This window comes from Leopardus geoffroyi, chromosome A2 (assembly GCF_018350155.1).
Source record: "Leopardus geoffroyi isolate Oge1 chromosome A2, O.geoffroyi_Oge1_pat1.0, whole genome shotgun sequence".
Classification (NCBI taxonomy): domain Eukaryota; kingdom Metazoa; phylum Chordata; class Mammalia; order Carnivora; family Felidae; genus Leopardus; species Leopardus geoffroyi.
In genome coordinates, this window is record NC_059331.1 from 164,186,745 (window position 1) to 165,340,177 (window position 1,153,433).

A 1,153,433-nucleotide genomic window follows, 5' to 3' on the forward strand; every position below is an offset into this window, starting at 1 on the left:
TGATCGTCATAGTCACCCACACTTCCTGGCGTGTCCTTCCTCAGACTGATCTGGGAGCTGGGGAAGCATGTGTTAGACAAGGGGATTCCAATGAACAAATACCACTGGAGTTCAGGGTCCCAAACACGTTCTCCTAAAGAACTCATTCAGGGATAGACAATGGGCACGGTACAACCCCTCTGTTACCAAATGTTCATGGCTACCATGTTGAAGTTTATTTATTTTTAGAGAGAGGACAAGTGGGAGAGGGACAGTGAGAGAGAGACAGAGAGACAGAGAGAGAATCCCAAACAGGGTCCCTGCCTTCAGCGCGGAGTTCGATGCCGGGCTCGAACCCATGAACTGTGAGATCATGACCTGAGCCGAAACCAAAAGTCAGACACTCAACTGACTGAGCCACCCAGGCACTCTGGGAATATATGTATGTAATGCTCATCTACAAAAACAACCTGTTCTCAGGCCCCTGAGTATCTAACAGTTTCTCTTCTCGTTTATGCATTCATCAAAGCTTTCTTCGGAGCCAGGTTCTCGGCTCTGTGTTTTACAAGGTGAAGGGGCGCTGGGGTTTTCCCAGAGGAGCCTGGGCCCATCAGGGAGACGGGTAAATGAGCACACACAGGAGCACGGGGAGGGAGCGGTTGGTGCAGCAACTGCAGAAAACACTGGCCAGGACAGAGGCTGGGAATCCAGCTCTGGAAGTTGAGGAGGCCTTCCCAGGAAGTGGCATTTGACCTAAACCTTCCAGGAGGAGTTGAACTTGGTGGGATGGGAAGGGAAGGGGCATTGCAGGCCGAGAGGCCAGAGTTGGGCGGGAGAGGGGTGTCGGCAGTGGGGCAACCACCACAATGGCCGGAACAAGTGGAGCACGTGGCCCAGAGGCCAGGATGGCCCGTGAGGTCAGAACAGGCAGCAAAGGTCTTCCTGGGCGATTCTAAAACATTGAGACCTTTATCCTGCAGCCCAAGGGAGGCGACAGGATTGAAAGCAGGTGAGTGACATTATCTACTTTGTTTACAGGAGAAGAAAATCAATTCAATTTGTCAAGATGCCCGGCATCAGGAATGTCTGAAGTTGAACAGATGGGCATAGAAGGTGGGAGAATGAAAGGTACAGGGACTGGGGGCTTGATTCTTTGGCACAGAGATGGTGAGTGTTGCCATGAGGGTGGGGGGTTAAGGGGAAAGTGGCTAAAGCAAAAATGGCAAATATGTAGCATGGGTGTCCCCATCTCCTTTCCTGTGCCTGTAGCAGACATTGCTAATCAATCACAGCACCGTTTCTTGCAGAGCCCAGTGCTGCAGAAGTCAAAGGAAAAGGTTTCTAGAAGATAGGATGGTCAACAGAGTCGAATGCTCCATGCAGTAAAAATGAACAGGACATAGACCAAAGAAGGCTGGTGAGTTGATGTTCAGGAAGGCTCCAGAAGTTTCTTTCCCCTCGTACAGAAACTATTTTCTGTTGTTTTAGCATTATGTTTATTTTTCCTTTGATAAAAGTAAACTCACCGAATTTGAAAATAATAGTCACCTGTAATTTCACCTTGACTAGTAACATTTTGATGCGTGTATTTCCAATATTTCCTTATGATAGATTTTTAGAAGTCGCCAAAATACCTAAAGATTTTAAAACTCCTGACATAATAAAGGGCATTTAGGAACATTTTACTAACTGGCATTACCACCAGCAGAGTATAAGGGTGCTAAGTGATGGCACAATTTTTGACTCTCTTGTTTTTTCTGAAACTGATACAAATCCTTTACGGAAACCAGCTTATAATATTATAACATCATATGATATATGTGTATATGTATATACACACACATATTGGTATATATACTTGTGTATATACACACATATACATATGAATACCTTTCTTCAAATAATCTTAATGTTCTGGGCACCAATATCAATGCAAAAGGTTTTTATCATCCTTCCACAGGACAGTAATAAGCAAATCCCTTTCTCCCTTGCTTAGATGAAGAGAAAAGGAAACATCAAAGGAGCACATTGCTGACCTGGTAGACTGTGGGTTCTTAAAAAATGAATCAGTGAATGAAATACTCTACTGGTGCTTACTTCATTCTTAGTGTCACAGGCACATGAGAAAAGCAATATTATCCCAATTTTACAAAGGAAGGGAGCTGAGACTTAATGAGGAGGGTAATTAACTTTCTCAAAGCCATGTAGTTAGTAAGTGGTGGAACCAGAATTCACAGGCCCCGCCTTAGTTGAGAGTGTGTATTTTCTGTCTGTACCATGAACTACATTGGAGAGAGAGAGAGAGAGAGAGAGAGAGAGAGAGAGCCAGCTGAGGGGTGCAGCTGACTCTTTCGGAGGCTCACTCTTGGTTTCTGGTCGCTAATGTCTTGGTGGAGACCCCCAAGCCCCAATAGGAAACCTATCCTCTAAAGGCAGCCAGACTCCCTCTTCTCAGTCTGGGCGTGTTTGGGGACCATTTTAGCTTCTGAGCGCGCTCCGAGCACACCACTCTGCCCAAATCTGCACATGCTCACCATCTCGGGAGCTCTCTGAACCCTATACTTTTGGGGCTTTTATGGAGGCTTCACCACACAGACATGATAGATCATGAAGCCCATCTCCAGCCCCTCGCCCCTCTCAGGAGAGTGGGGGGCAGGGCTGAATGGCCCGAGTTTCTAATCACTGCCGTCACCCAGGGAATCCCAAAGGATTCGGGGGTTTTGTGTCAGGAGCCAGGGCTGAAGACCAAATATTAGAAGCTCCTGGCGTACCTAAAACCCTTGCAATTTAGGAGCTCTGTGCCAGGAACCGGAGGCAGAGACCTGTATACATATATACGCATATATATGCACATGTATATATATACTTATATATAGGTAATATATACATGTATATATATGCGTATATATACGCATATGGGTAATATATGCGTATATATACGTATATGGGTAATATATTGGTAACATATACATATATATATATATATATATATTTTTTTTTTTTTTTTTTTTTCCTGTTCTCTCACAGGGTGTTAGCCTGACATATGGGACAAAAGCTGACTCTCGGGTCAGAGTTACTCTATGATTGTGTAACAAAAACCCTTTACTGGTGAATTGGGCAATGGGGAGCCTTTTTCTGAGAAGCCTTGAGGAGCGGGATTTCTCCCTGTGACAAACCTTCCTTTGAAGAGGCCCTTTGTTCACTGTCCTAGAACCCAGAATCTCGGAGCCTGCTTGGGGCCAACATCCACGTCACTAATGTATGGGCTGCAGAATCCACCTTCGGTTTTTGCAAATTAAGAGATGCTAGATTTCCCCTCTTCCTGAGGTTGTTCTCTCTCTCTTTCTTTCTCTTGCATTCACCCATCCTTTCTCGGGTGTGACCAGTGATTCTGTGCACCTGCGAACCTGTGCCCTTCTGGGTCTGGGTGACCAGGAAGGAAGATACACTCCGTGACCTCAGCACAAAGACCTTACTGTTCTTTCATTGCGCCTCGGGCCGCTGGGTGGTTTCCGTGACCCCACTTACCTGGGACACTTCGACTCACAAGCCGGTTTCTCATGCTTCCTCCTTGGTTTCTGTTGGTCACAGCCCCGCTTGGTGATAACCCCAAAGCGGCCATGCTTGGGGGAGGCGGGACCAGATGTGATTGGACCCTGAGGCAGACTCAGCTTCCTGAGTTTCAGGGACAGCGAAACTTTAGACTGTCCCCACCTACCCTCTGGAAGAGCCCACCGAGGAGACCCCACCACATGCCCCAGATCTCACTGCCTTATGGTTCCGCCCGAATGGGCCACGGTGACCCACTTACCTAGTTTGGAACCATCCAGAGCCCTTCCACCCTGACCAGAGGGAATTTGACTCTCTCCAATCTTTTCTCTCTAGAGCATTAACTTCCCTCCTTATTTATGTTTTAAGTTGTGATAAAATACACGTGAAATTACCATTTTAACTGCTTTTAAGGGTACAGTTCCATAGTGTTAAGTCCATTCACGCTGTGGTGCAACCATCACCACCCCCCTCCAGAACTTTTTTCATCGTCCCCAAGTATAACCGTGTCCCCATTAAACAGTAATCCCCGTTCCCCTCCCCCAGCCCCTGGCAGCCACACTTCGGTCTGTCCCTGTGAATTTTCTGTCTCTAGATATCTCATATGACTGGAATCACACGGTATCTGTGACTGGCTTATATCACGTAGCATAATGTCCTCGGGCTTCATCCATGTTAATGCATGTGACAGCATTACCGTCCTTTTGAAGGCTGAAAACTTTCCATGTATGTGTAGACCACATTTTACTTACCCATTCATCCGCCAATAGACACTTGGCTATAGCTTTAATTTAACAAACATTTTTTGAGTGCCAATGATGTATCAAGCACGGTGTTTGCTCCTGGACATGAGATTGCTGTTGAGGTAGACTAGGAGGTCTGTGCCCTCCCATAGGTGATGAAACACTAAATAATAATGCCAAAAGTAATGGCAGTTTCTTCCCAGTTCATGAAGACACCAGTGAGTATTCTTTTTTTTTTTGTTTAATGTTTATTTATTTTTGAGAGAGAGACAGAATGTGAGCGGGGGAGGGGCAGAGAGCGAGGGAGACCCAGAATCCAAAGCAGGCTCCAGGCTCTGAGCCATCAGCACAGAGCCCAATGCGGGGCTCAAACTCACGGACCGTGAGATCATGACCTGAGCTAAAGTCAGGCACTCAACCGACTGAGCCACCCAGGCGCCCCAGCCAATGACTATTCTTAATTTATGTACCCTCCACAATTTTTGATAAAACCTTTGGCACCTGATTGAAAAGAATGAATAAGTGGCAGAAATGTTCACAGAAAAGCTTGAAGCTCACCGTACCCGGTTATAATCTTTATAGGGGAAGCTTCTAATGGTAAGTTTGAATGACAGCCGTAAGATAGCCATGCTTATCACTAGCCGTACTGTTTGTAGCTGCAGTGATAAGAACAGCTATGTCCGCATTTCTCAGTGCTCCGTGAATAAGCAGCAGGAGTTTTGGGTTTCCTGGGCCCTTCCAAGGTCGCAGACCCCAAGCACCTGGCCACAGGTCCCCGAGGACACTGTCTGTCCCCTGTGCTTCTGCACTCCACTGATCGATTTTCCTCTTGCTGCCATGTTGCTTTTTCCTCGGCAACCATCTCATTCAACCGCACGTTTTAAACACCGTTCAGTTTACCACCGCACCCTGTGGTGCGTCTTCTTCACCGTGAGCGGTTGCTCTGCAGATTTCTGAACGCGTTCAAAGGGCGCTTGCCTTAGACAGAGGGCAGGCGGGAGCCTCTATCGGCGCCCTTTGCGCTCCTGCAAACTTCCCAAGATGCTGTGTGTCCTTAGATCGGTTTATACAGTTACACATCTGGTTGCTGAACTGTTCTAGATCTCCCTCTTGTGGGCCATCTATGGAATGAAACACATTAATTATTTCCAATAGACGTGATGGAGTCTTGTAGGTTATAAGGAGCCCATTTCTGCGAATCCTGTTTTAAACCTGTACAAAGTGTACAGAGAAAGATCTAAAACTACCCGTGCACCCACGCGCCAGCCTTATGAAACCTTAACATTTTGCCCCATATTTACTTTAATTTTTTTAACGTTTATTTATATTTAAGAGAGAGAGAGAGAGGGCGCGGGCGCACGAGACAGAGCCCGAGCAGGCGAGGGGCAGAGAGAGAGAGAGAGAGAGAGAGAGGGAGACACAGAATCCGAAGCAGGCTCCAGGCTCAGAGCTGTCAGCACAGAGCCCGACGCGGGGCTCGAACTCATGAGTCAAAGTCAGAAGCTGAACAGACTGAGCCATCCAGACACCCCTCCATGTTTACTTGAAATCTTCAAAAAATAAAAATAAAGTAGAGAAGTCGAGGCCCCCTGTGTACCCTCCCTTTCTGCACCCTCCAGGTAACCACCACTCTGAATTTGTATTTGTTACACACAGGTTTTTCTATTTCTGATCCATATATATGTGGATCACACCGGGTGCGTTCTCGCACGGCCTGCTTTTCTTCCGCAGCGTTACCTGTCGAAGTTCGTCCCTGTGGCTCTGATGTTCTCATTTTCCTCTCCTGTATAGTGTTGATTGTGTGACTACCACACTCTACTTACCAGTGCTTGCATCCTGGGGTATTTCGGTTGCTTGGAATTTTCGTCACGACAGACCAGGCCGCGGCCAGCCTTCTTACACTGCCTCCGGGTACATACGTGTGCGTTTCTCTAGGGCCCGTCCTGAGCGCGGATCGCTGGGTCATGCAGCTCGTCTCCGTATTGCCAGATTGCCCTGGAAAGGATTGTCCTATTTACATCCCCCCATTTTCCTGTCATCTGCCAGCGGGCAGCCAGGCGGGAAGGCGCAAGCCCCACCATTAACTGCGCACTGCGTTATCCTCCTTGGCATGAATTCGCTTGTTTAGGAATGGAACTAACCTTCCGAGGCAGGAGGCAGGCAGAAGCACGTTTGCCAGAAACCAGAGAGGTCCAGGAATCTGCCCGAGGCCGCAAAGATAACAACAGGCAGAGCAGCGGTAAACCTGACCCACAGCTGTGCCGCGGAGGCCCTCAAAGACTCGGCCAGTGTGGGCTGGGGGTACAGGGGGTGCTAGGGGGTGCAGCGGGGAAGGGGGGGGGATGGAGGGGAGACGCCCCTTCCACTGCCACGTTGCTGAGAGCTGACAAAAGAAAAGATATGCCCTCTAATTTTTGAAATCATGAAAGTCAGCATACAGACCCAAGAGCAAGAACAATAAAATGAACAGGTGGTCAGAAGGGAGACAAGCAGGAATGAAAGGCATCTAGATAAAGGGGGAAAAAAACTTCACGGTTAGAAAACTACATCGGAGGGGCGGGTCTTGGTGGCTGCGCTGGTTAAGTGGCCGACTCTTGATGTGGGCGCAGGTCATGATCTCACGGTTCATGGGTTCAAGCCCCACGTCAGGTTCCATGCTGTCAGTGTGGAGCCTGCTTGGGATTCTCTCTCTCCCACTCTCCCTGTCCCTCCACGACTTGCTCTCTCTGTCTCTCTCTCTCTCTCTGTCTCTCTCAGAAAATAAATAAACATTCAAAAATTACGTTGGAAAACTTAATTTTCCAAATTCTGTATTAGCTTTCCTCTCAATCACTAGGAATCCGTGATCCTTTTAAGGTGGAAACCCACTTTCCCCGTGCTTGGAATCGCTGACTTCAGTCCCGTGTGCTGGGGCAGTGGTGGAGAAGGGCATATTTCCAGAGGCCCCGGCCTGGGTAGTTGACTGGAAGCAAAGAGAAAAACAGAAATGAGAGTTGAGTGAAAAAAAAAAAAAAAAAAAAGGGACCAGGGAAACATATGCCAACTCAACAGCTGGTCTCTGCTCAGCCCCCAAAGGATCTGTGCATTGTGTCTTGTCTCTTGGCTTTGCACACTTTCTAAAGAAACTTCCCCCTTTTATTTTAAGAGAAGGACTTAAGAAGGACTTCCCTAGAAAACAATGGAAGCTGATATTTCATCTAAGGTTGGACGTGTACTTACGGGAGAAGAATGCCAGGGGCTTGCCTGCTTCTGTTTTAGTTTTAGCCTCTATATTTTACAAAAGTATGCCGACCGTATATTAGCGTGTTTAATGTTTACTTAAAAAGAAAATGACATCTGAAATGGAACAGTCAAAGCGAACGAGAAGTGAATGTTCACAAGTGTTACAGGAAGTCGACAGGAAGCCAAAAGTGTGGGTATGGAAGTGAAAACCTTTTCAAAAAGGACATCAAGAGCAAAGTCGACGAGGGGGCTCGTTTTCTCAGCCTAAGACAAAGGGTATAAATCACTTCATGTACTTTTTTTCCTCCATTTTTTATGTGCGGAAAATTACGTATAACATTAAATTTTATTATCTTAGCCACTCTTAAGTATCCAGTTCAGGGGTATAAAATACATTATACCTCTCCATCCCCACCGTCCATCCCCAGAACTCTTGTCATCTTGTAAAACGGAACAGTAACTCCCCATCCCCCCGCCCCTCCCCCACCCCCTGGGAACCACCGATCTACTTTATGATTTTGACTGCTCTAAACATCACGCGCAAGTGGAATCATACTTGTCTTGTTGTGTGTGGCTTGTTTCATTTAGCCTCACGTCTTCAAGAATCATTCATGTTGCAACAGGTGTCAGAATGTCCTTTTTAAGGCTGAATAAGATTCCATTGCACGTGTTTGAGCATCTCTTATGCTTTGCCTCCCTCTCTGAAACTATTTTGCCCCCTCCCCCTCCCCCCATGGTCTTCTGTTAAGTTTCTCCAGTTCCACATAGGAGCGAAAACATATGGTATCTGTCTTTCTCTGCCGGACCCATTTCATTTGGCATAATGCCCTCCAATTCCATCCGCATTGGTGCAAATGGCAGGGTTTCATTCTTTCTCATGGCCAAGTAGTATTCCATTATATATATAAACCACATCTTCTTTATCCATTCATCCACTGATGGACATTTAGGCTCGTTCCATAATTTGGCTGTTGTTGAAAGTGCTGCTATAAACATTGAGGTACAAGTGCCCCTGTGCATCAGCACTCCTGGATCCCTTGGGTAAATTCCTAGCAGTGCTATTCCTGGGTCATAGGGTAGATCTGTTTTTAATTTTTTGAGGAACCTCCACACCGTTTTCCAGAGTGGCTGCACCAGTTTGCACCCCAACAGTGCAAGAGGGTTCCCATTCCTCCACATCCTCGCCAGCATCTCTAGTCTCCTGATTTGTTCATTTTAGCCACTCTGACCGGTGTGAGGTGGTATCTCAGGGTGGCTTTGATTTGTGTTTCCCGCATAATGAGTGATGTTGAGCATCTTTTCAACAAACTCAGGTGAAGGGGGCAGGGAAGAGGGGAAAATGGGTGATGGGCATTGAGGAGGACACTTGTTGGAATGAGCACTGGGTGTTTTCTGTAAGCGATGAATCACGGGAATCTACCCCCGAAACCAAGGGCATACTGTATACACTGTATGTTAGCTAACTTGATAATAAATTGTGTTAAAAATAGTAATAATAATAAAAGCTAGAAAATGAAAAAGAAAGAACTATGGCAAGAGGGCGCCTGGGTGGCCAAAAAAAAAAAAAAAAAAGATTCTATTGTACGTGGATAACACATTTTGCTTACTCATTCATCCCTTGATGGACACTTGGGTTCCTTCCAGTTTAAGCTATTCTAAATAATGCAGAATCAAGAGTACTGTTTGCCATGTGAACCAAGCTATCGACATCAGAAGTCTCCAAATAGACCTTCTCGTTAAATCATTAGTATTTTGAATAACTAACCTAGAACCCTAAAATTCATGTAATTCTCATCTTTAGAGCATCATTGGTAGATGTTCTTGGCATCCCAGAACCAAAGATTCTGTTTTGTTTTGTTTTGTTTTGTTTAAATTAATTGAAAGAGAAAACTGATTGTTCACCCAAGAGGCCACTGATTAACATCTACCAAAAGCAATTTGGGGGGCACCTGGCTGTTAACCATCTGACTCTTGATTTTGGCTCAGGTCATGATCTCACGGTTTGTGGGTTCAAGTTCCGTGTCAGGCTCTGCACTCACAGCACGAAGCCTGCTCAGGATTCTCTCTCTCTCTCTCTCTCTCTCCCAAAATAAATAAATAAACTTAAAAAAAAAAAAAAAGCAATTTTGGTATTATTTATCCAGGGGAACTGGTCTCATTTGGCCAAATCTGTTAATAGAATTTGAACCAATGTCTTGAACAATGTCTTCTTCCCCATTGGAGATGTGAGCCACTCTACGATAGGGACCACAGGTTCTTTCTCTGTGTTCCTGGGGTAGCGTACCACAGGTCTCAGTACACAGTGCCTTTAGCTACTCTAACCGGGAGGTAGGTGTGTAAAGACAAAAAAAAAAAAAAATCTTCCTCCACCCCCAAATATTCACATTTTGTCATTCCTTTGTCTTACACTCATTGTTATAACCTTGACTCAAATAAACGAAACACTGGTGTACGATTGAAGCAGTCAGCACATGGTCTATCCAACTGGTCCTCCTTGGATATTAGCCAAAGGAAGGTCCCTGCCTGACACTTATTACCAGAGTCTCCCTTCTCCCCAACTCCACATCCCCAGCTCTGGGCCCAAAATAATCCCCCACATTCTAAGATAGCAGGTCATGAATTTCTAGGGGAACCTTTCAAATCACAACCCCACCCATAATTGCCCACTTCCATGGGAAAACTTACTCTGTGGTTATTAACGGCCATGCTACTTAGACCCTGAGATGGTCAGATCCAAAAGGATGGTCACAGTGGATGCTTTTAATGGTTGGGAACCAGAGTGGATGGGGACTGGATTCTTCCGAAGGGTTCTCAAGACAAAGGAGAGCATATGTTGACAAGTCTGACCAATAGCATATGGAGGAATTTAGAAGAAGAGTGTGTGGGGAAGGTGTGTAGACCTTTGTCGCTGGAGCAAAGAATCAGTCAGAAAGGAGTTTTTAGATGAATGAGCCCAGCAGTGCTGGTGGGAGGGAACCAGGCAGAGCTGGGACTAAGGCTCCTTCATTAATTTTTAATTCTCTTTTTCCCTCCTCCTTCCTTTTGTTTCCTTTTTACCACCAAAGATATTCACCTTTGGACATTGCTTACCAAGTCCTTTGTCTTAAGAGTGACAATTATTTGAGGATTTACTGAGTGAACGTCTACTGGCACCTATCACATGATATAGCATCGTAGAGCACAGAAATGGATGAGTGTGGGGCCCTTTCCTCCAAGAGCTTACAACCCGCCCCCCACCCCGCCCAGATGCCTGGGGTGGTATGTGATAATTGGCAAATTTATACTCAGATGTTTTTGCCCATTTTGTTTTGATTTGCATTTCCTATTTCTGCTTCTCTGCCCTTTGGTGTTTGGATTTTTTTTTCCTGCCCTTTGTTTTAAGCATTGCCTTTATCCCTCAGAAGACACGGGCCCAGAAAGATGGTTTCCCAGTCTGAAGTCTTAACCTAGCTTAAGAACTTCATGTTTCCCTTTTCCTTCTCAGACTGAGAGTAACACTCTGGGCTGCTTTGTTTCTCCTTGTAATTGTTTAATTAGAATCAACTAGGAGGAAACTTGCCTACTCATTTGAGAGAAAACATGCACTGTTTCAACCTCCTAATTTCCTTTTATCCTTAGGGAAGGTTCCAGGCTTTCAAGTCACCCCACAGGATTTACCTCCATTGTCACACGTGCACTTTGCTCTCGCCCCCACGTTCCCTCCCCTCTGCAATCTTTATCTTCCTTCTTTTAACCTCTTCTCTTCAGCACCTACCAGCTCCCTAGTGTCGTCATGAGTTTGTTCTATGCCCTCTGTTTTGTTTTTTTACATTATTCTTTCCCCTAATGAATCATTTCTGGCAACAGTGCCCCCTGACTCTTGGGTCGGGACACCAGGCTGTAGCAACTCAGTACACTTTTTATCTTGTATCTTCCCCTAATTTCTCACATGATTCTTGTCTCCCTTAAGCAACTCCTGGGTAGTACCCATGACTTCCTTGTCCTTTATACCTACAGAAAAATACCGGACATCTAGAATGTTCTCTGTTCTCTCATTCCTGGTTCTCCAGGGAGACCCCAACCCACCAGATACTTTGAAGCAGATGTTGGGTCCCCAGCAAAACAGGGTCAGCCTCCTCAGTGAGGGAAAGGTCAAATCTGCTCAGACGTGTTAAGAAGAAATTTCGCAAGCATTTGGCTGAACTTGTGTACTAATATCTCAATATTGAGTAATATAGAGTAAAAAATTAAAAGGCAGCCAAACAACCCTTTGGCTCATCTTTGGGTCCCTTGAGAGGTGTTCTGAAAGCTTATTTTTATCATGTTTATTTCCAAAAAAAAAAAAAAAGCTAAAAATGAGACTGAGCCTAGATTTTTCCCAATAGGAGGCTTTTCCTATTTCCTTGGTTGAGGAATGAGGATTCTAAGACTCTCTGGAAGGACCCAATGAATTCTGGAAGTCCTGGATTCCACCTGCTGCTTGGAGCTTCTAAGCAGGAACCTCCAGCTGCTGGTGATGCCCTGTGTGATGTCATAGGACTTTGTGACACGGCCTGATGCTACCTCATGTGCATGCAGTACAAGGTGGGCAGGGTCACCCAGTACAATCAACTATTTTCTCAGAATCCAGGCCATCCAGAAAAAAAAAAATCTCATCTTTCAGATCGTTCAGCCTAGACCCCTGCCTAATTTCACCTGCGACTCAGCTTACACAACGTATCAACTACAGAGCGGCCAATGTCTCAGTGGTAGGTGGGTGGCCTCGGCATGCTGAGAAAAATGGGAACAAAGTTGGGGGGTGGGGTGCCTTCCACCTGCATTCAATGGAAGCGACACATCAAATCGCTGAATCTTGAGTGGGATGCTGGCTCTGGGGATTAGGATTAAGATCTGATTTGTAATAAGAGGCTGGGCTATACCACTCTAGAGGTAGACTGGGCATTGTAATGACTTCAGTTCTTGAAAATCTGATCATTTATAGAGAATTTAGTTGTGACATCATAGCCATGTTTTCTTGACCCTAAAAACCCACACTTTAAAACACACTCAACCGACTTCAGCCAGGTCACGATCTCGCGGTCGGTGAGTTCGAGCCCCGCGTCGGGCTCTGGGCTGATGGCTCAGAGCCTGGAGCCTGTTTCCGATTCTGTGTCTCCCTCTCTCTCTGCCCCTCCCCCGTTCATGCTCTGTCTCTCTCTGTCCCCAAAATAAATAAACGTTGAAAAAAAAATTAAAAAAAAAATAAAAATAAAATAAAACACACTCAATGGCTGTGAATCGAGATTTAGTTTAGGGCTTTGGTTTTTCAGTGTGTACGTGTGTGTGAGCGTATGTGCGCGTGTATGCGTTTGGTGGGAGTGGGGGTGGGGGAGAGATGAGATGCATATTCCAGAGAACCAGGGGGAGCTCTGCTTTACGAAGACATTGCATAAGAAAGCTTACATTAGTAAAATTAAAAAAAAAAAAAAAAACGGAGGAGGCTAATTTTCCTACGCGTTCACACGTAGAGAATTTGCTCCAAATTTTCTTAATATACGAGAATCCTTCTAGACGATATGGATTTATTTTCTTTTCCGGTTTTAGTCCTAGCATGACCCCACATGTGTATTTTGTGTATGCAATCTGCCTCCCCTCACTTGTGCTTTTCGTTAGCTTCTAATTGCTTTTGGTGTTCAGTGGAAATTAAGTGTCAAAATGTGACTTTTAATCTCTAGAAGTGGGGTTAAACGGCTTCATTCTCTTCCCACTTATTTGAATCTGCCCATTTCTCCCTGTTAGAGGCTGTCTTCTTCTCTTACACATTTGACACTTTTTCTTTGCCTAATCGAATACCGCATTTTTGAAGAGTAATTTTTCCAGTCAATGGGCCTTCATTGTGCAACCTGGATCTCTGTCAGGGTGTTAAATCCTATGTCTTGGGAGGATGCTCCTATACGAATAAATGCCCCAATTTTATTATCATTATTATTATCATGTTTTATTTTGAGAGGGAGAGAGAGCATGCGTGCACAAGTTGGGGAGGGGCAGAGAGAGAGAGGGAGGAGGGGGAGAGAGGGAATCCGGAGCAGGCTCCACACTCAGCTGGAGCCCGATGTGGGGCCCATCTCATGGACCGCAAGATCACGCCCTGAGCAGATATCAAGAGCGGGAGGCTTAACCGACTGAGCCACCCAGGCGCCCCTCCCCCAATCCAATCTTCCACCCCCTCCCTTGATCTAGAATCCTCAGGTCTCAGCCCATGCACAGGACGCTGATCCGGTTGGATCCTGATGCCTGGGTTCTGCAGTTCCCTGGGGACACACTCTTTCCTCCCTGAGCAGGACTAGCACATTCCCAGGCAGGCTATGCTGTCACTTGACCCTAATTATTGATCTGGCAGTCAGGAGAGGACTAGGGGTGGGGGCATCCAGAGGAAGGTCGTGCGTGGCTTGCCAAGCATCCTCAAGCACAGGAGTAATGGGCCATTTCTGTAGATCCAGAGGGTGGGTCCTCATGGCCCTCCACCCACACACCCCCATCCCAAGTCTTAGCTTCTCCCTCCTTCCCTGGAGTCACCTTCCTTGGAGTCTCGCTGCCCTGTCACCAAGCCCTGCCCATGAGTCTCAGCTTTCTCTGCCCTTCCAACGTAGGAGATGCGAATCCCTTTATGTGTTGCCAAGGAAGTCAGATTGATACTTTGCCTTAAAGTGGTGACTCGTCACCCTCAGCCTTTCTCTTGTCTTTCTCAAATGCGTCTGTAGCACCCAACAGACAGCAGCCATTTTGATTCCTCAGCTTTTATAATTACTTTTCCCTGCTCCCAGCTCCCAAATGCACCAACCAGAACGTTCCTTCCCACCAGTTGGCCACTGGTGAAGCCGTAACAAGCACACTGCTCCAGCCTGCTGGGTTCTAGTCCAACGCTGCCTTTCCACCAGCCTGGGGGGTCGTTAAGGCCAGCGGGCGAGCGGTGATGCACCCCCCCCCCAATCCCATTTTGGTGTCTGTTTCGCAGGACCACCCCACTACCAACTTTCGTAGGTCAAGTTCCTCAGAAACAGACTTTGGGACTGAGATTTGCGTGTGGGCACTTTATTGGCATGGGTTTGGGGGAACACCTGCAAGCAAAGGAAACTGGGTCAAGCAATGTTAACCTTAAAAATAAAGCTGCTGCGACGCGTCTGGGTGGCTCAGTTGGTTAAGCCTCCGACTCGGCTCAGGTCGTGATCTCACAACTGGTGGGTTCCAGGCCCCCCCCATCCCCACCCCCATCTGGCCCTGGGCTGACAGCTGGAGCCTGGAGCCTGCTTCGGATTCTGTGTCTCCATCTCTCTCTCCCCCTTCCCCACTCCTACTCTCTGTCTCAAAATAAACATTTAAAAGTAAAAATAAAAATAATAAAACTGCCGGTTATCTTGCCAGCAAAAATGGATTTATTTGGTAATAGTGGAGAGCCGCCAACCTGCAGAAGCACGGCAAAACCACAGGCAAGTCTGGAGACTAAAGAGGCTCTTTTATAGAGGAAAGGGGGAAGTCGGGAAGGCTGCTGTAAACTAAGAGTTCATTGGAGTAAACTGGACGTTCACAGTATAGCAGCTTCTCATTGGCTGAGCTGTGACTGGCCCTCATTGGCTGGGCTGTTGCCAGGGGAGGAGGAAACCTTCCATCCTCCTGCAGGGATAGTAGAGTGCCGGTCCTCTGCAAGATGCTCCAGGAGTTGGGTCTACAATTGAGGAGGAGTGCTGGGGATGAGAGCGCCCCCTGCCGGCCTCCTGACTCCATTCTGAACAAAGTTTCCTTTCCTTCATTTTCACAACAGAAAGAGGCTAGACAGTGATGTGGTTGCCACAGGGACCTCTGTGGAAATCTCTGGGCCGGATGAGTCCTCAGAGTCATCTCAAGTTGAAATAAGCAAGTTGGGCTCATCAGCCGGTCTTTAAACATGAGTACCCTCAGGGAGGGGGAAACTTTGGACAAAACCGCTTGCTCCCACCAGCGGTAACTCTGGGGGAGGGACTCAACCATGAGCCAGTACTCGGGCAGCGGGGTCCCACGCAGTGACCTGGTGGCACCACCGCGTAAGACATCATATCCAGGTGTGTTCAGGTGTTTGGGGGGCAAGGTGCTGACCGGGTGGTTGGATGCCATGGAATTGTTGTGGGTCCTGAGTCCTGTGGGGGAAGAATGGGTCTCTGCTGTGAACAAGAGTGGTTAAGAGCCAGAGCGGGTGGGCAGGCTGGTTCCTAGTGCTGGCCTGAGGTCTACACTTCAGAAGCCCGCCTCTTCCCTCGAGTCCTAGACAGGGTAAAAATGGGAGACGATACTACATGGTCAAATGTGGAGGAAGATACTTGAGTCAGAGCATGAGGAGGACCCACAGCAGGAGGTCCTAGAAAGAGAGTGATGCTGGAGAGCTTGGGGTTCGTATCCTTGATTCCCTCTTCCAGCCGCCAGGCTGTCACTTGATTTAAAAGGTTGGGGTGGGATGGGGCGCCTGGGTGGCTTGGTCGGTTAAGCGTCCGACTTTGGCTCGGGTCATGATCTCACGGTCCCTGAGTTCGAGCCCCGCGTCGGGCTCTGTGCTGACAGCTCGGAGCCTGGGGCCTGTTTCGGATTCTGTGTCTCCCTCTCTCTCTGCTCCTCCCCTGTTCATGCTCTGTCTCTCTCCGTCTCAAAAATAAATAAACGTTAAAAAAAATAAAAAATAAAATAAATAAAAGGTTGGAGTGGGAGAGAAACGCTGCTATATACGCATGTGTTTATTACAATGATGCCATTTGATAGACACAGTTTGCAATCCTTATTTTTAAATTTTTTCCAAAGTAATGTATACACAAAAAAAATAAAACCAAATCTTATAAAGAGAGTCAGCAGGCCCCTGCCCAATTCCACCCTAATCCCCAGTTCAACTCTCCAAAAGCAATGGCTTTAGACTCTTTTAATATATTTCTTATGACAGTTAAACCTTCATATTTTCAATAATATTCCTAGGCTTCTGCTTCTTGGCTTGTTTGGCACATTAACTTCATTTTTCGTACGTGACTTCCATTTTTTTAAATCTTAGCTTGCCCCACCCCCACCCCCACCCCAGCACCTGGGTGGCTCCGTGGGTTAAGTATCCCACTCTTGATTTCAACTCAGGTCGTGATCCCACAGCTGGCGAGTTCGAGCCCTGTGGCAGACTGCCACATTTTCCCCATGAATCCGTGTGATGTTTTGATGAATACGGTAGCCGGTGTCTACGCCTTCATCATTCTACAAACATCGTTCCTGAATTTTTACCACCAGATAGGACACCGACTTGCACTTGCCTGCCCCAAAGAATCGATCAAATCTGATATTCTGTTGACCCATCTCCTTTTAGGGGAGGGGTTGAGTGCCAGAGCTCACTAGAGCCCCCATTCCAATGTGGGCTACCTCTTTCCTGGGCCGGATCCGCCATCTTGGGTCACTTCCCTTGGTGTGAAGGGATCTTCTGAATACCCGTTTTAAGAGGTTTTGCTAAGAGAAAAGGAGATCGACTTTAGCGCATCAAAGTATATGATACGTACGTAGAAGTGTTTCTGTTTTTAAAACACTGAAAATTGAATTCAAACCAAGTAGATGATCTATAAGGCATGGGAATATCTAACATAGCTTCTTTTAAATTCTTCTGATTTAGGAAATTAACAAATGAGCCTTCAAAAATGCTAGGTTTACAATGAGAGGCATTTTAATTCAAACTTTACTGTATGGATCCTTGACATTTGGGATCTGGACAGCTCTGTTGTATGTATTTATTAACCACAATCATGTGAGCAGCTTGGACAAGAAAACCCAGGAGCCTGCCTCAATTTGGTCCCTTGAAAAAAAATTTCATCGGCAAGTTACTCATGGCTCAGAGGAAATTCCAAGACCATATGTGAGATTTGAAAGTCCTGATGAAGAAGAAACCAAACCACAGAAATCCTTTTTCAAATGGAGTAAGTATTTTGATTTTCTCCATTAGCCATTTTAAGGGGAAGTATTTTAACTACATACAAATTTTAGGGAAAGCACAAGTGGGGGAGAAGGGCAGAGGGAGAGACAGAGAATCTTAAGTAGCCTCCACACTCAGCATGGAACCCGACACAGGGCGTCATCCTACAACCCTGGGATCATGACCTGAGCTGAAATCAAGAGTCGGACACTCAACTGAATGAGTCACCCAGGCGCCCTGCAATATTCTACATTTTTAATGTATTTGTAGATACTGTGCAATGAATTGCAATGCTGCGGTAAACGTGGATTACAAGGCTTCATGTGGACATATTTTGTTTCTCTTATGTAAACACCCAGGTTTGGGACAGATGGGATATAGGTAGATATATGCTTAACTTTAAAAAAAATGACGAAGTGTTTTCCAAGGTAGGCGTGCCATTTAATATCCCTTCCCGCAGCATATGAGATCCCTTTGCTCCAAATCTTCGCCAACGTTTGACACGGTCAGCTTTTTAGGTGTTAGGTATTCGAATGGGTAAGCAATGGTATCGTTGTGATCTTAATTTGCATTTCCCTGAGGACTAATAATTTTGAGCACCTTTTCATGTGCTTAATGACCACCCATATATCATCTTTTGTAAAATGTCTCTTCCTGTCTTTTGTCCATTTTTAAATTGGGATGTTTGTCTTCTGATTTTTAAGACTTAAAAAAATTTTTTTTTTAATGTTTTTATTTTATTTTGAGAGAGAGACTGACTGAGCCACCCAGGTGCCTCGATTTTGAAGATTTTTTATTTATTTATTTATTTGTTTATTTATTAAAAAAATTTTTTTTAATGTTTATTTATTTTTGAGACAGAGAGAGACAGAGCATGAACGGGGGAGGGTCAGAGAGAGGGAGACACAGAATCTGAAACAGGCTCCAGGTTCTGAGCTGTCAGCCAGCACAGAGCCCGACGCGGGGCTCGAACTCACGGACCACGAGATTATGACCTGAGCCGAAGTCGGCCGCTTAACTGACTGAGCCACCCAGGCGCCCCTTTTAAGACTTTTTAAAATGTATTTTGGATTTGAGGCCTTTGATATGTGAGTTGCAAATAGTACAAGTCTGTGCCTTGTCTTTTTATTCTCTTTTTTTTATCGACAAAAAAGCACTGTATTAGTTTTAGAGTAGAGCATAATGATTTGATACGTGTATATATTGCGAAATAATCACCACAATGATTTTTGTTAACAGCCATCACACACACAGTTAAAATCTTTTTTCTTGTGATGAGCTCTGTCTTGACAACTTCCAAATATACAATATAGCATTGTTAACCATAGGCACTATGCTGTACTTTTTAAATTCTCTTTTCAGTGGTGTCATTCAAGGAGGACTATTTTATTTTATCCTTTTATTTTCTGTTTTTCCTTATTTGGCTTTATTTATTTATTTTATATTATATTTATTCTGCTTTATTTATTGATTTCACTTATTTTTATTTATTTATTTATTTATTTACTTATTTATTTTTGAGGGAGAGAATCTTTTTTTTTTTTTTTTTTTTTTAATTTTTTTTTTTCAACGTTTATTTATTTTTGGGACAGAGAGAGACAGAGCATGAACGGGGGAGGGGCAGAGAGAGAGAGGGAGACACAGAATCGGAAACAGGCTCCAGGCTCTGAGCCATCAGCCCAGAGCCTGACGCGGGGCTCGAACTCACGGACCGCGAGATCGTGACCTGGCTGAAGCCGGACACTTAACCGACTGCGCCACCCAGGCGCCCCGAGGGAGAGAATCTTAAGCAGCCAGCATGGAGCCCTACTCAGGGCTTGATCCCACAACCCTGGGATCATGACCTGAGCTGAAATCAACAATGAGATGCTATGGGGCGCCTGGGTGGCTCGGTCGTTTGGGCGTCCAACTTCGGCTCAGGTCATGATCTCACGGTCCGTGAGTTCCAGCCCCGCGTCGGGCTCTGTGCTGACAGCTCAGAGCCTGGAGCCTGCTTCGGATTCTGTGCGTCCCTCTCTCTCTGCCCCTTCCCCACTCACGCTCTGTCTCTCTCTATCAAAAAATTAATAAACGTTAAAAAAAATTAAAAAAAAAAAAAAGAATCATCTGCTTAACCAACTGAGCCATCCAGGTGCCTCCAAGAAGAACAAGTTTAAATTTTGATGTTCAGTCCGTCCCATTTTCTTGTATGGTTCATGTTTTTTATGTTTTATCAAAGTAACCTTCGCCTACCTCAAGTTCTCAGATTCCCTTCTGTGTTTTCTTATAGAAAGTTTAGGTTTTACTTTATATTTTACATCAGGGCCATGGTGTGAGGTAAGGATCAATGTTCATTTCCCCTAGGTGAATATCCATTTCATCCAGCAGCATTTGTTGAAAAAGCTCCCTTTTTCCATCTTGCCATCTTGGTCAAAAATCAGTTGACTGTTTTTGTTGGGTGTCTTTCTGAACTCTATTCTCATTCTTTTCAAAAATTGTTTTGGGGTGCCTGGGTGGCTTAGCTGGTTAAGTGGCTGACGCGATTTTGGTTCAGGTCATGATCTCACAGTTTGCAAATTCGAGTCCCACGTTGGGTTCTGCACTGACAGTTGGGAGCCTGCTTGGGATTCTCTCTCTCCCTCTCACTCTGCCCCTCCCCAATGCTCTCTCTCTCTCTCTCTCAGAATAAATAAATAAAGTTGAAAAAACTGTTTTGGTTATTCTAGATCTTTTGCTTGTTCATATAGGTTTTAGAAACATATTGTCAACGTCTACAAAAAAGCCTGCTGGGTTTTTTTTTTGTTTGTTTGTTTTGTCTCGAGAGAGAGAAAGCAGGGGAGGGGCAGAAAGAGAAGGAGAGAGGGAGAATCCCAAGCAGGCTCCACTTTTGAAATGTTGAATTTTCATTTTCATTCAGTTCTGTATATTTTTATATTCCCTTTGAGACTTTCTCTTTGGATTATTTGGAAATGGGTTTTTAAATTTCCAACTCATGGAATAATTCTCTAGCGTCTACCACCGATATCCAGTTTGGTTCTTTTATAGTCTGAAAATATACTCTATGATTTCAATTCTTTTAGGGTTTTTTTTTTTTTTTTTTTTTTTTGAGGCTTGTTTCAGGATCCAGGATATGGTCCGTCTCTGGTGACTGCTCCATGCATACTTGAAAAAAATGCGTATTTGCTCTTTTCGGGTACGGTGTTCTTTACATCCACATCAGTTAGATCTTGTTGGGTGATTGTATTGTTCAGTTCTTCTGTGTCCTCGCTGAGTTTTTGGCTAGTAGTTCTGTCAATTGCTAAGGGTGGGGGTTGAAGACCCCAACTGTATTTATGGGTTTGTCAGTTTCTACTTTAACTCTATCAGCTTTTGCTTCGTGTGTTTTGAGGCTCTTTTTTGATGTGATTGTATTTGGAATCATTATGTCTTGCTGGTGCACTGAGCTTTTTATCATGAGGTAATGTCTCTCTTTGTCTCTAGTAATTTTCTCTGGTCTATTTTATCTAATATTAATAGGTCCACTCCTGCTTTTCTTTTTTAAGTAGGCTCCATGCCCAAAGTGGGGCTTAAACTCATGACCCCGAGATCAAGAGTCATAGGCTCTACCCACTGAGCCAGCCAGGAGCTGCTTTTTTGATTAATATTTGCAAATATATCCTTTTCTATCCTTTTACTATCAATCAACCTATGTTTCATTGAAGTAAGGTGCTTGTAGATAGCATATTATTGGAACATTTTTTAAATCTACTCTGTAAATCTAGGCTTTTAATTGGTATATTTAGATCATTTGTATTTAAGACAGTTATTGATGTCAGAGTTTCTTAGCCAGTTTGTTTTTCATTTGTTCCCTCTGTTTCTCAATCTTCTGTTTCCCTTTTCTTTCCTTTCTGTGAGTTACTTGAACATTTTTTCAAAATTCCGTTTTGATTTATTTTATACTGTTTTTTTTTTTTTTTCAACAGATTGCTTTGTATGGTTTCGCTCGGGGTTGCTGTAGGTATTATGCAATCCATCTGTAACTTAACAGTCTCCTTGAATTGATGTGTTTCCACTTCAAGTAAAGTGTAAGCAGTCCCTTAGCCCTCCTCAATTAAAAAATTTACTTGTCTTCAGTATTGAGCGCCACATTACCTGGTGTTACAATTGTCGTTTCAGATACCAAATATGATTTAAGAAACTCATGATAGGGGTGCCTCCATAGCTCAGTCGGTTAAGCGTCTGACTCCTGACTCAGCTCAAGTCATGATCTCATGGTTTCTAAGTTCCAGCCCCACATCAGGCTTTGCATGGACAGGGCAGAGCTTGCTTGGGATTCTCTCTCTTCCCTTCTTTCTCTGTCCCTCCCCCACTCGGTCTTGCTCTCTCAAATAAATACACATTAAAAAAATGAAAAAAAGAAACTCATGAAAAGGACAGCCTATTATTTTGTCCCTATTTTTATCCATTTTGAAGTTCTTTTTTCTTATCTGAAGTTCCACACTTCTGTTATCATTTCCTTTTTGTTTAGAGAACTGTCTTTTGCTGTTCTTTAAGGGCAGGTTACAAATTCTTAGTTTTTCTTCACTTAGGAGTATCTTTAATTTCTCACAATTCCCAAAGGATATTTTTGAGGGGTATAGAATTTGCTATTGACAGTTCTTTTCTTGCAGCATTCAGAAATGTTCTGTCACTTCCTTCCCTCCTCCACGATTTCAAAATTTTTTTAACGTTTATTTATTTTTGAGGGAGAGAGAGACAGTGTGAGTGGGGGAGGGGCAGAGAGAGAGAGAGAGAGAGAGGCACAGAATCTGAAGCAGGCTCCAGGCTCTGGGCTGTCAGCACAGAGCCCAATGCGGGGCTAGAACTCACAAACCGTGAGATTGTGCCCTGAACCGAAGTCGGACGCTCAACCGACTGAGCCACTCAGGTGCCCCGCCTCCTCTGCGATTTCAAACGAGAAATCCACGGCCATTCAGATTGATCCTCTGCGAGTCCTACTTCTCTTCTCTCTGGCCGCTTTCAAAAGTTTTCCTTTGCCTTCAGTTTTCAGAAATTTAGTTATGATGTGTCCCAACATGCATTTCTTTGGTTTATCCTGTTGGGGTTTTGCTCAGTCTCCTGAGTCTATAGATGTCCAACTTTCACCAAATTTGGGGAGTTTCCAGCCTTACTTCCAGAGTACTTTTTCAGTCCTACTCTGACTCCTCCCCTCCCAGGGCTCCGATAACACAAGGATCAGCTCTTTTCGTCATCAGCGTGCAGGTTCCTGCATTTTTTCCCCGTCTGCTTTCTCTGTTGTTCGGATTCGGTGGATTTCACCGACCAGCCATCATCGCTCTACTATTAAGCCAGTCCAGTGAGGTTTTTTTTATTTAGACCATTGTGTTTTTTAGTTCTATGTCTTCCATTTTTTAAAATATAACTTGTGTTTCTTTGCTGAGATTTTCCCTTTTCCATTTGTTTCCAAACGTTCTTCTGATGACTGCTTTAGCATGAGAAGTCAGATCATTCTGACCTCTGACTCATCTCTGTATTGTCTTTTCATTCAATTTGAGATCCCTGGTTCTTGGCGCGAGAAAGGGTTTCCGATTGTATTCTGGGCCTTTGGGATATTATGCAACACCGGGTCCTAATTAAGCTTCTTTATTAGGGGCCATCCCCTGCAGCACAAGAGTGGGCCAGGTGGGAGGTATTCTCAGTTTCCCCACTGGGTCTGCTGACACCATTCCTGCAGCCAGGGATCACCCTGGGGGAGGGGAGGAGTTCAGCTCCCGCTTTGGTAAAATGAGGCACAGACGGGCATGAAGTTGTCGTCTCTGAGTTAGCTCCCCAGTGGGCCTCGCGGACAGCCAGTTAGGAGACAGGAGAAGCAGAGTCAGTGTCCAGCTTTGCATAACCTGCTTCTCTTATTGCCACCGGATGGGGTAGAGGGTTAGCTCTCCACTGGGCCCTGCTAACGTGAGGGGCAGGGACTGCGTGGAGTGGTGACGAGTCCCACCTTGCGTCCCCTCCAGAAGCCTCGTCGCTGCCAGCTGGGCTTGGAGGCTCAGCATTGCTATTGCCACGGCGCTATCTGGGGGAGAATGAGAGGGCCACCTGCGTCCCCCAGGCCAGCTCCCCGCCCAGGCTGCCCGCACCCCCCAGGTAATCAGAGCCCTGCTGCTTCTGCCACAAAGGGGGATAGAAGGGTGGGTTCTGCTCAGTCCCACCCACACCACTGGCCTTTACTCCCTTGGGTGTGGTGGAAGGCCTCCTCCCTGCCCCGGGGGTGGTGTGGTTCTCCCACTTCTGCTTGACTTGACTAGATTAGGTTCGGCCAAAGGATTTCTTGGTTTGCCCCAGCCCTGTGGCTGGAGGGAACAGACGTATGTGGGAGGCTTTTTGGCCTGTGACATTGGTGGTTCTACTGGGAGGCTTCTACAGACCTCTGTCTGGGAGATACGGGAGGCAGCGAGGAAATTAGGAGCTCCCATGTCCTTCCTCCAGTCCTGAGGCATCTGCCTCCTTATTTCGCCTTTTCTGAGCCCTCCTATGCTCATCTATTGTGTTACGTTCAGGATTTCTCAGGTGCAGGAAAGAGGGCTTAGGGGAAATGGGGTTACTGCATCCTGAAGAGAATCTCTTTTGTATATAATATCGCCTTTTATATCGGTTTTGGAAAGCCCTCCGTAGGCATTGGAAAAGAAAGTTCATTCTTCAAAACCAAAGCAAAATTCAAATCCACTAAGGAAATAGTGCTAATGACATTTATCAAGTTCTTTCTAACTTTTTCCCTGACTTAGAGTTGTTCTTAAAATATTCCATTACCACTTGTGGCAGTATATATTGATATCTCTACTGATTTTAACGTATTTTGCTGTAGCATTATTTGATGTCTGCAAGCTCATTATTATTTAGTCTTTATTATGACTTATTGTGAGTATAAAATGACTTTCTGGATGTTGCTTCCGATGAATTCTGTACTTTTTTAATGATATTTTGACTCGTGCCTTCTTAGACCCTTCTTTTAACCATTCTAGTTCATTCTGTTTATCTTTTGTGATTACATTTTATTTCTTCATTGACATCTGAGAATTTTTCTCTCTTAAGAGGAAATTTACTCCAACTTCGTTTTGTGTTAGGACTGGTAATTTGGGGGTGGCCTCTGGCATCTTGTTATTTTTTTTATTTTTCCATTTATTTATTTTTTGAGAGACATAGAGAGAGCACAAGTTGGGGAGGGGCAAAAGAGGAGGAGACACAGAATCCGAAGCAGGCTGCAGGCTCCAAGCTGTCAGCACAGAGCCCGACGCGGGGCTCGAACGCAAACCATGAGATCATAACCTGAGCTGAAGTCGGACGCTTAACCAACTGAGCCACCCAGGCGCCCCTGGCATCTTGCTATTAAAAAATGGCCAGTGGCATTTTTTAATTCTCTGCAATGGAATGTGGGGGGTGGGGGGAGGGGTTTGAGCCCCCTTCTGGAAATCCCTCAGTTACAATCTCAGGACCGTTGTGAATCATGATGGGACCAAGGAGGCTGAACACTTCCTTCCCTAGAGGGACTGAGTGACCAAAGACTGGCTTGTTGTTCATACTTTTCTAAGGAACCTGCTCTGATTTTAACCTTGTCATGGGGGTGGGGGGGTAGTTAGGTTCCAGGAAAATGACTCTGACTCATTATAAAAGGAGTGAATTCAGGATATAGTTGTTCTTATGGTCCTTGATCAAAGCGACGTTAGTAAACTTGTTACTTACGTGACTCTCATTACCCTTTCTTGCAGGTAAGGATTTTAACTATTCAAGCTCAGAATTTGTTGATGGATTTTTAAAATATGGTTTTAACACCATTCTCAGTAAAAGCTTGGGCAGTGAGAGAGAAGTGCCAGACACCAGAAATAAAAAGTATGTTTCTCCTAATTTTTTATTGAGGTATAGTTGAAAAATAAGATTATATTCGTTTCAAGTGTGCAACATAATGATTGGATATGTACATATATTGCAAAATAGTCACCACAATAAGGCTAGTTAACATTGGCCACCATACATACCTACCAAAAATATTTGCATGTGTGATGAGGAATTTTAAGATCTATTCTCTCTGCTACTTTCAAATATACAGCATAGTATTATTATTTTTTTTTTTTCAACGTTTATTTATTTTTGGGACAGAGAGAGACAGAGCATGAACGGGGGAGGGGCAGAGAGAGAGGGAGACACAGAATCGGAAGCAGGCTCCAGGCTCCGAGCCGTCAGCCCAGAGCCTGACGCGGGGCTCGAACTCCCGGACCGCGAGATCGTGACCTGGCTGAAGTCGGACACTTAACCGACTGCGCCACCCAGGCGCCCCTACAGCATAGTATTATTAACTATAGTTACCATATAGACATTATATCCCCACGATGCATTTATTTTATTTTATTTTATTAAAAAAATTTTTTTAAACGTTTATTTATTTTTGAGACAGAGACAGAGCATGGACGTGGGAGAGGCAGAAAGAGAGGGAGACACAGAATGGGAAGCAGGCTCCAGGCTCTGAGCCGTCAGCACAGAGCCCGACACGGGGCTCGAACTCACAGACCGCGAGATCATGACCTGAGCTGAAGTCGGACGCTTAACCAACAGAGCCACCCAGGCGCCCCACGATGCATTTATTTTATAATGGAGCTTTGTTTTGTCCATCCCCTTCCTCTGGCAACCACCAGTTTGTTCTCTGTATTTATAAGCTTGGGTTGGGGATGTTTGGTTGGTTGTTTTTTAGATTCCACATATAAGTGAGATCATATGGTATTTATCTCTCTCTGACTTCTTACATTTAGTGTAACGCCCTCAAGGTCCATCCATGTTCTTGCAAATGACAAGATTCCATTCTTTTTTTATGTTGAATAACATTCCATTGTGTATATGACACTGCATTCTTGATCCATTCATCCACTGATGGACGGTTAGGTTGTTTCTGTGTCTTAGCTATTGTAAATAATGCTGCAGTGAACTTGGGGTGCGTATGTCTTTAGGAGTTAGCGCTTTCATTTTCTCCAGGTAAATACCTGTCAGTGAAATTGTTGGATCATATGTTAGCTTTCTTTTGAATTTTTTGAGGAACTTCCATGCTGTTTTCCGTTTTGGCCGCACCAATTTCCATTCTCATCAACAGTGCATAAGGGTTGGCTCTTCTCCACATCGTCTTCAACACTTGTTATTTCTTGTCTTTTTGATAATAGCCATTCTGACAGGTGCGAGATGATATCTCGTTGTGGTTTTGATTTGCATTTCCTGATTATTAGTGACATTGAGTACGTTTTCATGTACCTGTTGGCCATCGTACGCCTTTGGAAAAATAACTATTCAGATTTTCTGCCCATTTTTAAAAAAAATTTTGTTATTGATTATTTATTCTTTGAGAGACAGACAGAGGAACAGTGCGTGAGCAGGGGAGGGGCAGAGGGAGGGAGACACAGAATCCGAAGCAGGCTACAGGCTCTGAGCCGTCAGCACAGAGCCCGATGCGGGGCTCCAACTAAAGAACGGTGAGATCATGACCTGAGCCGAAGTCGGTCACTCAACCAACTGAGCCACCCAGGCACCCCAGATTTCCTGCCCATTTTTTAATTGAATTGTTTGTTTGGTATCGAGTTTTACGAATTCTTTGTATATTTTAGATGTTAATCCCTTATCACTGTATGATTTTCTCCCATTCAGTACAGGTTGCCTTTTCCTTTTGTTGATGATTTCCTTTGCTCTGCAGGAGCTTCTTAGCTTGATATAGTTCCTCTTATTTATTTATACTTTTGTTGTCTCTGTTTTTGGAGCCAGATCCAAAACCTCATCCCCAAGATTGATGTCAAGAAACTTACTACTACCTCTGTCTCCTTCTAGGACCTTTATGGTTTCGGGTCTTACCTTCAAGTCTTTAATCTATTTCAAGTTAATTTCTGTGTATGGTGTTAAGAGAGTGGTCCAGTTTCATTCTTTTGCATGTGGCTAGCGACATTGAAAAGACTGTCCTTTCCCCATTGTGTCTTCTTGGCTTTTTTTCTTAATTGATGAATCATAAATGGATGATTTTATTTTCTTTCCGAGCACTCTACTCTGTTCCATTGATCCACGAGTCTCTTTTTATGCCAATGCCAAACTGTTTTCATTACTACAGCTTTGCAACAGAGTTTGAAGTCAGAGCATGTGATGCCTCCAGCTGTGTCCTTGTTTCTCCAAATTGCTTTGCCTCTTCAGCGTCTTCTGTAGTTTCATATGAATTTGAGGAGTCTTTGTTTTATTTCTATGAAAATGGCCATTGGAATTGTGATATGGATTGCATTGAATCTGTAGATTTCTTTGGTAGTAAGGACATCTTCATGGTGTCAAATTCTTTGTTTTTTTTTTATTTTGTTAACGTTTATTTATTTCTGAGAGACAGAAAGAGACAGAGCACAGTGGGGGAGGGGCACAGAGAGAGGGAGACAGAATCCAAAGCAGGCTCCAGGCTCTGAGCCGTCAGCACAGAGCCTGACGTGGGGCTTAACCTCACGAACTGTGAGATCGTGACCTGAGCCGAAGTCGGATGCTTAACCGACTGAGCCACCCAGGCCCCCATCAGTGTCAAATTCTTTTAACCCCTGAGCGCAAACACCCTTCCACTTATTTGTGTCTTCTTTAATTTCTTTTATTAATGTCTTCTAGCTTTCAGTGTACAAGTCTAAACATGAATATGTTTTAAGTTTTTAAATAAACAGTTACTAACCAGATTTTAATTTTGGCATATTAGCGGTCTTGTAATATAGGTTCCTGTTTTGGGGACTTGGAGTAGATAGTTTCAAAATTCTAGAGTTGAGAATACCTTCCCCATTTGCACCAAGTGTATCCTAGGTATTTATAAGAATTGCATCTCCCCCAAGATATTTTTACTAAATTACCAATGAGGACATTTAGACAAAGGGATATTTCTTTTTCTTTCTTTTTAATTTTTTAATGTTTACTTATTTACTTTGACAGAGAGAGAGCAGGGGAGGGGCAGAGAGAGAGGGAGAGAGAGAGAATCCCAAGCAGATGCTACACTGTCAGCCCAGAGCCCGATGCGGGGCTCGATCTCACAAACCACGAGGTCATGACCTGAGCTGAAATCAAGAGTCGGACGCTCAACCGACCGAGCCACCCAGGCCTCCTAGAGAGAGAGATTGTCCAAAGAGAGAAGTGAACTTGGAAGTTTTCATATTCAGAATATTAACTTCTTTGACAGGAAATTCGGTTTTCAGCCATTCTTGTACTAATCTTGTTATTTCACTAAATGGGATTTCCATTTCAGCTTTGCCTTAAAGTTCGTATGATTATTTTCACTAGCTATTGAAGTATTTGATACAGATCTTTGAAGAGACCATTTTTATGTTGCTTGGTCTTCTGATGTAATTTTTGTCTTTGCCCTTTTCAGTTTGGAAATAATTTCAGACCTACAAAATGGTTGAAAAAAATCTCTCAAAGAATTCCTGTATAGCCTTTTCTTAGATTCCCCAAATGTTAATATCTTCTACAGACACAACTGAAATATTTACAGCTGCCCCACTAGTGTCCTTTTTCTGGAAAGGTCCAACCCGGGATGACTTGCGGCATTCCCATGCCCTCGGTTTTCTTTCATCTGAAACTGTTCCCAAGTCTTTATCTTTCATGACTATAACACTTTTTAAGAGAGCTAACCAGTTTTTTTCTAGAATGTTCCTCAGTTGGAGTTTGACGTTTCCTTGTGATCAAATCCTGGTCATGCTTTTTGGTAGGAATCCCATAGAAGTGATGTTATGTCCTCCCCGAGCATCATATTAGGAGGCACTTGATGTCCATTTGTCCCATTACTAACGAGGTGACTGGGGGTGAAGATACTTTTGATCACTTGACCAAAACAGAAGGTGTCAGATTTCTGCACTGCAAAATTACTATTTATCCTTTTGTAGTTAATAACTTGGGTAGCTTTCTTTTAAATTTTAATTACAGAAAACCTGGCAAATATCAAAAAGCACAAAAGGGGCAAGTCGGCACGCCCCCAGTCCTACAGTCTTTTCTTCTTAGTGCACAAGGTGTAACCCAACTATCTCCCCCCTACCCGGTGCATTCTGTGTCTGTCCCTGTGCCCTAATTTTCCCTTTTTTCGAGGATGCCAGTCTTATTGGACTTAAGTCCACCTTAATCACATCTTCCTCATTGCTTCTGCAACAGCCCCATTTCCAAATAAGGGCACATCCTGAGGAACTGGGGGTGAGGACGTCAACAGATGAATTTGGGGGAGACACAATTCAACGCACAATAGTCCTGCTTTCTACCGGACTCTTGGTCACCGATATGACCAGCAAAGAACAGAGCAGCTAACCAAGGATGACCAAACTCAGGTCTTGTCCAAATTGCTTTTACCCTGAAAAACTGCCTGCTTAGGTAAGAAACGTTTAAGTCAGAAAAGACCACAGCAACATTTATCAGTTCATTTTGGAGAAACTCATACACACAGGGGCCTAACGGGTCCTGGTGGGACGTAGTCTCAGGCTCCTCCACTCACATGGTCTATCTGCCATTTATCCACAGTTTTCTTCAAATGATATGCCCAGGACTGAATGTCACGTTAGAGACGGGCCTAAGTAGCACGAGCTCCCCCTGGACCATCACATCCCTCGTATTATCCTTCCATTAGCCCCCACCCCACTCTCTCTCACCCACTGCCTGTCTGGCCACAGTCCGTTAGCCCAGGGACGGGCACCTGAGTTGCGCTGGGCCAGTGAATCCTTACTGTGCATTTTGAGCCAGAGAGAAAGTCTTACCAGTTTCTCCTTGGGTGCTGATGTTGGCCACAATTCCCACTCCGTGGAATAAAGAGGTGCAAACGAGTCAGGTTGCAGACAGAGGATGAGAATCCTATAATGAGCCTGATGTAATACTTACTGTCTGCCAGATGCCGTTCTGAGCATTTGACATAGCAACTCATTGAACCCACACAACCTATGAGGAAGGCTGATATTGTTGTAGTTACTATTATTCCCAGGTGGAAAGACAACAGCAGAAGTGGACAGAGTGTCCAAGTGGCTTTCAAGCCTCTGGCTCCAGTCATTCTTCTTGCCTGTACACTTGTCACCAGGTCCTGTGGGGCAGGGGGGGGTCCCCTTCCAATGTACTCCCCTTTCTTTTGCTTAAACTAGCACCAGGGGGGTTGCCATTTACAACCGAAATGTTTCAAAATACAACCACATGATGCAGCAATTCGAACGCTAATCAACGGCTAATAACTAATATTATTACAATTCAGCTTCTGTCCTTCTCTCCTATGCACGAAAATAATGACACGCTTTTGTCAAATCCCCGGAAGAAATCCAGTTACGCTATATCCACTGCATTTCTTTGTTGCAACAAACTGAGGCACCAGATTTTCTTTGCAGACAGTGCAATGTGGCGGATTTGTGCCTTTCAGTGTGAATCAGCGTATTAATACACTTTAATAATAGAAACCAAAATACCCGTATGAGTCACGTTTACACTGTGTTCGAATTGAATTAAGATGGTCCAAACAGAGTCTCCAGGGAAGAGCACTTATTGCTGGCATGAAGAAGGGGGGGATGACTTAGGGGCATTTGGGTGGCTCGGTCGGTTGAGAGTCTGCCTTTGGCTCAGGTCATGATCTCGCAGTTCGTGAGTTCGAGCCCTGCGTGGGGCTCTATGCTGACAGCTTGGAGCCTGGAGCCTGCTTCGGATTCTGTGTCTCCCTCTCTCTTGTCTCTCTCTGTCTCTCTCTCAAAAAGACATAAATATTGGGACACCTGGGTGGCTCAGTCGGTTGGGCATCTGACTTTGGCTCGGGTCATGGTCTCGAAGTTTGTGAGTTCCAGCCCCACGTCGGGCTCTGTGCTGACAGCTCAGAGCCTGGAGCCCGCTTCGTGTTCTGTGTCTCCCTCTCTCTCTGCCCCTCCCGCACTGCACTCTGTCTCTCAGAAATAAATAAACGTTAAATAAATACATAAATGTTAAAAAAAAAAAAAACTCAAGAGAAAATATTAGAATAGATAAGAAGTTAGAAGAGCTTTTGTACCTTAATTTTAGTGTTTTCAAATGTACAGTCACCTTATTATCGTAATCATCCATTACGGGAATAAAGAGGAAAAACCGTAAACGATTTGCGTCAGTGAGACCACAAATCATTTTCTTCCCTTTACTTATCCTTGCAGGTGTTTTCAAAAACATTACCCAGCCAACCTACCTACTGCCAGCGTCGTCATCTGCTTCCACAACGAGGAGTTTAACGCCTTGTTTCGGACCATGTTCAGTGTCGTAAACCTCACCCCACGCCACTTCCTTGAAGAAATTATTCTGGTAGACGACATGAGCGACTCTGGTAAGACAGAACTCCATCCATCGATGTCATGTGCTCTGAAGGCGATCTCTGATGGCGCTTGGGTTCTTTTAGTACTCATTTTACATTTGACGGGTGTGGAGGCAGGCGCCGTTGGCTCACCAGTGGGGGTGTAAGAGCCGGTCCCTGCCCCGCGGTGTTGGGCTCACGGGCGATCAGTGCTTCCATGAGGTAAATATAGGAGCACCAACCTGGTCTTCAGAGGTCATGGAGGCTGTTCAGGAAGAGGTGACATCTAAACCCATGTCTGAGGGGTGAGTGGGAGGTACCTAGATGGAGAGGAGGGAGAAAGCGTTTTAGGCAGAGGAAATAGCGTTGTCAACGCCCAGAGGTAACATCCTGAGTTGGGGATAGTTCTGTACTCCCTGTAGTTTACATATGAGTATAGCATTGGGAGAGAGTGTGGACATACAGCCAGAGCCACCAAAAGGCAACGCCGCTCATGAGGGACTCTGGTTGAATTTTCTCTGGAGAAATGGAGTGCTATCAGAGGCTTAATGCAGGGAAGAGACAGGACCTAAGTCCTTCTCATGAAAGAATTCTCATCAGACCAACTGCAGTCAAGAGCATGCTCTCCTCTGCTTGTTGGTTTCAAAGAGTCGTGATATGAATACAAAATCTGATTCGTTATCCGTTTTACAGCTTAATTATAAACCTGAGGCAAACCGAGAGGACCCAGACTAGTGAAAAGCTTGGAGTCTGTAAGTCCCTGTAGGGGTCCATTTCCCTTGGAAGCAATATATCAGTATTGGACAGGTTGCCTACAGAAGAGTTCACCTAATCTGTGAATCTGACCCCCTGCGGGCTGGGAAAGCAAAAAAGGAGAGACAGTAGGGAGGCGAACAGGCAGGGCTACGAAAGAGCATGTTCCAGGAGTCTGACCCGTGGGGAGGTGACTCTGCTTTGTCCAACTGAAGATTACTCGAGCCAACGTCAGCTACGTTTAGGAATTTCACACGTTGGCCAGGCACTACCACGTATGACGTGATTTCTCCGAGAACCACTGTTTATTTCTACTATTGTGCACAGGAAGGGGTGTGTAGAGATGGTCAGAGTCCTTATCCCATCAGTAGCACCGGGCAGCACATTTGGCCGCACGCTGAGCGAGAAGTCCCCAAAGCCCTGAGCAAGGGACGGGGGTTGGCGGGAGACCTTCTGCTAGACTGTGGCTTGAAATTTTTTTTTCATGTTTATTATTTATTTTTGAGAGTCAGAGAGACCGAGCATGAACAGGGAAGGGGCAGAGAGAGAGGGAGACACAGAATCCGAAGCAGGCCCCAGGCTCCGAGCTGTCAGCACAGAGCCCAGAGCGTGTAAAGAGGCATGAGAAAGTCAGATTGCTCCAAAGCGCCAAGACTCACGCTTTTTCTATTAAATTCTTAACGGTGACTTATCAAAATAGAGGTATTTCACTAGAAACCTAGAAGAATCTTTACGGTTGATTTCAATGCTGAATCACGTGTCTCTCCCTTCCTCACATAGGATAACATTTGTAACGTTAGCACTTCTGTGGCAGAACACGGCTTTCAGCAATCCGTCAAAATTGTGATATATTGCTATCTTGTCTGTAGTTCTAGTTTCTAAGTTGTCAAGCGTTGGATTTTTTTTTTTTTTCCAGATGATTTGAAAGAAAAACTAGACCACCACCTGGAAATTTTTCGGGGAAAGATTAAATTAATAAGAAACAAAAAGCGAGAGGGACTGATCCGATCACGGATGATAGGGGCCTCTCGTGCTTCAGGTATGAGCCTTCCATTTGGGACTTGACCCCGTGTCTGTATCACAGAGACCCTCCTGCCCGTGCAGAGATAGTTTCTCGTGGGGCCCCTCCAAGTCTCCACTGGCATAAGAAGAGTGGATGTGTATTTCAGCCATATGAGTCTTTGGACTCTGAAAGTACATATTCTACTCTAAGATGTCGATTTGTTATTTCATTTATCTTGATTTTTTATTTATTTGTTAAAAAAATTTTTTTTTAATGTTTATTCACTTTTGAGAGACAGACAGAGACAGAGCACGATGAGCAGGGAAGGGGCAGAGAAAGGGAGACACAGAATCGGAAGCAGGTTCCAGGCTCTGAGCTGTCAGCACAGAGCCCGATGCGGGGCTCGAACCGACAAACTGCGAGATTATGACCTGAGCCAAAGTCGGACGCTTAACCCAGTGAGCCACCCAGGCGCCCCCGCTTTGTTATTTCAAATGGAAGGTGTGTTTTTGCAGGAGCTATAAGGTTAGATCCCGTTACAGGATGAATTCCCCCCGATACAGACTCTGACCCGGAGCTCCACACGCATCCAGGAGAGCAAGACTTTCTAGGGACGGTGGGGCCCTGGTGCAGCTACCTGTCCCACAGGGAAACCCTGAAGTCAGGTGGGGACCAAAGGCCAAGACGAAATGAGAAGAGAGAGAGTGTCAGGATGGAGAGAGGGAGGGTGTGGAGCAGAAGCTTCTGGCCTGAAACCCGCCATGGGGGAGAGGGAAGGAAGGAGGTCTGGGCCGCGTGGCTGTCAGTAGGTCAGCGGGGCTGGTGGGGAGTCCCAGAGCACAGTCCTGCCTCGAGGCCCAAACGGCCCCGCTCTGCCTCTGCCCCCAATACGCGTGTGTGCTTTGTCCTTGGCTGGAGTCCCCGGGAGGCCGTGGCCTTGGGGTGAATACCGATCAGATCCCAAAGATTGGGAAGCTGTCAAACGGCCCCTCCCTGCAGGCTGTCTTGAAGGGCATCGCTACATCCAGTCTCTGTGGTCACATGACCTCCTCTCTGTGTCTGTCTGTGTCCAAATCCCCCTCAGATTGAGGGCCCACCTCCTCCAGCAGGACCTCGTCCTAACAAATGCCGTCTACGACAATCCTATTTCCAAATACAGTCACATTCTGAGGTCTTGGGGGTTAGGACTTGAATATATCTTTGGGGGACACAATTCAACACACCATACTACCAGAGAGTTTGGGATGGGGTGGTTTTGTTTTGTTAAGGAGAAAGTCTTGTTAATTTTTTAGTTAGAAAAGTTTCAAACCCATAGAACACTTATATAAAGATCCACGAGGTATTGCTATCTTAGGATACCCTCTCCACTCACACACATACTCTCTTTCCCTGCCATCCCTTCCCCTACACACACACACACACACACACACACACACACACACATTACTTCTATGTCTAAAAGTAAGATCGGGGCGCCTGGGTGGCTCAGTGGGTTGAGCGTCCGACTTCGGCTCAGGTCATGATCTCGCAGTTTGTGGGTTTGAGCCCCGCGTCAGGCCCTGTGCTGACCGCTCGGAGTCTGGAGCCTGCTTCGGATTCTGGGTCTCCCTCTCTCTGCCCCTCCCCTGCTCATGCTCTTTCTCTGTCTCAAAAATGAATAAAACATTTAAAAAAAAAAGTAAGATCAGCTTATACTTCTCTTTTTTTGAACTGTTTTCTTATATTTTGCTTTACTAGACTTATAGAATGAATGGTATGTTTCTTGCCCCGCCTCTTATCCTTTTTTCTGAATATCTATGTAAAACAGATGATTTGTGTTTGGAAAATTCTGTAAAATTGTCCTATAAGCTGTCAAGGCACTGGTATCTTTTTTGGTTTCCTCTTTCATCCAGGTACTTTTTTTAAGGAGTGAATTTTAAAGTTTTGAAACATAACAGATGTGTTAAAGTGTCTTTTAATTGTTGAGTGATTCGTATTGTGAAAGCTTAATTCATACTGTGGGTGGAATTTGTGGCCTCTTGTTCTGTTGAGATTTCCTTTGTGTCTTAAAGCTGGGTCAATTTTTCAAAATATCTATGTGGATTTCCAAAGAATAAATTTTACCTTTGTGGCCGTAGGTTCCACATATGTCTAATTTTGTTTTTCTAATACTCTATATTCCGATCCATCTAACTGGGCTCAACCCGTACGTTTCTGATAGACTTGTATGAAAATCTTCACCGGTGCCTATGGATTCGTCTATCCGTTTCTCCTCACAACTTGGTCCGTGCTTGTTGTCTGCCCATCTACCTGTATTTGCCTGTCGCCCCCACCGGTGACGTGGGCTTGCTCCCAGGTTTGAAGCTCTGGGGTCCTGTGGTGTGGGCAGGTGAGGCAGCCGCTCGGGGCCCCTCATTAATTCATTCGTGTATTCACTCGTCCAGTCCAGGATTCGTCCAGCCCCTGCTATGTGCTACCCATGCACGTTTATTCTTGTTTTCTTCATTGTATCAACTCTCGTGAGATAAATGAGACCCGCCGAACACGGATGTGGGTTTTCACGTGATGTTAACGTGTGTGCGTATGTGTAACACTGTTCTCTTCCAGAGGAGTTAGTGTTTGCGTTTACCATGAAGTGACCGTGTCCCCGGCGGAGGCCTACAGATCCGTTCCCCGGCTGTCACTCAGACTCAGCCTCTTACCCCTCTCCCCTCGCCCTACCCCGGATGCACTGGCCTTCTTACTCTCCTCAGACACCCCAGTCGTACTCCTGTCTCAGAGCCCCGGCGCATGGTATCGTCCCCCTGGGATTCTCGTCATGTTTCCACGTGTCCTGCTACATGACTTTGTTCAGTTCTCTGTGCAAAGGCTACTGTATCAGAGGCCTTCCCAAAGCAACCCGCATAAAACAGCAAACCCCTATCTCTCTCCATCATCCTTACTCTGATTCTTCTTCATGAACGTAGCACCCTAGGATTGTCGCTATCTGTCAGCTTGTCTAGGTTGGTGGTACTGCCCACAGGATGACCGAGTTGTCCGTAAACTAGGTGTGGAGACAGAGCTGCTGTGGATTCTCTGTTCCCCCCAACCCCCACCCCCAGAAATGAAGGAGAAATGGCTGGGACTGGGGAGAGACCTCCAACGGGAGAATCAGAAGGCAGGGGTTTTGCAGACAAGGAGGAGAGAGCCATCATTACATGGCATGAATCCAAAGGGAAGGGGATTTTAGTCTGCGTGGGAGCAGGGTCGGTGCGGCTCGGGGCAGCCGTGGGTAGGTAGGAAATGCCAGTGTTGTCCGGGACCCAAGAATTCCTGCCGTTGGCGAGAAGGACGAGCTTCCTATCTGGAACGTCCGTGGGGGAGGCAACATCTTCTAGACAGGGTCAGGGTGTACGTGAGGCAAGAAGGCCGTAGGAGAATTTTGTGGGGGGAAAAATTAGCGTAGAGAAATTTACTCTGAATGAGGGACCCTTGGCAAAGGTCAGAGGGTGGTCCGCAGCGGAAGGAAGGGTTTCAGGGAACAAATACAGGGCAGCCTTGGGGGTGAGAACACGGGACAGGATCTCTCACTGAATTGGCTCGGACGGTCAAGAAGCGGCCAAGAAGGCAGAGATGAGGTGTTGACTTCAACTGACATCCTGAAAGCGAAGGTTTAAAGTCTAGCATGGCGTCGAGAGCTGGCATCGGTGCTGGACATTCACAAGGAAGGAGAGACTTCGGTTGTCCGGCGTGGTGGACAGAATAACGCCGTCCCGCAAGGAGGTTGTCCTAATCCCCCCAGGGTCTGCTAGCATGGTACCTTTTGTGGCGCGTGTGGTCAGAAGTAAACGCCTCGCGGGGCGCCTGGGTGGCGCAGTCGGTTAAGCGTCCGACTTCAGCCAGGTCACGATCTCGCGGTCCGTGAGATCGAGCCCCGCGTCGGGCTCTGGGCTGATGGCTCGGAGCCTGGAGCCTGTTTCCGATTCTGTGTCTCCCTCTCTCTCTGCCCCTCCCCCGTTCATGCTCTGTCTCTCTCTGTCCCAAAAATAAATAAACGTTGAAAAAAAAAAAATTAAAAAAAAAAAAAAAAAAAAAGAAGTAAACGCCTCGAGGGACTCTATTATTTGATGATGCTAAATTATTTTTCCATTCTACTGCTGAATCCCATTCTGGTCATTTCCCTTTGGGGCTCTCCCCAAATATACAAGTACTCGAGTGCCCGTCTCTTGGTAGATATGGGCAGCGTTTCCACAGAGCATGGGGATCTAGGAGTGGAACTGCTTGGTTATGGAGTATACATAGGTCCCGACTCACCAGGTAATGACAGACTAGTGATAATCAAATAATAGAATGCTTCAGTAACCGTGAATGGTCTACACTATACACAACTACCTGGATGAATACCTATCGTTTTGAGGGAGCAAAAGAAGCTAAATGCAAAAGAATAAAGTTGGAAAATCAGCAAGACTAAAAGACAATGTGTATGGATGCGTAATTTGATGAAAAACTGAAGGAAAAAAGACCAGGAAGTTATTGCCATAAACCCCTGGTTAAACAAAAATTTTTTTAGATGTTTATTTATTTTTGAGAGAGAGAGAGAGAGAGAGAGAAACAGGGCGTGAACAGGGGAGGAGCAGAGATATAGGGAGACACAGAATCAGAAGCAGGCTCTGAGCTGTCAGCACAGAGCCCGATGCTGGGCTCGAACTCACAAACCGCGAGATCATGACCTGAGCCGAAGTCAAGACACTCAACCGACTGAGCCACCCAGGCGCCCCCACACCTGGTTAAATCAGCGTGTAGAATCAGGTGGTAGGAGCTGGGGAACAAAATCCTAGGACGCTATGTTCTAGGTTTTGATGAAGGGGTAGTTATACTTGTGTTGGCTTTATGATACATCATTAAGTTCTACATTTATATTTTATCTCTTTTTTTTGGTATACATGTTTCTTGCAACTAAAAGTTGTGAAATTAAAAATATGAAAATGTTAAAATTAAGGGCCTTGAGATGGGAGATTAGCCTGGGCTATGCAGGTGGGCTCACTCTGACCTTGGGAGCCCTTACGACGGGAGGACCTTGCAGGCGGTGGGCAGAGAGGGTCAGAGAGCTGTGCGGGACAGTTCCGTCCTCTGTGGTTGGCCCTGAAGATGGACGAAGGGACCTAGGAATGCAGGCAGCTTCTAGAAGCTGGAAAAGACATGATGCTCCCTTAGAGCCTCCAGGAAAGATCTTAGCTCCACTGATACCCTGATTTTAGCCCAGGAAGACCTGTGTTGACTACATGACCTACAGAACTATAGGATCATACATTTATGTTGCTGTAAGCCACTCGGTGGTAAAGAACTCCAGTATATCTAGAAGGAGACCTCTCTCTGCAGGCAGTTGGCCTGGAATTGGAGTGCAGTAATTATCTGACTTTCTGGCAGTTCTGTTGCTTCTAGAATTGTAGCCGCTCAGGCTGATTAGGAACTTTTACAGATGGATGCAGAGGGGTCGTGCAGTTTTGGGGAGAGGGACCCTAGAGCTGAGCTCTGCAAAGGCAGCCATACGGAGGGCGGTGGCTGGTTCTTGGCCACAAACAGCAAAGGGAGGCCACGTAGGACCATGCAAAGAACACTGGGTTTCAAGCCAGAGCCTGGGTTTCGAGATCTTCACATGCTCATTGTCACCAACGGCAGCCTGGGCAAGTCACTTCTCTGAGTCTCGGCTTCCCAACGCGTGATGTGGGGACAGTGGCATCGAACGTGTTGTTGCCATGATTAAATGAGGTAATTCGGAACATTCCCTTCTCTAGCAGTAAGTGTTAAACAAAATGCTTAGCAAATACTGACTAGTACAAATAAATTCATAAAATATAAATTTTGAATTTATATACTCCAGAATGATAACAAAATGCATACAGAAAAACTAGAAGAAATTCAGGACCAAAGTAATAAAAGTACAGAATAGCAATGGTGAAAAGGCTTTGGGAGGTTTTAGAAGGCACGAGCCTCATTGCCAGTGAAAAAGGTTAAATTCCCGAAAGATCAGAGATTTTCTCCAGCCCCCAGAACTCAGGACTCAGACCCAAGAAGTCGACTTCCGCGGGGGTAGATTGCATCACAGTACCAGGCTATGGGAATGTAGCAAACAAACAGAAATTAGAAATTCAAGTAGGATAGTCACTTGCATTGTTTGGTACAAGAGCCGAGTGGCTATGTTTAACAGATTTACAGTGCGGATTAAGTGAACACGCTTAGATATTTTACCAGAGTTGATCATTTCACTCAAGCACAAAAAGATTCTCTGTAAATTCCGTACCCCTCCAAAACATAATTTGCATACCACATTCTTTTTTTTTTACCACACTCTTAAGTATTTTTTAAAAAAGTTATTTAAGGGGCGCCTGGGTGGCGCAGTTGGTTGGGCGTCCGACTTCAGCCAGGTCACGATCTCGTGGGTTAAGCGTCCGACTTCAGCCAGGTCACGATCTCGCGGTCCGTGAGTTCGAGCCCCGCGTCGGGCTCTGGGCTGATGGCTCGGAGCCTGGAGCCTGTTTCCGATTCTGTGTCTCCCTCTCTCTCTGCCCCTCCCCCGTTCATGCTCTGTCTCTCTCTGTCCCAAAAATAAATAAACGTTGGAAAAAAATTTTTTTTTTAAAGTTATTTAAGATAAATAAAATATAATGAGCTATGTTTAAAATTGTTTTCAAGTTTATTTATTTATTTTGAGAGAGACTGAGACAGCGTGAGCAGGAGAGGGGCAGAGAGCAAGGGAGAGAGAGAGAGAGAGAGAGTGAGAATCCCAAGCAGGCTCCATGCTGCCATCGTGGAGCCCGATGTGGGGCTTGAGCTCACGAAACTGTGAGAGCGTGACCTGAGCCGAAACCGAGAGTGGGACGCTTAACCAACTGAGCCCCCCAGCGCCCTGAATGAGCTATGCTTAAATGTAAAAAATGCAGAAACTGAAGACAGGCAGGAAAGAAAAGGAAATGAAGGAGGAGGAGGAGACTTCGTGAGGCCAACACGGCATTTGTTGTTTTCTGAAAACAGAGCTGGCTGCCAGGGCCCCTGAGAAAGCGTGGATCTTCCGGCAGCGGGCAGAGAACAAGCCTCTCCTCAGGAAGATGGATTGAGCTATCAGGGGTCGTTAGTACAGCCCACACACATTCTCTGGGAGGGAGCTGGGCAAGGTCCTTATCAGGTGGATTTGACCTCACGCCCTTCACTCACTCTAGACCCTGCGGAGAAGTTGGCTTAATCTGGGAAGATGCCAATCTGGGATTAGATGGGATTCAGATAGTCGAACAGGCTATCTCTGTAAGCACTAAAGAGTATTCTCCTTTCTTTAACTGAACCAACAGAAGCTGAAGATCCCCACGGAATATTCTTGTGAGTGTAGGACTCAGCCGAGAGGCACCCCATGCCCCTTTGCCCTCATTATGGCGTGTAAATTTCCCCATAAAATGCTTTGTGATGAGTGTGAAAACCGTGAAGTTCATTGGAATGTAGGTGTCAGTAGCTGATTCCCACATGCTTCCCAGTTTAACTCAGAACGAAGAGAAGCTCGGTACGGCACATTGAGTAATTTCAAATTATTTTGCATTTGCTGTCTTTCTGGTTCATTAACATTGTCAAAGTTTAGGGGGGAGGGGCTAAATGGGTAAGCGGCACTAAGGAATCTACTCCTGAAATCATTGTTGCACGATATACTAACTAATTTGGACGTAAATTTAAAGAAATAAATAACAAAATTAAAAAAAAATTTTGAGTAAAACCATAAAAAAATTGCCAAAGTTGGAAATATTTAAATCTTTCCATGCCAAGGGTACACTGCATTTGAAAAATAGGACACCACAAGTCAGCATGGGAAGGAAGCCCTTTCCGTTGTCCCTGCCGTGATGGGGAAGTTATTTGGGAGGCAATTAGTAATTTGGGAAAAATTTTCATCTTCGTCTCATACCATAACTCAAATTTAAGTTCCAGTTCTATCGTTAATTTTAGTTTTTAAAATCAAACCATTAAATTGTGATAAGAATTTAAAAAATAAAAAAAAACCCTCAATCAGTACTCATCTGTTCTATGAATAAAGTAGAAATTTCGAAGCTTAAACCTGAGGGAAAGGACAGAGCTGACTCCCAAAACAGTCACACGGTTGTGGACAAAGAATGATACAGTGACATAGCTCGAGACTAGGAGACTTAGTACCACGTTCACAGGAAAACAGTTAATATTCTCAGTACGTAAAATGTATCTACAAAGCCGTTAAAAAACAAAACAATCTATGGTTCCAAAACCTGAATGGACAAAGAATATAAGCATTTCGTTTACAGATCGCTAATCACCTGAAAAGAGCTGAACCTCACTAGCTATAATTTTAACAAGATTTTTTGTTGTTTTAATTGAGATATAATCGACATATGACATTGAATCCATGTTAGGCATATCACGTAACGATTCGATACACGTATATATTGTGAAATGGTCACCACCTGGTCTAGTTAACGTCCATTACCTCGCGGAGTTACAATTTTTTTTTCTTGTGATGCAAGAACTTTTAAGATTTACTCTCTCAGCGATTTTCAAATACCAACACAGCGTTGTTAACGATAGTCACCATGCTGTTCCTTACGTCCCGGGGACTTATTTATCTTATAACTGGAAATTTGTACGTGTTGACCACCTTCACCTATATCACCCACCCCCTACCTCTGGCAACTACCCATCTGTTCTCTGACTCTAAGAGTTCAGGGTCTTTTTTAGACTTTACACATAAGGAAGATCATATGGTATTCGTCTTTCTCTGACTTAGTTCACTGAGCATGATGCCCTCGATGTCCATCCATGTCACCAGTGGCAGGATTTTCTTCTTTTTTTATAGCTGGTATTGAAATAATACCCCATCGGGGCGCCTGGGTGGCTCAGTCGGTTAAGCGTCCGACTTCAGCCAGGTCACGATCTCGCGGTCCGTGAGTTCGAGCCCCGCGTCAGGCTCTGGGCTGATGGCTCAGAGCCTGGAGCCTGTTACCGATTCTGTGTCTCCCTCTCTCTCTGACCCTCCCCCATTCATGCTCTGTCTCTCCCTGTCTCAAAAATAAATAAAACGTTAAAAAAAAAAAAAAAAAAGAAATAATACCCCATCAAGTACATACTATAACTTCTTCATCCTTTCGTCCGCCGATGGACACCTTAGCTTGTTTCTATGTCTTGGCCATCGTAAATATGCTGCAATGAACACGGGGGTGCGGATATCTCTTCAAGATAGTGATTTCAGTTTCTTGTGATGCATGCCCAGAAGTGGGATTGCTGGATCACGTGGTAGTTCTGTCTGTAATTTTTTGAGGAGCCTCCGCACTATCTTCTGCAGTGGCCGCACCCATTTACATCCGCACAAACAGGGCGCAGGGATTCCCTTTTCTCCGTATCCTCACCAACACTACTCGTTCCCTCTCTTTTTTAGTAACAGTCATTCTAACCGGGGTGAAGCGACAGCTCGTTGTGGGTTGGATTTGCGTTTCCCTGATGATGAGTGATGTTGAACCCCTTCTCACGTACCGGTTGGCCATTTGTAGGTCTTCTTTGGCAGACGTCATTTTTTTCAACGTTGTGAGATTTGCATAACGTGATATTAACCATGTTGAAGTGAACAGTTCAACAGCGCTTAGTACATTCATAGTGATCTGTAAGCACTACCTCTGTCCTGTCCCAAAACATTTGCATCACCCCCGAAAGAAAACCCCATTCAGCAGATTCTCCCCACTTTTCCTTCTCTCGGCCCCTGGTAGATTAGTAATCTGATTTCTGTCTTTAGATTTACTTATTCTGGATACTTCATGTAAATAGAGTCATACCTTTTGTGTCTGGCTTTTTCATCCAACAACGTTTTGGGGATTCTTCTACAGGTAGCATGTATCTGCCCTTCATTCTTTTTTATGGCCGAATCATATTCCGTCGTATAAATATACCTTAGTTTGGTTCTCCATTTATCTGTGGCTGGACATTTGGGCTGTTTTTACCTTTTCACTGTTGTAAGGAGTACTTCTAGGAACACGGTCATACGTGTAGTTGGATTCTTTTGAGTGTGTACTTAGGAGTGGAATCACTGGGTCGCACGGGAAGTCTACTTTTTGAGGAAGTGCTAAATGTTTCTACAGCAGCCGTACCATTTACATTCCTACCAGCCAGGGAGAAGAGTTGCAATTTTTCCACATCCTTGCCAACACTCGTTATTTTCTGTCTTAAAAAAAAAAATTCTAGGGACGCCTGGGTGGCTCAGAGGGTAGAGCCTCTGACTTCAGCTCAGGTCATGATCTCGTGGTCTGTGGGTTCGAGCCCTGCGTCAGGCTCTGTGCTGACAGCTTGGGGCCTGGAGCCCATTTCAGATTCTGTGTCTCCCTCTCTCTCTGCCCGTCCCCCGCTCATGCTCTGTCTCTCTCTGTCTCTCAAAGATAAATAAAAGTTAAAAAAAGATTTGAAAAAAATTCTAGGGGCGCCTGGATGGCTCAGTTGGTTAAGCGTCTGACTTCAACTCAGGTCATGATCTCATAGTCCGTGGGTTTGAGCCCTGCATCAGGCTCTTTGTTGACAGCTCAGAGCCTGGAGCCCACTTCAGATTCTGTGTCTCCCTCGCTCTCTGCCCCTCCCCCGCTCATGCTGTGTCTCTGTCTCTCAAAAATAAATAAACGTTAAAAATTTTTTTTTTTTAAATTCCAGCCATCCTAGTAGAGATGAATTGGTATCTCACTATGGTTTTAATTTGCATTTCCTTAACGACTAAGGATGTTGAGAATCTTTTCATGTGCTTGTTGGCCATTTGTAGATGGCCTCTTGAGAACTGGATGTTAATTTTTCACCTGTCAAATTAGCAGACATGCTTTGAAAATGTCAATGTTGGGTAATATTATAGAAGCTATTTGAAGTGAAAAATGCAAAGTGTTGAACACTGTGTGTACTTTCAATAGTATGAAAAAATTAGATGTGTTCAAAATGGGACTCTATAAGTTTATTTATTTATTTTGAGAGAGACAGAGACAGCGTGAGTGGAGGAGGGGCAGAGAGAGAGAGAGAGAGAGAGAGAGGGAGAGAGAGAATCCCAAGCAGGCTCCACACTGTCAGCACGGAGCCTATCATGGGGCTTGAACTCACAAAACGGTGAAATCATGAGCTGAGCTGAAACCAAGAGTCAGACACTTAACCAACTGAGCCACCCAGGCACCCCAAAATGGGACTCTTTAAAAAAATGTTTATTTATTTATTTTGAGAAAGAGAGAGAGAATGTAAGTGAAGGAGAGGGGCAGAGATAAGGAGTGAGATTTTTTTTGTTTATGTTTATTCAGTTTTGAGAGAGAGACAGAGCATGAGCGGGGAAGGGGCAGAGAGAGAGGGAGACACAGAATCTGAAATGGGCTCCAGGCTCTGAGCTGTCAGCACAGAGCCTGATGTGGGGCTTGAACCCATGAACCATGAGATCATGACCTGAGCCAAAGTTGGATGCTCAACTGACTGAGCCACCCAGGCCCCCCAAGAAGGAGACAGAATCTTAAGCAGACTCCATGTTCAGCAAGGGACCCAACATAGGATTCTATCCGAAAACCATGAGATCATGACCTGAGCCAAAATCAGGAGTTGGATGCTTAACCAACTGAGCCACCCAGGCACCCCTGGATATCTCACATTTTGTTTATCCATTCACCCATTGTTGGACATTTGAGTTATGATTTTTGTTTGTTTGTTTGTTTCTTTCCTTCCTTCCTTCCTTCCTTCCTTCCTTCCTTCCTTCCTTCCTTCCTTCGAGAGAGAGGGAGAGAGAGAATCCTAAGCAGGCTCTGTGCTGTCAGTGCAGAGCCCGACTCAGGCTTCAAACCCACAAACCATGAGATCATGACCTTAACAGAAATCAAGAGTTGGACACTTAATCAAATGAGCCACCCAAGTGCCCCTAAGTTATGACTTTTTTACTCTTAGGAAGAATGCTGCTATGAACATTCATGTGCAAGACTTTGTATAAACCTGTTTCTTTTCTCTTGGGTATGTGTGTACCTAGATGTGGAATTGTTGGGCTGTATAGCAAGTGTATGTGTAACTTTTGAGGAATGACCACGTAAGTTTTGAAAGAGGTTGCAACATTTTACATTGCTATCAGCGAAGGACAGGGTTCTAATTCCTCCACAATCTCATCCACACTTGATATCCTCTGCCTTTCTGATTTTAGCTATCCTAGTGGATGTGAAGTATTCTCTCACTGTGATTTTAGTTAGCATTTTCCTAATGGTTAATGATGTTGAGTACCTTTTCGTACATTTATCAGCCATCTGTCCGTCTTCTTTGGAGAAATGTCTATTCGAATCCTTTTTTTTTTTTTTTTTTTAAAGACTTTTATTTTATTTTTGAGGTGGGAAGGGGCAGAGAGAGAGGGAGAGGGAGAATCCCAAGCAGGCTTCATGCCCAGCGAGGAGCCTGATGCAGGACTCGATCCCACTACCATTAGATCATGACCTGAGCTTAAATCAAGAGTCGGATGCTAGGGGCGCCTGGGTGGCGCAGTCGGTTAAGCGTCCGACTTCAGCCAGGTCACGATCTCGCGGTCCGTGAGTTCGAGCCCCGCGTCAGGCTCTGGGCTGATGGCTCAGAGCCTGGAGCCTGTTTCCGATTCTGTGCTTCCCTCTCTCTCTGACCCTCCCCCGTTCATGCTCTGTCTCTCTCTGTCCCGAAAATAAATAAACGTTGAAAAAAAAAAAAAGAGTCGGATGCTTAACCGACAGAGCCACCCAGGCGCCTGTATTCAAATCCTTTGCCCATGTTTTAATTAAGTTGTCATTTTGTTATTGACTTGGAAGGTTCCTCATATATTCTGGATGCAAGTTCTTTATCAGATATGTGATTTTCAAACAATTTCTCCCATTCTGTGGACTTTTTTCAACTTTTTTATGGTGTCTGTTTAAGCACAAAGCGTTTTGATTTTGATGAAGTCTTACTTATTTTTTGTTTTGTCACTTCTATTTTTGGTGTCACATCTAAGAAACCATCTAACCTGAGGTCAGAAATGTATGCCTATATTTTCTTCTAAAAGTTTTATAGTTTCAGCTCTGACCTTTTTAGGTCTGTGATTGATTTGACTTAATTTTTGTGTTTTCTAGGAGGTAGGGGGTCCAACTTCATTCTTTCTGACGTGGGTGTCCAGTTGGGTCAGGGCTGTTTATTGAAGAAACTTTTTTTCCCCCATTGAATTGTCTAGGCACCCTTGTCAAAATCAATTGACCATAGATATTTGGTTTATGTCTATGACCTCAATTCTATCCTTTGGTCTTTATGTCTTTCCTTCTGACAGTATCATATTGTTTTATTATTATAGCTTTGTAGTAAGTTTTGAAATCCAGAAGTCCTTCAGCTTTATTCTTTTTTCAAGATTGTTTTAGCTAATTTGGGTCCTTGCCTTTCTCCACGAATTTTGGGATCAGTTTCTGCAAGAAGAACCAGGTATGGTTTTGATAAGGATTGTATGAATCTATAGATCAATTTGGAGATTATTACCATATGAACAATATTAGCTCTTCTCATCAAACATGGGCTATTTCTCATAACTTCCTATGATTTTATGTTGGCTGCAAGAAAAAGTCTGAACTCTGCACCTGAATTTTGAGGTCCCTTCCAATCTGAGCCCATCTAATGTACTTTAGCAACATGTTTTCTTTACTTTGGCCATGCCAATTTCCCCATGTTCTCTAAGCAGACACTCATTAAAGCTTGAACTCAAGGACAAAAATGGTTATGCATCGGGGCCCCTGGGTGGCTCAGTGGGTTGAGTGTCTGACTTCAGCTCAGGTCATGATCTCGTGGTCCATGGGTTCGAGCCCCACGTTGGGCTCTGTGCTGACAGCTTGAGAAAAACCTTTTTTATAAGTTTCATTTATATTGAGAGAGAGACTGTGTGTGTGTGTGAGCAGAGGAGGGGCAGAGAGAGTGGGAAGGAGGGAGGGGGAGAGAGAGAGAGAGAGAGAGAGAGAGAGAGAGAGAGAATCCCAAGCAGGTTCCAAGCCGTCAGCGCAGAGCCTGATGCGGGGCTTGAACTCATAAACTGTGAGATCATGACCTGAGCCGAAACCAAGAGCCATTCACTTGACCAACTGAGCCACCCAGGCGCCCCCCCACCTGCTTCTTTAGAATTTTCAAACTACTCTCTAACCCACAGTTCACCAACTTCTTCTGAACTTCTATGACACATCATGGCCCACATTTTTGCACAAAATAAAGTATGAGTTTCTAGTCCCAACCCACCGCCAGGGAAACGGAATGCACCATAAAAGCCAAACACATAGTAAACGCTCAACAGGCACTCCTTGCACTGAACTTCGATCTGGGTCGTCGGATGTTTCATCCGTATGCACTAACACTAGCCTATTCTTGCCTCCCCAGGGGACGTTCTGGTGTTCCTGGATAGCCACTGCGAGGTGAATAAAGTGTGGCTGGAGCCCCTGCTGCATGCCATTGCCAAGGACCCCAAAATGGTGGTGTGTCCTCTGATAGATGTCATTGATTCTGTGACCCTAGAATACTGGCCCTCTCCTGTTGTAAGGGGTGCTTTCAACTGGCACCTACAATTTAAATGGGATAATGTCTTCTCTTATGAGATGGATGGACCAGAAGGACCCACTCTACCCATTCGGTGAGATTCCTTCAGGTGACGGGGAAATATCATATATGTATTGAGACCTGGTTGCGGGGGGGGGTGGGGGGGGTGGGAGAAGCTTTCAGAGATTATCTTTTCCATCTCTTGGGCTTAATGAGGAGAAATATTTTGTCATTTACGTTGTCTCTAAAAATCTATAATAATAGAATTTGGTAGATTTTCAGTTTCTCTGATTGGAAATGAGCATCTCACCCTGGTTAGGAACACTGCCATGGGGGTGCCTCGCTGGCTCGGTCAATAGAGCATGTGACTCTTGATCACAGGTGGTGAGCTTGAGCCCCACGTTGGGCGTGGAGCCTACTTAAAAGGAAGGAAGGAAGGAAGGAAGGAAGGAAGGAAGGAAGGAAGATAGGAAGGAAGGAAGATAGGAAGGAAAGAAGGAAGGAAGGAAGGAAGGAAGGAAGGAAGGAAGGAAGGAAGGAAGGAAGATGGAAGGAAGGAAGGAAGGAAGATAGGAAGGAAGGAAGATGGAAGGAAGGTAGGAAGATAGGAAGGGAGGAAGGAAGGGAAGGAATGAAGGAAGGAAGGAAGGAAAGAAGGAAGGAAGATGGAAGGAAAGAAAAGAAAGAAAGAGAAAGAAAGAAAGAAGAGAAAGAAAGAGAAAGAGAGAGAGAGAGAGAGAGAGAAAGAAACACCGCCATGGATAGTGTCCCTCTGGTGTCAGGTGTCCGTCTTTAGAAGGTGGCCATGGTTCTCAGGAGCAAGTTGTATGTGGTCAATGAACCAAATGCTAGTGCTGTGGATAGCTCAGCAAAAGTTGATGTCTTTGCTAAATTCATATATAAAATATTTATCTCAGTGCTTTCGTCCGTAATTTTATACAGATGAATATGATTTTCCTTGATTATTGGTCTGGGAAAATGTATTTCTACATGTGAGAACAATTTGATGTTGGGACTTTTAACTGCATCTGTGAGGCTATTGCTGGAGACTTCCTCCAGGTCACTCCCCACATTTCCCGAAAACTCTGACGCCAGGCTCCTTCTCTTCTTTTACTACTAGCCTCTCTGTTTCACAAACCACATGAGTCAGTTTTCTAACACTATAGCTTAGCAAGTCCTTGATCTTTGTCTCTAACTAGAGCTGTTGACCTTATGCAAGTTGCTTAACCTCTTTGCACCTTATTTCCTTATGTGTGAAGTCTGGATAATGATAATATGTTACAGGGTTGTTAGAGAATTAAATGACTCAGTGTATATCAAAGCTTAGAGCAGTATCTGTCCATCATAATAAGTACTACATATATATTAGCTATTTCATACCTGTTAGCTACTATTATTCCTACAGCCATATCCTGCACCTTTCTCTTCTAAATTACCGGATATCGTCTCTTTGGCCACAGCCTGGGGTGTTCCTAACTTTTTCCTGCTCTGCTCCGCCCACACCTCCCCCTGGACATCATCAGGATCCCCAGTTCTTTGATTTCTGCTTCTACTGCTCATGGTTTCTTTCTTCTTCTGTGGCCTAGACTTTCTGATCTATAAATTCACGGTTCTTCTTGCCAATACCTTCGACTGCCACATCCCTCTCCCCTTCTGCCACTGTAGCCCTGCGAATCTCCAACTCTGGACCAAGTCCACCATCGGTTTTTTGTTCCCTTAAGAGACGTGAACTTAACGCTTCTGCACGTGGATAGTTTCAGTCTCGTGCTTCTCCACAATCCCTTTACTCACTCACTGCCCCAAGTGGGTTTTCCAAACCTTATCACTTCCCTTGATCCCAGTACCTATCCCCACCCTGAGCCCCTGCCCTTGGTGACGCAATTCGAGGATGAGATAAGGACTAAGAGTCGGGAGGAATAACTGGGGAATTATTTAGTACCTTACTCTGGAACCATAATGGAATGCTACATAGCCATAAGCATGACCACACCTGCAGTCTCCCACTGCCTACTCTAATCCAGTGATTAACCCGCTCCAGGAGCCCCATCCATTGTGACGACTCGTGACCACATCTGTCCATCTCTCTGCTTGTCCCCATGGTCCAGGCCCTCACTGTAAGGAACAGTCTGGCCTGCAGGCTGTCCTCCCTCAGGCCGATCTCTCTCTGGCTACATTCATGGTTCTTAAAACTTCCACTTTGCCCGTGTCACCCAATGTCTTTCCATTGCTTTTAGGATAATAGATCCCTTCACGCGCCTTCCCCTGTGTATAACTCCGATCTTTGCTCTGTTCCAGCCATCACTTGTTAGCTGTTCAGGGCTGCTGCGTACAGCTGTATAGGCTGTGTACTGCTCATCTCCAGAAGGTACTGTTCATAAAGACTAGAGGTGATTGGCATCCATGGAGTTGTGCAGTAAGGTAGCCTCTGCTGGGTCTGGTACTTCTCTCAGTTTCAGTACCTTCACCTGTGAAATGGTGATGATAATAAAAGACATGCCTCTCTGCTTTAGTGAGGAGATTAAGTGAGACGCCACTTGGAAAGAACACAGCTCAAGTCCTGACACAGGGGAAGTGATCAGTATACATGCTTACTGTTGTTACTGTTAGAGACTTCGAAATGAAAAGGGACAAAGACACATTTTATTTAAATAAAATGTAACGTGGGGCGCCTGGGTGGCTCAAGTCGGTTGAGCATCCAACTCTTGGTTTCGGCTCAGGTCATGATCTCGCGGTTCGTGAGTTCGAGCCCCATGTCAGGCTCTGTGCTGACAGCGTGGAGCCTGCTTGGGATTCTCTCTCTGCCCCTCTGCCTGCTCACTCTCTCTCTTTCTCTCTCAAAATAAATAAACTCAAAAAATTTTGAAATTAAATAAATAAATAAAAGGTCGTGCGTAGACATCTTAATTTACTAAAAAAAATAAATAAACCATCGATCTTTGGAGTTCATCTCAAAATGAACTTATTTAATTTAAAATGAAGTATTTCATTTACAAAAAAGATCTACATAATTTTGTAATGTTTCCATATTTCACACATCAGGCATGCTTTAGGCTCTAAACATTTTACTAGGGAAATTATATTCCTGATAGTCGCTGAGTAGTAACGTTTTTTGAATTCTAATACACTGTTAGTATACACATAATCACATGTGCTTTTTGAAAACAATCTGACAATATACATTAAAAATCTTATGTTATTCTTTAACGCAACACTCCCACTTCTTGAAATGTTTCCCTAAGGAGTTAAGGAGAAGTAAATCAGAGACACACATTGTATCAACATTCATATCAGTTAGAAAATAAAAACAACATAAACGTGCAATATTAAAATGGTTAAAAACTATATTCATACTCTGTAGAATATTATACAAAGGTTTTGAAAGCTAATTAATGTAAAAGGAAAATTCTCACAATAGGCTGAATAAAAACTCAGGCCATAAAAAACAGTATGATACTAATTATTTATAGAATGTATATTGTACATACTAACTTTTGACTCCCCAAAAACTTAACTACTAAGAGCCTACTGTTGACTGAAGTGTTACTGATAATATAAACAGTTGATTAACACGTTTTAAATGCCACGTGTATTACATACTGTATTCTTACAATAAGCTAGAGCCAAAAAAAAATGTTAATATCAGAAGGAAGAGAAAATACATTTACAGTACTGTGCTGTATTTATCTAAAAATCCACACGTAAGTGGACCCACACAGTTCAAACTCATGTGGTTCAACGCTCGACTGTTATATCATAAGGATAATGTACGATAACGTAAGAAAAAGTCGGTAGTTTTAAAATTTTTTTTTTTCAACGTTTATTTATTTTTGGGACAGAGAGAGACAGAGCATGAACGGGGGAGGGGCAGAGAGAGAGGGAGACACAGAATCGGAAACAGGCTCCAGGCTCTGAGCCATCAGCCCAGAGTCCGACGCGGGGCTCGAACTCCCGGACCGCGAGATCGTGACCTGGCTGAAGTCGGACGCTTAACTGACTGCGCCACCCAGGCGCTCCTAAAAGTCGGTAGTTTTAAAGGGTTAGAAGGAAAAATGAATTTTAGGTATTATCCATGGCATTAATTAGCATTCACATCTGAAGATACATTTCTTCACATTTGCAACAGATCAAAAAGAAAATGTAGACGAAAGGAATTTTGGCAAACTTAGAGCAAGCAAGGAGAATTGTGGCGTTGAGCTGTCACCAGTGGCTCCCACGGCAGCTTCCCCAGGGAGGGGACGTGCGGGGGTGGGGGGAGGTCACCGCCACCAAGGGACGTGCCCCCTGTACTCCACCCAGGGCCTCTTCAAGGACGCATCACGACATTTTATCCTTTCTCCCGGTGTCTCAGACGTGCCCGAGTTAGCACCACGACTCAACGTTTCTCCGGTAAGACACACGCACGTGCACACACACACACACACACACACGCACGTGCACACACTTCCCAGCGGTTTCGAGATTTTTTTTTTTTTTTAGAATAAAAGCTTTCCCTTTTGAGAGGGTGTCACTTGGGTTCCCTGAGCTGCAAGTATTTTTTAACCCTATTTTCAACAGAACCTACGGCCTAAATTTAAAGACCGGTTTGTGAACCTGCTTCAGTCATCAGTTTAACAACTCTTTGCTGCCAGACACTGTGGTCACAACAGAAAACGTGGCCTTTGCCCTCGAGGGTGTGGAGTCCAGTGCGAAGGAAGTCGGGTAGAGATGTAATTTCAATGCAACGCTGTGGCAGCGGGGCCCCCTGGCTCGGCCAGGATCACGGTGTCCCAGGGCGCAGACGGGGTGGGTCGCATCTGGCCCACCAGCTGAGACCGCTCCTCTCGAGGCCCACCGTCACCTCTCCCGATGACAAAAAACAATCTGCCTTTATCGGCCGCCTCTCCTTTCCTCTGCTCTCCTTTGCATTAAAGCCTCTTAGAAAAAGCTGGCTGTGTCACGATCTCCAACTCTGAACTCTGGTGTCTCGGACGCGCTTGAATCTGGCTCTGCGCCCCCACCCGCTAAAACGCGCTAGTGGTCTTCCCGTGTCGGTGCCGCGCTGGTTCTCAGTCCTCACCTCGGGGGCCATCGGCAGACGGTTTTCCGGTCTTCCTCCAGCCCCGGTGGCTCCTCTTTCCCTCTCTTCCCTCCGACCTCTTGCTGTCACGGTGCCCGGGGACAGTTCTTCGTGGTCTCCTCCACCCCCCTCTCGCTGCCAGAGTGCTGTGTGTCCGCCGTATCTTGAGGACTCCCGAAGTTATGTCTCTGGCCCCGGCCACTCTCAGAGTGCCAGACGTTTCCATGCACCTGCCTACTGGTGTCTCCACTAGAGTGAATGGAGAGCTCACTCATGTCCCCAGCTGAATCTTCCCCCCAAAACCTGCCCACTCGGTATCTCCATCTCAGGGCAGATGTGAGGTCCCCGGGCCAACACGCTGGGGTGAGCCTTCACCCTTCTCTTCCTCCTTCACCCCACCCCCCACCTGTACGCAAACCTGCTGGCTCCCGTCCTCAAAATACATCAGACGCTGGACCGCGACCCGCTACCTTATCCACGGTCCCATCGTCTTTCTCTGGCACCACTGCAGCGACTAGTGTCCCTCCCTCCACCCTGGCCCCCCGCACGAGCTGGGATCTTGGCCCGTTGATGCACTAACTTCTCCCTAACGCATCACAGGTGCTTCATGTGTACTTTTTCAAACATGAATGAATAAATGAACTTGAAATTATTTTCATACTACTCAGTTCGGTGTTATTGGGCCTTGCTGTTGTGGGACAACAAAACAAAACAAAAAAGATGCTTTGTAACTTCATGGTTTTCCCAGAAGTAAATAGTATATTCACTTAACGCGCTTAGAAAGGGAGATCTGTTAGCTCTCCTCCCCAAGTCAAGTAGTTATCTCCAGGGGAAACTCACATTCTAAAGATAATGTTCCCTTTTAAGAACAAGACAACATTTGGGGCGCCTGAGTGGCTCAGTCAGTTAAGCATTCGACTTTGGCTCAGGTCGTGATCTCACAGGTCATGAGTTCAAGCCCCATGTCAGGCTCTGTGCTGACAGCTCGGAGCCTGAAGCCTGCTTCGGATTCTGTGTCTCCCTCTCTCTCTGCCCCTCCCCTGCTCATGCCCTCTCTCTCTCTCTCTCTCTCTCTCTCTCAAAACTAAATAAACTTTTTAAAAAAAAGAAAAAGAAGAAGACAACATATAGAATATATAGCTGACACAATTTGGTGAGAGCTAAGTGGAAAGTTACTGCCTACTTTTAGGTAGTTATGGCTTCAATTTACTAATTTTACATTCAATGTAATGTATATCCATCAAGTTAAATATACATTAAGTTAACGATTTTGGTATTAATATCGTCGTTTTCTAGTTTTCGTGTTATTGCTAACATTCACCGTAATTTTGGCAAAAATCCATAATGGCTGAACCTGTGATTTAATATTTATGTATCCTTTTTAGGTCACCTGCGATGGCTGGGGGAATTTTTGCTATAAATAGGCATTACTTTCATGAGATCGGACAGTATGACAAGGGCATGAACCTCTGGGGAGCAGAAAATTTGGAGCTTTCGTTAAGGGTAATTCAGACTCTACTTTCTAAATAGTTCGCTTTGTACAGAGAGAGTGAAAGCTCACGTCAAGTCCAGAGGCGTGCCATGGTATTTATGCCCCGTTTTCCCGCCTGAACATCCGGTGCCATTCCCGCATCACATGAAATAAAGGATCTAGGGGGCTCCTTGCAAACTTTGACAATAGTAAAATATCAGCTTATACTACTGTATGCTGTTTTATTTCTAACGTATGAGATGTTGACCTAATGCGATATTTTTATTTATTTGTGAAAATTCTTTTTTGTTACACCGAGTTTCTTGGCCGTTGTGGTGCGGTAGAAATAACAGAATTAGACGGTGGAGGACTTGGGGGCCACTAACTCTGTGGGCTATCTTAGGCCTCGGTGTCTCTATCTGCAAGTTGAGAGGACTTGGCAGGGGACGTCTGGGTTGGTCTTTCAACTCTTGAATCCCGGGATACCTGCTGCCGCATGGTGGACCTTGAAAACAGTATGGTGAGTGGAAGAAGTCAGACACAAAAGGCCACACGTTTATATGACTAAGTCCGGTGCTAGGAAAGGTGCAGCCTAAGCAAATCCATAGAAACAGAAGGTAGGTGAGTGAGTGCTGATAGGTCCCAGGGCTCTTTGTGAGGTGGTGAGAATGTTCCAGAATGAGAGAGTGGTGATCATTGGGCAACCTTGTGAAAATAGCCGTTGTATACTGTAAAAGGGTGAATTTCTCGTGGAATGTGAATTACATCTCAAATGTAAACGTAGCTTTGGCTTGTAAATATTCCCATGATATTAGATCAGGGGACGTTAGACGTCAGAATGGGTCCCAGCTCTGTAGGATCCTTGGTCAGCCATTAATTTTTCTAATTTCCCATTTCCTCACCCAGTAAATAGGAATAAATGTAAATGCCATTCTCAGGATTTTGTGAATATTTGGGTTTTTTTTTAATTAAAGTTAATTTTTAAAAATTAAAAATAAATATATTTTTGAGAGAGAGCGCGCGCGCACGAGTGAGAGAGGGGCAGAGAGAGGGAGACACAGAATCTGAGGCAGGCTCCAGGCTCTGAGCTGTCAGCACAGAACCCAGCACGGGGCCTGAACTCACAAACTGTGAGATCGAAGGAGGTTGCTTAACCGACTGAGACACCCAGGCGCCCGTTTGTTTTGTTTTAATCCCAGTATAGTTAACACACAGCGTTATGTTAGTTTCAGGTGTACAATATAGTGATTCACCAAGTCCATGCTTCACCCTGTGCTCATCACAACGGGTGCACTCCTTGAACCCCGTCACCTGTTCAACCCACCCCTTGGCCCACCTCCCCTCTGATGACCAGAAATTTGTTCTCTAGAGTTAAGAGTCTGTTTCTTGGTTTGTCTCTCTCTCTCTCTCTCTCTCTTTTTTTTTTTTTTCCATTGCTCATTTGGTTTCTTAAATTCCAATTTTGTGAAGATTTAATGAAATAATTGGGGTAGAGAATAAAGTACAAGGTAAATATTCCTGGAGAGGGAGTCTGAAGAAAACACTAAGGTACTGTTCGGATATTTATTGTGTGTTTATCATAGATAAGTTTTGGCTTTTGACTAAATTCTAATAGATTTTTATAACGGCCACTTTGAACTGTGCATGAAAATCTGGGCTGTGCGCTCACCCTTATCACCCTTAATTTTTTCTCACTTTTCTCTGCCTTGTTTGTCTCTTGCCAACAGAGACAACCTGGTGTAGAGGAAACAGCTTAATCGATGACTAAATTCAAATTCTGGTTGAGCTTTAGTTTCCTTGCGGGTAAAATGAAAAAAAAAAAAAGAAAAAGGAAAAAGAAAGATCTTTATTACAAAGCTGTAAAGACCGATAATTTATGGGAGCTACTTAATAAGTGACAGCTATAATTATTCTTTAAATGTTGCCATCTGTTCTTTACATTCTGAAATCATCTGCAGAGATCATACTTGGAACTGCATATATTTTCTTAGGATGCATTAAAATGTTTACTGTAATTGCTTTTTTGTGTTTTCTTTCTCTTTTTCTCTCCCACTTCCTTCTTTTGGCTTTGTTCACTGGCTTAGTGTTCTTTTAAGCACAGACTTCTTTCATAATGCTTCAGACACTTTATTGTGAATATAAACATCTAGAGCAATACATAACATACTTTGGCAGTATGTTGTGAGCTGATTATTTTTTATTGCTTCTCCCCCGCAACCCCCCGCCCCAGCCCCAATCATATGTTCCCTTTTGATGCAGGCATTATTTTAGAATATCCAGGCCTTTAGTGCTTTTCATTGTTTGGCTGATTATTCCCTGTTTTATTACATCGCTCTTTGTGAATATGGTTTATGGGGTTTCCCCCTTTCAGGACCCAGTATCTTAATGAGCACATTGTCTGTCTCAGAATAAAATCAATTTTGTGAATGATACGTACATATTTGAAGAGGGGGTGTCTTCCTTTTTCTGGCTCTCTCTTCCCTCCAGATAGCCAATAGCAGCTAACGTATTATTCAAAGGTACTAATTATCCCTGCTTCAGTATTGTCGACTGCTCCGTTCCTAATGGCCCCTTCATATTTTTTTTAAGTATGTGTGAGTCTCTCTTTTCACAAACACGTAAGTTAATAAATAGCTAGAGAGCTCTCTGGACATCAGCAGCGGTCTCTAACCGAGATAAGGGGCCCTGTCTTTCCCGATACGAGACCATTGACACCTGTACCTTCGTCTCCGTTCCTCACTCTTCTTTCCAATAAATCAGCATCCTGGCAGCCCTCAGGACTCGGGGACATCCCTCGGGGACCTGTCACCCATTTAATATTGATGTTCCTAGTGGACGGCTTCGTTCTTCTATGTACTGGAGGTGGCTGCAACATTTGGCACTGTCGAACAGTGTTCTGGTTCCTCCTCCATAGCTCTGTTGCTCTCAGTTTCCTCTGCAGGAATTTCTTCTGTGCATCTCTGAAGCGTGGTTATTCCCAGGACTGTTATCTTATCAGCTGTCCCTTCTCCCTCCATGTACTCCTCTGGGCTGACTTAATATAGTGCAGTATTTCCTCATCTGGTGGGAAAGAACCTCAATTCTGAACTGATAGCCTCCCACAGGCAGCGCACCTGCTCCCGGGGAGACCTGTGGGCTTCCCATGATCCAGAGACTAAAGAGACAGCACCTGGCAGGACAGGTCACCAGGACTGGGTGTAGCACCTCTGTGCTGACCGGCCAGGGGCTGTGGCATACCTGTATCTACTCCCGAGGCCGTAGCTAACGCCTGTATGGTGACAGTACCCAGATCTGTATTTTGCTAGGTTAGACTCTCTCAGGAGTTCTGGTTAGGGTCAATGTAGCCATCATTTAAGGGACACCTCCTATGTGAGGCTCTGCCACATGCTGGGCATTCGGAAGAAGGCACAACCCTCGCCCATTCGTTCATTCGTTCGTTCACTCAACAATACTGAGAACCCGTTATGCGCAAAGGGCTGTGCCTTGTGTGCATTGCAGCCTCATGCAGTGCAAACGTGGCTTCCGATGGCTTGGAGCTTCCATTCTGTTGAAGTAGAGAGAGATGATTAGGTTGTTTTTTTTTTATTTTTTATTTTTTTAATGTTTATTTATTTTTGAGAGACAGAGAGAGACAGCATGAGCAGGAGAGGGCAGAGAGAGAGAGAGAGAGAGAGGGAGACCCAGAATCCGAAGCCAGCCCCAGGCTCTGAGCTGTCAGCACAGAGCCCGACGTGGGGCTCGAACCCACGAGCCGTGAGATCATGACCTGAGCCGAAGTCAGACGCTCAACTGACTGAGCCACCCAGGCGCCCCGATGATCAGGTATTTTTGATACATACAGTGGAGGAGAAGTACAGGGTACCAAGAGATCATATGAGAGGGGAATCTAGACTTGTGTTGAGGGAGGTGTGTGTCTTAGATGGCCTTCCCTGCAGAAATGGCATGTTTAAGTCACGGGGTAAAGGAGAAAAATACGTTTCCTTTGTTTAACAAGTGCTCATCTGTGTGACACGCACGGCTCTGAAATCTTGCACATATCAACTCAGTCTTCATAATAAACCTGTGAGGTGGGTGCCACCAGGATCTCCTACTTACAGGGGGAAACTGGGGCTCTGAGCGCTCCAGAAACTTGGCTCAATTCCCAGAACTGGAGGTATATGCCCCAAGCTTATTCTGTCCTGCTTTCCACTATCTACTCAACGGCAGGCCTGGAGACCTCACCAGCTCGGTTCTATTCTAAGTCATTTCTGGAAGGCTCCAAAGCTCTGAATTTGTTTTAGCTGCCCTGACCTCAGTGTTACCGTCACTCGGGAAAGTGGGGATTGGCTGGGTGCCCACGGAGCTGCAGCTTGACCCCCAGCCTCGGGATGGTAGTAACCAGGCTTCAGATCTGCACTTTGGTTTCCTGGTGGACTGGAGGCTGGCCTCCAATTGTCCCCAACAGCCTGCGTGGCTTGGCACTCCACCCTGGTGGCCCCAGGTGCGGGCAAGGTACACTGCTCTGGACCTGGGACCCTGCCATTGACTCCATGGGTTTCCCCAAGGCCCTGTTTCTTTTCTCCCTTCCCCTTCTCAGTAACCTCATCCTCGTCGTGCCTCAATGACTACATGCCAGTGACATAGTTCTAGCTCCTTCCCAGGTCCTTCTGTGTCAGAAGCTTGTGCATCTCACTGCCTACAGGTTACTCTCCTGTAGGATGAGTGTCCCATAGGCATCCTAACCCCAATGTTTCAAAAAGAGAGCTCTTTCTACTCCCTCAAACCCATTCTTCCTCCCATGGTCCTTTCCTCTTCGGGTGGATAATGTGATGCCCTCTACCCACCCGCAACCATCCAGCCCCCGGGAGTACTTTCTTGGTCTCCAATCTCCCTTTCATGCCCCACTTTCCGTCATCACGTGTGGTTAGATCTAGGTCTAAATCATCACTCATCTCTGTCCACTTTGCTTCTTCCTACCAGCCACAGTCCATAGTTACAGCTTTGATGTAATTATTCAGAAACGCTTTTTAAAAAAATTTTTTAAACGTTTATTCATTTTTGAGAGACAGAGAGAGACAGAGTGTGAGCCAGGGGAGGGGCAGAGAGAGAGGAACAGAGCGTGAGCAGGGGTGGGGCAAAGAGAGAGGGAGACACAGAATCCCAAGCAGGCTCTGGGCTCCGAGCTGTCAGCAGAGTCCAACGCAGGGCAAAATCCTAGAAACTCACAAACCACCAAAACTGAAACAAGAAGAAATAGAAAATTTGAACAGACCCAAAACCAGCAAAGAAACTGAATCAGTAATCAAAAGTCTCCCAACAAACAAGAGTCCTGGGCTGGATGGCTTCCCAGGAGAATTCTACCAGACATTTAAAGAAGAGTTAATACCCATTCTTCTCAAACTGTTCCAAAAACACAAACAAAAAAATAGAAATGGGAGGAAACTTCCAAACTCATTCTATGAAGCCAGCATTGCCTTGACTCCAAAACCAGACAAAGACCTCACTGAAAAGGAGCATTACAGGCCAACACCCCTGATGAACATGGATACAGAAATTCTCAATGATATTAGCAAATTGAATTTAACAGTACATTAAAATTATTATTCACCATGATCAAGTGGGGTTTATTCCTGGGATGCAGGGCTGGTTCAATATCCACAAATCCATCAACATGATACACCACGTTAATAAAAGAAAGGAGGGGCACTGGGGGGCTCAGTAGGTTGAGCATCCAACTTTGGCTCAGGTCATGATCTCACAGCCTGTGAGTTTAAGCCCCACATCAGGCTCTGTGCTGACAGCTCAGAGCTTGGAGCCACTTCAGATTCTGTGTCTCCCTCTCTCTCTCTCTCTGTCCCTTCCCCACTCGTGCCCACTCTCTTTCTTTCAAAAATAAATCGTAAAAAAAAAAAAAAAAAGAAGAAAGGATAAGAACTATATGATCCATCAATAGATGCAGGCAAAGCATTTGACAAAATACAGCATCCAGTCTTGATAAAAACCCTCAACAAAATAGAGATAGAGGGAATATACCTCAACATCATAAAGCCATATATGAAAGACCCACAGCTAATATCATCCTCAATGGGGAAAAACAGAGCCTTTCCCCTACAGTAAAGAACAAGACAAGGATGTCCACTCTCACTATTACTATTTAAGATAGTACTGAAAGTCTTACCCTCAGCAATCAGACAACAAAAAGAAATAAAAGGCATCCAAATCAGCAAGGAAGAAGTCAAACCTTCACTATTTGCAGACAACATGATACTCTCTGTAGAAAACCCAAAAGACTCCACCAAAAAATTGCTAGAATACACTAATTGAGCTAAGTGTCAGGATATAAAATCAATGTGCAGAAATCTGTTGCATTTCTATACACCAATAATAAAGCAGCAGAACAAGAAATTAAGGAATAGATCCCATTTGCACCAAAAACCATGGGAGACGTAGGAATAAACCTAACTAAAGAGAGAAAAGATCTATACTCTGAAAACCATAGAACACTTAGGAAAGAAATTGAAGAAGACACAAATAAATGGAAAAGCATCCCATGCTCATGGATTGGAAGAACAAACATTGTTAAAATGTCGATACAATGTCTAAGCAATCTACATATTTAATGCAATTCCCATCAAAATACCACCAGTGATGTCTTTCAGGGCTCCAACAAACAACCCCCAAATTTGTATGGGCTCACAAAAGACCTTGAAGAGTCAAAGCAATCCTGAAAAAGAAAAAACCGGAGGCATCACAATTCCAGATTTCAAGCAACATTACGAAGATGTAGTCATCAAGACAGTATGTTACTGGCACAAAAACAGACACATAGATCAATGGAACAGAACAGAAAACCTAGAAATGGACCCACAACTATATGATCAACTAATATTAGACAAAACAGCAGAGAATATCCAATGATAAAAGACAGTCTCTTTGACAAATGGTGTTGGGAAAACTGGACGGCAATGTGCAGAGGAGTGAACCTGGACCACTTCCTTACACCATACACAAAAATTAAATTCAAAACGGATGAAAGATCAAACTCAACACCCAAAAAACAAACAATCCAGTGAAGAAATAGGCAAAAGACATGAATAGATACTTCTCCAAAGAAGACATCCAGATGGCCAACCAACACAAAAAATGCTCAACATCACTCATCATCAGGGAAATACAAATCAAAAACACACTGAGATACCGCCTCACACCTGTCAGAAGGGCTAATGTTAACAACTCGGGCAACGACAGATGTTGGCGAGGATGCGGAGAAAGAGGATCTCTTTGGCACTGCTGGTGAATGCAAACTGGTGCAGCCAACTCTGGAAAATAGTATGGAGGTTCCTCAAAAAATTAAAAATAGAACTATCCTATGACCCAGCAATTGCACTACTAGGATTTATCCACGGGATACAGGTGTGCTGTTTCGAAGGGATGCAGGCACCCCCATGTTTATAGCAGCACTATCGACAATAGCCAAAGTATGGAAAGAGCCCAAATGTCCATCGATGGATGAATGGATAAAGAAGATGTGGTATATATCTATACAATAGAGTATTACTCGGCAATCAAAAAGAATGAAATCTTGCCGTTTCCAACTACGTGGATGGAACTAGGGGGTTTTATGCTAAGCGAAATTAGTCAGAGAAAGACAAATATCATGTGACTTCTCTCATATGAAGGCTTTAAGATCCAAAACAGATGAACATAAGGGAAGGGAAGCAAAAATAATATAAAAACAGGGAGGGGGACAAAACATAAAAGACTCTTAAATATAGAGAACAAACAGAGGGTTGCTGGAGGGATTGTGGGAGGGGGGATGGTCTAAATGGGTAAGGGGCATTAAGGAATCTACTCCTGAAATCATTGTTGCACTGTATGCTAACTAACTTGGATGTAAATTTAAAAAACATATTAAGGGGCGCCTGGGTGGCGCAGTCGGTTGGGCATCCGACTTCAGCCAGGTCACGATCTCGCGGTCCGGGAGTTCGAGCCCCGCGTCAGGCTCTGGGCTGATGGCTCAGAGCCTGGAGCCTGTTTCCGATTCTGTGTCTCCCTCTCTCTCTGCCCCTCCCCCATTCATGCTCTGTCTCTCTCTGTCCCAAAAATAAATAAACGTTGAAAAAAAAATTAAAAAAAAAATACGGTCAATATTGATCGTATAGATTAAAAAAACATATTAAATAAAAATACCAAAAAAAAAATGATGAAAGACCTAAATGTGAGACCAGAAACCATCAAAATCCTAGAGGAGAACACAGGCAGCAACCTCTTTGACGTTGGCTGGAGTAACTTCTTGCTAGACACGTCACCAAAGGCAAGGGGGAAAAAAGCAGACGTGAACTACTGGGACCTCATCAAGATCAAAAAGCTTCTGCACAGTGAAGGAAACAATGAACAAAACTAAAAGGCAGCCTACAGAATGGGAGGAGATATTTGCAAATGACATATTGGAAAAAGGGTTAGTATCCAAAATAAAGAACTTATCAAATGCAACACCCAAAAAACAAATAACCCAGTTAATAAATGGGCAGAAGACATGGATAGATGGTTTTCCAAAAAAGACATCTAGATGGCTAACAGACACATGAAAAGATGTTCAGTATCACTCATCAGTGAAATACAAATCAAAACCATGATGGGACACCACCTCACACCTGTCAGAATGGCTAAAATTAACAACACAAGAAATAACAGGTGTTGGTGAGGATGTGGAGAAAGGGGAACCCTCTTGCCCTATTGGTGGGAATTCAAGCTGGTGCAGCCACTCTGGAGAACAATGTGGAGGCTCCTCAAGAAACTAAAAATAGAACTATTCTAGGGGCGCCTGGGTGGCTCATTCGGTTAAGCATCTACTTCGACTCAGGTCATGATCTCATGGTTCGTGTGTTCGAGCCCTGCATCGGGCTCTGTGCTGACAACTCGGAGCCTGGAGCCTGTTTGGAATTCTGTCTCTGTCTCTCTCTCTCTCTCTCTCTCTCTCTCTCTGCCCCTCCCCTGCTCATGCTCTCTCTTGAAAAGAAAAAAGAAAAGAAAAGAAAAGAAAAGAAAAGAAAAGAAAAGAAAAGAAAAGAAAAGAAAAGAAAAGAAAAGAACTACTCTATGATTCAGCAATTGTACTGTTAGGAATTTACCCAAAGGTTACAAAAATACAGATTTGAACGGGTATATGCAGCCCAATGTTTATAGCAGTGCTATCAACAATAGCCAAACTATGGAGAGAGCCCAAATGTCCATTGACTGATGAATGGATAAAGAAGATGTGGTACACACACACACACACACACACACACACACACACACGATGGAATATTACTCAGCCATCAAAAGTAATGAAATTTTACCATTTGCAATGACGTGGATGGAGCTAGAATGTATTATGCTAAGCAAAATAAGTCAATGAGAGAAAGACAAATACCATATGATTTCACTCATGTGGAATTTAAGAAACAAAACAGATGGACATATGGGGAAGGGGGGAAGAGAAGAGAGGGAAATAAATCACAAGAGACTCTTAATGATAGAGAACAAGCTGTGGGTTGACGGAGGGAGGTGGGTTGGAGATGGGCTAGATGGTGATAGGTACTCAGGAGGGCACTTGTTGGGATGAGCACTGGGTGTTGTACGTGAGTGATGAATTACTGAATTCTACTCCTGAAACCGATACTGCACTGGACGTTAACTAAAATTTAAATTAAAAACAATATGAAAAATAAAAACTCTAAACGCTTTACAAGTATCAAGTTATGTGATGCTCATAACAAGCCCGTGAGGTAGGTACTGTTATTCTCACTTTCCAGATGAGGAAACTGAGACACAAATGCATTGAGTAGAAGAACAAACACATGAGCCCTATGAAGGTTAGGCAACATTGCTATAGCTTCCTTCAATTTGATTTTCAAGAAAGGTTTTTGATGAAATTTTTACTCTTGTACCTCTTTTATCACTTTGATTACTTTGATTTTCTATTCTGCACTCATGGCCAGATTTCTTTTCCAATAAAGAGACATTTCGGGGCGCCTGGGTGGTTCAGTCGGTTGAGTGTTTGACTTCGGATCAGGTTGTGATCTCGTGGTTCGTGGGTTCAAGCCCCGCGTCGAGCTCTGTGCTGACAGCTCGCAGCCTGGAGCCTGCTTCAGATTCTGTGTCTCCGTCTCTCTCTGCCCCTTCCCTGCTCAGTGTCTCTTTCTCTCACGCTCTCACTCTCTCTCAAAAATAAACATTAAAAAATTTTTTTTAAACATTTCAAACATGTAAGAATATACCAAAAATAATAAACAGTGCTGTCTGCAGTCTAATTATTGAACAGATATTCATGATTTTCCAAATTTCGTTAGGTTCTCACTTGAAAAAAAAGAATAGGACATTATAGCCAGTAGCGGTTGACTTTGGCTGTATAACAAAGCATCCCCAAACAGTAGCTTAAATGAGCAACTATGTAGTTCTCAGCTTCAGATGAAAATGAGATCCAGAGAGGAAGGGTCTGATCATAAACATGGGGCAGATATGATAAAAGAACCTAATTCTTCAGAGTTCTGATCTAAGGGTTTTCCTAAGGAAAACGAATTCCATCGATATTTTTTCTCGACATTCTGAGGGGCTATTTCCGGCTATGTCTAACGACCTCTAGAGGTGAGGGGGTCATTACGTCTCATGTTATGTCAGAAGTTTCATTTTCTTAAAAATTTTTTAAATATTTATTTTTGAGAGACAGAGTGTGAGCGGGGGAGGGACAGAGAGAGAGGGAGACACAGAATCCCAACTAGGCTCCAGGCTCCGGGCTCTGAGCTGTCAGCACAGAGCCCAACGCAGAGCTTGAACCCACGAGCCATAAGATCATGACCTGAGCCGAAGTTGGATGCCCAACCGACTGAGCCACCCAGGCACCCCAGAAGTTTCATTTTCTTAAACAGAATCCCTTCTGACTACTCAAGTGATATGCGTCACCCTAAGTATTGCTCTCATAAGCCAGTCTATTTGTTTCAGTGAAAGCCTTATTTCCTAAATGATTAGATGGATTTTATTAAAAAGTGTCTATAAAGCTGGGATGTATGATCTTGATCAGTCAGAACAGTGATTCTCATTTTAATGTGACCAAAATCACCTGAAGACCAGGTTAAAATGCAAATCACTGGGCCCAGCCCCACAGTTCCTGATTCATTAGGGCTGGATGGGCCCGAGGCTTTTGCATTTTGAAGTTCCCGAGTGATAGGATGCTTTTAGTTGGCGAACCATGCAAGGATCACTGAATTAGAGTAAACTAGGAAGTCATGGCTAATATACTGTGAGATACGTAAGCAGTATGCACATGATTTATACTATAAGCGCATTCTTTGTGTTATTATTTATAATACTAAAAATTGGAAAGTACCAAAATATCCAAACAACACAAAAATTTTAAAATAACTTCATGTAACTTTTTAAAAATGTTTATTTTTGAGAGAGAGAGAGTGAGAGAGAGCGAGGGAAGGGCAGAGAAAGAGAGAATCCCAAGCAGGCTCCACACTGATATTGCAGAGCCCGATGTGGGGCTTGAACCCATGAACTGTGAGATCATGACCTGACCTGAAATCCAGAGTCGGATGCTTAACCGACTGAGCCACCCAGGCGCCCCATAACTTCACATAGCTTTAAGTGAAAAAACCACAAGTTATCTCAATGTTGTGTATACATGTGTGTAAGAACAGGGGACCTGGGTGAAACAGTGACCTACCAAGCGTTAGGACAAGAAGTGATCTTTATTTTCTTCTCTGTGCTTTTCTACATTTGCTGATTTTTCAATGGTCATAGTTTACTTTTGTGTAGTAAAGACTTTGTTAAAAATAAGCATTATAGGGGCGCCTGGGTGGCGCAGTCGGTTAAGCGTCCGACTTCAGCTCAGGTCACGATCTCGCGATCTCGTGGTCCGTGAGTTTGAGCCCCGCGTCGGGCTCTGGGCTGATGGCTCAGAGCCTGGAGCCTGCTTCCTATTCTGTGTCTCCCTCTCTCTCTGCTCCTCCCCCGTTCATGCTCTCTCTCTCTCTGTCTCAAAAATAAATAAACGTTAAAAAAAAAAAATTAAAAAAAAAAAGCATTACAAAGTGTGTTAAGTACAGAACACACGAATCATCGAATTTCGCCATTTCTCTCATTACCTGTTGACATCCAGCAATAGTTAATTATTCTCAGAGAATTCTTGAGGATACCTCAGGACAAAATAGCCCGCCACTTTTCCTACGTAAGCAGCCTCGGAACTGGTCACGTATGAGGGAGACAGAATCACTTAGCATTCGGAGTGTTGGCTCTGAGGCCAGACCTCCTGACCTTAAACTCTGCGTGGTGTCACTGGGCAAGCTTCTTCGCCAATATACGTATTCATTTCTTTACCCGTAAAATGGGGGTAGTCACCGGGCCTACATTATAGGGCTGTTAGGATTAAAGAAACAACTTAAGAAATGTTAGCTATTGCTATGGTTGTGAAAAAAAAATTCAGCAGTTGCCTTGTACAAGCACACATACGTCAATGTTGTCTGTTTTCGTCTAGATCTGGATGTGTGGAGGCCAACTCTTTGTACTCCCCTGCTCGCGGGTAGGACACATCGGTAAGCAGCGCTTTCCAAATCAACCTGAGTTTGCAGAAGCCATGACATATAACAGTCTCAGACTGGCGCACGTTTGGCTGGATGAATACAAGGTGAGGGAAATGTCTCTGATTTGGAAAGACGAGCAAGAATACAGAACGGGGCTTGGCACCCAGGAACCCGTTCCTGCCTTTCCAGATAACAAGTTTCCTTACATTTTTGGCACACCTTCAACCCCTCATCCACCTTCCCCAGACCCTATTCTCAATTAGTTCATTCGAACCCACTACACTTGAACATTCCTTTTTATTTCAATTGCTGGGGAAACTCAAGTTTCTCAGAAGTAAATTCATCAACCCAGGAAGTTTGGTTTGTTTGTTTGGCCCAGATCTATGTCCCTCCCGCCCCCCACCCTGTGGGATCCCCCCTCTGAAGCAAACATCTCCCGCTGTTCCCATCCCCACAGGCAATTCTTTAGATTCTCTTCCTCTGGTACCAAGTTCCCAAGGGTGCGGCTACTGTGGTCTGGACACCACGCGAGAGACTTCACTACCTCTCTTCTACCGACAGTCGATTTCTCTATCAAAGCCAGACCCGTTCATCTGCACGTCTCCCCAAGGCTGCAGCCCCTGGCCAGGACCTAAAAGGGTGCACACACAGAGAACATGTAGCCATGGCCCCATTTGAACTTGAAAGGTGTCCCTCCAGGATCCACGCACAAACATAGACAGCAGTAGCCCCAAGACCTCCTTTCAGATATATGGGGAGAAAAATGGGAGAACTTGCTGTGATATTATATGTCCTGGTTCCAATCTAATATTTCTTTATTATTTTAAATTATAAAAGGAATAATAGTCTTTTTTGAAAACGTCAATATTTCTACATGGCCGTTTAGATTGGCAAAAATGTCAAATGTCTGGTAGGACCAAGTACTGGCAAACACAGGAATTCTCAGACACGGCTGGTGGGAGTATTATTACAAACTCACTTTGGAAAACAGTTTGGCAAAGTCAAGTAAAGATCATGAGTATCCCATGACCCAGCAATTCCCTTCTGTGTGCACACCACACAGAAAGGCATGTCTTTGGGCAACCAGAAGACATGAACAAGAATGTTTAGAAACAGCATGGTGGATGTGAGCCCAAACAAAACACAGCCCAGCTGCTCATCAAGAGCAGAATGGATAAATGGGTTATATTTAGCTGATATAATTCTATACAGCCATGAAAATTACCCAACTGGAGATACACACACAACGGTACAGTAAATCTTAAATCTTGCTGGGGGTACCTGAGTGGCTCAGTCGGTAAAGCATCCAACTCTTGACCTTGACTCAGATCTCGATCTCATAGTCGTGAGTTTGAGCCCTGCACTGGACTGGGCGTGAGGCCTACAGGGGCGCCTGGGTGGCTCAGTCGGTTGAGCGTCCGACTTCGGCTCAGGTCATGATCTCGCGGTCTGTGAGTTCGAGCCCTGCGTCGGGCTCTGTGCTGACGGCTCGGAGCCTGGAGCCTGCTTCGGATCCTGTGTCTCCTCTCTCTCTGCCCCTCCCCGCTATTCTCTGTCTCTCTCTGTGTCAAAAATAAATACAATGTTAAAAAAAAAGTTTTTTTAAATAAATAAATTAAAACAGACATCATGGTGAACAAAAGCAGCCCAACGCAATATACTGATTTATTCCATGTCTATATGTTAAAAGTGAGTAAAATTAAGGCATACAATTTATGTATTCATAATTAGATAGCAAAGCTAAAAGGAAAGGAAAAGCAAAGACGTGAATACATAATCATGATAACATTTAAAGGTTTTTCATGTTTAAAAATATTTTTTTTTCTTAATGTTTACTTATTTTTGAGAGAGAGAAAGAGAGACACAGTGCAAGCAGGGGAGGGGCAGAGAGAGAGGGAGACACAGAACGGAGTTCTGCTTTCAAGGAGGCTTTGGTCTCTTTAGGAGAGCTCTTTGAATATAGGACAGACTGAATCCATTAGACTTTTGTACTCAGTACTATCTTAAATCCAGAGCGCGGAGAAGACTAACCAGGTGATAACAATGGCCAATGCTGATGTGACACCCTGTGTCAGCCTGCGTTTACCCAGTGCTCCGTACGTATTAAAGTGTTCAGTCCTCAGGGCAACCTCATGAGGGTAAGGGCAAAGGTCACATAATAAATGACAGAGCAAGAATTTGAACCCGGGCTGTCTCCCCCCACAGTCCATTTGCCCTAAGCCACTCCACCATCTCTCATTTCTGAAACCACGGAAGTGTTGATTGGGACCAGGGAGGGAGGGTTTTCCTTGGGTATTGAGAGAGCAAGAGAAAGGAGACACACAACAATAGGTGGCTGGGATTCTTGGGCTGCTAAGAAGCAGGACCCAACCTTCCTGGATCCCACTACACCACCTCCGTGTTGTGGTTCATCACCACACATCCTGCAAATATGTGCAGAGTGAGTGAATTCCAGGCACCACGTGGGTCTCTGCCCACACCGTATGGATGAAATTGGAAGATATTTTGTTCTGTTTTTGGGTTTGTTTGTTTTTTTTTTTAGTTCAGGTGATGAAAATATACACTGCTACGTTAGATACGATTTGATTACCAAAGATTTGTTTGGTTTTAATGAAATTACTCTCTATTTCCATTTAGGAGCAGTTTTTTTTACGAAGACCTGGCCTGAAATCTGTTGCCTATGGAAACATTAGCGAGCGTGTTGAGTTAAGGAAACGATTGGGTTGCAAATCATTTCAGTGGTATTTGGATAATGTCTTCCCAGAACTGGAGGCATCTGAGGGCAGCAGATGAAACACAAATAAATTATTTTCATTAAAAAAGGGTTAAAAAACCCCTATGTCTTCAACATAGAGGAGAAAAGTCCGGAACATCAAGAAATTGTGTGAAATGCAGTAAGAAATACAACCAGAGTGCTCTAGAATAAGAGTGCCTTTCTGTCTTGCTTTGATGATAGTGCTTAACCCTTCGTTACACGTCACTGAATTTCTGGGGTGGCAAAACCATGAACATCAGAAATATACGCTGTCACACAGTGCAAACTATCACACCATTGATTGAGGTGAAGTGTATTGTCTCTAGAATTTGCCCAACTCACTTGGTCCCGTTAGACCACAGGGGATGCTCCACTCTGGGAGGCTTTGTCCATTCCTACTCTAGAACTCAGAAAGACGTTCACAGAGAGCCGTGGTTGACACGTGCCAACGTTGGCTCGACTGTGTCTAGATCCTTTTGTTGCTGCTAGTGTCGATTTTGGTGCTGATTTCTTGCTTGCTTGGGATCCTGAGTTCCAGATGTCCCGTCCACTTGCCTTGGTGGCCCAGTCCAGTCCTGTAGACCAGTCTTGTTGTCTGTGGCTGTCAGTCCCTTTGTCACTTGGAGACAGTCCCCCTGCCTTGCTTCTGGTTTTGCCTTGTTCATATTTCTCCCCTCCTATGGCTCTGGCCTACAGTTGTCCTAACACTTCTTGCATTCTGCACTTTGTTGATGATTGATTTTCTGACTCAGACCTGTTTAGCTGGGATTGGGGGAAGGAGTGGCTAGGCTCCCTATCTACCCTGTGTGAACACATTCCCGAATGTCTAAAGTACTTCTCTTGGGTTAGAGGGATGGCTGTTGTGTTCACCCTGGTGAAGGTGGCTAGAGAGGGGAAACGTATTTGATTCACAAAGACAAGGAGAAAATGAGGGGAAGAACACACTGAAAGGAATAAAAGGACTGGGGGAGACTTAGGGTGGGATCACTAAACCTAGCTTACGTTGAAGAAAATAGAAGCTAGTTTTTACAGCAGGAAACAACTTATCTATTGTGCTCAATTAATAATTGAGTGGTTGGTTATCTAGGGCTAGGTATCCTTCTAAGTGAGGGAGCAGGAAAACATCTCTCCCTTCCTGGAACTTGTATTGTTTGGGATAATCTATATAATGTGAAGACGAAAGAACCAGCGTATAATCTCTTTATACATATGTATTTTAGCAAGATACTCTATAAAATCTATTGATAGATAGACATCGGGAGACCTGGGCTCAGATATTACAGATGGCCAGGGTATCTTGATTGAGACTTTAAAAAGTCAATCTGGCAATACAAAATAAGCACCACATTACGATTTTGTTCTTGGCCCATTTTTATACCATCTCTGCCTCTAGAAAGCAATAGAAATGATTATAATAAACCCATGAGTCTATTAAAATTAGTGTAAAGGACAAAACAGAAATCTTTAACAGGAGAAAAGAATTCTAGTATAAATACTAGAGAGTAAATATAAGAGTATCATCTTGAAATAACTTTTTCTAGTTTTGAAATTTGAGAATAATTGTTTTCTTTGGTAAGCATAACAGAGGATGCTATAAATTCCATCTTTGCCCCCCCCCAAAAAAATGTTCTTAGAGTCATAAAACTAATATTGTCTTAGTTTTCTAATTTAAATGTTGGTTCAGGTCCTACATAATGTGGACTGGTCTTAGAAATGATGTAGTGTGTTGCTTAAACAAGTTCTTTTGAATACTGTTTCAGTGGACTCTGGAATAAAAACCAGAACCAACATCCAAGGGCCCATGGGTGGCTCAGTTGGTTAAGTATCTGACTCTTGGATTTAGGCTCAAGTCGTGATCTCACGGTTGTGAGATCGAGCCCCAGATTGGGCTCCACCATGGGCATGGACCCTGCTCACATTTCTCACTGTCCCTCTTCCTCTGCCCCTTCTCCACTTGTGCGCGCTCTCTCTCTCTCGCGCGCGCACGCGTTCTCTCTCTCAAAACAACAAAACCAAAATACAAAAAACCCAACATCGAAGTATTTTGTGTGACTGAAAGGAAATCTACATTAGCCTGTAGGTGGCAACTTTTTATTTCAGGTGGAAACTTAAAAATCTGATTTATGTTCTGGAGCTAATTGAGGAATATTTGCTAACCCCCTCAAAGCTTTTCTCAAAACACAGTTTTTGGTATGATCAAATGCTCAGACAAGCCCTAAAGTTAGCCTGGGAGTTCTGTGGCTAAAGCATACATCTAGGAGTTTATCCTAACATACACCTGCGTGAAAATTGAGCTCCCATTATGTTCCATACTCTGTGGTAAGTACTCTTCCTTGATTATCTCATTTCACTCACACAGCTTTTGTAAAATAGGCCCTACTGTCATTCCCATTTCATAGACGAGAAAACCAAGGTTAGATTTGTCCAGGGTTGGGTTGCCAGTGTTAGCAAATAAAAATGCAGGATGCTCTGTATTTGAAATTTGAATTACGGATATGCAACATTTTGCTGTATTTCACATATTCCACGGAACATACTTATACTAAAACATTGTTGTTTCTCCGAAATCACATTTCAGGTCATCGTGGATTTCATCTGGTAACTTCATCTAGGGGCAAACTAACACAGCCCATACACTAGCAGGATCCGCCCAGTCTCTGAGACTCTGGGTTGAACCACATTACACTGCAAAGAGCATTTTAGTGTCATTCTTCACAACGGTAAAACTGGAGCTCTCCCCAAACCTCAAATGCTAGAAGTATACCCTTATACATCAATTTGCTAGACTAGGATATACACCCACTCAAACCCTTTAAAACAACAGCTAGGAAAAAAAAAAATCCGTTGAAGACCCATCAGAATGGCACACATTTAAACATCTGACGCTATCAAAGGTCGGGAGAAGGTGGAGTAACGGAAGCTCTCTGGCACTGACCGTTCCCTACGGCGCCGATTTCAAACTTAGGTTGTATGTGAATCACGCGGAGATCTTGGTAAAATGCACTTCCCTTCCTAGGTAGGTCCGCACGGGGCTGAAGATTCAGCAGTTGTAACAAGCCCCCGGCGACACTGGCGGCGCTGCGGCCAAGGTCGCACGGGAGCCCCGCACCCCTGCACTCCTCCCACCGGCGCGTGCGGTCTGTCTCCCCACGGCTTCTCGGGGGCGTGCACCGCAAAGCCTTCACACTTGAACCCACGTGTCTTTTATCACAACGGAGCTTGAACATCGTTTAAAACGTATAAGCCCACTTGTCCTTAACGAGGCCTTTTTATACGAGAAGAAACCCGAAGGCCGCCCGTCACAGACCCTCAAGGCTGTGGCCCAAACCCCAGCCTCGACAGCGCCCGGCACCTCGCCGCGGCCGCTGGGCGCCCACGCCGGGCGAGCCGGGTGACGTCACTCCCGCGCGCGCGGGGGGCGGGGCCTTCCGTCACGTGGCCCCAGGGGCACGCGCGCTCGGGCCGAGACTGCGGCGCGGGCACTGGGCGAGCCCGCGGCCGCCAGAGCGCCCGGTGCAGCGTTTCCTTCGGGCCCGCTGTGGCTCATGCGGCTCGGACCCGGGCTGTGGCGGGAGAGAAGATGCCACGGCCCGAGTCCCAGAAGGCCGGGATCCTGCGCTGCCGGCGTCGGGGTGAGTAGCGCGCGGCCGGGCTCGGCGGCGTCTGAGCCCGCGCGGCCTCCGTCGTCCCCTCGGCGCCTCGGGCGAGCTGCTCCGGCGCGCGGCCCCGAGGCCCCGAGGGCTGGCGGCCGCGCCCGCCGCCGGCTGCCGTGTCGGGCCTGCGGGCGCGGTGTCCGACCCCGCGAGCTCGGCCCCGCGGGGACAGGCTGTTGGCGGCGTCACCGCCCGCGGGGCCCGGCGCGCTCCTGCGGGCGAGGGCTGCAGCCGCGCGGGGGCTCGCAGAGCCGTGGGCCCGGGGCTCCCGCCGCTCTTTTCCCAAAACGGAGGCCGGAGCCCTGCGGCTCAGCCTTCGAAGCAGAGCAAGCGGGGCCGCAGTAGTGAGAACGGAAAGTCGCAGCCGGGAGCGCCGCAGAGGGGAGGAGTGAACAGAGCACCCGCCCCGCTGCTTCCCCCCCCCCCCCCCGCTTCCACCGGGTCCAGGTCGCTCGCGTTTCCCCCGAAAGGCGCAAAAACTTTCTCCTTTTTTTCCTACGGTCATTGACCGAGGCCACATGTGGGATTTGGTGGATGTGTCTCTCGTTTCTCTTTTCTTTTTCTTTGCAAATATACTCGTTGGAGAAACTGGGTTGTCTTATATAGTTTACTACATTCCTGAAATCCATGCAGTTTGCGTAAAATGTAAAAATACCAAGTCTCTGCCTTCCAGGTCTGATAGACTGCTTCCTTTGAGGAATATTAACATACGTGTGATTTGTTTGTTTTGTTTTTTTTAACCATCAGAGAAGATTGGGGTCAGCATTCTTTTTTGCTTTGGGTTATGAAAGCAGTTGTTTGGTTGGCCGGTTTTCCGAATATAAAATGAAATTACAACTTTGTGCTTTTTTTAAAAAAAATATTTATTTTGGAGAGAGAGAGCACGAACAGGGGAGGGGCAGAGAGGGAGGGAGACACAGAATCCGAAGCAGGCTCCAGGCTCTGAGCTGTCAGCACAGGGCCAGAAGCAGGGCTGGAACTCACTTACAGTGAGATCGTCACCTGAGCGGAAGTCGGACACTTAACCGACTGAGCCACCCAGGTGCCCCTCATTAGGACCATGTTTAAGTGCACAATTCAGCTGCATGAAGCACATTGACAATATTGGGTCACCATCCCACTATTTCCAAAAACACTTCTCATCACTCCAAACAGAAACTCTGTGACCAGTAAGCAGTAACTCCCCATTCCCACCTTCTCCCAGATCCCTTCGGCCTCTCTGAATTTGACTACTCTAGATAAAGTTGAGTCAGACCGTATCCTCCTTTTTATTTCATACAGTATTTGTCTGGCTTATTTCATGTGTTTTCAAATTTCATACATGGTGTAGCATCTATTAGACTTCATTCCTTTTTATGGCTGAATTTTTGGGCTGTATCACATTCATTCATCTCTTGATGCACTCGGGGTTGTTTCTACCTTCTGGCTACTATGAATAGTGCTGCTATGAACATGAGGCTCCTTGTGTCTGTTTTTGATTCTTTGGGGTGTATGCCTAGGAGCGGAATTTGCTGGATCCTGTGATAAATCTGTGTTTGACTTTTTGAGGAACAAACCCTTCACATTTTTAAAACTGCTTTCTTAAGGCCTTCATGCCCCTGCTGTGGCCAAATCTGATGGTCCCACCTCAGCTCCTGCCGGCTTGACCTCTGTAAATCTTGGTGACACCTCATGTTGCTCGTCAGTACACCCTCTTGAGGTTCTCGATTTTGTGATCCTTCTCATGTCCTAAGTGTCCTTTTCTTTTTTTTAAATTTTTTTTTTTTCCAACGTTTATTTATTTTTGGGACAGAGAGAGACAGAGCATGAACGGGGGAGGGGCAGAGAGAGGGAGACACAGAATCGGAAACAGGCTCCAGGCTCTGAGCCATCAGCCCAGAGCCCGACGCGGGGCTCGAACTCACGGACCGCGAGATCGTGACCTGGCTGAAGTCGGACGCTCAACCGACTGCGCCACCCAGGCGCCCCTCTAAGTGTCCTTTTCTACACGATTTTTAAATGTGCCTGTCCCCAGAGGTTCAGTGCTTGCTCCCTAATCCATTTTGTGCTCGTTACTTAAAGCCTCTTCTGCTGTTATTTCCGTGTAACTTGAACTAAAGTTTTGGTGTTCTATTTTTAACTTCGCTCTGAGGCTTAAGTTTGAATGTCAAGCTAGGGACACCTCTACATCAGGTGTCCTTTCCAGTGCAACATACCCAGGCTAAAATTCGTCCTCTGCGAATCCTCCCAAACCTGTTCTCTCCATGCTCCCCGTCGCCAAGACTTGAAAGCTGGGAGTTGTTTTTATTCCCTTTCTCCCCTAGGGACCCACGTCCTGTCACGTTGACACGTGCAGACAGTTCTGCCTCTGATCCTGCCTGCCACCCACTTCCACAGCTCTGGATAGAGCCGTGACCGCTGCTGCTTTTTTTTTTTTTTAAGATCTAATTGGCTTTAACGATTCATGAATCGGGCAACATCTCATTTAGCAAGAGGGAAGCTCCCATGATTGCCTCTTATTGGAATGTTTCTAACTGGACTTCCTGGTTCTAGATTTTTTTTTCCCCCTCTGTCCCAAACCATTTTATACACTTCTGCTGGAATTTTCTTCCTAAGATATATTTGCCTAAAGATACTAGTTAGCTTTCTTTTACATTCAGAATAACTTAATTCTTTTTTTTTTTTTTTTTGAGAGAGAGAGAGAGAGAGAGAAAGCGCGCATGAGGAGGAAGGGGTGGGGGGTGGGGGGACAGAGGATCTGAAGCGGGCTCTGTGCTGACAGCAGAGAGCCTGATGCGGGCCACGAGTTCACAAACCGTGAGATCGTGACCTGGGCTGAAGCCGGACACTTAACCGACTGAGCCACCCAGGCGCCCCCAGAACAAATTAATTCTCCTCCTCAGGGCCAGAGCCCCAGCCTGTACTCCCGGAAGTAATTGCCTTCCACGAGCCTTAACCAGCCAGTCATTCATTACAGCCAACTGTTCTAACTTGCTAGTCCATTTGGAAAACTAAAAACAAATACATGTTGTGATTTTCCAAGCTGTGAATTTTTTCCTTGAAATGTTTCAGTATTTGGTCATTGAAGTATTATTTTTTTAAAAGCCAAACTTAGACATCAGCTTCTAAGAGAAACACACTTATGTCTGTATAGTTTGCTTATATCTTTATTGTAGCACTTTTTAGACTTTGCTTTAGGACGTGCCTGAGTTTTTTACCCAATTTATTATTTCTTTAGGATTTTTGTCCTTAGAGAAAGTGAGATGATTGGCTAAAGGAAATAAAGATTTTTTTTTTTTTTTCAACGTTTATTTATTTTTGGGACAGAGAGAGACAGAGCATGAATGGGGGAGGGGCAGAGAGAGAGGGAGACACAGAATCGGAAACAGGCTCCAGGCTCTGAGCCATCAGCCCAGAGCCCGACGCGGGGCTCGAACTCACGGACTGCGAGATCGTGACCTGGCTGAAGTCGGACGCTTAACCGACTGCGCCACCCAGGCGCCCCGGAAATAAAGATTTTTTAAGATTCCTCTGCCATTGTCAAATTGCTTTAGAAAAGGGCCTTGCAATTTATAATTTTATCACCGATAATGACCCAGATAGATAAAATCATGAATGAAAATGGAATTATTACAACCAATCCCTCAGAAATATAATTTTATCACCGATAAATGTATCATTTAAGTATATGTACTTCAGGGAATATTTTTTAAAAACTTTGCTAATTGGAGACATAGGATCTTATTTTTCTTTTTCTTTATGTGTCTTTACTGATTGTGGAGACTGAAGACTTTTCCATATGTATTTCCAAGATTCATCCAAGTTGTTCACTTATCAGTAGTTTGAAAAATGCTGTACGGAGAGTCCCAGCCCCAGCCTTAGCATCACACAATAGAACAGGGTTGCTCAGCCTTTGCACTGTTGAAATCTTGGGCCAGATAATCGTCTGTTGTTGGGGCCTGCCCTGCGTATTGTAAGATGTTTAGCAGCATTTTGCTACCCGCCAGATGCTAGTAGGATCCCCCAAGTTGTGACCACCAAAACCACTTCCAGACGTTGCCAACAGACCCTGGGGGCTGCCAGATTTGCCCAGACGGTATGGAGTGTGTCAGCCCCTGGCTGAGAACCACGGACCTGGAGCTGCAAGACTGTAAGTCCAGTGACATAGTCCACCCTTCACTGTGCCGCGTCTGCGTTCACCCCCAACACCTCTTTCCACGTGAACATCCTGTCTCAAAACTAAATTGTAAGCTGTCCTCCGATGAAGCGTCTGTTGACTAGGAGGGGAGCAGACGTGAGGAGAAAATAGTTCATATATACAAATACACAAAACTCACAAGGACAGACCACTGGCATTTGTGATCTTGGACTCAATGAAAAAGAATTAATTGAGGACTGAACTGTGTAAGCACATTATAACCCCTGGAGATCAATATACCTACAGAACCCAACACCTGAATATAAGGGTAAGGGTCAAAGGAACATTTTTATTAGGTGAAAGATACATATTTTTTAATGCTTTATTATGGAAAATGTTCTGTTAGTGGTCAGTCTTTTTTCATCTATTACCCCGCCTGTCTCATCTCCTATTGGTTAATTTAAAGCAGATTTCAGGTATCGTAGGATTAGATTATTTTCGCTTTGTAAAATAAGCTGTCCCTTCCTTTGGAAAGCCAGCAACAGCGGGTTGAGTTGCTTCTCTCACCTTGCGTCATCCTGATGTCCTCTTTTGCCTCCCTCCTCCCGCTTCCACATTTAAGGACTGTGATTACCCTGGGTGTACCCAGTTAATCCAAGATAATCTCTGTATTTGAAGGTCAAGTGCTGAGAAACCCCAGTTCCTGGGATGGGATGTGGATACTGCTGGGGGACCATAATTCTGCCTCTACATAGCACATCAATTGTGCTTCTTGTAAAGAATTTTTTTGGTGGTTGCCTTAGAGTTTACAATATACATTTTAACGTGTATTTATTTTTGAGACAGAGACAGAGCATGGACGGGGGAGGGGCCGAGAGAGAGGGAGACACAGAATCGGAAGCAGGCTCCAGGCTCTGAGCCATCAGCCCAGAGCCCGACGCGGGGCTCGAACTCACGGACCATGAGATCGTGACCTGAGCTGAAGTCGGAGGCTTAGCCGACTGCGCCACCCAGGCGCCCCTACAATATACATTTGAAACTAATTAGTTTGAATCTGCCTTCATGTAACACTCTATTGCTAGACTTGTACAGGTACCGTATTAGACTATCCCACGTTTTCCCTCCCATTCCTGTGAAATTGCGGTCATTCATTCACTTACCAGTATGCCAGTATGTCATTCGTTCACTCAGTATATTGTGACATATATTACTTTGAACAGCTTTTCTTAGATCACCTAAGAATAAGAAAACAAATTTTATTTTCATTTCATTGTTTTCGTCTCTGATGTTCTTTGAGTAGATCCAGGTTTCTGACCTGTGTCATTTTCCTTCTGCTTGAAGAATTTAGCGTTTCTTGCAGGGCAGTTCTGGTGGTAGATAGATTCCTCAGTTTTTCTTCCAGAAGGCATTTCTCCTTAATTTTTGAAGGATAATGTCAGTGGATATAGAAGTCTGAGGTGGTGGGATTTTTTTCTTTCACACTTTGACTATTTTAGTCTGTCTCTTGCTTGCATGATTTCTGATGAAAAGCCCACTGTAATTCTTACCTTTTTCCTCTCTAGGTAAAGTGTTTTTCCCTCCCTGTGGCTTCTTGGAAGATTTTTTTTTTTAACGTTTATTTATTTTTGAGACAGAGAGAGACAGAGCATGAACGGGGGAGGGCCAGAGAGAGAGGGAGACACAGAATCGGAAACAGGCTCCAGGCTCTGAGCTGTCAGCACAGAGCCCGACGTGGGGCTCGAACTCACAGACCGCGAGATCATGACCTGAGCTGAAGTCGGCCGCTCAACCGACTGAGCCACCCAGGCGCCCCTTCTGGGAAGATTTTTTGTCTTCTGATTTTCTGATTATAGTATATGCAGGTGGGAGTTTTCAGGGGATTTATTCTGCTTTGGCTTCTCTTGGCTTCCTGGAGTCTGTCATTAATTTTGGAACGTTCTTGGCCATTATTATTGTCACCTCACATCTTTCTTCTTCCTTTTTTCTTTCTTCTTCTGGTATTGCAGTACTTTTTGTGTTATACTTCCTGAATTTGCCCCACAGTCCTTGGATGTTCAGTTTTTTCCTGTCTGCGTTTCGGTTTGGAAAGTGTTGACTTCTGTTCAGGCTCACTGCTTTTCCTTCAGCGGTGTGAACGCGGCGGAAGGCCGTCTTCTTTGCCCTCCCGGTCTTCTCGCTTTTTAGCCTTGCCTTCTGGCTCTTCCTTAGAGTGTCCATCTCCCTGTTTATATTGTTCACGTGTTGCATGTTGTCTTTGCCGTTCGAGTTCTTAACGTATCAATTAGAAATAGCTGAAATTCTCGGATGATCCCCAAATCTGTGTGGTGGAAGTCTGGTCCTTGTGATCGCGTCGTCTCTCCAGACCTGCCTTCTGCTCGCTTTTCGGTACGTCTCACCTTTGTTGTCGAGAACCTGACAAGGGTCAGGTCATAGCACCTGAGGTAAGTAGACCTTGGGCGAGTGGCTTTGTGGTGCTCTGGCGAGGGGTTGGGCTCTGTTTAGCGTTTGCTGTCGCTGCCGGATGCTTCGGATTCTTCTGGCGACCTTGTTTGTATCTGCCCTGTTGACCTTGCGATTTTCTGAGCAGCCTTCCCCAGACAGTCTGTGTCTTGCAGCTGTTTGAGCCGTGCCTCACCTTGGTCGGCCCTGGAGCCCTTGGGTGTGGTGGGCAAGTACGAGAGAGGGTGAGAGTTCCGTCATCCGCAGATGCCACCCTCACGGGTGCTCGCCAGTGGGGTGGCGGTTCCCCCTTCCCGGTCCGTTTCCCGGAAGCCTTGACCTTTGGCGATTGCCTTTGCCCCTTGGCTTTGACTGGAAGGCTTAGCTGGGGCCCGGGTGGGGGGCGTGCCCTTCCCCAAAGAGGAGAAAGCTCTGGCACGTCTTCCCCCTGGAGCGGATGCCCTTGCGGTGGGGAAAGTTCTGGGCGTTCCGGCGAGTGCTCCGCCCGTCTCCCGCCAGAGGCCGAGGGGATCTTTCCGCCCCTCCGCCCTCGCGGCGAAGACCCGCCGGCCGCCCGGTGGCAGAGCCCGCGCAAGGGTGGGGACGGCCGCCGCGCGCTTCCCCGGAGGAGTCGCTCCCTCTCCGGTCAGCGCGCGGCGTGCGGCCCGGCGCCTGCTCCGGGAGAGAAGGTGCCGGCGGTGCGGCTCCAGCGTTGGGGCGGCCTCGTTTCCCCCGCGGGGCCGAAGTCCCGGTTTTCAGCGTGTCCGGCTCTTTATTGTGGGAAGGAGGGGGACGGTGGCCCGTAGGCTCTTCTCCCGCTGGAGCCGGAAGCAGAAGGCCTTCCCCGCCTGCTTCGCGCGGAGTTCGTGACGTGGGCCGGTCTCCGTGAGCGCGGCGCAGAGGCCCGGGACGGTGGCGCCGCGTCCAGACTCGACTGCGCGGCTCGAGCTGGTGTTTTGTGTTTATCGGTTGACGGATGACGATTTCGGGCTGTGCTGCCCGAGCCCTTTTGCTTTCCTCAGAAAAGAATGTTCTTCTCTCGCGACTATAACAACGCCTAGCGGCTTCTCAGAACTTCTTGTAGGCATTATTCTGCATTTTGCGGGCAACGAAAGCTATACAGACCCACCTTTATTAAATTTTCCACTTAGGAATAATACCGTAATTCATACGTATAAGAATTTGTCAAGCTGTCTCTTTTCTGCCGCGGCCCGATTCTGTTAGTTTGGGTTTCTCCAGAAGCAAATCCTGCGATACAAATGTAAATTGGCCTTGTTTATATGTGAGGTCATCTCCGGACCCACCGGTAGGGGAATGAAGGCGTGAGGGGGAGAGAGAGTAAGGCAGGAAGGGTGTGCGGAGCAGGGAACACACGCGTCGGTTACGGTTCAGGGCGAGCGGGGAAGGGACCGGGCACTTTGACCGTCCGCTGTCGAGGGCCGTCCTTCGGCAGGTGCACGTTCCCACATACCTTGGGGCCTGCCCCGTCTGGGCGCCTGGGCTCCGGGGGCCAGGGAGGCGGGCAAAGGCGGTTGGAAACAGACCTGTGCGGATGCTGAGACCCCGGAGGATGTCCCGGTGACAGCGTCTGCTCTGTGCCTTCCTGCGGCTGATCGAGCGGGATGAGCCGGACTAGAAATTGGCCGTTTGCCCCACCGATCAGTCGGGTCGTCAGCTTTCTAAACCTCTTCAGGTCACCACCTGAAGTGGTACTCGGAAACGAGTTTTCCTAAGAATGCGCAAGATTCGGTCACGTGATTTTCTGATGGTCGCCTTTTGGATACCCGTTCACTTTGAAATACAAAAGCAGCGGTTTAGAAGATAATCCTGGCCTCGTGCTTCTGGTAATTCCAGCCTGGGTAACCTGGTTCAGACCTGTCACTGCGGATGGCAGAGAATTCCCGGGATGGTAAAGAATTCCTGGCTCTTCAACGTGTGCCAGCAGAATAAAACTCAGAGGCATGGTTTAGGGGTAGTTAACTCGGTTAACGCTCCTTCGGTCGTAGGACGAAGCTGGCTATAGAAGGCCGTGCGGACCGTGGACACACGTGTGCGTGTTTATATCGGGTGGGTTGAAAGCCGTTTGAGTTTCTTAGTTGTTTGGATATCTGAGAACACTTATTTCTAGTAACCATGTTTTTTTTCCTCTTCATTTATTTCCTCTTCATCTGATGTCCTTTGAGTTTAATTCTCCCTTTTACGGGCAGAAGGGGAACAAGCAAGAACAGTTCTCATAACTGTGGAGGCTGTAAATGGTCACTGGGTGTTCATTCTGTACCCCTCAGTCAGGAGTTGCGTTGCGGGCTGGAGACTGATCACAACTTTTGCAGTGTTTGAATTTCTGAGGGTGGGGGACGTGCCCTGCCGCTCTCATCCCTCTCTCTGGCTGAGTCACCCATTTATCTGCCTGGTTTCTGACTGCATCGGATCGTATGAGCCTTGCGTTGACATGACATCGGCTCTTTCTGTTGGGACCCAGGAAAGGCTGCAGCGGGCAGTTCCTGTCGTTCCTGTCGATCTTGATCAGACACATGGGGTCAGAAATGAATTAAGGAAAATAGGAGAGATCCCAATAAACTAGAACCGTGTGTCGTAGAGTATGTACTTAGAAAGGTCTTGAATGTAATGATTCCTTGAAGTAAACGTGTGTTGTGCAGGCCTCTCCCGAGACTACGGTCACTTTCTCCTTACCGTCTTAACCAGGGAGAGCTGCCCCTTTCCGCCTGGGCGGTTGATCAGACAGGATGTTACAGTGTACTGGTCAGCCTCTCCCGCCCATTTTCACTGACCAAGCAGGTGTCCCGGGGTTGGTTCCGTGCTTCGTCATATTGGCTGTCCTTTTAGTTTCCTTTCCTTCAGTGCTTAATTAAATTTGCTTCTTTCTGCCATCAACATTACCATGTGGTTTTCCTCTGCATTTGAGGTGTAGTGTATAGACACTGCATGTGTTTATGTTCTTCTTGATTTTCTTCCAGAGAGGGGATTCATAAATGTCTGAGCGATGTCAGAGGATTATTCCCGGGAACATATGATGTCTGGAATGTGCTCTGAACCTTTCCTAATTCAATGATCTCCTTACTTGTAATTACGAAATGTGTTTGTGGTGAATGTTTTCTTCTAGTCTTTCAGGTAGATAAGGAATGAGAAAAAAATAATGTGGGGTTTTGTTTTTTTTTCCCCTGTTGTCATCACCGTGTAATTTCACAGGGGTACATAGGAAAGGCATGTGCTGTAAATCACATGACCGTAGCTCAGTTAAAATATGAATATGTCTCTTTTATGGAAAAAGCTAACAGATGTTTGCTGTTTGACAATTTGGAATATAGAATAGACCGATGAGAAAATAACCGGGAACTGCACAAAGGTAAATATTTAACAAACAAAGATGACTTTTTAAACTTCATTAAACACTATGGAAATTATTTTGTGCTGAAGGACTGTGAAAGCTCTACTACTGTGTATGAGTTAGGTAGTATGGTCTTCTCCTCCTGTAGTAAAAGAAGATGGACATTGGGCAGACGAATTCAGACTGATTAGTGATTTGTGGAGGAAAAAGTCTTTCAAAACGTGCTGTTAGAATATTTGTTCAGTGTCCAGATTTTATTCTCAAGTTTTTGACACCTTAATGGAATGAAAATAGCCTTCCTTTTAATGTGCTAAAATCCCTTTTGCTTCTGAGGTTAAAGGGAAAGGCCATATTTCGTTCAAAGCCTTAAAATATTTAATCCTCTCCAAAGTTCTTATATTTTTAAGTTAGGCTAAGAAATTTTTTACCTTGATTTTTAAAGAAATACATATTCTTTGTAGGAGATGTTTTAAGTAAAGGAAAGTCACCAGAAAATTAGCTATGATGCCACTAAGCTGATTCTATTAAGTGTATTTTTTTGTTATTGCTGATAACAGTGTAACATTTTAGGTCGTGTGAGAGATTAAAAATAAGCAGTAGAGGTGTGCCTGGGTGGCTCAGTGCCTCCGACTTCGGCTCAGGTCATGATCTCACCATTCGTGAGTTCGAGCCCCGCATCGGGTTCTGTGCTGACGGTTCAGAGCCTGGAGCCTGCTTCAGATTCTGTGTCTTCTCTCTCTCTCTCTCTCTCTCTCTCTCTCTCTCAAAATAAACATTAAAATATTTTTTTAATAAAATAAAAATAAGCAGTAGAATATATAGCAAAATATTTGTAGTAATGAGATTTCAGGCATTTTTTTTTTAACTTTTTGCTAATCTGTTTTTTCTGATTTTTTAGCATAGTAGCAGAGCTTAAAATATTAATCCCTACCACCTTGCGTGGTGTCTGGCATATAGAGCTCTGCTGTGTTCCCAGTATTAGCCTTTCCTTAAGGATTAGTTAATGATTTTCAGAAGAAGAATGTTGGATTATTTAGTACATTTAATAGGCCCCGACTGGAAGATTAATGGAATGGTTTCAAGTATCATCTGTAGAGTCACATTGGGTAACAGGCACCATCCTGGTGAACTTTACATAATTTGACTACTTTATGAAGCATAATTTAGTAGCTGGTGTGTGCTGTGTTCTTTGTTTAATAGAAGATAACTATGGACAGCATCTCAAAATGGGTTTTCTTAGCTCAGACGACTGTGCTGTTGAGAAATACCCCTCACTGTAATTGATAATGATGCTGGAATTTAAATTGAGTGAGATCTCATGTGATTTTAGCCCTTTGTGTCATATGTAATTTGCCAAAGAGCCTTTTTGATACAACGAGACAGCAGATGCAAACAGCAATGATCGGTCGTTTTTTGAGTGGACTAAAGCGTGTATGTGCTTAAATTGTCCTTGCATATTTTTGTATGTATCTTTCTAGTGTCCTGGGTTGCATAGTGGTGCAAGGCTGCTCTTCACCTATGAATATGAATTCTGCCTTTTAGTCCTGCCTCTCCATTCTATTTCCTTTCTCTCCTAAAGGGTATTAACATTTTTTTTATGGTTTATGGGAGAATGCTGGAAACCAACTTGGTATTGTGCTTTGTCCTTCCTTTGCTTTACCCATCCTTTGTCTTATAAGCAGTTCTGTGTGTGAATGTAGATGTATTTACATGTAGTATTCTATATACCCTCTTTTCCATCTTAATTTTTTTCACCTGGCAGCATATCTTAGTGATAAAGCCATAGTAACTATAGAGACTTTTCTCTTTCCTCTTTACAGCTGCATATTTTATTGTGTGGATGTTTCTTAATTTGTTCAACCAATTCTTTATTAATGGACAATTGGACTGATTCCAGCCTTCTGCTATTACAAAGAGTCCTATAGTGAATAGCCTTGTGCATACATTACTTCCTATTTTTCTGGGGTGGATTTCTAAGAGTGAAATTGCTAGGTCAGAGGATAAATGAATATGCAATTTTAGTAGATGTTGCCAAATTTCCCTGCATAGAAACTGTACCACATAGGAGCGTTTCTCCATAGCCTCATTATCAGACTATGTTGTCAAGTTTGTGGGTTTTTATAAATTCAGGTGGGGGCTTATTTTGCTTATTTTCCCTGACTGTGAAAAAGGTTCTGCATTTTTTCATAGGGTTAAGAACCAGTTGTGTTTCTGTTTCTGTGACTGGTCTGTAGGGTTGTTGGTCCTTTCTCGTTGTGACCAACAAGACTGGAAGATAATCCCTAGTGATTTCCTGCCACCTTCTGCTCTCACGTTGTGTGATTCTCTCCCCATGTGTGGGAGTGCTTTTAACCAACAAAACATGGCAAAGATGATTGTCGGTTTCTTGATTCACTTAGGTTATGTAGCAAGGATAATGGGATGTCACTCCTGTGACTGTATCATATAAGACTGTGTTAAGCAGACTGGAGGAGATTCCTCATTGCCGGCTTGATGAAGTTACTGTGTGGTGATGACCACGTGGCAGGGAACTGCCGATAACCGCTAGGGTCTGAGGGGGTCTCCAGTCCACTGGGCCATAGGAAATGAATTCTACCAACAACTTGATGAGTTTGGGAGCGGTTCTTCCGGAATTAGGCCTCCAGGTGAGAATGGAGCTAGGCTGACAATTAGCGTGAAGTCTTGCTGGACCCTGAGCAGAGGGTCCATCTAATTAAGCTGTGCTCAGACTCTTGATGCTTAGAAATTGTGAGGTAATAAATATGTGTTGTTTTGCTGTAATGTGTTATATGGCAGTAGATATCAACATTTTATTTTAATGTTTATTTTTGAGAGAGACGGGAGGGTCAGAAAGACGCCAGGGGAGTGTGCCAGGGGAGGGTCAGAGAGACGGGGAGACACGGAATCCGAAGCAGGCTCCAGGCTCTGAGCTGTCGGCACGGAGCCTGATGCGGGGCTCGGTCCCGTGAATCGCGAGATCGTGATCTGAGCCAAAGTTGAACGCTTCACCGACCGAGCCACCCAGGCGCCCCTACAGCAGTAGATATCTAATACCAAGGTAATACCTTTTTGTCTGTGTTACAAGTTGCAAGTATTTTTTTCCTTTTTCTCGTTTGCCTTTTTATTTTTCTTTTGGTGTCTTTTGCCACCCCCAATTTTTTTGTTCTTATATAATCCAGTTTATGTATCTTTTCCAGTATTGTTTCCGAATTTTCAGTTGTAGCTAGAAAAGTTGTGACCCCTTGCAGATAATAGAGGAATTTACCTTCGTTTTCTTCTATTACTTGTATGGTTTCATCTTCTGTATTTATTTTTTTTTTGAGTTTTTTTAATTTTAATTGCAGTATCGTTAACATATAGTGTCATATTAGTTTCAGATGTACATTATAGTGATTCACCAATTCATCACATTACTCAGTGCTCATCATGATAAGTGCACTCTTTAATGACCATCGCCTGTTTCACCCATCCCCCCGCCCCGTTCCCTGCCTCCCTTCTGGTAACCACCAGTGTGTTCTCTGTAAAGAGGCTGTTCCTTGGTTTCTTTCTTTTTTTCCCCCTTTGCATGTTTGTTTTTGTTTCTTAAATTCCATATGTGAGTGACATCGCATGGTATTTGTCTTTCTCTGACTTATTTCACTAGCTCTCTAGCTCCATCCATGTTGTTGCAAATGGCAAGATTTCATTCTTTTTTATGGCTGAGTAATACTCCATTGTATACATATATACCACATTTTCTTTATCCATTCATGTATCAGTGGACACTTGGGCTGCTTCCATAGTTTGGCTATTGTGAATAGTGCTGAGTATACATAGGAGTGCATGTATCCCTTTGAATTTGTACTTTTGTATTTTGGGGGGTAAATACCCAGTAATGGGATTACTGGATGGAAGAGTAGTTCTATTTTTCATGTTTTGAGGAACCTCCATACGGTTTTCCCCAGTGTCTATACCAGTTTGCATTCCCGTCGATAGTGCACGAGGGTTCCTTTTTTCCCCCACATCCTCACCAATACTTGTTATTTGTATTTTTTTAGCCATCCTGACAGGTGTGAGGTGAGATTTCATTGTGATTTTAATTTGCATTTCCCTGATGATGAGTGACATTGAGCATCTTTTCATGGGTCTGTTGGCCATCTGGATGTCTTTGGAGAAAGGTCTATTCATGTCTTCTGCCCATTTTTTAATTGGATTATTTGTGGGGTTTTTTAGATGTTGAGGTTTATCAATTCTTCATATATTTTGGGTACTAATCCTTTATCAGATATGTCATTTGCAAATAGCTTCATTCAGTAGGTCGTTTAGTTTTGTTGATTGTTTCCTTTGCTGTGCAGAAGCTTTTTGTTTTGATGTGGTCCCAGTCGTTTGATTTTTCATCTACTATATTTAAATATTGAGTTCACATCAGATGTGTCTGGGTGTGAGGAGTGGGCCCTAGTGTATCCTTCACCATATGGCTAAGCAGTTGTCCCAAAACCAGTTTGCAAAAAGTCACTCGTTTCCTCACTGGCGTGTTATCTGTAATCATTTACACTAAATTTCTAAGTGTAATTGGGTCTGTTTCTCAAAATTTCTCATCCTGCCCCATTGGTTTTTCGTCTGTGCATGTGTCATGCTGTGCCATTTAGGTAAAAAGCTCTGGAGTTTACTACTCAATAGGGCTCACCCCTGCTTATACTTGGTTTTCAGGATTTGCCTGGCTATTGCCTGCTTTTTCATTCTTTCCCAAATACACTTTATAATCAACTTGTTTAGCTCTAGAAAAAAAAAAAATCTGTTAGTATTTTTAAAGTTTTTTTTAAAGAGAGAGAGAAAGAGGGAGACAGAATCCCAAGCAGGATCTGTGCTGTCAGGGCAGAGTCTGATGTGGGGCTCGATCCCACAACCCTAAGATCATGACCTGAGCTGAAATCAACAGTTGGACGTTCCATCCACTGAGCCACCCAGGCGCTTTTGTTAGTATTTTAAATATGCTTATGTAATATATGTAAGTTAACTTAGGGAGAGCTTTTATGATGTGGGGTTTCTCTGTCCAAGAGTAAGGTACATCTTTCCATGTGATCAAGTCATCTTTTGGGGCTCTCAGGAGTGTCTTATGGTTTTATTTGTACATGTTTAAGATATTTCCTGTTACGTTTGTGCTTAGTGTTCTTAAGAATTTTTATATTTTTCAAAGATTTGTAGTTGTAAATGAGATGTGTGTTTGGGAGAGGTTCGATTTTTGTCAGATTTTGAGATCAGTGTCCTACTCGTTTTATAAAACAGATTTGGAAGATTTCTTTTAATTATTTCTGCAGTGGCTTAAGTCGCATTAGGGCCATTAGATCTTTAAAGGACTGGTAGAATTCCCCTGTGAAACTCTGTGCCTGGTGGTTTATGTTGTCTTGAGAAACTTTCTTCTGAGAGAGAGAGTGCGTGCGAGCAGGGGAGAGGGGCAGAGGGAAAGAAGAGAGAATCCCAAGCATGGAGCCTGATGTGGGGCTTGATCTCATGACCGAGATTGTGGACTGTGAGATCGTGACCTGACCTGAAATCGAGAGTTGGACACTCAACTGACTGAGCCACCCAGGTGTCCCTGTTTTGAGGGACTCTTATGAGGTTATTTCTTCTGTGATGATTGGTCTGTTTACGTTTCTGTTGGGACTGGGGTCAGTTTGAGTAAGTCATATTTTCCTTAAATGTTACTCTTCTAGGCTTTCAAATTGATATGCATAGAATCATATGAAACCGTCTTGATTTATAAAATTAACTTTTGCAGTGATTTCAAATTTATAATTAAGAAATCTTGGACTGAGAAAGGAAGACTTGGGACTTTTGCTGGCATACTGAATATTTTGCTTAATAATGACTACATCTAATGAAACTGTTTTAACTGGTTAGCTGTTTTCTCCTCCTTCCCCTCCTCTTGACAAATGTTTATTCCCCAGGATGTGCTTATCTCATATATACTCTTCTCTAAGATTTTTTTTTTTACATGTTTATTTATTTATTGTTTTTGAGAGAGAGAGAGAGAGAATATCCCAAGCAGGCTCCACACGGTCAGTGCAGGGCCCAACGTGGGGCTCGAACCCATGAACTGTGAGATCATGACCCGAGCCAAAATCAAGAGTTGGGACGCTTAACTGAGTGGGCCACCCAAGTGCCCCAAGTACGATTTTACATAGCACAGAATCAAGGTCCTGTAACCTCTTCTGGAAGAGAGATACACTCTGCATAATTTTTAATTACACAAACCAGTATTTGTTAATTTTTAATACTAGACACTGGGCCAAACAGAATGGGTTTGAAGAGACAGAAATGATCCCTGTCCCCTGAGGGGGTTGCTCACGGCGAGTATAGTAGCACTTAGGCTCTAGGCACGTTGTTTATTTTCACAGCTCCAGCTCATGTATTTGGAGAGGATTCTTCTGTCGTTAACCGTACCTCCCCCAAATGCGAGTGTTGGCCTTGCGTTTTCCGGGCACCCACGCAGTCATTCCGTGTTCCTCTCTGTAGTAGTGTGATGCCAGCGATCATTCAGCCACACCAGAACCTCAGATCCGTCGGCCCCAGGTGGTCGGTCATTCCCGTTGGCACGTTGTGTGTCCCTGTCCCCAGTCTGCTGCTTCTGTACCTCCCTGGTGAAACCCTGACTCTGCTCACAAGGCACCTGTCTCAGCCTCTACCAGGCCAGGACTGCCTGGTCTCACTGGAAATTCATGTGCACAGCTGGTTAGCCTTTTGTTCATTTAACTTTTGGAAATGTATTATGTTGACATCTAACTGCTGAAGTTTTGGCTTTGTTAACTGTCCAAGTTTATGATAGAAAGAATTTGTTCACTAGCTGTTTTCTATTAACTACCTTTAGATGTTTGCTTTGGTCCTCCTTTTAAAGGCTTTCAGCCTCAGATATTGAAGCCATGGGTGATTGCCGATAGAAGGAAGGACAGATAGCACACTTTATTGTGTAGATGCTGGATTCATTATATGTTAGCGTGGATTAGATTAAAATTTCAGCTTTTGGGTTTCGTTTGGATGTTTTAACTTCTTAAGCAGTTAAGAACTGGTCATCTTATTAAATAACAGGTATCTGACTGCTTTGTACTTTCTTCATATATTTTTTTAGAGTTTTATTTATTTTGAGAGAGAGAAAGCAGGGGAGGGGCAGAGAGAGAGGGAGAGAGAATCCCAAGCAGGGCCCAAACTCATGAATGGTGAGATCATGACCTGAGCTGAAATCAAGAGTTGGACACTTAACTGACTGAGCCATCCAGGCGCCCCATACTTTCTTCATATTTGAGTGCTAACTTCTTTTTTTTTTTTTTTTTTTTAATTTTTTTTTTTTCAACGTTTATTTATTTTTGGGACAGAGAGAGACAGAGCATGAACAGGGGAGGGGCAGAGAGAGAGGGAGACACAGAATTGGAAACAGGCTCCAGGCTCTGAGCCATCAGCCCAGAGCCTGACGCGGGGCTCGAACTCACGGACCGCGAGATCGTGACCTGGCTGAAGTCGGACGCTTAACCGACTGCGCCACCCAGGCGCCCCTTGAGTGCTAACTTCTTGACCTGTCTAAAAACTGAGAGTGTCTCTGTTGCTTCTGAAAGACTGTTATGGTTAATTATATAAAATAAATGACCAGGGAGCCTGGGTGGCTCAGTTGGCTAAGCGTCTGACTTCAGTTAAGGTCATGATCTCGCGGTTTATGAGTTCGAGCCCCACATCGGGCTCTGTGCTGACAGCTTGGGGCCTGGAGCCTACTTCGGACATGTGTCTCCCTCTCTCTCTGCCCCTCCCTTGCTCGCACTCTGTCTCGCAAACATTAATAACCATTAAAAAAATTTTTTTTAATAAAAAAATAAATGACCTGATTTTATAAGTTTCTCTCATTTTTATAGGTTCCTTAATTTAGTGTAAGAATTGACCAAGGAAAAAATTGCTCTCTAAAGAATTACCATAATATAGCTTGAGGAAAATAATATCTACCTGATCAAACTGTTGAGAGTTAATACATTCTGCAGTTCAGGAAGCAAGACCTCGATGTTTGAGCTGTTGTGTTGAGGATTGGGAGGGGTATTCTGGGAAAAATTTTGAACGGAGTTGACCAAATCCTATGGGTGAGGTCTTGAGGAGAAAACTTTTTCATTTTGCCCACAGGCCGCGGCAGCCAAGAGGGGACTTAAGATCATGCAGCAGACAAAGTGGAAAGTAGTCTCCTGTTTATATCACAAGGACCTTTATTTAATTTGTGAAATTGGACACTGAGAGCCTGTTGTTTTTCTTTCTTTACCTCTTCTAATAATAACTATGCCTGTTTTGGGTAGTTTCATACTGCTGAAATAAGGCAGTCTTGATCTCTGTGCATAGTTTTAAGGTGTTGCTTCGCTCAAACATGATAGCAATACATTTGTTTATAAACTCCCAGGATTTTGCAAACATATTGATAACTGTATTACAGTAATTGATTCATTAAACTCTGTGAATACTTATTAAATGTTTGCTGCATGCCAGGCGTTGTTGTAAGCTCGGGATACTGCAGGAAATGAGCAGATAAAACCTTTTGCCCTACTGAAGCTTACCTTCTAGCAGCAGGCATGGACAGTAAATAATACGTAATTATGTAGTGTGTAAGAAGGCGGAAGTTGCAAGGAGTAGGGAAGATCAGAAGTGCTAGTATTTGGCGATTGAGTTGCAGTTTTAAATATGGTGAAATCTAGAGACTTACTGAGAAGGTGATATTTGAGCAAAGATTCAACAGAGGTGAAGTCTGTTGAGGATGAAAATTATTCTTTTGAAAAAAATTTTTAATGTTGGTTTATTTTTGAGAGAGAGGGAGAGTGCAAGTGGGGCAGGGGCAGAGACAGAGGGAGACAGAGGACCCAAAGCGCGCTCTGCACTGACAGCAGAGAGCCCATCATGGGGCTCGAACCCACGCACCGCAAGATCACGACCTGAGCCGAAGTCAGACACTCAGCTGACTGAATCACCCAGGCGCCCAGGGATGACCAGCATTCTAGACAGAGGGAAGGACCAATGCATAATCTGTCAGTGGGAGTATGATTGACATGTTTGGTGACCCGTAAGGAGACCTGTGCCTGGAATGAAATGAACGAGGAGGGAAGTAAGGAGAGGTATGGTCAGAGAGGTGATTGCAGAGGAGGGAGGGACTTGTGGGTCATTGTAAGGAACATGTGGTCACGTATACCATTCATATTACATATTAGACCTAATGAGGAGGAGGAAAAAGTTAACATTGTTGAATTTGTGCTCTGTTCCTTCATTCTGTAGTATCATTCAGCAGCTGCTACGTGCCGTTGCTTGTGCTGAGTGAAGGAAATACAGTGAACAAATGAAACAAAAGCTAGCTACAGTCTCTGGTTCTCTCCATCCACTGCAAATCACTGTTTTGTGTGTTAATCACTGTACCTGATACTTTACATATCTTATGTAATTCTAAGTATTTTATTTTATTCTAAGAATCAGGTAAGGTAGATTGTGGTCTTAACTTGAATACAGTTGATGAAAAGAAGGCTAAGAAAATTTGGTGATGTGCTCAAGTTGCATAGCCAGTATGGGACAGAATGGGACTGGAACTTAATCTTGTCTTTTCATTACACCATCGGTTCCCACATCTGGCTGTGCAGCAGAGTTCACCAGGAAGCTTATTATCAAAGCTATAGATTAAAGCCTCTGCTTTCAGTAATAAGTTGAACTGGAACTGTTGAGTCTAGTATAGATAGGCATTAGGGCAGGTGCAATCTTTGGGAATAGAACTGTTTTCTTCAGGTTGCTTATTTTGAATAACAGATTTTAAGAGCCTTAGGTTAAAAGAGTCCTATAATTTTACGGTGCAAAGGGACCTTAGATAGACTGTCATGATACATGAGGTACTTGCATTTTCCTCATGAAAAGCCAGAACCTGAAAAAAATTACCACACTGAAAGCAATCCAGAGCAAAGGTAAAATATCCTTTAACATGGGCAAATAAACAAGTAGCTGTTTTACTGCTGTTGGTTTTCCAAGCACTGACACATTGGCCTCTGGTTTTAATTGTCGAATCCTTCTAGTTTTCGTTCAGCGCCATCCACGTATCTTCTCACATTTGAGTCTTTGCTAACGGCATGCACCGGGGTCCTAAGTACATAGTTGAGAAGTTCTGCTTGGTTATTTAGAAGACAGTGGCTGTGAACTTGGTAGATGATTCACAAATGTCCCGAAGGGTCTAACACAGCCGTTCTTCTCTTCCAGGAGATTGAAGATGACTCTTCAGCGATGTTAGGTCTATAATGGGAAGTGTCACAGCTCGATATTTCTGTTACGGATGCCTTTTCACATCTGCGACCTGGACGGTTTTGCTTTTTATTTATTTCAACTTCAGTGAAGTGACTCAGCCACTTAAGAATGTGCCCATCAAGGGGTCCGGGCCCCATGGCCCCTTTCCCAAAAAATTCTATCCCCGTTTCACTCGAGGCCCAAGTCGAGTGTTAGAGTCACAGTTCAAAGTAAACAGAATTGATGACATGATAGATAATCACGTTGAAGATCCAGAAAAAGGCAACACGAAATTCTCTTCTGAATTGGGTAAGTGTGTTCGACTTCTAGTAGCCTGTCAGAGTATTTAATCATTGGAGCTGTAAGCTCGGTTCTTCGAGTCATGTGTTGCAGAGGGGATTAGAAGTGGGTCATTTTCACCCACCAATTTATTTTGTTAATGAACTCGCTGAGGTTCTAGGATTTTGCAGACTCAGTGGGGAGTTATATTCTAATTTACTGTTTCTGACTTCAATATTTTATGAGGACTTGGGAGAAAGTAATAAGGTCCAGAGTAGAAAACAAAGAAAGGAAAGAAAGAAAAATTAAGTGACTGGAAAGAAAATGGAACCTATGGGGGAGGATTTTAATTGTTAGCATTATTTAATAAGGGAAAGAAATGGTTGAAAGGTAACTTGACTATATATAACATATTTTGAAAAGCAGAGTTAATTAAAACAGAACATAAACCATTGGGTTTAGAGGTAAGCTGAGATTACTTATATCTAATAAGATTTCTACTTATAAGAATTGTTAAGATGCTGGAGTATATTAAATATAGGAGTTTATAAAATCTTAGTATAAAAGGGAAACTTTTTTCTTCAGAAGTTATATTCTGTTCAATCTGGAAGTGAGAATCTACTGTATATGTCTTTTGCACACTGTAATTCTGGAGTCCTGGTTTTAGCAGTTTTATTTTAAGGGATAAATGAGCCATTTTGGTTACCGTTAAAACTTAACAAAGAAAGAACTTTAATCTTGTCCTTAGAAATCTCAAATAATAAGTAATGTTAGGAGTAAAGAGATTTTGAGAGATTGAAAGATCCACAATTAATAAAGGAAAGGTTAAAATAGATTCTTTTTTCATTTGATCATAGTTTCAAAGAAATAAAATCTGTTTCTAGGACTTAATGATTTTCTAATACATGCAGTTGAAAGTATTTAAAATGACAGGAGGAAATGGAAACTAATACCTCAATTTTCATAAAATAGACTTTCAGACCGCTGTATAGGCCTTTTAAAAGCATTAACAGGTGGGCGCCTGGGTGGCGCAGTCGGTTAAGCGTCCGACTTCAGCCAGGTCACGATCTCGCGGTCTGTGAGTTCGAGCCCCGTGTCGGGCTCTGGGCTGATGGCTCAGAGCCTGGAGCCTGTTTCCGATTCTGTGTCTCCCTCTCTCTCTCTGCCCCTCCCCCGTTCATGCTCTGTCTCTCTCTGTCCCAAAAATAAATAAACGTTGAAAAAAAAAATTAAAAAAAAAAAAAATAAAAGCATTAACAGGAAAGTTTCTAGCTTCTTTATGTATTTACCGTCATTTTGGTAAAACTTCGCAGGCATGATTTTTGATGAACGTGATCAGGAGTTGAGAGACTTGGGCTATCAGAAACACGCCTTCAACATGCTCATCAGTAACCGCTTGGGCTACCGCAGAGATGTGCCCGACACCAGGAACGCCGCGTACGTTTCTCGTTTCTCGCTTCTCGCTAGTGTGTGCGCCTGCGTTTTAATGACGTGGTGCTGTTAGTGGCAGCGTCGTGAGTCACGGGGACAGTGTTGATACTTTGCAGTTAGACTTCGGTATTCAGGACACTAGACCATTTAAGACAGATTTCCGCTCCGCCTGCCTTGAAGCCCCGTGGGCTGAGATTGTACTAACAGCCTTCAACGGCTTGCTGCTCCCTTGAAATTTAAAATCATAGGGAAAAGCAGGGAGGTACTAACCGCATATAATTAGATAACCTTCTGAGCATAAGTTTGTTTTCGATGTTTATTTATTGGATTTGTGGTTAAGGGATCAAAAATCAGTGGAGAATTTTATTCATCATCTCACTTTTCTGTCTTCATTATCTTTGTTGCTTCAAAGGCTTTTCATTCATGTGGTTGGCCAGCCCATCCATAGGCCTTTTTGAACACCTGTGTTTTCTAGACACTGTATTAGGTTTGGAAATAAGCAGAGTAAGGTGCAGTCCCTGGATCACAGGGCTTAGGATCTAGCAGGGGAGTTAGATAAGGAGTTGAGTAATTGCGGTGGTAAATGAGGGCTGTGGTAGGAATTGGTGAAGTGGGGACCCCCAAACCAGAGCGGTCAGGGAAGGCCTCATTGAGATGAGCAGTGTACAAGGGACACCTCCCGTGCCTGGGGACACCTCCCGTGCCTGTGAGACACCTCCCGTGCATGGGGGACACCTCCCATGCCTGGGGGACACCTCCCGTGCATGGGGGACACCTTCCGTGCCTGGGAGACACCTCCCGTGCCTGGGGGACACCTCCTGGGCCTGGGAGACACCTCCCGTGAGTGGGGACACCTCCTGGGCCTGGGAGACACCTCCCGTGCCTGGGGGATACCTCCCGTGCGTGGGGAACACCTCCCTTGCATGGCAGACAGATGGAGTTGGTACACTGCTTGGAAAGCACTGACAGCAGTCACTGTGGCTGTAGCAGAAGAACACCAGGAGGCCGGGGGTAGCCAGGGCCCAGATGCGAGAAGGCTTGTATGCCGCACGAAAGGACAGGGAATTCTAGATTTTATTCTGTAAGCTGGTGGTTTTTTATGATTGTTGCTTAAAGCCACCCAACCCTTTTTATCACATAGTTGCTCGATAGAAGCTTTTCTGTTATCCTGATTTATGTCCTGGTTTACTCAAGTGTTTTTCTAAAGTTGGGCAAAAAATAGTTTTCAGATACAAAGTTTTATATTATTTTCTTTTGAATGTTTATCGTGGAGAAGCTGATCATTAGCTTATGAGTGCTACATTAAAAACCTATAGTGATTTCATACAAATAACACGTTTTTATGTAAACTCTGTACCAAAAAAGAAAAAAAAATCATTTTTTAAATATTGACCTAAAAATAAGCGGAGTAGCAGGTATTGGAGGGAGGAATTACTGAAATGTAAAACTCTTGAGTAAGACGCGTGATGTATTCTTCAGTGGTTTTTAAAAACTGTCATTACAATGTAGGAAAGAGGCTGAACAGGGGCAGTTAATGTTGAGTGAATAACGACCTAAAACATTTGAACCTTCTAAGATGTTGCCTTTTCTCATACATGCCTTTACAGATGTAAAGACAAGTCTTACCCCGCGGACCTGCCAGTCGCCAGTGTCGTTATCTGTTTCTACAATGAAGCCTTGTCTGCCTTGCTTCGTACGGTGCACAGCGTTCTAGACCGCACGCCAGCCCGGCTCCTTCATGAAATCATCCTTGTGGATGATGACAGTGACTTTGGTAAGGGCTGTTGCAGTTGATGCCATGGGATCTGGGCTGTTGATCGTGGCCGTGTGAGCACCAGCGTGAGCATCAGTGGAGCTGACTGTCGGGATAGGTGGTGGACAGGACCCTCGTCCGCAGAGTGGCAGTGGGGTCAGCAACAAATAATGTCTGTCGGTTAGAGGAAACAACATTGTCTTTGTGATCTTTTTCAGACTGTGCCATTTAAGTTTGGCCCTTGAAATTTTTCCCTTGGCTTATCTTTAAGCAAATTTTTTTTAATGTTTATTTACTTTTGAGAGAGAGAGAGAGAGAGAGAATGAGAATGAGTGGGGGAGGGGCAGAGAGAGAGGGAGTCACAGAATCTAAAGCAGGCTCCAGATTTTGAGTTGTCAGCACAGAGCCTGATGTGGGGCTCGAATCACAAGCTGCGAGATCATGACCTGAGCTGAAGTCGGATGTTTAACCGACTGAACCACCCAGGTGCCCCCCTTGGCTTATCTTTTTAAAAAATTGTCGTATTTCAGAATAACTATAGATCAGTAACAGCAAGTTACAAAGAGGTCTGTTACCTCTTCCCCCCATTCCTCCCATTTCCCCCATTGGTTATTTCTAACGTAACACTGGCCCAACATCCAAACCAGGAATTTGTCCTTGGCACAGTGTGTGTACGCAGTTCTGTGTCATTTTATCCCCTGTGTAGGTTCCTGGAGCCACCGCTGCAATCAAGATACAGCTCCCTGACCACAAAGATCTCCCTCATGCTAGCTTTTAATATTCACACCACCCACCTCCTCGACCCACTCCATCCCTGATCCCTGGCACCCCTAACCTCTGTGATTTTGTTTCTGTCTCTGTGATTTTGCCATTTCAAGAATTGTTACATAAATAGAATCGTGCAGTATGTGACCTTTCGAGATGGGCTTTTTTCACTCAGCATAATGCCTTGGCTTATATTTATCTAATAAGTCTGTTACACCGACCGTCCCCAGATAAAAGTGATTGCTTTGTGATAGCTCTTAGATGATCCCTGAATGCCAGTGTTTTATGATTCAGTACGTATATTACACACTTTTCTTTTTTAAATTTCTTATTGAAGTATAATAAATTTTAGTGTTATGTTAGTTTTCGTTGAACTACGTGTTGATTAAACAGTTCTGTACATTACGCGGTGATCACCACAGAAAGTGCAGTCCCGTTGGTCACCGTACGATGTTATCACAATATTACTGCCTATATTCCCTCTGCTGTACTTTTCATCTCTGTGACTTACTCATTTTTTTTAATGTTTATTTATTTATTTTGAGAGAGAGTGCGTGTGTGCGTGCACACGAGTAGGGGAGGGACAGAGAGAGAGGGAAAGAATCCCAAGCCTACTCCGCGGTAACAGCACAAGGCTGGATCTCAAAATCGTGAGATCACGACCTGAGGCCAAATCAAGAGTCCACGCTTAACCGACGGAGCCCCCCAGGCGCCCCAGGATGGAAGGCTTTTTATTTACACTACTCATTCGGCTCTCAGCTACCTTGAGAGAGGTTATGTCCTCGTTTTATAGAGGAGGAAACGTTAAGTAATTTGGTCAAGGCCCCATAGCCGTTACGTGGTAGAGTTGAAATTAAACCTCTAGTCCACGTAGCTCCAAACCTTCTGTTCATTACGGCAAGCTGCAGAGGTGTATTGATAAATTGTATGCCAGTTACATATTTTGCATTACTCCAGTGTTTATTAAGCACCTCTTACCAACAGCAGAATTGGCCTACCAGTTAAATATACAAAGTGAGGAAAGGTACACTGAGCCCAATGGGAGCAAACTACTTAAACCTTGGTAAAAATATTCAAATAGCACAGGAGAAAATTTAGGAAGGTTAATGGAAAACAAAACTTAATTTCAAAAATGAATGATTAAAAAAGCAAGAACGTGAGTCTGGACCAAATAGGATGTTGGCTAAATACTCAATTGTAGAATTGATGGTGTCGATATTTTGTTTAAATTTGTGGTTTTTCAGTTTGTAGCTATTTTATCTAAAAGCAAAAATTCATGCTAACTTACAATGGTTTATCTACTAACAATGGAAAGAATTACTTCTTAGATGATCTTTGAAGTTATGAAATTGAAAGGTGAATGAGCTAGAATGTGTGAAAATTATTTAGTGCCCTTGGTGCTAAATTAGTAAAAGGACATGTTTATTGTTATATAATTTTTGGTAGGGGCAGCAGTTGTGTCGACTATTCTGAAATGGAATAATAGCTAATAAATTACGTTCAAACAAAAGACATTCGTATCTCATTTTTTGGTTTTGTTTTAAACCTGATTGATGTGTAGTCAGCTGAAAACTGATTCACTCCAGGTGCTCATTTCAGACCTTCTTTATGCAAAGCATTGTGTTAGTTGCTGTGGAAATACAAGTAAGTGTACAAGGTAACTGTTCTGACTAGTGTTTCCATCCTTATCCTTCATGTTTTCCTTTCTCTTCCTCAGGAGATAAGCTGCCATGCTTTTTTAAAATAAAGCAGCAGAAGATTCTGTAATATTTACTTGATAATCTGTTGTTGCAAGTACCAGGTGCAATTTTAGAGTAGCTATAAAAAACTGTCTTTGTACATGTCTCATGTGGTTTTACTATGGGCTCTTTATTTTCAGATGATTTGAAAGGAGAGCTAGAAGAATATGTCCAAAAATACCTCCCTGGAAAAATTAAAGTCATAAGAAACACAAAGCGTGAGGGACTGATTCGAGGAAGGATGATCGGAGCAGCCCATGCTACAGGTACAGCTTCCTGCCACTCTTCTCGGTGGGTGTTGAGCGACAAGGGCTTTGTCCTTGGAGCCTCATTCTGCAGAGATCGGTTGAAAAGTGAGTATCTTAAATGGACACTGTCAGGAGAGACGAAGCTCGTTCGCTTTGGGAAGGGCCTCTTCGTAACGCCAACCCCTGCTGTCCCCAGACGCAGACGCCACGGACGGGGGGGCTCTGGAGTCCAAGCCGATCTGTTTTCTTGGGGGCCCCTACTGTGAATTACTGCTCTGCTCCTCACGTAGGTTTGGGTGTTGTTTAACTTCCATAGAGAAGAGTCCAAGAAAAATTGTAACTGAGCTTCTGTATTTTTTTTTAATACAACATTTAAACTACGTGTACCCAGACTGTTTGGTTTGAATTGTGCCAGTGCTTCCTTACTACGAATACATACTGCTGGTGATAGGGCATCATGGTTTTCCTTGGAGAAATGGGTTATAATATTAAAAACTGACTTACAGGGGCACCTGGCTGGCTCAGTCAGTAGAGCATACAACTCTTGATCTCCGGGGTTGTAAGTTCGAACTCCACATTGGGTATGGAGATTACTTAAGAATAAAATCTTTAAAGAATAAAAATAAATAAAAAGCAACTTACAAAACTCTAAAGGTACCTTCTTCAAAATTCCCTCTCAGTCCTTCTGATTCCATCAAAGATAAAGCCTCCATTTTACTGATATATCTTTAAAACCTTTCTAGCATATACTAATCTCCCCTTTTAAAAAGAAAGAACAGGTGTTAAGTTTCATCTTCACCAGAAAACCTGGTTAGTCCTCAGTTACACTGCATCGGTTCCGTTATGTTTTTGTGTGTGTGTGTAGGGTTATCTCTGTAAGGTTAGTGATCTTGATAAAATTTTCCCGTTAAAATTTATTTAAGTTAAATGAATCAGTTTTAAGATGTTATATATATAATATTGCAGGTAGTTGCATGGATAAGGCCAAAAAACAAACAAAACCATGAAGGTAATTTGAGAATTCTGGAACTTTGGGGGCGGGGGGCATTCCCTCGTAGCGACATCTCCTACGTTCCCTGTATGCCTCTTGCATCAAGTTAAAAATGCAGGATAAAAATCTTTATGGTTTTTATTTTACTAACTAGAAGAAAGGCTATCCCATTGGCTCATGAGGGCCACTTCAGCCAACAAGGCTGGGGAACTGGAAAGGCGGGAAACAAACAGGAATGAGAATGTGGCAGCTGAGTGGTGACCTCAAGGGAGAAGGGAGCCCGTGTCACTGTCGTGGCAGTCACTGATAATTGCAGTCACGTTTCCGAGTCACCAGTGAAAATACATTCTCTGTCCTCCGTTGACTGAGGCGAGGAAATGTACCCTACGTTTAGAGGTAGTTTGATTACAGTAATTGTAATAAAAACATCCACACACAAAGGGCCACTGTCCTTGTACCACACTCCTTACCTTTCTGTCCGGAGAACAGAATTGGTCCCGTGAGACTTGGAATCTCGTCACCGAGGAGAGTGAGTGTGTTTGCACGCGTTCCACACTCACAGCAGTGGCTTCAGGCCCAGCTCGAGACCAGCTCCTCCCCCCGCCTGCAGCAGAGGACGGGCGTAGCTGTGGGGCTGGAGGGCGGCCGGTTGTATTGCACGTCACACGCTCCGAGCGGCCGCCTGTCGTTTGCCTCCTCAGGGGAGGTCCTGGTGTTCCTGGACAGCCACTGCGAGGTGAACGTGCTGTGGCTGCAGCCCCTGCTGGCCGCCATCCGGGAGGACCCGCGGACCGTCGTGTGCCCCGTCATTGACATCATCAGTGCGGACACGCTCGCCTACAGCTCGTCCCCCGTCGTGCGCGGGGGGTTCAACTGGGGGCTGCACTTCAAGTGGGACCTCGTGCCCCTTTCTGAGCTCGGGGGACCGGAAGGAGCCACCGCACCCATCAGGTGAGACTCCTTCTGCAGATTCGAAAACTCCTATCGGTGCTCCTTCCCAAGAGAAAAAAATATTTTAAAGGTAATCCCTTCTTTGCAGGGAGCGGAAGCGTTACAAACTCGAGTGCTTCCCGAACTTCGTACGTCGCGCCCGCTGCTAAGGGAAGATGGGTGGCTTAGGGTTTCCAACCCAGCAAGGCAGACGAGCAGGATCGGCAGTCCTGGGCGTGACCGTGTGGCACACTCGAGCGGCGCGCCCCGTTTGCACGCTGACGATGGCAGTTCCCTGTGTCGTCTACTTGCCTTCGGGTCTCTGCTCGTGTGTGTGGCGCCGGGAAGAGCGTTAGCCGTAGAAGCCGTTTCTGTAATTGGGGTCTTTAGGCTGGATTCCCGCTGCACCGTCGCAGGTCACAGCGTGTGAATTGTTTCCAGTTCCCCTTCACATTCTCAGCGTTACACATCTGCTTATACGTTATTCCTTGTTTTCTGTTATAAATTTCTCGTGGAGACTTGAGAGGTTTGTCTGGGTTTCTGCTTTTTAATGTCTTTGGACCTACGGTTTGGGTTTTCTCCCTGTGGAAAAATGGCGTAGGTGAGAAGGACGCACGCAAAGAGGCGTACTGTGCACACGACTTGATGAATGGCTGTGATCTGAACGCCTGTGCTGTCACCCGGGTCCACAGACAGCGGCCGGCTGCCCTCTGGACTCCTGTTCCGGTCCACAGCCCCCGCCCCTAGATGGGTCATCACCCTGACCTGGTCCCTGGTAATCATTTCCTCGCTTTCCTTTCCTTTCACCACGGCTGTGTGCGCCCCTGAACAGTACAGTGTAGTGATTTGCCTGTTCAGGGACTTCATATAAAATGAAGCCCTTGGACGCATTTTGTCTTGCTTCTTTTGCTCAACATTGCTTGAAAAAATTCCTGTGTGGGGGCTCGTGGGTGGCTCAGTCAGTTGAGCGTCCGACTTCGGCTCAGGTCATGATCTCGCGGTCTGTGGGTTCGAGCCCCGCGTCAGGCTCTGTGCTGACAGCTCGGAGCCTGGAGCCTGTTTCAGATTCTGCGTCTCTCTCTCTCTCTCTCTCTCTCTCTCTCTCTCTCTCTGCCCTTCCCCTGCTCATGCTCTGCCTCTCTCAAAAATAAACAAACAGGGGCCTGGTGCGGTCTTGTGGCAGAGTGTGGTCGTCTTGTCCCTCAGGCTTTGCATGACAATCTGGTCCATGTCTTGCCGATTTCAGTGAGGCCAGGGGTAGGTGCGACCCACCCTCCCCTCTGTCAGGAGCAGGGCTGCGTCTGGGGACGTCCCTCAGCGTTTCCGGTCTCCGCAACCTCACGTCCTGTGGCCGGAGGCACACGGTAGTGGTCCCTCCGCCTTGTCCTGTCCTTTCGGACTGTCCGTGCTGTTCTTTGGGAGAAGGTGAAGCTTGCGCAGAGCGAGACGACGGAGCCCCGGCTGCCGTGTGTCCTCAGTGTTGGTGCACCTGCCAGTTTTTGCCTGTTTCATCCTCTTTATCAGCATTGGTTTTCATCGTTTTTTTTTTTTTTTTAATACTTTAAAAAAGATTTTTTTTAATGTTTCTTTAATTTTGATATAGAGAGAGACAGAGTATGAGCGGGGGAGGGACAGAGAGAGAGGGAGACACAGAATCCCAAGCAGGCTGCAGGCTCTGAGCTGCCAGCACAGAGCCCAACACGGGGCTCGAACTCACAAACCGCGAGATCATGACCTGAGCCAAAGTCAGACGCTTCACCGACTGAGCCACCCAGGTGCATCCCCCCCCCCCCCCTTTTTAAATACTTCTCATCAAAGACGTGTATTCAGTAACAAAATAGTACACTTAGAATGAAGAGTGGCTGACGACCCTTTCCTCTCTCTTCCCGGTCCTTCTCCCCAGAGGCCAGTTTCTGTAACTATTTTTATTTTGGGTCTTCTGTTTCTTGCTTCTTTAACTCTAGACGATGGATGAACGTACTCCTGTCTTCACTGTCAAACTGACTTAGATCCTTTTCTGTGGGAAAAGTGAAGATTCCGCTCATTTACGTTCAGTGCCTTCTCTGTCGCCCGGCTGCGGAGTGTGGTTTTTGTTACTGTGTTGCTTGGAGAAAGCTGCCACTTGCTCACTTTGAGAGCATCACCCGACTCTCCTCCTTGTGCAGCGAGGACATCAGGACCCTTTCTCCTTGTGCCACTTTCCCCCAGTTTCTTCCCCTTTCTAACGTGAGCTGTTGCACTTTTATGATACCAGGGTTTTAAACTGCTTAGGTTGGATGTTTAGATTTAAAATTGTCATCCCTTTTCCTTTTCTAATACGTGTATTTAAGATGATAAACTTTCTTACAGGTTTGGCAAATTATGACCTATCATTTTTTACCATTCACTTTAAAATATTTTCATCGTGAGGTCTTCTCTGCCCCATAGGTTATTTAGCACTACATTTATTTATTATTTTCCAGACATATGTGGGTTTTGTAATTGTATATTCCTGGCTTAATTACACTGTGGTCAAAAAATATTCTGTATTTTAACTCTTTGAAAATTGATGAGATTTGCTTGATGGTTAAGTGCATGAGTAAATTTTGTAAATGTTTCTTGTGTGCCTGGAAAATTGGTTTTCTCTGGTTGTTAAAAATGGGATTCTGTATTAGTTTGGTCAAGTTTATTGTATTATTCAAATATTCCATACTTCGTTTAAAAAAATTTATGGAAGTGTAGCTGATATACAGTATTAGTTTCAGGTGCACAGCTTAGTAATTCAACAATCCTGTACATCACACAGTGCCCACTGTGATGAGGGTTGTTATACTTTTATTTTTTAATTTACATGTTATATCAGTTATTAAATGTGGTATATTATGGGGCGCCTGGGTAGCTCAGTCGGTTAAGCATCCAACTCTTGATTTCAGCTCAGGTCACGAGTTTGAGCCCCACATGGGGCTCTGTGCTGACAGTGTGGAGCCCACTTGAGATTTTCTCTCCGTGTCTCTCTCTCTCTGCCCTTCTCCTGCTTGTGCTCTCTCTCGCTCTCAAAATAAATGAATAAACGGAAACAAAATATATGGCATATTAAAGTGTCCCACTACAATTGTATATTTATTTCTCCTTGTAGTTCTTTATATGTTTTCTTCATATATTTTGAGCCTGTCTTAATGGATGTATGAGCATTTAGAATGAAATCTCTTAGAATTATTAAATCTTCTGGTAAATGAAACCCGTTTATTCCAGACTTTCAGAATAGTAAAACTTTTGCATTATAGTGTGACATTAATAGGACTGTTGTAGCTTTGTTTTGATTAATATTTACATTGTGTAACTTCCCTCTTTCTGGGGTCTTATATTTAGATGTGTCCCTTCTAAGCAGCGTGTAGTTGCTTTTTCATATTATGATTTGTTGTTGAACCAGCATGAAAAACTTCGTTTAATTTAGTTGCTTGCATTCAATATTACTCGTATTTTGTGTTTATGATTACAATGCTACTATTTGCATTCTATCTGTTGTTTTTTTTTTTTTCCTGTTCTCTTTCTTTTGGTCTTGAGTTTGGATTTTTTATTCTGTTCCCAGCTGCCACCCTGTTATTAGATGTTATACATTCTTACATACCGTTCTTTTAGTGACTACCCCAGAGAGGATACCATACATCCTTGATTTATCAAAGTGTGACATAAATTGGTATTTCAAACAATGCAGGGATCTCAGAATATTCATTCTCCAGTTTATACCCCTCAGGTTATATTGTTGAAGAGAGTGTGTGTGTGTGTGTGTGTATTTTAACTGTATAAGATGTTTTTTATGTGACCATTATTCATTTAGGTTTGCCCATGTATTTCCCTTTTTATGTTACTCTTTATTCTGTCTCCATCTGCAAACTCCCACCTGGGATTATTTTCATTTTAAATGTACTTTCTTTGGTCAGACCTTCTGGTGATTACTCTTGTCTTTTTGTAAGAATGTGTTCATTCGACCGGTACTTGGAGGTGTAACTGTATGGGGTGCCCAGTTCTAGGTCGGTGGATAGATTGTTTTAGGACTTTGAAGGGGTTACTCAAGAACGTGTGGCCTCCGCTGTTTGTGGTGAGAAGCCAGTGGCAGTCTTAGTGTCAAAGTCTTAGTGTCAAAGTCTTAGTGACAAAGGAATTTCTTTTCTTGGTCAGAAGCGTTTTCAGATATGCCTAAGTTTGGTTTCTTTTTTGACTGTGTCTATCCACCTGCCAAATTCTGCATTCTTTTACCCTTGAATGTATTGAGCAGTTATTTTAAAGTCTCTGCCTGAGAATCACATTATTCGAAACCCCTACACAGGGGCGCCTGGGTGGCTCAGTCGGTTGAGCGTCCAACTTTGGCTCATGATCCCACGGTTTGTGGGTTTGAGCCTCATGTCAGGCTCTATGCTGACAGCTCAGAACCTGGAGCCTGGTTCGGATTCTGTGTCTCCCTGTCTCTCTGACCCTCCCCCTTCACGTTCTGTCTCTCTCTGTCTCAAAAATAAACGTTAAAAAAAACTTTAAAAGAGAAAAAAAAACCCTGAACATCTGTCTCTGATGTAGATTGTTTCTCGTTTTTCTTTGATGTGATTAATCTTCCTGATTGCCTGGTGGTTTGTTTGGTTGCTTATTTTTGTTTGGTGACACACCTAGTCATGAAAAATTATGGAAATACATTCCTACCTGGGATGGTTTTCCCCCTGCAGAGAGATTTTGCTTCACTTCTGGCAGGCAGCTTGGGATGCTAGAATCCACCATCACCTTAACTCTGTTACCGGAAGTGATGCAGCTGGAAAGCGGGCAGGAGTCTGAGGGCCAGCCTCCTTCAGGTTCTCTCATTCAGTTTCTCAGTCCTGACAGTATTGACATTTTGGGCCAGAGACTTCCGTGTGATGGGTGCTCTGTTGTGCATTTTAGGAACTCTGGCAGCATACCTGGTTTCAGCCCATCGGATGCCAGTAGAAATCCGCCCGACACACACACACACACACACACACACACACACGTCCCATTGTGACAGCTAAAAATGTCTCTGGACATTAATGAAATGTCTGGGGACAAATCATCCTATTTGAGAGCTACTGGCCTAAGCCATTTGATCAGTTTGTCTGGTCTCCCCCGGCAGGCCCTGGAGTCCGGTTTTTATCCCGGTGGCTCTGTGAGCCTGTCAGAAGGAATGAATTCATTTCAGGTGTGTTTCTAATAACAGTGGTTATAATTTAAAAAGTACTTTTGTTGCCTAGAAAAGCAGCCTTCATTTGCCAGATATGTAGTATATATCATTGGCAATCTAGAAAATTCAGTTATGTGGCCCAGCTCATTCCCTGATGTTAGATAAAACACTTCATAATAGTTCATCTTGTTTTTGTTAGTGATGTTCCAAAGGCACACTGAATTTTTTAAGACAAAGACAGTAGTTAATGGAGTCTGTAGAACTGGTAAAGAAATTATTTCCTTTTCTAGGTCACCGACAATGGCTGGAGGATTGTTTGCCATGAACAGACACTATTTCAATGAACTTGGACAGTATGACAGTGGCATGGATATCTGGGGAGGAGAAAATTTAGAAATATCATTTCGGGTAATTTTTTCATGTCTAGTTATTAACTCTGTGTGCAGCAGAATATAATTTTCATCTACAATCCCATATTTTCTGTAAATTCTCTTTGATTACCTTTGTTAACAAATTGTCCTTAATGAATGCTACATTATCGTAATCTGTGATCTGGAGAATATCCACTCAAGGTGTGGAAAGCTTTTAAGCAGCCTTATTTTATAAGAATTCAGAAGGGAAGGCTGTGATGAATGGGTATGATTTCAGATGTCTAAATGTGCGTTTAATCTAGAGTTTTGTTGCCAGTTTATTAATCTTATTTGCTAACCTTATTTACTACCCTAATATATATATATATATATATATATATATATATATATATATATATATATGTTTAACGTGATCGGATTTCCCTGATTGGCTAAGACCATCCTGGTTCACCCCAGATCTTCCAGGAAAAGTACTAATAGCTCTGCATTCCACTTTCAGAAGTAGCTAGTGGGAGGCCTCATACATACAACCACCTGCAACCTGAGGAAGGAATTCATTTTTCATAATCAGTCCTCCTCTCCAGCTGCTAAAGTTGGAGAGATGATGGTATAGTTGGGGTCTGGGGCTCAGGGAACTGGAGGAGGTGGGGTCAGGCAGTCTTTGCAAAGGACAGAACGAGGGCAAGGGAGAGCACGCAGACTTGCGAACTTGCAGATGTCCCCAGCCCAGTCCCCACGGCAGGATCCCCATCCAGATAGTACGTGTGCGTGTGTCCTTTTGTCTTTCTGCAACGTATTGACCAGAATGTTTTTAAAAGGCAGTTTTTCCTACATAATCTTTAGAATTTTAAACATGAAAGGAATAACATATCATTAATTCAGTCTTCTTACTTTGGAGATAAACTAATGGAGTCCCACAAAAACTAAAATACCCAGATAATCAAGGGCAAAATTTAGACCAGAACTAAGATATTCTGAATCTTCACCTGGAGTTATTCTGTATGTTTCATTATTTGTGTGTATATACGTGTTATTAAAGTACCAGTAAACTGAAAGCAGGGGACCCGCCAGTAAGCATTGTCTCCCTAAGTCCTGAGGATCAAGTTCCTTGATCTGTTAAAACAGCAAAGTATATGGTAAGTGTGATTTTAGACACACGGTAGTAAAAGAATATTACATCATTTTAGAATTTAGTTTCTTCTTAAAGACATGTTGTTTTTCAAGGTACTCTTTGACAGTTCTGTAAGACATCTTGCAAAGTTGCATGAACACCTATCTGATAATTTCATGAAAATGCATACATTGATTTCATAGCAGTTGCAGGCAACTGTTAATACATATTTTGCCCCGACCAGATCTGGATGTGTGGAGGTAAACTCTTCATCATCCCATGCTCTAGAGTCGGACACATTTTCCGAAAAAGGCGACCGTATGGCTCTCCTGAAGGCCAGGACACCATGACCCACAACTCCTTGCGGCTGGCACACGTCTGGTTGGATGAATACAAGGTGAGGTTACGTCGTTCGGTCGGAGGGGTCGGCTGGGCGGCTCTGGTTACCTGCCTTTTCACTCCGGCGCATTTCTGTTGGGACAACCGTGGGGCCTTCTCTCCCTGCATTTCTTTTCTCTCTCGTTTGCTGTTGTCACTCTTCTTTTAATTTTCCGAGTGACCACCGTGTAAAAGGAGATTCGGCCGACACCAGAAGAAGTGTTCTCTTCAGTGTCTTTGTTCCTCTCCTGGGACTCCTTCTCTTTGCCCCTTGGGGTTCGTGTGCCGGTCCTGCCACTCCCCCGTTCGACTCTGCACATCCAGGATCGTACCTCCCACTTTCTCTTCCGCTGTGCACACCCTGTGATGATTATTTCCTTGGTCACGGATTTACTGAGGAATAATTCACAAACCATTTTATCACCCCCTGATCTCCCACAGCCCTAGACAACCACTAATCTACCCCCTGACTCTCTGGATCTGCCTGTTCTGGACACTTCCTACAAATGGAACCCTACAGGACATGGCCTTTTGTGACCATCTTACTCAGCGTGGTGTTTTCCGGTTCATCCATACCGCACCATGTGTCGGTACTTCATTCTTTGTAATCCAATAATACTCCCTGGCCGAAGACCCCACGTTTTATCCTTTCATGAGTTGTGAAAAGTGCTGCTGTGAATACTTGCATACAGTTGTTTGTAAACAGGCGTTTGAGCATCTATTCCGTACCAGGCTCCGTGTTAGGTTTGGGGGAGTCAGTGACGACACTGTGCATTTGGGGTACGGAGGTACGCGCTGTGGGGGTAATGAGAACCAAGCAGATCACCGCGTGGGACCGGAAGTGCGGGCTCCTGGTCACGCCTCTATCACACCGCCTGTCTCCTCCCTTGTCCCTCTTCTAGACTCTGAGCTCCTTCTCCACGGTCACCAGCTTGGAGTCATACTGTCTCCTGGCGGCCCTCAGACCCACCTAGATCCCGGCTGCCCTCCTAGGAGGATGCTGGGCCGAAGCTGTTTTCACAGTCAGATTAATACGGGACTTGCCCCCTTTTACCGTGTCGGCGTTGCGCCGATGGTGCAGGAACGGTGGAGTGGTGCAAAAAATTCCACTAAATCTTGGCAAGCTCGGAGTGCCGAGACGTGGCGGACAGAGCACTTTTCACTGCACACCGAAGCACCGTGCTTGTGGCAAGGAAAAACGTGTGCAGCTGTTCGAGTTGTGAGCTGGACTGATCACTTTTACATAAATGGAGAAAAGAGTGACTCACAAACCATGGTTATTTCTGTTTGGATATTTGGCAGATAGTCTCAAAAATGAACCAACTGACCCTCTCACTTCGACAGACAGCATTTGTTGCCAATGATAAAATTCAAGCTTTCAGGTGAACAATTACAGTTTTGGAAAACTTGTATCCACCCCTATGAGCTTAATCGCTTCCGGTACTTAAACGCTTTTCTGAGGAGATTAGGAATATTTATGAATATAATTCTTTGAAAGAACTTCACAACCCAGCGGAAGCAGATCTTGGATGGGTAAAAGATCCAGTCACAGAGCAAGACAGCAGATTTTAACCCAACAGTAGGAAAGCTCAGTGATACAATTTAAAGGTTAGCTACGATGTGGAATGTGAAGGGCTAGAGTTCTGGTATAATATCGGAAAAGAATAGCCATAATTCTCTGAAAATGCTATTAAAATACTCCTTCCATCTCAAACTATATGTTTTCACATGCTCATATTTTTAAAAATGTATTTAACCAGACAACGTATAATAACAGGTTGAATGCAGAATTGAGAATTCAGCTGACTTCTTTCTAGCCAGACATTAAAAAGATTTGCAAAACTGTAAAGCACTGTTACTGTTCTCACTAAATTTCTTGTTCAAAGCATGTTTATGTTCATAGGTAATGAGTTATTTTTAAAGAGTTGACAAATGTTTTCACGTTTCTCCTGGTAAACGCGAGCAGATGTAACTCACACGAACCTCCCCAGAGTCTTTAATAATCGTTAAGATCATAGTCCTGACAGAGTCGGAGAACTGCCCCCTCATGTGCAGCTTCCTTGATTCTGGGATCACATTGTTACATGTGTTGCCAATTCTGAGGTTCGGACGTTTCCTAGAGTTTAAAATGCCTTACCATCAACGACGGACCTAATTGATAACTTCGTGTTGACATCTTCTGGCAACGTGAAGAAAACACCAGCGTGAAAAATACTTCAGCTCTTTAAGACTCAGGTACAATTGATAATACTTAATTTTAAACAAAAAGGCCATTCCCTTATTTTTCGTTTTTCTTTTTAAAATTCAGGAGCAGTATTTTTCCTTAAGACCTGACCTGAGGACCAAAAGTTACGGAAACATCAGTGAGCGTGTTGAACTGAGGAGGAAGTTGGGCTGTAAATCATTTAAATGGTATTTGGATAATATTTACCCAGAGATGCAGATATCTGGGCCCAATGCCAAACCCCAACAACCCATTTTTATCAACAGAGGGCCAAAACGTCCCAAAGTCCTTCAGCGTGGAAGGGTAAGGAAGTAATCTTATCAGTGTTTTATTCAAAGTTGTATGATAAGACAAATGACATTTTAGACTGAAAGTATCATTTTAGTGATAGACGTTAGCTTGCTTCCATTGCATTCTTTCTGTGGGAGCTTCCTCTGCTCGGAGTGAGACCTTAGGAATGTTCCTGTCTTCACTGTTACCATTAACACCCTTCACCTGCCAGCATTCAGGAGCACACGATTCTCAAAGTGCTAGGCTAGCTGCCGAGAGGGTGGACGTCAATGTGACTATGCGATATGCAAATAAAAGCCACAGGAGAGCGTAAAGCTCCCTGGGCAGAGTCCGGTCCCAAAAGAAAAGAAAAGGAGAAATGGGGTCACACTCTGCTCTGTGGCCGCAGCTCGGGAACTGACTCAGGAGAGCAAGTGAGAGATGGGGCGCGTCCGTCCAGTTCACACCCGGTGTGTAAGGACCCACGTGCTGCGCGGGAACACCCATGAGCGGCCACGTTTCTTTTGAAGTTCTTCTTCCTTCCTCCCTTTTTTGAGACAGAGAGACCACAAGCAGGGAAGGGCCAGAGAGGGAGAGTGGGAGACCCAGAATCCGAAGCGGGCTCCAGGCTCCGAGCTGTCAGCACAGAGCCCGACGCGGGGCTTGAACTCATGAACTGTGAGATCACGACCTGAGCCCAAGTCGGATGCTCAACTGACTGAGCCCCCCAGGCGCCCCCGTTCTCTTTTATTTCTTAAGGAATTTCTTCACAGTTTTACATCACTTTTAAAGTTTAGGGGTCTAGCCGTAAAGTCATACCTTTTTCCTGAATCATTTCTTAGAATTTGCTTTCTGAAAGTGTAGCTACTCTGACCGTTGCACAGTTCTCTTCTTTTGTGTTCAGAAGAAGGCACTTGTCAGGATCTTTCGTGATGCTGACTGTTCCTCAGTGGCTAAAGTAAGCCTAGAGCTTTCCCCTTGTCCTCTTTATGAAAACAAAACCACCTTTTGTTTTTAAAGTAAGAACATAGCGTATGCCCATGTAGTTGTAGCCCTTTACCCAAACCGCATACTCTTTGCTGCTTTTCTGGGTCTCCCCTGTGCTGTTCCCGATCTGTGTCTCCCTCCAGTTTAGCCTGTATATTTCATTCAGTTACGTGCTGTCTGGTCGGTACCTTTAGTCTTATTTCCTTGATTTCATTTGAAGGTTCTTGAGGGCAGAGAGGTTTTAATTTCCTTCCTCCCCTAGAATAGATTAGTAAACCTATATTTTTAGAATTTCTACTTGGCATTGCCTGCATATACTGTTAAAACTGCCTTTAACCTTAAAGTCTACCGTGACACCCTTATGTACTGAAGCTAGAATTAAGGAATAAAAAAATGCTTATTTTCTTAGGACCTTTGAAATTCATACCTTTGGAGTAATCGATTCGCATTTCATCTAAAACCTCCTTATCTAGCATCTAAGGCATCTTCTGACAAGAGTGATCTCTCCTTTTACAGCTCTATCACCTCCAGACCAACAAGTGTCTGGTGGCCCAGGGCCGCCCGAGTCAGAAAGGAGGCCTGGTGGTGCTTAAAGCGTGTGACTACAGTGACCCCGGTCAGGTGAGCGATGGCTCTGGGCTCAGCCAGTCCTTGGAAGGCGTCCTTCCCAGAAGGGAACTTGCCCGAGGTCACACCTGAGGAGGGAGGGGTGGACATGAAGATTTTAATCTGACTTTTCTTAAATGAGATGGTTGGAGTTGGGAATGACTTTAGAGGTCACGTAATGTAACTATTTTTGTCTCCTTTGTACATTTTTCCTACCCTCGGTCACCGTCGGGAACGTTATTCGTACGTTGCAGTTACACGGGATAAACAGAACTGTGTGAAGGTCGGAAGGGGCCGAGGCAGCGCGCCTGCCTTCTGGGCGAGGACATTAGCTCTGCGGTGGATGGGTCTGTAGTGTTGTCTCTGAAATCCAGTCTCCCTGCGTTTTAGTAGTGCCTCAGGGAAACCACAACAGAGTATCCTTTGTGTCATTCGCATAATCTGTTTGTGCGCCCTTTCAGTGGTATGGAAGTGGACCTAAAAATAAGACGACTTATGTCAGTTTGGATCTGTCATTTCTGATAACAGGCTAATATAGTCTTAGAGTCAGTCTCAAGACTGCCGCACTCAAGATGGGTCACAAGGAAGTGACTTTCTTGTCCACTTGAGTGGCAGGGATGGCGTCACTCAAGACCAGAAGGATATCGGGCTTTTTAGATAGCATGTGCCCTTTGAAAGTTCACGCAAGACCTTTCATTTCTAGGAGAGCTCATGTACACTCTCCCAAGATGTCATACACACCGGAAAACGGGATTTAAAAGGGGTTTTATGCTGTGTGTGGGTATGAGAGGCATCAGGGTTGTGGACACTGAAGTCTTTAATTACAGTGATGCTTCGGGGGGTTCGGTCACAGCAGGATGACATCACGGATTTGTTCCAGAAAACGTACTATATTTTGATCACACAGATTTGTACTAATACTGTATCCAGGAGCCACATGTAGCTCTTTAAGTAAAATGAAATAAAATTAAGTCACACCAGCCACATGTGGCTCCCATGTTGGACAACACAGATTATAAAACATCAGCATCGTTGCAGAAAGTTGCACTTACAGAATGCTTCGTGTTAATAGAGATAGCACACATACATTTTGGGCTTAGAGGTAGGAACACTAATTGAGTACAACTATTCAGAGAAGAAGATAGATCCCTTTTGGACTTAGTGATGGTGCAGGTTGGAGAATAACTTACTCATCGCACTTACCCAGTTCAGCCCATCTTTAGGCCTTCGTTCCTGAAAATAACATGAGAGACCATAAAGACGACGATCCTGAAGGATGGGCACATCTGAAGAAAACCCTGCTTCCGGGCCCTCAGGTGAAATCGTCACCTCAGTCCAAATGGCATCATGGTCTGGGATCAGAGTGCCATTTTCCACAGGGCAACGAGATGGACCGGCTCCTGTGCGCGGGCACAGCCCAGTAGAGGCCCGTCTCTGTCCGCAGGAGGCCACGCTGCGGGCTCGCGGGGCTCCTCCTGTGCTCATGCCGTCAGGAAGGAAGGGCGCTGTGTAACTGTGAAATCCTAGAACTGGAAAAGGTCTGCCATCTTTAGTTAATCTGGCCAGTTAACAAAACGGAACCACTGTTTCTTCCTGGGATTGAACTTCCTTCTCCCGTGTCCGTTCGCACATTCCATTTTCAGATAGCTGCGCTGACGCTGCCTCCACGTGACCCGGGTTCTCTGGCCTTTCCCTGCTTTATGAGACCGCACGGGACAACGCCATTCTTCTTCCACATACGCGTGACCTGTTGTGCGGGCTGAATTTGAAAATCCAAAGCAGACCTTGGAGTTGTGATCTTTTATTTTCTTCTTTAGGTCTGGATTTATAACGAAGAGCACGAGTTGGTTTTAAATAATCTCCTTTGCCTGGATGTGTCAGAAACTCGCTCGTCAGACCCACCCCGACTCATGAAGTGCCACGGGTCGGGAGGGTCCCAGCAGTGGACCTTTGGGGTGAGGAGGTGGCTTAGTGAGGGTGGGGGGGTGCGAGGAGACAGAAGGGGCTGAGGGAGGGAGCGTGACAGATGGGGGGTCCCTGCGTAAGTAAACGATCGTGAATGTTTCACCTCGCTTCTGGATCTCTGGGACTTTGCCCCGTTCTGGCAGTCTGTCTCTTCGGGTAAAGCGGCTAACTGGTGATGTGTTCTTGCTGCCTTGTTTTCAGAGGAGTAACCGGCTGTACCAGGTGTCGGTTGGACAGTGTCTGAGAGCAGTCGACCCACTGAGTCACAAAGGCTACGTCGCCATGGCGATCTGTGATGGCTCCTCTTCACAGTGGTGGCGTCTGGAAGGTTAAAGTGGCTGCTGTGCCGGAATATGGTAATCCATCAGCGTCGGCCTCCTCTGTAAGGCGTGAGGCTTGAGAAGTTGCTGGCACGAGAAAATCCCTGAACTGATTTCCCAGTTAAGTAGAACCATTTTTGAGAAGGTGGGACAGCAGATACACTAGAGACTGGAGCCCAGAGTGGTCATCAAGGGAGTGAGGAAGTATGTTTTACCAAGACATTAACATCATTTCTGAGCTGCTAAGGAATTTCTTGCTTATGGTGAGAAACTAGAATACAATTTTAACTCTATCAAGGGTCAGGTATGTACAGAAAGACAAACCCAGGAAATTGAACAGAAATGTCAGACTTTTATTTATGCTTCTTTTTAATCCCTTGAATAATGGAATGGCGTTTGTCTGATCAGGAACTTGTCATGATTTCCTTTTTTAGAAGGACTTCATAGGAAACAGATTTTTTTTTTTTTTTACTCCTATTATCATGTCTTAAAATAATTTTAAACAGACTGAATCCACATTGCTTTTAACTTCAGAAGGCCTCATTTATAAGATTATATATTTAAGAGGCAGTTAACTGTTATAAATTATTTTGATGAACTATGGTACTATCTACATTAAAATAAAGGGTTCTTTTGATGATTTACCTGGGACTTGTCTGCTCTTCTTGGGTTGGGGTCTCTGGTCCGTGTGGTGCTGTGTACGTGTCACACGGTGAGCAGGTTAGCTGGTTCAGCTGATGAACCAATAAGCAAGGTCACAGCCCTGACCCCAGGAGTGGCCCCATCCCTTAGCTTGAACTCTGTGAATTTGACGTTGAATGTCTGTGAATTTGGATAGTTTCCATTAAAGCTGCCTATGAATCATCCAGGAAGAGTTGTTAAATAGGCAGTTGGATATAGAGGTCAGGATCCCATAAGATACATCTTAATTAGAAATACAAATTTAGATTACTGATTCAATTTCTTTGCTGGTAACTGGTCTGCTCAAAATTTCTGTTCCTGCCTTTATCCATTTCTTCTGAGTTGTCTAATTTATTGGCCTGTAGGTTCTCATAATGTTATGGTTGTTTGTATTTCTGTGGCGTTGGTGGTGGTTTCTCCTCTTTCATTGGTGAATTTCTTTATTTGGGTCCTCTTTTTATGAATCTGGCTAGAGGTTTATCAATTTTATTGACCTTGAAGAACCAGCTCATGGTTTCACTGAGCTGTTTGTTTTATTTCTGCTCTAATCTTATTCCCTTCCTTTTGCTGGGTTTGGGTTTTTTTTATTCTTTTTCTGGCTTCTTTAGGTGTACGTTGAGGTTGTTTGAGATTTTTCTTGCTTCTTGAGATAGGCCTGTATTGGTATAACTTCCCTCTAAGCTTTTGCTGCATCTCAAAGATTTTGGACTGTTGTGTTTTCATGTTCATTTGTTTGCATGTAATTTTTGATTTTTTTTGATTTCTTGGTTGACCCCGTTCATTGTTATGTAGCCTCCATGAAATTGAATCAGTAATCAAAAAGTGCCGAAGAAACAAAAGTTTAGGATCAGATGGCTTCACAGGTAAATCCTATAAAACAAACATTTAAAGAGTAAATACCTATTCTTCTCAAATTATTCCAAGAAATAGAGGAAGGAAAACCATCCTATTCATTCTGTGAAGTATCACGCTGATACCAAAATCAGATAAAGACACCACAAAAGAGAGAACTGTAGGCCAAGATCTCTGATCAACATGGATGCAAAATTCCTCAACCAAATATCAGCAAACCAAATCCAATGATACATTAAAATATCCTACACCATGATCAAGTGGGATTTATTCCCAGGATGCAAGGAGGGTTCAATATTTGCAAAACAATCAGTGTGATACATCACATCAATAAAAGGATTAAAACCATATGTTCAATAGATGCAGAAAAAGCACCAAAGTAAAACATCCATTCGTGATAAAAACCCTGTGCAGAGTAGGTCTAGAGGGAACATAACCTACATCAATGTAATAAAGACATATGTGGAAAAACCCACAGCCAGTATCAAGACAAGGATGTCCACTCCTAACCACTTTTATTCCCGATAGTACTGGAAATCCTAGCCACAGTAATTAGACAACATAAAAGGCATCCAAATTGATAAGTAAAACTATTTACAGATGATATGACACTCTATGTAGAAAACCCAAAAGACTCCACCACAAAACTACTAGAACTGTTAAGTGAATTCAGTAAAGTCACAGGATACAAAAGCAAACTACAAAAATTGGTTGCATTCCTATACACTAATAATGAAACAAAGAAATTAAGAAATCCCATTTACAATTGCACCCCCCCCCCAAAATCTAGAAATAAACATAACGAAAGAGGTGAAAGACTTGCACTCTGAAAACAACAAAACACTGAAAGAAATTCAAGATGACTAAATGTCTATACTACATAAAGCAATCTACAAATTGAACACCATCCCTATCAAAATACCAACAGCATTTTTCGCAGAGCTAGAACAAACAATCCTAAAATTTGTATAGATCCATAAAAGACTTCAAACAGCCAAAGCATCTTGAAAAAGAAAAACAAAAAGATACCACAATTCCAGATTTCAAGTTCTATACAAAGTGCAATTAAAATAGTACGGTACTGGCATAAAAAGAGACACAGATCAGTGGAATAGAATTAAAAAAGAAAGAAATCAATCTACAATTATATGGTCAATCCTTGACAAAGGAGGAATAAAGACCGTCTCTTTCACAAGTGGTGTTGGGAAAACTGGACAGCTACAGGCAAAAGAATGAAAGTGGACCACTCTCTTATACCACACACAAATAAGTCAAGATGGATTAAAGACCTAATTGTGAGAATTGAAACTATAAAAATCCTTGAAGAGACCACAGACAGTAATTTCTCTGACACTGGCCGTAGCAATATTCTTCTAGATAGGTTTCCGGAGGCAAGGGAAATAAAAGTAAAAATATTGAGACTACATCAAAAGTCTTCAGCATAGCAAAAGAAACAAAAGGCAACCTACTGAATGGAGAAGATATTTACACATGTCATATCCAATAAAGGGTCAGTATCCAAAATGATACAACTCAACATCCATAAAACAATCGAATTAGAAATGAGAAGGCATGAACATTTTTCTAAAGAAGACATCCAAATGTCCAACAGACACCTGAAAAGATGCTCAATGTCAGAGAAATGCAAACCAAAACCACAGTGAGATATCACCTCACACCTGACAGAATGGCTAATCCAAAAGCATAAGAAACAAGTGTTGGCCAGGGTGTGGGAAAAGCACTCGTGCACTGTTGGTGGGAATGCAAGTTGGTGCAGCCACTGTGGAAAACAGTACGGAGGCTCCTCAGAAAATGAAACCTAGAACTACCTAATGGCCCGGTAATCGCACTACTAGGTATTTACCCCAAAATACAAAAAGCAGTAATTTGAAGGGACACACACATCCCTAAGTTTATTGCAGCATTATTCACAATAGCCAACTTATGAAAGTAGCCCAGGTGTCCACTGATAAATGAAGATGTGATGTGTGTGTGTATATGTCTACATGTACACATACATATACATACAGACACACACATATGGAATATTCAGACATCAAAAAGAATGAGATCTTGCCATTTGCAACAACATGGATGGAGCTAGAGAATACAATGCTAAGTGAAACTGGTCAGAGAAAGACAAATACCATAGGTCTCATTCACGTGGAATGTAAGAAATGAGCAAAGGAAAAAGACACTTTTTTAATTAAAAAAAATTTTACTTTAGAGAGACTGCAAGTTGAGGTAGAGGGGCAGAAGGAGAGAGAGAATCTTAAGCAGACTCCACACTTAGCACAGAGCCCGATGCAGGGCTCAATCCCACAACCCTGGGATCGTGACCTGAGCTGAAATTGAGAGCTGGACGTTAATCCTACTGAGCCACCCAGGCACCGCAAAGCACTCTTTTTTTTTTTTTTTTTTTGGGACAGAGAGAGACAGAGCATGAACGGGGGAGGGGCAGAGAGAGAGGGAGACACAGAATCGGAAACAGGCTCCAGGCTCTGAGCCATCAGCCCAGAGCCTGACGCGGGGCTCGAACTCCCGGGCCGCGAGATCGTGACCTGGTTGAAGTCGGACGCCTAACCGACCGAGCCACCCAGGCGCCCCAAAGCACTCTTAATGTAGAGAACACACTGGTGGTTCCCAGGGGGGAGGTGAATGGGGCGTGGCTGAAACAGGTGATGAGGATTACAGAGCACACTTACCATGATGAAAAAAATACAAATTCAGAAAGCATCTTTGCATACTGTAGATGTCCACCTATAAAAGGAGGGGTTTTTTTTCACCAAAATTACATTTTAGAGGAGACACAGTCTTATAGGGTACTTTCTCGGTCTCTTTTTTAAATCTTAAACAACAAAGCACCATATTAGAAACATGCTGGAGAATAATATATCCTATTCCTATATTTTATCTTTTGTCATTCAACTTGAAAGACCAGATGGTACATAAAGCAGCAAGATGGCAGATGAAACTGTCTGCTGCCCACAAGAAACTCCTTTTAAATATGAAGACACAAATGTAAAATATATGCATGTGGGACACTAACTGAAAGACATCTGACGTAGCTGTATTAATATTACACGAAGCAGGTTTTGGAGCAAAGCACATTACTAGGGATAGAGTCATTTCATAGTAATAAAGGGGTCAATTCATTAAGAGGGGATGATAATAATAGAACTTCAAAGTATATGCCACAGAAACTGATACAACTGCCAGGACAGACATAATTACAACTATAGTAAGATTTCAACACACCCCCAATAATTGATGAAATAAGTAGACAGAAAGAATCAGTAGGATATAGAAACCTTGATGATACTGTCCACCAACTGGATATAATTAACAGGGAACATACTACCTGACAAGACCAGACAGAATATGCCTTCTTTTCAAGTACACATGAAATACCTACCAAGATAGGTCATGTGCTGGGATATTAAGTCTCAATAAATACAAATTCAACTTGTGCAAAGTATAAAAGCTTAAATTCAATGACTTAAGCTTCCACTTTAGGAAAATAAAAAAAGAAAAGGAAGTTAGAGGAGCAAAGAAATAGAAGAAATATTAAAAGTCAGAACAGAAATGAATGTAATAGAAAAAAATGGGGGGAAAAAGCTGGATTATGAACATCATTGAAATGAAACAAATGGAAAGATACTCCATGCTCATGGATTAGAATGTTGTTAAAATGTCCATACTACTCAAAGCAATTTACAGATTCATTGCAATCCTTAGCAAAATACTAGCACTTTTCACAGAACTAAAACAAATACTAAAATTTTTATGGAGGCACAAAAGACTCCAAATAGCTAAAGCAATTTTGAGGAACAACAAGGCTGAAGGTATCACAATCCCAGATTTCAAGATACACTGCAAAGCCATAGTTATCAAAATAGTGTAGTTGTGGCACAAAAAGGACATAGAGATCAACAGAACAGAATAAAAGAGCCCATAAGTAAACCCAGGCTTCTATGGTCAATTAATATACAGCAAAAACAATATACAATGGGGAGAAGACAGTCTCTTCAAATAAATGCTACTGGGAAAACTGGACAGCCATGTGAAAAAGAATGAAACACTTCCTTATACCATATATAAAAATCAACTCAAAATGAATTAAAGACCTAAATGGGAGACCTAAAGCCATAAAACTCCTAGAAGAAAACCCAGGCAGTAATCTCTTGGACATCAACCCTAGCAACATATTTACAGATGTCTCCTGAGTCAAGAGAAACCAAACCAAAATAAACAATTGGGACTATACCAAATTAAAAAGTTTCTGCACAGTGAAGGAAACCGATAAACCTACTGAAAGGCAGAAGATACCTGCAAATGATATATCTGACAAGGAGTTAATATCCAAAGTATGCCCAAATATGTAATAACCAAAATACTGAAAATATATACAACTGAGCACATACACACACAGTAATCTGAATAAAATGGGCAGAGATGGGTGCCTGGCTGGCTCAGTTGGAAGATCATGGTGACTCTTGATCTCAGGATCATGAGTTTGAGCCCCACGTTGGATGTAGGGAATACAAAAAAAAAAAAAAAAAAAAAAGGCAGATACTGCCCTGAACTGATATTCTTTCAAAAACATACAGATGGCCGACAGACATATGAAAAGGTGCTCAACATCACTCATCATCAGGGAAATGAAAATCAAAATACAATGAGGTATCACCTTTTACCTGTCAAGAGTGGCTAAACTCAGACAAGAAATAAGTGTTGGGGAGGATGAAAAAGGAGAGAAACGACCCCTTTACACTTGGTGAGAATGCAAACTGGTGCAGCCACTCTGGAAAACAGTATGGAGGTTCCTCAAAATGTTAAAATTAGAAATACCATATGACTTAGTAATTCCATTAGGAGATATTTACCCTGGGGGGGGGGTAAAAAAAAAAACACTAAATCCAAACAGATAATATTCTCCCTTGTATTTATTGCAGTATTATCTATAATAGCCAAGATTTGGGAGCAGCCCACGTGTCCACCAGTAGATGAAGGTAAAGATGTGGTGTACTATGTATATACAATGGAGTATCAGTCATAAAAAAGAAGGAGGTCTTTCCATTTGTCACAACGTAGATGGTCCTAGAGGATATTATGCTAAGTGAACTAAATAAGTGAACTAAGTGAACTTTCAGAGAAAGAAATACCATATGATTTCACTTTTATGTGGAATCTAAAAATGAATAAACAAAGCAGAAACAGACCCATCAAAACCAAACAAAACGGGGGCACCTGGGTGGCGCAGTCGGTTAAGCGTCCGACTTCAGCCAGGTCACGATCTCGCGGTCCGTGAGTTCGAGCCCCGCGTCAGGCTCTGGGCTGATGGCTCAGAGGCTGGAGCCTGTTTCCGATTCTGTGTCTCCCTCTCTCTCTGCCCCTCCCCCGTTTATGCTCTGTCTCTCTCTGTCCCAAAAATAAACGTTGAAAAAAAAAAATTAAAAAAACAAAACGTAGAACTGGTGGTTGCCAGAGAGCAGGGAGGTGGGGCGATGGGTAAAATGGGTGATCGGGTGTGGGAAGTACAGGCTTTCAGTTATGGAATGAATGAATCACGAGGATGATAGGCACAGTACAGGGAATGTAGTCAATGGTATTGTAATAGCGTTGTATGGCGACAGATTGGAGGTACACGTGTGGAGAGCACAGTATGATGTAGAGACTTGTCTGGGTCACTATGTTATATACCTGCAACTAACATAACATTGTGTGTCAACTTCAATTTTAAAAAAGTATCAATACAACTGATAACGCTCTAATCACAAACCAACAACAAAAGACATGAATTATCCACATCAGGAATGAGAGTGGTAACCTCACTAGAGATTCTATGGATGTTCAAAAGGATGAGGAACTGTCATTCATTGCTGGTGGGAATGCAAGATGGTATAGTCACTTCTGAAGTCATTTTGGCAGTTTCTTACAAAACCAAACATACTCTTACCATACAATCCAGCCATCGAGCTTCTTGATATTTATCTAACGGAGTTGAAACTTACGTCCATACAACCACCTGCACGTGATTTTATAGCAGCTTTAGACCTAATTGCCAGCAAAACAAGGAGGCTGTCAAGATGTCCTTCGGTAGGTGAGTGGATAAATAAACTGTGGTCCGTCCAAACAATGTTCTTTAGCACTAAAATGAAATTATCAAGCCACAAAAAGGCCTGGAGGAAACTTAAATGTATATTACTCCGTGAAAGAAACTAATCTGAAAAAGCTACATATTGTATGATTTCAACTATATGACATTCTGGAAAAGGCAAAACCATGGAGACAGTAAAAGATCAGTGGTTGCCATGAGTCAGGGGAGGGAGAGATGAACAGACAGAGCACAGAGGATTTTTAGGGCAGTAAAACTATTAGGTGTGATACTATAATGGTGGATACAAGTCATTATACATTAGTCAAAACCTGTAAAATACACAAAACCAAGAGTGAACCTTAATGTAAACCATGGACTTTGGGTGATAATGATGTAGGCTAATCACCTGTAACAAAGGTACCACTCTGATACAGAAGACTGGTGGTGGGGGAGCTGTGTGTTCAATCCTTTCTGCTCAATTCTTCAGATAAGGGGTTATTATGACCAGGTTTATGGGCTTAAATAAAATAGATTACTGGAAACAAGTTATCCAGCTTCTCTGAAGAAATAGACAACTGAACAGCCCTATAGCTGTTAAATAAATTCAATTTCTAGTTTAAAAACATTCCCACAAAGAGAACTCCAGGCACAGATGGTTTCACCAATGAATTCTATCAAACAATGGAGAAAAAAATTATATCTATAATATACAACCTCTTCTCTAAAAATTCTGTAAATTTTTGATATTATGAGCAAGGCTTAACTATTCATTTAAAAGCAATATGCCAGAAGACTACAGACCAATATCCTTCATGAATACAGAAGCAAGATCCCCTTATACTAGCAAATAAAGTCCAACAATATGTAAAAAAGATGATAGATTATGAACAAATGGGTTTATCCCAGGAATACAAGGTTGCTTTAACAGTAGATAATCAATGTAGTTTATGATCTTGTTAATACAGAAGAAAAGGCATGTGGTCTTGCAGAAAAAAAATTTGGGGGGACAGGATTCAACACCCATTTACGATCAGCAAATTAGTAATGGCAGGAAAAAGTCCTCAAACTGATAAAGGGCATGTACAAAAAAACTAGGTAGTCTCATATTTAAAAAAAAAAAAAAAGACCAGATTCAGAACAAGGCAAGGATTCCTGTACTTTTATGACTTCTATTCAACATCTATAATGAAGGCCTTAGCCAGTGCAAGCAGGTAATTTAATAAAAGGTATATTCATTAGAAAAGAAGGAAGTGTCTTTATTTGCAGATCATAGTCAAAATTAGAAAATCATAGGGAGTTTTCAACAATACTACTAGACACAGCAAGGGAGTTTATTAGGACCACAAAATAAAAGGTAAATAATGAATTGTACTTCCATACAGAGCGATGAACAGTTCAAAATTGAAAATAATAGTTATTACAAAGGCATAAAAAAATGTGAAAACTTAGTATAAGATCTGTATGATGGAAAGTACAAAACACTGCTGAAAGAAAGCCTAAATAGAGAACTATACTATACTCATGGACTAGAGAATATCGTTACGATGTTTATTCTCCACAGTTTATCTACCAAATGCCTACAATCCTAGTAGGCCTTTCTTTTGTAGAAGTTCACAATCTAATTTTAAATTTACATGGAAATGCACAGGTGTAACAGTGGCCAAAATAAGTTTGTAAGAATAAATTTGAAAAGAATAAGGTTGGAGGACTTGCACCAATTCAAGACTGACAGTGATGCTGACTTATGGATAATGAGTTGATGGGTGGGACAAAAATCGATTCCCATGAATATGGGCAATTTTCTGCAAAGTAGCCAATACAATTCACACTGGGGAAGGAAAAATCTTTGTAACCAAAGGTGCTGAATTACATATGCCTGTGGACAAAAAATGAAATCTGAGTCGTAGATCTGTGACTCATTGTCAAAAGATCTAAACAGAAAAACCAAAACCATAATGCTTTTAGAGGAAACTGAAGACTGTCTTCATGACTTTAGGGTAGGTAAAGATTTCTTCACTCATTAAACGAACTGGTCATAAAGGATTAATGAACTGGACTTCATCGAAATTAAAAGCTTCTGCTCAAGACTCCATTGAGAAAATGAAAGGTAAGCAGCACACTGTGTATGAACAGTGCTTCGAGTTAAAAAAAAGACAACCCAACTTAAAAATGTGCAAAATATCTGAACAGACCATTTGCCAAAGATGGATGAGTGGTCAGCATATGAAAGGTGTTCCGTATCACGGTCATGAGGGAAATGCAAAACAAGCCCCACTCAGATGCCAGCACCCACCCACAAAAATGTCTGAAACGCTCACTGACCCGGGGCGGGGGGGGGGGGGGTCCGGGGAAGGGCCCAGAAGGCTGCTGCTGCCCACGTACAATCAGAGCAACCGGTCAGGCAAGCCAAACCCAAGGATGACATTTTCGAAGGCAGCTTCACAATCTCCAAGATAACGTGGCAAGATAACAGCCACAAGACCTGTCACTGGCCCTCGTGGGGCAGAAAGCAGAGGGAACAACACAACTGAACGCCTCGCAGACCCCAGAGAAAGAGAAGCCGAAACTGGCCACAAGCATCTGCAGGGAACACAGTGGGCGAGTTCACACGGCAAGGAAACTGGCAGGTTCTTCTCAGCTTTTGCCACTTCCCGCCGGGGCTGCAAGGTCAGGCCCCAGACTGAGGAGGAGCTGCTGGGAAGGAAGAAAAGCCTAGCAGGGTCAGGGGACAGAGAGGAAGGAAAGACAACACGTGGATCAGCGTGGAGGGAGGCAGACCCAGCCAGACCCAGGCCTCCCGGCAGGAGCCGGCCACCAGCACCTCTGCAGAGGGGGGAAAGCTGCCTGAACACCCCTCCCGCAAGGTCAGGAGAACGAAATCCTCCTCAATTGGGCACCAGAAGAGGCTCACGGACAAATCCCACACACGGTTATCGTAAGGGGGGGGGGGGGGGGGGAGTCTGTATTAGAAAACCCCTGTTGGTGGTCTACCTCCCGTGTAGGGAAAAGCCAGCTCTTCCCAGGCTCTGTCCCGTGAGCCTCCTTACCTGCTTCCCTTCGGACACTTCGGTCACCGGATGCGTGGAGCTTCCACCCCACGGCGATTCTCTGGGACACCTGCCGGGTGTTCTACAATTAAACTCCAATCTGACCCTACCCGGAGACAGTGTCAGACCCAGAGGTTAGGGGCTCAGTCCCAGCAGACAGCCGCACCCCCTTCACAGCCCATCCCTGGTCCACGTCACCTGTGCTTCTGACCAACCGGCTGCGATTGGAGGTTCCTATGACCCCCCTCCTTGGGAGTCCATTCATTTGCTAGAGCGACTCACAGAACTCAGGAAAACAGTTGGCTTCCGTTTGGGTTTATTCTGAAAGGGTATGATAAAGGATACAGATGAATATCTGTATCCTGGAAGAGAGCTGGAAGGGAGGGCAAGGCGTTGGGAAAGGTCGCCGAGCTTCTGTGCCCTGCAGGGGGCGCCACTCTCCCAGCACGTGCTCGCCTTCACCAACCCTGAAGCTCTGTGCATCCCATCCTGTTAGGATTTTATGGAGGCTTCGTTACAGAGGTATAATCCATGAAATCATCAACCGCAGGTGGTTTATCCAATCCAACCTCCAATTTCCTGCCCTCCCTGGAGGTCAGGGGGGTGGGACTGAGATCTCCCCTGGCACCGGCCCCTGCACTCTGGTGCCTTCCCACAGTCCCCTTGTTAATGTGACAGACACCTTTATGGCTCTCATCGCTGGAAATTCCAAGGGTGTCAGAGGCTCCAGGTGGAAATGGGGATAAAGACCAAATCCACACATTGCTTCTCACCATCGCAATATCACGGTTTATCCCCTGGTCTCCAGGCACAGCAAAACGGTCACAAAAGTCCTAAGATGTTGGCACATTACTAGAATCCCATGCAGTCATTGACAACTATCCAGGCCTTTATCACATCCCATGAAAACGTCTCCCAGGACGAGGCCACTCACGTTTGCAGGCTTCTATTCGACCTGGTTCCAACAGCAGGAGTGAGCTCAGCAACACAGGACTTCACCCTTTCAGGCATCTGGAATAATCGAGCTAAGAGACAAAGTCATCACTGCTGAACCTCTTGTGAGGTGTTTATGTGGCACTGGGTTTCCCTCATGACAGCCCACTTACTCATTCCCTCACTCTCAGCTACTTTTATTCCTTCTCTCCATTTACACCCAAACTTTCTGACTCTTGGAAGGGACATTCAGTTCGGTCATTGTGCTGGTCTGGGTCGTTGTAGGCATTCAGACGGTGCCCACCCGGGAGGTGCAGCTGTAGGCACGGTTGACCCCAATTCTGGCAGACGGGGTCACAGCCCCAGTCCCGTGACCGCTGCGTCAAGTAGGGGAAAGAAGAAAAGAGTTGAGGCAGCAAGGGGAAGCCGGAACGCAAGCACACCAGAAAGACACGCTTACAGAGCCGAGCAAAACCGTCACACGCTGTTGCAAACAAGGCACAGGACGCTAAGTTGCAGAAAATGACCACAGACTCTGGACTCCGAAAATGACAACAGAGAGCAGAATTCAGTAACTCAGAAATGTGACAGAACTCAGGCACTGGAAGTTTAAAAAAAAAGTTGGGAAACGAAGAAGGAAATGAAACATGGGGCAAAGAAACATGATACATAATGCCTTGAAAGGAAACAGAATTTGACCGGAAGGGAAATTTTAAATCAAAAAGAAACAAGAAAGGTTCTGCTTCTGCTCCAAAGGGACAACAGGATCTGGGCCTGTCCTCCTGGAAAGGCGGGAAAACACACACACATGACTCTAGACACAGGCCGGCAGGGACTGTGGGGACGCATTCAGAGGAACACAGTGAGCCTAGACTCATCCTGGCTGTTCGCCCAGAGACAACTTTCAGACTGCTGGGGGGGGGGGGGCAGGGGAGAGAGCCTTCGAAAGGGGCTGGTGGTCCTGGAGAACCGAGAGCGTGGTGTGGGGAGGCCGGAGCCGTGGCATGTGAAGGGTCCAGAAGCCCGCACAGGGTCTCTGCCAGAGCCTGGCTGTGTACCCCTGCATCCACAGGGACGGCGTGATTCCATGAGACTGCGCCAAAGGCAAGTCCAAAAAAGAGCGAGTGCTGGGGAAGGAGATCACACGGGGCTGGGAGTCCTTTAGCAACAGCCAGTGCAGCCACCTTGGGGGATACCCAGGGCTTCCAGTATGTTCCCCCACAGGGCCATGCCTCAGTGCTGGGGCTCAACTAGGCTCATCCCAAAAATGCTTAAAGAGCAAGCTTTGAAAAGAGGAAATGGATTCTCAGATCACTGCCACCAGACGGACGCCTAACACTCTTTGAAGGAACACAACAGAATCCAGCAGCCCACAAGATAAAAGCACAAATTCTGGAATCCAAGAAAAATTACCAGACATGGAAGAAAGGCAGGGAAATGTGACCTGTTACCAGGAATAAAAGATCAATTAATAAAATGGGCCCAGAAATGACAGAATCAGCAGACAATGATATCAAAATCAGCTATGATACATATATGCTCAGTGCACTAAAACGTAAAGGACAATTTTAACGTCATGAGGAATGATGCTATCCGATAGAAACTGTCGAGGTCATAAAAACAAGGTAAACCCGAGTTACTGTCCCAAACCAGAGACTAAGGAAACACCAAATGCAACGTGATGTCCCGGATTGGATCCCGGAACAGAAAAAGGGCATTGCTGAAAAACCAGTGGTTTTGGAGCAGTATTTTGTAGTTTAGTCAGGTACCAACGTCACCTTCTGAGTTTTGACAAAAGTCCCAGTTATGTAAGATGTTAATAACATCAGGTACATATCTGAAAATGTGCCTGACCAGCTCCACTCACAAGAAAAACAGGGGACCGACCTAAACATCTAGGGTTTTTCTTTTTGTCTTCCCTTCTTTTGTTTGTTCTTAAGGATAAATGTGGATATTTCACTTTGCTCACTTATAAAAAAATTCTTTTTTTCATTTTTGAGAGAGAGAGAGAGAGAGAGCGAGCACAACTCGGGGAGGGGCAGAGAGAGAGGGAGACACATGTCCGAAGCAGGCTCCAGGCTCTGAGCTGTCAGTCCAGAGCCCGACGCGGGGCTCGAACTCACCGATCGCGAGATCATGACCTGAGCTGAAGTTGGGCGCTTAACCCCGAGCCACCCAGGCACCCCAAATGTGGATCTTAATCACAATTCAGCACATATTTTTACACAGGTATGGGATTAACTTACACTATGAGGAGTGATGTGACGGTGGGGCTGTCACCACCGAGAGCCCAAGGGGTGAGGGGCGGAGCCGCTGCCCGGCCGGGGGACAGGGAGCCGCCAGAGGTGCCGGGGTCCTGCCGGGAGGGCTGCTCCAGCCCCAGAGAGTGGGGAGGAAACACCAGCAGAGGCCGGGACCCCGGGGGTCAGCATCTGGACGTGGCGGCTCCTCCTCCGTCCCCTGCTGTCCCTTGCTGTCCCTGCCCTCGGAGCGCTTTCGGTCAGACTGGTGAGGAAGACAGAAGTTAGAGACGCCCGTGTCAAAAAACCACGTGGAAACCAAACAGCATTTCTAAAGATGTTTTTCACAAGAGGACACGGAGCCCGAGTCTGGGGAGGGCGGGACGGGCGCAGGGGTCGGACGCGCCTGCGCAGGGCCGTGGGGGGACCCGGGTGGGCACGGCCGGTGGTGACTGCAGCCGCAGGCGGGACAGGAGGCCTCGGGCCTTCGAGGGGCCACGGTGACGGTGGGGCTGCTCAGAGGGGCGAGGGGAACCCAGGCTGCCGCGGAGGGAAAAGGGGGGAAATGTTTCCGCGTCCAGGGGGGTAGTGGGAAGAACTGGCTTCAGACCTTATTGGGGGAGAGAGAGGCGGGCAGGGCCACGAGCGCATGTGGAGGGAGGGTCCAGCTGGGGAGGAGGACACGGAGTGAAGGGGGCCGAGCATGGCGGCCGGCGACAGGCTGGACACGGGAGGGGAGCTGCGCTCCTGGGTTCCGAAAGTTCCGGGGGGCCTTCGGGCTGACGGGAGCCAGGAACGAGGCGACACTGTCGGGGACGCCGTGTGCGCAGCAGGCCGCCGGGAGCTGTGGACACGTCGGGAACCCCAGGCCTCCCGGGGCATCTGCAGCCGGTCCCGCAGCTCTGTCCCGAGACGCGGGGCGGCTCCTTCCGTGCACCAAGTGGCAGCGCCTCACGGAGGTCACATTCGGGTCTCTCGTCCTCTCACACAGATGCTCTGAAGGGGCACCCCGTCCCTGACCCTGAACTCTCCTAACGCAAGCACACGGGACGCCCGAGCACACGCAGGTGGCCGACTGCGCGTCCCCAACTCGCTCTGGTCCGCGGTCGCCGGCCGCCGGAGGGACTGCCCGGGACGCTCGGGGACCCGGGCGTGGGGTTGGGGCCGGGGCGCCGGGACCTGAGCACCCCACAACAGATCTGTCTGGGGGGGGGGAGCTTCGGGTTCATAACACGCACCTTTTCCCAGCTTAAAGGACGGGGCGGGGTGCTTTCAGGGAAAAGATTCGCGCGGAAAGACGGGGAGAACAGAACGCCAGGGAAAGGTGAGGCGCACAAAACAAGGCTTGGGGTTTCGGAGGGACGATGGCCAACAGTGTCACCCGGGACAAGAAACGACTGGCCCAAGAAACACCTGCAGCCAGACAAGTGGGGTCCCCTTGGTGACAGGAGGGGGGCCGGGAGGGGCCAGGGCAGGGACGCAGAGAAGGGGCTGCACTTTGGAAGAGCTGAGCGGGTCTTTCTGCAAAGCGGCCCGACCGCGGCCACCGCCGGCTGTCACTGCTGAGTCCCCTCTGCAACGTCGGTCACGGCACTTGCTCCGGGGGCTCCTGCTGCGCTGGCGCAGCCGAACCTCGCGGCTCTTCTGCCCTTATCTCCCACACCCCTGCCCCCAGCCCCCCGCGCGGGGCTCTCTGGCTCAGACGCAGCCGTTTCTGTCTTCCTAACCGGAATACCAGCTCAGCGACACCGGGGACCGTGGCTGCCTCCTTCTGTCCCGGTGCTTCTCGGCACGTCCTCGCTGCGGCAAGCACGTGGCCGCCGACCACCACCACCCCTGGGGCCACCGCAAGGGGACTCTTTCGAGGTTGGGGGCACCAGGTGGCCACCAGCCGCCCCTGCTGTTTCCTCCTAAGACCCGCGGCCTCCCCGGGGCCCCCTTCCCCGCGGAACCACAGCCACGTGAGACCCGCCGGCTACGGGGAGCGTCCGCGCCTCTCCCGGTCTGGCCGCGAACGAGTGGCCAGACCCCCTCCAGCGGAGGGCAGGACTCGGGCTGTGAGAGGACTCGAGTCTGCCTCCTCCCGCGTCCGGTCGTTGGGAGACCCAGCGTCAAGTCCGAGAAGCCACGGCCCCAACCCTGGCGCAGACCGGGAGCGCTCCAGCCCCGGCCGAACGCGCATTTCGCAAACGGGACACGCGTTAGAGTATTTCTAAAACCTCTGTCAGATCGGCACTTTGAGAATTTCTAACGAAACCGGGCAGTATAGAAGCTTGTTATTTTAGGCTGTTCATGAAGCATGAGCTAAAAACCGGTTTTAGAAATTGCGAGGGGGATTCTGAGCTAATTTCGGCAATCCCCTGAAATGTTAACTACGTTCAATACAACAGAAATCCAGTCTCTACCACACAGAACAAACCTAGAAGAGCTGCCTCCAAAAAAAAAAAAAAAAAAAAAAAAAAATCATCTAAGGACTAAGTTTAACAAACAAAAATGGACTTCAAACAAGGGAACAGGGCACCACGGATATGCTTTAAGTTGGCCTTGGCGGCCAACACCCTAAGGAAAAACCCAAGTTCCCGCCAAGGCAGATCGTCTCCGTCGGGAATGAGACGGGAATGAAACGTGAACGTTTTATCTGAAAAGAACCTGTCCACTCCCGGGCTCCAGGCGGAACACAGGCGGGGCTGACACAGACGCAGGAGCTTTTATAGATGTAAAATATTTTATTTGTAAATGGTGATCTTCTAAATCTGTGTCCACAAATTCCAAAACCCATAACACTCTGTATACTTCAAAAAATTCAATTTTTGCCAACATTAGGTACTATTATACAGAACAGAAAACAAAAACCCGGTAGGACAAATACTGGTAGGATGTCAGGATATTGTACAAGAGAAGAAAAATATTCAAGAAACAAATTTCATACAGCTATTTATCAAGAGAAAAATATATACAATTGATTTATTCTGTAAGATAAAAATACATCATGCCATATACATTACAAGTTCAGAACTGCGTCACTGATAGACCGACAGTTCACAGCTCACTTGAATTGTGCACACAGAAACTTCATTTATACTCAGCCTGTGAAGTGTCCGTACCAGAATTTTAAGTACAAAATAAAAAGCTAACCTGGTTCAAAATGCTGATTAAGTTTCTACAAGCAAACACAAAACAGTGTGTGTTTTTTTTTTTTTTTTTTTATTAAAGAAATGTAAACAAACAGTTCATACAAACACATTTTAAAATTACATCTTCCAAAACCCTATCGGCCCGGGTCCTGCAGCCACAACTGTGATCGAATCTCTCTTTTTTTTTTTTTTCTTTTTTCTCTTTTTTTCCTTTTCAAATGTTTGTGTTAAATAGAAGGCTAGAGAGTTAGACTGGAGCCCTGCTACATGATCTAATACGTTTACATGATTCTCTGTGGCTTGAAACAAAGTTCTAATCAAAACTACTTTTAGCTGAAGAAAAGTTCAGCCTCCATTTGGGTGTATCTTGAAGCAGTTATTCACAGTTATCACAAATCGTAAGCACAAAAAAACCTGAAGAAGTAGGGATGCAACAATAGAATATGAAAACATTAGTTTAAATTACCAAAACAGCTATAAAAGGTGGAGTCACAGCCCACACTCCGTTCTATCGGAAGGTGTATAAAACAATTAAGTACTAATAGACCGTAGTTTGCAAAAAACCCCAAATACTCTAGGTTGAAGTTTTGGTTATTACAGAATTATAATGGCATATTTAACAACACAAAGTTGTATTGTAACATCCCCGTGAACATTTTATAAGCACCCGAGCTGCTGCGGAGCCTGGTAGCATTTGGTCAATACTATTTTTATACTGTATTTTTTTTCTTCTCAAAATATTTACATATTTGTACAAAGTAACAGAGTTTGTTAGTTCTGCAGGTAACAGCAGCAGCTTGGCTTTCTTCTAACTTTTATTTAAAAATAGCTTCATTCACTTATTCAATAATAAATACAAAAAGTTTCTCTTATTTTACAGAAATCAAAAACTACAATAAACTGACTCATGGAATCAAGTATTTAAACGTGTTTTAGTGCAAGTTATCGCCCCTTAGCTCCGTCCCTAAGGAAGTCGTTGCAGTACATTCCTTGTTCAGTGGTGTCTACTTTATTTTAAAAAACTTTTAAGTTAGAGGGCCTGCCCCTTTTTCAGATAAGGCCGTGGCCAGCACTTTGGACGTATCTCCCTTTCGCTGGTGATCTCAGTCTTACATTCATAGGAAGCCCCCACCCTGGGGCCCGGCAGCCCGCGGCTCTCCGCCCCAGTAGAAGTTTCTCCTCGGTGAGACTCGAGAACAAAACGAAACACAACAAAACCCACCCGCGGAAAGAAGGAGGAAGGAAAGAGAAAGCAGAAAACAAAAGTGCTGGGCCGTTCCGGGCCATCCCGGCGGCTCCCGCCCGGGGCCGAGGAGCCGGGACTCCCAGAAGCTCGCTTCAAGAAGTCACACAACAGAAAACAAACATCTCTTTCTGTCTGCAGAAGTCAAACGGTGCGTCGAATCGCTTCTTCGTGGGGACGAGCCGCCCGCCGAACGGCGAGGAATGCGTTCAGTTCATCCACTTCCGGCAGTTCACGGCCCCGCAGTGACACGGAATCTTGTGCTGGTCGTCCTCGAAGTCGAACTTGTAGTCGTAGCACAGCTGCCGCGGCAGAGACACGGCGTGAGGGGGACGAAGGGACCGCGCCTCGGTCCATCCGGTCCTCGCGCCGGCAGTGCGGCAGGTGGACGGGAGGCCGGGCCGGGTTGCAGGGGACCGGGGGACCGGGGGACCGGGGGACCGGGGGACCCGGGAACGAGAACCACCCGGGGCCCTGGGAGGCACCGCCTGCAGGCCGAGCCAGCCCGAGGAAGGGAAGGCGGGCTGGGGAGAGGCGCGTTCCACGGCTCCACGCGGCCCCCACGCTCCCTCCCCCATCGCCCTCGGGCCGGACGACCCCTCCCTGCCAGCGGACCTCGTTTTCCTCTGCCCTCACTTAAAAGAATGTTTACGGAGGGCCTCCCTAGGGTGACCGGATTACCGCCCACGTCTCGGACCGGCCCCGCCGTCAGGTAGGTGGGGGTCCGCACGGCCACCCTGCTCACACACAACCCCAGGTGGCCCAGCCAGAAGGGAGGACCCACACCCTCCGGGGCCCTCCTGACTCAGCACACCCCGAGTACGGTGCCGCTCGCCGAGACCTCCTGGGACACCAAAAGGGGACACCACGGAACTCACGCAGTAGCCTCCCTGAGCAACCGAACTACTTAGCACCTGTCACCGGGGCCTTGAGGGGTCCTTCAAGGAAACCTCCTCCACGGTACACAACATGAGGCGGGGGCTCAGAGAGGCTGAGCTACCCAGTCACGATTCCTCAGGCGGGAAGGGGAGGGATGGGCCTGGAGCTCATGGGGCCTCCGAGCCAGGTTCTCAGGAACTTCCCCTCGTTTACTCATCAAGATACTTTGAGATGCACAATGGGCCTTGGGTAAACTCTTGATTTGAAAGAGGGGATTCCAAAAAGACCAAAAACCTACAAGAACGACCCCAGAGCTCTATTCAAAGGGCCGGGGGTTCCAACAGTGTGAACACACGCAGGCCCCAGAACCCCGGGAGAGGGCTCCAGAAACCCACGGTGCTCGGCGTTCCCAGGTTGAAACGTGTGGTGATCGCGTTTGTGGGACACGGGCTTCGGAAACATAAACGAGTGGTCTAGACTAGAAATAACCTTAACGGGGGAAAGGCGTCTGTGAGACCAAAGAAACAAATGTCAAGTTCGGCATCCAGCATTTTGAAGAAAAGAAAGGATAACAGAAGAGCCCAGCTGTTTGAAAATCTTGAGAAAAACCTGGAAGCTCGTCTCGATCCAGTGTGGGTATGAATTCAAGCATTCCGGACCCACATGCTGCCCCCCAATTGGCCACCCACAGCCTTACGGTGGCCTCCTGGGAGCCGTAACGTTCCCGGAGGCCACGATCCCATTTCCTCAGACATCAGTTCGATGACAGGTAAAATCTTTAAGGAGAGGGACGTTGCCCAACTGTGACCAAGGGGGTAAGACCCGGGAAGATGACGCCCGGCGGGCGATGCGGGGATGTGGAGTTTGGGGGGCACGGCATGAGGGAATCGGGAGGAGCTGGCCTCAAACACTGCAATGCTTCCGTGAGGAGGAAGGTGGCGCTCGAATGTCCCTGGGTGAAGTGACAGGGTGGCAGCCTCTGACCTACCACGAGGAGAATTTCTCTAGCAGCAAAGACTGTGGAAAACAACGGGCCAGGCTGACCGTTCAAAGCAGGGAACTCCGTGTGGGGATGGGGGCGGAGCGGACGCGACCCGCACTCTTACCTCCTCTCCCTTCTGGATCCTCCGGTTGGAGCTGATGATAATTTTGTGTCCCCTCTCAAAAGTCACCACTTCTGCCACGCAGTTAGGCGCACACGAATGGTTGATGTATCTGCAAAGCCACCGTTTCAGGAAACTGTTTATTAGGAAACAGCTGGAGGCAGCGTCACAAACTTTCAGTTCTCAGGGAAAACTCGTCCCGTCAATAGAACAGACCAACCAGACCATTTTAGACCAAAATTCTTGCCCGAACTTATCTGCCCTGAATGTTTCATTGCGGAGGCTGTCATGAGCATAGGGGGCCCAGTGAGCCCCACCTCCTGGACCAGACTCCTCTCGCCTCACCTGGCAGGCCCTCCGGTGAGCGTCGCGTCGATCACGTGGTCACTATCCATGCGGAACATGTACACGCCGCGGTTCTGCAAGAGAAAAGTCGGAAACTTCTCCACGTGCACGTTCACCGCAGGGAGACGGAGTCGGGGGGAAGAGGAGCGCGGCCCGATCGCGCTCACTGTGCGTTCACACAGCCGGTCAGCTGACATTTGTTTGCGTGCCGTGAATGTGCGTCAACGATCGTGAGGCAACGCCAGGTTCACTAACCTACAGGTCTATCTACGCAAACAGGACCACCAACTGAGTAAGGGAAGACTGACAGAAAAAAACAAGGAAAAGACAAGAACGTCCAGATGTGCCTTGTGGTCCAAAGTGAACGTAGCAGGACAGATTAGCCCCGTCTCCAGCTTTTAGCACAGGGACAGGGAAGAGGAGGTCACTTACCTGAGACTCGTACAGCTTCTCCTTTCTGTTGGCAACTTCATTTCGAATGATAGTCCCGATGTACTCGATGACCATGGTGTGCTTCTCGATGTCTCTAGCAGCATACAGGCCCAGCCCCTGCAAAAGGCAGAAAAGGGAAAGAAAAGGTATGTACACGTACCTCAGCTACCACTTCAACTTCCCGGACAACCAACGGATCATTTCCTTTCCTACAAAGGCCACGTCCTAAGTGCAGTGCTAAAGACTTCGCCTGAACTCAAGAGCTCTTTTCTAGTGAATACACATACTTCCATATGAAGCAATCTTGCCACTTAAAGTAATGCCACAACTACCTGTCTCAGTCTCGTGTCCTCACACGCAATTCTTTTTTTTAATGTTTCATTTTTAGTTTTTGAGAGAGAGAGAGAGACAAGAGTGTGAGCGGGGGGAGGGGCAGAGAGAGAGAGGGAGACACAGAATCCGAAGCAGGCTCCAGGCTCTGAGCTGTCAGCACAGAGCCAGAACTCACCAGCGGTGAGATCGTGACCCGGGCCAAAGTTGGACACTTGACCGACTGAGCCACCCAGGCGCCCCGTCACACGAAATTCTTAAGACATATTTACAGACTAGCACCGCTGGCTGCCCACAGTCTGCCCGACGTCTTATCTTGCGTGTAATTCGTGCTGAGATCCCACCAACTAAACACGCTAACGGCTTCTGGTATTCATTTTCTCCTGTCACCATTTCCAAAAGGGCACGACAGGACAGTAAACTTAACAAATCAGAAATAGGACTAACCACAGAGGTTATTAATACTGCAGTCAGGTTGCAGATCTGGCGAGGAGTTCCTGGGAGCCAGGGCAGAAGAAGCAGGAAAAGGAGGAAAGTTGGAAAGACATAAAGTTCTTCCAAAAGGGAATCTTCTCCCCTCAAGTTTTGAGTCCTGAGAAATGTACAGGAGTCTGAACTGGCTAAAAACACTGAAACGGGTCTCTCGTTTGGCAATTCAGTGTCTATGCCAGGGGCCTAATAAATCACATTCCATTATGCACGGTTTTAGGGTTCCGGCATTACAAATTCTGGAAAAATAACACACTGAAAGAAATACAATTTCTATGGACATTTGACATTTTCTTGTCCCGATGTGAGTCTGCCTTCTCTGCTCAAACTGGCCGGAAGACAGCAGGAACAGAGTAGGGAGAGAGCATGTGCTAACTGGGAGGGTCCCCAGGGGCAGCGACATCCAGCGGCCACAGTGGGGCACCCAGTACCAGGCGCCTTAGACACTTTGGTGTGTGAATTCTCTTTTGGTGAAAAAAAAAAAAAACAAAAAGAAAATTACGCAATTTATCTGTTCAAGTCCAGGTCTCAGGTGAATGAACCAGAACACAAAAAGTAACACGTATAGAGATCAATATAACTTCATTTGAGAGCGGACAGGGAGGGGCGCCTGGGGGGCTCAGTTAAGCATCTGACTTCGGCTCGGGTCATGATCCCGTGGTTCCTAAGTTTGAGTCCCGCATCAGGCTCTGTGCTGGCAGCTCAGAGCCTGGAGCGTACTTCGGATTCTGTGTGTGTGTGTCTCTCTCTCTCAAAAATAAATAAATATTAAATAAACTTAAAAAAAAAAAAAGGACAGGGAGATCAATGAAAAAGAACAGAGAATCCCCAGTAGGTCCGTGCATATGTGAAAACAATGTGTGATAGTTGTAACCAGTATGGTGGTATCATGATCAGTGTAATGTGGGAGGATTATTTACCAAATGGTGCTTCAACTCGTTATTCAATGGAAGAAAATAAAATTGTCTTAAACATAAAAAATCTCTGAACTACAGATACCTAAGAGCCACATATACAACATAGTCCACTGTCTTCGCCAAGACTAGAAGCGATAGAAAAGTATATACATTTGACCATGTGAAAATTACAACCTTTTTTAAACTTTACTTTCATTTTGAGAGACAGAGAGCAAGTGGGGGAGGGCGGGGGGAGAGAGAGACAGACAGACAGAGAGAGAATCCAAGCAGGCTGCATGCTGTCAACACAGAGCCCGACACGGGGCTCAAACTTATGAACCGTGAGATCACGACCTGAGCTGAAATCAAGAGTCGGACACTCAACTGACTGAGCCACCCAGTTGCCCCTCAAAATTAAAACGTTTCTAAAGAAAAAAGAAACCCTATTTTCTAACAGGCAAAGGATGTTTTATAGGGCAATTCCTCTGTTAGCACAAGTTCTTAAGGACGGGGAAACACAGGAGTATGTAATTTATAAAAGAGCAAATCCAAATGGCGAACGTGAAAAGCTGCTCACTCATTCATCAGCTGGAAACTGCAGTTAAGGAAGGGGTATCAGGCTGGCAGAAATGTAAGAGGACAGTGGCACTACAGGTGGGAAGGGAAGAAGAGAGACCATCTTCCGGGCACTGGAAGAAATGTGCATTTGCAGCCTTTTCAGAAAACCTAAGACGAAAAGTACGTATGCTTTTACACGGTCCTCTCACTTTTGGGAATATTCTCCAAAGAAGTGAATCTATCGATATGTGGGGGTATTCGGTACGAGAGATTGGTGGCACTGCTGTTTTGGGAAAAACCGTAAGCAAAGCAAACGTTTATCGGCTGTGGGACGGTTGAATTAGTTACAGCTCAAGGGCATCATGGAACCTCACAGCCATTAGAATGAAACACCACTCCCTCAGCCACCCTAGAAGTTCCTTGGAGGACTGGCGCGTCAACGATGCTGCAGAAGGCGTAGCTGAATGACCCCACTGGCACATGTGTGCCCGGATGTTTCTGCACTCTTAGGACAGTACGTGGTGCAGACCCAACACTGGGGTGAGAAATCACTGAAACGACAGTGAGGGGGTAAGACCGACCGTGAGGAATGGTAAGAGTGGGTGGGCTACTGGGGAACGTTTCAAATGGAAAGGACACACCGCCGGGAGTGGACCACTGGGTTCCCCAGGAATTGGAGGCGCTCTGCTCTTGAGGCAACAGCAGGAAGGAAAGACAGCGTATCTGTAATTTGAAAACCAAGTATCAAATAGAAACAGCAAGAGCAGAAAGAGATCTCAGGCACAAAATTTTAACACAAAAGAAAGATGAGTAGATAAAGTAGAAGTCACAGAACAAGGACAAGGGAACCAAAACCGGAGGGGGCAGAAGGAGGGCTGGTGGAGACAGAAGTTCTCGACTGCCTTTGCTCGCACTGATCACCCGGGGCCCCACCTCGGGGGCCAGACTGTCAGGTCTCAGAGGTCTCAGGTGACGCTGCTAGTCTGAGGTCCCCACTGTGAGATCTTGGATCTCGTGGGTCCAGTACTCGTCTACAGGTTCAAACAGAAAGAAACAGAGGAACTTGCGAAAGAATTAATGAAGAAACACTTCCAGACCGAAGGCCACAAGTTCCAGGTCAAAAAGAGTCTGGTAAGAGAAACAGCAATAATTTTTTAAAAAAATGACCCAAACGTAACCACATTTTTTGTAAAATGTCCGAATACCAAGAACAACAAGATCCTAAAATCTTCCCGAGAGGAGGAAAAAGGTTCCAACAAAGGAACAAGAATCCCACTGAGTCTACACGGCGCGATACAGGTCAGATTTCTATTTTGAGGAGCTCACACTGGGTGTGGGTGGGACGGGGTGGCAGGTGACAGCAGGGTGACAGCCAGAGAGTGGACCTGAGGGAGCTCTTCTGGGGGGACAGGCAACGAAAGCGGACGACGCTCTGGGCCCGGGCCCACCGTGGCCAAGGCGCACGAGCCGCGTGCACGAGGACGGCGTGCACACGATCGGCTCTAGGGCAACGGGAGCTTCGGAATCCCATCCGGGGACATCGGGAGGGAGACACCGAGCAGGCGGCTCAGGAAGGATGGGCCAGAGATGTCAACTCACACGCTCGGCCTACAGACGGCTCTCTCTGGAGGGGATGCGACAATGTACGCACCAGCACACGCGGGGGCTTTCCTGCCAAGAGGCTTCCGAAAGAGAAGTCCCCGACCTGGAGCATCTTCTGAAAACACTCATCCGTATCTCTCCTGAGTACCCAGCAGCCCTGGTGAACTCTCCACGAATCCGTACGTGCAAAGCACAGCGCCACCTGCCTCCTGCCTCCCACAAGCTTTCATGGAGACGCACAGGCGAGGATCCCAGGGGCCCTTCCTTTCGGCGGGGGGGGGGGGGGGCATCGTGCTCCAGGAGACACACGGAGTCCCCCGTGTTACCGACCGACGAGATCTGACGGGGTGGTGGCGATGCGGTTCCACCCCCGCAGCCGCGGGACCTGCGTCCTCCCTCCCGCCCCGACGGCACACTGTGCCCTCACCTGGATGCGGGACCGGGCCAGGTACACGTTGGACTTCCACTCGGTCTTCATCTTCCGGTACTGCGAGGACTTAGAGTGCACAAACTGCTTGCTGTAGGGCGCGTTCAGCTCGCCGGTGACCGTGCTCTGAAAGGACTTGGAGGTGCTGGTGCTGTTCAGGGTGTGAGGTCTGCACGCAGCGGCACGTCAGCAGGAAGAAATAAAAGGAGAACTGAAGACATCTCCGAATGACGCCACGCCCGTCGGTTCAAGTTCTTACTGACGAGAACGCACATGGAAAGCCGCCTAGCAGAGCCACACGGCGGGTTCTCTGATGCGGTCGGCACAGACACAGCCAGAGACAGCAGGGTTTGTAAGCAGCAGACAAGTCAAGCACAGAAACCACTAATGCGCCTAGAAACCCTGGGCTGTACTATGTGAAGTTAAAAGAAAATACCTTAACACAAACCTCTTGACATGGGCACTCATTTTAGGTTCCGATCGGGCGCAGCCTGTGGGGTTAACGGCAAGAGGAAGCTCCATAAGAGGGTTGCGGCCGTAGCGGAAGGTGTAGTTTTCACACGCCTCAACCCCAGGCAGCTGAAAAGGAGCAGAACAGACGGAGGGTTCGTTTACTGATCGAGACCGCAGGCCACGGTGAGCTGGCCAAAGGACGGCTCAGCTTGAACTTCTGCGGAAATAACCGGTCGACATACTCCCGGTTCACAAAACGGTCCTCTAGCTGGTCCCACAGCAGCCCGCACTTGGATGTGTTTCATTGTTACACACACATTTCAGACCTCAGTAAACCCTGGCGAACGCTCCCTGAAGACAAGCATTAGCCCACGGAACAACCACACGCCAGCCAACACACATGCCCGGTTTTTGGATCTGACTGTTCCGGCCCACGCGTGGGGAGTGGACTACTTCACAACTTCGTTCTTTCAACTTTTAGATCTTCGTTTGGAGTTTTAAAAGTAAATACAGTTAAACAACATTTTGTAAGGTCTACTTTCTTGATTTCTCACTTCTTCCACGAGTTATCACACTCAATTCCCTCAGAGTGTAGGTGGTACCCTAAGAAATTTACTTGTAGAACAATTTTATGGTAAAAGTCTTTTCTAGAATTTATTACTTGTGAGCATATTTCTCTACAGACCTGAAACCCATGTATCGTTTAGAGCCCTTGCTTCTACCGAAGCAAGAAAGTGGGCATATAACTCAGCGGCTTTTGGGGTGTCCTCTGCTTCTCCAAAAACCAAAACTGCAACCAAAACAAAACCCACGAACATCGATGATTTTTTTCTTATTCAAAATACTGCCTTATAATCATGCAGTTTCCCAAAAGCATTGGGTAGACTCACTGGCAAACAGGCTTATAATCCTAAAAGATTGCAAAGACATGTCAGAGCCGGCCTGGTGCTCCTGCAATCCAACTGCCCTCTGGTGACTGGCCCTGGCATGGGGCAGGAACGTGGCCACCAGCACCCTGGTGTCGGGGACTGGACACACCAACATTGCTAAGTGCAGGGAAACACGAGGAAGCAGAGGGGACGAGGGTCCCCTCCCCCACCCAGCACTGCCTGAATACAAAACAACGCTCCGTCCTTGCCCCTGCCTTGCCCGTGCCCTTGAAGAGACCCTGGAACTTGTGAGCCACCTCGCGGAGTGACCACGAACATTCACTGAGGTTTTCCGATGCGTCGCGGGTGCCTCGAGAGACACGAATAGAGGTGGGAGTGAATGCACAGGCAGAGCACGACCTCGAAGTATCAGGACCGTGACGGCTCGTGTTAAAACGGTTCCCCCCAAGGAACACCACGCGCAACCAGAAAGGCGATCTGACGCCCCATTTCGCCCGAGATACTCACGGACTCCGCGATCCGCACCACCGCGGACACCGTTAGGCCAAACAGGTCTTCTCCCTTTAAATATGCTGGAAAGAGCTGGAGCATTTCAGACTGTTTTCTCACACACGCCACGGGCTCCAAAATTTTATCCCAAACACCTACATGTGGCCAAAACAAACAAAAACAAAACAGTTTACAACAAACTTGCTCTCCGCTCAACAGAGAGGAAAACGGGATAAAGTCGAAAACCGAAGCAAAATGAAGACTGAGCCTCCAAGATGTCCCAGTTTCCACGTAAGGCCTTGGAGGCAGCGACCCGACGAACCTGGTATTATCCGCTGGTCAGGTGGCAGTTTATGTCAAAGACTAGGAAATTTTGGGGGGAAGAATGTGTCACACTTAGGAACTTAAACAGTGAAAGTGGAAAGAAAGTTTAACGTAACAAATTCATGCAAGAAGTTCATTCATCTTCATACTAGCACGTAACTTTAAATTTTTAAATGATTAGTCCAATTAGCAGTGTATAGAAATACATTTCTTTTTTCTCAGATTTAAATTAGAATAGGAAATTGGTATTTCCACTAGAATTATCTTCAGGGCATTTTCATACATTTTTATAAAAATCGCTGGGAAAAAAAAGCAATTCCCAGTACTTTCTGCAACAATAAAATGACCGCTTAGGTTTCACGGTATGGTCAAAATTAAGCGTCTAATTACTCGCTGCTAATATGTTTAATGTCTGACGCTACTCATACGAGGCAACGTACAGAAGATGCTTTGAATATGGCTCCCGCCCTCTGACCCGGAAGGCCCCAGTGCAAACAACAGGCAATCTTCACGTACAAATCACCAGTTTATCAACTAACTGTGTGTTCAAACACATACTCTGATTTTGAGTAGGTCTGGCAAGTGCCGGGAAAGTGGCGCGGCGAGGACAGCAGGTGCAATACCTCAAAGAAGCGAAGATTTGCACGTGTCCGTGAAAACCCCACATCTGTGCTGAGGTGGTCTGAGGCAAGCACGAGACAGCACACGGGAACCCGGGCGCGACCCGTCTCTGCGGGGCACACGAGCGCGACGTTACCTTTAGGGGAGGAGTCGCTCAGGACCAGGTCTTCGTGGCCTTGCTCCACGATTCGGATGACGAACACCGGGCGCCCCTCCTTCTCCTCGATGGAGCACAGGTAGCGGCAGCGCCTGTTGGCGTAGCGGGTGCTCCAGTACAAGCGGCTGGCCTCGTAGCCCACGGGGAAGAGCGCCTTGGGGGAATGGAACGCCTGCATCTGCTGTGGGAGCAGCTGGCCGATCGTGTGGAAGATGAGGCTTCCGACGCGGAAGGTGTGGTCCCGCTCTCCGCGCTGCACGATGCTAGCGATCTGTCGCACCTCGTCGCGTTGAACGTAGACCCGTCTGAAGACCGCGAAGTAACTCAGCTCCTGCTCGTGAATTCCCTTTGGTTTGTGCACGGGACACAGCATCGTTTTATCCTTAAAAAACATGCATTGTGCTTTAATGGCGCAAGTGAAGTGGTAAATGTTGGCGCACCGAAATCTGTGGCATCCGCTGGTGGCGCCCATTTTATGGCAGAAGACGCACTTCATCTGCAGGCCCCTCCTCAGCGCCAGCTCCACGTTTATCAAGGCCCCGGCCTGGGTCTCATAGACCTCCGTGGACCACAGCGCACAGTTCAGGTGGACCCACACGTCCAAGTCAAGGTTGAGCAGCCTTGCCGGTCCGTCGGTCAATCCATCGCCCTCTTCGTGGCAAAAGCAACACTTCCGGTAGTCTTTGGGCACAGGGTCAGGCTTAAGGGACGTGCCCAGCGTCTTCAAAAACTCGTCGATTTCATCCTCACAAGGGGGTTTGAACGTCCCCTTGGGGATTACAATGTGGATGCTCCACTTCTTCCACTTCATCCCTCTCCACTTTTTATTAATCGGCCTACAATCTTCAAACCCACCGTGGACAGTTCTTAGCCGAGGCTTTAACTTGACTGTCACCTTAAGCTCGTCCGGCTTGGCCTCTACTTTGGCTGCTTCAAAAGCCGGAGGGAAAGCGATGGGGGGTGACGCGGGGGGAGAAGCTTCTTCCTGGAGCTGCGGGAGGCAGTGCACGTCCAAGGTGGAGATGTTGTTACTGTACTGGTGAAACGCTTTGGAAGGCGTCTCTCTTACAGGAGACTGTGGCAACGGAGGGGCGGATTCCTGCACAGGGAACAAGGGCAGCTCTAGAGCAAGAAGCCGAAAGGCAGGCTTTCACAGGCCCTGGGCCCGGGGGGCAGGGAAAGGCTCTCTGAGCAAGCGTGAGGGGTTCGCGCACAGCAGAAGCGGCCGCCCAACCCCGAGGGCGTTGATGAGGGCAGGACAGTGCTGGGGGTCCCTCCCCTGGCCTGCTGGACAAAGCCGTGATCTCTGGAGAACATCCTGCTCCTACACCTTCTCGGACACTCCTGTCTACCCAGGAGAGACCCAGAAAATTCCACGCTGAAGAGGGGCTAGCTAATTCGTACAATGGAGCAGTGTCTTTTGTTAAACCAAACAAGAACTTGGGAACGTGACCTTCTCTGAGCTTCTCCGCACTCTCTGAACTTCCTGACTGCTAACCTTAGGTTGAACTAATCGGCACAGATGTGAACGAAGGGGCAGCAGTCCCTGCCCTCACATAACATGTCACTCTTCTCCACGGCTGCCCGGCTCCGACCCCGCTGCCTGAAGAGGTGAGCTCAGAGAGACGCCCCAGGACTTTTTCCCCGGGGACACGGTCTCACCCCCGACCCACGGGGCTCCCCTCTTCTCACCTCCCCCCGGCCCCCAGCCAGGTATCTGAAGAGACACACCTCCTGTAACTCCAGACGCAGGCAGGAACAGTGCACCAAATTAAAAAATTGTCTAAACCTATTTGACATATAGCTTGATTTCATTATACTGGAGACTACTGCCTGTTACAAAAATAAGAGTCTCCAGAACCTTCTTCCAGCAAAGACAGAACAGTGATCTGCAGGAAGGGCTGTCAGCACCACCTCACGGGAAGGCTTCCTTCAGCATGAATGGTTAAGGACGGTTCCCCGCGTCAGCCATACACTCAGATACACTTCAGTCACACAGAGGCAAGTAAAGGAGACCATCTCCACCACGACGTGAACACGATGCTTTCTCCCCAAAATACATGAGGAGACTTAAATTGTGTTTATGAACAGGTTTTCCCGTCAGGGTAAGATCAATACGAGTTGTAATTATTGTTGTAATTCAATTAAGATATTTTTAATTAAATAAGTAAAACTAAAGGCTGTATTACTATTAGTGTTTTAGTCAATTCTGAACTTTCAAGATAGAATTCAAGCCTACTCCCCTCATCGTGGAAGCGGGATTTCTCTGAAACAGCACGGGCCTCCCTGCCTCCACCCGCAGCACATCTCCCTCCGTTTCCTGCACGCGGAGAGCTATGAACCTGTTCTGTTCATTAACGTAACCCAAAAGCACGGAAGTCACTCGCTATACCTTGTTCACTAACAGACACCAGCCTAATTTTACCTTGCTTTCTGAGTTTTTTGCTTGTGTGGATGAGGCATAAAGAACGAAGCAGTTATTACTACAGAAGACAATGTCCTTCTCGACTCTGTGGGAGCTTTCTCGGGAATCCTGAAAAGCAAAGAGAAATGTGTAAGGATCTCAACAAATCAAAATTTCGTAAAAACAAGGTCTATGCATTGTTGGTTTTTATGCTACGTTAAAAGTGAAAACAGCTCTCTGTCCTAAAAGTAAAAAAAAAAAAACCACACGCCAATACCTGGCATCTAAAAATTTAGCCAAAGAGAAAATAAATTTACGAAAATAAACTCGATGATCCATATTCACTCTTTTTAGAAATACGCTGTTCTCATAGTATCCAACTGGAGAGTCCACGGTAGCTATTTGGTTTTAACCTAAAGCATGTCCGGCACATGCTGAGGCTACTTCCCAGAATGTGGGTCCCATGAAGCCCCCCACAGGTGGACTCTTGCAGACACAGGAGCGAAAAAGCAGCATGTGGGACCCTTTCGGTGGAGGCGGGTGGTGGGATCAGAAGGAAAGCTGAAGTACCTTGTTCACGAAGGCCAGATCTCTGAAAGATTTCCTCACGCCGCCTCCAAGAATAACCACTTTACAGTGACAGCACCACTGTGGTCTGAGGGCCGCGCCTTCTGCGATACCGGAATCCTTATATCCAGAAAGACCTAAATGCAGAAGTCTTTCATTGGTGATCGCAGGTGACCAATAACACAATGTGGTACAAGGTGTAAAACTGCACGGTACCAACCCACAACGCGGCTCACTTAACTTCCCTTCTATCATCTTTTTCGAGCGGTTACAGGGCACGTATTACAGGAGCACACGTACTCTCAAGCAGCTGGGGAACCGCCCGAACGTGCGAGCATGAGAGAAAAGCGATGCACCGTGCTGGGTTAATATCCACCCTACGTGTGAGGTGGGGGTAAGGGAGGTGGGTACTACTTTTGCTTGAGGGTTAAGACGATGAAAAATGTTCTACGAAGGATGAAAAGGCACAGGTAGGCGGCTAAGTTTGATGTGGGAAGTCGCAGAGGGGTGAGCAGAGTCCCAGGGCCCAGATAAAGACGTGGGGATGCAGGCCGGGCACGCTCAGAGCACAGCGTTCGTGCAGGGCGTGAAGGCAGAAAGGGACAACAGGGGACGGGAGTGTGAGAGAAGCAGGTGGAGGCCGGGAGTTCAAAGACCCCACACAGACCACCCTCGGGGTTCCCAGAGGAGGCCCGCGCGGAAGCTGCCAGGTTGTGGGGGCGGGGCAGGGACGGACAAGATTCCGAGGGACCGGGGGCAAGGGGGACGGCGCAGGGGAGCTGGGCAGGTCTGAGGAGCTGGCAGGTGCCAGCACAGCCACGGGAAGAGGCCTCACGGGGGGGCGAAAGGAAGAGGGGACACGCTGCCGACGCCAGCCGTGTGCGCGACAGGGGAAGCGGCGGTCGGTGCGGCGGGCGCTCAGGGAGCTGGCGTGCCAGCACCTCCTGGGGGACGACGTGACAGGACGTCCATCCCAGAGCGCTGAGGCCAGCACGCCACAGACGACAGAACGCCCGCGGACGGTTAATTTACCCAGGACCACACACCAACACGTCACCTGGTAGTTGTTAAAAACTAAAGTGGGATTTTAACGAGAACCAGCTTAACCCGGGACTCAAGGGCGAACTTGAGGTCAATGGGACGCAGAGCAGCTCACCATCGCTCGCTGGACGGAACGGCACGCTGGGCGGCTTCAGCCGGTAAGAGCTGGCTGATCTGGGAGGGTTTGCAGATCCTGGCGGAGGCCCACGAAGAAATATATGCTGTCGACACTCCAAGCCTGGGTTTACTCTGTGGCTACTGACCAAACCCACGGATGGAACATCCGGACCATTACTGACCTCATAGCTGTTAGGAACTCGGACGTGGAGAAGGTCGGAAAAACGCAGCCACGACGCTGCTAATGTTCTGAAACAGAGGCGTGAACGCTGCGTCACCCCCACCGAGGGCAACGGCGAGCCACGGAAGCCAACTGCATCCTTCCGTGGCTGCCAGCCGCGGGACGCGTACAGCGGTAAAGTGCAAGCAAACCCAAGCACGTCTACGTAGGCTTAAGAGTCTCGGGGAAGAAGTCATTTGAATGGAGCAGCATCCCAAGAACGCTTGTCTAAAGGGAAATCCTCACACGGGGATCCCAGCTAATGTTAAGTATTTGCACGAGCACCGACCTCTTCCGGCTACCTTCCTATGTGACGGGCGGAACGGACGCCACCACCAGGAGGGAGCTAGACCCTGTCGGTTCTCACAGCTGGGCAGAAACTTCCTGGGCGTGGTCTCCGCCCGGCTCTGCGACAGCCCACGGGGATGGGCACTGTCACACCAGCACCAGGTTCTGTCGGTGGCCAGCACGGCCTATCACTGGGCTCAGTGTGGCTGCCAACATCCTCACAATTGATGAGAGAGAGAGAGAGAGAGAGAGAGAGAGATTCTCGGCAATTTAGTAGTATTCAACAGCAGCGGCTGCCAAAACCTCTGTTGTTGATAAAATGCCTTCTCACTGCTTCATCTTATATGTGTGCTCATCAAAAGGTTTCTCTCTCCAGTGCACACGCTTTAATAAAAACACGAGAACGCGAGCTTCGTTCTGCCCTGGCTCCGGCGAGCCCGCCATGGCGCTCGGAAGCAGCCTAGATGGCTACGGTGACTACTGACCCTACACCTAACTCTGAGCTTCTGTCCTCATGACCCTGCTGCACACGCCTTGTTGTCAGCCACCTGACACACCTTTAAAGACAGGGACAGTTTCCAACGTGAAAAAGTTGCTTCCTCCTCACCTCAGCAGCTGTAGGATGCAGAGTAATTGCCACAGATATAAGACCCGATCTGGGACCGTTTGGAGAGGAACCAAAAGGCGGTGTGAAAAATAAAGTGCCAGGCTCAGTCTTGATGTCATTCCTTCTAGATTCCAAACCTTAAAGGGGGGGGTGGGGAAGGAAGGAGGAAAAGGGGAGAGAGGGAAAGAAGGGAGGGAGGGAGGAAGGAAGGAAAGGTGGGTTGAGTGTTAATGCTCTTGAGAACCCAAAGGTGAACATCAGTCAACTGCCACACTGGAGGAGAAACAACGCGGCTGAGTACTCCCCTACCTTTGCCAGTACTGCTAGGAAGGATCGGGATGATGGGAGATGGCACAGGCTCCGGGGGCTCCTCTTTGACCGACGACAAATCTGGGTATCTGCTCACGTCCATCCCAACCACACTCTCAGGAGAGGACGACGGAACGAAACTGTCAGGAGTGTCCCGACCACCAGCGTGATCCTGTATCCTGAGAGGAGGACAAACACGACATGCCGACATGTGCAAACCCACCACGGCGGGGTGAAGGTGGGGGCTTCCTGCACCGACCCAGCCCCACCGGTGAGCATGACTGTAAGAGTCCTTCGGATAAAGGCAATAATGTAAGAAGGCAACGAACAGGTTCAGGGCCAAGCGAGAAATCTCCCGGAAAAAGATACAAGAAATACATTCAACTTAAATGGTAGGTTTCGTCTGACTGAAGCTCCAGAATCTACATTTCAAGACCCGCCAACAAAAGATTTAACGTTCAGGTTACAACGTGGCAGAGAAAGGACGGATACTCCTACCTCTGCCAAGTTCCAGATCCCGGAGACTGTGGGAGCAGTCTGCCGCGGGAAAGGAAAGAGCCAGGCCACACGCCCCACAGGCACACCCGCAGAGCCCGCTGTGCCGATGTGCAGAGCGGGAACATGGGGGAAGCTTGGTCACTGTGGTCATAAGCCTTTACTTTTCTTAACCGATCAAGTATGGTGAAAAGAAGAGAATGGTCAAGCCCAGGAAGCTATAGGTTAACCAGCGCAACTGAGGTCAGAGGGTAAGTGCAGCCTCAAGCTAATGCTGTAGGATACCTCCCAAATCTGGGGTCTCCCACTGGTCCCCCAGGAGAGATGCTGTCGTGCGGAGGGAGGATGTGTGCAGGAGCACTGTGAGGAAACCTGAGAGAGGCTTCCGGACGGAGTCCCTGCAAAATCCAGGAGTGGAGCAGATCCCTCACCCCAGGGCAGCAAACATACACACCTATGAGGCTGCCTCCCACAACTGCTCCCTGGAAATCTGGCAATTTGTAGCAGTAAGATGCAGAAGAAAACAAGGAGACCAGGATTCTAAATCGGGAAGACTTACTACTCCTCATTGGTCCACAGTTTTAGCACTAATAAAGCAGGGACTTAGTCTGAATGCTGTCTCAACAAACAGAGGGTGGTTACCACATTTCAGAAGGAAGGGAGAATCCTTGACAAAGTACATAAGAGCCTTTTTGGATTTAACTTGTTGGGGTAACTACTAAGGGAAGCGGATTCTCCCCAGACAGAATCTCGGGTCCAAAGAAGTGAGACAAAGAAGTTACAAAACTCTGGACAAAACGGTTCTTAAATTCTCTTCCACAAAAGCTGTCTCTGGTATCTGTGACTGCTGCTCTTTTGTTTTGGACAGCCGCAAACATCCATGAATGACAATGATCTCTGAAACACTTTGCATGGAGACTCCCACTGCCTTAATGTCTATTTGATTATTTGCTGAACTTCCTATACCATCTAGGAATTCAACAATGCATAAACTAATTACATTTGATAGTAAGAACGTTTCATAAAGTATGTTTGAGAAAATTTCTCACCAAATTTTACCCCTTAAATGTTGTCACACACTATCCCTACAGACATGATGCCAAAGAGATATATACCTATATATATATACATATACATATATATATATATTTTTTTTTTTTTTTTTAAATGAAGTAACTAAAGAGTATGTGAGAAGACAGGAACTCTACCTTAATTCTTCCTGATTGTTATGAGGCGGTGTCGGCAGTGAGGCTGGCACATCGACGGTCTTCGGGCCCTGAGCGATAGCTCTGGCTAACAAGTCGTCTTGTGGTCTGAAGGGCAGCTGAAATGCTTTCGGTCCTAGACTTTTGGTAACTGGAAAAGCGAACACACATAAGGAAAAACATGTTCAGTTCAAACGGATACATGGGTGGAACATCAAAACTCAACTGCCATTTCACCACACACGGCCAGCAAAGGCACACTCCTCAAAGGCGCCAACGTGCAGACCAAGCGTCATACCTTCGTGGCTCATTAATACGCCGGCTCTTCCAGCAAGTTCTTCAGTTGTCGCAAAACCATTTGCCATCTTCTGACAAGCCATAGGAGGTGGTGTAGGAGGAAGAGAGGCAGGGGGTGTTGGAGGATTACTTAAATTATTCTGCTGCAGAAGACCAAAAAATTTTAAATTATATGCTACAGAGCAGATATGCCACGACCTTGCTAAAACTTAGTTCTGTGAATTTTTAGCACATGGAAGCAAGGCTACAGAAATGTTATCGAGATGGATCTTCATTCCTAAACGCACAGCAAGAAGAAAGAGTAAACGTACGAGGCCAGGAGGTTTTGTGGTGGAAGAAATACTCATGACGGTATGGACAGATTATCTATTTGCTTACTTTGCCCGCTTGAGTACTCAAGCCTTGAAATTAAGAAGCAAAGTTACATTATTCTATTCTATACATCCCTTTTTAAATTTCATTGTTATAGCCAGTGAAAGACAGCTTTAAAATTCAAGCAATAAATTGTAAAAAGTTCTCAAAAATTCCTTTATTCAATTTTCATTAAGATACGCCCCAGTTCTATTAAAAAAAACAAAAAAACAAACTTGAGAATTTGTGGTCTTAATCCTCTAATTACAACTCATAGCCTCAATATTAGCATCTTGACTGTCCAAAACCTCTATAAGAAGCAAAAGTCGTAACAATAACTCTAAAATGTCTAAATCATTAACAAATGGATCTCCCTCCAAACACTTCTCTCTGCTTTGCATTTGTCATCAATTTGTCATTTGTTGATTGATTGATCAGTCTCTCAGGGATTGCTGGAATCTACCAATAACACTATGAAAATCAAGGGCAAGGTGAAATTCCAAATCTCGCAAAGATCTGGGATTTCGTGAAGGTAATGCAGTTGTGTTGGAGAACAGCTTGCATTGGAAGAGAAGCATTTATAAGAGGACAGGCTCTGACTGAAGAGAAAGGCCAACAATGATAATAAACGGAGCGTCACAAGAGAATGACTTTAATACTAAAGTAAGAAGAGAAGCCCTCCAGAAAAATGATGATACTCTCAAATATTTCTGCAAAAAGATCATTTTACACAAGTCAGATGTGAAGTAAAGAATGTCTACTGAGGCTATAAAAATGTTGCTAAAATAATTAATACCAAAAGATAAATCTGACTTAGATATTTTAGTAGTGTAAGAATTAATGTCTACTTGTAATTAGTACCTCAATTATTAGACAAAATACATTTTTAGATTTTTTCATTTTTCAGGGAAAATTGCTAACTGCATTTTTATTCTGTTTACTATGAATTTGGATTCACCTTAAGAGTTAACAAAGGTTATAGGAAAATAGATATTTTCTCTACTGTGGAAACACATAATGGATTTCTTCACTATTTGAACTCTTACCTACGTAAAATTGCAAATGTTTATGTTAGAGACTCTTCATCCAGTGAAATTTTAACCTTTTAGCTGAACCAAAGTTGAAATGAAACTCGAAGATTAGCCGGAAAACAAGACAAGCTCTACCAATTCTGATATGGTATCCAAAGAGGAAGCAAGGTAAGACCTTGGCGAGGAAACATACCTTGTAGATCAACTGAGAATAGTAATCCGAAACCCCTTCAAGGGTAGCACTGCCAAAAGTTCCTAGAAGTCGGTTCCCACTATTAAATTGGCCACTGCCATAAGGAAGAAAGTGCGCAAAGTTCACTCCAATGATTGGTTCCATTAGAGGGAGCAGAGAGAGCTGCTATTAAAAAACACATTGAAGAGTAATGTACACGGTAAACAAAACAGAGTGCTTCTCAACTTTTCTAAGACCCGAGGCAACTTAGTCAAACAAGGCTTGAGAAAAATGAGACTTAAAAATTTCAAGTATCACAATGTTAGAATAAGTGAGAGAGACCACAGAATCTCTGAGATATATTTAAAAACGAGCTTTATTCTGATCTGCCTTAAAGGGACACTGCCAGGCAGCCGACAAAAAAAGCACATTCCTTATGTCTGCTCGGCAAGAATCGGGGCGTGAAGGGAGGCCGGGGGCCCCCAGGAGCACTCGTAGTGGCTGTCTCCCACCTTCTGTAACAACTACAAAGGTGTAAGAATAGAGTTCACTAGGGGAGCCCAGCAGCCGCGTTTCCTTGTGTTCAGAGTCACAAGTGACAGACGGTTGTTCTTGGTCCCGAGGCCGCTTCTGAACACAGTTTGGAAAGCTGGACCGTCAGCTACCAGCCCACCTATCTCCACCGTAACTTTTGGGCGCGCGTTTTTGCTTCCAACTAGGAAATCTACTAGACTCCTTGGTGACACATCTCTTATCCCTGTCACTACTTTAATTAGGAAATACGGTGATAAGGTTTCAGTTTCACAGGGCTGAACACGCATGTGATGCCTCACTTCTTCACATTTTCCCAAGAAGTGGCTACGAGCGACTCACCTGCTTCAGGTGCGTAAAGGTGTCGGTGGCAGAGGACAAGGCGCGTTTCTCCTCTTCGTCCTTCCGCCTTTTCTTCGAGCGCGGTGCGGCCTTCTCCCCCACCCTCTGAGTCCGTTTGCTTCGCGGTTTCTTGGTCTCACTTCCTCCATCCGTTTTTGGCAAGGGGTTGCTGCCACATCCAAAACCACCTTGCATCTGAGCCCCCAGGGTTTGCTGACGTGATTGGAAAGGTTAAGAGGTAAGTACAACATTCACGTGTTCGACTGAGCAGTTCACGCCAACCCGGTTCCACCCTAGGACACACCCTCCTCACAGGGGCACTAAAGGTTGAGGAAAGGCAGTGGCAGCAGATGGTCTGTTTTCTGAGATGCCATCCCCGTTTTCAAACGTTATTCTCAAGTATGGCCACTGGCGAGCCACAAAGCTTGAAGAAAAGGCGGGATGCTTAAGGGTGGCTCCTTTCCCTTGCGGAGCCAGCATCCTTCCTCGGCCGGACCCCACGGGTGCCGGCGTCGCCCGGGGCTCCCCGTCCCTGCTCTCTGGCAGCTCTGGGGCAAGGCGCGCTCTTAGCCACACGGCTGTGCTGGCCTCTGCGGAGTGGGCCGAGACTCATTTTGGGTTCCCCTTAGGGATGGGGGAAACACAAGGTCTGCAGAAACCACGGACAAGCTCCAGAGCCTGTGCACCCGGGCTGAGACGAACGGCTGGCCTCAGATCAGTAAAAACAAACAACGCTGGTCATCCAAATCAGCTCCCGATCGTTAATGCGACTGACTAGTCACTACCACATGCTTACAGCCAGTGAAAAAGGACCTGTATGATAGCAAATAAACCTTTTTTCTTCTTTTGTCTTTACTTAATGGCTAAGAAGTGAGAATAAACCAGTTCTTGAAGAGGCTTTTATATACCTAAAAATACCTTAAAAACTGTGGGGATTTTTTTAGGGGCCATTATTTCTAAACTTCATAGCTATACTTTGCTATATAGGCAACTACAGTTGCTAGACTTTTCACGCATTCTGCACGGAATCTTCGTGGGTTTGAAAATTCTAGTTTCCAGTTTTACTCCGAATGGCTTAGAGCATGCGTGGCAACGTTTTTCTGCGAAGAGCCAACCAGTAAATATTTCAGGCTCTGCGGTCCAGGTAGTGCCTGCTGTAGTGAGTCAACTTTCTGCCTGGGCACTCCAAAGCGGCCACAGAACACTCCGAAATGAACAAGCATGGCCGTGTTCCAATAAAACTTTTTAAATTCATGGAAACTGAACTTAAACTTCATATAATGGTCACCTGTTGTGAAACAGTTCTCTTCTTTAGATTTTTTTTTTTTCAACCACTTGAAAATGGAAACATCACTCTAAGCTCAAAAAAGAAAGGGTAAAAGGTCTAAGCAGACTCAGACTACCCATCCCAGGGGGAGATCGATGGTTCTCAAAGAGTAGTTCCCAGAGCAGGAAAAGGAGGGCCAGCTGGGGCTGGTTAGAGATGCAGATTCCCCAGTCCCACCACAGCCCGACCCACTGCACCGGGAACTCTGGGACTGAGGTCCAGCACCCTGTGTTCCAACAAGCTCTTTAGGGGATGCTGATATAGTCAAGGTTCAAGAACCACAGGCCTAGAATTGGGTCTCTCCATATCCATATGCGTAGGAATCAAGTGGGATCTTATTTAAAAACATATTCTGATTGGGAAGTCTGTGCTGGAGAGTAAGAAGTTGCATCCCTCACAAGGGCAATGCTACTGGTCCCCAGGGCTGCACTCTGAGTAGCAAGGACCTAAGAATTTCTTACTGGCTCTTAAGACATTAATAACATAGTTGCTTATTAAGTGTGGATTGGCCACGCACTTTAAGTGCTTTGCAGACATTATCTCTAAGCCTCACAATTACCCTTAGAAGCAGGTATTACTACATTTCAAAGAAAACTTCTAATTATAGGAGAGCACAAAAGATTAAAAATCATCCAAACGTCTGCCTGAGATAAAAAGTTAGTATTTTAATGTATCTGTGTTCAACCTTTTACCTATGGCTACACACATTGTGTTAAAAACACAATGGACACACATTCTTTTATTTTAGTGGCTTGACATGTTGTTTCCCATGACATTAAGTATTCTTATATAGCATAAATTTTAATGTCCGCAAAAAAAACCCCACAAAAATCTCATTCAGATATAGCTTTATAGATACTATTTAAGGGGCACCTGGGTGACTTAGCTGGGTGAGCATCTGACTTCAGCTCAGGTCATGAACTCGTGGTCTTGAGTTCAAGCCCCACATCGGGCTCTGTGCTGACAGTTCAGAGCCTACAGGCTGCTTTGGATTCTGTGCCTCCCTCTTTCTGTCCCTCCCCCGCTGTTCTCTCTCTCTCACAAAACTAAACATGGAAAAAATTAACAAAAAAAGAAACAATTATTTAAATTTATTTTCTTTCTCTTAAATTCTTTCTTTTTTTTTCTCTATTAGTAGAGACAGGGCATTAGCTATTCAGGTGGTTACATCTTTGCATATTTTAGCATTTTATCTTCCTTATGCCAGGTTCTTAAATATGGAATTGGCAGGTCAAAGATACGCACCTTTTACTACCAGCACAGTGTGTTTTATCTCCATTAATCCCCTGCTAACCCTACCAAGTAGGGAACAGTATTATTCCTCCTGTGTCCAGGTGACGAAACCACGGTACAGAAGGGCTGAACCCCCCTAGACCACACTCCTGCTAAGTGATGACGCGTGATCTTCATACCGGCTGAGGAGTAACCTCGTACACTCTCCAGGAAGGCTCCAGGGCTGAACAGCAACCAAGAGGGTGCTCTTCTCCCAACCCCAATTTATGTGTGAAGGAACAGACAGCACGGAGGGAAAGCGGGTCTATCCAACTACTGCCGCGACAACTTTGCCTTCCGTGTGACTACAAAGGAGATGGATTTCATCGTTTGTAAAATGGGGATAGTAAGTGTTCCTGCCACATGACTAAATGTTATCTTCTGGCAAGCGCTCAGCACAGGCTACCTACCTGGGATACGGTAAGGCATCATCAGCCCCGATAAGGCGGCACCTCTACCCCCTGCCACCCTCCCAAATGGATAGGAAACCGTGTGACACAGACCAAGCATTTATACACACAGGACTGATCTCATTCCTTTTTCTATCCTAACATCCTCTACGGTTTTTAAACATAGAATCATCAGTATTAGGACTTAGCTTCAATTCAATACACTAAGTACTTACTATGTGCTAAGTACTGAGAATCTAAAGGTGGTCAAGATACGCCCTATGCCCTCCAAGAAGTTATTTAAGTGGTAGCATAGAGACTACTGTGTGAGCACATGGCCACTGACACATATTTGAGAATGGGTGAACTGAGAAAGGTCTGGAGATGATGATTCTAGTACCCAGTTTTAAAAGAAAAGTAGACCCTGACCAGATATAAAAAAAGACAAGAGAGAAGTAGGCAGAAACAGCAGCATATGACCATACAGGGAAGCATGAAGTCAGCAAGACCTTTCGGGGACTCTGCAAGTAGCTCAGGGCTCCTAGGGGCACAGGACGCAGCAGAGAAAGTGGCTACACACTGGGCATATTTGGTTGGGGACAAACAGGACTGGAAAAATATTACCGCTCACATTTACAAAAATTACCTGAATCTATCAGGCCAACACTCAATCTCGACAAAATTGTCAGACAAGAGAAAACACAAAGCCAACACTTGCAAAAAGAATGGCTTCATTAACAACCTTAAAATTGAAAATCTAAACTAAATATACCACTTCACCCCATTCAATTAAAAAATGAAAACCGCAGGGCGCCTGGGTGGCGCAGTCGGTTAAGCGTCCGACTTCAGCCAGGTCACGATCTCGCGGTCTGTGAGTTCGAGCCCCGCGTCAGGCTCTGGGCTGATGGCTCGGAGCCTGGAGCCTGTTTCCGATTCTGTGTCTCCCTCTCTCTCTGCCCCTCCCCCGTTCATGCTGTGTCTCTCTCTGTCCCAAAAATAAATAAAAACGTTGAAAAAAAAAATTTAAAAAAAAAAAAAAAAAATGAAAACCGTAAAATCCCAACTGAGAAACATTGTAGGGAAAGCTTTATGAATACACCAGTAATGGCAACGCAGCTTCTGAAAGATAAGGAAGCAAGAGCATTCGAAGCTGACCAACTCTTAGGACCCAGAAGCCCCCATTTGGGAAAGAGCTCAAGCAAGTTCACTGAAATGCAAGGGATGGAATCCTGCAAAAGGCACATTTCACAAAGAACCTACACACACACACACACACACACACACACACACACACACACACGCAAACTCAATGTTTTGTAGCTTGAAAAGGGCAGAATTTTGATACGTGGGAAACTATAAAGATAAAATATCTCTGTGGAAGATTCCATTTGTGTGACATCAAGTATTAATACACTGCAACACAATGGATACCCAATATGAGTTACCCCTGAGGGCTCCCAAGGGTATTGACAGGGGTGCAGAGGAGCAATCTTCTGTATTTCAAAGAGGTTAACAGAAACCGCATACCTATTTGCAATAAAGACACTGACATCCACTTTTTGCTTTAGTTCGAAACTCAATGTGGCACTAATCAGACACATGTTACATATGAAGTGCATTAGTACAGGTCTTTGATAAAAAAAAAAAAAAAAAGTAAATTATTACTTAATATAGGTTATGGGCGTGAGTCAAAACTTGGGCTCCATAGAGGTAGAAACAACAAAACTGAAATTTGTCCTCTTAGAGAAGAAAGTTGCAGAACGACGTTGGAGTTAATATAGTGGTTGGCACCAATGTGTCGTGATTGTGATTTAAAACAAGAGGGGATGGGGCGCCTGGGTGGCTTGGTTGGTTAAGCGTCCGACTTCGGCTCAGGTCATGATCTCACGGTCCGTGAGTTCGAGCCCCGCGTCGGGCTCTGTGCTGACAGCTCAGAGCCTGGAGCCTGTTTCGGATTCTGTGTCTCCCTCTCTCTCTGCCCCTCCCCTGTTCATTCTCTGTCTCTCTGTGTCTCAAAAATAAATAAATGTTAAAATAAAAAAATAAAATTAAAAAAAAAAAAAAACGAGAGGGGAAAACGCAAGCTGGAATTTTCATGGAGCACACTTACCAATCCTTCGACTGGGTTCTGCCTCTCAACCACTTGGTTATCCTTCGTACACGCATCTTCTGAACAAAAGCTGCCTTCAGGTTTTTGACTCAAAAGGGAAGATGACTTTTTATTTTTCAGCAGATGCTTCAGAAGCTCGTTGCCTGAATCTCCTTTGGCAGCAGGGGCCCCAGCAGGATGGGGAGGGCTCTGCCCTGAGGAGACAGGACCAGCCCCGGCTTTCTCCTCGACCTTATTTCCGGCTCGTTCCTCCAGGTCAGGCCCGTCTTCGCTGGGGCACTGCTGGGGCTCGGCGGTCTCCAGCGTCACCTCTTCCGTGGAGGCAGGGGTTTCCACAGAGTGCTTTTCCGCCTCCGACTCCGCGAAGGCGGGTTGGTTGGGAGCTCCCTGAGCTAACTCACTCTGGGGCAGCCTGCTTTCTAACTCTGCGCACAGCTGGCCGGCGGCCGTGTTGGGAGTCGACGGGCAGACGGGTTCCACCAACTCGGGTTCTCCTTGCTGAGGAAGCTCGCCGGGTGTGTTCACGGTGGGTGTGGAGGTAGTTTCTGAGATACTCGGGGTGGGGGGAGCAGTTATATCTGAGTGGGGAGTGGATGGTGCCTTGGTGGATTCCACATCATCGTCTTTCTTCTTCTTTCTTGTTCTTTTCTTTTTCCCCTTTTCTTCTGGGATTATGTCAGAATACAACTGAATGAGCGACTGGGTCGACCCTGGGTGACTTTGTCCGTGGGCTGCGGTAGGGTCTTGGCCACACGGGAGACTGCCACTACCTACTGTGGGCGCCGCGGGTAAAGCAGGTGCAAAAGGTGGCCTCGCTGGGGACTGCTGGAAGCTGGCCCCAGAAAGACCTCCGTGTACCTGCTTAACAGAATGGAAGCCGGGGCTTCCGCCAGGAACTGACGGCGAGTCCGGAACGAACGAGGGAGGCCCTATCTGCCTTCGCTCATTGGTTTGCATGAACGTTGGGGTGGGAGGGGAATTAAGAGATCCCTGTTGGATGCTCTGCCCCATCTGCTGTTGGTGTTGCGGAGACTGCTGAAGGGGCCGTGGAGGCTGGGTAAAGTCACAAGGCAGGTCGGAGCTGTAGAACGGAAGCTGGGACCGCATGGGGCCATGCGGCGGCACCCCCACCCCCTGCTGCAGAGCCCGTTGTCTGTCCACCTCTTGCATGAGCTGGATTCGCTGTCTTTCCTGCTGTTCTCGTAAACGTTCTTTCCGCTCTCGTTCCTGGAAACTCTCACTGAAGGGGTTGTTGTCGTCAAACTCCACCCGTGGGGGCGGTCCACTCTGGGGATTTGCACTGGACACCGTCCCTGGCGCCGGCGTGCAAGTTCTTATTGGTAACTGGGCAACGGGAGGCTGGATCCTGGCAGGATTGAGGGGGAGGTGGGCAGGAGCACTGGCAGGCTGCCACGCCGGCAAACCGGGCATTCTCGCAGGGCTGGAGTGACCGGAAATCACCGCGTGCTGCTGGTGCTGCAGCTGCTGAGGCACCATGGGGAAGCTGGGCTGGCTCATGGCAGCTGGGGTGGCACCCGGAACCAGGGGCGGCTGGGGCGGGACCCCTGGCATCACGGGAGGCGGCGCCATGGCGCACTGCTGCTGCTGCTGCTGCTGCTGCTTGATCCGATAATCTTCTATCAACTCGGCATGCTCCTTCTGCTGTTTGCGGATCTGGAATGATAAAGCGAGGCTTACTCGTTTATTCCACAGGTATCAAACCAAAACACTGGCTGATGATGATGGTGGGGGTTATACATAAGGCAGCTAGATCTCACAGAGGCAAAAACCGCAAAAAATTAGACTGATCAGCACCAAGGACGGCCAATCTTTTTAACAACACGATTTTCCTAAAGTCACCTGTGAAACTTCGTTAGATAGGATAGGATGTCCCCCAAAAAATTCAAAATATGTTTCTGGAAAAACGTATTTTAAAACTCTTACCATGAGAGTCATAAACTATCTGAGCCACGCATCAAAAGGTAAGATACAAGTCTTACAAGGTACATTCATCCACAAGGTTGGAATGACCACGATTTAACTGAAGCTGTAACCATTTAAATAAGATTTCATTTCTGAAGTGCATCAAATCACACAGGTGGGAAGACACTGTGAAATGTGTGAAATAACGGCAGGTGCACCACACCCACCCTCCCCTCCAGGTTAAAAAAGACCGGGTGGGTAAAACCCTTTGAACTTAACGAATAACATATTTCTAAAAAATATCCAAAACGTTGAGGGAATACTTTGAATGGTCCCTAACAGGCTCTTGATATAACGACTGGCTTGTGTCAGTGAACTCATTCCAAGACCCCTGTGCCCCGATGTGCCAGATGCTACAGACCATTTTCAGTTAAAGATGTAACCCAGGCCCCGAGGTGCACCTTGCTCAGGAAGGGCAGGCAGTGATGCCAGGGGCTACACGTGTCCTCTGGAACCATCCAATTTTAGATGCATATTACACTAGTACACCGAGCCCAGTGGTTCTAAATGTTTTCAACTTATTGTCTTCGGTTTCCCAGACAGACCAGCACGTTCTCTGCACATAAGGGTTTTGGTGGGTCTCCAGGGCCCGTAGTGCTATCATTTTCTTCTCTCCTGACCAACAACTGGCTAGAACTGGGGAAGTACCACGGGCCTGGTGGGGCAGCAGTACATGGAACGTGCCTAGAGCATTAGCTGGAATACAGAAAGGAGGTCATCTGTGCCTTTCCCATGACATTTTAAAATACTCTTTAACACATTATCCTCAATCGCTGATCTTAACGAGATTACACTGGACTGCTGGCAACTCTACAGTAAGAGATGACGTGTTTCATTTCCCAAGTACAGTATTAGCTTCTCAACAGGATTTGGCCATGGACAGGCAAAAGCTAAGCCCTCATCATAAGGCATTTATAGGAAGACACCAGAAGGCAATGAAAGTGCTAAAAATACTTTGTAAGAAACACCTATCGTTGTAAGAATTTCACTTGCAATAAACACGGACCCACAGAGTAAATTTTGAAAGAACCCCCCTCCCGCTCTAGAACTGTCCTAAGTTTAAACAATACGGATTATGTTACAATCACCATACTGTTGGCACATTCTTGTGGTAACTGAAGCTTGGAGACGAGACATCTGGGCCCCAAATCCCTAACCCAATAATCAGCTAGGAGCCAACATGTCACCTACCTCTGTGACGACTCACCAGACTTTTCCCGTGTAAAACGGTGACAATACTAGCTTCCTCAAAAAGTTGTAGACAAGGTTAAAGAAGACAACGTATGTGAATGTGTTTACCAGAGTGTTCACTACACTGACAGCACTCTGATTTTTATTAAGTCAGTCTACTCTTTCTCCTATTAACATCTGGATTACTTTTCAATTTTATTAAAAAAAATTAAATTGATAAAAGTAAAACTGACTTTTCTGGTGTACAATTCTATGAACTTTATCGCACGCAGAGATTATTGTAGCCATCGCCACCATCAAGATACAGAAGAGTTCTGTCACCCTAGAAGATGCCCTCATGCCTCCCCTTTGTCGTCAAACTCTCCTTCCCCCACCCTTAAGCCCTGGCACCCCCTAAACTGTCGTCCATCCTGTAATTTTGTCATTTCCAGAGTGTTATGTAAATGGAATCTGGACATAATCTCCCTGGATTAGCTTCTTTCACTCAGCACAAGGCTCTTGAGATCCATCCAGGTTCTTCTATATCAAGTTTGTTCTTCTTTACTGCTGTGTAATATTCCAGTGTATGGACATACCACATTTTGTCCAGCTGTTCATCACCACAGGATACTTGAGTGTTCTCAGTTTTTAGTGACTATTAACACAGCTGCTGTTACTATTCGTATATAGGTTTTTACGTAAACCTAAGTTTTTAATTCACTTGGGTAATTACTAGCAGTGGGCTCTTAACCCATTTTGAATGCTACTGTTTTATTTTAAATAAAAATTTTAAATTTTTATTTCTTTTTAAGCATAATTGTTATTTCAGTATGAACATTTTGAGAAACATCTGGTTTACAATGGAAGGTAACAGCAAAACAGTTTCGTTTCTGAGGAATGAGTCTTTCATTTACACGAGATATACCGATGGACTTTAAGACCAAGATATCGAGAAGAAACAAGAAAAACATCCCATGAAAGAGAGCCACAAGAATGCTTCAAACTACCTGTTCTAGCTGTTTCTGAACCATGCTCTGCTGTTCCGTAACATGCTTGAGTTGTTCTGCATCCTCTTCTGGAAATTCCCGCCCTGCTTTCTTTGCAGTACGTTGTTTCGCGGAAAGGGCCTTCTTGGACTTCCTGTGCGCGCCAATTTGTTCTTCGAGATATTTCTGCTGCATCTGAAGAAGCTGTTGGGTCTCCTGAAGCCATTCTTCATACTGTTTACGTTGTGAATCATCTAAAGAAAAAATGAAAAATTCGTCTGTGTTAATTTTCCAAAGAATCCAACAATATGAAAGTTACACAGATCCATTTTGTGAGGAAATGCAGTTTCACCATGACCGTGTAATAGGTGGTATGAAAACATAATACTAAGTATTAGACCATAATATAACTATTAGATAGGAGACTTTAGAAAAATACTTATTCGAGGAAACCAAAGAATGCAGGTTTTAGGACACGTGTTAATCTCCTACTTAGAAATACTGTAACTCCAATCTTTAAAAGGCACAAGACTTTTATCTAACGAAACACTTCTTGCTACTGAAGTACGAAATTCTCTAACCCACATGCCAAACTCTCTGTCAAGTTATATATGTTTACTGCATTAACTCAACTTTACAGAATGTTAAGTATTTGTGGGTTTTTTTAAAGACATTTTTCTAAATGTTCCAAAGAAACAAAGTTAGGTATGTACTATTAAGGTCCAGAGCATGGATTAGGTATCATTTCCCATGCTAATTTTCATAAGTTTATAAGGTTTATCCTATTTCTTAACAGTGAAAAAATACCCTAAACTTCAGGGAAGGGAGCCTGACCTCTTTTAGATGGGACCGACATGAAGCCTACGTTTTATAAAGGAAATCCGTAAGTTAAAAACCACTGGTAACTTTTATGAATTTTCTAGTCTATACTTCTATAAATAAGCAACGGTATAGAATAATTATCAACCAAATAAACTCTTTTCTACTTTTATGACTGTCATAAATATATCTCCCCAAATAGTTAACTCTCTTCATTTTGTATTCCTTCTTTATTCTTTAAGGGCACTTTACGTTACTGATGCCAAATCCCAAAAACACAAAAAAAGTCATCTTATGGTACTAAGATTCAAAATATACCTTTTTGACTCACTATAAGACAAAGAAATGAATAAATACAATTCCAAGAAGGACATTAGCCAAAAAATTACATCAATGATAACAGAATATTGTCATACAATAAGAATCCAACCAAAGCCAATGGGCACAATAAAGCCAGAAAAAGCCAGTTGGTTATAGTAGTTTACTTGATTTTAATGCAAATATGTATTCAAATTATAATTATGATTAATGCAGGGGTAATTTCAAAAGGTCAGACTTTGGGTTTGTTCCTAAACCCAGAAGTTCCAGTACACGTACGAACTTGGTATCTAATCTACTAAATTTGAAGGGCATTTTTCAAGAACAGGCTTTTTCACAAGATTTCAGAAGTTCTGCTTCTGGTAGAATGAGACCTACCGCAAGGAAAGCCTTTCTGGTTTCTGGAACCAGGAGAGCAGAGGTGAGCAAAATGAAAAATAATGGTGAAAAAAAAGTTAGCTAAACAGTCTGAAGATTTCAGAAAGGTTCAGTTTGGGGAGAACTTTAAATACTATCCTGAACCACCTTGGGACCCCTGAAGATAACTAGAAAGGGTTCCACGGCATCCTGCAACCTTGACCTTCACACCATGCTGCTAACCCAACTTTTTTCTAAGCATATTCCCTTTGTTGTTCCCATGTAGTGTCCTTGTCACTTAGGGAGACAGTCATGAGAACGAGAAGTGGTTTAATTCTACAGATTGTAAAGTGCCCGATCTATATACAAAAACAACATTATTGAAGAGAATGGGGAAGATGGTTTTTCTGTATTAAAATACTTATCTCTAGCTATAATTCTTCATGCACAGAGAAAAAAAGCAACGAAAATACATGCCTTCAGGAAAAGATGCCTAATAGGGCAGTGATGTTTCATTAAAGATGAGGGCACTTAGACTTAAAATAACACACCTATACTAATTCCATTCTTTTTTTTTTTTTTTTTTTTTTTTAAGAAAACACAAAAATAGCGCAAACAAGCAATCCCCAGAGAACACATAACTTATTAGATTTATACTTACTGACAAAGCCTGGACCAAAATTTGGAGGATTAGGCCTAGAAATCTGATGTGTTATACTGCCATCCTAAAATAAGTAAAATTTACAAATAGGTTTATTCCACATTTCAGTTAAAGGGGGAAAAACTTAAAAAAAAAAAAAAAAAAAGATATAGAAAAAGAAAGAAAAAGAAATGGAAGGGGGGGAAACCCCTTTAGTTTCCTAAGACATCTCTAAAGCTTCAATCTTTATAAAAATTGGATAAATTTTGTGGGGACAACCTAATTTCTGAAAATTTAGAACTATCTCTGAACTATTTTCTAGATTTTAGTTGAAAAACAATTATGCTTAAGGGATTATTCATCAGAAATAGAATACTAGGGCACACGAAATATTTAGTACTTAGCTAGAGATCCACATAAAATTCCACTTTTTGATGAAATCTACCCAGTTTTTCCTGTAATTAAGACATAAATTCAGGTTCCAGATTTACTCAATTCCACTCTGTAACACAAAGTTATTTACAAACAAAAACCACTGTCTCTAACATGCACAAATAATAAAACAAATATACACTAGTTAAAAACATTAGTCTTATTTTCTAATCAAATGCCTTATTTCTTCCAGGGAGACTGAATAGTTATTAACCTAACGATTCCTTGGCAACAATCTGACAAATAAGATTAACTCTGAGAAAAACATTTACTCAGTTGTTACAAGTGGTGCTGGACATGAGCTGCAGACAAGGTCACAACTGTCAGTGTTACCAGCAGCCAGAAAACTTCATGAATCCGAGTCATACTGCAAAGCAGGTGGTGAAACATCTGACCGATCCGAAAACTGGGGTTCAAGAACTCGCCCAAGGTGTACCGGACATTCACAGCGGAACTGAGAGTTTTAACTCCGCTATGAAGACTATGCTTTTTCCACTGTATCACATGGTGCCTCTCTCTTCTTCAATAATGAAGAGAATGAATTATCGGCATAGTAAATCTAAAGTACAAATGTCACGGCAAAAAAGAACATTTCAAAAGACATGGACAGTAGGTAGCTTTTCCCTTTCTTTTCCCCCCTAGGCAGATACGTGAAAAACTATCAGTGACGAAAACACTTCATTTCGTGACGAACAGCTCTGCTCCTCTGGACATTGCTTGGCACTAAACATTTAAATATGACAGTTAAACCTGATTATTACGAATGTAAAGTATCTTAAAAAAACTACATTATTCCAAGGAATAAACAGAATACGACTATCTATAGCTAAGTAGAAGGATTATAATCATTATTTTCTACTTTATAGCAGTTTTACATTTTAAATGTCATGGATGAATTCCAAAACGTAGGGCGTGAAAACGGTTTTTTGGTGGAGTTCAAAGTAAACAAAAGCAAGACCCCGAACCCTACGCATTTGGTTTCCCTCCAAATGACATCCTAACTCTTAACTATATAGGTCCTTTTCAGAAACTGTCGATTTTTTAACCTCAACTGGTCTCTGCCTTAAAAAGTAACAAAACGTCTTTAGTGCTGCTGAGCCAGTAATATGTTCTGGCAGTGTTTTACGGTTTCTACTACTTTCTAAAAGTGGCCTGACTTAGAGAGTCGGGTTCGGTAAGAAACACAGGGAAACGCGGCGGCTACGGGCACTGGTCGCGAGCGGCAGTACCTGGGCCATCGCCTGCGGGAGGAGACTCTGGCCTTCGCTGGTTTGCGCCCCGGTCACCGACTGGCCCATAAAGGGGAACCTGTGGAAACGAAGTACTGAGCGTCAACATGATGAGCGTTGAGGACGAAAAGCATTTTGCTTCTTATCTGTTTTGAAAACTGCTTTTAAGCGCGTAACGATGTTTTCTTCCAGGGAGAAAGCGCAACGGCGCCAGAAACGCGTGCGAAAGCCCCACTCAATCGTCACCCTGCGGTCGTGAGGTGGGGACGCTCTCTGCTCCCACTTCGCTCACGGTGAGAGGAAGACGCGGAGATCACGTAACCTCCACCACGACCACCAAGAGGCTGCGGAAAGATGCCAGCTGCCAACCGGGCTGCTCCTGGGGTCTCGCTATCACAGGCCTCACTGTGCCTTAAAATAAAATTAATTCACGTCTTCCGGATAAAAGATGTAGCGAAGGCACTTCTGACATAAATTCTTAGAAAATTATTTCTTGTTCTGATCATTGCCCGGAGGGGGCCAATGCACACAGTAGGTGATGGCGATTCAGAGTTACAATCTTCTAGTTATAAAATAAGGCAGGAAGGAGGAGGTGGAATGTCATGCAGAGGGAATACAGTCAGTAACACTGTGACACTCTGTGCAGGGGCAGACGGTAACTAGGCTTTCCGTGGTAACCACCTCATAATATAAATACCAAATCGCTACGTTGTACACCTAAGACTCATATGATACTGTAAGTCCATAATTATTCTGCAATAAAAAAAAAGCCATAGCCTATTTTGTATTCCAAACTAAAAGATGTCTCTCAATTTTAAAGCACATCAAAATTTGTCATTGACCAAGAACAAGTCTTGTAAGGCTAAAACTGTTGGGCAAAATGTGACTTATGCTAATTAGAGCTACAAAAACTTCACAGAACATTACTGCTTTAATGAAAACACTTCCTCAAGAGTTACCAAATGCTTTAATACAGCAAGCATAATGTCCAAATTATATATCAAATATTGTACATCAGTACTGATGTACCATTGCGATTTAGAATGTACACTTTTTAAGTTTTTTACTCAGGTTTTTGATTTATCTGACACCTCCCTGCCCCCATTACAGTCCTGATCTGGAATGATCTCTGGATCCAATAATCACTCACTGTCTGTGTGCCTCAGTCAACAGCACTCTGGTTGACGGAGGCACTCTCGAAATCCTAGCTGTGTCTCTCACTGGGAGAGGGACCCGTGCTGAGAGATCACTGGTCTGATTCTGAGGCTCCTTTTTTTTTTTAAACTTGAGGTCTCTGTTTTACATTAAGAGCTAAATGAAATTTAGCATTTCCTTCCATTTTGATACAGGCAGCAAACTGCACTTTTTGGCACTACCGTGACTTTGTCACCAACCGAACTCACATTATTTTCATAATCAAAGTTGCTGTGCACACCTCATTGGTCATTTATGTTCATCATTACATACTTGAAAATTATGGTAGTTATCAGATCTGTTGCTAAATTTACTAATGCATTAAGAAGCATATAAACCATTATTTTAAATTTAAGTAACTATATTTCAAATATAATTGATTTCCTTGTAACACTACGTTTTTGGTTCTGCATAGAAAACATCAAGAAAGAATTCAAAGGCTTCACTGGAATGTCAAAAATGGTCGTAACAAAAAGTTAAAAACCTCTGTAATAGAGAAATTGTGGTAACAGATGCTGTGCAATAATGAAAATCATTAGAAACTACTATTCTCCTTTGACCTCAACAATGTGTCGTGACCATATCTAAAGTATCTCAACAATGGAAAAGAACTATACCTTTAAGGATTCCCAATTTACCTGAAACAACATGTTGATCTTAAATTCATGCAGATTTTACATTCAACTCCATAATCACCCATAATCCTTTTTATTAAAAAAGTCCTTCAGCATGGTAATTAGGCTAAATTGAGGCCCCATGCCTACTCTGTTGACAGGTTCTCAACCGCAACACACAGAAAAGTAAACCACAGTGTTCACTAAAAAAGACACACCAGCACCCTCCTCAGATATTCTGATTCAGGAAACCTGCAGGTGAGTAAATGAACCTACGCTTTAAAAAAAAAAAAAAAAAAAAAAAAAAAGGGGCGCCTGGGTGGCGCAGTCGGTTAAGCGTCCGACTTCAGCCAGGTCACGATCTCGCGGTCCGTGAGTTCGAGCCCCGCGTCAGGCTCTGGGCTGATGGCTCAGAGCCTGGAGCCTGTTTCCGATTCTGTGTCTCCCTCTCTCTCTGCCCCTCCCCCGTTCATGCTCTGTCTCTCTCTGTCCCAAAAATAAATAAACGTTGAAAAAAAAAAAAAATTAAAAAAAAAAAAAAAAAAAAAAAGAAACTACCACAGGGGCACCTGGGTGGCTCAGTCGGTTAAGCGTCCGACTTCAGCTCAGGTCACGATCTCACGGTCCGTGGGTTCGAGCCCCGCATCGGGCTCTGTGCCGACAGCTCGGAGCCTGGAGCCTGCTTCGGATTCTGTGTCTCCCTCTCTCTCTGCCCCTCCCCTCATGCGCTCTCTCTCTCTCTCTCTCTCTGTCTCTGTCTCAAAAATAAATAAACGTTAAAAAAAAAAATTAAAAAAAAAACAACTACCACATAATTCTGAGAGTAGTCCATAATCAAAACTTAAGAAAGACTGCTCAATGGTTATTTAATCCACCTTGGGGAGCATAAACACACCAATTTCAGAAATCCAGAGTCTAACAACTCTTATGGTCTTCTTTAATGCAGAACTGCCATTTTTCTGCTAGCAGTGAAAAGACTAATTCTCTAACCACTAACTTTCAACTGTCCCCTTAACATTTTTTTTCTGATTCAAATTCAGTTTGGTGACGTTTTATTTTAGAAACGAATTCACCGTTGCCTTAACCACTCAGGATCTTTTCTGAAATGTCCCACATTTTTCTCTGCATTGTTCGTTGGATGGAATACAAAACAGTCACAGACTTAAGTAAACTATCTTCTTTTCTCAACAGAACAGCTTTCTCTCTATCGTCTTGTGTATCTTCTCATCTTCATCAATTTAGGTTGAAAGACTCTGTCCCAAGCAGCTTTTAGTTAGATTAACTACAGGTACGTGAAAGAACACACACTTAAATACACCAGCTTTCCTAAGTCAACCTTCCAACCATCCTCTGATGTTTTATTACGTCTACCGTAAAACTAATGGAAATTAAATCCTTACATTTGTATAGCATTTTACACTCAATCACACCCAGCTGACCTTACAACCAATGTAAGTATCTAGTGTTCATTCCCGGGATATATAAGTTTTTTTAGGTACTATATGCTTTTTCCAAGAACTAGTAATAATTCACGTACTTCTTGAAGCACAATAGAAACGAGAAACATCTTCACCTACCTGTTCATAACCATGGGTGGCATGCCCATATTGTTTTGTGCCATTACTTTATTTATGCCTTTTAGGGCCACCATTTTGGCTTTCATTATAGGATCTGTAATTGCATCAAAATCTAAAGAAGAAATATTTCAAAGTTACTTATTTCATAGTACTTGGTTCAAGTAACACTAAGAGATAAAGTAACTATCACAAACATCATGTCATCTATAGACTCATAATCCTCATAATAATCACTATTACAGCTTTGCGTACCAGGTGAGGAATTACGAAATGCTAATAACCTTATCCTGAATTTAACCTCATCTCAGCAATCCATAACTGGATAATGCTCCAATACCTGAGTCGTGCAAAAATCAGAACAAGAAGCCTGCCACATTAAGGGAGACGACGGCAATCATCTAAAGCAATGCAACTCCTTTTCACCCAAACTTCTGCCAGGCTAATCAGAACGGCTTCCTTAGTAATGCAGCATCATGAACAAGAAACTGTGGTTACTTCCAATACTAAGAATGCCACCAAACTGGTTATCACTTTTAAAAGTAAAACATGTCTGTTTCTTGAGGGTGCAGCTTGGCAATAAGGACAGACCTACTGAAAAGAAGACCTCTTTGCATGTAAATGAAAACTGTCCCCTCCCAATAGGACACGATTGGTAAGGTCTATAGGACAGAACGTCAATCTTACTGTTTAGAACAAAGCGTTCCTTTGACACGTGTGCCTCGATTACAAATTCTTACTACTGGACGCACTCGGATGTTTTACGGGCTTTGGCTGTTTTCAAATTCATAAGGTATTGGAAATAAGTTAAAGAACTTTATGTGACCAAACTTTGCCAAGCACTTGTCGTACACCAAGGACAGTGGGAAGTCTATTTCTATCGTAATTTCTTGAAATTCATCTTTCAGTGACTCAGAATACATGGGAAGCAAGAGGATGCCTGCCACTTCTGTTAAACCATCCCGTAAGAAAGAGAAGCGAGGTCTGGAACCCAGAGCTTTGAATCTCTTGATTCCTGGGAGGAACCTAACACTCTTTAACTGCTTGCATCTTAAAGCGGAAGGAGGCACAGACACAGGACTCTCGCTGCTCTGGTCCACGTGTCATTTTAACACCAAAATCCCGGAAGCTTACCGCATGCCACCCTGACGCCCACAGCCATGACTACAAAAGCCAAGGGCATTCCTACCGATGTTAGGGAAAAACGGCTCTGCCCGCTGGCGAATCATAGCTTGCATCTGTCTTTGCTGCTGCTGCTCCTGCCTCTCTTGATCCAGAAGGTCCTGCAGAAGCAGAGGCTGTTCCTCCAGAAGGAGGGGCCTCTCTCTACTCTGCTGGGCTAACGTGGGAGGGATCATCAGCTGCTGGGGTCCAGACTGGCTCGTGAGAGGCACAGTTTGATTTGCAGGTTTTCCGGTCCCAAAACCGTGATTAACTGGTGACTGGCCCTGAATGAATCCTGGGTTTACCTGCACGCCCTGAGGAAAAGTGTGGTTTACCCTAGAGACTACTGGCATGTTAGAATTCATGGTACCATCCAACATGTGCCCGGGCGGTGTCATTAAAGGAGGCGGCAAACTTGACATGTGACCGGATGGTGAGGCTGGCAGCGTGGGTGGCGGGGACCCCAGGGGCCTGACGTCTGAGTTATCAGATTTTTCATTAGCAAGTAAACTCGAGAGAACGGGAGTTGATGCGGTTATGCCGCAAGCGTTCATCACGTCTTCCGCAGGCAGCTGCGTGGAGCCGCGGACACCTGGGGTGGAGCCAGTGGCTTCTCGGGGGGTTCTCTTCTCCAGTAGATCCGTGTCGCAGGGCTGCGGGACAGCCTTTTCTCCGTCACTGACATCTGTGTGAGCTGAAGCCTGTGAGCTGGGGGTGCCGACGTTGTCTTTACTCTCACTGCTTTTCTCACTTTCACATCTGCCTTCCCCTTTAGAATCTGGAGACAGTACTTCTGTTTTTATCTCACTGGTACCAGTGGATTTTTTCCACGGAGAAGGTTTATCAGAAGGAACCACAGTCTTGTCTTCCTGCTCCTTCATTTTTGGCTCAACAGACCCACACTGATTATCTATCTTATCATCGATGGGAACATTAAGGTCTAGTTCCTCATTAAACATGCTTTTCTTATCTCCTAGGTCAAGTTCTGGATCTGTGTACGCAATGATATCAAATTCTCCTGACCTTAAGAGGTCATCCAGGTTGGGGTCATTAGTTTCCAAATTACCTAAAGTGTCCAATTCATCTCCCTTGCCGTCCTCTGTGTCTAGATTTAAATTTTCGAGATCTTCATCATCCAAGTCTTTGACTTCCACTCCCTCGAGGTCTTTAACATCTAGTTCCTTTACAGATGGGTCATCAGTATCGAGTTTTTCTTCAAGACCATCAGAAGACTGGGTGGTTATCTGTAAATTATCAGATGCCGTTTCAGCTGGTGTAGATGTTGACAAAGAGGCCTCTGGGAATTCACCACCTAAGGGATGACTCAGGGACCTCAGGACCACAGAAGATGAATGGGCGGGATGGCTTTGGTCTTGCTGCGATGGTGGCACTTGTTCCAAATTTGGATGCAAAGGGAGCTGGGTTGGCAGGCCTTGAGAAGGTCGTCTCAAGGGCTCTGCGTGTCTAGGGCCTGGAAAGTCCGGCCGGGGAATGAAGTTTCCATGTCTTGGATGAGAAGGTGCCTCTAGAACACTGCCGGGAGGAGCAGTGAAGGGCAGCCGCGGCCTTCCATCGGGTGCCCTGTGCCTCAGTTCAATAAAAGCTTGACCCAGTATGTTATGCTGCTGAACCGGCAGACTCTGTGGTGGAAAATGCTGAGGGAGGCCAACTGGGTTATTCATTTGCGAGTTATTTAAAGGCCTCGGCATGTCTACAGACATCGATCTTCTCAGCTGTGGAGGAGCTCCAGACCCCTGTATTTGCTGAGGAGGTGCAAGGAAGCGTTCCTGACTTGACAGGGTACCATGACTACCTCCTGGAAATCCAAATCTTTAAAAAAAAAAAAAAAAAAAAAAAAAAAGAATTAGAAGAAGTAGAAGAAGTAAATTGTTATTATTAAATATCATGTTGAATTTACATTTGGGTTAAAAAGGAAAAACTCTAGATTAAAATCAAATGCAAAATTAATGATACCCAATATAACAACTTAGCAAAACAAAACTGGCACCGTTAGAAAGCACTTATAAAGTATCTATGTGCAAGTAATTCTTGCTAAGTACCCTATAACGTACACCATCTCTGAGCTCTAAAGGCATATGATCTAAGACAACATAACCTGCTACCAAGCAGATGGAATCAATTGTTTAGAAAGAAGCTTAATACTATTGCAGTGGAGTAAGAGTCTTCTCCTTTTTCTATATTTATGGAGGCTGCAAGGAGCAGGCTGACTGGGGGGATGCTTGAAGAAGGCTTACAGGCCTTCTGTCCTTGAGAAGACAAAGGCAAAGGTATGATGACTGGATAGACTGATCTATGTGCTTGAGAGGAACGACTACAGAGGCATTAAGAGATAAACAATGACAGGTATAATGTGTAAAAATTTAGTAGATGAATAAATTGTAGGACTATTTTTTTTTTAACATTTATTTTTGAAGGAGAGAGAGACAGAGCGTCAACAGGGGAGGGCAGAGAGAGAGAGAGAGAGAGAGAGAGAGGGAGAGAAAGAAAGAGGGAGGGAGGGAGACACAGAATCCGAAGCAGGCTCCAGGCTCTGAGCTGTCAGCACAGAGCCAGATGCGGGGCTCGAACTTGCAAACTGTGAGATCATGACCTGAGCTGAAGCTGGACGCTCAACCGACTGAGCTGCCTGGGCGTCCTAGGACTATTTTTATTATTTACACTGTAGCTCACTCTAGAAAGAACTAAAGGTAAATTATAAGTAAATATAAAGCAGAGCAACAGGTATAACTGAGGAAGAAAAAAAGGAACGTTAAGGATAAGACTGTAACACGGCGGTAGGTGTTAGACTAAAAACCACATGTGACAAAACTAAAAGCACATCGTAAGGAACACTCTATTTTAACATGTTTGGCTCCAACCTTTCTACCAGCCACTTCAAACAAACAAACAAACAAACAAAACCACTAGTTTCACAACCCTCTCTCACCGAGAAAAGTTCCTAAAGGAAAACATCCCATCAATTTAGAAATCGCCACAATTATTTACAACGTAAGTTAAAAGGGAAAATTCAGGGACAGGACAATACTCACTCATCACATCACAGGGGGCTTTCACAGAATGTGGTAGTGACATCTTAGAGGTCTGACTGGTGTGACAGACCACATCACTGCGGCCGTAACGTAACCCTAATTCAGCCAATGCTTAATAACCAAGGGAATGTTTTTAGAGTCTGTAGAGTTCTCAGAGATTACGAAAAGAAAAATCCATGACCTCCCATTAGTGGAAAATAACACTGATTATACCTCAAAGGAAATCGCAAAGTGAAAAGGAGTAACAGCCTCTTAAGAGTAACTTCATTTGTCTATTTCCATCTAGTAATTCAAAGATGGCACGAAACTGAAAGCATTACCTAAATCCGTGAGGTCGCATCCCCATACCAGTAACATCAGAAGGATAGGGTCCACGTGGATCTTTTGGGAAAACTGCGTATCTAGGTCCCAGAGGAGGGACGACAGGAGATCTGATGCTCCCGGGATAGGGGGGCGGAGCCCTAGCAAAAGCCTGGCTGATGCTGTCCGGCTGCCAGTGCTGCAGGGGCGCTGGAAGAGGCCCCGCTACTGCATCCTGGGACCCCTTCTCCTGCCGACCTGCCATCTTCTTCTGCTGTTGCTGCTGGAGAATGATTTCACGTAACTTCTGCCGCTGGATGGAAAGAAACGAAGATCCCTGGGATTTCTGATAATGAACGAATGGCTTAAGTCTTAATACTTCCAAAACGTACTGCGAAAAATGCTTAAAATATCTCAACGTTCAAAGTACTGTATAAAACACTAGTCATACTTAACTACCCAACAGATTATAAAAACAAAGTAATAATTTGGATACTTTTTTTTCCTTGCCACACAAGTATCACAAAATTGAAAGCTTTCACATTTAAGAGTCATGAAGATCAAAAATTCAAATTTTTGAACAAATTCATGACAACCAAAAATCAGATGCAGAATAAATCAAATTCAATTGTATTGTAATTTTACCAATTTCATTTTTCTTCTTTGCAGAACAAATTCCACAGAATAAGAAGATAAACTTTAACATCTGTGTAGAAATTACTCAGCTTAATGAAATGCCTAGCTTTCCGCAATGACACATTTAAAACATCTACGAAGATACGTGTTTTTACCTGTCTCAATTTCTCTGTATCTGCTTGTGACATGTTTACGGTACTCTGCGTCTCAGTGACCCCGGAAGTTGGTACAGGTCCAGGAAGGTGGGAGACGCTGGAAAATTGTTGGCTTTGAGAACTCATTGGAGAGTTTGAAGGCGCACTGAAGCTCCCCTCTGATCCAGGCCTTGACTGACCAACATCATGGGCAACTTGACTTGTTCCAAAAGAGTCAGACTGAGTTCTTGGAGTCATTGGAGGCTGATCATACGCATCCCGAGTAGCAGACGGGGAAACTCGGCTGAAAGTTTCTGAAAGACTGGGTCCAGGTGGCCTAGGACTTGGGGAACATGTATCAGGCGGCCTTATCAATGGACCAGATAAAGCTGGTCCTCGATTTTGTGCTGCTTGCAGGAAAGGATCCTGATTTGGCATGAGGACCGGTCTTGTCATTGAGGACCTAGGAAAACCCTCTGAAATCCTTGGCCTTGGTGCTGCTGGTGGCTGAGAGTAAGGTCTTGGTGTTCCAGGGGGATGCGCATAGGGGTCCGAATGCCTCTGGTTCGCGGCCGGCGGTACAAACAAGTCTGCTTGTGTAGGCGGCCTTGGGGTTGGTGGCTGCTGACTGTAGGGGTCAATCGTGGTGGGCCGGGGAGTTCCAGGAGGTTGAGAGTAGGGGTCTGGGTTGGAGCGAGATGTTCCCGAGGGTTGGGGGTAAGCATCTACAACAGGGCGTGGAGTCCCTGGGGGCTGGGAATACGGGTCCTGAGATGTCGGCCTTGACATGGTTCCAGGCTGGGAAAAAGCCCTTGAGGGATGGGCCAAAGACTCATTCGTTGCCGGATGTGGGGTCAGGGGAGGCTGGCTGTATGGGCCACCTGACTGGCTGTGAGAAAAGTTATCTCCAGGTCTCGGTGCGAACGCAGGCCTCTCGTAAGGGTCCACAGACAGTCGCCTTGGTGCCTGCGACACCGGCCCATAGGGATCCTGGGAAGGTGGAGGGGGCTGCATCGGAGCCTTGAAGGGCCCAGGGCCACTGTCGGGAGGTGCGGGTGTCAACAAGGGCCGTACGTACGGGTCAGGAATCCGCTGTCTCTGAAACACATCTGCCCTGGGAGACGGTTTGCTGAAGTGATCGCTGGTGCCAGCTGCCAGAGGGCCTTTTGCAGTCTGCTCGGCAACCACCGGAGACCGGGGGAGGCCCGAGGGCTTGGGAAACTGGTCGGTCATCGTAGGTCTGGGCGTGTCTGGAGGCTTTGCATAGGGGTCACCATTTGCCGTGGAGGAAGCACAGAAGTCTCTGGCTGGGGACGGCCTATTTGCCGTGGCCTCACTCACCGGAGCAGGCCTGGGGACTGGGGGCAGAGGAGCACAGTTTTCCACCAGGGCAGCGGAATTTCTTCTGGAAAAGCCGTGGCCCCCAGGAGGTGGTCTCGGAGTCCCAACCATTTTTGCATAAGGATCCACTGGGGAGGGTGGCCGGGAGTGAGCGGACCCAGCTGAAAACACCTGTGGTGAAGGGGGCTGACAGGTCTGAGGCTGCGACAGACTCTCCTGGACGGGGCCTCGGGCCGGGGCTGCAGCCGGGGGAGGAGCCTGCGGTTTCACGAACACGTCATCTGACGACGCGGACGAGGGGGCACTGGGGAGCTGCTTCGGAAACAGGTCCTTATGGAACGCCTGTGCAGGAGACGCATTCCCGTTGCCAGGCTGGGGGGTCAGGGGGCTCTGTATGCCGCTGCTCGGCGTGTCCGAGCCGGACGGGGCCACGGGGGGCTGCGCGCCAAACTGCTGCTGCTGCTGCTGCTCGTTCTTCACCTGTTCGAGCTTCTGCGTGGCTTCGATCTTGGCTTGCTGCTTACTCTTCTGGCGCATTTGCTGTGAGACAGGAAAGAAGAGGCACTCGCGTGGTTAAGAAAGAACGTGACTGTCACGGGAGGAAAAAAGCCACGGGAAATTAGTGTGTCGGAGGTCACCAGTTGCCAGACTGCGCCCGTACCAGATTAGAAGATTGATTATAAACTCCACCAGAGAACACCGTGGCTATGCCCCGGGCAATATGCCATTTGCAACATTTTAATGAGCTTCCCCAGTCGCCTGAAATACAGTTTGCTGAGAAAGGTGGGTATTTTCGCAATGTCTATTTATTTACTTTTGAGAAAGAGACAGAGAAAGAGAAAGCAAGAGAGGGGCAGAGAGACAGGGAGACAGAGAACCCCAAGCAGGCTCCGCACGATCACAGGGCAGAGCCCGGCACGGGGCTCGAGCCCACGAACCGTGAGGTTGTGACCTGAGCCGAAATCCAGAGTCGGATGTTTAACCGACCGAGCCACCCAGACGCCCCAAAGGTAAGTCAACTTTTAACCACGTTTTCAAACTCTGGTAAGAACTATCTTCTGAAATAATGACATGAATTACGTCCTGTCCTCTCGAAAAACAAAAATACAATCTAAAAGCAAATTATTTTAAAAAACCATATACCTGTCTAAATTTCCATTCCTGTTCATGTTCCGATTCTCTTTGCTTTAACGGATCTTTAAAAAGGTCCGAATCAATGCGAGAGCCAGGATCGATGCTGTCTTGCTGTTGCTGCCTCTTCAGGGGATCATTTGACATCTGTACTTTATTAATGCGTAAAGCAGCCCTGTTATCTCTGGCTTTTTGCTTTGAGAAAAGGAGAAGAAAGTTATCTCCCAGCAGACGTTAACATGTTTCGAGAAATAAAACTTATGATGAACTTTCTAAGAAAAAGTTGGGTTAAACGGTTGAAGGGAATTGAAATAGAATCCTTCAGAGCTTCTGGACTCTTGTGCCCAGAAAGCATCCGGACACTACCCCACCCTCTCCCGTTTTTAACGCATGTCGCCTCCACAGAGGACACCTCTCTCTCTGAGCCAGGCCGGAGAACCCAGAGGTAATCTGCCATTTTCAACCCTTATCTTCACAGACCCTTCAAAAACGGAAACGTCGGCATCCCTCTCAATTTAGAGAAAAGGAAAATATCAAGTCAATCCTCCAAATCTAAACTCTGGAATTTGGAGCTTAGCATTGGAGAACACAACCGAGGAACCCTAAAACTACACTACCACCTTAGTATAATCAAGCTAAAACACAAAGCATTGTCAACACATCAGAAAACGTTTCTGCTTTACCCAATCGTTATCACTGACAACAGGTACCCTGAAGATCAAGTTGGAAGGTAACGGGATATATTTTTTAAAATAATAATGTCCACTTAATATGCTTTACAATGGAAGCAAGGATTTGGATCCAGCTGACAATCTTAATTTGGCTCTTTGGGAGAAAACAATTCACCACCTGAACTGTAGACCTTATAAAATATCCTAACAATCCCTTGCGAAGTTCATGTTTCAAAAGCTCCTTAAAGGTGTCTAGATAGGTCTCTTTCAAGATACAGTCTTGACTAAACCTAACACAAAGACATATTGTGGAAGAGACTGAGGCACACTGATGCAGCCTCAAACAGCAGTAGTCTTTCAAAGAGATAAAAGAATTTTAAAGTGAAATGAATTAAACATGCTCCTAAAATAACCGATTTCAATCTTCAATATCCTGGTTCTACCAACTAGCTTATGAGAAAACTCCACATCCTATCTCAAGACATAACAGGAAATCACTATAAAAACAAAGCTGTGTATTAGTTGTGCAAGTATTAATATGTGTTTTCTGCAACAGAAAATCTTTATTAACCTACGACAACAAAAGTAAGGTTTGGGTATTGTGTTTAACAACAGGACACATGGGAGGTTTGGTAAATACCACGTAAGGCGCTCTTTCCTGCGAGCTCGCTTTTCTCCACAGCTTGGCAATCTGCTTCACTCTCGTCGTCCAGTCTGCAACAGAAAAGCATGGTCCACACGTTTATGGAGCTGCGGTCAGGACGCATCGCCACGTGGTGTGGACAGTTCAACTTATTCTGGCTGTGTGTTCATGAGTGAGTAATTCTTTGTACGGCACAAAGTTCCGGGCATGCAGTAGGCCAAATGAGGATTTGCTGAACGTAGTATGGCCTTATTAAGAATCTCACTTGTAGACTGGGGGAGTTTTTAAATTGAAGGGGCTAACCAGCTGAGAAAATGTTAAGCCAAACATAATAACTTCTCTCAACCATGTAAGATGCTTCAAGAACCAAAGCTAAAAGTTTCGTAAAACATCAGTCCTCCAGAGAAGTCTCTCAATCGGACCAAAAGGAGGTAATCGTAATTATACATAAGCACCTCACCAGCGTTCGTGCACAACAAAGACATGCAAAACCAATAATTCCAAGCCATTGCTATGAAACTTACAGTGTTGGGACAGTAAACAAAATGAAAGATGGGTGAAATCAACAGTGGTAAAAGTAGAAACGATGTTTTTAAAAAGCTTCAAAACCCAAAGAAAATGGAAATCAAGTGACAGGTCAACAGCCTTAACATAGTATTTCATGAGGTTCTAGAATCACACAGTAAAACTATTAAAGCATTGAAGAGAATTACTTAAAAAAACCGTAGCTCTGATCTAAGGATAATTTTTCATTGACACAAAGCAACTCAACAGAACCAGATATGCTCATCTATCAACAGCAAATCAAAGTGTGACCAGTAGTACTTGAAAAAGAGTAGGTATATTCCTTTAACAGACAACCCTGCACTGAGCCACTGATTTTTGTCGTTGTTGGATAAGGTAGCGTTTATTTCTATCAAGATGCTTCTAGACATCTATGGAATCTTCTCACTGTACACAGTCATACAAGATGAAAACTGGTGTTGATACGTGGACTTCCTACCACAGTCACCGGTGGAAACCACCGGCAGGCAGGGCAGCATGACCTACTCAGGGCAGTGGGTGACACAGAGAGCCACACTAGGTGTGAATTACCAGGGAATTCCTCCTTCAGGCTGGGGAAATTGATGTTTGTGTAGAGAACAGGTGCTACTGTTGCCATTTCACCCAGAGCCTCCTCCTTCTCCCATTTCAGCGTGCTTCTCTGGGCATTTGACATTGTATCGTTCTCTCCCTCCACCGTGGGAGCGGATGACGTCCAAGAGCTGTTAGGATCACTTGCCATCGGATGAAATGCTGGATTTTTATCCCTGGCAGATAATAAATAACTTTAGTTTGTAAATATAAAATTACCTTCTAAAGACTGTGGGCAAGCACAAGTTCATTAAACCCTCTTGTTACAAAAGAGCTACAATGTTAGATCATCTGCAGCAAAGATCCTGATATACGAACGTACGCTTAGTGCACAAGAACTTAAAACAGACTAGCATTTACACAACAAAAATTAATGTTATTTAAGTTTCCATGGAAAATGAAGGCTTCCAATACCTGGTATCAGTGTAAGGGGATTGTGCTACAGTAGAGAAAGTTCCCAATCCACTTCCAGGAGGCAAAGAATTATGTGGGAGGTGAGGATTGGGTCCAATAAGGCCATTCATGAGTGGCATCCGCGAAAACACATCTTCAAAGAAGAAAACACCACTTCAGTTTGCATATTACTCATGAATAATTTTAAAGAGCAGCTTATTTATAAATAACATGTCTAAAGAAAAACTTCTAGCACTATTTAAAAGTAGGATTTGTGGGGCGCCTGGGTGGCTCAGTCACTTAAGCGGCCGACTTCGGCTCAGGTCATGATCTCACGGTCCATGAGTTTGAGCCCCACGTCGGGCTCTGTGCTGACGGCTCAGAGCCTGGAGCCTGTTTCAGATTCTGTGTCTCCCTCTCTCTGACCCTCCCCCGTTCATGCTCTGTCTCTCTCTGTCTCAAAAATAAATAAACGTTAAAAAAAAAAAAAATTAAAAAAATAAATAAAAAAAATAAAAGTAGGATTTGTTTCAATATTAAACTTAAAATATTGCGTAAAGAATGACTTTCGGTTATATTTTGCAATATGGTCCCTGTACTTCTGTTTACTTCATCATGGTATACTGAAAATGGCATGTGTTCTGGAGTCTGAGAGCTTAACTGTGCTACCCGTTAGAAGCTTAATTTTGCTTCCTGTCGGAAGGGACTCAATCACTATTCCTGTAACGTGAAGGTGTTCCCTACTGTCACAGACACAATGTACGTGGGGTTCTCAGCACAGCGCCTGTATGCAGTTCACTATTCAATACATATTAGCTCCACAAAAAGGACTCTCCCAGCAAATGCTCCTAGGTTTTATTAAATAGTCTTTTTCTTCTTCACTCAAAATTTACAAGCAAATGCTTCCGTACATTTTATTCTTGCTCCTGTTGATACAAAAAACCATCTATGATTCTTTTTTTTTTTTTTCAACGTTTTATTTATTTTTGGGACAGAGAGAGACAGAGCATGAACGGGGGAGGGGCAGAGAGAGAGGGAGACACAGAATCGGAAACAGGCTCCAGGCTCTGAGCCATCAGCCCAGAGCCTGACGCGGGGCTCGAACTCACAGACTGCGAGATCGTGACCTGGCTGAAGTCAGACGCTTAACCGACTGCGCCACCCAGGCGCCCCGGTCTATGATTCTTAAATTGGTACTTGTTCTAAAATTATTTGGAACAAGCAATATTTCATCTACCATTATCAAACAGATGATTATTGCTAAAAATACGTACATTCTGTTTGGGACCTAATTTTCATTACTGGCTTGCCTTTCAGCCCCCAAACACATTTTTAAGTCTCATCCCACCTTACGCACAAGCTTCAAATACCTGTCTTCTTTCCAAACAGCCAGTAGGCAAACCATAAGACCCTTCCTCTCCTAAAGCATGTAACTCCAACCTTGACTATGATCTACTGTTCTGAACAATTTAGGAATTAGCCAACTGTCCTTATCCGAGCAGTTTTCTGTACCTTCAAAAACCTCCTCCCAAATTAGAGACATACTCTGAAATAATAAACACAAGGTCTCTGTTGCAACAGCCAGAACAACACTAGGAGATCCACTACACCCATCACCCATCAATCATACAAATGAAAATACGGTGACAGAGTTGGCTAATACTTGGCCTGGCTGGTATAATGGTAGAGTACTCCTAACAATCACTTTGCCATACCATCAGAAAAAGGAATAACCAAGAACAGTGTCTCACCCACATGTTTTACACTGCACGATGTCCTTTCACCTACCAGACCCTCTGACTAGAACAACACTCTACTATACAGATTTCCAGGTCCTATGTGTGAGGATACTGAGGCTGGTCACCTGCAGGTTTTCAGGATTTTGTCTCCAGGACTTCCTAAGAGCTATCTGACTTCCCAGTTAGGGCTTGTTCTCCTACATGGCAGAGCTGGGCCCACTGGATCAGAACTCCACAACGACAAGTGTCCCAGTATATCTATATTCATGCCTAGGATAAGATTAAGGAACAACGTTTCTGCTTTTATTCAAAGGAGAATGCCACCTCTATTTTCAACTTCACTGAAAAGTAGGTTCCATTAAGGGATATGAGATCTCACTGAAAAATGTCAACCATCTTGGGACGCCTGGGGTGGCTCAATGGGTTAAGCGTCCGACTTCAGCTCAGGTCACAATCTCACTGTTCATGAGTTCAAGCCCCATGTCAGGCTCTGTGCTGACAGCTTGGAGCCTGGAGCCTGCTTCGGATTCTGTGTCTCCCCCTCTCTGCCCCTCACCTGCTCACGCTCCGTCTCTCTCTCTCTCCCTCTCTCAAAACTGAATAAATATTTGAAAAAGAAAAAATGTCAAAACGTCCTTCACGTAATTAGCATAAACAAAAGTTTCTTTATTGGTAATGAGAATGTGATCCATGTCTGTCATCACTATCTTAAGCACAACATGGCCATATTGAAACTTTTCATAATAATAATAGCTTCTCAAGCCCTTCGTTGTATGCCAAGCACTGTTCTGAAAGCTTTACACATATTAACTCTTTGATCCTCATAATAACCCTAGGAACCTAGGGTTATTACAGGTAGCACCAGGGAAGCAAAGACCTAGAAGTTAAATAACTTGTTCGAGGACACATAAATGCAAAGCATTTCTCGTTATTGTTATTTTAATTAAGAAGTGTCTCTTTTTCTCTCAAATCTCCCATACCACCCCAACCTGATCATCCCAGTTTATAAACGTAACCTCTTTCAAGGAATGAGTCATGGTAACAATTGAAAAGCCACTTCACTTAACCTTCAGTGAAAGTGATTTCAAGTTACTCTATGTCAATCTTCTTGAAATCTCCCTTCTCCATTTTCTGACCTTCTGGATTACTGCCCACACGTTACACTCTGGCACCCTTTCTTGCCCTCCCATCGAAGTTACCCCACTGAGGATTACCAACAATCTTAGTGTCCAATGAAACGTCTTTCAGGCACTCATCCTACCTGACACTGTAACTTGTCTCTAGCAATCCTCATTTCTAAGATTCTAGGCTTCTCACTCAGTCTACGTCACTGTTTTGTTTTTTCACTTTCACCTAATCCTTGAAAAGGAAAAGGGAAAGGAACACGTAATTGCACGTGTACTACAAGCCAGGTGAGTTAAGCATGTGACTGGTCACGTTTAATTGAAGAGTTCTTTGAGATTCTGTGTGCTATGGCAGTACATCCTCTTCAGAAACCTCAGCCTTCCCGCAACTTCAGCTAGTGTCACTGCACATGCCACTCCTCGATTTTCACCTATAGCCTCGAACAGCTGCAAGTCAGTCCGCCCAGAAGTCAGGACAACGTGTGCGTCCCGTTTCTAACTAACAACGGTCTGAAACTAAATTTGCCACGCCTGCACTACCACCCTCTGCCACACACACACGCACAGCCAGTCTTCGCTGTTCTGGGCTTCTAGTTGACAGCCTGATTACCTGTAGGCAAACCTGGCTCCCATACAGTCTAGTTCGGTTTGCGTTCCACGTTGCCTTGTGCCTCACATCCATTCAGTCGCAGACTCCTACCTATCCTAATGTCACTATCACTCATATCCGTTTCTTCTTTTCAATTAGCATTGCAGACATATTTCCCTGGAACCCAAGTTTTCACTTAGCTCCAACCACAATAAACTCATCAGTACAACCCTCGTGTCAAATTCATTGCCAATACTGACGTCAGAGCTACCCTGCCAAAACCTGTAACCCATCAGGTCACGTCACTGGTGTGAGACCTCTGAGCAACCTGGAGAAAAGAAGGCAACTGGTACAGCCTGTCTCACAGCCGCCTACATACAATCTAGACCCAACATGCATTTTCTGCTTTTGTGCCTTAAATGCTACCCACTTACCGCTTCTCCTCCGCTCTGGAAAGTGTTCAAGTTGCCATTATTGAACATCTATGTGTCACTCTGTATGTTACCTGATCATGCTTTAAGTTACAATTATTATTCTTTGAGACATGACTGCCAAAATCTTAACGACTCTTAAAGCTCTACCTGAATTCTGGTCTACTATGATATAACTCAGCTGTATACCTCAAAGTCCATATACTGGGATTAAAAACTCTTGGGGCGCCTGGGTGGCGCAGTCGGTTAAGCGTCCGACTTCAGCCAGGTCACGATCTCACGGTCCGTGAGTTCGAGCCCCGCGTCAGGCTCTGGGCTGATGGCTCATGATGGCTCAGAGCCTGGAGCCTGTTTCCGATTCTGTGTCTCCCTCTCTCTCTCTCTCTGACCCTCCCCCGTTCATGCTCGGTCTCTCTCTGTCCCAAAAATAAATAAACGTTGAAAAAAAAAAAAAAAAAAAAAAAAACTCTGGACGGGGCAGGGGGAGGGGGAACCATTAATCTTTGTATTACACATAAGCAACCAACAAAACAAACAAAGGCATCCCCTCAAAACCTTTCAAAAATGAGCCTATACTGTTAAAAGCATTTAAATAATGACGGTAAGATCTTTTCTTTAAAAATGCATCTTTAACTGATTTGATTTCTAAAATACAGACTTTGCATTTCAGAAAACATGGAGATGGTTTTGTTTTTTTTTTTTAATAAGTTGAGAAGAGAAATATTGAAGTGTTGCATTTCCAATCATTAAGAAAGCACATGGGAACAATTAAGACAAGAAGCACTTGTGATGAGTCTGTTTTATCCAAACGTAAATCACATGTTTAGTCTAGCAAAAATCAAGGTAAACTTATGTTTAGAGGCTAAACTAGCAGTAACTAAAATATTTTAATTATGTGCATTATGGCATTTTGCATGTATGCACAAAATTGGCAGTAAAAATAATATTACATTATTTGTACGTTTCAGCACTTATACAAAAACAGTGTAACAGTTTATAAAAGTATCATTAAATTACTCAATTCAGTATATCATCATGAAGCAGTGAAAACAAGATCTAGAGAATTGACCCTATGCTCAAATCACCACAGACACATGCCAACACAGGACTCCAAACTACCCCCCACGGGAAACTCCCACACCTGCCACACCATCTCTTCCCCTCACTCTACAAATTTTAAATCTAGGCTATCCAATTTCAGCTCTCCAGAAACATGGAGAAATTCAACCCTTAAGTCTTATGTGGCAACTAGTTACAAGCAGGTCGAAGGAAACAGATCAAAGCACGCAGATTTGTACAAAATGAGAAATTTGGGGGCACGTGGGTGGCTCAGTCGGTTAAGTGTCTGACTCTCGACTTCGGCTCAAGTCATGATCTCACAGTTCAGGAGATTGAGCCCCAGGTCAGGCTCTTTGTTCACAGTGCAGAGCCTGCTTGGGATTCTCTTTCTTCTTCCCTGTCTGCCCCTCCTTAACTCTCTCAAAATAAATAAACAAACTTAAAAAAAAAATGTGAAGTTGACAGTAGACTGTAGTTGACAGTAGAGAAAGGTCAAGGATTTACTCTGAACGGATGTGCTGAACACATATTCTGTGGCGAACTCCATAGAGACGAGGACAGATATGGCCCTAGCCTTCAGAGAGTTCACAATCTAAAGGGAAAACGGTAATTACCCAAACAAATATCTATGTTTGGGCCACACACTGCAGTGAAAAGCATGGGGCTGGGTGAGGAGGTGGAGATTTGCTAACCACTGAGGAAATGACAGCGAAAGCGGGACCAGGTCAGTGAGCACAAGGCAGCCAGGTGGAGGGTCATTCTCCAAACGTGTGTGCGGGAAGGGCTAGGCAAATAGGAGCCCAGCTGGGGAAGGGAAGCAGGCAGGTACTCCTCCCCCACGGCCCCTACGGTGAGAGAAAAAGAATTCTGCTCTCAAAGTGGATCACAGATTGCCAGAAAAGTTCGGGGAGGTAGGGGTGTGGCTGAGATCAATTCAGATTATTTTCCCATCACCACAGAGGAGGGTTTTCTCCTATTGGTTCCTAGCCATTGTTTCTAAGGGTCGAGGCCGATCTGCTTTAGAAACGCACACACACTGCAGAACCGTACTTACGGAACTTTTCTAGAGGTGACATACCCTGGCTGTGTATGGGCAGCAGCTGAGGTGCAGGCGGTGGGGGAGGCTGTGCTAGCGGGGTCGGCTGGGCGGTCGCAGGACTAAGCACAGCGGTGAACAAGTCTTCAACATCCTTCCCTCCAAGCTCTGTGAGACAGAATCGTAGCGGTAATGAGATGAAGAGACTACCGAGCCAAAGCACCTGGAATGCCATTGTCAGAAACTCGAAATACAGAACACAAATACCTGGAATTTTATATAACTTTCCAAGAATTGCTCCTAGGATAAAATAAAGAAATAGAAACATTAACAACTACCATTTCAACATACGGATACAAAATAGCATTTGACACAGAAATGATCAGAACAGAAGTTAAATTATAAAGAAGCATGCAGAAATCTTTGAAAATCATATTTACTCATGTCTTTTAGAAAGCCTAGATGTAGGGCAAATATTTTACCATCTGTGACCATTTTGTCTAGCTCAGGACTGAGGATTCCATCTAGCTGCTCTTCACTTAGTGGTCGTGAACTGGGATTGACACTTGGCTGAGGCAAAGACGATGCATCATCAGCGACAGGACCAATATCTATGCCGGCTGGAGGGGCAGAGTAAGTAGGTTAAAAGCGAATCCTGAATAGTCACGTAAAATGCATGACACTGTTTACTGGCATTAATACACGACAATATGATTAAAACGGAGCAATGAAAAGTTTGCAATTCTAAACTAATCAGGATTCTTGTATCAATCTGAATAGTCACATCAGGAAAAATCAGGCACGATGTATTTGTAAACTTAGGTGCCACTTAAAGTTATATTTTAATCGAAGAAAACACATCTCCTGAGGAACAGAAGAACACTCCTGAGTCTGAACGTCCACAAAAAATAAGCACCACATTATTACTTTGGAATCTACAAGAAGACTGAATATACAGTATTCAATATACAGCCAACTGCTTTAACTTGGAAAATAGTGGTTTCAGATGCATAGCTCAACTATCATATGTAGTGTAGGACACAGGAGGGATAGAATCTCACATAATGAAATGCTCTAAAATTCTCAATGGTTAGTAAACTTTATCCTTTTGTGAATAATTTCAACTACAGACCATGTTTTGGAAATATTCTGTAGTCACAAAACAAGACATTGCTTATGTTCCTAAAATAACGGGCTTTGTTTCGTATACATTGGTTTTTAGGCAAAAGTCACATTTAAAAGTGGTCTATCGTCTACTTTCTCACGCTCTCTCAGTACTGCTGCCATTAAAAACTAAATGTAGTCTGCTCTTCTTTGATCCTATATTAGGAATTAACTCTCTAACATGTGGGTAATATTATAAATTACGTATTAACAAGAATAAAACCGTCCATTAAAAAAACAAAACAAAACAAAAGAGGGGCTGCTGGTAAAGTCATCCACAGCACAGCACAGCTGCACCATGCTTCAGCTGCACGCACAGAGGAAAAGCAAGGATGGATTAGTGACAAATTAGCACTCTAGCAACACGCATGCACCTACAGGCTGTTTCAGCTGAAATCACCATAAAAAAGAAGACTACTTCTAGTCAGCCGTCATCCATTACTCAGTTTCTTACCAAATGGAAAAGGCGAGCTCTCAACCTGGAAAGTGCATAAATCAAGACCTACAAGACCCAAACCAAATAAAATGGATGATTACCACGGGACCGGGAAGTGAGGGGCAATGCAAACAAAAGAAGAAACAAGATACAGCAAGACTGTAGGGCAACAAGCCTTAAGTTTGATGCAATTAGAAAGGCAACAGAAATTAACTTGCTATTTCCTCTCCTAAAGCAGAAAAGCTGAGGTAGATCAAATAAAATGATGAGTTCTTTGACAAAGCCAAAACAAACGTTTTTTCAGTTTCAGAGAAAAGACTAAACTTGTTCCACACACACATATACCTCTCATCGTATCATAAAACAGACACTAGACAAATATAGACATATATACCTGAATGATCAACTGATTTTGCAAGGTCATCTGAAATTATTCCAAGAATGTCATCATCTGTGTTTAAGACTTCAGAAATATCAGCTAAGGGGTCATCAGTCGTACCTAAGCATAGCAAGTATATTTTTAAAGTCTCAATATTGTCCTAGACATTACATTCTAAAACACCCTCACTCATTCAACCACTCACTAAATATCTAGACTACACAGAAGCTAAGTGCTAGAATCATAAAAAGTTAAGATTATTACTTCTAAAATAAGGAATTTTTCAAAGACAGCACACGCCAATGTTTTGAATAACAAAACATTAAAAATTAAGACTTTTTTGTTTTGTGACTAATGTATCTCAACAATAAAATAAAACTTAAAATAAAGATCAATAAAATAAATAAATGCAATAAAAGTGAAACAGAATGCTATAACAAAGCAAGAAAATGCATTAAGAAAGTAGCATCTCTAAAAGTGACATTAGAAAATAAAACACAGAAGATAAATAAAATATGAAAGTCAAACCCATTACTTAGAAGTTTCTTGTGAAGTATAGTTCAATGCCTGTTTCCAACTCTGATCTTAATACTGATTAATCGTTCACTTATTTATCCAAAAAATGTCAGTACCCACAGAATTATGTCGATGGACTATGTTAAAAGGCATTGTTCCAGCCACCGGGAATTCAGAATAACCAAAACAAAGTGCATGCCTACTTGACTTTCACAGAAGGAGTTAATAAATAAATGGTATCAGTATAAATGCTATGAAGAGAACAAGGAAAAAGGATAAGAATAAGATGTGGAGGTGACAAACTATTAGATAAAGTAGTCAGGGAAGACCTTTTAAAGGACATGACCAAGGGTAAATATAAACGGAGTAAGGGAGTGATACGCAGGAAGACAGAGCGAATACTCCAGGCAGAGGGAAAAGCAGATGGAAAGACTGGAGCAGGAAGGGTTTTGCCAAGTGTGGCCAGTGTGGTTGACTGTAGTAATGGAGAGAAGGAGTGATAGGAAATGAAAAAGGCAGCAAAGTGAGATTATGTATGGTTTATAAGTCATGGTGAAGACTGAGCTTTAGTCCACAATATAAAGAACGGGAAGTTGGTCGAAGGCTGATGGCTCGCAGGGCACAGGACTGACTCTTACAGGGAAAGTGCCGGCTGCCTGGGGGCGGGGGGAGCGCCAGCAGCATGGGAAGTCTAGGTGAGAAGTGGTGATGCGGGCACCAGAGCTGCAGGGAGAGGGGAGATAGGACATGGCTGACTTTGGGATACATTTTGAAGGCAGAGACAAGTTTGTGGATGGTATCAGGTGTGTGGTGTGAGATAATGAAGAGTGGAGGAGTTCTCCAAAGGCCTCTGGACTCATCAGTAAGATAATCGATTAGCTTTAATAATTACATCAGTCATTTAAGTTAAGGTAAATCTGAATGTTTTAATCCAGGTCAGCTATGTTTTTACTTTAAAAAGGGGGGAGGGCCCATAAAAAACGGTAAGATTCTAGAGCAAATATCCCTGTAAGACACAAATAGTCTTGTCCCACTGAACAAACACTTGTCAAATAGAATTCATACATACAGAAGATTATAATCTTTCAAAATGAAAACTTGTGTAAATGAAATGCCCAAATATTTGTTAAGTGTTTAGAGAAATAAGCTTACTTCAATAGTGTATTCTCTAGACATTTGAAGGAAAATTCAAGTGGATAATTCATTTAGGGATCGTGTGTGTGTGTGTGTGTGTGTGTGTGTGTGTGTGTGTGTGTGTTAAACCAACAGAATTCTACTACATAAATTACAAGTAACATTTTTTTAAACCACGTTTTCAAAGTTCACCCCACTTGACAAAAGGGATTTTCTATCCTACCAACACATCATTAGAACTGATGGAATGGACTACAATGAACGAAACCCAACAACAAGCCGCTATGACTAGTTAAGTTGCCCATTAGACTGTCAAGAGTCCAACTGCAGAGAATGTCCGTGTCGTCTGGGTTCCAGAGTGGGTTCTACTCCGGCCCTCCACACTTTGGCTTCGTCACCCAACCATTCTCAGCGGCTTCGTGAACTTATCCATGTTTTCTCCCGCTACAATATGCCTTCTGCCCAGCATCAGTTCTCTTCCTCATAAAAACTCAAGTGCAAGTAACTTCTATCTAAATGGATTTTCATAGTAAGATACCCTTTGAAGGGTCTACAGGTCTTTCAATATGTATTTTAACAATACATAGACATGGATAAGAGCAGCTAGGTACTGAAAACAACAGAATTAAAATGATCTGCCAAGATTAAACAAATAAAAAGCATGGCCTTCAGGTCACTCCTTTAACTTCACTGTTGCTCACAATAAGGAAGATTGGACATCCTGTATGCATACAAGGGGGTTGGTAAGATTGCTTCTAATCATTTCAAGAAGTTAAAAGACTGCATGTCAACTAGGGTAATGCCAGGTTAATGGAATTGTGACTACTTAATATATCAAAAGTCATCTTTCAGTAAAAGGTCACCTTAAGATTACTTTCAAAATTGAGTTATAAAATTTACTGAGTAAAAACTCTAATGGCAAAAAGGAAGCTTGTCAGAAAAACATTAATTTATAACTGATAGTGAGACAAAAATCTGGAAGTGGGGGAAAGTTCTATGATCACAACTCCTACATGCTGAACTACTTAAGCTTCTAGATCTTTGTTGACATTAACAGTACTTTATAAATGTTATTTCTCATACCTTTTTCTGCTTCTCAATAGTCCCCATAGTCACTCTACCTAGGGTAGGGGTTGTCAATACAGGGGACATTTGGCAACATTTCTGATCATCATGACATCATAAGGACAGAGGTGCTAAGTGACCCACGGGGCACCACAGTGCCACCCTCCAACAAAGACTTCTCTGGCCCAAACAGTAGTAAGTGTCAGTAGTAACAAACCGTGATGTAACACAACATACTCCACCGTATTAACACAGTCTGTCAGCCAGTTCCTGACTACAGCATTCTTTTGTTTTCCTCTTTTGAATTTCTTACGGCCATGAAATTAACAAAAATCTACCTCGTTTAAGTCAAAGACTGTTACATTTATTACTCAACTATGGCAAAATCACACACCTCTGTACATTATCCGCAGCATGTTATAAACTGAATATTTTCCTTTGCAACTCTTGATTTTGGTGGTAGTTACACAGATAAATTTCTTTACCAAATCTTCTAGACCTGTCCACTTAAAATAGTTGCATTTACTGAATGCAAATTATACTTCAATGAGGCTGATTTTTAAAATGCATATGAGGCCAAACTAAAGCATTTCAAAGGTTTAATTACAAGGAATACGAATTCCATATGGTAAAGAACACATCTGCAAATTATTCCACATACCGTGCGTTCCAGGTTTTGCTGGAGTTGATGATGAACTAAGGAGTGGATCTAAGGAAGGATCCAAGAAATTTGTGCTCATGTTTGTTTTATATGAAAGTTGAGCCGTATCTTCTGATAGATTATCTAAACTTAGCTTGTTTTGTCTACTTGTATCTAGAAGATCTTTTCCAAAGAAAGCTTCCTAGGTAAAGATAAGCACATACGAAAATGACTTAGTTATAAAGTTCTAAGAGGGTTAACAGGTAATTCTGCTGTTTTGACAAGAAGGCAGAACTAACACAAAAACTTGGTATTCAAGAATACAGAAACTGCACATAGAAATATATAAACAATTTAGAAATAACCTGTCAATTCTTTTATATAGATTTCCCCTTATTTTTAAACAAATTTTTATAGTTTTACTAGAGACAAAATTATGCATATAAAACCACACAATTGTACTGAGATACAATAATCCAATAATTCCAGGAGATTCGGCTACAATTAAATTTAAAAATTGATAAATTTATAATACCATTGGCACCTTCATTCATATTATAAGAAAAACTAAAGCTTCATAAATATTATTAATACTTATAGATTACTTGCAGAGAATAGCACAACGGTTTGATCTATAGCTTTAATATTTACATACTTCAGGTAGATTTAGTAACCTCATATTGACTCACATAACCACATTAAAGACTTAACATGCTATAAATCTGAAAGAGGGTTTTTATACTCATTTGAAACATAGTATGTGCACAAAATTTACTGCTGTTAAAGGCTTTTGGCTTTTCATTCACTTATTCATATTAACATTTCTCCGTTTCAATGTACTTCCACTAATCTAGAGACTAGTGTTTCAAGCTGTGTTCCTTACAATGCAAGGACCTCTCCAAAACTTCTCAAGGATCAATAAAGAGGACAAAAGGAAGCCCTTGGAACTCCGCCCCCCCCCCCCCCCCCCTCCACTTCACTTCAACCCAACAATTCCGCTTTAGTCTATTTTCTGTAAGGTGGTCTGTCTGGAAAAGGGATCCTTTGTAGAGGCCAATTTTGAAGAAAATCAACATTTAACACACTCTTGCAAAAGATACATATACAGGAAAAGGCTCGCTGCAGCATTTTTTTATAGTACCACAGGAGGAAACAGCTTCAATTGGTCTGTCAAAAGGCATAGGACTAAATAAATTACAGACACCCAAACTATAAAACACATCAACATTCTAAAAGGACATAGAGCTATGCTATCGAAGAAAAGCTCTGAAATACAGAATTAAAAGAAAACAAGTTGAATGATATGTCCAGCAAAACATAAAATACAAACTAAGATTACTTTCACTCATAATTTAATAATAAATTAAGAGGTTCTGAAAGGATAAATAACAAACTGTTAACAATGCTAACTTCTGAAAGGGGATGGGGAAGGAGCTATTTGTGAAACCTGATCAAGGTGATGATGGATTTGAAATTTTGACATTTTTGAAATGAACAAGTTGTTTCAGTATGAAAAAGACATTTGAGGGGCGCCTGGGTGGCTCAGTCGGTTAAGCGGCCCACTTCGGCTCAGGTCATGATCTCATGGTTTGTGAGTTCGAGCCCCGCATTGGGCTCTGTGCTGACAGATCAGAGCCTGGAACCTGCTTTGGATTCTGTGTCTCCCCCCCGCCCCCCTTCCTCCCTGGCTCTGTCTCTCTCTCAAAAATAAATAAACATTAAAAATTTTTAAAGGAAAAAAAAAGAAATTTGAAAATCAGCAAAGCTCACCACTGGGTAGAGGATGGTTTGTTTCTTATACCAGTGATACTTTTATCATTAGGAAAAATGTTGAAGAGTAGAGCATCTTAAAATTTAGAAACCATTTATTTCATGCCTTCAGTATTCAATCTGACATCATGATTAGCAACAATTTTTTTTAATAACTCATGAGGATTTCAGTGCTATCAAAAACCGTAATATTCCTATTAATTTGATGGTTTTATATTAATTTTATATAAAGGAATGGCTCCACGTGGTTTCTAATTTGACAATGTGACTCCAAGAACCAACCAGAGATTTTAAATCTACTACAGGGGCTCCTAAGGTAGACAGGAGCACTAGGTCTTAGGAGACCACACAAATCTATTTGACAGATTATACAATTATTTATAGTTTACCTAGACACTGTTACGATTAATAAAGAAAAACTGGAATAATGGCTGCTGAATCCCTGTGGCTTTCATCACTATGTACTCCCCCAGTCAATGGGGGAAATTACAGCTCTACCTCAAGAAACAGTATCACTACAATGGCTTCCTCCACATCGCTCCCCACCCCGCCCCCCAGCCCCCGCCTCAAGAAAAAACAAACCCATTAGGTATTACTGATGCACACTGGAGGAAACAGTCCAGTTCAGGAGATCAAGATTACAGCAGTTAATCAGGAAGTCAGATCCACTACTTTTAAAGGCTCTTTTTCAATGTATGAAACGGTCAGTTTTCATATGTTCATAAACAGCCAAAGAAGATCACACTCTACAGAAGGATCAAGGAAAGGAGAAGCAGGTATTCTACTCAATATTCTCAAGAAAGGATTATTAAAAGGGACAACACAAGGATTATTAAAAGACAACAAAAAGGATGCAGTTAAAGAGAATCTAAACAATAAAGGTGGGAGTATTTTCTGACCAATACAATCACTATTATATGGTTAAAAAGAAGTTACACAGCTAGGTATTTGAAGGGAAAAACAAAACATACTATTAAAGACTGATGACACGTAGGGCACAAGTACTTTACACACATAATTCTTAATCTCTCAACATTTCTTGGCACACAGGTGTCGATGGGAATGAGATCACATCGCTAACTGGCAGGAGGGCAATACTCAAGCCCAGGACTCCAACCTTAAAGGCTCGGCTCTAAAACGGACACTGCCCTCGGGGCCCCTGGGCGGCTGAGTTGGTTGTGTGTCTGATTTTGGCTCAGGTCATGATCTCACAGTTTGTGAGTTCGAGCCCAGCAATGGGCTCTCTGCTGTCAGGGCAGAGCCTGTTGAGGAGATCTTCTGTTCCCCCTTGCCTCGTGCCCACGAGTGCTCGCTCGCTCTCTCTCTCTCTCTCTCTAAAATGGACACTGACCTTATGGATTAGTTGTCTAATAAAAACTTACACTCATGTATATTACCACATACTACATATTATGCTTACAAGTTTATTAAACGAAAAGTTTATTAAACAAAAAACTCTATTCAAATGAGTAGATGATTTTTATACTTCTCATCATTTTTTTTTTTAACGTTTATTTATTTTTGAGACAGAGAGAGACAGAGCATGAACGGGGGAGGGTCAGAGAGAGGGAGACACAGAATCCGAAACAGGCTCCAGGCTCTGAGCCGTCAGCACAGAGCCCGACGCGGGGCTCGAACTCACGGACCGCGAGATCGTGACCTGGCTGAAGTCGGACGCTTAACCGACTGCGCCACCCAGGCGCCCCTCTGATGTATGTTTTAGAAGACAAAAACAATTCCACTTAAAACTTTGGATCACTGGCCTCTGAAAGTGGTAACCAATTATTAAAAGCTGTAACTCTGGCTGCTAAAAACCCAACTTTATTCAGTGACTATAATTACTCTAACCTGCACTGGCAAAGGGAGCTGTCCATAGGACGTGGGTTTGGGGAGCACACGAGTGCGACTGCTTTGGAAGAATGAGCTTTTCCCAGTTCAAAATGTCCTTGTATGTCTTATGAAACATTTAGAAGTGAAAAACTGGAATAAAAAAGAACTTTTTGAAAAGTACCAAAACACAAAAAAGTAAATGTTAATTTTTATGGGCTTCTGAAAAGTAAAGCTGGCATTTAAAATACGTAATTAAAAACGAGTAAAACATTAACAAAAATAAAGCTATTTTTCAAAACTCAATACATTACATTTCTCTTGTTAATAAACTATACAATATAATGTAAAGCAAAATATTACTTGTAAATAGGCAGGGAACGTTTCTTCAAGCTTATTTTTCCTTTTTCGGTATCTCTTCTTTATTTTTTCAGTGTTTTCAGTAACAGAAACAGATTCATCAACTAGTGTATCTGGTAAGTGCTCACTCCAGCCTGAAACAATAGTCACATTTATAAATATGTGATGTTCAATACTGTCAGACAAATCCACCCAAAGTAACTTTACAGCTTACCAACATACACAGATCCATATAAACAAACAAGCTTTTTCTTTTTTCTCTCCAGTTTTATTGAGATATAATTGGTGTACAATACTATGCCAGTTTAAGGCATACAACATGACTTGACAGACACACTTTTTCACAAACAGATGTCAAAGCAAGTTTATTAGGAACTTTTAAGCATCATAAAAAATTCACTGCATGTCTATTTAGTATCAGTCTATGTTTACTTTTGTCTCTTAATGAGTATTTCCTTACTCGCAAAGCAGCAAACTGTTTCCTTTAACATCAACATTTTGTTAAAAATTAAAACAATAAAAGTACTCAGTGCTTATGCGTATGGGGAAAGGGCTACTCGTATACTTCTAAAGGCAACTAAAGGCAGGAACAATCTTTCCGAAGGGTTTCCTGGGCATATCCAACAGAAGTCTTTCGGAAAGTGTAGTCTTCAATCCAGCAATTCCAAGTTCAAGGATTTATTGCAAATTAGGTTTCTGTCGTACATATTATACTAACATATCACCACCTACAAAAACGCTTGTAAATATGCTATGAATGCTCAATCTTAAAATCAATCAGAGAAAAGGAAATAAAACAAAATTTTGATCTATGAAATTAGCGAAGAAGTAAGTCCACTACGTAGAGCAGATAAGTGAGCAATCAAATGACAGGCTCATGTTCCCAAGGCAAACAGTACATCCCTCCTAAAAATCAATGTGGGCACTTCTGTTGCCAGAGTATGTAAGGGAACTGACTTCTAAAAACAACTACAAATGGTGGATAAACATTTTTTTTAACTATCTTTTTAAATGTACCAGTAATCTACCAGAAAATAAAGAATCCTTAAAGACCAACAAATTAAGGTAAGACAGGAACCACAGAAAGAATTAAGCAAAGAACCAAGTAAAGCTCTCTGAAGTTCTGCTAAAATGCAGTGACCTTGAGCTCAGGTTTTCAGAGCCTCCTGAGCAATGGGAGACTAGAAGACCAAGTTCAAGGCCTCTCCCTCCTCGGCATAGTGATTAACCAGAGGTGCCTCCCATAAAGGTGATAAAGGTGAGACCCTGAAGGATTCCACGCTCAGAGTTGGCATAACAAGAAATACACCCTCCCAACCCCCTCATCCCCCATACATCACTCACCTCCCCCTCCCCCTCTCCACCACCAACCGCCAAGAACTTGTCAACTTGTCAGGGAATTGGGTGCTGGGTAGAAAGGCAAAAAGTGAAAATCTTCCCTGAGAGTTCATAAACTCAACATAACCCTAATATGTAAGAAATCCGGATTTATAGAATACAGGCGGACCAAAAAACTTCAAGCTAAGAATTGAAGCTAAATTCTTCAAGCTAAAGAAGTACTGGGGTGGTAGCACCTCATGCTCCTGGTGGTAACAGACGCAGTCTCTGAAAGAAGCCACCTGCAATTCACTCCTCAACCAAGTTCAGACAATGTTCTAAAGAATATGAACTCACAGTAAAAAAAATACATAAATAAAAAGTAACATATTATGTGTATGTATGTATCTATGTCACACAATAAACACAACGAAATGAGGCACATGGGAAAGGGCAGGAGGGGCATCTGTAGACTCACACATGTGCACAGGCTTTAATACTTCTGCTCTGTGTTACTTAGACACATAAGGAAGTTAACAGAGGACTGAGACTAGGAAGGAGTAAGCTATAGAGAAACGAGAAAGTATCTTAGCACTTAGCAATTCAATTCAGAAAGAGAAACAACGCATAAGAAGATAAAAACTCAATGGATCACTCTCGATACGACACGTGAAGGGATAAAACACTAACCCAACACAACTAAACTATGACGGCAGAATAGAGAGAGAAGGAAAACACAAAACCAGGCTCATCGGACATGTCACATTTCGTAGGGCTTATTATATTACAATCATACTGTTACAGTCATATTAGGAACTCCTTTAAAAGCATCTAGTGCTTCCTTTTAAAAATGCAATTTGTAATTTTCATTAATTCACAGGTTAAAACCCCACCTCTTCATAATGGAAGAACTCCAATCAGGGCACATGCTGAAAACATCTTTTTCTCATATCCTACAGAAAGCATTTAAAACACGTACAGCATACAGACTCTGACCATACCGACACAAAGTGTTCATCAGAACCAACTCTCAAGCTGTGACTTAATGATTTAGCGTTCTTTGAGGATCTAAGTGAGGATGACAGAATATTAATTGGAAGACATATTTCTAAAACATTATACAATTTGGTTTAAAATTGTTGTAGTACCCTGTCACTTTCAACAAAGTAAAGTCTCCAATTTTATACCAAGCAGCTAAGACGGGCGAAGAAAGGCCTTTTGTGAGATGATCAGGAAGCACCCGGTTTAACTAAGTGATTCGGTCCCTAACCTGTTTATATTTCACTTAAGACAGAAAGAAACTTGTTTTAAAAAAATCTCAGAGGGGCGCCTGGGTGGCGCAGTCGGTTAAGCGTCCGACTTCAGCCAGGTCACGATCTCGCGGTCCGTGAGTTCGAGCCCCGCGTCAGGCTGTGGGCTGATGGCTCAGAGCCTGGAGCCTGTTTCCGATTCTGTGTCTCCCTCTCTCTCTGCCCCTCGCCCGTTCATGCTCTGTCTCTCTCTGTCCCAAAAATAAATAAACGTTGAAAAAAAAAAAAAAATTAAAAAAAAAAAAAAAAATCTCAGAGGAATATACTCTGTTGGATTTAAATCTTTTTCTTTATGAAACCTCATTTCTGTATTACAGGTATGAACTCCACAGGCACTCACAACCATGATCAGTAAGAAGCAATAAGGTTGTGACTGCAGCATTATTTAGGACGGTTCTTTTCCATAGAGACAGCAAGAAAAGGGAGTTAAACAAAATCAGTACCATACCATCATCTCTGTTAGGTAACTGCTCAGAAATAGAGCCTGAAGAATCTTTTCTAATGACACATCTTTTCGTTTTTCCTTGCCCGGTTCGACTTCTTTGCCGTACCATAAATCCACCGATACCTAACCAAAAAAGAAATTGGTCAGCCTGGTAAATAACTGATTGCTCTCTGTATTTTCAAAGCAGGGTGACACTGCTCAAATACTGGGGCATTTCCCAAATTCAATGTGGGCTACTTTAAATAATCATTTTTATACACAAGAGTTTGAAATAAGCAAATTAAAAGAGGTCAAAACTACTGTTACCTTATCGCTAACCAAACAGGTATAAAAAGACATTATTAGAGTATAGAAAGACTGCGTGCATTTCCTCTTCTAAGCAGCATCAGAGTAAATATTACAGTGAATTATACTTATTTAGCAGATATTAAGTAACTCAACTATCATCTTTCAAATTATTTGTACATTAGCTACAGAGAATAAATACAAGATATAAACAAAACTAGATGATCCAAACAAAGTCAGTATGACTTCAGGGGTAATGTGTCTACTTAAGGCCCTTGGACATGAGACACATTCAGCTCTATAATGAAAAGCAGAAATTCTAACTCTGGTTCCTCTGTGACTTTGGGCAAGCTATCTAATGTTTAAGTGTTCCCAGTTCCCTCACTGGTAAAACAGGGATGGCATCTAACTCCTCCTCATACATGCATCATAAGGACTCAATAACTTGCCAGATGTAAAGCCCATAGACTAGAGCCTGACACACAGTCAAAAGTAAGTCGAACCCACTTTGTGACCTAATGGCTCCCTCAGTCACAGAGATGACCTTCATGGAAGGCAGAATCAAAGGGAAAAAACACAATAAATGTTAGCTCCTAGAAGGAGTTTGCAGTGTCTAAAAACGTATGTATAGTAATAAGCCTCCAAATTAGGAAGAAATGAAGTGATTTTCATGCAGTGACTTGGATGAAGCTAATCTAGGTCCTTGTTTCAGATGTGGCCCACCTGTAAGGAAAGTTACCTTCTTGAGGTCTTACAGAATACATACAACAGTGAGAAAGGTCTTCCTTGCACCTCAAAAGGTATTTACAACACTCTTACCAATGCAATATAAGCAGCTAGAAGATTAAAGACTGAATTGATTCGACTTAATGTCTCACTGATTGGTAAACAGACATGAATAAAGTGCCTAAAGAAAGCCTAAAAGGGCTGCATTGTGACCGTTTCAGTAATTTTTTCCAATAAGGCAAATAAAATCTTATAAGCAAGCGAGATGTCCCTCCACCTCTGAGGCAGGGAGGAAATCAGAATTTAATCAGTCGTGTATGAACTGGTCTATAAATTCAGGAAGCCTAAGAACTCTGTCATATCGCCCTCACATTATACACTTACTGGCTCCTGCACAAACACTGAAATAAGTTTTAAAAACATAGCAGGGGTGCCTGGGTGGCTCAGTTGGTTAAGTGTCTGACTTCGGCTGAGGTCATGATCTCAGGGTCCATGAGTTCAAGCCCCGTGTCGGGCTCTGTGCTGACAGCTCAGAGCCTGGAGCCTGTTTCAGATTCTCTGTCTCCCTCTCTCTCTGACCCTCCCCCGTTCATGCTCTGTCTCTGTCTTAAAAATAAACAAACATTAAAAAAAAAAAAAAAAAACATAACAAATATGGGGCGCCTGGGTGGCTCAGTCGGTTAAGTGTCCGACTTTGACTCAGGTCATGATCTCGCAGTCTGTGAGTTCAAGCTCTGTGCGGACAGCTCAGAGCCTGGATGGAGCCTGCTTCGGATTCTGTGTCTCCCTCTCCCTCCGCCCCTCCCCCACTCATGCTCTCTCTGTCTCTCAAAAATGAATAAACGTAAAAAAAAATTTTTTAACATAACAAATAGTAAATACGAATGCTGAAAATTAAAATAATTGCAGAAGTACGCATCAAAGGAAAAATATACAAATGGCCTTAAAGGTCCCAGTACAAATAAAACATTGGGATAAGGCATTAAAAGAATCATTTTTTGTGACGTATTCACATACTCGACCTAAGGAATTTGCCACCTAAATGCACATTCAGTTCTTCAATTACGACATTCAAGTTTTAGTTTGGAGAGTTAAGGAGCTATATTTCATTTTGCTCATTTAATTATACTTGGGAGTCCTCAATATTACATTTTTTGTTAAATTAACTAAGTTTTGATTACATTAAAATGTCCAGCTCAGGGGGCACCTGGGTGGCGCAGTCGGTTAGGCGTCCGACTTCAGCCAGGTCACGATCTCGCGGTCCGTGAGTTCGAGCCCCGCGTCGGGCTCTGGGCTGATGGCTCAGAGCCTGGAGCCTGTTTCCGATTCTGTGTCTCCCTCTCTCTCTGCCCCTCCCCCATTCATGCTCTGTCTCTCTCTGTCCCAAAAATGAATAAATGTTGAAAAAAAAAAATTAAAAAAAAAAAAAAAAAAATGTCCAGCTCAGGATGATACCTGGTCTGTACGGTTTCCTTTTTCTCTTTTTCACACCGTCTGTTCCTTCCGCCCCCTTCGTTTCATCGTCCACAGCTTCCCGTTCAGGACTAGATTCTGATTTCCCATCACAGTCCACAAGTTCTCCTTCTGGAAAAAAGAAAAATACACAGATAAAATTGGAAAAAAAAAATCTACCAAATACATAATTCCTATGTAATAGGAAATAGAAGGCAAAGTGGCCACTGAGCCATTCTAATTGTGCATCCAGTAGGTGGGGAAAGTGACAAAATGATGGACAAGGCACCAAATGGTTGTAGAATTCATGTTGCTTAATGTGCTGTTTTCAGGAAATGAAACACAAGCATCAGGGAAGGGGAAACACACGCAGAGAATGCTCAGAAAGACAACTACAAGTCAGTTTGCACTTAAAAAAATCTTCCCTTTGCCTTCAATTACATCTTCCGGCTCAGGACCACAAGACGGTCTCTGCAGCCTAGAACCCTCTTCTGAGCTCCAACTATGGCGGTAACGGAATATTACCTAATTACCGAAAACTGTCCATCCAAAAAAGAGGACAGGGGAGAGAGGGACACTTTTCACTGCTTACCCTTACGTCTTTTTCAGTTTTAAACCATGGGAATGTATGAGTTGTCCACAAATCAAAAAGTTAAGAGGATTAGCGATAACATTACAGGCAGTAACGACCTAGCCACTTGCTGCTGCTTCTCTCCCTCCACTGCTTACTACCATTCCTGGCTCCACTCTATCCTTCCACCCCCATCCTTTGCCTTCTGGAGCCTAAATACGACCTTAGGCTCACACCCCCAGACATCCATCCTTTCACACTGGGAAGGTCTATACTGGGGCACTGTCTTCCCACTCTTCAGACACAACACAGTGTTTCCGTTTTCTTTGGATTTGGGATGTGTGTGTGTGTGTGTGTGTGCGCGCGTGCCTGTGAACAAGGTTTCCAGATACTAGTAAGTGAATTAGAAAAAAGTCTGCCTCTGTTGCACAAGGAATTTGTTGTTGATGTGCTAAGATGACCGTTCATGACTTATTTTTCCTGAAGAACCACTTATCCGAAGAGTAAACAGCTGACAAAAGCTACAAGGAAAAGGTGCTGTTCCAGGAGCATCACAAATGCGTGTGGACTTTGTGGGCTCGTGGCCCTAGGATGTACTTATGTGTGACATCACGTAGAAAATCACTTTCAAGGGGACACGCCTTCAAGGGACCCAATCTGGAAGCTACACGCTGAAGACATGCCCATCATTTCCCTGAACGCTGTCCTATGCAACAGTCGTCAAAGGGAAAACCTTCTCAGGCCTTTTTGTTGCAGTTCTGCCACGTTTTTAAAAGGCTCTATAATCTCATACTTTGGGAATTCATGTGTACTGTCAAGAAATCTTCCAAATTCTGTGAAATGCAGCATTTCCCAGATTTAAGTAACTGTGGAACCATTTTTCAGGTTTCCCACTGTCCTTAGACACTAGAATTCTTCACTGTGCTCTGGTGGATGGGAATCTGATCAATTCCTCCCAGATATACAGACTATTTCTTCACAAGCCCCGAAACTTTAAAATCAAATTTTGTGCTTAATAGGATTTGAACATCAGTTATACAAAAGCATCAGGAAGTTTTTCTCCCAACCACACACAACATACTGCAAAGAAAATGTGAGGACTAACTGATGAAAGACACACTGATGCTAAGCCACAATTCTCTCTGACCTGCACAAATGTGGCACCTTCCTAACTGATCTAGGTGCCACAACTCTTGGACCTCACGGTCTATTCACATTACAACCGGGTGTTCCATTTAAAACATCAGTAAGATTATGGGGTGCCTAGGTGGCTCAGTCGGTTGAGCGTCCGACTTCGGCTCAGGTCATGATCTCGCAGTTCATGAGTTCGAGCCCCGCGTCGGGCTCTGTGCTGACAGCTCGGAGCCTGGAGCCTGCTTTGGATTCTGTGTCTCCCTCTCTCTCTGCCCCTCCCCCACTCATGCTCTGTCTCTCTCTCAAAAATGAATAAATGTTAAAAAAAATTTTTTTAATAAAATATGAGTAAGATTAAACCACAATTTGCTCAGTAACCTCCAATTACCTCCATCCACAAGCTCAAGCATTGCCTTATAACTCTGTATGACCTACTCAGTCTTGCCTCCTCTCTCCTTTACGACGACTTTTTTTTTTTTTTTTTAAATTGAAGTTAGTTAACATACAGTGTAGTATTGGTTTCCAGAGTAGAACCCAGTGATTCATCACTTCATAGAACACCCAGTACTCATCCCAACAAGTGCCCTCCTTAATACCCATCATCCATTTAACCCATCTCCCCCCCCATCCTCATCAACCCTCACGTTCTCTGGATTTAAGAGTCTCTTATGGTTTGCCGCCCTCTCTGGTTTTATCTTATTTTTCCTTCTCTTCCCCTATGTTCATGTTTTGTTCCTTAAAGTCCACATATGAGTGAAATCATGAGATATTTGTCTTTCTCTGACTTATTTCACTTAGCATTATACACTCTAGTTCCATTCACGTTGTTCCAAATGGCAAGATTTCATTCTTTTTCATCGCCAAGTAACAGTCCATCGTATGTATATACCACATCTTCTTCATCCATTCATCAGTCAACAGACATTTGGGCTCTTTCCATACTTTGGCTATTGTTGACAGTGCTGCTATAAACATTGGGGTACATGTGTCCCTTCGGACCAGCATTTTTGTATCCTTTAGATAAATACTTAATAGTGCAATTGCTGGGTCATAGGGTAGTTCTACTTTAACTTTCTGAGGAACCGCCATACCATCATCCAGAACGGCTGCACCAGTTTCAAACATTCCCACCCACAGAGCAAAAGGGTTCCTCTCTTTCCGCATCCTCGCCAACATCTGTTGTGTCCCGAGTTGTTAATTTTAGCCATTCTGACGGGCGTGAGGTGGTATCCGTTGTGGTTTTGATTTGTATTTTCCTGATGACGAGTGATGTTGAGCATCTTTTCATGTATCTATTAGCCAACTAGATGTCTTCTTTGGAAAAGTGTCTATTCATGTCTTCTGCCCATTTCTTCACTGGATTATTTGTTTTTTTGGGTGTTAAGTTTGATAAGTTCTTTATAGATTTTGGATACTAACTCTTTATCTGTCATTTGCAAATATCTTCTCCCATTGTGTGACTTGCCTTTTAATTTTGCTGATTGTTTCCTTCACTGTGCAGAAGCTTTTTATCTTGATAAGATCCCAATAGTTCATTTTTGTTTTTGTTTCCCTTGCCTCCGATGATGTGTCAAGTAAGAAGCTGCTGTAGCCAACATCAAAGAGTTGCTGCCTGTTTTCTCCTCGAGGATTCTGATGGCTTCCTGTCTCACATTTAGGTCTTTCATCCATTTTGGATTTATTTTTGTGTCTGGTTTAAGAAAGTGGTCCAGATTCATTCTTTTGCAGGTCTCTGTCCCGTTTCCATTTCTGGGTTCTCTATTCTGTTGCATTGGTCTATGTGTCTGTTTTGTGCCAATGCCATACTGTCCTGATGATTACATCTTTGTAATATAGCTAGACTTCTGATCCATCACCTCCTACTGTCGCCTTTGTTCACTGCTGGACACACTGGTCTTCACATTCCTCAAACATGCTAGGCACACTCCTACTCTCGGCCTGTGCAATAGCTTTCTCGCCATCTGGGATGCTCTTCCCTCAGGTAATCAAGTAGCCCACTCGCCTCTTTAAAGTCTGTGCTCAAATACTGCTTTCAGTTCATCTGATGCCTCGCGTCACCATATGCACTACCGATTCTTCTTATTCCAATGCTAGCTTTCTACAGCACTTCCCAAACACATTTTAGTAACTCGTTTATTATGATACACACACGCACACACACACGCATGTATATATTTTTTGAGTAGGCTCCATGATGATCACAGAGCCCAACGCAGAGCTTGAACCACCCCAGGACCCCAAGGATCGAGACCCGAGCTGAGGAGCGCCTGAGTGGCTCGTCGGTTAAGCATCTGACTTTAGCTCAGATCGTAACCTCGTGGTTTGTGAGTCTGAGCCCCATGTCAGGCTCTATACTGGCAGCTCGGAGCCTAGAGCCTGCTTCGGATTCTGTGTCTCCCTCCCTCCCTCTCTCTCAAAACTAAACATTAAAAAAATTAAAAAGACCCGAGCTGAGATCAAGAGTCAGACTAACTGAGCCACCCAGGCACTCCTATGTTACGTATTTTAAAATGGTCTTTTCTCCTAATATTAAAAAGTGAGTTTTAGGAGTGGAGAATTCTATCTGCTTTGTTCACTGACATGACTTCCAATATCCAGCACAGAGTAGGCATTCAGTAAATACTGCTGAATAACATGGTATGATAGAGCAAAGGTAATTATTTATTTCTCAGCAGAAAAGAGATAACCAATCAAAAGAGAAATAAGCTTGTAGTGATCTTCTTCAGATAAGCAAAAATATAACCCCTATTGAATTGCACACTACTAAAATTACTCTGTCATCTCAAGGATTCAGCTAGAAAATCCTGTATATCTACTGGGATCGAGAAGATGTTCATCAACAGAGAAGTTTATGATGAACATCTGTGAACATAAATTTACACTTGAACATTAATAATGGTTTTTCCAGGTAGAAACACATGGGTCAAGGCTACTTTAACTTAGCCATGGTATCTGAGCTCACAGCATCTGAGGTTTAAGCTGCTACCTTACAAACTAGAGTCGCGCCCTCTGAACTTTCCCATCTGTGATCCTCAAAAAAATGGTGTTCCTGGAGATTTCTATAATGTAAGACAGTCTGCTCTAGAGGACATGTGAAAGGAAGAGAATCTGAAAAGCCCAAGAAGACAACTCACTTAGAAAGGCCAAGGGTCACATCAAGGGTTACCTAAGTCAGTAGAATTTACCCTGAGATAAAACATATATATTTTGGAAGATATTTTATGTACTTTAATTCTTGCGAACATATTCAATGGAAAATAAGTTAGTATTACCTCGACTATCATCCATTTCTCCATCCCTTGAATGCTCTGATTGGATGTCCGGAGGGGTCTGAAGGACAGCCACACTATTCTGGTTTATAATCTTCAACTTCAACTTTGGTTTGGACCGTTTTCTTCGTGGAACTGTAACTGTGAGGCTCTGTAACTGAGTCATCCCTGATTCAGTCAAACACACACCATCCTGGGTGTATGTCTTGGGTGGATCTAAAATTACAATATCCCAAGGATACAAATCAAAACTCTCACTTTAATTTTCACTGCTAAGTTGATTACTGTTCCAAAATACCCACGTGAAGGGAATGTGACTACTATAAAGCAATTATCTATGAAATGCACAAATAATTAACAGTACTCAATTAAAACTAAAAATAATTGGTTGAACTTCTTTGGATTTTAAGCAGAGAAGTTGTAAGTTTTTAAAAAATGATCTTCCTGGCATTTTTTCTCAATTATCAAAATAAGGATTTAGAAAGAAAGCAATGAAGCTAAAAGCAATGCTTCAGCTATTCAACTATGAGCATTTTCCTGGAGTATCTTTTCAGACTGAAACAGGGAGATCAATTTACATAAGAGAAACCCATCTAGAAAGCAAAGTATCAATATAATCACTGTCAGGGAAAGGCAGTAAGTAAGGAGAAATCCTGCACATTTTTACATGTACAAAATTGCTATTTATTACAACAATTTCTATACTATTCAAATGTTTTAGTATCCAATATCAAATACTGTTAGAAAAAAGAACAGCAGTTTAAAACTATCCAATTAAGATACCTCTCTAGCAGATCCATTTCAGAAAAACATAGATTGCATTAATTCCAAAAAAAAAAAAAAAAAAATCCCTGTTTGCTAACTAGAACCTTTCTTCTCCTAATTCATTACTGAGCACAGTAATATATCAATGAAACCAAAGCAAGTACAGAGTTGATGATTACTTTAAGGGTGGTTGTTTCACTGCCAATTGGCTAAGATTTATAGGAACAGTGTCCCACCAAAGCTGGATAAGATGAACACTTTATACGTATCAATGACAGGAATGATACCCGACATCAGGGAATTCAGAATGAACACTCATAGGATAAAGGCACGGAACATGTGGCAAGTCAGATACCTCAGTAATTAAGCATTTACACGCCCTGTGTAAGGAACAGCATTTCGGACCTTACCTAGCTCTTTCACTTTCGTGACAATCTGTGCTACAAGTGAAGATTCGCAGCCGTCTGAGGAAGGCACTGAAATGAAAACAATTCGTGTCATTTTTTCAGAGAAAGCAAAGTATACAAAGACTTACACATAACTAAATTTTCTATTCCTTTACCCATTTTACTGAAATAAACACTTAAACACTAAATCAAGTTAAAGGCTGTCTTTAAAAACAAGGACAGGTAGTAAAGGAAACACACATCATGGAGGGAAAAATGGCCAAGATACGAAGCAACATACTGGATTTCTACACATGCTAGTAACTGCAAGATTGTGAGGCATGAAAGCGAAATAATGTTTTGTATCCATAATATATGCTTAGTTCCGTTTCTTTACGTAAGCAAATTGTTTTAATACATTAAGTTGGGAGCATAAGAGTTCATTTATAACTAAAAATAACTTATTTTCCATAAAATACTTGTCCAAATAACTGTTTCACAAAAAGACAGCAAGGTGCCAGTGAGGTGTAGGAGCACAGACCCGCCATTCACGTTATTTTCTTACCATTTGACGTAGGCATATAGGGTCTACACATGCTACAATCAAAACCAATGTCGGCTACATTTTCCACTTCCTCTTCAGTATTTAAGTTCTGACAAACCGCATGCATCCATCTAAAAAGACCATATTTGAACATTTAAAAAGAAAGAAAGAAACAGAAATGCACAGAGAATGGCTTCCTTTTAAAAACGACCGCAGGAGTGGACAGCTGCCGCATTTAAAGTCCTAAGCCTCACACATTCCTCCTATCCTGCCCACGTTGCCCTTTCTCCTAACCGTGCCCACGGACCCACCGAAACTTCTGGAGCTTTGAATAAGAAAAAGGAATGAGACCAAATACTGGGAAAGAAGCAAAAGGACAGTGTATGAGGAGGACAGCATAACTGTTTTCTGATCATACACCGAACACAGCGGAGAGAGAAGGAAGCTAGTCCGGGCAAGTATGAGGGAATTCAGAAGACTGCAAACAGTGTGGTGTGTACGTGCTCCTGGGACGCATGTCCTGTGGGCAGATACAGCTCTCGTGTTTGAGGCTGGTTATTAACTAGGAACAAAAGGAGTTGTCTTGCCTTTGAACAAATTAGTGGGCAGCGAGTACTGAGAATCCTGTACTACTGATGAAATAATACTAATATCACACGTACAGTGTTCAACTATTACCAGAGCGCAATAATACCCCACTGAAAACAAAGAAAGTGTTCTTGATTTTGAAGCTGTACACATAATACTTGGAGAGGGTGGGAATGGGTACCCAATATCGAGACATTTACTATCCAGAGCTTAAAAAAAAAAAAAAAAAAAAAGTAGTTCAAGGAAAATAAAATCTGTCAGATCATTTGTAGAATCCAATCAAAGATTCAGAAACCCTCCATAGAAAAATGCATATATGCAGGCAATAATTCTGCATCTAATTTCAAGGGATTCATAAACCCTTAAAAGCCCCAAGTTAAAAACCTTAGTCTGGAGTTGCGGATACAAAACAGGAAACTTCTGTAGCTTCTAGCTGACAGAAACTCCGGCAAGTAAAAAAAGGTCTTGTTTCTTAAATTTAAGATCGAAGAAAGTTGTTTTCCAACTTCCTTTTGCTACATTTCAAAGAGAAAAGCTTGCAAAAAAGAATAAAAGTTTTAAAAAGCAGCGTGATACCTGTCACATTGTCTACATTGCAGAATAAGATCTTCTTCTCGATAGTTCCGATAGCAGACGGGGCAGGAAGACAAGCTTGCACAGGGAGCACACTGTGTGTAATTGTTTTGCCATTCACATCTCAGGCCTGCAGACGTTGCCCCACAGTGTCTGCACCACACACACCTGCAATCCAATCCCCCCCAACAAGTCTCCGGTTTATTTACTTAGTTACTGTAATTCAAGAAGCTATACAAGAACAGAATGGGGGGAAATCATTTAACACATATCTGAAAATTTTTCTGAGAAGTGGCGTGCTATCTATCATAGCAAACACGTATTACGCATGTGAGTGCATGTGGCTACTTTTCAAAAACGGATGCGGAAACATTCTGCGCTTGCAAGGCCAAGGAGGGAAAGGTAAATCCTAGAGTACCATTTGCACTTCCAGCCTCCTTTGGGCACGGTCTGCAGAGGAGGGTCGAGGCAGTAGGTATGATAGCTTATGTCACAGTCATCACACAGCAGGAGTCTTCCGGGGTCAGTGGCCTTCCCACAGGCCTCGCACACAGTGCACTCGAGGCACCTCCAACCTTTGCTAAGAACCACTTTAGTGATCTATAAAAGACACAACCAATCCTGGTGATTTATACATTAACACACACCTCATTTTGTATGATCACAGATGCCAAATAAACGAGTGTGTGGTGCTTATGTCCCAAGAAGCAGGTAAGAGGCAAGCAAGTAACATGTGTGAGCACCAACAGTGGCCCAATCCTGGGGTGGGCGCATTCATGTGCTTTCACAAGTCTATCTGCTAGACAGAACAACAGAAAACGGTACCTATTTTAATGACTTTTTTTAAGACCACATAACTACCTTGTGCTGTGGATTTATGTCCACTTTACTGATGTAGTGACTAGATACTGAAGAAATCAAGTAAATTGCCCCTTAACTGTTAATTTAGGTTTTGAAAATGTATTGGCATGGTTTCTATCTATGACATTTCATGAATTCATACTTCTGAAACTTATGTACATTGCAAAAGGATTTGTATATTAAAGTCAATATTTAGGGGCGCCTGGGTGGCTCAGTCAGTTAAGTGTACAACTCTTGATTTTGGCTCAGGTCATGGCCTTACAGTTTATGGGATTGAGCCCCACACACTGGGCTCCATGCTGAGCATGGGGGCTGCTTGAGATTCTCTCCCTCATTCTCTGCCCCTACCGTGCTGGCTTACGTGCATGTGTATGTGCATGCATGCGTGCTCTCTCTCCCTCTCTCTCTCTCTCTCTCAAAATAAATAAATAAACTTAAAACAAACAGTCAATGTTTAAAAATCTAACACATTAAACTAAAACATGAGTTCCTAAGAAAATATGTCCCAAGGACATTTCATGATCTTGGAGGACTTTCAGCTGTGAAGCTAGGACCTCTGAAGTTCATCACTCCTCTGTATATTCTCCTCTGGCACCGGGTCTAAGTTAGCAGCAAAGTTTGAAAGTCTCTATACATTTTTTTAATGTTTGTTTATTTTTGACAGAAAGAGAGAGTGCACGCATGTGCATGAGCAGGGGAGGGGCAAAGGGGGGGGGGGGTGGGGGGACACAGAGGATCAGAAGCAGGCTCCAAGCTGACAGCAGAGAACCCGATGCAGGGCTCGAACTCATGAACAGTGAGATCATGACCTGAGCCGAAGTTGGACACTTAACCGACTGAGCCATCCAGGCGCCCCTAAAATTTCTATATTTCTGATAAACTCCACAAACTAACCACACCATGTAAGATTATGAATCTGGAACCAAATGAAAGCTCTCAAAAAACTAGAATCTATAGATAGGACACAAAGTACTTGTGTTAAAATGAAATGGCAAGAAGTCACGATACAGAATAAAAATTCAGATCATGAGGAATAAGGAAGTCTAAAAGCTACCGAAAGGAAAATAAAAGAGCTAAATAAAGAACAACTACCAAAATGGCATCAAATTGTCCAATTCTGGATACAACAGAATAATAGCTTCCAATTCTATAGGAATATAATTTTCAAGACACAAGCAAGTAACCAAGCAATTAAGCGTAAAAGTAGACCTGTCAGGGATACAAAGACTCAAACTTCAGCTTCCGAATACCTCTTCGAACAGAGTTACTTAGACATATGAGGACAAAGTTAGAGTTATACCAAGAACAAGGAAGACATGGGATGATGGGATGCAGAGAACAATGAACACACAAAGGACTTCAGCTCAGGGAAGTTGAAGAAGGAGAGCTCAGCAACAGACCTAGAAATTACCAGCACAGAGGAGGAGAGAGAAAAGGGGAGTGCCGTAAAGGGGTACAACTTTTTCCAGAAAAACAGTTACTTGCCAAAATAATTTGATATAAATCATGCTCCTACAGTAGGTAAAAACAAACAAAAACTAATGCAGAATCATGAATCATTATTTTCTTTTTGCTATTAAAAACTCCATTGAAAGACAAAGCCATAGTACACTTTTTAATGTTTTTACTCATCGTAGAGACAGAGTGCGAACAGGGGAGGGGCACAGAGAGAAGGAGACACAGAACCTGAAGCAGGCTCCAGGCTCTGAGCTGTCAGCACAGAGCCTGACGTGGGGCTCGCACTCACAGACTGCAAGATAATGACCTGAGCCAAAGTCGGTACGGTACACTTTCTAGATCTCCACTGAACACGTTTATTAACTAAATGCAGTGAAACAACGAAAACACTGGGAGGGTGTTGGGGAGTATAGGGGGTATATTTTAAGAGCTAAATCAGCATTTATTTATTCACAGCAGAAAGTCAACAAAACCTAGCACAGATACAGCAGAAGCACCAGCACTTAGAGTTATTGACGTAACTAGGAGAAGATGAAAAGTGGCTGCCTGGGGGCGAGGACTCAAGTGTGGAGGCAGAATAGGACAGGGGCCCGCCAGTCATCAAAAGTCTTTGAAAGCTATTTGATCTGCAAGCATGTGTATTTATTACTTCGATTAGCCTACTGATTCTTTTAAATTAGTCACAGATTATTAAGATTATATTATTATATTATAGACTATATTATATAATATATATAATTATATACAGTATAATAATTATATACATTATATTATATTATATATAGATTATATTATATAATAGATTATCAAGTTATATTATTTACCCAAATGGAGAAAAGAGCTTTGGGCAGGAAGAGCAGGATGGCTTAGAGCAGTTACCGGCAAACTTTTTTTGTAAAGGGTCAGATGTAAATACTCTAAACTTTGTGGGCCACGTGGCCTGTAAACTACACAATGGTGCCACTGCAGTGCAAAGCCCACAAGAGACGTATGTAAATGAATGAACACGGCTATATTTCAATAAAATTTCATTTACAAAAAGAGGCAGTGGGCCACAGGTGGCCTGTGTGATGTAACTGACCAACCCCTGGCTCAGAAGAACAGTAAGATCAAGTGGGAGACAGATCCAAGCTATTAACAGTAGAAACTTCCAAATAACGTCTCTTCATTCCTACACGTTTTCCTGTCTCACAGACACCTACCCTGTGGCCCTTTACAGCCAAATTCTCGAGCTGCTCAGCTCTGCTCGCTCAAAGCTAAGGTGTGGTTACCACGCCCACCAGCATTCACACCGCTCAGGTCAGGCAGTCCAGACCTCACCCGAGCCCAGTTGACGTGCCCACTGCAGCACTATGATGCCTCAACTGTCTCTCCCTGTTGAAATTCCACACTTCGCACTCCCTGTATAGACCGCTGAGCTCTAACGTCAACTCTCTTTCTCTCCTACTGACACGGCTAGTGTTTATTTTCAAAAGTTCTTTCAAGAAAGGTATTACCAGGGCTCCATTCATGGTGCCATGTAGAAAGTTGTGAAAGACATTTTAAGAGTCTACGAGAATATCTGAGTCAACTATGATGGAGTGACTGGGACAAGACCCTTCTCCCTTCATAAGACACTAGAAAACGGACACAATGTAGGAAACACTTGTTTCAGATACTGAGCAAAAGGCAGGACAAGACTGTGGTTTCTGAGAAGAGGGAAACAAGTGAGGTCGGTCCTACAATATTCTGTCCACAGACATTTTCCGGAATGCTGCGCCGAGAGGGAGAAACCCACAAGGCATCAGGGTCTCGCTGAGTTGAGGACACATGGTGGAGATCTCGGAGGTTGAGGCAGTTGCAATTTGCAGGACAGGGTCCTGGAAAGGAAGGAGCAATAAAGAAAAAGAGCTCCAGAAATCCACACAGAATTTCGCTCAAGTCTTTGGCTGAACACCAAGCTGCGTTTGTAGGAGGCCAAACAAGGACACACAGCCAGGACCAAGAATGGCTACTGGGAATTTGCAAGCTGGACAATTACAAGAGTTAATACAAGGCTGAAGACATCTGAATCTCAACCAGTCGGAGTAAAGAGACACTGGTGAAGGAGGTCATAGGGAGCCGCAGGGGGGGCACGGACGTGAGGGGAATTCAGCAGAGATGTCAAAAAGGCCATGTCTCACGTATCAGACTAAACTAGTGCTAAAAAAGCAGTTACTAAAGTGTGACCTAGGAAACCCTCAGGGGTCTGTGAGGTCAAAACTATTTTCATAATAACACTGACATGTTACTTGCTTTTTTCACTTTAATCCACTTATAGTGATGTTTAAAAAAATTTTTTTAACATTTATTCATTATTGAGAGACAGAGCATGAGCAGGGAAGGGGCAGCGAGAGGGAGCCACAGAATCCGAAGCAGCTCCAGGCTCCGAGCTGTCAGCACCGAGCCCGAAGCGGGGCTCGAACCCATGAGCTGCGGGATCCTGACCCGAGCTGAAGTCAGATACTCAACCAACTGAGCCATCCAGGCGCCCCAACTTATAGTGATGTTTTACAGAGGCTCTGTGATATGTAAAATATAAAACCTCATTACATGACATCGTAACAAACATGCTTGAATATTTTTGTGTTTTCAAGTATTCCTAGTTAACTTCTAAAATGGTAAATATTCAATCATTATTACCCTCATAAACAAAAACTCTATGTGGTCCTTAATAATTTTCAAGACTGTTAATGGTTCTAAGACCAAAAAGTCTAAGAAGAGCCACCTCAAAGTGAAGGTTCTCGAGGCCTATCCCAGAAAGGCTAGAGAAGTTTCAGAAGGTTCGACTGTCAGCAATAACTTCCTGCCAAAACAAAAACTCCTTACTTCTTACAGGAACAAAACCCAAATTCCCAACAATATAAGCAAAATACACAACTGCCACCATCAAAAATTACTAAATTAAAAACAAAAATACATCCTCATAAGGGGAAAGGTAAGCTAATATTGGTCATAATAAGTGATACTAATGAGAAATGTCAGACATGACAGAATTAGCAAACAATTATCAGTATATACAATGACTTGAAAGAAAAATCTCAAGAAAACATTTTAAACTATGAGATAACTTAAACTATAAAATAAAACTAAGATTAAAAAATACAATCATCTCCATGAAAACTCCACTGGATGTGCTTAAAAATAGATTAGAATGGGAATCTATCCCCAAAAACCAAGAGCACCCTTTACACCCTGTATGTTAGCCAACTTAACAATAAATTGTATTTTAAAAAATAGATTAGATACTGCATAATAAAAGTGACTTTGGGGAATAAGCTAAAGGGCAGAAAGAAAAACTGGAAAAATATCAAGAAAGTGAAAGCGATCTGGGACTATATCCTACAATTCTGTGCACACACGACTGAGACTCCAGAAGGGCAAAAGGGGAACAGAAAAAGAAATACCAAGAGATGGCCAAAATTGCTCCAAAACGGATTTAAAAAAAACCAACCCACTGATCCAAGGAGCCTAACAGAAAATGTCTTTTCCTATGTGGATGAGGGCTAAGAAGGAACATGGGGAGAGACCAGGTGAATGATGGGTTTTCATACAGTTTTCTGCTTGGGGTCAACCTTTATTGTCAGTAGACAGAATGCATCAACCAAACCTCACACCTGAGCACATTGCAGGATAAAGTATCTTTGAAAAGCATGCCTTTTTATTTTTATTTTTTCAGGATAACCACTATAATTTCAGACCACAGATTTATTTTTTATAAATCTTTTTTTGATGTTTATTTATTTTTGAGAGAGACAGAGACAGAGTGTGAGTGGCGGAGGGGCAGACAGAGAGGGAGACACAGAATCTGAAGCAGGGTCCAGGCTCTGAGCTGCCAGCACAGAGCCCAATGCAGGGCTCGAACCCACGGACCGTGAGATCATGACCTGAGCCGAAGTCAGACGCTTACCCGACTGAGCCACCCAGGTGCCCCTCAGACCACAGATGTATAGAGGAGTTAACACTTGAAGGGCAATATTTAAAGCACTTAAATATAGTTATTTATGTCTAATAATCCTAGCGAACAACACTTGATTAATTATACGAAATGGAAAGAGCATGATATACTCATCAAATTTCAATACAATTTTAACTGATTTAAATTTAAGTATATTTACCTTAATACTGACACAGTATGGATGGTAACACTGACCACACTGAGAGCAGGCAAGTAATCTTCCCTCTGCTCCTTGGCCAAAGCTGCCACAAACTACACACATATCCTGAAATTAAAAACACATGAACGTAATAATTTAGGTTGGAGACTAAGCTCAGAATATATGAATTTAATTTTTAAATTACCTTCGTAGCTAATAAAGCTCTACAGCTCAACATTAGACAACTTCAGCATGTACAGGAGAAAGCAGAAGACAGTAAGTGTTCAAACCTGATGCAAGGTGAACTTGTCACTGCTAGAAAACAACACCACTGTATTATGCATAGAGTTTTCTTCTTCATCCTTATTCGACGAAAGATCTGCAGCAGACACCTATAAAAAGCAAAATACACAAAATGCAGTCACATTTATCACTTGTATGTTTAGTGGAAAAGGTTCAGAAGACTCCTTTTCAAAATACGATTTTTGCCAAGGCCTGCGGTAACAATTCCGAGTTAGATTATTATCGCCAAGGTTAAGACCGCAAAAGTGGAAGTCAGGACGCTTTTTAGTCACCTAATTGTCTCTTCAGAGTTACAAGTCCCGTGGATCAGGAAGCAATGAAAAAACATAAACTATCTTTAGTAAGACTTAATTAACCAGAAGTTTTCATCAAGAAACAAACAAAAAACCCCTGTATCTTACTTGTGAGCATATACCTATATACGTGTATACATATACGTGCCCCTCTATTTTAGTCACTCTTAAAACCAGCAATTTGGCTAGTCAAAACTGAGATGTGCTGTGAGTAGAAGTATCCAACAAAAAAGAATATAAACACAACTCGTAATTAATTTTGTATATTTTACATATTACATGTTGAAATGGAAACAGATATAAATTCAAAAGATATACATTAAAATTAAATTTCTCCTGCCTTTTTTTTTTTTTTTCAAGTGTACTTTGAGACAGAGAAAGAGAGAGAATGAGTAGGGGAGAGGTAGAAAGAGAGGGAGAGAGAGAATCCCAAGTAGGGTCTGCATCATCTGCACACAGACCGCCATGGGGCTGGAACTCATGAACCATGAGATCATGACCTGAGCCAAAATCAAGAGTAGGAGGCCTAACGAACTGAGCCACCCAGGCGCTCCCCTCTCTCCTTTTTTAATGTAGCTACTATAAAGTTTTAAATTGCTTATGTAATACACATATATTTCCTTTGGACAGCACTGCTTTAAAATACTATTATTCTGAATAGCAAAATAAGCAGAATTTCCATCTTAGCCAAAGGATTACCAACCAAAGATATTCATGTCTAAAAACTTGGCTAAATTTCACCAAATCAACTAAGTACAACTGGCTTAAGAATTATTTCCAGAATGCTTATCATGAAAAAAAGCTCTGAATTAGTTGCTTAAGAAAAGAACAGGTTGGCCAATGCCAAAATTTTACAATATGATTCTCTTGCATGGAAGGACATGAAACACATTGGTTAAATTCAACATAAAAAGTAACAGTGTTGTTCTTGAGAAATGTTCTTGAGAGAATGACTAAATAGAAGGAATATATTACATAATATTATATTAATATTAAACATTATATTTTTCATTGCAAATTAAGTTTAAAAGCCATTTTAATGGACAGTACTATGGTTTTATTATAGAATCAGTCACAAAAGCAATTTATAGTCTAAACTACACTATAAGGGAAAACCGTAGGCAACCTAAATATAGTCATCACTAGCGAACTACTAAAACCATGGCAAATCCAAACTGGAAAATTACGCAGCATTTAAAAAATAGTGGTAGAAATTTGTTTGAATTTCCATCAAAAAACAAATAAACAAACCACCAGACACACAGCTGAGTGGAAAAATAAGCTGCAGAATAGTATGTGAGGTAGGGCACCATGCAAAGTAATTGCATGTGGTCCACTGGCACATATACACAGTAGGATGAATCATAAGAAATTGCTGTTTTTCCAGATTGAAAATGGTTGAAGATTGGCAATTCCATATGGATCAACCAAATACGTAAATTCACGAAACTGGTAAAAGGAGGAAAATCAAGACCAAAGAGGCAGTGATGGTACAGATAACTTTGATCGATCAGTATGTTTTAATTGTTTTTAATATATTAAACAATAAGTATCTCAAAACTAGCAATTTAAGATTTTAGCAAGTCAAACAAGAGGGCTCTTAAAGTAAAATAATCATCCCATTAGTAATAATGAAATGTCCACTAAAAGTGAAGTTACCAGTAATTCACCCACAAGACAAACAATACATTGAGAATATTAAAATATATAACTGTGGTAATAGCTAAAATATAGTAAACAAAAGTATACTGAAATTAAAAGTATCCATTTTTACATCCCCATTTCCAAAACAGAAAACAAAATAGGTTTTATAATGGAATGATACCCAGGGAGTAGGCTCAAAGAAATGATAACATGTTATTATTTTCAAAGGGAAAATTAACCAGAGAATGCTTTTATTTGGAATAAAAAATAAGGATGGACTATAGTATTCCCAGTCTGAAATGAATCAGAAATGAAATCTGTACAGAAAGCTGCAATATCCCCTAGATCCAAAGAGCATATTTAAATGCTACGTGCTGAAAAATCAAGATTTTTTTAAACAGCAATTGTACATGTAAGAAGGAAAACAGTATCATGTAGCTTAATGACCCACTGTTTTATTTTTACACATTATTTCATGACCTTTAAACTACTAGATATATAAAACCTACCACAACACAAGGGTTAAGAAGGCAATCTTTGAGAGAGTACGTACTGCCTATATACATATTAGTCTGATTTGTCCTAAAGGTGACAGTTTTATTTGCCTGGACCACAGATATAAGCTTAAGAAAAAAGAAAGCTCTAACCTAAACCTCACAAGTGGGTTCTAAGCAGGAACATAAAAAGCAAACCAAAAACAGAGCAAAACAGTCAAAGTGAGAGGAAGAAAACAGTAAAGATCAGAGTAGAAATCAATGGAATGGAAAACAGAAGGAAACAAAAAAAAAAAAGAGAAAAATTAATGAAAGCAAAGGCTGGCTCAGAATCAATAAAATTGATAAACCTGCAGCAAGACCAATCAAGAAAAAAGAGAAGACATAAATCACCAATACTGGGAATGAGGAAGGTGACACCACTACAGATTCTACAGATATTAAAAGGATAACTGGCCAACAGATTTGTCAACTTACTTTAAATGGGCAAATTCTTTGAAAGACAAATTCATACAAGAAGAAAGAGATAACCTAACTAAATAGCCCTATACCTACCGAAGAAATTGAATATGTAGTTAAAAATCTTCCATGATGACAGAAAAAGGCAATCTCTTCAACAAATCTTATTGGGGAAACTGGATAGCACTATGCAAAAAAATTAAACTGTACCACTTTCTTACACAATACACAAAAATAAATTCAACATGGATCTAAATTTAAGACCTGAAACCTTAAAAATCTTAGAAAAGAGCACAGACAGTAGTATCTCTGACATCAACCATAGCAACATTTTTCTAGACAGGCCCTTTGAGGCAAATGAAACAATAAATTAATGGGACTACATCAAATAAAAAGCTTTTTTTAAAAAAAAAAATGTTTATTCGTTTTTGAGAGACACAGAGAGAGAGAGAGAGAGAGAGCGCGCGCGCGCAAGCATGAGTGGGGGAGGGGCAGAGAGAGAGAGGGAGGGAGACCCAGAATCTGAAGCAGGCTCCAGGCTCTAAGCTGACAGTTCAGAGCCTGATGTGGGGCTCAAATTCACAAACTGTGAGATCATGACCTGAGCCAAAATTGGATGCTTATTAACACACTAATCCACGCAGGCTCCCCCAAAATAAAAAGCTTCTGCACACCAAAGGAAACAATCAACAAAAACTAAAAGGCAACCTATGGAATGGGAAAAGATACATGTATTTGCAAATGACATATTTGATAAATAGTATCCAAAATAAATAAAAAACTGATACAATTCAACACCTAAAAGACAATCCAATTAAAAAATAGGCAGAAGACACAAACAGCCATTTTTCCAAAGAAAACACCCAGATAGCCAACATAGAACAAAGAAGACACCCAGATAGACATGTGAAAAGATGCTCATCACCACTTACCATCAGGGAAATGCAAATCTGTCAAAACCAAAAACACAAGAAACAACAGGTGTTGGGGAGAAAAAGGAACCCTTCTGCATGGTTAGCGGGAAAGCAAACTGGTGCAGCCACTGTAGTAAACAGTATGGAGGTTCTGCAAAAAATTAAAAATCGAACTACCCTATGATCCAGCAACCAAACTGCTGGGTATTTGCCCCCAAAATACAAGAATACTAATTCAAAGGGGGTACACGCACCCCTATGTTTATTGCAGCTTTGACAATAGCCAAGATACGGAAGCAGCCCAAGTGTCCATCGATTGATGAAGATGTGATCGAAGATGCGGTATAGGGGCACCTGTGTGGCTCAGTCGGTTAAGTATCCGACTCTTGATTTTGGCTCAGGTCATGATCTCAAGGTTCATGAATTTGCGTTCTGCGATAAACTCTGCACTGACATTGCAAAGCCTGCTTGGGATTCTCCCTCTCTCTCCCTCCATCTCAAAACCAAAAAAAAAAAAAAGAAAAGAAAAGATGTAATACACACACACACCCATATTATTCAGCCATAAAAAAGAATGAAATCCTGCCATTTGCAACAACATGGATGGAGCTAGAGAGTGTAATGCTGAGTGAAGGAAGTCAGAGAAAGACAAATCCCATATGATTTCACTCATATGTGGAATCTAAGAAACAAAACAAATGAGCAAAGAGGAAAAAACAAAACAGACAAACTAAGAAACAGACTCTTAACTATACAGAACAAACTGATGGTTACCAGAGGGGAGTTTGGTGGGGTATGGGTGACATAGGTGATGTGGATTAAGGAGTGAACTTGTCCTCGTAAGCACCAGGTGATTCAAGAAAAAAACTTTAAAATCTTGTCACAAAGAAAACTCGAGGCCAAAATGGCTTCACTGATGACTCTATAAATAATACAAGAATGTTTCCAATACACAACTTGTCCAGAAAACTGAAGACTCTATTTCGCAATTCACTCAAGGAAGCTAGCTTTATGCCAATACCAAAACCAAAGAAATTATAAGAAAATAAACCAATACTGTCATGAACAGAAGACATAAAAAGTCTAAAGGTTTTAGCCATTTGAATCCAATAATATGAAAAAGATAAAACATCATGACCAAGTGGAGTTTATCCCAAGAAGACAAGACTTCTTTAGCATACAAAAAAGCCAATCAATATAACTCACCATATCAATAAACAAGACATAGGATCATTTCTGTAAATGTAGAAAAAATGTTGACAAAACCCAACATCTACACTTGGTTAAAAGAAAAACATTTCAGCAACTTATGAATAGAAAAGAGCTTCCTCAAACTGACTTAGGATGTTTATTAAAAAAATAAAACAAAACTAGAGCTAACAGCATACTCAATGATGCAAGACTAAATGCTTTCTCTCCTCAAGTTCAAAAAGAAGACAAGGTTATCTTAACACTTCTACCTAACACTGTATTGAAGGTTACAGCAAATGCAATAAAGAAAAGAAGTGAAACCATCCAGATTAAACAGAAATAAAACCTTATTTGCAAACAACATGATCCTAAGGGTAGAAAATCTGTTGGGTTCTACAAATAAGCAACTATATATAATAATGGAGTTCTGATACAAAATCAATACACAAAAATGAGTTATTTCTGGATACTAGCAACTGACAACTACAATTTGAAATTAAGACAATACTGCCATTTACAATAACATAAGAAATGTGGAAATGATGAAAAAAGACATTTATGTTATAAAGACCATCACTAAGAGAACTTTAAAAAGACCTAAAGAAATGGAGAGAAACACAATGTTCATGGGTTGAAGACTCTTCACAGATAAAACGTCAAGTTCCCCAACTTGATCTAGAGTTTAAATGCAAACCCAATCAAGATCCTAGAGGCTTATTTGAAGAAACTGACAGGCCAATTGTAAAATTCATACAGAAACAGGAAGGATATTGGGGTGCCTGGATGGCTCACTTGGTGGAGCATCTGACTCTTGGTTTTGGCCCAGGTCAAGATCTCACAGTCGTGGGATCAAGCCCCATGTGGGGCTCCGCACTGGGTGTGCAGCTTGCTTGGGATTCTCTTTCTCTGCCCCTCCCCCACTTGCTTACATGCACACTCTCTCTTTCCCAAAATAAACAAACTTAAAAAAGGTAAAAAAAAAAACAAAGGATTTAGAACGGCCAAAGCAACTTTGAAAAAGTAAAAAGATGGAAGACTGACAATTTTTGATTTTTCAACAGTGGTTATAAAGTTAAAGTATGATTGGCCTAAAGTTGTAGTACTGGCCTGAAGACAGAAATGGGATCAATGGTACAGCACAGAGATTCCAAAGTTAGATCCATAAAAATACAGATAAAACTTTTGTTTTAAATTTTTCAGTTATTTTTGAGAGAAAGAGAAAGACCGAGCACGAGCAGGGGGGCACACAGAATCAGAAACAGCCTCCAGGCTCTGAACTGTCAGCACAGTGACCGAGGTGGGGCTCGAACTCACGGACCGCGAGATCATGACCTGAGCCAAAGTTGAAAGCTTAACCGACTGAGCCACCCAGGTGCCCCAGATAAAACTAATTTTTAAGAATGATACAAAGGCAATTCAGAGAAATGATGCTAAAATACTTGGATATTCATTCAGTTTATGCAAAAAAATGAACTTTGGTCCATGTTCATACCATACATAAAAATTAACTCAAATTGGACCATATATCTAAATGCACCACCTAAAACCATAATACTTCTAGAAGAAATAACTGAGTATGTTTGTAATCTTGCATTATCCAATTATTTCTCAGACACCAAAAGTATGATCATGAAAGGAAAAAATAAACGGGACTTCATCACAATTAAAACATTTGCTGTTCCAAATAGCTAAGAAAACGAAAAGACAAATCACAAAATAAAGAAAATATTTGCAAATCATATACATGGTAAAGAACTTGTGTACAGAATAAAGAAAACTCAAAACTCAGTAAGTCAAAAAATTTCATATTTTTAAAATGAACTAAAGATCTGAAGAGGGACTGTATCAAAGAAATATATAAATAAGCACCTAAAAAAGAAGATGGACCATACCAAGTACAGGTAAGTATATGGAGGCTCTGGCAGGAATCTCATGCACTCTTGCAAACATAAAATGTCACATAAAATTGAAAAGCAGTGTTTTCCCAAAAATCTAAGCATACAGCACCTACCGTATATCTGGCCATCCCATTTGTAGATATTTACTCATGGGAAAATAACACATACACCCACGCGTAGACTTAAGCATAAAAGTTCATAGCAGTTTTGTTTTTTGGGGGTTTTTTTTAGTTCTGTTTTTAATAGCCAAAAAAAATGGAAGCAAGCATAACATCCTTTAACAGGTGAACAGAAGTTACGTAAACTGTCCTGAGCGTAAAAGAACAATCAGAATTTTAAAAATGGGATTCTGGTAAAATAGTAAAGTTACTACATGAAATATTTGCCACTATTTGCCAATTATAGATTTCTTGAATCCACATTTAAATAAAGCCTGATATACATGCCAAGGAGCAAATAATTATAAATCTTAAAATATATCAAAGATACTCATAAAATTTTCAACATTTTTAGAGTTATGTACTAATCTGCAACACTGCTAGTTTCTTCTGTAAGCCACATTACAATAAAAAACTTAAAACACCAATATAATAAAGTTTTTCAAATAAACTCGGTAATGTAACAGGAGTTTGCTCTTATTAAAAATAAAGGAGCAAATAGCAAATATATTACATACAGGTTTTTAGGAACTGTTGGCATAGAAGGATCAGAATCAAAGAGGACGGTAAAAAAAGAGAGAAAGGATGGAAAATATTGATGAAAATTTAAAAAGAAAACCTGACCAGAGGTGTTGGAAAAAAAAAGAGTAGGGATAGAGTAAAATAAAAATTTTCGCTTATTCATGTGACTCTTACAAACTAATAATTTTACAAATATTATCATAATCTGTCAACATATGAAGGATGACAGCAAAGGTAATGGGGGGGGGGGGGGGGGGCTCCTGGGTGGCTCAGTCAGTTAAGCATCCGACTTCGGCTCAGGTCATGATCTCGCAGTTCGTGAGTTCGAGCCCCGCGTCGGGCTCTGTGCTGACAGCTCGGAGCCTGGAGCCTGCTTGGTATTCTGTGTCTCCCTCTCTGCCCCTCCCCAACTCCTGCCCTGTCTCTGTCTAATCAACATTAAAAAAAAATTTTTTTTTAAAGGTAACGGAAGTGAGACTTACCCCAGGTAACACAACTGCTCCGATTCCACTTTTCAATTTTGACCTGCCTCTGCCGCCTCGTCCTGACAGTCCTGCACCACGAGGTCTCCGCTTCCCCGGAAATCCCGACCCACGGCCCTACACAACAGACAAGGAAAAATCAGCCCTCCGCAGAAGTCCCAAAGAATTTTAAAATCCAATGTGAGATAAAACATTTTATTAAAGGCTACACAAATACTTGCTTTGCTCTTATTCTGATCAGATGATAAATATTAAGAGACCAGGCTTATTATTTTTATCTTTCAACACGTATTATGCAACTTAAAAATATAAGCATCTAACGCCTACAACCTTAGAATCAGACGCTGCGTCTGTCGTGAATGCTCTGTCTGCATCGGCAAACTCTGGCAGTATTTTCCCACCTCCTAACCCTAAGTCCTAGGTGGCTCGACAGCCACAACCCCATCCAATTGGTATTCAATAGAGAGCAAGGATAAGGAAAGACCGTCTTGCTGAAGGTTCTCTCAGTCACTAGAGCTTCGAAGAGCTGCATGTACTGAGTACTTACTACACATCCGCTCTGAGCACGTTTTGCTTCCCACTGTCTCACAAGGTCAGTGCTGTCTTATTACCCCCATTTTAGAGATAAAAGCACCAAGGGGTTAAAAGCAAATTGGTCAAAAGTCTGGAGCTAGCAACTCTGGCTCCAGCGTCCGCAATGTTAACCAGGAGTCTCCACTGCTAAACTGCATCACAGCTGATTTCTGCACACAGAAATCACACAGCAGTCCTTTCCCTGCCATTAAAATTGTCCATTTCACTATTCCATAGCTGTCTGTATGAACTGAACAGGGGGCCTCACTCTACCACAGTATGTAGAGGACAAAAGCGGATAACAAGGTAAAAAGTTTGTTTTAACTCATCCGGGTAATAATCACTTGAAATGTGAATAAAATAACTGATCTGAATTTTTACCTAACACACAAAAATACTCTGTGGGAAAACAGGTTAAACCCTTTGATATTTTCACAAATAAATATCAGGGTTGTTTTTGTTATTGTTGTTTTCTTGTTTATTCTACCTGGAAAAGCCTGACATCAACACATACTTACAACATTTTATATATTTAAAAGTATTAAAATAGGAACATCCTGATATTTTTTCCATAAAACGTTAAATAATATGTCACATTTTAAATTGATATCGTTTGTACTGTAGTTTGAAATGCTGAACTCATTACCTATTTGGCTGCATAGTTTCCAAGGTGATAATTTATGGTTATGTTGTAAGCACAAAACAGATACACGTGAACAAAAAGGGGGGTGGTATTTTTTTCCCTTCAGTGTTAATAAATACAGTCAACTTCAAACTGCCTCTCCTTGTTATCTTAAGCTGCTCTGCCTTTAGATCTCTTGTGCTTCTTTGAACAAGGGCTAAGGGAGGGCTGAATTGGATGGTTTTGTTGTTGATAAGCATAAAAGATTTTTTTAAGTCAATTATTAAATCAGGATTATAGCAATCTGTTTTTCCCTAGCATCTAAAGATACAAGTGAAAATTTGTGGTATTTGCTACAAAACTGTCAAAATATCTTTTATGGTCTTCAAACAACTATCTCTACTTTCGACACATTACATGATATCAGAGTGGGTTGAAAAATAGTTCTAATGGTGACAGAAATAAGAAAGTGGAATCTAGAACTCCTTTGAATTCCGTGATTAGTCTAAATTAAACAGCCTAATTCCAGAATCACATTAAATATACAAGATGAAGAAAATTATCTTCTCTAGGTGGTAAAGTATTTTAACTTTTCACATTAATTTTTTACCCTCTAAAATGCATCCGACTACATAACTTACTTCAAGAACTAGGAGAGTCCTCCATCAATGACATGAAAAAGAGGCCCTATAATTTTGAGGTTATTAACGCAGACAGTGAAATCTGCTCCGATTCTGGTATTTCTTCTCCATTAGCACACAATAGATTAATGTAGTTTGCTTTTGTTCTTTTCTAAGCAACAAAATTTTATGATTATCATGAATGAGCAAGTCCTTAATTACTTTATAGCCTATGTGACAAGCATTTTCCCCCATAGAAACACTGGTAATTACAACATAAAAGGAAGCAACCATAAAAAGCAGTTATTAAAAATTCACACTTAAAACCAGTCACGTCAAATTGCAATTTAATTTCCTCCTAATCCAGATTTTTTTAAGTGCAAGCATGTTGATTCTTTACACTAAAATTTTTAGATTAAAACAGTGGCCCTGGAATCTGAACTATTTATCTAGAAAGGAAAGGTTTAATTCTTAACTTCTACTTGGATGAAACCAGCCAGAAAGAAATGATACATGAATGTAAATGCAGTTTTATTTACCACTTTGATGCTCCAAATGGCACTGCCAGGAAGCTGCCTGGGTTTAAAAATTTCCCGACCTTCTGAAATGTCTGGGGACCAGGAAGGTGGGCTCACTGTATTATGGGTACTCCAAGCCCCCTAGGATACGGCAGGTGAGAAAATAGATGTATAAAACTCAGCAACGTAAAAGGTCAAAGCCAGCAACTGAGGAATTTTAGAACAGCAGAAACAAATGCAGACGTATGGAAATTTAGGACAAATTGCTTCAAGGTAGGGAAAATAAGCTTATCACTTACAGTGACTTTTTACTTCAATGTTTGCAGCTACAATTTACATTAAATATTTTATTCTGGTTGAAACATCAGCACAATGAAACCTACTAGAAATTAAGGTTTATATGACATTGACATTGACTCATGAACTTCAACTATAGAACCAAAATATAAATAAAAGTCAGTTAAATTCTAAGAATTAACACTATTAAGAAACTATTCAGGGATTATTTTCTTCTAACAACTATCACTCTACTGGGAAAGAGAAATAACCTTAAAGGATGTTATGTACACCTTTGGCTATAAACAACCAAACCAGTAGGCAAAAAAAAAAAAAAAAAAAAAAAAAAAAAACAAAAACAAAAAACCGGAACATGAGAAATCAACAGATACATTCGCTTTAAATTGCGGAAAATTAGGTTGCCATCTTAATACGCAAACACCAGTATGATCCTAGCATCTGACTTCTTCCTGCCAGTGTGACCACTAGTTGTGGTTTTGGCTTTTATTTTTATTTAGAGGGCTATTATCCTTACATTACATCCAAGGGACTAATTTGTACAGTGAAAAATGTTAAAGCAAATTGTCCTAAATTTGCAAATTAAAATGCCTAAGATACTTGATTATTTATACAAGAAACAGTATCTTATTAAAACAGTTAAAATGAAAGTAAGACATTTTACTTTTTAATAACCACATTCAGCAATAACCTGAACTAATCTGATGAAGTCGCTCATTAGCATAAAAAAATGCCTACTCCACAAAGATAACATTTTAAAGAAAAACACAAAACACATGTCAAACAATAAAGAACCTATTTTGAATTAGGTAATTCGATAATGCGCACTGTAACTTTTACCAATTAAAGGACCCAAACTTAAGTAACACATTACTTACCAGGTTTCTAGAATATTATCAAACAAGCGGTAGCCTATTAATCACATAAAACTACCACCAGGAATTTAAGTAATCAACCAAAGAAGAGCCTGACTACCCTTTGGGGAGCAGATAATTAACGCACTAACAGTATTTTGAGAAAAACCACACAAGGGAGGCACTTGTCTCACTTTTAATTAACCTACCCTCAAGCTCAGTGAATGGCTCTGCTGAATTTACTGACACGTGAATTACCTCGCTTTCCGCATCAAATCAACTTGCCTCTACACCTCTGTCTCCTTTCCGCTGCATCAGGGTCTCTGGTAACCGCTACGTCGCCAAAAGTCACGTCTCTATTCTCCTTTTACTCCAACTGTCAACACCTACGTACAGCTCTGCTGGGTTCCGCGCCGCACGTGTGTGAATGCTCCTCTCCGCTCCCTCGCTGACCTTTCTGTCCCCCGTGCATGTTCTTCCTCCCGCTGACCTCCAAAGCCTGTGTTTCCCGAGGGCTAAGGCCGGGACGCCTCTCCTCTCCTTGTCTCTTCCTAAACGGTGTGATCTTTCGTGAGGGCTAGGACCACCAGTGGGCATGTTGCTGTCTCCCAAACTCACGTTTCTGATTCCAACGTGCTCTTGAAGACGGCAGCGTGGCTCTCAACTTCCTTCTTAGCACTTCCATTCTGTCGCACCAACACCCTCAAGTGGAGCACGTCTCAAGTCTCTCCCGTGCCCCGTACCGTCTCACAATCTTCCCCATCTTCAGAAATGGATGCCAGCCCCCGGGTCAGAAACCTGGGAGTCATCTGATCTGCTCTTCTCCCCCATCACTCTCCCCTGCCACTCCGCCCATCCAAACCATCCGTGACTTCGGCACTTTCTACCTTCCAGTTTGGTCTGCACCCACGCCGCTTCTCTGCACTCCCACTGCCGGGCCCGGCCCTGTCTGCCACCGCCAGCTCTCACCCAGCCTGCCGCGCTCTATCATTCTCCCTACCCGGCCCCTCCCTCGAGTCCTCCTCTACACACAAGCCAGAGGGACTTTCCAAAGCTGTCGATCTGACCAAGCAAGTCACCACCGTGTTTTAAACCCTCCCAACAGCTCCCCGGTGCTCTTAAAGTGACGGTCTTTCTCACTGCCTCTCTCCAACCTCATCTTGCGTGTCGTCCCCCCCCCCCCCCCCCCGCCACGATCGGTATGCCCCCAGCTTCCCTGGTTTCCTTCAAACACACCAAGCTCTTCGCCAATAACAGGGCTACCGACTCAGAACAACTGCCAACTCTCCACCGGACGGCTTTTTCTTCGGATTCTTCAGGATGGCCTCAGATATTTCCTCATCAGAGAGGACTTTCGGCAGCATTTCCATGACATCATCACCTCCCTTACAACACTCTGTGCCTTTCCTCACTGACTGAAATTTGGGGCCATATGTTTTGTTGTTTCTCATTATTTAGTGATAGTGGGGGCAAGAGATATCTAAACTTAGTTCTCTCAATGTTTTCAATGGTTTTTCTCTGACGGTAGTTGGCTACTGTATAAAATTCCTCTCGGTGGATCATCTAATGTCATACCAGGAGACAGCTCTTAAAACATACCATAAAAAGTCATACTCTCAAATAACATGTTATTCACCATAATTTAAAAGTTAGCTTTGATGCCAACATTGTGTCTCATTTTAAAAACATTTACACTTCATGGAACATGGATGAAGAAAATGAAGGGCTCCATAGATCAAGAATGTTTGGATGCCATTTCAGGAATAATTAGAAAACCATTCAACTGCTATGAAGAACTTATATAATAAAAGCTTGGGTAATTACATTATGAATTTTAATAAGTATATTATCATAAGACTTTGGAAGATAGATGGTGTGCAATTTTATAGCAACTGGAGAAAAATTATGATTATACTTAGATGTTTTGACAAAGAAGAAATTACCTAATATATTCTTTAGACCTTAAACCTAAAATACAGCTATAATTATCAACTTTAGTTATAAATTATCCTACACATCTCAGCTTGATGAAAAAGAACTTACACAGACAATTCGGAGGTCAGCTCCCCCGTCTACGGAAACATGGTTTTACACCATCATTATACTTGACTGTATACTTGTTACATTTGTATTTATTTGTTGCCATTGGACTATAAGCGAGATGAGAAGAGACCATTTTTTCTGTTCACTGCTATGGTAAGCATTCAGTTCAGTGCTTACTGAACATCCATTTTTTCCATTGCACATTTATTCTTTTTGTATGCATAAATGCATCAATAAGTATTGTACTATGAAACACACTAATTCCTGATTTCCCCCCCATTAGATGTAGCCTACAACCCTGGATTTCCTCCTTTAAAAAAAAAAAAAAAAAAAAAAAAAGGTTACCAATCTATCCACTGCACTGTTACTCCGAAACTACTACCAACTGAAGGAAAACCAAAAGGGCTCAAAATGTTAGCAGACTTTACATTTTAAAGAGAGCTAAAGATAAGCCATTTGCTACCAAATTCTATAGGAACTTAAAAAAAAATACTACTTGGGTGAGACTGAATTAGAGTCTAACAATAATTATTGGACCCCAAACCTGTTTAAAGTCGGTATCAGGTAAGCTTCTTTGTGCCTCCAGGCCAATTTCTCAGGTAAATGTATCAACCAAGTAAATTATACAACTGTTACAAGGACTGTGGGACAGGAAAATGGCAACAAGAACAGCAAGTAGAGAATAGGTTATTAAGGTCAACCTTCTGTTATAAAAAGCCCAATCTTGTTGCTGGCTGTTAAATATGATCAATGTCCTAATTAGAGCCCAAGAGTATCGTCATCTACTGAGAAAGTTTCAAGAGGGGCCAGAGGTTTGGGGTCTCCTGGGCTGACTTCACACTTCCAATTCATCCTTGCTTGGGTCCAGCCTCACCCAACACGCCATGCAAAACCAGGACTGCTGTTTAAAGGATGAGAGAAAGTGAACGTGATGAAGAGAGAGCAGAAAGGACAACCGGCAAGAGACACAGAAAACCCAGCAAAGCTCGTCATTTTTTTTTGGGCACATACATTCACTCGCATACATTACAGCCACCGCAACAAACAACTCATTTTTACGACTTACAGAATTCTTTTCACATAAGTTAAGTCTCATATACAAAACTGAGTTCAACATCAAATGGAACAAGGAATTTAGTCCTGATAGTGATTTGGTAAGACACGATGAAAGCACAGAAACAGCTGTTACCAGCGTGAGCCTTCAAGAATTCAAGACTGTGAATCTGGCTGGTGCCAGCAATGGTTTTGGTAATGGCTTCCGAAATACCACAACACACACAAGGAAGCCAAGAGAAAAGGGATGCTGACACCCCAGAGGGCCAGACACGCTTTAGGTTTAAAACTACAGTCTGTCAGGGATTCAGAGCAGAGTCTCTTGGATTTTCGCCCGCACAGCGCGCAAGCATGAGTTGAGTTCCCGCACGCCGCCTCTGCTTTTCCACGGTGCCCTGGGCTTCCTCCACGGCAGCACATGTCACACACAGCATAATTAATAGGCTGTTGAGTTCTAAACTCTGGGCAGCCATTATGTGGCTTTGAACTGAAGACACCTACTACACGCCGAATTTACTGTGACCAGTGTTTGACTCACTCAAGGCCTAGAGTTGTTTTCACTGCCACAATGCAGTACAAGTAAGCATGAGCCAATCTGATTCGTTTTCCAGAGGTACATTTAATACATGATTATTATATCCTTCTCAAGTCTCCATTTCCACAGAATATCTGCATTACTCTGCCATTCAGGAAAAAAAGCAGGGCAGCACCACCACTTGCCAGGGGCCATATACGTGTTACTGTTAACTTCCAACAACAGCCGTAAGATGCAATTTTACAGATGAAGAAACAAGACAGTTCTGACTCAAGGCAACGTGCTTAGTCTCATACAGACAATGGCAGGAAGGATCTGAATCCAAGTAACTGTACTATGGAAATGCTCATGCTGAATTTATATTAATCAATCTTTCCTAGTATCAGTTACAGTGAAAACTGATGCAAACGATACAAAATACTTCTTCAAAGTCACTTTTTAAAAAGGCAGCACAGTACTTAGCATAGAATGTAGGTGGGAAACCACTCTTGGCATCTATACGGCATCTTCTATTCTCCATGAAGAATGAATATATATCTATATCTATATGTACTTACTAATGAAACCTTTAATAGTTCCTAAGACAAAGTATCAGAAATACAGGTTTTACTTTATAGGTATCCGACAACGGACAACTAAAACTATCCAGGGTAACTTATTTTCTTTAAGCAAATGCCACCGTATATATGCTATTATCAAGCGATGCTTCAAAATTCAAATTTATTTTAATTAAAAGCTGGATATGAAATCATTTAACAGGAACCGAGCCTCTATTTGGACAATATGACTTACACATCTGCCTTTTCTTAACCTAAAAAACAAAACAAAAACCAGCAATGCTTCTTACTAAAGAATTTGTGTTTACAAAGCAGAAATGGTGTCTGCTATTTTAAAAAAGAAAAAAATTGCTTCCTTGTAATGAATTGTTGACAAAAGTACAATCCTCCACAGCTCACCACTCTGAAGGTTTGTTTTTCTCTCACAGAGTAGATTATGAAACTGACTTGTTAATTTGAAACACTTCATTTAAATTGCTATTACATTAGACAAGTATGTCATAAAATTCTATGGTTTGTAACAAAATTAGTTAAATTAATAAAAAATTAAAAATCCACTTCACAATGTAATGGAAAAGTGGTTATGGCACTACCTTTGGACACCCACTATACTGAAGAAATTTCACTTTCGCGGAGAACCCCTCAATAAATATCAGTCTTAGAACTTAACAGAAATTCCTAAGTTTTCCATATATATGATGTTAGCAACAAAAAAAGGAGAAAATCAAAAAATGAAAAAATTCTTAGACTTTGAAATTTTCCAAATTATAATTGAGTACTTACATTTACTTTCATGAAGGATAGAAAATACTTCAGTAAAATATTTTTCATAGGTTCAATAACCTCTTTCAATACTATCACTTAATACCTGAGTGTCTAAGGCAGATCAAGTCATACATATGACTGTATTACCTATGTTTCCATAAAATAAGCTGATACGAATAGGGTAAATGACAGAAGACAGGCTGAGATCACTATTATCTCAGAATTTCTGAATTACAATGGATAAATACAACTGTGGAATAAGAGAAATAAACAGAAAATGAAAAACCCATTACATTATTTGATATGCTGAAATAAAAAAAAATTTCCATCCTATTTTCCAACACTTTTTAAGAGCATTTCTTGTGTTGTATTTCATGCGTAATGATAACAACGAGGAGCCCATGTCTCTCTCTAATTCAGGACTCTACTTCCAAGGGTAAGGAGAAAGACGCCAGTCAGAGGCCATTTTAACGGGCAGGGTGGGGTCATCACACCGACATGGCTGTAAAGCTCCCCAGGAAATTACAACATGCAGTGAGGCCAGTAACCACTTTTCTAAACCTCAGGCCCAAAGTGAATAGACCTATGAAGACACTGAGAACTGAAACACTAAAATACATGTAAATGAATAATTTCAATAAAGGATGAAGGAAAGAAAAGCCAACTGGTTAACTGGGACAATTTCTACGAAACCATTTCCAACTGGCTTCCTGTCAGTGTTCCACCAATTTCCTTCTCCTAACTACCTACCATGTCTGTAATTCTTCCTCCTTTGTGAAATCCTGTGTCTTAAGTGAGGAAGAAAACAAAAAAGAAAAAACTTTTTCTACCCACAACCATATAAATATAAAGAATATAAATAAAAAAGAATATAAAGAATATAAATCTTCCACATGAAAGCCATAATACAAACTCTAAACTTCAATTAATCTCATCTAAAGGTAAAATAATCCTGTATAGATTCTGTGTTCTGTGCCCTGACATCTCAGATTCAGAATAGTGATTTATATATCCATCCATACTCCAGTATCACTACCTACATACTCTTATCTATATACTACATACGTGTACATATAGGAGTATATATGTGTACGTATATATGGGGTATATATTGTTCATCTAATACATGTTGGGAATACACAGTGATTTGTTGCTACAACAAATGCTTGTTTGTTTTTTACAAATGGTTTTTATAATCTGTTTTAAAATGTGTCCTATGGGCAACTGGAGGATGCAGAATATTTCTTCCGTCCTTAAAATTAGTGAAAGTATAGCACTATTTGTAATTTATCAATCTTAACCTCAGATGGTATCTCTTTTTAAATTTAGCTCCTTCTGGAACTAAAATTTCCCTATTTTTATAAGTGCTTTTCCTTGCATTTGTCCAATAAGGTGCCCACTAGTCATGAGGCTAGTAAGTAAGCACTTCTAATGTACTTGGTTGGAAACCAGATTTTGAACACTGAGCAAGACAAGTGAACATAAAATATCCCATTAATAATTTTTATACAGATGAAATGCTAAAATATTTTTAATACGTTAAGTTAAATAAAACATTAAAATTTATTTTATCTGCTTATTTTTAATTCTTAAGTGGACTACTAGAAGTTTTAAAAGTAGATACACGAGGCTTGCATTATATTTCTATTGCATAGCACTGGCTTACCCTTCTACTGACGAACTCCTTTCTCCAGAAAACATTTAATAATCCAATCATTAGCTGTCACATCAAATTTTAAAGCTTTCACATTTTCTGTTTCTAATTATTCATTTAATTTTTCAGGAAATTCTTAGAAAAGCTCACATAAGGTTAGAAAACCGTTAGGACAAACATAATGGTCTGACCACTGTGACACAGAATTTAACTAATGAAATGTGCAGTTCTTTGGTTAGGATAGCCTCCACTATGCTGGTAAAGACCAGAGTTGATGACACTCAAGAAAATATGGAAAAATGCTAGTGATGTTAACAATCAAAACACAGCTGGACACCAAAGAATCTTGCTTGTGACACCAGCACTGCCATGAACCTGCATCTCACTTCACAGCCAATCCCCACTGCCAACAATATACAAAGTAAACACTAAATAAAACCAAAGATACAACACAGGAATGCTTGATACTAAAGACATTCACGTAACAGTACGATGGGCTTCAGGATTTCCAACACAAGGATACACACCGGAATATTCCCTCGAAGTTAGGATGGCAGTACCTCAGCAATGATAAAAAATTAAAGAGCTATCTTGTTCTAGCCAATGCATCCTCCCGACAAAAACAGTAGTACCTTCGCAAGCTAAGAATCACCAAGTGAAGGCTGTTTGCTCTACAATGAAAACCAAGCTAATGGGGAGGTTAAACCCTCCCACAAACTGCTTGTGAGATTAGCAGCAAATCAGGAGCAGTCATGAGACCAGGGCAACTCTACAGAAAGCAGAATACCACCAGAACTGGGGACTGAGAGAGAATACGGCAGAAGCAGCAGCAAGTATGAACATATGGGTCGTAAAAAATGGGATAAACCTGGAAGGCAGTCTCACACACACACTACCACACCCAGACTCACATAGACTGCGGAATACAAGTCAACAGAAAATAAACCTCACGGTTTCTCAGTTGGAACACAAGTCCACAAAAAAGGAGAAGCAGAGTAAAATTTGACAGGAATATTTATGATGCGATATCCTTAAAGAACATAAATATTTGAATCAAAGTTCAATTTCAAAGGCTCAAATCTTCATTGCTCAAGTCTTTTCAGAGCCCAAACTACATAATTATTACATAACAATTATTTAAAAAGAAGACAAGAAGAGAGTAAGGAAGAGGAGAACTGGTTTCAGAAGAAAAACCTCTCTTAGCAGAACATGACAGAAAATACTCGGACAAAGCCACATACGGGGTGTCTTAGTTTACTGGGCATATCTTTGCCACAGAGAAACAGTTCAGTCCCACAGGGCAATTACTTTGCCTTGGGTGTGCAAGTGGCTGTCTTTAGAAACTAAAATACATCTGGAATTTGTTTAAGGGAGACTAATTCTCCCATTAAAATAAAATCCTATTTTTCTACTTGTCTTAGGATTCCAAAACTGGATGATCAAGATGGAGAGGATACTACTCCTACAAAGTCCAGCTGTAACTGTTGGAAGCAATTCAAATCGCAAGACCGGAAACTTCAGGCTACCATTGTGACTAAGCACTTTTGCACCGTTTGATATCTTGCCATTTTGCAGCAGCTTCAGAAAAGAGAAATTTTGTAGATTAAATAAATCTGAGCTACAGTGTCTTCGCTTTGCCTTGTGGTTAGTGGCTCACTTATATACACTTAAAAAGAACTGGAGTTTACCCTTAAAGGGTAGAATCCACACTGCTTAAAAGTCATGGGAAGAGCTCCCCATACTTCCTAAAGATCAACACTGCACTTCTCCAAGATTTTTCCATGAAAACAACTGAAGTCCTAACTTGGGGTGGGGGTGGGGGGTGAGGAGACCCACAAAAAAAACTTAGCAATTAACCGAAAAATCAAAATGAGGAATTCCCACCATGAAAAATTCCCTTAGTAAATTATGATGCTTAAGCAGTTAGAAATAAGACAAAGAAGAATATCAATGAACAAATACAGTAGAGGGGGAAAAATAAAGGTTATTTAGAGTATACCTAATGTTTTACTGGGTCTTTTTTTTAGACTCTATCATCACCATGGCACAGAATTTAAGAAGACTTTTAAGTGCTTTCTATTAGAAACTATAATCAAATAGGTTGCATCTGTATGTCCCAACTAAGTGGAAACTCTGAATATGATCACTTCAAGTTTAATAAAGTAGGCTTCATTAACAGCTTCTAAGGAAAAAAAAAAAAAAAAAAAAAAAAAAAAAGGCCAGGGCGCCTGGTGGCTCAGTCGGTTGAGCGTCCAACTTCAGGTCCGGTCATGATCTTGCCGTTCATGGGTTCGAGCCCCGCGTCCGGCTCTGTGCTGACAGCTCGGAGCCTGGAGCCTGCTTTGGATTCTATCTCCCTCTCTCTCTGCCCCCCTCGCCCACCATGGCCCTCTGTCTCTCTCTCTCTCTCTCTCTCAAAAGTTACAATAATAAAAACATTAAAAAAAATTTTTTTAATAGCCGAAACACTTCAGGATCAGCATTACATCTAAGTTCTACCTGAAAATAGGAAAAAATTACCCTCCAAACCCAAGCTCCACATACGCCTTATTGTATACAATTGATCCACCATATTTTCCTGTCAGTATCATTAAAATCACCCTACCTGTTTGGACCGAGGTCTACCAGGAGAAAATTTTCTTTTGGTAATAGCTGGTTTACCCATGCCAATTTTTGGAGTGACTGAGATGTAAGTCGTTGGCATAATGTTTCCAACAGAAGCACTGAGGGTTGAAGGGTAGCTATGCAGTGTGTCCTGGGAAGGCAAGTCTGAAGAGAGTGGAGAGGAAGACGCATTTGCCTTGCTTACGCCTGCCGCTGACGAAAATGACAACTCTGTCTCCGATGGTAATTTTACAGATTTGTCTTCTTGGCATAAACCATCTTTCACACAGCTCTCAACTACAGGGGCCATTTCAAAGTCCATAAACACGGCGGAAGATTCTGAACTTTCTTTCTGTTCCATCGCTTCTGGTACCCTTTCTACAGCCAAATGTTCCTTAGAACATAAAGAAGTACTTTCCTCACACGGGGACCTTAGGGCCTCTGGGGGACCAGTGGCAGATTCAACGGACAATTTCGGAGGCCGTGATTCTTCTGCGGATGCCAGCATTTTGGGTTCCTCTAGCTGCAGATCCTCGTGCCGCACAGTGATCTGGTGTGTAAGGACGTCAACGTTTTCTGTCACTTCCATTTTGTTTTCATTTTGATTTTCATCACAAATATGCATCACTTTAGAAGACATTTCCATTTTTTCACTATCGGCTTCTTGAGAAATCTGATTTTCCAATGCAGGATTCATTTTGTCTTGGGAGGATTCTATAAAATTTGGAATATTTATGTTAACGTACTTATAAATGTAAAATTTTCTAACTATGAGTAGACGTAAGACATTAATGTCTATAGCTTTATGGCTTAAAAATGATAGGCATGGGCAGTAAAAGGAGAGAGAGGGGAGACAAAGGGTTTCCAAAGCACACTTATACTTAAACCCTGAATTAAATCAGAAGGTATTTTTCAAGAAAAACAATTATTAAGTTAATTAATTAAGGCCAAAAGACACCAGGATTTATGAATTAGAACTGGTCACAGATCAGGCCAGAAAACTTACAAAAATATCACCTTAAGAGGATCCCCAGAGTTTTAGTTAACTTCTGGTAAAAATACTAAAATAGAATTTCTAATATAATTCTATTAAACATAAATGATGTTTTACAATTTGAACATTTTCAAAAAGATTCACAATTTGGTAGATTAAGTTATACTCATTTCACAGCCAAATAAATGAGGCTCATTGATCTTACATGAGGTACCCAAGTAAAATAAGTGCCTAGAATATAAAGGTATTTTGCAATACCAGGCCCTCAGATGTAAACAAAGCTTCTGCAGTCTCAAATGAGTAATGATCACAGATAGAAAAGACTTATTTTGCTTATTAGCTGCACCTGCCAACATACACATTTTTTAATATAATCTTTGCTCATCATCGATAATCAAACACTCAAAAGAAAATATACTGTCAAAGCTAAGCAAGTCAATAAACAATTATATATCAGAAATATCTGAAGTCACTAGCTGATAAATTTTAAATCAGGACGCTAGTGTGCTAACTAAACCTTTAACCCAAACTTGCCTAAAAATAAAGTCAGAGACCCAATTTACACGAGTCCTAAATGGCTCTATACAGTAAGATCACTGGATAAAAACCACTTATTTCAAATACTATCTAGGTAATTTCTAAGTTACATTAATTGAGATATTGATTTCCTCATTTACTATTTACTATGGTGACTGTGCTTTATCTTCTGATATCAAAAGGAAATCCTACTCCTTATTTCTACTCCCTGAAAGACTACAGTTCAGGATAAAGGAAAAATCATCAAATAACAGATCTGATCATACCAAATGTTTTTACACACAAAAATGCTTCAAAAATACTTAACAATTTAAAAAACGATAAAAAAAGATTTTTAAAACAAAATTACATATAAATAATGAGAGAACACTTAGGGGTTTAAGACCATAGTACCATCATTTGAGTGACTCCATGGAAAACCTCATCCTAAATGCTACACGAAGCCTAAACTATGGCTGATGAAAGTCCACCCCAAGTGTCCCTGACAAAGAAGAAAACACGCAACACACATACAGATCCCCACCATATTCTTTCTGTTCTGTCCTAGGCAAGAAATATTAAGATAAAAATGTAAACATTCTTAGGGTGCATGGGTGGCTCAGTCAGTTAAGTGTCTGACTTCAGCTCAGGTCATGATCTCAGGGTTTGTGAGTTTGAGTCCTGCATCAGGCTCTCTGCTGTCAGCGCAAAACCCACTGCAGATCCTCTGTCCCCCTCTGTCTGTCCCTCCCCAGCTTTTGCTCCCCATGCACACGCTCTCTCTCAAAAATAAATACTTAAAAAAAAAATTTAAACATGCTCGATATCCCAAGCAATTCTATTATGCTCCACCACTAGTCTTATTTGAGGATTTTAACTTGCTTAATAATGAACATTTGATTTAGAAACTCTACAGAGAATATAACCTCCTTTAGAAATCTACTGCCGGGGCGCCTGGGTGGCGCAGTCGGTTAAGCGTCCGACTTCAGCCAGGTCACGATCTCGCGGTCTGTGAGTTCAAGCCCCGCGTCAGGCTCTGGGCTGATGGCTCAGAGCCTGGAGCCTGTTTCCGATTCTGTGTCTCCCTCTCTCTCTGCCCCTCCCCCGTTCATGCTCTGTCTCTGTCTGTCCCAAAAATAAATAAACGCTGAAAAAAAAAAAAAAAAAAAAAAGAAATCTACTGCCAATAAGGGGCGCCTGGCTGGTTCAGTTGGTTAAGCATCTGACTCTCATGATTCGTGAGTTCGAGCCCTGTGTCAGGCTCTGTACTATCGCTTCTCGGCCTTTTGGCTAAGATCAAGTGCAGGCTCTGTACTGACAGCTCAGAGCCCGGAGCCTGCTTCGGATTCTGTGTCTCCCTCCCTCTCGGACCCTCCCCCGCTCACGCTTTCTCTCTCTCTCTCTCTCTCTCAAACATAAATAAACATTAAAAACAAAAATCTACTGCCAATTCTTTTTAAATTTTTTCATGTTTATTTCTGAGAGAGAGAGAGAGAGAGAGACAGAGAGGGAGAGAGACAGAGAGAGAGAGAGAGAGAAAGAATATGAGCGGGGGAGGAGCAGGGAGAGAAGGAGACACAGAATCTGAAGTAGGCTCCAGGCTCTGAGCTGTCAGCACAGAGCCCGACGTGGGGCTCGAACTCATGGACTGCGAGATCATGACCTGAGCTTAACCGACTGAGCCACCCAGGCACCCCAACTGCCCATTCTTTTTAAGAAAAGGATCACTTAACTGAAAGATTTCATTACTGTAATGTATATACACCAATAGTAAACAATTCTTTGGGATACTTCATTTGAAAAATTAACTTGATAATGACCCAAATCTGCATAGCAGTCATAAAAATATTATGTTGTAACTCAATCAAAGTAGAAAGTATGCTTACCAGAAATGAGAAGATCATGTGTGTCGAGACTTTCTGGTGAATTACTCTTCAGCTGCTCTTCTGTATGGATGTGAACTGCTGTAATGACACATTTATGGAATCTCTAGCAAGCAGTCAAAATTTGTGTAACACTGCTACCTCGATAGTAATTTCAGTAAGATTTTTATTCCACTGCCAAATGCCAATTATCAGTATAAACACCAAACATACTACTTAGTAGTAAGTAGGGTATGATGATGAAATCAGGAAACTGATGATGCACTATGACAAGATTTATTATTACAGATAGCTTTGTCTTATTTTTTTTTTTTACTTTACATCTTATGTAATAATACCTTTTAATGAAAGTTGTTAAACATAAAACTCAATCCCCCCCAAAATCTGAAGCTTTTGATGTACACAATCTATATAACATAAAATTTCATATAAAATCCCAGACTGTCAGATGAGCCCAAGATTAAATTTAATAAGTAGTTTTCCCCCAACCTTGTCTCTCATTAATTCTAGATTCTCTAGTAATAGCTATTATCAATCTTGTAAAAAGCTTTATTAAAATATCATGGAAATAACTGAAATGCCCTCAACAGAACCACTGAGACCATCTGAAACAATAATTTTTCATTATCCCAGCACGAAACATCTCACAATCAGTAATAGCTCTGGTTACTAAGTAAGTTCTTTCTCCTATTAATTTCTAATGTTATTTGACTAGAAAACTCCTCTCTAAAACAATTTCCTAAGTGACTACACTAGTAGCTCATTTTTATTTAGTAAAGTTTTAGTGTATGTTCACATATTCAACGTACATATACATTTTCTTCAGAAAATAAATTATATCCATTACCGAAAACATTCTTACCATCTGGAACAATTCCAGGTGTGGACTCCTGACCACTGATGTCTTCGTTAACTACTTGCTCCGGAAATACCATATGGTCTTCAGGCCCTTCAACTTCCATTTCATTATTACAATCTTAAGAGAAAATTATTTATTCTTTAGCTTAGAGTAAATTTTCCCTGATTTTTTAACTACATAAATATGACTTTCCTATGTGAGAGTAAATTACCACCCAAAATGCCATAAATTCTTCCCCACGCTTTAAGTTTTTCAACCAAATACATATCTACATTTTACATGTTAATGAAAAAAACATGGAAACTATGAATTAAAAGGTTACTGGCACTTTATTATTTTAAAAGGATATTGCACAACTGTATACTGATGGCATCTTGGCAAAAAAACATCAATAATTAAGCTGCATCTATTTAAACTTCTCATAGATGATAAAATAGGACTTTATAAAAGTCACCATATTGATGAAAGTGAAAAATGGTCTGGTAAGCAGATCTGTTTTCTTTACCACCAAAAAACTCGTTATTATGTTTACAACCAACAACAGTATACTACTAAAATTACCTAAGCAATAATTTTGATCTGGGGATCAAAATGTATGAATTAACATTTAAGAAGGACATTACAAAACTAAAACTTGTGGGGTGCCTGGGTGGCTCAATCGGTTAAGTGTCCAACTCTTCATTTCAGCTCAGGTCACGATCTCACAGTTCGTGAGTTCGAGCCCCACATAGGTCTCTGCGCTGAAAGCTCGGAGCCTGCTCAGGATTCTGCCTGTCTGTCTGTCTGTCTCTCTACCCCTCCCCTGCTTGCTCTGTATCTCTCAAAATAAATATAAACTTAAAAAACAAAAAACAAAAACCACTAAACTAAACCTTGGAGTGAAATAATCCCAGGTTATAAAGTACGAACTAGGTCATATTGCCAAACACTGACAACTTCTGTTGGCTCCAAGAGCACAGCTGGAGTAAGGCACACCGGTCCTAGAATTCGACTATTAGGAAAAGGGCTGGAAAATAGCTAGATTTGCTGTCAGCCATCAGATTCAGAGATGACCCAAATCACCTGCACATTTAAATTAAAGGTTGAGAAATTAAGAATAAGATGGGATCTGATACACAGGATTCCCTCATCATTACTAAAATAATGCATCAGTGACTGGTTGGTTGGCACAGTATCGTTAAAAGAAACAAAAATTCTTGGGGCGCCTGGGTGGCGCAGTCGGTTAAGCGTCCGACTTCAGCCAGGTCACGATCTCGCGGTCCGGGAGTTCGAGCCCCGCGTCGGGCTCTGGGCTGATGGCTCAGAGCCTGGAGCCTGTTTCCGATTCTGTGTCTCCCTCTCTCTCTGCCCCTCCCCCGTTCATGCTCTGTCTCTCTCTGTCCCAAAAATAAATAAACGTTGAAAAAAAAAAAATTAAAAAAAAAAAAAAAAAAGAAACAAAAAATTCTCAAGTTTACCTGTAGTGACTTCGGCCATCTCCACTTCATCACCTGGCTGTAAGGGGTCCATTTCAGCAGCTAAGTGTTTACAATACATGCAGATATACTCTTCTTTGAACTGAGACTCCAGCTCGTGATCTGTTGGTTTGTCACATTCTAAGTGAACCCATCTGCAGTGATAAATATATTTAAATAAAATTTTCTAATTTAAAGACAAGTTACTATCTTGGAAAAAAAAGAGGCAATTGCTGAAAACCGGGTATAGGAAGGGTTAAGGGTAATAGAAGAGAGGTTGTAGGGGTTGGCAACTGGTGAAGGTTCTAGAAAAGGAACTGGCATTTTTAGATGTCTTTCAAAGGTGTTCACATGTTTTTACTTCCATATCTTTAAACTATTTCCTCCTTACTTTTCCCTCTCCATGCTCATTTCAGGTCTTTCGCCCATTCCCTTCCTTCTGCCTTCCAGACTCATAAATATGTAATTTCATTTCATCTTTAACAGTACTCAGTACTAAAAGGATTACTGGAGTGATAAAAGCTTGGAGCTCAAAGATACATGACAGCACAAATGATCGCGTGGATAGAAGAACTGACAAAACACTTCAGTGGGAGAACTGTGTCTTCTTACCTCTTGCACATATTACAGTGAAGCATGTCTTTCTGCAATTCTGGATGGTAGCACTTCCCACAGAAAGGACATAAGTTATCCTGTTGTTGGTAACAACTGTCACATACCAAGCAATTGTGGTGCCACTGAGAACTAGACCGTGTGCCACACTCTACACATATTCTGCAATTCTAAACACCAGAAAAAATGAAAACAAAAACAGTTTGTTATGCATTTGTATTGCAGTTCTGGTGCGAACCTTTTTGAAATCAATGAAACATTCGTACATTATACATTAAGCTTTAATTTTCTTGACACTCGTTTAGGATGTATGTTTTTGAAAAGGCAGTGTGTTTTTGAACATCTGAGGAGACATCATTCAATTTGCACTAAAACCTCCAGGAAAACATAAATAGGGGCTAGAGACATCCAAGAAAGCATAAATAGGGAAGGAGGAAAACCAAGAACATAGCAACCCAAACTTCAAAACAAAAAAAAAACAAAAAAAAACAAAAAAAAAAAACAAAAAAAAAACCTATCCCCGAATCAGGAGGCAGCTTCTGTGAACTAAGTGTTCGACTCTGTGCTGGGAAAACACACCGGTACTTCATCTGCCTGTCGGTGGCTCAGGGACTAAAAACAAGAATTCGCACGAAAGAACTATCATGACCCACTCCAAATGACCTGGAGTCCGAAAGTGTGAACGTAATCTCTCCACATCAAAATCCAATTACGGCTTCTCACATTTTCAAACAGGAAGCCCTATCCTTACCAAAGCAGGACTGGTTACAGAGCGCAAGGCCTGCCAGAAGCCTGCCAAACTCTCTCCTGCACCTTTAGCCAACTTGTCTTAAAATCCTGGGCATACAGCTGATAAATTGTGAGTTCTCGTTATCCACCCCAATTTTCAATCTAAGACACCAGGAAAAAAAGGAATTGTACTTTCTGAGCTGCTGCGTATGAAAGATTTGCCGATCAAAAAAAGAGAAACTAGCATGAACCACCAATTCGCTAAAGTCTTACAGTTTTAAAACAAATATGCTCATAAATATTGAGGCAAAAATCCTGAATATGAGCAAATGGAGATTATACTAGATATGCAAGAATGGTTAAATATTAGAAAATCTATTAATAAAATCTCACATATTATTAGGTCTGAAAAGAAAAAATAAATGACTGCATTTCAACAGATGCTGAAAAAAACCTTTGGAAAAAAAGTAAAGCCTTAAAAAAAAAAAAAAAGAGAGAAAGAGAGAAGAAAAAAACCTCTTCAGAAAAATAAAAACAGATGAGTATTTTCTAAATGTGATATACACACATATCCCGATCCTAAAGCCAGCATTTTAGTTAAGTGGAGAACCCTAGAGGCATTCCCACCAAGGTCAGGAAGAAAGCAAGGATGCCACCTACCTCCACTACTATCTAATTAACCTGGTTCTGAAGCCAATGTAAACCATGAAACAAATGAAAACAACAGGATAAGAAACAAAACTATCCCTGGATGACAAGACAGCACTTGGAAAATCCTAGAGAATCAATCATAAATTCAATAAAAGAACTTAACAACGTAGGATATACAATTTTGGGTTCAAGAGGTAAGAATTAACATATTCACGTGTACATAATTTATAAATAATGAATTTACACCAGTGACTCCAGTTCTGACCCCTCCCACTGAATTCTTGCTTTCTCCCATTCATTTTGTATCTGTATCCTTCTCTCGTCCCAACAACACCAACACATTTACTCAACGGCTCAAATAAACAAACCTACCTCGGCTTGCTCTCAGTAACAGATTTTATTCCCTTTTTCTATTTTTTTAAAAATATATAGGATATTAACATACTTTCAGAAGTCAAAGTTATATAAAAAGTTCTACTCAGAACTATCAATTATACACATGTGAGTACAGACACATTTATTTGTATACATATGTGTGTGTGTTTACACACGATGTATTTCCTGTCCCATCTGCTGAAAAGACAAAGAAACAAACACACCCATAGCAATGAGCACATCTCGCACCCACTTTCCACCAAAGGAACCGGACCCACTTGTGGAAAAGTGGGCTGATTCCCCGGGCGGAGCAGGAAGGTGTACGATGAGCTTGGGACATCTTGTTATGCCAAAATGTAATGGAAGTATTCAAATAAATGGTGAGGACATGTCACAAAACCATAGAAGCCAGCCTGAAGATGCCACCAAGGGCAAATATGGGACAATCTGAGTGTAAAATGAATTAGGTAAAGAATTATAAATTACTGAAAATAATGGAAATTTCTCAATGTTGACAATAAACAAATAATTGTGGCATGTAATAAAAGGGAGAGTTCTTGCTTATAGTAGAATGCAGAGGGCTGACTGGCAAATGCCAAGAAATGCTAGGGCTACAAAAGCATCCCTTTAAAGCCAACAGGTAAAAATGCATCAAACAAGGGTTCCTAAGGTCTTGGAGGAAATATCACAAAAATGCTCTTGGGAGCAAGATATTCACATGGTCTTAACTATCTTCTCATATGTTTTATTACATCGAGAGAAAAAAAAACAAACAGTGAAGAAGTTTGACAGCAGCTTAACCAAATTATCAGAATTCACATCACCTATGAGGGTGAGATAAGCACCACGTGCCTCTAGCAGGGATACCCCGAGAAAGGCACATCGTCACTTATACAGTCATCTGACTAAGAACACGTGAGTATCTAATTATGAAGAAGTATTAGACAAAGGCAAAATGAGACAAGTTCTATTTGGAGGGAAAAAAAAAACAAAAACAGGTATGTGGGGAAGAACTCTATTCTTCAAAAATGTCAATATCGGAAAGACAAAGAAGGGCTTAGGAAAACTTCCAGATTAAAAGAGTCAGACAGACAACTAAACAGAATACCTCACCCTAGACCAGATATTGGAACCTGCATGGGAGGGGGCGAATGCTCTATGGGACGTTAGATCAAGTGACAAAATTGAAATATGGATAAGAGATTAGATGAAAATACTTACACTGATATAAACATATGAAATCGGTAGCCTGTGCTGTGATTCTGTAAGAATATCCCTACTGCGAGGAAATACACACTGAAGTGTTTAAGGGTAAAGGGGGCACGGTATATAGAACTTAACCCTCAAACCGTTCAGGGCAAAAAAAAGAGTTGGGGGAAGGAGAAGAAAGAAAGAGGGTGCACAATGATACTGAAATCCTAACAACGGTGAATCTTGGGAAATGGCATATGGGTGTTTTTATTTTTCCAACTTCTAAAGTTTGAAATTATTTCAAAATAATTTTTAAAAATGCATGACGTGTCAACACACAAGCATTCCTGACAGAGAAACTAGAAAAAGAACCTACCCGACAATGACTGGTATACAATAAAGTTCCTAAAAAGACCACCCCCGTCTTCAGAGCCTCCCATCTTCAGCGGGAGCAGCCTCACTAGGCTGCCCCCTCCCGAAAGGCAGACCTCGAACCTGCAGCACAGTGCCTGACATACAGCAGGCCGCCCGATGTTAAAAAAACGAATGAATTATGACAAAAGACTATAGACATCTATGAAAAAATTTGACAGTTGAGAAAGAGGATCATTCTCTCAAGCTGCACAGTGGATAAGACTTCCTGTGGAAAAACTCCACGATGATTATTTGGGTACTTAATTCAGGCATTCCATGGCACTTTACAGGCATCGCCTCGCTAAGTCCAACACCACTGTGAGGGAAGTTCTATTCACATTCTCTAGGGGAGAAAGACTGGCTTAAGGAAGTAAAACACTTTGCCAAAGATCCTGTATTTAGTCACTAGAAGAGTGGGGCTGACTCCCCGGCCTCATCTTTTACCCACGTTGTAATACCTCCACAGAGCAGAATTAAAACAAAACTATGTATCCTCAGCAAGATTATACATGATTCAGTCACTGTGAAAGAGCATGGCAGACTATTATAGACGGCAAATCGGGAAGAGAGCAAGCAAGACAAAGATAAAAGAGAACAGCGGCAAGAAATACATCCAGACTTCTGAAGACATTTTCCAAGATAATGAAAAGCACAGCAAAGATGATAATGTTTCCTTACTTTAAGAAGGAAACAAAATTATCTAGATGTTACTGAAGATTATTTAAGAGACCGTAAAGATGGCAAATGTAAAGAGAAAAAGAAAAAAAAAAAAGGCAAAGTTAACCAACACTTCCTTAGACCTTTTCTTTGGCCAGACTAGAGACCGACCGTGGTCAGCGTGTTCCAGGTAACACTAATTAATGTAGAACCGCAATCAGATACAGTCTCAAAACAACTTATTCCAAGTAACTGACAAAAACGAAGATCCCAAAGCTCTTAGTAAAAAAAGGATTTTAACTAAGTGAATGTCTTAAAAGAAAAAAAAAAAGGAAAAGTTTTCTTCTGTGATACCACAAACTGGGGGGGAAAAAGTTTCCACAACATAAAAAAGAAAAAGTTATAAAACAAAGTAATACCAAAACAACTTCTTGTGGTAGTCTAAAGGCAACAACTGTCTCTTTCAGATATGCAGGATTTCAGAAAAATGACTATTCCATAACCAAGAATCCAAACAACTGGGAGCTAAATGAGACTGGAATTTATAAAGAAACGACATTTTTGCAAGGGAAATGTGACAACGTTTACAGTCTTAATATAAGACAAAGAAAGGAAAGGAAGGAAAATTTCTCACTTCTTCATTTTCAGTGATAAGTGGGAGAAGGAAACATTTATACTTTCAACATCTATAACTCAGCATTCATAAAATAAGATTCTTAATTGCAAATTATTGCAGGAAATAAAAGGAACAGAAAAACAGAAAGGAAATCAAAAGAACCAATTTGTCTTAAAATAGCCAAGCATCTCAATAGCAACCATTAATCTCAATAGTTAAGTCTATTAAACCTTTCAAAGAATACTTTTAAAATGACACAAAATAAAAAGCTGTGAAAAGATACATTCAACTGGCAAACTAAAGCCCTATAAGGCCATATGGCCAGGCAAACAAAAGTAGCTGGTTCCTTGCATTCACCTCCTCCAAAAAAAGGCATTACACAACAGAGTAGCTTTACACTGATAAAAAGCACAACATATCAACACTGACCTGACCCACTTGCTAGAGAACAACGACAAAATATTAGTTTTGTTTATAAAAGAAAAAGTAAACTACAAAGAAAAACTGATGAGAAAAACTGCAGCGGTCAATTTTATGTACATCCTGATATGTTGTGGAATCAACTAGTCAAACAACAAAAAGGGCTTTGTATGAATTAATAAACACAAATACTACACCTTAAAGTCACTCTTTGTGAAAAAGAAAACTACACCGGTTAATTATTGGATCAAATACAATTAGAGCAGAAATTTACATGCTTAAGTATGACTTAAAAATAGATACAGTGATTAGTTCAGATGTACACAGAGACAGTAACAAATACAACAAATTCGAGTGCAGCCAAAGCTATAATCGAAGGTAAATGTATAGTCTTAAATGTACTTTTTCTCCTTAGAAAAGTAAAGAAAACGAATTATGAATTCAACTATCTATTTCGGAAAACAAAAAAGGCAAGTAAAGGTACGTAAAGATGAAAGCATAAACATACAAATCTGCCGACAGCAGGTTTTTTTCTGTGGCCCAATAATCAAGACGAGAAAACACGCGAACCCAGGAAAGCGCGGGCCCTGCAGACAGGAAGGAACCGGAATTGCCGAGAGAGGCCGACTGCAGCCCCACCTGGTCGGCCCCCAGGCCCCGCCTTCCGGGAGCCACACCGGAGGGAGGGTAGTTACCGGAGGGCAGTTACCGCAGGATCTCCGTCCCCAGGGAAGAGGCCCCTCTCCTCCTATCCCCACCCTCGGGCGGCGGCCCGGAACTCACCGCCCACCGCCCTGGAACCGGGAGACGGCCGCAAGTTCCAGGTGGCCCAGACCTGCGGTGGGCGGGGCCTTGGCGCAGGTGCTCGGCTCCCTCCGCGCTCCCCCACCCCCTCACCCAATCCTCGGGGTCCTACAGGTGAGCTCGCTCCCCTTTCCAAGGCTTTCCTGAGACCGCAAACAACCTCCCACCCCTGCTGGGCCAGCACACCTTTCCAGCTTCTAGAGGCAGCCTCAGGCTGGTTCTACCTCACAGCCTGCAGGCCAGCAGCCCAGGAAGCCTCCACCTGGAGCCTGACCCCTCCCCTCGGATTCCGGGGCCGGTTCAACCACCCACCCACGCTGCCCCTCTGAACGAGGCTAGGCTGAAGTCGAGACAAACCTGGCGGTCCAGGGAAGGGCCGTGCTCGGGTAACGGGAGCGCGTTTCTGTGCCGAGGGGACAAGAAAGTGAGGGTGCAGGTAGACCACAGATGCAGTCCTAGAGGGCTGTTCTCTGAAAATTTGAAATTTTTCATAGAAATGCTAACAAAAAAAAAAAAATTAACTGACCTCCTAGGGTCACACAATGCAGAATGCAGATTTTAATACCTGCATTTAGCTTTTGTATTTATCAAGTGCGTCAAAAGTGTGTGAAAGATGCAAGATTTTACACAGTACAATTATGGCAAGAATGAGCTGTGCGGACAGCACAGGGCGCCACAGAGCCAGCAGAGAGGGTTCCTGTCTGCATATACATCGACTGGCTACAGTTAAAGGGCAAACAACACACCAGTAACTTAAAATGAGGAACTTCTGTTCCCTATTTTAGAAAGAATTGGATTGATACCCCATTTAGTACAGATTTCAACTGTACCACAACGGTGCACTCATGAACAAAAAGCTATAGTTACACCGACACTTCATTACATCTACTGTTGAAGGGCTGCTTGTTGGCACTTCAAGGTCTGATTATTCTGAGCTAGTAAACATGGTCAGGACATTATCAATACTATTTTTATACAAATACAAAAGGCATTCTCTGTATCAACGTTATTAAAGCCAGAGGAAAAGCTTACACACTGAACTGAGCATGAGAAAATATCTTTCTTTTAAACCCAATCCTGGCAATTTAGTTTCAAAGCAAAATTGTATGTCAGATTAAATATTTACTTTATACTAGTTTTTTTAAAAGGCAGTGTACATATTGAAGATAAAAAGAAAGTTTACGCCTAGCTTCATGTCTGTTCTATAAAATTGAGATAATAATAATAATAAAAACTCAACCTGGGGGATGTATAGAGATGGCCTATGGATCTAAAGTCTAGTTTCTTAGCATCTACACACTCATACCAAGTGAAAATTAGATAAGGAATATTTCTTAATTAATCTAGAAAGAAAAGCCCTGCTCCTCAAGGAAGTATAGTCTGACAGCATAGGGAGACAGCATTATATATGGGATATGGGATAAAACATGGGAAGACAGGAAACCTCAGAGGCACCTGGGTGGCTCAGTCGGTTGAGCATCCGACTCTTGGTTTCGGCTCAGGTCGTCATTTCACGGTTATGGGTTCAAGCCCCACATTGCACTGTCAGTGCAGAGCCTGCTTGGGATTCTCTCTCTGTCTCAAAATGAACATATTAAAAAAAAAAAAAAAAGACAGGAAACCTGAGTTTTATTCCCTATTCTGCTTCTACAAATAAGTAAACTTGGACAATTAACCACTAGGTCCTCACCAGCTCTCATCTGGAATTTATTAGTTTACCCATATGAATTTCAAAGGAAGTACATGAACTACTTTTATGATTGAGCCATCCTAGAGAATATCTAAAGAAAAGTCACAGTAAATACTGTTGGTAAATATCTTCCAAACGGGAAAAAAAACAAAGTTAGATTCAGTCAGTTGAGACTTAAAGATAAATTTGATCTATCCTTCTAGTTTCACTTGAAGCGTTTAAATATTCTGTGCTTCCGTGGACAAATACTTCTAAAATTTGTTGTTTACCTGGTAGTGTACTAACTCTGCCCAGTAGGTAGAGTTGCCAGCCAACCCACAGAGTTTAGAGATGCAGAGGGCAGAGCCTCAGTAAATTCCTCAGGAAGCTTAAAGAGACCAACATGGAACACCTCAGGGTCATAAAGATGCAAATAACAAAACAGATGGAAGAAGGGAGAATCACGGACTAAAAGACTACCCGGAAAAAGTGAAAAAAAAAACTGAAAATGCATCTTAAAGTTGTCATAACCAGGCAGAAAGACTACTGTCTTCAGCAATGAAACAATGTCTACAAGACCTCCTCTGACTCTCAAAACCAAGAGAAACGTTAAATATCGTCTAAAAAGTAAAGATCTAATAATCACTTACTAAAACTACGACAGGGGAGGGACAATATATGAATATATATCATATGATTCCAAATATTTAATACAAGTGTACTTACACCCATAAAAATGTGATGTGCATATGAAATCACTACACAATCACCAAAATGTGTGTTTTATCTCTGAATTTTAAGTTACTGAATTTTAAAACTACAGCTCTGTGTTTTCAGTATCTTCATACGGGGCTACTACATTTCAGATAGTTTTCTGGAAAGATTAAAGATAAATCATTCAAAACCAATTTCTAAGCCATGAAGCACCATACATACGTTAACATGTTCATAACAGCATTTTTCATGACAGCTTAAAATTGTAAACAACCCAAAGGTTCACCAACAAGTGATCTGATAAACAATTTATGATATGTCCACTAACTGGCAATAAAAAGGAGTCACTAATGACATGCACAAAAAATGGGGGTGAGTCTCAAACTATTAATCTTGCTGAGTTTAAAAAGCTAGACCCTCCCCCCACCAAGAGTATATACTATACGGTATCATTTATATAAAACTCTAGAAAATGCAAATTAACCAATGGTGAGTGATAGCACAGTGCCTGGAAGACAGGGGCGGCGGGGGAGGGTGAACAGCTGGAAAAGAGGGTTTCCCAAGGAGCACCATGAAACTTTTAGGGGTGATGAATCTGGTCATTATCTTGGAAGGTGATGACGGTTTCATATATCCATAGAAAAGTAATTAAATTACAGACTTTAAATATGTGCAGTTTATTGAATATTAATTATACATCCATAAAGCTGTTGTTGTTTTTTTTAAAGTTGATGATAATGTATAGATTTGAATAGGTATCCGATTTGTCTGGTCTATATGAAAAGCATACAGATGATGATATTTTTCTTAAAAACATAAACAACTTACTTTGCATTTCCAGCCATTGGTTGGTACTGATTTCATAACTGGTTGAAGACAAAAAGTATGATACCCTTTGTCACACGTATCACACACTAGCATCTTGCTATCTTCTCCCGATTGTCTAAAAAATAAGATAGCATTAATGATGCCTTATCTTTAAACTTATGTTTATAACATAAGTAATCATGAAAAGAATCAGTCCTAGGACCTGCCCAGTTCATAAATACCTCAGTGTCTGTTTCGTCTATGCTCAGAGAATGATAGAGGTAACCCCCTGGAGGATGAAACAGACATCTTCCTACGGTCCCTACAGGATTATCCTTACTGAGTGCTCACCTGTGGTGAACCTGCTTTAGCCAGGTTAGGGTTCCTGCAGAGAAGGAAGGTTAAGGGAACATGAAGGACTCTGGCCTTTATTTTTTAAACATCTCAGTAAACACCCTTTCTAGGGGAAGGAGCTGTAACTGACAGGTGATGCTGCACGGGAAGGAACAAGCATTGGCATCATGAATCGGAAAGACATTGTCATATAATAAAAAGAGGATAGAATTTGGCATCAGACCTATATTTGTATTCAGACTGCTGTTCCACTAGTTGTGTGACTCCTGAGTAAAATTCACTTGAGTCCTCTTGGTTTCAGGTATAAAATGTGAACAAAAGACACTGAGAATTAAATATAAATTCTGGTTGAAGAGCTTAGAATATCCACTGAGCATTGGTACTAAATAAACAGGTGTTAAGAATCATCTCTTCAAAATTATTAAGAATTGTAGTCAAAAAACCTCAACTCTTTTCCCTGAATGCTCTTCTGCCCCAAAGATCGGGCCCCTGCCCTACAGCATGAGCTCTGCCTCGATTCCTGGCTATCAGCCAGTCTCAGAGACTAAGAATTTACTTCAAGAGGACGGGAAAAGAAAAACTGGGGAATGCAAGAAGAAGAGTGGAGAGAGGAGCCGCTGAGTAACACCTGGGGACAAACAGAAGTAAACAGGAAGATGGGTTAGTTGGCCTCTAGTTACTTCTTATTCATTTTAACAAATTCTACACATAAAATTGCATGTTTTATCTCTTTAGCTATGTGGAAAGATCTTCGAGGCAAAGCAATCTTTCTTCAAGTTCTCTTATTCCTTCCCAAGAAACTAGGCACAGATAACAAGGTATCAAATACATGTTTGCTGATATTTTAATTTTTAACCAAAATATAAAAGCACATGGTCCTATTCATTCCACATACTTAAGATATCGATGCTGACTGTTATCGAATTAAATTAGAAATAAAACAGACTGATCATGGCAGTGGTGGGCATAATTTCTCCTGTTACAAAAGTCCTTGGCTTGTAAACAATTTGAAGACTGCTATAGATGCAGATAACTTCCCCAAATTATCATGCTAATTAGTAGCAGGAGAAAAAAAAAAAAAAATCACAAAAAAGACTGGAGAAATAACCAAAGGATGGAATACAACAAATAGGAAGAGATAATCCCATTCCAAATGTTTACATGCCATACAGCAACTGTGCTTCAGTATTATGGTGACCAGGGTCTACTGAAGGTAACTGTCTTCAGATATATACAGGTTTCTTTTTTTCTTTTCTTTTCTTTTTTTTTTTTTTTTTTTTAAGTAGTCTTAGTATAAATACTTCTTCCTAGGATGGAAATTGAAACACATCACTGATTCTTTCACTCGCTCTCATATAACTTTCTGCAATTAGAAGTTTATTTTCCTATTAAGTCTCCACCCCAGTCTCTCTCAAAATTAGTTGCTTTGTTTTTCTAATGCTTCTTTTAAATTGTTAATATCATTCATTTAAAATGTTTGGCAAATTTAAATGAGTTTTTTAGGCAACCAGAGGAATTTAAAATTATGAAAATTAGTTTTTGTTTAGACTTGTTTCAAAATAATATAAATGTTAATATCTAGTAATTTTTTAAAGACATGATGAAGTCAGTGGGAATGAATATAGCTGCAGTATGAACAACCTTTATCATATTACACAAACCTTTAGCACCTAATAATAGGGTCTCTCTTAAACTCAATACACACCTTTGAGTTGAAATTAAAACTTACTTGCAGTTCTGGCACACTTTGCACTCAGGACATTGCCAACCTGCACGTTTTAATGGAGTAACCGCTATATCCAGGCACATTCCATGATAGTGCTGACCACAAGTAGTACAAAAGAACTGATCTAAGAGGTCTCCCGGGCTGTCGCACACTGCACAGTTTGCATCTTCCTTTGCTATAATTAACAGTAAAACAATGAAATTGTTGTAGAAGAGTTTAATATTTTTCTGACTTTACAGTTTAAAAATCACTTGAAGGGAATTTGCATGGTAAACCTTTCAGACACTCGATGTTATCCACATTGAACTGATATCCAATCAGAATAAGGTCTCAGTAAAAACACTAATGTATTTAGTCTAAAATTAATTACATTAAATTTAATCATATAGTTTTGACGTAGTTTATTTGTGCCTACATCTACCTGAGACCAGAGCAGTTCTTATCTAATTTTATATCCCTGGTACCAATGACGATGCTGGACACCTACTAAATTCTCAACATATGCTTGCTGAAAAGAACCAAACAGGAAAATATCAACTGAGAAAATGCCTTGCAGTGCAAAAAGAACCATTTTATTTGGATGTTAAATGTATTTTAAAATTAACAAGATAAGTGAAGAGACAATTAAGAAATGTTAATATCAACTAAATTAAGTGCTTCTTAAGCATAAACAGACTGATTTTTATTCAGATCAAATATTGGTTTTTTTAATACTAGAAAACATCGTATGAAGGAGAATATTAAAGATGGAAACTACGTATTTGTACACAAATACAAAACTTCATATACTAATTCTATATTCATCTATATTAATTGCCAGTTTGTAAAAAAGTATTAAAGTCTAGGTAATCATGGACATCCTCTATCCCCAGATATGGATTAAAAGAAATAGCACTTTTTAAGCTCTTTTACCATCTTAAACAAAAATGTAACAATAAACTGTCCTGCCAAGTACACAGTTAAACTCACGCATATTACAGTAAGAAAAATCATGTTCTAAAATCATACTAATTTGATGATATATATAAGTATGTCTACATGTGACACATACTAAATGGTTTGATTAGCTGATGATCTGAAGACTTTTAAATTGTATAGACGAACGTTTTTTTTCCCTCCCTTTTACTTTTTGAAGGTTTGGTCAGTCCTCTCTGGGTATAAGCCCTTTCCACCTTGTTTTTTTGCCAGTCAAGCATCTTGAAGCAGAGTAATCATCTATTCCTTTTACTTGACAAACTGGTTTTATAAGCCATAGAATCTCTAATATACAGACTTTTGCTCTTTCCTTTAGAGTCCTTTTAAAATGGTAGAAACCATTCGCAGTCCAGAACCAAGTCCTGGAGTGTACCTGGCCCTCCAGCTGGAGCCCTGGCAGCTGCACACCTGCCATGTACCTGGCGCCACCTTCAGGAGGCTACCAATGATCTATGAAATCCAATGGTTACTTTTCAGACCTCTTTTTATCCTTTGCAGCATTTACATTACTATCCACTCCCACAGTAAAGTCCCTTCTCTTGGCTTCTATGATGGCAACTTTCTCCTGAACTCCCCTCAGGTTTCCCATGCCTCCATCTCACCTCCCACGTTGGCTTCTGGACCCCTACGGTCCCTCTAAATGCTGGAGTATTTTAGGGTTTCATCCTGTTCCATGGTTTCCCTTTGCGATCAACTCCCATGATTCCCAAATCTGTACCACTAGCCCCAAACTTCCTTCTAAATTATAACATGTTATTCTCAAGTCTCAGTGGACCTCAATAGCCAGATGTTCTAAAAATACTCAAAACTTAACACCTCTAAAATAAAACACTTTTAAAATCTAAAACCTCTCCTGTTTTTCTCAATCATTCTGGGTAAAGGCAGAAACTTTAGTCTCACTAGTCCTCTTCCCTGACCCAACACATCCAAGTAGACACCAATTCCTACTGAATAAACTTCCTATATATCCTTCTTCCTTCAATTTGTATAGTTCAGTCCAGCCCACTTTGCCTTGGTAATTACAGTATCTTCTAAATGGATCCCTGTTGACGGATCTGACCTTCTCGCTAATCATCTACACATCTCAAATAAGTTTTCAAAATTGTGAATCTAATTGTTATGCCCTGCTTAAATTTTTATCAATACCCACCTTTTCACCTAAGAGGAAAAAAAAGTAAAAATTTTCTAGCATAAAGGGGGGAGGGGGGGAAGCCCTTACCTCCCTTTCCAGTGAAATCCAAGGACCACGCACTATTCCTGGTGACAACAAGCAGCTTGCTATGCACATTAACACACATGCTGTTCAGTGCCCGTGTGCTCATATACATCGTTGTCACTGCTTGAAATTTTGTCCCTTTACTGTGCCCCTAACCCTTTCCAAAGAGGTCTTCAAAACTCTGCTCTCACATAGCCCAAAGAGGCCTTCAAAACTCTGCTCACATAGCCCTGAATATCTAATGTTACCACACCTACATATCCATTTAGTTGTTGAGTATACCTTTTCCCCAAATGCTGAGAATAAACTGTTATAAAATCAAGTGATTATAACACAATATTATGAACACTTAAAGGGTAGGGACCTTGTCTTTTTCAACTTTGTATCCTCTTGTATTAAATAGGTCTTAAATCACTTTTAAATGACTCTTTGACCGGCATTTAAAATAAGTCATTAATCTAAAAATGGAAATGTCATAAATTAGTTCATTTTTGATAGAAATGACATAATAGGGTCAATTTTTTTTAATACTAAAGAGAGTGCCAATATTTAGTCATTCAAGCTATGTACATTTAAAAACTAACCTTTTATTTCTTTGCCTACTCAAAACTTAACAGAAATTGAAGCAAATACTACATTCTGATGATCAGACACTACTCAGTTCATCTTTCTACTGTAAACATGCAGGGAACACTGTGTGAAATGCTTCTGTGAAACGTTCCAGAGTTTGCTATTTTGACACTTAACTTGCCATGGTAGCTACTGGTCACATGTGGCCACTGAGCAACGGAAACGTGATTGTCCAAAGTGACGTGTGCTATGCGTTTAAACTGCACCCCAGATTCCAAAGACTTACTAGGAAGGAAGTAATGTCAAATATCAAAAATTTTTACTGCTCACATGTTAAAATATCAATATTTTGGACACACTGGATTAAATGTGTTTTTTTCTGAACTGTAATTTAACATTTTAGCGTGAATACTAGAAAAACAGTACTTACGTTGCTCACGTCCTATTTCTAGCGCACAGCACTGTGCGCCACACTAAGCAAAGCCCATTCTACACTAAGATAACCGTGTGTATCGCTGCGGCAGAAATTACTATGACAGTTGACAGCAGTTCCTTAATGACAACACGATCATGCTGTTTTGATTAGTATGGATCACTGGTAATAAATGAGACAAAGAAACACATCCACATGATACACTCAGTCTAAAAACATTTACCATGCGTTATGTAAAAATAATAACAGAAAAAAGCACTACGTCAAGAAATGAAGTCGGCTTCAACCACTTCCCCATTCAGGGAGAAGACAAGTACAGAAATACCAAAACAGGCTTTTGGAAGTCATGCAAAAGATGCTATTACTGGACAGCTTAAGTGTCATGTGAGGAATAAGCATATAGACATATACATACATATATGTCCGCAAGCCACAGGGAAACGAAGTTTGAAGCGGTAATTAAACAACTAGGTGAAACGTTTCTTTAAGCAATTGAAAAAGCAGAAGGGATGGAGTGAAAGGCTAAAAGCTAAAGCTAACTTGAGAGAAAAACAGGAGTTAAATCCAGGTCAATGTGGCTCCCGAGATCAAGCTCTTCACTAATGGATATTTCCTCCCACCGGAAGGACAACCAAGGGGAGGAACGTCTGCGCAGGTACAAAGGTAAGAAGGAAAGTGCCAGCAGAGGCACACAGCGAGGAGACTAACCGATGCAGCAGGAGCGAGAAGAGAGCAGGAGAAACAGAGCTGTGGACAAGGTCATTTCCAGTGACAGCGGTGACAAGAGAAGAGACGGAGGAAAAGATGAGAACACTGGGCCTACGTGAGAAGACCCTGTCCCAGACCGCTTCACTCGCTTAAGCTGGAAGGGGAGACGACCACTCCTGCGTCAGAAGCAACGCCCTGGCGAAGAGCCACAGCAAGTCAAACCGCTGCCAGGCAGCGTCCAGCTAAGGGTCCATCAGCACAGCTCTGTGAGCTCCGCCAACGTCCCGGCACCTTCATCTCTGTTCGCATTACTGGCAGGACACTGCGGTGGCCTAAATGGAATCACTAGAAAGAAAATGTAAATCACGGATGTTGTCCAGAGAGGCTGGCCCACAGAGTAGGCAGGTAAATAGAAGAAAGGTCAGGAACCGACAGCATTTCAGGTAACAGAAAGGCAGCAAGACTTGGTACCAAGAGACACACAACCAAGAAAGGGAGGTTCGAGTTAAAAGCTGAAATGAAGTAAAATAATTTAAAGCTGAACGATGAAGGTAAATTCACTGGGGAAGGGGAGTGAAGGAAGAGAGACCGTATTCCCCCATTTGAACCCTTCGAAATCTTCTCAGTGTAGACAGAAGAAGTAAACCCTTCCCTTGTCGCAAGGCCTAAGTGAGGGGGTCTGTGCTCACTCCGCTGTTGTCTCCACAGTCATTAGCAGACGCTGTGTTCCAGGCACAGGGACTAGCTGCCACTCCCCAATCCTGCGCCAGGCCCACCACCCCTCAAGACCTGTGCAGTAGTTCACTCTTTCTGGAAGGTTCTTTCCTCTGATCTTACATGTTTGGCTCCTTGCCATTTGGCATTCCCGCAGAAGCAAAATGCCACTCAGGAAATAGATCTGGCTACAGCTCTGAAATGGATATTTAGTGTAAAACTTCCAGACAAGGTTCATATACACTGGCATTGTCATGTGAATGATGATGAGGCCGTGACCAGCATTTATCCATGACAAAACGCCCTACAACTGTTTTTTGATAAAAATCTCGGCCTTGCTCACAGATGCTCACTTTGCTGGGATTTCTTTCTAATGAGGTCCTTCCCCCCCCCCCCCCCCGCAGCTTCCATAAAAAGACGTCACTCCAACTCCTAACTCAGCTATCAAGCATGTTGCTCTACATTTAGGCAGTAGCATGAAGTATTATATTCAATGTATATGCAGAACTTGGGTCTTAGATAAGAGCTGGAATAACTACCATTTTGTAAAGCAATTCAAATATACAAGGTAAACTGCTACATGTTTTCATTAATTGTTATTTAACCCTCACAGTAACACTCTGTTTAAGCCCCACAAAAATATTTATGAAAGATTTTATGAAGACTATCTTGTAAATTACTACAATACACTCTATCTGCAATGTTCTCTATATACTTGAATTAAGACAGATAGTCAGAAAGCTGTGTATACAGATTGCACTGTTTAAGATATTTGAGGAATAGAAGTTACTCAACTGGGCTTTGGTTTCATACCACTGGCTTATTTTGAGGGCTGTTATAAGAAATTGCCCTGTGGGATTTGTTTCGCTGCAGTGTATAATGTACATATAGTCTCAGTATCAAGTGAATTCTTTTGACATTGCCATGAATCAGGTCACTGTTCATATTCCCCTCTTTGTGTTGATGGCTGGAGAGCTCTGGAGCCGAGTTGGTGGCTTAGATCTAGGAAGCATGCATTTATTGCTCAAAATACCAATGTCACTATTACCATCATATTTATACTACCCTTATTTTCCCACGGCCAAATTTCCTTGCGTATTTTTAGTTTTATTTTATCCTACTATTCATGTATTTTTATGAGTCTCCACAAATCTATTTTGGAACAAGGCACAGTGCCAACAATTTCAGTGTATCTCTAAGCTCTGTGTGCCAGCACAGACCTCTCATTGTACACGCACGCTAAGTGACAGCAGCTCAGCTCCCCTGAGTCCTTACACTTCTTTACACGATATTTATGCTCTAACATTAAGTGAGGTATGCCCTGTTAGAACACAGTCTGCAGGAGGAAGCAGCAGAGCCATTAACCAACAAAATGTCTAACGTTAGGAATGTGGTCACAGAAAAGTTTGTATGTTGTTTACTGAGGTCTAAAGTATGCCTAAGTACAAAACAATGAATAAAATCCAGATTCTTAAGGACACATACAGTTGTTTTATTTGATTGGCAAAGTGTATTATACCACCCAGAATATAACCAACTCATGATGACTTCGCAGCTGGTGCACCTGCTTCGTGAAGCACCTCACTCTGTGGGGTCTTAGAATAAGTAACACCTGTGACAGGTGCTATGCATGAATGCTCTTTTTCTCCCAGACTTAAGTATATAATCGCAAACATATTTTAGACTTTAAATCCCTTATTCACCTAAACACAATCTGACATTTCGGTTTGCCCTACCTATAATTTATGTCTGTATAGTGATTAGGGATGATATGGTTATACACGTAAACACAAAATAATCTTAGCTGAAGATGAAATTATGGTATGGAGATTACACAATCTAACTGTATTTGAGACTACTTAAGTTCAAGCCTGAGGTAGCTACATTTATGTTCCAGAGAGCTGGAAAAGATTTAATAAAATAGCTTTCACCAGTATTGCTAAGATATAGATAAAAGCTATCAATAAGGTAACTAACAGGTGACATAAAAAAGACGGAATAAAGTATCACAGGGATTTCACAATGAGACTGGAAATTGAATTTACTAGAGGAAAAAATTCCAAAGCATACATGCTCATTGGAAATCCATATACTAAGAAAGAGGCAAGATTTAACAATAAAGATAGGAAAGAGTTATAATTTTCTGTTAAACAAATTTCAAACATTTAAACATTTTCAAATAATTATAAAAATACTGTCTGGAAAAGAAAGGAAACAAGGCAAAACTGAGGATTACAGATAATCAAGGTAGAGAAATCAAGAAGGACTAACAGATTTCTATTACTGATTATCAGGGCTATACAACTACCAAGAATTTCAAAAGTGTTTGCTGATTCTACTCACGTCCATCCTGAAATAACACCTGAGTGAATCATCTTATAATTCTCTAAGTGGTTTTCTGGTGTAGAAGACACTGAATACTGTTTAACTTTTTAAATGACTTACTTTCTAGTACATAATAAAATACTGTATATACTCAGTATTTCTACAGTGGTTTAAAGAAAAAAAAATTTTTTTAATAAGAATTTAAAACAAGTAAACTGTCTTTGAAATTTTGAGGAAATACCTTTTGGACTTCAGTGACACTGGTGGTAAGAGATTCCCTCCCCCCCCCCCCCGCCCCCCAAAGATCACTAGGATCTAAAGATCCCTTAGATCATCAAGATTATGTGACTTTTAACACAAGCAGAGTAACATTTAGGGAACTTACAACATTTGTTATTTGAAGTAAACACACTGATAAATGTTTAAAAAGTCTATCTGTAGTAAACTTACATCTCTCAGGAGCTTGGTCGATGTGCTCTGGACACAGAAGGAAGAAGTTCCTGAAGTCCTGGAAGGTACCAGCTCCAGCGGCACAAGGATAATGGTACATCTGGGTGCACTTGTCTTCACAGCATTTGATAGTGGCTCCAAGGTGCTTACAAAACGCACATCGCTGAAAGGGGCAAAGGGGAAAGAAATCTCTTTTAAAAACCTAGCAAAGGAGCATTCAAATGTGGGGCTAGGAAGGTATAGAAAAGTCTGTGTACATTACTAGTAAAACAACGAAACCTCCATGATACTAAGTAAAAGATCTGTTAAAAATAATAAAATCTGGGGCGCCTGGGTGGCGCAGTCGGTTAAGCATCCGACTTCAGCCAGGTCACGATCTCGCAGTCCGTGAGTTCGAGCCCCGTGTCGGGCTCTGGGCTGATGGCTCAGAGCCTGGAGCCTGTTTCCGATTCTGTGTCTCCCTCTCTCTCTGCCCCTCCCCCGTTCATGCTCTGTCTCTCTCTGTACCAAAAATAAATAAATGTTGAAAAAAAAAATAATAATAAAATCTAACACACTAGTTGTGTGCTTGGTATAATATAGATTCATTCTTCCAGTCAAGTTAGAAAGTGAGATTTCACTTTTTCCACTGATTTTTGTCAAAAACAACTAAAAATTTTTTAAATTAGTAGCATGATTGAAAAGGCAGGTGTCTAGTTGTGGGTTCTTTTAACACTGAATCCCACCAACAAGCTAACAAAATGAATCCATACTGTTGGCAAAACCTCTTACTATTTTTTTAAAACCTCTTACTATTTTCACCCTATCTAAAAATCAACATGAAATGAACCACTCAGAGAACAAGTTAATGAGGGGCAACCGGGGGTTAAAGGTACACATACGAATCTACACACTTCACTGTAGCAATTAGTTTCAAACGTCTTAATAAGAACGGAGATGTGAAGAAAAACAAAGTCGTGTATCTCCTTCCCCTATTTCTACCTGCCTCTACTCTCTTGCTGGTGGTAAAGCAAAGCAAGTGAGCCCCCCAAAAGGACCACAGGTCAAGTGTAAGGCAACTGAAAGCGTAGGAGGTCAGTACGAACTACCTACAACCCGGCAACGATTCAGCTTTCCCTGAGAATGATGAGTAAACTCTCCTTCCTCCCCCTAAGATCATTCTGGGCACCATTTTCTTTATGGGTCTTTGCTGGGTGGCCTGCACCGTACAGTGGAAAATCTCTTTCTGCAGAGGCCCAGCCATCTATCCCGTATAGGCTTCCGTCTTAGCATTCATGCCACTGCATGAGAATCATTCACTTGTCTTCTCTTTCCCCCGGTCCAGGATCCTTAAGCAGAGGGGCCAGACTACACTACCTCTGCAGCTGTAGCACTGTGAACGCTGCTGGCCACAGAAAGGTCCTAATCAACAGGTGCTGGTATGTGCATGCGCTAAATGGGACTCCACCGCTAGTAATCTCATTGGTAAGTGTGGTTCACGAACAGCCCAACAAACAACTGAAACCGAATGGGGCACCGTGGGGTAAAACTGAGCCTCGTGAAACAGAGGAAGTTGGTACCATTACTAGGATGATCTTCACATGCCGATACACCTAGTCCACACTCTGCTAGTCTATCAGAGAACACCACAGTTTTACAATTATGATTAATTTAAGCATTTTATATAAGGTGCCATCAAATTCTTCCTTAAAACCATCAGTCCATGGCATTGCACCAATATAACAAAGTTCAGTGTCTCTTGATGATGAGTCTTCTACACATTCTGAATACAGTCAACAGATGTCTGTAGCTTCTAAGTAACTCATAAACACTACCTATCTTTGTGGCATTTCAGTTGTATGTCATGTCCACAAGTCCACAGACTAATACACATTTCAGTTCTCTTTTTATACTTAGAGGTGTTACTTCATTGAAAAGAAGAAATAAAGCCTTAATTCTCTTCACTGATAAAGTGTAACAACCAGCTTTTTCTAAACTTACTTTTATGTCATAACCTTTCCGGGTATCTGTTTAGTATATTAGCAGAACCCAGAGTTAACAACATGTGTAACATCTAAGTAGTCTGAGTATCCTTGTGTCATACTGGAAAGACCAAGAAAATGTGGAAGGAGGAAAGTGCATTTATATGTCCAACCGATCATTAAAAAGTTTTTATATTAACTCATAAACATAACAAAATAATTTCAGCTAAACTGCTAAAATCCGTTATTTTTATAGCATATGGCAAGTTGTACAGAGCCTTTTGCACTAAAAATAATTTTGGCAAATAAAATATAATGACTTTTATTTAAGTGCATAATAAGGAAACAAAATAATTTAAATTGATCCTTTTCCCAATGTCTATATCATTTTAGAAACATCAACATGTTCTCTTAATCACATTTGCAATGGAAAATATTACGTGACATTAGCTAAACTACTATGAGAAGCTCTGGAATGTATCCAACATACTAATTTACAATAACATAAAGATAACAGGGAATAAAGGAAGGGAAATAAAATACTAACTGCATTTAAGTGAACGCTTCAAGCCCATCTGTTATAATTACATAGCTAATGAAAGACATTTGGCATTGAAAGAAAATGTATACTTTATATATAAGCTGGAATAGATCTTTCTAAACCAAATAAAAAGCATTTGTGAAATTGTATAAAATATGAAAGAATAAATTTCCACAGGGAACTTCTCTAACATCAGCATTCTTGTACAATTCATATTAGAAGTGTAACAAATTATAAACTAAGTAATAATTACAAAGCTAATTAACATTTTGGGAGAGGGAGGTAAGAATAAATAGTTGTTAAGTGGTTTATCAACTGAACAATTTATTTGAATCAATATTTAAAACTCCTAAATAGCATTTTGTTTTTTCTACATTTCAATCATTAAAAAAGAAAAAGAGGAGAGGGAGAGAAAAAAAGAAAAGTGTTATAGTATCTTTTGACAATTGTCCAAGAACACATCCAAGAAGAAGCTCTCAATTAGAGTTCACATTGCCAACTGTTAAGTCTGAGAAGCTTCCAAAACTTTTATTTCACTAGACTGAAATAAGAAAGGCTCTCTCAAAATAAATCTATAATACAAAACAGAACAGAATCAACAAAATTTCAGAGATTAAGGTTAAACATGAGTTATGAAACAGTAACATAAGACTTGAGGATATTCCAAAGCTTGTTCAATTAATTATCAAGTATTTACTCTGTATCAACTATGGCAATGGGGATGAGTGCTCTAAGAAACATCAAATATTATCAAGTTTTCCATATATCAAACTTCGTGACCTTTACCCAATTTTTCTTCTTATAAGTCAGCTGGGGTCCTCCCAGAATGCAGAGTAAAGAATGAAGACAGAAAGGAAGAAAAACAGGTAAAATGACATGGGAAACTGATCCACAAAGTCCAATGTCTCTTTAGCAAGAGTACCAGAAGAAAATAGGATTATAATCAGAGAAATTACTCTAAAAGAAAATTTATAAAAATATCTAGTAATAAGAGCTAACATTTATTAAGCATAATTTCATTTAACAGGTGAGGGAGCTAAGCGAGTCCTTATCTCTGTTCCACTGACGTCTGCATCACTACAAAAGCACCGTCTCTTAATACCTGTCACATTGCCCTCCTAAATAGATAATACCCACTTTGGATTAAAATGTCTCACACTCAGAAATACTGGCAAAATTTTAAGATGATAAAGGTAAAGGAAAAATTCTAATAGCCTCACAAAAGAAAAAACAGGTCATCTACAAAGAAAGGAAAATCAGTCGTTACTTCTCACTAGCAATACTGAATGCAAAAACAAAGAAAAGCAGTATCTTCCAAGGTCTATAAAAAAATAATTTGAAGCTAAAATTTTAATACATGCTAAGTTAACATTTAAGTCCATGGATAATAAATGTAAACAGGTTAAATTCCCAATTAAAAAACAGCAACTTTCAAAATATGCAAAACATATTTTGTATATACACATAAATTTTCTTTACGTGTACGGGTGTGTGTATGTATATTCACACATATGTATACACATGTTTGTGTGTATAGGAACGTGTGTGTGGGGGGGGGGCACAGTGACATACACAGGAACATGTGTGTGTATGAGGCACAGTGACACAGAAAATTCAAAAACAAAGAGCTGGAGGGAAAAGGACAAATATTATCAAAAAAAAAAGCAGCTACAGCAAAGAAACCTGGATCCAGACCAAAAAGAAAAGGGCAAAGATAAAGTTCACATTGAAATAAGCCGTATGTTAAAAGTTCCAACAGAATAACAGTCATTAAAGTTTATATACCTAATATGAATTTCCTTGACATATAAAAGCAAGACTGAAATATGTATATGAATAAACTGGACTTTAATATAGCTCTCAGAAACAAAGCTATACACAGATATGAAATAATGATAAAGAATTCAGTAACAATCAAGTTTGATTCTAATTTATACAAAGAAACACAGAGCTCCATAATCCCAAACTAGAGAATATATATTTAAATGTACATAGAATTCTTTTAAATTCATTAAAATGTCTATAAATTCAAAAAATCAAGTATTTCCTGTGTCGTATTCAAAAAAGCAGGTGTGTCCTAACCCTAATACATTAGTAATTATGAATTCACAACATAAACTCAAAATCTATCCACCAGAAAATTTTAAGTCAAAGGAAAAGAACATATTATTTTTGAAATGATTGAATAAGAAACATGTCAAAATCTTTGAGAAGTGGCAAATTTGGTTAAGAAAAAAAATACAGCTTGAAAAATGCAAAACTCGAGACCAAAGAATAAAAATAAATGAAGCTAAATTTAAAAACTGGAGCCAGTAAGAATCAACATATAACGCATACGATTAGACATCTCAGGAAGTTAAACCCACCCTAATACCGCGTTTAGGAAGATGTTATTAATGAGATTCAGGTCTCTACCAAAAGAATTAGTGCTTGCTTTCGAAAAATATGCTTAAAAGAGAACTGACTGAAATAAAAATCAATCTATCAAAACATTTTACATATAAATGGGCTTGAAGTAATGACTATCTTAATTAGTGATCTGTTGTTGTTCTGGCCCAGTTAATTATTCTGGTTTGTACACACTATCAAACATACATTTCTGATTGAAACATCTGCTAAAAAAGGAAGGAAAGGAAAGGAAAGGAAAGGAAAGGAAAGGAAAGGAAAGGAAAGGAAAGGAAAGGAAAGGAAAGGAAAGGAAAGGAAAGGAAAGGAAAGGAAAAAGGAAAGGGAAAAGGAAAGGGAAAAGGAGGGAGAGAGAGAGAGAAGGAAAGAAAGAAATTAAATAACATTACAAAATCAAAATTGTACATTACAAAATGGACATTGCTATGAATGAGATTTTTCTCCTGCCACTATCTTTCCCTTCTGACCCATCTTCCTCACTGCTGTCACAATGGTCTTTTTAAGGGGGTCCCTGATACCTCTGGATCAGGTCCAAAACTCCTCAATATTGGCGTGTGTTAGGCACACTCGTAAAAAGCCTGCATTCCCCACTCTCACCCCAAGATGTCTCACCCTAATCCAGAGACTGGTAAAGAAAATATGATGAAATATCATGCCAGCGATTATAGTATTTTACATGGCAAACGGATTTTTGCAGATGTGATTAAGGCTGCTAATCAACTGATGCTGAATTAATCAAGGAAGAGATTAGTCTATTCGAATTACACAATTCCTTTAAAAGCAGAGTTTTCTCCAGCTGGTGGCAGAAAGGAAAGTCAGAGAAACTCAAAGCCAGTGAGGATTCGCTACATCACTGCTGTCTTTGAAGACAAAAGGAGCCACATGCGAGGTGCAGGAGTGGCGGCTCTGAGCTGACGGCAACCCCAGGCCAAATGGCCAATAAAGAAACGGTGACCTCAGTCCTGCAACTGCACATAACTGAATTCTACCTGGACCTAAATGAGTTTAGAAGACTATTCTTCCTCAGGGCCTCTGCATAAGCACCCAGAAAGGTAGGCATCTTGTAGGACCCTAAGCAAAGAGCACCGCTGAGCCTGCCTAAGCCTCTGACCTACACAAGTATGACCTCATAAACAAGGGCCGTTTCCAGCCATTAAATTTACGGTGATTTGTTATACAGCAATAGCTCACAAGGCCCTGTGGGTTAGGTCTCTGCCAAATCAGTAGCGTATTTTTAAGAAATTTTTTATAGAACACTTACATTACACAATGGCTTTACTCAAAACTATGAAACCAAAGAGTAAATATTTTAAACCCGAACCTAGTAATGAAGCTGCAAAACCTAAGATAGACTCTCCTGAGATGAGCATTTCCGAGCCAAGCATTCTGAGTACACAAACGTGCCCTCCATCAGTTGGGTCAAGGAAACAGTAAATTCTCTAGTTGATAGCAACATACATAAATCAGAAGCCCTAAACAAATACCCATGATAGCTATAATCTCCAACAGAACCATAAACAAAAACATGAATAACTTTGAGTACATAAAACTTTTAAACTTTTGTATGGTGAAAACCATACTTATCTCAGAAAAAAAAAATCAAGTGACCAAAAAAAATTTTTTTTAAATAACCTGCAATTTGAATTACAAATGTCTGGTATCCCGGATATATAGAAGTAAAGCTTATAAGTTACAAAAATGGATACAAGCTAAAAATAGACAATGACATGTTACAGAATCACATAATTTAGGGAAGACACAAAGCTGGCCAATGAAACATAACCAGGCCAAGCACTTTATAAGAAATACTTTATTCAAGCCACCATTTTAGGTGGATACCATTCTATCGTTTTACAAATGAAGCTCAGTGATGTCAAATTCCTTGCCCACCCTTACAAAGCCAGGAAGTGAAAGAGGAATTGAATCCGAGGAATTCCTAATTAGTTCGATATGGAGAATTAATGCAAATTCCATTAAGTGACTACAGGAACACACTGAATATTTTGTCTCGCTTACATCCTCACTCTCGCTTAGGTTATAAGGAAAGAAGGTAGTCACTTTGGGATCTGAATTCCATAAAATATTAATCCTCACTGACTACCAAAAGAAATACACTGGAATGCACATAAAACACAATTCATAATACTCTCAAATTAAAAAGCCCCAATGGCCAACAGTAAAATGCATAAACTCAGTACTCCGACAACAGAATACTCCTATCCAGCAATGAGAATAAAATGAATGACAATTACAACAATTTGGTTAGTTGCTGGTTTTACATAATGATATGTAAAAAAAGAAAACAGTACTTATTGTATGAGTCCAGTTTTATAAAATGTAAAAACAGGCAAGACTAATTTATAACGTTATTAGTGATATTAATACTTGCCTTTGGGGAGTGGAAAGCAGTGACCAAAAGGAGGCATGAATGGAATTTCTTTTTTTTTTTTTTTTTTTTTTTTTTCAACGTTTATTTATTTTTGGGACAGAGAGAGACAGAGCATGAACGGGGGAGGGGCAGAGAGAGAGGGAGACACAGAATGGGAAACAGGCTCCAGGCTCTGAGCCATCAGCCCAGAGCCTGACGCGGGGCTCGAACTCACGGACCGCGAGATCATGACCTGGCTGAAGTCGGACGCTTAACCGACTGCGCCACCCAGGCGCCCATGAATGGAATTTCTGGGGTGTTACTACTAGTTTCTCGAACTGAGCTCAGTTTACGGGAATTGATCTTAGGGGTGTTTTTAGAAATGTATGCCTATAATAAGTACATTTTGCTGTGTATGTATCATACTTCAGTAAAAAGATTTTGAGAATTAAAAGAACTTTAGGCAAAGACTAAATTGTCAAGGGAAAATATTTGCCCTTTTATTTCTCACATGAAATTCTATATACTAGTACCCCACCTGATGGTATGGATAGCTGGATTAAAGTCTATTCTTCTCCACTACCCCGTAGTATAGTAAGGTATCGGCTAAGAGAATCCTATGGATGAATGATGCACTGTAAATCTAATTCTAACATATTTGTCCTTAGCATGCCCCCTCCAAAAACAACAACAACAACAACAACAAACAGGAAAAGGGGGAAGGAAAAGGATGCCTATATCTACCACATAAACCGTCTATTATTTGGTTATTACTAAGATCCCAAAGTGAGCAGTACATTATCAATCATGCTGTAACAATAAGACTGATTGAAAATTAGGATATGTGAAACATTTTAATTTCAACATAAGTTTAACATGATTATTAGAGTTAGTAAGATAGCACGGTATATTCTAGAAGAGTTAAAAACTTCAAAAAGAATTTAAAAGCTTTTACGAGTATAAGAAAACACAAACATAGTATGATTAATGTTAACTGGATGCGTTTAAATCATGTCCTTTAGGAACATAAGAACAGATATATTTGCATGCTCTTTGGTTCAAAGCTTTGATGTTGATTAGTAGATTTAGCCCACATTTAAAACTACCCGATAGAATGAGGGTATCCAAACAGAAGTTATATTTATAAAAGTTAAATATATCCACACACAGAGTGAATACAGGTGAACCAGATTCTGGATGAATGAAACTCTTGTACCTGACTTTGGAAACCTGTTTTCCACCTGTCTCACGGAGAAGTGACAGAGGAGACTTTCACTACTGCCCACTGACAACATGCTACTCCCCAAGGATGCACATTGGCAAACATTATTATCACAGAAGTAGCATCAGTAAAAATATTGACATAAACTAAAATGCTTGTAGCAGCTGAATGATGTCTCAACAGTATTTACATCATCACAGCAAATAGGGTCAAAGCAATCTCTACATCCAAAAGGGGGCTTAAACCCACAATCTCAAGATCAAGAGTTGCGAAATCCACCAACTGAGCCAGCCAGGCACCCCTGATTTCATTTGTAGGGCATTCTCGGAGACAAAATTATAATGAAAGAGAACAAATCAGTGGATGCCAGGGTTTGAAAGAAGGGGATGAGATGTGACTTTAAAGAGACAGCACAAAGGAGTTGGGAGGTAATAGTAAAGGCAAAACAAAACCAACAATAACTTCTCAGGGTTTTCAGCAGTAAGCTTTGCTTCCAGATCTACCAGGCTTGTTCAAAAATCAAGATTAAATATCATGTCTCAAATAAACTACTGGGACCTCATCAAAATAAAAAGCTTCTGCACAGCGAACGAAACAATCAGCAAAACTAACAGGCAACCAACAGAATGGGAGAAGATATTTGTAAATGACATATCAGATAAAGGGTTAGTATCCAAAATCCAAAAAGAACTTAGCAAACTCAATACCCAAAAAAACAAATAATCCAGTGAAGAAATGGGCAAAAGACATGAATAGACACTTCTCCAAAGAAGACATCCAGATGGCCAACCGACACATGAAAAAATGCTCCACATCACTCATCATCAGGGAAATACAAATCAAAACCACAATGAGATACCACCTCACACTTGTCAGAATGGCTAACATTAACACCTCAGGCAACAACAGATGTTGGCGAGGATGCGGAGAAAGACGATCTCTTTGGCACTGCTGGTGGGAATGCAAGCTGGTGCAGCCACTCTGGAAAACAGTATGGAGGTTCCTCAAGAAATTAAAAATAGAACTACCCTATGACCCAGCAATTGCACTACTAGGTATTTATCCAAGGGATACAGGTATGCTGTTTCGAAGGGACATATGCGCCCCAATGTTTATAGCAGCACTATCGACAATAGCCAAAGTATGGAAAGAGCCCAAATGTCAATCGATGGATGAACGAATAAAGAAGATGTGGTATATATATATACAACAGAGTATTACTCGGCAATCAAAAGGAATGAACTCTTGCCATTTGCAACTACAAGGATGGAACTAAAGGGTATTACGCTAAGCAAAATTACTCAGTCAGAGAAAGGTAAATATCATATGACTTCACTCATATGAGGACTTTAAGACACAGAACAGATGAACCTAAGGGAAGGGAAGCAAAAATAATATAAAAACAGGGAGGGGGACAAAACATAAGAGACTCTTAAATATGGAGAACAAACAGAGGGTTACTGGACGGGTTGTGGGAAGCGGGATGGGATAAATGGGTAAGGGGCATTAAGGAATCTACTCCTGAAGTCATTGTTGCACTATATGCTAACTTGGATGTAAATTAAAAAAATAAAATTAAATAATAAAAAATAATAATAAATGAAAACACTAAAAAAAAAAAAAAAAAAAGATGTTCAATTTCACTTCTCATCAGGAAATACAACAATCAAGCCCACAATGAAATATTATTAAACACCAACCGGAATGGCTGAAAGTTAGAAAACACTGACAATAACCAGTCCCAGAAAAATGGAGAGCAAATGGAATTCTCTCACATCTTACTGGCAGTATTAGAAAAGTAGGCAAATACTTTTGAAGAAACTGTCAAACTATCTTCCAAAGTTAAACATACTTTCCAAGAAATCAGCAATTTCAGTTCTAATTATTTCGACAAGAAACCAAAAAGATATATCGTATCGCATAAATGTTCATAGCAGCTTTATAAATAATAGCCACACTGAGTAAGAAATCTTTCAGCTGGTGAATGGATGAATCTCAAAACCACTGTGTTAAGGACAAAAGCCAGACAGGAAATATTTCATACTATATGATTCCCTTCATATATTAATCTGGGAAAGGCAAAACTAAGGAAGAGGAGCAAATCAGTCAGTGCGGGAGCTAGAATGATAGGAGGGACAGAACACAAAGGGTCATAAGAGAACATTTTGGGATGAAGGAAATAGTCTGTATCTTGATTCTGATGACAGTTACATATATGACTGTATATACCTCTCAAAACATATTCAACTTGTCGTATGTAAAATATACCTTAAAAGAATGACTCTCACACAGAAAAAGAACCTCCAAATTTATTGGGTAATGAATCACAGACAGACTAGCATCAGAGTTAACTTTCTTAAAAATAAAACTTGTAAAATCTCAAGTATACTGGCAGTCACTTATGAACAACTAAAAGCAAGATGGAATGGAAGGACATTTGATGCCTGGATGAAACGCATCACTGGCTAAGATTTGTGTTTAAACATGTTTTTAGCTAAGGGTATTTCCTCACGAGCACAGAAAGGGGGAGAGTGGGACCAGACCTCAAACAGAAAGCTGCAGTCTTAGTGAGGCGAGAAGACAGAGGACGTCCTCAATGCTAGAGAGAATGGAAACTGAGGGAAACCCTTGAAAGGAGGGAGCACCCAGATCAGAATAAACTCCTACACTTTTCTTGTACCCCTAAAATGTACCTTCACAGAGAGACTCTGAGCAGCTCAGGGAAAGCACCACCTGAACTGCAAAAAGAACTCAGCAGAGATTTCTGACGCCAGAGGCTGACATGATCTAGTCTGAAGTGTAAGTGCAGCCATAATAAAAGTCTCCCAGAACACACCTTGCCACTGAACAGAACAAGATAAGAGAATCCAGTTATTGGTAACCCATCACCTAAAATGTGCAGCCTACAATAAAATTCCTGCACATGTGAAAAGCCAAAAACAAGAAAATGGGACCCATGATGAAGAAAAAAAGAATATTCAAACAGAAAATGCCAAGATGCAGAAAGACCCTAAAGCGGCTACTGGAAGCATGCTCAATAACATACAGAAAAGGCCGGTCACAGCCAGGAGCAGCGTAATCAAAGAGACGTGAGAATGACAAAGTGAAAACCCAATGGAAATTCTACAACTATGAATTAAGGTAAAAATGTCAATGGATGGGTTTAACAAGAGATTGGATATGACAGAAAAAATGGTCAGTGACCTTGAAATTAAATGAATCATTTACCCATTCCGAGGAAGCTAAACTTATCGAAAAAGAAATTAACAGAACCTCCGTAACCAGTGGGACGACACCACTGGTAATAACATGCACGTAATTGAAGTTGCATGTAATTGAAGAGGAGACAGAAAATGGGACAGAAAAATAAGAAATAAAGGTCAAACTTTTTATAAACTTGGTGAAAAAAAAAATCAACTTACAGTTTTAAGAAGTTCAGTAAACCCCAAGCAGGAAGAATACAAAGAAAATCACACCTAGGCACATCCTAGTCAGACTGCTGAAAACCAAAGATAAAGAGAAAATCCTGAAAGCACCGAGAGAATAATCAGTACATTATATACATGGGAGTAACGCTACTAACGACACCTCATTTCTCATTAGAAACAACAGAAGACAGGAAATAATGCAAGAACCTCTAGTAAATGCTCCAAGGAGAACACATCGACCCAGAACTATGTATTTAGGGGGAAAACGTCTTCAAAAGTGAATGCAGGCTTCCACCTCCAGACAAAATGAGGAGATTCACCTACATTTCACACACAGTACAGCCACAGACCTTGAACACAACACAGAAGACAAACACAAGAAGACGTTAAAAGGTAGAGAGACAGGGCACCCGGGTGGCTCAGTCTGTTGAACATCTGACTCTTGATTTTAGCTCAGGTCATGATCCCAGGGTCGTGGGATCGAGCCCTGAATGGGGCTCTGTGCTGAGCACTGAGCCTGCTTATGATTCTTTCTCTCTTCTCCTGCCCACCCCCACCCCTTAAATTAAGAAAAAAAGAAAAAAAAAAAAAAAAAGGTACCCAGAAGGTGGCAGGCCACCTAGGGCCTCAGGCACCGAAGAATGAAAAAGTATAACTTCCCTAGGTTTACTTTCTGATTCGTATACAGAAGAGGAAGTGCTAAAGAAGCCAAGAACCAGAAACACTAACAGATACACAACAGAAAGAACCAAGAAATACCTGCTGTCTCTACCCAAAAGAGTGGGAAAGCAGCAGTCTAGCAAGACAGAAGACTGTTAGATGATGACCAACCTCTTTGAGCCAAAAGGAACCCAAATCCTACATCCGTCAGCAAAAGCCAAATGAAAACCCAGACACCCCCTCCCCCCATCAGACAGGGCAGTATCAGAGAAGGCTGGATTGAGAACCAGGACATTCATACCCACTGGACAGGAACAAGGCCTCCTCCTTCCATCGTATGAGCGGAGAGAAGGCAGGGAACCTGGAGCTGAACACCCATGCAGTGAAAACAAGGTATCCCTAACCCTATCCCTTCCCACTGGGGTGGTGGCAGGGGACACCCACTGGAGAATTGGAACTTAAAGCACTGCCCACGGCTAACAAGCCCACCCTCCACTCCCATGGGAGTGTCAGTGGGGACCAACTGAAAAGCAAGAAACTTCTAAGCCAGGGTGATATCAGCAAAGCATAGAGGAGGGTCTATAAACTCTCTCCCTTGTGCAGTAGTTACTAGAGGCCCCTCCCCTCACGGGAGGAACTTCCCACACACCTGGGAGTAACAAAGCAGTGTTGCGCCTTTTGTTATTTACCCCCAAAGCATAGTTTTGGCCAAAACCTGCTTCAGATAAAAGGGGGCGGAGTATTAAATATTATACAGAGTTTCATAATAGAATACTATACACATAAAGGGCTTAATTGAAAAATAACTTGTCATACCATAATAGAAACCATTTCAACAGGAATGAGAAAAGGCCATCAGTAAATGTGAACATATACGTGACGACATGTACGTTACAGGTACTTCCCAAATACTTCAAAGTATATGTTATAAAACTGCCTCACCAAAAAATTATGAACAAGGTGGATGCAAATTAAAAAAAACACGAAGTTTCAACAAAGAAACAAAGTCTTGGCCAAGAAGTAGGAGACATCATGAAGAACAAATAACTCTAGAACTGAAAAATACATGTATGAGCACAAATAAAGAACTGAGGGGCGCCTGGGTGGCGCAGTCGGTTAAGCGTCCGACTTCAGCCAGGTCACGATCTCGCGGTCCATGAGTTCGAGCCCCGCGTCAGGCTCTGGGCTGATGGCTCAGAGCCTGGAGCCTGTTTCTGATTCTGTGTCTCCCTCTCTCTCTGCGCCTCCCCCATTCATGCTCTGTCTCTCTCTGTCCCAAAAATAAATAAACGTTGAAAAAAAAATTTTTTTTTAAAAAAAACAAATAAAGAACTGAAAGGGCTTAACAACGGAACGGAGAGATTACCCAACTTGAACAACGGAGAAAATGGACTGATAATGACATCTTTACCATAAAGTAACTTTTTATTCTGTATTTGGTCTACATCTGGACTTTCCATCCTCTTCTAGCAATCTATTTATGAATCTAATGCCACGGTTGTAATTGTAGCTTTCCAGTATGTTTTTAACATCTGTAAGAGCTGCTACCCCTTTGTTTTTCTTTACTTTAAGGATGTTTACAGCTGTTTTTATTTTTATTTTTCCTATTGAAACTTAAATCTCAAAAAATCACATTAAGTTTACACATTAAGTTAGGAGACTATTCTCTTTGCTTCTATTCTCTTTGCTTCTTTTATTATGAAACATTCTCTTTGCTTCTATTCTCTTTGCTTCTTTTATTATGAAACATCACACACATAGAGAAGTGTATTTTTATAATGTAAGGAATTATCTTGATATGTATTTTTAACTTTATTTTTGAGAGAGAGAAAGAGAGAGAAGGAGGGTGCATGTGCGCGCACAAGCAGGGGAAGGGCAGAGAGAGAGAGAGGGAGACAGAGAATTGAAGCAGGCTCCAGACTTCAAGCAATCGGTAGTGAGCCTGACACAGGGCTCCAACTCACAGACTACGAGATCATGACCTGAGCCAAAGTTGGGACACTTAACCGACTGAGCCACCCAGGAGGCCCAATGTAAGGGATTATTAAGAGAGCATCTGTGTATCAACACATGGGGTAACATTAGGAATCCTGCGGGTAAAACCATTTATAGGATTATTCCAAACCTGTCCCCGTAGGTAAGTACTATTATGAGTTTTGTAGTAATTAATCTCTCGCTTTTCTTCAGATATCTTAATTAGCTACATAATTTCTCTACACAGTATAATTTAGATATGTTTGTTTTGAACTGCATTTAAATGTAAGCATACTATGGGATTTTTTTGTGACTTAGCTTCAACCCAGCGTACCTTTGTGGGATGTACACTTGATTTCTGTACCTGTAGTTCATGCATTTTCATTGGATACACACATCACAACCTAATTACCAATAAATTTACACTGCTTCCAGTTTGCAGCTATCATTAAAGTTTTTTAGTACTACCCTATACATTCTCAAACATGTATCCTGACATATATGTGCAAATATTTTTCTAAGGGGGAGTTCTCAAAGTGTGATCTACAGACCTCTGAGGTGAATACATTCCTGATTTTCAAGGGACCCATGAGGCCAACGCTATGTTCATAATAAGACATTAGTTACCATTTTCATTCTGTTGATATTTGCATGTGGTACAAAAGCAATGGGGGGGATAAGTAACCAAGGCAGTGGCACCAAACTGTACTAGCAGTCATTACATTCCCACTAGCTCTACAATTGCACTAAAAATAAATAATGTTGGTTTCATTTAAGAATATCACTGATAAAGGGGCGCCTGGGTGGCTCGGTCGATTAAGCGTCCAACTCTTGATTTCTGTTCAGGTCATGATCTCACAGTTTGTGAGGTTGAGCCCACACTGGGCTCTGTGCTGGCAGCGTGGAGCCTGCTTGGGATTCTCTCTCTCCCTCTCTCTCCCTGCCCTCCCCCTGCATGCAAACACACGTGCTCGCACGCAAGCTCTCTCTCTCACTCTCTCTCTCAAATAAACATTAAAAAAAGTTTAAGAAAAGAATTGTCACTAATGAAGCAGTAAAATTATTAAATTTCAAAATTTCAATCCATAAATACACATCCTTTAAATATTTGTGTGAGAAAATGGGAAATAAAGCATTAAGTCATTCTGCTGCACCAAAGTATGAAGGCTTTCCGGAGGAAAAGGCACTTCTGTGGTCATTTGATTGGTAAACTGAAATACCTGCTTTTTTCATGACACGCAATTTTTACCGGCAAAGAAAACTGACAAACAATGATCACTGAGGCTTGATTATTTGAAAAATATTCCTTCAAGAATGGATACAGTGAGCCTACCACTCCAAGGAAAACAATTGAGGATATTTATGGCCAATAACAACACTTAAAAAACATATACCCACCATAGCAAGCTTGACTCCTTCCCAATACTTAGACTTTTCTAAGGAAATCAGGGTTACGATAACAAATGTGAATTTTGTTATTAAAATATGGCAGCAAACTTTTTCTGAAAAGCACAAGAAAACGAGTACTTTAGGGACATCTTTGTGGAATAAGAAGCAAAATCAAGGATATTATGTGGACTTAAGATATTGTCAAGGATAATATATCAAGGACAAGGATATTATCAAGGACTTATCTACCAAGAGAGAATACAAACTTTCATAAAATTTTTATAACTATTGTTATTATTCAACTGTGGTAACAATGGAGTATGATTGGTGGGGGGAGGTACAGGCTACTCATGGAAAGAATGGAATTTGATTCTTTCACTTTGTTTAAAAATTTTTTTAATGTTTATTCGTTTTTTCAGAGGTGGGGCAGAGAGAGAGGCAGACACAGAACTTGAAGAAGGCTCCAAGCTCTAAGCTGTCAGCACAGAGCCCGATGAGAGGCTTGAACTCATGTACCTTGAGATCATGACCTGAGCCAAAGTTGGATGCTCAACCAACTGAGCCACCCAGGGGCCCCAAGAATAAAATTTGGAGGGAGGATAACGTTTCACTTTACTGGAGTTCAAAGCTACTCTTCCCTATCCTCAAAACTGACAGTAAAATGTTTATGATACACAATGAAATTTTACAAATCTATCTTTTTCTTTAAGTTTTTTTTGAGAAAGAGAGAGAGCATGCAAGCAGGGAAGGGGTGGAGAGAGGAAGAGAAATAGAGAATCCCAAGCAGGCTCCTCACTGTCAGCACAGAGCCTGATGCGGGGCTCAAATGCACAAACCACAAGATCATGACCTGAGCCAAAACCAAGAGTTGGACGCTAAACCGACTGAGTCACCCAGGTGCCCCTATGTATCCATTTGGAAAAAGTCTTTTCACACAGAGGTGCTGTCAAATACTGGTATCGACACAGAAGCATATAATTTGTATCTCAGCATATTCATCTTTGAAAGGCATTTATTTAAAAAGCATTTATAAAATTTTGTTAAAGTCTCTTGGTCTTTGCTTTTAACATGCCATTATACTGCAGAATAATCACTTTCAATAAAAAGGAGAGGCTGAAGCTTCTTAATTACCTAGTTAAATGGATTTTGAAATTTGAATATTTTCTTTGTGCTTACCTTGAGGTCCAAAAATTGCTACTGAACTGTAGTTTGAGTTTGGAAAAATATTTCTGTACCAAAATTATATGCGAATGGAGATGTTTCTGGTTATTTTACATTATGATGGCATGAAAAAGTGTATAAAGTAGCTTGACATTACTTCTGATTCAAACAACACTAACTGTTGTATAAATGACTTTACCACAATTTCAGTTTCACATAAAAGCTGTGCTTTGCCTTATAATTTTAGGTTGAACTCATCAGGAAATACTATTCAATTCTGCAGCAGAAGTTAACTTCCAAATCTATTAAGTATTTGACCACAGGCAAATCTTCTTACTCAGAAAAGAATCTCAATCCTAAATTCAAAAATTTGCAATAAAACTTTACCACTGCGGAGTCATCAAGCTGCTGCATGGTGGGGCATTTCCGTATTTTCAGCATCTAATTCTAACAAAAATTCCTAGAATTCAGATGTTGACATCCACAAGAGCAAAGGAAACTCACCATTAACACTATTATTTTAATAAACCACAACAGATTAAATGCAAAGTACCTGCTGATGAATAAATATAATGAGTATGTGCAGGTTTTAAACACTATTAAGTTTTAACAAGTTGGTAAGTTTGTCCAACTAAACCCTTTTCCTGCTCCATACTTTTTAACCACTGTGAATTGTAACACATCTTAGCAGATTCCACTTCAGGTTGTACTGACATAGTGCTTTCTCAACTTCTTTGAAAATCTTTTCTCTGTAATTGTTTTATGCAGACAATTCATAAAACCTAAATCTTCCATCATTTCAAACAAATTCAGCATCAACCCCCAGGATAAACAACTGAGCAGTACTCTAACGTCTACTGACACACCAAGAGCCTAAGAAAACCACTAGAAATCATCTCATTTTTAAAATGATTATTGGGGGGCGCCTGGGTGGCACAGTCGGTTAAGCACCCGACTTCAGCCAGGTCACGATCTCACGGTCCGTGAGTTCGAGCCCCGCGTCAGGCTCTGGGCTGATGGCTCATGATGGCTCAGAGCCTGGAGCCTGTTTCCGATTCTGTGTCTCCCTCTCTCTCTCTCTGACCCTCCCCCGTTCATGCTCTGTCTCTCTCTGTCCCAAAAATAAATAAACGTTGAAAAAAAAAATTTTTTTAAAAAATAAAAAAATAAAAAAATAAAATGATTATTGGTATTTCTCATAAAACAATTTTTTTCTTTTAAAACTATTTTTGCTGGGGTGCCTGGGTGGCTCAGTTGGTGAAGCAGCCGACTTCGGCTTAGGTCATGGTCTCACAGTCCGTGGATTCAAGCCCCGCGTCAGGCTCTGTGCTGACAGCTCAGAGCCTGGAGCCTGCTTCGGATTCTGTTTCTCCCTCTCTGTCTCTCTGCCCCTCCCGTGCTCTCTCTCTCTCTCACACACAAATAAATCAACATTTAAAAAAAAAAAAAACACCTATTTTTGCTGAAAGACTAAGTTTATTTTCCATGCACACAATTCTTTGCTGAAGTCAAAGATGATTTTAATTAACTCACCTCAGATAAATGGTTTTCTGTGCTTGGCTAACAAATGGGCCACTCAGAAACTTCTTTAGTTGAAGCCTCATTTTCATTTTTCACTTTTGTAAAGAATTCCTGCTGTGATGACACAGTCCATTTTAATTCATTGTCTTTTTTCTATCATTACTTTTCTGTGAGTTAGGGACAGTCTGATGAGTGCTCAGTCTGCTAATGTTGACATACACAGTATTCCCTTTGCTCAGCTATAGGGTCCCAGCATAATACATATAACGCTTTGTTATCTAATCGGTAACAACAGAATTTTTTCCATTGTGCCTCAAAAGCACTACATATGAAGCCCTCTTTTCTCTTTTTGTCTTATCTTAACTTGCTAAGGATGCACCAGTAAGAAAAGAAGTAAATAAGACTCTGGGACAATACATGTGGCAATCAAACACTGATGAACTATACATAATCGTGACATTGTGATCTGTAGTCGGTCCACAGCAATGCAAAGCCTATGTGGTCTCTGCAGCCACAACTCAACTCAGCCAATGTGGTGCAACAGAAGCCTGGGTAACAGGCAAATTAATAAAACTTTACTTACGAACACAAAAACTTGGAATTTCGTACGTTATAAAAGATATTTTTGCTAACTATTTAAAAATGTAAAAACTATCTCGCCTGGTGGGCCATATAAACACAGGCAGTAGATTGGACTGATCCACAGGTCATAATTTGCTAACCTCTCATGCAGCCTTCAGGCATCCCAAATGAAAGTCCTAAATCCTACGTTTGTCTTCCCAGCTCGATAGACTGCCAGAATCTCTTCTCAGTTTTCCAGTCTCACACCTGGTCTTTTATGAACTGGATAAACGCCCCAAGGGGAAAGGTCAACATCAGGCTGGCCTCAAGGCTTCATCCTTCCCTCCAGGCTCTCACTCCCTCAAGTCCTCACGTCTCTGACAGTCCTCTAATGTTTTTTAATATTTCTTTGGAAAAATGTTTTATCCAACTCTTCTAGTTGTTTTCAGTGGGAGAAGTTTCTCTGCTCTATATGGAGGTGGAAGTGAGATTTGCTCTACCAGATACTGAAACTTATTAGAAAGCTGTAGTAACCATGGCGGTGTGATATTGTCACTAGGATATATTAACATAAAAATCAATTAAAATAGAAAACTTAGAAACAATCTACACATACTCAACACAGACTAGATGACAGAGTTAGATATCAAATGCCTGGAATAAAGAAGAGCGGTTTCAATAGATAACGGAGTAAAAACTTGCTGTCACAGTGTGAGAGAAAGATGTTGGACTCCTCTATTACACAACACATAAAAATCGAAAACGCTTACATGTTAGGGCAAAACTACAGAAGTGCACTTTTGAAATATATTTTCAAGAACACATTAGAGGGATGCCTGTGTGGCCCAGTCGGTTAAGCATCCGACTTCGGCTCGGGTCATTCTCTCAGGGTTCACGAGTTCAGGCCCCGCGTCGGGCTCTGTGCAGACAGCTCAGAGCCTGGAGCCTGCTTCAGATTCTGTGTCTCCCTCTGTCTCTCTGCTCCTCCTGCACTCATGCGTGTGCTCTCTCTCTCTTAAAAGTAAATAAAAACATTTAAAAATTTTTACAAAAAAAGAACACATTAGAAGCTACTGTAGTGTTTTAATTTTTGAAATAATTAGTGTGGTTGAAAAGTCAAAACTTTCTAAAGGGGTACAAAATGGAAAGTAGCCCTGTATAGAACCACACAGGAGAAATTCCCTAGAGCCAAAGAATTTTACCAGTTTCCTATATAGCCTTCAAAAGATATTTCTGTATATGTAAGTTCAGGTTATTTTCCACCCCCATCCCCACATTTTACATCAAAGAGACTCTTTATAGTATCAAAGAATACCACTCTCCATCACAAGGGTAAATTCATTTTCTTTAAATCAAACTTAATTTTAAAAAAAGATTGATTAACTATCTTTTCAAAAAACAAGCATATCAAACCCTTAATTTTCTAAAACAGAAATCTCCAGTTTCCTCTCAGCTCCACACAACTTAATTCCTAAATAAAAACTTAAGAATCAAGTTGGCAGGACATAAGGAAACAAATACATCAACTTTTAGTTCTAGACATCCTTAACAGCATTCCAAGGTCAAATCTTGGGTTTTCTTGCTGTATCCATACTTTGCACTTTGTATTCTACCAAAATAATCCATAATTGATCTTTGATGTCTTCCTTATAGCTTTGCATTTTAGACTGAAGAGATAATTTCTCACTGTGCAAAATGAAGAAACTGGGTAGAGAGAGGTAGCATGACTTGTTGAATAAGTCACATGAAATTAGCTAACAATCTCAGATAGAATAAGAAGTCAAGATTCCTGATTCTTGCCCATTAAATATAATAATTACTTTTTTTAATTCTTTTTTTTTTTTTTGAGAGCATGAGTGGGGGTAGGGTGAAGGGAAGTGGGAGGGGGAGAGAGGAGGAAAAGGAGAGGGAGAGAGAGGAGGAAAAGGAGAGGGAGAGAGAGGTGGGAAAGAGAGAGAGGCAGACAGACAGACAATCCCAACCATGATCCATGGTCAGCACAGAGCCTGACACAGGGCTTGATCTCACAACTGTTAGAGCATGACCTGAGCTGAAATACAGCCAGACATTCAACCAACTGAGCCACCCGGGCACCCCCATAATAATTATGTTTTATTTAGAAAACCTTATAATACAAAAACACCTTCGAAATCGTTGGCCATATGTCCTTAAATCTATTAATCCAGACTCAGTAATTCCTAGTAAACTTCCTATAACTTTTATTCTATGTCATATCCATCTTTTCACTGGACTTCTTCCTCCGAACATTGACCAGGTCAATCCTGCACCTTCTTTTCACCTCTTATTTAGCAGTTTGATTTGTTGTCACTGCTAGTTAGGAAAACTGTCTATGGTTCTAACCTTGACACTTAGTCCCAAAGAATTTTCATGGGGTTTAAGGCTCAGCATCTCCAAAACAAAACTCCTGATCTTCCCATATGCTCAGACTTGAAACTAGAGATATTTGTAACTCCGCTATCATCAAATATAACTCATTCTATCCTTAAAACATTCTGTTTTTAGGGGCACCTGCGTGGCTCAGTTGGTTAAGTGTCCAACACTGGCTCAGGTCATGATCTCACAGTTCGTGAGTTTGAGCCCCGCGTCAGTCTCTGTGCTGAAAGCTCAGAGACTGGAGCCTGCTTGGGATTCTGTATCCCCCTCCCTCTCTCTCTGCCCCTCCAATACTCATGCTCTGTCTTTCTCAAAAATAAATAAAAACATTTAAAAAATAAAAAAAAATTCTATCTTTACATTTCACACATAATACCTAAATTCGGAAACTTACATTCATTGACCTTTACTTACAGCAGAAATCCTAAACATTTTTGTCTTCAAGTAAACCTCTCCAATTTAACAACAAAAGGCTGGGAGGGTTAAGATCTGTTAATCTGGCTCTTCTTCTTAAAAAACTTCATTAATAGAATTCATCAGCTTGGCATGCAAAACTAAGGACATTTCACATTCCCCATTAATTTCCCACCCTATACTTACTTATTCTCCATTCTCATACATGTGACATTCTTCCAGAATCCACATGCCCCAAAACTGTGTTCAAGATGACCCTTAGTCTAAATTCCCTAGGTTAACCGGCTGGGTAAATTTACCCACCTTCCAAACACTATTTTAATCATTCCTACTTTTAAAATATTTTCAGGTTCCCTCAAATTAAGTTTCCAATAACAGACATTGTTCGTTAACAACAAAACCTTCATTCCACCTTCCTCCTTCCTAAAGATCTCAATTTTGTTTAGATATCCACTCTCTCTTAAGCAGCAATGTGCTTCAGGAGAAGGAGGCACCATCCATGGCCCCAGAGGACAATCACAGTCTAATCAAATGGTGGTTGCCCCAACACTTTTGCTGGTTATTGGTTTCAGATATAAACACAGGAGGTAACTCTGATTAATGAGATGTTAGAAGAAATCTGCTAGGGTAGAGAAAAGCATTTGAAAAGGTTTTCTTTAATTAAAATAATCAACAAAAGATTTTTTTTCCTGTCTCTGAATATTATCATGAGCGTATGATACTCAAAGCCCCTGCCCACTCTCATTGAACTGTGAGAACAATGGGACCACGGAAGAGCCCAATATTCTGTGGATGCACAACAGAAAGACAGAAAGAACCTGGCAACTTGGCATCATGATGCCACTAAACTACCCATGACCCTAAGTGCTGACTTGCTACTGTGAAAAACCCAGCAACCAACAAGGTAGAATTCACAAAGCGTGGCATCCAAATAAAAACTACCAGGTACACAAAGAAGCAAAAAATCACAGTCTAAACTAATAATCGATCAAAAAGTTGACCCAGTGGGTGCTTGGGTGGCTCAGCCAGTTAAGTGTTTGACTCTTGATTTCGACTCAGGTCATGAGCTCATGGTTCGTGAATTCGAGCCCCACATGGGGCTCTGCACTGACAGTGCAGAGCCTGCTTGGGATTCCCTCTCTCTTCCTCTCTCTGCCCCTCTCCTGCTTGCTTTCTCTCTCCCTGTCCCTCTCTCTCTCTCTCTCTCTCGAAATAGATAAACTTAAAAAAAAGAAGACCCAGAACTGACACAGATGTTAAAATTATGAAATAAGACATTAAAACAGTTCTTATAAGTGTATTAAATATGTTCACAAAGCTAAGGAAAGATAAAGAAGATATTAAAAAGACTCAAATCAAATTTCATAAGGCAAAAACATCTGATATGAAAACTACATTGAATATGATTAACAGATTAGAAATTACAGAAGAAAAGATAAGTGAAATTGAAGACATAAAAATAGAAACTAAAATGAAACACAAAGGAAAAAACATTTTTTAAATGGGGAAATAAAAGCATTAGTATGCAGTAGGAAAACTTCAAATGGCATAATATTAAGGTTACTGGAGTCCTCAAAAAAAAGGGGAAAGACAGAAGGAACAGAAGAAATAGTTGAAGAAATAACTGGCAAAAACTGTTTTGTTTTGTTTTTTTTTTTAGTTTTTTAAAGTTTTTATTTATTCTCAAAGAGAGAAAAAGAGTACAGGGGAGGGGCAGAGAGAGAACAGCACTCAGCCCAATAAATGCAGGGCTCCATCCCACGAACCATGAGATCATGACCTGAGCCAAAATCAAGAGCCAGATGGCCAACTGAGCCAGCAACCCAGACGCCCTGGCAAAAACATTCTAATCTTAATAAAAACCATAAACTCACAGATTCAAGAAGTTCAACAAATCCCAACCACAAGAAACATGAAGAAAATCACACCAAGGCATAACATAATCAAATTGTCCAAAATCAGTGACAATATTGAAAGTACACAGGTAAACAGACATGTACAGAGAAACAATGATAAGGATGATGCCAAACAGTTCACCAGAAACAATACAAGCAAGAAGACTGTGGCACAACATCCTTAAAGTAATGGGAGGAGGGGTGCCTGGGTAGCTCAGTTGGTTAAGCACACGACTTAGGCTCACTCAGGTCATGATCTCACGGTTCATGGGTTCCAGGCCCGCATCGGGCTCTGTGATGATGGCTTGGAGCCTGGAGCCTGCTTCGGATTCTGTGTCTCCCTCTCTCTCTTTGTCCCTTCTCTGCTCCTGCTCTGTGTGTGTGTCTCTCTCTCTCAAAAATAAACATTTAAAAAACAAAGTAATGGGAGGAAAAGTCAACTAGAATTCTGTATCTACCAAACATGTTTCAAAACTGAAGTGCAGACCTGCACTGCAAGAAAAGTTAAAGTATGTCTTCAGACACAAAGAAAATGATAGCAGGTGAAAATCTGGATCTCCACAAAGCAACAAAGAACATCAGAATTGATAATCACAGTGGTAACTACATATTTATTTTATTACTTAGTCTCTTTAAGAGAGAGTTGACTGCTTAATCAAAAATAATATCTTGTGGCATTTACAACACATGTAAAAGTCAAATGCATGACAGCAACAGCACAAAGTCCAGGAGAGGACAAATGGAAGGAAATGAAAGCACATTTTTATTATATATAAAACTATACTATCACTGGAAGGTAGACTATAAGTAAATGATATATACTATAAACCCTAAGGCAACCAAGAAAATAGCAAAACAGAGTTATAGGTAATAATCCAAAGAGGAGATAAAATGGAATCAGAGAATATGTTTAATCCAAAAGAATGCAAGAAAAAGGAAACAAAGAACAGACACAAATAAGAAAGGAAAAAAAACAAAGGAAGACTTAATCACATTAAATGTACATGTCCTATAAACACTCCAATTATAAGGGCAGAGATTGTCAGGTTAGATTTTTAAAAAGCAAAACCACTGCCTGCAACAAATATACATTAAATACAAAGACATAAAGAGGTTAAAATAAAAGGATGGAATAAGATATACCATGCTTACATTAGTCAAAAGAAAACTGGAGTGGTTATACTAATATAAGACAAAGTAAACTTCAGAGTTAAAGTATTTTTCTGTTACAGTCAAACGTATTCTTACCAATACCTTTCCTCTGGTCAAAGTTACAAAGTTCTTCTATACAACCACTAGAGCACTTATCACAGCCTCCCTATGGTGGGGAACATTCAACGATGTGTACTAAAACGCACCTACTACAGTTCTGAGGACAGAAATGTTAAAGTTGATATTCAATACAATTTTAGTACTGCACAGAAAAAGGGTTAACACAGCAATCCTAAGACTACTCTCCTTAGAAAGGCCTGTTTGCATGAACAACTCAGGCAATCACAGATGTTGGCAAGGATGCAGAGAAAGAGAATCTCTTTTGCCCTGCTGGTGGGAATGCAAACTGGTGCAGCCACTCTGGAAGACAGTATGGAGGTTCCTCAAAAAATTAAAAACAGAACTACCCTATGACCCAGTAATTGCACTACTAGGTACTATCCAAGGGATACAGGTGTGCTGTTTTAAAGTGGCACATGCACCCCACCCCAATGTTTATAGCAGCACTATCAACAATAGCCAAAGTATGGAAAGAGCCCAAATGTCCATCAACGGAAAGAGCCCAAATGTCCATCGATGGATGAATGGATAAAGAAGATGTGGTGTGTATGTATGTATATGTATATGTGTGTGTGTGTATATATGTGTGTGTGTGTGTGTGTGTGTGTGTGTGTGTGTGTGTGTGTGTATATATATTCTTTATACATATATATGTATAAAGAATGAAATCTTGCCATTTGCAACTACATGGATGGAACTAGAGGGTTTTATGCTAAGTGAAATTAGAGAAAGATACATATCATGACTTGACTCATATGAGGACTTTAAGATACAAAACAGATGAACGTAAGGAAAGGGAAGCAAAAATATAAAAACAGGGAGGGGGACAAAACATAAGAGACTCTTAAATATGGAGAACAAACAGAGGGTTGCTGGAGAGGTTGTGGGAGGGGGGATGGGCTAAAGGAGTAAGGGGCATTAAGGAATCTACTCCTGAAATCATTGTTGCACTATATGCTAACTATCTTGGATGTAAATTAAAAAATAAAGAAATTTTTATTGAAAGAAAGAAAGAAAGAAAGAAAGAAAGAAAGAAAGAAAGAAAGACAGACCTATATGCACAGCTGATCCCTGGGAACCTGAATTTCAGGAGGGTTGCCATGGCTCCCTCAGTGATAAGGGCAGTTTACTATGCCTAGACTATCAGTGCAAATAACATGACTTTCCTTCTGGTACACACTAGGTAAAAAGTGCCTGTATAGCTAGCCCCCTGGGACAGAAGCTTCTCTGCAAAGAGAAGAGGGTGCTCTGTGTGACCCCTCAAAGGATGGTGAACACCTAAGAAAGGCTGTCCATGGATTCTTCCAGACATTCTCAATGTCTTTTCCCACTGAGATCCTTCCATTATATACTCTCAGCACATCACGGCAGCAAATCTTCATCATAATTACACCTCTATGATGAGTCCCACGAGTCTTTCTACTGAGTCTCCAAGGGGAGGCATTCTCTTGGACCCCAGCACAAACACAGAATTCAGATCTGTGAATGTTTGCCCTTACTCTTAAAAAACTATAGGACAAAATGAAGAAAATATAACTTGATTATTTCTTTACACTTACATTACTAGGGTTATATTAAAAATAACAGTATTGGACATTACTGATAAATAGGTACTTGCAAATCACCTTACATAAAGATGCAGACCAATATACAGGGGCGCCTGGGGAGGCTCAGTTGGTTAAGCGTCCGACTCTTGGCTTTGGCTCAGGTCATGATCTCATGGTTCATGAGTTCTAGCCCCATTTCGGGCTCTACAATGACAGTGCAGAGCCTGACTGAGATATTCTCTCTCTCTCTCTCTCTCTCTCTCTCCCTCTCTGAGTCCCTCCCCTGCTCGCACGGTCTCTCTCTTAAAATAAATAAATGTAAACTTATACATGAATAGAGAGATAAATAAATGATCTTATATAAATTTATTCTCAGTAGCTTAGAGGAGGGATGTGGAGAGACTTCCATCATATATGGTTTTTAATTTTTTTTTTTTTTACCAACATTACATTTACATTACATTGCTCATCTATGTTCTCAATGTGCGTTGCCACCCGCCTTGTGATAGAAAAGCTATTTTTGTTCTTTTGCAGTCTATAAAAGGAACCTAAAATATAAAAAACTTACAACTCTTCTCACAGAACTAAGTTGGTTTTATATAAGACACCTAGCACAAAATCAGTATAATACAAAGAAATCTCAATGCAGGGTTGTGGCAGCAGGTGCAGAAAACATAAGAAATTATCCACTGTGGGGTGCCTAGGTGGCTCAGTCGGTCAAGCATCCAACTTTGGCTCAGGTCATGATCTCACAGTCTGTGAGTTCGAGCCCCGCATCGGGCTCTGTGCTGACAGCTCAGAACGTGGAGCCTGTTTCAGATTCTGTGTCTCCCTCTCTCTCTGAACCTCCCCCAATCATGCTCTCTCCGTCTCAAAAATCAATAAAGGTTAAAAAAATTAAAAAAAAAAAAAAAGAAATTATCCATTGTAAGTAGGGAGATAATAGAAGTAACTGAACATTTGATTCAGAGCTAGTGAGATTTACTGGTAAAATCTTTTGGAATGCAGTGAGCAGAGTGCAGAAAAAGGGTTTAGGTAAATAAATGATTAAATAGCTATAGTGTTCAGAATTAAGCTATTCCCTTAGTAATATCCAAACTACTCAGATCTCCAAGACGTGGGCAGGACCTCCAGGTCTCCAAAGAGGAATTTAAAAGGAAAACACTATTACCCTTCCTGAAACCCAGGTTCACAAGGCAGCATATTCTTCAATCTAGTAAAAGATAAAGCTCCCCCTGGAAAAACTGAAAACAATTTGAGGGAAATTCCAGAAAAACTAAACAGCTTGATAAAGAATGTCATTGGAAAACCGAGGAAATTATAGGAAACATATTAATTTTTAAATAGAAATAATATTAATCAAAGCAGCATCTCTCGGCCTCAGCACTGCTGACACGTTGAGCTGGATGACTCTGCGGTGGGTGGGTGGGATGACTCTGCACCCGCGGGGTGTTTCGTGGCAGCCGCTAGGGGCCAGTAGCACCTCCTTCTCCACTCAAGCTAGTTGCCCTTCACTGGCGTATTTCATTCATGCATACATTTATCTGATATCCAGGTTCTTTGTTAGGTGCTAGAGATAAAAGGATAAACCAAAACAGGTATTATCCACGTACTCACGGTGCCTACAGCCTTAGGGCGGGCAACTAAAAGTAATAACAGACTCACACAAACGATGTAAGTTTATAAATGTCGGTAAAAGTGGCATACAGGAGAGACACGGATTCAAGTGAGAATGTATGACCAGGATGTGGGCTCAAATATTTACTGAAAGATGTGCACAATCAAAAAGTTTAGAGAGCACTACAACCCCTCCATCTGAGCTTCGTACCATGTTCTCTTCCATACGCTTGGGCTGAAAGGCCTGATTCTCAGCTGAGTTTATTTCAATATCTGTTGTCAGTTAAAAACAAATGAATTCTCACAAAAATAAGGAGATCTAAACAGAAGCAGTGCCCCATTTCCAAAACTGTTTTTCAATCCCAACAAAAATTATTAAATTTAGCTAGTAAATTTTCACCTTCCATAATCAAAAAGTAATTTTTATTTTTTAAGCAAATGGGCTTGAAACATACTAAAACTCTTCAGAATATTTTAAACGGATCAGAAAATTCTGTGTCCCAAATTTTTTGGCAACAAATGTGAGAATTTTTTTAATAAACTTTCATTGTTTCTGGAAATAAAATATCAAATAGAAACAGTTCCAAACATCCATTTTCAAACTGCTCAACCCCCAGCACATGTTTCTTTGAAAAGTCGATACATTCTCATTGCTGAAATGTCATCTTTACCTTGAAGAGGCAAACGAAATGTTTATTTTCTTTGAAACGAGAGGTAGGTATCAAAACACATTCAGCCACATGTCATCATAATAAAAGTCAAAAACTTTATAACATCTATCTTTTGGTAAACATAATATATTCTTAAGTTCAACAGCACATACCTCACCCCTAGAGAACTTCTGAGATAGCAAAGATTTTGTCATTGCCCTCCATCCTGCACCACTTCTGTAGAAATTGTACCGATTTACTCTATTTCAGAGATTTCTTTTTTGAGGAGTATAAATCCATAAACTTTTATAAAATTAACTACATTAGGGACCTCCATTAACCCTCTGGCACTCTGGATCTTTCCTGTAACTATGAACGATTCCAAGAATGATCTCCAGTGCTATTCGTTTAGGCATTAAGTGAATACCGATTAAGGAATGACCACAACAGAAAAAGATCCGTGTCAGAACAGCACTATCACTCCAGTAAGGAAAAATGAACAACATTAGTAAGTAAATACACACTATGTTAGATGGTGACAAGTGGAAAGGAGAAATAGAGCAGGGAAGCTATCTGAGGACAAGACCCTTGGAACTTTCAATAGGGAGCTCGGCAAGGACCTCGTTGATGAGGCAGCACTTGAATAAATTACTCAAGGACATGAAGGAGCAAGCCGCGCGTGTATCTAAGAAGAATATTCAACAGAGAGGGAAGCAAAACTGCCAAGGTCCCATGGGAACATATGTCTGGTGCATCTGAGGCAGGGAGACAGCCAGCATGGGTGAAGGAAGCAAATGAGGTGAAGAATCACAGTGAGGCAATGGTGTCTATCGTAGAAGGACTTAGGGGGGTTGGTGAAGGACACGGACAGTTCTGTCAGGTAGTGAGCACTGGCCTTTTGTTTCCCCCCTCTGAGTGAAACGGGAAGTCAGTCAAGTCTGGTAGGCAGAGGATTGATACGACCTGACTTACGCTATTCATTCATTCATTCATTCATTCATTCATTCATTCATTCACACTATGCTATCAGTATGGATTCGTGTACTTATTCCATTCTGTGGATGAAAACACAACACCGTATTTTTTGTCGTGGCTCCAATTGGTCTAGGTCTTGGAGCCCCCCCTCAGGCTGGCGCCTGTGTTTTCAATAAGTCTTCACCTTGTCGAGTACTTCCTTACTTTGTGGCAGCTCATGTTGTATTTTCCCTCTGTACCATGAACTACTTCTCAAGGAACCTTACTTCCTTTTACTGGAAAACAGTGGTTAGAAACCACGATCTGGGGGGCGCCTGGGGGGCTCAGTCGGTTAAACGTCCAACATCGGCTCAGGTCACGATCTCGCGGTTCGTGGGTTCCAGCCCCGTGTCGGGCTCTGTGCCGACAGCTAAAGGCCTGGAGTCCGCTTCGGATTCTGTGTCTCCCTCTCTCGCTCTCTGCCCCTCCCCCGCACATGCTCTGTCTCTCTTTCTTTCAAAAAATAAATACACAGTTTTAAAGCAATTTTTTTAAATATAAAAAGAAAAGAAACCACGATCTGGGCACGAGGTGTGCTCAATTAGTAGCAGGTGTGCCCACATCCAGCGAGGCCTCTTCACAGAGGAATCACATGTGAGCACACGACCTATCCTGCGCACGCACACATCTTTTTCTTTCTACATCCGTTTGTATAAATATTAAAAAGCCGTGAGTTTCTACCGATACTTCTGATTCCATTTCAACAACACAAAATTCATTGTAGTCTTTCCTTCTTTGTAGCTCCTTTCTCCAACACCGAGAAACCTAGTTCTCATTATCAACCATGTGTTTACTCATTTGTTCACTCACAGTGTACACATAAAGTAACCCATAACCCCGTGCGGAACACATGCATTCACTGGATCACAGCATGTATGCACAGCGCTTTTGCCTTCAGCCTTACAGGGATCCAGTCAAGATACTGTTTGCCAGTTACCCACATGAGCTCCTTTCTTCCCTATTCCCCGTAGTGGGAATTCTGGTATTCCTTTTTGTATTCGTCCATATCCTAGAGAGTTGTGATTGCTTATTTAGGGGGTATATGAAAGATTCCTACGGCCTGAGAGGCGGAGCTATACAAAGATACGCATCTGAGAGTGTCTGTCACACCTCTTCCACGCTGTATCAGTCCCATTCTTATCTCCTTTCCATCTCTTTCCCACCCACTTGCCACAGTAACCAGTCTCTTCAGTTTCTTTATTCCTCCTGTATTTCTTTTCCAAGACAACTATATGCACACATATTTTCTATTCCATCCTTTCTTACATAAAAGGTTGCACATCATGAATTGGTCTTTTGGACTGTTTTTTTTTTTTTTTTTTCACTTAAAAATACACATTGGAAACAACTTCACATCATTTCATAGAGATACTCCTCACTCTATTTTTACACATACCATATTTCACTGTACGAACCATACCATAGCTTATTCAACAATTATGCACGGCCGGTTAGGTTGTTATCAATATTTTGAAAGTTAAATGATGCTGCGATTATTAAGCTTTAATAGCACAAGTATTTTGTATTACTAGAGATATATTTTCAGGATAGAATCTCTCTAGAAGGCATAGTTTGTTAGAGACATAGGTAGTTTGCTAGGTATCACCAAATTCCCCTCCAGAAAATTTGTACCAATTTGCATCCCACAAATGTGTTGTTACAGTTTTGAATTTTTGTCAGTGAGATAAACTCTTCTTTCCTTAGGAACAAGCAAACAAAAAAAGTTCTAGCTAGCTGGTCTGTCCTGTGCCTTTTTGATAATGGAGAAAACCGACAAAAAAAAAAAAAAAAAAAAAAAGAAACCTGTAGAAATGGCCACAGAAGACTCACACTACCATAAGTCTGGACTTCTTTAACCTGGTGGAGATGGAAAGGCCTGACCACATGCCACCAGTACCCCGCATCCCTCGGCTTTCACTACTCCTGCCCCATGGGCGTTCCACAGCTTCAGCTACTCCATGCTAATGCCTCGATAAAGAGAGAAGGAATGCAGGTCTCCTGCGGCCCTTGATTCCTCTGCCAGTGGCAGGCCATAACCTTCATCTCTAAATCCATTTAAATATTTATCAGTAAGTATTTAAAACACAAAGATGATATCTTTGGTCCAAAAAGAACAGTGTGAGGCCAGCTTTCTTTCAACTACCCTCTTAGTAAACAGAGCTAGGAAACATGTGTATAGATACTAACACACATATAGACACATCTGTATTTCTTTATTTGTATAAACACTAAAAACTGTGCATTTATATTGATTCTTCCGATTCCAATAGAACACCACAAAGTTCATTTTAGCCTTTGTTCATCACCTTTTCTAGAATACCTTTCACTTTCACAAAAGAATCCAAAAGTACCTCTGCAGTAGTTCATGACAGAAAGAGTGCTCACTGACCTATCACAGTCCTGATGTGGCCATCCAAGTAAGTCCAGACTGCAGAATTTGCTATTATGCATTATACTGTTCACAATTTGATGACATAAGCATTTGAATGTAATGTCACATTTCCAAAACAAGCACTCTAATTTGACTAAGCTTGAGGCGAGAATTACTCATGCATGTAATTTAGGTCATTTTGATAATCTGAGTAAAGCTAATGTTATACTAATTGAATAATTACTTGAATCTAAGTCCCTGTGTCGACAACACTTTTTAAAGTTTTACCTATACTCCATCTGCTAAAGCCCATATAATTTCTATGGTCAAAAATTCCACTTTTAACGTTCCTTTGGAAGGGCTGTTTCACTTCTCCCAAACACAATCGTCAAAAACCAAAGGGGATTTGTAGGCAGCAAAGTACTTTCACTTCCTGGGGTTTGTGTCCTTCATAGACAGAAGGTAAATGTTACTTTTATATCTGTACTCATTTCAAATACAGGTGAAAATCGCAGTGAAAACTTTAAAAGACAGCAGACTGTGTGTCCCTATTACTTTGGGATGAACCTGAAGTGCCAACTTGACCATAAAGAAATATCTGAATCCATTTTCATAATATCAAACAGAACTGCTCCACATTGTGGACTAAAGACCTGTCAGATATTGTTCATTTTAAATCTTAATCAAATAGTTCTGTCTTAAAGAGTAACCACATGGATATGTAAATATAGTAATTCTCATTTTTAAAATTTTTAATTTTTTGATTTAAATGTGAAATATTTGTTTTTAAGATTTCTATTCATTGCACAGCTTAAAAAAGATACATATATTCCACTTGTTTGCAGAAACTACTCTTGGATCTACCATTAAAAACTCCTATTTTAGGGGTTTTTATATCCTACTAATCGTTTAACAAATCATTCTTGCAAGTGAGCCTTCATGCTGCCGGAGTAAACGTCACAAAGCTGTGCCTTCAATACCTGTTGCTTCCACTTACCTCTGTGCTCCCTGAGACGACAGCTTTGTCCACGCTCACCGGTGACGGCTCCTCCAACTGGCGCACTCCCAGCGACCACTCCACGCAACGGTGATGGGCCCAGCAGGTGCCTGAAGCAGTTGAAGCGAACGGAAGCAAATGAAGGAACAACCGTGAAGCAAAGTAACGCCAGGAAGACAGAGACCCCCAAGTCAACTCTCGAGTGTCAACACACAATGCTACCCTGCATCTGTGATAACACGAAAGCCGTCAGCCCTTCTCCAATGTGTCATCTGGGAACGTGCTGGAAATGCAAACTCCCATGTCACAACTGAGACCTACGGAATCAACGACTCTTGCAGTAAGGCCCAGAAATCTACGTTTTCACGAGAGCCCTGCAGGCGATTCTGACGCACCCAAGTTTGAGAATTACTGCAGGAGTCATTATTTCTTCAGCAACAAAAAATGAATTTTTAGTCATTTTATTTAAATATTACTATATTTTATTTGGTATCTTTACATAAAATATAAAGGACATCACATAATACTTTATGACAAAGAGGATTAATGGCAAACAAGCTCTACTCTGCCTCATCCGACACCAAGAGCCGACATCAATCAGTAAGAACAGCTCAGTCTTCAAATTCTCTATCACATAACACTTGAACCACTTTCAATCAATATGCAGTTCAACTGAAATTAACTCAAAATCCCAAAAGCACCATATCAAGAGTATGGGTTACTATATGTTATAATAAGATACCCACATGGCTAAGACCTACTGTCTTTCACCCTGCATTAAAATAGACCCAGATGGCCAAGTTCCCCAACTCCTCACAGATCCTTTTAAACTTTTCTCTTTCCTCAATTATCCTATCTCCATGGCACTGCTGTCTACATAAGAATAAATGCAAAGATTTATAAAAGCATCCGGCCCAGTGCTGGCCCTGTGCAGAGGCTAAATAACTTACTTAGGTACGCACAATCAGACAATTTATTTTACCTAAGCAAGCGTACTTAAACAATGACATTATTTTTTTTACAATGTGATCATAATCATTTCTGGATGAAAGGTATTTACTATTCAGTTGATAATTCACTAAAATTAAAATGTCTACAGAAACAAGAGGTAATCATCACTGAAGACGAGCTCATACCTGTAGGATCAAATAAGGCTTGGATATCAATGGCGTCTGGAAGGCCAACCAGACTGAGTTCATCCCATAATTTACCAGCCTGGTCATCCGAAGCAGTCTGCGTGCTCACACTTACACAAGATACTATATTCTGTAGAGGAGATCGTTCTCTGGAAAAATAAAATAAAACAAAACAGATGTGAAATTGGTAACAAGGAGATAATTATTTTGTTTATAACAACTTAAATATAACGTATTGCCATATCAATTTTAATTTATTAGACATAAACTGTCATAAAACAACTTTTAGAACACATCTGTTACTATTCATAGTGTAATATAAAACTGGGTTGCTATATTACAGCACGTAAGCCAACAACTAAAAAAGTCTCCAAATCCATAAGGAAGTGTTAAAAATTACAGTTAAAAATTTATTTTGCCATTCTATATTTTTTAAAATAACACTCTAATATTCTAATCAGGAACTAGAGTTTAGCCCATAAAATATTCCCTTTGGCCTTCCTTAAATGCTTACAAAACATAACTCAATCAGAAGTTTTAATCTGCTTTATCATGAGGACTACCACAATAGATCTGGCAGTTAATTTTATGTAAAGACAGGTTATTTCCCAGGGGAAATGAAAACCCACTACAAAGTGTGCAGGGGGAGGTAATGGGAGCAGAATGTGTCAGCTGGGGCTTTCTTACGGTCCCTCAACAAATCTCGACAGCTGGTCTGTGGCATGATGTTGCAAGTACTCTCTAGTAAGTTAAGACTTGACCTCACAAGTCAGAAGTAAAATGCAAACACAGAATAGCTACCAGTGGCTCGAGGCATAGAGAAGGTAATGTAACAGTGAAAACTACAGTATAAAAAGGAGCACTAAATAAGGCATACAACACATGGGGATTTCAGACTTTCAAAGCCCTCAAACTTCAGATACTAACTGAGATCAGTAAGTAAACAATGACGACTATTTTGTTTTAACATTAAATATGGGAAATCAGATGACTGGCACTAAAACTTTCATCTTCTCCTGATATCATAGTATTTAACCTGATCATAATTCTGGATTAAATCACTATTGAATATAGATCATAACTCACTGCACTTCTGTATGCTGGATATTTATCATGATTCCTATTAAGAGAAAATCAGCACAATGACCAGGGTACTAAACTTTTTTATACCTGGAATCATTGAAAGAAAAAAAGTATTAACATATTTCAATAAGTACATTTAAATATCAAACCATATAAAAATAACCAGTATTTTTTTATGTTCAGCATTAGAAATGCATAGACTCACTTTTTAAGAAAAGTTTAGCATGCTATGCTAACTTTAAATTCTTGTTTTTATAAATGCCCGCAGTATTATGAGAACAAACTCTTTCCTATAAATATAACTCATTCCTACAAATAAATTCTTTACTACTAATCATTGTTATTTTATTGGGAGGGGGAAAAAAAGACCAAGAGTTCATTTATAAAGACTAATACATTGTTCTAAGATATTTTCTTTGCACAAGTATTTGACAGGGGAAACGGATAAAAAAACCAACGAAATGACTTAACAGTCTATTACTAACCAATTCTTAACCAGTTTAATCAAATTTCTCCTTTAGTTTTTGCAACTAGTTTGTATGTTATAGACAGTAGCAGTAGGATGCTACTGTCTACCCTAAGGATGCCAGCGGCCCGACTTAGGCAAGAACATCAGGAGAAGTCAGCTGAAATACCCCCCAAATTTTAAGTCTACAACAAAGGAAAGAGAAAAAGAATCCTCAGTTATATATTCTTACAATTTAGTGCCACAAGAGGGAAAAACTATTTTTAAAACCTCCTTTTCAAAAATAAAATAACAATCAAAAAACAAGCCGTTTATCTGGTTTCTATTCATCAGTAACATATTTTGTAACTATTTCCAATCATCACCAAATTAAATCTACCTCTAAATGAATTCCAAATTTAATAAATGTGCTTTATTCCTAAAGTCCATTAACTGTCTTATTATCATTACTTAATAATTGGGTAAACACTAAGTGTATATAAAGACCATACCAAGGCTATTTTTTTACATAATTATCTTAGCCCATAAAAGTTTTCACTAAAAATCAACCTAGCTTATAAAATAAGTAAGTAAACAAAGCCCAACTCTATTTCCCAGGGCAAGTATTTATATACTCGCCATTATTCAAAGGCAGAACAAGACGATGTAAGATATAAGCTGATCCAGTCCATTAAATTTGCTAATTACTGATAGACATTACAAGTTTTGCTAGATTCCTGATACATTTTATTAGGATGTGAGCACTCGATTGACTACGAAACGGAAAGCTCTTCTACAGGTTCCAGCTCTGGCCTTTCAAACAACAAGATGCTAAACATGGTACTTCTAAACCTCCTTAAGCTGTTCCACCTTAAATTTTTTTTAAAAAGACTCTCTTTCTTGTTATTGTTTCATTTCCTACTTCAGGTCTTCAAGGCATTGGCAGCAGTCCAAAAGAAAGAGCCAATCAAATAAGTACAACACAACAATGCCTTAGTACTTAAATTTGGATGAAAGCCAGATAAGCACTTGGATGATTACATCATCGCCCTCAAGGGGCAGGGCTGGTCAGCCTTCCAAGCTAAATTAATTTTTACACTTTCTCATCGACTACAGAAACTTCCACTCCCTCAACTACCAGAGCCAAGTCCACATATTAAGATGGCCTTTAAACAAAACTCGGCAATGTATTAAAAAAATTTTAACTCCAGAACTAAACACACTAGAGAAAGCTTTACATAACTATAATGTTCATAAATACAGACACACATGTATAGTTACACAAATATCTTAGTAAATTCTTACTTCATTAAAAAAAAAAAAAAAAAAACAAAAACAAAAAAACCAGAGCTGCTTTTTTAACTTCTAACTTCAGAAAAGGCATTCTGAGCGTACAATTACTCCAAAAGCTAACCCTGTATTTTAACGGCTTATAGGACAGCTCCACGTTCTGTGAAACGTAAAAGAACTCAGTGACAAACTAAGAACATGGGTAGTGAAAACCAACTTGATTTGGTCATTCTGTTAGATTATATCCATACAATTAAAAGTTTAATCAGAGGAAGGAAAGAAAGACCTCACTGTTTTACTTTCTTTCTTCTTCCCATTTATAAATTCCATAAACTCCCTGTAGTTTTATGTTATGCTCTTTAAAGGCTTCTTCTAAAGGTTAACTTTTATGATCACACTGACTTTAATACTTTAATGAAGATAAACTTTTTTTTAAATAAGAAATTTTGAGGATAAGAGTGTGTGTTAGGACTAATGAGGCACAAAGCATCCTATTTATGTTGAGAACCATGAGAAATGATTCAGTAACAATCCCATCTACGTATTCACTGGCTGAGATGGAAATAAATTACATATAGCCTTGCATTCCAACCATTTATTCAAAATTGCTTACTTTCTCTGTCCTCTTTGTTTTCGTGATGCTGAGTTTTGTATTTTGTCACAGGTTCCATTGCTGCTGTCATCAATGTCCTTCTTGTTAAAAGGCTGGCTTTTCCACGGCAAGATAAACCCAGGCGTTACTCTAAATTGTTTTAAGTCTCCTTGTCCTAAGGAACTTTTTTCACCACAGTAACAAAAAGCGCAGAGCTGTTCACTGGTAGAAATGAAAAGAAAGAGAAAGAGAAAGTAGTTTTATTCAACTATTTTTCTAAATGACAGACTGTAGATATTTCTGCTTCAAAATTAAATATTATGACTGCAGTGCATGCTAAGCTTTTGAGTATTTATATGCCATAAGAACAATTAAGTTTAATAAACAATTAAACATCTGTAATTCATAACATGACTTTTTAGAGTAGTAAACATACCAAATCAAAAAGTTCTAGTTTCGGGGCACTTGGATGGCTCAGTTGGGTAAGCATCTGACTCTTGATTTCAGCTCAGGTCAGTGATCTCACAACACTTTGTGGGTTCAAACCTCGCATCGAGCTCCATGCTGACAGCATGCAGCCTGCTTGGGATTCTCTCTCTCTCTCTCTCTCTCTCTCTCTCTCTCCCTCCCTCCCTCCCTCTCCTTCTCCCTCTCCCTCCAACTCTTCCCACTTGTGTGCGCGCTCTAAATAAATAAACTTAAAAAAACATTCTAGTTTATACTTAGAAAAACTAATTTCTTTTTAATCGATTCAAGAAAACCGAAGTATTAAAAAGAATAAAGAAAGTAAAGCTAAGGTTGGGAAAGAAGGTAGGGTTTAATGGCCACTCTATTACACACTAGCTCTGTAAAATATGTGATGACAAAGTTTTATTTAACCACTTGATGGACCATTCTTTGTGCATGACATACATACAAAGCACATTTGACCAAACATGGAGACATAAAAATATAAATTTAGGTGGTCAGTAATGAGGGGTGTGTGTGAAAGAGTTAAAGAGCAGTGGAAAAGGGATAAATAGGCAGAGCACAGGAGATTTTAGGGCAATAAAACGATTTCCCATGATACACTGTAATGGCACATGCAGCACATTATGCATTTGTCAAAACTCCTAGAAGTGTAGAACACAAAGAATGAACCCTACTGTAAACTGTGGTGTTTAGTTAATGATAGCATATCAATACCAGTTTATCAGTTGTAACAAATGCGCCACAGTAATGCACGATGCTAATAATAAGGGAAACTCAGGGAGGGAGGGGAGGCTGGGAATAGAAACTCACTGTACCATCTGCTCAATTCTTCTGTAAACCTAAATTTGTTCTAAACAATACTTATCTATTAACTACAACAAAATTAAAAAGCTAAAAGGCAAAAAACAATATACGCTTACGGAATAGAGGCTTATTAATAAGGGACCTTAGAAAGAACAGAATTAAAAGAATTGCTCCTTCAAAGGGGAACCCACTTATACTGTTGGTAAGAATGCAAACTGGTGTAGCCGCTCTGGAAAACAGTGTCAGGATTCCTCAAAAAGTTAAAAATAGAAGTACCCTACTATCCAGCAATCACACTACTGGATACTTACCCAAAGAACATGAAAACACCAAGTCAAAGGGGTACGTGCACTTCAATGTTTATTGCAGCATTACTGACAAGAGCCAAGACATGGAAGCCACCCAAGTGTTCACCAATAGATGAACGGATAAAGAAGATGCGGTGTCTACATACAATGGGGTATTGCTGAGCCCTAAGAAAGAATGAAATCTTGCCATTTGCAATAACACAAATGGAGCTAGAGTATTATGCTAAGCGAAGTCAGTCAGAGAAAGACAAATACCATGCGATTTCACTCATATATAGAATTTGTTTATTGTTGGGCTTGTGTGGTTTTTTTTTTAAGATCACATACACCTTTGACTCTACTATGGAAAATTTTGAACATAGACACTAAAGTAGAACAACAGTTAATAAATGCTCATGAACCCATCCATCAGCTTAACCTGTGAACAATATTTTGTGTTTCTCATTTTATCCATCTCCCCCCTATTTTATTTTCATTTATGCTGGAGTATTATTATGTTTTTGAAGTTTTTATGTAAATTCCAGTTAGTTAACAAACAATGCAATATGGGTTTCAGGTGTAAAACTTAGTGATGCATCACTTTCCTACAACACCCTGTGCTCATCACAATTGCCCTCCTTAGTACCCATCACCTATTTCCCCACCTCCAACCTCCTCCCCTCCTATAACCCTCAGTCTAATCTCTCAAGTTAAGGAAGTCTGTTTCTTAGCTCGTGTCTCTCTCCTTTTCTTTTCCCTTTGCTTATCTGTTGTGTTGCTTAAATTCCACATATGAGGTATGTGGAATTTAAGAAACAAAACAGATGAACATAGAAGGGGGGGGACAAACCAGAAAACATACTCTTAACTCTAGAGAACAGACTGAGAGTTATGGGGGGAGGGGGTGGTAAATAGGTGAAGGGGATTAAGGATGCACTTGTCTCGATGAGCACCAGATGATGTGTGGAAATGTTGAATCACTATACTGTACACCTGAAACTAATATTACACTGTACATTACCTGGATTTAATTTTTTTTATTTTTATTTATTTGAGAGAGAGAGCAAGTGAGCGCACAAGCAGGGGAGGGTCAGAGAGAGAGGGAGACACAGAATTCAAAGAAGGATCTAGGCTCCGAGCTATCAGCAAAGAGCCTGACTGGGGAGGGGGGCAGGGGGGGCTCAAACCCACAGACCACAAGATCATGACCTGAGCGTACATCAGACGCTTAGCCGACTGAACCACCCAGGCGCCCCTAGAATTTAAATAAAAACTTTTTAAAAATACCAGAATAGGGGCACCTGGGTGGCTCAGTCAGTTAAGTGATCAACTCTTGGTTTCAGCTCAGTTCATGATCTCACGGTTCATGGGTTCAAGCCCCACGTCAAATACCACAGCAAGCAGCATGGAGCCTGCTTGGGATTCTCTCCCCCCTCACCAGGTTCCCCATTTCATCTGCCCTCCCCCGCTTGCACTGTCTCTCTCTCTCTCTATATATAAATAAACTTAAAAAAAAAAAAAAAGAATAAAGAAAATTAGTATTTCTTAGCTTTAAAAAAACATTATGGGGGGACTCAGGTGGCTCAGTGGGTTAAGCATCCGACTTTGGCTCAAGTCACGAGCTCACAGTTCTTGAGTTCAAGCCCTCTGTCGGGCTCTCTGCTGGCAGCTCAGAGCCTGGAGCCTGCTTTTCGGATTCTGTCTCCCCCTCTCTCTCTGCACCTCCCCCACTTGCACTCTGTCTCTCTCTCTCTCAAAAATAAACATTAAAAAAACAAAAAAAAAACAACAAAAAAAAATAAACCAACTTTAAAGAAGTACCCAAATCACTAAAGAATTAGGTGCCAAGAGATGGAAGAAGTAAGGCCGTCATCTAAACCTCTCAGAGTAATTTATTAACTCTAAAGGTGTGAAAAAGGAAATTTCTGGTTTCTGCTTTGGGTGTAGAAAGCTGCAAAAAGCACTGCTCCCACAGCCAAAGACTCATCTGACCAGGCAATCTAAAAATTCACTCTTCGTAAACACATCAGATCACAGAAGTCACCGGGCAACCAATTCACCTCCAACTGAATGAAAGGCACTTCCGAAGAGAGGTGGGACACAAGCATTCGCTTAATCTGGAGAAGAGGCCATTTCATGTCAGACAAGCAGCCTAAGAACAACTCAGTTGAAACCTTTTAACAAACTGCTGATGTCCAAGTGTGAGACAGTGTGAGAACACAGAACACCTGTGACCCAGAGACACAGGTAAGCTGCAACCCACTCAAAGCGTCTCTCTGCCCCCCTCTCTGGGCGCTCGCGCACAACGCTTGGGGCCGTGGCGACGAGTCCGGAGAATGTGCCAGTCACGGCCCGAAGCCCGGGAAGCAGAACAGCAGCAATATGGGGAAGGCACAAAGACCCACCCAGATCTTTCTCGCTCATTTTCCCTGGTGGGCTGGTGAGGGCGGGACGGCAAGAAGGCACCTGCAGCGAAGACCAGCTGGTCATGGAGGAAGAGAAGGCGGGGAAAGGAGGCCTGGCCCTGGAGGAGGAGCAGGGCTGTGTTCTGGACGAGGACCACAACGGGCCTCCCCGGCCCGGCAAGATGGCGGGATCCCCGAGAACACACAACCCGGAGACCAGAGCGCGTGGGGTCTGCCAAAGAGTAAAGCGGAAACAGAACAGAAAAGTTCTGCTAATCCATGCTTTCACCGCTACTCTCACTCATCACTCGTGAGGATACAAAACAGTAGAGCCACACACTGGAACACACTGTGAAATTCTCTTTAAACAATCTTACCTTTCCCCTCTCCCACGGATTTACAGAAGTGAAATGAAAATCCTACGTTCACACCAAAACCTCAGAGTGAATATTTATGCCAACTGTATTCACAATTGCCAAAAACTGGACCCAAATACTCCCTAACAGGAAGTGGACGTACTGTGGTGGGTGCCTCCGGAAGACAGAATCCTGCTCGGCGATAAAAAGGAAACAGCTACGTATATAAATGTACAGGTGATATATACAATGGCACAGGTGAGTAAAAAGGCCAGGAAAAAAAGTTAAAAAGGCCAGAATCAAAAGAATACATACCCTACAAGTCCATTTCTATGTTATTGCAAAGGCACAAAACTACAAGGACCTAAAGCAGGTAAGTGGCTGCCACAGCCAAACAGGAATCAGGGACTTTTCAGTGAGATGGACTGTTCTGGATTTTGTTGTGGTAGTGGTCATGCCCCTGTGCACAACCGTCAAAACCCACGAAGTGGGTGAATTTCATTGTATATAAATTAAACCTCAATTTTTAAAATTGGGGGGGAAAGTTGGGGGCCCAAGACAAAGGAAACACGAATAGGAACTAGGGGCACCTGGGTGACTCAGTCAGTTAAGTGTCGGACTGTGGGCTCAAGTCATGATCTCATGGTTCGTGCTTCTGAGCCCCACATCAGGCTCTATGGTGACAGCTTAGAGCCTGGAGCCTGCTTCTGTGTCTCCCTCTCTCTCTCTCTGCCCCTCCCCCACTTGGGCTCTGTCTCTCTCAAAAATAAATAAATGTTAAAAAAAATTGTTAAAATAACTAAAGCAAGAGAATGCTAGATGAGAGATGCAAAGAGGTATAAAAATATGACAAAGCATTTATACCATTAAGACTAAGAAACCAACTGGAATGCTTAGTATGAATTCTTTCAAAAATATATTCAGTATAGCAAAGAGATATGAGGTCTGAATCCTAAGGAAAACGATCTTAAAAAGAAAATATAGGGGCGCCTGGGTGGCTCAGTCGGTTAAGCGGCCGACGTCGGCTCAGGTCATGGTCTCCCAGCTTGTGGGTTCGAGCCCCTCATCGGGCTCTGTGCTGACAGCTCAGAGCCTGGAGCCTGCTTCCGATTCTGTGTCTCCCTCTCTCTGCCCCTCCCCCACATGTGCTCTGTCTCTCTCTCAAAAATAAATAAAAATCTAAAAAAAAAAAAAAAAATTGAAAACAAAATACAATACATGATCAATGGGAAAAAATTATCAATCCAACAGCAAAAGTACTGCCTTCAGAGAGCTCATACGATAATCACACAGTCAAATGAACTGTTGAGAAATAACAAGTGCTGCTAAGAAAAAACAAAGCAGGACTAAGGTGTAAAGTGTCACGGGGACTGTTTGCTTTGTTTTTCAGCCTCCCCCAAAACGGGGAACAAGCCACGTACGGGTGAGGTGTCTACTCTACTTCCAAGTGGAGATGCCAAGCAAACGACGGAGAGGAAAGCCTGCGCCTCAGAGAAAGGGGAGCCCTGGAAATATAAGCGTGGAAACAGAAGGGTTCATTGGCACGCAGACAGGACTTGGCCATCGCACTGGTAACGACCATTCCCAGCCAATGAGTCCAGATGGCAGTTCACAGGCCGAGGACCCCAACCATAGAGGTGCGGAGTGTCCGCAGAAGCCAGCAAAACGTGAGGAGGCGTGGGTGCCCAAAGCAAGAGTGAAAACATCTCAAGAAGATGGCAGTGGTCAACCGGTAAATGCTTTCATGCTTTTATTCACGTCTTTCACCTGAGGTCTAAAAAACTCCAAGAATCAAAGCTGAACTGTACACAGACAGGTTTGAAAGAATGAAGAGAAGGAACGAGAGTATAAACTTACGTTTACAGGTAACTATCAAAAAGATCAATCGTTACGCTAGAAGCTCGGCGTTATTTCTTCAGCTAGGAAGAGCGAGCTGGGGATACTGTGTCCTGCTCGGAGGAGACGAGGGTCACGTGACCGTCTACTGCTCTGTTGTACGATCACCTAAGCCCACAGACGTGCTTTACCCCAATCACACACAGAGACATCAGTCACAAACCTAAAAGTACTAAAAAAAAAAATTCCATCCGTATTTACATACCAAGCTTGTACTCTGAATTCTCTCTCTAGCCAACTCCCCGCCTGTCACTAATGCCCACGCCAGCTGCTTTCCTTCTCTGACCTGATTTTGACTTCTACACCAACAGAGACCAGGGAGCTCGCAGAGTCCTCAGACACCGAGCGCTCGAGGACTGGGACTGGCCGTTTGCTGATGTCCACTTCCGCTTCAGCATCCTCTTCTGCAGACTGTTCTTTGATTTCTGCTGTAAACAAGAGAAAGAAAAAGTCACTCGTGCACCGAAACAATCTTTGACGAAGTCATCTATAAAGCGTACACTGCAAAAGAAGAATGAAAGAGCAACGGCAATACTTCATTAACACAGGGAAAGTTTCTGTATTAACTGATGGCATGGCTTAGATTTACGCTCTACTGCAAAATGATCATCAAAACAATGTAAGACATGGCACACTGTTCTTTGTGCCAACTGACTCAGCCAAGTGTCATCTAGTAAAAACTGTTAACCTTATTTTTAGGATTATAGTGGTTCATCTATAGAACAAATGCATTTCAACGTAACTCACTTAAAAGGTTGGGGGTGCCCGGTGGCTCAGTCGGTTAAGCATGTGACTCTTGATTTCAGCTCAGGTCATGATCTCACAAGATCAAGCCCCATATAAGGCTCTGTGCTGACAGTGTGGGGTCTGCTTAGGATTCTCTCTTTCCCGCTCTCTGCCCCTCCCTCGTTTGCATGCAAGTGCGCGAGCGCACGCTCTCTCTCTCTCTCTCTCTCAAAATAAATTTTAAAAAATGGTTCTTTACAAATAAAACCATTAATTTAAAAAAATCATTACAGTCTTAATTATCAGAGATTCTAAAAGTAAACGCTTAAACAGTGCCTGGGTGGCTCAGCTGGTTAAGCATCCAACTTCCAACTTCGGCACAGGTCATGATCCCATGGTCTGTGGGTGCGAGCCCCGCATCAGGCTCCGTGCGGACAGCTCAGAGCCCGGAACCCGCTTCGGATTCTGTGTCTCCCTTCTCTGCCCTTCCTCCACTTGCACTCTTTCTCTCTCTCCCTCTCTCTCTCAAAAATAAATGAAAATGTTAAAAAAAAATTAAAGTAAATAGTTGAAATTCAGAGCACATCTGGACTCCATTGCCTTTTTCATTTATCCTCAAGACTCCAACCCCAGACACCTCACACATACTCTATCATATCAGGAGGCAACCGACCAAACCCCACGGCCTCTAGTATCATGCTACTCTCTGAATAAAAGTGACCCACCCCCTCTCTCAGACCGCATCACTGGACATTCACAGGTACTGCCCTTCCACCGGCGCTCCAGACGCAACTCCACGCTCCAGTCGGTCCTTCTTTTCTAACTCGAAATTTACTGAGACCTTTCCCCACCACGACTCCAAACAAAAGAAACAAACAAAACACACTTACAGTCCTTCGAGCTTCTCTTCTCTGTCTTTGCTTTCTCTTCCCAGTAAAATTCATGAAATGGGACTTTGGAGGGACTGCACCTTCTCTAACGGACAGCCTCCCACCGCAGTGCTGTTCTCTCCACCGCCACTGCCAGCGACAGAACTAACAGTCCAGGGGCTACGCGCAAACCTTCAAACTCTGTAGAAACTCATCTGGCACTAAGGACAGCCTCCTCCTCAGGGAAATGTTCCTTCCCCTTTTCTAAGCGGGAGGTGTAACGGGTTACTCCAGGCTTCAGAGGCGTAAAGACTGGCTCTCGAGTACCAGTGCTACCAGCTCCCATGTGCACAATTCATGGAGCCCCCCTCGAAGTCTGCAGACCGACGACACGGCCACGTCTCACGAGGTGGCGAAGGAAAATTAAATGACCTAGTACCTGTCTCTTCAGCTGTTTTCTTTCAGACCTCTAAATGTGGAAACAGCCCCGGGATGTCTTTTATGTGCTCTCTCTTCTTGAAGAACTTAACTGTTACCCGGGTTTCCACAGTCTCCTCCGGACTTCATGGTCTTCAACTGCCACCTGTGGCCCCGGCCCCTCCCCTGAGTCGCAGACCTCACTTTAACTGCACTCTAGACATTTCTAGCAGCTTCAACACTAAATTCCACACCACATCTGATCTCGTATCTCTTCAGTATCTCTTCAGTCTGACTCTGTGACTATCAAAATCTTCTAAATTCATAACCAATTTGAGGTAAGTATTTTGACAATTAATTTTGAGAACTATTAATTGTTCAGTTACAAAAACTACAAATAATCGTAAGCCTTGTCAAATCATAAAATGAATGAGGAAATAAAGCATCGACCGGGCAGTCTGGGTTCTCCTATTTAAAACAGCATTGTTCTGGAGGGTCTGGCCGGCTTAGTCGGTGGAGCGTGCAACTCTTGATCTCAGGGTTGTGAGTTCGAGTCCTACACTGGGCTCAATTAAATTACTTAAAAATAAAATCCTTAAAATAAGTAAAAATAAAAATAAAATAGCATTCTTTCGTAAACCTGAAATAGAACAGTTAGCCATAAACCAAGTGCTTGTGGGCCTATCAATCAGATTGCCTATCTGATCTACCCCCAGCCACAAAACTGACACAGAGTGCCTAGAATCAAATCTACAAATATAAATATAGCAAAGGATGATAAAAACATTTGCAAACTTTACTAACATATTAAATTTCTTTATGAAAAAAGACGCCATGAACAAAATGAAAAAGGACATCAGAGATTAAAAGAAAATACATGTGATTTGTATACACCGATAGGTATTCAAACCCAGAATATGTAATGTAAAGAACTTCACCGGTGCACCAGGCGTGGACAGAGGATAAAATCCATACTTTCTTTTACATGCAAATTGCAGTATGGCCCTAACTTCTTAGCTACTGACTTTACTTCTCAACCTTCTTGGTAGCTAATCATGGCAAGTTATCACCAGCAGAGGATGACCAAAAGTCCCTATGCATCCTCTATGTCCCCTAACAGGAAGGGATTTGCCCTGGACTAAATGATGCTCCCTCTTTCCTGTGGGAAACAGGAACACAGACACATCAGCAACCCAGATGCAATGTTGCAGATGAGAACAACATTCTCGTGAAGGGCAGAGAAACAAGACGAAAGGAACGTGGGTCCAGAAACCACCACAGGGAGCAAAGATGACCCATCAGCCTGAACCTCTCACTTTCAGAAATTCTACATGTAAGAAAAATTAATGTGTTTTATTTACACCACTGAGATGCCCTGAGCACATGTTTGAGGCCTCTGTTATAGCATTTTAACCCAAGCCCCAATTAACACAGAAGCCAGTAGAAGGAGTGGGGAACTGCCAAAGCAAACACTTCAAATGTGGGTTGGTGATCAGGCAATGAGAAGTGATACTGGAGTTTGGAAATCACCTGACCCTTTTTATGCCGTATTTGGTAGATCTGTGATCCGCAATACGTTGGAAAGCAGATCGGTGCCTCCAGAGCCTAAAGCCCTAGGGGAAGCATCTGGAAAGATCCAAAAGTTATTTTGTGTTGCCTGTCCTCTGCTGCTTTTATGACCGAAAAGAGGAAGTAATGTGATTCTACCAGACACATGGGTTCCCTCTATTATATTCAAAGCACTATAAAATGACCATATTTAAAATGCCTTTGAGGAAGCATTTCCTTTCCACCCAGAGATGCCCTGAGCACATGTGGACATGCTCTTTTTGTACCATCCCCCTTCCTCGGCAAGGGTAAGAGTCAAGATAAGGAGAATAAGAGTACCTCAAAAGGTCACGCATCATGAGCCACACGGGCCAGGGTCATGCGCCATTACATCTCCCGGCAGCATTTTTCTCCTCAGGGCCCACTCTGTTGAGCCTCCACCCCCAAACTGAACTCCATCCGACAGGGTGCAGCCTGTCTGCTCTCCGGTGTGTGCTGCTATCTACCACTTACAGCCTCTCGTCGGAATTTTTCTCCAAACTGTAGCACGATCCCAACTATTTCCTTATTTTCATCTCCTTCACGAAGAAAATGCACAACACTTTTAACATGTTTAGCAGCTCTTTTCGCTTATAACTAAGAGGAAACCAGTAGGCAGACTGTCTCTCCACATGTGTCTGTCTGTCTCCCTGTCTCCCTGTCTCCCTCTCGTTCTCAAATTAGACCAGAAGGAGGTGGCAGGGTTACACACGAATGTCAATGGTAGGTTCGCAGGTTTTCAGGTACGCAGTCCTTAGAAATTAGGCTCCCTGCATTTCAGAGGGGAAAAAACAGACTCAGACTACAGGGAGTTTGTGCTTCTTGTTTGGTTTGATTTGTTTGTTTTAAGTGGGATCTGGAACGGGCCTGACCCACAAAGAAGGGAACAGTAAGGCAGGCTTCAGGAGTTCATGCTATTCTCCTTCTGCTTCCAGCTCTTACTGCCACTGAGTCGGCCCAGGATCCTACCCTGGATCTGCTGAAGGCACAGTAGGGATTGATGGATTTTTGGTTTGGACTTTGTTGTTCTGGTCATTTGTCTTCAAAGGAATAAGGAGAAATAAAGAGGAATCTCATGACCACTATCTGGGGGGCCAGACCCAGCCACAAAATAGAAACTGAAAAAAGTATCCCTAAATATGTGAAATGACACATAAAACTCTTCATTTAGCAGGATAAATTAGACCTTACTATCTGTCAAAGTCAAGGCAGGACAATTAAACTAATGTTTATGTCTCTCTCTTCTCCTGGCCCGAGTCTTCGAAAAGTTGCCAAAGTTTCCATCAAAAAGAATGAAATCTTGCCATTTGCAACTATGCGAATGGACCTGGAGGGGATTATGCTAAGTGAAATTAGAGAAAGACAAATATCATATGACTTCACTCCTATGTGGAATTTAAGATACAAAACAGATGAAATAGGGGAAGGGAAGCAAAAATAATATAAAAACAGGGAGGGGGACAAAAACATAAGAGACTCTTAAATATAGAAAACAAACTGAGAGTTGCTAGAGGGGTTATGGGTGGGGGGTGGCTAAACGGGCAAGGGGCACTGAGGAAGACACTCGTTGGAATGAGCACTGGGTGTTATATGTAGGGGATGGATCACTGGAATCTACTCCTGAAATCATTATTGCACTATATGCTAACTTGGATGTGAGATAGATAGATAGATAGATAGATAGATAGATAAAATAAAAAATAAAAAAAATTGCCAGAGTTTCACAGCAGAATGTGAAACAGATTGCTCTGGTTGAAAATGATGTCATCCAGGTGCACCTGGGTGGCTCAGTCGGTTAAGCGTCCGACTTCAGCTCAGGTCATGATCCCGCAGTCTGTGAATTGGAGCCCCGCGTCGGGCTGTGTGCTGACAGCTCCGAGGCTGGAGCCTGCTTCAGATTCGGTCTTGGTCTCCGTTTGTCTGTCGTCTGTCTGTCTGTCTGTCTCTCTCTCTCTGCCCCTCCCCAGCTCACACTCTGTTTCTCAGAAATAAATAAAAATGTTTTTAAAAATTTTTTTAAAGAAAAGAAAAAGAAAATGATGCCATCTAAATATCTAACCAGAGATGGTCTGGTGAAATGACTATAAACTCAGTGACAACTGACGGAATAGTTCTGATGCCAGTACTTGGTTATCCACAGTTCACTACTAAAAATGCACTCTACAACACCACCCTGTGCCTGTGTCTAAACCATAAAACGGCCCAGGCTCGGCTACTCTGCCAGCTTGCAGTTTTTGCATTTCAGAGCATTCTTTTCGTTCAAACGGCTAACAGCCCAAAACCATGAAATGGGAGTGCTTTTTACATTTTAAAACTTCCAGTGTTCTATTTTTCTTTGATATAAAATATTCCATGTATCTTTCTCCTTATTTCGAACTTGATCTAAAATAAAGGCAACGCTGCTTGGTCAGAAAATGCTTTAAAGCCACAAAAGTCCACCGTGACCACGGGGATGACAGAGAGGGGATTTTATCCGTGGTCCTTACCTGTGTTTCCTACTGAACCACTAGGTGGCACATGTGCAGAGGTAACTACACTGAAGAACCTAATCACGTGTGAGGAAGTTCCTAAGAGAACATGTACAGCCTGTGCGTCTCATTCAACGCCATTGCCTAAGAGCTGTGTAAATCTATAGGGTTACAATGGCAAATTAGATCTAACTCCTGCCCTTACACAATGCCATTCCTCCCATGACTCTTACTTAACCCCAAATGGTTGCTTTTGTGAATGAACAGCAAAAGGCTGTTTTAGTCTGCTGTATTAGTTAAAATCAAAGGCTTGGAGTCAAATGGTCCAGAATCTGCATTTCCAAGCAATGTGACCTTGGCAAGTCAGCTCAGCTCAATTTCAGTTTGTTAATCATTTAAAAGATAGCTAACACCACCTGGTATAAAATTGTCTTTAGGATTAGAAAAGACAATACGTGTAAAACATTCAGCCCAACGCCTTAAGTATATGGCAAATGTAGGTATGTGGTTGCTATTCTGATTATCTACATTCACACACTATATTCTATCTATTTACTTTCCCATCTAGTTGGGTATTACCCACCAAGACATCAAACTCTTCTTGATGTCAGATCACACATTATTAAATTATACTGTGGGAAGTGGTAAGGATTAAGAGAATATTATCAGCTCCTGGTTCTGCGCTAGGAAGTAACAAATCATTATTTTAATTTTTTTAAATTTATTTTAGAGAGAGTGAGAGTAAAATAGTGTGGGAGAGAGGGGCGGACAGAGAGAGGCAGAATCTCAAGCAGTCTCCATGCTCAGAGCAGAGCTTGACATTGGGCTTGATCCCACAACCCTGGGATCATGACCTGAGGCCAAACCAAGAGTGAGGCGCTCAAGCGACCGACCCACCCAGGTGCCCCAATAAATCATGACTTTATAATGCTTTGTACCAAACAAAATTTGGAGTAACTATTGTGTACCACACCTTCTACTCAAATGGCAGCCTGTATAAAAATAGAGGCAGGGTTCCCATCCTCGATGGATCTAGTCAGTAGCTAGTGGAAGATAACAATAGGACAGCATACTTGTCAGGACAGATGTACAGGTGTAACGAGAATCAAGGGAAAAGGGGGGAGTACAGCTTAGAAGGCTTCAAAAAGGCATTCAAAGCCCAGCAAAAACTGAAAGGACAGGGGCGCCCGGGGGAGCTCAGTCAGTTGAGTGACTAGATTTCGGCTCAGTCACGATCTCACGGTTCATTGGTTTGAGCCCCGCATCGGGCAGCACAAAGCCTGCGTGGGATTCTATCCATCTCTCTCTCTCAAAATATATAAAAATTTAAAAATAAAAAATAAAAATAAATAAAATTGAAAGGACAAATAGAGGTATGCCTAATAGTTCTCTCACTTAATTCTTCTCTTCTAAAAAAGAATAGTAATAGCTGATATATTATCCTCATTTAAAAGATAAGGAAACTAAAGTCGGACAGTGAAACCAGCCTGAGACAACACATCTAATGGGGAGCAGAACTGGGGTGTAAAATGAGGCTTGCGGGGACTCCACGGGGCAGGCAGGGCATCTTGCTACACCCACTGCCCAGCACAGTCTCTCCCCGAGTACGGAGTTTCCTGGATAGATTAATTTAAGGAGAAAGGTTAATATTTTACTAGCACCATGTTACGGAAGGAATCATTTGATGATTCCTTCATGGAATATGAAGAATATGAAACGAAACCTGAAAATACGGTTTTTCTCTTTGTTTTTCAAGCACTGCTGAATAAAATTATCAAGATAGCATTTACCTCACAACCAAGTCGTAGAAATAATACGTTTTTATTTTGGACAATTAGGAAATTATTTCCTTCAAAGGTTAAATAATTCTTTGTATATACCCTAAAACTATATTCAGTAAACTCACCACCATAACCGCATAACAGACTATAAGATGTCAAAAATATTCCAGAGTCTTAAAAAAAAAAAAAAAAAATTAAAGTTCCAGAGTCTACTTATGGCCTCCCTTAACAATACATAGCACATTCTTTCAAAGCACCCTCTTTGAATGAATTTTTAAACTGTATTTAATCTAGGGTTCTAGGATGTTGGGAGGGAAAATTCATTTTTATTTTACTAATCATTGAAATTTAGAATTCTAAAAACTCATTTCATTATGAATATATGCTCGAGCAGAGTGATACAGCGGTACCTGTGGCCCTGTCACCAACAGAAAGCAGGTAACTTCTTAACCACATTCAGTATTTGCAGATATATCATTTACCCTCATCATTACTTGAAAATTACAGTAATTATTAAATAGAAGTTACAATTTAAGTGTAAATCTTTTAAAAACCCGTTATACAGCTACAAATTTGGCTTTTACACTTCTCATAAAATTTCAATCTAATCATTTATCTATACAACCTTAAATATTTTACTTTATTTATTTAAAAACTATATTTGGAAAAGAGCCTGGGGTCAATGGCACTCCACTAGACCATGTGCTCTACAAAAACAGGCATCGTATCTGTTTTACAAACCATTCGGAGCAAAATCTGGATGATGTCCAGTAACTGTTTGATTAATTATATATGATGCAATATCAAGGAAACAGACAAATCTCATTGTCTACATATACATAAAGAATCACAAAAAACACAGAGAAAAATACACACAGTATTTTACGTGGACTAGTATTTACTAATTACGTTAGCAAACACCAGCATCCATTTTCTACCTGTTACCCAAATAATATGCCTTCTTTTATGCTTTAGTCAAACACTAAATAGAGAAAAAAATTATTTCTCTCTCCTAACCTCCTTTACCTCCACAAAATGGTGATACCATTCATGCTTCCCTTATACTAAGACTACAGAACAAAACACTGCTAAGAAAATGTGTAATCACACCCTTTCCGTCTTTTGAACAGCAGTGGTCAAAATAAGCCTGCATTCTGACAGTTGTATTTTCTGTTGTGTTTGTATCTCATGAACCTAGTGTATCCCCTACATCCAAAATGTGTTGTAAAGCGGAAGAATCAGCACTATATAATAGTCTTCCCATCTTTATTCGCGAAAATACTTAAAATACTGACACTGATCAATAATATGAAGATAGTCACTACCGTCATAGAGCCAGGTAAAGATTTCAAACATAAGCAACCAAAAATAAATACACAAAAATGTAAAATACTGGTTTTCTCTTGGAGTTAACACTTTTACAGCTAACTCAGTCTCTTTATACTTATCCATAATTCTATAAATTTTCACAAATATGCATTATTGTTATCATTTTAATGTGATTTTTTAAAATGCAAACACAAAAGGATTAAGAATAAGAGTCCAACAATTATCAAGAACCAAAGAACACAGTGACATTAATTAAAACAGTAATTGTTAAAAGTTATCTGCTCTCTGGATATTTTATTTAGTTGTTAAAAGTAGGTCATTTAGTTTTCTATATGATTTTTTTTAAGTGTGTGGTTTTTTTTTTTTAAGTTTATTTACTTATTTTGAGAGAGACTGAGACAGCACAAGTACGGGAGGAACAGAGAGAGGAGAGAGAGAATCCCAAGCAGGCTCCAGGCTGCCAGCGTAGAGCCCAATGCAGGGCTCGAACCCACACAGCCATGAGATCACGACCTGAGCCAAAACCAAGAGTCGAAAGCTTAACTGACTGAGCCACCCAGGGGCCCCTAAAAGTGTGTTCTTAATGGTTATTAATTGTTTGCAATTAATACAAGAAACTAAAAACCAACAAGTTAAAGATACATCTTCACCATATAATAGTTGTGTACAGCAATCTTAATCTTCTGAGTCTTTATCTGGCATAAAAATTCAATGCAGATAATACAAAAAGAATACTTAAAGAAATATCTTGACAGTTAATGTTCAATAAATGCTTACCATATCCTAGGCGATGGTGTAAGTGATTAACATGTGTTAACTTACTGAAGCATTACAATGATCATATGAAGATAGCTTCTAAGCCTGGGATTTTACACAAGCTACTAAGTTGGTCTGTTACTGTTTCATAGATGCTAGCAGAAGATACAGCCCTGGATCAAAGACAAAGGCCTTTGGGGTGCCTGGGTGGCTCAGTCGGTTGAGCGTCCAACCCCTGGTTTCAGCTCAAGTCATGATCTCATGGTTTGTGAGTTCAAGCCCCCCCCATCAGGCTCTGTACTGACAGTGTGGAGCCTGCTTGGGATTCTCTCCCACCCTCTCTCTCTCTCTCTGCCCCTCCCATGGTCTCTCTAAAAAATGAATAAACTTAAAAAAAAAAAAAAAGACCAAAGGACTTTGTTACTCAATGCACAGCAAGCAGCACAAGCAGGAGGATACCGCTGTCAGTTCCCTTTTGGCCCCTACATCTTATGGAGGCCACACCATGGGCCCAAATGAATGCCTGTGCTCACAGTGAACTGCATTACAAGGAAGGAACAAAGAGTGTGGGGAACCCACTGCTTTTATAGTAAGCATTAAACATGCCCACTCTGCCCCCGAGGGAGGACAATGACTCATTCTTCAAGGCTAGGTGCTTTAAGCACAAACCCTGAGAAATGGCCCGGATAAGGAACAGTCAAGGCCTTACATTCTTGGCACACACAACAAGATATGTCAAGTGCAAGAGACCCATGGAGGAATATCTCCCAACAGCAGCTACTATCAACATTTCCATTTTACAGATAAGAAAGCAAGATAAGAGATTAAGGAACTTTGCTCAAGAATACAATTGGTGGGGGGGGGGGGGGGGGGGGGAGGAGGGCATGGAGCTGGCTTAGTTGGTACAGCATGTGACTCTTGATCTCAGGGTTGTGAGTTCGAACCCCAGATTGGGTGTAGAGATTACTTAAGAATAAAATTTAAAAAAAAACAAAAAAAAGGAATACAATTAGAAGAGGAGCCTGAATTCCAACACAGGCAGTCTGACTCCAGAGCTGAATCTGCTAACCACTTCTCAGTGTGGTTAGTATGAGTTGAAGTGAAGAAATTAAAGAAAACAAAATAACTGCACAACTGCAAACAAGAGGGCGTACATAAAGCAACAACTCTGAAAACTGTGTTAGCATGTGGAGGACCAACTACAGAAAAATCTACAAACAGAAGAAGTGATGAAGGAAGATGAGTAACACATACAATGTGCATACTTACTACTGCTTGACAAAGAAAATGAAATGGAAAAAATATTCAAAGATTCTGTGGAGGAGAACATTCTCCAAACAAAGGCAGGATCAAACCTGTGGACTTAATCTGCAGATCAAAGCAGCAGAAAAGAATGAGCTGCCCACCAGTCAGTTGCAGCCCTTCACAGGAGAAGCAGATAAAAGGTTAAGAAACAGTTGGAGGGTTTCCACAATATGACCTATAAGTGTCACCTATGTAGTTAGAGACAGACATACGATCTAGACCGGTCCTAGAATTCTGTTTAGCTGATACACATGCATGCTCCCTCTGCTTTGATATGGATGAGAAATAACGTAGCACTCAAGACGGCATGTAGCCATCTTCTATCAAGAGAGGCTAGCCACAGAATGAAGCTAAATCAAAAAAAGAAAGAAAAGAAAAAAACAAAAAGCCCAAAGAAAGAAGGATGGAAAGGAAAGAAAAAGGCAGACAGATGCAATGAACCAGGACTTGATGACTAGAATAAGCCTGAATAGGGTCACCCTAAACCCATGTCACCTCTGAGCATGACAGTATGTTGACCCATAGATTTCCTCCTTTCTTGTCGTTTGAATTCTATTATTTTAATAACAATATCTTAGCTGACCAAATATAATAAATGGATATCAAGTTTCATATACGATGCAAGAGGACAAAAGGGACTATACATTCTATTCAGTGCCCAGAAAAATTTACATAAGCCACATATTAGGATTCAAAGAAAACTCCCAGAGAATCTATTTCCTCTAACAGGAGACTAGGTAATTTGAAACAAGCCAACCACTCAAGACAAATAAGAAAGTTGACAGAAATACCTTAAAAACAAACAAGTCTTAAAAGCAACAACAACAAACATGAACAAGGCAGTGAGGAATTACCAGATGAAGCTCCTGGAGAGAAGCAGTGAGGAAGGTGGGCCTCACACACCAGGCTGCTTTTCCCACGGGCCAGTCGGCCCTCAGAAAGAGGCAACCGAGAGACTGCACTTCTGACTTACCACAGACTTGGGCATGGTCCTAGAAGTCTACAACCATCAGGGAATGAGGGTTCGAGGATGGCAGGAGCCCCAGAAGGCTGGATGTTAAAGACTAAGAGTGAACCAGAAATAAACCAATACTTGCAAGGATTGCTACAAGCTGAGTCACAGGCTCGGAACAGAAAATACACCCATGAAATCCAACTGAGGTGTCCCAGATTACTAGTGCCATTAAAGTACCTGGGGGAAAAATCAGAGAAAAACTACCTGTGTAAAGAAAAACAGAACAAAGCAAAAGAACAACAACAAAAAACCAACCCACAATTTTCTTCTATATATAATCTGTCGAATACACTGTCAGGTATACAAGCACATATAATCAGCTATGTGAGGAGACAAGACAGCAAGAACAAGAGTGAGCAGGAACAATGGAAACAGAGGCTCCAGACACTGAAACAATCAAACAAAAACTCTAAGCCAACTGTATTTACTATGCTGAAGATAATAAGCCCAGGCATTAAAATTCTCAGGAATGGTTCTACCATAAAAAGTGATGCTGAAACATGAAAGATGTTAAGAGATTTTAAAATAATAAATGGACTCGGTTCAAATGTTTACCAGCAGATTAGACCATGTCAAAAGGGGACGTGTAAACTGGAACATCTGTTTAGAATGATCTGTCTAAAATAAAGAACAGAGGAACAAGTGCATTGAAAAAAATACAAAAAAAAAAAAGACGATAAGTGACAACAAATATAGTGACACAGTCTAATAAACATTTAATTAGAATAAAGAAAAATGTGGCAAAAGCAGTACTAGAATATGTATCAGCTCAGAATTTTCCAAAACCAGTGAAGATTTCAAGAAATCTCAAATTCCAAAATGTACAAAGTGTATAAAACCAATGTAACATAAGAAAATTTAAAACTCGTAACAAAAATAAGGAGAAAACCTACACAGATACTGGAAATTTTATATGCGTTCTCGGACACCTCACAAGTCAAAGAAAAGATCCAAACTACAATTGAAAACAATTTAGAAAATAAGGAATAAGAGACGGAGTCAAGATGGTAGAGTGGTGTGGGGACCCTGAGCCTGTCTCCTCCCTAAATGCAGCCAGATCTGCGTCTAACCATTTTTGAACACCTAGGAAATTGATGTGAGGATTAATGCAACAATCTGCATAATTTGAACCAGAGAACTTGGGAGGTAAGCAATGCAAAGAGGTGTAATGGGGGCAGAAAACCCATGTAGGGTGGAGGGTAGGAAGCCATTTTCGCCCAGAGAGGACAAAGAGAGAAAGAGAAACGGGGAGTGTGTGGCGCCTCGGGACCACACAAGAAAAGCACTCCCCTGGAAAGTAGCTGGAGAGAACAGAGAAAGAGTGAAAACATTTGCAGGGGACTAGACAAGAAATCTGTTCCCCCTAAACCACTGCCAGGGAGAAAGGAGAGGGTTTCAGTACCACCAGGATTCTATAAACAGTGGGTGCAGTATGAAGTTCTGGGGCTCAGGGCCCGGTGGCGTTCCAGTGAGGAAGCAGGGAAAATCCCCAGGAGCAGGCAGCAGGGTCTGAGGGGTCTGTGTGCCACAGAGAGAAGCGGTTCCCCTGCTTAGAGTGCATTAGGTAGAGGCTTTATGGCTTCCCCATGGGCAAAAGTCCCTGGCGGACCCTGGAGAGCAGCCACGTTTACTGATACTGGAACAAAGAGGCCAGACTGCAGCAAAACCTGTCTACGGCTGTGTTGTGATCTGCCATCAACTCTGAGCATCTGCCGCTACACAACTGCTCAAACGTCATCTGGGACAAGTCAACACCTGGAAACTGCTCTGCGAGACTCTCCTGCAGGACCTGCGAGACCCTCCTGAGTGTGGGTCCGAGCGGGAGGGTTGTCTCTGAAGTATGGGGTTTTGAAAGTCCCATCTGAGATAAAACTCTGGAGGGAAGGGCCAGCTGGCAGTCAGATAGCTTGAAGACAGACAGGGTAAAGGCAGGGAACAGAATGAATCATGAGACAAAGGAGGACTGCCTCACACAAAGGAGGATGTGTGAAGGCACAAATTCCCATGCCAAAAACTATTGAGCTGGGTGAAGCCATTTTCACCTCAAGCACAAGGATGCACACACGCACATACACGGATCCACCACAGTGGGTTAAGCAGCCACCAAATGGTGAAGGAACTATTAACCAAGCCCCACCCACCTGAGCCCTCCAAGCACATCCCCTAGAAGACCAGCACAAATCCCTTCCACAGGCTTAGCCTATGGACTATACTGTGCTACAAAATTTCAGTTCTAGGGGAAATTACATGTAACTTCTTTCGGGTTTCATTCTGTTTGTTCGTTTCTTCGTTTTCTTTGCTTCTACCTTTGTTTATGTTGTTTTCCTTTTTCTTTCTTTTCTTTCTCTTTCTGGGATACAGAAAGAACTATTTTTTTATTTTTTTATTCTTATTATATAAAAATTTTTTTAATTTTAAATTTAATTTTTTTCCTTTCTCTTTTTTCTCTTTTCTATCAAGTACACCAAAACACACCTAGGATCTAGCTTCTTTTATTTAATTGTTTTATTTTTAATTTAAACATTTTTTTATTTAATTTTCTTTCTCCCTCCAAAATGACAAGAGGGATAAATTCACCCCAAAAGAAAGAACAGGAAGAAATGACAGCCATGGACTTAACACAGATAAGTAAGATGTCTGAACCTTTAAAACCATGATTATAAAAATACTAAGTGGGGTTGAAAGAAGCATAGAAGACACCAGAAAATCCCTTTCTGCAGAGATAAAAGAACTAAAATCTAACCAGGATAAAATTAAAAATGCTATAACTGAGATACAATCTCAAATGGATGCCACAATGACAAGGATGGACAAAGCAGAATAGCAAATCACTAATAGAGGAACTAAAATTATGGAAAATAATGAAGCAGGAAAAAAAAAGGGAAAGAAAGGCAAAAAGATCATGATGCAAGATTTAAAAGAGATAGTGACTTATTAAAGAGAAATAACATTTCTATCACAGGAGTCCCAGAAGATAAACAAAGAGAAAAAGGGGCAAAAGGTTTATGTGAGCAAATTATAGCTGAAAACTTTCCTGATCAGGGGAAGGACACAGGCATCAAAATCCAAGAAGCACAGAAAACTCCCATTGGGCTCAACAAAAAACAAATATCACTAAGGCATATCATAGTCAAATTCACAAAATACAAAGAGAAAGAAAGAATTATGAAAGCAGCAAGTAAAAAAAGTCCTTTACCTATAAGAGAAGAAAGATCAGGCTCAAAGCAGATCTGTCCACAGAAACTTGGCAGGCCGGAAGCTGTAGCAGGATATTTTCAACGTGCTGAATCAGAAAAATATGCAGCCAAGAATTCGTTATCCAGCAAGGCTGTCATTCAGAATAGAAGGAGAGAGAAAGAGTTTCCCACACAAACAAAAACTAAAGGAGTTCATGACCACTAAACTAGACCCACAAGAAATGTTAAGTGGGACTCTTTGAAGACCAAAAAAAAAAAAAAAAAAAAAAAGACCAAAAGCAATAAAGACTAGGAAGGACCAGAGACCATCACCAGAAACACCAACTCTACAGGCAACACAATGGCACTAAACTCGTATATTTCAATAATCACTCTGAGTGTAAATGGACTAAATGTTCCAATCAAAAGACATAGGGTATTAGAATGGATAAAAAAACAAGATCCATCTATATGCTACCTATAAGAGACTCATTTTAGACATAAAGACACCTGCAGATTGAAATTAAGGGGATGCAGAACTATCTATCATGCTAATGGATGTCAAAAGAAAGCCCGAATAGCCATACTTACATCAGACAAACAAGATTTTAAAACAAAGACTGTAACAAGAAATGAAGACGAGCATTATATTATAATTACACGGTCTATCCACCAAGAAGATCTAACGTTTGTAAATATTTATGCTCTCAACATGGAGGTACCCAAATAGATAAATCAATTATTCACAAACATGAAAAAGGAAATTGATAATAATACCATAATGGTAGGGGACTTTAAAACCCTACTTACAGAATGGATAGATCATCTAAGTAGGAAATCAACAAGGATACAATGGCTTTGAATGACATACTGGACTGGATGGACTTAACACTTATATTCAGAACATTTCATCCTAAAGCAGCAGAATACACATTCTTCTCAAGTGCACACAGAACATTTCCCAGAACAGATCACATGTTGAGTCACAAATCAGCCCTCAACACAAATAAATCGATATCAAACCATGTATATTTTCAGACCACAGCACTAAGAAACATGCAATCAACCACAAACAAAAAAACCTGGAAAAACCACAAATACTTGGAGATCAAAGAACATTCAACTGAAGAATGAATGACTTAAACAAGCAGTTAAAGACGAAATAAAAAAGTACATGGAAGGGGCGCCTGGGTGGCGCAGTCGCTTAGGCGTCCGACTTCAGCCAGGTCACGATCTCGCGGTCCGTGAGTTCGAGCCCCGCGTCAGGCTCTGGGCTGGTGGCTCAGAGCCTGGAGCCTGTTTCCGATTCTGTGTCTCCCTCTCTCTCTGCCCCTCCCCCGTTCATGCTCTGTCTCTCTCTGTCTCAAAAATAAAAATAAACGGTGAAAAAAGAAAAAAAAAAAAATTTAAAAAAAAAAAAAAGTACATGGAAGCCAAGGACAATGAAAACATGAAGGTCCAAAACTTGTGAGATGGAGCAAAGGTGGTCATAGGAGGGAAGTATATAGTAATCCAGGCCTTCCCAAAGAAGGAAGAAATGTCTCAAATACACAAGCTAACCTTATACCTAAAAGAGCTGGAAAAAGAACAGCAAATATAGCCCAAAACCATCAGAAGAAGGGAAATAATAAAGATTACAGCAGAAATCAATGATAATGAAATAAAAACAAACAAACAGTAGAACAGATCAATGAAACTAGGAGCTGGTTCTTTGAAATAATTAACAATATTGATAAACCCCAGGCAGATTTATCAAAAAGAAAAAGGAAATGACCCAAATAATCACATATGAAAGAGGAGAGATCACAAGCAACACCACAGAAATACAAACAATTGTAAGAGAATACAATGAAAAACTATGTGCCAACAAACTGGGCAATCTGAAAGAAATGGAGAAATTCCTAGAAACTCACAAACTACCAAAACTGAAACAGGAAGAAAAAGACAATTTGAGCAGACCCATCACCAGTAAAGAAATTGAATCGGTGATCAAAAATCTCCCAACAAACAAGAGTCCAGGGCTGTATAGATTCCCAGGGGGAATTCTACCAGACATTTAAAGAATTAATACCTATTCCTTCATAGCAATTCAAAAAATAGAAATGAAAGGAAAACTTCCAAACTCATTCTATGAGGTCAGCATTACCTTGATTTCAAAACCAGACAAAGACCCCACTAAAAAGGAGAATTACAGACCAATTTCCATGATGGACATCGATGCAAAAATTCTCAACAAGATACTAGCAAACTAAATTCAACAATATATTAAAAGAATTATTCACCATGATCAAGTGGGATTTATTCATCAGCTGCAGGGGTGGTTCAATATCCATAAATCAATCAATGTTGACATCACATTAATAAAAGAAATCACATTAATAAAAGACGTGATACATCTTTCTTTTAATAAAAGAAATCTGCATCCATCTCTCAAAGGATGCAGAAAAAGCATTTGACAAAATACGGCATTCATTCTGGATTAAAAACCTCAAGAAGGTAGGTATAGATGGAACATGTCTCAACATCATTCAGGCTATATACAAAAAAAGACACACAGCTAGTATCATACTCAATGGGGGAAAAACTGAGAACGTTCCCCCCCAAGGTCAGGAACATGACAGGGATGTCCACTCTCACCACTGTTGTTCAAGACAGTAAGTCCTAGCCTAAGCAGTCTGACAACAAAAAGCAATAAAAGGCATCCAAATTGGCAAGGAAGAAATCAAACTTTCACTCTTCGCAGACAACATGATACTCTACTCTATATGGAAAACCCAAAAGACTCCACCAAAACAGTTAGAAATGATCCATGAATTCAGCAGCCACAGGATAAAAAATAATGTACAAAAATCAGTTGCATTTCTATATACCAATGATGAAGGAGCAGAAAGAGAAATCAAGGAATCAATTCCACATACGATTGCACCAAAAACCATAAAATACCTAGGAATAAACCTAACCAAAGAGGTAAAAGATCTGTATGCTGAAAACTATAGACAGCTTACGAAAGAAATTAAAGAAGACACACACAAAAAAACAGAAAAATATTCCATGCTCATGGATTGGAACAACAGATATCATTAAAATGTCTATACTACTCAAAGCAATTTACACATTCAATGCAATCCCTATCAAAATAACACCAACATTCTTCGCAGAGCTAGAACAAACAACTCTAAAATTTTATCAGCCAGAAAAGACCTCGAATAGCCAAAGTAATGTTGAAAAAGAAAAGCAAAGCCAGAGGCATCACAATTCTGGACTTCAAGTTCTATTACAAAGCTGTAGTCACCAAGATAATATGGTACTGGCACAAAAACAGACACATAGATCAATGGAAAAGAATAGAAGGCCCAGAAATAAATTCACAATTATATCAACTAATCTTCAACAGCACAAGAAAGAAAATCCAATGGGAAAAAGACAGTCTCTTCAGCAAATGGGGTTGAGAAAACATGACAGCAACATGCAGAAGAATAAACCTGGACCACTTTCTTACACCATACACAAAAACGAACTCAAAATGGATTAAAAGACTTAAATGTAAGACAGGAAACCACCAAAATCCTAAAGAAAACAGGCAACAACCTCTTTGACCTCTGCTGCAGCAACTTCTTTCAAGACATATCACTGGAGACAAGGGAAACAAAAGCAAAAATGGACTGTTGGAACCTCATCAAGATAAAAAGCTCCTGCACAGTGAAGGAAACTATCAACAAAATGAAAAGGCAACTGACTGAATGAGAGAAGATATTGGCAAATGACATATCAGATAAAGGGTTAGTCTCCAAAATCTATAAAGAATTTATCAATCTCAATACCCATAAAACAATCCAGTGAAGAAATGGGCAAAAGACATGAACAGAACTTATCCAAAGAAGACATCTAGATGGCTAACACATGAAAAGATGCTCGACATTGCTCATCATCAGGGAAATACAAATCAACACCACAATGAGATACCACCTCACACCTGTAAGAATGGCTAAAATTAACAACTAAGAAAACAACAGATGTTGGCGAGGATGTGGAGAAAGGGGAACCCTTTTGCACTGTTGGTGGGAATGAAACTGGTGCAGTTACTCTGGAGAACAGTATGAAGGTTTCTCAAAAAATTAAAAATAGAACTACCTCAAGACCCAGCAATTGCACTACTAGGCATTTATCCAAAGGATATAGGTAGGAGTGCTATTTCGAAGGGGCACATGCACCCCAATGTTTATAGCAGTGCTATCAACAATAGCCAAAGTATAGAAAGAGCTCAAATATCTATTGACTGATGAATGGATTACAAAGATGTGGTATAAATATACAATGGAATATTACTCCATGATGAAAAAGAATGGAATCTTGCCATTTGCAACAATGTGGATGGAACTAGAATGTATGATGCTAAGCGAAATTAGAGAAAGACAATATCATGACTTCACTCATAGGGAAAGGGAAGGAAAAATAAGATAAAAGCAGAGAGGGAGGCGATCTATAAGAGATTCTTAAATACAAAGAACAAACTGTGTGTTGCTGGAGGGGTATTAGGAGGGGGTATGGGCTAAATGGGTGATGGATATTAAGGAGCACACATGTTGGGATGAGCACTGTGTGTCATAGGTAAGCGACAAATCACTAAATTCTACTCCTGAAACCATTAAAAAGAAGAAAAAGAAATAATAAAAATAACTAGTATTCAAACCTAGGGAACGCTAGAAATCATGTTAAAAGACACACCAGCTTTAATCACTTTTTTTCATTAGTAATTAATGAAAACTAATTAAGTAAACATTTACTCCATAAGTTAGAAAGGATATCCACAAAAATTCCTAAAGCTAACCTGACACAAATAAGTAAATTCAGCAAGATTGCAGAATACAAGGCAACTATATAAAAATAAGTCATATTTTTATATATTAGCAATTACAAGTGGAAACCATTCTTTTAATGTATCATTTACCATAGCTCTCCAAGAAATGAAATAATTAGTATAACTCGAACAAAACATAAAGAGAATCTATATAAGAAATTTACAAAATGCCAATGAAATAAATCAAAAAACCCCATATGGAGAGACACGGCCAAGTTCATGTAATGGAAGACTACAGGCTTAACACAATTTCAGTTAAAATCCCAGCAGGATTATTTGTTTAAAAAAAATTTTTTTAATATGTGGAAAGATGAAAGAAAAAATGGCTACAACAGTTTTGAAAAAGAATGAAGTTAGTAGAATAAAGTTCTAACACTTACAAAACTTATTTCTAGACAAAAGCCTATACATGACTGTTCAGAGTTTTTCAGATAGCTCAAAAATGTAAACTGTCCGAATATCTTTCAATAGGTGGGTTATATTACAAATTGTGGTACATCTAAACAAAGCACTATCACTCAGCAATAAAAAGAACAATCTATATTGATACATATAATAACAACCTGGATGAATCTCAGAGACATTAAACTAAATGAAAGAAGCCAGTGTCAGAAGATTACATTTTGTATGATTTCATCTAGAATTTTTTAAAGATTTTTTTTAAAGCAATCTCTACATCCAAAATGGGGCTTAAACCCACAATCTCAAGATCAAGAGTTGCGAAATCCACCAACTGAGCCAGCCAGGCACCCCTGATTTCATTTATAGGGCATTCTCGGAGACAAAATTATAATGAAAGAGAACAAATCAGTGGATGCCAGGGTTTGAAAGGGGATGAGATGTGACTTTAAAGAGACAGCACAAAGGAGTTGGGAGGTAATAGTAAAGGCAAAACAAAACCAACAATAACTTCTCAGGGTTTTCAGCAGTAAGCTTTGCTTCCAGATCTACCAGGCTTGTTCAAAAATCAAGATTAAATATCATGTCTCAAATAAACTACTGGGACCTCATCAAAATAAAAAGCTTCTGCACAGCGAACGAAACAATCAGCAAACTAAAAGGCAACCAACAGAATGGGAGAAGATATTTGCAAATGACATATCAGATAAAGGGTTAGTATCCAAAATCCAAAAAGAACTTAGCAAACTCAATACCCAAAAAAACAAATAATCCAGTGAAGAAATGGGCAAAAGACATGAATAGACACTTCTCCAAAGAAGACATCCAGATGGCCAACCGACACATGAAAAAATGCTCCACATCACTCATCATCAGGGAAATACAAATCAAAACCACGATGAGATACCACCTCACACCTGTCAGAATGGCTAACATTAACAACTCAGGCAACAACAGATGTTGGCGAGGATGCAGAGAAAAAGGATCTCTTTTGCATGGCTGGTGGGAATGCAAGCTGGTGCAGCCACTCTGGAAAACAGTAGGGAGGATCCTCAAAAAACTAAAAATAGAACTACCCTATGACCCAGCAATTGCACTACTAGGCATTTATCCATGGGATACAGGTGTGCTGTTTCGAAAGGACACATGCACCCCCATGTTTATAGCAGCACTATCGACAATAGCCAAAGTATGGAAAGAGCCCAAATGTCCATCGATGGATGAATGGATAAAGATTCATGTATGTATACACATGTATACATTCATGTATGTGTATGTATACACATACACACAATGGAGTATTACTCAGCAATCAAAAAGAATGAAATCTTGCCATTTGCAACTACGTGGATGGAACTAGAGGGTATTATGCTAAGTGAAATTAGTCAGAGAAAGACAAAAGTCATATGACTTCACTCATATGAGGACTTTAAGAGACAAAACAGATGAACATAAGGGAAGGGAAACAAAAATAATATAAAAACAGGGAGGGGGACAAAACAGAAGAGCCTCATAAATATGGAGAACAAACTGAGGGTTACTGGAAAGGTTGTGGGAGGGGGGATGGGCTAAATGGGTAAGGGGCATTAAGGAATCTACTCCTGAAATCATTGTTGCACTATATGCTAATTTGGATGTAAATTTTTAAAAAATAAAAAAAAATAAATAAAAAAAATAAATAACCCCCCCCCCCAAAAAATCATGTCTAGACTACAGGTAAAATGTAATATCCACTAAAAATCTCTCCCCATAGAAGGTACAAACTGGCTATGTAAAAACTCTAGAGAAATAGGCTTAACAAAGTCTAATGACCAAGGCAGAATTTCTGAAAAGGGGGAGTGCAGTAGGAATTCATAGAAAGAAAAAAAGGGGTGATTCTTAGAAAAAGACTTGGGTAACTGAGATCGGTCTATCCAAAGTGAAAGCCAACACACAAGCTTGCACCCAGTTTGAATACGTTCTTCCTTTGTGAGAAATGAGATCCCCTAGGCAAGCCTCCAGTCTAGAATGAAGTAAGAGCTCTGGATAACTGTTACAATGCAGTCTGAAGGTGTCATTTAGCATAATATTAATTAAAAACATGGAAGGAAGGGGGTGCCTGGGTGGCTCAGCCGGTTAAGTGTCCAACTCTTGATTTCAGCGCAGGTCATGATCTCACAGTTCGTGAGATCGAGCCACACATCAGGCTCTGTGCTGATAGCATGGAGCCTGCTTGGGATTCTCTCTCTCCCTCTCTCTCTGCAACCCCCCCACCCACCCACCAAACACGCATACACACATGTTCACTCTCTCTCTCAAAGTAAATAAACTTAAAAAATGTTTTAATTAAAAAATAAATAATAAACAAACATGGAGGGAAGGATTCAAGCAAATGCTCACTGACTCTAAATTCTTGAGAATGGAACTGATATATCAGGGATAATTTGAAAAAGTTCCCTCCAAACTTTAAATACTCTGTACAGCCTAGAGAGACTAACAAATCAAGTCAAAGTTCTACTAAAAAATGTAAAATTGGGCAGAGTACGACGATACCTACCAGGGGGCTGATGGGGACCTATTGGTCAAAAGGTACAAAGTTGCAGTTTTATATAGGATCAGTAAGTCTAGAGATCTAATGTACCAACCTCATTCCCATATAGTTAATAATACTGAGCTGAATACTAGAAATTTACTGAGAGTAGATTTCAGATCAAAAGAAAGTAGGAGACATTATATTAATTTCAGACACAGCAGACTTCATAGCAAGTAAAGTTATCAGGGACAAAGAGTATCATTACATAATGATAAAAGGGTCAATTCTCCAAGAAGACATAGTGATCCTTTACACATATGCACCTAACAACAGTGTCAAAATCTATGAAGCAAAAATTGATAGAACTAGAGACAAATATATAAATCCACTGTTATATATGAGGATGTTAACACCCAACTATCAAAAATAGATCCAGCAAGTAGATAATCACTAAAGACATGGTTCAACCCAACACCACTATCAATCAACTGGATAAAACGGACATCTATAGGCTACTTCATCCAATAACAGCAGACTACACATCCTTCTCCAGATCACATGGATAACACACCAAGAGACCACATTCTGGGACATAAAACACATTTAAAATAACAAAAATCATACAATATCTGCCCTCAGACCACAGAGGGAATTAAACTGGAAAGACAGTTGGAAAATTCCAAAATATTTAAAGGTTAAAGAACATACTTCTACCTAACACATGAATCAAATAAGAAATTTCAAGAGAATTTTAAATATTTTGAACTAAACAGTAATGAAAACACAACTTATTAAAATTTGTGAGATGCATTTAGTGCATCAAAGCAGTGCTTTGAGAGAAATTTATACCATGGAATGTATATATTAGAAAAGATTTATAAGCAACCAATCAAACTAGAAAAAGGAAAGCAAATTAAATCCAAGTAAGCAGAAGACAGCAAATAATAATGAGAGCAGAAATCAATAAAACTTGAAACAGGAAATCAATGGAGAAAAATAATGAAACCAAAGAGCTGCTTCTTTGAAAAGATCAATAAAATCAGTAAGCCTCCAGCCAGGCTTATTGAAAGAAAAAAGGGGAGAGGACATAAATTATTAATATTAGAAATTAAAGAAAGAACCTCACTACAGGTCCTAAGGACATTAAAAGGACAATAAAGGAATAAATTAACAATTCTGTGCCCACAAAATTGATAACCTAGATGAACTTCTTTGAAAGACACAATTTGCCAACACTCACCACAAGAAGAAACAATCTGAATATATCTATACCTGTTAAAGAAGTTGAATCAATAATTAATAACCTTATAAAACTGAGAGCACCCAGCCCTGATGGCTTCACTGGTGAATTCTACCAAACACTTAAGGAAGATATTATACTAAATCTCTACAATGTCTTCTGGAATACAGAAGCAAAGGAAACACTTCCTAACTCACTCTATTAGAACAGCATTACCGGGGCGCCTGGGTGGCGCAGTCGGTTAAGCGTCCGACTTCAGCCAGGTCACGATCTCACGGTCCGTGAGTTCGAGCCCCGCGTCGGGCTCTGGGCTGATGGCTCAGAGCCTGGAGCCTGTTTCCGATTCTGTGTCTCCCTCTCTCTCTGCCCCTCCCCTGTTCATGCTCTGTCTCTCTCTGTCCCAAAAATAAATAAACGTTGAAAAAAAAAAAAAAAAAAAGAACAGCATTACCTTAATGCCAAAAACAAAAACAAAGACATTGCAAGGAAACAAAACACAACAACAAAATCTACAGACCAGTATCCCTTAAGAACATAAATGCAAAAATCCTCAACAAAATATTAGCAAAGTGAATCCAAAGACATACAAAAAGAATTATACACCACAACCAAGCAGAATTTATCCCAAGTAGGCAAAACTTGTTCAACATTGGAAAATAAATTAATGTAAAAAAAAGAAAATTAATGTAATTCATTGCATCTATAGGCTAAAAAAGAAAAATCACATAATCATATCAGTAGATGCAGAGAAAGCATCAGACAAAATCCAACACCCACTCATGATAAAAACTACTCTCAGTATACTAGAACTTCTTCAACTTAATAAAGAATATCTACAGGGGTGCCTGGGTGCCTCAGTTGGTAGAGCACTGGACTCTTGATTGCAGCTCAGGTCATGATCTCATGGTTCATGGAATCGAGCCCCACATCAGGCTGTGTGCTGACAATGCAGGGCCTGCTTGGGATACTCTCTCTCCCTCTCTGCCCCTCCCCCATTCTCATGCGCACTCTTAAAATAAGTAAAGGTTAAAAAATTAGTATCTACAAAAAAACAAAAAAAACCATACAGCAACACCATATTTAATGGTGAGAAACTAGAAACTTTCCCACTAAGATCAAAAATAAACCAAGGATGTCACCCTCTCACTACTCCTTTTCAACCTCTTATAAGAAGTTCTTATAGCTATTTGTACAAAGACCAGAACAGAAAATAAAAGGTATACTGATTGGGAAGGAAGAAAACAAATGGTTTTTGTTCAAAGATGTCATGATCATTTATGAACAAAATCCAAAAGGATATGCAAAAACAAAAACCTTGGAACTAATAGGCAATTATAGCAAGGTTGCAAGGTAACAAGGTTACTGTACAAAGTCAATCACTTTTATACACACTTTATATATATATATATACACACACACACACACTTTTATATATATATATATATATATATATATATATATATATATATATATAGTAAGGAACAAGTAGAATGCGAATTTTTTTAATATCATTTATGTTAGCATCTCCCCAAAATCAAATACTTCTGTATAAGTCTAACAAAATACACATAAGATCTACATGATGAAAACTACAAAACTCTGATGAAGGAAAATAAAAAAGAACTAATAAATGGAGTTATTTCATATTCATGGATTGGAAGACTCAATATTGCTAAGATGTTTGTTCTTCCCCATTTTATCTATAGATTCAAGGCAGTCTTAATCAAAACCCCAGTAAGTTATTTTGTGGATATTGACAAACTGATTCTAAAATGTTTACAGAAAAGCAAAAGACTCAGATTAGCCAACAACATACTGATGAAGAACAAAGTTGGAGAACTGACTTCAAGACTTACTAGATAGCTACAGTAATCGAGAATGTATAATTTTGGCAAAAAAGTGAATACATTAGTAGTATGGTACAGAGAAGCCAGAAATAGACACAAATAAATACTTATCTGGTCATTAAGACAAGATGCAAAGACAATACAATGGAGAAGAAAAGTCTTTTTGAACAAATGATGCTGGAAAAACTTAAGGCCTGTGCACACGCATGCACGTGCGCGCACACACACACAATCTCGACACAGACTATATACATCCCTCACAAACGTAAACATAAAATGGATCACAGACCTCAATGTTAAATGCAAAACTATAAAATTCTTAGAACATAGGAGACAATCTAGATGACCTTGGGTTTAGCAATGATTTTTTAGATACAAACCAAAGTCATGATACATGAAAGAAACAATTGATAAAAAGGACTTCGTTAAAATTAAAAGTTTCTACTCTGCTTAACACATTGACAAGAGAATAAGAACTTAAGCCACAGACTGGGAAAAGACACATCTGATAAAGGACTCTTACCCAAAATATACAAAGAACTCCTAAAACTCAACAATAAGAAAATTAACAACCTGATTAAAAAATGAGCTAATAAATTTAACAGATATCTCACCAAAGATATACAAATGGCAAATAACCATACTGAAAGATGTTCCACATGATATGTTATCGGGGAAATGTAAATTGAAATGGGAAACTATTACACACTTATTAGGATGGCCAAGAACAGACACATGAAAAGATGTTCGATGTCACTCATCATCAGGGAAATACAAATCAAAGCCACACTGAGATATCACCTCACACTGCTCAGAGTGGTCAAAAAATGAACAAATCAGGAGACTACAGATGCCGGCACAGATGTGGAGAAACGGGAACCCTCTTGCACTGTTGGTGGAATGCAAACTGGTGCAGCCGCTCTGGAAAACAGTGTGGAGGTTCCTCAAAAAATTAAACATAGAACCACCCTATGACCCAGTAATAGCACTAATAGGAATTATCCAAGGGATACAGGAGTGCTGATGCATAGGGGCACATGTACCCCTATGCTAATAGCAGTGCTTTCAACAACAGCCAAATTATGGAAAGAGCCTAAATGTCCATCAACTGATGAATGGGTAAAGAAGATGTGGTTTATATATACAACGGAATACTACTTGGCCATGAGAGAGAATGAAATCCTGCCATTTGCAGCAATGCGGATGGAACTGGAAGGTATTAGGCTGAATGAAATAAGTCAGTCAGAGAAAGACATATCATAGGTTTTCGCTCATACGTGGATGTTGAGAAACTTAACAGAAGACCATGGGGGAGGGGAAGGGGAAAAAATAGTTACAGAGAGGGAGGGAGGGAGGGAGGGAGGCAAACCATAAGAGACCCTTAAATACAGAGAACAGAGGGTTGATGGGGGTGGGGGAGAGGGGAAAATGAGTGATGGGCATTGAGGAGGGCACTTGTTGGGATGAGCGCTGGGTGTTGTATGGAAGCCAATTCGATAATAAATTAAAAAAAAGAAGTTGGAGGAAGAGGAGGAGGAGGAGAATCAGCAACACTGACAACACCAAACGCTGGAGAGGACAGTGAGCAAAAGGAACTCTCATTCACGGCTGGGGGGAGTGCAAAATGGTACAGCCACTTTGGAAGACAGTTTGGCAGGGTCTTACAAAACTAAACATACTCTTACTCTTACCACATGATCCAGCAATCATGCTCCTTGGAATTTACCCAAAGGAGCTGAATACTTACTCACATTCACACAAAACCTGCATGTGGATGTTTCCAGTAGCTTTACTCATAATTGCCAAAACTTGGAAGCAACCACGATGTCCTTCAGCAGATGAATGGATAAACAAACTGTAGTACATCCCAACAACAAATATTATTTACTGCTAAAAAGAAATGAGTTCTCAAGTTATGAAAAGACATGCAGAAAAATTAAATGCATAATGCTAAGTGAAAGAGGTCAATCTGAAAAGGCTACATACTGTATGATTCCAACTGTATGACATTCTAGAAAAAGCAGAACTATGTAGACAGTAAAAAGATCAGTGGTTGCGTTGGGTTAAAGGGGAGGGAGGGATGAACAGGTGGAGCACAGAGGGGCTTTAGGGGTGTGAAAATACTATATAACACTATAATGACAGATACATAGCATTACACACTTGTCCAAACTCACAGAACATACAGCACGAAGAGGAAACTATGGGTGATAATGATGTATCAATGCAGCTCCATCACTTATAACAAATACACCATGCTGGGGGGGGGGGGGGGGGGGGGGGGGGAGGGGGGGTGTTGATAACGACAAAAGCTATGCATGTGCAAGGGCAGGAGGCATACAGGAAATACCCATGCCCTCCACCCAATTTTGCTGTGAACCTGTAACTGCTCTAAAACTAACGTCTGCCGATAAAAATTATGCTAGAGGGAAACTGAAAGCATTGATGTGAACAAGGACTTATTTATAAGCACATGCATACACTCTCACATCTGTGTAGTAACTAATATCACTAAAATGGACTAACATAACTAATTCTCGATAAACAACAATACAATATGCATCCTTAGAGATAAAAATCTCTAATCCTACTCTCCACTAAAAAGAACTAGGAGTCCTTGGGGAAGAGTCGATTTCTTATCCTGGGACAGAGAAAATTAAAGACAGACCTGAAAACACTGCTGCCGAAGAGCAATGAGCTTTGAAACATTTTGAGATGATACTGAAAAGGGCTTAGAAGCCAGCTGCAAAGGGGCTCCCACTAGCCACACTACGACAACTTACATAGTCAAAAGAAATTTTTAATTATAATTAGCTAAATCATAATTAACCAATGATAATTAACTAAAACAAGTTTGCAAAGCCCTGATTATGGAATGATTCTCCAAGAAAAGTGGAATTTCTCTTAAGTACCTTACACTTCATTCAGGTTGATTTTATTTACACAGGAAAAAGCGGACTAGTAACAAAAAACATAGGATTTTCTTAACATAAAAATGTAACAAACTGATCTGTGAAATTTCTTGCAACTTCCCCAATGGCCACTTGTAGGATACTCATTCCTACCACCTTACCCCACCCACACACAAACCCCCATACTTATTTTAATAAACACTCTTACATTACTATACATCATTAAACAGATGTACCAAGGCACAAAAGTCACAGATGTAAGGGACTTTACAATAAACCTTGGGCCTTGAGGCATGCACAGAGATATTAAAGCCTTGCAGCCAACTCGAGTGTGGTTTTAAACTTATTAGAAACGCATGGAACCCTTCTCTTTGCTTGGGTTTATTTGCAGCTTAGTAGTTTTTGTTTTTTTAAGTTTTATTTATTTAAGTAATCTCTACACCCAACATGGGGCTCAAAACTCATGACCCCAAGACCAAGAGTCACATGTTCCTCTGACTGAGCCAGCCAGGCACCCCTGTAGCTTGGTAGTTTTAACAACTATTCTCTATTCTTTGCTTTACTAGTCTCCTTACCTTGTGTGTTCACTAAAGCAAGTGAACAAAGGTCTTTCCAAGGACAAAGACAGCAAAAACTAACTCACTTGATTTTATTTAACTTTAGTATAAAGGCCAGAATAAGAAAAATACCCCGCTCCTGTTAAAACATTTTACTAAATTTTATTTGCCTTGATGTCTCATAAGAGATAGCATAAGAAGACAGTCTATTTGTGGGGCTTACTACTCTAAACATAAGAAAACATTAAATGTTAGAATTTTAGCTTTGTGGTGATGTTCTAAGTATAGTACTAGCTTAGAAATACAAGAGAAACTATAAGAATGCAACACTCGTTCTATTAGTGAACTAAAGCCTACTATGTGTCTGGGAGTATTCTAGGCACTGGGAATAAATCCATGAACAAGACAAATCCCTAACCTTGGGAAGCTTACAGTCGAGTGTGGAAGACACACAATAAACCACTATCTAATACTATGTCCTATCTGTTTAAATACTAAGAAGAAAAGTAAAGGAGAAAAGGACAGAGTGACAAGCGTTAGACAAGTTGGCCAAGAAACGCCTGTCTGAGAAGAGAGCAAATGAGCGGAGACCTGAAGGAAGCCAGACAATAATCAGTATGAATATCTAGGAAAGGGCGGGGGGTGGGGGGGGGGGCGGTTCTAAGTGGATGTAAACTGTAAAAGCCTGTTAAAGGAATTGGTTAGTGGCCTCTGGGAATAGCAAAAAGGCCAGTACGGCTGGAGCCCAATGAGCAAGGGGGAAAGTAGAAGATGTCATTGGACAGGTAGCCAAAGGAATTGGACAGGATGCAAGAAGCCAAGGAAAAGGAGGGTGCAAGGTCCCTAAGAGAGGAAGACAGAGAATCCAGGACCTGCAGCAGAGCTGACCTTTGATAACCAGACGTTTCAGCCCTAAATTTTAACAGTAGTGAAGGTAAATACATGGAAGGGACCGCAAGCGGGAAAGAAGATGCGATGGTGGCTGAGTAGAGCATCTCTTCCCTGGTTACCTCTATTTTTTTTTCCATTGAAATAAGCAAGGTCATCAATAATTTAAGAATGAAAAATGGGAAGAGGTGTTAGAAGTCTGGAAAGAGAAGAGAAGGTGATGAAAGAATCATCACTGATACTGGGAGAGGAAATTTCTAAGTACACGTGGAATGAGTGTAGGGTAGCAATCATACGCACTGGAGATTTGAAGTCATAAATTGAAAATGAAACCAGTGACCAAGTTTATGTTTTTCTCCAGCCATTTTCAGCTGCTACATTGCAGAATTTAGGTTTTGTAATAAAAGGAAACCAATCGGAGGGTGGTAAAAAAGTTAAACTTGAGACGATGACTCCAACAATGGGTCACAAACTCGGAGCCAGTGGAGGAGGGTAACAACCCATCGCTAAGATCACTGGATTAGAGGACTCGATATGGTTGAAGAATTATGATGTGAGAATACTGGGAGAAAACGAGCTGGAAAAAGAAGGGGTAGCAGTCAGAGGGTAGGACAGTTGATGCCGAGATTCTGGAAGTGAAACAGCAATCCTGATAACAAGCGAGAAGACAAAGGCTAATAATGTAGGACCTTCTTATGGCCCTACATTAAGAGGACTGAGGTGGGTTGCAGAATAGGAACTTTAAGGAAATCCAGGAGCCAAGAGGTCTGGATACTGAATAGATTTTTTTTTTTTTTTAATTTTTTTTTTTTCCAACATTTATTTTTGGGACAGAGAGAGACAGAGCATGAACGGGGGAGGGGCAGAGAGAGAGGGAGACACAGAATCGGAAAAGGCTCCAGGCTCTGAGCCATCAGCCCAGAGCCCGACGCGGGGCTCGAACTCACGGACCGTGAGATCGTGACCTGGCTGAAGTCGGACGCTTAACCGACTGCGCCACCCAGGCGCCCCCTGAATAGATTATTAAAATCACAATGGGAGGAGCAGGGGGAAGGAGAAAGGCAGATGCTAAATTTTTAGAGAATGAGGGAAAGTACTCGGGAAGACTGCTGTTAAATGCCCAAAATTGGGCCTGTGGCACAGTCTGGTAGCACTGGTTTAAAGCAACTCATAAGCAATCGCTATGTTGAAAAATGTCACTTAAGACTTCAAAAAGACCTTCCGCTAGAAAGTAACAGTATACAGTACAGAAAAAATTTTAGGAAAAAAATCCTGAAAAGTAACTAGTGGGGCACTTACATAAATTCAAGTTTAAACCAATGTGGTAACAAATCCGCAGCAAAATGGCAAAATGTGGAACTGTGCATTCCAAGCTACAGCCGGAACTCTACCTACTGAGACCCTACTGGAAAAGAAAGAGGGATGAGAACTGGAGAACACGTGAAGGCCTTCCAAGAATTACAGCTGTAGAGCACCAACACACGGGCGAAGGATCTTACGGAAAATTGTGTTTCAATATACATCAATTTCTAACTTTTCTCTAAAAACTGTATGACATTCTGTGAGCAACAGGAAGACAACATTCAACTTCAGAGAAAAAGCTGATCACTATGTCTAAACTCTATCAAACAACAGTTAAAAACCAGTGCCAACGGGAGACCATCTCACATAGATGCCTTCTGAATACAATATGAAACCTCGTCCTTTTGACATTTTAAATCACTAACTCTATAAATTTTGGAAGTATCTTCCCTTCGCAGATCCACAATACATATTAACGTCTTTAAGGCACCTAAACGTCCAAAAGACCAGAAAGCATTTGGTCTGGTTCAACCCAGCATTTCACAATACCATTAGTTAATGGGGCATATTTTTCCCCTCACACATATACTAACACAATAAGCTTCAAACAAACGCTGGGTGGTTCATAAAAGAAATATACTACAAACTATCAAACTGATGACCTGGAACTACTGCTTAACCCAGTTTTAATTTTGCTTCAATAGAAACATTTCTCTATAGATATTAAATACTTTCCACTAAATCAGCACTGTCAGGAAAAAAAGAGAACTCAGTTTTTTCACTGTCATAACCTATCAAACTATTTCAGCGGACGTAAATTTTAGAACCCAGTATACAGACAAATGCTAATTGTGCAAATTATGATATACATTTTTAAAACTCTGTTAAGTTTGATACCTGTTTCCACAATATTTTCTGCTTCTGTTGTCTCCAGTCCATCCATGCTGTCCTCATCTTCCACTGTAATTTTTCCTCTACTTCGAGGCCTATATAGAAATAAATACAAAGAATTATAAATGTTAAGGCTTATAATTATACTTAACATACATAAAAAGTTGAAGGTATACAAAATCAAACAATTTAGGGAATTTTAACTACATTATACCATATCAAATGGCAAATATAACACTTTAGAGTCATTTCTCCTTCAAACCCAGCCCTTCCTTACACAAATGTGAATACAGCCCAGAATGATATATTTTGTCATCACAACTCACTTTTTAAAGTATTCTTTATTTTAGGCCCTGTTTCTCTTTGAGCTGACCGTGAGATGACCCTCTGTCTATACGAGGAGTTTTTAACCACCTAATGAACTTGAACTTCTTTTCAAAGTTCATACGCCAGGTTACATACCTCTCTACCTAGTGAAATTGAGTAGTGATGCCCAGAGAAGCGTATTTTTAAGATGCTTCCATACATAAAAGTGATGCAGACCCTTGCAAACCACTCAAAAAAAAAAAATAATAAATTCTGTAAATGTTGAACATAATCTAATCACACACCTTACAAATGTGGTGCAACTTAATTTACAAAATTCACTTCAGTAAAGTAAAATAAACACAAGAGTCATGAAAAAGTGAGTCTTGACCTAATGCAATTTAAAAAAAATGCCTTTAAATTTTGTGAAGTCTCAGAAATTAAGGATAGAAATTAGTCAAAAAAATCCACTTTTTTAACACATAAAATAAGAAAAACAAGAAATTATATATTTTTAAAACTTAGAAATTGACAGCAGTATCCAATTTCAGAGCTTTAAATTATTTCATTACTCAAAAAGTCACAAAACTCACTATTTAAGATGAAAAACACTCAAAAGAGTAGAAAACAATAAAGGATTAATAATAAGAAAAAACTAAACAAAAGCTTTTTTAAACGATAGAAAAATTAAAACAGTAGAAAACAGAAAATTTAAATAGGAAATCTACTTAAATCTTTCTTTTAAATGATATTAATCAAAAACAATAAAAGAGATGTAACATGAGAATTTTTTTAAGTTAAAGCAATCAAAGTCTAAATGATTTTCGATACGAACTATTGCAAATTGTCAAAAGGTCACTCCTACCCACAAAAGACTTTAAAAGAAAACAATTGGAACCAAAATCCTAACAAATATATCTACAAACTATGGTTGGGGAAGAAAAAAAAAAAAAAACTAAGTAAAACAATAGTAAATATCACCAAAATGAAAGTATGACTTAATATTACAAAGAAAGTATGATTTAATATTATAAATTAGCTAATACAACAGATCAAGCAGCCAAAACAGCATCGTTTCAAACTTCATGAGGGAAGGGGAAAGAAACAGAACTAAGTAAGAAACCACATGGACTGGGTAAGAAGGTGACTGGGGCTAAAGGATTCCAAGGTTCATTTTAGGGCTCATGGAAAAAGGGAAAGGATATTTAGCTTTAGAATTTATTAAGTAGTTATGTTTAAATTTAAAAGAAAACTTTACAACAAAGGGGAAAGAAGGGATGAGGAACATTTGACCAAACCAAAATGGGCCAAAGGAAAAATAAAACAATATGTAATAGACAGAAAATAAAGTAACAAGATAAAAATTAAATACAAATGTAAGTTTTCACAGTAAATGTAAGTGGCTTAAACTTGGCTGCCATTATTTAATAATAAAAAGATTAATTTACCAAGATACCTCAACAGAACTTCTCACATTTTATAAAGCAAACATTTACACATCAAAGAGGAACTGATAGATTCACAATCATTATGAAAAATGTTCACATCCCACTCTCAGAAATGGAGATGAAGTATAGCTAGAAACATCTTTAAACAATTACTCGGACAACATATTTAACAAGCATCATTAGATGATTCGATCAATCCTCCTGTGTCTGGCTCTGTTAAAATACAGGATACAGGGTTAAACAACAAAATCTCTGTCTTCACTAAACTACATTCTAGTGAGAAGAAATATGTTACTCTTCTAAACAAACAAACAAAAAATACATATAACATCAAGATAATATGAAGGAAAACTATAAAGCAAAAAATGAGGGACTAACTACAATTTTAATTAAGATAGAGGCGCCCGGACGCGCAATTAGCGTCCCACTTCTGCTCAGATAATGATCTTGCAGTTCGTGAGTTCAAGGCCCGAGTTGGGCTCTGTGCTGACAGCTCAGACCCTGGAGCTTGCTTGGGATTCTGTATCTCTCTCTCTCTCTCTCTCTCTCTCTCTCTCTCTGCCCCTCCCCTGCTCTGTCTCTCTCTCTGTCTCTGTCTCTGTCTCTCTCTCTCTCAAAAATAAACATTTAAAAATTTTTTAAAAAGAATTATAAAGATATTCATAAAATAAACTTTACAAAATAAAATTTTCTGTAAAGAGACAGTTCAGTAGAGACCTGAGGTACAACAGGAAGCAAACCACACAGATATCTGGAAAAAGAGCACTACAGTAGAAGGAAGAGGCAAATGCAAAGCTACTGACATTAAGAGTATGTGAGGGTTGGAAGAAGGGCAAAAATACACTGTGGCTGGAACAGAGTAAGTGAGAAGGGCAGTAAGGAGATAGAAGGTCAAAGAATTTTCTTAATAAAAGGAATCTGCTTTTGTAGAAACCTATAGACAAATATAAGGACTATGTACAGAGAGATTGGAAATTCTTGAAATAATCCCAACATAACTGCTACAATGGAATAGACAATAAGAAACTAGTTCAAGAGATACTATGGAGGCAGAATTTTAATCTTTCCTTTATGATTCCTCATGATTATGAACACTCATTGTTAAAGAAATTGAAACATGATGACTTAGCTGGTTTTGTCATTTAATCTTCCAAACCAGTGTTTTGCTCTGTTTTATGTTTCTTTCTCCACTTTCCTGACCATTGCTATCTTTTGTTTTTTTGGCACAATTGGCTTTATTTCAAATTTGTTTTATCTAGAAGTGGGGGGGGGGGGGGTGGAGGGAGTGTGTGTGCGTGCATGAGTGTGTGCGTGTGTGAGCTTTCTATATTGTGGTATTCCTCAAATAGAAATTTTTAATTTTTGCCTTGTTTTCTTTTCCTTACTTCTCTTAATTCTTGGTTTTGGCACCAATAAGGCATGCTTTTTACATTCACCAATCCATCACAATCCTTTTCCTTCTGTTCAATGGACCAACTTATCAACATTATGTAATTTTGAAACTTCCCATATTTCCTTTATATTTCTCTTTTTTATTTTTATTTTTTTAATGTTTATTCAGTTTTGAAAGAGAGCAAGCAGGGGTGGGGCAGAGAGAGAGGGAAACACAGAATCGGAAGCAGGCTCCAGGCTCCGAGCTGTCAGCACAGAACCTGACTAGGGCTCCAACTCATGGACTATGAGACCATGACCTGAGCTGAAGTTGGACACCCAACCCACTGAGCCACCCAGGCACCCCTCCTTTATGTTTTTCTATTGCTGCTCACTGGCTTCTGGTATGATTTTTCTGACTAATCAAATGCTAAATTTATTTTTTTCTGAATGCAAAAGATAATGGCCGTACTTTGTCAAAGCCGTATCACTGAAAAATAGATGCCTACATTTTATATTTCCATATTGCTTTCAGATGTGCCCAGTTTTGGTTTTTAATAGAACTTTGAAGTCTAATTACATATGGTAACATAAAAATTATTTTAATTTTTCTTTGGCTTTTCTTCCCTCTTCTCTTTTTCTTTTGTATCTATTAGCCCTTTTATTGTAGTTTTGATTCACTCTGTTGCAAAGAAATTTGAAGTAAATAACAGCACTAACTAAAGAAAAATTTCCACCAAAAATCCAATGTTCCATATTAATACTATGAATTAAAACTCATTTAAGTTCCTAAAATAATACAGCAGACTTCTATTTAAAGCCACATGGGAGTAAGAAGGTTCAAATTACCCTCCAGCCATAAACAGCTAGAAAACCAGACAGACTATAGGAAACAACCATGACTAGACATTAAACAAAAGGGAGGGACAGAACTGTAATCCCTGGACAACAGGAAAGAAACAAGGTGAACCCTACTATCACAAAGCCTTTCTTTTCTTTTTTAGTTTTCTAAAACTTTGTTTGTTTGTTTGTTTGTTTAATCTCACCCAATGTGGGGCTCAAATTCACAACTCTGAGATCAAGACTAACATGCTCTTCACACTGAGCCAGCCAGGCACCCCACATCACAAAGGCTTTCTGCATGGAGTTAATGTACAAACTACAGCACAGAGAGGGGAACTCAGAGACTGGCAATTTTGCGGAAATGGGGACACAGACATCACCTGCTCTGGAGGCTAGAAATTGTGGAACAGAGTACACAAGAGGAAGGAGTTGTACAGGGAAATAGATCCAGACATCTGCATAAGGGTACCCTTAAGTTTTTATCTGAATACCAATCTGTTTAAAAGTGGAGTAAAACCCCAAAAGGCTGAACAAGAACAAGTTCCAAGGAAAGATGAGAGCACAGCTGCAACACACGAGAGCTCCCAGAGCCAGGAATCAGTCGTATTCTCTCCAGCCAGAGTGCCAAGACCTCACTGACTATATTAACACATTCAAAACATGCCTTTAAAATTAGGGCTGGGGTGCCTAGGTGACTCATCCGGTAAAGTGTCCAACTCTTGATCTCAGCTCAGGTCTTGATCTCAGAGCCCTGAGTTCAAGCCCCACCTTGGGCTCTGCACTGAGCATGAAGCCTACTTAAAAATAAGTAACAAAAACAAACAAATAAAAGTAATGCTAAATGAAGCCTACAACACATTATCTTCTAGACCATCCCTAAGAGAGCTAACAAATAAGTCTCAATAATCAAAATTTTCCAAAACTAACTTTAAAACAAAGTTCAACATTTGTTTTACAACAAATCTAGCTCAACAACAACAACAACAAAAAACAATAGCAACAACAAAAATCACAAAGTATGGCATCCAATGAAAATGTACCAAGTATACAGAGAAGCAGGAAAATGTGAGTCTCAACCAGGAGAAAATATAAAAATAAAAACAGAAAACAATGGAGTTAATAGAAGGGACAACCACAGATATTAAATCAGCTATTATCAATATGCGTCATATGCTTAAGAATTAAATAGAAAATGAGGGGCCCTGGGGTGGCTCAGTGGGTTAAGCATCCCACTCTTGATATTAGCTCAGGTCGTAATTTCCTAGTCGTGGGATGGAGCCCCATGCCAGGCTCTGCACTGAGCCTCAAGCCTGCTTGGGATTCTCTCTCTCCCTTTCTGCCCCTCTCCCCACCAAATAAATAAACATTTTATTAAAAAAGAATGTAAAAGGGGCGCCTGGGTGGCGCAGTCGGTTGAGCGTCCGACTTCAGCCAGGTCACGATCTCGCGGTCCGTGAGTTCGAGCCCCGCGTCAGGCTCTGGGCTGATGGCTCAGAGCCTGGAGCCTGTTTCCGATTCTGTGTCTCCCTCTCTCTCTGCCCCTCCCCCGTTCACGCTCTGTCTCTCTCTGTCCCAAAAATAAATAAACATTGAAAAAAAAATTAAAAAAAAAAAAAAAAAAGAATGTAAAAGATGGGCCCTGGGTGGCTCAGTCAGTTGAATATCTGACTTCGGCTCAGTTCATGATCTCGTGGTTTGTGAGTTCAAGCCCCACATCAGGCTCTGTGCTGACAGCTCAGAGCCTGGAGCCTGCTTCGGATTCTGTGTCTCCCTCGCTCTCTGCCCCCCGCCCCCTCCTGCTTACGCTCTGTCTCTCTCTGTCTCTCAAAAATGAATAAATGTTAAATAAATAAATGTATGTATGTATGTATGTATGTATGTATGTATGTATGTATGTAAAGGAAAATGAATGAGAAAAATGACAGTAAAAAAATTTTTTAATGGCATTCACAGAGGTAACATCAAAAACTAACAAAATTTTCACTTTGAATAATGAACATCTGATCAGAAATGGCAAAAGAAAAGATGAATGACCTTAAAGATACAGCAAACAATACCTACCCAAAGTAAAAGATGAAATGAAAAAAGAGAAACAGCTACAGAGCCCTGTGGGGCAATAGCAACCAATCTAACATGTGAAGTTGGGAGTGGGAAGGGAATAAGAATATGTATTTGGTGAAATACTAGCTGTAAATCTTGCAAACTAAGGAATTGTAAATCCACAGATCCAAGAACCACAATAAAATGGCGAACACCCCCCCCCCCCACGCACACACACACTGTAAGACACTTTATAGTCAACTTGCTGAAACAGAGAAATAAAAGAAAAATCTTAAAAAGCAGCCTAAGACATATTACTTACAGAGTAAGAAAAACAAGAGTGACTACAAATTTCTCATCTGAAATTATGTAAGCCAGAAGACAGTGAAACAACATAATTAAAGGGGTTGGAGTAACATTAAGGAAAAAAAACTCATAAACCTTGAACAAAACATGTAGCGAAGAGCATCCTTCAAAAATAAAAGTAACATAAAAAGTCAGATGCTTAACTGACTGAGCCACCCTGGAGCCCCTGTTAAGGAAATCTTCAGACAAAAGGAAAATGATAATAAAATCCTGGATCAGGGAGCTTGGCTGGCTCAGTCAGTTGAGTATCCGACTTTGGCTCAGGTCATGATCTCACAGCTCATGAGTTCGAGCCCCACATGGGGCTCTGGGCTGACAGCTCGGAGCCTGGAGCCTGCTTCCGATTCTGTGTGTCCCTCTGTCTTTGCCCCTCACCCACTCATGTTCTGTCTCTCTCTCTCTCCCTCTCAAAAGTATAACTACACATTAAAAAATATAATAAAATAAAAACCTGGATCAAGATATCTGTATGCAAAACAATAAAAAGTGATGGAAATGTTAAGTATGTGAATATATAAAAGATATTTTCCTCATTTTCAATCTTTTTAAAAGTTAATTGTTTAAAGCAAAAATTAAAATTCATTGTGGGGTTCATAATACATATAAAATCAAACAGTTTGGCAACAATATTTCAAAACATAGGAGGGCAAAACTGAAAATATACTGGTACACAGTCTTATACTGCATCTGCAGTGATAAAATGTTACCTGAAGGCAGATGCTGATAAGTTAAAAATGTATAATGTAAACTCTAGAGCAACTTCTCTATGAAAACACACAGATGCACAGCTTGTTAGTCAAAGAGATAGAATAGAATCCTCTAAAAAAAAGGGGTCATGATCTCACGGTTCGTGGGTTCGAGCCCCGTATCAGGCTCTGTGCTCACAGCTCAAACCCTGGAGCCTGCTTCAGATTCTGTGTCTGCATCACTCTCTGCCCTTCCCCTGCTCATGCGCATGTGCTCTCTCTTTCTCTCCCTCTCAAGAATAAACAAACATTTGTTTAAGAAGTTTTTTTAAAAAAGTTAAAACTAGAACTACTTTATGATCCAGGAATCACATTACTGGGTATTTATACCCCCCAAAATACAAAACACTACTTTTAAGAAATACATGCACCCTTATATTTATTGCATTATTTACAACAGTCAAACTACAAAAGCAGCCCAAGTGTCCATCAACAGATCAAAGGATAAAGAAGACGTGGTGTATATAAATAATGGAATAGTACTCGGGCATAAAAAAGCATGTAATCTTTGCCATTTGCAACAACATGGATAGAGGTAGAGAATATAACGCTAAGTAAAATAACTCAGAGAAAGATAAATCCCATATGATTTCAAGCATATGTGGAATTTAAGAAACAAAACCAATGAACAAAGAAAACAAAGAGACAAACCAAGAAAAAGACTCTTAACTATAGAGAGCAAACTGGTGGTTACCAGAAGGGAGATGGATGGGAGGGATAGCCAAAATAGGTGATGGGGATTAAAGAGTACACTTATGATGAAAACAATTAAGTTAAAACGCAGAAATTATCACTTTAAATTTAAAAAGCAGTCTATAGGGGCGCCTGGGTGGCGCAGTCGGTTAAGCGTCCGACTTCAGCCAGGTCACGATCTCGCGGTCCGTGAGTTCGAGCCCCGCGTCGGGCTCTGGGCTGATGGCTCAGAGCCCGGAGCCTGCTTCCAATTCTGTGTCTCTCTCTCTCTCTGCCCCTCCCCCGTTCATGCTGTGTCTCTCTCTGTCCCAAAAATAAATAAACGTTGAAAAAAAAAAAAATTTAAAAAAAAATAAATAAAAAGCAGTCTATAATGTCTAAGACACATACTTTATTAAAGATACTTACAGGATAAAAGAACAAAGAGACACAAAGATATAATGTGACAATACTAATCAAAAGAAAGCTATGACTATATTATTAAAAAAGCATACTTCAGGAGCGCCTGGGTGGCTCAGTCAGTTAAACATGTGACTTCGGTTCAGGTCATGATCTCAGGGTCCATGAGTTCAAGCCCCATGTCGGGCTCTGTGCAGACAGCTCAGAGCCTGGAGCCTGCTTCAGATTCTTTGTCTCCCTCTCTCTCTGCCCCTCCCCTGCTCATGCTCATGCTCATGCTCTCTCTCTTTCTCAAAAAATAAACATTAAAAAAATTTTTTTATGCAACTACCTGGATGGAACTGGAAGGCATTATGCTAAGCCAAATTCATCAGAGAAAGACAGATATCATATGACTTCACTGATATGAAGAATTTAAGATACAAAACAGATGAACATAAGGGAAGGGAAGCAAAAATAATATAAAAACAGGGAAGGGGACAAAACATAAAAGACTTAAATATAGAGAACAGAGGGTTGCTGGAGGGGTTTTGGGAGGGGGGATGGTCTAAATAGGTAAGGGACATTAAAGAGTCTACTCCTGAAATCACTGTTGCACCATCTGCTAACTTAGATGTAAATTAAACAAACTTTAAAAAATAGAAAATGATGAATCACTAAATTCTACTCCTGAAACCCATATTATATGTTAACTAACTAGAATTTAAATAAAAACTTGAAATACACACACACACACATTTTTTTAAAGCATACTTCAAACACAGAATATTGTAAGAACTAGCAGTGGACATTACATAACGATAAAAGTGTCATTTCATCAAGGAGACAATAATCCTGAAATGCACCCACCCAATGCTTCAAAATACATAATTGAAAATAGAAATATTTAGATACACAATTATATTTATATACTTGTTTACAACACTGCTCAATAATTGATATATGTAGACATAAAACTCAATAAAGACACAAAATACTTAAAGGTACTATCAACCAAGTAGGTCTAAATTGACCATTCTAGAACACTCGACTTAATAACAACAGAATATACCTTCTCTTTTCAAGCACACAACCCCAGAATAAGCCAAATTATAGGCCTTAACACAAAGTTCAACAAATTTTAAAAGACTGAAATTATATCAAACACGTTCTAGGGTTACAGTGGAACTAAACTGAAAACAAAAAAGATTATAAGCAATATCCTCAAATATCTGATAACACACACACACACACACACACACACACACACACACACACACACAAATTCTAAATAACCCACTAGTCAAGAAGGAAATGATAAGGAAATTTGAAAACAGCTTGAACTAAATGAAAATGAAGATACAGCATTTTGAAATTTGTAAGATTCAGGTAAGTAGTGAAAAAATGGAAATTCAGTTATAGCAGAAAATAAGAAAGATCTCAACTCTAATAATAAAAGAAGCCTCTCCTTTAAGAATCTAGAAAAGGAAAAAATAATAATAATAAATAAAATAAAAAAGAAAGAAAGAAACTAGAAATGGAACATCAAATCAAAATCATAATAAGAAGTAACAGTCAAGGGGTGCCTGGGTGGCTCAGTCAGTTAAGCGTCCGACTTCAGCTCAGGTCATGATCTCACACTCCGTTGAGTTCGAGCCCCACTTCGGGCTCTGTGCTGACAGCTCAGAGCCTGGAGCCTGCTTCACATTCTGTGTCTCCCCCCTCTCTGCCCCTCCCCTGCTCATGCCCTGTCTCTGTCTCAAAAATAAATAAAAACATTAAAAAAGACAAAAAAAGAAGTAACAGTCAAAATCAGTGACATAAAAACACAATAAGAGAATTTTTAAAAATCAATGAAACCTAAAGATGGTTCTTCGAAAAAATTAATAGATGACCTTCCAGAAAAAAATGACAGCAAAGAGAGATAAATACATAAACTACCAACAGAAAAATTAAAAACAGGGGTCATCACTAGAAAAATACCCATTAAAAAGAAAATGAGGAAATATAAATAATTCAACAACTTAGATGAAATGGTCACAATCCAAATTACCGAAAACAGACTCGAGACGAGAAAGAAAATTTGATTAACCCAATGCCTATTTTTAAAAATAAGTTTATAAGTATAAACCTTCCCACAGAAATTCCAATCCCAGGTATCTTTATTGACAAATCTAGCAAAGGTTTGAGAAATAGTACTAATCCTACACTATCTCCAGGAAATAATGAAGGAAGGAACACTTCCCAACTCATTCTATGAGATTGGCATGACAATGACAGCAAAATCAAAGCTATTATATAAAGCCAATATCCATATAAAGACCTGTTCCATAAGGAAAAATAAAAAAAGACACAACATTCCACTATCCATTTTTTACATATATTATGCCTGTCCTACCAACTCAAAGATAATACAAGAAAATAAAACTATAGCCTGTTTTTTCACTTTAAAAACGTAAAAATCACAAACAGAAGATAATCAAGGGGCTCCAGTTCTATGGAGGAATATATGCCAAACTTTTACTGCCACTGAATGGAACCATAAAACATGGATATAACACATGGAACAATTATTTGAGTTTCCTTAAAAATACAGAACAGCTGGGAGCGCCTGGGTGGCTCAGTCAGCCAAGGGTCTGACTTCAGCTCTCGTCAAGATTTCATGATTCATGGGTCTGGGCTCTGCATCAGGCTCCTGTTAGTGCTTAGGATTCTCTCTCTCTTCCTCTCTCTCTCTCTCTCTCTCTCTCTCTCTCTGCCCCTCCCCCACTCGTACTTTTTTTCTCTCTTTCTCTCAAAATAAATAAATAAACAACATCAATAACAAAAAAACACAGAATAGCAGGATGATCAGGGACAGACACCAGAATTCAAAGTACTGCCAATGTCACAGAGTTGACTATTTTACCTCTCCAGTATCCCCTGGCCTGAACTCAACAGTCTAACACCCAGGAACGATTGCCGAGATTCAGGAAGAGAGAGCCTGACTGAGCTGACCCACAATCTGCCCACGTGTGGACCTGATCCTATAAAGTATAACAAAGACTTCCAGGACTGAGCTGACAGATACCTGGCCAGGTTGCAGGCTGCCCACTTGGTACTGCACACAGAGTACAGATACTAACAGCACTGCAAAGGCTTTGAAAACTAAACTAAACTTACCACAGCCCAAAAAAGGCTCATTGAAACCTGTATCCTTACATACCCAGGCCAAGGGCCTGCCAAATCAAAAATCTCAACGTTTCTCCATAAGATGGTGGTAAAACCCACATTCTTGTAACGAAAGAGCTAAAATGTTCAGAAAACAATCCAAAATTACTTGATACACAAAGAACTACAAAAATGTCAAATCATATGAGAAAATACAATGAAAATAGGCCAATGACAAAATGACACAGAGGTTGGAATTATCCGACGCGCACTTTAAGGTAGCTATCATAAAATATTCAAATGAACAATTTTGAAAATTCCTAAGAAAAAATTTAAAACAGAATATATCTGCTATAGAAGAAATACAGAAGAACCAAGTGGAAATTTTAGACATAAAAATTACCAAAACCAAAATAAATAATTATTAGAAAAAAATAATAAATGATAGGTCTAAATTGAAACCAATTAAGAATTACACTAAATGTAAGTGAACTAAATCAATGAAAATACAGAGATTGTCAGAATCAATTAAAACAACATGACCCAGGGCACCTGGTTAAGTGCGGCTCAGTTGGTTAAGTGTCCAACTCTTGATTTTGGCTGAGGTCATGATCTCACAAGTGTGAGATCGAGCCCCATGTCAGGCTCCATGCTGGGCGTAGAGCCTGGTTAAGATTCTCTCCCCCCCCCCACTCTGCCCCTCCACTTCTCATTCCCCTACCCCCCCCCAAAATAAATTTTTTTAAATGTTTAACAAAAAAAGACCCAACTATATGCTATCTACTTGAAAGTCAATCCAAATATGACATATTTAAGGAAACAAACATATCATGCAACACTAATCAAAATTAAGCAGGAGTGGCTATTCTAATATCATACAAAGCAAACTACAAAACAAAACAACAAAAAATTACCAATATGTCAACTATACTCAAATTTAAAAAAAATTTTTTTTAGGGGCACCTGGGTGGCTCAGTCGGTTAAGTGTCTGACTTCGGCTCAGGTCGTGATCTCGCGGTTTGTGGATTTGAGCCCCGTGTCAGGCTCTATGCTGACAGCTTGGAGCCTGGAGCCCGCTTCGGATTCCGTGTCTCCCTCGCTCTCTGCCCCTCCCCCACTCACACTCTTTCTTTACTTCAAAAATAAACATTAAAAAATTTTTTTAACCAAAAATAAATTTTTTAGATACCAGGGACAAAGAGGAACATTACATACTAATAAAAGGGTCAATTCATCTACAACACATAATTGTATATGAACCTAACAACAGAATTTACTTCAAAATACATAAAGGAAAAAAAATAAAGAACTACTGGGGCACCTGACTGGCTCAGCTGGTAGAGCATGTGCCTCTTGATCTCTGGGTCATGAGTTCTAGCTGCATGTTGGGGGTAGAGCTTACTTACACACACACACACACACACACACACACACCACTATTCTCACTGAATCCTCTTTACTATCCTGTTGAAATAGGTTTTACTGTTCCCATTTTACAGATAAGCAAATTCAAATTAAGAAAGCTTAAATAAGTTACTCAAAGTGACAGAACCGGCTAGAGCTAAACTGCAGTGAGGGTGACATACTGAGGAGATCCATGAACTCCTGCTGAGGTCTATGAAGCTACTGGTTCCTCCAAAACTTCAATTAAAAACAATCTGTTGGAAGTGGGGTGGCTAGCTACCTAGGGCCAGTGCCCTATATTTACTACCAAAAACCACGGCTTTGAATCAGAACGCCACTACTCAGGCTCTCGCATATCAAATGAGCAAGGGAAAAACCTTATAAGCTCGGAGTTCCCCTCTCCTCTAAGTGTTTTAGGATTTCACCGTGCTGGCCGGAGACACATTAACCCACACACTCTCAACAAACAAGAAGTTAAAAGCAGGGACCTGAACAGATCGTTGTACCCCCGTGTTCACAGCGGTATTATTCCTTCTAGAACCTCACTCCAATAACTCTTCAACCTTACAGGATCTGCCAGTTCATCTACCTTACCAGCTTCTCATTTTCCAACTTAGAGGCAGCTGTAATGGAGCAGTTACAAAGCATGGACTCTGGAGCTTGACTGCCTGGATTAAAAAGCTAATTATCAGCTATATGACCCTGTGCAAGCTGCTTAAAATCTGTGCCTCAATTTCCTCATCCTTAAAATGGAAGTCATAGCACTACCCCCACAGGATTACTTTGAGGATTAAATGTAAAGCACTTACTGGGGAATGGGCAAAATTGGAGAAGGGGATTAAGAGGTACAAACTTCCAGTTAAAAAATAAATAAGTCACAGAGATGAAAAGCACAGCATAGGAAATAGAGTCAAGAATATTGAAATAACACCGCACAGCGACAGTAACGACAATTACGGTGGTGAGCACTGCATTAACGTGTAGAACTGTTGAATCACTACACTGTGCACTTATCACTGTAACCCTCTCCTGTTCCCCTTGTTTTTATTACCTCCTTCTCCACCTTGGATCCCATGTCAGTAATTATAATCACTGTTACATACAGCCTCAATAACTTCTGCTTCCATTTCATTCCATTATATTTGCCTGGCAAAACATCAATCCTGACTAAATATAACCCTGCCCTTACTCTGGCCCTGAATTCAAGCTGAGGAACAAAGACAGACACAAGTGAGGCTACTGATTTAGCTTTGTAGCTCTAACCCCACACCTCAAGCAGCCACTCACTGCCCAGCAATCTTTCCACTTTGGTCAGTTTACTCTCCATGACCTTACAGAACTGTCTCAATTCCTTTCTGTCCTCACTTAAGAAGACACTCTCCGTTTCTTGACGCTTCAGTTGATAGAATTTGTTTGTTACTTCAGTGGGAAAACAGAGGTAGTCAGAAGAGAGTTTCCATATCGTCCTCTTAGCAAATCCTCCAATTTTCCTGAATTCTTTCGCATATCCCCTACCTTCTCTATCTATGCTCCTAGCTAACACCAATCCCTCTACATGTGTTCTGGATCAAATCCTCATTCCTTTTCATGAACTTTCCGTCTATAGCTACTCTCTTCCTCTTCTGCTTTATCAGTTTTTACTACTCTGAGAATGAGTCCCATCAATATACAGAGTTACTGCAATAACAACGGTCTTCCAAAAAAAGAAAAGCCTCTCAGGACTACACATCCTCTCCTACCTACCGTTCCATCTTTACAGCAAAAGTCCTTGGGAAAAGTTCTGTATCCTGTTTTCCACTCCAGGGTCATGCCTTTCCAACTGAGTGTTCCTTCTCCACATTCCCCTGAACTATCTGTAATCAGGGTCACTAATGAACACGGTGACCGTACAACTGGGTTTGCCCAGACAGTACCAGCTTAGGTCTGTCCTGTGGCATAACGACTGTGCTCCCGTCACATTCAAAGATGTCTTGGTTTGGCCAATGAGTTATCTGAGGACTCTACCAAGGACTCCCAGCTTGCCAACTGCAAAGGGCGATTCTCAGTCTGTCAGATGCTCCCACGAGTGAACATTCTCTCCTCAGGGTCGCGGACAAAACACTCCCGATTGTTCTACCTCACTGGCTGCTCCTTCTCGCTTTCTTTTCTGGTTCTTCTAACTAGGAATACTAGAGTGTCCAGGGCTCAGGCATTTGGTCTCTTCTCTATATACAGTAGACGCATCCCCTCGGTAGTTTTACCCCGTCCCTTTACACAGCTAATCGCCCCCGAATTACTCCATCCCTACCTCTCCACTGAATCTCAGCTCACATTCAACTGTCCACTCAACATCCTCACTTGGGGTCAAACAAGCACCTCAGAGTTGACATGTACAAAACCAAATGTGACACCGCGGCCCAGATCCGAAATCCGGTCTTTTCCCAGGGTTTGCCGCCTCACCACTCGGCCTCGTAGCAACAGCCCCATGGTTCCAGATCATCCTCTCACACGCCGCCTGCCGGAGGGCAAAGTGGTCAGCCCCGCCTTCAGCACACAGCCTAAATGTAAAACTTCTCACAGGACACTGCTGAGAGCCTAAAGTCATCACTGTTTGTTCCTGTCTAACTGGGCATTACACAATTAACCTTTATCGAGCATTTACTGTGTAAGAGGCACCACTCTATTCCCATCTCTGTTCTATGCACGAATCATATGAGGCTCAGAGAAGACAAGGAATAAGCCCAAATCCGCAGGCCGAGTTCCACAGCCGACATTCTTAACCACCGGCCTCACTGCAGTTAATGGCCTCCCCATTTTCTGAGCGGCCTACAGGCTCTCCAGACAATTCTGAGTGAGCTTTTTAAACCTTAAGTCAAATCAGATCACTCTCTTCCTCTCAACCTTCCAATGGTTTCTCATCACACCTAGAATAAAACCCAAAGCCCTTATGTCCTACGAGGCCTTACATGATGTGCGTGTCCTTGCCACCTCACAGGTGAACATTCTCCTCCATAAATGTCATCCTGCGATACTGGCCACCTTGCTTTTTCATGAACTCACCAAAGAGGTTCCACTTCAGGGCCTTTGCATTTATAGATTCCTCCGCATAGAACACTTTTCTCCCAGATACTCACATAGTATTCTTCCATCAATCAGGTTTCCACTGAAATGTCACATTCTCAGAGAGGACTGTCCTTCCTAGCAAATCCACAGAATAGGGCCTGTCACTCGCCGTTCATTTCCCTGCTTCATTCTTGTTCATGACCCATATCACACTTACTTGTCATTTTATTAATCTGTGCCTTAAACTAGAATATAACCTCCATGAGGGCCGGGCATCTGCTCCGGTCACTACAGCTCTCTTAACCCGAGAGCACCAGCCAGAGCTCGGGCACTCAGTACACGCTTTGCCGAATAATGACTTAGGTTCTGCAGCTCAAGAGGAAAATAAGGATTTAATAACTAAAACTGAGACAACTACCCAAGCATTCTGAGTAGGCAAGGTATAGTTCTGTTTCCTGCTGAACAGAAAAGTTTCAGAGGGAGTCAAACTTTAAAAGAAAGCTGTGTAACATAATCCTGAACGTTGTTTTCGTTAAGGTAAATAAAAAGAAAATAAGTTTTAATACTACTCAGGAATAGACAAAACTGTCACTGTTGGCAGATAACATCGCCAGCATCTGCTTAGAAAATACAAGCTACAAACAAAAATCAGACTGAGACCTATAAATACAGAGAACAAACTGCCGGTTGCCAGAGGGGAGGCAGATGAAGAGATGGGCCCAATAGGTGCAGGGGACAGAGAGACACAGCCTCCAGTCATGGAAGGAGGAAGTCACAGGAATGAAAGGCACAGCCTAAGGAGTACAGCCAACGATACTATAATAGCAACAGCACTGGACAGACAGTAGCCACACACTTGTGGTGAACACAGCATATAATGCATAAACTTGTTGACTCACTAAGTTGTAATCTAACATTGTGTGTCAACTATACTAAAAAAGACAGAGCAGGGGCGGGGGGCATACAAGTTAATCAACCAAGAAGCTAAGCATTCTAGAAGACTGTCAGATCGATACAGAACATATAAACACCAATAACCTTCCTACACATCATGCTGAACGACCTGAAAACAGATGCAACAATAATCAATTTCTGAGAATAATCTTAATGAGAAAGAGTGTAACTTTGCTCAAGAACATAAAGAACCAAGCAGAGAGAGAAACAAACCTAACAGAAAAAGAGGCAGTAGAAACAAGCAATTCAGAGAAAAAATGAAAGGACCTATGAAATAGGACAGCGTTCCATCTCTGACCAAGTAATCAGGAAAATCATATGATGAAATAAGAAACGAGAAGCACTGATAATATTCAATCAGAGTGGGAACAGAGGAGAGACAAAGACTCACACACACCAGCTGGCAAGGATGTAAGTGCAACAGCATATACTGGAAGACAATTTAACAATATCTATCAAAATATAAAACACGAACACCATTTCACACCTAGAAATCCATATTACCTCACGTGCATACACTGAGAAAGACGGTTGGCACAGATACACATAAGGATGTTCACTCTAGTACAAACAGCATGAAAGCTGATCAAAGGGAACAAAGTATGCTCTATCCATTCAATGGTTTTCCATCCCTAAACGGTCATTAAGAACAATGAGACCGATCTATTTGTACTAATTTAGAAAGATCTCTAAGACAGAGTCAGTCTCATGAGAAAAAGTACATTACAGAATAATACAATTCCATGAGTGGTTTATAAATGTATACAAATGTATAAACATGCAAATGTTTTATGACTACATTTGTATGTGCGTGCACATAGAAATACACAGCAAAGTATCTAGAACATGCACCTGGTAACAATAATTTCCTCTGGAGGTATGGAGTAAAACTGGCGGCCAAGGAAGAAGGGCCTTTCATTTTTTCTCTTCATGAGTTTTTACAAAGAGCATACACTCATCTGTATCTTAATAAATGGGGGTGGAATTAAAAGATGAGCTTTTTCCTTAGGAACCACTGGGAAAGCGTTTTATTTTTTTATGCTCTAGTAGTTAAGGGGTCATTTCTTCTCCCACTCTAAACAAACAGCAAACCTCCCAAAATCAGACCGCTAGTGCATCTGATACTTCTTACAAGGCATCATATGCAAAAATAAGTGAAGAGTTTATGGTGTTTGGGTTGTTCATAATAATATTTAAAAATGCCTCTGTGACCAAAGCCTACAGCCTAATTTTCAACCTCTAATACTTCCAATCATTCCTGAGTCCATATAATGCCAAAACTACCTGGAAACTGAAAATACATGCCCGTTATTATTTGGATTTAAGATGCAAAAAAATCCTTGTGACTGTTTTGTTCAATAATCTTACTTATATCTATGCAGGAGTATATGCATATACACACACAACAAAAATCAAGTCACAGCATTACCATTCATTCTATAGTCAAAGTATAATTTGACCTTTATGCCACCTAAAATATGTCACTTATGGGATATTAAATAGCTTTTCTTAAAAATATTATGAGTACACTAATATTTTTTTAAGTTTATTTATTTATTTTGAGAGAGACAGAGAGAGTGCAAGCGGGAGAGGGGCAGAGACAGAGAATCCCAAGCAGGCTCTGCACTGCCAACATAGAGCCCGATGCAGGGCTCGATGTCATGAAACCATGGGGGGTCATGACCTGGATGAAATCAAGAGTCAGACGCTTACTTAACTGACTGAGTCACCCAGGTGTTCTCAATAGGAAAACAAAGATATTCAATATGGGGCACCTGGGTGGCTCAGTCAGTTAAGCGTCCGATTTCCACTCGGGTCATGATCTCGCAGCTCGTGGGTTCGAGCCCCGCATCGGGCTCTATGCTGACAGCTCGGAGCCTGGAGCTGCTTCGGATTCTGTGTCTCCCCCTCTCTCTACACCCCCCCCCCCCCCGGCCACTCACAGTCTGTCTCTCTCTTTCTCTCAAAAATAAACATTAAAAAAAGAAAGAAAGAAAAACAAAGAATATGACCAGCAATTGAAAAAGAGAACACATGAGACACTGGACCTCACAATTTTAAGAATGAAAATTCAAGCAAGGAGATATCATTTTATATATCAAATTAGCAAAGAATGACCACACCCGCAGTGGGCAGGTCACAGAAAAACAGACTTTATTAGGAGTATAAATTGGACAATCACACCAAAAGTAACCTAAATAAATAGAGTACTGCTCTTATTTAGTCTCTTGTGTCAAAAAGGTTTTAGAAAAAAATCTTCTGGTAACGATAAAGACTAAAACACTATACAAGTAACTGTCAAGGCAAATTTATGTAGCAAAAGGGGCATTACGGCTGAAGCAAAGAAGAATCAAGAGGAACCATATTTGCATTAGTCAGCAATCATCACAGCAGCTCAAATGGGCATAATCAGTTCAACTGGCATCATCCCTCCTACATGATCAATGTGAATCTTACAGCAGGTGTACTGAGAGCTGATAATTACAGACAACAGTGTCTACACACGTGAGTGTTTTAGCTAGGTTTAAGTTTCACAAAGACTAGAACATTTGGAGTGAAGGGGAAATATATGTCATAACTGTCATAAGTAAAAATAAAACTTCCCGGACCGCCTGGGTGGCTCAGTTAAGCGTCTGACTTCAGCTCGGGTCACAATCTTGCGGTCCGTGAGTTCGAGCCCTGCGTCAGGATCTGTGCTGACAGCCTGGAACCTGCTTCGGATTCTATGTGTGTCTCTCTCTGCCCCTCCTCTGCTCAATCTCTCTCTCTCTCTCTCTCTGTCTCTCTCTCTCTCTCTGTCTCTCAAAAAATAAACACTAAATTTTTTTTTTTAATTTTTTTTTTTCCAACGTTTATTTATTTTTGGGACAGAGAGAGACAGAGCATGAACGGGGGAGGGGCAGAGAGAGAGGGAGACACAGAATCGGAAACAGGCTCCAGGCTCTGAGCCATCAGCCCAGAGCCCGACGCGGGGCTCGAACTCACGGACCGCGAGATCGTGACCTGGCTGAAGTCGGACGCTTAACCGACTGCGCCACCCAGGCGCCCCAACACTAAATTTTTTTAATAAAAAAAATAAGAAGTAAAAATAAAACCTCCCAAGAAAAATCTAAAAGATAATCATTTTTTGTTCTTGTTTTATTTTACCACTTTACAATGAAAGAGTTTACAGTAATATACATAAAACTTTCCAAATACAGACACTTGTGAAGTTTGAGCATTTAAGAATGACAGTTCAAAAACTAAAAAACAAAACATAAAACACCACAAGAAAGAGATCTGTACAAAGATCAGTTTTCCAGAAGGCCCTTGAATTAAAAATAATGACAAACTTTAAAATTAACATCTAGGGGCGCCTGGGTGGCGCAGTCGGTTAAGCGTCTGACTTCAGCCAGGTCACGATCTCGCGGTCCGGGAGTTCGAGCCCCGCCTCGGGCTCTGGGCTGATGGCTCAGAGCCTGGAGCCTGTTTCCGATTCTGTGTCTCCCTCTCTCTCTGCCCCTCCCCTGTTCATGCTCTGTCTCTCTCTGTCCCAAAAATAAATAAACGTTGAAAAAAAAAATTTTTTTTTTAAAATAAAATAAAATTAACATCTATTTTGTTCGCCTGAAATTTCCTTTCAAATAAATCTTCTTGGCGGGGGGGGGGGGGGGGGGGGAGGATAACATGAAAACTGTACATTCTGTGCAGCTCTGTAAATCTAAAACTAAAAAATTAAAGTCCATTTTTAAGAAGTATTAACCCATTTTTGAGCTATGAAGACATCTATAAAGGCAAAGAACTGAAAATAAAGAGAAAAAGATGGAAAGGGTATTGAATCTCACAGATAATAAGAAAAATGAAATCTAAAATGTTTTACATCTGATAATACCAAGGGCTGGTAAGAAACTAAAGCAATGGGGACTTTCAGACTCTAACTGACGGGCATGTGAACTGGTACAATCATTTTGAAAAACATTCAGTATTACCCAGTAAAGTTGAGGCAAGTACATACCTTAAATGCACTGACATGGTTTTTAGCCATGACTGAGAGTGAGACATGTATTTTAAAAGGTGACCAAGAATGTACATAAAATACAATACAGAAGTAAAACTATCTGTCAAAGAGGGCGGCAAATTTTTAGACAACAGGAGATTTTTGGACCCTCAAAAGACACTAACCAATTAACTCAAGTTTCAGGAAGAAGAAAAACTTTCCCAGAAGGAAAATTTGAGATGAAAGAGGGAATGGTAAGGAAAGAAAAGCGTGAACTTGTTTCTATTTCTAAGCAAAGCTGAGTTCATGAAAGATGATCATGAGGTCTGATATATGGGGTCACAAAAAGGACTTGGATGATGAACAAGAAGGATGTCTAAGTCAGGAGGCAGCATGATCACAGGTAAAACATTTTCAAGTTGTTGCTGCTCAGGAGTAAGGTGTGTTACTGATTCACGTTACACTTTCGATAAATATTTATGCTAATATTTCTAGGGTAGACACAGAGACAGCACACACGGAATGTGTAACTACCGAAAGGGAAATGTGAACGTGAGATGAAACCCAGGGAATAAATTTCAATCCAGAAGCGAAAATGAACAAACCACAGTTAGGTACAGAAAACACTGACAAATCACACAAAAAGAAGAAAAACAAGTTGCACAAGACTGCGTACAGTAAATACAATATACAACTCCATTAAGATAAAGGGTAAAAGCAGGCAAATCTAAACATACGTTACATAGAGATACACACATGGTTTTTAGAAACTATAAAAAGAACCAAGGAAATGTTAAATACAAACTTCAGAGTTATTACTCTGGAGAGAAAGGAGTGGTATGATCATGGAAAGGCATTTTGGGGAACTTCAAAGAATATTCTATTTCTTAAACCATAAGGTAGATACACAAATGTGTGTTATTCTTTATATATAATTATATGGAGAATTACATATACAGGAAAGGAATATGAAATTTCACAATTTAAAAAGTTAACTTAAAAAGCAATCTCCTCCACTCCAAATATCTCGGATTCTTCCAATCCTTAATTACAGACTTCTAAAATATCCTTGCCTACACATATCTTCCTCTTCTCTCAAGGCCTATTCAACTTAGTACTACTAATTATGTCCTATCTTGACATCTTTTACAGATGCCTTTCATTATTATTTAACTGTGATTTGTTAATTAACTATTTAAGCAATGCATTTTCTCTTTTCTTTTACTTTTTGTTTCCTCTCCAGACTGTAAGGTCTCCAAGGCAGACTTACTTCTCCTGGGTTTCCCACTCTGCCCAGGAACCGTGAGAACCTTTCTTCATACAAAGTACACATTCAGGTATTTATTCATATTCAGACCCAATTCTGGACTTACGTCTGCATACACCTAGATATGTACCTGCCACACATACATGTTCCTTAACTGGTTAACATGAAACAATTATGAACCATGCACCCCAATTAAAACACTCAAGTTCCAGTATTTTCTTCACTCTGAAATATTTTCTTAGTATATGAAGTCAGAAGTTCCAGGTTTTGCAGGGACTACATCTTACTTTTTCTGTGCTCTATTTTCAACTTCAGTGAAAGAAGGATACAAACTCTCTGATCATCTAAGGAATCAAATAAAACAAAATATGTACAAGTTGTTCAGTTTTGGGGCACCTGGGTGGCTTAGTCAGTTGAGGGTCTTCTTGGTTTCGGCTCAGGTCATGATCTCACAGTTCATGAGATCAAGCCCCAACTCTGTGCTGGTGGTGTGGAGCCTGCTTGGGATTCTCTCTCTGCCCCTCCCCTGCTCACTGTCTCTCTCAAAATCAAACTTAAAAAAAAAAAAAAAGTTGTTTAGTTCCCCCCTTCTTCCAAGAAAACTCTCCTGAACTCTTTCTTTCGCAGCCTACCTCCCAAAAAGAATCCACTTCTGTGGCTCCCATTCACCCCCAGTCCAAGGCCCTCACAACACCAATGAGACTTTGTTCAAGGCCATTTTTTGAGCAGTCTCTAACCTCCATCTTCCCTTTCTTTGAGTTGAACCAGTTTTCTCAAAACATTTTGCAGAAATCATGTAAAAAAAAAAAAAAAAAAAAAAGCCTAGATACATACTGAGATATTTACTGATAATTTGAAATCTAGAACTTGTTTCAAAATAACCAGGGAGGAGACAGCACAGACGAAACACGACAAATTGACCATTAGTGATGCGAACACGGGAGGCTCAATATAAAAACGCTCTACTCTTACATATGTTGAAAATTCCACAATAAAAAGTTTTAGAAATACTTATTTACTACTTGATCCTAACTGTGGGACTAAAAGTACATCTGAAGTAATGTCATAAAATCTTCATGTTAGCAGGCTTGTTCAACTCGTTCCCCAAGGAATGAATGAACCACTACAACATCCCAGGCAAGACATCTCGCTTCTGCCTGTATCAGTCCACAGCACAGAACAATCACCGCTGCTGGAGATAACAGATCTGCATGAGAGACATTCGCTGAACCCAAGGAATGTGTACACGGGAGATAAACAAGAACGTGTCGCAAGTGCAGAAAAAGCAAACAGACCAGTTGAGAGAAGAGAGACCACTATTCGGTTAGTAAAGACCTCACCAAGAAGGACGCCGAGGACTTCAGACCAGAAAACAGGAAGGAAGGAAAAGGGGGAAGGGAGGAGAGCAAAGTGACTGAGCTAGCAAGAAGAGCTCGGGCAGGCAGGCAGAGGGAAGGGTAAAACTTAGCCATATTCAGAAGAGAACAAGTGTTGTCAAGTAAAACAGACCCAGGATATGAAAAGGACTTGAACTCCGAGCTAAGAAGCTTGAATAAAACTCAGCAGGCAGCCTCTGAAGGTTTTACAGCAAAAAAAGTACCAGAATCAAGTATACATTGGGAAAAATAACCTCATCAGTTTGATAATCCAGAGCAGAAAATGAGATCTGAAAGAACTATCGACGGACATCCCAATTCTGCCGTAAAGCAGCTTGAACACTCACTCACCAAGTTTTGTTCTGTTTTTTATTCAAAGTCAAAATCTGGTTATTCATTTATTCAACAAATATTTGAGTTCTGGTTACATGCTAGGCACTGTCCTAGACACGCCAAAAACTTTTATCTCGCAGTCCTAGTTGCAGAACACTAGAATCGTGGTCTCAACTTGGGGAGGGGGAAGGGCAAATTTCTGCCCCCCACCACAACTGGCAACATGTCTAAAGACATCTAATGAGTCCAGGGATGCTGGTGAACATCTCTCAATGCATAGCACGGCCACCACAATAAGGAATTAGCCCCAAAGGTCAGCAGTACCAAGGGAGAGAAACCCTGCCGTAGAGCAGCACATTCTATCCCCTCTTTTTACACAACTGTTTAATGTACGTTACTTCTTCTATTACGATTCTAAAATAAAGGTCTTACGATACCTTCAGAAACACACACCACCATTTTAATAACTTCGAAAGCGGCAACAAATGTACTAAGAATCTTGAGATTTGGCTTAAGAAGTTTATAAGCTACACTTATCTTACATTAACTTCTAGAAATAAAATTGTCTTCTTCTCCTGTCACCTACTGTTCTCAAAAACTTAAGCTAAAAGCTCTGTGTAATGTTTATTACTTTTCCTTTTGCGTCCCTACAGCAGCTAATCACCACAATCTGCCACTTCTTTCCATGTAATGCCTCACATCTCAACTTTCTATTCCTAGTGCCATCAGCAGAAATACTTCACTATTTGCCCTGGAGCTCCTGGTGTGTCTGTCTCCTTCCCGTTCTCCCTCCCAGGCTATCCGACTCATGAGCACTGCATTTTTCACCTGCTCAAAATTCCATAAGGTTGCTTACAACACACCAAGTAAGAGCCTAATTCCCGCTGCTCGGCATTCAAGCTGAGCCACAGTCCACCTTTCCAACTCTTTTTCCCACTGCTCTCCTCAGGAATACCCTCTCTCTCAGCAAAATGAGTTCTTCTGGGGCACCTGACCAACCTCTCCAGCTCAGAGAAATCAAAAGCCTCATTCAAATAAAAGATATGTTTTTGGGGCACCTGGGGTGGCTCAGTTGGTAAAGCATCTGACTTCAGCCCAGGTCATGATCTCACAGTTCGTGAGTCCGAGGCCCGCGTCAGACTGTGTGCTGACAGCTCGGAGCCTGGAACCTGTTTCGGATTCTGTGTCTCCCTCTCTCTCTGCCCCTCCCCCACTCACGTTCTCTCCCTCTCCCCCTCTCTCTCCCACTCTCTCTCTCCCCCCTCCCTAAAATAAACAAATTAAAAAAAAAAAAGGGTATGTTTTTAACTCAGGGTACCAATACTCAGGGTACCAATAAGAGATCAACTTACAAGGAATCCCGACCTGCCCACAGATCTTTTTTAATGAGAGATAACCCCAACCCCCTTGGCTCACTGTCCTTATTTAGAACATCCCCTATTTGCCTCTCTACCTCTCTGAACTCATCTTACTCTTCAAATCTCCACAATTCTCACAGCCCAGTCATGTGTATCACCACCACCTGCCCACTCACCCACCCCATCCCATACCTGTGGCTCTTAGGCCATTTCACTTATTTGGTAACGAAGCGTCATCTCATTTTTACTAGCTCTCTTTTATATTCAGACAGCTAAAATTATGACTGATTTGTTCAAAACCTGAATAGGGGATAAACGGAGTATTTACATTTCCAAATCAATCTCCAACATTCTTTAGATTTTTTTTTTTTAAATCACAATACTCCTGGGAACAGATCAACAGGTATATTCATTTATTATTAGTAAGAATATAAATTGGTACCATTATGCTATAATGGTATTTGTCAATTCAAAGTCTTTAAAATCTGGGGCGCCTGGGTGGCTCAGTCGGTTAAGCATCCGACTTCAGCTCAGGTCATGATCTCGCAGTCCATGAGTTCGAGCCCCGCGTCGGGCTCTGTGCTGACCGCTCAGAGCCTGAAGCCTGCTTCGGATTCTGTGTCTCCCTCTCTCTGACCCTCCCCCCATTCATGCTCTGTCTCTGTCTCAAAAATAAATAAACGTTAAAAAAAAAAAAAAAAAAGTCTTTAAAATCTGTATACCCTTTGACCCAGGAATCTCACTTGGGAATTCATCATGAGGAAATAATAAAGTGCACAAAGGGTTTGCTCTAAGGATACTCATCATGTTTTCTAACTCTCAGAGATTGAAAACACAAAACTTCCATGTCCAACAAAAAAGACTATTCAGATGAATCATTTATTTAAGCAATGTAATATTCTGCAGCTACTAAAAGCCTATAGCACTGTGGTTACTGAGATGGAATCTTTTTATGACTATTCTCTTAAGTGAAAAAAATCTAAATGATATGACCCCATATGCCTGATTTTTAACATTTTTATATATTATGTGTGTCCTATTTTTTCTAAATATTTTCTACATATGTACACAGTCTGTACAGAAAAAACATATACTGATAAGTATACGTAAATCTTAAAATAGAGCAAAATCTTTATTTTCTTTTGTTAATGAATATTTATATTTTAGCTACATTAAATTTTATGGACACCAAACATTTTTAAGGCCTATTCAGAGTTGAACCATAATCTCACAAAGCCTACGACACCTAGATTCAATGTATCTGTAGGAAAAATATTTCCAGGAAGAATGCTTAAACACATGCTTACAGTTCAATACCCACGTGGCATCACCAGCGACAGCAGGCATCCCCACTCTGACGCAGGCTAGGTGGCTCGTCGGCCAGAAAGAAACCCCAGGAAGGGTTCTGGTGGTGCCAGACCAAGGGGAGGAAGGCCGGCCTGGAGAGCCTGGGAGGGAGGGACTGCAGGGCACACGCTCTGCGGACTGGTGTGTGTGTTGGGCACAAAGCATAAACGAAGATGACGAGACCGTCACCAGACCAGGAAGGCAATGCAGTGGAATGCTGTGGGCATGAGTTCCAGAGGCTGAACACTTAGGCTCAGTGTCACCCCTGCCTCTCCCTGCGGTGCAAATCACCGCAGAATAACGGGGACAACGGTCCGCCCAGAGCAGCGCCTGCCACTGCAGTTAGGTGCCCCTCACCATCTACAATTACTGCCACCGTCACCCCTGCGTCGACAGGTGGCAGTTGCCGGGACGGCAGTGCCTCTCCCCCACCGGTCACCTCCTTGGTCTGCTCTCACCTTGCCGGGGGCCCACTCAGTAAAGAACAGGAGCCGGGACTCCAGGTGGTCGGAGACCAGTGTGAGGGAGCAGGCAGTAACATCGAGAAAGAAAAGTAAACCTGTATAAGCGGTTCACAAGAAGGGCACCGTAAGTCACTCCCCTCAGGCTGCCACTGCGATCTTCACACAACGTGTGTCCTGCGTCATTCACCCGGATAAAACCTTTCACTGTCTCTCTGTGGACTTTGGGAGTTAAATCAGAACTATTCCTGAAACTGACTTAAAACCCATACTGCCTCTGGGGCGCCTGGGTGGCTCAGTCGGTTAAGCATCCGACTTCGGCTCAGGTCATGATCTCATGGTTCATGGGTTCAAGCCTCGCATCGGGCTCTGTGCTGACAGCTGGGAGCCTGGAGCCTGCTTCGGATTCTGTGTCTCCCTCGCTCTCTGTCCCCTCCCCCGCTCACATATTTTCTCTCTCTCTCTCTCTCTCTCGAAAATAAACATTAAAAAAAATTTTTTTAAAAACAACAAAAACCCATACTACCTCTGCAGTCTCATCTCTGGACACTCTTCCACGAGCACACTCAGCGTCTAGCCCTACCAAACTTCCTCAGTTACAAACTCACTCGTCAGCCTTTGCATGCACTGTCTCCCCTGCCTGGAAAGCAGTCTCTACCTCCTCCAGTAGAAGCAAACTGCTATTCAACCTGCAAAACCCAGCTCAAGATCGATCAACTCCACAGCCCCTTCCTGACCTTCAAGAGCTAAGTCCCTCTGTGTGCCCCCCACTATGTGCAGAGCCCTATTTCTGTCTCTTTGAAGGCTCCCCTGACCCAATCCCACACACGCACACACACCCACACACACGTAACACCAAGCATTTCTCAGATGCAGGCAGAGTGTTCCTCCACCCCTCACTCCAGACAGTTAACGAGCCCCCAGCCAGGCTGTTATCTATGCTTCTGGCCAACTGACTACAGGTTGGAAGTTCCAGTGATCTCCTCCTCAGGTTTGATTAATTTGCTGGAGCAGCTCGCAGAACTTGGAGGGAAACTTACTTACGTTTACTACTTTATTAAAGTATATGATAAACAATACGATAGGGCAAGGTCCTGGAGAAAGAAGCATCCGCCCTTGTGGGGCCTGGTTCAGTGGCACGTATAAGTATTCTTTTATTTTCCCCAAACATGGAACAGGAAGGGAGGAAGGGAGGGAGGGAGGGCCAAAACAGCTAACCTCTTAGGTTTTCATGGAGGCTACATAATCATGATTGACCAAGTCATTGACCATTGGCTGATTCAACTCCAGCCCCCCTAGTGAAGGTCGGGGGGACAGAAAGTTCCAAGTCTCTATTCACATGGTCCTTCTGGCACCCAGGCCCCACCCTTGGGTGGGATCCAAAATTCACTGTCATTAATAATAAGACAACCAATTCATCTTCAAATCTTTGAAATATTTTCAGGAACTGTGAATAAAGATACAAAATAAATCCAAACAATATATTTTGGTCATATGAATGACTATATATATATATATATATATACACACACACACATACACACACACACACACATATATATACGTATACATGTGTATACATATATATGTGTATATATGTGTATACATATATGTGTGTGTGTGTGTATATATATATATATATACACACACACACATATATATGTATTTTTTTATGCTTATTTATTTTGAGGGGGGCGGGGACCATGAGTGGGGTAGGGGTAGAGGAAGAGAGGGAGAGAGAGAATTCTAAGCAGGCTCCTCACTCAGCACCGAGCCCTACACGAGGCTCGATCCCACAACTGTGAGATCACAACCTGAGCCTAAATCAAGAGCCAGATGCCCAACCAACTGAGCCACTCATATGCCCCAAATATGTATTTCTTAGAAATCATATTGCACTGTCACACTGTATTGTCCCACCAGTAGCCAGTGACTCCATGGAGGAATCTTGCTTTTATCTGTTAGTTTCCAGATACTTTCCTGCACAGTGACTAATATTAAGAATAAGAAAAACTGGGGCGCCTGGGTGGCTCAGTCGGTTGAGCGTCCAACTTCGGCTCAGGTCATGATCTCACGGCCCGTGAGTTCGAGCCCCGCGTCAGGCTCTGTGCTGACAGCTCAGAGCCTGGAGCCTGCTTCAGATTCTGTGTCTCCCTCTCTCTCTGACCACCACCACCACCACCACCCCCACCCCCCACCCCCCCGTTCATGCTCTGTCTCTGTCTCAAAATAAATAAACATTAAAAAAAATTGTTTTTTTTTAACAAGAAGAAAAACTTACTAATCACAGTTGGGAAATATTCAGGACCAACTAATTAGACTGCAGACTGGTGAAGAAAGTGAAAGAGGGGCACCTGGATGGCTCCATCAGTTAAGCGTCCAACTCCTGATTTTGGCTCAGGTCATGATCTCACAGTCATTAGACTGAGCCCCGTGTCAGGTTCCGCACTTGGCTTGGAGCCTACTTGAGATACTCATTCTCTCTCTCTCTCTCTCTCTCTCTCCCACCCCCCCTCAAAAAAGGGGAGGGGAGGAGCGGGGAGGGGAGGGGAAGGAAGGGTGGGTCAAACCTTTGTCCTGCCTTTCCCATATAAACTGTTGTGCCAGGCAGCCAAACAGTGAGGGGGATTCTTCTCTTTATAAAAGTATTCCAGCAAATAAAATGAAGGAATAACACAATTAGAACATCATCATTTTACGATCCCTGATGAACCAACAGATCTGGGCACTGGTGACAACCAGACATTATGTGCCTCCCGGTGAGGAATGTACAACCACCTAAGAGGCAATCATGAAAAATGAAATTGAACCAGAATCTGATCAAGGTCCACCCACTCATTTGGAAATACAGAGAACAGAGAAACATGTTAAACCTCAGGGGTGTGATCAACAAAATCCAGATGGTGGGAAACTCTATGGGGCAAATAACTTGTTCCTTCAACAAATAAACTGAAAGAAACGGAGGCTAGTAGCCTATAGATTAAGAGAGACTAAATCACAACGTGTGAGCCTATGGAGATCCTGATTCAAACCAACTCTTAAAAAAGAGACAGACACCTATTTAATTTGAATACTGAGTATTTGATGATATTATGGATTCAACCATTAATTATTTTAGGAATGATGGTGGTATTACGTTCTTTTTTCCTTTTTAGAAATCTTTACTTTTTAGAAATACATTCTCAGACATTCGTAAATGAAATTATATCATGCCTGAAATTTGTTTCAAAATAACATAAGAAGTGGTTAACAGTATAAATAAAATAAGATTAGCCATGTGTGATAATTTGTTTAAAAGAGGTGACAAGTACTTACGGGTTCATTATACACATTTGTAAATGGGGGAATTTTCTGAAATAAAGTTAAAAAAAAAAACAGGTGGAAAGGGAAAAGGAGTGACTCAAAGTCTACTGAATACCAGGGCAAGTGCAGAGAAGGGAAAATGATCACAGGTGGGGGTGGCAGCAATTGGCAAGAAATTATTTTATCACAAAGACCTCTGTTAAAGAAAAGACACCAAGGGAAGAAAGATTCAGGACACAGCAGAGTGCAGAGGTTAACTGAAACATGTGTGCACAGGACTTTCAGCAGAGCATTAAAAGCACAGACCCTGCAGTGAACACTGCCTGAGTTCAAATCCTGGTTCCACAACTCACCCTGTGCCTTCATTTCCTCAGATGTTTAAAAAAAAAAAAAAAAAAAGGACAAGAGTAGTCTTTACTTCTGAGGACTTTTGTAGAATTTTATGAATTAATACAGTTCTCCTAAAACAATGTTTCACAGAAGCTCTCCATAAATGTTAACTGTTCCCTGCCTGATCACCACCCTCCCCACTATAGAGATGGAAACACAGACCCCTAAGAGGTGAAGTGTCTTGCTTAACAACAACCTTAGAACCATCTCTTACGCTGAGAACTTATGGTAGATTCGCTGGCTATTCACCAAACACATTTCCCTTTCCTGCTGGACGTGTGGCTAGGCTACATTTACCAACTTCCCTTCTGTGTGTCTGACTTCCGGACAATGAAATGTGAACTCAGTGATTGGATACCTCTTCACCCATCACAGGCCCTGTCCCCAAATCCCCCACACCCATCTCTCTCCCCCATATGTCAGGTGGACATCAATGCCCAGGACAATCCTGGAGGTCAAGAGATTAAGCTTAGTGTCCCAGAAGAATAAACTGTTAATGCCTTAAGCCCCTGAGATTTCAGGGTTTATCTGTTATAGCCGCTGACATAACTTCAGTTAACATACTTTTCATGGACCCATCACAACAATCATTACTCCTCATTTTACAGACAGGAAAACTGAACCTTGGAAAGGGTCATGGTCACACAATTATTAAGTGGTGCATCCAGGATTTGAACCAGCACTGGCTTAATACAGAGCTCAGGCTCTTAAGTGTCAAAAGACCAGTAAGTGGAACCAGGATTTCTAATTTACAACAGTTACATTTAACATAGAATTGTGTTACGTGTTCCTGAAACACTCACTTTAATCTCTCAGAAGAGTAACTAGAGAAGTGTTACTACAAGCACAAAGATATAAATATTCCCCCAAAAGTTTAACTGAGGTTTTGACAAGAAATACATTGGAATAAGACATTAAAAGAGAGAGAGAGAGAGAGAGAGAGAGAGAGAGAGAGAGAGAGAGATGCACATTAAAGAGACCACACTTCGTTATCCTTGCAAATAGCCCATAACAGAAGTTTTAATATTTCTTAATGTTGATTTCTTTTGAGAGAGAGAAAGAGAGCACATGCAGGCAGGGGCAGAGAGAGGGGGGGAGAGAGAATCCCAAACAGGCTCCACGCTGTCAGTGCAGAGCCCAACACAGGGCTCGAACCCATGAACCGTGAGATCATGACCTGAGCCAAAATCAAGAGTCAGATGCTTAATCGATTGAGCCACCCAGGTGCTCCTATAAGTTTTAGTATTTTAATCCAACTTTTCCCACTTGATCTTACCTGAGCCATCCCTATTTATTGGAAATTATATAACATGATCTTATAACATTAGTAATTTTTTTTTTTAATGTTTATTTTTGAGACAGAGAGAGACAGAGCATGAACGGGGGAAGGTCAGAGAGAGGGAGACACAGAATCTGAAGCAGGCTCCAGGCTCTGAGCTGTCAGCACAGAGCCCGATGCGGAGCTCAAACTCACAAACCGTGGTATCATGACCTGAGCCGAAGTCGGACGCTTAACTGATTGAGCCACCCAGGTGACCCTAGTAATTTTTAAATAGGATTTAATAAATGGAAAAATCCTTTTATTTCAATCATCACTGAACTGCATCTCCATCATTAATCAATGTGCACCTACAAAAGATGTACAAACGAAGTTATAAAACTGTTTACAGCATAATTCTACCTACAACTATTTTCTTCTATACATGTACATCTCTTGTCTACAAATGAAAAATATCTGGAAAGTAATGCAAAAAAGTTTCCAGTGATTACTTCTGGGGAGTAGAACTGAGCTTGTGATTTATAACTTTTTATAGACTGAATTTATGATGAATACAATACTTTCAGAATAAGAAATACTTAAAAATATGTATTATCTATGGTTTATAGTATGGTAAAATTATCAAATTCCCAAAATCCCAAATTACATGATGGATAGTGAAACATGTAGGTTGGGGGGGAAAAATTGTAACTCTTTATAATGAACATATCATTTGATGATCAATTTCACCCATCTATATGGATACATGTGTTTACACATCTATAAATAAATCTATTTTTAAACATTTAACTAGTTAGAAAAAAAATTATAGCTCTTCATAATGAATATATCATTTGATCAATGTCACTTGTATGAAAATATGGATATAAATGTCTTATATATGGATCTATAAGTAAATCTATTTTACGATTTTATTAATTAAGTTTTTTTAAGTAAGCTCTATGCCCAACATGGGGCTTGAACTCATGATCCTGAGATCAGGAGTCACATGCTCTACCATCTGAGACAGCCAGGTGCCCCAAGTAAATTTATTTTAAAACACTTAAATACACACAAACAAATAATAAGTGTATTCTAATCAGGGGGTTTTGATAACATTTAACCAAGCACATTCATTTTTATGAAATTCTGTTGTAACCTGGAGAATATCTGGGATTGTATCAGGAAAAACAATATATTAGAATTATAAAACAGTTCTCTCTGGGGGCCCAAACTTGATAATGTTTTGGAGACTATTTTAGGGTTCAGGCTTTCTTCAAATGTTTCAGACCCTTCACAGAAAAGAGCAATTCAGAATTAAACCTCATTTGTCAAGGAACTCACTGTGTCCTAAACACTGTTCTAGATTAAGGTAAAATTCTATCACATTCATCAAAATAGTATTTGTGAAGGGCCCAGGGGTTATTATTATTGTCATTAAATATGCTAAGATACATGTTCCTTAATCTAGAATTTTAGGCAACTGTATAATTCTGAGATAGGAGACAATTTATTATTATTATTCAGGTTAATTGAATGGGGGTGGCAGGCAGACCATTATAAAGATAATCCAAAATAGTAGCTTTCAAAATAAATTATATTTGGCTTTAAAATGTCTTTTTAACCCACTTATTCAGTATAAGAAACTTTGATAGTTTGAAAATTCTAAATCAAGGAGCACCTAGGAAGTTCAATTGGTTACGTATCCAACTCTTGATTTCAGCTCAGGTCATGATCTCATGGTTGTGAGATCAAGCCCTGGGACAGGCTCTGCACTAACACAGCAGAGCCTGTTGGAATTAATTCTCTGTCTCTCTCTCTGTCTCTCTCTCTGCCACCCCCCAACTCATACACACACACACACACACACACACACACACACACACACACTCTCTCTCTCTCTCTCTCTCTCTCTCTCTCTCTCAAAAATAAAAAAAAATAAACTTAAAACAAATTCTAAATCAAAACACATCCAAAAGTAAAACCACACTATGAAAAATGATGATTCAGCAAAAGTATAAATTACATGTTTATCCTTTTTTTGTTCCCCAAACAAAAGGTCTCACATAGTTATTACTGAGCCAACCCACCAGTGCAGAAGGACAGTAGAAAAATCATTCCTCCAATAAAGCATGTCTATTGTTCAGGTAGCAGTCGTGTTCACAGAGTGACCGGGGTACAAGCATGTGACCTCCATGCAGCACAAACGTGTACCACCTCACGTGCCATCCCTTATAGGCCCAGCCTAGTTCTACTCCAATGCCTTTTCTTGGGAGCTGTACCTGACTTTATTACCAGTTTCCATCCAAATCCACTGGGAAACGGGACAGTTCTGCCATTGTTTCTTGGCCAGGAATTACTTGACGCTGAAAGTCCATGAGAAGATACGGCAGGAAGCAGTGAAGCTCACAAACCATGACGGCGGAGAAAAGGAGACAGGGTTATGTTGATCCTTAACCTCTCCCCACCACCATTCCTGCCACTGTCCCCCTGTAAATCTAGAAATAAGCCCCAGCCCTACCTCCAAATGTCCTTAATTCCTGAACTTGCTTCCTTCCTCTCTAGACACCATGTAGTTTAGGTTCAGAGCCAAAGTTCTCTAGAAAGTCCGGTTAGTTGGGGCGCCTGGATGGTTCAGTCGGTTAAGTGTCTGACTCTTGATTTCGGCCCAGGTCTTGACTGTGTAGAGCCTGCTTGGGATTCTCTCTCCCCGCCCCTCCCCCACTTGTGCTCTTTCTCTCTCTCTCTCTCTCTCTCTCTCAATAAACTTACAAAAAAAAAAAAAGCATTAGAAAGTCTGATCAGTCATTTATGCCTATACTTCCTCTTGAATTCACCAGCGGACTTCCTGCAAGCCGGTTAACAAACCCACTGTTTCACTGATACTAGACTGGCCGTCAAATCTATCAGACACTGGATAATCTGTCTTTACCTTCCCCCACACTCATCTCTAGAACAACGGGCCCTGGGCATTACACACGTTCACACTAGAAATCTCTATTTCTTGGCTTCTCTGGCTGTCCCCTCGGCCTCTACAATGTTTCCTTCTGACCCTCTGTGAAACTACTACTGCTCCCTGGAATACAGTTCCAAACCCCCCTCTCCTCTAGACAGGTTCTTCTTCCGTCAGCGTCCACCTTTACACAGTCTCCCAGCTCTCCAGTCCACACCCACCACCCACGCATCCAAAGCCCCCGAGACCATCTTCACCGGAACGGAATGCAGGCTTGCTAAAGTCGACAGACCCCAAACTGAACCTGTCCTCACCGTGTGTACCCAGTTGGTTCCATCCACCTAGAAATTCAAATCATTTCAGCTTTCTCCTCCTCCTAAACAACCTATTTGTCCTACCTCTGAAACCTCTTTTCAACCAGTTACCTCTTCTTCATCCACAAAACTATCTCAGGTACTCGCTCCTCTCACACCTGCCGACACTCACCAACTTCTAAGCTCCCTCCATTTATCCCTCATGCTAACGCCAGATATTCTTTTCTTGCAAATATGACAGCATTATCCTTTTTTATCTCTCAGAGGTCACATACTCTGAGTCTTACAGAAAGACAAACCTCTTACTAGAGCATAAAAGACCCTCCACGATGCAACTTACACCAACCAGTTTAGCCTCATTTGCTGTCACTCCTCTACGTGTTACACTTTCATCATATTTAACCTTTTAATTAATTTTTTAATGTTTACTTTATTTTTGAAAGAGAGAGAGAGAGAGAGAGAGAGAGAGAGAACAAGAGAGCACAAGCAGGGGAGGGGCAGAGAGAGAGGCAGACACAGAATCCGAAGCAGGCTCCAGGCTCCGAGCTGTCAGCAGAGAGCCCAACATGGGGCTCAAACTCACAGGCCGGAGATCATGACCTGAGCCAAAGTCGGATGCTTAACCGACTGAGCCACTCAGACAGCCCCATCATATTTAACCTTTTATCTCCTCCCTCAAAATTCTGTGCCTTTACATGTGCTTTTTTCCCTCTGCCTAAAATAGGTTAGGACAGTCCTTGCAAGCTTCAGTTGAAGTGTTACCTTCCTTTCTCCCAGGAAAGCTTCACGTAAGCCTCGGAGGGCAGTGGGCTCCTTCTACGGCTCAGTATTCAGACACATCTCCAAATGGATCTCTACTCCTGCCCCTTCACCCAACTTTAGAATTTTTGGCAAGGATCTTCTCTTATTCTGCATTCAAATCTGCTCTAACTAGCAGGTTACACACCATGAGTTGAAAATACTGTAAGTCAAGGGGCGCCTGGGTGGCGCAGTCGGTTAAGCGTCCGACTTCAGCCAGGTCACGATCTCGCGGTCCGTGAGTTCGAGCCCCGCGTCGGGCTCTGGGCTGATGGCTCAGAGCCTGGAGCCTGCTTCGGATTCTGTGTCTCCCTCTCTCTCTGCCCCTCCCCCGTTCATGCTCTGTCTCTCTCTGTCCCAAAAATAAATAAACGTCGGAAAAAAAAAAAAAAAAGAAAATACTGTAAGTCAAAACATGTGTTTAATACAACTAACCTATCAAACATCGTAGCTTAGCCTGGCCTACCTTAAACATACTCAAAGCACTTATGTTAGCTTACAACTGGGCAACATCATCTAACACAAAGCCCATTGTACAATAAAATGCCGAACAGCTCGCATCGTTTATTAAACACTGCACTGAAAGTGAAAACCGGAGGAAAGATGGTACAGGTACGGTTACTGACGGTTCTTGACCCTCCTGGTCACGGGGCGGGCCGGCTGCTGTGGCCTGGGTACTGCTGCTGAAAGCGTCACCAGACTCTACCGAGAGTGTCACGCCACAACTACCAGCCTAGGGAAAGACCCAAATTCAAAATTCAAAGTATGGCTTCCACTGCACGCATATTGCTTTCGTGCCACCAGAAAGTCAAGCAATCCTACGTGGAACTACTGTAAATGGAACCATCTTAAGTCAAACCATCAAAGTCAGGAACCACCTGTGCTTCCAATGCCAACATACATACAACCTCACAAAACAGTCAATCATAATACGTACCAAATAAATAAATTCAGGGACTGTCAGACAACACAGAAAAGGTTTTAGTGCATCAGGGACCCAAGACAAATACAAAATTTATACTGAAGAGGCTTTAATACATTGGTATGTACATACAAACACACACATGCTACCCACGCACTCGTAACAGATCATGTCTGCTTCCATAACAAGCTCATTTCTGCAACCTAATACAACCCTACGGTAATTCTTTGCTGCCGTGTACTGTTCACATTGACTTCAAAGAAACTAATTTAATAACCCATAATCATATAAATTCACATGCCCACAGATATAAAGACAGGAAATTTTTCTGGAAATGTATAAATAAAACAGGTATTAGTGGTTTCAGGGTAGAGCAGTGTTATGGGCTGAATTGCCCTCCACCTCCAAATTCTTACATTGGAGTCTTAACTCCCAGTACCTCAGAACGTGACTGTATTTGGAAAGAGGGCCTTTAAAGAGGTAGTTAAGTTAAAATGGGAAGGTTAGGTTGGACCCTAATCCCAAACGGCTGGTGCCTTTGAAGACTGGGACACAGGCACACACAGAGGGAGGAGCATGTGAGGACACAGGGAGATGGCAGCCGTCTGCAAGCCACGGAGAGAGGTCTCAGAAGAAACGAGACCTGCTGGTACCCTCACCTTGGACTTGCACAGACTCCAGAATGGTGAGGAAGTAGAAAGGTTCTGTTATGTAGGCCCCCAGGCTGTGATATTTTGTTATGAGAGCCTGAACTAACAGAAGCGGCTTCTAGTGTATAATATTTAAATTGCCTTTACATTTTTTTAAATAAATAAGTTTCCTAGACATGTACATGGTATTTTTTTTATGCCAGAAAGAATTATGTAAAAATAGTGGGATTATAAATATGTCCACCTTCTTCATGTCGGTCTGTATTTAAAAACCTAACAAAATGCTATCAAATTAAATGACGTAACTGAATATCCTAGACACGAGAGCTGACCATACTCTGACCACAAATGCCACATTTTATCTTACTATTTTTCATTTGAAACAAAACAATATACAATGTTGTTAAAATAAGATTTTTAATTTTTACCAGCTCCACAAAGGAACCGGAAGAGGTAGACACTGGGAGGGGAGCACTGTTGTGAATTACACACATCCCTGGAGCTGAGAGAACTAACAGTTACAAAGCATAGAACAGGCTGATGTACAGAATTCTCTTATTGGGGTAAAAAGTCATTGCAGCAACTGAGGGGCCAATTATCAGACCCTGTGAGTTAGGCACCCTATATACACTGCCACTTAATTCTCAGAACAACCCAGAGATGAAAATCCCCCCCTCTTTTAACTAAGGAAACTTGGGTGCAGAGAGATTAAGTCACTGGCCAGAGTCATACAATTAGGAAGCAGAAGAGCTGAGACTCACCAAGTTTCTAAGGTCTTAAAATCCCACGCTGCTTGATACTAAGAGCCCCTGAATGCTTAACAAATATTTATTAAACACCTGCTATATGTGCTTTGCCAGGTGTACAAGACCGAGCCATAACTCAAGTAACATAGTCGCTATTCTCAGGAACTAAGAATCTCCTTCACATTCTGTGGCATGTATGTTTTTCCTACCTCTGTAACAAGGTTTTAAAGTTCTTCACAAGAGCTGTAACATAAAGGGAAAAACAAAGAGCTTTGAGTTAGAAACCTGGAAAAGTTCTGGCTTTTTCACTTATATAATACAACAAACTGGATTCTTCATCAGTAAATAGTTGTGGAATAATATAGGTGAAAATGCTTAGAAGAGTACCCGGCACACTGTGGATACTAGAGAAATGTTAGTCAATATGAATATTCATGTGTAACCTTCACAGACAAGCAGACCCAGATTTCAAACTTTATTTCATCAGTGCTAAGATTTCTCCAATGGCCTCTTCAGTATTCAAAGATCCCACTCACCTATCATTCTATCCAATTCTCTATAGGACATACTACACTTAACACTCAAAGGAGGAAAATTAATACTATGAAGCTTCTTTATAACATAGTCTTCTAGACTAATGGTCTCCAAAGTGGAATAAACACAAAACACTTACATGTCCTAATCAGAGGCCTAAAAATGCTAGAACTTATAAGGAATATAAAATTTAGCTCTCCTACTACTTAATGTATGGACTGATTGTAATAGATGTACACAACTTATTTCAAAAAAGAAAAATGGGGTGGCCTGGATGGCTCAGTGAGTAGAGCACTCAACTCTTGATCTCAGGGTCTGAGTTCAAGCCCCATGTTAGGTGTAGAGCCTACTTTTAAAAAAAAAAAAAAAAGGATACAAATGCTGAGGCTATAGATTCAATGTTTTGGTTTTTTTAATAATTTGAAAGAGAGATTTTATTTCATTTCATTTCATTTTATGAGAGAGCACAAGCAGGGGCGAGGGGGAGACGGGAGGGAGGGGGGAGGAGAGGAGAGGATCCCAAGCAGGCTCCACACTCAGCATGGAGCCCGACACAGGCCCCTAGGATCAGATCTGAGCCAAAATCAAGAGTCAGATGTTCAACCAACTGAGTCACCCAGGCACCCCTAAAATTCTTAATAGGGAGAGTAATTCAAATATAAGCTTGGAGACAACTGCTTTAGAGCCACAACTGTACCATTAGTTATGGTTTAGTTCCATGTGGAAGCTGTAACATACAATATATTGTATTTTTATTAACACTAAACACAACAAATAGGCCTAGCAATTTCCCAGTTCTGTGCCACCTATCCTTAAGCTGTTCCTTCTGTCTGGGCACCTGCTAACACCTAACTCCTACACTTCTCAGCAAATATATTCATCTTACCATGTAGTCTTTCCACATGTGCATAGTGAGAGGTAGTTAGTAACCACCCTACAAATCTAAAACTATGAGTTTATAAGTCAAATTATAATGCAGAACTAATATAAGGAATGATGTAGGTAACTTTCTCTTGCTCTAAGACATAATTTCCTTAAAAAGAAAACGATCTTGCTTATCATTATATTCCCCTCTGCACCTCCTGAAGAAACATTCCTCTAGACAAATCTTTCTTTTCTAATTTTTTTTAACATATTTATTTATTTTTGAGAGACACAGAGAGACAGAGCACAAGTGGGGGAGTGGCAGAGAGCGAGAATAAGACACAGAATCCGAAGCAGGCTCCAGGCTCTGAGCTGTCAGCACAGAGCCTGATGCAGGGCTGGAACTCACAAACTGTGAGATCATGACCTCCTGAGCTGAAAAGTCAGATGCTTAACCGACTGAGCCATCCAGACGCCCCTCCTCTAGGCAAATCCTGATAAGAATACACTGTATACAATGCATACTAAACTGATTTTCCTTGTAAATCTCCACTTAAACCTTCCAATAAGAAGTATTCCTCACAAAAAAAAGACATAGTAAATGTGTACTTACGTTGAGACCTAACACAGTAGACACCCAACAACTGCTTTGACAGTGTGGCAATTCTATTTGCATTATGGTACAGAAACTAAATAGGGTGACTGACTTCCTTAGAGAATTTGCTGCTTTCAAATACAGAACCTGGAATTTAGAAATTCTTCTAATATCCTACAAAAGTATATTAAAGTGAACATTTTGTAAACAGAGAACTAAATATATATTTTACTGGCCTCCACTGAATTCTCTCTCAACTATGCCTAAATTACCCTGCAAAAAAAATGTAAATGTATGTCACCTATCTGTGCTCCCACAATCCTATCTGTATCTTCAATACGACTGAAAATTGGGAAGGTCTCAGAACACCTGCATTAACTGTGGAAATGGCCCAAACTCATATACCCACAATTTTGTCTTCGACAATGAAGTGTGTAGTTGGAGGGGGGAAAATACAGCATTTTATTTTTTTTTTAATTTTTTTTTTTAACATTTATTCATTTTTGAAAGGCAGAGAGAGACAGAGTGTCAACGGGGGAGGGGTAGAGAGAGAGGGAGACACAGAAACAGAAGCGGGCTCCAGGCTCTGAGCTGTCAGCACAGAGCCTGACGCGGGGCTCGAACTCACGGACCGAGAGATCATGACCTGAGCCAAAGTCGGCCGCTTAACCGACTGAGCTACCCAGGCGCCCCGATACAGCGTTTTAAAATATACCTTCTCCGATAGCTCCCAGCTACTTCACAAGGATCCTACTTCCCACTTGCAACTCACTAGTCAGTTACTGGTAATCAACCCTTCATCAATGGTAAAATGAACACTTAAAGGCACCACGTTTAGCATTCTGGCATGCCTTATCTCACCGAAAGCTGAGGGTTTAATTCACTTGCCTAAAGTCAGTCAGAACCACCAAACTGTGCAAGTCCAAGAAGCAGCATCTGTGCTGTATTCTATGTGAGCGGTGTCCCCAGCACCACATGAGACGGGGCTGTGCGCCTAAGTGCTCCGGGCCTCCAGCTGATAAGCAGTGGAGTTAGAGCTCAAAAACTGCCAGGTCTGATGAGAAAGAACACACTCACAAATTTAAAGCTACAATGCCTCCCATCTTGAAATTGAAGGATGAACAATTAATCATACAATAAAACAGACATTTCTTGTTACAAATAACCCAGTAATCAGTCTCGTTGGTGAAGAAAGAGAGGGAGGGAGGCAGAGCCAGAAGTCAATAGTTACTAGCTACTAAAGAGACAAGAAGAAACAGAAAAGGAAACCCTGCTGACGAATGTGCCTCTGATAAACTGCACATCTGTAGGGGCACAGAGAGATCTAGGGGTACAGAGGAGTTGGGGTGCTTTGGGTTTTCCCACCCACCCCCCTGCTGTCCCTTACAATACCACTATGATAGTTTCATAAAGAACAACCAGCCAGCATTTGGATTAAAATGACACACCCAGAGTAGGAAAAACTATAAATTATGCATCAGATTCTGCATCCACCTGCCCCTACTTGTAACTTTGAAAGGCTCCATTTATTTCAAAATTAGAAAACTGATCTCAGATTAAAAATCTCATTAAAATATATGGCTTCGAAAGGTTTAGAATCTAAGGGTACCTGGGTGGCTCAGTCGGTTAAGTGACCGACTCTTGATTTGGGTTCAGATCATAGTCACAACACGGTTCATGGGTTCCAGCCCCAGATCTGTCAGCGCAGAGCCTTGCTTGGGATTCTCTCTCTCCCTCTCTGTGCCCCTTCCCTGCTCTCGTTCTCCCTCTCAAAATAAATAAATAAGATTTTCTAAAAAAGAGAAATATGTAGAATCTATTGTAACAAGTGTGTATTTTCTTAACACGAAGAGTATTACAAAAAAAAAAACAAACAAAGGATGAGCACCTCAACAGAAAAATGGGCAATGACAAGTCACTAATGGTCACCCAACAGCCACTCCCCCTCACCACTGGTTCTTGCTGTCAGAGACCATCTCCCTTCACAAGGCCTTGAAAGGAAAAGGGTTTTGCTTTCCTGGACGCACCCATACCTTTGACAGGAGTACATGACCAGTCACAGCCACAGAATCTGAGGAAAATTCTGCTGAGGGCTTCCAGGTAGATTTTTGTTCTAAATAAAAGAGCGGTGCATGAACAGACAGACTTCGTCTTCACTGGCTGTGGCCATGGGACTACTGGATGTGTGAACTCTGACTCCCCTCTTCCTCTCACATCCACATCTAACTCCTCAACAAACCCTTTCAGCTCTACCTTCAAAACATGCAGAATCACTTGTCTGTCTCCTATCGTTTTCCAAATCATCTCTCACCCGGCTGCTGCAGTGCTCTCGTGACGGCCATGCCTGCTTCAACCTTTATCCCCTTCATTCTCTTCGCAACACAGCAGCCAGCATGAACCTCCTAGAGTCACAGATAAGGTCGGTCCTCTGCCCCAAACCCCCAAAGGTATCTTATCTCAGGCAGAATAAAAGCCAAACAGATCTCACAGTGCTCTACGAGGCCCCAGACCATCTGACTCACTCCTTCTCTCTCCCTCTGTGGCTCGGTTCCTCCTCTGGCTCTCCTCCCCCTTCCTGGACCGTGCCAGCACCCTCCTGCCTCAGGGCCTGTGCACTCACTACTCCCTCTGACGTGCTTGTCCCCCGCACACCTGCCCTTGCACTCTGACCATCTGAGATGAGCACACACACCTCACTGAAGCCCTCCCTGCTCAGTCCACTTAAAGTAACCCAACTCAGCCTAGCCCACTTATTACTTGAGTTACCTTTATTGCTTCGTTCATTACTCCATTATTCTCCTGAACACTTACCATCTTGTAACACACTATTCCTTTTACCTACTTGTTTATCCCCTCCTTTGCCCCCACCAAAAGGTAAGCCCGCTGAGGGCCATAAACATGGTCTGTTTTGTTCGCTGCTCTACTTCCCATACTTTTTCAGTAGGTGTTTTAAGTCCAGTACAGCTAACATACAGTGTTATGTTAGTTTCAAGGGTACAACATAGTGATTCAACAATTCAATACATCGCTCAGTGCTCATCATGATAAGTATACTTCCTTTAGATATACTTACTTTAGATTACTGCCTGGTACGCTATAGATGCTAAATAATTATTTAAATGAATTACTCTAGCAGCCATCAATAACAAGCTGAAGATTAAAAAACAGGAAAATGGAGGGGTACTGGGGTGGCTCTGTGGGTTAGGCGTCTGACTCTTGATTTTGGCTCAGGTCAGGATCTCACGGTTCATGAGACGGAGCCCAGTGTCAGGTTCTTTTTTTTTTTTTCTTCAATATGAAATTCATTGTCAAATTGGTTTCCATACAACACCCAGTGCTCATCCCAACAGGTGCCCTCCTCAACACCCATCACCCACCCTCCCACCCGCCCACCCCCCATCAACCCTCAGTTTATTCTCAGTTGTTTTTTTTTTTTAATTTTTTTTTTTCAACGTTTATTTATTTTGGGGACAGAGAGAGACAGAGCATGAACGGGGGAGGGGCAGAGAGAGAGGGAGACACAGAATCGGAAACAGGCTCCAGGCTCTGAGCCATCAGCCCAGAGCCCGACGCGGGGCTCGAACTCACAGACCGCGAGATCGTGACCTGGCTGAAGTCGGACGCTTAACCGACTGCGCCACCCAGGCGCCCCTTATTCTCAGTTTTTAAGAGTCTCTTATGTTTTGGCTCCCTCCCTCCCTTTTTTTTTTCCTTCCCCTCCCCCATGCTCTCCTGTGAAGTTCTCAGGATGCACGTAAGAGTGAAAACATACGGTATCTGTCTTTCTCTGTATGACTTATTTCACTTAGCATCACACCAGTGTCAGGTTCTGCACGGACAGCACGGAGCCTGCTTGGGATTCAACCTACCCCGCCCCGGCCCCCCCACCCTCCCCTGCTCACACTGTCTCTCAAAAAAATAAATAAGCTTAAAAAAATAATAAAACAACAGGAAAAGGGAAAGCATCTGGGTCCTTGATAACTTCACTGAGCTACTTAATTACATTTGGACTCGTGGTCCTGTAAGGTAAAATTTTACTCATTGTTTAAGTCGTTTTAAATTAAGATTTTTGTTATCTGAAGCCAAAAGGTACTGATACAGAACACAGGTGGACAGTTGCAAAAGAAGAAATGCTAGTGGCAATATATACTCAATTTAATTCAATCGTAAGACATACACATTTAAATAACCACAAAGTAATGTCAGGCAGCAAAAACATAAAAGCTTGATACATACATATCCCACTCGACATGACTCGTTAAAACACTAGTGAGGTTTAGGACTTTTAAAATTTTATACATAGGGGTGCCTGGATGGCTCAGCTGGTTAAACATCTGACTTCGGGTCAGGTCATGATCTCACAGTTCCTGAGTTTGAGCCCTGCTTCAGGCTCTGTGCTGGGCTGACAGCTCAGAGCCTGGATCCTGCTTTGGATTCCGTGTCTCCCCCTCTCTGCCCCTCCCTCGCTTGTTCTCTCTCGTTCGTTCTCTCTCTCTCCCTCCCTCTCAAAAATAAACAAACACCAAAAAATATATTTAAAGTTGATGAGACTGAGCTCCAAAAAGATCAGTGATCGGCCACACTCAAGCAGCTACTAAGTCAGAAGTGTAGAGTCTGAACCCAGGCAGTTCTGTCTACCAAACTCCAACACTCTGCAAACAACATCAGCCAGTGAGCAGAGCACTCACCCACACTGAATGCGATCGGCAACACACTGACTCCACCGGTGCCGTTTCCTTCTTATTTTACATTTGGGTTCTGACTCATAAGAACTGACAAAAGATGTCCAAGCGAGAGTGCCAAACTTACCAGAAAGAAATCCTCTGACGGAAAAAGATCAAACGAAAAGACAATTCTCAGTTTTCCCAACTGAAAAAAAAATGGAGATAATACTAGTATTTACTTTACAGACTGTTGTGAGGCACTTCAGAAAGTGCCTGGCACACATTAAACGAGCAACAGGCTTTACATCATCACCACAAGGATGACGAAGGGCTTCCTAAAGCTGGAAGGGCGAGGAGACTACGGCTAGAAGCGTGTTAGGGGCTTCAGGGACCACCGAAAGAGACAGGACAAGTGCTGGTTTTCATTCTGGGAACAGAGTGCTGAACTGACATAGTAAGGAAACAATTCTACTAGAACTCTCTCTTGCACTTTCGGAAACGCATGCCCTGCTCTGCATATGCGGTTGGGAGAAAACACCTGCTCTGTCGTGGGACTGTAAGTCAATACCTCATTTTTGGAGTGCATTTGGTCAGTATCTACTTGAAACATATGCACTTTTTTTTTTTTTTTTTTTTTTTGAGAGGGAGGTAGGGAGGGAGAGAACTGCAAGCATGCACGCCCGTGCACCCACAGCGGACAGTCAGAGGGAAGAGGAGAGAGAATCACAAGCAGGATCCAAGCTCAGCACAGAGCCCCACATGGGGATCGATCTCAGCACCGTGGGATCATGACCTGCGCTGAAATGAAGAGTCAGATGCTTAATCAACTGAGCCACCCAGGCGCCCCAAAACATATGCACTCTTCGATCAAAGAACTTTACCTCTAGGAATTTATCTTCTAGATTACACCCACAAGTATAAATACACAAGGATGTCCACTACGAGTACAAAGATAGCAGTAAAACTAGAGATCAACAAAATGACCCTCAATAAAGGAATGGTTAAATAAATTAGGGTACCTCCAATCTAGTTTAAAACCTGTTTCTCCACAAGGCTCTCTAATTAAATGACAATACTGTCTGCCCAAGCTGCCGAAGCCAAAACCCTAGAAGACAACTTAAATTCTTTTTCTCACTCTCTCTCATCAAATCCTTTAGCAGATCTTATCCAAGTAGCTTTCAAAACACACAAAAAAACCTAATCACTCTTCTCCTCGACCACCAGCAGACTCTAAGCCCTTCCTGCCAAGATTACTCCAACAGCCTTAATGCCCACCCCCCCCCCCCCCATTTAAAATCCTCCCATAGCTTCCACTGCACTGAGAACAAAACTCTGCTCCTCACCGCGGCATGCAGGGCACTGTACGACCAGACCCCTGCTTACCTATCAGACGTGATCTCCTCTAAGTTCACTTCTCACTGTCCCATAACATCAGCCTTTTACTTCAGGAGGCAAGAGGGTCCCTTGAGTATGACACACTCATCCTTGTCTAAGAGCCTTCACAATGAACCCTATTCTTCCTAAATTTTCGCCCAACTGCCTCCATATCATTTGGGTCTATTTCAGTGTCCTTACTGCAGGGAGACCTTCCTGACTACCCCCGGCAACACACCTCATGTTCTCCCAGCAACATCAGCAGATACTGTCAATACCATTACTATAATGTATTCTCTTTATAGCATTTTCCACTGTCTGAAGTTAATGACAAGGAATGCATTTATTTTGTATCTCTCACCATTGAATTTTGGTCCATGAAGGCCAGGGCTTGGTCTCTCTTGTTTACTACTGAATCCCCAGAATCTAGAATATGCCTTGCAATAAAGCAAGCACTTGATTCATAATGGCTGATGAATATTATGCAGCCTTTGAAGACAGAGAGAGAGAGAGAGAGATGTGTACATGCTAAAACAGAAAAATGTCCAAACCTACACTGTTCGGTGACCAAAGCAAATCACAAAGCAATACACGCCAAATGATCCAACTGTGTAAAACTGAACATGAGCACGTTATGGACAAAGAGAAACATATCTGCACAGAGGTCAAGGAGGACACAAAAGAGACTTACCAGTAATTATCTCTGAAATATAGGGCTGAAGAAGAGGGGAAGGGGGCCTTTCACTTAAGTCATGCTCTCCCCAGCTGAGTATTTTTACCAGCGTGTTATCACATGCGTGAGTTTTTTGTGACACCTTTCCTAATCCTCCAAATGTTGTAAAAAGCCCACACACAGTGGGTACTCTCTTTCCTAAAGAGCCTCGCATGCAACTTCAAGCTCCTAGAATACTTCTACAACCTAGCACATTCTGAAACACTGTATAAGTAAGTATCTGCATACCTGTTAGTTTCTGGTCTAGTCCAGTTTAAGAGCTAAAGAAAAATCTCCGGTTCAAACAGCAGATCAACTATACACACTCATCTCCCTTTCATACAAGATTATTTAAATAGCAGTTGAAAACACTTCGAGAAAAAGAAATCTTATTGCTTAAAAAAAGGAGACGTCTTTTCTAAAGAAAAGAAATCATGGGCTGGGGAGAAGTGCCTAGTGATCTAGTATGGGGGTTGGCACTTGGGGGTAAAACAGTGGACTCCTAAATGTCAGAACACAGAAGCGGGATTACCAGCTTCACCCTGAAGTAAAGCCTGTCATTAATTAACGACGACAAGGTCTCATAGCAAGCTCTTGCACTAACTCTTAAATCGCAGTGATACCAGGAATCGGCAGCTATTTGAGAAAAAGCCTACAATGTAAATGAGATCAAGACAAAAACAAAAGTCACCCTAGGGGCGCCTGGGTGGCTCAGGCACTTAAGCGTCCAAGTCTTGCCTTTGGATCAGGTCCAGATCCCACAGTTCATGGGATCAAGCCCCTAGTCGGGCTCTGTGCTGACAGGGCTGAGCCTGCTACGGATTCCCGCTCCCTCTCTCTGCCCCTCCCCTGCTCATGCTATGTCTCTCTCTCTGTCTCAAATATAAGTAAATGTTAAAAAAAAAATTAAAAAAAGAATTCCCCCTTAAAAAAAACAAAAATTAAAAACATTTCAAAGAGATCCAAGAAGATTATGAACCCATAAAATGAGAAAAGAATGGCTGGTATTGGGGTACAGGGAGAGAGAATTCCTGAAGATTTAAGATATGACTGCCAAACTAAAACTGAAGTCTAAGAACAGAGGAAATACCCACAAGGACAGAACAAAGAGACAATAGGATGGGGGAAGGGGGCAAGAGCTAATTCAGGAAGTCCAACAACCAACTAAAAGGAGTTATAGAAAGAAATTAAAGGTATCCGAATTGGTAAGGAAGAAGTAAAACTCACTATTTGCACACAGCAGGATACTATATACATATATCCCTCAAGATCCCAGCAAAAAACTACTAGAACTGATAAATGGATTCAGTAAAGTTACAGGATACAAAGTCAACATACAGGAATCTGTTGCATTTCTATACTCTAATAATCAATCAGCAGAAAGCGAAATTATAAAAAGAATCCCATTACAATTGTACCAAAAATAATAAAATAGCTAGGAATAAACTTGACCAAGAAGGCAAAAGACCTGTACACCAAAAACTGTAGAACACTAATGAAAGAAATTAAAGATGACACAAATGGAAAGATATTCTATGCCGGCTGACGGACTGGAAGAACAAATACTGTTAAAATGTCCATACCACCCAAAGCAAACTATAGAGTTAATGCAATAAATCCCTGTCAAATTAACAATAGCAGTTTTCACAGAACAGGAACAAATAATCCTAAAATTCATATGGAACCACAAAAGACCCCAAAGAGCCAAAACAATACTGAAAAAGAACAAGACTGGGGATATAATCTCCAGATTTCAAGATACACTACAAAGCTGTAATAATCAAAACAGTATGGTACTGGCACAAAAACAGACACAGTGATCAACAGAACAGAATAGAAAACCCAGAAGTAAACCCACAACTATATGGTCAATCAATCCATGTAAGGAGGCAAGAATATACAATGGAAAACAGTCTCCTCAACAAATGCTATTGGGAAAACTGGACAGCTACATGCAAAAGAATGAAACTGGACCACTTTCTTATACCATATACAGAAATAAACTCAAAATGGATGAGACCTAAATGTGAGACCTAAAACCATAAAATTCCTAGAAGATAACATAGGCAATAATTTATTTGATATTAGCCATAGAAAAATTTTCTAGACATGTCTCCTGAAGCAAGGGAAACCAAAGCAAAAGAAACAATTGGGACTATACCAAAATATGAAGTGTTTGCACAGTGAAAAAGCCATTAATAAAACAAAAAGACAACCCACAAAATGAGAGAAGGTATTCACAAATGATATATTTGATAAAGGGTTAATGTCCAAAATATATAAAGAACTTACACAACTCAAGACCAAAATAAACACAAATAGACCCAACTTAACAATGGGCAGAAGATAACGAATAGATATTTTTCCAAAGAAGACATACAGATGGCCGACAGACACATGAAAAGATACTCAACATCACTCATCATCAGAGAACTGCAAATCAAAACCACAAAGACGTATCACTCCACACCTGTCAGAATGTCTAAAATCAAAACCAGAAAAGTCAACAAATGTTGAGGAACCCTCAAGCACTGTTGGTGGGCATGGAATGCAAACTGGTGCAGCCACTGGGGAAAACAGTACAGAGATTCCTCAAAAAAATTAAAAATGAAATTACCATATGATTCCATAATTCCATTATTGGATATTTACCCAAAGAAAACAAAAAACACTAATTTGAAATGATATATGCTCAACGTTTATTGCAGCATTACTGACAATTAGCCATGATATGAAAACAACCCCAGTGTCCACCCATCAAAAAACAGATAAGATGTGGCACATAAATACAAGAGAACATTATTAGTCCATGAAAAAAAAAAAAAAAAAATGAACTCTTGCCATTTGCAACATGGATGTACCTACAGGATATTATGCTAAGTGAAAAAAACCAGAGAAAGACAAAATATCATACAATTTCACTTACATGTGGAATTTAAGAAACAAAACAGAGAAAAAAGAGACAAACAAACAAACAATAACAATAAAAGCACACTCTTAAATATTGAGAACAAACCCCTAGAGTGGAAGCATGTGAGAGGCATGGGTGAAATAGGGGATTAAGAGCACACTTATCATGATGAGCACTGAGTAATGTACATAACTGTTGAATTATTACACAGAACACCTGAAACTAACATAACACTGCACACTAATTATACCTGAATTAAAAAATAAATAAAATTTAAAAGAAGTTACAGAAGGAAAATGAAGAGATAAAGTTCTTATTACTTATTACTTATTCCAAGAACTACAAAACATTAGTCGTTATAGTTTAATAATAATGGAAACACATGTAGACATCTTTTACAGATTTCAATTTATTTTTTAAAGATTTTATTTATTTCTTTATCCTTTTTTAATTTTTTTTGTTTGTTTGTTTATTCACTTTTGAAAGACAGAGAGCCACAGAGCACAAGCAGGGGTGGGGCGGAGAGGAAGGGGGACACAGAATCTGAAGCAGGCTCCAGGCTCCGAGCCCAACGTGGGGCTCGAACTCACAAACCATGAGATCATGACCTGAGCCTAAGTCAGGTGCTCAACCAACTGAGCCACCCAGGTACCCCTAAAGATTTTATTTTTAAGTTATCACTACAGCCAACATGGGGGTCAAACTCACAACCCCAAGACCAAGAGCTGCACATTCCACTAGCTGAGCCAGCCAGGTATCCCTGAGCAATTTCAATTTAGAAAGGACAAAAAGAGCTCTAAGGAGTTTCCATGGAGAATGACAAAACACATTACTCAGAAAGGAACAAGAATCACAATGTATCAGACTTCTCCTCAGCAGCAACAATGGATACTAGAATATCTCTGAGCAATGTCTTCAAAAGCTCTGAGGGGAAATAGTTTGCAACTTATTTTGGCTTGAATAAAATACCACTCAACTATAAGGGTTAATAAAGAGTTTTTCAGATATGCCAGGATTAAAAAAAAAATTATCTCCTACATATTCTTTCCTAGAAATTTCCTAGAAATTTATGTGATGGATTCACTGCCTTAAAACAAGGAAGTCACTCAAGAAAGAATAAAGGTCCAGTTAACAGAATAATCAAAGGGCAAAAGCAGTGAGGCCAAGTCCAGCGCTGAGCAACATGCAACATGTCTAGATGACGTCTAGTCCAAAATGAAGAAAGAGGACTAGGAAAACCTTTCCTCAGGGAGAAAAGTACTCTCATCTATAAAATAAGAGTGATTAAAAATAAACAGCTGGTAAAGCTGAAAACATGGCAGTAAAAATAGTGACAGATTAAGAAAAAAGGCCAGAATCAACTCAAAAACCAAGAAACAATACAAAAAATGTATATCATATTCTTGCCTCTACTAGGAATGATATTTAAATCATCACAATTACAGACACTATTCATTGATTTTCAACTATTAAAAACAAATCATAGGCAAAGTATAAAGGAATACAGAATATCTATGTTCTCAACCTTGACAATGCCAAAGTAGAAATCACAGATACAGGGGCTTAAAGGGGGAGAAAAAGGTGAAAAGTGAAAGTAGTAATAGCCTCAATTTTACTACTTGGGAAAGTAAGATGGTCAACCCATCTTAACACAAAGAAAAGTCTATTATATCACATACATTGCAAAGATAAGAGTATGTATTGAGGAAGTAGATACAAAGGAGCCAAATCTGTATTTATCAAAGCAGAAATCAATCTGAAATTGATATATCATAAAATAAGCTTCTCAGACACAATAATACCACACAAAGAAACAATTTAAAATATTCCTTTGGGGAGTGACACTAAGGATGAGAAAGGGTTTTTGACCTTTATTATAAACATTCTGGTCTGACTTCTTCCTTTTTTTTTTTTTTTTTTTTTTAGTACTTATCAAATTTTTTTTAGAGAGTGGGAGAGAGAGAGAATGAGAGGGAGACAGAGAATCCCAAGCAGGCTGTGTGCTGTCAGCACAGAGCCAGATGCCGGGCTCGAACTCATGAACCCTGAGATCACAACCTGAGCTGAAACTAAGAGGTGAACATTTAACCAAGTGAGCCACCCAGGCCCCCCTGACTTCTTTCAACTATACACTTATATTACTTTGTAAAAAATTTTAATGGATGTAAGAAAAACTCTCAAATACTGATCTTCTCATGAAAAACACAATGAATAACACATCCTGCCTAAATTTTTCCTCATAATATATAAAACTTCCTTTTTTCCCTAATACTCCTGGGTGCCAGGTTAAATAATTTCTGAGCCTTTAAAACTATCTTTAGGGCCACCTGGGTGGCTCAGTCAGTTAAGCATCCAACTTTTGCTCAGGTCATGATCTCATGGTTCACGGGTTCAAGCCCTGCGTCAGGCTCTGTGCTGACGGCTCAGAGCCTGGAACCTGCTTCGGATTCTGTGTCTCCCTCTCTCTCTCTGCCCCTCCCTCACTCACACTCTATCTCTCTCTCTCAAAAATAAAAACATTTTTTTAAAAATAAAAAAAATCTTTATAGGTATTAATAGATAAATAAGTCAAGCTCCAGGATGTACATATTACTATCATCAAAATTATTGGACCATCACTCCGTATCTAAGTAAAATGTAACTTAAATTTAATTCAAAGTCCTTTAAACCAAGCCAAATCTTCCATATATGCAGTTTCTCAATTTTAGTATTTATTTTACCAAAAATACAGAAATGTGCCTTTAACACTTTTTCTAGATTGCTTTAGATTTTATTGCTGTTAACAGCACACACAAGAGCATTTCAAATTCACCAGACCTAAATTTACTTCAGTTTTCATTGCCTTTTCCTATGTGCCCTTCATAAGAAATATTTAAGTACTACAAAATTTATCATTTAGTTTTCTGATCTGTCAGAGACCTGAAACGGAAAAGACATTTCTTAATGTTTATATATATAACACAAGATACAAAAGGGAACAACTTATTTATTACTATTCAAAACAGATAATTTATTTAAAACAAAAAATGTTGGTGCAAAACGATAAAATAATAGATTGGTAGCAGGACCAAATACAGAGGTAAGACCAAATTCTAGGAGAAACATGCCCAATTTTAACGTATGAAGGGAGATTCAAGTGATATCAAAAATGGCAATAGGAAAACCTTAAATAAAGATTTAAAGATTAAAAAAGGTGTTTTTTTTTTCCTGTTTATGTAGGTGGTGGCGTCTTTCTATAGGGAGAAGGCAGCTGAAAGGGAGGCCTGCAACGTTACGGTTTACAGTGTTTTGTTGCAAGAAACACAAGTTTTTCCTCGATAGAAAGCATCTAAAAACTAACTGGGCATTACTCCTCCAAATACAAATTACACTGTGTGGAAGCCTCACATAATGACCACATCTTCTTTAACATTGTAGTGTGTCAGCAGCACAAGTTAAACACCACAAATTTGTGCAGCTGTTCTCAGGAAAAACAGGTTTGGGTCCACTTCTCCATTAGGAGCCAAATGGCCACAGTGGCCCACAAGATGCACATGTCACATTTCAGTCAAGTCACAGACCCATTTTTCCATTATCCAAGCAATGTAAGGCTAAGAAACATTAAAAAATAATTTACCAAACTCCTCCCAACCCAAAATATAAGAAGCTATCGCATATTTTGACATCTTAAAGAAATTACATTTTTCTTGTCATCAAAATGAATCAAAGAAAAAATGGTTCGGTGCTCTTCACTAAGGCATTAGGTAGCTTAGAAAGAACACATTATATCACGTTGGCCTTTTATTTTACACTTTTCATAGGTCTAAATGTTAAAAACGTGCATAAAGAAACTCTGCAACAAGAATAATGATTTTTTAACAAGAATGACACCTTACATTAGAAGCAGTAACTGTTTATTCTAAAGTATACAATATCAAAAAGTTAAAATTCAAATTTGTCTTGTTAGAATACAGTGTTTCCAAATCAACTGTCCTTACAGAAAATAAAACACTTATTTCATTATTATTTAACCTTTAGAAAAATGGCCAAGCAGGACTTCCCGCCCTTGTTTAAAAAAAAAAAAAAAAAAAGATTTCTATTTGTAAATTAGAAACTGCTCCTTCAATATATAATAAAAATTATTCTAGAAGTAGTTTATCCCACTAAATAGTATTTAACATATACTACAAGGTTCTGTAAGAAAAAACATAACTAATGCCACCTGAGATTAAATGTTAAATACATTAAATGCTATATTTAAATATTAAGTATCTTAGAATAAGTAAGGTAATATAAGTAATAGGTAATATGACTTTAGTTGTGAACATAATGAAGTTAACCCTATACTATCACAGTTTTACTGAAAAAAAAGAGAGTATGTATTTAATTCATCAAACCGGTTTTCTCCCAGCTTAAAACAAGTTCCCTAAAACACTTTAGCTACGTAATAGTTTGGCTCTCTTTAAAATTTCTTGTAATTAAATTCTAGCAGAGTACCAAAAGAGAGATGTTAAAATGCTAGCTACAAAAGTAAGGATTTTACTACTTCTTTTTTTTTTTTTTTTTTTCCTTTTCTAACTGGGAATTAAACACACATGAAGAAATACATTGAAAATCCTCAAGCTAGGAATGAAATACTTGAGTCAAAATGTTTTCTCATAGCATTTTCAAATTATATAAATATCTCAAAATGTGTTAAATTCATATTACCATTTAAAAATGTTAGAGCTTTGTCTAGTCTTATGTACACACACACACAATTTATACAGAATTGGAATCAAAAGGCTTAATTATTCTAGAGTAACTAACAAACCGACTTAAGAAACTAAGTGAACAATCTTGAGAACCAAGACGGCAAAGCTATTGCCATTCCTCTTCTATCAATTAGAATATAGAACTTTTATGTCTTGTGTGTTCTGTCCTGATTTACAAACCTAAACTGGATTCCGCGATGAAAATATTCATCTCAATGTCCAGTGCCATCACATTTAATGCTTTGATACAGTTAAACACAAAACAGAATTACAACACTTCTTTTAGCTTTTGTCTTTGTTTATTTTCACGCGTAAGAAGCCAAGCCAAGCCCTCCTCCGGAATCAGAGGCAAAACTACGATCCTCTCCGAAAAGAAACGAAAAGTTTCCACCCTTAGGGCATTGGGGGTTCTGGCCCTTTTTACTTTTACATTTCTGTCATTTTACATTTCTGTCCCTCCACCGTCTTCCGAAAGCTGCTGCCAGGCCCCGATCAGCCATATTACCCTGCCAGGTCCAATGCCACTCGATAGGAACCTTAGGAGCGGCCCCATCCCCCTCCGACAGCTCGACCCAGCAGGCAGGCCCCGCGGCCCCCGCCGGGCCGCGCCGACCGACCCCGCCACGGCGCGTTCAGGACGCAACAATCGAGCGTCACACTCTTTCCTGCAACTTGTCCTGCGGCTCTGAGACCTGCGGCCACACACACCCACCACCACACACAGGCACAGACCCACGCTCCGAGCCGAGCCCAGCCGAGCCGAGCCTACGGGAGAGAGGAGGGGAAGGAGGTGGAGGAAACAGCGCGAGCAGAGAAAGTAGATCCGTGCGTAGCAGGCGCCGCAAAAAGGTGGGATGGATTTCTCCAAGGCCCAGATCGGGAACCTGGCTACAGACGCCCAACAGAAAGCCCTCCAAGTTAACTCTCTGCTCGCCGTTTACAGGAACTCTCCCCTGGGCCGCTTGATTTCAAGCAAACCGAGTCCATTTTATTACTTTGTATTATTTAATGAATGTTGTGGGGAGGAAGAATATAAAACAAAGGGAAACAAACACGTCTTGTGTCATCTTGCGTCAAAACGGTTAAGACCTTATATTAACCCTATCAGTAAGTCTCCAAATCCTTTCTCATCTAGCATCTCTAGAATGAGGCCAAAACGGAAATACTAACCACCTAAAATGTAAAATGGTCTTCAGTGTCTACTAAAAATTTCCCACTCAGGTCTCACTCTCAACTCACAGCCTTTTTTCCCCATTTAACAAAGGAATTTTTGCTAAAACAATTCTACTTAAGATGGTGCAACCATTTTTGCCAAATTTTTTCCTCTTTTTATTTATAGATGTTTATCATTTTTTTTAAATATATGTGTGGCTTTGTTTTTTTTTTTAAACCACCCTTTCCAAACCTCAAAACAAGCATCTGTAATTACGGACAATTACCCTCCTGCTTGATAAACAAACGATTCCACTTTTCCTTCTCAAACTTTCGAATCCTCTATGAAGCCGGCCAAGTGTTTACTAGTCCTGGCACCGAACAAATAAAAAGAAACATTATGTAACTGTAGTCCACTTCGGTTGTTCTAATAAACTAATAAACTAGCTTCAATGATGATTTAACAGTAGTCTTGGTTACCAAAAAACCCTTATTTTCAAATAAACAAATATTATAAACACTGTCAATGGGAGTGAGGGGTTAGCAGGGTGAATGGCAGCCAAGTATGTGACTTTGTTTCCACATAGGCCAGGCCAACAAATTTATTTTTTCAGGTCTAGTATCCTGTAAAATCTTACCAACTCAGATTATAGATCATCATCTTTCATATACTATTCTCCAAGTCTAAAATGTTACATAATTCTGCTAAAATTCAGAATAAAATTGACAGAGTTAAGATTTAAACCATAACCAAGAAAACAGCCCTTCTACAAAGATGCTGACTGCATGACCAATACTTGTGTGCAGACAGACAGACTGCAGAGAAACAAGTTTTTTGGTCAGAAGCAAACGACTGAAAAATATGTCTATTCTTTTATTATAACAAAGTCCAACAATGTCATTCCAATAAATCATCTATAATGAACTGTGAAATTATTTTAAATGCTTTTAGAAGACACAATGCAAAACAGTTTCTAGTTTTTATTTCCACTGTAAAATAGGTTTCAAACATGAATGAAATTCTACCCATTTCAATTCTAAGATTTTTATTCTTTTTTGAATGTTTTTTTTTATTTTTGAGAGAACTATGTGAGGGCAGGGGAGGGGCAGGAGGCAGGATCCCAAATGGGCTCCGTGCTGACAGCAGTGAGCCCAACATGGGATTCGAACTCACGAATCAGGAGATCATGTCCCGAGCCCAAGTCAGATGCTTCACCTACTGCATCATCTAGGCTCCCCTCCAAGATTTTTATTCTAATTAAATTTATAAAAGTCTTTTAGAAAATGTATGGACACACAAAACTTTGTCAAAAGTCAAAACTACTAAAAAAAAAAAAAAAGTTAAAACTACTAAGATTTGACAAAAATAACTATTTGGAGAAATCATTTCTATTATCATCAATTAACAGACTTCCTTCACTTAATCGTTTTGGTTTTGAAGCAAAAACAAAGATGCTACAGGATGGCTTATTCTATGTAATGGAATCTTGCCAGCAGAAGAAAGACTAATCAAGTACCATTGGCTTTAATTAACTTATCACTCCCCCTCATTCCCCTCATGGTTCCCTTCACTTCCCCCACAACTTCCCCTACAATCCTAACTATCACCTACAAAAGCAAGCTACAGAAAATAGAAGCACAGTGCAGTCAGGTACTTCGTAGAAGCAGGGAGCTGCTCTTCGGTAGCTGCCAATATAAATATTAAGGGAGCAGGGTGCTTGGGTGGCTCAGTCGGCTGAGCATCAGACTCTCAATTTCAGCTCAGGCCGTGATCTCACAGTTCCTGAGACTGAGCCCCAGGTAGGGTTCTGTGCTTACAGCGCAGGGCCTGCTTTGGATTCTCTCTACCCCCCTCCCTGGCTTGCACATGTGCTCGTCTCTCTCAATAAATAAATAAACATTTTTTTAAATATTAAGGAAGAAAAGCAGTAACAGTTAAATAAAGATATGAAAGGTGTGATGGTAAAGAAATAGAACCACTATGAATTTATGTAACATGTTTATCTGTGACTCTCAAAATCTTCAACCATTTTTCATTAACACTATGAAATAAGTTAACTCCTCGATATTTTTTAAAAAAAAAAGATAAAAGAGAAGGTTCATTACTAGTCTTAGGTTATTTTAAAAAAGGGAAAAAAAGGGAACAATACCATGATTAAAACTTGAAGGAGTTTCTCCTCCCAGAACTATTGTACCCTACTAACTGAAAATGGGATTGAACAAAAAGTCCGCTAAATGAAATGCTTTAGGGGCGCCTGGTTGGGGTGGCTCTATCGGTAAAACATCTAACTTCCACTCAGGTCATGATCTCACAGTTCACAGGTTCAAGCCCCACACTGGGCTCTGTGCTGACATCTAGGAGCCTGGAGCCTGCTTCAGATTGTGTCTCCTTCTCTATCTGCCCTTCCCCCGCTCAAGCTCTCTCTCTCTCTCTCTCTCTCTCTCTCAAAAATAAACATTAAAAAAAAGTGTTTTGACTTTCCAAAAAGTCTAAAATCCTAATAGCGTTCTTATTCTAATCTATAATTATTTTTCTTAATTTTCTTCTTTTAAGAACTGAATAAAACTGAATAACTTACACAAAAGATAATTTTCTACATAGCGAAAGGAGGCAAACTACTTACACCAAATATCTTAAAATGGTATATAAAGAGCTTAAATTAATAATAAGAAAATATTAAGAATGCCCCTCCTCCAATAAACTATGGCAAAAGGTGACTGGGCAATTCACAAGAAATAATAGTAAATTCCAAGAATTTTCAATATCCTACTATTCAACTAAGTAAAAAATTAAAGCTGAAGTACAGATTTTCAATTACTAAACTAAGAAGATAAAGGTTTTAATATACTATACATGACAAAGGTTCAGTAAAACTGGTCCTAACACACATTACTGGTGACATTAAAATTTGATACAGCCCCTTTGGGGAGCATTTAAAATTTTTAATAAAAATAGTTCCTCTTTAGTAGGAACTTCACTGAGTAATAGGCACTGTTCTAAAGGTACTCTCCTCAATTCCCTCAATAACCTGAGACAGGGATTTTATCATCATCCCCATTTTTTTTTTTTTTTTAACATTTATTTATTTTTGAGAGACAGAGAGAGAGAGAGCACAAGTGGAGGAGGGGCAGAAAGAGAGACAGAATCCTAAGCAGGCTCCAGGCTCTGTGCTGTCAGCACAGAGCCAGATGTGGGGCTTGAACCCATGAACTGTGACATCATGACCTGGGCCGAAGTCGGATGCTTAACCAACTGAGCCACCCAGGCGCCCCTCACCATCCCCATTTTATAGGTGAGTAACAAATACAGAGAGATTAAATAGTTCATACAAAGTCCCACAAATAGAAAGTAACAGAGTCAGAATTTGACTCATCTCCGTGGATCAAGATTCATAAGCTGCTTCTTTCCTTTAAGCTAGTGATCCTGGGGCACCCACGTGGCTCAAGTCAGTTAAGAATCTGACTTGATTTTGGCTCAAGTCCATGATCTCACAGTTCGTGAGACTGGGCCCCACACTGGGCTCTATGCTGACAGTGTGGAGCCTGCTTGGGATTCTCTCTTTCCCTCTCTGCCCCTCCCCTGTTTGTGTGCTCTCTCTCTCTCAAAATAAAATAAACTTAAAAAAAAATTAAGCTAGTGATCCTGCCTATGGAAATCTGTCCTACAAAAATAATCCAAAAATATGAAAAGGACTTTATCTACAAAAATGTCTGCCAAAGCACTTTATAATAACAAAAAATAATAATAATATTAGGTAGAGAAATACAGGTGACTGAGGGGTGTTTACATCAGTCGACTCAATGGAAAATTAAGCAGCTTTCACAAATGTTATGAAGACTGACAACATGGAAATATTCTTTCACATGCTAAGGCAGAAAGTAGGTTACAAAAATGCTGTATATATCATCATTAATACAATGAAAACAAAATATGCACATGAAAAAAGTCAGAGACAAAACAGATCAAAATAATATTGCTTTTGTTAGAGTGGCACGAAATTGGGTGAATTTTTATTTCTTTTTCTCCATGTGCACATTTTCTGTAACAAAAATATGTCTTTATACTGGAAATACCTGAAATAACAGATTTCTAGGATTAGAAATCCACAGGTTCTATGATGATAGAAGAAATTCAGACTCAAACTGAAAAAGACAACAGCGTTTTAACATGTTTTAGTAAACATAAAGATAACATATTTCAAATATTTTAGAAAAGAATTATAATCTCAATCATGGTAATTATTTTTTTAACATTTATTTTTGAGAGACAGACAGAGCATGAGCGGAGGAGGGGCAGAGAGAGAGAGGGAGACACAGAATCCAAAGTAGGCTCCAGGCTTTAGGCTCTGAGCTGTCAGCACAGAGCCCGACGTGGGGCTCGAACTCACGAACTGGGAGATCATGGCCTGAGCCGAAGTCAGACACTTAACCAAATGAGCCACCCAGGCCCCCCTCAATCAGGTAATTTTTAACTAAATAAATTCTGTTTTAGCCAAAGTTCAAATTAATGCCAACCTTTCATATTATCCCAAAGACCCTGAAAGAAAAAGCCTACATTTGACAGCAGCCTCTTAATAACACGGGTAGGTTAAGTTACCATGAACTGGATAAGGATTCAAAAATACTAGGACTGGGGGCGGGAGGGGGGTGCCTGGGTGGCTCAGTCGCTTGAGCGTCTGGCTTCAGCTCAGCTCATGATCTCACAGTTTGGGAGTTGACCCCCACACTGGGCTCTCTGCTGTCAGCATGAAGCCTGCTTCCGATCCTCCTCCCCGTCTTCCCCCCCCCCCCCACTCGTGCTCTCTCAAAAATAAATAAACATTAACAATTTTTTAAAAAAGGACTTGGACTCGGAAGTATAATAAGATCTTCTAAAGAGAGATCTGATATAGAATTCTGGTGATAAACCCAATCTAAAAATAATTTTTAAAATTTGAAATGATCACTAAGTTCTTTATGCAGCATCATTTTCCAATGGCAGCCCTGGCAAATATCAATAATCTCAGGACACCTGTCACCAATGCTATGCCACTGCCGCGCTCCCACGGTCCAGCTACTTTGCACAGAACAGTTCCTCCCTGCCCCAGGGAGAATAAACCAAAAGATAAAGGAGCTCGACAAGAAGGGTTAGTTGGAGGAGGAAATCGTCACTAAAGAGGACAGACAGTAAGTGGGCTGTATAGCAAAGACAAAGGAAAAATAAAAGCAGAGAAGTTAGGCCAGCAATAGAAAGGGAAAATAATTCCTGATTTAATCAGTTACTTTAAGAGAAAAAAAAAAATCTGTATTTTGGTGTATTCCCAACCTTCGTCACCCTTACAAAAACCAAATCCAACAAAAACGTAAACATAAGGATATCAACAACTTTGCACTCTGTTTCCTGGGGACACAACGCTGAAAGTCACAGTCTGATCCATCACCTCCTTCGGCTGCGTCCTGGCTTACCTGCAAAACTCTTGAGGCTCAGAATAGCCATGGTCAGTCTCAATACTGCAACACAGGGTTTGTCACAAATACTTCCTTATTCTACCTAAAAAACTGAGGTCTGTGAAACTTTACTTGACAACAAATTACAACAGTTAGGGTTATCCCTGCAACAAACCCACTTCCACTCACTTGCATTTCAACATGCTTTCGTGGGTACAATCACAATACACACTCTGAAATGCACATGACCCATCCATCAAATCTGTTAATACTCATGCATTAATTAATACTCACTTTAACATCACCTGTCAAGTGATCTCCTAATAAGGAAAAAAGCACTGATGCTGTGTTTACTTCCTAAACTGTTCCTTTCAAGGACTCAATTTTGAGGAGATAAAAACCTCCATCTCCTTCTGCATCCAAGAAACTTTCCTTCAGAAGGTCCTCTGTTTTTAAGAAAAAGTTGTCTGTTCGTTTGTTTGTTTGTTTAATTTAAGTAGGCTCCACACCCAACATGGGGCTCAAACTCAGGACCCTGAGATCAAGAGTCGCACACTCTACCATCTGGGCCAGTCAGGCGCCCCAGAAGACAGTTTTTTATTTGGGGGCCTATTAACCTCTACAAAGCTTTTGGATAAGCTTCAGAGGGCCACTAAAACCTTCCCTTAAATTGTACAAAATTTGTATATCTATATTCGTGTATGCTTTCTTCAGAGGAACGTGAGGATATATCCAAAGGGATCTGTAACCCCAAAAAAGATTAAAAACCACCCAACACTTAACTGACCCCACACTATGATCATCTGATTCTGATCAGTTAGGCAGTTTTCCTCTCTTACAATTCCTGCTTAATTCCTGCCTATTTAATGTTAATAAAATTAATAAATTGAATAAAGCACTTACAGTACATCAGACACCATTCTAAGTGCTTTGCACACATTAATTTATTTAATTTTCACAACAACCCTATGAAGTAGGTGCTATTATTGTCCCACTTAGACAAAGCAACTGAAGCACTAAGAAGTCATTTGCCAATAGTCACACAGCTGTCCTGTTTGAACACTAAAAACTTCTCAAAATGAAAAATGGCTATTTGCTGTGTGCACATTTCCTACTTCTTAGCTAATATGTCTTTCTGTTTAACCCTCACCTGAGTCATACAGAAAATTAAATGATTTTATTGTCAAAGATTCATCTCTGCTAGGCTGCCAATTACACAGATCACTCAATTCAAGAAAGACCTTAAAAGTAGTACCACAAGTGATGAAAGAGGAACCTGAAATACATTTTTTTTCTGGGACAAAATTTAGTTTGGATTTTTAAATTAAGCATGTGATCAGTTGTAAGTTATCTAGATGCAGAAAATTCTAAGAACCTACCTAAAAGAAAAAAGAAAAAAAAGCACACACACACTAAAATTCCTAAAGAATCTACTAAAAAACACTAAAACTAGTAAGTGAGCAACACAACAGAAAATAAGACCAATATACAAAAACCAATTATACTTCAGGTGTTGAGCCCAATCTCTCTCCACTACCACAAACCCCACTGTAGAAACCCTGAATAAAGTTGAACTTACGATCTTTAAAAAAAAAAAAAAAAATCAATTGTATTTCTATATACTAGTAACAATTTATAAATAAAATTAAGAAAACAATTCCATTGGTGGGGCACCTGGGTGGCTCAGTTGGTTACTCAGGTCATGATCTCACAATGAGTTTGAGCCCTGCATCCGGCTCTGTGCTGATGGCTCAGACCCTGGAGCCTGCTTCAGATTCTGTGTCTCCCTCTCTCTGCCCCTCCCCTGCTCACACTCTGTCTCTGTCTCTCAAAAATAAATAAACATTAAAAAATTAAAAAAAAAAAAAAAAAAAAAAACTCCATTGGGGCACCTGGGTGGCTCAATCAGTTGAGCATCCAAGTATTGATTTCAGCTCAGATTATGATCCTGGGGTCCATGGAATCAAGCCCTGCATCAGGCTCCACACTGAGCATGAGGCCTACTTAAGATTCTCTCTTTCTCCCTCTCTCTGCCCCTCACCCCCAACTTGTGCTCTAAAAGAAAAAATAAAGAAAGTAATTCCATTTACAACAGCATCAAAAATAATCAAATACTTCGAAATAAATTTAACAAAAAAAACCCACAAAACCGGCACACCAAAAACACAGTTTTATAAATACAAAATACTGCCGAAAGAAATTAAAGACCAAAATGAAGAGATACATGATCTCATGTACCAAAACAGTAAAGTATCCATTCTCTCAAGATTGATCTACAGATTCAACATAATCCCTATCAAAATCCCTACAAAATTTTTGTAGAAACTGACAAGCTGACCATAAAATTTACATGAAAATGCAAAACACCTATCACAGGCAAAACAATTTTGGAGAAGAACAAAGTTGGGGGAATTAGACTACCTGATTTCAAAATCTACAATAAAGCTACAGTAATCAAGATAATGTATTATTGGCATAAGGACAGACATACAAATCAATGGAAGAGTCCTGAAATAAACCCACACATTTATGATCAAGTGATTTTCAACAAAGTTGCCAAGACAATTCGATGAGGAAAGGACAGTCTTCAACAAATGGGCTGGAATGACTGTACATCCATATGCAAAATAAACTTAGACCTTACCTCACACCATACACAAAAATTGACTCAACAGATCACTGACCTTAACGCGAAACCTAAAACTATAAAAGCTTCTAAAAGTAAACATATCTTTTCAATCTTAGGCTTCACAAAGAGTACTTAGATAGGACACCCAAAGCATAACCCCTTAAGGGGAAAAAACTGATAAACTGGACTTCATCAAAGTTATAACCCTTAGCATTTCAAAAGACATCATGAACAAAAAGAAAATAATAAGCCACAGACTGGAAGAAAATACATGTAACTCATATAATTTATAAAGGACTTGTATAAAAAATATATAAAGAAGGCAAACTATGGGGGCACTTGGGGGCTCAGTTAACCATCTGAATGTTGATTTTGGTTCAGGTCATGATCTCACAGCCCTGAGATGGGGCCCCACATCGAGCTCAGTGCGGATGATGCAACCTGCTTGGGATTCTCTCTCTCTGCCCCTTCCCTGCACATGCTCTCATGTGCTCTCTCAAAACAAATAAACTTAAAAAAAAGAAGAAGGCAAACTATGGATATAGTTTAAAAAAAAAAAAAAAAAGGCAGTAGTTACCAGGGGAAGGAAGGGAAGGGATGAATGGGCAGAACAGACGATTTTTATGGCAGTGAAACTATTCTGTATATTATAATGGTAGATACACGTCATTATACATTTGTCAAAACCCACAGAATGTACAACACCAAGAGTGAACCCTAATGTAAACTATGGATTCCAGATGATAATGATGGTAAGGTAGGTTCATCAATTATAATAAAGGTACTACTCTGGATAGAGGATGTTGATAATGGGGTAAGCTATGTATGTGTGGGAGTAAGGATGGTATATGAGAAATCTCTGTATCTTCCTCTCAATTTTGCTATGAACCTAAGACTGCTCTAAAAAAATAAAGTCTGACATGTATACATACATAAAGAACTCTTACGACTCAAAAATAAGACACACACACCCAAAACTGGAGAAGGATTTAAATTGAGACTTCACTTGGGGCGCCTGGGTGGCTCAGTCGGTTAGGCGTCTGACTTGGGCTCAGGTCATGATCTCACAGTCCGTGAGTTCGAGCCCCATGTCAGGTTCTGTGCTGACAGCTCAGAGCCCAGAGCCTGTTTCAGATTCTGTGTCTCCCTCTCTCTCTGACCCTCCCCCATTCAAGCTCTGTCTCTTCTCTGTCTCAAAAATAAATAAACGTTGGGACTCCTGGGTGGCTCAGTCCGTTAAGTGTCCGACTTCGGCTCAGGTCACGATCTCACAGTCTGTGAGTTCGAGCCCCACATCAGGCTCTGTGCTGACAGCTCGACAGCCTGGAATCTGCTTCAGACTCTGTGTCTCCCTCTCTCTGACCCTCCCATTCATGCTCTGTCTTTCTCTGTCTCAAAAATAAATAAAAATTTAAAAATACATAAATGTTAAAAAAATTGGTACTTCACCAACAGAACTGATACTTTGCCATAGAAATGGCAAATAAGCCTTTGAAAAGATGCTCAACATTATATATCATTAGAGAAATGCAAATGAAAACCACAATGAGATACCACTACACACCCACTAGAACAGCTTAAATCAAAAAGGTTTACAATTCCAAGCATTAGCAAGGATATGAACCTTCATACAATGTTAATGAGAATGTAAAATAGTACAGGAACTTTGGGAAAGTCTAGAAGTTTCTTAAAAAAAAAAAAAGAAAAAGAAAAAGAAAAGACAAATATACACTAACCACATAACCAAGCAATTTCTGTTCCTAGGTATCTACCCCAGAGAAATGAAAGCATTTGTCCAAAACCTTTATCCAAATGTTCATAGCATTATTCATAGTAGACAAAATACTGGAAACCATCCAAAAGTCCATCAATTGTGAATTGATAGGCAAAATGTGGTTTTGGAATACTACTAAAGAAACTACTAATAAATGCAACAGCATGGATGGACCCCAAAGACATCTTTCCAGGCATAGGTCTACATTTGGTTATTAGCTAATGAAACCTAGGATAAGTACCAGTTATTGGCAAAAGAAAAAAAAAAAAAAAAAAAAAACGACTCCTGATCTTTAAAGTATAATCTCAAATGTCAAACCTGCCTGTTGGTGTTTCATTTCCTAATCCATAAACTGAAGACACTGGAACTGATGACTGCAAAGTTCTTTCTAGTTCTGAGGCTGGATAATTTGAAATAAAAGTTAGCAAGTATTATTTCTTGATGAAAAAGAGAATGGAAAATCACTTAGGGTTCTCATTGTGGTCCCTGTAACATGACAGATAGGATATGTACTCCCTCCAGACCATCATCTGCCTGCCAAGGATATTTTCTAGCTAAGATACACTGTTTACTCTTCTGTTTAAAATCTTCAATGGCTCCCTACTGCCTACAGTAAAAATTCAAAATTCCCAATTTACTTTCCTTTCCTCATTTTCTCACATACTAAACTGTGGGAGGGGTTCTTGTTATGTTTTATTTGTTTGGTTTCATGAGTTTTTAAAAAAACTTGATTGAGGTAGAACGGCAAAACTATAAGATATTTCAAGTGTATATCATCATCTGATATACGTATATATTGTGAAAGGACTGCTGTCATCTAGTTAATTAACACATCCATCAACTCCCATATTTCTCTTCTGTGTGTGTGTGTCTGTGCGTGTGTGTAAAAACATTCAAGTTCTACTCTCTCAGCAAATTCCAACTATAGAGCACACTGTTATCCACTCTGGTCACCATGTTACATACTGGATCCCCAAACTTCATTCATCTCGTAGCTAAAAGCTGGACTAGAGTTTCGTAAAAATCAGAGACCAGAGCTGGACAGACCTGGATCCAAAACCTGACTCCATCACTTACCAACTGTGTGGTCTTCCTGAAACAGTTCCTTCATCTGTCAACTGCAACTGAGGATTCCACTGCACGTGACGGTTAGTAGGACCTTCGGGTAAAGTCCTGAAAGCACCTAACCCACAACGGCCACAGACTAGTTGTTCCTCACTCCCTTGTTCTCTTCGGTCAAGTCTGTTTTCATTGTTCAAGACTCAACTCAATATTTTCTTTTCTTCGATTCCCCTGCCTTAAGTTCTTCCTTCTCTAAGCTGCCTGGCACTTTTCACCATCTTCCATTACAGGCTATGTCATTTTCCACGACAGTGAGCTGAATCCACAGAAACTGAGGGTGGGGACCGTCTTATTCTGGTTTCTTCTCCGGTATATGGTGCACAGTACACGCTCTTTAAAGTTAACAGAAAACAGACAAAGGAACCCTGACTGAAAAAAAAGCATCTGCTGTAAAAACTTCCTTTGGGGAAAGAAACAAACAAACAGATTTCAAGTCACCTATAATCTCACTAATATTACATACCAATTTTAACATTTGCTGCCTTTCCTCCTCTCAGGTGGGTAGAAGAAAGGAAACAAGCATGAAGCACATTGCAGAAAGAATCAAGAGCCCAAGTCCTATGCCTCCTATAGTATTTCTACCTCTGGAAAATGTTTTGTATTTTTAATAGTATTATTAAACACATCCCCTTAATTGATACATTGTAGTATAGGAGGCTACGGAGGGTCATTTTCAAGTATAGGTAACTAAACAAACTCCAAAGTGACATATGAAATTTGGGTGAAAATATGTTGCCCTGTGTGGTGTTTATTAGTGCTCTTCACCAAATATTTCCGGTTCTCCCTCCAGAAATACGATAGGATTTCGTTTCTGGGCCCTCTTGAAGTTAGGTGCTACCATGTGATTTTGTCCAGCCACTAAGACGTACACAGAACTGGCATGTGCCACGTCTTCAAGTCTTTAAGAGCCAGAGCACAACCTACTAGGTTCTTTTTCCTGCACTGGCAACAGTGAGAAGACAGAGACGCTGCCTCCCTCAGCCTGGGGGTCCACGTTGTAGAGCAAAGCTTCCAAGCCACCGGGGACGCACACGGAGTGCGAGCGAGAAATCAACTGTTACTGCCTGAGGCATTGAAGACTTGAGGCTGTATGTCACCCCCACATATTCTATATATTCTGACAGACCCTGTATAAAGAGGTTTAATATTTCTCTACATGATGCCAATGTCCAGATTTGAGAAGGTTCTGCACAAAGTGGGAACCACAAAGTGGGCGCTCAGGCTTATTAGCAGACTTTTTAAATATGGAGTGAATTTTAGAGGCGCTCAGGTGGCTCAGTTGGTTAAGCGTCCGACTTCTGCTCGGGAAGCTCGTGAGTTTGAGCCCCACGTGGGGCTCAGTGCTGAGAGCTCCGAGCCTGGATCCCGCTTTGGATTCTGTGTCTCCCTCTCTCTCTGTTCCTCCCCCACTCGTACTCTGTCTTGCTGTCTCTCTCTCTCTCTCAAAAATAACAAAACAATTTAAAAAAAAAATGTTTTTAGATAAAAAAATATGGAACGAATTTTAGGTTATTTTTAAGAGGAAAAACAGATAGTCCAAAGGTTAGCAAAATCAGCAAATATTTTCAACGAAAAGATTTTTAAAGTTAAAGTAACGACACATGAAAAAAAGACTATATAGGAGCATAGAAACAACAACACGCTATTACCTCCCCTATTCGCCCAAAGTAAATACTTCAACGACTTCCTCACCCTGCTGAGGTCAAAACCTAGGGACGCGGATTCAACAGAACACTGCAAGCAGCCACCGCCAATCAGCGGAGGCTGGCCCTCAATACAAAATCTATCTGCCATCTCAAGCGGTTCAGTAGCATCATTCTCGCACAGGAGAAAACCGAAGCCTCTGGAGACAAACTCATGGCCCACAGTGGTGGAGACTACTGGCTGCTTCTGCAATGTCCGTCCCCTCCCTTAGCAACAACACTCTAAATCTATTCTAGGCAGCAATGCACTCCGCTACAGGACATTCCCAGCCTCCTTTGCAGCCACTTACGGCCACACGACTAGGTGGCATTCGGCACTTCTCAGATCGGTGGTTTAAAGACAGGAATTGCGCCCTGGGTCTACTCTTCCTCCATTCTACCACCACGGACGTGGATGTAATGACTAGGCCCGTAGGAGCCACCGTGGAATCTGGGGGCAAAGGACAGATCCTAGAAATGCTGAGCAGTGAGATAAAAGGAACCAAGTCCCCGACGATTCTGCAGTGCAGAGGGACCCTACCAGCGCCAGCACCTACCCTCCAGACTTGGAGGTGAGAGAAATAAACGTTCCTGTTTAAGTCACCGCTACTTAGGGGTTTTCTACCACATAAAAACAAACTTAATCCACACCCAGGTATTTTCAAAATACCTTCCTGAAACGAGGGGCAGAGAGTAGAGGGCGGCCTCATTTAACTATCTCAGTAAAAGAAGGTGGGGAACAATGACTGCTATCATTTGTATCTCAAATACTTCTTGTTCTTACAGTCCCTTGATTTGTAAAACCATCTGCTTCCATTTTACATTGATATATAAAACAAACCACCACAAAACCTAACAGATTAAAACAACCGCCATCTTCTTTAGTCACAATTTCGCACCACGGGCTGCGCTCGCAGGTTCCCCGACAGTCCCCTTTGCAGCTGCATTCAGCAAGGAACTGGACTACGGGCTGAACTCAGCTGGGATGCTGGGAGAGCCGCACTTCTCTCTTTCGGTGTACTCTCAGAATCCCTTCCTCGCCACATGGTCTGTCCAGCAGGGTATGACCTAGCTTCTTACATGGTGACTCAGGCTCCCAAGTGTGCAAAAGTGGAAGTTCCTGGTCTTCTTAAAGCTCAGGCCCCAAACCAGCACAGGGTCGTTTCTGCTGCATTCTGCTGGTTAGAGTCAGTCACAGGGCTACGCGAGATACGTGGGGAGGCGACCATACAATAACATGACTTCCAGTGGGCACGGTTCACTGGGGGCAACCAGTGTGACAGACCACCTTCCCTCCCTTCATTTCCTGTGCAGGTTAAGATCTTGATGTATGACCTGTAGCATGCTATCACCTCCCTGAGGCTCAGCTGTCTGTAAAGTGAGGGGTCAGACTGGATGTCCTCAGAATGCTCATCTAGCTTTAACCTCCTATGACTCCAAGTACCTGCACCTGATGTGAAAAACACTCGACCACGCTGACCAAATACTTCAACCTTGGTAGAACAATCAGATGATGAGAGCGTGGAGGTAAAAAATAGTTAATTCTTCAATACGTTCCATATTGTTATTTTATACGCGACGGGGGGGGGGGGGGGGGGGGGGGGGGGGGCTACTGCGGACACGTGGTACCACCTGCCATTAGCATCCCAAAGATCAGGAAGTCAAGGAAGTTGGCGGTTTGGTTTCTGCTATGCTTCACTACAAGACAGAATTAACATCACAGACTTCAGACTTCCACTATGAACATTCACTACTGAAGACACAGCAAATCATTTTAAAACCACCCGATAGGAAGTCTCATTTAGGAAGACCTACTAATATAAACAGAGTCGGCAGAGTTCTAACATAAAAAGAGCACTGCGACCACATTCACAAGTCCTGGATAATGAAAAATTTTTAATGGTTTTGTAGTAACAGTGCTATATATACAGATTTTGCTGGTCTTCACGTGTTACTCATAATAAGAAACATTCTATAGAGATTTCTGCTGACCTAGCTTTTTTATCTTTCTTCTTTTTGTCTTTATTAGGGACAGCTGTACAGAAAGGAAATCTTTATCGTCCCCATCCCCACCCCCAATAACTACTACATTATTTTATGCCATGACATTTTTAGAGCGAGTTTGGCATCTCATCATAGGCGTATCACTAACAAGTTCTATGATATCAGGCAGACTGATGATAATTGATGATAGTGGCAATAACAAATACTAGCAAATTCTTATAATAGCACTTCTTAACAGCACTTAGTTTGTGCCAGATGCTGTTCTAAGTTCTACACATATATAAATTCACAGCAATCCTAAACTAAGTGTGCTAGTGTGTCTACTTTGCAGATGAGGCAACCGAGGCAGAAAAAGTTCAGTTAACTTTCCAACATCAAACAGTTAGTAAGTAGGGGAACCGAATCTGAATTCCAACAATCTTGGTGCCAGAATCTGTGAAGTCCCTGGAACTTGGTTTTCTCATTTGTAAAACAAGATCATGGTTTCAAGGGGCGCCTGGGTGGCTCAGTTGGTTAACTGTCCGACTTTGGCTCAGGTCATGATCTCACAGCTTGCGAGTTGGAGCCTTAGAGCCTGCTTCAGATTCTGTCTCCCTCTCTCTGCCCCTCCCCACTCATGCTAGCGCTCTCCCTCTCTCAAAAAAATAAACATAAAAAAAAAAAAGATTATGGTTTCAAATTACTGGCTTTTTAAAAACTGCATAATGTACATACAAAAGTATACACTCCCCAGAGGTATTAATGTTACATATTCTTCCAAATAATTTTCTATACACAAAATACATGCACATTTTGGGATTGCATGCTTTTTACAAAGTAGAGTTAATACTACACTTACTGCTTTGCAACTTCTAGAAAATTTTTCCTTAAGTCAATATATGTATCGCAGACATTCTCCCAGTTTGGTACCCATAGGCCCAGGTCTCTGTCCTGATAAAAACTACATGGTGGTCCAACCGATGAGTATTTTTCTGTAGCCTATTTCTACTAGTTTTCTACTTTTCTCTGCTGCCATGAGCGTCTTTGCACATACATACTTGCCCATTTGTAGGAATATCTTCTGATTTCCTTTCTCATTTTTATAGGCTTTCCTGGTCCCTTCCCACCCCCCCCCCAACTCCTAGGATAAGTAAGCACCCTAATTCTTTTACTATACTGCACACACTGTCCATATTCTCAGTGATTTCAAGGAAGTTCCATCTTTAATCACCTATCCTAATCGAGCTCCTAAGCTCTAATGCTACACCCCCAAACACTCCCAGACATTTCTATCCCCTAGACATGTAATGCCAGAAACTTCAAAATTCCCCTCGGCACTGACTAAAATCTCTCTTCCTTTCTATCCATATTACCAACAGTATACCGTCTGCCTTGACCACCTCACACCATGACTACTGCAAAAGCCTGTTAATCTCTGCCGCCAGGTAAGTCCTCTCTTCATACCAAGGTGGCTTTCGTAAAATAGTTGCCATCAAATCACCAAGTATTAGAGTACCTACCTACATTGAGCCGTAGAACACACACACAGAATACAAAGTAATTTAATACTCCTATCCTCCAGAAGACTAGAAATATCTGCTTTTAAAGCTTTAATTAAAAAAAATAAAACAACCTGGGCATAAAGCAGGGTCTGAAGACCTGTAACCCACAGGTAGTCCACAGATTAAACCTAACCCACAAGATGTAGTCCCAAATAGTGTTGGAGATCTTAATTGAAGATACTTAAAAATCCAGAGATTTCACATAAAATTCCAAGTTTCCAGTCTCTGTTGAAACCAGAGTATCTAGAAACGACACGCCAAAGTCTCACATGGCAACCATCAACCAGAATTGTCTTATCAGTTGCACCCAACCAAGGTATAGACTCCTAGAAGCCTTCAAGCTATTTTTACTCACCATTTTTCCCCAACTCAAGACCTGAAGTTATGTCAGCTGTCATTCAGGATCTTACAAGCTGCATGCAATCATTTAAATTACCTACCTGATCCCTGTAAACAGTTTATAACCCCCGGACTACAAAGCCCAAACTCATTAGCCTGGCATTCAAGGACCATCGTGGCATGGCCCCAACTCCCACATTAAACCTCTGTTCTAGTCACACTCCACCAAGAAAACACATTTTACGCTTCCTGCCTCAACAGTTTTACTCAGGGTGCTACCCCAGAACATTCTCTAACTTTCTTACTGTGCTTGGCTAAACCCTTTCGATCTTTCAAGGTCTAACTCAAGTATTGCTTCCTCCAAATCTTCGCAGACTCCTCTTGGCTACAGCGAGCCTTCTTCCAAAGTTGACTGTGTATCCCAAAGTACATTTAGCACTTAACGTGCTCTTTGAATAACATGTGCCAAAATGAAAGATCGAAAAAGTTACAGAAGAGGACTTTCTGAACTTCTTAGACAATTTCAGCATTTGTGTATCACACAAGTTACTGCTATCACAAAATTAACAGCAAAACCAAAGTCAATTTTCCTATCTTTTACAAAATGAGGTTTTTTTCTAGAGAAAATTCAAAAAGAGCTGTGTCATTCCTGTCTCTCTTATGTTCTTAAGACTTTCAAATTCTGCAAATAGAGAGACTGACACTTCCAATTATAAATTCAGTATTGGTCTTTCCAGTAATTTTTCACACTAACCACAAGCATATATTTATATGCAGGCCATCACAACAAAAAAAAAAAAAAAAAGAGAGAGAGAGACAGAAAAGAAAAAGAAATCGTCCCTATTTCACTCCATAACTTTTGCAACTCATACTGCCAAGAAGTTCTGAAAATAGACCCTGTGGCACAAACATGATAAAGACAATTTTTAAAAAGAGAAAGAAGACTAATCAGCTTATTGAAATTAAAAGATGGACAGAACAACAAAGAATAAAAGAAAGGGTAATACACACATACACAAACTGGTAAGTTTATTCTATATCAGCTAAAAATTACATTCAATCCAAACATCTCATGGATTAAAAACTGTTACCAAATCTTACCCAAGATATCTCACACTCCCCCACCAGGGAAGTGCACGCAGAGCATTTAATATTATCTATAACTGGGGCGCCTGGGTGGCTCAGTCCATTAAGCACCCGACTTCAGCGCAGGTCATGATCTCACCGGTGGTTCAAGAGTTCAAGCCCGCATTGGGCTCCGTGCTATCAGCACAGAGCCTGCAACCTGCTTCGGGATTCCGTGTCTCCCTCTCTCTGCCCTTCCCCCACTCCTGCTCTGTGTCATTCTCAAAAATAAATTTAAAAAAAAAAAATGGGGGGTGGGGGAGAGGGGAAAATGGGCGATGGGCATTGAGGAGGGCACTTGTTGGGATGAGCACTGGGTGGTGTATGTAAGCCAATTTGACAATAAATTATATTAAAAATAAATAAATTTAAAAAACATTGCAGGTTTTTTTAATTATCTATAAGTAAAAACTGACCATTTTCATTTTGGAAAGGAGGTTTCATGGAACTCCTCAGTCATATCTGCAAGTGGTTTAAGGATACAAGACTGGACAATCAATATCTGCTCAAAGGAAATCTGATCGCGGCCTGGGGAATACCATGAAGTTTTGCAAAAAGGTGGGGGAGAGGCCAAGGGTAGAGCGGTGTGTCTGGTCACCCGGCAAACTGACTACAAATCTGGCATGGTAGAATTAACTGAGATAGTAAGAAAATGTATTAAACCACTATTTTCAGAATGGGAAAATTAACTATCGTGACACTTTAAATTTACATGGAAATCCATGTTTATCAAGGTTACATGTTAGTAACAAACCTACTGAACGTAAAATTGTATCTGAGACTCAACATCTTCTTAAACACTAGAGATTCCAGGAATAAGACCAACAGGACAAGAGCAAACTACAGTGAGGTCAGGCTGGAGAGCAACCACCTAACAGGTGAGGAGAGGCTGCCATTCCTGGAACAGCTTTTCAAGTACAATGACTATCAAGTGCCAGAAACCAGTAATTGCCAAACTTTCCATGTATCTACTTGCTTGAAAAATAAGAAAAAGAATTTCTACCATACAAATTACCAATGTGCATTATCTCACAAAGCATGAAAAGCAGAAGTGGTATCTTTCGACTATATAGAGTTGTTTTATGAAACTGCACCTACTACAATGTACTACACCTTTTTTTTATTACTTATTTCAAGTTCACAGCTATGGAAATGAGAAATTTTGTTGGGGGAGGGGCCTCTCAAATACGAAACAGCAACAGTCATCTGCAGCACAATCATTTTTTTGCTATCTCTTGTACAGCATCACTGGTTGTGCCCAATTTTCTACAAGAATAAGGCTCAAGGGGCGCCTGGGTGGCGCAGTCGGTTAAGCGTCCGACTTCAGCCAGGTCACGATCTCGCGGTCCCTGAGTTCGAGCCCCGCGTCGGGCTCTGGGCTGATGGCTCAGAGCCTGGAGCCTGTTTCCGATTCTGTGTCTCCCTCTCTCTCTGCCCCTCCCCCGTTCATGCTCTGTCTCTCTCTGTCCCAAAAATAAATAAACGTTGAAAAAAAAAAAAAAAAAGCCTTATAAGTTAAAAAAAAAAAAAAAAGAATAAGGCTCAAGGTGGCTTTCTAGTAACAGTAATTGCCCTCTGAAAAGAAAGTGGTTCGGAATATAAAGAGTTTTTTCAAAAAGGGTCAAGGATAGTGCCTCAGAAATCCTATCCCCACCACCTGCTTCCGCACCACCCCCACACCCACACCCACCCCATCCCTAACGTTAACTTTGTTGACTTCATAAAAAACATATATATGGTAGAATGATTCCTTGTCTTCCCAATTTAGAAATGTCAACATATATTCCAAAGAAGAAAAAATAAAATCAAACCTTTGGGAGAAGTTTCCTAAACATGCATCCAAAAACAATTAGACCTCAAGTAGATGCTTCCTCTACAGCAGGAGCTTGTTCACTGGTGGAAAGACCTGGACCTCCTACAAAGATCACACGCTGCTCCAAAAAACCGATTAAACAGTCCTTACTGCTAAGGACAACCTTTAATAAATGTGAATTTCACTATTGCACTTCACATTCATACAACAGGAAATCCTTATTTATGTATCTACTTTTCAAACTCTGCCCTAAGATCAATAGCTTCAGTTCAAAATTCTTGATTTTAGTAAATAATTTTAAGATAACAATAGCTAATTAAAATTAGCCACTACATAGCCTTTGCTTTTTAAATACGATAAAGCAAAACTCATCTAACAGTATAAAACAAGAAAATGCTTAAGTTCACTTATCTAACTATCAAAAATTCAAAAATCCAAACTCAAAGTGTAATTAGCAGTGCATGGTTACCCTCTTTTTTTGAAATCCAAAGACAAATATGCAAATCCACTTTTAATAAATAGTGTCATACGACATCTCTAGCATAGAACAACCCACTTAGCGACCACACAGACCGATAACGTGGACAATTTAAAAACTTTTATCTCCTTTGCATCCCCCCAAAAAAAAAATTTTCATGACTTATATAATTGTTTGCAATTCCAGGTAATTTTAGCATTTACAAACCTAACTTACATTTGTCATACCTCAGTTTCACTTTCAGGATCTTCAATACCCAACTCACTACAGGGTCTTTCCTGCATGCACCCAAATCCGGTACAGAGATCCACAACTGAAAACCCTCCCTTTGCTTTCCAGTTCACACAGTAGTTTCCACTTACAGGTTTCTCAAACAACTGTAGATTCCATTCCCTTCCAAAAACACATCTAATTTTTTTAAAAATTCACTGAAAAGCTTGGAACCATCCAAGTTACCACTAAATTTCATACAAGGAATGCTGCCCCAGTGTTCAAATCCAAAAGAGAAAGCTAAAACTCTCTTAAGACTCGGAGTTGTATTAAACGTCTTCCAAAGTGTTGATGTTTTCATACTGTTATATCAGTATCATTCTGGAGAAATTTTTAGATTTTTCCAAGGGCTACCTTTTTTTTTTTTTTTTTTTCATTCATAAGATGAGATTTTAAAACGAGATAAAAACTAAAATAATAAAGTGGTAATACCCTAAACCAACCTTTCTTCCGGTGCACACAGGGGCTGCCCTAACACAAATGAACTCATTTCCATCTCAGGGGAACTGCATGTGCATGTGTGTGTTTGTGTGTGTTTGTGCCCGTGCACACACTCGCGTGTGCATGGTGAGGGGCGTGACAGCACAGATAGGTCTACTGTAACTAGAAGAGGAATCTGAAAGCAAAGAGAAAACATACAATAATCCCAAATTAATATTTGGAAAGGAACCAAGAAAGAGTCAAAATGGGAAGCTATTAAGTTAAAACCCTCGCATGGCTTTGTATGCATTGCTTTAAAGGATACAAAAAAGCGACAAAGTGTGAAGTTCCTTGGAAGTCCACTCCCTCTCCGAATTCCAGCTGATGGGGGAACGGCCCCGGCCATTTCCAGCAGACATTTCACTGCAATGCCGGTGGCCCCGCAAACCCCAACTTTGTAGCACAAAGACGCTAACGCCACCACGTATGCATCCTGTACTCGCCCGTCTCGGGATGTGTCACAGCTAGGTAAGAGCTGGAAATAAAACATGGAGGCACGCTAAAGGGCCTGAACCGTCCTCACAGTCCAAGGACAGCACAGCACGGAGGAGAAGGGCCAGCCTGGGCTCCAGGGCTCTGCCACACGCCGGCCCCGCTCCGCCCCGGTGCACACCGCCGTCTTCACCGCCTATCACCCAACGTGCCCCTGCTCCGACCAGGCGAACGCGCCCCCACAACAACAACAACATCAACAACAACAACAACAGAAACCCCCGGCTGTCCCCGCGCCCCAGCGCGCCCTTCCCCTACCAACAGCTCCCCGACACGGTCCTCCAACGACATGAGTAAGCACTCCACGCCACTCCCCAACTTCGGACGGCCGCCGCCGGTCCTGCACCCTCGGGAGCCACCGCAGCCGCGCGACTCGCTGCCACGGGTTTCCCGGTTTCCAGGCGAAAGTTGCCGAACGGCCATTCTGTGAAAGGACGAGTCTAGCGCTGCCAGCGTGCTCCGCGACAAGCGACAGCCGTGCCCAACCCCGCAGGGGCTCGGGGGGAAGCGGGGCCCCCGCGCGGGGCGGGCTCCCGCGGAGTCAGCGGGCTCCCCGGTCTCGGCCCCGAGCGCCCGGCCCGGCTCGGTTTCCAAACTTGCGGCCGCCGCGCCTGCCTGCCGCGGCCGTGCGGGTCGGGGTGGGGGAGGGGAGAGGAAGAAGTCCCCCGACTTCCGAACAGACCCCTCGGGCTCCAAACCCGGCTCCGGGAGCCAGAAAAGTTCCGGGGGCGGCCGGCTCACAAAGGCCGGAGGCTCCTCCCCACCCCCCACCCCCCACCGCGTCCCCGTCCCCCCCACCTTCCCCCACCCCGGGCGGGCGGCGAGACCACCTGGCCGCGGCGTTTTGACAGCTCCGCGAGTGTCCCGCGGCGGGACCGCTTTGTAGTTGACAAGGCGCCGGTGCGCGGACGACCTGCGTGCGCCTCGCCGTGCGTCTGTCCGACGACCCGGCTAGGCCGGGAAGAATCTACGAGAAATTTCTCCAGAAACGGCAGCCCCGCGAACAGCCGGCGCGAGGGCCAAACTCCAAAGTAAAGTGCGGCGGCGGCGCGAGCCGTCGGGGCCCCGCTGGGCGGAGTGCGGTGCGGGGCGCCCGCGGGAGGCCCGGCCCGGAGGCCGCCGAGGGGGCGCGGGGCGCGGGGCGGGCGGGCGCCCCGGGGGCCGGGAGCCGCGCGGCCGGCGGGCCCCACCCCACCCCGCGGGGGCGGCCGGGGGCGCGCGGGGGCAGGGGGGCCGGGCGCGCCGGTGACAGCTCCGGCCCGGCGCCGCGGCTGGCTCCCGGCCTGGCTCCCTCACACTCAACTTACTTCTTTCTGGCTCTCTGGAAAGGGGAAGCGCCATCTTTGCGAGGCCGGCCCCGAGGTCTTTTGTCTGCGGCTGCGGGGCTCGGGGCCGGGGCTCCGGGCTCCTCGGGGGGTGGTGGCGGCGGCTGCGTCTGCTCCGCGCTCTTGTCCTCCTCCGACGACATCCTAGTCACCAGGAAAGACACATGGATCCCGGTCCTCCTCCTGGGGGGCTCCTCCCGCCGCCGCCGCCGCGGCCGCCGCCGCCGCTGCTGCTCGGGTTCCTCCTCCCCGGCTCAGCCTCTCGCATTTCCCGCAGCCCCGGGAGCAGCAGCAGGTACCGGGAGAGGCGGCAACATGGAGCGAGCAGGACACGCACTCACACACATACGCGCGGGCGCGCGCACCTCGGCGCGCAGGGGCCGGGCGGGGGGCGGGGGGCGGCGGGCGGGGCGCGGGCGGGAGGGAGGGAGGGGCCGGCCGGCCGGGCGGGAGGTGCGGGCGGCGGCGGCGGCGGCGGCGGCGGCGGCGGGCGGGGCGCGGGCGGGGGCCGGGCGGTGCGGGCGGGCGGGTGCGGGGCGGGCGCCGGCCGGGGCGGGGCGACTGAGGGGGCGCGGGGGGCGCCGGCCGGGGCTGCGCCCGCGCCCCTCCCCCAGCGCCCGCGGCGGGAGGAGAAAGGGGCCGCGGCGCGGGGAGCGGCGGGCCCGCGGGCAGCGGCGGGCGGGGGGTCGCGGCCCCGCCGGCCGCCCCTCCCCCGCGCGGGCCGCGTCAGGCCGGGCGGCGGCGGCGGCGGCGGCGAAGTTTTGACAGCTGCTCCAGTTGTTGTTGTGGGTTCCGGGCTGCGCGAGCGCCGGCCCCTCAGCGCCCGCCCTCCCGGGCCGGGGAGGAGGAAGTTTTGCGGGTGTGCGTGTACCACACACAGACACACACACACGACCGTGGCCGTCGCGCGAGGGCCGCGCCGGGTCTCTCCCGGGCGCCCCGCACCACAGACCTCTCAAACTCGCCGCCGTCTCGCCCACACACGGCCGCCGCGACGCCCCCGCCCCCTCCCCCACTCCTCGGCCCCGCCGCCCCCCGCGCGCCGCCGCTGCCACTCACAGGGCTCGCTCCGCGCATGCGCTGCCCGCGGACGCGCCGCCGCCGCTGACCTCACCGCCCCTCCCCGTCTCCCCCCCCCTCCCCCTGCCGGGCTCGCCTCCCTCCTCCCTCCTCCCCGTCTTCCCCCCCCCCTCCCCCCTTCCCTCTCCCGCCCCGCCTCCTCTGACGCGGCGGCCGGGGCTGCGCCGCGACTCCGGCTCCGGCTCCGGCTCCGGCTCGGGGAGAGCGCCAAGCTGCGGAGGCGGCGATCCGGGATCGGGGTCCAGGGAATGCGCGGCCCGAGGCGGCGCTCCGACTGCGCCCGAGCCCGGCCGCGAGCCGGCGGCCGCTAAGCCCGCACGGCCCCCGGCGCGCCGCCCCGCCGCCCACCCGCCCCGCGGCCGGAGGGACGGAGCCCGCCGGCGCTGCCCCGGCTCCCGCGGGCCGGGGAGGCAGTGCAACTTCGCTGTGATCCAATTCCAGGGAGAGTTTCGTTATTATAACGTCATGTAAGAAATGGGCCAGAAAGGGCTTACCGAGCTGTCAGACAAAAAGAACGCTGACATTTTGAGGCACAAGACGCGCAAAAAGACACCACAACACACCAGTAAAAACCCAACAACTTGATTGTAACGTGCAGCGTGTTGCGATGCGCGCAAATCGGAGGGTTTCTGGGCCAGCTCCCGATGCGTTTACAGGGTCAAGGGGAAACGGGGCTAGAATTAGCAATGGGAGACGAGCGCTTTCTCGGAAAGCATAGTGGCAAATGCGGACTTCGGGACTGTTTCTTCGGATGGGGCGGCAACTCCTCTGTGCTCTCCTTTCCATTCACTGGCGATCAGCACACGTGAACTGGGGGAGAATTCAGGACCTGGGAAGCCTCGGCAGACGGCTTGGGACGAGCGATCACTTCGGGAGCATCGCCTCTAGGCCGGACACACTAGGCACCTTCCCATTAGGATTCCCTTCCGTCCTCGCAACACGGTGGAAGCCTAACGCTGCGTGTTCTGGCTTCCCAGCTCTCGTTCGCTTCCATTTCTCCCAATAGCCAGAGCACAAACTTTGAATTGTGCTTCCTGTTTGGGCAAAGTGTACACGGTTCGATTTCCAAAGCGTATTCTGACTACAGGCAGGTGTTTTGTTTTGTTTCGAAATGGCTGAAATGAGGACTATAATAAGATAGTGATTTGAATGCCTGCAGGGTTTAATCCTTGCCGGTTTGTTCGAGTTTACTAAATTTACAGCCACGGGAATTCTGAGATTGGGGAGAAGCTGACTGGGTAAATGCAGACTATAAATTAAAAGCGTCTGACTATTATAAATAGAAACACAACATGTATATGCCTAATGATGAATTTATGAAGTGGAACATTGAAAGTTTTCTCAGTGCTCATTCTTTCTCTGGCATTTTTCCCCCCTGCACATTACACTTTAAGGAAAGTACACTTTCAAAAATTGGATTATCGATCCACATGTTTACCTGTGTTCATTACGGAAATTAGAGCCGTCACTTCCAACTGTCTCATACGCACAAAATTATATGTCAGGATAATTTAAGTGTCAGGGTGCAGAGGACAAGTCACTCCTGCTGGAGAGAAGTTTTAAAAGGAAACAGGGGACTGAGAACAGAAAAGGGAGTAGAATGAATGAAAAGGGAAGAAACAGAGGTCTGTGCAGTGATGCTTCTAGAAAGAAAAGACGAAGGATACTAAGCCCAGCCTTAAATCTCCATTCCTTCAGCTATTGTGAGGCAAGCACTTGGAATCTGTTTTAAAAGGACAGCAGGCTGTTGGCCCGAAGTTATCATGGGCAGAGCAAATAACATATAACTCAGGATGCACAGGAAGGATACAAAAAAATACCTGTTTCACATAAAGGTTTTCCAAAGGTGTTTCCATGCCTCCGATCCAAATTTTGGAGCTCTGAGACCGCAGTGGCAAAAAAAAACCCAGGAGTCACGTAGCTGAAGTTACTCAAATTATAAAGTCAGAAAGGCACAGAGTGTCTGAAAGCACCAAAGTAAACAAACAAACAAAAATCTACTTTTAATAAGTACACATGTAGCCATTTCTAAAAAACATGGTCAAGGTGCACCAAAGTGTTAGCAGCGATCATCTCTGAAGGGGCAGATTACGAGGGACTTTCACTTTCTATATTACATTTTTCTATAATAGTTGAATCTTTTAGAGCACATGCAGTATAATAAGAAATGTGTATTAAATATTTAGCATGTGGTTTGGGGGGTGAGGATTGCTATCTACACCAAAGAAAAAGCAACATCTCAGGAAACAGAGCAAGATAAGAGCCTCAAAGGGTCTAGCAAACAAGTGATGGTAAATAAAAATTCACAGTACAGTAGCCATTCTTACTAATTGGAGTCCTATAAATGTCATTGATATGGTCTTTATTTAGAGTTTGTCTGTTTTTGCTTGTTTTGGTGAGTGTAAAAATATTTATAAGACTCTCCCGTAGGCTCACTACTAATTAATGGACTCTCTCCTTTTGTTTTCCCGTAAAGTCTTAAATTCCTCAGGGTTTTTTAGGAACCAAACTTTTATAGTTGTAGAAGGAACACTGAAAACTTCAATTCTAGATCTTACAATCTTTGTCTTCATATGTCTGCTGTTAAACTTATACTTTAAAAAGGTGCAGTCATAGGCTAGCATTTTGTGTCCTTTTTTAGTTAAAAAAAAGGGTTTTTAAAAGAACTTCAGGGGCACATGGCTGGCTCAGTGGGTCAAGCATGCAACTCTTAATCTAGGGGTTGTGAGTGGAGCCCCACGTTGGGTGTAGAGATTACTTTAAAAATTAAAAATAAATTAAGAATTTCAATTCCTGAAAATTAGTACATATTTAGTCCATAGTGTGTTTTTAGCTTTGAAAATTCTAATTGCTTTACAATGAGTTATTTCAGTAATGCCTACCATGTACCTGGTAGACAGAAAAATTAAGGAAGAAACCGAGAAGTAATTAAACAGAACACTCACCGTCAAAAATAATTTGTGCAGAAGAGTATGAGGCATGAGTGTATGTTCTGCAGCACACTCCATATAGATATGAATCTTGCCCTCTAGGGGTCTATATTTTAAGCCTGTCAGTACTTAACAAGATAAACACAAAAAGGGCAGGCAGGCAACTGAAAAATAAACATGGGAAAACATACAAACAGGAAGATTAAATATTTACATCCATTGTGTACAAGACCATATTTTTAATAGAAATGCATCTGGGGATTTGGGGGAGGGCAGAGGTGGAGGAGGCAGCAGACAGCTATGTCTATTTAGGATACAAAAGCATTCTGCCAGCAAGTGTTATAAACTCCTAGAGACCCTACCCCAGCCCCTACACATGCACCACCCCCCCCCCCCCCACACACACACACTCTTAGGTTCCTCTCCTTTACTGATAATACAAGACTACACGAGTAGTTTGCATTAACTTCCTAACGTTGCCACAACAAATGCTGAAAATGACAGAAATTTATTTTCTCACAGCCCTGGTAGCTCGAAGACCAAAGTCAAGGTGTTGGCGGGGCTGGCTCCTTGCGGTAGGCTTTAGGGAAGAATTTGATCGTTCCCTGCCTCTCAGCTTCCAGTGGTTGTCCATGATCCTTGGGGACCTTGGCTGTAGGTACATGACTTCAATGGCCATCTTCTCTGCATCTCTGTGCCCTCACATAGTGTTCTCTGTGTATGTGTCTCTTCTTGTAAGGGTACCAGTCGTGTTGGAGTAAGAGTCCAGCCTACAACAGTATGACCTCCCGTTAATTGACCGCATCTGCAACAATCTTATTCCAGATAAGGTCACATTCTGAGGTTTGGGGAAGGATATGAATGTTGGGGGGACAATATTTAACCCAACTGAACTACCAAGCAGCCTATATTGGTGCCTCCCCGTTTAGCAGATTCATATATATATGGTTAGAAAAGTTTATATAGGGGCAACTGGGTGGCTCAGTCCGATAAGCATCCAACTTTGGCCCAGGTCATGATCTCTGAGTTCATGAGTTGGAGTCCCGCCTCAGGCTGTCAGCTGTTAGCGTGGAGTCCACTTTGGATCCTCTGTCTCCCTTTGTCTGCCTCTCCCCTGTTCGTCCTATCTCTGTCTCTCCTCTCCTCTCCCTCCCTCTCTCTCTCTCTCTCTCTCTCAAAAATAAACATTAAGAAAAAAGAAAAAAGTTTACGTAATAGGTTAACTGCATGCAAACTTTTCTTGGCACAAAATATTCACGTTTATTTTACATCGAATCAATCTATTTGTAGGATAAAGAAAATCAAAGTGAATTTAACAATAACAGTGCCTACAAAGTACACAGTAAAATTATGACTTAGCAGTTCCTTGGTTAGTTTGATCAGTGTAAACATAGGCCAAAAAATGTCAGCCCAACACGTACCATTTGGGGCCTGTTTTAAAGGCCAAAGACTATGGTGGCACCTGGGTGTCTCAGTCGGTTAGGCGTCGAACTCTTGCACTGACAGCTTAGGAGCCTGCTTGGGATTCTCTCTCTATCCCTCTCTCTCTGCCCCTCCCCCCCCCCAAAATAAAGAAACATTTTTGAAAAGTAAAATAAATCAAGATCGAAGACAATGATGAGATCCTCACTTTCCCCGGTGCTGTGAGGTAAAACAGATGAGGGTATCACAACATAAAATTACATACCTTTCTAGTGGAAATGGAACTCAAGAATCCCACCCATCACCCTTCAGGATGAAGTCTAAATTTCTTGGCGTGGCCCCCTAAGCCTGCCACCCTCCAGCCATCCCCTCCCCCCCACTCCTCCCCCTTCCTCCTTGCTGGGTGCTCCAGCCTTCAGAGCCACCTTTGTCAGTCTTCATTAGATTGTCCCAAGCCCCTTCCTCTGTCATGTGGCCAATTCCTGCTTCTTTAGACTTCACTTCCATCCCTGACCACCACCCTCCCCCTGACAATGACTGTGTGTCCCCACGGATGTTTCTACAACACCTGTGCTCCGCCCCCCCCCCCCCCCCCAAGGATCTCAGGGCCTGGAATGTATCCCACCCTCGCTGTTTTGTAACCCACCCTATGCCAGGTGCGGATGGCTACAATTGTCTGCCTTATACATCTTTTATCTCTATGATTTCGCAGCAGCTCAATAAACAGTTGTGGAATAAGTGAAATAAATGGGAAAATGTATGTTAAGTGTCAGAAAAAGAGCTAAGATGATCCTTTACAAGCGTGTTTATTCCCCACCCCCACACACACCAGGAGGGTTTACTTTTCAAAAAGAAACTGTATCTTTATAAACAATGTAAATATGCCTGCCTTGCTACAGTTTATGCTGATGGTTACATTTTACATTTCTATAAAGAAACAGGCCGTCATCTTTGCCCCTCTTTGCCCCTCTGTCCAACATTTGTTAGTGTCATTCTTCTCAGTGTTCTTGGCTTTCTGAAGCCTGGGCATGGAGGTTCACGCCTGTTTCTAAAAGAGCCTCCAAAATCAAAAGAGGTCAAAATAGTTGTCCACGGTCTTCAGAAAACATAATATCTGCTTAGAAACATTTCTACCAGCGAAGATAATGTTGAGGGAGAAATGATTACAGAATAACATATATAATATGTGTCATACAATCCACTTACAGAAAACTGTATAAATCCACAACAATCTGTATATAAATATATGTGCAAAGTAATAATGTTCATCAAAATGCAAACAATGGGGGCGCCTGGGTGGCTCAGACGGTCGAGCGTCCAACTCTTGATCTTGGCTTAGGTCATGATCCCAGGGTGGTGGGATCGAGCTCCGAGTCGGGCTCTGCGTGGAGCCTACTTAAGATTCTCTCTCTCCCTCTGCCCCTCTCCTCAGCTCACGCTCTCTCAATAAACTAAACTAAAATAACATAAAATAATAAAATAAAAGCAATCTCTGGGCTGGAATTGACACTTTCTTTGTATTTTTTCTTTTGAACTTTTATAATGAATAGCTATTATTTTTACAAAAGCAAGCAAGTTGTTTTTCAAAGAAAAAGGTTTTTTTCTCCAAAATTATCTCTATCTTAGCCTTAATTACATTTCACTTTCACTGATATTTTTTTTCCTTTTCTTTCTTGCTATCATCTTGTCTGTGGAAACATATTAAAACAGTGCCTACCATACAATCCTGACTCCTGACTGGTATAATCAGGTTCAGAGTTCTATTTTTCCTCCCCTTGGGGGGAGTTGCTATTAAACTTAAAAGGGGTTTTCCCAGTGAAAGTGAATGGAATGATTCTCTTTCCCCTCATCTTAATAATCTTCATCATCATCACTTCCAGTTGCTGCTCTGCCTAATGCCTATGGAAGTTGCGTTCCTTTGGTGCAAATCTCTTCCCCTCCCTCGGTGTCCCTTAGAGTTCGCATTCCAATGAACACACTGGGTGCTCACTAAACATTTATTTTTTAATGTTTATTTATTTTGAGAGAGAGACAGAGACAGAAAGCGGGAGGGGCAGAGAGAGAGAGAGAGAGAGAGAGAGAGAGAATTCCACGCGGGCTCCCTGCTCAGCACAGAGCCCGATGCGGGGCTCGATCTCACAACCCTGGGATCATGACCTGAGCCAATATCAAGAGTCGGAGGCTCAACCGACTGAGCCACCCAGGTGCCCCTCGATAAATACTTATTAAACCGAAAAGGGTGCAAGCATTACCCCAGCAGGCTCCATTTGAGGAAAGGAGGGAGTGAGGGAGCAAGGGAAAGAGAGCTACTGGCAGGGAGGAACTGCAATTCTAAGGGCTGAGGGTCGCGGGGGGGGGGGGGGGGGGCGCCTTACATTCGCCCCCTGCAATATTCTACCTTCCTCGCCTCTGGGAGGCTGGTCACTTTCACTCAGCTGCAAACATTTCCCCAGTTTGCCTGTAGGTTGTCAGCGTCTTTGCCTCCCTTGTGTGGACCCGCCTTTGCCAGCTCGGTGACATCATTCTCATGGGAAGGAGGACATCACACACCTGCCACCTGAAAGACAGACCGTAGACACCGTTAGGAACCTGCCGGACGGCACAGAGGGATAAGGTGGCCACAGAGGCAGAGGCGGACAGTAAAACCGAGCTAGTGTTACACGGTCCCGCACAAGGAAGCGAAGCGAAGCGAAACACTGTTTCCCTCTCGAAGCCTGCAACAAACCTCACAGGAGCCCCAGCTCCGTCTGGAATTGGAAGTGGGTGGGGATTTTCACCTGCTCTCCCCTCCGCCGCCTCCAAAGTTCCAACGAAGCCCCGGGCCCTGGCGCATCCGGGAGTCCCTCCTCTGCCGGGTGACCTGGTCTGACTCCCGCCTGCCCCCGGGGCCTCCCAAACTCGAGGCATCCTTCTGTGACCTCATTCTCTGCCCCGGGTGCCCCGTGCCACTCTGTGACTCCATCAGGGTAATACCCGCTTCGGCTGCCACGCGTCAGACGTGGGGAGCCGCCTCGCAGATCAAGCTGGGGGAGTGGTTGAGGGCTGAGCTCTGCGCCGACCGTCGCCGCACCTGACCGTGGCGCGCCTGCTTCCCCGCGCACCGGCGGACGGGCCTCCGGGTCCTTTCCCCCCCCACCCCCCACCCCCACCCCCTCGAGAGGTGTCCGAGATCGGCTTCCCGGACGCCCCCGCCGCCGCGCCTGGAGCGTCCCCGCGGCCCGGCTCGGCGGCCGATGGCCAGCAGGACCGCAGCGGGGGCCCGGCTGCCGGAGCGGCCGGGGCCGAGGCGGCGCGCCGGGAGCCCGCGGGCGCAGGGGAGGCACCTGCTCCGCAGCTTGCCGGCGGCGCAGACCCTGGCCAGGGTCATCCGGCCTTGCTACGGCCCCCACGGCCGGCAGAAGCTCCTGGTCACCGCCGGAGGAACCACCGTGCTGACGGGCTACGCCGCGGCCATCCTGCGCGCGCTGGAGCTGGAGCACCCCGCGGCGCGGCTCCTGCGCGAGGCGGCCCACACGCAGGCGGAGAGCAGCGGCGACGGCGCGGCCTTCGTGGTCCTGCTGGCGGAAGCGCTGCTCCTGCAGGCCGAGCACCTGCTGCGCGCCGGCCTGGCCCGCTCCCAGCTGCGCGAGGCCTACGCCGCGGCCACCGCGGAGACCCTGGCCCTGCTGCCCTCCCTGGCCATCCGCTCCCTGGGGCCTCTGGAGGATCCATTTGGGGCCCTCTACTCGGTGGTGAACACCCACGCCGTGTCCCGGGCCGACTGCTTGACCAAGCTGGTGGCCCACGCGTGCTGGGCCACCAAGGAGCTGGACGGCGGCTTCCGACGCGAGCGCGTGGGCGTGTGCACCCTCCGAGGGGGGAGGCTGGAGGACTCGTGCCTGCTCCCGGGGCTGGCCTTGTGCGCCGAGCCCTGCGGGCAGGTGACCGCGGTGCCCGGCGGCGCCAGAGTGGCTCTCTTTGTTTGCGGCTTTGGTCCCGCCAGTCCAAATGCACCGGCCACGGCCCGGCTCTCCGGCCCTGCTGACCTGGCCACCTTCAGGAAAGGAAGTGAGCGGTTGATAGAAAAGCAGGTGGCCCAGCTGGCCAGCGCGTGCATTAACGTGGCGGTGGCATGGGGGGACATCGATGAGAATGCCCTGACGCAGGCTGACAAGCACAACATCATGGTGATTCGAGCCAGGTCCCGGAGGGATATGGTTTACTTGAGTGAGGTGCTGGGCACACCTTTGATGTGTCACCTGCTTCCTCCCCCGAAGCCAGGGAAGTGCCGGAGGGTCTACCAGCAGAAGCTGGGGGAAGGTTTGGCCGTGGTGTTTGAGTGGGAATGTCCGGGCACCCCTGCCGTTACCTTGGTCCTCAGCGGGGCCACAGCCGAGGGGCTGCAGGGCGCGGAGCAGGCTGCCTACCATGGCATCGATGCCTACTTCCAGCTGTGCCGGGATCCCAGGCTGCTTCCGGGAGCTGGGGCCACAGAGATGGCTCTGGCGAAAATGCTCTCAGAAAAAGGAAGCCAACTGGAAGGGCCTAATGGTCCTGCCTTCCTGGCATTTGCACAGGCCCTTCGGTCTCTTCCTGAAACCTTGGCAGAGAACGCAGGCTTAGCCGTCTCCCAAGTGATGGCAGAAATGAACAGAGCTCACCAGGCTGGCAACTTCCTAGTAGGAGTGGGGGTCGAAGGGATAATAAACGTGGCCCAGGAAGAGGTGTGGGACACCCTGACAGTCAAAGCCCGAGGACTCCGGGCCGTAGCTGATGTGACACTGCAGCTCGTGAGCGTAGACGAAATTGTAGTGGCCAAGCAAAGCGCCACGTATCAACAGGACTCGAATCCTGTCCCCAAGAAGGCCAAGGGATGCCTATTTCCTGTAAAAGATCAGCTCCTTGGAACGATTGAGTAGTAACATCCTCAATAAAATGGGGATCGCCAAGGAAGGCACAGTCACCCCCGAAATGGATGTTTGCCGTGTTTTATTCCCTCCGTGTTTTTTTTTTGTTTTTGTTTTTATTTTCAACGTTTATTTATTTTTGGGACAGAGAGAGACACAGCATGAACGGGGGAGGGGCAGAGAGAGAGGGAGACACAGAATCGGAAACAGGCTCCAGGCTCTGAGCCATCAGCCCAGAGCCCCACTCGAGGCTCGAACTCAGGGACCGCGAGATCGTGACCTGGCTGAAGTCGGACGCTTACCCGACTGCGCCCCCAGGCGCCCCTCCCTCCGTGTTTTGTACTGTTAGAGTTCGTTTCTTCAGACAAAAACAACATAAAGGACCATAAGGTAAAAGTCCTTTTCATTGATTTATGTCCTTTCAGACTCTTGGCTTTTTTCATTTTCCTGTTTCTCTCCATCATATTCTGTTCCTTTCCTCCAATAAGAGCAGGATTTACTTGTATTAAAATTTTTTTTCAATGGAGTACCTTGGCTTTGGGAATGCAAAAAAAAAAAAAAAAAGTGCAGGACTCTCTTCCCAACTGTTGGAGTTATCCCCCCACAATATCCTCATATATGTCAATTTCTGTCTCGATGTCACGTTAGCCATCTAGACTGCAGTTCCAGCTCACAGGAGCGGCTGTGCATTCCCGTTGTGATTATTTGGGAAGAGAAGGGGGTGTTCTGTTAAGGCAAAGGGGAGGAGGAGGAGGAGGGGAAAGGAAAATGAACCGGCAGGCAGAAATAAAGCAAAATAAATTCTTGGCACAGATAACAAAGGAACACGTCCCTCAGAACTGCACTGAGGCTGTGAGGAGGGGAGACCTGGGGAACACCTGCCGGCAGCATGTTCCCAGGAGGGCTAGGGCTAGGGTGGGATACCCCTGGGCGCTGAAGAGGGAGTTTGAGCAGAGCTGGGAGCAGAGCAGCACACGTCACCCAAAGCCTTTTCTACTTAAACCATCCAAGTTATTCTGCCTCTGGGAGAAAAGCAGAACCTAGGGACAAAGTGTAGGTCATGGGAAGCTGCAATCTCTTACCATCATGGGGGGGGGGGGGGGAGCTTGAAACATCTGGAAAAAGATCCAGACTCAAGAACTCAAGAAACAAATGTCTTGGGGCGCCTGGGTGGCGCAGTCGGTTGAGCGTCCGACTTCAGCCAGGTCACGATCTCGCGGTCCGTGAGTTCGAGCCCCGCGTCGGGCTCTGTGCTGACAGCTCAGAGCCTGGAGCCTGTTTCTGATTCTGTGTCTCCCTCTCTCTCTGCCCCTCCCCGGTTCATGCTGTGTCTCTCTCTGTCTCAAAAATAAATAAATGTTAAAAAAAAAAAAAAAAAAGAAACAAATGTCTTCTACTGGGCATATTAGCCTCAACGAAGCAAAACAAATGCACAAAGGTTCCTTAAGGCTCGGAAGAAGTGAAATCCTGAAAAGCTGTGAGCGCACAAAATGGAACATGGCCATGTACAGAACTATCCTCGTTATTTCTCATTTAAGATACACAAAGCATCCTCGATGTGTCTTCCCTTGTTGTGTCTCCGTCGCTATATTTTAGTGAATGTAACTAAGTGCTTTCATATTTCTCCCTGGCCCTTGTCAAGTTCCATGTTGCTCTCACAGCCTCAAATCCCGTAACAGGGACGATGATAGAAATAGCAAATTTTTTTAAAGCAGTTCGAACACACTTTGTATACATTTTATTTAATCATCAAAACAAACTTATGAGAAAGGAGCTTGATTACCTCTCGGCTGCAGGAGACACAACCGAACTTCAGAAAAAAGTCATTGGCCAGAGTTACGCAGTAAATAGAAGGGGAAGGTCCATATTCTCTGGTTTGCTGTTTTGTTGCCTCAATCATACATCCCTCTACCGTGATGTTTTCAGAGACAGAACCCCTATGGTTACAAAGAAAGTATGTCTGAAAAGACCTTTTGAAAATTTACAATGTGTTTTTCTTCAATGTTTATTTTTGAGACAGAGAGAGACAGAGCATGAACAGGAAAGGGGCAGAGAGAGAGGGAGACACAGAATCTGAAACAGGCTCCAGGCTCCAAGCCGTCAGCCCAGAGCCCGACACGGGGCTCGAACTCATGGACCGTGAGACCATGACCTGAGCCGAAATCGGACACTTAACTAACTGAGCCCCTTCAGGTGCTCCTACAGTGTGTTCTTAAAATTTGACAAAAAGTCTTATTTTATTAAAATACATTTTAAAAATGGCTCCTGCTCATAGAGAACATTTCAGTTATATATCCAAGACTTGTGTAGTCCAAACAATGTAAGACCATGTATTTTAAAAGTCCCAAGTTTGATATACAATGGATTTTTTTATAATTTATTTGGGGAGAAATCATATTACAACATTACCGGCTCCTTTGCCCCTGGACACACACACACACACACACACACACACACACACAATTATATATATGTAAATGCAACTTAAAACTATCAAGGATGGGCGTCTGGGTGGCTCAGTCAGTTAAGCGTTCTGACTTCGGCTCGGGTCATGATCTCATGGTTTGTGAGTTTGAGCCCTGCATCAGGCTCCACGCTGATGGTGCAGACAGAGCCCGCTTGGGACTCTCTCCCTCCCTCTCTGCCCCTCACCCACGTGCACTCTCTCTCTCTTTCCAAATAAATAAAAAGTTTATTTTTTTTTAATGTTTATTTTTGAGATAGAGCATGCGAGCAGGGGAGGGGCAGAGAGAGAGGGAGACAGACGATCTGAATCAGGCTCCAGGTTGACAGCAGAGAGCCTGATGTGGGGCATGAACGCATGAACCTCAAGACCATGACCTGAGCCAAAGCTGGATGCTTAACCGACTGAGCCACCCAGGTGCCCCAGTTAAAAAAAAAAAAAATCAAGGATACCCTTACAAGGGACAAAGAAAGGTATGGCAGACAAATTCAACTGGCATACACTGAGAACTTTGAAGGCAAAAACGCCTGCTCCAGACTTGGAAGTTGAGGAGAAAGAGAATTCAGGCATCTTATGGGATGTGCCCGAGGGTCCTGGAGCTTGTGAGCTGAGGCCTCTGAATCACATCTATCTATTCCCATCTATCCCAAGACTGGCTGGGAGGCTCTTCAATGCTGTGAGCTGCCAAGTGACCCTCAGATCAATCTCCTTGAGGCAGCCAAAGTAGCTCTCCCCTTCTCGAAAAAGCATTAGCAGCCCCGGAAGGGAGGCGAATGTCGTGTGACAGTGAAGGTGACCGGTGTGGGCAGATAGCAGCCTGGGCTCAGGAAGAGGGCCAGCATGAGGAGTTCACTACAAGCCCAAAGTGCTTGGGGACAGAGTTTCTCGTAGCTTCCGTTGAGGACATCTCCTTCCCTCCAGCCTGCCTTCTAAGCTCTTGCTACTCAAAGCGTGACCCCTGAACCAGCGATGGCATCACCACTCAGAAGCGTGCCACCAATTCACGGATGTGGGACCTCAGCCCTACCCCCCAGACCTACTATGACAGAATCTGCACCTTAACATGATCCCCAAGTGATGGGGTACATATTAAAGTTTGGGATGCACCGATTTAGGCAATAATCCCAATTAGCCCTAGCTTGATTATGCTTAGCGTAACCTCTTAATATCACCAAGCATTCTGTTGAAGTGTTAAAATATATGACTCAGACAGTAGTTGTTTCTTTTCTCCTGCTGGCTGTGGAGAAGTTCACCAGCACTTGCCTCAGTTTTACCGGGTCCAGATCCTGCTTCCAAGGTTACAGGACGGAAGGTGTTCAGTTCTCCAAAGGCCCACAGAGTGGGCTACGCGTTTCTCTTCCAAGATGTGCTTCTCCTAAATTCCAGGAGCAGCCGGGTTTCAGAAACGACACTTCCTACAGCACATGCTTTATGGACCTTGCTGCTGGTGGACTTCACTGTTCTGTCCCCAATCCCTTCCAGCTTAGCGACGCTATTTAATGGGCCTCTGAGATGATCTGGCCAACGGAGAGCAAAGAAACAAGATCCGGAGAACATAGGGAAGAAAATGAGAACTTCGGAGTCCCGGGGAATGAGAGAGAGAAGTGTCTGGCTCAGGGGATAGAGGCTGGGGCTGAGCCACGGGAAGGGTTCCATCCGTTTGGGCACTAGACCCAAGATTGGGACCCACGGAAATATTGGAGTCCCAAAGGGGGGTGGGGGGAGTCATTGGTTCCAAACTGTGGAAAGAAGATGAAAACAAGAAAGCATCATCAATAGTTTGTTTCCATCCTTTGTCTGTGTGAACCTTTCCCCAAGAGTCCCGTCTGAAGAGACCTCCTTATGACAGGAGCTCTACTTTCTAGGCCTACACGTTTCAGGTTCCTTTAGTGCAGAGGCCGAGAAAGAGAGAGAGAGAGAGAGAGAGAGAGAGAGAGAGAAAGCTAAGATAAAAAAGAAAAAGAACCCCCAAACTGGGGACATCCGAATGGGAAGAAAAGAGGGTATGAAGCCTCAGGGACCCAACAATTTCGTTCGTAAATAAGCAAAACTAGTTTTGAGAAGATTTGCTGGGATGCTGTCAGCTGGGCTGATGTTAGTATTCCCACCCCAGGCCACTCCCATCTCTGCTGGAGCCCTTCTGGAACCGGGACCTACTGTGGGTGATGCTTCCCCGGGAACAGGAGGACTGTGAGTGACATTAAGTGCTAACTGCTGGGCTACTTCCTGCCGAGACGTGCTGAAAACTCCTGGGTGGCTCAGTTGGCTCATGGCATGATCTCACAGTCTGTGAGTTCGAGCCCCGCGTCGGGCTCTGTGCTGACAGCTTCGGATTCTGGGTCTCCCTCTCTCTCTGCCCCTCCCCCGCTCGCGGTCTGTCTCTCTCTCTCTCCAAAATAAATAAACATTAAAAAAAAAATAAAAGAATAAAAAAAAGAAAGAAAACTCCCCCTCAATAGCAGTTACCTCGTTAAGGTAACTACTCTGGGGCAAGGTGTCCCTGTGGCACTAAAATGTCGAAACCTGCAGGAGACACATATCTTAGAATCTCTGCGGTTCCAAGAGTAGCTGAGCTAACTTTTCTCCCACAACATCAACCCTCTTCTCCCCCCCCCCACTCCACACACACTAAAGATCCCTTCCTAAATGGGGAGGGACAAGAAGAGGCTTGGTGGGAATGAGGGAAATACTGGCAAGGTGTCTGAGGGGCTCACCTCCCAGGGGTTCTTTTCCTTTTTTTTTTTTTTTTTTTTTTAATTTTTTTTTCAACGTTTATTTATTTTTGGGACAGAGAGAGACAGAGCATGAACGGGGGAGGGGCAGAGAGAGAGGGACACACAGAATCGGAAACAGGCTCCAGGCTCTGAGCCATCAGCCCAGAGCCCGACGCGGGGCTCGAACTCCCGGACCGCGAGATCGTGACCTGGCTGAAGTCGGACGCTTAACCGACTGCGCCACCCAGGCGCCCCTCCTTTTTTAAAGTTTATGTATTTATTGTGAGAGAGAGGGAGAGAGAGAACCCCAGCAGGTTCTGCACTCAGCGCAGAGCCCGGCGTGGGGCTCGATCCCACAAACCGTGAGATCATGACCTCTAGAGATCATGAGGTCTGTACACAGAGTTCAGGGCTTGAAAATTCAAACTGTACAGACGTAGACTGCGTAAGGAATTCAGACACTGTCCTGCTCGCCTCACCGAGGGAGCGTGACGTCGGTTATTACAGAGCTAAGTAAGACAGGCTAGATGCTGATCGGCGAAACAATGGTAATCTTTCTCTAAGGCAGCGCCAATTCAAGATGCGGTTTTATTCACGACCCAAGTTGTTTTAAAAAATGGCTCTCTACAAGTTTTCTTTGAACTCACTGAAGGCATCAGAGAGGAAAAACGACCCCGGGGTGCCTGGGCGGCTCAGTCGATTGGGTGTCCAACTCTTGATATTGGCTCAGGTCATGGTCTCGTGGTCGTGAAATCGAGCCCCAAGTCAGGCTCTGTGCTGAGTGTGGAGCCTGCTTAGGATTCTTTCTCTCACTCTCTCTCTGCTCCTCCCTGGCTTGCTCACTCTCTCTTTCTCTCAAGATAAATAAATAAACATCAAAAAAAGAAGAAAGGAAAAGTAGATCCCAGGGAGTTTAGGGAAGATAGCCTTTCTATACTGTACGGAACTCACAGTGAAACACGTTTTCATATCCAGATCATCATTAATCTTTTTAAACATCTTAACACCTGCGTGTTCTGACTTCTGTGCCCAGACTTCAGAACCTCAGCATTCCCGAGGCCCCCAGTCTGGCTGCTTCCTGGAACTTACCCCCTTGGGAGGCAACTAAGCTCTGGACAAGTTTTCCCCTCCAGAAGAGATGCGATCTGTCCCGCCAATCTCGGTCTTCTCTGCGTAGATGCGAAATATTACAAGCTTCACACTTCATTCCTGCATTTGTTTTGACTAAACACTTATTTCAGTTTTATTAATGGATTTGTTTATAGAAGGTATAATAATCTATTGCAATATCGTTTCCAAAATTGCTTGTGATTTGTTTGTTTGTTGTAAGTAGGCTTCATGCTTAGCGTGGAGCCCAGTGTGGGGCTTGAACTCACGACCCTCAGATTAAGACCTGAGCTGAGATCAAGAGTGGGACGCTCAACTGTCTGAGCTTGTGATGTTTTTTTTTTTTTTTACATCAGATTTTAATTTGAGAAGAATCTGCACATGCCTTAGTTCCTGAAACTAAATAGAAAACATTTCAAAATATACTCAGTTATTGAAATTTAAAGGTTTTTTGTTGTTGTTAATGCAGATGTAGTTGACATATAACATTGTATCCAGTTTAGGTACACAACACAAAATTATAAGTCTATATCTAGCTATCTATGTATGATAGAAATGCTTACTGCAATAAGTTTAGTTAACACGCATCACCTCACAGTGACAAGTTTTTTCTTATGATTAGAACTTTTAAGATCTACTCGCTCAGCAACTTTCAAAAACACGATAGTATTTTATAGTATTACTAACTGAACATGCTGTACATTACACCCCCAGGATGTATTTCTAACCGGAAATTTGTAACCTTCGACCCCCTCCACTCATCCCTCCATTCCCTGCTTCTGGCAACCACCAGTCTGTTCTCTATATCTATGAGTTCATGTTTGTTTTGGTTTTGGTTTATTTATTTATTTTGAGACAGAGGGCACACACATGCGTGTGTGCAAGCAGGGGAGGGGCAGAGAGAGAGAGGGAGGGAGGGAGAGGATCCCAAGCAGGCTCAGTGTTGTCAGCGTGGACCCTGAAACCAGGTTCGATCCCAAGAACCATCAGATCATGACTTGAGCTGAAATCGAGACGCCTAACTGACTGAGCCACCCAGGCGCCCCTGTTTTTTGTTTTTTAGAATCCACATATAAGTGAGATCACGCGGTATTTGTCTTCCTGTCTGACTTACTTCACTTAGCATAAGGCTCTCAGGGTACATCAAATTGTTGCAAATGGTAGAATTTTCTATTTTATGGCTGAATAATATCCCATTCTATATATTTTTATTACTTTTTAAGACTATACATATTACATATTCTTTATCCATTCATCCATCAATGGACTTAGGTTGTTTTTATATCTCAGTCACTGTATATAATGCGGCAATGAACATGGGGGTGTAGGTAGCTTTTTGAGAGGGTGACTTGATTTCCTTCTGGTGTATACTCAGAAGTGGTATTGCTGAACCACATGGTAGTTCCATTTTGAATTTTTTGAGAAATCTTCATTCTGTTTTCCGGAGTGGTTGCACCAGCTTGCATTCCCACCAACAATGCACAAAGCTTTCCTTTCCTCCGCATCCTCGTCAACACTTGTTATTGTCTCTCTGATCATAGCCATTCTAACAGCTGTGAGGTGATATCTCATTGTGGTTTTTTTTTTTTTTCTTCAATGTTTTTATTTATTTTTGAGACACAGAGAGAGCATGAGCAGGGGAGGGGCAGAGAGAGAGGGAGACACAGAATCCGGAGCAGGCTCCAGGCTCCGAGCTGTCAGTGCAGAGCCCGACGCGGGGCTGGAACTCACAAACTGTGAGATCATGACCTGAGCTGAAGTCGGAGGTTTAACCAACTGAGCCACCAGGCCCCCCATCATTATGGTTTTGATTTGTATTCCCCTGATGATTAGTGATATTGCAGACCTTTGTATGTACTTATCGGAAAAATGTCTATTCAGGCCCGCTCACTTTTTAATCCAATTTTTCCGGGCGCTATTGAGTTGTAGGAGTTCTTTATGGAAATTTAAAGTCCTGATTCAGACGTCCAGCATCACAGCATAAAGGTAACATCCATGGAGATTGGTGTGCTTATGCTCTCCTCACAAGCTTTTCTGTTTTTGCACACATTTGTTATGTTGCCCTATGACGTGATAGACCCTACAAATGAGAATATCGTTAACGATTTACAATATGGAAATGCTAAGGTAATAAACACGGTCTGAGAAAATATTCTTTTCCTTTTTATTACAATGTACTTCATTTTCTGTTATATGACAAACTCACTTGGTATAACCGCTTTGCTGCCCCTTTATTTTCTGTGCGCTGGTTTTTTTTATGGTTAATTTCATGTACCCCCTCACCCACTTCTTTATTTCTATGTGGGTGGTTTCTACTTTTCCATCGACGTCTCTTGGTTCTCATTACAGTGAGTGATTAATCTTCGTTGCCTTTTATTCCATGTATTCTTCCTCTTCCTCTTCCTCCTCCTCTTCTTGAGGAGGAAATCAGGACAGTTTTATTTACCGGCGACCCTCCGGACCGAGCTTGGGTGGGGACGCCTGGGGCAAAGTGTTCCTGCAGCTTCTTCCACACGCCTCTCGCCATTTCCTCAAACGCGCCGCCCGGTGACTGTGGCCCGGGTCAACTCCCACGGTTCCACGAACAGGCCACGGAAGCCCGCGTGTCCGGGGCGAGGCTGCTTGTGCAGGAGTTTGCGTGGAGTCACGCCAAGCTTTCACACGGCCGCCCGCAGGCCTCAGCCCGGGGTCCTCTCCCTCCTCGAGGCCCGAGCCGCCCGCCGCACAGGTCAGCACGCGAGGCCGCCACCAGTCTCGCGCATGCGCCGTCCGCGCAGAACGGAAGGAAACACCGGAAATGGCCGGCCGCCATCTTGAGGCCCACTGCCTGTCTGTGGGTCCTTGGAGTGCACGTACTGCCTCCTCCTTTTACCTCTTGGACGCGTTCATTTTTCCTGGCCGGTTCACGAAAATAATTCCCCATTTTGTGCCCCAAATCTGTATTTCCTTTTCATAAATTACATTTCTTCCATTTTTTTTTCACTCTGTGGAAGAGAGATCTTTTCACAGATCTCTTCAGCTTTTTACTTTCACGAACTTTCCCCTCTTCTTTTGTCTACTGAACCCTCACAAACTCATATTTTGGACTCACCCCAACAATGGGTTTCTGGAAGTGCTGCCAGTTAGACATTTCTCTCATTCTGCATAGTAGACTGTGGAGAGTCCTGGAAGTAAATTATTTGTTTCAAGTCATAGTGGGGGTACAGTTGGATTTCCTATTGCAATATGAACATTTATATTAAACACCAACCCAGGATTAAGAGTTACCCAGGGGTGCCTGGCTGGCTCAGTCCTGGCGCATGTGACCCTTGATCATAGGGTTGTGAGTTCCAACTGAACCATTGGGTATAGACATTACTTAAAAATGTCTTAAAAAAAAAAAAAAGTAAAGAAAAGAAGAGAACTACCCAGAAACAAGATTTCCGCTTGGTCAACAGGCGAGGAGTCTCAAGCAGGCAATCTTGGCTAGTATGGGACTGTAAAAATACCCCACTCATCTCCTGCTGCAGGGAGGGTGACTGGCAGAGCCCCTCAGTCACTGGTCTTGGAATCCAGCACCGCAATCTTGGGAAGGGAAGGTGGGCTCCAGCACTCTGGTCAGCCCGGCCAAAACCATCTCTGAGCTACACTGCTGAGAACTTCCTACCCACCCAGCCCCCTCTATCTCCCTGCCCAGGGGCCAGATCTCCCTGCCTACTCCAACTCTCTCCCCTTTCTTCCTCCCATAAATCTCTTGCATGACAATCCTGTCTTTGGCATCTACTTTGCAGAGGATCTGAACTAACAGGACGGTAGGTCATAAACACAAGATTACTCGGAGACGGATTGCCTCTTCCTTGCACTAGATTTGTCCTCCCAAGCGCAGGGACTCTCCTCTTCTCAAAAGTCACTCAAGGAAGGAGAACTTTAATTTATAACCAGCTACCACACCCTCCACCTAAGAGCCGCTCCCCACACCACTCCCTAATGGGCACAGCTCAGGCCACACCTGAACTGCAGCCCGACACCTTCCCAACTACCAAACAAGCGGGTGCAAGCACCCCCGCCCCACTTTCCTCTTTCCCAAGTGTTATGCTTCATTTCCGGGAGTCAGTGAAGCTTATCCTAGAGACCTTTCTCTTTTTAGTAAGGCTTTATTACTGCATTAATAATAATTAAAGCAAAATGCCTTGCAGAAGCATAGCATTTTTTGTTACTTTCTCAAACCTTTTCTAAAAACATTGCCTCATTTGATCCACATGATGACCGTGACTGTAGACGGGACTCGTATCATCTTCACGAAGAAGAAACCGAGACACAGACCGGTCTCTGTGGGTGTCGATTTCCAAGTCTGTCCAATGAAGACTCGAACCCTATGACCTGTGAGTCCTCTTCTCCTTTGGAAATGGTAGGATTTTCATACTTTGTCTGATACTGCACAGTTAGTGGGTGTGAGATGGATGCCCTTCGGTGCCAGGCTAATTCTCCCATGCTGTGTTCTCTTTGCTGACGACAGAGCTGGCCGACGTTTACTAGCCGTCCCCGTCTGCCATGCCCTGTGCTGATGACCTGGGAAATACCTGCTCAGCTCCCTCTCCTGCCCGCCTGGAAGTATTTAGGTTTGGCTTCCACACACACTTATCAGGAGCGGACACTACCCCTGCTCTGAGAATGGACTCGTGATTGGCTTAATCTGATCAACATTTTCTGTGCTCCAGATGACAGTCCCTGGTCTAGGGCCGGGCCCGGGCCCAGGCCCAAAAGGTCCAACCGGGGTGAACTGGTGGAATCTGGCCTGGATCAGGGATGTAGGTGTACTCTCTCCTACCGGATATAAATCAGGAAGCACTGTCTTTATTGCTCCTGGCAGCCTCTCTGTGGCCCCAAGGGGGAAAAGCCACAGGATTCTTGTTTGGGCCAATAGTTTTTAGCAGCGAAAATCCATGAAACGTCTAGGTCCCTAACAATGAACAATCAACATAGCCAAAGACAGATGAGGTCATTGAGACTCAGAGTTACTAGACTTTGCCAGGCTCACACTGCCTGTTTGGGGAGGTGAGGATTAGATTTCAACTTTCCACCAACTGACCCAGGGTTCTCCTGGCCTCAGCAAGTAGAGAATGCGCCCCGGTGCAAAGATTCTTGAGAAAAATCAGAGTTCTAGCTGCTGAGCTGACCCCAGAAGTGTTTGAAGGGGAGGAAGGGGAAACTAGAAGAAGCTTCCTTCTTTCGTCTTTCCAGCCTAAGACAGAAAGATGACAGGGCCCGAGCTGAGCATGAAGGTTAACACAGAACCAGAAACCTTTCCCTTCCCCCACCCTACCCTTCCATCAAGCAGAGAGCCTCTGAGACTGCCCTGAAGGAAGAAGGCGTTGCCTGCCAAGTTCCTGCCTACCTGGGGTCAGGGTGAGGACAAGGCAGGGAGGACTTGTTTGAACCGCTGGAAAAGAGGTGGGCAAAAAGGTAGCCTTGGGGCAACTCAGTCTTCTTGTGAAACAATAGCCAGAAATAAAGCACACAAATTAACGAAACACAAAACATTTACAAACGGAATAGCTATTTTGGCAGAATCAGACACGGACAGTTCGGTTAGCCCATTGGATCACAGAAAACATACAATTCATTTATTCATCAAAGATTTATGGATGAATACCTTCTGCCGGGAAGGTGTGCTCACATCTTAATGGGGGAGGGGAGATGAAGGGAAACAGACCGTAACAAGTAAACAAACAAGATGAGTTCAAACTGTGCTCCTGCTCTGAAGGAATTAACAGGGTGATATGATAAAATGTACTTGGTCAGGCAGGAGGAGTCCTACTTTAGATACTGTCAGAAATGCCTGCCCAAGGTGACACTTGAGCTAAGCCATAGAAATCTGAAGAAAAGCTGATCCAGACAGGTCAGGAAACAAGTGCAAAGGCCCTGTGGCAAAAAGTGCTTGGCAGAAAAGGTGGTCAGTGTGCCTGGAGTGTGGTGAGCTGACACTGGAGAGGAGGCCAGGATCCTATGAGGCAAGGCCTCGGAAGGCGTGATGGGGGCTTTGTAAGGTGCCAATGCAGCTGGAAATACCAGTCTGCCGCCATTCTTCTGCATATATTCATGAGCCATGGTGGATTCGCCCAATGGACCTCTGGGGTTTGACCCCAGGTTGAGTTTGAAATCTCCCAATTTAATGACCTCAGGAAAGCTACTGGAGTTCCCTCGTTTGAATAATCAAGGGTTTGAAGCCGAAAGACTTGTGTGGCGATTAGCTCCAAATCTCAGCATTATCAATTTATCCTTACAATCAAAAGCGGCCATTTACAAAACTTGCACAAATTTTGGAGGAAACCCAGAATTTAAACTGTCAGAAGACCACTGCATGAACGATCGATGTAGCCCTCCCCGCCCGGAAAAACCAATTATGCTGTCGGGCTAACCAACTCTTGTCGCTGCAGCCTCACTCTGCCCTTTATAAGAACTCAATCTCGAGCCTGGGTCTGGGTCGATCTGGGGGTTCCAGCTCATTTTCCGTTTCACAAACTCAGAGCAATAACCATCTTCGTGCTGATATTTACCGCGTTTGCGCCAGCCCTCCGCCCAGCAGCGCGGGGACGTGTGTCCCCGCGGCCGAGTCCGGGGGCGGGCGGAATGGAGGCGTGGGGCGGGGAGAGGGACGCGCCCGGACGACCCGACAGATGGGCCCCGGGAGGAAAGCCGGGAAGGCGTTTTCGGCCTCCTACTCGGGGAGAAAGGAAAAGCGAGTGACGCAAAAAGGAGGAAAGGGGCAGGAGGCGAGCGTGCGGGCAGCGCAGGGCGCCGAGCGCTGGGGGCAGGCGCAGGAGGGCAGCGAGCGCGCCGCGGAGCTCGGCTCCCGGGGCGGCGGGCGACGCGGAGGGGAGACGGGGAATGCTGGCAGCGAAGTGGCGAGGGACCGGAACAGAACTCGGGACGACGCCGGCCACGAAGGACCCGGCAGAGACCTCGCGCTGAGACGCCAGCCGGGCGGAGCTGCTCAGGAGGGGCCGCGGAGAGGGTGGGCACCGGGCCGGAGGCCAATGGGAGGGCGAGCCGGGACGGGGCGGGGCGCCAGGCAGCTCGAGGCCAATGGGGAAGGGGAGTCAAAGGCAGGGGCGGGGCGCCGGGAGGCTCGAGGCCAATGGGAGTACGAGCTGGACCGGGGGCGGGGCGCCAGGCTGCGAAAGGGCCAATAGGAGGCTGAGCCGGGGAGCGCGGGCGGCCGTCCTGGCCGCCGCCTGGGGAGAGGGACCCGGAAGGCGGTGGGGGCGGGGAGCCTGGCTGACAACCTGTCAAATCCACTTTGGGGCGAACTAGGTCACGCGCCTCCCCGAGCCAGGGCGCCCCCGCCCTGCGCGGCCCAGCGGGTGGCCCGCGGGCCGGCCCGGCTGCTTCCTCTTCCTGCCGGCGGTGGGGGCGGGGCGGGCGCCGGGACACCTGCCTCCCCGGCCCTGCGGCGGCCGCTCGTTTTTCTGCTCCCAGGCGCTCGTCCGCACGGGCTCTCCCTGAGACAGCCGGGCCCACCGCGGCTCCGCAGTTGAAAACAGGGCCCTCCCGAGCAGCCCTGCAAAGTTGCGAACTCCCCACGGCGCCGCTCGTTCGTGGGGGAACGGTGGCCCAGTCCCCGCGTTCGCGGAAGCCGGCTGCCGGCGCACTACTTGGCGCGGAAGGAGCCGCGGGCGGCGGAGGGATCCCGCGGGCCGCAGCACGGGGCGGTCGGGGCCGAGGCCCGGCCCCGCGGCGGCGAGGTGCGCGGAGCAGAGCCGGGCGGCCCGCCGCGCCGGTGCGTCCCAGTCACCTGCCCCCGCAGGAGAGCAGGCGGCTCGCGGGCCCCGGGCGGCGGGGCGGCGCTTTGTGTCTCTGGTGTAGCGGGTGGAGCGGGAGGCTCTGCCGGCCGGCCCTTGTCGTCACTCAGACGCTTCTCCCTGCTTGAGCTCCGACACGTAGTTCTCGAATTGTTTCCAGGCGAATGCAATGAAATAAAAGCCTCAATTAGAAGTCAGCACTATACAAGTCCCGGGGATTATAAATCTGCTCCAACATCATCATGTGGGATTTATGCCCTTGCACTTCTGCTTAGGCCATACGTCCATTTCTCTTCAATATGGATCCTTAATAGAGCTGTATCCGCCTTTTTAAGGTCTTCAAAATGGATGTTGATGCACACTCTCTAATTAGCAATACTTATGTTAATGTTTCGATCCTGTTCTCCATTATTTCTCGATGCAAATGTGCTTAAAACTTTTGCATTGAATAGACAGTAAGTGTAATGCTTTGTTTAATTTTTACTACTTGGCCATTCAAATTATGCTAATTTCCCCCCAGAACTAGGTGATGCATTGTTTTAGGTAACAATGACCCAACTCCCCTCCTCTACTCCTAGGTTGTATAAAATCGAAGGGTAAAATGTAGATTGAAAACCCTAAAATTGGAACGCAAAATTTAAATTCTTGCCATAGTAATTATGTGAAGTGTGTCCTTGCAGCATTACAATGGAATGGAACAAATAAAAACATTGCCTTTTCGTTCAAATGTTTCTTTAAACAAACGCCGTATTTCTTAAATACATGCAAGCATTGTGCTTAAACATTTGCATATGTCTAAATGGAAAACTTGTGCTCATTTTTATTACTTTACCAAAGGCATATTTCATCAGTAAAATACGTCTATTTCCTTTTAAAGTCTAGTCTTTAAATGCGTTTTAGCTACCACTTGGAGAAGAAAACAATATACTAGATCGTCTATGTATAGAGTGTAGAGATGTAATTTTTTTACATTTACGAGTAACATGGTCATCAAGAAAAAACTGGAGAAAATGAAAAAGTAAACTGTTCTCTAAATTCAACATAGATATGAACTTACTCGTTAATTAGCTGTAGGATTATAATTGTTGAAGTACCATAGTTTTTACTCTGTAATATAGTATTATCAATAAAAGTTTGGGATAGATGTCCAACTTTTTGATATAAATTTAAATTGAACAAAACAACAAAAGACCGTTGATAGGTTTTATTATACCTAATTCCTCACTCCTAGCTAATTTTCCAAAGGGCATAGTTCTCTATTTTGACCAGTTGGCAACCTAACAGGGTTAAAAGATTCTAGCCCTTTTTGGGGATATAAAAAAAAGTTATCTTCCCTTATTTCCAAAGTTTTGTTGTCACTTCCCACTGAAAGGTGTGGGGTTTTTTTTTTTTTGTTGTTATCCTTTTAATGCTAATTAATAGTCACTAAAAAGACAATAAAACCACAAATGTTTTTCTGCAATTAATAAACCACAAGATTGTTAATAACAGAAAGTCAACTTTTAGAACACAAGCTTGAATTGCATATCCTCACACAAAAATTGCATGCTGGAAGTTAGCCATTATACCTATTATATTACATTAATAAGTAAAAATGGAGATTTTAAAAGTCAAAGTGCAATACTAAAAAAATCATCTTGCTACTTTGGGGTATATTTTCACTCATCTAACAAAGGGCTCAAAAATGTTTCTTAACATGAGTGTTTTGATGCAAGGCTTCACATCGCTTTTTAACTTCTGATTTCATAAAAAAGCTAAATCCTTCCATTTCTCTTCTCTTCAAATATGAAAATTAGAAACATTCTGCCTTAATTATCTCTTCTGTTGTATCCCTTGCTAGCAAATTCTCTTGGAATAGATTTGGGAAATTCATTAGCTTTATAAGTGGAGTTACTGTTTTCCCTAAACACTTCATGTATAATTCCTTACAGGAGGATTTTTCTAATTCTCTACCAACATGTGTTGGCACAATTTTATTTCTCAGTTGGTACTGCATTTCCTGGACTAGAAGAAAACAGCAGGCAACCTCTTTACTTCCTTTGGGGAGGAGGGTGGGTGGCTTTACCCCAGGGTAAAGACATTCTCATGGCAGCTTAGCCTGGACTATATGATTGGAAATTCAGCTTGAACCAAAAGGGGTAAAAGGTCCTGTGGACGGGAAATAAATATGCCTTGAGTTAGAGGTTGCAAACCAGTGGTCTGCAGATGTGTTTGTTTGCCTCTGACAATGTTAAGGAAGTTTTTAGTTTCCAAGATTTCAAAAATGGGAGACTTGAGATTATAGCTAGTTTCTTGTCTGGTTATGTGCTGAGATAGCTGACTAGTTGCTGCCCCCTTTACACAGGGTATACATTGGCTCCCCTGGGCTCAATGCAATCGTTTATTCTAGACATCTGGCCACTGGAGGAATCTGTGTTTGGGATACCTGCTCCAGGTTCTATAAAATTGTGAAAGACATCGTCACAGAGTGAAGGTAGACTTAGGAAGAAGACATGATCCTAAGTTTCTAAGTAAATACGATGAGCTCAGAAATGAAAAGTCACTGGAATTATATATGGCAACTGGATGTATCCCATTATTTCTCGTATCAGTCCCCTGGCACAAGGAAAAGTCAGGTTGTATCAAAGAGGAAAAAAAAAATTTTTTTTTAAAGAAAATGATGTTTTTGTGTTGTACTTTCCACTTGGAAAGGCACACTGCCTTGATTCAAATGAAAATCACTGGAAATCTTGGCTAATAGAACCTAGGAACAGTAGCCAAATGTGAAAGACTGTGCAAGAAGAAGAGATTCCCCAAAGGGCTACAGAATAACAGTGATGATGATGGTGACAACAATGTCTTGACATTTTTGAGCGATAACTGTGTGCTGGACATTGTTCCAAGGGCCTTATCTGAACTGTGTCATATTGTTATATTTTACTTTCCAATTTGCTACCCCACCTTCTTTTTCTTCTTGCAGCTACCTTGAACTCTCTAAAACTCTAGATGAGGTAAATGCTATAATTTTGCTGAGCCTTAAGATGGCACTAACCTTTGGCCTTGACTGGTTCTGAGTGCCTGGATGTTCTTTTTTTGCGGCCTTTCCTTGACTGTACCCCAAGTTTGTCCTCCCTTAGGCCTCTTCCTGTCACGGTCTATGTGTCTATTCCTACTGGCACCAGACTTCTCACCTCAGCAAGAAATATTCTTGGGCAGAGGATAGAGAGAATCAGCCAAGGCTGCAGCAACAAATGTGGTAGGAAGGAAAAGAGGGATGAAAGAGAGAAATAAGACAGCACTAAGGACAGGGAAAGGGGGATGGGCACAGAAACAGCCACCTCACATCCTCTCTTCCCCATGAACATCGTCATCAAAATCAACATCAAGACCCAATGAAAACAGCTGCATCCTAGAAAAGTGTCCAAGTTTGTGTCCAGATAGATTGTGTTTGATGATTGTTGGGAGTATGAAGCAGACTGACTCTGTTGTTACATTCAGGTGAAACCCAGATACGTCTATGAGGGAAGTTTAAATAATATATGTAATTAACATATATAGATATATAATGTACCTTACATATTATCTAATTAGTATATAATTATCTAATTAATATATACAAATATATAATATCTGTTATATTTTCATATAATAGTGTTTATGAAAGTTTTAATAAGATGGCTCAATACCATATTAGATGAAGAAAAGGCAAAAAAAAGTTGTATATAAAAACATTTAGGGGGCACCTGGCAGCCCTGTTGGTTAAGCATCTGACTTTAGCTCAGGTCACGATCTGACGATTTATGAGTTCGAGCCCTGTGTGAGGCTCTCTGCTGGATCCCCTGTCACCCTGTCTCTTTCTGCCCCTCCCCAGCTCACGTTCTCTCTCTCTCTCAAACTGAATAAATAAACTTTAAATAAAACAAACATTTCCTTTAAAAAATTAGGAGTTAGGGGCGCCTGGGTGGCGCAGTCGGTTAAGCGTCCGACTTCAGCCAGGTCACGATCTCGCGGTCCGTGAGTTCGAGCCCTGCGTCAGGCTCTGGGCTGATGGCTCAGAGCCTGGAGCCTGTTTCCGATTCTGTGTCTCCCTCTCTCTCTGCCCCTCCCCCGTTCATGCTCTGTCTCTCTCTGTCCCAAAAATAAATAAACGTTGAAAAAAAAAATTAAAAAAAAAATAAAATAAAAAATTAGGAGTTAAAATACCACTTTAATTTTTTTTTTATTGTTTGAATGTTTATTTATTTTTGAGAGAGAGAGAGAGAGAGAGAGCGTGAGCAAGGAAGGGGCAGAGAGAGAGAGGGAAACACAGAATCTGAAGCAGGCTCCAGGCTCCGAGCTGTCAGCACAGAGCCTGATGTGGGTCGTGAACCCACGAACCATGAGATCGTGACCTGAGCCGAAGTTGGATGCTTAACCAACTGACCACCAAGTGCCAGGTGCCTCATATATTGCTTTAATTTTTTTTAATTTTTTTTTTAACGTTTACTTATTTTTGAGACAGAGAGAGACAGTGCATGAACAGGGGAGGGTCACAGAGAGGGAGACACAGAATCCGAAACAGGCTCCAGGCTCTGAGCTGTCAGCACAGAGCCCGACACGGGGCTCGAACTCACAGACCGTGAGATCATGACCTGAGCCGAAGTCGGACGCTTAACCGACCGAGCCACCCAGGTGCCCCATATTGCTTTAATTTTTAATTGATGAAAGTATTACATGAATATGTTTAAAAGGCTAGAAAAAATGGCAAAATAACGGTGGTTCTGGATGTCCAAAAGTTTTCTAGTGACTATAAAGTCCTTATATAATCAAAAGAAGATGAAATAATTAAGAACCTGGGGGGGAAACTAAAAATCAAGCAGAGAATGTATTTAACTGACTTTTAGTTCTAGGAAAGAAACTAAAAACTACACTATTGCTACAGATGTTTCTCTCTCCAGATTTCAAAAATGGTTTCCAACTCTCTCAAGGGGACTGAGCAAGAGAGGACAGATGGCTGAGCAGAAGCCACTCCCAGTGCTAGAAAAGTAACTCAGAGTACATGTCACGCTGATGCCACATCTGTGATATCTGCTTTGAGCAGAGAAGTATGGCACATACCGTTTTCCCCTCCTGGGACTTGGAGCATATCGGTCCCCCATGTGCGTTGCGGAAGGATAAGTATATAGTCCAGAGCATCTAAGAAGGTGTATTAGTTTCCTCGGGCTGCCAAAACAAAGTACCACAAATGGAGTGGCTTAAACATCAAAAAATGTATTTTCTCAAAACTCTAGTGGCTGGAAGTCTGAGATCAAGGTGTGTACAGGGTTGGCTTTTTCTGGAACCTCTCTCCTTGGCTGGTGATGGCTGCCTTTTTGTCGTGTCCTCACATGGTCTCCCTTCTGTGTCTCTGTGTCCTAATCTTTTCTTATAAGGATACCACTCATATTGGACCTGGATCCACCCTACTGACTTCATTTTAACTGAATTACTTCTTTAAAGACCCTATATCCAAATCGAGTCACATGCTGAGGCTCTGAGGGTTAGGACTTCAAGAGGAATTTGGGGGATGTAGCCCATAAGAGAAGGTGAGGAGCTGACCAGAGAAGGTGGTTCTTCGAGTGTGACACGTGGGTGATTGTTCTTGAATCAGAAGGATGGATATTGAGTTGCTGGGGTACTCATGAGACATGTGGTGTGGCTGGATAGGCAGACAGCTTTCCAGAGGAAGAGGCAACGGCTTGGGGACAGTCGAAGTAGTAAAACTGTAGTTAGCTACGTTTTCAGAAACTTTTGGCCAGTTGGCTCTCCTTAAATTTTGTAACGAATGAAGAAGACCATCTTAAGGTCTACTTCTAGACAGGACTTTCCAGCAGTGTCATGAAAATTTACCTAAAAGGTTATCAGAAGGAAAGGAGGTTAAGAGCATAGCAGACCTGTTGAATATCTTCCATGAGCTTTTTGATACTCTCTTTTATTTAAGATATATGGATGATATCATGCCTGCTTGAGGGGATCTACTAGAAAGTAAATTTATATTGCCGGCCAACCACTTCATGGGAAGAACCAATGTCCCTCTGCCTGATGGTAACGAAACAGTGTGCACGCTCAAACATTTCTTGCATTGTCCATACGGGAAGGTGAAGTAGCCTTGGGAAGGCGAAAGAACAAATGAGGACAAGTGGAGCAATAGCAAGCAACGACGACAAAACAAATCCCAACCTGCCTTGCCTTTTTCTGCAGTAAGAGAATTCTGAGTTTGAGTCGGAGAACTCGATGTCATTTCGTGGCAGCCTCCGGTCCCTTTTGGAAAAGGTGAGGGTACGTATGATGAATAAATAATACCATCATATTTCGCCTCCGTAGAAAAAACCTGCATGTGCAAGCAACAATCTCTTCCTTGTCTCGATATTAAATTGCTTAGCTGGACTAAAGCAAACCTTTAAAAATAAATTAAAAAAACTGCTTGGCATCCATACTGGTGAGTATAAACACAAAGGAAATCAATCAGCATGCAAAAGTGACATTGAGTCAACTTTGACTTTCTTTCCCGCTGGACTTCTTTTTACTTAGGCTTCATGGGGATTGTATTTTGGGGAAGCCCTGAGACACAGAAAGCTTAAGGGATGCCACGGACCGAATTATGTACCCACCCCTATCCCCCCTCCCCCCAACGGTCCCCACCGCCAGCCACCCACCCCGCCGCCAAATTCATAGGTTGAAGCCGTGACCTCCCATGAGACTGTACCTGGAGCTGGGGCCTTTGGAACAAAACTAAAGTTGAATGAGGTCATAGGGTGGAGCCCTGGTCCGATGGAATTATGTCCTTTATAAGAGACCCCAGAGAGTCTGCTCTCCCCCTGCCATGTGAGGGAGGACCCAACAAGAAGCCAGAGAGCAAGCCATCACCTGTAACCTAATCAGTTGGCACGTGGGTTGGACTCCCAGACTCTGCAGCTGTGAGAGAATAAAGGCCTGGCGTTGAACTCCCAGTATATCGTATGGCAGCCCAGGCCGACTGGTTCCAGTGACCTGTCTAAACACCGGTCTCCTTTTCATCCTCGGGGGACTTCACCTTAATTGTTTCTCATTACCTTTTTTTCCTGAAGAAATGATGCCCAGTTCTCCCAGGCTATAGTAAGCTGCCCCTCTCTGTCAGAGCACTTTTTGATCGACTGATCGATCGATCGATCGATTGATTTAAGAGAGGGACAGAAGGAGAGAGAGGGCGTGTGTGCAAGTGGAGGAGAGGAGAGAGGGAGAGAGAGAATCCTAAGCAGGTTCCATACTCAGCACGAATCCCGATGTGGAATTCGATCCCACAACCTTGGGATCATGACCTGAGCCGAAATGGAGCATCAGAAGCTCAACCGATTGAGTCACCAGATCCCCACTGCAAAGCAGAAGCCTGGCACGCTGTGGGCAGGACAGGTAAAGGCCCATTGATGAGCAAAGGGGCCTGAGGACAGTTTTGCTTTTCTAGTCACAATGAAGGGCATGATTAAGCAAGGACAGTAGCAAGTATGTATAATGTAAGTTAGGCAATTACCCTATTCATTCAGGAAGCCCAGGCTATCTCAGCATGATTTGGTTCAAATTCTAAATTTGAATTGGTCCCCTCACTCATTAAAAACAGGCCCAGGGCCGCCTGGGTGGCTCAGTCAGTTAAGCATCTGACTGCGGCTCAGATGGTGATCTCATGGTTCATGGGTTCAAGCTCCACATCGGGCTCCCTGCTGTCAGCGCAGAGCCTGCTTCACATCCTCTGTCTTCCTCTCTCTCTGCCCCTCCCCCTCTCATGCTCACGCTCTCTCTCTCTCTCAAAAATAAGTAAACATTAAAAAGATATTTTAAGAAACAGGCTCAGACTGGATAGAAAAGAGATTCTGCTCAAAGTCTGCTCACAGGTTCCACTTGTTAGTAGATGACGGTGGTTAACAAGCAAGGTGGATGACAATTTCATCGTGAAAAGGGTTCGGAGCTTGGATCTAGCAAGTTTGTTCTCCAATCTGGATCTCGCTATAACTAGATGTGCCATTGGCTAATCACTTACCACTTTCTTTTTTTGTTTTTTTTTTTTTTTAAATTTTTTTCTTTTCAACGTTTATTTATTTTGGGACAGAGAGAGGCAGAGCATGAACGGGGGAGGGGCAGAGAGAGAGGGAGACACAGAATCGGAAACAGGCTCCAGGCTCTGAGCCATCAGCCCAGAGCCCGACGCGGGGCTCGAACTCCCGGACCGCGAGATCGTGACCTGGCCGAAGTCGGACGCCCAACCGACTGCGCCACCCAGGCGCCCCTCTTTTTTTGTTTTTTTAACGTTTATTTCTTTTTGAGAGACAGAGAAAGAGAACAGGTGGGGAGGGACACAGAGAGAGGGAGACACAGAATCTGAAGAGCTCCAGGCTCTTAGCTGTCAGCACAGAGCCTGACGCGGGGCTTGAGCCCACAAACCATGCGATCATGACCTGAGCTGAAGTCAGTTGCTTAACCGACTGAGCCACCCAGGCACCCCAGTCACTTACCACTTTCCACAGGGCCTGCCCTACATTCTTCTCTCAGGTGGGGTCGGGGCTGCTGAAACAAGATAATAGAGTTTTCAAAAATCTTGTAACAATTTAAAAAAAAAGCTTTAAAGAGGTATAGTCGATGTACAAAATTTTGTATGTATTTAATGTATATAATTTGAGTTCGGACACATGCATGCACCTGTGAAACCATCATCACGATCAAGGTATCCATCAGCTCCAGAAGTTTCCTTGTGCCTCTGAGTGTGTGTGTGTGTGTGTTAAAAACATTTAACATGAGGGACACCTGGGTGGCTCAGTTGGTTAAGCGTCTGACTTTGGCTCAGGTCACGATCTCATGGCTTGTGAGTTCAAGCCCCGCATTAAGTTCTCTACTGTCAAGGCAAAGCCCACTTCTTGGGACTCTCTCTCTCTTTCTCTCTCTCTCTCCCCACCCCTCCCCTACCCCCCCCCCCCCCAAAATAAATAAATGGTAAAAAAACAAACAAACAACCATAAAAACAATTAACATGACGGGTGCCTGGGTGGCTCAGTCAGAAGAGCATGAAACTCTTGATTGTGGGGTCATGAGTTTAAGCCCCACGTTGGGTGTAGATTACTTAAATAAGTAAAACTTAAAAAAAAAAAATTAACATGATCTCTACCCTTTTAACAATTTTTTTTTAATTGAAGTATAGTTGACATACATCTCATAACAAATTTAATCCAGATGGATTAAAAATCTATGTCAATATGGGCCACTGCTGAAACCTTGACTTTGTGACCTGGGTCCCAGAGAAAGGGCACAAACGTCCCTTTGGATGACAGAAATGGATGCCATCCTGTCATCCTTCGTGGTGCTTTTCGTGGCTGCACCCAGGTCAGCCTTTGGCAAAACTGAACGGTCTCTTTTCATCCATGGTCGGCTTCACTCACAATCATTACGTAGGCAGAGGTGGCTCTTGGTACCTCAACGTGCCAAAAGGTGCTTCCTCACCCCGTTGGAGGGTGAAGAGCCTCCTTGTAGACCTCCCTGTCCTCTAGCCAAAGACGGCACCCTCCCTTCAGAACCTGCTGCCTTCAGAAACTCCTGCACCAGAAAATTAATGAAGGTGCTTGCCCATGAAGAAATCCCTTTGGAAAAGTAACGACAGCATGAGTTGGAGGCCAAGTGTGGCCACATCCTGCAGCATAGTGAGGGGAAAGAGCAGAAAAGAGCAAAGGGAGGAGGCTAGCTCAACTAGGGGCTAGTGAACCGACTGCATAGCCAACAGACAACTTATGGGCCAGGGTCTTCTCAAATAGAAGTAAGTTCTTTTTTATTCTGAAGTGTGTTTATTTATTTTGTGGGGTGCCTGGGTTAAGCGTCTGACTTCAGCTCCAGTCATGATCTCACAGTTTTTGAGTTCAAGCCCCACATCCAGGCTCTGCACTTTAAGTGCAGAACTCAGTGCAGAGCCTGCTTTGGGTCCTCTGTCTCCCTCTCTCTCTGCCCCTCCCCTGCTCGCGCTCTCTCTCACTCTCAAAAAAAAAAAAAAAAAAAAAAGTTTATTTATTTCTTTTCAGAGGAGGATAGGGGCAGAGAAAGAAGGAGAGAGAATCCCCAAGCAGGCTCTGAGCTGTCAGCACAGAGCCCAACACAGGTCTCAAACTCAGGAACCATGAGATCATGGCTTGACCCGAAATCAAGAGTCAGATGCTTAACCGACTAAGCCACTCAGGTGCTCCTCAAACAGAAGTAAATTCTGATCTGCAGGATCAAACCTACCAACCTGTTGGATTTCTTTTTTACTATTTTTCTGAGAGGTTAATTGATTACAGCTCTCCTAGCCTTTCCTGGTCAATGTACCTGGCAATCCCCAGAGTCAATTCTGCACCTACAGCAAAGAGTGTTTTCCTGAGGGATGGGGTAATGTTTTGGTAAAGCCAACCCAGGATAGGGGCCAAAGCGGCCCAACTAGGGAATTTAATTATATAAAGGCATAACTCACCACTCCCCATTCTCTATTTTTCCTAACATGCATATGCAAATTCTCAGAATGAGAGAGAATTAAGGAAGGACGAAGGATTGAGGGAGGAAGGACTTTCGAGTATTAAACAATAAATGGCCTACTTTCTTGAGTCCCTACTTGTGGATCCTGTGCAGGTTCTAGCATTGGCCCATCTTTGTCTGTGTTCCCTAATAATTTTGTAAATTACATACTGTTTGCCAAATACCCAACCTACTTTCAAACACTATTCAGAGCAGCCATTTCTTTCTTTCTCTCTCTCTTTTTTTTAATGTTTATTTATTTTTGAAAGGGAGAGAGAGTGTGAGCAGGGGAGGGGAACACAGAGAGAAAGAAACAGAATCGGAAGCAGGCTCCAGGCTCCGAGCTGTCCACACAGAGCCCAATGTGGGGCTCGAACTCACGAACCACGAGATCATGATCTGAGCTGAAGTCGGACGCTTAACCGACTGAGCCACCCAGGTGCCCCAGAGAGCAGCCATTTTCAATTGTCAGCTCTACCTGGTGAATTCTTCAATCTACATTTCTTTGTTTAAAACCTTTTTTACGTTTGTTTATTTTTGAGAGACAGAGCACACAAGTGGGGGACAGGCAGAGAGAGGGAGACAGAGGATGCGAAGAGGGCTTTGCGCTGACAGCAGCGAGTCCAAAGTGGGGCTCGAATTTGCAAACCACAAGATCATGACCTGAGACAATCATGACCTGAACTGAAGTCAGACGTTCAACCGACTAAGCCATGCAGGCGCCCCTACATTTCTAATTTTAACCTTCTCAACAACTCTTAGTCTGCATCTCCAGTATTTACTGGGCACACCCACCTGGAGGTTCCACCAAGTCCTTGGACTTGTTGGGCCCAGAAGGACTTTCTGTTTCCTTGCAAACCATCTTCTCCCGTGTTCCCTATTTTCGTTCATGCCTGGACCTCGGACGCTCTGGTCACCTACGCTCTCGGTAGGTGGGTCTCAACTCAGCCACACGCTGGAAGGGCCTGGGGGGAAATCTTACCAAAAAATCCATGGGCCTCACCTCAGATCAATTATATTGGAATCTGTAGGGGTGAGATCCAGCCTTCAGCATTTTTAAAAGCTCCTTAGGTGGTTCAGATGTGCAGCCAACGTTGAGAACTACTCATCTGGGCCTTGAGCGTCTCTGACTCTGGAGGTCACGAGTGCAGTCTACGACTTACCCCTACAGTCTATCAGGGATCTCTCTCCCCCTTTCTGGTCCTGGTCTCCTCCCTTCAGCTTAAGCGTCACGAAAGCACCTCTTGACCTCTTGTTCTCTCCCCTTCTACTCATGCCAGACAAATTCTCCCTGATATATGGTTCTGATCATATTAAACCTCATTTCAAAGCCCTCCAGCTGGCATGGGCCTCAGTCATGGTCACGCAGACCTCTGCCAGGCTTATGCTCACCACTCCCTGTAAGGAACTCTTTCTGACAGTCAAAGCAAACTGCTTGCCCTTCTCTGTCTCTGACCCCAAGTTTCCTGCCTCTGTGCCTTTGCTCATGCAGTTCCTGCTCCCTGGAACACCCTTCCCTCCATTCTGCACTTGTCTCCATCCTTGGCATTCGTCAAGAGCCTTCCCTGATCTTTCCAGCCAGGAACAATTTCTTTCTTCTCTGAATTGTCTTTGAACTTCTATGTCCCTAATGAATTATTATTCTGCTTTTACTTTAATAATCAAAACTAATTACTTGCTTTCCTAGGACAGTGGTTCTCAAGATTGAATATGCATGGGGATCACCTGGGGAACTTGTTTAAAATGCATATTCCTGGGGGCGCCTGGGTGGCTCCGTCAGTTAAGCGTCGGACTTCGGCTCAGGTCATGATCTCCCCATTCGTGGGTTCAAGCCCCACATCGGGCTCTGTGCTGATGGCTCAGGGCCTGGAGCCTGCTTCGGATTCTGTGTCTCCCTCTCTCTCTCTGCCCCTCCCCTGCTCATGCTCTGTCTCTGTCTATCTCAAGAATAAATAAACAATAACATTTTTTAAATGCATATTCCTAGGCTAATTTCTAGAGATCCTCAAAATTTGAGAACTAATGCTCTAGCAGAAACACACCAACCAGCAAGTGGTCTCCAAATGGTGTTCCTACGACCATACTCTGAGGAAAACTGGGACAAGAGGGTCTTTCTGATTTCAGGTCACTTGGATCCCTGACTACAGTGACTCATTGGAATTTTGTAATATACATCCAAGTTCTTTACTTTTGAGAGAGAGCGAGTGTGTGAAATGGGGAGGGGCAGAGAGAGAGGGAGACACAGAATCCGAAGCAGGCTCCGGGCTCCGAGCCGTCGGCACAGAGCCTGACGCGGGGCTCGAACTCACAGACCGCGAGATCATGACCTGAGCCAAAGTCAGATGCTCAACTGACTGAGCCACTCGGGTGCCCTGAAGCCGACTGTTTTTAAATTCGCTGAGTTTCAACTAATTTGTAGATCAATTTGGTCAGGTATTTTAACCTTGCTGAGGTAGTTTCCTTATCTGCTCAAAAATGTTGCCCTATTTGATCTTTAAGATCCTGTTTAGTTCTATAATTGTATTAGTTTTGTGATTCAGTTCATAGACTCTAACAATACATGTTTAAACGGTGAATCAGTTTTTATGTGTCTGAATATGCCTTACCTACCAATTTAGAGATTGAAAAATATACATATACATTTATTCATAGTTTTAATACTCAGATAATCAGTTTCTCTCTCCATGAAAGACCAGCAACTATATTTTAAATTGTAAATTTAGCTCTTTATTGTGTTTTATTATTTAAGATATTTAAGTTATACTTGCATGCTGTGCTGGGACAGTTATTTTACGTTAATGCAGAATTTTCCGAGTAGATCTGTTTCACCCCCCACTGCGGCCCATCTTCCTTAGGATGTGCCCTGCTCCAGCCCAGCGTTTCTCAGTGTGTGGTCGGTCAGGGGAGCCCAGGGATCCTGGGGACCCTTTCAGAGGGTCTGTGAGATCCTCCCTTTTCCAACTATGGATATGCGTGAGGCCAGACTGTCTTCGTATAATTCAACCCAAAACATCGTGCTGCAGAGTAGATTGAATGCAGATATGAGAATCCAGCTGTCTTCCATTAAGCCATATAGCAAAGAGATTTGCAAAACAGACCACTCTTCTCGATGTTTTTGTCTTGGAAACTCTAATTATTTTTCATAGAGATGTGTTATTTAAAGTCACATTCGATAGGTTTATTATTGTCCTTTTAAAATGAATTAATAGGGGCGCCTGGGTGGCTCAGTTGGTTGAGCGTCCGACTTCAGCTTGGGTCACGATCTTGTGGTCTGTGAGTTCGAGCCCCATGTCGGGCTCCGTGCTGACCGCTCCGAGCCTGGAGCCTGCTTCGGATTCTGTGTCTCCCTCTCTCTCTGACCCTCCCCTGTTCATGCTCTGTCTCTCTCTGTCTCAAAAATAAATAAATGTTAAAAAAAATAAAAAAAATAAAATGAATTAATAAAAACAAACGTCAGAAAATTGTCACCACTTCAACTTCTAATACGGTAAATATTGATAAATATAACCTACCTCCTTGGATCTCCTCGGGGGCTCTGAGTAACTTTCAGGAGCGTAAGTGTCCCGAGACCAAAACACTTGAAAACATTGCCGAGAACTTTGGGCTCCGGAAGAAACATACACCGCGTTGAAATTCTTTTTATACAGAATGGAAAGAAATCAAAAATGCAGAATCAAGAGTTTTCCTCGGGCCCTGACCTTCATCCTGCTGTGGTTAGAACATGGCTGGTCTAGGCCAGTGGTTCACCTGGAGCCTAAGTCAGAATCACCTGGAAGGCTCGTTCTGGGAGGGGTCTCCCACCCAGAAGATGTGGGTGAGTCTGAGCCCACGGGCTCCCAGGGGGTTGCTGACACCACAGGTTCGGAGCCCATCCTGTGGGCACCACTGATCCAGGCTGTTGCTCCCAGGATTCTTCTTCAAACTATTTTGCCAGCTCTATGAAGGAAACGAATTTTTGTCCGGAACACCAGTCAGAAACACACATTTAATGGACGTTTTAGTCGGAGTCTAAATCAGTCGTAGACCCACGGCAGTGGGGGTTATAAATGGAATGGTAAGCAAAGGGGGTAGTTCTGTCCATTCAGATGGATCAGAGCTGTCTGGGCAAGCAGTCGGGCGTCCACGCATGCAGTCAAGTCTCACTCACGTCCAGCAAGAATGTTCTGCTGGGAGATTCGGGTTTCTGTAACATTCTTTTCACTTCAGTTGTAAAATACTACCAATTAGTTACTGAACACAAAAACCTACTGTACTGTGTTAAATAGTGCCCCCCACCCCCGCATTCATGTCCTTCCCAGAACCTCGGGATGTGACCATCCTTGCAAACAGGGTCATTGCATATGGGACCGATCCAATTCAGATGAGGTCATGATGGAATAGGGCGGGGCCTTAACCCAATATGACTGACTCCCTTTTAAAAAGAGGAGAGGGGCGCCTGGGTGGCGCAGTCGGTTAAGCGTCCGACTTCAGCCAGGACACGATCTCGCGGTACGGGAGTTCGAGCCCCGCGTCGGGCTCTGGGCTGATGGCTCAGAGCCTGGAGCCTGTTTCCGATTCTGTGCCTCCCTCTCTCTCTGCCCCTCCCCCGTTCATGCTCTGTCTCTCTCTGTCCCAAAAATAAATAAACATTGAAAAAAAAAAAATCTATCAAACCTAATAAATACTTAGCTTATTTAAAAAAAAAAAATAAAAAAAATAAAAATAAAAAGAGGAGAGACCCAGAGACAGACACATACAAAGAGAATGTCCCGTGAAGACAGTGGCAGGGGAGAAGACGGCCGTGTGATGACAGAACACAGATGGGAGAGAGGTAGCTGCAGCTGCCAGAAGCTGGGAGAGCCGCATGGAACAGGCTCGGCCCCTGACAAGGAACCAACCCTGCTGATTCCTCGCCTGTGTGCGTCTGGCTTCCTGGCCTCTGAGAAAATAAATTCCTGCTGTTTTAAGTCACCTGGTTTGTGGTCATTTGTTAGGGCAGGCTTGGGAAACACATACATGGAGAAGACAATTAAAGAAGATTCTGGGGACGCCTGCATGGCTCAGTCAGTTAAGCATCCGACTTCGGCTCAGGTCATGATCTCGCGGTTTGTGAGTTTGAGCCCCGCGTCGGGCTCTGTGCTGACAGCTCGGAGCCTGGAGCCCGCTTCAGAGTCTGCGTCTCCCTCTCTCTCTGCCCCTCCCCTGCTCGTGCTCTGTCTCTCTTTGTCTCTCAAAAAATAGGGGCGCCTGGGTGGCTCAGTCGGTTAAGCGGCCGACTTCGGCTCAGGTCATGATCTCACAGTCTGTGAGTTCGAGCCCCGCGTCGGGCTCTGTGCTGACAGCTCAGAGCCTGGAGCCTGTTTCAGATTCTGTGTCTCCCTCTCTCTCTGGCCCTCCCCTGTTCATGCTCTGTCTCTCTCTGTCTCAAAAATAAATAAACGTTAAAAAAAAAATAAAAAAAAATAATTAAAAAAACATAAATATTAAAACAAAATTAGAGAAGACTCTGGAAGGTACAGTAGACACTTGTGCACCAGTCCTGACCTACTGCTTCCCGTTCTGGGTCCCGTTTCTGCAGCCCGGTCTGGGGGGGCTCCGATCACTTCAGACCCTCACCAGCTACCTCCCAGCTTCTGCCCTGGGGGCTCCTTGTCCATGCTGCCCAGTAGCCCTGCTCGCCACCAAATGCACACACAGCCCCGAGGGTGGGACGGTTAATGTCTCTTGGGACAAACCTTTGAATAATGAAATACTGGACTCACTGAATAAATCCTTCCCTCTTTCTGCCATGGAAAGATTTTCCTGAAATGCAGATTACAAAGCTTTTAAGAAAACGTTCTGTCAGGTTGAACAATCCAACCCTCTTCACGGTCAGTGTGCTAACACACGTTGACGTTGGCCCCCCTCCTTCCCTGCCCCCTTCCTCTGCTCCTCACCCCGCTTTCTTTACTAAAGCATGAGCATGCAAACCTCCGCTTCAGACTCTACTTTCTGGGGAACCCAGGGGAAAACAGACCTTAAACAGCCCTGTTGACATTTCAATAACATAATAATCAGAAATGGTAACACAGTAAAGTAGTAACACAGACATGGTAAGAAAATTTACGATCTTCAGAAATGTTAAAAAAAAGAAAAAGGTAGCCCCAGTTTGCTTATACTTTCTGAAAGGATTTATATGGATATATATTTTTAGTTTTTGCCAAGTATTCCAAGGAATGCTACGCCATATTTAATTTAACAAGTCCCCTGACTGATGGACATTTGGGCTGCTTTCCATATTTTGCCATTACGAACAATACCGCGGTGCCCACCCTTGTAAACGTTCCTTGGTGTAGTTTTGCAAGTGTATAACATCGTAAACACGTAGGAGTAGAATTTCTGGGCCAAGTCCAACCAGAAGCCAGAGGGCCCATGAGCCTGTTGCTATAGTCCAGACAAGTCAGCCTCCTGGGGTCCTGAGCGGTAGACGGGGATGGAACGTGGGCCTGGAAAGGCAAATAGGAAGCACTAGGGTTACGGGAACATGTGTGGCTGCAAGGAACAGACAACCGGGCCAATGTGTCTTCAACAGAGAGAGGTCTATTCTTCCCAGGCAATGAAGGATTCTGGAGGTGAGCTGTCCAGGCCTGGAGCACGTTGTCCAGAACATCACCAAACCCGAACTGCTTCCATCTCCTCCTCCGCCGTCTTCGGCACTGGGCTTTTGTCTTCAGGACTGTAACTGGGCCGCTGGACCTCGAGGCAGGGTACCCATGTGTCAAGGCAGAGAAAGGGTGAAGGGTAACAACGAGGGGGGCGAAGGCTACAGGTGCGGGCAAGCATCACTCTCTTCTCAATTCAGATAGATGTTTCTCGAGCCCATCTTGGTGCAACACAGCCCAGGAATGTCCCTCTCACCCTCTCACCCGGTGGAAAGGTCAACCACCCTCCACCCTTTCCAGTACAGATGCCTCATTGAAAAGTGGGAAACGCATTCTGTACTATTTTACCGATTTTCTGAAAAAATCAACTCGATTCTGTAGACATAGGGTTCCGAAGCTCAGAATCTTCGTGGAAAGGAGCGGGTAGCAGGCTAGGGGCCTTAGCTAATGGAGGGGTTGCTTCATTTCAAGGATGACGGGCAGGGACACTGATGTCTCCCTGGAGATGCTGGTCTCTGGCGCTCTGGTCATTGGCTCTCGCACGTAAACCACACCAGAATCTGCACTGCAATGTTCTCTGAACAAATGCTATCACATTCGCTGGGGGGCTCTGTGGCAGACTCATCCAAGGTCAGAGCCATGGCTCTGTAGCAGCATAGAATCCAATTGTCTTTTCGCTCTTCCTCAGGGGTTCTGACGTGGTTGTAATCCAGGTCAGCATGGGAAGTCACGACGGGAGCAAAGGTCTGGTGTCTTTCGAGAACAGGCTCATTGGAGAATGTGGGGAAGTGCCTGAGCCGAGGTCAACTGAATTCCCTTCTAAATAGCTTTCCCAGAAACTTTCCCTTACTGTCCAAGGGTAGAACATTCCCATAATGATGAGGCCAACCTAGCTCTAGGTTGATCCTAAAGACCTGAGCCTTGCTGCTTCCCCCCCTGCACTGGAGAGGAAGGCAGTGGGACAGGGCTTATGAATGACACCAGAGAACCAACAGCAGTGTCTGCTACGATTAAAAAAACAGAGCAAATAGAGGTGATTCCCTATAGAATAAACACTAACAGCATCTTCTTTTTTATTAAATAATTTTTTTAATATTTATTTATTTTTGAAATAGAAACAGAGTGTGAGCAGGGGAGGGGCAGAGAGAGGGGGAGACAAAGAATCTGATGCGGGCTCCAGGCTCCGAGCCGTCAGCCCAGAGCCCGATGCGGGGCTCGAACCCATGAAACGCGAGATCGTGACCTGAGCCGAAGTCGGACGCTTAATGGACTGAGCCACCCAGGCACCCCACTTACAGCATTTTCTCAATGATTCCTTCTAGAATAAAAACCCAAACGACTTTAAGGATATATTGTTACATATGAATTTCGATGATGTTTTAAAAACTGTTATACAAAAGAGATCGTGCTAAACATACTGTTTTGTATTTTGTGATATTCGCTCAATAATGTATCTTTAAGAATTTTCAAACTGGTGTAGACAGACCCACCCTACAGTACAGAAGAACCACAAAGAAGTTACCGAACCGGGTTCACACGGACAGATACTTGCTAGTGTCCAGGGTTTCACTGTTCCGGGGGACGCCCTGGTGGAACTCTGATAATTGCCACACAACGGGTCTTCAGTGCCACCAACCGTGTGTGGGAGTGCCTGTCTCACCACACTGTCACCAGTTAGATATTGTCAAGGGCTCACATTTCAGCCAAGCTACTGAGTGTAAATACGTGACTTATCAGTACCTGTTCAATACTAGTTGAAGCTAAGCATTCTCTAATTACTGCACTGTAAGCACCCGTGTCCATTTATATGTGAACGACTACAAGGACACCTGGGAGGCCAGGCAGGTAAGCGTCCGACTTCAGCTTGGGTCATGATCTCACAATCTGTGGGTTCAAGCCCCGCATCGGGCTCTGTGCTGACAGCTCGGAGCCTGGAGCCTGCTTCGGATTCTGTGTGTGTCTCTCTCTCTCTCTGCCCCTCCCCCGGCTCACACTGTCTCTCTCAAAATAAAATAAAGACCAAAAAAAAATTTTTTTTTTTTTATATTTGAACGACTAGAACACGTCTATTTCCATCTCAAACTTCTTCTGAGCTCCCAAACAGTGGACTATTTATTTGATGGGCAAATGTCAACTATACACAATAACTCAAAAGGGCTTCAACAGTAATGGGGTTTAGAATTTCAAAACAGGAAACTGCGAGACTCAACAGCGTCACCAAGAACCTGGACGCTGTCCTCATTCTTCAGCATCTTCTTGCCTGGCTCTCCCCAACCCCGGCCCCCAACCAGTTGCCACATCCTGACACCCTCCTCTGGAGGAAGAGAAAGGACCACTGTTTCTCAGCGTCTCTTTTAAAAGATGAGAAATTTTCTCCAGATATACCTTCAGGAGACTGACCTTTCACAGGACTGAGGCATGTGACTTTTCTTAATCCCACCACAGGGAATAGGAATGTAATTGTCGCGGTTTGCTGAGGCTAATTAGGATTTAACTTTTAGGAGGTGAATGGCACCAGAGTTTAGTGAGGCACAGGCCCGCAAAGAGAGAAGGGACACCTGAACCCAGTGAAGTTATGTTAACAAACGAGGAGGGCTGCCGGGCAGGAGACGCGTAGGTAGGGTCTCCTGCCATCCCATGTCCGTCCAACCCAATGACCATGTTTTAGGGAATTTTTATGTCTCCTGAAATGTGTACTTCTTTCCATTTCCACAACTGCCTGTTCTGATTATCTTTTGAAGTATAACAAGCCACCTTGAAACTTGGTAGCTTAAAACGGTTATTTATTATTCTTATTGGTTCAGTCGTGTCCCCCCCAAATTCACAGGTCCAAGTCTTAATCCACCAGTACCTGAGAATGTGACCTTATCTGGAAATAAGGTATTTTTTTAATGTTTATTTATTTTTGAGAGAGAGAGAGGGAGAGCAAGTGGGGGAGGGGCAGAGAGAGGGGGAGACACAGAATTCGAGGCAGACTCCAGGCTCTGAGCTGTCAGCACATGGCCCGATGTGGGACTCGGACCCACGAACTGCGAGATCATGACCTGAGCTGAAGTTGGACGCTCAACCGACTGAGCCACCCAGGCGCCCCAGAAATAAGGTCTTCATAGATGGAAGCAAGTCCAGCTGAGGTCACTGGGGGTAAGCCTTAATCCAATAATGACTGGTGTCCTATTAAAAAGGGGAAGTGTGGACACAGAAGCATGCATAAGAGGAGGAGGATATGAAGAATGGAGAAGATGGCTGTCTACCAGCCAGGGAGAAAAGCCTGGAACTGCCTTTCTTCAGGGCCCTCAGAAGGAGTCAATGCTGCCGCCATCTTGGTTTTGACTTCTAGTCCCCAGAACTGTAAGAAAATTAATTCCTGTTGTGTAAGCCTCCCAGTCTGTGGTGGTTCGCGATGGCAGCCCTTGGAAACGAATAAAGTTAGTACCTCTCATGGCCCATGGGGGGACTGAACTCAGCAGGGCAGCTCTTGCTTGGTATTGCTTATACTGCTCACACAGTTGTAGGCAGCAGCTTGGGCTACAGTTATCTGATGTCTTGGCTGGGTTGGTCTAGGATGGCACACTCCCATGGCTGTGGGCGGGGAGCTGTTGGTTTGAGTCCCCACACCTGCCTCTTCATGGGACTTGGGCTTCTCACCGTGTGGCAGCTGACTTCCAAGAATGAGTATTCCAAAAGGCAGAGAGTGGAAGGTGTAAGTCCAGTTAAAATTTCTGCCCATAACCGACACAACGTCCCTTTTGCCCTATTGTACTAGTCCAGGCAACCTGCCTGCCCACCTAGGTTCAAGGGGCTGGAGAAATGAAGACAAGTGAACAGGGCAGAAGGACATACAGATGCTATACTTATCACGGTGAGCATGACATAACGTATAGAACTGTTCATTCCCTACGTCGTATACCCAAAAGTAATATAATCTTGTTTGTCAATCGTACTTCAATTAAAAAATAAAACCAGAACGTACAAGATGAGAGATACTATTGGAGCTCATCTTGGGAAACTATGGTCTGTGCCCTCAAGTCCGAGCTACCAACTCCCTGTCTGTGACTGCTGTGAGGCTGTTCCATTTATTCTTCCAGTCTCTTCTGGGCACTGCAGTCAGAATGATCTCTTCTAAATGCAAATGCGCCCGTCTCCCCTCTACTTTAAACAGTTCAATGGCTCCCCATTGTGTTTGGGATAAAAATAAAATTTTTAGCATAGACTGTGTGTCGATCGGGGGATCCTAATGGCAAAAACACAGTGCGCTCAGAATGAGCGATTATGGGGCAAGTTTAAGGCTTGTTTAAGGCAAGTTTGAGGCCATTTGGAAAGGTATCGATCGGCAGGATTTAGGAACATTACCCTTCAATTGCACATCTTCATATTCAAGCATGATCTCTTTCGAGTCTCACAACCGCTCAGTGATCTGGTCAGGAATTTTCACTCCAATTTTACCGAGGCTCGGAGAGGTTCCTGTCTGACTTGTCTAAGATCATCTGGTTAGAAAACAAGTAAGTCAGGACTGAAAACGAATCTGGCGGCTCCCCCACCACAACTTGGAAATCTTTCAAACATGCTCCTATATTTTTGGCTTCCCTTCCGAGTATTTTTCTGTCCTCTTTTTAACAAGACACGAAGGGGACTGGGTAATGGAGACTAGTGGCGAAATAGAGCACGCTTTCTACACCCTCTGCCTCGTCCCCTGCTTACAGCTACTCTCATTTCGTCATTAATTAGAGGTTACAGGAGCAAAGGCCCTTGGGCTGTCATTTGCCACCGCTGCTATTGTTTCACATTTATCTGAGTGTTTGCAATGGGTTTGATACGACTCAGAACACTGGCTGCCAAATCTTGGCTTCTATCTCCCTGCAGTGTTTACCGCAGCATGCGGAGACCCAAAGCGTCAGCCAATCCGACAATTATTTCTCGTTGGCTTGTCTTCTTTGTCATTACACAAGAATCTGGGTCTGTCTAAAGTTTGGGGGCATCATGATACTTTAAATACAATCATGAACTCCTACAGGAGGACTTTGAGTACTGTTATGTTTCCCCCAAGTTTACTCCCGAGCTCAGTTCCTCCCTGCTTCCCATCTGTGCCCAGGAAAGCCATCACTTCTCATACCAACGCAAGATACCGCTCTATTCTCTCACATGCAAATTACTTTCTTTCAGGTATCCCTGGGGCTGAACAAGATAATTAAGATTTTTTGCAAGAGGAGGAAATCTCAAACTCCTATTTTCCTCTGGGCTGCCGCTATCACATAGAAATAAGAATTCAACAGGACAACATCTTAACTTTTTTTTTTTTTTAAGGGATTACTATGTGGAGTTTTCCTTACCTTTTTTCAAATATACGCTCTTTGCTATAATATATGTTTGGTTTTTAGAAACTCGATGGGGAGTATTGTCAAAGTGGGTGAGTAAAAATGGTTTTCCCAAGCTCCAGATCTCAAACCAGCCCTCTGTAGCAGAAATGGGGAAGAAACAGGAGTCGGAGACTCTCCATTTTTACTTTGCACCTTGAAAACTGCCTTCATTTTTTGCACAATAGGCATGTCGTGTTTTTGTAATTAAAACTTTTTAATTACATTTTGATTAAAAAAGAAAAGAAAATTCTCCCTATTGTTCAGTATCTGGAAAAAATAATCTTAACTTCGAAGCATTAGCTATTATACGATTGTTGTTACGGTAGAGACATTTTTGAAATAAAAACTATTGCCAGCTGATATTTTACAACCAAGAATCAGACCTTAAAGCAGGTGCAGACATTAAATGAAATATTTATTGGAGTAGGTCAACACTCAGTAGATTCTATAGCTATGAGTTGTAAGACAGTATTTTTTTTAATGTTTATTTATTTTTGAGAGAGGGAGAGACAGAGACAGAGTGCAAGCAGGGAAGGGGCAGAGAGAGAGGGAGACACAGAATCTGAAGTCGGCTCCAGGCTCTGAGCTGTCAGCACAGAGCCCAACGCAGGGCTCGAACTTCATGGACTGCGAGATCATGACCTGAGCCAAGGCTGGATGCTTAACCTTGTTGGATGCACCCAGGTGCCCCTATAAGACAGTATTTTAAAATATTAACTATAGGGGCGCCTGGGTGGCTCAGTCGGTTGAGCGCCGACTTCGGCTCAGGTCACGATCTCGCGGTCCATGAGTTCGAGCCCTGCATCGGGCCCCTGTGCTGACAGCTCAGAGCCCGGAGCCTGTTTCAGATTCTGTGTCTCCCTCTCTCTGACCCTCCCCTGTTCATGCTGTGTCTCTCTCTGTCTCAAAAATAAATAAACGTTAAGAAAAATTTTTTTTAAATATTAACTATAATCTCCTCCACAGTTTATTGTACTCCTTGTACTTTCCCACTTAAGGGAGTATCTATTAATAAATGTACAGTAGTTTAAAGGAGAAAAACCTCAGGATTATCTCAAAAACTTCAGAAAAAATATGTGAAAAAATCAAACACCCATTTGCGATTAAAAAATATATATATTAGAAAATTAGGAGTAGAAAGACATTTCCTTGACCTGGTACCAGAAATCTATAGCAGATACCATAGGTGCTAGAGAAATTTTAGATAAAATCCTTTAAGAAAGGGAACCAGCCTTTAACAAGGGCCCAAGCTGTCCAGCAACACCAACACTGGGCACAGTGCTGGAGGCCCTGACCAATGTAACAAGAGAGGAGCTAGATAGAAGGGACATCAAAATAGGATGAGGAGTATCAAAACTGCTATAATCATATCTATTAAAAAGCCCACAAGGGGCGCCTGGGTGGCTCAGTTGGTTATGCATCCGACTCTTGATTTTGGCTCATGATCCCACATGATTCCTGTGCTGGTGTGTGGATCCTGCTTGGGATTCTCTCCCTCTCTCTCTCTCTCCCCCTCTCTCTCTAAGCCCCTCCCCCTCCCCCAAATAAATAAATACCAAATTTTTAAAAAAGTCAACAAAATCAGCAAGGTGGCTGGAACTAATGAGAGATTCAGCAATGATGCCAGGTTCGAGATGGACTTGTGAAAATTATTAGTGTTTTCATCAACCCAGGTGCAACCAGGAGACAGAAACCACCTAGTCATAAGCAGAAAACACTTAACGTAAAGGATTACTAAATTATCATAGGAGAGGGGCGCCTGGGTGGCGCAGTCGGTTGGGCGTCCGACTTCAGCCAGGTCACGATCTCGCGGTCCGTGAGTCCGAGCCCCGCGTCGGGCTCTGGGCTGATGGCTCAGAGCCTGGAGCCTGTTTCCGATTCTGTGTCTCCCTCTCTCTCTGCCCCTCCCCCGTTCATGCTCTGTCTCTCTCTGTCCCAAAAATAAATAAACGTTGGAAAAAAAAATTTTTTTTAAATTATCATAGGAGAGTAAGCTGGGAAGACAGAAAGACACCTCTAAAGGGTAGCCTAAGGGACCACCTTGGAAGCTGGCTTCACACCTTGTTGAAGAGGTATGGTTGTAGCCCACTGAATGGTGGAGAATTCCTGGGTGCCCGGGCCAGAGCTGGTCACAGTCTCCCGGCGAGCAGAAGAAACCCTGGGGGGGGCACAGGTGAGCCACTGCTGGTGGCTGGGGACACAGGTGGGCATGGAGGGAGTAGGCGTGCCTGGGGAACTAGGGTGCTGCTGATAGCACGGTGGCTGTTGTGCCTGGCCTCATGTCAGGAGGGCCCCGGGAGATAATGTCTAGGATGCGGGCCAGCCGAGGCTGGTGGGCAGACGTCCGGAAGGGCAGACAATGTGTGGAGATGTGTGGACGATGATGTGTAGACAACCTGCCCTGAGCACTGTTGGAACGGGGAGCTGGAGAATTCAGAAGCCTCCCTAGACCGAGAAGATAAAGCCAGAAGTCCAGAGAAGCCAAGACAGAGCTTCAACAGAGTGCCGGAGAGGAGATGCTGCACAGAACAAGAGGTCCGGGGATCTGCAGAGAGTCCCCTCGGCCGACCAGTCACGTGGGAGAGACACCTGCCCCTGGGCAGGGGGAGAACCACCTGAAAGGAGCAGGCAGAAGGATCAGCACTCACTTGGGGCTGGGAAGAGCTGTTATTCCCTCAGCCAGTGAGAAAAACATCATAATACGAGGGGCATCAGATAGAGAACCCAGGGATTGCCTCAGTGAAGGAGAAATCAGGCCAAGGCTAAAGGCTGCTCTGGTCTTACTTGATAAAGCTTCAGAAGGATCAAACTGTTCCCAAGTAACCTATCTGTGTTCCAGAACGAAGCTCAAGAATATTTAAAAAACTTTTTTTTTTTTTTTTACAGTTTATTTATTTATTTTGAGGGGGAGAGGGGCAGGGAGAGAGAATCCCGAGAATATTTATTTTTTATTTTTTTATTAAAAAAAATTTTTTTTTATGTTTATTCATTTCTGAAAGACAGCGAGAGAAGGAGCATAAGCAGGGGTGGGGTGGAGAGAGAGGGGGACACAGAATCTGAACCGGGCTCCAGGCTCTGAGCTGTCAGCACAGAGCCCAACACGGGGCTCAAATTCACAAACCGTGAGATCATGACCTGAGCTGAAGTCGGATACTCAACCGACTGAGCCACCCAGGCGCCCCCCAAGAATAGTTTTAAAAATATAAAAATCTCCAGCACCAAGAAGGAAAAATCCACAATATTTAGCATGTAATAAAGAAATACAAGGCAGGGCACCTGGGTGGCTCAGTCGGTTGAGCATGCGACTTCGGCTCAGGTCATGATCTCACGTTTCGAGAGTTTGGGTCCCACATCGGGCTCTCTGCTGTCAGGCCAGAGCCCACTTGAGATCCTCTGTCCCCCCCCCCCCTCTGCCCCTCCCCTGCTTTCTCTCTCTCTCAAAAATAAATAAACATTAAAAAGGAAAAAAAAAATTACGAAGCATGCAAAGAACAGGACAAAATGGCTGACAGGGTAATTTTACCAATAATGATGACACAGATGTGGTAGACAAACACATTCATATAGTTACTGTAACAGTATTCTACATGCTTAAGGAGGTTGAGAAAAACAAAAGCATATTAGGCAGAGGGGCGCCTGGCTGTTTCAGTCGGTTAAGCATCTGACTCTTGATTTTGCCTCAGGTCCTGATCCCAAGGTCATGAAATGGAGCCCTCCACTGGGCTCTGTGTTGACTGTGGAGCCTGCTTGGGATTTTCTCTCTCTCCCTCTGCCCCTCCCCTGCTTGCAGTCTCTCTCTCTCTCTCTCTCTCTCTCTCTGTCCCTCTAAAATTAAAGAAAAAACAAAACAATATTAGGGAGAGACATGAAAGGAATAAGAAAGGCCTGTGTTGAACGTAGAGTGAAGAAAAGTGCAATGTTTGAGAAGAAACACACATTGGGATGAGATAAATAAACTAGATGCAGCAGAAGAAAAGATAAGTGAACTTGAAGACATAGCAATAGAAACAATCCAAAATGAAGCACACAGTGGCGGGGGGCGGGGGGGGGGAGCCTTAAAAAAAGGGATAAAACATTAGTAAGTGGGACAAATTCAAGTGGCCCTAATATGCAGGGGAGAGAGGAGGGGACAAAAGTATTTGAAGAAATAATGGCTAAGTTTTTCTGACTTCGATGAAAACTGTAAACCCACAGACCCACAAAGCTCAATGAAGTCCATGCAAAAGAAACAAAAAAGCCTAGACTAATACACATTATAATAAAAATACATAAAACTAGTGTTAGAAAATCTCGGACACAGTGAAAGAATGATATTGTTTGTCCAAAGGAACAAAAATGACAGCTGACTTCCTGTCAAAGCGTTGTTATATGGGACTATGAGTTGTGAGCACTTTTTTTTAAAGCTAAATATTCTATTTCTCAGAGCAGAAAGCACCCTAATGGTGGAATAGTATTTTGTATACCTCTGGCATATAATTTGATAAGTTATGCTGAGTACCTATTTTATTTATTTTCTTTCTTTGCCCCTAGTGCACAGGAGGAAAAGAATGATATGTTTACTGTCAATCATTTAGGAGAAATTCTTGCTTATGGAAATAATAAATGGGTCAGTAGTCCTTCCAAGGGCAACAGAAATATATATAGTGGTGATAATCATCAGTGCTTCGTGACTGCCTTTGCACTGGAGCCAGTGTTTTACAGATATAATCAAAATGGGTTCTCTCCCGATATCTGTGCCTCTTTTCTAGCAACAGAACCCCTGATTTTTTGCGAGACACACGGCTGTGAGCCATCATGCTCCGCTCTCTCTTGGCTAGTGTGCGATACTTCTGGAAACTGGCCTTTTTGCTCCTTTCTTCTAGCCAACGCGCAGATGAGAAAGCAGCGGCAGAAGCAGGTGGCTTGGACCTTTGAGGCCAACTTGGTAATGCTCAAGAGAGAGCCTGCTCGAAGGAGTCAGTGTCCCAGACACCACGGAGCACCGCACCTGCCTTGAGCCACTTACCTGCGGCTTCACCTGAACTTGCGTCCGTTCAAGCCACAGTTTGGGGCATTGGCTCACTTGCAGCTGAACCTAATCTCTCCTACCCCAAGCACGTGTCATTCTCTCTACTTTCCCGAGACGGCAAGCAAGTCCCTAACATGTGGCAAAGCTTGGACTTGAACCAGGTCTGCCTTTTTCTAAAACCCTTGTTCTTTTCAGTAAATTACTCTTCTTACCATTAGTGTTTAGAAAAATGGCAGGGATACTATTAAAGGACTTGCGGAGGTTACTAAATCAAAATATCCATAGCCACTAAGAGCTTTAACTAAAGCTCTCAGATAAATAAATATTTAAGAACATCTGACGACTTAGGGCTTTTAAAGGGAATATTTCCACTGGAATAGTGACATAAACAGAATTTTTTAAAAGCCAGAAAACCTAGAAGCAAGCACTCCAAATATTTTAATTTCTGGAGTGTTTTTGTCCTTTGCCGCCTCCTACTTTACCTGACTCTCCCCCCCCCCCCCCCCCCCCGCCCACAGTTCAGTGACAAGAATTGGGGGAAAATGTCTCTCAAAATAAATAAAATAAAAGCTTTAATTTAAAAGAAAGAAAGAAAGAAAGAAAGAAAGAAAGAAAGAAAGAAAGAAAGAAAGAGAAAGAAAGAAAGAAACAAAAAGAAAGAAAGAAAAGAAAGTGAAACCTTTACCATTGTTTCTCAACCCACAGGATTACGCTGAACCCCACCTGAAGTTTCTTCTCTATCGTTTGGAGGGGATCTGGCCATGCCACCCGGAATATGCCCCTTTGGCATACTGTTTTGCCCTGAAGCCTTTAAGAGCTCGCAGATGCAGGAAGGGCCCCCTGACTCCCCCTTTTTACCCAAGAACAGGTCGTGAGATTTCCCTCCAGGAAGGGCCCTCCCTGCTCCAGAAAGGGGACAGTCTTATCGCCAGAGACCGGAGGGAACCTGCATAGACCATCCTAAAATAACCCTCATGTTCCCTCAGGTTCCCCTGGATTTCCCAGTCCCTGTCCCACAGTTCACTGCCCCTAATCGGAGCCTGTCTTGTCGCATCCCCACGAAATATCATTCTTTGTGTAAAAAGAGAGGGGAGCTTTGAGGTTCCTGGCCCCTTCAGGCCTTAACCCTCCTTCCGCAGACCCCTGTGTGCACGCAGACGTTAAATAAATGTGTGCGCTTTTCTCGTTAGTCTGTTTTATGTCAGCTTAATTCTCAGGCCAGCCACAGATCCCGAGAGAGTAGAAGGAAGTTTTTTTCTCCCCTCCATTTTAATAACAGTAGGTATTAGTGGGACATTTATTTTACCCAGGTAGAAATTGTATTATTTTAAAGCGCTGTGTCGTGTGTAATCGTAAGAATGAAATACGAGGACGTCCCCTGGGATGTTTATCTTCTGCTGTCCGGGGCTCAGACCTGCTCTGAGCCACAAGAAAGGGGGCTATGCAGCCCCACTGAGGGTCCAGTCCAATATCCTGCCTTTTGGGACAGACTTTGCAAAGTTTACAGATTTCCTTGCTATTGTACATGTGAAGAGAGTATCTTAGCAGGAGGCATTTCACCCTTTGTCTCCCACAAACGCACACAGCGCTCTCCTGGGTTTGTGCCTTTGGTTATTCATTCCGTTTGTAATTGCTTTCTTCCCCACCAATTATCCGTCTCAGTGTTCTCCTCCGGGAAGCCTTCCAGATTACTCTAGTTAAAACCTGTAGCTTTCAAAGAGGGAACAGCAGTAGCAGCACCCGCCCCCCCGCCCCCCACCGGGACTGGGAACACGTCAGGCGCCCCTCCCCCCCAAGCTGCCGGTGGGTCCAGCAATTGGCCTTTGGGGGCTCCGCGAGCTGCGGCTGCACACCCCAGTCTGCTAGGGTGCGCTCCAGGGCCGGGGTGATGTCTCCTGCTTCTGGGCTCTCGCCCCGTCCCCCCTCCCCCGGGTAGTGGCGGTGCGGCCCCCTCCAGATGCAGGTAGCCGGCTCCCCCGCCCCCTTACGCACTGAGTCAAGACTTAGGGCCTCGCTGCTTGCCAGAAAGTGGTCGTTGAACGGCTCAGACGGGACGATGCCTGTCATCTCCACGACTGAATTGGTCTTCGGTCACCGTGAGCGCCCCTATTAAGCCGGAGGGAGCCTTATAAGGCCCGGGAGCACCCGAAATAGAGAAGGCCTTTCACCTTCATATGCCAAGCTGTGAAAAGGCCTGCCAGACGCGCGACGCCACGTGGCCCACATGCGTTAGACAATAATGACAAGAGCTAACTTTTCTCGCGCTCCGATTACGAGCCGGCTCCCGTTCTCCGCAGGTCTGGTGACGAAACTTGCAGGGCCCAATGCAAATGGGCATATGGGGCCCCTGATGAAAAAGCAGGGAAAAGGGACTGAAATATTAAGTATTTTCCTTTCTTCTGTGGCCTATCTCTGGGCTCATCCTGGTGCTTTTATTTTCTATTTGATGCCACTCTCCCCGGGGCACAGGGACACTCGCGGGGGGCGTGCAGACCCTGCCAGGTGGCGCCAGTCAGGGGTCGGGGTGCACACCCCCCCCCCCCAGCTGCTGACTTCCCGGCACCCCCACACTCCAAACAGAGGCACCGCGCCGGCGGGGGGCGGGGAAGCCCACCACCCAACCTGCGGCAGACCTGTGGCCCCAGGGCCCCAGGGCATTTCTCTCTCTGCACCCGCTCGCGCTGGGGGCCCGGAAGGGGTGGGCCCTGCCAGCCCAGGGGGACACACGCTGCCCCGCCCCATCGATCGGAAACGCCGCGGCGCACCCGGGGACCCAGACCCTCCAGCGCCCGCCCCCAGCCCCCCCTGGGAGCCGAGCGCGGCCGCGGGCGCCGGGTGGGGGCGGGGCGGGGGCCTGGAACCCGCTCCCGCTCCCGGGAGGCAGGAGGCGGACCCCTCCGGAGCGCAGCCTCCGAGCCTGGTGCGGGCTCCGAGGTCCCTTGGGAATTCATTTCCAAAAGCAGAAATTCAAAAGGCAAAATTAAGGATTGCTAGGCAGTGACCCCAGAGCATTCACTCCCAAGCGGGGACCCTTGCGGACGCCGGGCCCAGTCACTGTCCTCGCTGCCTTGCCCCTGCAGCCAGCCTTCTGTAGGATTGACTGCTGTAATTCTCACCACGACAGGTCTGTAAGACGAGGTATTCCTGTTGTCTCCTGTTACAGATGGGGAAGTTGAGGCACAGAGGGAGGAGGCAGCCTGCCTGAGATTGCTCCGCCGCGGGAGGAGGCGGAGTGGGGTCCTGGCCCAGGCAGTCTGGCCCGCAGCCTGCTGTCACACACAGCGGTGTGTGCACAGCAGATGTAAAATCAGAAGCTGTAGCCAAACGCTGATGGCTCTCGGAGCCCCGCAGGCCTAGAGCCCTGTCCTCACTGCTGTTGCTCTGGTTTTCCTCCCCCGCCCCCCAAAACTTTTCATCTTCTCCCAAAGCAGAAGTGGGAACATGCTACAAGGTAAGGTCTCCTTTTAGGACACTGAGCGCCAGGGGCAGGCCTGTGGAGGTGGGCTGGTCAGGCCCAGCCGTCCCCCAGGATGCTTGGGGGAAGCCCACCGGCTTCCTTCTGTGGGTTTCATGGTCGGGTGGGGGTTGGGGGATGGGCGAGTACGGGAGGAAGGCCCTTTTCATCTGTGTCACCAGAGGAATTGGTAAGCAAGTGGCAATGTCTGCCAGGGCTCCTGGGAATCTTCTAGAACTTTGCAGTTCTTTTCAGTGCCTTCCTTCCTAGGTTGCTTCTAGTTTATTTTACTGAGAGTGGGTAGGATCTCTGAAAACATAGTCTCAAAAGAATTACAGACTGCCCCCATCCGTGTGGGTTTCCACTGTCGCGGTGGTTATCACTGGGCAGCAAGGAGAAAGTTGCCTCGGCAGTGTAGACATGACCAGTGCTGTGCTGCACATTGTTAGCCAACAGCTCTCTGGAATGTATTTTGAAAAGGTCCACGGGGCGCCTGGGTGGCTCAGTCTGTTAAGCATCCCACTTTGGCTCAGCTCATGATCTCCCGGTTCGTGGGTTTGAGCCCCGCGTTGGGCTCTGTGCTGACAGCTGGGAGCCTGGAGCCTGCTTCGGATTCTGTGTCTCCCTCTCTCTGACCCTCCTCTGTTCATGCTCTGTCTCTCCCTGTCTCAAAAATAAATAAAATGTTAAAAAAAAAAAAATTTTTTTTTTAAAAGAAAAGAAAAGGTCCTAATGGTACCCTTTGTCCATTGCTTGGCATAAACACTACATTCATACCGATTTCAGGCTGCCAGGGTGATAGCCAACCGCTTGCAAAATACCTGGAATTTTAACAGCCTGCTCTCGCAGCCTTGTAAGAGCCGGCTGGTAAGGTCCAGCTCCAGCACGCTCGTGGACATAGCCCTCTTTTCAGGTGCCCTGACGTCTGTGTGAGTGTCCGAATTGTCATGACGACCAGGGGGCGAGGAAAAGGAGCTACAGTGAAGCAGCATCTACCCTGCGGTCGAACGCGTGAAGATTCCAACATAGGATATTTTGCCGCAGGCCCCCAGCAAAGACCCAGACTTTAGACAAGAAAGACGTGAGACGCGTCCAGCCCCCGTCGTGCTAGACGACTTTGGCTTGGAGGTGGCTGAGGTCTGCCTCCCCGAGGGCCACGGTCTGGCCAGGAAGGAAGGACTCTGAGAACAAGACGTAGTAGTGACCGGATGCCTGCGTGGTGGTCTGAGAGGTTCTGAGAATTTCCAGAGCTTGGGCAGCTCGCAGGGGGCCTCTGAGCACACGCAGAGCAAGTAACTGTGGGAAGGATGGCAAAAAGAATCAAGTGACTAAACTGATGTTTTGTTTTTTTTTTTTTCAACGTTTATTTATTTTTGGTACAGAGAGAGACAGAGCATGAACGGGGGAGGGGCAGAGAGAGAGGGAGACACAGAATCAGAAACAGGCTCCAGGCTCTGAGCCATCAGCCCAGAGCCCGACGCGGGGCTCGAACTCACGGACCGCGAGATCGTGACCTGGCTGAAGTCGGACGCTTAACCGACTGCGCCACCCAGGCGCCCCTAAACTGATGTTTTTAATGTTTATTTATCTACTTTGAGAAAGAGAGTGTACGCAGGGGAGGGGCAGAGAGAGGGAGAGAGAGAGAGAGAGAGAGAGAGAGAGAGAATCCCAAGCAGTCTTCAGGCTGTCGGCGCAGAGCCCGAGGTGGGGCTTGATCCCATGACCATGGGATCATGACCTGAGCTGAAATCAAGAGTCCGGTGCTTAACCGACTGAGCCACCCAGGTGCCCCAAAATGATTTAATTTAGTAAAATAAAGTATAATAACAAAAGAACGCATTTGTCCCTCCTTTGTGTTAAAATCCCATCCAAATGCTGAACTGGATTTCTTGAACCTTCCTCCCACCATCCACCCACCTCAGCATCATCACCACTGTCCTCATCTTGTTTCTACTGTGTTCATCCTCAGAGGACAGAGCTTGGTGAAACAGACTTGGCCCTACTCACTCTTGGAAGGAGTTCCTGTTAGACAACATCTCTACCAAATATCTCTTCCTAGAGACGCATGTCATCGGCGTGTCCCTCTCTGCAGAATTCTCTCATGTAGTAGACTCCATTCCTTCTTCTGAACTAGCTAGTGTGGGGGACGGGGCAAAGTTCTTGTGAAACTTCTAATGGCAAGGAGCGTATTGACATTAGAAAGGGCAGAAAAGTATGAAAAAAATATATAAAATGTACATAAATAAAAGCTTCATTAAGTAACATGCACTGATTTTAAACGTGCACAAAATTCTTGTTACTACTTAAAAATAGAATGATGAAGGATGATTTGGTGGGAGTAATTGTTTAGTGAAAAAAATCAATTTAACATCACTTTGCTTTCAATTTCTGCTGCCAAGAAAACTCATGCTGTATCTTCTAATTCAAACATAAGTGTCTCCAGAAACCTTTGGATCCCGTATTACAAAGCCCCATCTGTTTCACCCTTTCCAAATTAGCATTTTAGCTTAATTCACTGATGAATTTTCTGACATTCGCTTGATTCCCTCCCCCCCCTCCCCCCCCGCCTTGTTATCTAAAGTTACAACTGGCATCTTTTAGATTTGGATTCCACTTAGAAAATAATTTTTAGCTTTTTAAAATCCTTTTTAGGAATAAGCAGGGTATAAATAAATAAAATTTAAAACACGATGCAAATATGTAAGTACAAGGATGTTTACTGTTGCATCGTTTGCACAAGCAACAATTGGAAAGAAATGTCTGTGAATCGAAGGGTGGTTAAAGCAATTGCTAAAAAAGCAATTGTTCAATCTGTTGAGAGGAACGTTCTGATATGGAAGGCTGGATACAGTAGAGAAAGTAGAATAAAGCAAACTGAAAACTCAGTAGAGGGGTGCCTGGTTGGCCCAGTCGGTTGGACATTTGACTCTTGATCTCAGCTCAGGTCCTGATCTCAGGGTTTGTGGGTTCGAGCCCCACATCGGGCTCCGCGTTGATGGCATGAAGCCTGCTTGGAGTTCTGTCTCTCCTCTCTGCTGCTCACCCGCCTGTCCTCTCTCTCTCTCTCTCTCCAAATAAATAAATAAACTTAAAAAAATTAAGAGGAAAAAAAATCAGTATACAGTCTTATGCATAGAAAAAAAGGAAAGTGGGCCAGAAAGCAGACTGAAAGTCCTTCCAAGGACAGAAGGCGATTAGCTCTGGGGTGGAGACAGGGAAAATGGAATGGGTGTTTGGGTCTTCTGCACGAAGGATGTGTGGATTCGTACCATCTTGTAATTAAAAAATCCAAACCAAAGCAAAAACTCTTGAATTGTCCAGCATATATAATAAAATAGCAAATGACATATAAGGGTCATCAGAAACGTTGAAGAGTTCCTTCCTACTTCTATTTTGAATGATTTCATACCTATACTCAAGGCAAAATAAAAAGGAAAGAAATTTTTTTTTTTTTAATTTTTTTTCAACGTTTATTTATTTTTGAGACAGAGAGAGACAGAGCATGAACGGGGCAGGGGCAGAGAGAGAGGGAGACACAGAATCAGAAGCAGGCTCCAGGCTCTGAGCCATCAGCCCAGAGCCCGACGCGGGGCTCGAACTCACGGACCGCGAGATCGTGACCTGGCTGAAGTCGGACGCCCAACCGACTGCGCCACCCAGGCGCCCCAAGGAAAGAAATTTAAAACGCACAGGAGAGGAAATGATTGGAGCCAAAGAAAACAACCCGGGTACAACTGTCTAGGAAGGCATAAAGAGATTACAGTTTTAGGTAGAATACGGGACAAACATATTTGTGGATGTAGAAGTGTGTTTTGGTTTGGGGGAGCACATTTTTCTCTTTTCTCTTTTTTTTTTTTTTTTTTTTTAAGTTTATTTACTTATTTTAAGGCGTGGGGAGGGAAAGAGAGAGAGAGAGAGAGGAACAGACAGAATCCCAAGCATTGCCAGTGCGGAGCCCAACGTGGGGCTTGAACTCACGAACGGAACTGCGAGATCGTGACCTGAGCTGAAATCGAGAGTCAGAATTTTAACTGACTGAGCCACCAGGTGCCCCGGGGAGGTCATTTTTCCCGTAATAATAACAGTGATACTAGTAATAAGTTGCCGTTACTGTATGGCAGGCAACATCTTACGTAATTCTACTTTCATTAACTCATGTAATCTCAACAAGGAACAGTCTACAGTTGCTCCCATTTTACAGATGAGAAATGGAAGCAGAGAGAGGTTAAGGCCGAGGTCATGTAGCTTGAAAGCAATGCAGCTGGGATTCACACCCACGCGGTATGAATCCAGAGTCTATACACCTAACCACTCCCCTGAAGTTGTCCGGCCAAAAAGGTACATGCCGTCCATTAGGCACGCACGTCTATGTGGTGGAGAGTGAGCGTTGCCCCAGAGGAGCCGGTCCAACAGCATCAGCCTTCCTCTGAGCTCCCCACACATGCCCAGACTGCTTTTGGCAAGTTCTCCCCATACATGCAGCCAACTGTTTCTTTGGATGCTTATTTTCTGGTATTTTTGTGTAACTGCTCTTAGTTGAGGGGGCTAGTTTGCCTTGGGAAGCAATTATAGAAGGACAGGGCACCAGAGAAGTTGGGGTTACTCTGAGTTGGGGTGGTTGTTGGGGGCAGGGAATAGAAAATAGGCCAGAGCAAAGAGGGTGCTGAGAGAGGTGGAGGGAAATTAAATGGGAAAGCTATGATTTATTCATGAATCAGCAGCCAGTACAGGAGTATTCCTCGGACTTCCTCCCACCTGCCTTGTTGACCTAGCTATAGGTGAAGGACTTTGTGGATAATTTTTTGTAGCTAAAATTTTTTTTAATGTTATTTATTTTTGAGAGAGACTGAGAGAGAGAGAGAGAGAGAGCGAGCAAGTGGTGGAAGGACAGAGACAGAGGGAGACACAGAATCCGAAGCAGGCTCCAGGCTCCCAGCTGTCAGCACAGAGCCCGATCAGGGGCTTGAACTCACAAACCTCGAGATCATGACCTGAGCCGAAGTTGGACGCTTAACCAACTGAGTCACCCAGGCGCCCCATTTTTTTTGTAGTTAAAAAGGAAGTAGGGGACACCTGGGTGGCTCAGTCGGTTAAGCGTCTGACTTCGGCTCAGGTCATGATCTCACGGTTTGTGAGTTCGAGCCCCGCATGGGGCTCTGTGCTGACAGCTCAGAGCCTGGAGCCTGCTTCAGATTCTGTGTCTCCCTCTCTCTATCTGACCCTCCTCTGCTCACTCTCCCTTTCTCTCAAATATAAATAAACATTAAAAATAATAATAAAAATAAATTTAAAAAAGGAAGTAGAAGTCAGAACCCAAACTTGAGGAATTTATAAACTATGCCAACGTGAGAAGGACATCCACAGATGAACACAGAGGACAGAAGTAACTACTGAGCTGGGATTTGGGCTTTGGATCCCATGCTGGTTCCAGCTGAGGTATGTGATCACAGATAGATGACGTCACATCTGAGAACCTCTGTCTTCCCAGCTTAATCTGGGGGGTTCCCCCTTGTCACTGGGTTGTAGTGAGGATCAAAGGATGTCATGGACACCAGAGTTGGTCAACCTAGTGAGCTCGCTTCCTACCCGAAGGAGGTAGGTACAGAAAAGAGATTCTTTCCCCACCCCTGCCTGTGGCTGTCAGACCCGTATCATCTCTGAAGACTGGCCCAGCCGCCTCGGGCTCCCTCTCTCCTTTATCTTTCACAGACTCGTCCCCATAAGTCGCCAGACTTCAAATTCCATCAGGAAGCCTGGGGCTGGCACGGGGGCCGGAGAAGTCGCAACCTAATGGGAAACAGGCCTTGAGAAGAGGTTGAGGCGGACTGAAGAGGCAGAGCCCCTGTAGTTAAGGGTTGGCCTGTGCGGAAGAGTCACCACAATATGGCGCACGGCCTGTATCCGCGAGAGACCAAGTTCCCACGTGTGACAGAAAGTGGTGCTTCCGCTCGGGGACAGAAGGTGCGGGTAGGGAAAAAGAAAGCTGGGGGATGCATATCACCCGGAATATGCTGCCCTCAGAGGGACCTCAGGGTCTGCCTCGCCCTCGAGACCGGCCAAGGGTGTAGGTCCTTTGGATGTACCCCTCCCCGCCTCTGTTGTTTACATCTGCAAGTTGCACTCTCGCCTCAGAATTTTCCAGTCTTCTTTCAAGAGGAGTTTATTCTCTCAGTCTGCCGCCCCACCCAGATTCCCCCTCCTGGGCCAGTGCACCTGCCCCGGCTGCTGTGACAAAGGTGATTGCCAGGAGCTCATAACTGTCCCTCCCTCTGTGGAATTGTCCCAGCTGAGGGGAGCCAGCTGGCTGGAGTGTTTGCTGTCACGCACCCCGGATCCAAGGGAACCGCCGGCCAGGGACTACTGGCTGGTGCGGAGGTATAGAGAGCTGCTCCTTTGCCTCAAGACTGGGCTTCCAGAAAGCTCACCCCTGCCCAGGCCATTCTCTTTCCCGGCCCTCCTTACAGGCCCTCCGTGCCTCACGGGCCCTGGAAGCCCCATCTCAGTCTACGGAGGAGACTCCAAGGATGGGATTCTGGGGTTGGGTCACCCACCCAGCCACGAGGACCCGACCTAAAACTGTGGGTATATCCCAAAGTGTGACCGCGGAACCCCTGCTTCACAAGCGGAATACTTGTTTGAGGTGCAGATCCCTGAGCCCAGCCCTGGTTCCACGGAACCAGGGTCGGCTGGTGGGCCATGAGAACTTGCATCTTCTTTCTTTCTTTTTTTAAGTTTATTTATTTATTTTGAGAGAGACAGGTGTGAGCGCGGAGATGCAGAGAGAAGACAAGCAGGCTCTGGGCTCGAACCCACGAACTGAGAGATGGAGAGTCAGCTGCTTAACTGACTGAGCCACCCAGGCGCCCCGAAAATTTGCATTTTCAACAGCCTTCCAACTGTGCTCGGGAACATCCCGGGGGGTGGGCAGCACTGCACCTACAGCCCCTCCCCCCTCCTAGCGTTTTTCTCGTAGAGCCGCCCTGTCCCTCCTGTGAACGTGGCCCTGGGTCCTCCCCCTGCTGCCACTGGCCTAGTGCTCACAGCCAGCTGGGGAAGCCCTCAATCCTTCTCCTTCACCTCCCAAAGGGCACGGCTGCCTGCACTGTGAACTTGACGCTTTGGTATGTTATTCTTCTCTACATTGTTAGGAGCGTGTTTCTTTCCCACAACACTTGCCCTGATCTGTATGTACTGTAATCTGCTTGAGGACCTCGAATGTGGCTTCAACTTCTTTGTAGCCCCTGCCCTCCCAGCATTATGCCAGCATTTACTAGCGTTTCATTCATTCAATAAACACTTATTGAATATTATGTGCCAGGCACAGTATCAGACTCTGGCGATCCAAAGATCAATAAATTGTTCCTTGGTGGGCCACATAATCCAGCTGATTAAATCTTTCCAAGAGTGAATTTATTGTAAAGGTATCTCCAAAGACAGCAAAAGGCTTTCATTCATTTATTCACTCAATATGTATCTATTAAGCACTGATTATGTGCCTGGCACATAGGTACCAGGAATATGATGGTGAGCAAAACAGACATAGGATCCTTCCTCCGGAAGCTTATGGTTTAGTGGACGAGGCATACTGAATACTTGATTACACAAATCTATAATTACAAAATATGGCAAGTGCTCTTACGGAAAAGGGCAGGGTGTTAAAGCACCTGGCTTTACCAAAGGTTAGGTAAAGATTTCATTAGGCAACTTGGGGAGAAGGGAGGAGGAAACTTAACAAGGTGCAGGGGACAGCATGTGCAAAGCTACTGTGGCGAGAGGGGCTTATTGATTTAAAACAATTTTAAAAACATTTATTTATTTTTGAGAGAGAGAGAAAGAGAGACAGAGTGTGAGCAGGGGAGGAGCAGAGAGAGAGGGAGACCCAGAATCCGAAGCGGGCTCCAGGCTCCGAGCTGTCCACGCAGAGCCCGACGCAGGGCTCGAACCCACAGACCACGAGATCATGACCTGAGCCGAAGTTGGACTGAGCCACCTAGGCGCCCCTATTCATTGATTTTAGACGTAAAATAATAAACCCATTATGCAGCGAGATAATGTTTAAGAAAAATGACTGTTTTCCTGAACAACAAAATCTAGTGAGACAAGGGGGATTTCTTCACATTTTTCCAGATTTTTTTAAACGTGTGGCTTATTGTACTGGGACTCTCGTGTCTGCTTCTGCGTGTAATCTGTGGCAGTGTCTCGTGCCACGTAGCCCTGGGAAGGCTTTTCTGTACACGTGGGGGCCGGAGGGAGTGAAAAGGGCAAACAGTGTCTTAGCATGAAGAGTTTAGGGCAGTGGATGCCTCGAGAAGAATCAGGACCCCCCCACTCACCCCCCCCCCCCCCCCCCCGCTTCCTGCAAGGGACCCGGGCAGCCCGTGAGAGTGGCTTATGAAGGAGGCAATACTGACCGGCCTTGGTCATATTACTGTTATTACTGCTAATAGCAACTGTGTGCTTATGCTATGCCGGGCAGGTTTTAATCTTCTTAAAAATATTTTGTAATATTTCATTTATTTTTGAGAGCAAGAGAGACAGAGCACGAGCAGGGGAGGGGCAGAGAGAGACAGGGAGACACAGAATTGGAAGCAGGCTCCAGGCTCTAAGCGGTCAGCATAGAGCCTGACGCGGGGCTCGAACCCATGAACTGCGAGATCTGAGCTGAATTCAGACGCTTAACCAACTGAGCCACCCAGGTGTCCCCCCCATCCCCCATTTTTTTTTTTTAATTTTTAAATGTCTATTTATTTTTGAAAGAGAAAGAGAGAGTGGTTTTAATCTTCTTAACTCTCTGTAGAAGGAACCCTCTTACATGTATGAAACGCTGATGACGTGGGGGTGTTAACCAGCACAAATTCTGCATGTGTATACCTCCTTCACCATGAAATTGGACATTTTGATTTTTGAGAAAGTGACCAAAACGGCTGAGGACGAATTTCCAGTTTGGGAGGTGATGAGGCAAAGTCTGGCACTGAACCACGGGCCTCGTACAGGCAGGCACCCTCTGTCACCTTCCACAATTCAATTACTTTGGGAATCTGACTTTGATTTAAATGTATTTTCGAGCCATTTCATTTTTAAGAGCCCATTTGGGGATCTTAAAACATTAATTAAATCTTTTGTCTTTGAGGCTTAATTCCTCCACTTCTGGCATATTATCTATGGCTGTGAGAAAAAACTGCCAATCACTTGGGCAATTTGCACCTAAAATAAAGGTGCAGGAAAGTTGAAATTAGAAGCAGCTAAAATAGCAGTTCCTTGGGTTTTTTCCTGTTGAGGTTTTGGACCAGAATTCACAGAACCTTCCTGCATTTTCCCAGCTTCCTTTTTCAGGTGCGGGGCTCAGTGCTTGCTTATGTTCACCACGTAGCATTCAAGTGTATTTCCACCTCCTTCCCCGTCTGTGCCTCCCTGCTCTGCCTGTGCTCTGTTCTCCTCGTGATATGGACCCCACTTCGCATCTCCCTGCCGCACACCCACCCTGATCCTTACCCAGGGGGCAATCTTGTTTCTAGCAGACGTCCCCTGTGCTACTGCTCCCCCGGACCTGACGGAGCACAGACCCTGCGTCAGGTGCGGTAGAGGGCACTTTACATGTATGACCTCATCTCGTGCTCACAAAAGCCCCATGAGGTCGGGAGTTACCCATTCCAGGGTGGGAAAACGACTTCGAGGGCGCTAAGTAACTTGTCAGCCCGGAGAGCCTCGGCCGGCACGACTCCCGGAGCCCAGGGCTGTCGGATTCGAAAGCTGGGTTCTCCACCACTGAGTTCTTTCACCTCGGAGCCTTTTAAAAGGCTGTATCCTCTGCCTGTTTGCTTAAGCTTCAGTTCAAGTGTGTTCTCCAAGGAAAGTTCCCTGGACCCAGCCTCAGGTGCCCCCCTCTGCTTGAGCCGCCTCTGCTCACCCCGCACACTGCACTCGATCTGTGTTTTCTCCCCAGTAGACGGTGGGTGCCCTCGGTGTAAAGATACCTCTTCACCTCTGAGTCTCCATCATCTAGGCTAGTCCTTGGCCAACAATGGGTGTTTCCTATTAATGACTGATACAATCTTCCCCCCTCCCCACCCCCCCCCCCGAAATTAATTAACAAATAAATGAAGTCCATTTGTAAGCTTGCTGTTGGGAGTCTGGACTAAAAAATAGTGATTACGTGTTGCTGAAAAAGTGCACGTTCAAGGTACAGGGGTTGACTGTTGTGTCTTCCACAGTTTTAATACATTGTTTCTTCAGGAAAATATAGTCCGAATTTAGGAAATGGTCTTAGACCATCGCTGACCATTTGTGGACTGTCCTTGAAGCTGACTACTTTTTTTTTTTTTTTAAGTTTATTTATTTTTGACAGAGAGAGAGGCAGAGAATGAGCAGGGGAGAGGCAGAGAGAGACGGAGACACAGACTCGGAAGCAGGCTCCAGGCTCTGAGTTGTCAGCACAGAGCCTGAAGTGGGCCTCGAACTCACAAACTGCGAGATCATGACCTGAGCTGAAGTCAGATGCTCAACCCACTGAGCCACCCAGGCGCCCCGAAGCTGACTACTTTTTACTGTCTGTTTAGAATTTGCTTCAAGGATAACTGGCTATCTACCTGTACATTTTTTTCTTCCTTCCTTCCTTCCTTCCTTCCTTCCTTCCTTCCTTCCTCCCTTCCTCCCTCCCTTTTTTCATCCTGTGCTCCTTGTTAAGGGCTTACTACTTGCCGGCCACTATTCCAGGCACCAGGGCCACAGGTAGACGACAGTGTCCCTGAAATCAGAGGTCCAGTTTAATGGAGAGCAGTAGTTACAGCCGCATGGTAAGGGGAGTATGACAAGGTATTGAAGCTCAGAGGGGAGGACGCTGAATTCTGCTCAGACTGGGCAGGAGAAGCTTCCAAGGGGTACCTGTGCTGAGTCTTGCTAAAGGTCCTGGTTTCTCAGCTGCCTGTTGCTTCAACTTAATATGGATGTTTAAGGATATTTATGGGTATTAGATAGTTTGTAGTAACAGGTGTCTCTAGAGGGGCCTAGGGTTGCATATTAGGAAAAATGGCCACCCAGGTAGAGACTATTGCCTGGACAGTATTGATAAATTGTCCGGTTGGCCCTAAATGGTAGGCACACGCCTGTTTACAACATCTTAAGAGAAAGATAAAATCCATTTGGGTGGCTGTGTTGTGAACATCTCATTGCCTTGACAGTGCAGGATCGGGACGGTGCTGGCTTCTGCTTGGCCTCACAGCTAAACGCATTCAAAAAGTAAGTGAGGGAGTCAATCAACACACAAATAAATGCTTCTGGTGATCAGTGTAGGTCCCTCAGCTCAGCTGGGACAAAGCAGTTTAAAAAAGGGCTAAAAGAATCCATGTTGATTTTGATAAACCTTGGCTCCTGCTCCAAAACCTAATTAAAAGGAGGTTTTTGCTGGGTTCCAGAACTCGGCCCCTGGAGGACAGACATGAACACTCGTTCATGGTGTGGCCTGACACATGGGAAGTGTTCAGTAAGGCGGTTACAGGACGGCTTTGATCCCTAACACCTGTGGTCACAGAGTTATACACATAGGTGGAGGGATTTCATCTGGGGACTTATTTACTGCAGGGAAGGACCCTGACACACCTGTTGAGTCTAGAAATACATTTGATTGTCTGCCGGGCCCTGAGTGACCATGGGAGCGTAGGGATGTCTTGCGTGTGTTGGCTGAAGGTCTGTAATTGCTGTGACGGATGAGATGTCTGGCACCAAGGCCAGAACAGCCCACCCTTGGCTCATCTTCTGAAGGGGGGGCCAAGCAGGATGGTAGAAAAAAGCCTAAGACACAGACTCCGGAAATCTGGGTTTGCGTCTTTTCTGGCCATAATTATCTATTGCTGCAAAACAAATTATACCAAAACTTAGTAGCTTAAAACTACGGACAAAGACTCTCCTTGACCAAACTCGAGTCAGGCTCCTCGAGCCCTCTTCTCAATGAGGCCTCAATCTTGGCCCATGAGAACTGCAAAATCTTGGCACCAACGATTTTATCCCCGCCCCACGCTTCCGGAAACAAGCCAGTGGTTGTTCAAGTCTCTCAGTGTGAGGGGTGGATAGACCTATTTCTGTCCCTGGCATGACCCAGCCCCCTCTGAGTTCCTGCCTCGGGGAGCTCAAGCTGCCCAAAGAATTTTGTTTCAGATTCACCCTGACCCAACACCTGCCTTGGGTCCCAACCTGCTCTGTGTAATTTCCCACTTCTCTGACTCTTCAGGGCCTCAGTGGTTCCTCCTCCTTTCCCTCTGTCTTCCCTTGGGACCCCCAGTCTCTCTGCACAGAATGGAGCTGAGTTCCAGTTAGGCTCTCACATCTCCCTCCCCGACTGCAGCAGTCTGAATAAAATCCGTCTTGCCACCTTTAGCAAATGTCTGGCTCTGTTTCCCTTTGGCGTTGCAATGAACTCTAACTCACGCAGTTTCAGCAGCAAGAGTTCAGGAGAGCCTCAGCTAGGTAGTCCTGGCTCAGTGCTTCTCAAGATGCAGACTGGGGGGTGGGGGGGCAGCACTCACCCAAAGGCTGGACTGGGGCTGCAGGGCCTTTCAAGGGGGCTCTCCTGCATGGCTGACAGGCAGGTGCTGGCTGCAGGCCGGAGCCCTCAGCCTTCACCACGTGGACCTCGCCACAGGGCTGCTCGGGCGTCCTTGATGGCAAGGGGGGAGCTGCACTGTCTTTTATGATCCACCTTGGAAGCTATACACAACCACCTCTGCAGCATTTCACAGGGGGGCCCTATTCACTGCAGATACTGGGAGATGGGAGTCACTGGGGGCCCTCTTGGAGGCCGGCTGCCTGCCTCGACTCGGCTAGCAGTCTTCGTCAGGACCTTGGGCAGGTCACCAGAGTTCTCTGGGCTGGAAACAGTGGGAGGAGGGCTAGGCTTAATCTCTGAGGCCCCTCCTGGCCCTGACTTTGTCTTCTGTTAAATGAAAGAGTCAGTCAGCGAATGAAAGAGTTAATGTGCTTACAAAAGCATTTCTCACAGAGAGTAGCTCGTTTGCCAGGGTCTGGCCCAATTCCTAGAATTGGGTAGCTTGTTTTGTGGGGGAGGGAGAGGGGGTCGCAGCAGCTGTCCGGGTTTCCCATCATCCCCCCTCTCACTTCCGAGGTCAGGGAGGTGGGAGGGGGCGTGAACAGGTGGCTCCTGACCCGGCTGGCTTGGATCGGTCCTGACACAAAGACACTAAGGATTTGGAAATGAACTTGTAAGTGGGGGAGCTGGCAGGCTGCCCTTGGAAGGACCTGGTCCTCCTTTTAGGAGTTTTGCACCTGATTAATGATTCTGCTCAAGACAGATTAAGCTGCTGGAACCCTTCTCCATTTAGCAATGCCAGCTCTTTCCTCCTCTTAACACTCTTTTTTGGCTCATCTCGTCTCCCCCACCCCCGACTTGTTCTTGGGGCAAACCGCCGGTCCGGGATGAACTGGGTTTTCTCCCGGAAGGGAGGAGAGGCTGAGTGGCAGCCCCACGGAGGCTCCCTGAGGTAAGACACGAGGAGCCGTTATAAGCCAGAGGGGCTCAGGTTCAAAGCCTGGCTGGACCCTTGACTCTGAGATTCTCTTGACTTCCTCAGTGAATTTCACTCTCAAGTGCTGTCACTGTCAGAGGACAGTTCCTGGCTGTATTACGCCTTCCCCAGAAATGAGCAGGAGGAAGACAGGGGCAGGCACCCAAACCAGGAAGTTGAAAGAAGTGACTGTTATTTGAGAGGTAAATAAATCCCTACATCGACATCCCTCCCGTCCTGTCCTCTCCCCCCCTCCCCCCACCTCCCCGCTCCCTGCCTGGTCTCCCACAAAGGGACGTGAAGCGTCAGCATCATGGCCCCGAGAGCACACTTTTAGCGCTGGCCGACCAGTCACCTGGCAAATGGCTCTTCCTGCAGACAGCTGTCAAGACGACAGGACCTGGGTGACTGTGGGCGGTGAGGGAGCCACAGACAGACGAGGGGAGGTGTCTGCAGCCTTCACTCCAGCCCTGCCCACCCCCGCTCTCTTTCAGGGACTTTCTCTGCCCTCCTCCACGCCGCTCTTTATTCAGCAGGAACCCAAGGATCCCCCTCCGGAGAAAGTGGATTGTCGTGGGCTCAGCGTGCCAAGTTCGCTGCGGCCAAGGGACCCGGCACAAAGCTCCTTTATGCCTCGCTGTGTGCTCTCCTTCCTGGCCCGCCTGCCCCGTGCACGGTTTTCCTTAGCCTTTCTTCACCATTTCTTTTCCAGTTGACTTAGTTATTACAGTACATGGATGGCCGGGCCTGGCACCAGAGGCTGCGTGCGAGTGGGGCTCCCAGGCCCTAACGTGATTTCCCCGGGGTTGGGGTTGGGGGGTCTGGCATTTGCCCACCAACAGGGCCGTGGACCCACCCACCGTCCTGGGCCTGCCTCCCGGTCACGGCTTCCCCGTCGCGGTCGTGGTCCCTGCCAGCCAGTGATGTCTTTAGGGCATCACTGAAGAGCACGGAGTATGGAGTGGGGGGTGAGGGAGGCCCTCGGTGCTCGGCTCCAGACGAGGTGTGAAGTTGACTGACGCGCTTAAAAAAGGAAACCGCCCCAATTAAAGGCGAAGGATGGGCGTTGAGGGGTTCAGGGACTCGGGGCGCTTTGTCTGTGGACAAACTCTGGGTGCAGCTGGCCGTGCCTCTGCTGCCCTCGCCCTGAAGTCAGGCCAGCGGGGGGGGGGGGGGGGCGTTCCTGCTCGCAGATGTGACCTCCTCCTCCGGTCACAGTTTCAAGGGGTGCCGAGAGCTTCTGAGACGCACACAACGCGGCACTGAGGCTCCATCCGCTTTGCATTAAAACACCTTTTTCTAAATTAAACTCTTCTAATTTGTAATCAGGTAACGGGAGGTTCGCTTTTGAGGTCACGCGTTTCGCGGGGGGAAAGACGAAAGTTCACACGCAGCGCGAAGCGCAGCCCGAGTCCCCGGCCACCTGGGCGTCCCCCCGCGTTTACACCAACCTCAGACAAGTGAACACTCGCCGGGCGCACCGCGTGGGGACCGGGAGTAGATGACCTACTCGCACTGCCGCTGGCGAGACGCAAAAGGGGTGGAGAGGAAGCGGGGCCGGCCCTTCGGGGGTGACTCCATTCACGAACCCATCCGGAGCGGTGGACGTGACTGCACGTGACTGTGGGGCGACTCTGGTCTGGGCGAGGACACAGCCGCGGCTGCTGTAGGCAGGGGCGAGCGAGGCACACGCCTTGCACGTTGAAACCCTCAAATACATCCCTGCCAGTCGTGAAACGGATGCCGCTCCCCGTTTCCCCAGCCCCGCCCCCAAATCTGTCTCCTCTGGCCCCCCTCTACTCCGGCACCTCCCGGGGCTTCTCAGAATCCAGCCGGTAAAGGGTTAAGTCCGGCCGAGCCGGAGGCCAGGACCCCGTTTCAGCGGTACAGCGAGTCTCCCTTGTCAAACATTTCGAGCATCACCCCCGGCTACACGGATGACTATAATATGTGTTGGCAGAGTTATCTGGAAGGAGCTTTGCTGTGGCAATGCTTGAAGGTCTGATTCACTGCATCTGAGAGTGAGTTCTGGTACATGGGGGGGGGGGGGGGGGGCCCATGGCATTAAACCCGTTCCTAGACACCGAAATTTGATTTATTAACATTGGCAACAGTCACAGGCCATCTTGCCAACAAACTTTCTGAAATTGAAATCACATGAAACTTTCCTAGTTCCTGCGAGTGCCACATACGCCCTTTCCTTTCTAAAGCAGCAAATTCACTTAAAAATAATTAAGAAAAGATTGATGGGATTTTGGAATTGTAATGAAAAATATGATCTCATTAGTAAGTCATGAGTCAGGGCCAGGCACTCTGTCAGATGCATGCATTTCTGCATAATTAGAAGAAGCTGATACAAGGAGAGCTAATAGTGGCAGGAATTAAAAAATTAAAATGGTTTCCCGTTATACTTTTTGGCTGTGCTGAGACTCTTCCCCTTGCAAAAATTCAGAAAGAGATCCCTTTCAAAATGAACCCTATCGAATGTAACAGTTGGTGGAAAAGAAGATGGAAGTAAAAGAATCAAAAACACTAACAAAAAGGCTTTTTCCCCCACTGAATCTGCTATCAAGTGTCATTTAGGTTATGGTCCAACATCAGAAATGCTCTCAGCCACTTATCTTCAAGAGGATAAATACGCCCCTGAGGTGCGTGTGTTTTGAAAAGAGCCACTAGATTAATAATATAAACTCCATATTATCTCCGGCTCGAACCATACAACACACGAAGCGACCCTCCTCCAGAAGAGACGGATAAGCTCTGGAAAGGCCACAAAGAGCTTGGAGGGAGACAAGAATGACAACGCAGCCTCATTTCTGCCACCTCCAGCTGGCGGACCCTGGACCCACTCGGTCGAAACCTTGATTTACTCATTTATAAAATGGGGACAGGAAGACTGGCCTGTCCGTTTGATTGTGAGAGCCAAATGGCATAACACTCACAAAGCAGGCACTCATTCAAAATTATCGATCTCCCCCATTTTCCTTCGCAACCTTTCTTAGTTGACATTCGGAAGTTAACGGTTTCCCTTTCATAATCTTGTTGCACACCGCTTACACACAGAGCAGAATGGGTTGGACGCTGCGGACGTTCAAGAACCCCAGAAGCTGCCAGAAGAGAATGATTGTGCGAGCGTGTACAAGGCACCGGTGCTCTGCTGGTATACCCTACTATGCCCATTGTTAAAATATTGAAACTCTTCTGCCCTGAGCCCCTCACACTCCCATGCCTGGGCTCCCTCCTCTGCCTCCCCCAGTCCAGCAACAACGGGTTGATGCCCATCATGGCAGGGACATAGAGGCCCCCCACTCTATCTATGGCCAGAGCTTTATTGCGATTGGATGGGGCCTATGATGTGGTGGTGGTTGAATATTTTCAATATCACCCCTGGGTGTTTGAGGGATAAGGGTGAATGGAGTGACCCTGACAAGAAGAACGGGATTTTGGCCAGCAAATCGGAGACAGGGCATGCCAGGGAGGGGGAACAGCATGCATGGAACTAGGGAAGAAACAAAATAAGACACTGACTTGAAAACCAGGGGGGTGGGAATTGGCAAGCTGGTAGGAGGCAAGGATAAAAACGTTATCAGGATATTGTAGAAGGTCTTGACCTTTAAGTGAGGAGATTTAACTTTATTGAGTTGTGAGGCACTGAAGACTTTTGAGCAGGAAAGTGATGGAATATTACCTTTGAAGAAGTATATATAAAATCACTAGAAGGCAGGAAAAAAACCACTTTGAAGACTCTGTAGCCAGGAAAGAGGCATGGGAGCCCGAATCAGGATGTTCTTAATGGAAATTAAAGAAAAAAAATGCACGTAAGAGGTAAATAGACACTCGAGAACCTATCAACCAACTAAACATACAGGTCCTCAAAAGCTCCTCAGAGAGACAAGATCTGACCCGGTGTCACTCTTCCAGACACGATTTCAGAAGTGTTTGAACCTTCTAGGAAGATAATTGCACAGTGCTTCACATCCTTGACATCCTTACCTCCCAGAATGGATGCCTCCACCCAACTGTATTCTCATTCTCCCACCGCTGAGGGCCTACCCGTCCTCCTCGTTTGCAGGGTGACCCTCCTCCCTTTCCATATTGAGTCTTAGTGAACACTCACTGACCATGTCCTGTGCCCCAGACAGTGGAGGGCAGCCTTTGTATACGTTATCTGGTGCAAAGCCTTTTACCTCCACATTCAGTGAAAGACTTCCTCTAGAGCTGTGGTAGGTGGACGTGGTCTGTTAATGCAAACCCCACGTAACAAGGACTTGAGACCAGTGTTCTCTTGATTCTTGGTTAACCAACAGCTTTTCCAACTCGTTACATCTCTACCCTAGTATAAACCTCTCGGGCTTATCTGCAGATTTGCTGTTTGAATAGTCTTATTTTTTTACCCCTCCTCCTCTATGGCATCTACTCAAAACCCTGGCCATGCTGCCATGGTCATTGAAGGCTAAGGCACAGGTTTGATCTCCCATTCCAACGCCCTGAGTGACAGAAGTGCCCATTTGGACAGTGCAAGTTAAACTATCCCAGGATTCCTTCACTCCCACACTCCCACAGTCTCCTTTCTCTTTCAGCCACCTGTTCCATCGGTGTGCCCAAACCTCGCCATCTCTGGAACTACAGACCCTTGTCAGAAATATCACTCTCAAACTCTAACTTCTTGTCTTTCCAGTTTCCTTACATCACCATCCACCTCCAGTATAATGTTAAATACAAACAGTGATTAGGCGCATCTTTCTTCATTTTGAATTTCAAAGTGAAATCACTCAACATTTTTCTATTAAGAATATTTGCATAGCTGAATTTTACCACACATTAAAAAAAATTTTTTTAATGTTTTTTATTTTTGAGAGAGAGAGAGCATGGGCGCAAGCAAGTGGGGGAGGGGCAGAGGGAGACAAAGAATCTGAAGCAGGTTCCAGGCTCTGAGCTGTCCAGGCTCACAGAGCCCTACCCAGGGCTCAAACTCAGGAATGGCAAGATCATGATCTGAGCTGAAGTCGGATGCTCAGCCAACTGAGCCACGCAGGGGCCTCTTTTATCAACCATTAAAAAAAAATTTTTTTTTCTAACGTTTATTTATTTTTGAGACAGAGAGAGACAGAGCATGATCGGGGGAGGGTCAGAGAGAAAGGCAGACACAGAATCCAAAACAGGCTCCAGGCTCTGAGCTGTCAGCACAGAGCCCGAAGCAGGGATTGAACTCACAGACTGTGAGATCATGACCTGAGCTGAAGTCGGATACTCAACCGACTGAGCCACCCAGGTGCCCCATATCAAACATTTTAATGCATCTATTAACATGATTTTTCTCCTGGGACGCCTGGGTGACTCAGTTGGTTAGGTGTTTGACTCTTGATTTGGGCTCAGGTTATGATCTCATGGTTCATGGGATCAAGCCCCGTGTCGGGCTCTGTGCTTACAGAGGAGACCCCGCTTGGGATTCTCTCTCCTTCTCTTTCTTCCCCTTTCCCCTCCATGCTCTCTCTCTCTCTCTCTCTCAAAATAAGGTAATGAATTAAAATGATTTTTCTCCTTTATTTTGTTAGTGTGCCAAATTACATTCCATTTTAGTGAACCAATTTTACATTCATGTTATATACTCAAATTGGTCATGATGCCTTAGATTTTTATACATTTTCAGAATCAGTTTGGAAATATTTGACGTTTTTGTATTTATATTTATAAATGGTATTGGCCTGAAATTTTTTATTTTTTTTCATGTAATATCCTTGACAGGTTTTGATACAAAGTTATGATATCCCTGTATAATGAATTTAGGGAAGTCCTTTTTTCATATATCTGGGAAACTTTGTGTGAGGTTGGTTTTATTTCTTTCTTACACATTGATAGAATGCACAGGAAAAGCCATCTGGGCTTGGCGTTTTCTTTGGGTAGCAGGGAAGTTTTAAAATTACAGGTTCAGCTTATTTTATAGTTATAGGACTATCCAGGCTTTCTATATCTTTTTGTGTCAGTTTTTTCATCAAAAACTTTCAAATTTTTGCATAAAGTTATTTATAGTGTACTCTTATTATTTTGGGATGTCTGTAAGATCTATAGTGATATCTCTTTCTTCATTTCAAATTTACTTTGTGGTTCCTTCTCTCTTTTCTCCTTGAGCAGTCTCATCAGAGATTTATCTATTTATTGATTGATTGATTGATTGATTGATTGATTTTTAAAAATTTTAATGTTTCGGGATAGAAGGAACATACTTAAAGATCATAAAAGCCATTTATGAAAAGCCCACAGCTAACATCATCCTCAACGGGGAAAAACTGAGAGCTTTTTCCCTGAGATCAGGAACACGACAGGGATGCCCACTCTCACCGCTGTTGTTTAACATAGTGCTGGAAGTTCTAGCATCAGCAATCAGACAACAAAAGGAAATCAAAGGCATCAAAATTGGCAAAGATGAAATTAAGCTTTCGCTTTTTGCAGATGACATGATATTATACATGGAAAATCCGATAGACTCCACCAAAAGTCTGCTAGAACTGATACATGAATTCAGCAAAGTTGCAGGATACAAAATCAATGTACAGAAATCAGTTGCATTCTTATACACTAACAGTGAAGCAACAGAAAGACAAATAAAGAAACTGATCCCATTCACAATTGCACCAAGAAGCATAAAATACCTAGGAATAAATCTAACCAAAGATGTAAAGGATCTGTATGCTGAAAACTATAGAAAGCTTATGAAGGTAATTGAAGAAGATTTAAAGAAATGGAAAGACATTCCCTGCTCATGGATTGGAAAAATAAATGTTGTCAAAATGTCAATACTACCCAAAGCTATCTACACATTCAATGCAATCCCAATCAAAATTGTACCAGCATTCTTCTCGAAACTAGAACAAGCAATCCTAAAATTCATATGGAACCACAAAAGGCCCCGAATAGCCAAAGGAATTTTGAAGAAGACCAAAGCAGGAGGCATCACAATCCCAGACTTTAGCCTCTACTACAAAGCTGTCATCATCAAGACAGCATGGTATTGGCACAAAAACAGACACACAGACCAATGGAATAGAATAGAAACCCCAGAACTAGACCCACAAACGTATGGCCAACTCATCTTTGACAAAGCAGGAAAGAACATCCAATGGAAAAAAGACAGCCTCTTTAACAAATGGTGCTGAGAGAACTGGACAGCAACATGCAGAAGGTTGAAACTAGACCACTTTCTCACACCATTCACAAAAATAAACTCAAAATGGATAAAGGACCTGAACGTGAGACAGGAAACCATCAAAACCTTAGAGGAGAAAGCAGGAAAAGACCTCTCTGACCTCAGCCGTAGCAATCTCTTACTCGACACATCCCCAAAGGCAAGGGAATTAAAAGCAAAAGTGAATTACTGGGACCTTATGAAGATAAAAAGCTTCTGCACAGCAAAGGAAACAACCAACAAAACTAAAAGGCAACCAACGGAATGGGAAAAGATATTTGCAAATGACATATCGGACAAAGGGCTAGTATCCAAAATCTATAAAGAGCTCACCAAACTCCACACCCGAAAAACAAATAACCCAGTGAAGAAATGGGCAGAAAACATGAATAGACACTTCTCTAAAGAAGACATCCAGATGGCCAACAGGCACATGAAAAGATGTTCAGCGTCGCTCCTTATCAGGGAAATACAAATCAAAACCACACTCAGGTATCACCTCACACCAGTCAGAGTGGCCAAAATGAACAAATCAGGAGACTATAGATGCTGGAGAGGATGTGGAGAAACGGGAACCCTCTTGCACTGTTGGTGGGAATGCAAATTGGTGCAGCCGCTCTGGAAAGCAGTGTGGAGGTTCCTCAGAAAATTAAAAATAGACCTACCCTATGACCCAGCAATAGCACTGCTAGGAATTTATCCAAGGGATACAGGAGTACTGATGCATACATGGGGGCACTTGTACCCCAATGTTCATAGCAGCACTCTCAACAATAGCCAAATTATGGAAAGAGCCTAAATGTCCATCAACTGATGAATGGATAAAGAAATTGTGGTTTATATACACAATGGAATACTACGTGGCAATGAGAAAAAATGAAATATGGCCTTTTGTAGCAACGTGGATGGAACTGGAGAGTGTGATGCTAAGTGAAATAAGCCATACAGAGAAAGACAGATACCATATGGTTTCACTCTTATGTGGATCCTGAGAAACTTAACAGGAACCCATGGGGGAGGGGGAGGAAAAAAGAAAAAAAAAAAAAAAAAAAGAGGTTAGAGTGGGAGAGAGCCAAAGCATAAGAGACTGTTAAAAACTGAGAACAAACTGAGGGTTGATGGGGGGTGGGAGGGAGGAGAGGGTGGGTGATGGGTATTGAGGAGGGCACATTTTGGGATGAGCACTGGGTGTTGTATGGAAACCAATTTGACAATAAATTTCATATAATAAAAAAAATAAAATAAAAAAAATAAAAAAAATAAAAATTTTAATGTTTATTTTATTTTGAGAGAGAGAGAGAGAGAGAGAGAGAGAGAGAGAGCATGAGTTGGGGAGGGGTGGAGAGAGGGAGACACAGAATCAGAATCAGGCTCCAGGCTGTCAATACACAGCCCGACCTGGGGCTCAAACTCACAAGCTGTGAGATCGTGACCTGAGCTGAAGTCAGAAGCTTAACCGACTGAGCCACCCAGGCGCCCCGAGATTTATCTATTTAACAAACCTCTTAGAAGAACCAATTTTTGGCTTTACTGATTTTTCTATTTTATGTTTGTTTACTATGCTATTAATGTACATTCTTAACTCTTTTATTTTCTTCCTTCTACTTTTAATTTGGTGTTTTCTGCTATTCCAGTTCTAACTTTTGAGATAGATGGTTAATTCATTAACTTTCAGCCTCCTCTGTGTTGTTGTTATTTTAGGATTCCTATTTCTAAGTAATCTCTGCACCCAACGAAGTGCTCAAACTCACATTCCCAAGATCAAGAGTTGTGTGCTTTACTGACTGAGCCAGCCAGGTGCCCCTCAGCCTTCTTTGTTAAAACAGCATTTAAGGCTACAGATTTGCCCCCAAATAATGCTTTAGCTACATCTCACTAGGTTTGTACGAAATATTTTTATTATCATTCAATTTGAAATATTTTATAATTTCTACTTTTTTCTTTTTGCTAATCCATGAGTTATTTTCTATTTGTTAATCCATGAGAGAGAGAGGGAAAGAGAGAATCCCAAGCAGGCTCCATGCTGTCAGCACAGAGCCCGATGTGGGGCTCAAACTCACAAACTGTGAGATCATGACCTGAGCCGAAATCAAGAGTCTGATGCTTAACCGACTGAGCCACCCAGGTGCCCCTAACCCATGAGTTATTTAGAATTATGTTTCTTACTTTCCACCAATATAGAGATTTTAAACTTCTGTTAATGACTTCTAACATAATTACATTTTGGCCAGGGAAAGCATTGTTTATTTCAATCATCAGAAAGTTGTTAGGACCTCGTTCATGACGTAGGATGTGATTAACTGTATGTAAATGTCTCCTATGCACTTGAAAAAAGTATGTATGCTGCAACTTTGGGGTGGACTGTTCCATTTATATACCCTAGGTCAGTTTCTTAATCTTGCTATTCAAATTACAGACATTCTTGCTGATTTTTTTTTATTCTAATAATTACTGAAGAGGGATATGTTAGAACGTCCTAGGATAATTCTGTCGCATTATTTACTTAATTATAGGACACGGGTCTACTTTATTAGTTTCATGTTTAGGATTCTTAGAATGTGTGCCTCTCACCTTTGAAATTTGCAGATATCTGGAACATAAGGACACTCTTCCAAACCTCTGTCCATCTTCTCTAACTGCTCCCACCAGGCTTTTTGTCTGATCAACTGCTGTTCATCCTTTAGAACTCAGTTTAACCTGCCTCATTCTCCAGGTTTGGGTTAGGTGATCCTCCTGAGCGTTACCAGAGTGTTGTGTGTGATCTTGAACCAAAACACTTACCATATTGCATTATAACTTCCTAATTTTTTAGTCTGAATCCTCCAGTGTTAAAGAGAATCCTCCAATCATCCAAGTCCTGTGATGACAGGAAAAATATAGATCTCAGAGGGCACCTGCGTAGCTCAGATGGTTAAGCGCTCAACTTTGGCTCAGGTCATGATTTCACGGCTTGTGAGTTTGAGCCCTGCGTCGGGCTCTGTGCTGACAGCTCAGAGCCTGGTCTGCTTTGGATTCTGTATTTCCCTCTCTCTCTGCACCACCCACACTTGCACTCTGTCTCTCTCTGTCTCTCAAAAATGAATAAATGTTAAAAAAAAATTTAAAAAAACAAAGAAATATAGGTCTCCTTCTCTTTAAATAAATAAATAAATAAATAAATAAATAAATAAATAAAAATAAAATCTATGTATGTATGTATGTATGTGCCTGCCAGGCATATCTAGGTCTCTTTTGTCATTGGATTAATTATGCCTTGTATATAGAAGAGGCTCAGTAAATATTTATAGTATGAATAAATAAATTAATGCTCCTAAGCTTAGGTGTTCAAACTTTTTTCTTTTAAGTTTTATTTAAGTAATCTCTATACCTCACGTGGGGCTCAAACTCACGACTCCAAGGTCAAGAGTCACACGCTCCTCCAACTGAGCCAGCAGGCACCCCTCAATTTCAACTTTTTTTTTTTAATTTTTTTTAACGTTTATTTATTTTTGAGACAGAGAGATACAGAGAATGAACAGGGGAGGGGCAGAGAGAGAGAGGGAGACACAGAATCCGAAACAGGCTCCAGGCTCTGAGCGGTCAGCACAGAGCCCGACACGGGGCTCGAACTCATGGACCGTGAGATCATGACCTGAGCCGAAGTCGGACGCTTAACCGACCAAGCCACCCAGGTGCCCCTCAACTTTTATCTCTATAGCTTCTAACCCATTTTTGGCTCTTGACTCTGTTTTCAGCTGGCATTCCTCTGGGCCTGTTGTTTTCCAACAGGCTGTTCAGCCTCTAGGTTCTTTTTGCTGTAGGGCTGCTCATTCCAAGTGATCTCACCAGATGTCTCACCCTTGATCTATGGAATGTTGAAGGTCTGCCCCAATTTTGCAGTCCACATACTTTCTACACCTAGATGCCATTGTGTTACTGCCTTTAATCATAGTCCTGAGGCTGGCTGAGACTTTAGATTGACCCTGACATGGCAGGAAGACTAGAAGAATCATCTAGATGGGCCTGCAATGTCCTTTGGAATCAAAATTTCTTTGGAGTTATTGTTTCTCCTTTGTTCCCCCTTTAGCCTGCTTTGTTGATGGCTGACAATGCCTGTTTTCTTGTTTATCGGTTTTGCTCATACATGGCAATTCATCCTTCTGTATCTGCTACAATGTTCCTATGACTTCATGGATTTTGAGCCATCACCCAGTCAACCATAACTTCAGTCCTGGCTCTCTTTTGGCCACAGCCTCCAGGGTGCTACCTGGGTTTGACTCGCTCCCATAATCTCCTTCCTAGAGGTGCACCTCGCCTTCCTACTGCTCACCTTGGTCCCTTGCCAAGTCTGTGATCCAGAGAAGCACTTGATGACTGAAGACCCCAACAAATCCATTCACCAGCACCACTTACAACTTGTCAAAAGCCAAGGTGATAAGGAGCACCTGGCTGGCTCAGTCAGAAGAACTTATAACTTTTTTTTTTAAGTTTATTTATTTATTTTGAAGGAGAGAGAGAGAGAGAGAGAGAGAGAGAGAGAGAGAACTATCAGGGGAGGGGCAGAAAGAGGGAGAGAGAATCCCAAACAGGTTCTGCACTGTCAGCACAGAGCCCCAACGTATGGCTTGAACCCATGAACTGTGAGATCATGACCCAAGCCAAAATCAAGAGTTGGATTCTCAATCGACTGAGCCACCCAGGTGTCCCAAACATGTGACTCTTAATCTTGGGGTTGTGGGTTTGAGCCCTACATTGGGTATACAGATTACTTAAAAAAATAAATAAACTTAAAAAAAAGTCAACGTAATAAGTTCACGTACTGAAAAGTTAGTTACGAGTAATCTGTGTAAAGCCCTAGAAATCACGTAGTAATTTACCATTCCAGATTTTGGTTTTTTCTTTTCTTTTTTTCCCTTCTGGTTTTTCTCTTAGAATTAAAAAAAAATTTTTAGTGTTTATTTATTTTGGGGACAGAGAGAGACAGAGCGTGAGCGGGTGAGGGGCAGAGAGAGGGGGACACAGAATCTGAGGCAGGCTCCAGGCTCCAAGCTGTCAGCACAGAGGCCGACATGGGGTGTGAACTCACCAGCGGTGAGATCGTGACCTGAGCTGAAGTCAGACGCTTAACCGACTGGGCTACCCAGTTGCCCCCTTCTCTTAGAATTTATATTAAACTTCTCTAATCCATAAATTTTGGGTTTACCTTACCTCTATAGTCACAGATATAGTCAGTAATAATAGAAGCATAAAAAGCTTGACAAAGCATTCATGACAAGATAGTACAACTTTCTCATTTTATAGATGAAGGAACTGAGACTTAGAGAGGTCAAATAAGATTTGCCTGAGGCCGTTTACTTTTCTTGTAGAAGAATGGGTTTATGGGCATTACAATACAAAATGCTAGGTTGTTTTTGAGGATAAGTACCTATTATATAAATGTTACCAGTGCTAGTGAAGGAAACATCAACAAAACTGAAAGGTAACCTGTTGAACAGGATAAGATGTTTGCAAATGATAAAGGGTCGGTATCTAAAACATATAAAGAACTTATACAACTCAACGCCCAAAAAAACCCAAATAATCCAATTACAACATGAGAGGAAGAAATGAACAGACATTTCTCCAAAGAAGACATCCAGATGGCTGACAGACACATAAAAAGATGCTCAACATCACTCATCATCAGGAAAACGCAAATAAAAACTGCAACGAGATATCACCTTGCACCTGTCAGAATGGCTAAAATAAAAAGAACATAAGAAACAACGAGCATTGGCGAGGATGTAGAGACCAAGGAACCCTCTTGCACTGTTGGGAATGCAAACTGGTGCAGCCACTGTGGAAAACAGTACGGAGGTTCATCAAAAAAATTAAAAACAGAACTACCTTATGACCCAGCAATTGCACTACTGGGTATATACCCAAAGAATACAAGAACACTGGGGTGCCGGGGTGGCTCAGTCTGGTAAGCGTCTGACTTCGGCACGGGTCATGATCTCACATTTCGTGGGTTCGAGCCCCGTGTTGGGCTCTGTGCTGACAGCTCGGAGCCTGGAGCCTGACTCAGATTCTGTGTCTTCCTCTCTCTCTGCCCCTTCTGTGTTTGCACTGTCTCTCTTACTCTCTCTCTCAAAAATGAACATTAAGAAAAAAAGGAATACAAGAACACTAATTCAAAGGTATACATGTATCTCAACGTTTACTGCAGCATTATTTACAATAGCCAAGATACAGAAGCAGCCCAAGTGTCTTTCAATTGATGCATGAATAAAGAATATCTACATAATGGAATACTACTCAGCCATAAAAAAGAATGGAATCTTGCCACTTGCAATGACACGGATGGATCTAGAGAGTATAATGCTAAGGGAAATAAGTCAGTCAGAGAAAGACAAACACCATATGAGTTCACTCATATGTGGAATTTAAGTAACAAAACAAACAAGCAAAAGGGAAAAAAGAGAGAGCGAGACAAATCAAGGAAGAGACTCTTAACTACAGAGAACAAACTGATGGTTACCAGAGGGAGGTGGGTGGGGGGATGGGTTAAATAGGTGGCGGGGATTAAGGAGTGCACTTGTGATGAGCACAGGGTGATATATGGAAGTGTTGAGTTACTATATTGCACACATGTGAAACTAACGTAACACTGCATTTTAACTAACTGGAATTAAAATAGGAACTTAAAACAAAAACAAAATAAATGTTACTGGGTGCTGCCTGGTGAAGCAGGACTTGCGAACTACTTAGACTAGTAAACAAAGTTGTTTTCGTTGTTGCTGTTTGTTGTCATTTTGTTTTGTTTACTTATTTAACTGTTACTTTTATTTGTCCCAACTACTGCTGGGCTGGATTCAGACTGCATCGTATGCTCACTTGTGGATGATAATGGTTTCCATTTGTAAGGATCTTCCGTAGAGGCACTACTCTGAGCACTTTATATCTCATAAAATACCGCATGAAGTAGACCCTTTATTGTTCCTGTTTTGCAGATGAAGAAGCCGAGGCATGATGACACATAGTAATTTGTCTAAGGTCACACCGCGACTTAGTGTCACAGCTGAGCAAGCCGGTGCCAGGGCATGGGTCTTCAGCATGGCTACCCAGCCTATTCTGAGGGCCCTTCTTCCCTCTCTTCCAATAATGACTCTCCTCTGTCTTCACTGGGACCAGCTTCTGATTCACCTAGATGCTCCCAGGAGTCATCTGTCTCCGCCAAGCGCTCAGGAAAAGACGGGACCTCTCTTCTTCCCTTTCGCTACACTTCTTTGCTCCTGTCCCCCTTACAGCACGCACGCACCCTGTCACATTGCGGTGACTTGTTCGTGGATCGGTCTCATCCTTGGTGTGACCCTGTGAGGGCACAGTCACGGCTTGTTCGTTTGGTGTTCCTGGAAAGCAGCACAGTGCCTGGTATGCAGTCGACATAGTAAATGTGCTCTAGTCCCATTTAATCAATAGTAATTGAAGGAATCTGAAAGATAAGCGGTCTCTACAGGCATAAACTCGGTGCCACAGATCTATTGATTTTTGACGTTAATAACGGGTAATGGATTGTCTTCACTGACCCTTGATGGGCTCAAGCGATTCGAAAAAAGTCATATATCGAGGTAGCCCGAGCAGACCCTCAGCAAAACTGGAGGGTTGGTGACGTCTGTCTTTCGTTCTTGAAATGTGTCTTGAGAACTTGCTACCTCTGCTCTCTGCGGCCCTCTCGCTAATCCTGGCACCCCGCACACCCTTTTACAGTTGAGTCTCACATTTTGACCAAGATCAAAAGATCTTGGTTCTCTGCTTGTCCTCGAGGTTGGCAAACATGAAGATGGGTGGAGTTGGGACTTTTGAACGCTGTTTCTCTTTCTCCATTTGGCAAAATGAGGTGACAGAAAGAGACAATGATTCGTATTACAGCCACTACTACTTACAGACCCAGGCACACGTTAATCATTTTACACGCATTTCTGTATTTGTAGGGCTTCACAATATTCATTTGAGATGGATACTGTCTCATTCCCGTTTCTTACAAGCTAGGAAATAAAGGCTCACATCATGTGTTTAGAGCTCTGCATCTAACAAATGGCAAAGCTGGAATACCAACTCTTTAAAAAAAAAAATGTTTTAACATTTTATTTATTTTCGAGAGACAGAGTGCGAGTGGGGGAGGGGCAGAGAGAGAGGGAGACCCAGAATCCGAAGCAGCTCCAGGCCCCGAGCTGTCGGCACAGAGCCCGACATGGGGCTCGAACCCATGGACGTGAAATTGTGACCTGAGCTGAAGTTGGATGCTTAACCAACTGGGCCACCTGGGCGCCCCCCAACCCTTAACTGTCTAGCTCAAACCTTGTTCTGTTAATCGCTATTATAAACGTTCACACACCATGATATTTTGTGAACTAGAAGGTGTGGCCAAAACTGCCATCCAAATTATTAAAATCCTATTGTACAATTTAGTAACTGAGGGAAATAGTGAGGAAATATTTTTGGACATAACGGCCAATTTGTTGCTCCTAAAATTACATCACCTGGTCTCTTTTTTATTTGGATTTGGCAAGTGTGAAGGTAAGAAAACTGGGATGGACAGGTTAGAGAGAGTCCCTTAGGCCTTCTGTAGACCAGCTCAATACTCCACTGGCCAAACCAATTATCCCTCTTCAGCTTTTACCAGGAAAAGGCCAGAAGTTTGTCAAGAATCATTCATCCTTCTGGTAGCAAAACAAACCTCCCACCATTCCCTGAAGAATAAGTACATTTCAGAAGGGAATAGATGTGAGTTCTTCTGAGCTTTCAAAGGATTTAAAGGGGAGTTAAAAAAAAAAAAAAAAAAAAGCTTCTATAAAATGTAAGAAATATTGAAGGGAAAAACTCCCCGGATAATCTGATTATTACAGTGATTGTACCAAAGTTAAACATCTCTCAGATATTTGAACATTTCTGTTCCTGGAGCTAACAGTATTAAAAAAATTTTTTTATGTTTATTTATTTTGGAGAGAGAGAGAAAGGAAGAGAAAGACAGAGCATGAGGGGGGGGGCAGAGAGAGAAAGAGGGAGACACAGAATCTGAAGCAGGCTCCAGGCTCTGAACCATCAGCAGAGAGCCTGATGAGGGTCCTGAACTCACAATCCACGAGATCATGACCTGGGCGGAAGGAAGTCAGACGCTTAACTGACTGAACCACCCAGGTGCCCCTTGGAGCTAATAATATTAAACGTATTTGTAATAGAATTGTTGGTATTTTCGCGGTGAGTTAACAATGGTGCCTGCATGTACTATTTGCTTCATTGAAGAAGTTGGCTAACTACAAGGAGGATAGTATCAGCATAAAGTCTAAAACAACCCAAGCTGGTTGGATTGCTGGTGCAGCATTAGGTATTATTTTCAAAAGAGGAATCATCATGCACATTTATGACTACTTCAGTGTGTGATCTCGGACAAACCGCTGAATTCTCTATTGGCCTCAGCTCCTTCAACTATAGATTAAGGGCTGGACGAGATGACTTCTAAGAATTCCTCAGAAGAACTCCTTTCTTAGGTGGGAGAGTCTCACACTAATGGTGATATTTATTTGTTAATTTATTCATCCTTGAAGCATTAATTACTTATTAATTCCCTCCAGCATTTATTAAGCGTGCCTACTAGGCACCGGGCACTCTGCTCCATGCTAGGAATCGATAAAAGGATGAAAAGACACAATCTCGTCCCTCAAGGAGTTGACGCTCAGGGAACCGAGGCCGCCTCAAAGCAGGGTTGGCTACGGGTACACATAGTAAGGGTCACCTATCCAAAAATGTATCTCCTCAATTCTAAATTTAATATTCCCGTACTACATATCCTTTGGTTTAAAGCAGCATCTCTCAGTGTGTTATTCTTTGGAAAATTCTGTTATTCACTTGACAGATGTTTACTGAGTGTCTACTCTGTACCTGGCTAAGTGCTGCCTTCACAAAAGGTTTCCCCATCGAGTAAGTTTGGGAAATACTGGGTTAAATGAAGCTGAGGCTCCTTCACGTGTAAAACTTCTTGCCATGGGGAACTTATTTTGGGGGAAGAGCTCACAGGACCCGTGTCGTGCAGTTCACACTTTGATAAAGCACTGAAGGTCCCTCTGTCTCCCCAACAATGGTGTAAGCATTGCGGGGGGGGGGGGTGCTCGTAAAATGGAAGGCTATCCATGCATATATCATTCAACACCTTAACTAGAATTAGAATGTGATAGCTCTATCAAAATATTCAGAAACTCGATTTAAGGTAATCTCTTTCTTGAGATGACATTCCTTTCAGGATAGAACCAGAATCTTAGATGAACCAAAGTTTGAAGGTCTTGGGAAAATGCAGCTGGAGCTCACCCTAAATAGCTGTGTCACCTGATTTATTAGAAATCAGGCTGTTATTTCTGTGGGTGATGTCTCTGTTCTCAGCCTGCTGGAAGAGAATGGGCCAAAATATACTAATTGGATGAAATGGAAATTACAGGAATTTGGAGATGGAGCGGATGAAAACACAACCAGCACTAATCAAAGGCTAATTATTCTCAACTGGCAAGATGGCCGCCTGGGGGTGTGAGTGACACAGGCCAGCAGAGGAGGAGCCCAGGCCCGGCCTGGATGCCACTGGCTGAGGGTGAAGTTTTCCAAGAGATTCTTGTCCTTGACTGTTTCTGGTTAGTCAAGAAACATTTCTGGGTTTGTATCCTCTTGTTTACGGAGGAAGGGCCGCCCTGGGGGGCTGGGGGCTCTGGGCTGTAGTGCTGATTGTGGTTAAGAGGATGACAATTTACATTTGTACGATGCTCCCTGAGGACCCCCGAGCTCTGGGAGGAGTGTTGTTTGCTTCGTCCCTTCCTAACTACATTTTACTGTTAGACGATCAGATTAAAATAAAGGAAAAAGAAACTTACAGAAGGCACTTGACAATATGAATGTGAAGCGGAGGAGGGGCTGCCTGGCCAGGACCTCGTGGCAGCTGTGTGTGGGAAGGTCATGAGGGCCAACGATTTTCCACCATTGCCTCCCCCACGGGCTCCTTTCCAATTCTGCATCCAGCCGCCTCACCATCTGCCTCACTGTGGCTTCCAATCGAATCACCCCATTTCTTAAGCAGTTGGGATAAAAGGTCTTCCCAGAACTTGATTTTAAGACAATCCATTCCTTGAGTTGGTGTCCATTCTTAGGGGTTTTATTTTTTTACTTTATTTTTAAAGATTTATTTATTTTGTTTTAAAGTAATCTCTACACCCATCGTGGAGCTCGAACTCACAACGCTGAGATCAAGCAAGAGTCGATGGGGCGCCTGGGTGGCTCAGTCAGTTAAGCGTCCGACTTTGGGCTCAGGTCATGATCTCACAGTTCGTGAGTTTGAGCCCCGCATCGGGCTCTGTGCTGACAGCTCGGAGCCTGGAGCCTGCTTCGGATTCTGTGTCTCCCTCTCTCTCTCTGCCCCTCCCCTGCTTGCTCCCTGTCTCTCTCTCAATAAACAAACAAACAAACAAACAATTAAAAAAAAAAAAAGAGTTGCACACTCCACCAACTGAGCCAGCCAAGCGCCCCCATTTTTCGGGGTTCCAGATAATTGAAGAAATAGCAAGCTACAGTTATCATGGTGTAGGCCCTGAAAGTCAGGGTGGGTTACAGTAGAACATGACCCCACCTGGAACTCACAATCGTGAGGTTTTAGGAGTGACTCCACATTTACTCTCAGGTTATCCTAATTCCACATATGTAGAGAACACTATCTAGGGTCTGGGATTTCTATCAACACGTACATGGAATGTGACATGTGACCTACACGGAATGGAAGTACTCCAATGAATCTTTCTGAACATTCCTGCAAATAAATTACTTGGCTTGTTATTTCTGGGCATTTTTTTTTTTTCAGGCAGATACTGAAATCACCGAGTTTCAACAGTGATAGGAAAGGAGCTCTTTGGGATAATGGGGAAAACTTTGACTTAGGGAGACCAGACTTGGATCAATGTGGCCAGGTACAAAGGGGTAAAGGAAAACCAGTGCTCCCCACTTCTCTTGGACACCCCCACTCCCTGGGAAGTTGGTGGGGAGTCTGGCAGTCTGGTGGAAAGGGGAGACCAGAGAGGGCTAATACAGCTTCTGATCAGGCATTTAAGAGCCAGGAGTATTGGTGCACAGATTGAATTGTGGGGGAAATAAGTCTTAAATTACGAGGAGACCTCTCGTTCATCTAATCCAGGCTTTTGCCTCTGCTCCGTGTTCGATCTGTGCTTGAATTCATCTATTCAGGTGGATCACTGCCTCCCGGGCAGCCCACGTTGGTGGTTAAGAAGTTCCTTCTTAGATTAAGCCTAAACTTACGTCCTGGTAATTTTTACCCTTTGGAATGGTAAAAGCAACTACAGCTGACCATGAACAACATGATTTTGAACCGCATGGGTCCACTTATATGCATATTTTTTTCTTTATAAACACTGTAAAATCCAGCACTATAACTGTACTTTCTCTTCCTCATGATTTTCTTACGAACATTTCTTCCTCTAGCTTACTTTCTAGTAAGAAGACAGTATATAATACAAATAACACGTAAGATATTTATGCATTATATTATCAGTAAGGCTTTCTGTCAACAGTAGGCTATCAGTAGTTGCATTCTGGTGGCCTCAAAAGCTCCACATGGATTTTCAACTGTGCGGGGTCGGGGGGTGGGCCCAAACCCCTGCGTTCAGAGTCAACTTCCTTTTTCCTTCCGCACCATTGTTGAAGATAGACACCAGTCCCTGTAAGCGTTCTCTGCTCTGATGAAGGAACGTCCTAGGAAAAGAGTAACTGCTGTACTGAGTCTGCTTAGGGTCAGGAGCGTCGCTCCCACCCCCAACTAGGAAAAAAATTCCAGATGTAAATGTTGAATTCTCCTGCCCAAATCCTTTAGGAGACACAAATATTAAACCAACAGTGATAGGGGCGCCTGGGTGGCGCAGTCGGTTGAGCGTCCGACTTCAGCCAGGTCACGATCTCGCGGTCCGTGAGTTTGAGCCCCGCGTCGGGCTCTGGGCTGATGGCTCGGAGCCTGGAGCCTGTTTCCGATTCTGTGTCTCCCTCTCTCTGCCCCTCCCCCGTTCATGCTCTGTCTCTCTCTGTCCCAAAAATAAATAAACGTTGAAAAAAAAAAAAAATTAAAAAAAAAAAAAAAAAAAAAACCAACAGTGATAACATTTGAAAAAAAAAAAAAAAAGGTGTCATTTTAAAGACCTTCTTCCCTATTCCCGTCAAACCTCTCAAAAAAAGACTTTATTATGAAAAATTCTAAAAAAAATGGTAAAGGTGTAATATTGTTTTTTAATTTTTATTTTATTTTATTTTTTTTTAATTTTTTTTTCAACGTTTTTATTTATTTTTGGGACAGAGAGAGACAGAGCATGAACGGGGGAGGGGCAGAGAGAGAGGGAGACACAGAATCGGAAACAGGCTCCAGGCTCCGAGCCATCAGCCCAGAGCCCGACGCGGGGCTCGAACTCACCCACCGCGAGATCGTGACCTGGCTGAATTCGGACGGTTAACCGACTGCGCCACCCAGGCGCCCCTTTTAATTTTTATTTTAAGTAGTCCCCATGCCCCATGTGGGGCTTGAACTCATGATCCTGAGATCGAGAGCCACGTGCCCTACGGATCGAGCCAGCCAGGCACCGCAAAGGTATATTCTTTTTTATTTTTATTTTTAAAGTGTATTTATTTATTATGAGAGAGAGAAAGAGAGAAGAGAGAGCGGGGGAGGGGCAGAGAGACGGGGAGAGAGAATGTCCCAAGCAGGCTCTGCACTGTCAGCCAGGAGCCCGATGCGGGGCTCAATGCGGAGCCTGAACTCACAAACCGCAAGATCGTGACGTGAGCCGAAATCAAGAGTCTGACGCTTAACCCGCTGAGCCACCGAGGGCCCTTCGTATATTACTCTTCTACATCTGTTTATTTCATGGGCAAACGAGAGCTAACAGGAGTGCTTATCATGAGCTGGGGGGATTTGCATTAAGCTCACTGAATTCTTGCAGTGAGTGCCTCTCTGAGCTCCATGCTATCCCGTTTTGCGGACACAGAAGCTGAGGTGCAGTTTCCTCGTTCGAGATCGGACAGCTGCTGAGTGAGACAGAAGTGGAGCCCAGGCGGTCCCTGACCGCTCCGTGGTGCCGCCTCTTGTGAGCAGTGATGTCGCAAAAGAAGAGAAACAGACAGAAACCGGCAGCGAGGGGCATGCAGAGCGAGGCACTGAGCTGCTGTGTCTCCAGGACCTTCAAACTAAAACAGCTGGCGTTTGCGAAGTCGCAGAGGAATAAGCACGTGTTTGTGCTGCTGGTGCTTGGCAGCCTTTCTGAAGAGAAAGGGGAGTGTCAGGCGCCCCCCAGTGTGCATGTCTCTTGATTCAAAAGGGCTGTTTGTAAGAAATTATCCTGAAGAAATAAATAGGAATGGATACAAAGAGGGGCGCCTGGGTGGCTCAGTGGGTCATGCGGCCAACTCTTGGTTCGGGCTCACGTAATGTGTGTCACGGTTCCGTAGGTTTGAGCCCCGCATGGGGTTCTGTGTGGAGCCTGCTTAGGGCTCTTTCTGCCCCTCCCGCACTTTCTCTCTCTCTCTCTCTCTCTCTCTGTCTCTCAAAATAATAAATAAACTTAAAAAAAAAAAAAGAATGTATACAAAGGTCTACTGACAAAGATATTCCAAGCGGTTATGGTGGAGTCACTGTGACGTAGAAAAGTTAGAAAAAAATACTAATTTTCAACCCTGGGAGATGGATTCAATGGGGCAGGGCACGAAGCAACCAATAGAAAAATGTGCAGAGGGATTTTTAATACGTGGCCATCTATAGATAATGCGAGTGAAAAAAAAAAAACAACCCTAGGTTTCAATATGAGAATAAACCACTATTTTCTCCTTTTCTCCTTTACAAACAAATGTTTATAGACGCGGTGAGAAGCGAGAGTAAAAATACACCCCACGTTGTAAATAACGATTATCTCGTAAGTAATGGCAATTCCCATTCTCTTCATGGTGTCTCTTGTATTTACACTTCTTTCTAAGTTGAACACATAAAAATCTAATCATAGAATGAAGTAACAGGCAAATAAAAGCTATTTTTAATTAAACATGGGAAGGCAGGAGTAAGCAGAAAATTCCAACATGAAGAACCCACTGGGACCACCCCGTCCCCCGTGATTCCTTGTTGTCAGTGTCCACAGGGGTCTCTGGAAAATGAGGGTTACGGTTTCGTCTCACCATTAAAACACAAATCCCATCGGAACACAGTAATTTCCTTGTAAAGGAGAGAGGTGCTGGTGAGGGAATCACAAGTAGAATCGGTTTTTCATTTTCCTGAAATGTGTCCTTGAGGGTTTCATACCCGAGTACGAAATCCCTCGAGGGTGTGTCTAGTTTCTGTCTCGGCCAACATTTCTAAAGGGGTTGAGACGCCTACCTGGAAGTTAACGTCCCTGTCGCCCCTCGGACAGCCCCCTTCAACGGCACTGAGGGTCTCCAGGCAAAGTCCACCTTGTAATGCGACGTGAGTTCCTTTATCCGATGTCCTCTATCCGAGGGCCTTTATCCGATGGCCTTTGTGTGGAGGTCCACACAAAGGCTGGCTCCTCTCGGGCGCTCCACACCCTGCAGTGGGAGAAACGGTAAGTCAGAACTCTCCCTCTAGGCATCCTCCTCTTTCCTCCCTGGGTCATTAACATTAGAGAGAGAGAGAGAGAGAAGGAGGGTGTTTTAAACCCAAATGTGGTAATTGAATGGCATTCTTCAAATGGACCTGATCTTTTTACAAGTCTCAGGACTATCTCGAGTCACAATACTATCTGAATAGCCTAGAGGAGGAGAGTCCAGGCATAGGGTATACAGTCTTCTTGGCAGATGATGTGAATGGTTCTCTTGTCTGGAGTCGCATGAGCAGAAAGGGACTTGGGGTTTGGGTTTCCCCATGGCTCCCCCAACCATCTGGTGCGGTCTTGCTTCCCTTGCTTATTCCCCCGTTTCCACCGTGGGTATCCTCATCCGCACAGCCCCACAGACTAAAAACCTGGCCTCACTCCTCAACGACGCCAGCCTCCACCCCAGCGACCGAGCCTGCCGATTCTGCTTCCAGCGTCCTTGGACACCTCACCTCTGACATTGCCCTGGTTCGGGCTTGCTTTCTGTGTCTTATCCACCCATAAAATACACATTTAAAGGCCAACTTAGAAAACAAAGAAACTGCTTCTAGTTCATCTTTGGTATGAGAGGGGGTCTGTCCTTCGAGTAGTGTGCGGGCAGAAGAGACTTCCTCTGATTACAAAGTAGCAGGGAGGGAGGGCAGTCTTGCAAGCAGATGGGTAACTGGGGATCAAGTAATCACTGGCGGACGGCAGTAAGAGATAAAGCAAAGCCTGACCGCATCATTCAAAACGGACCAAACCGACGTGCTGTGTAACCCACAAGTATTTGTCTCACTGTGGCAGGGCACCGCGCTAGGGTGTGTGATTAGCAAACAGAACCGCGAGACAAGAACAAGGCTGGCCAGCGTGAAGGCAGGTGTGGAAGAAGGTGGATGGCCGGCAGAGCTCAAGGCGGCAGGAGAGCGGAGCTGCTAAGGTGGCAGAGAAAACCGAAGAAACCAGCCTGGAACCACAAGACTCGACTGGACCGTGAGGTTGAAACGCAGAGATACAAGCAAGCTCGGGGGGCAGGATGCGGGAGAAGAAGAGCATCAAGACGGACCTCCGGTCCCTGCAAAGGCAGCCTTGTCTTCGCTGTGCTCTCAGCCTGGAATGCGCCTCCCCCTGAATTAGGCATGCATGCCACGTCCCCCATGAAGTCCTCTGTGACCACTCAGCTCAGTCACTCTATCCTCTACCCTGCTGGGTTTCTCTGACAGGCACTTAGCACTCACTCCCTGTTATCGTCTCCCTTCTTCGCTAGATTATTCTCTGTGTCTCCCAACGAGGATGTAAGTTCATCTTGGGCAGCAGAGTCTGGGACTGGCTGGCACACAATAGGTGCTTAATAAATAGTACTGAGACTGAAGGAGCCCGCGCCTGCGTCTACCCCTCGGACTCATCCTTGCGTTACCAAGGGCATGGCTGCTTATGAAGTAGGAAGCTTGTGAATGATCGACACCTAATTCATGCCATCTATGTATTGATATCTAATATATTAACACTGACATGTTAATCTCAAGTCTTTCCACCACCTACTGGTCAGACGTGTATCTCTCCCTTTTCCCCAACAAATCCTCCTAAGCAGCCCCCTTCATCATCTCCTTCTCTCTTTTCCCTTCCATTCAAATCTGGCCGTGGTTCAGATTCCAGTCCCAATTTCCCTTGAAGTCTTCCCGAATACTCAGCCCACAAGGACTTCTCCTTCTCCTTTCTTTGACCTGCGAAACGTACCGTGTGTTTTAAACTATATATATTCTCCTATTCAATGTTGTGTGTTCTCTACCCTCTTCCCCCACAATGCCTAGCCCTGTGCGCCATCTATGATCTCTCTCATTCTCTACCTCGTGTACTCTGGGGCACCCAGGAAGCGAATAGGGAGCAGTGACAGAGACAGACACCGGGGGACCGCCTGGAAAGGGTGGCTGGGGGAGGCCTTCACGAAGAGATGACATTTAAGCCAAGACCTAGAGTGTGAGGAGGGTCCCTGGTGTGAAGAGCTGGGTTGGCCAGGGTGGGAGTGGAGGCAGGGAAGTGTTCATGTAGAGGAAGTGGTATATTTGAAGGAAAAGAGTCAGCCTTTTGGGGGGAATGAAACAAGAAGGGAAAGCGGCGGTCAGACGGTACGAGGCTTTGAGAAAACTAGAGGAGCTCGGACTTTGCTTGGAAGGTCGTGGAACACAGTGAATACACGGGGAGGAATAGAATGGACATCGCTCCTTATTCCCACTGAGCTTACATTCAAGGATCCTCCAAGAATCTTCCAAGTTATAAAGGATCAAACTTGGAGCTTTGAGGCTGAGCTCCATGAGAATTTTATAATTTTTTATTTTTGTTTGGAAAAACAATACATTTTCTTTTTCCTCCTTCTTTCTTTCCATCTTTCCTTCTTTCCATCTTTCCATCTTTCCTACCTTCCTCCCTTCCTCCCTTCCTCCCTTTCTCTCTTTCTTTCAGCATGGAGCCTGATGTGGGGCTCAAACTCACAAACTGTGAGATCATCACCTGAGCCAAAATCAAGAGTCAGCTGCTTATCTGACTGAACCACCCAGGTGCTCCGCCTCTGACATTTTCTAAGTCATCAGATGATCACTTTAAAACTGAGTGTCGTTACACAACATTCGGGCATACGTGTCATGCTATCAAATATCTTCTATTGCCCTTCTCCCTCCCTAGCACCCAGCGTCTGCTCCTTGCCCTGGAGACCTTGACCTGCATGGACTGTATCAAGAGGCTCCCTTGTCTCTTGGCTGTCTGGTCTGGTTCGGCCAATGGGGAGCCCTGGCAGAAGAGGAAGAGGACAGGGGCCGGGTTACCTCTCTCCCCTCAAGCCTGTCCCTGGCCATCTGTGCCCGGAGACCAAAGGCCACATCTCCTCTCAAGGCGACTTCTCTACTTGACTCCCTCCTTCTGTCCTGGTCACTGTCCCCGTCCCTGGATTGAAATCCCTGCCCCCGCTTCTCTTGACCCCAGCAGCTCCTCCGTCACTCTACCCACCACCCCCCAGGGCCCCAGGCGCCCTGCCCACACCTTTAAATAGCCTCCTTGTAATAAATCCTCCTCAGATTACCCAGGTTGAGTGTGCGCTCTACCTCCTACGGAGATCCTGACTATCAAGGCACAGAGGGGACTTGGACGTTTCCAGGCTAATTCAAAGAGAGAGGTGTACTGAACCTAGGAATGACTCATTCACAGTATGTGAAGGCTAACGTCAAGGGACCCTGTGCCTCACCCTGTTCAAATAAAGACACTGAGCAGCTGGACCAGAGCAGCAGTGGGAGAACGACTCACAGCAGCGGCCAGGACGTGCCAGGCAGCGGCGATCTGTACCGTATTCTCGTGTGAAGAGTGATTTTGTTTCAGCAAAACAACATCAGCTATGACAATTAAAGCTGTTCGTGTGACTTACATGCTTTGTGATTGTGTTTGTGAATTATTCGCGATTTTCGTGTAGCATAAGATTTACGATCATCAGAGTTTGTGTTCATGTTTGGCATTTTTAAGTAATACTACGATGAAATGATGCGCTTACATTGGTGATTTGTGAGACTCGCAAAAGGCCAGTCTGGGCCTCCATTACATCCACCGCAGAAATGCATCTGGGGTACAAGCAGCTCAATCTCCATTCGCCAAAAGGGTCTGACATCAAAGTGAAATTAAAAATTGTTCATCGCTCCTCCCAGTTTTACACTCTACGCGGACACTCGTGAAAAGTCCAAGCCCTTTTCTGTGTAAGCTTTTCATCCCCTCGCTCCATCCGTGCTCCCCTTCAGGGCTCAGCACAAACACACTCCGCCATGAAGTCCGTCCCAGTGTCCCTTCCTGACCAAAGGTGACTCTCCCTTTGAACCTCCCAAGTGCGTCACATCCTGCTGTGTATTCTCGTGGGCGTACATCTTCCTCCTGTTAGCTTTTGCTTTTCTTTTTTTTTAAATGTTTATTTATTTTTGAGACAGAGAGAGACAGAGCATGAGCAGGGGAGGGGCAGAGAGAGAGGGAGACACAGAATCTGAAACAGGCTCCGGGCTCCGAGCTGTCAGCACAGAGCCCGACGCGGGGCTCGAACTCACGGACCCTGAGATCAGGACCTGAGCCGAAGTCGGACGCTCAACCGACCAAGCCACCCAGGCGCCCCTAGCTTTTGCTTTTTGAAAGCAGGATCTGTATTCCATTCTTTTGTATTCTCCTTAGCCTTTCCCAAGGTGTCTTAACGTGTTATAGATGTTTAATAAATGTCTAGTGAATGAATCCGTGAAAGATACGAGAGTGTATGAATTCTACGCATGTTGTAGGATACATGCATACATACACAGTAACACTGGAAAATAGAAGAGTTCTGTTTAATTGTGTAACACACACTTGCCCGGTGTTCTGAGTACTTGTTCCCTCTGCATCCGGGGCACAGTCTGGGCAGCCCTCCAGCAGCTCCATCAAACACTGTCTCTTAATCTGCAGCCTTAAGCTTCTCCTGTGCCAAGGCTTCTGGCTTGAGATACCCTCCATTTGTATAACCCAGCATCCCCTGGGCCCCTGCCCCTTCTACCACTTCTCCTAATGGGTTCTGGCGTAATCAGCCTCTCTTTACTGAGTGTCAGTCGTCAGAGTGGCTCTGTCCTCGTGATCTTGGGGGAAGAGGGATGCAAAGAGTTCAAGCGCAGCCTGTGCCCTTCAGGACTTTGGATGATCGAGGGGAAAATGAGGTGTATCCATGCTAAGTCACAGTGAAAACACAAGTAAGCTCACCGGCGCCTAGAATGCCTGAGAAAACATTTAAAAAGTGTGCCCACATACGACCACGTGACCAGAGTTTGCAGCCTTGCACTGCAGACTTGAAATCTGCTAATTAGCTTCACTGTGGTGACAGTTTCACAAGGTGCACATGAAATTGTCACGTTGTGCATCTAAAATCTATACAATTTTTCGTTGTCAATTATACACCAGTAGAGCAGGGGAAGTGTACCCATAAGCATAACCGGATATTCTATCAAGAAAACTGTGTAAAACTCAAAACTTCAAGGCAATACATAGGGAATCATTGATCACTCATTTAACAAAAGATTTTTTTTTTTTAATTTTTTTTTTTTCAACGTTTATTTATTTTTGGGACAGAGAGAGACACAGCATGAACGGGGGAGGGGCAGAGAGAGAGGGAGACACAGAATCGGAAACAGGCTCCAGGCTCTGAGCCATCAGCCCAGAGCCCGACGCGGGGCTCGAACTCACAGACCGCGAGATCGTGACCTGGCTGAAGTCGGACGCTTAACCGACTGCGCCACCCAGGCGCCCCAAAAGATTTTTTTTTTAACCCAGCTTCCTGAGTATATTGGAACTGTCACAGATTTTTTTTTTTTTTTAAAGCTGGAGGGACCCTGAAGGTTATCTACTTTCACACTTGCATTTTGCAAATGAAGAAATTAGGAACCATCTGCTTTTTTTTTTTTTTTTTTTTTCACTCTTATTCCAGGACCCCTGAGCCCTGTGAAAGAAAAATCACACAGCAGGGTGGGTGAGTGTCATTGCCAAGTGGAGGGCCCAACTTCAGTTCCTTAGCACTACTGGATGGTTTAGCAACCTTTTAATTTTCCTTTACTCACTGCCTACCTTGTTGCCCTTCAAACGCTACCCAAACCCTTCTCGTGTTTCTTTCCTTTTCCACCCCTTTCTGACTCACTCAAAACAGATGATCTTGTCTTCATTCAACAAATATTTAGGAAGTGCCTACTATGTCCCAGATTCAGTTCCAGATGCTGTGGTTACAGTGGTGCGTTAGGCTAAGGTTTCTGATCTTAATGAAGCTTCTATTCTTGTTGGATGCTCTTGCCAGACAACAAACAGGCAAACAGACACACATTGAAAAAACTGACAGTGAAAAGTAATCAAGGAGAGTGATGGGCGGCCATTTTACATCGGGTGGTCTTAGAAGGCCTCTGGGAGAAGGTAACGTTTAATCTCAGCTCTGAATGCACAAAAGGTCCACTTCTTCACAGTTCAAGGGGAGGGCATTCTAGGCGGAGGGGTGAGGGGAAAGTAGCAAGAATTAGGTCTGGAAAAGTAGGCAGGGGCTAGGTCATGTTGTTTTGTAACCCATGGTATGAAGTCTAGATTTTATTCCAAGTGGGACTGGGAGAAGCCCCTCGAATTTTTTTACAGATAGATTTTATTTACCTATTTATATTTTAAATTTTATTTTGAGAGAGAGAGAGAGAGGCAAAGAGAGAGAACCCCAAGCAGGCTCTGTGCAGTCAGCACAGAGCCCATGTGGGGCTCAAACCCACAAACTGTGACATCATGACCTGAGCCGAAATCAAGAGTTGGACCCTCAACCGACTGAGCCACTCAGGCGCCCTTGATTCATACTTCAAAAGGTAAGGTACTGCCATGTAGCCAGTGGGTTGCAGAAAGGACAGAGAGAAAGCACAGAGGAGTTAGGATGCTGCTGTAATAGTCTAGGCAAGAGATGGGGGCTTGGCCCAGGGACATATCAGAAGAGATGGAGAAGAGATCCATTAGGAAGACATCCTCAAGTTGCACTGATAGGATATGTGGATGGACTGAGTGTGGGAAAGACAGGAAGTGAGGGGTCATGGACAACTAGGGGAAGACCGGTTGTGAGGGAACGGGAAATCGGGAATTCTGCCTTGGCTGTACTATGCTTGAACTATTCACTAGACATCCAGCAGCTAGATGTGTGAGTCTGGAGTAAGGGGGACAGTCAGGGCTCGAGCTGGATCTGATGGTCATGCACATCTGGGCTGCTTTAGTGCTGTGGCAATCCCACGGGAAGTGATCGCAGGGCAGAGGGAAATAGCCGAGGGGGAGTCGACCTCGGCTGGGTGCAGGGGTGGCCCATCCAGCAGGAGGAAAGAACCAGCTTTGGAAGAGCTGGGCGCTTTGAAGGAGCAGGGAGAAGTGGTTGGGAGAGATGGTGGGAAGCATGGAGGTCCGGCCTCTCCTCACAGAGGAGCCCGAGAGAGTGGGGTGTTGCTGCTCGGCGGTCCTCCCACCATCGACTCATGCGCATTAATTCTCCCGACTTCATCTCGGATGGAGAGCTGTCCCTTTCTCTTCCCAAGGCGAATTCCTAGACCTTCACTCACAGCTGCATCTCCACAACCATCCGGGTGCCCTGCTCCATTATTCCTCATATCTCTTAGATCTTCACCCCACCTTCCCAGAAGCCTAGAAACATGCTCTAGCCGCCCCCCCCCCCCACCCCGAGCCCCGTCTTCTCCCTCTGGCCTTCTAGCTCCATCTCTCTTTTCTCTTCATATCCAGATGCTGGGAAGAGGATCTTTCCTTTGTTTTCTCTGGTTTCACCTTCCATTGCCTACTTAACTCACTGAAAGTCGGTTTTACTCCCCAAAATGGACTATGACTGCTTGTTAAGGGTGCCGATGGCTTGTAGCTGCCCAACGCGATACTTCTTTTCAGTCCTTATCAGGCATGTTCTATCTGCATCGCTGATGTGTTGGTCACTCCCTCCTGAACCCCCTCCTTCCTTGAATTCTTCAGCGTCACATTCTGGTCTTTGAGCCAAGCCTTTCTGCCTTCTTCCTTGAATCCCCAACCGAGCGGTGGTGTGTGACCCGAGTTTGTCTCCTGTGTCCTCCTGTCACTACACATTCTCCCTGGTTGACTGACTCCATATTGAGGATTTCGATTATTATCTGTGTACCAGTGGTTCCTAAATTCCCCTCTGCCTCAGGCCCTTCTTCCCAACTGCCAGTTAGACCTTCACAGATGGGCATCCCGTAGGCACCTCAAACTCAACCTTGGTAAGTCGCAAACAGAACTCAGCTCTCAACGTTGTTTTTCCTTCTGTTTTTTCTCAGAGAATGGCATCACCATTTGTCTTTCTGGCTGAGTCTGAAACCTGACATTTGTCATACGATCCCCCTCCCCACTGCCTTCCCAACCAGGCTCCCAGTTCGGTTATTTGTACAGTTTTTGGTCTGTTCCCTTCTCTCCAGCCCCACAGGCACAGCCTTCATTCAGGCCACTGTCATTTTTTTACTTAGGCCACTGCCACAACTTCCCACTTTAGGACTTGGTGACTATCTCAAGTCCATCACCAATACCTACCAGCTGGACACTTTTCTACAAACACATAGCTGATGACTCCCTCCTCAGCTTGAAATCCTATGATGAAAAGACCCCCCAAACCTTTGATGGACTTTGTTTCAAAAAGGTGGGGTGCACTCACACTGAAATCTCCCCTTCTTGCTTCAATACATAGAAATGCTGGAAAAGATACAAATCATCAAGTATGTACACAGTCACTCTTGAAGAGAAGGGAGTATTGTGTGACAGAAAATGACGATGACCGCCGTGAAACCGAAGTGCCCACTGGCACAGGTGGTGGTGGGGGGGGGGTGCTGCAGCCCGGAGGAACCCCTCCCATCACCAAACCCCTGAAAAACACCAACACTATGAAAGAGAAACAAGAAACAGAAGACAGTGAGCTCTGGGAAACAGAGTTAGCACGGTAAAAAGAGGACTTTAGAACAAGCACATTTAATATTGTCAGTATCTGAAAGGGTGGGATCACATCCAATAAACAAAAAACAGTAAGTTATTTTAAAAACTGTTATTAAAGGGGAGCCTGGGTGGCTCGGTCGGTTGAGCGTCCAACTTAGGCTCAGGTCACCATCTCATGGTTCGTGAGTTCAAGCCCCGCGTCGGGCTCCCTGCTGTCAGTGCAGAGCCCGCTTCAGATCCTCTGTCCCCCTCTCTCTGCCCCTCCCCTGCTTGCTCTCTCTCTCTGTCTCAAAAATAAACATTAAGAAAAATTAAAAAATCTGTTATTAAAAAGAGAACCAATTTTTAAAAATCTCTGAAGTAAAAAAATGCAAGTTTCATATGAAAAAGTCAGTAGTCAGGCTAAACATAAGATTGTGCAGGGCTGAAGAGGGAATTCAGGTCCTAGAAGATTTTACTGAAGCATCCTCTCACAGGCAGCCTAAGAGAAGAGCATAAGGGGACTCCATTACACGGAAGTCAAGAGTCACAGAGGAAGGAAACAGAAGTTCTACCGTTCCCTTGACAGGATTTCCAGGAAGGAATGGAGAGGGGGAGATTACAGACATGAGACCAAAGAACGTCCCACCATAGGAATGTCCTACCAAAGAATGTCCACAGAATGTCCTACCGAAGCTTCCGGTCAGTCTCGAGAAGAATAAAACCAAACACAAAACTCTAGACATGTCGTAGTTCAGATTAAAGAGAAACTCTGAAAGCCACCAAAGAAAAACAGACAGATCACCTACAAAGGAACGGGAATTGGGCTGATGGCTATCGGCCACCCTGGCCTGTGAGGAGATAATGCGATGACATCACCAAGGTGATGAAGAAATCCTCTTTGATCTCAGAAATTTATTTTCGGTCCACCTCCCATTTGATGTTAGGAGTAACATAGACGTTTTGGGACTTGCCCAGCTACAACAGTTTATGACCCTACAAACTGTCCGAAAGAATGAAGGAAGGCCATCCAGGAAGAGTAGATATGGATCCTGAGAGAGGTCGGGGGCTGCAGGAAGCCAGTGTGTGCAAAGAAATCGGCGAAAGGGATTTTGTGTAATGAGCATCGCCTCTGAATTGGGCTGAGGTTTTAGAAACAGAATCTAACAAGAAGGAAAGGGGCTTAGCGAGGGAGGGTAGTCCACTCGGTGTCCAAGTTTGTAACCACTTCTCTGCAGACTCCGTTCCCCAGTGTCCCGCACGGGCCGGACACAAAAGTGCTGAATGACTGCTTTGCCGCAGGAATGGGAGAAGGGGTCGATGAACGGTTCCGTCCAGAATATCTGCATTTTCACAGAGCGAGACGTAGCGCCTCCCCGAGTCCGCTGAGGCCACCCCAGCCATGAGTCGGGGTCTGGGCAGCCAGGGAGGGGTTGCTGCCTGACTGTTCTAGAGACAAGCTTGGATTGTGCTCCTTCCAAGGGCTTCTGGGAAAAACGCCTCTGCTGGCAGCTCTGCCCTTAGGCCTGAGGCCAAGAACCTCTGAACAAATACTGTGCTGCTTTGCAAGCCTAGGAGAGTTGGGCAGGCTTCCTGTCTGCAGGGCGCCCGCCGGCAGGCTCCTTCCCCCTGATGCGGGATCCAGATCCCATCCAGATCCCATCCAGAGCAGACCAGGCCTCTGTGCGGCCCTCACTTCCAGCCTCATGCAAAGAAAATGTAAGAAACGGGAAGTCTCCTGCAGGACCTCCTCACCTCCCGTGGTTCTGACACTCCGAGCCTGAGGCCTCGTAAAGAAAGAATTACCTGGGACGTGGAAAGTCTGTCCCGAAACGCCATCTATTTCAGGTGACCAGAAGCTTTTTGAGGCAAAAGGCACAACATGAGCAGTGGCTCACAGTCCTCGCTCTCGGGGTGCGGTAAGGCGGGGGCTCTCTCCCGGAAAGAGACCGTCGTGATCGTTCAGAAGAGCGGAGAGAAGTCCTGAATATCTCCACCGACTTCTGAGACAGCTGCTGAGTTTCCCGGAGAGTTCCAATCCAAGGCAAGACAGATAAAAGCTGTGACCGGCTGGGTCGCTGGCAGTGTGGACGGGCCCCCGGCATCTTCCAGACAAAGACTCCGTTTTTAATCTAGTTATTGAGACCGTTGCAACTCCATCTTGAAGGTCTTTCTGATTCTAAAATGGTGTGACTTGCCGTGTTTTGGCTGCAGTCTCTCCCTGGTTTCCCACCGCCGCTCCCGTTCGTTTACTCACTTTTAAGTACACAAGTGATACCAGAACGTCCCTTCTTGTAAGAATCCTGCACGCTCCACGGCTACTTGCCGAGTAGCAGGGACACGTGGTACAAAAAGGCCGTGGAGTGCTCCTGAAGAAAATCGTGGGATTATTCCCCACCTCGACCACATTCTCAGTTAGTACCGGCACTTCCGCTCTTGTCCCTGCTGAGGACCTTCTCAGCGCCTTCTTCCTGAAAGCCTCTTGTGCTGCCTCTTCCCGGCAGGTGCCCAGGCAGCGTCTATGCAGACAACAGAGGGAGCCACACCGCGTGGTCTCCCCTCATCTCTGGCCCCACGAGTTGTCCACATTTTCGTTCCCTATTCCGGGCTCAGAAGAAGCGGCTTAACTCCTCCTCCTCACTCTAGGACCCTTCCTGCCTTGGAGCTGCGACATGTCCCCATCCCCTGCAGGTGTCACCCTCCTCCCCCTGCAGGAGCCACCCCTCTCTCTTCTGTAGGTACCACCCTTCACTCCCTGCTTCCTTCACCTCATCTTAGGAACCTGCCCCAGTTTCTCCCAAATCAAGTCACCAACAACCACTTCCGGGGGCTGTGCCCTTCCGAGCGAGCGCTCTTTCCTTCTCTCTGCACCAGCCCTCCTGAAAGCGGATCTGTCTCTCTCACCTCTCACTGGGGCTTGGTTGCATTTCTGAGGCCTTGCTTGCTATTGATCAGCAGCAACCGCCGAACAACTAGACCTGTGGGGCTCACTTCCGCTTCCGGTCTCGCCTCACTTCAGCCTTGACCGGTGAACCGCGACCCTGCATGCATCTGGAGGCCCTGGAGCCCCTCGGGCTGGTTGCCGCACAGCAGATCTTTCCCCTCCCTGGTGCGTCCGGGGTTCTGGCCCCCGTCCCTTGGTCCTCATTCCCCGGGGTCTCTGCAAGCCAGGGCTGCCACACAGCTGAGACTTCAAAGCTGTCCACCAACATCTCAGATCTCCGTCCCTGGCGCCCACTGTCCACCCGCTCACCCTTTCTGTAAACATCGGCTGCCCGGTAGACCTCCTGACCTCCTGACCTAGACCTCCGGACGCTCAACCGACTGAGCCACCCAGGTGCCCCCAAGAAATTCCTAAATTTCTTAGCTGGAATATTATTAGATCCTTCACACGGCTCCTCTTTACTCTTTTAAGCTCGTCCCCCAACATTGTCCTCCAGCCTGCAACTGCCACCAACTGCGAATTCTTTGAAAATTGCCATGCTGCTTCTCTAGACTGGTCCCCTAATTTTCCAGGCCCAGTGTAGACTGAAAATGCAGAGCCTCTTGCTAAAACATCATTAAGGAGGTCAAGGCAGTGACAGCCAACCTTTAAACCGAGCGCAAGACCCTTCTGAGCACAGGCCGCGTGTCGGCGAAGGCATGTGGCTTCTGCTCCGTGTTTGCATTTCTTGGTAAACGGCTTGCTCGGTCTGAAATGCTCTTCCTGGCAAACTTCTGGTTTTGCTACAGACAAGCGTGGGTGGTTCTTAACAATTGAGATGGTCAGTAATCCTTTTGAAACTATACTGAACACCGTGGACCCTCATCCTTCCAAACCTACATCTATCTGCGTACAACATGCAGTTTGGGATACAATTTTAGACGCTTCACACGCTCTCCGAGGCCTCTAACCTGAACTCCACAGAAGCCCATGCACTTGAGATTAAAACTCTTATTGGGCTCAGTCGGTTGAACGTCCGACTCTTGATCTCAGCTCAGGTCGTGATCTCAAGGGTCATGGGTTTGAGCCCCGCATCAGGCTCCACGCTGCAGCACTGAGACTGCTTGGGATTCTCTCTCTCCCTCTTCCTCTGCCCCTCTCCTGCTTGCATGCTCTCTCTCTCTCTCAAAATAAATAACCAAACTTAAAAAAACAACAGCAACAAAAAACAAAACCTTATTTGAGAGTCAGTTCAAAGGTCACCTTCTCTACTAAGACTCTCTGGCCTCTGCAGGCACTCCTTCCCTATAAGGCCTCCTCCATTCCCTCCATCATAATAATCACTGTGAGTCACAAATTTATACCTATAATTTCTTGAAAGCCCACCGTATTCGAGACACATTTCAGAAGTCATTGTGACTTGGGGCGTCTGGGTGGCTCAGTCGGTGAAGCGTCCGACTTCAGCTCAGGTCATGATCTCCCGGTTGGTGAGTTCGAGCCCCGCGTGGGGCTCTGGGCTGGCAGCTCAGAGCCTGGAGCCTGCTTCGGATTCTGTGTCTCCCTCTCTCTCTGTCCCACCCCTGCTTGTGCTCTCTCTCTCTCTCTGTGTCTCAAAAATAAGTAAAACAACTCACGGGGAGTTGGACAGTTAGGTATTTCAGTACCACTTTCACAGATGAGGAACCTGAAAGTTCAAAGAACTTCACTACTGAGCTTCAACAAAGAGGGGGAGGGGAGGAAACGGCTTCCGGTCTGTATCCCGAGACTGGTCCTGGAGCCTCTCCTGTCACTGACCCTCTGCTGTAGTTCTTTCCCTTCCCCTTTACAGGCTGGCCTAGGACGGAGCACAGATGGTGACCTGTGCTCCCTCAGTGTCTGAGCCTTGCCCCCAGCAGGCCTCGCTGTGTAAACGGTGGCCGAGAGAACGCCTGGCCCCATCCTGCGGCTTCTGTTTGCAGGTACATCCCCTGGACGCCTAGCATCCACCAATGATAACCTGGGAGAGCCGGCACAATACTCCACAAAAAAGCCACATCCCCGTCTCCGAATGGACACGGGACACCCCCCCCCCCCACAAATATCTGTGAAACCTACAATTTTATCCTTCTGCCCCAGGCAAAAACCAGGAGTCCCTGAGTTTTCTGGCCAGCGCGGCTGGCACACGGCTTCTCCTAGGGGGCTGGGGGCCGGGGCCTGGCCCCTGGTTTGGGACCCTGCTCTTCAGTAGGGGCTGCTCGGCCTCTGTCTCCAGGTCTTCCAGGACACCCTTGCAGAATCAGGAGGACCGAGCCATTGGCAGTAGAAGGTTCCATGCTTAACCCGAGGAAGACATGTTAGCAGTAACCAGGACTGGACAGGCACAACCTGTGCGAGCTTCTCTCTGACTGCGAGCTGATGGGAAAGAGTAGATTGGAGGTGGGTGCATTTGAGGGACATTTTTACTATTGTTACCAATGTTAAGAGATCATGCTAAGGTCTCATCTAATGTCACAAACGACACAGTAACAGTAACAGTAACGAAAAGCTCGGTTTATCGGAGGATGTGTGACATTTCAGGGACCGCACACCAGGTCCTTAGCGTGCTTACTGCCGTTCTCACGGTGCGCCCCGGAGAGATTTGGGGTTTTCTCTGTGTTTATGAACGAGGAAGCCAAAGCACTAGGCTAAGTAATCTACTCAAGGTCACGTGATATTAGCAAAGGGAACAGCCTGGATTTGAACGAGGCTTTATTTGGTTTCCAAACCTGTCCTCCTCCTCACTCCAAGCTGTGGTCTGCTCAATCACCCTCACTCACGTGTGGCCTCTGGATCACATCTCCTGCTTCGGACGTTGCCTCTTCTCCCACTTAACCCATTCGACAGCCTGAGGAAGGTGACACCTTCCTGAGATACTGCTTCACCCGGTTCCCTGCCTACTCAAAACACTCCTGGTTGCCTGTAGGAGAGGGATAATGTTCAAACTCCCTCTGACACTTGAGATTTCCTGTCAGTTATGTCCTCATTTCTACCCAGAACATCCCTTCTTCTGATCCTACCGCCTGCAGACGAGGAACAGTACACTATGGAACAATAGGGAGAGGGGGCTGTAAACTTTGCAGGGACCTGCATAAAACCTGTGACCATTTTCTACCTTCATTAATATGAAACGCCAAAGGAAGCATTTTGTTTCTAGGGAGCATTTGTAAAAAAAGAGAACATCATGACAAAGGAGACAAAAATATACAATGGAGGAAACGACAGTTTCTTCAACAAATGGTACTGGGAAAACTAGACCCCTACATGCAAAAGAATGAAATTGGACCACTTTCTTACACCACACACAAAAGTCAACTCAAAATGGATTACAGACCTAACTGTGAGACCTGAAAGCATAAAACTCCTACAAGAAAACACGGGCAGTAATCTCTTTGAGATCAGCCTTGGCCACATTCTTCTGGATATGTCTCCTAAGGCAAGGAAAACAAAAGCAAAAACAAACTATTGGGACTACACCAACATAAAAAACTTCTGCACAGCGAAGGAAATCATCAACAAAGTGAAAAGACAACGTACTGAATGGGGGAAGATATCTGCAAATGATATATCTGATAAGTTTTTTTTTTTAATGTTTATTTATTTTTGAGAGGGAGAGACAGAGTGTGAGCAGGCGAAGGGCAGAGAGAGAGGGAGACACAGAATCTGAAGCAGGCTCCAGGTTCTGAGCTGTCAGCACAGAGCCTGACGCGGAGCTCGATCCCATGAACCGTGAGATCATGACCTGAGCCGAAGTCGGACGCTTAACCAGCTGAGCCACCCAGGCGCCCCTGGTAAGTTTTAAAATCCAAAATATATAAAGAACTTACACAACTCAACACCAAAAAACCCACAAACAATCCAATTAAAAAGTGGTCAGAGAATAGACATTGTTCCAAAGACATCCAGATGGCCAAGAGACACATGAAAAGATGCTCAGCATCACTCGTCATCAGGAAAATGCAAATCAAAATCACAATGAGATATCACCTCACACCTGTCAGAATGGCTAAGATAAAAAAACGCAAGAAACAAGTGTTGGTGAGGGTGTGGAAAGGGAACCCTGTGCACTGTTGGTGGAAATGTAAATTGGAGAAGCCACCGTAGAAAACAGCGTATTTACCCAAAGGAAACAAAAATACTAATTCAAAAAGATGCATGTTTATTGCAGCATTATTTACAATAGCCAAGATATGGAAGCAGCCTAAGTGTCCATCGATAGATGAATGGATGAAGAAGTACAATGAAATATTACTGAGCCATAGAAAAGAATGAGATCTTGTATTTGCAACAACACGAATGGTCCTAGAGGGTGTTATGCTAAGTGAAATAAGTCAGACAGAGAAAGACAAATACCATGGGATTTCACGTATGCATGGAATCTAAAAAAAAGCAGATGAACGAACAAACAGAAGCAAAACTAGACCCATAAGTACAGAGAACAAACTGGTGGTTGCCAGAGGGGAGGGGTGTGGAAGGGTGGGCCAAACGGGTGATGGGGAATGGGAAGCACAGGCTTCCAGTCTGGAAGGGGATGAGTCATGGGGATGTAGGGTACAGCACAGGGAGGATGTCAGTGGTACTGCAGTAATGACGTGTGGTGACAGATGGGAGCTACATGTGTGGAGAGCATGGCACGAGACTTTGTCCGGTCACTATGTTGCACACCTAAAACTAATGTAACATTGTGTTCAGTACCACAACTATACTTCAGTAAAAAAATATAAAAGAAGGGCGCCTGGGTGGCTTAGTTGGTTGAGTGTCTGACTTCGGCTCAGGTCATGATCTCACAGTTCATGAGTTCGAGCCCTGCATCAGGCCGGCTGCTGTCAGCGCAGAACCTGTTTTGGATCCCCTGCTCATGCTCTCTATCTCAAAAGAAACAAAACAAAACAAAACAAAACAAAACAAAACAAAACAAAATGAAATGAAATAAATTATAAAAGGAGAACTAAAAAAAAGAGAGACAGAGGGAGAGACAGAATATCAGTGACATTTTCCCCAACATCAATTACCAACAGAGGCTAATATACAATTAAATTCTCCTTCCCATCTGTTGCTTGCTGAAAACTCTAGTGTCTCTGTCCAAGGAAATTTTAGTGAAGGGCTTATAAAAAAAAAAAAAAAAAACAAGTTTCCCTCCCAGACATGTATACTAAAATCTTTCCTGTTGGATTCTCCATCCAATTGTTTAGTGCTGCTTTGAAGTTACGTTTATCAGGACAGTCTCACCGTGCTATTTGCTTTAAGTTTCCTTCCTGCTGAACGAAGGTACGAGGAGGGAAGTTTGCATTTGCTGTGTTATGGCTCCACCAGTTTTCTCCGGCAGGAAATGCTCTTCCCAATGATCTATTGATTGGCTGCTGCTTACAAAGGGTCGTTTTTACGAAGCTACAGAAAAATTATGTTGAGAATAAATGCCAGGGCATATCTTAGGGTGTGGGGGTGGGAGTGGGGCTGAGAGTGTTAGTTTTTGCACTAAAAAAAATTTTTTTTTAATGATTATTTAGTTTTGAGAGACAGAGAGAGAGAGACACACGGAGCATGAGTGGGGGAGGGGCAGAGAGAGAGAGGGAGACACAATCCCAAGCAGGCTCCAGGCTCTGAGCTGTCAGCACAGAGCCCGACACGGGGCTAGAACCCATGAACCGTGAGATCACGACCTGAGCCCAAGTTGGACGCTTAACTGACTCAGCCACCCAGATGCCCTAGTTTTTGCATTTTAAAATCCTGCCTTCGAGTGACGTGAACATAATGGTTCCCCCTGACGGGATGCACCGGATACACCTGCCCGGTGTCCTGGCTGTGACAGGCCAACGCTCACAACGAAAGCGGCCTGCTAGGTCCCTGCTGTGGCGGGGCATCCCTGCTTCGAGGGAAGAGGCCAATCTGAGGTTTCTCCTCACTCCGAGGTTCTGTGACGCTGGCCCTTGCCGGCCACTGTGGGCAAAAAGGACCCGGCCAGGCCACTCCCTTAGTCTCTCAGGCCTCAGTTTCCTTGCCCGTAAGCCGAGGGTCAGGCCCCGGTTATGCCAGGCTTTCCTAGATCTCAAAGCACACGGCCATGGAAAAACACTGAGATGCCGGCACCAGCCGCCTCTGGATGTGCAGGGGTCTCCTCTGTCCCTCGGGCATTCCTGCTTCGGGTGTCTTCCACATTGGCCCTCGCTTGCGCAGTGGAAAACAGCCGCGGGCGTCCTGTTCCGCCAGGAATGACCTGGAACACTGGGGTATTCTACCCAGAGACAGCCGTGCTCAGAGTCCCTCAATCTGGGCTTTGTCCCCTCTCTGCAAACGCGCAGTGGGGTGGGTTTTGCCAGATTCACGGAATACGGTGCACACAGGTTCTCCCTCATTGCTTCCGTTACCCAGAGCGGCTCTCACTATTCAGAAAGCTTGTCTCCCGGCCCATCAAAAGTCTGTGCAATGCTGAACCGGGGTCTAGGCTTCCGTCCCTTGCTAACTAGCTTTGGGACCTGGGGCTAGCCCACCTCTGGGTCTCATTTCCCACTCTGTGGAAAAAAAAAAAAAAAATCAAGAAAACAGAGGGTGACACTATCAGAGGATCTAAAATTCAGCGGTTACACGATTAACCTGAGGCCAAACAAAACCAGTCTAAGATACCTCCTCACGGCCCTGACCCAAGGACCGTCCTTCAGACCCCGAGGCCCACCTCTGCCCTGGAGGGTTCAAACCCAGGCTCACTGGCTCTGGGGGCTTGAGCACAGGCTGCCCCGAGCAAGTCTATCTTGTTCCAGACAACAGAGAGAGTAAATCCCTGCCCGCAGGCCCAGGGCAAGCCCCCTTCTGCAACCACAGAGAACCCCATAAATGTTTAATTCCTCACAATCACCTGACATAGCCCCCCCCCCCCCCCCCGCATCTCCCTGCACAACTGCACTCTGGCAGGAACGGGGGTAAAACCACTTACTTTCAGCTGCAATTTACTCAGCAGAGTGATTAATCAATTAATTATTCCATCCACCAAGCTATTCAAAAGCAGTTCAGACTGTTTACCACGTACCTCCTCGACCGGAGGGGAGGCAGGAGGCCTACCACGAGGGGGGGCCCCGATGCATCTGCAAGTGGCCTGGTGCCCCCCTCGGCACGGAGGAGTCGTCTGGGGGTCCTGCCTCTCTTGCCCCCAAACACCCCGAAGCTAAACGGTCCTTGAGTCTCCGTCCCCGCTCCTCGACGAAGGACAGATGGGTCCCTCTGCCCGTCATCAGGCCACCTCATTTCCTTCCACCATCGACCAGGCGGCGGCCGGTTCATTTTTCTCGCCACTACACAGAGTGTCATTTTAATTAAAAAAAAATTTTTTTTTAATGTTTATTTTTGAGAGAGACAGAGAGAGCACGAGTGGGGGAGGGGCAGAGAGAGAGAGAGGGAGGGAGACACAGAATCTGATGCATCAGAGCCCGACACGGGGCTCGAACCCACGAGCTGTGAGATCGTGACCTGAGCCCAAGTGGGACGCTTAACCTACTGAGCCACCCAGGCGCCCCCCGAGGGCCACTTTAAAGTGAAAATCTGCCTAAAGCCCTTCCTCGCTTACGTTCTCCAGGTTTCCCCCGCCCTTAAGGAAAAAGCTTCTTCACAAGCACAGAAGGCCCCCACGAGCAGATCTGCCCTTCTGGAGTAAGACCCCTGCTAGCCGTTCTCTGGAACCGAAAGGCTGTTTCAGCTCTCGACCCCGGCTGCCCCTTGCCAACACAGACTGAACCAACCACCGCCCCCCAACAACAAGGCCTTCCCTGTCTGGGTTGCCTGGGCCTTCAGAAAGCTTGTCTGACCCCCCTGCCTCTTTACTCAGCCATGGTTTGGCAAGTCTTTGCTGACTGCTGTCTTCTCCAGTCACTCAAAGCCCAGGGAGTGGTCCTTATCTGTAGGCCTGGTGCCTGGTTCCTGGTGTAGGGTCTGAAAGCAAGCCCTGCAGGCGTGTTGGCTAACACATTTGGGACGCGTGGATCACACTTCGGTGTTTATGTTGGCTTTCAGTTTGGAGAAGAGAGGGCGAAGTCTACACTTCTGTATCCAGGAGGTAAGCAGAGAGCAGATTTTAGAGCAGCGAGCAGCTCAAAAAGCTGAACCAGCCCAGCACCGATGGGCTTTGCATCTCACTGGGCTTTACTGTGTCAGGGTCCGAACATTTCCGTTTGCCTTTTTAAGCGCCTGCGACTTTCTCTCTCTCAAAAAGAAAAAAAAAAAAAAAAAAAAAAAAAAGGAATATTATTGTATGTCCAGGCCAGGCTTTTCTCTGAGATCAGAGTTATAAAACCGATCCTAATCCTTCTTGTGTTTCTTGTTCTCCACGAAGAGGCCGAGCTGGAGACTCGCTTTCCGTTGATGACCACTCCACGGGGTGTTACTAGTAAAGAAAAGAATGCATTTGGAGCATTTAGCAAGCAGTGAGCGCTGAGTCAATGTGACCTTTTTGTTACTGACCTTGTTCATCCACTGTGCTAGCAATTTTGTTGCGACTCTTCTCTAGGACAGCGCGGCCCTGAACTTGGGGATTTGCAGTTTTATAGGAAGGGACCCTGGTCATCACCGGGATATGAAGCCTGCCGGCCATGAGAGCCAGCTTGCCTGACCCCCAAAGTTCTCCATTTCTGGCGGGATCCCTGTCCCAATGGCTTCATGATGTGCCTGTACGTGCTGGGAAGCAGCTGCATGAACTCAGACTGGCTTGCGGCTCATAAGAGGAAAGCGTTTCTTTGACAGTCGAATCCCCACTCTTTCTGGTGATGCCAGTTTTCGGTCTTTAAGTAACTATACTTTCTCTCTTCATTTTTACTGCATTTGGACGTTGACCTTTATCCTTGCAGATTTCTTTAAAATCTCAACTGAGGGGCGCCTGGGTGGCGCAGTCGGTTAAGCGTCTGACTTCAGCCAGGTCACGATCTCGCGGTCCGTGAGTTCGAGCCCCGCGTCGGGCTCTGGGCTGATGGCTCAGAGCCTGGAGCCTGTTTCCGATTCTGTGTCTCCCTCTCTCTCTGCCCCTCCCCCGTTCATGCTCTGTCTCTCTCTGTCCCAAAAATAAATAAACGTTGAAAAAAAAATTTAAAAAAAAAAATAAATAAATAAAATAAAATCTCAACTTAGACACTTGGATCTGTGTTTTCCGTGTTCTCCTGTTCATGAATGTTAAGACAAATGGAAGTGTGATTAGGCTGGTCTTTGCCTAACTTCCCAAATCTTGCATGGATGGGAGAGGGAGGAAACATAACTTCAGGGACAGATTGTGTGGTTATCCCATCATTTCCCATCTTTTCTTTTTCTTTTTTATTTTTATTTATTTATTTTTTTAACGTTTATTTATTTTTGAGACAGAGAGAGACAGAGCATGAACGAGGAAGGGTCAGAGAGAGAGGGAGACACAGAATCTGAAACAGGCTCCAGGCTCTCAGCAGTCAGCACAGAGCCCGACGCGGGGCTCGAACTCACTGACCGTGAGATCGTGACCTGAGCCAAAGTCGGACGCTCAACCGACTGAGCCACCCAGGCACCCTCCCATCTTTTTGTTAGAGGGAAACATGGTTAAAATGTACACGAAAGGGGACATAATTTAAACGTGGAAAGGAAGTAGGGCTAGTGTTACCGTTTTATCTTGGTGACAGTGCAAATATTATAGGCTGAAATTGTATCAAAGAGGCTCAAGTTTAAGAAACAAAAATCCAGCTGAGCTCACTCTTCTGCTTTGCCAACTGGTAGCATTAGCCACCGCCTAACTTCCAAAAGCATGGGAAGGAAATAAGGAAAGTTTCGCAAGCTTGGGACCTGGGCCTCACGCCGATTCCCCACCCAAGCCACTCTCTTCAACAATCTCCATTTGGACAACGGCGGTGTCTGCCTTGGGGAACTCTCTGGAATTAAATGATCCCCTTGGCTAGAAAACTGTTCTCCTCTATCAGGGAAGACTGTTTTCTTCGGATGAATACTTATGAGAGTTACTGCCTGAGCAGCTAGGGCAGCTAAATATACCTGGGGGAACAGGGTGGGAGCGGAGTTTGCGCGGAGACCATTCCTACATAGGAGCCAAAGAACTCGAGTTGTTCTGGATGATGACTCCAAGAATATTTCATGCTTTGGGGTGGGTAGGGAGGGGGGGGAGCGCGACAGCATGAACCCAGTCTCAAAGGTAAGGAAATGGACATGGTGTTGGGATTTGGGGAGTTTAATTCAGGTGAGAATTCCAAACTGCCATGGGTTGCAATGGTAACCTAAATGGCATGAAAAAGCAACAAAGCATTTCAAGGGTAGGTTTTATTTTAAAATAGCTTTAATAAAGTATCATCGACATACAAGAAACTATGCACGAAAGGGTACAATTTGATGTTTTGATATATACGTACACTCGTGAAACTGCCAACGCAGTGAAGATAATGATCATATCCATCGCCCCGAAAGTGTTTTCACATTCTTCCGTAACCATCCCTCTTGCCTCTCCACACCCCTCACCCCATAACACATTCCCAGTCATGTCCCAAGGTAACAACTGCTCTGTTCCTATAGATCTGTATTTTCTAGAAGTTTATATAAATGTGATCATAACACTATGGATTCTCTTACATCTGGCTTCCTTCACTCAAAATAGTTACTCTGAGATTCATCCACGATATTGCCTGGATTTCCTTGTACCAATGTACTAGTTTGTATCCATCCCTGTTGAAGGACATTTAGGTTATTTCTAAGTTTTTGCCATTTTGAAGAGAGTGGCTATGACTATTGGCGTACAACTCTTCGTACGGGTAAATGCTTTCATTTCTCGAGTCAATGGGTAAGAGTGGAGTGGGCGGCATGGAGTCAGCATGTGTTTAACTGTTTAAAAAGCCACCACACGAATTTCCGATGCGGTTGGAATTCCCATGCCATTCCAATGTCATTCCAATGGAATTTCCAATGCCATTTTACCTCCTGCACAGTGTATGAGACCTCCAGCTCTTCCATATCCTCACCGGTATCTGGTATAGTCAGTCTGAAAATTTAAGCCGTTCTAATCAGTGTGCAGTGCTATCTCATTGTGCTTTTACATGGCACGTCCCTAATGGCCAATGTCTTTTCACGCACTTATCTGTCATCCATATACTGGTGCAGTATCTGTTCACACTTTTGCTTTTTTTTTTAAGTTTATTTATTTCTTGAGAGAGAGACAGAGACAGAGAGAGAGGGAAAGAGAGAGAAGGCTCCAAGCAGGCTCTGTACTGTCAGTGTAGAGCCCGATGCATGGTTCGAGATCATGACCTGAGCAGAAATCAAGAGTCAGATGCTCAACTGACTGAACCACCCAGGCGCCCCTCTTTTTTTTTTTTTTTAATTGGGTACTTTACTTTCTTATTATTGAATTTTGAGAGTTAAAATATATGTGTGTGTGTATATGTGTATATACGTGTGTGTACATATATACACACACACACATATACGTATACACACACACATATTTTCTAGATATGTCATTTTTGAGATATATGCCTTACAAATATTTTCTCCCGTTCTGTGATTTGCCTTTTCATTCTCTTAATATGTCTTTTGAAGGGAAGAAATTCATCATTTTGATGAAGTCCAACTTATTCATTTTTCTTCATTTACGGATTGTGTCTTGTTTTTCCATCAAAGAAATCTTTAAGTCAAAGTTAATAGATCTTCTCCTATGTTTCCTTTTAGAAGTTTTATAGTTCCAGTATTACTTTTAGAGTTAATTTTTGTATGGTGTGAGATAAGGTTCTAAATCACGGTTTTTGCATGTGGATATCCGAATGTTCTAGTGCCTGTTTGTTGAAGAGACTCTCCTTTCTTTAAATTGCCTTTGCATATTTGTTGAAAATCAATGGATGTCATTAATGTCTCTCTCTCTATATGTATGGGTCTATTTCCAGACTTTCATTCTGTTCTATTGATCTGTTTATCCCTTATTTTTTTATTAAAAATTTTTTTAATGTTTATTTATTTTTGACAGAGAGAGACAGAGCACGAGTGGGGGAGGGGCAGAGAGAGAGGGAGACACAGAATCCGAAGCAGGCTCCAGGCTCTGAGCCATCAGCACAGAGCCTGATGCGGGGCTGGAACTCACAAACTGCAAGATCATGACCCGAGCCCAAGTCGGACCCTTAACCAACTGAGCCACCCAGGCACCCGTTAATCTCTTTTTATACCAACATAATACTACCTTGATTATTGTAGCTTCATAGTAAGTTTTGAAGTCAGGTAAGGCCATTCCTCAAACTTCTTCTTTAAAGTTGTCTCAGCTATTCTGGGTCCTTTGCATTTACGTACGGATTTTAAAATGAGCTTGTCAATCTCCACAAAAAAGCCTGCAGTGATTCTGATTGGGGTTGTGTTGACTTAAACAATATTAAGTCTCCAATTGACAAATACATTTCCTCATTTTTTAGTTTCTTTTTTTAAGGTTTTATTATTTTTTTAATATCTATATCCAACGTGGACCTCAAACTCAGGACCCCAAGATCAAGAGCACCTCATTTTTTTTTACATCTTCTTTGATTTCTCTCAGCAGTGTTTTGTTATTTTAAACTGCGGAGTCTCTACATAACTTTCAGATATATCCCTAAGTGTTCCATCTGTTTTGATGCTTTGGTAAATATTTTTCACATTTCAAATCCCAATTGTTTATTGGCTGAACATAGAAATATGATTGATTTTCATATACTGATATTATATCCTACAATCTTGCTAAATTCTTATTAGTTCTATTAGCATTTTTGTAGATTCCATCAAATTTTCTACATGGACGATCATGTCATCTATAAATACAGTCTTATTTTTACTTTCCTTTACCACTTCCTTTCTTTTATTTATTTATTTTTTAGGCCTTGGCTGGAACATCTAGTACACTGCTGGATGGAAGTGACAAGAGTAGGGGCGCCTGGGTGGCTCAGTCAGTTGAGTGTCCGACCCTTGATTTTGGCTCAGGTCATGATCCCAGGGACATGGGATCACACCCTGCATGCATTGGGCACCATGTTGAATGTGGAGCATGCTTAAGATTCTCTCTCTCTTCCTATGCCCCGCTCCCCCACTCACATTCTTTCTCTCTCTCTCTCTCAAAAAAAAAAAAAAAAAAAAAAAAGAAGTGACAAGAGTAGACATCCTTGCCTTCTTCCTGATTTAGAGGGAAAGTGTTCCATCTTTCACCACAATATTAATAGTATGTTTTCATAGAAGCCTTCTTTCAGGTTAGAGAAGTATCCTTCTAATAGGTTGCTGAGAGTTTTTATTAAGAATGGGTGATGCATTTTGTCAACTGCTTTTTCTGCATCTATTGAGGAGATATTTTTTTCTTGAGTCTGCTAATATGGTAAATTACATTGATCGATTCTTGAATGTTAAGCCAAGCTTGTATTCATGGGATAAACCCCACTTGGTCATGATACATTATCTTTTTTTTATGTATTGGTACATTCGATTAGTTAATATTTTTGCAATAATATTCATGAGGAATACTGGTCAATAGTTTTTCTTCTGTACTGTCTTTGATTTTAGTTAAGAGACATGCTGGCCTCATGGAATGAATTGGCAAGTATTCCTTTTTGATTCTCTAGAAGAGTTTGTGTAGAATTACTATTGCTTATTTCTCAATATTTGGCAGTATTCAAGTGTGGATTCTTGCAAGTGTAGAGGAAAAGTTATGAAAGACTGAAATGGACCCAAAAGATTACTAGGTGTATCCTGTGTCCGTCATGCTTCTAGGTTATCTCCGCCTTTCTTTGTCTTTGAGCTGTCTACAACTCTGTAAACTGTAGAACACTGAAAAGAATGCATAAGATCCTTGTCCGTAAAAACTCAAGTTACTTGTACCTGGTGGAATACAATTTATTATTGCGCTGAAAACAGACCTATTTTGCGTGTACTGTAAAATCATTTCACATCATTGCCTATTCTTTGAATGGTCTTTTGAACCAGCTGTAACATCTAACGGTTCCCTCATTAGTTAATGAATTAAATAAAATCTTTGGCATGTGTTCATTTTATACTTGCACAAGAAGAGCATTTTACCTTTAACATTATCTTTTATGCCAGGAACGATGAGAATTCATGGTACAGACTTTGTTCAATCCAAGTATTACCAGGTTGGTTACTTGCTAGGATGATGATATCCAGAGAAGAGCTGTTTTAAGATGAAAGAGAGGATTGGCATTTGTTTCCTCATCTGTAAAAAAGGGGCTCTGGGATGGACAATTTCTCAAGTCCTTTCTCATTCCAACTGTCCAACTCAGACTTGGCGATTTCATGGTACACCTACTTCGATTTGCAGAGTTCAGTTTCATCAACTGTTCAAATGGAAGAGTGACACTTTCTGTACCCATCTTGGATCATCACACGAGAGAATAGATGTGAAATGTTGAAAGTGCAGTATAAATCTAGGGGGCTATTATCTGTGCCTCGTGAAAAGCAAAGATAAATGATCCCAAGTCTCATTCTCTCATTTTGGCTAATTCTTTAAAATTTGAAATCTTTGTAATCTTCTAGGAAACCTGAATGAGTTGAAATGAGTTGATCTGAACTTAACCTTTTTTTTTCCTCACTGAAGAAGAGTCATCATCTTAAATTAATTTCATCATGGGCTTTAAATAATCTAGAATGATTAAATTCTAAAACTAGACATTCTGAAATAGATCAAATGCCTCTAGGTTTGGTCTCAAATACTGGGGCAGTTGCCCAGACAGTGTTGAGAAGGGGTCAATTCTCATTTCTATGCTGTAATTAAAACGCTCCTAGAATTATTTTCAAAAAAGCTGTGAATCTCATTTTCTCGTGGCCAGTGCTGCCCATGAGCCAGGGTGCTCCTCGTGAATGGTCTTCCCACACCCCGAAGCCCTGAAGCCCCGAAGCCCCTTCCGTATTCTAGTCATCTTCTAGTTGCCTCCTGTAGAGATCTTGGTGTTTCCAGTTTGGGAAGGCGCAGGATCCATGCAGAATTGTGTAGGGGCCCAGGTAGGGAGGCCCTGCACTTTTCTCCAGTGTAAAAACGCCGACTTGATGGTCTAGTTTATGTTCTGAGGTCATGTATACATTCTCTTCACTTGTTTTCTTATCCTTAAAATGAAATTAACTTGGGTGATGCTAAGTTTCCTTCCAATCTAAGCTTAAAAGAAAAAAAACAAAAAGCTTTTTAGGCTCAGTGGGTTGAGCATCCGACTCTTGATTTTGGTTCAGGTCATGATCTCACAATTTGTGGGTTTGAGCCCTGCATGGAGCTCTGTGCTGAGAGTGTACAGCCTGCTTGAGATTCTCTCTCTCTCTTCCCTTCCCTCTCTTGTGCTCTCTCCCTCAAAAACAAACATAAAAAAAAAAAAAAAAAGCTTTTATGATGAGAGAAAAACAAGAAATATAGCCTATATTTTTATGTGTCTCTATCCATTCATCCATGCATCTGTCCATTTACTTGACAAGTAGTATGTGTGTACAAAGCACCATACCAAAAGAAATGTCTAGTATGTAACCCTGCTTTGAAGGAGGTTGTGAAAATCCTCCTCCCCCCTGGGGAGTGTGAGGGGAAAAGGGGAGAGCACCCTGAGGAGGTGTTTACTAGCCAGTGCTAGAGGAACTGCTATTTAATTAATTAATTAATTAATTAACAATCAGCAAACAGTGGGGAAGTGTGGGTCAGCTTCCACATGCTAATTGTTGGTCCCTTTATGGTGCTGGGACGGGCGAGGGCATCCTCGCAGGATCCCAGATGAGCTCGCACACAGGCATCGCAAAGAGGCTACGATTCTGTTTCGTAGCAGCACGCGTGCCAGTTTTTACCCGGTGAGATTAATTACAACTTTTACAAGTGTAACTTAGAGCCATAAAATATTAACACCCATGTCACTGGTAATCTGCAAGTGTGCTGAAATAGCCCGGGGCCATTTTGGGGCATGTTGCTCCGACTGGTATTTGGAGGTGGACTTCTCCATCGCCTTCCGGTAAAGGGTCCTCAGTGTTGTGCTCAGTGACTCTGGACAGTCACCAACCTGACCTTTGCCCTTTAACTGGCCTTGCCTCTGCTTCCTCATTCACCTCCCCAACCCCTTTCGCGCTTCTCAGAAAACGTAATGTTACCTCGACTTGTTTGTCACACGCCTACAGCTCGAATTCTAGCTGTGTGACATCTCCAGGAAAACTTCTGGCTCAGTGTTCTAGGTTGTACCTCCACCATTAACGGGACCTAGGATGGCTGCTCCACTAACTGGAAAAAAACAAGGATTTATTTCCCCTCAGCACGCAACCCCCAATCGCTACACGCTCCCTCGAGGTTACGGTGATGATGAACTGGTCGGTATCCTTGCGTCTCTACACGATGCATTCCCAACCGTTCCTGTCTAGTAATTACTGTCGATTCTTTCACACAAATTTCCAGAGAGGAAGGCCCATGTCTGCACTGAACAAACCGTGCGGTTTGGGGGACCGTGACAAGTGCCGATAAAGGCTTGATTTCCACCCCGGACACAATCACTGTATCACAGGTTTACATTAAGAGAAGTGTAGGGGCGCCTGGGTGGCTCGGTCGGTTAAGCGTCCGACTTCGGCTCAGGTCGTGATCTCACGGTCCGTCAGTTCGAGCCCCGCGTCGGGCTCTGTGCTGACAGCTCAGAGCCTGGAGCCTGTTTCAGATTCTGTGTCTCCCTCTCTCTCTGCCCCTCCCCTGTTCATGCTCTGTCTCTCTCTGTCTCAAAAATAAATAAACGTTAAAAAAAAAAAAATTTTAAGAGAAGTGTACGTTGTTAGAACTTGGGCTCTGTGGAGATGCTCTCATCCAGACTTACGTACCAACAGGCAGGTCATTACCTGCCTTAGAGTCCACTGTCCGTGAGAAGCAGGCCCCTGAGGCACCTGTCACCAGCACGCTGTCCTCTAAAGGACAACACGCCCCGGGCATAACGAGAGTCCAACAGTGCTGATCTGGCCTATCCTGGCTCTGTCCTGACACTGGACATTTGCCATATTGGGGCTTCCTATCCTTCTTTGTCTTTCTACAGTTGGATAAATACCTACACTGTGAAATCTACCTCTCCCGCCCCAGCTAGAACTCGGAATCCCTAACCTCCAGGAGGGAAATACGGACCGACTTCCTAGGCTGCACCCACCAGATGCCCCTGCACTGGCCTTCGGCTGGACAGTGACCGTGTGACGGACGGGGCTCTGTGGGCCTTCCACTTTGCCGATGCAGGTGGCAGCCGTGGTTGGTGACAGTGAGTCCCGGACACCCAAGGGACCCCGTGCCAGCAGCAGTTATCCTGGGGAGGTCGAGTTTCCACCATTTGGTTCTCAGTGGAGGCTGTGGCTCTGGGCTGGCTTCAAGAGCTGCTTCTGGAAGCCCAGCGTCAAATTGGTTCCTGCGGCCCTCGCGGGAGACTGCTACCTGACGTCTGCAGTAAACCCTTCTCTGCTTCAATTAGCCTTGGTGGATTCTGTTTTATTTTTGATTTTGGTCATTAGAACCCTGACCCTTCCAGTACTGGTAGCAGGAGAGGTGCCAGGCCTTTAAGGAAATGGGGATCTTAGATTTGAGAGCATGGCTACTGTCACAGGGTGGTCACAGGGTCCCTGGCCCAGGGCCCGCCTCCGTAGTCTCCTTTGCCTGTCCCGTCTCCTCTGCACCTGCAGCTACACATGGGCATTCCTTGCTTCCTCGGCAGAAACTGGGTGTTTTCTAGGCTCCTGACATAGGGCTGCCTGCAAACACCTGGGAGGGGTTTACTTCTCTTCCCCTGAACACGCGAGTGTGTCCCTGAACCGTTTCCAGACCAGTCTGTGGAGACATCAGGGAAGGCAGACGAGAACCTCTCAACATAGACATGAAGTCCAGGGGGCCGTGACCGTGATGGGGATGGGGACTCTCCCAGGCCCGTGGGGGCTGCCAGGCACAGGCTCAGAGACCCGCGGGTCTGCAGGATGCCCCCCGATCAGGGTCTGCTTTCAAAGCCAGCTTTCAAGATGTTTCTTGGTCTTTAATGTACATCTGAACGTTCACATAAATTCTTGCTTGAGTATTGTTTAAAATGGGAAAAATACTTGAAACCTAAATGTCGCCAACAGGAGACAGGCTGAATTTATTATGGTACATTCAGAGGAGGGGGTCCAGCTGTTAGGCAGATGGCAGAAACTCGGGGAACCGTCAAAACCAAACAGCTAAAAGACATCATTTTAAATGGCTGCATAATGCTTGGTGGTAGGGATGTATTGTAACTTATTCATCCGATTTCTTATTCTTAAATTGTAAAGTTGTTTTCAATTGTATCTGCTATTACAAATAATAACCCATTGATCATTTTTTTAAGTTTTTACTTATTTATTTATTTAGAGAAAGAGAGAGAGAGAGAGAGCGGGGAAGGGACAGAGAGAGAGGGAGAGAGCGACAATCCCAAGCAGGCTCCACACAGAGCCACACAAACTGTGAGATCATGACCTGAGCTGAAATCAAAAGGTGGACGCTTAACCCAGTGAGCCACCAGGGCGCCTCCATTGATCGTTTTTATATACAATTTTCTATAATTTAAAATACTTTCCTCAAAATAGATTCCTAGGAGAGGAATTTGCACATCAAAGGACAAGGATGTTAAAAATCTTGACATGGATTTCCAGAGTGCTTTCCACACTGTTTGCACTGACTTCTCATGGTCTATAGTATGTGCAAATTTAATTCCAGTCTTCCCAACATTGATTATTATCTCTCATTGGCCAAAAATAATGTTTCATGCTGTTTAAAAAAAATTTTTTTTAATGTTTTTATTATTTTTGAGACAGAGACAGAGCATGAGCAAGGGAGGGGCAGAGAGAGAGGGAGACACAGAATCCGAAGCAGGCTCCGGGCTCCGAGCTGTCAGCACAGAGCCCGACATGGGGCTTGAACCCACGGACCGTGAGATCGTGACCTGAGCCGAAGTCGAACGCTTAACTGACTGAGCCACCCAGGCGCCCCTATACTGTTTTAATTTGCATATCCAGATTACAGGTTAGGCTAACAATTTGTAATGATTTTCTAGGTTATTTATGGACTTTCTGAGAATTACCTATTTATATATCGGGCCCATTTTCCTACTGAGTTATAGTGTTTTTCCTATTAAATTATATGAAGTTTTAACTAGGGCAATTTGTGCTATTGCACACTGCCCAGCTTGCCCATTTGGAAACCATTTCGTCCAATCCTAGCAAGTGATCTGCCTTATCCCAAAGAACTCTACTGCTAACCCCAAACTAAAGACCTCACACCTTGTACACGCACAAAGACCTCATGCAGACTGTGTGTAATGAGAATGTATTTTTCAAACGGTGTGAATAATCGAAATTATGACTCATGTAAAGTATGTCCCACTCGCATGGCTTGGTGTGTTGAGCCTAGAGGAATCAATAAAATAAATGCATTTTCTATGCACTGGTGTCACAAATCTGTTTTATTGACACCATGGAATTTTAAGTGATTTCTTGCTCTTGAAAAAGGAGAGTCCCAAAGCTACGGTACCTATAATTTTGTGAGATGTGACAAAACCAACAGGGCATTTTGGGGCTGTTTGTTTGTGATAAACCATCGAAAAGCAGGGCAAGAGCCGGGACTGAATATCATGGGTGATCACTGAATGGGAATGATGGCACTTCGACATAAATGGTAGGAGAGCTCTTTGACTATCTTAGCAGCTACTCCAAGGCCCTGGGATAGCACACGTTAATTATAAATGAAGGTGCTGACATTCATGAAAAATCTTCATTACTAAGAGATGACTTTTAGAACAGAAAAAATAATGTGGCATTGTTGAGGTAAGGATTCGAAGATCTGTAGAAGGACCCATTTAAACAGGAGTTGAGGGAGGGGGATGGGCAAAATAAGTGAAGGGGATTAAGAGGTATAAACATCCAGTTATAAAATAAATAAGTCACATAGATGGAAAGTACGGCACAGGGAATCTAGTCAATAATATTGTAATTATGGGCAACGGAAACAAAAGCAAGAATGAACTACTGGGACCTCATCAAGATAAAAAGCTTCTGCACAGTGAAGGAAACAATCAACAAAACTAAGAGGCAACCGATGGAATGGGAGAAGATATTTGCAAATGACGTTGCAGATAAAGTGTTAGTATCCAAGATCTATAAAGAACTTAGCAAACTCAGCACCCAGAAAACAAATAATCCAGTGAAGAAATGGGCAGGAGACATAAACAGACACTTTTCCAAAAAAGACATCCAGATGGCCAACAGACACATGAAAAGATGCTCAACATCACTCATCATCAGGGAAACACAAATCAAAACCACAATAAGACACCACCTCACACCAGTCACAATGGCTAAAATGAACAACCCAGGCAACAACAGATGTTGGTGAGGATACAGAGAAAGAGGAACCCTTTTGCGCTGCTGGTGGGAATGCAAACTGGTGCAGCCGCTGTGGAAAACAGTATGGAGCTTCCTCAAAAAGGTAAAAATAGAACTGCCCTATGACTCATTAATTGCACTACTCGGTATTTATCCAAAGGATACAGGTGTGCTGTTTCGAAGGGGCACATGCACCTTAATGTTTATAGCAGCGTTATTGACAATTGCCAAAATATGGAAAGAGGCCAAATGTCCTTCGACTGACAAATGGATAAGGAAAATGTGATATATAGATACAGATATAGGTATAGATATAGATATAGATATGTAGATAGTGGAATATTACTCAGTGATCAAAAAGAATGAAATCTTGCTGTGTGCAACAACATGGATAGAACTAGAGTATTATGCTAAGTGTAATAAGTCAGGGAAAGATAAATATCATATGATTTTACTCATATGTGGAATTTCAGAAACAACAGATGAACATAGGGGAAGGGAAGGAAAAATAAGATTGAGAGGGAGGCAAACCATAGAGACTCTTAAGTACAGAGAACAAACTGAGGGTTGGTGAAGGGGAGGGAGGTGAGGGGATGAGCTAAATGGGTGATGGGCTTGTGTTGGGATGAGCACTGGGGGTTATATGTAAGTGATGAATCACTAAATTCTATTCCTGAATTCATTATTACACTATATGTTAACTAACTTGGATTTAAATAAAATTTTAAACACTAAAAAAATAATACTGAAAAAAATAATATTGTGAGGCACCTGTGTGGCTCAGTCTGGTTCTTGAGTTCAAACTCCACATTGGGCTCCCTGCTGTCAGCACAAAGCGTGCTTTGGATCCTCTGTCCCTTTCTCTCTTTGCCCTTCCCCCTCTCAAAAATAAACATTAAAAAAACTTTGAAGAATTTTTTATATGTTTATTTATTTTTGAGAGAGAGAAAGAGAGAGACAGATCATGAGTGGGGGAGGGACAGAGAGAGGGAGACAGAATCTGAAGCAGACTTCAGGCTCTGAGCTGTCAGCACAGAGCCTGGCGTGGGGCTCGAACTCACACACCATGAGATCATGACCTGAGCTGAAGTCAGTCACTTAACCAACTGAGCCACCCAGGTGTCCCAACATTAAAATTTTTTTTTTCAATCTTGTACTTATGTCGTTAATGTAATTACGTCGATGGCAACTACACTCATTGTGGTGAGCACTGAGCAATGCCTAGAATTGTCCAATCGCTAGGTTGTGTACCTAAAACTAATATAACATTGTATGCCAACTATCCTTCCATAAAAACTTTTAGAACTAATAATTAAAAGTAAAAAGCAAAATGGAGCCAGGAGGCCAGAGGGGGGGCTGTCACGTGATACCACTAGGTGCAGCCCTTTGCAGACCCAGGAGGAGGAGGTGGACTTTGCACTCTCCAACAGGAAGAAGCTCCCTTCACTACCCTGGCAGGAGGAAGATTTTCTCCTGGCCCAGCAACAGCCCCAGCCAATGAGGAGCCGTCACTACTCAGCCAATGAGAGGCCACCACTGTGGTCTCCGCCTACAGACTCTGGTCCGAAGCAGCCCTCCCAACTTCCCCTTTCCTCTGTATGAGCAAGCTCCTCTCCTTTGTTCTTCACACTTGCCTGTGGTTCACCATAGCTTGTTTGCCCCACATTGCAGTTCCTCTGCTATTCCTGAATAAACCCATTTTGCTGGTAAAATAACCAGATGTGTTATTTTCAAGGTCTACAGAACTAAAACTGATCTTTAAGAGTCTAGGGGATAAACCACAAAGTTAGACTTGAGTAATGGCACCTCCTTTCACTGGTCAGCTCTCAGGAAGTACAACAAGTTGCCTGGGGTAGGTTCTCCAGTGTTCTCCACGTTTACCTGAGTGAGCCTGCTTTTGCTGGTTGTGCACCTAACAGAAACGCAGAATACTTCTGGCTTCCTTTTCTGGATACTCTTTTCATCATCCTGTTTGGGCAGATGCATGCCATAATCATAAAAAGTTGGTTTTCATGCAGCCAACTTTTTCTTACCACTTCTTTTCCTAAGTAAACACCACCATCATTTTACTCAGGCCAAAAAGGTTGGAGTCATTTATGACTGATGTCTTCATTTTCTCCCACATTCTATATCCGGATGCTCTGCTGATGGGAACAACAGTGCAACTACCTGTTGGATCATATCACCTGTCATTTTCTGCCCTGCCGTCACCTGGCTAAGCCACCACCACTACTTATCTTGTCCGTTGAATGTGCTTCCTAACTGCTCCTGTGTCCACGCATGCCTCCGGCAATTGATTATATGCAGGGAAGCTGCACTTGACCTTCTCAAATGTGAGTCACATAATGTCATTGCCCAGGACAAAACTCTCCAGTGACTTCTGATCAGAGTTAATATAAAACCCAACATCTATACCATGGCCTGCAAGACCTTCCATGCCCTAGCCCTGACTCCTCACTGAATCTGCCTTTGACCGCCTTCCCTTCCGTTCACACAGTTCCTGCTGTAATTTTTTTTAAATTATTTTTAATGTTTATTTATTTTTGAGAGAGAGCAAGAGACAGAGTGCGAGTGGGGGAGGGGCAGAGAGGGAAGGAGACACAGAATCTGAAGCAGGCTCCAGGCTCCGGGCTGTCAGCACAGAGCCTGACGCGGGGCTCAAACCCATGAACCGCAAGATGGTGACCTGAGCCAAAGTTGGACGCTCAGCTGACTGAGCCACCCAGGTACCTCCCTGCTGTCATTCTTCACATGCCAGTTCACCTCCCACTGGAGGGCCTCTGCATTTGCTACTTCCTCTCCTCAGAATGTTCTTTCCTCAGATATTTGCAAGACTCGCCTCCACTGCATTTAGAACTCTGCCAAGAAATCACCTCCTCAGAGATGCCTTCCCTCACCACCTCTGCTAAAACAGCAACTTCTTCATTACCAACTCCTCTCCTTTACTTTTCCTCTTAGCACTTGTCACCGTCTGACATCCTATTATGTAATTATTTGTTTATGTATTTGCTATATCTGTGTACCAATCCCCCTCCCCATCTTGTTCACTGTTGTACCTACACTCCTACAACAGCATCTGGCCATATCATATGCTCAATAAGTTCAGTATTAGTTGAATGAATGCATTTTTTAAAAGTTTATTTATTTTGAGGAGAGAGAGCGAGCGTGCGCGCAAGAGTGTGCATGAGTGGGGAAGGGCAGAGAGAGAAGGAGAGAGAGAATCTCAAGCAGGCTCCGTGCTGTCAGCGTAGAGCCCGGCTCGGGGTGGGGGAAGCGTGTGACGCTCGATCCCACAAACTGTAAGATCATGACCTGAGCCGAAATCAAGAGTTGGACGCTCAACCGACTGAGCCACCCAGGTGCCCCAGACGAATGCATCTTTGAAATTACTTGCGCTTATCACTTTTAAGTCTGTGTAAATTGAGACTGTGTAAGCAACGGAGTGACCTAGGTGATAAGGTAGAAGACAGAGTTTCATTTCAAAGAGCAGCCTCCAAACGTGAAGCACCATGGGAAGTGTGTGGAAAGAGGCGTCAAGCGAGATACCAGAGTTCACGTGAGTGGGCAGACAGAGAACCAGAAGGGGAAGGTCCATTTGAAGAACTTTAAAGTTATGAGCTTACTTTTTTTTTTTTTTAACGTTTATTTATTTTTGAGACAGAGAGAGACAGAGCATGAAGGGGGGAGGGGCAGAGAGAGAGGGAGACACAGAATCGGAAGCAGGCTCCAGGCTCTGAGCCATCAGCCCAGAGCCCGACGCGGGGCTCGAACTCACGGACCGCAAGATCGTGACCTGAGCTGAAGTCGGACGCTCAACCGACTGCGCCACCCAGGCGCCCCATGAGCTTACTTTTTAATTCTACTTAGAAGATGCCAGAGAAGTGAAGCAGATTTAGAAGATTTGCATCATTTTGTTATTGTCATTGTCGCTATCATTTCGCTCAAGAGAGTTTGCCAAGCACTTATTGGTATACGATGTTTTCCGTTTCGTGACAAAACACAAGCCAAAGCAGTGTTAAGTCGGTAGGACAGAAAAATTAAATGGAATTACTGAATCGGGGGGCAAGGGAATAAAGAAAATTAGATCAATGCAGCAACACGCAGGAGGGGGAAAAGCAAAACCATAAAAAGCAAGATAAATGGAAAACATGAAGATATTAAAAATTAGACCAGCCATATCAAGGATCATTAAAAATTTTAATAGATTAAATTCTATTAAAATACAGAGAATCTCAGATTGCACTTAAAAAGTTGTAAGTTTTTATAAGACGTACATCTAAATAGAAAACATGAAGATATTAAAAATCAGACCAGCCATATCAAGGATCATTAAAAATTTAAATAGACTAAGGAAAAAAATTAAATGGACTAAATCCTATTAAGATACAAAGAATCTTGCATTGCCTTTTAAAACGTTATACGCTTTATACAAGAAGTATATCCAAAACAAAATTCCACACGAGGGCTGAGAACACAGGGATGGATACAGACAAGGAAAAATAAAAAGCAAGACTTGGCAATAGTCAAGGAAAAAAGCATTACTGGGACTAAAATAGGTGTTTATATTAGTAAAAAAGACATGTAAAGAAGATACAATAATAATGATTCTTTGTGAATTGGGCAACATAGATTTAAAATTGTAAGGCAAAAATTGTTGGAAGTACTAAGATGTGAGGGGTGCCTGGCTGACTCAGTTGGTGGAATGTGTGACTCCTGGTCCAGGGTCATGAGTTCAAGCCCCACGTTGGGTGTAGAGATTACTTAAAAATAAAATCTTAAAAAAAAAAAAAAAAAAAAAGAAGAAGAAGAAATACTAAAATTTGACAAGGCAATGATAAATAAATACTTTAAATATTTTTAAAAATTAAAAGATCAAGTAAATAAGGAAAGGAAATTTATTGCAACTTCGTCTCAATAAATTTGAAAACATAGACATGATTGGAAATGTCTTTTTAGAAAAACCTAAAACAGATTTTAGGAAAATCTGTTGCAGATAATAGGAAAAAAAAAAAAAAAGAAATAAAAAAAAGGAAGAATTTCAATTCATTCTAGAAGGCTAGCATAACCTTGATCACAAAATTGGGCAGAACCAGAAAGGAAAACTATAAACATAGATGCAAAAATGCCAAATAAAACATGAGGAAATTGAATCCAGCAATCAATTAGAAGCTTAGTATACAAGCAGACGTAAAATGGTGAAATCTATCACCAATGAAGTTCACAACACTAAGAGATGAACAGAAACACAGAAGTATTTCACAGCAGCACCAGCGGGTCCTGAAACACAGCTGGTAACCTGAGAGCAAAGGTCCCCGCACTGGGGGGTCATGCTAAAACACTCATTCTTTTGAACTCAGGAACCAGACCAGAGCGAGGGCCTCATGACTGCTGGTCACTGTCCTGGGGGCCGTAGCCAGTGCAATGAACACAGGACAACAAACGACATCTATAAAAGGAAGTGGTAACTCACCATCATTTACAGATGGCATGATGGCTACTGACAAAATCTACAAGAAGGAACTGAAAAACTAAGACTTTTCGATAAAAAGAGCAGACTAGGATAACCAGTTATAAGTAAAACACAAACATTATTAACATTGACAATAATGATACAAAATTAGAAAATTCAGGGGCGCCTGGGTAGTTCAGTCAGTTAAGCGTCTGACTTTGGCTTAGGTCATGACCACATGGGCGGCTTGTTCGAGCCCCACGTCAGGCTCTGTGCTGACAGCTCGGAGCCTGGAGCCTGCTTCAGATTCCGTGTCTTCCTCTCTCTCTGCCCCTCTCCTGCTCATTTTGTCTCTCTCAAAAAATAAACATAAAAAAAAAAAGAAGAAAATTTAATGGAAAAGAAGAATTCTGATTCAATAGCAAAAAAAAAAAAAAAAAAAAAACCTCCAAAAACACAAAAACTCAAAACACAAAGTATTTAGGAATAAACACAACAATAAATGTTATTTGTTATCTGTAAAGGAACTTTCCAAAACTTACTCAAGAACATGACAGATACTGAATAAATGGATATTGATGTTGGTTCCTGACAGAAGGACTCATTATTAAAATTCCAAATTGATTCAGAAATTCAATGCAATTTTAAATAAAATCCTAAAGGATCTTTAATTGTATGTAGTATAAGCTGATTCTAAAGTTTATTTGGAACAGTGGAGTGTGGGAGAACAGCCAAATATATTTTAAAAAAGAAAAATGATGACAGGGGAAACCTGCCCTCTGAAATATCAACATTTGCTAGAATAAAAGTACAGTAATTAAACTGGCATAGGAAGAAACAGAGTCAAACAGAAAAAATCAGAAACAAGTCAGCTCATAGTGCACTTGATAAGGTTAAGTTTCAAGTTAGTGGGGAAAAGAAAGCAAAACAAAGATTTTTTCCCACCTCTTTTTTTTTTTTTTTTTTTTTTGTCAAGGTATAATTGACATATAATATTAGTTTCATGAAGTAAAGATTTATTTATTCTTAAAAAAAAATTTTTTTTTCGGGGCGCCTGGGTGGCGCAGTCGGTTAGGCGTCCGACTTCAGCCAGGTCACGATCTCGCGGTCCGTGAGTTCGAGCCCCGCGTCGGGCTCTGGGCTGATGGCTCAGAGCCTGGAGCCTGTTTCCGATTCTGTGTCTCCCTCTCTCTGCCCCTCCCCCGTTCATGCTCTGTCTCTCTCTGTCCCAAAAATAAATAAACATTGAAAAAAAAAAAATTAAAAAAAAAATTAAAAAAAAAAATTAAAAAAAAAAATTAAAAAAAAAATTTAAAAAAAATTTTAAAAAAATTAAAAAAATTAAAAAAAAATTTAAAAAAAAATTAAAAAAAAATTAAAAAAAAAATTTTTTTTCAACGTTTATTTATTTTTGGGACAGAGAGAGGCAGAGCATGAACGGGGGAGGGGCAGAGAGAGGGAGACACAGAATCGGAAACAGGCTCCAGGCTCTGAGCCATCAGCCCAGAGCCCGACGCGGGGCTCGAACTCACGGACCGCGAGATCGTGACCTGGCTGAAGTCGGACGCCTAACCGACTGCGCCACCCAGGCGCCCCAAAGTAAAGATTTAAATATGAAAAATAAAACTGTGGCCGCAGCAACTTTTTATTCAACACATCTCCGGAGGCAAGGGAAACAAAAGCAAAAATGAACTACTGGGACCTCATCAAAATAAAAAGCTTCTGCACAGCGAAGGAAACCATCAGCAAAACTAAAAGGCGACTGATGGAATGAGAGAAGATATTTGCAAATGACATTGCAGATAAAGTGTTAGTATCCAAAATCTGTAAAGAACTTATCAAACTCAACACCCAAAAAACAAATAATCCAGTGAAGAAATGGGCAAAAGACATGAATAGACACTTCTCCAAAGAAGACATCCAGATGGCCAACTGACACATGAAAAAATGCTCAATATCACTCATCATCAGGGAAACACAAATCAAAACCACAATAAGACACCACCTCACACCTGTCAGAATGGCTAACATTAACAACTCAGGCAACAACAGATGTTGACGAGGATGCAGAGAAAGGGGGAACACTTTTGCACTGCTAGTGGGAATGCAAACTGGTGCAGCCACTCTGGAAAACAGTATGGAGGTTCCTCAAAAAACTAAAAATAGAACTACCCTATGACCCAGCAATTGCACTATTAGATATTTATCCAAGGGATACAGGTGTGCTGTTTCAAAGGGGCACATGCACCCCCATGTTTCTAGCAGCACTATCAACAATAGCCAAAGTATGGAAAGAGCCCAAATGTCCATCGACAGATGAATGGGTAAAGAAGATGTGGTATATATATACAATGGAGTACTACTCGGCAATCAAAAAGAATGAAATCTTGCCATTTGCAATGATGTGGATGGAACTGGAGGGTATCATGCTAAGCGAAATTAGTCAGAGAAAGACAAATATCATATGACTTCACTCATATGAGGACTTTAGATCAAAACAGATGAACATAAGGAAAAGGAAGCAAAAATAATATAAAAACAAGGAGGGAGACAAAACATAACAGACTCTTAAATATGGAGGACAAACAGAGGGTTACTAGACGGGTTGTGGGAGGCAGGACGGGCTAAATGGATAAAGGGCATTAAGGAATCTTCTCCTGAAATCACTGTTGCACTATATGCTAACTAAGATATAAATTAAACAATAAATAAACTTAAAAAAAGGAAGAAAACTGAAAAACACCATAAGGAAATACAAGAGGACATTTTTGTAATTTGGGTCTATGGAGAAGGCTCCTCTCAACACCATCCAGAAGCCATAAAAAGTTTCAGATTTGCCTACAGAAAAAAATTTACATTTCTGTTCAATAGGAGAGATCATAAATAAAGTTGAAAAGTGACCATCTAGAAAAAGCATAGAATGATAAAAATAACAGCCAACATAATATAGGCGTTATTATTTGCCAGGAATTATGCTAAGCATTTTACACAAATTATCTAATTACAAGTGATAGGTATTATTATTATTACCAATATTATGCCATTTTAGAGAAGGGAAAACTGAGGCTAAGCAAGGTCACATAAATACTAACTAGGTTAATATCCGTAATTGGCATTTGTTGCTTTGTGTTGTTCAAGTCTTCCCATTCTCTGGTCTCATTACTCCTTGGACACGTGAACAAAGTCAGCTAGAATCTTTTTGGCTTTGGTTTTAGAGGAGAATGGACCTTACCTTTGGGTTTAGAAAGCTTGAAGGATGTGAATTTGAAGTTTTCAGTGGCCATCGATGTTTCTAGCTACATAAAGAACATCTAACTCCAGAAGGATTGGATCACAAAAGAGCAGAGGTGAAAAGTGAATGGAAGAAAGTTTTAACCTAATTATTTGGGTCTCTCAATCCACCTGTGCCTGAATTATGGGAATCAGTAAACTCCCTCTGGAGCTAATTTGGATGGGTTATCTGGCCCTTACAGTGCAATATCCACAGTATATAAAGACTCCATCTACTACTTAAGGAGAAAAAGGACAAACAAATTAATGGTACAATGTACAAAGGATATGATTAGAAACTCAATGAAGCAATAGCAGCAGGGGTTAATTCTGGAACTCTTATCTGGGGAATCCAAGCCTCTCTGCGGTGGAGGACCACACACAATTTTTATCTGCGCCTCCCAGGGTCTCCCCAGTGCTAAAAATCTACATAGTTAATGTCCAGTTGGATGTGCAGACAGTTTATCTTAGGATCACTTCTGCCTTATTATATGGACCTCTTGTTTGGCTCTACGATTATAAGAAATACTATGCCTTGAATATGTAGTTAGAAAAGATGAGAAATCATTAATGGTTTATTGTTTCTGCAATATTTAAGAACTGAGAAAAGACTTCCCCCATCCTGGCTTCTGTGAGCATCATGGAGGTGTGGGGCCTTAAGTGTGCTATGGAAGGGGTGTTGGTAATTAACTGGCTCTTTCTTGCAAGGTCTTTGACTGCCCTCCCCGGTGGCTGGCTACAGAGCCTATAATGAAGCTGATAGCGACTGGAGTCACGATGTTTCTCCCTTAATGCATGGCTTCTTTGGAATCGAATCAATTACAGAGTTTTATTTTATTGCATCTCTCCAAATTGGCTGTGGGATGATGCTTCTTTGGTGTTGGGGGAAAAAAAAAAAAAAAAAAAAAGTCCCTGGATACGAGATTGATGTAGAGCAGAGAAAGGAATGTCACAGCTGAGTATTGTGACACAAATTGGGCACTGTGACAACTGAATGCAAAAGTTTATTGAAAACCTACTCTGTGCACAGTGTGGAGGGCTCAAAAGGAGTAGAGAACAATCTTGCTCTCAAAAAGCTTTCAATCTAGTCTGGGAGAGAAGAAAGGGGACGGGGAAGAAATGGCAGTTGCTTCTGATTCATCAACAGAGAGGGTGAGGACAAAGACGGAAGAGTGTGTGTGAGCAGGGAACTGAGAGAGCTCGTTCTAGAAGGGGAGATATCGAAAGCCTATTTTTTTTTTAAATTAATTTATTTATTTTGAGAGAGACAGAGCACAAGCAGGGGAGGGGCAGAGAGAGGGAGCGGGAATCCGTAGCAGGCTCAGCCCTGTCAGCACAGAGCCCGACTAGGGGCTTGATCCCATGAACTGTGGGATCTGGACCTGATCCAAAGGCAAGACTTGGACGCTTAAGTGCCTGAGCCACCCAGGCGCCCCTAGGGTGACTTTTGTTTTTGTCTTGATCTCATTTACATTGTAGGCTTTTTCTCAAATAGCTGCCGATTCCTGGTATCACTGCGATTTAAGAGTTAGTGCAAGAGCTTGCTATGAGACCTTGTCGTCGTTAATTAATGACAGGCTTTACTTCAGGGTGAAGCTGGTAATCCTGCTTCTGTGTTCTGACATTTAGGAGTCCACTGTTTTACCCCCAAGTGCCAACCCCCATACTAGATCACTAGGCACTTCTCCCCAGCCCATGATTTCTTTTCTTTAGAAAAGACGTCTCCTTTTTTTAAGCAATAAGATTTCTTTTTCTCGAAGTGTTTTCACCTGCTATTTAAATAATCTTGTATGAAAGGGAGATGAGTGTGTATAGTTGATCTGCTGTTTGAACCGGAGATTTTTCTTTAGCTCTTAAACTGGACTAGACCAGAAACTAACAGGTATTCAGATACTTACTTATACAGTGTTTCAGAATGTGCTAGGTTGTAGAAGTATTCTAGGAGCTTGAAGTTGCATGCGAGGCTCTTTAGGAAAGAGAGTACCCACTGTGTGTGGGCTTTTTACAACATTTGGAGGATTAGGAAAGGTGTCACAAAAAACTCACGCATGTGATAACACGCTGGTAAAAATACTCAGCTGGGGAGAGCATGACTTAAGTGAAAGGCCCCCTTCCCCTCTTCTTCAGCCCTATATTTCAGCGATAATTACTGGTAAGTCTCTTTTGTGTCCTCCTTGACCTCTGTGCAAATATGTTTCTCTTTGTCCATAACGTGCTCATGTTCAGTTTTACACAGTTGGATCATTTGGCGTGTATTGCTTTGTGATTTGCTTTGGTCACCGAACAGTGTAGGTTTGGACATTTTTCTGTTTTAGCATGGACACATCTCTCTCTCTCTCTCTCTGTCTTCAAAGGCTGCATAATATTCATCAGCCATTATGAATCAAGTGCTTGCTTTATTGCAAGGCATATTCTAGATTCTGGGGATTCAGTAGTAAACAAGAGAGACCAAGCCCTGGCCTTCATGGACCAAAATTCAATGGTGAGAGATACAAAATAAATGCATTCCTTGTCATTAACTTCAGACAGTGGAAAATGCTATAAAGAGAATACATTATAGTAATGGTATTGACAGTATCTGCTGATGTTGCTGGGAGAACATGAGGTGTGTTGCCGGGGGTAGTCAGGAAGGTCTCCCTGCAGTAAGGACACTGAAATAGACCCAAATGATACGGAGGCAGTTGGGCGAAAATTTAGGAAGAATAGGGTTCATTGTGAAGGCTCTTAGACGAGGATGAGTGTGTCATACTCAAGGGACCCTCTTGCCTCCTGAAGTAAAAGGCTGATGTTATGGGACAGTGAGAAGTGAACTTAGAGGAGATCACGTCTGATAGGTAAGCAGGGGTCTGGTCGTACAGTGCCCTGCATGCCGCGGTGAGGAGCAGAGTTTTGTTCTCAGTGCAGTGGAAGCCAGTGGTGGACTCTGAACGGGGGGACCAACAAGGCTGGAGCCCTACATCTGTGCTGACAGGGCGGAGCCTGCTTGGGGTTCTGTCTCCCTCCCTCTCTGCCCTTCCCCTGCCTGTGTTCTCTCTCTCAGAATAAATAAACTTAAAAAAAAGAGAGGCTTTGATATCTCCCCTTCTAGAATGAGCTCTCCCAGTTCCTGCTCACACACACTCTTCTTTTTTTTTTTTTTTAATGTTTATTTATTTTTGAGACAGAGAGAGACAGAGCATGAGCAGGGAAGGGGCAGAGAGAGAGGGAGACACAGAATGTGAAGCAGGCTCCAGGCTCTGAGCTGTCAGCACAGCGCCCGACATGGGGCTCGAACTCACGAGCTGTGAGATCATGACCTGAGCCGAAGTCGAACGCCCAACCGACTGAGCCACCCAGGCACCCCTCACACACACTCTTTCATCTTTGTCCTCACCCTCTGTGTTGATGAATCAGAAGTGACCACCATACAGTTTTCCATCGAACCCACAAACTGCGAGATCATGACCTGAGCTGAAGTCAGGAGTCAGCCGCTTAACCGACTGAGCCACCCAGATGCCCCCAAAGCCTATTTTGGACATGTGTTTCTTTGGGACAGGAAGGAAGAAGTTGAAGATAAGTACAGATGTATATACACCTATGTGATACTAACACCAAGCTGAATTTAATTCAGGTCCGTTTTGTCTCTTTAAACATGATGCAATGGCCTGAAAGCAATGATGATCTATTAGCTTGGAACCCTATGATTCCTGGTTCTACTGAAGGGAACCTGAGCTCCTTGGAAAACCATTATTCCAGGCACGGGGCAGAAAAATTTCAAAGACTAATAAAGACAAGTCAAAATAGTATAGGACAAATCTGCAAAGGCATCACTGATTAAATCTGGGATAATTTTAGCATCAAAAAAACCAGGAATGCAATGAATTAAAACACACCAAACATACAACAATCTACAAGTTCACACTCAGAACATTTTTTTTCATAGTTACAGTATGAGGTGGCTTAGGGAAGTCATTCATTAATCTGGTAGCAGGAAGGAATCAAGTATTTACCCTGCCTTTCCAAGCATGAGGGGAAATTCTTCTCTATGTAAGAATCGTAGCCTGGGTGGCTCAGTTGGTTGAGTGTCTGTCTGACTCTTGGGTTCGTCTTAGGTCACGGTCTCAGGATGGTGAGATTGAATCCCTATTGGGCCTCACTGGGTGTGGAGCCTGCTTGGGATTCTCTCTCTCTCTCTCTCTCTCTCTCTCTCTCTCTTTCTCTGTCCCTTCCCAGCTTGCACGCTCTCTATCTCTTTCTCTCTCTCTCTCTCAAATAAGTAAACATTAAAAAAAAAAAAAGAGGAATCATGTCACAGTAATGCAAACATTAAAATACCACCATTAGGAACCCCTAATGAAATAATCATTCTAGGCCATGATCATTCGCGTCTGCTGAAACCGTAAGGTGAAATGATGTCTGAGAGTTGGCCCAGTAAAATGTAGAGAACACATCATGGATGTGTGGGGCCTCCTATACTCTTCTACTTTTGTGAATTGTTGAGAATTTCCGTAATAGAATTAAAAAAAAAAAAATCCTGCTTCTGATTTCTCCTCTATGAAATATTTCCTGCCTACAGGGCAGGGTTATGCAGCTCACTCTTTATCTCTGAGGATCTTTGGAAATAAAGAGACCCACGCCTCTCGACAGTTTTCCGAAATAGAGACAAGCCACCTATGCCACACGAGGAGGAATTCTGCTAGGTCGAGCATTTTCGTGGAGCCCGGGACACCGTGGGTTAACGGCTGGTCCCTGGCGGCTGAGCGGGGGCCCCACAGCTGCCAGCAATTAGGCTAGCTGGCAGTCCCCTTAGGAAACTCCTGCTGCCTGATTAGGACTAATTGCTAACCAGCATCTAAGTCCCCGATCGATAGAAAAGGAAATGCATTAGGGGGAGGCTGGCCAGGGAGGGCCTGCCCTCTGGTCAGTCTGCCTGTGCGCGGATATACACTCACGTTCGCGAGTCTTGCCCGCGTGCTCCAAATGCACCCCACCCTACCAGTGTCACTGGAAAAATTACACTGTGAAACCCTCTCGTGGTGTCCTTTGGACCCTGATTTTGGTCTGCAGCCGGAAGATGCCTGTTTCTGTGGAGAACGGCATTGTGACCATTGTTTCTTGGAGATATGAACGTGTCACGGGAGTGTGGCCGAGGGCACATCCGCCTGGGGAGCCCAGGAGAGGAAGGCTTCGTGCAGGTGTGGGCTGTTAGCCGAGTATCTGAGTCGGGGCGGTTTTTCTTTATTAAGTAGGTGCAGTTTAGACACTCCCCAGCAGCCACAGAAAAAACTTCGGATCCGTGCTGGTCTGAAATTTGTGACTGGACACCAGACAGGAGGGCGGTGTTCATGGGAACCATTTCAACCAACCGTGCCGGGTCCTGAGAGCACAAAAATGGAGAAGACCCGGTCCTTACCCTCAAGGAGCCTACGCCCTACTCCAAGTTCAAAACCAGAAGGCCTGCCGAAAGTGCTAATACAGCAGAACGAGGAGCACTTCTACTTCACCACCACCAAATTAAAGTTCTCATTTTGATGAATTTCTCATTACAATGAAACACACACACACTTTTCAGTTTTAACCTATTTTGAAATTCAAGGTGTTTTTTTTAATTTTTTTTTTTTTTTTTTTTTTTTTTAAGAGAGAGAGAGTACAAGCACACCTGTGAGCAGGAAGGGGAGAGAGCTAGAGAATCCCAAGCAGGCCCCACACTAAGGGCAGAGCCTGATGCAGGGCTCGATCTCACGACCCTGAGATCATGACCTGAGCTGAAATCAAGGGTTGGACTCCACTGACTGAACCACCTAGACGCCCCAAATTCAAGGGTCTTATAATCAAGTATGGATTGCACTAGTTGAGAGAATACATCGTGAGCTAACTTTATTTTTTATTTATTTTTTTTAAGATTTGATTTTTAAGGGGTGCCTGGCTGCCTCACTCAGAAGAGTCCACAGCTCTTGATCTCAGGATTGTGAGTTCGAGCCCCATGTTGCGTGTAGAGATTACTCAAATAAATAAATTAAAAAAAAAATTTTATTTTTAACTAATCTACACCCAACGTGGGGCGGCTGGGACTCACAATCCCGAGATCAAGAGTCACATGCTCTACTGAGCCAGCCAGATGCTCCCATGAGCTTCCTGTAGGTAAGTTTCACAAATAAATCAGGAGTCCCATAAAGTAAAAGTACCTCCGTAGATTACACAAAGACTAAATTCAAGCTGTGAACTTGTTCCTCCAGAAATAACATGCCTTGGAAAACAAGACAAGGGAAGAACCATACCATTATTTGCAACTTTTTGCAGAGGCAAATTCTTGGTCCCTCTTGCACTAGAAGCATAAGAAGTCTGAAAGATATTAAAGTAAAACTATTGTAAAGAAAAAAAAAAAAAACATGACAATATGTTCCTAACTTGTTATTTACCTCAAATGTAAGAGTTTTAAAATCAAGTTCATTACAAATCATTCATTTAATTAAAGAAAGCCAGGCATCAGCAACTTATTAAAGCCCCTGGGGACATAGGAAATAATTAAACTGCATTTCTGTCAAAATAGTCTAAGATTCAGATTTTCCCAAAGTTCTAGCGTATTGCTGTTCAGTTTAGACTTAAGATGATTGTGGATCGCGATCACGTTGCAGAGCGATCCTTAAACGCCCAAGAGGCTTTCTTTTCAGGCAAGTGCTGCAGAAGGGATAGAAGGAAACTCAGTGGGGATGATCTGGGTTGTGTCACACAGTTTTGTCTGTAAGGTTATTGGTTATCAAATATTCAAAAGACTGTTGGGCAGAAGTAAATTCTTACTATTATTTTGTGTTGCTGAATTGGGACGAGGTCACGCAGGCACCCGAAAGTGGCAGATGAATTTCAGTGACTTGGCTCAGGAAACCAGCAAGAGAAGAGAACTTGTCGGTGAATAGCAAACTCACTTTAAATAAAAAAGTATTTATTTTAAGAGAGTGCATGCATGTGTGTGCACATGTGCAGGGGAGGGGCAGAGAGAGAGGGAGAGACAGGATCCCAAGCAGGCTCCCTGCTGTCAGCCCAGAGCCCAGTGCGGAGCTCAATGTCATGAATCGTGAGATCGTGGCCTGAGCTGAAATCAAGAGTCCCGACGCTTAACTGACGGAGCCAGGTGCCCCAAACTTACTTTTTTAAAGTTTTGGTTTTTTTTTTTTCAGAGTGTTTTTTTAAAATTCCAATTATAGGGGCGCCTGGGTGGCTCAGTCCGTTAAGCGTCCGACTTCGGCTCAGGTCATGATCTCGCGGTCCGTGGGTTCGAGCCCCGCGTCAGGCTCTGGGCTGATGGCTCAGAGCCTGGAGCCTGTTTCCGATTCTGTGTCTCCCTCTCTCTCTGCCCCTCCCCCGTTCATGCTCTGTCTCTCTCTGTCTCAAAAAAAATAAACATTAAAAAAAAAAAAAATTCCAATTATAGAGGAAGGACACTGGTTTTATAAACTACAAAGGAAAACAAACCTCGTTTTATGCTCACAACTCACTCTCTGTTATTTGATCCCCCCCCCCCCCAAAACAAAAACAAGAACAAAAACAAAAACAAAAAGTGTCTCTTGTTACATTGGCCAGTTCAGCAGGAGGCAGGGAAAGAACATGATTTGCCCAGGATCATATGACTTATTGGAGCAAAGCTGGGCCTGGAATCTGATTCTCTCGTTTCTAATCCAATGCTTGTCCCTTACTCTTCTTTTGACCTTGCTATTTTCCCCCCCAATGTGGTCTTTTTATTCTTCATTTCTTTTTCTTTTATTTCCTACTTAATTCCGTTTCTCAGTTAGAGGCTTTTGATTTCTTCCCTCTACTGAGTTCTTCCCTTTCCAATTACATGAATTTCCTGTACTCTAGGAGTGGTTGAGCGGCCCAGAAATCTCGGTGTGAGAGGGCCCGGACAGAGCCTTCAACAAAGGTGTCAGGTATTAGAGATGGGCTATGTCACATCAGAAGGACAAACGTACTGTTTGGTAACTAGAATACCAAACTTTGTACATGTGATCAGACGCTTCAGTTGAGTGCAGTTATTAAGAACTCTAAAGTAAAAATCCACATCCTCCAAGGTCTTGATCTTTCACATTCTGTTTTTACAAACTTAATTTTTTTAATGTTTATTTATTTTTGAGAGACAGCGAGCAAGCATGAGTGGGGGAGGGGAAGAGAGACAGGGAGACACAGAATCTGAAGCAGGCTCCAGGCTCCAAGCTGTCAGCATAGGTCCTGATGTGGGGCTCAAATCCATGAACGGTGAGATCATGACCCGAGCCAAAGTCAGATGCTCAACCAAGTGAGCTCCCCAGGCGCCCGTTTTTACAAACTTTTAAAGGAAGCACTGACACTCTCAGTTTCAAGTGGAGAATCTGGAGTACAGGTGATGTTTAAATTGCTCTCCCTCGGGGCGCCTGGGGAGCTCAGTCGATTAAGCACATCCGACTTCAGCTCAGGTTATGATCTCACAGGTGGTGAGTTTGAGCCCCACTTCAGGCTCTGTGCCGACAGCTCAGAGCCCGGAGCTGCTTCGGATTCTGTGTCTCCCTCTCTCTCTGCCCCTCCCCTGCTCATGCTCTGTTTCTGTATCAAAAATAAATAAAAACATTAAAAAAAAAAATAAACTGCTCTCCCTCTCCGTTCATCTTCCTCAGTGGAGCAGGGCTTGCTGGCCACGTAGTACTCTGCTTTGATTCCACCGTCCTTGTTCGAACTCCTGTCATTCTAAGAATCCCCAAATCTTCCTTCTGAAAGTGATGGTTTAGCTTCACGGTGCACAGAACGCTTACACGTAGAAACATTCAACACACTGGATGAGGTTAAGTGACGGCGATAGATTCAAGAGTTAATGGAAAACAAGGGATTCAGGAAGGGGACTGAAGCAGCCAAGCAGAGACCTTGAGGAAGCCCCGAGGACTGGACTCTGGCCCAGGAAAGGAAGCTTCAAGATTCAAAGGCTGAAATCTTGGCAAAACACTCATATTCCACAGTTGGGTGAAGCAGAATACTGTCAAAAATTAGGTAACTACCTTCCCAATCTTCTAAAACATTCTCACGGGATATATGTATTTTATTTTAAGTTTATTTCTTTCGTAACAGCTTGATCGAGTGGCCTTATTCCTGATCTCGGAGGAAGAGCTTTCTTTCAGCCTTTCACCACTGGGGATGCTGGTCGCTGTGGGCTTGTCATGTGGCCTTGGTTATGCTGAGGTATGTCCTCTCTAAAGCCATTTGTTGAGTTTGTTAGAAATGGACGTTGAATTTGGTCAAATGCTTTTCATGCGTCTATTGAGATAACTGCACGACTTTATCCTCCCTTCTGTAGATGTGGTTGTCACAGTGACTGATGCGCACACAGCCACCCCTGCACCCCTGGGATAAAACCCACTGGATCGCGGGGTGTGATCCTTGCAGTGCAAGGTACCTTCACTTGGCTCATACTTTGGTGAGGGTTCTTGCACCCATTTTCGCCAGGAACACTGACCTATAGTCTTCTTTGCTTGTGGTGTCCTCTTCTGCTTTTGCTATCAGTTTTTGATATTTGCCGGCCTTCTAAAGTGAGCTTACAAGGGTTCCCTCTTCTGGTCTTGTTTTTTTTATTTTGAAAGGATTGGTACTGTTCTTCTTTAATTCCCCTTTAAAACTATTTGATTATTGTCTTAATTTGGTTATTATTATTACTATTATTATTATTATTATTTTTAATGATTTCTACTTCCTTGGGGTGCCTGGGTGGCTCAGTGGATCAGGTGTCTGACTTCAGCTCAGGTCACGATCTCGCTGCTCATGAGTTCGAGCCCCGCGTCGGGCTCTGTGCTGACAGCTCGGAGCCTGGAGCCTGCTTCGGATTCTGTGTCTGCCTCTCTCTCTCCGCCCCTAACCCACTCACGATCTGTCTCTTTCTCTCAAAAACAAACATTAAAAAAAAAAAAAAAAAAAGATTTCTGCTTCCTTACCGATATTCTCCATTTGATTAGACAGTGTCATTATGACTTCCTTAATTCTTTAAGCATTTTTTCAGTTCTTTGAATACATTTGTAGCTGACTTTTGCCTACTCGTGCAGCATCCGGCTCCTGTCATAGACAGTTTGCTACCTGCCCTCTCTCATGTGTATGGGCCACACTGTCCTGTTTCTTTGCAAAATTGGTCAATTTTCTTGGCATAAGTGATACTTCAGATAACATAGTAGCTCCAGTGCTGATCTCCCCTCCCCGCCCCCCCCCCCCCCCCCAAAGGCCTGTTATTTCTGCTTATTTTCTTAGTGGTTTGGCTGGACTGTCTTCCTAAAATCTATTATTCCCCTCTGCAGTGCGTGACCTCTGAAGGCGCCCATCAGAAGGCACAGCCCCAGGCGTGTGGTCACCTCTCCTGATGTCTCAGTTAAGCCTGCCTGTCACTTCTGGTATCACACCCAGCTGTTAGTTTTCACTAATTGCTGGCAAATCCTGGGTTGTTTTCAGTGAGATCCTGGGGCATACATTTCCCCACAATGGGATCCAATTAAATTCAGGCCCCTTTGCAGGAAGTAGGGTTTGAGGCCAGACTCGGAGTTTTGTTCTCATGCCAGTCGGGGCTCTTCGCAGCTGCCTCATTCCCTGGTTCCCTCTGGTAAACTTCTAGCTGATTCAGAATTTAGCTTTTCCCTCTGCCGAATCTACCAGTCTCCTCTTTTTTTTTTTGTTTTTAAAGTTCATTTATTTTGACAGACAGAGAGAGTGAACAGAAAGGGGCAGAGAGAGAGGGAGACAGAATCCCAAGCACGCTCCACACTGTCAGCGCAGAGCCTAATGCAGGGCTCGAACTCACGGACTATGAGATCATGACCTGAGCCAAAGTCAGATGCTCAACCAACCGAGCCACACGGGTGCCTCCTGGACAGCTGCTCTCTTCAAAGCAATGTTTACCAGTTACAGAGAGTTCACTCAGGAGGTCTGCACAGAGCCATAAAACCACTATTCCAGAAGTCATCTCAATGGATTAGATTTTTTTTTTTTTTTTTTTTTTAAGCCTCATATTCTATTTAAGACAAATTGTATCCTAAGGCTTGGATACCTCTAGTATCAGTAAGATCAATCCGTCAATTAATGAAGACATATCTAAACATTCTCGATATTCGTAGTCCCTTTATCTCTGCCTGCTGACAAGTTATTCATGACTTCCTACACAGGCAACTGGTTTGCTGCTGGACAGCTTAAATAAATAAGTTCACTGTGACCTGAAATATGCCTGTAATTGATAATATTTGGAAAACGTATAAATTGTCTAATCCTTGTATTACACAATCCTTCATATATTTGAGGCCAAGCATCAAATTTTCCTTTACTCTTTTTTTTTTTAAGTTTATTTATTTTTGAGGGAGAGAGGGAGAGAACATGGGGGGTGGTGCGGAGAAGAGGGAGAAAGAGAGAATCCCAAGCAGGCCCAGTGCTGTCAGCATGAAGCCTGATGCGGGGCTTGAACCCACGAACCATGAGATCACGACCTGACCCGAAATTAAGAGTCTGATGCTTAACCAACTGAGCCACCCAGGCACCCTACTCTTTTCTTAATTAAATACAAAAACCTAAACGAGATCGGAGTAATTCAGTGCATGAGACTATTATTTTCAATACAGACGGGTAGGAAGAAGATAGATACATGCATAGGTTAATATACACAGATGATTAGAAGAAGGCCTTCCGAAAGACTTGCAGAATTGAAAGATTCCATTTAACCAGCTAACATTTGGGCCCTTTGTTCCCTAGTGCACTCCTACGCCTGGTGGTTCCCCAGTACCAGTGGAAACCAAAGGGTGGGGGGGCCAGGTGAGGGCTTTCCTAGGGGAGATTCCCAATCCTCATTCGGACACATCACCCTTCCAGCCAGTGTAGGTGCCCTCACTGCCTTTTCTCTTCTCCCTCAATAAAGACAAAAAGGAAGACTGTGGTGCAAACTACTCACAACACTTTCTAGGTCTTAGGTGACCAGAGCCGCTCAAAAGGGGACATTAAATTAAGCCTGCATCTAAGCTAGAAAGTATTTAGCTGAAGACTTTGTGTTTCTCTTCACTATGTCACGTTAAAACATATTTGAAATTTACATTTGGAGCCAGAATTTTAAAGGGCATCAGGAGGTTTTCCATTGGTATTGTGCCGTAGTAAGTTGGTATCCTCCTCCAAGTTCCATTTTTCCAAAGAATAAAACCTTATAATGGGATAGAATTTCAGCCTGGTGTTTCATCTCTATAACTACTATTGAGTTCCACTATGGGTTACAGGCAAATCCTTGCTTCTAACGTAAAAGAGCCAACATTTTTTGGTTTGAATACTCTCAAATGCAGTGGATTCACATGTGACACTTGACTTCCTAGTCTTGCCCCATTTTCCCATCACAAATAGCTTCTTATTGGGAAAAAAGGAGGCTGAGTCTTATTTTGTGTTGAAATAACAGGGATACCTGGTAGAGAGAAGGCACAATGGCTCTATGGGCTAGAAAATGGAGATAAAGGAAAAAAAATTTCAGGAATAGGGTAGATTTTAGGGTAGCACAGAGAAGTCTGAAAATCCCAAATTCTCTAAGGCAATGATTATCAAAGTGCAATCCCAGACCAACATCAAAAGGACTACCTGGGGGCTTGTTAGAAATACAGAATCTCAGACCCTACCCCAGACTCATAGAATTAAAACATATATTTTTAAAAAAAAAATTGGTAATTTGTAGGCACATAAAAGCTTGAGAAACACTGGTAAAAACATCAAGAGTTTTATTTTTCTATGCCACATGGTCTTGCTTTATGTAGGACTCTTAAAAATATCTCTTATTTAATTTTTTTAACGTTTATTACCAAGAGACAGAGAGACAGAGCATGAGCGGGGGAGGGGCACAGAGTGGGGAGACACAGAATCAGAAGCAGGCTCCAGGCTCTGAGCTGTCAGCACAGAGCCGGACGTGGGGCTCGAACTCACAAACCGTGAAAGATCATGACCTGAGCCAAAGTTGGCTACTTAACCGACTGAGCCATCCACACACCCCTATCTAGGACTCTCTGTCTCTCTTTTTAAAAAATGTTTTATTTATTTTTGAGAGAGAGAGAGAGAGAACCATTAGGGGAGGGTCAGAAAGAGAGGGAGACACAGAATCTGAAGCAGGCTCCAGGCTCTGAGCTGTCAGCACAGAGCCTGACGCAGGGCTCAGACTCACAAATCAGGAGATCGTGACCTCAGCCAAAGTCAACGCTTAACCAACTGAGCCACCCAGGTGCCCCTAGGGCTCTCTTAATAGACACCCTTGGGGCGCCTGGGTGGCGCAGTCGGTTAGGCATCCGACTTCGGCCAGGTCACGATCTCGCGGTCCGTGAGTTCGAGCCCCGCGTCGGGCTCTGGGCTGATGGCTCAGAGCCTGGAGCCTGTTTCCAATTCTGTGTCTCCCTCTCTCTCTGCCCCTCCCCCGTTCGTGCTCTGTCTCTCTCTGTCCCAAAAATAAATAAACGTTGAAAAAAAAAAAAAATAGACACCCTAAAGTGTAGTTGGACTTAGAAGTATTTGGAACAGGACTTATGATCACATAGGATAAGGTGGTGATATATGCTGTTCCTTTTTTAGTTTACAGCTTATCCTAATGACTCAGTCAAGGAATGTTTAATAAACTCCTATAGCAAGGTACCAAGACATGTGTTAGGTAAGACACATGTATATTTTTACAAAACCTTAATTTTGCGATTGGGAGATAGGGTATTCTCAACATAGGAGGCAATCCCAACAGCATCCTGTTAGACTCTAATATTCTAAACATTTTTAGACTCCAACTAGCTGTCATGAAAAAGGGACATGTTGCTTTAATAAATGTTTCATTCAACCAAATGTAAAACACACGTTATTATATGGAATTAGATTTGTTCTTTCCCTGTGCACATCTTGCTCTTCATTAGATGAAGCAAATTTAAATGCCACATTGAAAATTCAAGAGTAATTTCAGAAGCTTTCTGTTACACAAATACTTTAAATTTTAATCATCGTGTTGTATAAGGAAAACAATAATGGGTGTAGATAGCTGAAAACAGGCTGTACAGAAGTTGCAGTCACTACTTAGACGTCAATTCCATTATGTGCCAATGAAGCTGATTATCTTTTTTAAAAAGTCAGGCTATCCTACCTTTTTTTTTTTTTTTTTAATGTTTATTTATTTTTGAAAGAGAGAGAGAGACAGAGGTCGAGAGGGGAAGGGCCAGAGAGAGAGGGAGACACAGAATCTGAAACAGGCTCCAGGCTCCGAGCTGTCAGCACAGAGCCCTATGTGGGGCTTGAACTCACGAACCGCAAGATCATGCCCTGAGCCGAAGTCAGACACTTAGCCGACTGAGCCACCCAGGCGCCCCTATACTAACTTTTCTACCGATACAGGCCAAGAGTAATCTGCTCCCCTATGAACCAACCAACAGTTACTGATTACTGAATAGCTACTATATAATAAACACTGAGATATAACAGTATAGGACACAAAACTTGTTCTCCAGGAATTAGAGTCCAGACCCAAAGAAAAAGAGACGCACGTAAAACTAATGGCCAAGATGGTAGAGAAGTCTCAACCAAGGGACACAGACATGTGTGCAGTAGTTGACTTTGGCCTTAAAGGATCAGGGGAGCTTCACAGCAGGTAAGATTTGAGCTGGATGTTGAAGCTCAAAATAAGTTGAACAAAATGATAGAATGAATTACCATCCTGAGTGAAAGACTCTCCCTCATCCAATGCTCTCATGGTGCTTTTCCCAAAAGAAACATTTGTGTGGGACTCTCGTATCAGAGATCCAAGGTCCAACTCCGTCAATCTCACTAGACTAGCCTTACTAACCACCCAATCAAGCAAACATTCATTTGTGGATGATTACTTAGCTAAGCTGCAATGGAGTCTGTTTATCTGGCAAAATGCTAATGTATTAGCTTCATTTCATTATCCTTGTGAATTTCTTCCACCCTTCCTGGGCCAAGCAGAGTTCCAGTTGAAAACAGTAACATGAAACCAGGCATGACACCCCCCTTTTACTGTCTGCTCGCAGTGTCCCCCCAGGGCCATGTTCTTCACAAACAGGGCTGTAAAAATGTAGTTGGCGGATGGATGAACGAAATGAACAATTTTCTCTAGCTCATCTTCTCTAGGTTACAAGCAGAGAAAAGTATCCAACAGTGCAAGAAAGAAGGGAGGCTGGGATTTGAGTCCCAGTTGCATTATTTTTATTACTAGCAATATATTTTTTTGTTTGCCAACCAACCTAATTTGCTTGGAGGCCAAAAGAGAAGGGGCCTCTAACACTATGCCAAAAACTAACTTTCAAAATATTAAAAACATGACCTCGTACAAATATAAAATGAACATTCGGGTGCTTGGGTGGCTCAGGTTGGTTAAGCATCCAACTTTGGCTCAGGTCATGATCTCATAGTTCGTGGGTTTGAGCCCCATGTCGGGCTCACATGTATATATGTAAACGAACACGTGCCCAAAGATTTTATTCAGCTCATTAGTTAATGAGGGAAATGGCAAGAGTGGGTCCAAGTGAGAATGTGAGGAGTTAGGTACTTACAACAATTTAACAGAGGAGCGTTAGGATAAGAGTATTAGGTTATATTTAAAACTAGTTAATGTCCCACGGGGCCATAAGCCACAATCTCTGGAGTTATCTTTCCCACTAGACGGAAATCATTTGCAAAATTTCAGACAAGAATCTACAAGCTGACCTCTGGTCCTACACAGCTGCCAAACGACCGGTCCACAGACAGTCAAAGGTGCAAGCTCGGCGGCACACCTTTAGAGCACCCAGTAACCTCTTGGGTCTGTTCCAAATTGAGTAATTCTTCTGATACTCAGAAGAGGCTCTCCAAAGGTAATGGCAGAGGCCCAACATCAGAAGACAGTAGTATGCAGATCTTTTTAATGTAGAGGACACTGGACCAATTATAAAAGAACATGGAGGTGGGTGGCGCCTGGGTGGCTCAGTCGGTTGAGCCTCTGTCTCGGTTTCAGCTCAGGTCATGATCTCACGGTCCGTGAGTTCGAGCCCCGCGTCGGGCTCTGTGCCGACAGCTCAGAGCCCGGAGCCTGCTTCGGATTCTGTGTCTCCCTCTCTCTCTGCCCCTCCCCTGCTCGTGCTCTCTCAATGATAAATAAATATTTAAAAACATTTTTTTAAATGGGTACTATCAAATTGCTATGATATGGTTATTTCACTGCATATATTTCATAAATTTTTATTTTAAAATATTAATGTCAAAAATCAAACCTTTGGCCAATATTTTAAACTTATGAATTAAAGTTCTGAATGTCAATTCAAAAATCTCCAAATTTCGTGCAGGGAGCACATGAGTGAGTTACAAAGAAGCCCAGTGATCCTAATTTGGTCGTTCTCTTTCATACATAAGCGATTAAATGATTTGCATACAGCCACAGACCCACTTGACTATAGGGCATCAGAAAGATTCTAAGACTCCTGATACCTAAGGGCTCCTTCCAATCACAGATTCCATTGTCTATAACTTTTATACATTTACTTCCATTTTAAACGCACTATTCGCATAATCCTTTGTATGAATATTATTTTCTTTTTAAGTAGGCTTCATGCCCAGCATGGAGCCCAAGGTGGAGTTCGAACTCACAACCCTGAGACCAAGACCTGAGCTGAGAGCAAGAGTCAGATGCTTAACCAACTGAGCTACCTAGTTATGTGCCTTTTAAAAAAATGAATATTTATTTAAATGAATATTTAATTTAATTCAAATGAATATTCTTGTATAGTCAAGAATCCTCTGTAATAAAACAATACCTGGCTCTCTGGCCTCAGTTAGATTTTTCTACAATGAACTTGAATAGACAAACCTCTACTTGATAATGCAGTTAGAATTTTAAGTGAGACGAAGCATATCGCCCTATAAATAATTCGTACACTAACATAGACTTATAGAGGTAGGAGAGACCTCAGAGGTCATCTGGTCAGAAAAAACACAAAAGAATAAACTAAGTCATGGTGAGGAAGACTTCAGGAAATTCTGGGCCATATTTGAAATGTAAAGATATGAATTATGTGACCATCCATAAGTATTTCTTAATCTTTTAAAAGAGATCCTTTAAGAAACTTTAAAATAAATGAATGGAATCTAATAATTTAAAGCTTAAGTGCTGTTATTTCTACAAGATCTTGGATTATATGTTCATTTGTTCACTGGAAGAAAAATCACATTTTCATTTCTTATATTTTATTTATATTAGAGAGAGCACTTCAATATTAATTCAAATATCTATCCATTAAATGCAAAAATATTAATGCAATATTAAAAATGAAATTTAAATGGAAGCAAGGGACTATCACATTAACGTTCCCATGGCAACTCTCACTACACTTTTCAGCTTCTGAATTGTAATATGGTCATTTATTATAGGCTCATATAAAATATAATTTTGCAAATACTTAAAGATGTATAGGTTAATTCATGTCAATTCAAGACTTTAGATACAATGGAATACAATATATCAGGCGAAGGACACTATAAATATTAACCCATATTCTTAGACATACCTACATCAAACAGATGCAAACTTTCTAATGTTGAATGATTTGTTACACTCACACAGAGGGCAGAGCATTTTGCTGTCCCCATCACAGTTGAAATCTTATCTCTGTGTTACTTAACTACTCATATACGTGTGGTCAGTGCCTTCCTCTTTAGCTTAGCAAGAATTTGAAATTATAGATTACAAATTTTGCCATACTAAGGCAAAATGTTAATTCATCGGTGCACACACATTAGAAGTCCAGGAACTGAATTACGCGGGAGAGCAAGATACTGCCAAAGCCTCACCTTTATCATCGGCTCTGCTGCTTTCCCCAGCCTTCGGCGTACATGTTAACATATTGAGAACTCAAAAAAATAAACATCCTTTAACCGAGCAATATCTCTTTATTCATCTAAAGGAAAGAACTGGACTACTACAAAGCTGTATGTAGAAGGATTTAGAAAAATATATAAACAATAAAAATGTCCCTCGCTAGGAGTGGGTTCAGCAAACTATGATGCACAGGGCTTTGAAGGTGATTAGACCAATAGACTGATGTGGAAAGGTGTCCACAGCACATCGTGACCAAGTATAAAACACTATGTACAGTGAGAAGACAAACAAAACAAAAGCCAAAACACTATGTCAAAAACAATGTGCATACATGTATAGAGAATGGTCCAGAATGATATGCTCCCAGATTCTGGATGGTGGGATTATGACCGATTTATTTCTTGTTCAAATGAATATAATTAGAAAATAAAGTATAAGATGTAAATAAGTTAAGTATCCTGTTGTTATGGAGGTGGAGATGCTAAGACCCTCTTCCTCTGAAGGGATTAATATAAATTAGTATAAACCTTCTTGAGAAATCTGATACCCTGAAAAAGTGGCAGCAAATGTATTTCTATGTTCTATTTTTGAAAAGTAATTGGGAAACTGGAAACCACTGAAACACGCAGGAATGATTAATAAATATCTATAAAAGGGAAGGCTGTATAGCCATTAAATCTCATACTGTAGACTATTTCTATGGGAAAATATTTTTTTTAATTATTTGAGATTTATTCATTTTTGAGAGAGAGAGAGAGAGAGACAGAAAAACTCCGAGCCGGGGAGGGGCAGAGAGTGAGGGAGACACAGAATCCGAAGCAGGCTCCAGGCTCCAAGCTGTCAGCACAGAGCCCAATGCAGGGCTGGAACCCACGAACCATGAGATCATGATCTGAGCCAAAGTCAGAAGCTTAACTGACGGAGCACCCCCATGCACCCCTCTATGGGAAAATATTCTTGATAGCACGTCAGATCAGGATGGTCCTAGCTACAAGGAATAGGAAACCTCGACTCAGTTTAAAGTATAAAGTTTCTGGATAACCCCAGCAGCTGAACATACCCATTTACCTCTTAATTCTCCTGAAATCTGACTCCACTGTCAGGAAAGGGGGCTGCGTTGATAAAAACCCATACAAAGGAAGGAGGAGAGAAGACAATAGCAACACAATTTTTGAGGCTAGAAAGCTGGTGGGAGGGGGTAGGTCTGTGCACCTAGTGAACAGGTGACGTGGAAGCCGAAGCAGGCAGCCCACAAACATGCCGATTTACCCACCGGAACCCAAAACACGCTCAAGAGCTGAACACATCTGAAAGTGTGAGCACAGTGGGAAGGGTTCACGTGAAAAACAAGAACCCAGGGCTCCCTAAGAAATCAAAACCCACTTGCAGATTTCAGAGGCCAACGGCCCTCCCACATTCCATCATCCAACTTTTACAAAATGTGGAGGCCAAAGCACCTGTGTCTGTGTGTCTGTGTTACGATTACCATAACGTATGTTAGGATTACCATAACACACAATAATGAGTTGAGCTATATTAGAAATGAACCTTCATGAACGGATTAGAACATCCCCAAATCTCATTCGGCTGTCTCCTGCCTTTCTTTCTATTTGTGGATTGACTGATTGATTTCATCCAAGTTAGTTAGCATGTAGTGCAATGATGATTTCAGTAGATTCCAGGGATTCATCCCCTATGTATAACATCCCGTACTCATCCCAAGTGTCTTTCTTAATGCCCCTTACCCATCTAGCCCATCCCTCCAGGAACCCACCACCCCTCCAGGAACGCTGTTTGTTCTCTATGTTTAAGAGACTCCTATGTTTTGTCCCCCTCCTTTTTATATTATTTTTGCTTCCCTTTCCTGCCTTTCCTAATTTTAGCACACAGTTTATGCTTATCTTTGAACCTTATTTTATTAAAATTTGTCAATGTCTATTTTTTTCTGAAAGGAAGAGACAGAGTGTGAGAGGGGGAGGGGAAGAAAGTGGGGGGACACAGAATCCGAAGCAGGCTCCAGGCTCCGAGCTGTCCAGACAGAGCCCAACGCGAGGCCCGAACCCACGAACCGTGAGACCGTGACCTGAGCCGCAGTCAGACGCTTAACTGACTGAGCAGCTGCCCAGGCACCCTTGAACCTCATTCTAGAAAGGAAGCCCACGTTAAAACTTATGAGTGTCCACAGCAGCATCATTCATAATAGCCCCAAATTGGAAACAATCCCGATGTCCATAAATGATAAAGACTTTTTAAGTAGTATATTCTCACAATGGAATATTATACAGTAATACACAGAGACTAAGTACTGACATGTTGCAATATGCATGAGACTTGAAAACACGATGCTAATTGAAAGAAGTCTCACAAAAGGCCACATATTGTGTGATTCCACTTATGTGAGACACCCAGAACAGGGAAATGTGTGGAGACACAAAGTAGATTGGTGGTCACTAGGGGCTGAGGAGACAGGGGTATGGGGTTTTGTGGGGGGTGACGAAAATTTTCTAAAATTAAATAGTTGCACAACTCTTAACACACTAAAACCACAAAAACGTATACCTTAAATGGGTGAATTTTACGGTATGTGAATTATATTTCAAGCTATCAAAGAACGGGCATTATACTGAATGTATTCGCTGGCAATATTTTAAGAAAGTTCAACATTATGTTTAAAGATTTATCTCATGTTTGTGCACTCTACAGTAGTGCATTCAATTTGAACTATGCTGAGTGTTTTGTTTTTTTTTTTTAATTTTTAATGTTTATTTGCTTTGAGAGAGACAGAGTATGAGCAGGGGAGGGGCAGAGAGACAGAGAGGGAGACACAAACTCCAAAGCAGGCTCCAGGCTCTGAGCTGTCAGCACAGAGCCCAACGCGGGGCTCAAACTCACGAACTGTGAGATCATGACCTGAGCTGAAGTCGGATGCTTAACCGACTAAGCCACCCAGGCGTCCCGCTGAGTGCTTCTTAGTAGGAGTATCGTCTGTTTTATCTATGCTATGGTGAGTGGATGTTTTAGCGGGTTCTGGCTTCTGCTGTTACGCACAATGCTAAGATATTTAGACATCTCTCCCGATGCACAGAAACCACAACTTCTCCAGGACATATACCAGAGCAATGGGGTGTGTGTGCTTAACTTGGTACAAATAATGGTAAATTGGTTCCCAAGGGCTGTATCACCAGGATTTCACATCTCCACCAGCACTGAACTGCACCACGCCATCACTGCGTGGGACTGTCGGCCTTTAAGTTTCTGCCCTCCAACTATGTACGAAATGACATCTCACTGAGTTCTGAATTTGTGTTTCAAATTACCAAGGAGATTGAACCTCATTTTATGTTTTTTGGTCACTCCTGTTTCTTCTATGAAATGCCTCCAAAGTTTTGCCCATTTCCCTATTCGTTAATTTTTCCTCATTGCTTTGTGTATATATCATATGTTCACACAGTGTTATGTACATAAAATGAATGAGAAAAGTTAAATTATTGGGGCACCTGGGTGGCTCAGTCAGTTAAGTGTCTGACTCTTGATTTCAGCTCGCGTCATGGTTTCACAGTTCACGAGACCGGGCCCCACATCCAGCTCTGCTCTGAAAGCACAGAGCCTGCTTGGGATTCTCTCTCAAAAACAAAAACTTTAAAAAAAAAAAAAAAAAAAAAAAAAAAAGCTAATGAATAGAAAAAATATATACATGTATATATGTATACTCATATGCGTGTGTATATAATTTGTTTTGGATATTGAGTGTGCTCACATGAACTGCAAATATACTGTTTGTAGCTTTTCACTTTATCTTTTGTCAGAGAAAAATTGAAAGTCAATGTCAATTTCTCTCTTTTACAATTAGTTTTTATGTGTGAAGTACTTCTGTACAATATCACAAATATATTCCCATATATAGTCTCCTCTGGCTTTTAATTTTTTGCCTTTACATTTACGTCTTTAATCATTGGAATGAATCTTTTTCAAATTTTATATAAGGATCCAGCTTTTTTTCCCCATGTGTATCATCTATTCTTGCTACGACTTGACCAGTCTATTTTTTCCACAATGGTTTGCTACTTTTGACATTTATCAAACTCCACAGAGGGGTGGATTTGCTCCCGAGCTCTTTCTGGTTTACTTGTTTATCCTCGTACACAACTTTAATTACTTTAGCTACAGAAGCGCCTGAGTGGCTCAGTCAGTTGAGTGTCCGATTGTTGACTTCAGCTCAGGTCATGATCTCACAGTTCGGGAGTTCAAGCTCCACATCGGGCTCTGTGCTGACCGTGTGGAGCCTGCTTCAGACTCCCTCTCTCTCTCTCTTCTCTCTCTCTCAAAGTAAATAAACTTTAAAGTATGATTACTTTAGCTATTTAACATCTTTCCGTACAATAGGGTAAATCTTGCTACCTCTGTCTTCTTTGAGAACACAGTCTCAGAAGTGACCGCTCAGACCTCCCTTGGAGAGGGGACATGCCAGAGTGAGCTGACAGCCTCAGCTAAGGCACCTTCTGGGTCTGCAGCAGCATTTGAGCTGAGATCATGCTCTTCCAAGGCAAGTAGCCACAGCGGGGCCATTTCTGCCTGACGTGGGACTCTGCATCGGAGCTCCGCGTCGGTCAGGCCAAGACGTTCTCGGAGCTGTGCTGCCGGTCTGAGGTTCATTCTGCCCATCCTCTTCCTCTGCTCACCTGTGTCAGACCTGCATCTCCGCCTGGAGGCCTCTCCTCTTCCACATTTTACACTTCCAACCACATCTCGGCCTCTTGTCTCCCGGAAGACCTGATCTGAGGGTCTTGGCTATTTTTGACGTCTTGCTGTGTTAAATTTAAGAATCAGATTGCCAAATCCCAAAATGAAAACAAAACCAAATACTTTGTTGGGGATTTTGGCAGAAATAACGCTGGATGGATTTATCCATCGCAGAACTGACATCTGTAAATTACTGTCTCTCAATCTATGAACACACTCTCCCCACTCATTTAGGTTTTCTTTAAAGGTTCTTCTGGGGGGCGCCTGGGTGAGGCAGTCGGTTAAGCGTCCGACTTCAGCCAGGTCACGATCTCGCGGTCCGTGAGTTCGAGCCCCGCGTCGGGCTCTGGGCTGATGGCTCAGAGCCTGGAGCCTGTTTCCGATTCTGTGTCTCCCTCTCTCTCTGCCCCTCCCCCGTTCATGCTCTGTCTCTCTCTGTCCCAAAAATAAATAAACGTTGGAAAAAAAAAAATTAAAAAAAAAAAAATAAATAAAGGTTCTTCTGGGGCACCTGGGTGGCTCAGTCGGTTGAGATTCCAACTCTTGGTTTCAGCGCCAGTCACGACCCCAGGATTGTAGGACGGAGCCCTGTGTCAGGCAAGGAGTCCACTTAGGATCCTCTGTGCCCCCCCGCACCCCTCCCCATAATGAGCACATGTGTGCACTCTCTTAACTAAAAAATAAATAAATAATGTTGTTCAGTAGCAAAGAAAGAACCAATTTAAAAACAAAAAACACTTTTTTAAAATTTATTTTTATTTTTTACTTTAGAGAGAGACAGAGAGAGTGTGTGAGTGGAAGAGGGGCAGAGAGACGGGAAGAGAACCTTCATCCAGGCTCCATGGTCAGCAAGGAGCCTGATGTGAGACTCGATCCCACAACCCAGGGATCATGACCTAAGCTAAAATCAAGAGTTGGATGCCCGACGGAGCCACCCAGGCACCCACCAAAAATCTTTCAATACAGCATTATAATTTTACCCAGTGTCTTGCAGATTTTTGTGAGATTTCTAGGAATCTCATATTTCTAGTTATGGTTGAAATTGTATATTTTTTAAACTCTATTTTTCTAATTCTGCTGGTATTTAGAAAAATTTAAATGTTGATCCTTTAGCAAATTTGCTAATAGGTTTATAGACGATTTTAAGTTTCCATGTTGTACAATTGTACCATCTTGTGAGATTTGTTTCTTATGTCTTTTATTCATTTTCCTTGCCTTACTGTGCTGACACTTTCAGTGCAATGTTGAATACATGCGACAGATTTTAAACATTTTTTAATGTTTATTTTTGACGGAGAGACAGCATGCAAGTGTGAGCAGGGGCGGGGCCGAGAGACGATAGAGAGAAAATCCCAAGCAGGCTCTATGCTGTCAGCACAGAGCCTGACTTGGGGCTCGAACTCAGGAACCCCGTGAGATCATGACCTGAGCCGTAATCAAGCTGACTGAGCCCCTTGTTTTGTTGATTTTAAAGGGAATGCTTTTATTTCACTATTAGTAATGTTTACTATGGGATTTTTTGTAGACACCTTTATCAGCTCAAGGAAAATTATCTTCTATGGTATCAATATGATGAAAAGATATGTTAAAAGCTTTTCTGTGTCTACTGATATACTATTTTTTATATCTGTGTGAAATTGACATTGATTTATTATCATGAAGATACTGAATCCTATCAAATACTTCTTCTACATTGTTTGATATGATCTTATTTTTTCCCTTTAATCCAGTTTATATGGTGAATTATATTGATTTTCAAATGCTAAACCAATCTTGTGTTCTTGGGATAAATCCAACTTGGTCATGTAGTATCCTATTTATATCTCATTGGATTGTTGATTGTGTTCAGTATTTTTGCATATATGTCCATCAGTAAGAAGGGCTTGTAATTTCCCTCTCATACGTCTCTGTCCAGTTGTGCATCAAAGTGTTGGTAGCCTGATTAAATGAACTGGAATCTGACCCTCTTTTTTCTATTATTCTCTGTAAGAGTTCAAATAAAATTGACACCACTCTTCCTTCAAATGCTTGATAAAACTCATTGGAGAAACTATCAAAGCCTGGAGTTTCCTTACATCTTAAATTTCTGATCCAATTGTTTAATAAAGTGATAGACTCTTGAGGCTTTTAAAATGTCTCCTTATGCAGACTTTAATAAGCTGTATTTTTCTACTAATTTGCCCATTTTACCACTTTTCAAAAAGCTTGAGCATGAAATAATTCCTAATAACTTATCTTTTGAAGGTCAGTAGAATCTGCAGGAGTGTCCCGTTTTCATAAAAGGTAATTAGTTGAGGGACACAATGTGAATTTAACTTAAGTTGAAAAAAAAATCCCTTAGGGGCTCCTGGGTGGCTCAGTCCATTGAGTGTGAAACTCTTAGTTTCAGCTCAGGTCATGATCTCACGGTGCAAATGAACCTTGCATGGAGCTCTACACTGGGCCTGGAGACTGCTTGGGATTCTCTCCCTGTGCCCCTCCCCTGCTCAAGCTCTCACCCTTGAAAAAAAAAGAAAAAGAAAAAGAAAAAAAAAATCCTCACAACATAAAATAATACCAGGTATTTAGACTGATACAATTTCAATTACCTACTTTACATGCATTACGCTAAACAGGATACCCAGACATTTTGTTTTACATAGTTCCCTTCCCCCCACAAATGACATTGTTTACACTATCAGTATTTATTTAGATTTGCTCAAGTGCTTGCTATTTTCTCTGCTGTTACTCTTTACATCTCAGACCTGTGATAATATTTCCCTTCCTTAAAGTTTATCTTTTAGAAATTCCTTTAGGGGGCAGGTGGGTGACTAAGTCGGTAAAGCGCCCGACTTTGGTTCAAGTCATGATCTCGTGGTTCGTGAATTCGAGCCCCAAGTCAGGCTCCGTGCTGACAGCTCAGAGCCTGGAGCCTGCTTCAGATTCTGTGTCTCCCTCTCTCTCTGTCCCTCCCCTGCTCACATTCTGTCTCTCTCAGTCTCTCAAAAATCAATAAATGTTAAAAAAAAATTTTTTTTTAATTCCTTTAGTGAATTCCTTTAGTGTAGTGGTAAATTCTCAGTTTTTGTTCATCTGAAAGTGTCTATTTCACTTCATTCTTGGATAATCCATACAGCAGAGTAGTTTGCCTAAAATGTTTTGGAATGGTACTAATAATACAACATTTAATACATGAAAGCTGAAAACCTTACACAAGGGAAGCGTGAAGGTAAACACTACCTTAATTTTGTGTAGCATTTATCAGATGAACGTCTGCAATACCTTTCATATGCAGTTTTCTTTTACTGGAGTCTCACAAAGATCCTGAGAAGTTCACCCTTGTTTTTACCGGCAAATGGAATAAATACTCTAGGATTTGTTATCCTTCACTCCCATTATTCTTCTGGTTCTGACCAGCACCCCAGGATCTGCTATCTGTGTACCTTCTTCCCCTGTCAGCCTCATTCTTTTTATAAGTCTTAAATTTTCTGTACTGTTCAAGAAATCCCATTGGTATAACTTTGAGTTTAAAAGAATTTTTTATTAACCAGGGTTCTTAATTCCTTCCAACATGTCAGATAACAAATCTTTTTAAGATAACTAAGTCTTTGGTCTGACACATTAATATATAATTGATAATTTAAGTTAATATAAAAGTTCATTATTTTTTAATCATGTTCCCGAAGAATAAGTTATAAATCTGTGAATAACAGTCCATTAAGTTAATACTTCATTTATATAGAGGAGAAATGGAAACTATCATATTCCAAGGATAGAATTCTGCTAAGAATTGCTAAGTTTTTTTGTATACGCATGTAACGCATACACCCAGAGCTTGACAGGGAAGGTAACAGAATTTTCCTATCTTTTCCTAACAGCTAAAAAGAGAAGTACTGTAGAGCAAGAGATCTTCAATCCTACTGATCACACACTCATCTGAGGGAAAAGTAAGCATATTCCTCCAACATACAAATATTTATAAATTACTTACGTGTAACGTGTATTGCATGTAATAAAAAACACAAAAATATGAAGTGAAAAAGGATGAAACTAGGGATCAAATATGTCATATTTTAAAACGTTTGGAAGTTCATTAGTAGTCAAATAAAATTTATTGCAGGCGTATGGGTGTGGGGGTGTGAATGGCAGGAATGGGGCCCAGTGTAATTAACCAGATTACCAATTAGACTGCCATCGTTTTAAATTTCACCGTGTGGCTGGAGAGCAAACACTGGGCCTAGACGTGCTGTTGGTCTGACAACTTTTTATTGTCTGCTGACGGCTTGGTTTCCCCTCGACCCACAATAGAAGTAGCTCCCGGACCAGGGTTTGTCGTTGATTAGGGAGACCATCCCAGGAGGCCCCATGAGAGTGCAGTGCCAGGGAAGCACGCACGGATGGCTGCTGTAGGCAACTGGGAACCAATCCTGCTGGGGCCACTCTCAGAAAGCCTTCGTGTGCTCTCAGCTGAAGGCCAAGGAAGTTGGGCGTTCACTGGTTCAGGACTGCCCGGCCCAGCCCGCACGCAGCCCAGCAGGCTCTGGTAGCCAGGAGACACCTCCAGAGTCCCTTGGGTTCCGGAAAGTGCAGGGACACCAGCGGAAGCCCGGGCACATGGGCAGGGCTCAGGCAGCGTATGCTAATGTCTGCCACCCCTGTGTTAGGAAGAATGCGTGCTCTAATCTGCTTCTTTGCAAGGTTCTTTTTAAACCCTTAAAAAGAATCTTTGTTAGGTAAGTTAATTCACACTTAGTTTCTAACTAAGGAGGTAACACCTAAATGAATACACACACAAAAACACCACGTCAATTCTTCCCACTCTTCCCACAGGACACCTCAGAGATGTATACGACAGACAACCTGACATACAGACCGATGAGTCTGAGTATCAACTATTGATATAATTTAATCTTTTCTTAGCTTAAACTGCAGAAGTAGAGGTTCTAAGATTTTCTTCCTCTCCACAATACACTGTGTACCCCTGAGACGCAGGCCCCCCATTCTGGCCCCATTCTGGCCATTCCTTGATCAAAGTATAGACAGCCCTGTCCAGCTCTCCGCTGGAAATAGCTAGACTATCCTAAATGGGTAAGAACATACTCGTAACACACAGCTCTAAAATCGTCTTAGCATTTGTCAATCTCTTAACAAGGAGGAGATGAAAATTTCAAAATCACCTTTACACAGAATTCCTTGAATGGGTAGATTATTTCCCTGTAGTTAAGAAACTAGACAGGGGCGCCTACGTGGCTCAGTCAGTCATCTGCGCATCCGACTCTCGACTTCGGCTCAGGTCATGGTCTCACCGTTCCTGGGGTGGAGCCCCGAGTCAGACTCTGCGCTGACAGGGTGGAGCCTGCTTGGGACACACTCTCGCTCCCTCTCAAAATAAATAAATAAAACTTAGGGGAAAAAATTTTTTAAAATTATATAAAAACCCAAGCAGAATGCCACTGCACCTTGGACTCAGTCTAAGTCAGATGAAAACGCTCTGACTTTCCAGTTGTTGGTGTGACGGGCAGGTGTGCAGGCTCCTGTGGCTCCTTGTCCCCATCCCCTTTGCAGAAATAGCAGCTCTACAGAAACATTTTCCAAAGTCACAGCTTCCTAAAGGAGTTACGTAGGAGAAATGAGAAATGCAGTTAAACCTTCCTAAACAAATTAAGTACTTAGCTAAGTTCCAGAAAATGTGACACAAAGGTATGGAAGTTCATTTTATTTAGGCTCCAATGTGTAGATTACTTATTTAGTTTTAAAACAAGTTTAATATACACTTTAATTATTACCAGCACTTGATTGTTCTTCAACAACCTAAGAATGGAATAGTGTAAGGTTTTACTGTACTAGTTTAAGAAATCCATTCTGGGGGCGCCTGGGTGGCTCAGTCGGTTAGGCGGCCGACTTCGGCTCAGGTCATGATCTCACGGTCCGTGAGTTCGAGCCCCGCGTCAGGCCCTGTGCTGACAGCTCAGAGCCTGGAGCCTGTTTCAGATTCTGTGTCTCCCTCTCTCTGACCCTCCTCTGTTCATGCTTTGTCTCTCCCTGTCTCAAAAATAAATAAAACGTTAAAAAATAATTAAAAAAAAAAAAAAAAAAAAAAAAAAAAGAAATCCATTCTGGGGGCACCTGAGTGGCTCAGTCGGTTGAGCATCCGACTTTTGGTTTTGTCTCTCTCAGGTCATGATCTCACGGTCGTGGGACCGAGCCCTGCGTAGGGCTCCATGCTGATGGTGCAGAGCCTGCTTGGGATTCTCCCTCTCCTTTCTCTCTCTCTCAAAATAAGTAAATAAAGCATTAAAAAAAGAAAAGAAAGAGACCTATTCTGGAACAAAAAAATCCATTCTGTATAGAAACATTTATATTAATTCTCCCAGAGTTTTATACCTTATAATCAAATCATTTTAGCCCATTAAGACTTTTTCAATTTTGTATAATATCCCGGAAAACACCATTTTGTGATACGTATCAACAAAACTCAATGCCACTTTCCCCAATAATAAAAACATGCTTTTTAAAACTGTTACTTTTTAAATTATGTGAAACTAAAGAAAACTGGTTGCTGGTTTTCAAATCCTCTGGTCTGGAGAAAAACAGTCTGTGCTTTACCACCCGCTGCCACGCCTTACAGAGATAGGGCCTGTAGTCCGCTTCGGCCGAGGAAGGCCCTTCGGTCCGGGCGGAGGCTTTCTGCATTAGGCTTTGTGTGGTTGCAAAAACAACTAAGCGATACTCGTGTGCAAGTTTCTCTAAGAACTGAGAACACTTCTTCAGAGAGGACTCCTGGGAGTTAACGCTCTCCCCTCCGTTGGCGCGGTCTATCCAGTAAAAGGCGGACAGGCTATCCAAGATCAGAAGGCAGAGGGAAGGGTGGCCACAGACGGTGCTTTCTAGGGAGTGCAGGGTGAGGAGCAGGTGCGTGCTGCTGCCACAGCTGACCACAGAGAGCCTCCCGAGGCACCGCTTCACCGCGTCTTCAGACCCGCCGGACCCGCCGGACAGTCTGCGCTCCAGAATCGTAACGAGCCGGAGCATGTCAAAGCGATAATCTGTATCAATAAACAAGACTTCTACTTCCAGCCCGCCTTCCGATTTTGGAAGCACACACCGCGCTGTCAAGTGATAAAGCATTTCTGTTTTTCCGGTTCCCTCTGGACCATGAAACTCAAGAATGTCACCTGTGTAAAATTTAAAAACGCCAGTCAAAAAAAAGGCAGCAGCACAAAAGGCTACAAGATGAAAATCTGCACCAATGTTTTAAAAAGACATTTGCCGGAATGTGAAAGAAAATCTAAACCCACGTGCCCAAATGGATCCATATGAGCAAACACACATCAGTAAGAAATTAATCATTACATTTCGCCTCTGAGAAAGCAGCTGGCTATTAATTAGCATCAAGGAAACCAGAAAGACAAGGCTGACAGGCACCGAAGGAGACCTCCTGGGCATGAGTCCCCATTCACGCGCCCTGGAATTGGTGACACCACGGAGTGAAGGATAAAGTCCACAGACCTGGGGTCTTTCAAAAATCTATTGATCACTACGGCACACGCCATTTCCGGTAGCTGATTACCCAATATCCGTGGGCTCCTCTCCCGTAAGCATAAAACCTCGGTTTACGGGGCGGAGAAAGGCAGCATGCCCAATTTAGAAACGACTTTTCTCAGCATCGCCGGCAAAGGGGTCAGCAGGTATCGCGGTTGTGGCCGCTGAGACCCGAGTAGATTTCTGTTGGGTTCCTAAGCTCCGCTTGGCTCGTGCAGGTGCCTGCCACCTCTGCCCTGCTGCTCCCTCCGCTGGAGGCGAGGTAGTGAGGGTGAAGGGGGTACCCCGAGCTCGGCAGGCAGGAGGACAGGAGGTGCCCAAGGCCCTGAGGACAATACGGAGCCCACGCCAGCTACGCCGGGCCTGCCTCCATACCACTTGTGATGTGAGGACACTGAGTCTCCATCAGGTCACGTGAGCTGGAACAGTCCCGGCATCATGGGAGAACAGTTCCCGCGTGCGGTTCTGTGCATGTGGAGCTAGAAGGGTCCACAGCCCTCAGGCCTAAATGCCAATAGCCTCCCTCAACTGAAAACGCCCCTCACATTCCCAAATGCCATTAGTTACTCTTTGCTACGTGAATTTCTTGAAACAGTATCGGCTGGCATGACATCTGCACTGTAAATCATTTTCCTAGCATTCTGAATTGAAGTAAACTACTCTGGACTTTAAAGACTCCAGATCTTTTTCTACATAGGTTCCAATAACTCTCTTTCAGTGAGGAAATTAAACACTCAGGGAAACAGTCCTGCCCTCCAGAGCTTTTCGAAATCCACTCTGAACAATGGCCTTCCAATTCTGGCTAGTTTGTTTCCATGTAATTTACGGTTGAACCACATAATTGGAAACACTGTGTTAAAAATGTAGATTCCTGGGGCATCTGGGTGGCTCAGTCGGTTAAGTGTCCAACTTGGGCTTCGGTCATGATCTCGCGGTTTGTGAGTTCCAGCCCCGCATCGGCCTCTGTGCTGATGGCTCAGAGCCTGGAGCCTGCTTTGGATTCTGGTCTCCCTCGCTCTCTGCCCCTCACCCGCTCACGCTCTATCTCTGTCTCTCACAGATGAATAAACATTAAAAAAAATAAAAAATAGGGGCGCCTGGGTGGCGCAGTCGGTTAAGCGTCCGACTTCAGCCAGGTCACGATCTCGCGGTCCGTGAGTTCGAGCCCCGCGTCGGGCTCTGGGCTGATGGCTCAGAGCCTGGAGCCTGTTTCCGATTCTGTGTCTCCCTCTCTCTCTGCCCCTCCCCCGTTCATGCTCTGTCTCACTCTGTCCCAAAAATAAATAAACGTTGAAAAAAAAAAAAAATTAAAAAAAAAAAAAAAATTAAAAAAAAAAATAAATAAATAAAAAATATATAAAAAGTAGATTCTTAAGCCCCAAGCAAACTACACAGTCTGAGAATCTGGTTACTTTATTTCCTATTATTACTACCAACTATTGTAAATTGGAACATTCACAAAAAGTGTGTAAAATAATCTAGCATGTTACCAGTATACCGTATTTAAGGTAGCATAAAACTGCAGCCAGTTTGTACTATAAACTTACATGCAACTTGCAATTCAAAATTTAAATTAAAAAGATTGCCCCTCACCCATCCACCCTGCCAAGATTCCAGACTCAAGGAACACAACTATTTTCACCACAACAATCGTTCACCAATGCTCTTGCCGAACGTTAACACAGTGACCAAAATCGTATTCAGTGCTCTCTCCTACTATATGACTTAGGAGCTAAGCTGAAATCCTGCCCTTACTCCCAAAGAAAGCTTTTCACTGCCCTCCATCACAGACAGAGAACAGACTACAGCCACTAGACGAGACATTAACACGGAACAGGTCTCAACGGTAGCGAAGGAACGTCGAGAACACAGTTGAGCAAGACTCACCCGAAACAGCTCGCAGGATACAACGAACCACAGAGAAACACGGCGGGGAAACCAAGCACCAGACTGCGCTGAACCTTCCCTTGTCCTTTCCCCAGAAGAGAAGGCGGAAGAGGCCGCCCGACGGCCACCAACCTTTCTGCCGCGCTTCACAGATAAAAAGGGACAATTCGGGATATTTCGTTTGATCCTAACAGCAATTCTGTGAGGTAAGAAAGCAAACTTTATAACCCTCCATCACCACGGTTATCACGCTATCCAAGTTTTGACTATTTACGTCACCGTATTTCCTGTACGCTACTTTAAGGTTGGGACTTGTCTATTCTATCTCCGGCACAAAACACAGTACCTTTTGAATGCACTTCATCAGATTACTTTCTTTTGGAGAACTTCCTGAGAGACACCTAAAAAATGAAAATGGAAGTCCCGATCTGGTGAGGGTTAAAGGCCCAAATGTCAACCTCGGAAGATGGCATTTGGAAAGGAAGCAAGTCTGGTAGGGAGACACTGGTCACCAGGACCCGGCAGGTGTAACGGCCCAGGCCCAAGGCTCGACACAAGAGCCGAACACAGGAGACACGCAAGAACAGGAACAGAGCGTCCAGTGCTAGTCCAGCCTCCTGCCGACTGTCCCTGGCCCAGGCACGGCTGCCACTCAGCCTCCTTCACTTCTTCAGAAGGCAAGAGCAAGGCTAAGGTAGCGATTTGCAGGTTCTTCTCAGAGCCAGGCCTGGAAGCACCCACACAAGCAAAGCAGGGTTTTTGATTCACGCAATCACATAAATACCCTAACAGAATTCAGCTTTCGAAATGCTACGTTCACTAGGTGTCACAAAATAAAAAGGTCTTACAACCAGTAGGATTTAAGATTTAAGACAGTAATAAGAGGCTGACATAACAATCTGAGTAAGCCACAGAGACAGAGAACAAAAAGCTCTCTCTCCTTGTAGATGAGAGTCAACCAAAAGAAAACAGGCCAAAAACCCAATTACTGGGATACATCCACGGTTAGAGGAGTTGGCATGAAGACATATAAAACAGAAAGTTAACAGAAAAAATTAGGAGGAGAATGACACAGAGCACAAAAGGTTTCAAGAAAACGAAACAGTACTAAATCCTAGTTAATGCAGCACAAAAGTTCTAAGAGTAAAAAAGTGGCAGAGGGGAGTTCAGGAACAGGTCGCTGAATTGGTCCTGGACAATTACCTGACAGCAGTAAAGGTGTAGTTTGCAAAAGCACGTTTAATATAAACATTACATTATGAACCAAACTTCAAAACCAGACAGTTGCAAGACAGAAGGGTGCTCCAGGAGTGCAGCAAGGACAAGGAATCAGGCTGCAGGAAGGCAGGGACATGCGAGGAATTAGGGGAAAAATACGACAGTTTACATTCATTTAGAAAGTACAAATATTTGGGGCACCTGGGTGGCTCAGTCGGTGAAGTGTCCGACTTCAGCACAGGTCGTGATCTCACAATCTGTGGGTTTGAGCCCCAGGTCAGGCTCTGTGCTGACAGCTCAGAGCCTGGAGCCCGCTTTGGATTCTGTGTCTCCCTCTCTCTCTCTGCCCCTCCCCTGCTCATGCTCTGTCTCTCAAAAATGAATAAACATTAAAAAATTTTTTTTTCTTTAAAAAGTAAAAATATTCAGTAGCAGTTTCATGAAACTGGAGAGTCAAATGAAAACAACGGAAGTTAAGAGAGAAAGGCAACATATTCCGAAGCAAAAGGAAAGAGACCCCGGGGCGCTCAGTCAGTTAAGCATCCCCGACTTTGGCTCAGGTCTGATCTCACTGTTTGTGAGCTCGAGCCCTGCGTCGGGCTCAGAGCCTGGAGTCTGCTTCAGATTCTGTGTCTCCCTCTCTCTACCCCTCCCCTACTCACACTGTGTGTTGTGTCTCTCTCTCTCTCAAAAATAAATAAACATTTTTTAAAAAATTTTTAAAAGGTGGGGGAAAGAGACCCCACAGGGGATAGGAATACAGGACACTGGCAGAGGGTAACTGTGAACTGTCTCTGCATAGTTCTGGAATTCTCAGAATAGAAAACCTTGCCAAATATTTTCTTGGACAGCAGCTGGTGTTCAGAAACCTCTTTCAGCATAACTCAAAGGAGTAAGTCTTTGAGGACACTTACTTACACGGTTTAACAAGGTTTGCTAAATGCACACATTACTAGGAAATACAAGACGTGGAATACGGACTCCTTAGATCCTTGGTTCGGCATGACTGAAATGAGACAAAGCTTAAGGCGAAATCCTTGCTTAGGAGATTATTAACAGGTATATAAAAACACTCTTCTCCTTTTACAGATTAATAGCAAAGCAAATAAAAAGGTCATTTATAACAACTAAGGAAATAAAACTTGCAAACTTGCAAATTACACATAAATATTATCATTAAGGCTGTAGATTACCTACAAATATATTTAATGATCAACTGATGTCAATTTCCCTGGTTTTATAAACATTTACTGTCTAATCACATCAAAAATAATATTCAAACATTATCTTTTTTTTTTAACAATGCCAAACTCTTTTTTAATATTCATTTTTATTTTTGAGAGGGAAAGACGGAGAGATGGAGAGGGAGGGAGGGAGGGAGGGAAGGAGGGAGGGAGGGAGAGAGAGAGCACACAAGTGGCGGAGAGGCAAAGAGAGAGGAGGACAGAGGATCCAAAGTGGGCTCTGTACTGACAGCAGAGAGCCCGACGTGGGGTTTGAACTCATAAACCATGAGATCATGACCTGAGCCGAAGTAAGATTCTTAACCAATTGCGCCACGCAGGCACCCCTCATCATCCCCAGGTGCTCCCCAAAATTATGTTCTACACAGGGGACATAGTCCTTTTAGCTATATTTGAAGTCACTATCTCAAATATTCCTGAGAGCTGTTACAAAAGAAATCATAACCTTGTCCACTCCAAGTATTGGGAATGACAACTTGCAGTAAAAAACCAAAAAACCAAAACCCCCCAAAACACATACACACACCAAAAAACATCTCTACCATTTGGCACTTGACAAATTAAACGAAATCAGAAAATCTGGATGGTTTGGCCTTGATAGTTGCTCTCACAAATAGCTGTAAAGGATCTCGGTAACAGATTGTCGGAGTGAGTTTATGAATCTAAAGATCCTTCAAAATAAGGATAAAAAAGAAAAGCCAAAAAAATACATCGTCTTGGTACCAATCTACTAATTGTATAACAAATATGTTGAATTTGCAGATTACAATCATTACAGTACTGAAGAGGTAATGAGTTGGTATATAGTACTAAGTTACTACAAAAAAACATTTAAAAATGTCTCCAACAGCATTGGAGATTTCTATAATCCCTAAATCTCTTACTGCTTCGACTTGAGCTTCCCTGTACAGTTTCTGATAAACTACTGTTATTGATAAATAACCCTTATGATACCAGGCCTGAGTGTGCCACTGCTCCAGGGAGTGTTCATCTAACTAGTTTACAGCTATCACATCCATGGCGGTTTTAAGTAAGCTCTTCTGTCAGTGACTGAACATGACAGTGTTTCTAAAGTTTCTACAAACCTAGGGGCGCCTGCGTGGCTCAACTGGTTGAGCATCTGACTCTTAGTTGCAGCTCAGGTCATGATTCCAGGGTCATGGGATCGAGCCCCACATCGGGCTCTGCACCAGGTGTGGAGCCTGCTTAAGATTCTACCGTCTCTCCCTCTGCCCTTCTCCCCTGCTCACGCTCTCTAAAATAAAACAAACATTTTTTTTAATTTAAAAATTGAAAAACAAAAAAAAGTTTCTACAAATGTAATATTCAAATGCGTAAGTGGTGCTGAGAACCCATGTTTTAATGTCAATTTCGTAAGGTCCAACTTAATAACATCTTTCCTGACAGAAGAGAAAGTCCCATTTTCTAACATGTTTGATCAAAATTTGTCTTTTATTATTGATAGTTTAGAAAATTGTTTGCTAACAGATCTGTTCTACGAGGAACAGTAAAGGGAGCCTTCTAGTCTGAACGAAAGGACAGTAGACAACTTGAATCCAAATGGATTAATTCAAAACAGGTCAATGCACCTACATAGGTAAATATGAAAGACTGTATAAATATGTTTTAGAATTGTAACTTATTTTCTCTTATCTAAGAAACAATTACATTAAGTAATAAATTTACTTATTTATTTGTTATAATGCATTTTAATTTCTTTGCTGTAATGGTTTTTTAATTTATTGCAATAAGTAATAATTTTATTTTAATTAAATAAGTTTAGATATGTTTATGGACATACAATGTATAAATATGTAATTTGTAACAGCACAAAGGAAGGGGAGGAAATGGAGCTATACATCAAAGCATTTATAAAATACTGAAATTAAGGTGGTATTAATTTAAATTAAATTATTTTAAATTAAGATATTAAGGATTAATGGTAATCCTCAGAGCAGCCATTAGGAAAATAACTCAAAAAAAATAAAAGTAATGACTGGGAATAACAATGGTATGCTAGAAAATACTTTTTTTATTTTTAATTTTTTAAATGTTTATTTATTTTTGAGAGAGAGAGAGAGAGACAGAGGGCGAGCAGGGGAGGGGCAGAAAAAGAAGGAAACACAGAATCCGAAGCAGGGTCCAGGCTCCGAGCTGTCAGCACAGAACGGGACACAGGGCTTGAACTCACAAACCGTGAGAGCATGACCTGAGCTGAAGTTGGACGCTTAACTGACTGAGCCACCCAGGTGCCCCTAGAAAATATTTAACACAAAAGAAGACAGTAAAGGTGGAAGAGACGCAAAAAAGACACACTTTACCAAGTCACAAATAGACAATAAAAGGATAGAAAAAGATATACCATATAAACAGTTAACTAGTAGCTAATGTGGCTACACTATTATCAGACAAAACACACTTTAATAATTATTATTAGAGACAAGCAGCATTTTTGTTTTCCATTGTGTTAAAAGACAGCATAAAATTTACCCTCTTAACCATTTTTTTAACGTTTATTTTTTACAGAGAGAGAGAGAGAGAGAGAGATCGAGTGGGGTAAGGACAGAGAGAGAGGGAGACACAGAATCCGAAGTAGGTTCCAGGCTCTGAGCTGTCCACACAGAGCCTGATGCTGGGCTCAAACCCACAAACTGTGAGATCATGACCTGAACCAAAGTCAGATGCTTAACCGACTGAGTCACCCAGGCGACCGGAGCATCTCAACAGTTTTTAAGTTTCACATTGTTGTGAAACATCTCCAGAACTTTTCCATGGTGCAAAACTGAAACTATGTACCCATTAAACAACTCCCCTTTTCCTCCTTTCTCCCCAGCCCCCGGTACCCACCATTCTACTTTTTGTTTCTATGGATTTGCCTGCTTTAGATACCTCATATACGTGAAGTCACGCAGCGTTTTTCTTTTTGTGATTGGTTTATTTGACTTAGCACGTCCTCCTGGTTTCTCCACGCAGTAGCATGTGACAGGATGTCCCTCCTTTTTCAGGCTGAATCATATTCTATGAGTTGCGCAGACTACATTGTGCTTATCCGTTCACTGTCGGTGAGCACCTGGGTCTCTTCTACCTCTTAGCCACTGGGAACGGTATTGCTATGAACACAGGTATGCAAATATCTTCGACACTCGGCTTTCAATTCTCTTGGAGATATACCCACAAGTGGAATTGGTGCATCGTACGGCAGTTCTATTTTTGATCTTTTGAGCAAACTCCATACTGTTTTCCACAGTGGTGGCACCATTTTACAATTTCATCAATGGTGCACAAGGGTTCTAATTTCTCCACATCCTCATCAACGCTTATTTACGTATTTACGTACTTACTTATTTACTTATTTATTTTTTACAGTAGCCACCCTAATGGGTGTGAGGTGACAAAGCACATTTTATAATGATAAATGAATCAATCCATCAATAGGGTATAATAACAAACATACAAGTGCCCAAGAGTACACGAAGCCCCCAAATATTTGAAGCAACACTGAGAAATAAAGGCAGAAATAAACAGGTCAACAGTAATACTTCGAAACATCAATACACACTTTCAATAATGGATAGAAAATTAGGCAGAAGATCAGCAAGGAAACAGAAGACTTAAACAGCACTAAAAACCAACCAGCACTCCAAAACATCATGAAAACAATCCAACTACAGCAGAATATACACAAGTGCACATCTAACATTCTTCAAGATAAACCAAATTTCTTCTGCAATAAAACAAATCTCAGATCAATTAAAAAACTGAATCACAGAAGCATGTTCTCCGATCAGAAAAGAATGAAAACAGAAATAAGTAACAAAAAAGCTGTAAATCTTCTTGACCTTGGATTAGCCAATGACCTCCTAGCTACGGTACCAAAAGCATGAGCAAGAAAAGATAAAATAAATAAACTGGACTTCACCAAAATTAATAACTTTGTGCTTCAATGGACACCATCAAGATCAACTTTTTATATAAGTCAATAATAAAAACACAACCCATTGTTTTAATGGGCGAAAGATATGACATTTCTCCAAATTACACATACAAATTGCCAATTAGCACATGCAAAGAGGCTTAATGTCACTAGCTGTCAGGGAATGTAAATCAAAACCACAACGAGATATCATTTCATACTCACTAGGAAGGTTATAACTAAAAACACAGAGAATAATAACCTTTGTCTGCAGGATGTGGGAAAACTGGAACTATTCTAAACTTCACCACCGGTGGCAAGTAAACGTGCAGCTGCTTTGGGACACAGCCTGGCAGTTCCACAAAAAGTTGCCACATGAACCTAACAATCCTTCCGGTAGGTATTATCCATGAGAACTGAAAACATATATCCACAGAAAAACCTGTACACAAATAATCACAGCAGCATTATGCATGACAGCAAAAAGCAGAAAAACCCAAATGTCCATCAGCTGACGAACAGATACACAAATCGTGGCATACCCCACACAACAGGATATCACTCAACAGTAAACAGAACTACTGACACATGCCACACTATGACACAACCTGGAAAGATGATGCCAAGTGAGAGAGCCATTCACAAAAGGACACATACTGTATAATTCCATTATATGAAATATACAGAAAGGGCTAACCTAGAGTCCAAAAGTAGTCCAAAAATGTTGCCTAGGGCTGAGGAACATGGGAGGAGGTGGGCAGTGACTGCTAATAGGCATGGGTTTCTTTCTGGGGTGATGAAAATAATCTAAAATCAAGTGTGGTCACAGGTACATAATTGAATACTAGAATACAACAAATCATTAAGTTCTACACTTAAACAGGTGAATTACAGCTCTACAAAGCTCGTACATTAAAAGAGAAAAATGACCCAAGCACAGAACCTTTTTTCTAAGTGTCCCTAGTGTAGACGTGCTGTGGGAAGAGTGGGTACGTCTTTTCCCTTCTGTGGAAATATCACCAGACATTGGGGTACCTAAGGACTTCCCTGTGATTCTCAAAGTTCTAAAGAATTAAAAAATACAATAATAACAAAACTCCCACAAATAACGTGTGTCGGGATAAGAGAGCTCAATACTGATTCTCAAGATTTACCAAAGATGAGTCAAACTCCATCTCTGACACAGATAACAAAGACTTGAAAGTGTTCTGTCGTGATCTAGTTCTCACTTTTTAATTTTACGGTTTAATCCATACAGCCACTTGCTAGGGGTATGTGCACACAAATGAATATATGTGGGGAAAATACACGCTTTAGAAGACAATTTATGCCACTATTTTGGTTTGAGATTGTTTTTACCATGGACAGATGAATCTTCATCAGCAAACAGATATGGTTCTATTTCTTTCAAGGAACTTCTACCTTCAAGTCGGGCAAGGAGCTTGCAAAAGAAAAAAAGAGAAAGAAAACTCGTTATCTAAAAATATAAAATCCTAGAAATCTACATTATATAATTTTCCAAAAGTCTATAAAAAAATTCACTTAATTTTGAGGATTTAAAGGAAATTATGAAATAGCAAATACAGGGGCGCCTGGGTGGCTCAGTCGGTTAAGTGGCCGACTTTGGCTCAGGTCATGATCTCGCGGTCCGTGAGTTCGAGCCCCGCGTCGGGCTCTGTGCTGACAGCTCAGAGCCTGGAGCCTGTTTCGGATTCTGTGTCTCTCTCTCTCTCTGACCCTCCCCCGTTCATGCTCTGTCTCTGTCTGTCTCAAAAATAAATAAACGTTAAAAAAAAAAATTAAAAAAAAAAAAAAGAAATAGCAAATACAATTTAGGAGAAAAATTGTGTTCATTTACTCAGAAAATAATTCATTTTTTAACTCTATTTATTTATTTTGGGAAAGAGAGAGCGAGCGAGCGTGCGTGCACAAGTAAGGGGCGGGGGTGGTGCGTGCGTGCACAAGTAAGGGGAGACCGAAAATCCCAAGGAGGCTCAGGGCTCCATCCCAGGAACCGTGAGATCATGACCTGGGCCGAAATCAAGAGCTGGACACTTAACTGACTGGGCCACCCAGGTGCTCTGAAAACACTTCATTTTTTATGTACCAAATATCGGATGGTATAAAACGAGGCCCTGTCTTCAAAGGAGCCGCCAGTATAGTTTGGGATATAGGACCAACTGCTAACTGCCAAGTATTTACCTTTCCTATGTGTCATGATTTCCTTTCTCAGTAAACTTACCACACGCGCTAGACAGATACCAGCTTTTAATGTGTCTGCCCAAGATACTGCCAACTCCTCGTCTAGTGGAGGAGGGGGCAAAGGCGAAAGTGAGAAAAAACGCACTTGAGGAGCTCCCGCCCGAATTCATTAGGTGAAGAGAGCTCGGGCAGGTACCGAGCGCAAGTGCATCAGCCAGGGTGCAGAGGCGCGGAGGCGACAAGGAACACTCTGCTGGTAGGTGAACTGTACACAGATGTGGGACCGCTACGGCTTGTAGCTGGTAACATGAAACAGACAGGAGATTAATGAAGTCCTAAAGGAGCAAAAGTCAGATCACAGAAGGCCGCAGATGCCATGTTGAGGAGCCTGTTCTCTGGTTTTGAGACAAGAGCAAGGGATTTTAAGCTGCGAAGTGAGAAGCATTCTAGAACAGTTGGGACTTCAGAACCAGACCTGTTAGCCCCTTTCTCTGGGCCGGGGCCTTCTCATCAGGAAAGTGGTAACAGCTATCTCCCAGCCAAGGTTGTTGAGGAGTCAGGGTGTTACAAAAAAAAAAAAAAAAAAGTGCTTGGCATAGAGGAAGCACCGTGTGGGTCCCAGCTATCATCATCTGCTTATCATATCATCAGATTATCCTGGTGGCCAGAAGGGATGGATTTGAGAGTAAAACCAGCTCTGGAGAAGGCTGGAGTCTGTCACACTCATCTGGAGGAGGTGTGCCCACACCAAGTAGTTAGGAAGACGGCAAGCAGAACTGTGACTGATTTAAATGCCAAAGAGGGAAATGTAATCAAAGTGGATTCTCAAGTTTCTGAGGAATCAGCACAGATTTGACAAATCTTCCATACAACAGAAGACAAAAAAGAGCATATCACAAATGGGAACAAAAGCATTCACTCTTCACCAAGCAAAGGGTTCTCTATGTTAATTTAGCAACTACTTCCTGAGTTTCTCTTACATACCGTGCACCATAGCAGGTAAGATGCAGACTGCAGGGATGGAGAAGACAGCCTGGCCGCAGAGACTCTGCTGTCCAACCACTCCCAGGAAAAACCCTCAAAACAAGCAACACTAGTTTTTACATGAGAATGCCTTTGATGAGGCGGCAAAAAGTGTTAGTTCCATTAAATCATGACCCCTGGGTACTTTAAAAATTGTGATGACAGGGGCGGCACGCTAGCAGTAAAGAACTTAACCTTGACCAAAGAGAGGTCTGGCCTTTGCCCTTGGCTCCTGGGAGGTCATCCCTAAGCCTCTAGGAATATCCTTCCAGATAGAAGCGTCTTTACCTCGGGCCTTATGCCCCATCAGATAGTGTGACTTAGGGTGGGGCTGTGGGTCAACTTGACCTCTGGTATCAGAGGGGCTGGACAGTGAGGTCAGCTGCTCGCCTGCATCTAGGGAGAGAGCCCCAGACCATCACACATGTTGCTGGGAGGACTAGGCACTGGCCGCAAGCGCACGAGGAGAGGACAACCGGGAGGGTGTGCATCAGGAATTCCCCTGGACTTTGATCCGTGACATCTCCCTGGGCTGCTTTCAAATCTGCACCCTTTCCCTGCAGTAATCCATAACCATGAATGTAACAGCTCTCAGTGAGTTCTGAGTCCTTCCAGCGAGCTGCTACACCTAAAGGTGGTCTTGGGGAACCCCAAACCTGCAAGTCGTGTCAGGGCGGGCGCAGTCTCAGGGGCCCGAGACTTTGGGGTTTGTGTCTGCAGCAAAGGCCCAGCTTCACACACAGATAAAGGACTTCTGCTCCAAACTGAAATACAATCGTTTTTTTCTCTAGAAAAATCACTTACTTGTGTGGATTATTTGAGTTGGATGCTTTTTTCATAGACTACCCTTGTATTTGAAAGGAAGAAAAGACAAACTACGATTATACAGACTTCGGTACTTGGCAGACATTAGAAAGGAAGCCAGTCGCCTTAAGAAAGCTGACAGTATTTGTTGCCAATGACAAAATTTAAATTTTGGAAAACTTATCCACCACCATGACCGTGACAGCTGGCTCCCCAACACTTATGGTCCTTTTTGGTGAAGTCACCAGCGTTTCAACGTGGTTTTTCAAACAATCATTCAACACATCAGTCCTTGAAAGGTCCGTGTAATCCACTGAAGCGGTTATTTCCAAATGACCAGGGCATGATGTCAAATCATTTCTGGGTAAAAGATTCACTCCGAGTATAAGGCCAATCAATGGTTTTAATGTATGAAGAATTCCCTAATACACATTTTATATTCTATGTTGCAATGAGCTTTTAGGAAACTACTACTGGTCAAGTTTCGGTACTTTGGCATCAAAGAAGAAAATCCATAATTATCTGGAAAGACCTTCAAATACTCCTCCTTTTTCCAACTATGAACCTGTGAGAGCCCAGTCATCATGTACTTTAACCGAACACACAGTAATAGACTGGATGCAGAAGAGATGAAAATCCGTTTAACTTCCATTAAGCCAGACATTAAAGAGATTTACAGACACATAAAATACCGTCACTCCTCACCACATTTCAGGCTCCTTGCTGACAGCAGAGACAGACTCAGGACTTGAACTCATGAACCGTGAGATCATGACCTGGGTGGAAGTCAGACACGTTAACTGACTGAGCGACCCAGGCACCCCAATCCTCGGTGATTTTTAAATGTGCAATGCACTCCTAAAACCAAAAAGTACGAGAACCACTGAGTTAGAAAACTGAGAGTCCTGCCTGAAGAGTAAGACAGAAATGGGGCAACTGGGTGGCTCAGTGGGTTAAGCATCCGACTTCGGCTCAGATCACGATCTTGCAGTTCTTGAGTTGGAGCCCTGCATAAGGCTCTGTGCTCACAGCTCAGAGCCTGGAACCTGCTTGGGTTTCTGTGTCTCCCTCTGTCTCTCTGTCCCTGCCCTGCTCACGCTTTCTCTCAAGAATAAACATTAAAAAAAAAAACAGAGTACGAGAAACTTTCACAGACAATATGGAACACATAAAACAACTGTATGTATGCAAATGACTAACATGCTCATCAGAACGATGAACTTAAGAAGTTATGCAGAGAATATTTACTTATTATCATTGCTTAAAATATTTCAGAGTTCTCCCCTCTGAGAATTCCTTGTAAGAAAGTATTCAAGAAAGCTTTATATTGGCATGACTCATGGACAAAGATGGTATTACCCCTCTTACCAAATTGGCTACATTAGCCAATTTGCATCTGATTTCCACTGTTATTAAAAAATCAAATTCATTTTTTCGGGGCGCCTGGGTGGCTCAGTCGGTTAAGTGGCTGACTCCAGCTCAGGTCATGATCTCACCGGTTTGTGAGTTCAAGCCCCGCCTCGGGCTCTTTCCTGCTCTATCAGGAGCCCGGAGCCTGCTTCTGATTCTGTGTCTCCCTTTCTCTCTGCCTCTCTCTCTCTCTCTCTCTCAAAAATAAATAGACATTAAAAAAATTTTTTAAATCAAATTCATTTTCAAAGATGAAAACTTTCCACTATCGAAAATATTCAAAATAATGTTTTACAATGCCAAAGCAGAGTATAGGGAAATTACCTCTCAGAACTTGGAAACAGATTTACCCTTATAAATACAATACAAATACAAATAATATTAACAATTTATAGAAGCCATTTTATGGGACGAGACATCATCCAAACCTAGGCAGAAAACACCCTACAAACTGACATAAATCCACTATAAAATCTAAATTAACGATGTCCAGAGTTAAGGAGTTAGAAAGAAGCAAGGTACTCAGTAGGGCAAAAAAGAGTGTAAGTGTCCAGGGTAAAGGGAACGCAAGTAAGTCCTGCTAGAAATGACAGTTCAATCCTTTCAGGGAAGATTAACACACTGGGCAATCAGAGCGTGGTGATGGGAGCCATGAAGATAATTCAACTATTTCTCTTGATTCCCTCAGCAATCTTACTGAGGCCTAACTTCCTATTTGGGAAAGAATGCACGGTGGACACAACAATTTGAATCTATCTGGCAGTTTGACTAATATTGTTAATTGACAGATTTGACATTTGGTTTGTAAATCAATATACGCCAGGTTTTATTATCATAACAATAGTTAACCAATAATAGCTACTATCTGTGCTTACTGTGGTATCAGTAGTACATAATTTATATACATTATCTTTTTTGTTACATTAACTCTGTTTGCTATCATTCTATTTTTCAGATGAGAAAACTAGCATTTGCCAGAACCAAGATTTAAGAGACTTTTTGGCTCCCAAAGCCTGGAATTGTGTGCTACAGCGCCTCAGAGTCAGTATCGCGGAGTCTAATAAAATCTGAGTACAGAGATGAAATACTTTTTGGACCTACTAGGCAGATCAAACCAGTCGGAGACCCCGTCTAGGCAATCACCTGGCCTCTTTAAGCCGTCTCCGTCCGTACTCCCTCCGACGCTAACAAGGAGCCCTAAATGCTTTCAACAGCAGCATTATTACCGTAACAAGTATCGAGCCTGCAAGGGGCACAGTACTCAATTGTACCCATTGGTAAACACCTCAGCCAAGTCAAGTGTGTCCCAGGAACTGAGTAAGGTGATGGGGACACATAGCCGTAGCAGACACAGTTCCTGTCTTCAAAGAACTTAATAGGAGAAAGTCAAAAGGTTACAAAAGTGCCATAAAGTACTGTAGGTGCTACAAGAGAAACGCAGGGCGCCGCGAAGGTGTTTGAACCAGACCAACCAGCCATCTTGGAGAAATCGCCCTGAGGACCAGTCAGCGACCTGGAACCTCCCGGAGCACAGCACCCTCCCAACATTCTTTCCTTTTGTTTAACCACACCCTTAAGTACACCCTTGGGGCATAACTTCCTCCATCTGCCCTGGAGATCTATAACACATACATTAAACATTCTCCTCTTGGGTGGTCCCTCAGCAGGACTCCCAACCTCTAGGGCTAGAAAAGCAAGTCTTAAGGGAGGTGACTTTGCCGGAGATTCACTCCTCTTGTGCCTGAGAAGGGCGTGGTCAGTAAGTCCCCTAAACAAGCCATTTCACAACAAGCTGGACTTGTCAGCCTTTTCCTCCAGTCTTCTGGCCAGTTTTCTTGTGTGGGAGGCAACTTTAATGTTGAATGAGAGACTTATTTATAGTTCTCTTAAATGCAAAATGTACATTGATACAGAAATGTTTTTTTTTTTTTTTTTTTTTTGTCTTTCTGCATGGAATGTCCTTGCCCTATTCTCCCAATTAAATTTCTAACACCTAGACTACTGAACAGGCGAAAATAATACACATTCTTCAAGGCTGCTTCCTTCTACGAAACATTACCAGCCTGTTTCCCTCATCTGGATATAAAAGCTCAAGAGGAAAAGAATCTATTTTGGCTCACCACGTAGTCCAAATGCTTTATGTTTGGCAGAAACTCAGTAGTTGCCTATTAAATTAAAGGTGAAAAAGGTATAGGTAGGCAGGCTTGGGAAGGACGGAGTGTAAATAACCTCAAACTATTTTTTTTTAATTGTTTAATGTTTATTTTTAAAGACACAGAGAGAACACGAGAGCACATGCTGGAAGGCCGAAGAGAGAGAGGGAGAGAGAATCCTAAGCCCAGTGAAGCCCTACGTGGGGCTTCTGAGATCATGACAGAGCCAAAGAAATCTAGAGTCAGATGCTTAACTGACTGAGACACCCAAGGCGCCCCGTAAGCCTCATAAACTATTTCCATTTTTGTATTAGGACTGTCTATAAACTTCTGCCAAAGTCCATGAGTATTCTATGCCTATCATCAAAGCTCTTCATACTAACCAAAGTCCATTTCAGACACACTCATGGGAACCTAGAATCTTCAATACCTGATAAGCAGAATACCTACCATATAGATGTTTTTATTTCTTTAAAGTTTTTATTTATTTTAGACAGAGAGAGAGAGCGCGCGAGAGAGCGAGCAGGGAGGGGCAGAGAGGGAGGGACAGTGAGAGAATCCCAAGCAGGCTCTGCACTGTCAGCGCAGGGCCCAATGCGGGGCTCAAACTCACGAGCCGTGAGATCATGATCTGAGCTGAAACTAAGAGCTGGATGCTTAACCAACTGAGTCGCCCAGGTGCCCCCCATACAGATGTGTTTAAAGAGCAGAAAGAATTGGGGTGCCTGGGTGCCTCAGTTGGCTGAGTGGGTTTGGCTCCTTCAGGTCATGACCTCACGGTTGCCGACTTCGAGCCCAGCATCAGGCTCTGTGCTAACAGCTCAGAGCCTGGAACCTGCTTCGAATTCTGTCTCCCTCTCTGACTGTTCCCTGCTTGCACTCTTATCTCTCTCTTTAAAATAAACAAACATTAAGAAAATAATAAAGAGCTGAAAGAACAACTTAAGATCAGAGTAACCAGAAATGAATGACATTAAGGTAAATCCATACACGTAAGAAGCATTTGGATAAAGGCTCATTTCCCCTGACCTTTTGTAATTAAATGTCTGCAGTAGGGTTTCAAACCAGTGAAGTATAAAAGGCTACCTAAAGGGTGCCTGGGTGGCTCAGTCAGTTAAGCGTCCTTGGCAGGTCATGATCTCACAGTTCCTGGATTCGAGCCCTGTGCTGACAGCTCGGAGCCTGGAGCCTGCTTCAGATTCTGTCTCCCTCTCTCTCTGCCCCTCCTCCACTCATGTTCCATCTCTCTCTCTCTCTCTCTCTAAAAATGAATAAACATCAGAAAAATTAAAAAAAAAAAAAGGGCTACTTAAAGAAGTAATCATTCTAAACCAAATATTCCCACCCCTGCTCCGTAACAGGCCTAGACTTCTACCTAAAAACTGAATACAATTCTTAGTTTTACTACTTACACGTAGAGGAAATTCAGGCAAAAATGTTTATAACATAGCGAAAGTAAGAGAGGAGTTGGAATAAGGAAGCAACGGAAAGCAGCAACGTGAACATGCATGTGATGGATGCAAAACTGGGCCATTACGCCATCCCACAAATTAGAGGACCAATTTCTTTTCCCAGGTGAAACGAGACTTTCCAGGTCGCCACTTTGAAAATTCAATGGTCCTTCAGGGCAGAGTACGAGGCCTGGCTCTTTAATCAAGCTTTTGTCTAAATTATACGGCAAAGACAACTGCTGAATAATTTACTATATTGTTAAGTCCCATCGTTTCTAAGTATATTCCATGAAGAGCTGGTGCTATTCTAATTGATATTTTTTAAAAGCAATTATCCTATAAGAAAAGGAAAAATAAAGTCAAGCAAAATTTTCTATATATACGCCTGAGAATTTAAGCTTTTTTTTTTCTTTTTAAATATATATATTTTTTAATGTTTCTTTTGGGGCGGAGCAGAGACTGCGGGGACAGAGGATCCGAAAGGGGCTCTATGCTGACAGCTCAAACTCATGAACCACAAGATCATGACCTGAGCCAGAGTCAAATGCTTAACCGACTGAGCCACCCAAGCGCCCTCTTTTTTCTTCCTAAGTTTTTAATTCCAGTTAATACACAGCATTATACTAGTTTCAGGTGTACAATATAGTAATTCAACACTTCTATACATCACCCTGTGCTCACCAGGACAAGTGCACTCCCTGATCCCCCCATCACCTGTGTCACACCCCCCCTCTGGTAACCGGAAATTTGTTGTCTGCAGTTAAGAGTCTGTTTCTTGGTTTGTCTCTAGTTTTCCTTTGCGCATTTGTTTTGTTTCTTAAATTGCACATGTGAGTGAAACCACACAGTATTTCCTTCTCTTATTTAGCTTAGCGTTATCCTCTCAAGCTCCATCCATGTTGTTGCAAATGGCAAGATTCCATTCTTTATGGCTGAATAACATGCCATTGTGTGCACACACATTCTTTATCCACTCCTCAGTCCGCGCACACCTGGGCTGCTTCGGTCTTGGGTACCGTAAACAATGCTGCTGTAAACATAGGGGTGCATGTATCTCTTTGAATTAGCGTTCTTGTATTCTTTGGGAAAATACCCAGTAGTGCTACTGCTAGATCATAAGGTAGTTATATTTTTAAGTTTTTGAGGAACCTCCATACTGTTTCCCACAGTTCGCATTCCCCATCCACAGTGCACGAGGGTCCCCCTTTCTCCACACCCTCGCCAGCCCCCTTTACTTCCTGTGTTGTTGACTTTAGCCATTCTGACAGTTGTGTAAGCAGCATTAACCTCTAGCTGATTTGTAAGAACTAAATTTTAAATTTATGACATTCCACAAATTAGTAATTCCATTAAGTGCATTCTTCAGACCTCATCAGGAAGTTATGCCAAACTGCTTCAAATTGTCATTTAGATAAAAAAATCAAACATATGCAAGGTCCCAGAAAGAAAACAGAATCAAAATTATGGGAGCTTAATGTTGGCAGAATACTATCCTCACCTTGCATGTGAGGAACTCTGCTGGAGAAACGCTTCTGGCATATTCTCCCACCTCCTCGTACTCTTCCCCAAGGAAGGAGAGATTTCCTAATGGGTTATTTTAAGAGCAGGTACTAGGGGCGCCTGGGTGGCTCAGTCGGTTGGGCGGCCGACTTCGGCTCAGGTCAAGATCTCGCAGTCCGTGAGTTCGAGCCCCGCGTCAGGCTCTGTGCGGACCGCTCAGAGCCTGGAGCCCATTTCAGATTCTGTGTCTCCCTCTCTCTCTGCCCCTCCCCCGTTCATGCTCTGTCTCTCTCTGTCTCAAAAATAAATAAACGTTGAAAAAAAAAAAAATTAAAAAAAAAAAAGAAAACTGTCAGGGTTGGAGGCGCCTGGGTGGCTCAGTCGGTTAAGCGGCCGACTTTGGCTCAGGTTATGATCTCGCGGTCCGTGAGTTCGAGCCCCGCGTCAGGCTCTGTGCTGACGGCTCACAGCCTGGAGCCTGTTTCGGATTCTGTGTCTCCCTCTCTCTGACCCTCCCCCATTCATGCTCTGTCTCTCTCTGTCTCAAAAATAAATAAACGTTAAAAAAAATTAAAAAAAAAAAAAAAAAAAGAGCAGGTACTAGAAAGACATGGCTCATCTCCTTCATCCCTCCCGACAGTTTGTCGATCGGCAGCACCCATTCTGCCGTGTTCCTATACTTCAGTCTAAAAGGAGAGAGCACTCAGAAACGAGCATTTGCCAGAACAGTTGGCCTGATAACCTGCAGTGGTACACTGGGAGACAGAAGCCTGATCGGTGGGCTGAAGAGTGAATGGGAGATAAGGAAATACAGACACAGAGCACAAACTCTTTGCTGTGCTGAGGGGGCTGGGGCGGGATGGGGCATGAACATCTAGGGAGGTTTTCTGCTTTGTTGTTAACGTTTTATGTTAGGATGCTGATGGAAATGATTGGTGGAGAAGAAGATTAAAAATCCAGAAGACAGAAAAACCACCACAAGAGTGGGAACCTCTGCAGCAGTGAGGTCCCTGAGGAGGAATGGGATGGAAGGAATCTGTAACCTAAGTGCAGAAGTTGCACTTTCTTAGAAGCAGAAATATTTTTTATTTTAAGGAGGGAATTCAGAGAAATAGTACATAGATTATCAAGACAGACTTCATGAATAAGCAGGGATTGCTACATTAATAACTGATAAATAGACTTCAGAATGAAGAAAATTATTAGAGATAGAGATAAATTGCAGGATGAATAGAAGGCTTGATCACCCAGGAAGACATATGATCCTAAATGTGTACATGTCTACCAGAATCTCAAAACACACGAAACAAAACTAATGGCAGGTGAAAAGAGAAACTGACAAACCCACAATTACAGTTGGGGCTTCAACAGTCCCCTCTCAGCAACTGATAAACTTAGAAAATCAGCACGGATAGGAGATCTGAACAGTACAAGATCTAACTCATATAAATAGAACGCTCCTCCCAACAATAGCAGAACATACATTTTTTTTTCAAGGGCCCATGGAACATTCACCAAGACAGATCACAGCCTGGACCATAAAACAAACCTCAACCAATTTAAAAGAACTGAAATCATACAGAGTATGTTCGCTGACAATGATGGAAGGAAACTAGAAATCAGTAACGAAAAGACAACAGGAAAGAATAAGGGAGCTCCTGTGAAATTTTTTTTCTCAATGACACATGAAGAAGCAAGGCAGAAAGAGGGGAGAGGGAAAAGGAGAAAGATAGGAAATTTATCCACCGAAGCAACAATTGCTGAGTGCCTACTCTGGGCTAAATATTGTTTCAAACACTGGGACTAAAGGAGTAAAGTCAACAGACAACAAAGTCTGTTCTCATGACCCTTAAATCAATATAAAATGTCAGGTGTGTAAGTGTTAAGAAGAATAAACAGGGTAGGGGGCGCCTGGGTGGCTCAGTCGGTTGACCCTTGATTGAGTCGGTTGAGACTCTTGATTCTGGCTCAGGTCATGACCTCAAGGTTGCTCGCTCACAGACGCGCACTCTTTCTCTCCAAAAAAAAAAAAAAAAAAAACCCAACCATTAAAAAAAAAAAAAGAATAAACAGGGTAAAAGAATAAAGACTAGGGGCGCCTGGGTGGCGCAGTCGGTTAAGCGTCCAACTTCAGCCAGGTCACGATCTCGCGGTCCGTGAGTTCGAGCCCCGCGTCGGGCTCTGGGCTGATGGCTCAGAGCCTGGAGCCTGTTTCCGATTCTGTGTCTCCCTCTCTCTCTGCCCCTCCCCCGTTCATGCTCTGCCTCTCTCTGTCCCAAAAAAAATAAATAAACGTTGAAAAAATAAAAAATAAAAGAATAAAAGAATAAAGACTAACAGTAGGCAAGGTAAAAAATGAATTATTTTCTTTTACATTGTAGTCAAATGTTTTGTCCTTAAATCAAGGGTTCAGTGGGGCGCCTGGTTGGCTCATTCAGAAGAGCATGCAACTGTTGATCTCAGGTGCTTGAATATGAGCCCCACGTTAGGTGCAGAGATTACTTAAATAAATAAAACCGAACAAAAAATAAATCAAGGGTTCATTATAAGTTTTCCATTCACACCATCTGGCCCACTATTAATTCCATCTCTAGAATCTGTTAAAATATTTTTTGCAACTTTATTTTCTTGGAAGACCCTGTATGAAACGTCTTTTCCCTACTACTCACAAAATGTGGGAATGGTTGGCTATTTTTTAAAGCTGTAATTGTAGTGAATTAAAATTTTAAAGTATGGGACGCCCGGTGGCTCAGTCAGTCAGTCGGTGGCTCAGTCCGACTCTTGATTTTGGCTCAGGTCATGATTTCACAGTTTGAGATCGAGCCCCACGTTGGGCTCCGTGCTGACAACGTGGAGCCTGCTTGGGATTCTCCCTCTCCCTCTCTCTCTCTGTCCTTCCCCCGCTCGTGTGTGCGCTCTCTCAAAGTAAATCAATAAACATCTTAAGCAAAAAAATAAATGAATGAATAAATAAATAAAATTTTAAAGTAGTGCTTCAGTTTCTTGGGATGGCTTGTGACTTCAGAGATCCTCCTCAACGCAACGCCTGTGAGTAGAATCCATACAGTACCGCAGACTAAAGTGCAAAGGGAGAAAACAGTGCTCAAATAAATTAAGCACTGGCCACAGAGTGCCCAAAAACGCTTAAAGGAAAAGAGACTCACTTAGCTGGTGTTGTGAACAAAAAGGAAAAAGAATCAAGTAGCACCTGCTGCCTAGCTCCCCACTCTCCCCTCCACCCCTTCCTACTCCACAAAGTAACAGGTGCCAGGCAACCTGGCTCACGACCTCCATACAGACATGGCAGGCCTCCCATTTTTTGGATACTAGGCTCGTTCTCATGGCAAAAGTCATCTGAGTTCAACCCTGGTTTCAAATGATCATTTAAAATAAGTAAGGTTTGGGGGCGCCTGGGTGGCGCAGTCGGTTAGGCGTCCGACTTCAGCCAGGTCAGGATCTCGCGGTCCGTGAGTTCGAGCCCCGCGTCGGGCTCTGGGCTGATGGCTCAGAGCCTGGAGCCTGTTTCCGATTCTGTGTCTCCCTCTCTCTCTGCCCCTCCCCCGTTCATGCTCTGTCTCTCTCTGTCCCAAAAATAAATAAACGTTGAAAAAAAAAAAAAAAATTTAAAAAAAAAAAAAAGAAAAAAAAATTAAAAAAAAATAAAATAAGTAAGGTTTGGGGGCACCTGGGTGGCCAGGTCAGTTAAACGTCTGACTCTTGATTTCGTGTCAGGTCACGATCTCAGTTCCTGAGATGCAACCCCATTTCGGGCTCTGTGCTGGCAGCACAGAGTCTGCTTGGGAGTCTCTCTCTTCCTGCCCCTCCTCTGCTCAGGCTTGCTGTCTCTCTCTCTCTCTCTCTCAAATAGATAACATTTTTAAAAAATAGTCTCTAACGGTAGTGGTTCTTATACAAGCAGCGGCTCCACTCTTACGGAGCGGGGATCAGCAAAGTAAGGCCCAGCAGGCCAATCCGAAAGTTTACAAGTAAGTTTTATTGGAACACAGCCAAGCAAATTTGTGTACGTCTCCATGGAAACCCTTCACATTAGAACTGCAGGGCGGAGTAGTTGCGACAGCGAACCCCCACTGGCCTGAAAAGCCTAAATACTATGGGGCCCTTCACCTGAGGGTACTGCTTCTCTCCCTAACCTGTGATCCACCTGCCTCCGTCTCAGGGCTTGCTTTCCAACCCTGTTCTCCCGCAGCAGCGATACAACTACACGCCACTACCCGCAGTCCCCCCAAATGAGCCGTGCGCTTGCTTAACTTAACGCACAACCCACGTCACAGCTAGTCTCTGCTTTGAATGCCACCCCCTCTTGCCAAACCAACTTCACATGGTTCATAAAACCCCAGTCATCTCCTCCTCCTGGACTGGTCTTCCGCGATGCCTGCCCTTCTATTAGCACGCTTTACTGCACATACTGCAATTGTGTGTTTTTTTTTAAGTCGGCCTCTCTCGCTAGTTCAACGGCAGAAGTGGTTTCTTTTGTTTCTTACTCGGATGCCCTGACCAGCGGTGGCCACACAGTAAGCCCCTGTTACTTCTCGGTGCAATTCCCGAGGCCATTCTTGCAGGGCATCAAATGGCTGGCGCGGGTGCGGAGGTACTCAGGCTGGAACTGCAAAATGGGGCAGCGAGGGATGGAAGCCAGAGGCAGAGACGCAGAGACTAGGGGGCGAGGCGAAGCAACCTCCAGAAAAAGCCGCCTGTCCTAGAGAAACTTCCATAACTGCTCCAGGCGGCAAGCCCTCCTAGCCTCCCCCGCCCGGCTCACCACCTCCAAGCGCAGCGAACGTGCGACAGGTGCGGACCGTCAAGCTGCCGGGCAGAGACCAAGCATTCACACCTATCCGTGCACGCGGGGCGGGGGTGTCCTCCTCCGGGTCCGCTCGCGGGACTCCCAGGCCCTGGGGCCCGGCTCCAAGGGCAAGGGTGGGCGGGGGCGGCCCCAGGGCCAGAGTCTAGCGCGGCTCTCCCTCCCCGCCACCCCCACCCCGGGCCAGGACGCCCGCGCCGCCTCCCTCGCCCGCCCGCGGCCCTGGTTCACGGCTCTCTCGTTTCCCATCCCGGTGCCTCTCACCTGCGTCCCAGACTCAGCCCTGTGGAAGTCGCTACACATCGCCCCGAAAGCTCTGCGCACCCGACACTCAACTTTCGCGCCACCAGCGCCATTTACCGCGAGTCCCCGCGGCCCCGCAGCCAGTCAGACGCGCTGACCCGCTGACCCGGGCCGGGCATGCGCACTGCACCCGCCCTCCGCCGGGCAGGCGGTGGGCATGCGCAGCAAGGCTTACGGTCTCCCCCGCTCAGGTGGTTTCAGACCGCGTCTCCAAGGAGACCGGGAGGCGGCTGGAGGTTTTTTCTTCTCATCAACTTCAGTTCCTCTTTAGTAGGTAAAACTGGCAGCATGTTCTTTCTTTCTCTTTCTTTCTTTCTTTCTTTCTTTCTTTCTTTCTTTCTTTCTTTCTTTCTTTCTTTCTTTCTTTCTTTCTTTCTTTCTTCCTTTCTTTTTCTTTCTCCTTTCTTTCCTTTTTTCTTTTTTACTTTCTTCTTCCTTCTCTCTCTCTCTCTCTCTTTCCCATAAACAAAGCAGTAACTGAGCAGGCAGGGCTTTTTGTCCATTTGTGGGTTAAAAGCCTCTGGCTGGCTGTACATGTGATTCATGGTTAATTCTGAAAAAAAAGTACACTAACTTTGAGAGAATCTTTGTAATTAAATAATTATAATAATAGTAATTACAGTTAACAGTTAACAATGCTTAGTATGTGTCCTAAGTGCTTTATATTTAATAATTAGTTAAATCCACACAGTCCAATGAGGTAGTTACTATTATCCCCGTGTAATACAGATGAGGAAACTGAGGCACAATTTTGGCCCACATTACTTTGGTGAACAGATTGTACTGAGTCAACAAATTAATGAGAACTAGGAAAGGAAGAGCATGAATGCAAACTGTTCTTCAAAGAAACTTGGTTGTGGGGCACCTGGGTGGCTCAGGTGGTTAAGCGTTTAACTTCCGCTCAGGTCATGATCTCCTAGTCCATGAGTTAGAGCCCTAGTCAGGTTCTATGCTGACAGCTCAGAGCCTGCAGCCCACTTGGGATTCTGTGTCTCCCTCTCTCTCCGCCCCTCCCCTGCTTGCACTCTGTCTCTCAAAAATAAAATAAAAACATTAAAAAAAATTTTTTTTTAATAAATAAGACTGGGGCACCTGGGTGGCTCAGTCGACTGGGCATCCGACTTCGGCTCAGTCCATGATCTCACGGTCTGTGAGTTCGAGCCCTGCATCAGGCTCTGTGCTGACAACTCGGAGCCTGGAGCCTGCTTCGTATTCTCTCTCTCTCTCTCTCTCTCTCTCTCTGCCCCTCCTCTGCTTATGCTCTGTTTCTATCTCTATCTCAAAAATAAATAAAAAATTTAAAAAATAATAAATAAAAAACTTGGTTGTGAAGGAAGGAGATACATAGTAACAAGAAGAAATCGAGGAAGAGTCGTTAAGAAGGAAAAGCCTGGGGCACATTTAAATGCTGACAGGAAATGGGGTGTCTGCGTGGCTCAGTTGGTTAAGTGCCGGACTCTAGACTCCAGCTCAGGTCATTATCCCAGGGTGGTGGGATTGACCCCCACATCAGGCTCTGTGCTAAGCAAGGAGCCTGCTTGGGATTCTCTCCTTCTCTCTCTCTCTCTGCCCCTCTTCCACCCTATCTCTCTCTAAAATAAAAATTAAAAATAAAAAAAAATGTATGTGACAGGAAAGAGCTGTAGAAACATACTGGTTAAAGACGCCATCGGAGAAAGAATGCTCTTTCACTGTGAGCAGAGACTAGGCTCAAAAATGGGTGCAGATGCAGCTATATTCTGGGGTAGGAAGCTCAAAGAGGTTGAGGAAGGTCAAGGCTCAGGGGTTTTGTTTTTCTCTGAAGTAGAAAGCAAGGTAGTACGAATCCAGCCTCCAGTTGAATTCCTCTTGTGAAAAGCAAAGTGTGCACCTAAGTTGACTGCCTGAATTAATGTTACCATCTACAGGCTCTCCCAAAAGCCTTCCTCCAAAACCCATTCTCAGTTCATGCCGAACACAGAGCACTGGTGACTGACCAAAGTACTATACCACCGTGGCCTATGGTGGTAATTACCTTAACCGGGAGAATTTTCCAGTGACACTTACTGTCTATAGTCACATTTAATGCACAACCTATATTAGTATGATTCTTTTGTTGCACAGAGCTTTTCTCCCTGAGTTACAATTTTCTTGAATTCCAAGATAAATTTTCTAAAATCATCATGGATTTTGATATCAGATACACCTAGAATTTTAAATCTGGTTTTGTCACTCATTACCATGATACACACTACTTGTCACTCTGGACCGTAGTTATCGCTGTGTTGTGATGATGAAAAACTGTACTGAAAATGGCTAGTACAGCATCTAACACAAAATAGCGATTCCCTTCCTACCTCCCTATCTTTCTTAGATCATCACTTAACACAGTGCCAAAGATACGATACTCCGTATACATCCCTTGTTTACCGTGATGGTGGTGATTAGGGCCAGATTAAGAGATGAGCCTGTCCGGCAGACATCCAGAGTGGCACATCATGAAGGCTGCTGAAACTTCTCTATGTACTAAAATATCACAAGAATATGAGATGGAAGAAAAACCATTTTTAACTGCAATCTTTTCAACTGGGATCCTGTATGTGGTTGGGAAGAAAAAACACTTGGAAAGACAGTGAAACAGGCTCCATAAAAGACACGCTTGGGTAACAGAAGAGTTACCATGTGTAGGTTTAGTTAATGTGATAACTGCCTTCTCCCCACCCACTCCCACACAAAGAAACAAGATAGTGAATTTCTAAAAATATGTAGACATATATTGAAAATGCATCCTTTTAGGGGCGCCTGGGTGGCGCAGTCGGTTAAGCGTCCGACTTCAGCCAGGTCACGATCTCGCGGTCCGGGAGTTCGAGCCCCGCGTCGGGCTCTGGGCTGATGGCTCAGAGCCTGGAGCCTGTTTCCGATTCTGTGTCTCCCTCTCTCTCTGCCCCTCCCCCGTTCATGCTCTGTCTCTCTCTGTCCCAAAAATAAATAAACGTTGAAAAAAAAAAAAAAAAAGAAAAGAAAATGCATCCTTTTAGAAGATGTGCCGACTTAATTGCTCCCCAGGGCAAGTCCGCAAATCTTAATACAATTCCAATCATATTGATGATAGTGATGCCTTAAGCTATAATCCCTTTTGAATTGGGGTCCTGGATTTCCTGTCTTAGAAATGCAAAGTCTAATTTTTCTAAGTCTGCAAGAAATCCAAGGCATCCGTGTAATGAACAGCTACAGAAGACACAATGTCTCCCTCAAGAGCAAAGTGCTGCTTACTGCCCATTATAAAATATTTGGGTTCCCTGAGCTGAAATTTCCTCTCCTATAATGCAACCTACTCCATGTGTACATGTTACCCTACCCTCTTCACAATTCCTGTGCTTTACTGGGGCTTCTGTAACCAGTGTAAGGAGATGCTGGTATTCTGGCTGCTGGCTTGGACTCTTTCGTCTTTTATCACCATCCACGAAATTGTGGTAAGCTAACTCATGAGCTTGCTGGAAGAGTAAAATCTCAGGCTTTTTGCAGTTCTCGGGACCCACACTAAACAATCTGTAACAGGATATATTAAAGGTTTTGAGCGATAAAGCAAAAGCTCAGAAAAGCAGGAGTATAATTGTAATCGAGAAAGGCAGGAAGACGGTAATTCAAAATAGAGGCATGATTCAGCCAAAATAGATGAACATGGCTTTCATTCTGACCTACAAGTTTTTATGCCTTGTTAAACTTTCTTGATAAAGTTTTGGACCTAACCTCTAGGACATGAGGAACCAGAAATTTAGTCCTGATAATAGTAATGCCCACTTTTGGGTTCTAAGAGGCAAGAATCTAGACCTAGTAACATTGGGTATTAACATCAAGATGAAAAACTGTTTCCTGGAATGAAAAAGTGTCATGCAAAGATATTTTTTTCACCCATCTCTTATTTGAAAAGCCTAGGGAATATATTCTTATAAGATATTTCTTGGGATAATAATAATAAAGTTGCTCGTGTTATAAATTAGAATGTTTTTGGTTGCAAGTCACAGAACACCCAACTCTTAATTGACTTAAATAATGAATGAGATCTCTTGGGTCACACAGACCATGAAATTTTCTCAGTTTTTGTTTTTGTTTTTATTTTGGAGATCGAGCACATGCACACACACAAGCTGGGGAGGGGCAGAGGGACAGAAGGAGAGAATCCCAAGCAGGCTCCACACTCCACACTCTTGATGCAGGGCTCAATCCCACGACCGTGACATCCTGACGTGAGCCAAAAGCAGGAGTCAGACGCCCAACCAACTAAGCCACCCAGGTGCCCAAAATTACCTCAGTTCTAATGTTCTAGAGGTATCACTTCTCTTTTAAAAGAATGTTCAAGATGCTCTCATAACTTACTGTTAGAAATGCAAATATGTACAGCCTTTTTGGAGGGGAATTTTCCAGTAACAAAACTTACTAACTTTTTGACACAGCAATCCTCCTTCTAGGAATTTTTCCTAAAGTCATAACTCCAGTTCCACTCCTAGGTATATACCCTTTATATCCATTTGAATAGATTTTAAATATGGAGATTCAAGATCCATAATCAACTCTGCCCTATGTCTGTGATTCTGGGTATGCCTCTAACTTCGATGAGATGGTACCCTCCACTTCTTTCCCTGGAAGGTGAGGGATTTGGATCAGATGATAGCTCCCACTTATCAAAAGTCAGCTCTGTTGCAGACACTATGTTTATTATTCTACCGTATGATTCCCAATCCTTCCTTGCAAGGTATGTATGTATGTATGTATGTATGTGTTTAATTTTTGAGGTGAGGTTCACACCCAGCACAGAGCCCAAGGCAGAGCTTGAACTCATGACCCTGAGATCAAGACCTGAGCTGAGATCAAGAGTTGGACGCTTAACTGAGCCACCCCGGCACCCCGCAAGGTATTTATTATACCCCCATTTCATAGGCAAGGATGTGGAGGCTCAGAGAAGTTTAACCATCATACAGTCCTCCGGTCAGTAAACCCAGGTTTACCTGACTATAAAGCCTACAGTCTTCCTAACGCATTAAGTTGCTTCAGAAAATGCAAAGGATTTAAGGCCTTTCACAACTCCGTGTTCTGTGTTTCTCTACAATTAAGGGAATCAACATGTCCACCAAAGTGCTAATAGTTCATAACCTAAGCATTCATTCCTTTCTCCATGGGAATTAACCAGCAGTCAACCGAGTATCATGTTCACTTACCCTAAAGTCATCGTCACCTCAACCTCTTCTTGCCTTGTGTGCCTCAAGGTAGTTCATTGTCCTTGCTTCTTCCCCTTTATCTCACCCCTGCCTAGGCAGTTACTCCGTGCTCTATCTGTGTACTTGAGTTTGTAGGCTCCTTACCAGATAAGTGGTTTTGTTGGAGCGTGGATGTACTTGTAATTCACATAGATAACTGTGCTCATTCTTTGTCCTGGCTGGGATCGGAGGTTCTCAAATCCATCTCTGTTCTTTCCCCGCTCTGTTTTGCAAAGTAAAAGCACCCGGGGGGAGATAGGAGGATCGAAGAGAGGAGAAGGGAGAAGCTGGTGTGTGCGCCTTCTCTGTCTTTTTTAGGATCTCCTACAGCAAGTGTGTCTTCTCCAGAGCTCCAGTCTCCGCTGAACAACCCTGCCGTAGTTCCAGCTTCTGCAGAGTGACCTCAGCCCCTGGACTTAGGTCACATCACTTTCTCCCCTTGTCCCTCTCACCTCCCTGGGTGGAGACGACTTCCTGCCATTAGAAAGCCTGAGCCTCACCTATCCCGTTTGGTTTCTTAAACTGTTTCATCACCTGTGTAACGAATTCCTCATATTAAATTCTCTCGGGGGGTCTGGGAGGCCCAGCTGGTAAAGCATCCAACTCTTGGCTTTGGCTCAGGTCATGATCCCAGGGTCATGGGATTGAGCCCGGAGCTGGGCTGTGCTCTAACAGCGTGGAGCCTGCTTAAGATTCTCTCTCCCTCTGCCTCTCTCCCTTGTTTGTGCTCTTTCTAAAATAAATTTTTAAAAAATCTCTCTGTTTTAAACTACTTAACGTGTTATCTCTTTTCCTAGTTAATTCTCAGTGGATACACTCAGTTTTTCCCTTTTTTAAAGGTCTGTCTCTATTCCTATTTGTCTGTGTTACTGTCTAACTGCTGCAAGGTGGTCTACACTCTGTACCCAACACCTTGTGCTTCTCCGTGTCCTCCATAAGTGTCTCCAGTTCTTGCCCCCACACACAGCACTTTGACGACTATTCGCTGTGTATGTCCCCTCATAGATCTTTTATGAGAGTTTTTCTGCAATATATCCTTGGAATGGGGTGACTGGGTCACGAACACATTAACTCGCCTAAATTCTGTTAGGTTGGTGGACAAAATTTCTTTCTCCATTTCCTCAACTCTTGACGTCATTCAACTTTCCAAGTTTTGCCTTACCTTACTAAATTTCACAATAGTATCATTCAACAGAAGGACTGACTAACAATTGTTGAATGTTATACTATATGCCAGCCACTTTACATAGTTTCTCCTTTAGTCCTTACTCCAGTTCTATGGGTAAGTGCCAGGTGAAGGAACAAAGGATCAGAGAGGTTAAGCAACTTGCCCTAGGCCACATAGCTAAGAAATTGCAGGACTGGATCACACTCCAGGCCGATCTGCTCTAAAGCTTGTGTCTCTGACCCTTATGGCATATTGCTTTTACATCAATGGGGATGTCCCTGCTTTACACTTGAACAACTGAGACTGGAGAGATGACATCAATTACATAATAGTGTTTGCATAGCTGGGAAGAATTGGGGATCATTTTGACCTTGGGTCTCACCTAAAGCCGGTGCTCTTGACTTTGCACAGCACCACCCAACAGACACCACGTCTGGGACAACAGAGAGCCCAGGGCGGTGACCTTGTGACTGCCAGTGACGTCTGTGAATTCTCTAAGCCACGCCGACAGATAATCGGGTTCACCAGAAGACCTACGGAATTAAATTGCCCTAAATTTAATTTAATTGCTTTAGGAGGTGAAAAGATTGAGGTCGGCATCCACGTTAGAATAAGCACTTTGAGGAGTCTGGCCATCTAAAGCCCAAGGTACTAGAACTCACCAGTTGACAACATTCATTTCCCAATTAAAAGACTTCCCCGCAAATCAAACCATAATGAGATGCCACTTCACACCCACCAGGATGGCTAGAAAAATATAAACAAATAAATAAATAACAAGCGTTGGTAAAGACATAGAGGAATTGGATTATTCGTGTATAGCTGGAGGGAATGTAAAATGTCTCAGCCCCCGTGGAAAACATTCTGGCCATCCTCAAAATCTTAAATGGAGAGTTACCCTATGACCCAGCACACCCACTCCTGGGTCTATACCCCCGAGAAGTAAAAACCATCGTACACACAAACGCTTGTACATAAATGTTCATAGCAACATTTTTCATGACAGCCATGAAATAGAAACCACCCAGATACCCATCGACTGATGGATGAATAACTAAAATGTGGTATACCCACATAACGAAATGTTATTTGGCAAGAAAAAGAAATGAAGTGCTGACTTGTGCTGTGACCTGTACGAACCTCAAAAACATTATGTTAAGTGGAAGGAGCCAGTCACGAAGGACACATACTGTATGATTCCACGTGCATGAAACGTCCAGAACAGGAGAACGGAGAGACAGAAAGCAGATTCATGGTCGCCTAGGGCTGGAGGGTGTGTGTGGGGGGGGTGTTGGCTGGGGAGGGCTAATGGGTACAGGGTTTCTTTTAGGAACAATGAAAATGCTCTAAAACCGATGGTGTAATGGACGCACAACTCGTGAATAAGCTAAAAGCTGTTTAATGGCCCACTTTAATAGGTGACCTGTATGCATGTTGAGTTTTTCAGGAAAGCTGTAGAAAAAGGCTATGAGGTTAAGACTTTTGGAGAAATGGATGCTGGGAATGGACAAGGATGACACTATCTTCTTTATTTTATTATTTTTACACACAGTTATAATTGTGTTATTATACACAATTACACTCAGCTTGTGCCAGAAGAAATTTTTACTTCTCAGAGACTGCTTTTTTTTTAGCCATCTGTATGTTTCTTTTGGGTCTTATGAGATAGGGTTTCCAACTCCTTTTTTCTTTTTCCTTTTTATTTATATTTATAGACATATATGAGGAGAGTTGTTAGAATAAAAACCTGCTATATAGTTGAGGATGGAAATAGTAGATAGAATTCTCCCACCGTTTCAGGTAAAAAAAAAAAAAAAAATTCAAAGGAAGTTCCAAGAAAACTATGCAGACTGAATTTAAATAATCATTTTTGAGCAGCAACTCTCAGAATTTTGGGACTCAGGAGCACTTTCCACTCTTAAAAATTACTAAGGACCCCAAAGAACTTTTGTTTATGTAGGTTATATCGAATATTATTTACTATATTACAAATTAAATTGAGGAATTAAAACATATATCTTTATTCAATCTATTACATGTCAACATATTTTAAAAAGGATTTTCTAAAATAAAAAATTGGTGGGGTGCCTGGGTGGTGCAGTCAGTGAAGTGTCTGACTCTTGATCTCAGCTCACGTCATAATCTCACATTATGTTTGAGCCCTACATCAGGCTCTATGCTGATGGTGTGAACCTACTTGGGATTCTGTCTCTTCTTCTCTCTGCCTCTTCCCTGCTTGCGCTCTCTCTCAAAATAAATGAATAAACTTAAAATATAAAAAAGATGGAACTGGAGGGTATTATGCTAAGTGAAATTAGTCAGTCAGAGAAAGACAATTATCATATGACTTCACTCATATGAGGACATTAAGAGACAAAACAGATGAACATAAGGGAAGGGAAACAAAAATAATATAAACACAGGGAGGGGGACAAAGCATAAGAGACTCATAAATATGGAGAACAAACAGAGGGTTTCTGGAGGGGTTGTGGGGGGGGATGGGCTAAAGGGGTAAGGGGCATTAAGGAATCTACATCGTTGCACTATTTGCTAACTAATTTGGATGTAAATTAAAAATAAAATTTAAGAAAACTAAAATAAATAAAGAAAAAAGGAATAAAAGAAATAAAAGAAATAAAAAATTGATGAGGGGCTCCTGGCTGGCTCAGTTGGTAGAGCATGAGACTCTTAGCCTCAGAGTTCTGAGTTCGAACCCCAAGTTGGGTGTGGAGATTACTGAAAAAAATAAAATCTTTAATTAAATTAAAACTTGGTGAAAGGAATAGCATTGTTTTACTTTTTTTTCTCAAATTTCTTTTATGGTTGACTTAATCAAACGACTGCTAGGATCTCCTATCCACTTCTGAATTTAATCTGTTGTAATGTGAGCACGGTGCGAATACCAACATAAAGAGAAAGGAAAATAACATCTTAGTATTTTTTAGGAACATAGTTTTGATTTCATGAACCCCCTGAAAGGTCTTGGCAATCCCCAGGAGTCTTAGATCGCGGTGTGCCAACCACTGGTTTAGTGTTTGCTAAAATTCCTGATAAGAGTTCCGTTGACTACATTTCACATTTTATTTTAATTCAATCATTATTTAATAATTACATTTCAAAATACGTGCACGTGGGGCATCTGGGTGGCTCAGTCGGTTAAGCGTCCGACTCTTAGTTGCGGCTTGGGTCATGAGCTCACGCTTCCGGAGTTGAGCCCCCCTGTCAGAGGCGCCTGCTTCGGATTCTCTCTCTCTCTCTCTGAAAATAAATAAATAAAGACTTTAAACAACAAGAACAAAATATGTGCACAGATGTCTAGGTATATGTACAAAAATTACATAATAAAGCGTGTGCCTCAACAACTAAACATTTACTTTTGCTCCATGAAAACATGGAAACCATCTTAATACCGGAAGAGGAATGGCGAGCAGTAAAAGGAAATCCCTCACAGTGAAGTAACGGGGCTACGGTTGATGATGTCAAACGCAGAGTGTGTTGCTCTTCTCCTCAACTTTAGGTGCACTTTTTGGTAATCACAATTACTGGAAAGCCCAAAAGGAAGCTAAGAAGGTGTCACCAGTGGTTTTGAAGCCTTGTGTGAGGAACTGACAGGACAGCAGAAAAGAAGCAAGTTTCAGGCCGGCCCAGCTCAGATGTCGATAATACAGAAGCAAGAACAGCGGTAACGGGGGTCCCAGTAATCGTGGGGGTGATACAACAGGGTCTAAACAAATCCGTTTTGCTACGATAGTTCCCATGGCCACGAACAGAGCCTGGGCAAAGTGAACTCTGAAATGGGGGACATGGAGGTTGACCTTATTATAAAAGCCACTGAGAATCAGGGAAATAAAACTTGGGGTACGAACAAGGAAATACAGGCGTACACTCTGCTTCAAGGACCCACATACAGTAAAACCTTGGTTTGTAAGCATAAATTGTCCCCGAAACATGTTTGTAATCCAAAGCACTTGGATATCAAAGCTCAAATTTCCCCATAAGAAATAATGGAAATTCAGACGATTTGTTCCACAACCCCAAACATTCATATAAGAATGATCACAATCCTGTAATATAATATAAAATAAAAAGCAAATACAAAATATAAAGAACAATAAACAAATTAACCCGCACTTACCTTTGAAAGCCTTCGTGGCTGGTGTGAGGGAGAGGAGAGTGGGGAGGGTTATTGTGTAGGACGACTTTCAGCATCACTAAAAGATGTTGACTACCGTGCAGTGTTAATAAACTCTTGTCAGAGATTGTATTTAATGTAACTGGCAATAAGGCAGCAGAGGAATGGGTCTATATCTGCAGGCGGCCTGACCTAGAATGAAGCGAAGGACCGTCCATAGGTGCTTGGAAGTGACAAAAAATACTTTAGTGCCAGTTGTGGGCACCTTCCAACATTCTGAAAAATCACTGATTTCTGCCAAACACCACGGCCTGAGACTGAGCATCCGAGCATGGGAGACGATCACCCACAATCCTGCAGGGAGCGAGAACGAGAGCGAGAGCGAGAGCAAGAGAGAGAGAGGGAGGAAGGGAGGGAGAGAAGAACCACTGGTTCAGTTGTGATCATGTGGCTTTTGGAATCACGTACTACTCGTATTGCAAGACATCGCTTGTTTTATCAAGCTAAAATTTATTAGCAATGCTTGCGGAACACTCGCAGAACAAGTCACTTGCAATCCAAGGTTGTACTGCCTAAAAACAGAGAAGTGAACTGGAACTCTCTCCAAAACGTGCACGCCTACTGTGGAAATACCCACAGCAGCGGGGGAAGACGGCGGGAAGCATTCGGCAAAGCAGAAACGGGGGAAGGGCGATGGAGGTTTGTTGGAGGGACGGCAGACCACAGACCGCCAGGCCACACTGAGAAAATGAGTCATGTTTTCCCAAAACGAGATGCAAACCCGCACAGGAAACATAGAGAGGTTTGGACTGTCTGTTTGCTGATGGAAGCCTCATTCTGTTGAAAGCAGAGCTTCAGATATGTCCTTTACCTCCTTTGGTGGAGATTAAAGTGCTCAAATTTAGATATTTAATGAGAGGAACTGCTGCATAAAATTTAACTCTGACCATGTGAAAAGGCAGTAGCAGAAAATGACCGTGTTATCTTAGAGGAAGCATGGGTGCAGTCAGATATGTCTTAGACCTAAGAATAGTAGAATTTCAGAGCAGGAAAAAAAAAAAAAAGATATAACCCTGTGGGTAGACAATTCAAAAGTGAATAGGGCTGAAGGAGGATGTCTATAAAAATGAGTAAGTCTCTTAAAGCATGGAATTATCATAAATATGATACATATTTTTAAACATTTGTTTAATGTTTATTTATTTTTGAGAGAGAGAGAGAGAGAGAGAGAGAGAGAGAGAGAGAAAGCGGGGGAGGGCCAGAAAGAGAGGGAAACAGACGATCTGCACAGAGCCCAACATGGGGCTCAAACTTACAAACCGCGAGATCATGACCTGAGCTGAAGTAGGATGCTTAACCGGCTGAGCCACCCGGGCGCCCCATAAATATGACATCTTTTGATTAAGCCAAGCGTTTAATAGTTTGTGAACAAGATGGGAAAACGAGTGGACCAATAAAACACTCACTACTGTGAAATCCTGATTTCTGAAAGGTCTAAAAGGGCACAGCCCATACCCTTGGACCCACCGATTCCCCTCTGAGGATCCATCCCTCGGAAATACCAGCCCAGGTACAGAAAGAAATATGTGGCAAGATTAAGTACTGCAGCTTTGTTGGGAGAATAATACAAATGACTGGGATTGGCGTAATAATTACGGTACTCCACGTCATGGGATATCTCACAGCACTCCTCGCAGGAGGGAGCTGCCTACAGGGTTATGGAGGAGACGGGAGCCCAGCGTTGTTTGGGTGAAAAGCAAGAGGTGTGGTCAGAGGCTCCGGCAAGCACAGGGTGCCACGGGGAGGGCCACGGGTGTGGAGCCCGAGGCAGAACCCGGCACCACTGAAGGCAGAGAGAGGAGGGTAAGAAAGCAAATGACAAATCGAAAACAAACAAGAGGCGAGTGATCATATTGGCTAGTTAAGTGTAACAAATACACCATAGCAATGGAAGATGCTAATCGTTGCTAAACCTGGGGCCAGGTACGTTTAGCTTGTCAATTTTCCTGTAAATGTGACAGCATTTTCAAAAAAATAAAGCCTATTTAAAACTGTACATGCACAAGGATGAGACGTTTCCGGAGAAAAAGATGGCAATTTAGTGTGTGTGTTTGTGTGTGTGTGTTTTTTTTTAATCACCTTTTGTAGTAAAACCAAAATGAAGGGTAAAGGGTGACAAATATCACAATATGTTTACTAGTTACATCAGAAAAATCCCAGTAACTGGGAGACTGCAACATTTCGTGTAAATTACAAGTTCCTCAGAATTTACGAATTAATTTTTAACTACTGGCAACAAAGGAATATTCTTTGCCTTGTTGTAGACAAAGTATAACTGAATCGGGAAACTCATTTTTACCCACTGTGGACTCAAAAGTGTTTTGTCCCTGCCGGTCTCCCAAAACCTCCTGTCAAGCTTGGGTACGTAACTTTTCTTCATATTTGATCTTAGCATTTGTAAGGGATAAATAATTGATCAGCACAGGAATTCTGGGAATATATTCAGCTTACGCTCAGCACGAAACTCTTTCTAAATGTCCTTAGGCGGCAACCCAAAATGTGCATCACCGAGATGTCAGTCGGAACGGGAAGCGCAGTGACACCATGGATTAGAGTCAAGAAATGTGAAATGCAAACAGGGGACGAGGAGACGTCAGTTTCACTGCTAGTTAAGTAGTCGGTGTACCTGGCTACTTAAAAAAAAAAAAAAAAAGCCCTTTAATGTCTCTCGAGTAAGACTATAACCTCTTTGAGGTTAGAATCTCCCCTCTTCTAATTTTAATAAAATATGGTTGCAAGTGGAAACTTCAAAGTGCGCCCAAGAAAAAGTATAATTTAAACGTTTTTTATTGTATTACGATAACACAACATGAGGTCTACTCTCTGAAATGGCTAAGTGTACAATGTTGTACAGCCTAGCTCTAGAATTTACCCATCTTGCATAACTGACCCCTGATGCCATTAACAACTCACCTTTCCCCCCTCCCTCTAGCCTCTGGCAACCCCCGTTCTCTCTGCTTTTATGAGTTTGGCTATTTTAGGTACCTCCTATAAATGGAATCATGCAGTATTTGCTTTTCTGTGACTGGCTTTTTTCACTCAGCATAATATGTCCTCAAGTTTCACCCATGTCGTCACGTATGCAGAATTTCCTTCTTTTTTAAGGCGGAATAATAAAAATCCCGTTGTGTGGCAGCGCCTGGCTGGCTCAGTCAGTAGAGCACGTGACTCTTTTATTTTTTTAAGGTTATTTTTTTAGTAATCTCTATACCCAACATGGGGCTCGAACTCACAACCTCAAGACCAAGAGTCACATGCATGCAGCTCTTGATCTCACAGTTGTGAATTTGAGCCCCACTTGGGTGTAGAAATTACTTAAAAATAAAGTCCTAAAAAAAATATTCCACCGTGTGTACGTACCACATTTCTTTATCCATTCACCCATCTCTGGGCATTTAGGTTGTTTCCACATCTTGACTATTGTGAATAATGCTTCAGTGAACATTGGAGGCCTAATACCTGTTTGAATTCCTGATTTCATTTCTTTCATATAAATACCCAGAAGTGGGGGCACGTGGTGGCTCAGTCGGTTTAGCATCTGACTTGGGCTCAGGTCAGGGTCTTGCAGTTCGTGAGTTCGCGCCCCGCATTGGGCTCTGTTGACAGGTCAGAGCCTGGAGCCTGCTTTGGATTCTGTGTCTCCTTCTCTCTCTGCCCCTCCTCTGCTCATGCTCTGTCTGTCTCTCTCTTTCAAAAATAAATAAACATTAAAAACCATTAGCTACCCAGAAGTGGGATTGCCGGATCAGATGGTGGTTCCATTTCTAATTTTTTTGAGGAATCTCCACGCTGTTTTCCATAGTGGCTGCACTGTTTTGCATTCCCACCACCAGTGTATAAGAGTTCCCTTTCCCCCCATCCCTGCCAACATTTATTATCTTTTGGGTTTGGTTGTTGCTGTGCTTTTTTTTTTTTTTTTTTAAGTTTATTTACTTATTTTGAGAGAGAGCTTGAGCATGGGGGTGGGAAGGAGCAGAGAGAGCAGAGAGAGAGAGAATCCTAAGCTGACTCTGTGCTGTGAGTGCAGAGCCTGATGCCGGGGCTCAATCTCATGAACCGTGAGATCATGACCTGAGTGGAAATCAAGAGTGGGACACTTAACCAACTGAGCCACCAAGGCACCCCTATATATATATTTTTTTTTGATAATAGATGCTCTGACAGGTGTGAGGTAATGTCTCATTGTGATTTTGATTTGCATTTCCCTGATGATTAGTGATGCTGACCTTTTTGTGAACCTATTGGCCTTTTGTGTGTCTTTGAAGAAATGTCTATTCAAGTCTTTAGCCCATTGTTTTATTTATTTATTTATTTTTTTTCAATATATGAAATTTATTGTCAAATTGGTTTCCATACAACACCCAGTGCTCATCCCAAAAGGTGCCCTCCTCAATACCCACCCCCCACCCTCCCCTCCCTCCCATCCCCCATCAACCCTCAGTTTGTTCTCAGTTTAGCCCATTGTTTTAAAAGCTTCATGACATTGGTCTTGGCAGTGATTTCTTGGATATGACACCAAAAACATAGGAAACAAAACCAAAAATAGACAAGTGGGATTACCTCAAACTAAAAATTTTCTGCACAACAAAGAAAGCAATGAAATGAAAAGTCAACCTAAAGAATGGAAGAAAATATTTGCAAACCATCAAGCAACTGGTAAATTTCCAAAATATATTTTAAAAACTCATAAAATCAAGAGCAAAAAAGTTAACCCAATTTAAAAGGGATACTTTTTTTACACTTGATGTTGTATATGTGTGTAAAAGAGTAACCTTTGTCTGAAACATTTTCATTCCAAAAAATTATTATTTTTAATGTCGTGCCAAAGTTCCCAGGCTCCACTCAGGGTGTAACTCAGGAACACTAGGAATGCCATAATAGGATGAGCTTCCATTTTCACATGCTCATAAAATCCCTGCCCCCTTTTCCCCCTCCCCCCCACCGCTTTTCCCCAAGGCATTTCTGGGATCCACCAGTGTGTGTCATATCGTCAGAAACGGGTCCAGTTAGGCTCTTCCCGCCCAGATTTCTCATGGAGGATCTTGCCCTGGCCTGCTACTTGTGCCCTCATTGCATGACAACGTGACTGGATCCACCTGTCCTCTGCAGGGGGCCACACTGAACCCTCCCAGGGCAAAAGTGCAGACTGGTGGATGGACCTCTCACCAGTATTGTGTTGTAGTCTCTCACCTGGCCCTCAGAGCCCCATAGCTGTCAGCCCGACTTCCACCAGCCAGAGCCTTTGGGGAGTACCTCTCTGCCATGTTGAGACTTTACTCCTCAGTCGACAGCAGCTGGGAACATATGCCTGGCCATCCTCCTTCTGTATCTCATTTCACCCATTCTCTCCAGGTATCTGTGCACGTTGCACCGTATCCCCCTACCAGCCCCAAGACCTCTGTTCATACCAATTCATGCCTATAGGGCATCTGGAGGAATTCTCCAGACGACCAGCCCCCATACTTTAAATTCTAGTTTGAGCTTATCGGAAGTCTGTTATGTACTCCTAAAGCAAAGTCTTACTTTCCAGATGTGCTGGGGAAAGGGAAGCTTGACTAGCTCATATCATTGACCTGCATTCATCCATTACTAAGAATATGCTAAGCCTACCATAGGCAGGATTTAATTGAAGGCATAGGAAAGAACATGAAAAAGACTATATTATTATTTTTATCCAATCATGTTTCTATTACCTGGCTTCATCTCTTGCCCCAAATGAATCATGTCATACACGAGTGTCTGTCTCAATCAGGAATTTTAGAAGTGGCATCTGTAAGACTGTCACTTAGTCCCTGTGTATGGCTGGACCACAAACCATACATTCAGGAACTAAGGGGCAGCCACAGTTGGCCTTGTTATTGGAAAAAAGAAATCCAGGCTTTAGAAGGATAGCTGAATGAATGAGGAATGTAGAGAGAAAAGAGGAGAGATAGTGAGTATTCTGTGAGTTTCTAATAATTTTCTTCATTCCATTTGGGTCCTTTACTGTGGTCTTATTGTCCTTAAGTTCCTTGATATATGCCTGTGTCTTTATAAAAATCCCGACTTTTTTTTGCTTAATTGACATAAATTTGGGTTCTGGCCCTTTTAATCAAATAGCCAACATTTATTAGACCGTTACTCAATATGCCAACCACTGTATGGTACTAAATGTTTTCCATATATTCCCTTTATCTTTACAGCAAGATTGTGAGACAGAGAGGGGTTATACAGTCTGATTTCAGAGATCACACCCCCTCTATTCTGCCTCCCAAAGAATATTAAACCATAAACACTGTATTGTAATTACTGACTTCTCTTGGCTGTCTCTCCCATTGACTACAAGCATCTTGAGGTCAAAAAATAGAGGACTTACTTATCTTTGTACTCATAGCACGACGTTAAACAAATGGATAAGTTGATTGATTATGGCTTTACTATATTACAGCGCAGATGTTTGCACCTTGTCTCCCAATGCATCAGTAATTCTCGATCCCTTTGGGGGATTAGGTGAGGGAGTATATCATTTGGGAGGTTCTTTTAAAATGACACACACCTGCAAGTTCTGATGTGTACCCTTGAATCCCACCTTCTTCAGGTTACTCCATAAGGAAACCACTCTTACTGATGGGAGTATGTCATACAGCTTGGGTCAGGTAGGCCTTTGAGTAAAGGGTTGAGTACCATTATTGATTTTCTTGAGGCAACCACTGTACCTTTACATTGCTGTACGCCCACGGTCTAACAGTGCCTGGCACACAATCCATGCACAATACGTACCTGCTGAGTGAATTAATAAATGTTGATTCTTATCAGGTGGTTTCTAATTCTTTTTTTTTTTTTTTTTTTTTACCACTTCAAAGGTCTTTCATGACTTCTGGATTCCATTGTTTCTGTTGAGAATTCTGCTGCCAGTCTTAGTGCTGTCCTTTCGAAAATTTTTTTCCTCTGACTGTGCTTAATATTTTTCCCTTTGGTTTCCAGATGTTCTACTGCGATGGACCTAAGCGGGAAGGTTTCTTTGTATTCATCTTGCTTGGGGCTCAGGAGGATGGTTCTATCTGTAGCTTGATATCTTTCATCAGTTTTGGGAAATTCTCTACCATTATCTCTTCAAACATTGCTTCATCTTCATTCCCATTCTCTATTTTCTCTCCCTCATCCTCCAATTAACATATATTCTAGTCCTTCTGCCTCTACCTCTTACTTTCTCTTTTATGGTTTCTATCCTTTTGTCCTTTAGTGCTTCACGCTAGACATTTTTTCCTGACCTAACTTCTGATTGATTGATTGATTGATTGATTGATTTTTCAACGTTTATTTATTTTTGGGACAGAGAGAGACAGAGCATGAACGGGGGAGGGGCAGAGAGAGAGGGAGACACAGAATCGGAAACAGGCTCCAGGCTCTGAGCTGTCAGCCCAGAGCCCGACGCGGAGCTCGAACTCATGGACCGCGAGATCGTGACCTGGCTGAAGTCGGACGCTTAACCGACTGCGCCACCCAGGCGCCCCAACTTCTGATTTATTAATTCTCTCATTAGCTGTGTCTAATATGAGGTTACACCTATATATTGAGTTATTAACTTTGGTTACTGATTTTTAAATGTTTATTTATTTATTTTGAGAGAGAGAGAGAGAGAGGAGAGTGAGAGAAAGCAGGGGGAGGGCAGAGAGAGAGAGAGAGAATCCCAAGCAGACCCCGTGTTCTCTGTGAAGAACCCGATGCAGGACTTGATCTCACAAACCGTGAGATTATGACCTGACCCGAAACCAAGAGTCAGATGCTCAACCAACTGAACCACCCAGGTGCCCCGGTTACTATTTTTTTAGTCCTATAATTTTCATTTGGTTCTGACTTACAGTTTCCAATTATCTTCTGAACTGTCTTTTAATCAGAACGTATCCAGCATAGTTATGTTAACACCTTAGAGTAAGAAGAACTCCATTGTTTTGATCCCTTATGGGTATCTTTCTATTGCCTTTTGTTTCTTTAGGTTTCGACTGACCTGACTCCTCCTAAACCTATTTACTTTTTATTGTGTGCAAGACACTGTATATTAATTATCACAGAAATAATTTGAATCGAATCTAACATTATCTTTTGATAGAGAAGATTTGTATTTGCTTTTGGCAGGTGGGTAGGGACACTGGCAATTCCAGATCAGATGAATCCAATAAAGGCCTTAGATAATTGGAGCTGAGCTTCAGTTCATCCTTATTCCTAGGGTCTAACCCTTGCATTTCCCAAAGCAGAGTGTGTGTGTGTGTGTGTGTGTGTGTGTGTGTGTGGTGTTTTCTCTACAGGTATCCCTCACAGTCTCAAAAAATATATGCTCAGCTTTTCAATCTTTCGGTTACTTCTCAAGGAATTGACAGATGCCCTGGGAGAATAGTAGACCTAATGCTGGATGTCACTCCTTGCATTTAATTCTTCTCTAGGTCCCAACCCTGTAATTTTTTACTGTGCTGTTAGTTCCTCTAGTGACTTCAAACAATTTTTTTCTCCATTTGAGCAGCTTTTGTAATAGCTCTCAGTGAAAGAGTTGTTCCCCATTATCCAGTCTGCCATTTTCAGAAGATACCTAATTCGATCTTTGTTCAGATTTTATCCTTACCAGATAAGCTAATAGTAAAAACAAAACAAAAGCTTTTATTTTTGAAAATGTCATTTACTGCTTCTTTACTCATTGCTATTAAAGCACTTTCTAAATAACTGGGAAACAAGGGAGGTGCGAAACAGGATAAAGGAAAAGATCTGGTTGATTCCCAAACTGTATAGTTAGTCTAAACAATGCAGATAAAAGAAACATTCCCCAAATTAGGTTGAGCAGACATTCCCCTTTGTAAAAGGCAATCTCGTTCTCAGCATTTACGTGTTTTGCGTTACCTGAAGCACACTTCTCTTTATGCAAAGCCTAAAGTGATCAGGTATTGCGTCAAATAAGACCAAACTTGTTTTTTCTTCCCCGATGACCTGGGGTTGTACACAACCATATGTCCCACCAGCGGTACAGGGAGCACTGGTGTAAAGGTGCAGGCAAGGAGGTGACCTCTCAAGAAAGGTTATACCAAGTCAGGGATCAATACTAAATATGTCAGTGGAAGCCTGGGCCAGCATGAACGTCAGCAGGGGAGGCAAAATGGCGGTGGCCATCAGTAGGCCACAGTGCCCCAGGGAGGTCAGCAGAACTGGATAAGCAGTGGCAGCTGGAAAGATCTGGGGAGACATCATAGCTGGGGCAATCTGCTTTCCTTTCCTTGTTGTTGAGAGCCAGACTCATTCTCAACGGGACTAGCCCAGAGGAATGCTGGGGAGGAGAATTTCACTCCGGGTTCTGCGGCAGAGGGAAGTGCAATGCTCTACCTCTCCCGACAGAGGTAATTACGGCCTCTAGGAGCAAAGCCCAGGTGGTATTTCCCCAGAGTTGATTCTATTTCTCTCCTGGGTTGACGACTACCTCAGGACAGGGATAATGGTTGTTGATGCTATCTGCTACTGTGGTGATTTCAAACTAAAAGAGAGATTAAACATGCAAACAGAAAAGCATGAGGAAAAGAAAAATCAAGACTGGGTTGCAAGCTTCCCTCTGCTTCTGATAACCACTGCTGGTTCTGCATGGCTGGGCACCTGAGAGGCCAGCACCCCTTCTCCCTTCTATCCTGGAACCTGGAAGGAAATACAGTGGATGAGGACCACCCCCCCACCCCCCGCCCCACTTTCCCTGGCTCTCCTGCCTCATCTGCCTCTACCACACGAACCTGTTCCTACATCTCTAAGTCAGAAGGGAACTTGGGATTCTGTCGTGAACTGGTCTTCACCCAAAGCAGGAATTCTTTTTTTTTTTTTTAACATTTATTTATTTTTGAGACAGAGAGAGACTGAGCATGAATGGGGGAGGGACAGAGAGAGAGGGAGACACAGAATCGGAAGCAGGTTCCAGGCTCCGAGCCATCAGCCCAGAGCCTGACGCGGGGCTCGAACTCCCGGACCGCGAGATCGTGACCTGAGCGGAAGTCGGATGCTCAACCGACTGAGCCACCTAGGCGCCCCAGGAATTCTTTTTTAAAGCATTCTTGTCAACTGGTTGACAAGATTCTGCTCAGGCTCTATCGAGATCAGAAAAATGACTAAGGCGTTTCCCTTATTTTCATTGTGGTGTATATGAAAACACAGGCAGAACAAAAAAAGTATGCTGAGCGGGTTAATTCTCCATCCATTCAGTTCCCCTCCCTGTGACAACGGTTACGAAGTTTGTAGGTATTGTACCTGGAGGGTTTCGTATACATGTATATTTTTTAAGTTCATGCATTTATTTTGAGAGAAAGGGAGAGAGAGAGTGGGGGCGGGGGGCAGAAAGAGAGAGAGAGAGAGAGGCAGGGAGAGGATCCCAAGCAGGCTCAGCACTGTCAGCACAGAGCCCAACACGGTGCTCGAACCCACAAACCGTGAGACGGTGATGAAACCAAGAGTCAGACGCTTCACCCCCGGAGCCATCGAAGGCGCCCCACGTACACATATTCACACGATTGTAGTACCCTTCCTTCAACCAGGACCACACACATGCTTTTTATTTAATACAAATGACAACATAATTTCATATCAAATCCATTTTGAGCACTCTAATTGACAGAAAGTTGTACCTAAAATTGAACTGGAATTTCGGTCATTTCAGAAGTGGTTAAGTCTTGGTTTTGGCTTCTAGAACTTCACAGAATGCGCGAAACTCTTCCCTGCAGGGACAGTTCTGTGAAGGTTTGTAACAGCGGTCTTTCTACTTATTTTCTTCCACCCTTTCTGTCCCCCACCACCCGCCCCTCTGCCCAAGGTGCATTCCCAGACAAAATGTTTTGAGTTTCTTTATTCCTCCTGTGGTGTTGTAGAGCCAAAAGAATTATACGTATTTCTTGCCAAAGAAAAATATTCAGAGTCGTAAGCTTGCTTTGAGTTAAATAAAACAAGTTCATCACTGCTGGTGGAAGGTTGGTTGGTTTGCTCTTGCCCTCCTAGCATTATTATGCCATTATATAGCATGTATTATTGCCATTATAGCATTGGCTTATACATGGTTACCTCCTGAAGACTTTATGTAACTCGATTATCTGAATTTCACTTGCGTAAATAAGATCTTCGTGCGATTTTTTTTTGTAGCTGCCAAAGTAAACTTTAAAAATCAAGATACCTTTAAATATATATATATATATATATATATATATATATATAGACTGTGTCTCCCAAAGTGGAATTTAAATACATTTTATTGTGTTGCATGTATACAGATACTATCAAATTCACTTATTGAAATGAAAATAATGGGTTCAACTGAAAGGCAGTTGAAATCCCAGCTAAATAAAATCTTTTAAAAAAATTTTATTATAATTGTTTTAATGTTTATTCATTTTGAGAGAGAGAGAGAGAGAGAGAGAGAGAGAGAGAGAGAGAGTTAGGCAGGGGCAGAGGGAGAGAAGGAGAGAGAGAATCCCAAGCAGGCAGCATTCTGTCAGCAGGGAGTCTGACACAGCGCTACGTCCCAGGAACCATGAGATCACGACCTGAGCCGCAACCAAGAGTCAGTCACTTAACCGCCTGAGCCACTCAGGTGCCCCTAAAATCTTTATTAATTGGAAATTGGTTAACTATTTTCGTGACTCTGAAAACGGAGTTACTACATTTACGAACGAACTCGTGCTTTAACATAAAGTTCAAAATACGAGATTGCAGGAAATATTTTAGGACTTCAAATGTTTACGGGGTATGTGCAAGAGGGAAGAACCCCAGGTCGGAGCCAGGAGACCACGCAGCTCATTCGGATTGGCCCCTGGTTAGTTTTTGGTCTGCGTGGGCTCATACAAGTGCCTTCTAGAGATGATCTGTGTAATCTGTATATCAACCCTGTGTTACAGATGAACAACAGGCTCCCCAGGGTTAACTAGCGGGTCCAAGGTCACACAGCCCAGAGCGAGGGAGGGGGAATTCACAGGCAAACAGCGCTTCGTCTTCTGTATTTCCGGGCTATTTTCTCACAAAGTGCTTCCTTGCTTCTGTTTTGTTCATTCTCTCCTACAGACCTTCCCACAAGACACTTCTCAGTTCTTTTAGAAACATCGTGACTGGCTTGCCACCTGGCACGTTAACCTCCACATCTCGTAACCCACTCATCTTTCTAGACGCATCCTCTAGACATGTACCCACTGCTCTTGAGTCCGAACTGACTGCACTTTTCTCTCCCTGTTCTGAGAAAGGCCTCTCCCAAGTGCCACCCTTTTGTGAAGCCAGATTGTCCCTGTCTGAAGGCATCTCTCCCTGCCCCAGCTGGAAAGCCTTTGTCATGGACTGTCCTGTGCATATCATTTCCTCGAATACAGCATCCCACATAGTTATTTCTGCATAGGAGTTATCTTCTTCAAGAGCCTATAAGAAGAGAGAAACTAACATAGAGCTCTAAGCCCATCCTGGGGACTCTGAGCATTTCTAGAAGATTTGGACTGTGGGCTTCTTCTGGAAGTAGGATTGGAGGGATCTGTAGCCTTGGAGAGAGAGGGTGGAATCGTCCAAGGCCTGTGTCAAGTGTCTGTGAACCGCTGGGCCATTGCTCGCTTCTGTGGTATCGCTTGGACTTTGTTTTGCCAACCAAGGAAAGCTGGTGAGCCTCGGGCCGTAGGAATCAAATGGAAAATTCCCTCTGGTCAAAGCCAGTGCCTGGGGCTTTACTGCATAGCAAGCTCACCTGGAGAAAAACATCCGAGCTCCTCTCTAGTTCCAGGGCGGTTATTCACGGTCATCTCTTTCAGATTCTCTCTCTTTCAGATTCTCGAAACCAGAATTTGACCCGGTGGGTTGACATTGAACGCTTCTGTAATCCAGGTAAAAACGGCACCCTGCTGTGAAAACTACCTTTCCTTTTTTCTTTTGCGGTCCCCCTCCCCCCCCCAAAACTAATACATTTCAATTGCTGTGAAGTAGACAATTAAGGGCGTCCCTTCACTTCTGGAAGATAAAAGTTCAAAGTCCTCCGGCAAGTGAACTGAGATAGGGGGAAAAAAAAAAAAAAGTCCTCGTATTGTGGCCTCACGAAGAGCCAACTAGACAACGCTGCCTCCTTGTGGCGAATATAGACACTGCCCAGCGTGTGGACACGGGGTCGGTCATGGTCAGTTTGGAGAGGGGGCTTTCCCAGTAGGAGTGTGTGTTTACTGTTCAGCATAAACACTGTGGATGTAAAAGCTTAGTCACAAAACGGATCCCGAGCAGGGGACTTTTGGCTTTTCACGATCAGGATTCAAACCAAGTCCACAAACTCACGCGCTGTCCTGAGCCCGGCAGGTAAGACTCGTGATCACAGCAGCCGTGGCCAAGGCACGTCCCTTATAAAGGAATTCTCTGTCCTCGATTTTTAACACGTCGTGGGAGCCCCCGGACACTCCTGAGGACCCCTTCAGGCTCCAAGTCACCAGTTTGCATTTACAGGATTCTAACCGGGGCGTCCCTGGGACGTTGCCGGAGCTGTGAACTGAGCTGCAAAGTCTGCAAATACAGGCCGCTTGTTTTCCCAGGGTGAGGGGACCAGGGTGCGACGGTGCTAACCCGGCTGGCTCCACGGGTGGGTGACCTGGGCAAACAGGGCCCCGTGACGACGGTGGGCCCACTCTCGGAGCGTCACTGCTGACACCCGCTTGACGTTCTTCATACATTTCCATTTTGCACGGGGACCTGCAAATTCTGTTAGCTGGTCCTGCCTTTGAGAGAACTGACTGCTTTTGCCTCTTTTTCTCTTCCCCCCATTTCCTGCCCATGCTGTGCTCCTGGGCCCAGGCGGTGCCCCACAGTTTGCCCGAAAAACGGGGAAGGGTCTCTGGACCCATCTTTTGTCTCCCAGCCCCAGCCTCTGAGACCAGGAGCCTGCGTCTTCTGAGGAGGGTCTGTAGTGGTCACAAGGGCCCAGGACCTGGATGGCAAGGCTCACGCATCACCGGGGTTCGTTTGATCACCACGCGCTGGATCCCGTCCAGCGACTATGTCTATTCTCGCTCCCCGGCTGTCTCTTGAGACAGTTACCCCGCTGGCAAAACGAGGCACCAGGTACAAACGCACCTGTTTGCTGGTCACTCTTTGGACTGGGAAGCTCCTCTGCCCCATCTTCTTTGGATCCCAACTTTCCTCGTGCTCCTTGTCATTTCTTCTCTCCCTGCCCACGTCTGGCAGGTTTCTGCTCGCCCACGTGACCGCCCATCCGCCTGCCTATCATCCTACTGACCCACCGTCCAGTTGTCTTCCTACCGACCCGACTGCGGGATCCTACGCTGAACACCAGCTACGTGCCAGACGCTCTTAGGAGACTCTTTACACACACGCCCTTTACTCTCCCAGATAAGCAGTTTTTTCCTTCATTTTCCACTCGAGAAAACTGAAGCTTTCAGAGATGCTAGGGGATGTGACTGAGCTGGAAACTGGTCTCATGTCTTTTTTTTTTTTTTTTTAATTTTTTTTTTTTAACGTTTATTTATTTTTGAGACAGAGAGAGACAGAGCATGAACAGGGGAGAGGGAGACACAGAATCGGAAACAGGCTCCAGGCTCTGAGCTGTCAGCACAGAGCCCGACGCGGGGCTCGAACTCACGGACCGCGAGATCATGACCTGAGCTGAAGTCGGACGCTTAACCCACCAAGCCACCCAGGCGCGCCCCCCCCTTTTTTTTTTAATGTTTATTCATTTTTGAGAGAGAGAGAGTGTGTGTGCGTGTGTGAGTGCTGGAGGGGCAGAGAGAGAGAGAGAGAGAGAGGGACAGAGGATCCGAAGCCGGCTCTGTGCTGACAGCAGTGAGCCCGACATGGGGTTGGAACCCATGAGCTGTGAGATCACGACCTGAGCCGAAACTGGACTCTCAACCAACTGAGCCACCCAGGCACCCCTGGTCTCGTGTCTTTCTGGATCCAAAACCTACGCTGCCTTCTAGACATCAGTGGTTTTCAAAGTGTGGGCCCCAGGCTGGCACCTTAGAACCGATTAGAAGTGCAACTTTTAGTCCCGGGTCCAGACCCACGGAATCAGAGATTCTGAGGCCGAGCCCAGTCCTCTCTGCGGATCAGCCCTTCCTGGGACATGCTCCTGCTTGGGTGAGACCTGCTGTTCCATACCGCCGTCACCCCATCCCGGGCCGCCTTCCCCGCTCTCTACATCCCGAAATTGGCAACCCAGACTTGGGACCCTCCCACGGTCCCTTGTTGACTCATGGGCTCTTTACTCCTGCCCCGTCGGGATGTGCCCAGTGGTCCAGGTCAAGGTCCCTGCCTTTTTGTCTTCTCTCTACCTGGGAACTGTGCCACTTCAGGGGGGCACATCCCAAACCCCAGTCATCTTTTCCCACCTCAGACATGCCCTTCTCCTCACTCCTTCATTTGGGCGAATTATTTCCCTTCTCTCCTGCACACTCAAACGGGGAGCCAAAGTTTTAAGTCCCTTTGCTGTGCAGAAGCTCTCTTTCATCCATCGCTGCTCTCCGGGCTCCAACACCAGCCTTCTCAGATTCCCACCACTTCCAGCCCTCAACCCCCTTCCCTTCTCGTCTCCTTTGAGCCGCCCTCCAAGTAGCTGGAAGAATCATCTTTCCAAAGGGCGGTTCCTTGAGCCCACCAATCAGGTATACGAAATGTCCTTTCGTCTTCCCCTCCCCCACAGCCCTTTATGCTCCTTTTATGGTCCCTTCTTTGAATTGTAATAATTCGTGTGCTTGTCTGACGTGATGGCCCAGTTAAGAGAAGGAGACTGGTTTCCAGAAGCCATTCAATATAATCAGCTTCAGTTTAGTTTTTTGTTTTTTGTTTTTTATAGTCACATCAACCGGCCGAGCAGACACCTGCCATTGGAAGAGAATTTGATGGGCATTACCATCGTGTTTGCAGACCAATAATGAACATTCCCAATGACCCAGAACACACTCTCAGTAACCCAGAAACTACTTTTCAGTGACTGCTATAAGAAGAGCTCTACAAGTTGAAAGCAGAAAGCCTTTTAATGACCATAGGATCACCTTCGGAAAAGTTGCCTTCGGGCCAACATAAGAAGTAGACAGATTCTCAGTATTAAGGCCTTAATGACACAATTACCACCGCCCTCCTTGTTTAGTCTGATTCATTAAGCCTTTGGTTTCCATGAACTAAATCCAGTCCTTTTGTTTCTGGTTGAGGTCATAAATAGTGAATGGCACCTTTCTCCAGCCACCCATTTGATTACTTACAATGACCTCACACTACTTTTACATACTAGCATGACTCAGACTGATGTCATATAATCCCGCTAAATGACTGTTGATTCCCCACGGCAATCAGCACCTTCCCAAAAGCTTCCATGGAGAAGATTCTTAAAAGCCTGCTGTCCCAACTTTTTTTTTTTTGGATGTTGTACAATAGGCTTTAGCCTTGAGTTAATTGTCTCTGTTGACATATTAAGTCTTCAATTTATGGTGTCTTACGTGCAAACAACTTGTTGAGAATGAGCCACCCCTCCACTTCCAGTTTTAGTAAAAACTATGGCCTCATACGAATAAATGGAATAAAAACAAATTCCAAGAACCAATTTGCTCTCTGGTTAGGGAGTCTATAAGTCAGCGTTCCAGTTCGTGAATTATTAATAATAACACCTGTTGTTTCTATCGCTGTGCTCAATTCACCAGAGCACTTTCACGTCTATTATCTCACCCGCCCTTCCAATAATCCTTTTAGGTGGAGAAGAGAGGCATTGCTAGCTAGCTGCCCCTGTTGACAGCAAGGATGTGTGAGTTGATCAGGGTCCATCAGCTAATGAGTGGCAGAAAAATTCCAGTCTTCGGGTCTGCTTAAGAAAGAAGTGGACGCTAAGAAGTCTTGCTAATTATCAGTATGTTTTAACACGCTAAAACCTTTTGTAAGTGGACTGGTGACTACAGGAAACAGAAGAGGTAAGAGGACGATGGGTGAGGGAAGGAGAGAAAGGAAAGGGAGAGAACAATTTCTATTAACGGGCATCAAATATCAGCTGTGCAAACCTGTGCAAAGCGAAATATATTAGTTTTACAAAAGCAATGGGCATCTGTGTTTCAAATTTATACCCTCCTCTTGTGATAGTCAGCTTCTAGATTTTTTTGAATTTTATTAAAAAAATTTTTTTCAGATATATTTATTTTGAGAGCGAGAGTGTGTGAGCGCGAGAGAGGGGCAGAGAGAGAGACAGAAATTTTTTTTTTTTTGAGAGAGAGAGAGGGCACAAGTGAGCAATGGGTGGAGAGAGAGGGAGAGAGGGACAATCCCTTGAGAGGTAGAGAGGGAGAGAGAAGAGAAGCAGGGCTCACCCAAAGCAAGGCTGGAGTTCACCCCTTTGGGGCTCAAATTCATGAACCTTGAGATCATGACCTGAGCTGAAGTCCAGTGTTTAACCAACTGAACCACCCAGGTGCCCGAGAGAGAGAGAGAGAGAGAGAGAGAGAGAGAGAGAATCTTAAGCAGACTCCATGCTCAGTGGAGGTCAGCGTGGATTCTGATGCAGGGCTAGATCCCGTGATCCTGGGATCATGTCCTCAGTTGAAATCAAGAGTCGGAAGCTTAACTGACTGAGCCACCCAGGTGCCCCTAAGATTTTTTAATTTTTCAGTAATCTCTGCACCCAACATGGGGCTTGAACTCACAACCCTGAAATCAAGAGTTGCATGCTCTTTCTTCACAGAGCTAGAACAAACAATCCTAAAATGTGTATGGAACCAGAAAAGACCCCAAATAGCCAAAGCAATCCTGAAAAAGAAAACCAAAGCTGGAGGCATCACAGTTCCAGATTTTAAGCTGTATTACAAAGCTGTAATCATCAACAATATGGTATGGCACAAAAACAGACAGATAGATCAATGGAACAGAATAGAGAACCCAGAAATGGACCCACAAACATATGGCCAACGAATCTTTGACAGAGCAGAAGAGAATATCCAGTGGAATAAAGACAGTCTCTTCAGCAAATGGGGTTGAGAAAACATGACAGCAACATGCAGAAGAATGAACCTGGACCACTTTCTTACACGACACACTAAAATAAACTCAAATGGATGAAAGACCTAAACATAAGACAGGAAGCCATCAAAATCCTCGAGGAGAAAGCAGGCAAAACCTCTTTGACCTCTGCCGCAGCAACTTCTTACTCAACACGTCTCTGGAGGCAAGGGACACAAAAGCAAAAATGAACTACTGGGGCCTCATTAAGATAAAAATCTTCTGCACGGCGAAGGAAACATCAGCAAAACTAAAAGGCAGCAGACAGAATGGGAGAAGATATTTGCAAATGACATATCAGATAAAGGGTTAGGATCCAAAATCTATAGAGACCTTATCAGACTCAACACCTCCCCCCCAAAACCCCAAATAATCCAGTGAAGAAATGGGCAAAAGACACTTTTCCAAAGAAGACACCCAGATGGTGAACAGACACATGAGAAAATGCTCAACATCACTCATCATCAGGGAAATACAAATTAAAACCACATTGAGATACCACCTCACATCCTTCAGAATGGCTCACATTAACAACTCAGGCAACAGATGTTGGCGAGGATGCAGAAAGGGGAACCCTCTTGCACTGCTGGTGGGAATGCAAACAGGAGCAACCTCTCTGGAAAACAGTGTGGAGGTTCCTCAAAAAACTAAAAATGGAACTACCCTACGACCCAGCAACTGCACTACTAGGTATTTATCCAAGGGATACAGGTGTGCTGTTTCAAAGGGGCACCTGCATCCCAACGTTAATAGCAGTGCTATCGACAATAGCCAAAGTATGGAAAGAGCCCAAATGTCCATTGATCAATGAATGGATAAAGAAGATGTGGTATTACATAGATAGATGTGGTATAGATGGATAGATAGATGTGGTACACACACACACACACACACACACACACACACACTGGAATATTACTTGGCAATCAAAAAGAATGAAATCTTGCCATTTGCAACAACATGGGTGGAACTAGAGGGTATTATGCTAAGAGAAATTAGTCAGAGAGAGACAAATATCATATGACTTCACTCATAGGTGGAATTTAAGATACAAAACAAATGAACATAGGGAAGGGAAGCAAAAATAATATAAAAACAAGGAGGGAGACAAACCATAAGAGACTCTTAAATACAGAGAATGACTTGAGGGTTACCAGAGGGGTTTGGCATGGGGAGATTGGCTAATTGGGCAAGGGGCATTAAGGAGGACCCTTGTTGGGATGAGCACTGGGTGTTACACGTAGGGGATGAATCACTGGAGTCTACTCCTGAGATCATTACTGCACTATATGCTAAATTTTAAAAAAATTAATGAAAGAGTTGTATGCTCTTCCAACTGAGCCAGCATGCTCTTCCAAATGCCCCTCAACCTCTAAATTTTTTAATATTACCATAGAGAACAACTAGAATTTCAATGGTGGGGGTATTTTCAACATTAAGAACTGTGACCTCAAAGAAACAAAAGCATGCACGAGGGAAAAGAGTATCTCTGCGCAGCAGCCAGAGTTGAGCCAACTTTGAGGGAGAGGACCCATCTACTCTATGAGGCTCATCAGAGCCCTCTGCGGTACCCCTGGGGGCCTCCATTTTCTCCTCCAGGCTATCAGCCTGCTGTGAGGCGGCGAGAATTGCCTTCCACCCACACCCACCTAACTGCTCAGTTATTTCTCTGACTTCACCCTGCCCACCCTGGCCCATTACCCACTTGAATAGATCAGTCGTGTGTTTGACTCTCATGTGAAAACTCTTTCTAAGGTTGATTTGGAAACATAGCAAGATGGACAATATGGTACTGGTGTTGACGATGAAATGTTTTAAAATAATTTGCGGTCGCTATGTGTCTTTATGGGGATTTCTGAAGTTCCTGGCTGGCCGGTGAATTCAACTATGTTGTGAGCTTTTATTTTGTGCCCTAGACTCTGATAGACTCTAATAGACTTACATGAGGCAAGTGCATCACTGGTTTCTAAAGCAGGTTCTTAATCATTTCTTACTTCATTGCATGACCCCTGAGATGGGCCGGCGTCGTGGTTATTATATTCTCTCCTTTTGGCACGTGAGGATGAAGGGACTTGGCTAAAGCCTCCATCTGTTAGTTAATGGCCAAGATGTGCCAAGATGTGACCATTTCTATTGACTTCCACTGTCTGGGTCCTTCATCTAGAAAGGTCGTTTTGGTTTTGGTTTTGATTTGTTCGTCATGGACTCTCTACCCAAGCAGGGTAGGGAGGAGACTGCAGACTTGTTTAGAGTAAAAGATAAGGCAAAATGTAACCAAACTTTAACCCAAGTTGCAGACAAATCTGTAGGGTAAATATGATATGCTAATAAAGAAATGAGTAAAAATACCTTAGCGTGGTAAGAATTGGAAATGTGTTTATCATTAAAAAAATTTTTTTAATGTTTATTTTTGAGACAGAGAGAGAGAGAGAGAGTGCACAAGACGGGGAGGGGCAGAGAGAGAGGGAGACACAGAATCCAAAGCGGGCTCCAGGCTCTGTGCTGACAGCTCGGAGCCCGACACGAGGCTCGAACTCACGAACCAGGAGATCATGACCTGAGCCGAAGTCGGACGCTTTACCGACTGAAACCTAGCAACCTAAGCAACCTAGCAACCTAGACTGAAACTCAGGTGCCCCTAAGTCATTTTTTTATTTATAACTTTCTTATTGGGGCATAACATACTTTCAGTATATACGTTTCAATGAATTTGTGCGTACGTACAGCAACATAATCGCCACTCAGAACAAGATCTCGACTATTTCCAGCACTTGAGAATGTTCTCCTGTGTTCCTCCCCTGTCCATACCCACCCTCCCCCGGCCAGAGCTAGGAGCTATTCTGAATTCTATAACCGTTGGTTCTGCCTATGGAAGCCCACAGTTTGTACTTCTGTGTTCGGCTTCTTTTGCTCAGCAAGTCTGTGAGATTCATCTACGTTCTTGTGCGGTAATTAGTGAGTTGAATAAAATATTTGACAGGCGTTCATGTTACAGTTACACACCGGTCGCGATTTCATCTTTTGGAAAATCGCACTTTAGTCGACTTACACGCGTGACTGGGCAAGTGGCTCCAGTGACGAGGTAGAGAGTGATACTTTCCCACAGAGAAAAGACTACGTTTGTTGGTGAAGACAGTGATTCATCTCTTTGTATGTGCTGGAACTGGAGGTGCCCCTGGGACATCCAGACAGGAGAGGAGGGAACTTAGGGAGTGAGGCTGCGACAGTTTTGGAAACTTGGGGGCTCTAAACAAGCCACTGAGCAAGGTTGGCTATACATCGAGGCAGGACGAAACTACGCCAATTGCTAATTGAAAAAATTTCCCCACCCTGGAGTGGATTGCCCCTCAGGCTTCACACACCTGAGATGGAGAGTCTTGCAGGTAATTTTAAAATCAAATTACACAGCAGAATAATTGCTTTCCACCTACAGATATTTGGGGGGTTGCACTTAACCAAATGAATACAACTTCTCTGCTGCAACCGTGTAATCATCAGACTAAAGGGGACCAGGCTTTGCTTCTTATCCAAAAATAACCTGCAGGGGTTGTCTTCACAAGGGCAGGGAGACTATCTAAAACATTATTCCAAACTTGGAAATAGCGTCAAAAAGTGAGTGGTATGGCCTTGCAAAGGTGCAGAGGGGTGAGAGTTCACCCAGGGTCTATCGGGGGAAATGCAGTCGGGCTCAGGCTTCTCTACTGGGTACGCTCAAGGGTAAGGCACTAGAATCATGCTGGCACTTATCAGGAATAGGCACTGTAAATTTTTCTTTAAGTATACGGGTTTTTTTTTTTCTTGTTCATTCAATTTCCTAAACACTACTTAAGGTAGTTTCCTGCTCCCCACCCCCCATAAAAAGCTGTTGTCAATTAAGGAAATATTGTGATTAAGGAAATATTGTACTATTTCAGTGGAATTTCACTTATATCCTTGTAAGTAATCATATTAACTAATTCAATGTTGTAATTTTCCATTTATCCGTCTAAGACATTGACCGACAGTAGAGTGATATCAATGGCTGACAGCAATCAATCAATCAATTATAAAGCACAATTATGAGAATAAGACTTGTCAGTGGATTTTAATTTTCTTCTTCAATGGAGTGACTGTTTTGATTGCTAGATATCACGAAGCAACAGATACGTAATAATCGATTTTGATGGAGTGTTTAAATTTCATATATTTTTAAGTTTATTTATTTTGAGACAGAGCAAGAGAGAGAGAGAGCACACACACGAGTGGGGGAGGAGCAGAGAGAGAGAGAGAGAGAGACACAATCCTAAGTAGGATTCTGCACTGTCAGCTCGGAGCCTCACGCGGGGCTTGAACTCACAAACCGCGAGATGGAACCAGAAACTATGGGAAGGCTTCCTTCAGCAGAAGACGATACGACACTTCTTGAATACCTTTGTCCACATTTTCTCCCGACTGATTTCATTCCATCGGGGTGAGGTGCCCGTATCTCCTGTTGACATGTTGAATGTCTGGTGGCAGCTCTGGATTAACTCCCTGCCAGGAACCTGAGGGATGTAAGATCACGAAGGGCATCAGTTGTTGGGAATCCAAAGGGGGCAGAGCTGGTGCCCGTAGACAAACGCAGCGCCTGAATTTAGAAAAGGAGGAGAGAGGGGAGCCTGGCGGGCTCAGCTGGTTCAACTCAGTTGACCTGGTCCGACTTCGGCTCAGGTCACGGATCTCACGGTTCACAAATTCAAGCCCCGACTCAGGTTCTCTACTGTCAGTGCCGAGCCCATTTCGGAGCCACTGTCCCCCTCTCTCTCCGCCCCTCCCCCTGCTCTCTCCAAAATAAATAAAATAAACATTCAAAAGAGAAAAAAAGGAGGAGAGTACAACCACAGATTACAGTCCAGTCCATTTAATTTCAGTTCTGAAAATGTTCCTAAAGCCACTTGCAAAAATCTCAAATGTTGCGGAACGACAAATGTGGGCGAGGGTGTGGAGGAGAAGGAACCCTTGTGCACTGTTGGTGGGAATAAAAATTGGTGCAGCCACCGTGGAGGACAGTATGGAGGTTCCTTCAAAAATCACCAGTAATTCCTGGACTGGGCATTTACCCAAACAATATGAAAACACAAATTCAAAAAGATACACGCATCTTTTTATGTTTATCACAGCGTTATTTACAATAGCCAAATTATGGAAGCAGCCCAAGCGTCCATCGATAGATGAATGGATAAAGGACATGTGGTATATGTGTATACAATGGAATGTTATTCAGCCATTAAAAAAAAAAGAATGAAATCTTGCCATTTGCAACAAGATGGATGGAGCGAGAGAGTATTATGCTGAGTGAAATAAGTCAGTCAGAGAAAAGAAAATACCATCTGATTTCACTCACAGGTGGAATTTAAGAAGCACAACAAATGAACAAAGGAAAAAAAAGACAAACCAAAAAAAAGGACTCTTTTTGAAACTCATCTCTACTCCCAATGTGGGGCTTGAGCTTATGACTCTGAGATCAGGAGTCATCTGCTCTAAAGACTGAGCCAGCCAGGTGTCCCAACAGACTCTTTAAAAAATTTTTTTAAAAATGTTTATTTATTTTTGAGACAGAGAAAGAGAGACAGAGTGTGAGCAGGGGTGGGGCAGAGAGGGAGGGAGACCAGAATCTGAAGCAGGCCCCAGGCTCTGAGCTGTCAGCACAGAGCCCGGCATGGGGCTCGAACTCACAAACCATGAGATCATGACCTGAGCCGAACTTGGACGCTCAGACAACTGAGCCACCCAGGCACCCCCCAACAGACTCTTAACTATGGAGAACAAATCGAAGGTAACCAGAGGGGAGGGGGGTAGGGCAAAGGGTGAAATAGACAATGGGAATTAAGACTACGTATATCATGATGAGCACTGAGTAATGCAGAGAATTGTTGAATCGCTCTGTCATACACCTGAAACTAACAAAACACTGTGTATTAACTGTATGGGGATTAGACAACATTTTCAAATGTTGGTTTTGTAAAGGACCTAGTTCCTCCTACCAGTCGTAATTTTCTACTACGATGGTGATTGCTAGGGGGACTTGGAACAGGTATGAGACATTTCATTACGGTGCAGTTTTGCCTTTAAACTCTGAATAATACAAGTAGTGGCAGGTTGTGAAGTATTTGGAAGTTATTACCTATTAGGCTGATTTACACCACGAAAAAGGTTTACCTAGGAGTTAGCATGAGTCGGGACATGCCTTGGGTCTGCAATCCGCTGCAGCAAATCTGAAGGCCACGCACGGTGGGTCTGAAAACAGGTGGTTTTTTGTTAAATATGTGGGAAACTTTTTGGCTGTAAAACTTGACCAGAACTGATTTGAGACTACTTTTAGTCTGTATCCTAGTTAGTGTGGAAACTCCTCTATTTCACTGCAGAAACGTTACTGTGATTGATGACAGGGTCCTGCTTCAGGCCCGAGTGCTCTTACCTCATGGTCTATCTGTACATCATTTCCTTTCTAAAGTGCAAACAGTTCTGGGGCGCCTGGGTGGCGCAGTCGGTTAAGCGTCCGACTTCAGCCAGGTCACGATCTCGTGGTCTGTGAGTTCGAGCCCCGCGTCAGGCTCTGGGCTGATGGCTCAGAGCCTGGAGCCTGTTTCCGATTCTGTGTCTCCCTCTCTCTCTGCCCCTCCCCCGTTCATGCTCTGTCTCTCTCTGTCCCAAAAATAAATAAACGCTGGAAAAAAAAAAAAAAATTTAAAGTGCAAACAGTTCTGAATTCGGAACGCACCTAGAACTACAGGGTGTGGACAAAGGATTGTAGAAAAGAATTCGATTTTCCTCTTTGCTTTGTTTTGAACAAAGGGTTACAAAGGCACAGATAACATTTATGAGTGGAACTAAATTTCCAGAGGTACTTAGCATGGGCTATCTTTTTATTTTGTAGAATTAAAGGGATTTGAGAAGGATCACATCTTCCAACCCCATATATATATTTAACGTTTATTTATTTTTGAGAGACAGAGAGACAGAGCACGAGCAGGGGAGGGGCAGACAGAGAAGGAGACAGAATCCAAAGCAGGCTCCAGGCTCTGAGCTGTCAGCACAGAGCCCGACGGGGGTGGGGCTCGAACCCACAGACTGGGAGATCATGACCTGAGCTGAGGTCGGATACTTAACCAACTGAGCCACCCAGGCGCCCCCTCTGACCCTTTTACTTTACAAACAAGGAAGGTAAGACCAGGAGAGGCTACGTGCTTTGCTTAAGGTCCCATATTTTGAATCTGATAAAGGACGTTCAAAATGATTTTCTCAGTGACTGAGTATTGTAAGTCCCTGCTTATAAACAGCTCTGTCCAACTGTAGAATTGAGCATCTGTAGGCATTAAGTTTGGTCCTGCCTAATCCCTGAGTTAATGAGGAAAAAAAAACCCTAAAAAACGATTAGGGTTCCATTCCTCTCTGGTGGTTGAGGGAAGGATTTCTTCAGTTGCCCTCACTCCTGGGACCTGGCGTACTGCCTTTCCTGCTCTAGGTTTGTCAGCCTGCCAGGCAACTTCTTGGAGTGACCCTTACGGCTACCATATTGGGTGATAGGCCTGAGGCTTGGTGCACGAAGCCTTTGCAACCTGTTGAGCTCTTGAGCCCTTCCTTTTCCTGGAGAGCTGGTGTCCAACTGGGGTATGTGTAAGTCAATCATGAGGTTGCAGGGAACCTAGTTGTACCTAGTTTACATAAGCAGACACAAAACACAGTTTTGCTGATTTCTTTTTTTTTTTTTTTCAACGTTTATTTATTTTTGGGACAGAGAGAGACAGAGCATGAACGGGGGAGGGGCAGAGAGAGAGGGAGACACAGAATCGGAAACAGGCTCCAGGCTCTGAGCCATCAGCCCAGAGCCTGACGCGGGGCTCGAACTCCCGGACCGCGAGATCGTGACCTGGCTGAAGTCGGACGCTTAACCGACTGCGCCACCCAGGCGCCCCAGTTTTGCTGATTTCTAATAGCTTGGTGGACACAGGTCCAAGTCTTAGCTGGTCGTGGGTCCTGGAGGGAAGTGAAGAAGCCCCTCCCAGGGGCTGACGGGGGCCCCATCTTGCTTCCTGGCTTTTGGCACGTTCTTGTGAAGTCTGCTGTTTACATGCACAGGGTTTATGGATTGTACTATCTTTTATTCTTTTTATTTAAAAACTTTTTTTTTAATGTTTATTTATTTTTGAGAGAGACAGAGACAGAGTGTGAACAGGGGAGGGGCAGAGAGAGGGAGACACAGAATCCGACAGGCTCCAGGCTCTGAGCTGTCAGCCCAGAGCCCGACGCGGGGCTCGAACTCACAAGCCGTGAGATCATGGCCTGAGCCGAAGTCAGACGCTCAACCGACTGAGCCACCCAGGCAGCCCGATGGATTGTACTATCTTAAATTGTGTGATCCTCACAAAAGTTTTGAAATGCCGTGGGGAAAGATCCTGAAAGTATTTTGTACCGCACCTAGGTCCCGTGGTTATTTCATTGCAGAATACTTCAAAGAATCTTAGAGGTTAAAGACAAGCCATTCACTTCTGCGTTTTTGTGAAATATCTTTTTCAGCAACTCAGGCAAGTTTCAGTAATGAAAACAAGCACAGAAGGAAACCGAATTTGACACCAGACTTCGAATAATTGTCGTGGTGTTAAATAAAGATCTTGTGAAGTGAAATCACACAGTGAAGCATAATCGATGACAAAGTAAAATGCTTTTTGTTCCATTAATACATGAAATTAAATGAGAATTATTTAAAAATGTTATTTCATTCTTCTACATTAAAATTTGTTTTAAAGTTTATTTATTTTTGAGAGAGAGCGAGAGAGAGTGGGGGAGGGGCAGAGAGAGAGGGAGACACAGAATCCGAAGCAGGCTCCGGGCTCTGAGCCGTCAGCACAGAGCCTGACTTGGGGCTCAATCCTATGACCCTGGGATCATGACCTGAGCCACAATCAAGAGTCAGGCGCTCAATCGACTGAGCCACCCAGACACCTATACATTTTTGTTTTTTGTATATGTTTTACAATAATAGTAACACAGTAGCTTATGTAGGTGTACGTGTAGGGCATAAACACACACAAAATATATAGTGTAAATTCAAAAATTTTTTTTGTTAAATTTTTTTTTGTTTATTTATTTTTGAGACAGAGAGAGACAGAACATAAACAGGGGAGGGTCAGAGAAAGAGGGAGACACAGAATCCAAAACAGGCTCCAGGCTCTGAGCTGTCAGCACAGAGCCCGACACAGGGCTCGCACTCACAGACCGTGAGATCATGACCTGAGCCGAAGTCGGACGCTTAACCGACTGAGCCACCCAGGCGCCCCTCCTCAAAAATTTTTTTTTAAAAAAATTTTTTTTTTTCAACGTTTTATTTATTTTTGGGACAGAGAGAGACACAGCATGAACGGGGGAGGGGCAGAGAGAGAGGGAGACACAGAATCGGAAACAGGCTCCAGGCTCCGAGCCATCAGCCCAGAGCCTGACGCGGGGCTCGAACTCACAGACCGTGAGATCGTGACCTGGCTGAAGTCGGACGCTTAACCGACTGCGCCACCCAGGCGCCCCTCCTCAAAAATTTTTAATAGCAGTATGCAGTCAACCCTTTGGAGACTGTGCCCCAGCTCTGTCCCCTTCGCTGGTGTCCCTGGTTCTTACTCATCTTGCCTTGCAATGATGATATCTGACCCCGAGTCCCTACAGGTGGATTCAACATTTGGTTACTGATGCCAAAATACCAGGCTGGGAGGCAGAAAAAAAAAAAAAGAGCAAAGATATTCCTCGAGGTATTCCTTCCTGACAGTTTAAACAACTTACATTTGCCCCATGCGTTAGTGTTCGGAAGCATGGAATAGGAGGGACCTTGTCAAATTCCTGTTCTGTTGCTTAGCGAGCCTCGTGCTCTGGGGCGATATCATAACCTCTCTGGCACTTGGGTCCATCGTGTATAAAATGGTGACAATGCCACCCTCAGAGGGTTCTAGAGTCAAACAAGACAGACTTCATGAAGCGGAAACATGAGTGTCACCGGCACCCTTGGTACCCTCACACCCTCCACGGATCCCACTTCAGGAAAGGTCCTTCCCAACCTTTCACGCATGCGTGCAACCCTCCCAGGCACCCCCAGAGAGGCAAAACAGAGCTTGTGGGGGTAGATCCCCATCTGGAAACCCAGCTTCGTATCACTAGTGTGGGTGACCGCGAAACCTGTATTCTTCTGAAGACGTAACACCAGTTTTCTGGAATAGTTTTTAGGCTTGTGTATTTTTGCCTCTGTAGCCCAGTACCTTCCATTCCTTGGACAAAATAGCAAAACCAAATAAAAGGAGAGGCTGTTGGTTTTTTTTTTTGTTTTTTTTTTGTTTTTTTTTTACCTAGCCATTGATCCCGGCGACCCACCAGTTGAGCTGGAGCACTGGGGCTGTGTTTGCCCTTGGTCAGCTGTGGGTAATCCCAGTGAAGGCTGTAAATGCAACTGCATTACCGTGACCGTGGCTGTTGCTGTCGGCTGGGTGAATTGTGTCAGCCTGCGCACTGCTGCTGGTGGGGAAATCCTACGTAACATCTCACCACAAGGTTCCCAAGAATTGAGGGAAGAACAAGAAGGCATTTTCCGACTGGGGTTTTGGTGGAATCTTTGGTCCTCAACTCAGAGCTCACACTCTGCGGAGCCAGACGCTCTAATGTCCTCCTTACCTTCCTATCTTGTTTATACGGTTGGCATCGTCCCCCTGTTTTACGGGCGAGTGTATTCAATTTCAGAGACCACGAGAAACTTGTCCAGGGTAACTTGGCTGATCAGTGACAGAGTCAGAACTTGAACCCGCGTCCGTTTGGTTCAAGGCCCCTATCCTACTCACTTCTCACACCACCTCCTGTGAAGACAGTGTCCAGAATTGCCTTGCGGGTTGACAATCTTTTCCCCCTCCTGGAATGAAAACACGTGACTGTAACTGAACACAAGGGGCGCATCCGAGGAACGTGCTGTTTGGAGTCTGACCACTGCATTTGAGTCCGGGATCCCCCCCTTGCTTTCTAACCCCACCTCCGTGTCTATAAAATGAGCATAGCAGAAATGCGCCAATCTCACAGAGCTGTGGTGGCGATGAAATGGAACTACCCATGTAGGGCCTTTAGCACAGTGATTAGTAAGTGTTTAAAAACTTAGCCATTTTTACTGCTAGACATCTCCCGACTTACACATGGATGGTGTTCCAAAGATTCACTTTACATTCAGGGGCGGCTCAGTCGGTTCAGCCTCCAACTCTTGGTTTCTGTTTGGGTCATGATCTCACAGTTTGTGAGTTCAAGCCCCGTCTCAGGCTCTGAGCTGACACCCTGGAGCCTGCTTGGGATTCTCTCTCTCCTCTCTCTCCGCCCCTCCCCTGCTTGTACTCTCTCTCTCTCACTCAAAAACAAACAAACAAGCAACAAAAAACCCAAAAAACCAGGGGCACCCGGGCGGCTCGGTCTGTTGAGCGTCCAACTTTGGCTCTGGTCACGATCTCGAGGTTTGTGAGTTCGAGCCCCGCGTCGGGCTCTGTGCTGACAGCTCGGAGCCCGGAGCCTGCTTCGGATTCTGTGTCTCCCTCTCTCTCTGCCCCTCCCCCACTCTGCTCTGTCTCTCTCTTTCAAAACTAAACACTAAAAAAAATTTTTTTTAAGACTTTAAAAAGTATTAAAGAAAGTTCATCTTACATTCTGTTGTTTGAACTAAGAACATATTTGCCCATGTAAATAATATTAGACATTCGGAGCGCTTGGGTGGCTCAGTCGGTTAAGCATCCGATCCTTGATTGCCTCTCAGGTCATGGTCTTGAGGTTCGGTTTGTGAGATGGAACCCCACATTGGGCTCCGTGGTGACTCTCCTCTCTCTGTCCCTCCCCCACTCGTCCTCCCCCCCAAAATAAATAAAATAAACATTGAAAACAGAGAATACTCGACATTCTCATTGATTACCCGTAAATACCACCAGGTGTCACTGACGGGAGCGTGGGCCTGGATTTGCATCCCAGAAGGGGGGGAGGGGGGAGAGGGGGGCTCTGAAGCGTAGCGGGGGGCAGGGCCCCCTCTATTGCACCTCAGGGATGTTCTCCTTAGGGTGCTGAGCCCAAGAGCCCGCAAACTGCCTTCAGCCCCTGTTGTACGGCCGGCCTCTTGCTTTAGTTATTCTCTTCCTGCAGCACTAATTAAATATTCAGTGCCTCTGGCAGTTGTCCAAACCTTAAAAAAATAAACAGCCCTCTTCTCCCGGCCACCTTTGCCCTCTGCGCCCTGCATCAAATATCCCATTTCCTCGGTAGCTGGCTCGGGAAAGCGACCACTAATTTATGATGATATGTGAATGCCCCAGTCCCTTAACCTTCCCAAAGTTGTTTACGTTTTTAAAGAAATGGAATCTAGAATTTCAGGCGGTGACATAGAGAGCGAGCCCAGTATCTGCAGCCCCGGGATATTGATGGTGCCCTTTCTACAACATGGTTTTGAGACTCTGGCGCTCCTCAGACGGGGTCAGCTGTCCACGCCTCTGTTTTCTGGCACAACCCCTTTGCTGGAGGTATTTGGAAGCAGACCAGCTGTGCCCAGAAGTTTCACTGGGGGTTCTCTCCGGGGGGCCGGCCTCGCCCTCTCCATCACCTCCTCCCTTGTCCGAATCCCTAAAGCAGTTCTTCGAGAGCCCAGGGAGGTTTCCAGATGGTTGCAAGGTGGAGGGACCCGGGAAAAATCGGGCCCTTCTGAGGGGGAGTGTGTGTTTGTTCAGTGGCTACGCCAGGGATCGCCCATGACATGTGGGACCCGCGGAATGTATTCCAGCCAGTGACAGGACGTGCGGGTTAGGATAACTGATGACTAGGGTTCTCGTACTGTTCAGGCCAAAAATCGGGACACCTAATCTGACAAGTACAGATAAATTTACGGGGAAAGTGGGACCGAATAACTGGAACTGGGAGCCATGCCAGAGATCTGGCGGCTAAAAAGGGGGGAGGGGGGGAGGCGGGCAGGGCTGAGATCATGACCTGAGCCAAAATCAAGAGTCTGATGCTCGATTGTTTGAGCCACCCAGGCGCCCCGCATCTTTTTTTTTTTTTTTTTTAATGTTTATTTATTTTGAGAGAGAGAGAGAGAGCACGGGGGAGGGACAGAGAGAGAGAGGGAGAGAGAGACTCTCAAGCAGGCTCCATGCTGTCAGCACAGAGCCCAACGTGGGGCTTGATCCCACAACCATGAGATCACGACCTGAGCCGAAATCAAGAGTCAGTCGCTTAACCAACTGAGCCACCCAGGCACCCCTCATTATTTTATTTTTAAATGTTTCTCCCTCGGTGGAACTCTTGCAAGCTCTCCTACTCGGAATTAATTGTTCTCTCCCTGGCGCTCCCTAAAATGCCCCCACTCTGTCCAGCCTGTTCACGCACCGACGTGGGCACACCTCCTTCTCCCCACACACTTGCCAGTGTTCATTCTTGGACCCCAACCCCTCAGCTGGCTGCCAGCATCTCAAAGGGACTTGATAAAAGTTTATAAAATGTGCTGAAAATCTTTTATTTTGGCGGAGGGCGGCTGTGTGTTGGGGGAATCTTCGTTCATATCTCTGACGTTGGACCGGAATCTGCCACCCCAGGAGACGCCCCTCTGGCATGGGATTATTTTGAGCCGAAGCCAATGGCGACACGGCAGATGCGGGAGGAACTCTCTGCCCCCTCTCTTTCTGCTTCAAAGCAGGGCATAACTTCCCTTTCGCGCAGGTGCATCCCCTCCCTTGCCCCGCACCCTCTCCTGAGCCTGGAGGAAGGGAAAAACTATCCTGAGAGACAGAAAGTTAGCGCCGAAGGTGCCGGTGGCTCAGTCGGTTCAGCATGTGACTTCGGCTCAGGTCATGATCTCTCGGTTCGTGAGTTCGAGCCCCTCGTCAGGCTCTGTGCTGACAGCTCGGAGCCCGGAGCTTGCTTCGGATTCTGTGTCTCCCTCTCTCTCTGCCCTTCCCCCCCCCCCCCCATTTGCACTCTGTCTCTGTCTCTCAAAAAATAAACAAACATTAAAAAACAAAAGTCAGCGCCGAGATGAGTCTGCATAAACAAACCTTACTGAATAAGCCTGCTTTTCCATTAATTTCCCCCAATTATTTACCTTCCCATCAGCTACTGCCCATAGAAGTGCAAACCTCTTTTCGTTGTCTTGTCACGTTTCTACCGTCTCTTGCCCTCTGTTGAAATGATATACAAACTCCCGGGCCTAACTGCTTTTTAGGGTTTCTTCCCTCTGTTCCATGAGGCCCCCTGTGTGAATATGAGGCTCTCTCCTGTCGACCTGTCTTTTGCCGGTTTCATGTGCCTGTGCCGCCGCTAACCTAAGAGGACTGAGGAACGTTTTCATCCTCTCCTCCGCCTCCAACTGGGCAAAGGTTGACGTTCACGGCTCTCACGTCCCTCAGCGTACAATCCTCCCTTCTAGACACATGGCCCTTTGTGCTGCCTCGTGGGCAACTCCTCGCCTGCCCCAAGCTCCCAGCGTGGGGCCCAGCCTTGTCCCCCCCCCCCCCCCCCGCTGTGCTGCCTCCATTTGCTCTCCAAAGGGAGTCTGGGGCGCCTGGGTGGCTCTTGGTGACTCTTGGTTTCAGCCCAAGTCTTGTGAATCTCACGGCTTGTGAATCCAAGCCCTGAGTCGGGCTCTGTGCTGATGGCTTGGAGCCTGCTTGGGATTTTGTCTCTCCTTCTCTCTGCCCCTCCCCTGCTTGTTCTCTCTCTCTCTCTCTCTCAAAATAAATCAATACAAAAATGAGGAGAAAGTGATGCACCTCATCCTAATTCCTACTCAATAGTCAGGGTGGATAACAGGTTAATGTGACAGCCGTCTCAAGATAACCGACAGCAGTTGGGGGCTCCGGGCTACACCTGAAGGGAACGGTGACAAGTTAGCCCCGGGGCCAGGCCACGTTAGCACTCTGGCTGCGGCAGAGGAGACAGAAGGGTCAGCACAGGGGCCGGAGAGCTGAGGGGCGGAATGCCGGTCCTCCCGGGGGCCGCGGGCCGGGAAAGCAGCAACCGCTCGACCAACGGCAGAGGGAGCCCCGGTGGCCTGGAGAGCCGAGAGGCCAGTGACGTCAGGGCAGGGCCGGAGGAGGGGCAGGGAGAGGTCGGGAAGCTTCCGCAAGTGAGTCTGGAAGGCGGGAGCTGGGGAGGGACATTCGGAGCAGAAGCTCAGGGGGCTCTGTGGGGCCGGAGAGGGCACTTTCCATCGAGCAGGTGCGTGTGGCCTGTGCAGACCGTGGTGGGCCTGCAGGGGGCCCGTCCCCGACGTGTGCCGCGGCCTTCATACCAGTCGCTACAAAAATCCACTCAGTGGCCAAATACCCGCCACTCACATGGACTTGTTAAGGGACGATTCACCTCGAACAGCTGAGGGGGTGACTGGAAGCTGAGTGTGCGCTCTCAGGGGTAGGTGGTGCTTCTCCTTCTCCCCTCACTCAACAGAGGGGCTCGGGAAGCGGGAAGCGTAAGTAATTCTTTTCATTTAGGGCGGGTTCAGTGGAAATGGTGCTTGAGTGAATCCTATAGCCCTTTTCTCCCCTCCCCTCCCCTCCCCTCTGCTGTCCCTCTCTTCCCTCTCTCTGCCCCCCTCCCCTCCCCCTCCCCCCTCCTTGCCCTCTCCTCCCCTCCCCTCTCCCTTTCCTCCCCCCACTCCCTTCCCCTCTCCCTGTCCTCCCATTCTCTCTCCCTCCCCTCCCCTCCCCTCCCCTTCCCTCCACAGTGTGCCAGGCCCCTGCTGGGTGCTGGGGATTGGTTTGGGGATGGGTAGGGTAGGATCCCTGTGTCCAGGAGCCTGATCTCCTACTTCTCCCATGCCAACTAGGGGTGTAAATCAGGATGACCATCCTGGAAGGTCACCTCCCTAGACCAGGTGTTAGGACCAGCTATGTAACTGGCAGCACCCGGTGCAGCGTGGAAATGCCAGGCCCCTTGTTAAAAAGATGACGAAGAATTTCAGGATGGGGGCGCCTGGGTGGCTCAGTCAGTTAAGCATCCGATTTGGGCTCAGGTCGAGATCTCAGGTCCATGGGTTCGAGCCCTGCGTCGGGCTCTGTGCTGACAGCTCGGAGCCTGGAGCCTGCTTCAGATTCTGTGTCTCCCTCTCTCTCTCTGCCCCTCCCCTGCCCACTCTCTGTCTTTCTCTCTCAAAAATAAATAAACACTAAAAAAAAAAAAAAAAAAAAAAAAGAATTGCAGGGTGGCTGCAGCAGTGGGGCATTAAACCAGGCACGGGGCCGTCTTGGGCAGCCAGCAAAGCCAGCCCTGCCATGCAGTAGGTTCCTGCCCAGTGACCCAGGGGCAGAACAAGTGGGGAAGGCAGAGGGAGGCTGTAACAAAAGGAGGGGGAGAAGACGAGAGAGAAACTGAGGCTCACGTTCACACTAGTCACCCACAAAAGGCCCGTTGTCTGTTTTCCTATAGGACGTCTCCTGATGCCTTGATTTGAGCTGCAGAATCACATCTCAAAGGGACTTCTGTCATCCTAGCAGGGTTTTATCATTCTCTACAGGGGAGAACACGATCTTCTGGATCTTCTGATTTCCGAGCACCAAAGCTGGGTCAGGAGAGGGGCTGGGAGGAAGAAGCCTGTGGGGAGGGGGGGGGGCGGTGTGGAGAAAGGAGAGAAAGTTCTGATGCTTGAATGAAGATGCCGTTTTCCAGAACCGGCCAGCAAGAATCCCATTGGCCATGATTCTGTGAGCCAGCCGAGTTCCGAATGCAGCTGTACATGCGAGTGTGAGACGTCCGTGCATCGGCAACGGGGTCACGATTACTAAGTCACAGGTGACCGGCTCCAGGCAGGTTTGTGGGCACCAGGACCTCTTGTGAAATTAAATATCCTGCCATTTCCAAAGTGTGAAAGTTCACTTATGCTAACTGCTGAGTGCTAGAGAAACCTGTATCATGGTGGCATAAATATTCATGTTTGCAAATGAACTGTGGGGTGGAGGAAACATTGGCAACCTCCTCTTTGCCCCACAAGGGGAGCGTTGGGAACACAATACTGCTGTCACCAACCATTTCCTTCTAGGCGCGACGGGAACAGAAAAGACAAAGCTCTTGCTGCAGTCGCTGTCTTCAAGTCTCTTTCGTCTCGGGTGCCTGGCTGGCTCAGTCAGAAGTGCATGGGACTCTACTCTAGATCATGGGGGTCTTGAGTTCAAGCCCCACGTTGGGCGCAGAGCCTACTAATAAAAAAAAGTAGTCCATTTTGTCCAATTAAGTATTGCTGCCCCGACTTTCTTGTGACACCCACGTTCATGAGAAGCGTTTTTTCCATCTCCTCACTTCCAATCTGCAGGTGTCTTTAGGTCTAAAATGAGTCTCTTGTATGCAGCATATAGATGGGTCTTATTATTATTTCTTTTTAATCTCTTCTACTCACCCTATGTCTTTGTATTGGAATGTTCGGTCTGTGCACATTCAAAGTCATTATCGATGGGTATGTACTTGTTGCCATTTCATTCATTACTTGTTCTGTGGAGAAAAGACAAAACTCAAGAGCTAGATGGGTATTTTTTGCAAGGGTTTTGAAAGACATGGGTAATGGTAGGAGGAATGGGTCTGTGTGGGCTGAATTGGAGTTTTGGGCCGTCAGACTGAGAAAGTGAGCCAGTAGAAGGGGTTTTGGGTCAGTCTGCAGGGTGGGGTCATGCAAGGCACTCCCCCCCCCCCACCGCCCAGTCCCCTCTTCCATGTGTGCTTGGAAGACTGCTGAATGATTTAGTGTTTACATGATTTTAAAGTTTATTTATTTATTTTTGAGAGAGAGGGAGAAGACAGACACACAGACCACAAGCCAGGGAGGAACAGAGAGAGGAGACACAGAATCCAAAGCAGGCTCCAGGCTCTAGGCTCTGAGCTGTCAGTGCAGAGCCCGATGTGGGGCTAGACACGGGGCTCGAACCCACGAACCGTGAGATCATGATCTGAACTGAAGTTGGACGCTTAACCGACTGAGCCACCCAGACACCGAAGTACTAAGTACTTTTAAATAGACCTTACTTTGTTCTTTAAGGCAGAGATGAGGTATTCAGCTTAGAACGACCGGAAAATTTCCCAGTGGTAGTTTTCCTCTAGCTGGATGGGTTAAAAACTAAGTCCTACTGAGGCCCACCTGGAATATCTTGATTCCCATACAGCAATAATAATTAAAAAAGTATAATGATAGTAACTATCATTTACTTAATACTTCCTAGGTATCAGGCACCATTGGAAGGGTTTCTACATAAATCATCTCTTCATTCTTCGCACCAGCCCTCATGGAGCAGGTCATATTATTTCCTTAATTTTACTGAGATGGAGATTGAGGAATAGGGAGGTTCAATAAGTCGCCTAAGGTCACAAACTCGTAAAGTCAGCGCTGAAATTCATACTCAGTCCATTTGGCTTTAAAGCCTACACCTTTTACCAGTCTAGACTATTTAGCTCTGAATTAGAAAAGCTTTATCATCATGAGAATTAAGTGTCCCTGGGGCCACAGCTGGTGAGAGAGCAGGGATGATTCAACACAGGTCACCTCCACGGATGGAAAAATGTCTCAAATCTTAAGTAATAGTGAGGATCAGTCTATTTCAACCCTTTTTTATACCTTAGTTATCATCCAAATAGCCAGATTAGAGCTGCGTGATTGTGGCCGCACAAATCTGAGTATATGAGAATTACCAACCAGAAGAAGCAGGTGCCGGGAACCAGGGCAGTGAGGACATTGAACGCTTTCCATGTTACAGTGCCTGGCATTTTTATAAACTGTACAGCTCAGAAAAACCCTTCCTGACGGATAAGGAAACTAAAGCTCATAAATATGTAGAAACATATTTAAGTTTCTGAAATGGCATTTGAACACATTCGGAAAGACTTCAAAATTTGGGCTCCTTCCATACTCTAATAAAGTCAAATTAATTTTATACATTTTTTTTATTGGTATAAACTGATACAACTGAAAATGTCTGGATTAAGAGCACAGCGTGATTTTCACCTTGACTGATAAGCTATTTGTTATCAGCTATATTTATCAGGAACCCGGTGACTCTGGGTTTTTTTTTTTTTTTGCAAACCGCTCTTGCTTAGAATTCATCTTGCACCTTGGTAAGTAAGGTAAGCACAAGAAAAAGTAAGTGATGACATGGTTCAGATACACATGGTTGCAACCAGAGTTCCGGCTGGATGAAAAGTCTCAAACTCTGGGGCACCTGGGTGGCTCAGTCAGTCGAGCGTCTGACTCTTGCTTTCCGCTCAGGTCATGATCCCAGGCTCGTGGGATGGATCCCCAGGTCGGGCTCCGTGCTCAGCGAGGAGCCTGCTTAAGATTCTTTCTCTCTCTCTCTCTCTCTCTCTCCTCTGTCCCTCCCCTGCCCTCTCTGTGTCTCTCTCAGCCTCTCTCTCTAAAATAAAAGAGAAAAGAAAAGACTCAAACTCAGCTGGCCTGGCTTCTCACTCCGTGTCTTTCCACCTGCCACCGTTCGGTTTCTCCACATCATTCGCTATGAACTCTCATTTTGTCCGCACCCCTTCTCGGGCCCAGAGGGACCGGGTCAACACCCGGGGAGGATGTTTTGAAGCGGCACAGTCTTGCTTCGCTCATTCTAGTTCCATAAGAGTTCCTGTCGTGTTGCTTCTAAAAAACGTTCTAGAGCGAGCATCAGTAAGGAAAGGGGAGGCCCCTGGGAAGCCAACTCCTCCGAAACCTGTTGCTTGTGAGATTGCACAATGGCAAGAGACGTTTGCACCTCGCTGCTGGCAGTACACTCTGTCCAGAGTGCTTGGCATCCAAGTCTGCCACTCAGCAGTTTCCTTCCTTTCGGTAAAAGAATTAGAGTTTTATTGGATGCTACTCAGTCCCTAGGACATATAGTGATTGCCTAATGGAAGTTCGTGGGCATTTGTTGCTGGAAATAGAAAACATTCCGGGTGAAGAGCTCACCATTTTCAAAGTGTGGGACCGGGTCAGTCTGAAGGGCAGGCTGTCGGGATCCCTCCTGGCTCCAACTGGGACACACATGATCTCCATGCTTCCCACATACTGGTGTTGTGACACGTTAGCATTTCCCTGTTTTCTTAAGAGGGCCTAAAGAAGGTACCCAAACAGAGCTGAATTTTTAATATATCCTAATTTGAAAAGTATGAGCCCCAGTTTTGTTATTTGATTAAAGGAGGTATTTATAATATCTGCCTTGTGGGATGTTATGGAGAGTAAATGTGATGATGTACTGAATATGCTTTATAAACTAAGATATTCTTGTAGTTCAGTTCTCTGTAAGAGTTGGCTAGGACAGCGTTACGAATAAAGTTATAGTGCTTTTCGGTAGAACGGGGAACCTAATTAATATGTGCACCTGTAGATTTAACTCTAGATTCTGACTGGTAGACCCAGAACTAGTGATTGATCTCAGGGGCGCCCGGGCGGCTCAGTCGGTTAAGCGTCAGACTCTTGATTTCTGCTCAGGTCAGGAGCTCACGGTTTGTGAAATCCAGCCCTGCATCAGGCTCTGAGCTGACAGCATGGAGCCTGCTTGGGATTCTCTCTCTCTGTCTCACTCTGCCCCTCACCCTCCTCTCTCTCAAAAATAAATAAATAGGGGCACTTGGGTGGCTCAGTCGGTTGAGCCTCCGACTTTGGCTCAGGTCACAATCTCACGGTTTGTGGGTTTGAGACCCGCATCAGGCTCTGTGTCTCCCTCTCTCTGCCCCTCCCCCACTCATGCTCTGTCTGTCTCTCTCTCTCTCTCTCAAAAATAAATAAACATTTAAAAAAATAAATAAACATGAAAAAAAACCAACTAGTGATTGATCTGATTAGAGACATAAAGGAGCATTCGCCCTATTTTGTCCAAGAAATAAAGGAAGTGCTTTTGAATTGAACTCGAAGGATGAGTGGAATGGAATCTTGAAGGAGGAAGAGGATGGGGGTAGGTGAAGAAGAATGTTCTAGGCTGACCTGACAACGCAGAGCGTCTGGCATGTGGTCGGCGTGCCCTGATGTGTGAAGGGCGTAATGTGAGATGAGATTAGAAAGGTAATTCAGGAGTAGCTTGTGGAGGACCCTGAATGCCACAGTCAGGGTTTGGATCAAATTCCATAGTCATTCCTAGGGATTTGTTGAAGGCTGTGGGGAAGGAAGCTGGCGTGACGTACAAACCCTCTGTGTTTTGCCACGACGCCTCTCACAGCGGTGCCGCTTGGCCCAAAGAGGTCTTGGACAGGCAAAGCGTGGAGACAGGCTGGCTAGTGTGAAGGCACCGGGCAGTTCAGCAAGGGGGACAGTGGGATCAAAAGCCGGGCTACAGACGCAGGCTGAGTGAGCGGACTGAACGAGCAGGCCCTGGAAAAGGAGCAGCACGGGAGAGCAGCCGAGGACGGTTTCCGGGCTGAGCGGGTGCCTGGGCAGACGCAGAAGCACAGCAGAGTTGATCTGAACATGTTCACGTTCTCGGTGATTTCCTTACCGGGCCTGCGGTTTGGGGTCGGTTACCGACTCTCTGACATGCTCAACACGCTCTGGCCGATCAGCTCTGGTTTGGACCATTTTCTCCAGCTGTTGCCAAGACCTCCGGGAAGTCCATTGAGGGTGGTGACAGGCCCTTCCTCTTGAGGGAGAATGCCAGCTAATTTCAAAGGAATGGGCACTAATTTTTTGGTACTCTTCTCTATTTGCGATCTCATGGCAACGGAGAACACACAGATCGCTCCTGCCTACAGCTCTACATTTAAGATTCACAGCGCGGCTGGATGGGCATTTTTGAAGACAGCCCTTTTTTTGTGTTCTTTTTCCTTCTTGGCCCAGCATAACTAGTTAAACACAGGAAATTAAGGTCCCATTGTCTGGGTGCTCACTGACTAAATTGCATTAGATCGACACCCTCTAAGCCCTGATTACTTTGTTTTAAAGTTGTCTCCATATGCATAAATATGCATCATTCCCAGCCTCAAAAGGTGTTTGTTAAGAGTTCTTTTGAAGGTGGTCTTGAGTTATTCAGGACTCAGGATAGCAGCCGTGAACAGTCACATCGTGGGCCACGGAAGAAATGCTGAACTCTATACAGGAAGTGTTCTGCCTTCCCCATTTCTGGGGAGAAGCGCAAAAAAGAGACATCTCTTCCTGCTTAGGAAAGCAGGAACTACAAATAGAAGCATATCGGAGGAAACAAGCCTCTTTGGCAGTATGATCAATAGAGATTGTACCTGAAGAGCTTCTCACAGAACGTGAAATTTATTTCTCCGTGGGCGTTTTGTCCTAACACCGTCAAAAGCGATGCCGTCAGTCTCTGATGTATGGTTTACGGTCTGAGAAGAATAACATGGGACATGTTGTGATAGATGGAAAAAACGGAGACCGCACAGACACAGAAACTATGCCTCATTGTTGGCTTTCATTTGCTTCTGACGACAACAAAAAAGTAAACACAAACCAATGTTATGTGCACCTGAGAACTTTAAGCATTTTCTGATGACTTCTATCTATTCAACGCTCATTCGTTGGAAGTGGCTACAAGATGCTAGGTAGGATCCAATGAGCTGGAGATGGAAATATAAAGAAGACATAATTCTACTGTCAGGGAACTCCTGGTATACGGGCCTGAGGGAAGCATCACCATTACCGTGCCATCAAGTAAGTGCAAAGGTGGGAGGGAGCATGGAGGAGAGAATGATGGAGCGGAAGGAGGGCTTCACAGAGGGGGTGTCGCTCCAGCGGGGTCGACAAAAATGACTTGCTTCAGCGCCAGTTCCAAGCAGAGGCTGAGGAGTGGAAAGGCATAGAATGAGGGAGCAAATCTGGTTTAATGAGAAAAATTATGAGCAGGGCAGCAACTATTGGTTGCCTTTCCCCTTCTTGTTGCTCAAACCCAACTTCAGCCAGGAATTGGCAGCCACATGCTTCAGAGGACACAGGGTCCCTTTCCAGCCCAAGGGGTTCATCTTTAACCATGGAGGCCAATCAGAGTGCATCAGCTCCCCTTGCCCATGACTGCTTTCAGCGTGGGCTGGTGTCATGAGTTGAATTGTGTTTCCTAAAAGGACACGTTGAAGTCCTAACCCCTGGGACCTGTGAATATGATCTTATTTGGAAAGAGGGCCTTGGCAGCTGTCATCAAGTTAAGATGAGCTCATTAGAGTGGGCCTTACTCCAATATGACTGGTGTCCTTATAGGAAGAGGGGAATGCTGTGTGGTGATGTAGATGTGCATGGGGAGAACACCGTGTGACAGTAGACAGAGGCAGAGATTGGAGTGATGCATCTATAAGCTGAGGAATGCCAAGAATTTCTGGCAACAGCAGAAGCTGAGAGAGATGCAGGGAACAGATTGTCCTCTGGAGTCTTCAGAGAGGACACAGTGTTGCCAACACCTGATTTTGGCCCTCTTTTCTCCAGAACTGTGAGATGATAAACGTTTGTTGCTTTGAGCACCCCAGTTTGCGGGCTTTGTTACAGTAGCCCTAGGAAACAAATTGAGTCAGGTTAATGAAACATGAGGGGAAGCTGCTAGGGACTTCTGGGAAAGTGCTTCCTTCCTCTCACTCTTAGAAAGGAATGAAGATGGGGACATCTCCCCCTGTCCCTGTCCATTACCGTTATGCGGAGTGGCTGTAGCCATCTTGTTTTTTTTTTTTTTTTTTTTAATTTTTTTAACGTTTATTCATTTTATTTTTTTTTATTTTATTTTATTTTTTTAAATTTTTTTTTCTTCAACGTTTATTTATTTTTGGGACAGAGAGAGACAGAGCATGAACGGGGGAGGGGCAGAGAGAGAGGGAGACACAGAATCGGAAACAGGCTCCAGGCTCTGAGCTGTCAGCACAGAGCCCGACGCGGGGCTCGAACTCACGGACCGTGAGATCGTGACCTGGCCGAAGTCGGACGCTTAACCGACTGCGCCACCCAGGCGCCCCACGTTTATTCATTTTAGAGACAGAGAGAGACAGAGCATGAATGGGGGAAGGTCAGAGAGAGAGGGAGACAGAGAATCCGAAACAGGCTCCAGGCTCTGAGCTGTCAGCCCAGAGCCCGACATGGGGCTCGAACTCACGGAGTGTGAGATGATGACCTGAGCCGAAGTCAGACGTTTAACCGACTGAGCCACCCAGGCGCCCCTGGAGTTTCTGGATTTCTTATCATAAGAAATAAAATTTTCTCATTCTTTGTGCCACCTTAAGTTTTCTGTTATCTGCATATGAAAACATCTTAGCTGATACACCAAGGGGTATCAAGAGGGAATATAGAGGTCAGGAAATCTTTTATTTCCTACCAGCTGCTGATCATGGCCACCATTCCCAACTAGTCTTATGCAGAGGGGACACCCCCACAAAGGCACATGCTTTATCATTAGCTAGTCCCAATTCCATTAAGGCGTCTTCTCTGGTGAAGCAAACTGGGCCATATGTGACATAAAACCTCACAGTAGGCACTTGGTAAATATATACTAAGTGAATGAAAATAAGAGACATGGCAGTGACAAATTGCAATCTGTAGTTTACCTACAACATTCTGACGAGGGCCTTGAAAAATTGGGAGCTGGGCCGGCCCTTGGCAAAACGCAAAGTGGGCAAGTCAGTCTTTGTCCCTGGCTTTGGGGTCCTATACTGGGCTTCTTCCACTCTCCTGACCTTTCATTTCCCTCTCATCTTCTATTTCTGTCTCTAGTTCCCTTGGCGGGGGTGAGGGTACGGTGGGGGTAGGGGATGATCATGGGTTACCTAGAATGACCAGCTAATCTATTACTTCTTCTAGGGAAAAAAGCACATTGCTTTAAAACTAAACTGTATGGAACTATGTCTCCAGAAAGCTCCTAAAAATTGATGTCACAAATTTATGATAGGGTAGGAGCCGGAAGCAAATGGGACTTTCAGCACCTTCATAACATAGTAGGTAGGTGCTTGCCCTCCACTTTTTTAAAAAAGTTTGTTTGTTTATTTATTTATTTATTCATTTATTTATTTATTTTAGTAATCTCTACATGCTCTACCCGCTGAGCCAGCCAGGCAACCCCCCCCCCCCCCGCCCCGCCCGTCCCTAGTTTCAGTAAGAACTTTGGGGGTCATCTCATGTTTGATGCTCAAAAGCATTTTCCCATGAGGATCTTGCTGTAGGTTAACTCCATCTAAGGTCGTTGATTGTTTTGTCTTTATGGTGAAGGTTATACACTCACTCAACAAAGAGTTGGGTGCTTCCCATGTACGCACAAATACCGTGCTAAGCACCAGGTCATCAATGGTAAGACAGACACGAGCCCTATCCTAGTGGACCCTACAGTCCAATGGGGTGGGGCTGGGGGGAAAACTACAAATAAATTAACGTTAAAAATTTGCTCCAAGCTTTGTCAATGAGAGCAGTAGGCTGTTGAGACTGAGTAAGGTGCAGGGAGGAGACCTAGTTAGGATGATTAGGGACAACTTCCTGAGAAGGTGACATGCCAGCCGAGATTTACGGGATGAGAAGGAGACAGGCCCCGGCAACGAGGTCATGTTCACCGTAAGTCAGATAAAAATAACTCCCAATCTCTCCAGCAGCGGCATCTGACGTCCGCGCGAGCAGGCCTCGCCGCCAGCACTAAAGATGGCGGGCGGGCGGCAGGGCGGGGCGGGGCGTGCCCGCGGCCTGATTGGCCGGCCGGGCAGCGTCACGTGGGCGGCCGCCGAGCATCCGGGCCCCCCGGAGGCGGCGGCGGCGGCGGCGGCGGCGGCGCTGCGGAGGCTCCCGGGAGCGGGCGGCGCGGCGAGCGGACGGCGGCGGCGCCTCCCGGGCCGCCCGCGTGGGCCGAGCGGCACGCGTGCCGAGCATGGCGGGCTCCCTGCCTCCCTGCGTGGTGGACTGCGGCACCGGGTAAGAGCCGCCGGCGCCGGCCCCGCTCCCGCGCGGCCCGCCCCCGCCCCGGCGCCGAGCACCTGCTCCGCGGCCCGCCCTGTCTCACCTGGCGGCCGCACAGCGCCCCGCCGCGGGGCCCGGGCCCGGCTCCCGGCCGCCCACCTGTGCGCCCCGCCCCCTCCTCCCGGCCCGCGGAGGCCGCACGCCGGTCACCTGCTCACCTTGCCGGGCGCCGCGCGCCTCGCCTCCCACTCCTCCCGGGCGCCGGGCCGCTGCAGCCCCTCCGGACGTGACCTGCCCCCTCCACCCGCCGGCCCGTGCCCCTGCCCGAGACCGGCCCTGGTCCTGTGCCCCCCAAGTGCATGTCCCTTCTTGTTAATAATTCTTTAGCACTTACTTGCGGAGGTTTTTACGTCGCTTTACCAACTTGACACCTTTTGTGCAGCCCGCTTTGCTCCCTCCTGGTGTCGAAGGGTTCACTCAGCCTCAGCTCTTGCTTCGCTTGGCCGGTTCACTTGCCTTTTCGCTTAAAAAAAAAAAAAAAAAAAAAAAAAAAAGAATGATGTTAAAAAGCCTCCATTTTGGAAAACAATGTCTAAATTGGGGAAAGCCTTTTTTTTGTGGTCTAGTTTTTTTTTTTTCTTTCCTTTTTTTTTTTTTTTTTCCTTCTTTACTTTTCGGTTGAGATAGTTTCTTCTGATGTGGTTAGCGACGTGCGAGAGAGACCTTAGGAAATTTCCCATACTTTCAGTGTCCCAAGCTTCGCTGAATTTAGTTAGGAAGGTGAATCCATCCAGCTGGTGCTTTGGAAATTCAAGCATGCCTGCTTGCGTTACAGAGGATGTACTTGGTAAAATAGCCTGGAACTAAAATTGAGTCTCGTAAAGATTTTTCGACACGGGATTTTAAGGATTTTTGCCATAAAATCTTCTGGTGGCATGTTCACCTTAACCTTGATTCTTTTCTGTAGGAAACTGCGCTTGGTTTGGTTTCCTTGACAACCTTGTGGGGGTGTCTTTAATTTGTTACAGTCCATCTCCTACTGATCGTGCTTTCCTTTTCCTGCTGAAGCCACTAGCATTGGTTACAGGCTGGGAAAAAGTGCCTCTTGGCTTGTGCTAATTCCTTTTGAAATAAGCATTTGTATCAGAAGTCACGTGGCCTTTTATTTTAGAAGTTGTTTTGCTACCCCAAACAGAAGCCAAAATCAAAATTGGTGTGAACACCTGCCCCTTAATTGTTGGCGTCTGACGCATTCGTTCCCCCTGCAACATCTGTATGCATCCCATGCCCAGCCGAGCTGTGGTCGTGTCAAAGAGTGAAGGCCACAGGGAGATGTATTTTTCATTCCCACCCGTGCATGTGAAACCCTTGCTTTTGTATTTTTGGTCTTGTAAACCCAGTGAAATCTAAAGCAGTTCTTGGTAGCTGGCGCTAAGATAATGCCCACGGAGTTCGTCATACCTTTTATGTTAGTGAGACGGGAACCTTACTCATCCTTCTTGCTATAAATGCCTACAACATGGTGCTCAGTTTTGACCTTTGGAGGTAAGTGATAAATGTAACTTAGCTGGCTTGGAGATAAAACTTCAGTTATGTCACTTTTGTGACCCCACTTCCTTGCAGGGTTTTTTTTTTTTTTTTTTTTTTTTTTTGTCTGTCGTAGGCTTTGGCAGTCTGTTGTAGACAGTGGCAGGGAATCTTCCCAGTGGGTTCCGCACGGACATATTCTGTTACGGAAGTGACTGATTTATCAGGAATTCCCGGGGCCCAGTATGTGGTCAGAAGGAGCAGCCTGGGAAGGCGTAAGTTCACTTAAGTGTATCAGTAGTTCTTGTATTTCCCAGAGAGTGAAAACTGTTTTTGGATTGCCTTTAGCCTCAAAATGGGATTAAATAAAAATGCACCTAAAATGAACCAGGACCAAGGGGAGTCCTCCTACGCTGTAGACAAGCGGCTGCTGTAGTTGGGCCTCGCATTTGGCCTTAGTCTCCCTGCCTGACAGTTATGAGAGAGTCATTGTCAATTATGTAATTGTTGTCATTAGGAAGGCCGAGGCATACCTGCTTCTCAGGTGAAAAAGCTTTTTTTCTTTAAAAAAATGTTTTTTTTTTAATGTTTATACTTAGAGCGCGAGAGAGTGTGCACCAGCGGGGGAGGGGCAGAGGGAGAAAGAAGCACGGAATCCGAAGCAGGCTCCAGTCTCCAAGCTATAAGCACAGAGACAGACATGGGGCTCGAACTCCCAAACCGCGAGATCCTAACCAGGGCCGAAGTCCAACACTCAACCTACTGAGTCACCCAGGTGCCCCTGAAAAAGCTTTTTATCTAGTATTAAATTCTAAAAGAAAAATTCACATTGAACTGTACATAGTGAACAGTAGTGATTTAGCAGTGTACCGAATAGTGTATATATACATATTTTTTCTTTTCATAGCAAATAAATTTCATCTCTGTAACCGCACATCCTCCTCTAATAGTCCCTGAGATCACCTTAGTGAGCACAAGTGTGCTGGGGGCCAGGAGAATATGGACCAAGGTACCCGTTTGATCCGAAGATAAAGCTTTGTTTATTTAAAGGGACTAGTGGGTTACAGAGTTTTAAGAGAATATTCCACAAATTCCAGTCTTAACTTTTTTTGCATTAAAAAAAAAGACCTTAAGTAATCTCTACATCCAGCATTGGGCGCTTGAAACCACAACCCTGAGATCAAGAGTTGCACACTCCACTGACTGAGCCAGCCAGGTGTCCCTTTCTTGCATTTCTAAACTTATTTTGAAAAAAAAAATTCAGAAATATTGGAAAGCTACAAGAAGAGTACCAAACTACTATGTATCCTTCACCTAGCTTCACCAGCTGTTAACATCACTTCCATCATTCTGGGTATTAACTGTACATAGTATTTTTCTGAACCATTTGAGAGTAAGTTGCAGATCTTGTGCCCTTTTATACCAAAATACTTCAATGCATACAGGGACTGTCTCTTCTGTAATCACAGACCAATGACTAATGTGAAAGAGTCTAAGATGCATGCAGTGGTGGTGTCCACACAGCCTGGATCCCCAGGGCCTGTCCCATGATGACTTGTGGCCTCTTCTTCCATCCCTTGTCCAGCTCCACACCTTGTGTTTTGTCGCCAGCCCGCCTTTCAGATCTCATCCAACCCGACGAGTCCCGGAGCCGTTTTCTGTTTTTCAGGACATTGACATTTTTGGGAGCCAGTTGCTGCGTATATGGTCCCTCGGTGTAGGCTTGTCTGGTGTTTCCACAGGATAGATTCAGGACACGCGTGCATTTTGGTCAGGAATACCACACGAGGCGCCATTCTATCCAAGTGCATCCTACCAGAATCTCCCCACCCCCAGCGTGATTGAGATATAGTTGACAGAGACCCTTGTAGAAGTTCAAGTTGTGCAACATTTTGATTCATTTTATCTGTTGCCAAATGATTACCACCATAGCTTCAGCCAACACCTCCCTCACATCACATAGTTGCCATTTCTTCTTTGTGGTGAGAACATTTAAGGTCTCTTCTCTTAGCAACTTGCAAGTACATGATACAGTATTATCGACTGTAATCACCACGCTGTACGTTAGATCCTCAGAACTTCTGCCTCTAGTCAGAAGGCTTAAAATAGTGAGTGATCTGTCGCCTCTTGGATGAAGCTCACTTGGGTTATTTGGATAGAGTGATGTCCGCTAGATTTCTCCACTGCAGTTTTCCCCTTTGTAATTAATATCACTTAGAGAGATTTGAGATTATGCAAATAAATACCTGTTCTTTCCTTAAACTTTCACCCATTAGTTTTAGTGTCCACTGGTGATTTTTGCCTTAATTGATGATTGCAGTGGGGTTGCCAAATTGTGATTTAAGTTTAAACTCTAGCATCATTTCTACTTTTATTAATGTTTTCGTCTAAGAGCACACTTTTCCATCGTTGTCATCTATTTATCAGATTCAGTATGTAGGGGCTGTGGTTTTATTCAAAAGGTCGTAGTCTGTTATAATCAAAAGGTTTTTATCTGTTATTGCCATTATTTGTTTTGATGCTTAAATTGTTCCAGATTTGGCCAATGAAGGCCCATGCAAACTGTTTCTGGTGTTCTTTAGATCTGTCCCCATCTTTTTTTGAGCACGTTGCTGTTATCTGAAGACTTCAGCAATAGTCTTGTGCATGCATACATCTTTTTGTGTGTTTTCCTGGGTTTCCCTGGGATAGATTTCTAGAAGTGGGATTTCTGGGTCAGAGGGTAACTGCATATGCAGGTTTGCCCATCAGTGCGAAATCCCGCTCAGCAGTATGTATCCTTACCAGCAATGTGTGAAAGGGCTTGTGTCTTCTTATAGACTCACCAACAGAGTACATTGTCAAAGATTTTGATTTTTATCAGTCTAGAAGGTAAGAAGTGATATTACAGGTTTTTTAAAGCTTATTTATTTATTTTGAGAGGGAGAGAGAGAGTGAGCGAGGGGAGGGGCAGAGAGAGGGAGAGAGAGAATCCCAAGCAGGCTCCATGCTGTCAGTGCAGAGCCCGATGCGGGGCTCGAGCTCACAAACCGTGAGATCATGAACTGAGCCGAGATCAAGTGTCAGAATCCTAACTGACTGAGTCACCTAGGCACCGCAGTGACATTAGAGTTTTGAGTTTCTTCTCATGTGGGAAGATGAGTATCCCTTCATGTGGTTAAGAGGCGTTACATTTCTGTCTCATCATTTCTCTAGCCCATTTTTCTGTGTGTTTTTGGTCTCGTGCTTCTTTGATTTGGGAAGCTCTTCGTGTGTTAGGATGTGTTGGACGTCACACAGACCGCTCCTGGCTTCAGTGATTTTCTAGGAGCAATTACAGGACTGTAGTGAAAAAGTACAAAGCAAAAACAGCCAAGGGAAGAGGCGGGAGGAAACCAGGAGCAAGTTTCCAGAGTCGTCAGTGGAGTGACATGGACGTGCTTAGTCAGCACCCAGTTCTGACAGCACACCAAGGAAGCTCATTAAAGACGGTGCCCGGTGTTACTGGGCCTGGCCATTTCACCCCTGCCTAGCACATGCCAAAGTTCCAGAACCCCCTAAGGGAAGCAGATGTTCAGCATCAACTACTGTTTGCACGACTTAGGCACAGTGAATACCGTTTAGGGAATGGGGGGAACCCTCCTGAAACCCGAGTTCCCAGGTGCCAGTCAGAGGCCCGGCTGGCAAGCAGGACTTGTCTAAAGAGAGCCATCTTGAGCCTGTTGAGTCTTTTCTGCACATGAGGGTGTTAGCTCTTCATGGTGTCAGTTGCAAAGGCATTTTCTTCCCTATGTATCATTTGTCTTTTGCTCTGCAAAGATTTTTTTTTTAAGCAATCACATTTATCTTTTCCTTATTGTTTATAGAGTTTGAGTCAAAGTTTTTTTCCCCCTGTTCCCAGGTTATTTGGTGTTTTGTTTTCTAATGGTTTCATTCCTCTCTTCTCCCCCCAGCCCCCATTTAAATCCTTAATCTATTTGGAATGTATCCTGGGATATGTAGTATGAGGAAAGTTGGAACGATTCCTGTCTTTTTTTCCTTTTGGCTATGTCATTTATCTCAACATCATTTATGAAAAAACCCCTGTGCTTAGAGATGCTGTCTTTATCATGTACTGAATTTGTGCAGTTGTTTTTATTTCTAGATTTTGTTTTGAGTTGCATTAATTGGTCTATTCATACACCACCGCCACAGGGTTTTAATTACTGAGGCTTTAGGATGATTTAATACCTGGGGAGGCCGGCCTCTCCTACACATCCCATTCTTTTTTTAGGGCTTTCTGATAGATTTTTGCTTGTTGTTCCTCCAAATGAGCTTATAATCAGCGTCTCTAGTTGGGCAAGGGGTGGGGGGGAGAATGCCTCCTGGCATTTTTATTTGGATTCTATTAAATTTATAACTTAATTTAATGAGGACCAACGTCTTTTTTTTTTTAAATTACCAACATAATTTAGTTTTTTATTTTTAAAAATTTACATCCAAATTACTTAGCACATAGTGCAACGATGATTTCAGGAGTAGATTCCTTAGTGCCCCTCACCCGTTTAGCCCATCCCCCCTCCAGCAACCCCTCTACTAACCCTGTTTGTTCTCCGTATTTAAAAGTCTCTTGTCCCCCTCCCTGTTTTTTATATTATTTTTGTTTCCCTTCCCTTATGTTCATCTGTTTTGTCTCTTAAAGTTCTCATATGAGTGAAGTCATATGATATTTGTCTTTCACTGACTAATTTCACTTAGCATAAGACCCTCCAGTTCCATCCACGTAGTTGCAAATGGCAAGATTTCATTCTTTCTGATTGCCGAGTGATACTCCATTGTATATGTGTATACACCACATCTTCTTTATCCATTCATCCATCGATGGACATTTGGCTTCTTTCCATACTTTGGCTATTGTGGATAGTGCTGCTAGAAACATGGGGTGCCTGTGTCCCTTCGAAACAGCACACCTGTAGCCTGTGGATAAATGCCTAGTAGTGCAGTTGCTGGGTCCTAGGATAGTTCTATTTTTAGTTTTTTGAGGAACCTCCGTACCATTTTCCGGAGTGACTACACCAGCTTGCATTCCCAATGAGGGCCAACATCTTTATGATGGTGAGTCCTCCTATGGAAGAACATGGCGTAGCTTTCCATTAATTAGTTCAAGTCTGTTTGTGTCTTTTAGGAATAGTGTTTCCCTTAGGTAGATTTCTTGTTAAGTTTACACATAGGTATGGAATTTCTGTTTTACTGTCATAAATGGTGGCCTTCCTTCCTTCCTTCCTTTCGCAGGACTTGAACTCACAACCTTGAGATCAAGATCTGAGCTGAGTTCAAAAGTCTGACACTTAACCAACTGAGCCACCCAGGCACCCCAATGTGTTTTGTTTTTCATTATGTTTTCTGTTTTTCTTGAACACATTAAGGGTATTAGTTTTCTGTGCGTGTTAATTTTGTAACTTGTTACTTTAAAAGGTACTGTTGTGTTTGTATGAGTTTTTTCCTTGATCTTGAGGGTTTTCCAGATACAAAATCTTTGGCAAATAGAGTGTTTTTCCCTTTTCTTTCCATTGGTAAGGACTCTGTTTTTTTTGACACTTCAATGACCATTGCCTCCAAAATGTTAAATAGGAATGGAGTTAGTGGGCATTATTCTTTTGTTCTTTAGTGGGGCAGCTTCTGGTGTTTCTAAAATAATATGCTGGCTTTTGGGCTACTGTGTGTGTGTGTGTGTATGTGCCTACATACACACATGCATATGCAAGTATACAAATATATGTATGTATGCACACGCACGCACAAGCATACAAGTACATGCGTGTACATGCACGCACATATACGAACACACGCATGCATGCACATGCACACAAAGCACACAAACACGCATGTATGCGCATGATACAGATACACGCGTGTGCATGCACGCATGCACACATAAGTATACAGAGACACACGTGTACGCACATCCATGCACATGCATACGGAGACACGTGTATGTGCATGCACGCACAAGCACGCAGAGACTCGCGTGTATGCGCATGCATGCAAAGCACGTAGAGACCCGCGTGTACGCGCATGCACGCAAAGCACGCAGAGACGCGTATACGCGCATGCACGCACAAGTATACAGATATACGCATGTACGCACATGCACGTACATGTATACAAATACACGTATGTACACATATGCATACATATATCATGTTATTAATCAGTTTCTGTTTTTTGGAATGTTTACAACAGGAATGGGTGTTGGATGTTGTCAGGTATCTTTATCGTAAATGGGACAGGTAGTTTTCTTCCTTAGCCACTTAGTATGATGGGTTATATTAACAGATTGCCTAATATTGAACCCCTTTTGCATTCTGGGATAACCCCCATTTGATCATGATGCATTGTTTTTTGATGTGTAGGTAGATTGTTAACATTTTATTTAGATTTTTGCTTCAATGTAAGTGTGACTGATTAATGGCTTAGTGTTTTTGGTGCAATCATTGTCAGATTTTGGAGTCAGCATTACGCTGTCTTCATAAAACAAATTAAGAGGTTTTCCTTCTCCTTCTATGCTCTGGGACGGTCTGGGATAGTATTGGGATTACCTGAGTTTTAAGGTTTTGGTAGAATTACCCCGTGAAACTGTCTGAGCCTAGTGCTTTCTTGTGGGGAGAGTTTTGTTGCTCACCCTATTAGAAGCCTGTGGGACTTTCCATCTAGTGGAATCAGTTTTGCTGTGTTGTGTTTGTCTAAAAACAATTCTTTTCATCCAGATTTTTCAAATGTATGTATATAGTAGCCTCATGATTTAAAAAAGTGTCCTCTGCTTTTATGGTTATTTTTCCTTTTGTCACTCAAATTTATGTGTTTTGTTTTCATCCTTTTTTTCTTGGCTTACCTAGTGACTTGTCTTGTGGATCTTTTTTTCAAACAATGAGCTTTGGGGTTTACTTCTTAGTTGTTAGTTTTGTGTATTTTGACTCATTTATTCTGCTTTTGTCTTTCCTTTTTTTTTTTTTTTTTTTTTTTGCTTTCCTTTATTTTATCTTTTTATTTTTGAGCTGGTTGTTAAACTTATTTTTATTTTTTCCTTTACTTGAAAAGGCATTTATTACCACAAAATTTTGACTGATATATTTTAGGCTGTATGTGTCCCTTAGACTTGGATTTATTTTTTGCATTATAATTTTCAAGAAATTTCTGTGTTTTTGTTTTGAGTTTCCCCCATAACTCAATATTTCCCTACTAGCATGTTTTAAAATTTTCAGGTATAAAGGCCTGTTTGGTTTTTTATTTTGCTTTTGATTTCTGGTGTTGTTGCAGTATGTCCACAGAGAGTGCTGTTTGCTTTATTTCTGTTCTTTGGACTTCATGGGGTCTAAGACCCGGTCAGTTTTGTGAATGTTCTGCACGGACGTGCAGCTGTGTTTTCTGCTAGTGTGTCCAGAGTTCGAAGCGTACCTGCCTGTGTGAGCTACTTACGTGATGTTCCCCGGGCCTTCGGGTCTCCCCCGCTTACTCTGTGTCGGCCCGAGAATGGTGTGTTACGTCTTGCGCCCTTATTTCCCTGGCCTTCTGGAACGGGGCGCTGCCCCATCGGGTACCTCTGTGTCAGCAGTTTGTGTCTCCCCGAGCTGTGACTGTAGTGCTCTGAGGGTGTCCTGTTTTTAGGGGGCTTTGCAGCCCCCTGGGAGTCCCAGTTCTACTTTGTCAGAGAGTAAAAAGGATGGTCAAAAACATGCCAGACTAACAGCAGGAGTGTTATTTAAGCTTTAAAGGAAGCAAGCGGTTCATTTAATCATTTATTTTTGGGCTTATGGAAAAAATTTTCATTTTATCAGAGTAATATGCATACTGATTAAAGGTCAGATAGAGCTCAGGGGCTTATGTGAAGACACGTGGGTGCTGTCCTGCCTGCTTTTCTCTTTCTTCAGAAACAGCTGCTTTCAGCTCTTAATTCTGTATCTTTCAGCATTTATGGATTTCAGTGTTTCTAAATAATATGCACATCAGTCTGTCTTTTGATTATCAAATTGTCACATTATCTCTTTAATTCTCTCATCCTGGGGCACCTGGGGGGCTCAGTCGGTTAAAGGACAGACTCTTGATTTCAGCTCAGGTTACGATCTCATGGTTCGTGAGTTCGAGCCCTGCGTCAGGCTACACGCTGACAGTGCGGAGCCTGCTGGGGATTCTCTCTCTCTGTGTCTCTCTCTGCCTCTCCCCCACTTGTGCTCTCTCTGTCTCTCTCAAAACAAATAAATAAACTGAAAACAAGAAAAGGGTTACATTCTCTCATTTTGCCTTTGCCCTCTGTTTCTCCTTCCCTCTTCTCCCAAAAGGGGTCATTACATTTTCCAGCTAGTTTGTGACGCGTGTTTGTGTTACCACGCGTGTGCAGATGTACTTGCTCATGGAGTAAAAGTGTGCCACGATTATTTTTTCTCTTAAATTTGGTTTTTACGGAAGCTCATGATTGCCGCCTCTATTTGGGTTTCTTCGTATCCACTGCTAATGACTTTCCAAATTTTCGAGTCGCCAGCTACTCACTACAGTTTTCCACAAGGTTAATTACGTTACAGATCCCACCAGTCAGTTTGTTTTTGGAGATGGTCCTTCTGCAGACTTTGGCCCTTCTCTCTGGGGTGGTTGCTTCCCGGGCCTGCCCGCCACACAGCCTAGGACTTTGCTTATAACCTTCTAGGCATTTCCTTTGCCTTTCTCCTGGATTGAGTCCGTTCCTGAATCCTGCCTTCTGGCTGCTTGCTTTCCTCTCTGCTGGTGGCCGTCCAGTAGCCAGCTTTGTGAGGCTGGGAGGCACCTGTGGGTGCAGAGATTCACAGTGAGTGCTTTTGACATGCCCATGTCCCTCGTCCTGTCCCTCCTCTCCAGTGGGTGCACCTTTGTCATCCTGGTGTCTCCTGCCATCATTCTGGGGCACACGAACCTCTCTCCCGTGTGTTCTCTGTTCCATGTCGTCGTCTTTTTTGGTTTTCTCCTTTGTGTTGGCAGAGGGCGTCCTCCAGTAGCTTTCTGAGAAAGGGTGTGCGGGAGGGAGATGTTTACCTTTCCTGCTTGTCCAAAACGTGTTCGTTCTAACCCTTCACTTGGTTGATCGTTGGGTGTAGTATTCAGTGTTGGGGAAGTAATTTTCCCTCAGTTTTTCAGACACTGATTCTTTGTGTTCTTGCTTCTGCTTTGCTGCTAAGAAGTCTGAAGACTTTGTAAATGACTTTGATTCCCCTACTCCGCTTCCTGGAAGCTTTTAGGGTTTCCTTTTTGTCTCTGGTTTCTGAAGTTTCACAACAACGTGCCTTGAAGTGAGTGTGTTTTCCTCTGTTGTGCTGGGCTTTGTGTGAGCTCCTGCAGTCTGAAGACTGGCACCTTTGAATTCTGGGTAAAACTTTAAAAATGTTTCTTCCTTTGCTGTGTGTGTGTGTGTGTGTGTGTGTGTGTGTGTGTGTGTGTGTGTGTCAGTGCACGTGCTCATGTGCATGCTCTTTCTGGAACACCTATTCACGTGTTGAATTCTTAGGCTGTTTCTCTGATTTTCTTACTCTTTCTCTCTTGTTCTCCATCATTCTGTCTCTTTTCCTTCTAGGATATGCCTTGCCTTATTTTCTAGTCCTTCTCCTCAGTTTTTTCCATTTTTGCTCTTATTTAAATTTCCAAGAATTCTTTTTGTTCTCTAAATGTTCTTTTACTAATAGTATCTCGTTTTATTTTTTGAATGTAGTATCTTCTTGTAGGGTATTGATGATGGTGTTTTTATGGTGGTGTTGGTGCTGTATCTCCCTATATAGGTTTTGTTTTTTCTCCTTTTTAAAACATTTTTTAATGTTTTATTTATTTTTTGAGAGAGAGCATAAGCAGGGGAGGGGCAGAGAGAGAGGGGGACAGAGGCTCCAGAGTGGGATCTGCACTGACAGGCTGACAGCAGCGAGTCCGATGTGGGGCTCCAAGTCATGAACTGTGAGATCATGACCTGAGCTCAAGTCGGATGCTCAACCGACTGAGCCACCCAGGTGCCCCTGTGTTGTTTCTTCTGAGTTTTCATCTTTTTCTGTGGTAGAAAGGGTTTCCTCAGATGTTGGTAATTTCTGGCTGCCTGCTTATGATTAAAAGTCAGAAAATGGAAAAGCTCTTTGGACTTTCTGAATGTGTAGATTTGCGTATTGATTTTGAATGTCACCAGGGGTGATGTAGGCAGGTTGTTTGTTGGGGAATATTTCTGGCGTCTGTGTCTTCAGATTCTTCCTTTTGGACTGGTCAGTTTCCCCAGAGGCTACACTTCGGGTCCTCTGCGTGGAGGCCGGGCCTGGGTGCTGGGCTTCTGAGAGCGGAGCGGGGAGAAAGCAGTGGTGGGACAGGGTGTCTGAGCCCTCAGCTTTTGCCGTGTACGTGGTCAGGCGACCCTTTGTTTTCTGATTGGTGCTGGTGTCCCCCATGCCGAGTGACTGCCGGTGGAGGCCCTTTGCCTTACAGTCTCCAGAGAGTCCACGTGCAGAGTGTGCTGGGGTCACGGGGGAGCCGTGGCCCAGCTGTGGACAGAGGGGAGTCTCGCTCGGACCCCCTGGTTTGGGCCCTCGGGTCTCAGTTCCCCAGAGCCCGTGCAGCTCCCAGGTCTGGAGCCTTTCAGGACGCGCGCGTGCATGCCGGGCTGGTCCTCAGCTCTTGCTTCTGCTGGTTTTCTTCTCCCCAGGCCGGTCACCACTGGTCCTCAGCTCTCCGGAGCCAGACTCTCGCTGTTGTGTCCCCTTCTTTTCTTCCCGTCATTGGGGATCGATATACCTTTAAAAAGTCATTTTGCTTTGAGTTTTGTGGGGCTTTGGGACCAAGTGAAATAATGAAATCATACGTTTGGTCCACCATTTTAATCTGGGAGTTAAAGTTCCCTTTAGAGAGATCAAAATCCACAGACAGACCATACCTCATGATGTTCTGTTTCCCCAAACTAGGGCGAAAAATGCCGCCGATAGAAGGACAAATGGACAACTGTATGTGGTCAAGTTCACAGGTCAACAGACAAAAGAAGGATATTGGATTTAGATGAAATAATTAATGTATTTGAACTTGTCTATTGAACTCTTTGTCCTATAAACAGAGACTCCCCTTTTCTATTCAGTAGCCCAAGGAGTGTTTGAAGACCTTAGACCTTGATCATGTGCCAATTTACAGTATCGAGAGGGTGTGTATTACTTAGAAACTATAATTAAGACATGAGGATAATTTTAGTGTCCTGAGAACCATATTCTAAGGCAGTTGTGGTCCCCCCCCCCCCTTTTTTTAAACTGAAGACCTTACGAAGGAGGGGAGCTATTTTGGCTGAAGTTTGGGGTTTGAGACTGGACCTCATAAGGGGTCTTAATCAAAAGAACCTCCCTATAGGATACAGTTTGAAAAACACTGTTCTAGGATGTGACATTTCCACTTTTAAACATAGATTAATTGAGCTTAAATTGTCACCTTCTGCTCTAGACACATGGTTGTAGGAGGAATTTTAACTATATATAAATATGTTGAGTTGACAGATTAATTCTCTTGACTGCAGAATTGAAAAGTCTGTGTTACTGCCGTGGAAAAATAGTGGCGCTTAACGGAAGAGTGAAAGAGGCTCTGCCCAAGAGCTGTTTAAAATGTTTGGGGCAAATGAGGATATTTTGTATTGACAGAAAGAGACTGTGGAAGGATACGTAAGAATGGGAGGTGGTAGAAGGCAGGGGTGGGGTGGACAGTGTCGGCCTGGGAGTGCGATTTGGTGTTTGGAAGTTTGAGCTAAGAGAACATACTTGTTTAAAAGGCGGAGTGGTATTGGTATTGCTTCATGCAGCTTTTCATTCTGTTTCCATGTGAGAAAGGGTCTCTGGTCAGGGGATGCATGGATGTGGCATTGAGTTTGAGAATGTGGCACAGTTTATGCGTTTTTGGAAGCAATGCCTACCTCAACTATGCTGGCTGTCCTTTCGGAAGGTCGTGTTCAAACAGAAAACCAAGGGCTTTTAATGTAAAAGTTGTTGGTCTTGATTCCTTATGTACACATATTTGGGACACGTTGATTGACATAGCTCTCTCCATTTGGATGAAAAGACATACATAGCACTGGAAGAGGAGTAATATGACATTTTAGTAAAGTGAGGGACTTTTCAAAGTAGAAACTACACAGGAAGTTGTTCAGGAAGATAAATGGTGGACTTGATCATCTAAACTGTCAACAGTTATATTCCAGGAAATGTATAACTGGGAAACATTGGTGACGTATATGAGCAAGCATTCGTATCCTCAATATGTAAGGGCTCGCACAAATTGATAAGGTAGTAAAGCTGTAGCAGAAAATTATTGAAGGGTCACGTGTGGAAAAACATAGATGGCTACTGTGCCTCAAATAACATTTAATAGTAACAAAGTTATCAAATAATGGGGTCCTTTTACTTTTTCAATTAGGAAATATTTTCTGGAAATGGTAATATTTAACATTAGGGGGGATTATTATCATTTGCCTCTTACGGATGAAGAAATTAAAGTATGGAGGGGTTAACTTACTTGCCTGAAGTAACATAGTGCTGTGTTTTGAGCCCAGCATTGTGAGTCCAATTAAACTTCCTTACATCACAAACATATACTGTTTTGCAGCTTCTTTCAAACCGCATTGCATATCTGTGTATGGCAGTAACATAAATCTTCATTTTTGATGGCTGTATAGCATTTTATGGAATTACTATAATTTACTTCATACATCAAATTGATGGCATTTGAGTGTTTCCAGTGTTTTGTTGTTTTGCTATTATAATGCTGTAGTGAATATTTTTTTGTTCCTGTCTTTTTTTGCATACATCTAAAAGTGCTTCATTGGGGTAAATTCCCCGAAACGTGCCATTTGGACAGTAGGGTATATGCATTTAGAGTTCTGATAGATCATGTGAAACATGTGTCTATAATGACTCTTCAACCTTTTACTGTCACCCGTGTATAACTTACTACCACTGTCTTCAGTATTGGCCCAGATTTTGAATGGTCTTGCAATCAGTTTGTAGCTGGATTTAATATTTGATGTTTCTTTCTTTCTTTGTTTTTTTTAACGTTTATTTATTTTTGAGAGAGAGAGAGAGAGAGAGAAAGAGAAAGAAAGAATCCGAAGCAGGCTCCAGGCTCTCAGCTGTCAGCACAGAGCCTGACGCAGGGCTCGAACTCATGGACTGCGAGATCATGACCTGAGCTGAAGTCGGACGCTTAACCGACTGAGTCACCCAGGCTCCCCAATGATATTTGATGTTTCTTAAAAGAACATTACTCTTCCCATGTAAGAGTAAGACTTTTCTCAATTTATTTGCCTGCTTGTATATTGAGAGTTCTTCACACACATTTACCTATCTCTGTATGTCTATCCCTTTATCTGTATAGTTTAGTCCTAAAGGTAATATTATTGCCTTTAGTAATAGTAAAGGTAAATAGTAAAGGTAAATTGTTGCCATTGCAACTAGGATCTCTTCATACAGCATAGATTCTCATTTGTTCTTGTTAGGTAGGAAAGTTGTTGATTTTTGTCTGTTTATTTAATACCTGGCCATCCTACCGAATTTCCTATTTCCTTTAATTTTCTACTTAATTTCTTTAGATATTCCAGGTCTGCAATTACCGTTTACAAGTAAATTTTTGTCTTCTCCTTCCCAGCGTCATTCCTTTTCTTTAGTTCTTTGTGATTTGTATTATCTAGTGATTTCTAAGCATGTTGACCATCCGAACCATGGGGTTGGGACAAGGCATGTTCAAAATATAGGTGTCCAGGCTCCTTGTCTGCAGATTCCCATGAATGGTTCTGGGACAGGCACTGGGAATTTGTACTTTAGAAGTTTCTCCGCGATCTGTTCAGCAGGTTTGTTACATTTTTTCTGGAAGCCTACCCAGATGATGTTAAACTGGCCTGCCGGAGAAAGTAGGCCGTGGTGCAACAAAAAACTCAATTTGAAATCCTGTTTCTAAAAGGTAAACATTTCGAGGAGGTCTTTGAGGGTGGGCTCATGCTTTCTGCCTCCCTCTTCATTATCCTTAGAGTATGGCTGCGACATGCATGGTTTCTGGCTGGTAAACTGATGGGAATAAAATAATGCTGCTTTGTTTTCATAAATGGTGTCTGGGACGTGGTCCGTATTTAAGAGTTGTGTTTTAGTTGCTGATCTTTTTTTTTTTTTTTTTTTTTTTGGTCCTGCTGTTTATATAGTTGAGCTGTTCTAACATCATCTCTAACGGGGCATACCAGTCCAGCACTGGATTGTCCTAGGAGGGAGTTTTAGAACGAGCACTTGCTAGTTTACGTGTACTGGGTTCTAGATAATAGGTTCTCACTGAAGTTTGGCATGAGCCTGGCTTGATGAAAATTTTGTTAACATTTGAAATTTGAATGTTTCTTTAAAAAAATCTTGTTAGACATTGGTTACATTGTGGTTATTCAAAGAAACTAACCCTCAAGTGTGTTTGATGCTGTATAAGGGGTAGCACAGAAAAACTAAAGGCATTAAGTTACCATAAGTGATCTGAATGGTTTGTACTTTTGCCTTTGTTTTTAATGGTTTCAGTTTTGGTAGGAGGGTAAGGGAGGATCTCATAGTAATTTATTTATACATAAGAATGTTAATATGTCTTAAAAAATTTTTTTTTTTGATGTTTATTTGAGAGAGAGAGAGAGACAGAGAGATGAGTGGGGAGGGGCAGAGAGAGAGGGAGACACAGAATCGAAAGCAGGCTCCAGGCCCTGAGCTGTCAGCACAGAGCTCGATGCAGGCCTCAAACCCACAAACCGTGAGATCCTGATCTGAGCTGAAGTCGGACGCTCAACCAACTGAGCCACCCAGGCATCCCTGAGTATTAGTATATCTTAATGTTAGTTTGCCTCAGTCATGAAAATCGTCGTTCGCTTACTGTTACCGATGCTGCGTTACCTGCGTGACTCCGTGACAGAGGCCTCCCTTGAGGGCCGTGCTGAGAGACCACGGTGGCCTCAGGGTCTCCGCATACCCGCAGCTGCTGTCGAGGGGCATGTGCTGGTGGCATCATCAGTATTCAGTTGAATTTTGGTCTAAACGTGCACCAGCCAGCCCATCTCTGCAGCCTGACCTTTTGCTTCTCGGGGCCATGGCTCACGATTTCAGGGTACAAGACACAATTGTGGAAGGATGTCTTCTATCTGCTGGGTTTACCATTTGTGCATTTTATTTCCACCGCAACGCAAAGTGGGGTGTCTGTGCTGTAGAGTCACGTACGGCAGAGGGACTGAACGAGGCCACAGAACATGCTGTGTGCGTTTTCTGAACTTTTCAAAACTTTTAAGTTAGGAAATATTTCAAACACACAGAAAAATAACAGTCAAAAAACTTACTATCATTTTTTAATGTTTACTTGTTTTTGAGAGAGAGCGAGAGAGAGAGAAGCTGAGTGAGCAGGGGAGGGGCAGAGAGAGAGGGAGACACAATCTGAAGCAGGCTCCAGGATCCAAGCTGTTCGTACCATGCAGGCACTCCCCCACCCCCCTCAAAAATATAACTTGTATAGGTAGCACTGTTCTAGGGCTTTCTCTGCTTCCTTATTTATATATAAAACTCACTAAGCCTAGGAAACAGGTTGTATTATTATGCCCATTTTACAGATGGAGAAACCGAGATACAGATAGGTAGAGCAACGTGCCCAAAGTCACACATTTGGCAAATAACAGAGCTGGGACTTGAATCCAAGCAGTCTGGTGCCAGAGTGCATGGTCTTGACCAATACGATGCACTCTGTTGACTTTCAGAAATACAAAATATAATGGAACAGATAGAAATGATACTTTCACCTCATTTTAATAAAGGTTAACATTTCACTGTGTTTGTTGTTTGTTGGTTTGTCTTCACTTCATCACACAAACAAGTGTTTTCTCACGTGTAGATGACAGGTTGTGCTTAGATGATGGCCCTGGTCTTTCTGTGGCCCATCACATTGTGTTTCTGACCTGCAGCACCCCCCTTTCTAACACTGCCCCTTTCCCCCGCAGTTTGGCAGTAAATCCCTTTCCTTACAAGGGTAAGAACTCATTCAGCAGATATTTATGGGGTGCCTGCCACATGCTAGGCACTGTGCTGGGGGTGGAGGGACAGTCAAGAAAAAGAACTGTGTTCTGTCATCATACAAGCTATAATCTCACCACGCGGGCAGGCAGATAATCTGAGTGCAAGGTGCATAATCTTGGGGGGATGGGTGAGTGATGTGGCCTTTAAAAAAAACCACAGTCTTAAATTTGCGGGTTTTAGTGATTTCTGACCTGCTTGTTAGGTTTCTTTAGCCTTGGGTCAGCAATTCAGTTCATTTGTATTTATTGTCTGGAATATACTTCCAGAATGATGGTCGAATTGGGAATTTTTGAAGTTCAGTATATGTTGCTTTCCTTCTGGAAAGTCCCCAGGTCTGGGTCAGCTTTGAAACCTTGCTCTGGGTCTGGTGAGCCCTACAGTGGGGGTCCACTTGGTTTGTGCATCTGGTAATTTGTGGAACCTGGAGGGCCCACAGATGGCTCCCAGAAACTTCTGGCATGGCCTGATGGTTTTCAGAGCCCAGCCTCACCCAAGTTCCTGTGGCACCAAGAACTTGGAGACTGAGCAGTAAGGCGTGATTTAAATGGAGCGAACTTGCCGTTTTGGGCTCCCCACGCCTTATTCATTCACTATGTGTTCAAAAATAGTGAAATTAGCATATGGTAAAAATACATTTACAAATCATAAAATTAATTTATTAGAATTTGGAATGTAGTACCACATCAAAAAATTTTAGTATCAAGCATCTTGAAATAATTTATAAAAATGGAATGAATTAACAAAGTGACTTTCAACACTGCTGGGAAGTGTTTTTCTTCATTATGAGCGTTACTGCAGGATGATGGCTCAGTTGTCCAGACTTTACTGTTCATTACAGTCGGCTAATAAGGAAGGAAGGGCTCATGAGTCTTTTCGATTTTCAGTTTTTTATTTCCAGCAGATGGTTCTCCGTGGTGGTCCCCCCCTGCCACTTTTTAAAAAAAAAAATTTTTTTTTATTTAAGGGATTAGCAAATGCTTTTGGAACAGATAGTAGTATTTTGGCATTTGTTTTAGTTAAGACTTTTGGAACCCATCACACAGAGTATCTTGACAGAAAATGGGCTCGTTCTGAAATGAGATGAAAAAGAGATGCTCCTGTCAGATATTCTCAGGAGGTGGCAGTGGCTGTTTCTAGACATATGCCATGACATTTTAAGAAAATTATATAATCATTTTTTAAGCGTCCCCCCCCCCCCTTTCAAAAGTTCATGAAGTTTGAGAAGTAAGTGTGCTTCTCTGAGAGCCAGCTCTGGAGTTTAGCCTGCTCATTCAGATTCGGGTTCTTTCTCTGTTCACCAGCTGCTTGGCTCGGGGCAGCCGAACGAACATCCCAATGCCTCAGTTTTCTCATCTGCAAAATAGGGACAAGGGCTACTCCCTTTGCAGGACTTGTGTGAAAAGGAAAAGAGTGTAAAAGCACGTTTAAAGCCGTGAGGGACACACAAATGTAATTTATGTGTTAATGCATGCGTGCACATTTTTTTGCCAGTAGAAAGAAGCTTCACATTTTATGTTTTAATAACAGCTCGCTTATCTGAAATTAGTGTTTGATTCTCAGTCATCATAAGCTTTTTTTTTTTTTTTCCAAGTGAATATTTTGAGGCTTGATGTGGTAGGACTTGGAGAGCTTATGATAAAAGACACTAATGGTATCCAGAGGACAGTATTATTATCTAAACCTGTGTTGATGACTTTGTGCTTTTAGGTATACCAAGCTTGGCTACGCAGGCAACACTGAGCCACAGTTCATTATTCCTTCATGTAAGTACAGCCCCACCCTCAACGTGTGTGAAGGACCGGGGTTCTCGGCATTGTGATTCTGTTTTCCAAAGCATATTCATTGACTTGCCATCTGCTTTTAGAAGATTGTCCTGGTTACTGGGGAGGGTTATCGATTTTGACACCGAGTCCTGAATATTGCTATAGACCGTAGCTGTGGCCTAAAACCCCCCAACTTTCTGGCCCTTTGGTCCTCTTCTGAGAAAGCCCCTTGTCACCATCGTTGGAGTTTCAGCCTGGGTGGTTGGCTGGGGCTTTTCCTTCAGTCATAAATGTCTGAGCTGCCTTGAAGAAATCTGGTCCTTTACGGTTCATTTGTAATTTTAAGTAAGTACAGTTTTATTAACTTAGCGATTCCATGGACTGAGCATCCATTGTGCTGCACTGTTCACTCTATTGAATGCCCTTTAAAAAAAACCCAAAAAACACGAGAGGCCTGATGACTGTTTTATTGTGTTCAGAGTGTCTGCTTTTGTTTAAATTTTGGTCAGTAGAGAGTGATGGACGTAAAAGAAGAAATGTTCTCACATCTTGGCAAGAGTACGTCCTACCCACTCTTTGTTTCCCACAGGAGCCTCCAAGGTCGGGTCAGTTGTTTTTAGGGTAGAATTTTTCTCTGAAATTGTTTAAATTCCGGGTTATTATTTGGAGACCGTTTACCAGACTAACTTGTATCAGTCCAGGGGGAAGGGAAACACTGCCTCCTAAGTGTAGATCTTGTGCGATGAATTGTTATCTTAGAAGTTGTAAGGTGGTGCGGGGCCAGGGACCCAGTGAGGGTAGGCCCTTGTCAGCAGTATGGAACATTATGGAACATGGACAGCTTAGGAGAGCTGGGGAGAGGAGGCTTAGCGTTTATTCCAGGGAAGGCGCAGGCCTTTTTGGTGTATATGGGTACTCACCTCACTAGGAAGTGTACCCCAGATTCCTCGAGCACATGTTATTTACCTCATTCTCCTTCCTTCCTTGCTTGCTGTATAATCACGAATCTGATTTCTAGGTCTGAACACCCTGGCACCATGGCGGGGTGTTCTTAATAACAGGCACAATTTGTCTGCTGTGTTCTTTATTTAGGATTCATAATTTGGTGTATTAGTTTGCTGGGGGCTGCCGTTATAAAATACCACAGAGTGATGTCTTAAATAACAGAAATGTATTTGATCCCAGAATGGAGGCTCGAAGTCCCAGATCAAGGGGCCATCGGGATTGGTTCACAGTGAGGCTTTCAGACAGCACCTCCTCACTGTGTCCCCACATCGCCTTTTCTCTGCACACAACCGAAAGAGAGATCTCTGTGGTCCCTTCCTCTTCTTATGAGGACAACAGTTCTCTTCGATTAAGTCCCACCTTATGACCTCATTTAACTTTTATTACCTCCTTACGGTCCCCACGTCCGAACGCAGTCACACAGGGGGCAAGGGCTTCAACATATGAATTTTTAGGAGACGTAATTAGGTCCATCACGTCTGGCGCTTTGCAGGCTACGTCGGTCAGTCCTTTGAGAATTTTATTATTGCGAATGCCCCGGAACTTGATCGTTCCATGTTGGGTTGATAAATCGGACGTTCTGACTTTTCAAAGCAGATTGGATTTTAACCTTGCTGAGTGCCACGGCTCTGAAAGGCTGACCTTGCACCTCCTGCTTTAATGCGTTGCCGTTTCAAACTGCCAGCAGCGTTCAGCCGGCTGGCCCGTTCAACCCGTCATCATCAACAGGGAGGAGAACTGAAGTCGGTTATTAGCGGGATTGCATTCGCCGCCAGGCAGCAAGGCGGCTGTCAGAACCTTCACAGTAGCAGAAGCTGGAAAGAGCATAAGAAGTCGGAGAAGCGGGAGGAAAGCCACAGCTATATCGTCGGCTGAGTCCGTTGCAAGGGATGGAGAAGCCCCGGGAGGCGGGGTGAGAAGATTTGGGGGCCCGGGTGAGGATGCTGGGTTGGGTGGAGGGCCTCGGTCGCCCGGGGCTGTCGGCTTTCCTGCTCGTCTTCGTTCCGGGAGCTGAATCATTTCTCGGGCTCTAGAGGCTCCGTCCACAAGGTGAAGTTCGAGACGCACGTGCCGAAGTGGCACCCGCAGAGAAGAGGTGGGGCTCGTGCGGATGTGCGTCAGCTCGCCGACGCCGATGACGCTGGCGGACGCTGGCGGACACGGGCGGGGCCCGCTGGGTGGGCGAGGCGCGTGCGGGCTGTCGTCACGGCCCTGGGCACACAGTGGCCGGGAACGTGGCCGGGAACGTGGGGGAGGGCCAGATGACCACAGACTCTGTTCTCTCGAGGGATTTTACCTTTATCTCGCACCCGGGAATTTCCACGTTGTTCCCCGAAGGGCTCCCTCAGGCCTGAGCCAGCGGACGGGCGAGGTGCCGCGCGCCCCGTCCGGCTCTTCCCGGGCGGCTCTGCCCCTGTCCGGCGTGCGCTTCTGGGCAGCGTGTTCAGGATTGTTCGAGTGGAGGGTTTCCCGGCCTTTTTTTTGGTCTTTTTTTATTTTATTTTATTTTATTTTTAATTTTTTTTTCAACGTTTATTTATTTTTGGGACAGAGAGAGACAGAGCATGAACGGGGGAGGGGCAGAGAGAGAGGGAGACACAGAATCGGAAACAGGCTCCAGGCTCTGAGCCATCAGCCCAGAGCCCGACGGGGCTCGAACTCACGGACCGCGAGATCGTGACCTGGCTGAAGTCGGACGCTTAACGACTGCGCCACCCAGGCGCCCCTGGCCTTTTTTTGGTCTTTAAGTTGTGGGAGTATATTGAGAGTCATTGAAAAGTTTCCGGCAGAGGAGTGAGGATGTGTGTGGTGATCGTGTCCGTGGAAGGCGCACCAGGGAGGTGCGGGAGGGGTCGGGAGAAAGTTAGGACGCGTCAGACCTTCGGCGTCGGAGGAGTTCGGTGTAAAGGCCCCCTTGGCATCAGGTGAAAGGCTTCATGCTCGGAGGATGTCTCCACGGGAGGTGGGGACTGAGCCCAGAGATGTTTTTGGGTTTTCTTTTAATGGAATAGTTACAAAAAAGTTTTTGGAAGTTTATTTATTTTTGAGAGAGAGAGAGAGACAGAGAGAGTGAGCTGGGGAGGGGCAGAGAGAGGGAGAGAGAGAGAATCCCCAGCAGGCTCCGTGTTGTGAGCGCAGAGTTGGATGTGGGCCTCGAACTCACGAACCGTGAGAGAATGACCTGAGCCGAAATCGAGTGGGATGGACGCTTAACTGACTGAGCCACCCAGGCGCCCCTATTGCACAGTTTTTAAAAAATTTTTATTTCAGCTAAAAACGGTTGCAGAAGATAATGTAGCACAGACCTGTGTACCCACCCACCACTCAGAATGAACAAACGCTGACATGATTTCATCCTGTAAATCTGTAAACCCATGCATCAGAGTGGGCAAGGTCCTCTCCCTTTGCCTCCAGCCCATTCCCCTCTCTTGCTCTCCCTCTGCCGGGAACTTCCTGTGGCCAGTGTGTTCTCTCCTGACCTTATGGGAACAGGGTTCCTTAACTGTATGTGGCCTTGTTCTGCCGGTTTAGACCTTTCTAAATGATACGATACTGTAAATCACTTTCAGCATTGTCCTTTTATAAAGAACCCGCCCCTCCCCCCCCCCCCCCCCCCCCCCCGGAAATAGGTTTTAAGATTTAGCAATGTTGATATATACAGTTCTTGATCAGAGTTCTAGCATTTGAATCTCAATTATTTTTTCGTTTGGGCATTTTCCAGTTTTCTCTGTTAACAAAATGGTGCAGTAAACCTCTCCTTACGCACACGCGCTAGTTTCCCAAGAGAAAATGAGGAGAAATGGGGTTGTTTCATCGTGCAGGTGTGCACCTCTTCAGCTTCTCAGCTGTTGTCAGGCTGGTCTTCTGAGTGCTTGTGCTGAGTTAAGCTCCCGTAGGTGCTGCTAAAGGGTTTTTGTTTCCACACAGCCTTGACAAAAGTTGATGTTGGTAGACTTAAATTTTCGCCAGTCTGACCAATGTGAAACGATGCATCATTTTATAAATTTGCATTTCTCTGATGACTAGTAAGGTTGGGCACCTTTCATTGCCTGTTCGTATCTTTGCCCATTTTTTCTATTGCATATTTTTTTTTATCTTTTTTACGGAGTTTTATGGAGTTGTCTTTGTATACTCTGAATATTAATATGTTGCAAATATTGTCTTCTATTTTATGGCATCTTTTTAAATGATTTTTTAAATCTAGACACGTAAAATTTTGATATAGTTAAAATATTCAGTACGCATTTTCCATTTATAATTTGTTTCTATCTTGAAAAATGCATTTCTACTCCAAAGTCATAAGGACTTTCTGCATTTTCTTCTGCGACAATTTTGAGTTTACTTTTTGAATATGGTGTGAGATAGTTATTTTACTTATTTTCTGAATGGAAGGACACTTGTCCCAGCACCATTTATTGAAGAGTACATTCCAATTTGTTATGCCTTTTAAATCATATTGAGGTACCATATATGCTTGGGAATATTTCTGGTGTTTTTATTTGGTTTCATTTATGCATTTGTTTATCTTCACTCCAAATTCATGCTGTCTTAAATGTTATTACTTCAGCCAGTGTCTTGATATCTGGTAGGTGTGGTTCCTCTTCCCTTTTTTCTCAGAATAACCTCAGCTATTCTTAGGCCTTACTTTTTATTACAGATTTTATTTTATTTTATTAAAAAAATGTTTATTTATTTATTTTGAGAGAGAGAGAGAGAGATCGTGACCTGAGCTGAAATCAAGAGTAGGACGCTTAACTGACGGAGCCACCCAGGCGCCCCTTTACTACAGACTTTAAAATTGGTTAAGGTCTATGAAAAATTGTAATGGGGTTTTGATTAGAGACACATTCAGTTTATAGATTAATTGGGGAAGATTTTGACATCTTTATGAATTGAGTTTTTCTATCCATGAATATGGTATATGTGATCTTTATTAATGGCTTTTGTGTTTTTCAGTAATGTTTTTGTAATAGACTTCATAAAGCTCATACACCTTTTACTAGATTTAACTGTAGGTACCCTTATGTGTTTGTTGCTGTTGTGAATTTTCTGAAATCACATTTTCTAACTAGTAATTGCTAGCATGTAGAAATGCTGTTGAGTTTTTTGTTTTTTAATCCAGCAACCTTACGTGCTTCTCTTATTTGTTCTATTAGCTTGCAGATTCTTGTAAGTTTTCTATTCAGACTATTAACTGCAAGTAATGGTTGTCCCTTTCAATCTCAATATTGTATATATATATTTTTCGTCTTTTGTACCGGCCAGAACTTCTCCTGCCGGAGTGACTAGAGCTGGAGGTAGTGGGTGCTTTTGTTAGTCTGATTTTAAAGACAGTGATTTTAGTGTGCCACTAGTCATTGCTCTTGGTTTTTGTGGAAATGCTTTTTTCAGGTTAATACAGTGCCCTTTCTATTTCTAGTTTACTGAGAGCTGATCATATGGTTTTGGACAGTTAAGGTCCTATAATACGATGAATTACATTAATATATTTTCAAGTATTAAACAGTCATTTATTTCATTCTTGAGATAAACCCTACTTGGTTATGAAATACCAACTACATGTGGAATTGTATTTGCAAATATTTATTTGGGTTTTTGCATCAGTGTTTATTTTTTTTATTTTTTATTTAAAAAAATTTTTTTTTTCAACGTTTATTTATTTTTGGGACAGAGAGAGACAGAGCATGAACGGGGGAGGGTCAGAGAGAGGGAGACACAGAATCGGAAGCAGGCTCCAGGCTCTGAGCTGCCAGCACAGAGCCCGACGCGGGGCTCGAACTCACGGACCGCGAGATCGTGACCTGGCTGAAGTCGGACGCTCAACCGACTGCGCCACCCAGGCGCCCCTGCATCAGTGTTTAAAAGTGCGATTACTCTATAATTTATCTTTCTTGTACATTTTTGTCTGGTTTGAATATCAAAATTAGACTGGCTTTTGGAGATGAGTTTTTCAGCTTTCTTTTCTGTTCTTTAGAACAGTAAGTAAGATAGGAATTATTATTTCTTGAAGGTTTCATCAAATATATGACATTCTTTTGGGAAATATACTGGATGTATTAATTAAGAAATTACTGTTGTCTGGTAATTACTGTAGTAAATGTTCCTAAGATCTAGAATTTATATGTAAGTTTTGAGCACCTTTCTGATAATCTTCCCTAGATTACCCTCAGATGACCTTTTAACATTTGGAAAATAATCTGTTTCTTCTGGTTACCCACATTCTATACTCCTACAGTTTTTTTAATCTGCAGAACTTTTACATTTTTCTTTACTAAGTTTAATCTTATGAGTTTTGGTTCGTCATTAAGCTTACTGAGGGGTTTTATTTTTTAATTTGTTTAGATAATTTACAAACTATATTTGTCTTCAAATATGTTATTTTGAGATCATTGTAGATTCATAGGCAGTGTAAGAGATAGCTTGGAGAGACCTGTGTACCCTCCTCCCTGTTTCATCCAGGGCTACATCTTACATAGTTATACTATAGCATTAAAGCCAGGAAATGGAAATTGGTGCAGTGTGTGTGTGTGTGTGTGTGTGTGTGTCTGTGTGTGTGTGTGTGTCTGTGTGTGTGTGTGTGTGTGTAGTTCCATGTCCTTTTATCCCACGTGTAGATTCCTGTGATTACCACTACAGTCAAGATGTGGAACCATCATATCACCACAACAGTGTCTCCTGAGCTGTTTCTTTATAACTACACTTGACTCTCCTCCCCACCATTCCTAACCTTTGGCAACTACTAATCTGTTTCTGTCTCCATAATTTTGTGGGTTTTTTTTTTGAGAATGTTTTATAACTGGAACCATCCAGGCTATGTCCTTTGTGATTGGCTTTTTCACTTGGCATAATGCCCTTCAGATCCATCTGAGTTGTTGTATGTATTGACAGTTTCTTTTTTTATTTGAGTCGTATTTCAATGTATGCATGTATGAGTTTGTTTAAACATTCATGTACTGAAGGACTTCTTGATTATTTCCGCTTTGTAGCTATTATAAATAGAGCTGCTGTGAAAATTGTGTACAGGTTTTTGTGCGGACATAATTTTTCATTTCTCTAGATAAATACTGTGTAGTGCAGTTGCTGCATTGTATGGCAAGTTTATGTTTAGTATTATTAAGAAATTGCCAAAGTATTTCCCATAGTGGCTGTACCATTTTACATTTCTACCAGCTGTGTATGAGAGAGCCGGTGTCACTGCATCCTTGCCAGCATTTGGTGTTGCCACAGTTTTTTTATTTTAGCTCCTCTCATAAGTGTGTAGTTGTATCTCATCATGGTCTGAATCTCCATTTCTGTAATGGCCAGTGGTGTTGAACATCTTTTCATGTGCTTATTTTCCATCTGAGAATCCTCGTCTATTAAATGTCTCTTTATGTATTTGCTCATTTTCTAATTGTTATATTTTTACTGTGAGGTTTTGAGAGTTCTTTATATATACTAGATAACGAGTCCTTTGTCAAATATATGGTTTGCAAACAATTTCTCCCGTTGTGAGCTTCTCTTTCCATCTTCTTCATAGGGTCTTCTGCAGAGCAAAAGGTTTAACTTTTGTTACACCAGCTTTTAGATTCATTGGTTTTCTCTGTGTTTCTGTTTTAAATTTCATTGATTTCTGCTCTCATCCTTCTTTCTTGCTTTGGGTTTTGTTTTGCTCTTCTTTTTCTAGGTTCTTAAGGTGGGAACATAGATTATTGATTTGAGACTCTCTCTTTTTTTTTTTAATTAAAAATTTTTTTCTAATGTTTATTTTTGGGAGAGAGAGAGAGACATGGAGTGTGAATGGGGGAGGGGCAGAGAGAGAGGGAGGGTGAACCAACTGAGCCACCCAAGGCATCCCAGAGAGTTTTTCTGTTTTCTAATGTAAACTTTTAGTGTTAAAATTTTCCCAGTAATCACTGCTTTTGCAGTGTCCAACACATTTTGATATTTTGTGTTTTTGTTTCCATTCCATTCATGTATTTTGAAAACTTCCCTGAGATTTCCTCTTTGACACATTTAGAACTGCATTGTTCAACTTCCAGATGTTTGTGGGATTTTCCTGGTAACCTTTCTGTCACTGATTTTTGGGTTTATTCTATTGTAGTCAAAAAGCATACTCTGTATGAGTTTAACTCTTATAAAATTATTTATTCTTTACAGTTTATTTTGAGAGAGTGAGAGGGTGCGTGTGTACAAGTGGGTGAGCGGCAGAGAGAGAGAGAGAGAGAGAGAATCCCAAGCAGGCTCCTTGCTCAGTGTGGACCCCGATGTGGGGCTCGATCTCAATGACCTGAGCAGATATGAAGAGTCGGACACTTGACCGACTGAGCCACTGACTGAGCCAACCCGTACAACCAACCGACTGTATGGTTTTACAGTGATTGCAAAATTATTAAGGTTTCTTTTATGGCCCCGTGTAAGGTTTATTTTGGTTCCACGGGCACTTGTAAACAGTATATACTCTATTCTCTTTGGGTAGAGTATTCTGTGTATGTTGGTTGGCTCCCGTAGGTTGATGGTATTGTTGAGCTCTTTTGTCCTTCTGTCAGTTGTTGAGAGAGGCATTGAGGTCTGCAGCTCTAATTGTGGGTTCGTCTGTTTTTCTCATCAGTTTTTGTCTCCAGTACTTTGCACTTCCATTCTTTGTTACGTGCACATTTAGGATTGCGGTGTCTTCTTGATGGACTGACCCTTTATCTTTTTTAATGTTCTTTTCAATTTTTTCTTTCTTTGTTATAAAATTTACTTTTTCTGATGGCAATATAGCCAATCATGCTTTCTTTGATTGACATTTGTGTGGATATCTTTTTCCATCTTTTTACTTTCAACCTACATATATCCTTATATTTGAAGAATCAGGTTCTTTTTCTTTTTCTTTTTTTTTTTTAACGTTTTTATTCACTTTTGAGAGAGGGAGAGAGACAGTGCAAGCAGGGGAAGGGCAGAGAGAGAGGGAGACACAGAATCTGAAGCACACTGTAAGCTCTGATCTGTCAGCACAGAGCCCGATGCGGGGCTCAAACTCACAAGCCGTGAGATCATGACCTGAGCTGAAGTCAGACGCTTAATGGACTGAGCCACCCAGGTGCCCTGTGAAGAATCAGGTTCTTTTAATCCACTCTGCCAATCTCTGTCTTTTCATTAATGTATTTAGATCACATAATTTATTGTAATTATTGATTAGTGCTTTTTCTGCTTGTTCTTTTTTTTTATTCCTTTGTTTTGTTTTACCTGAGTTCCTGGGGATTATTTGAGCATTTTTTTAGGATTTTATTTTGATTTATGTATTGTGTTTTTGAGTGCATCTCTTTTTATTTTTTAACATGTATTCATTTTTGTGAGCGAGAGAGACAGAGCACAAGCAGGGGAGGGGCAGAGAGAGAGGGACACACGGTATCCGAAGCAGGCTCCAGGCTCCAAGCTGTCAGCACAGGGCCTGACGCGGGGCTTGAACTCACAGACTGTGAGATCATGACCTGAGCCGAAGTCAGACGCTCGACCGACTGAGCCATCCAGGTGCCCCAAGTGCATCTCTTTATGTAGCATCTCAGTGGTTGGTCTATTACATTTCCTGTACATAATTTTTCTTAGTCTCCTGTGTTAACACCTTACCAGTCTGAGTGAAAGGCTCCACATTTCTGATATAATTGTCTTGAATATTTCTTCTACGTACATTGAGAAGGACATCAGTGTTACAATTTTTGCTATAACTGCCAAACATAATTTAGAAAACTCAAGAGGAGAAGGAAAGTAATTATGCTTATTTTTGCTCTTTCTGTGTTTCTTCCCTCCTGATGTTCCAAGATTCCTTCTTCTTTTTTGTCTTTAGTTTTTTCTAATGGTTATTTATTTTTGAGAGAGGGAGAGACAGAGCACAGGTGGGGGAGAGGCAGAGAGAGAGAGAGGGAGACAGAATCTGAAACAGGCTCCAGGCTCTGAGCTGTCAGCACAGAGCCCGATGCGGGACTCGAACTTGGGAACGGCAAGATCCTGACCTGAGCCGAAGTCAGAGGCTTAACCGGCTGAGCCACCCAGGCGCCTCCCAAGATTCCTACTTTTATAATTTCCTCTCCGTTTAGAAAACTTTCCGAGCCATTTTTTAAGAGTAGGTATGCTGATGACAAATTCTGTTAGCTTTTGTTTACGAATGTCTTGATTTGCTCTGCATTTTTGGGGATATTTGGGCTGAATTTAGAATTCCGAGTGGACGGTTCTCAACACTTGAAAAATGTACCATTTCTTTCTGGGTGCCCTGATTTCTGATGAGAAATTTGTTGGAGGCTTTTAGAATTTTTTCTTTGGTCTTCAGTTTTTAGAAGTTTGGCTGTAATGTATCTTGGCATGGATTTCTTTGGGTTTATCCTGTTTGGGGTTTGTTCAGTGTTGAATCTGTAGGCTGATTTCTTTTTTAGTCAAATTTGGCAGATTTTTAGCCATTATTTCTTTGAATACTTTTTCCTTTTTCCTCTCCTTCTGGGACTTGGAATGCATGAATGTTAGCGCTTTTATTATATATCCTACATGTCCCTGAGGCCCAGTTCATTTGCTTTTCAATCTGTTTTCTTTGTTGTTCAGGCTGGGTAACTTCTATTGTTATATCTTCAAGATCAGTGATTCTTTTCTCTGTCCTTTCCTGCTGTTGAACTAATCCACCGAGATTTTTATTTCAGGTATTGTATATTTTTAGTTCCAAAATTTCCATGCAGTTTTGTCTCTGTCTTCTATCCTTGCTTTCACTTTGTGCTTCTTTGCTGAGACTTTCTTGTATTTTCCATTGTTTCAAGTGTGTTTGTAGATTGACGCATCGTATGATTGCTCCTAAAATCTTGCTTAATAATTCTGTTATCTGTGTCGTCTTGGGGTGGGCATCTGTTGATTATCTTTTCTCATTTCGGTTGAGATATTTCTGGTTCTTGCTGTGGTGAGGGATTGTTTTTATTGAAACCTGGACATTTAAAAAATTTTTTAAAAAATGTTTATTTTTTTGGTGGGGGGAGGGGCAGAGAGATTAGAAGGAGACACAGAATCCGAAGCAGTCTCCATGCTTTGAGCTGTCAGCACAGAGCCCGACGTGGGGCTCGAACTCATGAACCATATGAGCTGTGAGATCATGACCTGAGCTGAAGTCGGAAGCTTAACCAACTGAGTCACCCAGGTGCCCCTAAACCTGGACATTTTAGATAGTCTGAGATTCTGGATCTTGTTTAAATCTGATGTTTCAGCAGGTTATTTCTGATACAGCTCCAGTAAGGAAAGGGGGATGCCCCTTGTTAATGCCAGTTTGGGGTTGAAGTTCAAGGTCTCCTCTTGGCCTTTGTTGACACTGGGTGGGGGAAGGCTCCATGTTACTGCTCATTGTGGGTGGGAGTTCAGCCTCCGCATTAGGCCTAAGCAAGTAGCCTTCTGGCCGGGAGGGACAGGGGTGCCTTGTTACTGCTGGTGGTGGTGGCAGTCCTGACTTGCCACTCGGCCTCCTGTGACGAAAGCCCAGTGTGAGAGCAGAGGGGACAGATTGATCCCGCTGGGTGGGGTGGACGTTCAGCTTTCGCACTGAGGAGGAGGGGTGGTTTTCCTGAGGTGTTTGACTGGAGTTAAGCAGGTATTGTTTAGACTGCCCCCTTTATCTTCTTTGGTTGCAGGTAGCAGGCTTTTGGGGGTATACCCTTTTTGTTTTGAGCTCATCGGCGTTTCTAGGGTAACCAGTATGGGCCACAGGAGACAAAAGAAGACCCAGGAGACTCACGGCTGTGTTGTTCCCGGAGTCCTGTGGTCCCCAGCCAGTTTGTCCGCTCTTTACCTTCTGGCCTCTGTGTTTCTTTCTTCTAGAAAGTCGCCAGGTTCTGGCTGTACTTAGAGCAGCAGGAAAACTAGGTTAACTCTGTCCTTGCAGAAGCGGAAGCCCAAATTTAATTAACTCTGAGTAGAAAATATATTCGTCTGCCATAGAAGTTAAATGGTATAATAGGACGCAGTGAAAATTAACTCTTTCCCACCCACTTCCCCTCTCCCTGGTTCCTTGTGTTTCCTTCCTGAGATGCTCCACAAATCCCAGCAGATATACACAGGCATCTGTTTTCACACAGTAGTGGCATCTCACGTACACTGCTCCGCACCTTGCGTTTTTGTCAAGGCGCTACACCTTAGCCATCCTTCTAGATTGGTATATGAACACCTGCTGGCTTCTTTTTCGTGGCCTCCTGATATTCCATTGCGTGGAGATGCCACCTGTGTGTAACCAGTTGGAATGTTTCGCTGCTGACTCCATTATCTGTTCTATTCATTGTCCTTCCCATCTCAGTGTCACCTGTGTTGACACCTGTTACTGTATGTGGCGGTGGGTTGGAGATCGCTGCTGGGGTGGCACGGACCCTTTCTCTGTAAGGAGTCCCGTAGTCTGTGAAAGCTCATCGATGGTCTTTGATAGCTGCTCTCTTAGGCGCATTTCTCCATCATCTTCATAAGGACCGTGTGGACCACATCTTGCTTTTCGTAGGCTTATGCAAAAGAGTTTGAAGATAAGCTCTATGTGCCTTTACTCTGTTTCGTGGATTCAGTTGCTTCATGTATAATAGGTAGTAATAGTTAAAAGAAGTATACTTTGTTTTGGTTTTGTTTTGTTTTGTGTTTTTCTTATTTCTCATGGCCACTAAAACATACATCTACCATGATTTGGGGCCAGAGTAGTTTGATTACCTTTTTGGGAGGGATAGGATTAACTTGGTTTTCATTTGTATTTCTGAGTGTGGTAGTGTCACCTCACTAAGTTTAGTATTTTTTCTTCAAGGTGGTGATTTTTCTTTTCTTTCTTTTTTTTTTTTTTGAATTAAGTTTATTTGTTTTGAGAGAGTGCATGCATGCAAGTGAGTGGGGAGGAGCAGACAGACAGAGACAGAGATTCCACCCAGGCTCTGTACTGACAGTGCAGAGCCTGATGCAGGGACTTGAGCACACAAACCATGAAATCATGACCTGAGCCAAAGTTGGATGCTTAACTGACCAAGCCACCCAGGCACCCCAGGGTGATGATTTTTCTTCTGGTTAATATGTTGCCCCCAAATTCTTGGCAAAGTTGAATGATGGAATGAATCGCAGAATTTTTTTGCCCTGTGTCTTCACAATCTTTTATTTTGACTTGGCAGTTTAATTACAAATTCATGCATAATTAAGTTTGATCTTGCCCAGAGGATAGAATCTGTCACTCACACTGGCACCCTGTGCGAGGACCTTGCGGTCTGCTGTGAGCCGTGCTGCCAGGGGCCCTCTGCGTGCATGACGTGTGCGTCAGATGATCCTGTGTGATGCTTGTCAGTGTGCCATTGAGTGGCCTGCTCAGTTTTCAGAGGTGGTTTTATTTGTTTCTGTAGATTGCTTCAGTTGTTTCGGGCCCAGCAGACTTTACTGCCCTGTGACCAGCTTCAGGGCTCTGGACATGCTCACCACCTCTGACTGCTTGCTGGGCTTTGTCTCCAGCATTTCCACGCCATACCTGCTCCTTGAGTCCTGCAGAAATCCCGTCCCCTAGATTTGTGCCACCTTTTGTAACTGGAAGGCTTTGAGTCTAAGTGTGGCAGTGAGCTGGAGGAGTGAGAAGAGGTGGACAGAGTGACTTCTACTCCGGACTCCTCCTTTTTACCTCTTGCCCCCGTCGCTGCAAGACACCTTTCCCACAAACAGGGTTCACATTCACCCGTGTGACTGTTGCGACCCTTCATTCGTAATGATTTGGGGGTTTCAGATGATCTGCTCTAAAAAATACGTTCATGTGTCTGCTAATTTGTTTTGGGATAAATTTGATGAAGGTGAGTTTACGGGAGCTCGGAGTATGACCAAGGGTTAGGAGTGTAAATGGAAAATTTTATCTTTGTGAAGCTTCCACATTTCATTAAATATTAAATTCTGTAGTGAAGTTTTATGTGATTTTTACTAAGTATATTCTCAAACGTCATGGTTAACCCCTTATTAAAATGATGTTTCAGAAAGCCATTGGCATTTTTACATAATACAGTTGTTTGATTACTGTACTTTTCTTTTTTGTGATGGATATTAGCCATCAGCCTCCTAGTTGTTTCTTTGAGTGAAGTCAGTTTTTTTCCTATAACAAGATTAAAAGAATATATTTTAAATCTATTTGATGCAGAGTTTTATTTAAAAAAGGACTGGAGAGTGTATAGGTGTTATTTTTCAGTTTACTCTTCTTTTTTGTATTATATTTTTAATTTGTCTCCTATATTGTATTTTAAAATTTGGAACCTATTGATACATACCCCAAGGGCATTTCATTTATTGTCTTGTGGGATTTTTCCAGATGAAATTGAGAAATATAGTGATATAGCTTCTGTCAGCATTAAAAGCAGATCAGCTAAGTTCCTTTGTACTATTCTGAAAATAATACTGCAACATAAAAGCTGTTTCTGTATTTTATGTACTCGTTGATAGTGTCTTTTCTATGAACACCCCACCCCATATAAAACCCTAACATTGAAATGTACATACATGGGGATTATATGATCCTTTCTTGATCATTCAAAAAGATATGAATAGTGATGGAAATCTTTGTGCTTTTTTTTTTTTTTTTTTTTTTTTTTTTTTTTTTTTTTTTAAGGTATTGCCATCAGGGAGTCGGCAAAGGTAGTTGACCAAGCCCAGAGGAGGGTGTTGAGAGGAGTCGATGACCTGGACTTTTTCATAGGGGACGAGGCCATAGATAAGCCCACGTATGCCACAAAGGTGAGCTCCTCTTAGGGATTTGCTGCTTTAGTGTGGAGCTGAGAACAGAACAGTAGAAGGGATAGTGCAGAATGGCAGATGGGCTAGAAACTGTACTTAGGAGTTAAGGGATGTATTTTTATTTTTATGTTTAAAAAGTTTCTTTCTTAACTTTATTTAAAAAAAATTTGTTTTAAAGTTTATTTTTGAGAGAGTACGCATGTGTGTGCACACGCACGCGTGCAAGTGTGGGGGAGGGACAGAGAGTGAGGGAGAGAGAGAATTCCAAGCAGGCTCTGTGCTGACGGAGCCTGGTGTGGGGCTTGAACTCACAAAATGTGAGATCGTGACCTGATCAGAAACCAAGAGTCAGACACTTAACTGACTGAGACACCCAGGTGCCCCAGTTTTGTAGTTTTTGAAGGGGGTATTTAAAATTTTTGTTTACATTTTATTTATTTTTGAGAGAGAGAGAGAGAGAGAGAGCACAAGTGGGGGAGGGGCAGAGAGCGAGGGAGACACAGAATCTGAAGCAGGCTCCAGGCTCTGAGCTGTCAGCACAGAGCCCAATGTGGGGCTTGAACCCACGAACCGTGAGATCATGACCTGAGCCGAAGTCGGGCTCTCAACCGACTGAGCCCCCTCAGGTGCCCCATCTGTTACGCATTGTTAACGCACTTCCTTGTACCTGGGAGTAAGGGCTGCAGAGTGGAAACAGGAGCATGGCTTAATCTTTCTGCCCATGTGCCTGTTTCCTTTGGTGAGTGAGGTCCGTCCCTGTGCTGGCAGCCTTCCCCTCTAACCCAGTCCGTCCTGGGCTGGCGTTGTTGGACTCTTACTCTTACTGTTGTGACCTGAAGTCTGACGTATTTTGGTTTCTCTTGCTGTAGTGGCCAATAAGACATGGAATAATTGAAGACTGGGATCTAATGGAAAGGTTTATGGAACAAGTGATTTTTAAATACCTTCGAGCTGAACCTGAGGATCATTACTTTTTAATGGTGAGTAACTAGACCTGAGAGGAATATATCCTCAAAATCCCGAATTACTTAGATTTTTCTTTTTCCAGATTACTTAGATTAAAAAAATTTTTTTTCTAAATGTTTGTTTATTTTTGAGAGAAAGAGAGACAGAGTGTGAGTGGGAGAGGGGCAGAGAGAGAGGGAGACACAGAATCCGAAGCAGGCTCCCGGCTCCCAGCTGTCAGCACAGAGCCCGACGCGGGTCTCGAACCCACAAACCGTGAGATCATGACCTGAGCCGAAGTCAGACGCTCGACCAACTGAGCCACCCAGGTGCCCCCAGATTACTTAGATTGTAAACTCAAGATATTCTTCCCTGGAGAGTTTTAAATTCCTGTAAAGCCATTTGTATGAATCCGGTGCTTTCTTGGCACATAACAGAAGGCTCATCAAAAATGTCTGAAGTCAACAGGGGATCATCAGCCGTCAGAACAGCAAGGCCAGAGCTGGGCGGTTGCAGGGCTCACCACTCGAGGGCACTAGAGCGGCCTTGGTTCCCCACAGGCTCCAGGATGGCACCACCTCATGCTTTAGACGCTCTTAGAGGTAGAAACGCTTTGTAAGAATGGAGAGTCCCTTTCCCGGGAATGTTCCCAGCCTGTGTGTCCCATCTGTCCCTGCCTGGCCTGGTCACTAGCAGGGGGAATGAAATTACATTGATGGGTTTAGACTAATCCGATTTCTTCCTGGGGGCTGGGGAGGGGACGGTGTCTGATGGCCTGGCCCCAGGAGGGTGAGTACCTAAACAGACTCCGTCAGCGAGGAAGATTGGGGCGGGGGGACCGTGTGTGGGTAGCGATGCCCTCCTGATGGAGCTGGAGGGCTAGGATTTTTGCTTTGTAGCAGAGGAAACCAGTGAAGCTACTATTTTGCCAGGCTTTAAGTGTTATTATAAAATAAGACTGAGCTTAGTTATGGGTCCTGATTATGGTACTTAATTGATCTTGTTCAAATAGAATAAAACATTACAGAGAAATGAGGAGAAATGTCTCTTGGTTATGGAATCTTTTCTAGTTCTACTCAACATTATGTGTTTCCTTCCATGAAATGTTCTTTTTAAGTTAAAATTAATTACATGTTCAAAACGCTTGCTTTATAGAGAGCAATTGCATGTAACATAAGCTGCATATTAAAACGTACATAATTTAGCTTTGGATTTTCTCCATGCAAGGATATTGTCAAATGGTCCCAGATCCAATTATATAATTCTTTCTAATGTTAAATATGGAGTGTGCTTTAGAATTATCTGACTTAAAATATGTTAACTGCAAGGCTATTGTGGTAGTTTGTGGAATCTATATATTTGATATCTATTAAGGCAAGTCCTTGAAAGTGCTCTGATCGTTTTTCTGGCTGTATCTTTGCAACTGGGAATTGCCAAGTACGGGTAATGTGTTTTACAGGCCACTGTGTATTTTCTATCCTGTGTACCTACAGTGGTTTATGTAAAATAAATGAAGCCAGGAAACTGACAGTGTGTCTGAGTGGCTTTGTCTTTATAGCCAAAACAAATCACAGGCTCCCACCTGTCACATTTGGCATGTTTCCTTCTTTAGCACATCACATAACTACCTGTTGGATGGGGTTGTAGGACCAGGCACCGTGCCCAGCTGCTTCCTTCTGTCTGCCTCAGCTCTCTGCGCCAGGATTCCTCCCTTTCACTCCACACAGAGCAGGCCTGTGGAGCAAACGCTACCACCAGGACGCAGCCTGCAGGAAGTTTTCCCTAAAATCATTTTTTTTTTGGCATGTTTAGAGGCTAGTGAGGTAAAGCCACTTGCCAGGAAGGAATCGGAGGTGTTTGCTTTGACTATGGAAAAGCTGAAGTCCATTTGCCAAAAACGAGTATCTATAATGAATGTTAAAGAAAATCAAGTTTATTAAAGATAGGAAAATGTTATATTATGTACATTGTGCTTTGAATTCTGTAAGTCACTTCATTGCAGGCGGTGACTGAGAAAGTGATGAGAATGGTAAGTTTCCTTCAGGTTTATACCCTTAATCATCAGTTAATGGAATAGTTAAAGCGGAGGAAAGCAAGTGTAGAGATTTACGGCCAAGTCATAGAAGTTAATTGAAGACATTTGCTCAACTGCTACATCACATGAGAGCTTCTTGGTATTAGAGAGTCTCAGAGATCTAAATTATAGGTCCCTTGGTAGCTCACAGAATTGTTCTTTCTTTCTGCTGCGAGCAGACATCTGAACATACAGGGTGAGAATGAGCTCGTGACGGCTCCTGTTTTTCAAGAAGTTTCAGAGATTCAAGTCGTATTGGTCATGTGGACTGAGGAGACAGTAAAGGAGAGTTGTCCTCTGTTCAGTACCGAGTTGCCCGGGGTTCAAAATAGAGTCATGTGTTTTAGAGGGTTGCAGTGCCCTTGAGTGGAAGTGGAGTTACAACTTCAGGAGAGATGTGCACACATTTTGAACACGAATCAAGCCAGAACAAGCAAGCAGCACGTGCGGCTCACAAAGGCCTGAGAGCGGAGAGCTGCGGTGTCCAGGAGCAGGGATGACGGACACCCCGGCTCGAGTGGGGCGGGGCAGGGAAGAGAGGAGGATATGCCGCCCGTCCTCCGCCTTTCCCACGCACGTCGGTGAGGGCAGATCTCTTTACTCGGTCTACCGGGTGCTAATCTCCTGCAGAAACAGCCTCGCAGCACGCCCAGAAATAATGCTCAGCCAGCTCTCTGGGCATCCCTGAGAATTAGTCGTCACGCGCAGTATGTCCTGTCTCGCTGCCGTGGTTTCCTTCCTATTCTTGAGAGTGACTAGGACCCGCTCTGCCCAGTACGGTGGCTGGCGGCCAGTGCACAGGTTGGCTTCCTTGGGTTCGCCGAGCTATAGTTACCACTGGCCGTGCGCTTTCCAGCTTCCGGTATCTTGTCATCTGCTGTCCCACTCTCCCTGCCTTGAGGATTTGTGTTTTTGAGGTTTCTCTACTGCAGTTACAGAGGCATGTGGGAGTGGAGCATTGTAGGTACGTGTGTTCATTTTGCTGTCTTTTTCCAGAAATAGGGATTGATTTTTGTGGTACTGATTAATTATTCATCTCTGAATCCATACCAGATGATATTTTACCATTGTTATGAATAAGCATGTTTACGTTGCTTGCATTTATGTGCTGTTTCAGTCATATGCTTCAGTATTTAAAAAAAGTAAAAAAAACTCAATACTGCCATTTTAGATACTGTCATACGTACTGGTTCGGGAAGGTTTTATTTCAGTTGATCTGTGTTCGTCGCGCACACACTAACATCGGAACGATACGGAGAAGATCAGCACGGCCCCTGCGTGAGGGTGACACGCAGACTCGTGAAGTGGTCCTTGTTGGAAAAAAAGATAAATTGCTCTCCCAAAGGAACAACTATGGCTAGGAAGCACAGAAGAACTGAAGGACGGAGGAAGACGGATTTATGTTACGTTTCTCCGAATCCTTGAGGATATTGTCCTTTAATGCTGAACCAGATTCAAGAGCCAGGAGAGCCTAATTATACCATAAACGTTCCCTTAAATGGAAATACATAGATTTTAGTGTAAATTCTTCACAGATGGTGAATTGTTTGGCAGTGAATAATAAAAGTGTAAAAAACAGTCATTTAAACAAATTAGGGGTTTTATCTTTCTTTAATAGAAGTAGTGGGGGGGGGGCAATGCTGGTGTGGTGGTTCTCTAGTGTCATTAGGGACCTCTGGGCTCCACTATGTTTAGCATATGACTTCCATTCTAAGGATACCTCAGGATCACAAGTTGGCTACTGCCGCTCCAGTCATCATGTCTTTGTTCCAGGAGAGGAGGGGATAAGGGCAAGAGGGAGACTACTACTTAAGTCCTAACCTTGTACAGAGCTTTTCTAGAAGCCATGCTCACCAGCTTTTGCTTCTGATTGGCTGGAATGTACCCACTTGGTGAGCCCTGTCCACAAGGTGAAGTCTGGGAAATGCTTTTCCTCTGGCCTCTTGCCACCTCCTGTGACTGATCAGTGCTCTGTCAGCGTGGCAGAAGGCAGAATGGATGCTGGGTATGACGTGACCGCAGGCATGAGGACAGTAGCAGAACAAGAACTGAGCCGATTTCAGAACCGTGGCTGGGTCCCGCCTGTGCGGAGCGTGTCATCCTCCGGGGAGCCAGCAGGCAAGGCAGAGCCCTGTCACGGTGTGCTGTTCCCCGTCCTGTGCTGTGTGTCTGCGGATGCGTTAAGTCAGGAGGCTGTGATAGCAGTTCCTGTGGCGCTTCCCCTACAGGCCGTGACGCGGGGCTTCAGGCCTCTGGTGGCGATGTTTTTCCATTCCAGAATTGCAAGTATGGCAGAACATTGGGAGGACATCTCTGGGACTCTCCACAGTCCGGTCGTAGCAACTTAATTATTCACATTGGGCATAGTTTCATCTGATCTTTCCATTCCTGTTTCTAGATGGTTTGCACTCACTATTGCGTGCCCCCCCCCCCCCCGCCTCATTTTCTCGCACAGCTGCCATCACTTGTTTCAGTGGCCGTGTGGTCCTCTATCCAGTGGGTACTTCCTGTCTGCTTAGCAGTTCGGCTCTTTTTAGACGTTGACTGTGTTTCCAGTTTCTTGATTTTATAAGAAACAATACAGTCTTTGCTCATACGGTTTCGCCCTCTATTTAGAGCATTTTTTTCTATAAAAAGAACTACCAGGGGCACCTGGGTGGCTCAGCCGGTTGAGCGTCCCACTCTTGATTTTGGCTCAGATCGTGATCTCACAGTTCATGAGTTCGAGCCCTGCGTCCGACTGTGCTGGCAGCGTGGACCCTGCTTCGGATTCTCTCTCCCTCTCTCTCTGCGTCTCCCCCCTCAAAATAAGTAAACCCTATAAAAAGAACTAGCGGCGTTTGATTTTGGGGTGCAGAAGTATGACTCGCCTTCTGAGCCTTTAGCCCCTTGTTCGTGCTCTGTCCGCAGTTGTACAGAGGCCACCGTGTGGACTCCCGTCAGCATTCGTTGAGGCCCTTTTTGATTGGTTGATGGAATAAAAAATCACCTTGTTTTTATTTGTGTTTCTTGACAACTTTGACCTTAAACATTTTTTCACACGTGTCTTAGTTTTCTTTCCTGTTGTGAATTTCCTGTTCATGTCCCGTGCTCTTGTGGATATCAGTGTTTTATTGCTTGTATTTTTGCTGGGATTTCTTTCTTTTTTCCTTCCTTCCTTCCTTCTTTCCTTCTTTCCTTCCTTCCTTCCTTCCTTCCTTCCTTCCTTCCTTCCTTCCTTCCTTCCTTCTTTTTCTTTTTTGCCCAAATAGACTCCTTTATTGAACTTATCAGGTGGTCTTGAGAAGCCACTGAAGAATCTTGTGGGTTTTTTTTTTTTAATTTTTTAAAATTTACATCCAAATTAGTTAGCGTGTAGTGCAACAATGATTTCAGGAGTAGATTCCTTAATGCCCCTCCCCCATTTAGCCCATCCCCCCTCCCACACCCCCTCCAGTAACCTCTGTTTGTTCTCCATATTTATGAGTCTCCTCTGTTTTGTCCCCCTATTGCTGGGATTTCTATGAACTTTTTTCTGAATTAGAAATTTTTTCTGATAGAATTTATCATTGTAACCATTTTTGAATGTACAGTTTGGTGGCATTAACAGTAAGTACATTCACCTTGTTGTGCAGCCGCGAACCCCATCGTCTCCAGAACTGAAGCTCTGTCCCCGTTAAACACTTAACCCCCAGCCCCTCCCCTGGCACCCCCCCCCCCCCCGCCACTTTCTGTGTGTGTAAATCTGACCCTTCCCAGGACCTCGTACACGTGGAATCACCCAGTATTTGTCCTTTTGTGACCGGCTTCCTTCACTCAGCATGGTGTGGCAGCTGTCAGAGTGTCTGTCCTTCCTTCTTGGGGCTGAGGAGACCGCGTTTTATACACGTACTGCATTCTGTCTATATAGTGATCTCTTTCACGTAATTGGGAGGAGACTTTTGTCAGCAGCACATGTTTTCTTTTCTGTTGTTTTTTTTTGCCTATGTTTTTTGAACATCTATAGCTTGAAATTTTTATGTAGTGACTCTCTTTCCATTTGATGTTTATACTTAATCTTCATCCATTTGGAGTTTATTTGGAACATATTTGACACTGAACTTAAACTCCAGAAAAGTCCAGGGAGCCAGGGTTACTGTAATTTTTTTTTCTTTAAGATTTATTTATTTTTGAGAGAGAGAGGGAGCACAAGCTGGGAAGGGGCAGATGAGAGAGGGGGACAGAAAATCTGAAGTGGGCTCTGTGCCAACAGCAGCGAGCCCGACGGAGGGCTTGAACTCAAGAGAACCACGAGATCGTGACCTGAGCCGAAGTTGGACACTTCACCGACTGAGCCACCCAGGCGCCCCGGGGTTACCATAATTCCTGTTGGTGATGTCTTCCTATAGGCTTGGTGTTTGCTCCGGACCAAACACTGCCCGACTATGCTCCTACTTTCCAGACCCTCTACACCTTTCTCTCTTGATGCTGACCCACTTCTATGCAGCGTAAATACTTTATTATTATTTATTTTTATAAATTTATTATTCAAGTACATGGGTTCCCATTCAAGGTGAGAGAGAACTATAGCTCCCTTTAGTTAACGTATGTGATTTCTGCTGCTTTGCAGTGCATGTATTGATAATTACTTGCTCTGTGCCCACGCTCCCCCCACCCTCCCCGAGTGTTTACCTAGATTTCTTTAATTCTGCCAACAACCTTGAGGTGGGTGGTTATTAGGCCCATTTTTCAGGTTGATCGGATTGATAGGTTCTCTGAGAGAGAGATTGTGGCCAATCCTGTTGGAATCTGCAGGCCTTGTTTGTGTGCTGTAACCAAAAGAAATCTTTAACGGTAATCAGCCACATTTATAGCATTAACTATAGGCTGGGCACTTTGCAGGTATTAGCAAATTTAACCTCAACCCTTTGAGGTAGAGACTTTAAAATATGTAGTATGTTGTTGGGTGACTTTTAGATCCCTTATTTATGATCTGCTTTTGTGTATGACTTCATTATTTTTCTCCTGTGTTTTAAGATTGCTCTCTGTCTCTCCCATCCAGGGAATATATTGATTCTGATTGCGGTGATTAAAACTTTGTCGTGGCCCTGTGTTTGAGCTTTGCATCAGTTGCTGCACAAGAGTTTAAACCAAAGCTTGCAGCTGGTTGATAGCTAGATTGTTTGTGTGTTTGACGAGGTAATATACGCAGAGAGCACAGGATTCAGAAGGTGCCGAAGGACTTCCAGGGCTAAGTGTGTTTCCTTCTCACCTCTGTTCCGGTTCCCAGACCTTCTAAGGGGGAGGGAGAGGAAACCACCTTTATCAGTTCTTAACCAGTTAATGGTGTATCTTTCCAGAGGTAATTGTGTGCAGACATGTGGATTATACATAAACTTTTGTGTAAGTGGCATCAAAATACCCACCTTGTTTTCTTTTTATTAAAGGAAATAAAAATGTTGTGATCAAAATGTAATATGAAATTTACCCTCCTAATTGTTATTTTAAACACATAGTTCAGCAGGGTTAACTGTGTTCACATTGTTGTCAGAGCTCTGGTCATTGCCCCTGGAACAATTCTTCGTTTGCTAAAAAGTTTTCGTTAGAAGTTACTGACACAGAGGAATATTTAAGAACGTAGATGGTGGGGGCACCTGGGTGGCTCAGTCGGTTAAGCATCTGACTTCAGCTCAGGTCATGATTTCACGGTTCGTGAGTTTGAGCGCCGCATCGGGCTCTGTGCTGATGGCTCGGAGCTTGGAGCCTGCTTTGGATTCTGTGTCTACTTTTCTCTCTGCCCCTCCCGTGCTTGCACTCTGTCTTTCTCTGTCTCTCAAAAATAAATATTGAAACAAAAAACAGAATGTAGAGGTTCTGGAGACCCCTTTCCCTTTTCATGTAACAGTTTGCTGTGATGGTTTCATGGCAGCACATACGGATCTCATTCTTCGTCATTGGGGCAGGTGCTCTCCTTTATGGATATGGCGTCATTCACTTAATCGTGTCCTTCACGATGGCATTTAGGTGGTTTCTCCTCTTCTGATACAGACAGTGCTGACATTTGACCTGTCTGGAGCATCTTGCTCTAGATGGGTCTCTTGTCTCCACAATGTAATTTTATTTTGTTTCATGGTTTTCGCTGAGAGACATTTTTTTTTTTTTTTTTAGTAAGTGAGTTTCTCACTTGTGTTTGCTGAAGATTTTAGTTGTAGTAATTCACTCTCATCAAGCACATTCCACATGCCAGGTGCTGCTACCGTAAGCGCTTCCACTCCATCCATCTTTCCACCTCTGTGACGTCAGTGCTCATTTCCCAGAGGGAGAAAATCACTTTCCATCCACAGTAGAGTCAAAGGCTGGGATTTAACCCAACCGCTGGGACTTCAGAACTCTCCTTTGGACTATGCTGGTCTAGTATGTTGCTACGGGACAGGCCCGTTTGCTCTTCGGTGAGCTATTTTGCACTATGTTATGCTTTCTGGTTTTAATGTGTTTTATTTATGTGTTAACTTTTTAAATCTCAGGCTTAGTTTTCTCTTTGCTTTGTAGTGAGTGTATTCTTTCTAATTTGGTATTTCTTAAAACATAATTTAATACAACTAATTGCATATATTTACTCTGTGTTTGTTTGGAGGTGATTGACTATTTCCTACTGTGATTAGTGAGCAAGTTGGTACATTTCCACATTTTCTTACTTCCTTTTCCTTTCTTCTGCCTTTTGCTTTTGATTGATTGTTACTGAACTTGTTCTGATGTCAGCATTCATAACGTTGTATGTAGTAATGCCTCTAATGCCTGATCAGTTTAAAGCAATGTATTTGAGTCCATGGTAAGAGGATATCATTGTCTTTGTATTCTCTCCTTTTCCTTTATACCTTTCAGCTTGGTGTTATTTCTGCTGTTTTAATTTATGACATTTACATTCTGTTCTGTAAATCCCAGAAAAGAGCAGTCTTCGGTGCTGCGTCGTGAAAGGATTAAGTGCTCACTGTAAGGCTTTGGCTGAACGTTACCTTCTAATAGAGTTCATCCACAAAGGGCTTCTCTGCGTTCTTGTATGTTAAAGAAATTTTGTTTTCGCAACATGCTCGACTGGCAGTGTGACCAGATGTAGAATTCTTGGGCCACACCTTCCTGCCTGGAAGACTGTAAGGCCCAGGTGTCCCCGCGTGTCCCAGTGTTAAATGGAGCTATGTTGATGGCTGGGGCTGGCTGAACTTTTCCCGCTGGAAAGGTAGCGAGGTCTGCACCAAGTGCTGTAACAAAAGACCACAGGCTGGGTGTCGTCAACCACGGGCCTCTGTGTTCTCACAGTTCTGGAGGCTTGAGGTCCAAGATCCCGGTGGGGTAAGGCTTGTTTCTGGTGAGGGCCCTCTTCCTGGCTTGTAGGTGGCCCCTTCTCACCGTGTCCTCGCATGGCCTTTCCTCTGTGGTCACATGTGGAGAGACAGGGAGAGCTCTCAGGTGTCTGTTCCTTTTCTTACAGAGACATTAGTGCTGTTGAATTAGGGCCCAGTCCTATGCTACTGCACCTGAATTACCTCCCCGGAGGCCCCATCTCCAAAGGCGGTGACTTTGGGGGTTGGGCTTCAACGTACGAATTTTGGGGACACAGTTCAGTCTATAACAAAGGGTATTGTGGACTCTTTTTTTGCCGAAAGGCCCAGAGAATTTTTATTTATTCTTTTTTTTTTCTTTTTGCAGCTTTAAATATGTGATGTATGACCATATTTATTGGCATGGAAAAATGTTCACAACATATTGCTGAATGACCAAGAGCAGGTTTATTTATTCTTTTTATCTTTCTCTAATCTTCCAATTTGATAATGGTGATGATTTTAAAATAGACATTTGAGTTTTTTGAGATGATTTTGGTCTTGATTTGTATCTGCGTTTGTTTTTCTATTTTTCTGGGCATATGTTTTCCTGTTCTCTCTCCCCTCTCCTCTTGTTCTTCTCTTAGTATTTTTATATGGTCTCTGGCTGGTTTCTGTGCACTTTTCCCTCGTCTTTTGAATGGAGGGTGTTCTTCCTGGACCTGTGTGAGCGTGGGCTGGGGCTGGGGGTGGGGGCAGGGCAGTGTCTGGGGGAAGCCGCTTCTTCTCCCCTGGATTTTTCTCCCTCGCGGCCGACGGCAGAGATGCTGCTTCTGACCTTGTGTCCTGTGCTCTGGCGGCAGGTGGGGCTTGGGCGGCTCCTCGGCTCATCTGCTCAGACCGATACTCTTGTTCGAAACAAGGGCTCCCTGCTTCTGTTCTCCTGGGGAGAGCTCTGTACTTCGCCTGGGGTCCAAAGTCGCTGCTGTCCTCTTTCAGAGTCTTCGCTTGAGTTTTTACTGCCCTTGGCAACTAACTTGCGGCAGACTCGTTCAGTTTCAGGTGTTACGTTATTGAAGAAAGAATCTTATTTACTGTAACTTGTTCCTGTTTTGGGGGTGGTGGTAATAAGAACAGAAATGTTTTGAGAAGTCTTTGCCATCTTTTTAAAAAAAATTTTTTTAAATGTTTTTACTTATTTCTGAGAGAGAGAGACAGAGCATGAGTGGGGGAGGGGCAGAGAGAGGGGGAGACACAGAATCCCAAGCAGGCTCTAGGCTCCGAGCTGTGAGCACAGAGCCCGACGCGGGGCTCGAACTCATGGACTGTGAGATCATGACCTGACCCAAAGTCGGATGTTCAACCAACTGAGCCACCTAGGCTCCCCAAGTCTTTGCCACCTTAAAGCTTTTACGACTCACAGCCAGATTTCTTTAATTAATCGCTGTAAATGTACTCTATCTGTAAAATTAGGGAGTTATACAGCATCCTAATTAACATGCTTTTAGGTTAATTTTTTTATGGTTCTGATGTAATTACAGGAAATTTGGGTGATCACTAAATATAGCAAATGTTTTCCTACAGACAGAGCCTCCACTGAATACACCAGAAAATAGAGAATATCTTGCAGAAATTATGTTTGAATCATTTAACGTGCCAGGACTCTACATTGCAGTTCAGGTAAGGGCAAAGTTATTTTTACAATTCCCAACAGACCTTAGCTGCGTAACCGTGGAGGAAATGGTGAATCCAAAGGCTCTCTGCTGTAGGAGTGTGCTGTGTGTTCTCATTTTCCCACTCCCTGAACACAGCTCCCCCACCCCATTCAGACACTGTAAAGAACGTGTTCCATGATTTATGTTTTTATATGTACACTGTTGATCTAGAACGTATCTGGCTCTTTTTACATGCCTTACAATCTAACGTGTTTTCTTTGGGTGACAAGATTGAGATATAGATATGGTTCTCTTTTTGGCCTTTCTCCCTTTTGAACATAGTAGAGGAAAGATACTATGGAGTCTGTTAAAAAAGAAAACAAACACCTTTAGAGGGTCGCCCCTATGGATCTGGGCTCCTGTGTTTCCACAAACTTCCAGAACTTCTCTTGAAACTTCTTGTTCACGGTGTGGGGAGTTTTGTTGGTTTTGGTAGTTGTTTGTCTGTGATCCTGTATAAAGAACTTGGCTGAAATTTGGGGGAATATTGAGATAGGTGTTTCCCAAAATGTTTTCTGCATGATACCTGGTCCCTTATTTTTAAGGAAAAGGAAGAGGAGTTGCATAGGAGAATAATTTGGGAGATCCTATGTGCTGTAGCCTGCATGTGGTGACTTACAGTGGGTAGCAGAGTTAAGGCCCTGAGAATGCCTGCGTTGAAGAGATCTGTTCATCCCAACACTTCCACATCTATTCAACCAGAAATCTGCTCTTCTCATAGGTTATTTACGTTGCATGGATTAGGGAGACTTTTTAGAAAAGCCTGAACCACAGCCAAGTGCATCAAGGCTGCCTGGAGGGCATTTTATATAAGATTCTCAGGCTTCATTTCAGACCAAGGTTTTTAGCCCTGGAGCTTTGGAATGGGCCGTTCTCTGTGGTGGGGGCCGCCCTGTGTGTTGCAGGATGTTTGGCAGCCTTTGTGGCCTCTACCCACTAGAAGCAGCACCACCACCTGTCTCTCCTTCCCTGAGTGACAATCCCAAGTGGTTCTAAACGTTGCCAGAGATTCTCTGGGGGCGACATTGCCCCTGGTTGAGAGCCACTGCCCTGGTCCTGCCAGATGAGAGTTCCTGGGTGTGAGGCTTGGTAACCGGAGTTTTCCTCTTTTATAAACTCCACAAGTGGGGCGCCTGGGTGGCTCAGTCGGTTGAGCATCCGACTTCGGCTCAGGTCATGATCTCACAGTTCATGAGTTCGAGCCCTGCGTCGGGCTCTGTGCTGACGGCTCAGAACCTGGAGCCTGCTTCGGATTCTGTGTCGCCCTCTCTGCCCCTCCCCTGCTCATGCGCGCGCTGTCTCTCTCTCTCTCTCTCTCTCTCTCTCTTTCTGTCAAAAATAAATAAATGTTAAAAATTTTTTTGTAAACTCCACAAGTGATCCCTTACTGCAGCCCATTGGGAACTAGTGGCTTAGAGATTAAAATCTTCTTACTCCTTTATAAAGTTCCTTTCTCATGGGCTTTCCTTTGTACAGATTTGATTTATTTTATCGGAAACTTGGCTCATTCAGTTTAAGTGTGTTCAATACCTCATACTCAATCCTTAAGTTCAATTTGGAATTTGAATTTTCGGGGAGGGTGGCGGACAGGGGAGGTGGAGAGTTACGTGGACTAAGTAAGAAAGAGCGTATTGATAGGCCTGACATCAAGCGACTTGAGAAACGTTCCTGTGTGCTGATGATTCCGCGTCTCTTATCCAGGCGGTGCTGGCCTTGGCTGCATCTTGGACGTCTCGGCAAGTTGGCGAACGCACGCTAACAGGGATCGTCATCGACAGCGGGGACGGGGTCACTCATGCCATCCCAGTGGTAAGCAGGATGTTCAGTGCTTCACTCTCTGTAGGCCTCACCTGATTTCGAGGTAAGGGAGGAAATGAAAGAAGACACGCTTTCTGAAATTAAAACACCACTTTAAAAGTCACGGCTGTGCTTAGGAAAGGCAGCAAGAGCTTTTACACCCGGTAGATGAGAAAGGACAGCGCCCCTGGGCCGTGGCGTCGGCACTTGTGAGCTGGTCCTTGTGAGCACTTGTGAGTGGCAAGGTCCTGCAGTGGGGACGACAGCCGTGGTCTGGTCCCGTGGCCTCTGCTTGCTCCTCCAGGCGTTTTTATCACCAGGGAGGTTTTCCTGGCCCACGTGCGGGGCTGCTGGGACAGACGTCATCTTGGATTCCAGACTGTAGGCGTGGTGCCTGGCCACCGGAGGGGTTATCGCCGTTCTGTGACAGGGTTGTATTCCTCTGAGCGGCTCATGCTTTAGAGGAATGACTTCCTGTCTTCAAATGTATTCAGGAGTGAGCAGCAGAGAGGGCACATTCTGACTTGCAGAATGCTCTGTGATGTCACTTGTTGGTTTTAAATTTCAAAACGTTAGAGAAGTGATTCCTAGTTCAGGCTTCAGGAGACACCTGCAGTCAGGAAGAAGCAAAGCCAGATCTGCCCCATGCCGTCTCCTCGGGGCCCTGCCGGGTCGGGGTAGGGGGGCTGGGGCCAGGGCAGCTGGTCCCTGCAGGTCCGGTGCGGGTTGCGCCCTTGGGCCGGTCTCCGCACACTCACTCCTCTTGTGGGTCCCCGAGGAGGCCTGGTGTGTGACGCTGACCGGCAGGTTCCAGTGCCGGCTTCTCCCTGAGGTTATGCCCTCGACCTTGAGTACAGACTGAGCCCCGGGGAGAGGCGGCAGAGGACCCTGTGGCCTGGCCTGGCGCGTGTCTCAGGTGAGGAGAAGAGGAGGAAACATTTCATGCCGAGTGCAGGCCCACAGAGAAAGTGGTCGTAGAAGTTTTTATCTCTGTCTTTTTATCCTTTTTTTCCTGATTATAAAGATTCCATTTGTTGTACGAGTTGTACTAAACTAACAGAAATGTGGAGAAGAAAATAACATGACCCAGAAACATGCCCAGAGAACTGTATTATGCTTTTTGTCTGGAGAGCTTTCCACGTTCTTTTGCTTAGGTGCACACATACGTATGTTTTAAGCAAAACTGGAATGCTCTATGTCTGGTTCTGTATTCTAACTGTATCATAGGATTCTAAACTTACGTTTTACATGTTGATCTCTGCCTAGTATTTTTTCTTGTGTTTAAATATTCTGTGAAGAAATATTTAATAATTGCCTAGTAGCCCATCACGTGGGTTTGGGATAATTCATTCATTGACTTTCCTGTTGTTGGACGTCTAGGTTTTTTTTATTGTTTATTTTTTATTTTTTAAAGTCTTTAATGCTACGATGGAGCTGATACTTATTTAACACTGGTTGACTTTCTGGTAGAAAACGTTACGAGTGAGGCATGCAATATGATAATTATGAGTGGTTTGTGTCAGCTAGTGTTCTTATGAGTTTAGATTGATCTTCAATTTATACATGACTTTTATTTCCATGCTAAGATATTTTATAAATAGCTTGGACTCTGTGGAGGGGCCAAATCTTTTCTTTCTTCTAGAGTTCAGGTGCTTGAGAAAAACCACACGAGGAACTCAGTCACGTGCCCTTACAGCTCAGTGCTGACTGTGCAGTGCTGGTAACCACTAGCCCCGATCAACTGTAGACTAGGAGGACTGTCCCCTCCGCCCCATCTCACACGGGCATGTGGCGCAGACGCTCCTCTTTTCCTGCAGGGACCATGGCGGGAAGCCATCCCCTCTGGCCGCCAGCCCCCAGAGAGTGAGGGGGGTGCGTGTGTCCCGGGAAGGCTGGCGAGGGACCTGGGCCACGCTGCACGCTGCGGGCGTGTGAGCTCTGGGCACGGCCACAGTTGCTCTCTGGGCACGGGTGGGCAGGCTTCACCTGCTGGGAAAGCAGCTGAGTGAGAGGGGTCCCTGTCCTGACCAGCACTGGCCTCCAAATGCACAGGCTGGGGGGTAACTCGCCAGAATTACTCCCAGCGAGTATAGCTCTTCGTGCAATAAATGGGGTTATTTACTGAGTCCTGAGTACATGCCAGAAACAGTGCTATGTGCTTGCCTTCCTCAAGTCTCTATTGTAAACCCCCGTGGGGTCTTGTTCACCCCATACTATGGGGCTGAAACGTGGTGACAGGCTGGTCCGTGGTCACCCAGCTGACAAATGTAGAACCGGGATTCGAATGCAGGTTGTCTGAGTCCCCTGTATTTAACCAAATTGTTGACTCCTAAATAAAAGTAGGTTTATAGTTGGTTTAATAGTTTGTAGGTAAAACTTTTTCCTTTTTGTTAGACGAACACAAAACAGTTTCCTCTTCTGACAGCATGACTTACTGGAAATGAACCGGCTTTTCCTTTCACATTCCTGACACAGTCATCATTTTGCTTGCTTACACAGAGTCTCAGGTTGGATTCATGGAACTGTGCATGCAGTCACTGTAAAAGACCTCCAGTCCTGGGCTTTATGCACAGTGGGGACTCAGTAAACGCTTGGTGTGCCGCCAGGGGGTGGGACACGGGGTCCGGGGAGCTCTGCCCTACTGGAGTTACTCATTCCGGTCCTTCTGCCTCTTTTCTTCCTTAGGCAGAAGGTTATGTAATTGGAAGCTGCATCAAACACATCCCGATTGCAGGTAGAGATATTACCTATTTCATTCAGCAGCTGCTGAGGGAGAGGGAGGTGGGAATCCCTCCCGAGCAGTCATTGGAGACCGCAAAAGCCATCAAGGTAAAAACAGGTGGGAAATGGGCTGGTTTGGGCGGAGGGGTGTGGGAGGGAATGGGAGGGGGAGAAATGGTGTTTCGGCCCTTCCCCTTGCTACCATCCCCCTGCTCCCGCTTTCCTTCCTCTCCCCGAGGATGTGGGTCTCTCGTTCTGTTTACCACTTGAGTTGTGGGGCAGAAAGCCTCAAAGCTTAGCCTTTTCCTCTGAGCATAAATGCTGTGGAAGCTCCAGCTGTAAATGAGAACAGCTTGATAACGGGTATTGAGCACAGGCGCACGTAGTACAGCGTCATTTAATTGGAGCCTAATTAGATGGAACCCTCAATTAACTGCATGTGCTTCATGTCTGGAATGAGCAGCAGACAGCAGCCACAGCGGTGTTAGGAAGTCTGCGAAGCCAGCCAGGGCTTGGACTCCTGCCGGGTACTGCCGTGCGAGGTTCCTTGCCCTGAGAATAACCGTGGAGACCGAGGCCTTTCTAGGGTCCAGAATCGTTAAAACCCATCTGTATTTTCTGGCCTCTAGTTACCACGCTGGAGAAGTTACGGGGGGGTTTAAAGATTGGGAGAAACATGGCTCATCGGTCCTCACTTAAGGTGTCTGCTGGGCCCAACCCTTTGGTTCGTCTGTGTTCCTTCTAAACAAAGATCCTTTTAGAAGGAACTTCCCTTATTACGTTTCAGAATCAGGACAAATTATTGTTTGAGTCAAATGCAAGAGATTTCAGTGATGCAAGGATAGTTATCACATGGATTAAGAGGGAAGGGTTTGTTTTTGGAGAGGAGCGAGGTTGTGAGGTGGGATGTGTGACCTTGAGCATCTCCTTCCTCACGGGACACATACTTTCTGAGCCACAGAGGCGTTTGAGGGGAACGAGCCTAAACCCCACCCTCCTATCTAACAGCAGGTAACAGGCTGGTGGAGGAAACGTCGTCAGACATGACTGCAGATTGGCACGTCTCTCCGGGCGGGACCAGGGGTATTTCTGGGACAGGGTGTGCTTGTAGGGGTCGGGCTCCTGCCGGTGGGATGGCCAGCTGCCCGGTGCCCCTGGGCCTGGAGCGTCCGGGATTCGGTGCTCTTGGTGCCAGAACGGGACAGCTCTGGGCAGACCTGGGGGCAGAATTGACAGAAGTCTCACAAGACTCTTTTTTAGGCTAAAGTATTTTCCAAGGCTTTCCCTCTTTCCCTGCCTGTCTTCAATGAAGGAAATTTGGATATTTGATTCATCCTTCCTCGCCATCCCAAGTCTGTTGCTAATGTGAATCAGAATCGAACTTCTTGTCCCTGACACTTAGGGGTCCCTCTGGGGAGTGTGAGTGTTCCATTTCTCGTAAAGATTATTGAGTGTGGTGACTGGTGCCTTCCTGGTCCTTGTGGTGGTGTTTGCTTTACTCACAGGCTATGCGGGGTCCAGACCCTGAGATTGGAGCGGGCCATTCAGGTTATGATGATGTCCTGCTCAGCTGTGAGGGCCGGAGTAGGAGACTCCTCCCTGACCCTCCAGATGAGCCGGGCTGGCCCTGCGTGTGGGCTACCTGCTGCCTGTTGCCTCCTCTCTGCTTCTGTAGAGGAAGAGATCCTGGAAAGATCCTGGTTGAGAGGTACCCCAAGAGATCCTGGTTGAGAGCTGCCCCAGTGTCGTGGTGCTACTGTGGCCATCTCCCGTGGCCATGAGCAGGCCTGAGGCTGCATAGATCGTGGCACACATCGTCCTTGCAGCCTGGGTCCAGAATTTAAGGCGAAGACTGCTGCACTCCGCCCAGCTTTATGAGGCATTTCACGCCATCGGTTTAGCCAGGGCAGATGCCGCGAGAAACGGACCAGGCTCTGAGGACAGCTCGGTGTCTCTGTCCGCAGCCCGGTGGATTTAAAGTCGTGTTGCCTGACGCCCCCTCCCTCTGTCATCAGGGAACAGGGATGTGTAGCAGATCTTGCCGTCCGTCTTAAAATTCTGCTAGGGTATATCAAGGATGGCATTAGAATACGTTTCAGGGATTCTGAGAAACTTTGATCTTAGTGTCATGGAAACACCTGCACAGGTCCTTCCGGAATCTGTGATGAGCGCCAGCTGCGTGCCTGACGCAGCGCCCACTTGGCTCTTGCCCACAGAAAGCTTCCTTTCGGCAGCTGGTACCCAAGTGCCACCTGCTGGTGTGCTGAGGTTAGCTCTGAGGACCGATGGTCGACCCGGCAGTTCCCCGTCAGGCCTTATCAGATGCTGAGGGAACGACTGCTGTGCGCATCTCCGGTTGGCTGCCGATGCCGGGTGAAGGCCACTCACGGTTCTCTCTTGCGGCGGCGCATAGGACCTCCGTCCCCCTATCCGCGTCTGCCTTTTTTTCGGCGGCACCTGCCACCACACAACATACTGTGTCATTGACCTCTTTGTTGTGGTCGTGGCGAGCTGTGCGGTGCTCAGCCAGCGCGTGTGCTCTGGCGGCCAGGGATCCCTTGCACGTCCTGCACGCCTCGGCACTCGGGAAATACTCTTCCCGGGGCCCGTGACTGGGCCGTGTCCGACTGCACGGCAGGTCAACGACCAACGGATCGATCGTGGCAGGTGTCAGGATCAGTCTCCTGCACTCGGCGCGGGCCTGCTGGTCCAGAGGCCGACGGCAGGAGCGCCCGGGGCCAGAGCCATGTGGGGGCCTCAGAGGCGTAAGGGAGGAGGAGACGGGAGACAGGACGCATAGTAGACATGTGTAGACGTGGTTCCAGACAGAACGGCAACAAAATCTGTTGGAGTGAGACTGGTTCATAGCTGAGTTGCAAAGAGAGCGGATTTACATGTCCGAGGTAAGAGCGTAGTCATGTCTGCGGTGAAAGGTGACCAAGTGTGAGGCCCGATGGCACGTCCACACTGGTGTCCTGCTGTGTTCAGTGCTTGGGCTCACTGGGCGTTTGCTGGAGGGACGAGACTGTGCGGTTAATGCCTCGCGACGTCTTTGTGCTCGTGTCTCCAGGAGAAATACTGTTACATTTGCCCGGACATAGTCAAGGAATTTGCCAAGTATGACGTGGATCCCCGGAAGTGGATCAAGCAGTACACGGGCATTAATGCGATCAACCAGAAGAAGTTCATTATAGACGTTGGCTACGAAAGATTCCTGGGGCCTGAAATTTTCTTTCACCCAGAGGTAAGAGGTTTGCTCCCGGAGAGTGCACAAGTGAGGTGTGCGTGGCAGGACTGACACGTCGTGTGCGTGGAGGCCGCCCCGTCTGCGTGGCTGCTGCCCTCTGCCTCCGCACAGACCTCGTGGTCAAAAAGCCGGTGACCGATTGGCCTGCAGGCGGTTGGGGAGAGCAGAGAAGGTGATGGAATTCAAAGCGAGCTCACGCTGCTGCGGAAACTAGTTTCTCTCAGGGACCAAGTGAAAGTTGCCTCTTTTTAAAAGTGGGGTGACACGTGGCCTTTCCCTCTTTCGTGACCATCCTTCCTAATCCCAGGTTTTAGCCCAGGACAGTCCATCCTGCAGGGCGGGTTAAGCTTCTGCCCGAGGGCTGGCCTTGTCCGCCGTTACGTAGTGCTTGAGAATTACACACATCATCAGTTTAACTGTTAGTCACAAAGAATTATTAGTTTTGTGGGAGCAGTGATTATGAGGCAGCATTTTAAGGTTTAAATGAAAGGCATTTTACTCGTATTTTGGTCTGTTTTCCTGCCTAATTCAGCTTATGTTCCCTAGGTTACAAACTGCTGCCTGTTTTTAGTTGTGTATATGACTGTTGTGTAGGGGGATGTCACACACATACGAGTTCCTACAATCTAGTCGCATCGTGCTCATTCCCTCCTGCCTTCGACGACACCAACTTACAACAGCCATAAAGGTGACAGTGTCGGGTGAGCCGCTGAGCACCTGGGTCCCTGAGACTGTCGTACATTCAGGCTTTCCTTGATCCTAAAACATGCTTAAAATGCAATGTAACCGAGTTATTTATACTTCACCTTATGTAAGTTGTAGAATTAAATCTAAGGCTGTTCACTCAGCTTGCTTGTTACCGTGTTGATTGTGTCATTTTAAAGCCACCGTCATCACAGATGTACCCCTCCCCCCATCTTCTAGCCCGCTGCAGTGATCTTTCATTGACTGTGCTCTTTGTTTTTTTTTTGTTATATCTTGGCTGATTTTTTCATACTATGAATATTCGCAAGTGTTACTATGTACTCACCGTGTCCCTTGTTCCATATCCCACACAATCACGCGTGCGCTCCTAATGCAAAGCTGGTCTCTTTGTCAGCCTGATCACTTTCCCTCACTAAACCCACGTGTCTCATCTCTTTTTTTTTTTTTTTTTTAACGTTTATTTATTTTTGAGACAGAGACAGAGCATGTATGGGGGAGGGTCAGAGAGAGAGGGAGACACGGAGAATCCGAAACAGGCTCCAGGCTCCGAGCTGTCGGCACAGACCCCGACGTGGGTCTCAAACTCACAGACTGTGAGATCATGACCCGAGCTGAAGTCGGACGCTCAACCGACTGAGCCACCCAGGCGCCCCATCACACGTCTCATCTCTTAAGGGGACATATGTCATTATCACTACACACAGTCACATGGGATTCATTTGACACATTGAACATTCCAAAGTGAAGTTTTTAAAGGAATGGTGAATTCTGTATTTGTTAAAGTTACTTTTTGAGAAGAGTTTTTCTTTTGTCCTGTTGACAGAAATGTATAATGTTTCTTTTACATTTGTATGAAATTTAGTTTGCCAACCCAGACTTTATGGAGTCCATCTCGGATGTCGTTGATGAAGTAATACAGAACTGCCCCATCGACGTGCGCCGCCCGCTGTATAAGGTATAAGCCGCTTGGGTAAGGTGCTTTGACCTCGTTTCAGCACACATCCCCATTTCACTCTTGTTCGATAGGCTTTGTTCAAGGCCACTGTGGCAGTAAAATATTTTTCTTAGAGGAGTGGGGATGACCTAAATGTCTGGAAATAGGCTCATTAACCAGAAATATTTAATGTAAATACTCTAGTATCTTCTTATCTGGCAAGCTGTGTTAAGTTGGACAGTCTTAACCACATGTACTGATGGGAAGATAAAAGCGATACTTCCCCTCATGCTTTTCGTGAATTCCACTCGTCTTGTTTCATGCATATTTAGTTCGGTGTCAAATGAGGTGTTGTCGGGAGAAGGTAGAGCCTGAGACGAAACAAAGAGAAAATGCTCATGTAATATTTTCTGCAAAATTCTGTTTTATAAGGAGTTTTGAAACTTGAAATGAGAAAAAGCTGGCCCGTGTGATTACAGGATAAAGAAATATGGCTGACAGCCACGTGCTGGGAGCAGAAGGTGGTGGTCGGGTGGCCTTCAGTGTCAGTTAGCGTCTGCCTGAGTGTGTCACCCCGTCAGCGGTCTGCCTCACACTTTATCCCGCCTTTCTCAGACTCCAGTACTGCACGCGAGAGAGGAGGCAATCAGGCTCAGCACTGCACGTGAGAGAGGAGGGAATCAGGCTCAGCACTGCACACGAGAGAGGAGGGAATCAGGCTCAGCACTGCATGTGAGAGAGGAGGGAATCAGGCTCAGCACTGCACGCGAGAGAGGAGGGAATCAGGCTCAGCACTGCATGTGAGAGAGGAGGGAATCAGGCTCAGCACTGCATGCGAGAGAGGAGGGAATCAGGCTCAGTACTGCATGCGAGAGAGGAAGGAATCAGGCTCAGTACTGTACGCGAGAGAGGAGGGAATCAGGCTCAGCACTGCATGCGAGAGAGGTGGGAATCAGGCTCAGTACTGCACATGAGAGAGGAGGGAATCAGGCTCAGTCGAAGGGGCTCATTGCTAAATTTTGTTTCATCTGCCGTCTTTGAAGAGAGTGAGGTAAATCAATGTCAGTTCAAATGAAAAGATGTCAACAGTGTGTATTGTTTAGTGAGAAAGCAAGTTATAAAATTTACATATTATTATATACATATGTCATTTTATGTAAAAATGGAGTTCTTAGTTGCATATGAGAAAAGGATTTGAATGATTACACAATATTGAGGGTGAGGAATGGATTTTAGTTTCTACTTTTTGTGTTTAAAATTATTAGAAATTTTATGGGTAACAAATTTTAAGTTTATTTATTTTGAGAGAGCACACAGTGGAGGAGGGGCAGAGAGAGAATCCCAAGCAGGCTCTGCGCTATCAGCATGGAACCCAACGCGGGGCTCGACCTCATGAACCGTGAGATCAGGACCTGAGCCAAAGTCGGACGCATAATCGACTGAGCCACCCAGGTGGCCCAACAGATGTTATCTTTATTATTTGGAAAAATTCACTATATAGACAACTTTTTATGGGTAAAAACAAGTTATAATTCTATTTTTATTTGTTGCATATTCTTTACATCTCTCTCCTCCAGTAAAGTGTGCAAGAAAAGGGAAACAAGACAGATGGCAGTATTGAGGCTTCATCTTTTTATTGTTGAAGTAGCACGCGGCGTTCTTCCCACTTGTTACTCTCCCCCCACACTAGCTGTGTCTTCTCGTCCGTGAAAGTGAGGAGCAGGTGTCCACTGTTTAGTCTTCGTTGCCCCGTAACGGGAATGCAACTCGTGCGGCAGTTACGGATCGCTCGAGATACCGGGCGAGATTTTTCTCTGCACAGTTTAGTTCACATTCGGTGGATTGAGAGGATTCTCGAAGAAGAAATGGCCTTTGGAGAGTGTGTGGACTGAGCCCCAGACCTGGGAGAAGGAGGTACCTGGGCGAACTGGAGCAAATCGGTCTCAGGCTTTCTTTGGTCCTGCTTTGTGTGTCTTGTCCCAGGACAGGTTCCTTAACCTCTGTGACTTGAACTGGCGAGGTTGGGCAGGGGTGACAGAAAAGATGAGACGGTCTTTCCTTTTACCACGTTAACCTGCCCAGGGTCACCTGAAGGGGTTGGCCTCTTGTCTCTTCCCTTGTAGGATGCCTGGTCCTTCCCTTCTGACCAGTAATTGCACTGGGATGCCACTTTCAGGCGTGGAAGTTTTAAGTGGCTAATAACAGTCATCGGAGCGAAGGAGGATTGGAAGTGGGAGAGGATATCACTTCCAAAGTGGAGGAGGGAAAACAGGTTTTGGGGGCTGGGAACGAGAGAGTCTGCAGAGGTGGCTCAGCTGCCGGCACTTTGCCTCCTCACCACTAGGGGGATCTAGCCTCCACTTCCAATGCTTTCTGGACGCTTCCAGGTGACTTAACTGTAGCCATCACAGTAGCTACACATGCAGGTCCCTGCTTACGTTTTGTCTCCTAAATTGAGTGTCCTTCTGCTGTCACCAGTAGCTGTGGGCCGGTCGGGCCTGGGAACACAGAGTGAGAGAAGGTACTGGCTAGTTTCATTGCTTCAGGGTCATCCTGGTGGGTGAGGGCCGTGGGGAGAACTTCCCTTGGTGCTGGTGTCCGTGCACACCCACTCGCTGGGCCACAGGCTGGAGGAGGTGAGCACAGAGCCTGGTGTCGAGGGGCGGGCCGGTGATGGGATGTGGAGGGTGCAGTGCGGCCCGGGGAGGGTCAGGACCGGCAGCGGGACAAAAGCAGGGCGTTAGTGCAGTTACTTGCGTTTTCCAACATTTGTTTTAAAATAAATTTTTTTATTAATGTTTATTTATTTTTGAGAGAGACAGAGACAGAATGTGAGTGGGTTAGGGGCAGAGAGAGAGGGAGACACAGAATCCGAAACAGGCTCCAGGCTCTGAGCTGTCAGTACAGAGCCCAACACGGGGCTCAAACCCACAAACCGTGAGGTCAGGATCTGAGCTGAAGTTGGACGCTTAACGGACAGAGCCACTCGGGCTCCCCTCCCAACGTAGTTTTAAAATCTCAGATTTCTGTCAGCACTGTACTCAGGAAGTTGGAGAAAGTGACTGAGCTTCTCAATGTAATTTTTTAAACGATAGGAAATCTCAGATTTCCTTTTTTTGGTTAATTTGTTCTCCAGGTGCCCCTTACCTTGTTCAGAAACAGCCTGGGGCGTCTCCATCTCCGAACAGGTTTCTCTCGAAGAAATCGTGTTATTTGCAGACTTTAAATGATCATTTAATAAGTAGCCACGGCTCCTTTGTTGAGCGCTGATACGCGTTGAGAACTGGGTTAAGCATGTTCCTCCCAGCCGTGGCCTGGGGCGGCTGCGGGTTCTCTCCCCATTCCGCAGACGGACCCGAGGCGGCTGCTGGCTCCAGGCAGCCCTGCTGTGTCTGGTGGGGCCCGTCACGCGCAGGCTGTTGGTCTTTCCCTCCTCACACACATCCCTGGAGGACGATGATATCCCCCTTTACAGATCAGAAGACTGAGCTCTGAGAGCAGTTGGGGGCACGTGAGGTCACCGAGCTGCTGAGTGGTGCGGTCGGGTTTGGAGTGCAGGCCGTGTCCCACATCTTGGAAAACTCACGAGTGTTTCATCACGTGACGCAGGATGATCCTCCAAAGAGAAATTGCGTCCCTGACCACGTCACCTTTGGGCTTGTCGTTTCTCCCCTGTGGTCTTGGGAAGGGTTTAGTCGGCCGTGGTTGTCGCATTTGTGCCGAGTGCGTCTCACGTTCTATCAGCCACACGAGTTTTTCCGTGGCCTCTGCAGTGTCATCGCGGCCTCGCAGTTGGCTTAGGATTCGGGTAGGGTTGAGAGGGGGAGGCTCCGTGCCCTGTGGGGAAAAGAGGGACACAGATGGGACCGCACCCCCTTGTCCCTTTGTAAGATATCAGGGTGGACTAGAATATGTTACCGGAAAACTTAACCCTGATACCTATGTCTGCTCAGGGGACACGTCCGGTGGGGGGTGGCAGGCCACGGGCAGCACTGTGACGCGGCCAGCTGTACCGCCAGGCACTGGGGGTGGGCGGGGCGATGGAGGGTCTGTGGGCACCAGTGCCTCTGCCACGGCCACCGTGAAAGGAACTTGTTTCTAGAACACGGGGCTCGATGGGCATTGAAGCTCCGTGTAGAGGCCTGGGGGTACCTGCCAGGCACTGGCTGTCGTAGCGCTTCTCCCTCATGGGCACTTTTCTGCAAAGGGCCGGACGGTGAATGCTTGTGGCTTTTCAGGCCATTCGGTCTGTGTTGCGTTTCCTCGGTCCTGCCCCAGCAGCCGTAGGCGACGCGAGCGACTGGAGGTGCTGTGTCCTGGGAGCTGGGTCTGTTGCAGGCACCAGAGAGCCAGGAGCCCGGCCCCGACAGCGTCCCGATGGGCCCTCCGGCCTGCGTGTTTGCTTACCGGCGGCTGCTGCTGCCCTCGGGAAGCTGACTGTCAGGCCCTTTTCACTTCCGGGCTGCTCGGCCGGTGCTTGCTGAGCTTTCCCCCGCTGTCACCCCTTGTGGGGCCGTGAAGGGCTCTCCTGGGGCTTTGTGGTTCAGATTCACCCTGTTCTTTTGGTCCCCCTCCACTGCCCCCCCTCCTCGTCTGGGTGGCCGTGGCCTTGTCACGGAGAGAGCCGCCAGCCGGCGTCTGTGTTGGGGAAGCGCGCACACGTGTGGGCTTGTAGGTTTACGAAAGTTGCCTGAAGTCTCTCAGTTGGAAGATACGCTGTGAAAACTTGAGGGGAGCTGCCGGGTCAGTGTCTGGGGCCGCGTGTGCTTCCCTCCGCTGTTGCTCCTCTGCCTCCCCGCCTGGCCGGCTCCAGCAGGACATAGAGACCCGGACACAAGTAGGAGACACGGTCGGGACTGCGGAACTCAGGACTGGGAAGGAGGTGGTGCGTGTGCCGAGCCCTGGAGCATTAGCCACGTGGGTGCGCTGCCCCTCCGGGGTGTGGGCACTGGGCTCCTGAGCGCGTGGCCACCGTGCGCCGTCCCTGCAGACCCCACAGCCTCACACGGGCGGCTGTGGGACCCTGGACACCCAGCAGGACTCTGGGTGCCCTGAGGGTCTTCCCCTCACCTAGCTCGCTCCTCGCGGGGCCGTCTAGACCGGCCAGGCCAGGACTGCTGTTTACTAGGCCCAGCCTCGGTCACTGCCGGTGGTTTCTGGGGGGGAGGAGAGCGGGAAGAGGCTTACTTTGGGCTCTGTTGGAAGCACCCGAGACAGTGCTGGCCATTGAGCTAGCACCTTGCTCGGGCTAGTAGACAAGAAAGCAGAGATGGGGGAAGAATGAGAATGATAGGTGGCTTTGACAATTTAGACTCTTTAAAAAGGCAAAACAATTTTTTAGACAAAAGTAGTCATAATCTAAGTTTTTATTTCATTCTGGCCTGTAGAGTAGAAGGGTAGGTATTTACGTGCCTCCCTTTTCAGTTCAGCTGCTACGTTACGGAGGCGGGAGGCTGGAGGGGTGCTCGTGCGAGGGTCCAGTCTTGGTAGTCCCGTGGTTTCCCCCAAAGACCAGGTTATGACAAGGAGCAGGTGCTTCTGGAAACAAGTTTTCATCCCTGGCCACCACGCCAGCACCTCCAGAGCGTTACAGCATACACATGCCTGGGTCTCTGTCCGGAGATTCTCATATAATTGGCCTGGGCATCTGGATTGTAAAAGCTTCCCAGATGATTCTAAGGCTCAGCGAAATGAGAACCACTGTTAGCAACTAGTTCTCTTCTGGATGAGTCAGTGTTTTGTGACTTTTATGCTTTACTTGAGGGCAAAGCCACTTTGAGTTGCTTTGTAGTGCAATTAAATGTCTCCTACGTCTGAATTCTGTGTATCTGGTATCTGGCTACCTGCTAACTGCAGGACTCCATTGTCGTTCAGTTAGAGGATGTGGGTGTGTATGAGAGGTGGTTCTTGTCTTCCAAGACAAGAGCTTCAAGAGCTTCCAAAAGCCACAAATAATACTGAGACAATTCGAATGGAACCCCTGCAAGCTAAATGTCATTCAAGTGAGTCATGCAAATTCTGGTAATTGAGGGAAGGGGCAGATTGCATTTAATGAGAGGGGATCATGAAAGCCTTCAGAGCTGGCAGTTGAACAGAGTCTGAGGTTCGGCCTGTGGAGATGAGCAGGGAGGCTGGCAGGGGTAGCGGTGGGAGAGCAGGGCACGTATTTCGGAAATCCATTTTGCGGGGCACCTGGGTGGCTCAGTCGGTTAAGCGTCTGACTTCGGCTCAGGTCATAATCTCACGGGGTTTGAGTTCGAGCCCTGTATTGGGCTTTGTGCTGATAGCGTGGAGTTGGCTTGGGATTCTCTCTCTCTCCCCCTCTCTCTGTCCCTCCCTCACTCATGGGTGCATACGCTCATGCACTCTCTGTCTCTCTCCGCCCCCCCCCCCCCCCCAAATAAATAAACTTAAAAAAAGAAATCTGTTTTGGGTGGATTCTCAGGTGGTATTGAAGGCAGTCAGAAACAAGTCTAGGAGGGAGGGCAGGCAGGGCTAGTGACAAGATACTGTTAAACGTGCCTTAGCGGTGGGTTGGGAGCTGTCAAGAAGTCTTATTACGTTTGTCAGGCAGGTGCGAATACATCTTGAAACGGTTCAAGGAATGATTTTTCTGTAACTGTTTGAATTGGGTATACGTATTTTAATTATGGTACGGCCTTTTAAATCAGGAGGCACGTTGCAGAGTAAATGAATTATATTTATTATATTCGTTCTTAATGTTGAATCAGTTCAAATATCTTTAGTATTTGAGAGAGAGAAAAATACATATTTTAGGATACTGTTTTTTCCCTGTCCTTTTCAAAATAGGCCTCTTATTCAGATGAAGTCCTGATTCAAGTCTGACACGTGAACAGAGAAAAGGCAGCTGCTGTGTTTGGGGCAGGGCGGTGGGCAGAGAAGTTTCCAGAGCTCTGCTGGTTCAGCCCTGACTCTGTGCCTGTATCCCCCATAACCCTCAGCGGTGTCTCCTGCAGACGTCTCCGGAAGTGCACGGTTGTGGTGTCACCCGGGAGAGACGGCGACGCCCACCCCTGAACTTTGAGTAGCTCACTGTGACCGGAGTGGGGGAGAAATCGGTGGCGGTGTCCCCCGGACCGCGCTGAGTGCGTGTTCACCCAGCACCCGCACAAGGCCAGGCCACTGGCGACACAGATGGGCAGACCGCCATCGCGGGGTGTGGTGGGCTGTGAGGACACAAGGGGCGCTCCCTCCGACGGGGTGCGAGGGAGGCTCCTGGTGGGCAGCGTCTGAGCCCGTGTTCTCGGCACACCTTTCTGCCATGGTGGACACGTTCTGTATCTGTGCCCTTTAGCGCAGCTGCCACTGGCTGTAGTGGCTGCTGAGCCCTTGGAACGTGAGTGGTGCGACCGAGGAACAGCATCTAGAATTTGTTCACTTAAAATTTAAGCACAAACGGCCACGCGTGGCTGCTGGCTGCTGGGACTCCCTCTGTGTCCCGAAGGCTGGTATGGCGTCCTGGTCAGCAGGTGGGAAGGGTGTTCAGCTGGTGGACATAGTCTGTTTGCGGGGCCAGGGGAGAAGGACAACAGGGCATTTGTGTGTCCGGAGGGCCTCCCGCATCTCGACCTGACATTGGAGGGTGGGGGCTGCATGCGCGGGGCCCACAGGAGGGGGTGCTGTGGGCGGCTGGTACTGAGCGGGGTTCAAGGGTGGTGTGGTGGGTCTGGAGGGAGGGGCCTCGTGTGGAGTCAGCTTACCCTAAGGGCATTGACGGTTTTACGAGGGGGGAGACATGATCCAGTTCAGGTTTTAGAAGTGCTGAAGAAGTGATGGGGCCAGAAAGGCCGAGGGCCGGGTGGGACGGCACCCAGGCTGGGGAAGCGGTGGCAGACAGGGCAGAGGGTGGGCGGGCAGGTGGAGAGAGAGGAGACGGGCTCCGCGGTGTCTGATGATGTTCCGATGAGGCCGGTTTCTTGCACATCTGGGACGACAGGGATGTCATTACCAGGGTAGCAAATGCAGAAGGGGAGCCCACTGAGGGGTCACAAGATGAGTTCCAGCTTCCAGTGACGTGGACTTGGGTCATGGGCTGTGGAGGATCAAGAAGACCTGAGATTTTCGGGGATCATCAGTGTCACCAAGGGAGAGAGTGCCGGTGACAAGACAGGAAGGTCAGATTGTAAGGGGCGGGCAGAGGAGGGGGGCCAATGAGGCCATCAGTCAGGGTCTCCTGAGGGTCAGTCAATAGGATATCCCCTCTCTGTCTCTATCTGTGTCTGTATATATCTCTATATCTGTGTCTATACCTGTCTGTGTGTCTAGACGTGTTTACATCTATCTGTATTTATATCTACGTATCTATCTTTGTATATCTATATATATCTGTGTATCTATAGCTATATATGTACGCTTATATATCTATAACTATACCTCTATATCTCTATATATTTCTGTATCTGTAATCTATATATCTCAATATCTCTACCTCTAGATCTCTATCTAATCATCTATGTATATATATATCTGTATTTATATATCTCTATATATCTATATTTCCGTATGTCTATATCTCTGTGTCTATGTATCTATATCTCTATCCCTGTATGTCTATATCTACCTAATCATCTATCTAATCTTGCTTTAGTTCTCTATAAGATTCATTGTGAAGAACCGTCCTGCTTTCAGACCGGCAGGTCCGGAATCCACAGGGCAGGCCAGCAGGCTGGAAACCCAGGCAAGAGTTGACACCGTAGCCTTAGTGACAGGCTTCCGTCCACTCCAGCAACCTCAGTGTTTGCTCTTAAGGCGGGTCTTCATCCTTGCGAGTGAGGCCCATGCACGTCACCGAGGGTGCTCGTTACGTTAACCGCATCGACGAAATACCTTCACAGCGGCACTTGGGCTAGTGCTGATGAAGTAGCCAGGCCGGGCCGACTCATAAAATTAACCATCACAGAAGCGTGGAGGGAGTAGCTGAAGAAAGAAGAACGAAAACTCTGGGGGTGCCTGAGCGGCTCAGGTCATGATCTCACGGTTGGTGGGATCCAGCCCCGTGTCGGGCTGTGTGCTGCCAGTGTGGAGCCTGCTGGGGATTCCCTCTCTCTTTCTCTGTCTCTCTGTCTCTCTCTCTCTGTGCGTGCACACGTGCGTTCTCTCTCTTTCTCTCAAAAAAGAAAACTGTGGAAGGCAAGGGAAGACAGCTGTTATCAGCCTGGTCAGGTGATGCCGATGAAGGTGGAGAGGTGGCCGTTGGGCTCTCAGAGAAGAGGCCGGGAGGAGCTGGGCAGAGGCCAGATGACAGCACCTGCAGGGAATAGAGGGCTCACAAGGAGGAGAGAGGATGTGCAGACACTCTTGTGAGACATTTGTCACTAGTTGTTTCGTCCCCCAGATCAGGCAGCTGTTTAGAGCCAACCCCGGGGAGGCACTTGGGTTTTCTCGACGACACTGGGGGGCATCCTGCAGCCCTTATTTCCATATTTCACAAACAGGCTTGTTCAGACTTTGCTGGGATTGCAGACTCTGGGTTCCATCTGAGTCCAGAAGCTCTTGTCCCTAAAGAGGGCCAGCCTTTCAGGAGTACAGTGTATGGGTCGTTCCCAGGAGCTTCTGACGGAGTTTTCTCACCTGCAGTGAGTGGCCGGGCGGAGACTCCCCTGGGAGCATTTTACTTTGTGCTGCAGCAAACCCAATGAACCAGGAACGTGGGTTAAAGTTACACAGGATGGTGGGTAGGTGGCAGTGTATGTCTGTCAAACTGAGTTAAGATGAGATTAGGGTCTCTAGCACGGAATCTGCTAGCATGACAGAAATGGGAGTTTTTGTCATGCTTTATTTTTTTTTAAATTTAATTTAATTTAATTTAACTTAATTTAATTTAATTTAATCTTATTTTATCTTTTTTATTTTATTTTTTTATTTGTTTTATTTTTTATTTTTTTATTAAAAAAAAAATTTTTTTTTAACGTGTATTTCTTTTTGAGACAGAGAGAGACAGAGCATGAATGGGGGAGGGGCAGAGAGAGAGGGAGACACAGAATCGGAAGCAGGCTCCAGGCTCTGAGCCATCAGCCCAGAGCCCGACGCGGGGCTTGAACTCACGGACCGCGAGATCGTGACCTGAGCCGAAGTGGGACGCTCAACTGACTGAGCCACCCAGGCGCCCCAATTTTATTATTTTTTTAAACATTCATTTTTGACAGACACAGAGCGTGAGAGGGGAGGGGCAGAGAGAGAGAGGGAGACAGAGACTGTGAAGCAGGCTCCAGGCTCTGAGCTGTCAGCACAAAGCCCGACGTGGGGCTCAAACCCGTGAACCACGAGATCATGACCTGAGCCAGAGTCGGATGCTCAACCGACTGAGCCTCCCAGGAGCCCCATAACTTTGTCATTGTTAATGCCATATTAGGTATTAATTAACGGAACTTGCTGGTAATACATACCGTATTTCCGTCTTTCTGACTGAGGCTTCAGGTGGCTAACCAGTTATGTGCAGTGTTACAATGGCACGTGCTGCAGTGGCCTTTCCTAGCATAAAGACAGGGCCATTCTGTTTTTAGAGGTATTGTGTAATCGAGGCTTCTACTTGACATCATGAAACAAACATTTGTGCGGCCAGGTAAGGCATTATTATGATTGCTGAGGGCTCCTGAAAAACCCAGGCAACACAGTGAGCTGAATAAATGGATCGTGCGGTCACCTTGAGTGAGAGGCGTGCTGTGCAGCTAGGGTTCGTGGCCATTTAGCAAGTCGAGCCTGCGTCGTGCATACAACTTCAGTCTAGAAAATTTACACTCTGTAGATGAGCAGAGATTATGATTTCCAACTTAACGTGCATTCAGAAAGTTTGAAAAATACCAAAATCTTCAATAAGGAAAACAAGTCAACACAATAGGGATGCCCACTGTCACCACTGTTGTTTACCATAGTGTTGGAAATCCTAGCATCAGCAATCACACGATAAAATGAAAGAAAAGGTATCAAAATTGGCAAAGAAGTCAAACTTCCACTTTTCGCAGATGACGTTATACTCTGCATAGAAAACCCAACAGACTCCACCAAAAGTCTTTTAGAACTGATACGTGAATTCAGCAAAGTTGCAGGGTACAAAATCAATGTACAGAAATCGGTCGCATTTTTATATACCAATAATGAAGCAACAGAAAGAGAAATAAAGAAACTGATCTCATTTACAGTAGTACCAAGAACTGTAAAATACCTAGGAATAAACCTAATCAAAGGTGTAAAAGATCTGTGTGCTGAAAACTATAGAAACCTCATGAAGGAAATTGAAGAAGATACAAAGAAATGGAAAAACATTCCGTGCTCATGGATTGGAAGAATAAATATTGTTAAAATGTCAATACTACCCAAAGCTATCTACACATTCAATACAATCCCAATCAAAATTGCACCAGCATTCTTCTCGAAGCTAGAACAAGCAATCCTAAAATTTGCATGGAACCACAAAAGGCCCCGAATAGCCAAAGTAATTTTGAAGAAGAAAACCAAAACAGGAGGCATCACAATCCCAGACTTCAGCCTCTACTACAAAGCTGTAATCATCAAGACAGTATGGTATTGGCACGAAAACAGACACATAGACCAATGGAACAGAGACTCCAGAATTGGACCCACAAATGTACAGCCATCTAATCTTTGACAAAGCAGGAAAGAGGATCCAATGGAAAAAAGACAGCCTCTTTAACACATGGTGCTGGGAGAACTGGACAGCAACCTGCAGAAGAATGAAACTAGACCACTTTCTTACATTATACACAAAAATAAACTCAAAATGGATAAAGGACCTGAATGTGAGACAGGAAACCATTAAAACCCTAGAGGAGAAAGCAGGAAAAAACCTCTCTGACCTCGGCTGCAGCAATTTCTTACTCCACACATCTCCAAAGGCAAGGGAATTAAAAGCAAAAATGAACTATTGGGACCTCATGAAGATAAAAAGCTTCTTCACCACAAAGGAAACAATTAGCAAAACTAAAAGGCAACTGACAGAATGGGAAACGATATTTGCAAATGACATAACGGATAAAGGACTAGTATCCGAAATCTATAAAGAACTCACCAAACTCCACAACTGAAAAACAAATAATCCAGAAAGAATTGGGCAGAAGACATGATTAGACACTTTTCCAGAGAAGACATCTAGATGACCAACAGGTACATGAAAAGATGCTCAACGTCACTCCTCATCAGGGAAATGCAAATCAAAACCACACTGAGATACCACCTCACGCCGGTCAGAGTGGTTAAAATGAACAAATTGGGAGACTAGAGATGCTGGCGAGGAAGTGGAGAAATGGGAACCCTCTTGCACTGTTGGTGGGAATGCAAACCAGTGCAGCTGCCGTGGAAAACAGTGTGGAGGTTCCTCAAAAAATTAAAAATAGATCTACCCTATGACCCAGCAATAGCACTGCTAGGAATTTACCCAAGGGATACAGGAGTGCTGATGCATAGGGGCACTTGTACCCCAATGTTTATAGCAGCACTTTCAACAATAGCCCAATTATGGAAAGAGCGTAAATGTCCATCAACTGAGGAATGGATAAAGAACGTGTGGTTTATATATATAATGGAATACTACTTGGCAAGGAGAAAGAATGAAATCTGGCCATTTGTAGCAACGTGGATGGAACTGGAGGGTATTAATGCTAAGTGAAATAGGGGCGCCTGGGTGGCGCAGTCGGTTAAGCGTCCGACTTCAGCCAGGTCACGATCTCGCTGTCCGTGAGTTCAAGCCCCGCGTCGGGCTCTGGGCTGATGGCTCAGAGCCTGGAGCCTGTTTCGGATTCTGTGTCTCCCTCTCTCTCTGCCCTTCCCCCGTTCATGCTCTGTCTCTCTCTGTCCCAAAAATAAATAAACGTTGGAAAAAAAAAATTTAATGCTAAGTGAAATAAATCAGAGAAAGACAGATGTCATATGTTTTCACTCATACGTGGATCTTGAGAAACTTAACCGAAGACCATGGGAGAGGGGAAGGGAAAAAAAGTTACAAACAGAGAGGGAGGGAGGGAGGGAGGCAAACCATAAGAGGCTCTTAAATACAGAGAACAAACTGAAGGTTGATGAGGGGTGGCAGGGAGGGGAGGGCGGGTGATGGGTATTGAGGAGGGCACCTGTTGGGATGAGCACTGGGTGTTGTATGGAAACCAATTTGACAATAAGTTATATTAAAAAAATAAAACGAGTCAGTTCTCTGTAATCATTGCTTATTGCTTTGACTACCTTTCCTTTTTATGTCTTTGAAATGTGAATAGGTAGATATATCATGCTGCCTTTATATTTTGTATCCTGTGCATTATGTTGTGAACATTTTCTTAAGTTAACATTCTTTAAAAACATTATTATTATTATTTATTTTTTTTAGAGAGAGCACGCGTGAGTGAGGGAGGGGCAGAGAGAGAAGGAGAGAGAGAATCCCAAGCCCAGACACGGGGCTCGATGCCACAACCGTGAGATCATGACCTGAGCTGAAAGCAAGAGTCTGACACTCAATGACGGAGCCACCCCGGCGCTCCCCAAAACATTACTTTTAATGTGACCTAATGCTCCATCCTTTGTTTTTGTCAGTATCCGACTCTTTTCTTGCATTAAGCTTTTGATACCTTTGTGGCTTAGGTCAAGATCTTTCTTCCCAGGACGTAGTCTGACATTCCGGGTGGCGGGTCGCCGGTGAACCTTTCTGAGCAGGCCGGTTCTGACGGGAGGGTTTGTGCTGCCTGGCGGCAGTGCCCGTCTGGGTCACTGGGTCTGGGGTCGCTCCTGGATTTCCAGCTGAAATCCTGCGTGGGCCAGCAGGAGGCCCTGGTTGGGAAGGTGTCCCCAGAGCGGAGCTGACTGTGGGGGCTCCGACCCAGGACCCGTTCGTTGAGCAGCACTTCCGGCAGCTGCTATGTGCCGGTCATTGTTCCGGGTGCCGTGGGGTCAGCTGTGACTGAAACAGGAAAGAATTCCCTGCCGTCATGCTGGTTACACTCTTGTGGGGCATTCGACAAAAATAAACAAATGGGTAAAATGCATACGTGCTAAGGAGGAAGGCCTAGCAACAGTTGGGGAATGAGGATTTAGTCTCCACTAGAGGGTGGGTGCCATGGGGCCCTGACGTGCGATTTCCATGTGTTGTGAAGTATTGCTCTTTTGTTTTCTTCCCCCCAACCTTTTAGGGATGTGAAGGCGATTCTCCGCTCATAGGTTGTACCAGAAGAGTCGGTGGCCCAGTCTTGGCCCCCGGAAGGAGTTGCCAACCCCGGTCTCAGTCAGTGGCCGCCCTGGAATTATGCAGCGCACAACCTGCGTAGCAGCCTGGGTCTTGCGAAGTGTAGGGAGGGCTTTGTCTTAGGCCCTGAGAGAGCTGAGAAGCCATCGGAGGGGTTTGGGCATGGCAGTGACACGACAAGCCATGTTGTAACTTGATGGTCATGACTGCCATGTTGGAAGCGGGGGACAGGGGTCAGCTGGGAGGTTCCCTCGGCACCCAGCAGGACACAGTCATGGGGGTCGTGGGGAGTGGTCGGGCGTCGGCCATACTTCGGGGTGGAGCCATCGGGGTTTTGGGGAGTAGAAGTGCAGTGTGAGAGGAAGAGCAGTGAAGGCGTGACTCAGCAACCAGAAGGAGATGCTGTCCTGAACTAGGCGGAGTGCCCGTGGCGTCATCGCCCGTCAGATCCAGGAGGGCTTCCTGCCACCTTCCAGTGGTGGTGGCCGGTTCCGTGACCTGCTGTTTCATGCGCACCTTCCAAAGACCTGCGGCTCTGGTTGCGCAGCGGGAGACAGGAGTTCCTGCCACACGTTGCTGAGTTCTCTTGATAGTTTTGAGTTTTGATAATTGTGTTTCAGCCCAATTGGTTTCCTTTGTAATCCTGCACATTTTATGCCTTTAAGAATATTATCGTGGGGGCGCCTGGGTGGCTCAGTCGGTTGAGCGTACGACTCTTGGTTTCGGCTCAGGTCATGATCCCAGGGTCGTGGGATCAAACCCTGGGTTGGACCCCGAGCTGAGCGTGGAACCTGCTGGGGATTCTCCGTCTCCCTTTGCCCCTCTCCCCTGCTCACGCTCTCTCTTACTCTCTCTCCCTCTAAAGAACAAACGACACAACAACATTATTGTGGAGAGGGGTGCGTGGCTCACCGAGGTCCAGACCTCCTGCCCTAGCAGCCCCTCCCACTCTTACCTGCAGCCACCCTCCCTGGACACCTGAGGACGCCTCCGCCTGAACGTCACTCTTGCGGTCCCCCCTCGCTATGGCGTCCAGTAACAGCCTAGAACAGGCCGTTACTTCTCAAAGCTGTCTTAAGAGGCCCTCTGCACCCTGCTTCTGTCCGCCCACCTTTCCTTTCTCTGCTCTCCCTGACAGAAGTCCTGTGCAGCTTTTCTGTGCACTTGTCCTCACCTTCTCACTTCGGTACCTCCAGACAGAACCTCACCCTCGTGGCTTTCCCCGTGCTGACCCTGTGCAGGGGGCGGGGGGCTGGGGTCCTGGACCCTCCCCTTCTGCGGCCCACCCCCTTCTGCCTCGCCACCCACTGCTTCCTGTGTGGGGAGGGATGGGGGGGGGGGTCCTGGACCCTCCCCTTCGGTGTCTGTCGGCTGCCCTCGTCACTGCTTATTCTCCGATGACTCCACACTCGGTGCCTGCAGCCCAGACCAGGTCCTCTCCCATGTCCACGGGCGTCTGGCAGACCCTCGGACTCCAGGTGCCCTGAGCAGAGCGCCCCATCTGGCCCCGCAGACCTGTTCCACCATAGTTAGCGGCAGCTCCGCCCTTTCAGTTAGTTTTTAGGCCAGGAACTCTGGAAATCGGCTTCTTGGTTCCTTTTTTCTCTCAACTGCACATTCACCCCGTCATCAGGTTCCACCGGTTTTGTTCTCAAAAGGTACGTGGAAGCGTCTCTCACTGCCGCGTCTGCTGCTGCCCCAGGTCAAGCCACCGTCGTTTCTCGCCAGTGCAACTGGAATAGTATCCTTAACTGGTGTCCCTTCTGACTTCAGTGTCAACGCAGTGGCCAGAGTGATACTGTTGACATCTCAGATCAGGCCCTGCGAGAAAAACCTTCCAGAGCCTTCCCAGCTCACTTGGGGTCCAAGCTGCTGGCCCTGGAAGGGCTGCACGGCTCCAGGTGACCTGGCCCATTAATTTAGGAGCTCACATCACGCTCCTCCTGTCTGCCTTGCCTCACTCTGGACTCCTTTCCTTCCTTGCTGTTTCACAAACACGCCAAGCACACTTCTACCACAGGGCCTTTGTACCTGCTGCCCCTTCTGCCTGGGAAATTCTTGCAGGTATCTACTTGACTCACTTCTTTGGTGCCTTCAAGTCCTCTCTTAAATGTTCTCTTCTAATGAGACTTCCTGACCAGCCTGCTAAAAATCACGTCTCCGCCCTGTCCCTTAAACCCCATTTCACACTCCCTTGCCTTGTGTGTCCTGTGCACCACCTCCCTCTGCCGCGCCTGTTACTTTCCTCCGTGTGTATGGCCGGTGTCTTCTCCGTTTTGACCTGTCAGGTTCAGCACTGACCACGGCGGGCTCTCAGTAAATGTTGCCGGGCGAATGCACAAGAGTACGTCGAGCTTGGGGAGCTCCGAGGCAGGGAAGGGGGTGCTGCCGGACCCGGAGGGAGGCGTGTTGAGGTTCTGGCACAGGTCCCGCTGTGTGGAGGCAGGGAAGATCACAGAGCTGCGGAGGCCGTGCGGGTGTGACCACGAGGAGGCAGGGCAGACACTGGGGTGAGATCAGAGGGGTTTGGTGTGCACTCCTAAGGAGTTTAGGCTCAATTAAGACCAAATCTAGAGTCTTAGTGAAAAAAGTACTCAGAGAAGTAGGCTCAGTAAATATTTAACTGTTAAAGGAAACATTAAGTTCAAAATCGTATTTGTGGCTCAGTCAGTTGAGCGTCTGGCTTCGGCCCAGGTCATGATCTCACGGTTCATGGGTTCAAGCCCCGCGTCCGGCTCTGTGCTGGCAGCTCGGAGCCTGGAGCCTGCTTGGGATTCTGTGTCTCCCTCTCGCTCTGCCCCTCCCCTGCTCGCACTCTGTCTCTGTCTCTGTCTCCCTCTCAAAAATAAATAAACATTAAGAAAACGCTTATACTAAATTCAAAATTGTATTTTAAGAGGTCCTGTTGAGTGCTTTACAGTGAGAGTAGTGGTCTACACTGTTTCTTTTGTAACTTCGAATACGATATTAGATAATTAGGGCACATTAAGATGCTTTCTCTGTGTTTGGTGCTCGGCTGTGAGCCTTCTGTCCCTGCTCGTGTGTTACGATAATTTGTTCCATGGGTCTGTTTCTTTTCTGTAAGGGGTTTGACTTTAGAATATTAAAATTTTATTATTTTTGGTGCCCTTAGAACAACGTTTACTCACTCTTCCAAGTGGGAATTGGATTCTGATCCTTGAGGTAAATGTTGGTGTTTCTGAGGCACAGACTCATTGTAATGGGTGCTGTTGCTTCACTCTGAAATGAGATGGCGAGAATATATTTATCGGTCATTTCACCGATTTCTCTTTTTCTGTCTCTGTTTTTCTCTCGCTCTGAAAGCGAAGGAAGCACTAAACCAAACAGATGATGCCTGTGAGCGAGACACAGATGTCAGGATGGCTCTCTGGGCACTCACTTGGGTTGAAAATAGTAAGTCTGGGTAACACCGTACCTCTCTCGTAACGCCAGTTAGGAGACGGGTCCTGTTTGCACCCGGCCGGCCGGTGGCTCCCCGCCTCCCCCGGCCAGCATCTCGCATCTGGCCTGTCGTCAGGAGTCCTGCCCGACACGTGTCGGGAGCTGTTTCTCAGAGCAGAGTGGGTGACATGTCGGTAAGAAGGATGCGGTCCCGCGGAGGAATGGTGTGGCGCGGGGGGCCTGGCCGAGGGGCCGAGGACCAGCCTTGCGGTGGCACCTTGTGGCTCCTCGTGTGGTTCATCTCTGGCATCTTCGGGGCAGCACAGGCCCCGCCTGTGGACAGTGCGGACGGCCCAGGGGCTGCTGGTCTCTTTATAAAAGAGCTTTTTCCATTCGAATTGTGCCTGGGGTGACGGGAAGGGCGTATTTTTGTAGTTGAATGTTGAGAAAGGTTTTCCTGGGTTAGTTAGGGAAATACTGAATTTTTGATTTCCTCTTTGTTAATGTACAACCTGGTTGGTGATTGTAAGAATCTGCCAACTCCCGAGGGGCCGGGAAAGTGCCAGAGCTTTCCTCTAGTTCCTGCTGCGGTGGGTGTGGTGCTTTTCCTGCCACCATTGTTTTCTGCTGTTAGGAGATGCTGTCGGTTGACCTTGGTTGCCCGCCCCTCCCGCCACGCCCCCGGCAGGACTCCATTTCCCCTTCAGAGTTTCTTTACCCTGCGTCGATGGGGTGGTCCTCTGCTGTGTGTGGTGGGCACGTTGTTAGAGGCTTGATATCAAATCTTGCGGCCTCTCCGGAGCAGGGTCACCGGGTCCTGGGGCGCCCCGTGTGCAGGAAGGCTGGGGCAGTGGCGCCGTGTGACCTGAGAAGGAAGACCCAGTAGGGAGCTCCGTTGGCGCTTTTGTGCAGATGGGTGCCAGGGCTGGAGCGGGCCCAGTGGGGGGCGTGGGGCACTGGGGACCGTCCCGCGGGCCCGGGAGGGAGGGATGGCCCAAGCGCTCCCTGGGTCCGAGCCCTCCCCGCGGGGGCTGCTCCACCTCTCGGGGCCTCAGGGTCCTCTCAGGGCCTCAGGGTCCTCTCGGGCTGGGCCAGCGGGGCGGTAGCGTCCCCGTCCCCGAGTGACGCTGCTGCAGGCCAGGTGCGGGGTCTGCAACTCGGCGGACGCCCCTCCTGTGACTGCCGGCAGTGTCCAGGTGCCGTTCTGCGTCGTGCCCCGTGGACAGCGCCTCGTGCCCCCGTGGGCTCCCGCTGATGGCCTCTTCTCGTCTTCAAGTTAAAGTTCCCAGGGGTCTTTCCCAGTTTTCTCTGCTTTCTCGTTGCAGTGGCTGCTGTTTTGGGGGTCGAGAGGGGCACACGTCTCTCTGGGTTTCTTAACACGGGAGCGGGGCTCTTAGTCTCAGTGCCGGGGACGCTGGGCCAGAGAATCCCGTCCTGCGGGGACCGCGGGAGTCTACCGCTGGGTGCCGGGGGCGTCCCACCCTCCCGTTCCTGACCCTGGCAGACGTCTCCGGACAGTCCCGGGTGCCCCCTGCGTGCGCATCGTCCCTGGTCGAGAACCTGTGCGCTGGGGGGACGTGAGAGGACCGCCGTGCAGGAACTCCGTGGAAGTGGTCACTCCTGTTGGTGGCTCCTGAGTTACTTGCTGGAGTCTTTTCCTCCCCTTTCCCCCTTTGTTCCAGAGCCGAGGAAAGCGACATCCTTCACTGTTGCCCCCACGGCCCCAGATGTTCGCCGGGGAGCCGCCGCTGGCCGTGCGCTGTGCCAGTGACGCGGCGCAGAGTGTGGGCGGGCCTGCCCTGCTCAGTCCCCAGTGTGTGTGTCGGGTGGGGGGACGGCCCCACCGGCGTCGTGAGGCCTCCGTGAGAGAGCGCCCGTGCCTGGGTCCGGCCCCGGGCCACGTGCTGCCCGTGCGTTATCTTCCTCGATTTCCGTACAGACCTCAGGAGAAGATGATTTGCCTTTTGGTCTCAAAACCAGCAGAGAAGAGTGTGAGCCCCACTGGGGCTGTCGCTCTGGCTCCAGCGGAGGGGGCACGGGCCAGCGCTCAGACCGGGAAGGGCCTGGACTGCCTGCTCCAGGAGCAGGGTCGCTCACACGAGTGTGTGTTTACCTTTAGGATGCTGTTTTCGTGTTCTTGCCTCCTGTTCCTGTGGGGCGGGGGGGTCATGCAGAGCCCGGCTTTCTGCGTTGTGTAGTGTAAACGGCTGGTGTGTCTTCCTTTGAAAGCTGTGCCTTCCGTCCCACCCGGCAGCAGGCAGTGTGGCCGGGGAAGGCGTCACAGCGGGGTCGGCATGGGGGGGGCTGTGGGTGGGTGTTAGGCTGCGGCCATCTAGGGGCGGCGGAGGCTGCATCAGTGGGACGCCCCTGCCGGGCAGCTCTGTTCTCAGCAGCCTTCCCATGTCTACACGGCAGCCTTCCCAGGTCCACACGGGGCCTTCGCACGTCTACACGGCAGCCTTCCCATGTCTACACGGCAGCCTTCCCAGGTCCACACGGGGCCTTCGCACGTCTACACGGCAGCCTTCCCATGTCTACACGGCAGCCTTCCCAGATCCACACGGGGCCTTCGCACGTCTACACGGCAGCCTTCCCATGTCTACACGGCAGCCTTCCCAGGTCCACACGGGGCCTTCGCACGTCTACACGGCAGGCTTCCCATGTCTACACAGCGGCCTTCCCATGTCCACACGGGGCCTTCCCATGTCTACACGGCAGGCTTCCCATGTCTACACAGCGGCCTTCCCATGTCCACGTGGGGCCTTCCCATGTCTACATGGCAGCCTTCCCATGTCCACGTGGGGGCCTTCCCATGACCACTCTGCAGCCTTCCCATGTCCACTTGGGGCCTTCCCGTGTCCGCACGGCGCCTTCCTGTGTCCACGTGGCGCCTTCCTGTGTCCACGTGGCGCCGTCCCGTGTCCATGTGACACCTCTCTAGCCTGGAGGTAGAGTTCATGTCCCAGGGAAACCCGTAGTCATAGGCAGAAGTGCAGCCTGCTAGAATGAGAGAGTCGAGAACAGCAGCCTAGAAGTGTCGCCAGGCAGAGTAAAGGCTCCAGTTTGGGCCTGCAGCTTCTGGTTAGGGGTGTGCAGTGTTACCGACCCCAAGTCGTTGCCGGGCTCCGGGACCCGCCGATCCTGTCACGCGTGCGTGGAGCATACATGTGGACGTGCCCCCGGTAGCTTGGTGCTCAGAAGCCTAGGCAGGAGCCGAACACGAGAGAGAGACCAGTGCCCTGGCCGGGGCACTGCACACTTACCCCTGCGGCCCGGCCCCTCTGTCATGGGTCTCCATGAAGGAAGGTGCTTGCTAGTGGGGGGCATCCAGGCGGGGGTTGAGGACGACAGGTGTGTGTTCAGAGGCAGAAGGACAGGGTGGGCAGTTACTTGTAGGCGAGCGGGTTGAGATCCAGGGTTGGTCCTCTGTAAGTCTCTTGAGATTACTGGGTCACATTAGAATTTCTCGATTCCGAGCACGGTGTGGAACCGGGGTGAGGCCTGGAGCTTGCTCGGGGCCTGGGCCACAGAGCCCGTGTTTCTGCCGTCCACAGCAGCGCCTGGGAGTTACATGTTTAATAAACTTGGATTTGGCTCTACGCCTCCTTCCTCATGTGGGCAGAGTACATTAGGGCAGTGAGGGGTTAGAGACACCAGGCCTCCTGAGTGGGATCGCCCCCCTCTGGCTTCCTTGCTCCGTGCATCTAGGGGGCTGCCTGTTCAGCGGGTCTCAGTTCACCGTAGCCCTTCCTCTGTCACGTGCTGTTGCCCTGTTTTTAAAAATTCAACTTGGAGATCTAATTTACTTACAGTAAAATAAACCCATTTTAAGTATGGTTTGAAGAGATTCGACAGGTTTACCTACCCGTATAATCAACACCACAGTTAAAATACAGAACATGACCGTCACCTGTACAAGGTCCCCTGTCCTTTCCCCGGCCGTCCCTGTCCCTCCCCAGCTGCTGGAGAGCACGGACCTTTCTGTCACTGCAGATCCGATTGGACTTCCCAGGGATGAGTGTGAGTGGAATCCTACCAGCATGTCCTCTGTTTCTGCCTCCTTTTACTCGGTTCGTGCTTTTAAGTTGCAGGTTAATGTAGTTCATAACTTTTGTCCCAATTAGCACCTGCTGTATGATACACTACAATGTGTCTCCCTCTCCCCACCCCCCCCCCCCCCCGATATAATTTGGGTTGTTTCTAGTTTCTGGCTGCCACAAAACCTTCTGCACATTTGGGTACAAGTCTGTGTGGATATATGTTTTCTTTCCCTTGGGTAATTACCCAGGAGTGTGATTGCTTTATCATATGATAAATGTATGTTTAACTTTATTTATTTATTTATTGAGAGGGGGGCAAGTGAGCAAGGGGCAGAGAGAGAGAGAGAGAGAGAGAGAGAGGGAGAGAGAGAGAGAGAAGTGGGGCTCACCTGGGCTCGTGCTCACCCGCAGCCGGACTCGAGCCCACCTGCTGTGGGACTTGAACTCATGAACTGTGAGATCATGACCTGAGCCGAAGTCAGATGCTTAGCAACTGAGCCACCCAGGCACTGTGTTTAACTTTATAAAGACTACCAGATGGTCCCCAAAGTGGTTGTGCTGTCGTTTACACTTCCACTGACAATGTAGAAGTTTCATTCGTTCATATCTTAATCTGAACTTGGTGTGTCATATATGATTTCGTATGATTCTAGTACAAGTGCTGTTGATTATCTTTTCATGGACTTATTGGTCGTTTGTAGATCTTCTTTTGTGAAATGTGTGAATTTTTTGACTTTTTTTTTATTGGTTTATCTTACTGAGTTGTAAGATTCTTTTTATATGCTGGATACAAGTCCTTTGTCAGACATATGTATTGCAAATATTTTTTCCTACTCTGTGGCTTGTCTTTTTATTTTCTTAGTTGTATTTATAAATTTAATTTAATTTATTTTTTTTTAAGTAATCTGTACCCCTGTGTGGGGCTCAAACTCACAACCCCAAGATCAGGAGTTGCACGCTCCACCAACTGAGGCGGCCACGTGCCTCTCTTAGTGGTATCCTTGAAGAACAAAAGTTTTTCATTTTATGAAGTCCAGCCCATTTTTATCATGCTTTTTTTATGTGCTATGAAAGAAATTTTTGCCTACCTCAAAGCCACGAAGATTGAAAAAGCCAGAATTCTTCTGGAGGTTCTACATACTTCTAGCTCTTACGTTTAAGTCCGATCCATTGTGAGTTCTGTGCACGTGAAGTTCGGTAATGAGCAAGTGCTCACATCCTCCTATGGGCGTCAGTTTTTCTAACATCATTTCTTGCTTGAAAAAGACCATTCTCTCCCTATTAAAGTCCTTGGCAACTTGGTCTAAAATCATTTGACCGCGTATATTCGGTGCCATTTTTATTACTGTGTGAATGAAAAATGGATCTTACGTATTATTTCTCTGAAGGCAACTCAAGACCTTGCAGTGCTTCTAAAGTATCATAATGAACATTCATGTTCAAACTCTGGTGAATTATTTTTTAATTAAAAAATCCATTACAGAGATATGACAGATAATTGCAGTAACCCTAGACCAGGTCCGGGACTGGAGGGATAGAAATGCTATAAAGACTATTAATAGGTCAAGTGACAAAATTGGAATAGGAATAATAGATTAGATAGAAGTTTTGCCTTCATGTAAGTTTATGAAGTTGACAGTAGTACTGTGGTAACGTAAGAGAATATTCCGGTTTTTAATAGACACATTCCTAAGTATTTAGGAGTAAAGGACCATGGTATACGTTAATTTACTCTCAAATGATTAAAAAAGTGTGTGTGTGTGTGTGTGTGTGTGTGTGTGTAGAGAGAGAGTTTTTGAGTGCAAATGATAGAGCAGATATGGTAAAGTGTTAGGTAAATCTGAATGAAGGTGTACCACTTTTGCCACCTTGAAATTACTTACTTTCAAATAAGTTTTTTCTTTTCAAATAAAAAATCCATTACATCAACCTGTTGAATTAATATTTGCCTTTTCTAAAAAAGTAGGATTAAATGTATTAAAATAGCCATTAACTGATTTTTAAAAATTTTTTTTAAAAAGCTAGGTTACTGTGTTTATCTTGGTTGAAATGTAAATAGAAATGTATTTGAAAAATAAATGGTCATTCTAGATGTAATCTACCAAATTTTTTATGTATTTAAAAATTTTTTTTTAATATTGATTTATTTTTGAGAGAGAGACAGCAGAGAGAGGGAGACACAGAGTCTGAAACAGGCTCCAGGCTCTGAGCTGTCAGCACAGAGCCTGACATGGGACCCGAACTCACGGACCATGAGATCATGACCTGAGCCGAAGTCGGCCGCTTAACCGACTGAGCCACCCAGGCGCCCCATAAATTTTTTATGTATTTTATGATGATGGCTTATGTTACAAATTCTGTCTCTGAAATCCAGCTTCGAGTTCTGTTGGGTAAAGTGGCCTATTTGAAATTTTCTGATGATAGTTTCTATTTCCTTACAATACCTTTAAGTACCTAGTTTGATTGACATGTTTTAACATTATTACAGAGCCCTGTGCACCAGATCCCTTTGTATGTCTTAGTCAGGAAGACGGAATCACTGTTAAGTTCAGGCATCACTCCAGGGATTTAATGTCAATCCAACTTTGTTTTACCAAGTGCTGTTTTGTATTTAATCTCTTTTCTGCCACAACAAAATCAACAGAAGAAGCCTTATAATCTGCAAGATAGAGATGATCTGTTCTAGGGAAGAAATGGGAAAGGATTCAGGGCAAAATCAGTATAGCCAGTACATTCTCACAAAGTGATGCTTAGTTCACCTTATCAATGAGAGCCATCCTGTCCATTGACTGTGGTCTTTGAGACCCATTTTGTCCACTTGCAATGGACAGTGAGAGCTATCTTGTCCACTCAGTGATGGTCAGTACGAACCATCTTGTCCACTTACTATCATCAATGAGAACCATCTTGTCCACTTGGCTTGGTCAATGTGAACCATCTTTTCTGTTTGCCGTGGCCAACGAGAGCCATCTTGTCCACTTAACTGTGATCAGTGAGAACCATCTATCCATTTGCCATGGTCAACGAGAGCCATCTTGTCCACTTAACTGTGGTCAGTGAGAGCCATCTATCCATTTGCCATGGTCAACGAGAACCATCTTGTCCACTTAACTGCGGTCAGTGAGAGCCATCTATCCATTTGCCATGGTCAACGAGAACCATCTTGTCCACTTAACTGTGGTCAGTGAGAGCCATCTATCCATTTGCCATGGTCAACGAGAACCATCTTGTCCACTTAACTGTGGTCAGTGAGAGCCATCTATCCATTTGCCATGGTCAACGAGAACCATCTTGTCCACTTAATTGCGGTCAGTGAGAGCCATCTTTCCATTTGCCATGGTCAACGAGAGCCATCTTGTCCACTTACCATGGTCAATGAGAGCCATATCGTGTCCATTTACTGTTGTCAGTGAGAGCCATGTCGTCCACTTGCCATGGTCCGTGAGAGCCATCTTGTCCACAGGGGGGACCCATTGGTGGTTTATCTCACCACTTGTCACTTTTAGTGTCTTAATTGACTTAGTTCAGGGACTTGCTTTTCTTCATTTCTAGTCCTACAGTGAAGTTAAATACACATTTACACACAGTATATTCTACTTCAGTAAATTTCACTACAACCTGGATACAGACCACCCCTAATTTAGTCTTTTCAGTTCTGCTTTTTTATTATCTGTCTTGTTGCACATTGCTGTCATTTGCTGATTACTTTTGAGCTTATGCATTTGAAAATATGAATTTTCTGACTTCTCCAGAATGTTCTTGATGGATAGAACTATCTTAAATCTTGCCATTATTCGTGCGGTATTTTCTTCAGGATTCCCTCTGTAGCATAGTTTTAAAGTTCACTGTTCTTGACCATATTAACTGTGGTTGATTTAGACAGAACATAATGACTATGTGGATGGAGCTCCAAACCGTGATTTTGAGCTCATGTTTATTTCCCAACGAGGACATCCTAATTCCAAATAATAAGCAAAGCAATGGAAAAGAGGATTGTCTTGTCTTTTACCTGTCATTGGGTTGTGACCTTGCCTCATAGATTCTCCTGATATGGACGCTTGCTCTGAAAGGACTCAACTCCTTTTCAGGGGCCTGTTACATAGCTCTCATTAATGGTGGTGAGTGGGCACCTTGGAGGTGGGGGGGTCCACCAGTGGTCCAGGGACCCTGCTTCCAGAACCAAATCACTGCCACTTCAGTGCACCTTCAGCTTCCCCGTGCAGTGACCTTCCTGGGCATCTCTCAATGATCACAAAGTTTCAGTCACAGAATGTTTTGTTTTGTTTTTTAACGGAAGAAACAAACAGCTCCTGTTAGAGAAAAATACGAAATTAACAACTTTAAAATGCTTTTAGAAGGTTCAAAACATTAACTTCTTAAAATGTCAGTCTCCACAATAATGACAGAAAGTTGCATTTTAAAGTTTCACTTTTTTACATTTTCTAACTTTTTTTGAGATCACAGGCCCCTTTGAGAATCTGGATTCCTGGGATTCAGACATCTTCTTCAAGCCTGTGAATTAACCTCCAGCACCCAGGTTACGATTTCTGCTCTTGGGTGCTCCGCAAGGTCTTTGCATTAGCGCCTGTCACAACAAGTGCACGAAAGAGAATAGGAAGTTGACTGTTGGTTACAGCACACTTCAGGCTGTCGAGGTCTGCTGTGCGACGAAGGAAGGAGTGAAGGAAGGAAGGAAGTCCAAAGTAAGACGAAGCATTCTTTCATAAGCTCCAGTCTCATTGAGCTATTTTGTCTGAAGCTGGTTCTTACGTGTTCAGCTTTCCTGTTTGTCGGCTCCTAGAAACTTCCGCCCTCTACCTGCCCACCCTTAGCGTGCGGAGTTTGAGGCGGTTGGGAAAATACGTCTAATGTAAAAGGCGTCTGGGCAGGGAAAACAGGGTAGCAGACTAACATGGCAGGGCAGGACGAGGACAGAGCAGAGCCCGCCATTCACGAAAGGCCCATTAGCCAGAGGAACGAGGGAGGCCTCAATCTGTCGTGGAAGTCACAGGGCCTCTGAGACGTGCGATCACAACCAGTGAGTTTTCCTCAGAGGTGCAGCCTTTCCTGACACAGAGACCTAAGAGAAGCTGCCGCTTCAGACCTTCGCCGAGAGTACGTTCTCCAGCCGTCTCTACGAGAGCGGCCTGTGCCGAGAGTGTGGAGCCCAGATGCACAGTCCCTTGGGTGGATCCCAAGAGAACACCGAGCACACGGGTAGCCTTCCAACCATCTGTTGTGACGTAGTAATAAAATTTAGATCACTCAGAAGCATGAATATACACTATATACCCGTTAGGTTATCTTTCAAAATAACAAGCACCCAGTTTTGAGATTCGGCAGCAGAAGATTCTTGGTTGGTCATGTTGGGTGTTCAATTAAAAGCAGTTCATATCTTTTGACAGCCATTTAAGGGGACAATAGTCTCACAGGGGCTTCTTGGGACTTTCAAGGAGCTGCCCACTGTAACATGTTGGCCACACTGAGGTGGGCCGAGGGGAGCCATGGACAGACCCGGGCTTCCTCGGGAGCCCTCAGGGCACGCCATGACACGGCCGTGGAGCAAGGCTGTGTGGTAGTCTTAGCCTGGAAGGGTTTTAAAAGAGTTGTGTGTGGTGGGATTTAAAAAATAAAAGTAAGTGAAAAATAATAGCAAAAAACAAAGCACCTCGTTAAAAGCACACTTCAAAATGTCAGATTTCACACAGGCGTGGTCCTTGTCCCTCCCCCAGCTCCTGCTGAATTCTTCCTCAGTAGAAGCTGAGTTCTTTCCAGGAAATGGTTGGTCTGACCCGCATTTATATTTATTTTTTTAATTTAAAGTCAAATTAGTTTACATACAGTGTGGTCTTGGCTTCAGGAGTAGAGCCCAGGGATTCATTGCTTCTATATAACACCCAGGGCTCATGCCAACAAGTGTCCTTCCTCATGCCCGACACCCATCTTCCCCACCTCCCAACCCCCTACCTCCAGCAACCCTCAGTTTGTTCTCTGTATTGGAGAGTCTCTTACGGTCTGCCTCTCTCTCTGTATCTTATTTTTCCTTCCCTTGCCCTATGTTCATCTGTTGGCTTTCTCAAGTTCCACATATGATATCTGTCTTTCTCTGACCGACTTACTTCGCTTAGCATAATACCCTCCAATTCCATCCACATTGTTGCAAGTGGCAAGGTTTCGTTCTTTTTGATTGCCGAGTAATACTCCATTCACATCTTCTTTATGCATTCATTTGTTGATGGACAGTTGAGCTCTCTTAATACTTTGGCTGTTGTCAGTAGCGCTGCTGTAAACATTGGGGTGCATGTGCCTCTTTGAGTCAGCATTTTTGTATCCTTTCTGACCAGCATTTAGAAAGTGAGATCAGTTGCCATTTGAGGCTTCTTCTAGGATACGATGACCAAAATCTCAAGAATACTTTTGAGTCATAATTCATCCATTCATTCATTCATTCATTCAGAGACAGCATGAGCAGGGGAAGAGGGGAGAGAGAATCCCCAAGCAGGCCTCACACTGTCAACACAGACCCTGATGTGGGGCTCGAACTCAAGAACCATGAGATCATGACCTGAGCCAGAATCAGGAGTCAGCCGCTTAACCAAGACTGAGCCATCCAGGGGCCCCACTGAGTTGTGATTTTTCTTTCTAAATGTTTATTTTTGAGAGAGACAGAGTGTGAGCAGGGGAGGGGCAGAGAGAGGGAGACACAGAATCCGAAGCAGGCTCCAGGGTCTGGGCTGTCAGCAGAGAGCCCGACGTGGGGCTCGAACTCACCACCTGCGAGATCGTGACCTGAGCTAAAGTCAGCGCTTACCTGACTGAGCTGCCCAGGCCTCCTGTGTTGTGATCTTTAACAGCAAACAGATGTGCAGTTTGTGTGTGTCACCAGGTGATGACACCTCTCTGAAAGGACATGGAGTCAGAACCCCTCGTTTTACTTCATTTAGGATTTCCCTGTGGTCTGTCTAGGACTGGTTCCTGCAGGTCTCACCCTTGGGTGTTGTCTTGCATGAGCGTCAGACCCAGGGTGACCCCGAGCTCTGTGTTTCCGAAGCTGCAGCTGTGGGGGATGCCCCTCCTCCCTGCCTCTGACAGGAACCAGACTCTCTCTTGTCGTTTCTGGGAGATTTCTCCCCAAGGTGATGGAGCATAACAGTGATTATTCATGATGCTGGTTCTGGGACAAGATGTTGCTTGAAAGATCTAGATTTGCAGCTTGCCCCACAGTCTCCGTGTGTGGGCAGGGGTGTCCGTAGAAGGTTCTCTGTGTGTGGGCAGGGGCGCCCCTAGAAGGTTCTCTGTGTGTGGGCAGGGGGTCCCCTAGAAGGTTCACTGTGTGGGCAGGGGCGCCCCTAGGAGGTTCACCATGTGGGCAGGGGCACCCCGAGAAGGTTCTCTGTGTGTGGGCAGGGGCGCCCCCAGAAGGTTCACTGTGTGGGCAGGGGCACCCCGAGAAGGTTCTCTGTGTGTGGGCAGGGGCGCCCCTAGAAGGTTCACCGTGTGGGCAGGGGCGCCCCCAGAAGGTTCACTGTGTGGGCAGGGGCACCCCGAGAAGGTTCTCTGTGTGTGGGCAGGGGCGCCTCTAGAAGGTTCACTGTGTGGGCAGGGGCACCCCCAGAAGTTCACCATGTGGGCAGGGGCACCCCGAGAAGGTTCTGTGTGTGGGCAGGGGGGCCCCTAGAAGGTTCACCACGTGGGCAGGGGTGCCCCGAGAAGGTTCTGTGTGTGGGCAGGGGTGCCCCGAGAAGGTTCTGTGTGTGGGCAGGGGCGCCCCGAGAAGGTTCTCTGTGTGTGGGCAGGGGCGCCCCGAGAAGGTTCTCGCAGGGGTGTCCGTGGAGGCGGAAGAGGCCGCGGTCTGGGCTCCCTGGGGACCGTGCCACAGTGCTCAGGGAACACTGAAGCAAACAGCTGAGGACCGGCCGTGAGGGGTGCTTCTGGCAGCAGAAGGCCTTCCGGTTCCTTGTGTCTCGTGTGTATTCGCAGATTCTGGCCGAGGGGGGTCCCCCCGGGGTCTGCGGTGCGCAGCGTTGCTTTCCTTCCAGCAGAAAGGGGCCACTGCAGGGTGGGGGGCAGCCCTGCGGTTGCTCAGGGCTCTGGGCTGCACGGCGCTTCTCCCCCCAGGGAGGCCGTGGGCATCTCAGCCCAGAGTCAGCCCCGGTTCCCGGCCTCGCCAGCCCCGATCGGCCGGCATCAGTGGGCCGGACGGAGACTTCTTGTTCTTAAATTAAAAAAAAAATTTTTTTTTAACGTTTATTTATTTTTGAGACAGAGAGAGACAGAGCATGAGTGGGGGAGGGTCAAAGAGAGGGAGACACAGTATCTAAAACAGGCTCCAGGCTCTGAGCTGTCAGCACAGAGTCCGATGCGGGGCTCGAACTCACGGACTGCAAGATCGTGACCTGAGCCGAAGTCGGCTGCTCAACTGACGGAGCCACCCAGGCGCCCCGTGGACGGAGACTTCTGACCGTGATGGAAACGTTAGCTCAACTGCTGGCTGCTTACCGACGCTTTCCCTGGCCCGCCCTCCCCCCCACCCCCCCACCCCCCCCCCCCCCCCGCCGGCCACGGCCTGCTCAGAGAGCCCCCTCTGGCAGTCCAGCCCAGCGACCCCAGGCCACGTTGGGGTGGTGGGCAGTCCGCGGACAGGTCGCGAAGGCGGCATTTCCCTCTGCGGACGCTCGGGTGGAGATGGCGTACATCCCCAGGAAGGGGACAGGGTCACTGGTGGCCTCTCGTGCACCTGCTCCTTCTCCAGTCTCTGAGCTCACCTGTGTGTCTCTCCCCGGGGCTAAGCGGGTGCTGGTGGCTGTTGTGGGCGTTGGCGAGAAGGGGCGGTCTCTCTGTTCAGCACGAGGACGGCAGGTGTCAGGAAGGGCATGTTCTACTGTCATGTCAGCTGACCTGTAACCCGGGTCACCGGCGACAGGAAGGTCTGCTTCCCCGTTCTGTTCCGTGTGGTGAGGGATTTACGTTGAGACAGGACTTGGGTGGGGGTGGGGGGTTCCTGCAGTTACTCAGGGCGTTCGGGGAGAGCGGGGTTAGGTCTAATGTTTAGTGTCGCCAGATGGTCTTGAAGCGGGGCTTCTGGCTCCGGGAAGGATTACTTTATTTTCTTGCACACAGTTTTCTCAAGTGATACTTTCTGTAAAAAAGTTGTCAGGCTATCCTGATTCTTGCTTCATTGTCGTAAATATTATCCTGTGTCCCGAAAGAACACAGTATTTGTCTTTCATCAACATCCGATAAGAGATTTAATACAGCTCCCCTCCCTCCCCCTCCCTCCCCCTCCCACACAGGCTTCTGTCTGGCCGCTTAGGGGCATCTGAGAGTGATGGGGGGAGTGGGCAGCAGGGTGTCATTTCTCCGCATGATCCCCTAGGGAACCCTTTGTCCCCAGCCTCACCCTTCCAGGAAGCTTCAAGTATTAATCAAAAGACTCCCCCACCCCAGTAATTAGTAAGGCAAGATAGCTAAAGATCCAGTGTTAATTTGGCTTTAGATTATTCTAGCAAGTCAGTGTGGGGGTTTATAGATTGTTTGAGCCTCTTGGTCCTTGTGAAGCTCTCTCATTGTCGAGGGAGCTTGTGGAGCAGAATTGCTTTACGGCTTTGCTTGGTTATGATTAAGGAAAAGTGCGGAGAGAAGGAGTTTATGACACGGGAGCCAAACGCCACGAATGTACGCCGTGGGGTAGCACGGGCTTTGCTTCGGTTCTTACCTTCTTAGATAGGTCGAAGGGTGTTACTCACAGAAGCGGCGAGGCGGGTTACGGAACAGTGTGGGCGGGTGATTTCATCAAAGGAAACCCTCTGCTTTGTGTTTTCTAGAACGTCGTTCTCTCAGGAGGCTCCACAATGTTCAGGGACTTTGGACGTCGACTGCAGAGAGATTTAAAACGAGTGGTCGATGCCAGGCTGAGACTCAGCGAAGAGCTCAGCGGTGGCCGGATCAAGGTACGAGGCGTCTCCGGGCCCCGAGCGCGCCTGGCTGTGCTCCCTCCCACAGAGCCCGAGGAGCCAGCTGGCCGGCTGGGGAGCCCGCACCAGGGTTCAAGTCCCTTCCCCAGCCGCACTGTGAGATCACGCTCGAGGGTCGTCGCTGCTGCCGAACTCATCCCAAGAGTGTCGTTAAGGCTGGTGTCCCTACTGGGGTGGCACCAACCACTTCGTGACCCACCCCTACCGGCACTTTCTTTGTGATGACCAGGATCTATGGGGTTGGGACCAGTTGACAGTGAGGGTTTTTTATGTTTTTTTGGAGGTGTTCTCACGAAACTAAAGTAAGCAGGGAGTCTTGGTGTGTTACCCGAAGGTAATCGTTGACGAGCTGCTGAGTTTCCCTGGGCTTCCGGGCAGGGCTGGGCCTCGGTGTAGATGGGAGCAAATGCACACCCTCTGGCCTGGTGGAGTGACTGGTGGCAGATTTCTCACGGTGTTTTCGGGACGCTTGGCATTAGTTCTGTGATGCTGAAACATCTAATTTGTTTAGTAAAAAAAAAATCAACTGGGTTAGTTGCTTGGATTTCTTACTGTTTCAAACGCCTTTAGTTTCGTGAAAGATAACCCTTCCTTGATGTGGGCGCTTTGTTCTCTGCACCATCCCTGCTGGGGGCTGGGGGCTGGGGGCTGGGGGCTGGGTGCATTTGGCCGAGACCCTTCCTGTCAGGGGCTGTGTGTGGCCGATGCCACCACCGAGGCACTAGAACATCGGGGATGGGCCTTGAGCTGTCAGCTGGGAGGAGGCCCCTCGACGGTCCGCACTCAGGGCGGAGCTGTCCTCCTGCCTGCTGAGCGGTTGCTGGGTGACCAGTCAACCGCCCTGGCGACTCAATGTCCCTTACTCTCTTTCGCAGCCTAAGCCTGTGGAGGTTCAGGTGATAACGCATCATATGCAGCGCTATGCGGTGTGGTTTGGAGGCTCGATGCTGGCCTCAACTGTAAGTCCTTTTCTAGATTGTTGTCTGTTTTCATTTCTGCGTTCTCTGTCGAGTTGGGATGAACGTTGCCCTGTGAAGGTTAAATAGCGCGTGGCTCTCAACAGTTGCACTTTTAATTCTGTGACGTATAAGAACCGTCTTAATGGTAACGTCCATCGCACGGCTAATCCTTCCTAATTAGGGCTTGCAGACAGTGTGGGTAAGCGGGATCCCAAAATAACCTCGATTCCCATGACTGCCCCAAGTAGTTTTTTACTCTCCTCCTCACTCTGTGACGAGCTAGTGAGTCGCCAGTGTAGGGTGGCCCGCGGTTTGTTCGAGCGGAGGGTGAACACGTTCGAGAACCGAAGTGACCTCCGTCCGTAGTCGGGCCTCAGAGGGCAAGAACCTCACCACCGGGGTCTCCTTTGCGTGACGGTTTACTAGTCCTGTTCCTTTCCGGAAGGTGTCTGTACCGCTCCTAACCGCTGCCTCCCCTAGCCCGAGTTCTTTCAGGTGTGCCACACCAAGAAGGACTACGAGGAGTATGGCCCCAGCATCTGCCGCCACAACCCCGTCTTCGGAGTCATGTCCTAGTGTTCGCGTCGACGGCGTCTCCCAGTCACGCGGCGCCGGGCTGAGACCGCAGCTCCTGTACATAGTGGCGTCCAGTGTCGATGTCGAGAAGCGTGCTTGCGTCGCCGAATGCATGAGGCGGTTCCGTGCACGCCCCCCGTGTGCCCGCCGTCCGACGGCCGCCCTCTCTCCCTGCGCCCTCCCCGCCTCCCCGCCTCCCCGTCTCCGAGCTTCTAGTCCGCGGAGAATTCTGAAGGAATTCACCTGCGACTTTAAAAATGGTGAGGAAATCCCCCCAGAAGATGGCGCAAACTGGTCCCCGCGGGAAAGAATATGGGGCTGCACCCCCTTTTCCTCCCGGCCTATTTTTGTAAATAAAACGTTATAAACTTGAAATACAAATTGATGTTTATATTTCCTATTATTTTGTATTTCCTGGTATTTGGTACAACTGGCCGAGCCTAAGCACGAATAGATTTTGGTGTCTTGGAGTTGCTGTAAAAACGTTTCTACTTGTGAGGCATGTTCTGATGTGTCTGTAGGCAAACAAAACAAAACAGCAAACTTTTTTGCCACATGTTTGCTAGAAAACGATCACGCTTTATTGGCGTCACATGAAGTTTCAACACTAAACGCTGTTGTACGGGAATCATTACAGATAATGTATCTCTTCATTTTCCTGTTTGACCTTTCGGGAACTGTTTTATAGAAGACGCTGGTTTGCCGTTGGAGTGTTGGATGAAATGCTACCGTGCACCGTTGTAATAAAAGCGGTTAGACTCTTTATACAGATTTCCTGTCGTGCTGTGCTGGTCTTTCCGTTTCCCCTTTGGGCTCATGCTTGTTCCAAAGGGTGTTGCAGTTTGTCTCCCGTCACCGGAGGATTTGGTGATCGGTACCAAGTCCGCGGAAGGACGTTTCCCAAAATGACGGGGACCGCCTGCCATCAGTGGCCACTCGGTCACCAGCGGCGCTCCGGATGCTCACGTGAGGGGCTCTGGATGCGGGGTGGGGAGGGTGCTTCTGTGGATTTCCAGCATCCCTTCCTTGGAACCCAGGACTCATCGCTGAGCTTTGAGTGGTTGCTCTGACGTTTGCTGAGTAGGTTGCTGGCTTAAAAGGTACTTGGCAGGGGCGCCTGGGTGGCGCAGTCGGTTAAGCGTCCGACTTCAGCCAGGTCACGATCTTGCGGTCCGTGAGTTCGAGCCCCGCGTCGGGCTCTGGGCTGATGGCTCAGAGCCTGGAGCCTGTTTCCGATTCTGTGTCTCCCTCTCTCTCTGCTCCTCCCCCGTTCATGCTCTGTCTCTCTCTGTCCCAAAAATAAATAAACGTTGAAAAAAAAAAAAATTAAAAAAAAAAAAAAGGTACTTGGCAAAAGTAAGAGATTTAGTGTTGCCCCGTTCTTCATGTAATACGGTCCGTGTGACACTGTTACGGTACTTCTTCTAAGTCACAAAGTAGGTTTTATTCTCTGAAACTTAGCCTTCATAAAGAAACATTTGGTGTTGTTATTTCAGTTTAGAAACGAGGTTGAGAACAGCAGTAAGTTCCCAGCGTGGTGAAATCTGAGTTTCCTTTGCCCGAGGCCGTCCCTGCCTGGTTCCTCCCATCCAAGTACTAACCAGGCCCGACCCTGCTTAGCTTCCAAGATCGGACGAGATCGGGCACATTCAGGGTGGTATGGCCGTAGACTGTCCCTGCCTGGTTCCTGATTAATTGTCAGCGACCCCAGACCCTCGTCTCCTCACTGGGGACTTTCAGACCACTCAGTTCTTACTTTGTCCAAACAAACAGCTTCTCTGCTTTCCCTCTGGGGCCTGCTGCTTCTCAGGACCACTGGTCTGTTCTGGTTTCTTGTGGTTTCTCCAGCCACTCTATCGCACTGAGTCCCAGGCCGCTCTCTCGCCTTCACGCACATCCATGCATCCGAAACGTGGCAGCAGGAGTGCCACATGTCCTTCCACGTGGAACTTTGCTAAGCGGGGACCGTGCGTGACCTTCCTTAATCTTAACAACAGCTCTTGGAAATTGGCATCACTGTTATCCCCATTTTCCAGATAGGAAACCGTGGCTGAAAAGAATTCAGTGCGTGCTTACCAGCAGGTAGGAAGCAGAGAAGGCATTACTGATGTAAAATGTGCTTTCCTGATTCTTGTAAAAGGAGGAGGAGAACTGCGACCAGCCGGGGGAGCGGGGGTCCAACCCGATGGCATGAGCCTGTGCAGTGATTTCATGAGATGCTGGAATAAAAAGAGTTTGGAAACAGCCGCAGGAGCTAGAAAACATTCCCCCTCTCATCCACATCCCTTGGTATGGAACGTGTTCTAGGAAGCTACTGACACAGGATTTATAGCATGTTTTGATGTTGCATTATTTTCATTTTTGTTCGTAACGTTTTGCTCATGTTTCTTTTTTTTTTTTTTAATGTTTATTTATTTTTGAGACAGAGACAGAGCATGGATGGGGGAGGGGCAGAGAGACACACACAGAATCCGAAGCAGGCTCCAGGCTCCGAGCTGTGAGCACAGAGCCCGACGCGGGGCTCAAACTCAACGGACTGCGAGATCATGACCTGAGCTGAAGTCGGACGCCCAATCGACGGAGCCACCCAGGCGCCCCGCTAATACTGTTTCATCATGTGCGTGGACTTTGTTGTATTTCACAAGGCAAGTAAAAGAGTTTGAGCACTTAGAACCATAATGGGCCCACAGTAAGTGTTGAGTAAGTTTTAGCCATTGTTATTCTGTTTATAGAGCAATTATTGTAGGGGCGCCTGGGTGGCTCAGTCGGTTAAGCGTCCGAATTCAGCTCAGGTCATGATCTGGCAGTTTGTGAGCTCGAGCCCCGCGTCGGGCTCTGTGCTGACAGGTCAGAGCCTGGAGCCTGCTTCGGATTCTGTGTCTCCCCCTCTGTCTGCCCCTTCATGCTCATGCTCTGTCTCTCTCTGTCTCTCAATCATAAATTTTAAAAAAACATTAAAAAAATTTAAAGCAGTTATTGTGTCCTGAGAGCCCTACTCGTCACAATTGCATTAAAAAATAGTTTTGGTGGGGGAAGGGAATTTTCAGTTCATGCATTCAATGGCCTTCAGAACTTTCAGTAAGAAGATATATATTTTTTTTAACGTTTATTTATTTTTGAGACAGAGAGAGACAGAGCATGAACAGGGGAGGGTCACAGAGAGAGGGAGACACAGAATCTGAAACAGGCTCCAGGCTCTGAGCTGTCAGCACAGAGCCCGACGCGGGGCTTGAACCCACGGACCATGAGATCATGACCTGAGCCGAAGTCAGACGCTTAACCGACTGAGCCACCCAGGCGCCCCAAGAAGATATTTTTTAAAAAAGATCTCCGTGTAGAGTTGTAGGATCTAAACGTCACCTGGCCTCTTCTTAGCATCGCACTGCTGATACAATCGAATCACTTTAACATCCATACAAAAGCCACCGCTGCCTGCACTGCTGCTGTCCCCCTGCCCAGCTCTGTGCTCTGAGCCGCTCTTTCGTAACCAGCACGAGGACATCTTTGGCTTGGGTTATGCTTGTTCCACAGGCACGCCTCAGGTGAATGCACCGAGACTGGCTGTCACTGGGTGGTCGCGGCGGTAGGTGTGGGCGCCCTGGAGTGAGCGACCCCCAGAAGGGCTCCCTTCCTTCGGAGGGCTCCGGCATCCCCTCTGGACGAAGCCTCTTCCCCCGTCGGGCCAGCCTCTCCATGCTCCAGTGATGCCCTGTGGCCCTCCCTGGACTGAGGTCCTTGAAAATAGGGGACTGATCTTTGTACCCCCGGGGACCTTCCAACGCCTGGCACACGGTATGTGCCCAGTACCTTTTGAGATAAATTCCCGTTCACACGGAGACTCCCTCCCTGGTTTTTCCAGGCTGTGCGTGCTCTGCACTGACAAGTGTTCTGTGTTTGGGTGATCTTATATGAAAACTGGTTTTCGAGCGTCTGGGACATTCACTATCATTACCTTAAGACTTCTTTTTTTTTCCCTTTGATTTCATTTAATTCATTTATTTTGAGAGAGACAGAGAGCAGGGGAGGGGCAGAGAGAGAGAGAGAGAGGGAGAGAGAGAATCCCAAGCAGGCTCTGCACTGTCCATACAGAGCCCGCCACGGGGCCAGAAGTCATGAACCGTGAAATCATGACCTGAGCCAAAACCAAGAGTCGGATGCTTGACCTACTGAGCCATCCAGGCCCCCCTTGACCTTAGGACTTGTAACGATAGAAAATCTCGTTCCGGACGGAGACTCTGGTAGATGTGCCGTGTGCCGGAAGGTGGGTATGTCATGTTGTCACATGTCTCGGAAGGTGGGCTTCCCTGAACGGTGGTTACCGCCTGCACTGGAATCGACAAGGGTCCAGTGGAGGAAATTGCCCCGCACAGATCTTGAAGACCTCCGTCGTATATTGTATGGTAGTAATAGTTCCTTCTCCAACTTAACCAATGTGAATAACGAGCTCTTGTGTGACCGAACTCCTGATCGTTTCGTGATTAATTCATTCTTTACGATCCCTCCATTCTATCTCATTTGTAAAAATTACACTAGTGCAGACAAGCTTGTGAGGTTTAATCAGGTGCACCGCTCATTTACAACCACGAGAGAGCCCCATTAAGAATATTTATCTGTTAAATAATTCTTTACTTAATTGGAGAATATTTCATAACGTTTCGTTTAAAAGTAGCTGTCAGGCTTGTTAAGGAGAAATGTAAATTGATTGGCAAAATAATTGTGTGGGGCTCTAATTGGCGATTACGTCAGTTTCACACGGTCAGATGGAAATAAATCTTTTTAAAAAGGAGAAAAGAAACTATAGCTTGATATTGGTATCGTGGAAGATTTTTCTCATGTTAAGATGTTAGTTCCTTCTGCCCTGTGTTACGTCTCAAAAGTAAGCGGCTATTGGGGCGCCTGGGTGGCGCAGCCGGTTAAGCGTCCGACTTCAGCCAGGTCACGATCTCGCGGTCCGTGAGTTCGAGCCCCGCGTCAGGCTCTGGGCTGATGGCTCAGAGCCTGGAGCCTGTTTCCGATTCTGTGTCTCCCTCTCTCTCTGCCCCTCCCCCATTCATGCTCTGTCTCCCTCTGTCCCAATAATAAATAAACGTTGGAAAAAAAAAAATTAAAAAAAAAAAAAAAAAGTAAGCAGCTATTTATTCCCTGGTTGACTTTTACCCTTTTTTTAGCTCGGCAGGGGGTGCCATGGATGATTTCTAATTACGTGTGTATGCACAAATATATATTAGTTTAATGGTATTTGCTACTGAAAACTTCAGAACTTTTTAATTGATAAAAATGAATATAACTTTAAATTATGAAAAAATTAATAATTAAAAACCTAAGGGGTTTATGGTGTCAAAATAGAAATGACATGTCCTGGCTGTATTTTCAGTATTAAGGGGTCAGATCAGCCGTCACAGTTGATCAGAGCTCCATTTAACTCCCTCTTGGCCACGTTGACCCTTACTGCAGATGTATTCTGAGTAGTTTCCCACCAGATACCCTTTGGCCTTGAGTGATCTTTCTTCGCGCTTCTGGTGTGCGCTCGGCAGTGACACCAGATGATGGAGTGTTTCGGCGAGGTGCCCTTGGTGTCATTTGCTCATCGTAGTGCGGCGGGGCTGAGAATAAGGCGGAGAGCAGGTCGTCTGAGATCCCCAGTTCATGCCCTGGCATGGCGCCTGGCTGGCGGCTGGGCCACTTGGGACATGCTCACCTCCCTCTCTGCCTCCATGAGCCGTGAGCCAACGGCACCGCAGCCAGGAGCCCGTGGTCGGGGCGCCCTGTGGTGCGGAACATCCCAGAAGAGATGCTTGCTGGAAAGAGGAGAAGCGAGAGACGGCCGTGGGGGACACTGTCATGTGAAGGAAGTGACACGGGAGTGTGGGGCTGCTCTCTCACAACTCCAGGGGGACCCCTTCAGGCTGCCGGCGATAGAAACCGCAGCACCCTCTGTTTGTGCGGCCCATCCTTTGTGCCTCAAGTTTTTATGTTTTTTAAGTTTATATATTTATTCCGAAAGAGAGAGACAGAGAGCAAGCAGGGGAGGGGCAGAGAGGGAGAGAGAGAATCCCAAGCAAGCTCTGCACTGTAAGTGAGGAGTCTGACACGGGGCTTGAACTCATGAACCACGAGACCATGACCTGAGCTGAAGTCGGACACTTAACCAACTGAGCCACCCAGACGCCCCCTCAAGGTGTTTTTAAACCGGGAAAAGCCATCATCTGTTGATGGTTGCTGGGTTCTGGGTGCTCCGCTAAGGTCCCCATTTTGTGACTGCACATTGTCTAGGGGCCTGGGAGCCACGGTGAGAAGGGGTCCGGGAACAAGTCACAAGGACAGTTTTCAGTGCAGCACTAACGCCTGGTGTGGAAGGCAGGGGGGACGTAAGGGTGTCCAGGATAGGGCTGGGGTGAGAGTTTTGGTCTTTCTCTTAACATATTTCAGTATATGTGCTGCCAAAGCGAGCACAGGTCTTTCTCTTAAGAATAAAGCCCTTAATGGGGCGCCTGGGTGGCGCAGTCGGTTGAGCGTCCGACTTCAGCCAGGTCACGATCTCGCGGTCCGTGAGTTCGAGCCCCGCGTCGGGCTCTGGGCTGATGGCTCAGAGCCTGGAGCCTGTTTCCGATTCTGTGTCTCCCTCTCTCTCTGCCCCTCCCCCGTTCATGCTCTGTCTCTCTCTGTCCCAAAAATAAATAAACGTTGAAAAAAAAAATTAAAAAAAAAAGAATAAAGCCCTTAAGCAAGTAAAGAGGGATGATGAGATTCGCACAGACACGCCTGGGAGGTTGTGCCCAGAGCTGTAGCTTTTCTGGAGTCACTGAGCGAACCTGGAACGGGAGAGGTGAAGTCGGCTGGACGTGAACGCTGGTCTGGGGCTGGCTAACGTATGCATGAAGGGCAGAGTCTGATGTCTTACTCTGTAAAACAGCGGGCAAAGTCGATGAGGTGTGTCGGAGGGAATCAGAAATCCGAACAATCGGAAACTATGATCTCTGGATGAAGGTAGGGAATAGACTTTGTGAAATTTAGGATGCAGTTTTCAGCGTAAAAACAAAGATAATTTCTCTCGCTGTATTTAGAAATAGTCGGTCTTTTGCATTCTTAGCACGGTGCTTTATTTCTTTTGCAGAAAAAGAGCGACTGTGATTTGCCCGTTACGAGTGATACTCGAGAACTGTCAAAGAATTTAGGATGACAGCATGGTGTACAGTACTCCTCATAATAATTAGAAATAAGCCATCTAGGGAAATAAGTGGTGAGCTGTAAATGTACAAACGACTAAGTGATATTTTCCACTGATGTTTCCCATCTCAGCTGGGCTAGTCTATGTGCTTGCATTTCTGATTATGTAGCCATTTTCTTGAACAAAATTAGTAGGTTTTCACATGTATTATTACGTCTTATGTCCGCAGTAAATTAAACTTTATAGGTAATCGAAACATCATTGCGTGATATAATTACAGCTCTCTGAATTAGAGTTTAAGAATGTTATTGCAGTAGGACGTACAACTTAAATGTCCCCTAATGGCAAAGATTAACAGCATTATAAACTTTCTAGAAATATGCAGCTCATGGTCCTGGTTGACTGTCGAGTAACTTTTTTTAATTAAGTCTTTTTTTAAGATTCTTTTTTTTTTTCTTTTTTATTTTTTTAACGTTTATTTATTTTTGAGACAGAGAGAGACAGAGCATGAACAGGGGAGGGTCAGAGAGAGGGAGACACAGAATCCGAAGCAGGCTCCAGGCTCTGAGCTGTCAGCACAGAGCCCGATGTGGGGCGCGAACTCACAGACCGCGAGATCATGACCTGAGCTGAAGTCGGACGCCTAATCGACTGAGCCACCCAGGCGCCCCCAGATCATTGACTTCTAAAAGGGCCGACAAGCTCTTGCGTGCAGACTCAACGGACAGCCTTGTTTCCAGGTGGGAGCGTGCCCTGTAACATAGCGTGGTCACCCAACCCCGCGTGGTGACCTGTGTAATGAATTTGGGTGCCAGCGTCCTGAAAAGTTACATTCACAACACGGTTAAGTGTGGGTGCCTGATCTTGCGATGACACCTTAGGAAATTCGCTTCATGACGTGGGGTAACAATATTGATAGGGCTTAATAACCACAACCCACAACAGTTTTTCAGGGTTTTTGTTTTTTGCTTTTCCTTAAAAAAAAAAAAAAGAAAGAAAGAAAGTCACTGATACATTCACACAAAAGGCTATCCGTTTTTAAGCCTATAGTTTTCTCTTGAAATCTTAAACTCCTCTGTTCACCATAGATGGTTCTGGAAAGCCTCCAGCTGTGAATCCTGGAATTCTGTCTATTCAGTTCCTGACCAGGAGTGAATGCTCGTGGCCGGTTTGAACAGAGCAGGAAAGGGGCTTGGTGTTCGCACCCCGGTGCCAGAGATGGTTTGTGGGACGCCGGTGACCTCGTCCCCTTGAGGACCTGCACTGCCTGACTCACGGGCGTGAGGGTTCCAGTCTGTGTGTGGGACAGTGGCAGGCGTGCTGGGCTACACGGGAATCCCACCCGCGACCCCTGGAGGAGACCAGCGACTTACGCAGTCCTGCTCGCAGTGAGCCGTGCATGGCGTGCTAGGAAACGATTGCTTCTGAGCGTGTTCGGTGCAGCAGAGGAAGGAGCAAGTTCCAGGGCCAGACATGTTCGGGAGGCTCGTGCGAAGGTGCAGGGTGTCTCTTTACTCAAGGGCCAAGAGCTCTTAATCACTTGGGAAGCCTACAGGGGTGATGGCTCTCGGCCCCAGGCTCCGGAGGCCAGAGCTGGGGACACCCGTCTATGTGGGTTCCCCCCGGGAGAGAGGGAGCACCAAATCCTAACCACTAGACCGCCAGGGAACTTGGGGTCCCCCCGGAAGAGCTGCCTTCACGAGGGGGTGTCGGTGGAGGGACGCCTGTGTTTCTGCCCCTGATAGACTGTTCTGTGAGAGAGAAGATGAGGTTTCTAAAAAGGACTTTGTTTAGGAAAAAAAAAAAAAAAAGTCTCTCTCTTCCCCTCCCCCGCTCTGTCTCACTCTCAAAATAAATAAAGTTAAAAAAATTAAAAACTTTTTTCTTCGGAATATTACTTGTATCGTGAGCTGAAGAGAACTCCTAATGGTGCTTCTGGTGGTCACTGGTGGTAAGTGAGGGACATTAAGTTCCAGCGGCTATTTTGGTGCTTCGCAGAAAGACGGACAGATGGCTGTCTCGTGTTTCTTTTTGTGGTCGCTCATTTCTTAGGCTCATACTCATCCGAGGTAACGCAGATGTTCAGTCTGTTACTCTCCTCAGACCGCATTTAGGCAGACATTTGTTCCTTAAGGGCACAATTTTCATTTACTGGAATTTCAAATATAAACAAAATGCCCCAAAGGGAAGGGATTTGGGGGGGGCCCGGTGATTCCTACAGTGTTATCCGCGTGGCAGTTGATGGTGTGGTCATCGCTGTGATGTCTAATTTCTAGTTTTTAGTGAAAACAACCCCTTTTGATGAGTAGGATAAAAATAAATATGATGTGATGCTATGTCGATTCATCCTTTGTTTTCAAGTGAGAACGCCCAGTGTTCTATAAGTTCTGTGCTTTGGGGAATATTCTTTTTTTTTTTTTTTTTTTTTAATGTTTTATTTATTTTTGAGAGAGAGACAGAGTGCGAGAGGGGGAGGCACAGACATTGAGGGAGACACAGAATCCGAAGCAGGCTCCAGGCTCCGAGCTGCCAGCACAGAGCCCGATGTGGGGCTCGAACCCACGAACCGTGAGATCATGACCTGAGCCGAAGTCGGACACTTAACCACCCAGGCGCCCCACTTTGGGGAATATTCTTAAAGAGGAAAATAATTTCTGTTCATTTTAGTAGTTTCGGTGGGCATCATGTTTGTGGTCAGGGCAAAGAGTTTCCAGATGTTACTTATGTTCAGATGTTTTCTTGATTCATACCTTTGGAGGTTGGGGTCGGTTCTCGACGACGGAGGCTCTCTCAGCCCGGGAGAACTCTGGCGGTTGGCTGCCTGCCCTCTGGCCATGTGACGTGGTGGCATCTCTCGTGGAGGATGTAGAGGAAAATATAAAATGAAATCTGCTTTCCTTTTGGTTCTGGAAGAAAAAATTTGTGGTAAAGAAGGCAAAGCTTTGCTGTGTGGAAATAAATGAAGTAAATGAGAACAGTCATGGCTGTTTTCTTCGGAGGGGCTCGGCCACCATCGCGCGTGCCGGGTGGGGACTCCGAGCTGGCAGAGGGGAGCCGCCCCGTGGAAAAGGGGGTCAGGTGCGCCCCGCTGGGGGCCGTGGGTGTGGGGAAGTCAGGAGGGCTGACCAGAAGCAGGATCCTACGCGGTTGGTTGGGGGTGGCGTATTTGGCTTTCCCCGTCAGTCCTAAGTTGGAGGTGGAAGCTGGCGGGTGTTGATCAAGGCCTGGCCGTCTGGGGCTGGTGGCTGCAGACCGCGGCTTGGCTTCCCCGACTGGTGGCCGCGGGTTGGGGGCCAGAGCTGTGGTCACATACAGTCTGGCTATTGTCTGTTCATATATTTAGTCCCCCAGTTGGAAAAGTGAGATGTTGAAAAACGAGTGGGTGGTTGGGCCAGTCTGCAGTCTTCACCACTCAAAACACCAAGGTTGGTGTCCCAGCCCTGCGTCCGCGCTGTGATGCTGCTGTTACTTATGAAACATTTGAGGCGCTTTTTTTTTTTTTTTTTTTTTTTTAAATTTTTTTTTTTTTTCAACGTTTATTTTATTTTTGGGACAGAGAGAGACAGAGCATGAACGGGGGAGGGGCAGAGAGAGAGGGAGACACAGAATCGGAAACAGTCTCCAGGCTCTGAGCCATCAGCCCAGAGCCCGACGCGGGGCTCGAACTCACGGACCGCGAGATCGTGACCTGGCTGAAGTCGGACGCTTAACCGACTGCGCCACCCAGGCGCCCCGAGGTGCTTCTGATGTATATCTCTAATATATGTTTTCCCGAAAACAATTTGGGTTCCCGACTCTGGCCTCATGAGACTGTGAAAGAGCCTCAGAGAAGACGAGGTCCCCGAGTTCTAGTCCCCTGCTCCGCTCCTGGCGCGCAGCATGGTCTCGGGGAACCGTTTCACTTCTTCGGGCCTCGGGTGCGGTTGGAATGGATACGATGAGGGCCACCCCGTGGCTCTCCTGGAATATTGTGATGATAACGCGGAAACCCGGGACAACGGCTGGGAGACCTGGGTTAGCTTCCCGCGACTGCCGGGGCAAAGGCGCTCGAACAGGGCGGCTTAACCGAAGTTCATTGTCTCTCAGTCTGGGGCCAGACGTCTGAGATCCAGGTGAGGCAGGGCCAGGTCCACCGCAGGTGCTGGGGAAGGATGTGCTCGAGTCCTCTCCCTTCCCCTCCCCTCGCCCGAGTCTGGTGGTCTCTGGGCTTGTGGCAGAGAACGCTAGTCCCCACGTGGTATTCCCCTGCACCTGTCGGTGTCCACATTCCCCTTCTTATGAGGACACCAGTCACATTGGATTAGGGCCACCCTGCTCCAGCATGACCTCATCTTAACCTGCCGAATCCCATCTGCGATGGCCCCGTTTCCAAATAAGGTCACGTGTGGAGGCCCTGGGGGTTAGGAGTCCAACGTACGAATTTTGGGGAAAGGCAGTCCAACCCACAGCAAGATCCAGGAACACATGTGGTTGATCCCGGCCACACAAGCCCCCTGGGCTCCTCGGCCTGATGGTGTGGTGAGCAGGTCTTGCCCCGTCACCCTGTCCTGTAAAATGAGGACGCTGGGGCCCACCTCACGCGGGCGGGACTGCATGGATGGGGCTTAGCATGATTCCTGGGACGCAACGACCCTACGATTGTAGGCTGCTGGGAATGCAGCCAGGGCCCCCTGGGGTAGACATGGGGAGACAGGGGTGTGCGTGTCTGAGAAAGGGGTGTGGGTGTCTAGGTTCAGGGCAGACTTGCTTCTGCCTCCTCCGCTGATCTCCCTGGAGGGCGCAGTCCTGGCCTCTCGGAAGCCACGGACACGGCAGGTCAGGGCAGGCCACGCTTGGCCAGGCAGTTTGCAGCCTTCATGCGTTCTCTCGGGCCTGCGGGCTGACGGCCGTGGGGCGGCCTCTTGGTGCCTCTGCTGCCCCAGAGGGACTGTCCCCTCCCCGGGTCCGTGCCTGAGGGCGGGGCCTTGTACAAGTCTTCTCCACGCATTCAACACCGTGACCCTTCGCCAGGCCCCCTTGGCATCCGTTGACCGATTGCTTGGCCCCTGGTGCGGAAATTATTCAGAATTTCCAGACGGCAAGAGCGGATGGTTTGGCCTGAGTGTGGAGTCCTGTGTCATCACTTGGCCGCTCGTGCATCTTCCGGCCCTGGCTGGTGTCGCCTAATGCCCGAGTCCCCCAGAAACAAACACACAAAGTTCCGTGACTTCCCTCCCAGGTCGCAGAAGTATGCACGAAGGCCGGGAGACGCTGGCCTGGTGCCGCCCGCCCAGGCCTCTCACCTCGGGTGGGGGTGGGGGGGCACCACGAAAGGCAATCCCGCCCCAGGTGAAGGTGACTTTGCTCTGACGCTCTGTTTTCCTTTCCTTCTTGATGATGCCTGTTGTTAAAAGTGCTGTGACCCCTCGGAGGAGCAGAGGCAGTGAGATCAACAGCTTGTGGGTAAATACTATTTATTGATCTCACGAGTCTTCGGTAAAGCAGAGGAGAAGAGAAACAATTATGTGCTGAAAACCACATTTCAATTTCTTAAGTGTATTCATCGCACTTCTACACTTGAATAGTAAGTGAGAGTGGCCGCGGGGCTGCCTGGGAGATTTTTCCTGCCTGGGTTGCTCAGATGTCCTCAAGTTCAGGGGCAGCGTTTCGCTGGACCCACCTGCACGACAACGTGGGGCACGCCGTGTCCGTGTCCTGTCTAGCAGCAGAGGATCAACCCTCCAGCGGGTCTCTGGCCGCTGGAATGTCGTGCCCGGTGGGATGCTTTGTGGCTTTGGGCCACGCCAGATGGTCTTTGCTGACAGTGGGATCGGGTGGGGCCCTTGGGTCACACAGTGTCAGCTTGACCTCCAGGGTGGCTGGTGACTGAAGGTCAGTGCTCGACTGGAGGTCACGGCCACGTCCCTGAGCCCCAGGGCTTTGGACACCAGGGCTTGGGTGAGCGGGTTGGCAGTACTGTGTGCACGTGAATGCCAGGAGGAGTGGGCACTGCCCATGGCTCCCCCAGGAGAGGACGACTTGGAACATTCTCGGACCCACGTGTGAGCCTCTTCCCGTGGCTGATGTTCCCTCTGGTGAACCCCAGCCACGAACATAACAGATTCCAGCGAGTTCTGGGAGTCCTTCCAGTGAATGATCAAGCCTGAGGCTGGTCATGGGGACCCCCCAAACCCTGCAAGCACTCACTGTGGACTGAGCTGTTGGGTCAAAATTCCAAGAGTTCCCAGGAATCTGTTGGGCCCTGTGTCAGAATCACACACGGGGCAGGTAAGGATGAAGCACTTACCCCCCGCTCCTGGCCCCACTGGTGAAGTTTGTCCCTCAGGGTGTCTGATTTCGCACATTTCTGGAACGAGGTAGGGGAGTCCCTGAGCCTGAGCAGATGAGCCACGCTGTGGGCAGTGAGGGGTGCGTGGCGGGGGCCTTGCCGGGCTGCCGCTGGGGAAACAGGTCACCGTGTCTGCCGTGGCGCCTGGAGGGTCCCATGGGGGGGTCCAGAGGGCGGAGCCGGGCAGCCCAGGCTTGCGGACGATGGCGCCCTCCGCTGTGATGGGCTCCTGAGCTGCCCTGGCCCAGGAAAGGAAGCGGTCACGCTCTGGACGTTGTCATTGTTGGTCACTGGGGGGCTTAGTTCGATTTCTATTTACTTATTTATTAAAAAGAATTTTTTTTTAAATGTTGATTTATTATTGAGAGAGAGAGAGAGTATGAGGAGGGAAAGGGAAGAGAAAGGGAGCCACAGAACCCGAAGCAGGCTCCAGGCTCCAAGCTGTGAGCACAGAGCCTGACGCGGGGCTCGAACCCACGAACCCGCGAGATCATGACCCGAGCCGAAGTCGGATGATTTTTATTTACCATGATTTTTATTTACTTTTTATACTTATATTAAAAAGTTTTTAAGACATTTAAAACATTTTTACTTTTTGAGAGAGAGACAGGGTGTGAGTGGGGGAGGGGCCGAGAGAGGGAGACACAGAATCTGAAACAGGCTCCAGGCGCCCCTGATTTTTAAGCTAAATAAAGCCACTGCCTCTGTGAGCGGCCCCTACGTGCAAATATAACTGGTAAACAGTTGTCTCTTCACTTCCCACACACATCCTGGGTTTCCTTTTGCCCCTAGCTGGACTTAGACCTTGGTACGCACACATCAGGTGCGATGTCAGCCCTCAGCAATGACTTCACTTCTGTCAGGATTTGCTTTTTTTTTTTTTTTTTTTTTTTAATTTTTTAAAAATGTTTATTTTATTTTTGAGACAGGGAGAGACAGCATGAACAGGGGAGGGTCAGAGAGAGAGGGAGACACAGAATCTGAAACAGGCTCCAGGCTCCGAGCTGTCAGCACAGAGCCTGACGCGGGGCTCAAACTCGCAGACCACGAGATCATGACCTGAGCCGAAGTCAGATGCTTAACCGACTGAGCCACCCAGGCACCCCTGTCAGGATTTGCTTTTGATGCAGGGGGCCAGGAGGCATGTCATGGCTTCCTTTTTTTGTCAAATGCAAATTATCACCGCCTGCGGGTGATTCTTTCTGGAATCATTCATTTAGGACAACATATTTAGTGTTTGTTCATCATGGGCAAATTCCCGTGGCCTCTGGAGAGGTGGATGATACATAGGCCCTGTTCTCTGGAATCATCATCTTTTTTTTCAAGTTTTTATCTAAATTCCAGTTAGTTAACATACAGTGTAATATTAGTTCTGGGTGTATATTAGGGTGATTCAACACCTCTCTATAGCACCCTGTGCTCATCACCCAATCCCCGTCACCTGTTTCTACCCCCCTCCCCACCTCCCCTCTGGTAACCATCACTGTGTTTTCTGTGGTTAAGAGTCTGCTAGAATCATTCTCAGCCAGGGTGGAGATTAAAGGGGAGGGCAGACCATGCAGCTTATGGACCAGGCGATGGCGTCGAACTGAGGGGCAGAGGCCGCATTGGGCATGGAGCCACTCCCGGCGATGGATGGGCCCAACCGGTCCTTCACTCAAGTTCATTTTCCTTTTGGTCAAGTACAAGTCGGTTATCCAGCGGAAACCAGTTGTGTCAGACGAGTCAGAAAGTGCAGAATTTGAAAAACTCCGTGAAAATGAGTATATAAAAATGGCATTGGCAGTGCACCCCGTGGTCATGGAACATGGCTCTCATTTACAAGGGGAGACTTGTCTCCATAAAACGAAGCAAGGACAGGATTTCAACAACTGTGTCCACGGATTTCAGGCAAGAAGTTTGTGCAAACATCGATCAATTCAGACAACATTTACGGACCTTTTACTTCCACAAGGTTGTCTTTTTATCCCCAGAGAGCCTTCTGTTAATTAATTCATGTTGGAGTTGTGCCACAGTGCATTGGTGCACGCCGAGGTTGTCCTCCAGAGCCGATCATTTCTAACTTTTGGTTGGCCACAGATAGAGTACACTGAAAACACAAAGTCCGTTCAACAGAGTGAGGCTGGAAGGGGATTTTAAGCAATACCTGCCCCGAGGCTTTCTTCTGCTGTTGATACTTTCAGGTTTAAGTAAGATCCAACTGCAGAAAGGTTTAGCATGGAGTTCCTGAAGCAGCTGGGCAGAGATTTGCATACAAGACCCAGCATTCCGAGCGCCGCTTTCCCGCGTATCGGGGGTTCCAAGTCAGCCTTTTAAAGGAGCAAGTGTTAGGTGGCTTCACAATCCCAGGACAGCCGGGGACGTGCTCGCCAGGAGCAGGGTCAGGGATCCAGCCGGAAACGCCCCGGCCCCCTCCCCCACGTGGCGCTCGGGCCAAAACCCACAGGTGCCATCCGAGAGCTGCCCGAGGCCAGATTTCCTGGTGTGAGCCTTGCCCACCGCTGACTCCTGCCCTGATGGACCCTGGTCCCCACCGCAAGGCCAGCTGGGAAATGGGCTTTAGCATTCCTGTCCCGATTGTGCGGGATACACACAGAGATGTGCTTGGCACGGAGTCGAGTGTGTCCCCTGCGGTGATTTCCACAAGCACACCTCTGAAGTCTCTCCTCTCTGTCACACGCCCCCCATTCGCTTACCTCCTGGAGGTGCAGCCCCAGTGCCCACACCATCTTTCGGTTATGGGGAGACGCTTCCTGCCATTCTGGGGAATAAAACTTTCCGTCTCTACGTATCTCTATTGTTGCCAAAAATATTTGGTTGTGTCCTGGACTGGAGGCTTCAGTGTCAGCCTGGGTGATGAAGTGTGTCAGGAAGAAGCTTCCTCTACCTGCCCTCCTGGGTAGGTGGTGTCTCCTGGGTGGGTGATGTCCCCCGGGTGGTGATGTCCCCTGGGTGGTGATGTCCCCTGGGTGGTGATGTCTCCTGGGTAGGTGGTGTCTCCTGGGTGGTGATGTCTCCTGGGTAGGTGATGTCCCTTGGGTGGTGATGTCTCCTGGGTAGGTAGTGTCTCCTGGGTAGGTGATGTCCCCTGGGTGGTGATGTCCCCCACGTGGTGATGTCTCCTGGGTAGGTGATGTCCCCTGGGTGGTGATGTCCCCTGGGTGGTGATGTCTCCTGGGTAGGTAGTGTCTCCGGGTGGGTGATGTCTCCTGGGTAGGTGATGTCCCCTGGGTGGTGATGCCCCGGGTGGTGATGTCCCCTGGGTGGTGATGTCCCCCACGTGGTGATGTCTCCTGGGTAGGTAGTGTCTCCAGGTGGGTGATGTCTCCTGGGTAGGTGATGTCCCCTAGGTGGTGATGTCCCCCGGGTGGTGATGTCCCCTGGGTGGTGATGTCTCCTGGGTAGGTGATGTCCCCTGGGTGGTGATGTCCCCCGGGTGGTGATGTCCCCTGGGTGGTGATGTCTCCTGGGTGGTGATGTCCCCTGGGTAGGTGATGTCCCTTGGGTGGTGATGTCCCCCCTGTGGTGATGTTTCCTGGGTAGGTAGTGTCTCCTGGGTAGGTGATGTCCCTGGGTGGTGATGTCCCCTGGGTGGTGATGTCCCTTGGGTGGTGATGTCTCCTGGGTGGTGATGTCCCCTGGGTAGGTGATGTCCCTTGGGTGGTGATGTCCCCAGGGTAGGTGATGTCCCCTGGGTGGTGATGTCCCCCGCGTGGTGGTGTCTCCTGGGTGGTGATGTCTCATGGGGGGTGATGTCTGTTGGGTAGGTGATGTCCCTTGGGTGGTGATGTCTCCTGGGTGGTGATGTCCCCTGGGTAGGTGATGTCTCTTGGGTGGTGATATCTCCTGGGTGGTGATGTCCCCTGGGTGGTGATGTCTTCTGGGTAGGTAGTGTCTCCTGGGTGGTGATGTCTCCTGGGTAGGTCGTGTCTCTTGGGTGGGTGATGTCTCCTGGGTGGTGATGTCTCCTGGGTGGTGATGTCCCCTGGGTAGGTGATGTCCCTTGGGTGGTGATGTCTCCTGGGTAGGTGATGTCTCCTGGGTGGTGATGTCCCCTGGGTAGGTGATGTCCCTTGGGTGGTGATGTCTCCTGGGTGGTGATGTCTCCTGGGTGGTGATGTCCCCTGGGTAGGTGATGTCCCTTGGGTGGTGATGTCCCCAGGGTAGGTGATGTCCCCCGGGTGGTGATGTCCCCCGCGTGGTGGGGTCTCCTGGGTGGTGATGTCTCATGGGGGGTGATGTCTGTTGGGTAGCTGATGTCCCTTGGGTGGTGATGTCTCCTGGGTGGTGGTGTCCCCTGGGTAGGTGATGTCCCTTGGGTGGTGATATCTCCTGGGTGGTGATGTCCCCTGGGTGGTGATGTCTTCTGGGTAGGTAGTGTCTCCTGGGTGGTGATGTCTCCTGGGTAGGTCGTGTCTCTTGGGTGGGTGGTGTCTCTTGGGTGGGTGGTGTCTCCTGGGTGGTGATGTCCCCCACGTGGTGGTGTCTCCTGGGTAGGTTGCTACTTCCCCCTTTGAAGAAGGCATCTGAAATGCGCAGTGTGCTTCAGGCTTTCTCAGACCCTTGCTATTTTTTTGTTAACCTTCATTTGTCACCGGTCTAGTTCCAGACATGTTGCTTCCTTTCCTGTGTGAGTGCATCTGAACTCTGAAGCAGTGAGAAGCAAGTTGAGTTCCTCCAGGAAGGAGCACATGAGGGCAGGGCCCAAAGGCAGGGACGAGAGAACTGGAAGGACAAGAGACAGGTAGTAGCTGGCCCACCTGTCCCCTTTGTCAGGAGCGACACAGGGATGAACGCTAGTTTCGACTTTAGTTAAACTGTATTTTTTGTAGGATCAGTCTTCGAATAATTTTGAAAATCAAAACGTTATCCAGTGACTACGAGTTTGGAGGGGAGACTACCTAGGTCAGCGGAAGACAGAGTCCCAAGTTCACTGTCAGATTGAAGCAGAAGTTGAATCCAAGCATCAGAGCAGTAAAAAGACAAAAAAGAAATAATTTAAACAGTTCTTGTTATGGAAACTCTGTACCCTCTCGTTGAGGGTGAGTAATGTTTCCTGTCAGGCAAGTAGGAAAATATTCCCTTTTAATGAAGCTAATTATTTTCAAAGAAGCTTTCGGTGGATAGAGGATAGTTAATTGGCCTAAAATTCTTCCCCTCCATGTATTTATTGGGCTGATGTAAGAGTGGAATTTTTATTTGTGAATAAAAGAACCTTCTTACTTTGCACATGACAGAAAACCATCGACAGTAGTTTTAATACATAGGGGTTTTGGTCTTTTTTCTTTTTTCATGCGGCTGTCCGTGGCTGCGCTCACGGTTTCTGTGAAGACATCAGGGGCCCATGTTTCCTCCAATGTTCTGGCCTTCCAGCCCGAGACTGCGGCCCCCGTTCTCATGGCCCAAAGTAGTGGCTGGAGCTCCAGCTGACACACCTGCATTCCGGCCAGCTGGTGAAGGAAGTGGCAAACAGAGCATGCTTCTACAGACACACCCTCTAGCACCTTCTGGAACTTGGTCACATGGGATGGCGGTAAATGTAGTCATTTAGCCCGGTGGCCCTGGGCCCAGCTAAGAACCCGTGTTTTATTATTAAGGAATACGAGAGTGGACGTCGGGCGGTAATGAGCGGTCTCTGGCCACAGCTCAGTTGAATCCATGTTTATAGATTTCCTTCTACAAAGGGTGGGCTGAGCCTCCTTCCTGGGCCTTGCACTTCAGGCCTCCCGCCCTGCGGTCTCACAGGTGCTGACATTCGAGTGCATTACCCAGGAGTCGGTCCAGGCAGCCTCGAGGTGCACGGATGCGTTTCCATGGCGCTCTCCTTTGACCTTAAGGAAATAGAACACTTAGATGGTGCTCACGGCTGGCTTTTCGTTCCCTGAGAACACAGCCAATTCTGTCTTCCTCGGCTCACCGAGGGTAGGCACGAGGCCATAGAAAGAGAGAAGGGGAAGAATTCTTCATTTCAACCTCAGACTTTCAGTCTCCTTCCTCAGCCCCCCTCTCCCTCCGACTGCTGTTGAAGGCAAACCAAACAAAATAACGCACCTGGACCATTTCCCGGGCTGCTGGCACAACCTGGCACGTCGGGGAGGGGACGTGGCGGGGAGGGTCTAAACAGCAGGAGTGGAGGCTGGAAGTCTGAAATCAAGGGTCTGCAGGCCCACGCTCCCTGTGCCAGCGTCTGGGGGGGCTGGCGGTCCTTGGGGTGCCCTGGGGTGCGGCTGTGTCCCTCCAGTCCCGCCGTTTTCCCTCTGTGTGTCTGCACGTTCTCCTGTCTGCGTCTCCTCTCGTGAGGGCACCTGTCATATTGGGTTAGGGGCTCACCCCACTGCAGTGTGACCTCATCCTAACTTACATCTTAACGTCATCGGCAAAGACCCCGTTTCCAAATGAGGTCCTGTTCTTAGGTTCTGGGAGGTAAGGCTTCCGGCACAGCTTCTTGGGGAACACAGTTCAGCCAGTAACGGCCAAGTCCACGCTGGAGGCAGGGGTTCAGTGCCCTCGCTAGTCCGCACGGTGGCTGGTGGACAGCTTCTGTTCCGACTGACCCAGTTGCTGCGCTAGCTAGGTCAATATCATTCCTGTAGGCCCCCGAGCTTTTGAATTCTCCGCTGGTTCCAGTAGCTCAGGGATCTTGAAAAATGGGAAGGAGAAGAAAGGGATAGGTTGTGAGGCCTGGAAGAAAAGAGTCGGCCCTCAGCGTGATGGTCCGGAGAAGACTGGGTCCTTGCTACTGGCAGGGTGCTCCGTGGCCCGGAGCGTCGACGTGGCCCGGAGATGTGGGGTCGCAGGTCCTGCCCCAGACCCGCTGAGTCTGAGCCTGCATTGAACAGGCTCCCGCGTGATTTGTGCGCAAAGTCAAGCGTGGGAGACAGGCCTGCAGGGGTAGAGCGGAGGAGGCAGGAAGGGAGAGCCTGAATCTAAGATGCTGTGATAATTCTAGCAAAGTCTGGTCCCTGGTTAAACCCGGAAAGGCTGTTGGTTCACTGGTTGAGAAGTTCTCATGGTGACTGACAGGAAGAAGGCTGCGTCGGGGCAGCGCGGTGAGGGACAGGGCAGGGTGCTTCCTTCCTCCTGACCCGAGGGTGTCAGCCAAAGAGGAGCAGAGCGGTCGTGATCGCTGGTGGCGCTTTCAGGGCCCTCCAGCCTGGGGAAGAGCAGGGGACAGGTGTGGGGGGCTGAGGGTCCAGGAGGGGCCCGGGAGGTGCCCCACGATTCCGTACCCCCACACACTGGCACCCCGCAAATCGACTCCTTATTTGTTGTTGTTTCTCCCCCGGGGTTACTGAGCATAATCGACCTAACGCTCTGCGTAAGCTTAAGTTAGGTTTTACGATTAGAAACAACTGACGTAAAGTGCAAACGTTTTGGTGAAGCAGTCAGCTTGAGGTTATGGACTCAGGTGACAAATGACGAACGCCCTCCCTCCAGGCGGACGGGGACAGTGAGGTGCCTGTGGCGAGAGGGGCCGAAGAAGCCGGGGGCGCATCTTGGCCAGCTTCTGGTCACTTGTGGTTGTGCCGCGTGGGGGTTTTGTGCTCGCCCCTCCCCACCCACTCAGGAGCTGGAAGGGAACCACGTTCCCGCGGCTTCCTGTGCAAGAGCGGAGCTCGGATTCTGCAGGTTGAAGCCCCGCGCGGACGTTCGCAATCTGTGTGACTGATGGCCTGATCTCCGTCCCCCGGTCGACGGCACGAGACTCTGGCAGCTTCCCTCGCAGGGAGGTTGGAGAATCAGCCAGGGTGACGTGTGAGAGGCCTTTGTCGGCCATCTGCAAAGTCGCATTGTCCCCGTGGTACTTCCGTTTGGCAGACGTCTGCGTAAGGGAAGGGAGGCTCACTCTTGGAGCGTGTGTTGGCCGTGAGGACGGGACGTGTGGCCGAGTCTTCTAAACGTCTGCCGTTCTGACTCGGAGACAGGACGCCCACGCCCCACGCCAGACCCGGAAGCGCCGAATGATGCCACAGGCCGGGGGCCCCGGGGGTCACCACGGCGCACGGTTGCGTGGGCTCCGTGGCTGAAGAAGGGGAAGAGATTTCAAGCAGCCTCTGTCACTTGGAGCCACAGAGCCACGCAAACGGAGCTGCGTCCGGGCCGGGTCCTCACTGCCCGTCAGTCGGAGCCGAGAATCTGTGGTTACTTCCCTGGCGGAGGGGTGTGCCGGGGAGGCCGCGGGGAGGCCGCGGGGAGCCTGGGTGCATAAATTGGATCCAGAAGATTGGGAAGTGACCGGGGAAGAGGGTAATCTGTTTTCACAGTGGAGCTTTCCGAAAGTCTCATTAGCGTTGGCAATTGGGTTGGGTGATTTCTTTCTTCCGCGCGGTCTCGACGAAACCAATTAAGTCTTGCTGCATCTATATGTTACCGCGTGCGCCGGCCATAAGCAAGGGAAGGCCTATTTAGCCTGACTGTTGCCTCTTGGCTTATAATGGAGAATCAATTTATTTCAGCTTATTAAACTATTAGTGCCTATTGGATATTAACTCCGCTTTTTCTTGAGGCCCCCCCTCCCCTTCCCCTTTCCCAGGCGTCGGGGAGGAGATTCTAGGACTTCAGAATTGGTGAGCGGGACCTTCCAGGAGGCAGGGGAGAGAGCTGGGTGCCTCCTGGGCCCTCAGGGAAACTTACGATGGAATTAGGAAGTTCCTCGGGGCTTCTGCGTTCTGTGACCACGGATCAACTTTAAAACCCGTGTTCTGGGGCGCCTGGGTGGCGCAGTCGGTTAAGCGTCCGACTTCAGCCAGGTCACGATCTCGCGGTCCGTGAGTTCGAGCCCCGCGTCGGGCTCTGGGCTGACGGCTCAGAGCCTGGAGCCTGTTTCCGATTCTGTGTCTCCCTCTCTCTCTGCCCCTCCCCCGTTCATGCTCTGTCTCTCTCTGTCCCAAAAATAAATAAACATTGAAAAAAAAAAAAAATTTTAAAACCCGTGTTCTGCTAGGAAGTGATGCTGTTGAGAACCTGTTCGGTGCGTGGCCTCTGTGCCTTGTTTCAAGGGTTCCGCGGAGGTATTGGAGGTCCGGGTGGTGTTGGATTGGCCCGTCTGGGCTGTGGTGCCCAGCTGTTGGCCAAGCACTGGTCTAGATGCTATCTGGAAGCTGTTTGGCAGATGCGATTAGCGTTTGCAACATCAGTTACTTTGGGTTTTCTATTTATTTGTTTATTTAAAAAAATTTTTAAATGTGACTAGAGCTGGCACACAGTTACGTTCGTCTCAGACGTACGACACGGTGATTCCACACGGTCGATACGACGCCATCGACTGTATTCTCTGTGTTGTGACTGCTGTGCCCGTGACCCATTCATTCCACAGCTGGGAGCCCGTGCCTCCCCGTCCCCTCCCCCGTCTTGCCCATCCCCCCACATCTCCCGTCTGGCAGCCACCAGTTTTTCTCTGTATGTATAGGTCTGTACAATTTAAGTGGAGGAGATTACCCTCCATAATGAGGGTGGGCCTCATCGGATCAGCCGGTGGCTTTAAGAAAAGACTGAGAGGTTCCTAAGGAGGAAATCCTGCCTTAAGAACTCCTGCCCGCGTTTCCAGCCTGCCTCCTGCCGCCATATGTATTTCAGATTCAACACTGCAGCACCAAGTTTATCTGGGTTCTGAGACTGCCGGCCAGCCCCACGGGCTCCACACCTGCCAGTTCCTACCCCTGTGAGGGCCGTTTTCCTAAAATAAGTCTGGCCCCTGCCCCCCCCTACGTGTGTATGTCCTGTTCAGCCTGTTCTCTCCTGGACACGCCTGAACTACCCACCCTCTCTCTCCAGCCCGGGTGTCCCAGGCGACTGCTGCAGTGGTCTTTCCTCCATTCCTAAACGCAGTCTCAGAATCTTCTGGAAGAGTCCATGAACACAGTTGTTGGGAGCTGGCACCAGAGAGAAAATCTGTTTGCTGTTCTAATTTTAGGGGATACTCTTTGTGGCTGTTGGCTGATAAAACCATTGATTGTTCTCATATTAAGTACCATCTAATTAATTTTTCAGCTAACATTTGTGGGTCTCTGATGCCAAAGTACCAAGCATTTCTTGGCACACGTCTGGCCGGGAGCTCACTGCCGGCAGAGCCGAGGAAGGGGCCGAGGAGGGGATGGCTTCACTGGTGCCCGTGGCCTCCACCACTCCCTGCATTTGGTAAGCTGTGCTGATGGTAAGCTGTGCTGGATGGCATCACCGATGGGCCAGTGGGAGGGGGCCACACAGGCCCCCGTGAGCTTGGAGCCCAGGCAGCCTGGGTTCACCATGTAGGAGCACTGCCCACTCCAGCAGTTTTTAATGCTAGCATTTATCAAGCGGCCCCTTCAAGCCCCCCAGATATCATGGAGACAATGGTTCACCGGGCGGATGGAAAATCAAGTTTTTATTTTATTAAAAAAATTTTTTTAATGTTTATTTATTTTGGGGGGGGGAGGGGCAGAGAGAGAGAGAGACAGAGAGACACAGAATCCCAAGCAGGCTCCAGGCTCTTAGCTGTCAACACAGAGCCCAACGTGGGACTCGAACCCATGAACCGTGAGATCATCACCTGAGTCAAAGTCAGAAACTTAACCACTGGAGCTACCCAGGTGCCCCGAAAATCGGGTTTGTAAATTTTTTATTAGAGAGAGAGAGAGAGAGAATATGAATCTCTCCCCAATGTGGGGCTCAATCCCATGACCCTGGAATCATGACCTGAACCGCAGTCAAGAATCAGATGCTCGACTGACCGAGCCACCCAGGCACCCTGGAAAATCGAGTGTTTCACCAGAAACGGGAGACGGCGAAGGAAGGACTTGGAGTCACCAGGACGTGTGCTCACATGTGCTGCCGTGTGGGGGCGATGGTGGTTGTGGCATCTGATCGAAGTGACGGACGATGCCATTAATAAATGAGGAGGAGCTTTTAACTTAACAGCAGCCCCAGATTGGAGATTAATTTTTTAAATGTTTCCTAACAAGAAAAATGAAGCAAATAAATCCCGACAATGAGGAAGTAAGGAAGCCCTTGCGGGAATAGCTTGTTGCCCCAGACAGATGAGGGAATTCGTGGGATGTCTGAGGCCAGCGTAAACCAGCAGGCTCGGGTCCCCACATCTCGGGCCCTAGGGGACTTGGCGGGCTCGCCCTTTGAGCCCAACTGGTCATCTTTGACTAGAGAGCTTAGGGAGCATGCGGAGAAAGACAATGGCCGTGAGCAGGCTGGATCCCCGTCCCCCACCGCCCTCACCCACATCACCCTCTGGCTGCCGCTGACCGGGCACCCGGGGGCCGTGGCGGCCAGCTGGCTCTGCGCGGACGTGCTGGCCTCCTGGACGGCGGCCGGCGACCGCTGGGGACGTGAGCGGGGACACTGCCAGCTTGTGCAGGCCGCAAGGGGCTCAGGAGCCTGGACGCGGGGCAGTTCCTGGCCCTGGAAAAAGGGGCGGGGGGGGGCGGGTCTTGGATGCGTCATCCCTCACAGATCAGGACCATTCTGGATTGTGGGCTGTCAGCGTCTGTGGTCTTTTGTACCTAAAGCACAGACTCCTGAAGATGTCCGTCTTAATCTTAATTTGCTCAGGCATGCCGTTTATTTATTTTATTTAAAAAAAATTTTTTTTACGTTTATTTATTTTTGAGACAGAGAGAGACAGAGCATGAACGGGGGAGGGTCAGAGAGAGGGAGACACAGAATCTGAAACAGGCTCCAGGCTCTGAGCTGTCAGCACAGAGCCCGACGCGGGGCTCGAACTCACGGACCGTGAGATCATGACCTGAGCCGAAGTCGGCCGCTTAACCGACTGAGCCACCCAGGCGCCCCTCGGGCATGCCGTTTAAACAGTGGCAACTGACCATGGCTTCTAGCATCCCGATGTCCTCAGACGCCTTTGTCTTCAGCGTGATCCTGCCTGGGCTGCTGGACGCCCAGGGCTGGTTATGGCCTCTCTGAGCTCAGTCTTCTGCTCTCTGAGGATTCCACCTGCCTGACCTTTCCTGCAGCACCCCCACCCCTCCCCGCTGCATTACACGCCTTGACGGTTGCAATGGTGTTGAACTCTCCTTTGTGAGAGCCAACAACAGCGGCAGCAATAGTCGTGGGTGACACAGCATTCACAGTGAACCGGGTCCACACACGTCCATTCGTCCTCTTGACAGGTGGGGGACAGGCCTGCGCCCAGCGGGTGTGAGGCGCGCCAGGCACTGCGCCCGTCGATTCGCGGGCCGGGGGCGGGTGAGCGTCTCGTTCTCGGATCCACCCAGGGCCTCGCGCTCTCGCTCTCGTTCTCGTGTAGACGGGGGAACCGAGGGGCTGACTGGCGCATCATCAAGTGGGCGAAGGAGGAGGGTGTGAACGCAGCAGGCCCCTGTGTGCAAGGCCACAAGCACCCCCACCCACCCCACCCCACCCCACCCCACGTGCGTGGTGGGGCTGCAAATGCCAGCGCCTGGGGGGTCGAAGGGTGTGAGCGGTGGGTTTCTGGGAGGAGGGGTGCGGTGGCCTGTAAAAGCATCCATTAGGGGCTACATTGTGTCCCCCCAATTCACGTGTAGGGGGGCCCGAACACCCGTCCTTCGGAATGTGACTTTATTTGGAAATCGGGTTCGCGTGTCACTGGCAGATGTGCTTAGGCCCAGAGTGAGATGGGCCGCGCTCCGATGTGACCGTGTCCCGATGAGCAGGGGGGGCCCGCTCGGGACACGCACACGGCGGGGAGGGGAGTGCCTTGCGAAGACGAGGGCGGGTGGCCCTTCCGCGCACCTGGGGACGAGGGCGCTGCGGGTTCACCGCCCGTGGAAGGAGCCGGCCCCGTCCACACCTGGATCCGTGACATGGGACCTTTCCGTCCTTCAGCTGCCGGCCTGAGTACTTTGTCGACAGACCCAGCAAACTAGTACAGTGTTCGTGTTTGAAGTCCTCGGAAGGGCCAGCGCCCGCCAAACCACATCTCTGTCACAGCGGCCCGTGACGCGCATCGGCCGTGACCTTTCTCCCTGAATTGACCTCCGCTCGGTCTTTGGCCAGCCAGCTTGGAAGAGAGGGGCCTTCGAGCAAGCATCTTCCCCGGGGTGTCCTCCAGCACATGTGACATGACGATAATGACGCTGGCTGGCTGAAGTGCAAACAAGGCCAGGCCAGGTTCTAATGCTTCCCGTGAATCAGTGCCTCCGATTCCCCCAAACTCCATCGATCGCTATCGCCCTGCCCTGCTCTCGACTTGGAAACGGAGGCGCGGAATGGTACTTGCTGACCGGCGGATACTTCATCAACAGTGTCGGTTTTATTTTCCCCCAAAGCCCTGAGGATTAGCATTTTGTTTGTTTTTGTTGGTCCCCCCCCCCACCCACTATTCAAATAAAAGAATTCCAGCCCTCCTCTCCAATATTGGTGGGGGGCCTGGCATCTCGTTGAGATTTTAATGATTTTGTGGCGAGGGGGAGATCTCATATTCTTCCCTGCATGAAAGTTGGGAACTCCCACTTATTATTTTATTTTATTATTTATTTATTTATTAATTTATTTTTGAGAGAGAGAGACAGAGTGTGAGGAGGGGAGGGGCAGAGAGAGAGGGAGACACAGAATCCAAAGCAGCTCCAGGCTCCAAGCTGTCAGCACAGAGCCCGACGCGGGGCTCGAACCCACAGACCGCGAGATCATGACCTGAGGCGAAGTTGGATGCTTAACCGACTGCCACCCAGGTGCCCCTCCCACTTATTTTTAAATTAGGGAAGGTGACAGAAAGGAAAGTGGGTGGAGACGCGGCGGCAGAGAAACTGGAAAGCCAGCTCCAGCCGTGTGCCATGTTTATATTCTTCAACACCTTGCCCAGCAAAGATGGGAGCCATGCTGCCCGAACGAGGTGCTGTTCACATCTGGGTTAAGGGCTGGGTTTGCCAGGAAGCTGCCTGAGGCACTGATCGGTCATACGTATTTAGACAACATTTGAATAACCCAGAAACACGGTACCAGTTTTCTCCATGTCCGACATGACGAACGAGGTGTACGTTTTTAGCCCCGTTGATGCAAAAGTAGATCCATAAGAATTTCATCACCACCAATTCCAAATGGGGCAAAATAGGATATGCCATTCAGGGCCTTTAATGAATGCCTTATTTTGAATATAAAGGGGTATAAAATATTTATGAATAGAAAAGTCATTTCTTCCCACCTCCGCTGAAAATACGGTAGTCACATATGAAAGACTATTGCTCAGAAGGGAGCCCATAGGAGTAATTTTCCCGGCATAACTTCATTTGTCCGTATAGCTGTTTCGCTCACGAACCAGGCTGGCCCCGAGGTATGTGTGTGTTGATGTTTCCTCTTGCCTCTTTTTCTGCACACCTCCTGCGTTCTGGGACCCCCACCCATCTCTCTGCCTCACATCCCCCGCCCCAGCCAGCTCTCAAATAGGGCTGCCAGATAAAATACAGGATGTCAAGTTAAGCAGAAATTTCTGTTAAATAACAAATAATTTTTAAGCATAAGTATGTCCCGTGCAGTATTTATGACACATTCCAAACATTACATGGGACATACTTATGCTAAACATTATTCATTTTTTTAAAAAATTTTTTTTTTCAACGTTTATTTATTTTTGGGACAGAGAGAGACAGAGCATGAACGGGGAAGGGGCAGAGAGAGAGGGAGACACAGAATCAGAAACAGGCTCCAGGCTCTGAGCCATCAGCCCAGAGCCCGACGCGGGGCTCGAACTCACGGACCGCGAGATCGTGACCTGGCTGAAGTCGGACGCTTAACCGACTGCGCCACCCAGGCGCCCCTAAACATTATTCATTTTTATGTGAAATTCAAACTTGCCTGGATGTCCTGTATTTTTATTTGCTAAATCTGGCAACCATACTCGCTAGTGGTTTGGGGTCGTTTCTTAGAAGACACGTGTGCGGTGTATGTGTGTGTGTGTGTGGGGGGGGGTTGTGGAATTGTCTGAACTATCAGTTGATTGGGTAGGTTAATCTTTGGTTTATAATTTAACATTAAAACCATCACGGGGCACCTGGGTGGCTCAATTGGCTGAGTATCTGACTTTGGCTCAGGTTATGATCTCACAGTTCAAGGGTTCGGGCCCCGCGTCGGGCTCTGTGCTGACAGCTCAGAGCCTGGAGCTGCTTCGGATTCTGTGTCTCCCTCTCTCTCTGCCCCTCCCCTGCTCACACTCTGTCTGTCTCCGTCTCTCTCAAAAATAAATAAAATATTAAAAACAATCTTAAAACCATCTATTTCACTAGTGAAAACAGAAATATGACCAGTAATTCCACTGTATGGAATGCCTTCCTCGTGCACGACATCATCTAATACTTTGGCTGTGCTTATGAGGTGATGTATTCCTTTCCTTTGGTTAGTGAGCACCCTGCGAGGTCCAGTGCCTGCTCTGGCACATTCTGCGTCTCCAAACCACTGGGCTCTTAACTTTTGGGTCAACCCCTAACGACTTCCATCCTGTCTCCTCCACTCATTAGTACATAATGATGTTTATAAGCCCTGGCCCGAGAATCTGGAGGCCAGGGTTTTAATCCTGGGTCCTATTTATTAATTGTGTGAACCTCTGTGTATTTCTTCACCTCTTTGACCCTCAGTTTCCTGGTCTCCAAACCGAGGATGTAAATGGGGCTCTCCGGGGTGCTGGGAGGGGAAAGGTGGCAGGGATGCAGGGACGCAAAAGGACCGGGATGGGCCCATGCTGGGAGTGAGCGCTTTGCTCTCCCTCCTCCCTTTGTTCTCCGACTCCTTAGATTCCAGGGAGGGGAGCCGCACCTGTCACAGTGCGCGGTTCCTGGCCCCATCAGGGCTCACGGTGGGGCTGGCCCTTAAAAGGGATTTGCGGGCTGGCTATCCCAGAGGAGGACACCAGAGGGCGCCCCGCACCGCCGCCCGCCTGCTTGGCTGCGTGTGCGGAGCAGTTACCGACGGACCGCGCGGCACCCACGCCCAGTTGAGGTCGGTTCTGAGTTGAAATCAGGAGTTCCGTGTGCTTGCAAGTCTCGTCACCGCTTGGGGCGGTAAAGAACGGAGCAGGATTTAGGTGGCAGGGCAAACTGTCTGCCTTCAGAGCGCGTGTGCCTCTAAGACCCTCTAGCTCCTTGGAAACAAGAACCCAGAGGCAAGTGCAGAGGCTGGGTCCGCGGCCCCTGCTCCTCCCGTACGCGAAGCCCCAGCCGTGTGGGGGCGCGCCTGGGAAGTGGGCCCTGAACCCAGGAGGGCCGGCGTGTCTCAGGCACAAACTGCCCGGCCCTGGCCTCTTAGCACACGGGAGGCCACACATCGGAAGGGACGAGAGGGCTGCCTTCCAGCTGTGGCCATGACCTTGCCAATACAGAGGAGGAAGCCAGCTCAGCACCGCAGTCCGTATGCACAGGGATGGTTCCCAGGGATGGGCAGGAGCGCGGTCGCGGCTCCCGGCCGAAGAAGGCGTGAAGACATGGCGTAAATTTGGGAAAGCTTTTTAGGTTAACGTGGCTGCCATAAGGCGTCGGTCGATGAACAGGCGGGCCTGACGGGGTCATCTAGAAATGTCACTTAAGCAGCATCTTATTCACTGATGACGCCCGGAACCCTGAGAACGTGTTGGTTTGTGATGACAAGGGTCGCGTGAAGGTCTTCTGTGCCTTACAGGCTTTAATGGGTGATCATGGTTTTTAAACACTCCCCCAACGCCTCCTGGTTGTTGGTGAGTGTTGGGATGGGGACGGGGAGGGGATGCTGCGGGGAAGCCTGGTGTGTTCGGGGGCCACAGCTGTGACCGTTCACACTCGCGGGCGCGTGGTGATGGAGGTCACGGCTGCGGCCACCAGACCTTCCTGAGATTCCCCCCCGGGAGGAAAGGCGGCAGATGGGACACCTGGGAGCCTCTTGTGGCTGCTCGGTTTTTCCAAACCCCGGAGGAAGAGTCCGACCGGTGTAGGATGGCCTGGCGAGGGGCGAACCGTGGTTCTTCCTGGACGCGTTCCCTCTTGGCCGCATTTCTGATTTCTCCCCACAGCCCTGGGCTCCCCCGCGCATAGCCACACCTCTGTGTCACACAAGAACAGAGGTGGGAGAGCCAGCATCTGGGGACTCCAAGGGGACTGCCTCCGGGCCACGTGACAGGCACAGCGTGCCGGAAGCCAAGCGTGGCAGGTGGAACAGCAGACAGACCGTCGAATGCTGACGATGGCGGGACTCCCCCAGCTGCCGGGCCCAGCCCCTTACCTCACAGAGGCATTCATTGCTTTGCAGCCTCCGTGTCTGCACGCTTGCACTCTGCAGGGTGCCCACGACGAGGTATTGCTCCCGGATCCCACCCCGTCTCTGTCGCTTTGCCTTCACGCGAGGCTGAGATTGACCAGCAGCTCGAACCGCAGCTGTTTGAAGGAACATGCAATCTGCACCAGGTTCGAAATACGAAACCCAGCAAACTTGCCGGGAGATGTTCTTGGGACTCGTATGTCATGCGCACATCTTAGGCACGGAGCTGTGGCTTTTGAAATAGATGCAGTAATGCCTGATTTGTGCCCCTGGGTGGCACAGTCTTACCCTGGGAGGTCGGAATAGATTTGACTGTTCGCTGCCCGCGGGCTCCAAAGCGGGGGGGCTGTGGGCAGCTCGGCGTTTTGAGATTAGAGGTCTGCAGAACTCATCGCCAGCCCCGGGGGACACCCAGCATGGCAGAGGAACGTTCTGTTTTCCTAAAGATAATGGGAGATGAGGAGATCCTTTAATAGTAGGATATTTCATTCAAGGCGATGAAAATTTATTTGTTAGATGCCATTTTTTATTGCTATTTTGACGAGTGATGGGTGAGTGTCGGGACATGCCCCCAGGGTTGTGCCACCTGCATCGCCCCCAGTGACAGTCAACCCTAGGCTGAAGCCCCCACAGGGATGTCTGTGCTGCAGAGACCCCCCCCCCCCCCCCAAAGGCCACCTCTGCTTCCTGGACCTCCTGTCTCACCCTTGCTCCTCCTCCAATGCCTTGTCCCTGCCTCAGACCCTCACCCAGGGTCAGCCGAGGCCTCTGTTCAGATTGCACCCCAGCCCAACTTCTCCTTTGGCTTCATGCCTTCCTTCCCTCCCTGCCCTTCCCCACCTGTGCATTCCCAGAAACCCCTGTGTACTAATCACCATCTGAGTCGGCTTCCCCGGAGCTCTCCTGACAAGGCAGCTTATGACGTCACAAAGAGACAGACCCGAGATCAGGTGAGGGCCGCGTGGCCCCTGGTGCACAGGTGTGCACTCCAGGAGCAGGGTGGAGGGAGGAACCTCCTTGGCCTTGGAAGGATCACTGGGAGGGGGTCACATTGACTTGAAGCTTTAGGGACTTTTAAGGACGTAGGAGTTTCCCAGATGGACTCGTATGAACAGGCAAGGTCACAGAGATTGTGCAAAGGGAAGTGAGCCCTGTAGCCAGAGACTGGCAGTGACTCAGCACGAGGGAGGGAGTGAGGAGACCGGGCCCGGCATGTGGAGGTGTTGAGATTTTACCCTGTAGCCAGCGGAGGCCACGAGCATATTCTTCTGTAAGAAAGACCATTATCGTGAGCACAGTGCATGAACGGGGGGCATGGGAGACAAGCTATCCACCAGCTGGGCGTCCCACGTCTTCGCCTCCCCTTTATGATACAACCGGGATCCCATCTCCTTTGAGGGGATTTCTCTCCCTTAATGCCACCAGCCCCTGTGGTGTGTCCCACAACTCCCCTCGGTACTTGCGTGCAGGTTTGTAAATCCCTCTGTCTCTGCTCTCTGGACCAGATCAGACTTTGACTTTTTTTTTTTTTTTAATTTTTATTTATTTTTTAAATTTACATCCAAGTTAGTTAGCACATAGTGCAACAATGATTTGGGCAGGAGATTCCTTAATGCCCCTTACCCCTTTAGCCCATCCCCCCTCCCACAACCCCTCCACTAACCCTGTTTGTTCTCCGTATTTAAAAGTCTCTTATGTTTTGTTCCCTCCCTGTTGTTATATTATTTTTGCTTCTCTTTCCTTGTGTTCATATGTCCTGTGTTTTAAAAGTCCTTATATGAGTGAAGTCATATGATGTTTGTCTTTCTCTAATTTCATTTAGCATAATACCCATCCACATGGTTGCAAATGGCAAGATTTCATTCTTTTTGATTGCCGAGTGATACTCCATTGTATATATATCTCACATCTTCTTTATCCATTCATCCATCGATGGACATTTGGGCTCTTTCCATACTTTGGCTCTTGTCGATAGTGCTGCTATAAACATGGGGGTGCCTGTGTCCTTTCGAAACAGCACACCTGTATCCTGTGGATAAATGCCTAGTAGTGCAATTGCTGGGTTGTAGGGTCGTTCTATTTTTACCTTTTTGAGGAACCTCCATACTGTTTTCCAGTGTGGCTGCACCAGTTTGCATTCCCACCAGCATCACAAAAGAGATCCTCCCTCTCCGCATCCTCACCGCCATCTGTTGTTTCCTGAGCTATTAATGTTAGCCATTATGAGGTGTGAGGTGGTATCTCATTGTGGTTTTAATTTGTATTTCCATGATGGTGAGTGATGTGGAGCATTTTTTCATGTGTCGGTTGGCCGCCTGGATGTCTTCCTTGGAGAAGTGTCTATTCATGTCTTTCGCCCATTTCCTCACTGGATTATTTGGTTTTTGGGTGTTGAGTTTGATAAGTTCTTTATAGATTTTGGATACTAACCCCTTATCTGCTATGTCATTTGCAAATATCTTCTCCCATTCTGTTGGTTGCCTTTTAGTTTTGCTTATTGTTTCCTTCGCTGTGCAGAAGCTTTTTATTTTGATGAGGTCCCAATAGCTCATTTTTGCTTTAGTTTCCCTTGCCTCCAGAGAGGTGTTGAGTAAGAAGTTGCTGTGGCCAACATCAGAGAGGTTTTTGCCTGCTTTCTCCTTGAGGATTCTGATGGCTTCCTGTCTTACATTTGGGTCTTTCATCCATTTTGAGTTTATTTTAGTGTGTGGTGTAAGAAAGTGGTCCAGGTTCATTCTTTGGCATGTCACTGTCTAGTTTTCCCAGCACTACTTGCTGAAGAGACTGTCTTTATTCCACTGGATATTCTTTCCTGCTTTGTCAAAGATGAGTTGGCCATATGTTTGTGGGTCCATTTCTGGGTTCTCTGTTCTGTTCCATTGAGCTGAGTGTCTGTTTTTGTGCCAGTACCATACTGTCTTGGTGATTACAGCTTTGTAATACAGCTTGAAGTCCGGGATTGTGATGCTTCCTGCTTTGGTTTTCTTTTTCAAGATTGCTTTTTTTATTTGGGGTCCTTTCTGGTTCCATATAAATTTTAGGATTGTTTGTTCTAGCTCTATGAAGAATGCTGGTGTTATTTTGATAGGGATTGCACTGAATATGTAGATTGCTTTGGGTAATATTAACATTTTAACAATATTTGTTCTTCCTATCCAGGAGCATAGAATCTTTTTCCATTTTTTTTTTGTGTCTTTTTCAGTTTCTTTCATAAGCTTTCTATAGTTTTCAGTGTGTAGATTTTTCATCTCTTTGGTTAGATTTATTCCTAGGTATTTTATGGTTTTCGGTGGAATTGTACGTGGGATCAATTCCTTGATTTCTCTTTCTGTTGCTTCATTGTTGGTGTATAGGAATGCAACTGATTTCTGTGCATTGATCTTATATCCTGCAACTTTGCTGACTTCATATATCAGTTCTAGCAGTTTTTTGGTGGAATCTTTTGGGTTTTCCATATAAAGTATCATGTCATCTGCAAAGAGTGAAAGTTTGACCTCCTCCTAGCTGATTTGGATGCCTTTTATTTCTTTGTGTTGCCTGATTGCTGAGGCTAAGACTTCCAATACTATGTTGAATAACAGTGGCGAGAGTGGCCATCCCTGTCTTGTTCCTGACCTTAGGGGGAAAGCTCTCAGTTTTTCCCCATTGAGGATGATATTAGCATTGGGACTTTCATATATGGCTTTTATGATCTTGAAGTATGATCTTCTATCCCTACTTTCTTGAGGGTTTTTATCAAGAAAGGATGCTGTATTTTGTCAAATGCTTTCTCTGCAGCTATTGAGAAGACGATATGGTTCTTGTCCTTTCTTTTATTGATGTGATGAATCACATTGATTGTTTTGCAGACATTGAACCAGCCCTGCGTCCCAGGTATAAATCCCACTTGGTCATGGTGAATTTTTTTAAATGTATTGTTGGATCCGGTTGGCTAATATCTTGTTGAGGACTTTTGCATCCATGTTCATCAGGGAAATTGGTCTGTAGTTCTCCTTTTTAGTGGGGTCTTTGTCTGGTTTTGGAATCAAGGTAATGCTGGCTTCATAGAAAGAATTTGGAAGTTTTCCTTTCATTTATATTTTTTGGAACAGCTTCAAGAGAATAGGTGTTAAAAGCCATCTGGCCCTGGACTCTTGTTTTTGGGGAGATTTTTGATTACTAATTCGATTTCTTTACTGGTTATGGGTCTGTTCAAATTTTCTATTTCTTCCCGTTTCAGTTTTGGTAGTGTATATGTCTCTAGGAATTTGTCCATTTCTTCCAGATTGCCCATTTTATTGGTGTATAATTGCTCATAATAGTCTCTTATTATTGTTTTAATTTCTGCTGTGTTGGTTGTGATCTCTCCTCTTTCATTCTTGATTTTATTTATTTGGGTCCTTTCCTTTTTCTTCTTGATCAAACTGGCTAGTGGTTTATCAATTTTGTTAATTCTTTCAAAGAACCAGCTTCTGGTTTCATCTGTTCTACTGTTCTGTTTTGTTTTTGTTTTTTTGGTTTTGATAGCATTAATTTCTGCTCTAATCTTTATTATTTCCTGTCTTCTGCTGTTTTGGGGTTTTATTTGCTGTTCTTTTTCTGGCTCCTTAAGGTGTTAGGTTAGGTTGTGTATATGAGATCTTTCTTCCTTCTTTAGGAAGGCCTGGATTGCTATATACTCTCCTCTTATGACCACCTTTGCTGCGTTCCAGAGGTTTTGGGTTGTGGTGTTATCATTTTCATTGGCTTTCACATACTTTTTAATTTCCTCTTTAACTTCTTGGTTAGCCCATTCATTCTTTAGTAGGATGTTCTTCAGTCTCCAAGTATTTGTTACCTTTCCAAATATTTTCTCGTGGTTGATTTCGAGTTTCATAGTGTTGTGGTCTGAATATATACATGGTATGATCTCGATTTTTTTGTACTTACTTAGGGCTGATTTGTGTCCCAGTATATGGTCTTTTCTGGAGAACGTTCCATGTGCACTGGAGAAGAATGTATATTCTGCTGCTTTAGGATGAAATGTTCTGAATATATCTGTTAAGTGCATCTGGTCCAGTGTGTCATTCAAAGCCATTGTTTCCTTGTTGATTTTTTGATTAGATGATCTGTCCATTGCTGTGAGTGGGGTGTTGAAGTTTCCTACTATTATGGTATTACTATCGATGAGTTTATGTTTGTGATTAATTGATTTATATATTTGGGTGCTCTCACATTTGGCACGTAAATGTTTACAATTGTTAGGTCTTCTTGGTGGATAGACCCCTATGATATAATACCCTTCTGCATCTCTTGATACAGTCTTTATTTTAAAGTCTAGATTGTCTGATATAAGTATGGCTACTCCGGCTTTCTTTTGTTGACCGTTAGCATGATAGATGGTTCTCCATCCCCTTACTTTCAATCTGAAGGTGCCTTTAGGTCTAAAGTGGGTCTCTCGTAAACAGCATATGGTTGTATCTTGTTTTTGTATCCATTCTGTTACCCTATGTCTTTTGATTGGAGCATTTAGTCCATTGTACTGAAAGATATGAATTTATTGCCATTATGTTGCTTGTAGAGTTGGAGCTTCTGGTGGTGTTCTCTGTTCCTTTGTTGTCTTTGTTGCTTTTGGTTTTATTTATTTATTTATTTATTTATTTATTTAATCTTTTCTCCCCTCAGAGAGTCCCCCTTAAAATTTTTTGCAGGGCTGGTTTAGTGGTCACAAACTCCTTTAATTTTTGTTTGTCTGGGAAACTTTTAATCTCTCCTTCTATTATGAATGACAGCCTTGCTGGATAAAGAATTCTTGGCTGCATATTTTTCTGATTCCACCCATTGAATATATCCTGCCACTCCCTTCTGGCCTGCCAAGTTTCTGTGGATAGATCTGCTGCAAACATGATCTGTCTTCCCTTGTAGGTTAAGGACTTTTTTCCCCTTGCTGCTTTCACAATTCTTTCCTTGCCTGGGTATTTTGTGAATTTGACTATGGTATGTCTTGTTGATGGTTGGTTTTTGTGGAATTGAATGGGAGTCCTCTGTGCTTCCTGGATTTTGATGTCGGTGTCTTTCCCCAGGTTAGGAAAGTTTTCTGCTATGATTTGCTCACATAACCCTTCTACCCCTTTTTCTCTCTCTCTATCTTCTGGGACCCCTATGATTCTGATTTTTTTTTCCCTTTTTAATGAGCCACTGATTTCTCTAATTCCTAAATTGTGCTCTTTTGCCTTGGTCTCTCTCTTTTTTTCTGCTTCATTATTCTCCATAGGTTTGTCCTCTATATCACTGATTCTCTGCTGTGCCTCACCCATCCTTGCCACCGTGGCATCCACTGAAGACTGCAGCTCAGTTACAGCATTTTTAATTTCATCCTGACTAGCTTTTACTTCTTTTATCTCCACAGGAAGGGATTCTAATCTATTTTCAGCTCCAGCTAGTATTCTTATTATTGTGATTCTAAATTCTGGTTCAGACATCTTGTTTGTATCTGTGTTAGTTAAGTCCCTGGCTGTCGTTTCTTCCTGCTCTTTCTTTTGGGGTGAATTCCTTTGTTTCATCATTTTGAAGGGAGAAAAGGAATTAATGAGGTAAAAAAATTAAAAAAAATTAAAATTAAAAAATGAAAAACAACAAACATACACAAAAAAATAAAATAAATGATGCTAGATCTCGGTGTGTTTTGGTCTGGGTGTTGAAAGGGGCTTGATGGATTAGAGAAAAAAGGGAAAAGGGAAAAAAAGGAAAAAAAATCATTTGAAAATTTGAAAAAAATGAATACGCTGAAATAGAATAAAGTGAAATAATGCAAGTAAAATAGAATTTGAAAAGTTGACACAAATGTAAAAAATATAAGAAAAAAATTAAAAATATTTTTAATAAAAATTGAAAATAAAAATAATTTTTTTCTTTCTGTATTCAAGAAAAAAACAAAAAAGAGAAAAAAAGAAAAAAAAGAAAATTGAATAGATGGAGCAGCGAACAATCTGAAATATGATAGAAATTACCTCGTTTTCCCCTAGAAGTCAAACTGTGAAGAGCTTTACAGTTTGTAAACTAAGCCAGCTCAGAGACTTCTGTTCCTGAAGAGGGAGGTTGGCCCAGCTGGGCGGGGCTTAGTGGAATGGCTCCGTTTTCCACTAGATGGCGCTGCTAGCCTGCTGCGGTAGAGTATTGCGGCGCTCGTAGGTGCATATGCGCATGCGCGGGAGCGGTAAAAAATGGCGTCACCCAGCCACCCGGTTTCTGGTATCGGAATTCTGGTCTCTCAGACCAGCAGCCGCACACCCGTCCTTCGTCTCCGGCTTCCGTCCGCTCCCGGCTTTTACAGTGCCCGTGACCGAGCCCCAGGCGGCGCCTCCCTCCTGGGTTTTATCTCCGAAGCGTCTGTGGTTCCCGACCCCTCACTTCTGAGGGACTGAGCGCTGACCCGCTCACATCCTCTGCGAGGGTCTCACGGAGCCAAGGCCGGTGCCCGCCGCCCCCCGGAGCGGTCGCGGGACCGTGCTGCTGCCGACGCCCGGGGACTGCAGCCGGGTGCCAGCCCGCCCGAGAAAAAGTTCAGGCGGTCGTGTGGCAGCAGCGTTTCAGGGATGGTGGCAAATCGCAACCGCACCTGGCCCCCCGCTTCACCCCGAACGACCCCGTCCCAGCACCAGCGAGCGTGGCCGTTCTCCGGGGGCTGCTGGCACCTTTGCCCGTGGGGGGCCGCCCCGCCTCTGCCAGATGTCCTCCCGGCAGGGGAACCGCCTCTCCTGTGTGGCCCGAAGACCCACCGGACTTGACTCTGCTCCCGAGGATCCGCCCTTCCCGCCAGAGCCCCGCCAGGTACCGAGCCGCTCCCCTGTTTATTATAGAGTCTTGATGGCATTTAAACCCTGTCCTTTCTCCCTTTTCAGTTCGGACCCTGCTGCTGTTTCCACTTTTCCTCTTTCTCTCCAGCTGCTTTTGGGGGGCTGCTTTTCCCGTGTTCAGCCCCCCGCCTCTCCATCCTCTCTCCGCCTGCAAAAACGGCTCCCTGCCCTCCGCCGCTTTCTGTCCCCGGTTCACCTCTCCCTGCCGCGAACCTGCTGAATTCTGTGGTTCGGGTTGTGCGGATTGTCGTGTTAATCCTCAGATCAGCGTTCTAGCTGTGCGGGATGGTTCATTGTTGATCGGGCTGCATTTCAGGACGCGAGACGCAAAAAAGCTTCGGTGCTGTTCCGCCATCTTGGCTCCTCCCCTGACTTTGACTTGTTTTAATCACAAGAACAAAAATTGTAAGACACCCCAGGTGCGGAAACCGGCTAACGGGTTTGGAGTGCCCCCTATGCGCTGTCATGGGCAGCGCTCACAATTTCTGGCTCCTCCTGCCTCTCGGCCCTGCATCCAGGCAGGGACCTATGGCGATCGGAGCAGCAGTGTCCCCGGAGGGTGCACGCAGAAACACGTGGAGCAGAAATAGAAGGCTTTGTCGCAGGCTGTGGGCAGACAGAAGCCCAGCCACCTCCCGGCAACAGCACATGGGGGTCCCCTCCATTTCTGTGTTATTTCAGGCGGTGGAAGACTTTGGCGAGAACCGGTGACAGCTCCTTTTTGCTCATTCAGAATACAAGGTGTTTTCCTGCCCAGTCTCAGGGCAGAGATTGTCCATCCCCGAGAAGTTCAGCTGCAGGCCTTTCCTCTCTCGTATCTGTGCATTATCAGAAAGAACACGCGTGGTTTCTCAGACAGTGATCAGGAGATAAGCTGGTGTTCTGTACTTCTCGTTGGGCCCGCCCTACAGGAATATGGTTGACTTCTGGTGCGCCTCGCTTAAGAACACTGGTCACTCTGTTAGTCTCACTGGTTCCTGGAGGAAGAAAAAAGGATGACAGAGAAGTCTGCGGGCTTCTGTTCATTTTGGGGGTTGTCAAAGGAGCTTCTGTTATTTATATTTAATCTTCAGATTTTATTTATGAAAAAAATTTTTTTTAAATGTTTATTATTTTTGAGAGAGAGAGACAGAGACCAGGCAGGAAAGGGGCAGAGAGAGAGGGAGGCACAGAATCCGAAGCAGGCTCCAGGCTCCGAGCTGTCCGCGCAGAGCCCGATGCAGGACTGGAACTCACGGACCGCGAGATCATGACCTGAGCCGTAGTCGGCCGCCTGACAGACTGAGCCACCCAGGTGCCCCAAATCTTCAGATTTTATTGGGGACCTACTATATGCCAGTGTATTCATTTGCTAGGGTTGCCACACAAATCTGCCACAGACTGGGTAGTTTGCACGGCAGAGATTTACTGGCTCACGGCTCTGCAGGCGGAAGTCTGAGATCAAGGTGCCGGCCAGCCTGGTTCCTCACGAGGCCTCTCTCCGTGGCCTCTAGACGGCCATTTCACCTTCCCGTGAATGCACGTCGTCATGCCCTGCATGCACGTCTATCTCTGTGTCCAACTTTTCCCCCTTTGTAAGGACGCCAGTCAGGGCCACCCTACTGACTCTGTTTTAGCGCGATTAGTTCTGCAGAGCTGGTGAGATCACATCGCGAGGTAGTGGGGTTAGGCCTCCGGCGTTTTGGGGACGATGCAGGTCAACCCATAACAACTGCCAAGGGGGTGTTGTCCTTTTTCCTCTTCCCTTGTCTGTGTGTGTGCAGATGTGTCTATGGTTATATCTAGGGCTCTCTCTGTACTTCGTGACAGGTGCACAATGCTTCCTGAGACCCTGTAGGTGAGGTGTGGTATTTCATTAATGTAACCAGGTTGGTGCAGTGAAGCCCAATGTTTGGAAAGAGACCCTGAGCCAGCACTCCCGGGCGCCCCTCCGTCCGCACTCTGGGGTGCCCCTCTGTCCACGGACGCACACTTGCCTGCAGCTTCCCTTGCAAGAACGGCCTTTCTTTGGGCCTCGGTTTCTCTTGGAGCTGGAGGCCCTGTGCTCAACGACTCTGTTCCTGGTCCTTCAGCACGATTCGGGCCACTCTTTTGTGTGCTTTCCTCAATAAAAAAAAAACACCTTCTCGGTCGTGCCCAAGTTAATGGTATCCCTTCTGGTGGCAAAAAGTAAAACATTCCAGAAATTTGCAATCGTAACAACGCTCCCTGGGTGCAAGCCAGCCCCAGTGCATTTCCTGCAGGGTGCCAGGGTCGGGGCTGCTGGACTGGCACTGTCCTGGGCGACTTCTCCACAGGGGGCTGGGCTGCTGGTGCCAGAGGGAGGGGACCACCTGACTTTAGGAATGTGTTTGCAGGGCACCTGGGTGGCTCCGTCGGTTAAGCGTCCAACTTCAGCTCAGGCCATGATCTCATGGTTTGTGAGTTTGAGCCCCAAATCAGGCTCTGTGTTGACAGTGCAGAGCCTGCCTGGGATTCTCTCTCCCTCTCTCTCTACCCCACCTCCCCCTCTCTCAAAACAAATAAATTGGGGCACCTGGGTGGCGCAGTCGGTTAAGCGTCCGACTTCAGCCAGGTTACGATCTCGCGGTCTGGGAGTTCGAGCCCTGCGTCAGGCTCTGGGCTGATGGCTCAGAGCCTGGAGCCTGTTTCTGATTCTGTGTCTCCCTCTCTCTCTGCCCCTCCCCCGTTCATGCTCTGTCTCTCTCTGTCCCCAAAAAAATAAACGTTGAAAAAAAAAATTAAAAAAAAAATAAATAAATAAACTTTAAAAAAAGGAATATGTTTGCAAATTTTCTGTCGTCATTTTGGAAACCATCTGGCAGTGTTTTCTATGCTGTTTTTAAAAATTGAATTACCCGTCCACGTTTTCTGGTGTAGGGCCACGGTTTCAAGCTGTTTTTCAGGATGATTTATTTAGGACTGGGTCTGTAAGAACCAGCCCGGGTGCCCCTGGAGAGCCCCGAGCCACGCATGGGACTAAATCAACCGTGTTCTTGGCTTTCCCCTCCAGACTCCCTGCCGCTGCCCCGGGACTCTGGGGACCCTCTGCACCATCAGAGAAGCTCCTGGTGTCTGAGTTTCTGACCAGACCATGCATCTTCTTGGCCAGCTCTCAAACAAGACAACTTGGCAGCTCCCTCGTAGAATACGTGCTTCTAGAGTTTTCTGTTGGGAATCTCTGAAGAGATTCTGAGAACTAAGTTTCCCAGAGCAGAGATTCTCATCAGACTGTATTTTCCCTCTCCAATGGTGAAGTGTGTTGAAATAAAATGAAGGATAATCCTGTGACTGGCTACAGCCACCCGGTGTCTACACCGGTAGACACCGGTCATTGGGTAGCATCTCAGAAGGTAGCTTCAGAGGCTGCCCTAAAGCCACGTCTTCTCTGCTGTTCCCTCTCCTGTGTTTGTTATTTACGTCCCTAAAAATGGCCACCAGGGTCTGCGACTCTCGATATCTGTGTTCACTCATCTTGGGGAGTGATAGAGAGGGACAATGTGACTGTGGGATTAGAGGTTGGGGGGGGGTGGGGAGCAGGGGATCTGAACGTGGGGGCAGGGATTGGAGAACGTGTGAGTGACTCCTGGTGGCTGGGGGTTAGTCCTAGGCAGCTGAGTGAGGCTACAGGTGCAGGCTGGGGGAGGGGAGAGCAGGTGCTCAGAGGAGGTCGATGCAAAGCCCAGGTGTGTCCCTCCCCGCCCCCAGGATGGCAGGGAGACCCTGGGAGAGCCGCGCCCACCCTCTTGGTGGGTCTCGGAAAGCCTGTGAACTGATCAAGGGGATGGCAGGACAATCGAGGGGACTGTGGCAGCGTGGTAAGGAAGGGCAAGGGTCTCCCAAGCCCCTGGAATCGGTGCGGGGGGCGGGGCATGGCCGGTGCTCCCTCAGCTCGGAATAGGCCGCGGGGCACATCAGTGTGTCTCACACGGGGTCCGGGACCTGCCTTCAGGGGCCTGTATGCCAGGAGATCCCGTTCACGGGAGGCGTGGACCTCCCTTCCGAGAATATAGCTCACGGGTACCCTCACCTTTGGGGAGCAGTTGCGCCCTAAAGAGTGAGTTTCTGGCCTATTTTGCTCGTAGCTACTGTGACGTGTCCACAGCGGGCCCCACGCTGGCTCCCCAGCCCCAGCGTGGCCTGGCTCCCATTCCTTTCCTTCCTGTTGCTTTTTCTCCAAAACCCACCGTCACCTGTGCACGTCAGGATGTTGCCGGCCGGGTGCTTAGCCTGTCTGACACACCGTGAGCAGCACTGACCTTATGAAGCTGGCATGACGACACGCAGGGCGGGTGACCTTTGAACATCAGCCCGACCGTGACTTTGCCTTGGTTACTCTATTTCCATGGCCACGTGCTGTGCCAGCAGACGTGAGGCTGTTCGGACAACCCGTGTTGCTACGGCCTGTCGCCGTAACAAGAAATCCAACGTCGTTGAGACCTCTGGCTGGTCCCGTCCTGCAGCTTGGTGGTAGGACAAACACAGTTCCTGCTTCCCGTGGCAGGTGTGTTCCTGGAAACCCACACATTACAGTAGAGTTTCCCATGGAAAGTCATGGCAGATGAGGCAGCCATCCATGTGTCCCTCTATATCTTTTTACCGTTATAGAGTTTTCTTTTGAAGCAAGTTTTTATGTAAATTCCAGTTAGTTAACATACAGTGTGGTATTAGTTTCAGGTGTACAATATATGTGAATCAACAGTTTCACATATCACCTGGTGCTCATCACAAGTGCATCCTTAATCCCCCCACCCACCTCCCTTCTGGTAAGTTCTCTATGGTTAAGATTCCGTTCTCTAGTTTGCCTCTTTCCCTCTCTCTTTTCTTCCCTCTGCTCATGTGTTTGGTTTCTGAAATTCCACATATGAAATCATATGGTATTTGTCTTTCTCTGACTGACTTGTTTCACTCCGCATTATACTCTCTAGCTCCATCCATGTTGCAAATGGCAAGATTTCATTGTTTTTTATGGCTGAGTAATAGTCCATTGTATGTATACCCCACATCTTCCTCATCCATTCATCTGTGGGTGGACGCTCGGGTGGCTTCCACATCTTGGCTATTGCAAATAATGCTGCAATAAACATAGGGGTGCCTGCACTCCTTTGAATGAATGTTTTCATATTTTTTGGGTAAATAGCTCATAGTGCGATTGCTAGCTGATAGTGTAGTTCCGTTTTTAACTTCTTGAGGAACCTCCGTACTGTTTTTCAGTGGTGGCACCGGTTTGGATTCCCACCAGCAGTGCAAGAAAGTTTCTTTTTGTCCACATCCTTGCCAACAGCCAACACCTGTTGTTGCTTGTGTTTTTGATTTTAGCCATTCTGACAGATGTAAGATGATATGTCATGGTGGTTTTGATTTGTATTTCCCTGATCATCAGGGATGTTGAGCATCTTTTCATGGGTCTGTTGGCCATCTGGATGTCTTCTTTGGAGAAATGTCTGTTCATGTCTTCTGTCCATTTGTTAATTGGATTATTTGTTTCCCCGTGTTGAGTTGTATCAGTTCTTTAGATATTTTGGATACGAGCCCTTTATCAGATATGTCATTTGTAAATATCTTCTCCCATTCCATAGGCTGTCCTTTAGTTTTGTTGGTTGTTTCCTTCGCTGTGCAGAAAGTTTTTATTTTGATGTAGTCCCAATAGTTTATTTTTGCTTTTATTTCCTTTGCCTCCAGAGACATATTTAGAAAAAGTTGCTACGGCCGATGTTAGAGAAATTACTGCCTGTGCTCTCCTCAAGGATTTTTATGATTTCCTGTCTCACATTTAGGTCTTTAGTCCATTTTGAGTTTATTTTTGTGTATAGTGTAAGAATGTGGTCCATAACGTAGTATTTTCAACAACTATGTATAATAAGAACATATACTAAGTGACTGAAAATACATAATCCACGGTGTAGGGACTAAGAGTGCAGGTTCTGGACCAGGACCAGGATCTGGTTCCAGGTCTTTTGTTACTACTCAAGAGATCTCTGGCAAGTTACTTCACCTCCTCTGTGCCCGTTTCTTCACCTGTCATGTCAGGTAATAATAGCATCTACTTGTTTGAGAATGAAATGAGTTGGCATGCCCAACAGTGCCTGGCTCTTTGGAAGTGCTCGATGACTTCCGGTTTCAGATGTTCCCTAAAAATGAAAGGTGTAGAGAAATACACGTACAGTTTCCTTTAGATTTATAGTCTGTGGGCTTTGCCGGAAAGACACGTATGACGCTGGTGCCGAAGACTGGTGGTGGGGGAAGGAGAAAGGCCTAGAGAAAGGAAGGAGGAATAGGAGAGAAGGTTCGTGTGACAGCATGAACATGTGGTGATGACGTCATCAAGACGGTGGTGTTGGAGAAGGAGGTGGCGCTGTGCCTTCTCGAAGCTCAAACGTGCCCACAGAGCACAGATGAGGGCAAGTCTGTCTCTCCTGTGACCCCCTTGCCCTCTCGGGGCTAGCAAAGCCTGGCCGATCTCCTATCGCCCATAGCTCTTGATAACATCGAATTTCACAGCAAAGAGAAAGCCTTTTGTGGTTTCTTGGCACCAAAACTTCTCGAAGAAGATTTTCAGTCTTCTCATCAGGCACGCAGCGTGATAGGAGCCCCCGGGTGCAGCATGGAGAATTCCAGCAGAGCCTGGACACCAAGAGAACAGGGGGGCCTTGGCAGGGGTGCTGGGCACGCGGGGAGGGGTGCTACCACAGCCAAAGCATTGCGCCCCCCTGCCCGTGCACACGCATGGACCTCAGAGGATTCTGAAGCTGAATCGAAACCACCTAAGGAGCGGAGGGCTGATGTCACCATCTGATTGAGACATTTTCCTGGGTGCCCGTTTGCGAGGTACATGCCGTCAGGAATGAGATTTCCCACTTTGTTCTGGAACGAGCACTCAAACTTCCATTTTAAGGTTAAATTTGGTTGGCAGAAGAAAGATCTAGATCTGTAGTCTGAGATATTTTGCAAGCTAGCAAGACAATTTATTCAGTGTATTCAGAGGCAATTTTGCTCGTAAGAGAATGGCCAGGTCAGAGTTACCGCGTTAATTATAACGGGTTGGTAACTGCATTCAGTTTTCTGTGGCAAACATTGTTCACGACTTGAAGAGAGTAAGCACGATTTCCTGTGACAAACATACTCTAACATAGGGTTTCCTGTAGCACACATTTAAGGGGATCTGGAGGTAATCTAGATTTAAGGTGGAGGCCGCGTGGGGTAGAGTTCAGACCTGTTCCATTTGATCTTAAAGCAGACTTCGTTCCCCTGCAGGGTGGGGTTATTCGTTCTGCTGTGGTACACGTTGCGGTGACATGAACGAACCCTGTGCAAGCAGCAAACAGGGCAGTGTTTTCGGTGTAAGGAAGAGTCACATTTTCATCAGTGGTCTCCCCTCGCACATGAACTAGTGAACAAAGAGCAAATGAAACTTGAATTAAGCAGAAGAAAGAGGACAATAAAGATAAGAACAGAAATCAATGAACTGGGTGGTAGATAAACAATAGAAAAAACCGATGACACCAAAAGTTGGTTCTCAGGGAAGATCAACCACACTGATAAGTCGCTAACAAGACCGGTGGGAAATGACAAGGTGAGGTCCAGCATGCTGACATCAGGAGTGAGACAAAAATCCAACAGGTTCGGCACACGTTAAAGGGATAAGGGCATATTATGAACAATTCATGCCAAAAAATTCTACCACTTAGATAAAAGGAACAAATTCCTTGAAAGCCAGCCTGTCGAGCCCATGCAGGAAGGAGCAGGTGTGTTTCATGTTCCTACATCTATGAAAAAAATGGATTTGTATAATTAAAAGCCTTCACATAAAGAAAACTATAGCTGTATTGGTGAAATCTACCCAAATTTAAGGAAGACATAATACCAGTTCTACAGAAACTTCCAGAAAACTGAAGAGGAGAGAATACTTTCCAATTCATTCTCTAAGGCCAGTGTTGCAGTGATACCTGCACTAGAAAGACAATACAAGACAATAAAACCACAGGCCAATATGTATCAAGAACTTGGATGCACATATTCTTTTTTGGTTTCAAATATTTATTTATTTATTTAGAGAGAGGGACAGAGAGCAGGAATGGGGGAGGGGCAGAGAGAGAAAGTGGGGGGAGAGAGGGAGAGAGAGAATCCCCAGCAAGCTTCATGCTGTCAGTGCAGGGCTTGACATGGGGCTCAAACCCACGAACCGTGAGATCCTGACCTGAGCTGAGATCAAGAGTCAGATGCTTAACTGACTGAGTCGCCCAGGTGCCCTATGGATGCACATATTCTTTTTTTTTTTTTTTTTTTTTAATTTTTTTTCAACGTTTATTTATTTTTGGGACAGAGAGAGACAGAGCATGAACGGGGGAGGGTCAGAGAGAGAGGGAGACACAGAATCGGAAACAGGCTCCAGGCTCTGAGCCATCAGCCCAGAGCCCGACGCGGGGCTCGAACTCCCGGACCGCGAGATCGTGACCTGGCTGAAGTCGGACGCTTAACCGACTGCGCCACCCAGGCGCCCCGGATGCACATGTTCTTAACAAAATTTTAGCAACTTGAAATATATATATTTATAAATATGTAAATAAGTATATAATGCATTGTGGCCAAGAGGGATTTATCCCAGGAATGTGAGGTTGATCTGACATTCAAAACTTGGCATAATCCATCATATTTACAAATTACAAACAAAAAGCCATATGATGATCTCAACAGATGCAGAAAGAACATTTGACAAAATCCAGCACCTGTTTCTGACAAGAACTTCCAGTGACTATTAATAGAAGGGTTTCTACAACCGGATAAAGAGAATGTACAAAGTATAGCTAATGTTCTACTTAACAGTGAAAGAAACTTAACGCCAACACACTTGAATACAGATTCATGAAACAAACGAGTTCCCAGAATAACTCACCAAAATTGACAAAAGGGATAAACAGAAACCAACACATCTCTACTATGAAAGAAGTGAAAGTTAATGTTAAGCCTTTCCAGCATAGACCTAGGTGGTGCCACATTGAAATCCACAAAACATTTAGTGAAGAAATAACTCCAACCTACACTTTTGATTTCCCTGAATTAATTGTCTTTTCATTAAACTCTTCTTCAATCATGCCCTTTGAGTATGCTATTCATTTCCTCCTGGGACTCTAACTGATATAGTTTATCTTGAGACAGCTCATAAAATCAGAAATATATACAGCCTTTGGGAATGTATATAGTGCATCTGTATTTTATAAATCATAATAGCATCACATTTTCCCCAAATTGTATGCACAATCAGTACTATTTATTCGGTGTTCAACCAGTGCTTGGTTAGTACAGATTTGTGGGTCCCTTGTAATAATTTCCCACGTTCTCAGCAAGGTCCCAAAGCCCTGAGTTTGAGAACCCCTGTCACAGATCATTGCAAATCAGGAGCATCAGTCACCATTGCCTTGAGAATAACCTGTGACGTAAGCCACGGACCCCAACCTGGCTGGTTAACAGAATCACCCGAACCTTTCAAAATGCTGATTCCTATGCCCCACCCACTACCTTCTGTGTTTCACTCCCGGGGCCTCTGATGATCAGCCGTGTTTGAGATCAACGATTTAAGTAACTGAGAGCGCCTACAGGGCCTGGGGACTTTGACTCTTAGAAGTCTGGCTTTTAAAGGAAAGGTCAGCCATGAGGGTGAACAATTCACTTTCGGTAAATCCAATATACGTTACCTATGTCAGGGCTCACGGTATTTCCTGTGAGCTTCCTCCCTTCCTGGATACACGGAAAATGTTTATCAGCCCCATGGCAGTGACTGACTGCCATTGGTCTGGGAGCAGAAGTGGCACGTGTCACTCGGGGAGCAGGTAAAAGCCGCCGTGTGGTTCTCCACGTGCTCTCGCCCCTCTGCGGTGGCCCCCGGCATCGCACTCGGGGCAGGGGAGGGCACACTGCGCCTGAGTGAGCCGTCCATCGGGGCCAGCTGCCCGCACAGACTCCAGACCCGCAGTGGAATTTGAGTGAGCACAAAATAAACCTCGTCGAGATGGTTTGGAATTGATTGTAATCCCAGCAACATCTAGCTTATCTGATTTAGCATGGTTGAGACATTGCTCAGCTCTTATAGATTATAATTCTAAAAGTACATAGGGATGCCTGGGCACCTCAGTTGGTTAAGCATCTAACTCTTGGTTTCGGCTCAGTTCATAATCTCAGAGTTTGTGGGCTCAAGCCCTGTGTTGGGCTCTGTGCTGACAGAGTGGAGCCTGCTTGGGATTCTCTCTCTCTTCCTCTGCCCCTTTTCTGTTCTCTCTCTCTCTCCCTCTTTAAATAAATACATAAATAAACAAACAACTAAATAAACATTAAAAAAAAGCTACATAGCATCATGGGAAAATGCTCAGGCAGGGGAGGAGGGGTGCTTAAACCTGCCTCACCCACCACGAGTCTGCTTGACCTTGACCTAAATCCTACCCCCTAGGAGAGTATTCGTAGCATTCTTTATAGACGATGACGGTCCAAGAAGTGGGACTGCTGGAGAAGTTCCTGGAGAGAGCCTCCTCAGAAGGACAGATGGCGTGTGTTCTGTGTACTTTGTAGGGAGGCATGGAGATGGCCACCCCATCTCCCTTCAAGGAGGGGACCAGCTGCCCCAGATGCTGGCAGGCCCCCCAGGACTTGTCTTGGGGGCAGAGTTGTCTGGCCGCACAGGCTCACTTTCTTCCTAGATGGCACACCTCTGACCACCAGGGTGTGGGGGCCTGGCCCGTGGGCCCCCTGTCTGATGGCTGTGCAGCACTGCGGTGTTCTGGGACCCCTGTGGGGCTGCCCCGGACCCTGTGGAGCTCTGGTACCCACCTGCACAGGCGTGTGTGCCTCGCAGGTGCCCCTGCCTAGATGCCCCTGCAGCATCGGCTTCTGGGGACCCGGCCTGTGATGGGCGAGGGGTGTATGTTGGACGTCCAGCACCACGAGAGCTCCAGGCCTCCCAGAGGGGCTGGGGCATGAGGCGTACCGACAGAAAGAAGCCACCCAGGAATGAAAACGTCAAAGCCATTTGACACAAAGGCGCGGAAACTGCTGAGATGGCGTTTGGTTAGGGCTCCTTCCTGCGGCGGTTACGCACATCAGGCAGTATATTTTCCCAGCCGCGCTGCCCCCGACAAGATGGAGTGCGTTCCTGACACACAGAATTTTCCAATAAAGATTTCATTGTCTCGTTCCCCTGTGAGAAGTGAGAAGTGAACTTGATATCTCTCTGTTCAACCTTCATCAATAAAAAATTTTTCTGGTTGGGTTATTCCTGTTGATTCTTAATGAAGTGGCGTTTTATGAGGTGCCATTCAGTTCCAAACTTCAGAAAGAGTCAAGGATATATGGCCTGGCAGAGTGGATGCATTAAACATTGAAATGTATATTAATGGCTGTGTGCATACATAACGCGGTGAAATAAATACACAGTTATCGGGGATTTAATACACCTCATCCAGAAAAGGATATATCACACATTAAAACATAATTACTGGCTGGAAATGGAAATAGATCACCTGCTAAACCAGATTCATCAAGCTGACTCCCATATATCACCCGCTGAACCAGATACAGTACCTATTGAGTCTGACATATCACCGCCTCGCCCAGACACGCAGCAACTGATTTAGATCCATAGCACTAATATACTAAATCGGTGACCACCCCTTGACTGAAATATATTGTCACTCAGTGAAAAATATCTTTGTGACGGAGCACATTGACTGAAAATTGCATCCACTATACGGTCTGGTAAACTCAGCCGGGCTGCCTGGCACAGGCAGTAACTGAGGGTGGGCCTGGGGCCCCGGGGGGGAGGCTGGTCATGCTGGGGGAGGGGGGCAGTTCGCCATCTGTGAGTCAGCCAGTGATGGAGGCCAGCATGAGCCGAGGGCCCCGCCCCAAGCAGGGGTCTCTGGGGACGAAGGAGGAGGCAGCTCCAGGGACAGGCTCGCTCCCTGCGGGCAGGAGGCTGGCTGAAGTGGGGGAGCGAGTGTCACTGTGGATTTTCTTTATCAGTTCAGCTTATTGGGGGCCCTTGGGTGGCTCCGTCGGTTAAGCGTCTGACTTCGGCTCAGGTCGTGATCTCATAGTTCATGAGTTCGAGCCCCGCATCAGGCTCTGTGTTTGGAAACTGCTTCGAATTCTGTGCCTCCCTCACTCTCTCTGCCCCTCCCCAACTCGCACTCTGTCTCTCGAAAATAAATAAACATTAAAAAAAATTTAAATTCAGCTTATGTTACCCCCTTTCCTTAATCTCCAAACACCATTTTGTGTGTGGGGTGTATGTGTGTGTGTGTGTGGCGGGGGGGGGGGGGTGGAAAACCCTTTCTGGGCACTTTTTACATTTATTTAAATTCAAGTTAGTTAACATACAGCATAGTACTGGTTTCAGGAGTAGAAGCCAGAGATTCATCCCTTACATATGACACCCAGTGCTCATGTGTCCAGATGTGTCCTCCTCAGTGCTCGTCACCCGTTTAGCCCATCCCCCAACCGCATCCCCTGCAGCAACCCTCAGTCTGTTCTCTGTACTTAAGGGTCTCTTATGGTTTGCCTCCCTCTCTGTTTTTATCTTATTTTATTTTCCCTTCTCTTCTCCTGTGTTCATCTGTTTTTGTTTCTTAAATTCCATATAAGTGAAATCATGTATCTGTCTTTCTCTGACTGATTTCACTTAGCATAATACATTCTAGTTCCATCCACGTTGTGGCAAATGGTAAGATTTCATTCTTCTTGATCACTGAGTAGTATTCCATCGTATGTACACACATCTTCTCTATCCATTCATCATCCATCGATGGACATTTGGGCTCTTTCCATACTTTGGCTCTTGTCGATAGTGCTGCTAGAAACATGGGGGTGCATGTGTCCTTTGAAACAGCACACCTGTATCCCGTGGATAAATGCCTAGTAGTGCAATTGCTGGGTCGTAGGGTCGTTCTATTTTTAATCTTTTGAGGAACCTCATACTAGGCATTTCCTTAGAATATCTCCTTAAAGATCTTCCTTCTCCTAGACCACTTCTGGTGTTCACCTCTTAGCCAGTTTAACTCCCAGAGGGGTCCGCATGCGCGTGTGCGTCCCCCGGGTGGGATCCTGGGTGGGGTCCGCTCCAGGCTGCAGACCTGTGCACCCCTGCTCAGCCTGGCTGGGGGCTGGGGATCCTGGAGGCGACAGGGAGAGGGGACTGTGGAAATCAGCTGGCCGGGCCTGTGTTTTAGGTGAGGACCCCGCTCTGCAGACAGCAGTGACACAGCCTTGGTCCCACTCTCTGTGAGGCCAGGCTGTCTGAGTCTCAGGCTGCGGGAGGGCTTGCGTCTCCACAGGCATCGGCTGAGCCTCAGGCGGCGGCGGTGACCCAACATGGTGCGGAGCACAATTCCGGGACTGCGTGATGAGCACCTTTGGGTTTGTGGGAAACCACTGAACTGTCATGTGTCGCACCCCCACCAGCACAGAATGGCCGCGATCGCCGTTGCCCTGCATGCTCCCAGTGTCTGGTGCCTCACTGTTCCGGATTGTGCCATTCTACTAGGTGCCTGGTGGGATTCTGTAATTGCGAAGGGCAGTTTTTAAGACCTCTAGATGAGGCTCTCCTTCTGATCCTTCCCCCTCTTTCCTTGCACCCCATCCCACCCCCCAGGCCACGTTCCTTCTACCCACACAGTCCACTGGCCCCGAGATTCTGCATCAGACTGGCCGCCGTGAGAAGCGCCTTGTGCTCCAGGCAGCCCCCCCCACCCCCCGGACCCTCCGACCATGCAGTCGCTTCAGGCCTGTTAGACCAGAGGTGCTCAGTTTACTCAACTCACAAAACATGCAATTGACTAAGAGCCCTGGAATTCTCTATGTATTTCCATTCTGGAAATACCACTCTCGTATTTGTTCAGCCTGAATTTTGTTGCTAAAGACCCAAATTTATTTTATTTTTATTAAAAAATTTTTTAAAAGTTTATTCATTCTGAGAGCGAGAGCGAGAATGAGAGAGAGAGAGAGAGAGAGAGAGAATCCCAAGCAGGTTCTGCTCTAGCAGCATAGAGTCTGACGCGGGCTTGAACCCACGAACCACAAGATCATGACCTGAGTCGAGATCGAGAGACACTTAACCAACTGAGCCACCCAGGAGCCCCCCAAATTAATTTTAAACTAGAATTCCTAGATCTCTCCCGTCTGTTTCCTCACCTGTACGAAGGGCCTATTGGACCCTGTTCATCCTATAGGATGAATTTCTATAGTCTGACCAAAATGATTAAAAGAAAAAATTGAGGAAGTCTGGCAGAGTCTTGGCAGTCATAGGGTGATGGGTGTCTGCACGAGGCAGGCTGGAGGTGCCTTCTGCTGTCTGGGAGCCGGCTCTCTAAACTGCTCTTGCTTTTTGATTTCTTCCCATGTTTCTCCTCTGAAACTACAAGGTCTCTAAAAGCTACCGGTGACTTACTCTCAAGCCCACAGAGGCTCCCCCTGCAGCAGCCGAGGAGGCCCAGGTTAGAAGAGGGGACAGAGAAGATGCCCCATCATACACCAGCTGCTGGTACACTGGGGTCTTACAAGGGACCCTTCAGCAATTCAGTCCTCACAAAGGGTTCCCCTGCCGTCGGAGGGGACAAGGCAGTCCCAACCCACCTACAACATGCCCAGCCATTCTGAAAATGAAACCGTGCAGTGTGGTGACCTGGCAGGGGCGCGAAGGGGGGTCAGGCGGAGAAAAGTTGTTAAAAATTCACCTTCTGGCGTTCCACCTCCAGGGGCTTGGATTCTGTAGGCCCGGGATGGGGCCCCGCAATCTGTATTTTTAATAAGTGCTTGCTGTGGATTGAATTGTGTTCCTTCCAAATTCGTATGTTGAAGCCCTAACCCCCCATGTTGCGACTGTTTGCAGACGGGGCCTTTACAGAAGCAGTCAAGGATAAATGAGATAAAAAGGTGGAGCCCTGATCTGGTAGGATTAGTGTCCACAGGAGGCCACAGGGTGGCTGTCTATACACCAGGAGGAGAGCTCTCCCCAGAAACCAAATCAGCCAGCACCTTGATCTGGGACTCTGAGCCTCCAGGACTGTGAGAAAATCAATTACTGCTTTTCTTTAAACGGGCTTTAATTTACTATATTTTTCTTGTACAAAACTGTGTGGTGGCTGGAGTCTGGTGTGGGTCTTTACAAGACAGTGAATTCCTGATAGGGAGACTTGGGGAACTCGGTCTCTCCCCAGAGGTCAGAAGTGAGACAGCCGTACGCCTTGGAAATGGCATCAGAGTGGCCTTGGTGAAGTTGCCCCAGGTGGGGTGCAGTCCCCGGCCGAGGGGCAGCCGTCGTCAGCACCGGCCATTGTCAGTAGCTTCTTGGGCACAGGGGCTGAGATGATGCCAGTGCCTCTGGCGGCAGGGATGAGGCACACCAGCGCAGAGCCATGGTGGCCGGTCACCTTTGGTGGCACAATGTGAGGCTTGCTGGTCCGGTTACCCCAGTAGCCTCGCCGTACTGGACAGTGGAAAGCTTAGTCAGGGTGATGGCCCCACGGATGGCAGTGGCTACCTCCTCGGAGCACTTAACACCCAGACCGACATATCCAACATATCCATGGTCATCTCTGATGGCAACAAGTGCCCTGAACCTGGTCCTGTGGCCAGCCTGGGTCTGCTTTTGCGCAGGCGTAATCTCTGAAACCTCGTCTTTGAGGGACAAATCAATGATCTCAGATTCCCTGATGGGCAGGGAGAAGAGAAGATCTCCTCCAGGGACTTGATCTTCCTGTCCTTGACCAGGTGGCCCCGCTTGGTGGCGGGGATCCCCTTCTTGCCCCCCCGCCTTGCCTCTGTGAGCTGTGTGGCCTTGGCCTTGGCCACAACCATCACCATGAGCATGACCACAGCCCCAGATGCTGCCGCCAAAGCCTCTTGGAAGCTTCTGCAGCACCAGCATCGTCTGCCGTTTGCTGTTTTCTTGGAGAAGAGGCCAGTTTCTGACATTTAAACCACCTTGTTCGTGGTATTCTTTTATGGCAGCCAGAGCAGACTAATGCCGCTCTCCAAGTGCTTCTGATGCAGGGTCGTTTCACAGACAAAGAAACAAAGACGTCACAGTTGGGTATGTTGTCAGAATCCATATTTGAACCTTGGTCTGTGGGGTTCTGTTGCCACTGAGTCATCCTGCCCTTTGTTGAACTGGCACTGGATTTGCCTTTATAACTAGAGGTCACAGGAAGTGAGGGACGTGCCCTGTGCCCACAGGTGCACATGGGGCCATGTCCATCTTCTGCACCTGCTGTTTCACATCAGCCTCGCGTCATTTTCCATGGTTGTCTTGTGCAATAGGTCCTATTACTTCTAACAGATTAGCACACTGAGGGGCAGAGAAGGAAGGGTCGCCCAACTAGAAAATGGCGGAGTCAGGATGATTTGGACCCAAGACAATCTTACCCTTCTCATCACGTTGGGAGGCTCCGTAACGGCTCTTCCCCTGTGATTTTGTGGTAGGAGCCCGGGGCACGTGTGGGCACACAGTGGCTTGTCTTTTCTGAAGCTCCCAGGCTCATCCGGAGGTGACATCCCTGAATTTACTGGATCCCTTTCCTGGGTCTCCTTCCTCATTTCCTTCCGGCTTCAGAGGCCAGAAAGTAGTGTCATCCCAGGGCCTTGGGTTTGGTCATATTTTACCAAGGCTGCTCCTTGGATCTTCCTCTCTGCCTGTTAGATTGTTCTTTTACCTTAAGATGGAGAGCCCATTCCGGGAAGGTCCATATATTTTTTTCCAATTGATTTCTTGTCAAGACTAACAAGATCAATCAAATCATATGGCCAATAAAACTGATTTAGCACTCATAAAGCCCCATGACATCTCATCTGCGCTGAGAATGAATGACGTGGAGCTGCTCGGTGCCTCTTCCCTCTGGGTCACAGGAGGATGGCATATCCACGTGCCCGCCTTCCAGGACTCTCTTCCCACACAGCACACAGGTGCCAGGGATGGCCCAGGGCGGGGAGGCCCTTACTGTGCTGGTAGGAAGCAAAGCTACGAAGAGGGCAGCAGGGTAGATTTTACCCGTAAACTAACAGGAGGTGGTGTTAGAGGAAATATCTGAAATGTTCGGGAGAAAAGATAATTGGGAAAATCAATACTTTCCGTTTTGACCTTGTGCTGGGACTTCTGTGGCTTACTCCCTTCCACTGTCTCACAAAGAGCACTGCTTACAGAGCCGTGATTGAACCATGTGACCCTGTCCTTCTTGGCCGTGGCTGCTTGGTCAAGGCTGGGTACTGTTTTGAGAGAGGTCCAAAGAATCCTCCCTTCAGAATTTGAAAGCGGGCACTGAGAGACTGAGTGAAGAGTCAAGGGACAGACAAGAAGCCAACACTTGTAAGGTCGCTCGTCCCAGAAGTGGTGAGGCATGAAGTTGGAGGTTCACAGAACCCTTTTCTTGAGATCTCTGGAGGGGCCCCGGCCCCATGTCTTCCGCTTCTCTTGGGATCCCTGAAGCCTAGTACCCTGTAATAAATCCTCCTTTCCTGGAGACAGCTGTGTGGATTTATATTTCGGACAACCAGAGTATATCCCGATTGGAACATATCTTTGTGGAATAATCTACCCTACCTCATCCAGATCTTAGAGAAATTTTACACATGGTGAACTTCTGAGACCATAAGGCTCCGGGATGGCTGATGTGTATAGCCTGCAGGAGTGTTACTTGTGGAGTGCATTAACATTTACAAAAAGTGTTTTGAGGTGCTCACGTAGGCTCTCCTGTTTACCCCAGGCCCCTCCATTCCTTTTTGTCTTACACGTTGCCTTCTTCGCACAGTATCATTCCTTTCCAGCCCCTGAGGACATTCAGCTTGTGACTCCTACTCCAGCCCAATCCTTGAACTTTGCAGAGAGGTGAAGCAACTTTCCTAAGGCCACACAGTTAGGTGTTATCATGACTGGGGCCAGGATCAAGTGGTTTCGGACTTCCAAGAAAAATGGAGATGGAATGCTAGCCGTCATGTCTAATTTTCCCCCCTCAACTTTATTGAGGTGAAATTGGCACAAACAGTGCAAGTTTAAGGTGTATGATGTGATGATTTGATGCACGTATATATTGTAACTTGATCGTCACGATAAGGTTAGTTAGCACATTGTGATGGTTAATTTTGTGTGTCAACCTGACTTGGTTGTGGATGCCCACACAGCTGGTAGAATAGAATTTCTGGGTGTGTCTGGGAGGATGTTTCCAGAAGAGATTAGCATTTGATTCAGTAGGACTGACTTCAGAGATCCACCCTCACTGACGTGGAAGAGTATCAAAATGGAGCAAACCGGCGAAGGAAGAGTAAATTCTCTCTCTGTTCCTGAGCTGGGATAGCCATCTTCTCTGGCCCTTGGATATGGCAGCTCCTGGGTCTTGGGTCTTCAGACTCAGACTGAATGATCCCAACCACTGGCTTTGCTTGTTCTTAGGCAGATTGTGGGACTTCTCAGCCTCTCTAACCCGCGTGAGCCAATTCCTAGAATACATTTCCCCTTCCCTCTCTCTCCCCTTCTCTCTCCCTCTCTGTCTCATTGGTTCTGTTTTTCTGGAGAATACTGACTGCTAACTAGCCCCGTGAAAGAATCAAGTGTATGTTTTTGAGTCCCTCACGCGCGCACTGGTATCTACCATTGGTTTTGTTTTGTTTTGTTTTGTTTTGTTTTGTTTTGTTTTGTTTTATTTTATTTTGTTTTGTTTTGTTTTATTTTGTTTTATTTTGTTTTATTTTACTTTATTTCATTTCATTTTATGTTATTTTATTTTATTTATTTTTGATAGAGACAGAGAACAAGTCGGGGAGGGGCAGAGAGAGGAGACACAGAATCCAAAGCAGGCTCCAGGCTCCGAGCTGTCAGCGCAGAGCCCGGCGCGGGGCTCGAACTCATGAACCATGAGATCATGACCTGAGCCGAAGTTGGACGCTCAACCAACTGAGCCACCCAGGCGCCCCTCTACCATCGGTTAATTTGGGTCCGGGTGGTCTTCCTCTTACTGTGCCCCTGGCCCCACGCCTCCTGGGCAGCATTATCCAGAGAACCTCATGAGGTGGAGAGCCATTCATTTCCCCTTCCTCCAATAGTTGGCTTGTAAACTATCCTAGGATACCCTATGTGGACGTCCAAGTTTCACGGATGTTTTCTGGTGTCTGCGACGTTTTCTCACTGCGGCACCACACTGGGCACGATTAGCGGTTCTGGTTTTAGCGCTTTGGGGCCAACAAAGTCAGAGCAGTTCCTGGTGCCCTAAGGACATGGGGGAGACTTGGTTCTAACACCTATGGAGGCAGAAGGCAGCTAAAGTGTTTTCAGGGCATCCTTGATGTTCTGAGGCTTCAGGGGAGCTGGCATTGAGTCCCTCCTGCTGTCCCTGGGTAGGTACCTGCTTTTCACCAGCAGCCTTAGGTCAAAGCCTACGTTCACAGGCTTTGACAAAAGGATCCCACCAGGCACCCGGGAAAGTACGCCCGGTGCCTGGCTCCTCCACTTTGCTGGTGTTCCCGGCAGGGATTTCCCCTTCTGGGTCTCAGCGCCCTCTTTGCGGTGTCCCACCAATGACAGTCTCCATCTTGGGTGCCCGGCTTATTCTGAACCTCCACCTGTTCCTGGAAGCGGGCATTTGGGGGGTAACGAATCGTGTCCTTCTGTTGTGGCTACCTCCCCGCGATCCATGGCTGGGGGTGAGTCCAGCGACCTGTCACAGAAACTTGTCCACACAGTGCCGCATCTGGATGATGTATTGTGGCCATTCCTTAGGGGGTGCCACCCAGAGCTAGTGTTCCGTTAAGCCCGAGTGCGTGTGTGTGTATTTTCACTCCCCTTTGCCCAAGGCTCAGCCAAAATTCAGAGGTGGTCAGGAGGGAATGTGCCCCACACCTGGGCCCAGGGTTACAGAATCATGAATCCGTGGAAGCGGGAGAAGTCTCAGAAACTTGAAAGCTGTCCTCCCCTCACCATGACAAATGAGAGCAACACACACGGGCAAGTGATTTTGATTGATAAATGACCCCGACGCATTTTTGAGGACCGACAGTGCAAATTATGTATTGCAACACTTCCCAAGCAACCCCTGTAAACAAACAGCTATTTTCTTGGTGCATCCACAAAGTAGTAACTGTGTGATCTCCATCCTGGGTTCAGCTCTCTGTCCTCAGCTGGCCCTGTGCAGGCAGCATCTGCTTCCATGGGGCACCTCCAGGTGCCAGCACCCACCCCCAACGGGGTTTCCATCCTGGGGTGGGTGAGCCCCTCCCCCAGACGAGGACTCTCCCTTCTGCTCCATGACTGTCTAGGGTCAAGTCAAGACGTTCTCCCCTGCGCATAACCCTGGGCAGGGCACGTGGAACTTGGGAGATGGTGGTACCCCTCAGGGCACACACTCATCTGTGGTGTTATTAGATCTTCCACATTAAAGCAAAGCCCAGAGGAAAGATGACCACAGGGCAGAGGGCGGGGCTCACACACGCACACTGGGTGCGACTCAGACGCTGGGGACCTTAGCTTTTCAGCACACAGATATGCCGCACACGAGGTCCTGTCAAACACTAACGTTTAATTTCCGAGAGGGCTAGAGGTGAGATTAAATTCCAGGCGAGCATTTTCCAGAGTGAGAGTCTGGGTGCCCCCAACCCTGAGATGACGGCCGTTCAGAGCATGAGGGAAGCAGAAGAACTGTCACGAGGGTCCCACGACCCTGGGGCTGGGTGTCCTGGCAGGGTTTGCACCGGAGAGACTGGTGGGGGGGGGGGGGTTGTTTCCTCCTCAGCACGAGTGCCCAGGGGTGCCAGGTACATCTGGGGCCAGACATCTTAGTTCCCACCGCCTCTTGCGACGTGAGGTCCCCAGCGAGTGGGGGTCCGGAACCTGTCCACACATCTGGTGCGCTGTTGAGGGCAGCCGACTTGCCCACTGCTTTTCACGGAAGACGCCTCATCCTGGCCCAGCGGAGGACAGGGGCTGTGTCTCATTTTGTGCAAGATGATATGTTGATGTTGAACATGCTGCTGCTTTAAGCAGTTTTAGAGGGTTATTTGGCAATCGGGGATTTTCTTTAAAAAATTTTTTTTTAATGTTTATTTTTGAGAGAGAGAGAGCACAGGAGAGAGGGCAGAGTGAGTAGACAGAGGATCCGAAGCAGGCTCTGCACTGACAGCAGAGAGCCTGCTGCGGGGCTCGAAGCCACCAATTCTGAGATCAGGACCCGAACCAGTCGAACGCTTAGCCAACTGAGCCACCCAGGCGCCTGGCAGTTGGGGTTTTCCGTAAACTGCTTGCTGTGCAAACTGACTCTGATGAACTTCTGCTGTACAAGACCCAGTCCCCTCCCTGTCTGGCTGGTAGGCAGACACTTTTGGCCAAAGACATCCCACTGTCCCGTTTTCCACTTCTCTTGTTCTGGGGGCGGGGGAAAGGGGGCTCTGGGGGGCAGGGGACGTGGGAGAAGCTGGGCCAGCTCTCCCTACCCCCTGGACGCCTGGACCCTCTCCCTGTAGTGAGAGGTGAGGAGCCTCCGTGTCTCAGGGAGAGGGGACAAGGTGGCTTCCATTCTGAGAAGAGGATGATGGGATCGGGGTGTTTTCCCGAAAGCAGGTTGTGTTGAGGGGAGACCACGAGGGCACTGAACACCCTACAGAGGAGTAAGGTGGGTGCTCCTGACAATGATTGTGTCCCCTCCCCCCAAATATGTATGTTGAAATCTAATCCCTAAGGTGATGGCGTTTGGAGGTAGGGCTTTGGGGGTGATTAGGTCATGAGAGTGGGGCCCCCTGAAGGGAGGGCTCGGTGCCCTTATGAAAGAGACCCCCGAGCACTCTCTGCCTCTTCTGCTCCATGAAGACACAGCGAGAAGACGCCATCCATCTTGGTGGTGCCTCGGTCTTGAACTTCCAGTCTCCAGGGGCAAGAAATGAACGTCTGTGCTTCATAAACCACCCAGACCGCGGTGTTTTGTTGCAGTGGCTCTGGACGGACTGAGCCAGGGGTGGGGGGGCAGGGCCTGCCGGGGAAGACACAGCAAAGGCCGGGGTGGGGAGCACTGGAAAGGCAGGCAGGTGTCTCTGGAAACTGGGGAGGGGGCTGGCCGCTTTGCACACACAGAGGAGGAGCCCGTAAATGCTTCCCGTTTGCCTGAATGGTTTCACCGCTTTCTGGCCCCTCGGCGAAGTGTTATGAAACAGGGTGACGCAGAGACGTTGGAGGCGCTGGTGGTAAAGGCTCCGGGGAGATTCACCGGGAAGGCGAGGGTGGTTAGCAATGCAGAGTGCAAGCAGAGCAGAGAAGAGCAGGCTGATAGATGAGGAATAAAAATAAAGTACAGGAATGGATGTGATTTCAGCGGAACAGGAGGTTTATGAGGAGTTATTGCCCGGAGCCAAAGGCTCAGAGGTGCGCCCGAGAAGCCCCCCAGCAAGCCTGCAGCGGAGCCCCGGTTTATGATCTGGGGAGGGGAGAGCGGAAGAGAGCTCCGGAGCCGAAAGGGGCAGCCCTCTCCTTCCTGGGCTTGGTGGTGGTAAGATCTCGGCCAGATCGTACGCAGTTCAAGGAGGGGGTCACATCACATCTCTTGTATTGCCTCTCGTCCCAACGCCGTTCTCCCTGCAGCCCCCGTACGTGGTGGTTTTCACGTAATCATCACAAATCCAGAAATACTGAGGCCAGTGGACAGAGCCTGGCCTCCTGCCTCCTCCCCAGCAGCTGGGTCGGGCCAGAATCGTGTGAGTGACCCAACAGCTGCCGGCAGAGACCGCAAAGGGCCAGCGGTATGGGGAGCAGAGCAGCACTGAGACCAGGCTGCATGTGGGCCCTGGGCCAGGACGACTCAGGGGGAAGGAAGGATGAGCCGGAGGGGCAGTGCTGTCCACATGGGGCCGGTCTTCCATGATGATAGTCACTGGGAGGAGGGGGAGGAGCCAGGGCAGCGCTCTTAGCCCGGCTTCCGGCCACCCTGCCATCCTTATTTCTTTACATTTATAGTATTTTCATGGTGTCAGGAGACTCAGAGCTAAGGTTTGCATTTAATGTTAATGGAATTCCGAGGCCTCAGTTAAATCTGGTAAAATGACTTTCCTCTTCCATCTTCACTGTGTAGATTTTGTCTTCTTATCCTATTTTCATCTTACCCGGTTTTCATTGTGTTCACATCTTTTGTTAAAAGGCAACTCGAAAATTGTTTTGGGTGAAGGTGATGTTGCATGAATACTCGATCCAGCCAATTTCTTTGTCCCATCGCTGCCCCGAAGATGCCTTCTTTATCTTCTCCCCTTTTGGTTTACCTCCCCTTCTCTCACATCGAAGCCCCCCCCATTTTCCTGAAACTCTTTGTCCGTGCAAAGGTTGCTCCTTGTATGGTGGACTCGAGTGACTGGTCCAGTCTCTGAAACCAGAAGCACTTACCCTCTGACCCTCTCGTTTGCTCCATGGCCGCACACAGCTGTGTGGTAGCTTTGGTTCCCTGAACCAGTAAACGTTCTCAACTTGTCCTAAGTGCGTGCGCATGTGAGCTAAGTTAATAGTTCCCGGAGGAGCGTCATCCTTTAGATAGATGCGTTTGTAAATGTGGCTGAGACCCATTAGTCAACGGATTGGGGTGAGGCCAGAAGGCACCTTGCAGTCTGAGTTACAATATTCCGTTGAAACAGTTGTACTGTACCACGTTCAAGTGTATACACACTGGTGAGATGTGCAAAGTATGGTCTGTTCCTCGTGCAAACGCCAAGGCTCTGTTTTAATAGATGAATGAGTCATTAATGGTGAGTTGCATTTGATTTTGGCCTATTGTACATTAACTGGCTCTTCTCTGCATTCAAAAATAATTTGTTCTATGAAATTAGATGAATATGCATCCTGCAAGCTTGTTCACACTATCTCTTAGCAAACATTTCTTTTGCGTTAATTTATATTATCCTGAAAAGTTCCAGAAAGCACAAAGCCAAGTTTTACATTTAATTTAAAGATTAATGTTATTGGGGCACCTGGGTGGCTCAGTCAGCTGAGCGTCAGACATGATCTCGTGGTTCTTGAGTTCGAGCCCCACGTGAGGCTCGCTGCTTGCTGTCAGCCTGTCAGCTCAGAGCTTGCTTTAGATCCTCTGTTTCCCTCTCTCTGCCCCTCCCCTTCTTATGCTCTCCCCTCTCCAAAAAAACATTAAGAAAAATCAATGTTACTATTTTTGTAGCCCAGACCAAGGTCAATGGACACAAATTCTGAGTGAGGAGTGTCTGAGAAATAATAGCTTCATTTCCAGCTCGAGCTTGAGGAAAAGGGGCCTGTTTAGCTCCTGTTTGTGTCCTGACATCACTGTGCTGGGCAGATTCCTCCTTCCTACACTGAGCAGGTCTGATGACCATGAAGCTGCCTCCAGGCTTAGGAGTTCAAGTGGGAATGGGTCAAACGGACCTTCCGGGAAACAGGCACCCAACCCGAGTGGCGCCTGTGGATTGCATGTGGTAAGCCTGGTGTCGTGGCTTGTTCCGCCCCCATGGATACCCTCAGTTTGGGCGTCCTAACTGTGGCCCGCCGAGGAAAATCATCAGTGGTCTTCATGAAACACCTTTGTTGTTCTCCCTGGTCTTTTCCACCATGCTGCGGAGATAACAGAAGCTGCTGAAGTGAGCGTGTGATTGGGAGGCAATGACGAGCGTCTGCTGCTAACACGTGGGGGACATAGGGCCCAAGTGACTCCCGCGGAAGCCGGCCGGCTGGGCCATTTCCGAACAGCTATGCTCACCTCGCCCCTCCTCCCGAAGGCTGTTCTGTGGTCGAGATGAGATAGAAACAGTTAAACAATATATATGAATTACTAGCTCTTCTGGAGATCCCCGGGTGTCGATTTGAGTCCCACAAGAATAAATTGTCATCCTCCTTGACTTATCTGGGATTGTATTTCACCGCTAATTAAAGTTCACCCAGGGAGTGTTCCCTGGAACACGAAGACTCTGGAAGCAGTCGCTTTGCTGGAAGGGAGTGAGGACGTACGCCTCGCAGCTGAAGCCCTCTGGGCCGCGTTCGCCAGCACGCTGCGGGTCGGAAGCAGTGCCCTAGACGTGGCCCTTTGCTGCTTGATTTAGAATTCTCCCCGCCCCCCAGAATACATCATCTCACAACATGGGTGCAGGGTCCTTAAAGCAAAGGGAATTTCCTTGGCCCACTGTTGCTGGAGGCTGACTGCGCTGTTGATAGGAAGCCGTACTGCTGGATGTATTTTCGTCAGTGGTGTTCCTGTCCTATCTAAAGGGCAAATACAATAAAGTCAGCTATAATATGTGTTGGCCACAGACTGTCTCGTTATTTGGAGGATAGATGGCTTCAGAAACCCTGAGATAGACTTGCCCTCGGTTTTGTAATATCAGGGATGGCGCCTTGATGAATTTTAATACCGTTTGGTTTAAATGCAAATGGTAAAATAAATAATTGCTCTGCCGCGGGCCGTAGCCGAACAGGCTGAGCGTGTCTCACCAATAAGCACATGGGCAAGATGAATGTTTTAAAGGGGAAGCTTGACGTGTGATCAATTATCTCATGTAGAAGAATTAACAGAAAAAAATGCTTGTTGTAGCAATTTCCTCTTCTCCGATCACGCACTAAGAGGCCATTGTTCATCCGACTGGCAAAGCACTGTGACCTCTCATATGGATGGTGTTAATAGCGTTCTCATATTTAATACAGTTTCTTCGGCAAAATATTAGTCCTAGGCTCAGCACGTGTTAGCTGATGAGCAAAGACCTTCCCTTATGTAGAAGTGTGTGTGTGTGTGTGTGTGTGTGTGTGTGTGTGTGTGTGTTCTTCTTACGCTACACCACCTTCTAGGCAAATCTAATTTCTATTTTGCTGGTGTGTCTTTGACCTATGGGCTACATATTCCCATAGACAAGGGGGTGAGGCCCCTGAGCCTGTCCCGTGGGGGTGGGACAGAACACTCCAGATGGAGAAGTAGCAGAGTCTTGCAACAACGGGGCTCAGTAGGGAGAAGACTGAGCACCCCTTGCTTGTCCCCTGTCCTCGGGGTTCCCCACATCTCTCCAGCCTCCTGTTTGCTTTGCCACACCCAGCTTCAGCACGTTTTCCCCTGTCCCTGTGGAGGTTATCAATCCCCTCTGAGTCAGACACCTGCTGTGAGCGACCCCATCCTCCTCCAGGCCAGGTCTGCAGGTCTGGCCCACTAGGGCAGATGGCTGGAGCCCCGCAGGATTTTGGGCTCCCCTGAAGTGTCAGCTGCACCCTAGCTTCCTGCCTGGGGAGGGTGCTCTCACTGTCCAGAGTGGAAGCGCTCAGTTCTGCACAAATGGGGGAGGGGAATGATGCCCCTGGCACCCAGAGCCCAGGGTTGGGGGGGCTCCAGATGGATGCTTCCCTCTCGCCTCTCAGGTGGAGAACCCTGTGATGTGTGTCCCTTTCCGGAAGAATAGTCATGAGAAGTAATGAGGGGAGGGAAAAGAACAGCTTAAATTCAGAGCAGAGCAAAAACGGTCGGCAGGAATCGCAGTTGGGAGTGTGCCTGTGAGGAAGGCACTAACGTGGGGGGAATGGTCGCTTCCCAATCTTCCGGGAATGGAGGCAGAACGCAGGGAAAATGGGCGAGGAAAGACCCCTGGGCGGGGGGTGGGGGGGAGGGGAAGCACCTGCTGGCTCCCAAACCCTTGCTCACGACACCGGCTGTGCTGGCAGATATGAGATCAGATAGACAAAGACTGGGGTGTCCAGCAGTCACCCTCACCCTCTGCCCTGTCCTCCCGGGGGTGGGGGGTCTCGTGTGGAAAGCATGGGAGACCCTGCCTCTCAGACAGCTCCCCCTGCTTGCTGGCCCCGCCTGCCTCTTCCTAGAGCACTGATGAGACACTTATAAACACTTTCTCTGCCCGTCTGAGACAAAGATCTTTTCAAAGCCTTTCGCTGGTTTTACAACCCAGACCCGTCTTTCTCAGGGACCTGCAGCTACCTGGTTGAACTGTAACCGTCCAGTGAGAAGGCACCCCATCTTTGGTTCCCAGGGGAGTGCAGAGCCTGACGGCTTTGGGTGCTTTGCTCCACGTTGTAGACCTAACTTCTGCCCTGAAATGACAAGTCTCCTTTCCTTTTGGGTCAAGACAATTAGGGACCAGACAGACAATGACATCCTTCTTGCTCCTAAAAACCCTCCTGCCCTTTATTCCGGCTGAGTGGAGCTCAGACTCAGTTCTGGCCTCTCTCCCCTGTTGCAATAGTTGTGAATAAAGTCTTCCCCTCCTGTTTGACTTCTGTACGATTTTTGCTTTGACAGAAGGGTGGGCAACACCTGAGGGAAGACAGCAGATCACTTCCTTTTGGGAAACGGAGAGACGGAAGCTGAGTCCCTGTGTCCCCAGTATTTTTGTGGCTCATTTTCTTTTTCTTTCTTTCTTTCTTTCTTTCTTTCTTTCTTTCTTTCTTTCTTTCTTTCTTTCTTCTTTCCTTTTTTCCTTTCTTCTTTCCTTCCTTCCTTCCTTCCTTCCTTCCTTCCTTCCTTCCTTCCTTCCTTCTTCTCCCCCCCCCCTTTTTTTTGTGGCTCATTTTCTACAGATTGGGCAGTGAAAATGCAAAGGTTGTTGGAATTATTGCTGCCGTTCTGGAAAAAATGCCTGCCAGCTACAGGAACCAAGACCATTCCTATTGATATGTAGTCCAAAAGGACAATGGTTGCTACATGATGCCCAATTGTAGCTGGGGACAAGACCCGTTTGGATCCCATGGCTTTATCTCCACCTCCTGGGACATTTCTACAGGATTCCCGCACAAATTTCATCATCCTATGTTTGGTGTCATTGGATTTCCTCAGTGAGCTACTGAATTTAGCCTCTCCTGACTTTCTCTGTGTCTGGGGTGAGGACACTTTCAGAGCCAACATGGTGGGAACGGGGTGCCGATACAGACCAGCCATCACAGGGTGGTGCTGTGGGACATTTCTCTCAAGAACAAGAAACACTGGATGACTTTGGCTTTGATTTGGAACCGAAGCCCAAGATTCAACTCAGCAGAGGCAGTTAAATGGCTCTCCAACAAAATCGTTATGTTTTTTCTGTTTCAATGGCCTTTTGTGGTGTCATATGCATGTAGCCTATTTAAAATAAATCTTTTTCCCTCTGTGCGTGATAGCCTCTTAGCACCCTATTAAATGCATACCCTTTTCACTTCAAAAAATATTTCCACTGGGATTTGAAATTAAGCCTAGGTTTTTCTGTTTTTCTTCCCCATCTACCTGCGTTACAGGGAGCTTTCAGCACTCCTGCTGAGTGGCATTCATTAGCAAATGGGAGTCAGAAAGTCCAGAGAACCCGGATAATTCAGTACGATTTCGTTCCCTTATTGGTGTTTGCCCGTGGGTACGGTTGTGTGCATTTTTATCCCATGCGTAGATTTGTGTAACTTCTGTCAAAATCAATATTCCATCCATACAAGGGACGCCCCTGGTAGATCCTTATGTGCAGCCCCCTCCACACGCCCTGCCCTCCCCCTGCCCTTGAGACCAGTAATCTACTCCTTGTCTTTTGAATTTTGGCGTTTTGAGAGTTGAACCAATGGAATTGTATCGGTGTGTAACCTGTGGAGATAGACTTTCCCACTAAACCCTTGAGATCTGTCCAGGCTGTTGTGCAAACAAATTTGCTCCTGTTTATTGTTGAGTGGGTGACCCAGCTTGTCTCATGTCTCCCCATTCATGCATTGACAGACATTTCATTTTTTTGCTGTTGTGAATATAACTGCTCTGAATATGTGTGTACGTGTGTGTGTGTGTGTGTGTGTGTGTGTGGGAACGTGTTTTCATTCCTCTGGGATAAATGATCCAGACTGTAATTGTTGGGTTATATGGTAAGTGCATGTTTCTTTTTGTAAGCAATGGCCCAACTGGTTTCCAGAGGGGAGTGGGTTTTCTGCTTCCACAGGATGGGAAGAAGGTTCCATCCCCCTCCCCCAATTTCTAGAGATGGAGGCTAGAGAGAAAGGGTTGAAAAGCTCATCTGCAAGTACAGTTGACAAAATTCAAACAGTATTGAAATAACTATATTTTGTACATAAACTACGTTACTGTTTTCCTTAATCACGGTGGTGGTGGGGAGTGTTGTCCATACCGCTGAGTGAACACTACTTCTCACCTTCTCTGCACACTTTCCGCCAACTTGAAGGCTGGCCTTTGCTGAAGGGCTCACCTTAACCTTGTGGGGGCGATGGAAGGGTCTCAGGGAAGTTACTACCCTCTCTCCTCCCCACCATGAGCACTGCTACTGTTACCCCATCACTACCATTGCCACTGCCCCCCACCCCCACCATCACTCCTTGTACCGCCATAGCCACCGCCAGCTCTTACCATGAGTCAAGCACTCTGGAAACATCCAAGATATATCACTGCATATACTCCTCATCGCAAACCCCATTGTAAGTTACTGTTTCCTTGTGGACACTGAAGAATCCTGGGTCTCCAGAATTGCTCTTGTGCTCAGCAGCAAATAGACTGTGGTCGCCCCCTGGACCCTGACATGCAGTAAGCTGGCTTCTCGTCTTACTTGCTTGGCCGGTTTCTTTCACACCTTGGTTTGCAGACTCATTTCTCCATCCGTCCACTGCCCCATCCTTCACCCTTCATCTGCCACGTGCAGGCTGTTGACACGTGTCAGCTCCTGACGCACCTCCGTCTGGAGGGAAAGTCTAGCGGGAAGAACGAGTCAGGACGATGACTGTGGAGCATGACAAGTAACAGCAAAACACGAACAAGTCTGTCCACGTTGCTCCCTGGTGACCGCCTGCCCTGCCTTGTACTCTGGTCTTTTGGGGAAACTGATTTGTCTAAATGCCCAACCTTGCAATCAGCTTTAGGATTTCTGAATCCTTACTGACTTTCTGTCTTTGTCTCTGCCTTCGCCTTGCTGGTTGAACCATCTCTTAGCTCTGCAGCTGCAACAGAATACACGTTAACAAGTGTAATTTCTAGTGAATGAGTGAAGCTGTCCCGAGCACTTGGTCCCATCTGGTTGTTAGAGACACTCTGCACATTACACTGGGGGCTTGGACTAAGGGTCCTTGGTTCCTGCCTGTCCTTCCTGTCAACCTGCTCCTCTTGTACCGCATGCTCCCCACGTCCCTGGCCCCTTGGCTCCCCGTGTTGTTTTCCTGGACAGATCTATCCTTAGGATGTCTGTGTGTGAATCCCAAGAACAGTCAATGTGCGGCCTTTCGCGTGTGCTCCCGAAATGTCCTTCTGTCCAATTCTTCATGACGCCTGACCTGGACATTGGGTATCTGGACACCCTGTCCCTATTCTGATTTAGCATGGCCATGGAAGAGAATGCTTTTCTGGAATACGTAGATGGAAGAAACACTGATCTTGTAATGCAGTTAGATTCACAACGGTGAGACATGTGAAATGATTTTCTTGTAGGTCTTTGGTTGTTTTCCTTTGAACAGATTGAAAAATAATGGGACAAGTGAGGACACTTTTAAGTTTTGCCACAGTCTGGAGGGAATTAATTTCTTCCTTTGTAATTGAAGATTAGATACAAAGATTATTTTTAGCTGGAGGCTTTCTCAAGCCATGTAGAGTTCTTGGCAATCAAACATTTTAAGTGTTTTCCCCTTCTTTTGAATTTCTTTTTGTTATTTCCTGACTGGATTGAGGCACAAACAGATGGAGTGTTTTCTAACGGTCTGGCTGATGCCTGAAAATAATAAGCTATTTTCCCCCCTCCTGAGTCATAAAAACAAAATCAAAATGTCTTCTGTGTGCTAGCTAACTTAGCAATCAGATCAGTTGAAGCAAATGACAGAAATCGCTGAAAAAGTTGAGACAGTAGTTAAGAGCAGATTGTGGCCAGAATGTGTGGGTTTTCATCTTAGTTACTTACTAGCTGTGTGACCTTGAGGAAATTATTTAATTTCTCTGTTCTCAGCTTTCTTCGTCTGTAAAATGAGGGTAACAGTGAGACTTATCTCTTATGGTTGTTTTGAAGGTTAAAAATAATATTTGTAACTCACTTAAGATAGCGTCCGGGTACATTAGAAACATAACATTTATTTCGAGCATGGTGTTTCTTTTCAAGAAATCGTGTGATTACTTGGAGGAAGAGTCAACCCTGATGCCTGAGGTCACGTGGGAGAGCAGCTAGCTCGCCCCAAAGCTTGCCCCTTGCAGACAGGAGCTGACATGCATTCAGAATTTTCTGTGCGCCTCCCATGTACAGCGCGTACCATCGTCACACCTGCCTGGCGAGTTTACTTCTGCGGATGGGGAAACTGAGGCCTAATGATCTTTTTTTTAAACCCTGATGTATTTATTTATTTATTTAAATTTAAAAAATTTAAATTTAAATTCAAGTTAGTTCACCTATGGTGCAACAGTGATTTCAGGAATAGAATGCAGTGATTCATCGCTTACATATAACACCCTGTGCTCATCACAGTAGGTGGCTTCCCTAATGCCCCTTGCCCGTTTAGCCCACCCCCCACCCAACACCCCTCCAGCAATCCTCAGCTTGTTCTTTGTATCTAAGAGTCTCTTCTGGTTTGTCTGTCTCTCTGTTTTCATCTTATTTTTCCTTCCCTTCCCCTGTGTTCATCTGTTGTGTTTCTTAAATTCCACACAGGAGTGAAGTCATACAATATTTGTCTTTCTCTGACTGACTTATTTCGCTTAGCATAATAAACCCTCTAGTTCCATCCGTGTTGTTGCAGATGACAAGATTTCATTCCTTTTGATCGCTGGGTAATATTCCATTGTGTGTGTGTGTGTGTGTGTGTATACACACACACACACACACACACACACACACACACACACCACATCGTCTTTATCCACTCATCAGCCGATGGACATTTGGGCTCTTTCCATACTTTGGTTATTGTCGATAATACATTAGGGTGCATGTGCCCCTTCGAATCGGCTCTCCTGTATCCTCTGGCTAAATACCTAGTAGTGCAATTGCTGGGTCGTAGGGTAGTGCTATTTTTTCATTTTTTGAGGAAACTCCACTCCTTTTTCCAGAGCAGCTGTACAAGTTTGCCTTCCCGTGAGGCCTGATGATTTAAGTGAACCTCCCAAGGTTTACAGATAGAGCTGAGGTCAAACTGGACTGGACCTGACTCGCCCTCCAAGCTATGCCCTGTTGAATTTAGGCTTAATTAAGGAAACCATAACAAGGGGACCACATAATTTTTCATTAGACTACCGAGTAGTACAATCTGTGAGAAAACGGTGGCAAATTTTGGAGCATTCATTTGCTCCCGTATTTGGTAAACATTTACTCCACACCTGTGGCCTGTGAGCTCTGGCCTGGGGTCTGTGGGAGCAGTCAGAGGGGATGGGAATCGTCCATCATGGGAACTGTCACACGTACAGACGCATCTGCGGCAGGGGCCAGATTCTTCTGCACTTGAGAAACTTCTGAGGAACCACAGCCAAAGCCAAGTGTCCCCAGAACTGCGCTCCATGTAGCGAGCTAACCTGTTTCCTAACGGGCCTGTGAGTACTGAGTCTCCTTTCTTGAGAGTTTTAGGTTTGGGACTGAACCGCATTTCCCGAGGTTGGTTGTGCTCCTTAAAGCAGAACCGTTTAAGGCTGGCTGAGGTCACTTACGCTTAAATACGCCACACAAGAACCTTTTCCTCCTCTGAGAGAAGGTGTCACTCTAGGCCCCTAAGTCCGTAAGCCAAGACTGTAGAGAAAGATTCCCTCGTGCTTTCACTGTGGGGTTTAGGGCAGAACGTCAGCTTCTTGAAGCACTAGAGGTCCTGGCCGGCTCCCGCCTCAGGGCAGGAAAACCGGGGTGTCTGATCGCCCCGAGAAATGCTCCACACTTTTCTCCTAAGTGAGGGCTGGCCACATGTGTCATATTTCACACCAAGCCAGAGTTAACCTTCAGCCCTCAGGCTTCCTTTAAAAATATTCTGTTTAGAGTTTTCTTACCAAGGCTAATCATTTCATAAAGTATTAGGAAGGATCTTGGATCATCCGTTTGGGAAAATGTCAGGACCGAGCTCCCAGAGGAAACCTGTCTTGTAAAATTCATGTAAATTCAATGAACGCAAGATGTGACTCAGACATCTTCAAGTTAATAAAAAGATGTTTTGATTTGACGACAAGGGTAAAGGTGACCCTAAGTCATGGATTTGCCGAGTTGCCCCGAGTGAAGGGACCCCAGCTTGATTCCGACGTGGGAGAGCCTCCTGTATCTGAAACTCTGTATCAGAGATTCTGGAAAGTAAACACACAGAAGAAGATCCCAAGCCTGCAGCATGAAAACATCCCCATCAGATCTCATTTCCTTTCTCTCTTCCCTACGTTCTTCCTAATCCTACCCAAACATACTCCTCTGGGATTTCAGTCTGGTTCTCGTTCATTCAGCAGCAAGAGGGCAGATTTTATTTTCTGGGTTGGTTCTGACTGAGTCCTGGATTCCATCTCGGGCGATGTTAATGGATGCGACATCAGAAAGGGACCTGTGGTCATATAGGCTTCAGAACCTGCAGGTTAACTACAGTTGGACGTGTTTCTGTGTTGGAGAACTTCCCTGAGCCTCTAACGTGCGGATGGGTGCTGTCGGTCTCTAAGAGGAGGGTCTCAAACACCATATTTCAAACCCATACAGAGTTTCCCAGAGTCACAGAGCTGACATGATACACGCCCTGGGGGCACCAGCCACACTGCAGTCTGCACGGTCCATGTTTTCTGGAGGTTCTGCTCCGTCGTCCCTTATTTCTCAGCTTTTTGGGGCTTGTGTGTTATTTGGCCCATATAACATGGACCTTGTATGATGAAAAGTGAGCCATCTGTTCACCCCACACCTCCAGTTCATTCCCACAATCAATACAGTCAATGCTGCTGCAGTGGGACACGTGCACCCCTGGAAATTACCATGCTAGGGAGAGTCATGCGATAAAAGCCAAGGTTAATATGAAAAAGGGGTTAAAGAAACAACACCCCAAGTTTTATCAGTGACACACTAACACAAATATCAGCATCTGATAAACACAGTGGTTCATTTGCACCCATGTGAAGTGGTTAATAAATACATAAATAGCTCAATAACTATGGCATTTGAAAAGCTCTGGGTCTTACTTGTAGATGTATGTGTCAGAAGGACTGCAGCTGGGGAATTGTGGCGCAGGAGGCTTCGCCAAGTGTGGGTGGCGGAGCTCACGACACGGGGTGAACTGGAGTGGATTATCGAAGGGTGTGTGCATGTGCGTGTGCACATGTTCTGCGTGTTCCTACAGTGCTCTGCTAAGCTGGGGTCAGATTTCTGCATTCACTTGGGGTTTCTCGTGGGCAAAATGACAAATAAATGCAAAATTCTCATGACGCTCAAATTGTTCCCTCATCTGTGAAATACATTGGAGCAAGATGGTTTTTTCTTTTTAAACATTTTTTAAAAGTTTATTTATTTTGATATATATAGAGAGCCAGCAGGGGAGGGGCAGGGAGAGAGAGAGACAGACTGAGTCCAGAGTGAATTCTGTGCTGGCAGCAGAGAGCCCGAAGCAGGGCTCAAACTCTCAAACTGTGAGATCATGACCTGAGTTTAACCCACGCCCCGCCCCCCCCCCCCCCCCCGGGCCTCCCAGACCTGATTTCTTAAAGAGGTCCTTATGGACAGAATGTTTGTGTCTCCCACAAATTCATGTGCTGCAGTCCTAACCCCCAATGTGATGGTGTTGGGAGGTGAGGCCTGAGGGAGGGGACTGGGTCATGAGAATGGGGCCCTCGGGAACAGTATTGGTGCCCCTCTGAGAAGAGACAGGAGAGGGTTTGCCTCCCCTCTCTGCTCTGTGCCACCTGAGGACACGGTCAGAAGACAGCCGTCTGCAACACAGAAGAGGGACCTCACCAAACCTGTCCACACTGGTCCCCGATCTCAGACGTTCAGCCTCTGGAACTGTGAGAAGGACGTTTCTGTCACTGAAGGCACCGGGTGTGTGGCGTTTTGTTACAGCAGCCTGAACGGTGCAAGACAGAGGCGGAATACTGATGCCAAAGTTTTATCAACCTCACAGACTCCAGGCCCTGTGGGGATAACGACAATCATGATTTTTTTCTTAATTTATTTATGAATTCAATTTTTCTTGGGGCGCCTGGGTGGCTCCGTTGGTTAGGTGTCTGCCTCTTGGTTTTGGCTCAGGGCATGATCTCTCAGTTTGTGAGTTCAAGCCCCATATGGAGCTCACTGCTGTCATCAAGGAGCCTGCTTTGGATCCTCTGTCCCCCCTCTCTCTGCCCCTCCCCTGCTCCTGCTCTCTCTCTCTCTCTCTCTCAAAAATAAACATTTAGAAGAGAATTTAATTTTTCTTAATTTGTTCATGATCTTTATTGTTGAGTGGAGTGGGCACACAGTATTACGCTAGTTTTAGGTGTACAACATAGAGATCCAATACTTCTATATGTTACTTGGTGCTTATCACAATAACAGTGATGATTTTATTGCCCTGAGGAATCTTCTTTCTGAAAGGACGTTGGCTCATTTTTCCATTGTGGACAGTGTCCAGAACTGAGGGAGGGAAGGGCCAAGGCTGACATCCCTTCTTTCACATTGAGAAGCAAAAGCCCAGTGAGGGCAAAAGTTTTCCTACAAGGCCGACAAGGTCTGGGAAGTTTTGATCCCATTGGACCAGGAGCAGTCAGCCCGGTCAGAGGGTGAATGGAATGAAAAAGATAATACATCTGTTCCTTATGTGATTTTTTTTTAAGGTTTATTTATTCTGAGACAGAGACAACATGAGTTGGGGAGGGGCAGAGAAGAGAGAGAGGGAGAGAGAGAGAATCCCAAGCAGGCTCCACACTGTCAGCACAGAGCTTGATGAGGGGCTTGAACCCATGAAACTGTGAGATCAGGACCTGAGCTGATCAGGACCTGTTGGGCACTTAACATACAGAGCCACCCACGTGCCCCTTATTTTATGTATGTATGTATGTATTTAATTATTATGTATTTATTGACACTGCCTTTGAAAAAAATTTTTAATGTTTATTTTTATTTTTAAGAGAGAGAGAGCGAGCGAGCACCGGTGGGGGAGGGGCAGAGAGAGAGGGAGACAGAATCTGAAGGACACTTATTCCCGGTGACTCCTGAAATGTGACAAAGGGAACAGTTGCACAGGTTGGTGCAGTTGGCTGGGTAGTGGCCCTGACAACTCAGTAGTGTCTTCTGCAGTGAGAGTCCCTGGCCCCCTTTCCTGCCACTGTCCCCATCCGGTAAATGATGCTCATCGATGCTGACATGTGGGCCCTCATCACCCTGTCCACGGCTCTCCCTGCCACGTGGAAGAGCCACTCCAAAGAAGTGCAGACTCAGAGCACGAGCCCCCGTGGGACAACCTCTGTGAACTTGCATAAAGGGAGCCGTTTTTGTTATGCTTGAAAAGATGGAAGGCAAGTAAAATCTCAGCCTCTGAAGACCGCTGGGGAGTTTGGAGGAATGTTTTGTTGTCTGAAAGAGGCTCGTGACAGGAAAGGTTTCTGAGGAGTCATTTTGTTTACCTCCTGCTCCCATTTCGATTCTGTTCGAAGTCATCAGCCACGTAGTAGGCTTTGGTGTGACGACTGTTGCTGCTTTGGCATTACGGGGGTGAGCGAGCTCCTTCTCAGTACTCTCGTTGCTGTGTATGAGGCCACCAGGAGCCATATAATTGGATCTTGTGTTTTCTTAATGCATCTAGCCAGTCTGTGTCTTTTGATTAGAGAATTAATCCATTTACATTTAGAGTAATTATCTATAGGTAAGGCCTTGCTGTTGCCCTTTTGTTAATTGTTTTCTGATTGCCGTATAACTCCTCATTCCTTTCTTTCTCTCTTGCTGTCTACCTTTGTGATTGGATGATGGTGTTTTTTTTTTTTTTTTTTTTTTTTTTTTGTAGTGGTGTGCTGTGATTCTTTTTCCTTTAACTGTTGTGTCTGCTAATTTTGTGATTACCATGGGGCTTATGGAGAACATCTTATAGTTGTGACAGTTGCAGAGGTAAGAAATTGAGCTCATCCTTATACACTGAATTTAAGGTACCTGTGGGTCAAGCAACTGGAGATCTCATCTGGAGCTTAGGAGCAGGAACTGTGGTACACGGATGGCCTAATATTGTAACCCTGGCCGGGGCGCCTGGGTGGCTCCGTCGGTTGAGCGTCCGACTTCGGCTCAGGTCACGATCTCATGGCTTGTGAGTTCAAGCCCCACGTCGGGCTCTGTGCTGATGGCTCAGAGCCTGGAGCCTCTTCGGATTCTGTGTCTTTCTCTCTCTCTCTGCCCCTCTGCCACTCACACTCTGTCTCTCAAAAATAAATAAACGTTAAAAAAATATATTGTAATCCTGGCCTTAGGAGTAACCTATTTAATACTTTTTATTTTTTTTTTTTTCAACGTTTATTTATTTTTGGGACAGAGAGAGACAGAGCATGAACGGGGGAGGGGCAGAGAGAGAGGGAGACACAGAATCGGAAACAGGCTCCAGGCTCTGAGCCATCAGCCCAGAGCCCGACGCGGGGCTCGAACTCACGGACCGCGAGATCGTGACCTGGCTGAAGTCGGACGCTTAACCGACTGCGCCACCCAGGCGCCCCTATTTAATACTTTTTAAAGTAAGAACTTAAGTTTGGAGACTCACACTATTCTTTAAGACAATTTTTTTAATGTTTATTTATTTTAGAGAGAGAGAGAGAGAGAAAGCAAGCAGGGGAGGGGCAGAGAGAGAGGGAGACACAGAATCTGAAGAGGCTCCAGGCTCTGAGCTGTCAGCACACAGCCGGACGCGGGGCTTGAACCCATGAACTGTGGGATCATGACCTGAGCTGAAGTCGGATGCTCAACCGACTGAGCCACCCAGGCACCCCAATATTCTTAATCACAGTAGAGGCAGCCATTGATTGTGAACACAGATTTCTAACATGAAAATGATTTTTCCTACAGCTGGAGAAATACAAGAATGTCCTTGAGCTAATGACCTTTCAGAATTGGTGTTGGTTGGCTTTAGCACTCTGCTTCCCAGCTGTTTTGCCTGCCAGCTTGTTCTCTGGGGTCCCTTGGTCCTGCCCTCTGTGTAATTTTGAGCAGTCTTGGTCTCCAGCCTCCATATTGTTCCGTTTACTCTGGCCATCTAACAAACTGTTGCAAAACTCGGTGGCTTAAAAGAAATGAACGTATATTTTGTTGTGGATCTGCAATAGGTGCAGGGTTTGGTTTACTCCATTCAGTATCAGCTGAGGTGACTTGGAGACTAGGAGCTGGAATCTTCTGAAGTCTCACTCAGTCACTCAGTTACTCAGTCACTCAGTCATGTGTCTGGTGGTTGATGCTGGATTTTGGCTGAAACCCTGACTGGGACTCTGGGCTGGAACACTCTCCATGTGGCCTCTCCATGTGGTCTAGGCTTCCCAAAAATATGGTGGCTGGGTTCCAAGGGCAAGGAGAGAGAGAGAGAGAGAGAGAGAGAGAGAGAGGTGGAAGAAGGGAAACGGTGGAAGGTGATGGAGGGAGGGAGAGAAAGAGAGAAAGAAAGAGAGGGATAGAGGGAGGGAGAGAAAGCGGAGCAGAGTGATGGAGGGAAGAAGGGAGGGAGAGAATTGTCCTATGACCTAGCCCTGGAAAGCCCATAGCTTGACCTCCCCTGGGTTCTATTCATTGAGGTGGTCCCAGACTCCCTCCCAGGCTCAGTGTAAATAGACCTCCCCTCTTGTTGGGAGAGGCAAGGTTCAGAAGGATCCTGTGGGACCGAAGTATTGCTATGGGTAGCATTGGAGGATGCATTCTGCCACACGTGTCCTGGTGGTCCACACCATTCCCTCAGCCTCCTCCCGATACTTTATCTCACCTCTCCAGGCTCTGGCTGTGCGCTTTCCTGCTGGCTGAGGCCCAGACTCCCCGGATGGATGGGGCATAGGTTATCTTTTTCACATTCTCATGTCCCAACAAACAAAGTGATCAAGGGTGACAACATCAGCTTGACAGCCACTGGTGGAGAATGCCAAAGCCGAGAAAAATGTCTGTAAAGTCTGGGCCTTCCAGATTTTCTTCTCTTGTCAGCAAAAACAGTTAGATTTAGGGACTTGTAGTTAGCAGTGAGATTTAAGATGTTTGGTCACACAAATCAAAAACTACAGGTCTTCTTGGGTTAACCAGGACAAATTTATGATGGAGAAATTATGTTAAAAAAAAGAGAGAGCGGGGGGGGGGGGGGAGACTGCGAGGTGAGCTAGGATTCTTCTGCCTGCAGGGCAATTTTTCCTTCTGAAATTCTGAATTTCTCATCAAGGTGAAAGGTGCGGTTGGTGACCTTGTTTATGACTGAGAAAGCAGTAAATTTGCAAAGTGAAGTTCTTCCCAGGAAGTTAGTCTGTCCCTGACTTTTGTTGCAGAGCTTTGATTTATCCACAAGCCAAACTTTCCCGACAGAGGCGATGATTAAACCGGCTAGCAGGTGAAATATGACAGGGTAATCCTGGTGGGGCGGAGCCGCACCCATATTTTCCACCGGCGCCTGGCTAACGTGGGGCAGGTGTTCCGAGAAAACAAAGCAGAGTGATGGAGATGGAAAAAAGGAAATTCGCATTGTGAAATCCGTGAAAGCCAGAGTTTGAAGGAAGCGGATGAAAATGAGGGCTTCACCAACATTTTTTGCGGGATTTGCAAAACATGCTTTAAAGCAGGTAATACATATGTATAAAAACATAATCAAGCACCAGTCATGGAAGCTGAGCGCAGAGGTCATTCGTTCAGTGAGCACATTTTGCTGGGCTTGTTTACATTGCTAGTCACTGCACAAGGCTCGTGAAAACACAGAGTCCAAGAGGCATTTCTGGGGTGCCCGCGTGGCTCAGTCGGTTGGGCATCTGACTCTTGCTTTCGGCTCAGGTCACGATCTCATGGTTTGTGAGTCTGAGCCCTGAGTTGGGCTTTGCGCTGACAGTGCGGAGCCTGCTTGGGATTCTCTTGCTCTTCCTCTCTCTCAAAATAAATAAACAATAAAACAAAACAAAATAAAATAAAAGACACTTCTTGCCCCTGAGAAGCTCATAGTCTTATAGGGGAGACTGGTTAGCTGAATAAGGGCCCCCAAATATCCTGATCCTGTGCATGTTACCTTATATCGCAAAGAGGCTTTGCAGATGTGATTAGGTTAAGGATGTAGAGTTGGGGAGATTATCCTGGGTTATCTGGATGGGCTGTCACTGTGATCAGTGTCCTTATAATTTTTTTTTTAACGTTTATTTATTTTTGAGACAGAGAGAGACAGAGCATGAACGGGGGGAGGGGCAGAGAGAGAGGGAGACACAGAATCTGAAACAGGCTCCAGGCATCTGAGCTGTTGGCAAAGAGCCCGACACGGGGCTCGAACCCACGGAGCGCCAGATCATGACCTGAGCTGAAGTTGGATGCTTAACCGACTGAGCCACCCAGGCACCCCTGTGTCCTTGTAAAACGGAGGCAGCGAGAGATGTGGCCGGAGAAGAACACGGCCATGGGAACATAAGCCACACGCGAGGTTGCTGTCTCTGCAGATGGACGGAGGGGCCGGGAGCTGGACAGTGCATGTCTGGAAGCCAGAAAAGAGAGCGTGGCCTTGCCGGCACTTTGGTTTGCTCCAGTGAAACCTAGTTTACATTTCTTACATCCAGAACCATCAGAGAAGAAATCTGTGTCGTTTTAAGCCTCTACCTTTGTGATAATCAGAGCAGCCACGGGAAACTCATCCAGGGAATGACAGGGTCTCTATCTACACATTATCATCTTAAGGAATGTCCTGCTGCTTTTCAGAAAGTGTTTATCATCTAACTGATGATAAATACAACGTTTCCACTGTTTATGTCTTTGGCTTTAGTTAACAGTTATTAGCCAACAATCCAAATGCCCTCAGCTGGGGATGGGGAGGGTAGGGATTACGATTACAGATAACAGCCCCCTGGTCAGTGCTTTTGTTAGAAGATTTTAGTAAAGGAGTGAGGAGGGGGAAAGGGTGGGAGACTCATCAGGACAGGCCTCCATTCTGGGAGATGTATGACATCACCAGACTGGTTTTTAAAGAAACAAACGGGGCGGGGGCACATGGGTGGCTCAGTCGGTTAAGCATCTGACTTTGGCTCAGGTCATGATCTCACAGTTCATGGGTTCGAGCCCCACGTCAGGCTCTGTGCTGACAGCTCAGAGCCTGGAGCCTGCTTGGGATTCTGTGTCTCCCTCTCTCTCTGCCCTCCCCCACTTGTGCTCTCTGTCTCTAAGAATAAATAAACATTAAAAAAGTTAAATCTTGGGGCGCCTGGGTGGCGCAGTCGGTTAAGCGTCCGACTTCAGCCAGGTCACGATCTCGCGGTCCGTGAGTTCAAGCCCTGCGTCGGGCTCTGGGCTGATGGCTCAGAGCCTGGAGCCTGTTTCCGATTCTGTGTCTCCCTCTCTCTCTGCCCCTCCCCCGTTCATGCTCTGTCTCTCTCTGTCCCAAAAATAAAAATTAAAAAAAAAAAAAAAAAAAAAGTTAAATCTTAAAAAAAAAAGTAAAGAAACAAATAGATGGAAACTTATGCATGCCATCAAATTCTGTCCCTATCAGATGTCCACTTGGGGTGTTATATAGTAACTCTCCCAGTATTGCCATTGCTTAGAAATGAGTTCCTTCTTTCCCCCTCACAGCCTTCCAACCTCAATGGCAACAACTCTGTCTCCCAATGGAGAATCTGACTTTTGGTGGTAACTCCAAATGGTCTCTGAAGTTCAGTGATTAGGTGGGGGTACAAAGCTGTCTATTACTATTTGCGTTAAAATTTGGGTAAAGACAAACTCGTTCCGTATGCAGACAGACCCCACCTAGAGCATGACTCCAACGAAATACTGAGTCTCACTTCTGCGTGTGTATCTGTGTTTGCCTGTGACATTTTGTTGAACTCAAGTCCCCGTCCACTGTGTGAAGCCTGTTATTTTCTGCCTCGCCAAGAAAGAAAGTTACCTGCCAATTAAACAGTAACACAATTACTTTCTAGAATTTTTACCTTATGTTTAGTTGTTGAAAGAGATATTTTAGCCTATATGGACAGATTGTTTTTTTTTTTTTTTTTCACTTCTCACTCTGTGTCTGTCTGGAAAAGGAAATCTAGGTAGATTTGGTGGAGATGGTCCTGGAGCGTGTTCTCACTCAGAGTCTGACTCCTGTGCGTCCTTTGTGGCTCAAAGTCACAACAGCCCAGAGTGCCGTGGGCCTCCGAGGCCGTTCATGAAGGCGCGTTCTAGAAAAGAGTCCTCCCGCGGGCTTTTCTTCAAGCCTTGAACACTCTATGCATGTTTTGATGCTGGTGATCCTTCCTCTGATGATGAATCTTTGTTCTGCTGACATCACACGTACTTTGGCTGTTCTGTTTCCATGCCTTTCTGTGTCCCCAGTAATGTTCTGTTTTATGCAGAATCATAATGTCATGAATGGACTTAACATTTTTTTTTAATGTTTAATTAGTTTTGAAAGAGAGAGAGACAGAGCGTGAGCAAGGATGGGGCAGAGAGACGGGGAGACCCAGAATCTGAAGCAGGCTCCAGGCTCTGAGCTGTCAGCACAGAGCCTGACGTGGGGCTTGAACTCACCAACTGTGAGATCATGACCTGAGCTGAAGTCGGATGCTCAACTGACTGAGCCACCCAGGCGCCCCAAAAGGACTTTTTTTTTAAAGAGACATGTTTCCAGGTTTGCAGAAAAATTGGGCCAAAGGTACAGAGTTCCCATGAATTCCCTGTCCTCCTGCATGTTATCTTTTTGAAGACATTTAAACTAGTATCTTTTTGAGGACATTTAAGTGACGTCTGTAAGACACAGATGGTGCTACTCAGAGGAAGAAAGCACAGACGGACAGCGTGGATGGGTTCTGCACATGGCAGGCAGTGGTAACTGCGTTGTGACCAGAGCTTGGCTGATTGTAGGGTGATAAGAAATCCCAGTTTCAGGGGGGTTAAGATGTGAAAAAATGGTGCCTGTTGGAATCGCTAGGATTTATTACCTTTGCTTACAATTGTATGGTTTTAAATCTGTGGATAGCATCTCTGTGAGCTTACCACAGCTCTTACTATTTACCAAGTTATGAATGGATGACAGCTTAGAAAGGAAAGGGATTTGTTCAAGGTCAGGCACATTCAAGGATATTGACCTGCGGCCAGAGTCAGTAGGGCCATCACTCTAATTTTTTTTTCTTCTCATGGAGATAGGATGCTTCCCAGTAAGCTATTTACAACAGTTTTAAATTTGCACACAAATTTAGTATAGGAAGACACACCCTCTTCCTCTCCATGTTGACTCCTGCATGGTTGGTGATGGAGAAAGTGTTCACCTAAAAAAGTTCAGTGGGATAGAAAAGGGTCTTTATATATTCCGGTTAGCATTTTCAAATGGTAATTGACTTTTCAGACCACTGAGGATGGCTCTGTTTCCCTCCTCTACTCTCTTCTACTTGCTAATTTGTCCTCAAATGTTATCCCCAGTAGGAAGGAATCTGAGTTTTTTTTTTTTAAAGGTCTTTAAAACACTTTCATTTAAAAACCTAATTTGCAAGGACTATTGATTTAATTAGCCTGAGGTCATTTGTGGGATTACTAATGTCTCTGTGCTCTCTCCTGGAAGCAGACAAGAGGGAATTATGGCGGAAGGAGGGCTTTATTAGCTTAGCTCCTGTGAACAGTTCAGCTAAGGTCTCCCAGTGACGTCTACCCAGCTTTTCTGTCTGTACTCAACTACTATGGACCTTGATTTGCCTGACTCCTACGGAAAGCCTAGAAGTTATTGGCAAACAATGAGATATATGAAGTTCAGAAGAGATGGTGTCATAGGATCGTGTTTAGTCAGTGAGTTGATTATTTTCAGCTTCCATAGCTAAAATGGAGAAGTCACAATGATGTGATTTTCATGGTGGCATATACCTTGGTGGGGTTCTCCATGATCACATATAGGTGGCATGATTGGTTTTGCTGATCTGGCTCATTCATTATTAAGCACTAACCAAAAATCAAGGCTGATATCTTTTTCTTATTGACTTAACTCCCTGTGGCACTGGTGGTGTGGTGTCTTTCAAGTGCATTCATTTATGATTTAAACCCTGCTTTGGATTCTGTGACACTACTCTTAGCTGAATCTTACCCTAGGCTCTCTATTTTTATTTTTTTTTAATTTTTTTAACGTTTTATTTATTTTTGAGACAGGGAGAGACAGAGCACGAACAAAGGAGGGTCAGAGAGAGGCAGACACAGAATCTGAAACAGGCTCCAGGCTCTGAGCTGTCAGCACAGAGCCCGACGCGGGGCTCGAACTCACGGACTGCGAGATCGTGACCTGAGCCGAAGTCGGCCGCTCAACCGACTGAGCCACCCAGGCGCCCCTAGGCTCTCTATTTTTAAAATCAGGTTTCTTTTCCTTAGTGAGGATCCCTGTGGTCCTTCCTTATTCTTACTGATCCTTTCTCTGTATGACTGTGTCCTTTTCATGACTCCATCTAATATTTTTATCTTGATCACACACACACACACACACACACACAGAGAGAGAGAGAGAGAGAGAGAGAGAGAGGGAAATCTACATACTCCCACTCAGTCTATTTCCTGATCTCTAAACCTGCGTATATAACCTCTCTTGAACGTTGCATAAACTCAACCTGTTGAACTGAGCTCATCATCATCCCCCTGCCCCCACAAAATGTAGGCTTGATTATAGTACAATTAGGAGTATTCAAAGTTACAAACATACTGAAGAAGTATTATTTAATGGATCTGTACCAGTACAGAGGGCTGTCCCCAAAGATATGCAATAGAGTTCTTCCTTTATCTTGTCTTTTATTGGTAATTTGGGTAGAGATATATTCATGGCCGGTTGACCAAATATTTTGGGTGATCTGAAGTTTCTTGGGGGGCAGTGAATATGGTAGGTCCCAGAATTAAGACCCCAAGTGACCTTATTTGGCTTTAGTGATTGGCCAGTCTTAACAAAATAAAGTTTAATGGGGACAAATATAAAGTTTTGTTTTTGTGTCCAAAAAATCGAACTGTACAAGTAGAGAATAGGAGAGATATGACTGAACCAATGTCAGATATGAAAAACACGTAGTTTTTGTGTTTTGTTGGCTATGAGTTCAACATGAGTTGGTAGAGTGATGTGTCTGCTTTTAGAGCTAATCTGTTCTGGGGTTGCCTCCCATCTATCACTTAAAAGGAAAATTGACACAGTGGGTTATTATCAGGAAGAAGGGATTTGACAACATGTCCCATGAGGCCTGGCTAAAAGAACAGAAGCTACTGAGCTTCTCAGAGAGCCTTTCTTGAGTCAAAAAGAATGGCAGAGGTAATATCTTGTTATTCATGTGTCTGGGCTCGGAGGCTGCGGTGGGGGGTGGGGGGCAGGTAGGGGTGTTGAGAAGGTGTCACTGCTCAGCCCATCATTGTTTTGCAAAGAGCCTTTTCATTGGCTAAGTGGCTGGTTGACCCCTGCCAACTACCTTCCTCCTTCACCTCTGAGCACCATACTGATTTAAATACAATTGGCTTTTACAACTGATTAAATATAATAAGTCCCCAAAGGGAGGAAACACCTGGGTGGATGCTTCAGCAGAGGAAGGAAGCAAGAGGTGGAATCAAAACACAGGTATGGGCTGAAAATCACTTTCTTCGTTAGGGAACAGATCCGTGATTTATCTGGCATCATCTCTGATTGCACTTCTTTCCCACCTTCTAGAACCTTCTAGAATAGATATTTGTAAGTCAAATAACTAATGCCTGTAAAAATAGCACTACCATTTGATTTTTATAACAAGCCTATATGTAGACAGGCTATAGTCGAGGAAACCCAGGAGAGAGGTTAAAAAATGTGTCCAAGGCTACTAGTTGGTGACAAAATGTGGATCATTTCACCCTCAACTCCAGGAGTGTAGCCTATTTTGGTTTGTCAAGATGGCAGTGGAGCAGGATGAGGTTGGGGGGATTGGAGAGAATAACCATCAGCTGGGTCTCTGCATCGTGAAGCTCCTTTCCTATGAGTTATTGCTCTAAACTAAGAAGATTGGTTTCCTGATCAGGCAGGTATTTTCCAGATGGACGTAGCAGGACTATGCGGTCTGGATGCCTCTTCTTGGCCTCCAGGGTGGCTTGGCACTCGGACAGCTGTTGGTGCCGCTGCTCTTTCTGCTCACAGCGCACTTGACATTGGAGCCCTTTGTGCTGAACTTGCCGCAGCTGGAACAGCTTAAGGGGACTTGCATTCTCTAAAGCTTCCAATTGGTTGAGTGCATGAATTTCCCAGGGCGGCCATAGCAAAGTACCACTCACGGGGTTGGTTTAAAACAACAGATGCTTATTTTCTCACAGTTCTGGAGGCCAGAAGTCTGAGATGAAGGTGTTGGCAGGGCCATGCTCTAAGGACTTCCTGTCTTCGCCCAGCTTCTGGTGGTGCCATCAGTTGTTGGTGTTCCTTGGCTGGCAGCTGCTTCACCCCAATCTCTGACTCTGGTGTCACACGGCCGTCTCCCCTGTGTGTGTCTCTGTCTCCAAATCTCTCCTTCCTTATGAGGTCACCAATCATTGGATTGAGGGCCCACCCTAATCTCGTGTGATTTCCCCTTGATTACATCTGCAAAGCCCCTTGGCCACACAAGGTGACCTATTCGCAGGTTCTGGGGATTAGGATGTGGACACCTGTGTGGGGACTTTTATTCTGCTCGCTGCACCATCTAACATCAGAGTAGAGGGTGTCCATCATGGTGCCTTTCCCACAATGGACCCTGGATATATATATATATATATATATATATATATATATATATATATATATATATTTGAATTGAATGAGAACGTACGTAGATCTGTTGCTCCCAGGTTCCCCTCAGGAGGAGGAAAGCTTGGTAGGAACACGTTGACCTTCCAGCCTTGGGAACAGCTGGGTGCTGGGCCACTGGGTCTACCCCACGGGCTGTGAGGTGGGAGCTAAGATGCCCAATGGAACAAGGATGGAGGGTTTTGGGGAGAAAACCCAAGTGTGGGTATAAAACAGAGGGACAACAGCTAAGGCAGCAACATAGGACAAGAGAGGGCCAGAAGCCAGAGAAAGGTGGGGTCTGGAGAGATTAATTACCACAGTGGTGGTGCTAAGAATAGAATGCATCATATAAAGAGTCATTCTGTGCAAGCACCGTGTTAACTGCTGTAGTTGTACTGAGCTCTTACAAGAGCCTTGTGTGAGGTTGGCACTGTTAATATCCTCCTTATACAGAGGAGGAAACTGAGGCAGATAGCAAAGAAATAACTTGCCAAAGTTCTGGAGCTAGCAAGTGGCAGAGTCGGGATCAGAACTGAGGTCAGTTCAACTCCAGAGTCCATAAGATCAACCTGTGTTCATAAGCCTCAGTCACTCTTCTGATGTCCTGAGTCTGTGTGTGTGGTACCTGCCACTTTCCCTGTGGGGCAGCCTCAGCACAGCAAGCCTTAGGGGACTGGATCCACCATGCTGGTTTTGTTTGAACTAAATTCTACACAGCTGAGCTGACTACAGTCAGATCGTTGAGAATAATTTGGTGAGCATCATAACAATCCATGCTTTTATTACTATTTTTGTTGTTATTTTCCATTGGCAAAACATCTCCTATAGTGTTTTTTTTTCTTCCAGCTTCATTGAGATATAATTGACATACGTATAATTAAGGTATGCAGCATAATGACTTGGTGTACGTATGTTGCAAAATGATCATCTGTGTTAGCACTGATCCCATAGAGTTCCAGAAAACTCTTTTTCTGTAATGTGATTTGCATCTCTGATCAATCAGCGGCTTCTAAATTAAGTCCAGGCTTGGTCTGCCTCATAACAATCCGTTCTTTTATAATTATTATTATTTTTCTTGTTGTTGTCATTTTGCACTGGCGTGACTTCTCTTCTAGTGTTATCTGCAGATCTGATAAATTGATGGCTTCTAAATTAAGTCCAGTTCAGGCTGGCTGTTATGAATTCTTCTGGAACTGCCCATTGCATTTTGGCAAGAGCACCCAACTGGGGTGAGCCCTGTATTAGCATTTTAATTGCTGGCTGATTGCTTTCCTGTTGCAAGACTCAGCCCACAAAGGTATAGCAAGCAAGTTTCAATTAGTTCTTATCCTGTGATTTACTGGCCCTATAAAGAACATCTCCCTGTAGCACTTCAAAAGTAATATCCTTAATGTACTGAAAGCCTTACAGAACATTAAAGAAAAAGAATTGCCTTTACCAAAGTATGGGCATCCAGGGTCTCAAGAAAAAGTCCTGTCTGATAATAAATTTTCTTGGGTGGGTTCTCGCTGGAACGAAACAAAATGAGCTAACCCACCAAGGCTCCTTGAAATCCTGGGCTGGGTAATACCTCCTTAAGCCCAACATGGAGATACCAACTGCTGAGTTCTCCACCTTGACCTGCCTGGTTTTGTAGGGGAGCTAGTTCATCAAAATGGCATTTGTTAAGCTCAGCAAATTTATACACCAGGTTCTTAGTTACTTGCATTGTTAGATCTAAGCACTGGGAGGCCGGCACCTTCTGGAAACATTTGGATTGCTTATCGCTTGTTAAAACAGATTCCAGGGCTCCATCTTCTGCTCAGATCTGAGTCAGGAGGCTGGAGTAGCAACCAAGACTAAACTTCAGCTAAGTTTCCTCCTTACGATGGGCCCCTGACTTCCCTTTTCTTGGCATATTTACTCGAGAAAACTTGTAATTGTAAATTCTTTCCCTGCCCCTTGAGGTGAAATCTTCTTCCAGCCTCTGCCAGTTTTAAAACGCAGGCATTTCTTTCTCGAGGACTTGGGAGGCGTCCCTTTGGAGTGTCAGCATCAAGAAACATAGTGGCCTCCATAAGTGCCCCTCGGCAAACGTGCGGGGCCCAATCGCGCTGACCAGCCTCGCCTAACATCCTCCTGCACGTTTTGCTTCAGCGGAATGAGGTCTGCCTCCCCTATTGCATTCGCCTTGACCTGTCCTCTAATAGTCTGGAACAAAGCCTTCCTTGCTCATCTAGCATCTAGTGCGATTTTTCTCTGACAGTTTAGTGTGAGTGTCTGCAGTGGTGGTGATGTCGGTCAATGGGCAGCACTTTAGGCAGCAGGAGGGCAGCGGCAACCCGAATGGGGGGTCATACTGCATATGCGTCCTGGATCGAAGGCCTCAGTGCACTGGTCCTGCCTTCTGTGCTTGGGTCTGGGGACAGCCGCTTCAGCCACTGCGGTTACAGGGAGGATCCGTAGCCTGTGCCGTGATCGCACTGTCGGCACATCTCGGAGCCAATCCCGACCATCCTGGAGATCGCTCAGCACAGCTACGGTGCCTCGTTGGCTGGCTGCCCTTTGCACATCTACCTCTTTGGGCCCTCAGTTTCTTACTCTTGTTGGGGAGGCTATAACTGCAGGAGCAACCAGCTCCTTTCTTTATTTTTAAGACTGTGAAGAAACCAATGTTCCAGGGACTCCTTTCTGCAAACTTCTTAAATCTCAGCACTTCCTGCCACAACCAGACTGTGTCCTAATGGCGTGGCTTTAATGTAAACTTGCATTGCTGCCCTCAGCATATCTACTGGAGCCTAAAGACCCTATCTTCAGTGCTAGTCCATGGCTTGATGTTCATGCTAAATGGAAATGGAGAGGGAAGAGAAGATTCTGTATATTCTGGGTTAAACAATGTTTAGATAAATTAATAAGGAATGGTGCTTGAAATGATGTAATCAGTTTTGTTGTTGTTTTAGTTCCTACGTGTGTTTGAAGCCACTGAGAGGTTAAGGGACATGGTAAAAAAATGGTGATAGTGATATTGGATGAGTTAATCTTCTAAACAGAATTTTCTTCAAGTTAATAGCAAATTTATAAGGTACTATTGGTGCTTGTGGGTGTTAGGTGACAGATTGGGCACCACATTCACTCTTGCTTTCCATCGCTGATGGTTAAATTGAAGCTATGCGATTTTGTAAGGTCTTTCCTTCCAAGATCACCAAGAACCCATTAACTCTTGCCATGGCCATGGGACCAGGGGGATAAGGAGTGGGGGTTGGAGTCTGTTTGCGAAAAAAGAAATCATCCTGTGTGAAACTCATTCTTTCTATCTATCCATCTATCTATCTATCTATCTATCTATCTATATCTATCTATCAATCATTTATCTGGTGGAAGAGGGAAGAGACACAAAGGGGAAGAAAACTGTGCACTCAGCAGAATTTGCTACAGATTTGTGCATCTGTGGTTGTGGTCAGTGGGCCTCCATGACCTGGACGATTGTAATCTGTACCTAAGTTATTGCTAAATCATCTTCTCCATAATGGATCTCTGGATTGGTGGTTGAAGATAGCCATAAGCAGTTGACTGAGAATGAGTCAGAAGAGCAAACACTATTAAACTTGCTGGAGAAGTGTAGGAGATGATTTTGTTACATTGAGTCAGGCAAAGATTTCTTCTTCTTCTTTTTTTTTAAGTTTATTTGTTTATTTTTGAGAGAGAGAGGGATGGGGAGGGACAGAGGGAGAGGGAGAGAGAGAATCCCAAGCAGGCTCCATGTAGTGGGCACAGAGAGCTCCATGCGGGGCTTGAACTCACAAACTGCAAGATCATGAACTGAGTCAAAATCAAGAATTGGGCACTTAACCGACTGAGCCACCCAGGCGCCCTAAAGATTTCTTAAAGAGGACGAAGAAGACCGTAAACCATGAAAGACATTTAATAAGATCCACTACATTAAAAGGCACAGTTAAAAAGATGAAAAGGTAAATGAAAGTCTGGAAGAAAACATTTATAAAATATACATTCGATAGGGCTTTTGTGCAGAATATATAAAAAAAAACTCCTACAACCCAATAATTTAAAACTCAATACCATAAACTAGGCAAAAGATTTTTACAGACTATATACCAAGGAAAATGTGGGAATGACCGACGTGCATATGAAAAGAGGTTCCGCATTACTGGTAATCGGGGTGGGTATACAATTTAAAAACGCAGTGACGCGTACCTAGAATGGCAAAAATAAGAAGACTGACCATAACGAGTGTGGGTGAAAATGCACAGTGGCTGGAACTGTCACACGCCGCCGTGCGAATGGGTAATGGTGGAGCCACTTAGGAAAACCGTCTGGCAGTTTCTTCTCAAGTTAGAAACACACTTAGCATGTGACCCAACCGTCCCATCTGAAAACGCATGTCCACACAAAGACTTGTATGTGAGTGTTCATGGTAGCTTTATTGATAATGGCTTGAATGGGGAATAGCCCAAATGTGCATCGACAGTAGAACACACAAATTTTAATATAGCTGCACTACAGAATGCGCCCCAGCAATAAAGGCAGTGTGCTACTGACCCACACAACAACACGGGTGTATCTATCTCAAAGACATCATGAGTGAAAGAAGGGGGATGGAAGTGTTCCACATCTTGAGGGGCACGGTGGTCACAGGACTCTATATTGCCTAAGCTAATAAAACTGAATACTCAGGGGGCGCCTGGGTGGCTCAGTGGGTTAAGCATTCAACTTCGGCTCAGGTCACGATCTCACGGTTCACGGGTTATGTCGGGCTCTTTGCTGACAGCTCGAAACCTGGAGTCTGCTTCAGATTCTGTGTCTCCCTCTCTCTCTCTGCCCCTCCCCCATTAGCGCTGTGTATCTCTCTCTCTCTCTCTGAAAAATGAATACAAACATTAAAAAAAAGTTAAAAAGGGGCGCCAGGGTGGCGCAGTCGGTTAAGCGTCCGACTTCAGCCAGGTCACGATCTCGCGGTCTATGAGTTCGAGCCCCGCGTCAGGCTCTGGGCTGATGGCTCAGAGCCTGGAGCCTGTTTCCGATTCTGTGTCCTCCTCTCTCTCTGACCCTCCCCCGTTCATGCTCTGTCTCTCTCTGTCCCAAAAAAATAAACGTTGAAAAAAAAATTTTTTTTAAAAAAGTTAAAAAAAAAAAAACCCCAACGGAATACTCAGAATGGGTAAATCAGACTTTATATAAATAACATCTGTACAAACATAGGAAAAAAGGGGAGTCTTTGCCTCCTCAATACCAACAAAGGCTGTCAGAAGAATCTCAGCAGTTGGAGCCCAGGCCTGGAAGCCAGACTCTGAGGTCGAGTCCCAGCCCTGCAGCTCCGTGTACATGTGACTCTGGGCAAGTTAGATTCCTAATCTGCAAAACGAAGATAATAGTATGTGTCTAGTATATATCTATGGTACATAGCCTCTAGGGTTCCCTTGAAGATTAACTGGAATTATGCACGTAGAGCACTTAGGATACCGCTTGGTTCCTCTGTGCTACATGAGGTATTACCTCTGCTGTTACGTCTTGTGGGCTGCTGGCCAGTCTCTCGAGTCTAGAGGTGAAGGACAGCCTCTGTGGGAGACGAGGAGAGGGAGACACAGTTGAATGGATGTCCTGTCTTAAAAGGATGTCCTGTCAAGTCTAAAAGCAGATTCCCAGCCTAGAGATGAGGGAGAAGCTGCCTGAAATTTCTGGAGAGAGATGCAGCTTTTGTAATATGCCAATTAGCCTCTCTTTTCTAGAGAATCTTTACCGCTTATGTGGGATGCAGATACCCTGGGACGCTGGGGTTTATAAAACCTTGGCCATACTCAGTCTCAAGCAGAGTTTCCCCCTCCTCTCCATCACCGCCTCACGGGACCCTTTGAGAAAGGATTTATTGTTCAGAAAAATTTGGAGGTCGTTAGAGCAAATGCCATTTAGAAAGGTTTCCTTATTGCTGAATTCTGCCATCCTCATTTTGCTGATGTATGTGGGACACCCACAAAAGGAGGATGAGCTAGGCAGTACTTTCCAAACTTGTTTGAACCTGGAATCTCTTTTCCATAGAAAATCTTCCACGGAACAGAGTCTGAGAAAAAGAGGTGCTCTGGAGACATGTAGATTTCCTTCATCGACGTATCTGCATTAGGTAATGTCAGCAGGGATTCTGGGAAGCCGGAAATGCCCCGGTTCCATCAAGGTGAAACAATTTACCCCACGATTCAGCGAGAACAGACTTCCCTAGAGAAAAGAATCCACTTGGCAAGTGGCCTTCTGGTGAAAGGTTTTCTCGTTCACTCGCCAAGGCGCCGGTGAGCACATCCGCGGGAGCGCTCAGGGCAGGTGCATCTGGGTGAACATACATGTTTGTGGGAGTCCTCTGTCGTTTCAGTCAGCTGCTTTCATCGTCAATACTGTCTCATTTTACATTTTGTAATAATTCCGCCATGCTACGCAACTTACCTCTCTGGAGTTTGCAGCCACCAAATATCTCTCGTTGTTCAAAGCTGTGCTGGAAATATCTTCCAGCAAACTCGCTCTTTTTGAGTGAAGTTACTTCTAAGTTTCCTGAAGATTCGAAGGTTATGGGGAAGGGATGCCATTTTTGCGCTCTGCCCCGAGAGTCCCCTTCCACCAGAGAGTCCTCTCTAGACAAGTGACTCTACCTATACATCCCCCGCCTCACAGCCCCGGTGGTCTCACCCCCAGCTCTAAGGACTTCTTCGGATTTTTCATTTCTCCATCGTGTCAGTTAGGATCAGCTAGAAGACAGAAGCAAATTCAGCATCTAATGCAGGAAGTGACTTGCTGTGGAGAATTTAGGATTAAACTGCCGTGATGAGGCTGAGGGAGTGAAGTGTGGGAGGTCATTTTCAGGAAATCTCCAAGTGCAGAGATTGCTGGAAGTCTCGCCTCCTCTAGCACTCAGGCGGGGGGATCCTTGGGAGGATGCCCAGAGATGCCCGCAGGTGCTGGCAATGATCAGCACCAGTGAGGGATGAGGCCAGACCCCACTGCGGTTTAATGGGCGACGTGCAAGCAAAAAGAACAGCGGCCTCTTTCCATTGTGCTTGCAGATTCTGCATGAGCGCCCCTCCTCGAGGGAATCAAATTGGAATCTGAGTGGAAAGGGAGTTTGGGAAATGTAGTTTCCTGGCCAGGAGATGGCTTAGCAAAGGAGGGGGTGCTGAGGACCGATAAACAACGTGTAACATACCCACTTGTTTGTATGTGATTTCAGGAGGTCAGGACAGGGCGGGGGGATCCAGGCCGGTAGAGCGAGGCCCCTGCACAGGGACCAGCCTGGTCTGGTAGGGGCAAAGGGGGCCTATCTCATGACAGAGGGCTGGGGATTCCAAAGGTGACCAGGTTATGGGGACCTTGGAGCCAGCAGGTGGTGATTAGGCAAGTAATCAGGAGGATGTAGCTGGCAGGGGGGAGGGGACGCCGCAGGATTTGCACACCGGGCGGGGACCGGCTGTCTCACCAAACACCACTCCACCCCCTCACCGCTCCTTCTCCAGGTCTGGATTCTAGATTTGGAATGTTCCCCTGTCACCGTCACCGAGGGGGTGATAACTTGAAGGAAACAGTGTCATCTGGGTGGGTGGGAGCAGTCGGGGCAAGTTGGAAAGCCCTATGCTTGAATGTTTGTGGACCCGCCACCAATTTGACAGGGTCCTGAGCAAGGTCGCAAGAGAACATCATCTTCCTCCGATGGACTGCTGATACCCGCCATCTGTTGTTGTGGTTGGCAGAATAATCTGTTTTTATAGGCTGTTTGCTTTTGAAAGTGAAAGCGCTTGGAAATGACATTTGGTTCAATTTTGCCGTCACCTTTTGGACAGTGACATGTGAGTGTTTTGGGGGATTGGAGATTTCCTCATTGGACCCCCATTCGAACCCCATCAATCATCAGTTAACCAGCCCATCCCACCAAGCTCAGAAGGGCAGTTCTGCTATTTGGAAAACCTGGTAGGAATCAAGGTCTAGAAGGTTTTGAATTTCCCACCAATGAGGCTGGTCCTGATGCAGTACCTGGGTCACATATAATAACAGTGGCCACTTGAAGGGTCATTCTTTCTGGCTGTTCAGCATCTGAAATTCCTTCTTGGGTTTGGGACATTCCCTTAGGATTTCTTAGTATTCTCTTACAACTTCTCCTAGGAGTCTCATAAAAAGCAGAGCCTACCTCCTCCTGTAGAAGAAAAATACCAGCTATTTGCTTTCTAGTCTCTCTGCAGTCAGAGTGTAGGGAAGGGAGTGGGTTTCTGTTAGTGACACATGGCAGCTATCATGCAGAGAAGGGTGTGTGCGTGTGTGTGTGTGTGTGTGTGTGCACGCATGTTGTGTGTCCATGCATGCTGTGCATGTGTGTGTGTATTACATTGGTTTGTGTCTGACTGTGTTGTCCATGGGCAAGTCTTCACGATAGGTGCTATCAGACTTCAGCAAGATTGTTCTTTTTTTTTTTTTTAAATTTTTTTTTAACATTTATTTATTTTTGAGACTGAGAGAGACAGAGCATGAACGGGGGAGGGTCAGAGAGAGAGGGAGACACAGAATCGGAAACAGGCTCCAGGCTCTGAGCCGTCAGCCCAGAGCCCGATGCGGGGCTCGAACTCACAGACCGTGAGATCGTGACCTGAGCTGAAGTCGGACGCTTAACCGACTGAGCCACCCAGGCGCCCCACCAAGATTGTTCTGAATGCATCTTTCTGTCTAAGAGCACATTGATGAAGGTGTATAAACAATTCGAGACAAAGATGGTCCCTGATCCATGTTACTTCTGCGTGGCTGTCTCCTTACTTGGCTGTTTGATGCCCGGAATGTTCCATATAGTGGCTGTTCCTACATTGGAGCTTTTTATAAATTACTAAGAGAATTTCTAGTAAATGTAAGAATACATGTATTGAATTTGAGTGAAATCTACTTGATTGTAGGCACATTGAGAAGTGCCCTGAGAACATTTCAATCTCCAAGTGATTTTAGCACACAGGTCTCCCCATAAAATGCACTGGTGACAGCAAATACAGACCCACAGCCGACCCGCCGATGGTGAGATGCAGGTGCTGGGCAGCTGGGCAGGCTCAGCTGAGTGACTGGCCCTCTTTGCTCAGCTTCTTTGTACGAAAGATCCAAGTTGCTGTGTCAGCAAAAATGCATGTGACTCTTTGTGGATTTCTAGGGCCATTTCTTTAATGTTGGAAACCAGAATGTCCTATCGGTGACAGCCAACGATCTATGGTATGGACATCCTCTGACACGGGTAACTTGTTCCAGAAATGCATGTGCCACTCAACCCTCGTTTAAGCTGCAAACTCCTGGAGATACATACCTACTGCTTTGTATCCTCGTAGCACCCCTGCCCTCCCCTCCGTGAAAAGCCAACAACATTTTGGCAGGGTGACTGCAATACCCTTGATGTCTTGGAACAACTTTTAGCCTCTGTTTGATTCATGGCCTGGTGCTTTAAACAAAGCAACAGATGACACTGAAATTGCACAGGTGGATGCCGGAGGAGGTCCAGTGGAAATAGACACGGTTTAAGAGTGAGAGACCCGTCTTTCTTGCGGTAGCTGCCCCTTCCTTCCTGCTCTTACTACTCTGTCCCAGTGGCCACTTGGGGCTTGCTCACCAAGCATAACTCTTTGCGTCTCTGAAACACAGCTGCACACTTGTTCATCTTTCCCACGTGGCTCTAAGGGAGTGTCTGCAGCCAGGGGGGCAGACTGACTCCCCGTGAACCTAAAGGTGAAGAGGTGCACACAAGCGGACTGTCTCCCCAGCCGGGCTCCCCGGTCCCTGGGCCCCCGAGCATCGCCTCCACACCACCCACGGGGCCTTGGGGAGAGACGTGCAGGGAATACGAATTTGTTGAAGGGCCTTTTAAGGCTCTGATGGAAGATGCTTATTGGAAAGACATTTGATATCTTAGCCTTAAGTCAAAGGGCGGGAACCAAATTCCAGATACTCGTAGCAGGTTATCTGGGGAATAAGGCATCCTGCCTCTCCATCACCCACTGCCTCTGCGGTCAGCCAGGGGAGAGTTCCGACGTCAGAGGCCAGGCTGGGGCAGAGGCGCAGAAGAGTAATCGAGTGGTACGTTCCACCGGGTGGGCTGCGGTGGGTTTGTGCCTGCACGCTGGCCTGGGCTGGGGGGGAAGTGTTTGTAATCAGGGTTGGCTGCGATGGTTACTGTGCACATACCTTCCTCTCCCTCAGCGTCCTGTGGGTTTGGCGTCCGATATCTTACCACAAGGTGAGGAGCCTGGGGGTTGCTTTTCCCGGTGCAAACGCCAGGGGGGACTGGGGTTCTGAGACCCCAGGCTGGACCCTGCCTTGCAGAGGTGCTTGGGACCACTTTTGGTACTTAGCATAGAGCTTCCAGGAGAGGCCAGCTGCCCTGCTCCCTAGAGAGACTCAGGCCACCGGTTGTAAAAGTCCCCTGTTCTAGAGTCAGAACTCTGTTCTTACCTGTCACTATCCTATATAGGATGGGGCCCAGCCCATCCTAGGGTTGACATCAAGGTTGTCAGGGGCACCGTCCCCATAAAGCAGTGGGTCTCCACCCACGTCCCGGGTGGACTTTATTGCACGATCGTTTGGTGCCAGGCACTGTGCTGGCCAGACCCGGGCGTTACCGAGTGAAGCCACGCTTCCTGCCCCGGCACCGTCTGCAAACTGGAACACAGACGGGCTCCCAGGCCAGCTGCCTACTGGGGACACCGGAAGAAGTGACAAAAATGGATGTCAGGGTCCCCTTCCCAACCAGTGTAATCAGAGTTTCTGTGGGTGGGGACGCCCAGGGTTAGTCTGTGGTTAAACAGTTTGGAAATGACTGCACGTATTTGCACGTAGATACGAGGCCAGTTTCTGTGTGTGCCCAGCAGGGCCAGGCTGCGAGGGACAGGAGGGGGACAGTTAAGCGTCCACGTGGGTGAGGGAGAGTGGAAGGTCTAGGCCAGGGCAGCACGCAGCAAGAACGTGAGGTGAAGGTCGGGGGGCCGGTGGGGGGAGAAGAGTGGAGGGGGTGGGTGCCTCCCTGGCCGGCTTTATCTGTCTCACGGTTTGGCCCAGGTCAGACGTGGTAGGGAGACGGGACCACGTGAGGGGCCGCACTAGTGCCTAAGCCGTGAGGGGTTTCTCTTCCTGTCCCAGAGTGCACTGACTGGGCCGCTGCTCGCTGTGGGACCTGGCTCCGAGTCCGTAAAGGGACAGAAGCCACTGGAAAACCCCATGTTTCCAGAATAGCATGGGGTCACTTTCCCAAGGTACTGTCCAGGGATGGCTTTTCATAGGAGAAGGAAATGCCAAGGGGACACCAGGCCGAAATTACCATCCTCACTTGCCTCTTGATGTAGGAGATTCCTCTAACAGGGGAAGCATCAATTCTTTTCTTGTCTTTTTTTTTTTTTTCACTTTTTAAAGTCTATTTATTTATTTTTGAGAGAGACACAGCATGAGCAGGGCAGGGGCAGAGACAGAGGATCCCAAACAGGCTCTGCACTGTCAGCACAGAGCCCAACGTGGGGCTCGAACTCACGAAACCGTGAGATTATGACCTGAGCCGAGACCAAGAGCAGGATGCTTAACCGACTGAGCCATCCAGGTGCTCCCATTCCTTTCTTAATGAAAAATAAGGGACAATCTGCAGATGCCCTTGAAAGTGGGGAGAATTTGGGCACCAGTTCACATGTGGAAGAGAACAGCCAGCGTCAGGTCCTCTCTTGACAGTGGGCTTTGGCGAGACTGTGCCGCGTGGGATGTGTCACCCTCCCCAGAGGCATGTCTATAATCAGTAACAGCTCTGTGGGAACCCAGCGGCTTCCCCACTGTTCTGAGGCTCGCGAGAGCCAGGAAGCATGGGTAGATCTGGACGCGGCTGTAGCACACTTCTCAGCCCGTATTGATTTAGGATTACAAACTCGATCGATTCTGCAAGTGCTTTGCTACTATTGAGTGAGAGAGAAATGTTAATGACAACGAGTGGGCTCCTGGCGTGGCCTTCTTTACGTCTGGGTGAGAGCGAAAGTGGCTTCAAGTCTGGCCTGGAGAGATGTAGCCCCAATATTTTTAAGGTGAAAAGAAATGTCAAGGATCAGGTTCTGGGAGAAGCGGGACTCCGAAAGAAATGGCATGTGATGAGTCCTAATTAGCACCTTAAGGAAAAGCTCTATAAGTGACATGGAAAAGCGGGGATTAAGAGCAGTGCAGTGAGCCAATGACCTTTTAGAAGGGAGACTGCTCTGTGAGCCCTGAGCTGTCTTTTGAGTAGGACCTTGGGGGAAGTTGGAAGTGTTGGCTTCTCAGACGGAGCCTAAACAGGCCGTAGCAGGGTGTGCAGGCATCGAGGGGCAGGCTGGAGGCCAGAGTGGCGCTGGCTCTGTAGGCAACCACCCGCGAGCCCTTCTTTTGTTTGTTTTTGCAGTAACAGTGGAGATTTGGGGCACCTGGTTGGCCCAGTCCGTTGGGCGTCCAACTCTTGATTTTGGCTCAGGTTCATGGGTTCGATCTTGTGGTTTGTGGGTTCGAGCCTCGCATTGGGCTCTGCACTGACAGCGTGGAGCCTGCTTGGGATTTTGTCTCTCTCTCTGCCCCGCCTCTACTCGTGCTCTCCCTCTCTCTCTCTCAAAAATAGATAAACAAAGTTAAAAAAACAATTAAAACAAAACAAGCACTGGAGATGTTTATTATCCCGGTGAGGCCACCAGGTCAGGGCAGAGGGACCTGGGAGGTGGGAGAGGGGCCAGGCCCTTTCCTGCCCTAGGCCTTCCAGGCTGGTTTGCACTTTGGCAGTGTTTATGTTTATCTGCCTGAGCTTTACCTTTCCTGCAGGTAAAGCTCCCGCCAGCTCCAGAGAGCCAAGCCTGCTCTTCCCACTGCCCTCTGAGGATGCCGGCCACTTCCTAATGCAGGTGGTTCTGGGCTAATTTATCTTCTTTTTTTGGTTTCTGTCACCCTTGCGGCCAACTTTGGGAATATACCGTCATTAAATTTCTTTTTTTTTTTTTTTTTTTAAATTTTTTTTTTCAACGTTTATTTATTTTGGGGACAGAGAGAGACAGAGCATGAACGGGGGAGGGGGCAGAGAGAGAGGGAGACACAGAATTGGAAACAGGCTCCAGGCTCTGAGCCATCAGCCCAGAGCCCGACGCGGGGCTCGAACTCACGGACCGCGAGATCGTGACCTGGCTGAAGTCGGACGCTTAACCGACTGCGCCACCCAGGCGCCCCTAAATTTCTTTTTTTTAAAAAATATAATTTATTGTCAAATTGGCTAACATACAGTGTTGGTTTTTTGGGGTAGATTCCCGTGGTTCATTGCTTACATACAACACCCAGTGCTCATCCCCACAAGTGTCCTCCTCAGTGCCCATCACCCATTTTCCCCTCTTCCCCACAAAGTAACATTGAAGAAGAAAATCAAAGCGGGAGGCATCACAATCCTAGACTTTTGCCTGTACTACAAAGTTGTAATCATCAAGACAGTATGGTATTGACACAAAAACGGACACATAGATCAATGGAATAGAATAGAGAACCCAGAAATGGACCCACAAATGTATGGCCAACTAATCTTTGACAAGACAGGAAAGTGTATCCCATGGAAAAAAAGACAGTCTTGTTAGCAAATGGTGCTGGGAAAACTGGACAGCGACATGCAGAAGAATGAACCTGGACCACTTTCTTGCACCAGACCCAAAAATAAACTCAAAATGAATGAAGGACCTGAATGTGAGACAGGAAACCATCAAAACCCTAGAGGAGAAATCAGGCAACAGCCTCTTTGGCCTCAGCCACAGCAGTTTCTTGCTCGACACATCTCCAAAGGCAAGGAAATTAAAAGCAAAAATGAACTATTGGGACCTCATCAAGATAAATTTCTTCATTTACTGTCTTTGGATGTGATGTTCCCCATCAGCATCCTGACTGGCATGATCCCTGGTACCCATTCCCCCTAGCGAGTAGAACCTCAAAATGGTACCCACAGATGGTGTGCTCACATCTGGGATGAAGGCAGAGAGTGTCCTCACCATGAGAAAATGACTTTGAACAGAAATAGGACACTGGCCAAAGCCATGAGAAGGACATATCAGACACCAGCCGAGGCATCGCATCCCAGGGCTTCAGACTGTTTTCAATATCATGCAGGAATGCAGGAAAGGTGATGAAGTGAAGAGATATAGATGGATCTTGTTTCACTCATTCTCAGTGAGCCAAGTTTTAGCAGTTCTGCAGGTACATCTGGTCTAGAGGAAGGACCATGGGACTTTGAGTCAGAAAAAAAAAAAGAGTTCTAGTTTCATTTCCTCTAATAACTTACTCTGTGTCCTTCAGAAATTACTTTTCTAGCACTTTGAATGTTACGTGATTCCAGATGAATGCAAGTTACTTCAATCCTTGAATTTCTCTTTATAACTACTGTAGCTCTTTCTCCATTATTTCCTTAGACATATTTTGAAAGCTTTGCAGGACTTATCGGAAATAATGCTGTTACAGAAGGAGAAGCCACTGGAGATGCCGTTGGCTTTTCTTGCTGGAGATGGTTGCATTGGACACTCTGGTGGTGATGTTTCTAGACCTGGGAAGCCGACAGGCCTCTGTGCTCTCTGAACAAAATCAATTAGGTCCAGTCTCGACCACTTTACTCACTGACGCTAAGAGACAGTCCTCATCAGCTCAAAGAGAGAAGTGCCCCAGAGAAGGGGTCACATCCTGGTTGACCGTATGGCATTTTTGGACCCTCTGGGGCTGGGGGAGTCTATAGAAGCCCCATAGTGCGTCTACAGGAAGAGCACATTTATTTTGGAAGGTCTAGACTTACACTACCCATATAGACCAGCCCCTCACCTGTGTTATCCAAGATCATGCTTTCCCCTATTTATAATCATTGTGTGGGAATCAATATGTGTCGTAAGAGTCAAAAATGACTTTGAGTAGAAGGTAGGACTTCAGCTGGGCCTTTGAGTAGAGTGTGCCAGATGCTGTCTGGGGATGCTGTCCAGCTCCCAGTGGTTACCTTTCTTTGGGTACTGCCCCAGGACAGGTGAGGGGCTTGTGCTTTCTGATCCTTCTAGTGCTCTCCACCCTCTTGCTATTGCTGATGGATTTGGGGGGAAAGCATCATTCCCAAATCGGGCCAATCATATTCGTGTTCCTGGGAACTTAAATCTGCAGTGGTGAGCTGGGACTGTGTTCAGCTGAGGCACATTGACATAGTGCAGTGGCCTGGGGAGGGGGGCAGGCTACATGGTGGCACTTTCTAAGGTCCTGGAGTACTTGTGGCCCAGTCTTCCTGCAGTCTGTGCTCAGCCTTTCCTCCAAATCTGGAAGACCCCCAGTTTCTCCCTTTCTCTCTCACCTATCTATCTACCTATCATCTATCTATCTGATCTATCATCTATCTATCATCTATTTATCTATCATCTATCTGCCATCTAATCTATCAATCACCTGTCTATCATCTAATCTAGCCAATCCACCCACCCACCCATCTTATCTTATCTTATCTTATCTTATCTTATCTTATCTTATCTTATCTTATACGGTCTATCAATTGTCCGTTTATCATCTAATCTATCTAATCCACTCACCCATCCATCTATCTTATATATCTATCTACTATCTATCTATCATCTATCTAATCTACCTATACATCTCTCTTTTTTTAATTTATTTCTTTATTTTGAGAGAGAGACAGAGACAGCATGAGTGGGAGAGGGGCAGAAAGAGAGGGAGAGAATCCCAATACAAACCAAACATATATATTTACTTTATTTTGTGAGAGTCCTTCTCTCTTACTTGTATGGTGGAGAGGAAGTCAGCAGGCTTCTGGCTGGCCTGTGAGCCCTCTAGAATGAGGTCATTCTTCTCACTGTCCCCTCAACAACCTAAGGTCACATGTGGCACCTCTTTGCCTTTGACTCATCAGAATTCCTTCTCATGATCCCATTTCCTCTTGCCCAATCTTACTAAACTTCGTGGTCCAGCTCAATCTCCTCACGCCATGCCCCCTGCCCCTGAGCACTTGCTTGGGCTGTACATGCAGCCTTCTCCCCATCCTGCAACACGGGCTCTGGGTGTGCCATTCTGTCTACTGCTGGGCCTGTTCAATTTCTACACATCTTCCAAATTTCAGCTCCCAGAGCACCATATGCCTGTTCTATTGCACTCAGCACAGTTGTGATCCTTATTTATTTGTTAAGATTATTGAGTAATGGTTGTCTCCTCACTTCCCTGACACGCCCCCCCCATGACTTTTTTTTTTTTTTTTTTTTAAATTTTTTTTTCAACGTTTATTTATTTTTGGGACAGAGAGAGACAGAGCATGAACGGGGGAGGGGCAGAGAGAGAGGGAGACACAGAATCGGAAACAGGCTCCAGGCTCCGAGCCATCAGCCCAGAGCCTGACGCGGGGCTCGAACTCACGGACCGCGAGATCGTGACCTGGCTGAAGTCGGACGCTTAACCGACTGCGCCACCCAGGCGCCCCGCCCCCATGACTTTAAATGCCATCAGAACACACAGCCGTGCCTACTCTTGTTCCCATGTACTTCCACTATTCATCACGGGACCTGGAACTTGGTAGGCACATAACCGACCTGTTGGTGAACAAAAGTTCAAATGAACGTATGTTTGATGAATAAGTGAACGGAGAGTGGACATGACAAATTTGGCTTAAATATTCAGATCCTTCATAACGGGTCCAAAGGAATGCTGGGAGATACCTGTGTGTACATCCAGGACTCAGAGACCTGAGTCCACCTCCTTGCTCCCTGTCTAAAGCCATGGTAAAATGATCCTATTTGTTATTCCTGCTTCACCCCCCACCACCAATCTGCAGCCGATGTTATCTCTCTTAGTATCTATCTCGCTCTTTTGTTACTTGATTTGTTAACTTTAAATTGTATTTTCTGAAGGGCAGCTATTACAGTTGAGGTGATCAGTACGTTTTTTTCCTATCCCCTTCTTTGTTTCCCTCTAACTTTTTCTGTCATACACACTGTTTCCACATCGTTGGGCACGTAGCCCCATAAGGTGTTCTGTCTTAATGCTCATGCTTTTTTAGACTTCATTCAACTGGTGAATGCTCTGGGGGCCTTCATTCTCCTAATCGTTATTAAGGTTGGATGAAATCTGTGCTCTCATGGCTTCCTCAAGGAAGAATCAGGAGAGGCACCTGGGTGGCTCAGGTGGTTCAGCGTCCGACTTCGGCTCAGGCCATGATTTCACGGTTTGTGAGTTCGAGCCCCACGTCAGGCTCTGTGCTGACAGCTCAGAGCCTGGAGCCTGCTTTGGATTCTGTGTCTCCCTCTCCCTCTGCCCCTCCCCTGCTCATCCTGCCTCTCTCTCTTTCTCTCTCTCTCAAAAATAAATAAACATTTAAAAAAATAAAAAAAGAGGAAGACTCAGGAGAAAAATTGGAATTCTTTCCTGTTCACAGCTCTGTCGTCTTTGTAAAATGAAGGGCTATTTGGCTGGATGTATAATGCTTGATTTACATTCTTTACTTGAGGGCCCCATCTTCTGACTTTGAATTTTACTGAGGCAAGTCTGATTTCTTCCCTTATTAGGGCCTTTATATTTTTGTCTGGCAGCCCAGAGCATGCTTTCTTTTATCTTTGAAGTTTGATAACTTTAACAGCATATGTCACAGGGCCACCAACTCAGGGATAATTACCTCTGGCACACTGGGCTTCTTTTAAATGTGTATGTATAAATCTTTATTTCTGGAAAGAGTTCTAAAATTATAAATTTATTTTTTTCCATCAGTTTCATTTTTTTAAATTTTTAATGTTTATTTATTTTTGAGAGAGAGAGAGGTGGGGGAGGGGCAGAGAGAGAGGGTGACACAGAATCTGAAGCAGGCTTCAGACTCTGAGCTGTCAGCCTAGAGCCTGACGAGGGGCTTGGGGCTTGAACTCACAAACTGTGAGGTCATGACCTGAGCCCAAGTTGAACGCTTAGCTGACTGAGCCACCCAGGCACCACGATTTTATTTTCTTTTTAAAAAATGTAATTATGCATCTGTTGGGTCTTCTTTGTTTGTTTTCCACATGTATCCTATCCTCTCTTGACTTTTAAAATCCAGGTTTTGGTTTTATTTTATTTAATGTGCTAATATAATCCTTGTCCCCTACACCACGGAGAGGTTATACCAGTATCTTATTTGCCCTTATTCTTATTCCAATCTCACTGTAATTTCTTTAAAAAAAAATTTTTTTTTTTACATCTATTCATTTTTGAGAGACAGAGAGAGACAGAGCACAAGCGGGGGAGGGGCAGAGAGAGAGGGAGACACAGAATCTGAAACAGGCTCCAGGCTCTGAGCCCGACATGGGGCCTGAACCCGCAAACCGCAAGATCATGACCTGAGCCGAAGGCAGACGCCCAACCGACTGAGCCGCCCCAGTGCCCCCAGTCTGACTGTAATTTCTACCATGCTTTTATTTTTTTCCTTGATTTATTTCCAGAGTTTGCCCACTGATGATTTATTTTTTCTTACCTTCTAATCATTTTTCCTGCATTATTGTGTGTCTGGTGTTCTTCCTCAGAGACAGTTTTTAAGATTAAAAAAAAAAATGTGTGTGAGATATTAGGTCACTGTTTTCAGTCTTTCTGTGGCAGAACTTTTCTGGTGCGTGACATTTTTTGAAAACTTTCGATTGCTCTTTTTCTGCCTTTTTCTTACAGCATCTGTGTTTAAATTATTTTGTATGACTTATCCTAAGTGAGAGGCTTTCGTAGAGACACGAGGGTCTTCTAGGCTCCTCTCTGCTGCTTCAGAGGGAAGCTCCTCCTGAAAATAAGACTCGTCTACCTGGCGAGCTTCTGACTTTCGTGGCGGGCAGTTGGTACATTGCTGTGGGTTGGATAAATTAGTGGTTCCAGCGAAGCATGTGATCAGTGCATTCATTCTCAGTAGAAAACACCTCTTGTTGATTTGCGGGAGCCGGATCAGAGCCTTCTTTTCTCTCCAGATGATTTGGCCTCAGGGAATAAATAATAAATTAAGAACATTGTCTATAATATATATGGCTTATTTTCTATGCCCAAAATAACTCAAAAGTGTATTAAAAAGAGATCCATCTATGGGGCGCCTGGGTGGCGCCGTCGGTTAGGTGTCCGACTTCAGCCAGGTCACGATCTCGCGGTCCGTGAGTTCGAGCCCCGCGTCGGGCTCTGGGCTGATGGCTCAGAGCCTGGAGCCTGTTTCTGATTCTGTGTCTCCCTCTCTCTCTGCCCCTCCCCAGTTCATGCTCTGTCTCTCTCTGTCCCAAAAATAAATAAACGTTGAAAAAAAATTAAAAAAAAAAAAAAAAAAGAGATCCATCTAAGACACGTCCTTCTCTGTTTTCAAAATTAAAAATCAGAGATATGAAACTCAGTAAACACAAAGTTAAACTTGGCCCTCAGGTCTATGTTGTGACTAACGGGAACAGAAGGACCAGAGGGAAATGAAAGAGAGTAAGGAGGCGGCTCGGTTGCCCAGGGCGGCTAGCAAAGTACTGCTCACCGAGTGGCTTCAATGACAGACACAGACTCACGGCATGGAAGCTGCAGGTCGGGGATCCAGATGCCAGCAGGGTGCTTCCTTCTGAGCGTGGGGTGCCTTGGGGGTGTAGATGCTGTCTTCCTGCCGTGTCCTTACCCGGTTCCCCTTCTGCAAGTCTGTGTCCCAATCTCCCCTGCTTATAAGGAAACCAGCCACGTTGGGCCAGGGCCCGTCTGACTGAGCGCGCTTTACCCCGGTCACCTCTGTACAGACCCTACCTCCAAATGCGGCGGGATTCTGGGTTACCGGGGGCTAGGATGTCAACATATGGATTTTGGGGAGGGCGCAATTCAGCCTGTAATAAGGGAGAAAGAGGCGTCAGGAGAGAAAAACAAAGTCTGACAGGAAAGAAAGGGGGCACAGATTCATTTGGTGGACACGGGTGGGAGCATCTGCAGGTGGCTAAGGGGGCCACACTGACGGAATGTTCCAAGGAGCGCTCTGCAGTAGGACCACGATACGCTGTTTCTCAATGCTGCCGTGTACAGAACTGAGTGGGTGTGAAGTGTCCAGCGAAGCTGTGATATTAATATCGGTAACAGAGAAATCAGGGCCAAAGCAAGAGCCAGTGACTCATCTACAATCACAGGGACGGGGAAAGGGGCCTGGAGAACTGGCTTGTAGACAGATCTCTGCAATAAAAGCCGGGTGACCTTGGGCAAACTGCTTCTTCTGTCTGGGCCTCCGTCCCTCATTTGTATGACAAGGGGGTGTCTATCTGACCTCTTCCTTCCCACCCGCCTCCAACAATTTCATTATTAAAGTCACCTCTGGAGAGAGGGATGGACAGGATGTCTCCTGGCATCAGTCTGACACTAAGTCATTACTGCTTGATGGTGCCTTTCCAGAAAGACGTTGTCCTCAGGGGGTGGCAGCGTTGCCCAGCTGTCATGCTGATCGGGGCGGGGACCCTAGGAAGGGGCCAGAAAGGGACAGGGCCCTGCTTCTCAGGGCTCTGGTCTGCTCTTCTGCCTCAAGGACAGGATGGAGGAAGACCCACTCTTCCCACAGCCAGCTCCTCCTGGCAGACCTCCTGGCTTCAGGGACTTCAGCTTGATTACAGGGATAAGATTGTCAAGAATCACAAAAGGAGGCAAATGCTGTGGTCTCCATCCTACACGTTGCCAACCAAATTCTCTTTCTCAAGCAAATCACATCGCCCCTCTGTTGGCAGACCGTGTCTTCGCATGACGTCTGTATTTGGGGCCGCCTAAGGGTGGATGCTGTGTCTTCTTAATCCTCACGTTCTCGGCACCGAGAACAGGAGGGTGCACGGGGCATGGGGGAGGCCTGGCTGTGTCTCCAGCCTCGTCTTCGGGCCCATCCTGCTAACAGCTCTACTAGCCTTGAACCAGGGGCTGAATGGAGGAGCACAGACAGGGTGGGGCAGTACTGAGTGGATGCCCTAGACTCTGCAACCCCAGGCTGTCTTGGAGCCCATCGGGGCTTTAAATGGAAACAGGTAGAACGTTTTCAAGCCGGGGAGTCACCTTGCCGTACGTCCTAGTGGTCGCCCCACTTCGTGGCACTCATGCCTCGCGTACTCTGTCCCCTTGAGTCTGTGTGGCACTGTGGCTGCTTCCCACCAACCCAACCGTGGGTGCCACTTCTGACAATATTGCAGAAGACTGTCTTTGGTCTTGTTGGTAGACTCTCTACCCGCTCACTCTCTGCCTGGCTTGGATGGATAGGCGGCCATACAGAGAGGCCCACACGACGAGGGGCTGATGGTTGCCTCTAGCCCACACCCAGCAAGGAGCTGCAGCCTTGGTCCTGACTCACAAGGACCTGAATCCTGCCACCGACCAGGTGAACTCAGAAGCAGGGGTGAGCCTCGGAGGAGCCCCAGCCCTGGCTCATACCTTGATTGCAGCCCAGCAGGATCCTGAGTGGAGTTGCCTGCTAAGCTGTGCCTGGACTCCTGACCGACAGAAATGGAGACAGTAAATGTGCGTGGTTTAAGCCACTAAGCTTGTGGTAATTTGTTTTGTAGCAGAGGATGAGTAAAGAAGGTGACCGGGGCTAGCCTCACTTGAGGAAAGGGGCACTGTCCTTTAAGACCACCTAGTCTTCCCAAGACTCTGACCCCAGCTGCAAGTTTGGGGGTCCCCAAAGACAACCTCACTTCAGAGACGCTGGCTACAGGTTTGGGGGTTCCCACAACCAGCGTGAGGTTCAATAATTCACTGCAACGACTTAGAACTCAGGAAAGCCCTATACTCACAGTTACAGTAGATTGTAGCCAAAGGACACAAATTAGCGTCCATGACCTCAGGGGACACATTGCCTTCCCGGCATGTGCGTGGCAGCACAGAGTATTGGCAGCCAGGGAGCTCGTCCGAGTTTCCAGTCCAGAGATTTTCTTGGGGCTTCATTACGTAGGCACGATTGCTTGAATCGTTGCTTACTGCTTAGACTTGATCTCCAGCCCCCTCCTGTCCCCACAGCTTGGGCTGATGTCATTCATGTGGCTCAAAGCCCCAGCTCTCTAATCACGCTGTGGGTCATTCTGGCATCACCAGCCTGCACCCTAAGACTATCGGCTGCCCTCACCCTGGGTCCCCTCACCCTGGGTCCCCTCATGGGCCTGAACTATCAGACACGGCCTGAGAGGGCCCCCATGACTCATGAACCCCAGATGTCACTTCAGGTAAAATGAATTCTTGAGTACACAAAAGGGGGGCTGTAAAAGGGTCTTGACTGTTCAGGAAAGCAAAAGACGGGTTCCTGCCTGAGGATGGGGGTCTGATTGAAGTTGCTTTCATTAGGTTCAGTCAAGGCATTAGGATTTTTAGTTAGAGGATTTTTAGGAAAAATGGTCTAGAACTTGAAGGTAGACAAACACCTGGCTCATGATCTTGACTATCAGACCCAAGCATTTTTTCATAAGTCCACCTGAAAGTCATCCTACATTTTTAGGGAACATAATTGTATTTGACTGACAGTTAAGACCCAGATTGTTTTACAGCCCTGGAAAATCAGAGGCTGACTTGTAGAAAAACTGAAGAAGTGTGATATCTTTCTTTTTTTTTTTTCAACGTTTATTTATTTTTGGGACAGAGAGAGACAGAGCATGAACGGGGGAGGGGCAGAGAGAGAGGGAGACACAGAATCGGAAACAGGCTCCAGGCTCTGAGCCATCAGCCCAGAGCCCGACGCGGGGCTCGAACTCACGGACCGCGAGATCGTGACCTGGCTGAAGTCGGACGCTTAACCGACTGCGCCACCCAGGCGCCCCAAAGTGTGATATCTTTCTGATGAGTAGCAAGGACAATCTCAAAGGTTATGGTTGATTGGTGGGATATTAGCCAGTTATAAAAAATATGTAAGTCCACAATCTTATTTCAACATTTCTTTATCTTACAGATGATATAAATCCCAGTTTTTCATATCCTCACAGAATCAGCTCTTTGATTCTGCAGGGTTTTTTTTTCTCATTAATGAGTTAAATAAAACTTTGACACTGGCTCACGATGTTTGTGTGAGCTGTGTTTTTACCAGGCACTTAGGAAAGCCATCGATCGATCTGGTTAGGAAGGGGGCTACACATGCTTTGCAGCCATGCTCACTTAGCAGGTGCACTGGCTGAGCCCAGGTGGCGTGCTGGTAGAAGATCCTGGGAGGGGGCAGTGCACCTGCCCCCCTGCACCCCGTTGCCTGGCCCTGGGGCTTCTGCCCTCTTCCTCCCCCTCTTCCTTCCTTCTGCTCTCCTCTTCCATTCCCCATCCCTTGTTCTTTCCCCCTCTCTGTTTCCTCTTTCATTTCTCACCACTTTCCCGCCCCCCTACCCTCACTTTCTCAGATCTCCTTCCTCCTTCGAGTCACCAGTCTGAAACTCTGATTACTCTTCATGATCCACCATGAGGGTGCTGTTTCCAATCCCAGAAAATCAGAGGTGGATGTAAGGGAGTAATAGTCCATTTCTAGAAGTATAGCAAAGAATAACGCCCAATTTAAAATTGGTTCATTCAGTCCTTGTGTATTGTTCCCTGGCAGAGAGTGTGGTATATCTGCGTGTCCTTAACTGTTCCCCCAGATCGGGGCAAAATAGAAGTAGGGCAGGGAAGCATAAATTACAGGGAGAATGAAAATATACACAGAACCTCTGTGATTTTTGTCTGAATCAAATGCTAGATTCTAATCAATATAATGTATTTTTTATTATTAAATAGCCCATTATAATATAACAGAGCAATAAATACTGATAAAAGTGTTCCCAGCGAGCAGTTCCTTTTGGAATAATGACTCTTTGATTATGGAATGATTTGGCTTTTAATTTACACCAGCACTTAATGTGTCCCCGTTAAGTTAATATTCTCCCACTGCTAAGTGCAGTCCAGTCGAAGACCATGATGAATGTGTTTCACTGGGGAACTTCATTATGGAGCAGCTCCTGTGTGGGGCACTCTGAGTTCTGTGGCCGCAGGCTTCCGGATCGATCCACATTGAGCCTTGTTGCTGCTGGGGGTGCTGCTAGGTCAGGGGGCCCCGGGGTTAGAGGACCCTGGGCTTTGGTACCACTCCTCTTCTTTTACTCATGGGCTCCGGATAACACGGGTACCTGGGGAATTCTGTTATTCAAAAGAACTTCTTTAAGAGCCTGCTATGTGCCAGACATGCACGATTTAAGGGCAACGTTGAAAGAAGAAAGTAACCACAAACCAAGAATCCCGGAGGACGGTGGGGTCTTGAGAGGAGACAGCCGTTTCCATTAACATGGGATTGGCTTTGCCTATAGCCCATTCTTCTCTCTTTCTCTCCCCCAGCTGCCCCCAGACACACTTCTTGCCGCCAGGGTGGAGCAGGGTGGATCTCTAGCACCCAGTGTTCCAAATATTGGACCAGGGAAGTCCTTCCATTCTCTAGGGCAGAAAAAAGTGACAACTGTGTAGCTACAATTCCAGTTTTCCTAAGGGAATTGTAGACTAACTAGTCATCAAACATTGCCCTTCCCAAATTCGAAATGCCTAAAGCTGAATTCACCACCTTCTCCTAAAACATTTCCTTCTTGTCTTACACATTCCCAGTGATGTCTGTACCCAGATGTGCGTTGGTCAGTGTTTAACAAAGCCTCGCAAAGAAAAGAGCTCTGATTTCCTTGATGCAGACACTCCCACTCTGTGGCCCCCAGATCCCATGGGGTGTCATGAGGCGGAGACTGGAGAGACAGAGAGACACATACACCTGGGCTCCTGGAGCAGAGTTGGGCTGAGGTCGGCCTCCTGCCAGCTGCCCACGCCATTCGAGCCTGACATGTGACCTGTAGCTTTGACCCTCTTTCCTTCCATACCCAGGAGCAGCATGACAAGGTGGGTTCCCTTTTGCCCAAAGCCCTTTGGACAGGCTGGCACCGTGCAAGCCTGTCACCAGACAGGAGACGCATGGGTCTTTGGTTTCCATTTGGGTTAGTGATTGAGAATGGGGCTAACACCACCTCTGGGGTATTTTGGAAATCCTAAATGAAGGCATCAGGGAGATGAGATCCAGGGAGGTCCTGTAATGGGCAGGACAGAACTGTCTAAGAAAGAGTCATCTAGCATGGCTTTCAAATTTTATTTAAAAAGCTGGAAAATTTGTTTATAACTTCTGAACCTAGAACTTAGTTCCATTTTACTTATTGGCACAGAATATGTATATTTTTGGCTTTAACATGCACTGAATGTACTCGTTTTTATTCTGGTGTCCTCTCTCTGGTTTCTCTGTATTTATCAGGGTGGCTTCTGATCATATTTTTCTCTAATCCAACCTTATTCAGTGTATATATGTCCGAGACAATACGATTCATTTTTCTTGTTGTGGATAGTTGTGTCCAACCATGGAACATGTATCATTGGATGAGAAGTTATTTTCTTTTTGTATCTCTCTTAATAAAGTAAGGCATTCTGTTTATTTTTTGGAAGTATGTAGATAGCTACTATAATCTTTAAAATGTTCTTCTGGCCGAAAGCCATGGGACCAGCAGTAAACGATCACCGGCTCTTCTACGAACGTCACAGTGCTAAAGCCAGTCTGATTCTAGAAGCATAAAGAAAGCTGCATGGGTTTGTTAAAAAAATATATATTTCTGGACCTGATGAACTGACTTTATTTTTTTTTTTTTAATTTTTTTTTTCAAACGTTTATTTATTTTTGGGACAGAGAGAGACAGAGCATGAACGGGGGAGGGGCAGAGAGAGAGGGAGACACAGAATCGGAAGCAGGCTCCAGGCTCTGAGCCATCAGCCCAGAGCCTGACGCGGGGCTCGAACTCACGGACCGCGAGATCGTGACCTGGCTGAAGTCGGACGCTTCACCGACTGCGCCACCCAGGCGCCCCCCTGATGAATTGACTTTAAAAAAAGTTTATTTATTTCAAGAGAGAGCATGAGCAGGGGAGGGGCAGAGAGAGAGAGGGACAGCGAGAATCCCAAGCAGTCTCCATGCTGTCAGTGTTGAGCCCAGTGTGGGGCTTGAACTCATGAACCATGAGATCATGGCCTCAGCCAAAACCAAGGGTCAGACACTCAACCCACTGAGCCACCCAGGCACCCTAGATAAATGGACTCTTCTAAGGGGTGCCAAGAAAACTTTTGTGCGGGCTTCCTTATATGTCACAATTAACGTTTTTGCTCCTGTCTACACCTTTTTAGGCTACTTTGCTCTTGGTCGTGAGATTAGATTAAAGCAGCAGGACAGAGATGACCCTGACCCTGGGCGCCTGCCCCCCAGAAAGGAATCCACTGCATCAGGATAGCTGGTTCTTGGAGCCCCCCTGGGCCAGGGCTTACCTTCTGCTTGTGGGGTGGTGTGAGGTCTTCAGGGTCATGTATGAGAGGTCACAGGGTGGCGGGGTCATTTGGGAACTTGGCGCTGTGGATATTTGTCATCTGGTGTCTAAGTTCAGGCAACTATAACAAAAAGACCACTGACTAGGGCTCAAACCACAGACATTTATTCTCACCGTTCGGGAGGTTGGAAGTCCCATGTCAAGGGGCCGGCAGATTGGGCGTCCGGTGAGGGCCCAATGCCTGGTTTGCAGACAGCTATCTTCCTGTATCCTCGCATGGTGGAGAGAGGGCACTGTGGTCTCCTCACCTCCTAAAAAGGGCACCGATCCCATTCCCGAGGGCCTTCATCACCACGGGCCTCTGCAGGGACCACCCAAGGGCAGTGTGGGCTCTGCCCATGCTTGGCTCCGCCCTCAGCCGAGAACTTGCCTGGCCTCAGCCGGCTGCCGCTGTCTGTGATGGTCCAAGCTGGCACCCCAGTGGACAACCTTAACATGGCTTGCCTCCTGCATCCTTCCTCCCCACCATTCCCACCTCCTTCTGCATTCTTTTTTCCTCATTGTGGTAGAATACACATAACATAAAACTTTCACTGTACAATTCAGCAGAATTAAATGTGTTTACATTGTCATGCAGGACGTTTTCATCTTCCCAGACTGAAACTCTGCCTCCCTTTTTAAAGAAGTTTTTTTATGTTTATTTATTTTAGAGAGAGAGAGAGTGAGAGTGGGGAAGGGGTAGAGAGAGAGGGAAACACAGAATCGGAAGCAGGCTCCAGGCTCCGAGCTGTCAGCACAGAGCCCTATGCAGGGCTCAAACCCAAGGACCATGAGCTCATGACCTGAGCCAAAGTCAGACGCTTATCCAACTGAGCCGCCCAGGAGCTCCTAACACTCTGTCCCCTTAAACACTAGCTCCTTGTGTGCCACCCCCCCGCCCCCACCAACTCCTGGTAACCGCTGTTCCACTTTCAGTCGCATGAATTCGCCTGCTTTCAATGTCTCATGTAAGTGGCATCGCACAATATTTGTCTTTTTGTGTCTGGCTTAATTCACTTAGCATATTGTCCTCAAGGTTCATCCATGTTGTAACAGATGCCGGAACCTCATTTCTTTTAAAGGTTGAGGAGTATTTCATTGCATGGATATGTCACGTGTTGTGTATCCATTCACACTTAGGTGAGCATTTGGGTTGTTTCGCTTTTTGCCTGTAGTGAATGTGAACATTGGTGTATTTCCTATAGTTTTGATCATTGAAAGGTACACCTGCCATATCCAGCCCTTTAAAATGCACTGAGTTTGTCCCATGGATCCAGTATCATGCTTGGTTCCTTAAATCTGTACCTCTGAGTAGGTGCCCTCACTGCATTTGCCCCTCTCAGGCCTCCCCTTCAACCCGCACCTGCTCCTACCCCATCTAGGGTGTGGAATGATGTCCTTCCTACGTCTGCCCTCAATCTAACTCTCTCTGTTTCGGTGGCCACCTGGTGTCCAAAACTCTGACTTTGTTCCCCGACCCTAGAACTACACGTGACCCCTTGGTTCCCTCAATAAATCCCGTTTGGATGTTCTGTTTCCGGGCAGTTGTTCCTTTGGTTGCGACTCTGCCCGTTTTAGCCTTCCTCATCCTTGCAGTCACCACAGCCCTCCGGACGAGGAAGGCTGGGTGCACAGACAGGGCTCAGCATTGGTATCAAAGAGAACTTACAACAAAGCTAATCAAACATGTAATTAATGCCATGCACCACGGTCATTATGCTACTCGGCAATTAGGCATGAATGATAAGTGGCGTGGAAGTCGCTATAATTAGTCTTACTTTGATACTGACCACCCAAACATTTCCAGACTTAGTAGGGCATGCCTGTGTGTGTGCGTGTGTGTGCGCGTGTGTGTTGATGGAAGAGCAGAAGATGTGAAAGGGTCTTTTGGAGAGGTGAGTGGTCCTCGGTGACCCCTGCCCTGGCCCCGAATCGGACGGGGCAGGAAGCGTTCCTTCTGGGGACTCGGCTGTGGCTTTATTTCCTTTCTCCAGGCTTCTGCTGGATCCTCCGTGCTTGTACATCCCCAGAGCAATTTCCTGTTCTTGTTCTTTTTTTCTTCTCCCTCCGCTGCTGACTGGAGAGAAGGGCGTGGGGGCTGTAAGTGCTGGCCCTTCCCTGGTGAAGGGCATGATGAAGGAAGGCCTCTCGGCTTAAGGATTGCTCTGTGCCGCTGCCTAGAATTCTAGCCACTGATTTAACCAACTCCTCCGACAGGGAGCCTCGGGATAGATTCTAGGACATCCGAAGCAGTGTTCCCAACTCGAGGGCTGAGGCGTCATTGCGTGGGGCCCAAGTATCGTCTTACTTTGAATAATTATCTTGCCTGTATTTATCCAAATTAAAAAACATGCACAAGGATGTGTGCAGATCAGTAAACTATCAGTTTAAGGCACTTATTAAATCCAGAACCCTCTAACATTAGGTATTCTTGCATCAGTAGAGATGAAAGGCACAGTTACTATACTGAGGTGTTTTTGCAGTTAAAAGGGGGTCTGCGTTTTGAACCTCGTATCTTTTTATTTCTCATGTTGAGGCCCTTTGTTCCTGTCAAACCAGGGTACCCTCTGCTCCCTGAACATCCTGTGCACTCCCCGTCCAGCCCTCTGCTCTCATTGTTTTTCATTTTATCTTTGATCTTCATTTATATTTTATTTTTTATTTCCTATTTTGTTAGTTTGACCTTCTAGGCATTTCCAGGAGTTATATTCCCAGCAGTAGTGAGGTGCCTATCATCCCCCAAGGAAGCCTTCTGAAGCTTGTCAGCCAGAAACACTGCTCCTTCCCTGCTCCCCTACAGGATGTAGCTTCTTGTTTTGAGTACTTAATGCATTTTGCCCTTGGGTTTCATCATCCGTGTACCTTATCACCCACGGGTAGCAACCACCTCCTTAGCTTTTTTGGTTGATTTTTTGGAGCCTTGGCAGACCTTGCATCATCTCAATGAATGTTTGTGTTTTTTTTTAAATTTTTTATAACGTTTATTTATTTTTGAGAGAGAGCACAAGTGGGGGAGAGGCAGAGAGAGAGGGAGACACAGAATCCGAAGCAGCTCTGGGCTCTGAGCTGTCGGCACAGAGCACGACGCGGGGCTCGAACTCACAAACTGTGAGATCATGACCTGAGCTAAGTCGGATGCTTAACCAACTGAGCCACCCAGGCGCCCCCACGTCTTTTCAAACTAACTCAAAGTCACTATTGAATAAATACAACATATTTACTAAATATGTTTATGATAACTTATATTAATAATATCACATATTATTAAATGTTATAAATATAACATATATCTTCGAAGCATAGCAGTGTGATACTTTATATAATAGAAAGGTAGAATGAGATCCAAATCCATTGTTCTATAAAATATATTAAAAATCAGCGAAACCAAGTTTTTTTTGTTTTGTTTTGTTTTTTTTACGCATTTATTTATTTTGGGAGAGAGAATCCCAACCAGGCTTCACACTCTCAGCACAGAGCCAGATGTGTGCTCGAACACACAGACTGTGAAATCATGATCTGAGCCGAAGTCGGACGCCTGACTGACTGTGCCACCCACACATCCCTCAGTGAATGTTTTTGATGTTTAGATAGAAATGTCAGCAAATAAGACTGAAGAGGTAGCCAACTGATGTGAAATTTTATTGGGTAAAGCTCTGAAACCCAGTGGTTAAACCAGTCCATTAAGGCAAGTCCTGATCGAAACCTCCAAACATTTCCTACTACCCTTGTTCTAATGAAGGTCTAACCATTTTTGTGTGTCCTATCCCCAGAGATTCTGCTTTTTACCGGTAATAGTGGGTGCTGAATAATTCATCAGAGAGACTTCACGTCAATATGGCAGACTGAGCTGACACAAGAAATGTTCTCTTCCCTTTGGCACACATACAAATGGTAGATAAATCAGGGGCCCCTGGGTGGCTCAGTCAGTTAAGTGTCTGACTCTTGATTTCGGCTCAGGTCATGATCTCACGGTTCGTGAGACTGAGCCCTGTGTCAGGCTTTGTGCTGACAGCGTGGAACCTGCTTGGGATTCTGTCTCTCCCTCACTCTGTGCTCTTCCTCTGCTCATGTTCTCTCTCTCTCAAAATAAATAAACTTAAAAAAAAAGAAGAAATCGTTGATAAATCAAACAGCAGCAGCGGAATTTTATATGTAGTGCTTGGTTTGGCATTAAAAAAGAGAAATCTCTAGGTTCCAGACAAAAAGAGGAAACTCAGCACCAGAATGTTGCCCGTCTACTGGTGACAGGTGGCAACATGTGCACAGACAGGGGCTGGGGGCCGTATGCACGAGGGCTGCGTGAAGCCCGAGGTCACCAAAAGCTGCCTTGTGTGTGAAATCACAAATACTAGTCTACTTGGGGAAGCTGCCTGGAAACCTGCCATTTGGGGTCAAGGGCAGAAAAGAAACTCTGCACCTCGCTGTGTCCTGGGGTGGGAATCTGGATTCCCTACATGGGTCAGGGATCCTACACTGAGAACCTAACATAAAACTGGTCCTGGATGGGCGAGTCTCTTGGTAGAGGCAGATGTGTTCTCCACATGGGTGTGTCCACATATCGAACAGAGAGAACAGTCAACGTTGAATATGAGGTTAAGTTAACAGTTAAAAACAAGGAAAAACCATTTTTTAATAAAGAAGAATCAGTAGGGATACAGGAAGATTTGCACCCCAGGAACAAGAAGACAGAATCTTTATAAACACATATTTAAAATGATAAGTGAGGGGCGCCTGGGTAGCTCAGTTGGTTGAGCTTCCACCTTGGGCTCAGGTCATGATCTCATAGTCTATGAATTCGAGCCCCGCGTCAGGCTCTGTGCTGACAGCTCAGAGCCTGGAGCCTGCTTCAGATTCTGTGTCTCCCTCTCTGACCCTCCCCCGTTCATGCTCTGTTGCTCTCTGTCTCAGAAATAAACATTAAAAAAATTAAAAAAAAAATAAAATGTAAAGTGAAATAACTCAGTCAGGGAAAGACAGATATCATATGTTTTCACACATAGGTGGAATTTGAGAAACTTAACAGAAGAGCATTGAGGATGGGAAGGGGAAAAAATAGTTTCAGACAGAGAGGGAGGGAGGCAAACCATAAGAAAGTAAAATACAGAGAACAAACCGAGGGTTGGTGGAGGGGGCGGTGGAGAGGGGAAAATGGGTGATGGGCATTGAGGAGGGCATTTGTTGGGATGAGCACTGGGTGTTGTATGGAAGCGATGAACCACGGGAATCTACCCCTGAAACCAAAAGCACCCTGTAGACACCGTATGTTAGCTAACTTGACAATAAATTATATTAAAAAAAATCATGTAAAATTAAAGTGAAAACACCATGGTATATTATTTGTACCAATTTGTGCCTGTATAATGTGACTTTCCTCTGAGATGCTAAGTTGTTCATTCGCCGATCTACTAAATGTTATTTTTTAGTTATCTAGTTCCGTGGTGTTATATCTAGTTCTTTATACTGCAACTGTCCCAAGAGCTCTTTATAAACCAGTGACTTAAAACTATGTACAATATGTTAGGGGTTATAAAAATAAATATGTCCCTTGTGTATAAAAAAATAAAATCATAAATAAAGAGCAAAACTTCAAACAAGAACGTGATACTATAAAGCACAATAGGCTTACCTTAAAGATAACTGAAAAGGAATCCTAGAAGCAAAAGTCTTAATGTGAAAAATGTTCAAGGACAGGGGACAGTCACACTGAGCAATGAATAAACAGCTGTAGATGAAAGGTATACGTTACAAGATGGATCCAGGGAAATCATCCCTAATGTCACCCACAGAGACAAAAAGCTACAAAGGTATAGAGAAGAGGAGGTGACAATGCAAATCCAATGTTTAGCTAATAGTAGTTGCACAAAGCATGAAGGGAAAGAAGAGGGGGAAGAAAGATTTGCAAAGATAATTGCTGAGTATTTTCTAGAATGGAAGATACACCTGAGTTATAAATCGACGAAGCATGCTGAGTCCAGAACTAGATAAATAAAAGCAATCCACACCTGAATACATCCTAGTAAAATTGTAGATCATCAGGGGTGCCTGGGTGGTTCAGTCGGTTGAGCATCCGACTTTTGATCTCAGCTCAGGTCTTGACCTCAGGGTTGTGAGTTCAAACCCCATGTTGGGCTCTGCACTGGGAGTGAAGCCTACTTAAAAAAAAAAAATGTGTGATTCATCAAAGAAAAGAGAAAAAATGGAAAAGTCTTCTACAAAGGAAGAACAATTAGATCATAAGCAGAGTTCTTATTAGCAACACAAAACGCTGGGAAAAGAATAGAGTATTTTTGGAGTGCCGAATGATAACATCTTTCAATTAGAATTTTATGCTCAGCTAGCCTATCATTTAAGAATGAGACAAATAAAAATAAAGACGTTTTCAGATATGTCAAACAACCATTTGTCTTTCATAAATCCTTGCTGAAAAACCACTACAGGATGTATATCAACAGAAGCAATGATCCAGAAGGAAAGACCGGAGTGCACAAACAGAATCAGTAGAAACAAAATGAAACATGTAAAGATACAGTTAAGTATTTTTAAAAAGAATAATTTGGGAATAAAAAGGTAGTATCAAAATAATGAACCAAATCCATGGTAGGTAACAAGCAGAAGACTGAAACTGATGAGTTCTAAAGCATTTCTATTTGCGGGAATTCTAAAGCATTTATATCTGGGAGAAAGCTGGATTTATTGGTTAGCTTTAGGCCATGTTACATGTGTATGTAAACATGTAAAGGGATGGACAAAATGAATTAGAATGTATGCTTTCTAAATGTCTGAACTAGTAGGGGAACGAAAAAAAGTCAGTCAATTCAGGGCAAGAAAGGAAGAATAAGATAAAAGATAAGATAAGATAAAAATAAGGTACCAAATATTCAATACTCACCATACAAAAAATATTGAATTCACTTATTAAAAACATGCACATGGTGAGTTATCAGGCAGCAATTAAAAGGTGTGAACTGAGTCTGCATGTATCAGCCTGTGAGGTGGTAATACAGTTGACAAAATTCACACAACTTCAAAAAGCATAGGAAGAAATGCCTGTAGTAAAAATAAGAGAAGTGGACTAAGAAAGACACAAATTCATCACGGTAACTACCTCTGGGGAGGGAGTGAGGAGAAAAGGATGAAGATTGGGGAGAAGATAATGTAACATTTACGCAGCGTTCTGTTTTTACACAAAATATCCTCATGTGAAAATGAAAACATGAATTAGCTTAATTGAGTCTTGCTGTTTTGCTAGTTGTCAGCGCATTACTCTTCCGAGGGTGTATTATGTTTTTATTCAGTTAAATCAAATATCCCCAAAGGCCAATGAATTAGGTGAGCTTAATGATGAGAACTCAGGTATCATGGCACCCCAGAGAGGGGGGTGGTTTGGGCAGGAAACCTCTCAGCCGCACGGTGGGGAAGTGGATGGGGTCACGTGGAAGGAACCCTGGCACAATCTGAATGAGAGCCAGGAATCCCAGCCCACAGCCAAGGGGAAGGAGGAGAAAGGACCATGGCCAACAAGGGTGGCATTTGGAGGATACGGCGGGCATCACAGCTGTGCTTTGTCACTCTATCCCCTGTCAGCCACCTCGCTGCCCGCTCCTAGCAAGTGCATTGCACCCGTCTGCCACTGTCCTACCACACGCGTGACATGCACTGACTCATTCAATGCTCATAGCAACCTTCGAGGATGGAACTGTTATTATCTGCATTTTGCACTTGAGAACACAAATGTAAGGAGGTTTATGTGCTTGGGGTCAAGGTGAGAGGGGGCAGAGGAGGGATTGGAGTCAATGAAACGTGGCTCTAGTGTCCATTCTATTTTTTGCTTTAAGTTTATTTATTTATTTCAGAGTGAGGTTGGGGTGCGGGCGGGAGGGAAGAGAATCCCAAGCAGGTTCTGTGCTGTCAGTGCAGAGCCCGTTGCAGGGCTCAGTCCCACAAATGTCAGATCATGCCCTGAGCTGAGATCAAGAGTTGGACGCTTAACCGCCTGAGCCACCCGGCGGGGCCCCAAGATTCCTTTCTATTAACGAGGGTGAGTAAGGCAGTTCCTGGTGGAGGGGAGGAGACTCCGAAGGCACCACATAAGTTAGAACAGAGGAGCACAGAGGACAGGGAGGCACTTGGCTGGGAACTGGCCCTGAGCATCTAGACCGGGTATTTCAGAGATGAAAACATTCATTTCATTTTGTTCTGCTTTGAGCACATGATGAGCTCTCCCTTGTCCTGGACCTGAGCCCTTGTCTGCCTTTGTCACTGCTTTTCAGGCAAGTTCTTCTCTTTAGATGAAGGTGATTGGAATGATCCAGATGAATGGCGGTAGCCGGTCCCTACAGCGGGAGCCGCTCGTGGCTCCTTCTATCCTTGGAGCAGAAACTGGCTGGAGAGGAGAGGGTGGGAGAGCGGGCTTTGTGGGAGACACAGCAGCAAGGAACCGTGGTCTGGGCTCACCTTGACTCTGAGCCAGCTCCCAACTTGCCTCACTCATAAGGGGGGAACCCTCCTGCCCTTGCGGTTCTCGGTGAGGGTCCCGCGGGAAGTCCCACGGTGCATGGAAGGCCTTCAGGTCACGCTGTGTCCCTTGCCGTCTTGTCATGTGTCCCGTCTTCTTCTGTCAGCCCCGGGCTCCCCTTCTCCTCCTGAGCTGTATGGTGCAGCCCGTGTACCCTGAGTCTGCGATCCCCCCAGCCTCATGGCTTTCCCTTCCGACTCTGCACTTACAGTCTCCTTGTGACGGTCCCTCCCCCCAGCCAGCCGGCCGCCCTCCCTCCCCTTCCCTGCACATGCCCGAGGGAGCACCCCCACTCTCACCTCTTCATGGAGCCCTCTGGGCTGCATGGGCTCCGCTCGCCTCCCCCCTGCACGCCGACAGGTCTCCCTTCCTCACTTGGTCTCGTTTCAGTACGTTTGCTCCTGCCATTTCCCGTGCAGACTTTGTCCTCTGACTTCTAAGCCTTTTTCAGCTTTTTTCATGAGGGGCCAGACTCTTGACGGTGGTGCCTGAGACCCCATTATTAAAAAAAAGTCCCTCTGGTTTATTAGTTATTATAGCTTCCGGAAGTCTCTGTAAACATGCAAATTCTTCTTGGGAGGTTAAGGTATGTATCGAGGCCATTGACAAATCTTTGCCTGAGATGCTAATGTAGGGCTTTGAAGGAATAAAATGCAAGACAGGTTGGTCTTGAAAAGGTGATAAGAGGGAGCAGAGGCTGGCCGGGGTAAGGTGCCAGAGTGGGCAGAATTGGTCACATGGGAATGTTATGGACGGAATGTGTCCCACCAAATTCATATGTTGGAGCCCTAACCCTCAATGTGATGGAATTTGGAGGTGGGGCCTTTGGGAGGTAATTAGGTTTAGATGAGGTCATGAGGGTGGGGCTCCCTTGAAGGCATCAGTGCCCTTAGAAGCAGAGGCAGCAACCAGAGCCCTCTCTCTCCACCATGTGAGGACAGAGAAAAGGTGGTCATCTACAGGCCAGGAAGAGGGTCTCACCAGGAATCAGACCTGCCAGCACCTTCGTCTTGGACTCCCAGCCTCCAGAACGGTGAGAAGAACATGCCTGTTGTTTACGACCCCCCAGTCCGTGGTTCTTTGTTGTAGCAGCCTGAGCTGAGATGGGGAGATATCTCCAAAGCAAACAAAAATGTGCAAAGGGGAAGGGAGGGGGAGGGTCAGACCACAGGCTCTGGAGTCAGGCCTCTTAGGTTCCTGTATCACCTCCGCCTCCTGCCAGTTCTCTAACTTTGGACAGATTCTTAAACCGTGTTCTTTTCTTTTTTTCAATCTGTGAAATGAAGACCCCAGTATCTTCCTCAGGGGTCATTGTGAGTGTCCTGCGTGTGAAGGGCTTACGACAGTGTCTTCACATTAGGATGTGCTTACTAGGATTGCTCCAATCATCTTTATTAGTCTTGGTTGGAATTCTTTCCTATTTACAACTGTAAATGCACGGGAGCTTGGGTACCTTTCCTGGGAAGCTGGTATTACCACCCCTACTTTACAGAGGAGGAAACGAGAATTTAGATTTCCCTGAGACCCCACAGAACGCTCAAAGTTGAAATCCCAGTGAAGGTCTTCCTGCTGGGTTTACTGCACGGCCTTCCTACCTGTCTGTGGCAGGTGTGTGCTGTTTCCAAGCATCCTTGGGCACTTTCTGGTGGTTCGTCTTAGGACCCAACTTGGCCAGGCTGTGGCACCTGATTGATTGGCAACGATGTTATCAAACGCTGTCTAGTCATTTCTGTGGAGTATTTTTAGGGGCCATTAACGTCTGAAGTCAGTTGACTTGAAGCAAAGATTTTACTTTACCTTAGGAGGCCTCTAATGTGGGTGGGCCTCATCGAATCAGCCGAAGTCCCTAAGAGCACGCTGTAGTCTGCTCAGGCCGACGTAACACAATACCACAGACTGGTTGTTACACAACAGAAATCTATTCTCACAGTTCCAGAGGCTGGGAAATCCCAAGATCAAGGTGCGGGCTGATCCACCTTCTGATGAGAGCTCTCCTCCTGGTTTGTAGATGGCTGATTCTTACTTACCTTCACACGGCGGAGAGAGCAAGCTCTCTGGTGTCTGTCTCTCTTATAGGGACACAAATGCCATCATGAGGGCCCCACCTCATGACCTCTTCTAACCTTAGTTACATTCCAAAGGCCACATCTCCAAAGTCCATCACATTGAGGGGTAGGGCTTCAACATATGAATTTCCAGGGGACACAAACATTTAGTTCACAACAGAGCAAAGACTGACATTCCCTTGCAGGGAAGGGAATCTGCCTCAAGACTACAGTGTGAATTCCTGCCTGGGTTTCCCGCCCTACAGATTTCAGATGTGTCGGCCCCCACACATTAAGTCCCCCTTGATTCCCCACTCCTCCAGTTGGCTAACCACTACATATGTCTCTTATTGGTTCTGTTCTCTGGAGACACCTGATGAAGACATGCTCAGAGACAGGTTTTGAGTCCGTAATTTTCCTCCTTTCACGTTCAGGCCAGGAATGACTTACACCAGCCCAAACCTGGAGATTTAAAATGCGACTTACCTCTCCACTTCCATCCACGTTGCTACAAAAGGCCATATTTCATTCTTTCTCATTGCCACATTATGCTAAGTGAAATAAGTCATACAGAGAAAGACAGATACCATATGTTTTCACTCTTATGTCGATCCTGAGAAACTTAACAGAAGTCCATGGGGAGGGGAAGAAGAAAAAAAAGAGGTTAGAGAGGGAGGGAGCCAAAGCATAAGAGACTCTTAGAAACTGAGAACAAACTGAGGATTGATGGGGGGTGGGAGGGAGGGGAGGGTGGGTGATGGGTATTGAGGAGGGCACCTTTTGGGATGAGCACTGGGTGTTGTATGGAAACCAATTTGACAATAAATTTAGTATTAAAAAAAAGAAATGCAAATGTTGTGCAGAATGTCTCCGAAGGCTGTTAATACAGAATAAATTTTCATTCCCTGCAACAAAACAAAACAAAACAAAACAAAACAAAACAAAACAAAACAAAACAACAAATGACTTACCTTTGGAAAAATATAGTGACCCTAGTTGCCAAAGCTCGTTTTCCCACTATGGGATCAGACTCCAAGTTCACTGCCAACCACTCCTCCTCTTGCATCATGGGACGCTTATCAATTGTTGTAGTCGAGGTTCAGGGAGAACTGTTGTCAATGGTGAGCCATTCATTACTCTAAGGAACAACTTAATTGCTCCTAGTCATCTCTTTGTTAAGCCTATTTCTTTATTCTTAATCCTTGCATTATTTTAGAAATGTAGAAAAAAATGAGTTAGAAAGAAGAGAAAGGGGATAAAAGGTAACCGGAGGGTGTATGGGACTCATTATTCTTTTTCATTTTACCCAAATGTTATCAGTTCATTTGAACATCGATTCTTTATCAGTCGTCGTCATCGTCGTTGTCGTCGTCTTCTTCTTCTAATGTTTGTTTATTTATATTTATTTATTTTTTAACGTTTATTTATTTCTGAGAGAGAGAGAGACAGAGCATGAGCAGGGGAGGGGCAGAGAGAGAGGGAGACACAGAATCTGAAACAGGCTCCAGCCTTTCAGCTGTCTGCACAGAGCCCAACGTGGGGCTCGAACTCACGGACCGCAAGATCATGACCTGAGCTGAAGTCGGACACTTAACCGACTGAGCCATCCAGGTGCCCCACATGTTTATTTATTTTTGAGACAGAGAGAGACAGAGCGTGAGCAGGGGAGGGGCAGAGAGAGGGGGAAACACAGAATCGGAAGCAGGCTCCAGGCTCCTAGCTGTCAGCACAGAGCCCGAGGTGGGGCTCAAACCCACAAACCATGAGATTGCGACCTGAGCTGAAGTTGGATGCTTAACCGACTGAGCCACCCAGGCGTGCCACCAGTCTTCTTGATGTTAAGGTGGATTCTTTGAAGGTCATCTTCCACATACCATTTGTGAAGAGACAAGGGACAAATAATTAGTAATAATATTAATGGTGCATTAAAACCCTGCAGCTTTGTACCTTGGGAAGCACATTTGTGGATCTTGTTTCAGTTCATGCTTTAAACCTTCCCATACCACAGGGAAGCCTTTCTATAATCAATCCTTAACACTTAGGAGAGATTTTTCCCCCCTGAAGCCTTCTTGTGTCTTTAGAACCAGTGTGTGTCAATTCCTTTATAAAATAGAATCGAATGTAATTTGAAATGTTTGAAGAATAACATAAGACATGACATGCAGAGAACAGCAGTTCCAGATGGGGAGAAATGAGCTAGATCCCAGGCATGGAGTTGGGAGTGGTGCCTCCAGCCCTAAGCCCTAGAGTCCTCCTGCCTATGGCCACTCAGCGTCTCAACCCCTCCCAGCCACTGTGTCTGTTCTTTGGCATGTCCTGGGTCACCAGTCACCTGTGAGAGTTGACACGGGAAAAGTTGAATTTTCAAGGGTCTGTTGCAGGGCTGGAAAATAGGGAGCATCTTGGCAGCATTTTCCCACCCCAGACCCACTGGCAGATACACCTGATTGTCTATGGGAATCTCTTCCTCTCATCTCTGGACTGGGCTTCAGAACCCTTCCTTGCCACACCTCTCTAAGGAGCCATCAACCAATCAGAATCAGTGCTAGCCTCAATCCGTCTTTGCTGCTCAGATCCTATATTATTATTCTGCTAGTCTAAAGTAATTGGAAGGATTCCATGTGATTTACTCAGTCACAGAGAATTTCAGAATATCAGAATGGGAAGGGGACTTGGAGATTGATGGCAACGCTTTTACTGAATAGCTAAGAAACTCTAGAGAAGTGGCCAAGGAGATCTACACCACTGGGACAAGAACCCAGATTTCCCTGCCCAGTGAGGGACTAACATTGTTAACATGCCTTCCAAAGAGCATGGGGAGAATCGCTTCATTCTCCCTATTCTGAGTTAATGAAATAATTACAGGTTCCCTGAGTCAGAAGGACTTAATGTCCACTTGGTCCAGCTTCCCATCCATGGGAGGAAGAAGACCCGAATTCTTCCAGTGACAGAACTCCTTGTCAAGAACCCTTTCCATTTTGGATTCTAGTTGAATTAAAATCTTCTACTCAAGAGCTCTCAACAGCTGACCGCAGTTTTCCCCCTCTCAATGAGCCTGACAGACTGGTGAATGTATTATCTTTACCAAAGGGGGTAGAAATTTAGCTTAGTTAAGTGCATCTATCTCCAGCTCCCTCTTAAGAGGTCAATCTAATGGTGACCATTTTTAAACAAAGATTTTTGATGTTTGTTTTTGAGAGAGAGACAGAGTATGAGCAGGGGAGGGGCAGAGGCAGAGAGAGATACAGAATCCGAAGCAGGATCTAGGCTCTGAGCTGTCGTCAGCACAGAGCCCAATGTGGGGCTCGAACTCACAGACCACGAGATCATGACCTGAGCCAAAGTTGGACACTTAACCAACTGAGCCACCCAGGCATTCCTCTAATGGTGACCATTTTGAGTACCATGTTAGGTGGAGGGGAGACACTTTCAGGCAGATGGACATTCTCTGGGGAGCTTTTGAATAGCTCCATCCAGACACCTGCTTTCTCCTTCACACACCAGGTCAGACCTGAGGCTCCCAAGGAATGGGCCTGAGTGGGGTGTCTTTGGGCAGGGGAGCCACAGTCCAGGCGGTTGTTACTGAGGCTTCAGGAGTCTCTCTGGCCTTTGTCTGGACAGGTGACCTTACAAGTATTTTCTAAGGGTTAAAATGGCTTCCTCTAGGTATGTGAGCTCCTCTCTGTGTGCCATCTTGACTGATAGTCATTTTTTCCACAATGTAAGCCATTTTGACATGAAGAGTGTGCTTTTCCAAGGCACTTTTGTACTGATCGTTTGCCATCAGACTTTGACAAAGCTCCATATTATCGGAAATACCAGAGGAGCAGCTCCACTCTTCACTATAACTCAGGAAGCATATTAGGCCCTGAAATTCTAATACCTCATTTTCATGACAAACGATCCAACAAGAGCCCGAAATGGCGGCCATGAATCTCTGTTCCTCACTGCGGTCGCCCTGGGAGGAAGAAAGTGCCGAACACTTAACCTCTCTTCGCCAGCACATGGGTACACGAGGTGTGTGGGGAACACTGACCACAAGTTAGGGCTGCCATTCACGTGGCTTTGGGACCCTCATAACTTCGAGTAGACTCAGTTCTAAAATATAGGAACATGTCAAGAAACCAGGATTATGATGGTTACACTTGACATTGCCCTGACCACCGAGGCCTTGGCAAAAGGCACTTGAAAGCCACAGGAGTGAAAACATCCCACTGAAGGGGGCACACTAATCACAGTACAAGTTAGCTCTCCAGGGGCTCTGCAAGAGTAGCAGAAGGCTGCCAAACAGCATGCAAGCTTTCATTTCACTCACTTTTTTTTAATGTATATTTATTTTTGAGAGAGAGAGAGAGAGAGAGAGACAGACAGACAGACAGACAGACTGTGAATGGGGGAAGAGTGGAGAGAGAGGGAGACACCGAATCCGAAGCAGGCTCCAGGTTCTGAGCTGTCAGCACAGAGTCCGACTTGGGGCTTGAACTCACGAACCACAAGATCTTGACCTAAGCCGAAGTCAGGACTCAAAGGACTGAGCCACCCAGGCGCCCCTCATTTCATATGCAAATGGAACATGGCTCAATGTTTGTATCAACTTGGGACTCCCCAGACACTCAGTCTTAGTGATGGCAGTTTTCATGATAGAACAGAATTCAGAAGTAGAGACCAGGCACCTTGACCTCCCAGAAGAGACTCTAGTAATTAAAACACAAGGGGCTTATGGGTTAGGGTCCTCCGGGAGCCAGGACCGATGGGATGTGCGTGTGTGTATGTTTGTATGTGCGTGTATCTGTAAACTAAGGAACTGGCTCATGTGGCTGCGGAGGCTGGCAAGTCTCACGATGTGTGGCCAACAAGCTGGGGACTCTGGAGAGCCAGTGGTGCTGTTACTGTTGGACTGAAGGCCAAGAGCCTGGAGCCGATGATGCAGTTCAGCGAGGCTCCACTGCTCCAGGTTCTAAAGCCAGAAAGAAATTGATGTTCCTTCTCTAAGGCAGTCAGATGGGAGGAATTCTCTCATACTCAGTCTTTTTGTCACATTCAGACCTTCATTTGACTGGGTAAGGCCCATCCACATCAGGGAGAGCAATCTGCTTGCTTTGATTCAAACGTTAATATAATCCAGAAACACTCTCACAGAGACACCCAGAATAATGTCTGGCCAATTGTCATTGGTCCGTCATTGACCATGACATTGGCCTAGTCAAGTTGACACATAAAATTAACCATCACAAGTCTACCACTTGTCACTTGGCACTCATTCATCTCCACAAGTCCTACTTAATATCCATGTGAAGACAATATCAAGGTCATAACTCTGCCTAAGCGATGCCCGTCCTGAGTGTACCTGACAGCACGCTGATTCAGACTCTGGAAGAGGGGGTGAAGCCCCCCAGTGAGGCTTACTGTTGATTTCCTGTAACAAATACTAGGATGTCATATTAGCAACACTTAAATACTATGGAATAAGGTCAATGCATCTTATGTTACATGATGAGGGAATGACAGGGAAGTAGACAAAGATATTTGCTTAATATATATGTACACACACACACACACACACACACACATTCCTAACAATCTAAGGAGGAAATGCTCATGGCAATTACAATCCTCATTTGTGTAACTGGTCACCTGGCCAGAGCTGGTGTTTATAACTACCTTCTTTCTCTACCCTTTCTGTATCCCCTTTGCCTTCAGCAAAATACCTCAGCTGGTTGTGGTTCTCTACCTGTGGGGTGATCCAGACCTCCATTCCTGAAGAGTCTGGGCAATTAGTAGTCCCACCTGGTTGGGCTGTTGTAGTTTTCCGTTGGCTTTAATCACAGGGCATAGCAATCCTAACACACTCTAAGGGAGCTCCTGTATTCCAGACACACTCTTCCTCCCTTCAGTGTCCAGTCTCCCCATGGTGGTTAGGACCAGTCACCCCCAACAGCACAGAAGCTCCTTTGGAACTAGAACCTCTGGGCCAGGAGAGCATAAGGTCATGGGAATAGGAAGCAAACATTTTGCTAGTGGTCACTGGTGTAATAGTGGGTGGTTCCACTTTCCCTTTGACCCCTTGATTGTTGGGTCTGTGAATCCTGGCCATGGGAGAAAGCGCGCCATATACCAGACAGCGACGCTCAGCATGTACAGTCTTCTGGAGAGCCTTTCCTCAGCCCTGCGGGGCACTGCCACCTAGCTGGCACTGTACCTGAGTCTTCAGAAGGACATTCCACCATTCTATGAGGCCAGCTGCTTCAGGAGGGTGGGGACGCGTATGGCCAGTGAATTCCAAGCGCGTGGAGTCATTGCTGCACCTCTTTCGCTGTGAGGTGGGTCGCTTGATCAGGAGCAAAGCCGTGTGGAATGGCATCTTGGTAGATCCGGCATTCTGGAAGCCCAGAGATGATACTTCTGGCAGAAGTACTGCATGTAGGGAAGGAAGATCTGTATCTATAGTAAATGTCCATTCTAGTAAGGACGCAATGCTGCCTCCTCCACGATAGAAGTGACCCAGTGCAATCAACCTGCCATCAGACAGCTTCTGGGGGCATGGCGCCATATTGGACACTCAGTGGTGGCCATGGCCAGGTCAGCCTTGGTGAGTGGAGGTCCGTGTTGCTGAGCCCATGTATAAGCTCCATCCCTGCCAGCGTGGCCACTTTATGAACCCATTGAGCAAAGACGGGGGTGGGTGGGGAAAGAGGATGACCGGTATCCACAGAACACATCATGGAACCACTCGGTTTTTAAAATCCTTCTCTGTCCCCTCGCCCACATTCCTGCCTCAGTCCTGATCTCTCTCCCTGGTAGCCAGCCCTGATGTCTGACCTGCCCCTGGGAGGGGTCCTCCTCACTGTCCCCCTCCACCAACCTCTAATCCCCGGTGAGGTCAGCCCTCATCTCGGGAGAGGTGGGAACAGCCTTGTCTGCTAACGTGTTCAAGTGGCTTCCACAACTCGCCTCATGGTACGTATTTGCTTTTCTCCTGGCATCGCATGGGGGTGCGTTCCCAGGGGAGACCATGTGAATCAGTTGGGGTAGACAGAAAACACATCACTTATTTCCCAGCCCCATTCTGGAGCTTAGCTGAGCTTATTCGATTTGATTAAAGGATTTTATGTCTGGCTTGTTGGAGAGATAGGGATTAAGCAGTAAGGAGCTTTTCCCTTCCTGGGCTCTCTGAACTTATCACCAGAGTATAGCCGTGTTCTGGCTTCTTGGCTGCTTCTCTTAAAATGCCAGATTCTTTTCCTTCGTTTGTATTAATGAGATCAGTCAAAAATTATTGAACCTTGTGCAGTTTTGCAACCTGTAAATTATCAAATATAAAAGCTGGGAGTTTAGAAAGAATCCCACCAGCCCCAAACATCATTTTACTGGAGATAAATATGAGATATGAGAACTGGAGAGGTTGACTTGCTTGAGGTCACACAGCAAGTTCCAGGCAGAGTGATGAGTAGAACCCAGGTCTCCTGTCTCCTGAATTGGCAATGCTTTGTGTCCTCTCTTGGCCCTGGAAATGGAGACTGAACCTCGCAGGGAGCAACAGCGAAGGGAAGTAACAAAGGGAGAGTTCTTTTCCTGTGCCTGTGCCTACTCGGGCTCTCTGCTCCCTCTCTGGCAGACAAGAGCAGCCAGTAAGCCCTGACATTTTACTAGAGAATACCAAGGGAGTGGTGTACCCAGGAAAGTTACAGGATCACGGAACCGGAGAGAAGGGAAAAGGGCAATACGAGAATGTGACAGAGAAAGTGGTCCTTAGCGATCAATCCTTGGCGAGTCGGTGTTCTGTATTTATGGCCACCATACACCCGGGGCCAGGACTGTGAGACTCCCTGCATGAGGGGGCGGCCTCTGCTGGGCTCGCTGAGGAGGAAAGAATTGAGGACTCCCAGAGTCTCACAGCTGAAAGCATGGAAGGCCCGCTTGGCCAAAGTTATGGCAGGTGCAAGTCAAAGCCAGGAACGTAATGCGGGGCTTGACTCCTTCTCCGCATCCTCTCTCAAGGCCTTGGCTCCACCATGAACAGAGGGTCCGTCTAGACTGAGGCAGGTGTTAGTGGCCTGGGGTAGTTAGGAGTTTAGGAGAGGCCATGTGTGTTGGGTTTATTTCTCGAGAAGGTGGCTGTTTTCCTTCATGTATATTTGTGTGTAGATCGTGTCTATAGGGGCATTAACATAAATGGACTCTGTCTGCTTAACTGGAAGCAGGGTTGACTCTTGGAGGTGAGTCTGGGCACACCTGTTGACAGGATGGGTTCTGATGCAAATGGGAGGCATTCCAGCAGGTGGGCGAAGTGCAGGAATCAGAGATGGAAAACATCCACGCAGGGTAGGATGGGCAAGTCCCTGGGAAGAGTGGGGTGTCCCGTGGGCAGAAGGATCAGGGACCGCTTGGAAATATAGGCCTGAGCCAGTGGGTAGCAAGAATGCCTGAGAGGCAGCAGGAAACTGGGCACAGGATGGGGGTCAGGAGGTGTGGAGAAGCATGGGATGGGGTGTGAGGGCTCAGACTCAATGCAGGAGACTGGGCACGGTCATGGCTAGTCAGCAGAACGGAGGTCTGCCTGTGCCTCACCGGGAGGTGGGAGGGTGCTGGCTCTAACCAGGGCTCCTGCTCCAGGGCCGTGCCCTGTCCCTGAGCCTGACAGCCTCTGCTCTGGCCCCGGGTGTCTGGTCCGGTGGCCTCCTGGCCCCGTTCTCCATCCAGGAGCTCTGCCTTGGTGCACTCAGTCTCCTCCAGGCATTTATTCACTCAGCACCTTTCCCGAGTGTGTGTGTTCTTGGGATATGAAGAGCAGAATAGTCCAGAGGTGACTCTGGGGCATACTTGGTCCATCAGGAAGCATCAGTGCTCGGTAAGTCTTGTGGAATTGAACTGGATTCCCCAGAGTGCGAGCGTCTGGCCCAGTACTGGCCAGTGGTGGGCCCAAGTCCCTATACCTCAAAAGCTTAGCCACTTATGGTTTCTGGACAAACACTGCCTGAGGCAAGCAGGGTCAAAGGACCCCTCCCTCACTAGCAAGTAGGTGCTGGAATTGTCCTTACTCTCTTGGGGCCATTATCCAATCTGCCTGGGCAATATATTGGCTGGAGTCAAGGCAGACAATCTGAAATTGCACTAAAAGTTCATATGCATAACCTCAAAATGTTGCCATTAATGGAAATACCCTGATTCTGTGTCCTATGCATCATATCGGACCCTTGAATACACCTCTGGTCTCACCTGGGCCTGAATCTTCCATTTCTTTGAGGACACTGGACAGCTGGCTGCTCTGTGTGGTGTGGGGAAGAGGTTCAGTCCTACAACCACATAATGGGCCCCACATTCCACATCTTTCTCCTTCATTCATTTGCCCACATGCCTAGCATCACAGCATGCGCTGGGGCAGAAGCTTCACGGGACAGGTTAGGTTGCATATAATAGAACATCCAACTGAAACTCATTTAAATACTTTATTTGATTTATTGAGCCGTGTGACTGGGGAAAAACCCCGGAAGCAGATTGGATTTTAGGAATGGTTCAGTGAGATTTCTGTCCCTCTCTCTGTGATTGTCTCAGTTTTGTCGCCTCCAAGTTATGTCGTGTCCTTGGATTGGCTTGCCCCATGGACACACAATGGCTGCCAGCAGCAACCACGGCAACATGCTTCCTTAGCCACATTCAGCAGGAGAGGCTAGACCTATTGCCACCGTATCTGTATTACTGTAATGTTGTTCAGGCCATGCATAACTGTAAGCAGATCAGAGCTGGGTGAAACAGGCGAAGGCCAAGCAGGTAGGGAAGAAGCAGGAGGAAACTCAGGACAAATTGGCCGACTCTTCGGCTGACACGACCCCACGCTTTCCCCCCGCCCCCCAGAACATTATTTTGATTGGCCAATTACATGCTAGAAGATCAGATTGAATTCCATGAAGAAACACTTGGATGGAAATAATTGTAGGTAGAGTCATTTTATTAGTATTCCTAAAGACCTCTGATGAGGAATAATGATGGTAAATCATTAATATATATTTTCAGCTGCTTTAAAAATTAAATCTGTTCCACAATGTGTTTCGCCATTTTATGGCCATTATACAGAGCCCTTCGGGATAGTCTCCTAAAAGGCATTCCATAAATTTGATCTGTCCTTGTATTGCATTACATTTTACAGCAATAATCTGGCATTTTAAAAAGCTCCCAGGCATCATCTCTTTCAGAAGCAGCAGTGAAGGAAAGTGCGGGAGAATGGAAAATAGTGGGTTCTGGAGATGGAATCACCATCTTTTTTCAGAGGGGTCCGAGGAAAGGGCTCAGATGCGATCAGTGTTTTGGGGAGAGGTTTATTCCACCATTCCCTGAGGCTTCCTGTTCAACTCTTACTACATAGGTCTCTTCCTTAACTGTCCTTCCAAAAAAAAAAAAAAAAAAAATCCAGGCAGGGATCACCTCTATAAGACATTCTATAGTGGGGAATCACTCTTGCCTCGTGGCACAGTGGGGTTGAAGGGATATGGTGCACATGATGTCGGCCCTGGAGGTGGAGGGAGTAATTCATCCCTTCCGTTTCCGCAGCTGTTGACATCACTGTCCAGTCACCACCCACATGCTGTTTCCGTAGTGCCCACGATGCTTGGACAGCCTCTCCAGGCATTTGAAGATTCAGATACAGAATTTGCAGAGTATTCCCGAAGGGAAGACAGGGCAAGGGATCTCGTAACCTGCGGGGGCACTGTAGCTTCTCAGTCCTCTAAGATTGTTTGGATTTGGGGTTGGAAAGCCTACAAGGTGTGCATTTCTTGGTATTGAGGTCAACAGCATTATGCGGCTCTAAATGGAGAGGCCCTGATGCTAGCATCTAGAATACTTGGAACTGAAGTGACGTCAATGTGAAGTTGATTCATGGATCTGTTCTTGGGGCCACGGTTGCTGCAGGAGGAACTGACGTGTGACCCAGAGACATGGGCGACCATCTTCTGGCCGAAGCAAATAGAAAAATGAACTAGAGAGAAAGGGAGTGGGAGGGGATTTGTGGGAGGGGAGGATCGTTTTAGGAACCTTAAGTGCTTCGTGGGAACAGGGCCTGGGCTTTACAAGGGCAGAGTGTCCCTTTGTCCAACGTCATGGATGTCTTACCCCTGCCACGCATTATTTGGGCTCCACCACCGTGGGGTGAGCTCGATTGGGCAACGTGACCATTGTAGTCAGTACTGCGTATCAATACCCTGTGCTCGCCTCCCTGGGCTCACGCGGGTCTGTGCTCCCCAGACCCTCTGCCGTCAGGCAGGGCCATGCGGCGTGCGCTCGCCAATGAGCTGTGAGCTGGGGTGACTGTCAGTTTCCAGGGTGACACAGTGACCCTTGAGCTTCTCTGTCCTCTCGTTGTCCAGGAGCCCCGAGGTCTTGTGCTGAGTTGGCTGAACAAGATGGGGGCAGCAAGGGTCACTGAGTCACTGGGTGGACGGTGCCCACACTCACAGAGGATTTTATGTGCGAGGCAGATGCTACACTGATGAGGTTTTGGAATTTTGTTGTTGTTACTTCCGCTTGGCCTAATTTATCCCGAGTAGGATCGGAACTGTATACTTTGAGGCCGAATTAAAAGAGGGTAACTTCTCAACCCACCAGGTTGGAGTAGCCTCATGAAAGCTTAAGTGATATCTGGGTCTTTCTCATTTCAAAGGCTTCCGAGCCAACCACAAAGAGACTTTGCTTATTTATTTTTTTAAATATTTTTTTGTAAGTTTATTTATTTTGAGAGAGAGTGTGAGCACACAAGCGGGTCAGGGGCAGAGAGAGGGAGGGAGAGAGAATCCCAAGCAGGCCCTGCGCTGTCGGCACAGAGCCCCATGTGGGACTTGAACTCACGAGCCAGATCATGACTTGAGCCGAAATCCAGAGTCGGATGCTTAACCGACTGAGCCACCCGGGCGCCCCAACAAAGAGACCTTAAAGCCTTGATGGAGGAATACATCTAGGGGGTCCCTGGTAGTCACGAAGGAGCCCCAGGGGCCTGGTACCTTGTGCTGGAATGTCCTGGAGTGTGGAATGCAGGACAGTCCCGATTTCCCACCAGACAGGGAACAGCCCGAGTGGAGCCTCGCCTTGGCTCTCAGACTCATCAGTTCACAGAGTAAAGAACACCAACTGGGGAATCACTGGCTTGTAAGGTTGGCCCCAGCCACCAGCCACGCCATGCGGCACCTGCCAAGGTGTGCTCGTACGGAGCTCTGAACACCCTGGGCGCCGGGCCCCCAGTAAGAACTTTTTGGAAGCCTGCCCTCACGGTGGAACCCTCCGCGGCTGTCACCACATTTGTGGATCCAGCGTCTGGCACACGGTGGCATTCAAACAGATGACAAATGTGCCAGACCAGAGGACAGTCTTGGAGGAAGTGTCTGCAGAGTCGCTGGTGGGTAGTGTCATCCGGGCTTCGAGTAGGAGCACGTCCGGGACCGAAGCCGAGAGCTTCTCGCCGTGGCGTCCACGTCCGATCCTGCTGGCCCCACGTCAGGCGTGTGGGACTCTCTCCTGCCTTCCAAGCGGTGTTCAGCCTGATTGTCTTTTGCACCTGACAGCTTTTGTTCTTGGGAAGAATCCTGTTCCTTATTTTGTCCCCATGTCCTAAGGTTACGATGGATTTCATTAGGAGCAGCAGACAGTTCTTAGGAAAGAGCAATCCCCTTTGTTTATGGTGAGATGAATCAATGCTGGGGACCCAGCAGAAGTCACAGTCAATAGAGCTTTTCCCCGACCGCCACGATCTCTAACGGAGTTGGGGCACCCTGCTTATAGTTCAGTGGAGTGTCCTTGAGTTAACACTGGTTTCCAGGACATTGTTGGAAGTGTCCCCAGTGAGAAACTTTCTAACTTTGCAGAGAGAGCAGTAAGATAAGAAGCTTGGGGGTCTTTCTACAACATGTGTTGATTCCTTGGTATAATTTTATGGTTTCAGCTCCCTACCTGCCCTCCGGTATTACAGGCTGTGGATCCTTAGTCCTCTTGGCTTAGTGGGGCCTGGCAGCAGAAAGTAAGCAAAGGATCAGATGGTAGGCCCAGAGTAGTTAACACATGAGTGGGGTGTGGAGATTACCAGCCAGCGTCCTGAAATTTGAAAAATAATGAAAAGATGAACATCCATTTCTTTTTATTATTACCTGCTTTCTTCTACGAACTAAGGCTTAGGGAACGTGTTCTGTACACGCCTTCAGATTGGGATTTGACTAATATAAAGTATGATTTTCTCCCTGATTTGAACTTCTGCACAGAGCCAGCAGCCAGTGGATAAAATCAGTGCTTGTTGGGTTTAACTAGGTTGTAATCTTGGAGCATTGCGCTCTCAGGTTTTGTCCTTATTGAATGAGATAGTCTGATATTGACAAGCTTTTCTTTTTTCTTCTCCCCCTTTTCTTTCTTCTCTCCTTCCTTCCTTCCTTCCTTCCTTCCTTCCTTCCTTCCTTCCTTGCTTCTTTCCTTCCTTCCTCCCTCTCTCCCCCTTCCTCCCCTCCTCCCCTCCTTCCTTCCTTCCTTCCTTCCTCCCTCCCTCCCTCCCTCCCTCCCTCCCTCCCTCCCTTCCTTCCCTTCCCTCCCCTTCTCTTCCTTCTTTCCTTCCCTCCTCTCCCTCCCTCCCTTCTCCTTCCTTCCTTCCTTCCTTCCTTCCTTCCTTCCTTCTTTCCTTCCTTCCTTCCTTCTTTCCTTCCTTCCTTCCTTCCTTCCTTCCTTCCTTCCTTCCTTCTTTCCTTCCTTCCTCTCCCTCCCTCCCTTCTCCTTCCTTCCTTCCTTCCTTCCTTCCTTCCTTCCTTCCTTCCTCTTCCTTCCTTCCTCTCCCTCCCTTCCTCCCCCTCCCTCCCCCTCTCTTCTTTCTTTCTTTCTTTCCTTCTTTCCTTCTTTCTTTCTTTCTTTCTTTCTTTCTTTCTTTCTTTCTTTCTTTCTTTCTTTCTTTCTTCTTTGTGGTCAGCTGCAAAGTTAATGTTTTTCTTTCCCTCAGCTCCTTTTGCTTCTAGATTGAAATGTCCTTATTTGTACAAAACATTTTAGACATGTGGAGACCTTTTAGGATTGAAAGGGAGGCTGCGTCTCCCAGACTATGTGCGGTGAAACCTTCTCCAAGGCGCCTGACTGACCACAAGGACAAAGCTGGCAGTGTTTATGGAAGCCTCATGTACAACTGCCCCGTAACCCAGCACGTCTGCTCCTGGGCGTATACTCGAGAGGGATGGCTGCATGTGTCTCCTGAAAGATGTGTACTCGAATGCTAGCAGCCGTCTCTGTAACAGCCAAAAAAGAGAAACTTCCTAAGTGCCTCCAACTGCAGAAAGGATAAAGAATCATGGCTACACCAGTCTACTGAAACAAGAAAGAGCTGCTAATAAACAAACACCACAACCTGGATGGGTCTCAAAGAACACAGTGATGAGACAAAGAAGGCAGACGCAGGACGGCAGACACTATGTGATCCCCCTTATGTGACGTTCCAGAGAACAAGTGGGGGTTCTCTATGGGGGTAGAACCCAGAATAGTTGTTAACTTGGCAGGAGGAGGGTCATTGTGCAGGAGCGTGGTGGGGGGCCTTTGAGGTGTCAGAAGTGGTTTTCATTTAATTTTTTAAGTGTATTTATGTTTTGAGAGAGAGAGAGCAGGGAAGGGGCAGAGAGAGAGGGAATCCCAAGTAGGCTCTGCACTGTCAGCACAGAGCCTGATGTGGGGCTCGAACTCACGAACCGTGAGATCGTGACCTGAGCCGAAATCAAGAGTCAGACACTTAATCGACTGAGCCACCCAGGCGCCCTGGGATTGTTTGTACAATTTTTTTTAATGTTTATTTATTTTTGAGAGATAGAGCATAAGCAAGGGAGGGGCTGAAAGAGAGGGAGACACAGAATTCGAAGCAGGCTCCAGGCTCTGAGCTGTCAGCACAGAGCCCGACGCGGGGCTCGAGCTCATGAACCGTGAGATCATGACCTGAGCCGAAGTCGGACACTTAACCGACTGAGCTACCCAGGCGCTCCTCTGAGGTGTTTTTGAATCTTGATCTGGGTGATGGACACACACACATACACACACTTACACAGAATTCGTCAGGCTGTCTACTGTGGATAGACATATCCATAATCCTCCTGATGAAAAGACAAAGGCTGATACAAACGACTTGCTTTTTCAACCCAGTTTTATGTTCGCATTCCCTCCCACTGCTCATTCTTGTTAGATTGTCCTGTAATGAAGGGCGATCTGTTTCATTAGAGTGAGCGCGTATGTTTAACTGAATCCGTAGATAAGGTGTGTTAGGTCCACGCATTCAGGGAGGCTGGGAAAAATGAGACAATACATAAGGAGATGGAATTGGGAGTTTGCACTCCAAGGGACGTGTGACCGAATGCAACAGAATCTCCATAGGAGACTCAGCTGTGCAGACCTCGTCCTGGTCACTGCGGTCACTGGGCACCCCCCCTACACTCTAAGAATTTGTGGGGACCCACAACAGTGAGACACTCCTGAGGCTCACGGAGGGGGCAAAATGCCCATCCCCTGGGTCCTGCTTGGACACCGATAAGCAGCAGTAAGGCCTGGGCCAAGCCCTCATTGTCAGAGGAGACGGGGGGCGGGGGGTGGCGGAAGACCGGGGAGCACTCACGGAGGGCTCTTGTCCTGCAAGTAACATGACTGCTGTTGGCTTGGGGACTTCGTGGGGCCTTTCTTCTGTTATCACAGCCATACTGAAACGTTTGCAGGTCGGTATCATGTCACCGGTTCTTCTAGGTGGCCATTCTTGCACAGGGACGGAAGATGGTGTTCACCTTCCTGGTGTGCCTGGAAGGGTGCACCGTTAGACACGGGCTGGAGGCAAGGACGGCGATGAATAGGTCACACGGTAGAAGCCCAGGGGCACAGCATCCTAGCCTGTGGCTCGTGGGACCCCTCAGTATTCTGGCCTGTGGCTCCCGAGACCCTGGAGCGGACACAAGAGCCACAGGCACAAAACATGCCTCTCCTCTTCCACCTCTGCCCTGGGCGACCCCTAGGCTCGTTACAGTGCATCGCAGTGCGGTTACAGCCCCCCACGCCCCTCTCACGGGAGAAGGCTGCCGTGCTGGTTCCAGTACAAACCTTGTGGGGTCAAAACTCCCCCTCCCAACCCATGGGAGGAGCCCCCCAGATGATTGGAAGCAGCCTCCCTTACAGACCACCCTGTCCGGGACCCAAGACCCTGTTCACACAGAAGGAAAGGACCCTGGAGGTGCAGGTCAGCCGCCGCCTCTGGGCCTGCCCGCTCTCCCACCTTGAGAGCGTCCCGTCCTTAATCCACTGCTCTGTGCTCGCCACTTTTCCCCTGGCCGTCTTTATTCCAGCGCGGACACTCATGTAGATCTTCCGGGTGGAATCCAAGAGCCCAGACCTCCACTCAGATGACACAGCCCCTCCCACCGGTAACATACTGACTTTTCATGGATTGGCTTGAGTTACCAGAAACTGGCAGCTTATTCCCTTGGTTGCTTTCCCTCTCTTGCTACCGTCCAGGAGCTCACCTCCTGGGCTCACCCAAAGGGCTCATCCCTCCCGCACACTAGCCACCATGGGAGGGAAGTCTACCTAGAGTCACAGCAATCTAGAAGCTGAGAGATCCAGCAAGTCTGAGGACCTTTTAATAAAAACACTCTGCCACGTATGGAGCTTCCACCACGTCCTGAGTGTTCTCACACTAGCCCTCCCAGCCTTCCGTATTTTATGCGTGTATTCATCAAAACACAAGACGAAACAAGAAACGATGAAGGATCAGAGGGGTTAAGTGACTTTACCCAACTGGTACCGTAAGGGCACTCAGTCTCTGCTAGAGATGGAACTCCCGGTCGGGTGATGCTTCTGTCATCTGGCAATCATTGCTCATGGCTGGAGAGCCATGGGGGGAAGAGGGGGAGGGGGCGGGAGGCAGAGACAGGAGTGGGGAGGGGAGAGTCAGAAGACAGGATGCAGGGCTGGAGGCAGCGTTTGTCTGCTTCTCTGCTCCTCCAGGACCAGCCCTGGCTCCTTGGCTGTTTTATTTCCTCCCCTGGCTTTTGTCTTTCCAGCCTCACCGACATGTACTTGACAGGAAATGGGATGTGGGTTGAAGGTGTGCAACAGTGTTGCTCTCACAGCGCGAGACAATTTCCACATGAGCTCCTGCCTCTGTCCTGGCACATAATTACTTCTTCTTCTTGTGGGGAGAACACGGAGATCTGGCTCTGCAGCTTTGGAGTGTGTAACACAGTATCATTAGCTGTAATCACCCTGCTGGAGTTTAGCTCCAGAATTTGTCCATCTCATAAGTGCCCCAGGCTGCTTCCGATGGCCGGTTGCCCAGGCCGGTGTTGAGGCATCAGGTTTGCTGCCCAGTGTGTGTCCTCCACCCGCCCCACTCACCTCTCAGGTGACCCGACTGTTGAAGCCGCCCCAACACGGCTCTCGCCTTGCAGATCTCTCGTTGCCTCTCAAGTTCATTTTGGATCTTCTTCCGTTAATAATTGCTGGGGAATGTAAGTTTTTGGCTTGTTTTCACACATATCTTAAAAATTTTTTTTTAGCATTTATGCATTTTTGAAAGACAGAGAGAGACAAAGCGCAAACAGGGGAGGGGCAGAGAGAGAGGGAGACACAGAATCCGAAGCAGGCTCCGGGCTCCGAGCTGTCAGCGCAGAGCCCGACATGGGGCTTGAACTCATGAACCGTGAGACCAGGACCTGAGCCAAAGTCGGACGCTTAGCCGACTGAGCCACCCAGGTGCCCCTGTTTTCATGCATATCTTTTGTCCCCTCCACTGGACTCTTATTCTCGGGGCAGGGACATGTCTGTTTCACTCCTCCTTTGTGTCCCTAACCATGTACCTCCCAGCTCCCACCCCCCCCCCCCCATCTGGTCGCCGCCCTCCGAGTAAGGGCCGTTGAGCTGACATGACTGCGAGCGAGACTCTGCGGGGCTCTCGGGGACCTGACTTGCGTGTGACCGGCTGGCACTGGTCACTCAGCCCTGGGCTCCCAGCTCTCGGGTAGAGATGGGGAAGTGCCTCCTCGGTCTGCATCACTAGGGACAGGCTAGGGTGACCCAGACCGCAGAGACGAGGGTGTGCCAGAGAGTGAGCTATTGTGGATGAAACTGTTTCTTTAATGGAAATTAACAGTTTTTGGTCCTGTGAGGGACTGTTAGCGTATGCTTTGAGATCCGAAACGGCTGGATTTGTCTGCTAGCTGGGTCAGGTACTTAATCTTTTATAGACCCGATTCCCTCATTTCTGGAAAGGGGCTAAACACGTGCACCTTCGAGGACAGAGGTCGGGGTCTGCAAGGTATCTGGTGCCACCCATGGTGCATGGAGGCCGCATAACCCAAGGCAGAAGGAGGCAGTTGGGAAGACAAAGAGAACGGCTGTGACAGATGTGAACAAGGGCAGAGAGGAGGCCGCCGAGGAGGAAGAGTGCGCAGAGGTCACGTGTGAACAGGGGCGGTCCCTCAAGTGCCGAGCTCCGTCCCCAGTCCCTCAGCCCGGGCTGCGCCCCTCTTTTTGCAGAGATGCGGTGACGTAAGTGCACGATGAAGGGTCTCGGCCCAAGTGCTGCCTGTGCGCAGGCAGGACTCCGGAGTAAAAATAGCACAGAGCTGTGCCACTCACAGTGGGTCGCGTGGGGCCGGGAGCGGCACGGGGCGATGGCTGCGGTGGGTCACTGCACAGCTGGGGCCCGCCTCTGCCACCCCGCAGCCCTGCGTGTGCCGCTCGCACACTGGTTCCCGTCCGCCGTGTTTGCACGCCTCACCCTGTACGGAACGCTCCCTGCCTGTCAGCAGTTTTAATCAGAGGCACGAGGCCACATGATGCCTGTTTAAATATGTTAATGGCTGACGGAAGATTAAATAGGCCCCTTAACAAATGGGTCCATCGAGCCCGGGTGTCACCGCCCGACACGGCTGCACGTTATTGGCACCGACGGTCGCGCCCCTCCGAGGCATTCCATACATCTCCCGGTCTCCGCTCCTGCCGTCCTCCGTGAGCCCGTGACACCCTGAGAGTTATCACACCCCTCTTTGCACATATCCCTCTATCTTTCTGTGGCCACTGAGGTGGCTTCGGGAGGCCGCCCTGAGAATTATGGCCTCGCTGATCTATCTGTTCCTGGGCCACTTGCCCGGGCGAGTGACAGATTGCTCTCTACAGGGAAAAGCCACTTAGACCGCTTCTGACAGCAGAGACAAATTTCTCATATCTCAGGTTCCTTTGAAAAGCCACAAGAAGGAAAGTTGCCTGCAAAGGCTTGAAAGGTACGAGAAGTTGAATGTTGAAACTTTTGGGGCGATTCCCCCCTCACGCCTGATGTCTGGGGACGGGGGCACGTGGGCAACTCAGCCTCGCTTGGCATTAGGTGACAGGGACGCCCGACGGGCCTCGTGGTCCAGGACAGTGTTCACCCCGCTCTGAGCGCTGGGGGTCTCCTGGGAAGTACCCTCTGCCCCCCACGTGGCCCCCACTCGCTCCCCTGCCTTCCTTTGGCCGGTCAGGGCTCTGCGTGCCCGGGTTTCCTGCTCATTCGCTCGGCCTCCCCTCACTCCCTAAAGCTCGGCCGTGTTACCTGCTCTGCGTGACCGTCCCGGGTGCTTCTCCTCAGACTCCGCTCCCAGGGAACCCCGGCCGTTCCTACCAGAACAGGGGACGCCCTGCTGCAGGTAACAGCTGTGTGATCGTGGCTGCACCAGACTGTGAGCCCCTGTAGGGAAGCGGTGATTCCTTTGCTCACTTTCATATTCCTAGGGCAGGTGCCTGATGCGGTGCGGGGAAGTCCGGGCCTCAGAGGGTTCTCGATATCAGGTCCGTCTTTCAATTGCGAGGTACGGAACACACGGAAACGAGTCACAGGAAAACGTAAATGAGGGTGGTGTCTTGTCGGGGCCGGGCAGGAAACAGCACGTTCAAAGTGGGCAAAGGAGGACAATGTAATGGAGGGACTATTTACAGAAGCTGTGGGCAAGGCCTGGGAGGCCGGAGGGAGGGGGCGCCCCGGGCAGGACCCTGCGGGCCGGGGACGGCTTGGGCAGCCGAGCCCGGGGAGTGTGCAGCGGGACGAACACAGATGCTGAAGGCTGTGGTCTTCGGTGGAGGCATGTGGCGGGTCCCTGGTGACCCCGGGAGAGGAAGCCAAGGGCACGAGGACCCCCAGTCTCCCCTCTCTCCGTCTCCAACTCACCAGTGGTGTCCATGACCCGCCTCAAACCAGGACCCAGAAGGCCGTCCATCGGGGGTGGGGGCTGGAGCACAGGCAGGTGTGGATAAGTGGACAGGGTCTGGAGGGGCGACAAGATATCCACCCCTTGGGCCGTTTGGCGCCTGTCCTTGGGCCGTCTGGCGCCCGTCCTTGCTCCCATCCAGGCGAACGAGTCGCGTCCCCGACGCAGGGAACACACAAGCCTGAAGCAGCCGCCCCACCACCAGGTGTGACAAGCCCTGCACCCCCACCTAGAGTCTAACTTGCCCCCACCAGAGTGTCCACGGGAGGCACACTAGAAACGTGGGAGAGGGGAAGATTTAAGTAACATCAAGAACGCAGCTCGTGAAGCGCTGTTCCTGCGGCTGGTGGAAGGCTGATGCCAGTCGTGGTGGTGACTTGGGCCAACGTGGAAGTCACCGTCGATCCCGAGGTTTGGGGGCTGCCAAGCCTCTTGCTTCTCGGCGCATTTTCGTTCGTTCTCGGAATGCTTTCTCTGCCCTGCTCACCGATGACTTCCACCTGACGCTGAGGTTTGTCTCTCTCACTTTGTACCCCCGGGAGCGCCCGGTGCAGGGCCGGGCGAATGGTGCGTTGTCCGTAAATACCCTCGAGGAACATCCAGTTCTCCTGCAGGCTTCTGCGGGGGGCTCCCCTGTGCACAAACCGTCCGCGAACAACCCCCAGGAAAATAAAAGGAGATAGAAGTTTTCTATCGGTTTCCTGTTAGCAGCTCTGCTCCCAGGACCGAGGGGAAAGCTGACAGTCTGGGCCAACATGGGGCTTGGGGATTGTCATCCGTGTCAGAAGCAGCCCAGGTGTCTTTAAAGCGCCTCTGGATGTGCCCCTCATTAAGGTGGCCCAGCAAACGCTGTGGTCGGTGCGGGCCGCCTGTGAAATCAATCCGGCCGTTCCACACCGGAATTTGTATCTTGCTGTCGGATAGTTTTCTCCGGCCCCTGACCGGGCTCTGCTCCAGGAACTCATCCTTCCGACTCTCCCAGGACGGCTCTGTGCCTCCGGGAGAGTGACCTTACTCTGTTCTCTGCCCACAGTGCTGATTCCTGGGCAGCACACAAACCCAGACTGGATGCACCCGCCACCCCTCTCTCCAGGATGCAGTCTCTCTCCAGGCCCTATTTCCAGCTTCCTAATTCTCACAGGTGACAGCCTGAGGAGCTCCGGCAGGGGTCAGTTGTTCTGTCCTCCGCAGTTCTGCAGCAGGTGGTTACCTGGGGAGGGAAGCCAAGAGTTTCCCTGCCACCCTAGGTCAGGCTCCCCAGGCTCTGTGGTAGGCAGGGTGTGTGGACATGCCGAGCCAGGTCACCGTGGGAGGCGGAGGGGGGCGGTGTCCAAGGAGCCCAGACTCCCGGCTGAGCCTGTGTGTGTCTGTGCCCCACGACCGAGCTCTTTGCCTGGAGACTAGGCAGTGGTTCGCAGTCCCAACGTCACTGCCCCGATTCTTGGGGTCTCTGTGTGTGCAGTGAGGGAGGGGATTCAGGGATCTCCTGGGTCTTTTTCAGCTCTGAGAGCCTACAACTCCCCTGCAGCCACATCTGCTCTCATCGGATGCAGAAGGCAGGCGCGGGCACGGAGGAGGCTTGCAAGGGCTCTGTTCCTACGCCCGCGGGAGGAAGAAGATAGTCCCCCAGGAGCTCGACCGCACTTGAAGCATGGTAGAACTTGTCATGTCACCGAGGAATGACAGATGACATTTAGTGACATTCCTGGCGACTAATTCTGTGGTTGAGAACGTACTTGTAAAGAGCTCCCTTAGCCTGGAGCGAGATAATTATTGCCTTCTCACGCACTCAAGAAACTCCAAGAATGAAAGCTTAAAAACGCACGAATGCACCTTGTTTCTGCCGTGATTTGATGGACAAGAGGGAAAGCCTCCTTGAAATGGATTATTTTTTACGACAAGGTAAGTGAAATCTTGGCGAAAGACAAAAACCTCTCCCCACGCTCCCCCGCGCCTGCCCACGCCTACACCAGGAGATGCCCTTGAGCGATGGGTTTGCGATTAGCCACAGCAGGGAACTAGGTCCAGCAGCACATACAGGCTGGATTTGAATCCACACTGCCACTTACAGGCTGTGTGATTTTGAACGTGTCACGTAGCTTGTTCGAGCCTCAGTTTCTGCATCTAGAAAGCGGGCGTAAAAGCACTCAGCTCGTAGGATTGTCGTTGTCTGGGTTTATTTACTTGGCCACCGTTTCCTGACTGTGTGTGTATTACGTTCGGAGACAGGTACCCAGTGCTTCTATTGATGCTGCTCCACTTAAAACAATAAGGCTCCGTGAGGCTCGCCCACCTGTCCCTCTTTCTGTCTGTCTATCCTACTGGTCTCGGCTTCCTGACCATCTTTCCTTCCCTCCATCTGCCCTCCCTCCACCCCTCCCTCCCTCCAGCCCTCTTTCCCTCCATCCAAAAGCCTATTCTAAGAGCTGGAGTTACCAAGATTAATGACGGTTGTTAGGAGTTTTCTTTTGGTCCTTGGAGTCTTGAAAACATGATGTTTCTCAGAAGTGGTATAAAGATGTTATGGGGAATTTTGGGCATGACTTATCTGGGAGGATGACATACATTCTGAGACCAGCGTTTCCGTTTTGAAGATACAAGCGGTTCCTCAATACATCAGGGCAGTTGTTCACTGTGTCTGAAAGCTGCTTGTATCCTCAGTTGGCCCAGAAACCCACGGGGCCTGGCACAAGCTTCCAAAAGGCAGTTAGCATTGCGGGAACTCCGTTTTCAAGCCTACATCAACAACTCTGTGGAGAAAACCCTCAGCTCTTTGCTACACATACAGAATGTGAGGCAGCCTGCAAAACTCTATCCCGACCTTTTGAGGAATAAAGTCTGTTTTCAAGTAGGATCTACTTGTCTTCACTCTTTCGTGAGAGTTTAAAAAGGAACCGTATGCTCACCGCTGAGCCCTGAGAGAACATGCCTCCCTTTACGGCTGTGCTTCTCAGACCTTGGTGGACGTGCAAATGTCCTGGGGCTCTTGTTAGATGCGGTCCCTCCCTTAGTGGGTCTGGGGTGGGACCTGAGATTCTCCATTTCTCACAAGCTCCCAGGTGATGCTGACACTGCTGGTCTGGGGACCACCCTTCCAGCTGTAAGACAACTGCTCTGTTTGTGTCACTGAAACTTCCAGAATTTGCAATTTGCAGGCCTGGTGTGTGTGTGTGTGTGTGTGTGTGTGTGTGTGTGTGTGTGTGTGTATTTGGTAGCCCAAACTTTGTTCTGAGTGTTTATGTAAATGATTATTAGACACTGTTGTTCTTTCTTGCTCTTGAAAATGTTTAAATCTATTAATCTTTCTTATTTGTATACTCCTCTCAAAGTATTCAATGAAGAATCCTGTCAGGTATTTGGTTGAATTGAGTATTTCTTTATTAATTTTAAAATTCCAGGGGCGCCTGTGTGGTACAGTTGGTTAAGCATCTGACTCTTGATCTCGGGGTTGTAGGTTCAAGCCCCATGATGGGTATATAGATTGCTTAAAAATAAAAATATGAATAAAATCTTTAGAGGTGCCTGGATGGCTCAGTTGGTTAAGCGTTTGACTCTTGATTTCAGCTCAGGTCATGATCTCGCGGTTTGTGAGTTCGAGCCCTGCGTTGGGTTTTGTGCTGACAGTGCAGAGCCTGCTTGGGATTCTGTCTCTCATTCTCTCTGCCCCTCCCCCACTGCTGCATGCACTCTCTCTCTCTCTCTCTCAAAATACATAAGAGAAACTTAAAAAAAAATAAGATTCATTCCCAGAACAGATGTTCATATTCGTAGCATCAGACGTATTGACCAGAGCCACAATCTAGACTACGAAGTCTATTCTTTGTTTTAGGGTACAAGGTTCCCCCCACCTCCCCCCCGCCCAAAATCTTAACAGGGATTATATTTTCTGTTTCTTAAAGAATCTTATTCTGTTCACTAAAGGTTGACACTTTATTTCCTGGGTGTGTGCCCTAGGTCTGGAGATCTTAAAGGCATCTCGTCTCCACCCCGTTACCCTCCCCCCTCACACGCGCGCACACACACACAGCTGGAAGAGGAAACAGAGGTTCTACGTTGTGAAGGTTATTGAGATACGGAGCCTTGGTCGGGAAGGGGTGCTTGGGAGCAGATGGTGGCATCTGACAGGGCAGGGGAAGGAAATCCTCACCGTATCGCCGTGGACACCGTGATTCCTCGGGACACAGGGGTGCCTGTGTCTGAACCAGGTGTGGCACTGTGGAAGGGGCCACCGAGCTTTGGCCATGGGCTCACGTGCACGGGAATCAGCAAGGAAGCTCAGGCATCCGGCTGCGAGGGGTTACAGACTGCTTAGAGGGGAGCCGTGGTTGGCATGGGGAATGGAGAGTTTGGGGTATGTGTGAGCACGTGTGCGTGCATGTGCGTGCATGTACGTAGGTCGGCGGGGAGTTGGACTCCCTTTGGGGTCAACTTGGCCCTTCAGTGGGGTTCAGCCTTGAGTGGGACACTGGGGTGTTTCAGTTCCGGCTGAAAGTGAGGTGTTAACGTACTGTCGTCTGTAGTGAGTGTGTCTGTTTTTGTTTGTTTCTTTCGTTTTTGTTTTCAGTAGGCTTCACACCCAGTGCAGAGCCCAGCGCGGGGCTCGAACTCACAACTCTGAGATTAAGACCTGAGCTGAGATCAAGAGTCAGACGCTTCACCGACTGAGCCACCCAGGCGCCCATGGGTGTGTCTGTTTTCTCAGGGGACCATATTCATGGCATGCTTATAAAATTAGCAGTTCATTAAGAGTGGGCCCACGGTCTCCGGCCACCAGGCGGGACTGGAGAGGGTCAGTGTTAGGAGCACAGGAGCATCCTGAGGTCTGGGGGAGGCCAAAGTGTATGTGGGGAGATTTCATGGAGGGGGGACGTGTGAGGGAGACCTTCGAAATGAATGGGACTTTCACAAATCTAGAGGGACAAGTGGAGCGTCTCTGGCAGAGAAAGGATGTGAGCAAGTGAAAGGTAAGGTTTAGAAGGATGTGTAGGGAAGAGCGATAGAGTGTTGAGGACCGTGGGTTGTCATATCATGGAGGACCTGGAAGGCCTTTCAGTGTTGTTTCTTCTCTATCTTCAGACAATGAATGGTAAGCACCCTAGCTTTGTCTTTCCTTTGTGTGTATGTGTACGTGTGTGTGAGTAAGGGAATGTCATAGGTTGAAGACCCTGGCAGATAGCTCAGAGTTGCATTCAAGGAGTTTATTAGAGGCTGTGGTGGTGGTGATGCTCTTGGGAGCCATAGCTGTGAGCGTGGGCCTCCAATACACCATCCGGCTAGAGGAGGGACTGCCCTGTCCCGGTGGGGGTGGGGGGGGGGGCTGGGTGGCCGGGCAGGCACGACAGGGAGTGGAACAATCAAGCCAGGAGGTAGCTCGGGCTGGGCGCTTCTGAGTACCTAGTCTGCAAGTTGTTCCCAGTCCTTGATGGCATCGGGAGCTTGTGTCAAGTAGTGATGCGACGCTTCCGTGACCAAGAAAGTCCTGCCACGGAAAACAAAGCAGAACAAAACCAAGGTCAGTCGATCTGAATGGTGCTTCGTGATGTAGTTGACTTGTGCTCTGGCACGAAGTCCTCTCCTCGGGCGCTCAGACAGCTTGCGAGCCGGCAGCGCTCAGCCGGCCACTTTGAGGGCTCTGCTGTAGACCAGCTCTTCCCGCCATGTGGGAAAGTCACTCTGGGTCATTTCCCCACTGCCTGCACATGTGAAGACTTCCAGAGTCTGGAGAGAGGAGCTTTGCCTACTCTGTGCTTTCCTGAAAGGCTTTTCTCCCCCGTTTCCTCCTGGACTGGGGAGGCTGAGTCATCTTGGTGGATCTTGTCAGATTGTTTCTGACCACATACATTTCGTCTTCCCAAATGTCCGATCTTTGTCAGTGGCGAAATATCTGAAATGCTGACAAGGCTCTTATGGACCGCATACTATCGTTGCAGAGTCTGTAGGATTGATCCTTCCTAATTATGTTAGTGCTGGGCTATCACTCAAGTTTAGCGATGCTGTCTGGTCGTGTCTAGGAGATTTGTAGGCACCTGTGTTCATCCCCCGTACGGGACGCCACGAATAACTCCGATACCTTTTCAGCATCTTTCTTGTGTGAGACAATGTTATACAACCATCACAGGAAGCTCTTTAATAAATAATCACTTGTTTCTCTAGGTTCTCTCTCTGGTGCCTTGGAAGGGGCATTTCAAAATTTGGGATTGTTTTTTACAATTCCTGTTCCTTTTCCCTGTTGCGGAGTCAGAAACCCACTCTCTCCAGCCAGAGTGTTTCATTTCTAGTCCAGGGAATATTCCTCAGAATCATATGCAAGTTCACTAGGCAGAATTTAATCATTTTTATGTATGTGGCCTTTGGCTTCCCTGTCATTGAGTCTGAAATGAGTGGGCTTCAGACAATCAGAAGGAAAACAGTGAATCTAGAATCACAGACTCGTGAGGGGTTGGAGCTGAAAGGCTGCTGGGCTAGCTCACGATTTTGTCCTGGCTTCACATCGTCACTTGTGCCGACGGATTCTGAGTCAGGAGTGACTTTCTAGCACCTGTATGTCTTTAAAGCCTGACAGGGGATGCTTATGTTCATCTAGGTCTAAGCACCATGCCTGTAATTCTTAGTCTAGAGAGGGAAAGGAAACTGGGTGGAGAGGCCTTGTTTGTACAGTGAACGCAGGTCTCCCCCATTTTCATTGATGGGAATGTGAACCCAAGCCTTGGGAACAGGACAGCAGAGGGAAAGGCATTGGCCTGTCCAAATATTACAGCAGTAAACACTTGGATGGAACCTCTGTACCAAGTCTTGTGCTAAGCTCTTAATGCATTGTCTTTTAAAATATCAGCGTAATTCCATGCAGTTGATGTAATTATCCTCATTTTAAATATAAGATTAACATGTTTTTAAAATGTCTATTTATTTTTGATAGAGAGAGAGAGAGAGAGAGAGAGCGAGAGAGAGAGCATGCCCGCACATCAGCAGGGGAGGGACAGAGAGAGAGGGAGACAGGATCCAAAGTGGGTTCCTCACTGTCAGCACAGAGCCCAACGTGGGGCTCGATCCCATGAACTGAGATCATGACCTGAGCCGAAGTTGGGTGCTTAACTAACTGAGCCATCCAGGCGTCCCATCCTCATTTTGTATACGAGAAAACTGAGACCTAGAGAGGTTTCCTAACTTGACCAAGGTGCTGTAGATAGCAGGCAGGAGTTGGGCTGAAGCCAGACCTTCTGGCTGAGAACCTCTGTTCTTCTCTCCCTGCCAGAGAAAGACCACTTGGCGACTTGCAGGGGCCACTTGTGGCTTCCATTGGAAGGGACTTTGTATAACGTATGCATGCAAGGTGGTTTGGCAAATTTAATGTAGTTCTTAGTACAAGAGATCTGTAGATGATGAGACAGGGAGGGGAAAGGAGGATTCCAGAACAAGAAGGGGAGGGAAGTGATAACTGATGAGCAAGAAGGAATTGACCAGTGGGGACACGGGACAGACAAGGCCGACAGGGGTTTGTGGTTATGTATACTCACAGCTGGGAGGACACCCCATACCCTGCTGGCCACACGGCAGGGGTGCTTGGGAACACTGTGAACAGCAGGGGCAGGGGAGGCCGACTTCACTTTCCCCAGGAGGATGAGCTTGGTTTGTCTGAATAATTCCACAGGCTGGTAGGGAATCAGATTCACCACTCATCGCTAAGCAGGTGTCATGCCCGGCCCCAGGGGTGAGTCCCTGAGGGAGCAGAGTGGGCAGAGGGACTCAGAGCTGGACCACTGGAGGCCTGCTATGTTTGCCAGATGTCACATTGGCATAGGTTACTGAGCCTGAGTCTCAGGACTTAACTGTGGCCGTTCCTTCCTCAAAAGGTTGCGGTAATGACAGCGATGGGGTCACGATGTAGAACCAGAAAGCATTCATCAGCATAGAATTTTCCAGAGCACTACAAGCTTGCTAATGGGTAACTTGCTCTCTTTCCGCACCTGCACGGAGTTATTCAAATCTGAAATTTTAATGTTTTATTTTTTTCAAAGGTAAATACAGCATGTTTTTATTTATTTATTTATTTATTTATTTATTTATTTATTTATTTAAAATATAATTTATGGTCAAGTTGGCTAACACAGTGTGTAAAGTGTGCTCTTGGTTCAGGGGTAGATGCCTGTGGTTCATCACTTATATAAAACACCCAGTGCTCATCCCAACAAGTGCCCTCCTCAATGCCCGTCACCCATTTTCCCCTCTCTCTCACCCCCTTCCCATCAACCCTTACTTCTCTGTATTTAAGAGTCTCTTATGGTTTGCCTCCTTCCCTCTCTATTTGAAACCACTCCCCCCGCCCCCCTTCCCTTCCCCATGGTCTTCTGTGAAGTTGCTTTAAAATTATGCATGAATTCATCCAAGTGACTACTATGAGTTTGAGCAAGACAGACCACATCCATCCATTTTCACTGGTCTGGGATTCAACCCTGCATCCTTCTGCCTATATGTCAGGTGGGAAGAAGACTGGGCCCCCAACCGTATGAAAGAGAATTTCATGCTTACATTGTTTTCTTGCAAAAAAAAAAAAAAAAAAATCTTACCCAAGAACTGGCAGAAAAAGTCACATTAGCACCAGGTAGAAAAAAAAAAACAAAAAAACGAAGGGCCAAATACAATTTCAGATTTTAATTAAAAGATCATTTCTGTGTTCAGCCATCACCACTCTGTCCCTCATTTCAACATTTAAGATGAAAAGGGAAGCGTAACTCTACTTCCCCAGTGCGATGGCACTCAGGATCCTCCAGAGGGTAATAGCCGCCGATCGATTACGTGGTCGACTTGTTGAGCGTGATGGAAGCCATGTACTCAGGTGGTGAGGCACCGCGAATTTTAATCGGAAGCGCTTGGCGAAGCATTTTATCCAGGCTGAAATTGAAGTGATCCTGCGCTTTTCGCGGACTCTTTGCTCTTGATTTATAAAGGGAGATTAAAGCGAGAAGCAGTGAAGTAACGGTTTATGGATTCATAGACGAGGGGTGGAACACAACATGGAACGGAAGGAACATTCATCCAAAGTCACGAGACCCGGAGCTGAGTCCTGACCGCAGGTGCTAACTGCAACTTTAAGGAGGCGGCATGCCCTCCCTCAGCTCCAGGGTCCCGATTTACGAAACAGATGCATCACTTCCTGTCCTGTAACCGTGCTGGAAGGGGAGGGTCAAATGTTGAAAGGGAAGGACGCATACTGGTTTAGAAACTGCACCCTCCTCGTGTATTTATTATTCTGTTATCCTCGGTGGTAGTCATGGCCGTTTGGGAGGTGGAGCTCTGTTCTCGCGGGAACCCCAGGCGGGAGGCAGGATGTATGATTCGGGTTTCTTGTCACCCCGAAGAGCATCACCCCCCAGTGGGTGCATGGTGGAATTTAGTTCCTTTCCTGAAGAAACTTCAGGTTCACTTGGCAGAAGTCACGTGGAGAACACAGCACGTGGCTCGGAGGCATCCTGCACCGCACGGTGTGGCTCCCGCCAGGTTAACCCGGAGCCACGGGACTCGGGCTGGCCCGCATCCCTCGTCCCTGCACAGAAGCAATCCCGTACGTGCTGGGAGGCGCATTCCAGAGGGAGCCCTGCCGTCCGGCCCTCCCTTCCATCGGGCAGTGCCAGGCAGCCTCGTGTAGGGGAGGAGAGGACAGAACCCTCTCTCGGGGTCCGGTGTCCAAAGCCCCTGCTGCCAGGCTGGGGGCTCCTGGTCCCGTGGGAAAGCAGCGGCAATGGTGATGCATCTGCAAGATGGTTATTACTGCCCCCAGCCCATGGGGCTGCCAACAGGACTGCAGGTGCACAGATAAGCCCGAGAATGGCCTGATTCTGGGGAAGAGTCTCCCCGGTGTCTGAACCCTAAATCAGCAGGAGCTAGGTCAGAGCAGCAAGGCCCTCCGGCCCCTTCTGCAGCCCTGATGTACCTGCCTGGCCCAGGGCCTCCGTGGCGGGCCACTTATTCAGAGGCCAGACAGAGCAGGGAGTCAAGCCCTTGTTTCCTTTCTGGAATCGTCAAGCACATCAGCCCAGCAGAGGCCCAGTGACGTGGAGCTGCCCAACGGGCTCTGATGCACAGACGCAGGGGTGACGTCCCCTCTGAGGGGCTTGGCGCTCACCTGCCTAGCCCACATTCACTTTGCTGCTGGCCCCCACCCCCACCGTGATGCTAAAGCACGTGCAGATCTTAGGCGTAGCCAAATGGCCCATATGCTCATTTGTTATGGACCTTTCTCTAGGACTTCCGGATGGCATGAACCCACCCAGTTATCCACCTGGGTTTCCAAGAAGTAAGGGCATTTCCGGGGAGAGACGATGCAGGGTTGGCTTCGTGTGAAAGATGCCAGGTCAGCCAGAAGGCAAAGAAACTAATGTCAGGTCTCCTGAGACTGATGGGTCACCGATGTGGTGACCACACACTGCTGAGAACATGATCAGAAAGAGGGGAAGGGTCTCTGCATGAGTCCACTGACTTGGCTAAACCCAACAGGGAGACTTGGAGTCAGCAATGGCTCGCTCCTATGTCGGTGGTGTGGATCCAGTTGTGTCCTCCAAGTTCATATGTTGAAAGCCCAGCCCCCCAGGAGCTCGAATGTGATCTTATTTGGAAATAGCGTCATTGCAGATGTAATTAGTTAGGATGAGGTCACTCTGGACTAGGGTGGCCCTAATCCAGTAAGACCAGTGTCATTATAAAGAGGGGAAATTTGGATACAGATGCATAGGGAGAACCCCATGGGACGATGAGGGTGGGGGTGGGGCGATGCTTGTGCAAACCAAGGAGCACCCAAGACCGCCAGCGCTCAGAGGCTGGGAGACAGCAAGCGCCTTGCTCACAGCCTCACAAGGAGCCAGCCCTGTGCACACCTGCATCTCAGACTCGTGGCCTCCAAACTGTGAGACACTAAGTTTCTGTCGTTTGCAGCCACCCAGTGTGTGATGCTTTGCTATGGCAGCCCCGGAAGGTGAATGCAGCAGGCTGGCGGGTTTTCAGTCTCTCCCCTGCTTTGAGAATAGCGTTAGCGGAGTGAGTTAGTTTTATCCCAGGGGTCAGGATGGCGCAGCGGGCGGAATCTGGGACTCGGCCGGAGGACCTCGGCTTGCTTGGTCAACAAATAGTCGCGGCTACCTTTTCAAACGGGCACACAGTGGTGCCTAATAAGTGAGACGGGAACAGAGTGGAAGCTGTGTGAGATTGGGGAACTGATGTGGGAAACAAAACACATGCTGTTGATGCTGCCATGTGGGAAATACTGCTCATGTATTCACGCACTCACTCAAGTATCTGTGCACCTGCTAGGAGGCGCGATGCTGTTCTGGGCTTAGCGAACACAGCAGCGCCCACACACACAGAAGACCTGCCTTCGAGGTTTAGAGGACAAGCAATCAAAAAGTAGATGCTGTGGCTGTCAGTGGTAAGTGTTAGGGAGGAAAACTAACTCAGAGGTAGGGCGGGTGGCAGAGATGGGGGGTTGACATTTTAAGTAGGGACATCAGGAGAAGAAGAGGGTACTGGGGGGGCATCTGGCCTGTGCTTGAGCAGGAAGGAGCTGAGGACAATGCCAAACAGTGTGATGTGTGACCTTGCCCATATCAGCGCTTCATCCAAATCAGCCTCGTTGCCTTTACCCCTGGAGTGGGTGCCTCCCCTGTCATACCTGCCTCGCCTGCCTCACCTGCCCCACCTGCCTCATCTACTCACCTATCACCCCTGTCTTACCTGCCTCGCCTACCTCACCTATCACACCTGCTTCACCTGCCTTCACCGCCTCACCCTGTCCCAAGGCCATGAGGCGTACAGTGACTTGATGGATGAGAACGTGCCCCATTTAAATGTCAGTTACCACGAGAGCACCGCTTTGACATTTGATGGAAATAAATGAAAATGTTAGGAGGCAATGGCAGAGACCTGAGGCTTTTCTGAATATTTGAGTCCAGGTAAAATAATAGAGCCCGAGGGAAGTTCAAGCGAGTAATCAGATAAGGGAAAAAGTCGGCAGCCTGTGATCCCAAATTAAACTGTCTGCTTGGAGACCTGGCAGGCCATGCCCAGAATGGATTCTGGGAGTCTGGGTGAAAAAATGTCAATGCGGCAAGTGCTTACTGAATTCCCTGTGAGCTGTGGAGAGTCTGAAAGAAACAAGGTGGGAGTCTAGAGTCTTAGGGGAGACCCCTTTAAAAGACAACAGAACAACTCAAAACTTTGGCCTCACCTATGTCCACATGCCAGACTCCAGGGTGGGGAGGGACATCCTTCTGGAAGGCACAGAGGGGAGGGCACGGCGGCTTTCGTAAGTCCACATGTGGTCTTCACAAAGGCACCTGGAGGTGGGTGTTGATCTTTGAGCCCAGGTTTTCCATCTGTAGAATGAATTTAAGTGCCTTGCTCAAGCTGATATGTCTCATAAGAGGCAAAGTATAGATTCACATACAGATAAGGCCTGTCCAGGTCATTCAACTGGACTCAATACACCGAGTATAAGAAATTGAATATAAGGGACAGGAGCCTAAGAAGTGAAAAATAATTCAACATGTAGGCCAAAAGAACATCGCAAACAAGAATTTCCCCCGTAATTTCAGAATTTTTAAGATCGGTTTATGGAAGTTTGGCTTTTAGTTTCTGTGCTCGTGCATAGCCTGTCTATCGGGTAAACCAACATGGTGGACGGATGGGACTTGAACTTGTGGGTGGGGCATGTGTCTGTGTGGTAGCACAGAAGAGACGGGACGGAAAGGACGGGGTTCGGGAGAGCTTGGCATGCAGGGGCAGTGCGGGTTGGGATGAGAAGGGGGAGGTGATAGGTCATGGTCATCGAAGGGTTGGCATGGGTCTGTATACAGGCTGCACAGAGCTGTTCTTTCTGGTCCAAATACTGTTTCCCCAGCAGGTAATTCAGGTCAAGGTGGCAGTGGGGGTACGTCTTCGTTTAGTCGGATAGGAATGTCTCAGGACATTACTTAAGGGATTACATAATATAGTACCTCAGTTCATTCGTTCATTCATTCGTTCATTCATTCATCACCCTCCAGGGCCGTGACAGTCTTTGGCTCGGGACCCTGGTCTAGCCATTCGTTTATAAATAGCTCTGAAAGTGTCCCCTCTGTAATAACACTACTGTCACCTCACCGTCCGTTGTGGAATTTGCTGGTTGATTCCTGGCCAAGATGTCCCTTTTCTTTCCTAAAAGGAAGTCAGATTTGGTTCAAGTGTTTTTATCCCTTCATCTCATCATCCAAGTTCTGCAGAGAGAGGGGACCCCCACGCGAGGGGTGGGCCCTGATTAACCCACACCTCATTGTTCTTCTCCTCGCCCCGTGATTGGTTGAGTGAAGGATATAATTCTGGCCAATGGGACACGAGGCGGGAGGGGGGAGGGGGGAGGTTCCAGAGGTTTCTCACTCGTGTAGGAAAACTGCTAGAAACTACCAAGGTCTCTTCCTAGCTATTCTGAGGGAACATTCTGCAACCTTTCCTGCTGCACGCACAGGAGGGGAACTGGCCTCTTCCTGTAAACAGCGGGAGACGCGGAGGGCAACTGAGCCCTTGGATGTCTGCCCCACCTGTCATCTCTGAATTGGCAAACCGAGTAACTTCCTGATTGTTGGTTCCGTTTGGATCCCATTTTATCCCATTTGCCACCGGAACTATTCTAACGTCCATCACCCTTGGAATAGATTGGTAGTTTTTTTGTGCCCCATGCCTAAAATACTCCAAATCATTTCTTCTCTGTGCCGTACGTAAGGTCGGAGAATAAAGGACAGCTTGAGTTCTCCATTCGACTCCAAGAGCCTGGCATAGAATCAGACATAATCTTAACAGTTGGGAAAGTATAAGATCTCTCCCCTGACTATGTGTCCGTCTGAAGAGCAAATCCTCTGGATTTGGAAGAAAGGAGAAAGAATTGTGGGTTTCGTGATGCTATTAGAAATCGTACACAGGACTGGATTAAAATACCAGCAGCCCTGACTTTTACAATCCCACCAGTAATTTCTGAGGCAATAGTAAAACCTCTCAGTCAAAAGTAGGTTTAGTTCTGAAAACTAAGGGTATGTGTATGTGTGTTTGTGCAGATAGAGGGGCAGAGAGGTAGACAGAGATGTAGGTATCATCCCCCAAAGAAGTGCAATTGAAATTAGGGTGCTTGTAAACCATAAAAGGTTGGGGATATCTAACAATTACTTGAAAACTAGCTAATCTCCTGGTTCGTTAAAAAAAAAAAAAAAAAAATGGCTCTGCCTTCCTGGAGACTTCTCAGTTGAAATACTCATTTGTAGAACACAAAGCAGATCAAAAGCTATGAAAGCCATTCTTTCTGGTACAAGGACTGTTTCTGCGGTAGATAATTCAGGTCAAAGTGGCAGCACAGGTGTGTCTTTGTAAAGATAAAATTAGATTTTCTCGTTGCTGTTCCTAAAAACGGGGACATCATATTGTATTTCATTTTTTCCCATTACGGACTCCAGGAGCTGATGGCTGCACTGGTCATGAAAAATGCCAGCAAGCGGTTTTATTTATTTATTTTTTACTGCTTCTGAAACAGCCCGCGAGGATGTTAAGTGACAGGTGCCGAGCACGGCGGGGGTGGCGGGGAGCCACAACGCCGCCGGGAATCTGTGCTGCAATTCGTTGCTGTTGCAAGTTCCGACGCCCCACTAACGGTGCCCACGTAGGAGATGAGTCAGTCCCCGTGGACGTTTCAGCCACGAGCTTGTGTGCCAGTGAGGGAGTTGTGCAGGCGAACATGCCTGCTGTGAGTACAGACAAGAGAAAGGGCAGGAGACCGTCCGTGCCCTCAAGGAAGCCCCATGTCCTCAAAGCTAAGACAGCCTGTGGGTTTGGGGCGGTAGCTCCCCATTGGCAGACCCAGCGCAGACCCCTTGTGGCCAGTCGTCCACCGGGGGAGGTAAAAGCACGAATGCCACACCCTCGTGATTGCTTTCTGTTCCCCACGAAAGGCTCTCTCGCCTCTCTCCCTCCTGCTCCAGACTCAGAGCAAATCCTAATTGGAAACTTTTCCACGCATGCCGACCATTGTCAAAAGCATATTTAAAAGGAGCCTCACGCTAAGGTTTCTTTTTGTTTTATTTCTTATCATATACAATACAAAGAACAGCTATGCTCAGTTCTGGTGGAGTTGATTTCCAGTTCCACATCAGAAACTCTTTAAATTTGCAATGACTGCTTAATCTTAAATCCCTGGGGGATGTTTTAATCCAAAATTCAATCAAAGTGAGAAAGCTCTCCGGGCAATGTGGCCTTTTACGTCAATCCCATTTTATATATATATATATATATATATATATATATATATATATATATCGCTCAGTAAATGAAACGAGAGTGAGAGACAGATCATATATTGCATCAAGGATACGGGTAATCCGGATGATGTATGGTTGAGCCCATTCCTCTCTCAGATAAAAAATGAATTTTACATTAAACCCAGAGGCACTGGGAGACCTCACTGATGATCACCGCACCTCCCTTTCAGCTGGGAACAGGTGATCCACACTTTCTCTTCCCTGGAAGATGGAAACCTGTGTTTAGCTTTTAATACGAATGCAAATGATTTTGCTTTGTAACACAGGAAACGAAAACAAGGTGTCTGAGCGGGAGGTGGGGAGGGATGGGATTAGGATCTGTTGGGAGTCATCTGACCCTGGGGACGGAGGGACATTTCAGACTGGGCCAGAGACATACACCATGGGAATAAGTTTCTTGTTGGATATATTCCTTCAGAACTAAGCCACCTTGTGTTCCTTCTGGCTGTTTTCACCGATGAAGGGGAAGGTAGACCTGTCTGTTAATCGCTAGACAAGACTTTGAGCATCAACTTCCTACTCAACGACTTCTCCCTCTGGTCTCGCCAAGGCCTGTATTGTTCGCGTACTGAGCACAGAGTCCCAAATTCCACCCACCTCATGGTGCCCCCTAGTCCAGAAAGCTCGCGAAGTATGAGATCACGACCCGAGCGAAAGTCAGACACTTCGTGGCCTGAGCCACCAGGCGCCCCTGTGCTTATTTTAAAAGGAAGCACAGCCGGAATGAAAGAAAGTAGGTTAAGCTTTTAAAAACAAGACCCCAGAAAGCGTCTGTTGTATTTACCGGGTGGAACATAGTTTTTGTCAAGAGAGAAAGGGGGCAAGACGTTTGATGGGGAAGAGGCATCCACATTTCGAGTCTTAGCAAGCAAGATACAATTTTTGGAGAATGTGACAGTTTTCCGCTTTAGCGATGGTCCCAGGTGGAGCCTCATCTGCGTTCATCGCTGGGATTGGAATGTGACCACGTGCATCTGCAAGACAAGGGGCGCTGGGCCACTGGGTGGCCACCTGCAGGGAGGTAAGAGGTCTCCTGAACCTTGCTCACTCTCTTCCAGCTGCCTCTCGGGTGAGGAAGGAGGGGTGCAGGGCACAGGATGAGCCAGACCTCTTTTCCCTCCCACACAAACCTGTTGAGGTCCTGGGATGAGAGGAGAATTAAGTTAAACGTCATTTCACCCTTTATTCCTGCAACCCAGGGTGGGGGACAGCCTCAGGCTTCCCGGCAGGAACCTTCCTTAAACTGCTGTCTCTTCTTCCCTGGCAGCTGGAAAATTCCTCTGGTCCCTGAACACACTGTGTGGTCACCGATATTCAGGAATGAAGGGCCCAGGCTCCAGAGTCAGTGTCCCTAGATTGACCCAGAGGCAACAGTTCACAGACCTGGGTTTGTCTGGTTTCTTCTCTGCCGTCACAGCATCAGCCGGGGCTCGGGAGCAAGCCATGCCAATGGCAGCGGGGACGTAGGAACCCTTCCCAGACTGTTCCTGCTGTGCTCCTGGGCTGAGGTAAAGGCAGGATGCTTGACCATGGGGTACCAAGTGGCTGTGTACCCGGAGCTTCCCAGCATGAGCTGAGCTCAGGGAGACCTGCTGAGTCCTGAGGGCAGACGAGCCCAGCAACAACTCACTGTCGTCTGGAGATGGTACGTGTGGGACGAGCCCGAGCAGGGCTAGAGGCGTGAGCAGGTGTCCCAGACCACCCAGCGTGGTGTGCTAGCTCCTCTGGCAGCTAGTACCTGTGGCCATCCGCGGGGGTCCCGTATGACTCGCTGAAGGAAGAGAAAGGTCAGCCCCTGGTTTTCAGATGGGTTGGCTCAGATTGGGTACAAGCCCAAGGTGGATGGAGTTGTATTACAGCCACACCTGGGCGACAGCTGCCAGGCAGAGCCTTGCCGATGGGCGGTATTGAGTCCACCTGGTGATCCGTCCACTTGTGTGGAAGGAGAGGTGGCCCGAGGCGAAATACATACATGTCCTCCTGGCCGGTAGCAAGTGGCCTGGGCTGGGGGAAATTTTGTTTCCCATCATCTCGAGCCTGGCCTTTGCAAACGTAGAGATCTTGGCCCCCAAAGGGGTAGACCCTTTCTGGGAGGCATGGCGAGGGTCCCATTGGGCTTTGGACTCCTTGTGCCCGGAGGGTAGCAGGTGAGAAGCGGGGGGTCACTGCCTTCGCCAGGGTGAATGGCCCTGACCGGCAGGTCTACGGCTGTCTCAGCAGACCAGGCAGGGAGAACACGTGTGGAAGCTGGCGATCTGCGTGGGCACCTCTCAGTACCGCCTTGCCCACTCGTGGCCGCAAGTGGGCAAGGATGGCAACGCTGGCTTCAAATGCGAATGGTTGTCAGGGGCTCAGGCCCCTCGGGAAGGGACATAGGAGTCATACCAGGTGTATTAGGTTCCAACTTACCACCAAGTGGGGGGCTTGGAACAGCACAAGTCCATTCTCTCAATGTGCTCGGGGCTCACGGCCACGTTTTCTCTGAGTGCTCAAGGGGAGAATCTGTCTTCACCTCTTGCAGCTTCTAGGGGTCCCAGCAACCACTGACTTGCAGACACCTCAGTGCAACCTCTGCCCCGGTCTCCACATGACCTTCTCTGTGTGTGTGTCCCCTTCTCATAAGAACGCAGTCACACTGGACTTAGAGCACGCCCGGCTCAGTGTGATCTTCTGCAGAGACCTGTTTCTAAAGAAGTCCACATTCACAGGTGCCTGGAGTAAGGACCTCAGTGTACCTTTCTGGTGGGCACACTTCCAACCACAACACCAGCTGAGCCACCGAGAGCAGCGGGGGTGATGGCCGAGGGGGAGGGGAATTTGTAAATGATCGTGAAGGAGGAAGATGTGTACCATTTGCACCCCAAGGCCGACGGCAGTGACAGGACATGGACTGTCCTCCGCTTCTTAGTCCCCCCCGGGAGAAGCCCGGTGGCGCCTCGGAGGGTCTGCTTCCTGACCGCGGATGGAGGGGCAGTGGGTAGACACAGCCACTGTGGAGATGCCCCACCGGTACAGTCTTCCTTCCAGAGAGAATGGTTCCACAGTGGGCTCGTGGTGTCCGGGCGTAAGAGGCTTTGCTGAGCACGGTGAGGGTGAGCGTAGGGAGAGCCTTGCATTTCTGCCCGACGCTTCTGGTGGGCAGTGTTTGCCCTGAAGCTCCCCATCAGCTCGGCAGAGACTTATCAGGTCTACCTCACAATTGGAGAGGATACTTAGTCTTTCTTCCTGTCTCCTTCATCTTGCATGGGCAGCCTGCCCCCCCCCCCGCACCCCCATAAACCTCTTGCACCCTAACTCTACCTCGGCATGTGCTCCTGGAGGACAGGGTCAGGTGGCCATGATGAGGTTGGGGAAGGAGCCAACCTGCGCACACGTGGCTCCTTATGTCCTTCCCAGCGTCCTCCACTGACCGCACAAACCCTCTCCCTGGCTCTCTCCCTTCGCTCTGTCCTCTTTCCCTCTCTCTTGATTCTCTGGGCGTGCGACTGTGTCCCACAACAGAGAAAGATGCCACACCAAATGATTATTCAGTTGAGGTTTGTGACCACTGAAGACAGAGGGAGAAGTCTGTGTGATATGAATGCAAAGTTCAAACACACCCTCCCCGTTGCTTAAAGTTCTTTATTCAGTCAACATATCCCTTGGGGAGTCATCCCAGTTAAGAAATTCCTTCCCTTGGACACAAACATCCCTGGAGGGAATAAAGTCTGGTGCTTCTGTTATCAGTAACGTATACTTAGGGTGAATGCAAGTTTAATCCAGAGGCAAAAATCTAGACCCATAAAATAAGCCGTATGGTAGACAGGATGTGCTGACATCTTGGTGATTGTTACTGTTTAGATGGGTGGGATTTAAGAAAACAAATTTGAATACCGTCATGCTACTTTTCGCTGGCTGCCTCGATCGCTACCTGGTAATGGAACTGAACTGACTTCGGAGCGCGCCAGGAGTGCCCTGTGGTTATTCACTGTGGGTGGAGAGGCCAACAACCATGACCTTCTCCATCCTACACACTGTCCTTAGCTCCCTGTTGTTTGAGCTCCCAGAGCAGAATAAAATATATTGTGAAGACAACAAAAATGAAATCACTGAAATGATGATATGCGGCCCGAACTCCAGTGACAACATGACAGCTCCATTGTATCCTTTCTGGTTCCATACTCGGGATGGGTAGACTGAGAGCGCCCTGTGATTGGTTCCCTGATCTGTGATCTTTATGGAAGGAAGGGATGAGGAGGGAGATTTTGAAGCCCACTCACTTTAGGGGTAATTGCGTTGATTAGCATCACCCAAAATAAAGGATGCTGGATGGCAGGACGAATCATATGCTGATGAATTCACCTCTCGGGTCCCTGTGAGATCAAGAGACGTGGCAGGTGATGGTAGGCAGCCACTAGCTTAACCCGGTGGTCACCCCATCCCAGGGGTCGTGCCAGTCAGGGGACCTTCACGGGAGGGGAGCAGCACAGCGTCTGGCTTTTGATACGTGGTTGCTGACCTACAGATGTTTTCTTCCCTCCCCCTCCATTTTGACTAGATTTATCGAGGTATAATTCACACATGGTACAATTTACTCGTTCAAAGTGTTTAATTCAGGGGCGCCTGGGTGGCTCAGTCAGTTAAGCGTCCAACTTCAGCTCAGGTCACGATTTTACGGTTCGTGCGTTCGAGCCCCACGTCATAAACTCACAGATGTGTGCGACCGTCACCCCATTCAGTCTTGGAACATTTTCATCATCTCGAAAAGACGCCCTGTACCCTTTAGCCTCCCATCTCCCTAGGCCCCCTCAAGCCCTAAGAATCCACTATTCTGCTTTCTGTCTCTGTGGAGTTCTCTGTTCTGGATTTTGCACAGGAACGGAGCCATGCAGGGTGTTCCTGTGTGACGGCTTCCTTGCACTCAGCATGTTTTCGAGGTTCATGGTTCATCCATGTTGCAGCGTGTGTCTGTGCTTCATCCTTTGTTACTGCTTGGATGGCCTTCCATTGCCTGGATGTGCCACCCTTGGTTAGCTGTTCGTCAGTGGTTGGACACTTGGGTCGTTTCCGCCCTTGCTATTATAAACAGCACGTTATCATGGACATTTTTGTACAGGTTTTTGCAGAGATGTGTTTTCATTTCTCTTGGGTACACACCTAGGAGTGAGACCAAATACTTTCTTTTTGAGTCATCAGTGAGGACTTTAAAAATTAGCTTATCTTCAGAAACTGGGGTGGTGGTTCTCATTCTCTGTTTTGCCCCAGAGCTATGTGGACTCTTCAGTTGCTTGTAATATGGTTCATGGAGACCTTGAACATCTCAGCGTCCCGCACGATACCGCCCTGGTCCATAATATTGATGACATCGTGCTAATTGGGTCTGAGGAACAGAAAGTAGCAATTTCCCTAAATGGCCCAGTCGTTCCCCTGGGATCCAGAAGGTGAGAGACAAAACCCCGTCAACATTTGGGGGGGGGGTCTGCCATGTCAGTGCAGTTTGTGGGGGTCCGATGCCTGGGACATGCCGGGATTCCTCCTGTAAGGTAAATGAGAAATTTTGAATCTTGACAAACATATTGCTGGGGAAGAGGCACTGCACTTGGCAAAGTGTCTTCAGGTTTTGGAAGCAGCACATACGACTCTGAAGAACATTCTTGCCCCACAAATTGGGTGGATGGGAAGGCTATCGGTTTCAACAGAAGCAGAGCGAGAGGGCTCGGCAGAGAGTCCAGATCGGGGCGCAAGCTGTCTTGCCACTTGAGCCACCGAGCCTGGCAGGTCTGGTGGTGGGAAGGGGTGGTCATACCAGATTAGGAAGCTCTGTGAGCCTCACAAGCGTGGTAGAAGGGCTGTGCCATAGGGCCCTAGCAGCAAGGTGACACCCTCTATTGGAGAAGCAGCTCCCCAAGGGTGAATTGGCGTAAAGTTGCCCTTTACTGTCATGCCTTTGAGTCAAATAATCGGATCAGCCCCCAGACCAATGACTACCATGCATGGGCTAGACCCAAGGGGGTGTGGCAGCCCGAGGGGCAGCTTGGACGGACCTCTGTCCAGTGGGAGTGCTTTATATTGGACCCAATCAGACACTTGCTGATAAAGACTATGATTCTGGAAACAAATATAAGGTATATCCCACTAGCTTATGCTGCTCATCTGTATCCCCAGGTCTCCTTGAGGTAGGAGGCATGTCCCAAGTTTCAAAGTGACTGTACAGCTAAGGAGGAGACAATATTCTGTTCCTTTGTGTCTTCTCCATGAAACACTGCTCTCGACGGTGAGCTGGGCACTTCTCTTTACTGACTTAGAGGTAAACCGGCTGTATGACCCTGGACAGGAAGTCTCTGCAGGCATCTTGCTGGTCTTGGTTGAAGCCTCCGCAAGATATAAGGTCTCTTCATTTCCTAGGAGGAGGTGTAATCAACATTCAGTTGAGTCCCTATTTATGTGGAGCCAGTTCCGGTTTGCACACAGCTGTACTGGAAATGACGTTTGTACTATCGTCAAAGTTGGCTTTCTTGGGAAAGCAAAGACATGGTATTGGCTAGAACTCTTTTTCACAAGTGACCTCAACTTTAAGTGCCTTAATTAAACAAAGATAATCTATTGGGTGACTTAACCAAAGCCGCCAGGGATAGATTTAGGCATGGCTGGATCCAGGAGTTCACTTAATAAGTCCATTCAAGTGTCTCCCTTCCCATTTCCCTCCTGTCTCCGTTTACTTTGAAGACTATTTTTGTAGATTTTGGCTCTCACAAAATGTGGCAGGTCTAGACTATCGCTAGCTCTGTCACTGTTAACAAATCCAGCAGGAGGAGGATTTTGTTGCCCCAAACTCCACCATCATGCCCCTGAATTGGAACTGGATTGGGTCCTGTGGCATCCTGCCTAGGGAACTGAGTGGTTTGTCTAGGCCTGAGCACATGTTTGCCCCTGGAGCAGCCACATCGAGGGACACAGACCTGGAGAAACGTGGTGCCCAAGAAGTCAACTCGCCATTTATCAGAAAAAGAGAGAATGAATCCCAGGCAGGCAGACGCATCAGCTGTGTTGGGAAGGCTATATCTTTAAGTCTAAGCAAATTAATAATGATCATAATTCCCTGGGGAATGCTCATCTTATTTCAGAAAAACTGCTTTCAAGCAGCAGCTTTTGACTCTAATCAGCTTGCTAATTATAATTATTTTCATTAAAGCAGGTGCTCAGAAGCTTTCCGCTTGGCAACACATTGTTAGTGGCTTGAGTTATTGCATGTGGTAGGGAGCTTTTAAAGTTATATTTCTTGCTGAGTATTTGATCAATAACTTGAAGCAATTAGGGGCAAGTTCCACCTTAATGGAGTTTTGCTGTATCTCCATTACTTTTCATTCTTTTATTCTGTGAATACCAAGGTGCCCAGGGGCTACCTGTGTTGGGCTTGACTCACATGCTGGTGGGGATGTTACTACGACTATGTAAATCCTATGTAGAACTGGGCTTTGTGGCATAGTACGGTTTCTATGCTTTCTGATATAGCCTGCCTGCCTTCCTCCCTCCCTCCCTTTCTTCCTTCCTCTTTCCTCGTCATCTTTCTCTTCCTTCCTCCTTCTTGTTCTTTCCTTACTGCTGTAGGTACTTATCACTAATTCAACCCCAGATTCTCTCCATATTGTGTAAATCTCCTCTCAATGTGTTCATGTGCGTTTGACAGTGTGTCACTTTTGTCTTCTTGAAGAAATCTCTCCTGGGGTCTTCTCCAGGTGGGTATCATCACCTTTCTCTTGTTGATAAGAAAGGAGAAGAATGAGGTTCAGAGCCAGAGGAACAGGTAGTGAATGGCTGGGGATCTTACCCAAGTCCTTGAAAATGCACACACTTAGGCCAGGAGTTAACTTTCTGTTAAATATAGCCATTCATTCTGCTTTTGTCTTTTCTTATAAACCAAACTGTCTCTAAGTATGTCAATATTTGGCATCCTGTCAATTCCAAATCCCTATTGATTTCACCCGTATCTTCTGCTGGGTGGTTGGTGATGTAAATACTGACCACAAAGTGCCTTCTTGATATTCAAAGATGAATTTCATCACTCTCCAGTAATTTATGAGTGGGGAAGAAGATGTTTGTCTTTTCCTGGTGCATTTGTAACTCACATGTATGGCAATTTGATATAAATCAGAATATTTGATTTCCAGTGATGTTTTCCTACTCATACATCCTAAATGGGAAAACGAGACACTGCCCATAGAATTATAATAACTTCAAAAACCTTAAAAAATTTTTTTTTTACATTTATTTATTTTTGAGAGACAGAGAAAGACAGAGCACGAGTGGGGGAGGGGCAGAGAGAGAGGGAGACACAGAATCCAAAGCAGGCTCCAGGCTCGGAGCTGTCAGCACAGAGCCCGACGTGGGGCTCGAACTCATGGACCGCGAGATCATGACCTGAGCCGAAGTCGGACGCTTAGCCGACTGAGCCACCCAGGCGCCCCACTTCAAAAACCTTTTTACGGTGCTTGACTCATTCAGAACCGAGTCACCTGTAACATTGCACATGGGCCTCAAACAGCTCTCTAAGTTAGGTAAGAGGGGGTGGTATTTTTCCTTAGATTCAGAGACATTAATTGGCCCAAATTCCAGTTTATTCAGTGCCCGAGATCACAGTACTTCTGCTTTTGCTATTTGGACCTCGAAGAACCCTGATGTGGACACTGGCCCTACACCTACTTCCTCAAAGGTAGAAGAGAAACCCATGATGTATTACTGTCCCCCACCCCCGCCTTCCCGCTGACCACCCCTGGGGTGGCTGTGCTTGAGGGTGACCTTGGGCCAAGGACAGAGGAGGTCAGCCTCTGCAGAAAGATAGAGCTCCTTTGACCGAGGGTGTTGAACACAGTGAGGCACAGGGGGCTGAGCCAGAGTGGCTTTGTTTCAGAAAGTGGTGGCTGAATGTGAGCTTAAGAAAAAAAGGACATAAAATCTCATAACATGAAATTAACTACTCTGAGTGTATACTTCCCTGGCGTTTAGCACGTTCACGACATTGTGTGACCGCCACCCCTCTTCAGTTCCAAACCAGTATCATCGCACCGGTCTGCTTTTTGTCTCTGTGGTTTACTTAGTTTGGATATTTCCTGTAAGTGGGGATCGTAGGATGAGTGGTGTTTCATGGCTGGTTTCTTTCACCCGGCGGCATGTTCTGGAGGCCCGTCTATGTTGTGGCATCCATAAGGACTTCATTCCTTCTTATGGCGGAGGAACATGGCATGCCATGGACATCTCCCATTTTGTTTACCCGTCTCTCCAAATGACGCTCACTTGGGTCATCTCTACCTTTGGCTGCTGTGAGTGGCGGTGCTGTGATCATGGCTGTGCATGTGTTTGAGTCCCTGTTCTCACTTCTTTTGGGTATTATACACTTGAGAGAGGGATTTCTGGATCGTATGGTAATTCTACGGTTAATTTCCTAAGGAGCCTCCAAGCTGTTTTCCACAGCGGTTGCACCATGTGTGATCCCCGCTAGCAGTGTGTGAGGCTTTCCATTTGTCCACACCCTCCCCAACACTTCTTATTTCCCGTTCTTAAAAGCCATTGTAGCCATCGTAGCAGGGGTGAAGCGGCATCTCATCGTGGTTCTGATTTGCATTTCTCCAGTGAATGGCCTTGAGCGGCTTTTCACGTGCTGGTGGCCGTTCGTATATCCTCTGGATGCAGAGTTTTCACCATTTTGGGAAGCATTCTTAGGATCTTAGAAACCCCACAAAGCCCCCACACTGTGCTCTTCCCCAGTGACCCATGAGTAGATGCAGGGTAAGGGGGAGGTGGGTGGTCGGGAAATAAAAGAACCAGGTCCTGATATTTCCCTCTACGCAGTCCTGCTTTGCTCTTCCCGGACAGGCTGCTTTTGAAAACATTATTCTGCACTGGCAGGACATCTTGGCTTTTCTAAAGCCCGTGCACTATTTTCTCTGACTCTTTGGGGACCTGGCATCCTTCCAAGGAGCAGTAGGCTGAGGACGGAGCGGGTACAGCTGCGCCGTGTAATGAAGTCTGGGTCCCTTGAGCTGCCCACGATATTGCCTCAATAAAGGGAACTTCCGAATTCAGGCTGTAGCTTTATTCTGCATCCGTTTCCGTCTCCTCGTGGGAAACTTCAATGCTATTTACCTCTTCCTGAGTCTTGAGCCAACAGTTTTATACAAACCATGAATTTGCTATGGGCCAGCACAGGGTGTCTGCTCGGCCTCAGATGGATAATACACATAAAACCCAAAGTTAACTACCACACTTGGGACATGACACGCCCCTACTTAAAACCTCCCCGGGGGCTATCCCTTTCAATGATGCATGAATATTCCTGCAAGGCCTACATGCGAGATACGGCCAGGCCCACCCCCTCCACGGCTTGTACCTTTCTAGGCCCCATCACGCTGGTCCCATCACATCGGGCCCCCACATCACGTCATCATTTTGATTATCAAAAATCATATGCCTCTTCCTTTGGTTACTGTTAAGGAAAAATGTATGCCAACATTTGTTAAAACAGCAAGGAAATTTTATTGAGGACCCACGTGATGGGTGTCAGGGCTCATGACTGGGAGAGCAATTGGGCTCATCTCCAAACACAAGAACAAGTGGGGATTTATGGGCAAGCAGCAGTTTTGGGGGGTCGGTGGATGGAGAGTAAGAGGAGACGTCAAGGGTTGGGGGGCCCCAGCTACACTGACCTGACAGGATCCTTGCTGCAGGCAGGCCAGGGTGACCAGATGTCAGAGGTGAGGGATTCCCTTTCAATGAACTTAGCAGGATTCTTGCTAAAACTGGCCTCTGTTGGCCCAGCAAAGATGGGGCCAAAGGGCAAGTTCTAGTTGAAAAGGGGACAGGAGGAGCCAGACCAGTCTGATGAGGAGAAAGCCTTTGGCATTCCTCATTGTACAGATCCCTGGATTTTTCTTTTATCGCATTGATTCCAATCTGTACACACGATGCTCACAATGGAATAGTCTTTGCTGTTCCTCGTTTTGTCTTCCCCACTGAAGCAAAAGCTCCTGGGGCAGAGGTGTTTGACCCTTTTCCGCCCCGTCCTCGGTGTCTAGAGCAGTGCGTGTGCTCAGTGAGTGCATGAGCAGTGGGAATTTTCCAGAGTAACGGGAACAATGGAATGTGAGCCCTTTATTGTATGGCATGTGCAGACAGACAGGAGACGGGGCTCTGGTGGGCTCTGTGATACGTACATCGACCTGTCCGTCTCCGCAGCTCACCTGCAGGTTTGCTGAAGCAGCATCGTGGTCCACATCCCGTCCTCCCCGGCTTTGGGAAAGCCCTGGCAGAACAGGATTTCTGCTGTGACTTAAGAAGAATCCTGGAAGGGATGTAAGCTGCCAGCTTTTGCATCTCTCACTTCGTGCTGACATTTCCTATCACGCCTATCTGTCACAGGCGGCCGTGGGACTTCCCAGAAACTCAAGGAAACTCACCAGGGAAACTCTGGAGCCCCACCGGAGTGCAGGATGGGCATATACAATAGTGTTGAAGCAGGTGTTTATAAGCAAGCTGTGTTTCATTCACAACATTGGCCATTGTTACATTGTTAGAGTTTGATGGTCCAGGCTTCTTGTAGGAAATTAGTTTCTAGCACCGTTAGAGATTGGACTCCAACGAGTCCGGGTTGCATATACCCTTGTACATCCCACAGCTGCTCTTGGCATCCAGAATTCTGCAGATGCTTCGGCACGGACTAACACAACACTAGCTGCAGTGCAGAGGATTTTGAGGGCTTTGTTGAGAATGAGGCCATGAATCTCAGCGGTAAGCTCTAGCTGTCTCAGCATCGAGAGCCCGATGCCTGTATTTTTAAGTAACTTGAGGTGGGAAAATGTTTTCTTAGCACTTTCATTTCATAGAAAACGGGCTGAAGGTCCAATGCGGTCTACATCTGACCGTGGGCATAATCAGGGCTGGTGACTGCTCACATGATTTACGAAAACTTTGGCCAGAAACATACCCTTTATGAAACAGGTTTCTCACCCACCCACTGGATTGCCAAAAATACCATCTTGGTACGTTGAGTCAAGGCAAATGTATTCTCTGAGGCAGCTGTCATCGGCCAGTCTGCACCCCTCATTTGTTTTAAAGATGCAGAGTCTTAAGCTTGAAGCCCTGGGCTAAATGTGGGAAGGCAGGTGTGGCCCTCAGGTCTGAACTTCATGCCTGGTGAGCAGCAAGGCTAGCAGGCTGAACTGCCCTCAGCCTCCAGAGTCCTTGCGGGTTAGATTAGGAATGTTTAAAGGAAAAAGAGAGGACGGATAACCATCGTTCTCCTGTTTCCGGGAATTTGACTATTTTAGATGTCCCATATAAGTGGAATCATGCAGCATCTATCCTTCTCTGCCTGACTTATTTCATTCAGCACAATGTCCTCCGAGTTCATCCAGGTTGTCTCAAATGGCCGCATTTCATTCTTTTTTAGGGCTGAATAATATTCCATTGTGTGTATAAATGACATCTTGTTTATCCATTCATCCACCAGTGGACATTGAGGTTGTTTCCGTATCTCAGTTATTGTGAATAACGCCGTAGTGAACGTAAGCGTGTAGATAGATGTCTCGTAGAGATCCCGATTTCAAGTCTTCTGGATAAATACCCAGAAGTGAGGGTGTTGGATCAGATGGCAGCTTTATTTTTAATTTTTTGAGGAACTTTCATACTGTTTTCCCCAGCAGATGCACCATTTTCGTTCCCTAAAACTGCACGAGGGTTCCACTTTTTCCCACATCCTTGGCAATATCTTTATCCCCTGTCTTCTTGGTGGTAGGTCATCCTAACAGGTACAAGGTGATAGCTCACTGTGGCTTTGATTTGCATTTCTCTGATGACTAGTGTTGTTGAGCACCTTTCCATGTACCTGTTGGCCATTTGTATGTCTCCTTTGGAGTCATATTTATTCTGTTTCTGTGCCTGTTTTTAAATCAGATGGTATTTTTGCTATTAAGTTATATGAATTCTTAATATATTTTGGAAAAACCCTCCTCTCAGGTATGTGATTAGCAAATATTTTCTCCCATTGGTTAGGCTGCCTTTTTGTTTTGTTGACAGTTTCCTTCAGTAGCAGAGAGAGGGGGAGACACAGAATCCAAAGCAGGCTCCAGGCTCTGAGCTGCCAGCACAGAGCCCAATGTGGGGCTTGAACCCATGAACCATGAGATCATGACCTGAGCCGAAGTCAGACACTTAACTGACTTAGCCACCCGGGTGCCCCGTCCTCTTTAATTTTTACTTTGGTTGTTTGTGCTTTTGGTGTCAAATCCAAAAAAGTCATTTCCAAGATCAATGTCAAAGAGCTTACTCATGATGTTCACCATGTTTTCTTCTAGGTGTTTTTTGTTGTTGTTGTTGTTGTTCTTTTAATTTACTTAAAAGGCCCTGGAAGGCTGGTCATAGCCCTCATGAGTGCTGTCTTACAGTGGCAGCTATGGGTGTCTCTCTCTAGGATCAGTAACCACACGTTCCCGAACACAACTTTCAACTCTGCTGAATCACAAATAGTCAATCACACTCCTTGAATGTGTCTTTTGTATTCAGCTGGGACGTTGAAGGGTATATATGAATGTCATTATCAATGCTTAGGTCTACAGTTTTCTTCTGGGCTTTGCTTTAGCTAGATCTCACAGATTCTGTTACGCAGCGTTTTCATTGTATTTTTCTAGAAATCTTGCGAACTTGGTTTCTCCTAAAAGTATGATACATAACGTTAAGATTATTCAGATTATTTGCTTGGGTATTTTGTATACCTAATTTTGAGTCTGGTCGGCCTGTTTGGGTCCTAAGTGTCATATTATTTCCACTTATTTTGCCATTATCTCTTGCCATTTCTGGATTTGGATGTTGTTGCTGTGTTTTTTGGTTCATAGCCATCAGTTACATTATTAAGCATTTAACATTACAGTATGTTCTGTTTCTTTTCCCATTTAGTGCTCCTAGGCCTGAATTCTATCTTGTTGGATATCAAGATACGGAGTACTATTACTTGTGTTTGAAAATTTGGAATATTTACGTTAAAAAATCCACGATAATCTTTTGACAAATTTTTCCAAACAATAAAGACAGTTATATCATCTGCAGTGAGGAACATTTTGCTTCTTCCTCTTTGGTGTTGATAACTTTCATTTCTTTTTCTCTTTTTATTGCCCTCACTATCATCTCTGAGGTAATGTTAAATAGAAGTGGTGACCAGAAATATTATTTGATTTAAAAGGGACACTCCCTCCATCAAACATGTACACACACTTTGAGTAATTTCCTCTGCTGTCACTAGATTCCTAAGATTATTTTTATTTTAAAAAATTGTTAATAGGTTGGGGGGGGGGGGACACCTGGATAGCTCAGGCTGTTAAGTAACCGACTCTTGATTTCAGCTCAGGTCGTGATCTCACAGTTCATGAATTCAAGTCCTGCGTAGGGCTCTGCACTAACAGTGTGGAGTCTGTTTGGGATTCTCTCTCTCTCCCTCTCTCACTGCCCCTCTCCCACTTGGCTCTCTATCTCTCTCTTTCTCAAAGTAAATAAATAAGCATTAAAAAATAGTTAATGGGCATTTAATTTTATAAAATATTTTTCTTCTATCTATTGACGATCATGTACCTTTCCCTTTTATCTGTTAAGTAGTGAATTATATCAAGAATGACTTTTTAAGACCTCCTGTCATAAAACTTAATTGGGTATGACCTATCTAAGATCATGTATTGCTGAATTCAGTTGGCTATCTTTTCATTAAGAAAATGTCTATATTTATAAATGATTTTGTTTTCTAATTTCTTCTGTGTTTACTTAGCAATTTGTTCGTATCTCAAGGGAATGTCAAACAGGTCATTGGTGTATGAGTTTTTGTTTTTGTTTTTGGCTGGGAGTGGATGCCATGGGAAACTGATATCCCTTGCTGAGGCACTGTGAAGCATCTCCTCTGCCATAGGAAGGCAGAGATGTTCACCACCTCACTAACCCTAACCCTTTGTGTCCTTACAGCATACACTTGGATCATGTTAGATTAACTATTCTGCCAGTCGAATTCTGCCTTTTTAAGTTGAGATTTCAATCCATTTACATTTAATGTAATTTACTGATCAGGTAGGATTTGAACCACCCACCTTCATATTTGTTTTCTGTGTGTCTTATGTCTCTTGGTGCCCTCAGTTCCTCCATTGTTGCTTTGTTCTGTGTAAAATATGTATAGCTTTTTTCTTGTATAGAGTTGTAATTCTCTTATCTCCTTTACTAAATATACGTATATATGTTATATATAAATATATATTTATATATATTTTATTTTACATAATATATATATTTTGTGTATATATATTATATATATTTTAATATATATGTATATATATATATATATTTTTTAAAATTATTTTCTTAGTAATTTCCCTGGGGGATTTCCATTAACCTCTTGATTTGTAAGATATAGTGCAGAGGTATACAAATTTAGCTTTAATAGTACACAAAACTTTGCTTCTGTATAACTCTAACCCCTTTGTGTTGTTACTTTCACAAATTACACCTTTATATCTTATGTGCCAATCAATTTGGTTTATAATTATTGCATTACGCAGTTCCATTTTAAAACGAATAGAAAAAAGGATATGGAAACAAAAAAATCATATTTATACTCTTGTTTATATTTACCCATATAGTTATTTATCATTACTGGTGCCTCTTATTTCTTGATGCGGATTTGAGTTACCGTAAGTGTCCTTTGTTTCAGTCTGCAAGATTCTCTTTAATATTTCCTGCCGAGCCATTCTGATAGTAATAAACACTTTCAGTTTCTGTTTTCTGGGTAATATTTTAATTTCTCTTCTGTTTGAAAAACAGCTTTACTGAGATTAATTCACAGGCTACACAGTTCATCTCTTCGAAGTGTACATTTCAGCGGTTTTGAGGATATTCGCAAACATGTGCAAGGGCTGCTGTGCTCGATTCTAGAATGTCTTCCTCATCTCGGGAAGAAGCCCCACACTCATTAGCTCCACTGTCTGTGAAGTTTAGGAAAAACTGATTTGGTCCGACTTGGATCCGAATTCCATTTGATGAGTGGGCTTAGATTGGAAGAGGTGTTTAAAATCTTTTTTTTAAATTTTTAATGTTTATTTTATTTTTGAGAGAGAGAGAGAGAGAGAGAGAGAGAGAGAGAGAGGATGAGAGGGAAGAGGGCAGAGAGAGAAGAGGACAGAGGATCCAAAGCAGGCTCCAGGCTCTGAACCGTCAGCACAGAGCCTGACACGAGGCTCGAATCCACGAACTGTGAGATCATGACCTGAGCTGAAGTTGGACGCTTAACTGACTGAGCCACCCGAGGTGTGTAAAATCTTATTAATCTGTTCCTTGAATCTCTACTAATAGAAGAATATCACAATTAGTGATGTGAGCAAAATAGTATCCTTACCAGGTGGCTTCCTCTATTCTTGCTCTTGTGGGATAAAGTTTTTGACGTCATTGAGGCTGAAGCAAACAGGAAGAGTATATGGTCACAAGATGACTTGGCTGAATTGAGTTGGTGCTGTTCTAATGGTGTCTCTTGATGGGATGCTATTGGTGTTTTGGGCAGGATGGCTCTTACTGGATCAGTCTAGTCTGCATATTTCAAAAGGTCTAACATCCCTGGTTCCCTCACACTAATATCGAGTTTGCTCCACAATTTTGTTCCAAACAGTAGCCCTCCCCTAATATTTCCACATGTTCCCGTGGTGTAGGCACCATCTTCCACGCACTGCCTTTTGTCAATCACTAAAAAATTCCCGTGGGCTTGGCAAATGATGGATATATCTTCTCAGGAGCAGAGTCTGGCAGCTCTTTGAGAGATGTGTGTGACTCTCTCCTCCCTGTACCTTCGTTTTACTTTTCAATTTTTCCTGGGTCACTGGATTTGCCTTAGGATTGTAAGTGATATGGAAATGCATTGACCCATCCCATCATTCAGAGTTAGCAGTTGTTGAATCCTGGACTTTAAGTCTCAAGATACCTGTCATTTTATTATTTATTTGTGATTTCCCCCCACCCAAACATCTGCCTCCCACTTGCTTTTAATTGCAATGCTCCTGAAAGATTCAGAGATCCCCGAGGGTAGAAATTTTTCATTTGGGATGACAACATCAACTCAAGACCTTTTGTAATATTAGTGCTTTCAGAATAATGAAGTCTTGAATTTGCTCACTTTCATTAAAATCAACCACTGAAACAGAATTTAATGCCTCCAAACTTTGCCCTTCCGTCAGTGAGGTTACAGCAGCTCAATAATACTGACTGGATGATTTATTTATGTAAGGCATGTAAAGAGCTTTATATGCTCATACTCCATCTTCCATTAATTTGGTAATTTGCTGTCACTGTCCCAACTCCCCCTGGACATAGGCTTTGGAGATGAAATACCTTAGAGAAGTTCACACACTTACAGTAATGTGGGTAGGCTTGTTCTCTGGAAGCTGGTTGATTCTTGGAGGATTGGAGAATTCGTTCCTTGTTGCTGCTCGGAAAAGAGCCATTGATCGCTGGGCCTAGTGCAGTAGTATACCAGGAATGCTGTAGACCTTCCCCCGTTGAAAATATTTAATTACTCCCTCATGGGGGCAACTCGGTCAACAGACATACTTCAAATCAACATATTTTACAATATAACTAAATACATGCGATGCATGTGAAACCAACCATTTCAGTTCTAGTTTCTGAGCCTTTGTTCATACCATCCCGTTGGCCCAGAATGCCCTTGCTTCTTGCTTCCTACTGAAAACATTCCCTACACGCAGGTGTGACATAAACTCTACCTGTTCTGTTAAACCCTGTCTGGTATGACATCCTTTAATGAGCTTTTTTTTACTGAGTGTATTTACTACCCTTCACATCTCTGCCATCCGCTTCAGCGTTGAAAGCAGCGTCTTACGAGACAGCATACCTCTAGCGACTGGCGGGCAGGATGGCTTCCATGGTCCCTGCCAAATGTGGCAAAGGAGACCCTGAGTAAGCACTCATTTGTGGATTATACAAAATTCCGGAAAGAATTTTATCTTCCCATGTCAAGATTCAACTTTGCTTACTTTCTAGGGTTAGCCCACCTCCCAGTGTGTATTTATGATGCCGTCTGATTAAGCAGACTGGGCAAGAGTTGGCCTAATGAGGGGGAAAAGCACTTTTGCTTGTTTGGAAGCAGAGGAGTGTTCCTGCCTGCGTGCTGTCACAGAGGTATTTGCCTGCCTCCCCTTTATCTGTGGTCTTCATTTTAATTTGTTTTTAATTGCCTGTTTAGCACACCTGGCAATTAAGGTGAAATGGCTCTTTGACAAATGTGAGGGGCTTTTTAATTAGTGCTAATTGCTTTTGTTAATTAAAAGTAATGCTTTATATTGTGTTATTGGTATTCTCTTATATAAAACTGGATTAATGACTTCCAATCAATCCTGCTACAAAAGGACTTTCCTTTGCAATCTTTGAGACTTTAGGGCGCGCTGTTCCTGCAGAATGACAAAAGACGACTAGGACTTCAGGATAAGTGAGGAAGGGAAGCAGTGAATGCACAAGGCTCAGCCTTTGCCCACCAACGTGAGGCTCCTTGATGAGGATGGTCTGGGTTGCTGGTTCCAACAAGGAGGGCCACTCTCACGCTGGTGTAGTTTGAGGTCAATCTAATAACAGGACTATAAGAGTTGGGCCGGGTAAAGGGAGCCACAACAGAAAGACCTCTACTGCCCTTAGGGACACAGGAAGGGCACATTTACTAGAACCTGGAGCCTGGAATAATAGATACTTGGACAAAGGCTGCTTTCAGAAAATCACGGGGGGCACCTGAGTTGATCAGTTGGTTAGGCATCCGACTTCGGTTTAAATCATGATCTCATGGCTTGTGAGTTTGAGCCCCGCATCGGGCTCTGTGCTGACAGCTCAGAGCCTGGAGCCTGCTTCGGATTCTGTCTCCCTCTCTCTCTGCCCCTCCCCATCTATGCTCTGTCTCTCTCTCTCAAAAATAAAGAAACATTAAAAAAAAAAAAAAAAGAAAGAAAGAAATCAGGAACCATTGGGTGGAGGATATATTCAAATTGAAGCAAACTTGTGGGAATGGATCCAGGGGACTAATATCCTGTCCTCACTTGCCTTTTTCTCTCTGAACGCTTGCTAAGGCACCCCTTCGGCTGAACTCAACCGAGTCAGAGCACGCGGGAGCTCAGCGATGAAATTCGTGTAGGTCAGACTTCTGGGGCAGAGGGTGGAGTGGAGAGTGGCTCTGTAAAGCCTAATGGAGTGAACCTGGCTCACCCGCCATATTTATATCAGAAATTCCTAACCTCTAGACCAACTTGCACTTTGTGGTCTATGATAGACCATGATAGACTTCACCAACAATGGCCCACGGGAAGCACTGCCCCAGCAGTATGTCAGTGATATCTCCTGGGGCCCCGGCAGAGTGTTGGGTCCTCTTTCATGAAACCAGCACCATCTTGATAATTACGTTCTGTCCCCTGGATCCAGCCCCCTTGGGACAGTCCCCTGCTCGTTCTCCGTGCTCTGCTCAGTGCTGGCTGGCTTTGCTGCATCTAAAGAGTGCTCTGGTTCTGGGATGGCCCTTCAGAGTTGTCCTGAAATGGGGTGAGGAGGTGGGCCTGATTCACCCTCATCAATCACTAATTCCCTGCTCAATTACCTAAGAGATGGAATTGCTGGAAGCCAATTTCTTGTAGTAAATGTTCTCTGTGTAAGCGGTTTAGGCTGGTTTTAATTAATCCCCCATTTTTGGACATGGAGGCACTGAGCTGTGACCACGCTTGTGTCTAAACCTCTGTGCACCTTCATGATTCTTCTAGAAAGCCCAGTTCCAAGAGGGGGAGGAATTTGCCGGCTCAAAAGATTTAAAGCTCTTGTTTACCTGTTGCTAACTTTTCTTCTGGAGAGCTTTTATCGGTTTATACTCTCCTTGCCATCTTTTTTTTGGTCACTAACCCTACCTTCAGCCTCCACATGGGCCCTCTGAGCCCTGGTTTTCCAGTCTGCAGCATGTGGCTGCAGACAGGGCACCATGATGTGAATGGTGACTTTAGTTCCATGCTGCATACAATCAGTGCGACTGTCCCCAGCGGTCCTGCCAACCGGAACCTATGGAACAGCATGGGAATAGGCTTTGCCTTGTGGGAAAGAGCTGCTAAAAGTTAAAAGTACCGGGTGGGTGGGTGATGGTGTTACCATGCTGCCTCTCGCTGCTCACGGGTGTTCAATTCTTCCCCTGTCATCTCTGACGTTTGGCATTGGCTCTTCCTCCTCTGGGAAGCCTTCCTTCACTTTATGCAGGCACTCACTCGAATACGATGCTGTGCACTGCCCGTATCTCACATCTGTATGTCTTTCTGTTCCCGTCTTCAGGCTCAGTTTCTCAGTTGGGACATACCTGCCTCCCCTGCTCCCCGCCCCCACCCTGCATCCCATGGTGCTTACAATAATCATGCGATGGAAGGCACGGCCCAGTAAGCTCTTCCTTTGGCCAGAATTCTGGCGATCATTCCCCCCCACCCCCACCCCAAAGAGCCAATAACCTGCTCTTTGCCTGGGACTGACACTTACTTCACGAGGCCAAGATGCTAACCACCACCCACAGCCCCCTCAGCTCCTCAGTATTTCCCCTGGCACCCTATCCACCATCACGGTCGGACCAGTATTGCTTGTGACACTCAGCTGCGTCCCCACTTTCCTGGCCCCTGTGCTGAGGGCAAGAGCTAGCTCACGGACGGTGTAGACTCGAAGACAGGGTTGTGAGTCTGAGCAAATAAAAGTACTACAGGGCTCTTAGTTAAATGTGAATTCCAGTTAAACAGCCAACGCATTTTCACGTGTTTTTGATATGCGTAGGCTATGCTATTCATTGTTTATCAAGAATTCAAGTTTAACTGGACCTCCTGTATTTTGTTTGGCAACCCTACACTCAAAGAAATTGTATTGTCGCATATAGTGTTGATAATGCCAAGGAGCTGTGTGGCATGCATGTTTGCTATTATGTGAGTTTATGAAAAACACTTGCTATATTAAAGTAACTTACCCATCTACCTGGGCTCTACAGCCCCCTCCCCCCTCTCCCATTTGCCTCTTTCTGTGTCTTCTTTATCCTCACTGTTCTTCGGAGGATGCTAAGGAAGTTCTCATGACGTCCTAAACCACACACACAGTGAGTCTGGAATGAACCTAGCAAAAAGCATAGATGTTCTACCCATTATTATAATGGGGGTATTGAAGTCTCCAACTATTAATGTTGGATTCTCTTTCCTTCCTTCTCTCTCTTTCTCTTTCTCTCTTTATTTTAAATTTAAATCCAAATTAGTTAACATACAGTGTAATAACAATTATAGGAATAGAATTTAGTGAGTCATCACTTACATATAACACCCAGTGCTCATCCCAACGAGTGCCCTCCGTAGTGCCCATCTCCCATTTAGCCCATCACTCCACCAGCAACCCTCAGTTTGTTCTCTGTATTTAAGAGTCTCTTATGGTTTGTCTCTTTCTATATTTTTATATTATTTTTGCTTCCCTTCCCTTATGTTCATCTGTTTTGTGTCTTAAATTCCATATATGAGTAAAATCATGTGATTTGTCTTCCTCTGACTTACTTCGCTTATCATAATGCACTTTAGTTCCATCCACATTGTTGCAAATGGCAAGATTTCATTCTTTTTGATTGCTGAGTAATATTCCGTTGTGTATATAAACCACATCTTCTCTATCCATTCATCAGTCGATGGACATTTTGGCTGTTTCCATACTTTGACTATTGTTGATAGCATTGCTATAAACATGGGGGTGCCATGTGCCCCTTCGAAACTGCACACCTGTATCCTTTGGACAAATACCTAGTAGTGCAACTGCTGAGTCATAGGGTAGTTCTATTTTTAATTTTTTGAGGAAACTTCATACTGTTTTCTAGAGAGGCTGCACCAGTTTGCATTCCCACCAGCAGCGCAAAAGGGTTCCTCTTTCTCCGCATCCTCACCAACATCTGTTGTTGCCTGAGTTGTTCATTTTAGCCATTGTGACTGGTGTGAGGTGGTGTCTTATTGTGGGTTTGATTTGTGTTTCCCTGATGATGAGTGATGTTGAGCATCTTTTCATGTGTCTGTCAGCCATCTGGATGTCTTCTTTGGAAAAGTATCTATTCATGTCTTTTGCCCATTTCTTCACTGAATTATTTGTTTTTTTGGGTGTTGACTTTGCTAAGTGCTTTATAGATTTTGGATACTAACCCTTTATCTCATATGTCATTTGCAAATATCTTTTCCCACTCTGTTGGTTGCCTTTTAGTTTTGCTGATTGTTTCCTTCGCCATATAGAAGTGTTTTTTTTTTATCTTGATGAGGTCCCAATGATTCATGTTGACTTTTGTTTCCCTTGCCTCTGGAGACATGTCGAGTAAGAAGTTGCTGTGGCCAACATCAGAGAGGTTTTTGCCTGCTTTCTCCTCGAGGATTCTGATGGCTTCCCGTCATACATTTAGGTCCTTCATCCATTTTGAGTTTATTTTTGTGTATGATGTAAGAACGTGGTCCAGGTTTATTCTTCTACATCATTATCCAGTTTTCCCAACAACATTTGCTGAAGAGACTGTCTTTTTTCCATTGGATACTCTTTCCTGCTTTGTCAAAGACTAGTTGGCCATACATTTGTGGGTCCATTTCTGGGTTCTCTATTCTGTTCCACAGATCTGAATGTCTGTTTTTGTGCCAGTACCATACTGTCTTAATGATTACAGCTTTGGAATACAGCTTGAAGTCTGAAATTGTGATGCCTCCAGCTTTGTTTTTCTTTTTCAGGATTGCTTTGGCTATTCGGGGTCTTTTCTGGTTCCATACAAATTTTGGGATTGTTTGTTCTAGCTCTGTGAAGAATGCTGGTGTTATTTTGATAGGGATTGCATTGAACGTGTAAATTGCTTTGGGCAGTATAGACATTTTAACGATATCTGTTGTTCCAATCCATGAGCATGGAATGTTTTTTTCATTTTTTTGTGTGTCTTCTTCAATTTCTTTCATAAGTTTTCTATAGTTTTCAGTGTATAGATTTGTCACCTCTTTGGTTAGGTTTATTCCTAGGTATTTTATGGGTTTTGGTGCAATTGTAAACGGGATCGATTCTTTGATTTCTTTTTCTGCTGCTTCATTATTGGCGTATAGAAATGCAGCTGATTTCTGTGAATTGATTTTATATCTGTGACTTTGCTGAATTCATGTATTTGTTCTAGCAGATTTTTGGTGGAGTCTTTTGGGTTTTCCACATAGAGTATCGTGTTGTCTGTGAAGAGTGAAAGTTTGACTTCTTTTCTTGCCAAGTTGGGTGCCTTTTATTCCTTTGTGTTGTCTGATTGCTGAGGGTAGGACTTCCTACTGTTGGATTTTCTGTTTCTCCTGTCAGTTCTGTCAGTTTTTGCTTCAGGTATTTTTGAACCTTTTTGTTAGGTGCATACGTGTTTGTAATGGTTATAATTTCCTGATGGATAGACCTTTTTATTATAAACGTCCCTCTTTAATTCTAGCAAAATCTTTTGTTTTAAAGTGCATGTAGTCTGATATGAATGCAGTCACTTCACCTCTCTCACGGATGCTGTTTCCATATGTTTTCCCATCCTTTCATTTTCAGCCCTTGTACATTTCTGAATCTCAGGTGCATTTTCTGTAGACAGTATATCATTGGATCTCACTTTTTTTTTTTAGATCCAGTCTGACAAGCTTTTGATAGGATTGCTTAATCCACTCACATTCTGGTCTGTTTCTCCTCAGTGCTACGCCTGCTGTATGAACAGGTGCTGGGCTGGACTGGTAGCCCCTGGTGTTCTGGGCTTGTATTCCTGGTGTGGAACCTCTTTCTGTGAATTAGCTGGGGTGGAGTCAGTCAAGGTCTCAGTATTGTCAGCCTCCTACAGACATTCTGCCCTCTAGGGTAGGGCTGGCAGGGGGAATGGAGCCTCATACTTTCAGCCATGCTTTCTGGGAATTCTGGGGATATGATCACGGCCAGCAACCTACAGCTCCCTAAGTGAAACTGTCCTGGCCTGGGACCTAGGTGGCTGTACCTGCCTGAGTCAGAGCACCTAGCTCTGTGTAATAGAGTTACACAGGGTAAGAGTAAGGGTTCTTACTACTTAGTTGATTTTCTCAAATACATGTTTCTGTATTTCCTAAATGCCCTTAGGACAATTTCCAGAGACTTCAGGTGATTATTTTAAAAAATAACTTTCACTAGCTAAGTGGTGGATTTTTCAGGGAGAATGGTGACTGGGCTTCTCACAGTCATGCCCAAAATCTGCCTCTAAAGGCAACTCTGAACTACGTAGAATAAAACTCTTCTTCTTTTCTATGGCCTGCACTGGGTGTGGGCTGAAAATTACCATTTTTATTTCATGGAAAGGTTTAGCATGAGTATCTTTATTCACAACATATGACACCGAATCCCCTGATATTACCTATTAAATATTTGGATTGCTGAATTCTTGTTACACCTTCTTGATCCCGAGGAGAAAATGCACCGTGAGACCTGCTGTCTTTGCTTCATGAATATTTGTGAATTTTTATGAACAAATGCCTTTGGACCGGTAGTCCTATTACAGATTTAAATCCTCACCTTAGAGACAAATTTATTGTTTTGTTTTTTGTTATTTGTGCCCTAGGGAGAGATTTCCTCTCGCTAGAGTTTATATGGGGTTTTATGACAAGACAACAATGCCCTACGGCTCCTTGGAATGTTTAGTCATGGGTCTATTGTGTTCAAATAGTTGAAGACGTTGGCGTTGCTAGAGAATTCATCTGTTGTCCTTTGCCCTCCTGGGTAAAGATGGATTGGAAGAACCGATATGCCAAAGAAACGAAAGCAAGTAGCCACACTACCTTTCTGCTCTGCTGTATTCTCTGGTCTTTGGTGAAACTGTGTGAGGCAGGGAGGCATTTTTTTCCCCCTTTGCCATTTAAAGATTATGTATGAGGATCTGTTTGTGTCCTTCATGTATCAAGTGTGTGACACTGTATGCGTATGCATTTTTCCCATCTAATATTCAAATCATTGGCACGTACAGATGACCAGTTAAATTTAATGTTTGCCAAGTAGGTTGGGACTGTTGGGGATGTATTCATGTGGATCATTAAGTTTAAGCAGATATGGTTCTAATTAAGCCTTTAAGTACATGGAAACTGGCCAGTCACCCTTCTCTTACCCTTATCAACCAAAAACTTATGGAAGACTTACTACAGGTCATATTCCCAGGGGTATCTCAGGGATACAGAGAAGTATTTGCCTGAGTCTCCTGCAGGAAACCCTACTTGTCCCAGTCAGGCTAAGCTCCAGCTGTGGAATTATTCAGCAGGTGAAAGTTTGTGTTTGTCTTTTTGACTCTCCCTTGTTCCCTTCTCTCAGACAGCCATCTGCCCTTTTATGTGGCTCTTCCTTGCATGCTTTCAAGCCCTGCTTTCAAAGGGCCTGGGTCTGAGTCAGTGCCTCTGACTTCTGAGGGAATTTGTGGGGCCAACACTCTGGTGTGCAGGCCGTGCCTTGCACTAGGGCCCTTTGGCTAAGGGAGCAATGGTACTGAATTCAAACCACATTCTGCTTTGCAGGCCCTGGGACCTTGTGGACCATTCCAGAAAATGTGGATGCCCTCTATAACTTTTCTGTGTAACTGGTGCATCTTTGACTAATTCTTACAAAGGTACTGCATGTGCAAGCTGAAATCCTGAATATCTGACTTTTAAGGAAAGGACCTGGCCTTTTCTGTAGTGTTTTGCCAAGTCAGGGAGAAGACAGACTATTTTAGGACTATGGGGCCACTTGTGCTTATGAACCGCTAGGTTGAAGCTGGAGGCCCGCCCCACTTCTTTACCAAGCAGACCCTCTGCCCGCTCCTGTATCCTGCGTATCTGCGAGAGATGAGACCGGCCCCTTCCATGTTGGACAAGATGTAAAACTGGAAACCCCGGATGGGAGTTTCACGTTCAGGTTTGAACTACGGGTATCTCTGGGAGAGAACGGACAACGGATTGCAGTAGTTATAAGAAACCACAGATCAGACAGTGATTATCGTCAGTGATCTTGGCCAAGACAGCTCCAGGGGCACGTGGACTTGGGACGTGGGGAGGAACGAGCCCTGGCACAGAGACCCACTAGGATTCGAATAGGGGACCTGGCATCAGAAACTCTGAGTCCAAGTATGCAACTTAAGCATCAAACAAGGGCCTGCATGAGGAGGACAGTCATCTACACCATCAACAGGCTCCACTGCAATGTCCAAGTTTCCGGAGTTTGAGGTGAATGCAGAATTAGGAAGAACTGTGGTTGGAGTGGGGAAGCTGTGGCATACCAGGGTCTTTTATGGACACTTTGAATGGTGTCTTCCTGTTAACTTAAGGAGAGTAGAGGGGGAAAGCAAAGGACGTGAATACCTATCAGGGTCAGAAGCAAAGCCTCCTGGCAGGGGTGAGGGGAAAACATGGCATTGGGGACGTCTCTGGTTGTACGTGTGTGGGTCTCTCCTTAGTTCTGGCTGGTGGTTTTCTGGCCATGATGGTGGCACACTCATGGACGGGACTTCCTCTTTGGTTTAGCATTTCTTGGGAGGCCATGGCCAGAGTGTCTGTGTCTCAGGTCCAAGATTTTCTCCCTTGCCCCTGTGCCTTTCTACCAGAGAGGGGAGAGAGAGAGAGAGAGAGAGAGAGAGAGAGAGAGAGAGAGAGAATTGATTTTGTTTGACTTCCTGTTAGGGATTTCTACACAATTAGCAGCAAAGTTTCAAGAGAGCCAACGAACTTTATGACCTTGTAATAGTAGAGTTTTTATCTCTTATTTCTGTAACTTTTGAAATAGTTAAAGGATGCTTACTTGGCTCTCATGTTGTTGAGGAGAGCAGACTAAATATGTAAATTGAGCCTAATGTCATGAAAACACTTCTTTGTGTGTAGAATTTTAAAAGGCAAATTATCAGCGGTTAGGAGTGGCAAAGATGCGTGGTTTAATTCAACAAGAAGGGCAGCTCACATCTCTCTGCCGAGAACTGGAGGGTCACCGCTGCTTCCCCGTAAATGATGTGCTCTCCTGGGTGTTATCAAAATTAGGATGGTTAACAGTCACTCTAAGAGTTTTGTTTTGTAAATTTGATTTACAAACCAGATGATGATTTAATTACCGAGTGATTTTTTTTTTTCACTTTTACAAAAGGAAATGGCAGTTGAAGTTGTTGTGAGCTCCAATATTGCACTGAGCCGTGTTTAACTCTGCCTAGCCCCCTAGGAATGCAAGAACGCACCTGCACAGAGGATTGCATTCAAGCTGACGCCCTCTTGCTGGCAAAATTGCCTTCAGTACTTTGACTTGTAGAGAGTTTGGGTGAGTGGACGCATGTCGGGATGTATCTTAGGGTTTGGTTCTTTACCAGGATTGGCATGGAGGAGGAATTCCCAGAGTTCTTAGGGCAGGGAAAAGCTTACTGAGCTAGGAGAAGGAACGCTTCCCAAGCCTAGGCCTATGCTTTTGTGATTGGGCCTGTCAAGTTCGGATCCGCAGCAGGTTCCTCTGCAGAAGCTGTTAAAAAGCAGAAAGTGCTTGGCCCCCGATGAGTCTACGAGGTGTGCATGTGGTGGGCGCAGACACCTCCTCAGAAAGTTTACAAGCTCCTCAGAAAATCCGGTTGTACAGTGATGTCGATAACCCTCACGTGCTCTCTTAGAGTGATTTTCGAGCAGCCACATCCTCAGAATGCTTCTGATGGAAATCGGCGAGTCTGTTGATGAGTTCTTCTTCCTGGACTGCTTCCCTTTGTCGTAAATGACAGTGGGCTGTATGACTTCATGGAGCACACAGGAGCTCACAATGGAAATGATTAATTCTGTCTGGCAACCCTACTTGTCCATTCCACAATAGACTAGCTATTTTGATATCTTAGTGTGTGCGCAGCCTTTGTTCTGTTGGCTGAAACTTTGATATTCTGTCACACCGTTCCGTGAGGATTTTGCATAGGAGTCCTGTTAGATCAGTAGAGCCCCAAACGCCTCTCCTGCGCTTAGCTCAACCCTGTGCTAAAGGCTTCCAGGTCCCAGGAAAAACGATCTGAGGGAATGAGTATACTCAAGAAAATGTAATTAAGATGAGAGTTTTGAATTACATTCATTGATTTGGGAAACTTGGCTTTTGTTCGAGTAAAAATCAGTTTTAAGTATTTTTGAAAAAGGATTAGGAAGGATTTGCATTTGTTTAATGTGAGCTAAAACTCTCCAGTTGCCCAAAATGCCACCATTACAGATTTAAGCCTTAATTTAAATTCTGGTTTCTGGGGAGCCCGTCACGGTGAGAGTGCTGGTGGGTTTCAGCCCGATGATCTTCTGGAGGCGCCGCGATGCAGAGGAAAGGCCACGGCCGTGGGGATCCGATTTGCCGGCATTAACTCTGTGATCTTGGCCAAGCCGCTGGCCTCTGAGTCCGCCGTGGACCTGAAAGCTGAGCGGGTTGCAAAAGTATCTCTTAATCCCTACCCTCAACTACGCCGCCTGCCCGCCCCATGCAGCGTGAGCTTATTACCAGACATCGGAAGTGGGAAATCTCGCCAGCATGTGGACACCTGGTTTTTCTCAAGAGCTGGCCCTTGATGGGATGGGGGCTGGCCTGGGCATTTCGGGGTGAGTGTCATGGCCCATGTGGAGTTGCTTTTTCCTCTCCTCTGGTGTGTTCCTGGCTTCTCTCTTTTCCTCATCTTTACTTTTCCCGCCAGTTTTGTTTTCTTTGGATGTGTGGTGTTCAGGACTCGGATCACAGATCATCGCTGTGATACGCCTGTGGCACCTGAACTGCTATCCTGGCAGTGGCCACAGTGATAGATTGTTTTTCTTCTTCCATCAAAACCGGCTGCCATCTTACTTGTTCCATACTCATTTATATCAATTTCCAAGGGGCCTCTTAGCTGTCTGTCTTTACTGAGTTTGTCAATCCTATACCTAGCAATGAATATTTAGGGTACAAAATCCCCCGCATTGGAAAAGAATGAAAAGACGTGGGAGCAGAAATGAAAAGGGCATGAACGCGGGAGCCTTTCATGAGAAGTCTGGCCTTTCTAATCACTGACATTTGGAGAGGGTTGGGCTTGATTTTAGGGGGCTCGGCAGCCAGGCTGGGGCTCTGAACTCGACAGAGAAGGGACAGAGGAGCCAAGCACGCTCGGAGACGGAGACTGGGTGCAGGAAGTTTACAGGGAGAATATTCCAGATCAACAGCCATGGAAAGAAGACCGGGGAGGGGGAAGCTGCCACTGGCAGGCTCCACAGCGTGTCTGCTGGCTGTGCTGTGAGGGGCTCTGAAGCCCTGGGCACATGCAGGTGGTCCCACAGCGCCCGGGTGCCTGGCCGGTTCCTTCTGTACTGGTTGGTCAGGAGGTATGGGCTTCCCTGCCTCCAGTGCTGTGACCTGGGGTGAAGGAGCTGCCTTCACTTGCAGGCAGTTTGAGGGGCAGGTGACAGCTAAGGGATGCCAGTCGGCAGCAGGGAGAACCGTCCCGCTGCCCTGAGGGGGAATCCGGGTGGCACACGGTGACGTCCATTGCGGGAAGTCACTGCTGTTTCGTAAGGAATCTCCCGTCAGTGGCAAAAATGGTTATTTGGAAGTGGTAAGGTGCCTTTGAAAGGACAACCGCGCGAGTCCTATAAGCTGTACCCAAAGGTTGTAAGGTTTACAGTAAAACTCTGTGGAGAAGTGAGTGGCGTAAATACAAATCATTATTACACCTAATAGCATTTGCTCCCATACATTTTGCACTTGACTGGCACTGTAGCAATGTTTAAATATGCCATCTCGCTTTGCATTCTAGAGACCGCTGCATGGTGTGCTGTGTTTCATTACCATTCTGCTGGTTGTCAGCATTTTTGTGATACAATTAGAGGCATGTAATTCCCAGAACAAATGAGCCATTTCGAATATTGTGAGATGTGTAATTCAATAGAATAGGAGCCTGTAGAATAATTGAGTTTAGAGAAACAAATATGCAGGAGTTTGGGCGGAGCCACCCCACAGACGAGGAGCCCCGACAGTCCCCTTCCCTTCTGATGTGATCATCAGCATGGAAGTGACACTTGAGGAGGGCAACGTCCACCTGCGGCCCCTCGGCTGCCTCGTTACGGCTGCCCTCACCCATTAAGAGACAGGATTTCACTTCCCCTTGAAACTGTGGACGGTATAATTCAAGTAAGTAGCAGCTGTAAATAGGAGTCTACCACGAATAGAGAAGACCACTGTGGTAATGAAGCTATTTTGTTCTCCTGTTTTCCTATTATATAGATTCAGCCAGAAGAGAATATTGTCTTTGTCCAAGAAAGTGCGTGGCTTTGAACCTTGGATTTCCGTATCTCAATTGAAGCCATCCCACCGCTTTTAATTATTCTTCAGCTCATCTGCTAGGAGGCAGTGTGTGATTGGCAGGGAGACAGTAGCAGGGGTGAGCCAGCTCTGGGGATGGGCAGAGGCAGAAAGGGGATGGGAGAGCCCAGCCTCTTACTGAGCAAAGAGAGACCCTTCGCTATGCTGCATCAGCCTGGACAACCGGGCTTCACAGCGCGGCATTCACGGCCCTCCCGCAAGGCTGCACAGGTGCTCTGGTCCTTCTGTACGTACGGGGCCTGCGGAGGGGTGCCTGTCGCTGCTGCAGCCTTCTGGGGCCAGGGGCACATACCCCGTCGTGCTCCTCCGATCTTATCTCAGCTCTCCCACACCTCTGTTCTTGCTTCTTACCCACTGCCTGCTTCGTTTTTTCCTCAATGGGTTGATCTAAATAGGAACCCAAATTATAGCATTTAAACAGGTGTACCTGTTCACTTTGCAGAAGGGATCGTGCATACAGGGTGAGTTCGAAACCTGAGAGCTCTCTCTCCCTAACGCTGATCTTTCTTTAAAGCCCACCTTGGATTGTCCCCGCCTCACGTCTCTGAGGTAGCAGAGGTAGAACATTTCCCTGCAGCCTCCCCGGTTTTGCAGGCGAGGATAATGACTAGAAGTCATTAAGCAACCGAAATGTCCTAGGAGCAGGGGAATGGTTAGCACACGGTGTACGCATGGCGGGCCTATGTCATGGGATATTTTAAAGCCGTTAACGAAGTTGCCCGGCAGACATTTAATGACCCTACTGACTTAGGGAAACGCTCACAATAAACCATGAGGTGATAAACAGGATGTACTATGGTGGAGTTTCAGTATTTAGCTTTCTTGGCTTCCCCCTTTAGGAGTAACCCTGAGGGTCCAGCACCTGCTACAATCTTAGTGTGAGTGTGTTTGACTCCGGCAGGCTCCGGGTCTACACCACAGGAAGGAGGCGCTTCACCAGGGGGGCGGCTGGCCGGCTGTTGGCGTCTACACATTCCCATGGCCACGTCCACATCTCAGAACAGTTTGTGGGTGTATCCTTTCCAGATACTCACTGATGGGCTCACAGTGATCATTTCTTTGTAAGACGGGGTTCCTCCAAGAACATCCACTGCTGGGCATGATGGAAATAAGAGACTGAAGTGGTCTGAAAACTGTAATGATGGTTAGACAACTTAACCAAAGCTTCAGAAGCACAGAATGCCAGATTCAATAAGGACTTCAGGTTGTGGTGTGACCGAGGTGGCCGTACATGCTGCATGTGGACAAGAAGAAGCAGTCTGTGCAATTGCTGCATCCTAGGCAGTGCACAAGTGTTCAAGCGCAAAGGAACTTGGATTAAAGCCGAAGAAGGTGGCTGATGTGAGGTTCGGGGATGTGTGCAAAATCAAGTCACTGTCACATGAAATATGAGCGATTGCTAGAATCCCAGGAGTTTGTGCAAATAGTCCTGGGAGGCTACAGGGGGTGAGAGCTATTCAACCAAAGGTTTTTAGAGCAGGTGCACGGGAGCAGGGACACTAGCCACGCGTGTGGACATGTTTCCTCTGCAGCGGAAGAGGTTGCTGGGGACACCTGGGACTGACGTGTGTTGAGTATAAACCAAACCTGATATTTAAAAAAAAGCCATGGCAAGCGAGAGTTTGGAGTCACCAGGGCCATGGGCTTGTCCAGTTTTGGGCAGCAAAGCAGGCTCTGTGACTGTGGACCTACTTTTTTGTAAATATTTTTTTAATGTTTATTTTTCAGAGAGAGAGAAAGAGAGAGAGAGAGAGAGAGAGAGAATGGGTAGGAGAGGGGCAGAGAGAGAGAGGGAGACACAGAATCCGAAGCAGGCTCCAGGCTCTGAGCCATCAGCACAGACCCCTACGTGGGGCTCAAACTCACAAACCGTGAGATCATGACCTGAGCTGAAGTTGGACACTTAAGTGACTGAGCCACCCAGGTGCCCCTGTGGACCTACTTTTTAAACCAACTCCAAACCATGAAGGGGGAAAGATTGAGACATTTCCAGCTAGTTTTCTTCAGTCTATTTGTCAGAGTGTTATGTATGAATCTGGGACCGGTGAATTGTATTTAGTGATGAGAGCAGACTGTCAGTGTTCACGAGAGCTTTACTGAGGTGTGTCTGTAGAAAACACACGCACACGCATAAACACGTAGCCAGGTGAAGGGGAAGTGAGCGCGGGGGAAGCAAGGGAAGGAAAGAAGAAGGCAATTCACCCAGAGTGACTTGTGACACTTTGCTTGTGGTCATGATGAAGTTTCGGGGACCAGACTCAACTTTTCTATTTGTGGTGAAGCTGGACACAACGTATTAAGGAACTGCTTTCAAATGTGACAGTAGGCAGCACAGCCTGTGATCCAAGGGATAAGGCAAAGCCACGCTGAGCTTTGCAAAGCTCGCTTTCTGGCTGGAGGGTTTCTGGAACACGACGTAGGGCTGGGAAGGCAGAGAGCACATTAGTCTTATGAACTGACACAGATTGGGCTGCTGGCGGTGGGTTTGGCCAGGTGAGGTGCTGGTGAGGAGACACCTATTTACATTTTTTCATGTTTATTTTTGAGAGACAGAGACAGAATGTGAGGGGGGAGGGGCAGAGAGAGAGGGAGACACAGAATCCAAGGCAGGCTCCAGGCTCCGAGCTGTCAGCACAGAGCCTGATCTGAGCTTAGGTCGGATGCTTAACTGACTGAGCCACCCAGGCGCCCCAGGAGACACTATGTAGAAGGAGAGTTCCGGAAGTCTGCGAAGGGTCACTCGTCTGAATGAACACAGGCTGCATTTTCATGGAGTCGGAGTCCGCATGGCTGAGCGAAACCAGCTCCCCAGGGCTCCAGCCTTTGCACGGGACTGGAGGACACTGAAGATCTGACCAGTCAGAGTGGAAAGGCCATGGTGAACACTTTGCATGCCCTGCAGACACACCAAGGAAGGCCATGGTTTGGGAGAAGGACTTAATTAGCCATAGTGTGAAGCCCACTGCTGATCCGACTTTCTCAACCTTGGCTCTACAGACATTTTGGGACTGCTTATTCTTTGTTGGGGAGAGGGGCCACCCTGTGCTTCATACACGGCCAGCAGCATCCATGGGCCCTACCCACTAACCAGCAGCCCCTAGTTGTCCCCGCTGCTATAGACCCTTCATAACAAAATTTAAAAATGAGCTTCAAAAGACCAGGGTGATTTGCAAGTAAATTAATCTCCTGGTGAAACAAACCTCAATGTTCTCAACAGGCAGCAAACGTACGGTAACCAAGATCGCACCCGTGATGGTCAGCGTACAAAGTATGCGTGCTGCCCAGATCAGCTGATAGGGGTGAGGACGGTCTCCGGGTCATTCTGGCAGCCCCGTGGCATGCATCAGCTGTGGAGCCACCTGGCCGCGGGCGACACCCTCTCTCTGGGGTGGCCTGTAGCCAGTGACTAATTGATAAGGCCTGGCCCCCTTGTGTCAAATTGGGAAATCTCTGAAGAACTGAAAAAAAAAAACCTAATAAAGATAATAGCATGATTTAAGAGTACTGAAAGAAAAAAACCCAGCTAATAAATATAACAGAAGGAAGGAACATGGGAGAAAGGAAACAACAGATGAGGCCAATAGAAAACACACAGCAATACGATGGACTTATGCCAACCATATATATAATTGCATGAAATAGAAATACACTAAATGCTCCAGTTAAAAGGCAGCTTATACACCAAGAAGAACAGAAAGACCATATAAATGTCATTTATGAGAGATCCATTTTAAACATGAAAAAAAGGGGTTAAAAGTAACACGACAAAGAAGTCTATATCATGTAAATGTTAATCGTACGAAAGCTGGTATTATGGACTGAGTTGTGTTCCCTTCAAATTCATGTGTTGAAGCCCTAACCCCAAAGTGATTGCATTTGGAGGGCAGGCTTTTAAGGGGGTACTTAAGGTTGAATAAGGTCATAAGGATGGGACTCTAATCCTCTAGGACTGGTGTCCTTACAAAAGGAGCAAGAGAGGGTTAGTCGGTTAAGCATCCAACGGAGCCTGCTTGGGAATCTGTCTCCCTCTCTCTCTGCCCCTCCACCACTCACACTGTCTCTGTCTCCCTCAAATAAAATAAAAAATAAAAAGAATATTTTTTAAAAAAGAGGGAGAGACACCAGGACTCTCTCTCCTTCCGCATGTGCACAGAGGAAAGGCCACGTAAGGACACAGCAAGATGGTGGCCATCTGGGAGCCGAAGAGAGAGTCCTCACCAGAAACCATTCTTGCCGGCATATTGATGCTGGCCCTCCAGCCTCCAGGTTATGCGGAAATAGGTTTCTGTTGTCGAAGGCACCTGGTCTTATGGTATTTTGTCACGGCAGCCCAAGCAGACTAACACTGTAATGGCCACACTAATGTCAGACAAATTAGACTTTGGGACCCGGAATATTATCAAAGAGAAAAATATTTCCTGGTGATAAAGGGATCAGCTCATCAGGGGGAAAATCCTAGACATGGAGATTCTCGCCTGGATCCTCCTTCAAAAAAGAACCTTTTGCCCAGTTGTGGGAGTGTGGTCAGTGAGCAGACTCTCCGTCAGCCCCTTTAGGACCTGTTTCAGTGGCAGAGAACCGCCTCACTCAAAGTCATCTTTCCGGGGGTGACCCACATCATGCTGAATGAGGCAGGCTGCAAAGACTCAGTCTCTTTGGCCCAATATGGGCTCCTATGATGGGCAATCCTCTCTCCAGAGCCACCCCACTAGGGGTCAAGCACATAATCTCTGCTAAAAGCCAGGCATTGCTTTGCAAATCAAGAAATGTTACGCAGTACAAGGCATCGTCTTCCTCTGGATCTCTAGGAGTCTGCATCGAGACTCCTAGGTTGACCAGAGATTTATCTGCTCTTGACCCTTGGATCAAGCCGGATCCCAGCACCTTGAATGTGCTGGGCAAGTGGCTCAGTGGGGGAGAGCAAATGGCTTGGTTGCAGAAATCTCTTCTGCTCTGGAACACGCTTGAAGCTGGATTTTGGAAACGGCGTATGTCAGACTTCAAAACATGGCTGCACCCAAATATCAGTTGAATTAGAAGGCTGAAGAAGAGGTGTGACGAGCACTGTGCCTTGTATTCGTGACAAGTGATACAAGGCACAATGACCTGTCCTTTACAGAGGAGGGTACATTTTGATTTGCACCAGACCGTCGAATGCACAGAACTTCACTAGTGTGGCAAGACAAGAGCCTGAATGTCCACAGGACTTTTCTCCCAATATCAGGCAAGAGTAGAGCTTTCTGGGATACCTGGACACAACATGGAACCCATGACATTTTATGTCTTATGGTTCTGGATGGTGGTTTGGACACACTACTGGAATTAATAGCTTAGAATTCTAGATTTTTTTGTGTGTTCGTGCTACCGGTATATTTCCTTTTTATTTGAACTGTTGTCCTGGAGACCTTTGAAGCAAACAGAGTTGGAGCAAAGTACTGTTTGGCTTTGGCCTACAGTCTCTCTTTTCTCTATCTGAATCTGGTCTCTTCAGGGGATCCGAGCTGCTCATAGACCTTCAGTCTCTGCAAGAGAAGTCTCCTCAGGAAATGTCACAAAGGGAAACGTGCTTGTGCTAGCTACATTTGTGGTCTCTCTTCTCTGCAGTGATTCTGTGATAATAAATGTGTTTAAAAATCCATTACAGTGGCAAATCCATAGATGGCAGATTGTTCTGAATCTTCATCGGCAGCGTAAACAATTTCACATTTCAAATGAAATTTCTGCTAAAACACTCATGCTTGAACGTAACGTAAAACACAGGCAGATTTGAACAAATAAGATACCGCTGCTTTGTTTTAAAATATTGGCATAGACAAAAATGTATTATTCATCTTGACTCTCTCCATTGCTTTGAAACTGAAAATTATTTCTGTGGCCAGCTCTGAATAAATATGTGAGTTGGTACCTTGGCAACCATGAAATGTTCATCCAGCTTGATGTGAAGTGTGGAAATCCCATGTCACACACCGTTTTACCTTCTCTTCTTCGGAGTCTTGCTTCCTTCCACCTGCTTTTTACCTATCTATAGGAGGAAGCTGACTTCATTAAGTCTTGTCTGTGTCCTGCAGGGAATCCTGGGGCTCCAGGACAGGGATCTGGGTGGCACTGAAGGATGGCACGAGGTTGGGCTGGTAGATGTGCCGAATTGTCCGCAGATCAAGTTCAAAGAGTTTCTGCTAAGGCAGGGTGATGAAATCAGGCTCTGTGGATCCAGGATCAGTGGTTGGAGAATGTGGGAGGTCGGACCACCGTGCTAGCTAGCAGACGGACTGATGAAAGTTCAAGAATTCAGGTTAAGCTGTCAGAAGAATGAGAGGTCAGAATTAAAGCAAGAGATGTGACTATACCTGCCTGGGGAGTGAGGGTGTTCCCGCGGGAGGGATTTGTTCTTAAGGTCATTACACAATGTCCCTATTAAGCTATCATTGGGCTCGTTGCTACCACTGGCAACAAATACAGTGTGTATGGGGGATTAGAGTATACTTACATCGGGAAATATCCTCTGTGGTTAAAAACCGTAGACCACTCTGAAGGGTCCAGTGCAAGCTTATGTGTTGCTCCCGGGATAAGGAGGATTGAAGCCAGAAGTGGTCTATTTTCAGGAAAGGGCACCCAGGGGAGAAAGTCTATCATGTACCCACTCTTCCATTAATCCAAGGTCAGCACCCTCTCAAATCCCTGAGCAGCCAGGTCAAGTCTTTCTACAGTCCGGAGTTGGGGATGGGACAAGAGGCAGTCCCCAAGACAGGCGTCAATACACCTGCCTCACAGATCACCGGTTGTTTGTGCAAGGGTTGGGGGGCTTCTGTGGAAAATGTAACGCAGAGATGGCTCTTCTCCCCACTTTTGCCCTGGTCTTGCGTTAAGGAAGGGACCATAGGGAGGAAGTACAAGATGAAGGATTTCTGTGTTCGCTAAGAAAAACTAGTGATGGGGGCATCTGGTGGCTCCCGTTGATTACCCGACTCTTAATTTCAGCTCACGTCATGATCTCACGGGTTCATGAGTTTGAGCCCCACATCGGGCTCTGTGCTGGCAGTGCAAAGTCTACTTGGGATTCTCTCTCTCTTCCTCTCTCTCTGCCCCACCCCTGCTGTACTCTCTCTCTCTCTCTCTCTCTCTCAGAATAAATAAGTCAACATTAAAGAAAAATTAGCGATAAGAAACAGATTTTTGAGTCTCATTTTAAGGAGAAAGAATTACTTAATTTTTTTTAATGTTTATTTATTTTTGAGAGAGAGACAGACAGAGCATGAGCAGGGGAGGGGCAGAGAGAGAGGGAGACACAGAATCCGAAGCAGGCTCCAGGCTCTGAGCTGTCAACACAGAGCCCGACACGGGGCTCGAACCCACCAACCGTGAGATCATGACTTCAGCAGAAATTAGATGCTTAACTAAGCCACCCAGTCGCCCCAAGGAGAAATAATTTCTTAAAAAGGGCACATTCCCCCTCCCCACCCCAAATATAGCATCTGGAAGCAAAGCGTGTAATATAAGATGGGTAATGGCTATTTACGCAGCAGAAAGTTCTGCCTGGAGTCTGATGCGACCCCAACATGGCTTCATTTGGCAGAGTGTATTAACTATTGTCATTAAAAGATTTTGCAGCATTATAACAACATTACATTGGAAACTGTTCATCAGGGAGCTTAGGGGATTCCACCGAGCAGCCATGGTAACAGTCTGCTTAGCAGTGGCCCAGTCACGCATTTTGGTCTTCATTCTGTCCAGCTTGTCACTCTGAACCAGAATTTAGTTTCTAGACAGAAGAGGCAGGAAATGAATCCTTTTGGAAATCTCTAGAGATTTGGATTCCCTCCCCCCCCCCCATCTCTTACTGGGATGTTGTAGATCTGCTCAGGTACTGGGTTCCAGACAGGCGGATGGCTTCCATGCACTGGACAGATTGGAGCACCTGTGTGGCGCCGACAGCACGCTGGGCACCAGAGATGCCGAAAGATGTGAGGATGGCCCCTGGCCTTTTTTTTTTTAACGTTTTTATTTATTTTTGAAGGAGAGAGAGAGAGACAGAGCATGAACGGGGGAGGAGCAGAGAGAGGGAGACACAGAATCCCAAGCAGGCTCCAGGCTCCGAGCTGTCAGCACAGAGCCCGACACAGGGCTCGAACCCACGAACTATGAGATCATGACATGACCTGAGCTGAAGTTGGACGCTTAGCCAACTGAGTCACCCAGGCGCCCCAGGATGGTCCCTGGCCTTGAGGACATACGAAGACAAGTAGAGAAGAGATGCTGATTCACAATGAACACATAACACCGTAAGCTCCAATACAGCAAAACTCTGAGAAGTTTGTGGAAATCTCCTCCTCTGAGATAATCATCTGGCTGTATTTTTAAGGATGATGAACGTGAGCTGACTCTTCTAGAAACTAGGAAAGAACTACTTTGTGTGATCTAGACAAATAAGAATCAAAAATAAGAAATGTGCCATTGGCTACTTAAAATATTTTCTTTTTAAATTAGAAAAGCTTGTAAATAAAATGAACAAACTACATAGTGTTTCATCTAAGTGTAGTAATTAAAAAAAGTTAATCATTCAAAGATAATTTTTATAGTAGGTATACAGGGCTGTGTTGCTACTGAGGTATTTTTGATTCTTTCTGCCTATTGATTTACAAAGCTCTTGAAAATGCAAACTTCAGGGTGCCTGGGCGGCTCAGTCGGTTGAGTGTCCAACTTCGGCTCTGGTCATGAACTCAAATTGTGTGGGTTCTGGCCCTGCATCAGGCTCTGTGCTGACAGCTCAGAGCTTGGAGCCTGCTTCAGATTCTGTGTCTCCCTCTCTCTCTGTCCCTCCCCCACTTGTGCTCTCTCTCTCTCTCTCTCTCTCTCTCTCAATCAACCAATTAATAAATCCAAGCTTCAATTTTCCTTTCAAACTGGATGAAAATTCAGAACATACTAAACCTTACGGCACACACAACTTCCTCTGTTCTCCTTCAGGATGGCTTCGAAGGCTGCAGGAAGGCAGGTGTGGAATACCGTTCTTCTGTTTTTCAAGACAGAAGAATGTCCTCACGGGCTGTAAATAATACCTGACTGTGACTTTTATTTCGCTTTGTGGATTGTCGGTAGTTGTATTTCCTCATCTCTAAAAATGAGGGATTTGGGTTAGAGGATCTTTAAGAACGTAATCTAACTCTGACTCTACAGACAAGAAAGTAAAATATTTAAATGAAATAGTTACTCTGATAATACAGGCGTCACCAGGGCTGAAACTCCTGAATTTTCTTGATGCAGTTATTAGCCAAGTTTTGAATGTAGGTATTAGTCCTGAATAATTGAGAAAGCAGTGAAATGGCCACTCAAACATACTGGTTTACTACAGGTTTAAAGGAACAGAAGTCAGTCAGTCCCCGGGTTTTATGTGCTGGAATCTGGAACTGCTAATATTATACATCATTGAATTTCCACAGATTTTCTGAAAATAAATAAAACCCCTACTTCCAAGGGCTACAATCTGCCTCTGTCCTCATGGATGCTATCCAGGAACATCCTTGCCCATGAGATTGGTGGGCTGTAGGAAAGACTCTACTCTTGGACCGTATCACATCCCAGGGAGCCCAGGGATCCGCCAAAAGGCGTTCGTTGCTTTTTGTGACCACTGTCTTTCTCTGGCTCTATGGGCTCCCAGCTGTGAAACGTCACCGCAGCATGCAAGAGGTCCCAGCTTTCACAAAAGAACTTCAGGGTTAACCAAAAACTTATCTAACATTTCTCTCGTAATTAGGCCAAAAGCAAAAGCATGCTGTAGACTTAGGGGAGAGGACCCCGGAAGCAATGGGTGAATCAAGACTCTGAGCCAAATTTAGGACATGCAGGGGAGGACCAAGGTCGACGGTGGGTTGGGGGTAGTTAGGCGAATATAACACCAAGAATGGAATGTGAGGTTTAGAGACAGGTCTGAGGGGGGTCTTGCCCCACCACACTAGCTGTGGGCCTTCAGTTACGTACTTAAACTTATGTGTGTGTGTTTCCATGGGAAATAGAAATAGTACCTGCATCACGGGGTTGTTTGAGGGATCACATAAAAGTGAAGAAAGACCAGAGGTGCCTGGGTGGCTCAGTCAGTTAAGCGTCTGACCATTGATCTTGGCTAAGGTCACGATCTCACAGTTGGTGGCACTGAGCATCGGGCTCTGTGCTGGTGGCATGGAGGGTGCTTGGGATCCTCTCTCTCCTTCTCTGTCTCTGCATCTCCTCCACTCATGTGCACTCTCTCTTTCTCAGAAATAAATAAATTAAAAAAAAAAAGAAAAAAATTTTTAGGAAGGGTAGAAAGACTAGAAATGATGCCTGACACGTAATGGTCTCTCAATGAATAGTAATTTTTGCTGGTTTGCGAGACACGTGCAAATGCAGAGCCCAAGCTGGGCAAAAGTTCAATCCAACAGCTCTGTGAAACCTCCAAGAAGCAGAGAGGCAGAGAATGACTAGCTTGGCAACGAATACTTGCCAAGGTCCTTTGCGTCCCTGGCCCTCCTGAGGCGACCTCTCTAAGACTTGGTATCTGCTTCCCCTGAGTCCCAATTAGCACGCATGATGCTGGTGCCGGGCGTGGTTTGGAGCAGGTCAAGAGAGAGTGGAATGCACACAAGTGCAGACAGACAGACAGACACCGAGCGGGGGGCATGGTGGCTCCACCTTCTTGCCTGTAGGATCCTACTCAGTGTCTTTTAGGCAGAGGACATCCCCAGTGCATGTCCATATAGCGGTGGAGCTTTTAAAGAGGGTTTCCTTAGGGACCACGTGCTCTTAGGGACCACGACCACTGTATGTGGGCCATTCTCTCAAGGCCTCGGGGGGACAATCAGCAAGGCACGAGTGAAGAACGCAAAGCCCATGGTAAAAAGACGCCACCCCCCAGCGTCATTCAGTCAGGGATGCCTACGGTCTCCTTCACAAACAGTCCCCGCGACTGGTGTCCTGACCCGGGGACACTGGGGCTCAAACACTATTGGTTTACTCCAGCTGTCAGACTGCACACCCCCCAGTGCTCTGGTCTTTTCTGACCACGACCGTCTCATTGATTTGGATCGGAGGCTTTGTCTGGGAACCGTCCACATGTTTCATTCTGAACCCATAGACATTTCCCAGGCCCCGAGGAGACGGACAGCCGAGGAGGTTCAGTCTGCAAACTGTTAGTCTGAGAGCGCAGGCTTCCGAGTGGCCCGGCCGGGAAGTCCAGTGTGCGCCTGGGTTCTGAGCACGGCCGGCTGGACCAGAGCACCTGTGAGGGTCGTCCGCAGACGGTGAGGTCAGACCAGGATGCTCTCCCTCTGCCCCCTGCTTCCCCCACACCCCCCACACCGCACCGACAGTGGGGTTTGCCGGCAGGAAACTCGCTTCTCCAGACTGGCCGGAAAAACCCAGACCTTTGGCTCTCCTGGGCAAATGACAGGCCATCCCGTAGACCTTCCTTCCTCGTGCACCGGAGGGCCCCGACTGATGGCCCGCAGAACGAATCAGGGAGGATGACGACAGTGTTCCCAAGCAGAGAGCCCCGGATGGCGACTCGATGAGCTCCCAAGACTGGTCTGGCCCAGTGTTTACTTACACCTTCCATCTTTACCAAACTTGGGCGCATACAATGGACCACGCACAGATAGCTTTTGGCCGAGGGACTGGATTTTCCGGGGTCCTTTCTGTTAGCAGTAGCAGGCAGGCAAGAAAAGTGTGGGAGGGTCACTTTGAGAACTGGAAACGTTTTGACCTATGGAAAAAAGCGGGAAATGAATAATGTCCTTGCCGGAGGCCGTATCTGAGCTAAGTCACGTGAAGTGTGGGTGCGACAGGTGTCAGGATGAGACAAACAAAGCAGGGAACGTCTCTTCGTCTTACGTACGTCCCCGGGGATGCTGGAGCGCACCGCCTCCTGCCCTATCTCGCTGCTTCCCACAAGTGCCCACGTTCCATCCGTTCTTCCCCCGCAGTCAGGGTGACCTTTTGAAAATGCAGATCAGACCACCTGGCTCCCCGTACAAGCCTCTAATGCCTTCCGGTTGCAGTTAGAATGAAACCCAGCGGCCGTGGCCTCCAGAGGCCTGCCTGCCTGGCCCCTTCCCCTGCTGCTCCGGGCACACCCGGAGGTGTGGGGTGGGGCCTTGTTCCTGCCTCTGCCTGGTGCTTCCCCTCCCCATCTTTGTGGCTGCCTGGCACCTTCTTGCGATTCTGATCTCCTCCGCGGTATCGACAGGAAGGACTTTGATTGGCCCTCCATTCCAAGTGTATGTCCCCACGGCTGCTTTGTATCAACCACATTTCTTATTTTCTGTATTTTCTGATGCTTTGGCGTCTCGGGGCCTTGCTGATCCTGGAGAGACCACCCCTCCCAGGGCTAGCTAACTTCCTGGAGGAGGTAAGCAAGTTGCTTTTGAGCACAAACCTGGCCCGTACCTCCAACCACTTCCTTGTCTTCCATGGACCAAGCCCACATTCCCGCTGTCCCACACCCCCAGGGCCAAGTACTGGATGACTGGGGACCCCTCTAGCACAGAGACCCCCCCCCCAGAATTATTCACACCATTCCGCCCTAAACTTGTTCAGCTTGACCCCACCTTGCCCATTCCTTCCTGTGAAACCCACACTGAAGCTTCCCGCCATGCTCTCCCCTGGATGCTCCCGCCTCCTGCCTGAGCCCAGGGCTTCCCCATGGGGCCTTGCCCGGCATGGCACGCCCTCTTCTCTTGGGAGCCGTGAGTGATAAATTCTCCTTTTGGGGTACTCGTTTCCCTGCCTGTCATCTTCCCACACCTTGATTGTTTCTGTAATGTTTCTTTACTTTTGAGAGAGCGCAAGTGGGGGAGGGGCAGAGAGATCCAAAGCGGGCTCTGCCCTGACAAACAGTGAGCCCAGGGTGGGCCTTGAACTCACGAGCCACGAGATCATGACCGGAGCCAAAGTTGAACGCTCAACCAACTGAGCCACCCGGGTGCCCCTTACCACACCTGACTAAAACAAATGGTAGGTAGGGGTGCCTGGGCAGCTCAGTTGGGTAAGCGTCCAACTCTTGATCTTGGCTCAGGTCATGATCTCACAATCTGTGAGCTCAAGTCCTGTGTCGGACTGTGTAGTGACGGTGCGGAGGCTGCTTATTCTTTCTCTCTCCCTCTCTGTCTGCTCCCCGCCCCCCCCCCCCAACTCTCTCTCAATATAAAGAAATAAACATTAAAAAAAACAAATCCCAGATACATTTAAAAAATGTTTTTATTTTTGAGAGAGAGAGAGGAGAGAGAGTGCAAGTAGAGGAGGGGCAGAGAGAGAGAGAGAGAGAGAGAGAGAGAGAGAGAGAGAGAGACAGAGGATCCAGAGCAAGCCCTCTGCACAGAGAGCAGTGACCTGGTGCAGGGCTTGAACTCACAAACCGTAAGATCACGACCTGAGCCGAAGTCAGATGCTCAACTGATTGAACCATCCAGGCGCCCCAAATCCCAGGCACGTTTTAAACACCTGTATCCATGCAGCCTTCCCTCCATCACACTATCTTGCTTTTGTTCTTAGGGGTCTTTGCAGCATCTGAGAGTATCTCGCACACTGTTGATCTGATTTACTTTTTACTTGTGAATACAGGCTGCCGCTGCTCTGGGACACAGGTGTCGTGTGGGTGGGAGATCTTCTGTCTGGTCAGCGTCCCTACCGCCTGGGGAAATGGACAGGCAGAAATTCTTGTGTGAATGAAGACACTGGTAGAGGTGATGAGAAAATCAAATGAAAGAGTGTCTGAGAAATCATTTTGAAAGTTCTAAAGCACTATACAACTAAAATGGTATGTTTCCTGGTGGATACCTCCAATCTCTAAGATTAAACATTTCCTTAAACCCCATCATCTGTTTAGCCCATAACCTGCCCTCCCCTAGCGCACTACGATGCGCACTGGATGACGTTTGGAATGACTGCGTCACTACATTGTACATCTGAAACGAATACGGCACTGTGTGTTAACTAGCTGGAGTTAAAAACAAAAAACGATTTAAAAAATTAAGCATTTCGTAGAGCATCACGAGCAGACCTCAGAAGAGCTTCACGGAAGTACTTCCATCCGTTTTCCTGCAGGCGAGGCCAAGAGATCTATATCGGTTTCATAAAAAGTTCTTATTAGGGAAAATTATGTCAAAGCTGATGCTCAGAGCCCTGTGTGCTTTTCCTGCTTCCTGGGAAATTTGACTACAGTTCCCAGCATCCTCTGCCATTAGATCTGGTCACGTGATCCTTTCTAGCCAATGGCATGCGAGTGGAATTTCTGGGTGCCACTTGGCCAACTGGCGGCCAGAAACACCCATGGAACCCTCCAGACTCTGCCTTCCCAGGTGAGCTCGGAACCCCTGGTGGAAAGCGGGAGTGACGCACAGTAGAAGGAGTGCCTGTTCCTACATCACTGCTGGGACAGGTGGCACTCAGTGGCCAGCCACGTTCGTTTGGGACTTAACCTGAGAAGGTGTTACTGAGTTAAACCAGTGGGGTGCTGTGACCACCTGGTTCCACAGCTGTTGTCTTCCCTGATGGGGGTGTCCGGTCGGGCACAAGCATCGTGATGACGAGGGTCCAAAGCCCTCTTGGCACTGGGAGATGTACGTGCCCGAGGATCAGAGTGTGTGGCTCGGGCTCTTCTGGGGCCCAGCATCTTGCCTTGATTGGGTTAAAAGGGGGCACTCCTGAAGAAATGAAATCCATGCCTGTCAGTGGGGCAGAGTTTGCAAAACTCTAAACTGAGGCTGCCCGATACTGCTTGTCTGGGCCACGGGCAAATCGCCAGCGGGTGGAGATCTGATTTCCTCCCTGACATACAACTTGTTCCCCAGGCCCGGCTGTCAGCAAGTGGGAAGGACCGGCTCCCAGCTGTCACTCTGCCTGCTCTTCCCTTCCTCATTGCTCTCCCACATCCCGGCTGGTCCCCTGGCCCCCAGTTGAAGCTGCCTCCTTTCTAAGCCCCTCATCTCGCACCCTCCACCCTCTGGGTACACCGTTCTCTCCTTCTTCCACAGGATCCCTCTCCGGGCCGTGCAGAGCCCTCCTGTGCCCTCAGCCGTGTCAGCCTCTAGCAATGGTGGGAAGCAGGCAAAGGTGCCACATTCAGGGGCACTCGGGCTTTCCTCCATGGGCTCAGGGAAGGGAAGACCAAACAGGGAATACCCTAATGCTTTCTCTTTCTGTCCCTGGGGGAGCTGGGGAGTCGCTGGCCGGGTTGGGTTTGGAGGACCTTAAATAAAGACATGCGGGTGCTTTCCTATCTGCTGCGGTTTCTCCTTTTATGATTCCAGCTTTTGACTTGCCAAGGCTGGGGAAGGTGACAGTGCTGGTTTCGTTCCCCGTAAAGAACCCTTGAGCTCTGGCATGAAGGGCTCATGGAAACACGGTATCGAGACATCCCCGGTATTTAGAACAGGCGGGTCTCCTGAGGAACCAGGCGAGTAACTTAGATTCTAACCCTGGTTCTGCACTAACTAGTTGCGTGCCTTCTGGCAGGTCCCTGGTCTCCGGACTTCTTTCCTCCCGTACAACATGGTGGTGGGTTTCTCGGTGCTTCCTCTCCACTGCGAGATTTAAAATGTAATTTATTTTTGGGGCGCCTGGGTGGCTCAGTCGGTTAAGCATCCAACTTCGGCTCAGGTCGTGATCTCGCGTTCGTGAGTTCGAGCCCCATGTCCAGCTCTGTGCTGACGGCTCAGAGCCTGGAGCCCGCTTCCAAATCTGTGACCCCCTCTCTCTCTGCCCCTCTACCACTCATACTCTGTCTCTCAAAAAATAAATGTTAAAAAAATTTTTTTAATGTAATTTATTTTTTCATATCAGGTAAATGAGCTTTGTCTTTCTGGTGATTCAACTCTTAGGTGACGTGTCACATTGTCTTCCCAGTGACTTAGCTGTACTTTAAGAATACATCCAACTGATTCGTTTAGTTTGCTTGTTCTATTTATTTATTTATTTATTTATTTATTTATTTATTTATTTATTTATTATGTTTATTTATTTGAGAGACAGACAGACAGACAGACAGACAGAGTGTGAGCCAGGGAGGGGCAGAGAGAGATAGAGACACAGAATCGGAAGCAGGCTCCAGGCTCTGAGCCTTTAGCGCAGAGCCCGACGCGGGGCTCGAACCCACGAACCACAACATCATGACCTGAGCTGAAGTCGACTGCTTGACCGACTGAGCCACCCGGGCCCCGCTTTGTGTTTTACTTTTTAAATTTTACTCTTTTAATTGTGTAACGACCATTAGCACGAGGCCCCCTAGTAACAGACTCCATGGGCACAGCATGGTCGTGTGAGCTACAGTCACAAGGTGCAGCTGACGTCCGGACCTCATTCTCCTCTGCAGAACTGCCACTCGGGACCCCTGAGCAACGGCGTCCCGCTCCCCTCCCGCAGCCCTGGCAACTGCCTTCTACTCCCGTTTCTCTGAGTGTGGCGATTTTAGGTGCCTCCTGTAAGTGGAGTCATGCCACACGTGTCTTTTTGTGATAATGTGGTGTTTACATACAATAACATATTGTTCAGCCTTTGAACAGAGGGAAGTCTCAGTGTTTCTAAACTTGGATTATGGCAGCAGAATTGACACGCAATGTTATGTTAGCATCAGGTGCGCGGTCCCAATGTGCTTTGACTTGTGACTGGAGAGGTCTCGGGGGTCCTCAGAGCTGCCGTGGGGGCCTTGAGGGGATGGGCTCGTGCTGTCCCCTCCCCCCCACGCCCGCTTCCCGCCACATTTGTGTTGCTTGTGTATTTGGGCTGCAAAGAGAGAAAGGATCCTGGGCTAGATGATCCGAATGTGATGACAGTCCTCATGTCCGGTGGTCGTGTCACATAACGTCTTCATTTTTCATTCAGAATAGGAAAAAGATGCAGTCCCCTTTTCCTTAGTCTTCTCTTGGTTCTGAGGTTCTTGACTGTCTAAAACGGGACAGGGCTGAAAGCTACCTTCCGGGGCCCGTGCTTGGGCAGCACGTGGCAGGGACGGCACCCAGGGAAATGCCTGTCTCGGCTCCGTCCTTGTAAGGGGAGCCCAGGAAAGGCTGCTCCAGCACCTTCTCAGGCAGGTAACGTCCGCCGGTGACACGGCACCCCCTGGGTGAGCCCAGCAGCCCGCCAGGAAACCCAGCTGCTCGCTGGTGAAATGTTAGCTCGGGTGGTGCCTCAACCATCCCTGGTCCCTCTGGCGGTTTCCCAGCCCCCAAAGGATAAGACAGTGAGTGCCACCCAGACTGGCTGTCCTCCTGCAAGCGGCCACCTGTGACGGATGTCACAGTGAGTGGGAATAAACATCATGCGTCGCTAATTCCTCTCGAGACGCCGGGGCGGGGGGGGGGCGGTGGGGTGGGGGGTGACTATCTAAGTCTTGGGAACGTGAACTTGTACTTCCGGGACCCTGCCGAGATTGCAGAGCCCACAAGGTGGCGCGTGAGCCGCAGGGATGATGGACGGGCCCTGGAAGGACTGTCAGGAGCCTGTGCAGAGGACCTCCCTCCGGCAGACCCTTCCCGCGCGCCCTGTCCCTGTGTCACAGTTCTGCACTCCCGTATTCCTGGTCTTGCACCCGTCTCTAGTTTTTTCTTCTGTGGAAGCAGAGCCCGGGCTCCCTGCTGCTGCTCTAATAAAGCTCACGGCAACAGTTGGAATTCTTGAAAATCCATTTAATGCTTCCAACTCCAGCGTGCACTGGATTTTGGGTTTTTTTTTTTTTAACGTTTATTTATTTTTGAGACAGAGACAGAGCATGAACGGGGGAGGGTTAGAGAGAGAGGGAGACACAGAATCTGAAACAGGCTCCAGGCTCCGAGCCGTCAGCCCAGAGCCCGACGCGGGGCTTGAACTCACGGACCGCGAGATCGTGACCTGAGCCGAAGTCGGACGCTTAACCGACTGAGCCACCCAGGTGCCCCTGGATTTTGTTTTTAAGCCCTCCTCAACTCAAAATATTAGAGGATGTTTGTTTATGGACTAATCACATGTCCAACAGCGGACTGGCATGCAGAACGTAGGAACTGTCAAAACTCATACCGTGTTATAAAAGGGACAGAAGCACAAGCTGACGTTTCGTCAACGAGGATAGATACGTGCGGTGGTGGCTGTGGGTGTGACGAGCTATTTGACTTGGTTAGCCAGAGAGGAATGTCATTCCAACCGCGATGAGAGACTGCTACGGAGCTGGCGAAATGGGTCAGACAAAGGATTGGGATAACACCGCAATCCAGTTAGGTGTTATCCAGTTTCTGGATAACTGGATCTCTGATAGGCTGGAAACTGTCAGAAACTGGATCTCTGATAGGCTGCTGGCGGGGAGGCCCACGAGCACCACTCCTCTGAAAAATAATTTGGCAGCTTCCCTCGAAAGGAGCAGTAGACTTGCCATATAACCTGGCAGTCGCAGTCTTGGGCGTTTATCCCAGAGAAATGAAAACTTATTCCCACCCAGACGTTTGCACACACGTGTTCACAGCACCGCTGTTTGTAATAGCCCCAAACTATTGGGACGATGTGATTTCAGAAATGGAAACTAGGTTGTTCTGGGTGTGTGTGGGGCGGGGGCGGAGAGGGGTTGGGGTGAGGGGGAGAGAGCAGGTGTGGCCATAGAGGGTATCAAGAGGGAGCCTTGGATGATTCGGCCCCTCCCCTGCTTGCACATACTCTCTCTCTCAAAAGTAAGTAAATCAACATTAAAAAAATACCGATGCTGGTGATGGACATACAAAGCCACACACGCGATGAATGTCCTAGAGCCACACAGGCACACCTAGGTGAGTGCACGGGTAACTGGAGAAATCTGAATGAGCTCGGGGGATTGTACCAATACCAGTTTCCTGGCTGTGATTTTGAAGAATAGCTACACAGGGTTTTAACACTGGGGGAGATGGGGTGAAGGGTACGTGGGGCCTCCCTGTCCATTTCTTCCTCTGAATCTTCAACTATTCAAAACAGATATATATATGTATATGTCCATCCAGTGGAGACCAAGATTGTTTACCAAGAAAAATTTTATGGAAAAAAAACTTATGGCAAGAACACTGGGCCAGACCAGACCTAAGGAAGCCTGTTCAAGTCCTGTTTTGTCTTCGCTGGCTGGGGGAGCTTGGGTAATGCACTTTAGATCTATGGGTTTTGATTGCCTATGGATACAGGAGGGGTTATAACAATTGCTCTATTTCAAAAGCTTATTGTGAAGATTCAATGAGATATTTTATAAAGAACATTTCATACTGCCTACAGCATTGCCGTGCTCAATACATGTTAGTTCTTCCCATAATATAAGTTATAATCATGATATTAATTTAAACTTATGCTTACAGAATAGAAACTACCAATTGTCTTTCCAGAGTAGCTGGCCATGTTTTCAGATTCTGGCATTTGAGAGATCATTTGGAAGATTCTCCAGTTTAATTTTGCTCTTAAAGTGTCTTGGCAAGGGTATTTGTGTGTCTGTATGTGTGTGTACATTTGGATATAGGATGCAGAGTGCTTCGTAGTTAGCACTTTACCATATCAGTAGTTTGACTAAAGGGAATTTACAACTTCCTATCTCTGGTGTCTGTTTTCTGCCATCCATCATTGTCAGAGATTCGTCTAGGCCACTAAGTGGCTATTGCTACAGAATTTATTGTTATACGCACAGTTTATGCAAGAAAGGAATTTTCAGAAGACTCTTAGTTGAGTGATAGCCTTCAATAACTTTACCACATCCTCTGGGATTATCTTGATAATAATGTTTGAAGAACGGGCTGGGTATTTTGGCTGCGTGGTGGTTATTCATGTCAGACATTCGCTGGCTACTGTGTTGAACGTTAGCCCATTGTTGGAGAGGTTCTGGAAGACAGCCACCCAGGTGCCTGACATCTGTTCTCTTTAAGTTTTTCTTTTTTTTTTTTTTAATTTTTTTTTTCAACGTTTATTTATTTTTGGGACAGAGAGAGACAGAGCATGAACGGGGGAGGGGCAGAGAGAGAGGGAGACACAGAATCGGAAACAGGCTCCAGGCTCTGAGCCATCAGCCCAGAGCCTGACGCGGGGCTCGAACTCCCGGACCGCGAGATCGTGACCTGGCTGAAGTCGGACGCTTAACCGACTGCACCACCCAGGCGCCCCACTCTTTTAAGTTTTTCATGAGATCTTGAGAAGGACTTACATTTTGGTAGATCCTGACTCGGTTTGCACTGACTCTGCCTTTCTGGCTGTTCAGGCAGACAGTGGGCCAGTGGAATGGATGTTTCTGTGACATTTAATTTTCTGGCTTCCTTGACTCGCCTGGTCTAGTTGTAGCAGTTTTGCTTACATTTCTTTTTTTTTTTTTTTTCGCTTACATTTCTTATTTGGACCAACAACATTCTCTCTTTTGGTTTTAGCTTTGGAATTCCAGACCTGTGGTTTCAGAATGAGCAGTTTTGCAGCCCAAGGGTAAGGGGGAGGGAGCTCACAGAGCCCCGCGAGGAAGCTGGTGTGGACGCGGTCTGTTCCGTATGGGGCTCCGAATTCCTGGTGGGCATGGTGGAGAGCTCTGCGGGGCCCAGAACACCCCTGGATGCGTGATCACTGAAACCCCTCTCCCTAGCTCGTGATATCTGTGCCTCCCCACAGCTGTTAAATTCTCTATTTCCAAACTTGTGGCGAGCTGGCCATCCCAAGATCACTCATCTATTAAATTTCTTTCTTTGCCGCTAGAAACATTTCCTGGGTATAAAAGATACTCAAATTCATGGATTCCAACGAAAGCCTCTTGACTTCTGGTTTGTTCTTCTCTGATCTCCTTCCAAATTCTCTTCCCTCCTTCTTATATCTCTGTCTCCATGCTCATTGGCAGAACTGTACCCCAGCACCTGGCCGCCCCAGCTCCCCAGTCCTCTGCAGAGAGGTGTGACAAACCTGGGGACTGGATTTGCGGGATATTTACCCACGGAGACAATAAAGCCCAGCCTCAGACAGAGTTCTACCCACTGATTGAATAATAAATGGAGCTTGTTAACATCAGTGCTATTAGCATGTTAACTTTTTAAAAAACCATTTTAATGATGATTAAGTAACAATTGGATACTGCCTTATCAAGAGGTCTCTGTTTTTGTGTACATTGGCTTGTTCTTAATTGGCTCATCTCTGAGGATGGGGCGTGAAGGCCGGAGTTGAAGAAGCTGAGATTTTGAAGAGTTGTCACAGACCTTTTAGCATTTTATAACTAAATTTACGAGAAGTTGCTTCTGAAACATTCTTCTGAGTGGACGGACTCCCTTGACATAAATAATTCAACATGTCTTAATTAAATATTCTAACTGAGGTTTTGGTCACTTCCTTTTCTTTTGGTTTATTGTACCAAATTGCCAAGTTGAGAAACGTTGTTAAAAAATTAAACGAGTATCTCTTATCATTCAGAGAGCTTTTAAAATTCTATTTGAAATAGACACTTCCCGGCTTCAATCGGTGTTAATCTTGGATTAACTTCCTTTTCCACATCAACTAAAGGAATTTGGGACACACACTGAGTCTGGATCCGAGTCACTAATATTGACACCTCAAAACTTAAAAATACGCGGCGAAACTAAAAAGTCAAAAAAACGGGTTTGTCCTAAACATGCGCTCAGCAAAAATTAACTGACATTCAAACCCTTTTCTCTTTGCCAGCCTTGTCCTGCATGGGCCAGATGCTCTAGAGTGCCTCATTTAATCTTTCCAGCATCTCTGTGAGGTTGTGTTACCATTATGGCAGGTAGGGAAACTGAGGCCACAAGTGTTAAAGTAATTTTCTGGAGGTCATCGATTCTATCCAGAGTTTCTCAGCACAGAGGCCATGAACTTCCTGTGTCAGAATCACTCGGGGTTCCAAAGTGCAGACTTGGAGAGCTTTTAGAGTTTTGGAACTGGGACACATTGATTTTTTAACTGCCTCCCTAGGCTGTTCGTGTAACCACCAAGGTTAGGTTACTACATTTATAGCATAGATGTTTCTGGACACGTGTGAATTGTGCTCATGAACAAAAACTGCATTGCCCAAGCGGATCAGTCCGTTGGAAATTAGTGAGAGAGTGGGAGCAGTATTTTCGAACCTGAGAATTCAGACCTCCACGTGCCTTGATGCGTTTTTGCATTAATAGTGACTCCTAGTCAGAGCTATCTGAGTTCTCTGTTGATTTCCCATGACTTTTGACTGCTGACAACAATTTGGGCTCTTAGGGTCTCATTCCCTTACGCTCACGTTTTCATGAGGGGATTTACTGCTGTGCATCAGTCCAAACACAGTGAGAAAACAGAAACCATGCTAGGCCTTTGGACAGAGGGAGTTCAGCGCAGGGGATTGGTTACACAGATGGCCGAAGACCAGAAGATTCCATGGGGATGGTGGGCCATTGAGCAGTCGGGAGCAGGGGAAGATTGACAACAGGACAGCAACACTGTTGCGTCCCGCCTCGTCTTGGGGGACACTCGGAGGAAGGAGTGTTGCCAGAAGCAGAAGCTGGGCTGGCTGGCAGGCTCGAGATGCATCCAGGGAGCGCGACAGTCAGGAAGGAGCTGCTGGGGGTGGGGCCTGAGGCAGAGAGACCTGGTGCCTTCCTTCGCCTTCCATGGGTGCCTCTCGTTAGCCGAATCTCCAGAGAGTTGGCTGAGAGCCTGAGCTCCCTGAAATGCAGAGCAAGTGGGGGAAGTGAAAGCGAGGGGGCTGAGAGCGAGGGGCCGGTGGTGGGTGCACACTTCGTCCTCGGGGAGGGGGACCACCCACCGTTTCCCTCTCCCATGCCCACACGAGGAGGAGGGATGAATGTGACGAAGTGTGGCCGCACGGCTCCCTGCTGGCCCCTGCTGAGCCACGGTTACCTGGTCAGGACCCTCTGCCAGTCACAGCTCTTTCCGCGTCCATGGCCCCCAGCTCGTGGGCCCAGGTGGGGTCCTCCCACGATCTCATGCCATCAGCAGTCAGAGCCACACCGGCTCTCACTTCTGGCTTCAGAGAGGGGGGCGACATCTCCCTGCACCTCCACGGTGGGGAAGATGTTGCCGATGTCCTCGTCCAGGGAACACATGATTACGTTAGGTTACACAGGTGAATTAAGGTTGCCGACCAGCTGGTCTCAAAATAGAGAGAGGGTCCGGGTTATCCAGGTGGATCCCAGGTCGTCACGAGGACCCTTAAAAGTGGAAGAGGGAGCCAGCGGGCAATGGAACTACCAAGCGTGATGTGTGATGAAGGCTGCCATTCAGACCGAGTGGGGAAAGAACCCCACTCGGGATCAGTCTTACACAACTGGCCTTTTATCGGAGGAAACGGACCTCCCGCCCCAACACCAGTCATGCTCAGAAGTGAATTTCAGAGTGTTGAAGACATAAATACAAATAATCCTAAATGAGAAGTTTGGGGATAGCAGCGTTACAGCTCGGAGTGAGGAGGCGTACGTGCTTGAGTGAGACCAGAAGCACGAATGCGTGAAGGAAGGGCGGGCAGTCGTGCCCACAGAAAAACGTGGAGCCTCCGTGTGCCAGGGCTGCGCAGAGCAAGTCAGAACAGGAGGGACGCACCGCCAAGCACACCGCGTGTGCCGTGAGAGTCCGCCTTCCCCGCTTCACAGCAGCTCCTGCCAACAGGTGAGGAGGACCCAGAGGAAGGGCTCCGCAGGTGTGACCGCAGACAAGTCCCAGACCAGCAAACACAGGTGGCCGGCGTGGAGCTGCTGCCCTGGGCATGGTCCGTGAGGTTCCCGTTTCCTGTTTCCTGCCGTGTTGTTTTAAACCGCGGTTCCCAGGTTTTACTCTTCCTTGGCCCCACAGTTCTACGCTTTCCAAGTGGTTGGATTTCTCTGGACTCTCTTCTTGTTGTGCTTACCTGGTTTTATTGAGCAAGGGTCAGAAAGTATCTTCTGGGCGTGCCTGGGGGCACTCAGCCGCTTAAGCATGTGACTCTCGGTTTTGGCTCAGGTCATGATCTCACCGTTCGTAGGTTTGAGTCCCGAGTCAGGCTCTGTGCTGACAGCGTGGAGCCTGCTTGGGATTATCTCTCTCTCTCTCTCTCTCTCTCTCTCTGCCCCTCCCCTGCTTTCACGTGAGCTCTCTGTCAAAAATAAGTAAATAAACTTAAAAAAAAAAAAAGAGAGAAAGTATGTTCCACATGATCTCTGTCTTAGGCAGAACATACACAGATAATGTTTATGAACTAATAAAATTGTTATTAAATATTCCCTTAGTGCTCTGAAAATGTATATTCTGGTTTGGGGTGTAAAAATTTTAGACATAGTTCTTAAATATTATACTAAGGTTGTTACTTGTGTTACTCAAATTCTTAAGCCTCATTTTTTCTATTTAATCCATTTCTGAGAAACGTGTTTCTTGTTTTCACAGTTTCTCCTTGAATTTACGTATCTTTTGCTACTCTGTTTGATGAGTATTTCGATGCTCTATGATGTGGCTGAGGATATGTGACTATTGTATTTTCTTTGTGAATTCTTTTTAACCGGTACGAAATCACTCATTTGCCCCATTTAAGACTGTTTGCCCTGGGGTGCCTGGGTGGCTCAGCGGGCTAAGTGTCCAACTCTTGATTCCGGCTCAGGTTATGATCTCACGATTCGTGAGATCGAGCCCCACGTTGGGCTCTGTGCTGAGTGTGTGGAGCCTGCTTGGGATTCTCTCTCCTCTCACCCACGTGCTCTCTCAAAATAAATGAGTAAACATTAAAAAAAAAAAAAAGAATTTCTGCCTAGAGCTCTCATACAGGTCCTGCTCTACGTACTGCCTCTCCCTTCCTTTATTTGCTGGTGTTTCCTGTGTCATTGGGTTTGGATTGAGTCTCCTGTCAGCAGCATGCCCTGAACCTGTCAGACGATGCCTTTAAATGGGGGAGTGGAACCTGGTAAATTAAATTACTGACATGTCCTGAGTTATCCCAGGGAGCAAATTCTTTGGTCTTCCGTTTACATTTGGACAGCCACCAGTCAATGGAAATAAGATGTGAAACTTCTAGATTACCAGAGGAGAGAAAGAGAAGGATTTCCACCGAGCCCAGAAGCATAGAGAGAGACAGAACTCAACGAGGAAGGCCGCACATTAAACCAAACCCACAGCTACCTTCCTAGGACCTTCAGTATGTGTTCTCCCCAGCTGCCCTGTAAAGGTTTTTTAGGAGCCCCTCGGAATTTCCGATTTCAGCTACTGATGAGTTTTTTCTTCTATTAAGGTTAATTTGGAAGTCCGTTCTTGAATCCTGCATTAAAGGCAGTGACGACGGTCACTTAACCGAGTACTTGCTGGCTCAGCCTGTGATCGCAAAGCCGCCCGTACTGCTGAGGGGTTGCTTGTAGGGCCACAGTGGCGAGGCTGTGGCACTCAACGCTCTGGGTTAATAGACTTATGCATTTATTCCGGTTTTCTAGGAGATGTCAGGAAAGTGTCTTGGTGACAGAGCACATTTTGAAATCGGTCCTCGCTTTATGGCTGTTTTATGCTGATATCTGGCGATTCTTTGCTGCCTATTAACTTTTCTAGTCCATATCCGGATTAAGCTGGTGTGAATGATCTCAGGAACCGTGCAAGGCAGTGCTTTGTCTCCCTGTAGTAAACCTCACCCTGGCGGGGAAGGTGCAGCAGTAGGAAGCCCTCCCTTTAAGGACCTGGCTGGGAAGGGCTGTCCGTCCTCCGGCTCCCCACCACCGCTCCCGGCTCTTAGCTGTGCAGCACACACACACACACACACACACAGACAAAGCTGCTAGAGCAATGTGAACAGATACCCACGTCGTCTAAAGTGATGACAGTGTCCCCTAAGCCCCCAAAGGCAAGGCTCTCTGGTTAAAATGGTTTCAAGATGAGTACTTTTTTGAATAATAACACTTCTGTTAAAAAGTTAGGAAGAGACCGGATTGAAGAGTGAGGCTTGGTCCCAAACGTAGGGAAGCCCTCCCTGAAACTGAAGCCCCACGCTGGCGGGCCCACCAAACAGCACGCTGGAAGTGGGAGAGGACCGCATCCCACCGGTTGGCGCAGGTGGGCAGGGCGCACGGAGGGACGGTCGCAGGGGCATCTGCTGCGAACGCGGGTGGCGGGAAGTGCCTGGCCTGGCCCTGCTTCTGAGACCCGATAAAACAGGAGCATGAGGTCCTGGCCCACAGTGGTGCTGCATCGTCCAGCCCGGGAGAGCGAAAGGAAGACCGAAGTGAGCTCTCGTTGGCGGGCCTGGGGAAAACGGAAATCCCTTCTGCGTGGGCTGACGCACAGAGCAGGGGGGACGCTCACCCTCCTTCACACGCCCCTCCAGCTGACATCATTTGGGCTGGGGTGCTCTGCCCTTGCGTCCCATACCCACCCATCGTCTGCACCATCCAGAAGTTTCTCAAAGACATTCTTCCGTGCTGGCACTATTCCGGCTCCCCTGTGACCTCTGGTTCTCATTTCATAGCGCTTTGATTTCGAAGGGATGTGGAAAGGAGGAGATAGAAACACGTAGACAGTCCCCCCTCTTGGACTGAAAAGGTGACGGTGAGACATGGAACCCGAGGGAGATGTCAGGGAGAGATGGGACACGAAACCAACCCAGGATCGACAATATTGCCACCGGGGGGCTCGGGAGAAGACAGTCAAGGAGGAGATTTCCACCTGCAGAGATTTTAGTCTTGATGGGAGACGCCAGCATCATTGGCGTCCAGGCGCCAGTGTTGAGTGGAGAGCTGTGCTCGTGCTCCGGGGCAGCTTCACCTCTGCTGTTCGTGTTTAGCATCTGCGTTCCCATGGCAGCCATTCCAGGATTCCCGTATCTTCCTCCTCCACGTAATCCTCGTCGTCCTTCAAAGGCGAAAACTCGTTCCGTGTCCTGTGTGGGCATCCGTGCAGACCGGTCTTGTCCACATTGGCCGTACAGTCCACCGTACTTCGGACGAGCGCCCCCTATGGACTAGGATGCAGCAGTGAGCATCCCAGGTGCCCCTTCTGAGTCACTTGAGAATCTCCTTGTCCGTGTGTCCTTTGGCGCTTGTAGAGACAAGGCATCCTTTCAAAGGCCACAGCCCGTGGGTGCCTAGAGGTGGGGCGCTGGCCACCGAGCTGCTGAGTCTTTAGGGCCCTCATGTGCGTCAGTTGACGACTCAGCGCCCTGCTCTTCTCTGCCCTGGATGCGGGGAGTTACCTTTCTCTGCTCCTTTCTCCCTGCCACGGGGCCTCTGGTGCAGGATGGGAGGGAGGAAGGAGAGGAAGTGGGGTGTCCACACCCACTTTCTGCCTCAGGCAGGTCTCCTCGGTGCTCCTGCTCTTATGGAGCAGCCCCTCCCCCGGGAATCCCGACTCCAGCCCCCACCCCCAGCCCATGGTGCCCCCCCCTGCTGCTGGCCCTGGGATGCCCGCCTTACCCCCGTAAGTGGAAGTGGCATCTGCTGGTCTGATATCCCAGCTGCCTTGTCACCCCCTTTGGGTATCTTCGTTCTTCCAATACCTGTGTACATTTTCTGTGTTAAATTCCCTTTGTTTGGGGCGCCCGTGTGGCTCAGTTGGTTGAGCGTCGACTACTTGGTTTTGGCTCAGGTCATGATCTCGTGGTTCATGAGTTTGAGCCCAGCATCGGGCTCTGTGCTGATAGCATGGAGCCTGCTTGGGATTCATTTCTCTCTCTCTCTCTCTCTCTCTCTCAAAAATAAATAAACTTAAAAAAATTTAAATTGCCTTTGTTTGAAATTCTACCCTGGCTTCTATTTTCTGACCGGACCCCAAAGGATGCAACGTGTCCAAGTAGCTTCTCAACAATTCATTTATTGATTAAGAAAATAGGTGCTCTTTCCACGTGCCAGGCACAGTGCTGGATGCCAGGGCTTTAAAACTAAAAAGAGAAGTAACAGAATAAATACCTGCTGTCTTAAAATCCAGTGATTGAAAGCTGCGTGTGAGGGACATCCTTCCCGCCTGGAGCCCCTGAAGCTCCCCCAGGCCCTGGAGATTCATTAGACAGCTTTGTGCTTTGGGTACAGACCTGAACGCTCTCACGGAAGGGGTTTCAGAGTGTACATAGACCGCCGTGTTCCCGCTAGTGGTTAAACATCAGATTCTCATTTGGACTTCCGTTCTGGCTCTGAAGTGACCGGGGATGGCCGTGGCAGCTGAGGACTGAAGCCTGCGTTTTGCACGAGGCTGGGGTTTCGCAGCTGCCGACTCCTGCCATCCTGCCAGGAGAGTTCCAGCTCTGAGTGCAGAGACAGCCAATTTCTACTTCACCTCTGGCACTTACCAAGGGCACAGATGTCCTAAAACCCCCTTATATTCTTGGAAGAAGAAGGGTCAACATCACTGCTGAACATTCTCGCAGCCGACGCCTGAGTGTTCAAAGTGGAGTAAAGCCCTTGAGATGGCTTTGACCCCTCAGAGTGCCAGGCGCGCCTTCTGAGCCAGCTTCCACAGCCTCCTGATGGGAGCCGAGGTCTCAAGCTGTGTGAGGAGGGCCCTTGCCAGACGCACCCTGGACTCTGGGCTCTGGGTCTCTGGGTCTCTGGCAGGGCTCCGTGTGGCCCTCCCGCCAGGGCTCTGCACTGTCCACACACAAGCTGATGTATCAGTCGGCATTTATCAACCTCCGAAGCGCCATGCCCGGAAGTGACATTTCCCAGGAATCGAAGCCTTTAGAAGCTTGGGGGGCGCGCGATGTGATAGGTGGGTGATTCATCGGGCTACTGGGCCATTTGGAGTTTCCTTGACTGTGCGGGTGCTGCCTGGTACCCTGGACGGTGATAAATGATGCTCTCCTAGGAGCTTGGTCACAGAGAAGGTTTCTCTTGGGCTGGTGAGTTGTACAGTTGCATTGGTGTAGAACAGAGTTCTTAATTGTTCTTTTTTGAGGAATGAACGTGGACCCTTTGAGAATTTGATCAAGGCTGTGGACCCTTTCACTAGAAAACATATTTGCACATAATTCTGTGTACAGTCTCCTTTAAGCCCATAGGTCCACGGCCCCAGACCAACAGCCCCTGATATAGAGTACGCACACCTGATGCGTGCTGGGAGAACTGGAAGGCACTTTACGCACAAGAGATTTGCCATGTGATGCAGTCCCATGCCACGCTTGGCTTTTGGGGCATTCGGCCCACATAAACCGAAGAGGGGCAAAGGCTGTGCACTCACGGCCAATGGGAGTTCGAGTTCGTGTGCTTGGACGAAGGGCCTCATCCCCTCTGTGCCATAGCTCTCTTTGGAGGTGGCTGAAGTAGCCGATGTCTGGGGTCTCCTTCACTGCAAACATCTCCACGTGGCTTCTGTTCCTATCACTGCATAGAAAGCAGGCCTGTCAAGTTTACCAACAACCTCGATCTTTCCAAAGTTGACGACACTTTCATTCTTCGTCTCTCATGAGAGTTTGGCAGCATCCAACCCAGCTGGTTGGTCTTTCCTCGAAATTTATGTCTGTGACTTCTATCAGGTTTTCTGCTATTTCTCTGGCCTCTTGTGCTCAGTCTTCCGTGCTGGTTCCTTCTCTTCTGTTGGCATCATAAGTGTTGGGGTGTCCTACAGCCCCATCCCAACATCCAGTTCATCTCTGCCTGTGTTATTTCTCTACATAGTTTCATCCAGTCCCATTGCCTTAAAATTCGCAATGCTTGATGTCTCCAGTCCTGACCGCTACTCTGAGCTCTGATGCAGATGTCCAAGCACCTACTTGAAATCCCTGCTTGGGTAGAGAAGAATCTTGAAATCAACATGCCCAGATGAAGTTCACGACTGCAGTAAGATGCCGTTTTCCTGGGGCTCAAAGGGGGAGGCGACTAGTTAGCAAATTAAACATTTACGAAACACCCTTAATTGTTTTTTCTTTCCCCTTTTCTTGACCACCCAGTCTGTCTGAAAACCCAGCCAGACTTCCACCTCCAAAATAGATCACTGTTCCATCAGTGCTCTCCGTGTGCTCCTGTAGGGTGCCTTTCACCTGCACCTGTCACCTGGAGCGATGGAGACAGTTGTCTCATGGGCCTCCCGCTTCCTCTCCCACCTCCCAACCATGCTTCTGCTAGCAACCACAGTGACTTTTCATAAACACGTCTCAGCTGGCGATACAGCGTTCACCTTCTAAAGCATGCTGAGGCTTCACGTTAGAACAAAATAAAGCTCTTTCCCACGCCCCCCACGACCTCCATCACCTGCCTATCTCAGACTCTCAAATTCTGCACTAGCTGGGCTAGTGTTGCAGCTAGGCTCCGTGGTTCTTAAATATGCTAGGTTCTTCTTCCCTAGGCCTAGAGAATTCTAGAGGAAATAGGACACTCATCAATCTTCGTGTACATGCTGCCTTATTTCATCAATCATAGCCCAAGCCCTTGAGAGCGGGGACCCGATTTTATGCCCCATACCTTCAACATCTCCACCTTTGCCTCCAACCACCTGCCTTTGTCTCTAGGACAGTATCTTGCACTAATTCATTTAAGACTTTATTTATTGAGCACCTACTTACATACCAGGCTCCGTGTTAAGCACTGGGAATGTGGATGTTAGATGCTGAGAATTGTTTCTCTCTTAGTCTAGAAATAGGAGCCATCGCATGGTGATGGGAGTGAAGAGATACTTGCCGTAAGAAATGTGAGATGCGTGAAAGCAAATTTCAGCTTGGGTAGAATTTTGCCGTTCTAATGAATTTTGAAAACTATCGCGAGGTATCTTCATTATTGCTTTGGGTTAGCGATAGACTAAATAGTGCCTTAGTTGCTTGCAAAAGTAAATATGATTTCCCAAAGTGCTAAATTCACTTCTAGGCTGTAGCTGAGAGAGTCACACGTAATGGGAACTTATGCTGTTCCTAACTCAGATAGACAACAAGCAAGGTAAACCCTTCCATGTCTTCCTTCCCCTGCGATAAACATCTTCTGCTCAGAGTTTTGCTGGAAACACAGCAGAACCATAAATCCAAGCATGTTAAGAGACTGTTACTCTTTTAGCCACACTCTTCTTTCCGACTTACACAACTACTACAAGATGTTAGGTGTGAGGTTATCTGTGTTCAGGTGTTATATTTAATGGGAAGACTCTACCTTACATCTTTGCTTCAAAGCTGTGCTGTGTCTTAAAAAAATTTTTAAACCAGCCTTGCCAGGTTTTAGCCAAAAGCTTCCTTGCTAGTGTAAATGTAATTAGCTACCAGGTATAAACATTGCTTAGAAGCTTAGCTTGTGGAGTTTAGTGAGCAAGTGTAGGCCTTCCTTGTAAATTTTAAGCTGCTAATTACAGAAGATCAGAACAGCTTGGTTCGTCTTAGACAGAGCTGGGATATTCTGTGCTGGCGAAAGATCACTGGGGGCTTATGGAAGTGAGTGATACGGTGTTAGTTATTTAAACAAATTTTTTAATGTTTATTTTATTTTTGAGAGAGAGAGACAGACAGAGCACAACTGGGGGAGGGACAGAGAGACAGGGAGACACAGAATCCAAAGCAGGCTCCAGGCTCTGAGGTGTCAGCACAGAGCCTGACATGGGGCTAGAACTCACGACCTATGACATCATAACCTGAGCTGAAGTCAGATGCTTAACTGACTGAGCCACCCAGGTGCCCCAGTTATTTTTTTTTTAAAGTATTTTCTTCCTTTTCTGCTCAAATAAAAACTGGAAGCAGATCTGATGAGGAGTTAGTATCCAAAATATATACAGAACTTCTACAACTCAGCAGCAAAAAATAAATAACCTAATTTTAAAATGGGCAAAGGACAAGAATTGATATTTCTCCAAAGAAAACACGCCGGTGGCTAATAAATACTTGAAAAGGTGCTCAACCTCATCACGGAAACGCAAAGCCAAACCACAGGGGGCTCTGCAAAGCGCTCTACAGAGGGACAGCTAGCGCCCCTTCTGTGACAGAGGCCCCTAACACCTCAGCCTTTGCAACGAGGCCTCGCATCCTCTGAGTGTTTCCATTCTCTTCGGGGGGAAGCAGCAACGGCCCGCTTCCCAGCAGCATCCTTTAGCGGGCCCAGATTTCAGGCTGGCCTGAGTTCTGTTTCTGCCCTCCTCAAACTGGGCTCTGAGTGTTTCGTTTGACTTTTACACTGAAAGGGTCACAAACAGTTCTCAAATCTGAGAGAGCTTGTTGAATACTGTATCCCCATGTTGAAGATCCGTAACGCCAGCCAGTATATTAAAGTCCAGAGCATGTTTCTGACGTAAAGAAACGAGCTTAGCTTTAGTCAATCTGATATTTCCAAATGTACACAGACACAGAACATGTTTTGATCAGGGTAGGTTACTGATACTATCGGGATGGGACTCTCTGGAAACCTTGGATTAGGTGAACCTCCAGGATCAGGCCCACGAATCCATCCCATCCTGTCCACTGCTGCCTTCCCACACACGTCTTCAGATGGGAAGGGAGGGCTGTCTCATTTTTCTGGAGCTCCACCTGCTACCATGCCTCAGTGTATCAGGCCGAAGGATCGTTCCTATCTTTGCTCACGTTATAATTCTCCCAGGAACCTCTCTCCACCATTGTTGCTTACATTTTAGTGTACAAATTAAGTACTTATCATCTATGAAATCTTGCTTAATTTCTGCCATTATTCTGTTAATAACAATGGCTAACACTTCATGAACCTTTGTTACGCACCATAAACTCTGGCCAAAGCTGTTGTCGTGCATTATTTCACTCAGCTGTTAGTGTCCTCTGAGGACGGGTATACGATCAGTTCTTCCAGACCTCGGCTTCCTGATCTGTAAAATGAGCACAGAATCCTCATCCGAGGCCACACAGCTGGTATGTAGCAGGCCTATGACTCAGATTCGCTTCCGTCTGACTTCAGAGCCTTCCCTCTTAACCGCTGTGCTGTCCCTTGTCTCACAAAAAATCCTTACCAAATCCCTGTGAAGGTTTGATCAGGCTAGTTTTGGAATTTGGTTCCTTACTGTCTTTTTAAATTCACTGCTTTATACTAAATATGCCATCTTCATTTATGTTGCACATTCAGAGCTTAAGTCAAGATGATAGACATCTCTCAAGAACTACTTGTCATCTTCTTCCAGGTAGCTGGGGAGAATGGCAGCTGTCTAAATCCACATATCACCACATACAAAAGACACTACAAAACAACCCATAAAACAACATAAATCCAGGATGCTGGAATAATTAGAAGACAATTAATGTGCAAACTTCAAGTTGCTTTTAAATTTAAAAAGAAAAAGAAATCTTATTCAACCACACCTCTCAGCCTTTTCTTTGGCAAAGCCTTGTTGTGGGCAAAGGCAGTCTGATTTATAAACCCCAAATCCTGCACAGAGGGAAGGGAGCAGCTGGTACAAACATTCTAAAGTCGCCGCTAGAAGGATAAAGTTCTCCTAATTGTGAAAATATTGAAGAAATTGTGTTAGTACACTGCAGCACTGATTTTAGGAAAGCGACTTAAAAAATATGTGATTGTAGGTGGAAGTCTTCAAAGAAAAAAAACAGCTTGTTGGGAGAAAAAGACAAAAAAATAAGGGACAGGCACTTTTGGTGACTGGGTAGTTTAAAAAAAAAGGAAGAAAAAGGAAAAGTTAAGGTCTTGAAAGACAAAAGAGGGTTTACAGCCACTCCATGCATCAAGAAGGACTCACCCTCCAAAGAATCTGGATGATGCTATGCAGATAAGGAGGACGCCATGACCCTAGAGTAGAAATCTTAAAAACCACCACAAGTATGCAAAATGAACAGTGTGAAACTGAACAAATCTATAGGAAGTTACAGCAACAATGAGAAAAATGGGAATCGACACGCATCAGCTGTTGAAACCCCTCCTGTTAAGATAACCACCAAGCAAAAGCAGAAGAAAACCAGCAGGTGTGGTCCAAGGGAATTAAATATGTCACAAATAGACATTTATAAGAACCACCTTGAATCAGAAGTCAGAAATTAAAAACAAAAATGGATAGAAAAACCAAAAAAAAATAATGAAAGAGTTGATTGAGCTCGGGAAAGAAATGAAGGAAAAAGACAAAATCCTCTCAGAAGGGAGGACGACTCCAATGAAATGCAGTTGTGGGGGGGCATTGAAGAAATGCAAGAATGCAATCAACACATGAAAATAAGATAAAAGAAGAAGTCAAAAGGATCACAGAGAAAGAGGTTGAATGGGGAGATGAGCAAAGAGGAAACAATATACATATAATCGAAGTCACAGATGTAGAAAATCAAACAGTGGAAGGGAACTAATATGTAAATTGTGGTCCAAGAAAATTTCAGGGACATAAAGGAAGACCTGAATTCACACATTTGAAGGGGCCACTGAGTACCTGGGGAAACAAGAGGGAATATCAACTTTGTGATGTATCCTAATAACACTATTGGACTTGAAAGATAAAAATCTTCCAAGGTGTTCAGATTTTAAAAGATTAAATAATTTACAAGAGCAAAAGAATCTGTAATTAGAATTCTCAAAACCAACATAAAAAGCAAAGCAACAATGGGACAGAATTTCAAAAAACCCAATGAAAGAAAGAGTGAAAAGAAACTTGATTTTCAATCCAGCTGTGAAGCATCAAGGCTATAGACTCTCGACAACTTGAGGGGTTGTGTGCCCATGGCCCTTTCTTGAGTAATCAGAGAGGGTGAGTTTCCTCTGGACAAGAGATCTGGACTAGAAAAACTCCAGGAAAATGACAATAATATGCAGGGTAGCCTATCTGAGTGTATAAAAGGCTAACACGAGGGTGGAGAAAAGGCGGAAAGACTGGTACGCAATTGTTATACTTTACGAAGAACAGACATAATGTGACTGAACACCAAGAGGAAAAAGTAGAAGGAAAAAGGAAAGAAAAGTAAACTAATATATTGTCTATTGGGAAATAGGTGGGAGTGGACATATGTCATTAGTATTGATACATCAGATGGTAAGGAATTCACAAAACAAAGAAAACTAAGGATACCAAAAAGGACACAGGTGCAATGGTAAAAACTATAGCAAAAATGCAAATATTCCTAAATACAAAGGAATGAAGATTTTAAAAATAAAGGCATCTGGGTGGCTCAGTCGATTGAGCATCCCATTTTGGCTCAGGTCATGATCTCATGGTTTGTGAGTTTAAGCCCCATGTTGGGCTCTGTGCTGACAGTGCGGATCCTCTGTGCCGCTTTCTCTCTGCCCCTCTCCCACTCTCTCTCTCTCTCTTAAAAATAAATAAATATTAAAAAAGAAGGAAAGCATACCTGTGATACTGAGAAAGGAACATAGCAAAATAACATAAAACACATAATTTATAAGACATTATGACCAAGTTGATATTTGACATATCAGTCACACAATAATTAGGAATGGAATTAACTATTAAAATATGAAGATTTGTAGGTTGTTCCATGAGGCAGGACACAACAATTACCTAACAAGAGATGACCTAAAACAAAGTGATTCAGAAGGATAAAAATAAAGAGATGGGTGGAGGGATACCAGGCCAGTAGGGGCAGTAAGAGAGACAAGGTTGCAATCTGATACTAGCATTGGCTATGAAGAACTGATTACTGAGCGCATTAAGTGTGACAGACAAGGATATTTTAGAATGTGAAAGCACAGTGTGTGATAGAGATGTATCAGTGCTGAATGTGTGTGCAGCAATGAGCCCCCAACCCTGTCGCTGTTGTGCAGCAGAATTATGGGACATGTAAGATCTGGACAGAAACACGGTAGCACGCAAGCATAGGAAGGATCACCCTGACAAAATCAGTAAGGACACAGAACACCAAAACAGTAGGACAAGGGAAGTCTTGTGGTCCATATTGAACGAGACATTCTGATAATAGAGAATGTGCCTTCGTGTCAAGCTGATGCGGCCCACTTACAACCTTACCTGTATATCAGTAAATGTGAAGAAACTACCTGTGAGTCCCCCAAAGTGAGATACTACAAATTTCTTTGACTACGGTAGAATAAAACTAGAGATTGTTAACAAAATCCAAAAAGCAAAAAGGTCCTTCCTCCTGGAACCATGTTATTAACTCTTGGGTGAAAGAGAAAATGAAAATTACCATTGCAGAAATTTGTAAACGCTGATGATAAAAACTGCGTATCAGAATCTGCATGGTATATGTCAAGCAGTGACCAGAAGGAAATCCGTAGCTCTAAACGTTATCAATAAAAATGGAAGAGTGAAAGTAGGAAAATAGGAAAATAGCAGAGTCAGTTCGAAAAACCAGGGAAATAGTAGAGTCAACCAAAAGTGAGCACATGGAGGGGAATGCTAAAGATTAAAGCAGAGACTAATGGGGCACTTGGATGGCTCAGTCGGTTGAGCATCCGACTTCGGCTCAGATCATGCTCTTGAGGTTGACGAGTTCGAGCCCCACGCCGGGCTCTGTGCTGACAGCTCAGCCTGGAGTCTGCTTCAGATTCTGTGTCTCCCTCTCTCTCTGTCCCTCCCTAACTCATGATCTGTCTCTCCCTGTCTCAAAAATAAATAAACATTAAAAACAAATTAAAAAAAAAAAAGGCAGAGACTAATGATGTAGAAAACTCTATACCAAATCAATTGAAGCCCTCCTGTCTTGCAAAGTTACTAAATACGCAAAGCACTAGCTAACTTGGCTGGAAAAAAAAGAAAGCACAAAAGTACAAAATAGATGCCAAGGGGAACTAACAGTTGAAATTCTGGGAGGGAGGCAAGTCTAGATCTTCAGATTACCCCCCGTTTGAGGTAAGGGGGCTCACGCTTTGGACCTGCACGAACAAGTCACTGACAGGTCGTGACCTCGGGCAAGGCAGCTCCATGTGGCTGAGGGCGGTTCCAGCGACACGTGCAGCTGTGAGCCCTCGGCCCACACTCCCAGCATCAGGGTCCGAATGCAGTGGTCCTGCAGGGGGCCTCTGCGTGGAGTGGCACATCCTGTGTGATCATCTTTGTGTTAAAAGTTCAGGGGCACCTGGGTGGCTCAGTCGGTTGAGCGTCCGACTTCGGCCCAGGTCATGATCTCACGGTCTGTGGGTTCGAACCCCGTGTGGGGGGCTCTGTGCTGACAGCTCAGAGCTTGGAGCCTGCTTCCAATCCTGTGTCTTCCTCTCTCTCTGCCCCTCCCCCACTCACACTTTGTCTCACTCTGTCTCTCAAAAATAAATAAATGTAAAAAAATTTTAAAAAAAGTTCATTCACCAGTGCTCAGGCACGTTAACTTTAACACAGTCAACAGCTGTGTTCCTGATAAAAATGGCTTAATCCTGTGCTGCCTTCCCACCGAGCCTGTTGATGCGGAATATGTGTGAAAACATCTCAGTCTCTGAAATCCTAAAAGCCGTCTATATTAATTATTGCTGCATAAGAAATGACTCTAAGACCACACACAGGCGTGACCTGGCTGGGGGTTTCTGGGTCAGGCACCCAAGGTGGCAGTCAAGCTGTTGGCCAGGGCTGTGATCATGCGGGTCGTGCCAACTGGGGCTGGAGGTTCGGCTTCCGAGCTCACTCCCGGGGCTGTTGGCAGGACCTCTCCGTGGGGCCACTCCCCCCACAGGGTTTCCCCCACAGTGAGTGAGCCGGGGGGCGGGGGGGGAGGAGAGAGATGCACAGAACAGTGCCGCCTCTCTTGGCCTGTGAACCACAGCAGGGAAGGAGTGTGCTAGCACTGCCTTTACAAAGTACCACGAGCTAGGTGGCTAACGCAACAGAAATGTATTGTCCCTCAGCTCTGGAGGCCGGAAGTCTGAGACCAAGGGGTCACCACTGTTGGTTCCTTCTGTGAGCTAGTGGGGGGAATCTCATCCACACCCCTCCAGAAGCTCCTGAGGTTGCTGGCAATCCTTGTTTGCCATTCCTTGGCTGGTAGGTGTATCCCCCCACGTCCGCCTTCCCTGTGCGCATGTCTGTTTCTGTGTCCAAATTTCCCCATTTTCGTAAGGATGCATCGGGCCCACCGTAATGACCTCGTTTTAACTCAATTACCTCTGTAGTGACCTTATTTTTAACTATTTCACAGTTACTGGGGGTTAGGACTCCAGTGTCTTTTTTGGGGGGAACACAGTTCAGCACAGCAGAGTGGAACCCTGTTTGTTTTGGGGACTGGCAGGAAAAGGGCATCCTTTGGGCTGGGGGCTGGGTGGGTGAGGCTGGGCCAGCTGATGGGAAACAATTGGGTGGTGGAGTTCACAGGCATTCTCTTGAATCTTTCTTTTCTTTCTTTTTTTTTTTTCCTTTTTTAAAAATATAATTTATTGTCAAAGTGGCTTCCATACAACACCCAGTGCTCATCCCAGCAAGTGCCCTCCTCAATGCCCACAACTCACTTTCCCCTCCCTCCCACCCCCCATCAACCCTCAGTTTCTTCTCTGTATTTAAGAGTCTCTTATGGTTTTCCTTCCTCCCTCTCTGTAACTTTTTTTTCCCCTTCCCCTCCCCCATGGTCTTCTGTTAGGTTTCTCAAGATCCACATATGGGTGAAAACATATGTTACCTTTCTCTGACTGACTTATTTCGCTTAGCATGATAGCTTCCAGTTCCATCCCCGTTGCTGCAAATGGCCAGAATTCATTCTTTCTTGTGGCCAGGTAGTATTCAATTGTATGTATAAACCACATCTTCTTTGTCCATTCATCAGTTGATGGACATTTAGGCTCTTTCCACAATTTGGCTATTGTTGAGAGTGCTGCTATAAACATTGGGGTACAAGTGCCCCTATGCATCAGCACTCCTGTATCCCTTGGATAAATTCCTAGCAGTGCTATTGCTGGGTCTTACGGTAGATCCATTTTTAATTTTTTGAGGAACCTCCACACTGTTTTCCAGAGCGGCTGCCCCAGTTTGCATTCCCACCAACAGTGCAAGAGGGTTCCCATTTCTCCACATCCTCACCAGCATCTATAGTCTCCTGATTTGTTCATTTTAGCCACTCTGACCAGTGTGAGGTGGTATCCCAGTGTGGTTTTGATTTGCATTTTCCTGGTGAGGAGTGACATTGAGCATCTTTTCATGTGTCTGTTGGTCATCTGGATGTCTTCCTTGGAAAAATGTCTATTCATGGCTTCTGCCCAATTTCTGGATTATTTCTTTTTTGGGTGTGGAGGTTGGTGAGTTCTTTATAGATTTTGGATACTAGACCTTTATCTGATAGAAGATATTTGCAAATATCTTTTCTCATTCCGTCGGTTGCCTTTTAGTTTTGTTGATTGTTTCCTTTGCGGTGCAGAAGCTTTTTATCTTCATGAGGTCCCAATAGTTCATTTTTGCTTTTAATTCCCTTGCCTTTGGAGATGTGTCGAGTAAGAAATTCTCATGCATTTTTCTACACTTCCAAAATGTCTTGCCTGCACGAGGATTAATAATATCTTGTCTGGGGATAGTTTCCCAACCACAATGGGGAGGTGTTATGTATTTTCTCTAGGCCCTGTGACTTTTGGTAGTGTTACCAAGATCAGCCATAATTAAGAAGTCTCCTGAGGTCTGCAGGCTATGGCCTAAAGCTTCATTAAATGTGATGAGATGAAGCACCTTCCGCCGCCCCATAGGAGAGCCGATGAAAAACAGACTGAGCTTCTTGGCCTTACCTAACTCAGTTGGTGGCTTTATGAATATGTCTCCCACAGATGAGGTGAAGCTAACCAGTCACTTCTGTGTGAAATCTTTATAAACTGTTGAAATTCTGGGTTTAGGAAGCTATTCATATTTATCTGCTGCGTGTTCACCTGCGAATTCCAAAAGAAGCAGCCGTGTTGGTGCTGCTTTTGCTATGTCTACACCCATTCTCATTCACCGTGGGTCAGTGTTTTAGGCATTGTACTATTTGGATTTGCAGATGGCCGTCATGACCTGACTGGTGGCAGTGACCTGAGTAAGGAGTGCGAGGAGCACTGGTTGATAAGTGGAGGATAAGTGATAAGTGAAGTTCATAGCCTTGCAGAGACCTTGAATCTCATCTGAAACCTTTTGCCTGCACTCCAACAGGGCAGGGAGCCACTGCATGCCCTTGAGTGGGGGGAGGAAGATCGTGAGGTCCATATAGGACATAACTTTGGGTGTCCTTCATACTAAGCAGAGTAACAAGGAAGGGTCTGCTGGCGCATGCCTGCGGTCAGTCTGTGGGTTCACAGAGCAGCAGTCCTGCGGGGCTGAGCTGCATTCTTGGGATGTGCAGGCTTAACATTTCCAATCTCTCTGCATTCTCGCTCATAAAGGGCCACTGTAATCTCAGAGACATCATCCGCGACACGGTGTTTGTCTGCTGCTGGTTAGGCAAATGGCAAGCCAAAGTGCCTGCTCCGGGAAATTAATGCCCTCGTTTGTCACCAGCCTGCACAGCAGACTCTGGTGCCCTTTCTCTCTGATTGACTAATGGCTTTGAGGAGGGCAAGTGATAGGTAGAATGCTTCTCCTAGAAGGAAAAACTGATAAAGGGATTGACTCCCCAGATCTTTTCCATTTCAATGAGATGTTCGTTCTGCTCAAATTAAATGAGCTTGTCCAAATAAATAAGAAGGCATGGGCACTGTGGATGGTGGAAGCCAGGTGCTCAGTAGCGGAAATCAATCTGGAGATGGGGTGTTTCTCTCTCTCTCTCTCTGCTCCAGGCTGGCAAGTCTCTGATCCCGTTCACTTCTTACCCTTCTGCTTTCCATACAAACCCTACACATTTTTGGGGCCAACTGCACAATCTTCTCTTGGAGATCAGAGCATGCTTTTCTGACTTCCTACCATTTGCAGCCACACCATTTGGCACTTAGTTAACTTCTTAGCTCTTGCAGAATTGTCACACTGAACCTCTCGAGGCTGTTGATCACGCCTTGCACAACGCCCTACTCCCCCGCCACGGAACGCCACGCTATGGAAACAACAGAGAATTGCCCGTAACTGCCGATTGGTTAAACCTGGCAGGAGGAGCACACATCTGATTTTTGCTGCTTAGGGGCTGTTCTCTTCCTTCCTGGGAACAATCATATGGAATAATATCCTAGATGGTTTGAGAAACCACTCCTTCCTCCATTATCGACCATGACTGTGTGCTTGCTGTGGGATTGACCGATTCCTCAGTCAGCTAATCTCATTCTGGCCACAGTGATTGGTCCAGGATGGGCAGATGACCTAAGGCAACACAATCAGAGTGAGCCTTAGAGACTTTTCAGGGATGCGAGGTAGGGTCCCTTTCAGCTCCCACCCTTGAGAACTACAAGAAGTCATCTTGTGACCAGGAGGTGAGCCAGCATTGCATGAAGGCAGAGTAGAGAGAAAGAGGTTCGAGGCCACCGTTGAACCACTGGCTCAAGCCATGCCTGTGCACTCCTCAGTTGGAGTAACCAGTAAAATTATCTTTATGCTTTAAGCGAGTTTGAACTATGCTTTTGTTAAGAGTCACCAAATGGAGGGGCGCCTGGGTGGCGCAGTCGGTTGAGCGTCCGACTTCAACCAGGTCACGATCTCGCGGTCCGTGAGTTCGAGCCCCGCGTCGGGCTCTGGGCTGATGGCTCAGAGCCTGGAGCCTGTTTCCGATTCTGTGTCTCCCTCTCTCTCTGCACCTCCCCCGTTCATGCTCTGTCTCTCTCTGTCCCAAAAATAAATAAACGTTGAAAAAAAAAAATTAAAAAAAAAAAAAAAAAAGAGTCACCAAATGGACACAGGAGATCCATCCAGCTCATGGCCATGTCTGTTCGCGTGAACTCTGTGTCTCCCCAGATCAGACATCTTCAGAAAGAATCCTATTTGGGGCTCAGTCAGTTAAGTGTCTGACTCTTGATATTGGCTTAGGTCATGATCTTGTGGTCTTGGGATCGAGCCCCATGTGGGGCTCTGTGCTGAGGGTAGAGCCTGCTTGGGATTCTCTCTCCTTCTGCCCCTTCTCCACTCACGTACACGTGCTTGCTCTCTCTCGCTCTCTCTCTCTCTCTCTCAAAATAAATAAACCTTTTTTTTTTTTTTTTTAAGAATCCTATTTGGATAGTTTCTTCTCATCTTAACACTAATATCCAGTTACAAACAGAAGGAGAGTATCCCAACATTCCTGCAACCTGTAGGGAAAGCTGTGGATTCAGGAGAGGAAACAGAAAGCGAACACCCCACTCCTGTACTTACCTCCCTTCACAGAAGGTTTCTTGGAACTTTTGAGGAAAATGGAGGAGGAGTAGTCAAGGAAGGAATGACTCCACTTTTCCCAGTTTCTTGTGTTCGCGGCTCCACTGCCCCATGGCTCGACTCCGACCAAGGAATTCCTTCCGCCCCCCCTGGCAAAGTTTCCTCGTCTGTCTCTTCACGAGTCGATATACATCCTCACCATCTCTGGTCCCACACGGCTCAGCCCAGGAGTGCTGACATTTCTGGCTAGATAACTCTGTCGTAGGGCTGTCCTCACCCGGCACAGGTTGAGCGGCATCCTTGGCCCCCACCTGTGTGATGCCAGGAGCACCCTCTCCTCTTCCCAGAGTGTGACAACCCAAACCACTTACAGACATGGCCACATGTCCCCTGAGGGTCTGAGTCACTAGCCCCCAGTCCCTGTCGAGAACATCTGCTCTACGGGGAGCGGTGGGGGTATAATTTGGAAAAACGACTGACCTCCAATATTCTCTCTCTGGAGATTCCAGTTTACCCGTTAGCGTGCCGAATCCACTCACTCAGGATCTCTATTCTGAACTGACCGAAGAATGAAGACACATGGGGTTCTCGGGAGCAGGACCCAGTCCCCCTAAGTCTTGTGCAAATGCTCTGAATTGCTGCTGGCAGGCACTGACCCAGCGGACTATCGAAACTGTGTTCCCCCCCCCCCCCCCCCGCCCCATGGATGTTTGTCATGAAGCAGGACAAGGTAACCCAGTACCTCCATCTGAGTTCATATTGTCCCTAGGAAAAGAACAGTAGAGTGAACACTACTATTTGTCGAGCATCTGCCTCGTAACAGCACGTCCCCGAAAGCTTTGTTTCTCCGACCTAATCATCTCAGAGGTGTTTTAAGGTCAGTGTCACTGCTCCCCCGCATCGACGGACATCCTCAGCCTTCCTGAGCCTGATAGCACGTCTTTGCAGGATTAGAACTTCGGTGTGTCTGCTTCAAAGCCCACACAGTTTTGGCTCTGCCAGACTGACTCCAGGCAGGACGGATGTCCTCTCTTCCCAGTCTAGGCCAGCCCTCCAGTTGGGGTTCCTGGGAAGCCCTATGCTGGACCCTTCTTGCCCTCACTGCTTTGGGTCTGGCACGTTGACCTCTATGGTTTGCAGGGAACAGGCTCCCTGGCTTTCTGGGTTCTGATCAGGTGTGGACAGAGGGCAGCACGGGAACTGGACAGGCTGGGCCCTCTCTCCCCGTCTCTCTCTGTCTCTGTCTCTGCCGGGGGCTGATTAGCAGTGACTTTGTTCCCCTGGTAGGGACTGCAGCTCCTCTTGGGGGTGGGAGGGTCCTCCTCTCCTGCAGCTCCAGCTCTAGGTTCTGGCAACTTCGCCCCCTGCCCCCCCTCCCCTGCTCCCACTTCTCCCCCCGCCCCGTCCCCCCAGCCCCAGACCTGCTGCGGGGCCTCTGGCTACTTCTCCGCCTCCTACTGGTTTCTTTCCACCCAAATCCTAGGTGACCCCTGTTGCCTCAGGGCCAGATCACCTCACCCACCAGTCTCAAATTAATGCACTCTCAAACACAAATGTAAAATAAATGGGAAAAAAAATCAAATCAAGATACCCTGCGCTCTGATTCCTCGGTTAATCCGTCTTATCTCAGCATCGTCATGGTTTTTACGCCGTGAGATCCTTGCTCAGGGTGCTTTTATCATGATTATGTTGCATTTCAGCACAGTGGACACCCTCACTTAGCTCTCCTTAATTGGATTACCCTGTTGGAGTGTACAGACAGGGCCCTGCAAGAAGCTGGTACCCCAATTCACCTGGTCTCATGATAGACGTTCAGCAGCGAGCTGAGATCGCTTCTGATACCTTCCCCCGGCCTTGCAAGTGGCCAGGTCCCCAGGTCCCCAGAGGGTTGGGAGGGGACCGGAGGGTAGAGCTCCCCCCCACCCGATAATGGGAGGGAGTGGGCTTCTGGAAGGACCTGAAAAGGCCTTCCCTTGGTCTGTTGGCTGTTGGTTGGCCGGCACTTTGTGTGACATGTGTTAACTCTGACGCTGCACGTTTCTTTAAGGAGAGAAGAGGCACCGTCTGTGTGCGCAGAGGTCAGGTACATGGCCACCTCGACCGTGGCTCACCATCGCCCTCGTGACCTCATGACCTTGAGAGCCAGCTCTGTCTTCACAGACTTGCGGGCATTCAATATGCATTTGTTGATTAATGTCTATGAAAATTACCGTTTATGCTTCCAGATCCTTGCAGCCTGATGGGAATATCCGTAATGCCTACCTCAATGGCTGGCACGTAAGACGTGCCTCATGTGCATCTTTTCACTTATTGGAGAGAAAATGATCGTTTTAATAAGTAAAAATGACACAGTGTAAAACCACCACGGGGCTGAGATGACACAGGTTAACCGAAGAACCAGAATGCGAGCTAACTTTAAACAATTTATTTCTGTTTGTTTACTTGTTGTGGTTTTATGTTTGGAAGCAAATACATTTTAATTTGGGGAATGAAGCCTCATTGGATAGGGTAGGGAACTGCGTAGGGATTTTTCCTAATGGTAATAACTTTTAGTGTCTTCATTGACTTAAAGTATCCAAAATACAGCATGTACAAAAAATGGAATCAGGTTCTCAGGAAGGCCTGACCTGAGCCGGGTATCAAGACATCGGGTTTCTACTTACATCTTTCAAATGGATGACTTTTATTTTGAAGTTTATTTATTTATTTTTTCTTTTGAGAGAGAGAGAGCGGGGGGGGGGGGGGCGGGCAGAAAGAGAGGGAAAGAGAGAGAATCCCAAACAGGCTCCACACTGTCAGCGCAGAGCCCGACATGGGGCTCAAACTCACAAACCGTGAGATCGTGACCTGAGCAGAAACCAAGGGTCAGATGCTTAACTGACTGAGCCACCCAGGTGCCTCTCTAATGGATGACTTTGGAGGACTTGGACCTTCTGTATGTTTTTATTTGTTTATTAAATAAGAAGGGCCTAGCAGATGATTAAGAAGGCTCCCGACGTTCTGTCTGTGGTTATGGGACAACATAACCACGTGGCATCACTGGTGGTCTGAGTAACGCGTGTGCAATCTGCTGTCTCTTCTCCTCTTCCTGTGTCTTCGATGCACGTGTCAAAGGGGCTGCAGGGAGGCCTAGTGTACCTACGGTGGCATCTGAGCGCTTCTGGAGCCTGTGCACTCGGCGCCTGTGGGCGCCCGTCCAGGGTGGACAGCGTTTGGTCCCCTGGCCTCCGGCTCGGGCCCCAGGCCTTGCTGGCGGGAACTTGCCGGCATCCGGTTCCCATTCGCTCACCTCTCCCTGGGAGGCTGTCTAGCTCTGACGGGGTTCCAGGGACGCAGGTGCCCTCAGCCCCCATGGGACAGTCCTGAGGGTTTCATCCGCAGGCCCCCGGGGCGCCCTCTGTCTCTCGTCTGCTTTTCTGCCTTTTCTTTTCCCGCCTCCTTTTCTCTTTTCCTCTCCATCTCCTCATTAAAAGCTCTTCCTTCCTCTCAGTGCCATGCCTGTAATCACCTCCACACCTTCTGCTCCAAGTTGGTGATGGTGCCCGAGGCCACACGTCTGGGCTGGGGCCCGTGAATGGGAAGAGTGGATCCGAATCCACGTGGGTGGGTTGTCCGGGATGGATGAGACCAGCAGCCGACCCCACCCAGCAGTGGCGCTCAGGCCTCCAGGGGCGGACGGACGGGGAGGCTGTGGATGCGGCAGGCACGCAGGGCAGAGGGAGTCCCTGGAGGGCCGCAGAGAGGACCCCGGGCAGGGAGAGCCCCTGCAGGCCGGGGTGGAGACAGATGCCCCCGCACGGGGGACACAGCAACACACGGCCAGGACAGTGGCACCTTCACTTCCTCCTGTCCCTGTGGGAGCCCTTCTCTCCAGGCCGGCATCACTGACTAGCCAGACATCCTCGGTGAGTCCCGGCTATCCTCAAACGTGCAGAGGGATGAACCACTTCAGTCCCCAGGGCTGGGAAAACAAAGGCCAGGTTATTCAGTTATGTTGACCTACCGCTATGGATCCAAGGTGGTTTGGAAAACAAAAATACAAACCTTAGCTTTCTCACTTTACAATGAGCCATAAATGATCCCAAGTGGATAACTGAGCTGCTCTGTGGACAAAACTTGATTGTGTGACGTGTTTGGAAAATGGTTCGGCGGCTGGGACTCCACGCCCCTCAGAAGCCACCGGCGTCTGGCGGGCAGTGCAGGTCTAATTTTCAGATGGTTCGCTCTGCATCATGGACCGAGTGCACTTGACCTTCACGTGGATGGAGTCGGCCCAGAGCTCCTCCGGGGCTTCTGTGGGACAGGACAGTCCGCTCCAGGTGGTTCCTTCAAGAGCCGCAGTGAGACTGGGAACTCGAGGCCCCGTTGTGTCTGTGGGGGGAGGAGGGCCTGGGCGGGGGAGCAGCCTCAGGCCCACAGTGGCCCATCCGAGCAAGTGTGATGTTGGAGTTCTCAGGACTGGCCTGTGTTTGCTGTGGCTGGAACGTCCTGCCTCCATGGGTCCTCCTGCTGCCCGGGCCCCGCAGGCAGAGCGCCGGGAGCCCCAGGAGTCAGGTCCAGGCCTCGTAAGCAGCAGGGAACGCCAGCTGGTGCTGCGCATGGTTCGCGAGGTGAGGCTTCGCTGTGAATGTCCTCAGAGGAAGAGGAGTGGTTCCCCGAGTGGGAGGCTTCATATGTGGCATCCAGAAGAGAGAAGACCGGCCCCAGCCCAGTCTTCACCTGTCACGAAGCCGCAGCAACTCCAAAGCCGGCGTGGAGGGGCGTTTGGTCCACGTCTTGTCCGTGTGTGGACAGGTGCACCAACGGCCCTTACTGTCTCCGTGTCTCAGGCCGCCTACACGGGGCCGTCTGTGTTGTTGACGCCCCGACCACGGCCACGGCCACGGCCATGCTCTGGGGGTCCAGGCCGGCTCTTGGTGGGTCTGCTCAGCTCTTCTCATCGCTGAACCCCCCCCCCCGTCGAAACTGGGACACCCCCAAGAGAGACAAGGGCTGCTGTCTACGGTGGTCACCGGTGATGAACGTGGGACCGTCCTCCGGAGACCAGTGGGAGCCATGGTTCATTTCGGTTCCTCCTTCCTTCCAGAGGGCCCGAACTCACGTTGTTTTCAGCATGCTGATGGCACACTGTGTGCCTTCCTCCTTAGGCTCCTGGCAGGAAAGAGGCCTGCGGGGAGGGTTCAGCTGGGGAGACCCAGCAGAGGAGGGGCTGAAGGGGTAGGGTGGGAGAGCCGGGTCTTCTGCAGCAGGTGGCTTTACCTGTAGCAGGTGGCTTTCCACGGGCCGTGGAGGGCCCGTGGCGGAGGCCAGTGAAGGAAATCTGGTTTTGGCAGACTGCCTTTTGTGTCTCTTTACAGACCACTTGTTGAGGACACATAACCCTGAGTTTGCAGAAGATCCAAACTCTGCACGGCCCCAGGGGCCGGGGGCTTGGTGTTTCCTGTGACTCAACTGTCCATTATCCTTCCTGGTGGCTCCTCCCTCAGAGCACGTCCCTGCAGTGACCTCTGGGGGGGGGGGGCGGGGGGAGGTGGGGGGGAGGACGCATGCAGCCAGCAGGACAACCCGGAGGGAGTGGAGGTCACTCTCCGGTAATTGTATATTCACGGAGCGCGAGGGCACACTGTCGTCTTACGTGCAGCATGCAAATGCTCTGTCTTGACCAGCTTCAAGGAGAGCTTTGAAAACATCAAAATGGAACGCTGTCTGAAAAGGCACTTACACAGCTGTCTCCAAAACATCCGCGCCTGAAGTCCTGAATATGTAAGCGGCTCTCCAGCAGAGCAGTCTTTCCCCTGCGCCCCGCTCTGCATGACAGTGACGGAGCCAGGGCCCCTGGTTTCTTCCTCACCCCAGCGCTAGACTCAGGGCGCCCTGGTACCGAGGGCCGCCTGGAAGCAGGCACTCTGGCACCGTCTTGGAATGCCGCGCGCTGCAATCGGAGGGCATTTAATTAAGCCTCCTCGACCATGAGGATAATAGAATGCGGCCATCTGGGATCCTGGAGCCTTGAGACGGAGTCAGAGGGATGTTCCAGGCAATCCAAGTTAGGGGGCCCGAGCAGCATGTCAACAATGCAGCCGCGCTCTCGGCGTTTTTCCACACAGTCTAAGAAAAAGCAGAAAATATGGCTAACGTGCATGGGAACGTCTTCAAAATATAAAACTCAAGCTGGCATTCAGCAGCTGCGACGTTCTGGGCCGCGCGTCTTCCCGCCTTACCTCCGGCTCCTCTGCACAAGAACGATGCTGCGTCGACACAGCCGACTGTCTGGGTGCATCGTTTCCCCCCGCTGGCTCTGGGCGGCTCCGCTGTCCCTGCTCAGCCCCCCTCACCTCTTCTCACACGGGGATCCCACCCCCTTGTCTCCACGCCCGGCTAGCCCGGCCCGGTCTCCGGCCACCCACCCCGCTGGCATCCCTCTGGACATTTTGGTGACAGTCACTGGCAGCACCTAGGCAGTAAACATTGGGTCTTCACCCCAGTCTTCCACTTGGTAGTTGGGTGACCTCAGGGGACAAGCGTCACCCTTTTGGATCTCGGTTTCTTTGCGTGTGAACGTGGGCGGGGCAGTGGGAGGAGCACCCAGGTGCCTTGGTTTATGGCCACCGCACTCTGACCCAGGCCCAAGGGGCTGCTCGGGAGGGCCGGTCCCCGAGACACTCAGATGGGAGGAAGCACTGGGTAGCACTGTGAAATGGTACATTTTTCTTGTCCCAGCCCCACCCCGCACAGAGTCTGTGTGTCCTCAGCCAAAGTTCATGGACAAAATCCTTTCTCAGGGCGCCTGGATTCCTGGGTCCTTCTGTGGACCCAGGTGCCCAGAGCATGCCCCCGTGTGAGCCCGCCCTTAACTTCACTGCCTCCAGGATTCTTTCCTCCCCAGATCACCTCCTGACTTAGGTCGTGTTCTCCAGATATATTCCTGAAAAAACACAAAGTTCTCTACTTGGTCCCTGACTTTCTGGGAGGTTGTTACGAGCTGTTTCCTGATGAGTTGTGTCTGTTTTTCTTCTGCCCAGCATCCAGGCCTGGCTCACTCTGCAGATGAGATCACGAGTGGTGTCACACAGCAGAGGGTTCCTGGTGGAGCCTCTGACTTTTTGGAGGAGGCCCGCTTGCGACGGGGCACTGCATAACTGCGGGCGGCCAGCGCGGCCCGGCTGCGGCTGTAGGAAGCGATTCGCATCATATTCTTTGATTTTTCACTGCAGAGTTGGTCATTCTGGGAGGCCTAAATGTTTCCTTGGAAAAAAAATCAAGGCATGCCCTGTATTTGATAGCACTCGATATCCACACCTAAAAACTAGATTGCAGTCTTTACTTTTGCTTTATAGACACTCAGTTTCTCAAAGTTGGGTAAGGGCACATCACTTTTTATTTTGTTAAAAAAAACTTTTTTAATGTTTATTTTTAAGAGAGAGAGAGAAATAGAGCACAGGCAGGGGAGGGGCAGAGACAGAGGGAGGCACAGAATCTGAAGCAGGCTCCAGGCTCTGAGCTGTCAGCACAGAGCCCGACGCGGGGCTCGAACCCACGAACCGTGAGATCATGACCTGAGCTGAAGTTGGACGCTCAATCGATTGAGCCACCCAGGCGCCCCAACACATCACTTTTTAGATTGAAAAGCCTGCCCATGTAACATGCCACATCCTCTGGCCAATCGCTGCAAGCAGTTTTCATGTGCTTGGAAAGAGCATGGAAAGAGGGACGTGTGGCTGTTGAGATTATCATTTTATAATTTATTTTTTTGCAATTTGTTTCTTTTTTTCTCTTTCAACGCTGTGTCCTAAATAAATGTGTCTGAAATGTTTAGCTTCTTAGATTCCCCTTGTCTGCTTCCTGGATCCAAGGCTGCTCACCACAAGTCAGCGGCCAGCAGACTCTGCTGCCTCAGGCTTCCCTTAGCTGCCGCCTGCCAGCTGCATGCCCAGAATTTCTGGCTCCTCCCGTCACGTCTGGTGTCTTGAGTGGCTGAGGAGGGGGCTGCATAGCATAACGAGTATCTGCAGGGGTCCCAGCTCCTCGCTAGGTGGGTTTTGACCAACTGGAAACAGCAGGTGGGAGAGTGGGAAGGATTCGCCCTCCTGTCCTGCTCTGACGGCTGGCCTCTCTGTGCCACCTGTCCCAGAAGCATGACATCTCGTATCAAGCGAGCTGCTGTGTCACGTTGGGACTCGGGAAACTGTCCAGAGAAGTAAGGTGGCACCTGTGAGCCTGGAGCAAGATATCACCACAAGGTGGCAGGGTCACACACAGCTTCCCCGGGGCCATGCTTTGACAGGTTTGCATGCAGTGGAGGTCCCTCAGGGAGTGAGACCTTCCAGAAGTGGGGCAGGGGTGATGCGGTTCAGCAGCTCGGTGGGGAGCCCCTGGGTCTGTGGTTCCAAAGAGCAGCAGCAGCTGGGGGTCTTGATAGGCCTGGGGTTTATCTCCTCTGCGGCCGGCAGACGTCGGGCACAGTCCTGTGGGGGGCACAGAGCGGGGAGACCGTGTATGGCTGAGAACGGGCCCATCTGGTCGGCATTTAAGGCAACTGGATATGTAAACTTCTGAGTCTAGTTGCTGGCAGGCTTTTGAGCATGTGGGTCTCAGACGGAAGTGAGCGACCTGGGGACCCGCGTTCGGAAGCGACATCCCCACCGCTTCCCATCCTTGGCCATGTGTAGGAGGTGTGATGGGCTTTGGGACTGATCCTGGATCAAGATACGGCCACCAGGTGGCAGTACCACACACAGCTTCCTCTCAGTGCTTTAGTAGGTTTGCCCATGACCTAGGAATTTCCAATTCCAGGTGGAGGTCAGGGGGGAGACGATATGGGACGATGAGATTCCTTGGGGCACCGCAGATCATGCTGTGTTTGATAAGAGCCGAGCTCCTCTTACCGAGGAGGGTCAGGCAGAGACATCATCCCCACCAGTGTGTGGCTCTCCTGAGAGTTCCAAGTGGGCAGTGGGGTTCATGATTTCTTTCTGGTCCATTGTCCCCACCCATAAAACACAAATAGGGCACCGTTTGACATTTTTGAGAAGAAAATATATGGTATCCTTTTTTTTTTTTAACGTTTATTCATTCTTGAGAGACAGAGAGACAGCAGGAGTCGGGGAGGGGCAGAGAGAGAGGGAGACACAGAATCCGAAACAGGCTCCAGAGCTGTCAGCACAGAGCCCGACGCGGGGCCCAAACCCACGGACGGCGAGATCATGACCTGAGCTGATGTCGGCCGCTCAACCGACTGAGCCACCCAGGCGCCCCAGTTTTCTTGTAATTTGAACATACTCTGTGGTCAGAGCCATCCTCTTCCTATATACCTGCTCAGGAAAAATTCTTTGACATGTGCACCGGGAGAAATGTACAATAATGTTTACAACCGCACCATTCCTACTGTGAAGAAGCTGGCTGCAATCCAAATTCCCAATGAATTCCCACTGACAAAAGAACGGGTTACAGGTTGACCATAAGAGAGTGAATTCATACCGCAAGGGATGGTTTTAGAACGAGGGTCTGTGCTGGGTGTGGGTGCAGTCTGCCATGTATTGGAAGGATGCATGGGCTGTCAGCTGTCAATGCCTCAAAAACACCATCAGTAGAGTGTTTTGAACCAGAAGAGTGAAGTTTATTAAATTTATGGCAGTCGGGGAGTGCATCCCCTTGACCGTCTTAGTGTTGTCTCAGAAGGAGAAAGTCAAGGGAGGACATTCATAGGATTTTAGCACTCAGGCTGGCAGACTTTAAGGTAGGTCTATGTGATGGTGAATTTTATGTGTCACCTTGACTGGCCACAGGGTAGCCAGATTCAACATGATTTCTATGTGTGTCTTTGAGGGTGTTTCCAGGTGCGATTAGCATGGGAAACCGTGAGCTCAGTAAAGTAGATTTGCCTTCTCCTCAGTCTGTTCCACTGAGGGCCTGAATATAACAAAAGGTAGAAGAAGGAGGCATTGATCCTTTTTTTATTTGCCTCACTGATTGAGCTGATCTTGTCTCATCTTTTCCAGCCTTTGGACCAGGATTTATACCATAAGCTCCTCTGATTCTTTGGTCTTTGGATTGGGACTGAACTACACCACTGGTCTCCTGGGTCCCCAGCTCGTAGACAGCAAATCATGGGACTTCTCAGCCTCCATAATCATGTGATCCAATTTCTCATAAGAAATGTTATATCTATCTGTTCATCTATTTATCTGTCTGTCATCATTTTCTATCTATCGTCTCCTACTGGGGCTGTTTCTCTGGAGAACTTTGACTAATACAGCCTACTGTACAGGATACTGATGGATAAGGGGACAAATTTATATTAATAGCTTTAGATTGGTGGGCACAAAGAGGCGAAGGTCTTGAAGAGAGTATTAATAGGCAGACTATAAGTCTTGAGAAGTAAATTTTTATAGTTGATTTACAGAGCTGTTTTCCTAGGGTGGTGATTCCTTGGAGCAGGCATCTGAGAGATTTTTAATTGATGCTAACATATTGTTTAGCAAGGAACGGGAAAACGTGTTTGTCCCAGAACGTTGAGCCCGGAGAGAGTGAAACATGTTTAATCTCAGAATTGTTTGGTACAGCAATAAAGTATGTTGGTTTCAGTTTTTTCTCTTCCCCCCCTTTTAAAAACATTTTTTTAAGTTTGTTTATTTTGAGAGAGAGAGAGAGAGAGAGAGCATGAGTGGGGGAGAAATAGAGAGGGAGAGAGAGAGAATCCCAAGCAAGCTCCTGTACTGTTAGTGCAGAGCCCAACATGGGGCTTGAACCCATGAACCGTGAGATCATGACCTGAGCTGAAATCAAGAGTTGGACGCCTAACCAACTGAGCCACTCAGGCGTCCCCGTTCTCTCTCCCCCCTTTGATAATTCTTCAGCCTAGCTAGAAGATAGACCATTATCCTCTGGGGACATGACAGTCCTGTTCTGTACCATTGTATGCTGTGTCACGACCCCCCGTAGAGTATCTCATGGGAGGTGTTCCAACCTTTATAAGAGTCAGAAGTTCTTGTGTTTTCCATTAGAAGATCGTTATTGGATTCTTTGATTGGGTAGTGTCTGTAGAGCAGCACTAGAAACTGGAGACCACACACTTGAGCACTACAGTGCAAACAAACACCATGAGCAGGATTCTAGTGAGAGTGTGTTGTCCACATCAAAGCCAAGTTAAACAGGATACCCAAGTTAAACAAAAAGAAGATCTCCTCCCATGTGTGAAGAACTACATGAGAGTATTCACTAAATTACTTCATGTTATCTTTCTTTTCCAGACCTTTTGGTCATATTAAAACATTCAAGAGAGATCTGTAGATATATGTAAGTGAAATATTCTTCCTCTAAAAAAATTTTTTTAATGTTTATTTGTTTATGAGAGAGAGAGTGAGAGAGAGAGAGAGAGAGAGAGAGAGAGAGAGAGAGAGAGAGCAGGGAAAGGGCAGAGAGAAAGGGCAGAATTGGAAGCAGGCTCCAGCTCTGAGCTGTCAGCACAGACCCCAATGCGGGGCTCAAACTCATGAGCCACGAGATCATGACCTGAGCCGAAATTGGACACTTAATGGACTGAGCCACCCAGGTGCCCCAACTCTTCTTGTAAATAAGTACATGTTCTACCCTGAGAGGCCAGTCATGTCTAAACAGCTCTATTTTGAACCACTACCGGCTCACTTTCATCGGCCTCCTCTCAAGTGAGGACTCTTCCTGAAGGCATAAATCAGCGTACAGAGAAAACAGATTCCTATACAATTTATGGGCCATCGCCAATAGATTTTTATGCTACAAATCCCAGACCAGGTATTTGAGACAATATGATGATAAGTTCAAGCCAAAACATAATTGGCGATGTGTTACCATCTTACAGCATGATAAAATTCGAACCCACTGGTCAAGTGTGGTCCTGTGCCAGGTGATGGGCATTTTAGAATAAAGATCAAGCAAAATAGATTTCAAGCAGAGAAGCATAGGTTTGAGCCTAAGGAGTATCCCTTTCTTATAAGGTCTGTAAAAGTGAGACAGCTTCAAAATACATGGCAACTGTTGTTACTCTTTTTACAGACTCTTTTTGTAAAAGTTCCGTTACAAAGGCATCACCTATGAAAGGCACTTGACTGCTGTTTCTGGGGAGACAGAAAACTCTCCTTTTTTACGTACCGTATTACAGAGGATTTTGGATTTCTGTCTGGCTGTCCTGTTGTGTTGCTTGCAATCTTAAAAATGCTTAGCCGTTGAGTCCAATTACCAAGGAATCCAGCTGCCTTATTAAAAGAAAGTGGTGTCAAAGAAAGATGGTAGCACAGAAAAAAAAAGTGACTATAAACCAAATGGCTCATTTGCTTATATATTTTGGCTATGTCATTAATAAATTATGTTTCAGTATTGGACTCGTACCAAAGAGTGGCTGAGAGTGCAAAATTATATATTAATGATCAAGCTCTTACAAGCACCATAGTTAATAGACAAAAAAATGTCACTTAGCCATCCAGAACCTTACAGCAAGTAAAGACTAAAGAAAATAAATTAAAAAAAAAAAAGCATGCGGATTAAAGCTTGAGAATCTATGGCTCCAATTATCTGAATCTTGTTCTGTGGGTCTTGGGTTGAGTCTGTCTACTTCATGCAGATGTCTACTTGATCTGAGAGTCTTTGATAGGAGCTGTTTTCTTCTAATGGTAATCTACTTTTGGAGAATTTCAAATAGCCTTCAGGTTGAGGTCTCTATACAGGACAAATTTTTAATGATTGGAAAATGTTGTATGTTGCGCTTTTGTCTTTGTTTTTTGTTTTTTTTTTTCCCCCAAAGGTTAGGGGAGGCAAGTGTATATTCAGGGATCAAACCCTTGAGATTTTCCTGCTGTGCTACTTAACAGTATCTGATAAGATCATGTCCATAAGGTTTTGAGGGCCATCTCTTTCAGATGTGTCTTAAGAAAATCAATTTTCCAGGGTTTATGTTATGCAGGTCTTGTTTCAGATGGTATTGGGCAAAGGGTGCTCATGTGTGTGGATAAAACAGGATTTATTATGTGAATCTCTTGCCATATTTGTACAAGTTTCCTTGCCAAAGAGAACAATCTAGAATCAGAGATAAAATTACTACAGGAATGGGCTGACCTGCTGCTAACTCATTCGGAAGAGCTAATGGGTCCCAGAAAGCATTGTCATTGAAGTCAAAGGTAACACCTTAGGTTATAGAAGTCCACGTGTCTCCAAAAATGATACTAATTTTAACCCAAGAATATTACTGTTATTTCTACATTTTCTTAAGATTGAAGGCAATACGGGCAGTGAAATTTTTGTGTAATTGGTAAGGCTTTGCAAAGCTTTTCTAGTGATGGGGGCACACATTTTATTTATTTATTTAATTTTTTAAAATGTTTATTTTTGACAGAGAGAGAGAGAGAGAGAGACAGAGCACGAGCAGGGGAGGGGCAGAGAGAGAGGGAGACACGGAATCCAAAGCAGGCTCCAGGCTCTGAGCTGTTAGCACAGAGCCCGACGCAGGGCTCGAACTCACAGACCGCGAGATCATGACCTGAGCCGAAGTCAGACGCTCAATTGGCTGAGGCGCCCCAGAGGTGGGACACACATTTTAATGTGATTTCATTAGCTATGCGTTGGAATTCTCCAAACTGAAAACACAGACTCAAATAATATTTTTATCATTAGAAGAGTTATAGCTCTTTGGCAAGAAAAAAGCTTCAGACCGTCCCAAGAATAAGCAAATAATGGTCAGGAAATGTTCAAAACTCACTGTGAAAGGTAGTTGATGAAAGGCATTTACACATGTCCAAAGAGAGCCTGAGGCTTGGGCTCTTATCCTTGTCCCACTTTTCATAGGTTCACCAGGATAAGGCTGGTGATAAGTGAAATGTGCACCATGGGTACCAGCAATCTTGATTGAGTGCAGGGGCCAATTTGTCCTGGCTGTGATTTCACAGAATTCAAGCCAGTAACTTAACAAATAAACAAAATCAAATAACAACAATAAGCACTAGAGAGAGAGGAAAGGACAGGGCTCTAGAGCTGCTATCATGTTTTCTACAACGTCCAGTTACCAACAAAAAATGATTAGACATACAGAGAAAAAGGAATGGGGCGCCTGGATGGCTCAGTCGGTTAAGAGTCTGGCTTCAGCTCAGGTCATGATCTCACAGTTCATGAGCTTGAGCCCCACATCGGGCTCTCTGTTGTCAGCACAGAGCCCGCTTCAGACCTTCTGTCCCTTTCTCTGATGTCCCTCGCTTGTGCACATGCACTATCTCTCTTTCTCTTTGTCTCTCAAAAAAAAAAAAAAAAAATACAAACCCATAAGTAAATAAGTAAATAAGTAAGTAAATAAATAAATAAATAAATAAATAAAACAAATAAAAAGGAATGTATGACACCTACACAGAAGAAAAAAACCAACAAGAAACAGAAAGTACCTGGGAGAGGAATCAGATGTCAGATTTAACAGATCAAGATTTTCAAGTAGCCATTATAGACCCATTCAAAGACTAAAGGAAATCATGCTTAAAGAAGTAAGGGAAGATATTATGACATGGTCTAAAAAAAATCGACACAATCAATAGATAGAACTCATAAAAGAGAACCACAAGGAATTTTGAGAGTTGAAGATACAATAACTGGGATGAAGAATTCACTAGATGTGCTTGGCAATAGGTTTGAACTGGCAGAAGAAAGAATTACTAAACTCAAAGACAGTTTGACAGTGATGATACAAACTGAAGGAAAGAAAAAATATGGTAAGAGGGACATTTAATAATGATAAATGGATCAATGCATTACGAAGATATAAAAATTATAAACACATGTAACAACAGAGACCCAAAATATGAAAAGCAAAAACTGACAGAATCAAAGAGAGAAGCAGACATTTCAACACTAATAGTCAGAGACTTCAATACCTACCTTTCAATAACAGATAGAACAATTTGGCAGAAGATCAAAAAGGGGAAAAAAGGCTCGAACAACATTGTAAACCAATAAGACCTAGCAGGTGTCTATAAAATACCTGACAAAGCAATTTATTTTTCAAATGCTTATTTATTTTTGAGATAGGGAACGAGTGAGAGAGAGAGCGAGCACAGGGGAGATGCAGATAGAGGGGGACAGAGGATCTTGTACTGACAGGCTGACAGCAGTGAGCCTGATGGGGGGCTTGAACTCACGAACCGCAAGACCATGACCTGAGCTGAAGTCGGACATTCGACTGACTGAGTCACCCAGGTGCCTGCTGACCAAGCAACTTAAAAATAGACATTCCCCTCAAGGGCACATGAAATGTTCTCTTTCCTATGCATGGTGTGCCATGTGCTCAACCATAATATAAAACCCAATACGTTAAAAGGATAGAAATTGTACAAAGTATGTCCCAAACACAGTGAAATAAAATTAGGAATCAATAACAGAAAGAAATCTGGAAAATTAACATATATAGAAACTGAAAACCACAGTCCTAAAGAACCAGTGAGTCAAGAAAGCATCACAGGGGAAGGTAGAAAATACTTTGAAGTGAGTGAAAATGAGACACAACACATCTGAACTCAAGGTACATGGCTAAAGCAGTACTTAGAGATCTACAGTTGTAAATTCCTATATTAAAAATAAGAAAGATCTCTTTATCCATTTTGAGTTTATTATTGTGAATGGTGTAAGAAAGTGGTCTAGTTTTATTCTTCTGCATGTTGCTGTCCAGTCCTCCCAGCACCATTTGTTAAAGAGACTGTGTTTTTTTCCATTGGATACTCTTTCCTGCTTTGTCAAAGATTAGTTGGCCCTACTTTTGTGGGTCCAGTTCTGGAGTCTCTATTCTATTCCATTGGTCTATGTGTCTGTTTTTGCGCCAATACCATGCTCTCTTGATGATTACAGCTTTGCGGTAGAGGCTAAAGTCTGGGATTGTGATGCCTCCCGCTTTGGTCTTCTTCAGTATTACTTTGGCTATTCGGGGTCTTTTGTGGTTCCATACACATTTTAGGATTGCTTGTTCTAGCTTCGAGAAGAATGCTGGTGCAATTTTGATTGGGATTGCATTATGTGTAGATTGCTTTGGGCAGTATTGACATTTTAACAATATTTATTCTTCCGATCCATGAGCACAGAATGTTTTTCCATTTTTTTGTATCTTCTTCAATTTCCTTCATAAGCTTTCTATAGTTCAGTATACAGACCTTTTACATCTTTGGCTATGTCTATCAACTGATGAATGGATAAAGAAATTGTGGTTTATATATACAATGGAATACTACCTGGCAATGAGAAAGAATGAAATATGGCCTTTTGTAGCAACGTGGATGGAACTAGAGAGTGTTATGCTAAGTGAAATAAGTCATACAGAGAAAGACAGATACCATATGTTTTCACTCTTATGTGGATCCTGAGAAACTTAACAGAAGACCATGGGGGGTGGGAAGGGGAAAAAAAAGAGAAGGAGGGAGCCAAACCATAAGAGACTCTTAAAAACTGAGAATAAACTGAGGGTTGGTGGGGAGTGGGAGGGAGGAGAGGGTGGGTGATGGGCATTGAAAAGGGCACCTGTTGGGATGAGCACTGGGTGTTGTATGGGGAAACAAATTTGACAATAAATTTCATATTAAAAAAAATAAGAAAGATCTCAAGTTAATCATCTAAGTTCCCAACTTATGGCAGTTATAAAAGAAGCAGACTGAACCTAAGCCAGCAGGAGGAAGGAAAAAATAACAAAGTGGAAATTAATAAAAGGGAAAAGAGAAAAACAAAGAACATCAACCAAAGTGACATTAGTTTTTTGAAAAGACCAACAAAATTGACAAATCTTTAGTTAAATAAGAAAAAAAAGAAAGAGGATTCAAATTAGTAAAATCAGGAGTAAGGAGGGAACATTACTATAGACCTTACAGAAGTTTTTTAAAATGACAGGGAATATTATGAACAATTAATCGTATGCTGATGAGCTAGATGAGTTAGGTGGAACAGCAAAGATTCTGGAAAGATGCAAACTGTCAAAACTGACTCAGAAGAATTTAAAAAAATCTGAAAACACTTATAACAAGTAAAAAGAATAAATGATTAATTACAAACTTGCCACCAAGAAAAGTACAGTCCCAGAATTCTACTGGACACTTGCAAAATTAATGCCAATTCTTTACAAACTCTTCCAAAAAACAGAAGAGGAAGGAACACTCCCCAACTCATTTCATGGGGCCAGGATTAGCCTGATGTGAAAACCAGACAAAGGTAACACAAAAAAGGAAAATCACAGACAGGTACCTCTTATGAATATAGGCCAATGGAAGCGATCCAAATCACCTGTAGAAGTTTCTCTGTAAGACTGTACCAGCCTTGGAGCAATAGCAAAGTAGACTTCACAGCTCCATGCCTATTTTCTTCTGTATGAATTTCCCCCTAACACTTAAAGTAGAAAATGACAATATAGATAAGAAGAGAACAAGAAAACATGTGTCTACCAAAGGTAAGAGTTTTTAAATTTGATCAAATCAAAAAATTCCTAAAAAAAGGGCTACTCATCCCTGGGAGAATGAAGCAAACTTGGCTTTTGGGAGCTTGACAGAAAGAGATCAGCTCAGACCCCTGTGTGTGCAGCTCCAGGAGCCTTAGAGAACGTTGCTGTCCTGTGTCATCCTGTTCTGACTAGAGCTTGTAGAACCACAGCAGCAAGAAAGTCTTGGTTGCATCTTCACAGAATCTCCAGGACTGTCATCCATCAACTTCCCCAAAAGACCACCATAGTATGTGTGGAACAAGCAAAATGAAATTTGTTAAACTGATGTAGTAAGGGAGAACACTATCTTGACATAATCTTAGTAATAAATGGTTCAGAAGAGAGAAGCAAGGGAGGGTGGGAGCCCGGGTGAGTGATTTAAGGAGGATCTTGCAAGGAGGACAACTGGTTTTGGACAGAGTCTCTGGTAACTTTGGGTAGGTGGGCACAGTAAGATAGGATTCCGGAAGTGAATATTGACTAGTGAGCTAGTTAGTTCTAACTCGTTAGTTTTAACAGGTAAGCTATCTAACTGGTTCCATGTCTTAGCTATTTTTCAAAAACATACTTGCTTCTGGAAGATGAGTTATTTTTGCCTCATCCAAGTATTGCTTCGGGTAGAATGGAAACACATGCCTTTTCCCAGAATTGTTTAGATTGTAATCATTTGCTGAGACTGATAACAGTGTTTTACGAATCAAACTGAGAGAAGATGAACTTCCACATTGTGGAAATAAAGGCGACCCAAATGAGAACCTACAGAGGCCACGTACTCAGAGCTTTCTACAGCAAGGGAGCAACCATTACCATCTGTTTGCTTAAGAGTCAAAAGGTGGACAGGAGAGTGAGAAAGTTTTATGGTAAAAAAAAAAAAAAAAAAAAAAGAAGGCTTCAGGTATGCTTTGATTGGAGGTTGTTGACCCAGGATATTAATTTCTCCCGGATATTAGTTTCCTTAGCCATAGACCACTGTGTTATTGTACAACTTCTCTTCTGCTTCGTCTTCCCAAGTTAATGTGTAGCTGGACCCCTAATTCATCAAGCAAGTTCTCAGCAGTTTAGGGAGTCCTTTTACTCTCCCTAAAATATTTGAAAAGGTCAAATTCCTTTTCTGGAATATAGACATTTAAGGAACAGATCAAGATTTTTAACTTATTTTTTGATAACCGATCTCCAAGTCCAAGTCATAGAGAAATGAAATCTTTTTTCAAAAGCGTGTTATGCTTTGTGAGATTTTGTTCAACGAAAGCTCCAAATACGCATGGCTCATCACCGGTAATTATAAAAATATCCAAACTCCTATCTCTGCGTCATGAGTCCTCTGAGTCCCGTTGGACGGTCTCAGCATCCTTACTACATGCTAAGACTGTCATGTGATTTTCAGGGAACTGATTTCTCGTCTCTGGTGTCGTTCTCTGTCTGTGTGCTGCTGTGAGGATGTGAGTCCCCGTCCCGAGCGCTGCCCCGTGCCTCGCTCAGGGAAAGCCTTGCATGTTATGTCTGCAGGAGACATTTTGTAACATGACGTTTCCACAATTCTCGTGCATACCTTGTATTATTCCGCTGGGTTGCCCCGCATCCCTGTGGGCTGAGTCTCCAGGGGATCCTTGCCACCACCTGCTGGCCTGTCGCCAGTTCAGACTTGGCCTTGTTTGTGCGAGGCGGTCCCTCGGCTGTGTCCTTCTATCACGAGCCGTGTCACTTGTCAGGACCGTGTGAGTGGGGTGGGCACCTGGCTGAGACTGCTCTGTATTGTCCCATCTGCTGTGTGTGGCTGCTTCTCATCTACTTTTCATCCAGTTTTATTCAGATGAGAGAGCCTTTCTTTCTCTGGTGAAACGGAGCCTCCTTAGCTGTGTTCTTAAGCTCCTGTCACCTTTTCCAGGTTGTCAGATGGTGTGCACTTCCCATAACAGTATTAATGCCTTTGCAGAAATAGAATCTCTTCTGGAAAACGTTACCATTTGGATCACATATGACAGGGAGCTCTGTTGTTGGGCGTTACCACAGATTTCATGTTTCAGGACAATACTTTGAAGAGTGTGAGTGTTGGATTAGGGTGGAAAAGAAAATATTTCCTCAAGTTGCTGTATTTCTGTTTTCCACTTTATTATTAAAACTTTACATTTCAGCTCAGAATTTTCTGTAGGACACAAAGTGACAATAATTAACTAATGATGATGATAATACGGTTACAGCACAACAATTACCAATGTACATTTGCATGGCCCCTTCACTGTTTTGAGGTGCCTTTGCAGGTATCCCTTAATGTGATGCCCATAACAGCTTTCTGAGGAAGAAAGAGTTGGGGGTTTGTAGCATTTGGAGGTGATGAGCCCAAGGCCCAAGGAATCCAAGTGATAATCTGAAGGTCAGTCAGTAAGATAGTAAATCACTGTTGCTTCAACATCCAAACATCAAATATTCTCCATCAGAAGGACTAGCCATGCTGCACTTTTGTCTCTTTCTTTTTCAACCACTGTCTTTTCTGTTTTCTCTAGGTCTTTCTTTTTGAGGTAGATTCTTTGAAATATTGTTCTGGGTAACTCAGGAAACACAGAGATTAAACATTATTCTCCACATGTGGCTGCACATACATTTCTAGAACAATGTATATCCTGATAACAATTACCAGGATGGTGTGTGTGTGTGTGTGTGTGTGTGTGTGTGTGTGTGTGTGTGTATTTAATTTTTTTAAGTGTATTTTTTTTTATTTTTTTTTCAACGTTTATTTATTTTTGGGACAGAGAGAGACAGAGCACGAACGGGGGAGGGGCAGAGAGAGAGGGAGACACAGAATCGGAAACAGGCTCCAGGCTCTGAGCCATCAGCCCAGAGCCTGACGCGGGGCTTGAACTCACGGACCGCGAGATCGTGACCTGGCTGAAGTCGGACGCTCAACCTACTGCAGCACCCAGGCGCCCCTAAGTGTATTTATTTTTGAGAGAGAGAGAGCAAGCATGAGCAGGGGAGAGGCAGAGAGAGAAAGAGAGAGAGAGAGGGAGGAGAGTAACCAGGCTCCAGACTGTCAGCGCAAAGCCCAACTTGGGGCTCAATCCCATGAACTGTGAGATCATGACCTGAGCCAAAATCAAGAGTTGGTCCCTTTCTTTTTAAGAGTATTTTAAAAATATCTATTTATTTTTAAGAGAGAGAGAGTGCTCCAGTGGGGCAGGGGCAGAGAGAGAGAGGGAGATACAGAATCCAAAGCAGGTTCCAGGCTCTGAGTTATCAGCATAGAGCCCAACATGGGGCTTGAACTCACAAATCACGAGATCATGACCTGAGCTGATGTTGGATGCTTAACCGACTGAGCCACCCAGACGCCCCAAGAGTCGAACGCTTAATGGACTGAGCCACCTAGGCGCCCCTACCAGTATATATTTTTATACTTCAGATGTACTAAGGTGCCAGTTATATATAGCAAAATTCATCTTTTTTTAGGTGTACAGTTCTATGAATTTTGACAGATGTACACGGTGTGTAATTGCCAGTGCACTCAAGTTACAAAATATTTTCATCATCCCAACCACAAAGGCATTAAGCTAAGTGAGGTAAGTAACACAAACACAAACAACGCGTGGTCTCATGTGTATGTGGATTCTACAAAGCCGCGCTGTAAGAAACAGAGCAGTGGTAACCAGGAGGTGGGGGAAATGGGGAGATGGTGGTCAGAGGGTACAGGATGGTGATGATAGCTGAGTAGCTAAGTTGAAGTTGCTAAGAGAGTAGATCTTAAATGTTCTCACCACAAAAAGGGAAATGGTAATCATATGCAGGTCGGCTGATGCTGTGCTGGGAATCGGATTGCAATACGTAAACGTATCAGATCAACACACTGTATACCTTGAACTTACACGCCACGTTGTATGTCAGCTGCATCTCAGTAAAGCTGGGGAAAAGTTTAAAGAGATAGATGATTTAAAATTTTAACTGTCCTGAGTTGTTTTCCTTGTTTGTTTTTCTTTGGAACCATAGCTTATTATACATTTAGGTTTTTCAAATGATATCAGAGCCCATTCTCTTAAGGGGAACCCTCTTGCACTGCTGGTGGGAAAGCAAGCTGGTGCAGCCACTCTGGAAAACAGAATGGAGGTTTTTGACTTTCAGTGAAAAATAGAACTACCCTATGGCCCAGCAATTGCACTACTAGGTATTTACCCAACGGATGTAAAAATACTAATTCGAAAGGATACATGCTCCCCAGTGTTTATAGCAGCACTATCAACAATAGCCAAACTAGGGGAAAAGCCCAAATGTCCATTGACTGATGAATGGATAAAGCAGATGTGGTGTGTGTGTGTGTGTGTGTGTGTGTGTGTGTGTGTGTGTAATATTAGCCACAAAAAAGAATGAAAACTTGCCATTTGCAACAACATGGATGAATCTAGAGGGTATAATGCTAAGGGAAAGAAATCAGTTAGAGAAAGACAAATACCATACGATTTCGCTCATAAGTGGAGTTTAAGAAACAAAACGAATGAACATGGGGGAAGAAAAAGAGAGGCAAACCAAGAAACAGATTCTTAACTCTGGAGAACACACGGGTGGTTACCAGAGGGGGTGGGGGGAGAACGGGTGAAACAGGTGCACCGGGTGACGTATGGAAGTGTTGAATCAGTGTGTTGTACGCCTGAAATGAGTGTTACACTGTGTGTTAACCAACGGGAATTTAAATAAAACGGTAATTAAAAAAAGAACCCATTCTCTCTGGAGGAAGCGCTCTGAGATGGTCCGCTTCCCTGCTTTGCATTAAGGGATTTGAATCCCCTTGGACTGTTACACATTTTACTTTGAATATATTCTGTGGTAAATTAAAAAAAAAACGCTTACACGTAAGATTTTGAGTAGCACTGCTGGTTATTATTATGCTAGGACTGCTGCATTTGTTTTGTTCAAATAGAAAATCCACTTGGGCACTAGAAAAAGAGAAGAGCTTGATAAATGTCCTGTAAGAACCTGTATTATTGACCTCTGTGTGAATGCAGAACACCTTGCTTTCTTACGAGGGCTTGTCCTTTCTAAACTCATTGTATTCTTAGTGCCACCTGAGCCGCTAGGTGAATGTTGCTGTTGCTTATTTATCTTACAGGATTTTCATTATGTCTTTATACATGTCTTAATATGATAGTAAAGGTAGTAGTAAGTTTAAAACTATATATGATGTTATTTAACAGATCTATTAAGTTTGAGACCATCACATGTTACACATATACTGAATAAGTTCCAAATCCAGATCCTGGGGCACAGCTCCCCATCGCTAGCGGGACGGAGTTTCATTTTGACCAAGCAGTACCCATCTTTTCCATTCTTGCACCAGATTCTGGCCATTTCTTCACTAAAGGCAAAGCAGGTAATTAAAGTTAAGAGTAAAGGGTTGGGGCTCCTGGGTGGCTTGGTCAGTTGAGCGTCCACTCTTGACTTCAGCTCAGGTCATGATCTCATGGTTCGTGAGTTCGAGCCCTACGTTGGGCTCTGTGCTGACAGTGTGCAGCCTGCCTGGGATTCTCCGTCTCTCCCTCGCTCTCTGCCCCTCCCCCACTCTCTCTCACAATAAGTAAATACACTTAAGGAAACAAACAAAGATTTGACAACAATGGAAGGATTTTATAATTCAATAGTGGCAAACAGGTTCCCTGTCAAGTTTGTAAGTTTTGGCACTAGAGAAATCTTTTAAAATATAAGCATTTAGGGCAAATTAAGGTTTTTTTTAAAGTTTATTTATTTACTTTGAGAGAGAGTGGGGGAGGAGCAGAGAGAGGGGGAGAGAGAGAGGATCCCAAGTAATCTCCACACTGTCAGTGCAGAGCTCAACACGGGGCTTGAACTCATGAACCGTGAGATACTGACCTGAGCCGAAATCAAGAGTCAGATACTTAACCGACTGAGCCCCCCTCCAGGGGCCCCTAGTGCAAATTAGTTTTAATCCTTCTGCCTCTGTTTTAATGAACACTTTGAGAATCAGATTAAAATGACATTCCATAAAATATTTCATTGTTTATAGCTTCACTGCTAGTTCTGAGAGACTTTCAACATGGTGTTCAAGGAAAATTGTGCCGGACGAGATGCACAGATGAAAGTTGGTTTTATTCCCTTACAACTGAGAGCAATAGGGGGGCACAGTCTGGGTTTGGAGGCCCACTGAAACAGAGGGTGGGTGGGGGGTAGGCCTTCTGTGTTTGCTGATCGCTTTCCCCCAAGGACAACTGAACTTCCTCCCATCTTTCTGAGGAGCAACTTCACAGCTTGGAGCAAGGTGCCTCCTGCCTCCCACGGAGACCAAAGGTTTGGGTGCCCCTCCTCCCAGATGATGACACTTCAAAGGGATGGCCCCTGGGTCGTGGAGAAAGACACTCCTGGGTTGTAAAACTGGTCGGAATCTGTTCACAAGTTTTCTGAAGTAAATACTCCAAGGAAAGCGAGGTCAGGAAGAAACCTAAGGGATGTGAGGGTCCTGTTGGGTGGTGGTCTCGCCTGTGAAAGTCCAAGGTGGTCCTTGCTGTCACCTCTGCCGTCAGTGATGCAGACACCAAACCCAGTACACGAGGAAGTCGGGACTCTGCCTCTAGGGGACGTAGGTTTCCTCACTGCCCCTTACCTGGTGGCTGGTCCTTACCAAGGACATGTATGGTTTTCACGTTGTTTTCTCGCAGCTGTGACAACTCCCTGGGATGTGATCACAGTGTATCCTCCCAGCTCCAGGCCGCCCTTCCATGCTGCATTGCTAACGCCGGGTCCGGGATTCTGCAGCCATGTCTCTGCTGGCGTGCTGTCCACCAGCCCCCAGAGCCTGGGGGTGTGTCTCCAGTAGGGAGAGCCGGAGGGGACGGCAGCCTTGAGGGGGAAGAAGGGCCTCCCTCACTCCTTCCCTCCTGTCCTGGGGCCTCCCTGCCTGGCTCATTGCTGGGAGCTGTCCACCAGCAGGGGTGCTTTCTCATTTGGCAGGACCAGTTGCGGGGGGAACAGATGCACCCCTCGCCTTTCTCACTCTGTCACCTCCGGATTTCAGTGGTTTCTTGGGGACTCTGCCTCTTCCATAGTTTGTATGTAAAACATCCAGTCAGATCAAAAGGCCCGTTTGTCAACTGGAGGAAAGATGACCCTGTGTCCAGGGCATTGCTCAGCAGGAAAGTGTGTTTTTCCACACTTGTAACCTCGACCTAATATTTTACGTATAGAGCTAGATTCGTTGTAGCGTCCTTCTGTACCAGAGAGGTTGGAAATTGAGGACGCAGGTGCAGGCAACATTTCACTTGACGAAACTCAATATGGCAATGGAATGTGCTAACAACCCTTAAAGGGGAGGACGCTTGCCATCAGCAAACAAGCCGCCGGTAGAATATAGAGGGATTAAAAATACATTCTTCTAATTTATAGATTGTTGGTAGATACTTTGTGATATCTCTGTCCCTCTTTTCTATATGTTTCCGTGGTTTACCCTTGGAGACACTATTCTACTCTGATCAGTTGGAAGATAACTTAGCTTTATTGTGTTTAACTTCTTGGAATACTAAATGTGAGTTAAAGTTTCTTTAATTGGCTTACATGAGATGTATCCTACTTTGTATCAAAATGTACAAGCTCAAATATATTTCTGTGATCTGCTTTTTTGTTTCTTGTGTATCAGGTTGAACTCCCAGCCTTACTGCAACACTATTTTCGCAATAACTGAGTTAAGGAAATAGCCAAACTGTCTGCTGACACTTAAGTGCATTAAAAAAATGTGGTACACACCACACACACACACACACACACACACACACACACACACACATTCAGCCTTACAAGAAGAAAATTCTTCAACATGTGATAACATAGATGAACCTTGAGGAGGTTATGCTAACTAAAATAAGTCCATCGCAGAAGAACAAATACTGCACGATTTCGCTTATATGACATAGGTGAACTAGTCAGACTCACAGAATCAAAGAACCAAATGGTAGTTGCCAGAGGCTGAGGGAGGGAGGAAACAGAGGCTTGCTAATCAACAGGTACAGAATTTCAGTTATGCAAGATGAATACATTTAGAGTTTTGCCCTTTTTAAAGAATAGTTCCATAGAACCGTCAAGAATTTTTTAAAATCTGAGATCTGGTAATGCCTTTTTGACATCTGAAAGAGATATGAGTTTGAGAGGGAAGGAAGTTGAAAATGAAAAATGCTATTTTCTAATCCTAAGACAGAATAGTTATTGGAGATCATTTCCTTGTGAAACATTTCTAAAATGACACTAAGCCTGGACGAAGGCATATAAAATTTTAGAGCTAAAACGGATGTCAATGACTAATCAATGATTTTTAAATGATAAAGACCCTTTTGAATGAAACGATGTTCTTGTGGGAGGGGAATCCCAAGATACTGAAGCACCCATTAGAATGATAGAGCTGTTTGATGTAGTGGCAATCCAATATGGCAATGGGAAGAAGTCTCAAATCAGACACACTTGGATTCGAAGGCTGGCTCTGCCTTTGACAGCTGTAGGATCCCAGCGGAGTTACTTAACCTCTCGGGCCGTACTCTTTCTTCGTCTGTTAGGCAAGGGTAATTACACCTGTTGGATTTGGTGTGCGGATGAATAATAATACCGGCAAATTCCCTGGCACCCTGTCGTATCTGTAGGAGGTGTTTGGTAAGTGGAATCAGGTGCAGTGAACAACTTGTCACTGATAAAATAGCCGAGAGGCTTCAAAATAAATTAAAGCAAATAATTTAACATTTATATAAGAATTAACTATTAAAGGAGAACTTCCAAGAATAATGATATCAGGAGACCTAAGCAGAAGAAAACCCACTGAAATTAGTGTTGCTTTCATGGGCACCAGGTAAGAGTCATGGATCTCTCACTGTTTAATCAAAAGTATAATATGACAGGGGCGCCTGGGTGGCGCAGTCGGTTAAGCGTCCGACTTCAGCCAGGTCACGATCTCGCGGTCCGTGGGTTCGAGCCCCGCGTCGGGCTCTGGGCTGATGGCTCGGAGCCTGGAGCCTGTTTCCGATTCTGTGTCTCCCTCTCTCTCTGCCCCTCCCCCGTTCATGCTCTGTCTCTCTCTGTCCCAAAAATAAACGTTGAAAAAAAAAATTTAAAAAAAAAAGTATAATATGACATAATCAAGAGACAAAAAGAAATACTATCAAACGTTGAAATGAGAAACCACTTTGAATCTTTATATAAAGGAATCGAAAGTCCAAATTAAAGAATAAGCAGTGGAGAAGGGCCCGTAGAAACAAACTGAGTACAGGACTCAAAATGACTTTCTACAACAAAGGTTTGAATCTCAGCCTACTGGAGAAAGAGAATGGAAATAGAGAATAAAATTCGTTTCCACACATCTAGTAGCTTCTGTTTGCTTCTTCTTCCCAAATGCCATGAGATCTCGAGGGCAGTGATTTTCATTCAGTCTTACCACATACAAAACAATTCTTCTCTTAAAGAATCTGAACTACGTGGGTTCGAGTCTCACATCGGGCTCTGTGCTGACAGCTCAGAACCTGGAGCCTGCTTCGGATTCTGTATCTCCTTCTCTCTCTGCCCCTCCCCTGTTCCCCCTATACCTCTCTCTCTCTCTCTTTCTCAAGAATAAACAAACATTAAAAAAAAATTTTTTTTAATCTGAACTAGAGCACAGAGCAGCTCATCCATTTAAGCTGTTTGGTTAACACAATTATTCTAATCTTAATTCTAAATCTTTTGAAAGGACTAAGATTTTCTCTAAGTGACACTCTCTGTAGTATTTCAGTGTGACAGAAACTTTATAGTTTTAATTCAAGGGACATACTTAGCAAAATGGACATTGTGAAACACCTACAAATATAAAGTTATTCTGACCTTTATTTTGTTAATTGTTTATTTATTTTGAGAGAGAGTGTGCACATGTGCTCATGCGAGATGGGGAGGGGCAGAGAGAGGGAGAGAGAGAATCCCAAGCAGGCTCCGTGCTGTCAGTGCAGAGCTTGATGCGGGGCTCGATCTCACGAAGTGTGAGATCATGACCTGAGCCCAAGTCAAGTGTTGGATGCTTAACTGACTGAGCCATCCACACGCCCCTCTTCTGACCTTTAAAAACATCTGGCATCCGTAATCTCACATCCCATCCATTTTATAGGTGAGAAATCTAAAAAGCAGGTGTCACAGAGGTCAGTTCTATGAGTCGGGTATCTGTTTATAAATTCTAGCGTGCTGCAAACCAATGCACTTCTCCTTAGGGTTTCTTTGACTTTCTTTTTCTCCAGACTCCACTGTCTTCCTTTTCCTTCTCCCTGTCCACCCCCTAGAAGGGGTTGTGTCCTGTGTCCCATTCATTACTTGCTCAGGGCTTAACCGAGGTGCCAGCAGGAAAAGGCCACAGGTGGTTGTGTCTCTAAGCTGCATACACAGTTTTTGTCAGAATTTCTTGAAGATAAAAATATTCTTTAGTGTTTCTCATTAAAGATGGTCACCTGAGTTCAGATGTTTATCTTTCTTCCCCATATGGATCGCATTAAAGTTGGCATTAAAGTTGTTACAAAGAAATACAAAAAGACTTTCTTGTGAGTGCTCCAAGATGAGAGATTTGGGGGATTTTTTTGAAAGATGGGAAGAGGCTGGCAGGTGAACAAAACAGAAGAAGCTTCAGTGTGAATGAGCTGGGGAGAAATTACAGACACGGAGGGATCCAGGCAAGTTAGAAGCATGGTGCCAACAGGTGTGCCCAGGAGAGTGGGAGGAGGCTCCATTCACACTGAAGAGTTGACCTTCTACCTGCAGGGCAGCTGTGTGAACCTGCTGAGACCTTGCGCAAGCACTCAGACCCAGGTGCAAGCCAGTCACAAGTCCCTAAAGACCCTGAGCATCCTCATGGAGTTGGGTCTGGTCCTTGAGGCTCCTGGAATGGGTGTTGGTATCTCAGTGCAAAGTCTCCTCTTTGCCATTGAAATAAGGCTACACTTGATTGCCTGGCACCCTACCAGTGGAGACTGTTAAGCATCTTTCATGACACACCTCACTTCCAACACACAAGCTCATCGCCGCTCTCTTTATAAGGCAGGAAACAGCAGCAGCTGGAACCCACCGCTGTTACCTACACTAACCAAATCATTTGTTAATGCGTATGAACGGATAACCAAGGGTCACTGTACATTTGTTCATCTTGGTGTCTTTTGTGATGCTTATTTCACTCAAAGAGACCACTTAACTGAGGAAGAAATGGAACTCTGGGAGAACACTATTAAAAAAAAATCTTTTAACGTCTTCTGATATCTGAGTTTATTTTGAGGAAATACTGCATCCAGTACAAAGAGCATGCTATGAACAAGGGTGAAGTTCTTCTATTTCGAGAACACGATTGCTGAAATAAGTGCGTCAGAGCCAGGGATGAGAGAAAACGCTGTGACAGTGTTCTGGGGCACGGAGCAGAAAGCCAATGGGATGGAAGGTATGACTGAGAAGCAGACGGCCAGAAGGAGCGATCTGAGGGATCGGTTACATCAGGGGAATTCAAGAAACAGAGAAGAAAATGGAGGAGAGGAAGTAAGAAATAACAGAAGGAAATTTCCCTCAACTGAAGAAAAGATGGACACTTGGGCTGAAAGCGTCCATGAATACCAACCAACACGAATGGAGAAGAATCTGATACTGGATGTAGCCTCGTTAAAGTGTGAGAAACCAGGCATAAAGAAGCTTCTAAAAACTTCAGAGAGAAGAAAACCGAGTGCAAGCAGTTTTTCCACAAAGGAGAATGAAGGTGTTAGTCTGAAGCTTCTCATCAGCCGTGTTGGGAGAAAATGAGGCAGATGCTACCAGCCCAAGGGTGATGATTTAAAACCTGTAAGTCTTTACTGGTGAAAATAACCATTGATAAGGTAAAACAGAGTCCTTTCCCGTCATGTAAAAACCTCAGAAAAATTTTTCTTGTGGAGTCTTTTGGAACAAAAAATGACATAAGGATGTGTTTCAGGGACGTGAAAGTGATTTAATAGCAGTGACTGCCACTTAAGTGCACACAGGAGCACTCCTGGGGTCAGGGCACAGGGGCCCGGAAGACGCTGAGCCTTGAGATCATGACCTGAGCTGAAGTCGGATGCTCGACCGACCGAGCCACCCAGGCGCCCCAAGAAAATTTGTTTAACCTAGATTCTTAGAACAGTTTATTTTGGGCAGCACTGTTTTAATGGTGTATGTTGGCCTTCATTCTGTAGGACCCATGGAGCCACAGCTGACCCTTGAACAGCATGGGTGGGTTTGAACTGCGTGGGTTCACTTGCATGCAGGGTTTTTCCAGTAAATACACTACCGTTCTGCAAATATCTTTTCTCTTCCCTCAAGACTTTCTTAATAACACTTTCTTTTCTGTAGCTTACTTTCTTGTAAGAACGCACTATATTTATAACGTACAAAATAGGTGTGAATCGACTGTTCATGTTATCAGTGGGACTTCTGTCAACAATAGACTTAGTACTTGAGGTTTGCGGGGTCGCAAGTTATACTTGGATTTTCGAGTATGCGGGAGTCATTGTTCCAGGGTCAGCCATACTTGGTACTACAGAAATTAGTCTTTGTACTATCAGTGTTGTAAAGAATGTTGTTCTGATTTTTAATTTTTATTTATTTTTTATTTTTTCAATTTAAATTCAATTTAGTTAACATACAGTGTAGTCTTGGCTTCAGGAGTAGACCCAGTGATTCATCACTTACACATGACACCCAGTGCTCATCCCAACAAGTGCCCTCCTTAGTGCCCGTCACTGATTTAACCTACCCTCCACCCACCAACAACCCTCAGTTTGTTCTCTGTATTTAAGAGTCTTTAATGGTTTACCCCTCTCTCTGTGTCTTATTTTTCCTTCCCTTCCCCTATATTCATCTGTTGTGTTGAGTGAAATCGTGTGATATTTGTGTTTCTATGGCTGACTTATTTTGCTTAGCATAATAAATTCTAGTTCCATCCATGTTGTTGCGAATGGTAAGATTTCATTCTTTTTCATCACTGAGTAGTATTCCATTATGTATATACACCACATCTTCTTTATCCATTCGTCTGTCGATGGACATTTGGGTTGTTTCCAAAGTTTGGCTGTTGTTGACAGTGCTGCTGTAATTTTTAAACAATTTGCAGAGAAAGCATGGAAGACAGCATTGACATATTATTTTGTATTTCCAGTAATTAATCTCTATAATGGTAATTGTACTTCTCTGAGGTGTTGGGAAGTTAGGTGAAGGAAGGAGCTAGAGGAAACTGTAGAGGCGTCAGGTGCCTTATTTCTTATAATGGTGATTCGGGAGATGGCAAAGTTGCGGGACTCAGAAGTATGTTATCAAGTAATCGGTCACAGAAGGGATGCACAGATGATGTTTGGAGAAAGGACCAGGGGAAGGAAGACCAGCTGCCATCCCAGTGGGGAGGCAGTGGGTGTAGTTAAAAATGCATAAATGAGAAACGTATGACAAACACACACTGAGAGGCTGTGAAAAGAGCTCCGGTCCTGCTTCAGCCACTCATCTTGGGACTGCCTCACAGGGTCGCTGCCAGGACTGACCAGCTACTGTATACACACACCTGTGCTGCGTATAACCTGGGGTCTGTGTGATACATGTGCACCATTCTCAAGTAATGTTATAAAGAGGGGTGACCTGGGGGTCATCTTTATAATGCCAGGTGGAAATTACTAGAGCAATTATCTTTGGAAAGGCGAAAGTCAGGTGGCAGTGAGTGAAGAAGTGGGGACTGGGGACAGAAGACGCTGGTCCTTTACTATAACGTTTGTCTGGGATTTGAGTTTTTATCATGTACATGTAGTATTATTATTATTACAACATCAACTATTTCTTTGGGTCTTAAGAACATCAGTCTAGAAGATTGTAGGTATCGCAGAGATCTGTCTTCCCTGATACTGGGCATTTGGGAGCGGAGAGAACCCACTTCATCTTGCAAGAACTAACTCGCACAGCAGTTAAAAAAAGAAGTGTTTTGTTCTCTGAGATTGGAGAAATGACAGGACAAAGACAGAGATCAAGAGGACACGGTGCCTGGTTGCCCCACTCACACAGTGGGACTCCGGAGTCGGAGACCTTTTCTCCGTCATGGACTGAACACGGAGAGTGTGGCTCTGGGAAGAAGTCAAAGCAAATGGCCATTCTGGATGAGAGGCTGAAGCTGAATTGTATTTCACGCTATGTCAGAAAGACAGGAGCTCATCACCGAAACAAATGTAAGTGTAGAAAATAAAGAAGCTTGGTACTTCTTGGATAAGAGTTCACAGCACCAGAGATATCACTGTTCCAGTGCTGCTGACGCACGTGGCCGTGTCCCTCAGTCTTTCCTTCACTCTTACTGATGTTTCATGAGTCTGGACTTATTTCTCCTCTCACACTACAGGCAGAGGGTTCACAGGTCTTAATTACATTTTGTCAGGCCACAAGTATTCCATAATTTCCCAGTGGGATGTTGTTTAGTCACGCTTTAGAATTCCTGCACAAGTGGAAAATGCCATCCAGAAGATTCCTCTTCTGCAGGGAAAATGATCTTCTCTGGCATCACATTAAGGGGAGGTGAGGCCTGCTGCTCAGGAACCATGGGCCATCATCGAGGGGCGGGAAGAGTCAGTCACTGACTGTTACGCTAGGAAAGACGATTCCAGAGACACGGTTGGGAAAGATGACCAAAGCCCCCCAGGCTAGAGCGTGTTGTGCATTGGTGCTAGAACAGGCCTCGGGTGTAAACGCTCACGGAAATCAAGAAGCAAAGGTTCCATGTCATCTTATTTTCCAGAGTAAGCCTCTCTTTGTTCCATGTGTTTGGAACCACCATCTATTTTCCTCACCTGCTCCTCTACCAGCTAAAACAACCCTCCCGCCCCCACCTCTGGCTGTGAGTCTGTGTGTGTGTGTGTGTGTATGCACTCACATGCATTAATGCCTCTGACCATAGATCTTTTCAGGCCAATGGTTTGGACACCTTCCTGAGGCAGGACAGAGAAGAAGAGAATGAATGGGGAGCCTCGTGAAGAGAAGGGGGAGATCTGGCTCCAGAAGGAGAAGGGCATTAAAATGTGACCCAATGACCAGTGTCATCCATGGCTTCACAACTTGGCAAAGGCGGGACCCTGCCTATTTTTGTCTCATGTATGATTAACTCGTGTCTAAGTAGTCTCTCTTTTACCACGCCTCCCCCTCTGTATCTCCCCCCACCCCTTTCTTTTAGCTTTGTGGGGTTCTGGAGTAAGTGAATAATATGTATGGGGAAAATGAGTAACAAAACAAAACATCGTAATCCTTGCTTAATTGTGTTGAGTTGTATTCAAGACCAAGACGTCTCACAACGTTGCCTGTGTTGCTGGGCACTTTTTTTCCGGAAACCATTGATACGCTTGATGGTGAAAGAGCTGATGGTGACGTCTCCTTCCCTCAGTGGTGGTGGCAGCTCCAGCTTCCTGGCTAATGAAATTGGTTCCTCTGCGCGCTCCAAGATGTCAGAAGCCATTGTCTCATCCGTGCCCAAGGAGCAAACGTGAACGCTGTCACGGTGTGATGCTAATCCAACAAGGAGTGAAGGCCACTAACATCAGGCAGATGTACATTTTGGATATAATAAGCCGTTTTAGAAAAAGAATGGCTATGGATTTTCTGTCTTTGGCTAGATCCATTTTCTTTTCCACATTGCAGAAGGCAGGCGTCAGGAGAGGTTTCCCGCACTCGCTTTATGGACTCAGCTTCCCAGCTACTTGTGTCTTTTTCCCGTGGAGATGGTGAGAGTCAAGCCATTACTGGACCTATTCATTCCACATACGTTTTGTAGTATTCCTGCTCCTGAGAGCGGGTTTAGCAATGTTCACCTACACGGCTTGGTTTCTGCAAGATGAGAGCTGAGAGTCAGCTAAGATAAAGGAAGCCTTTTGGGAGGCTTATTAAAAAGTAAAAGTAGGGGGCACCTGGGTGGATCAGTCGGTTGAGTGTCCAACTTCAGCTCAGGACATGATCTCACAGTTCGTGAGTTTGAGCCCCATGTTGGGCTCGGTGCTATCGGCGTGGAGCCTGCTTTGGATCCTCTGTCTTCCTCTCTCTCTGCCCCTCCCCTGCTCGTGCTGTCTCAGAAATAAGTAAAATATTAATAAAAATAAAAAATAAAAAGGTATTGTGGACTTGAAAAGCAGGAGCACGGTCAACTGGAATCTGACCTTGAATGTGTTAGGTGACCTCACGTGTCAGGTGGAAATAATATTTGTAAGTGAACTATTCTTTCCCCAAAGTAATATGATCAAAGTTAGGTTGAAGTTTGAAAATGCAAGAGGAAATTTATAAAATAAGGGGACCAAATGGGGAAAAAAAGAAATATTGGAGGAAATAAAATCAATGACAGCATTTCCCTCTGACAGTTGGATTTATGCCAAACCAGTCACCATAAATGAACAAATTGGTGGCCAAGTTTTAGAAAACAGTGCTTTCCACAAAAGGGGTAATGAAAAAGATTGTTCTTGCTTCCACTGAAGTGGTAACTGTTAATTAAATCCTTTGTAGTAGATTGACTTGTTCTCATTTCTTTACCCCTTCCCTCTGGCCAGTGATCTCCCGGTGTGCTACCGGGGGTCTATTTCCTGCCCAGTAGTACTTGGGCTTGGCCACTAGCTTTGGCCCATGGAATTGGAATAAACTTGATATGCTTGAGTGGTTGGCTTGGCCTCTTGCACCCCTGGCATCCATCATGACAAGAACATGCCCTGGAAGTCTGTGGTCCAAAGAGAATGGAGACACAAATGCAACAGAACTGAACTCAATAAACGCCTGGAGCCAATGCCAGCTGACTCACGCCTGATAGGAGGGCTGCTTCAGGTGACCAGTAGTCTCACGAGGTAAAAAAAAGTTGTAAGCAACTGAGTTTTGCACTGACTTGTTACGCTGCTTTGGTGCAGCTAATACGACCTTTAAAATTAAATAGAAATTAATCAAATGATGGACATAATATAAAAAAGGTAAAATTTTGGGACCAGCATATACATGCTACACTATATTGGTCTTAACAAACAATAACTTTAGTTTGGAAATGATTTGAAAGGCTTTGCTAGCTGAAAAAAGTCATAGAGGGACAAAAAAGGAAACTTCTCCAATGAGGCACATCCCCCCTGTCTAAGAAACATGACAGGAATCAGTTGGCTGTCCTTGGAATTCTCACATGTTTTACAAGGTGGTTTCCCCAGCTGCCGGCAGCCATCACCCCGTCTCCCTTTCTGGTTCACTGGGGTCAGACCTCCCGTTGCCAAATCAGCATCTGTGTTTCCAGCACTCACTGGAGCTATTGCCAATGCCAGATGTCAAGGGGCTCATGTCTACACTGAGGGCCATTGCCATTGCCAAAAATTCTTACTCAAATATTCATGGCAGCCATCTAGACATAGGATTTGTTCATGTCAGTCAAGGCTGAAGAGAGAGAGAGAGAGAGAGAGAGATTGCATTGTGGTTGGATGGAGTCTTTTTCTTTCTCAGTCTCTGGCAGTGTCTGCTTTGGGGGGACCCAACTTGAGAATTTTTATTTTTGTCTTGAGTGAGTTCTTTGCTAGGAATCTCCTTAGTACTTCTGGGAGAACACGTTTGGAAAGCTGGCTCCTCCAGTCATGCCCAGGGCCACCAGAGTCCCAGTCCTATGCTGGGGTCACAGCCACATGGGGACTCCCAAACCTCTTGTTTTTCTGTAATGAAGGGTGAAATTAGGGTAAGTGGATGGAGATTCGATGGCCTAGAGTAATTAATATTAAAGCAAGAAAGAGACAGAAGGGCTGAGGGAGAAATAGCAGACAGTCTTGTATATTCTGAGCTGGGTTAGGGAACAAAGGACACCTCCTTGGCAGGATATCCCTGCTTCGAAGCCCATGGACGTAGGGGATATTTTATGGGTTTGGATGGTTCTGTGAGTGAAGGTCAATACCAAAAGGACCCAAGTTTTGCAAAACTCTGACCAACTGGGACCTAGAATGGAAGCAGGGCCACGGATCGTGGCAGGACAGTGACCTCAGGAACAGCCCTAGAAGATGAAGCTATAAAATGAACGAGAGAAGAATGACATTGGCAGGGACTTTTAATGCTTTGAATTACTCTGTTTTATGCTTCTGGTACATAGTTTAATGAGATGGTTTCTAAGGATCCTTGTACCTCTAACTTTCTATGATTCCATCTAGACATTTAATGGAAACTTTCAGTTGCTTTCCTAATGCAGCTGCCACATGTCTGCTATTTAATGGGCTTGCTTTATATCCTGAATATCCAGAGGAGATGGAAATAAATCAGCCCGAGTTCTATCTACTCCATCAATCGAAGAAGAAAGAAAGTGGCATAAAATTGGGAGAGAGGGTGGAAAATTTTCTTGCTCTGTGGGAAAAAAAAAAATGATGATTGAGCTGAATTAATTAGCAGAAGCTGCCTTTGTGTGGCTAAGAGAATATGTGCGGGAAGGGAGAGGGGAGCGCCCAGAGAGAGCCGCAGACCTGGGAAGTCCTCAGGGCTGGACTCCTGAGTTTGGCACGTTTTGGCTATATTCAGTATCTCTGGTGAAATCTTTATTTGGCTAAATTCTAACTTGCATTTATTTCCCGGAACTCATCCTCCTTGTATTTTTATGGAGGAGAGCTGATTATAAAAACTTTATCCTTTACTGTTTGGCTTTATCCCTTGGGTTAAAGATTGCAGTAAAATCTCATCAGTTCAGACCTGCTGCTTTAAATCCTGGGAGCAAGTTGCCTCTTCTTATTCCGATACCCTCTAATTTGTGATCGGTAGACTAGGCGATAGACCGAGAGTTATCTTTGTTCCTTCTGGAAAAGGAGGTATAAAAAATACTCCAGTTATACTCAAATATCAGTTAATACTCAAAGTGGGACCACAAAGGGAATGCTCAGTCTCTTCAGTAAACTAAATTAAGAAGTTCGCATTAAATCTCTTAAGCACTCCCTTCGGCAAAGCAAAAACTCTCCACATACTATTTCAAAACAACAACAACATACAACAAAGCTCTTCTCTTCCAAAGGTGGGTCAAAAAACCATCTGAGTTGTAACTTCTGTTAATATTGGGTTACATTATTCTCCGTGGTAAAAAGCAATGATACTCCTCCTTTAAAATAGTTTATAACTGTTTTGTCACTTCGAACGAGACTTGTTCTTCACCCCTTGATCAATGGGCCAACATTTAGTGAGATGAAACTCTGCATGAATTGCACTCTTACGGCAATACAAAGGAGATTAAAGTTTGGTTGAGGAAACCAACCTCACACTTGCTTACATGTGAAAATGTGGCTGTCAATCCGGGACGGTAAAAATTAAACTGTGCCCTTGGTTTCTCCCCTCCTTAGTAACAGTTAATTTCCTCGTTGTCCAGCTACTAAAAGTTTGAATCCCGTGGCTTTGTTGGCTTCCCACAGTCCTGCCCCATGTTCACAGGCCCGAAGGGTGAATGCTGTGTGTGTAGACCAGCCCCCTGGGTTCCCAGCTCAGGGCGCCCCGACCCCTGGGTTCTGTGAGGTTGATCTTTGGCTGCCCCTCGGTGGGCCCGGCCTGCAGCCCTCCACCCACACCTGCCCTCTCTGGCAGGGCCCATGCACCTGGCCGTTCCCAGCCCTTACCTCTTGCCTGTTTCTAGCTCTCTGTGGTACCTGCTACTATCTGCTAATCAGTCTAAGAATGAAGAGCCCTTGACAGAGATTAGACGTGGGGAAGCGGGCACTCAGGGTATTTATTCCACTCTGAGAATTCCGGGGTATTTATTTCTCTCTGTGGGGTCTAGCTGTGTCCTTGACCCAAAGAATCCTTTTATTTATTTATTTATTTATTTATTTATTTATTTATTTACATCCAAGTTCATTAGCATATAGTAGAATAATGATTTCAGGAGTAGATTCCAGTGATTCATCCCCTACGTATAACACCCAGTGCTCATCCCAACAAGTGTCTTCCTTAATGACCCTTGCCCAATTAGCCAATCTCTCCACCCCAAACCCCTCCAGTAATCCTCAGGTCGTTCTCTGTATTTAAGAGTCTCTTATGGTTTGTCCCCCTCCCTGTTTTTATATTATTTTTGTTTCCCTTCCCTTATGTTCTCTGTTTTGTATCTTAAATTCCACATATGAGTGAAGTCATACGATATTTGTCTTTCTCTGACTAATTTTGCTTAGTATAATATACCCTAGTTCCATCCACATAGTTGCAAATGGCAAGATTTCATTCTTTTTGATTGCCGAGTGATACTCCATTGTATATATATACCACATCTTCTTTATTCATTCATCCATTGATGGACATTTGGGCTCTTTCCATACTTTGGCTCTTGTCGATAGTGCTGCTATAAACATGGGGGTGCATGTGTCCCTTTGAAACAGCACACCTGTATCCCGTGGATAAATACCTAGTAGTGCAATTGCTGGGTCGTACGGTAGTTCTACTTTTAATTTTTTAAGGAACCTCCCTACTGTTTTCCAGAGTGGCTGTACCAGTTTGCATTGCCACCAACAAAGCAAAAGAGATCCTCTTTCTCTGCATCCTCGCCAACATCAGTTGTTGCCTGAGTTGTTAACATTAGCCATTCTGACAGGTGTGAGGCAGTATCTCATCGTGGTTTTGATTTGTCTTTCCCTGATGATGAGTGATGTTGAGCATTTTTTCATGTGTCTGTTAGCCATCTGGATGTCTTACTTGAAAAAGTGTCTATTCATGTCTTTTGCCCATTTCTTCACTGGATTATTTGTTTTTTGGGTGTTGAGTTTAATAAGTTCTTTATAGATTTTGGGTACTAACCCTTTATCTGATATGTCATTTGCAAATATCTTCTCCTATTCCACTGGTTGCCTTTCAGTTTTGCTGGTTGTTTCCTTTGCTGTGCAGAAGCCTTCTATTTTGATGAGGTCCCAATAGTTCATTTTTGCTTTTGTTTCCCTTGCCTCCGGACACGTGTTGAGTAAGAAGTTGCTGAGGGCAAGATCAAAGAGGTTTTTGCCTGCTTTCTCCTCAAGGATTCTGATGGCTTCCTGTCTTACATTGAGGTCTTTAATCCATTTTGAGTTCGTTTTTGTGTATGGTGTAAGAAAAGTGGTCCAGGTTCATTCTTCTGCATGCCGCTGTCTAGTTTTCCCAGCATCACTTGCTGAAGAGATTGTCTTTATTCCATTGGATATTCTTTCCTGCTTTGTCAAAGATGAGTTGGCCATATGATTGTGGGTCCATTGCTGGGTTCTCTATTCTGTTCCATCGATCTGAGTGTCTGTTTTTGTGCCAGTACTATACCGTCTTGATGATTACAGCTTTGTAATACAGCTTGAAGTCCAGGATTGTGATGCCTCCAGCTTTGGTTTTCTTTTTCAGGATTGCTTTGGCTATTCAGGGTCTTTTCTGGTTCCATACAAATTTTAGGATTATTTGTTCTAGCTCTGTAAAGAATGCTGGTGTCATTTTGATAGGGATTGCATTGAATATGTAGATTGCTTTGGGTAGTATCGACATTTTAACAATATTTGTTCTTTCAATCCGTGAGCATGGAATGTTTTTCCATTTTCTTTGTGTCTTCTTCAATTTCTTTCATAAACTTTCTATAGTTTTCAGTGTATAGATTTTTCACTTCTTTGGTTAGGTTTATTTCTAGGTATTTTATGGTTTTTGGTGCAATTGTAAATGGGATCGATTCCTGATTTTCTCTTTCTGCTGCTTCATTATTGGTGTATACAACCGATTTGTACACAACCGGTTGTACACAACCGATTTGTGTACATTGATTTTATATCCTGCAACTTTGCTGAATTCATGGATCAGTTCTAGTGCGTTTCTTTGGTGGAATCCTTTGGGTTTTCCATATAGGGTATCATGTCATCTGCGAAGAGTGAGGGTTTGACTTCCTCCTTACAATTTGGATACCTTTTATTCCTTCGTGTTGTCTGATTGCTGTGGGTAGGACTTCCAGTACTATGTTGAACAAGAAGCCTGCTCCTCTTGAGGAGGGTTGCCCAGCAGGATTCCCTGGCTTCTGAGCCTCAGAACCTCTTCTTCATCCTGTTCTAAGCAGCTCAGGGTGGAGGCAGCTCTGCAGATGCTAGACCTGGGTTCCTGCACTTTCCAATCTGGTTTCCCTGAACTCTGTCCACATCTTTTTTTATATTTACTTTATTTTTATTTATTTTGTTTTTTTATATACTAAATATAATTTCTTATCAAATTGGTTTCCATACAACACCCAGTGCTTGTCCACATCTTTGTCATCAGTCCCTCCAAAGAAACTCCCCAAATTTCCCCAAGATTCAGTGTGCTGGTTTTGACCAGAACCCAGGCTGACCTTGTTAAACTCTTGAGCTCAGGACTAACACAGATGCTGGAATTTTAGGTACCCTGGGGCAGCCATAGTGGAGTCATATTTTGGTGAGGACCCCGTCATTTATGTCATTAGGCAATCATTTGATTTATTTACTCCTTATTGCAAACTTTGAATCATTGAAGCCCAGTGCAGTTCTTAAATAAGAAATCATTTGTGTCTGGCAAATGGAACAGATTTTAAAAGGAATCGCTTATGATGATTTAGTGAATTGTCAAGTTTCTGTTTCATAAATAACAAAATAGAAATTAGGAACATGTCAGAACACGTTAAGACTCAATCACAGATAAAAGTGATTTTATTAGAACTGGTAAATTATGCTTACTTAATTCAATTGTCATGCCTGGCACTTTGCTATATATCCTATGGTTTTTTTGCTCCCTAGATGTGTTATAGTTTAGCAAGACAAACATATTGGGTAAGTGATATAATAGGAATGCAATTATGAGTCAATAAATCCTGTTTTTCTGTGTTTCATACAGTAGAGATTGACTCTCTTTCCCCTGACATATTGGGGCAGCTTTGGAAAATGGGAGATTAATGTGTGCACACTCTCTGTTTCTTTCCCTGTCTTTCTCTTTCCCTCTCACTCATTAAGACCAAGTGGGAAAGGAAATGAAAAGATAACAAGTCCATCAATGAACATTAGATGCCAGAAAAAAAGGAGACTTGATGTTTAGCAAGATGGCATTGATCCCTCTGTTTTGGTTTCTGGGAGAGGAAGTCTGATTGGGCCATGTGCGGTGACAGTCACAGGATATCTGCTCATGTCCTGCAGGCCACATCTCACGGCACTGGAAGGAGGGTGTTGTCCAGAAAACAAACATAAATCAACTCCATTTCCATTAGTGTACAATCCAGATGGGGGCAAGACTCATACACACATGAACTTGATGATCACTAACAGTGATACAGGACCAGCCGTGTCCGAGAAGTCCTGCTGGGGCCCAGAGAACATGAATTGGACCTTGAAGGGCTCATCCAGGTAGAGATCTGTGTCTCAGTCCCTTCTGTTTGACAAGAACCGTCCCTATCAAAATTCAGGCGCATCCCTAGCCAGCTTCTGGAGTGTCTCAAACTCTGCAGAAGGTTCTGTTTCCATCTTTAGGGTTCCGTGAACTTCCCCTGCCCCTGGGTCCTTCACCACATGGCCCCTCTGTCTCTCTTTCCAGTTCTCCCAGGAAAACACCTCCTTTTGTCCCATTATTTCAGGGCCCCTGTCTGCTAGGTGATAATGGGATGAAAATAATACTATAAAATAATTAATAAACTATTAATAAATTATCAGTTCCTGGAAATATCGTGCCTTCACGCAATTAGAACGTCCCAAATCAGGTGCCTTGAGCACCCGCAAGGCAAGTGTGGAGATGAGTTCTTTGGGAAGCCTTCCACCCTAGCCCATGGCAGCTCCCGCACAGGGAGTGACGTGGTTCCACGAGACATGTACGAGCTCCTTCTAGAAGACTCCCCCACATCTGCAGACCTGCTGCACCTGCCGTTCCAGGGCCGGTCAAGCCTTTCCTTACAAGGACACTTTTGAAAGCACTTTCCTATTAGAGTATTTTGCATTTGATCCCCCAAATGGGAAGAGGAGGCATTTCCTCACTCCACAGCTGGGGGAAATGAGGTGACTTACTGTAGACAGACATCCTGGTTAAGTGATGGAATAGGAAGCAAGTGTGAGTAAATAAATCTCAAACCTGGACTTGGGGAGCAGTGACTTTATTCAAGGTAAGCAGTAACAGAGTTGAGTCACGTCTCAGGAGCCAGCATGGACCTGCTTCCCTTGCTGCTTTTCAGAAGACATGACCCAGTTCTGTTATACGCTGATTTTTCTAGACTCTGGTCATCAAGTTCTGAAAGCCAGAAAAAGTGGGTGGCTGGCAATAGTGAATGGAGAAACTATCACACTTCACACCAGTCCAACTCATTCAGAGTCAGAGTCGAATGTGCTTTTTTTTTTTTTTTTTTTTTGGAGTCATCAGTGAGAGCCAATTTTTAGTGCTTACACTTCAGTGAAGCTTCTCCCCTGCATTTGTTTAGTTGTTTCCATTTTCCAGATGAGGAAATTGAGGCTTAAAGGTGCCAATGGCTCGTCCAGGTTGACTCCAGTGGTCGCTGGGAGCCAGGCATTTTGACCCAAGTTTGTGTTCCTGTCACATGATGATGTCCCTGTTGCCTGGATGATAAGCAGAATTCAAATTATAACACTGAATTCATGTGCTATGTAATGACTACGTCTCTTACATAGAAACTTAAAGTCATATGTAGGAGAAGACTGATTACACACATTTATTGCATGAGTTGGGTGTTAGTACCACAGTCTGCCACCATATTTAAATAGAGTTGATTGTTTAGAAAATATGGCAAATAAACTGAGACTTATTTTCTGGGTCAGGAGGGGCAACCTCTTTACCCCAGGAGGATCGATGCGCACATTCGTAGGCAGTGAATAGGAGGAAAACTTAGGCATGTGTGCAGGATCCAGGCTTGGGTCTTTACAAATTTCAGGAACTTTAAATTTTCGCTCCATCCTCGCCAATTCATTCCATAAACCTGAGTGGGCATTTTATGGGGGCGGACGATGCTGAAGAGCAGGAAGGCGATCAAAACAGCCCCCCTACCAGAATGCACACAGCTAGGAAAATGCAATCGGGTGCCCGAGCCATGGTCACAGAGGCATGTGCAGGGCTCAGCGGGACCCATCGTCAGGGGATTTATTGAGGAGAAACAAAGACAGAATAAAAATTCAGATATCCTCAGCCCGTCTCCTCCCCACAGCCTATTCAAAGGTAACCTTAGATACTTCTTTGATTTTTTTGCCTCTAAGTATTTTGTTTGGGCAACAACCAAAATACTTGGTGATGGTACTAACGCCCAACTCATGCCCTTTGTAGGGCAACAAGATAGAATTTGGTGAGAAAACTTCTGGACTCTGTATCTGGAGGCCTGAGTGCTGGCCCCTGTCGTGCTGGTGAGTTGATGAGCCTTTGGTAGGGCCATTTGAATTGATAGGCAGGATAAATAGTGGTCAGGAGCCCAGCTTGTGGAAATAGAATGCCTTGTGTAAATCCTGGCTCGGCTGCTCAGGATGTGACCTCCATCATGCTGCTTAATCAACCAGTGCCTCAGTTTCCCCACCTTTAAAATAGAGATTCCAGCAATTCCCAACCCACGGGCTTATTATGAGGCTCAGAGGAACTGAAAATCGAATAACAAGTCTACGCATAGTGCTTGAGTGTGTCAGGTGCTGCTCCCATGTACTATACGTTATTACCGGTAACTTCTCCAAACTTCATCTTCCTTAGCCATTAGATACATAGATAATACAGGTCTTATTTCCTCTGATAGGATTATGCTGAGGGTCAAAGAGAGGGGGAAAAAAAGGTAGTCATGATTTAAAGAAGAATAATATTCTTTAAAAATGATAAAGGGAGGGGCGCCTGGGTGGTTCAGTTGGTGAAGCATCCGACTTCAGCTTAGGTCATGATCTCACAGTTCGTGGGTTCGAGCCTCACGTCAAGCTCTGTGCTGACGGCTCGGAGCCCGGAGCCTGCTTCAGATTCTGTATCTCCCTCTCTCTCTGCCCTCCCCTGCTCTCTCTCTCTCTCTCTCAAAAATAAATAAACATTAAAAAAAATGATATAGGGATGTCTGCTGTCATTATTATAAGCATCCTTATCCGCTCTAGTTCCTCTGATGTGTAGAATTCTTCTGATTTATAGAGGAATTTGGGAACCGTAATTGCTAGGTGGGGTCAGAGTTCACTGATGGTTCTTGTCCAGAGATGGCCCCTCCCAGTGGAGCCACAGTGAGCCACCATAGCCGAGGGCGCACAGCCAGATTAACAGGCTGAGAATGACTGGTGTGTATGGAAAAGGAAAGGTTAGATAATTAAACTGGAAGAGGTCCTATTTAAGTTACAGTCACGTATTGGAAATTTGTACTGCCATTTATCCGTAAGCACTACACTCTGCCCAGCGTGGTCTGTCCCTTGTCACTTTGGGAAGTGTTGACTCCGTGCCCCCGCGTGAAATGAGTTCCTGTCGTCACCTGACTGCTCACGGCCAGTGAGTGCTGCCTGTTGTCTCCCGGAGGCAGGCAGGATGAGGTGGACCAAATGAGCCTGTTAATATTCAGCCAGATACCAATAAAGTCCTTGTTCAATGTGATTTATTTATCATATTGATCTACTCTCCAAAGCCAAGAGCAAATTAAGTGAGCATTGGCTTGTGTTACCTTGAAAATGCAATACAGATAAAAATCAAACTGTTATCTTCTGTGTACTTGGAAGATTAATTGGAAACTATTCTTTTGGTGTTCAGTTTAATGTGTCAAACAGTTGTTTGGGGGGAAATCATGGCCTTTGTAGAGCGTCGCCGCATTTATCAAAGGCATCTCTGCATTCACAAAATATCTAATTAACAATTCTGCTGTGTTTTTCTTCTTCTAAAAATAGCGTCAACAAATTGGTGCCATCTTCTAAATATCCTCTTACGTCCTATCTTGGCAGCCAACTCACGTATTGCCAGGAGTTTACGATATATGCATCTCAAACTAAAAAGTCCCTCTCCTGCAGCCCGGAAAGGGATCAAGGTGGGGACAGTGCTAGGCTAGAGGCTTCCATAGTGCAGAGTGTGCAGAAGTCTCACGGAAACCTGCAAACGCATACCTATGGACCGTTTCCTTAACTTGCAATCCAGCATATTTTCTTCTCTGGTCTCTGGGCTTTGAGGAATTGCTGTCTTTAATGTTCAACGTGGGTCCGCAGGAGATTTTTAGCCTCAGAGCAGTTAGAGCAGGAGGCACCTTCAGAGTTCATCGTCTAACACCAGCACCGCCACCAGGAACCCAAGAGGAGGAAAAGGGAATGGCTGGTCTTCAAGTTCAGCAGGTAGAAACGGGGTTGCGAGCCTGGTTTCCTGAGAGCCAAGTGGGGCTCGGAAGGCATCGTAACAAAGGGTCTCTGAGCACCTGCTTTGTCCCAGGCCGTTCAGGTGCAGCGGATATGGGAGACCACCAAACTGGCTCGCCCCTTCAACTCTCTGCCTCATGGACTTCTGTAAATCAGATCACGGCCACAGAATTGAAGATAAAGCTGGGACAAGTTCTATTCTGTTCATCTGCCTGTTTCTTTAGGGAAATTGTGAAGCAGGGCAAGTTTGGTGCCAGGGCCCCTGTTTCCATTTTCATGTTTCTTTCACCCTTGCTGGAAACCATCTTTCCACCCAGTACTCACAGCCCTAGGCTGCTCTGTGACGGTGTGGGTCACACACACACACACACACACACCACCTCTCTTGCTGTGTTCCAGACTCTAATTACTTCCTTCTCTTTCAAAAGCACAACTTGGGAGTGAAGTAGAAAGCAGTCCATCAAATGTCTTCACTTAAGGCTATTCCTGTATTTTACAAGGATATTTATAAGCTTAAGTGATTGATAAATGCAAATTTGAGGGGCAGCAGGTGGGACGCTGGTGGTCTGAGAAGTCCCAGGTCTCTGGCAAGACTTAGAGACCCACAGTGGGGTGGGTGTGGCTGTGTTCTCAGGGTTTGTGTTATTTCCGGACTGAATTGGGATCACAAGGCATCAACCTCACTGCAAAGTGTGCCATGGCAGAAAGATCTGGGGGCTCTTAGAAACGTGAAGATAGAAGTTATTTTAAGAGCGTGCAGGACAGATACTTTGATGGGGTATGCCTGGCATCAGAGGGGTCTGTCTCGCTGAATTCCAAGGCTTCCACTCTGCGTGCTATTAGTCCTGGATTGCAGGGAAGAGCAGTATACCACTGGATTCAGACTTGGGGCTCTGTATAATACCGATTCTTTGGTGTTTACTAAGGTTTGCTTCTTTGTATTTTAGTACATGATCAATTAAACATTTTTTAATATTTATTTATTTTTGAGAGAGAGAGAGAGAGAGAGATGCAGACAGAGTGTGAGCAGGGGAGGGGCAGAGAGAGAGGGAGACACAGAATCCGAAGCAGGCTCCAGGCTCCGAGCTGTCAGCCCAGAGCCCAACGTGGGGCTCGAACCCATGGACCGCGAGATCATGGCCTGAGCCAAAGTCAGATGCTTAACTGACTGAGGCCCCCTGGCACCCCTCAGTACGTGATCAATTTTATAACTGTTCAGTGGGTGCCCAGAAAGAAATTTTAGGATGCTGCATTCTCTGCATGGCCTTTAGAACAAGCTGGCCATTTTGTCGTTCAGGTTGTCTGTGTCCTCAATATGTTAAACTTTCTTGGCTGCTTAGTCATTGAAAGAGGTATGAAAATCACTATTATTTTAGATGCATCACATTTTCCATGTTACTCATTCCATTTGTAATGTATTCAGCTTGAAGCTAGATTAGGTTCCTACCAGTTCCCAGTTGTTCTGGTGTCCTGGGATCGGTCTCTGTTTCTGCTCTGAGCCCTCAACTTTCTCTTGGTTCGTGTTTGTCTTACACTATTTTTTTTCCATCTCACATTTTAGAAATGTCTCTTGGCAGCTTCACATAGCTCAGTGTTATTTGTTTCACATCAGGTGAAAACGTATCTTTTACCTGGGAGTTTTAATCCAATTGTTTATATGGGCCTGAATCTATAACCTTATTTTGTGCCTTCTGTTTACTCGACTTTTGCTTGTTTTGTTCCCTGTGCCTCTTTACTATCTTGAAAATCAGTTGGGTTTTTGTAGGTCCTATTTTCCCTCTACTGTTTTTTTTTTGTTTGTTTTTTTTTTTTTGCTTTTGTTCATGTTTTCGTTTTGTTTTTTGAGAGAGAGAGAGTACACGCGGGTATGTGTGCGCTCATGTGCCCAAGTGGAAGAAGGGCAGAGGGGAAGAAGAGAGAGAGAATCTTCAGCAGACGTCTCACTCAGCACAGAGCCTGACGTCGGGCTCGATCTCACAAACCACGAAATCATGATATGAGCTGAAATCAAGAGTCTGATGCTCAACCGGCTGAGCCACCCAAGTCCCGTCCTCCCCACCCACTGGTTTAGACGTTAGCCATTTTATTCCTATCCTTTGTAGTGGTTAAGCTTAATTTTGAATTAAAACATTTTCTTAATCTCACACTTTCTGAAAAGTCGCAGTTACAGTAGAAAAAACACTGTTGCAACATCACTATCTAATACTTAATGTGTGTTTCCTACAAAGACAGCCTCTCCATGATGGCAATACAGTCATGAAAATCTCGAAGGCACTATTCCTGCATTGCTGCCGTCCGATGCAAAGACCTCATTCTGATTTCACTCAATGTTCCAGTGATGTCCTTTATAGCAAAAGGATCCAATTCAGAATCACATGTTACTTAAGTTGTCATATTCCTTTAATTTGGAAGAGTTCTTCATTCTTTCCTTGACTTTTATATCTTTGGTACTAGTGAAGATTTTAGGCCAGTTCTCTCATAGAATACTCCTGACTTTGGGTCTGTCCAATATTTCCTAATTCCTGTCAAAGATGCATGCCCTGAATGTAATCGTATCTCAGAAATGCCATATGTTCCTTTCATTGTGTTCCAGCAGGTGATGCAGAATTCCAACTTGTACTTTTGTGAATTATGTCCACTCTGATCACTTAAGATGGTACTTAATGCCAGGTTTTTCCACTGTGATGTTGTTGTTTTTCTTTTCTTTTTTTTCTTTTTTCTTTTTTCTTTGTTAAAATTTACATCCAAATTAGTTAGCATATAGTGCAACAATGATTTCAGGGGTAGATTCCTTAGTGCCCCTTACCCATTTATCCCATCCCCCCTCCCACAACCCCTTCCATAGCCCTCAGTTTGTTCTCCATATTTATGAGGCTCTTCTGTTTTGTCCCCCTCCCTGTTTTTATATTATTTTTGTTTCCCTTCCCTTATGTTCATCTGTTTTGTCTCTTAAAGTCCTCAGGTGAGTGAAGTCATATGATGTTTGTCTTTCTCTGACTGACTAATTTCACTTAGCGTAATACCCTCCAGTTCCATCCACGTAGTTGCAAATGGCAAGATTTAATTCTTTTTGATTGCCGAGTAATATTCCATTGTATATATATACCACATCTTCTTTATTCATTCATCCATCAATGGACATTTGGGCTGTTTCCATATTTTGGCTATTGTCGATAGTGCTGCTATAAACATGGGGGTGCATGTGTCCCTTCGAAACAGCACACCTGTATCCCATGGATAAATGCCTAGTAGTGCAATTGCTGGGTCGTAGGGTATTTCTACTTTTAATTTTTTGAGGAACCTCCCTACTGTTTTCCAGAGTGGCTGCACCAGCTTGCATTGCCACCAACAATGCAAAAGAGATCCTCTTTCTCTGTATCCTCACCAACATCAGTTGTTGCCCGAGTTGTTAATGTTAGCCATTCTGACAGGTGTGAGGCGGTATCTCATTGTGGTTTTGATTTGTGTTTCCCTGATGATGAGTGATGTTGAGCATTTTTTCATGTGTCGGTTGGCCATCTGGATGTCTTCCTTGGAGAGGTGTCTATTCAGGTCTTTCGCTCTTTTTTTCACTGGATTGTTTGTTTTTTGGGTGTTGAGTTTGATAAGTTCTTTATAGATTTTGGATACTAACCCTTTATCTGATATGCCATTTGCAAATATCTTCTCCCATTCTGTCAGTTGTCTTTTAGTTTTGCTGATGGTTTCCTTTGCTGTGCAGAAGCTTTTTATTTTGATGAGGTCCCAGTAGTTCATTTTTGCTTTTGTTTCCCTTGCCTCCAGAGATGTGTTGTTTTTTAAATGTTTATTTTTTTTTGAAAGAGAGAGAGAGACAGCGTGAGTGGTGGAGGGACAGAGAGGGAGACACAGAATCCAAAGCAGACTCCAGGCTCAGAGCTGTCAGCACAGAGCCTGACATGGGGCTCGAACCCACGAACTGTGAGATCATGAGCTGCGCCAAAGTCAGACATTTAACTGACTGAGCCACCCAGGCACCCCAGAATTTTGAGATTTTAAAAAAGACAAACATAAAACATATATGGGAGGGAATACAATTTTTGAAAAGTATTTTAGAATTGCAGAATTTTAGCAAATAGAGACGTCTGAAATAAGTTGTGATTCGCACAAGGTCCACACAAATAACTAGCTATTGAGTGGAGGTATGTGCTGGGTGTCCTGACCCCACCCAGGGCCCAAGCCAGCACCGTGGTCTCCAGCCTTGTCATCCTGTGCCCCTCCTAGGACCCCCACATGGTCCCCCCATCAGACACCCCTTTTCCTCACACTGGTGCATGCCCCTGTTGTGAATACCCCTCTTCATAACCACCTTTCTTGCTGGCTCTGATGACTTCTGTTTCCATTTTTTATCTGTCAGTTCCCTACATCAAATACCATATTCCTGATGATGCAGGTATTATGACACAATGCCAAGTGAGGGCCCCCATCAGAAGGATGGGACAGCTGCCTCACTGACTGGGACAGAGGCCTACGCTCGGAGACCCCGTCTTCATGTACATGAGACCATGTGGCTCGGGCTGCCTTTGCCTGGTCTTGGGTCACAGGTCAAGGTAGCATACAAAATACAGTTCAGTGCAGACTGGGCAGGGTTTGAGCAAGGGGGTGGTGACAGTATCCTAAAGGCAGGAAGAGTAGGGTTTGGCCATGTCTCGGTCCACTTGGCTGCTGTCACAGAGAACCACAGTTGGGGGGTTGGAACCACAGACGTGTACTCCTCACGGTTCTGAGGCCGCAAGTCCGACACGGAGGTCCTGGCCGACTCGGTGCCTGGTGAGGACCTGCTCCCGGGTTTGCTGTGTCCTCACATAGTGGAGAAAGTGCTTGTCTCATATCTCTCCTTAGGAGGAGAATTTTTTAAAGTTCCGACTGAGCTGCTATCTGGTGGCCTTCAGAAACAGGAGAAGATCTCTCTCAGGACCACCGTCGTGTTTCGCAGGAATGCAGGGCGTCAGCCCAACTAAATCTCACAAGCTACTTGAACATCATATAACCCGGGCTATTTTCAATCCTATAATCCCTATAATACGTATGCAGCCCCCCCACAGCAGTGTAGCATTTTACATGTCATAACCAGCCATGAGGACTCTTACCCGGAAAGGCTGAAGAGGGAAGCTTTTAATTTTTCCCTTTGGACTTTGATTTGAAAGAAGCAACCTCTTCTCATGGTGTTGATCCCTTGGGACGCCAGCACGTCTCAGTTGACTCCATGAAGTCTCAAGATGGCGGCTCGTAGAGAGGCAGACGCCTGTCTAACGACACAATCCTCCTGGGCACCGCACAGCCATGCAAGCTTCCGAGGACCACAGTGAGGCCCGGGTTACTTGGGGGTGGAGGTGGAGGAAGTCTCTTGAGGTCTATCTAGGTGCTTAGAAAAACCCAAGGGTAACTTTAGGAACAGTGAACGGAAAGATGTACTTGTACTGGGGCTGTTTCTGATGAAACCCTAATTAGCCTGCCCGGCATTCACACCATTCAGGAAAGTGGAACACGTCACCTGGGGACTGTGATCACTGGAGTGTGGTCATCAGGACATCTAACAGTGGGAGGTGCGATTGTTCTGGAAGACGGTTGGGACACACTTGTTAGTACCCCAGGACCATAAGCATTTAGCGACGGGGAGAGAAGCAGCCCCCAGATGGCTGGCGAGACTCAAGGCAAGGACTTCTTCCTCAAGGGGAAGCGGTGGGAGGAAGGCAGACCGCAGGAAGGCATGGGGTCTTGGGATCCTTAAGAAAGGAACTCAGTTAGGGAATGGGATGCAGCCCGGGCCCAGTTACCAGAGGTGGGATACTGTAGAGGGATGAGCTAGTGAGAAAGGCACACCAAGGTTCTGCCTGGGCTTTGGATTCCTTCCCTTGAATCCTGGCTCCACCTCCAAGGTCTCTCACTCTGACCTTGGGCAGATGGCTTGACTCCTTGTGCCTTGATTATCTCCTCTGTAAAACAGGGCTGTGAAACAACCATCCCGTAGGGTCACTGGGTGGATTATAGGAGATAACCCACGCCGAGTGTCTAGAGCACAGACAAGCATTAACTGACCCATAGATGTTTGCTATTTTTACTTAAGAACAAAGCACAAACCCAGTGGTTAGACTCGAGACCCAAGGTCAGGCCAATTTAGAGGCCAGTTTTGACTTGCTCTTGTTACTTGAATATTCAACTTGCTTTCCATGAAATTGTCACTGACTTTGGATAAAGTTAGTCCAAGGTTGTGGGCGAGAGGCCGGCAGGAAACAAGCAGAATGGGGTGTCGATGCAGGGAGAAAATCTCGAGTCCGGAGTGTGCTTTAGACGAAGGCTTCTCTCAGGAGCAACATTGCTGGTGTGACGGGGTCTGCGGTGTGCGAGCTGCCTGGCAGGTGTCGGCCACCCCCTCGCCCCCACCCTGTGCAGCTTAAGGGCCTGATGCTTTCTGTCCGCAGAGTAGTGAAAGCAGCTCAGATGTGGCCACTCAGAGCCACTTGCCAGAGCGTCTCTCCTCGCCTCCCCGCCTCCCCTTCCAGAAGGCACTGGAGTGAAGGGAGAGAGAGTAAATTGAAAAGCAAACTCGTCTTTCTAGTCCATAAAAAAGATCAGATGGGAGGGGAGAAGGGGGAGGTGCAGTGTGGACCAGACATCCGTGCCGTAGAGACACTGAAGTGGAATAACAAGATTGAGCCATAAAATGTTTACGGCGTCCTAGGAATAATTGAATATTTCCTGGTTTGTTGTGCCGAGGTTTTATGAGCCAAACAGGGGACCTTTAAAGCTTATTTTCTTTTGCTCTTCAATAGGTTTAATTAAGGTTGGACTTGGGGCTTTAAGTTGTTTGGAAACTTGAGATTTAAAACAAAACAACCCAAGAAATCTACATAACCACCGAAGCAGGTAAGGACTGGATCGGTTTATGTGGGCATCCCAAGTGGGCTAATAATTTGGCACCTTCTGAACGCAAATCCCTGAGAGCGTGCCAAAATGAAAATCTGTATTAATGCGACTTGCATACTTCTTTGTTTATGTTCATAACCCAGGCTGGCTGCGTGGTCCCCTCTCTTTCCTCTGAGGGGAGTTTCTGAGTGACCTGGTGGGTCCTTCTAAACCTCCCTTTGCCCCACTAGAAGCTTCTAGTCTGTTTAACTGAGCTAGAGGTTTAAAAGTGAACAGCTGGGATAAAAGCAGACACAGGGAGATTCTCATTTCCCCAAAGCAGGAATCAGCACCAGGAGACCCAATCTCTGGTTGACGGAGTAGACACTCAGACTCAGTGAGCCGTGCGGCGGCCTCTGCCACAAGGATTTTTGTCTTTCTTCGTGGAATTTCCCCAAGAGGCCATGAAAAGTCAGGAACTGCACCACGGTTTACTGCCTTTTCTTCTCCACATCCACTGCGTTTTATTGGTCCTCAGCTGTCCATCCGGATCCGATCTCGCCGCAGCATCTGTGGGTTGATTAACCTCCAGTGATCTTGTAGCCGAGTTACTTAGAGACGCTCAGGACACCATCCGTAAGAGTCATTCGGCATCGCTTCTTAGGAAAACCAACAAAAAGGTGTGAGAATTTTCCAGCGCGGTTCCTCATTTTACAGATGGGAAAAGTGAGGTCCCAGGGATCCAGTGACTGATGTAAAGCTACTCGGTTTCCCAGGACCAGGGATGGTCTGCAGCTCATTCCCGTCTGTGTCACATGCTTTTGTGTGTTTCATTGGACGGATACTTACAGCCCTGAGATCTGTGCGAGGTACCACGGCAGCCACTGTGAGCGCGGGTGAAGTCAGTTACCCCCATGTCACAAAGGAAGAAACCGAGAGAGGGTAGGAACTTGCCCACGGTCAGAGTTTGCAGGCGGCCGGTCTGACACCGGCTCTGTTGCAAATCCCAGATGAGATAGAATGTCTCCGTCTGGAAATACCCACATCAAATCAAGGTTGAACTATGTATCGGCTTGGAAGTTACTTCTAAGGAATAACTCTCTTCCAAAGTTTAAGATCCTTTGTGGGTCTCAAAAAACAATCATTTCTCCGTACTCATCGGTGCCTAGTGGCCTGACGAAATGTTAATGTATTTATATCTCCCACGTCTTAATTATTCAAAGGGTTGTGGGAAGAGAGAACCAGGCTGCTTTCCCTCGCAAATCTCAGCAAGGAGAGTTCTTTTTTTCCCTTTAATATAAAAAGCGAAGCAAGAAACATAATTCTTTAAAGATGACTTTTATCTCACCACACCTGCTAAGACTCCTGTGTTATGGGCAAGGAGTAAAGCCACCAGATGCCTGGGCTGTTTTTAGCTTTCTCGGTGATTTTGTGACAGAAGGGAGGGAAATGATATGAAGGGTCATCTTATTTGATGTTGGGGTGAAGGCAAGTGTTTCTCTTAAATCAGTAGGAAAAACCCTGTGCACACAGCCTAGATTCTAGGAAATGGGCTTGTTCTGGATGCACATGATTATGTTGCAGGGTTGATGTAGGGTCCTCTGTGAGAGAGAGCAGCGGGGGTTGGGGGGTTGGGGAGAGGGTTGTAAGTGAGGAGGCGGGCCGGAATGGGGGGAGGCGGACTAGGTGGGGGGGAGGCAGACTGGGTGGGAAGCCGGGCTGGGGGGAGCACCCACGTGGCCAGCCAGGGGGGTAGGGGGGTGGTGGGCCTGGTGGTCTGGCATCAGCAGAGAGCTGGAGGGGGGAACAGGCTGTCATCTCAGCCCAGCGTCAGCCCCTGAGTCTGGGAGAGGAGAGTGCAAGTTGTTCATGGCTGTGACTTCGACCCTGAGAGTGGTTACTGACAGCAATGAACAAAACCAGTTAACAATGTTCACCAGCCCATGAGAAAGGGCCCCTTATGAAAGGCTAGAGACACACAGTGTGTGAGAAACTCCTCCAATTAGCTTAGTTTAGTTTAGTTTACCTTAATTTAATTGTATTCTATTTTATATTTATTTATTTATCTATCTATTTTTGAGAGAGAGACAGAGAGAGAGAGCGGGTGTGCCCATAAGCAGGGGAGGGGCAGAGAGAGAGAGAGAGAGAGGGAGGGAGGGAGAGAGAGGATCTCAAGCAGGCTCCACGCTGTCAGCACAGAGCCTGACACGGGGCTCAATCTCCCCAACGGTGAGATCATGACCTGAGCTGAAATCAAGAATCAGACGCATAACCGACTGAGCCACCCAGGCGCCCCTCCAATTATGTTAGGCAAGTATGGTGACGATTTGAAGTGTCCCATCACAACCGAACTAAACATCTCAGCCACAAACAGAAGGGCCACGAGAGAGGCAAGTGGGAAGGGGCAGAAGAGCCTAGAGATGGAGACAGGAGTGGGGGAGGCGGGGAAAGGACGCCGGCAGAGGGAAGGTGCGTGACGGGGAAGTCGTGTCCTCCAGTGCACTGGACTCTTGAAACGACTCCAGGGAAGGAAGCTCCCCCTCGCTGGGACGAGTCAGGAGGAGTTTACTGAGCAGGTCAAAGTGGAAATCGGGGCTTATTCTCTCCAGGAGTGGACCCCCATCACTAGTCTGCTGGGGCTTGGACAACAGAATGGACTGTCTGGACTTCTGGAGGCCAGAGTCCTAGAGGGTGTCGGCATACTGGTTCCTTCTGGGCCCCTCTCCTGGGCCTGCTCGTGGCCATCCCTGCTTGGTCTGCCCTCTGGGCACCCATCCCTGGGGTGTCTTCTGTGCGTCCAAATCCCTTCTCTCCGGACGCCCGTCAGATTGGATAAGGACCATCATTGAACCCGGCACCTTTTCCAAACCCAGTCACGTTCTGAGGTTCTGGGGTTAGGACTTCACCCTATGAATTTTGGGGAGGGGGACACAACTGAGTTCACAACACCTGGAAACGAAGGAGAACATGACCTGGTCACAAGACATTGTGACACAGCTCCAGTAAAGGGGGCAGGCTTCAGACCCGTGCCAAGGGCGTGCAAATACGGTATCTGCGAGATACACGACACAGAACACAGAAGGGGCGGGGCAACCCTGCTCCCCGGTTGTGGCTAGACTCCCCACCGTGAAAACTCAGAAATACGCCAAATACTGACTGCACTCCCACCCCTCACTTCCCACTTAGCGTCAGCAGATGAAGCGTCCTTCCTCTGCGTGGCAGGTGGCCGTCTCATCCTCAAAGACTCGTGCCGTGACTACGTGTTGCCATCAGTGGGAGCCAGACCCGAATGACCGCATCTTGACTTAGTGCCATGATGATATCTCAGTAGGCTGAGCCAGAAGTTCAACTGCCAGTGTTCTACAGAGAAAATATTCCTAACAGTCCCCTGCTGTCCAAGGACGTTCACGAGGGCACTGTCTGACCCCGGCTGCTGGGCCCCTGGCTTCCGCCAAGAGCCCCGAGCCGGCACATGCTTTCGCTGAGAAATGTGGGCCAACAGGCTCTCGTCCGGGAAACTTGTCTGTCCATCTTGGGGACTGTGGGCTGTGTCTGGAGAGACGGGGTGGAGGCTCGTCATGGGAAGCTCCCCTCTCCTCCCTTCAGCAGGACTCACCCGCTACAGGCAACTTGACCGTCTTACCCGAACCTGCCGTCCGGCTCTGTGCCTTGGACGCTCCTCAGCTGTCCCCAGTCTCCGTGACACATGGCTGTTTGTTAGAAGGAGGCACAGCAGCGAGGGCCTCGCCACACAGGACTCCCATGCGTCTCTCTTCCTCAAACTTAGCTGAGGTAAATGCAGGTCCCTGGTCAGAAACAAGAGTTCCTGGCAACTGGTGTCTTGCAAATAATTGCAGCGTGGCAGTGACTGTCGGGAGAGAGATTGTAGGTGGAACCAAACTGCTCAACGTGTTACCGAGAAGGGGGTCCTTAACGATGAAAATCTCTCTTACCTGATAACTGGTAACTGACGATCTCTTTTTTTTTTTTTTTTCAACGTTTATCTATTTTTGGGACAGAGAGAGACAGAGCATGAACGGGGGAGGGGCAGAGAGAGGGAGACACAGAATCGGAAACAGGCTCCAGGCTCTGAGCCATCAGCCCAGAGCCCGACGCGGGGCTCGAACTCACGGACCGTGAGATCGTGACCTGGCTGAAGTCGGACGCTTAACCGACTGCGCCACCCAGGCGCCCCACTGACGATCTCTTAACTGATAATTGAGCCCCACGCCCCACGAAGACCTTGCGTCTTTCTAGACGTCCATGTTCTCCAACTCCACAAGTTAGAAGAATTATAATTAGCTCACAGCTCCTTGTTTCAGCCTCTCTGGAGCGCTCGGAGCCGTCGGCCACGGAATACCTTTTACACATAAGGCTGCTGCACCCCCACGAGCTTGTCTACGTCAGGGACAGAAAGAACTGCTTACTACTTTGGAACCCAGGTATTTGCACAAAACGCGGCTCCTTGGCTCCGACACAAATCCTTGGCACCTCTTGCACAATTACCGGAGGTATCTGCCCTCCCATCCCTCGTACGCTTCACATCCCGGTATTGAGGGTCTACTGGCTCTCCAATGATTTCCCTTGTATTTGTTAGCTCCCCGCCCAGTTGGATGGAGTATATCTGGACAGCAGGCAGTTTCTCCTCCCGGCCAGTGTTAGAGGTACGTTGATTAGACCCCCGCTCGGTCCTGTTTCTAGCATGGGTCGCTCTCTCGGTGCTCCATTTGACAAGACTCGTCAGCTCATGTGCTCAGAAAAGGAAGAAGCTGGGATCTCTCAAAAGTATCCTTTGCTTTGGGAGACAGAGGTAAACGCATGAGCAGGATGGGCTCTGCCGCTTTTTCAAGACAGAGATTTATTTGCGAAGGGCAGCCAGCTTGCTGCTGGGATGGATCAGAGGGATGAGCCTCGGTGACACAGACACAGATCCCTGGAGTCTTTTTTATAATTGGACATTTATTTTAGATGAGGACGGAACCCACAGCTGCACCTGTCTCTGTGGCCAGCACAGAACACGGAGCTGGGCTGCAGGGTCGTCCTGGTGGGGCAGAGCCCCCCGAAGCCCACCCTCGCGTCAGAGCCTGGGGTCAGGGGGCCCTTCCTAGAGGCTCACTTCTTCCAACTCAGGCCCCTTCTTAATTTCAACTCCCTCGTTTCTGGGCCAGCTGAGAGCTCTCCTGTGTAATTTCAAAATCTCCTAGTTCTGTCTCCTTTATATTCTGTTCTCCCCCAACCACATCTGTCTCCCACATCCCAGTGTAGGGGGGGCTGGAGCCCACAGGGGCAAGGTGGTCCCGAGCTCAGGCTCACGGTGAAGCCGGCGGATGGCTCACTTTGGAGATGTGGATGGGAGAACTAAGTTCATGGAGGACACGGGAGCCCCATGTCCCACTGTCGGGAAGGTAGAAGGGGGACTTCTGGCACTGAAGGTGTTGGTGTGACCCCTGAGAAGGCAGGGAAGCCATAAAGCCATGCCAGCAATGAGCCCACCCAGTGCTAGAAGGAACCAGGCTCCTTGGGCAGGTGGCAGAGTCTGGGGCTGGGGCAGAAGAGGAGACCCAAGCATGTCACTGTGCCAGAAGACAAGAGCCTGCCCAGAGAGGGTGGTGAGGACTTGATGAACCACACAGAAGCCAGCCTGGAGGGGCCCCGCCGGCCAAACCTGGGACAATATAATGAGGAAAATAAACATACACTGTAATAGATATAACTCCACATATAAAGTGGGAAGAAATCCATACAGACACAAGTGAATAAACAAATAAATAAATGTGGAGAGAAGACGGTTGTCAGGGCAGAATGCCTCCTAATAAATGTAAACAGAACGAGGAGGTGGACAGTTATCAGGTATCGAACGGGGAAATGCGGGAAGGAGACCTGGGGCAGGGGAGCTCACCAGATGAGTAGGGGGGTGGCAGAGAGAAGCGGACCCTCCAAGGGGACAGAGAGGTGTGGGTGGAAGATGGATGGGGACATCCAGAGGTGGGGGAGAGGGAGGTACGGGGTGGGGGTCACTAAGCTGTACCCCGGAAGCTGAGCAGGGCTGGGGGAAGCACCGTTTCCCCACAGTAGAGCTGCAGTGGGGGAGCAGAGGGTCTGGGGTGTGGGGAGCAAGGGGCCAGATCAGAAAGGGCATCTACGAGACACTTTATATAAGGGCAGTGGTCAGTCATTCAAGGTTTTAAAGCCGGTGTCCACGCTTTTGAACTTCTGCATGGTTAGAGAGTTTCATCTTAAACATGTAGATTCTATGGTTTTCACTGAAGAATAACAATATATTTTGAATAATGCAATCAAGAGGCTTTAAAATATTTTCCTTTAATTGTTCTGGAAATAATATAGATATATTTGTATGTAGGCGTGTGTCCATGTACACATGTCACGGATGGCTGGCTTGCTGGGCTTGCACACGCAGAATACAGCCACATGTGTCACCAGTGACCCCCCTCACGCAGCCTTGCGGAAACTACGTTCTCCAAAGATAACTGTCTTACTTCTAACAGGATAGGTTGTTTTATCCTTCTTGGTAATTTATATCGATGGTACCATATTTACGCCCTCTCTCATCGTTGGGAGTTTTGCTCAATATTAACTTCATGAGATTCCACCCTGCGATTCCTCGCGTTTGAAGACCGGATGCTCTTGTTGCTGTAGAGTATTCTATTTGGTGAGCATGGCATCATCTATTTGTACATCCTATAGCTGATAGGCATTTGGGTGGTTTCTAGTTTGGGGCTATTACGAATAATGCTGTTGTGTACCTTCTAGTATATGTTTTGGTTAACATATGCATGCATTTCCATTGGGTACGTACCTGGGGGTAGTAGACGTGTGAGGTCATAAGGCATGAGTATGTTTGGTTTTAGTAGACAATGCCAGTTTTCCAAGGTGGCTGTGACAATTTATACTATAACCTGCAATATATGAGATTTTTGTTTGCTTTCCATTTTTAACTGCTACTTAGTGTTTTCAATACTTAAAATTTTAGCTCTAGCAAGAATGTCGTGATACTGAATTTTGCTGACTAGTGAAGTTGAGTACCTCTTTATATGTTTATTGGCTATTTGGATCTCTTCTTTTATAGAGTGTCTGCTCAAGTCATTTGCCCCCTTTAAAATTAGTTTCTCTTTTTTCTTAACGATTTGTAGGGGATCTTTATCTATTCTGGATATTAGTCCTCTGTTGAATATATTTTATTATGATTTTCTTCTTCCATTCTGTGGGTTGTATTTTTCCTCTCTTGATCATGTCTTTTGACAAATAGAAGTTCTTAATTTTAACATGACCCACTTTATGACTTTTTTCTTTTATGGCTATTAATTCTTTTGCCCTTTTAAAGTAACCTTGCCTACTGCAAGGTCAAGATGTTCCCTGTTTCCTCTGAAAAGCTTTATGGCACACCATTTACATTTAGATATGCAATCCATCTGGTATTTATTTTTCCCCCTATTGTGTGATGAGGTCATTGTATTTTTCATATAAGTATAAAATTGTCCCAGTACTGTTCATTGAAAATGTCACTCTTTGCCCACTGTGCTGCCATGTTACTTTTTCTCATAAATCAGATAAACGTGTGTGTGTGTGTGTGTGTGTGTGTGTGTGTGTGTGTGTGGTTTAACTTATTACCCATGATTTTACTGTACAAACTTGAAAAACACATCTCTAATCATTGAGGACTTTGTTGCTATTGTTGCCAGTGTTCATATAGGAAAATATATATATTTATGACCCCCAAAACTCAACATACATTTTCACAAAATGATGTACAGGAAAAGCTTCAAGAACATTCCAACGTAATTGGTAGGATGCCAGAATCACTTGAGGATGCCGTGAAGACCATCGTGTGGACAAAGGCATCACGCATGTCTGATATTCCTGTGCTAACAACACCTTCACCGCATCGAAACTCTCTGTGAACAATCACATTAGTGATCCCAGAGCAGTATTTTTTGGTATTTAGCCTCCTAACTTGACAGTTTATTACTTACGTGTTTGTGTTGTGCAGAGTTTTAGTTATCTTTTAGGAAGTTGGTAGGAGGTTTTCCATGTATGTGAATTGTGCTTTAAATGTAGGAGAACACAAGTTCCTGGTTTTTGTGCAGAACTTCACGGAGGGGCACCCTGAAGGCTGTCCCAAGAAGGGATGTCAAGCCGGAGATGCTAGCATTTGCTTATTCACCTACTGGTGCTGTGTAGACTTAAAGAAACCTATGCAGAATTTATCTGTGAGCGATGTAGGATTCAGAGTGTGGGATTATGCAAGTGTCCTTTTCAACCTCTTCATTTAAAACAGGATGTTCTATGGGGGCCTGGGTGGCTCAGTCGGTTAAGCATCTGACTTCGCTCAGGTTGTGATCTGCTGGTCCATGGGTTCAAGCCCCATGTTGGGCTCTGTGCTGACAACTTGGAGCCTGGAGCCTGCTTCGGATTCGGTGTCTCCGTATCTCTCTGCCCCCCATCCCTCATCATACTCTGTCTCTCTCTCTCTCTCTCTCTCTCTCTCTGTCTCTAAAAAATAAAAATAAAAACAATTTTTTTAAACAGGATGTTCCAATTTTGGAAACATAGTGGTTAAACCTCTAAGTTCATGAAACCCTACACCTAAATTCTGGTGAGCCATCCTAGTTCTCTTGGGGCCATCTGAAGCCTACACTGTTACCTTCAGTATAACTCTGACCTCACCCCTGAGGGTAGAATGGTTACATAAATGATTTAGAACATTCTTTTGCATGGGAGTTATCTCTTCTCTCCCACTATTTATTCAAATATTTATATCAGTATGGACCTATGGATGTTTATTTTGTACCTTGGGTTGTAACACACCGTTTACCTTGTTCAGAATTTCCCACCTTTGGCCCCTGGGGATTGTTTTAGTTGATTCTCGTGTCCCTTTGAAATACCCCTGTCAACGTGGATTTTTTTCTTTTTTTGAGCACTTTATTACTTTCTGGTACCACGGGATACTCCAGGCTCACCTTGTATATTTTCTGCCCCAATCCTAGAATTTGCGATTTCTCCATGGGGCTCTGGTTTCTTTTATTGAAGAATGTGTCAGAAACAGATCTGGGTGCTTGCTATGTTCTTGCGACAGCAGTGTCCTTTCTTTAGGCCCTTTCATCCGACAGAGCAAAAAAACCACAAAAAACAGTGTTCGTGCCAACCTCTGAATGTACACGTATCTACAGACATTTCCACACGTAACCATCTGCATCCATATTAAGCGTGGGTTCATACTGATGTCTCCAGTTCTGATCCTTCACCATGTGGATAGATTTACCGTCTTCTCGTTATAACTGATCAGTACCTGCCTCTCCCAACTGATTCCCACCATCCACCGTCCGTTTCCTTAAGGGCCCCATACCAGCACAGGTGGGTAGTGACATTGGAATTGGCCTGCAGCACTATGGGAAGGGCCTCGGTCAGTGCTTATGTCTGCGCCATGTGGCCTTTAGTCTTATAGACTCCGGGCATTTATTTCCAGAGCTACCCAAGGCTACGTTTTCCCCCAGTTCCTCCATGAGATTGATTCAGACATTTGTAATACGGTTATGTTGCTTTGTCATATTCTTCATTCCATCCAGGGAAACCTCTTAAGAGATTTTTTAAAAACTCTGTTTTGCCTGGGGGTTTTGACAATTGCATATTAAACCCACTCTTACAGCATCATCCAGGAGAGTTTCACCTTCCTAAAAAGCCCTCTGTGCCTCACTTTTTCAAGCCTCCCCTCTGAGCCCCTGACAGTCACCCATCTACATTGTCAGTGTCTTTGTCTTTTCCAAAACGTCATATAGATGGAGCCCTTATACTATTTAGCCCTTTCAGACTGGCTTCTAATGCTTAGCGTATGCGTTTAAATCTCATCCGTGTATTTCACTAGCTTGCTAGCTCAGTTATTTTGTCAGCGAATAATGTCCCATAGCGTGGAGGTGCCAATGTTTGTTTATCAATTCGTGTATCGAAGGGTCTCTTGGCTGCTTCCAGTTTGGTAATTATGGCTAAACATCTACTACAAACATCACGCGCGGGTTTTTGTGTGGACATAAGTTTTCAAGCCAGTTGGGTAAAAGCCTTGGAGAGCCACTGCCGAATCGCACAGCAAGACTATATTTAGCTGCATTTGCAGCTGCCACATCATCTTCCAAAGTGGCTGCACAGCTTCGTATTCTCACCAGCAATGGAGAAGTTGCTTGCATTCTTGCTGCCTTTTTGTTTCTTTTGTTTTCTGTATTTCTTTCTGTTTTAAGTTGCATTGGGTTTTGCTCTTATAGTTATTATATTCCTTCCTTTGCTTTGGGTCTATTTTACTCTCCTTTTTCCAGCTTTTTGAAGTGAGGGGTTATGTTATTGACCTGAGACTTTATTTACCCTTTCCTGATGGAGCTGTCTGTGCCAGGAATGGCCCCTGTGGCAGTGCTTTGGTTCTGGCCCGCAGATTTTGATTTGTTCCATTTTCGTTAGAGAACTTTCTTGAGACTTCCTTTCTACCCATGGATTATTTAGAAGTGTGTTGTGTAGTTTCCAAGTATTTGGAGATTTTCCTCTTATCTACCTGTTATCTTCCCTCTAGTTGATTTCATCGTGGTCATAATATGCGCTCTATTATTTCACTTTTAATTTTGTTGATTTGTTTTATGGCTCAGGTTAAGGTCTGTTTTGGTGTTTGTTTCTCGTGGACACTTGAAAAAGAATGTGTATTCTACTGTTATTGGATGGATTGTTGATTAGATTTTGGGTGACGGTGTTAGTTCTATGTCCTTCCTGACTGTCTAGTTATGCCAATTGTTGAGACATGGGTCTTGGAGTCTTCAACGGCCACTCATGATTTCCTTTGATCAATGCTTGCGTAGTATATTTCCCCCCATCTTTTACTTACTTTTAAAAAATGTTTATTTATTTTTGAAAGAGAGACACACAGTGCGAATGGGGGAGGGAGAGAGGGAGAGGGAGAGGGAGAGGGAAAGAGAGAGAGAGAGAGAGAGAGAGAGAGAACCTGAAGCAGGCTTTAGGCTCTGAGCTGTCAGCACAGAGCCTGACACGGGGCTTGAACCCAAGAACCGCTAGATTGTGACCTGAGCCCAAATTGGATGGCACTTAACTGACTGAGCCACCCAGGTGCCCCTGTTTTTCTTTTAAATCCCACATATAAGTGATATCATAAGATATTCGTCTTTCTCAATTGGACTTGCTTCACTGAGCATAATGCCCTCAAAAATCTCCCCAACTTCTTTCTTTTGATTGGTGTAGTTAGACTATTTACATTTAAATAATTATTAATGTTAAGGCTTAAGCTTGCCCCTTTGTTCTCTGTTCTCTTTGCTTTTCATTTATCTTTTTAACTTTCCTGTCTTCCTGTCGGTTACTTGAGTGCTTTTTAGAGTTTCATTTTGACTTCTCTGTAATGTTCTTGAATGTATCTGTTTGCACAGGTGTTTAGTGGCTGCTTTAGGCTTTGCCTTATATATTAGAATCAGCTTTGTACCAGTTTGAATGTGTTTATCCTGGGTTGTGTTTTATGAGTTTCCAGGAACTGTGCTTTGGTGTCTACCATTAATTTTGGAAAGTGTTCTGCCATATTACATCAAGTATTTCTTCTGCTCACTTGTCTCTTCTGCTTTCCAATTACATTTGTGTTTTTGTTTTTTGTATTAAGTAAGGAAGAAGTCAGGAGGGAGTCGGAATGGGAAGAATTGCCCTCCACCTACTGGGGTAGAGCTTTAACAAAGTCTTTTCCCCTGGAGAGTAGGCTTTTGCTGTGGAAACCACTCTAGACATATTTTGTAGCGTTGACCCCCATCTCCCCGGTCAGAGCTATGAGAGCAACTTTCTCAGATCTTCCCCCTGAGAACCTGGTGATGTTCCTGGAGGCAGAGCCAGTGGAAATGTGGCTGCATCTCCCTCCATACTGTAGCCCAGAGGAGTTTCTTACACTGATTAATAATACTCAGCCCTCAGTAATTCATCAAAATTACCCCTTGGTTGTTCCTGCTGGTTTATGGCTCCAGTGACTTCTGTTCCAGGCAGTGGACCTCAGCTGTGTCTGTCCGTGTGTACCTGTCTCTCCAGAATTGCTGGGAGGTGAGTTTTCCCTGCCATTCCACTTCTCTAGTGGGTCCAGTAAAAATCACTGATTTTCAGTGGTGCAGTTTTCCCTTGTTGTAAGGACAAACGCAGTGACTTCCAAGCTCTTTACATGGTGGAACTGAGTCTGGAAATTTTTCACGCTATGTTTTCCTTGTCATTTACTTATATTCATTGAAGGAAGAGACTGCATCCTCAGGATCTAGGATGCTGACTAGAAAAAAGAAAGATTCAATAATGATTGATTAAATAAATTAAATACACATTTGAAATGGCCGTTCGCCTTCCCCGTGTTAAAAATGGGAAAGCTCAAGTTCAGATGTTAAACAATTTAGCTTCATAATCAAAAGGGACCTTATCCCAGGCTCTTGAATCCAAATTTCACAGTATACAAAGTGCAATATAATGTAATTATATTTCATTTACTAAGTGCTATGTACCTTGCTTGAAGGGAGGGAAAAACACTACGCACCGAAGTAATAATGACGAAACTTCTAGTTATTTATAGAATATATTGAACGAGGCTTCCAAAGAAGACTAGAGTCTATTTGATGGGATGGGAGAGACGCCAGGTGTTTCTAGGGAACAGAGTAAGCGAGGTGAGGTGTAATTGTTTGAGGGTAATAAGCCATCACAGGAAATGAAGCTAGGCAGTAGATTGGGACTCAAATTCTCATTTGAAAGTAAAACGGTAATTCCATCTCGTGCTCTACAATCCTAACAAGCAGCTCTTGGTTTCATGCAAGAGTGACCAGGTTGTTAATTCTTTCACGTCCCACAATCACGGCGTTTAATATTTATGGTGTTATCCTGTCCTTTCTAAGTGACTTGCCTCCCCACCTCCCTCACACGCTGTGAGGCCCTGGGAAGTGGGGACCAAGCCTCACTCACATCGTTCTGTGTGACGGCACCACAGATGTCGCCCTCAGGATGGAGCACAGGGGAGGGTGTGTAAGACTGGGCGCAGGTTCCCCGGGGCGGCGGGTCCTCGTATCTCTCTGCTGCAGGTTTGTGCATCAGTAGCCAGAAACAGATCGGAATGAGCTACTATTCACATGTCAATTGAAATTATAGGTTGAGGAAGGATAATGCTAATGAAGAGAAACTTGATTCACCGAAACAGTTGCAGAAATTAATGACCCAAGATAATGATGCTAAGAGTCTCCCAGAGATACACGTTTAGTAAGACCACTCAAATCTTGGACTTGAACAGTCCCAGCCAGGAGACCTCCCCATCCTCTGGTCAAGGTGCTGGGGGCTGGAGAGGGACTTAATTTCCTGATCTATAATCCGATGCAAAAAACGTCTCTGAGACCCAGGGAGGAGAGGCTGCTTGCTTGAAGCTAGACATCTTGCTGGTTGCTTCCTTCAACTTCTCTGCTCTAAGCTTCGAGATGAGGGTGGTCTGTGCAATGTAGGGGAGGTCAGGAGGTCGCTTCTCCACATGGTATCCTCTGAGAGGTGAATAATTCCTTGCTCAGCTTGAAGAGTCATTATTTTTGTCTCAGACCACAGAATGTTGTGGATATCATACTTCCTAAGCATAGCTATGCAGTAGATATACACATAGATTTTAAATCAAACCGTGGATTCCTAACAGACAATTAGGACCGTAGCATGAGAAGTAGACCATCTCTGGAGGTGTGCACGAGAAAGTGCCTTCCATTCTTGGAAGCTTTCTGAGACATCCCTGAAAGACAGCAGTTGGACCTCAACTTGAGTAGTTCCTGTTACAGGGAGTTCATGCCCCACAAGCTGCCTGGGCAACGTGGCGACCCAGCCGGAATGTTACAAGTTCACAGAGATCGATTTTGCCTCAACAAAAGAGAGGACTTGCCAACTTTTCTTAAAGGGAGCCGGGAATGGCGGAGGCCGAGGAATGATGTTGGTATTGTGGAATCTTATGGAATTAAAAGACGTCCTGTACAAATGGTCCCTTGTAGCCATGTTCAAGGATGCTGGAGAAGGCAGCCGTGGGCTCAGGACCAAGGTGATAAGGAATAACACCGAACTTGGAAAATAAAGGTTAACATAGGAACAGTGGGCAGGGCAAAGATAAGATTGTAAAAGTTCGGGTGAAGGCAGGGCAGAGCAGCCAAGCCGGCTAGCACTGGGGGGCCAGGGACTCTGCGGTGCCTCAACCACTGGGGCATTTTCCTGGCCTAATTATGCGGCCATGTCACTGTGAGCTTAAGGTAATAAAGAAGATTTACCCTTTTAGGCGAGCCATCTGGCAGATGGAAAAGAGATTCATTACTCCCAGAAATGCATAATCTTGCTTCTGTCGACCTGAAGACAGTGAAATGTTTTCTCCTGGAAACATTTTTCTCCTAGTCATGGTGGCTTCTCCTTCACACTTTTAGACCTCCGCTTTCTCCCGAAAGGAGGTTTTTCTCCTACTTGGAGCTGTGGTGGGATCCACTAATCTGATACCATGTAGGTTGCTAGAACTAATATCTCTTTCTGCAATAACTACATAGAAAATGTGAAACTTAATACGCTGGGTTTAGGAACACCGTTTTCCAGTCTTCTCCAGCTAGTTGCACATTCTAACGTGTTAATCACAAGTGTACCTCTAATGCCAAGGGATTCAGAAAAAAAAATGCAATGACTTTAAAAAGAAAGCTCAGAATCTGTTTGTGCCTGATTTTTGTGTGTTTTCTTCGTGCTCTTTCTGTGATAGCTCCTTTCCAAGGTAAGTAAAAACTCCTCCAAGATGTCTACTTAGGTTTATAATGGATCCATAGATAAGGAACTGAGAGACATAGGGTAGATTAGGATTTTAGCCTAATTAAAAAAAAAAAAAAACCATTTTAGGGGCGCCTGGGTGGCTTGGTCAGTTAAGCGTCCGACTTCGGCTCAGGTCATGATCTCATGGTCCGTGGGTTCGAGCCCCGTGTCGGGCTCTGTGCTGACAGCTCAGAGCCTGGAGCCTGTTTCCGATTCTGTGTCTCCCTCTCTCTCTGCCCCTCCCCTGTTCATGCTCTGTCTCTCTCTGTCTCAAAAATAAATAAACGTTAAAAAAATTTTTTTTTTTTTTAAAAAACCATTTTACTTATTTTTGAGAGAGGGAGAGAGAATGAGTGGGGGAAGAGCCAAGAGAGAGGTGGGGGCGGGGGTGGGGACAAAGGATCCGAAGCAGGCTCTACGCTGATGACAGAGCCGTAGCCCGATGCGGGGCTCGAACTCATGAGCCATGAGATTGTAACTTGATCTGAAGTCAGATGCTGAACCATCTGGGCCACCCATGTGCCCCCAGCCTAGTTTTTATCTCTTTGACATACAACCAACTGGAGGAAATGGCAGGATATCTCTTCTTCTTCTGGTTTTTTTTTTTTTTTTTTTCCATATACTCTACATACATTCTCATTATGTTTACACATCATCAGGGAGCTACAAATTCCTGGAGCAATTGTCAAGCATGGCGCGGGCTCAGTGCCTGCTAGAGCTGCAGCTCCCCCCATGTCCTCATTCCCAAGATCACGAGGCTCAGAGCTGCAGTAGCAGTAAGGCCAGGAGGGGAGGAGGTGATACTGATGGGCTGCAAGGGCAGAAACTCGGTCTCGGTCATGACTTTATTCCTCCACCCTTAGTGGTAAATGTCCAGGCAAACAGTACAGATGACAGACACATCTTACTTTCCATAACTCATTCCACAAATGTTCACCAAGCTCCTGCTGTGCTGGGCGCCGCGCTCGATCTGCTGCAGAAGAAACATGCAAACAGGACCCTCACCGATGCGAGGAGGAACAACAGTAGGTCACGGAACAGGACTCGAGGTGCCGAGCGCTTGACTGCAGGACAGGGGATCCTGCGCCCAGGTCTTCCCGGCCCCGGAGGCAGGGCTGGAGCCTCTCCGGTGATGGGTAGCGCAGTGGGCTGGACTGTGCTCCAGCAGCAAGATTGCCAGCTCTGGACGCCAGAACTACGGGGGCTTCTCCGGCTGTCCCTGCAGAGCGGCTCTCGCTGTTGACTGCGGTCATAACAAACCATCGGTTAACCTGGCTTGAGGTTAGCTCGCCCTTTCTGTTTCTCCTCAGTTTTCTCCTTTTCCAGTGTTCCCTCCTTTTCCTAAGCAAGGGCTCAAGAAAGGAAGAAATCGACGGAGAGAAATGACACGAGTTGGTGAGGGGTTTTCTGTAAATTACGTTTGTTAAAGCCCAGCCTTTCCGTAGCCTATTTAATGAATTCCACTGGGGTCATTTTCAGTCTTCAAGTTCCTTCCCATTTCTTGTATTTCAAAAAGTGAGAGGTTAATTTCTTTCTTTTTAAAAATTAATAGCAACTAATTGGATCTACGATAAAGGCAAAATGGAGCCAATATTCTTACGAATTGTTGGCATGGATCTCTTCTGGGGAAAATGTGCAGAAGAACTAGGACAATGAGGTATGTTTTTTAACCCCGCTTTTTGTCATGAGTTCTCACTGCACAAAATTTACATATGGGCATGCAGCTGTGACCAGAGAATATGTTGCCAAACAACCAAGGAGCTTGATTTTTTTAATGTTTATTTATTTATTTATTTAATTATTTTGAGAGAGAGAGAGAGAGAGCAAGTGGGGGAGGAGCAGAGAGAGAGGGAGAGAATATGCATACATATGTATGTATGTATATAATTAATACATGTTTTTTTTTAATTTTAAAAAATGTTTTATTTACTTTTGAGACAGAGAGAGACAGAGCATAAGCAGGGAAGGGGCAGAGAGAGAGGGAGACACAGAATCCGAAGTGGGCTCCAAGCTCCGAGCTGTCAGCACAGAGCCTGATGTGGGGCTCGAACCCGCAGACCGTGAGATCATGACCCGAGCCGAAGTCAGACGCCTAACCGACTGAGCCAGCCAGGCACCCCAATATATGTTTTTATATATTTATTTATATATTTAATTTTAAAATTTTTATTTATTTTCCCCAGCCTTATTGAGTTTTATAGTTGACTCATCACATTGCACAGTTGAGGGCATCGATTTAATACATTTATATTTTGCAAAATGATTATCACCACAGCGCAGCTACCACCTCCATCATGTCACATAATTGTCATTTATTTGTCACGGTGAGGACCTTTGAAATGTACTCTCTTGGCAACACAAGAGCATGTGATGCAGTGGTATCAGCTGGAATCACCCTGCTGTCCATCAGGTCTTCAGAATCTGTTATCTTGTCAGTGCTAGTTTGTCTGCATATATTCTCGATGTTGGCTTAAAATCTTGCTGAGACCATATTATTAAAGGTAAGACATTCATCTTCTCAAAAACTAGGTTTGAGAGCTAAGTTATGGGATACATAGGAAACGTCTTTGCTTCTGAGCTGGCCTGCATGTTTCCTTAGTTAAGTCCTGGCTGGTCTCCCTTGCCCAGTTGTTATGAGTTCAGCCTTTGATCCCAGACAGCCTGGATTCTCAGTCTTTATGCCCCTCTCAGCAGGCATGGCCTTAAGTTTCCTTATCTGCAAGCCACTTGCAGATTTACGGGACAATAAATGATAGCCTGAAGCACATAGCTCAACCCCTGGCATTAAGAATGATTTGGTAGCTGCCTTTGTTACTGGTTTCATTTCTTTATCATTATTATCCGTATGTATCTCAGCATCTCTCACTCCTTCAGCAAGTTTTTCCTGCCCTCAGAATTCTTAACAGCAGAGTGACCCCGTGTTTCTCTTGGGTTCCACCTTTTTATGAATTAAATATTTATTTATTTATTTTGAAAGAGAGAGAGAGAGCAAGTCCGAGCAGGGGGAGGAGCAGAGAGAGAGAGAGGGAGAGAGAGAATCCCAAGCAGGCTCCGTGCTGTCAGCACAGAGCCCCGCGTGGGGCTCGATCATGAACTGAGCCAAATTCAAGAGTCGATGCTTAACTGACCGAGCCCGCCAGGCGTCCCATGGAGTTCCATCTTCAAGGAACAGCTCAAAACAGAGACACCGAGAGGATTCCCGGTGCTGCTATCTGTGAAACTCAGACACCTCCTCGTGGGGCGGCTCTGTTACTGTGCGTGTCTGTATCCTCACAGGAGTGTTGTAGGAGTGAAAAGTGTTGGTTGTAACATGACTGCTCAGATAGAGCTCGGGCCCCCTGTGGCTCTCCTCCCACCCACAAGTTCCTTCGCCTGGGAATTTCCATCTTCTGGCAATATACTTTTGAGATGTAGCATCACAGAAGCACATCGCCAGTATTTTATCCCGAAGTAACCCTGTCCGAACTTGAAGCCAACAGCCCCATTCCCAATCGCCTTCTCCTCCTGAGTTCACAACGGAGCCCGTTTCATCCACCTTTCCCCAGTGGCGGGTTTCTAGAATTCTCCCCACTTTGATTTTCTAATTAGTCTTTACTGCAGAATTGGCCTAAGTGAAACAGAGGGCATGACCTTTTCTCACGACTCGGGAACGATGTATCTACGACCGTATTCCAAGATGGCATCCACTTTTGAAGAGCGTTGCCGACCTTACTGCCAAAGAATGTGGGGGTGTTAGTCGGCACTAACCATTGTCAAGACATATCCTCTATTGTGACCTGCAGTTGATTTTTGGAACTTAATGCAGGCGCTTCGGTCAATGAGCAAGATGCTTTCTTGACCTGTGACATTTTTACTGGTCCCGATTCCACTTATTTATAACAACATCACCCTTCCAGTCATTTGCACCACTCCGTGCTGACCTGATACTGAACCTAGAAACCCAAATAACCCCTCAAAGTAATGTCAGTGCCTTCGAATATTCCAGGACAATGCTTCCCACATCAAAAATAAGTAAAAATGTACTGCCATACCACCAGCATATGAAAGCCTGTGCAAAAAGTGAGGCGTTATTCATGGTGTAGAAGAATTCACTTTACGAAAAAAAGAACAACACCTCATTTTGACATTTTATCAAAAGCAGGTTTGAGTACATTCATATGATTTGATGGATGTAAGAACATTACATTAGCACTCAACTTTCATGAGTATTTCCCTCCAACTAAATGAGAACCTTTCTGGGGCGCCTGGCTGGCTCAGTCTGTCGAGCATCCAACTCCTGATTTCAGCTCAGGTCATGATCTCGTGGTTTGTGGGATCGAGCCCTGTGTTGGGCTCTGTGCTGACCAGCTTGCTTGGGATTCTTTCACTCCCTTGCTCTCTCTGCCCCTGTCCTGCCCTGCTCTCTCTCTCTCTCTCTCTCTCTCTCTCTCTCTCTCACACACACACACACACACACAGACACAATAGTTTAAAAGTTTAAAAATTTAAATGGGAACCTTCCTCATTTCGGTCCTCAATGAGTCAGTACGTCACTGGAGTAAATCGCCAGCCCCACACCAGGACCTCCAACGATAGTGGAGCAGGGCACAGCCTTGCTCTCCCCACCTCGCTGGCATCTGCCACTTTGTTCCCTTCGCTTGACCGTGGCCACAGTGTTTTCTCTGTCTCTTGAACACAGCACATGCATTTCCTTCTCCCGCCCCTGTACTTGTGATGCCTCCCCCAGAATCACTCTTCTCTGTTCTTTGCAGGGACGTGTTCTCAGCATTCTGATCCAGCAGCAAATGCCAGCCCTTCCTCGGGGCTCTCCCTGTGCCTCTAATGTTAACTCCCGGCCCATTTAAACTCTGCCCCGTTTAATCACAATTCCGAGCCATAACTTTGACTTATTTTCTTCATAGAACTTTTCACTGAGATATAACCATACATCTTGTTTATTCCCAGACAGTGCCTGTTAGTGTCTGCTTTCCCGGTGAAATTAATTATTCTCAAAAGTGTTCTGGTTTAAGTACTAAATTATACAGAGATCATATTTATCACTTCTAGAAATATTTATGTATTTTTCCATATTATTCCTGGGTGTCTCTTCACTAGAATGTATGAACAGGGACTTTGTGCCAGGCAATTATCTAGGCTCTGGGAAGACAACAGTGAATAAAAAAAAATCATAAGGACGCCATAAATATTTTTTTGGTAGAACCAATTAAATGAATGAATTGCAGGCTTTCATATAATGTGCTTGTGCACGGACACATAAATGGCCTTAAGTAGAAATTCTGGTTCAGGTTTTAAGCCATAGTTATTCAAACTTACACTGCAAATAATATATAAGAAGGGAGAAAGTCACCCTCATTTGGAGGAGTGAGATTGCAAAGTAATTGTCAGAAAGTTTATTGAGAAAGAACTTTCTTTGGAAAGGTTTCTCCTACTACACAGCACGAAGCTTCCTGAAGAGGCAGTGGCTTATCTATTAGGAGCTGAGGTCCCCTCAGCACCGTTGCCAACTTTTTCTTTTCGATATCTCGCTTTGGTCTATGACAAGTTATTCTAGAGAACCCAGGCAGCATTCTTGCAAAAAGCAATAATGCCCACTCTGTGGATGAGATATGCATCACAATCCCGAAAATCAGCAGAAAATTTCATCCTCCACGAAAAGATAAATATTAACATCGAGTGAAAAGGGGTCCAGTTTTTTGTTTTTTTGTTTTTTTGTTTTCAAAATTATGCCAGGGCCCCTCCAGGCATTTTCCACCTTGATTTTGATTTGGGGGAACCTCAGTCACTTGAGAAGGGCAGTCTACATTGGCTCAGGATCTGGCACGATAAAGGTGGAGGGCACTGTCGTTAATTTGCACCCCACAGTTTATATTCCTTATATTACTAAACGGACACGGCGGGCAAGAGAAGTGTGGTGCATGTTTGTTATTTGGGGGCAGAGTTTGTTCAGCACAGAGGACAGTAATATAGGGGGGACCCCAAGGCTAGCCTTTGTAAGTGGAGTGTTTGTGTGAATTAAGAACAGATTCTCCTCTGAGAAGATAAACTGGAAAAAAAAAAAAAGCTGAAGCTGTGTTTCAACCTCCATTTTTCCCCTTGGCTCAGAAACTTAGGGCAGGGTACCATCTACTCTCCTTCATGTGGAGGCCCTTAGAAATGGGCACACATTAGATAGCGGAGAATTTCGAGTTCAGTGGTGCGTAAAACTGATTGAAATTAAAATCTGCCCTGGTAACAGCTTAGATCTGCACTTAGTTCTTTCCTACCGCAGGGACGACCATTCCCATCCATGTCCCAGACAAAGCATCATCAGTCCGGAGGTAGGAACTTGCAGGAGACCATTGCTCCCAGTCTTAGGGTGAGAACCGGTCAGGTAAGTCACGTGATCATAGGTATTTTTAAAAGCAACGTAGGCCTGAGAACAGGGGAAAGCTAAGTGATCTGAATCCCAGTAAGAGACAAGCCCTTCCTAGAAAAGAAAAGAAGCTCTGATTACTTTTATCCTTGGCACAGTTCTCTCTACCTCAGAAATAGTAGGATGTTTTACCCAAACGTCTTTCAGCTTTTCATCACAGGATGGAATCCGGGGGACTCCTGGTCGCAGTGCGAATCCACCCCCCACCCCCACCTCTTTCTCGGGGGCCCTTCACTGAGAGCCCACAGTAGCAGCACCAAGGGCCCCAGCCCCGTAGGCTGCACAGAACCTTTCCTGAGTATGTGGCAGGGCCCTACTGAAGGCTTCGGGTGGCGCGGACCGAGAGAGATTCCCAAGGCATCACAGGCCTTTGCCGAAGGCAAGGCAGGAAGCAGCCAAAGCCTGGTCGTAGCTGGATGAAAAATACGTCTCCGTCTCCCGAGGGTCAGGAAGCCGGCTGCTGGCTGGTAAATCCTAGAGAGATGCTCAGATTCTTACCAGTTCTCAGACCCTAAGGCTTGCTGAAGGGGAAGCCTCCACCCCGCTCTCCAAGTATTGGAAGCCAGGGGGAACTGAATCCAGTTAAAGCTGCCACAAAGCCCACACGCAACCCCATTACAGATGTCGGATTCAGCTTCTAAGCCTTTTCCGAAGGGCAAATATTACGTATTAACTTCTCAGTTATTCTTCCACCTAGAATGTCCAGCACGAAACAGTAACAACTAAAGAGGCAAACGAAGAGGCAAGAGAGTGCGATCCATCATCAGGAGGAAAAAACTCGTCATAGAATCAGACCCAGAGACATCGATTACGGAATTAGCAGGCATGGGCTGTAAAGTAATCCCAGTAACGGTGTTCGAGGATTTGAGGGGGAAAGGTGCTTCAACGAGCATGCGATGAACACGGACAGAAGCTGGTCTGTGCCGGAGAACGGAGAAATCTATAAACCCATGATCAGAGTGAGAGCTTCTCGGCGCGCCTCAGGGTAACCGGAGAGAGCACAGGTCCTATAGATCTAGGGGCTTAGGACATACACGTGAACCAACTTGACCTGACCCACCCCAACACGGCACACAAGCTACGAGTGTATCCAGAAATGTTTACCGCCACCAACCACGTCCTGGGCCATCAAATCAGTCTCGCTTAGTTTTAAAAGAGTGACATCACAGGAAGTGTCTTTGCTTGAGACCCTCAGGGACCCGGGGAACGAGCGCCAGGCGAGAAACCCTGTGCACCTGGGTTATTGCTATCCCACTGGCTGTTACTGCTAAACCGCCTGTGTCGCAGAGTAGAACCAGGAGGCGGCCGAGATGTGACCCCTTATGGGAGCCCCACTTAAAACAGGACCCCGGCTCCCAAGAGTGCCAGTGAGCTGCCTGGGTTGCCTGCCGATATCGGCCAATCAGGAGGAGGTGCTCTTTTTCTTCTTCCCTCAATAGCATATTGGATGGGAGTGGGAACCCGAGGGAAACACTTTCTGTATAAGCAGGGCGCCCCTCTGCCCCCGGAGGCCAGCCTGACTGCTCCGTGTTGGTGCTGGGGCTTCCTTGGGCTCTGCTGCAGCCCCAGTAAAGCGTGGCCCGTGCCTTTGATTTTCAGGTCCTGCGACTCTCTGACAGCAAATGTTAAAAATCATCGATGATATGATGTCTAGAAGAGCTCAAGTGGGAAATTATGCAACAGCAACAACAACAAATCTGTGATTCAAAGGGATATTACAAAGGATGTTAGAGAATATTTAGAGCCTGCTTGACAACGAAAACAACATATCAAAATGCATATGCAGCCTGAGGCAGTGTGAGAAAGGAAGTTTATGGTCCTGTGCACGCAGATCATTGATTTCTTGCTTCTTCCCTTTCCTACAAACATCCGTGTCCAGAAGCTACAGATAATTAGGGTAAGAGCAGAGATCAATGAAATAAAGACCGGACAAATGATAGAATCAACAAGAACAAAAAGGAGGATACGCTGAAAAGACCTACAAAACTGAGGAATCCCAAGCTAGATTAATCAATAAAAAAAAAGAAATAAGGTGCAAATAATCAGTATGAGAAAACTTTTTTGTGTGTTTTTTCATGTTTATGTATTTTTGAGAGAGAGAGAGAGAGAGAGACGGGGTGTGAGCAGGGGAGGGGCAGAGAGAGGAGACACAGAATCCGAAGCAGGCTCCACACTCCGAGCTGTCAGCACAGAGCCCGACACGGGCTCGAACCCACAAACTGTGAGAACATGACCTGAGCCGAAGTCGGAAGCCCAACTGACTGAGCCAAACGTGCCCAAAACGTGTGCATTTTATTACATGAAAATCATACTTCAATAAACACAAAATGAAGCAATTATGGAAAGGGTATCTCCGACCATGGGAACTGCTTCCTGAGCACATGGCTGGCACTTAGCAATCCTGTGTGTATACCGCTTTATTAACCACTGCCACATTAATGGTGACAAGAAACACTTCACGTTTGGGATAGGATTCGCAAACTCTGAGAGAGTAAACAGCGTACTCCAGGCTTTAGAAAGCGCGTGGCAACATCAGGACTGAAACTCAAGTTTTTTCGCCTCTTAGTTTCTGCTTTTCCCAACAAGAATACTTTGCTATCCTTACCTTAGGAAAACACTGATGTAATGTTGCTTGTTTCGTCCTGAACCTCTGAACTTCACTGACTCGTAATTGGAATGATTATAATTTTATAGCAATGCATGCATTTGGAATTCTGACTTAATTAAGAGTCACCCGATGATCTGAATGAGAATGTTTTCCTTGCCTTCAGTCTCGGGCTTTGGAGCGCCACCATCTGGATGGATGCTTCCATATGCCCCCATAGCAACGTAAGCTTCCCTCCACCGCGACGTCCATTCCATGGCCCCCGCTTTTCTGTTTCTATGTCTGCCTCTGTCCATCATTAGTCTCAGAGCTTTCCTGTGTGTGGGTAGAGGAGAAATTATTTCTTATTCATCTTGTATCCCAGGCTTATTATAGTGTGTGGCACTCAAATACTTAATGAATAAACACGTAGGGCAAATGCCTTAGGGGAAGCTGGCACCTCCTGGTCCGCCATATGTCACCACAACTGCATCGATACATTGATTAATAGTTTGTCTGGAAGTGGCACCTGGGTGGCTCAGTCAGTTAAGCGTTGGACTCTTCGGCTCGGGTCATGATCTCACAGTTCGTGAGTTCGAGCCCCGAGTCGGGCTCTGCACTGACAGTGTGGAGCCTGCTTGGGATCCTCTCTCTGTCCCTCCCCCACTTGTGTGCCCTGTCTTTCTCAAAATAAATAAATAAACTGAAAAAAATTCATTTGTCTGGAAGGAAAGGTCCTTTATGATGCAGTTGATGATATTAAAAGTATTATTTTCATTGTGCTATTAAATGTAGCATTGTTCAGTGTGCTTGCTTATTGGCCAGTATCCGCACGGGGCAGAGATTGTATGGAGATAAACATCTATAGTGGCTGGAACAGTCTTGAACGTATTATAGTAGCTGCTTAATTTGTGAAATGAACAAATGTGTTTTTACGCTTCTATAACACAAGTACAGTTCTGCAAACTTCCCCGTCTTTCTCTGAATTGATCCTGGTTTCTGTATCTTGTTAATGCTCCCTTCTTTACCCAAGGCATTGTCTTCCATTTTGGAGTAAGATTTTAGGGTGTGCTTTTTACATATGGTCCTCATTACACAATTATTCTTATTTATGGTATAACATAGATATTAGCCTTTTTGTATATGCATAATCAGCTTTCCCAGCACTATTTATTCAATAGCTTAGCATTTCTTTGATTTGTAGTGTCATTTACCAATGTTCTGTATATTAGCAGACAATTGTGTGTTCTTTATTCTTTCCTGTTAGCTATGTTGGCATTGATATCATAGTGTTTGAATCACTGTTTAAAATTTTTTTTTTACATTTATTTATTTTTGAGAGACAGAGAGAGACAGAGCACAAGTGGGGGAGGGGCAGAGAGGGAAAGAGACACAGAATCCGAAGCAGGCTCCAGGCTCTGAGCTGTCAGCACAGAGCCCGACACGGGGCTCAAACCCACAAACTGTGAGATCATGACCTGAGCTGACGTTGGACACCCAACTGACTAAGCCACCCAGGCACCCCAAATCACTGCTATTTTATAATGTTTGATACCTAGTAAGACATTTTTTCCCTAAATATTTTTAAATATTTATTTATTTATTTACTTGCGGCAGAGAGAGAAAGAGAGAAGGAGCAGGAGCAGGGGAGGGGAAGAGAGAGAAGGAAAGAGAGAATCTTAAGCAAGTTCCATGCTCACCAGGGAGCCCTAAGTGGGGCTAAATCTCACAACTGTGAGATCATGACCTGAGCTGAAATCAAGAGTCAGATGAACGTTTAAATGCCTGAGCCACCCAGGTGTCCCAAGCAAATTTTTGTTTTGTTGAAACTCATTTGTCCTCTTTTTCCATTTTACTAATTTATTATCTAATACATCTGCCCTATTTTTATTTTTATTTTGCCAAGTTTATTTATGTGTTTTGAGAGAGACAGAGACAGTGCAAGTGGAGGAGGGGCAGAGAGAGAGGGAGAGAGAAAGAATCCCAAGCAGGCTCCATGCCACCAGCACAGAGTCTGACATGGGGCTCGAGCCCACGAGTTGTGAGATCATGACCTGAGCCAAAATCAAGAGTCGGATGCTTAACCGACTGAGCCACCCAGGCGCCCCTGCCCTAGTTTTCAAAGCTTATTTTAAGTTTGTAATTTCTCAAGACATTTACTTTTAGTGTCTTTTCTTAACACCCGGATTCCCCCTTTCCGACCCTACTTCGGAGGACCCTGATAAGGTACTCTTCACGTCATTCAGTTCCTAATATTTCATAGTTTCCTGTGTGGGTTCAGGTGAGTAACTGAGGACAGTTTAATGAGGAGGCTGTACACACATGTGTGAGCAGGGTTTTAGGAAACCAGGAGGGGAGAGTGGAAACACTAAATTTAGCACCAACGGGAAGCTGTTACCACTCTCAGAACTGAAGGTTTGGGAGAGGAAAAGCTGACCAGAACAGAGAGAGGGGCTCCTGTAGGAGCTGTCGTCTTGGGGGAGAAACTTCTTCAACCTACAGCAACCCATCACTGAGGAATTCAGAGAATAAGTCTTCCTTTTTCACTCTGTTTCCCCATCCAGTCTCCTGCCAATACTTCCCATCAGTCGAAACCAACCAGAGCCCGATGGCAAGGGAACCACAGAGGAGGTCCCTGTAGCACTACCCTCCTACCCCCCAGGTTCCCTGCACGTGGAAGAAAGTCAGAGAATGGAGTTGGATGGTGTAACAAAAGTGTCCAGGTCTCCTTGGGACCTTCTCTTACCTTCCTCTCATTCAAGTAAAAATAACTATGTTCCCAACATAGGGAACAACAAAGTTCCATGAGCCGTGCTATCATTAAGGAGTGATGTCAATACCAGAAGACTAAAATATTAGCCAAGCCACCACCTGTCTTCTTAATAAAGTCCATGGGGGTAAAGATGGAGAAAATGAGTGAATAACAAAAGCCATAGCTAATCGATCTCTGGTTTTGGATTTGTCAGGATGCCTAAGTTGATAATTATAGCTGTCATTTTTCACTATGAATTTCATGTTCCCTTTATGGCCTTTCAGTACCTCAGCTGGATCGGGTTCTTTGCCTGGTGAAGTCTTTCAAACTTTCCTTCCTTTATGTTCCAAATCTCTAGTATTCCCGGCTTTACGGGGCTGTTGCAGTGTTCCATTGACCAGGACTATTGGCAAAGGAGACCGTGTCACTCAGTGGCTTCCCTGAGTTCAGACATTGTCTTTCTTGTTTCCGTGGGCAGCAATAAATTGATCTTCCCTTGGTTTGGCTGGGCAGTCCCTTTATGGCTATTGACTCAGCAGTGCAAGGGGACTGCTCCGGGCAGCCATCGGCTTGCAGTTCATCACCATCCTCTCTGTCTCCCTTGGACACTGGGGCCAATCCATCCTCAAGTTGGGAGGACAAAACAATGTCTTTCGTGGGTTATTTGTGTAATAATGATGAGTCCACTTTCTTCTCCACCTATTTGTTCGAGACTCGTGCGTTCTAGCTATGGGGAAATGGCACTATATGTCACCTACTAAGATTAGGGTTTTCAGTAGGGCATGCTACCTTTTTATTAAGCCACCTGCATCTGGGTGCTGGACACATGGTATAGGGTCTGTGAATTTCATGGGCATGAGCTCATTGCTGCACTTTCTTTGGTGTTATGAGAATCCCTGGCTAGAGGCAATGTTGTGTGGGATACCATGGCAATAAATAAGGCATTTGGTGAGCTCACAAGTGAGGGTGATGCAGAAGTATGGTGGGTAGCAAAGGCAGACTCATATCCAGAGTAGGAGTCTTCCCTTGTGATGATGAACAGCCGCACCCTCTGTATGGAAAGACTTGAATATAATCAGCTTGACACCAGGTACCAACTGGTCTCCATGGAAAGTAGGACCAGATCAGAGGCTCAACACCGACCTCTGCTCTCAGGAACGTGGACACTTAGCAGGGGGCATGCTTGGTGAGGAGAAGTCCATGGTTGTCAAAACTTCTTTATACACATCCCCAAGGGCAATCAACAATGTGGCTCCAGAAAGAAACACTGATTGTTGCAAGATGCTTCATCTTCTCTACGCGATGATTGAGAGCCGACATATTGGATGGTCTCTGGTGGGGCGTTTGAGTGGGAAACCAGAGTCTTCCTAACTGTGCCCATTCCAAGAGGTTTACCTGTATATTTCTCTTTCAGACTGCCTTGTCACACATCTTTGGAACTTGTTATTTCCAAGTTTTTGAGTGGTCTCTTCCAATAAATTAGGGGTGCTCTCTCTAACTCAGGCTGTCTCCCATTACACATAAATGCACTATCACATTGACTTCCTGGATTCTGCCCACTGGGAGGATTTTCCTTCCCTGCTGTATTTTATAGCCATCCCTGTTCGGGGCTATAGAACTTTTGGCTAGTTATGTGTGTATTATGCAAACCCATCTGTAAACCAGGGCTACCCTTTTTGTTAGCTTTTCATAGGGAACCCCCATGAGGCCACAGTTGTGTGTTAAGGGCAAAGCATTACAGACAGCAATAGGTTTATGTACCGGGTGAGTGAACAACCTGGCTAGTTATGCAGTTATTTTGTGTCTGTTCTGATATATACCATTTCCAAATGGATAATTGAAGATCACTATTAATCTCCAATGTTATTATTTGGTAGATCAGAAAAACACAGTTATGATGGACAGTTTGGGTATCACAATTAATTGGTGCCTTATGGTTAAGCATTAAGTTTCTACCAGGGTCAACAGGCGACCAGGAACTACTTACCAAATTGAGGATAGCTGTTGGCAAGACGGCATGGCTCCCTTCGAAGCTCAGGGGACTACGTGGTGATTCTTGCATTGGGATTTGTCAGAATCTCTATAAAATACGTCATCTGTCCGTCCCACAGGAATTACCACCGCATATGTCGGCACACAGCCCCAAGTGACAATGCCACCAGAACCCGTTGCCTGGACCTGATACAGTGGTCTAGGCTGTAGACTTTCTTGCTCTTTACTCTCTGCCCTGAACCAGCCTTCTTAAAGTTTACTCAATAATTATATTTAGGAGCATGCCTATGTGGCCTAGATGCAGCCTGCAAAAAGTCCATCGAGAGCTGTGTCAACGTCTTTGAAATGGGGCCACAAAATGAGGCGACATCTCTCTCACTCTAGGGGCCATTCTGACATAGCTCAGCTACTGCCTCTAGAAACCTTGCCAGTGTGGTAAGTCTTCAAACTTGCGTGAGATTTATCTCTCACCTTCCCTTAGGCTTGCTGCTTCCTCTGATCAGACCCCGTCAGTCCGGTGCCATCCGGGTAACATGATACTTGACGAGATGTTAAGACGTTCAAGTTCCTTCTGGTCTGTCTTACGAAAAAGCAGGAGGGGTCGGCACAGCCGTGAGGTAGGATCACGACGATGTGCTGATGCTTGATCCACATGAGACACCTTGTTTCCGATCACCTTTGCTGATAGGAATGCCAGGCCAACATTCTGGGGGGTCGCACGGTGTTGGCTTCCTTTGGTGAAGATGCTACATTTAAAACCACAGCCACAGTGGACATCGTCACCTGATTAAGGGTACAGTGACCACGGTCATTCCATAGGACTCATCCGGTGTTCTCACCATTCAAACAGGAAAGGCAGGAGGAGACGTGGAGTTCTCCTTATCCTGCGGGCTCTGGTAGCATTGATGCCTAAGGCGTGTGGTGTTGCTATTGGTTTACAATTTTGGCAAGGGAAAGGCAGCTCCCAGAGCTTTCTGTTGCCTTTTTCTACTATAGTCTTCCTCATTTCACAGGTCAGGGAATCAGTGTGGGGATTCTGCCAGTGATGAGGCATCCTTACTCTCAATACGTATCCCAGGGCTGGGGGAGTACACACAGCATGTGTCCGTTGTTCCACTGGACTCCTTGTGGTAAAGAGTCTGACTGAGAACATCTATTGCTGGACTTTCATAAACCCTCCTGGGGGAAACATTCATTAGCTTACCTGACAATTAGCATCGGTCCAGAGCCAGATGCGAATAACCTCCAGAGGCTTCTTTGTCTTGCCTTTTGGCCAGTAAGTATCCATCATTGTGAAATGGCTTCCAGGCTCACCTGTGAGGTTTAGAGATCGTTTCCTGTATGTTCTCATGACCACACACGTGTAGGAGGCCAGGAGAGGCACCCGAGAGAGTTCAGGGCATACTGGAGTGGGGGCGACCTTGATGGAGCATCCCTGGTAGGAGACCATTACCGGGCTTGCCTCTCGCTGGCCCATCCAGGCGGTCTGACATTTCAGGGGGGCTCATGCCCCTCCCCACACCACACAGAGTGTCAGCCAGGCGGGCAGGTGCTTTGGGCATTTGTGAGCACAGGTGAAGGAAGAGACAGATGGACAGGACTGGAGCTGAAGGAGAAAGAAAGGACCTAGAGCGCGGGGCTCTGTCCACAACGCAGCACTGAGAGATGGGAAGGGCAGGGGCAGCAAAGACAGAGGAGCCAGAAAGAGTAGAGCCGGAGGGGAAGTCATTTTGTTTGTTTGAGAACATGCCTGAATGATGAGGGAGAATTTTGGAGGAGATAAAAAGGGACATGACAAGTGTTATTAGGGTGTAGAAGCTAGATTACCCCTAATGACCTTTGAGAGTTGCCAGGAAGGACTGAAGTTAATTTTAACTAATTTACCTCCTGTTTGTACTATATAATCATCATCATCATCATCATCATCATCATTAATTAATAATAATTTATTAAACATTACTATTATCATTATTATAATTATTATATATGTGATAGAGTCCTACTGGTGTGAACCACAGGGGTCATGGCTTCAATAGCCACAAGCGACTGTTTCTAGGTCCCCGCCTGGTTCTAGGTCCTCCCTGAGAGCAGGTTTCCCTCCGGGGGAGAGGAGACCCCACGGGGGGGGGGGGGGGGGGCGGAACGTGACCGCGTCACCACAAGCAGGATGCTGGACACCAGAGCCAAGCTCTGCAGACGTCCCAGTTAGGCTCACATGTTGTCCTTCCTTCCCCCCTCCACCTTCATTTTGCCAAAAACTCTGAGTTGGTAAAGGGGGGTGGCTCTGACCGGCTCGCCCCGCTGTAGAGCCTAGAACTGGCCACCAGGAGGCAGTGTTGCCTCTTCTCAGACGCAGGGTGAGAAGGCCCCAAGTGGGAAGAAAAGCCAGGAAGGCTGGATTCCAGATTAGTACAGATAATAGAGAGAAAGGAGAGACAGGGGAGCAGGGATGCGAGGTAAGTGCTTGCATGGAGTGTGGGGGGGAGGTGAGGCCAGAGAAAGATGGAGGCCAATTCAGGCTTTGGTTAAGCCTTCTGATCTAATGAGTCCTGATCTCATCTGTGACACCCCCCCCCCCAACCCCCGTAGGTGGGTATTTAGCTGGTTTACCAGAAAACGTCTGGTGTGGAGTGGTTTAGCGGAGCGAGTTCCACGAAGGCAGGCCTGCGGTCTCCCCGTCTTTCTCTCAGTGTCCAGAGCGTGTCTGACTTGTAACAAGCCGTCCAGAGAGTGCCTTAACAAGGCATCTGACCCTTGCTGGGTGCTGCCTGTGGAGGCACAGGTGTTCAGACCAACCGTGCACCCTGAGCTGGGAGCCCTCCACCAAGCGCCCCAGCTCCCCGTGCGCGAGGCCTCCCTCACAGATGTGGGACCCGGTTCTCCCGAAGGCCGGGCTGCAGTCACGGGCACACATGAATGAAAGCAAGAAATGGCCATAACTGAGAAATACAAGTCTTCTTTCAGTAGGTGAGACCTCACAGGTAAAGGACGTGTCCCTTGTGAAGGCTCCTAGAGACTTGCCTGATGGACCTCAAGGCTGGACGCAAACCTGCCGTGTAATCCATGGTCTAGACAGCTGCCTTCACGCTTAGTGAGGATGCGCACCAGCCGGCCGTCAGAGGCTCGGCTCACGTTGGGCCTCCCCAAGTCCCCCTGACAGCCCTCAGGTGACCAGAATTCTAGATGGTACGATTCTTGTGTGTTTCATCCGTCTAGGCTGAGCCCTTGTTCAGTCTCCTCTACAAGCTCCTGGCTTTCTTTGAGTCTGCAGAGTTGTGTCCTCTAGGTAAGCACACCATGGTAACCTTCCCATACTCCATAAAATCCGATAAAATCTTAGGTCTGTACCTTCCGTTCTTCTCAGTCTGGTCCTTTTCTATTTATTTATTTGTTTGTTTATTTATTTATTTAGAGAGAGTACATGTGCAAGTGAGCAGGGGAGGGGCAGAGAGAGGGAGAGAGAATCCCAAGCAGGCTCCGTGCTGTCAGCGCAGAGCCTGATGCGGGCCTCAATCCCATGCATCGTGAGGTCATGACCTGAGCTGAAATCAAGAGTCGGACACTTAACCAACCGAGCCACCCAGGTGCCCCCGGTCCTCTTCTTCTGTCCCCACCCCCTCCCCCCATCGGCCACCATCCATCTGGCCATCCCATCCATGCCAGAAACACCACCAGGTGCCACTGGCCATTCTCAGCTCCACTGCATTTTCCATCCCATTGTCTGTTTCACTGCCTTACTGACGTCATAGCTTCTTTTTTGCTTTTCTTTTCAGACATCTGTGATGTCTGATATACTGGAATAGCTTATAACCTGCCATCTTACCAGCCTCTGTTTGTACGTTTCTAGCTCCTTCAACATTCTCTGCTCACCAAGGGCAGGAGAGATCTTCATATGCATAGTGTCTTTCATTGTTTGGCCACACAGAATGCTCCAATAGACGTGAAATCGCTCCCTAGAGGAATGGCCCATAAGCTCTGCACTGGGAATAAGACTGGAACCCATGAAGACTAACTCGTCCAGGGATGTTTCTGTTTTGCTCTCTAGAGGATACATACAAATACCTACGTTAGGGAAAGCAGCTGTTTTCATAGGCACATGCTTCCATAAAATCATCTCTTAAATACATGTAACATTTTAATATATGTAATCTCCGTCATATGAGGCAGGCAGAGCATATATTACTTTCCTAAGGTTTTAGCTATAAGATGAGAAGATTGAGTCCCAGAGGGGTTAAGTGATTGCCAAGGTCACGTAGCTAACACGTGGTAGCACTTGGCAGGAAATAGGGTTTTTCATTTTTCACTGCATTGTCCTTTCTTCATTGTACCTCGCATCCCTTGACTTGTGGAGTGGATGATGGATGGATGTCTGCTCGTGGAGGCTGATAATGTGTATCTCTGACCCCAGCTTCAATAACTGACAGGGCCGAATCTTTTGAATTTGGGCTTAAGAAAGAAGACACTAACTGGGATGAAATTAGGTGGTTTAAAATGCATTTTGAGATACTTCACCTGGAGACACAGTACTGACAGGTAAATAGAACGAATGCGGAGAAACCTCTTCTCTGCCGATGAATAACACATTGCTTTTGGGCAAGTAGGTAAATTCAAGGAGATTGTCTTTCCCACCAGCTACACTTAAAAAGTTTAGTGCATGAATAATTGAGCAACTTCCTGGCACACTCAGTATTTATTTGTAAGCCTGCTCTGGGCAGAAAAAGAGAAAAAAATATTTTGAAAACAAGTTTTGCATTAGCTAGGAGTTTATTTGTTTGCCAGAAGATTACATAATTACATTTGCAAAGGAACATATCGCTGTGTCTCCTTGTTTTCTTGTTGATGCACCAAGGGGAGGCATATGAGGCAAATCAGGAGGGAGAGGGTAAAAATCTGAGTCGGCGGGTGCACGTGTCCGTTGCTGGAGATCAGAAGAGAACCTCCGGAAATGTGTTTGCACGTCGACTACGATCCTCGTAAGAGTCCTACAATACCGTCGTGTTAAGATCGTCTTTGCACCTGTCTTTTCTCTCCAGTTAGGCCAGTGGCCGGTCCACCAGGGGCACACAGCTTTACAGGAGGTGGTTGCTCAGTAATGGTTGAGTGAATATTTCCTATTCCACGACCCTCACAACGTCATCTTTTTAAAACTTAAGTTCGGACATGTAAGAAGGAGAGAGCGTTACATGTGTTCTCGGTCCAGTGGGGATGGGGAAGCCGCATCCAGAGAAAGCTTCTTGGGTCTGAGGAAGAGCTGAGGTTGAACTTGTGTGAGGGAGGAGAGCGGCCGCCGGGAACAAACCAAAAGATGGATTCTAGGGACATCAGCACCGGGGATCTGGGAAGTGGACGCATATTGTAAGCAAGGTGTCTTGTTTAGACCTGGAAGTCTCGCTGATCTTGCGTTCATTTCTTCCTTCACTGAATTAATGATTTCTCAACTCCTATGTGCTGGCAGTGTTGTGGCTGTGGGTATACAGCGGGGAGGGGAAAAGACACCCACATCTGCCCCAGGGGGGCTCGCACTCTGGGGCAAGGCGGATGGGAAACACGAGCAGGAGCGTGTGACGTAGTGTGACTGGAGACTAGATGGAGATTCCCATTGCCTGGGAACACGTGTGACCCAGGATCACGCAGTTACCTTTCTGGGGCCAGGGATTGAACTTGACCTCCTGGGACTACATTCCTCCCAGAAGAAGCCATCGGAATCTCTGCCTTTATTTAACATCGATTCGAAAAAAAACCCCAAACTGCTTCATTTAAATAGCTTTAAGCAAATACGGCTTAGCGTTTCTTCATAGGAGGGCATTAAAATCCAGACCTGGTGCTAACTCGGGGCTTTGCCAAGCAAACTGCAGCTGAGGGGGGCAGACAGGAGAAAGCGGATGCTTATAATGTGCTTGGTCATCACACACGTTCTCTTCCTCTTGTCCTCTCTCTTTCTCTCTCTCTTTCTGTCCACCTTGCATGCTGGCTCATAGGCTTCCATTGAAAAAGTCAGCGCTTGGCTCTATTTTCTTGGTACAGGCATTTCCTGCAATTAGACAGACATTGGCACGTTTGAGATTTTCCTTTACTCTGAATTCAGGTTTCCGCTAAGAAGGGCAGATACAGAGATGGAGAAGGCAAATACAAGGCTTTCCTCGCCATCGTACTTCCTAAAAGAAATATTTGTGATTATTCTTCCTTCCTGCCACCCTCCTCCATTGTTTCCTTACCTTTTTGGTCTTCTCTGTACGCATGTACAGTTGTGTGTGCCCTGCCATGAAGCTGTACCCTTGGTTCAGACACGGGCGTGTCTGGGAGAGACGGATGGGGCTTTGCTGTCCTCTTTCCCCAGCCTTTGGCTCCCGGTTCTGCCAGTGGCTCTTCTGTCTACCAGTTCAGCCGTGTCGGATGGCCCCTCGGTCTGCCAGGATGCCCTGTCTCTTCTTCTTGGCCCTTTGGGTCCAGGAAATGGTAACCCCTCCTTTGCTGCTGGTCCCTGGGTGTTTCAACTTTCTCTGGGAAGAGGAGGCGGAGGGGCGTGTGTGAGAAATTGTGCCTGTCTTCTTTGTAATGACCTCCACCCTCTACGACTGGAGAGGGGGCACGAGCTTGGAGCATTTGGGGAGCGGTGTGGTGTGGTGAAATTGGGGCAGGGGTCGGGGTGCGGGGCAGGGCAGCCGCAGGGAACGGGAGGTCACCCCTATGTCGCCTGAACTCACAGCCTGCTCTTAAGGCAACTTTCCAAAAGTTCTAGTTCCGTCTTGGAGAATGCCATTCACTCCGCTTTCTACTTAGTGAACGGAAGCAGAGAATGTCCTCCACCTGCCCGGGCGGAAGCCTGTGACTAAGAAAAGAATAATCTGAAGGAAACGATGCTCACTTTTCTGATTGAAAAAAGCATCAAGGTTCAATTTAGGCACCCACAATTCTATACTTACACTTTTCAAAAAAGAGAGCGAAATAAGTCGGTCAGAGAAAGATAAATATCCTATGATTTCACGCATAAGTGGAACTTAGGAAACACCACAGATGAACAGAGGGGGAGGGAAGGAAAAATAAGACAAAAACAGAGAGGGAGGCAAACCCTAAGAGACTCTTGAATACAGAGGACAAACTGAGGGTTGCTGGAGGGAGGTGGGGTGACGGGCATTGAGGAGGGCACGTGTCGGGATGAGCACTGGGGGTCGCACGTAAGGGATGAATCCCTGGCTTTTACTGAAACCAGTCCCTACACTGTATGTTAAGTAACTTGGATTTAAATAAAAATTTAAAAAGATACAAATTAAAAAATTAAAAACAATTTTAAAAAGTATCGTAACCCCTAAACAGTGTTTAAAGAGAGAGAAATCTTGCCCTTGTTTTTATGCGTTACCTTCTAAAATGTGGACTTTGAGTTAATCGTCAGATTTGTAGGACTATGGTACTAACTCCCGCCAGTGAGGTGAGCTCCTACTTTTGCTTCCCAGTGCCGTTCTGAGCATCTCCTGACTTTTAGAGGGTGAGAATAGAGTCGGGGAAGAACCCTGGGAAGCATGAGGGTGATTTCGTCGCCACCTCTACTCTCCTTCTGGCGCTCCCAGCCCCTGACGGTTCTCACCCTGTCCCAATGGCACTGACGGTGGGAAGGGTGGCTGGGAAGGCAGGAGTGGCGGTGGGGAGGGGCGGGGCACCAACTGTGTGAAGCGGGGAGATTCAGGGCTGACCCTGAGCTGTGAAGCCTCAGAGTGGAGGTGACTTTGGCAGGGAAGGGGGTAAGAAGGGCGCAGGCAGGAGCGACGCGGGAGGACAGGAAGGCCGTTTGGGGGGAGCATTACTCTGAGGTCAGACAGAGTGGTTTTACCCAATTGGATTCCACGTCTGCCTGAAAGAGCTTCGTCACATCTCGAGCGGGCTCGGGGTACAGGCGTGCGTTCATGCAGGCTGCTGCAGAGCTTTGTCGAGTGCCTGTTCATCAGCCACACGGCCCTGTGTGGTGGGAGCGGGGATGGCCTCGAGGATCCAGCTGCTGCATGACAGAGGATGGTGGGGAGTTGACAGGACTCGGGTCCCAGAAATTATCCTAGAAAATTGACGTGCACTTGAGCTCTTACCTGAGACTATGTGAGTTGTATTATGTGCCCCATTTTGCGGAGGGGGAAACTGAGGCTCATAGGTAACTTGGCCTAAGTCTCTCGGTTAGCAAGGGTCAGAGTGCGAATTTGAATGCCAGCCTGGCTGATTCATGAGTCCCGGCTGTGTTCAGAGCCTCTAGGGGGGCCCTGAGCCTTGGCCCCGGGCAGGCAGGGCCCCTTGGCGGGGGTGGGAGGGAGGCTGTCACATCATGCCCCCTGCTCCCCACCTCCCCATCCTCTGCCGGCCTCCCCCCTCCGCTATAGATTGGGAACTACCAATGAGTGATGTGAAATAGCCTGGTGACTCACTTCAGACAAGCTGGGTGTGGCCACAGAGAAAAGGGGGCCCCTTTCTTTAGTGAGATCAGTGAGGTGAGCTCTGGTTCTCCGCAGTGGGGTCAAGGATCCGCCCGTGCTTATCAGTGGAAGATGAGCCCAGGGCAAAGAGGGTGGGGGCGTGCCCCCCCCCCACAAGGGCGGCCCAGCAGGGCACCGGTCGGTCGACGGGACCCTAAGCCCCAGCTGTGGTGGTTGGGGTAAAAATAGCTGCACCTTGGATGCCCAAGGAAACAGAACTAAAACTGGGGATGCCCATGGGGCTTGGACAGGAAGCCCTCCAGATGACAGAGGGCTCCCGCTGGGGGTGGGGGCTGCTTCCCATGCCTCCTCCCAGAAAACGACTTCAGCTCAGGTCATGATCCCGTGGTTCGTGGGTTCGAGCCCCGCATGGGGCTCTGTGCGGACAGCTCGGAGCCTGGAGCCTGCTTCGGATTCTGTGTCTCCCTCTCTCTTTGCCCCTCCCCTGCTCGTGCTCTGTGTCTCTGAAATCATTAAAGAAATTAAGAAAGAGAAAACATCAGATGATTTGGGTTTGGAAGGGCTTTTCTGGTCTATTTATCTTCATGAAGGAGGTAGTATTTCCCCCCTTTTGACAAATGTAGAAATAGATGTAGAATTATTACCTGGGGGTTTTTTGTTTGTTTTTAAAGAGAAATAGCAAAACAGAAACCAGATCTCCGGTGTCCTGGTTCTTAGCCAGCCTCTGTGTACTGTCATCATCCTGATGTTGCAAAGGAGCGTTCTCAGGAAGCCTGTCGCACTGCACTGAGTGGAAAAGGGCCTCTCTCCCCCAGCAGGTGCAGAGTTTGAGAGGAGGGGGACGGGGCAGGGCGAGGGGAGGAGAGAGGGCCAGAGGAGAACGTGGCCCCACGCCATGGCTGGTCTGCTGTTGAAGTTCAGTCCCTGGAGGAGAGACAGCCGGTCAGAGGCCGGCACCGCTGCCCTCGGGGGAATGGCCATCAGCTGCCGAGCCCCGGCCCCTGTGGACCTTAGGATACAAACCAGACGGTTTAAGACCCTGGTAAATGTCCTGGAGAAAATAAATTGTGGCGACAGACCATGGAGATGGGGCGGGTGGGTTTCACAGGACGGTTTGGGAAGGACTTTCTGAGGAGGTGACTTTTGAATCGAGACCAACGTGAGGTTGGGGCTGAGGCTGGACAGGTGGGTGGGTAGGGTATCTTCAGGGAAGCGCAGGCACCAGGCCTGGTGGGAGAGGGACCCACCCGAGCTCAGGGACAGAGAGAAGTGTGGCTGGAGCCTCAGAAACGTGGGGCCGCAGGATGCGGGGGCGCAGGTGCGCATACATGGGGCAAAGGATGTGTTCTCGCTAACGGGGTCCCAGGACCCCCCAATACCAGTCCTCCCCAGCTCCTCCCACCGCCACACTCCTAACACAGGGGGTCCCGTTTCCCCTTTAGAGAGAAGGTGAAGCCACATGCTGTTTGCTATTACTCAGAATGGTCCCTTGCCACACTGTACCTCCTGCCACGGTGTGGCCTCCTCTCCTTTCTTCAAGTCCACAGCAGGCCATCGACACGGGACCAGGTGCATTATAGGTGTCTGTGTGTATTGTGTGCCCGTGTGTCGGTGACTTCGCTTGAACGGAGCGTTTGAAAACAAAACAAAACGAAACTCACCGATAATAACCACGATGGCTCTATTTTGGGGCTCCAGGAGACTGCCCCCTGAGCGGGGTCATTCTCTTTCAGCCAGGAGTCAGGAAAACACAGAAAAGTAGAAAAGGCAACTACCATTAATTAGTTAACTTTACATTTACTTTAGAAAAGAAGAAGAAGGAGAAGAAGAAGAAGCCTGGAGAAATATTGGGAAAGAAATGCATGAAAATATTAAAGCGTGGCAAAAATTATTTTACCCATCATTTCACGGCTGCATGATAGTCCATAGAACTGATGAAACATGGTTTATAAAACACGCACCCTACTGTTGAATTCTTAAATTATCTCCAAGTCTTCCATTATTAAAAAAAATAAATTTAGTAATTACCCAGCTCTGCGCATCCCCACCCCCGACAGGATTCTCAGAGTCCCAGGAGGGTTTTGCAGGAAACAACACTACTGAATGAGAAAGTATAAATGTTTTTAAAGCTATTGATGCTTATCGCCAAAACGTGAGCCATTTTCGCAAGAGCTGCTGGCCGATTTGTTAGTGGCCCCTGCCCACCCCCCAGCCCCGGCTGCGGCCAGGGCAGGTGTCCGTGAGCAGGACGGTGGCCCTGCCCCAGCAGAGGTGAAGCAGGGGGGTGGGGTCGAGGCCTGGAGGGGAGCAGGAAGTCCCTGTGGACACCGGAACCCCTAGCCAGAGGCTCTGGGAGGCCAGGTCCTTCAGTCTGAGACGGTGCCCCGGGAAGTGTCTGGACAAGAGACGCTGCCCGCAGAGCTGAGTGAAGGTCACACGGTGTCTTGGAGGTGCATGGAAGAGTGTGTACCTGTCCACGGGAACCTCTTGTCCCCACTGCCCGGGCGGGCGTCTCCCAGGAGAATGAAACAAGCATCCAGCCACACACTGAGCAGCGGCCGTGACCTCTTAATGAAAACTCAACCGGACAGTTAGGAATTGTTGACTGGGACCATTTCCTTCATCTGGAGAACGATGGTTTGATCATTTTCCTTTCCCATGAGGGTGGGGCGGAGGCGCCGTCCCATTGGGGGATCGGTTCCTGCTCCAGAGACTGTAAAACCCCTTCGCGCTCACCCTGAAAACTCAGACTCTGGATGGCAGGACACCACACGCGCCGACATTCTACCATTAAGGGAACATTGGTGTCACACGTACCAGCCCTTGTGAAGCGAGGCTCTGGGTTACTTACCTAAAGCCATGGAAGTGGGAGGGGGACGCTGAGCGCCACTGTCCCCGCCCCCCACTCATCTGAATTTATCACATGAGCCCATTGGCCAAATTTGTAGAAGCTTCTGTTCACGCGGATAGAGTATTCGTAATGGGTGCTCCTGTCCCCCTCCAACTCCTATGTCAGCCCCTACCCCCCAGTGTGATGGAATCTGGCCTCTCAGAGGCAGTTAGGGCTAGATGAGCCCCCCATGATGGGATGAGTGCCTTCACGTGAAGAGGAGGAGAAGAGGAGGAGGAGGAGAAGAGGCTCTCTCTCCCCCTCCCACTCTCCGTGCCCCCCACCCCCGTGTCTCTCTGTCTTTCCCTTCGTCTCTCTCCCCCGCCTGGTTCCCTGGGAGGAGACAAGCCAGAAAGCCAGCCCTTCGCCAGACACTGGATCTGCTGGCACCTTGATCTTGAGGACCCAGCCTCCAGAACTGGGACATGGTGCAGGTCTGTGACTTCTGCTGTGGAGCCGAGCAGACAGAGACGGCATCGCCCTTCACTGCTGCTCTGTCGGCGAGGCGCCCTCTGTCGTCCCCCAGCAGCACCTCACACCTGCCTGCTGGGAGACCCCTCGAATCTGCAGTCCCAGAGGCCACCACGGAGCCTGGGGCACGCCCAGCGGCTTGAGGGTGGGGTCTGTGGCTTATTTTCACTTGTGTGTTTGCTGTGCCTTCCGCGGCGCCCCTGCAATCTTGAATGCATAACTGGGTGCAACTTGTCCTCACAGACCAGGGAGTCCCCAACCCCTACAGGTGCCACTGCCCTGTCATTTGCTCTTTCTGCTCTGTCCAACGTGGGTGCTCGATGGTGTCAGTGTGTGTGTGTGTGTGTGTGTGTGTGTGTTCCTGCACAATGGCATCCTTGCTTGAGCACGGCAAGTAGACCCTGTCCCTCTGTCACTGGATCGTGTCCTTGTGCTAAGTCACAACCTCCCAGCATCCCTGACAGGTAACGCTGATGAGGGGTCTTTTGACCTCGAAGCGCTGTTGAAATGCTCCTTATATTCCTACCCTGAATTGTGCCTCTTCTGCCCCTGCACCTCCTGGGGCTCAGTGGGGCTTCCTCACCCAGCGGGGCAGGGGGCAGGGCGGGAGCACAGGAGGAAGCCGGCCGCGAGGAGGCTTCGTCCTGTGGGCCCGCGCTCCAGTGTCAGCAGAGGCCGGTCACCGGGTGGGTCCCCAACACGGACCAATGAGTGCGTGGCTCTGGGCCGGCCCACGGGCTTACAGCACAGGGGCCCCAGGGGCCTCACTGACGCGGGGCTCCAGGCGACTGGTGACCCCTCCCCCCCGCTGTCATCTCCATCTCCGCAGCCGGGCTCCCGCCCCCGACGGCACACCAGCTGGCTGCAGAGAGGCCTTCTTGGCGCTTTGTCCCGCGAAGTGTCCCGAACTTCCATCCCACGGGCTTCTCCCTGCAAAGAAAGGCCTTTCACCCTCTTTTCCCAAAAGACTTGGAAAACACTTTCAAACACAGGCAATTTGGGGCCTTTTATTTGGGCATTAAGCTGGGGGGAAGCGTGGGGCATACAATGCAGATTCAGTGCTTGAGAAAACCGCACAGATCGCCTTTGTTTTGTGGTCTTATTTCGTAAGTCAAGGCAGGGAAATGTCACGGGTGCTATGTCCACGTCCTGCCGGGTGGCCATCGCCCTTGTCTGGCAGGGGGTGACGTTAACCTGCATAGGGCCCGCCCCCGCCACCCACTGAGGTTAGAGATCTTCCAGAAAGGGGCCTCATCTTTCGAGACTCCCGGACAGAGTGCACTGCCTGTTGGAGGTCGGGGGTCGCTGAGCCCGCACCCAGCTGGCCGGTCCTAGAAGTGAATTTGAGCAGGATCGTGGAGGGGGCTTTGGATGGGGACACCACGCGGAGACCTCGGCAGGTTCGAAGCCGACTGCAAAGTCGACGCTGTTGCTGAGGGAAAATCTGCCCGCTGCTTTCTGGAAAGAGCAGAACGGTTCCTGAAAACTGGGAAGGGTAATCCCCACCCTGCTCCCACCAGTGGGTGTCAGTTTACCCTCAAAGCCCTGACTGCCATGATTTGGCCTTAGAATTGCGGATTGTGGGGCGCCTGGGGGGCTCAGTCGGTCGAGCGTCCGACTTCGGCTCGGGTCATGATCTCGCGGTTCATGGGTTCAAGTCCCCCATCCGGCTCTGTGCTAACAGCTCGGAGCCTGGAGCCCGCTTCCGATTCTGTGTCTCCTTCTCCCTCTGCCTCTCCCTGCCTTGGGCTCTGTCTCTCTGTGTGTCTTTCTCTCAAAAATAAACATTAAAAAAAAAAAAAGAATTGTGGATTGTGTGATTTGGGCTACAAGACTCACTCAATTATGTGAATTTGGGTTTTGTATCTCCATTGTTTTATCTGTAAAATGGAACTAATTCAAATCCCCAGGCTCCCAGGAAATCTGGGAAAATGCCACTCTTTTTCTTGAACCGCCTCACTGGCTTTCCATTTTTTTTAATGTTTACCTTTGAGAGAGAGAGAGAGAGAGTGAGCTTGAGCAGGGGCAGAGAGAGAGGGAGACACAGAATCCGAAGCGGGCTCCAGGCTCTGAGCTGTCAGCACAGAGCCCGACACGGGGCTCGGACCCCTGAACTGGGAGATCATAACCTGAGCCAAAGTCGGACGCTTAACCGACTGAGCCACCCAGGCGCTCCTGGCTTTCTGTGTTATCCTGGAGGATAAAAGCCATGCTCCTATGACAGTTCAGAGGGTTCCTGGGCCCTCCCTCGCCCCTCTCCCCCACCCCACCCCATGTGCTGTGCACACAGACTTCCTTCCAGATGTTGGAGCAGATCTCGAAGGCACCCGTGTTTGCCTCCCGCCTCCACTCAGTTCCCGGGAGACTCCAGTGGGACAGACCTCTGAGCTTCCCAGCAGCCCGGGCCCCGTCACAGAAGGTCACGACTTCTTATTCTAACACCTCTCTGGTGTCTGTGCTCTGTCTTCTCCCATAGGTACAGCCTCCAGTCTCAACCCCAGTCCCACACTTTGAGCAGTGCCCAGCATGGGACACCTGCTCAGCGAGCACTAGAGTGAGGACCAGGCGATTTCGAGGGTGCTCCAGTTTTGGGGTCCGGCGATGTTCTCAGCGCCTCTTAGTCGAAGCCTCCCCAGATTCTTTCCCTGTGCCTTGATCGCTCGATTCTCCCTCTGCTTGAAGTTTCACTTGAGGGTCTCCCAGATTCTTCTTTGCCAAGTCTCTCGGTTCCTAGGTCATTGCCAGCAGGCCACACGGTAACACACGCACCTGGGCATCTGGGCATCTGAACCACTGAATAAACCACCACGTACAGAGTTGGGTTCTTCAAACCGCAGGATGAGTGGTTCTCAGTGCTGCCTTTCTCTGCGTACCTGAAGGATAAGATCAGTTCCCAGAAGTGCCAGCACCTTCCTACAGCAGCAATTCTCAGGGAGACTGAAAATAACAAGCCCTTGAAAGGGACTTACCCGAATCAGGAAATTCTGAACGGATGCCTTCATCCCTTGAGAATTTCTGCTCAGAGTTTTGTTTTGTTTTGTTTTGTTTTGTTTTGTTTTTTGGAACAGCATCTGCATTCGGAGTAGATGTTGTATGTTTAGAAGCATCGAGAGGGGGTTAAGTGCCTTCATTTGCTTCGGATACAGGACCCCATATAATATGTGTTTGCAAGGGAGAAATATTCTTAATACAATAAAATAATGATATTTGTAATTTTTTAAAAAGTTTTTTAATGTTTTTATTTATTTTTGAGACAGAGAGAGACAGAGCATGAGTGGGTTAGGGGCAGAGAGAGAGGGAGACACAGAATCTAAAACAGGCTCCAGGCTCCAAGCTGTCAGCACAGAGACCAACACGGGGCTCGAACTCACGAACCGTGAGATCATAACCTGAGCTGAAGTCGGACGCTCAACCGACTGAGCCACCCAGGCGCCCCTGATATTTGTAATTTTTATTTGTTGGTCAATAATTGAATTGTGTTGCCTTTTTCTGGCAGGATTTAAAGTCTGATGCAGTGAAGATATTCTCCAGTCTCTTATGAAGCCTAGTGGCTTCTGCTCACCCCCCCCCCCCACCCCGCCAACATCCCCTCCCAACCTGCTGGCCAGGGGCAGGGTCCCCTCAGGGCTGTGCCCCTAGGACCAGCCTCACCCCGATACACTGGCTCACAACATGCTGGGGGCAACCTGTGTCACCCCGGGCTTTCTCTCCCCCTCGACTGGGAATTTCTCGTTCTTTAAGGTCACTTTTACTGAGGTGTCATGTATGTGCATTAGACCTCATCACCTTGAATGTATAATTTGATGAATCCTGACAAGTGTGTACGATGGTATAATTACCACCACAATCATCATATGGAACGTGTTCATATTTCAGCCGAAATCGGACTGAGCCACCCAGGTGCCCCGGAGTTTGTTTTAAACACTGTTTATAATATTCCCTTACAACCCTTTTAAAGAATGTAGGATGTATAATGACAACGTCTCCTTTATTCCGGAACAATTTGGCAATTTCTTTCTCCTTGCTTTTTCCCAAACAGTCTAACCAGAATTTTACCAAAATTATTTTTTTGTTGGAAAAAATTAGCTTTCAGTTTCATTGATTTTTCTCTACTCATTTTCCTGGATTTTTCTTTTTTGATGTTCATTCTCATGGCTAGTATTTCCTTCTTTTTGCTTATTTTGGATTTATTTTATCTTCTTTTAGTTTCTTAAGGTAGAATCAGTGATTTGAGATCATATCTTCTTTTCTAATATAAGCACTTAATGCCATAAATGAACTCCGAGTACTGTTTTATCTGTATTCTACACATGGTTTCATTTTAAACCATTTCATTCAGTTTAAAATATTTTCTACTTTAGGGACAGTGTCCTTCAAGCCTTCTCTGTCCTCACTGGTTGTTTTTTCCTTATTGTTGTTCATGTTGAACATGCTGCTTCATGTTCGAGCAGTTCCTGAAGGCCGTGCTAAAATCTCCAATGATAATTGTGGGCGTATCCATTTCTGTCTTTGTTCTACGCCTATTTGCATAATATATTTCAGATCGGTTAGTAGATTCACATTAGATGCCTCCTCGTTTAGGATTTTTAAAAAGTGAATAACCGCTTTGTTGCGAAATTTCCCTCTTCTTCCCAGTAAATATTCCTTGTTCTGAAATCTGTTTCATCTGACATTATTATAGCCAGTTCGGCTTTCTTTTGATTAGTTTTTTATGACATTTATTTTTCCATCCTTTTACTTTTAATATAGCTGTAATTCAAAGTGAGCTTCTTGGAGCCAGCATTTGGTTAGTTTCACTTTTGAAATGCAAGCTGACGATCTTTGGCTTTACTTTGAGAGTTTAGTCGTGTATGTTTGATGTAATCACTGATGTGGCTGAGTTTAATTGTACCATCTTTGCTATTTCTTTTCTGTCCCTTCTACTCTTTTTCCTTTTCCTCCTTTAGCTGCCTTCTAATTGATCACTTGAGCATTTTTATGGATCCATTTTTGTCCCTGCGACTGATTTATTAGCAATATATTTTTAATTTAGTGCCTTCTCTAAGGTTTATAACATATGGCTTTAACTTATCACGGTCTGCCTTCACATAATATTGTACCGTTTCACACCCAGTATAAGACACAATCGCGTACTTCCCTTTCCCACCTCTGTCCTTTGTGCCGCTCCTGTTACACATTTTCCTTTAACGTGTGATAGTCCTAAAACGTATCCTCAAATTGTTTGAAATCCTCCCCTCAGAAAGTGGCGTGTAAGCCACCTCCCTTGCGCGTGGCCTGGACTTAGCGACTTTATTCTAGAGATCCAGTGTGGGACTTCTGAGGGCAGCTCATAAAAGGCATTGTAGTCTCTGCTTTGCTTTCTTTCTTGGATTACACACTCTGAGAGGGGCCAGCTGCCATACTGGACAGACCCTCAAGCTGTCCATGTGGAAAGGCCCAGGTGGAGGGGAACTGAAGCTTCCTGCGACCATCCAGGAGTCCCGAGGTGGCTGACAACAGCGGTGGGAAGGAGCCATCTTGGACGCAGATCATCCAGTCCATCAAGCCTCCAGATGACAGCATCCTCTGTCATCTTGACCACAATTTCATGAGAGATCCTGAAGCAGAATCACTCAACTGAGCCACTCCCAGATTCCTGACGCTCCGTAATTGTGAGGTAACAAACGTTTGTTATTTTAAGCCGAGTGTTTAGTGTACTGATTTATGCATCAACGAATAACTAATATAAACTCACTTTCATTTTTATGGCTTTTGTTTTAAGCCACCAACTTTTAATGATATTATATCAATTATTTCATATTTAACCTTGTGTTTTCCATTTGTAATGCTCTCATTCATTTCTGCATATGGAAACTCCCATTGGACATCATTTTCTTCTACCTGAAGAAGTTCTTTTGATATTTCTTATAGTAAAAGTCTGGTGGTAATGAATTTGCTCAATATTTATTCCTCTAAAAAGCCTTTAATCTCTATTTTTTTTAATTTTATTTGGAAATAATTTTTTTCAGTTTATTTATTTGAGAGAGAGAGAGTTTGAGGAAGGGGCAGAGAGAGAGAGGGAGAGAGAAAGCTAGAGAGCGAGTGGGGGAGAGTGAGAGAGAGAGGAGGGGGAGAATCGCAAGCAGATTCCCCACTGCCAGTGAGGGGCCACACGAGAGGCTTGATCTCACAAAGTGTGAGATCATGACCTGAGCTGAAATCAAGAGTCAGATGCTCAACTGACTAAGCTACCCAGGTGCCCCTATTTGGAAATAATTTTAAAATATTTTTTTAATGTTTATTTATTTTTGAGAGAGAGAGAGAGAGAGAGAGAGAGAGAGAGCGAGAGCAGGTGGCGGAGGGGCAGAGAGAGAGGGAGACACAGAATCCAAAGCAGGCTCCAGGCTCTAAACTGTCAGCACAGAGCCCGATGCGGGGCTTGAACCCATGAACCGTGAGATCATGACGTGAGCCGAAGTCGGCGCTTAACTGACTGCACCACCCAGACGTCCCTGGAAATAATTATTAACTCACACAGGATTTTCACATTCACTACAGAGAGTTCATGTGCACTTTTTACCCCGCTTCTCGGATGACATCTTACATAAGCACAGCACATTTATCAAAACCCAAAAAGCACCATTGTAACAACGCTATTAACTGAACTACAGATTTTACAAGGATTTAACCAATTTTTACATGCACTCATGGGGGTGCACGTAATTCCATGAAACTTTATCACATTTGTAGACCAGTGTCACCACCACCACGGGGGCTCTCTCTCTAGTCCCCCTCCTGTGCTGTGACCTGGAAAATACTCCAGGCTGTCATCCAGGGTAACTGTCGGGCTCATACGTTTTCCCTTCTTTCAGGAATCATACTCTTGTGCTGTCAGTGTCTAGTATCTGGAAATGATTCTTTTATATATGCTTGTCTGGTTTTCTAGTGAATTTTAGCAGGGAGGTAAGTTGGGTGTCCAATGCTCGTCATGGCTGGAAGTGCACGAATACTCCCTGGGAACATTTACTTGCTCGCTTGACCTTCCAAGGCTCGAGTGATAGAGCTGACCAGCAGTCACACTGCTCTGTTGCGTCAGTGGGAGAGCACCAGCTTGAACTTGGCACTTCCTGTTCTTCGCAGGAGCCCATGTTTACAGGAGTATTACCTGCTTACAATGGCTTGCTGGTGTCTCCTGGTTTTTTGTGTCAATATCTGTCCCCAAATTCAAATCCATGGTTGTCCTTCACCAGACATCTCCACATTCCACTCCCTTGCTTTCTGCTGGCTCTTTAATTCTGCCTTTTGATCGGTAGGCTATTTTTACAAACTCTTGCCTTCAGAACGGTTGCTTTTAACATGATCTCAGTCTTGGCTGTCTTGTTACATAAACTTTCTCTATCTAATGCCATTTGTCACCAGGCTCTTACAGAAACCAAATCCTTAGAGAATGTCAGAATTGATGAGACTAAATGTTACGAATGACAGTCATTTGGTTTTGTAGCCAGCAGAGGTAAGTGTTAAAGGTTATTAATTACACAAAAATGCTTCCAGAGGATAGTTAATGTCAAGGCAAACGACCTACTGTGGTGAGACGGTCAGGCTTGAGGATGGTCATGAGGGAGAGAGAGTCACCACGTTTCCCTCAATTTTAGCTGAAGTTGCTGATGAGCAGAATGAACAAATTATTAGAGGTATGTTTACTGTTTGTAAGCCTGGGTCTGTATGGCTCCGAGAAAGTCCTTTTTTCTTTGTGTTTGCTTTGCTGATGATAACTCAGGAATTGCCTAGGCTACAGGTTTATTGTGGTAGTGAGTATTGACGGAGTGGCTTGAAAAAGACCTTGAAAAAAGAACAAAGGTTCCTACGGTGGAAGAAGGTAGTTATAAATACCAGCTGAAGCAGGTGGGAGCAAAATACCTTAATAGGAACACCTAGATGGACAGTGTTCTCTTGAACAACAGAACTGTGGCTAAGTGGACATCAAAGGGCCAAGCAGTCCGATGCACCCCCTTATGAACTTGGCCGCAAACTCCTTAAGCCATAGTCACCCTCTCAAGAGAGATGACCACAAAGTTGTACTTCCGCCCGACATGATACAACCGTCTTGTGTACAACCAAAACAAGCTCACCCTTCCCCAGAAGAGGATGGAGAGTCGTTGGGTGAAGCCCACTCTACTCCCTTGATATCCTGTAAATACTATGATGTAAAGTTAACTCCTATGGATACATCTTATGTTAAATGATAAGAAAATAACAGAAGGAAACAAAGAAAATATTGGAATGACATATATACAAACATACTCATAGCAAAATAAGGAAGGCATTCTTTTTGCTAGTGCAGTCCTTGTATCTGCCACTGGTTATCTGCAACTGGCTGTAGCTGGTACTTATAACTACCTCTCCCACTACCCATTCCATATTGCCTTTAACCTCAGCAAGCACTTCAGCTGGTCACGGTTCTTTGCCTGGTGAAGTGTTCTAAACCTTCAGCATCTGGTCTATGAACAGTCCACCCAGAATTGGATGGTTGTAGTTTTCCATTGACTTAAATCAAAGGACATGATAGTACTAAGTGAGGCACGTATTCCAGATGTACTCTTCTTTCCTTCTGTTGTGTGGTATCTACCACATTTCCCCTTGGTAATCAAGGTCATTGGCCCCCAGTCAATATCATAACCTTCTTCTTTGCTCATTGATTCAGAGGGTTGAGGAGCCCCAAGCGGCTGGGTGGCAATGTCTACACTTAGTTCAGTGGAATCATTATCTTTTCCTTTTGATGGGAGCAATCTTTCATTTGGAACTAAGACCTCTAGATGAGCGGAACTTAAGGTCACAAGGATGGGAAGCAAAAATGTTGCTGGTGGATCACTGCCGTTAATGCATGGAGCCACTCTTATTTTCCTGTCTTGATTCTAGGACATGTGAATCCTGGTCATGGGAGAAACAGCACCGCATGTTAGACGAAGCTTCAGAATATGTGCAGTCTTTTGGAGAACCTTGCCTCCACCCTGCAAGGTACTGCCATCTGGCCGGTGCTTTAACTGAGTCTTCAAAAGTCCATCCCATTGTTCTATCAAGCCAGCTGCTTGAGGAGGGTGGGGAATATGGTAAGAGCAGTGGATGAACATGAGCCCATTACCACACTTTATTTTCTGTGAAGTGAGTTCCTTGACCAGAAGTAATGCTGTGTGGAATACCATGACAATGGATACGGCATTCTGTAAGTCCATAGATGGTAGTTTTGGCAGAAGCATTATACGCACAGAAGCAAATCTGTATCTAGAGTAAGTGCCTTTTCTAGTAAGAACAAAATGCTGCCTTCTCCAGGATGGAAGGGGTCCAGTGCAATCAAACTGCCACCAGGTAGCTGGCTGATCACCCAGGGAATGGTGCCATATTCGTGGCTCAGTGTTGGTCTCTGCTGCTGGCAGATGGGGCATGCAGTGATTATGATTATGGTATTTAATCACATCTACAAAATACTTTTACAAAAATACCTAGATTAAAGTTTGATTAACTAGGGACTGTCGTCCAACCAAAGTAATACATCAAAAGACCATCACAGTCTAAATCCAGATTCTTGGATATCGCCTCATATCTGCTAAATAAAGATTATTTTCCATGCTTGGCTTAAAACTCCAGTTTTAAAAATGCCCCCTCCCCTGCTAGTTTTCATGCAGGAATCCTGACAGAGGTCTGTGGCAGGGGTTTGAGATCTGCAAATGCAGAATGGGGAAAGAAGGACCTTTCCGGTCAGAAGAAATATCGTGTCCTTGTTTTAGCTTGTAGAACTGATATGATGGTTTTAAAAGTTTTGCATGGGTGTATACATGTGTGTGTATTTTATTATTGGGAACAGGACAGAACGGACCCTGCCAGCACTTCGTGGTGTGCTTTGGATCTTTTGGCCAGTGCTCAAGAACCTTAGGCGAGAAGAAATGAAGGATGATGTGTGGGTCAGGCAGGATCCATTAAGCCTGGAGCTTCAGAGCAATAAAGTATGTGGTTGGCATAAGCCGAGGAATGTGATACACCAGAGACAGAATGAGCGAAGGGCCCAAAGCCCAGTCAACATTTCCTTCAAATTAAAATACCCAAATGCACTTACTCAAGTGAACCAGTGTGATCTCATGATTTTTAGGGTTGTTTTCTGCTTTTTTTTCTCTCTTCCACTTAACTGGTGTAGGGATGGGGCTGCACTGAGGAAAGGCGGAGGTTTTTGAAAGCTTGTGGTTGTTTTTGAGGACCTAGCCCCAAATCTACAACTCCTGCAAGTTCAATTCTAATCTTACTTCCTCTATGAAACCCTCCTTAGTAACTCAGCATTTTCCTTCTCTAAATTGTTGGGTCACAAGGTAGGGAGTATTATTTTCTTATTGCTGGTCTTGACATCAGGTCTGAAAGGATAATATATGGTTTTGAACATGTACTGTGTTCCTAATATTTGTTGAGAGGCTACTTGTCAGAAACAGGGGCGGAGGGAAGTGGTTTTTGTTCTTTGGTGATAAACGAAATCATCGAATTGACGATGCATTTTCTGATGGTCACCCATGTATTAATGAGGACCCTTTGAGAAATCTGTTCTCAGTGAGGCAGGCATTGATTCAGAATTGGAATCACGAAAGTGAGTTTAGGGTTTGGGTGTGCAAAGTGAGTGTTCATTTCTGTGTTCTGGGAATACCGTAGAATAACTTCACATGGAAAACTTTCACCACCTGGAAATGCTGGTCGCGTTTATCAGACATTTTCTAAAAAGTACGGGAAGTTGAGTCATTCAATACGTGTATTACTGTGTACCAAGCTGGGGAGGGAGTGAGGAACCACATATGGTTCTACATAAAGAAATATATGGAATAAATGAACACCAAAACCAAGGTGGTGGTTTCTTGGGGCGTTGCCACGGTGAAGCAGAGTAAGGAAGAGTAATTTGAGAAGAGTCTTTATTTCTATAGCTGGGGGATAAGTTCATGGGTGTTTAATACATATTAATGTGTTGTTCACACGTTTTGTAAATTCAGGAATATGTAATGAGATCACATTCTTTACGATCAACTGGATAGCTCTAGAAATATGGGTATTTTTCTGACACACGGTATGTATGTATGTGTATGTATATTTACAGGGTTGAACATCACCTGTAGGAAAATGCAGGAGCCTGACCCTTTATTAAGCTGCTAATGTCCTACTGATGCTTGTTAGGGTCACCCCAAAAAGCTAAGGACAAGGAGTTTTATCTTCTGCTCCTTCCATCACTAGGGAAAAAGCAGTATTTTTTAAATTGAAAGATGCCGGCCCAATTAATTTGACAGGTAACTGAAAGAGCTACTAGCTTTGAGTAGAGCCCAGGGCAAGTCTCCCAATTAGTCCCGACCCCCGTGCAAGAAGCCTGGCCTTCACGTTATGACAGCAGATCCAATGGTACTTAAAGTGTCTGAAACATCCGGGGTGCTGTACGGAGCCCGCGAGGAGTCCCCGGGCGCACGGAGGAAATCTACGGCCTCTTTTGCAGGAGTGGCTTCTAGCTTCCTTCCAGGCTGACCGTGGACACCGGGTAACCCGACGTGCTCTTCAAGGACCCGTAGCAGGGCATAGCCTGGGCTTGTCCAACAGCTCCCTGTCCCCAAATGGAGATGACATTTGTGGCACCTGTGGGGGTAGGGTCCAAAGGTGGGAGCAGTTGGCCAGAAAACCTCTCTCATAAACAGAGTGTCCGGTCCTGGCTAACTGCTCCCACCCAGGAACATCACCCCCTGGGAGAAGTCACTCGCGGACTTTGGCCGCCCAGCGTGGGAGGGCTCTGCACGACACGCTGGCCTCAGCAAGCAGTGGCTGCTGTGGCCTTGTCACTCTCTGAAGAGCCGAGGAGGAGGGGGACTTGGCCTCTCCTATCATCCAAGGGCCTCCCATCTCATACTTACCATCAAATCCCAAACTGTTTGGTCTTTATCAAGGGCTTTTCTTTACAGCAAAAGAAGTGAGGTGCTGAGCGGGTACTCATGGGGTCCCTGATCTTATGAAATGGCCTGTCACCCAGAAGCTGTTGACCTAACAGTAATAGATTGCCTGTTAGAAACTTAGATATGATGCCAAGGAGACGTTCCCCTGTAAGTTAGGTTCTGTCCCCCCGGAATGTCCCATAAACCCAGAGACAGTGACACAGGGAATAACACGTAGTAATGTTTTTCTATCACAGCCAGGATATACTGGTCTAGGAATCAAATGACAAACCTTAGGGGTGGATCCTGACAGTTACATCTGAGGACCCACTGGCAGTGAATTTTTATTTCCTGCTCCACCGACTAGGGACTTTGCTGAACTCGAGATTTTAGAAACTAAACGAGAAAGTAATGGTTCTTTTTGTTTGGAGGCTGAGACTAACACCTGGCAATTTGAGGACCCTCATCGCTGGGTGAACGGGACACGAGGGAGATTTACTTCCAATGATGAAGGGAAGGGGGATGCCACTGAATAATGGAGGCAGGGAAGACTGGGGCTGAGACTCACCCTTCTGGGAAATGACCCCACGTCCCGATCAGCGATGGAAAACGGCAGTGAAGTTTAGAGAGTTTGAAACGAGGGTGCTGGCGCTTTCTCTCTCATTTTCCCTTGGGCCCAGAATTTCTTGCCGCCTATTATATAGCAGATCAGGGGCGTGCACACAGAGCTGACATGGAGAATAAAGATACCTTACATTCTTGAGTGGCTCATGAATAGACACAGGGCTGCACCACAAGGCCGCACCATGCCTGCATGGACCCCTCCCGGTGCCGCTCCCACTAGCCTGTTCAAAAGTAGCTCTTGGATTTACTACTGGAGCCGTGGAAGAGCTCCAGACTCCCTCATTTGTAAATGTGGCAAGTGCTGTTTACATCAGGAGACTGCCGGAAGGATTGATGGAGAACCTATGTTAAAATGCCTAGCATAAGTAGACCATCAATAATTATTCATTTCTCATTCCAAGACTTTTATTTCTTTCACTGCACCGTGATAAATTTACCTGGGCTGAAGAATTTCAAATAGTTGGGGAGTGTTTCCATAAAAATTTTTTCAACCTTTACTCATTTTTGAGAGACAGAGTGTGAGTGGGGGAGGGGCAGAGGGGGAGGGGGAGACCCAGCATCCAAAGCAGGCTCCAGGCCCCGAGCTGTCAGCACAGAGCAGCACAGAGCCCGACACGGGGCTCAAACCCACGAACCGTGAGATCATGACCTGAGCTGAAGTCAGATGCTTAACCGACTGAGCCATCCAGGCAACCCCAGGAAGCGTTTCTATAAAGGAGGTAGAACAGAAAAGAGTATTTAAAGGTTTAATAACTGATTTGGTTGTTCTCACATTCTTCCCGTTTTAGAGAAAAGGGCCGGTCAGTCATCATTTCTTTCCAATTGCCCTTCACGCTACGCTGCGCCCGTGAACGCAGTTTGGGTAATTAATGCAGTAGATCTGATCACATTGATGCCACAGAGTACAAGAAATAATTAAAACGTTAACAAAGCAATGACGGGGTCTTTGGCGAGTGTGGTGCTGAATCTCAGAAATAAGTCAAAACGCCATTACGTCATCACACTTTTCCCAGAAACGGGACTCAGACAAATGAGAGACCAAAATGTTCCAGGGAGTGGAAAAGAGAACGTCTTCCCTCTAGAGAATCACACACGGTGCGGGGAGGAAGATGACAGTGTCCCTGCTCTATCCTGTTAGGCTCTTGTACAAACTTGAACTCTCCTAGTTCAAACTTGGCAGCCTCTGGGTTGTCGGTAGATCCGTTGTGATCTGTGACCTTGGCTTCAATTCAGGGGTCAAAGAGGTCGTTACACTCCTTGCTCCAATGTCGGTGCCAAGCTCTGTTCTCCAAACTGCTTTGCCATCAGGGTAGCTACTATCAGATTTCCCATTTGGCTCAGTTGTTTGTATTTATATTTTAGCAGCCAGACCTCTGCAGGGGAAGAGGGAGGGGACTGGCAAGTGGGAGGATCTGGGATCCAAATCCAATGTTCCCTCCAGCGTCCTGGAATATTACCGCCGGAAGGAATTGAGAGTCATTACATAATATTGATGAGAAAAATTAAGATCAGCTAGATGAATTAAATGACTCAAGGTCACTCAGCATGTCAATGCAAGAGACACAAGGAGGGCTCAGGATGTAGCCCAGCTTAATGGCCTTGTCCCTAAATCATGCTGCTATGACTCTGGACCATATGCTCTTGTTCTGGTCTTTTCTCTGGATCAAAAATGTGCATGTTTTCCAACACTTTATTTGTCTCGTTTGCCAGGGGTAAGCATCCTGATTACTATCTGTTGATCATGCTCCCATTTGCTAATGCTCCTTAATCTTGTGGCCTTACAGAGAGGCCCTACCTCAGATGCACAGCTACCTAATGAGAGGAACCCAGGATGATTCTTCTTAGTCTGGATGGTATACTTCGACTGATACCATCTCAGGGCAGATTAGATTTTGTGGTTGTTGGTTAACATTCAGCTAAATGTCAACCAAATCCCACGTGTCTACTTGTGCCTTTATAATTCTAGAGAAGCAGAGCAGTTCTCAACTTGAACATTGATGTTTGAAGTGACAACATTTTATCTTGATGTTAATAATAATGGAACGATAACAAAAGGCAACAATTATTCTTTACTATGTTCTCAGAACGTTAAACATCATGCTTTAGAAGTATTAACTCACTGCATCTTCACAATAATCTCTTGAGTTGGCAACCATTATTTTCCCTAAGTACAGATGAGGGAACTGGGGCCAGGCAAGGCAAATGCATGTTCAAGGTCACCCAACCTGGAAGGACCAGTTGCCCTGCATGGCTCTGGGAAATGGTGGATCTACCTAAATTTTATTAATGAGGTGGGAATTGAACCACTGAGCAAGAACTCTGCAAGGTCACAAATGAAGGCTTATAATAACTGGTAATACAGAATCGAGGTTGGTGGATTCCAAGTCTGTCACCTCCATTGACTACATGGACAAGAAGGACTCGTAAGGTACCAGGCGGTGTGTTGAGTGCTGGGGACTGGAGTGCTGTCTCTCTCTTACCTCCCAGCCAGTGAGGGCACACGCTTGCACTGTTACCTTATGCTTTGGATGTGTTTCAAAGCAGCGTGTGTTACGTGAGTTTTGAGATGTTTTGGTGCACCATAGATATTAGCTCATTTGAAGACAGGCAGAAGAGAGAAAACAGGGTGGAGGGTTGTCAAAACAGGACATCTTCTTCCTTACCCAGAGGAGCGAGGCAGGGAGAGTGCCTGTCTGTCTGAGGTGGACAGTAGAACAGAAAGAGGAAAAGTGTAGGAGAGCATTCTGTGCCCAAGCTTAGAATGCAGTGGCATCACCCATTTTCAAGTGTGGTCCATTAAGTGTCAAGTGGTCGCCAATCACACTGGCCACTCTTCCCTAGGAAGGCCAGGGTAAGGGGATGGAGAGAACAAGGCAGTGGGAAGGAGAGTAAATCTTCCCTTCTCAGAAGCTCACTCTGTAGCAACAGTAGAGGAAAGACAGCCGACCTGAGCTGAGCTCCCCACGGGCTCCCGCAGAAACCAGGCACGAGACTATAAGGCAGTCTGTTTGTCTACTCTCTCCTGGGGAGCCTGGACTATCTTCTAGACTTCTGGGGCCCTCCATGGTCTGTGGAGGGGGCCTCAGTATTAGACATATCTGTCAGGAATCCTTACATCAGGTTGTTGGATGTCAGTACCAATGCAGAGTCCAGCAGATCGTTCCCCACGCAGGGTTGGGCGAGGACTTCAGCTTTAGCTCCCTGAGCATGAAGCCCCTCGAGTGATCTGGAATCAAGGCAGCCAGTTTCCTGACTGAATATCATAAACACTTTTCACTGTCTTCTTGCTCTGTGGTTACGGTCTCCATGGAGCTGTCTTGTGAGTGCCTGTTTCTATTGTCATAAAACCATAATTTACAATCGCCACCAAATTAGGTATTCCTGTGATTATTACTGGAATTGGTCACCCTTGAAATAATATGGAGAAAGTAGCCGGTGGTTAAAAAGCATGTTTCCTATTTATAATTTGAATAGCTTATTTGTCTTCCCCTAATTAGCCCTGGAACCCTCAGTTCTTGGACTCCAGGAAATACCTGGTTCACAGGGTTAAATAACAATTTTTTAGGGCCTTTATTAGCTTTCCTTTTTCCTTCTCCTTCTCCTTCTTCTTTTTCTTCTTCTTCTTCTTCTTCTTCTTCTTCTTCTTCTTCTTCTCTTTCTCCTTCTCCTCCTCCTCCTCCTCTTCTTCCTCCTCCTCCTCCTCCTCTTCCTCCTCCTTCCCCTTCCCCTTCTCCTCCTCCTCCTCCTCCTCCTTCTTCTTTTTTTTTTTTTTTTTTTTTTAATTTTTTTTCAACGTTTATTTATTTTTGGGACAGAGAGAGACAGAGCATGAACGGGGGAGGGGCAGAGAGAGAGGGAGACACAGAATCGGAAACAGGCTCCAGGCTCTGAGCCATCAGCCCAGAGCCCGACGCGGGGCTCGAACTCAAGGACCGCGAGATCGTGACCTGGCTGAAGTCGGACGCTTAACCGACTGCGCCACCCAGGCGCCCCATCCTCCTTCTTCTTTAAATTTTGACAGGGCATAAAATGAACCTGCTAATTAGTTTTCTCTTCCTGACTTGCATTATCTTATTGCTTTAATTTGTCTCCAATGAGACCAGCCAGAGGTGCCAAGTCCACATTACGTCTCGAGACCCAATATTCAAAAAACCTTTAAGACGATAAGCAGTTTAGGTGGCGTTTTGGCCAATGGCATAACCTTAGCCAGGTGGGTGGCCTTGCTCACCTCATGTGCACAAGGACAAGATGGGGGTATTTATGTCTAGATTCCCTCCACCTACAGCTTCTAAGAACTGACTCTCCCAGACTTGCCTGGAACACCTGTTTACAAAATGGCCTAGAGAGTCCAAAGTAGAATCAGGGACGAGGCCTAGTTTCCATGTATTGCGATTAACAAGCACCACCAGGGGGCTCTTATCAGGGAAATTCTGGAAACCTTGATCCAGGAAGATGATTCGAGGCTAGGTGATGCTTTTGACAGTAGAGTTCAAGAACTACTGCCCGAGAAGAAAGTGGTAATAACTACAAGCCTATAGATAAGTCCGTTCTAGATCTAATCTACTATAATAAGATTTTTCACCACCACACACAACCTTTTTTTCTACCTGGAAGCATAAAATATTAGCCACTTATAGCTGGAAGACTGTCTTCTAGGTAATTTAATCCATTCTCAATAATGTAGAAACTCTTTCCAAGGAAAAAAAAAATCTCACCATGATCCTCTCCCCCAAGTAAAATGTCCGCCATCTCCAGTTGAGAAAATCAGAGCTGGCTTAATGATCCCGAAATCATCAGACCAACTGAAGTAGTTTATATAAGATGTAGCGCTGGGGCCTCATCAGATACCCACTGAATCATGATATTCAAGGATGGGGCTTGGGGATCTGATTTTTAACACAGAAGAATGAGATAATCAGTCAACTTCAAGAACCACTGATCTCTTCCACTCTTGTTCAACAGATGAATGAACTCAGCAATAGAGTCAAAGTGACTCACCAAATCAAATTTGTGGGAGGCCTCCAACTTGTCAGCTGAAGTCTGCTTTGTGTGAATCACATATAAATTCTCTTGCTTCTCAACAAGTCTGCTGGGGTGCTCCCGTCACCCTGAGTATGAGAAAAAATTTGGAGGTTAGAGAAATTTACTTAGCAATGATTCAAATCATTCATCAACACTGCCATCCATCACCTCTCCCTATGTGTCAATCAAGATCAGTTCTCAGACAATGGATTGTAATCTCTAACCACAGGAAAAAGGCAAGGATTGGGGCAGGGGAGGACGAAGCGTAAGACTGATTTAGTGGGTTAATAATGAAGTCCTCAGAACAAGTCAACAGGAAAATGCAGTGTGGGCAACTCATAAACCACCAACACCTAGGTTTGTCATTGTTTTCTTTTTCTACAATTAGAGTAGCTACTTTCCAAAATGATTCTAACAATTTCCATTTCCTGCTATCCATTCCCCCACCTGCCATATTGAATAGGGATGACCAGTAAACAAGAGGGTATTGTGGAGGTGATGGGTTGGGATTTCCAAGAGGGCATTGTGGCTTCTTCTTTGCTCTCTCTTGGATCACTGCTCTGGGAAAAACCAGCCACAACATTGTGAGGACATTTAAGATGTCCTGTGGAGAGGTCCTCATTGTGAGAAACCTAGGCCTCCCACCAACAGTCACCATGGCTGGCCAGGGATGTGAGTGCACCATCTTGGAAGTGCCTTCACATGATTCAACTGACAGCAACTCGTGATGGTCCTTGTGCCACAAAGCCCCGGTGAACTGTGGGATAATAAACATTCATTGCTTTAAGTCTGAGCTTTAGGGTAGTTTGTTATGCAGTAATAGATAAACAACACAAGTCTATTGAGTGATTATCCCATGGATATGAGACAGTTGTTACATTTGCTAAGATAGCATCATGACTCGCTCATGTTGAAGAGCCAGGAGAAGCCTGGTCAAGGAGGGACACAGGCTGAGAAGTCAAGGTGAGGGAGGCACACTACCAACAGCGAGGAGACTTTCTTCATGGCATTTCATATCATCTTTTATGATTATAAGGAGTGCATGAAATACCAATTTAAAAGGAAAAGTGCGAGTGAGAGCAAGAGAGAGTGTCCCTCTCCCTGGGGGAAGCAACTTTAAATTCATTTTCTTTCTTTCTCTGGTCTAAGCCACAAAACCCTCCCTTTTGTGAATCAAATGTGACCCTGCTATTACTGTAGGGTGGTAAGGAGAACCTGTGCTATCTGAACAGACTGGAAAAGTGTGTTTTTCGTCCAGCGGCAGAGAGCCCAGACATCAGACAGGATAACACCTTGCTAACAAGGAACAGAGTTCAGTCACTGCCCAGAGCTCACTTCTTCCAACCAGCCGCCAAAAAGTGACTTCAAATCCTTTGCCACATCTTGGTAACTTTTTTTTTTACTATATTAATAGTAATTACTATTCTGTTTTGTAATTTTTATTATTATTACTATTGCTGCCATAAGGAGTTATCAAAGACTTGGTGGCTTAAACCAGCACAGACTTCCTTTCTTATCATCCTGAAGCCCAGAGTCCTACATGGCTGTGTACAGTCCTGGGTTCCCTAGGGTGGGATCTGTTTCCTGGCCCTTTTTCAGCTCCTAGAGGCACCCACACTTCTTGGCTTGTGGCCCCTTCTCTCACCCTCAAAGCTCCAGTGTTGCATGTCTTGGACCACACCTGGGAACAAGTCTCTGCTTTTAAAGACTCTGGTGATGACGCTGGGCCCACCTGGATAATGAATCCAGGCTACTCTCCCCTCTCCAGACCCTTAACCGCATGTTATGGCATGTGAGACAACATCATCATAGGTTCCAGGGGTTAGAAACTAAACATCTTGGGGGTAATCATTCTGCCCTCTACAGGTGTTTTTCTTTTAACTGGAAAACTGTTAATGATAGAGTATTAATCAAGCTATCTCCTTTGGGGACCATCTCCTTCCTCCAAAGGTAAATCCATGGTCTTATCTCAAGCTGTTCATTCTCCTGCTGGGGTGGGGGGGGAGGTGTCATGACTGGAGCTTGGAAGGGGGTGGCAGAAGGCAGCTGGGAGTTGACATGCAGCTGTCTTCTCTTTCCCCATCACCCCCATCAATGGCGTCTGCTGTTCCCAGTGACTCCACTGCAGTTTCCCCCAAGGATCACCCTTCTGTGTCCCATGTATTTGAGGAAAGGTGTCCTGAGATCGAACTGTTCTTTGTACAGACCGCTCCACGGTCCCACCTTGTTTATCCTGAGATCCGTGCCCTCTCCTTTGGAGCAGCTCCAGGATTCCTTGCAGAAGCTGACCTGCTTCCTTTTGACTTTCCACTTAGCTTTCCTCTGTGTGGACATTTGGGTTTCCTCTGCCTTCATTCTTCTGCCCACTTTTTATTAGCCACAATTTTCTTATTGTGTTATTTATTTATTATTTTTTTTAATTTTTAAATGTTTATTTATTTTTGAGAGAGAGACAGGACACAAATGGGGAAGGGGCAGAGAGAGAGAGAGAGAGAGAGAGACACACACACACACACACACACACACACACACACACACAGAATCTGAAGCAGGCTCCAGGCTCTGAGCTGTCAGCACAGAGCCCGATGTGGGGCTTGAACCCACAAACCATGAGATCATGACCTGAGCCAAAGTTGGATGCTTAACCACCTGAGACACCCAGGTGCCCCTTATTTTGTTATTTATGATCTTATGTTGTATTCTCTTTTATCTGTGGGTTTATGATGGCTTTATTGCTTTACTGACATTTTGGGGCAGAGTGAAATAAAGACATGCCAACCCGGCATGCATACTTAGGAGTTTTGCCTGGAGTTTTGTGTACTCTTAAACTCAAAAGCAGGGAGGTAATAGGCGAGGAACATGGGCTGTCAACAGACTGTGGTTCTCAGCCCAGCTCCTTCCTGCTTTGTCCTAAAACCCTGTGTAGGAATGATGTTGGCTGTCATATCTGCATCTAGCCTCACCTCCCTGGTGCCACTTAGCATCTGAGTTCATGTCTTCCCCTTGGACAAAACCCTTCTGGAGCTTCCCATCAGCCTTGTGCTAAAACCCCCATCTTTAATGTGGCCTTGGAGGCTCTACATGGCTTGGCTTCTGTCATCTCTCACTTCCTCTAGTGTGATCCACCCACTTGTGTGTTCTGTTCCTGCATCACGGGGTTTGTTTTGGCTCTTCCCAGGTCCCCCTCTTCCCGGACACTTCCCTCTCGGCTTCTGGCCAACTCCTAGTTATCCTTCCTGCCCCTTTGCAATGCCCGTTCTGACCACCGAGTCCAAGTCAGGATCACCGACCATCATGCTTTATAAAGGAAAATGGGAGTTTGCAAAGGGGTGTCAGAAAGCAGTCAGTGTCTGCCTTACTGGTAATCAGTGTGGCAGAGGCCATGGCTGATCCACTCACTCATGTGTGCACCCCAGCCCCTGGCACAGGAGTTAGCACGTAGCGATCAATAAGTTGTATGTTATGGACATGATTGGCCATTTCCTCACCTGTAAGTGGGTGGCTGTGGGGCTGAGTCAGAGGCAGATATAAAATGCTTTGGAGCATTACACGTGCAATAGCATGCGAAGCAGTGTTCATAGTCTCAGGTGCTCAGGAATTCGGACCATGGAAATCTTCCTTGCTCCTTGTCTCCTGTTTCTCATCGATGTCCTCTGTGACTCTTCAGCAGAAAACAAAGGAGCAGAGGGCAAAAGAACAGAATATGTCACTTCACTTGTTCATCTCTCCAGAAGGCCCGGATATGCGGGACTATGGTTCTCTGAGAGTAAGAACCCAAATGCTGTTGCTCAGCCCAGAGCCTGACTCGGGAAGTTGGCCAATGGCATGAACAGCCATCCCCTTGCTGGCCTCCTGGCTGGAGGGAGAACATCATCCTCCATTTTTCCCCATTGTTGCAGGATCCAACAAGGTCCCTCACCATCTGCTATCTGAGCACACCGCAGACCGAATTAGTGGTTTCTCCTCAGAAGGCTGCCTCAGCTCAGCCAGTGCTATAACTGGGAACCAGGGAAGTCCCTCAGACTGGATCATGTTCTGATTCTTGCCTTTTGGGAAATAATTGGAGAGGAAACATTTGGCCTGAGTTCCAATTCACCCTACGTGGAGCCAGGGGCATGCATGAGGGATAGACAAGAGCCTCATACCATAGTTGGGTGCTGACCCACATGCAGGGATGATGAACTAAGCACAGGAAGCCATCCAGCCAATAAAACAGGGCCTTTCTCATTTTCCTTCGTAAAGACATTTGTTTGGACAGATGGTTTCTACCAGGTAGCGTTAAGAAGTCCATTTAGTATGGGCTGCCTGATGCCATTAATTTATTAACTATTGCCATTTTTAAGTTTTTTTTTTTTTAAATCAGTGGAGTTTCCTTTCTTTTAACCTTTTTATTCTGAAATAACTTCAGACTTACAGAGAATTCCAAAAATAGTAGAGTTTCCATATACTTTACGTCCAGCTTCCTCTTCAGTCAATATTGTAGATAATCATAGAGCAGTTCTCAAAACTAAGAAACTAACAATGCCACTGAGTGGAACACAGAATTTACTTGGATTTCACCAGGTGTTTCCACTAGTATCCTTTGTTCGGTCTCCTTACAGTCTGTGACAGCTCCTCAGTATCTCCTTGACTTCCCTGCCCTTGCTACTTTGGAAGAACACTGCTGAGGTATTTGAGTCTTTCTGAGGTTTCTCACAATCAGACTGAGACTATGTCTTAGTAAGAATGATAGCACCGAGGCGACATGTCCTTCTCAGGAAACCTCATCAGATGGCACAATGTGTTGAGATATGTTACTGGCAATGTTAGACTTGGTCCCTTGGCCAAAGTGGTACCTGCCATGATTCTCTGCGATGAAGTCAGTCTTTTATCCCAAGTATTTTGGGGAAGATACTTTGGGATTCTGCAGATATCCAGTTTCAGCATGAACTTTCACTCGTGAATTATTGCCTCTACCAGTGGATATTGCCTGTACCAATATTATTGTGTTGTTCTACTGGTGACTTCTTGTTTCTTTCTTTCTACGTTTATTAATTAGAGTTCCGCTGTAAGGAAGGACTTCCACTTCATTTATCTCTTTGTTTGTCCAGTCATTTATTTCATCAGTGTGAATGCATGGATATTCATTTTCTTCTTTGAGTTATACACCAGTACTGTTGTTATTTTTTATTTTACTTATTTGACTTATTTATTTTATTTGTGTATGTGGTCAACTTGTTCTGGCTCTGGCCTTTGGGAGCTTTTCAGGCTGGTTCTGTCCCCTTACAGGATATGCTTTTTGTTCATTGCTTCCCCATTTTCCAGCTCTGCAAGACGCTCCAGGCTCCTCTTGTATTTTCTTTGTTTCAGCCTTGGAATCAACCACTTCAGCCAAAGAGCCCTTGTTCCATTTTTGTTTTGGGTGTTTTTCATTTTTGTCTCTGTCTTTGTTTCTCGTGGGGGTTGGGGTTGTTGTTTTTTTTTTTGTTTTTTTTGTTTTGTTTTGTTTTGTTTTTTTTATTTTGTTTTGTTTGAGAATAGTATTTAGAAGCCAAGCCATGGGTGATAATTGTGCTCATTGAGACTGGGGTGTCATTGCTGCTTCTAGCTGCCCTCAGTGGATATAGCTGAGAGTATATGTATTCATATAACACATGCATACACACATCTGTATTCATGTCCCCATCTATTTTTCAGTCCATGTATTAAAATAAAATTATAAGTCCACATTGACACCTTCAACTCCAATGCAGCACCACAGAACTTTTCTAGGCTTCTCCCTTTTCCTTATTTGTAAACTCTTTCTCCAACAGTGAGACCCTTCATTCTCATTATCTACAATATATTTTATTTGTTCAACTCTATACCACAAAACATTGCAGAATTCCTAACCCATGGGACTTTCTCTTTATTTTAAAATCTAGAAAGATTCTTTATCTTTTCTAAATCTATTGTTTTTTGTCTGTCTGTCAAGATTATTTTTAAATTATAATCTCTAAGTGTTGATCATTCACTTCTGCATCGCATTTTATAACATTTGTTTTTGCTTCTCTGTCCTGCATTTCTGTGTGCCTTGCTGTATCTCACTCTTACCCTATTTGAAAATACTTCTCATAAAAGCTTTTGCTTAGTCTCTGGGGTGTGTGTGGCTGTTCCTCGTTCATTCTCATGAATATTGCTTCTTGGAAATTCCTTTGTTGTATATTTCTGGTCATAAGCCATTACTTTCTTCTTCCCTCAAAACTAAGTTCTTTGCTTTCTTTTTTTTTTTTTTTTTAAGTTCTTTGCTTTCTTATCCAGCCTCTCCCTACATGTCCCCTATTTCTTCTAAGAATGAGATGCGATGGAAACAAATGACTTGTCTCAAAACCTACAATGACGTTTCTCGGAGACCTTCTCCACTCCCAGGCCATGTAGGATTCTGTTTTGAAGCCAGATGGCCTTGGGGATGTTAGTGGTGAGTTGACATGGGAAAACACATTTACAATTTCTCCTGACATCCAGTTGGGCCAAGGTCTATGGGAAATATTGTCTTGGTTATTTATCTAGAGGGAGGGGCTTTCAACAACCAAAAGTCATTCATGAGGAAATGATAAGCTCTTCAAGAATATCAAAGTATGTTATGTTCCTTGTTTCACTGTAAGCTCCTGAGAGCAATGGCATAAACATGTCTGCATCCACATCCACATTATATGTGCATGTTCAACAGCATGGTAGCCATTATAACAAAATAGGATTAAAAGAAGCAGTATTAGGATGCATGATAAAAGTGTCCAAACTAATAACTTGTTAGTATTTAGAAAATAACCAGCAGTCACTAAAAGCCAACACTGCATTTCTTAACTGAAAGGTGCAATGGAAAAAAACCCTGAGGTTCTTTCCAACTGTGCGAATCTGGACCTTCCCACGTTGACCTGTGCAGGATCCAAGTTTATTGAGCTCCCCACCATCTTGTTATGTATCCCCAGTGGGCTACATGTCTCCCTGTTGCCGTCTGGAAACACCCCATTCCAATATCTGAAAACTCAGGCATTCATCTGGGTCCCAGCTTATCCTAAGGCATAAAATTTTCACATTCAATTAATATTATCGGTGCGTCATTTATTCACCCAATGATTCCACTTCGTTATTTGTTGGGGATTTTGTTTAACCTCATTATGATCTTCGAGGGAGTATTTCTCCCTCTGTGTTCCCGTCCTCCGTACTTATTGATGAACACCACTGTTGGAGAATTTTAATGCAGCCCCGGGGCTCTGTCATGCCGTTCTGGGTTAGTAACAAGAGCAGAGGCAGACAAATTAGAGAGGCTTCGGCATTTGTGAAATACAGCTCATCCTTCCCCTCTTCGCCAATGTGGGGAGTCGGATAAGCTGCGGCTGGCTCTTCCGCTGCTCTCTGGAGGGGTGGCCTCTCCCCCGGAGAGGTGTAAAATATTTACTCTCCCTGCAGTCTATGTGCCACTCAACCTCCCCTAGAGAAAGACCGTATTCCACCGAGGGACAGCATCAGTGAACAGAAATCTCGGAATTGGCCGGCAAGCAGGACAGTCTTCCTGCAGGCCCACCTGTCCAGAACCCAGTGAAAACAGGTGACCCTGAAGGATTCAGCCAAGGGAGTGTGAGACACCCCCTCTAGCTGCCCAGGTTCATGTACTCCATCACCCCAGTTTCTCAGACCTTCACCAAAGGGCTTACTTAGTCTCGGTTAACATAGTTCTAATAAACTGCCTTCTCTGGTTTCACGGTCTGAGTCAGAGATTTAGGGGGAATTGAGGAAGCACTCGCCCAGCTGCATCGCGGGAAGCCTATGTGAACTGGAACAAACACTTCCAACACACTGGACATGGGGCTGCTCACCTGTAAGTGGAGCGCTTGAATTGGGAGACGCCAGGATCTCTCCAGCGTAAACCCCCCGTTTTTCTGAATTTTGGAAATGCTTTCAGGGCCCACCCCAGAGCTGGGCACAACGGACCAGTCAGTGAACACTGGTGGACGAAGCAAGACCTGTGGACAGAGAAACGCAAGAGAGCAATGGAACAAAAAACGTTCCTTGTCACCAGGACCACAGGTCGTCCAAACATCAGGTCATCAGGGGAGAAGAGATCCACTGAAACAGGGACAGAGGAAGGAAGGCATGTTGAAAGAAAAGGGTCACCCAAGAGAGAAGGTCCTGGCTCCCCAGGGGAAGAACTCTGGGATCTGCCTGGCTTGGTAAAGACTCGCGCCCCTGAGAGCCATCACGGGTCAGAGTGCAACACCGTTTAACTTCCTTTATCTCTTCTGGGGAGATTCTCCTTCTGGAAATGCCTGATTCAGAAGACAAGGAGGCTTCCGGGGAGGGGCCTGGGCTCCTTTGTCTGGGCTGCTACCTGAACCTCCGGGAAGAATGGCTTCTCAGTGAAACCTGCAGGCAGCTGGATGCAGGATGCCCTAGGCTAGTGCTGAGTGTCAGGTAGGGAAGGAATTTTGACACCGGATGCTCCTTCCAGAAGAAAATATAGAAATGAGACAGTAGGAAGATCTGGTCTTACATTAGTGTTTGTTATCTCCATGTGCAGGAAGCACAAAGGCGGCTCACTGCCAGGTCTCCTTGAGGAGCCTGACGAGGGTGACAGACACTTCCAGATTGGTCCTCCCCTTACGTGCTTGCTGTGGGCTGGGGAGAGGCTCAGAAGCCCCGAGGGGTCCAGTGTGCCCAGCAGGCTGGTGGGGGTGTCAGGAGCCCCCTCCCAAGGTGCCACTCTCCACTGTCCCCCCCTCCCCTCCTCTCCTGTGACTGGCCTAGGGCTGTGATGCCGTGTCCCCATCACCCCTCAGATGCCTTGTCCAGCATTCTCCCCAACCCTTCACCCCGCCAGGAAGGTGCATCCTGCTCTTGTCCCAGCCGCTCTGACCCCTGCCATGCAACCCCCTCCGTTCTGCTCCAATGTGAGCTCCTCCAAGCGCTCCACGAGCTCTGAGCTCCCAGTCCCTGCCACTTAAACTTTTTGCGGCCATTTCCCATGTGACTTTTGCTTCTGTGTCTATGTTCTAAGCTTCTTGAGAGGAGTTGGGTTTCTGTATCTGGAACTGGAATACACTGGACATTCAGGACGTAACCGTCTTAGGCAGTGGTGACCACACTCACCTTTTTTCCGATGTACTAGAGGACTTCCTAAGACGGTCTTGGTTCATGGCTGGCTCAGGTTTAGAATTCAGATGCCTGCTTCATTCCTTAAGCGTATTTGGATTCTAGACAGCAAAGACTCTCTCAAACTCCAAATTCCCCACCACTAAAGCAATACTTATAAACTGTCTCCTATGGCAGGATGAAATCCTTTTGGAAAGGGTGGTATAGTATAGAAATGTGGAGTGTGGGCATTTATTGGCAAGTTTGGGAGAAAGAGAAATGGTATGTTTTCTCCATCTGTAAAATGGGAATCTTAGTAACTCATAGGATGAGGATTCAGAGTTAGTGCTCACACAGTGCCAGACGTGTAGAAAACAGCCTGCAAATGTGAGCTACTGATAATTATGATTTATTCGGGAAGCTCCAGACCCACCTCTAGTAAAGCGTAAACGTTAGTTTTTCCAAAATGGTTCAGGTCTAGTTTGAAAGCGTAATTGAGTTCCATCAGGTGGCCAGTCAAATGCCACCGGTGACGTTCGGGCAACCTACACGGAACTGGTAGCTAATAATGGTCGTGGCCTTGCCCATTTGTCTTGTTGAGAAAACTCTCAGCAAGGATGGATTCTGGGGGAGGAAATCTGGCTATGTAATCCTAGAAACCAGGTTGTAAGGCTTTGCTCAGATTCTCAGGACAGACATGTCCACGGCAGACCTTAAGCAATAGATACCCACCCAGAGCCACTCACAGGGCTCTGTGATCCAGCACCGAGAGTCAAAAACTGGCCCGGGGGAGGTGGCCAGTGGGGGCCCTCCAGCCAGGTGACCAGGTTAACAGCACCAATAACACATGGAGACATGATCACCCAGGGCCACCACCTTTGTGCTATTCTTCCCCATAAGGTGGACCCCAGTCTATCATGAGGGAGCACCAGACAGCTGGCCGCTGCTCTGCCTTTTGAACTGGGTTCATGAGCTCACCCAGGGCATTTCACGGGGCACAGCAAGGTCTTGAGAGTAGCCAGCAGTAGATAGTTAGGAAATACAAATTTTCATTAAGCATAACTTTAGATGTGAACACCCCCCAGCTCTCTCTTCTGAAGCAGACTCTCTGCCAGCTGGTAGCCTTTGAAAAATGCCCTCAAAGGGGCCCCAGGGACTTGTTCTCTGATCCTGAAGTTTCAGGGTGCTCCACGGCTTTTTCTTCGCTTGTGTCAAAAACCCACTTTGCTGGGAGACTGAATTATTTACATCCGTGGCAGAACCCTTCTAAGTGCCATTGCTGTGGATATTTGGGGGCCATACTTCAAATTCTTGGCTGTTTTTTTGTGTGTGTATCCATTTACCCCTCTTCTCGCACATGCTCTGGAACTCTCCTTTAGTTCAGTAAGCCGGAAAGTGCCCACTGTCTATCGTGTACAGCTGACCACAGCGAACTTTTGAAGCCTGAAGAAAGTCGTGTGCTCGAGTCTCTGGGAATCTGTGGGGATAGCGAACAACAAAATAATGCCTAAGGAACGCAAGGCAAGATTTGCCTTGTGGCAGGTGAGAGGTAGGCAGGCTGGAGAGCGAGAGACATTGCTGGATGGAGTGGCCAGAGAAGGTCTAGTGGACAAGGTCGAATGGACAAGGTCTACTGGATCCCTGGTCTTTGGGGGGGGGTGACCCCCGGGAAGGGGCTGGGGCCGGCTCTCAGGCCCGTGCAGGTGGTAACTCCGAGAGAAGCAGGTCCACTGAGCAGCCCGGATGGAAGGCTGTTCCAGAAGTGGGTATGGCCCTCTTGTGTCTGGTGAAGAGTTTGTGTTTTACAGATAATAGAGTCTCAAAGATTATTTTTTAGGAGGGGCAGTGGGGTAGCAAGGAGCAGATACCCGCTGGAGCAGTTAAGGCACGAGGAGGACCCTTGTGTCTATTTGGGAGACGAGAGAGGAAAAATCGGAGGCACCTGGGTGGCTCACTGGGTTAAGCAAGCATGTGACTTGGGCTCAGGTCGTGATCTCACAGCTCATGAGTTCGAGCCCCGCGTCGGGCTCTGTGCTGACAGCTCGGAGCCTGGAGCCTGCTTCGGATTCCGTGTCTCCCTCTCTCTCTGTCCCTCCCCTGCTCTCTCTCTCTCTCTCTCTCTCTCTCAGAAATAAGCAACAAGAGAGGACAAATCAGAGAAATGTCACAATCAAAGCGTGGATGAGATGGTGCTTCACTGAACACAGAGAGAAGGATGGCAATTCAGTGACGAGGGGAGGCAAGGGGAGGAGAAGGCAGAAAGAAAACACGACCAGAAGTCAGGAGCCCGGTGGTTCCTCCTACCGGCTCTGTGACCTTGACTTCTCGGGGCCACCATTTCATCACGGGTGAGATACAGAGCAGCCGTGTCAGGGCTCACCTGTCACGTTCGCTTGAGAGTGAAGTCGGAATCGAGAAGAACATATCTTAAAAAGTTAGGAATCATCGCGGTCATTATCATCATTAGTAACATCGTGCGACTGGAATCCCGTGGCTCATTAATCTTGCTGGTGGAGCCCAGCTGCCGGGATTTGGAGGAGGACGCCGAGCCAGCATATGCGTGCTTCTGGAGGCCGATCAAAAGACTGCTTTGCATCACTGCAGGAAGGGAATTTCCTATTTCCAGGCAAAACAATCAAAAAGAGCAATCTCTCCCCCAGAGCTGGTCTCCAAAAGACAGGATTCTCATAAAAATCGTAATTGAGGCGTAACCATATGTGGTGCAGGAGCGATATCCCCCGTCGTCCCACCGGGGGAGGAAGTGTCCAGCAGCCGCAACGAACGTAAACACCGGTTACGATCACGGGTGTGTGATTACTTGGCCGAGCGCTCGGCCGCCCCCACTGTGAGCTCAGGCTTCCAGCCCTCCTTGAATTTCCAGGCCCCAAACTTAGTCTGAGGGAACCATCACCCTCCCTGACCCCATGGCTTTAAGCTAGGGAGACTTATTAGGGGCTGGGGTCCCTACCCATTTTGCTGGCTACTTGGGGCCAAAAGTCATGCCTTTCTCTCTCAGAGGCCAGTAGGAGATGTGGTTCCGGGACTCTGGGAGTTAGCGTGTAAATGACAGGCGAGTTAAGCCCTCATGCAGGGGCGCCTGGGTGGCTCAGTCCGTTAAGCGTCCGACTCTTTGTTTCAGCTCAGGTCATGATCCCAGTGTCGTGAGATCGAGCCCCACACTGGTTGGGCTCTGTGCTGAGCATGAAGCCTGCTTGGGACTCTCTCCTCTCTCTCTCTCTCTCTCTCTCTCTCTCTCTCTCTCTCTTTCTGCCCCTCCCCTGCTTGTGCTGTCTCTGTCTCCCTCAAAATTAAATAGATACACTTAAAAAAAAAACGTCATCATGTGTCCCATAAATGTCAGGACGTTCAGTATCGTCATTTTGCTAACTCAGCATTAATTCGAGGGGGTGATGTGATCTCAGTGCATCTTAGTGTCATGCAGCTTGTTCCGTAGTGAATGTTTCCTATAAAATTATCTGGATTGCCTCTGTTAGCACCTTCCAACACAGGCCCTCTTCTAATGCCCATTTTATGGATGAGAACACTCAGGTGTAGAGAAGGCAAACACTTTAAGTAAAGCCACGGAGCTAATAAATGATAGTTCCAGGATCACAGCACAGCCTCCACCGACCCAAGAGTTTTGTTAATTTGGTCGGGTCTCTGACATCCTGGGAACAAACCCCCTGCTCTACGAGTGCCCGGCTATGCTTGGGACACACTTTGCACTCAATACCGATTTTTGGATTGATTCATCACAAATGAAAGGAGGGTGGAAGTGTGGCATCTGTAGCCCAGCGTGAGAAGGAAATTAGCTGGCCCAGCTCCTCGGAGATGATCAAGGTCCTGACTCTGACACCGTGAGAGATGGGGGAACGGAAAGATCCAGAACTAAAGCAATGGGAGATGGGGGGGGGGGGAGTGGCAAAAGATGAGTCAGAAATTGCTAAGAAAGTGGAGAGAAAGGGCAGAGATACATAGCAGAAGCGAGTGCTGGATGCTGGGACACGCGTGGTCTCACCTAAATGTACCATCTGAAAAAGCCACGCTCGAAACACCAAGAGTAAAATGGTGGCCAGGATGGGAGAAGAGCAGAGATGTTCAAAGACACAAACCTGAGCCCCTGGGTGTCCCCGCATCAGGCTCTGAGCTGACAATGTGGAGTCTGTTTGGGATCCTCTCTCTCTGCTCCTCCCCTTCGTCCATGCTTTTTGTCAAAATAAATAAACTTAAAAAAAAACTTTAAAAAGAATGCTATGTGAATGACGAATAAATCTAAAATGTGTAACAGCTCACACAAAGATTTATTTGTTTTGCAACAAATGCTGTTGAGAGAGAGAGCTCTCTGTTTCTCTGAAACAGTCTTTTCTATTAAAAAAAAATCTAGATTAAAAAGAAAAAGTGACACATTCTGTGGCAGGCTGGCTCTTAGGAGGAACAAATAACATTAATTTTTTTTTTTTAACAAATATTTCCTGAGTAGGTAGTCATTTATTTGGGGGTGGGGGGTGGGGTTCCAAGCAAAGGAGATATGCTTAATGGGAAAACAAACATATTCCTGCTCTCACAGGGCTTATAATGTGGTAAGGAGGTAAACTAAAATTAGCTGTAATTATACAATTAGTGTGACTTTAATATATTCAAGGGCCCATATTATGAGGCAGTATAACAGGGTGGTCTACTCGCTCTTAGGTCTTGGAAAGTACTTCTCTGACTCTATAGTTTAAAGTGGTTGGGGCGCCTGGGTGGCGCAGTCGGTTAAGCGTCCGACTTCAGCCAGGTCACGATCTCGCGGTCCGTGAGTTCGAGCCCCGCGTCGGGCTCTGGGCTGATGGCTTGGAGCCTGGAGCCTGTTTCCGATTCTGTGTCTCCCTCTCTCTCTGCCCCTCCCCCGTTCATGCTCTGTCTCTCTGTCCCAAAAATAAATAAACGTTGAAAAAAAAATTAAAAAAAAAAATATATATATATATATTCAAGGGCCCATATTATGAGGCAGTATAACAGGGTGGTCTACTCACTCTTAGGTCTTGGAAAGTACTTCTCTGACTCTATAGTTTAAAGTGGTAATTTGCAAAAAAATAAAAAAAAATAAAAAAAATAAAGTGGTAATTTGCAGAGGCTACTCTCACTTCCTGTCTGGCTGAGGCAGCTGCACGTGCAAAGGCCCTGACTCGGAAAAGATCTTTGCTGGAACTGAAAGAAGCCAGGCATCACTGGAGCACAGAGAGCGCAGAGAAGGGGTAACTTGGGGCCGGACCACCCAGGGTCTGTGGACCTCGATGAGGGTTCTGTGTGTGTCCTGTTTGCAAACATAAGCCATTGTAGGTTTTGAACAGGAAGTGATATACAAATACTTCCGGATGAGCACTGTGGGTACCAGTTAGGAGCCTAGGGTCAGATAAGCCGAGGGAGTCCAGATGCACGGGTGTGGATGTGGACGCCACGAGACCCGGCGATGGTGGGGGAGAAGGTAGGTGATGGTGAAGACGAACATGAGCCCAGGGTTTAACTGGAGTGTCGGCAGAGTTGACGGAGCCTGGAGGAGGAACAGGTGAGTTACCTCCCCTGGCACGAGTTCAAGCCCAGGGAATTCACCCTCCTTAAATCGACCCCAAACCTGGAATGTGCTTCACTGGCGATTTTAAGAAAAACTTGTTAGACCGAGTGATGAATGTGTGGGAGCTAGTGAGAATGAGAGGAACTTTGAATGATGATGGTCCGTGCCTTCTTCATACCCAAAAATGTCCTAAAAAACAAAAATTCTGGGCCCTGTTGGGTCTTCTGAAAGACAGTTTAGGTCATTTGTAAAGTTCTTAGGGAATTTTCTTTGGTCGTGGTATTTTTCCAAACAAAACTCTTCAGCAGTTGCTGATACATATTCCCTGAATAGATCCAGTCTTGTGGTTTCTCAGAATTCAGATTCTGGGAATGGCGACGTGGAAAAGCCCAGAATGTAATCAATTGTTTCTCCAAACAGTGGTTCATGCCTTGGAACCATTTCTCAGTGAGAAAACTTGTGTTGATACTTGTACACTTAGCAGATACAATTTACAGAAACAGTGTGGGGTGCTCTCATGTGGGAAAAGGAAACGCAAGGGAAATAAAACAGCTAGTGAGATTCCTTGCAAGTGTTCAAACGTTGGGTCATGCTGTCTGTCGTCGGCGACTGCACCGTGAAAGAGTTGAAGAAAAACAGATCTATGATAAAAAGCCTATTATTTGCTTTAATACCATCTCAATGAATAAATTTTGTACATCTATAAAGTTTCTTAAACTGTAAAATACTGATTCTTATTTTTAACATAAGAAGTATCATTATATTCAAAACCATAGGAGTTTAAAGTGAACTCTCATTTTGCCTGAGAATGAAGAAATTTAATCAGCAATTTCTATTCCTGGTTGCGGCTGGGGTCTGCTTGATGTGGGCAGAGGAGACAGGGTTTTGGATATTGGTGACAGAGCCACTGGGTAGTCAGAAGGTGGTCAGCAGAAGTAGGTTTGGGCAGAGGGGGAATAAGAGACTAAAGTATGAGGGTTTTGTTGTTGTTGTTTGTTTGTTTTGTTTGTTTGTTTACAAGTGAGGACATCTCCCTTCTAGATCATGAGCCCTACAAGGGCAAGGTCATAATGTTCGTCTCTCTATCCGCCTAGAGGTCGGCCCAGCATACTGTTGTGCTTGGGAAATATTTATTGAATGTAGGAGGTGGAAGAGGCCCCAACACATACTTTGCCTATTTCGATCCTAAAATCGGTCCCACCTGTCTGAGACCCAGACAAGTGGACTCTTGGGCTCGCTCTTTCCATGGCTCCTCGAAACACTCTGGAACTTCAGAATGGCCTGGAAGAAACCGCAGTCGGAGGGGTGCTGTGGTCTTCATCAACTGACAACCCACCAGGGGCTTCCGAAGCTGGCAGTGGGTGGACGGAGGGAGGAAGCGTAACCTGCTCACTTACCTTCTTCTGCCTGTGTAATAACCATGTGTTGATTCAAGTGCTTTGTTAGAGTCCTCCTCCCCCTCCTCCTCCTCTTCCTCCTCCTCCTCCTGTTACTCCCCCTCCTCCTCCTCTTCCTCCCCCTCTTCGTCTTCCTCCCCCTCCTCCTCCTCTTCCTCTTCCCTTTCCCCTTCCCCTTCTTCTTCTTCTTCTTCTTGGTCTTCTTTCTTCTTTCTTCTTCAAGTATTAAGGTATAATTGACATGTAAAAATCTGTATATATTCAATGTGTACAACTCAATGAGTTTGGGGGTAAGTATTCCCTGTGAATCACTACCATTAAGGCCATAAACATGTCCATCACTCCTAAAGTTTTCTCCTGCTGCTATTATTATCATCATCATGAGAACACTTTATGTATGTATGTATGTTTGTATTTTTGAGGAAGAGAGAGAGAGAGAGAGTGAAAGTAGGGGAGGGGAGAGAGAGAGAGACAGAGAGAGAGAGAGAGAGAGAGAGACAGAGAGAGAGAGAATCTCAAGCAGGCTTCATGCTCAGTGCAGAGCCTGACTCGGGGCTCAATCCCACGACCCTGGGATCATGGCCAGAGCCAAGATTGAGAGTCGGACACTCAACCTACCAAGCCACCCAGGTGATCCTAGAATACTTCCCATAAGATTTACCTTCTTCGCAAATTTTAAGTATAGGGTACATTATTGTTAGCTCTAGGATCCACACCGTATAGTGGACCTCCAGAATGTGTTCATCTTGCATAACTGAAATTTTGTGCCCTTTGACCAACATCTCCCCATCCCTGTCTGCCCCCCACCGCAGAGCCTCTGGAAGCCACTATTCTACTCTCTGCTTCTATGAGTCTGACTAGTCTAGATGCCACCTATAAGGGAGATCATATGGTATTTGTCTTTCTTTGTTATTTAATATAATGTCATCCAGGCCTATCTCTGTTGTCACAAATGGCAGAATTTCCTTCTTTTTAAGGCTAGATAACATACCACTGTGTATATATCACATTTTCTTTACCCACTCATCCATCAATGGACAGACACTTAGGTTGTTTCCGCCTCTTGGCTACTGTGAATAATGTTGCAGTGATCATGGGGGTGCAAATGCTCCTCGTGACATCCTGATTTCAGTTCCTTTGGAAATACCATGGAGTGGGATTGCTGGATTGCTGGAGCAGACGACAACCCCAGGGCTGTGTGATTAGAGCTTTTCTCCTCATCTAACTTAACAGAGACACAGGCAGTGTCTCTGTAGAAACCAGCGGGAACTTTGTACTGAAAGAAATTATACCAAGAGCTAATTTCTGATTCAGAGAGAGCAGTGAGTTCTCAGAGACACTTGATAAGTAAAAACAGTAGAAGTTTTCTACTTTCTCTGAGGAGCTTCTTACATCTACATAGATGATAGATAGACAGACAGATAGGTAGATAGAATGATAGAGAGGTGACAGATAGCTATGGCATATAGAAGTTACTTTTAGAGAGAATGAAGAATAAAGTTATTTTGGCCTGATTGAATGCGAGAATGGACTTAACAGTAACCGATTTGTAGAACAGTGTACGAGTGGCAGATTTGAGAGGGAGAATCAAGAGTTACGTCTTGATGGGATGCCTGGGTGGCTCAGTTTGTTGGACCTCTGACTCTTGATTTCAGCTCAGGTCATAATCCAAGGGTTGTGGGATTGAGCCCCATGTCAGGATCTGCACTGAGCATTGAGTCTGCTTAAGATTCTCTCTCTCCCTCTGTCCCTCACCCACTTGGGTGTGTGCTCTCTCAGAAAAAAAAAAAAACAACGGAGTTATGTTTTGAAATTGTTATGTTTGACATGCCAGTCAGACACCTAGAAGATGTTTACACAGAACTCAGGGGGAGAACGTGTATGTTTTGCCAACTCTGTGGGTGAATGGAAGTCAAAGCCAGATTGGGTGAGACAACCTAGCAGGTTCATGTAAATAAAGAGTGGAGAGGTTTAAGAACTGAGGCCTCATGCACCCCCAAGTTACTGGTGGGGGAGTGAGTGCAGAGCGATGGAGCAGGGCTGAGAGTGGCTTCCCCAAGACCAGCTGAAGGCAGGTGCTTCCTGAAAAAGAGGGCCCTGTTGGTGTCAAAGGCTGAGTGGAGGATCCTGGTGAAATGACCATTAAAGTTAATGACATGGGATTGACCTTGATGAAGGTGGTTTTCGTGTTATTGTGGAGACAACGGTCTAACCTGAGTAGTTTCAGAAGATGATGGTGGGACAAGACATGGATTTAGGGATTACAGACCCTCTTTTGCGGAGTCTTCAGCCAAAGCTAGAAACAGGTGAGTTCAAGGAAGGGTCTTCTGTTCATGTTTGTAAAGAGGAAAAGCTCTTTGTATGAGCATGGACATAATCCATAGAAAATAATCCGTAGGCCAGTGGTCCATAGATGATGGTCATGAGGACAGGCAGCTAATGGCTAGGGCTTCAAAGAATGAGATTTATTTCATGGGTATGGAGGTGTGATGATCTAGAAATGAGGAGCTAGAAACACCTGCTCAACTTCCCTGCCCTCTAGCTCAAGGGGTCTGTAAGAACCAGCAGAAGAGGATGCAGGGTCCTCCCCAGGCAGCTAGGTTTCAGCGGGAGGAGGACAGAGAAGCAATGTTCGGGAAGAGGCTGAAGTGTAGAAGACTTTGAAGGATGACCTTGAGATCTAGAAGGCACAGTGGAAGGGTCTGGGCTACGTAGAGGCGCGAGGGCTCAGGGACACACAAAACTCAATGGGGCACGTTTCTGGCTGATATGGGATGGCTGTGAAATCAGTGGCTTGAATACATAGGGTGGGAGTATTTTGCAGACTCGGGTGGTCAGGCTGTGCATCCCCTCCCCAGCCCCCCCAGGGCAGAGGGTTTGAAATCCACTTGACAGACCTTCGCAGAAAGCTGGGTGGCTCTGAGCAGCCACTGGCCCACAGCGCTGGCCAGAATGCCTCCTGCCCACGGCTCTCCCTCCTTGCCCCCTTTGCCCCCGCTCCTTGGGATCCATTGCCTAAAGAAGCCCTTTGGGGTAGTATGTGTATGAAGAGGTCTGTGTTTGTGAAAGGACAGAGGGGTTTGGGGATCTAAGTGTTCCCCATAGAAACTTCCATCTCCTCTTCGTAGCCCCCCAACTTGAGTCCCAATTTCGGGGCAACCTGGAGTGCTCAATGCCTGAGGCTTTTTCACAGTTCAGTGGTGTGAATCACCTTGCTTTTTATTGCTTTCTTTCTCGGCAGGAGATTAGACTTCAGGCTTTTTCCACTCTGATATATTATTTACCACCTATGCATCTGCTTCACCTCTTCTAGAATTTTGTCAACGTGTTGCATCTGGCATCCCCTCTTCAATGGTCCTCTTTGTCCTTGTAGGTGCATGAGGTAACATCATGCATTGGCTTTCTTTGTAGTGGGGTTTCCACTGGGGTAGTAGGGAGATCAGACACCCATGTCTTGTGCCATACTCACCCAGGAGCTCAGCATTGTCCTAAAGCATGAAAAACATGGGATATGATCCAGTTCTGTGTCCCTGGGAATTAATGAGAGATTTGGGGCAAGACAACAGAATGCCTCTGAGGCATGGTGTCCTCGTTGGTAACATTAGCTGTGAGAGTTCATCTCTGAGAGCCGCCTCCAGCTCTAAAGTGCCCTTGACTATCTGAGCTCTACCTTTGGACCTCAGAGAAACTCACAGAAGTCACTGGTGCTCGGGACCTTAAGGCAGAATTGGGTTCATCTTCTGGCTCAGGGAGACCAAGCCCTGTACCTGCCTCCCAGGAAATGGTGGGATGGATGAGAGTTTCATCTTCTCAGGGCCCTGGAGAAGCAGGTATGAACTCCACAGAAAGTCTCACAGGCAGTGTGTTTCTTTCTCTAGAACTAATTGGACATTTTCTCCCCTTTGGCACCTTTTTTATCAGAAAGCTTGGTAGAACATTGACCTTCAGTTATATAGAAATTACTGGGCTTTGTACTCACATTTTCTTCTCTTTTCTAAGATTAGCTATACTTCAGAAGCAATTTGGTTTTGGATAGAGGGGCCAAAAAATGGACTCTAAACCCATGGAATACATATATATACATACCTACATGTACAGGTGCACACCTGATGAAGTTTTTGGGTGATGGTGGGGTTCAGAGCCGATGGCCAAGAAAGAGTTCTTGAAGGCATCTTTAGTGCAAAAAGGTGATCATTAAAGCACAGGGACAGGACCCCTGGGCAGAAAGAACTGCACTGGGGTTGTGGAGAGTGACTGGTTATATACTACGGAGTTTGAGGAGGTAAAGTCAAAAAGGAGGCCTCCAGAAGGACTTTGATATGCTAAAGAGGACTCAAGGCCTTGCTATTGTGAAGCTAAGGTTGTTTTTCCTCTAGTAAGCCATTAAGATTAAGATGGTAGGGGGTTCCTGGAGAAATGTCCTACTCTGTATTTGTCTCGTGTATTTGCCAATGGGCTGTAGGTTATAAAGCAATTGGATTTTACCTCCCATTTCCTTCCATTTACCTTCCATTGCCTTTGTTCCCCACATCACTACAGAAGGGTGATCTTGGGGCTCCAGGAAACTGAGTCTACAGGTTTCCAGAGGGCGATTGGGCTATTGATAAAATTGCCTTTTTCTTGTAATTTACTAAGATACTTGTAAACTGATGGAGAACTGTGTCCTGCATGGCTGTGATCTCTATTTGCTAATCATTTGTTTTCTTTCCTTTCCTTTGTTCTTGGGCAGCCAGGAGCATCCAGGGAATGTCACACACATCCCACCTGGGGCGGGGGGAGGGTGCACTAGCTTGTACTTTGCCCTCAGCTTGCCTTATGCTCCTTTATCACACGACATGCAAATATTCTGATTGTCTTAAAGTCCGCATCCTGCGTGTCAGTGAAGCACACTTATATGCTGGGGTGTCGCTTCTCTCTAACTTATCTATTAAAATCCATTCCCTATTAATCCCTTTCCCCCTTTCCTTTCCCTACAAACGATTTGACAGCCCCTGTGTGTCAGGCTCTGGAAACCGTTTCTGAATTCTTCTCAAGAACATGAGCTGTCACAGGCAGGGACGTATTTGGCTGTGTCAGACCTGAAATAGCACCCTGTCTATACCCCGAGCTTGAGTTTCTCCTGTTCAACCTTCAAACTCAGCTCAGATATCACTCCCTCTGCAAAGATTCCCTTCATTGTCCTAGACAAGGTGAGACACTCCCTCCTCTGTTTGCTCCCAGATTACCTGATAATTCTATTGCAATAAATACATGTTTCCATCAGAGTGAATATCACCTTGAATTGTAATTATATATGAGAAACAAGATATTAACATGAGATTCTTGTTAGTTTTGGCGGAGGTCCCAAAGGCTGGGAGCACAAAAAGCATCAGTGCATTTTAAAGAGAGGAACTAGATCACACAGCAGTTGCTTGAGGAACGAACTAAAACTGGTTAATCAATGTTCGTTCATCATCGAGCTCCAGCTCATAAAAGGTGAGGGGGAAGGAGGTGAGGAAGAAAACTCCTTGGGGAGAGTTTTCAGAGTCATGGGGCATTTCTCCTCCACTCTGCCCCTGGACCACTCCCATGATGATGGAGGGTAGGTTTTTTAATTAGAGAAAACTGCAAGGAGGCTTCACAAGTCCACAGAAACGTGCCCAACAACCCGGATCAGATGTTCCCCCGATAGGCTTCAAGGCAGAACGATGTGGCTGGGGCCCCATGACTGGAAGTGAAGCTTCAGAGTTTCTGAACATTCCCTGTGTGGGAGATGCCTGGGGTTGTCTTAAAGAGGGTCTGTTCCAAAGGGTCCACTCGGAGGGGAGCAGGGTCCCCAGAGAGAGGCAGTCTGCAGGAGCTCAGGGGCGGGGGGGTGGATAGAAGAGGTGTTGCTCCATTGAAAATAGGGTGCAGTTGGAGCTGCTGATGAAGAATCTTAGAGAAGGCACAACACACACACACACACACACACACACACACACGGAGACAGAGATCGACCAATTATGTTGTGCACGTAAAACACACCTTTGCTCCTGACACTCCTCCCTCTGCACCCAGTCTTGGAAGGGTCGGCAATATGACCTTGGGCTGAAATGATGTGAAGCAGACACAGGACCTAACAGCGCCTTCCTCCCATCTTGTTTCGCCTAGTGACACTGCAGCGTCACTGTTTTATAGCCTGCACCCGATTCCCCTTTTCCCTCCCCTCCCCCAGCCAACCCCAACCCTCTGAACTCAGCCAAAGCACACCAAGGTGCCAGCCGTCGTGGGCAATTCCTGGTGCAGTGCGGAGATTCCTCACCGGTGGTGAGCGCCGACATGGCTAGTGATGGGACACGAGGCACAGTGGCCCCATAGCACGTGGCGCAACAGAGTGGGGGAAGGCTTGCCTATGGTTGCACTTATTAGTGGAGGCTCTACAGGGTGGGCAGGCCATAGGGTCCAAATAGCACGACCATCTCTATTTGATTCAGACAGTGGTTAGTAGCAGAACACCCACAGGAAAGTTGCAGAGCTTTGGTCCACATCAAAGGGGGAATCTGGGAAGGTGGTCTTCAGTTAGATTGTCTTCTGGGGCCCTGCCACCCTATAGATAGTCCCTGCTACTTCAGAAGCAGAGCCTGGTGCCTCAGGAGAAAGCCTCTTGCAGGAACAGGTTAAGAACATGACACTTTTCTTTGTTTACGCATGTAGTATATAGTCCAGTTTTGCGTTAACAAAATTCAGTGTGGCTGACATGATTCTAGACAGGTAATTTTCAAAGCCTAGTGGCCATAGGCCTCACTTGGAGAGCTTACTAACATATACAGAATCTTGGAGCTCACATTCAGTGTAATTGGACACTTTGGGGGTGAGCCCTGGGAATACGCACCTTGACAAGTTTCCCAGGTGATGTGACACGTGGTCCCCAGACCACTAGGGTCAAGTGACCAAATTCAGACCAATTTCCATTTTACGAAGGCTTTGTCTGTTCTGTGTTTCTCCCTCCAAGTGTTATGTAATTAAAGCTGAGCCTGTGGGCGAGCAATTCCAGAGGGGCCGGGGGACCAAGGTTGCAATTAGATTTTTTTCTGCACTGGCATGACAACAGATTATTTCGTCTTGCAGACAGGCAGGTGGGGACCAATTCCAACAATGGGCAGAATGGTTTCTGAGTCACTCTCCCCGCTTACTAACTGTTTGCCCACACGGAAGATTTGGTCCATCGCTTGATAATGATGCTATGAAATGGTGCTCCCTCCTTTGGAACTGCCTACCGGGTAATTTATAGGACACAGAGGATCAGGAAAGTAATTAGCTTTTGTTGTTTGTTTTGTTTTGTTTTGTTTTGTTTTTGTTATTGCTGGGTGATTCAGATGTGACTGTTTCCTTGTCCTTCCTGATTTCTGGAAAGTATACTGCCCTGTCACATTTGCATGCAGAAGCCAGAGGATGTCTACAGTTCTGCAAAACAACTTATTTCCAAGCTTTTTTCTTTGTGCACACAGCAGTGATTAAAAATAGAAACCATTATGGGGCGCCTGGATGGCGCAGTCGGTTAAGCGTCCGACTTCAGCCAGGTCACGATCTCGCGGTCCGTGAGTTCGAGCCCCGCGTCAGGCTCTGGGCTGATGGCTCGGAGCCTGGAGCCTGTTTCCGATTCTGTGTCTCCCTCTCTCTCTGCCCCTCCCCCGTTCATGCTCTGTCTCTCTCTGTCCCAAAAATAAATAAAAAACGTTGAAAAAAAATTAAAAAAAAAAAATAATACAAACCATTAGCCCCAGAGGGAGTTGTGAGTAGATACTCTGGGTGCTGAACAGCTTAGGTAGTTTAGAAAAAAAAACATTCTTGGGGCACCTGGGTGGCTCAGTTGGTTAAGTGTCCAACTTCGGCTCAGGTCATGATCTCACAGTTTGTGAGCTTGAGCCCCACGTCTGGCTCTGTGCTGACAGCTCAGAGCCTGGAGCCTGCTTCGGATTCTGTGTCTCCCTCTCTCTCTGCCCCTCCCGCACTTGCACTCTGTTTCTCTCTCTCTCAAAAATAAATAAACATTAACATTTTTTTTTAAAAAAAGAAAAGAACAAAACCCAATCTCCTCTTCATTTTGGGGAGAGGAGGCAGTATTTTCATCAGGTGGAACTTGGAGCGGGGGAATCCTGTGGTGATTACATTTCTTAGAGGTACAAATTATTCCTAGGACACTTCTTGAAAGAATGACCTGGATGCCAAATTTACAGGCAAAGATGCTAATGAGGTTTACGTTGTGTTCTTTTAAGCAATGGATAGTTGCTAGATGACCTGTAATGTGGTTTTCTTTCCGTTGTAAATAAAGACACTCTTGTTGCCCAAAGCCTCAAGAACAGAACAAAGCAGACCATGAGCCTGCTGTGAAATTGGAATGATGCATTTAGCTCCATGGGCATTGTGGCTCAGTGGCCTCATTCATCATTCATTCATTCAACATATATTTACAAGAAGCTCTATGCCAGATATTGGTCTAAGCACTGGCGATACGTCACTGAATAAAACAGCCCAAGTGTCTACACCTGTGCAGCTTATATTCTGATGGGATTTCAGTCTGACTCCTGGGCCCTTACTAAACTAGTTTAGGTATGACTTTGGAAAAGCTGATAAAACTCTCTGAATCTGAATTTCTTCATCTGGCAGATGAGTTTATTGTTTTATTAGTGTTTCTTTTTTTTTTTTTTTTTTTTAATTTTTTTTTTTCAACGTTTATTTATTTTTGGGACAGAGAGAGACAGAGCATGAACGGGGGAGGGGCAGAGAGAGAGGGAGACACAGAATCGGAAACAGGCTCCAGGCTCTGAGCCATCAGCCCAGAGCCCGACGCGGGGCTCGAACTCACGGACCGCGAGATCGTGACCTGGCTGAAGTCGGACGCTTAACCGACTGCGCCACCCAGGCGCCCCGTTTTATTAGTGTTTCTTCAACGTTCCTCGTCATAAGAGTGATTGGGAATGCTTGGTAGGCATAGGCCCCACCCGTAACGACTCTGATTGAGGATGTCTGAACCAGCCTTGTCCAATGGAAATGTAACATGAGCCACACATGTAATTTCAAATTTTCTAGCAGCCACGTTAAAAAAAAAAAGTATAAATAAATAAATAAGTGAAATTAATTCTAGTATCTTTTATTTAAACCCATATACTTAAAATGATGACATTTCAGCATGCAATCAATATAAAAATAATAATGAGACATTTTACATTCTTTCTTTGTACCAAGTGTTTAAAACCTAGAGTGTATTTTACACAGCCAACACAACTCAATTAGGAGTAGCCACATTTCAAATGCTTAATAGCACCTGTGGCCATTGGCCACCATGTTGGACAGCAGGTGCACACAGAGCCTTGGAATCTATAATTTAACAAGTGGCCCAGGTGATTCTCATGAATGAGCACGTGTGACAAACGCTAGACTAGATGACCTGTAAGGAAGCTCTCCATTCTAATATTCTATCAGAGTATCATGGGGTGGGGTTTCATCAATGTGTCTAGCCTTCAATTGGCAATTAACACGTATCATATTTTCAGAACATCCATTTCATATCTCATTCACCCTTCCCTGTTTGCTCTCCCATCCTCTGTTTCTAAGCTGACAGTTGGGGTTTCTTAAGAAAGACATAATGGTGCTGAAGATGACCCGAAGAAGAACATTTTAAATGATCAAGAGGATAAAGAAGCTGTCTTATGAGGATAAGCTAAAAAGAACAAAACTCTGCAAGCTAGAAGAATGGCTGAAGAGTAAAGGCTGTCAAAGTCTGTAAAGTCACCAAGTAAATGGAAAGGCTGAGCATGAACGTTCCAAAATCCAAACGCAGCAGAAAAAGAGGGCCTACTGGATGGTTGGAAATACTTAGCTTTAGGACAAATAATGAGAGAAAAAAAAAAAAAAAAAGACTTCTTTAGGCAGTAGATGCAGAGGTTGGAGAAGTCATTCCCTGTGGGATAGCAACAAATAAAATGCAAACAGATTCAAGCAATGGTTTGAGCCACAACGGTTTATGATATCCCGAAACATTTCATATCTCCGTAATAAGTAGTCAGGTTTGGTTTTAGACAGAACACTTGCCATGTGTCCATCCACTCACCCACATCTGGTCATTAAACTTTATTAAGGGCCCGCTCCATGAAGTAGGTTTTGTGAGAGGTTTTAATACATAGAACTTCATTTAATACATACAACAACCATGCCGAGTAGATAGAGTTCTAGCTGTTTTACAGATGAAGAAAGGGCTCAGAGAGGTTAAGTGCCATGCCCAAGTTCATTTGGCTGCCAAATCATGTTAATGCCTATTTTACTTATTTATTTATATTTATTTTTAATGGTTATTTATTTTTGAGACAGAGAAGGCGGGGGGGCAAAGAGAAAGGGGGAGACACAGAATCCGAAGCTGGCTCCAGGCTCTGAGCTGTCAGCACAGAGCCTGATGCAGGGCTTGAACTCACGAACCATGAGGTCATGACCTGAGCCAAGATCAAGACTCAGATGCTTAACCGACTGAGCCACCCAGGTGCCCCTAAAACTCCAAGCATTTTAACTAAGTCCAGCGGTCTTTACAAGAAACAGGATGTGGGGCCAGATGTCGACAAGACTGTCCTAGAGCATTCTTAGGGGCATATGGAGAAGATCCTCCTCTCTCAGAAGATCTGTCACTGAAGCTGCATTCAGCACATCTCGTGAGGCCAAAGCCAGCGTTCCCGGTGCCCTACCACGTATGGGGTTGTGGAAGTCCCCCGGCAGCGTTTCCGGAAGCTGCTGCATTGCTAACAGGCAGTTGCAGATGTACTCGATCAGTTTGGTTCGCTGAGCTTTCTTGGGGCAATACAGCGTGATAACCTTAGGAGATACTGACAACCGTGTGTTAGAATCCCAATAGCATGCGATATCACAACCAGGGGAAACCATTAAGATCATCTTTTCCTACTTCATTGTTCGCAGTGACGACCCAACTACTATGTGTTAGTCACTTGGCCCAGGGCTGGGATTAGAATCGGCAGCCTGACCCCCAGTCCAAAGCTCTTTTCAGGTTGGTGGGCTTTACACATGATGTCCTGTGACTGCTAATGCAAAGCAACTCGGGATTTGACATTTCGGTTCTTGACATTTGACGGAGATGCCTGAGATATGTCACATTGGACTGAAAACTCATCAGGACTAATAACATGCAAAAATGACTTACGGCTTGTAATTGAAGATTTAACGTTGGCAAAAATTATTCTGGGTGACTTCAGAGGAGAAGGTATATTTCCCGCATGTGCTTTGTTACGTCCTACTCATATGCAGGCCTTGGCACCTGCTGTTTTCTCTATCTGGGGTGCCCTCCTCGCTTCCCTCTCTTTGTTGGGGCCACATCCTGAGATAGCTAATGTGTATTAGTTGAATAGAACAAACTATGCCGCAGTAGCAAATAGGTCCTAGCCTCTCAACCTCGTGATGTGTAGAGACCCTATTTCTCCCTCATGACACGTCTGATGTGGGTTGAGCAGATCTCCTACAGGGCTTTCCTGCCTGGGCCCTTCTACAGGGCTCTCCTGCAGGGGTGTCAGCACAGCTCCCTTGCAAGGCTCTTCTGCACTGGTCTCCTCCAGGCTCTCTCAATGACAGGGATTCTCCTAATGGCATTGACACTGGATCTAAGCTGTTTCCATATCACAGCTATGAGTCCTTTCCTTTTAGCTGTGTGGAAAGTGAGGGGGGAGGGAGGAAGAGAGCTGGTTAGTGTCTTTTATTACATGACACTACCTCCTTTCCTGCCTCCCCCTCCTCATTTTCCCTAATCGGGCCTTCTTCATCATAGGCAATCAATACAGGCTGGATAATTAGATGTCATGCTGAATTACAGGCAAAGGGTTGAAGGCCACTTTGATCATACATGTGGGCAGGACAGAGAGACACAGCTTCCCAGGCACTTGAGTGAGAAAGACCATGGGGTGCATTTGCCGTAAGTGCATGAGTATTTGGTCAGCGGTGTTGTTCTCATCACGTGAGCTAATTGAGTCTTTGTTTGGCTGCACTGTGTTTCAGTACATAGAAGGTGACCCCTCCTCCCACCCTGGAGTAGTGTGTTCGTACTTGGGAATTATGAATGGAGAGGTTCAAATAAATGGTTAAATGAAGGAAGTGGAATCTTCAGAAGAACCATGAAAAACAGGACGCCCGTCTTCAAATATTTGTAAGTCTATAGTGTAGGCTCTTGGTTGGCAAAAGATCCTTTACTTGACCCCAAGGAGCATAGCTTAATTTTCAGAGAAGTATATTTGGATTCTGTGTACAGAAAAAAAAGTTTCAGCTAACAGGAAGACTCCAAGAAGGAAGGGGCTGTGAGTTACTTCACTAAGCGTATGGGCAGGAGCTGGTACATCTTGCTGGGGATGTGGTAGAGAAAGTTCTAGCATCAGATACTGTGCAGGAATAGATGATAGGATTTGGGCTGCAACCAGAGATTCTATTATTCCATCTTGTCTTTGACTCTTAAAAGAGCCAGCTGCATTGGCTTTCAGGTTTATGTTGGATCAGGAGGTACACAGCGTGGCCTTTTTAGGCCTTGGATGTCTGTGAGGAATAGTACAAAAGTATACAGATGCATACAAGGTATACATGGCGGAGGAGAGACTGTGGATTGTCCTCCAGACTATGGCACCTTGAGACCGAAAAATGTGACCCATACGACACTATTCACATGTTTTTACTCAATCGGGTTTTAAACGATCAGGTGCTAAGTAGACATTCTCTGCCGCTCTTCTCCACCCAGTCTGGACCTACATAACTCACAGCTGTTCTAGAGTGAGGGTATTGTGGTGAGGAGAAGGGCAAGTTATGAAGTCCGACACTCAACCAGCTGAGCCAGCCAGGCGCCCCTCTCTCTTTTTTTTTAATTACTATACTTCCTATTTTTAAGAAACTTTGTAACTACTTTATTCGGGTATGCTTGACGTGAAAAGTTGTACATATTTATTATATACAACTCAATGAGTTTAGATATAAGCATGCACCTGTGAAACCATATAAGCATATGTAGGTATAGGTATAGGCATATCCACTACCTCCCAGAGATCCGCCCCCCATTATTATTATTTCAGTATGTGGTTAGGACACATCACATAAGATCTACCTTCTTAGCAAACTTGAAGTACAGAATGCAGTGTTGTTATCTATAGGCTCTGCGCTGTATTGTAGATCTCTAAAACTTACTCATCTTGCATAACTGAAACTTGGTACCCTTTGACCAACATCTCCCCATCCCCACCAGCCCCTGGAAGCCACCATTCTACTCTCTGCTTTTTTGAGTTTGAATATTTTCTTTTTTTTTAATATGAAATTTATTGTCAAATTCGTTTCCATACAACACCCTGTGCTCCTCCCAACAGGTGCCCTCCTCAATACCCCTCACCCACCCTCCCTTCCCTCCCACCCCCCATCAACCCTCAGTTTATTCTCAGTGTTTTTTTTTTTTTATTTTTTTTTCAACGTTTATTTATATTTTGGGGACAGAGAGAGACAGAGCATGAACGGGGGAGGGGCAGAGAGAGAGGGAGACACAGAATCAGAAGCAGGCTCCAGGCTCTGAGCCATCAGCCCAGAGCCCGACGCAGGGCTCGAACTCACGGACCGCGAGATCGTGACCTGGCTGAAGTCAGACGCTTAACCGACTGCACCACCCAGGCGCCCCTATTCTCAGTTTTTAAGAGTCTCTTATGGTTGGCCTCCCTCCCTCTCTTTTTTCCCCCTTCCCCTCCCCCATGGTCTTCTGAGTTTGACTATTTTCAATCCTACATACAAATGAAATTGTACAGTATTGGTCTTTCTGATTCTGGCTTCTTTCACTCATCGCAATGTCCTCCAGATCCATCTATATTGTTGCAAATGACAGGATTTCCTTCTTTTTTAAGGCTTGATAATATTCCATTGTATATACGACCACATTTTCTCTATCCATTCATCTGGTGATGGGCATTGAGGCGGTTTCCAAATCTTGGCCATACCTTGTGAATAATGCAGCAGTGAACACAGGCATACAGGAATCTCTCCGATAGCCTGATTTCCATTCCTTTGGATAAATACCCAGAAGGAGGATTGCTGGACCATGTTGTAATTCTATTTCTAATTTTTGGAAGAACCTCAATACTGTTTTGCTTATGAGCACCAGTTTACATTCCCACCAACAGTTTACCAGTTTCCTTTTTCTCCACATCCTTTCTAACACTTGTTATCTTTTGCTTTTTAAATACTAACCATCCTAACAGACGGGAGGTGATATTGTGGCTTTGATTTGCATTTCCCTGATAATTACTGATCTTGAGCACTTTTTCATGTTTATGATGGCCAGTTGTACGTCTTCCTTGGAGATTGCCTTTCTATGTTATTGATTGTTTCCTTTGCTGTACAGATTTTTAGCTTGTTGTTTACTTGTTGCCTGTGCTTTTGTATCAAATGCAAAAACTTATTACCAAGACCAATGTCAAGAAGATTTTCCCCTATGTTTACTTCTGGGAGTTTTATGGTTTCAGGTCTTACATTGAAGTCTTTGATGCATTTCGAGTTAATTTTTGTGTATGGTGTAAGAAAGGGGTCCAGCTTCGTTCTTTTGCGTGTGGATGTCCAGTTTTCTCAGCACTATTTATTAAAGAGACAGTCTTTTCCCCATTGTGTACTCTTGGTTCCCTTGTTCAAAACTAGCTGATCATATACGCATAGGTTTATTTGGGGGCTCTTAGTTCTTTTCCATTGGTCTATGTGTCTGTTTTTATGCTAGTACCATACTTTTTTGATTACTATAGCTTTGTAATACAATTTGTAATCAGGAAGAGTGATGCTTCCAGCTTTGTTCCTTATGCTCCAGAATGCTTTGGCTGTTGGGGATCTTTTCTTCCCATACGAATCTTAAGATTTTTTTTTTTCTTATTTAGTAAAAAACGCTGTTGGAATTTTCATTGAGATTGCATTGAATTTGTAGATCACGTTGGGTAGTATGGACATTTTCACAATATTAATTTCTTCAACACCTGTCCATTTATTTGCATCTTCTTCAATTTCTTTTATCAGCGTCTTACAATTTTCAGTGCACAAATCTTTCATTTCCTGGGTTAAATTTATTCCTTAGGTATTCTTTCCTTTTTGATGCTATTAGAAATGGGATCGTTTTCTTAATTTCTTTTCTGGGTAGTTCATTGTCAGTGTATAGAAACCCCATTGACTTTTATAGGTTGATTTTTTATCCTGCAACTTTACTCATTTTGTTTATTAATCCTAACAGCTTTTGGGTGGAGTCTTTGGGGTTTTCTATGCATAAGATCACGCCATCTACAATGGGGACAATCTTACATCTTCCTTTCCGATTTGGATGCCTTTTATTTCTTTTTTTCTGGAAACTCACTCTCCCCAGGACTTCCAGCACTGTGTTGAGTAGACGTAGTAAGAGTGAGCATTCTACTCTTTCTATGCTAAGAAACCCCGATGGCACCAAATGTAGACACGGAATGAGAGCAAACACCTACAAATGCAAGTAGACTCACTGACAGCTCAAGATGTGAACAAGACACAGCGCCTCCCTCAAACTCACACAACTCGCTCCGTCATGATTCCCTGAGTGTGAGTCTTGTGATAGATACTGTGCAGGCACAAGCACAAAGACAAAGCCTGTCGAGCTTACGGTGTGTTTACGGAGAACGGCATCAGTGACATGAGCAAAGAGCAGGTTCATCGGATGGTAAGTGACGTGGACTTTAGAAAGAAGAGTAGGGGACTGGGGGTGGAGACACATTCAATAAAGGGAGTGAGTTAAGTGAAGTGGAGGAAGAAGCCATGAGAAGATACATGGAGAACGCAGTCCGGGCAGAGGATGACACAGGGAAAAGGCTTTAAGAGACACATGACGCACACATACAGTTCATTCCGAGCAGAGCAGATGTTGATGGGAATGATCTTTCCAGGGAGAATGATCTCAGAGCTGGAGTAACAGCAAAGGGGTTGAGTCTGGAGGGGCTGTAGGAACTGACGTTAGAGAGAGAGGGTTTCATGATTTATGTCTCCTTGGTCGTAGATGTAATTCTGATGGAAAGTGGGTGCAAATGTGTGAGCCATGGAGTGACTGGGCCTGTGTGGCATGGCTTATGTGGGGACAGAACAAAGGGAGTGAGTATAGGGGCCAGGAGAGAAGTTGGGAGGCAGGCAGGAAAGTAGGAAGGCGTGTGGTCGTAGCAGAGAGGACGGTGAGAGTGGCTGGATTCAGGATATATGTTGAAGATAAGGCCAGGAGAACTGTCTCTATCTTGGATGTGGGCATGAGGGGAGACAGGTTCAGAGATTATTCCCACATTTATCGTGCTGAGTGATGGAGCCACCTTATCACTTAAAAAAATGTTTATTTATTTATTTTGAGAGAGAGAGAGAGAGAGAGGCAGAGAGAGGGAGAGAGAGAATCCCAAGCAGGCTCTGTGCTGTCAGCACAAACTCACAAACCACGAGATCATGACCTGAGATGAAATCAAGAGTCAAACCCTTAATCAACTGAGCCACCCAGGCGCCCTGACCTCTTCACTTCTGAGCAGACCTGGATTCTAATGATTTCTCTAGACATCGAATCTGGCCACTGCTGAGTAACTGAAGTGGAGTGAATCTTTTTTTTTTTTTTTTTAATGTTTATTTATTTTGTGAAAGAGAGAGAGAGAGAGCGTGCTCGAACACACATGGGCAGGGGAATGGTAAAGAAAGAGGGAGAGAGAGAATCCCAAGCAGGCTCTGCATGGTCAGCACAGAGCCCACTGTGGGGCTCGATCCCATGAACCGTGAGATCATGACCTGAGCTGAAATCCAATTGGACGCTTAACCCACCGAGCCCCCCAGGTGCCCAGTGAAGTGGAGTGAATCTTAATGTTTACTCCCTCACCACGGTTGTAACCAGGACAATACATGCTTTCAGCGCCTAATGACCTTCATGAAGCGTTCTAAAAATGTATAGAGGAAAGGAAAGCCTGGTAAGACCTCAGGCCTTAGGGGACAGGTTATGGTCAAGAGATAAAGGGAAGTCTCAGTCCCTAGAAGGCAAGTCAGAAACTGGGCTATCTGAAACTGGTGCTCGCCGTAGCCCGCTCTCTAGGGAAATGGCAGAAGAAATGGCATTATGTTCTCATAATGGAGAAACGGCCCAGCTGACTTACATCCTTATCCTGCGGTCCACGACTTCATGTGATTTCCCTCTCCAAGGACAGGATTGGACCCAGAGTCTGAGTCTGGTGGTTAGATGCTTAGCTGCAAAGATTAATCACTTGGTGGGGCAGAGAGCCAAGTGTGACCACAGAGAAAGTTCACTGTCATTAAAGGGTACCGCTGGGAATTAATGGGAACAAGGCACTACCATAAAGAATGTCATTTATGAGGACAGGGCTTTCCCCCTCACTTAGGAATCACTGTCCTGGAAAACCCAGTTACAAGTTAGTGTTGCCTTTGCGATGGGCAATGAGTGGTGAGAGCTGGAAGGTACGCACACCAAAGTCAATGGTGTGACCAGACAGGGCCGGGCATTTATGGCAGAGTCTTGGTAAGAAGGCCACGCAGGGCAATGTGACAGGAGAAAGGACCAGGGAGAACACGTTCCCTGCTTGATACAAGAGCCTGGGAGAGGTGGACTTGGCTGAGTCTTCTGGAAACTCTGGCTAACGGAGAAACCTGACTGCTCCTGTCGTATCAGTGAGTCAAAAAAACCAATCGTTGTACCTGGTGGACGTGTGTCCAACGGCTCCTAGGTTCCCAGGCGAGTGCCCCAAGGACAGACAGCCACGCAGAAGCTCTATCACGTTAAGACCCAGGCTCGGGGGTCACGCTATCTTCCAACACATGCTCCTCATTAAAATGGCTTGTCTCCAAAGAGAAGGGAATAGGGGCCATCTGTTTTATGGGAGGAGTGTTAAAAACATGCAGACTGTTTTAAAAGCACCATCATCCAGACTCTCCCACAGATTCTTCAGGCTCCCCCCGGCCCGCTCACCTCTTCCCAAGATGCCCCAAGTCTCATCTGTCGTGGGATTCGACTCACAGTCTCTCCACCTGTGTCCAGGTACGGATGAGCCCCTCGGCGTGGCTCACCAAGTCTGGTGCCCTCAGTTCCCGCCTTCTGGAGACTGAAGGAAAGACGCGAGTCAGCGGCCCTTCTACCCTACAGCGTAGGGTAGTGCATTGAGTGCAAGTGCATTGAGAACAGGCACCGTTACCTCTTTGTATCCCCCACGATGCTTAGCACAATGGATGTTAAAGGCTGTGGAGACACCCTCTTGCTGTTCTTATAATGCTGTTCTAAACCCTGCGTCCCTCCCTTCTCTTCGCAAGTAATGGAATTCCTTACGGTTATCAGCTGTCTGCCACTGAGGCTGGGGGGTTGCAGCAGTGATCAGTGGCAGGACCCCAGAGAGGAAGCAAACAGCATGCCCTGTGCACACTACGTCAACAGAGGACACCAGTGGGGAGGGGGCTGTAGAAGGTCCTGGGAGAGCACCAAGCCCTCTAAGATCCCGAAGACTGTAGCAACTGCGTTTCTCCCGAGACCCTGCCCAGCCTGGGCTTCCCTGCCTTTGGGATGTCAAGCCAACTGCAAAATCAAAGAGGCAGGCTTCACGCTGCAGCTCCCCAGACCCCCCCCCCCCCGTGGGCCACTTTTACAATCAAATCAACCTGCCCATGGCCATAAACCGAGACACAGGAAAGCATGGGTGCTGTGCTAACCAGAACCTCGCTGTGCTTCCTTACAGGCCCAGGGATGCCCCGGAATCAAGGCAAATCTCCTCCCTGCCAGACTTCCGTCCCTGCCCCCATCCTCACCTAATGTTGCCAGGGGCTCGTTCACACAAGGTCTCACGAGAAATGCTTCCTTTTGAAAAAAAAATTCACACACAGAATCTGAAGCGGGCCCCAGGCTCTGAGCTGTCAGCAGAGAGCCCGACGCGGGGCTCGAACCCACGAACTGTGAGATCATGACCTGACCCGAAGTTGGCCGCTTAACCGACTGAGCCACCCAGGTGCCCCGTCGTGAAAAGAACTTCTAAAGAACAAAAGATACTAATAGTAGAAGCTCATTTAATCTTTACGAGACCTTATCTGAGGATAACAGATAAGCAACTAAGCGAGGTCCACGGCAGGCTAAGGGTCCAGAGCCAATGAAAGGCAGAGCCAGGGTTCAACCAGTTGATTCTGGAATGTGTTACACCTTGCTGTGGAAGCCAGTGTGTTTTGGGCATAGATGCTATATGACCCGCAATAATTATATAAACAGATTTCTTTTTAATTTTTTTTATCTTTATTTATTTTTGAGAGAGAGAGAGAGAGAGAGACAGAGAGAGACTGTGAGCGGGGAAGGAACAGAGAGAGAGGGAGACACGGGATCTGAAGCACGCTCCAGGCTCTGAGCCATCAGCACAGAGCCCGACACAGGGCTCGAACTCGCGAACTTCGAGATCATGACCTGAGCCTAGGTCAGACGCTTAACCGACTGAGCCCCCCAGGCGCCCCAATATAAACAGATTTCTAATATAGGATTAATGATAAACATATCCTACCTATAGTTCAGGAATTCCATGAAGACCAATAAGAACGCACTGAATACGTGTACATCAATTGAGAGGTTACAATGATTGGCTACCATGTATCGGGTGCCTTTTGGAGCCAGGCACTATACTAAGCACCTCACGTGGTTTATCAAAATTCTTCATACCTTTGCAATGTAGTTATTACAAAAAATGGGAATTAAAGCTTTGAGGACTCAAATGGTTTGCCTAAATTTGCATAGCTGGCATGTGACTGCATTGGGTCCATGCACTTCCCAGCTTTTCCATGTAGAATTCCTGACATTCCATTTGACTTGGCTGTCTCTTTCCACCCCCTTCCATGAAGTCATCAACCTGCTAAAGATAATTTCTTCAGCTGCTGGGTTATTGGTGTAGCAAACTATCTCTGTGTCCTCCCTAGAAGCCTATGGCCATGGAGCTGAGGTAGGGTAGCCCTCGGAACTCCCAGTGTTACAGGCTCCGGGACTGAGGCTGTGCCCACTCTGACCTCTTCGTCTTATTTTTAACAAGGTCCAGGGCATCTACGGACAGGGAAAGGGAGGGGGCTTGCTCGCTCTCTCTCTCTCTCTCTCTCTCTCTCTCTCTCTCGACGGTGTCTTGGGCACCTAAGGCTGTCTGCCAATCGCTCCTTTCTTTTGCTTCCCACATGCAGCCTAAGTCAGAGGCAGAGAGACATCGTTCTCCAAGCTAATTCTTGTAGGTCACATCACTTAGACCCGGCTACACCCAGACGGATGAGGGGAGAGACAAACCTCTGTATTTCCCAGGTGCCACGTGCCCATCAAGGCCCTCCTTCATGTACAACGGGGAATTTTCTCACCAGCGCTGTGGAGTAAGTTAAGGTGGGCTGTCTGGTGCCTCGACCACAGCTCTGTAAACTTTTCCCGAAGAGCTCACCTTGAGAGATGGGAGAAAGCAGGAGGTAGAGATTATACACACTTTGTCTATTATCCTTTGATCAATATTAGATGTGGGGCTTTGTTGTTAGTTGTTAATACGTTAATAACTTTTATGTATTCCTAGTGTAGTGACCCTTTTTATTATGAATGGACCCTCTTTACTCTAGCAATATTTCTTGTCTTTGAGTTTATTTTTCTATGACATTGTCTCTCCAGCTCCTTCACAATTCCTATTCGCATAGAATATCTTCTTTCACCCTTTTATGCTCAAGCTATTTGCATCCTTGAATCTAAAGTGTTTTTCTTGCTGGCAACATATAATTGGATTTTGTTTTTTTATCAAGTTTGAATATCTTTGTCTTTTGATTAAAGTGATTAAAGTGTATAGAATACGCACATTGTCAAAAGTTCATAAATAACGGAAGTAGAACCAATGAATGAGTAATTAGTAGGAGTTTATTGTGCACACGCCAAAAAGTTTGCAAACCGGGAGCTCTGAAACCAAATAGGGGAGGAGGCTAGAGGGGCATATTGTAGTGAGAAGGCAGTGGTTACTTATTCTTCATAGTGACTGGTTATAATATTGGAATTTTCTTAAACAATAGTGAATTGGTTAGCGATTACCTCCTATCAACCTTGGGAACCAGTTCAAGTTCTGCTTATGATTTTCAGGGGCATAAGCAAGAAAGGACCCAGGTTCAGCTAAGTGAGCTTTGCTTGTATGACCAACCTGGTTTTTGTCTGCTCAGGGACTTTTCCAGGTTGGTTTCTGTCTGTTTTTAACAACATCTACTGCAATTGTTGACACGGTTGTGTTTAGATCTCATCGTGCTGTTTGTGGTCTACGGTTCTCACCCACTTTTGTTCCTCCTCCCTTTCTTTACTGCCTTTTTTGTGTCCAATTTTTTATGGTGTGGTTTTTCGTCCTCCGACTTTTAGGTGTATTTCAAGCAACATTATCGAAGTAAATTTGACATGCGTTAAACTGCTAATGTTGAAAGTTTTGCCACTGGGTAAGTTTTGACCTGTGTGCACCCATGAGCATCACGGTGCCCTGCCCTGTTGCCCCGCCTACCCCACCTGTCCCGCCCCATCGCCCTGCCCACCCCACCTGCCCCCGCGCCACCCACAGCGCAAAACCACTGCCATTATTCCTGTCAACATGCATTCGTTTGTATAACCTAGAATGTTATAAAAATGGAAGCCAACCGTATGTATTTGTTTCATGTGACTTCACTCAACATGAATATTTTTTTTAATAATAAACAAACAAGATTATTTGAAGATTCGTCCAGGTTGCTGTGTACCAACGGTTCATTCTTTGAAATGATGAGTATTACTCCGTGATGGAAAGATGACAGATAAATACAGAGACATTAACACAGATATAGATGCATACTAAGTTTTGTTTACCTATTCACCTATTGATGGACATTTGGGTTTTTCCCAGGCTTAGGCTATTATAAATAATGCTGCTATAAACATTCACATCCAAGGTCTTGTGTGGATACATGTTTTTATTTCTCTTGGATATATAGTCACTAGTGAAATCGCTGGATATTTTGGTAAGTATACTTTCATGAAATATATAATTTGAAAATATTGTGTCCGACTCTGAGGCTTGCCTTTTTGCTTTCTTCATGGCACATTTTGAAGAAAAATCTTTAATTTTAATGGACTCCAATCAATCAGACCTTTCTATTTACTCACTCATTTTTAACCATTGCAGTCTCCACCTTTTTATATTCCTTTATTTAAAAAAAAATTTTTTTTAGAGAGAGAGAGTGAGTGTTCACGAACAGGGGAGAGGGACAGAGGGAGAGAGAGAGAATCAAGCGGGCTCCGCACTCAACACAGAGCCCAATGTGGGGTTCACTCCCACGACCCTGGGTTCATGCTCTGAGCCAAAATCAAGAGCCAGACGTTCAACAGACTGAGCTTCCCAGCACCCGTATTTTAAATTCTTTATCTTAGTTTTAATTATCTGTGTTTTGGGAATCTTTTAGTCAGTATATGGTTGCATGTTGTGTCTCAATCCACAGCGGTAATCTTCGCTATCCTGCACAGTCTCATCTGGCAGTAGAAGGGACATCCGTACGTACCTTCAATTTCATTTTACAGTCCCCATGGTACGTAAGCAACACTGAGCGTGCAGAAAGCCCTGGAAGAACAACAGTGGAGTTATTTGGGGCATCCATCATGTTTGTTGTCTGAAAGAAGATTAAGGTTTAGGATTCATAGTCTTCCTTCAGAAAGACAAATGGTGAGGTCTGGAATATGGGGACCTCTACAATATAACGCAAAGGCTCGGTGCCTTTTAATCAACTGGAGTCCATATTTGACATCTGTCCATCCCTCCAAATTCAAAGGAACCTGCAGACGTGCTCGTTGAGAACATTATATACACATATGCTCCATTATCCTTTCATTAATATTAGGTGTGGCCACAGACACAGGCCTCCCCCCTTCTGCTGGAGGAGGTTGCTTCTTGTTAGCAAATGTTTGGCTTCTGCCATCCTGTGCTTGGAAAAGACCTTTTCATCACACCCCATGGAAATGTATTCTCGGGTAGAGTGTGACAGGGCTCATTATACTGGCCAGGTTACAATAAGGTGGTGGGGGGAGAGCTGTGATCTTTGAGACAAACTTCACTTCCAGGTTTGTCCTGAGAGGCCCTGTCAGCCCACACCTGCCGGGCCACACCCGCCAGCCCACACCTGAGCTCACAGGTGACTGTGCTGTCTCAGGTCTCGCTTCGCCTTCTCCCTCCACCATTTTACAAACATGTGTGGGAGGGCCCACCAGAGGGCAGGTGCATGGTGCGAGCTTGTTCTCTTATGCCTGGCATGCTCCAAACAATTCATAATCTAAAAACATAAATGGTGTCCTGCCATGCACTGTGAAGGGCCAGCGAGAGGCCATCCGTACGAGGGTCTGCCTGGATGTCTCCAAGGTCAGCATTCTGTAGGCCTCCTTCCTCGTGTCTTGTTTCTGGTACAGCTCATTTGCCCCATCTCTGCATTTCTACCACGAATCTACGCATCGCTTGATTGGGGCAGCTTCACCAGCAGCATGAACACACATGGAAACACCGAGAAAGTTGGGTCCGGCTCCTTGGCATAGACTTTGGAGATGTTGTCTATGCTTGTAAGTGATGCCGACGTGCTGGGCAGCAGAGGAAACCAAGCTCTCGGGCCAGAGCCCCTCACAGTGGGCACCACGAAGAGGTCAGTGGCTTATAGTTTGTTTGCCTGTCTGATGCCCCTTGTCCTTGACTAATCACTGGCTTTTAGGCTCTTTCAGACAATTTTTGATAATGAATATCAAAGAGCAACAAAAATACCCATTTCTGAAAATCACCCCTGCCCTCACTTCCTTAGCAATCAGGGGGAGAATTTACATTTCTGGGGTACGTGGACCAGCTTTAGTGGCAAGCATGGGCCATGGACCTCTGTGGGCAGAGGAGCAGCTGGCAGGGACTGGGTGGCCATCCTCCAGGCCCCCAGAGGACTTCCAGGCAACCCATGACCGGACAAAGACCTCATCCGCATGACATTGTCCCAAGTCCAATCATGCTGGGCTTTCTTGGTCCAGATGCTGGGCCCGCTGGCAGGTATCTGGAGTCAGAAAGTGTTGGCTGTGGATCCTTCTCTGCTTTCGGCCTCAGGTGGGGGAAGGGCAGCCGTCTGCTGGGAGTGTGCTCCGTTGGCTTGTGTGACCACGAGTGGGGCCAACTCTGCGGACAAGCTGGTGACGCTGAGGAAGGCTTAGGCGCATGGGTTAGGCCAAGCAGGTGCAGGCCTGTAAAGGGGACCAAAGGAGGAGGAACGTGTGATGAGCTTTGCCAGACCCACCCCAGAACCAGCTCTTTCCCTAACCTAGAATAAGACCTGGAACGAGGCATCTAACAGCCCTTTGGAGAGTTCAGCTATGCATCTGCGAACACAGAGGTGTCCTGGTGGAGTGGGCTGGGGGTGGTCTGACCAACAAGATGTCTTACTTACTGCAAAGGGGCTTTAAGGGGACCAAACAACAGCCACAATTTCCAAAGCAAGTTAACCTGGGTACTCCAAGTCAGCGGTCATTGTTTCGAAAACAGGGTTTCCTGGGCAGTTGTCACGCAAAGCTTAAATGTGCTCATCTTAAACCCCGGGAAGGGTAATCTGTTGATGACACAAAGCCTCAACAACTTTTTATCCAGTGCAGTGGTACCGAGAAAGAGTCTCCAAGTTCAACTCAGTGACGCAGTCTGAGATTTCTTCTTCTTAATTTCTCACTGGAAATATTGAGTGTTTTAAAAAATAAAAGAAATTTTGAATATTGTCTATCGGGCATCCTTCCAAGTGCTTCAAACTGTTACCATAAAAATGCTATCTAAATGATGAGACCGTAGTTTTAAAAATCAGAAATGCATATTAACGGCCTCCCATGAAAATTTAATAGTTAAATATTGTGTGCTTTTCATTCAATTATTGCGCAAATGAATTATGCATGGGAGCTACCTGGTGCTTATTTCCTTATTTACATTTATGAGAAGATCTCCATGCGGGTGGTGACTTTGGCGGGCTGTACAGGGGGGGAGGGGGTGGGGGGGGAGGGGGCAGGAGGGCAGAAGCCGGCTGCACTCAACAGCAGCGACCGTCTGAAGCCCGAATTGGAATAACAGAACAAGGGTTTGAGAAATTCGGCGAGCCTTGACTGCTCTGGTTCCTGGCAAACAGTACTGGCCTCTAAGAACACAATTCCAGAGCCGTTGCTACACCACAGCGCATGTCTCAGGGCTGAACTTGGAGACAAACCTTTCTGAACAGCCCATGATGCCCAGCGCCTGTATTTTGCAAATGAGGACAGGACACGACATCTCTTGCTTCGGGTCACAGAGCCTCGTCCTGGTCTCCTTGTCCCTCACCTCTGCTCCGTCTACCTGGAAGCAATACATAATCGACTCTCCCCACTCAGGCCCACTTGAAACTTGGCCTCTGGAGGCATCCTGGCCGAGGCCTGGAGCAGAGGGTGGCAGGGATCTTTACGCCCCGTTCTTCAGCTGAACTTTGAGTCAGACCACGGGTGCTGCCTGGGTCTTCTGCTCTGCTCCCAGGCCCCACTGCTGGATTCTCGCCCTGTGTCCGGCTCCGACTCCAGTTCCCAGACCCTGATCTCAGATACTCGCTCCCCTAGCTCTCCTTGGAGCCAGCGGTTTGGGATTTGGCTGGGTCATCTGCTCTGCTCCTGCTGGATTTGGCGGTGGCCTCTGTTCTTGCACATTCTCCATGGTAGGTGCAGTTCCTGGAACCCTAACTCTACGTGGTTGACCCAAAATTGATGGCTCCCGGTATCACTGCCTACCGGCTGCCATGCCCTCCGCCCGAGTAGCTGGCCAAGTGCACTGTCTGAACCTCCCAGCTTTCTGCTGCCGGGTTGCTTCCTGCTTGGCACAAGCGAACCATGTTTGTGGGAAAGCAGCTTCCGGGTTTCATAGTCTCCTAAATTGGGCTGTTCCGACTCCCCCTAGCTCCCACCCTGCAGCATTCCAATCTACCTCCCAAGAGGGAGTCTCTCCGCGGCTTGGACCTCAGAACTCCCTCTGCCCTTGTCCTTTGGACGCTGTGTGTGGGTGGAGGTGCATCACCGGCCACTGGAAATCCCTAACAGGGAACAGCCAGAGAGGGTTCCCTCCTTCTACCCAGCGGAGCTGTTTGAGGTATCTCCTGTTTGCCCTTCATTCCTGTCCTTTCCTTACCCCTCTCTCTTTGTAGGATGCTGTCCTCCGACACCAGACTCCCGGGCCCTTTCATCGACTGGTCTCTGGCCAGAGTCAGCCAAGGGAAGACTCTGCTGGGGAACATGGCCCTTTCCTGTTTCAGGCAGTGCGTGTGGCAGTGGCCACTTCTCCCGCAAGGTTGTGGCTCCTGCAGACGGGCCCTAAGCCTCCCACTGAGGTCCCGGCTTCTGAGGAATGCACACCTGCTAAGGGGCTGTTATCACATCTCCTCCCTTCGCACCGTTGGCCAGGGCCTTCCATGGTGCCCCTGGGATGGCTCCTCTGGGCTGCCTCACGGAGCCCTGTTGAGATGACTTCCTTGTCAGCTGCATCCTCCATTAACTGGCAGTCTTGGGGGGTAAATGGAGTCACACTATATTATGCATATATCAACTTTAATGAGACACAGCTGCAGAACTACGATGGTAAGCGTACAGCTTCAGTAAACGATGGTATAGTTTATTTATTTATTTTTAATGTTTTATTTATTTTTGAGACAGAGACAGAGCACGAGCAGGGGAGGGGTAGAGAGAGAGGGAGACACAGAATCTGAAGTAGGCTCCAGGCTCTGAGCCATCAGCACAGAGCCCGATGCGGGGCTTGAACCCACAAACCGTGAGATCATGACCTGAGCCGAAGTCGGACGCTCAACTGACTGAGCCCCCCAGGCGCCCCAACCATGGTATAGTTTAGAACTGTCATCTTAATCATCATCGTTACCCCCTGTTTTGAAGACTGAATATGGAAAACATATCCTTGCAGGAATTCTCAGATCATTTAACATGTTTAGTCCTCTTCATATTTAATTTTTTTTCAATTTCTCATGTTTTAAACTCCTCTGACGACAGCTACCTTTCTGTGCCACATCTATTAGCAACCAAGGGGGATATGTTTCCACAGCCTATCCCGAGAATATTAAGTAGTGAATGAAAAGCACGTGGTTCATAATATGCCTCAAATATCCCTTCTTTCCTTCTTGCTTTCCCATCCTGCCAGCCTGTGGTTGTTTTAAACCTTCAGTGGAGAGCCTTTTCATCTCTGCTTTTCAGTGAATGAAAATCTCATCTCTATTTTTTCCAGTAGACTATCGGGTCCATGAGGGACTGTGGTGGACAAATTCTGAGACTGTCCCCAAAGTTCTCAGCCCCTGGTATACACAAACCTCTTCCCACTTATTGGAACACTAATCAAGGTGCTGCTCTGAAGGGCGTTCCAGAACTAATTAAGAGCCCAGATTAGCTGACCTTAACATAGGGAGATGATCAAGGTGATCTAGTGAGGTAGCCCTTAAAAAAAAAAAAGGCAAGACCTTTCTCTTTCTGGAGAAAAAGACTCAAAGCATGAGGGTATTCATTGCATGAGAGGTTACTGGCTCTGAAAACGGAAGCAGCCATGTGACAAGCAATATAGGTGGCCTTCTAGGGGCCAGAGCAGCACCTGTTGACAGCCAGCAAGGAAACGGGGACCTCAGTCCTGCAACCACCAGGAACTGAATCTTGTCACAGCCATGTAAGTTCCAGATGAGGATACAGACGGGCAGACCCCCTGAGCAGAGAACCTGATCATGGCATGCCTGGCCTCTGTCCTGCAGAAGGGTGAGCTGATTAGCGGGTGTTGTATGTGCTAATTTATTAGGCAACAACAGAAAAATAGCACAGGGACTTTTTTTGTCTTTTTGCAGAGGGGGAGTTTAAGCTAAGAGGACTGAAGTTGTGTCTCTTGATCTCGTATGTGACTCCCACAGGTGCCATGCCAGTCCCCAGAGGTGGGCTCAAGGTGCCCACACTGGGGTTTCTTTCAAATGACGATTTTGTGGGGGCGCCTGGGTGGCTCAGTAGGTTAAGCGTCTGACTTTGGCTCTGGTCATGATCTCATGGTTCATGGGTTCGTGTCCTATATCGGGCTCTGTGCTGACAGTGTAGAACCTGCTTGGGATTCTCTCCCTCTCTCTCTGCCCCTCTCGCACTCACACTCTCTCTCTCTCAAAAATAAATAAGCATGACGAGAATTTTTAAATTTCACACAACGATTTTGTTAAAGAAGACAAAACACCTGGTTTTCCATCAGATTAGTCCTCGGGGGCCGCAGTGCTTGTTTGTTGCTACCGCAACCCCTCTTGAGCTGTTGGGTGGGTGCCCTCCGTGAACTGTAAGTAGGGCCAGTCCTTTGAGCTTCCTTTTCGTTATTCCCAGTGTAGAAACAGGTGCAGATGGTGTGACTCCATTAGCGCCGTCCTTCTCCTGAGCCAGGATGTGGCCGCTGTGCGCCCAGGATCCCGTTGCAGACGATACAAGCCCAAGCCACTCCCAGCAGGGCGCCCCTCTGCTGTCGGGAGACAGATGGCTCTGTACTGGTGACGAAGCTGTTTCTGTGTTGTCCTTCCCGGCTGCTGGGTTCCATCTGCTTGTTCTTCCAAATTTGGCTTGTGATGAGAAGGTGCAGGGAGAAACTGGGCTTTGGGGATCACATGCTCTTCTCCACCTTTCACTGTTTCCCGGCGTTCGGCACCAAACTCGGCCTCGATAACGGCCCAAGAAGTAGCTATTTCCATATGCCGGTCTTATGCTCGGCCGATGACTCTGCCCACCTCCACGGGTCAACCCAGCGTACATCCAGAACGCCACACGGTATGACTGGGAGACTCAGGACTGTTGACTCTGCTCTGGGCCCAGCCTCGCAGGGCGGCTCTTGTTTAAAGGAGACCTCGTACCACCATCACTGGAACATACCAACAAGGCTTCCTCAGCTCCTCTTACCATCCTGTAGAATCTCAGTTGTGCATGATGAACACGTTCCGGAGATCGAATGTACAGCACGACGGGCAACAATACCGTATACTGGGAACTTGGAAGAGTTAGAACCTAAGTGTTCTCATCAACACCACCACCGAAGAGAAACTGCGTGAGGTGGTAGATGGGTTAATTAGCTTGATTGTGGTGGTTATTTCACAAAGTATATGCATGTCAAATCAGCATATCGTACACCTTATCCATATACCATAAAAAAGAAAAATAGGGTATAATTTCTACTCTCAAGTAGCTGACAGTGAATAACATATAAATTTCGGTGAGTTGCTTGGAGACACAGACAATATATACTACGTAATGTCCCGAGCCCAAAGAATCACCGTGGGTTGAATTTGATTGGGCATTTTTGTGGAGGACATAAAACCTGAACTGGACCTTGAAAAATTAATATCCAGTTCTAAAAGCCTGTCTTTATTTCAGAGAGGCACATCAGTAAATCCACCCACTGAAGAAAATTTGGAAACAGAAAAGATTGGAGAAGGTAAATATTTCCTATAATCCCCCAAGACCAAGATACCAATGTGTAACGACCAGAATAAGCTTGTAAAACTTTTATTTTGCCCATTCTCCTAGTTTGTTTCTTGTATCTTGACTAGAATGTATACTTCATCTGGTGCTGATACAGTTTTGGGACATCTTAAAAATTAAGCACAATGTAGAATACAAAAAATTTCTTAAATTATAATAATCCTCCCATTGCCCTAGTAAAAGCTTCTTACCTTCTGTTAATTGATTTTATCCTCCTTAGCCCCTTCATTTCCAAGGCAAAAGAGAAAAGTATTGATTTACATTTCCACTACTTTCTGAATTCAAATTTTCTACTTTATTTATCAAGCTTTTTACTGTTACTGAATTCAAATAGGAATGAATTAGAGAATACTGGGTAACAAAACAGATGCACTTAAATACAGTTTTTGAAAATACACATCCGTGTTGTTTAAATGGAAGAGAGTCGTAACACTGAACTACCCTAGTTGCCAGCAAAATTGCTTTTACTAGATTATGATACAGCCTGTGTTCATTGCAACCAAATGTTCTCGTTTCACCCAGCAAAAGAACATAAAAAAATCTTATCAAGGGGAGCCTGGTGGCTCAGTTGGTTGAGCGTCTCGACTCGGGTCATACATGACCTCATGGTTCCTGAGACCGAGCCCCACGTCTGGCTCTGCACTGACAGCGTGGAATGTGCTTGGAATTCTCTCCCTCCCTTCTCCCTCCCCTCTCTCCCCCTCCCCTGCTCTCTCTCTCTCTGTCAAAATAAATAAACATTAAAAACCGCCTTCCAGACTGTTATTGAACAGCCCCCTCAAATATCACATGACTCAAGTGTGCCTTCAGCAGGCCTGGATTACTGTCTATTCGTGCGTGAATTCTCCAGCACAGAAAGTCATTGAGGCTTATCGACACATGCACGGGGAAGAGCGCTCGTTCTGATGTGGCAGAGATCCAGTGGGCCGCAGGGAAAAGTGGGATTAAGAGTGGTGGCCCTACCTTTCAGACTGCAGTCTCTTCTCCAAGGGGTGGGACACAGACGTTGGGCCATCATACCGGTGCTTGAGGATATCTCAGGGCAAGTGCTAGTCAACTGTTCCTTGGTGTTGATGCTCTGTGGTATTGACTGGTTTTCTTGGCTGAATGTGAATCAAGATGCATCTTGGTGCATCCCAAGAATGAGTAATTCATGCAATTCATCCTCAAGCAGTCTAATCAGTTGGCGTGGGAGCACAGCTACTGATTATCATCCACTTACGCCTTACACCACACTCAATGCTCTCAACTCGTTTTTCACATATTTGAGGCTGAGCAGCTTAATTTCACCTGCACCGTAAAATATTGCTCCCAATATATTCCTCCAAAGAGGATCCCAAAGGTAGGGCTTGTATAAAATACCATTTATTCCTCCCTTTAACTCCAGACCACAAGGAGTGTGGGGCAGGCAGCCTGGAGGTGAGGATGGGGCAGGGGGCGTGGAGGGGAGGTCTGGGCCACCTCTGGGTCATCCAGCTGCAGTGAGCTAGACAGTCACTCCTCGAGAAAACGACACACACAGCTGTTCTGTTGGTGTGTTTCCTCTGAAGGTCTTTTTCTTCCTCTCTCTCTATTTATAGTCCTGAGAAATGAATTTATTGCCAGAAGTCAGGGCTATAGATACGAAGTGTCAGACCCTCCACCCAAGGAGCTGTTACTTCCCGGTCTGCCTCTGGGCCCTCCCGCCATCACCCTGCGCTCTAGCGGTCCGACCTGCCTAGTCACATGTTCCTGCAAAGAGTAATCGTTTTCCCTGCCGACAAGCCTCCAGGTTGAACTTTATCTTGGAGAAGGTAGAAAAGGCCCATAGATAAGGTCGTCCTGGAATTTATATCAGGTATCTGGCAAACTGACTTTACTAGGTAGGTAGGTACATAAATCAGCTAAATTCCACAATCACTTCCATTAAAAAAAATTGCTTTCAAAATTTAAAATGACATATCAATATATACAAAAGGTAAGTAAAAATTCTTCACGTTAAGCAAACACTAAAAATGAACACAGGCAGAATAATTATGCTTGGAATGTACGTATGTCTTCAGATGCTGAGACCTTAGAGATCACGGCACAAGTTTGCTGAATGAAAGATAGTCTCAGTTCTGTTTCTTTTGAAAATATCAGCCCAAATATTTTTGCCTCCGTTTATACTATATTTGCTCAAAAATGATTTTTACAAGATAAACCATATCACATTATTTGGAATGTTACCAAATTTGGATGCAAAATATCATTGGCGTTCTCCATTTTATCCTCCAGGACAGAATGTAATTCATCATTTTAAAGTGTTGAGCTCTTCCAAAGTGCATTTATGGAATTTGAAATTAAATTTTGTATGCTATTTAAGATTTCTTGATTTAATGTATCTGGCCCTTTGCTTTTGAAGGGATATTTCAGTGTCCTTCCTGAATGATTTGTTCCAAGAATTCACTAAACACTAAAATCTAATATTTCTGTGGTATTAGATGTTGAAATTTTTGTTTCTTTTTTAAAGTTTATTTATATATTTTTAGAAATAGAAAGAGAGTACGTGGGAGGGGCAAAGAGAGACAGAGAAAGAGAGAGAGAGAGAGAGAGAGAGAGAGAGAATCCCAAGCAGGCTCTGTACTGTCAGCACGAGCCCGACGTGGGGCTCACACTCATGAACTGTGAGATCGTGATCTGAGCTGAAATCAAGAGTCTCTTAACTGAGCCACCCAGGTGCCCCAGGTGTTGAAATTTTTGAATGAATATTCAACATGACTTTGAACAACATGCAAAATTTAGAGGATTCATTCACTAAAAACTGAGTTTCATGGCACTGCAGGAATTTTAGATGGATTCTGGGGAGGCTGTCTGAGGTCAGACCGATGACATTTTTAGTGTATCCAATGTCAGGTTTCCTCCCCTAAAGTTTGTTCTTTGGTAATTCTCTCTCTCTCTCCCTCTCCTCCCTCTACACACACACACACACACACACACACATGCACAACATACACATACACACAAATACACGTACACACACACACACAACACATGCACACATACACATACACACACAGACACATCACACACATATACACACACATAATACACATGTACACTTATACACACACACATAATACACATGTACACATACACACACACACATAATACACATGTACACACATACATACACACACGCACACACCCTGCAATACTTTACTAATCAAAATAGAGGGCGCCACCGTTTTCTTAATAAAATATTGCTTTTCCTTTTTTAAAAAATTTTTAACATTTATTATTTTTTGAGAGACAGAGAGAGACATATTATGAGCAGGGGAGGGGCAGAGAAAGAGTCACAGAATCCGAAGCAGGCTCCAGGTTCCGAGCTGTGAGCACAGAGCCCGACGCGGGGCTCGAACCCACGGACCGTGAGATCATGACATGAGCCGAAGTCGGACATTTAACCAGCTGAGCCCCCCAGGCGCCCCAGTTAAATATTGCTCTTCCAATGTCATTCTGCTCTACCAAAATTTGTAATATCACACAGAACCAAATAACGTTATGTTTGCCGCTTCTCTCGGCACTGACTTTGCCGCAGCGTTCAGTGTCGCTCCAGCAGCGTCAGCTCCGACAGGATGCACGCCCAGCGTTTCCTCTTTGCTTCTGAATTGCAAGAACAAGGTTGGGCCACAATCTCAATGTATGACGCTCATCTCCCATTGGAAGCACCTGATTACAATGATATACAACCGCCGTCTTTCAACCATTTGAAAAGCTCTGCGGCTGCTAATGGAACCAGAACATCAACACCACGACAGCCACTTCTCCCTCACGTGGGAAATCTGGGAAGAGTAAATGAACGTGATTCACTCAGAGCAGTTCTCTGGTGGAAAGCAAAATGCCTTTGCAGAGTGATCTGAAAATACACCTGTGGCAGCTGTCAGTCATCAGTCTGGGGCGCAGTCTTCTTAAAGTCATTCTTCAGGGGTGAGGCCCGTGCTGGGTTTGTTTCGGTGGATTTGCTCTGGTTTCCCGTGGTCACTGAGCTCCTTCTGACTTCCAAGACCGGGGCTCGACATCGCCTCTGAACCCCAGATCCAGGCCCTAATTCCCTGACACGGACGGCCGACGGCTGATTAGCCTCTTGGAATCTACCCAAATGTTCCTCACTCCCAGCTGGGACACCTGCCTCCGACTGGATTTACTCACGCCTTTGCCCTTCCTAAACCACCACCAACCTTTGGGGTCCCTTTCTCTGTGATTTCCCTGTGACCCCATCCTGGCCAGCAACCACTCCCTACCTGGGCACGTGGTCTCCCTCCCTCTCTCGCTCACCCAGTACTAAGTCTAGATTTTGCCTTTCTGCTTGCTGTGCCTTAATCCACTGTGGGCTAAGCCTCTATTTCCTGCTCATCTAATACATAATGGTGGCAAGTTGGTGTCCTTTGAGGAAATGGTCAGGAGACAAAATGGGTGATAGTTAATTTGGGCAGTTTGTGGCTTTGTTTCGACAACGATAGGGGCCTCTTTTAAAACCTGCTGTTCACAAATGCTATTCCAATTAACTTCACAAGCGTCCGTTTGTATCCTGTCCGGGAAAGTGGGTCCCAATCTTTGCCAAATAACTCTGGACGCCGGAGATTTTTTTCTTGGGGAGTTTTTCTTTCATTATTATGTGGTGACGTAGGTAAAATTACTTGGTGCTGTTGTGATGTGGGTCTGGTGAGAGACAGGTCTGCTCTTCACCCACGTGTTGGCAGGATGTAGGGTAGTGTGCTAATTCCCGATCCGACCACTGAGTCCTAACAGGACGCCATTTCCAATGACCCCGCAAGGTATGGTAGGTGCCCAGCATTGGCTGTCTCAATGAAGCAGGATGGCGATCCAGCGAGCAAAGCCTAGATTTAAGGGTGTTTCAGAGTTTACAAAGCACATTCAGAAACACACAGGAGGCCACCCTGAAAAAGGGAAAACGCAAAAACAAGTACACTTACTAAAAGCATGAAGCAAAGTCAAATCAGGAAGCCGTGCTATCAAGACCCTGGGGTCCTCGTCCAAGGCTAATCGGTGATATTCTTACAGACTTGGGGATGGTTGGAGAATGGTTTGTTGAGGTTACCAGAAAGAAAGACCACCCCTAAAGCAATCCACATTCCCCCGAGATCCTCCTCTACCAAGTGAAGAAATGGAGAGGGCATTCTAGCTGGCGTTACTATAAGGGACCATAGAAGTCATAGAAGGTCATAGAAGGGAGAAACTTGTACCAAGGGAGTTGGGTCCTTCTTGCATCCAGACCATGCGTCTCACACCTGTTATTTTTAGCAGGAAGAAATGGGACCTGAGCGTCAGGTAGATGTCTCTGCTGGAACTTGGGGGAGCAGCAAAGTGTAGAAGATGGGAATGAGGAGGAAGAGGTCCTCGAAGCAGCTATCTTGGAAGGTGGGGATCCTTCGGGTTCATGCTGGTGTGAGGGACGGGGCACTGAACGTGAGTGGGAACAGAAATATCAGCATCCCGGGGCGCCTGGGTGGCGCAGTCGGTTGGGCGTCCGACTTCGGCCAGGTCACGATCTCGCGGTCCGTGAGTTCGAGCCCCGCGTCAGGCTCTGGGCTGATGGCTCAGAGCCTGGAGCCTGTTTCCGATTCTGCGTCTCCCTCTCTCTCTGCCCCTCCCCCGTTCATGCTCTGTCTCTCTCTGTCCCAAAAATAAAAACGTTGAGAAAAAAAAATTAAAAAAAAAAAAAGAAATATCAGCATCCCGTGTGTCTTCTATGTAAAAGAAGACACACATCTCTTCGAGGAAATGAATTGAAGGAAAAACTGTGCATTCCAGACTTTAAGTAAAAAATACCCAAAGGACAAGGCTAACATTGTACTCAGCCTGCAACCAAACTCTGGAGAAGAGAGGCTGTGCCAGAAGCTGCCGGCGAAGGACTAGAGATGAAGCAAATACTCTGCTCCCGATTGAGACAGAAAAGAGGCCCATCCAAGTCATTGCCGAGAAAGCAGGTTGACCTGAGGTGGACCCGCTACAAACCACAAAAGGCTGATGAGCAAATTCCAGAAGAAAACAAACCTGCACAGCAATGCCTTCTGGTGGGCAATGATATCCCTGTTTTTCTCCGCTTACTGCTGACCCCTGTCCGTGGTCATGTGACTGAGCCTCAACCAGTTTCAGCAAAGGGAATGGACATAGCAGCAGAGTCTGGGCTTCAGAGGGAGCCTCTCTGTCTTCCAGAACCAACTCCTCCACTGATTGGCCGGGTGATCTTAGAATCAGGCTCCTCATCTGTAAAATGGGTAGAAGACGTCTCTGAGTGGCTCGCTTTAATAGACGAACATGAAAGGTACCTGTTAAGGCATGTCCCAAATACTGCCTGTGGCATAATGAAATGAAACATTGTTGTTGATCTGAAATGGAACTTTAACTGGGTATCCGGTAGTTAATGTGGGAACCCTACCAAGGTTACATTTGTTATCCTAAATAATTCTCCCGGGAAAATCCTAGCACATTGTGTGCACCTAGCAAGCATTAAAGTGTTAATTACCATTATTTTTATTCTATAAAGATTATCCGTTGCAAGCCATTTATATAGTAGATCAGGAAGCTAAAGCTTGAAACATGTATGTTAACTCACTCAAGACGGCACACGGTTTTTTTATTTCTCCAAAGGCGGAACTCAGATCTACAGAGGCCCCACTGCTGAGGTCTCTACATCTCACTGGTAACAGCAGCTCTAAGTAGACTGTTCTGGAGAGTGTGGAGATCCATCCACAGTTTTAATTATTCCTTCTTTGAGCCTAATGCTGATCGCTTGCTACATAAAGTGGCCGGAGGACCAACAGAAGTAGCATCACCGGGGAGCTTGTTAGAAATGCAGAATCAAAGTTCCCTCCTTCATTAGAATCAGCCTTTCAAACAAAATCCCCAAGTGGTTTGTTTGCACGTGAACATTTGAGAGACTCTTTTCTAGCTCAGCTTCTGTCTCTGACCCTCAGAGTGAGTCGTTCTTACTCCCGGCTGTAAATTAGAATCACCTGAGACGTTTGGGAACCTACTGAAGTCTGAGCCCTACCCATCAGACTTTTCATCAGCCTGGGGTGGGCCCTGGGGATTGGTGTTTTCTCTCACCTCCTGGGGCGATCCTAATGCGCAGTGTTGGCTGAAAACTACGGATTTAAGGAGAACTTTCCCTCCCAAAGCAAAAGAAGTTGGATGAAAACAATGTCTCCAATGACAAAGCTTTCCTGTAGCATTGAGAGACTGAATACAAATGGACGATGGCCAGACTACATATAAAATTAGAACCCTGACCCACAATCTTCAGCGGCCAGCCAGGAAACCAACTTGTCATCTGCAGTGGCCAGCCCAGAAAACCAGCCTACCACCTAGGAGTCAGACTCATAGGAAGCCAGAGTGCTATCTCTAGCAATCAGCTTGGGACCCCCCCCAGAAGAACCCCTGTAACAATTGGTTCCAAATGGGCAGAACCTGATTAATAACGGCCAGCTTCTCTAATTTTCATTCCCACTTTCAACTTAAGACGAAAGAGAGAAAACCAGATATGCACCCCTCACTAATCATATGGGATGCCCCGTTTCTAGTTAGCCTAGCCCCAGCTTCTCCATGCCAACAGAGAGGAGGCACACCTGAGCCTTCCTTTTCCCCACCTTGAGGCTGTCCCACCCCTTTCTCTGCATTTGAGTCTGCCAAGCACAAGGAGTGCGGCTGACCCCCTTGCTAACACGATCTCTGAGTGAGTGGCCTTTGCTCGTTCCCATGTGGTTGGTCTGCATGTACTGCCCCAGCATGCTGCGGGACATGAGGCGGCTGCAGGATGGCCACAGAGACAACAGAACAGACATTTAATACACTCTGAAGCTGACACTTCCTCTCCCCCTCCTGCCACATCTGTCTCAGCAAATGGGAGGGTCAGAATTCGATGGACTAAGGCCCTGGTCATCTCAAGCTCCTGAGTCCTGCTCCCCTGACCTGTGTCCTTCTGGTCCTCTCCTTCTGAGAGTCATTGCGACATCATGGGACGGGGGCTCTGGAACTGGGCTGCCTGAGTTTGGACCTCAGCTCCACAGCAGATGAACTGTGCGACTTTGGGTGAACAATCGGTCCCTCTGTGCCTTGGTTCCTGATCCTATCTCTTGTGAGAATTCACCCTGTTGAAGTGTATAAAGTACTTTGCCCAGGACCCGGGGCTTATTCAGGAAGCCGCTGTCAGCATTCTTCTGCAGGATGCTATTTTTTCCTCCTCACTTTGTCACTCAAGCAAAGACACAAGCTTCCTCCATCACTGAACGCAAGCACTGTCTATAATAGAATTTACTGAAGGTTGGGGGAAAGGGAGGCAGTATCAGTCAACTTCGGCTGCCCTAAAATACCGTAAAGCTGGGCAGCTTAAGCAGCAGAAATTTCTCACAGTTCTGGAGGCTACAAGTCCAAGATCAAAGTTCTGGCTGATTCGGTTTCCGGTGAGAGCTCTTTTTCAGCTTGGAGACAGCCACGTTCTTTTCATCCTCACATGCCCTTTCTTCATTCAGTGTGCACACTGGAGTGGGCAGGGGGAGAGCTCACTCTCTGGCGTCTCTCCTTAGATACTAACCTTTTCAGTTCAGAGCCCCACCCTCATGACCTCATTTAATCTTAATCGCTTCCTTACTCCAAATACAGCCACACCAGGGTAAGGCTTCCACCCATGAATCTGGTGGAGACATGCGTTCAGCCCATAACAGAGGCATATTCCCAGTAGCAGGGGAACGAGTCAAAAGGGCAGACATCTTTGTTCGTCTTTGTTCGCTGACGTGCCTGCCACCGGATACCGTCTTTCATGTCTCATTCCGTCCGCAGTGGAAGCGAGGCTCACCGTCATGCCCTTGAGGGGCTTCTCTCTTCTGATTTCCAGAGTCCCAGGTCCTTCAAGACTTCTGTCATCCAGGGTTTCCAGAAGCTATTAATCAATTAGCATGAGAACAGTCTGGCCCTGGAAGGGGTTCCTTTTACTTGGTTAAGAAGAATTACACAGCTCTTCTTGTCTCATTACTTCCCTCCCTCATTCTGGTTTTCTGAAATCTTATGGGTTCTTAAACCCATGGGTTCTTGAATACTGGGTTGAAAGACTCACTGAACTATTGCCATATTCATGCATTCAAACCTATTCATGCTTCCGTGTGCCAGGCATTGTGCTGAGTGATGGGGAAATGTCATGAGTCCTCTCGTGGAGCTTTCATTTATGGAAGAGTAAGAAATCTGACTTAGACTGAGCATCAGAAAAGACACAGGAGAGAAATGACCTTTGGTCTGAAATCTAAATAATGAATAAAAGTTTGCTTGGCAGAGGGTGTGGGGGGCCTGGGATGAGGTAGGTGGAAGGGGTAAGGAACTGGAGAGATCAATTCTGACAGAGAAAGATCCATTATTATATGCAAATAAAGTATCAGAACTTCATAGGCATGTTAATCAGGGTCTGTTATGCCAGGCTAACATAGGCATGTTAGCTGGAAAAACAGAAACCACCTGTCATTCTTAACTGGAAGGAATTCGATAGAGGAAATTGTATACTTTGGTAAAGAAAAAGCTAAGGAACCAAACTTAGGGCAGTGAGACACCATAGTGATTCACAACAGCTGGTAAGTGTTCTTAAATTTAAAAAATTAATTTTTTTAAAGATTTTTATACTTTGTACTTCAACACACGCCATTAAGAAAGTTGAAATACAAGTCACAGACTGCGAGAACACATTTGCAAATCACAGCTCTGATAAAGGACTGCCATGCATCATACATAAAGAACACTTACAACTCAATTATAACAGCAAACAACCCAATTTAAAAATGGGCAAAAGACTTGAGTAGTCATTTCTCCAAAGAAGACACATAAATGACTAATAAGCACATGGAAAGGTACTGAACGCAACTCATCATTAGGGAAATGAAATTAAAACCACCTCACACCCACTGAAATTCCCATTAGACTCCTGGGAATTTACTCAAGGGAAATGAAAATGTACGTCTTCTCAAAGACTCACGTAAATGAATGTTCTTAGCAGCATTATTCATGATGGAGCCAAACCAGAAACAACTGAAATGTCTATCAACTGGTGAATTCGGAGTTTGGTATAGTCAGACAGTTGAATGCTATTTGGCACGAAACAGGAATAAACTACTGATACATTATACAACATTGAATGACCTCAAAAACATTATGCCAACTGAAGGAAGCCAGGCACAAAGGCTCCTTATTAAATGTAAATTTACAGAGCCAGAGTGCAGGTTGATGGTTATGGGGATGAAAGTGTTGATTGGCTGCAAATACACTCACAGGAAGTTTTGAGGGATGATGGAAATGTTCTTAAGCTGAACTGTAGTAATGATGTCTCAACTCTACAAATTTACTAAAAATTATTGGATTGCACACTTGTGGTGCTTAAGATGAGGTTAAACTACACCCCCATAAAGCTGTTATAATTTGCACATAATACACCTTGTGGCTGTAAGTTGGACTCGGCCACTTCCGTTGACATGGTCACATTACCTTCTCCCTTCCGTTTGTTGCTCTTGAAGATTTCCCACCCATTTCTGGACAGCCTTGTTGTTCAGTTTCTAGTTAAGCTCATAGGTACCAGGTACTTCATTAGAACATTATGTTTCTCATTCTGAAAACTGCTTTCCTTCAAGTAATTATTAATCACAATTGCCAAAGGCCATGTCTCATGCCAGCTGGCTACACGTTTGAGTGTTCGTGGGCCATTCATCATGAAGGTGACACATCTGTTGTGTTCTCCTGGCTTTACTGCCTTGTAAGGTAAAGCATATCAGCATCCTGCACCTACTATCCCATCTCTACCGCTTTATTCAGGACCCCTTTAACTCAGAGTTAATATGCACCTGACCTTATTCCTCTTTCTGAAGTTTGAAGTGGCAAAGGGACAGTGGCAAGATGGCATCTTTTTTTAAATGTTTATTTATTTTGAGAGAGAGAGTGTATGTGTGTGTGTGTGTGCAGGGGAGGGGCAGAGAGGGAGAGAGAGGCAGAGAGAGAGAGGGAGAACCCCAAGCAGGCTCCACACTGTCAGTACAGAGCCTCACATGGGGCTTGATCTCACGACCCTGGGATCATGACCTGAGCCAAAATCAAGAGTCAGACGCTTAACTGACTGGGCCACCCAGGTGCCCCCAGGATGGAATTTTTAATGGTTTTCAGCTCTCCAATACGATTCTTAACAGAGGCTAACAACTGAATGTTTGTGTCCCCCCAGAACTCATGTGTTGAAAACCTAATACTTGATGTGATGGTATTTTCAGGCAGGCCCTTTGGGAAGCGATTAGGTTGTAAGAGCAGAGCCCTCATAAGTAGAATCAATGTCCTTATTATTGAGGACCGAGAAAGCTCCCTTGCTCCTAACATGAGGACACAGCGGGAAGGTGTGAGCCTTCCTGAACCAGGACGTGGGCCTTCATCAGACATTGAACCTGCTAGTGTGTTCATCTTGGGCCTCCCAGACTCCAGAACTCTGAGAAGTATGTTTCTGTTGTTTATACATCACCTAGTCTACAATATTTTGTTATAGTATTGGAACAAGGTACAGGAAAATGGTCCATATGTCATCAAGAAGTAAAACTGAGGGTGAGAAAAGAGGCGAAGCCCAGAGGTGTCTGGGCTTATGCTTTAGAGAAATGTGACTTTTCTTCTTCCTTTCTTTTTTAGGAGGAAAAGAAGAGAAGTTGTCTTCCCACCTTTGAGTCTATCAGGGTGAGCTCTGCTGTCTTTGGTTCCCCATCATTTATTTTCAAATAGCTAACCAAACCAACCAACCAACAAAAAGAGAAAACATTAATTCATTCTCTCTGCCTCCTGCACGACCCCCAAAGAAGAAGAATTAATGTTAACTCTGCCAGAAGTGTGGAAAAGACAAAAATTCCATGTGGACCCTGCTACTGTGTGACCTACGACCCCAAAGACCTCTGAGGGAACCTATCTTCTCGTTCAGGAATCTTCTTCTAGGAAACAGGGATTTGTCTTTTCAGCCACAGAGAATTTGCGTGAACCTCAGTGGCAATAATAGACCTGATGGGATGTTGGAAAGAATAATTTCTAAGTGTGTGGTTGACATTACATACCACATTCCCCCACCCGCTGGAAGGAGACTGAGTGTTGGCATTCGGTGAGTGAGTAGAGAGAGTAGAGTGTTTTTATTATCCACTTAGTAACCTGACCCTCAGAAGCACCCGCAGGCAAAAGTATGTAGAATAAATTCGCCAAATAATTCATTATTCAAACCAGGATGGGAATCTGAAAGGAGACGCTAGTAACCGTCATGCCGGGGCCACAGGAATAAGACACACCTGTCTTGAGGAAACAGGGTCATGTAGACCCGTCCTTAGACCTAAGGAACATTCCTGAGAGGCTCATGGCCCTCTCTGAAATCTCCTTCACCACACTGACTGAGAATTTCCAGTAGAGCTCACTTTCCTTCACAAGCAAGCTAGCCTGGGTGGGGTGGGAGGCCGCAAGGTGAGAGCCTGTGGTAGCACGAACGTGGGCACTGGTGTGGGGACAGGTGCCCATGCTCGGTGTCCCAGACCCAGGTGCTTGCACGGGGAGGCCAGACTTCCGGAGCCTGGGAGTCTGAGATCAAGGCATGGGTAGGGTTGGGTCCTCCTGGGGCCTCTCTCCCTGGATGCTGTCTTGTCCCCGTGTCCTCACATGGTCGCCCCTCTGTCTGTGTCTCAGTCGTCTTCTTCTTTTTTAATGCTTATTTAGTTTTGAGAGACAGAATGTGAGTGGGGAGGGGCAGAGAGAGAGGGAGACACAGACTCCGAAGCAAGCTCCAGGCTCCGAGATGTCAGCACAGAGCCCGACGCGGGGCTCGAACCCATGAACCGCGAGATCATGACCCGAGCTGATGTCCGACACTTAACTGACTGAGCCACCCAGGCGTCCCTCAACCTTCTCTTCTTATAAGGACACTGATAACACTGAATCAGGGCCACCCTCCTGACCTCATTTTCACTTTATCAGATCTTTAGAGACCCATCTTCAAATATAGTCGCATTCTGAGGTCCTGAGGTCAGGGTGCAACATATGACTTTTGGGGGACAGAGGTCAGCCCATAACGTTGCCTTTTTCACACACATGTCTGAAGAGCCGGACTCAGAGCCCCAGTTCCCCTGTCCTTGCCCCTCCCCCAACTTTGCTGCTTTCCCAGTTTGGGACCCACAGGACGGGGGCACCAGGAGTGGAGAAGTGGGGTCGCTGATGTTCAGACTCTGCTCTGCGGCTGTCACTTTGGGTCTTAGCGGCTCCTGTGCTCTGGGCACCCGAGGTGGCTGGGTCGTGGATCCCGTGCTTCCTGGCCCCCATCTCACCCCAGAGCAGAGGATCCCCCCACCCTCGCGGATCACCCAGTCCGATCTTAGTGAGCACCTCCCTCGAGCTTCATCTCCTCACATCCCCACGTCCTGCAGAAATCGCCCCACGGTTCTGTCCGCAGCCCTGCTTCTGGCTGCTGACATGATGGGAAGTGAGACCGTCTCCTGTGGGAGCCTCCTCCCTGGGGGGGCCCTCTACATGGTGTCTGTCGAAGGTGGGGGAGCCTCACCCTGACTCCTCCTGAAATCCCACCAGGCCTCCTGTCTCACAGCCATCTAGGACCTGGGTTCTTGCTCCTTTGGGATTATTGCCTGTCTGTGGACACGGCTTTTTCCAGCACAAAGCGCCTATGCAGACGGCTGTTCATCCGTGTGGCTCGTGCTGCAGGGACAGGTGCAGACAAGCCCTTTTCCAGGCCCGGGTGGGGTGACGGGCCGCCCCTGGGCCCGGGCCGCCCCTGGGCCCAGGCCCCCGGGACCCGCTGGCAGGGCTGGCCCCAGAGGCAAGGTCAGCAAGGCTCCAGACACAACCTCCCTTTGGGAGTGGGCTCTCCAGTCGAGCACAAGGGGACTCGCGTGAAGAATGGACATCTTCCCACATGCTCCACAGCAACACGGGCTCAGCACTGGGCTGCGAGGGGCTGAGGGGCCGTGGAAACACTTCGAGACTGAACATTCCCTATGTGACCGTGTGGGGAGACAGGAGGGTCCCCGGCAGACACCCGGGGAGCATGCAGGCGGTGGTGAGAGACCCCAGGTGGGAGGCACACAGAGTCCCCTCACGGCCCGGCTTTTGGGGGCGGGGCGCCAGGCCTGGCCTGGAACAAGTGGGTTTGGGGAGGGAGAAGGTTAAAGGTCGCAGGGAGAGTCCAAAGGGAGTGGAAATCCAGCCATGGGACAGCGGAAGGGGCGGTGGGGGGGGGGGGGCGGGATGTCTGGTGGGAGCAGACATTGTGGCCCGGCCTCCGGGGTCTGGGGGGCCGGGCAGCGCGTGGTGTCGCGGACCGGCCGGCAGAACGCGGTCCCCGGCCCGAGGCGCCCCACGTTTCCATCTCTGGTTCGCTCCCCCCGCCCACGACTCGGCCTGCCGCCTCCTTTTAAGCTCGTTTTGCCAAGTGTTGTGCCGATTCCCACCTGTGAGTCCATCTGTGCATCACCAAGGCCTGTGGCCCTCTGACGCCCTCTCGCCTCCACGCACAGGTGTGCGGCCCGCGGCCCGCGGCCAAGGGCTGGAGCCGGGAGAGGCTCCGCCTGTGAGCCGGCTGCTCCGGGGCCAGACAGCGCCAGGTCCCCGTTGTCCCCCGTCCCTCACCCTCCTCGCCACGTGCGACCGCACACACAGCGCACTCTCAGGTTACTTGATGAAATAAGTCACGTGAACTGTTCCTGTACGAGGATCCTTGCCAGCCACTCGCGGTTCTTTTTGCTTATGTAGAAACGTTGACTTATTTATTTGGGGGGGGGGGGGGGCGGGCCGAGAGAGTCAGGGAGAGAATCCCAAGCAGCTCTGTGCTGTCAGCACGGAGCCTGACGCGGGGCTCAAGCTCACAAGCCACGAGATCACGACCTGAGCCGAAGTCGAGAGTCGGACACTCCACCGACGGACCCGTCCAGGCACCCCTCCGCTTCCATTCCTCTGGGGACTTTTATGCCGTCGCGGTGTCCCGGTTCTTCCTCAGCTTTGCTCACATGACACAGAAACTAAGCTTTTGGTGGTGCGAGTGTGGCTTGGGGCTCCTCGTGGTTTGTACCACCGGGGAAGGAAGAACAGACCCAACCAGGGTGGGTGCGAAACAGGACTCGGCGACTACTGGCCCGTCCCCCACACTCCTCTTTCTTCTGCGAAAACCAGCAATGCAGGCTGTGTTGTGTGTGTGTGTGTGGGGGGGGTAATTTCCACCCGTTACTCGGGGGGAAGACATGGAACTCAGTGCAGGTATTTTATACTAAGAACTCACCACCTGCTCGGTGAAGTAATTTGAATCCATGCTGACGTGAGAACCTGTTTTGGAGACCGCGATCACTGCTTCCCTGGGAGAAACCACCCAGGTCCTGCTCCCGAAGCCTCCCTCTTAGTGGACAGGACCTCCAACTCCTGTCGCTCAAGCCAGAGATCCTCGGGGATCGTCATGGCTCCTCCCTTTCCTTGGCATCTCCATCCAATGCGGCCATGTGAATTCTGCCTCGAAGGGTTCTTTCAAGGGACTTTGAGTACATCGGTGCCATTATGGAGGCCTGTGTCTGGGAGGTGGCAGATGGGGAACAGATACCGGGGCTGCGGAGGCACGTGAGCTGACTTGTCTAACAGGACGGTGACCCTGGGACTGAGCTGGGCTCACAGTGCCATATTCCTGGACCCAGGGCTCCCCACAGGAGGGAGAGTCAGCCTCTTTGACACTAAAATCATGCCATTTTCAGAAGACCATTGTAAAGAATGAACAGAGAGGACAATGATACTAAAAGATCATCGTTTCTTTGTTTTCCTAATGCATTTTTTTAAGTATAATGTTTGGGGATCCGACACCCACTCGTGTGCACCGTCGGTGTGTGACTCACAGCCCGGGTGGACCCAGCACAGAGCAAGGATGCGACGTTCGCTGACTCCGTGAGTGAAGGCGTGAGCGGGAGGCTGGCTGACGGCTGTGAGGACCTGACATGTCTACTTGTCCCTGTCACTTCACTAGCCACGACAGCCAGGAACCGTCCCACTGTTAATATTTCACTCATTTCCTCGGAACTCTTAATCAGGAAGTTTGGAAACGCTCAAGGATATGAGAAGGAAGGGCATGTCACAAGGTGTCATCTCCTGCCTTAGATGGTTACACACCTCAAGGTCCATTTGGTCGCTCAGTCAACAAATTTGTACTGAACACTTTTTCTGTCTTAGGTACCAAAGTGAGGGCTGAGGGTCGAGCAGTAAAACCGAGCCAAGATATCCCTGCCTTCGTTCCACCAGGAGACAGGCAATAAGCAAAAAACAAAATCAAGACTGTATATATAAAATCATAATAAAGGTTTTATAGTGTGTGTATACCACGTGATATATGTATATATATGTTAGCATGTGTATGCATGTGGTATATGCATGTATACATATGTGTACGTAGCACGTGAGGCCATGGTAAAGGCCGCAGGAAAACTTAGGGCAGGGTACAGGTGATGAGGAATGTCTGTACGCGAGAGGGGGCTTTAAGTCTGAAGTGGGCCCTGGGCTAGATGTCTCTAGAAGCTGTCATTTTCACTGCACTTGAGGAGGCGAAAGAATTAGCCATGCGGTCCAGAGGGACCATCATCTTCTCGGCAGGGGCAGATCCTGGTGTGTGTGTGTGGGGGGTGCTGGCCTGGTCCTTCCCCTGGGGGGTGACCCAGCCGGCGAGCAGGTTCCCCTCCAGGTGGGCAGTGAGGAGCACTCTGCCGGCTCAGGGAGGAAGGGCGAAGGCAGTGGTTTGCCATTCCATTTGGGGCTCCACGGGACACGTTCCTGGTTAGTGACGACGTGAGCTGTTGGGGGTTCCCCCTTCTGTGGCAAGATTCTGACCAAGTCACAGGCACGTCTTTGTCTAGGAGGCTGGAACCGTTGTGGCTGTTTTCTTGCTGGTGTTTCCTTTCATGAAGTGCCAGTTTCATTGGAACTCGGTTTCCTGTGGAAATTCCTGCGGAATTGGGTGTTTGAGTCCATTTCCCGTAAAACACAGAATGAAACTGAGCCCCTGCTCTCTGGAGGTAAGTGAAGGGTCAGACTCGGAGAACAGTACCTGATTCTGTTAACATTTGGGCAGTAGCCGGAGCGCCAGCCCCGGGCGCTAGCTGCCAACGCCACGGCACGAGGGACAGACTTGGCACGCCTAGCGGGGCCGACAGCTCGCCACTCGCAGCCCCCTCTGTGCCTGCCACCTGCGTGGTCTGGACAACTTGTTGGGCTTGCTGGCGTGTGAGATGGCGTAGTGCTTCTGTGCGCCATCTGAACTGGTGCGGAGAAGTTCAGATGCGCCCAGTGTTTCTAGCGCAGTCCCCAACTGAAGCGCACGCTCACCTCGATTGGATGTCAACGGCAGCTTTTCTCTCTGAAAGCGGTGATGCCCTGATCCCACGGGGTACAGTTCTCACGGTGGCGTTCTGGGCTCTGTAGGAGGAAACACTTTGACGTCTCATCCCTCCAACCAGACCTTGAAGCCACACGTTTTTGCCACAATGGTGGTAACTTCCGTCCACCTGCACGCTGCCCATGACCTTTCGGAAACACTGTGTCTTGCTATACTTCCCCATCAGAGGGTAGCTCTGATCACCCGGTTGTTGAGAAGATTCTTCCTGCAGGTGGAAGGTAGGCCTGCGTGCGGGCCCCCTGCCCAACAATGCATTCTGGGAAGCAGGGTCTGCTTTATACTTGTGCGTGAACGTCACCAGGCAAAGCCTCCCACGACGGCATTTTCCAGGTGCCCTCGTGGAAAATGGAGTTCCCCCAGAGACTGACCGGACTGATGCCATGTGCAACTGTGGGGATCGTGACTGTCCACGGGTGGTTGGCTTCTCTCCCCAGACACGATGCTGAGACCCGGGTCTATGCCAAGGTACTTTGACAACAGCGTGAAGGTAGTAGAGGTGACTGTGCTCGGGCTAATATTTTCTAACTCAGGAATGTGAACGGCTTTGAGAGACTGTCTTCACGTGGCAGGAAAGATGGCCGCCCTGAGCCCACACCTCCATTTTACTACCCATGACTCAAGAGGATGAGACCCATGTGTCAGTTAGGGTTGTCCAGAGACATGGAACCCATAGAATGTGTGTGTGTGTGTGTGTGTGTGTGTGTGTGTGTGTGTTTAATGTATTGGCTCCAGTGATGATGAAGGTTTATCCCTAGATCTGCAATTGGCAAGCTGCAGACCCAGGAAGCCAATGGTATAGTTCCAGTCCAGAGGCGGGCAGGCTCTAGACCCAAGATCTGATGTTTCCGTTAACAGGTAAGACAGAAAAGAACCCACGTCTCAGCTCAAAGTGGTCAGGCGGGGGAGAGGGGGGCCCTCTGGCCTGTGGGAAGGTCCGCCGTCTGTTCTCATGAGGCCTTCACGGATGGAGTGAGGCCCGCTCCCATCAGGGAGCACCTCTGCTTTCCTCACCCACCAACTCGGATGTTCGTGTCATCCAGAATCATCCAGAATCCCATCTGCCCAACTGTCTGGGCACCCCGAGGCCAGGTCAGGTTGACTCCTAAAATGAACCGTCATAACCCCTCTGTCTCTTAGCTTTTATTCACCTACTTGATTCTGTTTGGCTCTGACTGGTTCCTGTCTGCCCAATGGGCCAATCGCTCTGGACAGGGGCACGAGAGGCCTTCACGGACTCTGCCCTCAGGGAGCAGGTGGGCCACGTGACTGCGTCCTCATGAGATCGTGTAGGAGCTCCGCCCTGGAGACAGGGGGTGATCACCCAAAGCAGCAAAGAGCCTCTGCCGCGGAAAGTCCACACAACAAATTTATACACTCGTATGGATCAGTAGTTTATAAGGTGTGGTCCTACATGTGGCTCGGTCCTCGCAGCTCCCATGTGAGCTGAGCGCTCGAGACACCAGTACCGCGGGGAGATTAGGCACCCGACTGTGGTCGTGGACCCCGACTGTGTGCGTCACAGGTGCTGCCTACTCATACTTCAATCTGGAGAGGTTTCAGGGAAAAACGGTCTGAGGTCATTGTCTTTTCTGATGCCTTCCGCTCACCACAGCTAAGCCGCCGTGTCCTCTGCCCGAGGGCGAGTGCTTCAGAGATGGTCAGGGGCTAACGTGGACCTGCTCTGTTAGGAACTGTTCAACACCCCCCCCCCTCCGCCCCAGCTCTCACTGCTCTGCCCTGTAAGTCCTGACCCGGGCTCGCGTCTCTCCTATTCATTTTGTGCCTCGTACCTCTCTAACCACAGCACTTCCGTTATTACCCACCTGTGACTTCTAAGAGTAGGTCATTGATCAGAGTTCTCTTTTGAGTAAATAACTAACCGAGAGACTTATCCCTCCTAAGATAGTTGTGAATTCAGGAGTCATCCATCACAGCCGATGTGTGCGATTTAGGAGTCTCCTGGAGACAGTGCTTTAAGGCGAAATAAATAAATAAAGCTTTCTATGATAGAAGCAGCATCATCTACGCTTCCAAGAACAGGAATGCTGTGTGGCATCAGACCAAAGGCTGGGGCTGGGGACCGGGGTCTGAGAGCATCTGTGAGACTTCAGGTACCCATCACCATCCTAGAGTCAATCGGGCCTGATTCAGAGGCCACCTAAGCACTAAGCTCTCGGCAGACTTGGGGTTCCGGCTGTGGGATCCGCAGATGGAGTGAGTGGGGAAGCGAGCCAGAGAGAAACCAGAGAACTCAGTCACCATCCTGGCCATTCACTCATCCGTGGCCCACCTTCTGGACTCTCCACGAAGCCTTGGCTCCTTACCGGCCCCAGGTGCCTTTGCTTCAGTTGGTAATTGAGTTTCTTCCCTGGAAGCTTCTTACTCTCCAGATGCTCCTTTCTGTTTTGAATTGAGGAGGCAAAACTCTCCTAGCTATGCTTTTTCAAGAGTTATTTCGGGAAATTTGTGATTCCATTCGGAAACACTTCAGGATACTGTGCAGGGGCTTGTTTCCACCCCAGGCTTACTGTTTAAAAATAAGACAAGAGGCCAGAATGGCTTTGAACGGGCTGCTTCTCAAAAGGCTGTCCCGGAGCCTACCTGTGGTGATGAAAGTCACAGCACTGACCCAAGTGTTGAGGGGAGACAGCAGCCAGAGCCGGTACAGTGTCCCCGTGTAAGAGTCTCCTTCCAAATCACGGTGTGGAGCTCAGGCTCACTCAAGCAGCAAGTGCTCATGTCCTTGGCCTGCCACCAACACCGTGTGAGCTCTGAGTGCAGACAACTTAACAAAGACTTCCCTCTCTCCGCTCTGAATTCTGTGCCTTACTTGGAGAGCCATCCATTAGAATGTGTTTTAAAGGCGAGCTAGCACAAAGGTTTAACATTTTAAATGGACTCTATTTCATGGATTTATTATCCATATTGTCCAGACCTAAGGAGCACTTGATAATTAAATTTCAATACGATGTCAAATTATTTAAGTTCTGCCTTCCAAGTCTGTGTGGTTTTAAGCAAAGTAAATGGGAGTCGCTCGCAGATCTCTCTTTACATTGTTCTGTTTTTGCGAAACTTAATTATGCAATCAGGGACCTAAAAAGAGTTCAATCCGTGGTTTAAAATAGAAAAGAATGTTGGTGGTGCCTATTTTAATGCCCTACTGCTCTTTCCAGAAGTCCATCTGTTATTAAAAGTAATGCCTTCATCCATTGATGTTCTTCGCTTTCTCCTTAAGTAAAATTTGCGCTTTTGTGTGCATTCAATCTGTGATTCTCAAGTGAAAAGCAATAATGTATAAAGAATTCTTCATTTTGGGGTGCCTGGGTGGCGCAGTCGGTTAAGCGTCCGACTTCAGCCAGGTCACGATCTCACGGTCCGCGAGTTTGAGCCCCACATCAGGCTCTGGGCTGATGGCTCAGAGCCTGGAGCCTGTTTCCGATTCTGTGTCTCCCTCTCTCTCTGCCCCTCCCCCGTTCATGCTCTGTCTCTCTCTGTCCCAAAAATAAATAAACGTTGAAAAAAAAAAAAAAAAGAATTCTTCATTTCAGGAAAATGGCAAGTTGACATGGAACCCTTCCTACTTCTGTCTTATTGTTAATTGATGGCATCTGGACTTACATGACTCCCCAGCTGATGTCACCCCGGCCTTGGGGGCCCCATGGATTCTGTGCTGATAGGGTCTTTCTGACCTTCCCATTGAAAGTCTGGGTCAAACCAGTGGAAGGTCCACGTGTGAGATGGTTCTTCCAATTTTCACCTCCCCTTCCTGTTTCTGCACTTAGCAATTTCCCCATCAGCTCCTCATACTTTGGTTTGGACCTCTACCTGCCTTGTTCTATGAAGGAAAAATACAACAGAAAACAACCAGATGTTTGAGGAAATCTCGTAGGATGAAGAAGAAACATTGAAGTAAGTAGAACAACAGAAACAGAGACACTTAGGAAATAAAAGAAAAAGATAACATCTTCTATAAGAAATTGCAGGAACAATTTCATATGTTTGTGAAAAGTAAAACAAAGAAACACGGGACGAGAAAGCTTCAACCAGAAAACAAGAATTAGCCCTTGGAAGTTAACATAGGACCATGTGTGTTATGGGAGGAGGTATTAATTGTTCAATATAAGGAAAGTCTGAGGAAATCATCCAGAATTTAGAACACAGAAATAGAAAAATTATATGAGGGGAGATGAGGGCTGGAGTTTTAGTCCCGAAGGTCTGATCTTTAATTAATAGATATGACAGAGAGACCAAAGGAAGCAGAAAGAGCTACTAATTGAATAAATAATACCAATAATTATCCAGGGCCAGATGAGATTGAGCCTTCAAACTGAGAGGGCATTAAGTGTCACGTGGGATAAATGACAAGGTGCCCTTACCTGGGTAGACACTGAAGACATCTTAAAATGTCAGGTGAGGGGCACCTGGGTGGCTCAGTCGGTTGAGTGTCCGACTTCGGCTCAGGTCATGATCTCATGGTTCGTGAGTTCGAGCCCCGCATCTGGCTCTGTGCTGACAACTCAGCCTGGAGCCTGCTTCCAATCATGTCTGAGAACAGAATAAAATCACTTTCAGCTGAAAGAGAAAAAAAAATTGCCTTCCAGAGTCTTTCAGGAAAGTTGCCTGAATTTGTACACCAGCAAAACGGATCTGAAAATGAAGGAAAGGGAAGGTGTGTGTCATGAGAAACAGAAAGTAACTCGAATGTTTACTGAAAAGAAATCCTAGGATGACGGTGTGGCTGTCGGCCTTGAGACAAATGCGCCCAAATGTGAACAACAGGTCCAAATGAGCTGCAGAGAGCGTGTCTTTAAGAGAAATGGGCCCAAGCAGCGTGCTGAAGAAAAGGATGGAACGCTATGAAAACGGCACGCCCCAAATAAAGTCCATATGGAACTTCAGGAAAAAAATGTAGGAGACAGTTTAGGCTAAACTAAGAGGCAGCCTGAGGACTTTAACCAATTCCTGTTGATAAAGAACAAAAGACTTGAGATTTCACTTAGATCCTATAGATATTGATGTTGAGTAACAACAATACTGAATACTTAATCGTGACCCTGGGATTCTAGAAAGGGCAGTAAATACTATTCCATATTTGCAATAGCATGAGCACATTTTTTTGTGTTTTCAAATTTTTGGATTAAGTTATAGACAAAGCCTAGGAGGCTTAATTATAGATACTAAAGAGAAAATAGAGTTAGAGTTGAAATGGGACCAATTAGAGGAAAGAAAAAGTCACGATACAATTATAACAACCTGAAGGAGCAGAAGGCGGAAATCAGTGTGGGTATACTGAGTCTCCTACAACCTGCAGTCGATGAAAACCCAACAATAGTGATTCAGCTACCATATAGCAATACTAAAGAAGCAGAAGCAAAATTGTAGGTGGCTATTCATGGCTATCCCCTGGAATGTGTCCTAGGACTTTTAATGCTTCTATCATGTGGCTTTTAATATTTGTTCAAGCATTACTGGGATAAAAATCATTTATTAAAATCTG

The 1,153,433-nt window shown here is 45.2% G+C and overlaps 6 protein-coding genes, 6 long non-coding RNA genes, 1 other non-coding gene and 1 pseudogene across 34 annotated transcripts; 10 read left to right on the top strand and 4 right to left on the bottom strand.

The window, feature by feature from the left end:
• Positions 1–4,643: 4,643 nt before the first annotated feature.
• On the bottom strand, positions 4,644–6,945 carry LOC123607714. Its single transcript, XR_006716861.1, has 3 exons — positions 6,819–6,945; positions 6,095–6,266; positions 4,644–5,392 (listed from the first exon to the last, which is right to left on the bottom strand). It is a non-coding gene; the product is annotated as an uncharacterized LOC123607714 (long non-coding RNA).
• Positions 6,946–12,112: 5,167 nt separating this feature from the next.
• GALNTL5 (polypeptide N-acetylgalactosaminyltransferase like 5) lies at positions 12,113–69,927 on the top strand. Of its 7 annotated transcripts, none has more exons than XM_045496250.1 (9): positions 12,113–12,220; positions 17,113–17,413; positions 25,131–25,251; positions 31,533–31,699; positions 33,336–33,458; positions 47,772–48,021; positions 54,369–54,486; positions 66,954–67,103; positions 69,637–69,927. In XM_045496250.1, the coding sequence occupies exons 2-9, from the start codon at positions 17,152–17,154 to the stop codon at positions 69,790–69,792; spliced, it is 1,347 nt and encodes a 448-aa protein (XP_045352206.1). In that variant the 5' UTR covers positions 12,113–12,220; positions 17,113–17,151; the 3' UTR covers positions 69,793–69,927. The 7 variants fall into 7 exon arrangements, with proteins under 7 accessions (XP_045352206.1, XP_045352207.1, XP_045352211.1 ...); XM_045496251.1 differs by having other exon boundaries at positions 12,114–12,224; XM_045496249.1 differs by lacking the exon at positions 12,113–12,220 and adding an exon at positions 15,315–15,547.
• A 3,349-nt stretch (positions 69,928–73,276) lies between these two features.
• Positions 73,277–115,733, top strand: GALNT11 (polypeptide N-acetylgalactosaminyltransferase 11). Of its 7 annotated transcripts, none has more exons than XM_045496241.1 (12): positions 73,277–73,386; positions 93,537–93,869; positions 95,153–95,276; positions 96,878–97,044; positions 99,668–99,793; positions 101,468–101,717; positions 107,148–107,265; positions 108,584–108,736; positions 111,026–111,244; positions 112,715–112,819; positions 114,622–114,759; positions 114,971–115,733. In XM_045496241.1, exons 2-12 carry the CDS (start codon positions 93,575–93,577, stop codon positions 115,100–115,102), a joined length of 1,827 nt encoding a protein of 608 aa, XP_045352197.1. In that variant the 5' UTR covers positions 73,277–73,386; positions 93,537–93,574; the 3' UTR covers positions 115,103–115,733. The 7 variants fall into 7 exon arrangements, with proteins under 7 accessions (XP_045352197.1, XP_045352204.1, XP_045352203.1 ...); XM_045496247.1 differs by lacking the exon at positions 73,277–73,386 and adding an exon at positions 79,333–80,208; XM_045496243.1 differs by lacking the exon at positions 73,277–73,386 and adding an exon at positions 80,551–81,043.
• A 15,920-nt stretch (positions 115,734–131,653) lies between these two features.
• KMT2C (lysine methyltransferase 2C) lies at positions 131,654–416,840 on the bottom strand. The gene is given in 61 exon segments (XM_045496257.1): positions 131,654–133,621; positions 135,305–135,413; positions 135,647–135,720; positions 136,079–136,195; positions 140,381–140,549; positions 140,817–140,959; positions 142,231–142,367; positions 143,294–144,413; positions 145,740–145,847; positions 146,289–146,422; positions 147,442–147,667; positions 147,669–147,692; positions 148,559–148,695; positions 148,868–149,046; positions 150,571–150,718; positions 150,866–151,007; positions 153,292–153,504; positions 158,390–160,063; positions 162,550–162,782; positions 164,684–164,747; positions 166,324–166,402; positions 169,709–169,820; positions 170,895–172,699; positions 174,240–174,532; positions 175,011–176,870; positions 177,474–177,656; positions 178,773–178,846; positions 179,871–180,085; positions 180,324–180,456; positions 186,323–186,448; positions 186,548–186,580; positions 186,763–186,900; positions 187,899–187,946; positions 188,275–188,379; positions 191,636–191,816; positions 195,575–195,705; positions 198,647–198,766; positions 201,110–201,238; positions 206,084–206,296; positions 207,256–207,321; positions 207,797–207,906; positions 208,940–209,104; positions 209,355–209,536; positions 215,392–215,496; positions 215,661–215,762; positions 223,729–223,845; positions 226,083–226,202; positions 236,422–237,134; positions 239,817–239,894; positions 240,676–240,789; positions 242,130–242,281; positions 242,739–242,908; positions 251,807–251,921; positions 253,869–254,040; positions 261,257–261,419; positions 294,620–294,729; positions 295,756–295,904; positions 299,187–299,387; positions 305,671–305,809; positions 338,226–338,314; positions 416,435–416,840. Coding segments are annotated over 61 exon segments (14,715 nt in total). The 5' UTR covers positions 416,596–416,840; the 3' UTR covers positions 131,654–133,528.
• On the top strand, positions 248,604–252,957 carry LOC123607145. The gene is made up of 3 exons (XR_006716661.1): positions 248,604–248,709; positions 252,620–252,799; positions 252,875–252,957. It is a non-coding gene; the product is annotated as an uncharacterized LOC123607145 (long non-coding RNA).
• A 1,258-nt stretch (positions 416,841–418,098) lies between the features above and the next one.
• Positions 418,099–602,655, bottom strand: XRCC2 (X-ray repair cross complementing 2). Of its 3 annotated transcripts, none has more exons than XR_006716663.1 (7): positions 602,490–602,651; positions 507,873–508,060; positions 424,283–424,441; positions 420,983–421,232; positions 420,478–420,626; positions 419,353–419,495; positions 418,099–418,566 (listed from the first exon to the last, which is right to left on the bottom strand). XR_006716663.1 is itself a non-coding variant. In XM_045496259.1 (4 exons), exons 1-3 carry the CDS (start codon positions 602,526–602,528, stop codon positions 577,522–577,524), a joined length of 831 nt encoding a protein of 276 aa, XP_045352215.1. In that variant the 5' UTR covers positions 602,529–602,655; the 3' UTR covers positions 576,758–576,928; positions 577,183–577,521. The 3 variants fall into 3 exon arrangements, 1 of the variants encoding a protein (XP_045352215.1); XR_006716662.1 differs by lacking the exon at positions 602,490–602,651 and adding an exon at positions 588,220–588,303; XM_045496259.1 differs by lacking the exons at positions 418,099–418,566; positions 419,353–419,495; positions 420,478–420,626; ... (1 more) ...; positions 424,283–424,441; positions 507,873–508,060 and adding exons at positions 576,758–576,928; positions 577,183–578,231; positions 588,220–588,301 and having other exon boundaries at positions 602,490–602,655.
• Positions 424,836–426,839, top strand: CCT8L2 (chaperonin containing TCP1 subunit 8 like 2). The gene has a single exon (XM_045496258.1). It carries the CDS (start codon positions 425,118–425,120, stop codon positions 426,780–426,782), a length of 1,665 nt encoding a protein of 554 aa, XP_045352214.1. The 5' UTR covers positions 424,836–425,117; the 3' UTR covers positions 426,783–426,839.
• LOC123607148 lies at positions 484,936–486,610 on the top strand. 3 transcript variants are annotated; one of them, XR_006716664.1, is made up of 2 exons: positions 484,936–485,483; positions 485,775–486,610. It is a non-coding gene; the product is annotated as an uncharacterized LOC123607148 (long non-coding RNA). The 3 variants fall into 3 exon arrangements; XR_006716665.1 differs by having other exon boundaries at positions 485,814–486,610; XR_006716666.1 differs by having other exon boundaries at positions 485,817–486,610.
• A 54,080-nt stretch (positions 602,656–656,735) lies between the features above and the next one.
• ACTR3B (actin related protein 3B) lies at positions 656,736–746,296 on the top strand. Of its 6 annotated transcripts, none has more exons than XM_045496261.1 (12): positions 656,763–656,926; positions 676,195–676,250; positions 690,838–690,962; positions 691,832–691,942; positions 702,840–702,935; positions 704,672–704,779; positions 707,453–707,596; positions 710,559–710,732; positions 712,303–712,395; positions 743,841–743,966; positions 744,866–744,949; positions 745,430–746,296. In XM_045496261.1, the coding sequence occupies exons 1-12, from the start codon at positions 656,883–656,885 to the stop codon at positions 745,523–745,525; spliced, it is 1,257 nt and encodes a 418-aa protein (XP_045352217.1). In that variant the 5' UTR covers positions 656,763–656,882; the 3' UTR covers positions 745,526–746,296. The 6 variants fall into 6 exon arrangements, with proteins under 6 accessions (XP_045352220.1, XP_045352217.1, XP_045352218.1 ...); XM_045496262.1 differs by lacking the exon at positions 656,763–656,926 and adding an exon at positions 657,846–658,456; XM_045496264.1 differs by lacking the exon at positions 676,195–676,250 and having other exon boundaries at positions 656,736–656,926.
• Positions 695,198–695,300, top strand: LOC123607753. Its single transcript, XR_006716901.1, has one exon. It is a non-coding gene; the product is annotated as a U6 spliceosomal RNA (small nuclear RNA).
• Positions 746,297–753,274: 6,978 nt separating the features above from the next.
• LOC123607715 lies at positions 753,275–754,525 on the top strand. Its single transcript, XR_006716862.1, has 2 exons — positions 753,275–753,433; positions 753,782–754,525. It is a non-coding gene; the product is annotated as an uncharacterized LOC123607715 (long non-coding RNA).
• Positions 754,526–768,717: 14,192 nt separating this feature from the next.
• Positions 768,718–772,392, top strand: LOC123607716. The gene is made up of 2 exons (XR_006716863.1): positions 768,718–769,158; positions 771,835–772,392. It is a non-coding gene; the product is annotated as an uncharacterized LOC123607716 (long non-coding RNA).
• Positions 772,393–799,182: 26,790 nt separating this feature from the next.
• On the bottom strand, positions 799,183–799,889 carry LOC123607309 (annotated as a pseudogene).
• Positions 799,890–959,791: 159,902 nt separating this feature from the next.
• On the top strand, positions 959,792–963,627 carry LOC123607717. Its single transcript, XR_006716864.1, has 3 exons — positions 959,792–960,440; positions 963,072–963,233; positions 963,344–963,627. It is a non-coding gene; the product is annotated as an uncharacterized LOC123607717 (long non-coding RNA).
• The last annotated feature ends 189,806 nt before the right edge of the window (positions 963,628–1,153,433 follow it).

What these genes read in the sequence shown, in the direction of transcription:
- GALNT11 (XM_045496241.1), top strand. Translation starts at nt 93,575, where the DNA reads ATGGGAAGTGTCACAGCTCGATATTTCTGTTACGGATGCCTTTTCACA. An exon ending in GGAGCCACCGCACCCATCAG is followed by an intron (nt 101,718 to 107,147) that starts GTGAGACTCCTT and finishes TTCCTTTTCTAG; the next exon opens with GTCACCGACAATGGCTGGAG. An exon ending in TCTGGTTGGATGAATACAAG is followed by an intron (nt 108,737 to 111,025) that starts GTGAGGTTACGT and finishes TTTAAAATTCAG; the next exon opens with GAGCAGTATTTTTCCTTAAG.
- GALNTL5 (XM_045496250.1), top strand. Translation starts at nt 17,152, where the DNA reads ATGAGAGGCATTTTAATTCAAACTTTACTGTATGGATCCTTGACATTT. An exon ending in GAAATCCTTTTTCAAATGGA is followed by an intron (nt 17,414 to 25,130) that starts GTAAGTATTTTG and finishes CCTTTCTTGCAG; the next exon opens with GTAAGGATTTTAACTATTCA. An exon ending in AGACGACATGAGCGACTCTG is followed by an intron (nt 31,700 to 33,335) that starts GTAAGACAGAAC and finishes TTTTTTTTCCAG; the next exon opens with ATGATTTGAAAGAAAAACTA.
- XRCC2 (XM_045496259.1), bottom strand. Translation starts at nt 602,528, where the DNA reads ATGTGTAGCGACTTCCACAGGGCTGAGTCTGGGACGCAG. An exon ending in GGGCTGAGTCTGGGACGCAG is followed by an intron (nt 588,302 to 602,489) that starts GTGAGAGGCACC and finishes TTCTTTTGCAAG; the next exon opens with CTCCTTGCCCGACTTGAAGG. An exon ending in TGAAGATTCATCTGTCCATG is followed by an intron (nt 578,232 to 588,219) that starts GTAAAAACAATC and finishes AATTTTACACAG; the next exon opens with GTGACATTCTTGAGTTTCAT.
- CCT8L2 (XM_045496258.1), top strand. Translation starts at nt 425,118, where the DNA reads ATGGCCAGCAGGACCGCAGCGGGGGCCCGGCTGCCGGAGCGGCCGGGG.
- ACTR3B (XM_045496261.1), top strand. Translation starts at nt 656,883, where the DNA reads ATGGCGGGCTCCCTGCCTCCCTGCGTGGTGGACTGCGGCACCGG. An exon ending in GTGGTGGACTGCGGCACCGG is followed by an intron (nt 656,927 to 676,194) that starts GTAAGAGCCGCC and finishes TTGTGCTTTTAG; the next exon opens with GTATACCAAGCTTGGCTACG. An exon ending in ACAGTTCATTATTCCTTCAT is followed by an intron (nt 676,251 to 690,837) that starts GTAAGTACAGCC and finishes TTTTTTTTTAAG; the next exon opens with GTATTGCCATCAGGGAGTCG.